The following is a 975,175-nucleotide window of genomic DNA, read 5'->3' on the forward strand; positions in this document are numbered from 1 at the left end:
AATAATAATTAAATATAAATAATTTATGACTGACAAAAAGTGTAGTACACTGTCTGCAAACGGCTGAAACAACGTGAAAAAGCTCATACGACATTGTAAAATAATTGCGGCGTATTGTTTCACGAAGCAATTATATCGGGTATAATTGTAGCCAATTTTGATAAAGCGTGCACTTGTGCTGGAAAAAGCTGCTCTTGCAGACGCACCATAAGAAGGCAGTTATTAGCAAATTTATTTGGTACTGTGGCAAACGCGCGTCGATGTATGGTGTAAAAATCACCGACAAAAACTAAACGTTTGGTTGATAAAACAATAAGAACTTGTATTGGCGTTTACCTTGTACGAGCGTGTTTTTACCATTTTATTGTTAAATTTATTTCAAAAAGACGAGTGCAAAATTTCTCGAATTATGCGGTATGCATCTCGATAAATCCTTCAGCGAACCAATGCGGTGACAATAAAGCGGCTTTTTTCTCTAATTAATCAGTCAACAAACAATCAAACTCTCAGAATTAATCATTAACTCCCCGACGACGAAAAATGCCAGCGAATTAAGACTTACTTAAAAATAGATTATCTGACCGTTTATTTAATTAACCGGTAAATTGTAGCCTGCCATATTCCTATGCTTATTGATGGCAGAGCCATTATGTAAATAGAGTCGCCAAGTTAGCGCGGATTCTCGCTCGCCGTTCCCGTCCGAATTTGATGCTCCGCTTGAGCCTAAAATCTCGATGCTGGAGCAGACGCTGAACCCGGAAATCGCATTTTCTACTTTTGAGCACGACACTCGTTTCGTGCTGTTAAAATCGTAGTTAAGCTGCTGTGACAATCATTTTTTATGGACAATGTGTGGAATTTTTCTCATAGATCGCACGTGCCAGAGTGATAAACTATATTCTAAGCTTGTCGCGTGCTCTCTATTACTTGGCGTAACTAACTAGCTGCACTTTGATTATAAATGGCATACTTTTCTTCTACTATTGTGTTGTCGTGAATTACTTCCACTGCACAATGGCGCGAATGCACTTTCATACACTCGCAAATTACGACCTGGGTTGGTCCGTTTAACCAAGAATTGAAATTATTATGCCCGTGTCGATGAAAGTTGGTAGAATCCCCGATAAACACATAAATATTTACTAGGCTAGCGATTAAGGAAATAAGCTGAATGAATGGTTTGGATTAGAATATTAATTCCAATGCATGAAGAGATATCTGATGCTTGTCTGACATACAAACAGGAGATTATTAAGCCGTAGATGCATATTTAAAAACTGCTTCTTACAAAATAAACTTTACTATAACACCATTATTGTTTCAGCTGCGGAATCGTTACAAACTTTGTCTTTTATATGGAAAAAACGTTGCTTTACCCACTTTTTTGCCAAATAACTAAAATAGTTTAGTTATTAGTTAATCAATAAATAAATTACAATAAATGCCGAATAAATCACTTCACTTTAAGTTACATTAATTTAAATAAAAATGTGTCAATTCCAAAATTCAAAACCGAATTATTTTTCATTTTAAGCCAAAGCTTAAAAAAACAAGTCAAAACCAAATAAAATTATGTACCTATCTATACCTATTCCCTAAAAAAATACAATGTGTTTCTAGTAATATCTGAAATGATATCTGACCACCTGAAAACTTATCTGTCACCTAAAGTAAAAAAACTTTTGTTAAACTTAATCGAACTTTAACAAATGTGTTAAAAATATCAATCAAACTACAAGTTTGTAGGATCATTCATCAACTGATTTCTTACTGTTACAAAAGTCTTAACCAACACTGGCCATCTGACGCTTTCAGTTAAAGTTAATGAATTTTAATTAAAAAAAATTTCTTTCTATTTCAAAAGATTTCTCCGCTGAATTCGAACAAAACACGTTATTTCAGACAATTTCGCTAAAATCAAAACCGAAGATCTTTAGAAAAGCAAACACATGCAACACAAACATATTTAAAAAATAGAGAAAAAGAAATAATAATAAAATAAATCGGTACTGTATAATTTTATGCAAACGTGTATTTTTTTAATTTTACCTTCATCTAATTCTGAAATCCACTTATTTGAACAATTTTTTCATTTGGCTAAACTGTGAAAATTGTAGAAAACCAAAAATTGGTTAATTAAAAAGTGATTAATTAGAAAAAGGCTATTAGACTTTTACTTGTGTCACTTCACCGAAATAAGTTCCCAAAGTAGAAGCCTAAAAAGTAAAACAAACAACAATTGATTTGAATTTGTACGGTTCCGCCTGAAGGATTAGTATAGCTTGAAGTGTAAATCCTATGTGATAATTGATTATTTGATTCTCTTTGTTTTGTTTTGTGCATTTAGTCGTGTTTCATTCGCGTTAAAGTAAAACGCGAAGAAACTAATCTTTATGATGGCTCGTAAAATTTAGCACAATGTTAATTTAGTTTTAGGTGTTCGTGTAAAAACCTAGCTGTGATGAACTCTTCAATGCTCTGTTTCCCGTCTAAACGATGACGCGTTTGTATTAATCTCGGGCTGCCTTATATAGCCGGGTTTTAAGCCTGGAAATGCACGTGCCTTGTCCAAATAAGTCTCCAAATGATCTAAAAATCTAAAAATTGCGATTATTAATGTACCGTTAAAGGGCGACAAACGGTATGAGCTTTAATACACATTTAACATGAAAAGCGTGAATGAGTGGCAACCGTTTATTATCGAGCAAATAAAGATGACTGGTATTAACCATAATTTTGCTCCTGGGCTAGGAAACTTCTCGGTATTCAAATATGGCACACTTGGAAGATTGTATGCTGCGATATTGAAATATTCAAACAAAAGAACAAGTCCTGACATTTGGATTAATTTCGCTTTTAACCGTTTTCAAAAAGAAATCTTTGCTGGAGGCAAAACCGTGATGAAAAATCGCTGAAACGAGGAGCACAGCCAATTTCCATTTAATTAAGGCTCGTGAAAAGTGAGCGCTTTTGTAGCCGTCCTTAGAAGTAATTATTTAAAATTTATGCGAGGTGGTGTTTCTTCAATATTATCAATTTGTAGTCGAATCTCGTTTTTCCCGTAGTTGTTGACTTATATTTTCATTCAGATTTATTGTATTCAGACATGCGTGAAATAGCATTTGAAATTACATTTAAATAACAAACACACGACCAATTAAAGGGGTGTGCTCGAAGATTTGAATATGTTTAAATTGAAATCGCCTTTTATTGTCACTAGAATGCATTTGACATGTTTCGCGTAAATGGCGCACTAAAAACTGACTAAAAAGTGCTTTATTCATTATTCATGTCATAGAACTGCTTAATTAAAATCATAAATAAATGACTTTACCTCACGCAAATATTGCAATTTTATGCAAATTCTAAACGGATTTTTACATCAATAAAACTATTCAATCATTTTAAATGGAGCACTAGTTTTTGTAAGGCAATAACGAGATTATAACGAAGTAAACGTAAATAAAGTGATTGAAAGCCTGTGTGCTGCTAATTTCTCGGACGATTTTTAAATTCTTCAACACCAAACGCGGCACTGCCGTCATTATCCTCTGTCAATTTTCATTATTGCCGCAGATGACGAGTTCATCAATAAACCCATCCAACGGCCTAACGCTATCCGGCACGGAGAACCATTTGTCATTAATTTTTTTTAATTATTTTTATGATAAGAAATTAATTTCTTTGAAGGTACGTAACTATTTCACAAAAAAATTAAAAACAATTTAGGGGCAAAAGCACTTAGTAAAATATATCTCCAATCTGATTTTACACTCTTTTGTACCAGCAAACGTAAGCAAACGTTTTTGTGCTCACCTATTATTAAAAATAAACTCAAGTCCTTTTGCACATATCTGGCAGGAATTTGGTAAATCTTTTTTGTCGCACTTTGTATTTATTTCAAGGTTTTTTAAACGTGTGGTAAGTGCAAAATAATAAAAAAACAAAATTAAATACATAGTCTATTGATAAGTAAAATAAAATATTTTTTAAATCTTACTTTACTTACAAAATTTAAAATTTTAGTTTATAGAAAAGATTTGCTTTGACTAAGATATATATTTATCTTACAAGTGCTTTTTTTTAGGTACATTATACCATTGTTTTCGGTAAGAGAAATCAAATTTCTCTCACAAGAGAGATAAAACTGTCAGTTCTACTCACGAGTGAGTAAATCTAGGGAAAATTGGGGGAAAACAATGAGACTGTTTATTTCATAACCATAGCAACACAGGTCACTACAAAAACTGATACTATGCTAATGTTATAGGCGGCTATTTACTTGAATTTCTTAGATTTTTCTTACAATGCACCTGTAAGATAAAACTCGAATATCACACGTGATCGAAATGCCATTATAAAGCTCGTGAGAAGTGTCCTACTCGTGAGCAAGCGCACTCGTGAGTCAAAATTCTCATTCGCATATAATTATGCATTTCTATCACTTTTAATATAATCTACTATTATCTTACAGGTGCAGTTTTTTAGGTACATTATACTATTATTTTCGGTGAGAGAAACCAGTATAAATCTGGCAATCAATATGACAGCTTTATCTCTCTTGTGAGAGAAAAATTTGATTTCTCTCACCAAAAACAATGGTATAAAGTACATTGGTATATAATAAAATAAGATAAGATAAGATGGAATGTCGTATATCACACGTGATAAATGCCATTATAAAGCTCGTGAGAAGTAAGAAGTTAAAATTCTCACTCCTATATCATGATGCACGTAAATTATAATATACTATTTTATATTTATCGTTTATTGGCTTCAATTTAAAAAATTGTTAGACTACAAAAATATTTATTTTCGTAAAATTGTAACAGAAACTTTGTAAACCCGTTTAGGCTGTATTTGTATTTTCAAATTTCCGTATATATATATATGTTTGAATTGTTCTAACTTCAATAAGTGGTAATACCTATTTAAAATAGTATTATATTTGCATAACAACCATAAAGTTACAGTTTTCATATGTAGATTAAAACTAAAAAATTGTATTAAAATGAAAAATCTGTTCACTTTTTACGCAAAATTGTTAGAAACAATTAAACTTTCTTTAATAAATGGGAGTCGTTTTAGCTGTCACGCTATTAAACCGCAGTGATAAAACTCATTACTTCAAGTACAGCTAAACGATGAGATGAGATTTTAATACAAGATGGATGATGCATGTTTACGTTTTTCGCCCAGCATGTGGATGCCTTATAGAGTTACAGGACGTTTAGAAAAGATGAATGGAATGCTAGAAAGCTATTCCTGCTCGATAGTAGGTGTATTTGTGAAGTGAAAGAGTCGAGTTATTTGTTTAAAAATCAAAATACCTGTACGCTCATTGAATTTAATAATAATATATCACATTGAAAACACATTCATCTGCGATAAGCAGCTTGGACATTCACCGGCATCTTTAAACCAATAATAACACGACTCGACACTTCTCCTCCAACGAGAAAATAAAAACTGGATGAATGAGAAGCAGGCTGAAAAACGAAATCAATTTCCAGCATAATATTCTAATATAAAACCGCTATATTTGTAGCAGACAACCTTGCTACAGTTCGATAACATGCAGCGATACAATTTGTTTGAATAATTGTGTTCCCGTCGAGTGACGATGCGCGATTTTTAAACAATAGATTAATCACTGTTGTTGCTGCGCGTCCAACAAGTGGCTTTCGGGGAATTTTGACAAATTCTAACTGCCCACAAGCCGCTTTAATCACCCAGCCAATCTCCCAACACCAAATATTGAGAAATAAATAAGAGATGTCCCGAGTCGAGTTGGAAAAAATCCCAACCATTAATCTGATGAGCATTAACGCACTAATATGGGTTGGAACCCATAAATATTAACGTTAACCAGCCGGCCAACATATAATTACTCGAAGAGAGGTGTTACTCTGGTCCAGCACGAACGTTGTTTGTGACCTCACTTTACTTCAGTTTCTACATTTGTTTTATTATTTATTGGAGCGCTAATGGCATGTGAATACGATTCTCGTCCCATAAATTAAATTATTTTTTCAGGGGCTTCTATATTAGGCGAAGATAACACTATGAAAAACCCACAACAAAACTGCACTTTGCGCAGAAACAGAAGTAGTCCACTGTGAATCAGTTAACTAACAGTGTTTTGTGGCGAATTTTTTAACGCCTCGATTGATTTCAATGCGATTTTGTGTCGTTTTGTTGCATTTAATAATGTTAGAAATCAATTGCGACGGTTGTTAGCCCAAATTGGGGCTACTTGACTTGGTTTCAGGACAAGGAATCTGGTGAGAAAGAAGTTAGCTTTGGCTTTGGCATTAAATAACTGTTGTTTTGCCAACAATCGAGCGAATTTAGTTTCACAGTGAACGCGATACGTGTTGATACGATCCTTTGTTTACACGTAAGCGATCCCTGCGTGTAAAAAATCAATCCAGCTGAAAAAACCTTGGAAAACAAACCCTTTCGTTTTCTTCGGCAAATTCAAGTGGAACCGGCCGGTAAAAAGGGTCGTAATGAAGTTTTATCAATCAAATTATTTCCTTCGAGTCATGCCGGCGTTTTAAAGCAAGTGTAACGTGGGTGTTCTTATTTCGATCTACTATTTCACAGTTGTTTTTCGGGAAACTGGAACGAATCTATTGTCTTGCCACCACTGAAAAGCCAGGGATGATCGAGCGGTTTTTGTTTGTTTTACCACGTCCTGCACGGAGCCAGTTCTTCTGGCGATTTCGTAATAGACGTTTAATTACTCCGCATACCGGCTGAAAACGCCATTTTTTCAGACGGGCTTCAGACGACCAATCAAATAGAATTAATCGATAAAGTCACTTGAACTGTATTAAAATCTGCTTGTCATTACTTTTTGTTGCTAATATTATCAGGATTCCTAATTGACACCTCTTTATTGGAATTCGTTTTACGATTCTTCCTGGTGATAAACCACAATGAAGAAGGCTTAGTGACGGCTGCCCCAAGATGTGAATGACGCTGCATAGAGATAATTATAAGTTTATGGGCACGAGCAAAAAGTATCAAGGGTTATCGGCTCACGTAAATGGAATGACACCTATGGTGCCGCAAATCTGGACACTAACACAAATAACATTTTAAAAATACAAAATCCGAATACATAATTCCATGTTTCATTCATTTTATACTTATTGAATAGAAGACTACGACAAAACAACGTACATAGAAGTAATTCAAAACAAAAAATAAAAATTTCAAAATCTTAATTAACTGACCAGAAAAAAATACTATAACGAAACCTTACTTTTGAAAGCCAATTCCACAATTACTTTTTCATTCAAAGTAACTTATAACTATCTCTTCTGTTAGGTATTATGTACCAAATTAATAATTAAAATTAAAAAAAAAATCTATACGACTGAAGATCAAGGGACTTTATTATAAACAGCAGAACAAATGCCTGGATTATTATTATTAAATTATCCTCTTATACGAGTAGGCATTTTCAAAATTTTCTTTAGACTAAAAATGTTTCCAAATGCATGGTCTCTAAAGTTATAACAGTTTGTGAAGAAATAAAAAAATGGTCATAATTTAGCTCCAATATATCTGGTATAATATGCATAAAAATATTCTTTTTTTTTCAAAATAGTCACCAAAAATAGTCAGAATCTTAATACGATTAATGTTTTGTTCATATGTTATCACCATTTAGTTTATTTAGTTATCAATAGTTGCTGATAATTTAATAAAATTTAATCGTCGTTTGCAAATGAATGAAAACTATTCAAACCAAACAAACACGAACTGTAGGAATCAGCAAATTAATAGTCATCCACTTAAGTCAAGAAATGTGCACATTGGCCTGCTAATACTCGTTAAAAAACTTTTGTTTTTAGTAAATCATTTTGAATAAACAAATTTTTTTTGTAGTGTTACTTACATTTTTTTCAGTTCATGTTCCTAACTAAGATAGTTTTATAGAAAATACAAATATCTAAGAAATTGTAGTATATACAGGCTGACCCAGGCGTGTGTAATCAGCCTATAACTTTTTTGTTATTTGAAATTTTGCCATGTCGTTTTCATTATCCAATAGATCTACTTAAGGTTGAACAGTACTGAATAAAAAAATATTCGTAGTTCAAAAATTATGAAAAAAATACTGTAATCTTATGATTACCTTTTTACCTTTTTATTTTTCTATTAAAAATCGGCACTGTCTTTTTTTATAAATTTTTGGGGGATAGTAGGTAACCTAAACATGTTAATGTTTAGTGATTTGAACCTTAGGTTTTTTCTTAAAAAGTAAAACTATTGAATTTTCCAATTCGTTACAAACATTTAAATTGAAATAGAAACCGTCCATTGTTTGTAATTTCGTCATAAGCTCAAAATGATTAGTTCGTCATAAGCTTACAAGGGGGATTGATGGCCGAAAAGATAAATAACAGCGTATTCAAATACTGTATGTACATACATGTATGTTTATTTATTTTTTTCAAATTGTCGTCTGTTTAAATTATTAGAACCTAAAGCCCTTATTAACTTAATATTGTTAATATTAGTATTATTATTATTATTATTATTATTAATGTTATTATTACAAACATCTGTTTGTAAATGTTTAATGTGAAACATTAAAATTGGAATTAAAGCGGCTACGAAAAGATTTACTCGGTCACACGTGTTGCTGTCAATCCTAAAGGAGCGCGCTTAGAAGCTCATATTTTTAATAATAATAATAATAATATTTATTTTATTTTCAACAGGTGAAACACCCAATTACAGAAAATGAACTTAAACTTAATGATCGTGCTGCAAGCAAAAACTAATAATTTAAATAAACTAAAACAAACTAATAATAATACTATAATAATAAATTAAGAAACAAGAACTAAAATTAAATTTTACCTAGCCACTAAAGTAACTAATAATATGATTTTTAATGTAATTAAATGAATGAAAATGAATATCACAACTACTGCTAATTTTGTTAAAATTACTACACATTACATATAAAGGTGATTTTGATAGAACATTCGTATTACAACTGCAACTGTAAAAAGTCATGGGATGCCGTGAGTTAATTTTAGGAACCAGAAAAATTATCTTATTAACAAGAGCAATACAATCAATCTTGTTGTTTAGTAATTTATGTAAAAATGCAATACTTGAGATAATTCTCCCAACTTCTAGAGAATTGATATTAAATGTCCTTAAAAGCACTAGTTGGTCACATCCCCTATCGGGGTAATTTTTAAAAGAAATATACCATAGCAGTTTCAAAAATTTTCTTTGGACTGATTCAATACTATTTATGTGTGTGGCATATATAGGTGACCAAATAATTGCACAATATTCTAACTTGGAGCGTACAAGGGCAAAAAATAAGACTTTTAAGGCTCTTAAATTAGTAAACTCTCTACAGTTGCGATAAATAAATGCTAAAGTTTTATACGCGCTATTAATAATATTTGTAATATGATTCACAAATAAAAGTTTGTTATCAAAGGTTTTTGATCGGACAGCGAGATTTTTTGCTTATGTAATTGTCCACAAGTAGTGGTTCTACTCCATAAGTAGTCTCTGTAAGCTGGTTAATTGCAGAAATAAACAGATTACCACTTTTGGGATAGTTGTGATAGTTTAATTTGCTATAATACAATATACCCAAACTATTAGCATTAGACCGATCACACTCCTGGGTTAGCCAGTAGAACTCGTATAAACCTTTTTTTCACAATAGTTACAAATTATCATCTAATAGTTGAAATAAATATGTGAGTACCAGTTTCTTTTAAACACAGTAACTTTCATAAATTCATGACTAATGGAACTACCTTTTGGAAAGATGGTTTGGTGTTTGTTCTTGTCTTAAAAGAACAATTTTTGGACTGGATTTTCACTTGCTGAAAAAGGAATCCTTGCTTTAGAATGGCTTAAGTCGTCTTACTTTGGCTGAAAACGACGGTCTTCATATAAATCTTGTTAAAATAAGTTGATTTTTGATGATTCCTCGTTTATAAACGAAACTGAAAATGACGTGAGTTGGTTGCAGATCTTATCATGCTCAGATATGGTAGCTAAAAATCCAACAAATTACAGTTGTCTCAAATCTTGTCTCAAAAATTCGGTCTCAATTTCGTAAATACTGTGAACTGTAAACATTTTCCTCTAATTATTAATTAACTAATCCAAACCTGACCTGACCTCATGCCTATTTCTAAGAATTTAGTTCAGCAACATAAGGTGCAGCAAACTGATTGTTCTTTAATCCCGACTTGTAATAAATTATTGTTAATGCAATAATTAATATGAATTAGGTATGCACTAATGGTTTGTGCGTAATGAATGGGACAATACAGTTCGACATCACTGGTTTTTCGTATCGTAATTAAGCTTTAATTTTTTACTAGCCTATGAGCATTAGTTGCCAGAGATGTAATTTAGAAAAATCGCTTCGCAATGTATTAAAAAGCCTGCCGGCTATGGCGAACGCGATGACAATCTACAATATGATCATCGAGAAGCCATAAAGCGGCCTCAGATCATCTGCAAACAGCCTTAACAGCGCTGCAAATAACGGCAAAAATAAATTAGATTTTGAAATGATTGTGTTTTAAGGTTTTCTAAATGTGGAGCCGACAATGTTTCTGTCACAGAGTAAATCACGCGGCAGTCGGACAAAGACAAGTCAATATGTCAATAGCTTTCATCAAGCAACTTATTTATTAGATGTACCTGGCCTTACCTACCTTACATGAGAAATAAGACATGATACATCAGCATGTTTAAGACAGTGATATATGAACGGGACTTGCCGTTATGAATATGCATTTATATAAAATATTTACTATATTAATAGCTCTTCCTTGATCGAGGGTTAATAACTCTCAAGGCGAAACTAGACGAGGCTGTCGCACTTTTTAATTTATCGCGACTTTGCGTCTAAGTTCACATGCTTGAATTATGTGAGAAAGCTGAAATATAGCAGAGACAGATTGTTATGCCCTTTGACAATCATTTTTTAAGCGGAACTATAAAGATGGTGCCGCAAAGATCCAGCTTTTTATTTACGAGATTTATTGGAAGGTTCTACATGCGACTGGAGGGAAATTTGTTTTGCAACAGCTTTTTGCACCCGCTGGCGCTGGCAAAAGCGGAAAACCATAACTTAAAGAAAAGGTCGTGGTCGAATTGGTTCCCAATAATCTCTATAAGTATAATTCTGTAAAAGGTAATGGTCGAATTGGTTCCCGGGTGATGGTCGAATTGGCTCCCGCATGAGCAGGTAGGTAAAAAGGATTAAGTCAAATATATGTTAATATTTTAGATTTAAAGCTTGTAGAAATGTTCAAATAATTATTTTCTTGGCACAAAATCCAACAACAAATTTCATTTATTCATGGCTAACTGGTTATTTAAAAAAAAGGAGAATGTAATTTTTTAAGTCCAATGCTCTCCTGTAAATTTCGTAAAATGTTTCGTCAAGTAATGACTACTAAGACATCTCACATGATGACGTTGCGTTCGTTAATATGTCTATTAATACTATTAAAGCATCAAAATGGAGACAAATTACAAATATAATTTTAACATTTTTCGACATAGTACCCATTAAGTACTATGCGCCTTCTCCATCGTTTTGGAAGTACTTGAATACTCCAAGAAATATTTATCCACAGCCTTTAAATTGTTAAAATACGATTTGTTTTCGAACGTTTTGGAACTTGTAAATTTGTTCAAACACTTGCAAACGCCATTTCTGTTATCATAATACTTTAATCTGTTTATCTGACCTACCTGACCGACGGGAACCAATTCGACCATCCCCGGGAACCAATTCGACTATAATTAGAGAGGATTACAAAATTTGGGAACAAATTCGACTCGTCCCAAAGAAAATTTTAAGAAGGCACTAAAACAAAAACCAAATTATTAGCGGCTGTTGTTTTGCAACGCCAGCGCTGAAGAATTTAATTACTGGATTCGCAAAAGATGCTTCGTAATTGTTATTGTCGTTGATTTGTCATTGATCGGTGGGAATTGCTTGCACCTATGCATCAAGATAAACAATCACCGTGGTGGTTAATTTGACCCAATTTCACACGTATCAAGAACCCGTATTACAGTTAAACAACATCCAATTATTCGCCTTCCGTCGAAAAAAGCAGGAACACCGTTTTCGATTAAGCAATTAAGAAAGTATCTCTTACTTCGGCTTACCGAAAATCACGTAGTGGGTTTTTTCGCTTCCTCCTCGCCAGAATGCAAATCTTAGCATAATTTTTTGGGCACGTCTCAGTGACATTCCCACAATTGGAACAAAATGGATGTTTGTTTTTCGTTATTTTGAAAGAGTACCGCGGTTTCTTTCAAGCGGAAAACAACGATCGATGCGCATGCGAACGAATGGGAAATGTAAGGTGTTACTAATCAGCGTTTCCTGTCGCACAGACGCGGATTAATGATTTTTATTTCTCGGACTTTTGCAGATTCGAGGAATATCCCCCAATTGTGAAGCTAAATTAACTGGAACTTGAACGCGTCGAATGATTTCTGGCCTTTTGACGCGCCGCGTACAAAAGACCAACAAATTAAATAATTACAAGAGCGACAATAAGCAAATCCCAGACGCCTGTTAGCAGCGCGACGGATTACCAATTTGCCAAAGAGAAAGAGCTTCACTGTTTTTAGCCTCCTGCGGAAACAAAAAGCCCGCTTCTGCGAAACCAACTTGATTAAGAATATTCCAGTGAGACGTGCACACAAACGCAATGTTTATTTTTCGTGTTAGTTTTATTTTTGAAATAAAAAAATACGAGTGTTCCTTGTGGGGGTCTCGCGAGTTCAGTAGAATCGCTGTGGGTAAATAAGTTTCTCATCCAACATTTCTGCCAACATCCTGTCGTCCGGCCTTTAAAGAATCCGCTGAATTCCACATTAGTCGTTTGGTTTTTTGCCCGGCGTGCGAAAAGCCTTTGTTGAATAAAATAATAATTAAGCTCATCCGATAGCATCGCGTCCACGTATAAGGAATGTATCGGTAATCATTAAATAATGAGTTGACATATCACAGCAGTAAGAAGTTGTGTAATGCGTGAAGCCGACTTTGGTCGGGATCTAGCGGCGTTGTGTTATTAGGAGTTGGTGTAATACCGTGTAGTACACGCTGAGTCAGGCCATGTAATGAATACCAAGTGCTCGCCTCTTGCTCGCTCTGGATGGGATGCAGTCGCCGGTGGTCCCACAAATATTGCTGGAAAGCTTTCCGATTCTGATTAAATTTCGTTCATATTTTTGAGGTTGTTGGCCCACTAGGAGCGATTTACGGGGAATCCGGGCTACCGGATGGCTCCAATGGGTATTGTTAAAATTGTTCGGAAAATTTGGAGTCGGCGAGAGGCTTAATTGAAACTCAAAGAGGCGGCTTTACATTTGCCGGGCAAGACCAAGAGTGGTTTATGGTCGGAGGTCCAGATCTTTACGATTCAATTACCTTTCATGATTTTTACTGAATTTATATCCACTTGAAACGAAAAATTTCAAATCCGAAGATAATAAAGGGTGTGTGCAAATGTACAATATACGACATGTAGAGCGTTAAACTCAATTAGCCACAATAACACAATTGGATTAATTAACATGTATGCTCATTAATCGACTAAAATTAATGAGACGTATGAAAGTTTGTTGAGTTGTAACGCCATCAACGTTCTTTGTTTAGGGCAGTGTGTCAAGTGACATTTTTGGTCAATACAGTAAGAATAGTTGATCAAAATTATACATGAATATTATTAGTTTTCAAAAAAGCATACTTGAAACAATTTACAATACACGGTCAGCAATGAAATGTTATTTTTTGTAAAAGATAAATTTACTTTTATTTATAAGAAAAACCCATCTTTCACATTGCTATACTTACAAAGTGAGTCTGCTGAAAGTATATCTAAAAACTAATAATACAGATGTAAGTCTAAAAGTTTTGTTCTTTTTATGCATATATTTTTTTTTAATTTCTACGATTCCTTATAATCAAATTTATTAATAAAGTACATAATTAAATAATGTAAGTTAAATGGATTTTGACAATTTGTCTAATTGTGACATAACACATTCATTCCCTTATTTTCACTTATAAAATTTTTAAATGTAAATTAAATGAAGATTCAACATACAGGGTGATACAGGGGTACGAGCAAACTCCACAACTTTTTTTCTATGCAAGATATATTATTGATTTGAATTTTTTAAACGCTAGGTCTTACGATAAGACAATAAGACAAATTCTAAAAATATTTCAAACTGTATTCAGGTGTTCCAAAATGAAATTCCCCACTAAAGTCTGTTTTTTTAAATAAAAATCCTAAATTTTTTTTGCATTTTTAAAATTGCAATATAACGCACTCTGGATTTTTAAACCTATCTGTCATAGTTTTTGACATATGTCAATTTATATGTAAAAATAGCGTCGTGCACTGACTGACAAAAAAATTTATAACTTGAGAACTATTCAAGATAATTTAATTAACATTTTTACAGTCGATTCCCTAAGCTTTAGATCATCCTTGCAATGAAGGTAAACTCGGAGTCAATATTTCGTCGCCTACTAGGATTTTCTGAAACTGACAAATTATTACAAATGACAATGAATCAATTTTTTCAAATGCAACTCTTTATATTTCATGGCATCATTGCATGAAATTTTTTGTGGATGTAGGGTTTGTGGGGTATACTTTGTATTATTTGTGAGATTTTTGCAAAATAAAAAATATTGACGTTTTTTCTCGGAAAAAACACAATTTCGAAGAAAAAATATTAAAGACGACAAAAAATTTAATAAATGTAATTTGAAATAAATAAGCAAATTTAAAAATCTTTGTTTTATTTTCATAATGAAATAATGGAATAATGTGAAAATAAAGAGAACATTGTGTTGAATTTTTTTTTTATACAAATTGTGCGTTCCTGTTGATTTTTAAGTGGCAGATACTTTGCAACATTGTGGGTTATAACTTATAATATTTGTTTTTTTTTCTAAGACCGAACCCATCTCTTTTCTTCGTTTTCTTCAAAATCTAAAGGTAGAATTGTATGCGTGATTCTAAGCTTCTACTAGTTTTATACACTTATCCAATATCACATTTTTATTACAATATCTTGTTGATTTGATGAAATATCACAAAAATTCACAATCTGTCACTGTTACTGTTAGTTTATGGCGAAATTGATTTTTGCAGCTGTTATTTAACAGAGTATGTTATTACGTTAGAAATGTCGCTATCAGAGTTTACGTAATACAAATTTATTGTAATTTTTCCAGTAACAGAGCAACAACATAATAACAGAAGTTAGAAGAGTAGAAAATATTATTTTGGAACATTCTGTATAGAAACTAAAATATTTTTAGAATGTCAATTATTATATAGGACCTATCGTTAAAAAATTAAATCGATAGCTTTCATAGAAAAATAGTTACAGAGCTTGCACGCACCCCTGGTCATCCTGTAGTACCTAATAAAAATAAATGACTTCAAATTTTGTTTTGTGTTTTTATTTCAATTTGTCTTGTTTTTAAAAGACTGGTTATTTAAATAAATTAAAAGAAGAAAAATTTGAAATATTCAGTTGATTAACCAATCTTCAAAACCGACAAGCAGCGAGTCACAATAAAGTGTTTTATTTCCTTCCCTGAATTTATCTCTTCATGGTGACTATGTTGTAAATTAAATTAATTTAAGACTGCCATTAAACTTTAAAATTTAATTTAATCATAAAAACACAAGCCAAGTATTTGCTATCTTCTTGTTTAAGGAGTACGAAAAAATTAAAGCTGTAGCTAATAAATTCAAAAAAGTAATTCTGCCAGTAATTAGTACCTTGGTAATATCGGTATAATAATGAAAGCAAAGCTGCGGTAATAAAGTTGTTAAGCTCGGCGTCGAGTTTGTCGAATCTCGCAATAGCACCTCTGGTCAAGAGTATTAGGTAAGTGCATGCATTTGTATTTTTCACGTCGGGGTTGATTCGGATCTGACCTAAGACCTCGTTGTATTTTTCGATACGTATACAAAGCACATTCTCATCTAGCTGGCAATGCAATATACATCCATAATCCATTTATCGATTCACACGGTCAAAAACCCATCCCGAGCGACTAATTTATCTGATCAAACACCACGCAGCGAACATACCACCGTGATATTACAGTTTTATCAGCGAGCTTCGAGCAACCAGACCGGCCTAACCGCAGATATACACACTGTAATCATATACTGGCACATTTTTACCAACGATATCTCTATATGTAGCTGTCAATTTGTGTGTTATCGAACAATTACAAGTGTGATGGCTGCTTGGAATTGTTAAATAGTTGTTAACTCGGAGATCGCCGATAGGAGGACGCACAGTCCAGATACTTTCGTCTCTTCATTTCATACGTCGGAATTCTATTGTGTTTTAATTAGATCACACGTCCACTTATTATTTGATAAACGCAACTGTGACGCACCGCAAGCGGGATCTTGACAATTACAAAAAGCACAACAAAATCAAATATGTGGAAGCCTAATAATTGTTTATTTTCATCGCAACCATCAAATTTTTTAGAAAGTAGTCTATCGTGTATTTGTCAAGATTTTGATTAGCACTTATTTGCACTGTTATTATAATATTTATAATCTATTAAAAGCGTAACAAAAGCAACTTGTTCATTATTTTCCCTTATGTTTTTTTACGCTTTTGAATGAGCAATTGAGTATTTTTTTGAACAAGCGTTAAATAGAACTGATCTTTTAAAATGGCTTTACTTGAGCTAAACAAGTTACCTAAACTTAGAAGCTTTTTTGAACTACAGTGAAATCTCTCTTAAAGGACACCTCCTATAAACGGACCCATTTCATTAATAGAAATTTTTATTGGCTCTGTTGTGAGTTAATGTATTTTAAATGGTATTGTTTCTTTTAAGCGGTCTCTCCAATAAACGGACGCGGACAATGCAATTCAAATCCTTGGAAAGAAAATCTCTCCTTTAAGCGGACATCATGTCATACCCGCGTGTATTATTAAGTAGTTATTTTTATGAAAATCCATGGGAAAATAAAATAAATAAGCAAGTACATGTTTTATTTCAGCGTTAAACTAATTCAGATTCCGACCTTAGAAGAGGCAAAAAATATCTGAAAAGTCATAAATTCTTGGTTAGTTTACCCAAAATAAACCGAATATGCGAAATTTTTGTATAGAAATTTAAAATAGAAAAAAACCTATGCAGGAAAAAGCTTCTGAAAGGTGATAAGAAAGGTTTTTAATTTATCACGATATAAGTTTTAAGTACATTTTTGACGAATCTGTGAGTATTGGTGAACAAAATGTAGTAAATTTTGAAAACAAATATTATTTTCTTCTATGAAATAAATTATACGTATTGTTGTTGTATCATTACTTATTATCAATGCTGCTACCTCTTTAATAAATTCTCTATAGTTTGTTTTTGTGCAAACATTATTATTTCTTTTAGGAGAACACCTCCATTAACCGGACAAACATTATGTCACCGTCACCGTCGGTGTCCGCTTATAGGAGATTTAATTGTAAATGACGCATGCTCTTGGATTTCAATATCAATATCAATATCACAAATTCTTGATAGCACAGAAAGCAAAAAACTTGTTTCGATAACAAATTCTTTTTGTTTCATGGAAATGTTGGATTTCAGAACATTATGTTGTTATAAAAAACAATGTTAATTGTTGTTCTTTTTCGTAAAAGTGCTGTAATTATGTAGAACATCCTGATAGTCTCTAAACGCAATAAACATTTTAGCTTTTCGGTCAAGACAGTCAATATTTGTCATATTGTCTTGACATCTTTTTGAGGGTTCAGCGCTTTCAAACTTATAAAAAATTATTTTGGATTTTTTTGTAGTAGAATTCTCAGGTTTAAACTTTTTTTGAGAAGAGAAGGGAAAAGGATACAGAAAAGAGGAAAAGTAAAAAACAAATTGGAAGAAATAAAATTAGTCCTTTTCTCTCAAATTTTTATAAAACGCTACATGTTTGGGCTAAACAACATTTTTTTATTCATTTTTAAGATTTAAGATTTAATTAGTTATTATATAACGATCGCCAAAGATGAAGGAAAATGTGGAAAATAGTAAATCAATAAATAATTAATTGTTAATAAATAAATAAATAATTGTGAATGTTTAATATATTAACAGCTTTTTACAAAGACGAAATACGGGAACGAAAAAGAGGATTTTAATATCTTGTGAACAAAAAAAATTGCTTTAGTCCTTATTTAACTGAGTTTGAATTGAATTTGGACAGCTAGTCCTTCGAACACTGGTCTACAAAATAAAGTTATCAAAACATCCAAGCCTTTTAAAAAAGAAATTAAATGTTGACTACCCTCGTGGAAATAAATTACTCCTGGGAATTAAAAAAACTGACTTAAATAAAGCTTTTCCTTTTTCTGTTTTCTAGTATTTTTTAAGTCGCTTGTTTCTAGTACATTTTTATTAAAACGCTACATGTTTCGGCCAATAATTATTTGGTCATCCTCAGCTCAAGTTAAGAATAGGATGGATTAAGATAAAACAAAAAAAACTACTCTTGACTTTTCTAGGATTTAAAAAACGAGATTTGAACTTCACATTTAAGTTATTGTAAATAGAAATTGCATTATCAATTTAACGATCGCTTAAGATGGAGGGAAATGTGGTAAACAATAATTCAATAAATAATTAACGGTTAATAAATAAATAAATAAATAATCGTGAATATTTAATTTATTAACAGCTTTTCACAAAGACCGAGTACTAGAACGAATATGATGATTTTAATTTCTTGTGAACAAAAAAATATCCTTAGTCCTTATTTAACTGAATTTGAAGATAGAGTCCTTGGAAGAGTGGTCTACAAAATAACATTTTAATACTGATCTGATATCAAAACATCCAAGCCTTTACAAAAATAAATTAAATACTAACCACCCTCTTAGAATAACAAAACCTATTTCCAAGATTATCCTTGTCAAATTAAAATACTACTGTGATTTAAAAAAACTGTCCCGAATAAGGCTTTTCCTGTTTCCTGTTTTCAAGTATTTTTTAAGTCGGGAAAGACAAGCTTGTTATATCGCTAATACATTTGACATATTGTTTTCAAACCAACGAATAATATTTCTTCATTTTTTGTTACTTAAGGACTTTTTCCTTTTTACTTGTAGTACCAATCTTTGCATTTATTGATTTGTTTAAAACTTATTCCAACGCCACAACTTTTGAATTTTTCGGGGTTTAACGCTTTCATCAACATCTAGTTAAACTTGTGATTGTGAAAATAATAATGTAGTGATAATATGCTCCCCTTTCGTGATAAATTAGTCGCATTTTGAGCGAGCGTTGCGCCACATTCCCAACGTGGCTGTATTCCAAGCATCCTGGCAAAAAATAAGCTGTGGAATATTTTTGGGCGTGCATGAATCAACTTGATATATGAATGAATATTCAGGAGTCATATATTAGAGACGCAACGGCGCGTTTCCGCGAGGTCAACAGACGACTTCCGGTGCTCCAGTCTGCCAGGTCCGCACGCGCTCGCTTCCGGTCATCACCGGACTCCCATTTCAAGATGCTGGAGCGAAAGGTTGAACCATTAAACGGTATCTTAATCGAACGCTTGCACAATACCTCATCGGGAACAGGTCGCTTAAATTTTCAATAAGTGATTACGGTTTTGACAATTGAGGATATTGAAAAGCCGAAATGATCGCCCAATTACGGACTAATAAGACACAGCGGAAATTCTGTAATTACAAGTATTACAACTATAAAATTATTATTAAATTGCCGTTGTTAAATGTATTAAAACGAATTGTTCGTGGAGTGTTTCCTAAAGCAATTCGGAAGTAAGATAGGCACAACTGTTGGGTTAAAAAAATATGAATAGGACGCGTGTAATGAAGGACTTTTGATGATGGTTCCGTGTTTACAATATACAAAAATGTGGGTTTTTTCGTGGTAGCTCTTCGGGGCTGAAACGATAATTCTATGTAATTAAAAACATTCGCTGAAAAACTAAACGTAAGATGTAATTATTAACCAGTAAACGGTAAGTGAACCGACAACAATATGGGCAGTGAAATATCCTAGACAGTTTATCTTGACACGGGTTAGCGAACCAAACGTTCCTCCCTGATTTAATTAAACTATAATTACAGCACAGCGTTAGAAATACGATTATTAATGTGGCTGAAATTTTCATTCCTCCAAAGCTGTCTAATGACAGTCCTTGTGAAAAGGAAGTTGGAAAAAATCCGAGCTTTCTTTCAGGAGGAAGAGGGTTTCGAACTATGTCGCTGTCCAGCAAATGAAATGTAATTTGAAATAATGAAACTAGACCTTGGTAGTTAATAACACGTATTTAAAACATAATTTCCAGTAAAAGTAAGTAAAGCACATGAGAAAATCTCGGCCAACAGATTCGCATGGTCTGCGTGGGCGAACGCAAGCGACAACATGTAATGGACAAGATGATGACCAGCCGAGGTCGAATTAGTTTATGTCAACAAACTTGCCTTTGTCATTGTTGCAGGGTAGGATGGCATTGTTAGCCGCACGAAATTTTGTTTTGTTGCACAAAACTTAAATATCATTTTCATAAATAATATACATAATTAATGGAATAATAAATTCGGTTTTTAGAAGCGTAATGTCACTCACAAGTTGGTACAATCTGGCATTGGCGTGCCGGAAATCTTTAATTTGATTTTAAAATTCAACAAAATTAAAAAGGTAACTACAGTTATTATCTTTTGAAAATTGTTATCATTAGCGAATTATTGTAACGTTAAACAGCCTATTTTGTTGTAAAGTTGAAACCTGTTGCTTTGGTAATGACCACACAAATTTTCCTTTGCTAAGGACAACAAATAGAATTTTTGTATAGGTACGGGGTGAGCCTGCTAAAAGTATTTTTTACTGTATCTCATAGTAAGTTCTCTATGCCTGTATTTTTTTTGAAAATTTTGATAACTTGAAATGTATTAATTATTGTGTAGCTGAATTTGGTTTCTTAATTAAATTACACTTATGTTAAAGACAAGATTCATTTATTTTAGGTGCTCTATCCTATAACTCTCTATAACAAATTATATATAAAGTGTTCCGTCTATACCCCACAGTAGAAGCATTGGTAGTTCTAACAATGATAGCCATCTGAAAATTTGTGTACAACCATAATTTCTCAGGTGGTGCTCAATGCAAATATTATCAAGATGGTGACACTTTCGGTTATACCGTAAGTCGCTATCAACTTCCTTAGTTTAAATGGAAAGCTATATTTTTCACGGGTTTTACTAGTTATTTTAATGTAGTTTTCATAAGCTTTCCCTATACCTAAATTAAACCGTTTACGAAATATTTAGGGTTTTAAAAAAAAATTAAATTTGCACCTTCTAGTTCAAAAATCTGCCATTCTTTTAACTTTGGAAATATTTTTTAGCTCATTTGAAGGAGGAAGCCTAGATCTTTCCTTTGGTGTTTTTAAATTTCTAAAAAAGAATAACAAATCCTAAAAGTTTACAGTTAAGTTTTCATAATTTTAGGCACCCATAACTCAATTTTTTTAAATGAAATGAAATGAAAAGTTTGATTTCATTAGATCGTAGAAAAATTAATTTTGCATCGATCATTCCCTATACCTATGTTTAATAATTTTCAAGTTACAATAACTTTTTGTTGGGACTGAACAATTCATTAGCCATAGGTCATCTCTCATAGGTTCCCATGGAAACGAGAGAAAAAAAGTGAGAAGTTAAACAATTAATGAACGATCAACACAATTTTGAACAAAGTTTGTCTTTTCTTTAATCAAAAAATTTTTACGGTAAACCATACAGAAATAGCTGTGGATAGTAAAAAAATTTTCACAATGTCAAAAAAATAACGTAACTTGAAAATTATCACAGGTAGGTACAGAGAATGTTAATACAGATCGATGCAGAAAAATATTCTCATCCATCTAGTGAAATAAAAACTCAGACTTCTCATTTGAAAAAATAAAGTCTGAAGTTGTCCAAACTTAACGTTAAAATTTTAGGATTTATTAACTTCTTTTTCAATTTTGAACACACTGGAGAACAGATATAGGCGTTTTTTTTTCAATTTTCCAAATATGATTTTGAAATTTCTAAAACTAAGACAGTTACCGATTTTTTAAGTGACAGTTGCAAATCCAAAAATTTTAAAAAAATCTTAAATACCTCGATAACGGTAAATCTTAGGTATAGGAAAAGCTGATAAAAACTCCCTTAAAATAACTTAACTAATTCAACTCAACGGATTATGGCTCAGTAGCAACTTTCAAATAAATATCTTTATTAGAACTTTCAATACCTCTAAAGGGTTTAGACGGAACAGCCTGTATTTTGTCAAAACCAAGTTTTAGTACTCCATAATATGCATAATTAAAGAATTTTGAAGCAATTTTTTAAAATTTAGATAAGGGAAATTATACTCGAAATTGTCCTTTTCTCTCAAAATTTATACATGTTTAGTTGAATTAAGAATAAGTACCACTTAAAAAAAGGTCGATACATGTAACAGTTTATAAACAAAGATTGATATTAAACGATTTGCCTATGCAGGGTGCCTCAAAACACAGCATTGTAGAAAATCACTTCAGCAGTCTAAATTCACATGTTAAAAAAATAAAAGTACAATAATTCATAAAATAGTATAAGCACGTTCGAAAAAACTTAGTCTTCTAAAAATATTTCCACATACGTATTGTTTAATTGCATTACACTATACAGATACTATGGAACGATAAATAAATAGATTAACGTCTTCTAAATACTTAAATGGCTTTTTGCTGGTATTAGAAAAACAAGAAATTATCTAAAAATACGCTATACCTACTTATTATATTAATTCTTGGCAACTAAGGAATGCTCGCTCCTCGACAGTATATTGATTGATTAATTAATGGCTGATTGACTACAGACATCAAATGCCACTGGAAATACTGTCAAATGACTAGCAAATTTTCTGCTGACTACCTCTTCAAGAAAATAAGATTACTGAAATGTCCTCATTTTGTTTTATCCATGAAAGACTGGATTATTCATAGCGCGAGGAATTTACTCCACACACCTTCGATTTTTCGTTTTATGAGGTTACCGGAAACTACCGTATGATAAGTTTCTCATTAAACCTGGTCTTACGGTATCCGCGTTGATCCACCCAACATCCTCGCCTCTTAATAGAAACCGTCGATACGAATCACAAAAATGAAAAACAATAATTACACATACGTGTAATGACACGTAATTGCGATCAGTATCATTGAAATCGGCAGAAAATGCGTCATACCTTGTGCGGTCTCGAAATAAAATTTTGGCTACTAATATCATAGCGACAACAGGTAATAAAATTCCCAAATTACAGATTATAAGTTTCCGGAAATATTTGTCCGAAATTACAAACGTGCTGGCAACAGCCGGCCACTCTGTCAATAGAGTAATTAGGTACAGTTAAAGAAGCGCAAAGACGACAAAAATAAAGGGAGGGTCTCTGATTACCGTCCCGGGGTACCGTTAGCGGTAATAATCGAGGAGGATCCGCTAATTCGGGAAGAAATCCGCGCAGAGATGATATAAATTTGCCCGAACGTGATGGAGCACAACTGGGCACTTAATGAAATTAGAGTCCAGGCGGCATGAAGTGCATGTAACATCGCAACTTGTGCAAGATATTATGAGAAATGGTTTCTAAAGAGCGGTGTTAGTTTCGCGGTGGCTCACGTAGTTTTGTGGTCTATCAGGCTACCTGATTCCACATCCGGTCTACCACCTAAGAACCACATCCTCTCGCTTGATCTTATGCTTGACAAGAATAAGGACCAACTAGCCGAGAACAGTTCTCACAGGCACCTCCCGTCTGATTGGTTTTTTGCTTGATCATAGAGAATGGTACTTAAATTGTGTGAAATTGTTCTTTGCGATATACACCGCAGAGTTTATTTAGATCGACTGTGAATGGGTCCAAATTGCTGGTTTAATGAAATACGTAATTTCGAAGCTTTGTCTGAAGACGAGTTTTTATCGGCTGGTTTTGTTTTTGTGCCGGTGGCCTCTTTGTTCGAACCCCAATCATGATTAATCCAGAAAATAATGTAAACCCGGCCGCAAATGATTTCATTTCCCGAATCGATTCCAATCAAAGCGTGAGTTCGAGGATTCGGGAAAAAAAGACAATGCGGAGTATTGAGTAACTAGGTGGTAATTATGGGGGAGAAGTGACTGGAAAAAACGTTCGATGCTTCAAAAGCAATTAAATTCAGGCAAAAAGTGCACAGGAACTTTCACGTTACACATTCTAATGTGGATCATATTCCATCCCGGAACAAGCTACTAGGAAAACAGTCTTAATTACTTGTACACATCTTAATTATATTCACTGCGAGTAAAATTACTACTAAAACTAATTACACAATATACGTCTTCATCACTCAACGCTGGCTGTGGTGCATTTTTTCAATTCGGAACAACGTAATATTATTACATGCTTTAATAAATCTGAAGGAGATTTGTGCGATCAATTAAAAGTACCGTAAAGCGGAGAAGAATCGACATTTTTAATGAAGAGCATTATCGATCAAAGAAAATTAAAAGAACTAATTGGAAATTTAAAATCACAACGACTAAACAATGAAAGCGTTTCATTACAGTAATATAAAGTCCTACAATTAATTCTGTATTAAAACAATAAAATTCAAATCCACCTATGTATTAGAGAAATTATAAAAAAAAATTTTTTTTTAATGTATAATACTATGTGCAGACTGTCCTAAAGGAATTTTTCGTCCAATATCTTCGTCATTAATAAATTAAATTGTTTCAAGCCAAAAAGGCACAAGCATCTAAGTAGAAAAACACAGTTTGGGCGTCCATTTAGACACCCATTTGTTCACCTGACTAGAGGTTGCTTTTTTCTTAAAATAAAATGAAAAGATACCTATAAATATTCCATATAAAGTAATTATTTTATAGATTATGCTATTATTTGTGATGATTTTATGTTCAAGCAACATTTAGCTGATGTATATAGAAAACTTTTGTAATTATTTTTGGAATCCCTATAGGTACTTCTTTTAACTTGCTCAACGTTAGATCATGCACTTATTAGACAAGCGTAATATCATACGTTAGGTATACAGGGTCCTCAAAAACTAGCGCACCAACTGAGCGGTGCGTTGTTGAAAAGCATGTGTAGATTAGGAAACAATCTTGAAAAAAATTCTAAAGTTATGTACCTTTTTTCTATGCAAGCTATCATTTTTTTAAGGATAGCTTTTACAATAAGGCACGTTCTAAAAATATTTTAATTTGTATACAAAGTGTTCCAAAATAAAATACTCAACTAAGTTCTGCTTTTTTAAATGGAAGCTCCAATTTTTTGTTACATTTTTGAAATCGCGATTAAATTGTCGATATAACATATCTGGTTTTATAGACTTATCTGTCATAGTTTTTTGATTTATGTCAATTTATGTGTGAATATTGCGTCGTGCAAAGACCCACAAAAAAATTTATAACTTTAGAACTACTTAAGATAACTTAACAAACTTTTTTCCAGTCGATTCCTTAGGGTTTAGTGCATCTTTTGCAATAAAAGCGAACTCGAAGTTAATATTCCAGCGCCTACTTCGATTTTCTAAAAATGTCATACTAAAAATTGCAATAACTCGATTTTTTCAAATGCAACACCATATACTTTATTGTACCATTGCATGGCACTTTTTAAGAGCTTTTTGTCGATATAAGGTTTGTGGGGTCTAATTTGTAAAATGTGTAAGATTTTTGCGAAATAAAAAATATGTTTTTTTCGGAAAAAAATCGAGTTGGCTGTTGTAAAATTTAGCACCCCAATACCATTCTGAAAAAAATATATTTTAAGTAGGTAAGTGAAGTGTAATAGAAATTCTAATAGAAATAGAAATACATCACAAAGGAAACAATTGTAGTACTTTTTCTTTATAAAACCAGGGAAGCTGGACGAACAGAAAACATTCTAAAAGTTTCCAGAAAATTATAATTATAAAAAATGCATAAATAGATCACCATCCAGTTCCACACAAGCTGCTATTCTCCTGATAAATGAGCACCTCTAACAAGTAAGCAACAGAATTACGAAAGCCTTCCATTCAATTGAATGCTTGCTAAGTTCGGAATTTATTTACTAAAAAACCAGCAGCTTGTGTGGAACACATTTATGCATTTTTCATGAATAGCTTTTTCTGGAAACTTTTAGATTGTTGTCTGTCCGTCCTGTTTACCTGATTTTATAAAAACTACTTATTTTTCTATTAGAATTTCTATTACAGTTCACAATTTGTTAAAAAATACTCTTTTCAGAATGGTATGGGAGTGTGAAATTTTGCGACAACAGCCTACTCGATTCTTTTTTTTTTCCTAAAAATCCATCAATATTTTTTATTTCGCAAAAGTCTTAAAAATTTTACAAATCAAACCACACAAACCCTACAACCACAAAAAGCTCATAAAAAATGTCATGCAATGGTGCAATAAAATACAGGGTGTTGTATTGGAAAAAATCGAGTTATTGCCATTTGTAGTTTGTTATATTCAGAAAATTGCAATTGGCGCTGGAATATCGACTTCGAGTTTGCTTTTATCACAGAAGATGCACCAAAGCTTTAGAAATCGAGTAGAAAAATATTGTTAAATTATCTTAAATGGTTCTGAAGTTATAAATTTTTTTGTGGGTCTTTGCACAACGCAATTTTCATACATAAATTTGGTCACGATTAATATTTTTAATACCAAAATAAAAATTGATGTCAACAAGTTTTCTTTTAGTATAACATTGAGCCTATACATTGAAACCTTATCATTTAGATATGGAGACAGTAAATATTCTACTAATTAGTTTATTGTAGCAGGAAATACCTGCATAGCTCACATCGTTTACCACGGCTTTCAATCTTAGTTTAACTAATTGGTGCTTGAAGCTAGCAATATTATCATGGATTTGTTTACATTTTGTAATTCGATGGTAATAAAAAGTGAGTGGATTATAAAACCGTAAAATACTGAGCGCCTGGAGTATTTTCGAGAAATATTTTCCTGCTTGGCTCCCTCGTGATGTAGCAATTACAAGCAACACCCCATCGATGAGCACACAACTTCTGATTAATAAATTGTCATAGATTTTTGTGGCAAATATTGAACATCATTTAATATAATATACACGTCATGTAAAGATAAAAATGATAAGAAATTAGACATAATTGATTGCCAGCAGGAGTTCCCTCTGTGAAAAGCACAAACCTGAATCATCTTTAGGAAGCAATTACCTGAACATTGTTTCGCATTAGCATATAACTTATTAGGCCTAGGGCATCCCGGTCGACCGTTCGAATTTCTGCATACATAAGAACAAATAAAACTTTATTCAGGTCTCTAGGTATAACAGAGATCATTACTAGAAGCTATAAAAGTCTCGGACAAGTTCGCAGAGGCGCGAGCTTGCTGGGAAAGCAATTAACATCACTCAAACGCACACCAGGCTGCTCTTCTGTGCATACATTACAGCGCAAAACCGGCACATTACGCTGTTTCTTCGAGCTATATTAGCTATGAACTCCGTTGGATGTGACGTATTATAACTATAATTGCCATACTTGCAAACTGCTTCGTCGAAGCTCAAAATGGTTCTATCAGGATCGGAGAAAAATATCAAACTCGTCCCGATATCGTATTTTACAATCTGTGTATTTTATCTTCTATATGTGATCTGACATTCTCCATGGCAGCTTTAATAAATTTTCATGCGGGGCTCTTTAATTGAGACATTGCAAAAATTAACGAGTAATTAGTGTTTATGCGACGTCGTTAAGCACCTCAAAAATTTGACGAGCTTTACGACTTAAGTATCTACTCAAAACTCTAGCAGGATTGAATCCGCAGGAAGCCCTCTTCTATTTCTCCACCACATCGATTAAGCCAAGAATGTTACACCAATAATAGCGCTGGCAAACACAAACCACATTTTTGAGCTAAATAAATGTCTCACACGTTGGCAAATAATTCCATTCTTGCAAGTCATAATTTACTCATTATGTGTAATTAATTTTTCCCAAAGAATGTTAACTCGCTTTACTTATATGATGATATCAATTATTGGTTACCTGACATGACTTTGGCCATTTTTATATTCATCAATGGGAACTGCCATAAAACTGCTATAAAAGTAAATACACGCACTAAATCGCCTGATTGGAATTAAGACAGCTTTAAGGTATGCTCATATCCAGCTTTTTTCTTATTTTCACTATAAAGTATTTGATGTATAGTTGTTATTTTGCCGGATCGACTTCCTCCGACTATCACAAATGCTATACGGGATCGTAACTTCTGAAATTACGGCACCATGTCAAATCCAGTAATTAAGACGCAACTACAATCGGAAAAGTTTTCTATTTTCAGAAATACCTTTCTCATCGGTAATTTGTAACCACAATTACGAGAGTTCGGCTATTTGTCACAGTCCGACAATTTGTAACGGAGTTCTTTCGCAAATAATACGTGATGTGGGCGGAGATTTGCGTTTACCTTTATTACCAAAAAAATTTTAAACAAAATTTACCGCTTTTGAAAGCCCACAAACCACATGTTTCCTGCTTGTTATTCATAAATAACAAAAAATGTTTTGACTTCTGACTCCTGAATACGGATATCTAAAGCTAAGGATTTGGAACGACGTACAAATAAAACGTCCCCGTCCTTCATAGTTCCGGTAATGTCGCCAGAGGCGCAGCTGTTCCATTACCGTCTGTTTTCAGAGCAGTAAATTTAGAAAAATTGTTGTAATTAAATAACGGTTAGCACAAGGCGATTAAAAAAATACAGGCGGATAAAGGATCAAATTCTCACTAACAGGAGATAAAAATAGTGCAAAAATCAAATCTTAAACTATATTTAAAAAAATTTCAAAGTTTTACCATTTTGCACTCTGCCCCATATTTTTCAAAACGCTGCGAATACAGTTACAGATACAAGAAAAATGTTTAGAAGAAAGTTGTAGGGAATTAAATTTTCTTTAAAACAGTTTGCAAGACCATATCCCTATCTTCAACCATCTAGGCCCCAAAATCATTCAAAGACGCTGAAGCGATGGATTTCCTTCATTTTGCCGGTGGTCAAATATCGGAAAATGATCTTATACCTAAACCGTAGAAAATAGACATATTGTGTGGCGGACTTTTTTATAGAAAATTTAATTCTCTTCAACCTCGTTTCTGTCACTTTTTTGTATCCTCAACCGTATTCGCTACGTTTGCAAAAATATAAGCTGGAACGCAAATTGATAATTCTAAGCAATAATTTTTCTAGACACCGTCGCCTATTTAGTAAAACGCTGCGAATACGATTGAAGATACAAAAAAGTGTAAGGAACAACGTTGTAGAGAATTAAATTTGCTACAAAAAAATCCGGACACCATATTTCTATCTTCAATGATTTGGGTATAAATTCACTTTTCCATACTCGACCGTCTTTGAACTGTTGAAGATAAAGATATGGTCTCGCTGGCTGATTTTTTTAAAGAAAATTTAATTCTCTACAACTTTCTTCTGAACATTTTTCTTGTATCCTTAACCGTATTCGCAGCGTTTTGAAAAATACAGGAAAAAGCGCAAATTTTTAATTTGAAATAATTTTCTCAAGTTTCTCATGAAAATTTTAGTCTGCAACTTTATATCTCGTTTCATCTCCTAAGTTATAGTCCTTTGTACTCCGGAAAATAGCGACAATATTTTGGTAAAGTTAATTGGGCGATTTCTCCTTGTGGGTAAATTTAACTTTTCCCCGACATCTGAGCACTTTCGCTGCTCGATGTGAGGTAGTTAAGGAGACAGCGTCGGTTCTAAGCACAAACAAAACTAAAAAGCTGGCACAAAAACCCCAGTAACTGTAAAAAATCCATGCACTGTCAAAACAACAGAATTATTACTATAAGGAACAGGTAAAGTCCAATCATAATTATTTTAATAGCAGTAGGTAACGCTCGGCATTATCCTCGCTCTGCCAGTCATTTGTTTCGAACCATGACGCCACGAGCCACAACCAACAACTATAGTTCACCTGCTATCTTAGAACATCTTAGATGAACCACTTTTGTCTGATTTATTCGTTCGAATGGCGCGGAAATATCGGGCTATTGTCTACTTGAATGGAGATTTGTTTGCGACAGGACGCGCTTTAATTGCCGCCGGATTTTTCCAACGAATTGTAAATGAAAACGGTTTACAAGGGTTTACAAGAACACACGCGTTGCTGCAAAATCAAGCCATTTCTATTCTCCAGCGAGTGCAAGAGCCACCAATAAATAAACTGCCTTCAAACTATATGATTAAAATTGTTGGCGGAAAAAACTTGCAAGGGAATTTTATAGTGCCACTTGATTCAACTGGCCTGTTCCGAAATGGAAAAAATTCGACGCGCAATGAAATAACTGTAATATATCTTCGATTTTTTAGCTATGCTCGAGAGCATCGTCACGAACTCCATGTTACATAAGAACCGAAAAGAATTTATAAGTACCCGAGATAATTATAATGCAAAGCTCATTAAATTGCAACGAGATGATTTAATTCGAATTGTATGAATGAAGTCAAGATAAATGATTCGAAATTTCTAAAGCTCTTAGATCATCGAGCATGATTGAGGACTGCATTTCCTCTGAAACGTTTCTCCGACTGTTCAAACTTCTCAAAACAAATAATGACCTGAATATTTAAAATCGCTAACCGTGCCCATAATGCAAACCGTGTAAAGTGTAACAATATAGAACGCCCAGTAGCTATATAATATTTTTTGAAACAGTAAGAATAGGAGCTGGAATTTTTACACATTGAAAATATTTCCAGCAGTCACGACAAATACATATTATTTTCTGCCTCCGTTCGCCATTTTTAAAATCAACCAACACATTGTTTATATCGCCATTGTTCGCGCTCTTTTATTCGGACTGTGTGGCATTTTAATATATTCATTGTTTTGTTTGTATTAGCAGCTTTAGCATCTCCTCACTGACCTCTCCTTGAATTTCTATAAAGCATCACTAAGCAGGTACCACCACTCAGATGCTAATGCAAACGCCAAGACACCGAACTTAAAATTCACAATTATTTTTCCTTAGAACATTATTTAGTTTAAAGAAGCGAAAGATAAAAAAAAACAAAAAAATCAGAATAATTAAATCTACAATGTGTTTTTAAATGATTCTCATCTAGTCGTGAATTTCTCATGTAAAATCAAAAATGCCGCTTTATAGAATTAATGACAGGGATTTAGACACCCAATATTACCATTCTCCATTTATTAAGTCTCTAATTCGGAAATAAGCTTCACAATTTTTTTACATGTAAACCAATCATTTAAAAACACATTGTACATGTAGAAATAGCTTTTCTAAGTGTGTTCCTAACGTTTTTAGGAAAAAGAAAATGCTAGTCGGAGTATTAGCATCTGTGCAAGGCATTCGAGTTCTAGAATAATTAATTCCTATTGACAAATTGCCGCAGAAAATTAGCATGTTCGAGCAGGTCCTAGAAAAGAATGCTCGAAATGGCGTAATTAGGCAATTGGTATGGACAACCAGTTTAAGCCTGGACGCCATTCGATTGATCCGGCTTGGGTATAAATCACAAATCGACAATTCGCCTTTCTATGAACGCCAATTTATTTACTTAACAAAATATTAATTATTAGTTTAGCTAATTAATTTCTAATAAATATTTCTGAACACATATCATATCGCGTATCAATTAGTTGAGCCGCAGACCGGCTCTGAGATTAACTTACAACGCAATATCGAAGATTTATTGGTTTTCAATCAGAAGTGCCTTCCATAAATCAGGACTTTTATTCAGAGAGTATGAGGACTTTATTAAGCTTTAATTTTTACAAGTTCACTTTCCGAGGATAGTGATTATACAGCGTGCTCAAAAACTCAATGGTATGTGGTAGAGAAGTGGTTACATATAAAGGTAAAAATAGTAAAAAAATTCTTTATATTAAAGTTATTGATAACTAATTTGAGGTAAATGATATGTGGCAACGTTGTCTAACAGTCATGATCACAATATAATTTGAGCAACAATAAAAATAAATTATTTTTGAAACGGTTTCCTAGGAAATAATTCCCAGTGTTGGCACATCTACACATTGTGATTTTTTTAGATAAATTTTAATTTTTTTAAATTAAAAAACTGCTAAAATCTGATAGTAAATTTTAAAATAATTATTCATCGTTTTGTTACGGAACGATTACCTGGCATGAAACATAAAAACATTAAAAAATAATGAAAACTGTTGAAGTTAACAAAATAAGTTTGTAGTTCCAGATTTTTTAAAATATAACTTTAGGAATTTTTTCAACATTTTTCTCGTAATCTGCACTTACTTCTCAGTAACGTACCACTGAGTTGGTGCGCCAATTTTTGAGCACTCTGTATTATAAAATCACGTCAAAGTTGACAAATCCGCCAGCGTCGTACAAATAATTTCAATTTCAATATTTCGTCAGGTCATCATCTTTAATCGGTCGAGATCAAACGGACACCTGCACTCGACGTGATTGCTCCATAGTTCACTGGTCATATTTGCTCATTATCCCGATTTCGTTTAAACCGATCGGAAAGTGTGGGTGCACCTGCCCGATTTATAATTCTCAAACCGCAACATAAAAGGGGTTTGTCTGATCGGTCTGCGCTTTTTGTGATCAACAGAAAAAATCAATTAGGAATTAGATATAGCAATTTTCGAATCATGCTCACAATATACGATAATGACTTAATGATGTCGTGTTTGGTGGGATTCGATGCCGAATCAAAGCCACATGTGGGGCCACTCATGCTTTTGATCATTAGAGTGGAAAATGGAACTAACAGTTTAGATGAGGCAAAAAAAATGGGAAAAATATTATTGCGCTATTTCAGATTCCAGTAAGAAAGTGGGTAAAAAATGGTTACACTTTACCACAATTAACAAACTGCTGTTTACTAGAGAATTCGTTTCTTTATATCCTTCCTGGTGCGAGGATAAGTACGTGTTTCCCTACTTTCATTAATCATAGATTTAGCATTTTTCAATTTGCAAATAATTATAGTCTTCCTTATGTACTGCGGAAAAAAAGTATTGCAGTTACACTTTCTTTCGTTAAATATTCTCTCCAATATGAAGCATACTAATGTAATAAGTTATTAATTTAAACAAATACTGCAACATTCATATTATTTTTTCGGAATAATTTACAAAAATTTATGATATTTTATTTTTAGACGTATAATTTTTAATACTCCTAAGCTTTTGTTGGTCGATACCGTTTCTTTCAAAATGTATTATCTACATAAAAATAAAGGAAATTAAAGAAATAACGTGTCAGAAAAAATCAGAAAAAATAAAATCTAAAACTGTGTTAATAGTTTAGTGCATTTCAAACAAGAATCAATTGTAAGAAGGTTAAAAAAATTGGAAAAGGATAATATACCAAAAAAACTAAATAAATCACCCAATTTTTTTTTGAACATCCATCATAAATATTAAAATTTAAATTAGGTATTTTGATAATGACTAAGCGTAACATTAAAAACAGGGCGATTCGACTTATCAAATAATAATCCGTATTAGCAAATTCTACTTTAAATAGTACTTAAAAGTAAAAACAAAACTACACTAATTTAATTGTAATTAAGTATTTTAATTCATTAACTTAATTATTTGAAAAAAATCGGTTATTTCAGCTTTCTGAAAGTGAGGAAAAAGTTTGGTGAGTGCGTATTTTTTTTTCACTAATATGTTACTAGTACCACGACGTATACTCTACTCTGGAGTGTCTAGACAACTAAAATACAAGATAAAATGAGTATAAACTAGTAAAGTAGGTTAATCAAAATAAATTCAAATTATTAAATCAAAAAAAAATCGGTACTGCAGCGTACACAGTGAAGCAAAAAATCCAGTCCGGTTTCCGGATTATTACAGATCCGGATTTTGGCGACACCACTGTATTATCCAAAAAAAATTACTTTTGAACCACTGAAATATTAGTTAAAAATTTTTAATGTTTAAATTAAAAAAATTCTTTAAAAAGTTTACAAAATATGCACAAATAAAACACAGGGTGTTAGGAAATGGCTCAGCAATATTATTTAAATGAATATATCATAATCAGACAAGTTGAAAATCCTTTTATCAATTTTCCAAAAAGTACACAATTTGTTAAAAAAAATTTTTTTTAACCCATCTGTAAATGTGTGGCGTATGGTAGTTTGTTTATTAGCAGTTTCAAATTTCCTTAAACAAAATGGACAGAATAGAACCGGAAGGTTTAAAGAATTTTCCAAAATTGTTGCCAGCATTTTTTTTGTGAGGGAGATTCAAATCCCGGTTCTGGATTTTTTTCGTAAAATTAAAAAAAGAACAAAGTGAAATGCAAGAAATACGGAATCCACTTATAAATTAATTTAGATCTGGCGTTTTGTCAATAATTTTAAAGTACAAGCTAATTTTTATCATCCCTGGGAAAACTATGCATTTGTGATATTAAGTTTCTCACAGGATATACCAATTTTATGGTCTTTAAGGGTATTTAACTTTTTAAGTCGTTTATTTTGTACTTGATCCATTTGTTTTGCCATTCTCTTCTACCATCAAAATTTTGCTAAACCATTTCCTAACATGATCCCATTAAATTGTTTAAGTTATTCAACTTTTAGAACTTTTTTATTTTTTTAACTTCGCGAGTGCAAATCTCCAAAAAATTATCAGAGCACTAAAGCTCATACTTTTAAGATGTAAAGTATAATAAATATTTTTTAAATTTTTTTTAATAGATGCTTTTGGTTATGGCGTAATAGTTTCTATAAGAACAGTGTGATTTCGTCAATAATAACAGTTATTTCAAAAAGTAGGCAAAACAGACAAACAAAAAGTCAATTTATAAACAACAGTATTACACTAAAAAAAATTGTATTATACCTAGCTAGTTTCTGGAACACTCTGTAAACATAAAATTATTTTAGATAATTTTAGTAGACATTTTAAATCCAAATTTAAAATTGAAGTATTTTTTATTAGTAAATTGATAGATAGGTAATGATAGTTACTTTGGTGTTAGAACTTGGTTAGAACTCCTTCAAACAATTTTTTAACATTCTGCGTTTTTTTACTCTCTAAGGAGTACCTCTTAGTGCTCGTGTTTATTTGCAAAGCCTTGTTCAGCGTGCGATTTAACATAAGTCCTCCGTTAAAAAGACCAACTGGTGCCACAATCTAGACATCTCGCAGCATCCTGGAGTAGTTAGTATCACATTACAGCCTTCTGATTCCGTCGGGGCCCCAACGAAGTAACTCTCGTCCGTAGGAGAGGCTGCGAACTGCCCATGCCCATGGTACGCTAGTGACGATGGCAGTGCCGTATTTTTTGAAGCCACCCACGCGGAACTCACCTATCTGCCGGCAAGAACTTGGAAAAAATCCACACGCCACCTATGATATCTGCGGGCAATATATAAATTTACGAGCCTCAGATATCAATAAGGCACGTCCGCATGATGTATGTCCTCTTAATAACTCTATTTTACATAATAAGTCTAGTGGTGGATTTGATAGTGGCTGCATGCTCTCGAATATGCTGCCGCCTCTCTTGTATAATAACCAGTTCCAAAGCGTGAGACTGTAGGTGGCCGTTAGATACATTGTTATTAGTTGTTCGGAATGATTTGCACTCGATCGGGTTTGTTTGAACTATAATTCATACGCGTTTTGTAACACAATCCGCCGGATTTTTAGCCATGATAATTTAATTTGGTGGTTTGCTCCCACATGGGCGAAGCGTGACCGCTCAGAAATTTCCTCAAGCTCGGATTTCCATGGGATGTGGGGCGAAAGCTCACGTCTGTATGCGGAAATTGCGACCATTTGCTCACAGAATCTCAGGAACTTGGCTAATACGAATAATTTTGTTTGTAAATATGTACGGTAATTTAAACAGGAACACAATTAACAGGGAAAAATGCACGGAACACCGCATGTTAAGAAAATTCTTACAATACTCAAAGGAATTATTTTATAGGCTGGAGGATGTTTTCACAGAATTTTCTTGCAACCCATTTTCACAATTTTTCTTCATAATTGAAATACAATTAATTTAATGTACACCATAAATAAATAAAAAATAACAGACATAACTTTTTACATATTTGCTATTCAGAAACATATAAAAAACCGATTGAGTTATTTTTAATAAGTTACACTTTCTTCTTGTTAATGACATTCATTGAGAGCTTGTTGTAAGAAAACTACGAGGTATTATATAGAGTGTCCATAAATGAATGTTAGATCGTAGTAGGTAGGTATGCCGCTTCTTGAAAAAACGAACAATCTAAATATATGAAAAAATTGGTTTTACTAGTTACTGGGGTAAACAAAAATTGGTATTTTAAAAAAATTTCGTAGATATAAAATAATTAAATGCGGCAAATTCAAATTCCAGAGCCACCTGAGATCCTACACTGTTATAAACGGTCTGTATTATGGGGAAAATAATATCCTAGGACTTTGGAGATTGTTAGGTTGCTATTATTTATTACTGAAAATACTCTGTATACTGTATATTTGATTATAACTACCTAAAATAATTCAGCAATGCAGCGTTTCTAAACCTTTCAGTATTTGCCAAACAAGTTAAGAATTTCTGCACTAATGCCAATTAGAACAAATTGATATTATGATATTTTCTGAAGCAGTTCCATTTTTGTGAGAACTATTTAAGTATTTTATTCGTATATGTGATTTTTTTAATGCAAATGCTATCCCCAAAATCCCTAAATTTTGCACCAATAAATTATTTCAGTATTTTGGACAATTCCCGTGAGCTGAGTTATAAAAAAATATTAGTAGAACATTTGGGACTTCCCATGCCAAGAGGTATTTTTACTTGCTTACAAACTCTGCAATTTAAATTTTTTAATTAGCAAAAAATTGGTATCTTCATTAAATGTTAAAAATTAAAATCTTTGGAATTTAAGCTTAATTAATAGTTCCTCGATTCTCGTATCATCGATTTTTGAAATATTGCAGTAGTTGTCAATAAAAAGATTATAAATTAAATAAAATCGACAGAATTAAGTCGTAACACGATTTATTGCGATCGTTTTTTGCAGTTAGTTAAGCAGCTAGATTAACTCAATTTTGCCGGCTTGGTACATAAATTCTCATTAAAAAATGATCATTCCAGTTAGTAGAACAGCCTTGTTGATTTGTGAAAATCGATAATGATTAATGTAGGTCGTTTATGAATTATTATATTTATTAATTTTTACCGAGTCGTGCGCATATTTTGCATAATTTTATTTATGTGTTTACGAAAGGCCTTTATTTAGCAATAGCACACCCATGCGTTTGAAAAAGGCGACAGTTTTTTAGAATGTCACCGCACATGATATGAAATATTGCACATAAGAAGAAAAACCAGTTCTATGGAGATTTTCGCAAAAACCTGCCATTTAATTGGCCGTTTAAAATACCAGAGGGCGGAGTGGCGACACAGTGACATACCAGTTATCACCCATCGGCTAATAAATTACTTTTGCAAATTGCATTTAGAGAAAGCGCATTTTTCCAGATCCATTTTACATAGTAGAGATACAGGAATGATTTAAACGAGGCGATTTTCCGACAACGTTGCAATTACTGGAACAACTCTATTACAGGCGGACGGATCAAAAATTACCTCCATTATAATAATTATCAATATAATTACTTATAAATATATGTAAAATTAATTAACGAGACAAACCTCGACAACGTAACAAATCAATCGAAACAAGCTGCATTCACACTGTTATTATCGTTATTCCCCGGATTAGTTCTACGCCAATGACCCTTATTTACCAGAACTAGGCAATATATTCTCACCTGTCGGTGGTCACTGCGACTGGACACGCTTAATTTGTACACCGATCGTCGATTGTTTTTTACAGAGATCAAAGATGGCGCCGCTCCTATTGTCCGCCACGCCATTGGCCATCACTCAACCATCAAACGGCGAGATTTTCGCGTAATTTTGTGTTACACCGATCAGGAAAGCCGGATTTTGTCAAGTGAGACAAAGAGGAAATTATTCAGCGAAAGTCCCACGTAACCCACCACATTAACCAATCGAACTCACCGGACAAAAAACACGACACAAAGCTATTGGTGCCTCTCTGCAAAGCTCAAATTGAGTCGTTATTTCTGATTTTAGCGACTTGGTTTAGCTCGCAGGAGAATGGTGACCATTAACTACTTTATTTTTTCCAATAAATAATATTAATGTTCGTTTCATCTCTATAATCGGCCAACTAAACTCGTATTTAATTACTTTAATTTACAATAATTATTGAGCATAGCCATGCGAGTGTTCCATCTGATATTATTTATTTTCATCACGACTTTGAAATCTTCAAAATAAATACGTTCGAAATCACGATTTATTGAGCGAGTTTTTTTAAGAGTGCTTTATTGATACGAGAAATAGCGTCTCCTGAGCGCTCATAATAGTCATAATAAACAAACGTTGAATAAAATTAGACGAATTTCGTTTTTGCCAGAAAACGCAAACAAAATTTGATGAAACAAAAATCAAAGAACAACACAAATTACAAAATTACTTTGATATTTTCACCCTGAGAAATATTTAAATACTACTACTACTACTAGGTACTATATTCCCAGACCCCCCCATAAACAAGGTAGAATTTCTTTTCTCTATTAGTTTTCTGTTTTGAAAAAAAAACCAAATATTACGAAATAAGGTAAATAAAAGTCGATAATGTTGTTTATAAGTTAAACTATAAGTCAACGCTTTTAACACTCTCACAGAGACTTTTCTGATTGGTTGTTCCTTTATAGATTCAATTTACTTCTAATTACAAAAAAAAAAAATTTGCACATATTAGACTTCCATCACTTGTCTAACAAACAATTTAAACTCAACGGAATTAATTCTGATAAAGATAAAAAAATACAGTCAAGTCTTTCAAGTCTTCATAAATGTCCAAAAGTTCAAAAACACTTTTTCCTTCTTCAAATGATAATAATCAAAGGCCTCTTATCTCGATTATCCTTTCAGTGACAGATGAGACTTTCTGCCTTATTTTTGAGTGTCGTCCAAAACCCAACAAATATTAATATGTTTATAATAATGATATAGTATATTATTATACGAGTTTTATAAGACGTTGCGTTATGGCATGAATGATTTTGGAGCACGACGAAGGAGTGCCACAACTAAGTCTTCTAAAACGAGAGTAATATACTATTTTTTCTACTTTATATTTTTGTGGTTTCTTTTTGATTAGTTTAACTTATCAAAATCTAAAATTATTTCCTCTTAATTTTGTTAATTATTCGGGCTTTATCAATAAACTACTTGGTTTTTTTAATCAACATTTAATAGTTTTCCTTCATTTAAAATATTTGTTTTTAACTTTATTGGAAACTAAAGTAGAAAAATATAAATACCTAAATAAATTAATAAAAAATGCTGAAAAAAAGCTCAACTGTGACACTAAAAACACCTAATTTCTTTCAGTTCCTGGAGAAATAGTTTTCAAAAACGCGTACCTGTGTATCGACACGCCTTTAAAATCAGATCAGTAAATCGTAAATTAAGAGCTCCATTTCACCTATCCCATAAATCGGCTGAAATTTAATAAATTATTGTTGTGCGAGTTATTCCTGTAGTACAAGCTGTGGGCGTTTAACTTTTATTACATTAATCTGGAAAGGATCGGTATAAATTTAAACGCTGTTCTCTGGCCGACACTTTGTTTTTATCGCACGTATTCCCCAGTATTTTATCTAAAAGCCGTCTGTACGTTGTCGGCCATGCCAAACTACCTGAACTTTTTTGGGAAAATCTCGAAAAGGTTAGTAGTTACATCTCAAAATTCTAAATGACAAGAGTGAGATATTTCCACTTCGAGCATGGCTGTCAGCACCTATCTTTATCTTATATTTTAATGCACGGAACTTGTTGTTTTAATTGTATTAATTTATAGCTAGATAGAGGTTTATTTTTGCTATTGCGAGCACCGAGAGAAACACCTGTGTAATGACGCGTGATTCATGAAAATTCTTTCAGTCGCTCTGGCTCGCCAATGCCTACAGTTCAGTTGGTTTTTGTTTTAAGCGCCTGAAAGTTGTGCTTTGGCTGAAACTGATTGACAGCCCCGTAAAAATGTCAAAATTGAAGACAATGGTCAGCTCCGACACTTAATAAATGAGGCTGTAATTACCTCACGACCATCCTGCAAACAATGGGCAATCTAGAGGTAGCGAAGATGAGATGACGTGTACGCTACATATGAATGAATGACTCCACCTTCAGCCGTCTAACAATAAAATTACCTCACTTCCCTTGCTGGACTTCCGTTCTGCCCCACAATAACAATATTTAAGTGGAATTCCTTCTCTCTTTCAAAAAACGGAGCAATTACGAGTCTCCTGACGATGGTCAGGATGTGGTCAAAACGAACTTTCAGTCCTCCAGACTGGTTTTTGCTCCTTGTAATTATAAAAGTGTTTATTAAATCATGGGACGAGACTGACAAAAAGTCGTTACAAATTCGGTGTCAGGTCCGTTTTGTTTTCAATTTCACCCTTCATTGTCACGGTGTGTTTAACTCCAACAGGTTAACAGTCAGTGGTGCATATGATTATTCATTTATTTTATTCACTGCAGGTAGCTGTGAGAAAATGGGGTGGAAGTACGTAAAGTGGCGGGCTTGTGTGAAAACCGAATTTTGTAATAATAATAATAATTAAAAAGGCAAAGTTGTTTTATTGTTACAATGATCCAACAATGGCAAATTACAATAATAATAGTCCGTCTGCCTACACAATACTTCTAAGTATCCAACCAATGACATCACGCAATAAAACATGAAAAATCATACAAGAGGAGAAATCATTTTAATTGCCGCACTTCCTGTTGTCAGAGCGGGCGCCCCAACGGAAGCCGGAGACAAAGCACTAAAATGATTTTTTTTATTCATAGGTGTTGGCAAATAGCGATAATAGCGCGATATTCAAATAATCGGCCCATGTGCTAATTAGGCGATCTGGGTCAAAGGACGTTTCGAGATCTGCACTCGAGATAGTGGCGTTTTTACAATAAAATTCTAAGAATGATTATGTTTTGAATAAAATCGCATTGCCCTTGAATTTTTAAATTATTCGCAGGATGTTAGCCATTTTTATTACATTAGCACATACAAAAAGGATAAAGAGTGACTCATTACATTTTTGACATCAAATTTAAGAATGGCGCTTTAAATGCGCACTTTAAATGCTAATTATCAATGGGAAATTTCTGTAATCAAGTTTATGGTAATCCGGGACTCGGCAGCGGGTAGTGCACGGCTTGTCTTTCCACAACAATGCCTATTCAATTTTTGGAGGTGTCTTCGACGAGTTTTCGCAACTGAACCTTGACATTTTGCTGAAGCTTTTCTCATTATTGCCTCCAATCAATTAAAAAAATAGAAATTCCGAAAGTCCTTGCGACGAGAACTTGTTGATATTTCTACGATTTTTGTAGGATTCCCGATTCCTTTTATTTAACAATTTCCAACGATCCCAAGAAATTACTTTCCGATTTTTTTATTTTTACAATTATGTTCGATTTCCAGTGTCCGGCCAATAACTCTTGATATCGTTGGAAAACACGTTTAATTTTCCATCTTATGAAAGAAAGTTATTGAGATACTTGGGGATTCCTACTAAATATAAAAAATTGGCTATTTCTACATCTGAAATAACCCGGAATATTCCAATAAATTGGTCAGAAAATTTTATGTACAATTATCTACAACGTTGTGCAAAAGTATGGAACGAAGCGTTTTGTGTCTAAACTATGTGCCTTACGTTAGTACATCATCAAGTACTTTAAAAATGTGATAATTTTTCAAGAATAAATTTTTTTGAAATACGAGTTATTAATTTTTTTTTTCAAATGGCACACCACCACGGTGGTTTTTTTTTTGGTAAAAGACCATGCTCTTGAAATTACTTCTAATTCAATAATATTGTATTTAAACCAGTAGTTCTTTGAAAATAAATTATTAAATTTGCATTCCGAGCTCGTTACGAAGGTTTTTCGAACTCGGTCGAAGTGGTTGTATCTATGGATGTTCATACTTGCGAAAAATGTGACGAAAAAACACTAGTTTAAAAACAAAATTATTGAATTAGAAATAATTTTCAAAGCATAATCTTTCACCAAAAAAATCGCCGTAGTAGAGTGCCAACTCGAAAACTAAAAAGAATTTCGAAAAAAATTATTCTTGAAAAATAGTCTCATTTTTAAAGTAGTTGATGTACTAATTACTTTTTTCGTAAGAAACATAGTTTAGGCACAAAACGCTTGGTTCCATACTTTTGTCTAACGCTGTATGTGAGGTTCACGTGTACAATCTTGTTCTTCTAGATTGCTATTACTTGTAAGTGTGCTTCTAAATCTTTCATTTATTTTAGTATTTTTAAATTTTTCCGGTACTCAGATGTAAGTATTCCAAATTTTATTAAGATATCATAGTCGATTTGGATTTTATCCAGGTTACAATATAACGTCAAAGTCAGTTGACCAAGGCAGACCAGAGGCCTGAAAATATTTTGAGCTGAACAAACGATTCTGCCATCAGATCTAAGATCGCAAGAGAATTGACAATACTAGAGAGGAGTTTAAGTTTCGCCAAATTCTTAGTCTGACTATAAAAAAATTATCTCAAAAACGCGAAGAGACATGCGACTGTGGTTTTTGAAAATCGATAGAGCGGTTCAAAATCTATACGTTTGGTAAATTTTATAGGCCAGATACGTTCCGTTCGAAAATTATGAGAGAAAGAATTCGATAGTGTCCTAAAAGCACGATTTTGGGTGTTAGAAGCATTGTTTTAAAATCTTTAAATATTTTTTACTGTCTTAGGTCACATTATTGTACTTATTCCTCTCCAGCAATTAATAGCCAATTATTAGAAAAATTTTGAAAAATATACAAAATTTCGACAAATTTTAAAAAAGTTTTCAAAAAAATTCTGTAAAAAATATTTGAGCTTTCTAAATCCAATTCTAGACTCAATTCCACACTGCCACCCCCGTAAGGAGGAGAAGCGGCAGCGGATACAACCTTGCAAAAAAGGCCCGGTTTCTGTATGACTAAACCTCAGTTAAATTTTATCTCTCAGTTAGTTGATTCCGGAGCTTTCCAGGTGATTTCCGGGTTCCTGAAAAGACGATGAGCATTTGAGCTTTCAGTTTAAAATCTGTGTAAACAAATTCCTCAGTATCTAAGAAAATTTGCTTTGATGGTTTCAGACGCTTTTGTTGTCATTATTACGTAATTGCGTAATTAAATACCTAATGAACTATACAAAATTAGTCTGCTGAAAGTATTTTTTACTATAATATCTCAAAAACTAATAATCACATGCACAGAAATCAGCATTTGCTATTAAATACTTTATTTTCTTATTATTTTTCAGATTTTTTCATACAGTTCTTTTAAATATTTATTCGTAATACTCGAAGCAAAATCAAAATTCTGTGTGAAACATTACTACAAAATTAAAGCAAACAACTATTTCCTCTTGACACCACCATTAACACCACTTGGTCAACACAGTTTTAATATGTTACCAAAATCTAGATAATATTATCACGCGTAACTCAGTCTTGCTATTCATCTTAATATTTGTTACGAAACACTCGCCGCCATCAGCGTCAAATCTAAATTGTAATCCTGGTACAAATCAAGCAGATTCTAATTTTAGAAGACCTTCCTTTTAATTGTCATTTTCTAAAAGAATAATTAAAAAATCTGGCATAAATTTGAGCTAACAACTTCCAGTGTCCTTGATTGTGCAATTAACTCGAAATTCAAAAGTATCCTTTTAAACGCTGACGATGATGCTTTACATTAACCGTCTGCTTTTTTAATAACAATCTTAATGTGGAATAGTCTAAAACGTATCTTGACGTAAATCTAACAATTAGTGGCTCGCGTCTAATTATCCCTTCCAGCTTTCAGACTTAACGATTAGTGGCACACGCCATGATGAGCGCACACGTCACTAATTAGCAGAGAAATCCGCGTTATTTTTACTGTTCACGGCTGCTGACTTCAGATTGATGTGTGTGGGGAAAACAGTAAGTGCTCAAGTTTGCAATGCTGAAGCGGCGTCTTCGCTCCAGCAACCCTTCCCCCGAGCAAGCATTCGCAATAGTCCTGAGCGTAGGATTCTGTGACATCGAGTGACACTCTTACGCAAAGATGAATAAATAACTCTGTCAATTATTCAGCAAACGATAAGGTCTTTTGCGAAAGCTTCACTTATTCCGCCATAAATTTCAATAAGCGACCGAATAAATTCGCCTCGATTTATGACCGTTTAGACAATAGACGCAGAGATGAAGTAAACAATCGCTTAAATCAAACCAGCACTCAAATCGACAATACCGGAAATTGTAACTCCGCCTTCTTGGCCATGTTATGACGTCAAATTCCCAGTGGCTGTGGTAACGCTCTATCATCCAAGCGAGGATAAATCCCAACTTGCCCGAAACTGGGTTAAGTGTTTGTTTTTGTGGATAATTCAGACTTTTTCCGGTGAATATTTGGTAACGAGCAGAAAATTCCCCTTAAACGGAAAATTGCTCCGAGGAGGAAGCGTTTTTTCCAGAGCTTGGAGCTTCCAAATTAACCAAATAGATAATAAAATAATAAATTAAATGCACAGTATTTTATTTAAACCACAGGTATTTTTGATCAGGAAAAATAATAAATGCACAGTAAAATAATAAATGTACAGTAATAAATATTATGCAATAAGTGAATTAAACCATTGTTTATTTGCGAGAAGAAAATTTAATACCACGAGCGCAAGCGAGTGGATTAATTCTTCGAGCAAATTAATAGGTTTAATTCACGTGTCGTATATATTTTTTTATTCAATTTTGACCAAAATTTACCAAAAAATGTTAAAACTAACCGTTCGGTCTATACAAATCATATCACATCCATAACAACGAGTTGTTTATTTATTTGCAAAAGTGCGAGAATTGTAACGCGTATGGAAAAAATGGCTAGAATCAGCGATTTTAAAGAGGAAAACCAGGTTTTCGTGCCTGAATTGGTCATTCAAGAAGCTTCAGAAGCTATAAATAAAGTGGTGCCAGCAAAATCTAAACAATTATACGAAAAAGAGTATTCAAATTTTTGTGAATGGAGGAAGCAGAAGGATGCAAAGGGAGTAGACGAGAGAATAATTTTGGTTTATATTTCTGAACGATCCAAAAATGCAAAATCTTCGTCATTGTGGGCGTATTATTCGCAACTGAAGAAAATGTTATCTGTTAAAGAAAATATCGATATAAGCAGGTTTGTGAGGATTATATTGTTTATAATAAGTTTTGAACTAATAAATAATTGTTGTAGATTTCATCAGGTATCTGCTTTCTTAAAACAACACTCTGTAGGGCACAGCCCAAAGAAATCTAAAGTCTTCAGCTTCGAAGAAATGGAAAAGTTTTTAGACACTGCTTCAGATGATGAATATTTGCTGCAAAAAGTGGTTTTAATTGTGGGAGTTTTTGGAGGCTGTAGATTTCGAGAATTAGTTGCCATGTCAGTTGATGATGGAGGCAACGTAATTGTGGTCAATATTCCTGGCACGAAGACTTATAAGCCAAGAACATTTACTATCATCAATGGAAGTAACTCTATTCCTGCCATTGACGTTTTTCGCAAGTACAGAAAACTACGACCCGAGAGTATTTTACACAAACGGTTGTTTATCAATTACCGTAAACAGAAATGCACAGTGCAACCAATTCCAGAAGAATATACCGGACATAGCTTTACTGGCAGACTCTGGAGCCGATTTAGCAGTGGTAAAGAGACACGGAGGATGGCGTTCAAATAGCGTTGTGGAAGGATATATAGAAGATTCTCTTAATAATAAAATTGAAATTTCAAGGAAAATCATAAACCATTCTTCAACAATCATTCAGAAGGAATCCACCTCAAATTCGGAAGCACGTACTTCCGCGTCATCAACATCAGTGTCAAATCAAAATATAAATTTGCCTATTCGGAAATAAAATTAACTAGACGCCCTCTGGTGATGACTTTTGAACTATGTCGAAAACAGTAAAGAAATTTTCGTAATGCCACATTTAACTGACATTTAATGAATTGTTCAACAATTTTGCGTGTATAGTGTTAATTACTTACAATAGAAAGAATTACTTTAAAAGTACGTGGTGGTAAATACTAGCGTTGACTTTGGTTCTGTAGTTTTTCATGGTATAATGTGTTTATTGTTGGAACTTGAAAGTGGATAAAAAGTGAAAAATATTTAAATTTTGATTACAAAGTGTTATCAAACAGTTGTCTAATTAAAGATTATAAGTAATGGATCACAGCGAACACAAAGTTTGGCTCAAGAAACCAATAAATTAGTGAAGTGTTATGAATTTTAGGTTAGAATTTTCCACTGAAAAAATCAGGAAATGCTGCGGTAAATCTACAAAACTACAATAAAGATTAACAACTGCTGATACATTTAAACGTAAATTATGCCAAAAGGTAGGTTTTTCAATGTCTTTGTAATAATTTTCCAATAAAGAAAGTGAACCAAACAGTCATTCGTTATTCGTGTTTTCCTCGTCATCTCTCATTTGTCAACATAAGTTTCTTGCATCAAAGATGAAATAATCATTCCGCATAGGCAATGTAATAATTGTGAAGCCCCAAAATTCGTACAACGCTCAAAATATCCGAATAAACATTTTCCCGCCATTTATGGTTACTGTTTTCGACCTAGCTCAGTGGCGCCCCCAACGGTAATTTTACTTCCGAATTAATGATAGATATGGTGTACATTTCAGTAGCCTCAGTAATTGTAACATTTATTTTAAATAAAAGTATTTGTTGGTATTCATTAAAGTTATTTAAATCAATAGTGGAATAATTTTTAAATCACTAGTGAATTAAAACCGTTTTAATTCACTAGTGAATAAATCACTACTTATGCTTGTTACTATGGAATCAATAATGTCACTTTATAATGTCAAAATTGAATAAAAATAATAAATGCACAGTAGAAATAATAAATGCACAGTAAAAATAATAAATGCACAGTAAAAATGATATATGCAAAGTAAAAATAATAAATGCACAGTAAATAATAGCATCTCAAAACTAGAGAGTGTAGAATTCCATATTTTGAGTTCTACGTTTTCGAGTTTAATCGTTCGAGGGATATGTTACCTTTTAGTTCCCTGGGGCGAAGCCCCAGCCTGCAAGCTAGCTACTGAGCGTTTATTATTTAAACTGTGCAAACTGAAACTAGATACTGTGCATATACGATTATTTTACTGGGCAAATTTTTATAAAATACTGTGCGTGGTTTACTTGGCATTTAAATTTTTTACTGTGCAAAAATGAATGAAATACTGATCATTTATTATTTTTTACTGTTCAAAATCGCATTTGTTACTGATCGCTTTATTACTACCCAATGCTAAATACGCCATTATTTGCCGTTGGTTGCGATCACGTGCATTAGGCGTTTGATGTGTAAGTATATGCCTGTTGATGCAGTGATATAATATATTGTTAAAAAGTCATCGGCCCAAGTGAGTAACGGGTGCCGCCGACCGAGCCAAATATCGTACGGGTGGCTGAGTTCTTTATAGCTACTTTGCTAGATTTACTCAGCACGAGCCCCTCACCTCCAAGTAAACATCGACAACACAATAAGATGAGATATAGCTTCCTTATACCTAGCCTTCCGACAATAATGGATGAATTGCGCCGACAAGACATAAAACTAATGCCATTGTTGCTTTTATTAAATTCCTAAATCCATCCTCATTACGAGCGTCCAGCTCTAAATGATCATTTTCTGTTTCATTAACTGTGAATGCAAGATGGATGCACAGTCGAGGCAACAGCAACAATCAATTTCGCGATTGTGTTATAACGTAAAATTTGTACAGTTATGATGGAAAAAATAGGTTGGTCCTAATGCTACAACCGTAACTGATTGAACCATCAATCATGATTTTTAAAACAATGGACAACGTTATTTAATAGAATCGGATTGCATAAGCGCTTTTTTATAAGGACCAAAACGACATTATTTTCAGTGAAGTAATAGCGGTTGTTATTACAACTTCAATTATTATTCAAAGAGGATTATGTAATCGGAGACTTACAATAGGTCACTAATGCAATATCGGCGACAACATAATTCATGTCAAAACATGTTCTATAAAACAAAACCGTGCATCGGATTGTTACTTTAATGACCTAAGTGTAACGAGATATCTTAATCTTGAAATCGAATAAATTATCTCCTGACACTGTCCTTTTTAGGAAAAATCATTTCAAGGAGATTGCCACAGCGGTGTGAAAATAAAGGGTTTCAGTTACACTTTTCAAGCAATCGAATTCCATATTCAAAAGAAAAATGTGGAGCGATTTATAAGACACACTTTGCTCACATTTAATTTACTCTAGTCATTGAGTCGTTCATTGTTGAATTGTTCTAAACAAAAGTCCGTTTTATGGATGCCAGCATTTAAAAGTTATAAGTTTAAAAACAATTCTAGCCAAATTTCTAAAAATCAAGAAATTGTTATTTTTTCACATAAAATCACATTTTACGCATAAAATCATAACTATTTTAATTTTTTCAAATAATTATGACACCATTGACAAACTAGAAAAAAGGAAAAATTCCAAACACCCCCCCACTCTCCTTTTTCAAAAATGTCTCAAATTTGATTTAAACTTGTCTTATAGATTCCGATTCGTTCTTTACAATAAAATTAAACTTTTTGTCCTAGGTCTATCGTGATTTTAAAACTGATTTTTTTATGAGAAATTGTCTTGAAAGTTTTACGTCGATTTTAACAGCGTTGAGATTTATGCCCTAGCTCAAAAAATTTCATCGGCATTTGAAACTTGAAAAAAGAAACTAAAAACTCTCACACATTTTTCGCCTTTTTTCAGAAACCTTAAAACTTTAAGACGAAAATCCGCTTTAAATTACCTATTTATTGGTGAAAACCCAGAGTCGCTCCGGGCAATAGTGAGCAGTTGTTTTAAGATTTATAGTCATATTAGGTATTATATCATTCTTTTATATTTTTTTGATAAAAATTACGAGATCTAGTTTTTCACTCAAAAACTATTACATCTGGAAAACCATACTTTTGTGATCCAAAAGCTGATCCAGAGTTTTTACCTATTTAGCTTCGAAAACTCGAAAAAATTCATTTTTTCCAACCTTGATCCAAAAACGTTTTATGCACTTTTCTAAGTCTTCACGACCTTTAAAAGTGCAGAATGGACATTCAGGTTTGATCCCATTTTTTTTAATTTTTCAATTTTTTAATATGTATTATCAAAATCAAATGTTTCATAACTGAAGACCTCTCAGTTAAGTAGAAGCATGTCTAATGTAATTTTTAACACGAAAGTGTAATTAGACTTATTAAAACTTGTCTTCATCGTCTATATTTTTAATACATAGTGTATCTATTATTAATATTTTGGAAATAATTGCCATTGTTTTACTTAATCCTCTATTTAAATTTTAAACTCTTAAAAGATATAAAGGGTAGAACCCTCTAACAGTGGCAGAACGCTGTACCGACGAATAAAAAAATATCTACGTTAAGAAAAAAAATTGCAAAATAAATTCAAATGATAGACCTGGAACTTCTATTGACGAAAGTGGCGAGTCAGCTTTCATGCTTTGACAGAGTTCATCAAATTTGTAATCGTACAATTAACATTTATATAAATGAGTTAGGAAGGACCTCAGCAATACATTTTTTTTAATTTGTGATATTGGTAAAAATATTGTGTGATCCACGCAAAAAAATTCTCCATTCTAAAATATAATCGCGGTTTTTTTTTAGAACAATTTCGTTCATATCCACTTATACCCTAAATACGAGTAGTTATTTTGCTTAAGAAAAAATAAAAATAAAGTGAATAATAAAGTAAGATGAAGTAATTAATAGTACAATTAACATTTATATAAATGAGTTAGGAAGGATCTCAGCAATACATTTTTTTTTTGATTTGTGATATTGGTAAAAATATTGTTTGATCCACGCAAAAAAATCTCCATTCTAAAATATTTTGAGAACAATTTCGTTCATATCCACTTATACTCTAAATACGAGTAGTTATTTTGCTTAAGAAAAAATAAAAATAAAGTGAATAATAAAGTTAAGATGAATTAAAAAATAAAAAAAACTAAAATCTACAGAATAACAACAAATGATAGTTCATTTGTTCATAAAAAACATTCATAAAAAACACTATGACTAGACCAAGTTTAATATATTTTTTCGGTAGAATTTTTTTCTGAAAATTCAGCAAATTTTGAGTGGTAAACAGCTGATCTAAATTTTGTACACCATACTTCTTCTATACATCCCATATACATGCTTTTACAACCCCGTAAATCCTTGTACATCCCTGGAATTCCTTGAACTTGTACACCATACTTCCCCAGCTGTTTATACCTCGGCGAATTTAGAAAAAATATTGTGTAATACACGCGAATAAAAAATATCCATTCAAAAACATAATCGCTATTTTTTTTGAGAAAAAATTCGTCCTTATTCACTTATACCATAAATAGCTAATTTGCCGTAATTTGCTTAAAACAAAAATAAAGTGGGGAACAACAAATCTTACAAGACTCATAAAAAACACTATGACTGGACCAAATTTAATATATTTTTTCGGTACCCTTGCCACTATCCTTAAAAACAATGAATCAACAGGTTTATTCGGAATTTATTAGACCACAAAACGAAAAATTCACCGAAATAATATGAATAAATCTAGTCTATTAATTTTTTTGTCAATCATGCATCAATCATTTGTGATTTTTGTGATGACTCACAGTGAAATCTACCACCAAAATAAAATACATTCCGTTATTTAAATAATGTGGTCGGGTTTTCGCGATCGCATAATTCCGGCATAAATAATCCCAAAGGGAGGCAATCTTCGTGAAATTTAATGGCGGCCACAAATTAGCCGGGCCAATTATGAAAGTGTAGTGCACTCGGGAGCCATCGTTATTAAAACCATAGAACCCGCAAGTGCCGTATAGAGCGAGGTTTATAAACTCTTCGTGGTCCCGGAGGTGTGTGTAACCACCGGCACGAGCAGCCTCCGGAACCGTAGACCACGCATATCCTGCAGCACGTGCTCGTCGTACCTCTCCGGAATACGTTGGCACGCTTTCGTCTCTCTCCTCCTCAATGGGCCCGCATAGGGCCTCCCATTCGCGTCTTCATTAATGACTACATCCACCTCTCATTATGTTTATTCGAACAATAATGTTAGATTTGAGTCATTCATTCTATTAGAATTTATGAATCGCGCCGACGTTCCTTCCCAATTACTTTCTGGGAATCTGATCACCAATGGAAATTCATTTGTGGAGAAAAAAGAAATTAATTGGGCGCGTTCGGGTTGCCGGAAATAGGAGTTATTTCTTTAATAATGTTGTCAGTGAGCACATTTACAATTAACAAAAATTGAGTTTTCATTACTTAAAGACGGCGACGTGCTGACAAGGTTAAAAAATTACACATAAACCACGCTCTTCCGGTCATTGTTTTAAGGGTTTTTGTTGCATTTATATAGATTGAAATCGCGGCTTTTTTGGAGTTTTGTGTAAAGTGGAAATTAAAAGCTGACGTTGTAACATGAATTAAGCGACTACTAAACCTTGGATTATCATTTTTTTAATGGCAATTTACAGGTACTTTCCTCCTTGCTACTGGATATTAATTATTTTACGGTAGACGAGGTAAATAGACATCGGATATATACTTTATTCGTAAATGCCATCGAAGAATCGTTCAAATTAGTATAATATCGGTGGTAACGGTCTGTTATTATCATTCAAATCGGCTTCAGTTGATTCTTAAACGTTTTATTGCATTGCTACCGAGCAAACTTGTTGAATTTTTATTACTTCAATTCGTTCTTAAGGCCGTTTAAATTAATTTAAACCCCCTTGGTCGCAGGCTTGTTAGACTGATGCTAATATTTCCTAAAAAATCTTTTTTCCTAAATTAAAACCAATACAAAAGATTTGTTTGTTATAAAAATTGTGAAGATATGTGTGCTTTCGTTTTAAAATTAATTAACATTTATATGATTGAAATTAAAAATATTTTTACTAATTAAAATTTATATTTATTTTGATCATTGTCCAAAAACCTGTGCTAAATGTCAATTTCTTACGATATCTTTAAAATGGTGTCATTATTGCTTACATAATTTCGCACCCCTCTTAGGATTTTCAAAACCAATTAAATCATTATTAAGAAACATCAAATAATTATTTTAAAAAGTGATACACAGTTGCAGCAGAAACTTTGGGTTATTAATAATAAATAATGAAAAATAAAAATAATAATAATACAAGTGCGAAAACACAAGCTTAAAGTTCGAGGACTAGAGACCCGAGCGTTTTCGCATAAGTGTTATTCAAATTTTTTTTGTTGGAACATTTTAATTTAAAGCACGTTGCCATGAGAAGCGTGTTTTAAAATAGTGAAAACACGTTACTATCGAAAACGTGCCAATCTAGGTTTCAGTTATTAAAAAAAAGGTTTAAAATGTTACCAACAAAAAAAAATTGTTTGCAGTATTGGAAAGGAGATACCATGGACATGTTGCAGCCACTTGATGAAATTGTTCATTTCATGAACTGTTTGAGCATTACATGTCTAAATACTCCTATAACTTTGTCATATAATATCTAGATCAATAATAAAGTACCTTTTAGTATAAGACTTAAATTGATATAGCTTTATGTTAAAAAAGTGTTCCAACAAGAAAAAATGGAAAAACTTTAGAGAAAAAGATCCGAGAGAAAATGTAGTTTTTCACGAGAATGTTTTCAATAGATAAAATTGAAAGATAGTGCGGTATCCACAAAAGTTAAATACTTTAAATTAAACGAGTGTAGAAGAACTTTATACAAATCATAGTAAAACTAGAAAAACGATTTAAATTAGAAGATAATTCAAGTTATAACCGATTTCAAAGATTTCATTTTAGCAACGTGAGGAAGAAAACAAAAGAATCAAAAAACAAAAATTCAAAATTTAAAGATTTCTAGTGTATTTTTGTAACATTATTTTACCTATCATAACAAATAGAAAGCTAATTCTAGCAAACAGCTCCTAACTAAATTAAAAAATAAATAAATGAAAAATGACCAACTTATCCTGCGGGAGAGGTCACGAAAGACTGGATAAAACGTATAAACAGAGATGGGACAGTGGTTAGTTTTTTAATCTCTAGATTGTAATTTAGTCTAGAGATTGAAAATGATAAAAATTTTGTGTGCAACGAAGCTATGTACATAAAAGCTGTAATTACCAGTCTTTCTAAAATACTTTTAGCCAAAGACTTATTTTAATTTTGTAGTCTAATAAATCAACATATTTTTGGTGTATTCAAAAATGAGACTACTATAATGAGCTTGACAGTTTTTATCGTCAAATATATTGGATAGCATCCTTTGCATTGAAAAATCGGACCTACTTTAGGCCTTTCAAAGTAGAAATTTAGTTAATCCTACCTGGAACATCTTTTTCAACTTACAACATAAATATTTGTAATAAATTATTATTTTCTTTTTATTGATGAAAGATCCCTTATTTATTTCAGAATGTTTATTTAAATTACTAGATACATGTTTTGGAACATTTTTGTAATGGCTATCTTCAGGAAAAACAAGAATACTTTAGCTAGGTATTCTTGTTGAACAGTAAATTATGAAAAAACAAAGCTTAATTTTACTCTTTAACAAATACTACAATTTCTTGTAGTACTTGAAGATGATCATCAGAAAAACGTGCCGAAACAGGTAGCAATTTTCGAGTATGAATTCCTAATAAAAAATATTCAAATTAAAAAAAGCTGCAATCAAACTTTTTTGAAAACAGCTGCTTTGCTTTAGAACTGATCGAAAAATCAATTAATATTTTAGACTAACCATTTCTGAAAAATCTGCTGAAAATACTAAGAGATGCGGAAACGAATATGATAAAATATCTAGATCCCCTTTTTATAGGTACCTCTCCTTTGTGTATTTATAAACAATTTTAAAGCTATTGGGAACATGTAATTTTTAATTTATTGTTATTACTTTTAATTAAAAATTATCCAAGTCCCTTAGGCTCGAAGTCTCGAAGTGTAAGCTGCAAAGATATACAATTTGAGAAAATTAGAGCTTTTTGAGCTTTTTGACACAATAAAATCTGAGAATGTTGTGAGAGTGGAAAATGCGTTTAAAAAGCCTGTTTCTAGTCGTTGGTGTGTCAAAGTCAAGGTCTGGGCACCCATCAGCTGATTTGGGAAAAGAGCGTGGAAGTGAGGAAATACGAAGGAAGCGGCGTTGAAGTTCCGTTTCGCGTATGGAAGCACTCGGGTGGTTCTTAGCGTGAAGCAGCTCGGGTAGGTCAGGGTCGAGGGTAGTTCGGATCACCGGCCATCCGAGGCGTGTGAACTACTGGTGTGAGCTAACAGTTTAGTGTGTGGTCACTGTAGAGCGCTCAAGGGTGCTGGCCCATCCTCCACGGCCGTCACTATCGGTGCTATCGGTGTGTAAAAATCAACACTTGCTGTCATTATCTGATCCAGTGATCAGACGGTTTTCATTTCGGGATTGTTACACTGATTTAGCTTTGATCGAAATCGAAACTTGCAAATTCTCACCCTCTAATTAATCAATCAGCAACCGATCAAGTCGTGACAAAACGCTCACAATCTCTGTATTTGGAAAGTTTCAGTTTTGCAGCGAGGATAACTAGTTCTTAAATAGATTCATGTATTTATGGGTAGAATTCCAGCTGCTCGGCATGTACATGCTATAATTGTTTTTACACATGCATGTACTTATATCTACATCATCTGTATCACTTCCGTCACGATAACCACATTGGTATAAGTCAGTCAGTTCATAAAGACGGCCGAGGAATAGCCGGAACTAAACTCAAATAGCTCTCCTTACCATTATGGGCTACTATAAAGCCACTTTCAGAGCTGCGAGTCGTTAAACGCCCACGACTTGATACGAGAAGTGCATCACTGGAGATGAATGAAATTTACTTTTCTCCGACAAGAGAATGGCGGCAATTATGACCCTTATACATTCTGCTTTAATTAGGAGAAAGTCACAATTTTGGCAAGAAAATAATTAAAATATTACAAATAATTTAACGCAAAGCAGGATGCCAAATAAAATAACAATGTGTTCGATGTACACAAAGAAAAAGAGATTTGTATAAAAAGATTACTGATTAGTTAAGAATTGCATTTTCACGGTCAAAAACTTTCTACTTTCTTCCAAAATAACAAAAAAAACACGAAAATTTCAAAAACGTTTCTCACACTGCTGCAAGTCCTAGAAGTAAGAAAGACTTTATCATGAGCGCAGAAATTGAACAAACACTATATAATTTCTTATTTTGCATAAATTGAGCAAATATCTATTAAGGACAGTAGTCTTTGTGAAAAAAATAAGCTAAGTTAAAGAAACTACGTAATTATAATAATAAATTACCGAAAAATACAAAACTAGAGTTTGTTTTCTCATTTTCTAAATCTACAATCTGAAATTTTTTCTAATAAACTGACCTATTTGACCTTATCTGGCCCTTTAATTTTACAAAAAAGACCAGTTTAATTAAAAAAACGAGGTTGTTGTAAAAATAATAAACTTTTGTTTAAATATCGTAAAATTAAAAAATAATTTAAATTGACAAAATAATCCGAAAAATTGGACATTTTCTGCAACTTCCTGCATCAATTCAAATATAAGAAGAAACTTTATTATTGCGATTTTTGGTTACATGTTCAACAGTATAAAGGTAAACAATTCTTTAAAAAACCAGATTGCAGGAAATTAAACTTTTTTTTTCGTTAAAAAATAGGTTTAGTCAAATTATGAACCATATCGAAAAATATAAATTTGCATCAAAATATGTGGACCTCAATCACCTGACAAAAGATCAATAATTAAAATATAACAAATTCTATAAAAAAATCTGCAAATTTTTGTATAAATTAAGATTTTTTTTATTAAACGAATTTTATTTAAATCGAACGAAATCCGCCAAAAAATTTTTTTTCGGGTTTGTTAACATTTTACTTATTTTTCTAACTTGAAAAATTGAAATTTGAAATTAAAACTAAAAAAAATCAAAAAAGTCGGCGCCCATTCTAGCTACTTTCAAAAATCGCTAAACTGAGCATTTTCTAGATGTCAGATTGTTGAAAAATAAAATCATTCTTAAAATGTCTTTTAAAAAGTTTTTAATGTTTTAGTGTCAAATTCAGAGTCAATATCAAAACACCTGAAGTGCTTCGGAATCAACATCTTATGTAAAATCGTTGAAAAAATTTAAATTCGTTGTAAATGGCAAAATTTTTAAATAAAATTTACACAGTCTGAGAATTACTGCTTTCAAGCACCGAAATCAAAAATATAAAAAAATTATAGGGCTTCCCAAAATTTGCTTTTAACAAACAGAGTTTGTTAAGTTAAAATTTCCTGTGACAATAAGTTTTTAAGTTATCTAGCTATTATTCTGACATTTTTCTAGTTATTTTCAGGCGAAACATGGAAACATTTGGTGGCATACCCGGAAGAGACGTTATTTTAAAATGAGCTAACGAAGTATGCCTATTGTTATCTATCTCTAAACAGAAAAAATACAAAAATTGTTTGTTATTTACTATAAGGGTATTTTTTAATAAAAACTAATAAGGAGAGATATTGGAAGAAGTCCGTGTGGCATGGGGAGCTGTGGGAAGCCTAAAGATACGAGGAAAATTTTAAAACTGAACTCAGAAAATACAAAAAATATGATAGGTCGAATTTTTTTATTATTTTGCGTTTTTAGAAGGTATTTCTACATTTGCGAGACCCTTTAATGAAATTCTGTCGAAAATGATCCGCCAAATTACACACAATTTTTTCCATTTTTCAAGCGGTATTCTAATGTATATTCCTAATACACTTTTTCATAAAAGGTCCAAAATCTTAATCCTGTCTTTCCTAAAAACAGTTGTCAAGATCCGTTCTTGTAAATTAAATAATTAAGTTTCATTCGTGTCCCTAAGGCAGGTTACGCCCCAGAAGGCGCGACATTAGAGCGTATAATGAAAATTGAGCGAAAAATCGGTATCTAGTTAAATATAATTGTTTTGAAGCGAAGACTGGGCGTTGCTTTCGCATATGTAGCTGTTATCTATGAGTTAGGATCAGTTTAAAGGCGCGCTAATTTCCATAAGCGCAGGAGGATAATTTCGCGAAATGAAAGGAGGTACGTTGAAATTTTTGCCCCCGATGTTATGTAACGGAAGACGTTGGTCACGATTTATTGCGAACGGTGCGCACTTCTTGCGTGTTGCGCTGACCCGGCCCTGCAAGCGTCAACTGTTGTCCGGCAATTGCAAGTATGCATTTGCAAGGATACGGAATGTGCTCGCTCGCATGTGTGTCAGGTTAAAGGGCAGAATCTAGCGGTTTTACGCTCGCTCACTAATCATAAGCTTTATTATATGTCATATCGCGCTATTTTATGGGTTTCACTCGTCACCGCCACCAGCACTTCGCGCACCCATGCATTTATCAAAGCGGAAGCAAAAGTAAAATCGACCTTCTCGCTGCACATGCAGAGTGTTGAGATTAATTGGAGAACAAATTATACTGATTATAATTATTATTGTAATAAACCGATGGTTAGAAATGGCCTCTTAACCCCCCGGTAATTGTTAAGTTGCATAATGTCGACCGGTGATGGATTGTTAATGATGCAAGCGGGACTTTTAAAAATAGATTAGACGGAGCGATTTTTCGAAAATGTTTACAGTTAGCGTTTGGGCAAAAATGCCTCACGCTACCAGCCACCAGTAGGGACTTTTAAATTCCGCCAAGCTATCATCTATCTGTCATTACATCGACATGTTAGGAGCCGTTTCACATTACAGTCGTATTAAGATAAATGATTGATACACAAATCACAATAAAAAGAAAAGTCATCACAATGATTTAACTACCTATTATTTGTCATATCTATAGACCTATTAACAAAACAAAAAAATTGTTGCCTCATTACGGCAATACCACTTACTCATTTTTGAGTTAACATAATTTGCAAAATCAGGCTTTTAAATTACTATCAAGATTATGATTAAATCTTTTCACTCAACTGAAATGTGGAAAAATGTTAATTTGCGTTCTGATATGTAATAAAATTAGCCATTTAGTTTTAATTAGCACTTGACATTGCGGTTAGAGTTCCAGCCTAGTTCTTTGTACGGTCAATTATTTACTTAATAAACATTTAAAGGTATATGTAACAACACTGTTTTACCACAAACTGGTATTACCTACGACATACACAAATATTCTAAGGATTTTTTGAAAAGGAACAAAATGTATGTCAACGTCTTCAAATAAAAAACGAGTTTCAACGCCTGGTTATTTACAAAAGCTCACCGGAAAATTCCGGGTAGTTTTATTTAAATTAAATGTTCGATTTACATTGTCGTAAAAATTGCAACACCAAGAAGGAATTAGAATTTTTTGACAAAACTTCGCACAAATAGTTGACTATTAGCGAGTAATAAATTATTAAAATTTGAACGATTTGAATCAAGTGAAAAGGGAATTTTTAACATTTAAGGTCTTTTACAAGCAAGTGTTATTCTTCCAATTTTTTGCTTTTCCGACAAATTTTTTGTCTTTTTTTAAGTCGTTTAAGTTTAAGTGCTTTAAAAGCGCAGTTAGGCCTGGAAACGACAAAACCAAAATTACTAACAATTAAGCAGATTTGAAAAAGGCAAGATTTTTGGACTACGAATAGGAGTTTTTCATTTAGAGAAATTGCTAGTCGTTTGAATAGAAATCAAAGTACCATTAAACGATGTTATCAGTCATGGACTGGAGGAGGCCCAGGATAGCGCCTTAAAAAAAACAAATAAAGTCCAAAATGGTCGTCTTCGGATTATGGTAATAATTTAATTACAAGACAAATTTTTGGTGGATTCAAAAGTCGTCTTTTATCACTTCGGACTGTTTACCATCGAAACTAGTCGTTTGGACTGTTTCCTTTTGGATTTACTTCGCATGGGAGAAATGAGCAAAGACGCATCTTTAAGCCTGCGACACCAAACTTTTATTTCTAAACACAAAGTGATTCTGCCATAATGTGGTCAATGTATACAGTGTATATTCTCATCTGAGGATAACTACTTTGTGGTAGAAACACGTTGTCTTTCCAAATAAGAGTTTTGGTGTGTCAGGTTTAAGCCGTGTTTTTGCTTATTGCTCCCATACCCAGGAAATCCAACAAAAAGCAGTCCAAATAACCTAATTCGATGGTAAACAGTCAGAAGTGAAGTACGACGACTTTCAAACTCAACCATTGCTCAGAATTTTTTTTTGTACTTGAATTACTGCCATAATCCAAAAATTACCATTCTGGACTTCATTTGTTTTTTTTTAAGTCTGCTTACTCTGCTGCTTTACCTTAAACCTTCTCTAATTAATGACTAATGATGATAATGATAATAAATAAATCGCAATTTCTCTAAATGAAAAAAACCCTATTCGAAACCAAAAAATTGTGCTTTTTTAAAATTCGTTTAATTGTAATTTGTTTTGTGTCAAACTTCAGGCATATTTTCCTTTTTATAACATTTAAAAATAAACAAACTAAAAAAAACACTGCAAAAATTGACAGAAAAGTTTCGTCAAAAAATTTCTATTCCATCTTAGTGTTGAAATTTTCTGACACTGAGTTTCAGCGAACAAGAAACATTAAAATCAGGCACAGTTTTATTAAAAATGTGAAATAGCGGATAAATACGTAATTACAGAATCGAGTAAAATACAGCCCATCACAAAATAAAAGACAGGTATGACGATAGCCGGCAAATAATAAAGACAGCAAGGTAATAAATTCTGTAACCGTGAGTACAGATGTCAATTTGTGGCAAAGGTCAACGCGAATACAAGCATTGGAGGATTTATCAAAAACTACTTCATCTGCATCTGTGACTATTTTACACGAGCTTTGTACTTCAACAGCAAATTATTCTAATTCTTTATAAATGTCCCGAGTGATTTATTCCCGATTGTTCCAACAATTGCGTAGATTTAGAGTTTTTAAGCCACTTGCTTAAACATGCGATTAACATATTTTTAATTCGTAGCGTGTGCATTATGTTATTAAGATAACAAAAGTAACTGTAGCTTTACATAAACACGGAATTAAAACTTTCTGATTTTTTGCTCTGTTAAATGTGCTGCATCTTATCTGCCTGCAATTAATTTCCTCGCCTTGTTATATAAATTAGATGTTATTTAAACAAAAACAATTTATTAGAAATTAAACTAGAAAGTTGCTTATTGTAACTGCAGCACGAATTGTTATGAGTTATTGCAATTTTTAAGTGCTCATCAACAATTTCCATCTTTTGCACAATGCATGTGTGCATTTTACCTTTAATTTGAAGTTGTAGACATGAAACGGTTTGCATTATTCATTACGTTAACGATTTTTAAAACTGTGTGGTCCATTAGCGTTTCCCTCTATAAAAATTGTTTCGAGAATGCGAGGAAACGTAATTATCTCGTGGAAGTTATATCAGAGGGGTACCATTTTTATGCACATATGAATGCAGGAGACAATGAGAAATTAAAATAACAACGAAAGATAATTTTTAATCGTATTCTGCCTCCAGAGACCGGAACGTCCTGCTACTGACCAGGTCGGTTACTTTGTATGCACATATTTCAACGGCGGCTTAATTAACGAAATTTTGTGGGATGACAGTGTGCCGGAAAAAATTCCATAAATATTGTAATGCGCTGCGATAGTGGCAAATTTACATAACGGGGGTTGGGGTGGCAATCGGACAGTTCATGGGAAAACGAGATTTCGTTCCAAAACCAAAACTGATTTGAGTGGAAACTTTCACATCTGGTGTGAGCTTTTCGAGTCGGAATTTTTGCTGCACTTTATGGTTATGAAAGCAGGAGGTCTCCGACTTCCTCAAATGAGTGACATTTGAGTCGTGCTGCATGTGATTATAAATCATAATGATAAAGCGATAGCTCCCTTTCAGTGGTGGCATTTTTGAGTAATCGCATCAGAATGGTGTTCGCAATGATACATAATTGCTGGCCATTGTTTGATCTAATAAAATTCTTTGTATTCTCGGTGCATTGGCAAGAGCAATTCATCAAGTGAGTACAACTGTTTTAGGTCACTTTCCTTTCAAGTGGAGTATTCATGCTTTGAATAGAATCAAGTTTAATTTACGGTCTATGTTCAACATAAATTTAATACAATTGCCAACACATTTAAACAAAAAGGACAATACAACTATATAATATCGGATTTAGCTGTGCACCTCGTGACATAGAAACCATGTGATTAATAATATTGTTTACAACGCAGCATGCACGATTATTGTGCTTTTAATTAAAACCGCGTTGCGTATTAACTTGGCGAAAAATAACAAACTCCCATTTCTGGCGTAACCGCGACTGTGATTAATTAAAATTTAGATTCTTTTATAATTTAAATTGCGTGCATATCCTGTTCCTATTTGAGCATAAAGTAAAAATATTCCTTCCTCCGTACACGGCGACACACGAGGGCTGGAGGGTTGGTCAGTTCCGGTGGAGATTGGACGCATCCATTGAGAAGAATCGCCTACTGTGACGACACTTCCGGCGCTCTGGACAGGTGCCCTTCCTCTTCTCCAGATAACGACGATAATTTTAACTCTTTTATGGGATACAACGCGACTTCTTATGTAGCGTGTCGCTATTACTATTTTTATGGGAATCTACTTTATTGCCGTATCACAGATCAATCACTATTGATAGACGTGTACTACAGAATTAATCAAATTATTTCATTTGTGTCAAGACAGTTTACGCAAATGGCTGTGTGGGCCGCTTAATTCCTATTCTGCAAATCATTTCCTTTGGTTTAATGACAGAGGTTCAATAGCTACTTTGAATAATTGCAACAAAGCTTTTTGTCAGCATAGCATTGTAACCAGTGATTAATTTTTTCAGGATACCGCACGATGTAAAGTTTCCTTGTTGTTTTTTTCAAAATAGTTTTTACTAAAATTACTTAAAAAATTTTTGGTTTACATTGATGCCTTTAAAGATTCTTGGCCAACTTAAAATCTGGTCATAGTTAAGAGTAATTAAAGTAAGTTTTAATTAAAATAAGTTTTACAAATTTTTAATCGTTTAAAGCGCATTTCTCGTTAAGTGTGGATACAGTCAAATATTTTTTCGTTAAAATGTGTTATTTTTAAATAATAGTGTTATTTTAACAATTATAATTAACTTTTACTCATTTTTTGATCAAAGCTCAGGCTAGAAAGAGCTAATGTTTGATAAAGAGAGCATTTCCAAAGCTAACAAATTTTTTTCTAAAATAAGGTATGCATGTGTTACATCCCAGAACTTGCCATTAAAAAAACAAGTTAGCTTTGTATTCCCAAAACAAATGGAGATAGAAATTTGGTAAACATCTGAAACGATAGAATTTAAATAATTTGAAGCATATACCAAATTCCAATAAGTACTGATAAATAGTTTTCATAATATTTAACTGTATCCATACTTTTTAGGAACCCTGTATACCTATAAAGACTGATTTTTTGGGCCTATATTACAAACTTTTTAACTTATAATATAGCTAGAGCTTTAAATTTTTTTTGCAGACTTTCATGAATACTTTCTATATCTATCTCTTACAATTTTTAAAATATTTCTAATCGACTAAACGTTCGAAAAATGATATAAAATTTTGCCAATGATTAAAAAAAATGATTTATTTATCCACCATTTTCACTCGAGAAGTTGATGGTAGACTGACTGAGTTACTTTATAAAATTCACTAAGTTAGCATAAACCATAACTAAATATTGTTTTGCTGTTTATTCGATAATAAACAAGCTAAAAACTAAATAAAATGTTGAGGTTTAACAATTGTCGACCATTTTACAAGGTCTACTTGATTAACTACCTATACAAATTACGAAGTAAAATCCGTTTTTTGTGATTTTTTTCAAAAACTGTAAGAGATAGGTCAAGGACGTGTTGATAAAAATCACCATAAATATTATTGTTCTTTGGATTGCCGTTAAAAAAATAGAGCCGATACATTTGAAAAAACTGAGTTACAGCCGATTTTTATAACCATTTTGAAAAAATCATAGTAGCTTTTGACTGTTGACAGTTTTGAAAATTCTAGAAAGCTCAAAAACTGTGATATTTTAAATAAACCCTTGCAAATGAAAATTTTAAACAAAAAAATAGACATATGCCAAAAACTATTACAGATAAGTACCAACAAGTTGAATAAATTTTACTCAATTTGAGAAAGTGAATTCAAAAATGCAGTAAAAATATTTGGTTACTATTTACAATTTCAAAGTTTGTGCCAATTTCACGTAGTTGTAGAAGCTCAGCCATTTTGAAAATAATTTAGTTGAACTCGGAATGGTCGATTTGGATCGTATACAAAATTTTAAAGCTCTACTTTTATTAGAAGATTGCTTTTTTATTAGAATCACCGTGTATAAGTTAGATCCACTCAAGCCACTTTTGCGATAGTAATCTTCGTCATTTCTTTAAGAGTTGCAAAAGATGGAACAAAGATATTTAAATTCAGTGTGCGTGTAATTCTCAGGCTGTCAATAGAACGTCTCAATGCTGTCCGCCAAAGCTCGCCAACCAAATAAACACACTATTCACTAGTTCTCTTCTAGTGTTCACTTCGTAAATCTCGGCTAATATGCCTTATATGCCCGTTGTGGACACTAAATCTAGAGCCGCACACAGATCGGAGTTGTCAGCGAGTTGTTTACGTACTCCCGGAATGCTTACGGCATCTGCACTTCTTTTCCTTAGCTTAATACTAATCATCCGAGACACGGCTTTAGATCAAGCTTGATGTGCATTAAATGTGGAGCGCAATTGCGAAATGGCCAAGACACCGGGATTGACCAACTTCACTTTATGTACGTGTATTATATGAATTATCATCCGAGTTGGTGTATTTATGATACGTGACAGTCACTTGCTGGGATTGTATTCGTGATCGTAAATCTTTCGACTGGATTGACTCGACAAGAAAGGATTCAGACCACAGAAACACGAACGACAACGCAGCCGGTTGTAATTTCAGCTTTTAGGACAAGAAAAACCGAGCGAGTTGGCGTTTAGCGAATGCCGAAAATGTGAGCGAACCGAACGAGCAAAGCGAGCGTTTGGCGAATGGCTGGAACAAAAATTGCGAGTCGTTTCGACACGACGTTGTAGCTAATGTCCTGGCAACATTAATCATTGGTTAATTGATCATTAATTAACCGTTTTAATTGTCAATCAGGGAAACAAGTCGCTTTGCAATTTTCCTTTCTTCGGCGATTTCTTTTTTCTCCATTTAAATCCTTATCAACGCTTAAATCTCGACACAATGACTTTCCTGTGCACCGTACAATTACGAATAACTCACGGACATAGGCATGCTGATTTTTGAATGGCACGCTTAGACAAATGACGATCGTGCGCGAGTTTAGCGCGTCGGAGATCGAAGGCCTGATTGGAAGCTAACTAGTGACATCCGCATCCATCGCTGTCCGAGTTCTTTATAAATTATAAGTATTCATGCTATTCTATGTCTATTTGTCACTTCTATACGTGCCCCAGATAATGCGACGATATGACACCACAAAAGAACTGATAAAAGTCATGTTACAAGTCGAAAACGTTCGCGATTGTTAAGAGGACAATTCGTAACAGTACATTTGCATTGCGAGATTCGAGTCTTCCTGTTGGGGCTTCGAGGAAATCTAACATCGGAGACGACAAAAGACCGATCTATTGACGGAAAGAATGGAACAAGAGCCGATAGACTCAATGCAAGACCTCGTTTCGCGATGTGTGTGGCCATCTTGCAGCTAATTATATCTTTAAACAAATTGGAGCCATTTCTTCCACTGCCTCAACGTTTGCATCCTCACTTTTATCCGGCAGGCTAAAGTCTGACTACACATTTCCAAGTATTCCCACTTTTAACCTCACGGAATGCAAACGTCGTTTTTTTACCATTTTCTATTAGACCAAAGTTTTGTACAAACCAGCACTTTTTTCTCATCACTTCTCTTCAAATAACAAAAAAAGAAAAAGTCTCATTTTGATTACAAATATGATAATCCATTTTTCTAAAAAGAAAGCTCAATGCAAGGACAAAACACACGCTTCTTTTCTCGAAAATAAATGAATTGAATTTGAAACAAATGCAATATCTTGGGCAACTTTTTTAGCCGAAAAATTAGAATAGGTACGTAGTTAAAAATCAATTTTATGTGGAGTTCCATTTGTTGAACACTTTTGAACTTAGTAAAGTTTCGATAACTAAATAAAATGCAATAAAAGGTGTTTATTTTGCTTACAAATAACCATGACTTAATATAATATATTTCTCTAGAAAGAAAGTTCATTGGAAGGTCAAAACGCAGATGTCGTTGGCTCTTATAAAGAAAATAATCTTTTGATATAGCTTTTGTTAACAATTCCTATACAGAAAAAAAATACCTTTTTTTCAAAAAACTTAACTTGTTTATGATTTTTAAATCTTATCTACTGACATTGAAAAAAAATACAAAATAACGAAGATTTCGTTTTATTTCTTATTATAAATTTGGTTTTTATTGAGTTTTAGGTGACAATTTTGGTTTACAAGCAAGAAAATATGAAGACAAAGAGGTTTCCTGGTCTTGTCTCTAAACAATTTACTGCAAATATCTCGTTCAATTAAACGTTTTTGAAAAAAATCAAACTATATACTTATTTGAATTTATATCGCTAATTTAATAATAGATAAATCATTTTAAATCATTATCTTTATCTTTACAAACAACGGTAGTATATTCAAGACTTGTAAAACAATTGGTTTACAATTCATAGATTATTTTCAAGAAATAAGTTGAAATCATAATATTTAAAAAAACTCTATAGAATATTTTTACGAAAAAAATCTACACAGTTGTTTAATTGTTTCATCCCTAAATACGACTGTTGAATGCAATTTATTCCCAACAAACTACAAAATTTGCATCTATACAACTAAAACTCCTTAGATAACTTATATTGTTTTGTCAATGTAAAATGCCGACAACATATCAAATATAACCGTAATATCTTAGACCACCGATATATAAATTGAATCTAGCACATGCTATCACAGACATCTAAGTTATATAACCGTTATATAACCTTAGCTATATAAGCCAGACATAACCATGGTTAGACAACCTATGCAGACACTGAATCTAACATGGGCTATATTGCTTAAAAAACATATCTGTTATCTAACCGTAACATAACCATGGTTACATAACTGTTATATAAACTGGGTCTAACATAACTAATGGTTAACTTTATATAACTGCTATACCCAAATCTAACCATTGGTTATGTTAGACTTTGTTTATATAACGGTTACATAACTGTTATCTAACCGTAACATAACCATGGTTATATAACCGTTATATAAACTGGATATAACATAAACAATGGTTAACTTTATATAACTGCTGTACCCGAACCTAACCATTGGTTATGTTAGACCCAGTTTATATAACGGTTATATAACCATGGTTATGTTACAGCTAGATAACAGTTATGTTTCTTAAGCAATATAGTCCATGCTAGATACCTCAGTAAAATTGTGCTATTAGGGCTCCATTTGTACTTGTTTTACGAAGTCGTAACTTTCAAAATATTCTTCAGATTTACATCTTCCTTTTAATTCTAGAACAATTATTGTGTAACAACTTATGAGGATACTAAATGTTTGAATTTTTTTATAAAATTTAAGCTTTAAAGCTTGAATAATGAAGAAATTAAGGAGTGATAAATTCGATAATTGTGACAAATTGCACAGAAGCCGGTGCATTCGGCGTCCGGCGGCCATTACATGCGACGAGCCCACTTAGGGTGTTACATTGACCTGGAGATGACCCCGATAGTGCCCCATGGAATGTAGCTTCAGATCCGAAGAATATAAGGAATTACATGGTAGGTAATGTCCGTTAATAGTGAATTTTTTCAATTTCCAGCACATTATCGTTAATTCCGAGTAACCGCCAATTATGACGTCACATGGAGCTGCCAGCTACGCCGCCCTTACTTTAAAATTCTGCTGATAATGTATTATCCACGAAGTGAACTTGTAAGCTCGTTAAAAGCGAGACTAGGAAGAGGTTATTTTATTACATTTATTAACGAAAAGTCCGTTATCCGCTTTCGATACACTACACTAAATTTATAGCTACCACACCTGTTACGTATTTGGGATTTTTACTCAACCCCCTTGAACCCGAACTGTACATTTTACAGCCGTTTTATTTATAGTTTATACAAATTGATTTATTAGCGCGGTCATTAGCGCTGGGATTCTTCTAATAATTTTATATAATAGGAGGAACGGAGTTGAAAATTTATTGCAGATGATGACAATTAGAGGGAAAAAATCGAAAGCACAGACCGCATTCTACTTGTCTGAATAACCTGGAAATTGGTGTAAGACTGCACTGTCCGCGAAATTCTTTAATAATTTTGTAATTTGCCAACTTGGCGGAAAAATTAATTTATTGCCATCGCTTCGAAAATACCTTCGTAACTAATAGCTTATGTAATTATGTTCCTTCCTCTTCGACGAATGATTCAGATTTGCTCCATGTCGCGTCGTACACATAAAACACATTCAATAAAAAGATAATTGCTCGCTTCAAATTACAAGATTGATGGCTGCCACACAAATTATCGCTGTAATAACACAAAAATCCAGCAAATATAACATAAATTACTGAATTATTTTAAAAATCATTTTTTCAAACGTATCAACGTGATTCCATGCTACAGAGAAAATTATTACTTCCTCGAAAAATAATAAATTTCTCTATGCACAGAATAAATCAACTCGAGAAATAGTTTCGTATTTTATTGCAAAACACATTTGTCATTGAGAATAATTAAAAAATTTGGTTTTTTAGCACTTTGATTTTTTTCGAAATTCCCCACAAACGGTGACCGTTTCAGTAATTACCGCGTTTCGCCCAAAACCCATAACGCAAAAAACCACAACGGAATTATTATTCTATTAAAATTACGATCACTTGAAATTTCTTGTGGTGGCGTACAACCATAACTTGCGGTCTCGACAAGATCTCAATAACTTTACTTTTACCAATTATTATCCACACGAATAAACGAGAACCAAATTAAAGATAATATGTTCGGACGTAACAATTAAAAAAACGCAACTCACAGCGTGACCGAAAAATGATTTCGCCAGCCCCAATTTGGACGCTTTAATTTGTTATTTCTCTTTTCTCACCACCAACCCTACAAGTGTTTCCCTGTGCGCGGGAATAAATTCGTTTCGCTTTTTGAGCTTGCCAGGTGCCGGCAAAGTCGTTACAGAAGAACTTGAGGATTTCCTGTGCCCTTCATGTGCTTTTTCTTGGCAATTGTCCGACATGAGTTAACACAAGTGCACTTTACATGATTAGTTTGTCAATGCGGCCGCAAGGATAGCCCGACCTTTCAACCCATCATTAAAGTCCTGAAATGAACCGAGGAGCGGTTTGATAATTTCGCATTGACGGATTACAAGCTGGATGCCAATCGATATCAAACTGCAGGAATGCACGCTACAAGTTCAAATTAATAACAGGAGTTGGCGGTGAAGACTGTATTAACTACCGGCATTTCAGGAATCTTTAAAAATCGTCCTTAGCAGGTGTGCATTGCCTACATTTGCGGGATAAGTCGATATTCTTTGCACATCCGCACTGCTGTTTTAAGATTATGTCCTGTTATTATCACTAATGCAACAGGCTTTATTTATATTGTTGCCATTAACAGTGGATGCAGGGAGTTTATGGGAGAACTCCATCAGGGATCGGTTTTCTAATGGCGATGCTAAGAGGAAACGATAATATCGATTTTATGCAATCGTTCATTCATTAAGCTAATTAAAAACCCGACTTATAGCCTTAATGCATGTCATTTTATGTCAAACGAGTACTCCAAACGATTTTTGAACAGAGAAGTAATTGAAGAATTACTAATTAACTTGTAATCGCGATCGTAAAATATAGCAACTATACATTTTTCCCAACTGTAGCTTCAAAAAATCGTAGGTATCACTTTCTTATTAACCACTTTACTGCTTGGAATTACCTTATTAAATATTTTTTCCTAATCGCAAGAATTTTAGTATGTGCATTTTTAATTGCCGAGGTTAGTGCTGGGAGGTCTCTTTAATTTAATAATATCAGATTCCAGTAAAAATTGCAGATCGGTATGCTTAATTAAAATAGAAATAATTAGTAATTTAACAAAGTTAATTCCTTTCATTTCATTCTCTATTAGTTTAAGTGCAATTAATTTTATTTACGTCAGATAATGACAAATGCTTTCGTTGTTCTAACAGCAATTTGCTTCATGTTTGGTTCTGTTACGAAAAAATATATATGTGGATTGAGAAGATTTGATTAACAACCTGTTTTTTTTAAATAATTAAATCCAATAGCCTGGAAAGAGAATTTCAAGTCTTAATAAAATGTAGGGAGTGTAGTGTTTTATTTTTAGTAAGACCCATCATAAAACGCCTCTAGATTTTACAACGAATAAACAAACTACAACAAAGTATTTTTCTCTTATAGGTACAAATAATGTTGTTCCTTATTCCATAGATACGAGTAGCGGTAGTATAGCTTTATTCTACAAGTGGTTACTATGGTACAGTCACGATCAAAAAAATGACACCCCGTTTGGCTAATTTATAAACTAGCTGGACAGTGTGTAGAATAATTTGTTTGTTGAAATTTATTTACCTAAATGATTTTAGTCGGACTTTTGCTAAGTGGCCCGGTTGGTAGGGGTGTCATTTTTTTATCGTAACTGTACATTATTTCATTTAGTCATGGTCTGTTTTTGTATAAACAATTTTCAGTGTCAAAATCGGGTATAAAAGTAGTTCATATCGCTTCAAAAAGAAAATTGTGAAATTAGATTTACATTACGTATCCAGATTTGAGATGAACCTAGTTAACTAAATATCTTCAATTAAAGCCATACAACAAAAATTGGTGATTTTTTATTCTACTTTGTGATTTCTTTATTCTATTGGTGATTTTTTTATTCGATCGGTGAACAAATTTAACAAAAATTTCTCGATGAGAGATAAGAGAAAACGTTGTATTATACACGTAAAGGAAAGTTGGCATTATAACAAACAACTTTTCTTTACTTGTATAATAAACTACTATTTCTTTAAACTTCACAAATAGATTAAAACTTCTGGATGCTTTTTGTTATAAAGAGAAAAAAAGTAAATTTTTATTCATTAACCGCAAAAATTAAAACTCATTTTTTCGATGTTTGAAGAATGACTGAAGAAAGAAAGAATTATAAGGTGGTTTCATTAGTTGGTATTTGTCTTCGATTATCATCTTTTTATTCATGTGGTATGGTAACAAAAGTAAAAAGCACATCACCACAGATCTTTTTGATTTGTAACTCATTTTCCATCTTTTAGAAAAATTAGACAGATGGTGCTCAGAATGCTGTAGAATTTAATCTCGAGTCTATTTTTTATATAGAAAGTCGCAGTTACTTTCAAAATGTATATTTTCTCTTAAGATATCACATACTTTGAAATCTCAAAACTCCTGAATTCCTGACCTGACGTGTTTATATTTTTTTCTTTGTTATATTTTTGTTCAACTTTGTTTTATTTACAATTTCATTGTGGTGCTTATTTTAATTTATTCTAATATAAAAACTATACAATCTCTAACAAGGATCTATAAGAAACTTTTCTAAAAGATGAGAGGTTTTTCTCGTTCCCTGCAGGTTGTATCTACACTTTGGAACTAGACCCCTCGTAGATTTTTTTTTTTAGTCAAATAACCCTTATTACTTATTACCTACTACAAATTCTTTACGTATTTGCAAACCCCAATCCATTTGTTAAAACTAATATTTAACCGTAGCATTGTTGGAACAATAAAGAGATTATCAATTCTGAATTGGGTAAAAAAATGCAATTTCTTTGTTCAGCATCCTCAAAAATTCCACTTGACATTGGCTGGAATGACGCAACACAACACAATAATTATGTTTTGCTAGCAAAATATGACATCCGAAATTACAAAAATGCTTCCCTATTATTGTTTACGATTCAAAAATTTCCATCGCACTCCAGGCGTTGTCCGTAATTTGACTTTGATTATATTGCCACTGGTAAAATACCTATTTATAATATGCTCTTCGACACAAATATTTATCCAGCATATCCATTATTAAATATATCATCCCGTTAATCACAACTAACAATAGATGCAGGCACCTTCCTTCGGGGTAGACATAGAAAACAGCGATAGCTTTGAACACCCAAGTTGGAAAACAAAGTAGAAAATTTTCAAAATTCTTGTGGAATTTTTTGCCTGGCTGCCGAAAGCCACCGTGATTTAGCATAGACGTAAGCGGTTCTGTAATATTAATTTCCGAGCCCAATCATAAGTTCATTTCCTCGGAGGAAATGGAGGGCGAGGTGTATTGTGGGCTCCACGGTCCGTCAGCCAACGGTGACTTCGGCACTTCCTGTGGGGCACGTGCGCGCCATCTTACTCAAGATCTCACCTATTAGATATCAAACACAAATACCATCTTCACTACCGCCATATTAACTTATTGTTTTAATTGCAACTCCACAGTCTAATTGCTCCAGATAACGGCTGTTTTACACATAATGTTTACACAAACGCGATTTTTATTCAAACCGAATCCGGATGCTTATCTCTCTTATCACCCAAGTCCCCATTATTTGAAAAACAAATTGGTCCGTAAAATTGAGAAAAATGGGCATTTTGGCGGCTAATTTGGCTTGCAACTCCCGTATTAAACAATTTGCTCGGATCGTTGTGAGTTCTCACGGCTGACCTCCGACCCCGTATCTGTCTGCAAAGGTGTTTACACATTAACTTTACACCATTACCGGTACTGCTCGGGAATTAATCAGAAAATCTACATAAACGGCAACCAAAGCTAAATTAGTTTAGGTATGGCGTGAAGATGCTCACGAACGTTTTCCATTACCACGACCAAACTTGACTCAAAGATGGATGCAACAACAAAGTGTACCTACACACTTGAGACAACACCAAAACAACTAAAAATGTTTTCGAAAAATGCTGATTTATAATGGATGATAAATACGTCTTTGCGTTTATGGCTATAGGAGTGTAGAGAATGTTTTCAGTTACCCACATGTGTATGCGACCTGAAATTCTTTTCGGGGTTATCGAAATTCCAACAAACTTTTTTTCATTTTTATTTCTCTACAACATAGCTCTCAGAAGTTATTATTTTCGATTCACCAGTCTTTAGAGACACATCTTACATGCTTCTCCAGTGAATCTTTAAATTTAAAAAAAAACGTTAAAAGCTTCAGTGCAAGGTGAGATCTCCTATTATTTTATGATAATTCCACAAGGTGTTTTCCCATGTTTTACAATTTTAAAATCAATAGTAACGAATAAAAATAATGAGAGTGTTATTGGAACTGTTTCGTTTTAAACTGAAAGCACAAAATGAGTTTTTATTTTTCACTTGACTAGAAATTAAGAGACATTATGTCCTTTTTAAAAGTTTTTATTTAACTTGCTTTGTTGTCTGTCTGTCTGGTTCATATAATTGGAGCCAAATTTGAAAGGGTTCCTTTGTCCCAATAAATTGAAATTTTGCATACATACTTACGTAATCTGTGTGACAATGCAATCCTATGTGGTTAAAAAACCCCTAAAGAGATTAAATGGGGTTTTGAAATTTTACGTTATGTTTACAAATGGGCTTTCGATGTGTACATACAGAAACTTATACCAACATTAACGGTATGTTGGTTATTGGGAAATATATTAATACCTAATCACTTTCATTACGTTTCGTTACAAATTTTTTTTTTAATTCATTTATCTTGGTTAGGATGTGCTTTCAATGCTAACAGCTGTTTTCTATCACATACCACTAAAAAAGTGTGCACAAATCAGCAAAATAATGGTGTTACAATAATACGGCGAAACTAAATCTCAGAGAAAAAGACGTTTAGAATAAGTAAAGGCTAAAAAGCAATAAATCAAAAAATTAAATTTTTTTTTAGAAAGAAGCTTTTATTTAAAAGATGCACTAAAAAGTAAAAGATAATGTTCTTTTATCAGAGGAGCTTTCAAATTAGGATTTTAAAATTAATAAAAGCTTTGGGAACGATCATAAGTCATAACAATACGGCAATAAAAGCTTTGCTTAATTTAAGAAAGTAATTCTGTAACGCCGTATTGTCATGACTTATCGTTCCCAAAGCTTTTATAAATTTTAAAATCCTAATTTGTAAGCAAAAATATCCTCCTCTGATAAAAAACATGAGTTTTTACTTTTTAGTGCATCTTTTAAAGAAAAGCTTTTTAAAAAAAAAAACATTTTTATATATTCCCAAAATTTGATGCTTGTCCTGTGTGTTTCTAATGCGATTTCGCTGCCAGCAGAAGCAGTCTTTGCATATATGGCAAACTTAATTTAATTTCGTAAAAGCTGGAGCGTGAGAATTGCCGTAATTAATTTACAAATTAACCATTACGTACTGATTTACAAGAGCGACGCTATATCCTGTAAATGCGCCACTTACGGACCGTTAATTAATAAAAATGTCGGAAAAGTGGACTGATTACTGTCAAATTTTCTTGCGAAGGATGCTGGAGCGTATCCGGTAAATGCACTAATTATAGGCTTGGCGTGGCTTATGAGTGACTTTCGATTTTAATCAACGAGTGTTCGTTGAAGTCAGGAAGTTTTTATCACCGAATACCTACTTTCGTAATAACAAGGGGTTTGTGGAAGAGGGTGGTCATCGAAGGATGACTTAAGACAGTTGGGTTTCTTCAAACTGTTGCTACAGCTGCAAAAAGTTTACGCTTTGTGAGTTGGAATAAATAACGTGCTTTTTATAGAGCAATTGCAATTAGGACAGGAGGCTTGAGTTGAGTACAGGAAAGAAATTGACAAAAAATAAATTTGTTATTTCCAATAAAAAGAAACAAGTTATGTTTGGCAATCGTTCCATTTCTTCTTTGTAAAGTATTTATTAAGAAACAGTTAACTATATTTCTGCTATTGAGGTGTGATTTACTATCTTAATCGATCATCTGTCATGTTCTAGTTTCGGCTCTTTGGACTATGAACAGATGCTACCGTTGGTAAAAAACTACCCACGAACTATTTAAGCATAAATTTATGGGTGTAATAAAAATAAAAATTAACATTAATAATGTTGTTATAATTAATTAAAATCTTAAAACATCCGTTAATTTCATGTCCAATTAGGCATTTTTTCGGCAAAATTAATAATCATTTTTTATGAAGTTTCGGATAATATAAGATAAAAAATTATTGATGAACCGCAATCAATATAATGGTAACGGAGCTTTCAATGAATCGGCAGGTGATAAAGGCCTAATTTCTAGAGTCAAAATTAAAAAATCCCCATTTTTTTCAGAGTTTCAAAATTAATAAATAAAAGATACACTAGTTTTAAGACAATCTGATCCGTAATTTTTTTATAAATATTCAAATAAAAATGTTTGAAACCGCTTTTATTTAATTTCACGTCGTGAAACTACCAACCTTTAAAAACGATCTGACTAAGTTTCAAAAAAAGTTTCATCAGGTGACATATTTAAGATTTCACAACCACGAGTTGTAAGTAATTTTTTATAAAAAAAAATGACTTCTACTTTTTTTCCTAATTTTTTATGTTTTCCTTATGTCTTTCTTTAAAAATTTTGCCTTCGTACTGCAGCTATATTGGTCATCTAAAGAACAAAGTTCAAAAAAAAAGTTTAACAACTGTTTCTTTGCTTTTTCCCTCGAATGGACACAACACAGCAGTTATTAGCTGTAAATTTGTCCAACCACGTGACATTATTAGTTTAAATTCTTAAAAGAAAAAATAACATTTCTTGTAAAAACCAAGAAAAACAAGAAAAAAACCTGTAGTCTTTACTTTTTAGACAAATTATTGTAACCGAATATGGACATGAAAGAAAGTTTTGATTTATATTTACGTACGTAAACAAAATAAGTTGTAAAACGTCGCTGATGCTTTGCTTTTACGGTTTTATTAATAAACTGAATAGGTCTAGAAATGGTAGTAAAAGAAAACAAAAAATTACCTATAACGAATTCTCAGAGAAAATTTCCCGTAAAAAAGATTTAAAAAAATTGAGTCAGTACCCATTACCTAGTAACTTATTGTATTTCTATCAAAAACAAAACATTTTTATTAAACAAAAATGTCTGTTGTGTCCAAAAACATTGAATTAAACCGAAAATTCGGAAATAAAATTAACTAGACGCCCTCTGGTGATGACTTTTGAATTATGTCGAAAACAGTAACGAAATTTTCATTAATTCCACATTTAACTGACATCTAATAAATTGTTCAACAATTTTGCGTGTATAGTGTTAATTGCTTACATTAGAGAGAATCACTTTAAAAGTGCGTGGTGGTAAATACTAGCTTTGACTTTGGTTCTGCGGTTTTTCGTGGTATAAAGTGTTTATTGTTGGAATTTGAAAGTGGATAAAAAGTGAAAAAGATTTAAATTTTCATTACAAATTGTGATCAAACAGTTGTCTAATTAAAGACTATAGTAATGGATCACAGCGAACACAAAGTTGGGCTCAAGAAACCAACAAATTAGTGAAGTTTGTGAATTTTAGGTTAGAATTTTTCCACTGATAAAATCATGAAATACTTCGATAAATCAACAAAACTACAATTAAGATTAACAACTGCTAATACACTTAAACGTAAATTATGCTAAAAGGTAGGCTTTTCAATGTCTTTGTAATAATTTTCCAATAAAGAAAGTGAACCAAACAGTCATTCGTTATTCGTGTTTTCCTCGTCATCTCTCATTTGTCAACATAAGTTTCTTGCATCAAAGATGCAATAATCATTCCGCATAGGCAATGTAATAATTGTGAAGCCCCAAAATTCGTAAAACGCTCAAAATATCCGAATAAACATTTTCCCGCCATTTATGGTTACTGTTTTCGACCTAGCTCAGTGGCGCCCCCAACGGTAATTTTACTTCCGAATTGAACGTAAAACGATGTTAGGAATTCCACCCACTTGTATGGCAGAGGTAAAGTGTCGAAATTTTCTTGATTATAGCTCTCACTTGGCCAGAAAGAAAAGCGAAGAAACGTCAAGAGCGGTGTAAATTTATGCTGTTGGGCCCTCCCTCGTTCAAATCAATCCAGCGATCTGGCTATACATCATGAGTTCTGTTTGCATGGATCTCGTCCGAGTAATAATTATGAAAAAAATAAAATATGATTGCAACAAATCTAAGCCGGCAACCGGCGCCCACAAATGATACATTGCGCTCTCGCATATAAAATATGCGCAGAATTTACAGCATATTAAGATAAGAATCGTACCGATCTATGATAAATCACGTGTAGCGCAGATAATGTTTGTTTAGAGTGGCTTGGGTAAGTATCCCCTTAAAGGCCACAGATCATCCGAAATTAGGTATTAGCCGACAGTAACGAGTCGTAAATCGCCGACTAACGACAATGCAGATAAAATCAAAAGATGCGGCGCAAGAGACTGTATCTACACCTTATATTATCCATATTGTGTAGTCGGCTTAGCCCAGAATCATGAGCCGTATGTAAATCAGTTCTGGCACCTCAGCAGCCGCTATCTTATCTGCAACAATTATTTGTAGTTTACTGCCGGCAGAGGGCATTAGTTACTGCCATTCTGTGCAAATGGCGCTCAGTGGCGGTCTCATCCGGATCGAGGAGATTATTTTAACTAGATATATTTTACTCGGCGTTTTCCTCTTTACCACCCGATGAGATCAGATTTAGAACTATTGGTTTTATGTGTGTTTTATGAACGGCAGATAAATGGCTATGGGATATTTACAAGAAATTGTGAACATTTCTTTACAACGGCCGCTTTAATCTTCGCTAGCTGTGCACATGTCGAGGGTTCAGGCGGGCGCTAAAGAAGCAATAAAATACACTACCTTTCATCCAACTAAGCGAAATTATTATTCAAGGAGACCTAGAGTAGCCGACTCTAATACGCCATCATAAATACTGGATGTTGCAAGCAAAAATTCGCAGATTTATCACGATCTCTGCACTCACTTTCCCAATACCTATAAAACACATCAAAGCATCTTCCTCATTCTGATGACCACTCTGTGCGCTCCACGGAAAAATCACCACACGCTGCTCGAGCGAAACACCGCCAGCCTAACATATTGCGTTGGAACACTTCTTTATTTGACAACAGTACAAGAAAAAAACAAGAATTCTATCCGAAAAATCGTAATAATGCTTCGGTCAAAACTAACACCGCAAAACATCAAAGAAACGCACCAAGCGCCCAGCCATTCAATTAATTTACCCGGAGACTTCAACGCTAGATCAAGCGGGCGACGAAAATAATCACCCGTACACAGCATTAGAACAAAGTCCATCAAGGTAATTACGAGACGATCAATCATCCTCTAAACAAATATTTATCATTTGTTCAAACGGCGTCCATAAATCACGAAATTAATAAACAGGCGCTTTCGATAAGGATTTACGCACTCTCAGAGAGAAGATGACGTTTATTTTCATACAATTCCCGCGCAACTACATATTAGGCATAAACAATCCTTGTTAAATGGACGTTTTTCCCAACTTGGCTCAAGTCGGGCCTGGGAACCATAACTAAACGATTGTCGCCTTCTGTGATCATGGCTCTGCTTCTGCCAATGTATTTTATTGCCACTTATCGGATCTTAGTTGTTATCGCGTTACGAACACAGAAACATGTGGTCAAAGTTGAGAGAAAAATGGAACACTAGGGGACAAGGAATGTCCACTGGGAATGAAAAAAAAAAACGTAGCCGATCCAAACATAGAAAAAACTCTGTTACATTAAGTTAATAATCTGAAATCTTATAATAAACTTGTAATTATTGACTAACCAACTTATACAAGATGAGTCTGCTAAAAGCATAATTTTATTTAACTCAAAAATTAATAACCACAGTTTTTTTCTCTATGCATGTGAATTTTTTCTACAATTCGTTATACAGGATGTATCAAAAATACGTGTCTTAATTTTAACAGGTACAGCACTCAACAAATAAAACATCTTTTCTTTTTGTAATTTTTCAATAAAAAATTCGCAATTTACTTAAAAAAAGATAACATACTGAAAGATGGGTACAAAAATAAGAGTCGTGATAGAAACGGACAATTTAAACAATTTAAAACAACAACGAAAATTGTTGCTATGAATACAACTAATTATTAAACACTGACCGGCTCGTTTACACAAAACAAAGGAAGAAAATAGTAAAAATTGTAAATAAAAATTTTGCAAAACGTTATATAGAAAAGTTGTTTTATTTGATAAGTTTTATTAAGTGGTAAAATTAACACACGTATTTTTGATACACCCTGCATTAAGTCCTTACATTCGTTAAAGTTAATTAATTTACTAATTATCATAAAGTCGTCGAAAAAGATTATTCTAGTGACTTTCTTAAATTCATTAATTTTGATTACAAGAAACTGTAAAAAATCTGAAAAAAAATCAATGAACAGAAAAAAATGTTAAGTATTTGGCAGCAAACGCTACTTTCTGTATTGTTATTAGTTAAAATTGATCGATGAACGTTTTGTGCAATTTACGTGGCCGCTGGAACCCTTAAAGATTTAGTTAGTTCATTTAAACGTTTTTCACGTCTCCCTTTTTTATCAAAATTAATTTAAAATATTAAAAAATGCTCAAAATCTCTTAAAAATTGCCAGATAATTTGAAAAGCTGGAAAACTATAGGTACCTATACCGGGTTCGTCAAGTTTTACACTCAAGCACTTTACACCTCTTAGAAGAGAGAAAAAAAATATGAAATAAATATATTCCACTGCACTGATATCCAACCTCGCTAGGAAAAAAAATTTTTTCTATTGATTCATTTGTCCAATAAAAAAGAAAAAACCATTTGACCAAAAAAATCACAATAGCTGTTTTTTACATCAATGGATCGGAAATACGAAATAAAATTATTCTGCAAAAATTTGACTTGAAAAAAATCGTTAGAATTAGATTAAAAGCCATTTTGATATTATTCATCGAAAATTTCAGTCTAATTTATGAGGGACAAGATTGAGTAGTAATAAATTTCGTATTTCGAGTTTTTTCTACCATCAAAATATTGTCATCTTTTCAGTAGTGAAAAATACGATACCTAATTGGCTATTTTTTCACCTTAACATCTAAAAAACTGAGATTGAGAATTGAGAATTTTTTTGGAGTCAACTCAACTATTTTTTTGATTTTTTCCATTGTAAAAAATAAGTCAATGTTTTTTTTCTAAACCTAGCTAAAAGTTTTATGCATTTTTTCTGGTTTAATGTTTCCAAATTTTTCAAAATTCTAAAAAAGTGAGACAAATCAAGTGAAACAATTTGAAATTTTGCCTTATTTCATCGTTGTTTTCGCGAATTCTTTCTTTCATTATTCATTGTTGGAAACTTAAGTTAAATTCAATTCACTGTGTCTTCGAAAGAAAGAAATTTGTTCACTAAGCTAAAAAATCTTGTTACATCACAACTCTTGAATTTTATTTTTTATAAGTACAAAGTAGCAAAGTTAACAACAATACAACAAATCTTGTTATATAGGTTGCAAACTATCAACGAAAATACTCACATTTCTTATCAACCGAAAATGTAAATCTGGATCGCTTCGTATAAAAATATTCAATTATGGGGTTACTCAAAAAAGTGAGTTTTAATTGTATGCTTAAAATTGCAATAAATGATTGGTTATTCTCTCCAGAATCGGTTGATGAAAACCGAAATGACAACCGTTAATTTATCAAGATGTAATAAACCTCCCCGTAAATTATAAAAACACCCCAAGTTCCTGACGAAGACACGACATGTAACGATCGCGTATTAACTATGTAATAACATATGGCGTGCGAGGGTAGTTTCTTGGCGGGAATCTCGTCTAATAGAAATTGGAAAAGACGGTGTTAACCCCGTGATCAGCTGTGCAGACGTTAGAATCAACCGTCCTTCCGTATGACGCGGATATCATTAAAATTCAAATTAAGCTCGGTTTTTATCACAAAAATTACACAGATATGGTAATGCAAAGATTCAGAATGAAATATAGATACTATGGGACACATGGCCACGGTTTTCGTTTGATTAAAAGAATTTTTTGCCGTTGTGTCTTCCTAGTTATTAAGCGGCCGTCCTTTAATATGAATAGTTTACTGTCGTGTATAATTACAATAACCATTAGCGAATAGTTGTACCGACAACATCATAAAAACACCCACTTGAAAGGGCCAGGTCTTTACCCTTCCCTGTTATTAGGAATAAGTCAAGAATCATGTCTCGCTAATATCAAGTAACGACCACTTGGAGGGAATTCCTTGGGCACGTGTCATTTAAAATACACCTGTCACGTGACACCTGATCGAACCGTTGCCCTGGGAAAGACCATATGGGCAGACCAGTACTAATCAGAGGATTGGCAAAATTCATAGAAAAACGGCGCTTATCAAGATGGGAGATTATCGCCGATTGTAAACAAACGTTCGTTTTTCTCCGCGGTTTTAATAACAGCGAGTGGTGTGAAATGAATTATTGAACAGCTGTATGTAAACGACCGTCCTTAACATTCGTCTGTGCTTCGCCTTTTGAGCAGAATACTTAATGGTAACCTATGTCATGATTAAAGCTCGTTCATTAGCCCACTAATTCCGGTTATTATTAATTTTACGGTCATTTGTATTAACATATCGGTCAGTTGGTTTATGCGTTAATTAAACCGAATGGTACATATTACACCCGATAATACATAATACCGATGACCGGCGTAATTAAACGGTTTCCGTTTCTTCTAATTGCGGGTGAAACACCCTGTACCAACAACTCAAACTGTTACGTTGTGAAAGAACCAATTTGCATGGTTTTATTGTTTAGAAAACAATAAAACACTTTTATTATTTTTAATTTCGGTAAACAACGTTGAGGAAATAAACAATTATTTACTAGAAATCAACGGCAAATTTCACAATAATTCAAGAACTGTCTGTGGTTTCGGTGAAAAAATTGGGCTAATTTTTTAACACGCCAATGCAATAATTAACCAAAAAGGTGACAGTAATTATAAAATACACCAATTATAAAATACCGCAAAAGCGATTACTGACTTACCTTCAAATACGCCAAGCTAAAAAAATAATTTCTCAACAGTCACCAAACTTTCAACAAAAAATCAAGCAAAACGCCTTGCCACTTCCTCTAAATAAATGTATTTATTATGTAAGAAATTAAGTACATCTCAATTGCAAATATAAATAAATAAGTCACACTGCCGACTCGGTAACTTGTCTCAAATCCTTGGTAGTAACCGCCAGAACCTCCTCACACACCTTCTTGTAGCACCAGGAGTCGCCCTTGAGCCGCTTCCTCTTGATCCCGATAAACCCAAACTGCCTCTCCTTCCCCAGGTCCACCTTCTTGTTCTTCTTGCTCGACGAAGGAGTCGTCACAGACGCACTCCCGCTCGTCGGGGTCCCGAAACTCATCGGCCCGTTTTTCAAAATCGATCTGGGCGGGGTGTCGCAACTTTGCGCCCGCGACGTCAGCACCCCCAGAGGGGGCAAGTAGCAAATCTCCAGCTCGAAGGAGCAGCCGTTGCAGGGATGCAACACGTTGGCCTCCACTTTGCCCCTCAGAGTGAATCTGAAATCTCTTGGTCGTGAAATTCGCCAAGAATGTTAACACCTAATTTAAAAGCTAATTATGCGACGCCGTTGTGGAATCGCAAACGATTAGCAAATGCCATCACGGTCTCGGTATCTCCGTGTATCTATTCCGTGTAAGAGACGCACCGATACGGCCGGATCACGTCGGTTCGTCCGTCATCTAGCGACTCCAGAGGACGCATGGACTGAATAGCAAAACGGGCCGGAGGCCGGACTAATGGTTCTTCGCATCGGCGGCATATCAATTAACACCTCACTGAGATAAAGGCCACGCTAATTTATTACAAAACGCAATTTTCAACACGAGTGCGAAAAACACACACACACGAACCACGGACAATAATTTAGATTCTGCTCTTCCATTTTTAATCTTCCTTCTGAGCACTCAAACACAAAATTTCGAACACGCTTTTCTCGATAAAATGGGAACAGCAAATGTTGCAATTCCGTCGAATAAATGCGATGTTGTTGAAGTTCTGAATGGACAGCTCAGACCAAAGTGGACGTAATTTATGCATGGGAACGCATCTGTAGTCCTTGTTTAACAACTAAACGAGTCTTAACCTAGGGTAAACTGCATAGATTATGCTCCAGCGATTTGTTCCTTGTCTATTTTTAAGCCCGCTCTTGCAGCTTTTGTTTTTTGCGAGCAGGAAACGGTGAAATAGTGAAATTCGCTTGCGGAGAAATTAGATACTGGTAGAAATCAATTAAAATATTATTGGAGCTGTAGGCTGAAATCCGCAGAACTGAAATTAATTTGAATGAGCTACAAGGTCTGCGATCTGATTGTAGACTCGAATGAATGAATTATGTCATTAGAAAGAGGAATTTGTCGGCCTGGAGCTCTATGCAAAGTGAACCGTCCCAGGTAATTAAATGTCACAACATCTGAGGTCCTAGTCGGATGACTCGAGATTTCTCGAAAAAAGCCCGCATTCATTCGATCGCATTGAATCACGTAAATCGGCGGTCGATATGATTTCCGGTCTCCCAGTTCTTTGAATAATCCGTGATTTGTTCGATTTGATGCGTAGAAGAGAGACGGAGCCCATTTTTAGGGCTCGTCGTCAATGAAATACCGAATGAGTGCTACCGTTTGGTCAGTCGGCGGTTTCTCTTCTTTTTATCACGATTCTACCGTACGTAATATCGCCACAATTGCATATTATCTCAAATGTATCTTTTATTTGTGATAACGATAAATTTACTCAGTTTATGTGGAATTATTCCGGAAACGATCCCACTCGTAATCATTATGATCGTTATTAAAATTTTATGACGTTAATTAATTCCTGACGGCTCGCTAGTTAACGGCGAGACAAGGGAAGCGGCCACACACCCACCAAGGCCCGCCCCGAAATCGCATTCTAAACGCAACATTTTTCATCATAGACAAACTACCAAAAATTAATCTTAAAAATTAAAAATGGTACAAAAGTGTGACACTACACGGTCATTTCTAGAAAATATTTCTTACTCTTTTTTAGTAAAACTAACAGAACTGTGATTGTGTTTTAAATGAAATATTTTTTTGGGTTTGATTTCTGCAAAATAATACTTTATGAAAACTTTTTCGACAAAGACAATGATTTAAAAACTACGTACCTTTATTATTATTTCTTATTGTAAAGCTACGAGTCACTTCGTCAAGTTTTACACTCAGCCACTTTACACCTCTTAGAAGAGAGAAAAAAAATATGAAATAAATTCCACTGCACTGATATCCAACCTCGCTAGAAAAAAAAATTTTTTTTCCTATTGATTCATTTGTCCATTAAAAATAAAAAAAAACATTTGACCAAAAAATCACATTAGCTGTTTTTTACATAAATGGATCGGAAATACGAAATAAAATTATTCTGCAAAAATTTGACTTGAAAAAAATCGTCAGAATTGGATTAAAAGCCTTTTTGATATTATTCATCGGAAATTTCATTATAATTTATGAGGGACAAGATTGAGTAGTAATAAATCTCCGCTACAAAAGGACCCACTACCTACCCCAATAACAGTAATGACTGCAGAAATTTTACAACTAGCGGCACGGTCCCATCGGGATAAATTACAAAGAGGTGAAAAGTGCCTGAGTGTAAAACTTGACGAACCCGGTATGTATTTTTTTACGCAGTTTGGCCCAAAAAACCGATTGTATTATGATGTGGAAAAATGCCACTTAGGAGTGGATACAAATCGCTTTAATCAGTCACGATCGCCGAAAAATGCGCAAGTCGTTATAAATAAATTATCGCTGGATTATTCCGCAAAACGTGCAAACGGCCTTAGGTCCTCCCGTGCTGATTACCAGTTTGCACCTCGTAGGTGTAGGGTAATATTCGTGCGAAAAACGCCCTTGTCGATTTTGATTAAGTACGAAATATGTTATTTACCAAATAACTAATTAAGTGTTAGTAAAACTGATTAGCGTATGAATTATGAGACGTTTGAGGCACTCGTTTAGCCGCTGGTATGCTAATAGCTTGTTGAAATATCGGTTATTGAGGGTCGTAAATTACTGAACATCAAGAAAAAGATGTTACCACTTTCTGGCCGAACGGCCCGAGGCCAAATTAATGCATATTATGTGCATATGTATCATTTTAAGCGGTCAACTCGCTCCGTGCCGTTTTTAGATGTGTGTGAAAATTGCAACGTCCATTAACTGGAGCTGTTTTTCATAAGCTCGTTAGGACGTCTTAATCGAATTTACATGCGCGCTGACTTACCCTTTGCGGACGCATTCGAAGCCTTTCTTCTGGAAAGCTTTCGAAAGCTCGGTAATTACGTATTCGGGATCGTTGCATTGAGTGGTCGAGACGTTACACAAATCCTAGAAAAAAATTAAGTATCTACTTAAGTTTCTAAATTATGGGCTGGGAGTATTGGCTGCGAGTAATAAGCTACAGCCGTTCAGATATTCATTGAATTTTAGTTATTCTTGTAATTCTTTCGGAACGCCATTACCGTATGACTTATGGCCAGAGCGGTGCTCACATGAAAGACTAAAATGAAGTTGTCTAACCCGAGGCTTTAATGAGACAATACATCACCAACACTCGGCAAAAATTCCCACCTTTGTAAAAGTCACTTTTAGCACTCATCTTAAAATCACAATAAAGAATACAAGAAGACGAAAAATTATACATTTATTCAAATTGACTTTTCCGAAAGACATTTTTTTGCGTATTCTGACCAGCCAAAAAGTAAATTCGACCAAGAAATAACTGTTTTCAATTGCGAATACTCTACCTTGGTGCTCAAAATCACCGGTTGGTTTGGATCTTCGACCGAAGTTTTCCGCGGTGTGAGCACATGTCGCACTTTATGCAATGAGCGTTCGATGCTTCCCAAAACTCTTCTTGCCGATCCCGGAGTTTCAGCGTTTGAAGCACTCCTCTTTCTGTAAAAATATTGAATTAAGGGCATGGTTTAGCAGCCCCACAAAAAAGCGAAAAGTAACGACCAAAAGGATGTTTAAAACGCCATTTTTTTTTACTTAAACTATCCTGAAATGATATTAAATGGCTTTTTTTTAAGTAAACATAGAATTTCAGAGATAAAAAATACTGTGTAGATGCCAGGAATTTAGTCTATTTTAATTAAGAGCCCTAACAACTAAATACTATTTTGTAAATAAATGCATATCAAGCTATTAAATGTTTATTAAAAAAAGTAAATTTTAAAGAAAATTTTTTATAACTTAAAACCTATTTAAAAATTACTTTAAAACACTTATTTAACATAATTTTAAAACAAAAAATAACAGAAAAAATACCTCAGAACCAATTGTTTGAAGGAAAAATACTTGTTAGTAATTTGTGACATCTCTTTTGGCTTTAATGACGGTTCCAATGTACGTTGGCATATTTTTAAAGAATCTGTAACAGATTTCTTATTGCTCCAAATATGTTCTAATTTAATTTTTAAAACTTCCAATGGCCATTAAGAAAGATCTATAAGATAACTTTTCATTTTGTGCCAAAAAGACACAATGATATTTAAATCAGCGCTATTTGCTAGCCAAAACATAACAAGAATTACCAAATTATTATTTCATAAATTATGCTGTGTGACAAAAAGCATTATGTTTTTGAAAAATAAAAATATACATTCAAGACATAATTTTTCAGAGGGTGGTATAAAGTTTTTGCAAAATATATTTAATGCTGTTTACCGTAGGATCTATGAACTCAAATTGTACCACACCATTTGTTATTTGGCAAATTTTAACGGATTTTTGAAAGTCTTTATAAAAGGTCTCTAGTTTATTTCGTATTACCGTTTTAGTGAATCTTACTTAGAATCTCAAAAGTATACATCAAATTAAGACTCTTTAGTAAATAAGACTTTACTAGTCATTGTATGCCCACTACCACTTGTACCAGAGAACAGAGTTCTATGCTTTATTTTGAGCAGCAGTGAATGTGTTTCTTTGCCTACTTAAAAAAATATTTAGAAAAGTTAAAAATTTTATTATTCATTTGTGTCTTCCTTATAAAAAACAAGATCTTTTTTTTATCGATCAGCGACAACATTCGGAAGAATATTAGAATATGTTTCTGCAATCCATAAAGCAGTGATTTCTCCTAAAGTGCTTTTGCGGCAACTTTTACAAATTTTTACTAAGTATCGTAGCTTTTGTGTTACAACTCGCACCTCGCATCCATCTACTTGAATAATCGTTGCCACAAAAAAATACTTCATATTCAATTTTTTGACAACTTGTGCCATAGAGGACTCTAGAGTACTCCAGAAAAATTATTTTGCCTTTGCTGGAATTGCTATTTTTTAATAAATTAAAACGTAATATGAATACAAATGTGGGTAAATTTCATCATTTATATATTTTTTTCTGATAACATTGAAAATGAGACAATAAATTACAAAAAATACTTGAGCAGTATTTAAAAAATTAGATACGTTTGAATCCATACAAATTATTAGATTTTGTTCAAACATTTATGGCGTGTGTGGGCAAGGACCTGTTGTGTTTCCGAAAAATGAGTGGATGAAATAAATTCGCAATGTCTCCCCGATTCGTCCTTGGCCAGTTTTCGCAAAGTGCACAAATCGCGGCGTCCAAACGGACCGGAAACCGATGTTTATGATAATCAAAGCTGGTAAACATGTCCGGCCATCGAGGCAGCAACCGCGTGCAGGTTCACCAAGCACGTTCAACCCCTTGTTTACAACCCCTACAGTCCATATACTCGACACTTTACTGCTTCAATTACCACGACCGGAACGCTTAATCAGGGAGACAAACGCACCGGTGTATGCCAATTAGACGGCAAAAATTCGGCTCGTTAGCGAGCAATTTTTCGACTCACTCACCTTTCTGGAGTTTTCGGCGTAGATCTCTCCGTTGTGGATTTTTTGCTGGGCACTGAAAATTCAAATAAAATCATCGAATTGAATATCTTAATGGAAGAGGATAAATCCCATTCGCCTTTATAGTGCCGCTATAACAGCAACATCATAAAGGGTCGCGTTGTAACAAAGTTAAAACGGTGATATTTTAACGTGGGTCGGGTGAGCGATGCCACCCCAGAGACCACTTCACCAACTGCTTCGACGATATTTTCCGGCACTTTCTTATTAGTGCTTAGAACACTTGTGCAAACTTGAACTAATTTAAGACTTTTAAGCCATAAAGAAGGAGGTAACAGCCCTTGAAGAACTGGACACTGATATACACATCTGCACTCTTAAGGCTATACTAAGATGCAGTCATTTAAAGTTTTAACTACTTTGCTGTCGCCTGTTTCGTGATGTATCTCCTGTTTACTCGGAATTTATGCAATTAAATTACCTCCGGGAAAGATTTGGCCAAGACGCCAACAGAACTCAAAGAGTTAATTTATTGCTTCTTTAGCTAAATTGCAACAAAGATTTTCACGATTTCTTTGACAATAAAACAATGTACTCGTAAATCAGTTTACAGTTAATTAACTACAAAATAATTAATATTCTGACTTCTTGACCTTATCTATTATTTTATTGCCCAATATTTAATTATTGAGAAAATTATAAACATTAACCAAAATATATGTATGACTCTTCTTGGTTTTAATAAAAGAAGCAATGAGAACTTGAATCTCCAACTAAATTATATTTTTACTGATTATACTTATCATAAGTAGTTTTTAGAATTGCATTAGAGATGATTACAAATTGCTTGAAGAATTCAAAAAGTAAATAAAACCTTATTAATCTTTTTGACATAGTATTCGAGAGTAAGGTTTAAAGTAGTTTAAATAAAAAAATAATGTTATGCAAGTAAACAACAGGGTCCAAGAAGTAGAAATTATAATTTTTATTTGTTTATTTTTTGTTAATCGTAACATTTCATAAGATTTAGAAATTACATCCTATCACTCGTTAGGAGAAAGAGATAATTTTTAAGCTGTTTTTTTATTACGAATATGAAGAGCATTTCACATAAGTCAATTACAAATTTTGGAAAAATTGGAGTCTTCTCTAATTTGTTCACCCCTTCAAAAATTAGGTACAACGTTGTTAGTTAATTTTTGAGTAACTGATTAAGATAGATAGATTAGAATCATATTCATTCCGTCTCTTGATAGAACACATAATAACTGTTTCTGAAAAAAAACCAAACATGACTATTATTGAAACAGTGATTAGTTTGACTAGTATTATCAGCGGCTTCTAAAAATTAAATAATAAATTATTTCTAGTGACTTCAGGCTCTTATATATTTGGATGCGTACATTAGACGCAGGTCTCATAAAGTTGTGCAAAACACTTAACTTTTTGAACAAAAATTTGAAATTGTATGCAACCAACATTACACAAGTGTACGTCTCTTTATTGACGAATTTAGAAAGTCCTGTAAAGTCTTACTCTTCACTTTATTATTCTAGGTGTTCTGTAGACAATGTTAATTGCTTACTGATCATTATAAAATAGCATAAAAAAATGTTAAAGTAAAATAAAGAGGCCAATTCGAAAATTTCAACCACTTTCAACAACTTGCGTAACGCGTAAACCGGCCATTATTTAACCCGAACTCGCTCTAAACCTCCTTTATTTCTGACAGCTGCCTGAAATGTGACTTAACCTCAACTTTTCACCCTTCATTTTCCACACATTTCACCGTTTTAAACCGCAATTTCACTCAAGTAAGTACTTCAGACGACAACTAACCCCTTCGTGAACACACCTACTCCTAGCACCACCTTCACAAATTACAATTTTCAGCATGGGTGCCCCACTCGAAGTCCTCCAAGAATGCATGAAAAACACATCGTGCATACGAAATGTATGCATTTTGGCACACGTGGACCACGGCAAGACCACAATCGCCGATTCGCTACTAGCCACGAATCGTTTAGTAAGCAAACGCATGGCTGGTCTGGTCAGGTATTTAGACGACCGACTGGACGAGCAAGAACGTGGAATTACCATGAAAAGTAGCGCAGTGTCTTTAATAAACTTAGTCGAAGATGAAGACACGAAAGAAGAAAAGCCGCTTTTGTTGAATTTAATTGATACACCCGGACACATCGATTTCTCCTCCGAGGTGGGCGCAGCCCTACGCGTATGCGACGGGGCCCTAGTCGTGGTCGACTTAGTCGAAGGCGTGTGCGTACAAACACGCGAAGCCATCAAACAGGCGTTCACAGAACGCTGCAAAATGATACTAATTCTAAACAAAATAGATAAATTAATCGTGGAGTTGCACAAGGAAGTGAACGACATTTTCCAGTCGATTTTGCACGCGATTGAGGACTGCAATGCGATCGTTGCGGAACTGTACCAATACGAATATTGCAATCCTGACGTCGATATTGAAGACACCGGACTTTTGTTTTCACCGGACGCCGGAAACGTGATTTTTGCAAGTGCCATCGATGGGTGGGGCTTCACCCTCAAACAAATAGCCTCGATGTTTGTGAATGCCATCAAAAGTGAAACCGTAGACTCACTGAATACGAAATTATGGAATTTCGATGCTTACGTCGACGGTAAAACAAACACAGTTAAACTAGGAGCGATCGAAAAGGGCAAAACTAATTTATTTGTGCAACTGTGCATCAAAACGATATTCCACATCTACTCAACCATAGTCATCCAAATGCAAAGGGATAAAGTTGGCACCATTGTCCAGAAACTGAACATTACGAACGTGACGCGAGAAATGAACCACACGGACCCCAAAACCCAAGTCAAGGCCATAATGCAAGCTTGGAGCCCCCTTGCCGATGTCATTTTACACCAATGTATGAAAATTATCCCGCCACCCTCAAACATGCACGAAGACAAAATTAAATATCTCCTCGATTTTAACAAATTTTGCGAAAACGAGTTTCACAAAAATTGTCTCGAAAAACTAATCACGGTGTTCAAATCGTGTTCCTCTGACGACTCCACACCGTGTACTGCATATGTTTCGAAAATGTTTTGCGTCGACAATAAGAACTTGTCACAAAACAAACCTAAAGTTTTTATCCCCAAGCCGAGACCTAAAAATACTGAACCCAAGCAGGAAAATGGCGAAAAAACAAACCACACTGAAAAGGAAAAAAATTGCGAAGAAGAGAAACCTCGGGATGAATTTTCTATAATAGCACTGGCGCGAGTTTTCACCGGTTGTCTCAAAACGGGCCAAGAAATCTACGTCTTGTCACCTCAATACGTCCCCCAAGAAGGCAAAACAAGTGATACGTGTGCCCAATTAGTGAAAGTTAAAGAACTTTATATGCTTTTTGGTCGTGAGTTGGTCCTAGTTGATGAAATAACGGCTGGAAATGTGTGTGGTATCGGGGGGCTGGAGTCGGCTATAGTCCGCACAGCAACCCTATCAACAACTCTACAGTGTGTCGCATTTATTGAACACCCATCACAGCCCCCTATAGTCCGAAACGCCATCGAACCAACCAATCCGAAAGACCTTCCAATTTTAAGACAAGGTTTGCGCGTACTAATGCAAAGTGATTCTTGCGTCCAGGTCGTAATAGAAGAATCAGGAGAGTATGTTTTACTGACAGCAGGGGACGTACACCTTGCTAAATGTCTGGAAGATTTGACGACGAAATTTGCCAAAATTGAAATCAACGTTTCCAGTCCGATGGTCTCACTGCGGGAAACTGTGACCCACGGAAGCAACAAAAGCGACTTAAAGAAAGACCTGGAGAATTCGGTCACAGTAGAAGTGGCCCAGATTCGTTTAACCGTAGTTGTGGTCGCTTTACCGGACGTTATAGCCAACGAAATCGAAAAGAACTACAAACTGTTGCACTCAATCGAAGAACACCAACAAATCAGCGGATTCGAACTGTTCGCCAAACGTGCGTCAAAACCTGAAGACTTGAAACCCCCAACTTTAAAAATGTTCAAAAGCGACGTCACTAACGTCTCACTTAAACATGTGAGCGAGCAATTAAGCTCGGTTTTCGCTTCGTGTAAAGGCATTTGGGCCAAAATCGAAAATAAGGTCTGGAGCGTGGGCCGCATGCCTGACAGTATAAATTTACTAATCAACGGGACCAGTAATTACGCGCGAAATATTTACGAAACTTTGGACGAGAAAGACCCGCGGTCGTGTTTCGACCAATTTGTGGTGAACGCCTTCAATTCGTGCTGCAAAGCTGGCCCGCTGTGTGAAGAACCACTGAAAAACTGTGTTTTCCTGGTGAAAAACTTTGAAGTCAGTCATGACGAGAGCTTGGACGGGACGACCAAAACCAGTGTTAATATCGAATCGGCTCTGAGTTCAGCGTTTCGCGAAGCGTTCGAAAAACAACAGCAGAGACTCATGGAACCGATGTTTACGACCAGTATTCAAGTCAACACAAATATTTTAGGAAAAGTCTACTCGGTTGTGAGTAAACGGCACGGGAAAGTTCTGGACGCTGTCGGAATGGACGAGCAAGAGAAAAGTTTTCTGGTTAAGGCCCAGATTCCGGTTGTTGAAAGTACGGGTTTTGCTAACGAAATGCGCAAAACGACTTCTGGGCAAGCGATTCCTACTTTGAAGTTTAGTCATTTTGAGATTATCGACGGTGATCCGTTTTACGAGCCGGTGGAGGACGACGAAGAAGAGGAAGATGTGAATGTGGAGTCGGCTATCAGGGCCACCAAACTTAGAAAAGCGATAAGGAAACGGAAAGGGTTGCACGTGGAGGAACAGGTGGTCGTGCATGGAGAGAAACAAAGGACGCTCAATAAGAAAAAATAAAAGTGAAACTAACACGTGAATAAATATTTTTGTAAGATGTTAGGCTTTGTTTTGGGGGCTGGGGATGACTATACTTTCACAAAATATATAAAACAAAAACAAAAAATAAAGTGATACAGTGCAACCTCGATAATCCAACCAAATACAACATGAGACTTATTTTGATTTGTAAAAAAATATTTACTATAATGATCATATAAAAATTCTCGACAAAATTATATAAAATACCTCAAAATTTAGCCTTGACTTTCAAAATTTCGTCAGATTAAGGGTTATTTTTTGCTTCCTGTTGGAAAAGTGGATAACTTTAAAATTTTTGTTTAGCAACTTCTGATTCGCTTGATGGATACAAAATTCAATATGTTGTCTATGTTGTTTTAAACAGAAGATTTACCTGCTATTTATCGTGTTTTTTTCAAAAACCCACCTTTTGGGAAATATTTAAGATTTTGCGTTTAATTTTTTTTTAATAATTACATGTGATTTTTTTAATAAACGTTTAAGTTTTAAGAGCAATGAAGTAAATGACTGCACAGGACACACAAAAATTACAGGCAGATAGGCATTAAATCATCTATAGCACTCAGTAAAAAACAGTAATTTATATATTTTATTTTTCCCATGTTTGACGTGAAAATTTTAGTCAAGTTTTCTCAATTTATCAAAAGTTTAGTGGTCAAAGTTCCTTTCCTTTTTCGAAGTAATTAACTAGTTTAATTTAAAATTAATTAAACAATTTGGTTCCGAGATGATCTAAACGCTACTTGATATCTCGTGCAAAAATGTTATTTGAAAATAAGTAATTCCTTCTTTTACAATGAAAATTGCCTTTTGTAGCAACTTCTAAATTCAAAATTTTCTATTTGTATTATGCAACCACAACATTACGTTGTTTTTACAAGATTATTTAACAATCTACATAATATTTCTCGGGAAATATTGTTTGGAATAGTTTGTTTTACAAAAGTCAAAGAATCTGTTCAGATTATAGTAGGTTTGGATTTTCGAGATCGAACTGTGTCTTTGAAGAAATCGAGGGAGGGATAATAAGTGGACACACATGATAAAAAAATGCACTATAAAATAAAACAACCACTCCACTACAAAATAAAAACACCTTAAATAAGACGAGCTTAATAACAATTCAAATAATGTGATACAAAAGAAAAGAGAACTAAGAGTTAGAAGAACTACTTTACCGCGTAAGAGTGGTAAATTGTCGAACAAACACCTTGAAAAACAGAATTGAAAAAATACAGACAAATGAACAAAACGAATAAACAAAACAACTAAACATAAATTAAAAGATGTGACCAAAAATTTGCAACTTGCCTCTAATACTAAAAAAATATACGAAACACAGGAAAGTAACATAAGATAAAAAGAACGTAAACAACAAAAGAAAATTTTGCTGTTGCGCCGCTGAAAACATAGTGGAAATGGATTTGGAAACTTCTATTGCACAAGAGTGATAAAATAAAAAAATCGTACCTGGCGAACTTTCCTCTCCCAAAGTGGGGCTCCTCACCCTCTTCTGAGGTTTGCGTACGCTTGGGGGCTTCTCAGGTTCAACAAACACATTGGGACTATCCAGATTATCATTTCTCGCCGGTTTGCAATTTTCGATATTCTCGATACAGTCGTAGTACGGCGTCTGTCCCTCTTTTGCACCTAATTGCTGTCCTTGAGTTATCACCAAGGGTTTCAACTGGGGCCTTTCTTTACGCGGAGTCTCCTCCAACCGCATTTTCAAGTGTAGTTGCCCCGGCAATGACACCAGTCTCAAAACAGCCCCTCTTTTTTTCCTCGAAAGCAACAAAAAATACGTAGCGGTGTGATAATCATATTTCCATTTTTTCAAGTGGCGCCACATTCTTTCCGGGTTTACGTTGTAATACGATGCCATAACGTCGACACAATCCTTGTCGTACTTTCTCAAATCAATTGAGGTGTAATCGACTGGGTCCAGGATACCCAACGTGAGCCAAGGGTGTGAGAGGAGCTCTTGCACGGTGATGCGTTTCTTGGGGTCCACTTGGAGCATGGAGGCGATGAGGCGCTTGCTTTCCGCGGACAGGAAAGGAGGCTCCGCGTATTTGCCACTCTGAAAATAAACATTTTTTTGACAGTGACACACACAAAAGCTTCCGTGTCAAAAATGTCACCATGTAAGTTTGCAAAATGCAACCGCCAGAATCGAGTAGTTCAGAAAGTGTTTACAGCACGATCTTGCAAAATCTCGCCGCAATTGAACCAATTTTACTGAAGGGAAACGGCCAAGTGACGCTTTTTGGCCTCAACAACCACTTTAGCCCCGCAATTCCAAGCCGATTAAGAATGAAAGTAGCGCCAGAAGAATACGCTTACACGATTTTTCTCATCAATAAGGTGCTAAGACGGAATTTCATCAACAATTTCGTTTGGTTTTTCTGCGGGTGCCTCACGTTTTGTTGCACGCTGGGCTGCTCAATGTGTCCGGTGGTTTATTTTAATAAGAGGACAATCAAGTCGTTACATAGAACATTAAAATCGGAAAATAACCGCTTGTATAATAAGCTGGGAATGCACTGGTCGTTGCACAAACAACACCTTGCGCCCTTTAATATAGTAGAATACGTGATAGTGATCAACTTCTTACCGAAACCAGAAATATATGTACCCGATTAAGATAATAAATAAACTCAACTCACCAGAATTTTTTTATACAAGCTATCGATGTTTATGTCATCAAAGGGCAAAGCCCCGACTAGGAGAGCATAGAGCAGGACCCCCATGGCCCAGACGTCCACTTCGGGCCCCAGATATTTCTTCCCCAAGACTAGCTCGGGGGCCGCGTAGGTTGGAGAGCCGCAAGACGTGTACAGGGGGCTCCCCATGCCCCCCTCAGGCCGGGCACATAAGCCAAAATCAATCAGCTTCAAGTTCTGGTCTTTATCGAGAAGGACGTTCTCCTGCAATTATTTTGTTACTTATATGTATTGAAAAGTTGTGAAAACACCTACTGGTTTAAGGTCCCTGTGTGCATACCCCAGACTGTGCAAATAAGCCACCCCTGACACAATTTGCCGGAAAAAAGTGCGGCTTTCCGATTCACTCAAGCGGTTTTTTTCGACAATGTGGTCAAACAGTTCGCCACCTGAGCAGTACTCAATAACTATGAAAAAGTGCGTTTCCGACTCAATCACCTAAAAAGCACAATTAGCAAGGCCTTTACGTTCTTTATGGTTGTTACTTGGTAGAGTTTGCAAATGTGTTGGTGTGAGAACGACTTTAAAGCCTTCAGTTCCAGTTTGACCCTTGGCAAGTCATCGCCAAGTCCCGTCTTGTTCATTATTTTAACTGCGACCTTTTCTCCGGTTGCTACATGAGTTGCGAGCTTAACTTTAGCAAATCCTCCACAGCCTATCGTCTTCTCAATCTCATACAAGCCTTTCAGTTCAGCGTAACGCACCATTTTGACTACTTGACAAACACTTGTTCTCCGACTACTTTATCACACAAAAACGGACAGTTGCACGATTTTTTGCTCAAATTACACACATATTTTTGTTAGAAATTTGCAAACATTAACGAATTTTCCGCATTTGAATTCGAATTGTTTTGACATCTGTCACTGGGCGGAGGACGCCGGTAGTCTGCGGTGGAAGTTGTGCTGGTTCGAATCACCAGTGGATCGAAAAGAAGTTTTAAGCCGAAAAGTTGGCCAAATCTTGTGTTTGATTTTTGGCTTTGGAGATTCTCTAATGTAAGGCACAATATCGCCTGTTTTTCTATTAAAAAATTATTTTTTGGGGTGCAAGTGTGGGAGTTTGAAACACTGGTAGATCAAAAAACTAATTTATTCAATACAGCAACAGCAATAAATAATAAAATTGTTACAAAATTCGTTAAGTAGATAAAGATGATTATTGCCGCATTACCAATCATTGGTACTAGCCAAATCTGCGAACATTTTATCTTTGATTTTCGGCTTTGGGTCTTCTTTAATACTGGTCTCAATAGCGCCTGTTTTTCCAATTAAAAATTCAAACTCTGGAAAAATAATAATTCAAATAATGTTTCACAACTAAATATTAATTTTCGTACCGTCTTGGGTCATATTTGGGCCCCTAAGTTCGACTGGACCCACAATTTGCGATTTTAATTCCCCTTCAAAGTACACAAAGAGAGTTGGTAAGTTTTTGTCGGGATAATTTGGTATACAAGTCGTTGAAATTGATTTCAGGAACTTAACAGCTGGGTATTTAGCTGCAAGTTGCTTCATATATTCATTAATTAGGGCACACAGCGGTATTCTGTAAAATAATTGTGTATTATTATAAAAACCACAACTTTTAGTCTTACCCTTGTTTGTATAAATGTAAAACAACCCAAATGCCTGTGCCAGCTTTATTAACTTCCTGCACATAATCTTGGGCTGAAATTTCACCTACTGAGCCAAATTTGGCTTTTTCAGCCAATGCTCTCATTTCAGCTATCCTCTTATTCCTGTATTCAAGAAGAACAGCTTCATCTTCAGAATCTTCCAACTCGTCTAGCTCATCAAGGTCTAGCTTTGAAAAATCTTTACCAGCTAAAAATGGACAAAAGTGAACAAAGTTTATTTTTGAATTTTAATGTGCAATCACTTGAGGTTTTTTGTTCAATTGTCTCTTCCAACATAGACACAATTTGATCCTCTGTTATCTCTGTTTCCTTCTTAGGAGGAATAATTCCCTTGCTTCTGAGAACATCGTTCCATTCAGTGTCCTCATTGGGGTCCTAAAATTATTAAGACCAGGAAAATAACACAAAAAAACCTCACATTAATGTACAAACCTGCATTTTGTTAAACTGTATGAGTCAAAAATATTAAAATTTTGAATTATTTACTGTTGAAGCTCTACATGTGACTACTTTACAAAAAAGGAAATTTGTGTAGTAGGCATGACACATCCGATGTTTTGCCGTCACGTAACATATTGTCATCTCGCTTTACCCCGAATGTTGGACGAAGATCGCAACAGTGACTCTCCCAGTTTGTTTTCGGAGTGGGGATAGTAGACAGCGCCAAATTTAAAACTTGTTCTCATTTTTATTTTTATTTAACATTAATTAGTGAAACCCAGCAACTGAATACTTCTTCAACAGTTTCTCCAAAACGGCTGGTAAAAGCGCCAAGAACTTGAACCGCTCGCCCATTTGGTTGCTTTCAGTCATCATTTTGTACCCAAATTCTAAACCCTCTATTTGGTCCGGTTTTGCATTTGCTTTAAGTGCCTTGAACCGATGCTCTATCCCCATTTTGAGCAAAAAGTCTCGCTGAGTAGTTGGCCCAAAAGTGATCACCCCTCCAGCTTCAGTGGCGCTTTTTGAAAGTGCGTCAAAATCTACATCAGCTGTGAGGTCTGCAGTGCCTGGTTCTACCAAAGGGTCGTGCAATTTGTGCTTTTTGAAGGCTCTGAATGTGTCAGTGCCGCTGCCATTGTGGCCGTAATCAGCAATCAGGGCTAAACCACCGTCTATTTCTAATCTCTCTGCAATTTGTTTGGCTAAAACTAGACTTTCAGGCGATATTTCAAAATGTTCGCGAGTCTCATTTGGTCTAATATAAAGTTTTGAAGCTGGAGTTTCCTCTCTGGCTATAACATACCTGGAAAGATATTTATACTATTACTTGTAGCAGTTTGAGTCAGCATAAAATACCTAAACGAACATTCTTTAGAAAGGTCTATATCTATTAAAATTTCCCTATAACCGTCTTTAGTCTTTTGGAACTTATGTACAGGCAAAGCGTCAAAAAATTCATGAGCTACCAATAACGTGAAACAATTCGGAACATCATCTAGTTGCCTGTACCACTTTACGGGAATCCCCTGATGACTTATCCCTTGCCTATGTATCACAGACTTTTTATCAATAATATTGTCCGACTGGATACACAGTTTCCTTGCTTGCAAATCACTCAAAAGAGGACTGACTTCAACCAAGTGCAAAGTGGCACTCTGTAGTGCGCCGAAATGGTCAAACACTCGCAACAAATCCTGACTTAAAGTGCCACGGCCTGGCCCTAATTCAACAATTTGAATTGGTTTAGGGGACCCCACTTTAGACCACTCATTCAAAAACCAAATGGCAACCATTTCTCCAAACATTTGATTGAGTTCTGGGGATGTAATAAAGTCCCCTGATTCACCAAACACGTCTTTGTGCATGTAATAGCCACCTAAAGGGTTTATTAACACTTCCTTCATGTATTCAGCGACTGTGATAGGGCCGGTGGCTTTGATTTTTGAGTAAATTTGCTTAGCCACTTGATGAGGGTCTTTGACGGACTCGTTACTCTTGACGGTGTAATACGACCGAAGGGTTTTTACAATACGGGTGCAACGTCGTATTTGAAACATTGTTCCTATTAATTATTTTTGAAATTTTGGAATAACCTCACTCTTGTCAGAGTGACAGTAGGTCTAGCGCTCCACCTTGTTAGATAATTGATTTTGTTTAAATAAAGAAGAAGATGTGAATATTTAAATTCTGTGACACGTATGATAACAGAAATTGTGCCCAACTAAAATAAAAAACTACCCAGTTAATCAAATTTTAAGTGAAATTTAGAGAAAATTAGGTCTAATGTCCAGTAGATAAATCCTTTGACAAGTCTAAATCGTATCATAACCACAGTTTTTCAGCGTGCCCCAGTTGTCACGTGTAATGTAATTTCTGGCGTTGTTTTTGTTTACAGGCGCCGGTTTTGGATAAAATAAAGGTAAGTCACTTCCCTAGGTTGTGTAAGTGTTCCCACATTTAAAGTTTTTGTTTCTAAAGATGAGCACCTCACTGAGCGAGCAACTCAAGCGCCTGGCTTTGCCCCAAACCTCGCTGTTACAAAGGGACAAGAAACGCCCATCTTTGCTCTTCGACCCTAAGGAAGCGGCTGGTTTGAAACGTGAGACCGTTTACCAAATCGGTCTTGACGGTTTAGAAGAATTGATCACGAAAAACCCAGTCTTTGAGCAGTTTAAAAGCAACATTTTTCACATAACTTCAAAAAAATTTGAGCGCGCGGTGCAATCCGCTGACGCAAACAAAAAGTTGGATAAAGTGATTAGGAAATTTCTGCTGCAATTGTCGCCTTATTTTTTGCTGAACTGTGCACATAAGGCGCTTGAATGGCTCATAAACAGATACAACATTCATGAATTTAACAGAGACGATTTGCTTATGCTTATAATGCCGTATCACGAGTCGAATATTTTCGTTAGAGTGGTGCAGTTGATGAAATTCAAGGATGAGAATGACAGTTGGTTCTTTTTGAAGTCGATTCAGAAAACTGGGGTTCATCTCACTAAACAAAGCCTACTAAACAAGGCATCAAGTGATGTTTATTTCCTAAAATTTGTGGCCAAATTCATCTCTCTGCTCGTGAAGCAATTTGAAAAACCCTCGTTACTCACCGTCGCTTTCAACTTTTATTGCACCGTTTTCGTGGGGGCTATTGAATATTCCTCCGAGTTAAATGAAGCTCAGATCACTCAGATGCTACCAGCGCTCCTCAAAGGCCTAAATTCGGACATTCCGGATTTTTGCGCCGCTTCGTACGTTATTCTGGGACGACTTGTAATGAAAACGCCGCTAACTGATGCAATTTTGGACAAATTCGTCGAAAAAGTATCCGTGTCGAAAGTTGAAACTTTGAAAACTGAATCAGTTTTGACTCTTTTGATTCTTTGCCAATCTCAGACTCATTACACTCAGTTACCGGAATCGGCTTGCTATAGTTTGATTGGGAAAAATTGGTTACCGAAAGTCTTGCAAGATTTGAGCAACGGAAATTGTTTCGTTACCCCATTTTTGAAGGTTTTGGTCAAGACGTGCTTGTATGGGGCTGTCAAACTGGACCTGGAGGAGTATCGCGCTTTTATGAAGACTCTTCTAGCGGCGATTAAATTCGACGACGCTTTCATGGAAATATTTTTAAGGTAATTACACAATTTTTGCGGTTTTCTGACAATTTCATTTTTTTTGTACAATTGTTCCCAACAGACCTAAAATAAATGAAACGAATTCGTCGCTTAACCGGCTTTGAACGTTTTTACACGTCCTTTACATTATTAAAGATAAAGAAATAGTCTCGGGAATTTTTTTGTATGAAATTTAATATTTTACAACTATTTTTCTTACATTTTTATTGTATCTTTCATAACGGTATAAAAATATTGGACGGAATACAAATATTTTTTTCTCATTTTTGTTGTGAAAATTAAATCAGTTTTTTGCATATTAACTAAATCAGTTTATTATCAGCCAAGTATGTATAATACCTCTTGGTACGTCACACTTATAGTAATAAGATAAAGACAAAAGAAAAGTTACCTACAATAAACAAACATTAAAATGCAAAATTTAAAGTTTAGGACACCAAAATATACATGAAAAGCATCAAAAAGCTATTTAAAAATTTTAATTTTTGAGATATTCTTCAATGGAATAGAAACATTGTTCTAGTAAATGTAAACATAAATTGTGGTGGAGATATTTGGAGGAAGGTTATAAAAAATTCTAATACCCGATACAAGGGGGCCCTTATCAGTGATTTTGAGGCGACGTGCTGGCAACACTAATTAGTAATATGTCTTGTATTAAAGCTATGTAGATTTAAATGTGTTGTTAAAAGGCCACGGTTTTTGTTAATACACCATGCAATTTCTAAGATGTATAGAAATGGTAATGGAAGGATTTAAAAATTTTAACTCGCCACACTAAATTTTTGTATCACATTTCGCCTCCGTAACTTTGACTCTTTTTTTGTAGTCTTCTTCTCGACCGTACCAAGACCAAGAAACCCTACTCGGAACACCTCCAAAAATGGCTAACGGAAATAATCGAAACGCTCGAACGCCAATACCCCGACCAATTCGATAAAGAAGTCTACAAAATCCTCTCGACAACGCAACAAGGCAAAGTGATCAAGCGACGAAAATCGCTTCAAAAAATCCTCACCGAAACAATGAACATTCGGTGCAAGTTCGACGTTTTGGCCAAGTTATATCACCCCAACGTCACATACCGAAAAGAAGCCATCAAATATCTTGTCAATAATTATGACTCTCTCCGCGACCGTGAAAAAGAAATGATCAAAAGCTCGTTCATTGATCGCCTGAACGACGACAGCGTGGAAGTCGTTCATGAAACACTAAACCTGATCAAAAATATATCTGTTCTGAAGACAGACGCGCTGAAGGACGTTTTGACCAAACTGGCCTACAAGTGCCAGAGCGATTTGAAGACTTGGGGGTCCGTCTCGACCGAAATTGTGCTCATGTTGTGCGAGCAAAGCGAGGCAAACGACTGGGAAACGTTCGTAGCCGTGCTTCCCTACTTATTACCAAACTCTGAAAATCAGTTAAGTGCAGCACAAACAATTGCCGAAAGTTCGTTCTGTCGTAAAAATTGCTTGCTGAAGAAGATTAACGCCAAAGGTGAGGATTGTGCCCAGTTTTGTAACAGCGTTTTTGACTCAATGCGGAACAACAACAAAGAACTGGTCAACGACTTTATCGCCTGTATTCACAAAACGACAGATCGTTCCGTACTCAGCAAATATCTGATAATTCTTATTCTGAGCATCATCCTACCTGAAAATAGCTCAATTGAGAGCAACATCACAATCGTCAAAATCTTTATCGAGTTTATCGAAAATTGTGAGATTAAATATGAAAAAGGGAACGCTTTTATGCAAAAACACATCAGTGTGGCTCGCGCCGGCCAGTTCCACATCGAAGGGTTTCTACTGTGTTTGAAAAACGTAATTGTGAAGACACTTAAACCCACGGTTGAGTTGGGCCGAGTTGACTTACATGAGGACACTGATTTTAATCAATACTTTACTTTACTTGCCACCACTTTACTCAAAAACAAGTCAAACCACAAAAAGTACGTCCACGTTTTTATTAACTACTTCTGCAAAACGTTCCGAAGCAAAATAGAGTTTTTATTAAACTTGGTCAACAGTGGGAAGAGCCAGGATTTAGAGTTCGTGACCGAAAGTGTGTCACTAATTGCGAAATTGCTGTCCAGTGTCAAGGACAGCAACGAAATGAGTTCGCTTCTCGAGAGTGATATTTTTATCCCCCAACTTCTGGCCTTGTTGTTACACAAATCGGAAGACGTCAAGCAAAAAAGTTTCCGAATTGTTGAAATCTTAACCGAAGTGAAGAACGATACTTTTGGCCACCTCTTTAGGGAGTTGTTGGACCAAAGGGAGGAGATTGTTGTTGACAATGACCAGTTGCCACTCATCATGTTTAACTACTTGTCACCTTCTGCAGTCAAAGACACGAAAGTTTCTGGCAATGCATCAACGCTTAAAACACTATTAATTAAAACAAGCTGTGGCAAATACCCGGTCTATCTGAAATCGAAAATGTTGGAGCTCCTATCCCACATTAACACGATCGAAATCTTCGAGGAAACGTCGCACGATTGCTTGCACTTGCTCAAAACCCAGAGCAAGAATTTGGACGAAGTCAAGTCATCGATAGTCGTCCGAAACTTGCAACGTTGCCAGCCCACAATCGCCGGAAATATCGCAGTGGGGACGTCCATCTGGACTTTGATTGAGACGTGTCTCAAAGACTCGGACTTCACTCTCACTGTTGACTCCAAACCGGAGTTTGCAACAGTATTACTTTTGAAGCAGTTCGATCGCGAGTTTTTCGCCCAACTGGACGCGAAAGTCGAGACGAAGCTCCTCGACTTGATCGTCGAAACGGCCACTCTGACCAAAAACCCGGACGTTCTGCCGGCCGTTCGGCACACGATCAAGGTGATAGAACTGGACGCGAAGCTAATTCTGAGCCATTTCGTCAAAATGCGAGACGTGCAGTCGCCCAAACTCGACCCCAACAAGCTAAAACGGCGGATCAGTGTTGTGCCCACTGTGGATATTTTGGACACTTTGGACTGGCGCAAGGGCCTGACGGCGCTCGAGTTTATCCAAGACAAGAAGAAACTGACCAATATTGAGGTCCTGTTCCCCGTGTTGTTCGAGATTTTGAAGAAGTGTCTCGATTTTGACGAACAGGCGGCCGTGGAGTACCCCAAGCAGTTGATCCTCTTGTCGATTCTCTACCTGGGGGAGAAAATCGATAGGGATAGTATAGGAGAGACTACGTTCAACATGGAGTTGATTGTTCAGTGTATCAGGGCGTCGCAAAACCCGCAGACCCACTATTGCGCCCTTTTGGTGCTGGCCTTTTCGGCGGAGTTGTTCCCTTCGCAAGTTTTGCACCACATAATGGCCATTTTCACGTTTATGGGCTCGTCTGTTCTGAGACACGAGGATGCGTACAGTTTTCAGATCATTACGAGGATTATCGATACTGTGATACCGATTCTAGTCAAGGATAATAATCCTGAAACTATAGCCAGGGTTTTGAGGGTTTTTGTGGACGCCCTTCTGGACGTTCCCGAGCACCGGAGGATGCCGATTTATGGGCACTTGCTGACGAAGTTGCAAGTCAAGGACAATCTTTACATATTTTTGTTGCTGATTTTCGAGTCACACGTTAATCACAGCCACAGGGACAAAAACAAAGAGGACGATATGAAGCGGCTCGAAATCGCAGCGAGTGTTTGCCGCGAGTTTTCGCCAGAAATCGTAATCCAGAATTGTATCAACTTGATGAAATACTTGAAGGAGTTACCCGACGAAGTCGACAGTGACAACACGAGTTCGCCTTTTGATATCCATTATAAAACGCCAAAGCAATTCCGACATTACAAATACACTTTAATTATTTTCACCGCGAGGTTACTGTCGTCCAAAGAGTTTGTTTTCCAAGTGGCTTCGCTGAAAAACGACGAACTGCTCGACTTGCAGCAGCTGTACAAAGACATGATTATAAACATCCTGACGTACATTTACCGCATTTCCAAAATTGCGGACAAGAACGCAAACACGCAACACGCCAAGTACTGGAAGGTCATCCTCCACTTGAGTTACGATATCCTGGACAGCGTCAACGCACTGTTAACCCCCCAGATGTTCTTGTTGGTGGTCAAAGGCCTGATGCTGCACAACTTCAGCACGATTCGGAGGCGCAGCATGGAGTTGTTGAACTCCAAACTGCAGAACAACCCTTCGTTTTTCGACGACTGCACGTCGGAGCAAATCTACTCGTTAATCCCGCCCCTCATTTCAATCATTAAGAACGTGGAAGAGGCGCAGAGCGAGAGCGACGACGAGCTGATCGTGCAAACTGCGCTCCTCTCCTTGAAGCTTCTGACCAAGTTCTTAGTCTCGGACTACCACGAGAAACTGGCCGAGATTCTCGACTTCGTGACCGATTTGGCCAAAAGTGGCAAAGTGCAAAACAACGTCCTTGCCTCAGTTTTGCTGTGCTTGGCCGAGCTTTGCACGAACTTGCGGGCACATGCCATCCCCAGCCTCCCGAACTTCATGCCCGCGATTTTGAGGATTTTGAAGCAACAGAAGAGTCAAGAATCGTCGAGTTTGCTCCTCTTGAGTTCGGTCACCACTGTGCAAAAGATTGTCGAAACGCTCCCACTTTTCCTCAGCCCGTATCTCGAGAAATTATTGTATGAGCTGTCGCTACTTGCGAGTAACGTAGCCGAGGAGGAACGCCTCCAACCCGTTGTGAATAAACTATCAAACTTGAAGCAACAAATCGGGACTTCCATCCCCCCACGGGTGTTAATACCGGTTTTGGGGCAAAGCTACGACCGCCTGATCACGAAACAGGCGTTTAGCGCTGTGGGATTTCTGCTCGACACTTTGGCCGAGAATTTGAACCACTTGAACGGGTCCGAAATCGGCGCGAATTTGCCCGAACTGACCAGCTTTTTCCTGAATGCGCTCCAGTTCAGGACGGATCAAGACACGACGTTCGAACAGGCCAACGAAGTGGAGGCGCAAATCGTCAAAGCTTTGACTAAACTGATCTTGAAACTGTCGGAAAGTACGTTCAAGCCCTTGTATTACAAACTGTTTGATTGGGCGGCGCGACACGAGCAGAAAACTGAACGACTTATCACGTTCTATGCGCTGTCTAGCGGGATTGCCGAAGCTTTGAAAAGTTTATTTGTGCTTTTCGCTGGCCATTTCCTCAACAATGCGGCCCAGATTCTGGATTCGTGCAACGTCACTAAAACCGACGCTCTCTATTTCGACGATGAGAAGAAGAATGTTCTCTTGTTGGAGAATGTTTTGAAGACGCTTCATTCCGTGTTTCTGTACGATAGTCACAAGTTTGTTAACAAGGACCGGTTTGAGGTTTTGATGCAGCCGCTGGTGGATCAGTTGGAAAACACCTTAGGGGGTGTTGGGGGCTTGGAAAGGCGGAATGGCGAGTTGGTGACGCCGGTGATTGTGCAGTTTGCGGTGGCAACGGCTGATGATTCGTTGTGGAAGCAGCTTAATTACCAGATTTTGCTGAAAATGAAGCACAATTCGCCTGAGATTAGGCTGATTTCGTTGAATTGTTTGAAGGAGATGGTGACGAAGCTGGGGGTTGATTATTTGCCCTTGTTACCGGAGACGATCCCAGTGTTGGCCGAATTGTTGGAAGATGAGGAGGAAAGTGTGGAGAAGGCGTGCAGGAAGGCGGTCCAAGAGATGGAGAAGATTTTAGGGGAGCCAATTGAAAAGTATTTCAAAATGTAAATAGAATTTTAATGATTTAAGAAGGCAATAAACGGTTTTTAATTAATACATTGTTTATTTTGTAATTGCGCGCCCCCCTCCCGTCATTTACTTTCTGGTGTTTTTCGCGTTACACTAGTGTCAAACTCGAACAAAGTGTCAAAACACAAAAATTGCAAAATTGTTGAGAATTAAAACAACGTAGAATGAGCCTAAAAGAACGTTCAATTCCAGTTTTTATATACCCGACAGAACTGACTTTTTACACGGGGAGCCAAAGCACGCACAAGCAACTGTTGACACTCTATAACCCCTACGATTTCCCTGTGAGATACCAAGGTAAGTGTAACAGTGACTAGTTTCGTGAAAAAGTGACGAAGAAGTTGCAGTTTATGCCAACACGACTGACAAATACGGGGTCGTGGACCCCAAGGGCACAATCGCCCCCCATTCCTACGTAGATCTCCTAGTTAGGCACAATGCACCATTTCAGTCAAATTGTCATTCTAGAGATAAATTTATGATAACAATGCAAGATGCGACCACAAGCCAAGTGAGTTGACTTTGAACCCGACGTCTGTGTTTATTTTAATTTCTTGTGTAAAGATATTAGGCAAGAGGTGCGTTCTTGCGACGCTTTTACCTGGGGAGAAAGACAGTTCGAGTGTTGGTGATGATAGCTCTCATTCCTACACAGCGTGCGAATCTAGTCATTTGAGGGAGAGAAGTCGGAGCAAGGAGTAGGTCTTTACAATATTCGTGCTCACTGTCTTACATTAGTTTTATTTTTAGGCCCGATCCTTCCGTAAAAAACTACTTTATAATTTTATCTGTGGTATTCATCATAGTGCTAATACTTCCGACGAAATGTGATGAAAATGAACAGTCCAGCATACCGGCGTATCTCCATGTCGGAGTCGCGATAAAAGTAATCGTTGCTTATGTTCTAGGACTTATAACAATGGCCTTGTTGAAGCCGTGTTGACATATCTGATAAATAAATAAATCTTAATTTAAGGGCAACTAAGTTCTCGACCACTAGTGTATTTTTGTTTGGTCTTTTCTGTGTTATTTCCTAAAATTAATCTAAATTATTACACTTCTGTGTTGTTTTTGAGATTATATTTTTGTTATTTTTGTTTGTAAGTGTGGTGTACGTTTTTCTATTAGTTTTAAGTTTTTTACGTAATGGTCCCGTGTGGTAAGGTTGGCATTGCAAAGTATCACTGTTGTAAAATTAAATTGTTGCGGAATTTTTCAGTTCCCAGGTTCAGATTTTATTATATATTTTAATACAAATTTATAATAAAATGACGTAAAAACATACTGTTGTTTTATTTACATTGAAAAAGTGACCGAAATCGTCCCTAAAATTTGATGTCTTTGTGCTGTTGGTTGCATAGATAAGTTTTCAAACTAAAATTAGCAATTTTTCTCGCCTTCAAAACCAATTTTCGGGGTTTTGTGAACTATGACAGTTCCCGCAACTAATAAAACGAGTAATGCATCATCTAATTATGTTAGGAACTTGGAGCACGTCCCTTTAGGTGCACCCTTCCAACATTGTTCAAAGTACAGGGCAGTTCAACTAATGAATTTTCTTCAAAAAAATTGGACACAATATCCAAACGTATTAATTATAATGTAATAGTGCACTTTATACATGACTACACAAAGTTGGAATTAAATTTCATTATACCGCCCCCGCTATGTTGAAACAAACAACTCGCACCTACTACGGCAAGTTATTAAACATTTAATTTACTCCAGTAATTTGTGCACGAAATATTTTAATTATCAGATAAATAATTATAACATCAAAATGATTAATATCAAGCGTCTGTCCCCATCTGAAGCGCGCATTCAAATCAGTTATTGGAGCGTTAACACATAAATTCAATGGATTTATATGGTAATACAGTGTTATGCAAATTATCTTAGTTGATTTTGATTGTCTTATTACAAAGTTAGTTCGTTGATAATGAATTTAATTTTAGAATAAGTTCGCGTGCTTTTGCTGCATGCCAATGTAACAACGATTTTATTTTTGGACAAATCTAGATTTCGAGCAAATCAACGCTTTCCACCAGTTCTAAATAAGCCAATTCGGGTGCGTCTAGCAGGGAAATTAATTTACTTGTCCGGAGACTATTAATTTTCGAACGGCTGATAACAATCACACCCAAATTTTTATTCAGGCGCCGTAAATAGTCGAATGGCCATGAAAAAGACAAAATAAATGTGTTTGTAATTTATTATTCAAATAAAATATAAAATATGTATGTGCTTTTCGTGACATTTTTTGCTATTTTTTTAAATCAATATCAAGTGTTTATAGACGAACGAACTGAGATTATCTACGTGATAAGAAAAAGATATGCACAACTCGCTCTACATAGGTGTAAATTAATAATACCTAACTTTATTATGCTTTAAACCAACAGTAAAAAATATCCCAAGCAAGAAAAAAGAATTTTTTTATTGTGTTTAATGGAAATTTTGTTCAGAATTACTACGCAAGCAGAACAAATGAGCGTAAATTTTTTAATGTAGTTATTTTTTGACGAAATTCTGCAAAATACCTAGGTGAATTTTTTGTTCAATAACAAGATAAATCCACCAAAATTGTCATTTTTACGTTTCTGTGTAGTTTTTTGATTTTCCTTGACGAAATTTTTGAAGAAAAACATTATTGTTATATCTCTTGTTTGAACAATTTCCGGTCGTGTGAGCTTCTAAGGAAAGAAACCTGAAATTTTTACAGTAGATAGCTTTTATCACGTAGGCATGTATAAAGAAAGAATTTTTGCAAAATCATCTCCTAAGGGGGTTAAATAGGATGTTAAAATTTGAATGAAAATCCGTCACTTTTAAAGTTATAACCATGAAACTTGGTGTTTAGGTTTTTAATAAAAAATAAAGAGACACGTGTTTCTGTTTTTTTTTTTTTTTGGAAAAATAAAAACGTGTGTTCTAGGACTTTTGACAATTCTACTTCTAAGGGGGCTAAAAAAATATTAAAGCATTTATTTTAAAGCAGATGGCATTGCTGCTATGCTGTTGAATGTAATTGAAATCGCAGAGCGATTTGGTTATTGTCTCCAGTTTGGATTTTTGCTCAATGAAGCTATAATTTCTGTCTGGAAATAGACCACGTCTGAACTGCGTCCGACATTTCGAATCCCGTGTTTTTCCTCGCTGAATAAAACATCATTATGGTCATTTTTCTCGCCGTCACTCAATACATAAAATTTTTCGTCTCCCTTAAGAGACCCCTGCATAAATTCATGCCCCCTTGAATCCCCCCGGAGCGTTAATAGCGTTTTAGTTTTTTCCTCATCCTGGATCTGCGCGGCCGAAGCTTCAGTTTCAGCGTCGCTTCAGTAGATATTTCGACGCCTGACGTCCGATCGGCAGTCTCAAGTTTTCAGCGGCGCGGCGCGCAACTGTCGGGAAAGTCGGTTCTCATCAGTGACATTTTCCGCAAGCTTTCCAACCTCCTGAGCCCGAATTAGGTGAGTAGGAGCTCAAAAAGCCCGAGGGCAACGCGCCTCGTCCTTAAGGCACCTATTCATGTGAAAGGATAATGTTTACATTCCATTACGCTGCGATCCAGCTTCAATGCAACACCTTCACGAGCAGTTTTTCATCAAAGAGCTCTCCCGTCGAGGAAATTCAATTCGGGCGGCCTCGCAACTCTGATTGCCCCACTTTATGGCACAAATTACACTCTAATTAATAAGTTTCGTGGCAAAAAATCAAACTTGATTTGTTTACAATTCGGGCTTTGTTCGGTGGGAAAACTGTAATGGAAGCAACTCTTTTGTTTACGGGGTTTTCGATCTGAAAGGAACGAAAAGATTCAGGTCAGGTTGACAGGAGAGAAATGAGGAAAATTATTTCTTCACCGAAATGTATTGCGAGTGAGGAATAAGGATTCATCTCGCTTAAATGTAGGGGATTGAAAAGCAACTGGTTTAGGCTTGAAGCAACAGTTTTTTGTCTCATTTTGTCTCGTTGTGATAAGGCAACAGTAAGATTACGATTTAATTTTGGTTGTGGGGAGACTGAGTTGCGAAAAAATTTAATAAACATGTAAATGATTTTTAAAAAGCTTCAAACGTCAATTTGAAAACAGTATTTGTAAAAAGTAAAAGTGGATTTGTGATTGAATATTTAAACCGTTTTAACGTTTACATTTGTTTATTTATGCAACGCAGAAAGCTCAATAAATGTGCGGCATAAACGATATTAATAGAACTGTATTTATTATTTTTAATTTTTAGCGTTACGTGAATCGGATTATTTTGTTTCAGTTAAAGGAACAGATTTTTACGAAAACACTACAACCGCAATTACGTTTTTTATGTTTGTAGTGACACCGAAACCACAGATTGTAGTTTTAAAAATAACAGACATATACGTGATATTTTTAGGGATTAGACTACAATTGTTCTGTTGACATTAAAAACCCTGCAGCAAAATAATAACCGGTAAAGGTTATACAAATAAAACTGCAGTGTTTGTTTAGGATTCTGGGACTTTTGAAACAGAAAAAATGTAATTGGTTTATTAGATAGTTGCAAATAATAATCTGGAAATGTTCACTTTTGGTGGATGCGCCGGGAAAATTATTATTAATATTTTTGTTATTTCTATAACCGGAAAAGGTTATACAAATAAAACTGCAGTGTTTGTTTAGGATTTTTGTAAATAAAGAAAAATTATAATTGGCTGATTAGATAATCTCAAATATTAATCTGGAAATGTTCAATTTTGGTGGATGTGCCGAGACAATTATTATTATTAATGTTATTTGTTTAGGACTTTTGGACTTTTGAAACAAAGAAAAAACGTAATTGGTTTATTAGAGAGTTGCAAATAATAAAATGGAAATGTTCACTTTTGGTGGATGCGCCGAGAAATTTATTAGTATTAATATTATTATTTGTATAACAGGTAGAGGTTATAAAAATAAAACTTTCGGATTCTCGGACTTTTGAAACAAAGAAAAAATATAATTGGCTCACTAGATAGTTGCAAATAATAATCTAGAAATGTTTACTTTTGGTGGATGCGCTGGGAAAATTAATATTATTATTGTGATTTCTATAACCGATAAGGGTTGTACCAATAAAACTGCAGTGTTTGATTAGGATTCTTGTAGATTTAAAATAAAGAAAAATTTTAATTGGCTTATTAAATAATTGCAAATAATAATCTGGAAATTTTCACTTTTGGTGAATGTACCGGGAAAATTATTATTATTAATATTATTTGTTTAGGACTTTTGGACTTTTGAAACAAAGAAAAAACGTAATTGGTTTATTAGAGAGTTGCAAATAATAATCTGGAAATGTTCACTTTTGGTGGATGTACCGGGAAAATTATTATTATTAATATTATTTGTTTAGGACTTTTGGACTTTTGAAACAAAGGAAAAACGTAATTGGTTTATTAGATAGTTGTAAATAATAATATGGAAATGCTCACTTTTGGTATGCGCTAAGAAAATTATTATTATATTACAAATAAAACTGTAGTGTTTGTTTAGAATTTGTGGACTTTTGAAACAGAAAAAATATAATTGGTTTATTAGATAGTTGCAAATAATAATCTGGAAATGTTAATATTTGGTGGATGCGCCGGGAATATTATTAATATTATTATTATTATTATTATTATTATTATTATTATTATTATTATTTTTACTATTATTTGTATAACCGGTAAAGGTTATACAAATAAAACTGCAGTGTTTGTTTAGTATACTTAAACTTTTGAAACAAAGAAAAAATATAATTGGCTTATTAGATAGTTGCAAATAATAATGTGGATATGTTTACTTTTGGTGGATGCGCCGGGAAAATTATTTTAAGTCGTGTGAATTTACTCATCTTTACTTATCTTGCAAATTACAGTGCGGACAAGTTGATACAATCGGGTCATAAATAACACATCCTGCAGGACTTTTGGGACAAAACACGCATACTAAATCCACATTACTATGTAGATGAGTAGTTGCATCCTCTGAGTGTTGTAAATTTAAATCCATTTTTTATTCAAAGTGAAGTATTAAAATGGCCGAATCCGCAAAACGCCGAATCAATTTTTTCAGGTCACGCGGCTGTGTTTAAGCCGCCGTCTGACCGGAAATTGGAAAAATGTTTATCAAAAGTGGATAAAATTTGAGTTTCGCGTTCGAAATTGTTGACCCAATTCCAGCCTACGCATTATCGTGATTTAAAGAGTTAAGTTAATCATCGCGTGCGATTTTCCCGGTAATTTTTTGATATATAGGGGCCTTGCGGTGTGTTTAAGCCAGCGATTTGTTCCTGGCCGGGTGCTATTTATAGAACCGAAATGGAAATGATAGGTACTGGGAGGACATCAAGGGAATAAAGCCAGGAATAAAAGAGACGGAGCGCAGTTCTCTCCACAAATTGCAACCCTTGTTTGGCATTGTTGAACACAAAAATTTTCATAGAGCGTTTTTACGACAAAACGAAGACTATAATTAATCTTCGTTTAAGTGTTTTAGCTGATCTTTGGAACTGGGACACGAAATACATTTCACAAAGCTCTTAATGGAATTTAGACTGAGACAATAGGTTCGAATTAAAATGTTGAATTGAGTTCGCGACACTTTTATTCCCACGTCCACATTTAGCAGATAGAAAACAAAACTTAATTAACGCTGGGAGATAATTAGGCAGCGTTTCGAATTTGCTTCTGTTGCGGCTAAAAATCGGTTTTAATTAACGCGTTGCGGAATTTTTTGAAAACGAATCATTTTCGAAAGTTGTAGGCTTTGTTCGTTCTACTTGCAATTACCACCATTTTGTGCCTCGGAATAATTTCCAACATTTCCATTACAACGCCACACCGAACACGAATGACACAACTAACCCCCATTCTCACTTCTATTAACTATAGTTAGTCTGATTGGTTGAACTTTCGCTAACTTTGTTGTTATGTATATTTCAGATAATTTCATGTCGGGGCGTTTTGTTCCAACTGAAATTACATTCGGATTGTGATTATTGTTGAAACAGGAATTGTAAACGACTTCTTTCTACTAGTATCATTTGTAATAAAGTGGTCAGTAACAGAATGCTTTAATCTAATGGTACAAGTTTTGACACGGCTATTACAGAAGCTATTATTTACCTTATCTATGACAGAAATAAGTTGAGCTTGCGGTTCGAGAGAAACTATCAAATGCTAAAGACGTAAAAATTAATTCAAGTGTTATTGATTTTTGTTGACGACTTTTTATTACCATCTGAATTTAACACAAAAGAGCTAGTTAATAATTTTTCCAAAAATTTATTGCTGTTTTGGGACACTTAACCCTTTTACTTACTGAAATACCCAAAAAGACCGTAAAACCTAATAATAATTTAGTATAAAGTTTTTTTATGTAATAAATTACAAAATTATAACAACAAATACGGACTGTCTATAAAAGAGTGGTGGATCTTAGGTGGATAAGGTATATATTTCTATCTTTTTTTAATAAAATTTTTGTTAGTAACTTATGTCAAAGGTTTAACCAAAGACGTAGGAAACGTAGGAATTTTAGGATTACTATTTAAAAAAAAAATTGAATACCTACAAATATTAATGTTCACATTTCTGAAATTTTTCGATATTTATTTTAATATTAAATACATAACTTAGAACATACTTCAATGCTAAAAATGTTTTTTTTCAGTCACAATTTTTAGTTAAATATCTCGCAAAAATTGGTCATCAAGAACTCTTCATATTTCCTGTCGTCTTTTTAAATTTCCAAAAAAATAATATTAAAGGTCTTCTCTTGTGAAAAGCGTAACAAAATCGTGAATTAGAATAACTTTATAATTTGAAACAGAATCTAAAGTTCACGTAGAAGCAGCGACAGGTTCAACTTTCCTAAAAAATATTCCCAATTTTGGGTTTAAGTATCTACGTATTTTGTAAATGCATAGATAAATTCTCCAAATCTCAGATTTTGTACATAACATTATTTAGAAAATTCACTTCTCTAAATGCTTGTTAATAATAAACGTAAAACTTGGCAGGAAAGTTTAATTTCTCTCTCTTTTATCGATGATTACTATTTCTTAAGGTTAAGGGAAAAATGTTTATGAAGAGTTTACACATAAAATTCTTGTACTTACAAACAAATCTCTGTTAAAATTTGGAGTTCATATCAAGAAAAACAGTGAATTGACGACGACTGCCAGTCTAAACCATTTCTAAACGCAGTTAGTCGACGAAAAATGGAAACATTTTTTAACAAATTATTTTTTTTTGCCAAATTTGAAGTGTAACATCACTAAATTTTAATCCAAATTTGTTTTTTACACATTTTAACGAACGTATATGAAAAAAAATTTCGAAAATTGACATTGAATTTTAATGAATTTGAACATTTCAATGAATTCGAAAAAATGGTTGTATTTGTATAACGGATAACACATAGCAAACAAAAAAAGCACACAGATATAGCCTTCAATTTTTAATAGTCAGACATGAACATAATCCAAAAATTTTATTGTAAACTATAAAAATCTGTTACCAATTTACTCCGTGCCTGTGTTTTTCAAAACCCTGCAAATACGGTAGAGATACATGAAAAATTTTAGGAAGAAAGTTATAGAGAATTAATTTTTTACAAAAATATTTCGAGGCAATATCTTTATTTTCAACCATTTAGGCTCCAAAGTCCTTCAAAGACGGTCATACGACGGATTTGCTTCATTTTGCTGGTGGTCAAGTGTTGGAAAGTTAATAATTTATGTTTATTCCTAAATCGTTGAAGATAGAAATATGGTGTTGTGGGATTTTTTGTGGAAAATTTAATTTTCTACAACTTCGTTCCTTACACTTTTTTTGTATCATTGACTGTATTCGCAGCGTCTTGAAAAATACGGGACAAAGCGCAAATTTTAAATATTTTTTTTTTCATATTTCCTATGAAAATTTTTGTCGTCAGATTTTCTGAGTCTGTTTTTCGTTTCGACTCCTAAGTTATAGTTCTCCGTAGTCTTAACATGACGTGATTTGAATTTTTCATTTTTGTATAAGTAATTAATTAAGTAATATCAGCGATTTTAATATTAAGCAAGGAATTAATTAGTTATTTTAATAAGCAGAAGTTGTAGAAAAATTTTGCGAAAATTTACCTGAAATTTTCTTTCTTTCTTATGAAAAATTTTCTTATAAAAATTTTTGTCGCCAGATTTTCTGAGTCTGTTTTTTGTTTCCACTTCTAAGTTGTAGTTCTCTGCAGTCTTAACATTACATTTGAACTTTTCATTTTTATTTAAGTAATTAATTAAGTAATATCAGCGATTTAATATTAAGTAAAAAATTAATTAGTTATTTTAATTAGCAGGAGTTGTAAAAAAATTACGAAAATTTACATGCACACGGAAAAAATTAAATTATTTAACATCTGACGCTGAACTTTGTGTGATTATTAGTTTTTGAGAGCAAATATTAAAAGACTCAAAATACAAGAATAGAGAACCAAAATCGTACACATGGACAGATCCAAGACCTTGTTTGTCGCAATTTTGTGCTAGAAGATATGGAAACAGTCATCTTAAGGAGATAAAATGCGAGACGTATCTCATTTCCTGATGCCAGAATATAGGTGTTTCATACACTTATAAACTTGATCTCCTATTGTGGCTGTGTGCGCTACAAATAAATTTTCTTTAAAAAGAAAGCTCCTTTGTGTTTGTTTCTGAAGGGAACAAAGTGGATGCAGTAAAAAATCTGAACACAATTTGACCAACCCCGCTAATCCCGGCTTATCCCCGTCATAATCTCGCATTTCTGTCGCTAATTTATCTCCACCGTTCCAATAAATCACACGTAATGAGTGAGCCGAATTTTCTTATTTTTACCGCGGCCTCGCTAATCCACTTTGCTTGCAGTGGTTTAAATTGGCACGTTTCACTCCGGGGTGCGTTTAATTAAAAATATCACTCGGATTGTCTTCAGCAGCTCTCTCCCGGCGTTAATCCACTGCACACGAAATCCGGGAACGGGTCCAGATAAAATCGCCAAATGATATTTCTGCTGACCTTATCAGAGCGAGGTAAGCACGACCGGATGTAGCCAGGCAAATAAGGTGTAGGAAAGGTTACGACACGAAGGAGGGAAGGTGTAGGGACAACTTCCATGGGCTGCTCAGCCCAAACGCGAAAGTATTGGCAAACTGCTCGATAATACCAAGGTCTGCTTTATTACTCCACCTGAACCATTAGCGGAGTTAATACCATTGGTCTCCAGCCATAAATTATTAATAACGTACATAGGACAGCTCATAACCGGGCTCTCTACATATTTTAATAAATATTTGTAGCGGAGAGAAATTCCAAGTTTTTGCGCGTGGGGCGCGCATTCATTCATATTTACGTTAATTAAGGAGGAAATTGTGTCACGTTTTTCCGCACGAGGCCTTCAAGACTGTATTAAAAAAAGATGTGCATCAATAGAGTCATATCTCGACTTTGCTATAAAAGCTGATGCTTATTTTAGTATGGCGTGGGTTCTAAAAACGTGATTCTCCTACAAAAGGTAGTTAAGGGTTCGCTCAAAGTCTGGAGGTTGTTGATGCTTCAAGACGAGACAGTCTTTAACAAAAATTTATTTAATCGAGTCGAAAGCAAGTAACAAACGCGATTTATTCGAGTAATTCTGCTAACTGCCATGCATACATAAAGCACTTTTATGAGACATAAATGTAGGTAAAGTGTCGAATTTACAGTTTATTAATGGTTTGTGCGAGGTTTTATTACAAATAAATTAGCTCGTCTTGCAGGAAAGGAATACGCAATTGTGGATTGAAATTTTATGGGAAAACTTGGCCCAATCTGAGATGAAAGGTTTTTATTACTGTTTGAGACACACAAAGCTAACAATGTTTTGCTTCTCTGCCACTTTGAGATATTCAATGCGACAAGTTTATCGATTCTCTGGGGAATTGCTCGATTAAGTTCCACGTCGCTTAGTTTACGTCTTAACACTTTATAAATATTGTCATTTGTTCCGAAACAATAAAATAACGGTTGAAACCGTTCAAAAATAACACGAAATCACCGATTCCCATCCACGCGTGTGGCTATTTTTAGGCTGAAAAAATCAAACACATCTATTTCACTTTTTGCCAAACTTTTTCAATATCGGATTCATTAAAATGAACTATTGCCAAAGTTAGTTCGAAATAAATTTTACAACTGATAAAAGCAAAACTTTTAAAGCGCCACAACACGAAACGCAATATTAATCTAAATTTTAAATGTTATTTTTCCAGGCATGTGGAGCTCGAATTCAATTATTTATTTCCTTTGAAGCCATGTGAGGACAAATAAAACGGCCATTATTCAGTGGCGGCGCTTTCCTACAGTTTAGTTAAAAAATTCGTACCTTAGGTTTTAACTACGGAGGACTATAAGTTAGGAGACGGTGTCAAATCGTTTTAAATTAATTGAAATTCAACCACTTCACTAATTACTTGAAAAAAAAATGCAGAAATGTTGAGCTTTGCATTCTCAACAGGCTGAGAAAAATTGAGAAACATGAGAAAAAAATATTTACAATTTAAAATTTGCGCTTTTTTCTGTATTTTTCAAAACACTGCGAATACGGTTAAAGATATAAGAAAAATGTTTAGAAGAAAGTTGTAGAGAATTAAATTTCCTTTGAAAAAGTCAACAAGATCATATCTTTATCTTTAACGGTTTAGGCTTTTAAGACGTTCAAAGATGCTCAAGCGACGGATTTTCTTCATTTTGCTGGTGGTCAAGTATGGAAAAGTAAATTTATACCCAAACCGTTGAAGATAGAAATATGGTATACCGGACTTTTTTGTAGCAAATTTTATTCTCTACAACGTCGTTTCTTACACTTTTATGTATCTTCAACCGTATTCGCAGCGTTTTAATAAATAAGCGACGCTGCCCAAAAAATTATCGCTTAGAATTATCAATTTGCGTTCTACCTTATATTTTTGCAAACGCAACGAATATGGTTAAAGATACAAAAAAGTGAAAGGAACGAGGTTGTAGAGAATTAAATTTTCTACAAAAAAGTCCGCGACACGATTTGTTTATCTTTAACGGTTTAGGTATAAATTCATTTTCCAATATTTGACCACCGGCAAAATGAAGGAAATCTATCGCTTGAGCGTCTTTGAATAATTTTGGGTCCTAAATGGTTAAAGATAGGGATATGGTTTTGCGGACTTTGTTAAAGGAAAGTTAATTCTCTACAACTTTTCTCTAAACATTTTTCTTGTATATGTAACTGTATTTGCAGCGTTTTGAAAAATATGTGGCAGGGTGCAAATTGGTAAAACTTTGATTTTTTTTTAAATATAGTTTAAGATATAATTTTTGCACTATTTTTATCTCCTATTATTAGGAATTTACTGCTCTATCTGCCTGTATTTTTTTATTCGTCTTGTGCTAACCTTTATTTAATTACAACTATTTTTATAAATTTACTGCTCTGAAAACTTAGACGGTAATGGAATAACTGCGCCTCTAGCGACATTAACGGAACTATCGAGGACGGGGACATTTTATTTGTACGTCGTTTCCTTAGTTTTACCTGTAATCGTAGTTACTATAGCAATAACCAATCAAATTCCTAGAATTTTGGTTTTAACCAGTGTTAAATTTTAACCGCCTGTTAAAAAAATTACATATGAAGTAAAACAAGTCAAAGTGTAATTTACGTGTCAAGATAAAGTGACTTGTTAGGTTGTTAATGGAATCACTGCATTAAGGAACAAAGGGACTAAAACATAAAAGCTAAGAATGTTTTACGAGCTAACAATAGCATATTGTAAATAAAGTTATTGAACCTTGAAACTGGAGTACAATATGTGTCAGTGAAACATTGTTTCATTTTTACTGAGCATAAGCTCCGCCAAAAGCCGGGTTTACACGTACCATGTTGACATTAATGATTAATTACACTAAATTATGATCACTAATTCATTAAAGCAAAGCAGAGTGGGATAAGATTAATTAAATGATAATATTTGGTTACTCGGTTAATTATCTCGTCGATGCAATGATTAAGTTTTGTAAAAAATAAAAATTGCGCTAAACAAGGGTTTATTAATTAATTTGAGACGTTGAATCCTTTCCGTGATCTATTTTTAGTGTCCAGGAGCACATGTGGAAATCATTGATTTTAACATCCCCTAGTCGTGCGGGTCATATGGGCTGAACTTTGCGAAGAGAAAACGCGTCGCATTAGCCATTCTTTCATTTATCATTTATGTAAAAACTAGAATTTAGATAGCTTCATATCGAATCTGTCAACGAATATTGCAAGGCTCCATACATCCCGAACCTTATTGAATTTTTATTAGCCCCACCAATGACCGTCATGAAATATGACATCGAATAAAAGACGCGAAAATGGAAACAAAAGGAGCGACGGTTTTGAGGATTCATGTTTTACGATGACCGAAAACTCCGTGTAATCCATCAAACATTCGACCTTATTTGCACTGTTCATATTACGGTGATTGATTAGGGAAACCCTGTCATCAATTACACACCTGAATAAAATATCACCAACATGACGTAGATTTCAATTGATGGAATTTAATTCTCAATTGTTGTTCAATAACGGCAAATTTTGGCACATTTTCTTTCGGGGAAAATGCAAATGTTGTCAATCCCGGAGATTAATTTTCCCCAAGGATCAAGCCAAACTTTAAAGACCAAATTTAAGTCTCGACCCAATAAATAATTCATCAAGAATTAAAAGCGAAAATTTATAAATAATTTGTGGCAACGTGGCTGCAACAATCTAAACTTTCCAGTTGCACACAAATTCGGTGTAAAATTAAATCGCTTATCTGTCGTTGAATCTATTGGAAACGTTCGTAGATTGAATTAACGGACGTGCTCTAGCCAAATTTAATAACCGATTTGTTATCTCTTGAAAATCGCTTGACGTATTCCAACTTTTATTTCGCCGAGCTCTCGCAGCTAACGACAAAATAATTGCAATCAACTCGAAGCTGAAAGGTCAAACACCAACAAAAATTAAAACCCCGAAGAAATCAATCAAGTTGTTGACCATTCCGATCGAAAGAAAACAACCGGCCTTGCGTAACTTGAAAGCTTCATATTCGCCACAATCCATTATTAAACGAGTCGAAGAGAGCTTTAAAGCTCGAAGGATAGTGAGAATCAATTAAAATAAGTTTGGTCGCTGAGCTTTCTCTTGGTTTTGCAAGTCGTAATTAATTCAGGTTTAATTGCTTCGGTCTTACCGATATAAACCAGCGTAAAAATAGGTTAAGCCGGAAGTGAAATAGCAAAGGAATACTTTTACGGCACATTTTCTCGGCTGGAAATATTGGAAGCGAACGAACGTGGAAAATTCGAATATTGAGCGGATCAAAAAACTTCTCTCAATTGTGTTCGCTGCATCGTAGAAACTTGTCTAATGACTATTTAGTCTCATTGAGAATTGCGCCAATTGCGTCCATTTAGCAATTTAACACCATTTTGCCTACATTAAGTTCGCCACTCCCAAGACAGTAGAGCAAGACTAATGGATTTATTACGGTCATTGTGCGTTCTCGCAACTATTTGGGAAACGGTCCATTTGAATAATTATTAGCAAGAGAAAATATCCATCTAGTGCAGAAAACCGGGCAACAAGTAAGTCAGTGCGATGCTTTGTCCATAATTGAATTTGTTTCATCTTCAAAGGATTATTTTAACAAGAGCTAAATTTTGCAATATTGCTCGGCCGCGATTTAATCAAATCGCTTCAGACAGCTTGAATTTATTTTATTGAATTTCATTGAAACGATTTTAAAGTCAAGGACTTCAAGTAACGATTTTTGCATTACGTCTCAGAACCCTATCTTTTTAATGAGGTGTGCACTTGAAAGTGGCGGTTAAATTTAGAAATTTGAAGAACAGTTTCAAAAATAATTACGGCAAAAGGATTTTTCTTGTTTTCGCCGGTCGTGCTAATTTAATGTGAGACTTTCCGCTCCGGGAAATTGACGCTTCGACGCAACTTTAAATTGTATTTTACGAGAAATTTTAAATTTCGTTCTGATCGATTACGACGAGCTTCCGGTCAGAGAGTCGCAGGCTAGATTTTGCTACCTCTCCCAATTGGGGCGAAATCGCTGTCTCACGAGCTAACTCTTTGTTTCAGATTTTAGAGGCATGTCTCCTAACTATAAGCTGATTTACTTCAATGCTAGAGGGCGAGCCGAGCATATCCGTTTTATATTCGCTTATGCCGGCGTGGAATACGAGGACGAGAGGATCCCTCGAGAAAAATGGCCAGAAATCAAAAAAAGTAAGTAATGACATTTTCACACTTTGTGCTTATTGTTGAATCGAATTTGCTTTTAACGAACTTAACGGCTGGAGGAAGCGCTGCAATTGGATTTAATTTGAAGGTGAAGTTTTATGTTCGATCAAACCGAAAGAACCGAGATTAAAATGAGCGAAGAGTTTTTCAGACTGATGGATTTTTCAGGGAAGCAGATGCCAGAAATTTGGTAAATTGGGAAGGAAATAATTACTGCAACCCTTCACTCGTGACATTAAAAGAATTGATAAAATGTGTCTAAATTAACAGCGCACAGCAGGAAATTACAGTTTCTGCTCAAAGCTCCTTTCCTCCTGTGGAACATTAAAGTACGAATATAAATGTAATTTTGTACAACGGAAAATATGCTTATATCGACAACGACAAGCTTTACTTTGAGGCATGTTTCAAACAGAGTAAATTATTAAGTCTGTAAAGAAGAACTCATTTTCAGCTTTTTGAAAGCTTTCCCAATTTTTGCAAATATACAGCGTGAGTCATTGATATGGCTACACTGTTAAAGATATCGAAACAAATTAAATGGCCCTGCAAATGGGAAGTCAAAGTGCACGTTTCAAAATTATTTTGCCCTATACAGAGTGTTCCATTTTTACAGTGCAGTCTTTACCACAGTTTATTTAAAAGGCACTTTGTATATTTGTAAATATTTAAAAGAGCACTTTTTAAGCTTTATAAATCAGTTTAGTTTTTGCAATTTGCTTTAACCGTTCAGAAGTTATTTAATTTTTTCTACAATTTTGTGCGTCTGCAGCCACATTATTTAAAAATCGCAGTGCGCTTGGTTTTCGAGATATTGAGTTGGGATTTTGTCTGTCTGTAAACAACTGTCGGAGGTATCTTCCGGTGACAAGACTGTCTATTTGCATTGCAGCATTACCATGCTGTGACACACTGATTTTGGTAAACTTTGAAAGAGCATAACTTGATTTTTTTAAAAAGCACTTTCTGTATTTCATTACTGATTATTCAGCATTTTATTTTACATCTTTTTTACCTCTTAATTTTTTTCCAAAACTTGATAGTTTAGGAGATAACTCGGTTTTTCTGAAAAATGCACATAAAATCTTTTGGACACCAACGTAGTGTGCCATGTAAAAAAATAAATTGTGACATAACAACACCATACCGGCGTTTTTTGTACATCATTTATTTTCATGTAAAATTCAGTTTTGTAATTGCAAGTAATATGTTATGGCTGTTGATTTGTTATACATCAATTTTTTTATTTTCTTATTTCTCTATTGTATATTTCTATCATTTTTATTTATTAATTTTTGATCAAAATTTTATTAAAATTTGTCTCAATGTCTCAATGAGAGAAAATCAAAACGTGACGTACTAGAAATGTCATTTTGACATAAGTACGTCAGAATGTATTGTTTTTTATAGCACATTGTATTAGTATTCAAGAAATTTTGTATGCATTTTTTAGAAAAACTGACTTATCTCCTTAATTATTAACTTTGGGAAAAAAAATTAAGAGGTGTAAAAGATGTAAAATGAAACGCTGAATAATACTTAGTAATAAAATACATGGAATGATAAAAAAAATCAAGTTATAGTCCTTCAAACTTTACCAAAATGAATGTGTTACAGCAAGGTGATGCTACAATGCAAATTTATGGTCTTGTCACCGAAAGATACCTCAGATATTTGTTTAGCCACGGACAAAGTTCCAGCTTGATATCCCAAAAACTAAGCACTCTGCGATGTTTTAATAATGAGCCTGCAGACGCACTAAATTGTAGAAAAAAATAAATATTTTGATTTACAAAGCCTGAAAAAGTGCTCTTTTAAATATGTACAAATATACAGTGGATGTCATCTAAAAAAACTATGTTAAAGACTGTACTGTAAAAATAAAACACTCTGTATAAGACAAAATAATTTTAGAACGTGCACTTTAATTTCCCATTTGCAGTGCCATTCGATTCATTTCGATACCTTTGACATTGTAGGTGAAATCGAGTACGCCCATATCAATGCCTCACCCTGTATTATTCCAGGAAAATAATTTCATTTTCAACTGATTTATTTTAGATATGAAATCGAGCCGTGTTTGTTTTGTGCATTGTGTTATTTGTTGCGAGTTTGATTAATCGAATTATTTATTATTTCACTACTGAATTAACCGATACCGAATCTGTTAATCGCGATTCAGTGTTCGGAACAAATGTTTGTAAATAAAATTAATGTGTGACTGCGAGATTCGTTAAAGCGCTGCCATTAATTACAATTTGTCTGTGTTGTCCCTCGATCGATCCCATTGTCAAGAAACCATTAAATCATTAATTTGGATTTATTAGCGATTGAGTTAAGTTATCTACTTGCCTCTGACAGCTCGAGATTGATCGAAGATATAAAAATTCTCAAGACAAGAATGCGACTTGACATTATTAAAAAAGCTCCGGAATTTTATTTGTGCTTACGCACCTCCATTGCGTGAATTAATTTGGTGCATTCTGCTTGTTCCAGGAACGCCGTTTGGAATGCTCCCAGTCCTTGAAATAGATGGAAAAGCGGTGGCTCAGAGCAACGCTGTGGCAAGATATCTGGCGAGACAATATGGCTTAGCAGGACGAAATGAATGGGAAGCTTTGCAATGTGACGTCTTGGTTGACACTCTAGGAGATCTCAAACAGGGTATTTATCATTGCTGAGATAACCACAAGAATATTAATCACTCGGTCGAGCGCTTAAAAATTTAATCACCAATTTGAAAGTTTTGAGCACGAAACTTCGTAATGTGGACAGGGATGATTGCTTTCTTCGGCGATCCTTTCACTCGATTAATTTAAAGTTTTCAAAAGGTATTACGAAATTGTGACAATTTTTTCCAACGATCGAATAAATTAGAGCTGTGCGAAAGTTTTCGTTAAATTAAGAGGTGATTTATTCAATCCAACTAGAACTATCCGACTATGTAATTCTAGCTTTAATTAAAAGTTATTTATTTCGCCACTTGCCATGTTACATTTTAATTACTTCCAACTTCACTGCGTTATTATTGTCTGCGAAAGCAGAAAAACTTTAGAAATATGAAAGTTTCAAGGATTAAACTGTTTAATCAAAGGCTTTCTCCCTTTAGCCGAGTTACTTCTCTCAAAGTTCCCTGTTGAAAGTCGGATTAACCGAATGGGATATATGAAGCCATAAATACGTTTCATTTCCTTAAATGTGGCTGTTATCACCCTTTAGGCTTTACCAACTGTGATAAGATTAATTTTATAGAAGTATTCCCTTTTATTTATTTCGGGGCTACTTCAAGCAAATTAAATTTGTTGTCTCTGAGGCAATTCTGCTTAAGTAGATCGAGCTATGATTAAATTTTACTAAAATTAGCAAGCCTTTGTTGAGGAAGCTGTCATATCAAATTCTGCATTATCGGGTGACGTAATTTTGTTTTATATCCACGCTAACGTTTTAACAATCTCAACAAAATTAATCTTACAATAAGGTAAAGCTTGTCTACGATACGACAAGTTACCTTGAGCCGCTTTTAAAGAATGATACAAAACGTAGCTAATAGCTCTAATGATATTATTGTTAAAGTTAAAAGCTTGTCTGTTGTAATACGAAAATATCAATCAATAAAAGCTTCACGCTGGAATAATTTTCTCAAACAATAATTTGAAAGCTCTCCATTTGACTCGACAAAAACCCAGTTGGCGCATTAGTTAAAACAATGTAAAACTTTTCTAGTTCTTGCACAATTTCGAATGGAACAGGATCCGATCAAGAAGGAAGAAAAGAAGGCCCGCTTGATGAAGGAAACAATACCTTTTTATTTATCCAAATTCGAGAAAATTCTCTCGGAAAATAACGGATTTTCAGTGGGATCTGAGGTAAGTGTTTACAAAAGGACACTCACGAGATGGCTTGAATTTCCGTTGCTACCTTTCAAAGCAGATATCAAATAAATGAAATGATTGATTGACTGGGGCCTGTACGGGAGCGTGTTCCCGGCGAAAATTTGTACAGACTTAGGTGAAATGAAATATCCGCCGTATTAAATATTTCATAGGCGCGTCTTCGCGCATCGATTTTATTTGTGATTTGCTTTTTCAGATAACCTGGTGCGATTTTGTGTTCGCTGTGTCTCTCGAAAACTTCGAGCACATCTTTGGCAAAGCCGCTCTGGATCAGTATCCGGCCCTGAAAGCTCTAAAAATAAAAGTCTATAGCATTCCTAGTATAAACGCATGGGTGTCGAAGCGACCCGCCACTGAATCGTAAACTGTTCGCACATTTGTACATATTTCAGTTGGGGACTTTGTAATTGGACGAGCAATTACACTCCGGCCTTAATCGGTTTTATTCAACTCTTGGTTTCGACGATAAACATATCACCAGATATCCCAAATGAGTTTCTAGAAGAGCGAACGAGTTCGCGAAATGTACCTAGCTGTAAGTTAAGTATGTGTTCAAAATCAAAAATTTATAAACGAGTTGTTTATCAGTGTGTACAATGTAAACATGGTATACTGCTATAAAATACAATAACAAAAATTGTACATAGAATCAAAAATTCTAGAGGATTATTTTTTAGGAGATTTTAGAAAAGCACGCTACTTGTAATATTTTTATATTATATCTATATTTGTAAAAAAAAGTCGGTTAAATTTCCAGGTTAAGCATTTCTTTCTTCAGTTCCAGTAGAGTCACCAAATCAATGTACATGTAATGGCTCATGTAAAAAGCGCTTTACATTGCTGTTCGATAGACTTAGTAATTGTTGGATTATTTAATAGGTGTTGTTAATACAATGAGTTTAATTTAGTTTTTTATTACATGTAATGTTTGTATTATTTGTTATTCCATAGAAATGTCTAGTTGTTTAATAAAAACCTCAAAATCAAACGTTCTATTCACCCTTAAGGCTTTTATGACATTTAACAAGTGCTCCTTCTGTGCCAAAATAAATCCAGCTTCCATTCAAATAGTTTCGGAATTTGATATGCGCTGACGTGGCTTTGCATTATGTGCTGAAGCAAACAGCACAAAGCTCTACACTTAAAAAAGTAAAAACAAGATTGTTGCTGGCAACGTAATCACAGAGCGGTTTCAGCGGCTGCAATTTTACAACAGCATCAGAAAAATTCAATAAAAGCTTGTTAGGTAATAATATCTGAAAAAAATATTTGGGCCGTGGTAAGTATCTTCTTCCTCTATTTCCCAATTTGGAAACAATTTCTTTCAAGCTCCGTAAGCTGTTTATTTATTTATAGAATTTAATTTCGCTTCCACGTTTCAGGAAATTATTTTTACAGCCCTGTTTACATAAACATAAAACACTGACCTTTCCATCACTTGTATTTGTTTGTCTAGGAAAATAACATTAAACTTTGATGAGTCAATATCTGTAATTATATAAATTCCCTAGACGCTTTTACTTTTACATCGACAGCGTTCATTTGGAAAATGTTGGCAGAAGAAGACGATATTTTAACCGCGCTAGTGCCACTTTTCATCGTGTTACGACCAGTGGGATTTGTTTTATTTCCTGCACAAAGCCTCAAAAACTGTGATAAAATAAATTATTTTAGTGTTTTTAATTTGTTTACGCTCGCTCTCCACTTATTCTTTCTCTTATACGGCTTCAAAAATAACCTGAATAAATTTATTACAGCGCCTGATACTCTCCAGAAAGTGTACGCTTTGGTTTTTATTGCAAATGCATTCGGTCTAATGGGAGTAAACTTAATTTGGGACAAATTCGAAAATGGTAAATTTCTGGATTTACTGAGATATTTCTGCAACATGGACTTGAAACTGCGCAAAAATAACATTTTCTTGGATTACAAAACACTGCAAAAACGTCCAGCTGTGGTTATTTTGTTCGAATGGATATCCTACACTTACTTTAACATAGACACAGCCATTATATTTGTGAGGATTGGAAAAAACATCGAAACGGTTCTCTTAGACTTTATTTTTTACCAAGGTTTGCACGCAATGCAAGTCGCAATGACTGTCAAATGTTTGACTTTATTTCTCGTTATTGAAAACATTTTCGACCACTTGAATTCAGAGCTAAATACGGGCGAAACCACCAAACAACTTGTGGAAAAAATCAGAAATTTTTATCACGATACTTACGATTTAACAATTCGTGCAAACAAAGTGATAGCTTTGCAATTAATTGTGCCCCTGTGTATCACATTTGTGATGGTCGTTTATCACATTTATTATCAAATTAAGGACAGCAGTCTGCAAACATCGGTCACAGTTTTGGTTTGGCTGAGCACCATGTTGGTAAAAATTGTTGTAGTGATTGTGCAAATCCATCGAACCACGTCCGCAGTATTTTGCTTTTATTTTAATGAACAAAGTCTATTTTTGCAATTTCAGGCTAAAAATATCAGGAAAACTCTAATCAAATTAACGCTAAACCGAACCAAATCGGTCAGGAGAGAAGTACAAACTGCAAACACTTTAATAGCACATTTTTGTTATTTTTTTACAGATAAATGTATTTTTTCTTCAACTGTTACACGAAGAAGTCAAAATCACCGGTGCCAGTTTTTTTAATATTGACGTGGGCCTAATTGGAGGCGTAAATAATGGGCAAAGTAATGACAAATTTTGTTGACCATATTTTTTAGTATTTTGGGAAAGCCCTACAGTATTTGCTCATTTTGTATCAAACTTGTGATTAGTGAAACAAAGCGTATACAGTTTTGGACAACAAAAAGTGTACTAAATGTACCGATTGACGTCACTATTTTGTAAACAAAGTAATGAAAATAGCTTGATATTAAACGTTATGGTAGCAACAACAGTTTTTAATATTTTGAAGTGGAAATCAAATGCATCTAAATTTAAAATTTGATTGGGTTACTACGCGGCTAATATTAAATTAATTTTACCTTCATTGCAAATGTTTCATTCATGCGTTATTGGAATAATGGGTATTGATGCATTGATAAGGTTACATTAGTTAGCAGAGCTTAATTGCTCCACGCCACTGTAATCACTATACTTAGGTATGGTAATAGTGTTAACGCTTTTTTACGTGAATAAAGTGACTTAAAACTTTTTTTGTATATTTTATTTGTCAGTAAAAGAAATAAATAAATAATATTTTTGATAAATATTTTATTAGGAACTTTAGGTTCACATTCCAACTTACAAACATAAAAATTGTACCTTATGATTTGAATTTAAGATAAAATTCAAATCAAAATGATAAAGGCAATTTAGACAACAAAATTTTTACACCGGTTTAAGTAGTGTCGGAAATTTTTCGTTAGCTCTAATTGTTGTGTCGTAATTGGTTCTTAAGAAGTGAAAATTCCAACAGTAATATGCCAACTTTTTTACTTAAATCAAACCTCTTAAAACATCTTTTTTTTCCTTATTTTCATCGTCAGTAAAGGAAACAAGAAAGTAAAATTTTTGATAAATATTTTATTAGAAAGTTTAGGATTATTTTTCAACATATAAACAAAAAATTGTATCTTATGTTTTAAAAATAAAATTTAAATCAAAAATCTAAAGACACTTTAAGACAACACTATTGCCGTAATTTATAGTTATTAATAATACAAGTGCGAAAACACAAAGCTTAAATTTCGAGGGCTGTCGTTATGCAACAAGCGTATTTGTTTTTGAAATTTTTTTGTTAGAACATTTTAATTTAAAACACGTTGCTGTGGATGAGCGTGTTTTAAAAGAGTAAAAACACGTTGCTATCGGAAACGTGTTTAAAATAGTATTTATATTTTAGGATTCAAGTATTAAAAAGAAGACTTAAAATGTTACCAAGAAAAAAATAATATTTTTACGCAAAAACAATTAAAATAAACAAAAGCAGTAAACTTTCGCTAATTTTGAAAGTATCTTAAAATCGATTGAAAACCATTCTATTTCATACAATTTTATGTGTTTTTTTAAGACTTTTTTCCTAGTTTTTTTTTAGTTTTACCGTAATCAGAGTTTAAAAATTGCAATTTGTTTTCGAATATTGCCTTGAAATCTATGTCACTTTTTAGAGTTTTTTTTGCCGTTTCCAGTAGTGTCTGACATTCTTCGTTAGCTCCAACAGTTTCGCCAGAATTGGCTCTTAGGAAGTGAAAATTCCAACCGTAAAAGTAGAATAGTATACCAACTTTTTACTTAAATAAAATGACTCTTAAAATTTTTTTTCTTATTTCAATCGTCAGTAAAGGAAACAAGAGAGTAAAATATTTTATAAATATTTTTTTAGGGACTTTAGGATTACATTCCAACTTACAAACATATAAAATTTTATCTTAAGTATATGTATAAAAAAATAATTTAGATCAAAATCACTTTAGGACAACACTTTAGTAATTTAAAATAATATTTTTAGGTAAAACAATTAAAATAAACAAAAACTAAAAACACCCGCCGATTTCTTAAAAAATCGATTGAAAACCATTGTTTCATAGATTATTACAAGTATGTGTTCTTTAAAACTTTTTCGCATAGCTCTGTTAGTTTTACTGTAATCAGAATTTAAAAATTGTATTTTTTTCTGCATATACCTTAAAATCTATGCCATCTTGTAGAGTTTTTTACGAAGGCTTTAAAAATAACAGACATTTGTTGTTAGCTCCCTTAGTTTCACCGTAATTGGCTTTTGAGTAGTGGAAATTCCAACCGTAATAGGAGAATAGTATACTAACTTTTTTTTCAGTACAGTGACTCTTAAACATTATTTTTTTCTTTATTTCAATCGTCAGTTAAAGAAACAAGAGAGTAAAATTTTCGATAAATATTTTATTAGGGACTTTAGAATTACATTCCAACTTACAAACACATAAAATTGTATATGTGTTAAAAATAAAATTTAAATAAAAATCACTTGAGAACAACACTTTAGTAATTTAAAATAATATTTTACGCAAAACAATTAAAATAACCAAAAACTAAAACTGATTTTTTTTCGAATATACCTTAAAATCTATGCCATCTAGCAGAGTTTTTTTACAGAGGTTTTAAAAATAACAGACATTTTTCGTTAACTCCCTTAGTTTCACCGTAAAAGAAGAACAGTATACTAACTTTTTTACTTGAATAAAAAAACATTTTTTTTTCTTTATTTCAATCGTCAGTAAAGGAAACAAGAGAGTAAAGTTTTCGATAAATATTTTATTAGGAACTTTAGGATTACATTCCAACTTACAAACATAAAAAATCGTATCTTATGTTTTAAAAATAAAATTCAAATCATTGAGATAAAGGCACTTTAAAACACACTAGCTGTAATTTAAAATAGTATTTTTATACAAAAACAATTAAAATACAACTATCTACATGGATTATATACAGTACGTTCTAAAAGTAATACCACAGACAAACAGATGGTCAACCATCTACAATTGTACGCACACCACGTATGCTTATCACGCAGAAAATACTGAATCATCAATTTCAAGCGATTTGGTTTTCGGGAATACAAATGGATTTTCGTGAACGAATCGAGGACCTGTTGATCATACTCGATCTAATCTCCCCCCTGAAAGACGCTCGCAATGATGACCTCCTCGAAGACGACCTCCTAAACTCTCCCCCTTTATCATCGTCAACACTCCTGAAACAAATTTTCAGTCACCCACTAACCCTAAATAACAAAACCCACTTTTTAGCACACGGGAAGTCCCAAATCTTCTGCCCCATCCCGAAGTTTTCCCCATCCTGCAGTGTTTGTGGTAACTCTTGGTCCAAAGTTTCCGGCAGAAAGAGCGCCAAGATTCCCCCGACAATGCCCAAAACCCCCAAAATCAAAAGAGGCAAGTCGACCGAAATGTTCGCCAAGTAGACAACAAACGGCGCCAGAATGCTCGCAACGTAGCCCATTATGTGGATCAGGGCCACTCCTTGGGCCCTCACAACGGTGGGCAGCAGCTCAGCGGCGTATTGGAGCCCAATGTTGTAGGAAATGTTAACTGCAAATCGGCCCATGATGGCCAGCGCGGCTGAAGGGACTCCATAGGGCACTGTCGTGGCAAGAAGACTGAAGATTCCGCTCAGGACCATGGACCCACAAGCCAACCATCGCCGGCCCCAGACGTCCAGCACCAGAGTCAGGAAGGTGTCAGCTGGGAATTCCGTGGCGCTTGCGATGGTAAAAGTCAGGAAAATGTCCAAACCCAGCGAGCCCACGTTCCGCACATGGCCGTCAAACACCAAGGAAATGGCCATCCACATGACGATCAACAAAAGAGTGATTTTGCGCAAACGGGGCGTTTTGAACAAGTCCAGGACTGTGTAGGCCTTGTCCATTTCCTCCTCTTTTTGGGTTTTCAAACAGCTGGCCTAGTGATTTTTTTCTTAGTCGCGAATTTATGCATTGCCTGAACTTACTTTGAATTTGTTGTATGTTTCTTCCTCGACTTTGGTTTTATTGATTCTTTGGAATTTCCGTAGGATGCCGATGGCTTTGTCAAATTTGCCTTGAGACACTAGCCACCTGAAATAGTGTTATTTGTGCTTTTAAGGAAAGTAGGTCTGATTTAATTTCAAATTTGTCAATGAACTAATGCGGGCAATTAACAGGATGTTATTCAATGAAGTATTTTATTGATTTTAATTGTTTCTCTATTTGGTGCTGTGATAACTTAAAAATTCAAATTAAAAACAACAATGTTGCAATGGAATTAGAACAAGACGCAGGTCTGTCCTTTCCTAATTACCAATCTAGAATTTAAATTATACACAGGTTGGTCAGGAAATGTAAACTTTTTTCGAACATTCAAGGTACTCAACAGTCAAAAACACGCAATCTCTAAAAATTGGAGCAAATTGTATTAACAAAACGTGTTTTTTTACAAAATTTGTTAAACTTCAATTAAATAATCAATGATTTATGTTGTATTCAATTTTGTGTTTCTGTAATTAATAAAAATATTAATTGGTGGTTTAGTTTTTATTTGTTGTGGAATGACACAGCAAAAACATAAATATTCGGTGAGAAATAACAAGATTCCGAAATGCACTTACACCGACTGTTCTGTTAAAAAGTCTTTACATCAACTCTTGCTGTGGAATTTTGATTCAGATATTTTTATTGTCTTTGATAGATTATTCTGTTCAAATGTCAAATGAGCTACTTGCGATTTTCTCCAACGCAAGTATTTTCGTATGTACTAATCGTAAGAAATCAACATACGTTCAAAATTTCGCAGCAAGAGTTGATCTAAAGACTTATTGAACGCACTGTATTAGGAGTTCTAAAACATGTATTTATCTGAAATTATGTACACAGCCTGTAATGAGTTATGTTAAATTTTCTTATTTTGAATAGAAAGCTATAATAATAATTTATTAGACGTCAAAGGCATTTTGCAGTACTAGTCTGTATAAATAAAGAAATCGAAATCATCACATTTTTTTAATATACATTTAAAAAAATTAAATGAGACACCAGTAAAACATAAGTGCTTTATATAATTATTTGATAATTTTATTCCACAAATAGGCTGTTTAAAGAAATACTTATGCCTATATTTAGTAAACAAAGAAGAGTTCATGTTGCCTGATGTCTATCCTGGAAAAATTGAATTGAAACTTACTTAAAATATCGAGATTCGTTAGTTTATATAAAAAAGTCTCTGAAGAAAGTATATAGAAATTCTATGAAGAGTAAAATTTTTAATTTGTTTAGTTTGAATCTAATGTATTTTGAAAGACAAAGGATAATTGCTTAAAAACAATTTTGTCAAAGATATAGACAAAAGACTAATGGATCTGTAGTTTTTAATGTTGTGCTTGTGACCTGATTTATATATAAAAAAAAATTGCTTAAATATTTTGCAAGACTTCTGACACAGTGCTTGAAAAACAACGGTAGAAATCCATCTAGTCTGGGTGCTTTATTACAATTAAGAGTATAACAATTATTAAATTATTAATATATAAATAAATATTAATATATAAATTATTAAATTAATAATTAAATCATATGACATCATATGAAACCAGCTATGTTTTTACTCCGTTTTTGGATTGCTCAAGTTTTTCTAAGAAAGTTCTTGACTGCTTTCCTTATACGTAAATTCAGCCCTTTGGGGTTTTTAGAAAATGAAAATTTTTGAATTTGTACCTTCAACTTCATAAAACTCTGTCATTTTTTAAGATTTTGAAATCGTTTGAGCATTAAAAAAAAGTTCAAGGCTTTTCTTTAGTGCTTTCGAAAGCCAAAAAAAGTTAGTAAACTCTAAGTTTTTATTAAAGTTGTTTGCAGAACTTCAAATACCCATAATTAAATTTTTTCATATGAAATACCTCAAATTTTATTTCCCATATTTTATTTGGAAAATTCGAATTTGGGTCCTTGAAGTTCTCTAATCATAAACTTAAAATTTTGAAGTTTAACTTTTTCCATTTTTGAACACACAAAATGAAAGATATAGGCTTTGTTCTTTATGACCCAAATACGAGAAAAATCTAGAATAAAAATAGCTCTGACTTTTGGAGTAAAAAATCCAAAAAAATCAAATATGTCAAAAATGACTATATTTAGGTATAAGGGTAACGATAAAAACCCATTTAAATAATTCGAATAATCCAAAAACACAATAAAAACCATAAAAACAGTGAATTTTTTATTCCATTTCCAAATGGTTTGTAATATTTACCTACAATTTAAATAAATGTATGGTAATATTGTAGGTATTAAGTTTCATCACTGTTGTTAATGCACCATGAAGTTTGTAAGTGCACGTTTCCAGCATGCAAATTTCGGTTGATTACAATCAAACTTTTTAAAAATAATGAAAAAATCGGATGAAAAATTACCTTGCGGATTCCGGTACCAGCCAGGGCGTGACAATGGCGAGTACCAGAGGGGCCGAAGTGACGTAACACAGCATTTTCCAATCGGCTAAATAATAAGCAATCCAAGGCAAAATCGAAGCTGCAAACGTGAAGAAAATTGCAATGGACATGTTGGCCACGAAGGTCCTCCATTTCGGGCCCACGTACTCCAATACTGGAGATAAACAGAGATAATTAGTTGATTTAAAAATGATAATTATAATTAATTGCGGTAGTTTCTTATCAATCAATCCACATTCCCGGCAATATGAAGGATTTTTAATGCGACCTGCATGTGCGAAGATTTATTACCGTTAAATTATTCAAGGATTTTCAGGCATTTAAGCGCAACTTGGCGCAATTTGTAAGCGTGTTCGCACATTTGCGCTAACGAGGGGGTGGATTAAAAAGGCGGGTTAAACGCAAATTAATTCTTATTGTGCAGTGAAAAAATCATTTTTGTTAAAATCTTCACAAAAAATTGGACCAAAAAAACAAAGAACGTAATTCTAACTCATTAACTGAAGAACTCATTGTTTTATTACTTGTTATGCCAATCTGTGTCAAGGCCAAAACTTTTTTTAAATAACAGTTCATTAATGGAAATGTTTATTCGGATTAATTAAATATTTACATGCATATGCCTATTGATTATAATTTAAAATTAGCTTCTTCTAAAATCAATCACCCAATGTAGCGCCACAAACATAAACAAGTATTTTTTTCAAGTGACTAGTACTAGAGTTTGTAAATTTTACATAAATTTGGTAAACGTGTAGAAGGCCAAAGTAATTCTAAGTCAACTTCCGTGTTTAACTGCAAAATTAAATTTTTCGTGAAATTCGCTTGCAAAATCGTTATGACATTGAGCAAGTCACATTTTCTTATCGATTGTCGAACACAATAAGTCCCTAACAATCTCTGCCAAGGCACAAGCTCCCTTAATTCTGTTTACATTCACTTAATCACTACTTTCTATCCTTCCGCTTAATTGACTGTATAATTAATTTGAAAAATGACATATCCTTACGCTGATTCATCTCGTGAAATTTCTGGTGGGCAAAAGGCGTCCTTTCCCAATTAAAAATGGCCTTTAATCCGTGGAGTTAAGGGCCCTTGCAATTAATTTAATCCTTCCAAGGCGTTTGTCATATGTTCACCAGGTAATTACCTCTGGCTTTTAATTTCCTTAATCAGGTCGGAACCAGGACTAATTAATTAGAATCTCGAGCACAATTCGCCGCGCTACAGTTGACAAACGTACGAATTTTGAAAATTTGAGCAAAACTTGCGGTTTCAAGTCTGGCCACTGACCATGTAATTCCCATGAATGATTCTGATTACAATGGCCAATTTTATGGCTAATGGTTCGAGCGGATTTTTTTCGGAGCTAATCTAATTAGGACTTTTTCGATTAATTGCTGCTCTAAGCAGCAATTAACAGAAACCCTACTGACTTACCCAGAATGTACATCATTGTGAAGCAGTTGTCGAAAGCCATCCCGACCAAGAACCTGCAGAGGCAGAACGTCCAGAACGCGCTACAGAAAGCTGTAGCGATTCCTCCGACGAAACCCACGAGGTTTGTCCCCACAAGAGCAGGGATTCGGCCGAATCGGTCAGCAATCCAGCCGAAGACCAAGCCGCCAAGGATGGCTCCACAGAAAAAAATTGACTGAGCGGTGTGGGGCAAAGCCGAGTTTTCGCAAACCCAGTTTTGCTGCAAAATTAGTTTTAACAATAAACAACCAAAACCGAGAAATATATTTTAATGAAAAATTCACCCTCTCAGGAGACGCTATTATTTTTCAGGTGCCAGCATGTTGTGCATAAAGCCATGTTAGATGTTTATGAGAAGAAATGGCTAGACCGAAATTATAATTTCATGCTTTAGTGGCTCTCTTAATGAATGTGTGAAAATAAATTCGTGCGCTTTCCTGAATTCTTCAATTTCGAGACACGCCAGTAAAAATTCGCTTTAAAAGTACGATGTGTTTTTAATAATTTTTAATGATAAATGCCGCTTCATATAACTAATGACAGGCATTTAGACATTCTACATTTATTAAGTCTCCAATTCAAAAATAATCTTCGTTAATAAAAGTGTTTTCTTGCCCGGTGTAACAATTTAGTTGCATTTTAACAAAATTTTCAAAAAAAAATAAATAAATTTCTCAACTGATAGATGTGACATTTACTGATAGAGTATTCAATTAAGCAGAGCGGCACAAATTTTTTTACATGTAAACCAATTTCAAAGCTAACTAGATGAGAATTATTCAAAAACACATTTTATAATAAAAGCACAACATAACGCCAGAAAAATTAAAATAAAAATTTCTCGTTCAAACGCCCAACCAAAATACTTTCCTGAATTCTTCAATTTCGAGACACGCCGGTAAAAATTCGCCTTAAAAGTACGATGTGTTTTTTAATGATTTTTAATGATAAATGCCGCTTCATATAACTAATGAAAGACATTTAGACATCGAATATTACCATTCTACATTTATTAAGTCTCCAATTCAAAAATAAGCTTCGTTAATAAAAGTGTTTTCTTGCCCGGTGTAACAATTTAGTTGCATTTTAACGAAATTTAAAAAAAAAATTAAATGAATTTCTCAACTGACAGATGTGACATTTATTGATAGAGTATTCAATTAAGCAGAGCGGCACAATTTTTTTACATGTAAACAATTTCAAAGTTAACTAGATGAGAATTATTTAAAAACACATTGTATAATAAAAGCACAACATAACGCCAGAAAAATTGAAATAAAAATTTGTCGTCCAAACGCCCAACCAAAATACTCCTTGCCCAAGTGACTGCCCTCCCTGTTTATATTTGCAAAAAAAAATAATTCCCCTTATTACAGTCTGATTACATTAAAAAGGTCAAAATAGATATTTTTGGTTTTTATGGATCATTTAAATTAATAAGAGTGCCAAACTTACTATCAGTAATTTTTTTTAAAGTAAAACAAACTAAAAAGGCAAATAAAACACCTAGCTGAGAATTTAGCAAGCAGCACTTAGCAGCAACTAGTATTCAAAGTTACAAATTTACCAGCAGTGGTGATAACAAAAAGGCCATTTCTTTGCAAAGATAGATTCAAAAGTTTTGTTGCTGAAGGTTATAAAAACTGTAAAAGAGCTTCAGGAACAATTGGTAGATTCAAACAACACGACAACAGTCAACAACCAAAAATTTTATGATTGCTTAGCAGTCATATAAAAGTAGCCTAAAACAACAGTCAGTAGCCTCTACATAGTAGGAAATAATGTATTTTACAAAATATGAGTTTTTGGAAACAATAAATAAAAAATTTAAAAAAAATGTTTTTATGACAGTTTTTATTTCACTTCGTTCATCCTTAAAAAAATTTTGCGGGATTCCGCCCACTCGATAAAATTTGCTGGCGCCGTCACTGTTTAAGAGAAAAAATATTAAAAAATTATTTCCAGGATTTGTATTCAAGTTTTAATAAAAACGTCGGTTCAGCTCTTAAACATTTTATGTCTACAATGCCTGAATGTCTTTCGAATTTTATAGCCAAGGCAAATTGCATAGAAATATTGACACGACAAAATTGAAACTTTCCCAACAACAGAGGGTTAGTCATCCATGTGCATAAGTATACCGGTTTGAATTTATTGCGGCAGTAAAATGAAACATGGCAAAATTCATAATATTCCGCACAAAACAAGAAATAATCGAAATCAGTTGCGAGCGCCAACCCCACTGTGTTTTGATGAAATACTCTCGTAATTGCCACTTGGTTTAATAAAAATTTACTGAAACGAATTTCTCAGAAACAAAACCGGATTGACATTTTTGATTGCGTTAATTTCAATGCGATTCCGCCTCTTTATCACTCCATAAATGGGAAATAATATGAATTACACAATTACTCAAAACTAATTATCAGGTAGCTAATGGTCGTAAACAAGAAAAAAACATCGCGAAATGGAATGAAATCCCGAATAGGAAGCGTAGTTGCGATAAATTTTCACACTATGTAACTTTTTGCAGATCTGGTGTAATCAACTGGCATTTCAATGTCATTTCGATGAAATATCGCTGCAGCGAGTGTATAAATCGCGATTAGATAAATAAAGCGCTCTAAATATAAAAATACACAATTCTATTTCTGCACTTGCGAAGCTTTATTGCGTGCGAGTCAAAGCTCAAAGCTCGATCCTTATCCCGCAGGAGTTTAAAATTTCCTCACCTCTGTCGCGATCGACGAATAGGGAACTTCAGTGTAATTATATTCCCAGCCATTTTTGCAGGAAGTCGTCGGCCAGGATGTGTTAACGGGAATTTTATTTCGCACCACTTCCTCAAAATTCACGTCGTACATTTGGCATTTTTCCAGCGAGCCGTCGCTGTCCCGCGGAATGGCCAGAGCTATCCTGCAATAAAAAATCCCGATTGCATAACACAGCGATTAGATAATGGTGTTACTAAGAATTCTTGCTTTATCGACCGTGAAAGCCATTCCTGCTGGTCAGTGCGATAGCAGATGCACAAAGCTTTATCGATGACAGTGTGAAATGATTTGCGGGATAACCTTAACCACCATCAAACTGTGGCTTTATTGAGTAACTATTGCGAATTAAGACTACTGTAGAATTCAAATTCAAGGAAAACGCCATCATTAATAAATTACCCAACAATGCAGTGGCTATCCAGATAAAAAGATACTGTGCATTTGTTGTAATTAAATAGTGTATTCTAGCTGAAAGACTGTTACTCATAAACATCAAGCCGCTGTCTCTCATTGACAACTAATTAATTAGCAAGGCAATTATTTTATTAGCGGCGATTATTGAAATGTTACTACACTAATGATAATGTGAGAGTTTCATTGTTGGTTTAAATGTAAGCCCAGTAAATTGTGTCAAGTCAACACTTGGACCAATTTAGTGATTTTGAAAAATGGAAAATATTCCTGCGGTCGGACGAAGTCAACAACCGATCGTATAATAGTTGTCGGCATTGACATTACTACACTATTATGTGTAAGCAATACCATTACCGTACATTTGCTGGTAATAGTCATCACATCTTTAAAACAGCCTCGTGATTTAGTAAAGGTGTCGTAATCGTTCTCCTTTCATTATTTGTTTAATTTCTGTTTCTGCTATTGTGTTATAACAAAGTCCAGTTCATTTTGTTCCTCAGGAAGCTAGTTAATTGTTGGAAAATACGTTACCACAAAATTAATCGTTTTTTATCCAATATCCCGGAAGGTACAAACAAACCGCAAAGATCACAATGTTTCAAATGATTATTAACGTAATAAATAGTGTCGATATCATCCAACATGTTTACATGTATTGCAAAATCTTCGTACAAATTACTAGCACATTAAAATAAAAAATATGAAACACGTAAAGCCTATTATTCCAGATTCAGTTACGTAATGTTAAAAATTTTAAACGATACCAGCAGAAAACGGGTGGTAGCTTTTCAAATTCTAGTTACTTGGTGAACAATATCTCAAATTAACACTTTGCTGAGATTGTTGTATTATTAGCTGCGTTAGAGCTTAGAAATTAATTGGGTTAAAGCTAGGCAAAAGCAATTAACTCGTATTCTTGAAAGTTGAGTTTTTTGCGACTTAGCTTATTCTAGTAAAATTTAATTTATCCCTTATTTATCTTCGTAACTTGAAATTACGACGTAGCGAATACGTCTTTCTTTTCACTTCATTAAAGTCTTAACTCTTTGACAGTCTTTTAGCCCATCTGGATTACGACCAGCCAAATAGTGTGTGAACTTGTTTAGGTGACTCACTTTTGGCATTTAATTTATGTAATAGATTTTAAACTTGAACTAAAAAATAACACAATCTAAACAATTAATTAGCTTCAAGGATGAGAACCAAAGACCTAAAAGAAGTTGGTTTAAGTTGATTCATTTCAAGTGGGAGTTTTTGTTGTGTCAATGAATTACATCAGCCATTCATAAGTTACGCGAGTAAAATTACTTATCTATTTAGTGGATAACGTACTATTAGCACTTATTACTTGTAATTGGATTTTTTGTGTTGATAGATGAGTTGACCATTGCCATGACAAACCCACATCTCCTAAAAGCTTTTTTCGCTTTTATTAATAATATATCTGGCAATAAAGGAGGTTTTTAACGAAAATAGACAGGAACTCGTAATGACCAGTCTAGAACAAAAACAATCCCATCTACTGCTGTTCAATACCAAATTCATGGTCACAAAGCAAGTTCATGGGATTGTCTAAATAAGATTAAACGTAAGGTCGCCAGTTAATTTTGTACTCGCAAGTGTTTTATACTTTTTTGTGCTTTCATCATTAAATATTATACAACTCTTGTACAGCACTTCCTTGTTTTTTATAAATGTACGAGTGAATTGTTTGCAAATTGTTTAAAACAATTGTAGGTCAAAGGAAAATATTTTTTAAGCCGTAAAGTTTGGCAGCGAATCTAGGCTACCGTTTTTGAGCAAGGCTCAAATTTGCCACAAACGTGTTCTATTGATTTAGTTTAAAGCATTCACGTCAAAGAAAGTTGCGTAATTCTCTATACACATTTTTAGTTCAAGTGCCAAGGCAATCCCACCGTTTCGCATAATACGAGATAATCGATTTCAAATCGTGCACGTATACAATGAGGCCGAAATTATTTTTATATGCACCAGTACAGCAATTAGGGTCGGAAAGCCAAAAAATAAAGTTTGGGTAAAAAATAAGTGTGTCACTCTAGCCGATTGATTTTTTAAACTCAAATGTTAACCTTTGAAAGCCCAATTTTTTAAGTAAATCGTTACACACGTCTTTCTACTTTATTTAACCACCAAGCCACTCTTTGTTGCTCAATTTTGCATGACATTTTCGTTTTCTTTCAACAATATAGCGCAGTACCTACTTTAATTTTTTCGTATTCGAACGACCTTTATCACAGTGATAACTTTCTACTCGACTGAACCATATCCTGTGTGGTTACCGTAACTTTTATAAATCGCTGGTTAAGAGGATGTTTATAGTCCTTATTAATTATTCTTACCTCGATTCCTAGTGTAACTAGAGCATAGCGGCGACTTATTTAAACGGTATTGAGCATTTTTTTGCAAGAATTGTGGGTGGATAGAACCTTTATTTATAACATTTTAGTTATTATTCAACCATGGTTAAGTACGATTTGTACTTGGAAAATTAATTAATTAGGCACGTAATTTATTCGCATAAAATACCTGAATGTGGTTATTAGCAGGCAGGAAAAATTTGTTAGCACATGCTCACGGTATGTGTACATGGTGCATGACGTCAATAAAAATTATAAATAAAGCAAATTGTGGGCATTAGACACTGGTAAAAATAGACAAAAGTTCAATAAATTTAGAAATAAACCATTACAAACTTGCTAAATACGTTCTTCAATAAACAAATATAAATAAGTACGAAAGGTAGAGAGCAGATATATCACTTCTCGAAACATATACATACGTAAGAAGACACTCATGTGCGAAAGTCAAATATACTTGACATATTCGGTGACCTGGAATTTTCCTCTGGTAATTCAGGTAGAAATCGTTGTAAACTATTTTATTATATCCAAGAATGTACTCATGATTTTAAATAATTATTCCTAAAGCTTATGGCGATTACTTATGGTAATAGTGTAATTAGAATTTTGTTGGCAATAAAACATACCTATCAATTTTTTCTTGGAAATACGAGAAGTAAAATCACAATAAGTTTTTTACTGTGTTTGTGTATCTGGAAAACCACAAAAGGAATCATCAGACGCACTTTGTATCCAAGGATGAAAAAATTCCTCGCAAGTTAGAATAATTCATTTATGATGGAAAAATATAACTTTTTATAACGTGACTGTATAAATGTTTCTATAAAATTTGGTTAAAACAAAATGATAATTATTGCACAAGTGAGAACAGTGCAGCTTTTGCACTAATTACTCGTCAGAACTGAACCACACCGGTTTTTGCAAAAGCAATTCGTTGCTTAATTAAAATATGATCCGTCAACGTCCTCACACGAGCTCACAATAGTAAACAAAAACTCTGACACAGTTCTGTCGCCTTAGCCTGCCCAAGCATGGCAAAGTCTCACCTTTCGTCCACCGTCATATTGGCAAGTTCAGGGACCCAGCACCAATGCTGCTCCGGTATAATGGTAATAAAGATCTGTGTAAAATAGACCCAAGCCACGAAAAACGAGAAGGGAATCATCATCAGAAAGAGGATCTTCTGGTACATCCCGAACTCGCCGATACGCGGCAGCAAGTCATCGAACTCGAATCCTTTCTCGTCCTTTTCGTCCTTTTTCTCCTCCTTGACGTTATCGGGGACGAAAGCGCCGTTTGTGTATCCGTTGCATTGCATCTCCAATTGGCTCTCGCACTCCTGGCTGGAGCCCGTCTCGGGCATCTTCTCCTGGGGCGGCATTCTGAGACACTTGGACACAAACCACTCACTTCACCGGAGCTTCGGTCAGGCTAACCCCCTGCGAGGTAAATCCTAACCGACGATGATTTGGACTAAAGCTTGAGTCAAAGACTTGCATGTTTTTATACCGAAAGTTAAGGACAGTGGATTTCCCTCCACTGAGCGTTTAATATTTGTGATTAGCGGCGGTGCTGCCGACTTTCTCGCAAAATGGTTATTGTTGTGATTGATCTTTAACCCGCGTTTCGGTGAATTCGCCCAATTTCAAAGAGCCGCGTGGCCAATCGGGCAATTAGCTTGTTCTTGATAGCTTGGTTCAAATTTATTGTTAGTTTTGAAGCGATCTGCGAATTGTGCTTAAAAACCACGGAATATTTTGTAACTAAACAAAAAAATTGTGTAAGTTATGTCCTGAAGACGAGGATAACTTGAGTTATTTGCTAAGACAATGTTTACATTTGTGTCGTTGTAATATATTAGCTGCTATCTACTGTTAACAGAGATACACGAGAACATATGGCAATTTTTTTATAAAAATAAATGCTGCATTAATAATAACATCACAATTAAACACGCACTCTTTGTTGAACTACCAACATTTTTAAAAAGGGAATATTTTATTTTGTTTGAAAATACAGGATAAATGTATGTCGATTTGAACGTCTGTTATAACATATAATTAGTTGAAATTGAATATGGCGTTCAAAAAACTGTAGCTGCAAAGTCTGATTTACAAAAAACGAATTAAAACTTTAGATCCTCAAAACTAAGCTATTTCGAATTATAATATACTAAGGATCAAGAACGCTGAGGAGATTTTACCGATCGAAAACACTTGTCTGATGCTTATCACGTTTTTTGCACGATTCTTACATTTTTTTAAAGATTTATTAAATAATGTCATAATAATTGTCAAGACAGCAGGTTATGGTGACCGGTTGCTACGTCTAAGGCGTCGACGAAATAACTTACCGACGCCTAATTTACTTACCGACGTCTTGGATGTAGCAACTAGTATTGTAGCAACGTTTTCTTTGTACACCATAAAGTTTTGCAATAAGTAATGGCGTTTAAGATAAGCAACCCTTACTAGAGTAACCCAAAAATATTTACGATACCGATCAGTTCGTCTGAAAGTCTACAGCCTGTCTACAATAAATGACACAATAAGCTTGCCTGAGTGATTAGCTTGAAGAGTTCTTGCGGTTTGGAGTAATCATAATAAAAATTTAATGGTGTTACAATAAACAACACGTAGTCTTGGAAACAGGCGTAGTAAACAAATAAATAGAGCTCAATCGTTCAAAAAAAATATTGTTTATTTGCCAACAGACATATTAATTGTGTAAAATATTTTGGTTGCTCTAAGGTGTAGAATTTTTTAATTAGGGTTCTTTGTCTTAAGATTTTAATTAATTGAAATTAATTTTATTTACTGAACCCAATTCATAAAAATCGATAGTAAGTTGCAGTGAAATTTACATTCACAATTAATTAATTAATCCTGAATTAACATAAATGATCAGTAAAATAAAAATTAATGACACTTATCAACGTTTTTTTCCTGAAATTTAAGATGGGGCAGGTTATATCTAAGGCACCAGACACTGATTCCAAAAAATACTAGTTGTACTAGCTAATTTTGGTTTATAATAAATGTGTCTTAATTCACAAGATACTAAGGCTCTTGCAAGTAAAGTTGTATGGTAGAAATCATCTTGTTTACAAATTAACCATATATATATTAAAAATAATGCTATGTTTTATAAACAAAAAAAGCAACTATTTATGGGATAGTTACTTGATTTTTTATATTTTTTTGAATAAAATTTTGCAAAAAATTAGATTTATTATTTATTGGCCACCAATATAACAAAAACTATATTTGGATTATGTAGAAAAACCTTCAAATTTAAAGTTAAATAATTAGATAATATATAATGTAATATAATAATTATAATAATAATTAAATCGAGTATAACTAAAAAAATTGCACATAAGCTAGTCTAAAAATGCTAATAAAACAGGAGCTATTAAAAAACTACTGTTTTAAAAGAATCAACACTTTTCACGCTGAAAAAAAATAGAAACAATTTTACAGAAAGTATAAAGAGTTAGTATACTCATAGTATAAAAGAACAAATAAATTTAAAATGATTTATTTTATAATTCTGCAGTTAATTTATTATTAGTTATAATTGTATAAGAATTGTTCTCTGTTCTACGATATGTGCTTGTAATAAATTAACTTTATGTTTTGTGGTTACAATTTGCCTTAAAAAATAACCCAAGGAGACGTTCCAAATTGTATATTCAACAATAAATAATAAATTGATATAAAGATTTTGACAACATAATAATTATTTTAAAAACAATAGTACAAATACATAAAAGTTATTGCCAAGTTTTCCTCACCGAGTTTTGTCACCTTTTATTCGTTTTCAAAGGTTTTAAAAATAAAATATAAAAGACAGAAATATTTTCACATTTAGGTATAAATATTTTACTTCAATTTTTTATCAAGCTGCGACGTCCAGCGAAATTTCCTGGAGATGTAAATTTGATAAGTTATTGGTAGACAACTTGGAAAAGTTTTATTAAGGTTATATCAGAATATTTATTAAGATAACAAGTAGGTATATCTTGAAAAAGCATAAAATAACGTGAAGGATATTGGAACATCATTATAAAAAAGAGCTTTATTGTTCAATTACATAGAGTATTATTTTACATTGTGAATCAATTTTTCCTCTTTATTTCATTCGACGAATGGTGCAAGTCTAAAATAATGATTCATGTTTTAGCCGAACGAGTATACTTGACTACGTGCGTTTGATTGTGGAATTTGATTGAAATTTATATTTTTTAATCAAACTAAAGTGACATTTCAATAAAGTGCAAATGTGGAAATTCTTGAATGCTACCTACATGACGTGTTGCGGATATTAAGCATACTCATATTTATTATGAAATCCAAGTATTGATAAAACCGAAATGTAAAATAAGAATTGTGTTCTGTGGTGGCTATCTATTATTTCATAATTTTTAAACCGCCGTAACTAAAAATTTTATTGTTTTTTTACTGCCATTTAATTAAGACAAAATGACCAATAAAAGTATAATGTTGTTTCCACACCTAACTTAATGTAGATTTTTATCTCCATTGTTTCCGTAAATTTTTAACTGACTCGGCACTGTCCCCCAATGACTTCAGCGTCACTTCGTTCAAAGTTAATCAATCCACGTACACTTCTGCGGCTACACGACAAGTTAATTACATTTTTCTAATAAGCACAATTTCCATATACACACATATCGCAAATTTACGTTCCTTTTCACACAAGGACAGTACATTTATGTAAATTCTAAGCTGAAATGAGCAAAAATGAATAATTACCATAATAAATCGTAAGAATTTCGAAAAGTCTGCTCATAGAGAAACAATAATTCATGTCAGGTAACAATCATGGCACCTTGAACAAATCCCTCGAAAGAATCACGATCGGAAATGGAACAATTTTACTCCCAAGGCTGAGATGTAAAAGAAAAGTGGGAGAATCAATAAATTGTAGCAAATAATAACAATAAATAAAAATTAATGTGTCCTTGTATGGTAGAGCACAATTAAAGAAAAAATCCTTTTAATGATTATGTTTAAGCACAGATCGTCATCAAAGCAGTCAGTGTAACGACAATCTGTACAATGGCCTTAAAACCACCACACAAAAAGTGTGAAATTATTAATTACCCACGAGGGATGCTGATGTTAGCATTGTCTGACATGACTACATTAATATTAGCACACACACTCAGCCTTCAAAAATAAATCGGTAATTTGGAACACAAGAGCTGTAATTACTCAATTACATGTTGCAGAATTTTCACAACAAAGCCTAATCCATTTTGCCCTGATCTTGCCCATTGTTCAAGCCGATAATTACAAATTACAAGGATGAGCTTACAACAAATTAGACAAGTATGAACTATGCAGATTTCTTAATTTAATAACACGGTTAATGAATTCGATTCCGAATGTTATGAGAATGCAAATACAGCTCGTTCCTTTCTTCTGGTATCTGGCAAAATTAAAGGAAATAAAAATCACGCCGACATGAATTTTACGACGAATGAATAATTTATTACATTTCGACGCATTTTACTTAAACCCAAAACTTTTTTACCTTCGAATGTCTACAAAATAAAGCCCGGGATAATCGATATTTAACGACTTGTCTGCAAGCATCCCTCTAGAATTAATTATGTCAAGCACCTAACTTCCGGGTTTGTCCGAGAAGTTTCGTACAATCGATAACCTTGATTTATGATTTTATTGTTTAATATTTACTCTTGCTATTCCGTTCGGTTAATTACCACGCACAAATTTGCGGTTTGGATCAATTTCCTGATGTCTCGCTCCCAGACTCAATCTAATAAAATATTTCATTCAATAAAATTCCTAACACGATTTAGTAAATTGAAGAGTGACAGGCGACTCAAAAATTTTGTTTTTTTTTTCATAACTAAACCAAACAGTAATGTGTGTGTTGTGACATAAGTTATGTGGGAGTAATAAAAAACTCAAAAAACAAATTAACCAATTAATCAAACAATCAGCAAACTGATTAATCGCTTAAACATTAAATACCTAATCGATTAGTACTTTGCGTAATTGATTATCTAGAAGCAAAATCGCAAATTTTCGCTCTCTAAGTCATACAGGCTATAACTTTTTTGCTATTTGAAATATTGCCATTCTGTTTTTATTATCCGACAGATCGGCTTTAAGTCCACACCCTATATATTTTTGCATAATTAGATTGTACGCAAAAAAATAATGTAACTTTATACGGGGTGTTAGGGAATGGCTTAGCAATATTTCGTATGTGAATTTGTCATGTTGACAAAAAGTGCGTACTTCAGAAATGTTCCACCTGTTGAGACCCACTGTGTGACTTAAGGTAGTTTATTAGCAGTTAATTTTTTTTATAAAACAAAATAGAGATGGAGTCGCATGGGCGTTTTGAAAATTTTTCAAAATGGTTGCTAACATGGTCATTAATGAAGGAGTTTTTTTTCGTAAAATTTAATAACAAAACATCGTAGTGAACAGAGAAGTGCTATTTTGTCAATAATATTATACTTTATGCTAATTTTTATAGTTCTAGTTCAGCGGTTCTCAAAATTTGAGACTTTAATTTCAGAACCAGTTTTTGGAAAAACTATGCAATTTTTATTCTCATAAATTTTGCTTAATCGCTTTGTCTTGCCATTCTCTATCTACCTTTAAATTTTTGCTAAAGTATTTCCTAATGTGACCATTAGTATATATCAAAAAATAAATTACTATTTGACTTATATCAGATTTCTTGTAATAAAATAATTTTTTGAAAAGTCATGAAAAATATTTTAAATTTGCTGTGCAAATTTCATACCATTAAAAAGCTTATCAAAAATGCTCGAAAAAAATACATGGTGATCCATTTGAAAAAAATGAATTATTTAACTTTTTGGCACACTCTATATTAATTGTGTGTTTTAACTAAAACTCGACTATCTGCTAAGACTACAAGGTATTCTAAGTATTTTCGTTGTAAATTTATGAGAACATATTCATAAGCGATTTCGCAGTGACTTTTCAAATGTTGGTGTTTTTATAACAAAAAGTTGAATAATTTTTAAGTAAAAAGAGAAGATTTATAATAGTGTATATAAAGTTACATTTTTTTTTGTGTAAGGTCAAATTATGCAAAAATATACAGGGTGCTGAAAAACTGACGCACCAACAGTGGTACGTTGTTGAGAAGCAAATGTAGATCACGGAAAAAATCTTGAAAAAAAAGTCATATTTAAAGAAATCTGGAGCTACAAACTCAGTTTTCATTATTTTTTATTGTTTTTATGTTTCACACTAAGTAATCGTTCCCGAGTACAACGATGAATAATTATTTTTAAATTTCCTATCAGACTTTAGGAGTTTATTTAATTTAAAAAAATTAAAATCTAGAAAAAAATCACAGTTTGTAAATGTGCCAACACTGGGAATTATTTCCTAGGAAACCGTTGCAAAAATAATTTATTTTTATTGTTGTATAATAAAAATATTTTTAGTTTGTGGACTTTAGGTCGATCTATCGGATAATAAATACAGCATGGTAATATTTCAAGTAGCAAAAAAGGTATGGGCCGATTACACACTCCTGGGTCACGCTGTATTCTAATTAAGATATTTATTAAATTAATATTTATTTAGTATTAATTACACCAGTTCAATTAAATACAATAACACACTACTAACAAAAAATGTAAGCAATAAAATAATTATCATAAAACTTCAATTACTAGTACTGATTTTAATCCATTTCCGCGAAGGCTAATTACTGCTACAGGTGCAGACCTTGCTATAGCTAAGATGATTCAAGTGAAAAAAAATACTGATGACTTTTCTGTTCATAATTTTCAATGTTATGAGAATAGTAATTACATTTTTTAAATCCAATTACTTTATTTAGATCTTATCCATAAAATACAAAATAACTCGATTAATATTTACGAGAAGAATTCTAAATTCTAATTCCACTTTTAAAAATTATTTTGTCTGGCTTCCTTCCTCTCAAATTTAATTAACCCACCTCATTATTTTGAGTGGATGCCTTTTGCATTCGAAGCTTAATTTTAAAATCAAATATTTCGACGTGCAATAAACCCAGCCAAGTTCTTTCCTATTAATCACTGACCCAAACAGTGGAAACCCCAGAACTCCCGTTGTCTCTGTGTGGCAATGAAGTGTCTCGTTAGGTGTGGGAGCTTTACATAAACGAGCCCCCGTTGAACGTTTTCCGGGTGTTCACGTCACAAGGCCAATCGGTTTTGACCCCCCTAGTCTGATTAATAATTAATGCGAATTAAAAAGAGCTGGTGGCGAAATCCGCTGGGGTATTATTAGTGAAAGGTTATTATATTATATTAAATTATCATTGTGTGATAAAGCGACCACAATTAAGCGATCTTATGCGAAAAAATCCGTTGCACAAGTTAATTGTGGCTTCGCACAAAGGATATTGGCGCATTCCTGTAATTCCCGTCGCAATTAATTAGTTCTTTGATCGATCGATCATTCAGTTTTACTCATGCAAGGATTGACGACTCCATTTGATCTAACGTGATTTCTGGGAGCATAACGCAAGAAAAACGCGGAGGCAGTTATTAGAATAAACTCGATTTACATAAATCCTCCTTGGAGCTGTTTTTCTTTAACCGTGAACCTGTAACTGTAGCTAATGTCGCTATTATTAAGAATTATTGGCCGAGATAAGGTTGAAATTATTTTTTTCGACCAAAATTCAGTCGTAAACCTTTGAATTGGGTTTGTAATTATAGTATTAGAAGTCAGTCCTTGCTCTTATAAATTTTTAGGAGAATGTGTGCCAAAATTGACATGTAGTTGAAGCGATAAACTGTGTTTGGTGACGCAACATGTCGTCTTACAAAATTTAGCATTTAAATATTAATAAGCTACAAATACTCGAAGGAAAAATGGCAAAAATATTAGCGATTCATTTTTAACTTTTGGTATGTTGTTGGTAATTTAAACAGAAAAAACTGCAGCACATCTACGGAAAAAATTGTATAATAATTATATACGTACTACATTATTTAGGTAAATAGATATTAGTGTTACAATTATTTAAATTATAGTCTACCTTTTAACAAACACCTGTCAGCAGTTGCAACCTACATTATTTGATGATTGATTGCGATTCATTTTATTCAGTTATATTGAAATTTTGGAGCCAATTAAGCTATAAATTCAATTGTGCGAGCAAATAATTATTTTGGAAAACCGTGTCGGAAGTAATTATTTGTTATATTAAATATTTATACATTAAAGTACTCCATTTTTTTGCTTCATTCTAAAGTGATGATATTTTAGTTAAACGGAAATAGCTATTTACACTCGAATGCGGTAAGTCACATTTTACAGCGCGACAACTTTGTTTGAGGCACGAGCCTGAAAGGCGAGTGCCTTATTAGTTGAAGCGCTGTAAAATGACTTAACGCATGAGATTTGTATAAAACTTTTTGGCCGACAAGCTTTTAATATTAAAATATTAAACAATCAATGCATAGAATCAATGACATTTGTGGTTCCCAAACGTATGTATAGGTGGCGCTGTTCCGGGGGGATTTATATTTTCACTAATTAAATATACACCATGGTCGATTGAATTAAATAATTATAGGTAACAAGTATTTCGTTATACGAACTTAATTATGGTAAGCACGGTTTGTATCTTAAACATGTCTAATCGTCCAGTGTTTTGTGGTTACTTTACCTAATTGTTTGCTACCAGTTTACAGCATCGTGTTTAAAGGTCAAGTTACCTTTCATGAATGGGCAACTGTCATTCACGTTTTACAGTACTGGAGGCCAAAAAATCAGTTTACCTAATTGATGTTTACGCAGGTTTCAGCTACGAAAGACTATAACTTAGGAGAAATTGCAAGATTTTCTGAATTCAAAAAAATTTACGATTTAAATTAAAATTAAATTAAAATAAATTGAAATATTGAGCTTTGGATTCGTGGTAGAAACTGTCGCCTAAAATCTTCATGCGAAACACGAGAAAAAAAATTATTAAAACTTGCACTTGATCCAGTATTTTCCAAAACTCTAAGAATATGGTTAAAGATACAAGAAAAATGTTGTAGAGAATTAACTTTGCTACAAAAAAGATCGCGACTCCTTATTTCTATCTTCAACAGTTTACGTATGAATTAATTTTTCGATACTTGACCATCGATAAACGAAACAATGTATTTGGACGATTTTGGAGCCTAAATGGTTGAAGCTAGTGATATGGTCTTGCAGACTTTTTTGAAGGTAATTTAGTTCTCTACAACTTTTTTCCTAACACTTTTCTTGTATCTGTAACTGTATTCACAGCATTTTGAAAAATATGAGACAGAGTGCAAATTGGTAAAAGTTAAAAAAAAATAAATATTCTTTACGTTAAAATTTTTGCATTATGTTTATCTTTAACTATTCAAAATTTAATACTCTATCCGTCTGAATTTTTATCGTTTGCCTGGTGCTAACCGTTATACTAATTCAACATTTTTTTTTAATACATTGCTCTGAAAACTTAGATGGTAATGGAACAATTGCGCTCTCTGGTGACCTTAACGGAACAATCGAGAACGGGAACATTTTAATTGTACGTTATTTCGTTTCCTAAGTTTTAGATATCCGTAGTTTCAGCAAAACAAACCATTTCTTTACATCACAGTTATATAAAAAATGCGTTTTTCTCAAGATAACGTAAAAAATGCGTCTTTATAAGCGCAAACATCAGAGTCCAGCAAATAAAACAGCGTTTAATTAAGCTAGATTAAAGTCAATTAGCAGGTTTTACTGAAAACCATCTGCAGTCAAGATTATGGCATTGAAGTAAATTAAAAAATCATAAATTTTTTGTGTTTTCCACTGTGACATCGTTACGACTGTGCTGTCGCATCAATTTCGGCAAAGTTGGTATAAATTATCACGCACATCGTCCAATTAGCGAGGTTTAAATATTGAACCATCCTTAATCAAGATGTTAGCCCAAAATATCACATTAGGCGGAAAACTAGACGAGGAATTTATCATTGTCAAATATTCCCATACACATCCGTTACTCGAACACATTTGGGGCAAAGTAAACCTCGATAAATCTTTCGACACGATCGTGCATAATGAAATAAATAATAAGTTTATGGATTTTGGTTTCCCTAAGTCATTCGTTCCCATTTCTGCTGCAGTGACGAGATAATAATGAGCTAAAATGTAATTGTCTGGAAAAACATGACGGAACGTATAACTAAAAATTGCTGTGACAGTCAACTCGGTATTTAAGGTTGAATCACTTTCACAAATTGCAAGGTAATGTCACAAAATCAGTGATCAATAAAATCTTACGCATCATCGATGAATGACCTCTCACAATTTTTAAATTCATTGGCGGCCGACAATATAATCTAATTAGAACGAAAAAAATGGAACATTCGGATTAATTTCCGTTCCGAGAAAAAATTTGGGAATAATTAACCCACTGATTGATTTCTTTTACCGGAACTGAGAATTAGTTGTCATTACTTTACCAAGGCTTTTGAGACTAGCAGGGTGCCGATATCCATAAGTAGGCAAGAAAAAACCTAATTGTAATTTCTAAAAAGATGATTGAATTTTTCTCGTTTCGTGTGGTTGGGTGATTTTGTTCTTTTTCCGTTTGGGAATAAAATTAAAATGGATTAGTTTCTGTGACTAAGCTCAGCAATTTGTAATTGATTTTTTAAACCTGGAATTTTGAGGGCTGACAATTAGTTTCTTTCTCAAACAATTAACTGCAATTAATTCGCATTAAGCTCGCTATCCAAGGACTCTCTAAATGAACTGGTAAATTAAATGACCCTAAAAAAAATTGAAAAGATGGATTTACTCCAAACGGACAAATTTTAACAATGCTAGAAGGTGAACCACAATCTATTCCGCCACGTTCATTTGAATGCATTTAATTTAAAAAATCTCGAACGGCTGCATCAAATTAAGCATTTTTTCAGTACTAGTAAACTTGACACATTAATTAAATGCTATTTCCTTGAAAGTTTGGCGAGACTGAGTTGATCGCACCCCAAAACATTTTTTAGAAAACTTTCAGCACGTTGTACCGCACCCATAAATGGCACGTGGATTTATAAACAAAAAATGTGGTAACGTTGACATTGTAACGCTGCAGACGAAACATTGCCAGGCCAATTATCGAAAAAAACTTTCCTTTTACCAACGAACCACCTTCAGGTTCTTATATCCCGATCAAATTAACAATGTGAATAGAATTAAAGCAAATGTTATGCAAACTCTTCCTGATAAGTTAGGTAATACCTCGGTAATTGTAACACAATTGAATTGTTGCGATTTTTAAACAGTATCAGAAACAAATGGCCTTCGCAAGATGAGAATTGAAGGTTCTTCATAATTGCTGTATACAAGTAATTGCATATTCATGCCAATATTTTTAATTTTTCGTAAAAATGTGGTCTTGTAATTTTGTCTTCAATTAAACTTGAGCTAGGTAAGTGGCGATCCTACCTTTCGAGAGAAGGTCTCATGATAATGTCAAAGAAAGGAATCAATACTACTTGTAGGAATTACAAAAATTGTTAAAATCATGAAATTTTTGAAAAACCAAAAATAAAAAATAGAAATAAAGGTATATGCAACCAACCTTACACCAATTTCGAAAAAAAAATACAAAATTAAAAAAACAAAAAATGTTTTTATAGTTTATTTCATTTATTATCTCTGCAAGTACTTTGTTCAAGAATTTGAATAATCGATTTACAAACCAGCGCGCAAGACAACACGTGTGACACATAAAAACTGTGGTTATGTTTACTCTTAAAAAATAATTTTGCGGTTAGTTAGAGACAGTTAAAGAGATCAACAATGTCTTTGTCGCAGAAACACTACGGAAAAGTGTTAGTCCCCTGGTTTAACACGTAATTTTCAATTTTCCAGTTTTTCCCAACCCTAACCTGACTTTTCCAGAGCGGAATGGAAAGCCGTCTACAATTTAATTTACTCGGAAACAGGCCAGGACTGGCCGAAGGCCTTGTCCATTTTAAAAATCTGGAAGCTCCGAACGCCCTTATTATCATCAGGGGTGGAGGGAACCCTCATAGTCCTGGAAGCCCTTCTCGTAAACACAAATCTTCTGTCTTCGTACGAAACTAGCCACATTTTTTGCACCTCTCTGGTCCGTTTCTTAAACTTGTGTGCTGCCAACAGCGCCAAACAAGGCACGTTTTATAAAACTGCGATAAAGAATGATTTGCCAAAGTGGCTGATTGGTTTGAGACATGATATCGCCCACAGTCACAACGTTCCACCTTTGTCGATGTTAGAATTGGGTCTTAAGTTTTGTTTGGGTTGGTTGAAAGGGAAATACTGGGACGTGCAGTGTGACAACATGGCTGATTTTGTGGTTGAGAAAGCGACAGGCAATGGTATTGAGGATGCGTTTTATATTTTGGAAAATCTGGGCGAGAATGGAGTGCACGAAAATATTAAATTAATGAAGAAGATTAATAATTTCGTGGGGGAAGCACAGAAACAGACCAGTTGCAAAAAAATGCAAGAATATGTGCTAAATAGATTGCGGAAAGAAATAACAACTAATAAAGAAGCAAGTGTTGGTGCACTTTGTAAATTACTGATTGATGATCTTACAATTTTGTCAATTCAGATAGAGATTGATGAGTCAGGGGTTAAAAGAATTCCGCCTGATTATTTAAATAAATGGAATAAATTATTCGGTGGTATGTACGAAGCACAAATAATGCCTGATTTTATTTACAAACTATTTAACTTCGTGTGTGACGACAGAAACGATTTGTTACACAGAGAAGTTGCAAGTTTATGGATCAAAGAAATTTTTTTAGCCCTCATTAATCAACAAAATAATGATAAAGTACGTTGTTTTTTTTTCGCGTTGTGTTCATTACATTAATTTCCGTTTTTTTTTAGAATATAGCTGTTTTGTCGTTCTCAAGTCACAATAATTCTTTGAAAGACAAACATTTAGTAACAGAAGTGCTGGAAAGACTAACCCCTTTCACTCCAAATTTTGCTAGAGAGTAATTAGTTAGTTTAAGTAAAAATGTGTGTTGATATGTTTATTTTAGGGTTTTAATTTACAACAACGCTCCTGTTGAATTAATTGAGGATTCACTTTGCCTCATGTCTGCATTTGATACACACAGTGCCACCACTAATGGGAAAATTTTTACAGTTGATGATTTAGATTTAATTGAAGAAACTTTTAATGATGTAAGGGACGTGCCAACGCAATCAAAATCGCGCTGGACTTTAATTGAAGGTATTTAAAGCTTTTTATTAATTTTAGTTAAATTGCTTTTTCCAGATACAAGTTTGTTCCTTAATTTGCCCTTAGGAGTCTTGCCCCATCAAGACAGAAATAAAAGTCCTCTTCTAGATGTATGAAGTTTATAAATATAATTTTTGCTGATTTTAAACATTTCTTAATTTTTTATAATGGGATAAATTTCGACCATAGCTTCTTTCGTGATTAGATGTTAAACACGTACTCTACTGTATAATTGGTTGCATATAAAAAAAATACAAAATTGCCACAAGAACATATAAATGTAGAGAGATAATCAAATCTAAAGACTTTGCCTTCCTTTCTTGTTACTCTAATACACATTTTAGTTGTAAATTATTGCAAAATTAATTTACAACTAAATGTGTCAAACACATCATGATATTATTTGAAGAAAGTGAGAAACTTTATTAAGGTTTATATAAAATATAAACGGTTGCGTTATGTGTTATTATTGTTTATAGTGTTGGGAAGTTCAACTAAACCGTAATTATATGTTAAAAATTAACAAATTTTTTTAATGCATCGTCCCTGACCAGTTTTTTCGCCCAAACATTGCAACGTTACAAATGATCCTCAAAGTCAAATAATAAATTATTTCAACGAGCGATAATGCCGAAAATCCAACAAACAGTCCAAGCAAACCCCCAACGTTAGCCAACAAGTCGGTAGTCCCATAGAGTTCATTTCTTTCCGAATAAATAAACTGATTTCGTTTGAAAAAAACTTGAAGCATGGACATTTTTTTCCTAAAATCGCTCAAGATAAGATTAATTATTAAGTCAAACGTTCTGCTTTACTTTGAATCACTGATGTTGACTCGTTCGTCGTCGTTATATTTGTAAGTAGTTCTCCAATCCCAGCTGGTTTGAGTATTTTCAATATCGTAATACATCGAAGTGCAAATGGGGTAACAACGGCAGTTTGGTATATCACTGTGCGTCTTTCTGTTATTCAAAGCATCAAATTTCTTCTCGAGGTTACCCCGTAATTGATATTCTAGAAATGATTTTGAAACTCAAAAATTAGCAAACAATTGTACCCACTTTGAGCTTCCTCCAGACAGCGAAGACTTCCACCTCCACACAACGGCATGCCCTTCTCTCCTACAAGCCACCAGAAAGTAAAGGACATACAAATAATGAAAATTACTTGGTGCATAATATGGAACACATCCGCAGCGAATCATAGTAAAGTTCGCAAAACACTCAAGTGCACAATTGCTCTTACTGTACTTTTTGAAATACTTGAGCCCTCTTTCTGAGGGAAAATGGCAGTTGCGCTTCTTGGGTTTGTACTGCTTGACTTCAGCGGAGGTTGTCATCATGTCGGGGGCTATCCGCGCCTTGGCGAGGTGCTCCAGGGGCACGACAAAGTGCTGGTGTCTGACACGTGGCATTCTTTGGGGATGGGAAATTTGCACCTCAAGAATGAAATTAATTCAAATACAACTATTGTGGATGAGTACTTTAAACCCTTTCACTGAAGTCTTGCCGCAAGTGTAGTCCAAGTCGTCCACATCTACTGACATTTTAATTTCAAGGGAGAAAGGCACTCCAGCTCTAAGGGCCCTACGAGGGTAGGCATCGATTCCAGCTGAGGAAACGTAACCGTCTTCCAAGGTCCAGTCGTGGGCCACTTTTGTCTTGTGGAAATTTTTATAGTGGATACTATTTTTTTAGAAAAAAAACGAATTATGTTGTCGTATAAATAAAAATTAAGCAAATGATTCTAAAAATATAAGTATGCTAAATGTGTTACTTATGAGATTATTGAGACGATTGGTAGGTGAAAATTAAACATATATAGAGCGTAAGGTGTATTTTTTATACAATTTGTAATAAGTTGTTCTTTAAATAAACAAATGTTTTTCGCAAAATCAAAATATTGCAAAAATCTACATCCTCAAAAATATTCGTTTTCACGTTATTATCTGATTGCTTTTTTCCAGCGTAAGAACTTTAAAATTTTTCAACAAAACTAGGCGCTGTAATTGAGCATTTGAAAGATTTTTTATTTCATTCGTTTATGAAGAAAAGGCGTTAATAAATAAATTTTTAACAGCTGGCGGTGGCAAGTTTTTAAAAGTATTCCGAATAATCACTACGTCATTAGGAATTTTTGGCAATGTAGGATTCTTTCTCTGTTCACCTAGTATGATATCCAAAAGGATTTGTTTGGTGGCACTTCGTTTTATTTTTTTATTGCCAGATACGTCTTATTGTGGTCTTTAAATTGTTAAATTTTTTCATCAGTATGTTTATCAATTAATTTTCTCAATCTAGCGCGTACTTCATTATGCACATTCACAATTGCTTCCCCTTTTTTATTTAAAGGAGTTCAGTGGAAGACACATGACTTTTATTTAAAATAATAATATATTTTTATAATAATTTAACTAAAACTATTAATTCGGCAAAGATTCACCTTCAGATGAAAAATCATTAGCCATTCTACAGTGCCATAATTAATAACACAAGTTTTTTTTACAAAAAAAATGTTTTCTTTTACTAAGAGATAATTTATAATGATTTTGTTTTCGACTTACTCTCACTGATGACTAAAATATATGTCACATTTGTCTATCAGGTCTATTTTTTTTTTAATATAATTACTAAAGTTTTGATTGTTTTTCCTGGTGTCCTAGTTTGGCATTCGTTGATTCTGTGATAAATTAATTGTTAAACATTTTATTTGCTTTAAAATATCGTCAAGTGAATGTAGATTAAGCCGAAATAACTTTTGTTCTGTTTGTGGTAAAATTATCCTATAAAACCTGGGAAACTTAAGGCTAAATGTGTATTTTTAATACAATTCGTAATAAGTTGTTCTTTAAATAAACAAATATTTTTTGCAAAATCAAAATATTGCAAAAATCTACATCCTCAAAAATATTCGTTTTCACGTTATTATCTGATTGCTTTTTTCCAGCGTAAGAACTTTAAAATTTTTCAACAAAATTAGGCGCTGTAGTTGAGCATTTGAAAGATTTTATTTCATTCGTTTATGAAGAAAAGGCGTTAATAAATAAATTTTTAACAGCTGGCGGTGGCAAGTTTTTAAAAGTATTCCGAATAATCACTACGTCATTAGGAATTTTTGGCAATGTAGGATTATTTCCCTGTTCACCTAGCATGATATCCAAAAGGATTTGTTTGGGGGCACTTCGTTTTATTTTTTTTATTGCCAGATACGTTTTATTGTGGTCTTTAAATTGTTAAATTTTTTCATCAGTATGTTTATCAATTAATTTTCTCAATCTAGCGCGTACTTCATTATGCACATTCACAATTGCTTCCCCTTTTTTATTTAAAGGAGTTCAGTGGAAGACACTTGACTTTTATTTAAAATAATAATATATTTTTATAATAATTTAACTAAAACTATTAATTCGGCAAAGATTCACCTTCAGATGAAAAATCATTAGCCATTCTACAGTGCCATAATTAATAACACAAGTTTTTTACAAAAAAAATGTTTTCTTTTACTAAGAGATAATTTATGATGATTTTGTTTTCGACTTACTCTCACTGATGACTAAAATATATGTCACATTTGTCTATCAGGTCTATTTTTTTTAAATATAATTACTAAAGTTTTGAATGATTTTCCTGGTGTTCTAGTTTGGCATTCGTTGATTCTACGATAAATTAATTGTTCAACATTTTATTTGCTTTAAAATATCGTCAAGTGAATGTAGATTAAGCCCAAATAACTTTTGTTCTGTTTGTGGTAAAATTATCCTAATAAAACTTAAGCCATCAAAATTTAAAAAATATACAAATTTTTGCTGGTTACAATAATAGAAATTGACACTAATCAGCGCAAAAAAAGAAACAATTTGTGTCATTTTTAATTATTCAAAAGTTTAAATCAATCATTTTTGTGGTGTCTTTGGCATTTGTTATTGACGTGATTAACAAATTGTAAATATTTTATTTGCTTTAAAATATCATCAAGAGAATGTAAATTAAATTCAAACAATTTTTTCTATGTTTGTGTAAATTATCCTAACAAAATCTCGGAAACTTAAGCGATGAACATGGTGAATGTTTGATTTAAAGTCTTAAGAAGGGAGATATTAAGGTTTTTGGGATAAAAAAATGTTATTCGTCTGTGTAATAAATTTTATGTCCTAATTTTTTTTCGCCTTCAGTATCAGACGTAGGGTTAATTATTCTATCGATACACATTGGTTTCATCACTGTAGCTTCGTCTATTGGTAAAAAATGTTGTAAACTAGTGTAATTAACTGCAGAATATTTTAGACTGTATGTAACTTTACTTCTTTTATAAAATGCTTTAAATCAGAAATAACATTCAATTTACTTGAAAAACGCAATATTTCAAGTATTTTAAGTGACACAACCACACACAACTGACAAATAATTCCTTAGAAATATAAGCAAATGCTTATAAGAGCATTTCTATTAATACAAAATTAAGGATTTGCAATTGCACAACCTTTAACTTTTTAGTAAAACCTCATCCTACAAAGTAAATGCTTCATAGGAAAAGCTTATTGACTCACACTATGTCGTGCAAAAGCTGCGTCCGATCCACAATATTGAAAGTGTAACAAATTCCGTCGTCTGTGAAAATTGGGACAAACAGTTCCGAGCAGTTGTACTCTATTCCCATAAATCTGCAGTCAAACGAATTTTCTAAAAACTTCGGTTGCGCTTCGTCCAGGAACTCAAGCATTTCTTCGCCGGCAAATTTCGGGGCTTTATACTCAATATTGGGTTTCGTGTCGCAAATAAATGACAAGTATCCAAACCTGCGCTCCCTTGAATTTAATTAAATTTGAAAAACTGGGATTAAGGCCAATAAAACTCACTCTTCCTCAGTCAAGGGTTCATTATTTCGTTTTTTCCGAAAGTAGTACGTGTAATTAAAAACGGAAGCTCGGGTTTTTGATTCTGGACAAATCGTAACCGCCGGAAACGGGATTTGCCAAACGGCCGTTTCCTTTGTTGCGAAACTCACAATCACGGGGGAAGTTTCCCATTTTATGTACGTTTGTATGATTAAACTTACGCAAAAGTAAAGGGACAACGAGATACTAACACCCCACCACAGTCTACGAAAATTTAGTCAAATTAAATTAGTTAAATGGGGAATACTTTTCAATCCAGGTCCGGTACTCGCCGAAGTAACGTATTCCGTGTATGGTTCCATTATTGCAAAATTCCACAACGTAATTAAGCAGATTTTGACCGCAATTGTAGCTGCTTTTGCCGTTTTCATTTTTTCCGCAATTTTCTTTGTCGGTTAATTCGAGATCACCCCGTTCACTGCCACACATGCTTAAAAAGCGTCAAAATTTTCAATAGTGTTAACTAAGGGTAATTTTTACCTCATGATCGTCATTATAAAATGCAGATTATCTACTAAAACAAGTCTAGGATGCAAACTTGATGATTTAATAGAGTCCTTGAACTTATGACTTTCTGTTTTTGGCCAATTTTTTGCTGCCGGAGGCTTTTGGCAAAATATTTATAATTACTAGTTTCAACGTAAAAACTGACTCGTCTTTCCTTGTTAGTGATAATTAAAAAAATTAATTTGAGTGCCAAAAATCAGGATTTTAAATGATTTTTTCGTGTACTATTTTTTTTAATATTTACCTCGTTACTGCAAATATCCTTGTGAATAATAAATTATAAAATGGTCCGTAAATGATACTTTTCAAAACGTCAGAAAATCTTGTTTAGGGACTTGGGGAATAAAAAATTGAAAGAAACCCATAAAAATACGAACAGTTTATTGATTGAATGACGGTACCTTTACAAACTTATTATCAAAATAAAATGTTGTTTGAAATATTCTTTCTTAGTCCTCTAACTTACAAGCATAAATTAAAGATTTAAATAAACTCTTCTGGCTCCCTTGGAGCATCGAGGTCCCGGTAGTGAATAACCGGCCTATAATCCCCAGGACCACCCCTTTAATAAAGAATAATAAAAAAAGCAATCTAAATTCTGTAAAACTTACCTTGATCTTGGTGTATAACCCCTAGAACGTTGCGAATACCCTTGATTGTAATATGGGGGTAACCTACCATACCCACCATAGGAACCTCCATACGACGGGTGGTTGTAAGAGGGCGGTTCCTCACGTTTTGGCTGGGGGGCTTCCGCCAACATTGGTCTTTTAGGGTCCCGTAAATAGTTATTGAAAAATTCGACTTCCTTCTTCACCTCTTCAATTTTTTCAGCATGCTTGTTGAAGATGTGCTTACGGACGAAGTCAGGACCTACGATCCAAAGTCAGAAATAAAGCGAGTTTTTTTTCCAACTCACCCTTGAATTTTTTGCCGGACAATGGACACAACCACTTGTCCTTGGCCAACTCTCTTGTATTCGCTTGAACGAACTTGTCAATTTCGGTATCAACGTCTTTTAGAGACAGGTTGATTAGTTTCGTTTCGTTTTTGTTCTCGTCGCGGGGTTTTTCGGGAAGAAAACTAGTCATTTTGGCCTCGACTGGAGCCCCAATAAATTGGGTCATATCAGTCTATGAAAAAACAAAACAATTAAAGGGATTTTCTTAATTTTGGAATGATTGCATTAAAAGAGGAGTTGTTCAAACGATAATAACTGACCAATGAGTGCAAAAATTTCTGGCTACTATAAATTTTCTACACTGATCCCTAATAATAACAATTGTACAAAAAAAATCGTTGACAAATTCAAGATTTCGTTTAAACAGCTTCCTTTTTTGTGCCCCAGAACAAAAATGTACTTAAATTTTTTTGAAAATGGGCTTCCGCAGATTAATCTATTCTGGTGCAAGTTAGTGTTAATTCCTATCTTTGGTAATTAAAAAACCGTGTAAAATTTTCAATTAGTGGTTTTGTGACAAACACATTTATTCTGGGGTAGAGTTATCAAAGCGCAATCATACTTTGGTGGTAGGTGGCGGCCCCCTGGCGTGCAGAATCCCGCACCTATTTGGCATCTCATCCTCATTGGGATACTCGCAGTGATTGTAATAATCAACCGAGTGAACAACACGCAAATACAGAATAATCCGGTCCAAGACTGAAATAAGTTGTTCGTCTCTTTCAACAGTAGTGGCCGAATCTTGCGTCTCCGCCGTTGGCTCCAGCCCCAGAAGTTCCTCCTCCTCGGCACTCGCCTCCTCGATCAGATAGTCGGTAATATTGTGCAGAACAGGATTATTCGACACCAGCCCGAACGTCTGTTGGGGCTTATCTTTCTTCTCATCGTCCAACCAAAGCCCAACTTTATTATCGAGATGCAGCGCAACTTTCGCCGATATTCGAATATCGGACCGGACGACTTGTTTATGGGCCGTAATGCCGTTAACAGGCCGAATCCTCCGACTCAAATCCCGATTAACGATCGCCCCCAATTCGCAGTCCCTCAGTCTAATATTATTCAAATTCCAACAGATCTCCTTAATATTCGCGTCTCGTTTAAACGTGACCCAACCGCGCCTCAACCACCGCCGCTCCGGCTGAGGGTCGGCCAAAGCCACGCGCAGAAAACCCTCATAGCGGCCGCAAACCGCCTCCACTTCTTGTTTCGTAATAGTCGGCGCTAAATTACGCAGAAAAATTGACGTGGTTTTGTGCAGCGATTTGGGTTTTTCCGGTTTGTCGTCTTCGACGGTTTCAATGTGCTCTTTGACTTCTTCTTTCGGTTTGTCTTTTTCGGTTTCTTCGTCCTCCTCTTCCTTCTTCTCTTTTTTCTCTTTCTCGTCTTCGCTGTCGCTGCTGCTACTCGACGAGCCGCTGCTGCTTCCCGAATAGGAACGCTTGCGTTTCTTGTCTTTAGGTTCTTTCTTCACTTCTTCGCCTTCTTCTGGTTCGTTTTCTTTCGCCGGCTCGGGGTTTTCAGACTCTTTCTTCTCTTCTTCTACCACCTCCATTTTTTCAGGCTCTTTGTTTTCTTCAGGAGCTGGTTTTTCCTCCTCTTCCTTCTTCTCTTGTTCTATTTCACCGTCTTCTGCAGTCGTTTCGCCGTTTTCTTTTGCTTCAGGTTCATCAGGCTTTGGCTTTTCCGCAGGTTGTTCTTTCTTGGGAGTGTCATCGTTTGGTTTTTCGACGACTTCTTCTTTACCCTTTTCTTTGTTTTTCTCTTCCAATTCTGTTGATACATTTTAATGCAATAATGCTGCCACGAATTACTAGCCTTAACAACTAAATGTTCAGACAATTACAGTAAAGATAAAAAACCAATACTGGAGATGTAAAATCTTACGAAATACAAAGCTGAGCACCAATTTTGTGCATCTTTAGGTAAAGAAAAGCCCTTACTTATGAAAAAAAAAAAAAAAAAATACAGACTGCTACAAATTCAATCAAAAATAAAATGTTCAAAGTAAAATAAATAGTCAAATTTCGACGTCTTTATAAAAGATTATAGAAAGTCATTCATTTAAAAGAGGTGTTTAATTATTAATTTCTTCAGAGTACAGTAAACGCAGAAAAATACCAAAAAAATTACAAAATAGTTTATTATCATAAGAGGTTTATTCCAACAATGGGATAGATATGTCACTGTGAATAAAATTAAAAAATGGTTCAGTAAATATTAATGTATATTATGATTTCAAACTTCAAAAAGTCAATTCAGACAGTTTAAGATTTCGTTCTAAAATCAAGTTGAAAAATAAAATAGTGATATGAAACCTGTAAAAGTCAGCAACAAAAACAATGTTTGCCCGAACATTCAGTTGTTAAAGCTCATACAGTAAAATAATATTTCTCACATTTTCTCGTGTATATTTTGTTTGATTTCGTTCAGATCTTGAAACTTTTTGTAGATATAATTTATGAGGGTTTAAGTAATAATTAAAATGTTTTTCAGATAAAATTGTTTGAAATTGGTTTGAGAACTTAATTGTTACTGGAAAAGTTTACTATTTGTGTCAGGTAGTAATAAAATATGATTTAAAAAATTATATCGAACTATTAAAATGAATTTTTTTGACTTACCGGCATACTCCTGCTCCAAAACGGCCAAGTCTTCCTCAGTGCCACCTTCGAGTTTAATAACGACAGTATCTAACAGTTTAAGTAAGTCATTCGTTTTTGAACAATCAACTGAAACCGCAAGTTTTCCGTTGTTCATCAAGTCCAAGAAAACCTCGACTCTTTTCTGAAGAAAAATTAAAGTAAGCGAAAATGAGATGCAAAAATGCCAATTCTACCTTCAATGCTGCCATTTGTTCTTCTTTTCGTTTTACTGAATCTTCAGGATGGTACTTCAAACGGAACCTTCAGAAAGACAAGAGGGAAAATAAGAAAACAACACAAAAACGAAGACAGACAAATTAAAAAACCATTCACGCGATCAATTCATTCAATGCGTTATGAATAAAGTAATTATCGGTAAAATGTGCTATAATTGTCAAGTGGTGGGTGAAAAATTGTTGACAATTATAACAGCGAAAAACAAGAAATGAAGATGTAATGAAATGAGAGCAATGTAATCGCATGCATTCCGAGACGAACATAATAAAAGTGTTAATGCTGGTAACGTTAATTATTATCTTCGTCTGATTTAAACACTCACACGTAACATACATGTACATATAATAAATTGATAATGTTTCTTCGTCGTGAAATCTCACCTGTTAATATAAACCCTAACAAAGTACGCGAAAGCATATGCATTGCGCGCATAGCTTTATCAACGGTTTAAAGAAATTCCACATCTCATATCTATATTCAATTCAATAATACTTTTAACGTAGTGTATTCACATGTTTTCACACACAAAACACATAATTATATTTTACGAAGATGTCAGGAAGTCTCGAATCAGTGCTGTAGAGAAAAAGGCTTTTTAAAGTAACATGTTGGGGAAAAATAGTTTAAAATTATATTAACCTTAGCATTTACAATTAAACCTATCAATTACGTCTGAAAGAAAATCTCTAGTGAAGGTGGACGTAACAGCCCATTGTTACTTGACACAACAAAGAGAAAAACAAAGTGCTACATACACCTTCGATTTGAAGCCCTGGCAATATTTTCCCTCAATTTACTTTTTTGCAATTCGGTAATAAGCTAGTAATACACACCATTCGTCGTCTTTATGGGCAACAAAAAATTCGTTAAGTTGCTGTCGCTGGAACTCCAATTTGTAGTCATTGTATTTTTCGATAGCTTCACTATCGGAAATGTTATCGTCCTGGGTGGCCAGAAACGCCTTAAAGGACATCATTGGCGGCTGCTGACCCTCAGACTGAGACGATGGCGGAGGTTCTCTGAAGAAATTACCAGCTCTTTGAAAATAGAAGATCACGCGTTAGTAACTGTTATTTTAAATTAAAACCGAAACAAAACGAAATCTAAAATAACAATTAAAACATGCGACTAATTACGATAAACATTCAGATACAGTTTGAGGAAACAATGAACGGTATTTTCTATAAAAATGCAAACCATGCAAGGCGATAAAATAAAACACACAATGGGGCAAAAGTCATTAGCAATTCCCTATTCTAGATTTCTTAACTGATATTATGTAAACAGCTAAAGCAGTTTTTAATTACGAGCATCATAATTTTTTTAATAAACCTTGAACGCTGGTGCACCATTTTTTCCATGCATTTTAGCAAAAACCAGCAACTACCTGTGCGAGCTTTGGTGATAGGGCGAGTAATGGTTGTAGTAGCTATCAGCATAGTAATCGTGGCGCAGCCTCTTGGGGGCTGGGTCCAGACTCGGCGAGTATCCCCTGTCTCTCACCCCCGGGCGGTACTCCCGAGGCCTAGGTCGTGACCAAGAGTCACTATAATTTCAACACTAGGACCGAATAAGCCTCGTATTGACTCTTACCGTTCGGCCCAGTCGTCCCTAGGTCTGGCAACCCGTTCGGCCCCCCTGTAAGTGGCTTCGGCGCGTTCACCTCTGAACTTATCGCGGCGTTTGCGGTCGTATTCATCGTCACTATCAGCCATTTCCTGCAATTAAGTCGGGAAAAGTGAGCACTAGCACTGAGCACCATGAGGGTGTAAGTAGTCAAAATGAGGGGGTGCTAACTGCGGGTGGTGGGTTACTGGTCTAGGTGGGTTCGATAGAAGACTCACTTTCTGTTCTAAAAATAATACTTTTGGCGATTTTCCGGCGAAAATTCGGATTTCTCTTGAGGAAGTTGATACAAAATTATGGCCGACACGTCAAAGACGCCGTGGGGGTTTTGCAGCCACCAACCTATGGTGGTATGACTGGTGACGCCGCATTATCGCAACATTTAAACGCAAAAAACTGCTCATTGTGGGATTATTTATTTTTGTTTCAATTACTACAGTCATGTAACTGAGTTGATAAGCTGTAAGAACAGCTACAACAGCCCGTAATTTGCATTTTTAATTTTTTTATTTGGATACCGGTCCCTCCAAAAAAGCAAAATCCCTAGCTTTGATTACTGACGTCAGTTGTAAGATGGTGGACGTCCGTTCGTGCGTTGTGAAATCTCATGTTGTAACGGTTTTATAAACGTTTTCTAAAATTTGTGAAATTGCTCGTTTAAATGTACGTTTGAGTGGACGCTTTTCAAAATGTTTCCCACAAGGAAAGCCGATGTCGATAAACACGTTGAAGAATGCTTGAAGAAGATAAATAACGAGACAGAGGTAAGGTTTTGAAATCGCTGTCATTCCGTTACGCCGGTCGAGAATTTCTCATTTTTTCGCGTTTTGAAAACGCGTTTGCTTATCAGAAAGGGCCCAAAAAACCATCACCCTTATCGATTCCACCTGTCCTAATTTTAAAAATTGCGTATCATTTATTATTGGAAGAATGTCTCACGCATCAATGTCACATGCAGGGAACCTTTGGCGGGAAATTATTTTTAGATTATAAAAATTCTTAAATTACGCTTCGTGTTAGGTCCAATTTGCCAAGATTTTTGGCAGTGTTGGCGAATCGTTGGCCTTTTTTGTTATCCAGCTGAGCCGGCAAGGTCATGCCTAATCAATAAATTGGCTAAACCCTTCTATCATTTGAAATACTCATTAACACAGTTATTAATTATTATATTTTGTAATTATTATTAATTTTGTTACACCTCTTACACCGTGGCGGCTTGAGGGTTCAAGAGTCAGTGAACAGCTAACAGCTAGTACACAATTTTTTTTTGTAGTTAATGATAGCTCCAAGTGCTCCAACATTTCATTTTTAACTTTAAATTTGTATGTGTAATTGTGTATGTATGTAAAAACTCGCCGTTACTTATTACAGAATTTGTCTCTGTATTCTTTAACTAAGTGTAATGTCTGGATTTTTTTTAAACAGCTTTGAGCTACAATCCATAATTTTTGCATTTGGACATGTTATTTCACAAGCTTTATGAATACCTAACTCAAAATCAATAACAATTTTTCTAGAATTAAGAGATAAATTATATATGAACATCTTTTAACAAAGTTGCATATTATTTTTTAGTTTTATTTAGTAACAAATCAAATACTAATGGTACGTAGTGCCCATTCCTAAAGCTATGAACGGTGAACATTTGACAAAAAAATCAGTACAAAATTCGAAGGTAACACCATGAAAAGTGTTTATACTGAACAAATAAATTTCTAAAACAACTAAAGACAATTGTTTTGTTTGTTCATCGACTCAAGATTCAAAATCTTCGTGCTTTTTGGTTTTTAGTTGTAATGTTGCTGCCAAATATTTCTTCTGATTTTCTGGAATCATTTTCTCTTAAGTCATCATCCTAATGTATTATTTTAGAATGTTTTTTACACAAATCTTTAACAGCTTTTTTTTTTACTGAGTTACTGATTATTTGCCGCGATATGGTTGAGTCTATGTTTGTGGAAACCAGAAAACTGTACTATTTTGTCTTCTTGAGGAAACTTCGGATATAATTTGCCACTAGCGTTTTTTACAATTTCTTCAAAAACTTTTCGGAAAAATATAATATTATAATCGTACTCGCACACTCGTAACTTTATTGAGTTATACCGACACTACGATTTTAAAATTCTAATAACTTTTGCTTTATATTGATTCTTCTTTCAATTCCTTTTAATTTTCAAACTGACTCTGGTGGGTATATTTCTAAGAAATTACTGTCTCATTGCATTGTCTCCTTAATGAGTCCCTATTACCTGGCCTACCAAGGGCATAATTGCACCCACTCTGTGGGGTATTGTGGTCGAACTCAGCTATCGGTTTAATCCCTAATTTTAGTATCAAAGGATTATTTTTGCAGCGGTGGACAAAAAAAATCAATGTTGGAGTTACAGTTAGGGTTGAATTGGCCTTCTTATATTATCCTCATATTTTGTCTGCAGTGCGATAAGCTGATAAAACACTAGACTTGATTTGTGATAGCTGATTAACTGTAATATTTCACTAATAAAGATACGTAAAATAGTAAATTTCGTTTTATTACAGCGCAATCTTCGTTGCCTGTCTTTCGCTAAGCAGTATTTCAAAATCGAGCGTTTCGAGGACGCTCGTCGTTACGTCTCGACGTATCTCAGTGCAAGACCAAATTCTGCAGAAGCTCATTGCTTGCTGGGCAAATGCCTGGAAGCACTGGGCCGTAAAGAAGCCGCTCTTCAAGCCTACACGACCAGCCTTCGGCTTGACTCCAAACAAAATAATCTCGTCCTGAAAGGTACGTGAAGGCTTTTTATTTTCTAATTTTTCGGCAACGTTTGCGTTCCAGTTTGCGAACTCTTAGCCTCCGACGACGTGGAAATGGACCATTCCGGTGCTCGGTACTTTTGCGAAATGGCCCAGTCTTTCGACCCTCACAATCCTGCCATCTTCAACCTGAAACAGCGCATCCTCACGTCGGAAAATGACGATCCTCGTGATGTCTCCAATCTGATTTTGAAGGAGTTAGAAACGCGGCCGACTGACGTCAAGTTGCGGGTGCGTCTGTTAAAACATCTCCTGCAACATCATTTGGTGAAAGAGGCGTACAAGCATGCTGCGGATATTGAAGCCAAAGACTTGGCGATTTTTTGCAATGTCACTTGGTACGAAGCCGTAGCCGAGGTCTTGGTCAAGTACCAAAGAACGGTTTCGTTGCCTAACTCGCTCGGTTGGGAGTTTTGGTTTTTGTCGGTCTCCGTTCTGGACAAATTGGCCGCATTGACTTTGTCCGAAACCAGCGAAAATATCAAAACTACAACCGAATACATCAATGCAATATTTAACTTTGACCAAACTTTGACAAAAGCTGCTCTCAACATCGGCGATTGTCCCGACAAACACCTCATTCAAGAATTTCTGAATCACCACAGCGCGCAGTTGTGCTTCCATTTCGTCACTTTGGTGTTTAAACAAGCACAAAAAGATCTTATTAAGTACAAGGAAGCCGCAAATATCACTCTACCGCTACTTTTCGCGGCTTATCACTCACAGCCACCCGATCTACAAAGCATGTGGTTCAACCACGCGCCTGAAAATCGCAGAAATTTGGTACGGAGGTGGCGAAAGGAAGCCGCGTTCAGGTGTTCACAAGCCGGGCATGTTTTACAAGCGGCTGCCAAAGACCGGAAGTCGATACTCATCGAGAAAGCCAACCAGTATTCAGTGGGCATGTGGCGAGAGCAATTGTTTAAAAAATTGTTCGTCACACGTGACCAACAACTGAAAATGAAAACAAGTTACTTTTTGAGCGACCAAAAACTACTAGAAATCACAATAAGGTTGCCGGAAAGTGGCGAATTGCTTAAATACGACGAAGAGGCACAGTTGATATTCCCCGACTCTTTACACCACCACATTTGGATCGCACTGAATAACAAACTATCCGATTTGAAATGCACAGTGTTCGAAGGTTTGCAATACTCGATCAAGAACCTGAAAAATTGCGGCGCCGAAACTCTGAACGTGTTGGACGTCCAGGCGTTTATTTACTGCGCCACCTTGTGTTCCAAATACAATCAGGAAAATCTGCGCCACATTTCGTACTACAATCTCGACAAACCTAACGTACTTCCGGCCGCCGTGACGCAAGAGTTGGGCACTCACAACCAAAATATTTTCTTCAAGGCGGCCTACAAAATGTACAAGAATGAATACGACTCCGGTTTGGATCAACTGAGACTGACTTTGGTGGACGGAATAAAAATTCTCCGGTGTGTGGATAACAGTTTAGACGTCAAGCTTCTAGTGACACTGGCACAGACATTCGCCGAACGGTCCAAAAACACGACAAAACAGTCCGAGATTGAGTTTAACGAGGCGCGAGCCGAGCTGTACTACAAAGCGGCGTTACCGATTTTGGAAAAAATGAAGAACAATCAAGCGGTTTCGTACCCCCCTAATAAACTGTTCAATTACAAGTCGAAAGACATGCCTTTGACTGAGATTTGTGCCCATATCGAGGCCGCGAAATTATTCAGCGGTTGCCAACTCATGAAGAAGAAGGAGAACGAAAAAGCGTTGCGCATTTTCGAAACTTTGAGAGACCCGTATGCGAGTTTTTACCAGGCTCAGATCTACAAACACATGGCTGATCAACAAACGAGTCAGAATCGGGAGAGTGTGACTTCGGAGATGCGCAGTCAGAATATAATCCTGCTCTCGCGTGCTAGGGATTGTCTCTACTTGACGCTGGATCGGCTTAGGGAACCGTCAGTCGATCAGAAGCACCCCTTAAACGAACAGTTGGGGACTGAGATTGAGAAAATCGAGCGCTTGTTGTCTAGAATTGACCCGGACTGTACCAACAGGAATGAGTGTGATGGGATGTCGGACGAAAACGTCTCATCGCCTGATAGCACCGGTGATCACTACGTAACGGGATACACTGGCAATACTTCAAGTTACTTTAACGGGGTTTTTACACCAAGGGCGGAAAATCACAATCATTCCACTCCTTACCGGTCCGATCTTTTCAAACGTGAGGCCAAACCGAGCCCTGAACGACTCGATGCCCAATTGAGACAGCTAACAGCGTCGAAAGACGCTGCCATTAACCATATTCTAGAACACAATAAAATGATGATGGAGTCGCACAAAACCCTAGTAGATGAGTTGAGAAGTTTCAAAGACGCTGTTAATAACCTCACGGTGACTGTCGATGAACTTAAGACGGTGAAACACAGTTACGAGGAGTTGAAAGACGTGAAAAAGTCGGTGAACGAATTGAAGGCGTCTGTGGACGAATTGGACAGTTTTAAGAACATCACCGACATGGTCTACGAAATGAAGAAGGAACTGACGGAGTTGAGGAAAGAAGTTAACAAGACTGGACAGTTAAGTGATGAGGATATCTATGGCTTGGCGAACGAATACGGTGCTGAGTACAACTTAAATTCGAACTTGGCGGCTTACAATTCGAATTTCTACCAGAACTATCAGGCGAGAATGCCCGGAACGTCGCTCTATGGCCCTCCGCCCTTATACCCGGGCATGTACCCGCCCATGGCGTACGCCTACGGCGGTCTAGGCTTGCCCCAGGGCGGTGCGTTGCCGTTCCCTCAGGAACAAATTCCGGGAATTTCCGGGCAGGACTTCCGCGCGATTTCCGCCGCCTTGTCACAAGTGCAACAACCTGCAGTAACCTACGGCCAAACTACACCCCAAACTGGCCTTAACCTACTCACGGCTCAGGCGCAAGGGATTTCCACCCCTAACCCATTATTTAAGACCACGCCAGCCACCAGTCAGAGTGTTTTCCCGACGATTGGAGGTGTTACCGTCACAACGACACCCACAACGAAAGCCCCTCCTGTGAATGTTGTTATTACAGCCTCTGATCCCTTGCCCACACCCAAGGTTACGACCACCCAACCCATCCTTTCAGTCACCATTCCGCCCCAACATTTGAAAGGCAACGTCCCCAAAAGCCAACCTCACAATTACCAAATTCCCCTCCCGACCACCACAGCCCCCAACACCTCGCCGTCAGTTTTGAGTAAACCACCGCCGGCCATTTCAACTCAGAGTATTTTGTCGAATGTCGCACCGCCGGTTTACTCCGCCGTGTCGGATAAAACCCCGGTCAATGTCAGTCTGGGCTTGCAAATCGAAAAAACCCTCGAACAGAGTTACAATGCGAGCAAGAACGAGTCGTTGAATAAGAGCAACGTTTCGACGAGTTCGCTTGAAGAACACGACCCGTGTCCCGATTTTAAGCCGATTATTCCGCTTCCGGACGAAGTTCCGGTTGTGACCGGCGAGGAAAACGATGTGGTGTTGTTCTGCGAACGCGCTAGGTTGTTCCGGTACGTCACCGAGACTAAGGAGTGGAAGGAACGCGGTGTGGGCACTTTGAAGATTTTGAAGAACCCGGAAACGAAGAAAGTTCGCATTTTGATGCGCAGAGATCAAGTGCATAAGATATGTGCCAATCATTTTATTACGAAAGAAATGGCGCTGACTCCGAATGCCAAGTGTGACAGGGCGTACATTTGGGCGGCGCACGATTACGCCGATGAAGAAGTCGTGTTGGAGAAGTTGTGTGTGAGGTTTAAGACGTCCGAAGAAGCGAAGAAGTTTTACGATGTGTTTGAAGCGGCCAAAAAGGGGTTAGACACCGAGGAAAGTAAAGAGGCGGCGCCAAAACCCGCCTCTCTTGGTGGTTTTGTTTTCACGAGCACGCCGACTTTTAAGCCCAAGGAGGAGAAAGTTGTCATACCTGTTATGAAAGAGGAGCCGGTTAAAGCTAGTCCTTTCTCGAACTTTGTGTTCGGTTCTACGAAAAACACGAGTTTTCCCACGTTCCAAACTAACTTTTCACCAGTTCAGAAACAAAGTGAAAGCCCAGGTGGCAAAGCTAAGGAACCGGTCGATGATGAGACTGAAGAGTTTGTTCCAACGGCTGAGTTCAAACCAGTCGTGCCTTTGCCCGAATTAGTCGAAGTCAAAACTGGCGAAGAAAATTGCGAAGTCTTGTTTGAGAGCCGAGCGAAAATCCTCCGTTTTGACACGAGTGAAGAAACGAAAGTATGGAAGGAGAAAGGAGTTGGTGTTTTCAAACTGCTTAAGGACGCAACAACCATCAGACTAGTCATGAGGCGAGACCAAGTCTTGAAAGTGTGTTGTAACCACCAACTACTCAAAAACATGGAATTTAAATTCATGACAAATAATCCCAAAGCACTGACTTGGTGCGCGAAAGACTTCTCTGAAGGCGTCCTTAAACCGGAAACGCTGGCTATAAGATTCAAAACAGAAGAGCTGGCTAATTCGTTCTTGAAAGCCATCCAAACCGCTCAAGAGTCACTCGATGAAAATAACTGCGTGTCGGGTAAAACCCCGAAAATCGAATCTCCGGTTAAACCGACCGGTTTCGGCGATAAGTTCAAACCGGCGAAGGGAAGTTGGGAGTGTAAAAATTGCTTCGTTGTGAACGACGGCAAAGCCAACTACTGTGTGGCTTGCGAGACACCTAAAAACGACACAGTTCCGAAAAAAAGCGAGAGTGACGCTTCTGGAGCTGCGTTTTCTTTCGGAGTTGGCGTGTCCAACTCCTGGGGCAACGCCTTCAAGCCTAAGGAAGGTTCATGGGAGTGCAAGACTTGCTACATCAGAAATGACGCCGATAAGACACACTGTATGTCGTGTGAATCGCCCAAAGACGACACAATTCCGAAAAAAGAGCCCGAAAAGGGGGTGAATTTGGACACTGGTGGTTTGAAATTCACGTTCGGGGTTCCGAAAACTGCCGACAAGCCAACCACCGGCTGGGGCGATTTATTCAAGCCCAAGGAAGGGTCTTGGGAGTGTAAGAATTGTCTAATCCAGAACAATTCCGATGTCGTTTATTGTGTGGCATGTGAGAGTCCGAAAGATGATACAGTTCCGAAAAAGGAAGGTCCGAAAGGTGTCAATTTGGACACTCCGGGTCAGAAATACACTTTCGGGATTCCTTCGACTCAAGCCGGAGCTAAAGCCACGTTTACTTTTGGCCAGAGTAGCATATCAACCGAGAAACCGTTCGTTTTCAAACCCAATGTCAGTGTGGAGAAAAAAGACACTTCAGCGACTGAAAAATTCGTGTTTGGCTCGCCACAAAAGCACGATTTTGAATTCACTCCGCGGTCACCCAGACGTATCAGCAGCGGCGGTAAAGACGAGGAGTCTGATGCCAGTTACGTGGAGGAAGAGGCTGATAATATTTACTTCAAACCGGTGATTCCGCTCCCGGATAAGGTTGAAGTGAAGACGGGTGAGGAGGAAGAGGACGTCTTGTATTGTCATCGAGCGAAGCTTTACCGTTTCGTGGATAAGGAATGGAAGGAGAGAGGAATCGGTGATTTGAAGATTTTGAGGCGGAAAGATACCGGCAAATTAAGGTGAGTTTTGTGGTAAAAAACGTATTTTTTTAATTAGTAAAATTGCAGGGTTTTGATGCGGCGGGAGCAAGTGTTTAAGATTTGTTTGAACCATATTCTCACTACTGACATTAAGTATTTGCCCAAGGATGATAAGACATGGCTGTTCCATGCGTCGGATTATTCCGAAGGCGAAATAACCGAAGAACAATTTTGTCTTAGGTTTAAGAACGCTGAAATTGCTCAGGAATTTATGAAGGCTGTGAACGATGCTTTGAGTGGAGCGTCCTGTGATACAGGTAAGATGCCAAAGTTTTGCGATGGAAATTGTAATTTAGTTATTTCTGTCGCTACTGTCACGATTTTTCTTATGGCGTCGTATTATTTGTACAGTAGACGGTCAAGTTGAATAATTTACGATCTGAGCTGTGAAGAATTTGCTCATTTTTATTTATTTCATTCTAGATCTGGGTTTTGTGATATTTAAACTTATTAATGTGATGTTTTTGTAACTATGGTGGTAAATCTATTAAATGAATCAGAATTATCGGATTGAAATGAATAATTAGGTAATAAAGATTAGAGTTGAATTTTTTTAATTAAATAATTGTGCACATGTGTGTATTCTTGAATAATATTTACAGCTTTTGATATTTTTTTATAAATTATTTATAACATTATGTTTAAACATTATTACTGACTTAATCAGTGGTTTGAAGGAATACTAAAAGTTTTGACCACATGTAATTTTTAATCATTTTTTAGATTTATCACTTCTATTTACTTTTTACTTGTTCCTCAAGATTTTTTATAAAGATATTTATTTTCAGCTTTAAAACATTTTAAGCAAATATTTTTAAATTTCAATTTGTCTTATTTTATCAGTTGTGTGCAATAATAATTTCGTAACATGTTAAAAGAAACTGCAGTAATTTTTTTTTTCAAATAAACAAAAGTTTAATAAAAAGTAATTTTCATATCAGACGTATGTGCATGCTTCTTGAGCTTTTTTTCTAATCAGGCTTTTATTTTTTATACCAGTACCGGCACAGTATGTTCCTAACAGTGATTCAATAACCATTAACAAAACTGTCGTAGCTTAATAATGTCTTAACAATGTGATACAACTCGCTAAAAAATTGGTAAAGTGTGAGGACGTTAAATTTTTATTATATCATCGTCAAAACACTTTACTTTTTTTAGTTTTTGTTACCCGTGGTATTGTTGGTTTTATTTGGTACATTTATAAAGGAATAAATAAAATTCGTGCATAACAATTGGATTTTTATTTCACCAAATAATCCCAATAATCACCTAACACAGCACTAATTACTACTAATCATAGGTAAAAGTAGTCGTAAATGTTATAAATCTTCATTTATGTAAAATTTTGTAGGCAAGAAAATTGATGAAACATCCGAAGGGGAAGACGTGGAATTCATTTCCGAGACAAAAGTAACACCAGAAGAAGAAAAAGAAGCTCTCAGATTAATGTTGCCTCCAAAGTTTATGTCTTATCGTCAATTACCCGACTGTCAATGCGCGCAGTGCAAAAAAGACGACGAATATTTGAAAGATCTCTTCAAAACGAGCGACCAAAAGTCTACCGCAACCCCTCCAATCAGTCAAATTTTCAAAAATTCGAATACGCCATCTATCAGTACGTCTTCTAGCACAAGTTCGATTTTCACGACACCGAAAGAAGAAGTGTTCAGTTTTAAAGCAGCTACTGAGACAGTATCATCGCCTGCCGATAGCTCGCTCACTCTTAAAAGTCTTCTAAGCAAACCGTCACTTCTGGTCACTCCTGTAACAACTTCCAGTGGAATATTCAGTTCTGCCAACAATTCATCGAATATCTTCTCTTCTCCTGCCACCTCAAGCAATTTATTCGGCTCAAAATCGCCCTCGATTTTTCAAACGGCCAGTGAAACCAAGAACGAATCGTTCACATTCGGGGCTAAAACACCCGACACTACCTCTTCCAGCATTTTCGCGCCGCCAACAACAGCTGCGAAATCAACCGGAAGTATTTTCGGGTCCGGTAGTGTGTTCGGAAGCGGTGGCGGAAGCATTTTCGGCTCGAAATCGACCCCAGTTTTCGGTTCGGGACCGGGAATTTTCGCTGCTACGACCCCAACGACCACAGCTCAGTCTAGTGGAATTTTTGGGGGTGCAACCACTACGAGCAGTTTTAAAACCACGGGTAGTCTTTTTGGTACTCCGGCCACAACCACAACGGGGAGTATTTTCGGGGGTTCACCTGCAGTTTTTGGTAAAGGTACAAATAAGCCGATATTTGGAGGAGGCGACAGTCTGGCGAAAGCGACCGAATCGCCCGTCAGACCTGTTTTTGGTGCTGCGGTTGCGCCAACCGACGTCAAAACAACGAATTTGAAGGATGAGGATGCTCCGGTTTTGAATGCTGAGTCTGGAATCACGTTTGCAAGCTTGGCGGCCAAAAGTACGGAAAAACCGGCGTTCGCCAAAGAGAAAAATGGTGAGTTGGAAAAATGTTTGAATTATTTTTGTAGTATTTTTTATTGCTAGCGCTTTAACTGTAACTTAATGTTCCAATTTCAAATACAAATTTGTAATACTTTCTGTGAAAAATTTAAATCAACGAGCGCTAGACTGGTAGCTCAAAGTAATCGGTTCCGAGTACCTACTCTGACTTGGACATTTTCTCGGTAATTGCAGTTGAAATCAAATACGTATGGGAATTAATTTTAACATTGCTGCTTGTGTGATTGAATGAATTGAATAATTGTCTATAATAATGATTTAAATTATTTGAGCAAAGGAAAACCTTAATCTCTGGTCAGTGTGAAAAAGAAAAAGCTCACGATGAGCTCAATTAATGCTCCAATTAATTATTAATTGTAATACAGACTTTTTTATCTACACTGATTTTCCTGCGAGCTTCAAAACAAAAACTATTACAAAAATATTTCATAGGGAAGTATTTTTAAATAAAATCTTAAGCCGAAATTACGACTTATGCATCATTGTTTTTAATTATAAATACTTTAAAAACGATTATATTTACAAAATAACGGTAAGCCAGGGTCTTATACAGAATTAACTTTTTTTAAATGGTGTTTATAATTTTTTTATAATATTCAACTGTTTAAATTTTTTGGACATCCAAAGTTTCGCAAATACGTATTACATTTTATTTTAGAAACTCGATTTTTTAAAGATTTTTATTCGCAACAAATAGTGACAATTAGTTAACGGTTAACAGAAAATGCAAACAATCAATATAAAACAGTAACAAATACTAGACAAGTGGATTGCCAATGATTCGCGGGTCAGATTTTTATGCTAAAAATAAGGAAAACTACACTGTGTTCTAAAGATTTTTTAAAAATGTGAGTCAGACGTAACAACTGAATCTGTGGTTTTTGATGAAAGAAAGTGTATTGAAAATAGGAAAATGCCTAAAAATGGAAAAAGTATATCCAATAGGCTCCTAAATCTAAAAATCAATTGCTTTTCAGAAATATTTAAATTACATTTTTTATTACATTTTTGTGGAAATTTTAAAGTAGCTTTTCATTAATCATAAAAATCAAAGATCAAACTGGTGTGAAAATTTTAAAAATCGAATTTCATAAAAAATGCGAGTTATCAATGTTTTCATATAACAATGATTTACTAATCCGCCTCTTTTTAACATACACATATTTTTAATGAGAACAAATACATTATGAAAAACAAGCAGAAAACGTATTTTTATTGAAAAAGTGTATAGAAATATCAGGAGTAAACAATGAAAACCGTTTTTTTTTCTTGAAAAAAACTTTTATTTGTTATTTCATATTATATTATATTTTAATTTAATAATTTATTCTAAATTAGATAAAATCGACGGGAAAGGATTCCCAAAATCGCTGCTGAAATAAAACATAATAATTAGTGGGAAATAATGAGATGTGAAATTCAATTAGCAACAGAAAAAAAATATTTTTCTTAACATACTGATATCTTGTTAGTGTATGATATAAATGATATTCAACTACCCACTTCATAGTGGTTATAAACACTTTTTTCTGAGCTCTAATAAAAAAGTTATAAGTCTTGATAACAATACTTTTCTGGCGTGATATAAACTATGAAGTAATCTAGGCTGCTTTGATTTGGAAAGCGTAATGTGTGTTCGATTTCGATTTAATATCAAATAAATACAAATTACTTTACCTAATATTTTCTTGAAGTGCATGAATAATTTATAACAGCTAATTTCGAAATAAAGTGCAACGCTGGCGTTTTTTTAGTTTTAAAAAAGCTAATATAAAAATTAGTTTGACCATCAGGTGTATTATTTGATTCACCAAATACCAATTTTCTAATTTAACAAATTAAAAATTGTGGCCGTCTTATTAAAATTTAAATTCTATCTAAAATAGAATTTTTGGGTTTTATAATGAATTATAAAATTTCCATTAATGTTTTTTTATTTTTAAATTTATTAATAAAAATACGTTTGTACTTCTTGTTATTTCTTGTTTGCAATGCTGGGACATTTTTGCAGACTCTGAAACCCCATTTGCGTTTTTGGGTGCCGGGGCCCCAGTTTTTGGCTCTGCCACCCCCGACAAGAGCAAATCAGTGGCTTCAGAAGAGGCAGAAGGTGGAGGTGATGAGGAGTACGATCCTCATTACGACCCCATAGTGCCTCTACCAGACGCCATTGTTGTTTCAACAGGCGAGGAAGACGAAGAAGTGCTTTTCAACGAACGGGCAAGACTGTACAGATTCGACGCTGATAATAAAGAATGGAAGGAAAGAGGAGTTGGCCAAATGAAGATTTTGCATCATCCAATCAACAGTAATGACCCGATCTTAGTCATCTGACTTGAGTCAAATGTGTTTTTTGCAGATACTTACCGGTTTTTGTTAAGGCGTGAGCAGGTCCACAAAGTGGTACTTAATCAGTTAGTTATCCCAGATTTGGAGCTCCAACCAATGACGACGTCTGATAAAGCCTGGGTCTGGGGGGGCTATAATTACACCGACGATGGTTCAGCTTTAGAAAAGTTGGCTGTGAGATTCAAAAACTGCGACTTGGCCCAAAGTTTTTACAAAGTTGTGCAAGACGTGCTTGATAAAGTTAAGAAAATTCAGTTGGAGAAATCCAAAACTGAAACAGCGGGGCAAGTCGACTTAACGAAACTTATTCCGTCTTCGATTCAAAATTTCGGGGTTGAGGAGGTGAGTGGGGACGAGCAAGCCGGTAAGGAAGTTTCCTACGAGGAGGAGGACGATGAGGAAGAGGAGGATGATGAGGATGAGGACGATGATCGGTAGGTCCTTGTTGCCTAAGTTAGTGTTACGTTTGATTTGTACATTTTATTATCCAATTATTGCTGTACCTTGATTTGAAATAAAGGTTTTGAAAAAAATTGGGTCTAAATTTCAGTACAGTGATGTTCATGAAACGGTGTACTCTCAGTGAAGAGGTTAATGGCGAATGGAAAGAGGTAGCTCTTGGTGACTTGCAAGTTTATTACGACCCGGATCTCTATGCGGCAAGAATTTGCGTTAGCAACGATAATGGTGAAATTGTGAGCAATACGGTTATTGAAAAGAATACCGTCATGGAGGTGGGTTATTAATTTTTTTGTATTGTTACTAATTTTTAATTGCTAGTTGGATAAGAACAACTGCGTTTGGAGTGCGTACGATGAGTGGGGAGATGAATACCGGAACAGGACACTCAGGGCTACATTCAGCAGCGCAGCAGCTGCACAAGAATTTCACTGTAACTACGTGGAAGGCTTGAACTACGCCCATGAGTTCGACGTGGTGAATGAAATGCCGGTAGCGACTGAGGAAGAGACTGAATCGTTAGGTCATTAATCTGTGTTTTTATATATTTCCACTGTTCCTTTTACAAAGTTTTAGTTTAGGAATTTTATAGGAAAGTAGGTTTTACGCAAATAAAAACTTTAACGAATTTCTTGTTTTTATTTCCAATTTTACAAAAATCAGATTGTGAAGAAATAATTTATTCTGTACCAGTGGTACGCCACCACTACCCAGAACCCAGCGCCCCATAGGTTTTCAAAGTGGGCGATGAAATGGGTCCCGTGTTCTTTTTCACAATACACCAACCATCGTACGGGAATGTGTCCGTACGTCATTTGGTGGCCAACATAAAGCAAAATAGCGTTCATTCCCGCGAAGAGGAAAGGTTTACCGCTCCACCAGTTTTTGACGTCGATTAAAACGTAACAAATTGAGAGCAGGAGGAAGGCGAAACAACTCGTCACCAAGACGAAGGATATTGACCTGAAAAATATTTATTATTAAAAGAATGAGAATGAAAATTAAAGTACCAAAGATTTTTATTTACGGGGATTAGCCCATCTTCCTTGCTGAAACCGCAAAGAGCGCCCCCGACAATTCCAGCCAACACGCTCCAAGAGAGCCAACGAATTAGACGAGCCGAGTGTTCCTTGTAAACCAGGAGAGTGATTCCGGCTTGAACTCCGATAAACACGTGCACGATTGAAGTCAAACACCCTGTATAAAATAACTAGATCATATTTGCCATTTTTCTTAAGTCAACGAACTTTTGTAGCTCAGTTATTAGTAAACACCTGTATTAATTCAGGTCAATCAAACTTAATAAGTCTGCTAGACCTTGGTCAAGGCGTACGTACTAATGCCATCAAGAAAGCACCGTTTTTTAAATTAATTTTTAAAACTAAAGGTATAAAACTGATTTATTTTGGTTTTTTTATTATTTTTTTACAGTAATCTCTGAACCGATTAAAAAAAAACTTTAGGGACATGTAAGAAGCTAAGAAGGCATCCTAATGAGCACTAAAAAATAATAGCATGCCATTCAAAAAAGTATTTTAATAACGTCATACTTTTTTTGGTACACTGTATAATCAAAAATATTTTCCTGAAATACGTCCTAGAGTACAAATAACGTCTATAAAGTATCATAAGTCCAGCTTTACTAATAAGTAATAACTGATCTACAGAAGACGGAAGCTAAGCTGGGCCACCCTGTATACAGTTGTCCAAGCAAGTTTTATCAATCATTAAATGTTAAAATATTTAAATAAAAAGTACATTTACAATCTTTTGTGTCACCTAAAATTATTTTTAAGTATCCAGAGTGTTTCATAAATGAAATACAATATAAACATGTTTTTTAAATGAAACACCTTATATATGTTTTGCACTTATGGACGTAATTTTTAATACAAGTGTAGCAGCAGCAAGGTGCGTTTTAAATTTTGCTCTGTTAGGTAAAGAAGTCGTATCTAGAAAAAAAGACAATGTAATTGTATTATATTTTGTATCACAGATTTTTCTACTTTATTTTATTTCACAATCCAATAATTTTTTTGTTCGTTGTTTGTTGTTTTCTAATGATTATTGTTTACTTCATCCCTATTTTTTTCTTGTCAAAAATGCTCTAACCCTTCGTGGTTCTTGCTGGACAAATTAGTTATTAATTTGCAACTGAAGTTAATTTTAGATTTTTTATTGGCAAAAATAACAAAATAGTTTCTAATTTTTTCCGTCGTAGAAAAAGCATAGTATGCAGCTCATTCACTAAATTTATTAAACAATAGCTTCATTATGTACTACGCTTAATAAAACTACTAAACATGTTGCAAATAGTCTTAATTTTTTTACCCAAAATTCCTTCGGGGTCAAACGCCTGTGTTCCTAAATAAATTTCTTTGCTTGTGGGTTTCTGGTACCTGTGATTGCCCAAAATAACGGCGTCGATATACCCAGTAGCTCCCCCTGTGCAGTTAAAATGTTTACCATTTTCGTGTAATCCACCCGGTCCTAAATAGCCCCTAAATTTTTTTCTGTAATTGAATGAAAAAAAAAGGGATAATTACCGAGGACAGCCTTCGTCCGCCAAAAGAAACAAAAACATGCAATGCACGAAAAATATGATCAACACAACGATCCAGCCTTTCCATAAAACCAGAATATCGGTGAAGAATTTACCGATTTTATGCTGCAAAACATAATTTAGCAAATTTTATTTTGAAACTTGGAAAAAATGCGTACTTTTGACTCCGAAAACTCTCGTTTCATGAGGAATAAACAAATCGTGGTCACCACAAGATAGCATATTCCAAACCTCTGCAGCACTCCAAATATCCTCATGCATTCTAGATACGGTCCAGCGTTCAAAAATACGCCCAAACAAAATAATTTTATCGATCTCTAGAAAACAAACTCATTTTTTTAACTCGGTAATCGCTGTTTCTACCTTCAAGACATTCAAGAAAATGTCTTTATTGGAAATTTGCTTTTTAAAACTTGAAGTCAGCGAAATGGGCATACACGCGCCCATAATCCACATAAACCACGGGAAAACCAAATCGGCAAGGTGTAAACCGTTCCAGGTCGCGTGGTCTAAAACCGGGTATCCACCTGATCCGTAATTCACAAATATCATAATCACGATACTGATCCTAAACCGAATTAATTAGATTTAAGTAATTAATTTTGGTAATTCACCCCCGGAAAGTATCAAGCGACTTGAGCCGTTTTTTCCCTTCGGGCTTCTTCTCCTTGGTTTCACTTTTGGCCACAAAGTGTTTCCATGCATATACAAGACCAAAGACCCCCAGAAATAGGGCACAATAAATTACAAAAACTGTCAGGGCGGCTAAAAATTCTCCAATTGAATTTGGTTCAAATTACGGTTTAACTAACTTACGAAAACTTATGCTCACTGCGTTTTTTATAGTGTTCACGGTGCATTGATTCGCTTTAGTTACGTTGACTTCGTATATTCCAAACTCTCCAAATTCGTCACCGAACTCACAAACATATTTATCCCAAGAGTACAATATTTCACTATTTGTCGTGCTTATCCGGTACAAGTTATTTGGGGTTTGTTTCAAAATTAATCTGGTGTTGTCTAACAGAATAGCGTCGTCCGGTTCCAAGTGTTCCAGTTTAACAAACGGACACTGATTGAGCAATAAATAAAGCTATAATCACACTGGTACTTACTTTAACACAATCGACATGTTTTCGAAAAATCCTGTATACTGTTGTTGGGTCTTCAAGATTTATTGAAAGGTAAGCTTGGTCCATGCCCAGCAAGGACATGTTGTAGCCTTTATAGTCATCCTGTCCATAGTCTTCAAGCCACGATAAGTCGGTCATTTCTCCAGAAATAAAATTTTATTGCAATAATTAAAATTACAGCGACAATTAAAATTTGTTGTTCCATTAAAGAATGCTTGACTTATTCTAAATGAATTGATAAAAAGTGATAGATATAAAGGCCAGTAAAGTATCGCACGTCACGAGATAATATTGTTTCCAATATAATTAGTAAATACCTCCAATTAATGTATGTACCTGCCATCCACGTGAATAAATAAATACACAAAAATTTTATTAGTTCGCTCTCTTGATAACAATGTTGCGAAACAAAATTCGGGTCCGAAGAGCTAGTTTTGGCACTTGACCATTTCTATTCTGACGTTTACGCCCTAGAGAAAAACCCTACACGACTTCACAATGCGACATCCGAAAGAGCCCCTCGAGAGAAAGAAATATTGTAAATTCCTTCAGAGGCTCTGATAGCAACAGCTGGCCATACAGATGCTCTGCGATTATTTTTATTGTGCTTTTTCTAGCGTAAAACTTAAATATTAACATTTATTTGAGCCTCGCGTATTTTATTACCTGTTTGCATTGCCACAAGTGAGTGCTTTCGTGTAATAATAGTGGACTAGAAAAATAGTTTGGAAAATTAAAATTCTGGCGGCAAACGTGGACACAAGTGTGTCAAACTAATCACGAAATTGCTTAATTGCAATTTAACTTATGCATGTTTTGATTTTTAAGAATATGAGGTAAACAACTCAATTTATTAAAAAAAAATATTTGTTACAATGTTTACGAGTGGTTGTTTTTAGAGAAAAAAGGTATTGGTACTTACTTTGAGATCCACTCTGTTGCACCGATAAAACAATTAACAATAATATGCTGTTTAGGTACTTTACAACATAGCGATACTTATCCGTGAACGGGCTTTGATAAGATAAAAAATGATAATTCCACAAGAAGAGATTTTAAGTTACTGCTGGTGCTGTATCGTGTCACTTGAGTTAATCTGGACCCCCTCTCTCACACTCTAGGGGGGCTATTATGAAAATTAGTCTCAAGTTTTAAAATAGCTTAGTTCGTTGATAATAATCTGATTTTTATCACCACATATTTTATTGTTCCGAGTAGATCACTCATCTTCAAGTGACTAAGAGATTAGTAAAAATTATGCTTGTGCTAGAAATTTCACGGTGTTGAGTAGGAGTATGTTCTGCTTTCACTTTTGCAAGTGTACCATGTCGGCGTAAGACGCAATCAAAGAAACATAAATGAAAAGTCAAGGTTGCGAATATGGGTTTCAAAAAATAGTAAATAACCGTAGTCCAGTTACATAATTTTTATTGTTAAACATTCACACATGAAAATACGTGCTGTTATTTACAATACTTTTAAAATGCATTCGGAGGTTTCATGCAAGAAGTCGTAGAAAGGACGGAAGATCGACAACTCCTTGCATGAGACGATTAAAATCTAAACCTAGTTAAGAGAATGAACAACTTATGCACTAATTGTACCATCTCTAAGAGGCGAAAGTCCAAACGAGTTATTTCGCTACTTTTACTCCTAGTTGTCCAGCTGCTGATGAAGGGGGTGCTGGGGCTGCATGTGGTGTTGCAGTTCCAGGGGTATCATCATGCGATCGCGCTGAAAACATGGACAAAAAATAAATAAAGAGACTTCGCTCCTAAGCGGCTCAGTCCTCCTGATTTTTCATCAATCACAATCCAATCTGAAAGTCCGTAATTAAGTTAATTGCTTGTTCGTCAAACGAGCAGATAAAGCTCGCGGAGCTTTTATCGAAAATGGCCACGAGACGACATTAGACAGTTTCCGTTCGATTGGCTTCCGTTACTTAACAAAATATTGTTCTTACCAAGGATGTGTCTTCCGGGCAAACATGTGCCGAAAGACCGTTGGTCGGGGGCGGCCTGGACGGGGGCTGCGGCGGATGGGGCGGTATGTCCAGCATGGCGGGGACGTACGTCGCCCCTGGCAGGCATTTGGAGCATTGGCGGCGCAGCGCTGGACGTTGGCGGGAGCCCCGGCAGCGGAGGGCGAAGCACAGCTCGCCCCCCATTTCTGAGCACAGGGACTGGTGCGGGGCGCTAGCCGAGCGCTGAAAATTCAGTTTAGTGTCAAAATTTGTGTTTACGTTTAAAATTTTCTATTATGAGTAAAATTAACAATTTTTTAGAACACAGTCGCACATTGTATTTTTTTAATTACGTATATTAAAGAGAGACAACAAAGTTGTCGACGGCGTTAACACATTTCCCGGCTTTCTAATCGAAAAAAAAAAATTGGAAATGTTATATGATAGATATATGATAAACTAAAGTCAGAGTATCAAGCTGAGAATAAATTCTCCACAAATCAACCATACTGAGATTTTATTATCGAAGCAGGTTCTCTATCTTTGGTGATTTTCATATTTAGCTAGACAACTATTTTTGAGCTCGAAACATTTTCGTTGTTGCGTTGTATAACCATAAGGTTTTTAGGTGATTAGAAGAAGCTTATATTCATTTTTCTCATTATTCTTAGAATTGTTTAATTTTGATATTTCTATTTATTTTTTTTCGATATTTTTCTATTAAAAGTGACTTAACTTACCTTAATGTTCTGCATTTAAAAACTTTAATGATTTGATTAATTAATTCACAAAATGAAAGTCGCTTGTTTTTTCTTTATTTTTAATTTCAGCTGATTTTTTTCTAAAAATGTTTTCTTCGAATTATGTTTTGTATACCACACTTTTTTGTATTATTATGTTTTTGCAACATTTGTCTTAAAAATTAATACTCTATAGGATTTTTAAAGGATATCTTAATTTCTTTATTATGGTAGATACGGTAAACACTTTTCTTTCTAATTTGACTATGAGTATAATTTGGTTGCAAAAATTTTGTTGTCTTGGTTTAGCACATTACGTACAAAGTCAGGGTCTGTTATTTACTGATATTTAGCAGTGCCCTCGTGTACTTAATTTTTTTTTAATGTTTCTTATTAATTAAAGTAAAGATTAAACAGAAATAAAACTATAAATAATTGATTATCTCACGTTTTCAGAGAATATTTTATAGTTTTTTATTTATATTTGCTATAAATTTATATAAGTCGAGTTTTTAACAAAGTGATTCCAAAATATGATTAATTTACAAGAAGTTTCCAAATTGGATTAACGGGAGTTCAAACAAACTAAAGTTTACAATATGCAAACAACGTAAAGATATTTTTTAGTAATTAGTAATTTGTAGCAAGAGGAGTTTTTAAAATTTACTCATTTTTTTATAATATAATTTGTTACTATTAATTTAGCAATTTTTGCTAAAACGTCAACGTAGAACGTCTGTTTTCAGTGTCTCCTGATGCAGTAATTCTACAAAGAAATTTTACTAGTTGTACCAGTTTTAGTACTTTGTCAGCATTTTTAAAATCAGAAAATTCAACTTTCTCCGTTTTTTTGCAAATAATCAATAAACAGTTTAATACATATTCCAAAATTTTAACTACTCGTATTCTTTGTATTACGACTAGTTACCGGTTTTGGTCTATTTTTGTTTTTTAACGGTTGTTTTGGTCTATTTTTGAGTAATTACAATATTCCAGCAAAAGTAATACGACGTGTAAAAATATTACTTAGAACATTAGTGATTCAAACATGCTTTCTTTATCAAATTATTAGCTGCTTCAAAACTAAATAAAAACGCCAACGTTGAATTTTCTCCCAAAATTATTTTTGCACTTCAAAAAAATTAAAGCTTATGTAATTTATACTTTTATTCCTAAACATTAATAACTATTTTACAGTTTTATCAATCTTATTTAAAAAAATAATTTGGTAAAATGCGACATTGTTTTGAAACAGCTAATATTTTGTATAAATACTTATTTCAGCTGTATATTAAGAGTGTAATTTCAAAAATCAGATGAACATTTAGCTACTGAAAAATAGCTTTTTAAATTAAATTTATTCTTTCCACTTTGTTATACTTAATTATCATATTTTTTTATGTAAATTAAATATAATAGGTTTTGAAAAAAGTATCGCACACTTTTTCTGTTTATTTCGACTTTTTAAAGTTATCAACAAAATTTTTAAACGGGTGACTATTGAAAAGATCGACTTTATTGGTATTTTAAAAAACTTTTATTTTTCGACACTGGCAAAATTTACGGTTTTTCTCCTGTGTAAGGAAGTTTTGACAACTGTTTGGCATTTCTCAGTACGAAACGTCAGATTATTTTTAACAAATTTAAAGCAATTTTAAGTCTTGTTGAGTCTATTTCGAAGAATAAAATGTTGTATTCAACTCGTTTTTGTGTAAATCGGTTCATTTATTTCGCCTCGTGGATGATAAACTATTCTTAAAGCGTCCGATTTACACTCAAACCCATTAAATAAATAACTATTAATAAATGGAAACATTTATTGTTCTAAAATGGGCGAAAGTTTACCTACCTATTAATTAAATTACGCATATTTTGTAATTACAAACATTGATTTTTGATTAAATGTTGTCAAAAAATTTGGTCGTTAAATAAAATATCACACTTTAATTCCAATCAAGAAGTCACCTCATTTGTCTAATTTATAATGAAATTGAAGCAGGAGGTACTAATTCGATTTTAAAAACAATGAGACAGTAGTTAGCGGGCGGAATATAATTTTATTGTTAATAAAGCTGGATTACTCCGCTATCAATACCGCGGGGAAGCTCTAAAGGGCCGCAACTTTAATGGTAAATGATATTCTTTTTCTCGCAAGGACAAAGCGAGTCTTTTATTAAATTCTTATCTTTGCGAGACGAATCAGCCTAATAAATTAATCTTAGTATTTGAAAAATAAGTCGTGAGCTTACTTTTTCGGTGAGTGCGTTTTTCTTGGAATTGTAGCAGAACTCGCAGATTGCGATGATGACGGCGAACGCGAGTCCGCAGAGTAGCACGACGAAAACCCCTCCGATGTTATCGACACCCAAAGAATTCGCTTTGGACTCCTTTCCCTTCTCGTTCCTGCTGCACGTCTCCCCCGTATTCTTCCACCATTTGTCGTACAACATTTGAATCTCTCCCTTTTCCTGTAACTCTAATATCGCGAGCGAGATCTTGTCCCGCCACGGGCTCCCCATGGGAGTGGCTATCCCGTATCCCTTGGAGTCCAGGAGGCCCCCGATTTGGGTCAAATTGCAGTCACGTTGGACGGTGTAATCTAGCATCGTCGATTCCATAAGAAATGCGTAATTCCCCTCCAGCACCCGCTGGATGCCCTCCTCGTACGTGGGGACGAATACGGACGGCTTCCGGTTCTCCATAAAGCGCCACATTTTCTTGTACGTCTCTATCATGGAGTCCTGAGGAGGATTAAAAATTTAGCGAATGTTGCCGCCGGCGGAAGTGGGCTGAAATGGGTACTCACTCTGAAGAAAGTCATTGTCGAGCCGCTTTCGAGTGTTCCGTAAGGAATTTCAGTCTGACCTGCAAGATCCTCCGCATTTTCGATGGGAGTTATCATACGTTCCACGGTGAGGAATGCAGCCAAGTTTGCCGTGTACGAGGAGATTATTATCAGGGTGAAGAACCACCAAATACCGCCAACTATTCGCGTCGAAGTTGCCTAATCAATCAACGGATTAGAAACATATTTTCCTTTCCATTTACAATTCTATCAAGTTTTAAATTAAATAAGGCTGTAACTCCTAGCTTAGCTGCTATTAAACTCAATTTTCTTGTTCTGGTAGTAAAATAGTGCAAGTTTTATTGCTCCCCTTAATGAGATCTTCCTAACGCTGAATTACGAGATGCTTGCCCTTTTGTGGGTAGTAAAAATTTAGAAAAGACTCTTAAAGTTATAAAATATAACTTTTCTAGCATATGACCCTAAAACTGTTTTATAGACTGTAAAATTTAGGGAAATATTTAGTAATAAAATGTATAAGTGAAATTTTTCTTGACCAAATTTTTGTGCCTGTTTTAAAGGCTTTAAAGAATCGATGTGTTGTAATATGTGTAAAAACGAAATAAATAAAACACGTTAATTGGTAATATTTTTTTATAAAAATATTTCTGAAAAAACCATTCTACATTTTATCAATTTTTGTAACATTTTGGTCAAAATGATTATTATACGTAAAAATAAAACTTGTTTAAATCCTCACGTCTCCCTGAAATGTTCTGAGATAGTGATTTCTTGTTGTTTTCTTTGATACAATGGACTGAATATTAATCGTTACTGTGTAATAAAAATGAGATTAATTGACAACGGTCTCAATTTATATGATTCTGCCACAAATAATGAAAATTCAGAAATTGTTACAAGTTACAGGTCTTCTCTAAACAAATCCAGTTTCTGTAAGCCGACAAATACCACAAGTTAACATATGTTGTAAAGAAATAATTCCAATTTTGTCATTTTGAAAAACATAAAAAATGTATGCTGTAAAATATTGTCTTTAATAATTGGTTATTAAATTGTTATTAAACAATTTTGTTACTATAACACCGACAATTTGTGAACTCAGTGCATTAATGAGATAAGTCCATCATTCGTTTTTTTCTCTACAAGTTTACAAATAAATATTAAATGTAATATTATAAAAAATTATAAATTAAATCTGAAATTATATTTTAAGTGTTCTCCATAATAAATTTAAAGTCAATATTTTTAAGGGGTGGTTTTTATTAAAAAAATTGGCTTTTTTCTTTTAAAAATATCAATGAAAAAATTATATAATGTTTAAGTCACTCTTAATTTATAATCACTTTCTGATGAATTATTAAAAAAAATAAGGGTTGTTATCTCTAGTGTTCCGTCCGCTAGAAAGCTGACTTTAGTAAATATTTTTTCTTTACTTTTAAAATATTCTTTTTTTCAAGTTTAGAGTATGGAGAAAATACTTACAATTTTTTTTAATTAACGAACTCTCGGACTATAAGTTATGTGGGTGGAAGTAAGTTAAAAAAAAGAAAAAGACAGTAGTAACTTATTATGATTATAATGATAATTATTTATACCTAAAAATAAAACTTATTTAAATCCTCACATCTCTCTGAAATGTTCTGAGATAGCGATTTCTGGATGTTTTTTTTGGTACAATGGACTGAATATTAATCGTTACTGTGTAATAAAAATGAGATTAATTGACCACGGTCTCAATTTATATAATTCTGCCACAAATAATCAAAATTCAGAAATTGTTACAAGTTACAGGTTTTCTGTAAACAAATCCAGTTTCTGTAAGCCGACAAATACCCCAAATTAACATATGCTGTAACGAAATAATTCCAATTTTGTCATTTTGAAAAAACATAAAAAATGTATGCTGTAAAATCTTGTCTTTCAAATGCTATAATTGGTTATAAAATTGTTATTAAACAGTTTTGTTACTATAACACCGACAATTTGTGAACACTTATTCAGGGCAATAACGACATAAGTCCATCATTCTTTTTTTTTTTCTCTACAAGTTTACAAATAAATATTAAATGTGGTATTATAAATTAAATCTGAAATTTTATTGTGTTTTCCATAATAAATTTAAACACAATATTTTTAAGGGGTGGTTTTTATTAAAAAAATGGCTTTTTTCTTTTAAAAATAACAATGAAAAAATTATATAATGTTTAAGTCACTCTTAATTTATAATCACTTCCTGATGAAGTATTAAAAAAAATAAGGGTTGTTATCCCTAGTGTTCCGTCCGTTAGAAAGCTGACTTTAGTAAGTATTTTTTCTGTACTTTTAAAATAAACTTTTTTTCAAATTTAGAGTTTAGAGAAAATACTTACAATTTTTTTTAATTAAGAACTCTCGAACTATAAGTTATGTGGGTGGAAGTAAGTTAAAAAAAAGAAAACGACAATAGTAATGTATGAATGGAGAAACTTTTAACGGATTAAAAATTAAAGAGCTTTTAATTTGACAAAAAAAATACGCCCACGCAATAGTACTAACAAAATCAAAGACATAAGTTCTATACTTCCTTCAATTTGCGTTTTATACTAACTTTAATTTTTTTTTGTTGGTAACATTTTAAGCCTTCTTTTTAATATCTGAATTCTAGATTATAAACACTATTTTATGTTTTAAATTAATGTTTTCACTATTTTAAAACACGCTTCCTAAAGCAACGCGTTTTAAATTAAAATGTTTCAACAAAAAAAATGAATAACACTCAAACAAAAACGCTTAAAGTTTTCGGGTGTTTAGTATGTAACTCGCATACGCTCGTTGCATAACCACAGCCCTCGAACTTTATACTTTTGTTTTCCCTCTTATATTATTAATAACTATATTTTTCAAACCAAACAACATATTACATTACCTCCAAATGAGTTAAATCTTCATGAAGTTACAACTGATTGCCAATGTTTCTCACGACTTGTTATCAATTGCTTAGATTTCAGATGCTTATTGAATTAATCAGGGTATAATTGTTTATTTTTTCTATTATCCAACTCAAAATAAATCCTTCTTTAGACGAAAAGAGATGCACTTTATCTTTTTTGAAGTAGTGAAGCCGAAAAAAAGCTTGGACTGGAAAACACACAAATAACCTCGGAAAAAACTTTCCTATGACCTTATAGTTCTCAAACTTATTCCTTCTACATACCAGTATTTTACTAATTCTTTCGTACAACCTTTTTTAACACATTCACAATACTTTGAATATTTCTTAGATAATAAATAAAAAAATTAAAAAACAGTTTTTTAAGTATGTATTATTATCATGTATTATGAATTATTATTTCAGAGTAAGAATTAGGTCTCCAACTACTCGAAATGTTAATTTCGCGTTAATTTCCTCACAAGGGAAGAGCACTTACAACACTATCGAACAGTAACAATCTACTTAAGATGGGATTTGAAAAAACGTGATAATATGTACAACTAAAATTTATAGAAACAAAGGGGTTTCAAATTTGCTTTCAGTAATTGAAAAAACAAAAGGAACGATTTTTTGTCTAAATGAGGGTAGACAGGTAAAACTATTTGTACTTATTAAATAATATTTACTTGGGAATAATTTTCCATACCTCGTTTCTTAGAAAGCGAAAACTAAAATAGATTGAATTTTTTTTAGCCATTTAGCAAAATGTAAAATTAATCGCAGATAGAATAGAGTTTAAGAAAATTCAATGCTAAGACTAAGAAAAAAAACTAGAGAAACATGTATCACAATGAACACTCCAACACTAGCGCCAAATCTCGCTTTCGCCTGAAAGTACCATGTTGAATAAGCACCCAAAGCAATCTCGAGCCCACAATTCGACATCAAGTATGGCCGTGGTGAAGTAAGTGAAAAGCAAAATGTGACATGCTTGGAAAGTAGGTGCTTATTTCACATGCAGGTACCAGAAGGAGTGTTGGTTTTGTGACGCATGTTATGAGTGCTTTTCAGCTTTCAACATGGTACCTTCGGATTCAAATCCGATCCTTGCTGCATCAGCGTCCCGATCGTGAACCAGAACGAGTTCGCTAACGAGAACTGGTTCTCCACCAGCTCGTTCTCCATATCGCAAGGATGTGGATTGTGCCACTCGTACGGCGAGAATCGGGCCACTACAAACATGGTTATGGAGACCAAGACGTAGGCCGAGAACACGTACATCCAGATATCCATCGCCAGCGGATTCATGAATGAAAAGAGACGCGCTTGCTGACTGGTCGGCACCTTCAAAGGACGAAAAATAACAAAAAACGAGGGGTAAAAGCGAGCGTGCGTCTAGTGTTGAAGCCGCGGACACGGATGAGGTGTACCTGCGGGTTCACTCCGGACGGCTGCCGGAGGAGCGTTCCGGCGATGAACCAGAAGCTGTTGGACATGCTGAGCTGGTTTACAAGGTATTTGCTGCGCTTCCACGGCTGGGGGTAAACCCACTCGTAAGGCGTGAAGCGGGCTAACGTGAACAGGGTAAAGCTAGACATGAAAAATGCGCCGCCTACAAAAATCCAAATGTCGAAGCCGAGAGGGCTGAAGAAGGAGAAAAAGGCGGACTCCTTGTCGGTCGGCACCTAAGTGAGCAAATCACGACAACAATAAAACAAAAAAGAAAACTTAATTTTATTGTTTGTATTAATGAAACAAGATTTCGATAACACACAAATTTCACTTTTTTTATTATTTCTACCTTAATTAAAACTTGAAATTTATCAGGTGAATTTGTTTAAAGTATTTTTACTGTACCTCAAAATCTAATAATCACATAGAGATTGGCTTTTGTTCTTAATTAATACTTCGTCGCTGAAAAATATTTTTTCTTATAGGTATTAATAATGTGGTTGCTCATTCCACAGATACGAGTAGAGATAGTACACTTTTATTCTTTATACAAGTGGTTACCATGTTACCATTATTTTATTTAGTTATGGTCTGTTTTTTTATAAACAATTTTCAGTGTCAAAATCGGGTTTAAAAGTAGTTCATTTCGCCTTAAAAGGGAAAATTGGGAAATTAGATTTACGTACCCGGATTTGGGGTGAGAATACAACTAGTTATATAAATTCCTTCAATTAAAGCCACACAACAAAAATTTGATAAAATAAAGTAGCCATTTGGTGATTTTTTTATTCTGTTTGGTGATTTTTTATTCTATCGGTGAAAAAATTTAACAAAAATTTTTCGATGTACTTACAAGTGAGCTCGTATTATACACGTAAAGAAAAGTTGGCATTATCTGCTCGTGATTTCACGGATAATGAACAACTTTTCTTTACTTGTATAATAAACTACTAGTTATTTCTAAGGTCATTCCAACACTAACGATGTCTAATATAACTAATGTTTTGTGCAAAAAATACATAAAAAAATTGTTACAATACTCAAAATAAGAATGGCGAGGGAAAAAATTTGACATAAAAAGGCAAATTTTGGTCCAGGGTTCGTCGAGTTTATTAAATATTAAATACTTACTTACTACTTAATTTTCTTCTCTGTATATTTTTTTTCAGAAATTTTCAACTCCGTCTGAGAATCATTATTAATTAATTAATATTAAATTCCAACAAAAATAAATTATTATTTTGTTGAAAAACACAAACAAAAGTTTTTTGCATTAAAAAATTAATATTAAATCGCAACAAAAATAAATTATTCTTTTGTTTAAAAAACACAAACAAATGTTTTTTGCGTTAAAAACTTATTACTAAAATAATAATAATTATAAATAATTCAAATAAACATATAACTTGGGCGATAGCAACAACTGTTTACGTATTTTCACAAAATATTTAACGTTGTTTTACGATAACATTAGAAAAATCATATTATTCCGATTATTAAATAGTAACATGAGATCGAAAATATACTAAATTAGAGCAAGCCTTGAAAGTGAAGTGTAACTTTAGCCACATCATATGATGTATAAGACCAACAAAAGACAACATAACTTCAGAAGTGCGGCCGTATATTTAAATATACGGCTAAAATATGGCTAAAGTTCTGCAGGCACAGCTTGCTCTGATTGAGTATATTTTCGATCTCATGTTATAAGGTATGTGTTTAAATTGGCGCATAAGCTCTTCAGAAGTACGCTATAGCATACGTTCCAACAAGCTTTAGAAAGGCAATAAAATAATCCCTCTAAATTATTCTTGGCAGTATTAAGAAAAAAAGTGTAACTAGGGATAGAACCAAGAAAGAGACCAAGTTCCTCACTTTATCACATCATCGAAACTGTAAAATTATTTATAATAAACATTAACATTAACATTAAAATTGTGATTTTTATATCCAGGAAGCCAAAAAATTGATCTGACAATATAGAAAAAAAAATCCATAGTTATTGCAACTGCTGAACAATTAATTTTACCACACTGTTTTGTGTTGATAAATTCGTTAAAAATGACGATGTATTTGTTTATTTTTTTTTTTTATTATAAACGTTTCCTGAAACGTTTTCTATAATATATCAAAGAAAATATGCGCTATTTTGAATACTCTCAGTTTCTTTAATTACATTAACAGATATAATAAACAGATTTTATTAATTAATTTTGTGTGACTATTAGCTTTTGATTAACCTACAGTAAAAATGTATATAACAGACTCATCCTGAATTTTTTAGTTGCTTTCCTGAAAACTTTATATCACTATAAAATGAATCTAGATTTTAGTTTTTTCTCTTTTCATATTTTGTTAGGGCAAATCGTTTGATTGGACCATGTTAGGTTTTAGATTAATGTTATTTGGAGTCAATTTTAGTGCTTTCTTTATTTATTTTTTTTAGTTTTCTGCGACCTAGAATTCGGATAATTATGTGAAGAGTTTATTTGATCTTTGTTAGTCGGTTAATATGTTATTACTCAACTTGATCTCATTAATTATCCCGTTGTCAGGCCAAGAAACAATCCAGTAAATGCCGTGTCTGATCTGACAATGGTGTGAGGAACGCTCGAGCGAGCAACATTGTGAAGATCGCGAAGTGTCCAGACACATTTGAAGCCTTCAACAACGGTCATTGTTGAGGTTACACCGAGCCAAGTTGAGTGATTTATCTCGCCCAGACAGCATTCACTCCCATCGCAGTTCCGCTAAATTAATTCTTAAAAATTGCTTTATTTTCGTCTTAAAGTCTGCAAAATTTAATATCTGCGAGTTCAGTGCCCGGATTAAAGTCTCAGCGACCGCGAAAATATGTGCAATGATTGCATCGCAATCGATTGGAATTGTGCCTTCCGTGAAATATGCACTTAATATGCATATCTGGAATCTGCTTACCTTAAACAGAATGCTGATGCCGAGGTTCATGAAGGGCTTCGTGAAGTCGATGACGCTCTCTCTGGCGTAGTTTATGGTCATCGATCCCACGGCCAAATCCGCCTTCTAAATAAAACACAATTAATTCCGAATTAAACCAATTCATAAATCACACATGGCAACAACAAACTGCATCTTGTTTCCGGAAATTTCACCAAATCAGCTCCTTTGACGGCTGCTATTTTTCATCCAGTCATTAGACGTATTAAATAAATCATTTCTTGATTAAACCGCAAATTTTCAAACGCAAAAAGAACGAAACCGGTGATTTATGAAAATTAGACCTACTCGCGCGTAATTCGCGAATTTGCTACTAGTTTGCGTAAATCCAAATCAATCTACCACCAATAAAAGGCACCACAGAGCTCATTTTAATTGAAATATGGATCTCACCTCTGCTAATTGATAACAGACGTCATTAACACCACCGGAATTTTACTCCAAGGACTCTAAATCCAAATTAATGAAAATAAACATGTTTTAATTATCTGGGTACAGCAGTCGAGCGGAAAATTGCATTTCCGGGAATTTTTAAATCGAATTTGGGCGCGATTTATACACCAATTACTTCGCGTTTTAATAATGGGAATCACATTCAGTTTTCAATAATCAGTAACTAGTTTAAACCTTAGTAGCACACTTATATAACCGTGATGTAACTTTTCATTATAATCGTAAGCTCCCAAATGTGATGCTTTTATAAGCTAACTGTTAGTTAACCACCTTATCTAACCTTTATCTACGCGCGGTTATGTTGCGTTTATATAACCCCTCTTATATCTCGGTTAGACTACGGATATGTGTCGTTATCTAACCTTTATCTACGCGGGGTTATATTTCGGTTATGTTTCGTTATCTAACCTTTATATTGCGCTTCTATAACCATTTTTATATTTTTTTGTATAACTTTTGCCTAAAATTTATTAAAAAGAAAGTCATAGTAGATTTTATAACAAATTAAAATTTTAAATGTTTGGGATAAATAAATTGGTGAAAACGTTGGATGACCAGAACTAACTTAGAACTGCTTATACTAAGACCGAAGATGCTGAAGGCGTAGTACGAAAGATGACATGCCATTTTACGGCAAAGGTTCTAACGTAATCAGTGTCTTTGTGTTAACTTTTCCTCCAAAGAACAAAAGTTGGTCAAACTGTAAACAAATGACAGTTATGAGGAACTAAAGTATTACTATTTTCAAAAACGTATTGTTCACTGATTTCTTTATTGTTTTCTCAACTTTGGACAAATTCTCCAAACCCAGCTTAATATTGTAGGATTAACGCGTCGACAGGTAGAATATTTTGCTTTGGTTTTGACAAATTTATTTTCTTTCAAAACTAAAATACATTTAGTCAAGCTTTTTTAGTTTTCAGTAAAGTATTAATTAAAATTGCACTCTACTTACTTGATAAACAATAAATATGGGTGATTATTCACGTGATTGCAACACGTTGAAGTAAAGAAAAAGCAAAAATTACGGTTAAATGCACTTTACTATCAACAAACTAGATAATTTTCAACCACTTATTTTGTTTGTAATTATTATTATAAAATGCCAGCGAATATTAAATATAACTGTAACATAACCATGCTTAGATCACCGATATATAAACTATAATACCGATATATAATACGCTATATTACATCACTTACATAACAGTTATATAACCGTCACATAACCTTCGATGTATACGCTAGACATAACCATGGTTAGGTAACTAAATTTTTGCTTTTTAATTATTGTTATAAAATGCCAGCAAATATTAAATATAACTGTAACATAACCATGCTTAGATCACCGATATAAAATCTAGCATACGCTATATTTAACCGTCATCTAACCTTTACTGTATAACCATGATGTATAACCATAACCATAACCATGGTTAGATAACTGATATATACTGAGACTGATATATCGTGATATATTGCTTAAGAAACATAACGGTTATCTAACCGTAATATAACCGTGGTTATATATGCTAAACATAACCATGGTTATATAACCGTTATGTAAACAGAATCTAACATTACCAATGGTTAGATGTGTGTATTGCGGTTATATAACCGAAAGATAACTCAGTAAAACTGTGCTACTAAGGAAGTTAGTAGTAACTTTTTTGATCCGAAACATTTATTTTTATTTTTGGATAAATAGGCGATTCAAGGTGTTGAAAAAATATCGCGGGAATGAATGGCCCATGATTCGAAATTAAGCCGTCCATCGGCGGCATCCCTAATTCCATGCGAGTCCCAATTTGAAAGAGTCGATTTATAACGCGGAAGACTCGTGCTAGGACTTGCCGATGTGACCTATTGATCAGTCCAAGCAAATATTTCTGCACGAGTACGTAGCAAATGTTACAGCGGTTAGAGCTAAAACCGTCCTCGAATACATAAATAAATTCAATTAAGTGCGTTTTTAGGGAAATCCGGCCGTTCCGTGGTCTTATTTTGGTGCAGATTCCGTGTATGAGTTATAAATTGTCAGCGGTCTATTTATTGAATCTTATCGAGGCGTGGATCGAATATTAATTTGCCAATTATAGCCGAAAATGCAGATAACCAATAATTCGGATTGAAAGCCATTAAGTTCCCATGCCGCGTTATAACTTTCAACCAGCGAGATTTCAGCGTAATTGCTTCCATTGCCCAAAATTAATTTCCGGTAACTCATCTTTCAACACGTGTTACATTTCATGACGAAAATAATAAAACCGTAACCCCGGTTTGTGGTGGTCGTTAACACCTCATATTAAATTTGCGATAGTTTACACGGATTCAATTTTTCGCTCGTAAACTCCCATTTATCACAACTCGCGAGGCTGATAACGAGTGAGATAACACATAATTAAGGCGAGATTAATCGAGAAACCAATTTTTGGACTTTATGCCCATTAATTTTTTTCTTGCTTGCGATTTCGGTAGGTTGTTTAATTGTCGAAAAAATTACAGTCGTAAGAATCCTCCTTGAATTTTAAGTGGATTTCTAACTAAACAACTTCATTAAGGTGGAATGCCACAGGGTTTTTTCATTAAAGCTGGGGCGCAAAAAATCGTACAAAACTTTTTCAAAAGCGAATTCAGCGCGATAAATATTAACAAAGAATGGTAGCTTCGAAACAATATTGGCGAAATTGTATTGCATTTGAGATAGGTATAAATAGCACATCGCCATATAAATTTCCTTTCTCTTGCGATTTTCCGCTCGCACTAAACTGCCTTTGTCTTTGCCATCTGTTTAACAACAAAGCTACAAATTGACGGTTTCCTTAACTACTTCTGATCATAAAGCTTTGTTTATTCCAATTTGCTGGGAATAGGACTCGTTAGACCAGGCTTTAGTTGTGTACGTCGATGCAATTTTTCACTCAGTTGAATATAATTTAAATGATGTACGATGTCCATATTTCCAAGAGAGAGTGTTGAATGTGAAGTACTTGAGAGCGTGTCTTGTCACACAACGATATCGGTTTGCATTTTAGCGCCGAACTATTCAGTTGTCGTATCTTATTTGCAACGATGCTAAATTAAAGTTTCAAGCGCGGAATTGAATAGAATGTGAAAGATAACTCGGATTCTAAAGCGGTTATCTAAGTCTGACAAAAAATGGGTCAAGGAGAAAAACGGCTTAAATGTTTCCAATAAAAAAGAATCCCATAAACATGGAAAATCTAACGAAAAATCATTTTATTGTGTAAAAAATTGCAATACAAAGTGTGGTGTTGCAAACTCTTTTAATTATTTGAGAATTTAGACAACGAAAAATGGTGGATGCGCCGGGCTAGAGAAATTGTGTTTTTAATTAAATTACTTTTTTAAACAAAACCATGTTTTTCAAATATTTTTCATGGTCTGGAAGACATTAATAATTCATCTACACAACAGTGCAGACGTTGAATGTCCTCACAACAATATAAAACCGGGCAATTGAAGCGTTTAACCTACCTTATCCATCAACTGCCTGACAATGCCATTCCACTCCCCCGTTTCTAAATCTATTACTCCGTATTTACTGTCCGGTACAAGCTCTATTCTGTATTCAAACCCTACCATTGATGCAATCTCTTTCAACAGGTCGATGCAAAAGCCTTCGTAGCGTTCATTACCGACTACATTCGTTTGGGTTCTTAGCATTACATACGGCTGCTCCTGACAATAAATCACCAAATTACGAATTATATTTTTTCTACTGTAGGCATGCAACTATAAAAGCCAGCAACCAAGAAGAAAAATCTTTGATGGAGACATACATGCTGCATTAGCTCCCGCACCATGCCATTCCATTGTCCCGTTTTAGCATCGCGTGCACCGTACTTCCGATCGGGAACGAGGTCGAGGAGGTAGTCGAATCCGACCTCTTTGGAGATGCTCTCCAGCACGTCAACGCAAAAACCGTAGAAGCGGCTGTTTCCGGTGTAATTTTTTTCCGGGTGCAGCATAACGTACGGCATTTCCTGCAAGACGTTACCGTGCACATGCACCGACACAAAATAAAAATTTAAACTAATCTACAACATTTACGTTTATTAACACCGCGTTAAAGCGTTTAAACTTTTCTAAAAAGTTCATGGAGTAAAAGTTCTAAAAGTTTCAAGATATATTTGACGGAAAAGTGTCTGAATGTGGCACCTGTTTTATAGGAAAATTTATGTTTTGCAACTTTTGTGCAATTGATTTATGATTTTGTGCAATTGTAGAAGCGACACTTTGTAATATTTTTTTTTAAACGAAGGTAGCAAGATATTTTCAGTTATACAGAAAAACTACTTTAAGTAACTAAAGAAAAAAAAATGAGGGTTTGCTAATTTTAGACAAAGAAGCATTTGCCTGAATTTTACGTTCGGGAAGAGCGTTCCACCCATATTAACAAGCTTTACAAAAAAGTCCTATATAAAATTTTGTATATTTGATAAAAAGTGGGGATTCAAAATCAAAATCAAAAATTTAAATTCAAAATTCATAAAATTGGTTTTGTTTCTGTTTCATCCATTTTTTTACATAACTAGAACTACTATTAGTAAAAACCTATTTTTTTCTGTATTTTATTTATTTATGTAACAAGTCCGCAAAATCGAGTTTTCTTTATGCAAATGAATTTTTTCGGATTTTTTTTACAATTCCATACAATAAAATTATTATCATTGAATTAAAAATACTATGTATTAATACTAATATTAATAAAATTAAAAATATGAAAATACTAATTAATGAAGCTGTCATTCTCAAACAAACGATGCTTAAATGAAGTTTTATACAAAAATTTTTGAAAGAAGTTTATATACGAGTACCTACATTGAGAAGAAAATCGAACATTTAAAAGCAAACGCTAAATTCTGGTAATTATTACGAGTAGTTTTTATTTGTTTTGCCGATTTGTTCGATCCCTTTCTGCTTTTTCATAAAATAGGAAGCACGTATACTCGGTCTTCCGTACAGTTTCAACATATTCCGAAAAAATCTTAAGTATTTCAAAGAATCAAATTCCAGAAAAATTTGAATTCAAGGTTATTTTACATTATGCTTGCTCCTTGCTGAGCTTTCTCAATCTATTATCAGAAATCTTCATGATCGAAAATAAATTAAAATTTAACCTATTGTTTTCCAAAGTAAAAATCACATTTTGTTGTATTCCAAACTTTTGATCATTTATCCATTTTTGAGCAAGGAACACATAAAAGTTACTAACAAATAAATATTATTTTATAACGAAAAAAACACTGATGCTTAATGCATTACTAAGTTTAGTTCAAAGAATTAATAGGACTATTCTGTGTATGAATATCACAGTGCATCTTTCCTCTACACGTTTTTTAAAATATTATGAATATGTGTTTAATATTTTAATAAAAAATTATCAAATATTTTTTTTCAAAAAAGTGTTACGTTGTCTCAAATTCTAATTATTTAAAAGACTCTACTGCATTTTTCGATTTAAAATTGGATTAAAAATTACGCTAAAAATAGTAAAATAAATTTCATTACTACTTGTCTTTGTCGCACACTCGATTTAACTCTGCGTCCTCTTCAGCCTTAAAAGAATTAATATTTAATTCTTTGTAGGTGTACCTACCTTGTTTTTGGCTTACTCATAGGAGTGAGTTTAATTCGTAAAAGCTTAAAGTGTGCGCTCTTACTAGAAATTTTCTCTAAAAGCTTGCTCTAGCCTTTTAGTTTACAGTCCGAAAGAAAATTTGTATGAAAAAATCGGGCAATGAAACTTAAGAACGGATAGGTAATTAAGGATAACGAGATTAAGTTAAAAATCAATGTTGAAAAGTTTCCAACTCCCAAAAACATGAAAAATTACCCCGAAAAAACTCGTAATTGGAACCTGATATGCCGAGGAAAGTGATGAGAAATCAAGAGATTTTGCTTTGTGAAACATTGGTGCATTTGGGATTCAATAGTGTGATAAATCCCGAGTACGAATTGTCACAAAAGTGATTTCTACTAGTTGGAGTACATTTTTGAATAGATGAACTTTGCTTTTAACGAAATTGCATTTTAATCAGTTTTACGGTTTGAAACTTTCGGTTTTTTTTACTTCATGCACTTCGAGGATGAGGTGAGTTTATTTTATAAACATGCTTTCCGGGATAATTATCCCAGAACTTAAGATAAAATGTCGTTGAAATAAATAAGCAAGAAAAGCAGTGAGCAATTCGTGTCAGTGTTCACACTCACTAGTATTGTAGTAACGACTAGTGTAACGTTCATGGTTCCGGGATCAAAGAAAGCGGCCCGGTCGGTGATGTTGACCCCTGCCCCTGGGCGCCATTCCCCGACCTTGACCAGTGCGTGTTGTTTCAGTTTGAGTAAGTCAAGCTTAAACTGAATTCTACGTCCCTCTTTGAATTCTATTGGACCACTGAGACCTTTGAATTCCACCTGAAAACAATGCGTTTAATTCGGAGGGTATTTTTCAGCGCGAACAAAGGAGGGGATTTGATTGTTATTAATTATGAAAGCGACGGTTCTTTATTCGTCTTTATGCTAGTTTTTTCGGGCCAGATGATTATTAATTAAACTTTGCTTAAGTAGATTGTAATGTAATACAACCCTCGTTGGAATTGTTTGAGGAAATTCTATCTTCTAGGTAATGTTACAAGTTTGGAAACAATTTGGTGAAGTTGTCGCAGCGTTGCCTCGAATATTTTGAGTTGTAGTTAATTTTATTTACTTATTTTATTATCAGGAAACTAAACGTCACGCTGTCTCGACTAGTCAGGCTGAAATTTGTAATTTTGTGCAAGTGTGAGACGCCGACCTGAAATTAAAACTGAAATTTCAGCGGCTTCAGCGGAAACCTACTGGCGACCGACTATTGTAGTTATTTGTTTGACTAGGGCCTTTGCTTTTTGGCTATCATTCCGAACTTTAATGAAAATGAAGCGAACAAAATGAGAAATGAGAAAAGTTTGATCAGATAGTGGTGTGCCCTTAGTCCGATCGATTTGCTAAAGAATGTAAACAAGTTCTGTTTAAAATCGTAAAATTCCGAATTCCGATGATTGCTAATAAATAAAAACTCCACCGAGATTGCCTTTTTGACATATTTATCCAAACACATTGACCACACAAATTCGCCGAAACTTGTTACTCGAATCCTCAACTCAATTTACGAGAAGAGTTTGGGCGAAAATGTGATTACGGAAAAACTGGTTCCTACACTTAGATTTATTCGACTGTTTATGCCGTCAAAATTTCGATTTGAGAACCGAATTTTCGGCCAAATCCCGCCAATTGATTAAACATGTCACGTCCAGAGAATGTATTCCGAATCAAGGACCCGGACTCATTGAATCTCGGAAAAACCTTGTTTTTGCGGCCGATTCTAGACCATAAAACACCTAAGCATAATGCGAACTGTAAAGACTCCCAACTTTTCCATCGTGCCAAGATTAATTGCCGGTAATAAAAGTCACAACATCTTTTTTTCGGGCCGGTTTAGCAGAGTTCAAAGAATTTTTAGGTCAAAGCTTGCGAGTTAAAGGGGTGAAAAAATCACGATGAGATTATCTGGACGAGTTAATGTTTTAATAACTTGGGTCCTGATTTTTGAGGGGAGCGAAAGGACGTGGCAAATGTTATGTTAAAAATTGATGCGACTGTTATGGAGATTGATTCGAGCGTGGAGAAGGAATAAATCTGAATTCGGGAGCAAACAAGCGGATAGGGGTTGATAGCGGATATGAGGGCGCTTAAAAAGCCTGGAATAATGTAATTGATTGGGGGCTGCAAGTCACAAAAGTCAAAGACGTTCTCGCTCTGCTATATTTTTTATTATTAATTACAAAGAGCAAGCTCTCGAACATTTTGAGGCTTAATGTATATTATCCTTAAGAAGCATAGCCAATTTACTATTTTTTTTAATAATCATCGATAAGCTTTGTTTTCAGCAAAAATCTGTAAAATTTTACGTATGTTCGCCCAAAAATGAGCCAATACCAAATTATTTGAGAAAAAAAGTGAGGACCTAATAAATTATTGTCGGTTTAATATTTTGTTATTGCTTCGTTTTTGGCAAAATTAGAAAAACTTTACGGATTTATTTAATAACGAGCCAACGTCACAGTAATTTAAGAAAACAAAAAAAACATTAAAACCCAAAAATTGTCAGTTCAATGTTTTTTTAATAGTCAAAGAACCTTCTTTGAAAAGCACTTTTTCTGCAAATATGAGAAAGATACCTACATTATTACTGATGATTCATTTAAAAACAAACCAATGCAAAAATATTTTGAGAAAATAATAGTATATTATTTTCATAATAGTATATTAAGTATATTAAGTAATAGTATATTAAGGCAAAATGCCTTATAAACGAGATATCATACAGTATTTTTTCTACTTCGCATTTTTTGTACCAAAAAAATTAATTTCGAAATTTGTGGAATTTTGTGGCAGTTGACAACATTTGCGCGCAGACAGTGAAATGAAATTAATAATTTGAACCATCATTAGTTTATTCGTACAAATGTATTCTCAAAGTGTCCAAGACGTTTTGCAATGTATCCCTTAACAAATACGGGCTTTTGTTGCAAATACGTGGAATTTGAAAATTGGCCGAAGGATAATGAGGTCTCAAATTACTTATTTGCACTTGCTTTTGAAGTTATGTTTGTACATTACTTGAAAGGTGTTCGAAAGGGCCACGTTTCAGGGCTGGTACAAAAGCCTCTAAAGGTTTGTATTTGATTAATTTGATTAAATTATGCACTTGAAACAGGTGCCGACTGACACTGACAGTTCTCTCAGATATTTGTCAAAAAACTAGGTTGTCAACATTATTTAACTAAATTACCCTGTTGTTTAGTATAAGTATTATAGCACTTTGTTGGATATTACGATACGCAAATCGCGTAACGTAATAATCTCAAAACTAAACAGAAGTAAAAAAAATATTTTTTCGTTGTTTTTAACTACACAGTGTATGTACTGGTAATGTGCTATGTAAATTGTTATATAAACAATAAATAAGCTTAAGTTGCAATTAAAATTAAAAATAATTTGCTACAATTTTTCAATTTATTTTTGCGTAGTTTCTTTTGTTGCCCGGCGCATCCACCATTTTTGAAAACTTCCAAGCCATCTCTTTGTGAAATATTGTCAAAATTGTGTTCGTTATAATTATAACATATAATTTTTTTTTAATAAATTTTTAGGTTAAGCTTTATAATTTGAAAAGTACCTAAGACCAAACTGTATAAAAAATTAATCGTCTATAATCTTGAATTAAACCCACATCGACGATTATTTTAAATAAGATTGATAAAATTGTAAAATAGTTATTTATGATTAGAACTCTTATTGAAAGTAGAAATTACATTAGCTATTATTTTTCTGAAGTGCATGAATAATTTATAACAGCTAATTTTGAGAGAAATTGCGACGTAGGCGTTTTTATAGTTCAGCTAATAATTTTTTATACAACTCGGTCTAAAAAGAAAAAATATATATAACACTAGCTGAATATGTTACTTGTTTTTTGAAAATGCGCGTAATGACCTCAATACGAAACATTAGAAAAAAAAACATTAAGGTTCTAAGAAGTAATAATCGGTTAACTATTTTTTGTGTATTCAAAGGCCTTTTTGAGAATCTTTTGTTTCTACTTTATTTTACCGGTTAATGAAAAGAACAATTTGTGATGAATGGTTGAAACATAAATGCATACATTTTTTCGTAAAAAATGCTATTTTCATACTGAAACACTTAATTTTTTGACTGAAAATTTGTTCTCGTTTCTGTTACAAACAGGCAGAAACATTTAAGTGCCAACACTGCAGATCTCGTCTAAGCCATTTTGTCATGTATGTGGCAATGAACATCAATCACATCCGCTACTTTACTCGTGTTTTCCTTTTAGCTACATCGACTTTAACTGCTTTCTTAACTAATCTCCCTACGTAAGAACTTCCAGTTTACTACACAACTCAAAACAGGGGATGGCGTTACAGCTCAAAACTGCCACATTATTCCCAAAGTGGCTAATTTGTTAGTTTTGAAATTTATGATCACGTTTTACGTGTTAACATAAGTCGAGTAGCTGCACTCATGCCACTTCAATTCGTTTTAATGGGGCTTTTCGGTCAACATTGCGCCTTCCCATTAGCAGCGACGAGTTGATATTGTTGTAAACTAGTTAAGGAGCGGTTAAATTTAGATCAGACTTGTGCAAGTCCATAAACTCGTCTCTCGTGAAATGAATGCTTGTATTAGAGCGTAAAACACGAATGTCCTTTCTATGTTTTAAACGCAATTTCCATTCGACGGAGTTGAGTTAATCCGCCGTTGACGCCAACAAGTTCATGAGTTTGCGAGCTCCTTGAAAACAATTTGTGCGACATACTCGTGCGAGTTGGAACAACATCGAGCGATTTCATTGTATTTCCAGTTCGATCGTCACTAATGGCACGGTGATAGAAGTGGAGTTTAGGTAAATGACGACAGAACTTGCAGGAAGCGAGCCTGACAGCACTTAATTTATTAACATATTAGGCGCATTAAGACGGCTTGTCGTCGATTCAATCTGGGACAGCGTGATGGCATCGATTCCGCCCCGGATTTTGTCGTCTTCGGCAAAAATCCCCCGCCTTTATTTCGAGTTAATTAACTGTCACATAACTCCCGATTTGTATTCTCGTCAAGAACATGTGTAGTGCTCAAGCGACTAAACACAAATTATCATAATAACTCCTGTCAGCCGGGCTATTTACCGGATTTAAGACGGAGTTTGCAATGAAATGTACTGCTTTCGTGCACTATTTATCCCGGCACAGACTAAGATAAACTGCAGGATTTAGGGGGTGCGTGACATTTTTTGCAAGCTAGCTTAGCTGCTTCCACGATTAAGCAACTTTTTTCACTCCAAAACCCATTTTTCAACCCAAAAATTAAATTATTTGTTAGTATTTTAATTATTATTTTCAACTTCGGTTTGGTATTGAGGTCATTACGATACGCAAATCGCGTATAATAATAATAATAATAATAATCGTGTTGTATAAAAAAAATATTAGCTGATTCCGAACTATAAAAACGCCTACGTCGCATTTTCTCTCAAAATTAGCTGTTATAAATTATTCATGCACTTCAAAAAAATAATAGCTAATGTAATTTGTACTTTCAATGAGAGTTCTAATCATGAATAACTATTTTACAATTTTATCAATCTTATTTAAAATAGTCGTCGATATGGGTTTAATTCAAGATTATAGGCGATTAACTTTTTATACAGTTTGGTCTTAGGTACTTTTCAAATTATAAAGTTTAACCTAAAAATTTATTGAAAAAAAATTATGTGACAATTATAATAAACACAATTTTGCCAATATTTCACAAAGGAATGGCTTAGAAGTTTTAAAAAATGGTGGATGCGCCGGGCAACAAAAGAAACTACGCAAAAATAAATTGAAATATTGTACGAATTATTTTTAATTTTAATTGCAACTAAAGCTTAGTTATTGTTTATATAACAATTTACATAACACATTACATATACATACACTGTGTAGTTAAAAACAACAAAAAATATTTTTTTCAACTTCGGTTTCGTAATGAGGTCATTACGATACGCGATTTGCGTATTGTAATATCCAACGGAGTGCTGTAATAATTACACTAAAAACCAGGGTAATTTAGTTGAATAATGTTGACAACCTAGTTAAATAAATAACTATTTTACAATTTTATCAATCTTATTTAAAATAATCGTCGATATGGGTTAAATTCAAGATTATAGGCGATTAACTTTTTATACAGTTTGGTCTTAGGTATTTTTCAAATTATAAAGCTTAACGTAAAATTGTATTGAAAAAAAAATTATATGCGACAATTATAACAAACACAGTTTTGCCAATATTTCACAAAGGCATAGCTTGAAAGTTTTGAAAAATGGTGGATGCGCCGGGCAACAAACGAAACTACTCAAAAATTAATTGAATAATTGTACCTAATTATTTTTAATTTTAATTGCAGTTAAAACTAATTTATTGTTTATATAACAATTTATATAACACATTACAAATACATACTTTGTGCAGTTAAAAACAACAAAAAATTATTTTTTCTACTTTGGTTTTGTATTGAGGTCATTACGATACGCAATTTGCGTATCGTAATATCCAACGGAGTGCTATAATAATTACACTAAAAACCAGGGTAATTTAGTTGAATAAGGTTGACAATTTTTTTGACAATTATTTGAGAGAACTGTCAGTGTCAATCGGCACCTGTTTCAAGTGCATAATTTAATCAAATTAATCAAATACGAACCTTTAAAGGCTTTTGTACCAGCCCTGATATGTGGCCCTTTCGAACATCTTTCGAGTAATGTACAAACAGAACTTCAAAAGCCAGTGCAAGTAATAATAGTAATAATAACAATAATAATAATAATAATAATAATAATTAACCTAAAAATTTATTGAAAAAAAAATATATGTGATAATTATAATAAACACAATTTTGCCAATATTTCACAAAGGCATGGCTTGGAAATGTTGAAAAATGGTGGATGCGCCGGGGAAAAACTACGCAAAAGTTAATTGAAAAATTGTACCTAATTATTTTTAATTTTTATTGCAATCAAAACTTATTTATTGTACATATAACAATATACATAACACATTACAAATACATACACTGTGTAGTTAAAAACAACAAAAAAATATTTTTTCTACTTCGGTTTCCCTAAATTTCGAAATTAATTTTTTTGATATAAAAAATGCAAAGTAGAATAAATACTGTATGATATCTCGTTTATAACGCATTTTGTCGCACTTACTCTATTATGTCACTCCCCTCTGCGCTGGTCGTGCTCCAAATTCGTGCGTGCGACAAAATGCGTGCATTATAATATACTATTTTGCGTGTGGGTGCAAAAATAAATACGTATGAAAGGAATGTAAAAGTGTAAATCACCGAAAACAGGAACTACATACAAAAGAACACTTTGTCGTTAAATTTAATTTTACAACTGCTGTAAGTGCGTTTTTTTCTTTGGGTGATTTATCCGAGGGGCGTGGACCGGTTATGAAGGTTTTATTGCGCAAAACTGAGGCAATTATTGTTGTGGTGACTTTATTCCAACCCACGATGTGGGGCCGATAAATTAACTGATGCTTTTTCCAGTTATTTACAAGAAATGAGAACTAAATACTTACCAGATTTCGCTACTCAACAGTCAATATTCAGACTCTTAGTTTGTGTCTTCAAACATGTTTTTCTCCACAGAAAGATTAAACCATTAATCATAGTTGAAAATTTTTTAATAAAAAATTTCAGAGGGTTGTTTACGTTTCCATAATATTTTAGAGCGCTGTGGAAGTGTGAAGTGCAACATTTTGTTCGCTCAAAAGACGCTATCTTGTTTGACGTTAAATTAAAGTTTTAATTAAACGGATTAAAAATTAGCTACTGCTAAATTTAAATTTAAAATTTACTGCTTCCGTGCATGCAACTGTTGATCTTTATATTCAAATATTCCATGTTTCTTCGACGAGTTTCCAAATTTTATGTGACCATAAAACTTTTTCATCTCTACTTTACCGACACTTTTTCTCGTTATAGCAGAGAGATTGATAAAAAATGCGGAAATTGATGGATTCATCCAACTTTATTATTTATTTTAGAAACGGCGAAAAAAATGAGGCAACGTATTTCAAACTGGGATTCCAAGCCCAGGCTTAGTAAATTCCGATCTTGATTTAAGTAATTAACTTTGCGACTGGAGGGAAAGTGTTATTTGGTGCGACATAAATAAGACGGAAGCGACGGCATGTAAGAGCGGGATACAATAGAATTGTGGGATTTACGGAAAACTGGGCGTGATTGGAGGTCTCGTTGAAAAATGCTTACCGCATTGATGTAGTTAATTAGACTGAGGCCTTCCAGCCACGGCTGCTCCTTATCGCACGAAACATTTGATAATTTCAGAGTGTGTGACTGCTCCAGCGTCTGTAGCCCGATGGCGAAGACGAAAACAGAGTCGTATATCAGGGCTGCTTCCGCCTGTAATAAAACATATTACGGTTAGAATCGTATTTTTGCACAAATTGCACTTTTGCTTTTCTGATTTTTCAAAGACAGTCGGGAGAGACGCTCGATCTGTAAATATATTTTGACAGAAGCGAATAAGTGCTGACATAAATTTAAATAAAAAGAATACGATGGAAATGATGCTAAAGAAAAATGGAAAAATGTTGCAGAGATATTACATTTTTTATGCCATTGTTTATTGCGCCCGTTTGAAGAAAGTAATTTCAGTTCGCAAAGCCAACTTCAAACAAAATCCAAAGTGGAATCGCGGAATTATTTCAGTTTAATTATGGCAGATTTGAGGCCGCTTCAATTTACAATGATAAGTTAACTTTATGTTTTGCCACTTTGGGGTGAACCTTTAAGCCGCGGTTTAGCCGCGAAATTTCATTTTGCGATTGCCTGTGGTGGCTGATGAAAGGGTTGGGGTTTGCGGAATCGCCCAATTCTAATACCGATCTAATCGATTTTTTTAATTAAACTTGTGTAAAATTGATACGTCAATGACTATTTACCGAATTTTCACGTGTTTCCCCGACATCTCATTTTTCAGTTGACCCTTTTGTGGCCGCCCGTGCGTGATGAAACATGGTCAATGATGACCCGAAGTTCACTGATTTATTACACTGCTCAATTTAGCCCCGGAAACGATATGTTCTTTAAGTTTAATGCTCCAGCCATTACTACCTTTCTTGTAGTCACTTCCAAGTGATTCGGGGCTCAAATGTTACATTTATAAACCTACAAATGGCTCCGACCACTTTTTCACACCGGGGTGTCAACGAAATTACTTCATCCTTTTGTGTTTCTAGGCAGAAATGACAAAACTATCCACGGTGACAAGAATAAAACTTTAGCTGTCGTGGTAATCTTATTGTGGGATTGCGAGCGGACCTGGATTTCAGCCAATGCTTCCATTTAGTTAAGGTTACTACTCTCCGCGAAAACCTTTAATAAGGCCAAAGAATTATGAGATTTTCGATGTTCGAGTCACGACTAAGATTGCCCAGGATATGTGTCGGCACTATTCAGAGAAATCGAAGGGAATTTTATCTCTACAAAGGGAGGTTTCAACACATTGTAGAGGACTTAAGCCTGGTTGCTCAGTTCAAGCTTAAGCCACTACTATAACGAAATAAGTGCAATTTTAAATATAGCAAAGTATGTAATTAAAATCCTCTCTTTCAAATGCAATAATTGGTTTTGCAATAAAATGGTTTATTTAGATGTTATTAAACAATTTTGTTATAACACCGAAAATTTGTAACATTTGTTCAGTGCCATAATGAGGTAAGCCCATCAATCGTTTTTTCTCTACAAGTCTACAAATTCATTTAAAAAGAAAATAATGTCAGCATTTCATTTTACGTATTTTTCATAAATTTGAAGACAATATTGTCACTATCGGGTATTTAAAGGGGCAGTTTTTATTAAACAAAAATATTAAAATAGTGGTTCTGAAACTTGCGTTTTCATTTAAAAATAACAACTAAGAAAATTATATAATATTTCCTTCACTCTTAAAGACTACTGTAAAAATTTCATTAATTTATGACCACTTCCTAATGGAGAAAGCAAAAAAATTAATAAAAACTTTAAAGGGCTGCTACCCTGAGTGTTCCGTTCGCTAGAACGCCGACTGTAGTAAGATATTTATGTTGTTTATATTTATTAAAAATAATTTATTTTTAAATTTAGAGCTTATAGAAAACACTTACAATTTTTTTATCACGACGTTTTCGGACTATTAGTTATGAAGTAAGGTTTTAGAAAAAAGGCATTATTAATATTGGTTAGACAAAACCTTAACGGGCTAAGAATTAAAGATCTTCTAATTTGAAAAAAACTTACGTCCACGTCTTAGTCCTAATAAAATTAAAGTAATAAATTTTGTATTTCATTCCTCCAATTCGAGTTTTATATTAACTTTATTTATTTTTCAAACAAAATTTTACAATCTTCTAATTGAAATCTTCTAATTTGAAAAAAAACTTACCTCCACGTTTTAGTCCTAATAAAATTAAAGAAATAAATTTTGTACTTCATTCCTCCAATTCGCGTTTTATATTAACTTTATTTATTTTTCAAACAAAATTTTACAATCTTCTAATTGAAATCATCTAATTTGAAAAAAAACTTACGTCCACGTCTTATGTTATTGTAGGTATAGTTTACTTTGTTTTTAGTCATTATCTAAAAACCATGCCATTCCATCATAAAACAGATTTGCAAAATACCAGCAAATTTCGGACATTCGTATAATATAATTATTAATTACTAAAAGAGCTTTTCCTTATTTCTTGGAATACTTTCATGCACGGCATTTTTAAATTATGCTTCCTTCTGAAAAAGTGCAATTTATCGTTTTCTGGTGTTTCATTCAAAACGCAGCAATAAACTGATTTGAACAGTTTATTTGTTGCTTTTCTGCATTTGAAGACTTGGGCGTCCTCATTTTTGAAGCAAAACAATTTTATATAAATAATTTAACTGTTTAAAAATTTGTCGTATATTTAAAATCACATAATATTTACATAATGTCAATAATTCTAACATGATTTTTCCCTTGACTGTCGAATTTTGTTGCAGCAATTAAAAAAAAAAGTTTAATATACTAAAATAAGAATAAGTAAATTAATATTATTATACATTTTTTATTATTTTTTTAATATAATAACTTACATGTTATTGCCATGGCCCTTCGCTCATTACTGTTATTGCTCAAGTTTATTTGTTTATCACAAGTTTAACTCAAACTGAACTGAAATTTATTTAAAAAAGGTGGTTCAGTGTATCATCAGAAAATTCACTCTCGAATTCAGTAGTTTATTAGTTCTTTATCACTAATTATCATTGAAAGTATTTTTTTTTCACATTTGTGAAAGTCATTAGTATATGAGTTAGATGGCCCTTCAGCAGTGTTTTTCTCTAACATTGTTGGTCTGCATATTTTAGATTTTTTTTAATTGTAGCGCATTTTTCGAATTTAGCAGCTTCTCTGCAGGTGTCTGCTATTGCATTAAATCTTAGTGCAATTTCGGCTTTTGGTCCATTTTTTCATCGAACGTAATCAAGTATTTTTTTTACAATCCAATGTTAGTTTATAATTTTGAATAAAATTAAACAAAAATTGCTACTTCGAATTCTTTTATTCATTTGCTAACGATTTCAATGAAATTATAAAGTTATATATATTAATAACGTTAATATAAATATAAATATAAATATATAAAAACAATTCTTAGTTAAACCATCGGTGCCGGCTTAAATTTAGTTTAAAGTTGAACTCGGTTTAAGCTCGAACTGAACAACCGGGCCTTAGTTTACAAACGGCGAAACATTAAAAATTGTCGTTTCGTGACATTTTTTGAATTTTCTTAATAATAAATTACTATCCAACAATGGGCATTATCATTTCACAGCAGGGTGGCGCTGCATGGAGTTAGGGTGCATCCGGCCGTGTTTCCTTATTTGCCTTTGCCGCAAATCAGCTCATTATTTGCGGTCGGTTGCCGTCACTTTTTGTGTCTTTGTGCCTGTACTAATTAACTAATTTCGTCCACCCAATCGGATGGCTGCCAGCAAATGTGAAATTACCTGCAGATAGGTGGAGTTGAGCTTTGAGTCGGCATTGATGTTGGCTTGAAATCTCGCCATGTCTCGGAGCACTTCTTGCACCGATAAGTCGGTGACATCGACGACACGAAACGCCGTCATATTGACAAAGTTGTACTTGAAGTCTTCCAAGTCGAACGTCTCCATATCGAAAGTGGTGAAGAGATAGTGGTACTTGTAGTCGTTCATCTGAAGTTGCAGGATCTGGAAACGAAAAGGGATTTGTTGCAGCGTCGCCCTTTTCAGGTGTGGCTTAATTAAATGCGAACTAACCCCTTTAAGGAAATGCTGCATGTTCGAGGGCTTTGTGTCAATGACAATATTATGTATCTCCTTACTCTTGATCTCTTTAAGCACGGCTCGATAAGACTCCGGATCCGCCTGACGTAGGTGAATCTCCAGGTCCCCATTATGTGGCGATCGCACCAGCTCACGTAGTTTTATAAGGCCTGGAAGCCAACGCGGAAGTCTATTACTAATTGAGTGAGATACAGTTTCTAGACGTGTTTAAGAAAGCTCCCACAAATAACTTTCGCCTTAGCTGTTTACCAACACACAAATTTGGCGATATTATGTTTTATTCATTCTGCACTAACACTGGAAATAAATCAAACTAAGATGAAGGGTCAATGTTTGGGGGCGGCTCAAAACCGAAATATTTTTTGGCTGGGGCTTATCGCTGGAAAGTAGTGCAGTCCAGGCTTTGGAGAAAGTGTTGATTTATGATGCAAACTAGGTCGTTTGGAATAAAACTACGAAACATGCACAAAGGCGCCGACTTTTTAAGTTTCTGTAAATTGGCGACGAGTTATTTGGTTTAATTAACTGTGCTTTCTACATTTAGCAAGTCTAATCGAATTCAGTATGCGAACTAGGAGAAAATCCCGGTTTTTTGGGGTGGACCAATTTATGACCCACTTTACAAGGGGAAAAATATTTCGGTTCTGGAAAACTTGCGATTTTCTGGTCCAGCTCGCAATCGATTTTGCTGGAAGAGTGGAAAGTATTTTAATTCTCTAATGCAATTAAGAATGTTTCTCTGCTTGCGCCAGTTATTTTGTAAAATAGCGGATTTGCTAATTGCGATAATGATGTTATTTAAGCTGTTTTGATTAAAAAACTAATTAGATGTTTGGTTTTGTAGTTTAAAGATTTATACAGGCGATTTTTTTAGGGCTTACATTAGAAACTATTTAACTTTTAATATGGCTAGAGCTTTAAGATTTTGTTTACAATCTAAATCGGACATTTTAAGCTTTGAAATTTGAAACAGTAATTATCTATTTTTATTGCTTTTTTTAATTCGCCTCTTGAAACTGAGTCTTCATTTGCAGGGGTTCATTTAAAATATTACAGTTTTTGAACCCTTAACAATAAGTAAATATTTGTTTTAGCATTTGATAGCCAAAGGTTCAAAAGGATTTTTTGAAAATGATGATTAAAAAAAATGATTATAAAACAGTTTTTCAAATGGAATGACACCATTTTTTTTCAATGGCAATCAAAAGATCATCAATTTTTATACAGACTTAACATCTTCTATATCTATCTCGAACAGTTTATTAAATAATCGCAAAAAACAGAATTTTAGCTCATTATTTTCACTTTTAATTAAATAAATTTCGACTTTCGAAGTCATAATAAACTATAATTAAATATTATTGTTTTACTGCTTATTCCTAATGAACCAGCTAAAAACTAAATAAAATATTGAAGATTGACAATTGGAGACTATTTTGCAAGGTCCACTTGATTAACTATGAAAATTACGGAGTAAAACCCGTTTTTGTGATTTTTTTCAAAAACTGTAACCGATAGGTATATGATGTGTTGATAAAATCACCATAAATATCAATATTTTTCGACTGCCATTAAGAAAATAAGGTCGTTCTATTTGAAAAAACTGAATTACAGCAGTTTTTTGATAACCATTTTGAAAAAATCATACTAGCCATGAATTTTGACAGTTGAAAATTTGGAAAGTTTTAGAAAATCTTTCTAAACGTTTGTTTATCAAATGTAAAAAAATATTCACTTATTGCGAAGGGTTTAAGGGCTGTGATATCTTAGATAAACACTTGCAAATGAAAATTTTAGCCAAAAAATTGACATATCGTTCATTTGGAATTACAAAGTCGTAAGCAACATATTTATTTTTTTTAGATTTTTACTGAACAAGATTACCTAAGATATGAACAACTAATTCACATTATTGTTTAAACTTTTGATAATTATTTCTACGTAAAAAATAAAAAATATCAAAGTCGTATTTTATCAATTTTTTAATTTGTGTGTGTGCATCCAAGTCGCGTATGCATTTTGACGCTTTGTAAATAACTGACGTTACTTAAAAGTGTTTGCATTGTTGATTATTATTGTTTAAATCGCTAATTTAATAAAATTGGTTCCTTACTCTGACTCTGAAAATGAAAATATTATGTCAAAACCTATGTCTGATAAGTACCAACAACTTGTAGAAATTTTAGTCAGGTTGAGAAGGTAAATTTAAATCTGCAATAAAAATGTGTGATTACTATTTAAAATTTCAAACTTGGCGCCAATGTTTTGTAGTTCCGGAAGCTCAGCCATTTTGAAAATAATTTAGTTGAACTCAAAATGGTCGATTTAGATCGTATACAAAATTTTAAAGCTCTAGCTACATTAAAAGTTAAAAAGTTTCTAATGTAGGCTTTAAAAAAATCACTCTGTATACAGTGTTTTTTAACTCAACTTAATTACAACTAATTATTTATTAAAAATACCCTTCATTTGAGTTACAAATAGAGTTAAGCCATTTAAAATTTTAAGATTGTTGTCTATTCTCCTTATAAAGCACAGAAAAAAGTAACTTCTTTTAAAAAAATTACCTTGGAATCCTCAAATCTTTTTTTTATTTTCTGACAATTTTTTAGGTGATCTAATTATTTCAGCTGGCAAAAGATGCAAACTAGTTTTGTTATTTGTGGTGGAGGCGCCGGGTCGTGTGACATTTGAAATGAAACAGACATTATTCACTTTGCAAACGGCGTGAAATTAAAAAGAAATTGAAACAATAATTGCTTTTGTATATTTAGTTTTATCGAATTGTTGTATACTGTTTAATTGGGTTTTGCGGCATAAAATATGCTTCATAGTTTTGGAGCTTTGGGTTAGAAACCAGCGTTCAACTACCGTAATCCTCTTCATAGATGATGGCAACTTTGGTCCAGTTGAGGAAGGCCATTACGTCTTGAAAGGCGGTGTTGAGCAGATGTTGAGCGGGATGTAGATTGATCGAGAACTCTCGAATGTCGGTGTCGAGATCCAGGCGCGCTTCCAAATGAGGAATATCAAGTGCATCGCAAATTGAGTGTATGTGAGCGCCCAATAGCGGATCCGACGGACCAAAAACAGCATGAACGCCGTGCTGAACCTGATTACAAGCTGAAATAGAATAAACTCTGTTTACTATAAACAAATCACCGAACAAATCTACTTAACCAATCCGCGTTTTGTAATGAGATAAAGCGGCTTTAATTTATTCTTCCACCTCGCGACTTGTTAAATTTAATTTGCGAGTCGGCCTGAAACGAAATTTATGCCCGCCGAGGTGCTATTAATTCAAAATTGTCTCAGCATACTGTCACACTTAACACATCCACACCTGTTGATTGCTCACCCCGGCATTAATTAATTCAATTATTTATTCCTGCATTCGCGAATTTTTACGCAAAGTGCGATGCTTTATATTCACCAAGTCCTTTGTAGCGCTTCACAAAGGCCAAAGGCAGGTGTGGCGCGTTTTAATCGACTTTCAAACAGTTTTAAATTCTTCTGCTAGACTGAAACTCTCGACGCGTATTTATGATACAAATATTTGCTTTTATCACGCCATTCTTTACACTAATAACATCGGTAGCGTTGGGGTCTTAACTGCACACCTAAAGAGATTACACTCCGAACAAACACATAACAGCAAAGACAATCATATTGCCAACTCCAGCTCAAATATTATTTTGGTCAAGTGCAAAACTTCAACTCGACAAATCAATAAATCACAAGATAATAAAATTGCGCGCAACTAGTGCTAAGCAGCGGGGCTGTAAAACGTATTTTCTGAAGGAAACACCTTAGTTTTATGGTCCGGGCATCAAAATAGATTCCTCTACCGGAGTTTTCTCTTCATAAAAATAAATTGCATACTCTCGAGAGTCTGCGAAATTCGTTTATCCGACGTGTAATTCGTAACTTTATAAAAATGCCGATGGTCTTTCTCTCGAGGACCCAAAAATGTACTGATATCGCTGTTTGCAACGTAATTACGACTCTTTCCTCAAAGAGCCCATTTTTAAAGTTTAATTGGATCTCTCTCTTTTATTATATTACAAGCTGGCTGTTATTATTTCTCTGGCTTGCATCCGACTTTTTTAACGGATCTCTCGCTTATTAATTACACAAATCCCGTTGACCAGAAAATTTTAATTAGCCACGTTATCGACTTATTTCGCCCTACTATATCCCATCAGGATCTTTAACAAGAAGGCGACCAAGCGAATCGCTCGGCCATTTACCTTAATTATAAAGCAATCACGTGTCACTTCATTAAATCCTAATTAGGTATGGCTGGCATGCAAGACCGCCTTTTTGTTGTTTGCAAAAGGTCCCTCAAAATTATGGAATTGGCGTTTATTACAACAAGAATAGAATGGGAATAATGTAGTTTATTAAAATCCAAATTTAATTTAATTAAACTTGTTAATTATTACTATATTCATAATTACTATTGTGTTCGGATTACATTGCAATATAATCCTAATATGAGCTCATTATTAGATGTTTTAGATGTGTCTAGTTACATTGTCAGAGTTTGTAATTGTGGGAGTTTGGCTTCACAGTCCCAAAATTGTTTTCATGTTTTCCGTAATCCTACCTTTTTTTTGGTCTTTGAACAAGCGATTTTTTTAGTACCGCTAATGCATAAAAATTTGTGCTTATCCTCATGTTAGAAATATGAAATGACTCTGAATTGCCAACTGTTCAATAGTGTCTAGACTTAACTGTTTCGTGAGAATATTTTAACAATTTTTCCTCATATTGGAAAAGTTCGTTGTTCGGTAAATTTTGGAAAAAACCTAAACAATGTATTTATTAACATTTTTTTGTTGGTAACATTTTAAGCCTTCATTTAATATCTAAATCCTAGATTATAAGCACAATTTTAAAACACGCTTGCCATAACACTATTTTAAAATATGCTTTCCATAGCAACGGGTTTTAAATAAAAACAACAATTTTTTTTTTAACATTTATGCAAAAACGCTTAAAGCTCTCGCATACGCTCGTTGCATAATATTTTCGCACTTATATTATTGCTAACTATAATTTTAAGCAGCATTTTTTGTTACAAACTTGTTTCTAATACAAAAAGGGCGAGAAAAATGGCCCAAAATTACGCACTACACAGCCTTTTATTCGAATGTGTCGAGTGGCAATCGGAATGATTTAGGCCGGCAATTTCCATAAGCGTTTCCTCTTCAAATGTATAAAAAATTCCAATTCTTTTGCTTCAATTTAACCCGATGCTGATCATATCAGTCTTGTGGACGGCTTAATTTTTTCGTGCATTTCTGCTCCACAAACTTTCGCTGACAGGGACACAAATTTGAAGCGATCGGGACATGTTGATGAATAAACGGAATTTTGTCTCAATGAAAATTCATCGAGTGTGAAAAATTCGCACATTCTTAGCATTAATCCGGCTTTTGGCAAACGGGATTGTGGTTAAATGTGTTTAAGTCTCGGAGCGGTTTGAGTTGTTCATGAGCCGACGTTTATGGATCGCTCATTTGTGATAAAGTTTGCACAAGAATAAAACACTACTCTGTCGAATTTAAAAGAGAAAAAGCATTGGATGCACAAACACGATTTATCATTATGTATGTTATTCACAAAGTTTGCAGTGGGATTTGTAGTCAGTCGCTCATCCAAGGTAAATATTGATCTTCGGTTGGGATTAACTTGTCATGTGGTTCAAGAAAAGTTTCCGATGAATTTTTTTTCGGTGTATTACTGACAGGAACAACAAAACTAATTAATTGCGAGAGGAACAAACATCCCGTCTGTGAGTTTAAGTTATTTAATATGGAAATAAATTAGTACAAAGTTTGGTAAGTTTAATAATAGAGGCAGCTCAAGGACGAGAATTTAATAGAAAAATTGAGTCTCTGAAATTAATCTTATAAAGAGATAGGCGGGATAAAGTGCGGGTTAATACAAGTGTGAGACTTCAAAGAAACCAAAATATACTTCTACAAATGACTGGAGCAAGAAATAACACTAGGGAAATGGGGTGAAATGGAGAATGATAATTATGCTAAAAGCTACACTTCAAATTGGTCAATTTGCATTGGAAAGTTGTTATTCTGGCATATGTGGAGATTTGCCCCACGTGAACAAGCACAAAACTTGTAACCAATTGTCGGCATTTTCTATATTTTTTCCATTCCTCGTCTCACCAATGCTTACGTAATAATTTTGTCAAAAAAAAAATCGGAAAATGCGTTTTTAACCGAAAAATTATAACTTCATCGAGTTTAGGTTTTTACTGTTCAATAGATAGTTGGGACTTTGCATGTAAATTTTTGGAAAAATTAATTTATTCAGCGTCAAAAGCATCGAACATTTTCAAACATCGTCTTTAAGTACCTATAAAGTCGCAGAGTTTCAGGACTTTAAGGTTTAAAGTGAACTGCAATTTTTGACAAAACCCAATTAACTTTAAACCATTAAAAGATGTAATTTTTTTTTCGGTTACGGTAATATTACCGTGAAGTGTATCTTTACTTTTAGGATTTGCACCTTTCAGTTCAAAAATTGATAATTCTGTCTCACTTTTAAAACTTTGGAAATATTTTTTAGCTCATTTGAAAGAGGAAGCGTAGATCTTTCCTTTGGTGTTTTCGAATTTCTAAAAAAGAATAATAAACTCCAAATTTGTAAAGTTAAGTTTGCAGAACATTAAACACTTTTAACTTTTTTTTTTCAAATGAAATATCAACAGTATTATTTCACTAAATGGTAGAGAATTTAAATCTGCTTCGATCTGTATTCATTATCTATACTTGTGTTTAATAGTTTTCAAGTTACAATAACGTTTTGTTGGGATTGAGAAATTCATTAGCCATAGATCTATTCTCATCTTTGCCATGAAAACGAATGGAAAAATTGTGAAAAATTTTTTTAACCAACATTCAATGAATTTATTTTGTTTTTAGGGGGTAAATAACACAATTTTAAACAGAGTTTATCATCTAATCAGAAATATTTTTATAACAAAGTACGCAAAAAAAGCTGTGGTTAGTAAGAAATTTCCTTCAATGACAAAAAAAAAACAACATAACTTGAAATTTATCACAGTAAGGTATAGGAAATTAATTCAGATCAATGCAGAACAAAATTCTCTTCCATCTAGCAAAATAAAAATTGGGACATCCCTTAAGTTATGAGTACTTGAAATTGTCCAATCTCAACCTTAAAATTTTTGGGTTTATTAACTTCATTTTAAATTTTGAACACACTGAAGAACAGATATAAGCCTTCTTTTTTAATTTTCTAAATATGATTTCGAAATCTCTAAAACTAAACGAGTTACCGATTTTTTAAGTGACAGGTGCTAATTCAAAATTTTTTAAAAATCCTAAATATCTCAAAAACGGTTAAACTTAGGTATAGGGAAAGCTGATAAAAACGGCCTTAAAATAACTCAACTAATCCAAAAACACAGTGAAAAACGAAAATTACGAACAAAAATACTTTTAACTCTGTTGCTAACAGCCCCAGTTTTTCTGGATCAGTCTGTACTATTTCACTTTGTGACTGCATATTCAATAATTTACAAAATTACATGTGAACATGTGAACAGTGAACGCAGTAAAAAACATAGCTTTCCATTTAAAATATTTGCTTATATTTGGAAAAAAATTGCGCAAATCCAACACTTTTGAGTTAGACCAAACTGCGTTCGTTATTTTTTCTATAGTTCCAAGGGCTTCAATTTTATATTTTTTTTTATAAATTTGTCGAAGAGAAAATCAAGCGGGTAAACGTACGAACTATGAATTTATTGTTTATTGACTTTTTGTTAAGAGCTGAGGCTTTTTGCAAACTTGGAAAGTTGTTAAAGTAAACAAACGTTTCTTAAATTAATTTAAATGACTCTATTTCGAGCATCCTGTATCGAATCGACACTTAACCATTCATACCTCATCTTGAAGCATCCCGAAATGTGTAAATGTGTTTTGCAAATGCGGCACTTAAGCGAGCACTTTGTTATGTCGGTCCACTCACCCTTCTTGCTGGCATGAAAGCTGTCATCACGGGGCACGTATTGGATATCATACACAAGAGAAGTGTACGGCAGCAGAGTTTTATCCTTGTTGATTTTGTAGACGGCATATTTGAAAGCTAACTCTGTTGCGCTGTCTCTCTGGTCTTCGGTAAATATCGCCCCTGAAACGCACCATTCAATTAGTATTTTCTGTTATTAATGGCAAAAACTGCGACAAGAGTGAAATGAATTCGCGACGGCGAGGACGCTCCCAGCACAATCTGCATCACAAATTCGGAGAAATGGATGCGACAGAGATGTTCCGGTACTCTGTTTTGACAGATTTGAAAAATTACGGAGAGTAAAAGCTCGTCTTGTATTTAAGAGGGAAGTCTAACGCGAAAGTAGAGTGTGGACACGTAAGTAATCTATTGCTGATGAAGTCGTTACTATGCAGCACGGTGCAGATAAATAGAAAGAATTATGTGCAAAGTAGGAGGAAAAACTCGCGATTTACTTCCCGGTCCGATAAAAGGAAATAAAAGTTATGATCTTATTTTTCACCCAACAACATTTTTTCTGAACCTAATAAGCGCAACAAAACAAAATTTTATCACTTAATGGAGTCAAATCCCAACTCCTTGCAATTTCTCCCCAATTATGTAATAAAAATCCTATTGGAGTCGTTGCGTCGAAAAGCTCAAGAACTGTACCCTCGACAACTATTTTAAGCCGAGCATTCTCTCAGGAGCGATCCGGGAAAACTAATATGCAGATTTTCCAAATTCTGCACTGTGATGCAGACAAATAATAGTATCAAAAATTATTAAGCATAGCTTTCTATTATCCTGTACGTATTGATTAAGGAAGCTCCCAGCGTTCATGCCCGTGTGTAACTGAAGTGTACGTAATAAAATTTCCTTTAGAATTTGGCCAACTCTGAAAAAAAGTCACGCCTTGAAACGAGCCCAGAATTCGGTCTGATCTCGGAATAAATCTGATTTTGGCAAACGAGGTCTTGTTTATGATTAAAAAGGGTATCAGTGTCTCTTTTGAGGGAGCTTTGAAATATCGCCTACATTTCAAGTGACGTTAAATTAGCGGAACTTGCACAAAGCTTGGATTAGAAGTGGCACTTAAGTGAATGACAATTTGCGAAAGAAATGTGTGACGCATTGGGCACAAATGAAAAGGAGATATACAACCGGCGTAATTACCTCCTGTCTGAGCTAAGCACGGCCTTTTTGACGACGCCGTTTCAGAATTGTTGGGCTAAAGAACCGGGAAAAGTTGCTACATTTATTAAAAAGCAGCAAATTATACCAGAAAAGCGGATTTTAACTAACTTTACTCGTAAAAAAGGAATGACTTCTTTAATTTTAATTTTCGGGACTTTCAAGCAAGATATGCTAGTAATGGTTATTAAATTTTGTGAAGGTCCATCGAGGCTAGAGATACAGGCTGTTCCAACAATCCGAAAAAGCTCCATAACTTGTTTATTATAATAATAAACAAATAATGATATGTATTTTTTAGATGTATTTTTAGATGCATTTTTGCTGCATGTTTCTAAAATATTACGATATATATTGTAATGCTATTATTTTTTATTTATTTATTATTCAAAACTGGGCACCACCAATTTTTTCCTAAAAGTTGGAAAAGAACTTATTTGCCGCTGTTATCCTGGTTTACACTACATAAGAGTGCCTTTTCGACTAGATTTTATAAAGTGGGAGTGGGGAGGTTTGATTTCAATTAAACACAGGTGATTGAAAAGAAAAGATTTTTATTCAGTAATCATAACAATAATAACAACAGATGAAACAGGTAACTTTTACAAACAACTTTAAACTTGGACCTAGTGAACCCCAACCCTTGGAGAAGAGGGTCTCCGAGGGAGAAATTGAGAGGAGAAGTCCCGTCGGCTGTAGGTCCAGGAAATGAGACCACCTGGAAGAAGTCCTTTACCATGGAAGAGATCCCGTGGCCCGTGTCTAGAGGTGAACTCGGTTCCCAGAAGATGTCCTGGGGCAGGTAGGTGTAGTTTAACGACAGAAGAAGGTCCTGTCGACTGTATGCTTTGACGAGGACCAAAGAATGCAGTTCTTCAGAAGAAGTTGTTTCCACCAAGAGAGGTCTTAGTGATTTCATCCGAAGAGGTCCGGAAAAAGACTCAAATGAATCTGTCGGAGTGGCGGCTTGTGCTCCATTATACAGCGTGCTCAAAAACTGGCGCACCAACTCAATGGTGTGTGGTAGAGAAGTGGTTACATATAATGGTAAAAATAGTAAAAAAATTTTTTGTATTAAAGTTATTGATAAATAACGGATTTTAGAAAAATGATATGTGGCAACGTTGTCTAACAGTCATGATCGCAATAGAATTTGAGCAACAATAAAAATAAATTATTTTTGAAACGGTTTCCTAGGAAATAATTCCCAGTGTTGGCACATCTACAAATTGTGATTTTTTGGATGAATTTTAATTTTTTTAAATTAAAAAAACTGCTAAAATTTGATAGTAAATTTTAAAATAATTATTTATCGTTTTGTTACGAAACGATTACCTGGTATGAAACATAAAAATATAAAAAAATAATGAAAACTAAAGAAGTTAACACAATAAGTTTGTAGCTCCAGATTTTTTAAAATATAACTTTAGGAATTTTTTCAACATTTTTCCCGTAATCTGCACTTGCTTCTCAATAACGTACCACTGAGTTGGTGCGCTAGTTTTTGAGCAGCCTGTATACTCTTTTGAAGTCACCATTTCCATAGCAACAAAACACTTTGTTTATATTTTAATTAATTTATCTCCGCTCATCTCTCATTGGTTTATTTTTGGCTGTTGTTTTAAATAAAACACAAACACAATATAACGTTTATTCAAGGAATTCTTACACCTTTTAATTAAGTTATTGTTTGGAAAATATGCTACCTATATTTCTAATACGAAACAAATATTAAATCCAAGATTTTTGTTACAATAAATACAGGTGTTCCAATTATAAAAAAACACTAAAGTTATACTGCATTTATGGACGTAGCTTTTAATAATACTGATGATTTTAATCTAAACTTGTATTAGGCGCTTCTGCGTAGTTTTTGAAATAACATGATTTTTTTTGACAAAAACATGTTTTTTTTAAATCATTTCCTAAAAACTAAGAATCTTAGAATAAAGTAGAGCTTTCACAATTTTAAAGTTCAAACCTAAAGGATATTATATTATTTTTATTAGCTTACTGCAATCAAGAATATAAAAAATGAAGAGGTTTGTTGCAAGTTGAGTAACTTAAAAATTTTTATTGTCTCTCTAAAAACATTAACAGTTTAGTGTTTTTTGCTGATTATTTAAAAGATATTTAACACTAACATTAAAAAAATTATTGGCAATTGTATTAGGCCATTATTTGTCATTTAGTTTTAACATTTTTGTCAAATTTTTAAATTCCCGTATAAACTCCACCAAATGTTTTGTGGTGGAGTTGTATGGTTATGGTATTGTTTACTATGGTAACATGTTGCTGAAATTAACTTTTAAAGTGAAATAGTCTTTTTAGTTATTTATTAACTTAAGGCATTTGAAACATTATTTTTTTAGCTAGACAATTTAGTAATCTTTGAGACGCAAGCACAAAAAATAGGGCGTCTCATTTAACTTTTTTAAGTTATTCAACTTTTAACAAACTTATTAATTTTTCTATGTTTCTAATTGTATTGCGCCGAACAATTAGAACAAATTTGAGATTGAACTTTTCTCTACTACGATTCTTAGTTTTTTCGTAATAAATTTTTAAAGAAAACGTGTTTATGTCAAAAAAGCAAATTATTTCAAAAACTAAACAGAATCGACTAATACAAGTTTAGATTAAAATCATTAGTATTAAAAGTTACGTCTGAAAATGCAATAAAATTTAGTGTGTTTTATTTGAAAAAACATAACTTTAGTGTTTTTTCAATATTGGAACACGCTGTATAGCTATAATCTACAAAAAAAAATCAATACAATTACTTCCTGTCTGATCTAAGCACGGCCTTTTTGACGAAACTGAGCTAAAAGACCGGGAAAAGTTGCTACATTTATTAAAAAGCAGCAAATCATACCGCATCTACCAGAAAAAGCGGATTTTAACTAACTTTACTCGTAAAAAAGAAATGACTTCTTTAATTTTAATTTTCGGGCCCTCCAAGCAAGATATGCTAGTAATGGTTATTAAATCTTGCGAGGGTCCATCGAGGCTGGAGATATGTTGTAGCGTCAAAGAGCCCCAGCTTTTGATAAGTGACGGTGTTGCTTGAACCCTTGTAGATATGTCTGCTACCCTTTAGTACAATCCCTCCGGAATTCGCCCTAATCGAGTCACTGCAAATTAGAGTGTTGCACCGTTCTTGCAGACCTGTCAATTTATCACAAGTTCTGGAGATATTTCATCGCTCACATTAGCTCCATTTGCTCTAGAGTGACAGCGAGACATTTTGTGCCTTTTTCGAACTAATTGGTGTCAACCGATAATTGCAACGACTATTTACCTTCATCTTCGGGTGATAAAACGCCCATATTTAGATAAAAGCTTCAGCGGAACACGAAGTGCTCGCGGCTATTTTGACTATTAGCACTGCGCGAGCTTATTATTGCAGTGTTTGTCTTTGGAAATCCCATTCAAAGTATTAACAAGTGCATGAATATTTATAAGCCGGGGAAAGGTGTTTAAAGGTACGGCTTACAACTGAAAGGTGACCGACTTATAAACACGAAAATGGTGGGGGAATGTTGTAATTTTATTGGGCAGCATCTGGAAAATAAAATTTTTATTGCAAATGTGAGAAGTTTTGTTCCGTTTCAAATGTAATCTAGGCGCTGGATTAGCTATTAAGAGGGTTGTTGGCGGCTGGTGTTCGTTAGGCATTATTGTGCTTCTTTTACAGCTCTTTTAGGTGTTGAAAAAGTTTTTCGTTTTAGAAATCAAAAGTTAATGATATTTGTTGACGCTAAAACCGCCGCTATAAATAATTACGTAGCACTATTCGGATGGCATAAAATTGTAATCACAGCACTGGAATTAATTAATTAAAATTTTATGCGCTTTTGAAATTGCTCCGCTGGTCATTGTTTCATTTTGTCAGTTAAATCCAACCACTTTTATTTTTAGTGTGACATACACAGATTTTAATTTTTTAGTTCGGAATAGTGCCACAACAATTTTTAGATAATTTAGGCACATAATCCGATACCAGAAGACAAATGTGTTAATAAAATGTTATCCCAACGGTGTGCTAGTGTGGTCGTGTAATTCTTGATTAGCTAAATTACCATTCCATTGGCTAGTCGAGGTAATTACTTATCGTCTTATCTAGTCAGGGATGCACGAAAATAATTTATGCAGGTAAATGAAGTAATATATTGCGAATAGAACACTCTTGTTAATATCTAGCGTAGGCAGACTGTCCTAGGATTTACAACTCATTAGTGTGCGGAATACAGGAAAGTTATAATTTAAATCGCTTGCACCAGATGAAAATTATCATCTCAATGCTACTTGCATGTATCCAGCCTGCATAATATGGCGAAAATTGAGCGCAAATTCTGATGCACATTCAAGCAGATCGTGTATTTTCAACACAATTCGCTGATGAAATGTTCGCTATTTTAGTTAATTTGACTTCTTAAAAGGATTTAAATACATTGTGCATGAACTGCTATGCCACTGTTATCTACTTGTGTATTTATTTATTCCCAGTTTTCTCATTAAGTATAATGAAGTTACATTCCCACAAACAATTCGTTAAGATAAAAGGCGCAAAGATAACACAGAAATGTAATAATAGAAAGACATTTGCACAAAACCCTTTTCTGAACAATTACCAATAAAGCGTTACGAGACACGAAATATACTTTTTCTTTTTGCATTTGTAATAAAGCGATTAAGTTGCTGACATTCTCGTCTTTTAAGGTTGGTAGTGGTAGCTTAAAATGTCCACAAGAGATTTTTTGAGTTACCCAAAACTTTTCTAACAAAAAAACAAAAAATAGGATCATTGTTATTTTGTTTTGTGACAATGAGCATCAATGCAACGAATAGTGTTGTAATTTTTTCTGTAAACGTCACAGTACTTTGATTAAAAAAAAAATCTGGAGAATTGTAAATAAAGTGATGCAAAAAAGTTTGGAATATTTCTAAATCTCAAAGAAAATCTGTAGCTGCATGAAAAAAATATCATACAGTGTGGAATTTTTAACTGGAATAAAATTTATAACTTGGTAGTGAACTCCTGAAACAGATCGCTTTTTGTTTTTTCTTGTCCAACGTACCGGGTGCTCAAAAATCGGCGCACCAACTCAATGGAGTGTGGTAGAGAATTGCTTACACATAAAGGTAAAAATAGTAAAAAATTCTTTGTATTAAAGTTATTGAAAATAACAAATTTTAAATAAATGATATGTGGCAACGTTGCCTAACAGTCGTGATCGCAATAGAATTTGATCAACAATAAAAATAAATTATTTTTGAAACGGTTTCCTAGGAAATAGTTCCCAGTGTTGGCACATCTACAAACTACGATTTTTTGATAATTTTAATTTTTTTTAAATTAAAAAAAGTGCTAAGATCTTTAATTTAAAAATAATTATTCATTATTTTGTTAGAGAACGATTACTTAGTGCGAAACATAGAAACATTAAAAAATAATAAAAATTGAGAAAGTTAGCAAAATAATTTTGTTGTTCCAGATTTTTTAAAATATAACATTAATAATATTTTTAAGATTTTTCCCGTGATCTGCACATGCTTCTCAACAACGTACCACTGAGTTGGTGCACCAGTTTTTGAGCATACTGTATAACGCACAATTTGTTTTCTAAATAATGTCAATGCCCAAGTGATAAAAAAATTAGAGCTGTGTGGAAGTATTGACTAAAATAAAATTTGTAACTTAGATGTAAGCGATTTTTGTAAAAACTCTTGAAACAGGTCGCTTTTTGATTTTCTTTGCACATCATTTGGTGCATGCGATTTTTTTTTTCTAATTCCAATTAAAAATTCCACGCTGTATATCTTTTTTATTAACTTTTTATTTTTTGTTAGAGTTGTACCCGTTTTGTACCTTTCAATAAAAAAATTAATTCAAGGAAACAACAAAAACTCAGAATGCAGATGATAATGCAGTTTAATAATATGTTAAAATTAGTATTTTATTTATTTATTTTAGTACAATGTGTTTTTAAATGATTCTCATCTAGTCGTCTGTGAATTTCTCATGTAAAATTAGAAAATGGCGTTTTTTAAAATTTATTTTATTTATTTTTTATTTCGGTTAAGAATTAGATGAATATATTTAACTCACCGATATTTGCATGAAAAAAACAAACTCATCGAAAAAATTAGGGATACTACTCCCAACCGAAATTAAAATTAAAGATTGGTTTTTGGATATACAATGAAACATCCAACTTCAAGGAGTTATTTTATAAAAAAAATGTCAGCTGGTAAAATCGCTTTTAATTTTTCCTGAATTTTCTGCGTCATATCTTATCGTCCTTGCCTTTAATTTGCCGTTAAGCCTAAATCACTTCTTCGTCGAGCAATTTAAACGCACTTTGCCGATAAAGAAACTAGCGGCTAGCCCTTGCCGGTCTACAAATGTTCGCTTAGTCGAAATGTTGCGAGCGAGGTCGGAACAGTACGAACGGAGACCATAACGGACTTTTCATTTCAGCTGGGCATATTGGAATAGTGGTTTTTATGGAAATATGTTGCGCGTGGCTGGGGCTTCGCCCCAGTTAACTAAAAGGAAACAAACCCCACGACCAATTAAACTCGAAAACGTGGAACTCGAAACGTGGAATAGTGTTTTTTTATGGAGCTAGGGTGGCGTACAGTTCATAAACATAAACACTATTCCACGTTTCGAGTTCCACGTTTTCGAGTTTAATTGGTCGTGGGGTTTGTTTCCTTTTAGTTAACTGGGGCGAAGCCCCAGCCACGCGCAACATATTTCCATAAAAACCACTATTCCAATATGCCCAGCTGAAATGAAAAGTCCGTTATGGTCTCCGTTCGTACTGTTCCGACCTCGCTCGCAACATTTCGACTGAGCGAACATTTGTAGACCGGCAGGGGCTAGCCGCTAGTGTTCCGACCTCGCTCGCAACATTTCGACTGAGCGAACATTTGTAGACCGGCAAGGGCTAGCCGCTAGTATAAAGAAAGCTTGCACTTTTTTATTGCTTACCTATTTTAACGACAGGGGGCAATGCGACGGCGACCGCGAGCAGTCCGGCGAGCCCCAAAGTGGCCCCCCAGCTGCCCCACAGCATGTCTCATGGCGCCGCCAACCCTCCGCCGGCAATCTCCGCGCCCATTTTCGCCGAACAAATTACCCTGAAAACGACATGTAAAACGTCTTAATCGCTGCTGAAACTCACTTATTAATTCAAATAGAAAAGATTATGGAGATTGTGTTAAATTTATGCCGCCTACAAGTTTCAGTATCGTTGTTTCGGCGAAAAAATGTCGAATAATTTCGGTAATAACTGGGAAGTTGGTTCCAGCAAAACTTTGAAAAATTTGTTGCAAAAGTGCTAAAGTTTTCAAACAAATAAGATGAAAGCGGAGCCCTTTCGGGGAATTATCAAATCAAGGAGAAAGCTTCTAGTTGTTGCAAATGATATTTTTGTTTAAAATACGGATTAAATATTTTTGTGGCAAATTACGAGTTCATTAAATCGTCAGCAAAGTCACTGAACTCCCTAATGGTTTTAGTGGCGTACAACAAAAAAACAAACGATTCTTTCCCTTTGTGTCGATGGGACAGTAAATTTTCCTCCAAGTCAGCGAAGAGGCAATTATGTAAAGCCGGCAATGAATACTCATTAATGACTTGACACGTTTGCTATAAAACCGTAAAAGTTCCTCATTCAAAAGTGTCGGTGAAAAAATCGGGATTTCCCCTGTAATCCTTCTTTATTGCAAGTAGTTAAATTTTATTGGAAGTTTTCTCTACATAAAAAATGAACTGCGACGCTGCAATAGATCGGTATCAATAAACCCCTCAACCTGGTCGCGCAAAACATTATTTTCTTGGCACAAAAATGCACCGATAAATCGTAAATTAACGTTACCCCTCACTAAATTTAGATTTAGCACATTTCGGTTCCTGCCATAGATAAAAACGGCTTAAAAGTGCATGTTTTCCGGTGTACTAGAACGCATAACCTTCAAGCATTTTGTTGATTCTTTGCCAAGCCCTCGCTTGTTTATTTTTCTTGTATGCAGTTTCTCTAACAAATATCCTTCAAACGGAATATGACGTGGTGTATCGACCCATCATACTCTTGTATATTATGCTTTTGGAGTTGTTTTACAATAAAATTCTCGGGTGGGTTAGTGCTTTTGACCTAGATTTTGCGAATGCGGATTCTTTAACGGATTTGATGACTCGAAAAAGTTGGTGCATTGAGTTGTTATTTGCCGGCCTGTCAATATCAAGCTGTCCATCAAGGAGTAACAAGTACGGACATGTTAACAGTTTTATATAAACGAATTGTGGCCGAGGGAAATTAAACATGATTTAATTTTCCAAACACGAGCAAATAGGATGTGGGAAAATGTACGGTTGGGGCCTGGAGCAGTAGTTTATAAATAGACCAATGAGGAACGGAGTTTCATAATATTTAAGGAGCGAACTAAAACATATTCGAAATTAATTTGATTTAAAGATATTTTCCTTGCTGCCGTGACCCGACAAAATAGCCTAGCGAGAAAACGGCTAGTTAATAAGCAATTAATAACTACAAAATTGTTGATTTAAATGGTGTAAACAAATAAATTAAAAATTAAAAAATTAGACAAAGATTTGTAGCGCTTTTATTAGTAAGGTCAAATTTCAAACGGATAAGAAATTGGTTGAATGAAAATTTATTCAATTATATTACGTAGATAAGTACTAATTGAATAAAAACAAATATTTACTTTTGATAATTGTTCTCAATTTTTGACAATGTATGAGAAATTTGAAACATTTAAAAAATTATAAATAATAAAAAAAATATTTTGTCTTGATTTACTTAAAACTTTTTCTTTTTGCATTAGTAATAAAGTGATTAACCTGCTGACATCCTCGTCTTTTAAGGTTGGTAGTGGTAGTTTAAAATGTCCACAAGAGATTTTTTGAGTTACCCAAAACTTTTCTAAAAAAATACAAAAAAAGAATCATTGTTATTTTGTTTTGTGACAATGAGCATCAATGTAACGAATAGTGTTGTAATTTTTTCTGTAAACTTTAAAGTACCTTCATTAAAAAAAAATCTGGAGAATTGTAAATAAAGTGATGGAAAAAAAGGTAGGGATATTTCTAGATCTCAATGAAAATCTGTAGCTACATGAAAAAAATTTGGAATTGTGGAATTTTTAACTGGAATAAAATTTATAAGTTTCCAGAAACAGATCGCTTTTTGTTTTTTCTTGTCCAACATACAACGCACAATTTGTTTTCTAAATAATGTCAATGTCCAAGTGACAAAAAAAAATTAAAGCTGTGTGGAATTATTGACTAAAATAAAATTTGTAACTTGGATGTAATTTATGGATGTAATGTACGAGAAATTTGAAACATTTAAAAAATTATAAATAATAAAAAAAATATTTTGTCTTGATTTACTTAAAAGTTAGATTTAAATGATAACAAAATACCACAATTATAGGGCATATTGCAACCATTTTTCATATTCTATATAATATTTTTACATATTTTTATATCCGCTGTGAACCTTGAATGAATTATTTTTGTGAACAACACAAAAAAACACCATCAGGCCTAATCGTTTGCCAAATAGATTATTTTTCACCTTACTATATCCTTCATTGACAAAATCGCCAACTTTAGCCATATTATATTTTCTTGAGTTTTTTTGGAAGAACGACCACTACTCTTTTTTTGTACCACAGTTCCTTCTTAGCTAATTGTTTTTATCAAATTTTGCAAAATATAATACGTGTGGTAGAGTTGGTTGCAATAAAAACAAAAAATATCATTACACGAAAATGTTTGATTTTTATAACAATAAGTACAAAAATAAAATTATCGTTAGAGGCATTACTGAGCTAAATGAAAAAAAACATTTTAAAGTTTCCGTAAATTATAAAAAAAATTTACCAATGTTTGTGCTGCACTGTGTAGTTTTGAAGCTTCGGTGCTTAATTGTGAGATCAAGTTAATCAGTTAAATTAACGTAGAAACTTTTCGAAAATTAAGAATTGCTGTTTTCGAAAAAGTCAAACGTCAACACCAAGAGCGACTAATTAATTTTATCTACAACCAGTCTATTATTAGGTCATAATACCAGTAATAGGAGTCGTCTTATGATATCCATAAAACACACGGGTTTTATAGAAAAATCGTCTCGTGATTGGCCGAATAAAAATTAATTCGATAAATGTCACGTCAAATCGTCAAATAAAAATTTTACAAAATATTGATTTAGTCTTTATTGTCTAACTGTGAATAAAAGATTGTACACGTATTTTCTCCCCTTAATTAAACCTTACATTGTAAGACCCTAATTATACAATAAGTAACGATAATTCTCAAATCTAAAGAGAATTTAGTTTTTCGTTTTTGTTGAAACCAACTGTAATTAAACACTGAATTAAGATTTTTCTCCCAAATTTCTGTTAAGCATTCATCAATTAAATATTTCCACTATCCATTTATTTTTTTCACCCGTCTGAAAATAGCTTTCTACAATGTAAGCTTTTTGTTGGGTGGTAAACATAATTTCGGAATAATTTTAATAAGCAAGAAACCGATGTTTGAAAAGTTATTTTTAAATTTTGATCAATTTTTAACGTATATCTAAAATTCCACAGACACAGCCTGCTCTAATTCAGTTCAATTTCGATCTCATGTTATCCCCTCCCTAAATATTTTACATTTTTTTAACACCCAGTATTTTTGTGTCGCGGTCTCGTTGCTGCGTGTATTTTGGTGGCTTCGTCTGCGGTTGTCCAAGTATTGACCAGTTCTTTGCAGGTTTCAATATTTTTTTCTCAAATTTCAGTGCAGCATTGGAATTGCTCTAGTGTGTGTTGCAAACTTAATGTATGATTAATGTTTGGCGGTTTTGGTATTCCCTCAACACCACGAAGCGGCCATAAAGTAGTTAAATTTAATCCGTAGTAAAGTTAGCAGTTTCACTTTAGTAGTTTGTAAAATACTTTGTGATACAAATTACGTACTCATATCCGTTACTTTGCAAGTTTCAGTTTCGTCCAAAGAAAAAATAAGTTATTCCGAAGCAACACTTTTTCTATTAAAAAAGTTCCAGCTCCAATTTGTAGTCACTTAAGATTTTTAATTCTTTCTTGGTGAGTTCTGCGTTAACAAGCTTAGAATACTTGATTGCGTCTTGTGAAATCCCGACTGGGAAATAAGTAGCTAACACGGAAATATTGTATGAGGCAATTTTTCACGCAAGAAGTCGGTGATTTTCTAAGTAAGACTTGATTTAAATTACGAGCTTCGTTCCGGTTTTATTAGGAATGAATGCGCGATAACGCAGAAAATTTTTCATGAAGTTGCATCAAAGCAAGAAGGTTATCTAACTCATTTTTAACTTTGCAACAATTGAGACAGCTTCAAACTTTCAAGTAGCACAAACTCTATAAAGGTTGACGACAAACAAGTTGTTATACCCTTTCGACTAAGCAAGACAATAGAAGGGCTGTCGACCGTCTTACCCCTAACACAATTCGGTGAAACTATAAACTGGAAAATTGCAGAACATCAGTTCCAACCTGGACGAGGTTTCAGTTTTCAGTATTAATTCGCATAATATTGAACAGTGAGGCTTCAGACTCAATTCCTACAAAATTTTAGTACTAATTAACACTTGTAGTAACTTCTCGAATTGCTCTCGAGAACACAGACCTGGCGACAAAGCCATGCAATGTTAAGTAATTAAAGTTCATTTACAGCGGTCACAGCAACTGCAATAAATTATCGTGAATTGAAGTATTCTATTGTTGACCTAAATGCCTTTGATTAACGTAATTCCTCGAGTCTTCTTTATCCATTTTTCAAATTTCAATTTTCTGCAAGCTTCGGGTGGTTTATGTGTGTTTATTACCAATTTCTGTCCGCCACAAAAGAATAAATAATTGCGGTGCGAGGCTGTAAATTTCGGAATTATTTTCCAGTCTCGTTCAATGAATGCTAATAGGACAATTGCAGCAATTGGTTTACTTGAATTCCGGGCAAGTAAATTGCATGAATAGTTGCTTGAAACGATTGTATAAATTTAACATTAAGGATTCTTCCTCTTGCTTAGTTTCCATCCACCCTAATAAAATTTTATCGGGAAGGAATTTCATAGATCTCATCAGATGCAAGATTTTGTTTGTGTCATTTACTCATTTATCAGGACTTGAGACATGAAAAACAGCAGGTGAGTCGTTTATCTGGGATCAACAACGAGAAAATTCAGCCTGATGACGTCTGGAGAACTCCGGAAAGGTCTTTCAAACTTTGGTAATTGAATTGGAAAATCCAATCCAATCGTTCTGGGTGCATAATTTACATGTGATTGTGTAACGCACTGAATGCAGTGTAAACAATATCATTAGACAATTCAGTATGCAAATATGCGAGTGTATGGAATTTCGAAATCTGTCTCTGTGCATGTCAGATGTTACGGGATAATTACAAAGTTTCAAACTCTGAAAGGATCGGTTTATAAGGCGCTGCAGTGCAGTGTTTCCAACTTAAATTATTTTTCTTTCTGGGTGCAGACAAACAGGTTTCGAATTGATTCCTTAAAGCCACTTTTTTGGCTTTTTCGCGATTTTTCGGCTCAGAAACTCGCAGTTTGATCAAAACGCATTACTATTTTACAAATAATCCGGTTGAAAAAAGGATCGTCTTTACGAGATGGGGTCCTTTAACCCGAGGCCATAAATTTCATTATTTTTATTATCGCCAGTAAAATTTTTATTGCAAAGTGTAATCTTGTCTTGTTTCGGCGAAATACACAAGTTTTACTTTTGGACGACTATTAAGCCTCGTAGCCACCATAAGAGGTAAAAAGTTTAATTTTTATTTCAGTTGTAAAGAAAATTTTACAAGTTATGTCTGTGAGTCATAAACCAGTTTATTTCGGCTCTAGGTGAAAATTTATTGTCCGCCAATTTTTCCTGCCGGAATTAACAATTTGCAATTAAAAGTTGGATTTTAGCGTGGACGAGAGACACAAAGAATGCAGTGAAAAACTATGGTATCGCCATTCTGAGTTAATATCTTTTGTCGAGCGAAATTTGTGAAATGCAGACAAGCGATTTGTACAAATCGCTTATTTTCTGGAATGTTACGGGATGATAAAAACTCCAATGATTTATGGCTGTTGAGATAAAAATGTTCATTTATTATTCATTACTTCTACGAAGAGAAAACATTTTTGTATTAGTGTGCCAGCTTTTCCTTTTCATAAAGATCCTCGTAAAGCCCTCAGAGCGCACCGGGAAAGTTGTTTGCTGATTGGCCCTCTTTAAGCACGAAAAAACCTAATCTACTGATTTAATTCCCAGGGAGTAAAACTATAATGCTCTATGAAAAATTCAGACTGAAAAACTGGGTGATTTTTCTCGGGTATCTGCTCCCTTTTCACATTTAATTTCGCCTCTCCGATTGAGCGTAAAGTTAAATTTTGTATGGTCATCACGTCCGGCTTGATCAATACACATACAAATAGCGCGATACCCCATAAAAATTGATACATTTTTTTGGAAAATATTTTCTTAGTCGTTCGGCCCACAAAAAATCTGATTGATTTACCCGTTGTCTGGGAATGGTTACAATCCATCACCATCCTTTTGTGACTTTTATTACGAAAGTTTCGCTCAGTCAATGTTTTTACGAGACAAAGAATTCTATGAATCTCAATGCACTACAGCAAGCAAAATAATTTCAACAAACTTGCGCTCATGTCGAAGGAAAACTGCGGCGAGCAAAGTTCGCAGAGTAAATATTGTGATCTCGATACCGATCCATCACAAACTTTGCGTTTCTCTAAACGGATATGATGGCTTTGCTCGAACTAATGTGAGTCGATGAACTTTCCCTTCTATTACGACTTTTTTCGGACGAAAATTTGCATTTGTTAAAAACGCCGCTCAAAGGCTACACATTGTTATAAAAACAGATTGTAATACCACCGCCTCGAAAACATAATTACTGTACTGCTCTCGTGAATCGCGTTATAAAAGCGGTTTTACGATGCTATTGTGGTTATAGTACCGAAAGTGAAGTGCAATTTATCTGCGTTAAGGTAAAGCTCATTGTCTCCACATTGAATATTTACGGAAAAAATTGCGAAGCTTGAGAAAGCTTCAGGTGGTCGTAATAAGCTCGATTATCTTTGTATCGAAACAAAACTAAAGAATTTGGGGGCTTTGCTTGCAGAGTATTTGTTCAAATTTCTAAGAGAAAATATTTTTTCATTTGAAAAAGGGAATATTAGTGCAACGCGAAATGTTTTATGCAGCTTGTAACGCACCAAATTTATATCTTTGTATGAGCCATTTTTCAAAAAAAAGCCTCAATCAGTTTGATTTTATTTTTTTAACTGTTACATTTTGACATTTCTGATGTTATGCGATTTTCATTCATTCAATTAAAAACTGACATTTTTCATTAGTGCTTTAGATAGCATAGTACACATTTTAATGTTTTTAGTAAGTATAGAAAAAAATTAAAAAAATAAAGTAATGAAAAATTAAAAAAGAAGAAATTTTTAAAGGTTATAAAAGTTATGGAGTGTAAGAGTTCCTGCTTTATATTATAACTACAACCTTTTGCAACAGCCCGACGACTCCAATTTTTTAGTATGTTGTAGAGGAAGGTTTTGTAATGTTCTCGTACAAAAATCAAGGCCCTTGCTGCCTGCATTCGAAAGGACGCATGGGTCACACTTAAGCCGTGCTTTATACGAATTTTTCAAAAATTGTCCTATATTCAGAATTTAATAAAAAGAAAACAAAAAGCCCGACGACTCCAATTTTTTAGTATGTTGTAGAAGAAGGTTTTGTAATGTTCTCGTATAAAAATCAAGGCCCTTGCTGCCTGCAATCGACACGACGCATGGGTCACTCTTAAGCCGTGCTTTATACAAAATTTTCAAATATTGTCCTATATTCCCGATATAATAAAAAGAAAACAAAAAGCCCGACGACTCCAATTTTTTAGTATGTTGTAGAAGAAGGTTTTGTAATGTTCTTGTACAAAAATGAAGGCCCTTGCTGCCTGCATTCGAGAGGACGCATGGGTCAAACTTAAGCCGTGCTTTATGCGAATTTTTCAAATATTGTCCTATATTCAGGATTTAATAAAAAGAAAATAAAAAGCCCGACGACTCCAATTTTTTAGTATGTTGTAGAGGAAGGTTTTGTAATGTTCTCGTACAAAAATCAAGGCGCTTGCTGCCTGCATTCGAAAGGATGCATGGGTCACACTTAAGCCGTGCTTTATACGAATTTTTCAAATATTGTCCTATATTCAGAATTTAATAAAAAGAAAACAAAAAGCCCGACGACTCCAATTTTTTAGTATGTTGTAGAGGAAGGTTTTGTAATGTTTTCGTACAAAATCAAAGCCCTTGCTGTCTGCATTCGAAAGGATGCATGGGTCACACTTAAGCCGTGCTTTATGCGAATTTTTCAAATATTGTCCTATATTCAGGATTTAATAAAAAGAAAATAAAAAGCCCGACGACTCCAATTTTTTAGTATGTTGTAGAAGAAGGTTTTGTAATGTTCTTGTACAAAAATGAAGGCCCTTGCTGCCTGCATTCGAAAGGATGCATGGGTCACACTTAAGCCGTGCTTTATACGAATTTTTCAAATATTGTCCTATATTCAGAATTTAATAAAAAGAAAACAAAAAGCCCGACGACTCCAATTTTTTAGTATGTTGTAGAAGAAGGTTTTGTAATGTTCTTGTACAAAAATAAAGGCCCTTGCTGCCTGCATTCGAAAGGACGCATGGGTCAAACTTAAGCCGTGCTTTATGCGAATTTTTCAAAAATTGTCCTTTATTCAGAATTTAATAAAAAGAAAACAAAAAGCCCGACGACTCCAATTTTTTAGTATGTTGTAGAAGAAGGTTTTGTAATGTGTTCGTACAAAATCAAAGCCCTTGCTGTCTGCATTCGAAAGGACGCATGGGTCACACTTAAGCCGTGCTTTATACGAATTTTTCAAATATTGTCCTATATTCAGGATTTAATAAAAAGAAAATAAAAAGCCCGACGACTCCAATTTTTTAGTATGTTGTAGAGGAAGGTTTTGTAATGTTCTCGTACAAAAATCAAGGCGCTTGCTGCCTGCATTCGAAAGGATGCATGGGTCACACTTAAGCCGTGCTTTATACGAATTTTTCAAATATTGTCCTATATTCAGAATTTAATAAAAAGAAAACAAAAAGCCCGACGACTCCAATTTTTTAGTATGTTGTAGAAGAAGGTTTTGTAATGTTTTCGTACAAAATCAAAGCCCTTGCTGTCTGCATTCGAAAGGATGCATGGGTCACACTTAAGCCGTGCTTTATACGAATTTTTCAAATATTGTCCTATATTCAGAATTTAATAAAAAGAAAACAAAAAGCCCGACGACTCCAATTTTTTAGTATGTTGTAGAAGAAGGTTTTGTAATGTTCTTGTACAAAAATAAAGGCCCTTGCTGCCTGCATTCGAAAGGACGCATGGGTCAAACTTAAGCCGTGCTTTATACGAATTTTTCAAAAATTGTCCTTTATTCAGAATTTAATAAAAAGAAAACAAAAAGCCCGACGACTCCAATTTTTTAGTATGTTGTAGAAGAAGGTTTTGTAATGTTCTTGTACAAAAATGAAGGCCCTTGCTGCCTGCATTCGAAAGGACGCATGGGTCAAACTTAAGCCGTGCTTTATGCGAATTTTTCAAAAATTGTCCTTTATTCAGAATTTAATAAAAAGAAAACAAAAAGCCCGACGACTCCAATTTTTTAGTATGTTGTAGAAGAAGGTTTTGTAATGTTTTCGTACAAAATCAAAGCCCTTGCTGTCTGCATTCGAAAGGACGCATGGGTCACACTTAAGCCGTGCTTTATACGAATTTTTCAAATATTGTCCTATATTCAGGATTTAATAAAAAGAAAATAAAAAGCCCGACGACTCCAATTTTTTAGTATGTTGTAGAGGAAGGTTTTGTAATGTTCTCGTACAAAAATCAAGGCGCTTGCTGCCTGCATTCGAAAGGATGCATGGGTCACACTTAAGCCGTGCTTTATACGAATTTTTCAAATATTGTCCTATATTCAGAATTTAATAAAAAGAAAACAAAAAGCCCGACGACTCCAATTTTTTAGTATGTTGTAGAAGAAGGTTTTGTAATGTTTTCGTACAAAATCAAAGCCCTTGCTGTCTGCATTCGAAAGGATGCATGGGTCACACTTAAGCCGTGCTTTATACGAATTTTTCAAATATTGTCCTATATTCAGAATTTAATAAAAAGAAAACAAAAAGCCCGACGACTCCAATTTTTTAGTATGTTGTAGAAGAAGGTTTTGTAATGTTCTTGTACAAAAATAAAGGCCCTTGCTGCCTGCATTCGAAAGGACGCATGGGTCAAACTTAAGCCGTGCTTTATGCGAATTTTTCAAAAATTGTCCTTTATTCAGAATTTAATAAAAAGAAAACAAAAAGCCCGACGACTCCAATTTTTTAGTATGTTGTAGAAGAAGGTTTTGTAATGTTCCTGTACAAAAATGAAGGCCCTTGCTGCCTGCATTCGAAAGGACGCATGGGTCAAACTTAAGCCGTGCTTTATGCGAATTTTTCAAAAATTGTCCTTTATTCAGAATTTAATAAAAAGAAAACAAAAAGCCCGACGACTCCAATTTTTTAGTATGTTGTAGAAGAAGGTTTTGTAATGTTCTTGTACAAAAATAAAGGCCCTTGCTGCCTGCATTCGAAAGGACGCATGGGTCAAACTTAAGCCGTGCTTTATGCGAATTTTTCAAATATTGTCCTATATTCAGAATTTAATAAAAAGAAAACAAAAAGCCCGACGACTCCAATTTTTTAGTATGTTGTAGAAGAAGGTTTTGTAATGTTTTCGTACAAAATCAAAGCCCTTGCTGTCTGCATTCGAAAGGATGCATGGGTCACACTTAAGCCGTGCTTTATACGAATTTTTCAAATATTGTCCTATATTCAGAATTTAATAAAAAGAAAACAAAAAGCCCGACGACTCCAATTTTTTAGTATGTTGTAGAAGAAGGTTTTGTAATGTTCTTGTACAAAAATGAAGGCCCTTGCTGCCTGCATTCGAAAGGACGCATGGGTCAAACTTAAGCCGTGCTTTATGCGAATTTTTCAAATATTGTCCTATATTCAGAATTTAATAAAAAGAAAACAAAAAGCCCGACGACTCCAATTTTTTAGTATGTTGTAGAAGAAGGTTTTGTAATGTTTTCGTACAAAATCAAAGCCCTTGCTGTCTGCATTCGAAAGGATGCATGGGTCACACTTAAGCCGTGCTTTATACGAATTTTTCAAATATTGTCCTATATTCAGAATTTAATAAAAAGAAAACAAAAAGCCCGACGACTCCAATTTTTTAGTATGTTGTAGAGGAAGGTTTTGTAATGTTTTCGTACAAAATCAAAGCCCTTGCTGTCTGCATTCGAAAGGACGCATGGGTCACACTTAAGCCGTGCTTAATACGAATTTTTCAAATATTGTCCTATATTCAGAATTTAATAAAAAGAAAACAAAAAGCCCGACGACTCCAATTTTTTAGTATGTTGTAGAAGAAGGTTTTGTAATGTTCTTGTACAAAAATAAAGGCCCTTGCTGCCTGCATTCGAAAGGACGCATGGGTCAAACTTAAGCCGTGCTTTATGCGAATTTTTCAAAAATTGTCCTTTATTCAGAATTTAATAAAAAGAAAACAAAAAGCCCGACGACTCCAATTTTTTAGTATGTTGTAGAAGAAGGTTTTGTAATGTTCTTGTACAAAAATGAAGGCCCTTGCTGCCTGCATTCGAAAGGACGCATGGGTCAAACTTAAGCCGTGCTTTATGCGAATTTTTCAAAAATTGTCCTTTATTCAGAATTTAATAAAAAGAAAACAAAAAGCCCGACGACTCCAATTTTTTAGTATGTTGTAGAGGAAGGTTTTGTAATGTTTTCGTACAAAATCAAAGCCCTTGCTGTCTGCATTCGAAAGGATGCATGGGTCACACTTAAGCCGTGCTTTATACGAATTTTTCAAATATTGTCCTATATTCAGAATTTAATAAAAAGAAAACAAAAAGCCCGACGACTCCAATTTTTTAGTATGTTGTAGAAGAAGGTTTTGTAATGTTTTCGTACAAAATCAAAGCCCTTGCTGTCTGCATTCGAAAGGACGCATGGGTCACACTTAAGCCGTGCTTTATGCGAATTTTTCAAAAATTGTCCTTTATTCAGAATTTAATAAAAAGAAAACAAAAAGCCCGACGACTCCAATTTTTTAGTATGTTGTAGAGGAAGGTTTTGTAATGTTTTCGTACAAAATCAAAGCCCTTGCTGTCTGCATTCGAAAGGATGCATGGGTCACACTTAAGCCGTGCTTTATACGAATTTTTCAAATATTGTCCTATATTCAGAATTTAATAAAAAGAAAACAAAAAGCCCGACGACTCCAATTTTTTAGTATGTTGTAGAAGAAGGTTTTGTAATGTTCTTGTACAAAAATAAAGGCCCTTGCTGCCTGCATTCGAAAGGACGCATGGGTCAAACTTAAGCCGTGCTTTATGCAAATTTTTCAAAAATTGTCCTTTATTCAGAATTTAATAAAAAGAAAACAAAAAGCCCGACGACTCCAATTTTTTAGTATGTTGTAGAAGAAGGTTTTGTAATGTTCTTGTACAAAAATGAAGGCCCTTGCTGCCTGCATTCGAAAGGACGCATGGGTCAAACTTAAGCCGTGCTTTATGCGAATTTTTCAAATATTGTCCTATATTCAGGATTTAATAAAAAGAAAATAAAAAGCCCGACGACTCCAATTTTTTAGTATGTTGTAGAGGAAGGTTTTGTAATGTTTTCGTACAAAATCAAAGCCCTTGCTGCCTGCATTCGAAAGGATGCATGGGTCACACTTAAGCCGTGCTTTATACGAATTTTTCAAATATTGTCCTATATTCAGAATTTAATAAAAAGAAAACAAAAAGCCCGACGACTCCAATTTTTTAGTATGTTGTAGAGGAAGGTTTTGTAATGTTTTCGTACAAAATCAAAGCCCTTGCTGTCTGCATTCGAAAGGATGCATGGGTCACACTTAAGCCGTGCTTTATACGAATTTTTCAAATATTGTCCTATATTCAGAATTTAATAAAAAGAAAACAAAAAGCCCGACGACTCCAATTTTTTAGTATGTTGTAGAAGAAGGTTTTGTAATGTTCTTGTACAAAAATAAAGGCCCTTGCTGCCTGCATTCGAAAGGACGCATGGGTCAAACTTAAGCCGTGCTTTATGCAAATTTTTCAAAAATTGTCCTTTATTCAGAATTTAATAAAAAGAAAACAAAAAGCCCGACGACTCCAATTTTTTAGTATGTTGTAGAAGAAGGTTTTGTAATGTTCTTGTACAAAAATGAAGGCCCTTGCTGCCTGCATTCGAGAGGACGCATGGGTCAAACTTAAGCCGTGCTTTATGCGAATTTTTCAAATATTGTCCTATATTCAGGATTTAATAAAAAGAAAATAAAAAGCCCGACGACTCCAATTTTTTAGTATGTTGTAGAGGAAGGTTTTGTAATGTTTTCGTACAAAATCAAAGCCCTTGCTGCCTGCATTCGAAAGGATGCATGGGTCACACTTAAGCCGTGCTTTATACGAATTTTTCAAATATTGTCCTATATTCAGAATTTAATAAAAAGAAAACAAAAAGCCCGACGACTCCAATTTTTTAGTATGTTGTAGAGGAAGGTTTTGTAATGTTTTCGTACAAAATCAAAGCCCTTGCTGTCTGCATTCGAAAGGATGCATGGGTCACACTTAAGCCGTGCTTTATGCGAATTTTTCAAATATTGTCCTATATTCAGGATTTAATAAAAAGAAAATAAAAAGCCCGACGACTCCAATTTTTTAGTATGTTGTAGAAGAAGGTTTTGTAATGTTCTTGTACAAAAATAAAGGCCCTTGCTGCCTGCATTCGAAAGGACGCATGGGTCAAACTTAAGCCGTGCTTTATGCGAATTTTTCAAAAATTGTCCTTTATTCAGAATTTAATAAAAAGAAAACAAAAAGCCCGACGACTCCAATTTTTTAGTATGTTGTAGAAGAAGGTTTTGTAATGTTCTTGTACAAAAATAAAGGCCCTTGCTGCCTGCATTCGAAAGGACGCATGGGTCAAACTTAAGCCGTGCTTTATGCGAATTTTTCAAAAATTGTCCTTTATTCAGAATTTAATAAAAAGAAAACAAAAAGCCCGACGACTCCAATTTTTTAGTATGTTGTAGAAGAAGGTTTTGTAATGTTCTTGTACAAAAATAAAGGCCCTTGCTGCCTGCATTCGAAAGGACGCATGGGTCAAACTTAAGCCGTGCTTTATGCAAATTTTTCAAAAATTGTCCTTTATTCAGAATTTAATAAAAAGAAAACAAAAAGCCCGACGACTCCAATTTTTTAGTATGTTGTAGAAGAAGGTTTTGTAATGTTCTTGTACAAAAATGAAGGCCCTTGCTGCCTGCATTCGAAAGGACGCATGGGTCAAACTTAAGCCGTGCTTTATGCGAATTTTTCAAATATTGTCCTATATTCAGGATTTAATAAAAAGAAAATAAAAAGCCCGACGACTCCAATTTTTTAGTATGTTGTAGAGGAAGGTTTTGTAATGTTTTCGTACAAAATCAAAGCCCTTGCTGCCTGCATTCGAAAGGATGCATGGGTCACACTTAAGCCGTGCTTTATACGAATTTTTCAAATATTGTCCTATATTCAGAATTTAATAAAAAGAAAACAAAAAGCCCGACGACTCCAATTTTTTAGTATGTTGTAGAGGAAGGTTTTGTAATGTTTTCGTACAAAATCAAAGCCCTTGCTGTCTGCATTCGAAAGGATGCATGGGTCACACTTAAGCCGTGCTTTATACGAATTTTTCAAATATTGTCCTATATTCAGAATTTAATAAAAAGAAAACAAAAAGCCCGACGACTCCAATTTTTTAGTATGTTGTAGAAGAAGGTTTTGTAATGTTCTTGTACAAAAATAAAGGCCCTTGCTGCCTGCATTCGAAAGGACGCATGGGTCAAACTTAAGCCGTGCTTTATGCAAATTTTTCAAAAATTGTCCTTTATTCAGAATTTAATAAAAAGAAAACAAAAAGCCCGACGACTCCAATTTTTTAGTATGTTGTAGAAGAAGGTTTTGTAATGTTCTTGTACAAAAATGAAGGCCCTTGCTGCCTGCATTCGAGAGGACGCATGGGTCAAACTTAAGCCGTGCTTTATGCGAATTTTTCAAATATTGTCCTATATTCAGGATTTAATAAAAAGAAAATAAAAAGCCCGACGACTCCAATTTTTTAGTATGTTGTAGAGGAAGGTTTTGTAATGTTTTCGTACAAAATCAAAGCCCTTGCTGCCTGCATTCGAAAGGATGCATGGGTCACACTTAAGCCGTGCTTTATACGAATTTTTCAAATATTGTCCTATATTCAGAATTTAATAAAAAGAAAACAAAAAGCCCGACGACTCCAATTTTTTAGTATGTTGTAGAGGAAGGTTTTGTAATGTTTTCGTACAAAATCAAAGCCCTTGCTGTCTGCATTCGAAAGGATGCATGGGTCACACTTAAGCCGTGCTTTATGCGAATTTTTCAAATATTGTCCTATATTCAGGATTTAATAAAAAGAAAATAAAAAGCCCGACGACTCCAATTTTTTAGTATGTTGTAGAAGAAGGTTTTGTAATGTTCTTGTACAAAAATAAAGGCCCTTGCTGCCTGCATTCGAAAGGACGCATGGGTCAAACTTAAGCCGTGCTTTATGCGAATTTTTCAAAAATTGTCCTTTATTCAGAATTTAATAAAAAGAAAACAAAAAGCCCGACGACTCCAATTTTTTAGTATGTTGTAGAAGAAGGTTTTGTAATGTTCTTGTACAAAAATAAAGGCCCTTGCTGCCTGCATTCGAAAGGACGCATGGGTCAAACTTAAGCCGTGCTTTATGCGAATTTTTCAAAAATTGTCCTTTATTCAGAATTTAATAAAAAGAAAACAAAAAGCCCGACGACTCCAATTTTTTAGTATGTTGTAGAAGAAGGTTTTGTAATGTTCTTGTACAAAAATGAAGGCCCTTGCTGCCTGCATTCGAAAGGACGCATGGGTCAAACTTAAGCCGTGCTTTATGCGAATTTTTCAAAAATTGTCCTTTATTCAGAATTTAATAAAAAGAAAACAAAAAGCCCGACGACTCCAATTTTTTAGTATGTTGTAGAAGAAGGTTTTGTAATGTGTTCGTACAAAATCAAAGCCCTTGCTGTCTGCATTCGAAAGGACGCATGGGTCACACTTAAGCCGTGCTTTATACGAATTTTTCAAATATTGTCCTATATTCAGGATTTAATAAAAAGAAAATAAAAAGCCCGACGACTCCAATTTTTTAGTATGTTGTAGAGGAAGGTTTTGTAATGTTCTCGTACAAAAATCAAGGCGCTTGCTGCCTGCATTCGAAAGGATGCATGGGTCACACTTAAGCCGTGCTTTATACGAATTTTTCAAATATTGTCCTATATTCAGAATTTAATAAAAAGAAAACAAAAAGCCCGACGACTCCAATTTTTTAGTATGTTGTAGAAGAAGGTTTTGTAATGTTTTCGTACAAAATCAAAGCCCTTGCTGTCTGCATTCGAAAGGATGCATGGGTCACACTTAAGCCGTGCTTTATACGAATTTTTCAAATATTGTCCTATATTCAGAATTTAATAAAAAGAAAACAAAAAGCCCGACGACTCCAATTTTTTAGTATGTTGTAGAAGAAGGTTTTGTAATGTTCTTGTACAAAAATAAAGGCCCTTGCTGCCTGCATTCGAAAGGACGCATGGGTCAAACTTAAGCCGTGCTTTATGCGAATTTTTCAAAAATTGTCCTTTATTCAGAATTTAATAAAAAGAAAACAAAAAGCCCGACGACTCCAATTTTTTAGTATGTTGTAGAAGAAGGTTTTGTAATGTTTTCGTACAAAATCAAAGCCCTTGCTGTGTGCATTCGAAAGGATGCATGGGTCACACTTAAGCCGTGCTTTATACGAATTTTTCAAATATTGTCCTATATTCAGAATTTAATAAAAAGAAAACAAAAAGCCCGACGACTCCAATTTTTTAGTATGTTGTAGAAGAAGGTTTTGTAATGTTCTTGTACAAAAATAAAGGCCCTTGCTGCCTGCATTCGAAAGGACGCATGGGTCAAACTTAAGCCGTGCTTTATGCGAATTTTTCAAATATTGTCCTATATTCAGAATTTAATAAAAAGAAAACAAAAAGCCCGACGACTCCAATTTTTTAGTATGTTGTAGAAGAAGGTTTTGTAATGTTTTCGTACAAAATCAAAGCCCTTGCTGTCTGCATTCGAAAGGATGCATGGGTCACACTTAAGCCGTGCTTTATACGAATTTTTCAAATATTGTCCTATATTCAGAATTTAATAAAAAGAAAACAAAAAGCCCGACGACTCCAATTTTTTAGTATGTTGTAGAAGAAGGTTTTGTAATGTTCTTGTACAAAAATGAAGGCCCTTGCTGCCTGCATTCGAAAGGACGCATGGGTCAAACTTAAGCCGTGCTTTATGCGAATTTTTCAAATATTGTCCTATATTCAGAATTTAATAAAAAGAAAACAAAAAGCCCGACGACTCCAATTTTTTAGTATGTTGTAGAAGAAGGTTTTGTAATGTTTTCGTACAAAATCAAAGCCCTTGCTGTCTGCATTCGAAAGGATGCATGGGTCACACTTAAGCCGTGCTTTATACGAATTTTTCAAATATTGTCCTATATTCAGAATTTAATAAAAAGAAAACAAAAAGCCCGACGACTCCAATTTTTTAGTATGTTGTAGAGGAAGGTTTTGTAATGTTTTCGTACAAAATCAAAGCCCTTGCTGTCTGCATTCGAAAGGACGCATGGGTCACACTTAAGCCGTGCTTAATACGAATTTTTCAAATATTGTCCTATATTCAGAATTTAATAAAAAGAAAACAAAAAGCCCGACGACTCCAATTTTTTAGTATGTTGTAGAAGAAGGTTTTGTAATGTTCTTGTACAAAAATAAAGGCCCTTGCTGCCTGCATTCGAAAGGACGCATGGGTCAAACTTAAGCCGTGCTTTATGCGAATTTTTCAAATATTGTCCTATATTCAGAATTTAATAAAAAGAAAACAAAAAGCCCGACGACTCCAATTTTTTAGTATGTTGTAGAGGAAGGTTTTGTAATGTTTTCGTACAAAATCAAAGCCCTTGCTGTCTGCATTCGAAAGGATGCATGGGTCACACTTAAGCCGTGCTTTATACGAATTTTTCAAATATTGTCCTATATTCAGAATTTAATAAAAAGAAAACAAAAAGCCCGACGACTCCAATTTTTTAGTATGTTGTAGAAGAAGGTTTTGTAATGTTCTTGTACAAAAATAAAGGCCCTAGCTGCCTGCATTCGAAAGGACGCATGGGTCAAACTTAAGCCGTGCTTTATGCAAATTTTTCAAAAATTGTCCTTTATTCAGAATTTAATAAAAAGAAAACAAAAAGCCCGACGACTCCAATTTTTTAGTATGTTGTAGAAGAAGGTTTTGTAATGTTCTTGTACAAAAATGAAGGCCCTTGCTGCCTGCATTCGAAAGGACGCATGGGTCAAACTTAAGCCGTGCTTTATGCGAATTTTTCAAAAATTGTCCTTTATTCAGAATTTAATAAAAAGAAAACAAAAAGCCCGACGACTCCAATTTTTTAGTATGTTGTAGAGGAAGGTTTTGTAATGTTTTCGTACAAAATCAAAGCCCTTGCTGTCTGCATTCGAAAGGATGCATGGGTCACACTTAAGCCGTGCTTTATACGAATTTTTCAAATATTGTCCTATATTCAGAATTTAATAAAAAGAAAACAAAAAGCCCGACGACTCCAATTTTTTAGTATGTTGTAGAAGAAGGTTTTGTAATGTTTTCGTACAAAATCAAAGCCCTTGCTGTCTGCATTCGAAAGGACGCATGGGTCACACTTAAGCCGTGCTTTATACGAATTTTTCAAATATTGTCCTATATTCAGAATTTAATAAAAAGAAAACAAAAAGCCCGACGACTCCAATTTTTTAGTATGTTGTAGAAGAAGGTTTTGTAATGTTCTTGTACAAAAATAAAGGCCCTTGCTGCCTGCATTCGAAAGGACGCATGGGTCAAACTTAAGCCGTGCTTTATGCGAATTTTTCAAATATTGTCCTTTATTCAGAATTTAATAAAAAGAAAACAAAAAGCCCGACGACTCCAATTTTTTAGTATGTTGTAGAAGAAGGTTTTGTAATGTTCTTGTACAAAAATGAAGGCCCTTGCTGCCTGCATTCGAAAGGACGCATGGGTCAAACTTAAGCCGTGCTTTATGCGAATTTTTCAAAAATTGTCCTTTATTCAGAATTTAATAAAAAGAAAACAAAAAGCCCGACGACTCCAATTTTTTAGTATGTTGTAGAGGAAGGTTTTGTAATGTTTTCGTACAAAATCAAAGCCCTTGCTGTCTGCATTCGAAAGGACGCATGGGTCACACTTAAGCCGTGCTTTATACGAATTTTTCAAATATTGTCCTATATTCAGAATTTAATAAAAAGAAAACAAAAAGCCCGACGACTCCAATTTTTTAGTATGTTGTAGAAGAAGGTTTTGTAATGTTTTCGTACAAAATCAAAGCCCTTGCTGTCTGCATTCGAAAGGACGCATGGGTCACACTTAAGCCGTGCTTTATACGAATTTTTCAAATATTGTCCTATATTCAGAATTTAATAAAAAGAAAACAAAAAGCCCGACGACTCCAATTTTTTAGTATGTTGTAGAAGAAGGTTTTGTAATGTTTTCGTACAAAATCAAAGCCCTTGCTGTCTGCATTCGAAAGGATGCATGGGTCACACTTAAGCCGTGCTTTATACGAATTTTTCAAATATTGTCCTATATTCAGAATTTAATAAAAAGAAAACAAAAAGCCCGACGACTCCAATTTTTTAGTATGCTGTAGAGAAAGGTTTTGTAATGTTCTCGTACAAAAATCAAGGCCCTTGCTGCCTGCATTCGAAAGGACGCATGGGTCACACTTAAGCCGTGCTTTATACGAATTTTTCAAATGTTGTCCTATATTCAGAATTTAATAAAAAGAAAACAAAAAGCCCGACGACTCCAATTTTTTAGTATGTTGTAGAAGAAGGTTTTGTAATGTTCTTGTACAAAAATAAAGGCCCTTGCTGCCTGCATTCGAAAGGACGCATGGGTCAAACTTAAGCCGTGCTTTATGCGAATTTTTCAAAAATTGTCCTTTATTCAGAATTTAATAAAAAGAAAACAAAAAGCCCGACGACTCCAATTTTTTAGTATGTTGTAGAAGAAGGTTTTGTAATGTTTTCGTACAAAATCAAAGCCCTTGCTGTCTGCATTCGAAAGGACGCATGGGTCACACTTAAGCCGTGCTTTATGCGAATTTTTCAAAAATTGTCCTTTATTCAGAATTTAATAAAAAGAAAACAAAAAGCCCGACGACTCCAATTTTTTAGTATGTTGTAGAAGAAGGTTTTGTAATGTTCTTGTACAAAAATGAAGGCCCTTGCTGCCTGCATTCGAAAGGACGCATGGGTCAAACTTAAGCCGTGCTTTATGCGAATTTTTCAAAAATTGTCCTTTATTCAGAATTTAATAAAAAGAAAACAAAAAGCCCGACGACTCCAATTTTTTAGTATGTTGTAGAGGAAGGTTTTGTAATGTTTTCGTACAAAATCAAAGCCCTTGCTGTCTGCATTCGAAAGGACGCATGGGTCACACTTAAGCCGTGCTTTATACGAATTTTTCAAATATTGTCCTATATTCAGAATTTAATAAAAAGAAAACAAAAAGCCCGACGTCTCCAATTTTTTAGTATGTTGTAGAGGAAGGTTTTGTAATGTTTTCGTACAAAATCAAAGCCCTTGCTGTCTGCATTCGAAAGGACGCATGGGTCACACTTAAGCCGTGCTTTATACGAATTTTTCAAATATTGTCCTATATTCAGAATTTAATAAACAGAAAACAAAAAGCCCGACGACTCCAATTTTTTAGTATGTTGTAGAAGAAGGTTTTGTAATGTTTTCGTACAAAATCAAAGCCCTTGCTGTCTGCATTCGAAAGGACGCATGGGTCACACTTAAGCCGTGCTTTATACGAATTTTTCAAATATTGTCCTATATTCAGAATTTAATAAAAAGAAAACAAAAAGCCCGACGACTCCAATTTTTTAGTATGTTGTAGAAGAAGGTTTTGTAATGTTTTCGTACAAAATCAAAGCCCTTGCTGTCTGCATTCGAAAGGATGCATGGGTCACACTTAAGCCGTGCTTTATACGAATTTTTCAAATATTGTCCTATATTCAGAATTTAATAAAAAGAAAACAAAAAGCCCGACGACTCCAATTTTTTAGTATGCTGTAGAGAAAGGTTTTGTAATGTTCTCGTACAAAAATCAAGGCCCTTGCTGCCTGCATTCGAAAGGACGCATGGGTCACACTTAAGCCGTGCTTTATACGAATTTTTCAAAAATTGTCCTATATTCAGAATTTAATAAAAAGAAAACAAAAAGCTCGACGACTCCAATTTTTTAGTATGCTGTAGAGAAAGGTTTTGTAATGTTCTCGTACAAAAATCAAGGCCCTTGCTGCCTGCATTCGAAAGGACGCATGGGTCACACTTAAGCCGTGCTTTATACGAATTTCTCAAATATTGTCCTATATTCAGGATTTAATAAAAAGATAACAAAAAGCCCGACGACTCCAATTTTTTAGTATGTTGTAGAAGAAGGTTTTGTAATGTTTTCGTACAAAATCAAAGCCCTTGCTGTCTGCATTCGAAAGGACGCATGGGTCACACTTAAGCCGTGCTTTATACGAATTTTTCAAATATTGTCCTATATTCAGAATTTAATAAAAAGAAAACAAAAAGCCCGACGACTCCAATTTTTTAGTATGTTGTAGAAGAAGGTTTTGTAATGTTTTCGTACAAAATCAAAGCCCTTGCTGTCTGCATTCGAAAGGATGCATGGGTCACACTTAAGCCGTGCTTTATACGAATTTTTCAAATATTGTCCTATATTCAGAATTTAATAAAAAGAAAACAAAAAGCCCGACGACTCCAATTTTTTAGTATGCTGTAGAGAAAGGTTTTGTAATGTTCTCGTACAAAAATCAAGGCCCTTGCTGCCTGCATTCGAAAGGACGCATGGGTCACACTTAAGCCGTGCTTTATACGAATTTTTCAAAAATTGTCCTATATTCAGAATTTAATAAAAAGAAAACAAAAAGCTCGACGACTCCAATTTTTTAGTATGCTGTAGAGAAAGGTTTTGTAATGTTCTCGTACAAAAATCAAGGCCCTTGCTGCCTGCATTCGAAAGGACGCATGGGTCACACTTAAGCCGTGCTTTATACGAATTTCTCAAATATTGTCCTATATTCAGGATTTAATAAAAAGATAACAAAAAGCCCGACGACTCCAATTTTTTAGTATGTTGTAGAAGAAGGTTTTGTAATGTTTTCGTACAAAATCAAAGCCCTTGCTGTCTGCATTCGAAAGGACGCATGGGTCACACTTAAGCCGTGCTTTATACGAATTTTTCAAATATTGTCCTATATTCAGAATTTAATAAAAAGAAAACAAAAAGCCCGACGACTCCAATTTTTTAGTATGCTGTAGAGAAAGGTTTTGTAATGTTCTCGTACAAAAATCAAGGCCCTTGCTGCCTGCATTCGAAAGGACGCATGGGTCACACTTAAGCCGTGCTTTATACGAATTTTTCAAAAATTGTCCTATATTCAGAATTTAATAAAAAGAAAACAAAAAGCTCGACGACTCCAATTTTTTAGTATGCTGTAGAGAAAGGTTTTGTAATGTTCTCGTACAAAAATCAAGGCCCTTGCTGCCTGCATTCGAAAGGACGCATGGGTCACACTTAAGCCGTGCTTTATACGAATTTCTCAAATATTGTCCTATATTCAGGATTTAATAAAAAGATAACAAAAAGCCCGACGACTCCAATTTTTTAGTATGTTGTAGAAGAAGGTTTTGTAATGTTTTCGTACAAAATCAAAGCCCTTGCTGTCTGCATTCGAAAGGACGCATGGGTCACACTTAAGCCGTGCTTTATACGAATTTTTCAAATATTGTCCTATATTCAGAATTTAATAAAAAGAAAACAAAAAGCCCGACGACTCCAATTTTTTAGTATGTTGTAGAGGAAGGTTTTGTAATGTTTTCGTACAAAATCAAAGCCCTTGCTGTCTGCATTCGAAAGGATGCATGGGTCACACTTAAGCCGTGCTTTATACGAATTTTTCAAATATTGTCCTATATTCAGAATTTAATAAAAAGAAAACAAAAAGCCCGACGACTCCAATTTTTTAGTATGTTGTAGAAGAAGGTTTTGTAATGTTCTTGTACAAAAATAAAGGCCCTTGCTGCCTGCATTCGAAAGGACGCATGGGTCAAACTTAAGCCGTGCTTTATGCGAATTTTTCAAAAATTGTCCTTTATTCAGAATTTAATAAAAAGAAAACAAAAAGCCCGACGACTCCAATTTTTTAGTATGTTGTAGAGGAAGGTTTTGTAATGTTTTCGTACAAAATCAAAGCCCTTGCTGTCTGCATTCGAAAGGACGCATGGGTCACACTTAAGCCGTGCTTTATACGAATTTTTCAAATATTGTCCTATATTCAGAATTTAATAAAAAGAAAACAAAAAGCCCGACGTCTCCAATTTTTTAGTATGTTGTAGAGGAAGGTTTTGTAATGTTTTCGTACAAAATCAAAGCCCTTGCTGTCTGCATTCGAAAGGACGCATGGGTCACACTTAAGCCGTGCTTTATACGAATTTTTCAAATATTGTCCTATATTCAGAATTTAATAAAAAGAAAACAAAAAGCCCGACGACTCCAATTTTTTAGTATGTTGTAGAAGAAGGTTTTGTAATGTTTTCGTACAAAATCAAAGCCCTTGCTGTCTGCATTCGAAAGGATGCATGGGTCACACTTAAGCCGTGCTTTATACGAATTTTTCAAATATTGTCCTATATTCAGAATTTAATAAAAAGAAAACAAAAAGCCCGACGACTCCAATTTTTTAGTATGTTGTAGAAGAAGGTTTTGTAATGTTCTTGTACAAAAATAAAGGCCCTTGCTGCCTGCATTCGAAAGGACGCATGGGTCAAACTTAAGCCGTGCTTTATGCGAATTTTTCAAAAATTGTCCTTTATTCAGAATTTAATAAAAAGAAAACAAAAAGCCCGACGACTCCAATTTTTTAGTATGTTGTAGAAGAAGGTTTTGTAATGTTCTTGTACAAAAATGAAGGCCCTTGCTGCCTGCATTCGAGAGGACGCATGGGTCAAACTTAAGCCGTGCTTTATGCGAATTTTTCAAAAATTGTCCTTTATTCAGAATTTAATAAAAAGAAAACAAAAAGCCCGACGACTCCAATTTTTTAGTATGTTGTAGAAGAAGGTTTTGTAATGTTCTTGTACAAAAATAAAGGCCCTTGCTGCCTGCATTCGAAAGGACGCATGGGTCAAACTTAAGCCGTGCTTTATGCGAATTTTTCAAAAATTGTCCTTTATTCAGAATTTAATAAAAAGAAAACAAAAAGCCCGACGACTCCAATTTTTTAGTATGTTGTAGAGGAAGGTTTTGTAATGTTTTCGTACAAAATCAAAGCCCTTGCTGTCTGCATTCGAAAGGACGCATGGGTCACACTTAAGCCGTGCTTTATACGAATTTTTCAAATATTGTCCTATATTCAGGATTTAATAAAAAAAAACGAAAAGCCCGACGACTCCAATTTTTTAGTATGTTGTAGAGTAAGGTTTTGTAATGTTCTTGTACAAAAATGAAGGCCCTTGCTGCCTGCATTCGAAAGGACGCATGGGTCCCACTTAAGCCGTGCTTTATGCGAATTTTTCAAATATTGTCCTATATTCAGGATTTAATAAAAAGAAAACAAAAAGCCCGACGACTCCAATTTTTTAGTATGTTGTAGAAGAAGGTTTTGTAATGTTCTTGTACAAAAATGAAGGCCCTTGCTGCCTGCATTCGAGAGGACGCATGGGTCAAACTTAAGCCGTGCTTTATGCGAATTTTTCAAATATTGTCCTATATTCAGGATTTAATAAAAAGAAAATAAAAAGCCCGACGACTCCAATTTTTTAGTATGTTGTAGAGGAAGGTTTTGTAATGTTCTCGTACAAAAATCAAGGCGCTTGCTGCCTGCATTCGAAAGGATGCATGGGTCACACTTAAGCCGTGCTTTATACGAATTTCTCAAATATTGTCCTATATTCAGAATTTTATAAAAAGAAAACGAAAAGCCCGACGACTCCAATTTTTTAGTATGTTTTAGAGGAAGGTTTTGTAATGTTCTTGTACAAAAATGAAGGCCCTTGCTGCCTGCATTCGAAAGGACGCATGGGTCACACTTAAGCCGTGCTTTATACGAATTTTTCAAAAATTGTCCTATATTCAGAATTTAATAAAAAGAAAACAAAAAGCTCGACGACTCTAATTTTTTAGTATGCTGTAGAGAAAGGTTTTGTAATGTTCTCATACAAAAATGAAGGCCTTTGCTGCCTGCAATCGACACGACGCATGGGTCATTCTTAAGCCGTGCTTTATACAAAATTTTCAAATATTGTCCTATATTCCCGATACAATAAAAAGAAAACAAAAAGCCCGACGACACCAATTTTTTAGTATGTTGTAGAATAAGGTTTTGAAATGTTCTCGTACAAAAATCAAGGCCCTTGCTGCCTGCATTCGAAAGGACGCATGGGTCACACTTAAGCCGTGCTTTATACGAATTTCTCAAATATTGTCCTATATTCAGGATTTAATAAAAAGATAACAAAAAGCCCGACGACTCCAATTTTTTAGTATGTTGTAGAGGAAGGTTTTGTAATGTTCTCGTACGAAAAACAAGGCCTTTGCTGCCTGCAATCGACACGACGCATGGGTCATTCTTAAGCCGTGCTTTATACAAAATTTTCAAATATTGTCCTATATTCCCGATATAATAAAAAGAAAACAAAAAGCCCGACGACACCAATTTTTTAGTATGTTGTAGAATAAGGTTTTGAAATGTTTTCGTACAAAAATCAAGGCCCTTGCTGCCTGCATTCGTGCTTTATGGGAATTTTTCAAAAATTGTCCTATATTCAGGATTTAGAAAAAAGAAAACAAAAAGCCCGACGACTCCAATTTTTTAGTATGTTGTAGAGGAAGATTTTTAATGTTTCCGTACAAAAATGAAGGCCATTGCTGCCTGCAATCTAAACGACGCATGGGTCATTCTTAAGCCGAGCTTTATAACAATTTTTCATATATTGCTCTATATTCCGTATTTTTTAAAAAGAAAACGAAATGCTTCACGACTTCAATTTTTTAGTATGTTGTAGAGAATGGTCTTGTAATGTTCATGTACAAAAATCACGGCCATTGCTGTGTACAATCGAAACGACGCATGGGTCACTCTGAGAGCGTGTTTTATGGGAATTGATAGTAAATTTTTCTGCACATATATATATAAGTCTAATTAATAGCAGCTTAGTAATTTTATAAATACATGCTAATATTTGTTAGTATTTTTTTATATTCTGAATATAGTCATAAGTCGATACTTATTTTTAATGATTTTTATGCAATATCTTAACACAACATAAGTATTAGCATCTACTATACAAAAGTATAGACTTATAATTTCATGTATATGGATGTAAGCATCTACTCAAAAAAATATAAATATAACCATGTTCTACTTTTTATGAATATCACCCAATAGATTAATACTTTCGTGATTTTAGTCCAAACTTCGAAATTTATTTTTATAATTTGAAAATTACTCTATAAAGATGACGTTTGATTAAAATAAACGATCGGTTAGTTAGTGGCATTGTCTAAGAAATTAAAAAAAAATTTACATTCATAGAAGAAAACAAATTTTTTCCACAGCAGTTTTCGTCACTTTTGAACTTTTACTCGTAGGCCGGCAATCTTTTTATCGTTTTTTATAACAAATAACTATCATGTGATTATTTGAATTTATATTTAAAGTAGGGTTTATTCAGTTTCAACTTGCTTGTAAACGCTGATTGTTATCATAATTAATCAAGATGAAGAATCAAACGGTAATATTTAATTAAAATAGCTTTTTTTCTTTATTTTGCACTAGTTTATGAATCACAAAAAAATCACCTACTTTAATTATAAATGACTTTTGGATCACTCTGTATATCGAAGTAAATGGACAAATTATTAATTCATTTCTTAAATCAGTTTATAAAAATGAAAAGCTAGTTTTAACATTAAAAGTGATAGGAATTACTTTTAGTAGTTTTTATAAACAAAACTTTATAAAAAATGGTGGATGCGCCGAGCCAATCATTTTTTTCATATTTTATTTAGGTTAGCTTTTGAAGGTTATTTAGAATAAATTACAAACAAAAACTTAGTATTACTGAACGTATTCTTATGAATACCGGGTGCATCAGAAATACGTGTGTTAATTGTAACACGTAAAAAACTCCTTCTTTTTTTCTGCAAACGAGTCGGTCAGTGTTCAATAATTAGTTTGTAATTATAGCAACAATTTTCATTGTTGCTTTAAATTGTTTAAATTGTCCGTTTCCGTTGCAACGAAAATAGTTCGGCTTTCTGATTTTTGTACTCATAGGCGGGTACACGTTTCTGTATGGAATCTTTTTTCAAATTTTAAGTAAATTTGCCAATTTTGTATTGAAAACTTACAAGTAGAAAAGATGTTTTATTTGTTGAATTTTGTTATCTGTTAAAATTAAGACAAGTATTTCTGATACACCTTGTATATATATTTCCAGTTCTTAACCCTTGGTTTGAAGTAACCTTATAAATCAAGGCGCTTAAAATTGTTTGCGTTTTTAAGACTTCTTTTTCTACATAATCAAAAATACTTCAAATCAATAATTGTCTACAATTATTTTTTCTAATGAAAAGAGTAAAGTATATTTTGGCAAAATATTATTTTTTTTATACGTAATTGTAGTTTTATTTCGAATTTTGTTATTTTTTTACTAGAACATTTTTAGGTATTTTTATTTCCATCAAAAATTAAGTTTTTTTTTCGAAAATATTGATAAACTTTCAATAAAATAATAAATTTTCTCACCTTTACGTTGTCGAAATCTCCGCGTTCCACTTACGTCTCCTCTTAAATTGAAAATGCGAGGCGTCGCGACGCTCGTCCGCCAAGTTACTGGCGTGTTTTCGCATATGACGTCTCGACGCTTCTTTGATCGCGCACACACCACTGCGTCGGCGTTGAGCCACGTGCACATATTGAGGTTATAGGGAAATAACACGACCACAGAACCCAAAGGATGGAAATAGGCCGGAAGCGCTTTAATGATACAATCTATTGTAATACAAAAAGAAGTGACGCTCGAGACGGAACAACCTCACGTAAGAAAGCTCGAGAAAATCTTGTTTTTATCTGATAATAAAACAAACAGATCTGTCGGAAAATTAATAGCCGAATCGCCACTGACAGATTCGGTCGAGGGATGGTAGGAAATTATCGCTTCGGGCTGTTATTATTAACAATAAATCTGGCCGTTAACGGCGCCGCAAAAAATGATTTATGGACAAGTCTCTTTGTTTTGGAAATTTGCAATCACCTCGGAAGACGCCGGATATAAATTGACCATTGTTCGGCCGAGGTGATGAAAAAGTCTCATTTATCAGATTTGCATAATTTCTTCAATTATTTTGGTAGAAGTCGGTAATTTAAGGGCCCGCTGTAATATATTTGACGAGTCATTGTCGTTGCTACTTTTATTGTTAAGCATTCAAAATCCGCAATCTTGATAATTGAATCGAGGTAATTGAGCATGTTTTAGTGGTTTTAATCCATTGTATGCTTAAATCAACTGGGAAAATTAAATTTTAACAGTAAATGTTTTTATTAAATTAAATACGTCTTTGTAGTCGAACGGTTTAATAGTCATATTTATAGTTTTTAAAAGGTGCAGAATAGTAAAAAAAGTAATGTGTTTTGTCTAACTTTCTGCCGTGGGAAAGTTGGAAAAATTATGTAAAGAAAAGTTTTCCCGGCGCATCCACCAAAATTGAATTTGTTGGTTTGTCAATTTAGCGTAACCTTACATGTTGTATCAGTTTAAAGTATTTCTAATTTAAAAGTTTACTTACAAGCATTACTACGCAAATTATTTTTTTTACATCAATATTTATTAACTAAATTATTGTCTAAAACAACACATTTTATTAAGATGTCCTATTAAAAAACAGCGATCTCCTAAATCGGTTTTAATTTTTTTTATTTTGCACTTGTTTGATAAGGAAGAAACTATCATATCATTTAATAGATTCAGTTTCTTTAATTATACCTAAATTTGGTAATTTGCGGTGTTATGTGTTTGAAAAACAAGCTGTAGTAATCTGCGATTTCAAGTGAATTTTAACAATAGATTTTTAAAATGTTTTTTTTTTATTATTATAGTATTTTTTTCATAAACACTACACTTAAAACACTAATAACTTTTTCTTTCCTGTAGGAAAAAAAAATTTGTGAATAAAAGTTTGCTCACCAAAATTAAATAAACCATAATTTTATTTCATTCAATAATACATGACATGCTGTTTGTTTTGTGTATGAATCCATTAATTATTTAAAATTTGGTTGCTATTATTGTTACGAGGTGAAAACTTTTTCTATTCCTTTTCGATTTTTTGTTGTTTAATTAAATTGTTTCTTATTGGTGTTGTTACCTGATTTAATTTTTTTAACTTACTTATATTATTGATTAGTTGATGTTTTTTATTAGTGTATTTTGCAAAAATCAATAACGCACGGATCCAGCTCGTGATTTTGTGGCAAGAAAATGGAACATTTTTTATTTAAAAAATTTATTGATGTCCTTAAGAAAATACGTTGCCTTACATAGGTGAAGAAATGTTGGCTTTATTTACACATTTCTCTCATTTTTCACTATTTTTAATTTATTCGAATTTAATTCCAGTCCAACAGTGAAAATTACAAATAGTCGGTACAGTTGCCTGAGAAAACTTATGGAAATTATGCAAAAAATAAAAATAATAATTAAGAAGTAATTTTAATTTTGAGCTGATACTGAAAAAATTTCTTACAAGTATCATTTTAAAGTTAAAACTTAGTTATTCAAATTTTGTTTAACTAAATTATCTCAAATACAAACAGTTTTTTTTAATTATTATAAACATGATTTTACTAATTTTGAAAATACCAAGGGTATCAAGGGTAGCTGTGTTTTTTATATTTTTTACATATTCATTTTCAAGTTTAATAAGATTATAGAAAATTACTAATGAGTACAATTGCCTAGAAAAAATCAAAAAAAAACTTTATCTATAATGATTAATGTTAATTCCTTTATAGCAAAATAGTATATTGTTTTTGCTTATCAGTCATCACTCATCACTGATCTAGATTAGGTTTTTTTATTACGGAGAGTCCCTACATTATTATATAGAGTAATATCTCTATTAATTAATGTATAATTACAATTCAAACTAGAGTCTGGAATTATATGTTTAAATAATAGCAATTGAACTGCATTTAATTAAGGTCGCTTTAAATTTAGGAATTGAAATGCGTGTAACCATAACAGAGATATTAATTGTGGCAGCAGTAAGTAATTACGTATAGAACAGCAGGAGCAAGGCAAATAAGGTAGTTGTAACCAAATTTTGGGAATAAACTGCAGTTTCGAGTTAGGTGAAGTAAAAATTCCAAAAGAGAGCTATTTCCTTCACCCTTGGCGTAAATGCCGGTTCGCTTCCAACTGCGCTTAATTAAAATCCGTAGCAAGGACTGTCATATAATGATCCCGGGCGACATACTCTCAGTGTGTAGCTCACACGCTTATGCCCTACATATTTAATTAATACCTCCCATTATTGAAAATTGACGCTCGATGGTAGTGCGAGCGATGCAAAGCTTGTCATCTAAAAAGCTCATAGGCAAACTCCCCTCAATCAATAATAATTAGAGCTTGGGGGTTACAGCGCCGACTTTAAAGCTGCTCTTCCACTCTTAAATTAATACGATAATAACCACCTTTCAGACTTAATTTTCTATGAACGCTTTGACGGTTATTTTCGAAGCGAGAGTAGTCGGGACGCGCTCTCTATCTACGAAAATTGCTTCGATGTGCCCTAATCGCTATAAAATAAAATTCGGTTGTGTGCTGGCCGGAAGTTGGCGACCTACTAGCGCCACAAACGGCCGAAATCCGAATCGATGGCGCGACAAAACATCAGTGATATAACGCGACGGCGACGTCGCCCAGTCTCACTCACTTCGGGGGAGATATTTCTTGTGCCGCTGCACTACGTCACATGGAAGAAATTTTTAATCAGAGAAAGGACGATGCGTACAAGTTTTTGCAAAGCCAATTCTAACAGCGATGTCTAGGGATGTGTAAATCAAGAGCCAAGCAAATATTTCTTGCTTACGTCTATTTGTTTTGATTTATTGGATTTTCTTTTATTTGCGCCCTTACCACCATAACAGAATCTCCGTTGCCTTTCATCCTGTTGTAAGATAAATAGATTACAAACACAAATTACCACTCGGAACTTACGAACGCAATAATAATGAAAATATACCGATTCTGCATTTTTTCGTTACACGATTTATTCAGCAAAATCCAAAATTAACACAATTTATATTTTTTTCTTTAGCTTTGTGGCGTTTTTTTAATATTACAGTGAATAATGTCTTAATCACATTTTCGTTTATTTAATTGTCTTTTAATAAAGTAAGTAGAAATGGCGTCTAAGTGCGGTAACGTAAGCCGAATGAATCTCACGTGTTTGGTTTTTAAATAAAAAGTGACGTTGTCATAAAAGCCATAAAAAGGGCGAAATTGAGAAAATGTAAATGCGCGCTGCTATTGCGGAAGTGGTATATGGAAATTTAGCTTTTGGGCAAAAGTTGACGCAATAAAAATATCTGACAAATCCTTCATGCCTGAAAATGTTTAGATAAATTCACATCTAGTTATTCCGTTGCGATTTAAGCTAGTTGCGTTTACAATACTGAAAAACGATCTCGGAAAAAATGATTTAGCGCTTTATTAAGCTCGACAAAGCCTGTTAAAGCTAATCGTATTCAAGGACTTGGTCCGTGACATTTTCAGGCTCGTAAACACTGAAGCGGTATTAAAAATTTGCCTTCGCCGTAAATAAAAAAGCTCCCAGTAAATCCAACGAAATAACCTGCTCCTACTTTCCAGCTGAAATTTGTGTGTGAAGCGCTGCGTTATCAAGAGATGTCAGCACAGCATCGGTTCCAGCATAAAAGCTCCCGTCAGTGGTGCGGTGGATAACCACTTGATGCTTTCATGTGACGGCATATAGGACAATCGGTGATGAATATGATCAAAGCGAGGGCTTTTACATGCTCGCAAAAATGCGTCTCACTTTCCTAATTAATTTTTCCGCCCACATTACGCCAAAATTCTTACCAAAACAGGTGCTCGATGCGCTTTACTAAATTTCAATTAACAAATGGTTGAAGGCTAATAGAATCTGTTTTAGAGTTTAAAGCCCAAATTAATTAAGTTTCTTACGAAGTTTCTGTATTCGTTCAAGTTCAAGGTGCAAATTAACTTGTATTATTAAGAGGAGGGAGAAAGTAATTTTACACCATGTAGCATGATAACTCGGAGAGCTATTTACTCGAAATAATTTTCTGTTTACTGAAATTCAACCCTTGCTAAATAGAAGAGAATTTATTTATGGAGGGCTTCCGTAAAGCGGCTGCCCTAAGCAAATTAGCTTTTGTTTAGAAGATTGATTTTTTGGCTTCCCGCGTTGCGAAATTAAATAACAGAAAAATTGAATGGAAATGTTTCTTTAAATAAACACATAGGTAACATGTGCGACATGTAATGCTGCTGAAAGCATTATACAAAGTGTGATGAAAAATTGAAATGTGAATGTAAATGCAACTGTCGTTACATTTTTATTTTTAGGGAGGCAAATATTTAAAAACGTACGTATCTACGATACTAACTTGAGTTTTCCTCCTATTTCTTGTTTGTTTGTAAGATTTATTTAAAAATATGTGTTATACAAATGCACAAACATGTTATTTTTAAAATGGAGCCAAAATAATAAATAACACACATGCACAAGGCAGTTGTAATTAAAAAGGAGTGAAAGGAAAATGGAATATACGTATGTATGTTCATGAATTGATGGATTAGCAAACAGACAGCTCGTTTAATAAATTGGCAGCAACATGAAAATGCATCTGCCACGTAAATGCAGACACCTACTAAATACTTCACATATCTGCAAAATATTGCTTCATTTTTTTAAAGAGGTGTATTTCTGTGACGAATACTGTTGGGGCTCCAGTGCTAGTAAAAATTAAAATTGAAGCAAAAAAGCGTTTTTGCACCACAAAATTTCAAAAATAGGTATTTGAATATTTAGTTAAAGCTTTTTGAATTTTTGAAAACGTTGTAAAAGTAAGTGCTGCCAGAGCTTCCATAATCTGCATCGGAAATGTCGGCTCTAATTCGTGCAAACGACTGGATTTTCTGCAATAATAGCGACAAGCGTATATTAATTGAATGTAAATTTATTTTAATTGCTGGTCTACCTAAATTACAACTTGTACGTTTATTTTCAAGGAGTTTAATTTGTCTCGATGAGTTCACGGCGGGTAGTTTTTTGTTCTTTAATGGTAATTATACAAACGCGATGCTTGACTAACTCGATGTGGTGCAAGCAATAGAATGTTAAATTAGAAGGTACTTAGACATACGCGCAATTTCAAAGATGCTTTTAGAGATGTATGAGCTCTAACTGGAGGAAAATGCTAAGCCAGCTGAAAGTGTGTAGTTTGTGATGTCACCAAATATTTAGCCACAAAAATTTGGTCGGTTTAGATATTTTGAATGACCAGACTGGTGCAAATATGTTAATAGACATACATAATTGAAATTCAGTTGGAATGAGGGCAACATTTGTTTGATTAGAAAGTTCATATGTAATATATTTCCAAAATAATAAATATACCACTATCGCACAATAAGTTTGGTGTTCAACTGGTTCAGTAATTCTGTATGAGCACACAGTCACGATTTTAATATCTCTGTTTTCACCACTATACAGTAATGTATAATATAATTTGGTTTTCCCATTGTAGTGGGAAACCTTTGTCTGTTTGATCCAAAATTAAAGGTATTTACTGATTAATTTATTTGACTAGTTATGGAACCGAAAAGTCTAGGCTACGGATATCTGAAACTAAGGATACGAAACGACGTAGTAATAAAACGTCCCCGTTCTCGATAGTTCTGTTAATGTCGCCAGAGGCGCAGTTGTTTCATTACCGTCTAAGTTTTCAGAGCAACAAATTTATAAAAATTGTCGTAATTAAATAACGGGTGGCACAAGGCGAATAAAAAAATACAGGCAGATAGAGCATTAAATTTTCAACAGTAGGAAATAAAAATATTGTAAAAATTATATTTTTAACTATATTTAAAAAAATTTCAAAGTTTTACCAATTTGCACTCTGCCACATATTTTTTAAAACGCTGCGAATACAGTTACAGATACAAGAAAAATGCTTAAAAAAGAGTTGTAGAGAATTAAATTTTCTTTAAAAAAGTTTGCGAGACTATATCCCTATCTTCCACCATTTATGCCACAAAGTCATTCAAAGACGCTCAAGCGACAGATTTCCTTCATTTTACCGGTGGTCAAATATTGGAAAATGAATTTATACCTAAACCGTTGAAGATAGACATATCGTGTCGCGGACTTTTTTGTAGAAAATTTAATTCTCTACAACTTCGTTCTTTTCATTTTTTTGTATATTTAACCATATTCGCTCCGTTTGCAAAAATAGAAGGTGCAACGCAAATTGATAATTCTAAGCAATAATTTTTTAGGCACCGTCGCCTATTTATTAAAACACTACGAATATGGTTGAAGATACAAAAAATTTTAAGAAATGACGTTGTAGAAAATTAAATTTGCTACAAAAAAGTCCGGTATACTATATTTCTATCTTTAACAGTTTGGGTATAATAAATTCACTTTCCTATACTTGACCACCGGCAAAATGAAGGAAATCCGTCGTTTGAGCATCTTTGAATGTCTTCAAAGCCTAAACCGTTGAAGATAAGGATATGGTCTTGCTGAATTTTTTAAAAGAAATTTTTTGAAAAATACGAAAAAAAATACGAAATAATTTAAATAATTTTTTTTCATGTTTCTCATGAAAATTTTAATCCTCAGTTTTTCTCAGCCTGTTAAAAATGCAAAGCTCAACATTTCTGCATTTTTTTTTCCAAGTAATTAGTGAATTGGTTGAATTTCAATTAATTTAAAACGATTTGACACCGAGACGGTATAAAGCTCGACGCCCATTTTACTCTTCCGTACTATTTTTTTGGGTACAGAATATCGTGCGATATTGTATCTCCTAAGTTATAGTCTTCCGTAGTCTAGGCAAATATAATGAATAATAAAGTGCCAATATTGGACCAAGGTGTTCCAGTATAGGCCACGTTCCCCTACGTTACGGTGCACCAAAGTAATCAACTTTTCATCACGTGGAGGAGCTTTATTGGGGTGATCGAATAAAATCGAGTACCACCATTACGGCCATTCAGGCTCCATTCGTAAAATTGACCTCCTTTAGTCAGGACGTGAGTGCTATGAGGTCATAACAGTCACCCGAATTATTTCAGAAATGTCCATGTAGAACGTGCAAAACCGATTTCATCAATAAATTTGCGCTTGGAGGTGAAAATCTCCATGAAAGTGTGAGTGTAAATAGGCAATGACCTCTCGTCGGTTTGTAAAGAGTTACCTTGTAACGGCATAATGGTCCCAGTGAAGTGCAGAAGGGATGCCATTCTGGAATGCGAGGTGTGAAGACGGAATTTGCGAAATATCTCCCGGCCTTATCTCCACAACTCCCCAGTTAAGTTTCGTGCTCGTTATGACATTCTTTGAATACAATTACGGGGAGTACTCCACTCGCCGGCTATTGCGACATCTTCATGCTTAGGGGTCCATTAAAGAGCTACTTGATTAAATATGTCACAGGCTGACCACACCTTACTTACTCAAAGGATTTATACGATGACACTGTTTAATCTTACATCCGTCTAATTGGGTCCGTAATTTACTTCGAGCCGTTTCATCTAAAGGGGTAAAAGAAACGAGATTTTGAGTAAACGCGAAAGGAGACGCGAATCCAATTTATTTTATACGAGACGGATGAGACGGCGATTTTTTATTTTTGACGACTTGCACAAATTCGATTTGCATATTTTACGTCCTTGTTCATGTCGCAAACTGAAATTATTGCTGCCTTTGTTAAGAAAACTCATTATTCAATTATAATGAATGGCGGACCTAATTCGGAAGCACGGTTAACAAATCCGGATGAAATTTGTTTAATTACGTTAACGCTGTCTTCTAAATTCTCCTCTATGGAAAGCTTGACTTACAGTTGTATAAACTACACGCTACAACAGTTAACGTTAAGTTTACTTTGAACGCACTAACGTTGCTTTGAGAGATTTATTGTGATAGTTTCGGGCTGGATGTGGAGTGTTGCTTTTGCGCAAGAATCAACAACAAATCTGCACAAACATCACTAATACGAGATGAACCAAAATTACACACATTCGCACAATGACGACCGTTTAGTGACTTAAGAGCCAAGTGTTTACCCTCCCAACACACCGAAACTGAAAGTTGTTTGAACGTTGAAACTGCTACTCCAAATCCCATTTGTTGACTCTTTGTGAAAAAATTAAGACGACTAACAAAATAAAGGTTTTAAAGTTTTAAAGTCATAGAGGCAAACGGCGTAAACAGCTAAAGCGAATTTTACGTTTTACTCCAGTTTTTTTTTAAATCTGTCTTTTACTAGCTTTTTCCAAACACTCTTTGTTATAGAGTATTTTAAATGGTGTCTTTCTACTCCGTGCGTAATTTAACGTCTCGAAAGGTTTTTGCGATCTATCAGAAATACGTGTGTTAATTTTAACACGTAAGAAAACTTATCAAATAGAACAACTTTTCTATATAACATTTTGCAAAATTTTGACTGTTTTCCTTCTTTTTTTTGGGTAAACTAGAGTTGGGACACTGAACGTCAAACCGAGCCAATTTTGTGTTATGTGGATAAGGTATAGTATTATATCTTTTTATATTAAAATTTTTGGTAAAAACTTATAACAGAGGTTTATATCGAAAATAATTTCAAAGTTATATTTTTTGTCAAATGCATAAAATGACATAATTTTACGTCAAATTTAACCAGAGACGTAGGAAACGTAGGAATTTTGAGATTACTATTTAAAAAAAGAAAATAATTTAAATACCTACAAATATTAATGTTCACATTTCTGAAATTTTCGATGTTTATTTTAATATTAAATACATAACTAAAAACATACTTCAATGCTAAAAATGCTTATCTTTCAGTCACAATTTTTAGTTAGTTAAACATCTCGTCCCAAAAATTGGTTATCAAAATTTTTTCATATTACTCGTCGTCTTTTAAATTTCCCAAAAAATAATATTGAAGGTCTTCTCGTGTGAAAAACGTAAAAAAAGCGTGAATTCCAATAACTTTATAGTTTGAAACAGAATCTAAAGTTTACGTAGACGCTAAAGGCTTCCAAGCAGCGACAGGTTCAACTTTCCTAAAAATTAGACGTAATTTTGGGTTCAAGTATCTAAGTATTTTGTAAATGTATAGACAAATTTCTAAAATCTTATAGATTTTGTACATAACATTATTTATATTATAGACAATTCACTTTTCCAAATGCTTGTTAATAATAAACGTAAAACAGGAAAGGTTCAATTTTTTTTATCGATGATTACCATTTTTCAAAGTTAAGGGAAAAATGTTTATGATGAAGAGTTTAGACGTAAAATTCTTGTACTTACAAAAAATCTTTTTTTAAATTTGGAGTTCATATCAAGAAAAACAGTGAATTGACGACGACTGCAAGTTCAAACCATTTCTAAATGCAGTTAGTCGATGAAAAATGGAAACATTTTTTGATAAATTTTTTTGACTTTTCGACGAATTTGAAGTGTAACACCACTGATTTCCATACCAATTTGATTTTTTATACGTTCCAACAGACGTATGTGGAACAAAATTTCAAAAATTTACTTTATTGTCCCTACTTTCTCAACATAGGAACTCTATTAGCTTTTTCAAAACTATAAAAATGCCAACGTCGCATTTTCTTTCAAAATTAACTGTTATAATTTATTCATGCAATATAGCGAAGGTAATTTATACTTCCAATAAGAGATCTAATCATAAATAACTATTTTACATTTTTATCAATCTTATTTAAAAAAAATGTTTCGGTGTAATGCGATGTTAGAGTTTTTATAGTTTTGAAACAGTTAATAGTTTTAAATTGCTTAAAATGTGCATTTCTATCACGCCGAAAATAGTTCGGCTCTTTTATTTTTCTACTCACAAGCGCGTACACGTTTCAGTATGTTATTTTTTTTTAAATTTTAAGTAAATTTGCAAATGTTTTATTAAAAAATTACAAATAGAAAAGATGTTTTATTTGTTAAGCTCTGTTACCTGTTAAAATTAAGACACGTATTTCTGATACACGCGGTATAGTTAATTAATAATAATTTTTATGAATTATTATCGAAAACTCAAGAATTATTTTTTTTAACTGGATCCAAAGACGTTTCCTGAATTTTTCACAAAAGTGTCAAAAACGTTGTTTGTTCGATTTTAAAGTATTCGGTTTTTTGTCAATGTGTTATATTAATAAAGGGTTTTGGGAGCGACAATTGTGGGGTCAGGTAGGAAACCAAGAACTACAGTAATTGTAACGTACATATTTTTTATTTGTTACTTTTTGAAAACTTTTTTATTTTTTATAACTTAATTACTAGTGGCTAAATTACAATATTAAAATTGTTTTGTGCAACAACTGGCCGAAGCAGCAGTTTATAGTAAATTAAGAACAGTGTTTGAATCACAATTAAATTTATTTTCTTCTTCATCTGCGGAGAAGCAACTGCAAGCTAGTATTCCGCTCTTGCCCTAATTCCGGCGTAAACTTAAACCTCGTTTTATACTTCAATTTCGTCTAATATTTTTCTGTAAATTAGTGCAGCACGCTCACACAAAGCGTGTTATTGTTGCTCGGAGTAAAAACATGATACAAGAAAATAATGTCTTCTCCTTGCTCGTGAGAGCTCCATGATTACCAGAGGCGGGGCTGAGAGATATATGATTAGCAAGTCTCGTCTTGCTACTGACTTGAGGGATTTTTTAGGACACAACACGCACATTATGCAAATGGTTTTTGATAAGGCGAGTCAATCCTGGAATTTGATCATTTCCTTTCTAATTTATAAGCTGCAGTTCCGGTTAATTAAGTCCGGGTGGTAAGTATATTAGACTGGGAGCACGGATCTCTGCGGTAACGATCTTGGTCAAACAATCTGCTAGTATACATCATGTTTCAATTGTTATTACATTCCCTTCAATGACCCTTACAATTAATGGTTTTGAAACTATGCTTCCCATTAGAACTGTTTGTTGGTTTCGATACGAATTTCTACAATTTTAAAGTTTCGGTGTGTCACAAATGCTTTGCATTTGGAATCAGTCGAAAAGTTTAACTCGTTTTGCAACTTCATTCCAGAGTGGAGATAAATATAGTGTAAAACATTATTTGGAGCAGCTAAACACGTGAAAAAATCTGAAAACGACTTAAGCGATTATTTAGTGTAATTGCAATGTAAATCAGAGGTTTGCGAAAGTTGGGATCTGATTCGCAAACAAGAGACTCGAGCATGGATGAAAATAAGGCTTTAAATAAACTGTAGTTTAATTAACTACAGGTCACACCCTGCGCGGGCCTGGGATTATAAAAGGGTTCCCCCATCTCGCGGAGAGCTATATTCGGAGCAAACGCAAAAATTAAGATTTTAATTTAATCCAATCCAGTCAGATCGGACTTCGGTCAGTGGTTGTGCAACTTGGCAATCCTTTGTATCAGATTTAATTAGAAAACATTAAAAAGCGACCCAAGTTCGGAAATGCTCGATCGGAGCAGATGCTTTGAGAGTTGAAAGGGTTGAAACGAAGCCATTTAATAAAAGATAGATTCAATAATGTGCAAAAAGTCATGTTTGCGAGCGGTGAAATGTGGACCCGGTGGCAACACAAATCTAATAAAATTATCAATTTCACACTCTTCGAAGCACCGTTTAACAAAAACTAGATCGATTTTGGTCGAATGTGGGCTTGTCGGCTGAATTATGACGTTCGCTGTCGACATTTCTCAGTATTTTTCTACGATTATTTGCCGGTTTAATGTTTCAGTCAAAACAGCTGAGGCGCGCTGACACTGCCGGATTAATAAATTTTAACTTAAAATTAAAATCTCCAGCTCACGGCGAAAATCAATGATAATTCGGGCGGGGCTGATGCGTTTATCATGCAGTTTTTGCACTGTGTCGTCAAGATTTAGCAATAACTTCGACAAAATTGCCCACCGACAAAATGGCCCATTAATAAGCTATTAATAACTACAAAATTGTTGCTTTAAATGGTGTAAACGAATAAATTAAAAATTAAAAAGTCGGTTTTATTAGTAAGGTCAAATTTCAAACGGATAAAAAATTAATTGAATGAAAATTTATTCAATAATATTACGTAGGTAAGTACTAATTGAATAAAACCAAAAATTTACATTTGATAATTGATAATTGTTCTCAATCACTGACAATGTATGAGAAACTTGAAACATTTAAAAAATTATAATTAATACAAAATTATTTTATGTCTTGATTTACAAAGTTGGATTCAAATGATAACAGAATACCACAGTTATAGGGCATATTGCAACTATTTTTTATATTTAATATTATTACATATTTTCATATCGGCTGTGAACCTTGAATAAATTATTTTTGTAAACAATACAAATAAACACCATCCGGTCTAATCGTTTGCCAAATAGATTATTTTTCACCTTACTATATCCTTCATTGACTAAATCGCCAACTTTAGTCACATCATATTTTCTTGAGTCCTTTTGGAAGAACGACCACTACTCTTTTTTTGTACCACAGTTCCTTCTTCGCTAATTGTTTTATCAAATTTTGCAAAATATAATTCGTGTGGTACAGTTAGTTGTAATAAAAACAGGAAATGTCATAACATGAAAATGTCAGGCTTTTATAACAATAAGTACAAAAATATAATTATCGTTAGGAGCATTACTAAGCCAGATGAAAAAAACATTTTAAAGTTTCCGTAAATTATAAATTTTTTTACCAATGTTTGTGCTGCACTGTGTAGATTTAAAGCTTCGGTGCTTAATTGTGAGATTAAGTTAATCAATTAAATTAACGAAGAAACTTTTCGAAAATTAAAAATTGCTGTTTTAGAAAAAATCAAACGTCAACACCAAGGGGCGTCTAATTAATTTTATCTACAACCAGTCTATTATTAGGTCATAACACCAGTAATAGGAGTTGTCTTATGATATCCATAAAACACAAGGGTTTTATAGAAAAATCGTCCCGTGATTGGCCGAATAAAATTCGATAAATGTCACGTCAAAACGTCAAATAAAAATTTTACAAAATATTGATTTAGTCTTTACTGTCTAACTGTGGATAAAAAATTGTACATGTATTTTCTCCTCTTAATTAAACTGTTGCGGGGATAAATTACATTATAAGACCCTAATAATGATATAAGTAACAATAATTCTCAAATCTAAAGAGAATTTAGTTTTACGTTTTTGTTGCAACCAACTGTAATTAAACACTTAATTAAGATATTTTTCTCGAATTTTTGTTAAGCATTTATTAATTAAATATTTCCACTATCCTTTTATTTTCTTCACCCGTTTGAAAATAGCTTTCTACAATGTAAGCTTTTTGTTGGGTGGTAAATTTCGGAATAACTTTAATAAGCAAAAAACCCATGTTTGAAAATTTATTTTTAAATTTTGATCAATTTTTAACGTATTGCTAAAATATTACAAGCACAGCCTGCTCTAATTCAGTTCAATTTCAATCTCATTACCTCCCTAATTACCTCCCTATAAAAATATTTTACATTTATTTTAACACCCAGTGGGCTGTTTCGTCGATTGGCCATTTTCTCGGTGCGCCATGTATGACATAGCTAGAGAAATGAATGAATTAAAAGTTGGGTAAATGTACCCATTGACCTCAAAAAGCTCCTTCCATTTAAAACCGCCCTGTGTAATAAAACTTGCTTAGTAAATGCATCAGATTACAAATAAAACTGCATCACAGTTTCATTATAACTGAAACTTCTGAAGCTACAAAAATGGATTTAGAAAACATGTTCTGTTTTTTGCAAAGTAAATTGAAAAGTGCATAGCTGAAGCTCTTTTAATGTTTTATTGAAAATAATGCTGCTTCTAAAATAAGCATGCCGCAAGTGAGAGAAGTATTCCATTAGATTTAAAAATACATCCGCACGAAACTGAAACTTTAACTAGATGAAGCTCGTTAGAGACTTGACGTATTTTTAAATATTAAATAACTTGTTGCGCTGACAATGGGTTTTAAAATAATGGTTGAATAAGCTTTGTCTTCGCGTAAGATTTGTTTAATTAGGATGACAGTTAAAGTATTGGAGCAATAGATGATTGTTTCGTGCACACAAAGGTTCAATGAATTTGCAGTTTAGGAGGGATATAAAAGGATAAATAAACAGTGCATTTAAGCAGTTGGCAGCTAATCAATTACTTATCCTGCACAATAGCAATTCAAGTAAAGTTCGCTAGAGGGTGGTACACAACAGATTAGCAACGCATGATGAAAACAAGCCAGCGACGATTAATAACTGGACAGAAGGACAGCCCTTTGCGAGCAATCCACCTACCTATAGCCCGGCCACTGTCGTGATCTAAATGGACGATAATCTAATTGTAATAGAGTTCCATAATTCCTTTGGGTTTTAGACGTTAGTCGATACTAATTGGATTTCGGGGATTAGTTAGGGTTATTATTAAAGTTGTGTAACGATTCCGGAATTGCAGGAGGAATCACAGTCGTTCGTCTCACATGCCGCCAATCTTTTGATTGATTTTATCATAATTAAGTCATCGATCTTTGACTGGAAGTGTATTTGTGCATCAAACAGCAATCGCATTCACGCGAACTGTGTCGACTAATTGAACATGAGCGCACAATAGTGGTCCTGATTCTCCCGGGAGCTCTTCAAGACACTCGTTTTAAGTGAATACAAACTCAGTGTAACAAGAACTTCACTGATACAATAACATGGAAACAAGTTTACAGTGTTGTCGCATGCATTGCCAGGTTCGGGCTTCATAATGCTTGTTGTTTGCCTGCAAACACAGTCATCAACCGAACAAACTGTTTAATATTAATTCCGACCGGCGCGAAACGGACACTTTTTACATTAAAGCGCACCCAAAGTGCTGCGGCTGTTCGCACGTTTGCAATCTACACCGCCGGGATCAAGTCTCAAATCCCTATTAAAGTCCTCCTTTAAAAATACACTGCTGCTCAAAAAATTTCGAACACTTCCAAAATTTCTGTTCTGATGCATGAAGACTTATGAAAACTTTTGTATTGTGTTTTACCAAGAAACAGCATCTTCGCAGTGAGAAAACAATATAAAACAACAAGAAGTTACCAAAACAAGAAGACATTTAAAAAAGTAACATTTAAAAAAAAACGTAAAAAATTACTAATTTAAGATTATTAACGAGTGTTACAACCAAAAGCTCTATTAAACGATATGCACAAAAAGATAATTTTCGACATTTAATTAATTCATAGATTTATCCATAACAAGATGTTATGTATTATTAAATGGAATAAAGTTTTGGTTGATTTAAATTTGGTGGGTAAACTTTTATGCACAAAATTTTTCTAAACTTTTCCACAACAGAAAAAGTTATTACTGTTTTAAGTGTAGTGTATGTGAAAACAATATTATTGTTATTTGCACTTAAAATAAAATGGATAACATTTTAAATTTTTTTTGATATAATTCACTCAAAATCGTAGTTACTACAGCAATGATTCTTGTATTTTAAACACGAAAAATCAAACCTTTAAATTACGAGAATTATGTATAATTAAATAAATTGAACTTCTTATCAAATACGTGCAAAATATAAAAAAATAATTACAATCGCTTTTAGCAGATTGCGGTTTTTAATCGGACTTTTTAATGAAATCTGATATTTTAGACAATAATTTTGTTAATAGATATTAAAGTAGATAAACATTTATTTTACGTTGTGATGCTTGCAAGTAATTTTTTGAATTAGAAAAATCTTTAACTAATACAACAACATGTAAGGTGCACTGACAAATCTACAAACTCAATTTTGGTGGATGCGCCGGGAATAATTTTTTTACATAATTTTTCAAACTTTTCTTCAGCAGAAAGTTAGACAAAAGGCGTTATTTTTTTACAAAGTTGCATTTACAAATCTACATTGCCGCTCAAAAAATTACTGTTTTAAGTGTAGTGTATGTGAGAAAAATATTATTGTTATTTGTACTTAAAATAAAATCGTAGATTACTACAGCAATGATTCTTGTTTTTCAAACACATAAGATCAAACCTTCAAATTACAAGAATTGTGTATAATTAAAAAAATTGAACTCTTTATCAGATAGCAATCGCGGTTTTTAATAAGACTTCTTAAAGAAATCTGCTGTTTTGGACAATAATTTAGTTAGTAAATATTAAAGTAAAAAAACATTTATTTTACGTAGTGATGCTTCTAAGTAATCTCCTAAATTAGGAAAACCTTTAACTAATACAACATGTAAGGTACACTGACAAACCTACAAACTCAATTTTGGTGGATGCGCCGAGAATAATTTTCTCTACATAATTTTTCAAACTTTTCCTCAGCAAAAAGTTAGACAAAAGGCGTTATTTTTTTTTACAATGTTGCATGTACAAAACTTCATTGTCGCTCAAAAAATTACTGTTTTAAGTGTAGTGTATGTGAGAAAAATATTATTGTTATTTGTACTTAAAATAAAATCGTAGATTACTACAGCAATAATTCTTGTTTTTCAAACACATAAGATTAAACCTTCAAATTACGAGAACTGTGTATAATTAAAAAAAATGAATTCTTTATCAGATAGCAATCGCGGTTTTTAATAGGACTTCTTAAAGAAATCTGCTGTTTTGGACAATAATTTAGTTAGTAAATATTAAAGTAGAAAAACATTTATATTACGTAGTAATGCTTGTAAGTAATCTCTTAAATTAGGAAAATCTTTAACTAATACAACATGTAAAGTACATTGATAAACCTACAAACTCAATTTTGGTGGATGCGCCGAGAATAATTTTTTTACATAATTTTTCAAACTATCCTTCAGCAGAATGTTAGACAAAGGGCGATATTTTTTTTACAATGTTGCATTTACAAAACTACATTGTCGCTCAAAAAATTACTGTTTTAAGTGTAGTGTATGTGAGAAAAATATTATTGTTATTTGTACTTAAAATAAGATTATAGATTACTACAACAATGATTCTTGTTTTTCAAACACATAAGATCAAACCTTCAAATTACGAGAATTATGTATAATTAAAAAAATTGAACTTTTTATCAGATAGCAATCGCGGTTTTTAATAGGTCTTCTTAAAGAAATCTGCTGTTTTGGACAATAATTTAGTTAGTAAATATTAAAGTAGAAAAACATTTATTTTACGTAGTGATGCTTCTAAGTAATCTCTTAAATTAGAAAAACCTTTAACTAATACAACATGTAAGGTACACTGACAAACCTACAAACTCAATTTTGGTGGATGCGCCGGAAATTATTTTCTCTACATAATTTTTCAAACTTTCCCTCAGCAAAAAGTTAGACAAAAGGCGTTATTTTTTTTACAATGTTGCATGTACAAAACTACATTGCCGCTCAAAAAATTACTGTTTTAAGTGTAGTGTATGTGAGAAAAATATTATTGTTATTTGTACTTAAAATAAAATCGTAGATTACTACAGCAATAATTCTTGTTTTTCAAACACATAAGATCAAACCTTCAAATTGCCAGAATTATGTATAATTAAAAAAATTTAATTCTTTATCAGATAGCAATCGCGGTTTTTAATAGGAATTCTTAAAGAAATCTGCTGTTTTGGACAATAATTTAGTTAGTAAATATTAAAGTAGAAAAACATTTATTTTACGTAGTGACGCTTGTAAGCAATCTTTTAAATTAAAAAAACCTTAACTAATACAAAATGTAAGGTATTCTGACAAACCTACAAACTTAATTTTGGTGGATGCGCCGGGAAAACTTTTTTTTACATAATTTTTCAAACTTTCCCACAGCTGAAAGTTAGACAAAATTTGTTATTTTTTAACAATGTTGCACTTACAAAACTACATAATAATTAAATACAGAGTGCTCAAAAACTGGCGCACCAACTCAATGGTGTGTGGTAGAGAATTGGTAACATATAAAGGTAAAAATAGTAAAAAAATTCTTTGTATTAAAGTTATTGATAAATAATGGATTTTAGATAAATGATATGTGGCAACGTTGTCTAACAGTTTGCAATAGAATTTGAGCAACAATAAAAATAAATTATTTTTGTAACGGTTTCCTAGGAAATAATTCCCAGTGTTGGCAGATCTACACATTGTGATTTTTTTGATGAATTTTAATTTTTTTAAATTAAGAAAACTGCTAAAATCTGATAGTAAATTTAAAAATAATTATTCATCGTTTTGTTACGGAACGATTACCTGGTATGAAACATAAAAACATAAAAAAATAATGAAAACTAACGAAGTTAACACAATAAGTTTGTAGCTCCAGATTTTTTAAAATATGACTTTAGGAATTTTTTCAACATTTTTTCCGTAATCTGCACTTACTTCTCAATAACGTACCACTGAGTTGGTGCGCCAGTTTTTGAGCACCCTGTATAAACGTTCTGACTCCAAAAATCAAAGGTTTTATAAATTTGGATTTTGGAATACAGTTTGGTAAGACCGTGCCTATTCTCTTCCCTAATCTTTTATTAAAGTTGTTTGGGATTTGTCCTCTGCATTTTTTCATCCCCAAAGCCCTTATTCAAGTCGTTATTTAACCAAACGCCGCGAATCCGGTTTCACTAATATTCCTCGGTCTTAGCTATTCAGAGGCCTATTTGCGATGAATTATGGCCAAGTGGGAGTCAGCACGACTCTTCCATTGTATTACTTTGTATATTTGGCCAAAATCTATCGTGTTCTACAAGTAACTTTAATATAATTAGCATTAGAGTCGCGATTAAATTAACAAAGTTGTAGGAAAATGGGGAACAAAACAACCCAAGAAAACTAACGACATTTCTGCTATTTAAATGCACTCATTTCTTTGAAACGCTAACTAAATTTAAATTAGTTGGGAGAAAAATTGCGAGTCTTTAGTGGTGGGAAATAAGAAGTTGGTAAGTTGTCTGCCGCCGAATGCAAAGTTTGGTGTTCGTATTCGTAATACATTGAACGTTTAAGTTTATTGATGAGTCTAAGACAGAGGATGCCAGACGTTTTGAGCTGTTTTAGTTCTGTTTGGAATAAAGTTGTGCTGCTCGAAACAGCGATCGATTGAACTCGGCGTTTTTAGTGATTTGATAATTCGACTATGTCTCAAGCAAAAGAAAATTGACTTGTTTGATACTTGGATATAGTGTTTGCACATTACAGTCTCTCCTTTCATTGTCATTAGTCTAAATAAATACAACCGAGCTATCTCCTAAACAATCAACTTTTGGAAAAAAAATAAGGGATAGAAAAGATGTAAAATGAGATGGTGAATAATATTCAGTAATACAATCAAAAAAAGTGCTATTTGAAAAAATCAAGTTACGGTCCTTCAAAGTTTACCAAAATGAATGTGCCAATAATTTGCCTGCAGACGCATAAAAGTGTTGAAAAAATTACTAAAGTGATTTATAAAACCCACAAAGTGCACATTTAGATATGCACAAAACATACAGTAGGTGCCATTTAAAAAAACTATGTTAAAAACTGCACTTTTAAAAAAATGAATCACCCTGTATAGGGCAAAAAAGATTCGAACGTGCACTTTGACTCACTCTGTATAACGTAAATATTTTTTGATTATTTTGAGTGGTTCGAGTTTTCTCTCACAAACAGCCGTTCTAGCACAAGATAACATACTGTGAAAAAATTGACATCCGCTAAATGAGCGTCTTCCAGAACAATGCACTCTTGCAAGTTTGACAGGAAACTTTCTATTGTATCAGTTTGAACTTCCCTCTGATGGACATTTCCTCTTCATGTGATGTTTCGGTTGTTTGCATTGAGAGATTACGGCTGCGAATAAAATCCAAGGCCAATTAAACCTTAACGCACCGTAAATTGTGTTATTTTTCTTTGTGCGACAATTTTTAAATCAATAAAACGATTCAGAGCGAAAAGACGCTCAGTGTCTTTAATAGCAGCGAGAAGAGGCGTATATATCAAAATATACTTTCAGTGTTTTCCAAGTGCACTGCTATTAATTTTTATGTTAAGAGCTTTGAGAAAAACATGTTCCACTGTGTACAACTTCTTGTTCACATTTTCCTTCCTTCCGCTCGGAGCGGAACCACTCGTTTACATTATAAATTGGCTGCAGTTTAATTAAGACTAACGAAATTTGTTTTAATTATGTTTTTTACGCGGACTCGTACGCCAATTCGGCTCGCAGGAGGCCGCTCTCCATTGATATTAATTCAAGTTTTCACTCAAGTTAGTTGATTAGAAGAAAACTAAGCCATTTAACTGCAATTTTCGGTCGTTGAATTGCCATATTAAGCTCGGTTTAAAAATAGTTTCTCTTGAGCTTTGGTATCTCGCTTTGTTAATTCCGAAACGTCAAGTAGGCTAATATGCTTAATTCGCATCCTAAATTTGTCACCGAGTCATTTACTTAATTCACCCTTTAATTTTATACCTTGTTTTATAATCCAAACTGACGTGATTAAGCTTTAGGGTAAGATTCGACTGACGTGTTCGGAGTGCGCAATTGAAACACTGGGTTGGCAAAAGCCGGTGACCAACAATTTTTCTTGAGGAACTGGAGCGTGACGTGTCAATTTTACAAGAAAAAATGTGCCGTATGGCCGCCTGCTGGATTTGCGCGGATCGAAATGCTTAAAATGCGCGAGATGAACGTTACAAATGCGTGACACGCAATCTGACAATTATCCTTATACAGAAAAAGGATAGTTTTCCTGCAGGATTAGCAAGGATGAGCAGGTCTTGCGAAGAGATTGCTTCAAGTGGAACGCTTCTTATGTTGACTCCGTCTATACTTTGGACGTTTTTATACACATTTAGTTACTTAACCAATTATAATTGAATCCACAGCCAGGTACAGTTTTTGATTTTTTTGTTAACTGTGTAAAGTAATAAACTAATAATGAATCTAAAGGTGGAGGATTTTATATTTTGTGTTTGAACAATTTATTGCAATATTATCTCGTTACGTACACATATTACATTAATTAGCATACATAAATTCACCATAAAACTAAATTTATTATTACTATTAGTTTCAATAAGCGCAAATATCTCTAACCAGGATTTTCCGCAATTTTGAAAATTAATTACAAAATTGTAATTGATATTCCCATCTTGATTCACTCTTTGAAATTAAGACCATTAGCAAATGTGGGTACAACAAAACTGTGAAATACTTCCATAAGCATGCTAATTTAAAACTTATCAAGCTTGCTCATAAGTTGGTTGAGCTTCCAGTTGTACCGCAATGGTCAAGCATTATTTAAGCTGCAAGCAAGTTTATTCGTAACCCCGGCATTTTCATTCGTGTTTTAGCAACGTGGTGCGTTCTAGTCCAGCGAATTTTACTTAAGGAAAGCTCATTTTTCTATAAATAAGCTTCCAGTGCAGCCTCTCTTAACGCATCGATGTGCTTTTCAATTTTGGTGAGAGGACCGAGTCATTTCGGTCCGTAAATTGAATGCATAAAAACATTTCGTAAAGTCGTTATCATTATTTATCATAAAAAATGGCTTCTTCTAAAAGTTGAGTTTAGCAGCGTCCGGTCGGGCTTTACAAAGCGATTATTCTAGTGCTTGTTGGATTTTGTTGGGACTTTTTGAAGGGAAGCTTCATTAATTAGCGAAGCTAATTTACAGCAGAGATTTAGTTAGCGAGGTTATAATGCTAGTGCAATGCAATTATAAAATAATGTTGAAAGGTTTGTCTCCGTGTTTCAAACTAGCAAATTGCCGTAATAGTCTTTGTAAATATATTAGGGCGTAATAAGTGTAATCGAGTTACGCCGGAACGTTTAAAATACAAAAGGCTGCGAAATATATTTCGGGGGAAAAATTAAGCGGGCGGTTATAATAAATTCGGCGATAATGTGGCCATAAACACTTCAGGGCTGATGTTTAATAACAGTTACCATGACATATTACAGCCAATGTCTACATTACGTTATCTTTGTGAAGCGCCGTGTAGTTGTTCACTTGCATAATTTGAATTATGTAGTGAAGTGTCCTAAGTAGGACATAAGCTGATTTACTCCTTGCACCTACTTTCCGGTTATGTAATGCTAATGCACCAGCATCCGTCATTCTGTAATATTCCGGTTTCTCCAAGCATGTCAACGGTGCTGAAATAGCTTCCTGCTTTACAACAAAGTTTTATGACGTTCATCGGGAATTTCGCAAATAAAAATCGGTTGCTGCTATGCCAATAGCCAATTTAATGAAACTTTCGATGCAAAAAATTAACACGAGTTGCCAATTGAAACGAGAATTAAACTTAAGAAGTTCGAAAGTTCGTGATGTATGGGAAAACTGGCTCAATTTTATGTGCATAAGGGAAGGTTTTGGCCTCGAATGGAAAGCTTGATGTATTCTAGCCTAATACTCCATCAGGCAAACAAAAAATGATTGACGGGGTCATCCCTTTCAATTGAAGTCCATTTGATGTGACATTAATATGACATGAGCCTAACACCGTTTCTGTAAAAGAAACCCAACATTTTATTTCTTCAAATTATTTAATGCTGATAAAATACACATTTATTTTTAGATTAAATCGAAGTGTAAGTAAAAATAATTTTTTTCCTTGAACATAATTACGAAGAACGCAACGAGATACAAAATTGCAGGATTTTCTAAACCCAAAAAAAAATAGTACGGCAGAGTAAAATGAAGGCGCTTCGAGCGTTATACCGTCTCGGTGTCAAATCGTTTTAAATTAAGTGAAATTCAACCACTTTACTAATTACTTGGAAACAAATCCAGAAATGTTGAGCTTTGCATTTTCAACAGACCGAGAAAACTGAAGACTAAAATTTTCATGAGAAGATTTAAAATTTTTCTTTTTTTTCGTTTTTTTCAAAACGCTGCGAATAAGGTTAAAGATACAAGAAAAATGTTCAGAAAAAAGTTGTAGAAAATTAAATTTTCTTTAAAAAAGTCAGGAAGACTATATTTTTATCTTCAACGGTTTAGGCTTTGAAGACGTTTAAAAATGCTCAAGCGACAGATTTTCTTCATTTTGCTTGTGGTTACGTATGGAAAAGTGAATTTATACCCAAACCGTTGAAGATAGAAATATGTTACACCGGACTTTTTTGTAGCAAATTTAATTCTCTACAACATCGTTTTTTACACTTTTTTGTGTCTTCAACCGTATTCGCAGCGTTTTAATAAATAGGTGGCGGTGTCCAAAAAATTATGGCTTAGAATTATCAATTTGCGTTCCACCTTATATTTCTGCAAACGCAACGAATACGGTTGAAGATACAAAAAGTGAAAGAAAAGAGGTTGTAAAAAATTAAATTTTCTTTAAAAAGGTTCGTGACATGATATATCTATCTTCAACGGTTTAGGTATAAATTCATTCCAATATTTGACACCGGCAAAATGATGGAAATCTGTCGCTTGAGCGTCTTTGAATGACTTTGGGGCCTAAATGGTTAAAGAAAAGAATATGATTTTGCAAACTGTTTTAAAGGAAATTTAATTCTCTACAACTTTCCTCTGAGCATTTTTCTTGTATCTCTAACTGTATTCGCAGCGTTTTGAAAAATATGTGGCAGAGTGCAAATTGGTAAAACTTTAAAAAAATTTTAAATATAGTTTAAGATATAATTTTTGTTTTGTTTTTAAATTCTGTTATTGAAAATTTGATGCTCTATCTGCCTGTATTTTTTTAATTTTTTTAATTACAACAGTTTTTATAAATTTATTGCTCTGAAAACTTAGAAGGTAATAGAACAACTGCGTCTCTGACGACATTAACGGAACTATCGAGAACGTGGACGTTTTATTTGTACGTTTCCTAACTTTTTAGATATCCGTAGACAAAATACAGCGTGTTCGGTAAATAGACCGCCATAACTTCACTTTTTATTACGCTGTGAAGAACTAGAGAAACTTAAAAATAGCCAAAAAACACGTTTTATTATCACTTTTTTTGACGTAGCAAGTAGTTTATTTGCGAAAAAACTGTCACATCTGACAACTTTCAATTAATATTCACTATTAATTTATTAACAATTAAGACTAGCTTTTGAATACTTTTACCACTTCTTAAGTAGTGGCGGTCCAATTACCAAACACGCTGTATAAGTAAACAGCTTTTATGGTTACACTTTTTAACGCCCACAAACTTTCTGCAGTACTATATGACAAATCCGTAGATACATTGATTGGTTAATATGAAGTTTGCGGGAATTTCGCTCGTCTCTAACAAAGTTATGTGCAGCTAAAATTGGAACATTTGTTGTCATTGACTAGCAAACAATGCTGAATCACGAAAAATTGATGTTGTGCTAAGAACAATGAAAATTAATCAAAAATGTTATATGTATTTAAAAAACTAGTTTTTTGTTTTTGGTCGTTTGCTGGTTAACTGGACAATCGCCAATTTTTTCAAATTAGAAACGATTCGGGCAATAACCCTGTATTCATGACAAAGCCTCTGTGAATTGAAACTCTATACATAATTACTTATCCCTCTCACCTCACTAATTATTATCACATTCACACCGGCTTGATCAAAGCTTCGACACGACCTGAGCTTTATTTACAAGTGCCGACAGTTCACTATTTTAGTGAGTTTCGATTGCATCAAAGCTGGTAAGAATTTAGACTAATTTTTAAGACAATTACTTACAAAGTCACTATGAATAATAAAGGTTCCAAAGGACCACCAAAATTTATTTTTCCATCATTATTGAAATTTACATAAATGCAGTGACGTACACGTTTAATTGGAAGTTGCCAGCTTTGCTCTAAGCATGATATGTAATCAATAGTTCATTAAAATAACTAGCTATTGTAATTTCAGTTTAATTACCGAACATCGCACGAAATAGAACTGAACCGGCTCGTGTCAGTGGTGTAATTACAAGATTAAAAAAATAGTTCAAAGGGTAAAGTAGCTCATTAAGCCGTCGTCGAATTGTATCGGTTTTCGATGAAAACAAGACTCGAAGAATAAAATTTTAATTTGCAGGAAAGGCATGTAGTAATTTATTTTTAATGTTGAACAAACATGGTTTTTGCAGCCACCTCTCGACATGCAACATTTTGTTGACTCTTGTTGTATTCAATAAATAACAATCCAAAAGCAATGAAAATTTAAAGATGTTGGGTCGTAGCGTTCGATTGCGCCACAATTGTGGGTCGATACCAAGTCCCCGGATTTTTTCCGGGGAATTTTTTGATTGTTTGGTAGTTTTTGAACGGCCAGAAAATTCACTTGTTGAGAACTGCTTGCGGGGGTGTGTGGCTCTACAGTGCGCGATGGCAACGTCGTGACGCCAGATTTTAGCCAGTGGTTCCGGGACGCCGCCACGGTAATCACACGCCGCTCCGGTAGTTCAGAACGATCAAGCGCGTGCTCATGATACGATCACCATAATCAGAAAAAATATTTTTCGAGCAGTGCGTAATCTTATTGTGAAATCTGACCAAAAGGACACAAGTCGGGTAATTATAATTTAAAAATAAATAGTTTTATTAATTTAATTAATTTAAAAACAAGTTTGAGGTTTATTTGTGTATTTTGTTGGGTGGAAAATATTTCGCAATTTGATTTGTCTAACCGTTGAAGTTTTCTAATTATTTGTTTCCGAAAGTGGCTCTCTTGAAAGTGATACAACTTGTTATCGCTTTGTTTGTCGAAACTTTTTAATTTCCAGTAGAAAATATTTAGTTTGGTCATTCAAGTCCCCGACTTGTAATAATAGTGTAATTCTGAAGCACCCTCGTCAACATTTTTAATATAAGACTTTTACAGCCTCACTCAAGAATACGACGCTCTGATCTAGATAAAACTTTCTTAGTCATATATCTTAAAAACTTTATCTTTTGAGTATTTATTTTTAAAAACTTTTATGTAGGAAAACTTTCTCCGTAATATCCCTTGAGCGAATTCTCTTTCTTAATTTTTGTTATTTGTGACGTGCTATCGTTTATCATCGTATTTGGAAATTTCGGGTCTTTGACTCGGAAGCATCCCTGACATTTTTTCATTTGCTATTGTTTTCCAATCCGACTTTTCAACGAAAGTGAGGCAAAGTAATTAATTAAACTAGAAGTTACTAGAGCGTGGTATTGATCAAAAGAACAAGAAATATTTTGTTCTTTTTGGCACTGATCCATTTAATTAAAAAATCTGACAATGTTTCGCGAAAAAGCTCCTCTAGGCATTTTCCGAGCGGCCTTCTTACAATTTTAAATCAGGCTCAGCAATGGTCGATTTATGCAGACATCGTCTTTAACAGTTTTGTTATCTGAGATCAGTTCATAAGCAGACGAGGCTTACCGGAAGTAGGACAAAATTCTAACATCTCTCTTAACCTAATCTCTTCACTTTCCTTCGGAAAAAACGGTAATTTCAGTCAAACACAATGTACATCAAATGGAAAGTTGAAGCCGTATTATTATAATGTGGCGATCGATAGTTAAAAACTTTGTTTTTGTGGTAGGCTTTCAAAGACATTTGTGAATGAATGTTGGATCCTGTCACAGTTATTTAGGTAACAAATTGAACTTCTGTTCCTTTGATACATTTCCAATGATTTTCACAAAATAACAATCCTCCAAGTTAGCTAACACAAGGGTATGCGTTACCCTTATCGTGCCAAACTTAGCCCAAATTGTTCCGACTTTTTGAATCTGATAAACTTAATTAGCGCTTTATACTTTGTTATTCGTTTCGTTTGCACCCAAGGTGGATAAGGCAATAATTACAAAATTAATATTTATTCGATTAAGACCAAAATTCGGTTTGATGTCAAGCTCTCAAGCAACAAATATTTGTTCAGACAACATTTCCAACTTTGATGCTTAGTTTGATTAAATTAATTGTTCATTTTTGTTTTGCATGTTTATAAATATTCCCTGCATTTCCCGCAACAATTCATTTTGGCGGCCTCCAGACAAATTCTCATTTTGGGCCAAAAGATGAAAGCCTGCATTAATTCAGAAAATGATGCGCAATCTGAGAGCGCAACTAAACCTTGTTATTTTATGGAGCTCGTTATGTGATTGCCGTTATTTCCGTTTCAAGTGTTTGCTTGAAAATATTGGCGCAAAATTAAATAATCCTGTTGCCGGGCCTCTGCTACATGTGGTATTTTCACTTTAGACTCCGACTTTACCACTGCAGAGTGGAATTACTTTCTGATTAATTTTTACGGTAATCAAGATCTGAATGAGCAAATGTCCAACTTGAGCAATCTATTTAAACCGACGAGAATTTTCTTAAAAAGTTTAACAAGGGTTGACGTAATTTATGACCCTTGTGAAGACCGATCAAACCCAAGATTTGCAAGTGGACAGACCAGCAATGCGGCACGAAACCACACTCTAAGTTGGTTTGGGTTTTGGGAATGTCAAAGGTTTCCTGTGTTGCCTGTTAATGATAGTAATTATAAATGGGACGTTGTTGCTCAAAAAACACTTATTTGCATAAATATTGATCAAATCTATATCTATTTAATTAAATAAATAAATGACCTAAAATAATAATCATTTATTTCGAGTTTTAAATTTATTGTTATCAAACATTAAATTCATGAGACGCAAAGAGAAATAAAGCTGACACAATTATTACCACAGGTCGCAAGCGCAAAACAGCGTAATATCCTAGCAAATATCAAGATTAATCGTTAGATGTGTTCACTGCACGAAATAAACACGCCCAAGTCTATCAAAATTATTTCCAGGCAGAGCTTTGCCATTGAAGATTTTGTTTATTTTGCAAAAATGTTTGAACCCTGGCTGTTGGCATTTGAAACCAAGGCGTCGATTCTATTGATCTGTTCCACCCACGTGATTTTTTACAAACAATTGAAAATATTATTTATTCGTTTCCGGCCAACGAACGGAAACAAAACCGCCAATTTTTATTGCGGAAGCAAAATTTATTGTATTAATAAAACCGGAGGCAAATTGAACTTATCACTTTTGAATTTATTATTGTTTATATTTTCTGTCGTGGTTAATTTTAATTTCTCCAAAGTTTCGAATATTCATACATTATTTGCGCAGACAAGTACAATAAACTCTAACGACAACATGAGGCTTTGGTTAGGCGAATTTGACTCGGTAAACTCCCTCCGCATTATGTTGTGCGCAATTAAAAGCTGGGTAAAATAAATGCTGGTTAGATTAAGTTGACTTTGTTCGTGCTGTCGCATTAGCCAAATTAAACTTTATGTTAATTCGGTTGACAAAACAAAAATATTAAATATTAAAGCGGATAATGAAATAAAATGTCGTCATTTGCAACACTGACAAACTTAAGCGCAAGTTAAATATTATTTTCCATGATTAAACGTGGCCTAGGTTCATTTGCACCTTGCAAATTTCAGGGGTCAAAGCACCTCTAACGCCAGTTTGTTGTGCTCGAGATGGCCCTTTGAGGGGAATTGAGACGGACAAAATGTGCACCTTCAAAACAACATCAACAATTTAGAAACGCGCTCGGATTAATTATTTTAATGCGACGACTAAGCGACACAAGCTAAGGAAAAATAAACAAGTTCAGATTTTTTGCCTCGTTCCAAAGATCGCTACAAATTTAACTACGACTATTTTAAATTAAAAACAATTCGGGACAATCACACCTGATGCTATTAGAAAGAAAAATAGATTTTTCGTTTACAAAAATACATACGAATTTTAAAGTTTGCATTTGATTACTGTTTTTGCAAACGCTATGTTCCGAAAGCTAAATTAATAAATACTGAACTGTACTATTTCCTACTTTTATAAATGGACCAAAAAATAATTATGAGTAGTGAGTAGGTATGACATATTGTTCAAGCAAATGAGATGAACGTGGTTTCAATTAGAAGTTGTGATTATTCTAGGAACAGAAAATCTTAATCCACTTTGTTTATTCAATTAACAATTAATTATCTAAAGTGAAGCTAGTTTGCCATTTGCTTGTACTAAAACTTTTCCCACGTTTTAATAAACAAAGTGACTGAAACAAAATTGACTTCAAGAGATCACAATTGTTTATTATACAGGCTGTTCCGCCTAAAGATATTTATTTTAAAGTTGGTAAAGAATCATCATTAAGATTTTTTGAAACTTTTTGGATTTGCACCTGTCACTTAAAAAATCGGTAAATCTCTTAGTTTTAGAGACTTGGAAATTACATTTAGGCAATTAAAAGACAAAGTCTATATCTGTTCTCCAGTTTTTTTTAAAACAAGAAAAGAAGTCAACAAACCCAAAAATTTTAAAGTTATTACAACTTTAAGTACCTATAACTTGTTTTTTTGAAATGGGATGTCTCAATTTTATTTTACTAAACGGAGGAGAATTTTTCCTGCATCGATCTGTATTAGCAGTCCCTATACCTACCTCTGATAATTTTCAAGTTATGTTGGTTCTTTGACATTGTAGAAAATTTTTTACTAACCACAGCTATTTTTGCATAGTTTGCCATAAAAACATTTCTGATTAAATAAACAACAAACTATATTCAAAATTGTGTTATCCGTTCTGTGAAAACAAAATAAATTCATTGAATGTTGGTTTAAAAAACTGTAATTCCTTACATTTTTTTCACGTTTTTGTTTTTATTTGAAAAAGCCTATGGGTAATAAATTTCTCTGTCCTAACAAAAAGTTGTTGTAACTTGAAAACTATTAAACATAAGTATACGGAATGCTAATTCAGATCGACGCAGAAATAAATTCTCTACTATTTAATAAAATAGAACTTGTTGTATTTCATTTGAAAAAATTGAGTAATAGGTGTTTAAAGTTCTAAAAATTTAACTTTAAACATTTGGTGGTTTGATATTCTTTTTTCGAAATTTGAAAACATCGAAGAAAAAATCTAGGATTCTTTTTTCAACTGAGCTAAAAAATATTTTAAAATTTTTAAAGATGGTAGAGTTATCGATTTTTGAACTAAAAGGTGTAAATCCAAAGAAATTTAAAAAGCCTAAATATTTCGTAAACGGCTAAATTTAGGCTTGTAAAAACTAACTAAAAATAACTTTAGCAATTCAAAAAACGCATTAAAAAATATAGCTTTTTTTATTTAAAATAAAGAACGACTTCCGCGATAACCGGAAGTGTCACCGTTTTGAAATAATTTTCATTGGCAGCACCTGCATACAAGTTTTCAGATGACTACTTTATTATGCTTATTATGCTTCTAATGTGGGGTTTAGACAGAACAAAGCTAAGAACAAATTGTTTTGAGCATGTTCTAATTATAATTTATGCAACACAAATGAAAATTAAATAAGCTTTAAATAAATTTTAAAATTTTTAGAACAAAATAATACATAACATTTCACATTTTTATCGTTTCTGGCATTATTATTTAAGACAAAGTTGTTTTTTAAGCAGCCAGTGTCTTTAATTTAAAATTTTGAAAAAAAACACATTGTGTATTAATAAATTTATTGCCATAGTAAACCACAAATGGAAAGAGAAAAATAATTATAAAAAATGTGCATATGCATAAGTTTTGAAACAGAATATATGTGCACTATTTTGTAATTAAAATAAAATAATTAATAAATGTTGCCCACAAACCCACAATTTCAATGAAAATGTTGTTTTTGCCTTTATTGTTTGAAAAGTCAATGCAGGCACTGCACCATATTAGCGTTAATTAAATTTTTGCAACTTTTTGCTTAATTGGAGTATTCGCTACAAAAGTGCAGAATCATCGTGTGTTCTTTATCATCACACGTCTAATTATGTCAAAACGAAGTTACCACAATTAGGGCGAGAGTTCCTTAAAGACTGCTTTTCTCATCACTTTCCGTTGGTTTTTTACAAATTTCGGCAACTTCCAAGAGATCCAAGCGCAAATCTGTTGGTGGCAGAGAAAGAGGTCTAATGGCGCTGACGGCGCCCCCGTAAATATTTCAGGGGGCTATCTGCATAATGCATAGCGTACTCTGCACAGATTATAACATGTATTATTCAGTTCCGTGTCTCAAATTCCGAGATCTGCCCACAGACAACTAGTATAAATGCATCCGCTGGGCCCTGTTTCAACGGAATCCTTTTAGGTGAGATGGATTACCATCATACCTGCTAAGGTCGGTCCTGAAATACGTCGCTCCGCAAACAAACGCCTTGTGTTAACAAAGTCAGGACTAAGAATCTGCTGGATTTACGCTCGACGTGTCGGAGGTTTACCAAAGCGAAATGTATGATTAATTATTATGGAAATTTTAGAAGAATTAATTGCATTTACAATTGTGAGTGTTTTGCAATTTAAATTACACGCGAAAAGTTTTGATTCGACGGTTTACATACGGAAAATTTCATTTATACATAGATACTACAGCTTAAACGAAAAGGTTGCGTTACTACGGGTGAAGGAAAAATGCATATTTATGATCTCTGCCCAACGGACCCACAAATTCCAACAGTTTTAAAATTATTTTCTTAAAACTGAATTTCTCCCAAAGTACAGATAGTCTGGCTTGCCTCACATAACCAACTACCGGAAAGTTTGATGATGTCTGAAAGCTGTTATAAGAGCTTCCACTATACACCGAACTTTAACTTTTCAGATTTTTTTAAATTTTAATTTCAATTACTTCACAGGTAGTCTTGCAAACAAATATTTACAATTCAAAGATTTTCTTAAATTAGCTAAAGTTTATGAAATCGTAATTAAAATAAATTTTGTGTAAAGGAAAACTTCGTTTAATTTATCACTTTCTAACAAGACAGGACTAGTTATAAATTTTAATAATAACCAAAGTTTATTTATTTAAAATTTTTGAAATTTCAATTAAAAGAGTTCAACCTTAACTTGAGTCTTACGAAGCGTGACAAGGTAAGATAGTTACGTACTAAGCAATAAAACTTTAAAAATTTTTTTGTGTTTTTATGTATTGTATAGTAGGTATACAGAGTGTTTCGTCTAAATTCAAATGCGTTTTTGAATTACTAGAGTTTCTTATAGTAGTTTTCATAAATTTTCTCTCTTCTTAAATTAAGTCTAAATTATGAAATATTTAGGGTTTCTAATTTTTTGGAATCTGCACCTTCCAGTTCAAAAATCGATACCTCGACTATTTATAAAAATTTGGAAATATTTGTTAGTTTATTTGAAAGAAGAAGTCTAGATCTTTTTTTTGTGTTTTCAAGTTTCTAAAAAAGAATAACAAACCCCAAATTTTTAAAGTTAATATTTCAAAACTTTAAACAGCCATAGTCAATTTTTTTAAATGAAATGCCACAAGTTTTATTTCATTACATCGTATAGAATTTAATTCTGCATTGATCTGTGTTAGCATTCTCTAAACTTATGTTTAATAGTTCTCAAGTTACAATAACTTTTTGTTGGAATTAAAAAATTCATTAGCCATAGGCCTTTTATTATAGGTTGCCATGGAAACGAGAGAAAAAATGTGAGAAATTAAAGTTTTTTAAACCAACATCCAATGAATTTATTTTGTTTTTATAAGACGGACAACACAGTTTTAAACAGATTTTGTTTAATCAGAAATGTTTTTATGGCAAACTATGCCGTGGTTAGTAAGATATTTTCTACAATGTCAAAAAAACCAACATAACTTGAAAATTATTACAGATAGGTATAGGGAATTCTTATGAGATTGATGCAGAAAAAAGTTCTCCTTCATCTAAAAAAATAAAAATTGAGACATTCTATTTGAAAAAATTAAGTTATGGGTACTTGAAGTTGTTCAAACTTAACCTTAAAAATTTTAGGTTAAATGATTTTTTTTTCAATTTTGGCAAACTGGAGAACAGATATATGCATTTACTTTTAATTCTCTATATATGATCTTGAAATCTTTAAAACTAAGAGAGTTACCGATTTTTTAAGTGACAGGTGTAAATTCAAAAAGTTTAAAAAAATCCTAAACATCTCAAAAACAGTAAAACTTAGGTATAGAAAAAGCTAAAAAAACAGCTTTAAAATGACTCAAATAATCGAAAAACACAGTGAAAAACATAGCTTTCCATTTAAAATGAGAAAGGTGATAGCGATTTCCGGTTTACTTTATTAACGATTTCATAAACTTTAGTTTATTTAGAAAAATCTTTAAATTTAAAAAAATCTGAAAAGTTAAAGTTCAATGAAACGTAGCAAATTAATAAATGCCAACGAAGCTTTTACAATCGGATCCAGAAAAACTGTGACTTTTGGCAAAACTAAATTTAAATTTTAAAGGGTACGAATAGACTCCGTTTCTATTTACTTTACTATTTACTATTTTACTTTGTAACTGCATATTCAATAATTTACAAAATTAAACGAGCAAAACAAAATTAAATAAATTTATAACGAGTGAACATTGTTTCACAAAAGATCATTCGGAAACAGGAATTTTTGATTAGTTCAATAATTTTTTTTTAGTAAGTAAACCGTAGTGACGACATAAAAGTGTATATGCGCAAACTTTAACACTTTCGGATACTCTGAAATAAAAAAGTATTTTCGCTATTTATAGGAGTTTGAGTCAAAAGTTAATGTGTGAAACCACTTAGTCATCTACAAGAAAAAGTCTACAATACATCTGAGACAAGCGCTCAAAACTCCTCAACCGCATTTGCATTGAACTGAATAAATAACAATTTTGCTCTTGTTTGTGGTTAAATTGTGCGCTCGTTTCAGTGTATTTAAATTTTCTCTATGAATAACGGCAATTACATGCGGTGGCATCCACTGCAACAAAGTTCTTAATGCTAATTACGTGATTAGAATCGCCCCCGAAAGAAGCCCACCAGCGCAGCTAATGTATTCATGAAGCGACTTTTACGTTTGCCAATTAAACAAATACTGCTGCAAAGTCGGTTTTACCAATCTGCTGGTCCAAGCAAATTGTGTCAATATTACGCATCCACATACGTGCTCCAACATTTAAGCGCGCACCCGATTGATGATAATTTGGGATAATTCAGACGGACATCGAAATTTGCCAACCGAAAATTTGATATAACGATTAGTTTTTCCGCCACAAGTCGATTGTTCAGCGAAATTTTCTTGTTAATTGCGAAAATTGGAATGGAATCGACCGAGCACGAGTAGGTTTTTAATCAGCTGCTTTCATACATAATTTCGCGCTCATTTCTGAGAAAATTAGCAAGAGTGCTAAAACTGACGAAAGGGGCCGCCGACTTGTCATAAATTATTTATACTTTGTTTCAATCCGGAACTATCGCTACGGATGCCCTGGATTGGGATGCTTTATATTCGACAAGGGTGTGGCCAGAAATTTTAACCGTGGGAGGATATCGACGATAATTTATAGCAAGTAATTTCGGGAAAAAATGCCCGCAACAAAATCACACCCTTATAGCCACTCAAAAATTACAAGTGGCCTCCGTTCATACAAAATCAATAAGCTTTTTAAAAGCTTTTATTTAACTTGCTTTGTTGTCTGTCTGTCTGTTTCATATTTTTGGGGCCAAATTTTAAAGGGTTTCTGTGGTCCCAATGAATTGAAATTTTGCATACTTACGTAATCTGCGTGAAAATGCAATCTTATGTGATTAAATACCCCCAAAGGGGTAAAATAGGGTTTTGAAGTTTTAAGTTATGTTTACAAAGGGGTTTTCAATGTGTACATACCGTAACTTATACCGACATTAACGGTATTATTATTATTTATCTTAGATATATTTATATACAGCGTGCTCAGAAACTGGCGCACCAACTCAATGGTGTGTGGTAGAGAAGTGGTTACATATAATGGTAAAAGTAGTAAAAAAATTCTTTGTATTAAAGTTATTGATAAATAACTAATTTGAGGTAAATGATATGTGGCAACGTTGTCTAACAGTCATGATCGCAATAGAATTTGAGCAACAATAAAAATAAATTATTTTTGAAACGGTTTCCTAGGAAATAATTCCCAGTGTTGGCACATCTACACATTGTGATTTTTTGGATAATTTTTAATTTTTTTAAATTAAAAAAACTGCTAAAATCTGATAGTAAATTTTAAAATAATTATTAATCGTTTTGTTACGGAACGATTACCTGGTATGAAAAATAGAAATATAAAAAAATAATGAAAACTAAAGAAGTTAACACAATAAGTTTGTAGCAACAGATTTTTCAAAATATAACTTTAAGAATTTTTTCAACATTTTTCCCGTAATCTGCACTTGCTTCTCAATAACGTACCACTGAGTTGGTGCGCCAGTTTTTGAGCAGCCTGTATATCTTATATAATTTATTATTATTTATCTTGGACAATAGAGCATAGACACAGAACAGAGGTTTGGATGTGCATTCAAGGCTAACAGCTGTTTTCCATCACATACCACTAAACAAGTTTGCACAAATCAGCAAAATAATGGTGTTACAATAATACGGCGAAACTAAATCTTAGGGAAAAAGACATTTAGAATAGGTAAAGACTAAAAACCACTAAATCAAAAATAAAAAAATCTTTTTTAGAAAAAAGCTTTTATTTAAAAGATTACTAAAAAGTCAAAAATAATGTTTTCTTAAATTGAGCACTGTTCTCAAAGCTTTTATAAATCTTAAAATCTGAATTTGTAAGTAAAAATATTCTCTCATAGAAAAACAATATTTTTTACTTTTTAGTGCAACTTTTAAATAAATGCTTTTTTCGAAAAAACGTTTTTTTATTTTTTATTTTTAAACATAGCAAATACAATGTGTTTTTAAATGATTCTCATCTAGTCGTCTGTGTAAATTTCCATGTAAAATCAGAAATGCCCCTTTATAGAATTAATGACAGGCATTTAGACATCGAATATTACCATTTTCCATTTATTAAGTCTCCAACTCGGTTTTCTTGCACATTGTAACAATTTAGTAGCATTTTAACAAAATTTTTAAAATTAAATTTGTGCAATTTGTAAATTTCACAACTGACAGTTTTGACATTTATTGACAAAGAATTCACTTCAAAAGAACGGCACAATTTTTTTACATGTAAACCAATTTCAAAGTTATCTGGATGAGAATTATTTAAAAGCACATTGTATTCAGCTTTTGGGATAGTGCCTAGCAAAGTTGCCACCGTATTTGTCGCTCTTTTCCTTTGAAGATGAATTAAATTAGAGATAAAATCCCCAACGGGATCTAATTAATGGTCTAATTCATAGTTTTGTTGTTTCAGGTAAATTGGTTCTGCTGTCGTGGGTGGCAATCATTAAAAGTTCCGTCTCTGGTTTTTCTTTTATTACCGTTCGATTGCTAGCAATTCTTGTAAGTTATTTTATTTGTTGTAACAAACGTTATTTCAGGTTTCAATTCCATTTCGTTGCGAAATTTAATTTAGATAAGATCTTTATTGCTATCTAACATTTCAGCTTCGAAAGGTCCGTTTAAACTATATAAATAAAATCAGTGTAGTGTAATAATGAATTAGATAAACTCGACTCAAAGTGTTCAAATATTTGTGGACCGGACCCTCCCTAAATCAATGTTTATCTAAGTGTATTCTAATTATAAACATTGTTGATGGTATTAATTTAGTGTGGTGAATTTGGATGTGATGCTGCATTGCATATGCAGTGATATCTGGTCATGCTGATTGGTCGATCAGTGATAGCAAAATGGAGGTGATATGTGTGCTGATACTCGTTTGGAGTACGCTGACCTCGAACGCGCTGCCACCTGTCATTCGCATTGGTAAGTTTGCATTTACTTTTGTCCGAAATGGTGGATGCGCCGGGATAAAAACCAAACTTTTAATTTCTTACTGTGTGTGCACAATATTTAAATTACTTTTCGTTTAAACGTTGAACGAAATCACTTTTTTATACAAATTTGAAAATTCTTTGATGTTTTTAAGCTTACATCCGGGTTTATTTATTACCACGTTTGATACAACGCTTTGAGCTTTTTCAAAGTCAAATGTATCAAATAAAAGCAGCAATAATGATACTTTTATTAAAAATGCGGAACAGATTTATTTAAACATCGGTCAGGAATTTACGAGTTTGCTGTTCCAGAAAAAAGAAAACGAAATTTAAACAACACAAATGTTTTGATTCCGGAAGCTCTAACAAGATTATTTTTGTTTTGTGCTGAAGTTTTAATGGAATTTGAAATTCCGCAATAAGACACCTAAGTAGCGAATTATTTGTCCGGCGTTTTTGCCTACTCAGACTGTTCCATAAAACGGTCTAATTGTAATTATAAGCAAATTTCAATTAAATTATAGAAAGATATTCAGAAAGCAATTACTGAATTCCCAGCAGTTAAACCTCAATGACGTAAGCAATTAAATTTGTTAAACTTGTCTAAACTTCTCTCCGTTCGTTTCTAATTAATATCTTGTGCTTTTTTGCCAATTTAGCTTCAGAAGTTATTAATTAATCGCGAGCGGGGCTGTGCATTGATACGAAGCGCAAAATATTTGTCCATCGTGCGTTTAAACATTTCCCTAATTAAATTCAGCAATTTGCAAGGACATTAAAAGGAGAGTTGGGCCACTTTATTTAATATCCAGGAAAAAAGTGGAAAAATAGCACGGTTCCAATTAACCTTTGGCCGTTTTGGCAATTTGTCTGAGGTCTAAATCTAATGAAATTATCCAAGTCCTTTCATCGCAAATTTGAAGCCATCATTTCCCGGCCGTTACGTTAGAGTCTCCAGTTATCGCCAGCTGACTAATTCTTTTGCGGTAAGTCGTCGAATTGCTTACAGCACATAAAACTTGGAATAATTTACGCAATGCAGGAAAAATCTTCGGAATTCAAACATCGACTTTTCAGCCGAACCTCGTTGAGACAAGACAATTAGAACGCTCGGATAAAGATAAGAGAGGAAATACATTTTTAAAGGGGGTACAAAAGAGTAATGCTCGTTACTGACGTTATTTACACAGACGGCGAATTGAAAACTTCAGTCGCGTGGCATTTCCATTGATTCGTTTGATGAAATCGCTAATTACGAGATGTTGCTGCTAAGCTCGAATCAGCGGATTATTCGGATCTTTTAATTTGTGCGGTTTTATTTAACAAACCACTCGTTTGCGGTTTGCAATTCGTTTCAGTGATAATCTGCAACCGGACGCTTTTTGCTTTGCAGTGTGGACATCACGCCGTAATAGATTTATTCCTAAAAGCTTATAAATTTGCCGGGTGTTGCTATTATCAGCCACGGATGCAGAAAACTCAATTAGTGTGAGAAAATGTACATTTGCACGAGCTTTATTTAGATATCTCTACAGTGTTATCGCTGCCATAAATTTGGAGCGCAAGCAGGTGATTTTACGAATCTACAAAACCTGAAAATAATAATAATGTTTATTTAACAATCCAAGTGTGACGCCAAAACTGAATAAAGTTTCTTGTCCATAGAAGTTAATTCTCCTATTTTCCATTTTCTAATTACTCGAAGCGATTAAGAGAAAAAGTTTAATGCTTATCTCATAATCTGCAAGTCGGAGATATTGAATCGAATTCGTAGCAGTGTTTCCATTAAAAAGTAATTACAGTACAGAAAGAAATTTCGCACTTCTTGTTATTGCAGTATCATAGCAGTAATTTATTCCGGATTGTGTAAAAGTAGTTTCGATCAGTTTCTTCCGGGTATCATTTATTCCGGCTTTGGCCTAGATTTAAGTAAATTTGCTATTTCTAGTCTCGAACTGTAAGTATACTATTTTCCATCCCGCTGGCCATTTTCCATGTTTCGCATAATATTTCGGATCATAAATTTTGGAAATGGTGAGATTGGGTAAGGTGGCAAGTTTGTTGGAAAAAATGCGATGCATTCTCTGATACGAATTTATTATTCTGATCGGTTACGGTGTCACGCTCAGGCGATAGGTCATTTATAAGGAAGGCTAAGTGAGGCAAGCATGTAGAGTTAAATTCGCGGAGAAAATCAGAACAAACAAAGATATATGCGGAGTGGGGCAGGATTGGGACATCGGATAAGCAAAACCGCAATAAATCTTGAGTGTGCCGCAGACTTGGGAAGTCGACTACACTTGAGGTCGACTGAAACCAAAAGCACAGTTCAACCGAATCGGTCGGAGAATGAGCTTTTGTCAGGGAACAATGGGACGACAGGACAGACCCACTGACACGCAAAGCGAAATCGCATTATTTAACTTATTTTGTTTCTCTTCGCATCCATCTTCCACTTTCCGATCCTAACTAATTGTCTATGATTTTTCGCTAAATTAACAAGAAACATCCGTCGAACAAGACAAAAGGCTGTTTTTACGCCTTCTGGCTTCTCTTCATTAATTATCTGCTCTGTCTTCCGCCGGCGTACTCGTTAGACTAGAAATTATAAAGTGAACTTTTTAAACCTTACACCACACCGCAAAAAAGTTAATTGCAACCCCTGTTCAATCTCAAACTTCATTTGCCCCCTTTTGTGGCCAGCCTTTCAACAACACCAAAACACACTCGACTTTGTCATTTTTTTCACTTATTTCAAAATCACTTCATCATCAAGTCACTAAATGAATTTTCTCTATAATAATAATAAAAGCCTTTATTAAAGAAAAGAATGTAAGGAGGCAAATTTTACGTAACGCTACTCTACTTAACTTCTCACAAAACAAAACAAAAACATAGATTTTTTTAAATAAACCAAAAAACCAAAACTACAAATAAATGCGAAAAGAAAAACTTATAATATTAGTACTAAAAAATAATATAATTTTTAAATAATACTAAAGGAAAATATATGTGTCTTAATTATTATTGAAAAAATGTAAAAAATTATAATAATAAAAATAAAGATAAAAAAATAATTATTGAAGTAGTAAAAATTTTTACTTTATTTGTTTATTTTTGTAAGTTTACTGGCTTTGACTTCAAATGGTTTCGATTTAAGAAACAAGGCTGTACGAAAACAGGGCATCGACAGCCGGCAGACATGACGTAGATTTACATTTTTATTTGCTTTATGTAATAAAGAGTTGAGGTACACAAAATAGAGTAAATAATTGCCATCAAACATTTAAAATGATAATCAAGTTTTAACCAATTTAATTCTTTAATTTTAAGAGTAATGTGATCATATTTTCTAAGTTTGCGAATAAATCTACAACAATAATTTTGAATTTCTTATAAACAATTTTTGTAACTAGTCTAGACAAGGGTAAAAAAAAGTGAGACAGTAATTTATAATAGGTAATACAAGTGTTTCACAAAGTCTTTTTTTTTAATTTGAAGTTAATTACATTATGATTTTAGTAAAGTAGACGCAAACGCACTATTTTTACTAAATGAGAGACATGACTTTTGAATCGTAATTCTTGATCAAAGACAACGCGAAGAATATAAAAGGTACAATAAGGGCCCTAAGATAGAGCCCTGGGGTACCTCTTCTACAGTATGACAATAAATTATCAAGTCGAACCATCTGGCTAAGCTCATTTAAATAATAAAAAAAGAATTTTAAGCAGTTTTTCTCAAAAGCCAGAGTAATATCAGTGCAGTATTTAAGTCACTATCAGCGTTTTTGATCATGTTATCTAAAATATTGGTTAGTGAAGCATCTGTACTGAAATCTTTTCCAAACCTCGATTGTAAAAAAGAAGAATATTATGAAAACTTGCAAAAGTATACATATGTTTGAAAATACTTTTTCTAACATTTTAGATAGAGTGGAAATAATTCTGATAGGCCTGAGGTCACTATAATTTTGTGGTTAACTTACTTTTGATAACGGCTTCACTAGAGTGGTTTTCCAAAGCTTTGGAAAATACCCAAATTTTAAACAAGAGTTTATTATGTGAGTTATGTATTTATCAATAAAAGAACTGCAAAGTTTTAGCATTTTATTGATTATTTTATCAAAACCTTTCGTATTCGATAGAATTAGTTAGGGCTTGAATTGAATTCGATTGAATTAGTTTAGTACGTTTAAATTTTGTTAGGGCTATGTTTTTTTTTTCATTAATTTCTTATTGTAAACTGTTAACTAATAATACTTTTTATAAGTTTTTTAGTTGGTTCACTAATAATTTGAGTAAAATCATAAAAGCAAAAATGTGTATCACGTTATTATTATTATTATTATTATCACTCAGAAAAATTATTTTTCATAAATAAAAAGTAAAATGGGTAATAATTTGTCAAAAAACTCTGAGAACAAACTAATATTACTTGAAGAACTACGATAGAGGACTCCTAAAAGAGAACAAAAAGATCTAGTTTTAATTTCTACTGGACAATTTACATTTAAATTTTCAACTAAATTAACTGTAATAACTGTAATAACTAAGTTTCCGATACACCCATTATATCAAAATCATTCTCGAGGACACTATCAGTAAAAGCATCAAAACCAGTAAGCAAGGATCTAGCATTTACATGAGCAATTTTAAGATTATGTTCCATAATAAAGAAGTAAATATAATTTATTCGTAATAATTAGTCTTTTGCTTTACAAGATTTAATTTATGTTGATTCGTATGACAAGTGATCAATAGCTAATTTCAATTTAAACCGATAAAGTCACAGTTTTGGTATCGCAGAGCGCCAACCTATTGCATCCTTTCCTTAAGCTACTTACACCCTTGTTTATGGGAAACTTTCAAATTCGGTTCCGTAGTAAAAGAGCTTTGGTAACCCTCCATATTCACCACATCTGCTCGAATTTTTTCAACAAGAGGCTGTTATACACTTCTCGTATTTTATTAATACGGTTTTTGTGTTGCTGAATTCTTATCTAAATGTTAGGAATTTATGAGTCAATTTGTATGTTTTGCGAAATTTTCGCTTCAGCAACAACGCTAGATACGGTGTCTGAGGAGAAAGTTTAGTGTTTTAAATCACATTTTTGTCGAGAAACAGTTTTTATGAAAAATAATAATAAAAACTGCTGTTGTTTTAATTAAGGCACGCGTTTGTGTGCAAATCTGTCCGCCTTCTCGTTTCATTTTCCTGCAACGTGCACTTGTGGAAGCCTGAATGGGCGTTGAGGATGAAACAATCTCTCGTTTGAAAAGATCGAAACAATGGATCAGGTTATTCAGCGGCGGTCGCGTTGAGGCACGACATTGTTATTGTCCTGCTGTAGCCACATTGCTTCCTCACCAAACCATGCAACTAGCCGGACTGGTATTCTACTCGGTATTGCTGTGTTTATTATCCTGCCATTCCCATTCAGGAGCCGTTAGTCGCTTCAGCGGACGTGTGGCTTCGCTTCATTACTCTCATGATCACGATACATATAATTACAGCAGAGCACAACCCTCCTTTCCAACATTAATTGAATGACAATTAGCAAAACGTTGCCAGCTCCAAACAAAGCCCGTACATATTTCTATCACAGCGAGTGTATTTTTTTATTTAAATTAGGACAGACTTGAACAAAAGCTAAGTGAATTAAGGGCGGGAGTTTCGCTTGTCTGGGGACATTCTAAATGACACGCCAAAGTGAATTCAATTATTTTTCAGTTCTGGCTCTATTTCATCCACCTACAAACTTTTTTCATTACTTATTTACGGTGATAACGAACGTTGCACTGTTGGACAGAAGTGGGGATTTCATTATTTTTTTCATCTTTGGCCAAACTATATGCAGTCAAATGAAAATATTAATGTTCGCTTGTATCGCAACGGTTCATTTTTCATTTTGAGATTTTTGAGAAGTGACAAGATTAACGGTCCAAAGCCAACAATTTATTTTTATTGAAACTGACTGAGATTTCCAGAACTTTCAGCCAAGTTCACGAAGAATTAAATTCGAGAGAGGAGCTGTTCGCACATAAAATTATTAACTATAAAATAAAACTTTCTTGTTGCATCCACTTTTTTTATTCCATCCTGCCGGGATGTCGTAGGTAAGGGCTTGAGTTTCACAAAAACTTTGCTCATAAATTACCTAACTGAAAGCTTTTGAAGCCTCTCATCAGATGGAATTTTATTAGGTAAAAAGAATAAGTCCAGATTTTCCTCCAACAAGGTAGAGCCGAAATGTTTACACAATCAACATTTGAAAATTAAATTATTTTTTTTATAAATGTGTACTCAGGCTTAACGCAGCTTTACTTCTTTTTTACTTCCGGTGATAAAAACTTTGCACTTGTCCTTTTATAACTGGCACAAGTCGACAATAAATAATTCGAGAGCTAATGAATGCTTTGTGTTCGAAATCCTGTCAACCGGGCGAAATTTGTGGTTTCTTTCAGCGTGGCAATAAGACGTGTAGGCGTTTAAAATTACAAGTTGGAAAAATCGGGAGCGCTTGAGAGCTTGGAATCCGAACCTGACAGAAGGCAGGTTCCCGACAATTTCATTCAGTTCGGAGTATTCCCACAGAACATAAATTATGTTATCTAAAACATGCGTTATCTTTAGCACACAAACTGGAAGTGCTCCACATGATTGTATTAGGATTTACATCCAAGATTATGCGGATTACGCCACTGGGGTGAGACTTTATTTAGCGTTTTTTGGCCGTTGCAACTGCAACGGGTAAGTGAATCTGAATACGCTTCCGACTTGCTGAAAATGTTATTGAATGAGTAATGGCAGTTTAGGGATGAATGCACTTTTGAATTGAGTTGGGAAATGGTAGGATTTGCAATTCACGTATCTGGAGCGTCTTGTGCATTTGCACTTTATCGCATTGAGGGAAATATCGTTGCGGGGATCTTTATCAAATTAAAATTGCCGAATTCAAAGCCAAGTTTTACAATGGTTTTAAGTGGCAATTGGGGGCCTACCAGGCTTAAGAATCGGCGAACAAAAGCCAGCTCGCGCCCCATTTACGAAAATAGCTAGTTGTAAATTGTTTGCTTTCTGCTGAAACTTGATGCACTGATCGCAAGTTTTCGCATTCATTTTCCAGAGACAATAAAAAGAAATCATTTCCTCGGGCCTAAGACCCGAATTAAGGTCAGACTAATAAATTTTGAGTAGCAATGAAGCGCAGCTCATCGACCTAAAATATCTTCACGAAGTCGCAAGTAGAAATCCCACAAACCCGGTTAGTTTCCCAGATCTTTCTGATTATCGCTTCACTCGCAGCGGAGCGGAGCTACACTGATACAGGCTTGTCTTTCGGCCTCAATGCCAATGAAAAACGCATTTTCCCCAAAAATATCGATGAACAAATCTCGTTATGAAATTGGAGTTTTCAAGAGAAACAAGTACACAATAACAGCATAAAAAATACCAGATGGGCAATCTTACTGAGCACCCAAGAAAATCGCGACTTTTAATGAAATAAAAATTCTGAAATTTTACATACCAGCTTGTAAATTGATAATGACCATTCTCGATTTTTATTAAATTTTTTTGTTAATAAATAAAGTGGTAGTAGTATTGTGAGATATTGTGCACTAACTGTTAATTTAACTATAAAGTTTTTAGACTAAGTGAATTTTTATCAGCTAGTCTATCGAACCCTGGTATTAAAATTATAAATTTTTACTTGTTTTGTTAAATAATCGGTCTTTTCTATTTAGACACAAACCAGACGCGTGATTTATTAGAAGATGGTAAAAATTTGCCAACAAGGGATCACTTACCTGTAACAAATCTTTTTGAAGCTCCTTATTTGCAATAAAAATGCATTAAAATTGACAAAAATTGATGCTTGCATTGAAATATCTTAACGAAGTCTTTTACAATCTTACCCCAATTACAGTTCACATTGAGCTAGAATAAAATTAACAGCCATCGAAAAAATTTTAAAACCAACAAGATTGAATTAGTCGATAAAAAAATAAAAAATTACTTTGCTGATGGTGTCCAATTTGTTCAAAGAAATGAGTCGGCTTTATTACAAAATTAGATCGAGTGAACTTCATCTATTATAAAAAGTTTCTATTTGGCACCTTCAACACCGGAGGAGGTGATTTTAGTCATAAATAAAACATGTAACAAATAAACACCTGGTTTGATAAAATATGGTTTCTTCCTAATTGCCGTCAGGGATCTAATATCTTCCCTATGATCTCATTTAATCAATGAGTCTTTTGCAAAAAGTGTTTTTCATGAAGCTTTAAACACTTCAAAAATTGTCCCAGTTTATAAAAATAAAGGTTCCAAAAGAGTAAAGTCTTAAGCTATGACCAATTACAGTTCAAAATCAGTTTCATAAAATCTTCGAGTGAATATTCTCTGATCGCTTGGTAAAGATTTTGGAATGTACAAATTTGATCTCTTTTAGTCTACATGGTTTTAAAAAAGATAAATCTACAATAACTGCTAAAAGAAAACAGTTTCTGCGTTATATAATTCATTATACTAAGCACCAAACAGTTGAGCTTTTTTATGATTTGACAAAAGCTTTTGACTCTGTGAATCACAGCTTCACCATTGTGGTATTCGTGGAATTCCAAATAATTGGATTAAAACTTATTTACATGAAAGAAGGCAAGTTGTTATTCTGAATGTCTGAACCAGCGTTTGTTGAGTTGGGTGTGCCGCAGGGATCGGTTTTATGTCCCATTCTTTATATAATTTTTATAAATGATTTACCACCTTTGATAGTCTCAAATCTAATATAATCTAATCTAATAAATTAATTATTTATGCAGATGACACAAAGGCAATAATAACTAACAAGAATCATGGAGACTTGGTTGAATGTGGAAATTATGTGTCCTACAACTATAAAAATCTGGTGTGAGAAATGGGCTGGTACTTAATCTGGAGAAAAACTATATGGTTTAATTTTTGCCTGAAAATGTTACGCCTGATTACAGTGTTTTATTTAAACTATGTAGAATATCAATAAAAAATGTAAACGAAATTAATTTTCTTAGCATAACTTGTGTTCTGTAATAAGCTAATTGAGACTAGTTTTTTAATAAGAAATTTAAAGCGCACTGTGTCTGGTGACATTCTTAACATGTTATATTTTGGACTTGTTCAGTCTGTACTTACTCATGGAATTATTTTTTGGGGATCCAGCAGCTTTTTGAATAATTTATTTGTAGTACAAAAACGTATTTTAAGATATATGAAAAGTTCGGAAGCAGTAGCACACTGTCGTTCTATCTTTCGAAAACTTGGTATTATGACCCTCCAATCTTTATATATATTTTACTTACTTTTGTTTATTTCACACATGTAAGCATTCTTAATAAACGCAGTAATATTTATATGGACAATACAAGAACAAAAAACCACATTGAACTGCCACATTCTAGGTTGGCTGGAATTACATCCATATGCTGGAATTAAATTGTACAACAACTTAGAATCAAAAATTAAAGAATTGAAGTATTTTAGTATATTTCGCAGTTCTCTGTCATTATTTCTACAGGACAAGATTTTTTACAAATTTGACGAATGACTAGATAATTCCAAATTCAAAACTAATTTGTAAAATTTCGTGTTGTATACAGAGTGCTCAAAAACTGGCGCACCAACTTAGTGGTACGTCATTGAGAAGCAAGTGCAGATTACGGGAAAAATGTTGAAAAAATCCCTAAAGTCATATTTTAAAAAATCTGGAGCTACAAACTTATTGTGTTAACTTCTTTAGTTTTCATTATTTTTTTAAGTTCTTATGTTTCATACCAGGTAATCGTTCCGTAACAAAACGATGAATAATTATTTTTAAATTAACTATCGGATTTTAGCAGTTTTTTTAATTTAAAAAATTTAAAATTTATCCAAAAAATCACAATGTGTAGATGTGCCAACACTGGGAATTATTTCCTAGGAAACCGTTTCAAAAAAAAATTATTTCTATTGTTGCTCAAATTCTATTGAGATCATGACTGTTAGACAACGTTGCCACATATCATTTATCTAAAATCCGTTATTTATCAATAACTTTAATACAAAGAATTTTTTTACTATTTTTACCTTTATATGTAACCAGTTCTCTACCCCACACTATTGAGTTGGTGCGCCAGTTTTTGAGCACGCTGTATAAATAAAACTGCAGTGTTTATTTAGGATACTAAGACTTTTTAAAAAAAGAGAAAATATAATTAGTTTATTAGATAGTTGCAAATAATAATCTAAAAATGTTCACTTTTGGTGGATGCGCCGGGAATATTATTATTATTATTATTATTATTATTATTATTATTATTATTATTATTATTATTATCATTATTATTATTTTTATTATTATTATTATTATTAATCGAACAGCGAGATTTTTTGCTTATGTAATTGTCCACAAATAGTGGTTCTACTCCATAAGTAGTCTCCATAGTAGTCATAAGTATTATTGTTATTTAGTATAAAATTCAGAATTTGACTTTTTGGTCGAGAATTACTTTTTTTCAATTATTATCTTTTTTATCTGTAAGAAAAAAATTACCAAAAAATTTGGGGATACCTTTTGAACGTACACTCAGGCGTGTAAAATGCAATTTTTTTTTATTTAAATAGAAATCGCGATTTTCTTAGGTGCGCAAAAAGTTTGGCGCACTTGGTATATTTGTTATTTTTTCCTCTTAAGGTAACTACTTCTGGTACCATTCTCGTTTTTGTACGTGTTGCAGATCCATTTTGAAGTGTTGAACGTTTATTGACTGGTCCTGTATAGAGGAATGTAGGAAATTTTATTGCTCTATTTTTTGCCGAATGCTAGCCCTTGCCGTCATGTTGGCACCGCTGCCTTGGCTCATAAATCTGTCCGGGATGAATCCTCTAAAGAATTCCGCGGCGTTGCTGAAATATATCGCGATTAAATACTTACAAAATAGATTCTATGCACTTCACTGGCCAATCGATTATCTCTCAAACGTTTTATTGCGCTGCGATAAATTTACAAAGACCTAATTCGCATTACATTTATAATTCCGATATAAATACACTTTTGGGGAGGTTTAAGGCTCGCTGAAGTCGTCGGGATAATCCGCTCGATCCAGACGGATCCAAAATATTTGCTTTGACAGTCAATTACCCGCGCGTTCGATTTTTTCACAAGGACTTGTTGCAACAATTTTCTTGCTGATCGGCACACTAACGGTCAGCAAACTCTCGAGTCCTTTGCTACATTAATAAATTAATAAAAGAGATTTTTACGACATTCTGATGCTAATTTTGTCGCTGGGTGTTAACACCGAAGCTTTGGTATTAAAAATCTGCAACCGTTTTCAAGATTTATCTTTTGGAAAGCGCTCCGAAGCGACAAAAAGTCACTATTGGAGTTTACAATTTATAAAACGGAACGAGAGTTCGGAGCATCTCTAATGTCGGATTTACAAAGATAAAACTCTTTCATCAGTTCAGATTAACTCGACTTTGCAAAACCTCTGACGAATTCTTTTAGTAAATCTCGAGTAATTAGCTTGTCGCTTCGCTCCACTAGTGCTTTGGTTGTGTGAAAAAAGTCGCATTTTTGTCGATCTTCTGCAATAACACTTTGACTAATTTCGGCTCTACTTTGAATCAATTTGTTCGCTCGTAAATTAAATTTGCACACCCCTATTCAACCCTTTCGACAAAAAGTGGTTCCACTCACGCTTTTGATTTATGTTTGCAATTGTGTATCATTTCCGTAAAATAGGCCCGAAATCCTAATTACCATAAAGCCGGTCCCGTATTCTAATATTTTGATTAATCAAATCGTCGTGACAAAATATGTTTGGTTTATGGAGCACGAAACCTTCGGATTAAACTAAGCCTGAAAAATGCGGGCGATGTGTGCGTGTAAAAAATTCTACGTTTGTGTGGCACACTTTTACAGCATCAAACTTAATACTGCAGGAGATAAAGCATAATGAGCAATATTTTTGTGCGAGAATTTGATTAAAAATAATGGTGCTGAAACCTAATACTCTCGGACGAAGATAAATCGAAGAACGTGAGGAAACTTGCTTTACGAAATTTAATAACATGAAACTTGTAAAGCTCGAACTAATAGTTTTAATGTCAAGAAACACTCTTTTTGATTCATGTTTTATAGCGGAGCTTTTTTACTGTGCGAGTAAATAAAACTTCCCTTTGAGCATTTTTGATATTTCCGGAGGCAAATTACCCATCTTCAGTTCACCAGAAGAGCGTTTTAACTCGTCATTAAGTTTGCTTTTAATCAAAAATCTCCAATCGCAATTAATTGCTTTCCTAATTGGAATTCGTTTCACTCTATTCTCCGATTTTTTCTTCACAGCCTTCGAAAAAATATTAACAAAATTCGTGCTTTCAGCAATCGGGCTAGTGCCTGGAGCAATGATTTAAATTAATTTTGCATTACTCAAGCTGTATACACGTGTAGATAAATTTTCGTCGTGGGAATATTATAAATCCATTAATCAATAATGTTCTCGGCTTGTTGGTCTGAATATTGCAAAACGATCTTGACATGAACCAATTTATTAGTGATTACACTTTAGCGGTCCGGCATTGACAAACACCACACTAGTAGGTAGTGTAATTATTAATCGAACATCCTGCCTTTAAGGCACCGTCAGTTGCGCCATAAGCCACTGGAATTAATTTAATTCTCTGTGCGCAACGTTTTTATGATTTTTTCGCGAGGTTGATGATCTCTGCACATAAAAATTTAACGTCAGCGCTCCGTCCTGGTGCAGCGGTGACGTTAATTACTTGTAAATAATAAACAAGCGCTGGGGTGCTCTGGCTGTTTATTTACGACTATAATAGGGTGGTGAGAGTAACGATGTCACTTGGCGGTATAAAGAATGTGAAATCGCAAAAAGTTCACGTTGTGACAATTTTCGTAATTTTTACAAGCGTGTAATTTACACACAACCTCTTGAAAAATCTTTATTTATGGGCGGATTCCATTCATATGTAAAGCGAAAGTACAAACCTCTCCTTTACGGCAACAATTTTCAGGGGGAAAGTCATATTTCAAACCCTTAATTGAATTCATGCGCTCACGCAATTGAAAACCGCAAGAGTGGATTTTCGTATTTATCGTTTTGTAGAGATTGGGAAAAAAATCTTATGAAACCCGTGATGAACGACGTTGACAAACGCATCGCCTATTGTGCTGGGAATGCGGCTAGATGTGTCCATTATCTCCCATATTTGCGATGAAAGAGAAGGCATAAATAAGCTTGCGGGAAGAAAAACCGCCAATACTTTAGGAAACAATAAGTACAGTTCATTAAATAAGCGGCTTTCGTTTATTATTTCTATGATTTTATTTAAGAATGTAAAATACCTCGTGCAACGATTTTAAATTTCAAATATAAATTTTACCCAAAAAGCGTCCTTTGAGGGTTTGCGGAATTTTCAAATTCTGGTTTGAAGTTTGATCTATTGTCTCGTAACAGTTGCCTGGAGCTAAATAAATCTTCCGAATTTAAAATTCCTGTTTTACCTTACGTACAGGAAAATTTCAGCTAGTTGAACGAGAGTTTGAGTAAATGGGTCAATAAGCTATTAATTATTTTGCATTTTTCATATCTTTTTTGGTGAAACAATTACCTTGAATTATTTTAATTATGAAAAACTGCAGGTTGTTATTTTAAATTTTTCATCACAAAGTTCAAAAACTGATGAAGGTATAAAGTTTATTGTGGAGTTGGAACATGAAAATAAATTGTTTCCATTTTGCAAATATATCTATTTCAAAAAGAAATTTTTAATAATCTCATTTCTACGAATGGAAAGTAGAAATTTACAAAATTTATAAATTTATTGTACTACGACAGTGCGCGACAAAATTGTAGAATAGTAAAAAAAAACTGAAAATATTTTGTTTTAGCAAAAATGCTTGAAATATCAACATTTTTTTGAGAAAATTTACAATTCTTTGGCATTAAAATCCAACATTCTTTTTATTTTGAGTATTATTGACGTCATTATATTTTGTTTTTTATAATAGAAAACCTAATTTTTTTTATGTCGTTCAATAGATCGTTTCGTATTGAGAAATTTCAGTTAGAATAAATAGTTATTTATTCACCGAGTTTGAGTGTAAATCGGACGCTTTATGGTCGAGTGATTTTTAAACGTCGAGTGTTAGTGAGAGGTTTATCATGCACGAGGTAAAATAAATTAATCGATTTACCCAAAAACGAAGTAAATACAACATTTTATTTTGCGAGTTAGACTTAACAATGCTTAAAATTGCTTTAAATTTGCTAAAAATAATCTTACGTTTCGTATTGAGAAATGGCAAACAATTGTCAAAACTTTCTTACATAAGAAAAAAATTACGAATTTTAACAGTGTTGGAGAATAAATACTATTCTTAAGGTTCTAACAATGCTAAAATGCTCATTTAAAGTTCATTAATAAACTTAATACCTATGAACCTTACAGGTTCAGTTTTTTAAGTACATTATCCCATTGTTTTTGGTAAGAAAAATCTAATTTTTCTCACAAGAGAGATAAAGTTGTCAGTTCTACTTACAAATGAGTTAATGTGTGAAAAATTGAGGAAAACAATGAAACTGTTTATTTCTATAGCAACACAGGTCACTACAAAAACTAAAACATAAATATATGCTAATGTTACAGGCGGATATTTACTTGAATTTCTTGGATTTTCTTACAATGCACCTGTAAGATAGAATGTCGTATATCAGACGTGATCGAAATGCCATTATGAAGCTCGTGAAAAAAATTGTCACTCCTATATAATGATGCATTTCTATCATTTATAATATAATATACTATTATAAAGTTTATTAAATTAATAATTATACAAAGCGATTGAAAATAAAATAGCTTAAAAGCTATTTGACAAGCAATTATGTTTGTGTAAAAATGATGGACGCGCCGGGAAACTGACGTACAAAACCTCGTAAATTTTGACAGAGTTGAAGAATTAAAATCAAGTTTTTTATAAAATGTGTTTTGCTTACCCGAAAGTCTAAGTTGGTATGACACTTCTGAATAATCCTGTATTTACATCTCTTGAATTATTTGAAGCAATAATGACCTTTTGACCGAAAAATTTATATTTAAAGTTTGGTGAAATTATTTTAAAATCCGGAGCTCGGAGAGTGAAGCCTCGAGCCCGGAAATTCCGGGCAAAAAAGCCTTAGAGGTATCAACTTTAATAGCAGACTAGAATGGTTAAAATAACAATACCCTGTACACTAAAAACATTTTTTTCGCAAAAATTTACGAACTCACTAGAATTTAAAATTTGCGAGTTTTGTCTGAGTTGTGACCATTCGGCATTTTAACTCAGATTTGTATTTACGTATGTTAAAAAAAGTGGTAAAATATTAATGCAATAACTAAATCATGCAAATTGTTTTTGGCAAAAACGAGATTTCAGACCTCTTGTCCACCAAACACTCACGCTTTTCTGGCTTTATAACCCACTGAGGAACAAATCGCCTCCCATAAACCGTAAGACTCCTTGCACATAAACTTCCCAGCGAGTGTAACATGCAAATACGCGTAAAACGCAAGCCAAGCTTAATCCTCCCATCCATCTCCCATCGCCCTATTCGCATGTGTTAACCGGTCCGACTCTTGAGTCAACTCCAAGCCTCCCGTCATAAGTGCAGGTCTAGACTTTTCCCAGCGTTGAGTGGGTCTTTGAAGACTATCATCAACCATAAAATTCAATTTGGCGGAAGCCGAGGCGCGTTCTTCCAGCGAGCTGCTTTTTAATTCGAATTTGTTAAGTCGGTAAGACGCCGAAGTCGATTGTGACTGGGTCACGTAGAGGAAGGAAAGACAATCTGGTGGTGTGCAGGGTGAACAGACTGATCTTGTTTCTGCGGAAATGTTAGTTACAGTCATTTCGGCGATGAGATCAGCCTGTCGAACCCAGCTCGAGTTCGTTCAACACTTTCTTCTCTAGTAATATGCAGCGCTCTTACCTGATTATCCCATGGAAATCGCTCCGAAAACCTACAGCTTCCGCTCTCTCCGAGATAACAATTTACTTTAGGAAATTATTATGTAGATTTCGCTTTCGCCCTGATATAGACATATTTAAATATATTTCCCTGCTGCTTGGAGCTTCCAAAACAATTTAAAAACTTAATTTTTCTCAAAGTTTTTGTTTGTTTAACATTTACAAGCTCACAACCCACAAACCATAAATTCGGAAAAGGGCACGATAACCGATACTTCCTTGTTAGAAAGTATTATTTCCCCCAATAACCCTTGCCACTCTTTTATTTTCTCCTTTGGCTCCACGATACTTCCTTATTTTTTCAACAACCCTCGATTCCATAACTCATAAATTTTTGTTTACAGCTGATTTTTCGGCTTTATCTCTGTTCTATCGCCACGATAGTTCGGCCTTATAAATGAGGGAAACTTTGGACGCAGACGTAATGAGAGCTTTGAAAGGCAATTATACGTAAAGCTTCCCATAAATTTCAACTTTCTAAGCTACATTTAACAGCTCATAGTAAAACATTAACGGCTACATAAAAACTGTCCCTTTCAGTCGCCTCGTTGGCAAAACATTTGTTTGTGTGAGACGTAGTTTGGTTATTTAAATTTTTGGTTTGTTTGGGCAAATTCGATTAACGGAGGATTTTTCCAGTTTGTCCAATCGTTAATTACGAGTGTAAGCGAGTAGAAGGATAATAAGATTATCACGACAAGTGAGCAATTAATTTTGTTACAATAAATGCAGCTACACGAGCTAAATCTCATGTTTGTTACAAACTGGATCACATCCTGCAAATAAGCTTATTTTAATGTGATTTTGTTTACGCTTTATGCATGTAATGTATGATGAGCGAGGGCAGAAAATGCAACGGCTGCAAACACATTTGGAAATTCGTCTCCTAAAAATTACATGTTTATGTTCACTCACACAGACGTGTTTTAATAATAAGGTAAAAAAAGTAAAAGACGACAACATTAAAAATTTTAACAATAAATTCATAAAAACTGTCCTGAATTTTATTTATTTTATTGTATGATAAATAGCAATAATATATGTCACTGTGTGATACCTTAAAATTATTAAAGGTATCAAATTAGATTACAGAAAAAAATTAAATAAATTTAACTTATATACAGGGTGCTCAAAAACTGGCGCACCAACTCAGTGGTACGTTATTGAGAAGCAAGTGCAAATTACAGGAAAAATGTTGAAAAAATTCCTAAAGTCATATTTTAAAAAATCTGGAGCTACAAACTTATTGTATTAACATCTTTAGTTTTCATTATTTTTTAATGTTTTTATGTTTTACAGTAGGTAATCGTTCCCTAACAAAGCGATGAATAATTATTTTTAAATCTTCTATCAGACTTCAGCAGTTTTTTTAATTTAAAAAAATTAAAATTTATCAAAAAAATCACAATGTGTAGATGTGCCAACACTAGGAATTATTTCCTAGGAAACCTTTTAAAAAATAATTTATTTTTAATGTTGATCAAATTCTATTGCGATCACGACTGTTAGACAACGTTGCCACATATCATTTAACTAAAAACCATTATTTATCAATAACTTTAATACAACGATTTTTTTTACTATTTTTACCTTTATATGTAACTAGTTCTCTATCACACACCATTGAGTTGGTGCGCCAGGTTTTGAGCACGCTGTATAACATTTTAGAAGAAAATGCAGAACAATAAAAATACTAAACCGTAGGTCATGTTTATTAAATTATTTTTGTTTTGTATGTTTGATTTAATAATTTTTGTAAAAACCTTTGAACAAGTTGTACAAAATTAAATTGAATCTATTGTACTTGCAAACATATTTCATCTTATACCGTTTTAATAGTTATTATTCTTTACTAAAAAATTATAATAAAAACTGCAATAGTCGTAACAATACCTATTCATTGTCCATTATTTTTTACAATTTCTATGAAAATTTAAAAATTCAATGAGCATCAATAAACCATAACACAAAGCCAATTTTAAACCTGACCTAAAATACAAGTGTAAGAAATTAAAAAATGTATTTTATAGTTATTAAATAATACGGGTGCCAAAATACAAGCTTCAACTTCGAAGGCTGTCGTTATGCAACGAGCGTATGCGAGTTGTAACATTGTGGTAACATTTAAATTTAAAACACGTTGCTACCGGAAACGTGTTTTAAAACAGTGTTTACAATCTAGGATTCAGATATTAAAAAGAAGGCATAAAATGTTACCAACAAAAAAAATTTAGTAAAATAAAATTTGAAAAATGGAGGAACACGTACTCATGTTTTAAAAAATTACGTAATTCTGCAGAACATTGTTCATCCTTAATTAGGAAACGTTTCAATATTTTTTAATTCATTAATCGTCTGAAATTCACAAAGCTAGCGTTTCTGTCCTTTGAACAAAAATATCAGCGCCATGTGCAGGATAATTTTATTCAGTTCAAAGCAAGGTATTTCTTAATTAAAAATAAAGGACAAAACACTGCGAGTATTGATTGCGAAATCCACTTTTTTACGTGTCATATCAAACCCAGCTAAAGCCTAAATCTGCAAAGAAAACATGTATCAAGCTAAAGTCAACACTCGCTTATTTTCTAATGGAGTTGTTTAAAATGAGTAGTGTTTTAAGCAAATGAGCTAATTCAGAGTTGTACGTGTTCTGTTTAATTGGTAAAAAAACACTTTTCTCGTAATTGAAAGTTGATAGATACTCTTTTCGATAGAGATCCAGCAAAACCATTTAAGTCCTCACGTAAATTATTTCTTATTAAGTTTATAACGACTTAACGGCAAAAGGATAATCTCATTAAATAACTGGGGAAATCTTTGGATCTCGTAATTAGTTGTCGAACTTTTAACATTGTTACCACTCTGTAAGTGTTTCTGAATCGATAAAAAGTTAATTAAGAGACTTGACTGAGTTAGACGAGTTTGTATTACTGCCGAGTATTGTAATTATTCCAGTTATTGATGCCTGTCAAGTATGTTATGCCGAAAGCTCAATATCGGTTGTTACCCATTTAACTAGCATTAACCTCGAGGCGGCTAGAGAATAATATTTCACAACCTGCCGAAGGCTATTAGTCTGCGTTTGCGAATCGACCAATTTATTTTAATAACACAAAGCCTGTGTATGCCACAACAACACACAAAAGATAACACAAAGACGCATTCCCAATAAAAAATAAAACCGTAAACGAGGTAAGACGTTTGAAAGTCGAGGGTTGTAAAGCAACTGTGAAAACAGAAGCGTTTGCTTGATTGGTTTAGGAAGGCAAGATTAACGTTCCAATAACACACTACAAACTCATCGACCACTCTTCCGTCGAGTCGAACTTGATTAGGTACAAGCGGATTTGAAAAAAAAAACGACTGATTGATGCGAAGCTGCGACAATTGTTAAATATGCTCGATTTAATCCGATATTAACTTTAATGAGAATTGAATTGATGCAATCAAGACTAAATGGCAGCTATTTCGAACAAAATAAAAGAAGAGCTAAAAACGCGATGTTTTAATGGCTCATAAAGATGAAATTACGGGGTGTTTAGCGTCGAAAAGTAGTGTAAAACAATGTTTATGCGCCCGAATGGGACCGTTTTATTCAGGCAATTGCAACGAGACGAAGAAAAATGTAAATCAAACGAATTATTTTGCCATTAATCTTGTGATTATTTTTAAACTGAATTAAACTTTGTTTATGAAAAATATAATTCGTTTAGCGGCCGTAAATCAATCAATAGGTATTGAACTTTGGTAATTAATCGTGAATAACACCCACGACCCAAGTGACGCTCCAACTGTTTGATCATACAACCATAAATTCAATCATCGCTGAAGCATATGACACATGTCGTCACTTATCCCAACCGTAATATTATCACTTTCAGGCCTTGAGAAGTTTTATTGGATTAGTGTTTTCTAAACCGCCGCGAAAGCTTCCAATTAAATTTCAAGCATCCTATTGACTTTTTTGTAATTTGCGGCAGCAACAAGAACGCAAGTACCGCTTTTAGCGTCGTAAAGAAAGAATATTTTGTGCCGGCTTTTAAATAGGGAATCCAATTCCGTGTTGAGGCACCTTAATAATGGCAAATCCAGCGGCTTTGGCCAAACAATAGGATGTACACACAATGTGTTTAAGTGCTAAAGCTACTTTCCCAAGCTTCTCACCGACAATCACCATGATCAGGCCCAAATTAGGGCCAGCCACTCAAATTAGGGAGCAAAAATTTGCGAAATTTTTTCATTAATTTTTATCTGTATACGTGAGGAAACCTAACTTATTTGTGTTAGTTGGAATTTTCAGACTAAACTGCACTTTAATAATTGCTAGTTTAGCTTGGGCCATATTGCTTAAGAAACATAACGGTTTTCTAACCGTTATATAACCATAGTTATATACGCTAAACATAACCATGGTTAGATAACCGTAAAACTCAGTAAAACTGAGTTATCTTTCGGTTGTATAAGGTTATTTAACCGCAATACACAAATCTAACCATTGGTTATGTTAGGCACATATAACGGTTATCTAACCATGGCTATGTTTAGCGTATATAACTATGGTTATATATAACGGTTAGAAAACCGTAATGTTACTTAAGCAATGTGGCCCAAGCTAAATTCAAGGTTACCAAAATTCAGTTACCTAAGCATGATTATGTCTAGCGTATACACCAATGGTTATGTGACGGTTATATAACTGTTATGTAAGTGATGCAATATAGCGTATTATAGATTCAGTTTATATATCGGTTATCTAAGCATGGTTATGTTACAGTTATATTTAATATTCGCCGGCAATTATAAAATGACAGTTATATTTATTAAATAATTACAAAGCAAAAAAAAAAGTTACTTTTTACCTGCCGGTCCATTAATCCTACAACTTTAAGCTGAGCTTAGAAAATTTGTCCAAAGCTGAGAAAACAATGAAGAAAACAGTGATCAACACGTTTTTGAAAATAGTTATACTTTAGTTCCTAATAACTGTAATTTGTTTACAGTTTGACCAACTCTTGTTCTTTGGAGGAAAAAGTTAACACAAAAACACCGACTACGTTAAAAGCTTTGCCGTAAACTGGCATCTCATCTTTCGTGTTACGACTTCAGCATATTTGGTCTTAATATAAGCAGTTCTATGTTAGTTCTGGTCATCGAACATTTTCTTGCAGAAGTCGTTTCTAAAAATTCTTTTGGAATTTTTCAACAAGGAATCAACAAAACACTGAACAATATTAATTGTGCACTAGTGATGTCGTGCACCCAAATAAGCTGGATAGAAGGAACAATTAATTATTTATCCTAAATATTTAAAATTTTAATTTATATTAAAATTTACTATGAGTTTTTTAAAAGTTATACAAAAAATATAAGAATGGTTATATAAGCGGATAGATCATGAAATCGAAATGTAAGCGATATGTAAAAGAATATAACCGAAATATAACCACGGGTAGATAATGGTTAACAGTTAGCTTATAAAAGCTGGAAGTTATATTGGAAAGTTACATCTCGGTTATATAGGGATAATTTAAGTGGAGTGGAGAAGGGTCAGCGGTCAGGGGTAAATCACAATCATTTTATTACGAATTCATTAACCGGAATTTTTTACACGGAATTAAGTTTTATTCGTTTTTTAATTTTGCTGAGTAAGGTCATTAAGCATAAAAAATCGTTTTATAATAACTTAGATAAAACCTTCATAATTTTTCTGTGACCGCATCAGGACCATTAAACTTTATAGAGATAATTAAATCGTGGAATTCTTTAATTACCACTTCACATTCTCTTTTTCCGCCACTCGCACTTGACGATTTTTATGCGCGATTCTAACGCTGGCAAAGTATTTTTTGCTTTGAAATTATCCCTCGTTTGCTTCAATGGCTTCTAATTACTGAAAGGTAAGGAAGCTTAAAAGAAACCTGCTAAAGACATCACAAGCCACGTTGACTGTTTTTATTCCATTAGTTTTTGCTGTAATTTAATTATAGGGCACTTGCGAACAGATGCAGGGCTTTTTGACCCTCGTTTTGAATAATTACTAAAACAGTTGAGCAAAAATCGGTCAAAATTCAAGACTGAACAATTAAGGCGTTTACTCCCACAAATGTGGGACTACACAATCGGCACAATTTATCTTTTAAGTCTTCAAGATAATTGCTACCTACTGCTTCAGGAAAAGCTACTACTAGAATTAGACGCATCTCTGTAATTAAATTCTTAGTAGATAATTCACTCACAAGAAACACGAGTGGTTTTTTCGGCCTCTCCCTTGACTAATTTATGGACGCTCCTGCACTGTTAACTGAAACGTTAAGAAAGCTAGACAAATTCGCTCTGAAAAATTGAGCGAGCATTAGCAAGTCGTACTCATCGATTAGCTCAGTTTTCCATTTCGGACAATCCTGGACCAATTTCAGCGGTCGAAATGGCCACCGCAATAGATTGTAAATTCGAATATTGTAAATAAGTGATGCGGAAACGTAAAAGGAAAATTGTCTGCGGCACAGCCCGATAATTGGATGGGTCCATAGTTGACCGCATTCCGCTAAATTAGAGGTAAATCGGTTGAGATTAATCGAGTTCAGGAGTAGTGATTAAATTTAGTCGCGATGTAAATCATAATAACGAGCCATTATCAAGCAATTATCTCAGACGGGTACGTTTGTTGGTATGTATGGGTCCCTTCACGATCGCCAGCCACTCGTTTGGCAAATATTGGCTTGAGCTGCGGTTTGACGCCCTGTGGACGGCCATTGTATTGTCACCAGTAAGCCACTTAGTTCCCAATTGGTTCTGCACTCGCCCTGTAATTTACTGGACGGAGAATTAAGGTCTAAGCCGGTTGTAATAACTCTTGCTGCGGTTAAATGTCAAGAAGCTAATCTTCCGACAACGGAAAAATGCCCAAACAATTAAAAAAGGTAACGGTGTCCGGAATAGCTGCCAACAGTGAATTTTTAGAACTTGCTGTCTATTTGATATTTCGTATTTTTCTAAAACCAAGCTGTGTTTTCTTAACTGAAAATGTTTTCATTTCAAAAAGGGCCAGTGTCAATAATTTTTGACATTGAGCAAATCTATTTTCAAGCAAAAACAGTGGATTAGGATGACGAGAAAAAAGTTCAAAACTAACATTATTTACATTTTAGGTTTCATCCCTTAATCGCTTGCCACCTCTACTTTGAAATTTTAAATAAAACTTCTTACTTTTTTAAACATTTTCAGAAAGAGAAAAAATTTGCTCATCTAACTGTCAAAGAAAAAAAAATTTGTCGATTCGTTTTTAAGTTAAGGGTAGTTTAAGGGTAGTTATATTTTTTAAATTTTTAATTGTAGTAGGGCATGATTTGATGTCAATTTAATTTTGATAAACAAATTGTCGATTAGGGAGTTTAAAACCAACATTAGTAACATTTTAACTTTCAATCCTTAGCCGTTAACCATCCTTTAAAATTTGTAATACCACCCCCAACATTTTATGTTGGTTAGATAAGCTTTTTATCCCCTTTTCAAAAATATTTTAAAAAGTTGGAGGTGCTATTTAAAATTTTAAACTAAAGACGGTTAGAGACTAGGGGATGACATCTAAAACGTACTTTATCTTGGCTTCAAATTATCTCATCGCATCTCTAATTGACAAATTTCTTCTTTAATTTTAAATTAAATTGGCATCAAATCAATGGCTACTAAGACTATAAATTTCAAAAAATAAAACCACTTCTAAAAACGAATCGATATTTTTTTTCTTTGACAGTTAGATTCGTTTATTTTTTTCCTTCCCAAAAATGTTTCAAAAAGTAAGAAGTGCCATTTAAAATTTTAATAAACTCTTTCATTATTGCATCTCTAATCCACGATTTTTTCATTAAAATTAAATTAGCTTTAAATCATGACCCACTACGACTAAAATATTCAAAAATATGACCACCCTTGACTAAAAAACGATTCAACAAAAAAAATTTTTTTTGACAGTTGGGTACATAATTTTTTTTTCTTACCAAAAATGTTTGAAAAAGTAGAGCCTACCATGTAAAATTTTAAAGTAGGGATGATTAGCGATTAAGGGATGAAACTTAAAATGTAACTAATGTTGGTTTTGAATTTCCTCCTCGCAATCCTAATCAACCTGTTTTTGCTTGTAAATAGATTTGCTAATTGTCAAAAGTTATAGAGACTGGCTTCTTTTAAAATGACAGTTTTGTATAGCTAGTTTAATTATGTACTACACCTAAAACATTCTTATGATGACAGTTAAATTATTTTTGCTTCTTTGTTTTATTTATAAGGCTACTCTACGTACATACATTGTCTTCTAATTTTTCAGGCATAGAATTACGACGTTTATCGGTCAAAAAATAATTTTATTTTTAAAAAAGAATGTTTCATTGTTTAATTCGTACAATACTGAAATGAAGTCGTTTCAATGATTTAAACAAGATTTGTTTGATTTATAAATTATGTGAACAATAAAATTTCGCATATTTGTGTAACAACATTACATTGTTTTATAAACACCTTTTTTTGACAAGAATCATTTTGAGTGCTTGTATTTTTTTAATCATGGGTTTTCAACGTAATTTTGATTGAATATTTTATTTAAGCAAAGCCTAGCACTAACAGTAAATTGTACGTTATCAGTGTTATAAAAAAACTTTCGCAAATCGCTATTTGTTAATATGAATTGTCAAAAAATGTTTGAAAATATGATTTCTCAAGGAAATAATATCTACAATGATACATAGTTGCAAATTCCAATTATTTTTTGCACAGTTTAGAATTTACTGCCGCGTTATCGCCGCAATTTTAATTTTTAAAAATTCTCCCGGCGCATCCACCAAAATTGTTTGGTATGTTGCATTCAATCTGAGTTCAAGCTACCACCCGGTGAAACGGCAAGAAATTTCGCAGCTATTAAGCAAGTTTCCTGTTCGCTTTAGAATTCGTTGCATTTGCAACTTTTCAGCGTCCGCAGCCCAGCTATGCGCAACTTTTCAAACACAAAACGGCAAATCGCAGTTACATCACAAATAAATTAACAAAGTGCAATTTGGAACAATTCCAAATTCAAGTGCAGCAACTACAAAAATTCGAAGCGTTGAAAGTTATTTTAATTATAACAGGGAAATGTTTTCAACTCATTTCTGCGGCCCACAATGGCGTAAATTTGAAGAGTCGTGCGATTGGCATTTGTGGACTCTATTTCGTGTCAAACGGGCTGCGTAAATTTGCACGATTTTTTAAATCTAGAGTTAGAGATTTATGTTTGGCGGCTGAACTCTGACTCCAAATAGCAAAGTTAAACACCAATTTTACGATTTTTCAAGCGCGGGTTCTTTTATAAATATTTTATGTTTGGCGATAGGTGAAGGCTCCACTCGTGCGCAACTTTGTTTTACGAAATTTGATAGTTTATAGTTTCGGAGCTTTCGGATAAAAGTCGTGCTCTTTTATTTAACTTAAAAATGCATTTTTCGCAATTTACTTGGAAAATGCAAAGGACCTGTTTATGGCACTTTTAGAACTAATAAAACTTTATGCTTGTAACTAACAAATAGTGATTCGGTAAGAATAAGGACAGGGTTCATCTGATTGGGCCATAAAAGACTACTTTTTTCAGTGTCCACTCGACTATAAAATTTTAACGACATCGATTTGTACTTTCCACTTTAACTTTAACATTTTACTAGTTAAACTTATAATCGAAATAATTTTTCTAATAACGGAATTTGACGTCAACCCACATCAACTTTTGTTGTTTTTATTGATATTTTTTGTGTGTATTGCACCAGCAGACTGTTTTTAATGTTGACGGCTACTTGACAAGACGTTCACGATATCGACGTCTACGATAAATCACTTACAACGTTCAACTTTCACGAGAAAATACTTCCCTCCGAAAAAATGTATCCAGAGAATTGCAAATTGTCTTTGACTTTATAGCGTTTAGAGCAAATGTTTGACGTAAGAAGATTACGTAAAAAATAATAAATGGAATATGCTCTTGGTTTCAATAAATATAATTTTAGGGTATGAAATTGAATATTGCGTTTTGAAAAGGGATTAGAATTTTTCTAGGCAATTAGTCGTAATTTAAATCCGCCGAATTCATGTCTTTATCAGTGCCAAACTTGTGGCATTATTCCAAGTAAATCAGATTACTCCTCAAACAGAATAAGCCTTGAAAGTCGTTCCGTATTGACTGTACAAACAAAATAAGACCTCCCAAAGAAAACATAAATTATATCAAAGGTAATTAAGTAAATGAAATTTAAAGCAAAGCTCCGAGGTCCTAATGAATGTATCATGTTCGTGGGTGAAACGGGGCTCTCGCGTGGGCTAAGTGCAGTTGGCTTAGTCCCAAAAGCTTCTGTAGATACGTAATTCCGAAAGGAACGACGTCGTAGTCTCTCAAGACTTTCACATATAACACTAACATAAACACAAGGGTCGAAGACCTGCGTCCAATTGGCCCTACAATCAAATGACAGGAGCAACTTTGTTGACTTAACCATTTAGTCGGGGTAATGGAAATAAAAGGAAGCTGCGCTTACATAATAAACAATAAAGCTGGGATTGGGTAAATACGAGCTAAATGCTTAAACAAATTGAAAAATCTCGCTTGCTGTTTATTAAGGAAGCGATAACGGTATTTTTCGAGACGTAAATTATCGGGATGAATCTTGGAAGAGAATTAACTGAGACAATATTTGCAGACATTTCAACGTGCCGCTGTTGCGGCAAAGATATTTACGCGACGAAAATATTTCCTTTTACAAATCCAAAATAATTAAATTAATCGACTCCCACTCGACATATTCTATCATCTCTCATCTTCTCAAACATCACGCAGCTTGAATTCAAGCAAACTATCAAAGTTTGTCTAATAATTACTTCAAACTTGGCATAATTATCAAAATGAGACAGATGTAAGATTGTACTTGTGACTACTTGGGCACTGAAACTAACACACATGCGGAATTATTTACTAATGAATTAGTCTGAATAAGACAGGGATGTTTGTAGCTTGAGTTAAAGTAGTGACAAACCGTTGAGAGTGTGATTTTTCCATCCAATATTTTGAAACACAGAAAACAATGCAAAACGATCAGATACCAATTTTCTTGGTTATAACTTTGAAAATCCAGAAACACGTTTTTTTTATCTTTAATCGAAAGATCAAATACCATTTTTTATAAATATAGCTTCAAAATAATAACGATTTTTTATGTTTAACCCCTTTTGGGGATGATATTTCTAAAAATAATAAAATACTTGTTTCTTTATTTTTCACTGAATGCCCAAATACCAATTTTTATAGATCAGTTAAAAAAGGACGGATTTTGATATTTAACTCTTTGGGAGTAAAATTTAAAAAAATTATAAAACACGTGTTTCTTTATTTTTTACCGGCAGCCCAAATACCAATTTTCATAAATATAAGTTCAAAAACGACGGATATTTATATTTAATCACTTTAAGGGTAGAAAGTTCAAATGTTCTTAAACACAAGTTTTTCATCTTTAACCGAAGGCTTAAGTATTAATTGCATGATACAAATTAAAAATTGTGGAATTTTATACAAATTCCAACCCCTGTTCAACTTTCTTGGGGTTAGTATTTCCAACTAAAACAGTGTTTCTTTACTTTTTAGTGAAAGCCCAAATACTGACTTTAATTAATGTAAACTCAAAAGTTACGAATTTTTATACAAATTTTATTACGCCATTTAACCCTCTTAGGGGTTGATTTATCGAAAATTGTGAAACACGTTTTTTTTAACTATTAATTTTTAAAAATTTAACTTTAAATTTAACCCCCTTAGAAGATGATTTTCCAAAAATCCTTTCTTAGTACAAGCCTTCGTTATAAAAGCTACCTACTATGAAAATTTCAGGTTTCTGTACTTAACCACTTAGGCTGTGCGTTGATAGGTCAGTCAGTTGGGGCAAGTAATTTTATATACACAGATAATAATCGATACGATAAGTAGCACACCTGAACGGCCCCATTTGTGGTTTTGCCACTTTTTTGCATTAAATTAATTAAAATTAATCCGAATAATATTAATGTATAATAAATTAAAATAATTCATCAAACGCGCTCTATTTGTGCAAATTTAATAGATGAAAATAAATAAACACATTTTGGTGCATATTTCAGTCGCAATTTATTTTGTGTAAAGTTGCGCTAGTTGAACTAATATCCGTGTATGCTAACACCGGTAATAATGTAGCAACATTTTCCGAGCAAAAAGACTTTTAATCTACAGAACAAAACACACTAATGATGTTGCGTCTCTTGAAACTTTTATGAGGCTAATTAGTGGGGATCTGTCTTCAATTGTATTTTACTTTGTGCACAATTGAAACGTTTTTTAAAAACATCAATCGCTCTGTAAACAATTATTCATCGAGTTCAGCAATACAGTTAAGTTTTTCAACGGTCTTCCCATTCGATGTAAACGGTATCCTAACGTGTAATCGATTGCTTGGTTTCTATTTCCCCCAGAATAATTAAGTTGGTGATGCATAAAACATATTGTTCAAAATTAATTAACCTACAAACTTTGAAGTTCAATAATATTGACTCGGCTAATGCTGTTCTCGGGTTATCTTGATGTAAAACCGCTTGTGAGTTTTTCGTCTTCCGTCTAACCCAACTATTAAATCCAAATTAACATCGAACTCTGAAAAGATATTTCCGGCCAAACTAATTCCTGTTATGTAAATTCCTCTTATGCCCCGAGAACAAACATCTGGAAATTGATATGTTTGCCGATAGCTTACGCAGTATTGGGTTCAGGTAAATTTCCCTCTATTCAATTAAAGACGGAGTTGTTTTCTAACTCGTTTTCTCACGAGTTTTTATCTTGTTTGGAAGTTCGGCGAGTCCTCGCTGCGGAGAGAATCTTCTCCAATTAAAAAAACACGGATATAAAAAATACTTTCGTGTTTTTCTTTGTTTTAAGCAAAACCAGCAATTGAATATTTTTGCCAAGGGCGTGTGTAACGTAACAAAACACTTTTATTTAGTTTCATTAAAATAGGTAAATGTCCTTTGAGAACAAAAAAAGAAAACTTTTTTTGTAATCAGCTTGTGTGATTTGAAACAATTAAAATATTTTTTGTTTTCGAATTTTATCAAGTTATTATAACAGCAATTTCTCACAGTTTCGACAGTGCAAGATCCTTGGTTTGTAATTTGGCTGGCTTCCAGCCCCGAAAAATGCTCATTGAGCAGAATAAAGTTTTAAAAGCAGTAATTCCCGATCAGTGACTCTTTTCTGCACCAAATCATGTAAATGCATTCTGGCGATGCATCTGCGCTGCTAAATGGATTAGAAAAGGGATAAGCGATTTGGGAGTTTTCTGTCGTGGAAATAAATAAAAGCTAAGTGCGACACATTCTGACCAAATCTTGTAGAAAACGACTCAAATGTCGCGTGAGATTTAACCACTTTCTTAAAGTTGAATGCGACAACCTTCGATATGTCACTGAGGTCAGCCATCGCCTGACCCACTGTACTGCGAAAAATCAGTCTTTTCCAGCCTTCAGTGGGGATAACGAGCAGTGTCAGTCTATTTAAATTAAATCTCACGATACGTTTTATTAAACCCGACAGCGTCGGAGTCTAAATTCCGCATTTGGTGAGTGATAATTTGATGAGTGTTTCCAATTTCATCCGCTGAAAGAATGCAAATTTTCAATTTTTCATAGCTGGAAAAGCTTCTTTGTGGTCGGGACTGCATTAACGGAATCCTTTGTTGTTTACGTTCTTTAAAGCTATTATAAAAGATCTCGAACTATTTGCCTCAGGACATACGAAACGACCAACTCTCAAACACATCTGTAGCGAATTGCAGCACCAAAGGGCTTAGGTTGAGCCAACTGAACGTCTTCTCCCCTCAAAATCATAATTTTTCAACCGGAAAATATTAAACGTGAACGCCATAAATTACAATTTCGCACAATTTGTTGACATGCGTTAATAGCAAAACTAGTGGTGTAGACAGCAAACTGTTGCACTGAGAGGAATTTGGTTTTATGAGCCGTTATTTGCAAATCGATAATTAATGGCTGTGCATTAACTCAATTATATACTTTGCAGTTTAGCTTAAAATGCATTAAAATTAAATTTGTAATTCACGAATAAACCCATGCAAAAATTCGTAGAGAATATGTGTCGATTTCCGTTTCAGTAATAAAATAAAAGTAGAAGCGATTATGTGTTGGAACCAAAAAGCCAACTCAATTTTATCTGTGACTGGCGATAATTCAGTGGCAATGTGACCCGGCGCCTCCACCATTATGCTATCCGACAAAGTGGCAAGAAAAATACATATACATCGAGATAAGTGTATTGGTTTTGTTTCCATAAAAAATATTAAGTTTCAACACCAACAGAACCAAGATTACACGTATTTGGTTACCTATTTAGACCAGACTACGAAGAACTATGACTTAGGAGACGAAACGAAATACAAAAATTTGCGCTATGACCCGTATTTTCCAAAACGCTGCGAATACGGTTAAAGATACAAAAAAAATGTTCAAAAAAAATTTGTAGAGAATTAAATTTTCTTTAAAAAAGTCAGCGAGGCCATATTTTCATCTTCAACGGTTTAAGCTTTGAAGACGTTCAAAAATGCTCAAGCGACAGATTTTCTTCATTTTGCCGGTGGTCAAGTATGGGAAAGTGAATTTATACCCAAACCGTTAAAGATAGAAATATGGTGTCGCGGACTTTTTTGTAGCAAATTTAATTTTCTACAACGTCGTTTCTTACACTTTTTTGTATCTTTAACCGTATTCGCTGCGTTTTAATAAATAGACGACGCTGTCCAAAAAATTAGCATTACCAATTTGCGTTCTAGCTTATATTTTTGCAAACGCAACGAATACGGTTGAAGATACACAAAAATGAAAAAAACGAGGTTGTAGAGAATTAAATTTTCTACAAAAAAGTCCGCGACACCATATTTCTATCTTCAACGATTTAGGTATAAATTCATTTTCCAATATTTGACCACCGGTAAAATCGCTTGAGCGTCTTTGAATGATTTTAGGGCCTAATTGGTTAAAAATAGGAATATGGTTTTGTGCACTTTTTTAAAGAAAATTTAATTTTCTACAACTTTCTTTCTGGCATTTTTCTTGTTCTGTAACCGTATTCGCAGCATTTTGAAAAATTTGGGGCAGAGTGCAAATTGGTAAAACTTTGAATTTTTATTAAATATAGTTTAAGATATAACTTTTGCACAATTTTTATTTCGTATCATTGAGAATTTAATGCTCTATTTGTCTGTATTTTTTTATTCGTCTTGTGCTAATCCTTACAACTATTTTTATAAATTTATTGCTCTGTAGGACGGGGACGTTTTATTTGTACGTAGTTTCCTCTCCTTAGTTTTAGATATCTGTAGACCAGACTTTAGCTTACTAATTGCCTTTTTCTTTCAGAGCTGGTTATAAGTTTGTGCGATTTATGCAGCAGTATTTTAATTTAAAACCGCAAATGACGAAATAAAAAGCAAAACGTCTTGCTTTCACAAAAATCTCATTACCAAGATAGTTAGATTTTAGACGTAATTTAAAAGTTGAGCTTAAATTCTGCATTTGTCGTAATCTGAGGCCAGACGTTTGGATAATCTTCCGATACCTACTGAACTAGATTACTTAATTAATTTGTGCTCTTTGGCAGGGACATCTTAATTAGTGCGGTCGTACCTGTGATAGCAGTTTGAAACCGCCCTTAAGACTTCAACTGTCACCTTTGATTAGTGCAATTTTCTAAAAATGAACACTCAAGCCAATTCATATGTATGTCACCGGCAAAAAGTGAACTTTGCAATTGAAAAAGTGGCGGAAAAGTTCCGACTTGCTTCTCTAATCTGCTACATTCTTAACGCCAAATATAATAGAGAAAATTTTGTACAGTTCCTCCCAAGTTGTAAAACTTTATTGACATTGTTGTAGTTAAGGTAAGCGAAATCAGCTCACGTAAATTTTAAACGAAGTAAATGTTGGAAAGTTTGGGTAAAAATGTATAGTCGTTTAAATTAATTAAAAAGATTACTCGTACGTCTAGTGGGTTGCGCGTTGGCGTGAATTGAAAAAATATGAGCTTAACAACGTTATCGGACGGTTTTTGTAAGTTTGGAGAAGTTGATGGTGTGGATTACATGTCTGCTTGTTTTCTGCAACTTTGCCCAAGTTTTGCTTACTCCATTAGTGCTTAAAGCGGTTTAGGAATTCATGAGGCAGTAAGTAACGTATATGATTCAAAAATTTACGCCCAACTTGTTTTCATACGTCGGATAAATTCCTAATTTGTTTAGAGAGTTTACCTACAGAGACGTAACGTGAGTTTAAATGTGTCGCATGGTAGGCAATTTTCGCGCAGCGGAGCATAACCAAGTGAGTTGTGATCAAGGGTGATAGCAAATTGACATTAGGAAGCAAAATCACGCCTGTGCTTCCACTATTCCCTCGGCTAAAGCATAAACAGCAGTTAGCCTCTTAATACACTTTAATTTATTGCATTAAAGTACCATAACCCAAGTAAATCACCTAGGCAGATAACAGGACCCACCCAGCCGGCGGCGAAATGTGAAACTACGGCCCACTCACGTTCCCTTTAAATTTACGATATCGTCATGTGATACCGAAGCGTTGAACAAAAATTAAATGCTCCTCGGGGCTGTGAAATATTGTCGCCGAATTAACAAACAAAGCAAAAACCTTTTAAAAATCTACTGCTCGCAATAAATTCCAAATAATATTTCAAGGACTAAACGTTTATTTATTGGTAAGAAATCACTAGCTATCTGTTTTGATCCATTTAATCCGCAAGGTGTGTTTGTAATGGAACTAAATCGATTTACGACATCAGAGATGTTTCCTTCATGTCACTTTTGCCCAGAGTTCTAAATGTCTGGTTTTATTTGTTCAACAAACTGTATCATTCGTGAAACTTTTAACTCCCATTACAACAAAATCAAAAGACAGAAAATAGTTGTAGTACAACGTACAAAATTATTAAAAAGCAGTTTAAATTCTGTGTTTGTTTTTTTTTCACAATAATGAGACAGTCACATTTTCTCTTTAACCAAAATCTAAAAAACAACTAAACAAATTGCTATTACGGAAAGCTTTTCATCATTGTAAGCTGTATTTTTAATTACCTGCTATGTGAAATATTTAATCTCTGGCGGAGCAAAATGAAAATATTAAAATATTCATGTTGCGGAGTTGTTTACATTCTCCCAGATCGTTCTGGAACGACTTTAATCATTCATTTGGTCCTAGAAATGACTCTAAAAAGTATTTAAAACATTGCAAAATCTCTACTGTTGGTTGGATTACATAAATTGCAGCAAAGTAATAACTGATAATATACTTTCTGTAACTAGTTTTTGGTTTAGTTCTAAATTATTGACTTTTTAAGTAAATGTCTGGTGAGGTATATTATTGCTAACTGCACCTGGGGAGTAAAAAAGGCACTCTAACTTTAATAATATACATGTAATTTAATATATTTTTTATATCTATTGAAAGCAAAGTTCATCATAGTCACACAATTTTAAGCGTATATTCTGAAAATAATTTCTAAAGTTTTTGAAAATGTTTGCTCCACTCAAATTAAACCTTTTGGTCAAATAAAACAATTAGAAAGGATTTTGAATATTTGGATTTTTTTTATTTATGAAAGGCTTTAGTTGTACCGTCGTTCCCAGTTAAAAATTCTAATTGATGGCAATTGTAGCAAACAACATTTTTATGAAAAAATTCAGTGAGTTTCAAATTAATTTTGTAAAAAAGTAAAATTTCGAAGATATTTTTATCGTCCTTGATTGTTAAAAAATGCATAAAGTTGCTTTTAATCAGAGCGAAATTGTTAATGCCAGTCACTGAAGAGAGCTTGGTGAGTGGATCTCGTCGTCTAACTTCAACGTTAATCAAATCCTAAAGGATAGGAAATGAGAGTAAATTATTGTTGAGGAGGATGAGACAAGGGAATTACAAACCCTCAGGTAAACCATTTCCATTTTAAGGATCTCCTGGTGGATAAATAAAACATTAGCCTCGACAGATAATTGCATAAAATCGTTACGACCAATCTTAGTTAGCCATTCATCGAGCGGAAAATCGCTTTTTGAAGTACAACTCCCGACTAATTTCGCGTTTTCCATACAGGTCTAGTTTCAGATCATGTCCATGGAGATGCAAATCCGAAATTAGCATTTTTTGCAATTCCGCTTCTGATTTTATTGCGGAATAAAAGTTTTATGTTTACTTATCGCTGCCACGAGACATGGCCACGTACGGAATAAAAGATGATTAGAGGCGCAGCTCCCTTTGAGGGCGCATTTGGCAAAATATGGAATCGACCGTCCAAAAAAAGTGATGTAATTTACAGTTTTATTCGAGAATGGGGCGGCTGTATTTGTGTGTTCTTTTATTCAACACATTTTATATGAGCGATCCTGAGTGGAACGATGATGCTGACGACAGCCTACCACCAATCTCATATTGCATTGGCATATCTGCAATTTCGGAGCCATGCCGACTTCAATAGTCGACAAAATTTCATCGTGAGCCATCCCGCCAACCCATTCAAGATATTTATTTACGCTGGAAATTCTCATCCGACAGAGTTAAAAATCACCAGCGATTGTCAGCAAATCATAATCCACTGGCACGCATCTGGCAAATGCCAAAGCAGCATTTAATTATTCATTTGATCTTAAAAACATGTTCTAGTAAAAATTGATATCAAAAGCTAAAGTTAACAAAAAATTATGTTCGATCCACAAGATATAGTAAACGCGTTCGCCACTTACTTCTCTATCTCTAATGTTTATCAATTTCTTATAGTCAGTAAATACATAATACAGATTGACCATGGCTGTCATTTAATATTCAGATCGTAAATGAAAATACATTCGCTATATAATAAAAAAAAAATTTAAACAAAGTCACTGCAGGTGATGGTCTAATTCCCGTGATCTATCCTCTGTCTATTTTTATAGACTTGGCTATAAAAAAATCATCGTTTCCTGAAAATTGGAAAGTAGGCAAAATCATACCTGTTTTTAAAAAGGGAAATGTATCTAAAATAAGTGACTACAGACCTACAGTAATTCTTTTCAATTTTGCAAAAAATTTTGAGAAAGTTTTATATCAGTTCATCTTTACTAACTCCGGGAAATATATTTTTCAACCAACCATCCTTGCTTCTATTACTCAGTTTATTTCTGAATCTCTTGATAATGGCGGTCAAATAAATGTTATCTAAACAGATTTTTCTAAGGCATTTGATGTTATTGGTCATAAGATTCTGCTTCAAAACCTTGACCGCTTTGGAATGTTTACATCTTTTCTTGAATTAATTAGGTTCTTTCTTATGTACAGAATAAACTATGTTTTTTTCAATGTCTTTAAATTCTTACAATTTGTTGCAACATCAGGCATTCCTCAACGATCAAACTTGGGACCACTACTTTTTAACCTATTTATCAACGATCTCATTGAAACCTTTACTTGTAATTATCTTGCTTATGCCGACGACTATTGATACAAATTTCTTACAGGAAAATTTAAATAAACTTGTTGAATGGTGCAATTTAAATAAATTAAAACTCAATATATCAAAATGTATATTTGATATGTTGTCGTAAAAGAACATCTACCAGTCTTCTTATTATATTTCCAATTCTTATCTTACAAAAGCTCAGACTGAGTGAGATCTTGGCGTCATATTTGATTGTAAATTAACTTTTATAGACCATCTGATTAAATTATTTAGATTTATACTTCGGATCATTGGTAAACCAGCGGACACTGATGCACTAAAAACATTGTACTTTGCATTCAAATTACATCGAAATCTTGCAGCATTAAAACATGAACAAATTAGTGCAAAATTTCTTTCCAATGTTGATATATTAGTGCCAAGATTATCTCCAAGAGATTCCAATAATTTTCAGTTGCCTAGAGCCCGTACAAGCTTAATGCTAAAAGAACCTCTCCCGCACATTTAAAAAAATAATAACAAATATTATGATGATTTTTTCCATATTATCTACAATTTTTAGATTTTGTTCCAGTTCTTTTTTTTTTTAATTTCATCTATACTGATTTGTGTCTACATGTAATAAGCTACTTTTTTATTGTTATTTTCTTTCTTTTATTGTTACTCACACATTTATAATTTTAAATTGTTGCTCTAGAATTGGATTTTTTTGTTGGGCATCCTATGTGTTATTATTATATGATATGTGATAACTATTCACAATTGTAGAATTTATAATAATTAATTATCGTAGAATATTTTATTCTATAGATAGTTTTAAGACCATTTTATGCACTTTTTTGTTTGCAAGATTTTCAGAAGAACAATAAATATTATTTGGACCAATTATGATTTTTTTATTTTTTTCCGATTTTGACGAGATTTTATCGCTTGCCTTATTATCTTTGAAGACTCAAGAAAAAAGATTTTTTGAATCGAACAGAATATTGTTTGTATTTTACTATACCCCTAGCAGTAAAAAGAAATACAAAAAGTAAAATTATGAGTGAGTTAACAAGTAAAAAGCACTACTAAAAAAATTACCAATTTTTTTTATTAAAAAAAATCTATTATACAATTTAAATTCAATGTGCCGTTTTGTTCAAATGAAGACTAGTGTAGTTTCGATTTAGCGGCATATCACGGTTAAAATTCATAAGTGACTAATAATCTAAACTCAAAAAAAAAATGCACAGCCGAATTCCTGCCGTTTAAAGTTTTTAAGCGGTTGTTTGTATTTCAACAATGGAACAATAACTTTTAAAAGAACACTAACAGGTGTTTTCCTTTAAATAAAAATTGACCTGTCTCGAAATTTTTTAATCTTTTGCTATTTTCGAAGATATTCAGGGTGGCTCGTTATTTTAAAATCACCCTATATAAAAATTCCTGTGACTGACACACAAAGATATTAGAAATTCCAACTGTAGATTGTGAGATTTAATTGCACACTCGATAGCTGCACATGTAAATTTATTGTTCAATCTAAAGCTTCCAGGATGCAAACTGTTACAGCAAGTTTGCATATTTAGTTATGCACCTTATACCTAATTTCTATTTCGAAATAATAACAGCAGGAAATAACGCGGAGCTGACATTATAACTTAGATAAAAGCAATACAAATGGTTTTTAGAGAGAGTAGAGAGTAGATTAATTTAAATTTAAAAGTGATTTATTTTTCATCGTCTAAGTAAAACTTGTAATAAATATTAAAAAAGACAGTATTCAATGTCATGATTATGCCACCATTTTTGGATGACTGCACTCTCTGGAATTAGTTCGTAACTTGACAGTATGTTAGGTATAACTAATTTGCCACTGAGTTTCATTGAGTAAATAATTTGTTTTTCTTCTAAGTCGTTGATTCCTATGTTTATGTTGCACAAGGTAAAAAAAAAACAGTGAACGACAAACCCGTTCCTTATTCTGCCCATTCTCCCACTTTGGTAATTTTATTGCCTTGTCTCTCACATCGCGACACGAAACGCCAATCTGCAGCCATTGAGGCTTTTACTATGTGCTAAATATTGCAGTACAATCATCAGGCGAATAGAGTAAACATCAGGACGCTTTCTCGCCAAAGTTTGTTTTGCTTTAACGCTCAGATAACTCCACGACGAAATTATAAAGTTGAGGAAAAGTTGCCAATAATATCATCAGCAAGTTTTCAACTTTTTCATGCGGCGAGTTTACAGGTTGCTGGTAGACAAACTCTAATTATATCAGAAGATAAAAGAACCTTTGTCATTGTTTAAACCGCATATCTACAGTAAATATCGGCCTGTTTGCGGTGTCTGTTTGCAACACATTTGTAGTGTGTGGTGCGAAATAAATCCAGTGGTGAAAAACGACATCTGCTGCGACTTGAAGTCAATAAAAAATACGCCCTAGTTGTCAAACGTCCTCTAATATCAACCATCTATTACGAAAAAGTCATGAACATAAAAGTCAGTTTACGACTTCTAAGGATTCCGAATCACAAAATTGATCACATTAGCAACTGCCGATAGCATCTGACGCTTCTATTTAACGTAATGCTATTCAAGTGAGAAGAATTGGATCCATTCGTAACTGAGGTGCTGATTTACGCCATGCATGGATGTCTACACGGAAATCAAGATTTTTAATAAAAGATTTCAGCTCAAGTTCCACTTGGAAGTTGCGAAAAGATTTAGCTACTAACTAGACAAATAGGGTGAACGATAAATTAAGCATTTCAAGCGAAGGAGTAAAGGCGAGACAACTTCTGTGCTACTTACTTTTGTCTCGAGAATAATAAACTACCCAGACAAGCATTGCCAACAATTGATTGTCTCATTATTTCAAACAAGAACAAAAAAGTATAAACAAATTTTTAAATTGGCGTTATTTTAGCGTCCCTTTGTATTTTTATCTTTGTTGTGTTAGCGACCTTAAGCAAATAAACTATTCATTAGCTTGACTCGTCCAATATCAGAAATATTTGTTTAGCTTCGATGGTTATCTGGTGAAAATTCAATTGCAGCACAACAGACAACAAATTTAATTAATTTTCGAGCGCTTTACTTGTTATAACTACTGTCATAATTTTATTATACATATACACAACCAGGAAAATTCAGGTTTTAATTAAACGATGCTAGCGAATAAATTGCTTTATCTAATTTTAGTAATAGTGTAAGAGGCAAATGCTATTTGAAATATTTGAAAAAACGGTGGAAAATTTGTTTCTTGTGGTTTTGTGGCTTCTTCACTCTGATGGTCGGAGTGATAAAAATTACTGGAACGGTTTGTATTACTCTTCTTGTAACTGATAACTGGAAGACGCCACACAATTTGCTGTGTGATTTATACACCGTGAAAGCAGGTCAACATAATTTATAGGAACATGTTGTATGTGTACTGATAATAAATTCATTGTTGAAGCTGGAATACTCAGATTACGAGATGTTGTACAACTTGGACAATGTGAGCGATATGTTGTGCTGTTATAAAGCAATGCATGCATTAATTAATTGAGACCGCTATGTGAAATGAGGAAATGAATTAAATGTGAAATATCACTTTTCTTCATAAATTTTGTTTCAGGGAAACTAGCTACAAAACATGTGCAATAAATCTAATTCCCAGGTGTTGTTGCACTAAAACAGCGGCTAAAAGCGCTTATGTCGGAATTCCAAACTTGGTCATTTACTCCAAGTAGCGATATTCCATGCAAAGTCTGACCACAATACTGAGGCAATAAGAATAATTGAATGCATAAACGTGAACTCGTTCGAGCCATAAAAAACAAATGTTTGAATGAGAAGGAAAGCAAGGAATCGTGACAGGAGTCAGCACTTTGATGCGGGTTCTCTTCACTCTAGTTGAGGATTTAATCCATATATCGAAAGAAAATGAGAAAAATTTATGTGGAAAGTGGGAAAATCCACAATATTTTAGGCCTAATGTGACTCTAGCAGCACAGTTTTACTGAGTTATCTTTCGGTTATATAACGTTATATAACCTCAATACACAAATCTAACCATTGGTTATGGTAGACTCAGCTTATATAACGGTTATCTAACCATGGTTATGTTTAGTCTAACCATGGTTATATTACGGTTAGACAACTGTTATGTTTCTTAAGCAATATGGCCCAAGCTAGATTTATCAGTTATCTAACCATGGTCATGTCTAGCGTTTACAGCAAAGGTTATGTGACGGTTATATAACTGTTATGTTTGTGCTGCAATATAGCGTATGCTAGATTCAGTTTAATATCGGTGATCTAAGCATGATTATGTTACATGCAGGCATTTTGTAACAATAATTACCAAGCAAAATAAGTGATCTAAAAAGTTTTTGGTTATATTGTTAAAAATTATCTAGTTTGTTGGTGGTAAAGATCATTCATCTGTGATTTTTGCTTTTTCTTTACTTCAACGAGTTGCAATCACGTGTATAATCAAACATATTTATTGTTTATCATGTAAGTAGAGTATAATTTTAATTTATACTTAATTGAAAACTGAAAAAGTTTGCCTAAATGTATTTTAGTTTTGACCAGAAAGATAATGAATTTTTGAACGAATAAAAAGTCAGGGTTTTTAAAAAATTAACCATATTTTTTACACTGACTGTTTTTAAGTTCAGGTTTTTATTTTTTTTACTTTCTTACAAAAAATTTTTGGTGGCAGAAATAAAAAAATTTTTTTTTATTTTAACTACACAATGGATGTATTTGTAATGTTCTATGTAAATCGTTATGTAAACAACAAAAAAACTTTAATTGCAACTAAAATTAAAGATATTTAAAAATAAACAATTTTTAAATTTATTTCTTCGTAGTTTCTTTTGTTGCCCGGCGCATCCACCATTTTTTCAAACTCCGAAGTCATGGTGTGGTGAAGTATAATTCCGCGAAATTTGTGTTGGTTATAATTATGACATATATTTTTTTAATAAATATTTAGGTTAAGCTTTCTAGAGTAGAGTATAATTTTAATGTATACTTAATTGAAAACTGAAAAAGCTTGCCTATATATATTTTAGTTTTGACCACAAAGAATATGAATTTGTCAAAACCAAAGCAAATTATTCCAAAAATAAATGTTTTCTCACTTTTTACCTGCCGACTCATTAATCCTACAGTTTTAAGCTAGGTTTGGAGATTTTGTCCAAAGCTGAGAAAACAATAAAGAAAAAAGTGAACAATATGTTTTTCAAAATATTAATACTTTAGTTCCTGGTAACTGTAATTTGTTTACAGTTTGACCAACTCTTGTTCTTTGGAGGAAAAAATTAACACAAAGACACTGACTACGTTAGAATCTTTGCCGTAAGATGACATCTCATCTTTCGTACTACGTCTTCAGCATCTTCGGTCTTAATATAAGCAGTTCTATGTTAGTTCTGGTCATCGAACATTTTCTTACAAAGTCGTTTCAAAAAATTTTTAAACAATAAATCAACAAAACACTCAACAATATTTATTGTGCACTAATGGTGTCGTGCACTCCAATCAGGCTGGACAGAAGCACCAATTTATTTTATACTAAATACTTAACATTTTAATTTCTATTAAAATCGACTATGAGTTTTTTATAAAAAATATAAGAAAGAAAATATAAGAAAGGTTATATAAGCGCAATATAAAGGTTATATTACGAAACATAAGCGAAATATAAGCAAAATGTAAAGAAAATTATATAACCACGCGTAGGTAAAAATTAAATAACGACACATATCCGCAATATAACAGAGAAATAATATATATGGTGGTTAACTAACAGTTAGCTTATAAAAGCGTCACATTTGCGAGCTGACGGTTATATTAGAAGGTTAGATCTCGGTTATATAAGTGTGTTACTAGAGATACATCGAAAGAGAATGAGAAAAATTTATGTGGAAAGTGGGAAAATCCACAAAGTTCACTTTGGCAATATTTCAGGCCTAATGTGAGGATCTGGCGATCTAACTTCTCCAAATTTACCTGTAGATAAAGCCTGACTTTCTTTAATATTATTTAATCAAGTCTAGCAATTTTAGCTTAAAAACCGTTTCCCATCTTTTGATTTAACTTTTCGCGTGAAATCGTCATCTTTGGAGCGCTCTGCTCATTTCTGCGTCTCCGAGATATCAAATAATTTTATTTAAGAAAGTGCAGAGTGGCTCTAAATGCAAATTCCCTTTCATAATAAGCTGAAAAGTGTGTGATTACTGGAGTGTTGGTCGGGAAAAGCGGAGATGTAGAGTCGTTAAGGTGGAGTCATGATCGTGTCGCACCATCAACTGCCGCCTTAATAACGGGGAAGTAACAAATTGCTCTGTTGCGATGTTAACATAAAATACTGCACTTCTTAATACTGTCACGCATTCACACAAATGTACGTTAAAGGTGCTCATAATTTTCCATTAAAGCACTTGATAAGATAACACTTTTTCTACATTTTTGCGTGCTAATGGCCGCCGAAAGGTATGTCGTGTTGCATTATTCACGAATATGCAAAAACCATTTTAATTTAACACTTAATTTACTTCCATTAATATTTAAAACGCGGACTCTGGCGGAATTTTTATGGCGATCCATTCACAAAAATAGACTCGAGGATAATAAATCGGACGCGAACGCCGAGCAGAAATTTAACTAGAGCGATAATTGCAAAAAAAATCAACAATATTTGCACTTCCCCAAAAAGCTCGGCATTAATCAAATTCGCAAGTTATTTGTCTGCTGACACGAATTTGTCAAATTATACCTGCGATCGTCACATAATTATAACTAATGATTCAACTGTCAATACCCCAGCGCTGTAATTTGATCCCTTTCTATGCATTTGTCTACCGGCATCTCGTTTTGATCGATTCCTTTCCTCAATCACACTTTAAAGATTTATGTTCAGTTTCTGACAACACTGACTGATTAGAGCCTTCTAATGAAAGACATTAGCCCTTAAGGAGCTTTATTGGAGCTTTCGCAAGAACGATGATCTTGGATTTTTTTGAGCAATTCAATTTCTTCTATTTCAAAGGTTTAATCAAAGAATATTAATTCTTTGGGAACGAGGCATTATGCGCCTAAATTACGTTTTATCCCGAAAATGAAACTTTGATGCTATTTTTCACTGGCAAGAAATGTGACGCTGATGTTTGGGAGTATTGTGGTAATTACTGAAAAATTAGGGACGCGGCTACATTAAGAGAGGGTGAAAAAGAGAGGAATTGAAACGGAATAAGCCGAAGAACAAAGAGGCAAAGCACGTTACATTAAATGTGGTTTTAAACATGACAGATGATTAAATAATTCTTTGTTCTTCTAATTCTTGACACGTGTGTTTCAAAGGACAAAACAAAATTATCATATTCTTAAAACGTAATTAATTAAAAATGTGGCGCTGCGAAGTAGTTTTTGTGGTCGAGGACAAATGCTGGATGAAATAAGCACAAAGTAATCCTTTCCATCAAAACCGCATTACTCATCTACTTAGCGCAAATTGCATCCACAATTTCCATAATAATTATTTTGGCTGTCAAGAAGAACCATCCTCAGCATATCTCGCGTACGACAGGTTGGCTGCATAATTAAATTTCATTTAACTGCGAAATTTAAATATTTAGAATCTCCTTTTGCGGATCAAAGAACTTTTAATTTGTGTCACGTGTAATTAAAACCGCACAAATTCTTAATTAAAACGTGCACAAATTCAGCCTGCATTGCGTTCGTCACTAATGGCATTTCTCGTTGGCTTTTCTGCTGTTTACTGTAAACAGCTTAGTTGAGGAAAACTGAGTTTTCTTAGGAGATGTATCTCAATTAATTGTTAGGATGTCATGTTTTACTGATGAAACTGCTAAACTGTTTGCCGTCTGCAGAACGAGACCATTAGGCACTGTGAACATTTTTCCGCAAATTCTCATCACCAAGGATGATAAATTACACAATTGAACTCGATAAGGATGTCTTGCGAAATTTCAAGCGTTAAAGATTAATCGGCGCAGATTTCGAAACAAACAACTGGGGCATAATCAACACAATAAAAATGTAAGCCGTATTGATTTTCTTTGAGCCCAAAAATAAACTAGTGCAGTATCGGACCACACTGTTGCACACCGTCATATTAGTCTCGTAAACAACGAGCTCAAGTGTTAGAATCTTGTAAAGTTAGCCAGGTGGCTGTAAATTTGCTAAAACGGCAATAAAAACGTTTCTCTTCTTTTATTTTCAGTTTATTTCACATTTTCATACAAACAGCTTACTTGAATAAAATAAAAAAGAATTATGTAGAGGGAATAACGTCGTTTATTTTAAAACTTTAGCAAAAAGTGATGTGATTTTTCAGACATCATAAAAGCCGCATTTGCTGAAAAATCAGCAAATGCCAGGCAATGGACGTTGGGCAAATTCATTGTTTTTCCCGCAATTGTACTTGGCCATTATTCGAAATTTTTTACCGCTCATTTTCGGTGTCCAGACCACTATATCCCGCCAGAGTAATTTGCTGAAAAGTTGTCTAGCTGGCCTGAAACACGAATGTAATTCATGGCGTCATTGTGGCGAAAGTGGCCTCGAATCCTAGCTGCGAATTACTCTTATAAAGCGGATAGGACAAGCCGAATTATTGCCATTTTAGTTAGTCTGAATATTCGGTTTTTATAAAGACGATTCGGAAACTTTTCGGATTGTCTCCTTTTTATCGCTGGCTGGATTTATGCCCCGACGCAAAGAAATTTCTGACTCCGTTCGGCAAAAAGTATCGCAGTTTTGGGCAAACATTTCGATGATTTACGGGATGTTGGTGTCGCGTATTTGCCAGCGACCTACCTCACCACATTATGTGTTCGAACAATCAAAGCTTATTTAAGTTTGTTTAGAGCCGGGTAAATGTTGCACAACATTTACACGGATGGGTAATAATTGATAAATGGGAACCGTAAATCAACGTTCGTATCCTATTACTCGAATTAGCTCGTCTCTCAGTAGAATAAAAATTATTTAAAAAACATTTGGGCAGAAGCAATTAAATGAAGTATAAATCGAATCCGAACACTGGTGAATTAAAATTTAATTATGTGTTTGCATTTTAATTAAGCTGATTGAAAACCTGGCAAGTAGTAAGGGTAGCAACCCTATTTCAGCGGTTTGTTGTTTTGATGGGGTCAAACAAGGGTGAAGGCCATGTCGGGTCGTTAACCACCAAATTGTCGCAACTCTTGTTTCCACTTTTGTATCTCTTAATTTTTTTAAATAATGTCTGGCTTCTAAAGTAAATTGGGTTTCTAATCTTTTTAGTGGAAGCACACAATATTTGTATTTTTATAAAAAAAAACTACTGTGCTAAAATTAAATACATTAAAATCAATAATGAGTAAAAAATTTCTTACGCAAACTGTAATACAAGTATTCAGGGTGTATAACTCAGTTAACTAAAAATTGTTAGAGATAAATTAAATATTTTCGTTTAATTTTTTTTATAATTTAAAAAGTAAGTTATCTAAGGATTCAACGCTAAAGTTTGTTTAACCTTTACGTTCATTTCTTTTTCTCACAAAACAAAAGGTATTTTCCCTTTATTAGGATATACTCTTACGTTTACAAATTGGCGCCTTTACATACTTTTATCTTTTGTCGTATTATTTTCATATTTCTGTCAGTTTTATGCTTCGCTTTACGTTTATACGTCTATATGTTCTCTCAATCGTTTATTTTTGTTTACGTGTTGTTTCACTTACCTTTTCTACACTTTTTTTCATAGAAAAATTGTCACCCTGATCCGGGTTCGAACACCCGACCTCCCCCGTTAAAAGTGGCGCTTATACCACTGAGCCATCAGGCCCTAGGTACTGACCGTTTTTTGGAGATATTTTAACACAAACTTTTTAAATAAATCTACATTACTAACAATATAATTGCAATAATTTACCTAACACGCAAATACATTTAGTTCAAAAGTCGGCAAATTAGCTCGAGAAAACATTTTCTGACACTTTTTTCAATTTAATTCTCTAATTTTTCACCAGATTTCATTAAAAGATACTAGGCGTATAAGTTGATTCTACAATTTTAAAATTGGTTCTACCTTTTTTGTGACTTTCAGCACGTTTTTGACGAAAAATGAACATAATTTCTCAAAAAATCACCAAATTTGTGTATTTTCTAGTCAAAAATAGTAGACGTGCGCAAATCCTACTGGATTCGCAGTGACTATGATTTTTATTAACAATGTTTTTCGGAACTTTACTAAATAAACTCAGTTAACTAAAAATTTTTAAACATAAATTAAATAATTTCGTTTATTTATTTTTAGAATGTAACAAGTAAGTCATCTAAGGATTCAACTAAAGTTTGAAGTTATGTTTTACCTTTACTTTCATCTCTTTTTCTCTCAAAACAAAAGGTATTTTTCCTTTATTAGGACGTGCTCTTACGTTTACAACTTGGTGCCTTAACTACTTTTACCTTTTGCCGCATTATTTTCTTATTTCTGTCAGTTTTATGCTCCGCTTTACGTTTATACGTCTGTGTGTTCTCTCAATCTCTCATTTTGTTTACGTGTTGTTTCACTTACCTTTTCTAAACTTTTTTTCATAGAAAAATTGTTACACCTGATCCGGGTTTGAACCCCCGACCTCCCCCGTTGTAAGTGGCGCTTATACCACTGGGCCACGGGGCCCTATGTACTGACCATCTTCTGCAGATATTTGAACACAAACTTTTTTAATAAATCAACATTACAAACTATACAGGGTGAAGAAGAAGAGCAACATTAGCTGGAAAGTTATTTTAAAAATACTTTTGTTGGATTATTTCAGGGCACAATTTTTTTAATGAAAACCGAAACTCACAATACTTTTAGGGTGAAGACAGAACATCTTTAATTTTATAACCGAAAAATCTGATTTAGCGCCGTGTTACCTTGAGTTGTGCTTCCTTTAATAAGATAAAAACATTTCGATAACAAAATTACTAATGCTTTTTCCGTTTAATGAAGTTTAAGACATGATGCTGGGAAAAAATTCTTTTAAGAATTCAAGTTTATTTGTTTGTTTCGCTTGCCATTTCTAAACGAAATGGTTTAGTGTCTACTATGAAAGTCAATAATCTCGTTGCCCACCACGAAAGTGTTAATTCTATTGTTATTCAGTGTGGGCCGCCTCGGGCCTAATATTTTTTTCATATAATTCGTCTCGTAAAAGAAGGTTATTTGATTTTATTGCTTCGGATAACGGCTCAGGCCGCATAAATGTGATTTATCCTGTGGAATATTAGAAATATATCATTCCTCATAAAGCCTATAGCCAGTGAAAAATCTTCAACAAAGAAACGCGGATCAAAATATAACTTGTGTATCGCATAATAGCTCACAAGTTCACAGAGACGTGTAGTAAGTCAGATAGAGCTTAAATAAAAGCAGCCGCAGTCAAGAACTCACTATGAATATTTCATGGAGGCTTGTGATCCTCGCACAACGGCCTGTCCAACTTGGTAATATTGTCTCGACCTTCGCAACAAACGAATTCAACCGAAAGTTGCATTTTGACTGCACGTCAAAGCCAAAGCTGTAGGCAAATCAAGCTCGGGCCTTCAAAGAACCTGCAATAAACTTTACAGCTGGCTTGGGGTCAATATACGATACTTTGTTATCATGAGAGGCCAAATCGTTGGCTAACTGAATGATCCATCAACCTTTTATTGCGCGATTTATTCCCGGCTTCTTCCGAGATAGTTTACGACAGCCAAAAGTCCGTTTACATTAAGAATAAATCGGTTATTGCTGAAATAAATCACGGATATTGATAACGCTGCCGTGAAACAATTTCATCTGACGTTGAACAAAGTTTCGACAGATTCGGTAATCAACGATCCGCACTTGAATCTTTACAGTTACAGACAACTAGCAGTTGCCCACGGCTTCGCACGCATGGTCACAGAAACAGAGAAAAACAATGCAAAACTTAGTATAGTAAAAAGTAGAAACACATAATTTTAAATTTTACTTTTTTTTATAATTGCAAACAAACGCATTTTTTCAAAAATCCAAAAATACATTTTCTTTCTTTTTAACCATAAGTTCATATGACAATTTTCTTGGTTGTAACTTTAAATATAAAGGACTCTATTGGGGGTGGAAAAGTTACGAATTTTTATACAAATTTTATTACGCCATTTAACCCTCAACCCCTGATTTTTCAAAAATTGTGAAACACGTCTTTTTTCTTTTTTAACCAAAAGCCCAAATACTAATTTTTACGAATATAACTTTAAAAATGACGAATTTTTATTCAAATTTTAACACTTTATTTAACCCTCTTAGAGGGTGATTTTCTACAAATCCTGAAACACGTCTTTTTTTTATGCGAAAGCCTAAATACTAATTAAGATTGATGTCTGTGGTGTAAAACTAGTCCAGTTCCCCGTTTTAATAGCTTCTAAATTTTACTTTTCGTCAATCGATAGATTCGATATGCAACCAACACTTTATTACTTCAAAGTTTCCAATTACTGTTGCCTCCCAACTTTCTTGTTGTTTATTCGAAAATTTGTAGAACACTTCAGACTGCTTCAAACATGAAAGAGTTTTTTCATTTCTCAGGTAATTCAAACTTCATTCTAGTTGACTCCATAAAAATATTTTTGTTCCAAATTAAGGGTGCAAGCTCTTAATGCCTGAAGAAAGCTAATTCTCCGGAAAAGATAAAAAATGCCCTACAGTTTGTTACAAATAGACCTAATAAAAGTTCCTAGGTTGTGGCGAGTTCATAGATCCTAACAAGAAGATTGTACGGCTATAAATCCAAACAGTATCGATTGAATCTCCCCACAGTGTGCCCCAACAAGGGTTTTAATATTTTTAATTAACGGATGATTTATTTTTGCTGCCGGAGTTTATTTTCTCGGAGCGTGAAAATATCGCCGTAAAAATCATGTTAGCATTATTGCAAATAACGAGAGAAACCAGGCGAGAATTGTTTTTATTTAAACATTCCTCTGCTGTGGAATCGATTAAAATAAATGCGCAAGGGTTTTAATAAAGCAAGCAATATAAGCATTTGCACTTGGAACATCCCTTTAGAGAGCGGTTTCTTTGCGAACAACCCAATCGTGTTCCTTCCTCTATCTTGGTTGTTCACGCAAGCTGCGACAAAGACATTCATTGTCCGGAAATTCCACACTGGATCTCTCTTTTTCAAACCACCTTTCAGGCAAACAGCCCACACTCAGAACTCATAATAAGGGGTTTAAAAATGTCTCTCAATTTTGAAATTTATTTAATAAACATGATTTACAACCGAGCGAAAATTTAGCACACGCCGGTTCAAATGTGATTTACCCTTTGAAAAGAACGTTTCGGGTTTTGTATTTATTGGGGGGAAAAGCTTCGATATCAGCATGTTAAATGTTGGGAGACGTCGAGATGGAATTATGATGTTCGGTTTATTTAAGCAGAAATGATGGGTTTTTTGTAAAAAATGTACGAGATCATTGGTGTAAGAATGGGGCGGAAGCAAGGGCCACACGCGAAACAGGGCTAGTTAGAGAAAATTCGCGTCTATTTTTGCTTGTTCCGATTTGATTATCAAGTGAACTGAACGAGTCAATATTGAATATTGAAAGAGTCTTTGTAAAAGAAACGAGACTGTTTGAGATGTTCATAGTTAATTTGATTTTAAAATCCCGAGTTCCAAATTCAGTTTGAAATATCTTTTTTCTTTTTCTGGAAGATAAAAGTTATTTTATCAGATGTACCTACCTCTAAGACGGAATAACGCGGAGCGCGCGCTCATTCCCAAAATTTCCAGCTACTTATAAAAACCTCGCAATATATTTAAACCTCGTCTTCTCTATCAATTTAAACTTCCGTAAAATTATTCATTTTTATTTTCTCTGGCGCGATTCTCGTTTTTCAAGCGCGCAAATTGACAATTTCCAGCTCCTGTGAGCGCCGGACTTTTTCGATTCCGGACTTTGTGATGACCTGTTTGCATGCCTGAAATCGAGTGCAAAGAAGCAGTCGCAGTAAATCCCGTTAGATGACTGCATTAGGCTTATTGCTTTACGTTGCACATTTCTCAGAAATCGGATACGTTCACCAATATTTATACGATCCCTTTCAAAACAGACGAAACGGTCTTACGCCAAATCGGATAATGCGAATCGAAAATGCATTATTCCGCAAATGTGTTAGGACGAAAGAAGATCAAATGAAAACAATAGGATATTTAGAATGAGCGAATACATTGTGAATATTAAACGCGAGATAAAGGGGAAGCTGCAGAATTGTTAAAACGGCGGCGGAAAACTTTACGTTTGAATATATTACGCAAATTTTACGTATCTCATTCGGCCGAGTCTCATAAAAGACGTCTAATATTTTGTAAATTAAGAGAGCCACTTCTAAACTTGGCGGAATCGTAAATCCGTATAGGACGCTCTGCATATCGTCAAAGCCTTTATTATCCCGAAATAGCCTCCAAACTTCTGTCACATACATCAATTCGCACTATAATACGACTCACAACTTTTAAATTAAATTAGATGACGATTTACACTTTACGAGCAAAATTTTCATGCGCAAAGTTTGCGCATTAAACAATTTTCAGGTGAAAATTATCACAACACTATTTATTTTTCAGCGCAAAAATATCAAATACGTAAATTTCTATTTCCCGGTTTGTAGTGCGTGTTTACTGGACAAGAAACAGAATCGCCATGACCCCAAGAAACTTAATCTCGTTCATGTATGCAGTTCGAATCTCCAACTTTCAAAGTAATTGAATATTGACCGTCCGAAGCCGGATGTCGTGTGCTTTTCAAGTGTTGCAAACTTGTTAAACTGCAAGTAACTCGACCTTGCTGTGAAAAATTCCATGGAAATTTGCTTTATAGCATAAATAACCTGATGATGACTATGAAAAGGAGCAAATTAGGTTTCGAGGAGGCAATTTCATTTGCAGCCTCGCTGAAAAAATCCTCTTGTAGGGTGTTGTGTTTATTCTATTCTTTTATTACTCTCGTATCAGGTGTTGGCAGCATTTGAACATTGCCAGAGTGTGTCAGCGCGTAAGTTGACGCTGACAGCAGTTTTTCAATATCTAGACGAAATCCTTCACGGGGATAATAACACGAGTTGCTTTTGCGTGCCTGCCGCTGACGGTGGTTTTATTGTAGGTGACCACAAATAAAACTGTGGGTAAATTGGAGGGATGAAAGGTTTGCAAAAGGAGCGTTCTAACGCTATAATTATGAGATTTTAAATTAAAAATCTGCGAATTTTATCATGGAACTGAGGGTTTTCATGTGCAAGAACGTTCATTTACTTTTTTGTGTCTCCCGGGCACAATTTACTGTGACAAGATTTTATTGATTTTGGCGGCTTACTGTCTCATGCCGAGGATATCATAGCTAAAGCGCATTACTAGTCGACTAAAAATTAATGCCCAGGGCCTCGGTTCCAGCTATTATGTGTCGTTATTTAAGCTAGTTTTTAGTCAAGGTTTGTGCCAATTTCAAATTAATACATACGTGTGTCAAGTGAGAATAAAATCGAGGGGGATGGGGATGCAGAGACAGGAACCGCGACAATTACGTCTCATTACAACAAGAACAAGACTTCTTTTGAACATGTACGAACTGTACGTCAATTAGGAAACGCTTTAGTATCGGTATCGGTTCAGATTTTATGTTAATTAGTTGGAAGTTATTAATAATTAAAATACAAGTGATGTCTACAATTTAAAGCACTTTCTAAAGGAATAATTAATACAATGTTTTAATGTGGCATTTTCACTCGTATGTGTATTTAAGAATTGAACAGGTCGATCTTGCTATTGTTACTGTTAGTCTCTTTTTTACTAACACAGTATAAGCAATCAGTTATGCTTTTCTTGAAGTAAAATCAATTGGAATACAAGAAGCACTTCGTAATAAGAAAATCAATAAAAAATAACAGAAAATAAAAGTGTACTTAAAAAATAATAAAGTCTTTTAAAATACGACTGTATTTTACAATCTGAGACAAGTGTAATTTAAAACCTAGTGATTAATTAGTAACTTGACATCAACTAAGCAAAAATAGATAAGAATATTCTTGAAAAAAAATTGATTCTAAGTATTAACGTTTATTTATATAAAATTAAACAAATTTATTATTAAAAATGAATTAAATTGTTTATCTTTGTAGGAAGATTGTAAATTGCAAGCAAAAGCACGAACAGAATTGTGGCTCAGTGTTGAAAAGTGATTTTGTTTGCTGAATCTATTTTTGCGTATCAGTTGCAACATTTTTGAACGAATAAAAAGTCAGGGTTTCCAAAAAATTAACCATATTCCTCAAATTGACTGTTTTTAAGTCCTGGTTTTTATTTTTTTTTTACTTTTTTACAAGAGATTTATCGTGGCAGAAACAAAAAATAATTATTTTTTATGTTTTAAATACACAATGGATGTATTTGTAATGTTCTATGTAAATCGTTATGTAAACAATAAAAAAGCTTTAGTTGAAACTAAAATTAAAGATATTTAAAAATAAACAATTTTTAATTCACTACTGCATAGTTTCTGTTGTTGCCCGGCGCATCCACCATTTTTTAACTTCGAAGTTATGGCGTGGTGAAGTATAATTCCGCAAAATTTGTGTTTGTTTTAATTATGACATATATTTTTTTTAAATAAATGTTTAGGTTTAGCTTTATAATTAGAAAAGTAGCCAAGACCAAACTGTATAAAAAAATTAATCACCTATATAATCTCGAATTAAACCCATAGCGACGATTGTTGGAAGAATTGTTGTTACGGGTATTGTAATACTTTTATTTTTTTTTTATTTATTTATTATTTAAAACTGGGCGCCACCAACTTTTTTCTAAAAGTTGGAAAAGAACTTATTTGTCGCTGTTATCCTGGTTTACACTACATAAGAGTGTTTTTGGACTAGCTTTTATACATTGGGAGTTAGAAGGTTCAATTTCAATTAAACACAGGTGATTGAAATAAGAAATTTTATTCAGTGACCATAACAATAGTAACAACAGATAAAACAAGTATCTTTTACAAACAACTTTAAATTTGGACCTAGTGAACCCTAGCCCTTGGAGAAGAGGTTTTCCAAGAGAGAAATTGAGGAAAAATAGTCCCGTCGGTTGTATTTCCTGAAGAGGTCCAAGATATTATACCATCTGAAAGAATTCCCAGATGTTATGCCCTTACCACGGAAGAGATCCCGTGGCCCGTGTCCAGAGATGAACTCGGTTTCCAGGAGATGTCCAGGAGCAGGTGTGGTTTAACGACGAAAGAAGGTCTCGTAGACTGGTCCAAAAAATGCAGAAGAGGCCCTAAAGTTATTATTATTATTATTATTATTATTATTATTATTATTATTATTATTATTATTATTATTATTATTATTATTATTATTATTATTATTACTATTATTATTATTATTATTATTATTTTAGCACAAATACAAAATACAAAATAATTAGTGACTTTAACCGTTTTGCGACACAACCTGGAAAATAGAATCAACAATAACCACAAAGAAACAGCAAAAGTACACTTACCAATAAGCAGTAATTATTAAAAATGTTAGTGCAACACTTTTGTAGTTCAGACGGTTGTAACTACTTACATGAAGACGAGAAAGATTTTTTTTGTAAAACTAATTTATGGAAGGGATAGCTGCCACAAAGTAAGTTACTGAAGTGCATTAAAAGCTGTAAAAAACTTATTGACTTTAAAATCTCTTAGAAAATGAACAAGTTCTTGCACAGCTTCACTAATGACGTTTTGTGGTTGCAAACACTCCGCTGCAAATTGCGTCTCTAAAACACAAAAAAGTGCAAACTGAATGGTTCGAAATATTGCACTGACCAATAAAACATAAATCGCTACATATCCCTAATTGGAGATTTTAACGATCGGAAATAACTAGTAAACAAATTCCCAGCATTTTTTGTTAACAATGGGAAATTTTCCGATTGTGAGCGCATAATTACCCCCTTTAAGGGATCCAATTTATGAAATATTTATCTCATTGTAATTTTCACGAGTTTCCCTGCCATTATAAATTTCTTTTATGTCCACAAATTCCAGTGTTCTGACACCGTAAAAACGCTAAATGTATTCCCTTTCATAACTCCCTAGTATATCTTTTCTCGGAGTTACTTTGATTACAAAAGTTTCCCTTGCTCCCAAATCACGCGAATTAAGACATCCGTCCGAAGCCCCGCTTTCCGTCACTTTATCAACTTTCGACTTTACGTAATGTAATCTGCCGTTGCATGACATAAATAAAACATAAACTTTTCAACTGAGAATGCAATTTCATCGAAAAAATTCCGCCAAACAGCCTCCCGAGTGTTTCACGTCCTTGGAGTATCGTTCCGCTAAACGAGCTTTTCAGAAACAGTGCAGCACCGACGACAGGTCGAGCGACAGCCCGTCAGATGGACAAACGATTCGATTGAGATGTCACCAGAATTAGAATCATCCCGAGGGCGACGTCGTCTAGTCACGTCTCTGCATGACATGACAATGAAAAGAGACGATGGTTGTTAACAATGTTCCAATTGATGCAGAGTTGCAACAGTTCGGCAATAAACCGAATGCGCCACTTCCAATGTGCTTTAATTACAAACAGATTATGCCAACGTAACAAGTAATAACAAGTTATTCCGGATTTGACCAATTGGGAAATAATAACACGCAATTTCGCTGACTGTATATTTTTTTAAATTCGAGCAACAAAAATTAAAACTCTTTTCTCTCGTAATTTTCTATACGATGAAAGTACATTTTAACTTTTTACGAGTATACAGAGTAACAAATTTTATAATTTTTTCGTCGTTTTTAATAATTTATTGAAGATATTTTTTTACTCGCATAGTTTATTTAACTATACAGGGTGAGTCATTTATATGAGCATGCTCGATCAAGGATATCAAAATCAATCAAATGGCACTGCAAATGGAAAGTCAAAAATATTTTACAAGGTGTTTCATTTCTACATATTTTTTTTAAATGGCGCCTCCAGTATATTTAAATGTACATTTTTTTAGGCTTTATAAATCAGTTTAATTCTTGCAATTTTCTTTTACCGTTTAGAAGTTAATTAATTTTTTCTACAGTTTTATGCGTCCTTAGGCACATTATTAAAAAAATCGAAGTGTGCTTGGTTTTCGAGATATTGTGTTGGGATTTTGTCTGTGTATAATTGCAGATTTATAATTGCAAGTAATATGTTATCACTGTTTATTTCTCAGTTTTTTTTTATTTCCTTATTTCTCCATTGTAAATTTCTATAATTTTTATGTAATAATTTTTTATTACATTCAAATTATTATCTTATTATAAAATTAAAACGTGCTGTACTATAAATGTCATTTTGACATTAGTATGACAAAATGTATTGTTTTTCATAGCTCGCTACATTAGTTTCAAGAGATTTTGTGTGCATTTTTCAGAAAAAACGAAATATTTCGTTAACAATTAAGTTTTGAGAAAAAACTTAAAAGGTAAAAAAGCACAAACAGTAATTTTTTGTTTGCTGAATCTATTTTTGCGTATCAGTTTACTGTTAAATAAAAAACAAATATTACATTTCATTCGTTTTTTGCCAAATTTTTGAACTAATAAAAAGTCTGAGTTTCCAACAAATTAACCATATTAACCATAAGTTTTGATTTTTTAAAGCGTTTTAATTTTTTTACAAGAAACTTATGGTGGCAGAAACAAAAATTATATTTATTTTATTTTTAACTACACAATGCATGTATTCCCAAACGTTCTGTGAAAATTGTTATGTAAACAATAAATAAGTTATAGTTGCAACTAAAATTAAAAATAAATAGGTATAATTTTTTAATTCATTTTGCGTGTTTCTTTTGTTGCCAGGCGCATCCACCATTTTTTCAAACTCCAAAGTGGTGAAGTATAATTCCGCAAAATGTGTGTTTGTTATAGTTATCACATAAAAATTTTTTTCAGTTACGCTTTATGTTTTGTAAAGTACCCAAAACCAAAATGTTTAAAAAATTAATCGTCTTTAATCTTGAATTAAACCCATTGCGACGATTGATGGAAAAATTGTTGTTATGAGTTTAAATCAAGATTGAAGGCGATTAATTTTTCATACAACCCGGTTTAAAAAAAACACATTTTATATAAACAATAATTAAATATGTTACTTGTTTTTTGAAAAAAATGTGTACGCATACGTGTACCATTTATCGATAGTATTTTTGACAATTTACTCTTATTATTATTATTATTATTATTGTTATTATTATTATTATTAATATTATTATTATTATTATTATTATTTTTAATACTATTATTATTATTTTAGTACAAATTCTTTAGTTGTTTACAAAATAATCAGTGATTTAACTTTTAACCGTTTTACGACATAAAAATAAGTTATAGTCCTTCAAAGTTTACCAAAATGAATGTGTTACAGCAAGGTGATGCTACAATGCAAATGTATGGCCTTGCCATCAAAAGATACCTCAGATATTTGTTTACCCACGGACAAAGTCTCAATTTAATATTCCAAAAACTAAGGGCACTGCGATTTTTTAATAATAATGTGAATGCAGACACACTAAATTGTAGAAAAAATTAAATAACTTTTGAACGGTTAAAGTAAATTGCAAAAACTAAACTGATTTTTAAAGCCTAAAGAGTGCAAATTTAAATATGTACAAGTATATAGAAGATGCCATTTAAAAAAACGATGTTAAAGACTGCACTGTAAAAATGAAATACTTTGTATAGGGCAAAGTAATTTTAGAACGTGCACTTTGACTTCTCATTTGCAGTGCCATTTGATTCATTTCGACATCTATGACAGTGTAGGTGCAATCAAGTACGCCCATATAAATGACCCACCCTGTATAATTAAAATTGAACATAGCTTTTGTTTGTTGTTAGCTACTGAAGCCTATATTTGCTTGATGGAGTTATGAATAACCAACAACAATTTTAGTTTTCCACGTTAGAGTTAAAAATAAAATAGAAACACATCCATTAAATTATACAACACACATTCAAGTTATATAAACCTTTCATTAAAATTAAAGCAAATTTTACAACAAACTTTATATAGACCAGTAAAACCGAGCTACTAAAATGAGTTTACGAAAATCTCTGACTTTCCTCAAAAGTAAATTCTTTTATTTTTATAAGATTTCCAATGTGTTGGAAAGTCAAAGACGCTTTTGCTTCTTAGCTTTCCTTGAATTTCCAGCAAAGAAAGTGTATAAATATAGAAATAAATTTATCTTGTTTTTATCAACTGCTGATTTATTCTATTTGTCATTCTAAATCTGATTTTTTGTCATAAAATTTAACCACGGTCAAAGCCGTCATTTTATTATTAGTGGACCAATGGATGTTCACTGTTTATGCCTCAATCAAAATAGAATAATCTACACAATTCCGAGCTGCGATTGGTTTATTATACAATACTTTAACCAGCGAAGTGGCTTTGTAGTGTAAACCAAATTACTAGTCCATTTATGAATAGAAAATAGGTAAGTAGACGCAACGGAGCAAATAATAAATGATCTAAACTGAGAATTGGAGCCGATATCTATTCGTATGGATCAGTTTATCTAATATATCTCCAGCAGATCTTGGAGAGTATTTCGTTCCTCCAATATCCCCGTTGTAGTTGAATGAATTTTATTTAGAGGATTGAGAATGCGAATTAAATAATGCCTTGAGATTTCGGCTCATTTCCCATTTGAAACTCATGAAATTAATCCATAATTCGGCGATGTGATTTTCATTTAGATATCATATTGACTGTGAATCTCCGCCATAAAGCAACTAATTAATTTAGTTTATTAACGGGCGTATTCACTCCTCATAATTTTTCGATTCATCTCTATATTAAAGTGAAAGTTTAGATACGTAAACTTTGTATAAAGCCTCTTGGTTTTGCTTTTAGCGGGAATTAATAAGCGAAAGTAAACTCAGAGCTTAATTCGTGAATTGAAGTTTCAATTTCAGGAATCCCTTGGGTTGACTTCAAAACCTCGAGCTTAACGGTTACGACTTCATTAGGTGCTAAATTAAAGTAAGTTTTCAAACTTGAACATATTTTACCGGCATATATTGAACTTGATATTAAACTTAATTATAGAAATTAAGTGGGAAATTATTACTAACTCCACTCATCTTGTGGAACACGAAGTGAAGCATTTCTGCCAGGCCGACCCTCTTAATGTTTAAATTTCTGGACAAAAGCATAACCGCTGACCCTCACTGCCCTACACATCAAGCGATAGAGTGGGGTCAAGCCACTGGGCTATATTTACACATAAGCTAATACAGCGAAAAACTCGATACCAACTTTTTCCACAATTTTTTCCAGCAAGAAAGCAAAACAAACATTTCTCTCGGATGTAAATAGAAGTTTAATTTGTTCGCCTGTTCTTCGCAGTTGTCGTGGTCGATACTGAGTGGCAAAACGTGTTGAACATTCTTAGACAGCGAAATCGGCAGATCCTGCAAGATCAGTTCTCAAATAATCCACTATAATTTATTTCAGACGAATTTAAACAACCGGGTGCACTTTGCGGATTAAAATTTTGCAATTTCAAACCTGGGAAATGCAGAAATGTAACGTTTTTCTTATTTTACTTTTTTCGATAAAAAAATTTAATGAAAAAGTTTGAAAAAGCTCAAAGTGTTGGTGTGTCAGATAATTCTGGTGATAATAATAAAATTACTTTACAACACTCCACGCTCTTAAGACGGCAATAAAATCCAGCTAAACCACTCAGCATGTCGTTAAAAATGTGAAACTAATTTGTCTGTCTTAGTAAATGTTGTAGTAAAAAAGCACTAGATTTTATGCCCTTGATATCATATAAACGTAAAAATTTCGTCTAACAAATTACTCAGTAATCTCGGATTTCCATATGGTAATACCGGCTTCTTATGCATAAAATCCATTTGCAGCAAATGACGTGGAATATTAGGTTTACGTCGAAATTATAAAGTAGTGCACAATTTCTCTACCTTTGGTTTCAGCAGACGTAAAATTTATAAACGCTTTGTGTTTCCGTTCTTTCAAATCAATTTGTTCTCTTTTGTATTTCCGGTCTAGTTCTGAATTATCCGAATGGCCATCGTGCATCACCCGGCAAACTCATTGTGAAGAAACAAACGTAAATATATTTTTTAGAAAGCTCATAAATTTAAAGAGAGTCCGGCGGTATTTTGTTCCCGTTCCATTAAAAAGCTGTGGTTGTCCATTAGATACATCAAAGTGCTTTTATTAATTTACTTATATTTCAGACGTAATTCTTTTCGAGAAGCCCATCTTTTATGTATGATATAATGCGATAGCGGCCCGAAGTCTTTGTCTAGAATTACAGCACAATAGCGCACAGAAAAATTCGTTAAAATAATGAACATTTCTGTACAATCGCCGCTATCTGCGCGATTAAAATCTTGCGTCAAAAATGCAAGACGAATTAAAACGGTGGCACATTGTTAAATGTTTCGGATATTTCACACTCCTAAAGCTGCGAGCTTTGTGCCATAAATGATGTAGAGAAATAAGTGTTGATACAACATTGCACATTGCATGTTTCGTCGGGTCGATGGAGCTTTTATGAAAGCTTGTTAAGCCCGGTGACTAAAGCACACATTCAAGTGGCGCATTTTTTAAGCGAGAGAGCACGTAGATTGCTTTCAAGAGATATTACGGATTAAGCGAAAAATCAACTGCACAACAGTTGATCATTTTCATTATGACTGGAAATTGACAATCTCTTCATCATTATGAGCCAGCTGAAAGCTAATAAGCTCTTCAGACACGGAATTTTCTTCAGACAATTACAGCGACTACAAGCTGGAAGCGCAATATTTCACTTACTTTCACAAAACAGGCAATGGTGAAAAAATTTGATTGGTCTCGATTTTTGCCCAGAATTGCAAAAGTTTGGTAAAAATGCAAAGTTCACCGATATTTTACCCGAATTTGCGAAGGCGCTTTATGATGCTTCCCCGTGGATACACAAACTGTGCAGTTGAGTTGAGTTCATTTACATGAGAGCTGATAAGATAAGGGAAAACTCGTGTTAATTTAACTGTGGGGTATTTATTATCCGCTCTATGTAGCGGTATATAAGGTTAGCGCGCTGACCGCGTGTTACCCACTTAATGTGCTTACATTGGAAGGAAATTAGCTACTAAATTACCACATTTTATTATTTATATCGGAGGCCAAAACCTAATTTTTATTTCGCGTGTAAGCCGGGTTAGGCGAAAGTCGGGTTGTTTTCGCGTTATCTGCATTCCGACGCTTAATCAAGTTTATAAAGTGAAATAAGTGGCGCAGGATTTGAAATTAATTTTTAGTTCCCTGGTTTAGTTCCTTAAAATTGCCTTGCACCGAGAAACCGCCGTTACTTCGCTGATAACGTCGTTAGCAACAATTAGCCTTGTTCGCTCGACTAAAACAATTTTCATTTCTAATTAAAACGCGCTTTGCTCGACCGATATATTAAATAATTCACGCGACACTCAAACTCTAGAGCGGCTTTTAATGCGTTTTAAAATTGCGCGTGAAATTAAATCCTCTCCATGTATTGGCCAGAGAATTAATTTTTCGATTTTTTTATGGTCTAGTAATTGTTGCTTCCTCCATCTTCCAGTTCGCTCCCAATTCCCAGACGCGCTTTTTCATTAAAAAGTGAATGAGATTCGCCCGTTCATACAGTACTTTATAACGATTCAATTAGTACTTTTGCCTGAAAAGTTTCCTTGTTAAAACAATCAAACTGCTCTTCTTGGGCTCCCTTTCGCAAATTTTTCCAAGAAAATGCCCGGGAAATGCTATCGTAATGCTGCCTTATCTCTGGCGGTAATAACAACACAAATTTATTCGGAGATATCTAATATGATTGCCACAAGTGACAGCTAAAGCTCATCAACGAGTGTTTATGTGGAGTACGGACGCAAAGAATTTCGCGTTTGGCTGTTTGTTATCAACATAAACGTGTTTGTAGCATTTCGCGTAATTAAATGCATGTTGAAAGTTTCAACCTAATACTAAAATAAACATTAGCTTTTCACTATTTTGATTACGTCGAATAAATTCAGCTGGAGAGTGCGTTTGGTTTCGAAATTAAACTGTTGAAAATTACGGCAGGTGGAATACGCGTGTTGAGAGCAGACCTAGCAATTTTGGAACCACAGACCCTTCACTACATTTTGGAAGTATTTCACTTTGCTGGAATGTTGAATAAATGTGGCTGTTATTTTAATACTGTAATTGACCTAAGAAAACGCCCAAGTGTGATAATTAAGTGTCTCTAACTATTGTACTATAATTGTTATCCCATTATAATTTCTTTGATAATAATATTCCCCGTTCTCAAAAAAAATAAAAAAATAAAATGCAAATTTGTTTTTTGTTGCAAATTTTTGGACGGTATTTATGAACTCTTTTTCATTAATATACTCTTTTTGTAATTTTATTGTTTGAACATTTAGTTTCTGTTCCAGTTGTTGCTTTACGACTTATAAGGCTTCTGAGTCTTGAAAAACAGTTTACAATTCACCACTTACAAAAAATAAAATAAAACTATACACCTTATACAACTGATATTTTTTCTATGTGGTAACAAAACTTTCGCCGAATTATGTTTTAAAATACCAGAACAAAAATCAAAGTTTTAACCGTTTTAAGTAGCGCTTCGCCTTGGTCACTTCACAATATTTTATTAAACAGATCTAGAACTTATTTATTGATTATCCAAATTTTTAGTTAGATATTATTTGGTTATAAAGTAATATTCATTTTTTTTAACTTCTAATATCTAAATCAATTAACATAGCAACAAAGTTAATCGTTCTAAATTATTATTCATGCATTTAAAAAAAAATGAATAGCTAATATAATTGATAGTTTCAATGACAACTATTTCAATTTTGGAACCACAGACCCTTCACTACATTTTGGAAGTATTTCACTTTGCTGGAATGTTGAATAAATGCTGCTGTTATTTAATACTGTAATTGACCTAAGAAAACGCCCAAGTGTGATAATTAAGTGTCTCTAACTATTGTACTATAATTGTCATCCCATTATAATTTTTTTGATAAAAGTGTCTCTAACTATTGTACTATAATTGTCATCCCATTATAATTTTTTTGATAATAAATAATAATATTCCCCGTTCTCAAAAAAAAATTAAAAAAATTAAATGCAAATTTTTTTGTAGACTGTTTAAAAAGGATGTATTTTTGGGCGGCATTTGTGAACTCTTTTTCATTAATACACTCTTTTTGTGATTTTAATGTTTGAACATTTAGTTCCTGTCCCAGTTTCTGCTTTACGACTTATGAGGCTTCTGAGTCTTGAAAAACAGTTTACAATTCACCACTTACAAAAAATAAAATAAAACTATACACCTTATACAACTGATATTTTTTCTATGTGGTAACAAAACTTTCGCCGAATTATGTTTTAAAATACCAGAACAAAAATCAAAGTTTTAACCGTTTTAAGTAGCGCTTTGCCTTGGTAACTTCACAATATTTTATTAAACAGATCTAGAACCTATTTATTGATTATCCAAATTCTTAATTAGATATTATTTGATTTTAAAGTAATATTTAATTTTTTAACTTCTAATATCTAAATCAATTAAGATAGCAACAAAGTTAATCGTTCTAAATTATTATTCATGCATTTAAAAAAAATGAATAGCTAATATAATTGATAGTTTCAATGACAACTATTTCAATTTTGGAACCACAGACCCTTCACTACACTTTGGAAGTATTTCACTTTGCTGGAATGTTGAATAAATGCTGCTGTTATTTAATACTGTAATTGACCTAAGAAAACGCCCAAGTGTGATAATTAAGTGTCTCTAACTATTGTACTAATTGTCATCCCATTATAATTTTTTTGATAATAAATAATAATATTCCACGTTCTCAAAAAGAAATTAAAAAAATTAAATGCAAATTTTTGTGTAGACTGTTTAAAAAGGATGTATTTTTGGACGGCATTTATGAACTCTTTTTCATTAAAACACTCTTTTTGTGATTTTAATGTTGAACATTTAGTTCCTGTCCCAGTTTCTGCTTTACGACTTATGAGGCTTCTGAGTCTTGAAAAACAGTTTACAATTCACCACTTACAGAAAATAAAATAAAACTATACACCTTATACACCTGATATTTTTTCCATGTGGTAACAAAACTTTCGCTGAATTATGTTTTAAAATACCAGAACAAAATTAAAAGTTTTAACCGTTTTAAGTAGCGCTTTGCCTTGGTAACTTCACAATATTTTATTAAACAGATCTAGAACCTATTTATTGATTATCCAAATTTTTAGTTAGATATTATTTGGTTTTAAAGTAAAATTTATTTTTTTTAACTTCTAATATCCAAATCAATTAACATAGCAACAAAGTTAATCGTTCTACATTATTATTCATGCATTAAAAAAAATGAATAGCTAATATAATTGATAGTTTCAATGACAACTATTTTACATTTTTCTCAACGTTATTTGAAAAAAAGACGTCAAATTATTAAATGTAAAAACTAGGTCTTAAAAGCTATACTTTATCACTTTTCAATAAGTTGCGGCTGATTTTTAACGAATTTCTACCGTTTTTCTTGCATTTAATTCACAGTAGATTTAAATGACTGCCGTCAGAGTTAAAATTAAAGCTTAAAACAGTGCAATAAAAAAGACGAAATTGGTTTAGATTTGGTACTAACTTCATATTCATAGTCACCAGAATAATAGAATTTGTGACAACGAAATCAACTTTATGGACGATTAATAATTTCAACTATTAACAGCCCTTACGCGGTATCGCTTCTTCGTGCTTTAAATAGTATGGATTATTATTAATCGTCTTTTTTAACAAATTATTACCTATGTATTTAAACTATGAAATTAAAAGCATATGTTCTCCCTTGCAGATTTATTGATATAAATGTGATGATTTTCAATTTTCATAAATTATGTAGACCATTATACTGCGTAAATGTTCATTGTTTATTTTACAATTTTTTAACACTAACATTTCTTAGTAACCATCTGTTGAACAAATAAATAACAAGTCGTGCTCTGTGTTGGCAAAACCGTATCAATTCGCGGTGTTTACAACAACAATTCGCGTTTGCTAAACAGCAAAAAATCGCAAACAATTTTCAGTCACAAACAAAACGCCGAATCTGAAACAATTACCATGATTACATTGTTATCACGTCCCTTCACGTAGCATGGAATTGTCATATAGATAATGACTTCAATCAATTCCATTCAGCATTCGCTTATTTAATGAACTGAAACATTATTTTTTGCAGGTGCGATTTTCACGGAAGACCAGAAAGATAGCAGCGTCGAATTAGCATTCAAATATGCGGTCTACAAAATTAACAAAGATAGGGTTTTGCTTTCAAACACCACTCTAGTATACGATATCCAATACGTGCCCCGGGACGACAGCTTCCGAACGTCGAAAAAAGGTAAGTCTAGTTTAATAAATTCGATGTAATTGAAGTGCTAATCGGAAGAGCGCCTCAAAGTCGTAAAAATCGAATATGGCTGATTTCGCACCTAGAGTGGCTTTTTGTAGCGCCAAAGTCTAAAACATTAAACGGACGTGGTATAATAAACGTCTCGGACATTAGTTTATGGGCGCGCTTTCCTGGATATAGAACTCAATTTGTTCTTCCTGTTATCAGCACCAGTCCAGATAGGGGGATTATACGGATCCTCAATGTTTCTATTAAATTTCACAAATCAATGTTTTCCGAACACCACTGACGACCGTAAAACGGAAAATGGCATGGTAACCCGGAAAAAACTCCCGTAATTATTTTCGTCCCAACCAAGACGGTCCTCAGCCTGGCTTGTTTGCATTGCATTAGCCCAACCCACCCAATGTTTATATAAAATCTCCACGTTATTCGTTTTTATTTGATTAGGTTTTTGGCTTTCTTTTCGTATGAATTTCTGCAGGAAGTAAAAGTTCCGGGAAGTTTGAGATAGTTCAGTTTGTCGACGGAAATAAAAATAAACTACACGCAATAAATTGCTAAAAACGGCTAATATTGCTGCTTCTCTCCCAGACATACATAGCAAATTCCGGTTATTAAGCGAAAAACACTCAACAAAAAGAGCAACGCATGAGATACCTTGCCGAGCGCAGAGACTTAAAATTGTTTCGAAATCCCCTTACGGAGGATTTTCTAGGTGTGAAGCCTACTGCAACGTAAGATTATTCAAAACCGCAAGGAGGAGACAGGCTGCGGTTCTCAGATGCTCATAGTTTGATATAAGAGACTTTGGATTCTTAAGCAGGTAGTTTTAATACTATCTGCGGGGACTAGTTAGCGAACAATAGTGAAATTAACAAGAACGGAAGGAAATTTCATGAGATTATGACTTTGAAATGTTCCTCGGCTTAAAGACTCATAAACATAACTTATTTACGAAAGATTTCGCCAAATTATTTACGAACTTGAGGGGTTTAACGTGGAATTAAATGACAGGTGTATTTAATACAATTAGGTTCCTGTTTTTGCAGCACGTTCTCTAGTAGCACAGTATTACTGATCTCGGTTATATAACGTTATATAACCCTCAATACGCAAATCTAATCATAGGTTATGTTAGATTTAGCTTATATAACCATAGTTATGTTTAGCGTAAATAACCTAGGTTATATTATGCTTAGAAAACCGTTATGTTTCTTAAGCAATATGGCCCAAGCTAGATTCGTCGTATGTATCAGTTATGTAACCATGGTTATGTCTAGCATATACAGCAAAAGTTAGGTGACGGTTATATAACTGTTATGTAAGTGATGCAATATAGCGTATTATAGATTCAGTTTATATATTGGTGATCTAAGCGGTTATGTTATAGTTATATTTAATATTCACCGGCACTTTATAATTATAACTACGAAGCAAAATTAGTGATCTAAGAAGTTTTTTGTTATATGGTTTTGTTATCTAGTTTGTTGGTGATAAAATGGATTCAACAGTGATTTTTGCCTTTTCTTTACTTCTACGTGTTGCAACCACGTGAATAGATATCTATATTTATTGTTATAAATAAAATATAAATAAAGTCTGGGTTTTCAAAAAATTAACCATACTCCTTACACTGACTGTTTTTAAATTTTAGTTTTTTATTTTTTTTACTTTTTTACAAAAAATTTATGGTGGCAGAAATAAAAAAATTATTTTTTTGTTTTAACTACACAATGGATGTATTTGTAATGTTCTATGTAAATCGTTATGTAAACAATAAAAAGCTTTAATTGCAACTAAAATTAAAGATATTTAAAAATAAACAATTTTTTAATTTATTTCTGCGTAGTTTCTTTTGTTGCCCGGCGCATCCACCATTTTTTTCAAACTTCGAAGTCATGGCGTGCTGAAGTATAATTTCACAAAATTTGGGTTTATTATATTATGACATATATTTTTTTAATAAATATTTAGGTTAAGCTTTATAATTTGAAAAGTTGCCAAGACTAAACTCTCTAAAAAATTAATCGCCTATAATCTTTAAATAAGTAGAGTATAATTTTAATTTATTCTTAATTGAAAACTGAAAAAGCTTGCCTAAATGTATTTTAGTTTTGACCACAAAGATAATGAATTTTTGAACGAATAAAAAGTCAGGGTTTTTAAAAAATTAACCAAATTCCTTACACTGACTGTTTTTAGGTTCAGGTTTTTATTTTTTTTTTTTTACTTTTTTACAAAAAATTCATGGTGGCAGAAATAAAAAAAATATTTTTTTTGTTTTAACTACACAATGGATGTATTTGTAATGTTCTATGTAAATCGTTATGTAAACAATAAAAAAGCTTTAATTGCAACTAAAATTAAAGACATTTAATAATCAACAATTTTTTAATTTATTTTTGCGTAGTTTAGTTTGTTGCCCGGCGCATCCACCATTTTTTTAAACTCCGAAGTCATGGCGTGGTGAAGTATAATTTCGCAAAATTTGTGTTTGTTATAATTATGACATATATTTTTTTAATAAATGTTTAGGTTAAGCTTTATAATTTGAAAAGTAGCTAAGACTAAACTGTCTAAAAAATTAATCGTCTATAATCTTTAAATAAGTAGAGTATAATTTTAATTTATACTTAATTGAAAACTGAAAAAGCTTGCCTAAATGTATTTAGTTTTGACCACAAAGAAAATGCATTTGTCAAAACCAAAGCAAATTATTCCAAGAATAAATGTTTTCTCACTTTCTACCTTCCGACCTACAATGTTAAGCTGGGTTTATACAAGATATACAAAAAAAATAAGAATGGTTATACAAGCGCAATACTTATAAAGGTTAAATCACGAAATATAATCGAGGTGTAAAGCAAATTATATAACCGAAATATAACCACGCGTAGATAAAGGTTAGGTAACGACAATATAACCGAGATATAAGAGGAGTTATATATTATATATTATTATATATTATATAAGATGGTTAACTAACACACATTTGGGAGCTGGCGGTTATATTGGAAAGTTACTTTTCGGTTATATAAGTGTGCTACTAGGGTTCTAAAACATCAAATAAATTTATTCAGGAACTAGACCAAATGCCAATATTTGTTTCAGTTCTATTATTATTATTCTCTAAAAACATTTTTCCACTACGGAAAATAAACAACAGGACATGTGAATGTGTTTCCTGCAAAAATGACAACATCTGCAATGCAAGCAGCTGGGATGCTCTTTCAAAGTTTCAATAATTTTCGTCTATAAAATTCAACTGGGACATCGCTCCTTTCCAATAAAAACAGGTGCTTGCAAATTCGCAACAAAACTTAATTTTCGCGCAAAGTTCAAATGCTAAATGCACTTCTGGAGCCCCTGTCGCTATTAATCATGCAATAAACAATAAAGCTGAAGAAAACAAGCAATGCATGTGTATCTTTTACGCCATCGCGAGAAAATAATGACTGGGCGAATCAGCCGAGTGGAAATTCAGATTTTCGCGTTAATTTTATGCGAAGGAATTGTAAGATACGAGCGTTTATTCAGACAACATTCGGAGAACGGTATTATCTAACGTAACATTTCATGTTCCAAATTAATTTATACAATTATGCAAGTGTTTCAACAATTGTAATTTAATCTCTAAGTATATTGTCGAGTTGCAGCTATAACTAAGTTAGTAACTGCCTTCACATTTTCACTACAGTGCGTCTAACAGCTTGTATGAATTACGATTGTGTATGAATTAGCGTCGTCACAGTCGCTTAATTCATTCAATATCGTAGCCCAACATTTACTTTTAATTTCATTCAAATTGCTTCAAACAAAATTTAATTAATTGCGTATTATTTTCGGGCCTGTTTACCGAACATTTTACGACCGAAAAAACTAATTTCTTCCTGTTCTCGCAGCGGAACATAATACGGAGAATTATTTGCTTCTACGGCTCAAGTGGGAAGAATTACGCCTCCAAGTACGTGATGGCCGTTTCAAACAAAAGGGAAAAAGTTGACGCTGTCTAGACGCATTACCTGGACATTTTAATTACACTCTATACAACTTCCCTTTTATTCCATTCGCTGGCACAAATTGCACAGTTGGGGTTGTCCCCCAATTTTTAGGGAAAAACATTTCTTAAAAGGAAATAAGAAAATCTACTCATAACTAATCACAGAGTACACTCATCCGTCATTCAATTTTTATTCATTTAGGAGTATGTTCCGCCGCTACGAATTTAATACTGCCTTCCAAGTCGGAAAAAAACCCTGACATACCTGAATTGAGAATATGAAAATTCCTAATGGTTCAAAACATCCACTTTTCACAAATAAAACTAAGTAAAAGTCCAAGACGTTGCACAAAATGTGAAAATCTGACATTTTTAAAGTAATTTTCGTGAAAATTAGTATTTGGGCTTTCGGTTAAAAAAGAAAATAGACGAGTGTCAAAATTTTCGAAAAATCAATCCTTAAGAGGGATAAAATTTGTATAAAAATTGGTAACTTTTAAATTTACATTAATTAAAGTTGGTATTTGGGCTTTCAGTGAAAAGTAAGGAAACACTGTTTTAGTTGGAAATACTAACTCCAAGGAGGTTGGATAAGGGTTGGAATTTGTATAAAACTCCACAATTTTTAATTTATATCATGCAATTAATACTTGAGCTTTCGGTTAAAGATGGAAAACTTGTGTTTAAAAACATTTGGAATTTCTACCCTTAAAGGGATTAAATATAAATATCCGTTATTTTTAAACTGATATTTAAGAAAATTGGTTTTTGGACAGTCGGTAAAAAAATAAAGAAACACGTTTCATGATTTTTTTTTAATTCCACCCCCAAAAGGGTTAAATATCAAAATCTGTAATTTTTTAACTGATATCTATAAAAATTGGTATTTGGGCATTCGGTGAAAAATAAAGAAACCAGTATTTTATTATTTGTAGAAATTCTTGCCCCACAGAACGGTTAAACATAAAAAATCGTTATTATTTTGAAGTTATATTCACTAAAAATGTTATTTGATCTTTCGATTAAAAATGAAAAAAGACGTGTTTCTGGATTTTGGAAATTTTACCCCTAAGAGGGTTGAATATAAAAATCTGTCATTTTTGAAGTCATAACCAATAAAATTGGTATTTGAGCTAAACAAAAAAATTTTTCGTTGTTGAAGTTATACATATAAAAAATTCTTTATTGTTGAAGTTATACATATCAATTAATATCTTACACAGTCGTTTAAAAAAGCAGAGACTATATTTCAGCATTTCTAAAAATTCTACCCATAATGCAGTTAAACGTAAAAGTCCTTCATTTTTGAAGTTATATCTAAGAAAATTGGCATATGGACTTACAGTTAAAAATAAAGAAAATTTATTTCAGGATTTTTGAAAATTACATCCACAAGAGGGTTAAACAGAGAATGAGTTTGTTTGTAATTGGGTCACGGTTTTAAAGTTCACAACAAAATTATGTGTTTCTACTTTTTATTATACTAAGTTTTTTGAACATGAGTGCGAAACCGTTTATTATAAATGAATAACAAGGGCAGCTATCAAGCGTAAAACTTCTCTAAATCAAGCAAAAATCAAAGCCCTGGCAATTTAGTGGCGTGATCTTCCCCAATAAGTCCAAACTTGAATAATCCACTTAGAAAACAAACTGTGGTAACTTTCGTTGAATTTTCATGTCTTGCAAGCTTTGCCTAATTAGGCCTGGAGTTTTCAGCAAGGTGGAATTCCGTCCCCGAAATTAGCACAATTTTCCACTGATAAATCTACAACCTGAGGTCACATCTGACATGAATAAATTCAAAAAAAAGTTTGCACACAATTGGTGAATGTTGTCCTAAATGATTTTAGTACAATTATCGGCATTATGTGCTGAAATGAACACTGTTCTGCCGTGATTAGAACTAGAGCAAATGTTTAATGTACACACTGGTGTGGTCGCGAAAGCAAACAGAGCTTTTGTTGCTTCATTTTTTGAAAAATTACGTAATAATGCAAAGTTGGGTTTGGTTGCAGTTTGGTATTACTCCGGTTCTTGTGAACTACATTAGTTCATTACCATACCTAAAGAATCTAATTACTCCGGATACGTGACCCTCGCTCGTTTGCTGCATCCTTTTTATATAAGCTTTTAGTTAGGGAGAGTAATCCTACGATTACAAACTTACCGAAATAATTATACGAACTGCGTAAAACTATTAGCTTCATCAATGGCGAAATTGTCCGCAAAACTCTTTAAAATCATGGCGACAATTAAACCCCGATCGATTCTGCAAACTTGTCACGTTCCGTGTCATTAGCACTCCCAACTCCTGTATGTGCATTTAGCAATTTAAAAGTGTAAAAGTTCGGGTAATGCAAGACGCGTTTCGTCCGGTAAATCAATCTTCAGGTCCTGGACTTGTAAAAACCGGTTTATGGTGTGAGACATTATCTGGCCGGGTAATTCTGATTCAGATAAGGACTGGATATCAGAAAAATGATGGTAACGTGCACGCAATAAAATTGCAATAAAATGCAGCTTTATCCGCGTCTACTCTAAACTGCAGTGGTTTTATGACGTAAGCTCAGGTCCACGATTTATTTATGACAATACTGTGTAGGGATAAAAACATAAAAATATATCGCACGATCAAATATTTCACTGAAATCTCCTGACCTCTATTTCGAATCGTAAACTACGGAATTTTTAGACCGTACCTTTTATCATTCTAATTTGAGGCCAAGCGAATGCCGGACAAAATTTGCAAGGTTTAATGCTTCATTATAGTGTCATTACGTTATGAGACAGCACAGTTGTAAAATTTTAAATCCAGAGTTATATCAAGTGCACTCCAGAGCCATAAATTCCACAAATAAAATACATTTTATTGCAGCAGCTGTGTGTAGTGTTTTCATATTATTGTCAGTTTTCATATTTTACAGCGATCATTATTTTACGCCGTTTTTCCTTCTCATAACATAACATTGATTCATGTCGCGTTATAATTTCAACCACATTTCATCTCTGACGTACATGTGGACTAGTTGCAAATGAACTTGGTCAATAAACAAAACGACAAGTTTTTCTGTACTTGGACAGTTAAACAAAATGTAATAACAGTATTATTTTAATATCAATGGGTTCATCTGCTCTATCGTATATACAGGCTGACCCAGGGGTGTGTAATCATTCTATAATTCTATAATTTTTTTGTTAATTGAAATATTGCTAAGTTGTATTTATTATCTGATTGATCGACTCAAAATCCACAAACTAAAAATATTTTTTATAACCAAAGTTATATTAAATTGAACACCATATATATATTTGCATAATTGGAATCTATGCAAAAAATAATATAACCTTATAAAAGCTATTATGGGTCTATTTTTTCGTATTGGAATTATTCAACTTTTTGTTATAAAAAAGACCAATTTTTGAAAAATCACTGCAAAGTCGGCTATGAATATTTTTCGGCAAATTTGCAACAGAGAAATTCAGAATACCTTGAAGTTTTAGCAAATAGACGACTTTTAGTTAAAGCACGCAGATTATATACAGAGTGTGCTAAAACGCAAAAAGTTAAAGAACTAATTTTTTTTCTTATGGAACATCCTGCATTTGTTTCATCTATCGATAGCATTTTTAATAGACTTTCTAACGGTATAAAGTTTGTATAGCAAATTTAAAATATTTTTTGAGATTTATCAAAAAAATTATTTTATTACAAAAAATAAATAAATAACAAATTAAAAAAAATATATTTAATACTTTAATATATAATATTTATATATTTTTTAAATTAAAATATAAATATAAATATAAAATATATATATTATATTAATAATATAATATAATAATATAAAAATGCTATCGATATGTGTAAAGAAATACATAGTGTTCCATTAAAAAAAATTGTTATTCAACTTTTTGCGTTTTGGCACACCCTGTATGTACATTATCTGCATGTTTCAAGTAAAATTCGACTATTGCTAAAACTACAGAGTATTCTAAATTATTTTTTGCAAATTTTTCGGAAAATATTTATAGGCGACTTTGCAGTGAATTTTCAAAAATGGGTCTTTTTTATAACGAAAAATTAAATAATTTCAAAGAGAAAAGAGATAGACCTATAATAGTTTACATAAAGTTACATTATTTTTTGCATAAATTCCAATTATGCAAAAAATATACAGCAAGTTCTATTTAAAAAAATGTAACTTTGGTTCACCACTCTGTATACAACACCCAGTGTGCAAAAAAATATTTTTAGTTTGTAGACTTTAAGTCGATATATTGGATAGTGAAAACGTTATGGCAATATTTCAAATAATAAAAAAGTTATAGATCGATTACACACCCCTGAGTCACCCTGTATAATAAAAAACTTTAGTCGATTAAAATGTCCAACTGAAACCAAAAAAACAGCTACTAGCTGTAATACTTACAATAGGCAGCACCTTTGGGAACATCATTTGAGACTGAACAGTAAAGTTTACAATTTCTTTCAATTTCGATAAAATCTTGTTGCAAAGTTACCTTGTTTTGATCACTTTAACATCGAGTGTAAGTTTACAAAAAAACTTCTAACATTTCTCAAAAGAATAAAGTTACATGCGTTATTAAATAGGTATTGGCAAAGCTCTTGCCAGTTAAAAAAAGCTGTAATAGCAGTGCAAATGTGCTGTAACCCTGTGTTGGAACACTTTAATGCCTCATTACCACGTAATTATGTAAGCATTAAACTTTAGTTAGCGTTTTGGACAGAGATTGTGCTAATTAGAGTCCTGCCACCCGAAGCACTAATTAAATATTTTTTATTTGATATTAAAGTTTAATCAAAGCTTTATCACTTGAAAGCTACGTTAAGCTACTTTCCAGTCAATACAATTATCCTGGGATAAAACACGTCACGTCTTTCTAATTAAATCGGCAGTCGTGGGAACAGTAAATAATTCTTTTCTTTATTACCCCAACCAACAACTGGGAAGATGGAGTCGGTCTTTAACTCGGCTCGCAATAACGTCTTCTTTTATGTTTACGAAGTCACTTTTGTTGTGATCTTAGCGTATGTGTAGTGCTCGTAAAACCAGGAGAATTTAAAGGAATGCCTTTGAAAATCTTCAAAATCATTACAAAAAATTTAGTGGCGCTTTTAAGTGCGCTGGCGTCATTAAACCAGAGGGTTTTTATATACGGCATAAGTGTAACAAAATTCGCATTTGGAAGGGTTGGAAACCAATTCCCCGTATTAAACTGACGCTCCGAAAGGTTATGTAATATTCAGACGTAAGAATGGGAAAATGATTGCCGGCTTGTTATTTGCATTCTGAATATGAATACATAAATGGAAAAGGTGAAAGAGATGGAACGTGCGAGCAGGCCATGCAGGATAACAAGAACCGACTCGAGTAAGCACCTGCGAACCGCCCCGGAAATTAGGGACGAGCGGTAACGCGGTTACCATAATTCCCATCGCGCACATGTTGCATACACGTTACCGCTCTTAACAACCGATTAACGAGATCGTTCACTATTACCGGCTCTAGACGAGTCTTCATAACAAATCACGATGGATTGCACTTGTCATCAAAGGACATGTGCCACAGAAATGTAAACCTTGCTACTCAAAGCGCTACATCGGTTTCAACTCAAACTTTTCAAACACAAATTAAAACCTCGGAAAACCATTACACAATTAAATGCTAATACAGGGTGTCTCACCTAATACTTTCATGTCTCATATCTCAGATATTTGACAACAGATTTTTATGAAACTAAAATGCAGACTTAACACCACTTTAATTTTTAATAATAATTGTATAGTTTTTGATTTTTACAAAAAAGAAATAATTTTCGATAAATATTTAAATTTTATGTCTTATCATCCACATCATCAAAAAATATCTCTTATTTAAAATTTTGTTCATCGAGTCGATACAATTTCTCATCCTGATTTCAAAGTCAAAAACCTAAATGAATGTAGAGAGATATTGTTAAATAACAGCTACCCTGTTTCAAAAATTTAACAATAATATTAATAAAAATAAAAAAGTAATAAACATCTAAGTAATAAAAATAAAAATATCTGTGTCAGTTTTCCTTACGATCTTAAATCTAAAATTGAATCTTTAACAAAAAATTTAAACATTACACCAGCTTGGAAACTTTTTAATACTATATATGATTTGTTATTTAGGAAAGTTAAAAATAAAAATGATAAAAAATTAAATTCCAATGTTGTATACAAAATTGATTGTAATGATTGTAATAATTTCTATATAGATGAAACTTGTCAACGTATTAAAAATCGAATAAAACACCATAAATATCACCTAATACTTTCAAGCCTCATATCTCAGATATTTTATTTTTAATAATAATTGTATAATTTTTGATTTTTACAAAAAAGAAATAACTTTCGACAAATATTTAAATTTTATGTCTTATCATCCACATCATCAAAAAATGTCTATTATTAAAAATTTTGTTCATCGAGTCGATACAATTTCTCATCCTGATTTCAAAGTCAAAAACCTAAATGAATGTAGAGAGATATTGTTAAATAACAGCTACCCTGTTTCAAAAATTTAACAATAATATTAATAAAAATAAAAAAGTAATAAACATTTAAGTAATAAAAATAAAAATATCTATGTCAGTTTTCCTTACGATCTTAAATCTAAAATTGAATCTATAACAAAAAATTTAAACATTACACCAGCTTGGAAACGTTTTAATACTATATATGATTTGTTATTTAGGAAAGTTAAAAATAAAAATGATAAAAAATTAAATTCCAATGTTGTATACAAAACTGATTGTAATGATTGTAATAATTTCTATATAGGTGAAACTTGTCAACGTATTAAAAATAGAATAAAACACCATAAATATCACCTAATACTTTCAAGCCTCATATCTCAGATATTTGTCAACAGACTTTTATGAAATTATAATGCAGATTTAACACCACTTTAATTTTTAATAATAATTGTATAATTTTTGATTTTTACAAAAAAGAAATAACTTTCGATAAATATTTAAATTTTATGACTTATCATCCACATTATCAAAAAATATCTCTTATGAAAAATTTTGTTCATCAAGTCGATACAATTTCTCATTCTGATTTCAAAGATAAAAACCTAAATGAATGTAGAGAAATATTGTTACAAAACAGCTACCCTGTTTCAAAAATCTAACTATAATATTAATAAAAATTAAAAAGTAATAAACATCTAAGTAATAATAATAAAAATAAAAATATCTGTGTCAGTTTTCCTTTCGATGCTAATCTTAAATCTAAAATTGAATCTTTAACAAAAAATTTAATCATTACACCAGCTTGGAAACGTTTTAATACTATATATGATTTGTTATTTAGCAAAGTTAAAGAAAAAAATGATAAAAAATCAAACCCCAATGTTGTATACAAAATTGATTGTAATGATTGTAATAATTTCTATTTAGGTGAAACTTGTCAACGTATTAAAAATAGAATAAAACACCATAAATATCAATTATCTAATGCTAATGTAATGCATTCAGGCCTTCTAAACCATTTTATTGAAGCTGGATATTTTTTTAATAATAAACCAAATAAAGTAAAAAGACTAATTTTAGAAAATTAGTATATTAGATGTTTTAACAATGTTAATATCTAAACCGACATAGATAAAATAGGAAGCTGTTATAAAGATATAATAAAAAATAATAGTCGTCATCGCTAGTGAATTATTCTATTTATTTATATTATGTTTATTTGTCCTGTATAGTATTTTATTTATTTAGTGTTGTTTTTTACATTTTAATTTGTTTATTGTTTATTTGTATATGCCCATTTATTTATACTATCTGTTATGTATTCCTGTAAGATTATATTTTAATTGACGATAATTTAAATTACGCTTATTGTTATTTATTGTATTGTTTTTCGCTGCATTTGAGTGGTGGAATGATAAATAAAACCTTTCTCTTCTTTCTAATGTTTCAATTTTTAGTTTTCCTTCCACCACTCAATTGCCAGGGTTTTTAAATTTGGTAAGTTATTAAATTATTATATTTGTTACTTACATTACTGTTGTAGACATGTTTCAATCTAAAGAAAATGGAAATTATACTCTTGATACGTCATTAAATGGATATCTTAATATAGACTCTCTTTTTATTTAAAACCTTTTTTATATACCAGTATTAAGTCTAAGAAACTAACAAGTTCTAACACCTTAATACAATTTTACTTTTCTAAAGTGCGTACACCTTTGACAGTTTTTTTAGTGGTGCACAAAATGCAGCTTAGCAATGCTCCATCAATTGTTTCAAAAGGTGACTGCTCAATTACTTTCAAAATTTGTATCAAATTAAATTTTTTTTGGATCAGCCGATTTGGTTAATTTTTTGTATGCCCATCTATTTTTCGGAGTTTAATGATCCAATGGTATTTTGGCTTAATTTTAAATAAGAGATACGTGTTTTAATATTATATTTTTCAATTTGAGGTATTTTTTTGCTTCTAACTGAAAGACCACCTCTTAAAATATGTGCATTCTAAATTTAAAACTGTGATATTGCTAAGCTTGTAAATTTTAGGTGAGACACTCTGTATATTAACTAAATATGAAATGATTTATGTATTTAAAAAATAAATAAATAAAGAAAATAAGACACAAATATTTTTTGAATTTAGTAGTTCAGTAAAAAAGCTTCATAAAGTCAAAACAGAACTTGTTTTCGTGCTAAAGTTTCGTCCCAGGAGCGCGTGTGAACTGGTTTCAAGTCCGCTGATGAATTGAGCGAATTTATTTATAAGTTCACGTCGCGATTCCCTCAAGAAAATTATCGATGGAATCTCCTTAAAGGCAGATGATTGGATCTTCGGAATATCTTTGATTAAGAGCTAGTTGGCAATAAAGCGTCAGAAAGCCACCGGAGACACCCGCCCTAACATCCTGTCCTATTGAAGTTTGCCCAGTATTGCCATGGACACTGATAAATTCAATATAAGTTTGCTGGTGACATATCTTGAAACTTTAGTTCGGCCAGCAGTATAATAAACTCGTGATGCAAACTTTGGCGAAAAGGACTTTCTCTAACAATCAATTAATTCTGGGAATCTTTTCAGTGTGTCGTCAGATGGAATTCGGCGTCCAGGCCATCTTCGGGCCCTCGGATCCAATATTAGGAGCACATATTCAAAGTATTTGCGAAGCTCTAGACGTGCCCCATCTCGAGGCTCGAATAGACTTCGAGCCCCTGTCCAAGGACTTGTCAATCAATTTACACCCGAGTCAAGAGCACATGAACAAGGCATTCAAAGACCTGATGACCTTCCTCAACTGGACCAAAGTCGCCATTATATACGAGGAAGACTACGGTCAGTAAATTTCCCCATTCGCACAGTTAATACTCGCAAATAAATTGAGCCGATCGGAAATCCCGAAATTGAGTTAGAAAATCTTATTTTTTTCTTAGTTCCACTTGTTGGGGGAAAAGGTCAGCAGCTGTTCAACTTTTAAGCTTTATATTAGTAAAGCGCATTAGATTTTAGAGCTTAAAGCTTCGCGCAGTCTTCCAACTTGCATGATCTTGACAGAACCGAATATTCAACTCGTTTTATTCCCGAGAATCTAATCCAGTTTTTCGTGACACTGCAACACGTTTTTTGTTGCTGGGGTTGCGGATTAATTTTCTTATAGTAAGAGGATCACAAGCACGCAATATTTTATTCTGTACGAACCCTCCCAGCATGTTATTTTTGATATTCTATTCTTTGCCGTTCTTTGTATGATTAAATCTTTTTTTGATGGCGAACAACCCTCTCTGAGCCAACATCTTGTAAATAAACAGCTGCTCATTACATTTTTAATCACGAATGCATGAGTTTTTCTCTGTTCGTAGTTTGGTCTAGTTTCTCGTTTTCATTGTGGCGAGTCTGTTTCCAGGCCTTTTCAAGCTGCAAGAATTGGTCAAGGCGCCGGCTGCTGCAAGGACTGAAATGTATATCCGCCAGGCCGGCCCCACTTCATATCGACAAGTGCTGAAAGAAGTGAGACAAAAAGAAATATACAAGCTCATCGTCGACACGAATCCCAGAAACATCCAAAAATTTTTTAGAGCGGTACGTCGGCTGTAAATTTTTATTAATGTTTTTGACTGGATTAGGAATGAGACGGTCGTAAATCTCCAGATATCTTGTTTGGGTTGTGATCTCGGAACACCAAATTTTTCAACGATGAATTGCTTGTCACTTGCGTAATTATTAATCAAAAATTTATATGAAAAGTTGTTTTGACGGCTCGGGGATAATATTGCGAAACTTTTCGTATCGATCATCTTCGAGATCCCTTATAATTTTTATCGCAAACTTTAATTATTAATTATTTTTCTAGACAAATTCGGAGCACGTCTAACTAACTTTCCGTCAACTTTAATAATTTTGAGCCATTTTTGGACTAAAACTTTCCGCGACATTAACCCTTTGGAAACGCAATTACATATTTCCATAGAAAATTTTTCGAACATGTACCCTAGTAGCACAGTTATCTGGTGAAAAATTAGAGTATTAAATTGAAAAAAAGTGGAAAAAAATGTTTTCTCGAGCTAATTCGCCGACTTTTGAACTGAAAGTATTTGCGTTTTAGGTGAATTATTGCAATTATATAGTTTGTAATGTTGATTTATTTAAAAAGTTTGTGTTAAAATATCTGCAAAAGACGGTCAGTACCTAGGGCCTGGTGGCTCAGTGGTATAAGCGCCACTTACGACGGGGGAGGTCGGGTGTTCGAACCCGGATCAGAGTGACAATTTTTCTATGAAAAAAAGTGTAGAAAAGGTAAGTAAAACAAAACGTGAGCAAAAATAAGAGATTGAGAGAACACATAGACGTATAAACATAAAGCGAAGCAAAAAACTGGCAGAAATAAGAAAATAATGCGGCAAAAGGTAAAAGTACGTAAAGGCGCCAAATTGTAAACGTAAAAGCACATCCTAATTAAGAGAAAATACCTTTTGTTTTGAGAGAAAGAGAAAAGAACGTAAAGGTGAAACATAACTTCAAACTCGTCGAATCTTTAGATGATTTACTTCTTAAATTATAAAAAAAATTAAACGAAAATATTTAATTTATATCTAAAAATTTTGTTTAATAATGTCCAGAAAAACATTGTTAATAAAAATCATGGCCACTACGAATCCAGTAGGATTTGCGCACGTCCACTGTTTTTGACTAGAAAATACACAACTTTGGTGATTTTTGGAAAAATTATGTCCATTTTCGGTCAAAAACGTGCTGAAAGTCACAAGAAAGATAAAAACAATTTTAAAATTGTAGAATCAACTTATACGCTCGTTATCTTTTGATGAAATCTTGTGAAAAATTAGAGAATTAAATTTAAAAAACTAGAAGAAAATGTTTTCTCGAGCTAATTCGCCGACTTTTGAACTGAATGTATTTGCGTTTTAGGTGAATTATTGCAATTATATAGTTTGTAATGTTGAATTATTTAGAAAGTTTGTGTTAAAATATCTGCAAAAGACGGTCAGTACCTGGAGATGTGTGGTCACTATGTTTAATGTGACAAACCAAGTATTTTACTATCCACATTACCTATGAAGTGTAATCTTGGTTGCTTAAAAAATTTTCAGGCTCATTATTACTCATGGACCATTCTGTATAACGTTAGATAACAATACACAAATATAACTATTGGTTATGTTAGACTCAGCTTATATAACGGTTATCTAACCGTGGTTATTATAACCATGTTTAGCGACACATTTGAGAGCTGGCGGTTATATTGGAAGGTTACATCTCGGTTAAATAAGTGTGCTACTAGGGTAGTTTTAGTTTGGCAGAATTCGCTTCCAAGAAAACGTCGCCAAGTAACACAAGTGGCAAAATTCGCTTATACAATTTTGATAAACGCTATTGTATGCATAGAAATTCAAATAAGCTCAAGCTGAAGGCTGCAGTTACCTAAGATTAGAGAACTTGCTCTAAAGCACTATTAGTGCAGTTTATATCATTTAATTTTCAAACCAAATTAGGGCTGCGTGTTTCGGCGCTTTTGCGCCTTTTGTCCATACATTAATTCTTCTCAGTTTAGTAATGATTCCCAAATTGCTTTTATTCAGGTCCGAATTCTCTCGAAATCCAATGAGAAAAATATTTCGCTAATCCCTATTGAACCGAGGCTTCGGAATTCACGAAAATATTTGTAATGTAGGTCAAACGTGTTTTTCATTAGGAAAATATTGTATTGTGTCGTTCTTAGGCGCACACATCCGGAATTATTAATTCAGTTGAAGTATTTGGGCGAGCGTCCGGCCATAAATTTCTTTTTATTCCAATATTTAGAAAAGAGATTTTTCCCTTTTGCGTTCTATTCGGATAAATACAGCACAGTTAAATTGGGAACCCCACATGTTGTTAGCGCTGATCCCGCACCCTACAAAGACCGCCAATTTGATGGCAGCTTCAGGTTTACTGAAATCCAGAGCACGCTTTGATCTGCTGGTGACGGCGAATCGAAGTTAAACCTGCTAAGGCGCTTTGTTGTGTCAACGAATACAAAACGTTGTTTCTAACTTAGTTTGTTTGGGGAACTATGCTTTGTTTCCTACACTGGTATTTAGGGCTATCTATTCAATTCGATTAGCCACTGAAATTGATACAAAACTGACCAAAAATTAACCAGATGTTGTGCTTGCAGATTTTGCAACTACAGATGAACGACTATCGCTACCACTACATGTTCACCACCTTTGTAAGTATTCTCCAGTAACTTAGACTTAAAATCAATCCTATTAAGAGTTACAATAACTTGAGAGTTATTTTTGTCACAGATCTTTTCAGCCGCCATCCGTCTGCGGCCCATTTCAGCAAGAATAAATCCTCTGTAATTAAATTATTCGAACGAAATGATACCTAAGCAAGATTTACGAGCAGCGAAGCGTTTGACATGTGCCACTGAAATAAAATAAACGTTGTTGGGCACGTGGCCAAACTAATTTGCATACGCCAAATGCGTACACGTAATCTTTCACGCGGCCCTGCATGTGATGCCGCCTAATTTGGTGTTACAATAATTGTCGCAAAATTTATGAAAATTTTATATTCAAATTCATTTTATCTTAATTGGGACCGAGCCGGAAATCTGTGACTCTTTCCACTAAGCCGCGCTTTTATCTGGCTTAATTTTCATAACGAATTTGTAAATGACTGCAATTAAAATAGTTATTTTGTTGTAAAATCGCCGGCTTTAGGAGAATCTCAAATTCAAATTATTTTGTAATTTCCGGGGAAATAACTGAATAAATTTTTGGCTTCGTATGTCAAGATTTCTTTTTAATAAAGTTGATGAATAAAACATGACCCGGGGGATGTTAAGACAGGCATTTAAAATATTGTACCGGTCTTACACATCTTATCGAATAATGATGCCAGTCGTAAAAATTGGTTTTTTATCGATTTTGTAATTATTTGTATTTAATTCTGGCCATGTCAGTCACAACTTTTATTCCAGTTAATGGAAAGTAATGTAATCTGGAATGGAAAACATTTGATCAGATGTACTGGTGCTTATGCAAGAATCTGTAAACAACTTAGAAATCCATTTGCATTGCATTGAAGCTGATTAAATTTTAATTAAGTTTGGAAACAGTACCCGTTACATTTTGCAATTTTCCTGTACTTTAGTTCCTTTGTGTACGTAGCAGACACTTTGTTCCTCAAATTTTAAGTTTTCTTGTGGATGCTAAAAAATGTTTATGGTTAGATGGAGCCATTGTTTCAATATTGAACTTCGCCATTTTCCATTTTGATCGCAGGATTTAGAGACATTCGATCTGGAAGATTTCAAATACAATTCTGTAAATATTACGGCATTCAGAATTGTTGATGTGGATGATCCCCAAGTAAAAGAATCCCTTGAAGTTATGGAAAAATTCCAACCGATTGGCCATGCAATCCTTAATAAAAGCGGGATTATTCAGGTAATGATTCCCTCTTTCTAAGACTCGTCCAATATTTATATTAAAAAGAGATACGTTTCAGGCGGAGCCTGCGCTAATGTTTGACTCAGTGTATGTTTTTGCTAAAGGGCTGGCTGCCATGGGTTCTATAAAGCCAATGAACTTATCTTGCGACGTCGAGAAGCCCTGGGATGATGGATCGTCCCTGTACAATTATTTGGGCGACGTGGTAAGTCGATATATATTTTTAAAGCCGTCGCTCGCCGACGAGATATTCCGACAGATAAAAAATAGAAAACGAGCCGGAAAAATAATCCAATTGGAAGTAACGACCAAATAAATTATGACGGAATTAAATTTACAAGTTTGTAGTGATTCCCGGTGTGATATGCCACATTCTCGCCCACAAAACACGACACTGCGAAAATTTAAGTCGCATGTGTCGCTATGAAAAAGTTCACACGTGTGCAAAATAAATGGGACAAAAGCACCAAATGGAAATACTCTCTCGTTTTGTTATGTAAATAAGCGAAAATATTATAGTTTAAGCCCGTCTCCGTCAGGCTTACGTAAATTAACAGCATTTAAGTGGGTTGTGTCATGTTTTGTCCGAGTATCATCCCAATTTCCTCACCACTCTGAATCTTCCACGCTTACATTATTAAACTACGAAATATTTATAAAACAATGTAAAAATTTGATTCATCCAACAAGCAAATAATGTACCGCATATTGGACGCTTGCCCGGCGCATCCACCATTTTTGTCCTTTTCAAAAATTTAAAAGTTATTATTTTTAAAAATATTTGGACTGTTTTTATGTCACTAAATAAAAACTTTAATTTTTTATTGATTCGTGTTAACACTTCCAATAATTTTCTTTATGTACACACACCAGAAAAGTTCATGGATATTAGTAATTTTGCTGAATATTGATGTAATAAATAAAAGTTTTAACATTTTTTTGAAGCAAAATGTTAATTATTTTTACGCTAAAATTTCAAAAATTCAATAAAAAGGACTTTAGTGTGCCATTGTTACAATTAAAAGAATAAAAAATAAATAAAAACTGTTGTTTCTAACTTGATCTTGTGTGACGTTAACCAAAAATAAAATAATATTTTTTGGTAACTAATGCCAAATGTGACCTCCCCTACTGGTTACCACAGTTTAACATCGCCGTGGCATAGTTGTTGATCTTTTTTTGAAAGATTTCTTTCCACACTGCACTTAAGACTACGAATAACTCTTGATGAATTTTTTGCGGTACATTTGTCTAAAGAACTTTCCTTTGGAAAGTATCCACGTTATATAACCACAATACACAAATCTAACCATTGGTTATGATAGCTTATGTAACGGTTATCTAACCGTGGTTATGTTTAGCATTTATAACAATGGTTATATTACGGTTAGGTAACCGTTATGTTTTTAAACAATATGGCCCAAGCTAAATTCAAGGTATATATCAATTATCTAACTATGGTTATGTCTAGCATATAGAGCAAAGGTTAGGTGACGGTTACATAACTGTTATGTAAGTGATACAATATAGCGTATTATAGATTCAGTTTATGTATTGGTGATCTAAGCATGATTATGTTACAGTTATATTTAATATTCACCGGCACTTTATAATTATAACTAAAAAGCAAAATTAGTGATCTAAGAAGTTTTTGGTTATATGTTTGAAAATTATCTAGTTTGTTAGTGATAAAGTGCATTCAACAGTAATTTTTGCTTTTTCTTTAATTCTACGTGTTGGAACCACGTGAATAGTTATCTATATTTATTGTTTATCATGTAAGTAGAGCATAATTTTAATTTATACGGAATTGAAAACTGAAAAAGTTTGCCTAAATGTATTTTAGTTTTGACCACAAAGATAATGAATTTTCGAACGAATAAAAAATTAGGATTTTCAAAAAATTAACCATATTCTTCACACTGACTGTTTTAAATTTTGGTTTTTTATTTTTTTTACTATTATACAAGAAATTTATCGTGGCAGGAACAAAAAAATAATTATTTTTTTTGTTTTAACTACACAATGGATGTATTGATAATGTTCTATGTAAATCGTTATGTAAACAATAAAAAAGCATTAGTTGCAATTAAAATTAAAGATATTTTAAAATAAACAATTTTTTAATTTATTTCTGCGCAGTTTTTTTTGTTGCCCGGCGCATCCACCATTTTTTCAAACACCGAAGTCATGACGTGGTGAAGTATAATTTCACAAAATTTGTGTATGACGGTTATATAAGTGCTATGTATGTGACGTAATATAGCGTTTGCTAGATTCAGTTTATATATCGGTGATCTAAGCATGGTTGTTACAGTTATATTTAATATTTGCGGGCATTTTATAATAATTTCAAAGCAAAATAATTAATATAGTTGAAAATTATTTAGTTTCTTGGTGGTAAAGTGCATTCAACAGTGATTTTTGCTTTTTTTTTACTTCTACGTGTTGAAACCACGTAAATAGTAATCCATATTTATTGTTTATCATGTAAGTAGAGTACAATTCTAATTTATACTTAATTGAAAACTAAAATGCTTGCCTAAATGTATTTTAGTTTTAACCACAAAAAAGTGAATTTGTCAAAACCTAAGCAAATTATTCCAAGAATAAATGTTTTTTCACTTTCTACCTACCGACTCATTAATCCTACAATGTTAAGCTGGGTTTGGAAAATTTGTCCAAAGCAAAGAAAACAATAAAGAAATCAGAGAACAATACGTTTTTGAAAATAATAATACTTTAGCTCCTGATAACTGCAATCTGTTTACAATTTGACTAACTCTTGTTCTTTGGAGGTAAAAGTTAACACAAAAACACTGACTGAAACGTCACACAAGATCAAGTTAGAAACAATAGTTTCTATTTTTATTTAATTTTTAATTGTAACAATAAAAAACAAAGTCATTTTTGTAGAATCCTTAAAATTTACGCTAAAAAATTACAATTTGTTTAAAAAAACGCCGAAAATTTCATATTATTACATCATTATTCAGAAAAATTACTAATATCCCTAGACTTTTCTGGTGTGAGTTTAGAAAATATTTCCGCATCATAGCGGGTAAAAAACTTATACTTTTCATTTGTTAAAGTGTAAATCAATGTGTCGTTAAATTTTCGTCCGAGTGTACTCGTTCCAATTTCCTCACCACTTTGAATCCTCCGCGCTTAAAATGCGGAGTGCACGCGAGAAAGTTTGAAATCCTTTTCCAGTTCTTTTCCCAACTACATCCGAACAAAACACATCAGAACAAAGTTTTTCCTTTTCTAAGTATGTGAGTTAACATAGCGGCGTCGCAATGTAAATATTTTAGTTGACACCCGATACGGCGTCGAAGAGAAAAACTTTGATGTCCTTATTCCAGGATGATCTCCGAGGTTTGACAGGGAACATAGAATTTAATGGTGGCAAGAGGTCAAACTTCAAACTGGACCTGCTCAAGCTGAAGAAAGAGGAGATCCGGAAAGTGGGCCAGTGGACGCCGTCGGGGGGCGTTAACATTACTGACCCCAACGCTTTCTACGAAAGTCACGCGCCGAACATAACCCTTGTCGTCATGACTAGGGAGGTAAGTCATTTAGTTAACCATCGCTCTTGCTGGAAATATCGCGCCAACTTACACGCTCCCTGAATCATTTTGATGCATGTTTTGCAACTCTTCCGAGCTCGTGCATTCGTTTTACCACTTTTTCCGAGCACTACAAAGCTGCTTTTCCTTTGAGAAGTCTTAGGGTTATAATTGAGTTCTTTACCGAGGCTGGGACTCGCACAACACCGGTCATTCGTGGGATTAAATGGAAAATGTGTGTTGTTCCTCTAATGCCACGAAAATAAAAAATAAAACGAGGATAAAACCTTAGCTTTGTAATAATGACTTATCTGATTACACCCATTAAGTGCCAAGCAACCATAAGAAGAATTAAACTACAGTTATTTTGTTCACACTAACACGAAATGTTCAACATGAAACCAAATGGCTTTTAAATTTATTATTTCATTAAGAACTGGCAAAACACCCATGTTGCGTAATTACACCGAGACAAGTGAAAAATACAAAGTGTTCATGAATACTCAGTACTAATTAAAATCGCCCGGGAAGAATTATTATTCATAAATCAAAAAAGCCAAAGTGTAAATCCAGCGATGACACCGGAATAATAATATACTCGCAGCATTTATTAGCTGTTATGGTAATTTGTTCATATTTTTCTGTAAAAGTACGTGACTGAAATGCACATTGGCCCATAAATCAAAACGTCAACACTTTGTAAACTGAGTGATTGTAAAAAAGTAACTATTGAGGAAGTAATTTATTCGCTTGAAAACGAGGGGAGCAATAGAATAATAAATCGGATTATTGCGAGAACATAATTATTACTGACGGGTTTACTTTCCGGAATAATACCGATTAATTGTTTTTGCAATTTTTCCAGATTTGGCTCAAAATCGTTTCTCACAATACTTGTCAACTAGTAAATTACAATTTACTCGCCTAATTATTAATAGTACCTAGGCTGCATTCACCATTTTCATTTATTCATAATAAATGAGAATCATTAAAAGCCACCACCAAAATGAATAATTGTTCTCAGATTATTAAAACTAATCTCAAAAATTAATATGTGTCTCTGATTAACATAATTTCAAAAAACATGTAATCAAAAAATTAAGCAAATAATAGCCGTGGTTTTTTTCAACAAATTATTTCGGAAAATTTACTCTAAAATATCTATTTATTGGTAAAAAAAATTACACCAAAAGCTTATTAGTTATTACGATGTGTGTTTTATTTTAATGTTAAATCAATATGTAGTAGCTTTCGTAATTTATTTTATCAGAATAGAACAATGTACTTTAAACCTGAGGATGTCCTAATAATTAAAAGGTTAAATAATTAAAATTTTATAGAAAAAAGACCAATTGTAATTTTTCCACTACATAGCTATCTCTCACAACAATGGATCAAATAAGTAAACAAATTGTTTATCAAAATATTCTGGACAAGTATTTATTCTAAAAAATAAAAATGTTCATGTAATGGATGAACTCAAGACGTTTGGAGCTCAAAATTTTTTTCGTAACTACACATGTTTCTCAACAATGTGCTACTGAGTTTATGAGCGCCTTGTATTAATTCCTCAAAATATTATAATAATTGTATTGTGTAATAATTATAAGTATTTACCTTATAGTTTAACGATAACAATGTGGAAATCAATGCAATTTTAAACACGATTTTTATTAATTGACAGAATATACGAGTATTTTCAGGTAATCATTTTGCAATGTGCTGGTGAACATAACTTTAATTAAATAAAATAATTTGGTGTTGTTTTAGTGATAGAGAAAAAATCAAAAAATTTGGTTGCAAAGATCAATAAATGGGTAATCGTTAAACAATAAATCCCCTCGTATGATATAAAATTCCCTGTCGGCAAACAACCACTCAACAACTTACATAATTTCGTATTCCGATATCCGAACAATGTTGCACCGATTAAATTTTTGAATTTATTTGGTCAGGAGTTTCGTCAGAAATTCCCGACATGTGTGGCTCCGATCGCTCAAAGATTTTTAATTTGCGATAGGTGGAATCGTTTTTGCGTCCATTTTCGTCCATAGTTCGCATTATATTTTATCTCACCGAATTATTCCGTCCTTGTAGGAGCGTCCGTACGTGATGGTGAAAGATGAAAAAAATTTAACCGGAAACGCCAGATACGAGGGCTTTTGCATCGACCTATTGAAATGGATCGCAGGTCAGGTCGGCTTCCAGTACACAATCCGTCTGGTCCCCGATCACATGTATGGAGTGTACGACCCCGATACCAAAGAATGGAACGGCATCGTGCGCGAGCTTATGGAAAAAGTGAGATCCAGAGACAAATAGCGCTTTTTCCTACTAATTTCCCCAGTCAGTGATTGCTAGCAAAGTGGATAACTTATTTAATATCTTGAACTCGATGTTTGATGACTGGGAAAATTTTTGGCGAAAAATTGGCGTGTTCTGAAGGTCTCGATGTACTCTAGCTGTTTCGTCGTTTTGCAGCGGGCGGACCTCGCTGTGGCTTCCATGACAATAAATTATGCACGGGAGAGCGTAATCGACTTTACTAAACCGTTTATGAACCTCGGCATAGGAATTCTATTCAAGGTAAGGTAGAGCGAATTCTGCGCGCGAGGGCCGAATAAATCAAGCGACTCTTCCACGTTCGATATCTACTTCTGACGTCGACCGTGCCTCAATGACATTTTCATTATTTTAACATTGATTAACTATTCATGCAAATTGCACGGACGTCAATCAGTCCTAGGATAATTTACCGATTCTGAACAAAGCAGTTAGCGTTATCGGAATTACATATTTATTTAACCGGACTATTGCCGTTATTAAATCACCAAAATTACACCGATCGGGCTGTGTTTGCTTTCGACGAAATTTACATCGGATTCGATGCCTCTAATACCGGATTTTTCGCAATCCTAAATCATGAACGCACACACTTTGCCAAAATTTGCCCCAATAAATATACCGAAAAATCTACATAAAAACATGTTACGTAATAAATAATAAAGGTTTACTTCACTTTGCAAAAATTTGATTCATTCGGAGAGCAAAAATGTATAGCATATTGGATACTTGCCCGGCACATCCACCATTTTTGCTTAAGAAGAAATACGTGGTCGTTATTTATAATACATTGTTTTCTTACTAAAAAATAGGTGTCAGCATCTAATTTTTAACCAAGCTATTAAATCTAAAGTTTTTTATGTAATTTGTGTAAATACCGAAAAATCTACACAAAACATGTTATGTAATAAATAATACAGTTTTACTTTATTTTGCAAAAATTTGATTCATCCGGAAGGCAAAAATGCACAGCATATTAGGTGCTTGTCCAGCGCATCCACCATTTTTGCTTAAGAAGAAATACGTGGTCATTATTTATAATAAATTGTTCTCCTACACAAAAGTAGGTGTCAGCATCTAATTTGTAACCAAACTTTAAAATCAAAGGTTTTTTTATGTAGTTTGTGTAATATATCGAAAAATCTACATAAAAACTTGCTACGTAATAAATAATATAGTGTTACTTCACTTTGCAAAAATTTTATTTATTCGTAGGGCAAATATGTACAGTACATTGAATGCTTGTCCGGCGCATCCAACATTTTTGCTTAGGAAGAAATCCGTAGTCATAATTTATAATAAATTCTTTTCCTACACAAAAGTAGGTGTGAGTATCTAATTTGTAACCAAACTTTTAAATCAAAGGTTTTTTTTTGTAATTTGTGTAATATATCGAACAATTTACATAAAAACTTGCTACGTAATAAATAATATAGTGTTACTTCACTTTGCAAAAATTTTATTTATTCGGAGGGCAAAAATGTACAGCATATTGGATGCTTGTCCGGCGCATCCACCATTTTTGCTTAAGAAGAAATACGTGGTGATAATGTATAATAAATTGTTCTCTTACACAAAAGTAGGCGTCAGCATCTAATTTCTAACCAAACTTTTAAATCAAAGATTTTTTTATGTAATTTGTGTAATATATTAAAAAATCTACATAAAAACTTGCTACGTAATAAATAATGTAGTGTTACTTCACTTTGCAAAAATTTTATTTATACGGAGAGCAAAAATGTACAGCATATTGGATGCTTGTCCGGCGCATCCACCATTTTTGCTTAAGAAGAAATACGTGGTCATAATTTATAATACATTGTTTTCTTACTAAAAAATAGGTGTCAGCATCTAATTTTTAATCAAACTTTTAAATCAAAGGTTTTTTTATGTAATTTGTGTAATATACCGAACAATCTACATAAAAACTTGCTACGTAATAAATAATATAGTTTTACTCCACTTTGCAAAAATTTGATTTATTCGGAGGACAAAAATGTACAGCATATTGGATGCTTGTCCGGCGCATCCACAATTTTTTATTAAGAAGAAATACGTGGCGATAATGTATAATAAATTGTTCTCCTACACAAAAGTAGGCGTCAGCATCTAATTTTTAACCAAACTTTTAAATCAAAGGTTTTTTTTATGCAATTTGTCTAATATATTGGTCAATCTACATAAAAACTTGCTACGTAATAAATAATATAGTTTTACTTCACTTTACAAAAATTTTATTTATTCGGAGAGCAAAAATCTACAGCATATTGAATGCTTATCCGGCGCATCCACCATTTTTGCTTAAGAAGAAATACATGGTGAGGTGATAATGTATAATAAATTCTTCTCCTACACAAAAATAGACGTCAGCATCTGATTTTTAACCACTTTTAGATCTAAAGTTTTTTTATATAATCTGTGTAATATACCGAACAATCTACATAAAAACATGTTACGTAATAGGTAATCAGTGTTTAGTTCACTTTGCAAAAATTTGATTCATTCGTTGGGCAAAAATGTACAGCACATTAGATGCTTGCCCGGCGCATCCACCATTTTTTGACTATGAAGATATACGAGGTCAAAATTTTTAATAAATTGTTCTCCTACACAAAAGTGGGTGTCAGCATCTAATTTTTAACCAAACTTTTAAATTTATTTTTTTAAAGTAATTTGTGTTGTTTTCGCAAATTCCAATTTTCTGCAACAGTCCTCAGTCTCACCGCTCTAAATACTTCCAGTTAACAAGATCCCAGTTTGTGCCAGTAATTTGAAAATGATTTTCATCAGTTTGGTAATACAGCAAGCGCCCTCGAGCGGCACTTTATTTTATTTTTCGCGCTGTGGCAAATTGAGGTCGGAGCTTCGTTCGCCGTATGCACAAGCCGATTTTTCTAAGAATTAAAAATCCTGACATATTTCAACCCTAACCTCGCCTCTTCTCGACTTTAATCATGAATTGCAGTCGGCAGCGTGGCTTACATTATTACAGTTAAACGTCCTGAAATTATAAAAATTCATGTGACACACGCCCTGAATACACAATATGCACAGCATGGTGCACGTTTATTATGCAATGTGACGACCGGATCTTCCATAACATTGTTCGCTGCATTTCGCGGAAGTATTTCCACCTTTCAGCCGGATTTGCGTGAAAAACGAGCACGAAAAATTACAAACACACAGGAAATTAAAACCCACGTGCGGAAAATATTCGCAACTAATTAAATCGGCCTCAAGTGCCGACTTTCATCTCCGCCACGAAACTCACAATTAAATTAATAAATTGGCCGATTTTGGGAGATTATTTAACGGCAGTAGTTTAAGCGATCATTAATTTAATTAGACGGCTTCTTGTTAGCGCTAATTTTGTATTCGCGCAAAATTATTGAGGTTATTTGGAATCTCCGAAGACGTTATGCCACAACCGTGCCTTCTTAATCCCAAAGTAGTTGTTAAATTTATTGCATGGTCCCAGCGACGGCGTAATTTATTTAAATTGGGAGCGGGCGAGGCACAACAGATTTTATTACGTTTACAATAAAATTTATTTCGCGAAATTTGAGAAATTGCGCGCCGTTTGTCTAAGGTAAGTAAGCGCCACAACTTTCAAGCGTTTCTGATTCGATCGACCCAATTAATTCAGTCTCTTGATGCTTGTCATGAGAGCCCCAATTCGTTCGTCATTAAAACGCATGGTCAAAATCCGCGCCGGGTCTACTTTAAAATTTAATCTACGTTTTTGGTCGGTTTGCACGGCCGGAAATTTTCTATAATTCAGTAGGACGTTAAAATTTTTAGGTTCCCACCAGCCAACCCACGCGCCTGTTCAGTTTTATGAACCCCTTAGCGGTGGAAATTTGGCTTTACGTTTTAGCGGCGTATATGCTGGTGTCATTTACATTGTTCGTAATGGCGAGATTTTCGCCGTACGAGTGGAACAACCCCCACCCCTGTCACCAGGAATCCGACATTGTCGAGAACCAATTCTCGGTTTCCAATAGTTTTTGGTTTATAACGGGAACATTTTTACGACAAGGATCCGGTTTAAATCCTAAGGTTTGAAACACACTTTATACATGAAAATTTGCTCGATGTTCTGTGAAATTTGAACTTGCTGCATCGAGGACTGTTTTATGGAAAAGAAACGCTTGGATTGCCATAAATATGTAATATACTTTTATCACAAGGAAACGGAGAATCACGTGTTTTATTGCTTGTCATCACATTACTACAAATGTGCGGCTTCGTCTAGTAAATAAAGAGATCCTGTCGCTGTGTCTTCTACAAATAAAAAACTTGTTCCGACGCCATTCTCGCAACGTAAGACTCATAAAGAAAATATATTCGCTGATGATGGCTTCCTCCAATTTTCGCTCCTGTTTGCCCTTTCAATTAAAGAGAAAAATAGCCCAACGCGTTTGGAAATCAGGCAATGTGTGCCTTTCTTTATTTATAAAGTAGTTTTACGACATTTCTCCAACGGTTGAATAAATTACATAAGCAGAAAAATTGCAGTATACAAAAGATTCCCGATTTTCATGCTCACAAACAACAATATATCCGAAGGAATAACGTCGAATTACCCCAAATTGATATCATTGAATGTGGATAATTCCAGAAATCGTTTCTTATCGTGGAAACATTGAATGCAACAATTGAAAAGATTTTCTAAAGTAAATTTATTTATTTATTCGCGTTCAATCGAAAAGATAATTCGTAAACAAACTAATCAAATTTTCCGATGACTCTGCTTTAATCTTATCTAATTCTAAATTAATTATAAATAACTAAATTAGCTAAGACAAACGTGAGACGAATAATCAATTACAATTAAGATTATTGATCGCTGAATATGTAACATATCCTTGAAAAGCGGAATACAGGGTACTAGGACCACTAGTAGCACAGTTCTACTGAGCTATCTTCCGGTTATATAACGGTTATCTGACCATGGTCATGTTTAGCGTATATAACCATGGTTATATTGCGGTTAGATAACCGTTGTTTCTTAAGCAATGTGGCCCAAGCTGTATTTATCTAACCATGGTTATCTCTAGCGTATACAGCTAAGGTTATGTGACGGTTATATAACTGCAATATATGTGATGATTCAGCGTCTTCGGTCTTAATATAAACAATTGTATGTTAGTTCTGGTCATCGAACATTTTCTTGCAGAAGTCGTGCCTAAAAATTTTTTTGAAATTTTTCAACAAGGAATCAACAAAACACTCAACAATATTTATTGTGCACTAGTAATGCCGTGCACTCCAAAAAGACTGGATAGAAGCACTAATTTATTTTTCCTAAATATTTAAAATTTTAATTTGTATTAAAATCTACTATGAGTTTTTTAAATAAATTTTAGACGAAAGTTATACGAAAAAATATAAGAATGGTTATATAAGCGCACGGTTAGATCACGAAACATAACCGAAATATAACCACGCGTAGATAAAGATTAGACAACGACACATATTCGCAATATAACTGAGTTATATCACCGCAACATAACCGCGCGTAGATAACGGTTAGATAAAGTGATTAATTAACAGTTAGCTTATAAAAGCGTCACATTTTGGAGCTGGCGGTTATATTAGAAGGTTACATCTCGGTTATATAAGTGTGCTACTAGGGCATTTTTCGTCAGGTAAAATGTTTACCAAAATTTCAACTGAATAATAACACAAAATAAAACGCATTATTTTCTCGATGTTTATTTTGAAGATACATATTTACCATAGCTATTCATTTAACACTGAATTATTTACACAATTTGAATTATCAAAAAATGTGTTTTATTAATGCCAGATTTATTCACAATTTACATTAAAATTTCATTTCCTGTATCTATTTTTATTTGAATTGGATTAGCGTTGTACGCGAGAGGAAATATGGATTATTTACAATTGCCAATTTATAAACCGTTTTATTTTAGAAATATTTGTATACGAATAACATAGACTAAAACTTTGCTCCACAAATCTGTATATCGGAACGAATATTAGGAGAAACATTTCGTAGCGCGCTTCATTCGAGAACTCAATAATCGAGTTTCGAAAACGACCTAACGAGTTGGAAAAATTTTACAGCTGAAGCAGCAAAAGTCTGTTTTTATCAAGCCAAAATGAGAGTTAGGCTTGACCTAGTTTTGAGATTGATAATGTGGGCCCATGCCCTTGATCTTGCGTTGAAACTATTTTTGCTTTTTCTTGTTATTTACACACGAGCAGTCGTCGAAAAGCGAGCCGAGTCGGCTGTTTTCCTTTCTCAACCCTTTGGCGATGAACATATGGCTCTACATGGCCGGGGCTTACGTCCTGGTATCGATAACAATTTGGATAGTGGCCCGGTTTTCGCCCCTTGAGTGGAAAGAGCCGGAGCTGTGCGACGACTGTCTCCTAAAAAAATATTCAATCTTGTTCGAGTTTGACGAACATTGCGAGCACGACGCATCATCAGGCATCGGCAGCGACGCCGCTGACGATTTAGCCTCGCTTCCTAACAACGACAACGATATTGACGAAGTAATCGAATCCATTAATGATCCGTGTCTAAGTCACGAACACGCCGACGGAAGAACATTAGAAATACTCGAGAACGGATTCACGATAGGCAACAGCTTCTGGTTTGCCATCGGCAGTTTGATGCAGCAAGGATCAGATCTCAACCCGAAGGTATAATATTTGTTTCCCGCATTAATCCCAACTCGACAACTTATAAGCTACGACTCCGAAGGGGTAACGCCTCGTCAAATTGTGTACACACCAACAACTGCCAATTCAATTCACAGGTTCATGAATACGGAGTGGCTCATTAAACACCACACATTCACACACTTATTTTTATTACAATAGCTATTTTGAGCTCACAACCATTAACGCATTTTCTAAACAAGTAAGCACCTTATAAAAAATACGGTTATTTGGTCAAAACATAAATAATCGAGACGTACAGAGTGTTTTTGAAATACCTATTTACGTTATTTCACAAGATGGTTAAAAAAACTTCTTTTAGTTTTCATTAATTCAATGATATAAAGACGAAATTTGAAAACTACAGCCACGATTATAAAAAATGTCACCCCTATAAACCCGGCGGGCTAGCAAGGGGCTGAACTCAAACCGCAGCAATAAATCTTTTGAGTCATAAACGTCAATCATCATTCCTTCCGAGTATTTTTACTTTAGTAGCATTAACGATATTTTATCGTATCAATTAATAAGTGCAATTAATTTACTCAAATTAATCAAAACTGTATTCTTCAAATTAAATTAGGAAGGTTTCACTTTTCTAATTGAGTAATAATAACTTAGTTTACAGAACCTTTAATTATCAAATTTTCAAATTTTAATTCGAGTCTAATTTGACTTTTGTCAACACAAATAAATGGTAGTAACTTATTTTAAATTAATTTAATGCTAAATTAAATTTTTATTAACCCCTTACTACCCAGGCCGGTTTATAGGGGTGACGTTCTTTATAATCGTAACTGTGCCTAGGTGGTTTAACTTTATTTTATGAGTAGAAAAATTAACTAAAAATAATTTATTTAATTTTTAGACTAAAGGAAATATTTTATTATGTAATATTTAAAGATTTAAAAAGGTTTGCAGCAAAAAATATTTTCTCTTATTTTGTAAAACCGTACAACGTAAAAAAATGCAAGGTTCGGTTACGCTTACAGGTTTAAAAAGAGTTTAGTTTTTGAACAACATTTACCTACTTAGGATGTTATGAATTGCACTTTTAGTATTTTTGAGCAAAGATTTTTTAAATACATAAATAAACAAAAAAAACTATCAAAGATTTATAGACTTTTAGCGTAACTAGAAATTTAAATTTAAGAAATTTATACAATGCGTTTGATTTTTAATAGAACATTTACACTACTGAACATAAATTTTGTTCTTTAAACAATTTGAGTAAAATTTCATACTTCTTGCCCTATATTTTACGAATGCGATGAAAAAATTGTAATATCACATTTTTTAATATATTTTTTTATTTTTTATGTTATCTCATGAAGTTACGATTTATTTATTTTCATATAACATCGGAAAATGGAAATAATTGCAAAAACATTTGTTCTGCTACATTTAATTTGTGTTCACTTGTAAAAAATTATTTTTGTAAGAAATAACTAAAATCTCTTTTAAACTAAAATTTCTTTTAACATTATTTCCAAATGTGATGTGATAAAAACAAACTGGAATCATATTTGAAACTAAAAAAGTTTATGGAAACACACAAAAGAAAAATTTCAAAATTGTTATGTAGTTTTATAGACACATAAATAACAGTCTGGCAAAAAACCGTTTACAAAAAATATGGTTTTTATATGTAACACTCTGTGGACCAAAGGAGGAAGGTAACGCAAAATTTTACTCAAAATCCAGTATTTTAAAACCTAAACTATTTCTAAAATCATCAACAGACAGACAATTTGCCTATACAGAATGTCCGTTTTTCGAACTCCACCATGGGAATCACGGTTATTATAACAAATACGAAGTCGGTTGTGCATTTTTATGTTGAATAATTATTTGCAAGAAAATTCGATGTGCCATTTTTAGTTTTTGAATTATTGAAAAAAAAACGGTAATTTGTAATTTTTGTTTTAATTTTTTCAAGCAAAAACTAAATGATCAGGTATTTTTAACTAAGACATTGTTCAGGCACTTTTTTACAAGGAATGTAAAAAAAACTGTGATCGCATTTTCCAAGGCGTTCTTGATGTCAAAATTACAACATTTAACTTTGGTTTTTCTTAAAGAAACCATATTATTTTTTGTATTTTTGAAAACTGTTTTTATTCCTGATTACAACAATGTATCTCATGATATGATCAAATTTTACATGCAGATCAAAATGTAGAAAAAAGCATTTTCGCGAAGAGTGCTTTGGAAAAACGTCAACAATTTTTGTTTTTAAACAAACTAGATTTTCAAAGTTTAATTAAATTTGGATCTGGTTAAGCTTACTTATTTAAAAACTAAACAGCATGATAAGCTAGAATTTTATTTTTCGCAAAACAAAACAAGAAAAAATTATAAACATTCTGCTCGCATATTTAATAAAATTGTCAAAATTTAGTTTGTAAAACAACATTTTTGACGTTTTTTCCAAAAATACTTTTTGCAAAAATGCCTTTTTCTTAGTCAGCATGTAAGATTCGATCATATCATGTGATACATATCATTGTAATCAGGGACAAAAAAGAACAAATGTCAAGTATGGCGTCCATAAGAAAAAACAAAATTGAGTGTTCTCTTAGAAAAATCAATGACAAATTTAGATTTCTTGTAAAATATGTACCTGAAGATTGTTCTGCTTAAAAACTTCTGTTTCTTTTAGTTTTCGCTTAAAAAATAAAAAAGGAAATTACAAAATTTTGATTTTTCTCAATAATTCAAAAACTAAAAATGACACATTAATTTGAGATAATTGTTCAGCATAAAAATGCGCAACTTTGCCCTAATTTATGCGGCCTCGTGTCTCTTACAACAACTGAGATCCCCATGGTGGAGCTTGAATAACAGACACCCTGTATATAAAAGGAATTTGAATTAAACCATTTTAATGTTTAAAAAGTATGTAAATTTATATTGTAAAATTTATGACGGTAGTTAAATAAACATTTATTTACTTTTAATAATACCGCCTGCCTTAAGAAGTATCAACTTTTTACTCTTTTAATGCGCGTAGGTAATTATTTTTCTTTCATGTTGATATAAACTTGTAGCAAGCAATATTTACTTGCAGTAATTGCCTGGAGAACTCTAAACAAGCTTAAATCAGCATCGGCCAAATCCCATTGCCATAAAAGTTCCCGAAGTGAAAAAATCCTTTTTTAGGTTTTCTGTTTCGATGTCGTGCCGAGCACTCCACCAGCTTAATTTAATCCCCTTAACTTAATAAATTTCTTGGCAAAACTATGCCATAACAAAATCGATTAGGTTTTGGGAAGCCAGTCATAAAACCGTGTGTACACAAAATCCGGGAGCCTTACCTCTTGTAGACCCTGGGATAATCTTGAAGAAACAAGTATTGTATTTTCGAGGCCGCTTACTCTCTGCACATGATTTAGTCTGTTAATTACAACTCGCTAAACTAATACTAAAACTAGAATGATTTAGCGACGCTTTAATTGCCTGGCTGTAGCAATATTTCGGAGACTGTTTATAATTCATCCTCTTATAGTCTAGCTGTGTTCCAGATAAGCAAACAACTACCCACAATATATCCTCGCAATAAAATCGGTTTTAGGCAACGTCTACGAGGATCGTAGGCGGAATCTGGTGGTTTTTTACTCTCATAATCATCTCTTCCTACACCGCAAATTTGGCCGCCTTCCTAACGGTGGAACGCATGATTACCCCCATTGAGAGTGCCCAAGACCTGGCCGATCAGACCGATATTGCTTATGGAACTCTCGAAGGCGGCAGCACTATGACGTTTTTTAGGGTGAGTTTTTGCACAACAAGGTAAGCCATCTTCACAGCGAACGCCTTTAACGACATTCAAACCGCGTACACCCTCTGTCATAAAATCTAATCGTAAATTTTATTGTTGAGGAGGAATCGGACATTAATTATTTATAATCAGACCAAAGCACTAAAGTGTATCTTCTTTGTGCAAAGTTTCGATTCGGTTTAGTATGGAAATAAGGGTTTTGTAGAGCTGAAAGAAATGTAATCAAGTATTGGTTGTGCGCAAAATATGAGACGTGAATAACAATTTCACAATGTAATTTGATGCATCAAAAATTCGACAGGATTTCCCGACTTTATTATCTCCACATTGCAGTAATTGCAAAAGAATTCCGAAAACAAAATAAATCAGTAACCGCCGATCTGTTATTAATTATGTTATCCATTGCTGACCAACAACACAAACAAAAATAATTAGAAGATTTACGGATTTTACAAAGTTGCTATCAAAATTTATTAATAACAAAAAACGCAATTAAAAATTATTGGTTTATGTGGCGATGGAGTTATTAAAAACATCAAAGAGAAGGTTTCTTAATATTTTGTCCGAAAAAAGGAAAGGCAATAAGTCAAAGTTTATTTAGTTCAAATGTGGTTACAGTCCTTCAAAAAAAGATTGAATGTGAAAAATCGTACAGTCAATAAATCTCATTTTTCAAAACGTTTCTCTCGTGTGCCCGCAATATGTTACAGCTTAGCCGCGTTATTAAAAGATGGAGTGAAATCGTTTGAAATAAAATTTATAAAACCATGCTAGGGTTTTGTTTTTAATTACATTTTACTCGCACTGAACTAACTGTACAGTGTGGAATTTTTAAAATAAAATTCATAACTTGGATAAAGGCAATTTTTGTAAAAATTCCAGAAACAGATCGCTTTTTGTTTTTTCATGCCCACTATTTGGAGGTTTTTGTTTATTTGCTGTCAAAACTGCACAGCCACCTCCTACTTTTTTTTAAACGTAACAGCATGTTGTAAGACACCTTATGTAAAAGAATAATACAACGCACTATTTGTTTTCTAAATATTGTCAATGCTCCAGTGATAAAAAAATTAAAGCAGTGTGGAATTATTGACTAAAATAAAATTTGTAACTTGGATATAAGCGATTTTCGTAAAAAAATTTGAAAGAGGCCGATTTTTAATTTTCTTTGCACATCATTTGGTGCTTGCGGTTTTTGTTTATCTGTTTTCAAAATACCCAGCCACCTCTAACTTTTTTTTTAATGTAACGGTATATCAAGTGTCACCTTATGTAAAAGAGCACTTTGCAAGGAATACAACGCACTCTTGGTTTTCTGAATATTTCCAAAGCTCACGCGATTAAAAAATGAAAACCAATTTTTATAAGTTGAAATTTGGTAAATCACACTAGAAATGTTGCAAAATGTTAGAATTTCATGCTACTATCGTTAGGTTATTTCCCAAGAAAGGAACGGAGCCCATTTTGAACAATTATTGCATTAAATAATGTTAAACTTATAAAATTGGTTTTAATTTTTTTATCACGTAGGCTTTGAAAAAATTTAAAAAACAAATAGTGCGTTGTAATGTTTGCGAAAAGGGCTTTCATACGAGGTGTCGCTTGACATACAATTAGATTTGAAAAAAAAGTTAGAGGTGGCTGTGCATTTCTTAAAATAGATAAACAAAAAACCATATGCACCAAATAGTAGGCAAAGAAAAAATAAAAATTGACTTGTTTCTGGAATTTTCACCAAAATTGGCTAAATCAACGTTATGAGTACAGTTAAAAATTCCACGATGTATTATAGATTTTTTGTTCCCAAGGCGTCACAAAGTTATCTGAAAAAATGAAGAGTTGTCTTAAGGGATATTAATTATAGTCTTGCGCGAAAAGAACAAATCTCCCCGGAATTATAAAAACGTTCCTTCACGCCTACGGCCTTCCAGCGATTGTGATCATTTTATTGTTTGAAGTTGAACAAAACTAGACCGGAATTCGCTTACAATAGTGTCTCTGCCGTGCTTGATAGAGATCTAATATGCTACACTAGAAGTCATTAAAGTGTGGTAAACACAGGCTTTAGCTGTGGGTGATAGTTGAAATAACAATCTACTTTGGCTGGTATCACCTGCTCTTGCTGTAACTAATCCAGTTACAGTGCCATTTCTGATAAGTTGGCTAAAAGCCCCGCTATTGCAGGATTCGAAGATAGGCATTTACCAAAAAATGTGGCGGTTTATGGAGAGCCGAAAGCCGTCGGTGTTCGTGAAAACGTACGAGGAAGGTGTGCAGCGCGTGCTGGAGGGGAATTACGCCTTCCTAATGGAATCAACTATGCTGGACTACGCCGTTCAAAGAGACTGCAATTTAACGCAAATTGGAGGCCTGCTGGACTCAAAAGGCTACGGGATAGCGACGCCGAAAGGCAGTCCGTGGAGAGACAAAATATCGCTTGCAATCCTCGAGCTTCAAGAGAAAGGAGTGATCCAAATACTCTACGACAAGTGGTGGAAAAATACTGGAGATGTTTGTAATCGAGACGATAAAAGTAAAGAATCCAAAGCCAACGCCTTGGGGGTCGAAAATATTGGTAAGTTTAAAAAAACATCGGATACGGCGGGCTTTGAGATGGTGATTTTTTGCGCGACCACTTCGGTTTATTGTGGGCGGGTTTTACGTCAATCGCGCCGGATTAACACATCGATTTGGCTAAAGCAATTATCGTAAATCCGGAAGAACACAAGAATAATCGCTGCCTTCGCGCAGACTTTCTCCAATTTCGTGCAAAAACGGCGCGAACAACGCGCATTGTTAACTCAATTATGGCGACAAAATTCAACGTCAAAGGACTACTTGTTAAGTATTGGAAAGAGTCGTCGTTATTACGTTTGCGATAAAAATATGAATAAAATTATTTTGGATTCATAAATATTCACATCGGCCTTGTTATTTCGGCGATTCGCTATGAATACTAAATGGGAGGCACTTTGCACAAAAAGGCAATAAAAACCGTCTTCAAACAAGCAAAAACACAGCCCAAATCAGATATTTTTTAAATTTAAATTACAAATTTCATTAGTTGTCACGCATTTTTTATAAAGTTATTACTAAGTCAATTTTCTTGTTGGTAACATTTTAAGCCTTCTTTTTAATATCTGAATCCTTGATTATAAACACTATTTTAAAACACGTTTCTATAGTAACGTGTTTTCACTATTTTAAAGCACGCTCCCCATAGCATTTAAATGTTCCAACAACAAAAATTTGCATAACACTTATACGAAAACGCTTAAAATTCTCGGTTGTCTAGGTATATATTGGGAGAGTTGGGATACTGAACGTCAAACCGAGCTAATTTTGTAGTATGTGGCTAAGGTATATATTTCTATCCTTTTTTATGAAAATTTTTGTTAGTAATTTATGTCAGAGGTTAATGTCGAAAATAATTTCAAGGTTATAATTTTTGTCAAATGCATAAAATGACATAATTTTACGTTAAATTTAACCAGGGACGTAGGAAATGTAGGAATTTTAGGATTATTATTTAAATTATTTAATGTTCACATTTCTGAAATTTTTCGATATTTATTTTAATATTAAATACATAACTTAAAACATATTTCAATGTTAAAAATGTTTTTCTTTCAGTCACAATTTTTAGTTAAACATCTCGTCCCAAAAATTGATCATTAAGAACCCTTCATATTTCCCTTCGTCTTTTTAAATTTTTCAAAAAATAATTTTGAAGGCCTTTTTGTGTGAAAGTCGTAATAAAATCGTGAATTCCAATAACTTTATAATTTGAAATAGAATATAAAGTTTAAGTAAATGCTAAAGGCGTCCAGGCAGCGACAGGTTCAACTTTCCTAAAGATTAGACCCAAATTTAGGTTCAAGTAACTACGTATTTTTTGAATGTGCATAGACAGATTCCCAAAATATCATAGATTTTGAACATAACATTATTTAGACATTCCACTTTTCCAAATGCTTGTTAATAATAAACGTAAAACTTGGCAGAAAAGATTCAATTTCTCTCTCTTTCATCGATGATTACTATTTCTTAAAGTTAAGAGAAAAATGTTATGATGAAGAGTTTAGATGTAAAATTTTTGTACTTTCAAAGAAATCTTTTAAAATTTGAAGTTCATATCACGAAAAACAGTAAATTGACGACGACTGCCAGTCTAAACCATTTTTAAACGCACTTAGTCGACGATAAATGGAAACATTTTTTGACAAATTTATATGACTTTTCGACAAATTTTAAGTGTAACACCACTGATTTCTAACCCAATTTGTTTTCTTATACATTTCAACAGACGTATATGAAACAAAATTTTGAAAATTGACATTCAGTGAAACTATACTGGGCTGAAACTCAATTTTTAAGAAAAATAACAAACAAAATTGTTTTTTTACAATCGGGTGTTGTTCCTAGGTTAACTTATTACTCACAGACCAGTTCTTATCTCGATTTAAATATTTGTAACGGGGTAAACAGCGAAATAATAATAATGCTTTTATGGAAAAACCTAAAGTTCAAATATAATAAAAAATACAGTATTACAAGTAAGTCATATACAGTACCCAAAAAAAAATTATCAAAAAACATAGTACCATTTAAAAAAAATAATAAAGTGACTAAAAATTAAGGTTTTTTCATTTATTTTTAAATGACACTAAACAATTTTTTTCAAATGATTTTTATTGTTGCTAAGATCCTCAGAGAGTTAACACATATTTTCATGCGATTTGAACTTACAACTTTTTTAATAGAACAATAAATTTAATCGACTTTTTAACCCGTTTAAATTTCAGATTTTGCATTCACGCACTTGCTTAAACAGCTCCTCTTAAGCTTATATTTTCCCCACTAGTATTATTAATAACTATAAGGGCAACGCAAAATCTTAAATTTTATTTCAGAGTAGACTAACTAAATTTTAGCAAATCTGCTTTAATTCTGTTACCGCAACACTTTAATAAAGGTCCACAATTATGTTTATCCTGCTGCAGCTTCTAAAAATCTTGTTTTATTATTTCGACACCACATATTATAGTACATAAAACCCTAGAGAAAGTTTACGACTCGACGCATCAACGTTATTAAAAAACTCAAAACCTGGAATATAGCCCTATATATCGGAAGATCGTATGTAGGCAAAGTATAAACCATTTTTCCCAAAACAGATTTACCAAATTGTTTGCTCTTTTTTATCGCATAGAAATATCTCGAAGCCATTCTCTATTCGACACAAAATTGTGTTTGTTGGGGTCAAAACAAATTTTTTCGTCGAGTTTTATAATCCATTAGCGAAAATCTCGTCAAGAATTTTACCAGAAGTATCACTTATACTTTTATCAGTCCAGAGCAAAATAAACTCGAACACTATTTGAATAAAACCAAATACATAAAAGATGATTTGCCGCACAATCGATCCAACTGTCGCGCGAATGGAAAAAATAAATATTCGCCCGAGAATTCATCAAGCGCCTGCTTTTTACCACCATTCGGTAAGGAAATGTAGAATTAAATTATTATTCCGGGCTATTTCCGGTCCATTCGGAAGCTGGAATTTCCAGGTATTCGCCTAATAAACTCGTCGCTGTTCCAGGGGGTGTGTTTGTGGTGCTTCTCTGCGGCCTGGCCCTCGCCATTCTAGTCGCCATCCTCGAGTTCTGCTGGAACAGCAAGAAAAACGCCCAGACCGACCGCCAGTCGCTGTGTTCGGAAATGGCAGAAGAATTGCGGTTTGCGGTGCGTTGTCACGGCTCCAGACAGCGTCCCGCTCTGCGAAGATCTTGTACAAGGTGTAGTCCGGCCACGACATATGTGCCTGCGGCCCTTGATTTACCGCACATCAATGGGGTAAAATAAGTTTCACTCAGTTTCCGTCAGGCAATCTCGGGCGCGATCACCAAGACCATAAATTATATCGGGAATACGTCGCTTTGAAATTATTCACTTTTTCACGCGTTCAGCCCATCAGCGAATTTGTTTCGTTCTCTTCCATGCCATTCTCCCTTACATTATCTAAAGCCACACTTTTTGCACCCGGTATTGATTCGATCGTAAATTGACTCCGCTTTCAACACAATCATAGCGCCCACGTTAAATATTTCGACGGTCTTGTTTACAAGAAATGGTTTTTCAAGCGTTTTCGTGAGAAATTGCCAATTTGCAAAATTGACTCGTTTGCCGTATTTTCCAGTTTTGGATTTATTGATTTTCGAGAATATGGTCCGCATTGGTTTTGCTAAAATCTAAAAATAAACTGCTGACCGGATACTGAATTAAAAAATTATTTCATTATTTGTAATTTTGTTCATACATGTTTTTGCAATTTAAACCATTTATAAATGTTGACATTTGCTAAAATCCCGAAAAATATACACAAATTAAATGAACTTACTATATGGCTTGATTAGTCACTTAATATAAAATAAAAAAATTGTTCCGAGAATTTTCGCAAAATATAAGTGTATTCCTCTGTGAATAAAAGAAATAAAGGAAGTTCTGATGCTGAACCACCGGTGTTTCTCAAGAATTCTCTCCGGAATTGCAACTTACTACATTTGCGAAGTTGGCTTATTATTACAAATCTTATTTAAAATAAAATTTTGCAAAAAACAAACATCTTGTCCATACAATAAGACGCTGATATCTAATTAAATTGAATGTAAAACGTCATTTGTCATAAGGTCATTTACTTTTATAGAAACAATACCCATTTAATCTAAATTTATTTTAGCATAACTAGTCATATTATTATACAGACTGCCTCAAAACTGTGGGATTCCGAGTTCAAAGCGTTGGAAAGAATCACTTCACTAATTTAAATATAAAAAAAAAATTTTTTTTAGAAAAAAACTTTCATTTAAAAGATGCTCTAAAGAAAAAAAAATAATGTATCTATCAGAGGAGAAAATTTTTGCTTACAAATTAGGATTTTAAAATTTATAAAAACTTTGGAAACAATGCTAAATTTAAGAATTCTGTAATTATTTAATGCCGTATTGTTATGAATTATGACCGTTCAAAGCAAAAATATTCTCCTCTGATAGAAAAACATATTTTTTTCTTTTTAGTGCATCCTTTAAATAAAAATTATTTTCTAAAAAAACATTTTTTTTTTATTTATTGCATTTTAGTCTTTATTTATTCTTAACGTCTTTTTCTCTGAGATTTAGTTTCGAGGTTTTATTGTAGCACCATTATTTCTCTGATTTGTTCAAACTTGTTTAGTAGTATGGGATAGAAAAAAGTTGTTAGCATTAAAAGAACATCCTAACCTCTGTTTTGTCTATAATCTATTGTCCAAGATAAATAAATTTAAAAGAAATTGCGACATTTGTTTGTAACAAAACGTGGTGAAAATGATTAGGTTTTAATATATTTCCCAATGAGAAACATACTGTTAAGTTACGCTATGTACACATCGAAAACCCATTTGTAAATATAACCTAAAACTTTAAAACCCCATTTTACCCTTTTAGGGAATATTTACCACATAGGTTTACATTGTCACGCAGATTAAGTAAGTAAGCAATTTTTTCAATTCATTGGGACAACAGAAATACTCTTTCAAATTTGGCTCCAAAAATATGAAACAGACAGACAGACAACAAAGCAAGTTAACTTTAAATTTAATTTTAAATCTAATAATTGTATTTTTTTTCTCAAAAATAAAACTTATTTTTTTTAAATTGTTTTTTATTATTATTCTCCACAATAATTTACATCATACCCAACAACAAACAGTAGTTTTTGCCTGCGTTTAAAGAAATCGCAATTCAAAGTGCTCCTATAGTGCACCTTCAAACCAATATGTATCTTTGTGGGAAAGCTCCGTATTTTTTTTCTATATTTGGACTAATGAAGTTATTCTCTACAACGTTCTGTACTTGAAATTCGCCAGTTTTGAGACATAGTGTAGAATAAAAAGATACAAATGTTCTCATTCTCATTCAAAATAAATAAATAAATAAACACTGAGCCTGCTGTAAAAATTACCTCTTATGTTCCAAGTTTTGATTATAATTTATTATCAAAAATGTTACCCGGAATAAAATTTTGCAAAAAATAAATATAATCATGTCTAAACAATAACACGCTGTTCCGTCCGCAGATCAATTTTGGTGGATGCGCCAGGCAAAATAAATTTTAAAATTAGAATTGAATGTTAAGTGACATTTATCACAAAAGCGATTCAATTTTAATGCAAAATTAGAAACTCATTAAGCAACTTTTTAAAGAACAGTCGATTAAACGCCTCATTATGGAATATGTAGCATCTTGAATTTTAATAAGATTTTAAAAAATCGCTATCTTACTCGCAGTTTCCAGACATGACAAATTCAGAGAAGCTTTCCATATTAAAAATTTCTCAGTCAGATGGTGTCCTTGTCATTAAATCTTCCTTGATTAATCTCAAGACGGAAGAATTCTTTATCTCCAAGTTTCACAATTTAATTCAAGCTTATTTTTCTCAAATAACTAATTGTTTTCTCTCGTTTCTATAGCCAATGAATTTAATGGAAATCCAATTTATTCCCGAATCGAGTCAACACGCGCAAAGGTAGCCATTTTTGTTCTTAATCCCAACCAAACAAAATTAAAGTAACCGTAGACCACCATCACTTTTACACTTTTTCACGCCTAGCTCTGCGGGCTCGTCGCTCACAGACGTTGTGTTGCAGGAAGGCGTGATGCTGCCCATGATGGACCTGAAGAAGTCGCCCATCAGCTACGACGTCGACACTTAGCGGCGACTCTACGCTGGGGGCACGTCGACGTTCGCGTGCACCTCCAGCGCCATCCGGGACTGCTGCGGGGGCCCGTCCAACTCCCGCCCGCAGCGGGCGGCCACCCTCAATTACCGGGCCACTCCGCAGTGCCCAGATCTGGCGAAAAAAAGTGCCACGCTGGGACGTAACTCCGGATTCTGTCGCGATACGTGTGACATTGTACAAAGCGGTCTGCAAAACGACGTCCCGGATAAAATACTGTGGAAGTTCGATTGTGATATTGGTAGTCCGAACAACCCAGACGTAGTGACCAGGACACTGCCCGACGCCATCGTAAGTAGGACCACCACTTTGTGATACATAGGTAGAATTTGTAAATTGAATCAAATAAATGGACTGATGTTTGTACCAATTTCAATACGATTGTTAGGGAATTTCCGCTGATTTCAATATTTTACAAAAAACGAATTTTAGAGACTGCCTAACCAAAATTCTTAATCAAAAATAAAAAACACAAATCTTTCACCCTCGCTTCTCCCCGTCCCCATATTTTCCAAATCGAACCTTTCGTCGGCCCAAATTGCCTCAGTTCCTTCCGACCCAAGTCACGTCTAACCAAATTCGCGGTGTTCCAACACAGTAAATGGTCTATAAAGATTTTTTAGCAACGCTTTAATTTTTTATGCCTCATCTATTCGTAAAACTGAACGACACATCGTTCAGAGCCAGCATGAACTCAACCATAAGCTGTAGTAGAAACTGGCTAAATATTTTATTTAATTGATTTATTTTATTCCCCCGACGGCTCCGCTTTGTCCGACTGAGACTAAATGAAAGAAATGAGAAAAAATAAAGCGGATTGAAGAATTGAAACTTGGGAGTTGTTATTCAAACAATCGTTTATGTTTCGCAATAAAATATCAACTTTTAGGGGTTAAAAGCTTCGGAATTCATACTTTGGCTACAATATTTTTACGATGCTTTAAAGTTGTGAGTTTTGCGGCGGCGTTCAAGTAACACATCGTGGAATTTTTACCATTAATTTTGCACTGTGCAGGGGAATATACGTAAAATTAAAAGCATATCTTTTAGGGGAATGCGGCAGTCTCTAAAATTTTGGTTTGTTTCTCAAAATTGGTAATGACTTCAACACAGTTCATTAATTTTAAATAATTTCCGTCCATTATATTTCATTGGTTTGACCCGTAATTAACGCTAAATCAGTCGGTATTAATGCAACAATCAAAATTCTTGTTAAAGTTTAATTATTAAAATAACCATCAATGTTATGAGACATAATAAATTGGTTTGTGTTAACTATTTACACTATAATTTTAACCTTGTTACGCATGTATCGAGATGTTATTAAGACAGTTGTTTCAATTCCGTTACCATTGTACTCTCTCTATATTTTATTGTAATCTAAGAATTGTTTATCAAAGTACCTAAATAAATTTTTGAATTATTGTTAAAACCGTCTTTTCTTTGGTGACAAAGTGCGCTGTCTGGAAAAATCAGACGCAGACAATAAAATTTTCCGCCAAAAGCACATCTAGCATGACGCCGTCGTTTGCTGTCAGATGGAGTGCTCACTGAAGAAATGGACAGCAATTACTCAATTGTGCGAAGAAAAATTCTGGTAAGTAATTGTGCTATTTTGGGTAAGGACCGGATTTCCATTAAGACATCAAGGCTTACGCCCAAATAACAGTTATGACGTTCATTGTTTTGTAAATTCGTTATCCCAGTTCAAGCTTAAGTAAATCTCACGGAAGATCTCTCGAGACTATCACACGCACCAAAAGATATTTAACACCAACAATACACAATCCTGAATTATTAACCGACGAGCTGGAACACAAAACTGAAACTGCATTGTCTATACGCGGGTCTATTAAAATATTAACGTCTTTGCTTGTTGTTAATGTGTTTCATCAAGTTCGGGCTTAAATAAGTTTGAATGAGTGAGCCAACAGAAGTACGCTTCTGCTACATTTAACTTATCCGTGAAGAAGACAAATGTTATTCCCATTGTTTGAGTTTTGGAGTTTTGCATGCGAAATCAGATGCCCGACTAGTGGGGCGTTTGATCTTGGAAGTTTTTGTTGTTTACTGACCTCCAGTGTAACCCACTTAATTTTTAACTCGCATCGACCCGATTTTTGTGTGGAGAGGACTCGAAGGATGTATCGACTTGGCAAAATTTCAAAGAGTTACATTTCCGGCCCTTGCCCCAATTACGCCAGTCGATAAATATTTTGCCAACAAAACCGAATTACAAAGTCAGGGGTTTGGGGGCGAAATCTTTTGTGAAACTGGCTCTAAGCAGCTGTAAAGTGCCACTTTTTCCTCCGATACTAATAGCTGCGCTAAATAGATTTCGGTGCGATGTCGGTGGACAAATGTGTCTTTTTAGACGTTAGGTAAAGGCACAAAACACTCACATGTTGAGATGTAATCAAGTGTTGGACGGACACAGACAAACGATGTCCTAGATTGAGTTAGCAGGGCTGTATTCCAGCGGCGCGTGCGAAAAATTGCCCAAGGGGGCTGTTTACTAGCGAAAATACAGCCATCTGCTCTTACAGAATTACTCGGCACAATCTAAATATGCCAATTATATTTTTTCGATTATTTTTTACGAAAGGATTTTACGACTAAAGAAGACGTCTTTGTCTGCTGGAACAATTGGACTTTGTCTAGCTTTGTTCATTAATTTTTGGCGGTGGAGTGTGTGGTACTTCCCGCTTTATTTCCTGTCGAAGGTGAAAAAATTCGCTAATTTGAATGCAAAGGTAGCACTTCTAAATTTAAATTCCCCCTTTCTTGCAAACATAAATCTCTCGAACCGTCACAATCGCACATTAACTGAAAAAACAATTAACTTTTATTTTAGAGCTTCCCGGCAAAGTTTTTAATAAATTCCCAACTTCCTGAATGATATTGAACTTAAAAAACAAAGCAAATAAAAACTAATTACTATTGTTCCATCTACAATTCACGTACTGTGAATAGGCCCTAGGTAATAATTAGCTGAATTTATTTCTCTGTGAAATTTTGCCGACTGTTCTTTGTACAATTAAAATTGTTAATTCAATGATAGAAAAAATTTATTTACGACTAAACCATCACGAATTTCTCTGCATTTAACGTGATTTCAACGAAAACATTTTTAATTACGAATTTTATGAGTATGTTAGCTGTTTCAAAACTACGGACTGCTTACAAAAAAAAATTCGGGACCGTATTTTTGCTAATTTCACTCCATTATCATCCTTACTCTTGTTTTTTGATACAATTTGGATAAAATAAAAAATTTAAATCAATTTTTTACTTTCAAAATTGAGACATTACCAACCGTCACAAAAATACCTAACAATTTTTATTTAAAAACGGCAAAAAATTGTATAAAAAACCCGTTTCAAAAGAACTTAAAACACTCATTCTTTCAAAAAACTCGTGGCTAACGCCACTTGTTTTTAAAAGCTTTTATTTAACTTGCTTTGTTGTCTGTCTGTCTGTTTCATATTTTTGGAGCCAAACTTGAAAGAGTTCCCGTTGTCCCAATGAATTGAAATTTTGCATACTTACGTAATCTGTGTGGCAATACAATCTTATGTAGTTAAGTATCCCGTAAAGAATTTAAATGGAATTTTGAAGTTTTAGGTTACATTTACAAATGAGTTTTCGATGTGTACATACCGTAAATTATACCAACATTAACGGTATGTTGGTCATTGCGAAATATATTAATACCTAATCATTTTCATTACGTTTCGTTACAAACAAATATCGCTATTTTTTTAATTTATATATCTTGGACAATAGAGTCTAGACACAGAACAGAAGTTAGGATGTCCTTTTAATGCTAACAGCTGTTTTCTATCACATACCACTAAACAGGTTTGCACAAATCAGCAAAATAATGGTGCTACAATAATACGGCGAAACAAAATCTCAGAGAAAAAAACGTTTAGAATAAGTAAAGACTAAAAAGCAATAAATAAAAATTTAAAAAAAAAAAAGGCTTTTATTTAAAAGATGCACTAAAAAGTAATAATGTTTTTCTATCAGAGGAAAATATTTTTACATAAAAATTAGGATATTAAAATTTATAAAAGCTTTGGGAACGTTAATAAGTTATAACAATACGGCATTACAAAATTACTTTCTTAAATTGAGTACTGTTTCCAAAGCTTTTAAAAATTTTAAAATCCTATTACAATGTTATCAATCTTATATAAAAAAATTGCTAAAATGCGACGTTGGCGTTTTTATAGTTCTGAAACAGCTAAAACACGTTAATAAATTAATTATGGTCTATTATGCTGAAGCATTATTTTAGAATACGGCAAATATTTTAATAAAATTTGTTCCACTACAAACAATGTTCCTGTTATCGGCATTTCGGAACGATACAATTTAATTTATTTGGTTTATATTACAGTGTAAAACAATATTTTAATTGGGTTAATAATTGCGTTATGTCAATAAATTAATAGAAAATTAGGTAGCCTTGCTGATAATTTTTAACAAACAAACATTTTGTAATTAATACGCATTAAGTTTAATCCCGGGCTTTAAAACTTAAGCTTCTTACCGTCATTACATTTTTACAAAAAATTGTCATTCGGTGCAATTAGTTTTTTATTTATTGTACGTTTATTCAAAATAAAACTCGTTTGTAAACACATCGATAGCTAGCAAGTGTTGCTCCAATTAATAATCCCGCAGCTTCCATAAAGCAAGGATTATCGCGCTCAGCTCCACATGCACAACATTTATACATAATTGCTGAAACACAACAGCTCCATCCCGAAAATTCTCCCATGTGGACAGCTCGTGATGTAATTTGAAAAGATTCCCGCTATAAATACAGCGTTTAACTAGGAATATGACATGTAAATCTTGCCACTTATCTTCCTTATATCCTACTTTCTTTTTGAGAAGGATTTCGGGATGTACGTGTTTCGTAAGATAAAATAGAAAGCAAATGAGTTTAGATGAATTCTTCCCTCAGTTTACTTTTTGGATTTTTGTCGTTACATCGACCAATAAATTCTCTTTAATCTCCTAAAATACGAGCTTTCAGATCGAGTTCACATCACAGAGCTAAATTTATTACAGCTATTGCTTCATTAAAATCAGCGGAATTTAACGCGGCCAGCACCAAAATTTTATAGCTTCATTACTTTTTGTTATCGCCCTCGCAAAAACCACCAGCGCTAGAATAATGTTGGCTTTAATTGGGTTTCAAGACACGTATTGCTTGTCATGCATGATCTTGGAATAATCCTCGTAAGACGTTTGAAAATATGAAATATTTCCGCCCGCATTTGCGGCGAAATTATGGAAAAAATTCCAGGATTTGTCGGAATTAAAACAAAGCCTCTTATAAAAATAGTGGAATATTTCTGGTGCTCAGATTTGATCGGGGCAGAACGGCCTTAAGTGTGATAAATGTGTATGGAGGTCGTGTAAGCAAACACAATCGATATTCAGGTCAGGATCTGCGGTCTAAAAAGACGTAAAATTCAGCGCCGGTATTAGGTATTATTTAAAACCAATTCCGGCTGGACTCGGAGATGAAATTCCTGGTGATTTTTATCTATTTGTCGAACGTCGTAGGTATGTGTTGATATGAAGGCCTTCGGCTGGAACACGATGTTCTGGGCCTGATTATATGGAGACGTCGTGACCGGCATGCTGACCCTTTGCTCATTTTCCGGCAAGAAACTGCCAAAATAAATTTCGGTACAGCGACAGAAATACGATTTGCTGCACAAATATAAATCAACGAGAAGATCATCAATATATTTGTCAAGGTTTATGAGATTTAAACTTTTCAGTTTACTGAGCGATATCGCAGATGCGGACAAATCCAATTAGGTATTTGCCGAGTTAATACGGCGCCGGAGCTGCAAACTTTTCCACATAAGTGAAAAAACTCAAAATTTTAATTGTAAGCAAAAATTAAGCGATTGTCTTACAAAAAAAAACATTTTTCTGGCATGTCTTTGCAAGACCAAATCAGTTTTATTTCCTTATTTCCTTTCAGTGCAAAGTGAAAGTAAACCTCATTTTTTTTAAATTAATTGTCAGTGGCAAAAATTTTAAAATTACATAAAATTACAACATTACAACAATTAAAATTAAAATTACAACATAGGAAATGAAGTTGCCAACGTTGAAACAATTTGACAATTGATTTTAATTCCGGATGGACTTTACTTTCATCATTTCAACTTAAATGTAGAATTTAAACAGGAATATAAAACGATTTATTGATCGTAACTGCTTGGCGAACAATAAATCAGTTAGTTACAAATTACAAATACATGAAATGTTCGTCTCAAGTCATTTCAACGAGCGAATAAAACTAGAGTACAAGATAATCAGTCTTGTGTGCGAAAGCACACATGTTTACAAGCTCACAATTTTAGAAAACTGAATTCTGTCTCGCATCGTAATGTGAAAATGTAATACATAATAGACGTTTTTTATTACATGAAATATCAAACGGTCTTAACGTTGGCACCACTAGCAAATTTATTTGTGGTAAGCTTTCATTTAAAAGATGCACTAAAAATTAAAAAATAATGTTTTTCTATGAGAGGAAAATATTTTTGCTCACAAAATAGGATTTTAAAATTTATTAAAGCTTTGGAAACAGTGCTTAATTTAAGAAAGTAATTTTGTAAAGCTTTTATAAATTTTAAAATCCTAATTTGTAAGCAAAAGTATTCTTCTCTTATAGAAAAACATTATTTTTGACTTTTTGGTGCATCTTTTAAATAAAAGCTTTTTTCTAAACAATGTTTTTTTATTTTTTATTTATTGCTTTTTAGTCTTTACTTATCTAAACGTTTTTTTCTCAGAGGTTTTGTTTCGTTACTGTAACACCATTATTTTGCTGATTTGTGCAAACTTGTTTAATAGTATGTGTTCTGTGTCTATACTCTATCGTCCAAGATAAATGAATTTAAAAAAAGCGACAGTTGTTTGTAACAAAACGTAATGAAAATGATTAGGTATTAATATATTTTCCAATGACCAACATACCGTTAATGTCGGTATAAGTTACGGTATATACACATCGAAAACCTATTTGTAAATATAACCTAAAACTTTAAAACTGCCTTCAGGGGGTATTTAACCAGATAGTATTGCATTGTCACGCAGATTACGTAAGTATGCAAAATTTCAATTCATTGGGACAACGGGAACTTTTTGGAATTTGGCTCCAAAAGTATGAAACAGACAGACAGACAACAAAGCAAGTTAAATACAAAAAGTTGCAGTTTTGGTTTTGGAATTATTTCCAAAAAAAATGTGATAGTAAATGATTAAATGAAAATGTAAAATTGATAGCTTTCTCATAATCAATTTTAAATCAGAGCCTCTGAATTTATTGATACGTAAAGTGTGTTCAGTTGGGCCAAATGGTCTTTATCCTTTCCGTTGAAATTTCAAAGGCCCTTAAAATCATGCCTAATCCTGACGCGTTCACACACCAGCAGCGCTTTATTTGGGTGTATCCAATCAAGTGTTGGTCCGAAATGGCCCTCTTCACACTTGGTCTGACAAATCGCTTATAGAATATACCAAATTGCCAGCCACCTCAATTAGCAAGTAAACCGAGCGTGCAAGCACACAATTAGCAACCCCAGACGCGTACAAGAAATTAATCAGTTTAAAACAAAAATTGCGTCTCGAGCCGAAAGAGAAAAAATTAATAATTTTCCGCTTGTGAAGCCGTCCTGTTTTCACTTTTGTGTAATAGATTGAAGTGTTGTTCAAATTTATGCCACAATAAAATTACGAAAAAACGAGAAAGAAAATGCTCGGCGCGGAATTAAGACGAAATTAAGGTTTTATGAATTATCGGGCAGAGTGGAAGTACTCGAGACCATGCGTTCGAAGTACGGAATGTAAAATGTTGGAGGAAAATTGGGGACGGAGATGTTATTAGAGCGAGAGTGTTGGCTGGCCTTTGCTGATAAAACCATCCCAAATAAAATACATGAAATTAAGAAGATTGCCCAAACTCCGGGATAAACATATAAAGACATAGACGCAAGCCAGAAAAAATTCGATGCCTCCTAGCTTCAATGTCGTAAAGTTTTTGTTTACTTTTCATCGAACCAAATTACATCGTTGTAACTTTGCGATCATTGGACTAATTTTAGTTGGTAAATAATTACAAGTCACAACATCCGTTCAAGTTGATTTTCTCCCAACGAAAGATTTGGCGAATGTAATAAAAACCCTGTTTTGTTATTTTTCGCTATTTGCATATTATGCGGTAGTAGCAGCCTACGCCCGACAGATTGTATTATATTATTAAATTATGTAAATTAAGTCGCTAGCCAACGATGTAGTTTCGTCTAAAAAATAATATGCGCTTCATACATTTTAATCGCGACTTGAAATTAACAGCCAAAGCGATATACAGGGTGAGTCATTGATAAGGGCGTGCTTGACTGCACCTACACTGTCAAAGATATCGGCATAAAGTGCACGTTCTAAAATTATTTTGCCATGAACATAGGGTTTCATTTTTACAGTGCAAAAATTTTTTAATGGGACTCTCTGTATATTTGTACATATTTAAATTTGAACTTTTTAGGCTTTATAACTCAATTTGGTTTTTGCAATTCATTGTAAACGTTCAGAAGTTATTTTTTTTCTACAATTTAGTGCGTCTGCAGGCACATTATTAAAAAATCACAGAGCGCTTGGTTTTTAGGATATCAACTTGGGACTTTGCCCGTGGGTAAACAAATGTCTGGGGTATCTTTCGGTGACAAAACCATATATTTAGACGGTACCATCACCTTGGTAAACTTTGAAAGACCATAACTTGATTTTTTTAAATAGCAACCTTTGTATTTTCTTATTAAGTTTTATGCAGCGTCTCATTTTACATCTCTTTTACCTCCTTCCAAAGGTTGATAGTTAAGGAGATAATTTATTTTTTCCGAAATATGCACACAAAGTATCTCTTGGATACTAATGTAGCGTGCTATGAAAAACAATACATTCTGACATACTAATGTCAAGTTGGCATTTATAGTACGTCACGTTTTGATTTTTTTGTGAAAATAAATAAATAAATTAATAAAGTTTAATAAAATTTTGACAAGTAATTATTAAATATTTTTTTTAGAAAAACCGAGTTATCTCCTAAACTATCAACTTTAAAAAAAATTTAAGAGGTAAAAAAGATGTAAAGTAAGATGCTGAATAATACTCAGTACTAAAATACAGAAGTTGCTATTTGAAAAAAATCAAGTTATGGTCCTTCAAAGTCCTCCCCCGACAGTTGTTTACACACAGACAAAATCCCAACTCAATATCTCGAAAACCGAGCACACTGCGATTTTTTAATAATGTGCCTGCAGACGCACTGAATTGTAGAAAAAATTAAATAATTTCTAAACGGTTAAAGTTAATTGCAAAAACTAAATTGATTTATAAAACCTAAAAAAGTACAAACGTAAATATGTACAAATATGCAGAAGGTACCATTTAAAAAAACTATGTTAAAGGCTGACTGTAAAAATGGAACACTCTGTATATATCTATATCTTTGGTAGTGTAGCTGCAATCGAGGACGCCCATATCAATGACTCACCCTGTATTAGAAAAAATGAAAAAGAATTTGAGTGAAAATCCTTTACCACAACAAACTCTGATAAGTGATAAAAAACAGTGCTCATTGTTAAAACTGCAAGAATTTTCTTGTTAGCTCAGACACAATTATGGCAAAAATCCTCAACTTTTAAGCACACCATTAGCGATGATTCCTATTTTTCTCTCAATTTTTATCCTTTACGAACAGCTTATATTCATTTATCTGAACTGCACGCTTTATGCAAAACGGGTTCAAGTTTTATTTTTTGCCATAAAAGCACCCAAGATGCGAATTCTCGTTAATTGAATAAACGGTACAATTGCGGTAATTAGGTGTGGCGGAAAATAGCCTTAACTCAATTTTAATTGTGTGTAAGAGGTTTCCCACTTGTTTCGCCTTCTCCAAGAAATTAAGTTCGAGGATCGTTTGTGGTGAAAATCTATAATTTTGTTAAACTTTGTATCCGTCCTACATTCTTCAACCCACTTAAGCCAACATTCCCGGCAAAATAAATTGCAAAATTATAAACACCCCTAGGCCACGTCTACAACAAACACCAACAATACAAAAAGTCCCAACTATGCGATAAGCCAACATTGCATATTTATTTTTGTTGGAAACTTTGGCCACGTCAAGGATTTTTTAGCATTCCAAACAACTTTCAGGCCATTTGTAATAACATCGGAACTTTGCATGAACACGACCTCATATCTACACATCAAATAGCAGCCACAAAGATATTAAAACCCACATTTGAATTACACACCGCAAACATGGGCTAACATAATTTCGCCTGGAATAGTTACAGAAACTAGCTCCAGTGCAAAGGCAAAAAATAACTGTTTTTGGGCGATAATTTGGGCTGAAAATATTGCGCCGAGCTCTAACGAGCAATAAACAAGATCCCTGTAAATAAGACGAAAGCCAATTAAAACACCCTTGTAAATAAATTTTGTCCGGAGCTGAATAAAAATAAATTTTTCCGGTCAAGACTTGTTATCTTTTCTTATACACGAGCTTAGCACTCTTAAATTATTTTTATAGTCGCACTGTGGCCACTAAACGATACCACTAGAAAAGAATTGATACGGCATACAAAGTAAATATTATAAAGGTTGATCCTTTTATCATAATAAAGTGTTGCTTGCTGTGATATCTCCACACGAACTCTCCCATACGTCTGCTCGGATTAGAAATTGAATTGAGATTTATTGATTTATACCACTGCGAAGATATCTGTGTAACTTATGGTAGCAATAATTTTCAAATTTACAGTTCGGTTAGATTTATCTTGACATGTTCGCTACAACTGTGCTGTTCCTGATCTGATTATCGCGTTATTGACAAGGATAACGCGACGTGTGTCCTTGTAGCTCTATCATTAATCTAAAATTATGCAACCCGCAAGACTGGCATTGCTTCTGGCGCACACTGTACTTTTTCGAACGCATCGATTCAAATCCTTCCCGTGACAAATCCGCCTCATGTCTAATTTAAAATCGGAAAGAAATGACAAGCTGTTTGCCCAAATGGGTATATATTTTATTCATTTTTTTGCCATGACGGAAAAATCCGCAGCTACGGCTGAATTTTTCCGCTAAATACGCAGTCTGTGTGCACTTTTCAACAACAATGCAACAGGCAATCTTTTAATAGCGCGAAGTGGCGTCAAAAACATCCGCCAAATGCAAGCGAATTTCTCGGGCCTTTCATGCAAAGTGAATGGAAAACTTGAAATTTAAAAATCAATTATAACTTGGTTGAATGCAATATAGCATGCAATGAATAAATTGCTTAGGGAAGCGCAGTTTTAACATGAAATTAAGTGGAATTAAAGGTATTTGCATTTTATTCGCCTTTTCAATTCCGAATAAAAATCCAGAATCGGCCAGGTTTGGCAAACACTCAGTGTTTAATAAAATAACCGGCGTTATTGCTTTCGTGCCGTCACATGTGATACATTTTTGCGAAACGTAATTATTTTTGCCCAACAAATTTAATTTAATCATGGTTTCGGTGTTTACAGTTTAATTACAAAACGCGGTCGAATTCACAGCCACTGTAGTGGAGAAAACAATGCTGAAGTAGACCACAGCAGCTGCATTTTTTCGAATTTAGTTGAACGCATTTTTCCACATATGGAACTACTAGCTTCAAACAAAATGATTTTTAGGTGTAAAATCGATAAACAACCACAACAATACAAGTTTGCAATATGAGGGCAATATTTTTGCACCGTTTCAAAATATTTAGCTTTAAACTGAACCTTTGCAGAAAAAAACGCTAAATCTTTTGCTGAAATAATCACACAAACATCAGTGTTTATTCTTTTCTCAAGAAAATAATGGTCGCTAGCCGCAAAATTACGTTTACGTCAATTTTTAATTTTTGGATAAAGGAAGTAGAGAGGTTGAATCAAACTGATACCTCAATAAACAATGAAAACAAATTTGTATAATTAAAAAAAGAGTAATAACCTAATAAGATTAAAAATCTCAGACTGATTAGTTCTATGAAACACTAATTTGAATTTTGCACTGATTTTACGTTGAAATTACTTGCTGAATTTAAATTCTTCTGCAGGTAACTTTATACTTTATTAGAGTTGAAGGGTTGGTTAAATTAGCAAAGTTATGTAGTAAAACTTTATTCTCAAATGGACGGGTCTGACCGGCAGTATAATAGCTTTTTGCGATTTCATTAACATATTTTGATTGAATATTTGTAGTTGCAATAGATTAAATAATGGCAAAAACTGCTTATTTTAATTTATGCAAATATTACAAATAATTTATTTAAAAGTTTAAACATTTATTTTTACACTGACAGCTATAAAATATTAATTGTACAGGCTATCCCGTCTAAAAATCACATTACAAGTATTTTAATAATGATAGTCATCTGAAAATTTGTGTACAACCATAATCTTTTAGGTCTTGCTCAATAAAAGTATTTTCAAGATGACAGCACTTTCGGTGATACCGGAAATCGCTATCAACTTCCTTATTTTAAATAAAAAGTAATATTTTTTAATACGTTTTTGAATTACTAGAGTTATTTTAAGGTAGTTTTTATAAGCTTTCCCTATACCTAAATTTAGCCGATATTTATAGATTTTTAATTTTTTTGGATTTGCACCTTCCAGTTCAAAAATCGATAACTCTGCCATTTTTAAAAATTTGGAGATATTTTTTAGCTCATTTGAAAGCGGAAGCTCAGATCTTTCCTTTATTGTTTTCAAATTTCTAAAAAAGAAAAACAAACTCCAAATGTTTAAAGTTAAGTTTTCATAACTTTAAGCACCCATGACTCAATTTTTTCAAATGAAATGCCAGAAGTTTTATATTATTAAATCGTAGAGAATTCAATTCTGCATCGATCTGTATAAGCATTCCCTTTACTTATGTTTAATAGTTTTCAAGTTACAATAAGTTTTTGTTGAGACTGAGAAATTCATTAGCCATAGGTCTATTGTCATACTTTAATTAAAGTTTTTTAAACCAACATTCAATTAATTTATTTTGTTCTTAGGGAATTTTAATAGCAATTTTGAACAGAGTTTTAGGTTAAATCAGAAATATTTTTATGACAAACTATGCAAAAATAGCTATTGTTATTAAAAAATCTCCTACAATGAGAAAAAAACCAATATAACTTGAACATTATCACAAGTAGGTATAGAAAATACTAATACAGATCGATGCAGAGCGAAATTCTCCTCCATCTAGTAAAATAAAAATTGAGATATTCCATTAAAAAAGTAAGTTATAGGTACTTGAAATTGTCCAAACTTGACCTTAAATTTTTTGGGTATATAAACTTCATTTTCAATTTTGAACACACTGGAGAACAGATATAGACCTTCTTTTTTAATTCTCCAAATATAATTTCGAAATCTTTAAAACTAAGCGAGTTACCGATATTTTAAGTGGCAGGTGCAAATTCAAAAATTTTCAAAAAATTTCAAATATCTCAAAAACGGTTAAACTTAAGTATAGAGAAAGCTAAACGCAGTCAAAAACATCGCTTTCCATTTAAAATAAGAAAATTGATAGCGATTTCCGGTATAACCAGAATTGATAATATTTTTATTCAGCAGAACTCAACGGGTTATGGCTGGGTACCAACTTTCAGATAAATATTTTTACTAGAACTTTCAATGCTTCCAATGTGGGGTTTAGACGGAACACCCTGTATTTTGAAAAAAATCGTAGTTGCGTACTTTTAATGTTAATACGACGCTAAAAATAGAACAAAACTGTTCAAAACTTTCAAGACCCTGCAACTTTCTCTCAGACTCATCGAGCGTCCAACCAAAAAATAATCTCCCAGTTGCCAAAAATAAAGTCTGGAGATTTATTCGTGTATCAATTTCCATTTTACTGTCGCCGTCTTCTGATACCCACAATAAAAATTTATGTCCCCTGAAGTTAAAAAGTTTCGCAATGTCGGGTGACAGCCCCTGTCCGAGTTGTGGCGCATTTATTATCCCAAATAATCAGAAAATTCACACTTTACACAGACAATGGCCATCGGCACGCTAATAAAGAACAGAGCGTTTTGGTTGATAGCATCGTTCGTTTACATACATGACACCGTTTTATGATTGATTTCCCTAAAGCGGACATTACCGGTGCTCTTCCGTTTCCCGCAACCATATCGGCATTCACCCCGGAATAAATGAGTCGGAAACATAATATCGCATAGGACGAAACTTCAACTGCACATCCTTGCCAATTAGCCAGAGCCTAGCCAGCCGGCCAATTATGGACGCGGTTATCTCCTCATTACTGTTATTCATTCTATCTGCTGGTATTCAATTAATGATAGAACACGGACAGCTCTGACTTCTATGTATTTAAACTCCTGATAAATTGTGCTAATTTACGGCCCTGTGCTTTATTAATGAATTGGAAAACTCGCCACCGCGAATTAATTTATGAACTAAATAGAGCGACACCAGAAATTTGCAAATTTATAATTTTCAAACCGGAAACTGTTTGCATCCAAATAATTAAAAAAATTCAAGAAGGAACTCAACAACCGGGGCTAAACTGGATTAGTGTCTGCGGCTAAAGAGCAACCATAGACCTATGCCCTCATTTGTTTGCACACAGCTACACAATAGTTTCAATTAGGTTCCTTCAAACGGCCGTGTAAACGTTTGTATTGGATGTGATCACTGTGATCGAATTAAAACTAAAAGGGATTTACACTTACGTTTACTGTTATTTGTGTGGGGCGGAAAATCGGCTTTTCTGCACTAGTGCGTTTATAAAAAATTGCGTAAATATTTGCACGATCAATATCAAACAAAAACATTGGTTTTGGAACAACAAAAAACTCAAACACAAACTGGTGTGAAAAGTACAAAACAAAGCTGTTTTTCATAACACAATAATTATTTGAAGAGCATCAAATAAAAATCTGAGAGAAATTATCTCCACTGGCGTTTGATTGAAGAATAGAACTTTGTAGAGTGGATATCAAAGCATTGGAACTTTTTTTAGATAAAAATGACGACGCCGTCATCAAGCCTGTCCTGCTTCCTGTTTCGACGTATAAATCTTTTATATACAAAAACGGAGTCGTATCTATTACAGAAATTGGGGAGATGGCCATTCAACTTTGACTTTTTATAAAAAATATTAAAGATTTTTTAAATAGGTAATGTGTTTAATTTCTACCTTCTCCATTAAATGGCTCTTAAAAAATTAATATCCTCTTTTTTACCAATTTTTCTGAAAGGATATAAGTATTCAAAAGAAAAAGGTTGTTTTATGAAGCTTTCTACTTAAGATCCATTTTTTTCTGATTTCACCAAACAGTTAGTTCTCTGTATTAAATCACGTTTTTAAAAGCTTTTATTTAAGTTACTTTGTTGTCTGTCTGTCTGTTTCATATTTTTGGAGCCAAATTTGAAAAGATTCCCGTTGTCCCAATGAATTGAAATTTTGCATACTTACGTAATCTGCGTGGCAATGCAATCCTATCGCATTCATTTATCTTGGATGATAGTATAGACACAGTATACTAACAGCTTCTATCACAATAATTATGTTACAATAATACGGCGAAACTAAATCTCAGAAAAAAAAGCGTTTAGAATTAGTAAAGAGACTAAAAATCAATAAGTAAAAAAATAAAAAATGTTTTTTTTAAGTTTCTATTTAAAAGATGCACTAAAAAAAATAATGTTTTTTTATCAGAAAAGAATATTTTTGCTTACAAATTAGAATTTTAAAATTTATAAAAGCTTTGAGAACGGCATTACAAAATTACTTTCTTAAATCGAGCACGGTTCCCAAAAACTTTAAAATTCTAATTTGTTAGCAAAAATATTCTCCTCTTATAGAAAAACATTGTTTTTTACTTTTTTGTGCATCTTTTGAATAAAAACTTTGTTCTAAAAAACCATTTTTTTATTTTTTTAACATGCAGTTTGTAATTGAAAGAAAAAAATAAAAGCCTAAAACTTCCCTAACGAAAGATTGCAGTAATGGCCCTAACCTCGTTGGCTAATCCACTTTAAGCTCCCAATTCCTGGAACAAAAATTCCTGCAGGAATACGACCCAACTGTTGAAAACACTTTCAAGACCAACATCAAAATCAACTCGCGGAATTACGAATTAGTAGCAATCGATACTACCAGCCGAAATAAATATTAGTTTTTTATTAGATTAGCAGTTTTTTATTGAAATAAATTGTCACGTTTCAATGTGTAATAAAAGGATAAATAGATTCGTTGAAATAAATTTTGTACAACGTGCACTTGCTGCAAATACTATTTTTTATTTTGTTGTGTATATTCTGGGCTTACATAAGTTTGTAGATTAACAGTGATTAGGAAAATCGAAACAAGTTTTGCCTTTTAAGGAGCGAAATTATTCATACATTTTCGAGAGTGGGCTTATCTAATAAAAATTTCATTCGCGTGATGGCGAAAAAAATCAGAAGTTTGTTTGCGGAACGTCATTAGATTAATTCAGCCGCATATGAAATTTTATGTATAGACACACGTCACTTTTGATATTTCCACTTCCGTCGTGATTTATTCGCGCTAGATTTGGAGTCTTGTTCCCGGCAGCTTTTAAAATCACCACGTTATTTCTTATACAATTCAATCTCATTTATAAAGTTTTTCTGTCACACTTCCGACTCCGCGACTTTTTACTTGGCAGATTCCAGCGATTGACTATTCTCCGCACATAAATAAATTTCCCCTTGTTCTTGCACCAAAACCGCAAGAATATATTGCAGTGGAAATAATTCGTTCGCTAAAATAAAGTGAGTCTATTTGCATTCAAATCATAACGCCAGACAAATTTGGCACCGGTAGTGCAGTCAAAAACGAGGTAAAAGAATAGTGGTGTTATTCCGAAGACTGGATGTCTGAGTTTAGACTTCACTTTTAAACCATAACAAAAGCACGTTTCCCTTTAGTTTAATGCCGGTTAAAAGTTTTAGCGGTTGAAATCCTATTATTTATTCTGAAAAGCGCTTCAACTTTCATAATGTTATTATTTTTAAATTCACATTTCCTTTCTTTTCATTTGAAACAGAAGGAATTTTAAACTTGGCCGACTAATGGCTCTCTCGTGCTAAACTATCGACTGGAAAACAACTCAAAGCGCGAGAAAATAAAATAAACAAACTTCCAAACAAAATTGGCACAAATCACTTTTCACCACGGCTATTAATTCGCCTAGCGATTAACCCAAACCTCTAATAACAAAATGAATGGAGGTGATCTATCTTGCACCACTGTCGTAAATTTCAACACAGCTCCGAATCCTGCATTATGTATACGTCGCGTTATGTTAACTGTTTTAACCGCCGAATATTGGAAATTTAAACGCAAATATTCACACAAAGTCGTTATAATGCACAGTTCCATGTTATGCCTATAAATAATTGAATCAAAGCGCAGCACTAAAAAACGTTTCCATTTACACCGAATGCAAATCACATATTTCAAGTGACCTACAACAAATAGTTTAGCGAAAATAATTTAATCGTAAACAGCGTGAAACCAAATTTATTGGTTGTAAAAACATGTCGAACTGTTTTTCCAATAACAAATGTGAAAGATGGACTACTTCTCAGTCTAGAAATGATGTCCAAGACAAAAATGTCGTATCATGTCACCTTATAAAGGAAACATTCTCTTTGATCGAGAGCTTCAAAGTCGGGAATAGAAAATGGGTTGTTGTACGTCGTTGAGACAAATAACCAAAGTAAATAGCTTTATACAATAGAAAAAAAAAGAAATAGTTTTCTAACAAAGCAACTCCCAAATAAAAAATATTTTTAGGAAAGGCGTTAGTTGTCTGCTGGAAAATTAATTAGCAGAATTATGAGCACATATGTGTGATAAATGATCGGAAAATAGGGAAAAGGACAGAATTTCCCTCGGCGGAGGTCTGAAATATGACGGCCGATTTACATAAACCATTTGTTTTCTTTGAAAGTTCACGACTATGCAGTCAGAATAGTAAATAACCTTGTAAAAAACCTGGAAAACTGCTGGCCAATATTTAACTGCAGCGCTCGCAACAAATCTGGAAAAATCAGCAACGCCACAACTTAATTTAGTGAAGTCAACAAAAATGTGCAATTTCCTCATCAAAACACCGAAAACTCGGACATGAGTTTTGGCCGCAGCAGGTGGTCCAATCGATTAAAAAGTAACTTTAATTAAAGCGTCGAAAAAAGTGCGCAATTTAGCGTGACACATTGCCGACTATTTATCTCTCCAATTTAATGCATTTAATTATAAATGAAAATTGGGAGGTTGGTTGTGGTGTGCTAATTGTTGGTAACGACGCTATCAGTTAAGTGATCACTGTGGTGTAATTACGTGAGCATTTATGTGTTAAAGCTCCGGCAAACTTATACAAAAGCAGTCGCTTTGTCTGATACCTAATTGGGCGAAATTATTTAAATTCAAGTGCTGAATAAGTGCGAGAAAATAACAAACTGCTGGACTCGTTCATTTCCAAAATTTTCACAAGAAAATACATTTTTTGGCACAATTTAAAACCCCCACACACGTGATAACTAAAATCGCGTCCGCAAAATCCTTTAACCTCACGTATTTTGAATAAAGTTTAATGAAGAGCAAAAAACGTGTGCGATTGCTGTTCCATATTCTCCGTTATTAACTTCACTTCCTTCCTAATTACAAAAGTCTGTGTAGAGAGAGGATAGCGATTATTATTTCGTGATTGTAATAGACGCTAGAATCGTATTTCACGGGTTAAAAGGGTGAAATGCGATGACATGCCATCGTAATTTACTGAAATGTTGAATTGTGCTTTGATTGCTTCAGTCTACACTCCAAGTTTCTATCGATTTTTGATTGGTGAAAAACTAAACGGTTATAAATATTAATGAAATGTTTACGGACAAAGAAGCAAAGAAATATGTGATAAAAGTTGTGAAGGAAGTTAAAAGGAATAATTCAAGCGAGATTTGCATCAACGGATGCTGGGATATCATAAAGGATATGGAAGAATTTATTGCCAACAATGCTTCGAAAAAATCCTTTTTGAGTTTTTATTGCGATAATTTGACTGACGCATATGCTCTCTAACTATTATAAAAATCAACATAATTAAACAACGGCAAATGAACTCGAGTTGATTCGTGTTAAACTCAGCAATTGTCAAAAAATAACTTCTTTTAACAAAAGAAATACCAAAACAAGAAGATTTGAAATATTCTCAGGTGACTCAGCTTATTTAAACAAAATAGGTAAATGCCATACGATTTCGCTTGTATTTGTTTATTAAAGAATCGGTAAAATTTATTTATTTAAAAAGAACAAGTGCCACAATATCGCGATTTGCAGTTAAGCTCGTTTTTGAGCAAAAAATTGCTGAAAATAATTTATTTACTCAAAACCAGAACTAAAATAATACATTCTGAAGTATTACCATCTAAGCCAAGAATCATCAAATTTACTTACAAAATTTTAAAACTAGTGCCAAAAAAGATTATCCAATTTGTTTTCACGCGACTTGACTCGTTTTTAAGCAAGAAATTCTTAAAAAAATAGCTAAAAATTGCCATTTCTAATTAAACCAATGTTGATAAAACCCAAAGTATAACGATTTGAGTTATTTGATGAGATGATAATTTGTTTGCAGTTTATTTTTTTTTGAAATGATATGAACTGCTTTCAAAAGCGAAGAATTGCTGAGAATTGTCTCTAATTCTAATCAAACAAATATGCCAATACAAGAGGATTTGAGACATTTCTGGGTGATATACTCAGTTCGAACCATTAAAAAACAATTTACCTAAATAAAAAAGAAAAGTGTCAAAACAATTTATATTAAGATTTGTTAGAATAGATGGAATTAAACGATTTTCTAATATTGGGCCGTATAAATAAAATTAAGTAAATGTTTTATTGCTTTCAATTTTGCTAGTATGTGCTCTAATGTATAAATAAATATGTAAGTATAAGCTTTTACTACAAGCACAACTACAAGTAAAAGCATTTTGTGCGAGTTCTTGCTTTAACGTCAAGGTTTTACTCATTTTTATTGCAAATTAAACGGTAAAACCGTAAGAATAAAGTGCTTATAATTACACTTATTAATGTAACCGCGTTATTATTTACAATAAAAATAAAAACATTAAAATAATCAACATAAATCACAACATAAATATAAAATATTAAAATATACCCCGGCGCCTCCACCATTTTTACTACACCAATTATTTTGAATTACGCGATTATCTATGTATCTTTATTTTAAAGGTGATAATGATTAATCAAATTTAAATTTTTTATTAACTGTTCAGTAACCATAAACTTATCCTTATATTTTTTACAGATAATATGACTTGCCTTCAAAAGCGAAGAATTGCATAAAAATGTCTCTAATTCTAACCAAACAAATAATTCAAAACAAAAGGATTTGAGTCATTTCTAGGTAATATACTCAGCTCGAACCTTTAAAAAACAATTTACTTAAATAAACAAAACAAGTGACAAATTAAAACGATTAAAATTTGCTAGAATAGATGGAAATAAACAGTTCTCTAAAATTAGGATGTATAAATGAAATCGAGTAAATGCTTTGCTTCCAATTTTGCGAGTATGTGCTCTAATGTATAAGTAAAAATGTAAGTATAAGCTTTACTGCAAGCACAGTTACAAATAAAAGCATTTCGTGCTAGTTCTTGCTCTAACATCAGGGTTTTACTCATTTTAATTGTAAATTAAAATAAATTTTGGTAGAACCGTAAGAATAAAGTGCTTATAATTACAGTTATTATTCTAACCGAGTTAGTACAATAAAAATTAAAATAATAAACATAAATCTCAATATAAATATAAAATATTAAAATATATTCCGGCGCCTTCACCATTTTTTCTACACCATTTATTTTGAATCGCGCAATTATCTATGTATCTTCATTCTGGAGGTGATAATAATTTATAAAAGTAAGCTTTTTTTGTTAACTGTCCAGTAACCATAAACTTGTCCTTATATTTTTTTACAGATACTATGACTTGCTTTCAAAAGCGAAGAATTGCTGAGAAATGTCTCTAATTCTAACCAAACAAATACGGGAAAACAAGAGGATCTGAGACATTTCTGAGTGATATACTCAGCTCGAACCATTAAAAAACAATTTACTCAAATAAATAAGACAAGTGGCAAAATAAGACGATTAAAATTTGCTAGGATAGATGAAAATAAACGGTTCTCTAATATTGGGCCGTATAAATGAAATTGAGTAAATGTTTTGCTTCCAATTTTGCGAGTATGTGCACTAATGTTATAAATAAAAATGTAAGTATAAACTTTACTACAAGCACAGCTACAAGCAAAAGCATTTTGTGCTAGTTCTTGCTTTAACGTCAAAGGTTTACTCATTTTTATTGCAAATTAAAATAAATTTCGCTAGAACCATAAGAATAAAGTACTTATAATTACAGTCATTATTGTAACCGCGTTAATAATTACAATAATAATAAAAAAAATTAATATAATAAAAATAAATCTCAACAGAAATATAAAATATTAAAATATATCCCGGCGCCTCCACCATTTTTACTACACCAATTATTTTGAATCACGCGATTATCTATGTTTATTCTGGAGGTAATAATAATTTATTAAAATTAGATTTTTTGTTAACTGTCTAGTAACCATGAACTTTTCCCTATAATAAAAATAAGTTTGATAAGACCATTTTCGAAAATTTAGCCGAAAATTGTTGAAACTAATCAATACAAGCATCACACCTTTCAAAAGTAACACTAAAAACCGGTTTATAGAAGGATCATTAATTAAATTTATAATTCGATAAGTGACTAACTGATCACGTGACCAGAATGAATTAATTTGATTGGTCCATTCGCGTTGTTAAATTTTAACAACGAATAAAATTTAATGAAACCTTCTATAAACCGGCCCTCACGGTAAGAAAAACTTACAAACAACCTCGTTTTAGGAAAAGACTTTATAGTTTATACTATGCAATTCAAAAAAATAATAGGTAATGAAATTTATACTTTCAATCGGAGATTTAATCATTAATAACTATTTTATAACTTTTTCAAAAAAATTTCAAAAAATAATTCAATAAAATGCGATGTTGGGGTTTTTATACTTCCGAAACAGGTAATACAACATTTTTTATACGGCCCTGTGTTTATTTTTTATTGTTGACGACTTTGACAATTTCAAAAAGTGTCAAACAGCAGGCAAAATGTTAAAAATAATTTTAACAAAACTGTTAAAAAAAACAAGACTGTCCGTTCACTTTTACTCAACCGAGGCCACTTTCGAGTTGAAGCCCTTCCGTCTCCACCGCCTTGAGACGGGCCCTGCCACCCAAGTCACCCTCACAAAACCTGACGCTTTAACCATCTACGACCAAATGCAAACCATCCGCAAAATGGAAACGGCCATCAGCAAATTATACACGGCTAAAGCCATCCGGGGCTTCTGCCACCTGTACGCCGGCCAGGAAGCCGTGGCTGTGGGGGTCCAATACAACGTGCGCCCCAACGACATCATCGTCACCAGTTACAGAAACCACGCATGGACTCTCCTCAATAGCAATTTAGACCCCGCTCCCGTCGTCTGCGAGCTCATGGGGACCACGGGCGGGTGCTCAAGAGGCAAAGGGGGCTCCATGCACATGTACGGGAAGAATTTCATCGGGGGTAGTGGCATAGTGGGGGCCCATGTGCCCCTGGGCGCGGGCGTCGCCTTCACCTTCAAATACAAGAACGAGGATAGGGTTGCGATAACGGTGTATGGGGACGGGGCTGCCAACAACGGGCAAGTCTTCGAAGCCTTCAATATGGCGAAAATGTGGAAGCTGCCTTGCTTGTTCCTCTGCGAGAATAACTTGTTCGGCATGGGGACAAGTGTTGACAGACATGCAGCCAATAAAGAGTTTTACACCAGAGGGGATTACATTCCGGGGGTTTGGACTGACGGCATGGACGTTTTAATGGTGAGGGAAGCCGTAAAGTTTGCATTTAATCATTGCATCTCCGGCAAAGGGCCCATTATTATCGAAGCACAAACGTACCGATATTTCGGACACTCTATGTCCGACCCCGGCACCAGCTACCGCACTCACGAAGAAGTCAAAGAGATGAGGAGTAAAAGAGACCCCATTACGAATTTCAAGCAAAAGATTCTAGACGCGAAACTTGTGACTGAAGACGAGCTTAAGGAAATTGAAAACAAGCGCAAGAAAACCGTAGACGATGCTGTAGCCAAGTGCAAGAAAGACAAAGAGGTGGGGCTTGAAGAACTGACGATTAACATTTATTCCAACGATGTTTATAAAGAAATTCGAGGGGTTAGTCCGTTTTCTAAGTTACAGCATAAAGTAGTGAAAATTTAACGTGAAAGCAAAATAATAAATTTTCAAAACTGCAGTTTGTTGTTCTTTTGAGCGAAATAACTTAGTAAACAATATGTAGAAAAATATTTTCACAGAGTTACTATCGTGAAATATGCACTTAGGTATTCTGCAATTCTTATCTGGCAGCTCGGAATGGCTGCGATCTACAGCAGCAAATATTTTAAGAATGTGAGGGGAACGAGTGATATAATAAAATGGTTAGCATTGAATTCTCAATGACTTCATATTCGTCCACTCTTTCAAGACTTCAGCCTGGGTAAAATATAATTAAACTTCATTACTGATTCAGGTCTGACGTGAACGGAATTGAATTTTTTGAAAGGCATTTGCCGGAATACACTTTTGAGGGGAATGAGGCACACCATCTATTTCCCTTCACAATTAATGCACCAATGTTTATACTAATTAAAAAAAAACTATTACTGTCTGTTTATTAAGATTTATTGCAGAATTCTTGAAATATAAATAACTGAGCCGTAAAAATCCAAACTTTAGCTTTCCAAGATAAATATGAAGTTTTTTTGTTGAAATTTATAGTGATTTCTCTTAAACACCATTGTACCGATTCGTTTAGTTTACGAAGGATTAAAAAAAATACGTTTTTGCTAATAATGATTTTATTTATTACAAAAAATATAAAACAAAGATAACAAAATACATAATTATAAATTAATAAGATATCATTACATTTCTAAGTGTTTTAAGTCTATTAGGGGGTCGACCATGTCAAAAATATTCCGATACTTTGAGCTGCGCCTTGCAATATCAAACGCAGTCTCATTGCTGTTGTTCTTCAAATTTGGCTTAACATAGGGATGCATTAGCAGCAGCTGAACCAGGTCGTACCGCGCCCCATGAGACGCGGCAATATGCAGGGGAGTTTGCCCCCCTTCAGACAACGCATTCACATCAGCCCCCTCGGCCAGCAGAATCTGTGCACACTCGATGTTGTTCCAGTGACAGCAAGAGTGCAAAGGCTGCCACTGCATTTCCGTCTTAGCTGCGATGTCTGCACCGTTTTTAAGCAAATATTTCACGACTTCAACATGATTGCCATAACATGCCCTGTGAAGAGCAGTGTAGCCTTCCTTATCGGTTGAATGAATTAAACTGGGGTCGAGTTCGATTAAGCTCTTGATTTCATTCAACTCGCCATTTTCGGCGGCCGCTAAAATGCGTTTGGGGTTCTCTTCTGGAAAATGTGGGGGGTAACAAAAGACAAGGGGTGTTTTGCGGATTTACCGGTGGGATTGCGTTCGGGATCAATGCCATCCTCATCGTCTGACCAACCACTGACAAAACAGCGGTCAAGATTGGACATTTCGCATTTATTTTTTCTTGAGTTCAGTTATTCGAGGTTATGTTGCTGTTGACAACTAACTGTCAGAAACCGCGCCTCGTTGCCAAACCGCAGGCTAAACTTTACATTTTGTATAATTATATGTGAGTTACTCATCGTCATCAAAAACTAAGTTTGCGCTAAGTTTGCCCCCTTGAACAAACTCTGATTTTAACAAAAAAAATGGCAATTGATTTGTAAATTTATGTTTCTTGGGTGCGATTTGGCAAGAAGGCCGATTGTAAATGACAGCAAAATGACAGCGTGATTTATTTTGATGGTTGAAAAAATTTTCAATAACAATAATATTGAAGAAACATTAATTATACCCCAAAATAAATGACGTAGGCATTAAGGATAATCAGTGATTTACACATCAGCAGCTATGGTAAGATAGTTTGCGTTTATTCTTTACAAACTCGGTCTTTACTGGTTGTGTAAACATCCAATTTTAGGCTTACTGTAGTAAAGGCAGAGTATGTATCACTCTGAAGAAGACAAGCCAGCTTAAAACCGACGTGGATGTAACAATTAAGGAAGATTTTGACTTTGCCGAAGCCCTAGAATCAGTCTACCCCTTACTCGAAATTGTGTTCAGTTATTTAGACTACAGTGACTTACAAAAAGCCTCCATGGTGAAAAAATCGTGGCAGGTAACTGCTGGTCGGATTCTAGAAAAGCGCAATAAAATCAGCTGGATAACTGTCTTTCGAAAAAAGCGGCAAAGTTATGTCCATTACAGCAACAATTACTTGTACAACAATGTCAATTTGGGGATTATCTTATTCAATTATCGCGCAGTTTCTCTGAACGACTTTTTCTGCTGCCACGAAAACTTGTCTTCACGGAAAATCAGATGTAAAAAGTCCATTTCGGGCACTGGCGCCTTTTGCTAAATGTGTGAATAGTTTCAGATTTTTTATCTGATCAGGTGGTCCCCAGTGGGACAGAATATTGTGCAATAGGATGCCCTGGAGTGGCATCGATGTTTTCAAAACAAGTTGTAAATAAATCCAGCGTACCTCTCTTTGATGGCTGTTTTATACCGCCCATACCAAATGTCAGGGTTTCAATGTTTTACTGTAATCCTGTTTGTCGAAACGATGATCATTTTCTCGCAGATGAGAAGGTCAAATGCATACTGTTTTTTTCTCAAGTCGACTTTGCTCAGGAATTTTACGATATGTTAGATCACCTAATTTCAGAGTAAGCCCCAAAATCGACTGATTATTTTTGGTAATTTGGTGGTTGTAGAGAGGAATGCGACAAGGTTGCTATAGCTGGGGGCATAGTCCGCAGGACAACGGTGTTCCCACAACTGCCAGAATATCACACCCTTCGCAGACTAAACAGCCTCTGCATAGCTTTCGCAGAGGAGGGTTTTTGTGATAATAGTGTGTTTGACGCGTCTTCCGTCGTAATAAACGGAAACAACTTAACTTCAGAGGACTTTGAAGACCATCTTCTCAAGGTATCTCTCAAATTTTAGTCATAGTATGGAGAATTAAAACGAGAATCAAAATAATTCGGTCTGTTATCCCAAAGAAATTAAAAAAATAGTGTGGCAGAATACTTGTTTCGGCTCCAAATTGTTTAAACTTTAATGAAACACATCCCAGTTCACTCACTAAATTTTGAAAAATAGCTAAAAAGGGCTTATTCTCACCGAAAACAATGATTTATGATATAGTTTGGATAAAAATTCCATATTCTGGCTCAAAAGAACGGTTTATGCACTAGTTTGGAAGAAAACGGTTCAGTTTGAGCAATTTCTTGCTTAAAAACGAGAAAAGTCTACCTCAAAATAATAGTTTATGTACTAGATTTTAAGAAAAGTATTTATTTTGTACAATTTCTTGCTTAAAAACAATAAAACTCCTTGAGAGGTGGCTGAGAAAACGGCTTATTTTAAAAGATTTTTTGCTTAAGCACAAAAAACTTTTTTGGAAGAGAATGAAAACGCTTTATTCTAGCTTAAAAACGAAAAAACTCTGAGAATTGGCTGAAAACGGCTTATCCTAGCAGGAAACGATTTATGTTAAAGTTTGGATAAAAACGGCTTTTTTAGACGATTCTTTATTTATAAAGGAGAAAACTTTCATAAACCAGATTAAAACGCCTTATTTGAGCTCAAAAAAATGGTTTAGGCACGAAAATGATTCAATTTGGAGAAATTCTTGCTTAAAAACAAGAAAACTCTTTGAGAATTGGCTGAAAATGGCTCATTCTAACCGAAAACAAGGTTTTATGTTGTAGTTAAAAAAAACTTTTTCATAGGATTCTTTACTTATAAAAACGAGAAAACTTTAATTCTAATTCTAGCACAAAAGAACGGTTTATGCACTAGTTATTGGACGAAAACGATTTATTATTTCTAGCTTCTTTGAAAAATATTAATTATCAATAAAGCTTTCTAACGATAATAAATTAACTTAATAGGGTTACTAATAATTCCAGACTTATTTTCGATTAATGTCAAAAACATGTTGAAATATTCACCCAATTTCATATGTCGATTACGGCAAAACCATCCTAAAAAGTAGTACTATTTTGATGTAAACCAATGTAAAATGGCCTGGGAAATCGATTGGCGTCGAGAAAATTTCCAAATTTGCAATACTTTTTAAGTTATGATTTTTTTTCAATCTTTGCTTTACTTGCAATTTTCCTAAAAACTATTTATCGAATGGCAATGTTCTTTTTTGTTATTTTTATTTTATTTTCAAAAAAATTCCAACGGTAATAAACAATAATTTCTAAATTCTAAGTGATTACGGCAAAACTATTCAAAAAAGTCGAACTGTTTTAATGTAAGTTTACGTAAGATAATCTGAGGAATAGATTGCCGAGGAGAAAATCTTTTAATTTTCAATAGCTTTTAAGATATAATTCTTTCTAATTTTTGCTTAGGTTTGCAGTTTTCTGGAAAACTATTAATCATAGACTGCGTCGGAGAACAAAGATCTTTTTTGGGAAAAACAGATTATTAAAAGAGCTTTCCAAGGATAATGAAATTACGTCTAATAGATCATGAGTTATTGTTATTCTTAATAGGCTGAGAAAGCCTTGCTAAATTTTCACGAAAAACATGAAAAAAAATAGAAAATCTGACGTTTAACATGCTATTTTTTGATTCGAGAAAAACGGGTAATTTTACATCTCGTCTCGCCTCCTAGTAGGAAGTATTTAGTTTTCCGCAGTTGTTTATTTTTTTCAGTTCAAACGCAGAATAGTCTTAAGGAGTAACAGTCTGGCGTTTAGAATATGTTGCTCGGCCAAAATGCGGAAAAACCACGAGTCCCGAATTTTCAATAAAGTTTTCCCCGACACTCCTCTAATCGGTCTAGAAGCTGAGGGGGAAATTGGGTGGAATTGCTTCAATCACAGCGACAATAACGAGGGTAATTTGTTTATTCCTTTTAAACGGAAACTGTATTATGTTTTTGTAGAAGTTGAAAATAAAGCGAAAAAGTGCAAGGAAGGATACCCCATAGTGCAACACCAGTGGTCAACTGTGATAGCACTTGTTACCTGGGGACACTTGATACACAACACGAGTAGAGATTTATAAGTGACTAACAAACCTCGAACAAATTAAAATTTGAAATTTAATCATAAGGTATTAACTACGATTTTCATAAACGGGACATGTTATTAAGCTAGCGACTATTTTACTTCCACAAAAGTGTTTTAAACGTTATTTTACATCGTGTGATAATCTGTAATTTTTATTTCAGGTGCGAAAATAAAGTTTGGGAAAAAAGAAATTTTTATGACGTAACTTAATTTTATTCAAATTTCAACCATCTATAATATCTATTTTTCGCATTTTTAGTCCACGAATTCTCGTTTTTTCCTTCTCCAGGCACTTTAAACATTCTGAAAGCAGGATTATAATTACAAAAAACAGGTCAAGGTACGAACCTCCTAAATCACTTCGTTGACTTAAAGGAACGTAGTTTCTAACAAGTTCCTTCATGATTTTATTCAAGGCTTGTCCGTTGAAACCGTCAAATTCTTCAGCAATTTCTTCCCAGTTGACATCCCTCCAGTCAGTTTTCCCCTTTTCGATTAAGCTAAAACTGCTCGTTACGAAAAAGTTCTGTTTTTAGACAATACTAACACGTCAATCAAAAGTATCTTAACAACGTTCATTTTAACACTGCGGTGGATGAAGATGCGAGGGTATATTCTAACAAACCACGCAGGCCGCAGCTTAATACTCGGTAGATTCATCCTAGCAGACATTTCCTTCCACTCCTCAACACTGATATGCCTGTCTTCCAGCTCGTCAACACTGTCGACTTTCGTAACATCAACAAAGTGTTGCATAAATTCGGCTATTTTATCCGCCGTCCACTTGACCTCAGTTATGCCTTCGTTGATGTATTTTAACTTCCTGCTCCTTTTCTCAATCGCAAGTCTGTCCCGATTTAGGATTTTCGCTAGATCTGAGAATGGTGTTTCCGATTTGCATGTTTTCAAATAGTCCAGAATAACCTTATCTTCCCTTGGCTCAAACCTAGCAAAAACTTTAAATATCGCTCATGTTTATTTTTTGATGAGTACCTTCCAGTTATAATCTCTTTTGGGAAAAACAATCTCTGAAACCTCTTATATACAGAACACAATAAGCGATTAGGCAGTCCGTGTGCTAGAAATTGGACAAATCTTATTCTTTCTTTGACTGGAATAAGAATTTCCCTTTCTGGAGTAGCTAAACGTAGAAAATATTTAGGGTCTAAAGGCATATCGTGAAGCTACAAGAGGCAAAAATAATAACTCACTATTTTGACCATAGCTGGGTCAAGCAGCTTACTTTACAAAAGTGTTCCCAATTTCTCCTAATAATGTCGTCTTCAGATTTACTGTAAATTCCCTGTTTCAGTTTGAAACCCCTGGCATAAATTATATTCCATTGATCCTTTGATGGCCTTCCAGCTATCCGTGTTTCTACCATGTGTAATGGATGAACTGGCCATGGTAGAAGCACGCTGAGGTCCGTCAATCTCTGTGATAAAAACAGTTAATGTATCCATAAAGAATTTTGAAAAAAAGACTAACCTTACGCTCTTCCGCAGTCAATAATTTTTTTTCATCTTCCAAAATGTCATCAAAAGCTATATCGACTGATTCGCTATTTTGTAAACACAACTCCCTCGTATTAAATTTTTCCTCAGAACCGTCAGTATTGAATTTCTTCTTGTGTTTACATTTGTTGTTTTCAGGACCTTCAGAAACGTCCAATGCCGAATCAGACGACTCATTTTTAACATTTTCAAGCGATTCTCGAGGATTTTCTGACCTACTAGCCACAGAATTGTTTACTTGGTCACTTTCTTCAAATTTTCTCGATTCATGTTGAATTTCTGGAATTTCGTATTCCATATCCATGCTTTTAATATCTACAGAATGATGTAGCAGCAAATCATCAATCGATAAATTTTCAGTTTTCAAATTTTCAGCAAGTAACTGAGGTTTCGTCTTTTTGGTTTTGGAATTTTCGTCTCCTGAGTTAGACACTTCAAGTTCGGAATGTTTGTGCCTTATTGGCGATTTCTGACAATTTTCTACTTCTTTAGGGAGCGCCGATGTTTCGGGAATTGTTTGCAAATTTTCAGATTCCTTTCTCGAATTTTTATCGTCGTCTTTAGAATTATTCTGGAATGACCTACTTAAAGTTTGAATAGGTAATTCTTGGTATTTATGTTTGTGTTTCTTCTTCTTTTGAACTTCGGTTTCTTTGGATGCATTTTCTCCATTTTCGTCAATTGAATGATTTTTCTTTTTATGTTTCTTATGTTTAGTCGGTTCCGTTGTAAAAATTTCCGTTTCGTTTAAATTCTCATCATTGATGGAATAATCAGTCGACATTTCACTATCATCGCGGTTCCATTTGTCCTTCTTTTTCTTTTTAGGCTCTTTTCCATAACTTGTGCTATCACTATCGGTAAAAGTCTCCTTCATTTTCTTCGTAGCGAATTTTTCCGTTTCTTCACCATACACTTCTTTTTTCTTCTTATGTTTTTTCTTATGTTCTTCCTCAACAAGCAATCTATCACTTTCACTATCATCGCGGTTCGTTTTTTCCTTCTTTTTCTTTTTAGGCTCTTTTCCATAACTCGTGCTATCACTATCAGTAAAAAACTCTCTCTTTATTTTCTCCGTAGGGAAATTTTCCATATCTTCCGCTTCTTCACCGTACACTTCTTTTTTCTTCTTGAGTTTTTTCTTACGTTCTTCCACAATAAGCAAGTTTTCATTGTTCTTCTTAACTTTAAATGTTTCATCATCAGCAAAATGTTTTTCTTCCGTGTTGTGTTTCTTCTTTTTCTTCTCAATTTTCTTTGCTTCTTGAAACGGTAATTCTTCGAAAAGACTTCGTACGTCAGTGCGTGTTTCCGTAATACCATTTGCTGGTTTTTTCCAAATATTTCGTTCTTTTGATGCATTTTCGTTATTTAAATTATTTTGCTTTGTATGTTTTTTTAGTTTAGCTTGCTCCACTTCATTTGCATTATCTTCATTGATAGAATAATCACTTGATATTCCAATATCATCGTGATTCCGTTTTTGCTTCTTTTTCTTTTTAGACTCCTTTCCGTAATTTTTGATGTCACTATCAGTAAAACTTTCTTTGTTCATTCTGTCTGTAGGAAATTCTTCCTCCACTTCTTCGCCATGCGCCTCTTTTTTCTTCTTATGTTTTTTCGTATGTTGTTCCGAAACTTCAAGCAATTTTTCCCTTTTCTTTTTAACTTTAAACGGTTCATCACTCAAATCTTTTTCTTCAAAAGTATTATGTTCTTTTTTCTTCCTTTTTTTCCCAGTTTTAATTAAGTCATCACCTGAATGGTTTTCGACTTCTTGAAACGGTAATTCTTGGAAAAGGCTTCGCACGTGAGTATCAGAGATATTCCCATCAGAAGCATGATTCTTCATTTTGGATTTTTTATGTGAAACAGTCACTACTGGTTCAAAATTGAGTTCCCATTTCTTTTTCATTTTCTCACCACTGCTTAAAATTTCCTCTTTAACCTCTACAGGAAAAATCGGGGGGCTTTCGCTCCTGGTCAATTTTAACTTTTTCTCAGGTGATGAAAATGCCTCAGAATCATGCTCTCGCTTTAGACTTTTAGCACTTTTGTTGAAATTGTATGCCATTTTGGGCTTTACACGATTTTTGTGAAAATTCTAAACAACGTGATTGGAAATTTTTAGGTTAGAAATTTCAAATTTTTGACAGATAGCAACATCAGATATCGGTGACGATAGGCTGGCACCATGAACATTACAGTCGACCAGACAATTGCTGCTCCAAGTTTACACCAGGAAAATGATCAAAATATTTGTAGATTATTATAAATACATCAATAAGCTGTTACCCTGACTTGCATATCACATTTGTAGAACATCTCCTAACTATTCATACATTACCGTGCTAGCTCCAAACGCGCAGCGATTGTCTGGTCGACTGTAATGTTCGTGGTGTCAGCATTTCACCGACATTAAACATTAACAACCGAACCAGGCATCCCGAACTGATATAGCCAAATCGAGCCCTCACTGAATTAGGTTTTACTGATGATGCGGATAGATGGCCCTAGTGTTTTACGGGAAAAAGAAATCCTATTGGCGGATTTAAAATTTCAGATTATTGAAGAAAAACGTGGTGCCGATGCGCGGCTGACAAGTAAAAATTTCACAAACGTCACAAATTTCACAAATTTGAGTTTTATGAAATTATTAGTTTGTGAAATAAATAAATACGACACAGCAATAAAATACACCTACCTTCATATCGCTTCCACGTTGGCTACCGTTTGTAGCATTAAAAAAAATAATAATAAAAATGAAACCAAAAAACAATAATAATAATAAAAATGAAACCAAAAAAAATGTTTATTTGCATTAAATTTTGAGCAAGCCACTTTCATTCATTGAAATTAAAGGCAAAATTTCGTGGCAATAAATTATTTGAGAGGTTTATTTTATTTATAATTACTGTATTTAAAATGTGTCACTCAAAATATCACTTTTCAATACCGCATTTAAAGATTTTAATTGCAATTAAGTTTTATGAAATTATTGGTTTGTGAAATAAATAAATACGACACAGCAATAAAATACACCTACCTTCATATCGCTTCCACGTTGGCTACCGTTTGTAGCATTAAAAAAAATTAAAAACAACACCAATAAAAAATCTTTATTTGCATGAAAATTACAACAAGCGACATAATTTTACGGCTGTAAAAAACAGTCAACAATGTTATATTTAAGGATTGCTCTAATTGGTCAAATTAGTCAATAACTAATTTGTCCGGCAAGAACCACGTGGAGGTTTAGAGCATTCTTGCCAGGAAAAATGGATATAAGGATGAGGTAAACAATGATTATTTCAAATGAAGGGAATAAAGGAATTATTGGTTTGTGAAATGAAAAAATAGTACACAAAAATCAAAGCTTTTTCACTTGGCGTTAAATAAATGCTCTTACCTTTATACTGCATCTGCTACCATTTGTAGCAAAACCTAAAAAATAAATTAAAAACACAACCAACAAAAAAATTAATTTGTAGGAAAGTTACAACAAGCGACTTTAATAAATATTATACAGAATAAAGAATACACAATACGGTATAATATATGGCACACAAGCTATTAAATCAACACATCACAAGATAAAACGCAAAAAAATGCACCTACCTTCATATGGCTTCTGCGTTGGCTACTGTTTGTAGCAAGACATTTAAAAAATTAAAACAACACCAATAAAAATCTTTATTTGCATGAAAGTTACAACAAGCAACGTTTGTCAATATTAAACAAAATAAAAAATACACAATACGTTTCAATTTGTGGCAATTAAAATTCAAATCAAATTCAATACCTCAGTAAATAAATGCACTTACCTTCATATCGCTTCCACGTTGGCTACCGTTTGTAGCATTAAAAAAAATAATAATAAAAATGAAACCAAAAAAAATGTTTATTTGCATTAAATTTTGAGCAAGCCACTTTCATTCATTGAAATTAAAGGCAAAATTTCGTGGTAATAAATTATTTGAGTGGTTTATTTTATTTATAGTTACTGTATTTAAAATGTGTCACTCAAAATATCACTTTTCAATACCGCATTTAAAAATTTTAATTGCAATTAAGTTTTATGAAATTATTGGTTTGTGAAATAAATAAATACGACACAGCAATAAAATACATCTACCTTCATATCGCTTCCACGTTGGCTACCGTTTGTAGCATTAAAAAAAATAATAATAATATAAATGAAATAAAAAAAAAATGTTTATTTGCATTAAATTTTGAGCAAGCCACTTTCATTCATTGAAATTAAAGGCAAAATTTCGTGGTAATAAATTATTTGAGTGGTTTATTTTATTTATAGTTACTGTATTTAAAATGTGTCACTCAAAATATCACTATTCAACACCGAATTTAAAGATTTTAATTGCATTTAAGTTTTATGAAATTATTGGTTTTTTGAAATAAATAAATACGACACAGCAATAAAATACACCTACCTTCATATCGCTTCCACGTTGGCTACCGTTTGTAGCATTAAAAAAAATAATAATAAAAATGAAACCAAAAAAAAAAAAATAATAAAAATGAAACCAAAAAAAATGTTTATTTGCATTAAATTTTGAGCAAGCCACTTTCATTCATTGAAATTAAAGGCAAAATTACGTGGCAATAAATTATTTGAGTGTTTTATTTTATTTATAGTTACTGTATTTAAAATGTGTCACTCAAAATATCACTTTTCAATACCGCATTTAAAGATTTTAATTGCAATTAAGTTTTATGAAATTATTGGTTTTTTGAAATAAATAAATACGACACAGCAATAAAATACACCTACCTTCATATCGCTTCCACGTTGGCTACCGTTTGTAGCATTAAAAAAATAATAAAAATGAAACCAAAAAGAAATAATAATAAAAATGAAACCAAAAAAAATGTTTATTTGCATTAAATTTTGAGCAAGCCACTTTCATTCATTGAAATTAAAGGCAAAATTTCGTGGCAATAAATTATTTGAGTGGTTTATTTTATTTATAGTTACTGTATTTAAAATGTGTCACTCAAAATATCACTTTTCAATACCGCATTTAAAGATTTTAATTGCAATTAAGTTTTATGAAATTATTGGTTTGTGAAATAAATAAATACGACACAGCAATAAAATACACCTACCTTCATATCGCTTCCACGTTGGCTACCGTTTGTAGCATTAAAAAAAATTAAAAACAACACCAATAAAAAATCTTTATTTGCATGAAAATTACAACAAGCGACATAATTTTACGGCTGTAAAAAACAGTCAACAATGTTATATTTAAGGATTGCTCTAATTGGTCAAATTAGTCAATAACTAATTTGTCCGGCAAGAACCACGTGGAGGTTTAGAGCATTCTTGCCAGGAAAAATGGATATAAGGATGAGGTAAACAATGATTATTTCAAATGAAGAGAATAAAGGAATTATTGGTTTGTGAAATGAAAAAATAGTACACAAAAATCAAAGCATTTTCACTTGGCGTTAAATAAATGCTCTTACCTTTATACTGCATCTGCTACCATTTGTAGCAAAACCTAAAAAATAAATTAAAAACACAACCAACAAAAAAATTAATTTGTAGGAAAGTTACAACAAGCGACTTTAATAAATATTATACAGAATAAAGAATACACAATACGGTATAATATATGGCACACAAGCTATTAAATCAACACATCACAAGATAAAACGCAAAAAAATGCACCTACCTTCATATGGCTTCTGCGTTGGCTACTGTTTGTAGCAAGACATTTAAAAAATTAAAACAACACCAATAAAAATCTTTATTTGCATGAAAGTTACAACAAGCAACGTTTGTCAATATTAAACAAAATAAAAAATACACAATACGTTTCAATTTGTGGCAATTAAAATTCAAATCAAATTCAATACCTCAGTAAATAAATGCACTTACCTTCATATCGCTTCCACGTTGGCTACCGTTTGTAGCATTAAAAAAAATAATAATAAAAATGAAACCAAAAAAAATGTTTATTTGCATTAAATTTTGAGCAAGCCACTTTCATTCATTGAAATTAAAGGCAAAATTTCGTGGCAATAAATTATTTGAGTGGTTTATTTTATTTATAGTTACTGTATTTAAAATGTGTCACTCAAAATATCACTTTTCAATACCGCATTTAAAGATTTTAATTGCAATTAAGTTTTATGAAATTATTGGTTTGTGAAATAAATAAATACGACACAGCAATAAAATACACCTACCTTCATATCGCTTCCACGTTGGCTACCGTTTGTAGCATTAAAAAACATAATAATAATATAAATGAAAAAAAAAAAAAGGTTTATTTGCATTAATTTTGAACAAGCCACTTTCATTCATTGAAATTAAAGGCAAAATTACGTGGCAATAAATTATTTGAGTGTTTTATTTTATTTATAGTTACTGTATTTAAAATGTGTCACTCAAAATATCACTTTTCAATACCGCATTTAAAGATTTTAATTGCAATTAAGTTTTATGAAATTATTGGTTTGTGAAATAAATAAATACGACACAGCAATAAAATACACCTACCTTCATATCGCTTCCACGTTGGCTACCGTTTGTAGCATTAAAAAAAATAATAATAAAAATGAAACCAAAAAAAAATGTTTATTTGCATTAAATTTTGAGCAAGCCACTTTCATTCATTGAAATTAAAGGCAAAATTTCGTGGCAATAAATTATTTGAGTGGTTTATTTTATTTATAGTTACTGTATTTAAAATGTGTCACTCAAAATATCACTTTTCAATACCGCATTTAAAGATTTTAATTGCAATTAAGTTTTATGAAATTATTGGTTTGTGAAATAAATAAATACGACACAGCAATAAAATACACCTACCTTCATATCGCTTCCACGTTGGCTACCGTTTGTAGCATTAAAAAAAATAATAATAATATAAATGAAATAAAAAAAAATGTTTATTTGCATTAAATTTTGAACAAGCCACTTTCATTCATTGAAATTAAAGGCAAAATTTCGTGGCAATAAATTATTTGAGTGGTTTATTTTATTTATAGTTACTGTATTTAAAATGTGTCACTCAAAATATCACTTTTCAATACCGCATTTATAGATTTTAATTGCATTTAAGTTTTATGAAATTATTGGTTTGTGAAATAAATAAATACGACACAGCAATAAAATACACCTACCTTCATATCGCTTCCACGTTGGCTACCGTTTGTAGCATTAAAAAAAATAATAATAAAAATGAAACCAAAAAAAATGTTTATTTGCATTAAATTTTGAGCAAGCCACTTTCATTCATTGAAATTAAAGGCAAAATTTCGTGGCAATAAATTATTTGAGTGGTTTATTTTATTTATAGTTACTGTATTTAAAATGTGTCACTCAAAATATCACTTTTCAATACCGCATTTATAGATTTTAATTGCATTTAAGTTTTATGAAATTATTGGTTTGTGAAATAAATAAATACGACACAGCAATAAAATGCACCTACCTTCATATCGCTTCCACGTTGGCTACCGTTTGTAGCATTAAAAAAAATAATAATAAAAATGAAACCAAAAAAAATGTTTATTTGCATTAAATTTTGAGCAAGCCACTTTCATTCATTGAAATTAAAGGCAAAATTTCGTGGCAATAAATTATTTGAGTGTTTTATTTTATTTATAGTTACTGTATTTAAAATGTGTCACTCAAAATATCACTTTTCAATACCGCATTTAAAGATTTTAATTGCAATTAAGTTTTATGAAATTATTGGTTTGTGAAATAAATAAATACGACACAGCAATAAAATGCACCTACCTTCATATCGCTTCCACGTTGGCTACCGTTTGTAGCATTAAAAAAAATAATAATAAAGATGAAACCAAAAAAAATGTTTATTTGCATTAAATTTTGAGCAAGCCACTTTCATTCATTGAAATTAAAGGCAAAATTTCGTGGCAATAAATTATTTGAGTGGTTTATTTTATTTATAGTTACTGTATTTAAAATGTGTCACTCAAAATATCACTTTTCAATACCGCATTTATAGATTTTAATTGCATTTAAGTTTTATGAAATTATTGGTTTGTGAAATAAATAAATACGACACAGCAATAAAATACACCTACCTTCATATCGCTTCCACGTTGGCTACCGTTTGTAGCATTAAAAAAAATAATAATAAAAATGAAACCAAAAAAAATGTTTATTTGCATTAAATTTTGAGCAAGCCACTTTCATTCATTGAAATTAAAGGCAAAATTTCGTGGCAATAAATTATTTGAGTGGTTTATTTTATTTATAGTTACTGTATTTAAAATGTGTCACTCAAAATATCACTTTTCAATACCGCATTTAAAGATTTTAATTGCATTTAAGTTTTATGAAATTATTGGTTTGTGAAATAAATAAATACGACACAGCAATAAAATACACCTACCTTCATATCGCTTCCACGTTGGCTACCGTTTGTAGCATTAAAAAAAATAATAATAATATAAATGAAATAAAAAAAAAATGTTTATTTGCATTAAATTTTGAACAAGCCACTTTCATTCATTGAAATTAAAGGCAAAATTTCGTGGCAATAAATTATTTGAGTGGTTTATTTTATTTATAGTTACTGTATTTAAAATGTGTCACTCAAAATATCACTTTTCAATACCGCATTTATAGATTTTAATTGCATTTAAGTTTTATGAAATTATTGGTTTGTGAAATAAATAAATACGACACAGCAATAAAATACACCTACCTTCATATCGCTTCCACGTTGGCTACCGTTTGTAGCATTAAAAAAAATAATAATAAAAATGAAACCAAAAAAAATGTTTATTTGCATTAAATTTTGAGCAAGCCACTTTCATTCATTGAAATTAAAGGCAAAATTTCGTGGCAATAAATTATTTGAGTGGTTTATTTTATTTATAGTTACTGTATTTAAAATGTGTCACTCAAAATATCACTTTTCAATACCGCATTTATAGATTTTAATTGCATTTAAGTTTTATGAAATTATTGGTTTGTGAAATAAATAAATACGACACAGCAATAAAATGCACCTACCTTCATATCGCTTCCACGTTGGCTACCGTTTGTAGCATTAAAAAAAATAATAATAAAGATGAAACCAAAAAAAATGTTTATTTGCATTAAATTTTGAGCAAGCCACTTTCATTCATTGAAATTAAAGGCAAAATTTCGTGGCAATAAATTATTTGAGTGGTTTATTTTATTTATAGTTACTGTATTTAAAATGTGTCACTCAAAATATCACTTTTCAATACCGCATTTATAGATTTTAATTGCATTTAAGTTTTATGAAATTATTGGTTTGTGAAATAAATAAATACGACACAGCAATAAAATACACCTACCTTCATATCGCTTCCACGTTGGCTACCGTTTGTAGCATTAAAAAAAATAATAATAATATAAATGAAAAAAAAAAAAAGGTTTATTTGCATTAATTTTGAACAAGCCACTTTCATTCATTGAAATTAAAGGCAAAATTACGTGGCAATAAATTATTTGAGTGTTTTATTTTATTTATAGTTACTGTATTTAAAATGTGTCACTCAAAATATCACTTTTCAATACCGCATTTAAAGATTTTAATTGCAATTAAGTTTTATGAAATTATTGGTTTGTGAAATAAATAAATACGACACAGCAATAAAATACACCTACCTTCATATCGCTTCCACGTTGGCTACCGTTTGTAGCATTAAAAAAAATAATAATAAAAATGAAACCAAAAAAAAATGTTTATTTGCATTAAATTTTGAGCAAGCCACTTTCATTCATTGAAATTAAAGACAAAATTATTACGTGGCAATTAATTATTTGAGTGTTTGATTATAATTTTATTTACTGTATTTAAAATGTGTCACTCAAACGCGATCACTAGTCACCGAATTGAAAATTTAAACCGGAAAATTTAGATTTGTTTGAGCACACGTCCGTTCGCGACAACGGCAAGTAACAAACTGAATAAATTGAAGGAAACCGCACAATACACAATAATTTAAATAAACCGACCCGACTCACCTCGCCTCCTGCTTCCCGCTCACGATCTGACCCGTGCCATTGCTCGCTGTCGACTGAAGCGCTCTCGCCGCCTGCGCCGCACACCTAACCTCGGGACACGTCACGGATGTGACGTCACTTAAGTCTAAAACAAGTCATTACCAGAAATATTCACTGGAAAAATTCGTCAAATTTAGAAACATTCATACACAGAATTATTTAAAATAGAACAGCATTGATCTAAAAAAATTAATTATGACAAATGTATTTGCCTATAAACGTCTAAAATTATAAAAGTTTCGCATGCAGTCAATGGAAAAATAAAAATGCATGTTTTTATTTAAACAGAAACTGGCAATGTGAAATTTTGGTGCGAAAATTAGTGGTATCGCAATGCGTATAGCAACATTGTTTGTTTGTTTCGTTTTGTTGAAAATTCGGTAGGTTTCAAAAGTAGGGTTATGTTGTCACCCGAAAATGACAAAATTTACACTTTTATGAATTTTGTCTCCATCTCTGCCCTTTCAGAGCGTTATGATAGGATATTTAGGGTCGAAATCTCTACCTTTATTATGTGCTATTGCCAGATAAGGACAAAAGTTCAGAAAGTAGGGTTAGGGTGTATTATGCTCTCTTCTGAAGTGTTAAATTTTAACTTTAATGTTTTTTGTGTGCTTTCCTGCTCTTCTAGAGCGCTATTAATTATTATTGAACATGTTTAAGGACAGACAAATCTACCTTGAGTCAACGACATAAATTTCAGTGAGATTTATTGAAAAATGCACTTCTCGTGTCAACCTTTTCATGAAAAAGGGTGTTTAAACGTTTATAAAGGGTATGTTAACGTGTGTTGTTAACTTTACCACGTAATAAAACATAAAGTATAACTTGGTAATTTTTTACTTTAACTACTTCTGGATTTTCAAGCTGAAACTTACACCAAACGATTCCTCTGAGTGCCCTGATGACCGTACACTATGAATTTTCTTGTGCAAATTGAAAATTACATTAGAAAAATAATTTTTATTTTCACTCACTTTTTACTTGAATCGCCATTTTTGTTGATTTTAATTTGAGTTTATTTTTTATAATATCACGTTAATTTTTATTATTATAGTGGATCAAAGTGTCGTCTTTAGGTTAGACTATTGCCTACTATCGGTTAGGAACAACATGATCTCCAAAAATATAACGTAGTAATGAGCTCCAGAAGGTTTACGTAGATAGGTGCGTTTTTCCCAAAAGTGAGTTTTTTGAGATCGAACCGCAAGTGAGTCACACTGCGAGGAGACTCCCATAGACAGAAGTTGCAAACATAAGGTGCCAGACCGGTGCCAGTTTGGCTGATTGCAAGTATGTCTTTATCATCGATTCGGTGACGACTATTAGTTTCGTAAACTTAATGGATTTAATAAATATCTTTAACATTAAATGTGATCGTGTCATGTTGGGTAAAATTCTTCCATCTGTGCTGTCTGTGGATCCACCTTTTCAAATACAATTAAGAAATTTTCATAATAATTGTATTTGATAAGGTATTGGCATCATTTTGACGTGAGCAAAAATTAAAAAAATATAAAGTAATCGGAATTATTTTAAATTTGCGCCATTTTTAGTACGTGATGATGCGGCTAGATGGCTTCAGCTAGGAATTCATTGCCAACCATTATGTTCCGCTTCTATAAAAGTGTTATTCTAGGAACAGAACCTAAAAGTTTGTCAGTTTTTTACGTTCAGCAATTATTATTTTTACAATGAATAATCAAAACCTGGACTTAAAAAGTGCGTGGATTACGATTAAAGAAGCTTTTCCAATCTTAGAAAGTCCTTCAAAGATCCCTGATAATGATTTCGACTCTGCCCCTTTTGAGGCAATCAGCATTATCAAAAGGCTCAATTTAACACAGCAAATTCAGGATTTGGTCATAATTAAAATAGAAGAACGTTTGAGGAAGGAAATAGTCCCAGATTTTTGGTCCCACTTTAAGAAAACCGAGAACGAGGCGGCAGTTTTTCACGAGTTCTACAGTGTGGTTAAATTTTTGTTTCACAATTATGTGCAGCTCGATTTAATTATTAACAAGTTGATACTGTTGAGAGAAGCAAGCAATTTCACTAAACCAGTGTACAATCAAACTTGCCTGCATGAAGCTTTAAAATTAATCGTTAGGGCCGTCTTGTTATCCCAACTCCCCATTGATCATGAATGGATGATAGTAAATTTTTACGAAACGGCGCTTAAAATGCAGGACCCGGAGGAAGAAAATAGCACAAGTGGGGAGTGTGTTGTGTGCATGCAAGAGGAATTTTCCTGTTCTTGTCGTGAAATGTTTGAAGAAACTAATAAGTAAATAGTTTTGTTTTTTATTTTTTTACTCAAATATTTGTGTCTAGGAAATTGGGCAAGATGACTTTATTGGAACCGTTAGTTGGCCAGGCTCTCACTGATTTAATTTATAGTTACATTCAGACACATATCCAGAAAATCTGTAAAGACAATTTTGATAATTCGCACATTGAGAGTCTAGAAAAGGTAGAAATCAGTCGTTTCTTGAATCGATTATACGAATTATTTTCAGTGGCTTCAAACGGTTGTTATTTCATGGTTGAAAAAAATTTACTTTCATAATTCGGCAGTCAAGGCCATGGATGAGTTTGACAAAAAACTAATCAATTATTTATACAACACTTACACCAAAATACGAATAGATCAGTTATTTAACATCATAATTGGTAAAAATTATTGTTTTTGTGGCAGTCTGTCATCAAATATTTTCAGAATATCCTGATTCTCTTCCGGCCCTTGACGACCTTCGACTATGCCTTCCAAAAACCGACCTAAAACCCCACTTAACTCGGTCGTTGCAAAAAGCAATTGAAACAAGATTATTACATCCAGGAGTAAGCACGTTTGACGTTCTGACGGCTTACGTGGCTACAATTCGGTCATTGCGGATTTTGGACCCCTGTGGACTGCTTCTAGAGACAATTACTCAACCGGTTCATCAGTATTTAAGGAGTCGGGAAGACACAATAAGGTTTAATAATTAAAAAAAAATGGTCTAGTTGGCATATTTGACGTTTAAGTGTCAAATTTTCATAGCTAACTGGAATTTCGGAAAGACAATAAATAGTGTAGTTGGCCTTGAATGACATTTAAGTGTCAAATTTCCACAATTAAGGGGCACTTTGTGTACAATAATTCCGAAATAGGGCGAAATTTTTAATACAGGTGTGTGGTGGGTAGTTTGACTGAAGAGGGCCCAAATGATTTAGCTGAAGAGCTGGTCCGGGGCGAAGCCGTGCAAGTGGACGAGAACATTTCGGTCGATGAGGGGGTTGAAGACTGGGAAACGTGGACCCCAGATCCGGTAGATGTCGTCCCCAGTAAGTGTCTTTTTATCGCTTTGAGGGAAATCGACGTTGGCATTTCCATAGTTTTGAAACAGAGAATAGTCACTTTTGACAAATGATTTTTTCTTCTTACGGTGACAGTTTATTTAAATTTAATAATTCTAGTGCTTAGTCACCAACCAGCAAACTAAATTATAAAAAAATATTTATTTTTGAGTTATTTGTTACAAAAAAATTGTACTTATTAACTTGTTTAGGTGCTAATTTCCTATATTTGCAATTCATGTCCTCCCCTCCTCTCCCCTCGGTCGTGCTGTAAACCACCTGCTTATGTGAAAAATTGCTTTTTTAAACGATTTATTAAATAACGACAACTGATTTTTTCCATTTACATTTTACATGATTATTTATTGTCCTCAAGAAGCCCAAAAAGTTGACGAAACGTAAGCAACAATTATAAACCAAATAAGCTTTGTCTGCCTTCCCAATAATAATTAGACTTATCCCACGTATAATATAAATAACTAATTCCCTCGAAAAATTAAGGCAAATCTTCGGGACTTCCCCGCACTTCTGACATCATCTCAATGCTTGTCAACGTCTACGGCAGTAAGGAGCTGTTCGTCAACGAATACCGCACCTTATTAGCCGATCGTCTTTTGTCGCAATACTCCTGCGACACCGAGAAAGAAATTCGTTATCTTGAACTCCTGAAGTTGCGCTTTGGTGACTCCCAACTCCACTTTTGCGAAGTTATGTTGAAAGATATCGCCGATTCGAAGCGAATCAATCAACATATTCAGCAAGACTTGAGTTATTCAGACGATGATATTCCCATGTCTGCCATGATCCTAAGCGCACAGTTTTGGCCAGCGTTCAAGGACGAGAAGCTTGAACTCCACGAAAAATTGGTGAAACAGATGGAGAGTTACACTGGTGCTTTTGAAACTTTAAAAGGTAGCAGAACCCTGTGTTGGAAAAATCATTTAGGAATTGTGGATCTTGAAATTGAATTGGCGGATAGGACTTTGAATTTGTCGGTTTCACCGGTGCATGCGACGATTTTGATGCACTTCCAAGATCAGAGTGAGTCAAAAAGATCAAGATTTTAAGCGACTTATTTTTTCGTTTCAAGATACTTGGTCTTTGGAAGCTTTGAGTAAAGTAATGCACGTTCCGTCGACAATTTTACGGCGCAAACTGAGTTTCTGGCAATCACACGGGATCATAACTGAGCCCGAACCCGACGTTTTTTATCTACAGGAGGAACAGGAAAATAACGAAAATAATATACAGGATGATATTGTTGTTGAAGATTTTGAATCAGAGTCGGCGATGGCCAGCGCTCAAGACCAACGCGAAGAGGAATTACAGGTAAAAAATCTATACAAATTGGCTATAACTTTGAAATTACGTTGGTAATAAAGTCAGTTGTCAATGCTGCCAACCTAATTTCAGTATCATAGGTCAATCTGTACTGAAGTTTATGGGAAAACATGTTATTTTTTTTAACAGACTTTCTGGTCGTACATTTTGGGTATGTTGATGAATTTGGACACTTTACCTTTGGAGAGAATCCACCAAATGTTGAAAATGTTCGCATTCCAAGGACCCACAATTGAGTGCAATTTGCAGGAACTGAAAGTGTTTTTAGATAGGAAAGTTAGAGAGCATCAGTTGATTTATTCAAACGGACTGTATAGATTGCCTAAATAGCTTTATTTTATATTTATAAGTCTTTGCATTTTGCTACCTACGTATTCCTATGATCCTAGTCCATAACTCAATTTAAAATTTTATAATTTTTAGAGGTTTTTGTATTCAACCAACTATACGACGGAAAGCAGTTGGATTGCCTATTTTTATGAAAGTTAGCAAAATTTTGGACAGAAAATGTTTAAGACAATGAGTGTATATCGCGGACCCCAATTATCTTATGCCCCAAATATATTTGGGGGGATAATTTTTTTTATTAAAATAAGAAAAAGAGCGCGCAAAGTATAAAAAATAGCAAAAAATACTCGTTTTACAACGGTTTTGGCGCTTACGGCTCATTTTCTAACTTGGCATTGTGCGCCAAATCAACTCTAAAATTGTTTTTTTAATATAAAAAAGTGTGCTTTTTGTAGGTAACCAATTATACAAGGTGATATTGTCCATTGCCTGTCTTAGTTAAAAATTTTAGCAAAGTTTAATAATTTAAAACCGGTGACTAAAACCAAAAAGTGTATTAAGGTCACAAGAAAGCATTTAGTTACCTCTTTACTTACAAGAAAAATACCTATAAATAGTAAATACCACTGCAGTTTGTTTCGTTTGCAAAAGTGGCGATTTTTTTAATCTCAGAAAAATGAAATTTGTACAATTTTGTGCAAGTTCATAATATTAATAAATAATTTATTAAAAAATTGTCTTCCTTTGGGCTTCTACGCACTCACGGTGGTGGCCTACGTGACGTCGCGCTCGCCTCTCCACTTGTCGCATTATTTCTGGTGGGGAGTGCAAAATAGTGAATGTGTTAAATTTTTCCATTTTTTGCAATTGTGCCTCTGATAAGTAAATGTTTATCAGTTCGGAGATTCCTATCGAACTGCATAAACCCTTATCACAGGCCAGTTTCGCTGCTTGTATGCGCCTCGCCGAGCCCGTAAAATGGATGGTGATAAGAAACCATGGGACCCCAGCCAGTTGAGAAAGTACGACTTGAACCTAGAGGAAATCCCGAGACTTCACTACAAAGACCCAAAAATCGACGAATACATCAAGGAAAATGTTGGTATTTGGGTGAAAAAGCGGCGAGGTTACAAAAACATAACCTCACATTTTTTGCAAATGCGGAAATTTGTGCTAAAGTTGGTTGTTTTTGGGGTTGTAGAAGCCGGTGGTTATAACCGAATCGAATATCGTTAAGCCCGCGGTGCAGCGGTGGAGTTTGGAGTATCTGGAGCGGAACTTGGGGCACTCGGGGCACACGGTTTTCGTGTCCCGAAACCACAAATTCAAGTATTACGATGAGAAAAAAATATATAATAGGGTTAGCAACACCAAGGGGGTCGAGTTCACGCCCCCGACTAGGAAGGTGGAGATGAGAATTGAAGACTTTATGAAGAGGGTGAAGGAGTGGAAAAAGGGGGACGAAAGGTAACAAAAAGTGTTTATTTTTTATTACTTCCAGTTGATACTGTTTTCCCGTTCGAACCAGGTTATCTTATCAAATTAAATTAACGCTTTAATCTCATTGTTTGTTAAAAATATAGTAACTGCCTAACGTCTTTCTACCTTTGGCAGAATCTACTTGCAACAATCATTAACAACAACCGTCGGTAATAACATAGTCGAGGATTTCGTGAAATTTGACTGGGATTACGTTAACGGCAAACAAACCAAGCACAACTGGGGACCACTAACATCAAATTTATTGTTTATCGCAATGGAGGGCAACCAAACACCTTGCCATTACGACGAGCAAGAGAATTTTTTCGCGCAAGTGCAGGGCTACAAACGGTGCATTTTATTCCCACCGAGTCAATTTGAATGCTTATACCCATACCCAGTACATCACCCGCACGATAGGCAAAGTATGGTAAATGAGTTTTGAACGTAATTTGGGCGTTTGATTGACATTCTGCATAAAATCAGGTTGATTTCGAGCGTCCCGACTATAACAAGTTCCCCAAATTTAAAAACGTCAAGGGCTGGGAGGCTGTCGTAGGTCCTGGGGATGTTCTGTATATACCTATTTACTGGTGGCATCATATTGAGTCGTTATTGAGGGGAGGGCCAACGGTTACTGTTAATTTTTGGTACAAGGTAATTAATACCAGTAATGTAAAAATTGTATTTTATCTGGTGTTGCTATCAGGGTGGGCCAAGTACGTTAGAATATCCGCTAAAAGACCATCAAAAAGTTTCAATCACTAGAAACGTCGAAAAAATGTTGTTAGAAGTGTTACAAGACCCGAAAGAAGTCGGACCATTACTTAGATCGATGGTGCTTGGTAGGTATACTGAATGAAAGTGTAATTAAGGTTCATTTTGTATATTGCAATTGTGTAGTTAGAGAATTTATTTACATAATGCGACTGAACAGATTTGTTGCCGATATTTTAAGAATCATTACGTGTTTAAGTTTTTATTTAACTGTGATTGTATTAGATCAATTGTTAAGAAATTTTGTAAATTTTCTAAATTATAATACGTAGCTAAGCCACTAAATCAACATCAAAGACTTAACGAAATAAGTTTCAAGCTTTGTTGTTTATCATAACAGTTGTAGTATTAGTACATGAAACTTATTTATTGTTGCTATTTTATTACATAAACAATAATAGCTTTAATTTAAACGTGCAAGAACAATATTTATAGCAATTACTTTTTTCTCCGAGATACTTGTTTACAAACATCAGTCATCGTGTTGAGAAAATGTTTATGTTTATTACTTTACAAGTGATCAATATTATTTTTATAAGATCAAAATACCTGTCTACTTATCAATTTTTATAAAACATCTATTTATAATTGAAAAAATAGTTTCTTTTCACACCTTTACTACATTTTACTATGCGTATAGCATGACAATTAATTACTCAGGTAGCAAATCATCTCCTAACTCATCGTTTGCAAAATCATCAAAATCCAAAGGTTTTCCAGCACCTGTCCTCGGCCGGAGTGGCTGTGGGCCCAATGGATCCGAATAACTGGCGTCTGAAAATGGTAAAAATTTTCAAGTAAGTGGTTATTTACTTATTACATATTTTATAATAATTTACTTATTACCCCAAAAAATAAAAAAATAAAAAAAAGTTGCAAAGGTCGAAAGCTACAAATATTTTGATAGAAGAATAGTTGCTAATAATACGAGTGCGAAAACATAAACTTACAAGTTAGAGGGCTGTTGTTATGCAACAAGCGTTTCTGTTGCTATGGGAAGCGTGTTTTAAAGGTAATATTGTCTGCGCCTACCTATCATTGGTTGTCCAAATCCGGAGTCTGTACTTTCCGCGCTGTTGTGCGCCCGAATCAGGCGCGAGCTCCTCAAGTTCCGGTTGGCAGAAGTCAGTGGTCCGTGTTCCGGAACTGGGCTAAATCCGGAGCCGGCTCTAGACGATAGCCCACTGTTGCTCCTGCGGGAACTGGGGCGGCTACTATTAACCCGTTCCCTGACTTCTTTCGCTTTTTCGATTTTTTTCAACTCGAGAATATAATCCTGAGCCTCTCTCATCCCCATGTCGTTGCATAACCGGACCAGAAAGCGCAAACATTCCACATTTTCGGGGAATTTCCGGTGGATTTCTTGGTACAAGGTTAAGGCACGATGCATGTTCCCACTTCTTCGGTGGCAGCCGGCCACCATCATGTTCCACTTGGGCTCGTTGGGCTGCATAAGGGCCGCTTTTTCGAAGTAGACGAGGGCTCTTTCCACCACTTGCATTTCGATGTAGTACGAGCCCAGCCAGTTAATTACCGACAAATTTGCCGGGTAGTACCGGAAAGACTAATTTTTGTTAGTGAAATTTTTCGGAAATCGGGTAGACAAAAAGTATCCGGTTTTGTTATTCCAAAAATATTTGAACTTTTTGTAGAAAACAAGGCTTTCGAATGCAAAAAAAAACTATTTAGGGCTTTCATAATGTGTTTTTTTCCAAAATATTTTGACATTAGATTGATTTTAATGGAATTATTTTTTGGCTAATTTACTGGACAGATTTTTCTGTGGTTATACAGAGATAGGACTTTAAAAAATTTTGGTTTTCTCAAAATATTTAATCATTGGTTCGTTATTCGTTACTATACGAATTATTTTTTGGCAAATAATTCGTAACATTTTGTTTTGTTTTTCTCAAAATATTTTGTGTTTGGCTCGTTTTGTTTTGGCTTTGGAATTCCAAAATAAATTATTCAACATCGCATATTTTTAATTTTTTTCCGGATACCTTTTATCCCATCTATTGTAAAAATTACTTCAATGTGGTAGTGGTGGGCTTGTTGTTTATCACCATCGTGGTCGTACAACTCGCCCATTTTTTGCAGCGCCCCAGCGTCCGTTGGTACAAGACCCAGCAATTGTTGGTACATGTCGGCAGCGGCTTCGCTGTCACCCTTCAATTCTAATAAATTAGCAACTTGGTAAACCACATTTGGGAGAAGGGCAAGCGAGCCTGAAAATCTCTGAAAACACTGAAGGGCTTCCGCGTAGTGTCCTTGCCGTTTCAGCACCAAACCTACGAAATTTGGTTTTGTGTTTCGTTTTTATGTAATGAATTAAGCGTACCGAGGTTGTAAATTGCCTCAAAGTGAGTCGGATCTAACTCCAAGGCGTTTTTGAACGAGTTAATGGCATCTTCCGGCTGTCCTTTCGCCATTAAACACGCTCCCAGGTTTACATAACCGTCCGCACTTTTTGTGGGATTTGTTTCCACAACTTGCGCGTATTTCGTTGCATTTTCGATGTCTCCTTGCTTCAATAAATGAAATTAAATTTTGTTAATTATTTACGTGGGGGTTACCAAGTAATAAATGAAACTCAAATTAATTGCAGCGTTGATTGCAATAACTGAGTCTTTTTCAAAGGCTTTCAACGTGTCGATTGCTTCAGGCAATTGGTTTTGTTTCAAAAACATTACCGCTTTATTAATTTCGAGATTTGAGGCCAGTCGAGCGTATTCTGAATTTTTTATCGACATTACGCACCAGTCATAGCCTTTAAATGTGTTTTAGTAAAAAAATTATTATTGCTTTAATCGCTTTTAATCACCTAAACTAAATGTGTCTTCAATTAAAGGTGCTATAAGCTTAGCTGCCGTTAAAATGCAGTATTCGGCGTCCTTGCATTTTTTTATTTCGTATTTATGTAAATCGTCGTTTTGAATAGCCATAGCGATTAGTACATCTTCTGGATTGTCCTAGATGTAAAAACAATAATATTATGAATTATTTATGAAATTTTTGTACATATTACTGCTTTGTACCTGTTCAAGGTTGTATTTTTCTTCATCTTCGACTTCCAGAGGAACGTTAAGTAACATGGAAAATGCTGTTTTCATTCTATCTCTATCTTCCAAAGCTCTGCAACAGATAATTAAGTGCAAGCCTGCCCTATGACAAGCTTGTTCGCCCATTATGTACTCCAGACTTGAAATTGCTTCTTCCCATTGGCCCATTTTGATAAAAACTAACGCAATATTGTGCATTATTTTGATTCTGTAAAACAAAAACTAGATTTTTCCCAAAATTGTTAAAAAGTACCTCAGATTTTTTTGACTTGAAGACACTTGGTCCAAAGCCATGCGATACATTTTGACCGCCATTTGGAACTGGCCTTGTTTGAAATAAATATTGCCCATATTTATCTTCAAACGGTGTGCATTTGAAAACATTCGATTTTTTATGATCATTTGGTACGTGCTGAGTGCTTCTGTGTATAATTCATTGGCTGCGTACTGGTTACCAAGTGTGAACAAAACCTGGAAGCTCAATTTGAGTAACCACTAAAAAATTTTTTTGGACAAACTGACAACAAAAGTTAAATCAATATCGTGCAAGTCACTCAGATCAGACTGTTCCTGCATTTTGATCAAAACCCGCTCCTTATTTGACGCTTCTTTAGCCTTAGAGAGCGACTTCCGATAGTCACCCTCGCATTCCGCGACACACGCCTCTTCCACAAGCTGCATGATTTTTGCCTTTTGTTGCCGAATTTTCTGTTCGGGACTAGATCAAAAAAATTAGAAATTAGCAACGAAAGACAAACAAAATTACGAGTCATCCTTTTGCAACTCCAGAGGCGGCGTTGGGGCCGAAGCAGCTTGGTTCAAAGGGTCGAAAGGTTTCCCATGGGAGGTGTACCCAGCCCCGCGCACCGCCGTCATGGGCCTGTTCACCACATCGGCCCCAGTCCCTGGTCTGAACCCAGTTCCGGGTTTATACCCAGTTCCCGGTTTTTCAAAACTCGTCTGCTTAAAGTTAGTCGTGGGTTTGAACCCAGTCCCGGCCCTGTATCCCGTTCCAGGCTTGTAGGGGGTCTTGGGAATCCCGGTTCCTTGTCTTTGAAACTGCAATAGTTGGTTTATTTGATGGTTTGCAATTTTGTGACTTGCCTCTGTGGTTGATCCCAGGTACATTATGGGCTTAGGGGTTGATAATCTGGCCATTTCTGCGATTCTTACACTTTTGGTTGTTACAAAATCGTCGGTTGGGGATGACGTGTTGTTGATTGCAATGAAATCAGGCGACTCAATTGCGGTCATTTTTTCGTTATATTTTGCGGTATTTAAAGAATTAGGTAATGAAGGGGTTTCTGGGTTCGTTTATTGATTGTTTACTAATAGGTTTAACCTTCTGAAAGACTCGTTTCGTCGATAAGTTGGGGCTGAAGGCGTAGGTGTTTGTTGATGTTGGGGGTTGCCCTAACAACTCCAATTATCAACACAGGCCCACATGGGGGTACCTGTTGTTTATTATTATTTTATTCAAGGAATTACCAGTAGATACTAGTCGGTATGTATTTTTCAAGTTTTCAAATATTTTTTTATATTTTGAATCGATTTTTCGTATTTATTTTTTACAACAGCTATTGTAAAAAATCATTTAAAGTTTTGACCGTGGTTTGAACAGTGATAACAAATAATTTAATAAATTATTGGCAATAAAAGCAATATTTTTTTATTTAATACTTTTCGCGTCTTGGAAACTTCTGCAACACGCAACTTGGGCGCTTGCGCCCACCTCAGTTTGACAGTTCTTCGTGTTACGTCTTTTTCACAAACGTTGTTTTCGTAATTTTTCCAATCCGCCGTGAATTTCCGCTTTTTTCATGTTTATTGTCCTTCCGCCGCAACTCTAGCCTTGTTCTCGTGTTCGCGGGCCGTGTGGGGGCCCAGTATGTAGTATTAAGTCGAAAACACGAAGTGTAATTTGTTGGAATTGTTAATACACCAAAATGGCCGCAATCGACCCTTCCCGATATAACGAGCTGTGCAGACTTTGTGCCGCAACAACCACGATGATTCTGGCGGTCCACATATTCCAAAACGACGGAATAATAAGCCAATTGCGGAAAAAAATCGAATCTTGCCTTTCCATTCAAGTAATGCGAATGTTAGGTTAGGCGCTTGCCTCCTCACCACTTGTGTTTACTAGGTGCACGAATCCGACGAGCTTCCCAAGATGGTGTGCGAGAACTGCATCTATAAGCTCAACTTGTTGGCGGAGTTTAAGGAGAAGACGATTCTCACGGAGAGGGTGTTGATAGATTTGTTGAAGCAGATCAATTCCAGCAAGCAGAGCATGGGGGTTGTGCCCATGGAGCACGAGCTGATCATGACGCAGAACCAGCAGATCTTGGCCAACCATGGCATGGGTGGGGTTGATGAGATTGATTTGGCTCACTTGGGGCCCAGGGAGCAGCTGATTGTGGGACATGAGATCATTTTGACCCATCAGAGTGTTGATATCAATGGTCACCCTCTTGAAAACATTAATTTGAACCACCATGAGTTAAACCAGGACATTTCTAACCACAGTTTGCAAACGCAGGACTCAATTTTGGTGGAGAATGGTAGTGCGAGGTTTGCCGGTGATAATTTAGATTTAATTCCGCATCAGCAGTTGTTGAATGAGCAGTTTCGGTTGCAACACGAGTTGCATGTTAATATGAGCGCTGAAAATACCGTTGATGGGATTACTTTAAGTGGGGGTTTGGATAATACTGTGGTTCACTCAAAGGTGAGCACTTGTGCCCCTAGTGTGAGATACTTATTTTTTTTTTAGATACAACACGATGAAAATACTTATCATATTCACAATGAAAAAGACAGTTTAGATTATCATTCAAACTCTGAGAATTTAAGTGTTAAATTAGAATCTCCAAAACTTGAAGATAGCAACAGTAACAACTCTCTATTGATTGATGAACGTTTAAATCATGTCAATGAATCGGATAATCAAATTTTTTTGGCTGAAACTGCGAATATTTGTGACCAATATCAAAATCAAAAAGACGACAGTTATGAAGTGCATTACGAGACACAGTTTCTTAAGTGTAACATTTGTTTTGCTGTTTTTCCCAATAATGAGGTTTTAAATGCACATAGAAAGGAGGCTCATGGTAGTACAGAGGAAGTTAAGGTAAGTGTGAATTAAGTTGAGGTCTTTTTTTGTAAAAAAATCTCCAGGAAATCAAAACGCGATTAAAAAGAGCAACTTTACCGATTAAGAACAAAAACCCCGACAGTAACAGCGACGATAGCGGCGGCGACTTTGCTGATGATCCTGAACAGACTGAAGAGGACGAAAATGAAGATAACTTGCAAATAGCAGTGCCAGAGAAAGGCACAAGTAAGAAAAAAATTTGGTCGCCTAAAGTGTGTACAGAGTGTGGTAAATCGTACAAAACAAACTACAAATTAAATGAACATATGAGAAAGCACACCGGGGAAAAGCCGTACAAATGCAACGATTGCGAGAAAGAATTCCGGTCGAAAATAGGTCTAGCACAACATGCCGCCAAACACACGGGAAAATATGATTATGCTTGTTCAATTTGCGGCAAAGGCTTCCAGTGCAAGAGTTATTTGATGGTTCATCAAAGAGTGCATTCAGACGAGAAACCGTATCCGTGTTTGACGTGCGGACGGAATTTTAAAACGAAACAGTCGCTACTAGACCACACGAATAGGCATTTAGGAGTGAAACCGTACACTTGTGAAACTTGCGGACGGGGTTTTATCACGAAGGGTGAGTTGGTGAAATTGTGCAGTCGTGGATTATGTTAAAAGTACTTCAAACATTTAATTAATTTCAATTACGTCGGGTAAAAACGTTTAAAATGAATTTAAATTCAACTAGTTTTTAGAAAAAAAAACAGTAACGGAGAGCATCAAATTATTAAAAAAGGCGAAAAAACTTACTATTAAAAATTTTAAATAAGAGAAAAATATAAAAAAGAAAGTGAAAGAGAATTAAATTTCTAAAAAAAAAAAAATAGGCAAGACGGCAACTCTGTCTACATAATTATAACAATTTAGAGCCGAGGTTTTCAAAGATGCTGACAATGGATTTGTTTCAATTTTACTGGTGGTTAAGTGCCAGGGGAACACTTTAATGCAATTTAAACTTAAACAGTCATGGACAGAGATATGGCCTTAGCGATTTTCTTGAAGGAAATTTAATTCTGCCTATTATACCAGCTTTCCAGAAAATTTAAAATTTTGATTTTTTTTTGCCTAAAACTTTAGTGTTACCACTATTTCCCTTTCCAAAAAAATTAAACTCGTTTTAGCACAGTTTTATGAACTTTTCTATGCCATTCCTCTCGGGTTATTAAAAGTCAACTGCTTCGATTTCTTGATGATTGATTTTAAAAAATAAAAAAAATCTAAAAAAAACTATTGGAAATTTAGCGATTTTCTCCACGCCAGTTGATTCCCAGGATCATTTTACATAGGCTACAATGAGAAGACTTCCACTTTTTCAAAAGGTTTTGCCATAATTGTAAAAATAAAAAAATGCAAAAGTTTACTAAAATGACCATTTTTTTTAAATCAGTTAAAACCAACCCTATCTGATTTTGATTTGCTTTTTACGTTTTCATCTAACTTATTTTAGTTTCTCCATAATCGCCATTTAAAAATTTAAAAAAGTGAGAATTCCAACCATTTTTTTGCGTTTTTCTGGGAAACTACACTGACCGGCAGAAAAATTGGGGCACTGACTTAAAGCTTTAAAGAATATGTGCTTTAAAGAAAAAAGAAAATATGGGTGTACAAAGGTCATATAAGTATCATGTGAGCTTTTTTACGAGATAGAGAAACCTAAGACTTTTTTGTATCTTCAGCTGTATTCGTAGTTTTAAAAAATAAGGGGCACTGCGAAAATTGTTAAAATTTTGAAGTTTTTTTGAAGTTGAACATATTTTTCGATAAATATTTTTCATTATATATTCATATATTCATCCGTGGTCTTTACCTTACTTCGCGATATTTACTTTCTAATTATTCAGAACAAAAAAAAAATAGATGAAAAATTTAAGGGCTTAAGGATTTAAAATCTTTTAATTTACTAATTGGTAAAATGGGAATGAAACGAGTGAATGAATTATAATTATAATAATTGAGGAGTGTTTTAACTAATTCAATTAATTTTTTATGTAATTGAAATTAATTACTCCACAACAACACTGGTATCGTGATTGATTCGTGTGTCTTTAGGGCTCTGCAAGGCGCACCAGAAGGTGCACACGGGCTTGGACAACCGGAAATACTCCTGCAAAGTTTGCAACAAGATGTTTGTGTCGAAGAGTTACTTGCAGACGCATTTGCGCATTCATACGGGCGAAAAACCCTTCATTTGCGAGGTACTTATATTTTTTTTTGTTTGAAATGCGGTGATTAAAGTTTGATATGTGCAGGTTTGTGGCAAGGGTTTTTTGACGAAGGTGGATTTACGAATTCACACAACGATGCACACGGGTGAAAAATCGTACGTTTGTGAGATGTGTGGCAAGGCTTTCGCTCGAAGAGACGCCTTGAGGTGTCACAGGAGGTCGCATACAGGCGAGAGGCCTTACAGGTATTGGAAATTTTCGTTTTGTGGTGATTTGTTAACGGTGTGTTTTAGTTGCGACTTGTGTGGACAAACCTTTACCCAGTTTACACCCATGGCTATCCATAAACGTCTCCATACGGGCGAAAGGCCGTACGCTTGTGAAAGTTGTGGGAAAACTTTCGTATCCAGATCCACGATGATGTCTCATGCCAAAAAACACAGGTAGAAGCGTCAATCTCAATCGTAAAAGACTGTCTATTTATTGTGCTGTATTTTATCATTTACAACTTTACTTTTCTTTGGATCCACAATACACTTGCGATTAATTTGTAGTGTCATTTTTTACGTAAATCATCGAATAAACGATTTTGTAAGTGAAGGGTTTGGTGATTTGAGGGGTTGGGGTGATTAAAAGTCGGCGATAGCATGAAACTACTTTATTTGAAAGTGGATTAATTAAATTAAAACATCTCACTAAAGGTCTATGGTTAAACATCAACAAAACTTATTGAAGGTATTCAATTGAAACAATCTAAAATCTATTACACAGTAATCACATTAAGATAAATATCACAAATTGGAGAATACCCCACAACAACGTAACTGTGACATAACGAGGGATTTCATAACAGGCATTTGTTAAGGTCCATTCATAAAATTTTGACTGAAATACAATTTTGGGTGTGATTAATTTCCTGTAAAATGTGTGCAAAAATATTTGAATTTTATTGTTTTTCTCTCACTGTAATGACGTTATGAAATCCGTATTTTACACTCTTCCGATCATAATATATTTTGTACTTCTGCGTCAATTCACCTTTTTAATATAATATTTATAATTTGAAATCAACTTTTACAATATAAAAAATAGCAGAAGTTTGCAAGCGTGGAGGTAGATATGTAATAGCTTATGGCTTTCAGAGTCGGTTTATTACATATCTACCCGGCAAACAAATTTGTACAAACAAAAATTCGGTCAAATTGACAAAGCAATGAAAACAAACAGTGATATTGTTTCAAATAAATACAGAAATTGTAACATCACAGCATCATATTATTTCTAAATATACTTATAATTTTCAGAATTTGCAACGAAACGAAAAACATCAATCGGGTAAAATTTCTGTTTATGTTTTTAAGCAGCGAACAAACAGGTGAAGAATTTTTGTGGTGATGAACAGTTGGCGAAATTTGTTTGTTACTGTTTAATATAAACTATTAATATGGCAGTGAAAATATACTAAAATATGAATTCAATTCAAAATTATAATTAATACTGAGATCAAGACACGAAAATTTGGGATACAAGTAAAGAAAAGATGGTTTCCCCAATCATTTGTTGTCGCAACAAAATGACTGCATAATGCCTTACAATGTTACTCAAATACTAAGCGAAATCGGAAAACCTCGATTCAAATAATCCAGTCAGTCATTTATAAAAATTAATTTGAGAATATTATAAGCCTCCTTAACAGTATCGCAACATAAAAACTTACTTGACCAGATCCATACTTACAATATAAAATATTGGACAATAATTAACGTTTAAAAACAATAATTATATACACTGGTCGGAAGCCACAGATAAGTGAACGCAAAGATGTTAAACACAATTAAAAAATTAAGAGAGCAGTGATGTATAACTTCCATAACTCAGAAAATTTATATTTACACAATATAAATGTTATTATATATAGTATTCAAATTATTTACAAAGGTGGTCACATATTTAATATGTATGGTGCACAATACTTTTTTCTACCTTTACCGAAGTTTAATGCAAATTAGTAGAAAAAAGTCAATACAAAAATATCAACACATTACGAGTTGAATAATTGTTCGATTGATAATATACTTACCACATTAATTATATTCAAAAATGATCATGATAAATACAGTTTTACCACATGAAATCAATTTCTTAATATTACATAAATAACACATTTGAATCTTCAATAAAATAGGTTTTAAAAACAGACAACAATAAAATTAATATTTAAAACCACAGTATCCGTCATCTCAGCGTCTGTGCAATATAATAACATACAAATCCATACCCACATCCTCGATGGGCCGATGGACTGAAACTGTTTCCTTCCACGGGGGCGCTCCTTTAATTTGTCATGTAGCGGTTCACAGTCCTCAAGGCGTACAGCAGTTCCGCCTGCATCCGCGCCTCCAGGACCATCAGGTTCACGTGGACCTGCGCAAACACCCGTTAGATCGGCCCACGCGCCCCCATGAGTTACCCACCTTTTCGCTGTGCTTGAACTCCCTGAGAACCCTGTCGTAGTCCTTCTTCGTCACGCGCTCCGGGTAACAACAAGCGCTCTTAATGAACGTCTTCAGCGACCGCTCCAGGAGCTGGTTGATCTCCCCGTAGTCGTAGTCGTCGTGGCGGATCCCCAGCAGACACTGAATGTAGTTCCAGATGGCCCTGCGGAACCGCGACGTGTCCACGTCCGTGCGGCCCCCCATCGTGTAGTAAGTCAGGCTTTGTGCAGTCTTGAATTTGTCGTCCAGCAGGTTCCCCACGTCGTTATATAACCTGGAAAAAACAAAATTTTAATTGGCGGCACCGTAGACACTTCCACGCATTCACAACAACAAATTTCAATTATTTTCAATTTTTTCTGCAAACTTTTTTATTTATTATCTTCTAACAATAAATAAATATTCTGCGGCATCACTTATGGGCTTTTAAAAGGTGTATTGGGGAGAAAATTGCCTTTCCCGCGTACTGTCATAGTTGGCGAGCGTGACTGTGGTCAATGTTGGTACCATTTTTTCTTATTAAAATGTTTGTGTATGGTTTGAGTGGTTTTAGTGGTGAAAATTGTTGCTGGTGAGCCAAAAATGCAGTATTTTGACTTTGTGAAGCCGCAACGACTTTATTTTTGGAAGGATTTTGGTGAGTAGTGAATATTTATTGTATACTTGTTGCGGCAAGGGGTGGGTGAGACCTAACCTCACTTTTGCGTACGCTTACCTATTAACGAGGGAGTATCCGTGGTCGTTCCACGAATAGTCCTGTACCCTAAACGTGGGGAAGTCGGATTGCTCGTCCCTTTTGGCGAAATCTTGATATCCGAACTTCCCGTCTTCGATAAAACAACTAATATCCGCTGGAGTTTCTAACCGTTCGGCCCCTACCAATCCTAATTCGGCAGATTGCGTTTCAATATTTTCAAAACGTTTGGCTAATTCTACTGGGGTGCATTCTTCGTTCTGCTCGGAGAGTGTTTTCATGCGTTGCATGATGGTATTTATTCCTACTTCGGGTTCTGTGGGCGATGGAGGACCAACTTGAGAAGAATTTTTCCAGTCTGTAAGAGGGCAAAAACGTTGAATTCGAGTTTCACCAATCGTCGATTCAGTCGAGTCACGATTAGTCAGAATTACGTCCGCTTTTAGTTATCATTGTGATCATAAATAACAATCATCATGGTGTTGTTTTTGTTTCGTTAAAGTGGAGTCAAAGGCCTTACCTTCGGTTATATCGACAGTTGGTATATCTTTGGGATTAGTTTGATTCGTATTGCTGGGATGAGCCGAGCCTCTAGTTTCACCGGGCATTTGGTACTTGAATCCGCCGGCTTGATCCACCTCTTGGTTAACACCACAAGCGAACACAAACGAACACAGCGAATGAAAATGAGTCAATATGACTATAGCGTGTATGACTTCGGCCAAAGACCAGCTATCTTTTCCCTTAGTCAATTTCTGTAAAACAACAATTAGCAAGCAACCCTTACACTCCCCAAACCCGACCCTCACCTCAATATGAGACGTATTCAACAGCCAAGGTCTATGGGCTAGTATTTTATTGATATCGTAAAGGTTTTTTAACTTTGGTGGTATAGAACTAAGGCCTTTGAGCCAACTGTGATCGCCCCCCAACAGGAGAAATTCTTGCTTCTGGAGATTTATCAAATATCCACACTGATGTCGTCCTGCGGCCTGCAATCAAAACGAGTTTCCTGCTAATTAACTTGTACGATCAATTAAAGCTAATATCGCAAAAACGGGAACTTGTTCATGCAAGAAGTGGAAAATATTCGAGATAAAACCAGAGAAATGACTTGCAACAGCAGTAAATCTGACCGAGTTAAAAATTTTATGTCACGATTATTGAAATGAGTGAGGAACCGACTCGGAACGTTTATTAATAAACTTTCCGGTGGTCGTGACGAAACAAAGTGCAATGTGAGCACAGTTCAGCCTTGAAACATATTCTTAATGATTAATCAATCCTTCATCCCGGTTTTAGGTCACAAATAATAGAACAGAAATGAAAAAAATTATAGGAACCGGCGTTTAAAACCGGCTTTCGTCACCTGTTTCGTGATTTCTTGGGTCGATTAGGTTAATTTAAATCTCCTAATTTTAATATTTGGATTCGTTAACGCTTTTGGACTTTTGAATAATAAACGCCAGTTGGTGTGTCCGTTAAAGGGATAACGATCTTTGTCGATTTCTAATCAAACTTACCATTATTGCAATGTAATGCCTATAATGAAACGGAAGTGGTCCATCTCCTCGCAGTATGAAGTTTTGAGTCTTGAGAAAGTGGTCCAAATATGAGGTGTGATACCCCATTACCTGACTCACATGGTCCAATCTGTTGCTTTGTAGAAAGGCATCCACGAAGAGATTGTTCGTCTGTAAAAAAGAAAATCATTGTGAGAAAAATGCCTTTATAAATGGGATTTATTATATTTATCTGACGTTATGAAATAAGTTCATAATGTCAACATTTCAGTATGCAAAACAAGTTTTAGTAGATATATTAAATTTACATAATTTATACTGGTTGCATTACACCTTACAGCAACACGTGGCAAGTTTATTACGGTGTTTGTACCAAAAGAAAACTCAGGTATCAATTATAATTTTAATAAATTAATCTGGCGGTTAATTAAAGTGAGTTTTTACGATTTCTTAAAATTCGCGGCTGATTTTCAAGGGAAAAAGCGAATAACAGGTTAACCTCAGTCGCGCATTAATTTGTTTACGGGATTTTATAATTTCTCTTTACGGGGTAATAAATATTTAATTGTTTACAATCGAGGTAAGTACGAGAATGCATAAAATATGTTATGCTCCTTGCTGCTGGTAGCGAAACAATTACGCGATTTGCATTGTTGACAAATGCCCTGTCGCAATTTTTGCAATAAGGATTTCAATCTCAAATCAGAGGTAAACAACTGATTAGGCCTTGAAAGCAAACTGATAATGCAGCAAACACTCAAAAAATTGTCCGCTTCAAGCCAGACAAGATAATGCCCCTCTAATCTCGCTATTAATAACCCATGAAGAATTTATTAGATCAGGAGACCGGGAAACACGAGATAACGGGAATTTCGATCTGATTCGAAGAATTTAGGCCGAATGCAAATGCTACATGATACTCTACAGTGAGAACAATCTCCGTTTTAAGTGAAGAAAACAGGAAACGGAGAAAAAACTTCAAAGCAGAATTTTATCGCGGCGATAAAACAACGCGACTCGTACGACTATTATGCTAATATTGTCGTGGATTGTTACAATAAACAAAGGCGAAAAGTTACTTGGACGACAAGCACATTGATAATCGTTATCAATTTACACCACAACCAGTCCTATTACGGACTGCGATTAATTCAACAAAAAAGTCATTTCCTGCATTGCGATTAGGAAAAAATCTCGTGTCTGAAATTAACCGCGAAAGTGGGTTAAGTCCACAAACAGATCGAGGGTCCAAACGAAATAAACAGATTTACCACAATTCCCTCCCTTTTCATTCTTTTGGATATACTCCACTTCTAATTTAAACCGAAAACATGATTCATAATAAAGCCCTCGATTTATTTAAAGCGACACGAGCGGTGTCTTAATAAAGACGTGATTTAGGAGAGTTGTAGCCCTGGCTGACATTTCCCAAGTTTTCGGTGGTCCTAATTATTAAACACTAGTCCCAAATTCGCTATTAATTAGTGAACACAAGCGCGATGGCCCAACTTTGTAAACAAATTTATGTATACAGCACGATTTATTTTTTCAAGGATGTTGCATGCCCTGGTTCAGTCTCGATCGATGAGATTCTGTGGAAATTCACCCACTTTTCTCGGTTTTGAAGCGATAATTCCCAGATTATCGGCGATAAGATAAAATGCGAATTTCTGGAACAAGCGCGAAAATTCGATCCTGACGGATTTTAACCGAAATATCCTAGGGAAAAACAAAACAAAGCGTGATAACAATTAGGAAAGATTAAAATAGAAGTTATACGCTGAATTAGTCACGTCTACAAACTTCTGAATATTTTTTAAACTTCTGGAACAAACAAGTCGTTTATCACTAACTAGACTTGGGTAGGTGTACTTTTATCAAGTCGAGTCTTTGCTTTCAGTGATGAAGTCAAATGTGTTTATTATTTCTCAAAAATGGGTTTGGAGTACAGACAACCCTCTACGCACCCTTTCAGAGGGTTGCTTCCCGTGTTATAAATTATGCAAATGCCGCACCTACGGGAGCACTTGAAATTTAGTTATGCGCATTTATTTTTCTTTAATCTCCTCAGCCTTGAAATTCACACATGTTTACATAATTTTCGCACACATGTAACGTAAAAAAATCCGGATCCAGCTGTGGGTCGGTACATAAATTAAAATCAATTCCTTTGTTTACAACTCTCGAAATGGAACTATCGCTAATAAAAACCCGTCCGAGACCATCCGAGCTCATGAAAATTGGCCGGACATTATGGATAACGTATGTGTTTGTTGTTACTTTCCTTGCACACTTTTTACTTAACCCACATATCCAGCGAAGCGTGCGCTACTCTGCACTAATTATTCAAAAAGTCGAACAGAAAAGCTCGAACGTCAACAACAACAAATCGCAGTAAATGGGGGTTTGATAGCCGAGTTAATTTCCTAATTATTTCGTAGTTTGGCCGAATTAAGCGGGGACGTTGCGTGATAACAGCACCTAAATGTGCGGACTTTGCAGCTTTACAGGAACTCTACATAATTGGTCCGAGCTATTAAACCCATAACACGTGCCTCACCTGTGTGTGAGACTCCTTTTTGTGCTTACGCAGGACCCGAGCCTTACATCACTCATATGCCAATAACAGCAGCTCGACCCTACCCGGAATTAACCGGAGCCAAAGCAAATCACTCCCCGGAAACTGATTAAAGACATTTCTGCACGCAGTTCTTTCACGGACGGCCTTTTCAGGCTTATGAGAGAAAATGCATGTTTTCATTTATGGGCCCAGTGTAGGCAACTATACCTCCTCCATGAATAAAATTGGCCCTGGGCTGGTCCTAGGGCCCCTATATGTTCTCGAGTCGCTTTGTTGGAGCCAATAAAAGCGAAAAGTTTGCGAAGAAAAACTAGAGAGTTTTATTGGTCATTTAGTTTGATGTTGTTTTTATAGATTTTTTAAGCGACTTTGCCGAGTTTAATATGGGAGAAAGTTGATATTAGGGGTTGGAGTGCGTATGCGTTATTGTCGCATTTCACGTTTTCAGTCGGGGATGTTTGTTTTAACGTTGTTAAAAATGGCAGATTTTGGGAACAATACCGAATACGTGAAAGGGTGAATCAATTAATTCATGGCAGAATTGTTCACAATGAGTCCATTGTGTAATTCAATGTTGCAGGAATCTACAGCATACAATGAAGACATGATGGAATTCAAGGGAAGGGAGTGACAATGCTACTACCTTCCGCCTTCGACGCTGCTTTAGAACAAATAAAAACTCTTAATCGAATCCGGTAATGGGGTTGAATGCTGTCATTATGTTATGTTGGGGCGTCATAGCCGGCTGCTTTTAACTGAATAAATTTATCGAATTAATTTACTCGAGTCTTCGTGTTTATTTTCGAACGACGGGGCGTAGAAAAAAATCGCGTATTTGCATTGTGATCTTCAAATATTTATACACGTGTCGTTTTTTTCGCGTTTTATCGTGCTCTTGCACATTTATCGCATTTTGACTCTCGGATTTTCAACGCACCATTACACCTCTAGTGGGTTCCTATTACCGTTGCAAAAAACACACAGCAACATAATTAATAGACAGACGAGAAAGTTGTTTTGTGTACACAGGAAACTGCTTTATTCACAAACACAGGTATTTGCAAATTAATGATTATTTCAGAAATGTGTAAATAATAAATAAGTCTGTGAATATAAAACGAGGACTGTAAAAAATAACGGGTTCTCATTTTCCACCTCTCGCATTTTATCAGTCTGTCGTAATTACGAAAAAATTCATCGAAATTTATACCTTTCGATGGAAGATCACTCGATTTTCCACTCGAAGCGACTTTTAGAAGGGTCGACACATGATTCATAATATATTCAAAATTCGATCGTAAATTTCAAGGGGAGAACGCAAGGGGAGCGAAAGGCGTCCAACGATACGGAATCGTTATCAACTAACCACCCGACGACCTTAATTTCATAAAAATATCTCACTCGAGCAAACAATTTCGTGCAAAACAGATCCGTTTTGGGTTTTTTACGTCAAAAAGCGATGCAACTTTACAAAATTGGTTCAAAGTTCTTGCAAAGTCGGCTGATAAGGAGTCATCGGCTTTTCTCTTGATTTTTCTTTGTCTCCCGGCTATCACTATTTACTTAGACTGGTTTACTATCTCATTTTTGAGAGTGAATTTGTTTACAATAATTACCGAGATAAACTATAATTATCTCCGGGCTGTTACGTAACTTTTAATTATCGAGCACCTAAATAATAAAATCATCCCGTACCTGCCTCGCACGGTCGCCTCAAATTTAATTATTTAGTCGATAAACCCTCGCCTCACACGACCAGAGGAGGAAGATTGCGTCCCATAAAGTCCTTCTACTGGTTGAACAAACACATTAACGTCAGATTATATAATACGATTGACCTAAATATATTATCTGAATAAACGTTCGGAGAGCGTTTGATAAAAATATTACGCTTATGTTTGGACCCGATTAAAATTCAAGAATCGGTCGAGATACAGGAATTTTTAAAAGCTACGACTCCCATCGAGACACGGGCTATTTTCGGAGCTACAGGACCAAAATTACCGCAGGAAGCGACTGATAATAGCCGAAATATCTACCTGCCATATTTATGCTCCCTTATCACGACAACCCTAATGCATCCGAATTTTATATTCGGATGAAAACAGTTCAATTTAGATGACAGACTTGCTTGTTTGCTGACGATATTTTAATAACGATAATCACTCAAAACACACTTATCATTAGCGATAAGGCCTTATAATGCAAAGCAGCATTTATTAAAACTGATTTATGATTAAAAATCTAGCCCCACTGATTAGGCACAAGTGCAGAGGCTGTTGTTACTAGGGGAAATTTCGTTAGAGAAATAACACGTAACAGGAGTCCTTCAAGGTGTTTTCTGGCCATCGTCAAATGTTTTTCGACAAAGTAAACACAAAGATAAAAGGGAACTCATGTTGGATGTGTCTGAAATTGATTGACAAGGCTAATTACTCAAAAATCGAGATTAGTTACACGTAAAACTAGAAATAGACAGATATCTGTCTTTGAAAAAATTGATTTTCAAGTGACTTCAAGTTGAATTAATCGTAAACCCTCTCAGGCGCACGCAACTGTCACGCTTGAGTATCAGGGAAATATTTGTTGGGAAAGGATCAAAGTTTGGGTTTCATGACGTAAAAAGGTGACCTGTAACAAAGGCGTTTTGCACTAACCTAGGTATAGATATGCTATCTATTATTTTAGAGTACTGATTATCGTGAATATCTTATACCGGTAAAAAAATAGTCACAATGAACATACAAATTTGATAAAATATCCAAGGCCAAGATTAAATTTCGAAACTCCAAAAATTACTGTTTTGTTGGCGGTGCGTTTTGAAAAAGTAAAACAACACGTAACAGCTCGTAATCCACCCAATTGAAAGCTCTTGATGCTGGAACATAAACAGGCCCAGATGCGGCCCCATAAACCCGTCTCATATTTTTAATAAGGGTCCAGACCGCGTCTGCATCCCGATCGATCCGGAGCCACATACCATCCACCCTGTAACCGGCCCAAGTGAACGACCCATGGAGTGGTCCACGGCCAGACGTTATGGTAAGTTTCTGGGCGCCGGTTACGGTGTGGGTTGACGATTTGAATTTACGACTGTGACCTCTCCGGTCCGGACAAGGGCCCAGTTTTACTCGAATAGTACGTGATGATGAAATGCTACTTTCGATTCCGTGTTCACCTCGCCAACTAAAAAGGATGGCTAATAAGGCTTGAATAAATAAGTCGATGGAGACAGCGCCGGAAATTTTAATGGTACTTTAATATTCGATTATGTAAAGTGGCAGCCAGGACTGGGGAGCGGTCCAGCGGGCTTTGTTTTGAGCGACGCGTTTTGTTAATTAAAATATGTCAACTCATTAAAATCTTTGTTGGCTGAATTTCACCAAAGTGGAGCGTGAAGATTACGTCCGAGATTCGAGAAGAACGATACATCTTGGCTCGTTAAGGGACGATTTAAATTTCATGTGCTGGAAGGGATTTGCATGCGGCTACATATTCATTTCACCTTCACCCCTCGCGGGCTGTCGCCACCATTGTCTTCGCCCTTCCCTGTGATAAATTATTAAATAACTATTGTTTGATTCACCCACTGCTAATTACTGTGTGACGGATCGCTTGAACTTTACTGCGTAAACAAAACTCGAATGAAAGAAGGAAAGTTGAGGCAGGAGAAGCCCGATACCAGCCATGGCAACGCAACAATCCCGACTTGAATGGCAATATAATTTCTCCAAAGGTATTTTCGAATCGTGCCTTACAAGACATGAAATTATTAGCGGCTCCGTACGAAATAAGAAGGCCCAAATAAGGAATGTATAACGCTAATGACATCCCATTGTGCGATAAATCTGACATGGCCCTGAACGCTGTTATTTCCTACAATGGGACAAGTCGACAATTAATTGCTTATCAACGCAACAAGGACTCTACATATCAACAAGTATCGACATGAAGCCGCTTCCAAACTGACGGTAAACAACATCCCTGCTTTGCACATTTTCATTCTTTCGCAAATAAACGACAAGATACAGGAGACGTGACGGCATAAATGTGTCAACACCAGAAGCATCAGAGGTAAACAACACATTATTTTCATAAGGCATCGGTCAAGGACTCGGATTGCATGCGAACGGTATCATTATCTGCACAATCGCTGAAACCGCTTTTTAGAAAAGTGGCTAAAAAACCACTTTCACTTCGCTCAAATCAGGCCTAATACTAATAAGCATACAAATTGCACATTTTTAGGCCGATATTGACATTAATTTTTCTCGCAGTCTGGGTCACAAATCTAGAGATAATTATCATACAAGTTTGGATTGTGACCATCACCTGTCAGGTGCTAAATTTTTAAATTTCATACAAAGTTACCAAAATAGAAGTAAAAACTGATCTCTTGTTGCTTTAGATAATTCCGAGTTTCCCTTTAATGAAATTGCCTCATTAAAAGCTTTTGATGCTTTAGAGCCCTTGTGGATAGATAATAGGAGCAAAAGTGGTTTGAATAACAGACTCGCTCTCGACCTTTGATAATCTCTCCATGATTTTTAGGAATATATCGGGAAGTTATGAATGCACTGACGAAATCGTTGAACTTCACGTTATTGCGTCCACTATTGTGCAATTTTTTTCAAGTTTTGTTTTGTTAAATTCCAACAAACATTGGATAGTAAAAGTAAAATAGTAAAACAAAAATTTCATTGATAAGCCAAACACGTTTGCAACATTTGATATTATGCAAAATTAGTAAATGGCAATTTATATTCAGGAGTTGTTAATTCTACTATTGGCACCAATGTGTGCAAAAACAGCGCTAGGATTGGCTTCTGATAATTGAAAAAGTCGAGTAGTAATTTAATCGGTCACCGCACTTGGTGACTTGAATCTTCCTATTTTGCAATTGACCTTTGGTTTAAACAAATACATTTTTAAAGCATTAGCGTTCTAATTACTTTTTTGTGTAACATCAAATTGTCAATATTTGAGTAAATAAGCCGATTTTATTTATGTTTCCTTATCCTTGTACAAGTTTTGGCGTGAAATCATGAAATAGCCTTGAAGTTGGTTGGCTTCCTGATTTAAAATTCTCTAGTCCAAAAGTTCCAGTGCTGAAAGATGTTTTTCTGTTCGTGATTCATTTCAATTTAATAGTGGGTCCTTTGTGGTGAGGGTGTCCGGAGAAAAACGATCCAATTATCAAGTGAACGATGAAGAGTCATTTCTTTTTTATTAACTATACCTAATCGCGCTGTCTGCTTTTAGTGGCCGTTCATTCCGACTTTATTAACGAAAGAAGGGCAAATGAAAACAGAGTGTTTCGGGGGTGGGTTTCCGGATCTTATCACAATAACTTGAAAGGTCAACAAACTGTCGGTAAAATTTACGGCGAATTTCCTTGCGACATTCTGGTCCTCCCTTCGAGTCAAAAGTCGTTTCACAATAAGGTCGAAGTGAAATTTAACACTGCCGGTTCTTAGGAGGAGACTAATCCTTTTCCGGCAAAAGTTGGCTGCGCTAGTATAGTAGGCGAGAACGTAAGCCGATAGCATCTTGTTTTACTATGCCTTCCCTAACCTACTTGATGAGATTAGTTTTAAAGGGATATATTGCTTAATAGCACTGGATAAACTGACTCAATTTCGTACTACTTAATCCGATAATAGACTGATTTACATTAATGACTTGTGAAATTACTCTGTCATGTTTTCGGTTCACATTAAGACCGTGCCCTCTCTAGATATGTTCTTCATATGTATGATCACAGACCCGGCTTAATTACAAATGCCTTCAAAGCAAAGCAAACATATTAACAGAATAATCAAAACGATTGCCTTTTCGATTAACTCAAATACTCGTAACTCGGCGGTGATTACATTTTCGCACCAAAAATGCTGTTATTGTTTTCATGTTTGTTTCGTGTTGTTTTCACAATACATTACAAAGTAGAGAATTTTATTTTCCACCAACCGTTCTAGCGGCGTAGGTGTTTTTATTAGGCGCAATTACACACATTTCGCGTTAAGGCACCGATAAGCAACAGCCAAACGTTCCTTATCTGCCTCTAAAATGGCATCTATTTACCATAAAAGAGAAACTTCGCCACAAATCTAAACAGGTACAAGAAAATTCTTAAATGTCAACCAGATTTCCTCCGGATAGCAACTTTTCTCTCAGAATCAGGTTGAAGTGATGAAAGCCGGCACAAAGGGACTCAATTCGATTAGAAATCAGATTTTTCATAGCGGTCATTACCGCTCGGCGTGGAATCGGTCCAAAACTCCCACAATCTGCGATTTCAGCTAAAACTTCGCCCCTTGACGATATTTCGGGACCACGGAAGTCCTTCTAATTTTAGAACTGAAATATTTACGCCCCGAGACAATTTATTAGTGACAATTACTCGCTCATCAGATGTCGCTAATTGGCGAACTTTGATAAACAAACTTTGAAAACGCACTGATAAGCCCTCATTGCACGAATCCGTCTCGGTTTTTATCAGTCGTTTTTGTGACTGTTGAGCAGATGTGGAGGCACATCTGTTTGTCATCGCTCGAAAAACGACTGTGGCAATATTATTGACTCAAAGTTTCGATTAAAACGATTAAAAACCGCGACCCCCGCTGTGTTTGTGGACATGGACAGGAATCGAATAATTCGTATAATTTCATTATTTTCCAATCTCTATGGCTTTGTGTTTACAAAGAGATTAAATTACAAGTTGTTTGCTTACATCCTTGCGCTACGACCTGCATTTTTCCACCCACCCTCCGTTATTAAAACATAGCTGAGACTACACCGAAAGAATTCGATTAAAGCCAAGAAACGTAAAATAAAAATATTACCGCTTCGTATCATAAGCAATAAAATCAACCGGACGAAATCGATAAGCGAGCGACTGGGGAGGACCCATCAAATGACCCAAGACCATTTTCGATGGCCTTGAAAAGGGAACGGAGACTTAACGACCCATCGCGGTCGACACTCCCCCGACACGCCAGTGGCGTAACAAGGATTTTTAATTGCAGTGTTACACAACAAGCTCGAAAGTGTCGTCAATTATACAATTAAAACGCTACACGGGCGAGACAGTGCTGCTCACTGCATTCTGATTGTAAATCTGCGAATTGCTTTACCAGGCGAAATTTTAATTTTAATCACTCTGGTGATTCTGGCACTCCAATTTTCTTGTTCCCACAGCATGATAAACATACGTACACAGTGTGGAATATGATAAGTCTCATTATGTTTGTTACTTAAGTATCTTGTTGCTTGAAAAAATAACAATGTTATCGTGCAAATTTTAAACAAACATACACGTAACTGCTGCATTCATGTGTTACAAAAAAAAAACAAAAATCCTGGAATTTCTCCACAGAAAATGAAAAATATTACGGGTTTTATGGCGCAAGTTAAACACATACTAGTATTTAAAATTAAAATCACTGTGTTACAGTGTTTTTATTACTTTTAAAAATCTTTTATTTCATGGAACATTTGTACTCGTATACAGAGTTCGGCAAAAGTACGGAACCAAGCGTTTTGTACCTACATTACGAAAAAAAATAGAACATCAAGTACTTTAAAAATGTGATCATTTTTCACATTTTTTGATCGTTTTTTTTTTTTTTGGTAAAAGATTCTGCCCTAAAGTTACTTCTAATTAAATCTATTTGTAACGATTTAATAAGTATATTTTTTGTAATTTTTTAAGCAGAATGAGATATATTTTTTAATTATGAACGAATATATTTTACTTTTTCATTTGTTCTATGGCCTATAGTAGATGTTCAAGGGGGTCCTTTATTTTTGCTGATTTTTTCTTCAACTCATTTTAAAATGAGAATTACATATTCTTGACGAGTGTAGAGGTTTGTTTGAACTATTAAACACAAAAACTGTAATTAATAACTGATGTTGTTATTCTTCAAACATAACTTGTAATTTCTAGCTGATCCAGCGATCGTAGGGAGGTATTCTTAAAATTCTTTTAAAAATCTAATAACGTCGTCCGGTTCAAAGATTTTTAATTTTTTAGTTTCGTACTCAGTTTCTTCAGCAGTGTATTTACTAGTCTGCTGTATCTGCAAATACATAATTAATTTCATTAAATTTGTATGACATTGAGTCATAATTTTCATTTATAATGTGGCGTTCAGCATTTTTTCGTGATATTCAAGTATTTTGGCGAAATTATTAATGATCATAATGTCAAACTATAGGTACAACTTATAACGGCCGTGGCCGATATATGACGAATCATGAAGTATTTCTTGGTTTTTCTGTGAGTAAAACTATCATACGATAAAGTTGCGCTATAGACTCGCGGATTTAACCCACTCGCAGCTGCGGTCGTCGTGAATTAAGAATTCTCTCATTATAAAAAATTTACAAGTGGTAATTAATTATTATTTTTCCCTTTGGCTACGCCACTGCCGCTGACGATCGCCTTCTAGTGGGTGCTTTTTTAATCGCTTCAGTGGGATCGCACGTCCAATGTGTATTCGTGTCAGGTCAGGTCATCGCTCGCAAGCTATTGTTTGGTCATTTCGCTTCTCCCGTTTTTTCGCCATCGAAATTAGATCAAATGTCACGGTTAATGTGTGTGACCCACATCTCGGCGTTGAAATTAACCGTGAAATCGCGAGCCGCGATCTAATAATCGCTAAAAGTGCGGATAATCATCGCGGATTAGCTTCTAAGCCGGTGAGTGGGCCCGAAGAAGTGGAGGATTTTTTTAACCATCACCGGTTTGAAACCGGTTTCCCGTATGAAAACAAAATCGTAAATAAAGTAACAAGTCCCGGTGATTTTTCGCTTACATTCTGCGGGATCTGACCCATGGTTGTCCCTTCGTGGACCGGTCCGAGGCTGTGCTTGGCTACCGGAATTTTGGCAGTTGTCCGACCTCAGCGTCTAAACCCTTGGCGCGGGGGTGAAATCTCCGGGCACACTCCACTCGAATGTCATCAACACAAAACAAAACAAAGTCGGTGGTTTTTGTTTCGGGTACACCCACTAGGACACAACGGGAGTTAATCGTCCGGAATTAATTTTCGGGGAAAAGTGACTCGATTTATCACAGGGAGAGGAGTTCCGGCGACTGTCACTGCATTATTCTGTCCATAGATGTTTAAAAACTAGATTTTAATCCTACTAAAGACGTGAAGAAACTGACTGCATTTCAGCAGATCCTGCGACGAGAAGCCGGCAAGCCGGCTGTGGGGAGTGGGGGGACGAGCGAGCAGCTGATTGGTCCCCAACGGACCATTGTACGAGGGCTATCAGCTGATCGCTCGCATAGTAACAGCTGAGCCCACTGCGATGTTTCTCCGTACTCAAAATCGGGTTATATAAAACGATTTTAGACAAGATATCGCACTTATTTACTCTATATGATCGCAGACTGCCTGGCTGTGGACATTTTACGAGTTACCCTTTCGCACTTTCGCGACTTCGGAATTAGATCGACGCTGAACTGCACCGAAAGTTCATTGAACGGAATCGCGCACGATTTCAGGAAACAAACTGCACGTAAACTGTGATTTTTTACTCAAAAGGTTCGAAACTCGGCTATCCTGCTTTTTCTCACATAAAAAGCTCTGAAATCCTTAAACAGGATACACTGTCTCGAGCATATCACAAAAAAATTACACAAAAAATGAGGAAAATTTCGCAAATTGCATACAAATGACTATCATCGACTTTAAATATTTTACGTCCTTGTTGACATTTGTCGGAAATAAGGCTTTTAGCCTAAAGTTGTTAACTATGACTCGTACTTCATACATCCATACATTACAGAAATGTATGAGCACGATTCATTAATAATGCATTCTACACAAATTATTTTTTAAATTCGTAATTATTCCGAACTGAATTTTTGTTGAATAGCTTCTAAGTCATAGAACATTCTTTCATAAAAGCATTCTATTTATGTCAGTAAGTCTCTAATTATAGGTTTTGTTGAATATTCTCACTAAAAAGCAATACACGTGTAGTTTATCATCTCTATGAATATTAAACAATTTGAATGTTTCTACAATTGCTGAATAAATATTTATAATGTTATTGTCGAGATTATTTCGTTAATAAATTATTGCAACGAGTTCAATGAGTCATTTCAACTTTTATCGGTTTATCACTTGGAAATTAAGGGGATAAGAGGTCTTCAATAACAAGAAAAGGATTAACCCAGCTTACCCAAACACCCAAAATAACAACAACTCCGCAACTCCTTGAAAAGTGCAATTTTTTTTTAACTTTTTCTCATACACAAATCCTGTTTCCGGTATCTTCTAATTTTGAGTCCTTTCGAACTTGTACCTACACCCCTTTTGAATTATTGCACCGTTTTTGTTAGTTTGTAAAACAACCTTTACGGAAATTAATTAAATCTTTAATAAAAAAATTCGTCATAGTAGCCTGCCATTAAAAAAAAGTTAGCAGAACTCAAAAACTGAATGAATTTTTATTCTTCAAATTGATTATACATCGCTTGGTTTTAAACTTTTTATTCACCTTATTCAGGGTGTCTCAAAATGGCGAATTCCGATTTCAGAGCCTTGTAGAGAATCCCTTCAGTAGTCCAAATACTATAGAAATCTATAAAGATATAAGCCTTTCCCACAAAGATACATTGGTTTGAAGGTCGCTCTTTAAATTGCGTTTTCTTCAAATGTGGGCTAAAAGTTTTAGTGTTAGTAGTTATTTATGGCGTAGACGATTGTGGAGAATAAGAATCAAAAACTACAAAATTACAAACACTAATGCCTGAAGTGCATCTTCATTCCTATGTATCTTTGTGGGGAAACCCCGAATCTTTATTTTGTTTCTATATTTGGACTACTGAAGTGGTTCTCTACAATGTTCTGAAGTAGAAATTCGCCAATTTTAAGAATGAGGATCGATTAAAAACTCCCCATTCTGACGTGCGTAATAATATTACGATTTTAAAATGGAGCCACAATAAATTTTATCAATGTCTTTGAGAAAGCAATAAACGCGACTTTGAAATTCAAAAATAAATGCCCTTGACTGAATCATTTTGTATTTTGTTTGTTTGACATCCCAACAAAACACTCAAACGGTTTTATAGCTTTGCAAATTTATCAGATAGTGCAATAAATTACTCTCTTCTGATCAGCGCTTATTGACAGATAAATTCTTTAATTTTTTTTCCCATTTCGGAGCCAAAAATAAATGGGGTTACCCAAATTTCGGCCAAACAAAGAAGAGAAATTAAGGTGCTGTGTTGTCCTACATCCGAAAACATTTGTTACTTCGATAGCATCAGCATACGTGCAACGGTGATGATTTTTTAAAAAGCGCTCTAAAAATTTAATTGCCATATGAGAGCGCACAAAAGCCTTTTAAGTAACAGCGACTAGAACTACTGTGCACGCTTTCCACCAGCAGAATTATGATAAAAAAACATTGATATTAATGTTCCGACTTGGCGATACAGGACGGTTATAAATCACAATTTAGAAGTTGATTTTTTATGTAATTTCTTCCACGCTGACTACACCTTTCATCTCTAATTGGACTACTTTGTAATTTTTAAAGATGATGTAACAGTTGTGTAAGTGGAAAATATGGAAAAAGTGTCCTTTCAGTCCTTGAATTGTGAAAAGTAACCGTTTAGAATAATGCACTCCATTAATAACCTGGACTTGGACGTGTAGAATCCAGTAGAAATTTCCTATTACCGTTTTATCAAATAATTAATTATTCCTGGGTGACGTGTCGTGTTGTTTTGTTTTTCGCTGATCTAGCGATTTATTTAATTCATGAAAAACAAGATAAACACGAAAGGTGTACACAGTTCGTTAAGAGGAAGTTTTATCAACAAAGTATTGATATCTGCCCTCGCTATTTGATTATTGCTCCCTAGCTTGTCATCTCGTCCTGGCCATATATTATATTATATAAACACCATATTTTAAAAGTTATGTTGGTCTGTTTTAGACACGTATATTCTGTTTACACGTTACATATTGGAGCTACGTTTCTGAACGGAAAATATGTTTGTAAATGCGCCTTTTGATGTCATAATTTTCGACTTAAACGTTCCAGTATTGCGTACACAAACAAAATAAAAATTCAATGTAAACTCCAATATTACATTGTTTACAGTTCAGCACACACAATCAAAATGAAAATTCAATGCACATTTTTAAATTTTATTTTCACAGCCGCTTGATACCGACAGTGATTGCGACTAGAACCGGGCTTGTGATTTTTATTTTGTTACAGTTTACTATTGCATCGAGACATAAAATTCAATTAATGGAAGTTAACGGAACAGAACACCATTGAAACGGAAGTTGTAAAGCTAAAATGTAACGTTTTGATGAATGGTTTTAAGAGTTTTTCCGCTCCTGGGGCGAGCGTGTGGTCCAATCATCACATAATTTGAGAAAAACATTTCCAAGCGGTTGCGCCAAGAACTATTTTGCAAATAAATAGCCAAGTGACTAATAATGCAAATATTTTATCTCTCATAAAAATGTCACAGCCATAATAAACAGCATACTCCTCATAGTTAGTTAATTTTTTCGTTTCCTAACGTCGCTGATAATAAATTACATACCTGTCAATTATTATCTTTTATGTCCCTCAAACTGCACATCATTAAAACCATTCAATTGCCAAGTATCAAGAGCTAACGGATTTTTTCAAGACGAGCAAATTTAACGAGATTAGACAAAATAAATAACAACACAGAGGCACCAAAATCCTCCACTGACAACACCTTTTGTATTTGTGTAGAAGCAAAAAACCCTCATTTGACTGAAACGTCCCTTATGGCCAGGTACAATACAAAAAACTGGTTACAAACTGTCCATTATAGCCCAGCCACAACCAGCAGTTAAGTGCACCTTTTATTCACCAAACCTTGCACCCCTTGATTTCTTGAATAACTCTACTGTGAGAATTCGAAATGTCTTTGTGACGATAAAAATTGATGGGGCTGACATAATCACGCTTGCTGTAAACTCTCTTTATGTTTTTGAACACTTGGTGTGAGGAGAAAACTTCTGAATTGATTCGTAACCCCAGTATTGCAAACTGTATAATTATCACACCACTTACTTTGAAGGCCTCGCTGGAAAAATGACATTACCGTCATGTTTATTATCCTGGAGATATGAAGCATGGAATTAAAGGAAAAAATGCACTGAAAACGTAATTAAAACATTTTTTAACTTTGAATCGAGTTACGGTTAAGTTAAATAAGGAAGTATGCAATGAGGATAATCAGTTACTTTGATGCACTTATTGTGGTTTTAATGATGCGGTTTTGTATTCAAATTATGAAAAAATTACACTTCCTGATATATTTTTCAGGATTTTATAGCCGCGCTTGGAAAAGTGATGAGTGACACTTTGTTACAGGCTCAATAAACAACATCTCCAGCCTTGAAGTTGATTTTATCGTATTGAAATAATTAATCGCATCAAAACTTTGACAAGTGAATTACATTTTCAAAACATTTTGACCTTCACTTTCATTATTTAATCCTTGTACTTGGTATTTTTGCAAAATATACGGAAAATTACTTTGTTATCATTGCAAGCCGTTGGTAATTTGTGTGCATTTGAAAAAATCTGTGATAAATAAGATAAGAGATAATTGTGAGTCATTTTTGGTTTTGGTGGTCTGATCTTTGTCATTTTTAATTGGAAAAAGGCGGTACAATTTCTTATTATTTAAGAAACTGGGGCAATACTGGCAAAAAACCCAGCCACATGTTTCAGAACATCTTCATCTGGTTTCCGTCATAACTCATTGCCATAATTAGCACTAATTACCACCAATTAATTAAACCCGCAATTGATTGTCGCTCATAAATCATAAAAACGCAATTAAAAAAATCTCCGTTGTGATTGTTTATTGATTTTCGGTGCTCGCGCTTCGCTCGGCTTTGTATTAAATTTTTAATATCTCGTAAGGTTTCCATTCACAAAAGTCACTTGGGCATACCCTTCACTCAAACCGCGCATTTTCAAAAGGTCCAACCGTCTTGTTGAATAAAAGATGAGGTGAAAATGAAAGACGTTTATGAATCCGGGCCTCGGAGATTCACTAGTTTATCTTTAAAGTATTAATACTTTGGTTATCATCTATTCGGTAAATACAACAAATTGAGTTAAATTAAAACGTCAATTAGGCCCATTGTAATGATGCGCACTAACAGGAAGTAAAATTTAAGGGGGCCGGTACCTTAACTGTGCACGATAATTAATTTACGACGTACGTACGACAATTACGGAGAAATTTTTATTATCCTGATTTGAATAAGGGGCCCTCTGGAATGATAAAACTGAGTGCTTTATCAGAATTAGCGTAAACGCGTGACAAAGAAGAAAGCAAAATGAGCTGTCCTTGACACCGTAATTTTTTCTTTGTTTCACTGATACGGTTTCGATGTCTACTTTATCAATAATTAATGAAAATAAAAGCGTTTAATTAAAGTCATGAGTCATAATGACTTGAAACAAAGACGATTTTCAAGGTGCATAAGCCGATTCACTCCAACCAAACAAAATTCATTGTTGCGTGTGGATCACCTGATCCGATGACTTTTTCTGTTTAAACAATATTAAATTGTGAAACTGTTGTGAATATAAACTTTTCTCGTAAACACTTCCTTCTGGATTATTCCGGTTGCGGAAAATCCGCCTTCTCCGGGGATTTGTTTTTAAAAACGCTCTCGGAATGGGAAAGTTCAAAGCTATTATTTGTGCGTTATCAAGGCATCGAGTGCCTTAACTGGTTTGAATAGTTCCTAGGATTATAGCCGACATCCCGGAATGTTTGGTTAGGCTTATCAAGGGCTTGTTGCAATAAACTGTGTCTGTATCAGTGTCTTCAGGAGCCCGGCTTCCGCTGAAACAGCCCGGGTTGGCCCTCTTTTTTACATAATCGCCAAGCGAAGCGTCTAATTCCCAAATCCCCTATTTGCATTTTATTCCGTCAAAAAAGGAATACTCCGAGTCCAATATCGTGTGACCGAATCATAATGAAAATACGAAAACGGAGTTTTGTTTGATGTGTAAATTCAAGACTGTCGCAAAAATACACAGACGCGGAGATAATCCTTTTCTTGGGGCGAAATTGTGTTTTTGTTGAGAAGTGCAGCCATAATATTGATGTGTATTTTAACGAAACGCGATTCTGATCTCGATAAAATTCGAAATAACAACTGGGTCAACCGCTGACGCAAAGTGCCTGCAAATATTCAGTGACCTTTCGACAAATTTAAAAGTATTATCTCCTTATTTAACAATTACAAGCTAAATATAAAGTTTGTTTAATCGGGATGCAGAAAAATAAACGCGTAGCGAATGCGGAACTCGCATTTTTACACTCAATCACACGATAATCTCATTAACCGGAGCGTTTTGCGAAAAAAGGGAGCATACACGATCGTTAGAAAATAATCCGAATTCCGCGCTCGCTAAAAAATCCGATCAGGATGCGAAATAAATGAAACCTTGACGATCGCGATCGCTGCTTCTAAAGTTCAATGGGAGAGAGACAGGGACGTTTGACTTGGTAACTGAATTGGTTAAAGTTATGAAAATGCTTTTCTTAAACGAAATCGTTAGGAAAAAATAAATGGAGACACCAAACCGTGCCGGAAGTCAAGATGAATTAATCTTACGGCCAAACTGGTGATGTTCCTTGCCACGGACATGGAGGGAACTATGTTTCCAATTAAAATTCCAAAGATAAATGTTGTAATTGCAACATAGTTCAATGTAAGAAGTAGTACCGGAATGTTCCCCTCATAACGAAATTTTTAAACAAAAATACAAACAAGACATCATTTATCTAATTTGAAGCGATTCTAGCAACAAGACAACTTCTACTGAGATAAATATGTAGTGGGCTTCAAATTGAGTGATTTTTGGAAACCTTGATTTGTCTAGACGGAGTAGTTACATGTGATTTTAGATTTTAATTAGTAAGTCGTTGAATTAGTTTTAATTTCTGATTTTAAATAAATATTCATATGATAACTGGCTACGTAATGGTCCATACAAAAAAGTTCCGTCTAAATATGAAGGAGTTATTCATTAAAATCCAAATGATAGAAATTCTCTTCATACATGAATAAATTTTGTAGATTTAAAAGTCGGAATTATCCACTAGAGTTATCTTGGATTAATTAATTAACTATTCCTCTCAGAGGAATACTTGCTTATGTGGATATATTTTTCCTTAGAGATTTGATTTTTTTCCTTTTGAACAAAGGTCACCTGTCGCACACAGTTTTCTGCCAGATGTGATTTTCCAATTAAGTTAATTTGAAATTGTATCTTAAAATTTAGTTCGAGGATTTTGATAAAAAGTTTTTAACCCAGATCCGATCTTTTCCCACAGTTTCGATCATCTCGAGATAGCTCGAAATAAAAGTAAGAGTCTCTTTCGAAATGAGATCATCGAATCGAGACACCTTGGTATTTAACAAAGATGACTAATAATAACAATCATAACAATAAAAATTCACGACCGTCCATCACCTGACCACTTTATTTGCCCGGATTAACATTTCCACCTAACATTGAGATAAGCGTAAAGGATTGGGTAATCACCCAATTCCCATTCAAAACTTTCCACCGTTCTTCACATTCGCAACCTCAAAAACGCGCCCAATCCCGGCTTATAATAAAATAATCCTGCGATTTGAACGCGCCGTGTTAATTTTAATGCGACAAGTCTATAAATCGGCGAGGGAATTGCAAGTAAAAAGCGCCCTATCTCGGCCCAACCGACCGAAATAACGTCAAAAGCGGCCATAATCCTTCAAAAGTGCTAATTTGTAGTGGGGGCGCACGTGTGACACGGGCAGGAATTAACTTTTGACGACCTCAATTAAAGCGACAAATGATACCCAATTGTACAAATTTAAATGACCAAATCTGGAGATAAAATCTCGAAATTGCCGTTTTTGCGACATAACGGCGAATTTACGGAGACATAAAAGCGGGTTTTTTGACCGGTTGAAATTTCAACTTGCTGACATTGATTTCAGCAATAGTTTGCAAGGCAAACGCCCGGCCGATGGATCGTTACTTCTATTACAAGTTATTGGAAATTTAAATGTTGGAGGAAGATCCTTCAGATTTTTGGCAACAAGCCACAGTTATCGACTTGGGTTGGGGAGGAGTAGCCTTGAGACACTTGGTTCTTGAGCCTTGAGCCATCCTTGGCGGCAAGTAAATACCAGAAGAGCTTATCGCCTTGTTATTATAGGCCTGGTTCAGGCTCGGGCGTCATCTCCTGCATGGTTCTTATAATTCGTGTAATCTCGGCCCAAACAGTCTATTTTTACTTTAAGTATTCTGTTAAAAAACCGTAAACAAGTTCTATTTTTGATTAAAAATAAATGAAAAGTAAGGGTGACGCAATTTCGGTACAAAATCCGAAATACACATATTTGAAATAATAAAAGTAAATGTTTAAGTTGTGTGTTGACTAACACTAAATTAGACGTCTTATCACGTTTTTTGTATCACACCAACTAAATTTAAAATGTGCGCACGCTTTTGCCACTCTATTTTAAAACCTGTAAAAATACCACTCATTTTATAATCCCAGTCCCTTTAGTGGGGAAATGAAAAGATAATAAATGCGAAACTTGGCCGATAAACCGCGTTTTATGGTATTTTACTTCGAAATAGAATTTTTACAAAACGTAAACTTTACAGCCCTACGATAATCTGCTTGATTGCCATCCCCAAATATTAATTTTCCCCGAAACTGCTCACTTTTTTCTATCGAAATTTCGTTAATCTGCTCAAAACTTGGCAAGTTTTAGTGCCACAGAGGGGCTTTACGTGTTGGGACAGTTTTGAAGTTGAAAACTATCGCTGAGAGGTTTCCATTTGTTATCAGTTCGGCCCAAATGTGACATTTGTGTGTAATGCTGCACAAAACAATAATGAGCTTCAATTCCCCGAAGCAAACAAACATATTTCTGCGGCTGAACTCAATTAAACCGGACCCTAATTAATGCCGGGCCGAAACTATCGAACTACTGGCCCGAACTTGGGCATTTTCGGGTCAAAATGTAAATCCAAACAGATTTTTATTAGCGTCCAAATACGAAAATTGACACTTATGACATGTTTCCCCAAACAATTCATTCACATTACGCGACCAACTGGTTTGAATTCAAATCCGTAAATCAAAAAGGTAACGTATTTACGTCCGAGATACGAATGACAAACTTTTAATCAGCTCGCCAACATAACAAGTTAAATTGATCCCGGATATATTTTCGGGAATTACGAGCGTGTTTTTGCAAGCTTTGATTTGTGAAGGGATCATTCCGATAATGACCGCGAGTTTCTTTTTTGATTAACGCAAGTGAGGAAACTGTGACAACAAAAATATTTCAAACAATAGCCGGTCTAGACACCTATCAAAAAGATTATTGTGTAAATGTTATTTTTGTTAATATATTGAATGTAAACACCAAAGGAGGACATCCTACCACACAATAAAAGTAAATGTTTGTTTGCCTTTGAAGCCGACTCTAACTGGATTGGATGCAAAAACGATTTCGCACGGACTTATAAGGGACCTCAAGCCAAAGCCAAATAATTTGCCAAAAATAGACCCCACACACGAATTGCCTCGATTCTACAAAAAATGAGACCTTACACTCAATACACAATAAGACTGACTAAATCAACTGAAAAATCGTAATTCTTTTTAATAAAACTAGAAATCACAATTATCGTCCACAGTTTGGTTACCAAAACATATAAATCATTTCTGGTGTTTTATTTGAAAAAGTAAATCAAGTTTGTTTAAAACGGCCATCAAATCAGCAATAAATGGTTTATTTTTTCATCTGTTTACTTGCAGACTAATTAGAGTACAGTCAAATTAAAAAATAAAGTTCGCTTAATGTAGCTAGACTTGGAAAGTTGTTTCCTGTGTAAAGCGATGTGTATTCCAATAAACAAGTCTAAATGCTATTATAAAAATAGCTTTGTAACACTTTTTCGTGCCATGAAACCCAATCTCCAGATTTATAAATTATGCAGAAGGACCACCACGATCCTCACTCTAATTTTTTTATCTCGCTGTTTTCCTGCTAAAAGTTTAGACGAAACTGCGGGGGTGGACAGAAAATTTACATCTCGTATGATCCTAAAGCGAAAAACGTTTTATGGCCGAGAAGAGGCTCTTCGTTGTAATGTCGGTGCATACATTATTTAATAAAGAAAACGATCCCACGCAATCCTTGAGGGAATTTTTATAAAAATTGTGAGTGGAGTTCGGTCCAAACGACCTCGCTTCGAGCTTACCATATTCTTACCACGGTTAAATCTTTATTGATTTGGGGGAAAAAGCACAGAAATGTTTATTGTGTCACTCGGACTTGTCTGGGGCGTTAATGACGCTGATATCAGGCGCGGTCGTAAATTTCTTTCATTGCACATTAAGTGATAACAGGAGTGAATCACGTTTGGGGATTTCGATTCCTGTGCTCTATTTTAGTGAAATGATTAATGGAGGAAGGCGGATCGAAATATTGCAACGCTTTCGATAAATCTCCCGGAATTTATGCCCGGAGTGGGGCGTTATTGAATTAAGGTGCAAGGAAAAATCGACTTGTTGAAAAAATAAGCGATTAATCCTGGTTAAACGACTATTACAGTTGCGGTAATAAATTTTAACCGCTGTCTTTATTACCAACTATCCCAAGGAAATGGAATGTAAACTTAACAGCGTGGCTTTCCTTGCTGGAAGAACGATCAATTTCCAATTGAACTATCTCATTATTATTTTAACTTGGATAGTAAACAAAAATAACTGTAAAAACCCTTTTAAATTTTTATTGGCCGGAGTTAAAACGCGGGCAATTAAAATTTTAATTAAAATTTCCATTTTCCGATGGCTTAATCAGTAAACAAGTAACGAAATAATTACGGACGCAAGAAATATGCTTAAAACAAGGAATGTAGTAAACAAAACTGTAAAATTATGACTCGGTACATAACAAACACTAAAATATTTATGCAATTTTTTTATCAAAATTATGTGTTTATGTTCGCACCGTTTAGAGGCAATAATTAGCTCGTGACTTGGACAAGCAGTGCCTATTTGCGATATCGCCTCGTTAAATTCATTCCAATTTGAAGCAACCCAAGAACAAAATTTCATAAATATTTGCATAAGCTCGGAGATAATGGAGTTTTTTTTCCGTTGAATGTTTTCTCCTAATTAAGCTCACTCGCAATTCAAATCTCTGCACTCGGTGAAAATATCGTAATTGTGCTTATTAAACGTGAAGGTTGCGAAATAATTTCAAGTGTTTATAACAAAAATTAAACCCATCCTCCCCCCGGTCGCGATTTGAGCTATTGGCCAATAAAACACGCTTATTACGAGCGCATTTCGAAAAAATAATTGGATTTTCACTAAAAACACTCGTGTGGGTATAAAATGAGCCATAAAAGCCTGATTTGTTGGGCACCGTTATCGACAGCATTAATCACGTAAAATATAGGTGTCCCGAAGATTAGCAGAGCTAGGGGTCATTATGGTTGCAACATCTGAAATTATTGTTATCCTAGTTTACTCCGCGATCTGATTCCGGACACGAAACTGAGGCAATAATTTCCAAAAATGATAGATTTATAACACGAAAAGCGCTGGAAATCGAGATTAAAATTTTTACTTTATTTTTGTATGGCAAAAGGGAACCGAATTGGCTCCTGCAGTCGTGTTAAAAGCTCTAATAATAAATCAAGGTCCGGCCATTTGTTAACTGTCTCATAGTTTTAGCAACAATTCGAAGTGATGGATAATGCCCACGTGCCGGAAATATTACAAAATAATTGTTAAAAACCCAAAGTGTGTTCGCAGAACCGATTGTGATACACAATTTTCACCATAAATTTTAATGAGTATCACTAATAAATAGATATGTGAATTAACGTCCATTGCACGCCCACCAGCATTGTTTAACCAGAAAATTTCCATTTTTATTACTAGAAATAACACGTCAATTATCGACATAAACAAAGCATCATAATTTTAGTCAGTGCTTCGCTTCATTTTTGCAAAATAATGCCGGGACTGTGTAATATCTGGATTTTCTCTGATTAGGGAGATCTCCATCTCCATACCGAAGAATTTAATTCGAGTTATTACAACCTGAAGACCCTGAAAAACCCACTCAAGTCTGCGAAAATGCAGCCGAATGACAAATTTTAGCGATTGTAGGTGGTTTTGGTGGATTTAGATAAAATCACGGCAATTAGGGTAAGGTCGAGAGGTTTATGGATTTTGTAAAATTGGCTACTTTCTTATCACATCCTTATTAGAGTTGTGGCTTCGAAACGGTGGAAAAGCGGAAATAATTCCGAAGAAAGTGCAGCGAGATTTATTGGAGAAAACTAATCCAACAATGTCGATCCACCTGCTGTGCAAGTCAGCGAAAAAGTCAACACAACTAATTTATTTAAATGCATGCTAACTCCCAGTGTAACAATAAAAGTAAATATATTGGATAGCGAATAATTTGCATATGGGACAAGCCTGACGTCACCTAACACGTGTTTGCAAAATATTTTTGGGAACACTTGTCAAATTCGCTTCCTCCTGGTCAAGGACAGCAATAAAATTTCATTAAACCGCCGGAGATTTACATCTTGGCCGGTGAACGAAAACAAATGAGGCCGATTAAAAATCGCATCACTCCTTGAAATTTGAAAACAATTTTTGTTTTCGAAAATAAATAATTTTGTGCAAAATTAATTCTAAAGCGAGCCGTTCGAACTTAAAAATACACTTAGCGTTTATTGCCTTGACGCTTCGATTTATTGAACGCTTTTTTCTGTTTTGTTTCTCGGATGGTAAACAGAATTTTATTAAGAAGTTTAAGCTTTATAGAAAACAAATCCCGTGATAGAAAACAGGTGGCAAAGTATCGGTTTTTTAAGTAGTTAAATCCCTTTTTCACTGTTTACCCGACATTAAAATTCAGTGATCGACAACAAGTTTTAATCCGGGAATAAATACAGCGTCACGTGGGTGCTAATTAAATATGATTTGGGACTTAGATGATTCGCGAATTCATTGTTTCACCAGATTAACTATCGCAATTTTTCGTCTGGTTTTAAGAGTAGGTAAACAAACTTAGCTACTGTGTAACACAATTTGCAAGTTCTTTGACCAAAACACGAAAACAGTTTCAAAATAACTAAATTTATAGTAGAGATAAATCGAGTAATTTACTGTCCATAATTGTATCCATAAATGAATAATTTTAAATAAATTTTATGTTTTGAAGGTAAATTCAAACGCTCTCCCGTTTTTATTAAAAAATGTAATACTGCAGTTCACAATTTGGGTGGTCTTGCACCTAAATAAATTTCGAAAGGCTCACCTTTGAACCATAAAAATAAACAACATTTCCTTATGATTCATTCAGTGTGAACAGCGAATTTCAAAGTTCTACGGTTTTATCTGAATTTATGTAATTTTCAGGGTTATATATTTTACAAATATAATCTAAATTTCTAATCAGTTTAAGACAGTTTATGATATCCTCTAGCTCCGATTTGCATAATATAACACTTGAAATTTCCTCTCGTATCAAAGTTTGTTACTCCACATCTAGTATTTTTATGTGGGGCATATTTTCAAACATTATCTTATTTTTTTACTTACATAAATTAATGTGTATGACGTTAAAAACATAATAATCATAAATTAAGGATTAAAGTCAAATGTTTTTGTTTTTAAATGAGGACATGTGATTTAAACAAGCCAAAAAAATTTTACATAAAAAATGATAAATTTGGACCATTTACAAATATTTAAGTCCTACAATTTATTTTGTTTGCTCAGACTGGGATGAATATTGCAAATAAAGGAGTTTAGGGAAGTTGAAGTTATCGCAGATAAGAGTATTTGCAGTTTAATTCATCAGAGAATCAATGAGGTCCTAAATAAAGATAACAGGAGATAAAGCCAAAAAGTCAATATTTTTACATAACTGACTGGTCTGTTAAATGAGTTTCGCTTTTTACCTTTCTTGTAGGTCCATATTTTCAGTTCAGCACTAAGTGAGGTCAGAATAAAACTGCCTTGCAAAAAAAATCACAGTTGCGTTGCCAGACCCAATTGAATTTTATAGTAACAGTTCACCCAGTTTCCTGGGAATCCTTGAACTTTCAGCAAATTTGTATCTCAATCAAACCGAAAGATTTAAAATGTTTTTGCATGAGTCTTGGCGCCTACTCAAAAATCTGCGCCATGTCCATTATTCAACTTTTTTGAATTTCTCGCTCCAGAAACAGTTGTGGTATGAAAAGACGCAATCTTTCGGCGATCGATATCGAATCGAATCTTTCAAATCGGCATAAACAGAATCATCTGCCAAGGATGTTACATAAACAGAACAGATGTAGACTGTCGTCAGCGGCAGTGACATAAACAGGCAGTTCATGGTCCATCGACCAATTCCTGCGACGTTTTTACGCCCCTTCGGAATTTCATAAACACGTACGTACGAGAGGCCTTTAAATAAACATCATCAAATCGAACAGCGCCACTCCAGCAGTCATTACGTTTCGAAACTGTGGGCATTACTCTTCTAATGGATGAGCAGCACCACCATCAATCACCCACTGAAAACTCAATCAAATTTCGGGCTAATAGAGACAACTTTGCAAGCAATTTGTTGATCAATTAGCTATTTTTCAAAACCGGAGCACAAATCAATCAAAAATTAATAAAAGAAGATCCCTCTTTCAAGCAGAATTTTTATTTCTCAGTTAAACTTTAGTGTTACTGCACAGGCGGGCGCAGCAATGTGGCCAGTACTTGTTCGCGTCTTCCTTTCTAGCCACACAATTTTCTCTTTCACTTATAAAATAATGACAACTGAAATAATTAAAATCGATAATATTTCAAAACTTTACGATTTGTAACCTTTTAATGAAGAGAGTTCCATCAGATTGGCAAGTAATCAATTCACATTTCCCTTGCCGTTGCGTCTTTACTGACGGTATTACATGACCAAAGTCGTCGTGGTAACACCCACCAGGCCCTGGAGTAAATAATTTATTTATATTTTCCTACGGGTAGAAAGGAGCTTACTTCGAAGATCGTGTGGTTTTTCGATACGAATATTCGATATGTCGCCTGCACTGCCCTCATATAGCACATACGACAACACCACCACCGTTAACAGTATCTTCATTTTGTACGTTAGAATGAGGCCAGAGCTTTTTCTAACTTATATATAGGTGAAAATTAATGATTTTTTAACAGTAAATCAGGTATTACCCAGTCGATCGTAATCATAAAAATTTCAATATGTAATTATCAGTTATTGCAGCTGAAATGAGAGATTTTTCTTAAATGACCATTTTATTGTTCACATGCCTATACTATAGTTTTCGTAATAAAATACGAGCAATGATCAAGAAACCGACACAGCAAAACCGCGAAAAACCGAAACGAAAAAGTATAGATAGAATAATAACATAACAGATCAAAAAAGTTGAATAATAGATGTAAAAGCAACAACAATAAGTCAGGTCAGGTCAGGCTAGATTATTGTAGACTACGGAAATGAAGAAAACGAAAAAAGTTACAAATAAGAAGCTAACAGCAAAAAACCATCAACAGCCTCTTGGTTTTCTAGGAAAAAAACTTGTGTCTTATAACTCCAAGTCTATGTAAGTGTTTCTAAATTTAGGTGAAAAATTGCTTCACGGGCAAGTTTTAGGTGCTATTGTTCTCAAAACGGCCAAGTTTACGGCCGTTAAGTCATTATTTTTCGTAATTAAGCGAGAGGCCATTAGCAATTTATGATTATGTTAGTTTAAAATATTTTTATGATCAGTTGAAGTATTCGTCAGCTTTACCTCAAGTTGCTCATTTGAGCTTTAACGTTTGACTCATCCATTATTTCGTGTAGATGTGAGTATGATAAAATTATACATTGTTTACGAAACAAAGAAAATAGTTTGCAAAACGGCGCGTGTATCGCGTTGTGTTCCAAAATTCTATCAAAATAAAAGCGGAATTGTGTGCAATATTTCGCGAAGATCATATTCATAATTCTGTCGGGAAATCAGGGTTTCTAAAAACGACCTGCTTTGCCAACTTCCTATTTTATGAGATCTCTAAACTCGGAGCTTGTTTATTTAACTATTTATAGGTGTGGATATAAAACCACAATCAAATCAACAAGTCGGATTAAGCCAACTAATTCGTGCTCTTTTTGTGCACACAATTAACAAGTCGAATTACGATCCGATTAATTCGGGTTATGCGCCACGTGTTTTGCCGTTTATAAATCTTCGATAAATAAAAAAGCGGCCGCCCGCAGCCCCGACTCCGAGCACAAATTCTGGTAAAACTCGGCCGTAACGACGAGGAAGGCTAATAAAATTCTTATAATAAATAACAAATTAAGGAGCCTCCTTAAGCATCGTTATGAGATCATTTTAAGGGCCAATTTCGTCGACGTTGACTCATCCTCTTTATTGTTATTATTTTCAAAATGCGACACTGCGTGTCTTATTCCTTTATAAATATTGATTAATGATCAACTTTCACGATGTACCGGTAATGAAGGCTATAAATTATTGCGTCTGGAACCGGCAACTCCTGTGGTGCAACACCGAAAAGTCTCAATCTAATTAACCAAAATATTATAATTAGAGGGTTTGTTACGCAGAACGGCCGACCCAGTGAACATTTTTGTCGTCGGATGAGGCCTTTGAGATAAAGGGTTAAACAGGAAATTAAACGACAAAGTCAGAAACGAGATGTTTAACTCGAAGTAATGAGATAAGTTGGTTGCAATGATCTAATTTCCCTTTTTTCTCCCATCGATCCTCCACAAACAAAGATTTTCCTTACTTACTTACCAACACCACGAAAGTCTTACCTGAAACAAGAATGAAAATCTGTTAATATTTTACTCAAAGTCAAACACGGCTTAACAAAAACATACTAAAAACTTGGCTATAATTAGCTCAGATTTTTAAGCAAGTGTGTAAATTGCCGGAAAATTTGCCGCGAAATCTGGAATATTCCACCGAGAGCCCCTTGAGACAAAACGATGACTGGACAATTTCGTCTCAATATGTTTGAATTTCTGATAGGCCCTATTACCAACTATGACTTGCATTATGTGCAATTTGGGCAAGAGTTACATTTAATTGATCAATTTTCGAGTGACTAAGGGTACAACAATTTCTCTGATAAGCAAATGGAAAGGTGGTTTGCGAAATAGTAAAAAACACACAAATGCTAAAAAAGTCTATAATTACTTGCATTTGCGTCACATGCCCACATTACTATATCAACGTTGTGATAATTGGTAAATATAAGCGCATAGTAACAAAGGAAATTTGTACAAACAATATTTATGGCCATTAACAGTGAAGATGCAAATAAAAGCAAACAGTTTAAAAAATTGGTTTGCCGAGCACGCGGCTTGATACACAATTGCGGTACTTCCTGAATAGCAAGTGGAAAAATGTTAATCTTGGAATCCATTACGAAAACGGACTAAAAGATGTCGATCTGAGCGGCCAATTGCAATTAAAAGAAAATTCTTGTTGGTCGGTTATCGGCTCGAATTATCTTGCGACTTCAACGTGCCAAGAAAATTTAATTAGGAACGGTTTTATTGGTCTTTGTTGGGTTAGTCACCCCGGGAGAACAAAACGAAAATTGTCACACTTGTTTGTTCAAAAATCAGCGACACCCCTTGATCCTCCTGAGCTTTTGAGCGGCGTCGTTAATAAGGATTTGGCTCCCCTCGGAAGATATCCGAATATAATGCCGCCTAGTCACTTAATTACCCCCATACTCTTTCATGCAAAAGCGCATTTTTCGCGTTTTTCCGGCGTGATTGATCAACTCCTGATTAATTCCGCACCACAACTCCGGGTTTATCCAGAGATATGATCATTTTGCGGATTAAATTGCGAAATGTCGAACGAATCGGCGGTAATCTCTCGAAACGATGTCAAGTGCTTACGAGCGAATTAGAATGATTTTCGTGCACGTAAATATTGACCGTTTCGATTTTAAGCATGGAACAATAGCTACGCTTTTGCACAATTCTCTAATTAACCCAAATGCAAATGCGAGGAAAATAAGAAACGGCGATATAATTTTAACTCAAGGAAACAACGAATATTTTCGGCCCTGACATGTACGCAAACATACATCTCCGAAAAACACAAATTAGAGAGCTTACTAACAACATGTAAACATCTTTTATGTTAGCTCACCGACTGGAAAACAGGACAAGTTTCGAACCAAACGCAAAAAATTCAATTTTGCAAATTTAATTAGAGCACGGTATAAACAATTTTCAAGGATAGCAGGACGAAAAATCCAGAACTAACCGACAACGCTTGGTTATTTGGCGACAGATTGTTCAAATTGCGAGAAAAATTAACTTTCCTGTAACAATATATCGATAATGTTTTAACACAAAGTAAACTTTAATCGTTGTGATAGCAAAAATAAGGGGTTTTAACTCAAAACACCCTGTATTCTTTTATTATATTTTCCAGAGATTTTGCTCGTGTTGCTTCCGCAAATTTAACCGGGAAGTGTTCGGCTGGAATTTTCTTTGCCCTCAAAAGATTTTCTAATGGTTCACACCCTTGGATGGTGAAATCATTAACTGAGTGCGTCCTTCCACGGTTATTAAAATCAACAGGTCATGTGCTTCTCGATTACATCGAAGAAGCCTGGCTTGTGTTTCCAAAAATATATTCACTGAAATTTAATCTCTTTTTCCAGTAATTTGGTAACTGCTTCCATCAATCTACATGTCAATCTTTATTTTCGACCGCATTATTTAATCATGGTCTATTTGTTTTCTTTGTGGAACAAATGTGGAAATATCACGAAGGAGCCAACAATAAAATTCGGGCTCACATGTACGAACGTAATATGAAAGCGACAAATGCAATATATTTAGGGATAGTGGCTTTCAGTCCCGGTTACGTTATTTAACTTTTCGGACCTGTCCAACACGTGCCACATTTTCTTGTTTTTGTGAAATACTGACTTCCGTTATTATGAATTGTTGCGGAATGTGAACTAGCCGGCCATGTTTGTGCTAAGAAAAACTTTGCAGATAAGAAGAAAAAATGATAATTAACAAGCGCAAATGAAGCATGAGACATAAATTAACAAGATTCAAGGAACTAATGGCTGTACTAATTACAGCAATAATAATTAAACAATAAGATTAAATTCGTTCGTGTAGTGTGAGATTTATTAAGGCCGTGCAATCATCCACGAAATAAAAAACTCGAATTTGCACACTGTTACAAATGCGCTCCATTAAGGTCACCAGTGTAATTATGATAATGCCCCGATTATTTATTTTCATAATTAAATTTCGTTTAATTCCGGATAACTCATTTAACATATCGCAAAAATTAATTACAATTACAGCGCTCGCATTTCCTGCGAAAAACAAATTAAAGCAAACTCTCGATAAACCGTCCTTGCTGATAATTGCTGGTGTCGAGCATCACCAAGTAATTGATATTTTTTCAGTCTGGCGTAATTCATCATTCGCGCGGCGAATTAAGTGGCTGTAAAAACTATTCGAGTAATGGGAGCTTGTTAGTTCCGCAAATAACAAATTGTGGTGGCCGGCCGAAATTTATTGCAGTTTGATGTCACTGTTTACAATTTCTCTTGTCTTATTCCGAGCACAATACTTTAATTGCACATCAAGGAAGTGGAAATTTGCTTAGCGCAAAAAGATGTGCTGCATTTTGTGCCAAGAGGGTCTTAAAAAAGATTTATTTCTGCGAAACGAAGGCGTCTGCCAGCGTTCGAACAATTGTGCCACCGAAATATCACTAGCGCCATTATTACCCAGTTTTTTGGAAGAAAAAAGTTGGGTCCCTTATTTGTCAGCGATCGTGGGCTTTGACGATGACATAGTTGCACCCAACCAAGGACAAACAACATTTAAGCATTCTTTTAAATAAATTAATTGTCTTGGTTAACCACATTTGTTTTCTGTCTACACTTTTTTATCATATTCAAATCACCATAATAATCATCCTATCGTGATGTAAGAGGTCGTTGAACATTACGTAACCACTTTATGAAATGTGACCTTGCCTTTGCTAAATAGACCACATTAGGTTTCTAATGCCAGCTAATTCATATTTCGTGGCCCAATTTCATACGAAATTTTCATTATCTTAAGCCATTGTTTCGATCGGTGTTTTCACACCTTTGGTGAAATTCGCCAAAATGACCATGAAGAAATTGCCTTGACTTTGGCGAAAAATGTTTTGTTGCTGTCAACTCCAGCTTATCACTTTCTAAGGCATCACCTTGATCGGATCAACCTTTGGAAATGTTTGTTTCTTGTTCACTTTACTGATAAAAAATAGAATTAAAGTGACTTTCATTATCAGCTGAGATGCAAGTGAAGTTTGACCTGCTAATTGGTGCTTCACCAGTTTCAGCTGCAGCTCGTATTGCGAAAAACATTCAGACAATATGAATCCGAGAGTGAGATCTTTGTCAACAGCTTCGTAGTTGTTCGCTAAAGTTTTTATTACTTTGGGAATAAAATGTTTCTGTACGAAAGATGTAAGTTGAAATGAAAATAAAAGAGGCAACACTTGAGCATCCAGAAAATGTACTTCTGACCCGACCAAGAAAATTGAATAGTGAAACAACAAATCTCATTTAATATGTATCGCATTGTATTCTCCTTGGGTTTGTTTAAGCGAATATTTAATGTTAAGGCTGAAAGACTGTTATTAAATATGATAGTTATTGCAATTAAATGAGTAAGTTTTTTCGTTTGTCTTTTAATCACCAGTTACCTCTATAAGGTAAATTATACGTCTTATAAATGTTTAATAAAGTCGGCACTAGAGTGAAAAATCGTTTGAGCTAATTATTACACATGTTATGGAGATTTATTCCGTAGTTATTGTTTCGCATACTTCTGATAATTAAAATTGTGCATGACTAAGGAGGGAAAGGATACTCGAATTTTCCAAATAAGTGAAATCCCGCTTGAGCAACACTCGGATTTGTTCCTCCGCCATTATTAGTGAGATTTTCTCATCGTTAATTCAGTGAAAAAAGCCGACATATTTACGGAATCGAAGCCTGAAATAACAGTTAGTGGCGTTGTGTTAATTAATGATTCCATCTGCATATCGGTGACGCTGAAATTGCATTTAAGTCTGGACAGAGGCCAAATTAATTTGGAGTCTTTAAAAAATGAAAATTACGGTTTCCCTAATCTAAATATCGCATATTATTACCAATCAGTTTCGCGCTCAGAGTCGAGCAACGTGAGCTCGTGTTTAACAGGTGTAAAAGAAGACGCACCTTTTTTGATAATGCATTCATGCACCGCGACTTGCACGAACAAAACAGGAAACAATTTATATGGCTCTAAAATGACCGAGCGGGCGTTGCGTGAAATTTTATGGCCTTTTTTCATTTCCATCGTGCTTAATTACCGAACTTATGGCTTTGGACGCGGTGTTTGTTGGGTTTCATCATCAAGAACGCCATTAATTTTCAGGTGAAGACAAAGGTCACCAACACGACGGATTAACGCGTTCCAAAAGACGGTAATTCGTGAAAAAGTATTTTTGTTGTGCAACTTTGCCCCGTTTGCGTTTTCCCCGTTATTGTTCATTGAACAATGAAGTTTAAACAATGATTAAAAAACTGACTGCTAAAAATGCATTAAAAGAAAGTAGCTCAGCAAACAAGAATGGCAGTGACGAATTAAAAACAGATTAATATTTTCTACCAGTAATTATCCACAAATTGTGATTCGTCGTAATTGCATTGTGAAATCTCTGGAAGAAAACGAAATCACTACTTAAATCCATCGATGTACCGTATAAACTTTCAAGACGAAAAAATTAAAAATCAAGCTGATTTAAAGATTCTTTTATAAAGAACTAGAAAAAGGTACGCACGCTGCCGGAGTATTGAAAGGTTTAAATTAAAAAAAAAAAAATTGGGTGTGGTTTCAAATTTTTCTAGTCCCTACAGTTTTGCTGCAACCGTCCAAATCTAAATTTGCCTTTAATTATGATCTATCTAACCAACAGAAAGAAACACAAAAAAATAACTCGACAAATTCACATTTACTAAGAATCCAAAAATTAGTTTTTCATTTTTCTAAAAATTCATTATTGAAAATTAAAAAAGATGATCCAGTGACGTTTTATGAACTTTTTTTTAAGTCTTCAGTACTATTAAATTAGATTAAATTAATAATTAGAAACCTGCATTCTGTTTCAATCGAATAGAAAAAAACTCGGGATCCGGGTAGCAAATCCGGATAGAGCGATATTTTATTTTACACTAAAAAATGGTTATACTTTTGTTTCTAGTTTAAAACGGTTTACGCAAGTGATTTCGCTGGCTAATTTTATTGATACATAACAGTTTTTCATAAGTTTTAGAACTAGTCAGTTCACTTGTAAATAAATCCTTTGAGAAACTCAAGAAATAGGATATTTCCGAATTGTGGTTAGTAGTGGATGCCCTGCGTTATACAGGGTGTATCAGAAATGTGTTAATTTTACCAGGTAATAAAACTCATCAAATACAATTTTTCACTGTTTTTCGCCTGTCACGAGCCACTCAGTGTTTAATAATTAGTTTGTATAGGTTGTTCCATATCTAGTGGTGAACTGATAGTGACATAAAAGACTTGAAATGCACCCACTAGGTTTAGATGGGCGTGCATTTTTTTCTTTAAAATTTAATTAGTTATTCTTTTAACATTAATAAATTTTGTGGATGAAGATACACAAAAATATTAGTATTATTACTAATAATTTGTTCATTATTCTTCATCTTACGTATCTTATAATTTTTTTAAAACAGTGGGTTTGAATGACATTTTATTACGACGCCTTTGGGCAATTTTTTTCAATAGAAAAACAGATGTTTAATGCCAAAATTCATTTTTGACAATGTCAGTTCGCCACCAGATTTGGAATAAGCTCTATTTATAGCAACAATTTTCATTGCTGTTTTAAATGTTCGTTTCTATCACAACACAAATAGTCCGGATCTTTTAATTTACTAATCATAGGTGGGCACACATTCCAGTATGTTATCTTTTCCAAATTTGAAGTAAATATGCAAAACTTTTATTGAAAAATTACAAATAGAAAAAAATTTTTAATTTGTTGAGCTCTGTTACCTGTTAAAATTAACACAAGTATTTCTGATACACCCTGTATAATCAAGCTTAGTCAGGACTACAAATATTCCAAAAATATATTGATTTTACGGAAAAACAATCGAAGTTCAAGAAGTCGTTAAATTTTCTAAAATCATCACTTCTAATAAATAAGTTAGAGAAAATAGATTCAGTAGAAATATAACTGTAATCTCAGTCAATTGAAAAACCATGACCGTGAAACAAAACATCCTCTCAAGGTCACTGCCAAAAATTCCGTCCGAGTTTTAATTAAAACCCGGGGAGCGTCTGATTTAGTGCGCGAAATTTGGTGTATGCGCCGGGCGAATTTTCAGTTTTTTCCGAACAAAGCGCTCGTTAATTAAGTTATCTCTTTGATAACTCTCGAAAAACTATAATGGAACAAAGGCCTTTTGACGTGAAAATTGCAGTTTTTGTATCGGAAACTAACCCTCGAAATGACTTGCCATTCCCTCGCACCTGTAATTTCCACTGATTTGATGAATCATTAATTTTACAACCGGCGCGCCTCAATCAAAGCCATTCGATACGACTGCCTATCACCCCGATGGCTCTATTTCTCCAAGAACCAGCAACAGAACGGCAAATGATAAACAATGGATAGAAAGTTGATTGATAAGGAAATTGCGTTCCTTCGAAAATCAATGCCCATTTAAATAATGAAGTCGATTTGTGCCTTAATGCCGTCGTTTTAATAATGCAAATGGTGCGTGGCAGCACGACGTTCCTGCAATAACAATATTACACGTACACACTTCCCAATCCAATATCGCGATCTGACGATTCGCGATTGCGACAGCACATGATGCATGAGGTGAAAGCTCGAGGTTGGCGACCCTGCCATTGTTGCAAATTCTTATTTGCTCGCGCTGCACCGGTCCTTTTTCTCGGCAGGAGAAATGGCGATAAGCAATTTCCGCTCATAATTAGCCAATGGCAGGTGCTAGGATAGCGAGGCCGTTAATTTTTATGGGGCGTGTTAATTGTAACTTTTTTGGAGGAAAAATAAACACGATATTTCGCTTTTATGGCAGGCGCGCTGCAGTTCGAATGCACTTTTGGGGCTGTGCTGAAAAACGACGCTGATACTGGGTTTATGACCCTTTTATTGCCTTGGCTTTTTATGCAGGGAAGCACCACCCACATCGAGAGCTTAAAAATATACGGCTATTGATTCGGAAAACAATGAGCATGCAAAAATGCGCGAAAATTGCATTAACATGAGCTGCACTCGCGCCGAGCGGAATAGACAAACAGGAAAACCTATTATTCTTTTGTTTCGAAAATTCATTTTTAAAAGCGTGCGTGCAGCGTGATGTCTATTACGGTTAAAAGCAAATTCTGGTGCACCAGTTAGCCCAGTTTTTAACAAATTTTAAAGTTAAAGCTTTATATACGAACACTGACCAAGAGAAAAACGGGTTGCTCTTGGTTTCTTTCTGGAGATTTAAATGGGATTCATCTTTACGTTTTTTATAATCTCATAGAAGAGCAATATTACCAATCGTTGAACTTGCTTCGAGGTTGACAAAAGTCCTTTCTGCAGGCAGCACGGTTAGAAAAATAGACTTTCCTTCATCAAATTCAGTGACAAAATTAAACTTTTCTCAACTGAATATGGCATTGACATTTGCTATTTTGCATAGTTATAATAATAAATATTTGAATGTACACAGCATGAAAAATACTCACGACAAGGTGACCTGCCATTTAATTTTTTTAGGATATAATGGACGATAAACAATTGAGTGCTGTGAGCAATTGTTTGCTTTGTTACGTTTTTTAGCGAACTTTTAATGATCATTATAACAAAAAATGTTTAGCTTCTGGTTATATTTTTTGAGTAGGTGTAACTATACAGGCTGATTCTTTTAGGGCCTACATTAGAAATTTTTTAACTTGTAATATAGCCTAAAGCTTTAAAATTTTGTATACCGTCCAAATCGACCATTGTGAGTTCAAATAAATTATTTTCAAAATGGCTGAATTTCTGAAAGTTGGAGAAATTGACGCCAATTTTGAAATTTTAAATAGTAACAACTTATTTTTTTGCATTTTTGAATCTACCTTTTGAAATTGAGTGAATGTACCCTAGTTGTTAGTACTTCTCTGTCAAGTTTTTGACGTATGTAAATTTTTTTATACAAATTTTCATTTGCAGGGGTTTATTTAAAATATCACAGCTCGTAAAACCTCTGCAATAAGTGATTTTTTTTTTCGTTTGATAACCAAAGGTTCGAAGGGCCTTTTAAAATCTTCAAAATTGTCAACTGACAAATTCCAAGACTACTATGATTTTTTGAAAATGATGTTTAAAAATGATTATAAAACAGTTTTTTCAAATGGAATGACCTTGTTTTTTCAATGGCAATCAAAAGAACATCAATTTTCATGCATGCTTTTATTAACATCTTCTACATCTATCTCTTACAGTTTTTGAAATAATCACAAAAAACAGAATTTTAACTCATTATTTTCATTTTCAACCAAGTAAACTTTTGAAAAATACGATAAAATTGTGTCATTAATCAAAAGAAAGGTTCAATTTGTTCAAGAAGTTCAAAATTCGATGGCAGACTGACTAAGATTTTTTTTTAGTTAAATATTATTATTTTATTGCTTATTCGATATTAAACCAACTAAAAACTAAATAAAATATTGAAATTTGACAATTGTTGACCATTTTGCAATGTCTACTTGATTAACTATGAAAATTACGACGTAAAATCCGTTTTCTGTGATTTTTTTTCAAAAACTGTAAGAGATAGGTATAAGACGTATTGATAAGTCACCATAAATATTGATATTTTTCCGATAGCCGTTAAGAAAATGGGGTCATTTCATTTGAAAAAACCGACTTAGGGCAGATTTTTGATAACTATTTTAAAAATTCATACTAACCATGAATTTTGACACTTCAAACCTTGAGTTATCATATGCAAAAAAAATTATTCACTTATCGCAAAGGGTTCAAGGGCTGTGATATTTTAGATAAACCCTTGCAAATGAAAATTTTGACCTCGATTTTAACAGAAAAATTGGCATATGTCAAAAACTATGACAGGTAAGTACCAGTAACTTGGGTAAATTTTACTCAGCCTGAAAAGGTAAATTCAAATATGCAATAAAAATGTGTGGTTACTATTTAAAATTTCACATTTGACGCCAATTTTTTGTATTTCCGGAAGCTCAGCCATTTTGAAAATAATTTAGTTAAACTCAGAATGGATGATTTGGATAGTATACAAAATTTTAAAGCTCTAGCTGTATTAGAAGTTATAAAGTTTCTAATTTAGACCCTAAAAAACACCCTGTATAAGATAAAAACTGAACAATAAATAAGGTCACTTTTTGTTGCTCTGCTTAGAAAACAATCTGACTAAATATCCGAGATGTTAATCTTGGCTGTGTTATAGTTTCAATATTTCTTAAAAATTCCATCCAGATCCCACCCCCACAACAACTAATCTGTCTACAAAGTCTGGCTTCATTTTCTCGTAGTTTCCTGCAATAAACCCGCCAAAGCGATGATTTAATCGGTCGTAAACCGCGTCTGCAAAAATGGAAAAATGTGGAAAATTCGCCCGGCGCATACACCAAAACCGCTCTCGCCGTGAATCAATTGGCTCAATGGAACCTAGGTCAGGTTCAACTTATTAATAAAGTTCTAGCCCTTTGACCCCATGACTTTCGATTTTATTTAATTATCGTCATGAATGAGCTCAGAATCCTATTACAAGTCGTTTTATAATGGGACTCATTGATTATTCCACCGGCAGAGAGGTGAACTTGACATATTAAACTGGCGCAGGAGAGCGAACTGAACTTCTTCAACTCGAAACTTTTTATATGTTACCATCAAAAGTTTAGTTAATAGAGAGAAGGGACCGAGAAAGTAACTTAACCATGAACGGTCGTTGGAGCATTCATTAATTGGGCCTTCATTTACGAAAATGAACGCTAGTTTAACTCTAACTGTCAAGTCAAAATAAAAATTCGATAATTTCGTCAATTAGCTTTAAAACTTTAATCGACGCATGCGACCCACTTTTAATATTAAGCGGCTGGCGGTTAATGTTCATATGAATTAATTTACGAGCTGACTTTTGACGTATCGAGCCTATAAAGCGACAATTATTTTGATTACGTCGCCCGTAATGAGCCTTCTTAATTACCCCAATTTTTATACAAGCGATCACTCATCGCGAGGTCATAAATCCACAAAACCCTATTTATAAACAAACCGGTAAAATCGGCGCCCGAACAGCTACGAGATTGAAAAAATTAACAAGCTTTTGATGGCCCGTCAATATCACTCGTTAGAAATTAATTCGACAGTTGATGCGAGGAAGTTGTAAACAGGCTTTAAATCTTTGAAAAAAGTGATCTTCCTTGTATCTTGATGGCGCAATATTCTGTCATCAACCGTTTTCCCTTTCATTAATTGTTTCACCAGCGGCGTTTCCAAATCCATAAATATTTTTGTTGCTCGTTATCAGATACAGCAAGTAAAAGCGAAAACATTGTATCACCCACACCTGCAGTAATATACTAATGACAAAAACATTCCATTAACAAGAAAAATCTGATATAAATGAAAAGCGATTAATAATGGAAGCCACGGAAAAACAAATACATTATTGGCCAAGCAGTGGAAAAGTTGTATCGTTTTAGAAAAATTCACCTAAAACGGTTTCAACACACGTTTTCTATCTATCGAGATTGTTCAAAAGTAGTAGTTTGTTTGCCCTCGTAATTTTTTTCTTATTAATGTGACATCTTTTAATAACGTAAACATGTTGAGACAGAGCGTTAATTCTAAGTTCAGTGACACTACATTCTTAATAATCTGTAAATAATGCTGTTTTTAGACACGATTTTACTTAAAATCATTAGAAAATTAATCAGTGCTAGTAGAGCAGACATTTAAATATTTAATCAAAATTGTGTGATTAGGACAACACTAATCGACACAGTAAACCAGTTTTAGAAATTTGATTAAATTTGTTGGCTGGCACCACTTTTATTGTCCAATTATTTCTAAACTTCTAATTGAATTTTGATAGTCGTACACTTCTTTTATGTTTGTTTTATTGTTTTGTTTTTCTCCTTGTCCCCATGTAAATTATTGTTGTTAATGCTCCGAGTGATAAGCTTTACGAAAGAAAATTGCCCTGGGTTATACCATTTCTCTAATTATATTAAACGTAAAAAACTCATTTACCTCCAACACGTTAAAATTTCATTAAGTGTCTATGAACCACAATCTTGCACATTATCTCCCGATAAAAATTTCCAAAGTTTCAGTGAGAGAATTAACACCTGCACTTTCACGGAGGCAAATGATATGCAGCAATAACAATAAAACGCTTACGCTTATTTTAATCATGAAGAAAGTTCTTGTAGAGACTCCCGGAGCTAAAAGCGATGGATGTAAGGGATCAGAGAGCTTCTTGCGCCTGTTAACGACGCTGTGGAGTCCCCGAATTGCGTGCGAGCAAAATGAAAACAGTCATAACCGCATGGCAATTTATGATAATGTAAACACCTCCAACTCCTATTATTCAAACAAAACAAACTCCCAAGCAGGAGGGTAACGTATGGATTAAGTTATCCCCGATGTCACGAACTTTAAACTGGAGTTTAATTTGTGTGGGCAACTTTCGGACCAGTCAGTCATAACAAAAGCTCGATACAACATGTGTGCAATTGCACAATATTTTATAGCAGATGATAAGTGACGCAAGGAAAGCCTGATGGGAAAAGTCAGGAGCTCGTAAAAGTGATATCCAATCAACAAGACGAGTTATTTTTCGAGAATTGTGGTCATTTTTAACGACGTGTTTTGATAGACTGACGCAGAAAAACAAAAGCGAGAATTAACCAGAGATAAAATACAGACAAACAACTCAAATAATAGGTAATTACGGCCTAAAGAGCCTCGTTTGCTAGGCCGCTAGAAAAACTCATAAATTCGTAATTGTTGCAAGCTTTAATGATTCATTGTATTCCGTAATGAATATTAAACAAGAACTATCTCAACAGACGTAATAAAATTGAGACAACAAGTCGTAAAGTCATTTAAAAAGTCCATAAAACTCCTGAAAAAATCCGTGAAAGTTTCAGCGTGAACTTGCCAACACGTGACATTTTCCTTTCCAGCCTACAAACACTAATAATTGCCCAAATAAAATCGGTTTTTTGATCAATACTGCCGTTTCCAATCACTCAAAATACCACACTGGGAACATTTTAATCACCAGGACTTGATTGGCGCTTTCAGAGTAGTTAATTTGCCACAAATAGAAAATTTATTGAAATTAAGAAGTTTGCTTGGAGCAAATTTGTATTTCAATAATAGACATTACTGACCAAACACACGTCCAACGTGAGCAACGAGTCATTTTTTCAGAAACAAAATATCAACCGCGATAACCTTTCACATTCATTTCCAGTAATTATTTCCAAATAAACCCAAGTTTTTATATTTTCGTGCACACTTTTGAAATGTCATGCAGGCGAGAGATGGGTGGGACTGAATAAAAAATTATGTACAGGCTGGTCCAAAAACTTTTGGCAAAAATAATTTTTCGTTTAGGAAAAGCTTGCGTCCTTGGCCGCCGTTTGTTTTGATAAAATTAGCCACCATCTGTTCCACTTACGAGTGTCAGAACTAACAAGAACAACAACAAAATAATGCGGCAAGAGCGGGGCAAACATTGGTACAGTTGAAGTGTTTTTTTCTCCGGATTTGTTTATTTTGAATGCAACTGTTAAAGTGAAGTTAATTTAACGCAGCATCATTAACTAGCACTTTCCCATCAGTGTAAATAATTTACGAAGAGTGCGGTGCAGGCCAATCGTGCAACTCGTTAGACCGGAGCTAAATTATTCATATTCGGCCGATTGCTTATTTAAACGATTTCGTCGACATCTTTTATGATTCCGTGCCTGCATGCAATTTAAAATAAAACAAAAAATAAACACGCCAGACGTAAATATTATTGAACTTTTATGGGGACGGTTCAATTCCATATTTTACGATTACTTGCTCGTCTTATCATAAAACCAAAAATCCTGAGGGAGAATCTCGGTGGTTGCGTGAAATAATACGAATTTAAACGCGTAAAAATAAATAACTCCTGGAGAAAATGAAACAGTTGCGTCGAAAAAGTGGTCGCAGATGAAATAATAAATTTCCGAGGAGTACTTGCATAAAAGGCGGAGAACATATTAAAGAGAGACATAAATAACACAAAAATACAAAACACCAAAGCAAAGAAAAGGTAATAAATATGAAATATTCAAATTAGCGGTCCGGCCCTGAACCTCCCTCGAGCGGTTTGAGGAGGGTCCGGTCCACCATACATTACATACACTGTCAGCAAACATCATCCTGCGAGCGAAGCTAATTCAGAATACTTTTCTTAAAAGCCAAACTTTGGATGTCTCTGGAACTTTTAACGAAGTCAACTTTTCCTAATATTTAAAAGTTGCACAAAATTTCGATTAAATTACGTCTTCGCTTTTGGAATATTTTTTTATTAGGGAGGAAACTCGAGTAATAAATGTCCAAGTTGGATTTCACCAAAACAAAAAGAATTAATAATCCAAAACATAACTCTGCTTAATAAAATTCTTCTTTTAATTAATGACTCAATTAAGTGTTTTTTGGAACGTCCTTTTATTGTCATGTTTAATTTCCTCAACTTTTTACCTTACGCTGGCGGAATTAATTAATTTTTGCCCAAAAGTTCGCAACTTCGTGGCCATAATAACAAACAGCAGGTAGGAGACAACTTGAAAAGTAATTTAATTATACGGATAGATACGCAGTTGCGTAAAATGTGGACATTTTAAGCATTTGGTAGATACCAAGTGGAACAGACGATTTATTGGGAATATTACACGAAAAAAACTTATCGAAAAATTTTATTGGGGTTTCTGAAACAGTGCTTAATTAATTAAAACTGTGTTCGGCGAGAACGCGAAAAACTCAAGTGCATCGTTATCTCCAACAGAAGAGAGTCTGTTGCAATCCTTGACGTCAGAGATTGCCTGCATACAATTAACTCATGTTGCAGTAAACCATAAAGACCTGTTTCACAAAATAAAACTATTAAAAGAACTTATCTCTTAAAATTCCAACAGTGTTTGAAAATTCATTTCTCCCTTTCGATTACCACTTTTTAATTAGTTGGAATAGGATTCTGACCTTTCCCTAATTTATGAAAGTCATTAATTCCAGCGATAGGGCCTTTGAAGACGCTCTAATATTCTATTTTACTATCGAAATTTATAGCTGGATATAAATTAGAAAGACCATTACATGGGATTTTTGCCTTGCTATTTTCCATGTCAATGGACCAAAAAATTCTAAAGATATTTCCGAACTTATGTTGGCATATTTTACTTTTCCCCCCCTGGTGGTGCAGCTTTCATCCTGCGGAAAAAGCTTTCCCGTCGGCTAAAAATCCCGAAGTAGACAACAACTGCAAAACGGTTTTGTATCGTGATTATTTATTAAAACTGCGATTCCCTACGGAGGCATGGGTTTCCGTAAAAGGGCCTGCGGAGAGATCGCTCCGTGATGCTGCATAATTCATGCAATTGACATTTTTATTGACGAGTGCACTCTCTACACACTACTAACCCCCATAAGTGACACGATTAGACGGACGTCTAAAAGCGTGTAGCTCAAGTCGGGTTAAATTGGGTCGAATTTCGATTTTATAGGCCAGTAAATTTCCCCGAGCGAAATTTATTCGAATCGAGTTAAAATAATAAAAGTGGCTCTTCGCTTTATGGATGCGTCCGCGTATAGAGACGTCTGAAAACGGCGAGATAACCGCATAATGCGGTATCGTTCGGGGCGTGCGTGTCACAGATTTCACATTAAGTCGTAAATCTTCCCTCTTTAAAACTTAGTTTTATCGAATAGTTTCGTCAGTCCAAATTGCCCGAGTAACAGACTGAATCCGGGGCCTGGAGGAATTTGCGAGACACTGGCGCTGACTGCTGGATTCTTGAGCAATGCACACGATGGGAATTTTAAACTGTCACTGCTCCAACTTTGCGCTACTCCAACAAGAACCAGATTAAGACAAGTTTCACCCGAGAAAACTACACTCGAGCCTTTTATTTTTCCTCTGATTCATTCAAAACTACGCTCGCTCTTTCTATAAATTTGGGGCGATGATAAATAGCGAGAGATTATTTTGGCCGTTGCAACTTTCTACCGCTTCAGCTACAACGGAAGCGACATCAATCAGAGTGTCAACTAAAATTTAAATCTTACAGAAACTGGAAAACTAACATTTTTTAGATTAATTGACTCGAGTTTCACGACTGGAAACTTAATAGATTAGCCAACTGCTATATTTACATATTTTGACAAATAACAAGCTCCGGAGGAAAAAACCTGAAAGGTCTCGAGGGACGCCTCCACATATCTGCTCTGAATACCTATTTCAGGCTGAAGGCTCCTGCACCAGATCGTGCAATAGGTAAATGCAGCCCCAGGCGGGCTCTAATGAATGCTGAAATCGTGAATTCAACGATCGATTTAAGCCCCAGAATATTAATACAAACACTACTCCCAATTGCACCGGTTGTTATTAAATATTGCGAACCTCATAACCTTTTAAACAGAAGCAAGCAATATCTGTGCGAAGGTCTTCAGGATTAACTTTTGTTTTCGAATTACATGTTCTAGTCTGCAAGGAGGTTTAGGCACTAGAAGCTGATTATGAATATCTTATTTCTATTTATCATCACAGAGATATTAAATTTTGTTGTTGGACCGTGTTATTAAACAGCTCTTACTACCATTTGTAAATTACTCTACGTTGATAAACGTAATTTAATTTCGAAAATGTTATTATATTATAGTAGAAGCCTAGGAAGCCCGGGCTTGGTTAAATATTAAGAATATTAAGAAAGATTTTTTTTTTTCAAATAAATAATAAAATCGTGTATTGGTCAGAGTAAAATAAATTTACGATAATTATTTTATTTACAAATTAATAAATTAATGAAGACTTCAGATTTTTGAGCTCCTTGCAAGTTACGGCCACAAAAATGCTCAAAGTCGATTCAAATTTACAAAGGTGATTTACTTCAAATAAAGTGAAGTGCTTATTGTTTTCAGATTTGGCAAAATTATTAACATAGTATTTGCTAACAAGAAAGCCAGAAAAAAGTTGAAGACATTGTTGTTTTTTTTCTTAAGTGTGTATGTATTATTAGTAATTACTATAAATAAACAATAAGCATTTATTAGTGGAAAATTTTACAATCATTGTGATACCTTCTCAACATTACCATTATTAAAATTAATAATAAAAAAAGAAAAGTATCAGCGAATGATACAGAGTGACCCTGGAGTGTATAACTTTTTTGCTTTTTGAAATATTGCCACGCTGTTTTCAATATCCGATAGATCGACTTAAAGTCCACCAAGTAAAAATATTTTTATTTATTAGGCTGGTGAACCAAAGTTATATTGTTTTAATTGAAACACTATATATATTTTTACATAATTGGATTCTACGCAAAAAAAGAATGTAACTTTATATAAACTATTATGGGTCTATCTCTTTTCCTTTCGGCATTATTCAACTTTTCGTTATGAAAAAGACCAATTTTTGAAAAATCACTGTGAAGTCGCCCATAAATATTTTCCGGCAAATTTGCAACAGAAAAATTAAAAACACCTTGTAGTTTTAGCAAATAGTCGACTTTTACTTGAAACACGCAGATAATATACAGAGTGTGTCAAAACGCAAAAAGTTGAATAACTCATTTTTTTTATGTATCGATAGCATTTTTGATAAGCTTTCTAACGGTATAGGGTTTGCACAGTAAATTTAAAATATTTTTCGAGATTTTTCAAAAAAAAATTTTATTACAAGAAAATTTGTAATCTTAGAATCTGATAAGTCAAATGGTAATTTAATTTTTGATACGTACTAATGTGACTAATTACATAAGTAACCTAATTATTAGTTGATACATAAATGAATTTTACTCATCAAGAATTAATAATAAAATAAATAAAAAAAAAGAAAACAAAATTTTGAACACTTCAAGAAATATTTTAAATTACGCTACTGTAGATTGCCAAAATAGCTAAATATCTACTGCTTTATTGATTTCAATCAATTCCGGCCAAGTTAGCCTCGTAATTACCGTTATCCTTAAATGGATTCAAATCTGCAAGGTGCTCGTGTTATTTTTGTACTATTTCGAACACCTCCAACCTTGATACATTCACTCAAACAAACAAAACTCCACCCTCCCTCCTCCATTTTTGGCGTGACAATGGCCCTCCCGGCGAGCCTGAGGAGCGAAAAAACGCAAAAGCGGGGCTAAAGAGAGTCTCAACGTTGCAAACAAAGGCGGATTTGCATTTAGATAATAGCCGTTCCGTTGCAGTTCCCGGTGCATTACCCTTTCGTATCGAGCGGTTGTCCTGCTGAAACTGAAATTGCTCCCCGTGACGTAGCCAACGTCCTTGCACAAGCCAAAGAGATGCAACTGCACTGGCGGCTTGCCAAGCTCATGTTGCATTTTGTGATATAAGTCGTTGAACTTTCGCTTCGACACGAAATTTATTTTGGAGCGCGTGCCCCTCGCGGTGGTGACCCTTTTTCGAAGCTCCGGCACAAAAAGTGCTTTTATCACCGGCGAGCACGGAATCTATTATCGCGCACCTTAAAGGATAATTAATTTAAATAAAGATAAACCGCTTCCTGATCGGGCTGGAAAGAGTTGGACTTATCTCGTGCTCAAAGACCCAGATTGCCGCGATTTGTCAACAGGAGAAGAGTTTTGCTCGAAAATTACTCACGTAACGCGCTTTTTACGCCAAAACGAAAAAATAGTCAAAGAAACTTTACTGTGAAAGCTATCTATGAAATATGGCCGAGCCGTCTAATAAATCACTTTAAACACATGATTATTTTCAACGCGGGTTGTCAGGCTAGATACGGCATATCACAACCGTATTTCACAAATATCCAGTAGCTATAATGTGTTTTACCACCTATGAATGGCTGAAAGGTTGACAGATACATTATATCACGCTTGAACTCGAAGAACAAATTTAACAAGAAGAGAACCTGCAAAAATCCAATAACGTGGGGAGGAAATTCGGAAAAGTATTTTTGACAAGCTTTTTTAACGAGCCCGAAACTCCGATAAAAGCTTAGCGAGATATGTAAGCTTAACCTGAAAAACTTCCGAATTAGATCTCTAACGAGCTTAATCTGTCCAGCTTTGTGAATTACATCTAATTACAAAAATAAATTTGTTTCAATTAAGAGAAGGAAACAAACGGTGCCTCCACTTTTTCAACATTATTTAAAGTGGGTGGCTCACCGGAAATCTCCTCATTTCGAGTTAATTTTATGGTCACTTATGTAATTTTCCTATACGCATAGGAAAGCTCTCGGTGTCAAATACGCTAGCGTGTCCGCAATGAATTAAAGCCACGCAAATTCTATTAAAATAATTGTGTGGGCCGGGGACTTTCGTGTATGCCCGTCTAAATTTACAAATCTTGGTCGATCTTAAAGGTTAATTTCACTCAACAGGTTCAATAGCAAAGTTGCAAAACGTTTCGTGACGTTATTATCAGATAACCATAACGTAGTATTGGAATAAAGGAGCTTTCGTAATGCGGAAAAAATAGCTTTCGGGATAGACTCAGGGGAGTTGTGCCCCATGTGTTCGCTGCACGCGCCGCTGAAGTCAACGATTCCCTATTAACCCCCATAATTAAGAAAGATCGCGTCGGGACGCCCTCGGAAATGAAATTATCACGGTGTATTTTGTCTCCGAAGTATATAAAAGTTTTATTGGTGTGACCTAACTTTCGGCAGCATTTTAATTACACATTGTAATCTCGGTAAGCGTAACGATCTGGCTCGATGTTGATTTTAACTTGGCTTGTAATATTCTCGGGAGGCAAGAACATAATTAAAGGGAAATTGAAATTGCGGAGGTTGGCTCCCAATTATTTTTTAGGCGAAATTTCGACGGTATTAATTCGATCATCTTTGCTTGCCGAGTAATCATCTTCATTATGATTGTAACGAATTCATTTCCTTGGAATATTCTAATTAACTCGCGCCCACAGTGCGTTATTGAAAACCTCCCTGCTATCGACTATTAATTCGCAACACTTATCTATCGTTACGAGAGGATCGGAATTCGGAGCTCACCGCTGGGATTTCGCTTATCTCAGAGCTGAAGGGTGGCTTTAAACTTGCCAAAGTCGCAAATTTCCAACGTGACGAAAAAATTGATATGTACCGAGCAAGTGGCGGAAATAAAGCAAAGCTTCTCGGGACTTAATTAATACAAAAGCTATCGCCGCTCGGAGATTTCCACTTCGTTGCGAGAAAGTTCATTAAGCTAATTCCTCCCAGCCTTGACCAAAAAAGCGTTACAACAAATTCTCCTGTATAAACCGTCTGCAAAAAGCTCCCCAAGAATTGCGGACACAATCTGATTTATTTTAATTAGCTAATGCCCGAAAATGTGGCCACAGCGAAAAAATTAAGTTTCGCAACAAACTGTTACCGTTTATAATAAAGTAAATTCGGGTCCAGGGTGTGTCGTAAAAAGCAGAGCTTTTGACGAAAGTCCCACGTGCGTCCCGCTTCCGTTAAAACAACAATCTCTGGACAAAACGGCAGATTAAGTGGAGGTTTTATTAGCCGACACGAAATAATAAATGTCACGATCCAAAAGTGTGCGAGTTTTTCCGGGAGATGGAGGAATGTGTGCTTCCGGAGGAATGTTATTGGAACAAATTGTCACCGGCAGGAAATAAAATAGAGGCGCTTTAATTGATCGGTGCTACTAAAGGGGGCAAAAGCTCAAATTGCTTACATGATGCAGTTTGTACATCGTCTATTAATACAGATGTACACCTGTGAAATGCGGCTGTTGGCCGGCTTATCTAAAATTTGGCAAGAGACCTGACAGGTACTACACAACGCAGTATTTTGCACTCGCTCGATTAATCATTGGGTATTTATACAGAGTGCATGCCCGTACGTATTTCTGTTGTTGAGGTGCAATTTACGACGTGCATTTTGGACAGATGGGTTTCGAGAAATTTTATTTATAGCCCGATATTTAAATCCTTTTGCCCCACAATTATTGTATGTTTATTATCGATTATTAGTCATTATTGTCTCGTTTTGAAATGTTCAAACCCGTCCGTTGCGTGCAAATAATAATAAAATCATTTTAGTGGGATGGCCTTAGGGCTCTGTTTGGATCATCATTATTCATAATTCGTAACTTTGTTTGAACAGCAAAACATCAGCCTGGGGCAATAGTTCCATTTTTGGTCCGAATTTGAATTATTCAGCTCTAGTTTCTGAATGTGAATTGTTCAATTATTAAAATAATTAACAATCGCCGAGTTTTTGTCGAAAAAAATTACATGACATGCCCACACAATTAATGCCAGTTTATTAAATAATGATTAATTGTGTTCATAGTTGACTGTCAAGGCCACAAATTGTTTGAAACACAGGTGTTGCTACCGACAAACACTTTTTTCACTGCGCCTTTGACAAAGAAACATAATTTGTATTGTCCTCTGGATAATATTTGTTATGCAAATTTGTAAATGCCTAAAATTCGTGAATCACGGCCAGGTTTTTTATTAGGTGCAAACAACTCTATGTATGTCAAAAAAAAAACGAAATGGTATAAACAAGTTAAGCGAAGAAATAATAATGAAAAGCGCGAAGCACGTCTTTAGAGTGTGTTTGTCTAAATTTACCACAAGTTTTTCTTTTGCAAAATTTTTGTGACCTGCTTCACCTCAAAAACCCGGTTGCGATGTTGGCATTGTGCAGACAGTCACGAGGTAGCACAATGCAGTATGTAATGGTAAAATAATTTCTAATGACTTAATTTCTGTGCTTTAACCGACGTTTAAAAATCGCCCATCATAAAATTCATTTATTCGCCCTACAGTTCAGCTAAATTGGTCAATTTCTGCAAAACACGCAAATCCAGCAATTATTTGTATCTGTCCGGAAACAATAAAAGTGAACAATCGACTCTTATTTTTTTGGTCATTAACTTTAGACGTGAAATTTAATTACAGAACGAACGAATAGCTTGGTAATTTTGCCAGTCAATTGAATTTTGAATGATATTGCATGTCTTTTATTAATTTCGCAATTTCCTATTATTACGTTACGCTAAATTAGAGCCATTCTCACCTCTCGCAAGAGTTGGATAACAACTCTACGAGCACAATTGCGTTGAGAAAATCATCAAAAATTGTTTTTGTAAATTCGTCTGCCTCCGGCCTCGAGTGTTTCCCAAACTACACATGATTGCAGTAACCTTCAGCCACCATGTCAAGCGTTTTTCCTTCGTCCACCCTCGTCACGCCACCGGCACCAAATCAATTTTGTAAATATGGAAATCCTCCAAAGCAATGTCCCGAGTGTTTGCCGCAAACACGGTTCGTCGAGGTAATTTATCCCTTTCGTGACGGCCCGAAAGATCCCAAGATTTGCCAGAAGACAATCTTGGGGCGTCTTGTATTGGCGTGACACAAATATAACGTGTGAAGGGCGCTTCCGAGACTCTTCCCCATTGTTAGCGATTGTGATTGTGAATCACAGGTGCTGGATTGCCGGTGTGCGAGTCGAGGGAGCCGACAGAAAATCCCTCAACAGATATTAAGGTGCGGAATACACAGATCCATCACTGATTATTGATGAGGGTCGACGACGGCCAAGAAAGGGACCCTGTTAACCGCTGGCCACGGAAGGGTGTTTCCAGCGCATAAGAGGATTAAAAAATTCAATTTTTACGAAATACTAGCAGTTATCGACGACTTCGTCAATTCTGAATATAAATCTCTTTTTTCATCTAGTTGATGATGGAATTCCTTATTCCACAGCTTATTGTAGTTTCTGAATGTTGTAATTAATAATGAAACCTTTTTCTGTATTTTGTATAAATGGGCAAAGTTGTTTGAATTCTTTTTTAACTACAGGAACAGCAAACAACCTAGTCATTTAGGCAAAGCGGCACTTCCCATTAGAATTACAGAATTCATAAACTAAATATTTTTGAGCAAAGAGAAAATATCATTTGCATTTTTGCTATTATTTTTTAACATTTTTTTGTCGTTCTCTTTAAATTGAAATCTTTTTAGCATTATTCGTCACTTATACCTAATAGAATTCGCCAAGGCGCTTACAGAGAAATATTTCTGACCAGTGTACAAACTTTGATTTTAATTGGAGATGGTGAACTTATGCTCTTTATCTATGACTTTTAACTCAAACCAATGCGGAACCTTTTTTAATGTAAATAAATAACGCACTTTCTCACAAAGGCACATTCCCGCAGTCTTGAAATAAGTTGTTACCAAACAATTACTGAATCTGAAATCCACTTCTGTTTATCTGCCTTCTTATTACTAAGGACAACAGATTTTCAATCATGTTACTTTTATTCTTATGTAGAATATGGTAAAAAATTTGTAAGCACGTTATTATTGCAAGAGTAAATACCCAATATACCAATAAATGCTATAACAATTTTTTCATGAACATTATCTTAACCAATAATAAATTTTCATAAAAATTTTGACACCTCATTCAACAAAAAATCTTAAAAACAATGTTTCTTCATTTTGAACTAAAAGCCAGTTCTCATAAATATAACATAAATATAATCATCATTTTTGTATTTAACCCACATGGTAGTGGAAGTTCTAAGAATCTAAAAAATTCTAAAAATAATACGTGTATCTTCAATGAAGGACTTTTACACTTAACTTCTTTGGCGGCGGAATTTACAACAAAGTTAAAAACACGCGCTTTTTTTATTTTTTGTCTACAGCCTAAATACCAGTTTCATGGTTAGAATTTACGTATTTTTATATTTAACTCCTTTGGGAGGTGGAATTTCGAAAAATCCAGGAACATGCCTTACTGTATTTTTAACCGAAAACTTAAATATCAATTTTCATAAATATAACTTTAAAAATAACGGATTTTAAAATTTTATCCTCTTAGGGGGTGGAATTTATAAAAATCATAAAATACGTATTTCTTAATTTTTCATCAAAAGTCCAAATACAAATTCTCATAGACATAAGTTCAAAAATAATGGATTTTTGTATATAACCCCCTTTGAGCGTTAAAACACACGTTTTTTTTATTTTTAATCTGTAGCCCAAATAAAAATCCTCATGAATATAAGTTCAAAAATGAAAAAAGTTTCTATTTAACTTAACCCCCTTACGCCTGGTATTTCAGTTGACGGTTAAACCAAAAATATTTTGGTTACCAATTTATTTCCTGGTTTAACATATTTCAGTGCTTGGCTATGGATTTAACCAAGTTTAAAATCTTTACCGAAGAAAATGTGTCAGGTTACCTACTATTTTCGGGGTTAGTCATACTCATGCGAAGTGTCCTTATTTTTTAAACCTAATTTTTTCGCAAGTAAGCACGCAATTTTGCCACTTTCTGCGACCCATTTTTGGCTGTGTTTTGGTAGGGTTGTAATTATTTTTTATTATTTTATTATTTTAACCGAAATTCCAAGAGTTAACACTCCATTACCTCCATTTTCCGAAAGTCCTAGAGCACGTGGTTCTTCATTTTTAACTCAAGGCCCTAAATACCAATTTTCATGAATATAACTTTAATATTTCTTTTTGAATGACAGTTTTTTGTTGAAATTTTAACACCCTATTTCACCCCTTTAGACAGAGATTTTCGAAAAATTCCTTCTTAGCGAAACTTTACACCCTCTAAGGAACATATCTTCCAAATTTCATGTTTCTGTGTGTAGGGCAACAACCACTCAAGAGATTTAGGCACTTTGGTCCCGAGGTATATACGTTATTTTTTGCATCAAAATTATTATTTTTTTTGCACTTCCGAGACTAGAATAGATACTTTAGTTTCTGTCAACAGGGCCTAAAGTGGGTCATTTATTTATTCCCTAGGGATTAAATGTGAACTGAACCCCCTAGAGGCGTCATTTATTCCCTACGGAATAATTCCCTATTTATTCCTGAAGTGCAAAAAATAGCAAATCCAGCAGTGAAAACGTTTAGTAATTTTGTGTTTGGAGAGTGGCGTCATTAAACGTCGCCTAAGCCCCCAAAATCAGATAATGTATGCCCTTCATTAAAATTCGCATATCTCGGCATTGCTGACGAATTGTACAGATCTCCCTTGCGCGGAGCTTATCCGAGTTATCCTAAAACTGCACCATCAATCCGGCATTAAAGTATCACTTTAATTACCTACAAGAATCAGAGAAGAGCAAAACGATCCGGGGGATTCAAATCTCCAACCGAGTTATTCTAAAATTAATGACCTCCATCACATACGTAACAGGTGATTTGTTTTCCACGCATGATTATAGATAAGCGATTTACCTTTAATAATTAAGCCCCGTTTAAGTCAATCCCCGCAATTAATTAATGGAATAAAACGGATCAGTTTAAGTGCGATCAGTCATTACACACGAAATAAGCCAGTTTAGCACTGATCCGGAATTAAAAATGAAGCAGGGATTGCATGAGCCAATTTCGCCCAACTGCCAAGTCATCTTAATTGTCGAAAGTTTGTCCAACGCTAATTACCCGCCGACCACTCCAGAATTAAATATTAAACGTGGAAAAACGCCTAAATAATTCAAGGACGGAGGCCCTTTCGGTGTCGGGTCCACCTGTTCGCGATGACTCCGAGTTAATGCCCTTTCTTCCGTATTGTTCCGCAACTTCTGAGAAATAATTAAATTTCATAAAGCATATAACATGGCAGAGAGTCGTTTCGTAATCCTGATCACTGGAAATGATCGCGATAAATCATTTTAATGGTCTCGCAGGGAAAGCAAAGTGCCGGCCACTGCAGACGATACATAAACACCTCCCCTGCAACAATTAATCGACCGCAGTCGAAATATCGACAAAGCGAATTTAATTTGACACATTAGGAAGGGGAAACTCGGTCATCGATGCGTGTTTCGAACAGGTAACATTTGTCACAGCGTGTTCGCAATCGATAACACACATCTCGTTTCGACACTTGGGAAATTTATTTTTAAGAAGTGTGGCCGCTATTCCGGGACGATGCATTTAAAAATATCATTTTAATAATGAGAGAAACCGGCACGAATTTTCAACGCGCTCATTGTTGTAAACAAATTACTCAATTATCCTTTTAGCATTTTATTGTTTTATATAAGTCGTTGCCATGCGTAGGGGTCGGCTTATTATTTTACGGAATCAAGGCGTGCCCCGAAAATTCTTACATTCCTTGATTAAAAAAAATCATCTTCATTAACATTGAATGGGTTTTGAATTGTAATGTCATTGTACTACAAGGGAGTTCGGAAGGGCGGCTCTCTGTCTTTTATCGAGTTTTAACTACTGGAAATTATGTTAACCAAGCAATCTAACTGCAATTAACGATGATTAGTGACCCGCTGAAGACGCACGAAGGGTGGCTGCTACCTCCTGAGGGAGTCAGAGCCGGTCTGGGTTAATGTGCAGCCATTACGACATACACTTAACACCAGTTTACAAAAAATTCTTTTACCAAGAGATAATTTTTACTAATTTACTCGCTGATATCTAAAATTCAGAGTGTCCCAACTAAAATTTTGCACCCTCTGAAATCTTTAATCTCGTACAAGTTTGGAAAAAATCAACAAACAGGTCAATTTAAGTTTAAACGGGGACCAAATTTTAACTTAGTTTCACAGTCATCTGTGCGTCCGTCTTGGGCCCAGAGCTACTACCCCTTCAAAAAATTTAAAAGGCAAGAAGGGTCTAGTGACCCATGGTTTTGAAGCTGTTTTCATTGTCTATGCAACCATGTACTTTTTTTCAATTTTGAAGATTTGTTGTTGGGAATTTTAAAGTTTAAGTCTCATTAAAATTTTCAAAATTGTCAGGGTTCAAGATTAACAATTTTCAAAATATCAATGATCATAAATCAATTTCGTGATTCTTGACAATAAATCGGTAAAAATTAAAAAAAAATGTACGTGATTGCATATACAAAGAAACCTGAACGATGTGTCACTCGACCTATCTTGCTGTTAAATTTTCTGAAGGGGTAGCTCTGGACGCCAGAGGGATGCAGAAAAAACTTTGAAACCAAGATAAAATTTGGTCCACCTTTAAAGTAAAATTTACCTGTTTCACCATTTTTTCCAAACTTGTACGAGATTGGAGATTTCACGGAGTGCAAATTTCAGTTAGGACACCCTGTAAACAAACTGTCCCAACGATCCGAAAAAGCTCCATAACTTGTTTATTATTAGAGATAGTGACTTCTTTTTTTTTAGATTATAGCTTCGTTTCTGCTGCATATTTTAAAGATATTGCTGTATTTATATACAGGGCTGACCCAATATTAAAAAAAACACCAAAGTTATGTTTTTTCAAATGGAACACTCTTAATTGTAATGCATTTTTGGATGTAGCTTTTAATATTGATAATTTTAATTAGAACTTGTACTGGTCGATTCTACTTAGTTTTTGAAATAACTTGTTTTTTTTTGACAAAAACACGTTTTACTTAAAAATTTATTACACAAAAACGAAGAATCGAAGAAAAGTTAGACTTTCACCACTTTATTTTCTCCTCGTTTTTTAATCTTTTTATCTTTTGGATTTGCAGTAAACTAAAAAAATAATATATCCTTTAAGTTGGAACTTTCTTCTTTGAAGTTGTGAAAGTTCGACTTTTCTGAGATTCATCGGCTTTATGTAATAATTTGTTTAAAAAAAAACGTGTTTTCGTTAAAAAATTTAAGTTATTTCAAATACAAGGCAAAATCGACCAATAATACCAGTGTTTTAGGTGAGTCAGGGGGTTAGTATGTACGGCTTTCATAAAAAAAGATAAATTTTCTAGCATTTGAAATTCTATAATGGACACATCGCTACCACTTTATCACGTTTAGTTTTTTTAATGTATTCACTAAAAGTTTAGAAAATTTCTTTCTAGTGTCTAGTTTGGCATTCGTGTTTCTGTGATAAACTAATTGTTAAACGTTTTATTTGCTTTAAAATATCGTCAAGTGAACGTAGATTAAGCTCAAACAACTTTTGGTTTGTTTGTGGTAAAATTATCCTAATAAAACCTGGGAAACTTAAGCGATCAAATGGTAAACGTTTTCATCAAGATTTAAGGTTTTATGGAAAGAGGAATACCAAGGTTTTTGGGATTGAAATATGTTACTAGTTTATTACTAATCTACAAGTGATAGTACAAAAGAAGAAGCAGTCTGTAATAATTCTGAAGTCCCAATTTTTTTTTCGACTTGGGGTTAATTATTTTACCGACACATGTTGGTTTCACCTATTGGTAAAAAACGTAGTAAAGTATTGTAATTTTTAAGTGAAATTCTGCGAAACAGCGACCGTTTTGAAAAATTTAATTACGGGGCAGCCTCTAGACGAAGACGGTTTACATCAGGATTTAGAGAAAAGCTGCAGGGAGGAGCAAATTCGTCGTATGTTTCCTTTGTGTGGCTCTGTACGTTGATGAAAAATTCATGGCACTTCGTTCGCACCTCGAGTCATATTCTTACGGTACATATGTGCCGCGAGATCCACATCTCCGTTTTCGAAGTGATACATGTCTTCGGGTGCTCGACTGGCCCGACGTCGAAATGAAAATTTATCTCTTTCAATATTAAAAAGCGGCGCATCCCTTGACAGAAGAGCCGACTTCATCCCACCTTTCCATTTCCATAAAGTTGCGATTTGAGGAATTCTGGATATCGAATGGTCGGAAAGACGGAAGCGAAGTGGAGTAAACAAATCAGGGTTTGCGTCACGAGAGGGTGGCGAATTTGATATAGCATTGGCCTTGACCGTTTACACATGTAACGGGGAAACGATTACATTTGCGATAGGGAAATTTATACATCACGGCGCGTGAGAGGGAAAGTCGCCCCAAATTCACACTCGCACACGCATCCGGAGACGCAGGGCCGGATTTTCCTCCCTTAGTTGAGCCCGTTTTACACAAAATTTTTCGGACCTGGACCATAGTCTTGGCCCTGGGGGAAGGCGAGGGTGTCACACGCACTGGACGATGATAAATAAGAGGAGGTACACAAAAGGGGTTAATTTCTGCGGCAGGTATTTGCTCTTTGGCGGCGTTTAATCGCACAAATTGCGTGCCTCTCAAGTCACCTAAATTCGTTTCGGAACCACACAAACTTCGGATTATATGTTAAGGTTTACATATCAAAGCAGAGCGTAATTAGAACTAGTCACGTGTTAGCCGAAACAAAATCAACATCAAAGATTGGGGCGAAGACGCCTCGAGTCAAACGAATCCGGCATCCAAATGCCTCATTTTTCCCTCTGCCGACACTTTCCGAATTAATTTATCGCTTCCAATAAAACGTAAACACTGACACAAATCTATCATCCCCTATTGAGGAAACTGCGGCTCCGGGAACCAATAAGTATTTGGGACCGTATTCATGAACATTCCCATTTTAGCTCGCAAATTGCGAAGAGGGTGCAATTGCAAATTGTATGAGACACTGGCGCGATGATGAAATTTGAGACCCGGATCAATTGATTGTTGGCACTTGTTTGGAACGGAGCTCTCGAGATGCTGCTTGGATTGAACACCCGTTTTTGCCCCAGAGACTTTTCAGCTTGCTTTGCAACTTGCAAATCTGCTGCCATAAATTCGACTCCCCTAGAAAAAGTTGACAATGCTAACATTTCCAAATTACTGATCACAACACAAACAAGGGAAAAGTTTTAAAGCCATATTAATTTTTAAATGTTTGTATTAGCCCACTGTTTATCAAAACCACATCAAAACCGGAAACAACAAAACATTAAATATTTATCATGCATCAACTGCCAAAACTGCCAGTGCCAAGAGACGCAGTCCCAAATCGAAAACATCATAAACTTCAATTGTAAATCTTGTAACTAAATACTCCGATTCGAAGTGCAACAAAATGAGTAAAGAGATTGCTATGCGATAATTGACTGGAATAAAGCTCGTGTAATATTTATGAATTAGCTAATGTATGGTTGTTTAATGAAAAAAGTATGCTATTGGTATGAATAACTGTAATTATTATTATAATTTAAAAACATAATAGCCAACTTCCGATACTATCTCGCTGATTTATCAATAATGCTAAAAACTTTAATTACGCGTAATAACAAAGTGTTGTTATGGGAAAAGGGTTGGGTGAAAAAACAGAAAAACAAGTTGTAAAAGAAGCAATAAAAATGGTTCCTTTTAAAGTGTCCATTAAAATATTGTGTCAGTCGGACGCGGACCGAAGGCCAGAAAGTCGCATGATCTTGTTTACAAAGTTTAAAAATTGTTCAAGGTGTTGTCAAAAACGATTTATTCCAGATGCGCTTCATCGCTTGACGATAGGCAGGCCTCCAAAACGTCCATCAGTGATGTTTTTCTAGCTTTGTTAATACGCTAATTGTTAATTAATAGCTTATGAGATGAGGTATTAATCCATTAGGTTCCTTTCGCAAGTGCTGGACCAGCCCCACTATTTTCTAAATTAAGTTTGATAGAGTTCGCAAAAAGCTGCTGAAATATTAACTGGATATGGGGACATGATGCATATTTCCCCCAAGCCTGAAAGCTATCTCGGATCGCTTTATTTCTTTATGCACGGTTATCAGGAGCAGATTTTATGAAATTTTCACCCTCCGAAATTGGAGCACACATTTCTCGTTAAATTTCCGGCGGTCCCTTATGCATGCTCGTGTGCAACTCTTGTGCATTCAAGTATGAAACTGGAATCAAGTACGAGCTCAGAAACTGCAAAGTTTGCAAGGAAAGCGACCAATTTCCAACAATGAGGAGCAATTTACTCGTGTTGCTTGTTTCTGATACGTTCGCGCAATGAAGAAAACACACCCGCCATTTCACAGTTGATAAAACTCAAAAAAGTCGTTTGGTATTCCGGGGGGTACTGCAGGAAGGAGCCGCACAGATAATCTCATTGCTAAACCCCCAAAATTAGATTTTTCTCGTTTTAATAACTCGCGTTTGTGTATTTCGTTATTCGTTCGTACCTTTGTCGCGCGATAAGTGAATCCCGGAGGATCCTTTATAAACCGACGGAAATTTCGGGACCTCGGGGCGAATTCTGATTTTCGGAACTAACAAGGGTAAACTAGTTTTAAGGATACACGGCTTCGACGCCTTGGAAATTTATTGCATCGACGTCAAGACGAAACGTAGACGGTTTTTCGTGTTAACATGAATTTAATCCTTTTAACTAATCGTAAAACGAGAGAAAGCCGGGAGATTGTGATCGGCCGAACGGTACTGCTTGACATAAACGGTTGTTTATCGTAATCAAATGAAAATTGTTAAGTGTCGACCAGAAAGGCGAGGCTTTTACAACATTAAAAAGTAATTGACACGAGACGGACAGCCGTTTTCGAATGGTCAAGACCGTCACGGAGACATTTACAAACTTAATTCGGCAGATTAGGCCTTGACAGCACGTGCAGAGACTACACTCGTTATGGGACTGTTTGCTTTTTTCAACTGTAATAACGCAATTATTCATTTATGACAATGAATTAAACATTCGACGGTTCGGGACCCGAATAAAAATCTAATCATAAATCTTCTCGGCGAATTTAAGACTGCACAGGCACTTTCACCGAAACAGAACAGAAAACTTTATTAAGGACAATATTATTAATAAAATATACGCAGGAAATAACCTCTGAAAATTTCATAAAGCTGATTTTTTCATTGTGCGCCCTGAAAGTCAGCTATTATTTGTGTAGACATGCATTAAACAAATTTATTGTTTGACTCCAAACGAAATTATTAATCCATACATTTATTCAATATTTCATGTATTTAAATGTCCTGTTTGCAGGAATTTATGATAATAAAGTGACATTTGAAATATGATATTAAATGCGGCACATTCTTCAAAACTAAATTATTAAAACGATGCCAAGCTACATACTCGTGCGAAATTATTTATTCAAGAATTTTGTAAAAGTAAAGCAAAATGTAATGCAAAGTAATTCGTGTCACAAATATTACTCAAATGGAATGCTATTATTTTGCGGTACAAATTAAAATTAATAAATAAATGTGGAATTTTTAACTAGAAAAAATTCATAACTTTAATTTAACCGATTTTGGTAAAAATTCCCGAAATAGGTCAATTTTTATTTTTCCTTGCCTACTATTTTGTGCATATGGTTTTTGTTTATCTGCTGTCAGAAATGCACAGCCACCTCTAACTTTTTTTTTCAAATGTAATGGTATGACAAGTGACACGTCGTATGAAAGCCCTTTGCGCAAGCATTACAACGCACTATTTGTTTTTTGAATTTTTTCAGAGCCTACGTGATAAAAAAAATAAAAACCAATTTTATAAGTTGAACAATATTTAATGCAACAATTGTTCAAAATGGGCACCGTTCCTCTCCTGGGAAATAACATAACGATAGTAGCATGAACTTCTAACATTTTGCAACAAATAAACAAAAACCATGTCCACTAAATGATGGACAAAAAAAAACAAAAAGCGATCTGTTTTTGGAATTTTTACATAAATTGTCTATATCCAAGTTATGAATTTTATTCCAGTTAAAATTCCACACTGTATAAATGATTTGGTCATGAGTGTCATGACTATGATTAACCGAAATTATCCATTATCTAGGGTAGGCAATATGAATTACCAGCTTTTATAAAATTGCGATTTTTTGTTGAAAAAATGAAAAAAAATTTTTTTGTCGCATCTTGTATAGATTTTATCCACTCAAGCGTGTCGGTAGTTAGCTTAAAACCGCGTAATGGTTCAAAATAGCATTTCCTTTAGGAAGTATATTTTCATATTTTTAAAAATGTATGATGTAGAAACCCAGGGGAAATCACAAGAATGGTTTCCTGTTTGAGCTACGAATATGCTAAAAAATGTTAGTTTCCGCGTTTGATTAATTTTCGTGACTCCTGTGAGAGTGTAAACGAAGTAACTCGCTACTTAAAAAAACGAAGCTATGAAAAATGCACGTATCGAAAGTAAATGAAGGAACAATCAACGCATCTGGTGAAAGAATAAGTGGGCAACATCGTGACCCATTCTGCACCATCATCGCGTCCAAATTATCCAACTAAACAACATGAAATTTTTCCTAATAGGCTATCTATGCGTTCAACGCTCTCGAGTTACATTAACCATACATAATAGTTGCACCTTGTATTGCACAATAATTTACTGTTAAAAATCACCTTGAGCATGACTCTTTACTCTTTCTTTGACCCGCGTTTGTGCTGTAAGCCTCTCGTTTACTTTGCTCGGATTATGTCTTTGTCGTAATGTGTTGCGGAGGCGCACAATATCCGACAAATTTTCAACTTTCCCGGCAAGAAAAAAGATCACAATCCGGCCATGAATAGGGGAAAATGTTATATACAGAGACTGCTTAGGCGCGCTACAAAAGAGATCGCCGCTCGCTAGCTGATACAATTTTTCCGAGAAATACTTTTCTTTAATTTGACCGTCATAAGAGGACTTCCTGCACAGGGCTTCCTTTTATCGCAGTTTATACTTCTGGCAAGGATCCTTTATGTTTAAGGGCCAAAAAAAAAATTATGATGCTAGTCCAATTACTTTCATTATCACTGATTAGTGATTACCGAAGGCTCTGCCTTAAAATTTTACTCTAATACATATAATAAACATCAATCAAATCGACCGTTTTAGAAACGTAATCATATATAATTATTGTGACTCATGCATTTTCACTTGCAATTATTTACGTAATTATCTTGTAATACTTGACACGAACGTAACACTGAGGAATAATCAAAATTTATCCCAAATCAAGCGAATCAAGCCGTGAAAACGTAACACTGAAAAAAGTCCAGGAAAATAAATAGACCTTGCGATCTCCTGCACTGATCAATGGACTTTTTGGTTTTGCCGTTTCGCCAAGACGTAAATTGCTTTTACATTCCCAAGGCAGTAAATAATAATGTGGTAATTTGCGAACGTCGCTATTTTCACTTTATCGATCTGCACGCTTCACTTACCGCCCTTTTGACCTAATATACATACGTATTATGGGTGATAAAAGCCCAATTCGTTCCTAATAGTTGGTGGATGAAAATTTGTGCATCAGCACTTACATTTGTTGATAATTGCGTGCTTTGCGGAAATGAATGCCGAAGAAAGCGCCGAGTTTTTACTCAAGAGGTGGAGCCGGTACGAGAATGAATCTTCCCCGAGTCATGATATGTCAGATAAAAGCGAAAAAATCTTTGATGATATTTCTCCGATTACGGAAATAAAATAGCAAAACGATAATCGAAAATCCGGCTTCGACGGAGATAAGCAAAAGCTTCTAACGAGCTGTTCGGAAAATTTATACTGTAGTTGTGCGCTACAGGCTCGTTTCGTAACTGTAAAGACTTTCTGCGCGGAAATTTGTTCGAGAGAAATTGGCCTGTCTCAAAAGACGCGGCAAGCAGAATAGTTAACAATTAGATTGTGTGCACGAGGGGGGTCTGAATGGAAACACTGTGTATTTAGCAGCGACGTGTAGCGTATAATGGGTGTAGGAATAATAATAGGCCGAGGATAATACACAACGTATTTATCAATTGAATTATCTCTTGCCGAAACAGGTTGACTTTAATAACTCGCTCCTGATAAATATTGTCACGTAAATGAATGGCTTTGTTCATTTCCTCAACTTGTAAGGGCAATTTCCTGCGAAACTAATGAATAACGCCCCGGGCCACACAAACTTTACCCCCTTCTCATTTTTTGAGCCAAACTCACCAAGCGAGCGAATTCAGGACATCAGTTACGTACCTGCAACCAAAAATAGCACGATTAATTGTGAATGTTAACAAGAAAAAGGACGTACGACGATAAATCATAACATGCAATTTAAAAAAACGGAAAAGTGACTGCAATAAATTACTATCACTGATGAAATTCACATACGGTGTTTTCGTATGTAGCTATGCAGTCAGTAGCAGGAATTCTCTTTAAATAAATTAATAATTAGCCGCAGGAAAAGTAACCAAGCATCACTTTTTATTTACAATAATATGTTAAGGTGTGAACTTTAAATAATCTTGTTAGGCAACAAAAGAGGTCACCGCAAATTGGGTTAACTGCACGTGCCTATGCTGTGGAAATAAAAGATTTTACGTAGGCTGCACTCACATCCATGAAGGATTTAGCTTGTTCATACAGGAGAAAATGTTCCATAAAATAAATAATTTATGGGTGTCTTGTCAAGGCTTTATCGATAAAAATTTACACGCATCGCTGTCGCTTCTCAAAATTTCACAATTAAATCCAGGATTTGTTCAAACAAAATTGTTATTACTATTTTATTTCCTGTATTGGACTGTTATGAAATGATCAAGTTACATAATTTGTTATTTTAAAGGAAACACGTAACGAAGTGCAACCGAATTTCCATAGAAATAAAATCGAAGACGGTTCGGAGTGGTTTAGAAATAGCTGTATAAATGCATGTCCAGCAGGAAAGACGATAGAAAGTGCTAAATGTTTTACGACTCTGGTAGTCACTTGCAATAAACATTTGATTTCTTGACGCAATAAAATAGAAAAACCTGTCTGTCACTTTTAATTAATCTTTAATCTTTTCGTTTGAAAAATAATAGAACCGTTATCTACACGAGACGTAAATCGTAATTTGTTACTTACAATTAGGACACAGACAGGTTTTGAGTACGAATGACATAATTTATCAGTTTATCTGGATACACGTGTTTAACAAGGTGCTTAAGTAGTGATCCAGCTTTGAATAATAACGTGTACTAAAACAAAACAAACAGTAACACAATATTTTGGACTCTGCCGAAAGCATCGAGTTACAAAAACAAGTTTTCAAATTATTTGTTTATTTTAACGCGTTACATTCAAATTAGTTGTTCCAACTCTTGTTTAATAAACACAAAAGTGGAAGTCAAGTAGTTCAAAACTGCACAGCTGTGTTTTAATTTTTACAAAAACAAAAAATTGGGACTTGAGAAACATACAGCTTTTCCAGTTTTTCATAGCTTGGAATTATTTTATGTCTACAGATGCTGTCATATTATTAAAATCTCAAGTTACACGACAGATGGTATTAGAGAAATATTTTTTGGTTTATCTTTTACAATTGGCTTATTTTCGCAAACTAAAACCACTGTTTGTTTTGCAAAATATGTGCGTTACCCTGAAAAACCGTTTGATCTTGACAAATTTATTTACTTAAGCCTCTCTTGAAGTCACTTAACGTTGCGCAAAATTTAGTAAAAATAATCAAAAATTCGGCAGTAACAAAATTTAATTAAACTTCCACCGACACAATATTGACATTTCATCAGTGATAACCACTTGACAAAACTAACACAACATTGCGCATAATGATCTTTGCACATCAAATTTTGACCCAATTTCGAGCCTCTCAAAAAAAGATAATTAATCCGAAATACTCCGTCACGATAGACAAACATACTTAAAAACGCCGTCAAAACAAAGATTAGACACCTACATAATGAATAAATGTGAGTTAATTGAAATGGCGAAGGCAACCCATCCGTAACCGAACACTGGTAAAGCTTATCAGCAAACCAGCGATGACAACTAGCATGATTAAAGTTTGTTGTTATGGTAATTTCAGCAACCTGAATTGGCGATTAGCTGAAACCGCGAAATCTAAGGTCAGCTAATTGAGTTTCAAACCGCAATGCAAATGCACAATTATCAGAGATGTGTTGCTGTTTTAGGTGTTTGCGGATTGATTTACACTGATGACTGTGGAAAAAACGGCCGAAACGTGGGAGTGTCCGTGGCATTTCATGCGAAAATGTTGCCGTCGTGTCTTGAAAAATTGACCAAACTTGGGGCCTGTGTAGGTGTCCACGTTTTTAAATCGTTGAGGCTGCAATTAGTTGATTGTTTCTAATTGTAATTCATTGCATAACACTTTTCCAGCGGAATTAATTTAAAGTGATATGCATTGTGGACATGTTATTTTGATTAATTCAAGGCTAGTTAGAGCACTCGAAATAATTGCGTTCGATGATAGAAGCTGGAACACACAGTAGGGGGATCAATCTACATAACATATTAAGCTGGGAAGTATATAACTCCACGCTCATTATTGTTTACACTCCATGACCCACTTTGCAGAATGAAATCGCCACATGTCGAACGAAAAAAGCCTCTTCGGGAGCTTTCCAAGGCTAATCGGCAAACACCGGCAATAATATTAGCCAGGCTTTACGAGCTTTACACACATACATGTCGCAAAGTTATGATTATGGAGGAATTTCATTAAAAGTTGCGCCGGTTTGTAGCGAATTTTCGCCACAATGTAATCCGGGAAGGAACATCGTGTTGGGCAAAAAATTGGCACCGGCGAAAATTTTTCATAATTAATGGCGCTCGCGCATGCTTCTGGCAGATAAAAATTAACGGGGTCAGGATATCTGAATCTTAAATGAAATTGTCTGTTTATCGCTGTCACTTCCCTAATTTAATTACGTAAACTTTAGCGGAAAACAGAAACAAACAATTATGATTTACGGCAGCCTGTTTCAGCGTTAGGTGTATTTTTAAAAAACGGATTTACGAGAATCGACATACGATCGGCGCCGGTACACTTTTTACCAGAAACTGATTCGCTGTAATGGCGAAAAGTATGAATTATTGGCCAGTTTATGGCATACGCTTGAATCTCGACGAGACTTAATAAAAACTAAAAGAAATGTGCGATAAACTAGTCATTCACATTTTTATTTATAGCCGCAATTATACGCTGTTTTTCCGGTGGCTAACAAGCACATTTAACTAAAATATAAAACTGGTCCTTTATAAATCATTATAAATGTTCCAATTATGTTCACTTAATCCAATGCTGGAAGTAAACAAAAAACGCGTTTCCACCAGACGCTCTAATGGCACAATACGTTATTACTGTTTTCGTTGCAAGAAACTAAAACAATAAGATTTCATAACATTTAAAAAGTTTTAATTTTTAGCTAAAACCGGTTTCTCATTTTACACTTTCAAAACAGAAATTTGATTTTTTTCCCTGATTCATTCAACTCTGGTTATTTAGAAGACGTTATAAAAACTCGTTTTGTTTACCTTTCCACTAGCGAAAACAAGAAACAACTTAACTACATGATTGTGCAAGTGTATTGTAGTTAGGTATTATCGTTATTATTACCATTATTGAGCGGTAACCTAAATTTTCGGGTTTGTGTATAAATAATGACATTGTTCTGTTAATTTCTCTTTAAGTAAACCTGTCGAAGGTTTTGTGTTGGCTCTTTTGTACGTACAGAAACAGTGTAAAAATAACTGAAAACCATTATGCCTCATGTTTACTTTCTCAAACTTGAGAAAAATCGGAAGAAAGCTGCCAAACTGTACACTTAGCGTTCTTTGAATTTCTAATTAAATATTTTTGCTACTTGACAGTGACAATGACAGTCCTCAATTGAACCATCTCGTCAAAGAGAACCAGTTCATCAACAAAAGCACGTCTAAACATCTACCATTACATAATGTCACTCTGACTACTTAGCGTGGCTCTGTCAATAGAACCTCTAAGTGCTGAATGTCGATGGGTGCGGCAGCGATGAGTTATAGAAAAAATCAACAATTTCGCTCGTTAGGATATGAAATACGCCATTCCGAGTGAATAAACCTCGAGCGTTATTGCGCTTACATCACCTCAAGTAAGTGAAATCAATGTTATTTCAATCCGGAACGAAATTAAATTCAAAATAACCGCAACAAACCGAGTTACCAAAATTACGGAAAAATAAAAGGAGTGCTTTATACAGCCACTGAAAGTAATTGTACTTCCTGCATTTAGCTGGTGTGCTATCGCCACATCAAGATCACTCAAGAAAAAGGAAATGGAATTTAACGCGGCGCATCCACCAAAACGGTATCCTCTGCTCTCGCTCTTATTAAATTTGGGTTTATCTGGCTGCGGATTCGAGACGAATTTTACGTGTCTTTCTATTAATAAATTTCGTCTAGCGCTGTTTTATCGCACAATACCATAACAATCTATTTATACAATAATGCGAAACATGCGGCTGTACTCCAACAATACGACGCATAATTTATTATAAAACATGTGCACCAGTAAAATTAGACAAAAGGCGTGTGATAATGCCACAGCCGAAATAAACGCCTGACCCAATTACCCAGCTTTTTAATTTGACTAATTGTCGAATTTTTTTACAACAAAGAATGCGTGCCGTGTTCATAACTCGCAAAGGCGTGACTTGAAACAAAGGTCTTTAAAAGAAATATTTTTAGTTATGGCGTTATCTCTGCTTTGATGTTTCCGTCTCCTCTCGGCGTGATATCGCCTCGAGGAAAATTGTAAAAACATCAAAGACACAACAAATAATTTGTTACAAAATTAGCTCGCTTAATTTGCAACATTTGTACGTTTGTTTTCAATAAAAGATCATTACGTCAATCGCGATCGCGAGATTTTTCGTCATCTGACTCGACAACAAAACATTACGTAGGTAGAAGTATCAAGGCTCTGAAATCTATCACAGACTAGACGGACACCTTCAATGTGTAAAAAGCGGTAAATGTCAGCGAGACAGCATGACAAATTTTATGGTTGCGTTCTGTTTGCCTTGGAACGATTCGCTCAGTCGCGTCGCTCAGTTCGCGCGACTGAGCGCCAATATTTGCGCCTCCTCTCCCTTTTTGCGTTTACTTAACCAAAGTTTGCTCTAAGTCGATGAGTCGCGTTTTTCCTTCGGCCTTCCGGGCTTCCACCCTTTCTAATCTGTTTGGTTTATTAATTGCGAACTAAAAGTGTTGATTCACTCCGTACATTGCATTAGACCTCATTCGGGCGTAAAATGTAGCGTAGACTTGTGCGTTGATTACAACTATAATTAAGGTGGTGGAAAATGAAATAAACATATAATTACTGCAAACGCGACTTCCACAGCTCTTCTAATTGTGTTTAATTATCACTGCGAGATTGTAGCGGCTGAAAGGGTATTATTATTCCTTATTTGCGAATTTATTCCATATTATACAACCCTCATAAATAACAGATTTTACAGCCGGACGCTCATTACAGCGTGATAATGAATGTTTTGGCGTAGATGTTGTGTCATTTGAAAATGGCAAAGTTAAAACCATTGGGTAGGTCTCTTGCGAGTTTTTATGCACCATAAAGACGCCCCTAAAAGAAGAGATTTATGTGTGTACACGCAATTAAGCAAAAAATCTCAATATGGTCGCTTGCCATTTGGATGCGATCGGGGATAAGAACACGACGGTAATAAAAAGACAATTAAATCGACCACGAACGCAAAATCATTCTATTAAATTAGGACAATGTCGCTGCTGTTTCGCTCGAATATATCACAGTTTCGCGTTTTTTTCCATGCTTTTAGGGCCGCCGCTAAATGAGAAAATGTAATTTTCCTAACAACTCCAACACTATAATTATAATCTCGCTGTTTGCCGTTTCTGAAATTCTTTTTATGGCCTCTTATTTAATTTCATTCGGGAAAGACACGACAAGAGCTGCGCTAGAAAGCCACTTCAATTAATTAAATTGTAATGCTAGAAAATCAAATTGAAGCATCATTTGTTTGGAGGGCCGTGTGCTGAAAAGATGAATAAAACGCCATTTTTCAACTTCAACACTTGAAACAGATTAGCCGGCGAAAAAACTGAAATTTGCGCATTTTAATATATCTACATATTTTGCTCATTTAGCATTATGACAAATTGATATTTAGTATCTCCTTCGACGACGCCTCCATACAAATTCATCAGTGACAGTCGGCCTGTTCGCTCTTTTATGTACGATAAAATATTCAATTTTTTACCGCGCATCTCCTATATTAGATTTTTGGGTCGTTAGTTATTATCCCAACACAACCATGCAAAACTTTTCGATAAGTTCTGAAAGCATTCTTCAGCCCATCAAAAATTTACGAAGCCATCTCCGGGCATATTTTGTGCATTGCATTTCAATCAAACCAAACTTTAAATTCTGTTTCTTTTTGACACTGTTAAAGCAGCTCTGGTAAAAAATGTACACCTAACACAGAATAGCCTGAGTTCAAAGCCCAAGTTTAGCGAGTGGAAGCTCTCTAAAGTGGTTCGAATGATATCATCTTTGGTACTTTTTCCGCTCGTCCATCCTTTCTCGTTTTTTGCTGCTGAAAATTAGCATAATTGCACGTTTTCTGATTTATCTGCCTTCTCCAGGCTGTAATTTTTTAATTAAGCGTCTCACGTGTGAGCTGAATAATCGCCGGTTTAGCATCCGATGCAGATTGATTTATTTTTCGCAAGTCATTAAACCACCGACATACAGACACACTGACGCCTTCTAAACGTTATTAGTCCCAGAGACACTGACATTAATATTCATTATTCAGAATTAGATAGTACATATTGGAGCTGCGATAATTAATATCCGAGAAATCGTTGCAGAAGCGTGCAAAAAACTGCTTTAGCGGAAGATCTCGCACATGTGGTGCAGTCCGCGATTTGAGACAATAATGGCAATGCTCGACCGCACCTTCTTGCGATAATTATGCGACCTATGGCGTTCACTTCACCCATAAGCAACAAATTACAGTCCGTGGCAGACAATGAGGTGTTTATTTATGTGTTCAAGAAACACTTGTTGGAGTGACCTACCTACATTGTTGCGGCATGCGAACGAGCCTCTTTACACACTATCCTTATGTATCGAACCGATAATTGGCGATTGTTTGAAAGTGATGGATAATTGCGATGCCGGAGGCGTCGTCTGCGTCTAGCTTGCGATTTTTCCCTTCGCAAAACGGAGCAAGATCGTTGAACCTCTTTGACAAGTTATTCGCAAGTGAATCGCCCGCGGACTCGCTACTGGTATTTACGCGACCATTGGAAATTAATATACGCGCACTGTGTCAAATGGCTGCAGCTGGAATTGACTCTGAGTGGTTGTTAAAAGCGATCGTTTTATGCCGACTATAAACTAATAATTTCCACTGACGATATGGATTGCAGCTGCGGAGAATTGGACGAGGATTAATAAGAGGAATTGGCGAATTTGGGCCATTTCCAGAATTGCAATTTTCCGACTTGCACACGCTGGATTTAGCACATTGACTCCACGCGGGTTGTTGAACTTTCTGATTACATATTATGTATCGCATATTGTCTACTTTTTCTCATCTCTTAACGTGTTTTCGCAGCAAACAGCGGATACTTTCAACCGGGCCATTAGGTTATGAATTCCAAAACAACGCAGGAGAACACACAAACACGCTTTTTGAATCCTTTTTTAACGCCATGCAAAGATTATTTGAAAAAAGTTTCAATTTCTTAAAATATCTAGTATTCAATTTATTACAATTATTAGCAAATGGTAGCTTTGCGAAAAACGAACGGTAGTTGACATTGTCAAAATAACGCTTCACTTCTTCTCAAAAATTTAAAGCTCTATCAGTGATGTAGCTAATAACGAATGTTTTTTGGGGAGATATACACAGCGTGGAATTTTTAACTTGAATAAAGTTCATAACTTTTATTTAAGCAATTTTGGTAAAAATTCCTAAAACAGATTTTAATTTTCCCAGCCTACTATTTGGTGCATATGGTGTTTGTTTATCTGTTGTCAGAAATGCACAGCCACCTCTAACTTTTTTTTTCAAATGTAATGGTATGTCAAGTGACACGTCGTATGAAAGCCCTTTTCGCAAGCATCACAACGCACTATTTGTTTTTTGAATTGAAAACTCAATTTTACAAGTTGAACATTATTTAATGCAACAATTGTTCAAAATTAGTACCGTTTCTCTCCTGGAAAACAACATAACGATAGTAGCATGAATTTCTAACATTTTGCAACATTTCTAGTGTGATTTAAAAAAAAAATATTTTTTTTTATCGCGTAGGCTTTGAAAATATTCAGAAAACAAAGAGTGCGTTGTATTCCTTGCAAAGTGCTCTTTCACATGAGATGACACTTGACATATCGTTACATTTGAAAAAAAAGTTAGAGGTGGCTGGGCATTTTTGAAAACATAAACAAAAACCGCATGCACAAAATGATGTGCAAAGAAAATCCAAAATCGACCTGACTCAGGATTTAAAAAAAAATCGCTTACACCAAGTTACAAATTTTATTTTTGTCAATAATACCACACTGCTTTGATTTTTTATTACTTTTTTATTTTTTTATCCTAGAAGAGAATGAGCATTGAAACGAAAACTGCAGAGTTTACAAAATTCGAGAATATCAAAGATGTTCATACGTTTAATGCCGATTTATTTAGAGTCAACACCGATCAGCATTTTGCCAAAAGTTAAAAGTAATAATTTGGATTTCTTGGTGGATTATGTGGAATCATAGGATTCTCAAAATTCTTCTTGAATTTGAGAAATAATATTTGAAAAAATATGGGCAATGGTCGTGCAGCCTGCAAGTGTGGTTCTCCCAAAGCGTGGAGCTGAAATATATGCATAATCGCTCTGCATAATGGTGAAGATCCTATCATCAAATCAACGCAACAATAGTAACAATAGAATGAGCATAACGAAACGATATTTAAATTTGACTGCATAAAAGCTACATCTAAAAGAGTCCGCGGCGGTGCTCAGCGCACTGTGAAGCGAAAAACTAACACAAAAAGTCCGGAGATAAAAGAACAGTTTGAAAAAAGAAATTAAATTATGACCAAACTTCACCTATACATTTTTTCGTTGTACGGAACATGATGTAGCGTCGGAAGTAATTTTTAAACGTTGGTGGAATCAAGATAAAATTTAAACTTTTTTCTATGCAAATTTGATTGTTGAACCGATCCGGAGGAAAACAAGTATAACGAGATGTTGCATTTAAATAAATTACATCGAATTGACGTAATAGAAAGGCATCCCTAATTTATGCCCGACTTCCTCGATACTTGGAAACTTTGGTTGAAAACAAGACATTCCCATCGATGTCAACATAACATCTAATGGTAAGGCTTTGTGTTTCAATTGGTCATCGACTCTCTCCCTTTATGCAAGAGACGACCTTTGCGCATTTTTGTGACACCTGTCCGATTTGTTTCGGTAAAACATTCAAAGACAATAGGCCTGATGGTATCTCTGTTTCCACTAAGTGTGTTGTTGCTAGGTGGTAATGAACACATGCGTAATATACACAGTGTATCTCTTCACGCTATGCGATAAGTTCCTGATTGTGTAATAAACTAAAACAAGTTTACCTTTGTTTATGACCCGGTGAACACTAATGATATACCGCGGGGAAGTTAGCGAATTAGTTGAATGTACGAAGTTATCGGAAACTGGAGCAAATTATGTGCTTTTCATATGTATCTCTATATACGGAATCGTCTAAGGACGCTGAGATAATTTAAACTCGACTAACTCGTGATTTCACTACTAATAATTATCTTTGTATTAATGGCTTAACAGCTCTGATCGCCCTAAGGGCCAGAAGCACGAAAGTGAAACCAAGAATAGCTCAGCTGAAATCTGTAAAATAACCGATGCTATCTCCACATGCTATGAATTTTTTTCCAATTTTTATTTAAATGTTCGCATGTCGAAACACACTTCAGGGTGGTCAGAAAATTATTTTTGTCTCATGAAACCCTCCCCAGACCGGGGTCGTGCCAGTTCTTAATCCTGATTTGCCTAAATTAGTTGTGTGGTTTTGTGTAAATTGATACATTATCCCACGTCACCGCCAGCACGTGCAGTTTTTTACGTCTGTAACAAAGAATGTCAACGTTTTATGCATACACCTGATCATGATTGTAAATTAGAGATTGCAAAGTGACACAGAATACAATTTTATTAGCCTTGAGTGCGAGTGAAAAAATGATGGTAAACCAATTAAACCCATTCTTGTTATATATTCCAATCAGCACAAAGCCGCGACAGGAACACAATATGTCAATGGAAATAAATAAATTTATTATGATAATTAGCACAGGTTAATAAATAAATAACAATTGTATTGCAATGAAAAATTACAATGCAATGCACCGCAGCATTTCCTATACGAACGGAATATAAATCCATCAGCGATTTAATTATTATGTTGTTTGCGTTAATTGCATTTTTATCTCCAGACACAAACGCACCACTTATTTTAATCAATGAAACAGCAATTATCATGATTATGGGCTTAACCCTTCCGTGATCGGGAAAAAAATGATGGTGATAAAATTTTTATGGGAGGTTTGGCCCAGTTCAAGGATCCATTTAACCAAAAAGAAATAAAATTTATCATAGTTATGTTATCACTCCTCATCCTCATAGTTTGAGTCGTGTGCGAATATGATAAGCTCTCACTCCAAAGTTGTAACTTTCGATAATTTTTATCAGTCTGAGCAAAAGTTATTTATAATTAAACCGAAAAAATGTAGGTCATAGCGTTTAGATTACACAAAAATAAAATATTAAATAACAAAATAATCAGCCTGAGACCCTCGGGGAACGGTGAGATATGGCTTCAGCATTCAGTGTTTCGATCTGAAAATAAAACACGAAATATCTGATTATTACAACAGTCGGCAGCGCCCGCAGGAACGACCAGCTAATTACACGTAATAAATAATTATTGCCGCACTTGCGAAATAACAAGATGTAAAATAATTCCAAACGTGGGCCGAATGTGCGAGCGTGTAAAAATGAAGTTCAATAACGTTAAATCGGATATATCAGAGCCGACAGTCATAACAAATACATAAATCATACAAACTGGCTTAAACAATAAGATTTTTTTACAGTGACACAGTTACATTTGACCTTGAATGTAATTATCTATTTTGATGCCGTATGCTCGGACGATAACATCGAATTGAATGGATAATTGCAATATTGTCTGCTCGAAGGACAATTCGAGGATAGTTCCTGAAAACAACAATGAGTTTCTTCAATTAGCACGAAAGCGAAAAGTTCACGAAAGAGTTAATAAGTACAAAGATACACAGAAGAAAGTTCTGTGATAAAAACTTTCGAGGCACGTTAAACGCTTTTATTAGTTCTGGAAACCTGGCCAAGAATGCAACTACGAAATTTAAAAAAGGGGAGCATTTTTAGAAGGGTTCTTAATCGAAGGAATGAGTAATTTTCCTGGACTCTCCCCAACTCGAGGAAATCGCCACTGATTGACGCGGGAGATAAGTCGACGTCCTGGAGCTCTCAGGCACGTCCGGTGCCCACTTAACGGCACAATTTTAATTTTTGTAAATTGACAAGAAAGGAGCAGAATTTTTTATTTGTTTTGCGACACCTCAGAATTCAAAGTCCGCTGGTCATTTATATGCATGTATGCAAATGGTGAATTTATTTGCAATTCAAGAATTTTTATTGGCACTTGAAACAAGACTCGAATTGTGATTCCAACGATCAATCATTGTCGTTTAAAGTTGGAAGATTTTGGCTGCGCCAGCATTCCACTAGTTTTGATGAAATTCCGCAAGGACTTGACCAAGGGTTGAATAGTTAGTTTCCAATAACCATAATAGTAATTGAGTTTGCGAAGAAACACCTCGCCGCATTATCGCCTCAAAATTTCCAGCCCCGAGCGTCCTTTGTGTTTTATTTTTATTCTTGCCAACCATAAATTGTGGTGTGCGGTTACAACACCGGCTTTTGATCTCGATCTAATTAACTTTATGAACTTCCAACAGCTGGGTTGTGGCATCCACACCAAGAAACGGGTGGCAATTGGCGATTGACAAGTCCGCTTTTTCCACTGTTTGCTGCTCGTTATTCTCTGGTTTATCGCCTGTTATTATCTTTTTAGTAGTGTTCTCCAGTGGATCAAAAGATGAGGGATCGTATTATCACAAGTCGATTCTTTTGTTGGAGGCGCAGATGGGCAAGAAGCGAGTAATTCACTCGTAATCAAATTTGTGTGATTGTGACCGAGCAAATAGGTTCCGGTTTTCACCAGAACTGAATAAATATTTTGTAGACATACTTTAACAGTATTGACAAGAGTGACAATAAGAGTCTGTAAATATCTGATTTTGTGGTTTCGTTCAGTCAACAAATTGGAGAATCATGGAAAAAGGAGAATAATTAACCGCTCATTAGCGCAAAAGGTCAGGAAATCGTTATGAGTAATGGTACTTTCGTGGTCACTGCGTATGTAAATTCAAAAAATACAAATATATTCAATGCCACTTGTGTCGTACATTCCTTTATCAGAAATTAAGTCAATATTGCTGCAGATGCCTCGAAACCAATATAGGAACAGCCACTGTGTGGCGATAAACCGTGATATGAAAGACGGTCGGTAGGTAAACATTTCCATATTCAATAAATCCATCTTCGCACCCTGTTAGGATTTTTGTCGCCTATTGTTTTTGTTGGCAACACCTCATAATGTCAAGAGCCGACTTTCTTAGTGACGTATTGTTGATAAAGTTTTGAAAGTCGGTAAACATAAAGGAATTTGCTAAAGCCCGCAGAAAACAAAAGCATTAAACTAAACTAAAATCCTTAGCTCCACATCCGTCAAAACACTTACGAACCTGTCCTTTTTTTGATAATTCGATTCGGGCCGACTCCACGTGGCAGTGTAAACATGTTGTTATTCAAATTTTTATTCGCAATACGTTTTTGGCTGCAATTTATCAGGTTTAAGTAGATGCGTTGTGTCAGATGTTTGTGGGGAAAACCGTAACAAGTACACATGAGGTCTTTCAGCGGCAACTTCCTTATCAGGGGGTGTATGAGTGTCCTGGGAGGTCGGCAGTTTGTCTCATCTCGAGGACAGGACTGCGTCGCTCATGTGGAAGCAAAGGCGGTGGTGATCTCCGTGTTGCGTGTTCTGAATACTGATTTGACAGCGCTCCTTCAAAACATCTTAAACCACTGATCCATGAAGAATACAGCTCATCTCGCCATTCTATTTCGGGGATGAATTATTATTAAATATTACAAGCCCTTTCAGACGAACGCTTCCTATTCCCTCAATACAAAACTCCCGCTGGATGATACAAAGTTGCTGGGTAGTCCCTTTTTGGGGAGCTTTCAGCAGTGATAAAGCGCACGGTGCACGTCAGCACAAAGCTCACAAAAGAACAAAATTAAAACCAAATGAAAACCGGGACCGCGAAGCCACAATTTCGGAAATCTCACTCGAAATCCAAAGAACCTCAAAAATTATGTAATTGTACAGAAATCCACCTACAAAAAGACTACATCTTGCGACTAGGGTTGAGCAAATTTTAAGATATAGTAAAATCCTATAAGCGGACGCCTCTGACAAACGGACATTTTTGTTAGCCCGGTGTAGTAAAGCCTCGAAAAACATTTTCACTAATTAATAATGACCATATTTTTGACTAGAAAATACACAAATTTGGTGATTTTTGGAAAAATTATGTTCATTTTTGGTCAAAAACGTGCTGAAAGTCACAAAAAAGATAAAAACAATTTTAAAATTGTAGAATCAGCTTATAGGCCCGGTATCTTTTTATGAAATCTGGTGAAAAATTAGAGAATTAAATTAAAAAACAGTAAAAGAAAATATTTTCTCGAGCTAAATCGCCGACTTTTGAACTGGGGGTATTTGCGTTTTAGGTGAATTATTGCAATTATATAGTTTATAATGTTGATTTATTTAAAAAGTTTGTGTTAAAATATCTGCAAAAGACGGTCAGTACCTGGAGCCCTGGTGGCCCAGTGGTATAAGCGCCACTTTCGACGGGGGAGGTCGGGTGTTCGCACCCGGATCAGGGTAACAATTTTTCTATGAAAAAAAGTGTAAAAAAGGTAAGGAAACAACACGTAAACAAAAATAAGAGATTGAGAGAACACATAGACGTATAAACGTAAAGCGGAGCATAAAACTGACAGAAATAAGAAAATATGCAGCAAAAGGTAAAAGTACGTAAAGGCGCCAAATTGTAAACGTAAGAGCACATCCTAATAAAGGCAAAATACCTTTTGCTTTGAGAGAAAAAGAGATAAACGTAAAGGTAAAACTGCTCCTGTAAGATAAAATATTTTCTAGACCAAAATAAAGCGAATGTACGAAATTTACAAAGAAATAAGAAATAGGGAAATTCAGTAAGCAGCAAATAGTGTTAAAAATAAAAATTAATTGGTGAAGAAATGGCATGGAAATGGAAACTTTTGTAAACAGCGAAGTTTTTTTGAAGACTAATGAAAGCTAAGAAGTTTGAGGGAAATTTTTTTTCAAGAAATAGTTAATTGGACTGTACCAAATAGTATCATGCTCCCAGCTCTTTAGTAAATTAGTTTAGTTAGTGTCTATTATTTCGCTTAAGAGGGCACCTCCATTAACTGAACAAAAAAGTGTCACCGTCGCCGGTGTCCGCTTATTGGAGATTTCACTGTACTACTTAAGATATCTGAGAAATTCGAACCTCATTTTATAATAGCTGGTCTAATATAAATATTGCGGTTAGCAAGCCCAGTTGTGTGCTTACGTTGAGAGGTCAGTGATTCCTGGGGTTGTTTACTGAAAGCTCTGCGGCTATTTCGGAATACTTTTTGCGCAAAGTCGTTTGGCCTAATTACGTGTAATTTAGTTAATAAGACGTTGAGTTAATTTTTTATTTGTCGACAATTCGCCAAGCTTCCGAATCGTCCTCTGCAGTAAGAAACAAAAATATCGTGGCGAGCGAAAACCCTCTTGACCGAGTGAAGCGCTGGTTGTTTACGTTTTCGCTGCCGTTCATTACCGGTGATTATTTTGAGTAAATTTCTGTTGGAAATTAATTAATGGAAACACGTCGAGTCGGTGGTCCATATATCATTGTCATGGTGTTGAAACGAAGTTCCAATCTCGACCGGCAATCTGAGAAAATTCGGCAACACAATGAAGCCACTATTTCAAGGTTGCTTTGGGCAGCACCGAGAGGCTCGGCTCTTATTTATTATTCTGATGTTGTTGGCTGGCTTCTGTGTACAAATATTGAATATCTAATAGGATCACAGCGCATTTAAGACGCCGAGTTGAAAGCAATTACCATTAATTATATAATGAAAATTTCTACAGGTATGAGCGGAGACATAAATCACGAGCGTAATTCATCAATCTCGAAACACACCCGGCAAAAGTCATTCAACAGCTAAATGCACTGGGTAATTACTAGATGTTATTATCGCGAAATCTCGCGAACTGTCGAAATGTAGGCACCGCTCGGTTATAATTTCACCTGCATTTACATAGCGCACGATTACCGTTGTGATTACAAGGAGTGGTATAATTCAATTTCGTTTTAATTAAAACGCACTGGAATGTCGGATTCGGGAAAACAAAAACAACGTGCCAGAGAAAAATATACGGAAAACTAATTATTTTAAAAACGGGGCGTAGAGCGAACTTGACATGTTATTAACCTAGCACTTTATTTGTCACTCGACCGTTTATTGACTTTAATTAATTAATCCTTTTTAAACTACACAATTTACTGACATGTAAAAATTAAAAAACAAACTTTGATGATACCATGACTCAACTCGCATGTAAACAATAACAATCACTCGGCGGCCGTAGAAAAAATTTGTATGCCACCCAGGTGGTGATAAATCCAGTGGCCCCCTATTAATTTATGAGCTTCGGTTCCAGAAGTGCGTGGTTAGTTGGCAACAGATTTACTCCGGTTAACTTTGAAACAGTAAATAACAATTTTGTACAAGATACGATTACGGCTAACTTTCACAAAGTATAGTTCCGCCAGATGTAGTGTTACTTTATAAGAAAATTTCTCCTCAAAGTTATTTCAGTAACTTTATTTAATCATACTTTGAAGTTGAAGCAAAACGAATCAAAAACCACGAATGCGAATTAAATTAAAATTCAATTCATAAAGTAGTTCATCGAACTGAATAAGGCTTCTTTTCCATCTTCCTGTATTGAACACGTTCGTTATGAACGTGTAGAATTTAATATTTCGTAATTTTACGGCGGCAGTGCAGTAATAACAAATTACTGTCTCAAAAATGCTACTATTTTAAGACAGAATTATGTAAATCCCTTATCTCATTAAATGAAATGAGTTAACTTGTTAGGATAACATCTTATCGATTTCGATTAATTAAAAGCTAAAATTATATAGGACAAAATTCAACTTATATTTAGAAAACTGGTTACTAGGCGCATTATTAGTAAACAAAACCTGCTGTTTGTAAAAAAAAGAGGAAACACACTTTAGTATAATTTCGAAGTCACTTCGCTTTACTTGAATTATATAAATCAGTCTGGTCCGCTTAATATTCACTAATAAACAAAGGTGAAGCTTGCAAAAACTGCGAGTCGTGTAATTCTGTTTGCCTTCCAAATAAGCAATTTCCTGTCGCATTAAGTCCCGTTTTATGGCAACGGTGACCACCATCATCTCGTTGCTGTCAATTTTCATCATATCAAACGAAATAAACCTTTCCAATGTCGTGTTCGCCGCCCTGCGCTGGTTTCCATGAAAATTTTGCTTTATTTTCCAATATAAATATGCAAATTTCGTTCTAGCGAACTGCTTATCTTTTTAACGGGGTTGTTTTTTCGCCGATAATACTTTTCAATTATTGTAAGTCACGCAACGATAAATCGTAATTATTGCTCAAGCATGATAAGTCAAAATGGTCACTCGCCCGTTTTTAAATATTTAAAGCTGAGCCAGATAATGCGAATTAACCGAGCTTATTATAAATAATTACGCCTTTCACTCTCCACACCGAGATAACTCCGAATTTACGTTTGGCGGTAGTCATTGCGAAAACATCCCAGCATTGCCAATTTAACGTTATCGGGCACGTTTTCAAATCTCACTTTGTCAAGACCTAAATCATCCTCCGGTTTAATTCCGGTGACAAAAGTGACGTTTGTCGGGCGGGCAAGACGGAAATGATAAACTTTGACTGGACGTTCAGCCGAAAGGCGATGCGTTTTAACCGCAAATGTGATGATTTAAAACACCATTAATTAGCTTAATCAGGTCGATTAAAGAATTACAACATTTTTTAAGAGAAATGCGCCGTTAAAATAAAATATTGCCGGTTGGAACGAGTTAATTTTAAATGCACACTCTTCGATAAGGTGCACTCCTGAAATCGTTTAATTTATGGCTTTTCCTTGTGGATTTACTGCAACAAAAACGTTTTGTTTCGGAGCAAACATCTGTAACAGCGGGTAACGAAAGTATCTGTTTTATGTTGTTGAGGTATTTTTATTTTGACACTCCTCTAGCAAAAAGCGGAATCACATGAGTCAAGTCCAAAGTCTGCAATCAATGTTTCCACAGTATCAAAAATCCGAATTCCCGATTTAAACACTGGATAAATATTTAAATTTATGTCTCAACTTTAATAAAAATAAACGAACCGGTCTGAATCGAATACCAGAGTTATTTATTTAACCGCAGACTATGGTTTTAATTAGAGTTTTAACCTGATTTTGGCCGGCTGTGCTGAATCCATTCAAATATTTACGATCGGCGGGGGAGAGAGTATTTATTTGTAAAGATCAGCAATTGTTGTTAATTGCCGTCCTCTGGAAGATGATTCAAAACACGTCGTGTTTACATTTTTGAGGCCACATTATCGTCAGAACATTAAAAAGATAACATTTGTGTAAATTTGCACTTCCGTATTTGGTCACATGGAGAAAAAAATCTCGTTTCCCAACGCTGTTATTGAAATAAATATTTCGGAATTTTTCAGCGCGATAAGGTCCGAATGACAAATACTCTCGCCTAACAGAAATAACCTTTTAAACCGCTCCTTTTTCCATCTTTTTATGACTTCCACCCTTCACGAGGACGATTCGCCGGAACGGATGTAGATGATTTTTTACAGACGCGGAATAAAATAAGACGAAAGCTCGAAATCGCCTTTTTCCTTTGATATTTCTGTGTTAAATAAGCGTGCGTGAAGCTTTGGCACTTTTATGACTGGAAGGATGCGGCTTTCATTGGCCGCTGGTCGATCTGGAGGACGTTCCAGATCATAAAATTAAAGACTACAAGATAAAGCTCCTTCAATAAAGCAATGGTATTGTATGGAACTGTGAAGCAGAACATTGCCAATAAAAATAACAATAACAATTACCAAACCGCTGGATCACATTTGGCAAGGAGTACAATGAGCAAGCAAAAGATATTTATTCTGCAGCGATAATATCAGCGCTACCAGATAAATTCCGGCGTGCTTGTAAAGAAGGCCCCGAAATAGGACGATGGGTAAAGACTCCTCCACGCCCATAGACGTGGAGTCAAGGTAAACCGGCCGGCTCTACTGCCATCCTAATCGACATCCGAACATCCTTAACCTTGGAGCCTCGCCCGGCTCGTGGCAGTCCCGGAAAACACCCAGAATTTCACAACTCGCAGGATTAGAATGTACCGAACTTGTTAATGAAACGCGACTAACTCAAAAATTTGGGGCCGAATTATTTCGAATTGAAATAGGTTTGTTAGTTTAAATGTGAGCAGATTTGATCAGCCGGTGAATTTTATTAATGGAAAACTCAACCACAGCTATTTTTTGCAGTACAAACTAAAATTATCAAATGCATGTTTTTTACAGAGTGGAATTTTTAACTAGAATAAAATTCATAACGTTGATTTAGCCGATTTTCGTAAAAATTCCCGAAACAGGTCAATTTTTTTTTCATTGCCTACTATTTGGTGCGTATGGTTTTTGTTTATCTGTTGTCAGAAATGCACAGCCACCTCTAATTTTTTTTTAAACGTAATGGTGTGTCAAGTGACAAGTCGTATGAAAGCCCTTTTCGCAAGCATTACAATGCACTATTTGTTTTTTTAATTTTTTCAAAACTTACGTGATAAAAAAATAAAAACCAATTTTATAAGTTGAACATTATTTAAGGCAATAATTGTTCAAAATGGGCACTGTTCCTCTCCTGAAAAATAACATAGCGATAGCAGCATGATTTTCTAACATTTTGCAACATTTCTAGTGTGATTTCAACTTATAAAAATTGGTTTTCAATTTTTTATCGAGTAGGCTTTTCAAGTGTAGAGTTTGATTTGTGTTTTATATTTTGTTTTATATTTTGACGGCTTTCACAATTTAAATTAAGCGGCACACTACGTTCAAATTTCATAGGTGACTTGATGAACAACCATTTTTGAAGACACTGTATAAAACACTGATCACAGAACATAAAAATAAAGTTTTTAGAACCTATGAGCTCAAAAAAGTTAAAAAGCTAGCAGTATATTAATTCTTCGGTGTGTCCTCGACGTTATGTCTTCATCGACACTAATAAATATAACTTATTTGTGATTACAAATGCTAATATTAAAATTTATAACCTGGAAATACCTCTAAACTCAACTGAAAACTTATCTTTATTGTAACTTATTGCAGGTTAATTAGTTTGTTAGAGGAATGTGTGCAAGTGATAAACCTAGATTAATCAAGGTAAACGTGAGTAAACATTTTAATTTGATATTAACTGTGTGAGATGAACCTTTTTCTTCAGCAGACAATGTATCGCTTTGACTAATTTATCGATACTAACGTCAAGATAATTAATAACCTACTGTACATGTGGGTAAAAATATTTTGATTTTTTCTAAAGTGTACAACATTGCATCATTTCGTTTCTGAAAGACTGTGAGAGAACCTTGGATTTCTCGAAGATAATTGTAAGAGATAACCAAAAATAGTCGTTCTTTATAAACAATTGCTTATTTGCTAGAAGTTTATTTATAGAACAACTTCTAGATACATATACAAGTGGAAAAAATGTCTATCTAAGGACACGCTTCTATGGTAATTATTCTTTCTAATTAGCGGATTAACAACGAGACACCAAAACACTCCAGTTCCTGGAAGCCTTATCACCACTTTCAAAAACCGCTACTATTCCAACTGATAAGTTACATAACACTATAACCGTCACAGTCACCCGTACATTCGCTTTATCATCATAACTTAACCCCAAACTAGACCAATCCCTCTAATCGAATCATCAGAGTTCGCTCAAACCCCGATTTTCAGAAACACATAAATTTGAAAAAGATCGCTGATCCCACGTCACTCCGAAAAGGCATAATTCTAAATAGTCCCGAGTGATCCTTTATAAATATCATCCCTGATCCGATTTTATTCGGCTCGATTTTCTTTATCTCTCCAATTACACGGAAACGGCACATAGAGCATCTCTCGACGAATTGGAGTGCAAGGGCTGAAGAAAGTGAAACTCTTGATAATAATAAGGAACGGAGGCTGCGGACCACAAGTGTCCTTACAGCAACAACAACCTCCCAGGAAGGAAAATCCCTTAAAACCACGGCTGTTTTGTTCCAGTAATTTTATTTTGACTTGACGAATATGTCGTGTCACTTGTTGTTGATGGTCAAGGATGGCAACAAAATGTGCGCATGATTAAAATAAATTTTAAAGCCATCAAGGACTTTGCCAATATACGGTAAATTTATTTACTTCGCGAATTTAAATATAATCGACTGGCAGACAATAAACAAAGCTTGGAAATGATTTACCATTTTATAGCTATGTCTATTTGGAAATAACAAGAAGAAGCCTTGTTTGTAATCTGATTGCAAATTTAAATTTTAATTATTCAAATTTAAGCAAAGTAAAAGTACGGCAGCTATATCTAGTAAACAATACCTTATAAATCTTTTTTTTCTAATTGGTCGCCTTTTAATAGCACCCGAGGCCTTGATCGCAGGAATTTACGGTAAAAGTAAATCAAATCGCGATTTTTACGTCTTGTCCATTTCGAGAACTTCTGTTCTAACGAGGCCATTGCGGGCAAAACGCTATCAGAACACATCAATTCAGATGTTTGAATCGTCATGCATTAGATAATGTATTTACAGAGATCACAATATGCAAAGAAGATAAGAACAAGAGATGTTTGTCCAAGTTGTTCGAAAACAAGAGTACGCCGGCTTATGCAATGACGCGCTTTGTTTCAACAGACTTTTCAGCCGTGTGATTACGATGGCCTCTTCCGAGTTTTGTGCGGATTAAAATCAGGAAACGAGGAAAACAAAGTGAGCAATCACTCTTTGTATTTACCTGGTTTTAAGCTGGGCGCTCTGCCGTGGCGACAAAGGGAAAAATCCCGAATGTCAGGCCGCCAAGTATCATTGAGTATTTAGGTGTTCGTGTATTTGCTATTGAAATTAGTTTAGCATAATGCACGACGCTGTCATTACAATTAGTCGCTTGCAACGGTTAGGCTTGGCTTCATACGACACAAACACTCAATGCATCAGCTTTATTCGAGTGCCAGCACTGGAGGCAAATGGAAATTATACAATCACGAATAAGCAATAAAGTTAAAAATAAACAAACACTGGATATTGTTTACAATAATTAAACCAGGAAGTAGGCAGGACATCAAAAATCGATAGGCGATCCTTGCAAGTCAATTTTTAATTGTCGGTTACCGTAATGACCCTAATTAGCCATTTAATGGGTAAATTATATGTTATTATTACTTCAGATAATTTAATGCAAATATGTGATTCTGAGATTTATGTGTCTATCCAATCAACCTAATTGGTCCGATTTTTTCACCAATCTCAAACGAATTATCTGTCAGATTATCAGCGTGATTCTGCAGAACCTTAATTAATATTTATTTTTTGTGCGGAGGTTACGATATTTCGACGGTAGTGTGTGTAAGTCAACGGTTAATTGGTGAAACGATTTTAGTTAGCAATAAAATTATTTGAAAAATGGCAATAAAAAATTACAGCCACATAATGTATGAGATTTATGTCCCAAAGGTGGCAAATTTTGGCCATTGAATATTTATCACTTTAGTTGAAGATTTGACTTCTGGGAACAACTGACTTCTGGAAAGAGATCAGGTCGACTCGGGTCAAATCACTTCAGGTAAAAAATAATAACAATTTATGGTGGGTCAGGTCAATGAATTTAAAACAGTAGCTTTGTAAAAAAGATTTATTTATTTCAATACTATGCATTTGCCCACTGATCCTTTTGATTATCCTGCCACTTTCGTCCTTTAAAATAAAAGATTTATCCCAACTTCGATTCCACTCAAACGACAAAATGCCTTTTTATTGATACTTTAGGGTCGTTTCAAGTTCATCGATATAAATCTATATTTAGAGAAATTTTGTAAAAGTTTGTCTAGCAATGTGGCATTGACATAACACTATGAATATTAAATTTTATTTTATTTATTAATTCCTGCAACATGATTTATTCATCAATGGACCAGACTTAGCAAAACGAGTGCTTTAGTAACTTTCTTTAAATTCCTGTCACTGGGCAAAGAAGTGCATCAAAATTTTTAAATTTCAGCTTTAACGATTTTCGACAATAGCTAGTCGAGAAACGTGTCTATTCCTCGTTCGAATTTTATTGGGCGAGCTGTGGGGTGTCGCCGATAATACAGATATTCATAACAGTACAAACGCATAGGTTTGTATTCATAACAGGATCAGAAAATCGGCTTCATGCACACACGTGCTATAAAACTTCCGCATAACGTTTCGAGCATTCATCTTAAGAATTGTTAAATCGTTAAAATCTCTTACACACCGTGAATACATATTTACGAAATAAGGAGTAGCCGTCGATTCTCTCAAGTCCGTTTCGCATTCAAGTGCAAATTGTATCGCGAATATTGACAGTAAAATCATGATTTACGTCGGTAAATGTGGCACGTCGGCCGCACCTAACATCTCCACTAATGGCATCACTCGAAAATCCGCCACTGTTCCACATAACCCACACCCTTTACATAAAAATAAATATTTTTTCATCCCCATCGAATATTTATAAGCCGGCCGGAACGATTGAATATTCCCTAGACGATGTTAAAATTACAACGCGAAATGTTCTTGTAAGCTCCCGAATTAAATCCGCACTTGTGCCAACGCAATTTTTATAGATTGGAACGTTTTTACACGCTCGGAAAATCATTCATTAATTGCCAGGTTTTTTTCTAATTATTTCGTAGCAGACCCCTAATTTGACTTCACCACCAAAATAAACTTAGACTTCGGCAGAAAATGCCACTGCTGACGGGATTGGAATCTATTGAGGCGGTTTAATACGGCACGTACGAAATTGGGGGAAGAAAAGTGTTTTTTCTTACATAGGAACGGATTATTTGAAATTATTGACACAGCAAGCTCGCTAAGAATATAGAATTTCACCTAACGCCAAACGAGAGGAAAAGGGAAACGGACAGGGATTTTTGTGAGAAAAAACGAATTTGCACATACCGATAATGAGTATATAACATTCATGATTAACTCCCATTCATTACTACCATAATGTAATGATTGTGCAACAGCCGGTAGAAAGTCATTTGGATATTTGTCATAACGGCTGGTGCAATTTCTCGTATTTGGAATTCTACATTTTTGTCCCCGCTCATGTACAGTCACGATCAAAAAGAATGACACCCCTACCAATTAGGGTGCCATTCTTTTTGATCGTGACTGTACTCGTAAACGAATTTGTTTGAAGCTTTCCGGAGAATTGTACGAGAGTATAATTTATAATTTTTCACTCCTTTTGTGAGAGGGAAACGGGGTTGCTAATTGTTTAATTTATTGGGGGCTGTCTCCCAGTAGTAGCTTTGTTTTGGCGCAACATCTTCATCGATCGAAGGGGCCGTAACTTAAACATCGTTCGTAAATTTTGTCACTAATGACCCGTCCATTTCCTCGCCTCTAATGTTACAATCTCTGGGACCAATTATTTTTTATCGCCCCGACTTACGACTTTGTGAACAGTGTGAGGAAAGCAATTTTTTCAACATTAGGAAGCGGCAAAATCAGCTGACCGAGCTATGATACTCGTAAATTGCAACCCGAAACAAGCCGTGTACGGCATCATTTGCATCTAAATGTGGCAATTTTTCGCGAAAACTCGAGATAAGTACGGAAGGAACCTCCAATTCCGGCGCTCAACTTCAGAATTATTTACAATGCGAGCGGCTTCTTGTTGTTACTCCTTTTTTGTCAAGTTGACCGTGGAACTAACCCGGATGTATTTTATTGGAGGCGACTCTTCCGAGGTAAATCGACGGGGAAAATGGATGCATTTTTTCATTGTTCCATCTGACGGCGAAATGCGCGAATTATTTATTATCCAGCGTAATAATCCGGTTAAAAATTGGAAGGTCCGGGCGAAATTGCCTCGGGCCTGCCAGAATTGACACGCGCTTTTGTTGCAACCGGAAAAAGCTCAAAATTCGGAAAATTAATTTGAAAGCTGGGCTTTATCTGACAATCAGGTAAGCCGTCTCGAATCAACCCTCGTCATGGGGAGCACCGAAATTATTTTTTCTAAGCCCCACAAGCCCAGAAAACTTACTTACAATTTGCAACTAATTAAAGCGATTATCTAACACGTGCAAAATATTCTAATTAGGTTGGGTCACCTATACAATAATGCAAATCCGATGTTTATTCCAGTGACCGGTTTTTGAAATTTTTTACGTCCTTGATAGTTCTCTTCTTTGGGGACGGCCGTCTATTTCTGTCATTTTACGACTGCCAATAATTTCCCCGAATAGTCAAGATCCAATTTCTTTCCATATAAATCGAACTATTCATTTGACGGTCTGACCCTAACGGTATTCTCTCAGAGTCCTCATAACAAACCGCGACTAATAAAATTCAGAATCGGACGAAATGGAAATGCGACTTTGAAATTTATGTAGTCCGATCCGGTCAAATATTCACTTCGGTACCGATCGAAAGCTCGTACAAAATAGACCAGCTTTGCTGCTCCAAAAAATTCAATTCCACTCGCATTTAATTTATTATAATTGACGTTATTAAAATGTAAAACAGGACTGCTGTTTCGCTAAATAATTAGTTTTATTTCGACAATGATTAAATGATTACAGCGAAATTCATTCATTGCGTTGTTTCAAAAGCTCTGCGAGCAGTTATTGACAGATGAGTGGAATATGCAGTGTGTAATTGATGCATACAATTATTTATGTTAACATTTACAGCAATTATTTCAACACACGATACTGCAAAACAAATAAAGAAACAATTGCAATTTGCTGAAAAACACTATTTATTTCCTCCTTCTGTTTACTTATTATTCAAATTAACAGCAATTTACAACTAAACTGTTAGTTCAAACTCTTTTTTAATTTATTCACTAATCTTCAATTCTATGCAACAGAAAATTAGAATTCAAGGACATGCCTTAGATAACACGAGTAATAAAAAGTGCACTTAACGTTGCATTTCACTGTCGTTAAAGAATACTTTAATTAAGGTTTTATTACAGTCTCAGATCAGATTAAACGAGCTGAAGAATAATGTCGGTTCCAAATTGCTGTGAAATGTTTGAAAATTCCCACTGGCCACCGCATGTACAACGATAGCAACTTGGGAAAATTTCCGGGAGTAATAAGAGTCATACGGTGATAAACGTGTTTTGTAAATATTTGCGATAAAATAAAACAGTAAAAATGGGTAAAAATCCCAAAAACTTATGCAATTCAACATGTGATGGCATCACATGTCATCGACAGCGAATCCTTCAGACTGGTATTGAAACTTATCCGCTCTTGTTCGTCTCATTATTTTTAATTGAATATCAACAATAACAATAACAAAAACAGAAGATAATGAACGTATCAATGTCGCTGCTAAATTTGCAGTCCAGAATCGCGGAATCAAATTTGCAAACTGGATGGCACACACGAGGCGACAAGGCCATTCAGTAAGATTATATTTGTAACCTAGAATTTATGTTTAATGAAACAACTCCCTCCATGTAACCACACACCGCGAAACTTGTTTACCTGTCTTCGTCTATTTTTCCAGTTTTAGCACAATATGCAAAATTATTCACGTTGACGTAGGTTGTTTGTTAAATTCGATCAGGTGACTCTTCATGATAAACTCGAAATTTTGTATGCTAATGTGGAAATAAATTAAACTGATGGCTCCTAAATTAAAAACCAGAAAAGCCGCTTAATTACTATTTGGGCAAATTATAATAAGCAATTGACAGATCGTTGCCTAATCATGCGAATTTACTACATCAGAGATTAAGTCGTGTTGACAAACAATGTTTCCGAGAAATTTATAAAAATTCGTAAAATGTCGTATTTTCTGAACTTTGGCTTGTTTAATGTTAACCATTATTTTAATATCCACGTTTCATAATAGTTGATTAAGCGCTGCAAAGTGCATATTGTGAAAAAATCGAACACCAGATGATAGCAATTATCACCAAACTGTTTCTGGAATAAAATTTCACAACAAAATTAATAACCGAACAAAATAATTGACACAATGTTTTCCCCAAAAGTGAAAACAATTGATCCGCCCCAGCTCAATCAATTCATCAATAAACCAGCTTTTAGCCAAGTCCAAGTGGGTGTTGACACAATCGTCATTACGGCTGATATTTATAAATTTCATATTGCAGACCGACTGTACTTATCTAATATTTGATTTGCTTCAATAAAATATACATTTAATCAAGAATTAATAAGGTCAGCACGAACATAACACAAATGAAAATAATGTAAAAAAAGTGGCCGAACCAATCGTAAAACGATAACGAAATGAGTTCGGATCAATGCACTTTATCAAACCATCCACACGATTCCAAGTGCATAAGGTATTTTCGTTACACTTTTCATTTTCCAAACGCTTGTGCAATGCTTCAAATCCTTATAAGCTCAAAACAGCAAAAAGGTTTCTCTTCATTTGTAATAAGTCGCGCATTGCCCATAATCGATAGAGAAACTCGCAGATTCCTTCACGAATGTGTAATACAACAGGGGATCACACAAAAGAAGCACCCCTTCAGCTGAAAATTGGGTCACAGGACGACTTGCGTTTTTTCTTCGCAACGTGACCACTTATTTAATTAGAAGCGATTCTTTAATTAAATTAGAGCCAAATTCGCCGCCGTATGACAACGTGTTGATGTCAGTGTTCAATGCATTTAAATGAAAATTTGAGGGCAAAAACCCTCGCCGCAAACAAGTGAGCTTGCAAAACATAAACAAACCGGCAGGGTTATCAACCTCTCTGCAACCGAGTTAATTCGCTAACCTACAATGAAATTAGGCACATCTAAATTATTGTAGATGTTATCGCGTTTCACAACTGGGACGAGCGTCAGTGCGTTATCGTCTGGACAAAGAAGATGAAACGAAATTTGGATTATTTAATACATTACGTGATCGTATTTTGGTTGAGCCATCACAAAAGCTAATAACAAATATTTAAAAAATAACACGTTAATACAAAAGGCAAACAAATACGACAATGTGATTCTAGGGCCTTTGGTTTTAAAAGATTAAAAAAGCAAACAACTGCGACGATTTAAAGTGGGTCAAAAACAGCAGGGGTAATAAAGTTATCAGATCAGCGATACGAATTTTTCTCCTCGTGAGGTGAATAAGACGCCAAAAGGCGCTCCTTCAACACACTTTCTCGAAAAAAGGACAATGAAATCGGTGGCGTGACCACTACTTCATCAAAAGCCAACAAATTTTAAATAAAAGGACAAGCCAAACAATATTTGGAGGCAACTTGTTAATTAAGAATTTGTTGGTTCGAGTCCTGATACAAGTCGTGCCTAAGTAAAATCTGAATAAATATGCAGTAACGTTAACCTGTAAGGTAAATAGTGTGAAAATGGGTTAAAGAAAATGCAAACAAGTGTGTGAACCGCAACGTTCCGCTATTTCAGATTAAGTTCGGCCCAAATTATGCGGAAAATTTGAATAAATTTCATACCTACGCTCCTATAAATTACAATAAACTACGAAATAAACTATTTCATTTATACGCAAACATTTGTTCACTAGACTTGGTCGTGGGCATTTTGGAACAATTTCAAAATTTTCAGTGCAGCGTAGTACGCTGAAATATTTTCCCCCGCATTTATTTCACTGTTAGATGAGTTTTCCTTAGTGAAGCCGACATTATCTCGAGTTTGTTGTTTCAAGTAATCACAGAATGCTTAAACAAATATGAAGCTCGACTCAAACCCGACAAACATTGTGGGTACACGACGTTTTTCGCCGAGAAACTATTTCTAATTAAATAAAACCACCGGCCCAAAAGCGCCCATCTGCTAATGAAAGTGCAAAAAATAGGGTCGCACCTTGAAACCTCCCAAGTAATTAAAAATCGCTAAACCGTTAATTTTATATTATTTGTAGACCAGGTGAGAAGGTTTCAAACTTTTTATCACCGAATCGCCACAATTTGCGAATTTTTTTACATTAATTGACCCACTTTTATTTCCTCTATTTTTGTGTTTGTGATCGCGATCTTACTAATTTAAATTCATACAAAGGCCGTGACCACCTGCATGACCAACAGGACTTCCCATCCTAAAACAATAAATCCAGCAGTGACTGCCTCCGCCGAATTCACCGGGCGCAACTTTTTACCAATCGACCAAAAAGTTAAGAGAAGTTCTTCGTGTCCAATGAATGGGGAAAAATAATTATTTGCCTATTGCATGAACGTAGACAGCTAAACGTTTCTTAATCAGAAAATAAACCATCACGCAATGCCCCAAAAGTGTTAGCCAAGCATTTAAATAAATCATTTTAGAGAACACTTCAAAAAAATGTTAAGCAAAAAGTGTCTCAGTTTCTCCACTGCTGTCATAGTGTAATCAGCGTAATGATAGTAATCTTTCGAATCATTTTGCTAATTAGCACACCCGAATTCGCTCGCTTTTTTCCCGCTTCGTTTGGAGCAATAATTGCAGAGAAGAGCGAATGTTTAACGATTGATAAATTCAGATGATTAACATTAAAGTAGCAATTCAGACGATATGATTGCATTATTATGATCCAAAGCAGCTGTCGTAATTTGTCTTTTCACGGTTGCTGCCGCAAATAAAACACATCAGTATTAAAATAAAGAGGCCGTTAATTTATGTTACGATATGACATAACTCTGTTATTGTTGTTTTATTGTTATCACAGCGGTTCTAAAATAACTTCCCGCAAAAACTTACCTTTTCATTGAATGTACCCAAGGGTGGCAACTGAAACAAATTAAACTCAATTAATTACATTCGTTCAAATATGAAACTTTGTACATATTCAGGTCGGACTTAATAGTCGAAAATGAAATAAAGGAATTGAACCGGGGTCAACAATTAAGCAGAAATTAACTTCTCCTTGAGTGCGAATTATACAAAGTGAAATCTCTCGACTACTGATATTACGGAGACCATCGCTAATCAATAACGATGAAGTTTACAGAGACGTGAACAAACATCCTCTCGATGGACTATATTCAGATTTAATGGTTTTAGTTGCGCCACCTTGTATAAATTTAAAAGAGTTTCACAAGTTTTCTCCACCAAACAAATAATAAAATCCTAAACCGACCTTGTTCGATGTGTGGATTTGCATTCTTATCTTTACAAAAATTGCACAACGTCCAACTTTTAAACAACTCGCTATAAACACGACAATTATTCAATTATCAGGAAGGGAATTTCAAGAAATTGTCTACTGATAGAGTTATCGCCAAAAACAAGTCTTCTAAAAAAAATCAATGATAATGCGTCAAATGATGCTCCTGCAAAACAAGCCACCCACTACTCGCGATAATATTATGCATGGGGGCTAGGAAAATTAAATCAGCATGAATATGATTAGCGATTAATTCAGCTTTCATTTAAATATTTAAAAGTGTTATTACGACACTGAGTGTTGATTGGTATATGTAATAGAGTTAACTAAGCGTAAAATTTAGGTTCGACCGACACTAATTTTTAATTTGCAAAATATGAATGCGAAGAAAGTGAAATAAAAGCAAACAAAAACGAAAGATCGTTTTCCTGAATTGTTATAGTATGGATATTAGCTCCGCGGTGCTGTCCTAATGAATATTAATTAACTATCGCATTACCATAAACTTGTTAAAACACTCGTCTGAAATTATGTTAATGTGTAAAAAATGTAAGGAGCGCCATCACGTAAATATTAGCAGAATTACTTAATGTATGTACACAAATAAAACTGATAGATTCAGTTCTGCGCACTTTATCGGCTCATAGATGGCGACAGCACTCGAAGATTAATCTTTCACGAAAAAAATGTAATTAGCAATAATTAATAAAGCATTTTAAAAGCTCACTCAACGAGCTTTCGCAACGAAAGCCCCCATTTCAGTTTTTTTCTCACAACAAATTAATAAAATTATCTATTATTTTAACCAAATTGGACATTTTCAATTAGTGGCGAAGATTGGAAATCACTTAAGGTTCCCCACACGCAAAGTTCGACACACTCACGTGCAGTAAACTGATAATAGTGTCTAACAAAAAGTTTTCGTGAAACTTTTCCGTTACTCTTTTTTATTATAATTCAATTATCCACCACCGACAGAACTAATATTTCCATCACTTTTACTATCCAAACTTCCAGGAATGTTTTCTTGATAAAAAGCATCACATTTGGAAAACGTTGCTGATCCATTTGATTGTAAAAATGTCGGGCGGCTTTCGCTCGCTTTGAAGACGATGCGCGTTTGTGATAGTTTTCCCTTTATCGCATTCATGAATTTCATCACCTCTGATAAAAAACTAGTTCTGGACGTAACGAAAATGCGCCGTTTTGTGCAAAAACGCTAAGCGCTGCATGTGTTACTAATGGCCAGTTCTTTTGATGGAAAAGCGATGACGGCTGACAGATTGTGACTGATATGTCCGTTAGCATTAATTAGTCGACGAATTAATCAAACGTCTTTTAAGCGCTCAATAAATGCATTAAGTCACCGACAAATTTAAAACTTTTTTTCGTAATTGAAGACAATTAGTGAACGATTAGACCTCCAACTTGCCAATTCATTCTCTCGTTAAACTAATCCTTGAAAAGTTCAAACAGCCTGGCACCGTTAAAGTTATAGATAGGTTCAGACCCTCGGGCCTGGAGGAAGTAAATAAAACTGTCTCGCTTTATCGAAATCTTATCATAACAGAGCTTTTGCACTAAAAAAGTTAATTATAGTCCACCATCAGTTATAAATTTCGACTATTGGGGCAGTTTTTTGGGTACATCAATAATTAAAAATGATTTAAGTAGGTGGTGGGCATATCTGTTTTAATAGGCTTATTATTTCGCTCTATCAGGTTTTTCCTAGCCAAGTGGGTTGATTTAATGTGCCATTAAGTTTAAATTATGTATTATTATTAACCGTTGAAGTTGCCGGAGGCTCGGTATCCTCAAGGATTTTTCGAACGCACATAATAGAATCGGCAAAAACGCTCATTATACCTCAACCTGACACTTTCAAGATTTACATTACACATTTATCAAAACATTTAACAGAGAAATCGCTGTCTCAATAAAAAATTGGGCTAATGCTGTTTATGGGCCACCTGTTGTGCGCTTATTAGTAAAAATGAACATCTTCACATGAAGAACTTAATAGCCCAAATAATTGCGCCTGAAAAAACATATTAGAGGAATTGATCGCTGTTGGTTGGTAAATCCGCACGATTAATGGCTCAGTCAGTCTTTTAAAATATTGCTCCATTCCATGTCTTCATTCCATTCCGTTTTAATTGAAATTTTTCAAAATAGATCGTTCTAATTTCGATTGCAGAATCAGATTTAAACAAGAGGGGAGAACCCATTCGTTGATAAAACTACTTTACGAGGGTTGGTCAGCAAGTCACAAGCTCAGAGATTGAGACACGTTGTAGCTATTAAATTTTATACGTCGAGATAAAGATAATGAGCCTAGAGAGAAATCTTCCGCGGAATTGGCCACCAGCAGGGCTTGGGAGATCAAACAATGCAGATTTAATGAAACCGGAACAGAGGCACCAGTATTTTAATTCCTCCACCACAATATCCAGTAATTAATATTCCGAAGTCTTGGCTGATTTTGCTGACAAACAAATAATACACCCAAAAATGCCAATTCATGCTTGGAAACCCTCTCTGGAGATGAGTGAAGACCTTGGTAATCTTTAATCGAGTTAGACTTGCGTCCGTAAAATCGCCTCTGCCAGCTAGAAAAATAAATAGATGGGCTCATTGTCGTCTCGCATTTCGGAGACTGTTCTCGGTACAACCGTGTCCATCATCGGCCGTTGATAATCGCAAATTGGGCATCACAAATGAGAGCGAGACAAAAACCAGTAGCTGACAAAAGACCCCAGCAGCAAAAAGAACAATAAACAAATTGTTTGTTTTTTGAGCCGGTTGTCGGAATTATAATTCGCTGATGCCTGTTCAAATGTGTGGTCGACGAAACGAAACCAATTCCGATAAAAGGGTTAAATTATGCCTACGGAATATATTCGGGGGTGGCGGATTGAAATTGTTGTTAGTCATCGTTGAGGGGTGGAAATGCAAATGAAACGGTTTGGACACACATGCTACTACTTTACTTCATTACGCAAAGCGGGCATCTGCGCCCATTAACTCGATAGCCGAGCAAACCGCAAAAAAGACATTTGGACGAGTGACCAGAACTTCTCAAACAAGGGAGGTAACAAATTATTTTCACAAAGCTTTGATTTTTGTTTTCCTGGCCCCGACTACACATGACAGGTTTATTAACTTGTAAAAATTATCTGAGAAATGGAAGTGTTAAAAGCGGTTCAAAAGATCTATTAAGAGGAATACCGTAAAATATTAAAACGAGCTAAACATTATATTTCATTTTTATTGTCGCACATTACAACATCAACAATGATTTACCGTTACTTCCAAAACCTCTTAAGCAACCTATTTTTAAGTAAAAAATGACAAAAACCGAGGAACGGGACACTGAAAAATTAATAGTAGCAATGAAATCGTAAACTTTGGCTTTGGAAGAATCGTGTCGAATGTCTCCTTAATCAAGTTTTTATTTCAGATGCTGCTTCTCACAACAATAAATCGAAGTCAATATTATGTTTATTATGTTTTTTAGAAAAAATATTCAAAAGTAAAAAATAATGTTTTTCTATCAGAGGAGAATATTTTTGCTTACAAATTAGTATTTTAAAATTTATAAAAGCTTTGGGAACAGTGCTCAATTTAAGAAAGTAATTATACAGGGTCGCTAAAAAGTATGGATACAGTTAAATATTTTCAGAACGATTTAACAGAAAATGTTGAAATTTGGTAAACAGTTAAAAGTGTTTAAATTCTATCGTCTGAGAGCTTTTTCAAATTTCTATCGTCATGTATTTTGAAAATACAAGGCTAACTTGATTTTTTTAAATGACGAAGGGTCAAATTTAATCATTTTTAGAAGAGCATTTTTTCCTGAATTTAGTGATGTTACACAATACCCACCTTTACTCAAAAGTTAAAAAAACTTCTGTAATAGTAAATCTAAGTTAGCTTTGAAAATACTGTTATCAGCGATATCTGTCACTCGTATATTAGCCAAAAATTAAACTTGGGTGTGATAATTAGTTTAGGAATGGTAGATTTAAGTAGAACTGAGCGAAAAAAATTCTCAAGTTGATCATCTTTTGTAGCATAAAATCAAATATTTCGTGTGTAATTTTTTTAATTAAAACGTGTTTTTTTCAGTTAAAAGTGTTATTCTAACGTTTTTTTTAACTTTTACTTTTTTTTGGACAGTGTTTAAACAGCAAAGAACTAACGATAGAAAAGACAATATTTTTAAGGCTAACAAAATTTTACACTTTTCAAAATTTTTAAGTTTCGGTTAAATTAAGGTATGCATGTGTTATTTCAGTTATATTATTTGACCCTTGTTTCTATTTAAAAAAAATCAAGTTAGCTTAGTATCCGAACAACAAATGGAGATAAAAATGTAATAAACATCTGAAACGATATAAATTATAGCTAACTTGAAATTTGGTGTATGCTAAAGAGTATATAATTTAGAGTACAAATTTCAATAAGTTTTGATAAATAGTTTTTAAAATATTTAATTGTATCCATACTTTTTAGCGACCCTATATAATGCCATATTGTTAAAACATTATTTTTTACTTTTTAACGCATCTTTTAAATAAAAGCTTTTTTCTAAAAAAAATTATTTTTTTTATTTATTGTTTTTTAGTCTTTATTTATTCTAAAAGTCTTTTTCTCTAAAATTTAGTTTCGCTGTAATATTGTAACATTATTATTTTGCTGATTCCTGCGAACTTGTTTAGTAGTATGTGATAGAAAACAGCTGTTAACATTGAAAGCACATCCAAACCTCTCTTCTGTGTCTATACTCTACCGCCCATGATAAAATAATTAAAAAAAATAGCGACATTTGTTTGTAACAAAACGTAATGAAAATGATTAGCTATTAATATATTTCCCAATTACCAACATACCGTTAATGTTGGTATAAGTTACGGTATGTACATCGAAAACTCATTTGTAAACATAATCTAAAACCCCATTTAACCCCTTTAACCACATAGGATTGCATTGTCACGCAGATTACGTAAGCATGCAAAATTTCAGTTCATTGGGACAAAGGAACCCTTCCAAATTTGGCTCCAAAAATATGAAACAGACAGACAGATAACAGAGCAAGTTAAATAAAAGTTTTTAAAAATCGAAAAAACGAGCAAAGTTTCCGTACCTACGCCAGCATAAAAGTTAATAATTTGAAGCAGCAGCTGGTTGTACGATTCTAATTATAATTTCTAATTCACATCATCAAGCTATTCATCTATTCATGTTTTAGCGTCCAACAAACAAATTTCTTGATTTAATTTTAAGAGCAAATCGTCAATGAGCGGACGTCAGCAGATCCGTTGATAACAAACAACTCGCTGTAGTTTTTAAATTCGCCGTTGCGTCGTGATTGATCTCTTTGATACGAAGCCGTAAAATCGCACGGATTAAGGTCGGGCAAGTACAAGCGACCAAAACCACCCGATCTCATTTCCATCAGGTCAGCGGTCAGGACTCCCTCGACTGTGAAATTAATTGTTCAAACATTTCATTCGAGTTAGGGCTCCGTCGTTATTTACAAATCAGGAATTAAAGTTCGCCGTTTAAGTCGATTAAGATTTCCGAGGTGTTTTCGGGATTGAGGAAAGCCCTCGCTTTTTCGAATGGAAGTCGGACGGAAATTGTGTTAAATGCGGCCTGAAATGTTTTTTTAGATGAAAGTGGCCAATGTTACATGGGCTTCTGGCAGTTTTCCAGTTTTTTGTTTGGTTTTTAATATTGACAGGGAGTTATTTTTAAGACGGTAATGGTGGTTTGCGCTATTGATTCAGCGAAACATTTTCCAGTCGTCGATATGCATCGCCAGGTCCGGGCCTAAGGACGAGAACAAACAAAGGAGAGAGTGTTACATCATTTGGCTACAGGGTGTGTCCTCGATAAATAAAATTTTTCCAAAGTAAATGACTAGCAAGAAAACGAGGATGCATTACAAAATGGTGTTTTATGATTATTGCTATCAGAAACAAAGGAAAACTGTGCAATACCCGCGTGCATTTTAAATTCCTTGACATCAATAAATGCGAATTTTACCAAGTAGCAAACATCCCTGCATGAGGCGATTACCCTCATTTGCTGTGACATTTTCCAGCGTTCGAGTACCAATTTTCTTTCATTCCGGGCACTGTTTTAACCTTTGTGGAAGTTTATAAAGAGCCAAATTTCCTAATGCGACTTTATGCTAAAAGCCACTTTAGCCAAACAATGTTATTTAATGGCACGTCGCTCACAGAGACACCTCGGAACAATTTGGTAAATTACATTATAACACGTATGGTTATACTAATGGAAAAAAATTCGAGGGCCGATGACCCCCACATACAAACTGAATCAATTCCAACCCCTGCATAAATCGACTCTAATTCGATCATCTGCTTGACAGCATCGAACCTGTGGCCAAAATTCGACAAAAATAACTCTATTAGTGTGGGTGATAAAATCATTGCTTTACAACTGGTTAAATTTATGTTTATAAATGCGTATGCTGAGTGTCAAAGTCAACTTATTAAACGTATTAAGCCGCTTGCGCATGTCTGATAGGTAATGTGTCAATGGTTTATCTAGTTGTTGCCGATGTAAGTTCAAATGTTGCTGCGAAAACATTTGTGCTAAATTTTGCCCAACTTTTGAGCGACAGGTATGTGAATAATTAGCTTAATAAATTGCCGATCGAGAACACTTGCTGATTCCTTTATAATAATTTGAAAGGAGCAGAAAGTAACCTCGATTATTATGTAAATGTTTCCTTTAAGTTATTAACTATAAAATTGATATACGCAACTTGATTAATTTATTCCACGCGGTATCTCCTGATTTAAACTTCGCTTTTAACCCATTTTCTCGCAAATGCTGATATAAATAATTAACACACATTTTATTCCAATAGATAATTGCACGAACCTTTTAACAAGTGCACCATGTGTGGCAGCGGCAGCTACTAATTTAATTGTCGATTTGCTAATGATTTTAATGCCTGTCGTAAATCACAAATATTTTCTTTTAAAACAAATCAACAAAAAATGAAAAATTGTTGTAAGGCACGCGCAGGTTTGATCCAAATTCCTCCCTATTGTTTTAGTTGTTGGACTTTATCGCGGCTATTAAACCGAATCAAAATATTAGTAAAGGCTGAATTTTATCAGAAATCTAATCAATCTAATGTCGTAGCCACTCGAACTCGATGGTTTCTCTCCACGCAAAATATTTTTGTTTTCGACAGTTCCAAACAAAACGTAAATTCGTGTTTTATTTTTGGACCTGTTTTAATTTCACTACAATAAACCTGCGCTATTTTTAATGCCCTTCACTTGTTGGGCGCTTGATATGTACACATTTAGCGGAACATAAATCTTTAAAGCTTATAAATATTTTAATGCAGTTGGACCATCGTTCCGCGAAATATCTTCAAAAGCTCTCCAGTTTTCAGCAAACATTAACGCAAATTGAATTTCAAATAAACAAACTTCCGTCCTCTGGCTATAAACTGAAGACTTCAGCAATAATTCAAGGCGCAGACAATTATTTATGGTTACAGGTTGCAAAGTGTCGTTTTTAAGACCTCTAACGAGGGTCACACGAATTAATTACAAAATTGCAACAATCATTATAAATAATGAATCTAAAAATAAGTACTGTACAAAAAATAAAAACAAAATAACGAATAATCTATCTAGTTCATGCAAATTTTGCTCAAATTGCTTATTGCTTCATTAGTAGTAATCAGCAGTTGCAACTTGCGAAAAAAACGATAATTCCACCGACTAATGTGATCACGCTTAACGACATGATATTTTGTAAAAAATCATTTCCGCGCTTGTGTCAAAACAAAAATATCTGAGAGATAACTTGTTCTGTTCAACAATCCTCCTACTCAAGCATTATCCATATCTATTTTCGTACAAAATATTCGAACGTGATGTTATCGAAGAAAATAAAATCGCCAATAAGAGATAATCCTGACAGATGATTAGCGAACTAACACCACGTTTCGGATATAAATCACTGCCAGTCATTGGCGATTTAGCTAATCAAAGGCTCAACATTCCTGCTTTGTGGGCTAGGCGTACAACACATCTTTTTCAGGTCTGGACATTAGTCACTGCAAGTTGTATCAAAAAGTGGAAGAAATCGAGCCAAACAGTCATCCAAGAGGACGGGGTCGCCGAAAATTAAATAAAAAAGTCCGACAGAGAACAATAGACCGTAGCTTATAATGGGCAGTAATTCGTGATTACAATACAAACTTTCCGACTCGATAAAAGTGTCCATATAAAAAATCGCAGCAAGCTGCCGTGTTAAAGAACAATAAAAGCAAGTTTTTAATGAGAAAATAAAACCATGGCGGAAATTTATCGTTGCGAAAAAGCCGGTAGGTGCCATAAATCAATTTTCCCGAAACTGGGCTTAATCGAACTTTTTATCAGCTGTGGAGAAGCTGCAAGCCGTTCCGGAACCGGAGTGGATTCTGGACAGGACCGGCACCGGGCCCTTGTATTGGCGGAGAGAGTCCCCGGAATGCAATTCCAGGTAGGTCGCTATCGATTCCGGGCTCCGGGCGCTGATTTGCTCTTTCGGGGTTTGAGGTAAATTTAAATGGGCGCTCATTAACTCGCGAGTAAATGATACACTTGACGGTAACGAGAGGAAATAAGAAATTACACGTCTGCAGCTGCACTTTGCTGTTGGCCCAAAAGCCCGATATTTTTGCGAAACTTTTCAGTGATTTGAAAAATATCATAAGGCTGAAATTCTTTCTCGTAACAAATTTGGTATTTTCAAAGGTGGTGAAACGCCCCCTCTCAAACTCCGGATATAAAGAACGTGTAAGTGTTGTTTTTATGTTTTCAAAAACTTCCACAAGTTGATTTATACGACGCTATAACGATTACCTGAATGTAAATTTCTCTTTCGAATGAATCATTTTTTCGGTTAAAGTTTCGGAATGAAAAAACATTACAAATATTGACATTTCCATAAACCACAAAGATAAAAACAGACGTATAAATACATTTCAAAATGAGGAAGTCGCAATTTATGGCTACATACATATTGATATCAATAGACGACTAAAAATAAATTCAATGGGAGCTTTGTGCATGAAAATATTTTTCTCGTATAAAATCCTCGTAATACGAGGAACAGACAATAATAATAAATATTTTCCCAAATTGCCAAAAAATATGAGCCGTGAAAGGCAAACTTAACTGACAGGACTGCCAAGGATGTTCCTTTATTACGTTTTTAAGGTCGATAAAAGCACAATTTTTTCCATAACTACTTTGATGTTTACAAAAAATCCGCTCGAATGACAAACGAAAATAATGAGCAATCAGCGACAACAAGAAGAGATTCGCTCAGAAATTGATCAATAATGTGTGATGAATTTCGTGGGCGACTAAATGAATAATTTAAACAAGTAGATTTCATGACGTGTAATTACCTCATGATACAAAGAAAATAAGGAATTACCCACTCGCAAATATTGACGCAAGTGGTAACCATTTTAGTGTAAAAAATTAATTACGAATGGAACAAAGAAGCGAGCTGATTTTGCCAAATCCGATTAAAGTTCAACAATTAAACCTCTCGTACTTTGTCCAGGTGTTGATCAGTGTCCTTTCCAAAGATTAAGTAATTTATTTTTTCAGAGTAAAATTCCGGTTCGACGTGGAAGTCAAGGAGTTCCAGCGCAGTGCTCACGAATTCGAAGACTTGGAATGGTCGCGATGCATCGAAGAATCCAACACTCTAACCATGGGTCTGGCGTGCATCATTTGCATCACCGTAACAGTGATGCTCCCTTGGTACATCATGATCGGAACCTATTGAAAATCTTTAGTCGGACATCTGTGATTGACCGACAGGACTTTGAACTGTTGACTTGTTAAAGGTCAAGGAGTGATTGTGATATTAAATATTTATTGAGGGTATTACATACCTACGTTGTGAGAAAAAGTGATATTTAATTTAGCCTTTGTTACATCGCTTCCGATGTAAATAAAATTAAGTTCATTTTGTTTGTACGTGGGCCCGATTTGAAAATGTTTGGTTGGGACAAATGTTGGCTCTGGGATATAGAACCGTTTAGGTTCTTTGAAGCCATTTGTTTTATTACGGGAGAAATAAACAAAACGACAAACACTAGATGCACATATGAATCTATGACGGAAATGCAAAACAGGTTCAGTAAAATCGACTCCAAAAGCATTTGTAGTTTAGTAAAAAGGAGCGCTTCTTCCACACAAGTTTGCAAATTTTCTGGCGATCACCCACGAACTTGTGGCTCCTAAAAGACTGCAGATCCACTAGTATATTACGTAATTTTCGATAAAGATTAGATAACTCCAATTCGAAAATAACTTTGAATAATCAAACTTTTATTTTAACGTCACAAATTAATTTTTAATATAAGACTACAGCTGTATTTCAGAAAGGGTAAAGTTTATTTTAGAAGATATTGTAATTCAGGCTAGTAAACTGTAATTCAGAAATAAAATTTGTAATATTCTGGGTTTAAAATTTAAAATTACAAAATACCACAAAAATCAAAACTATGTTCTTAATTACTACTTCGTTTTTTTGGTTGGCTTAGGTAAAAGTTTTACTTTCAATTGAAAAAAACACAAACTTCTGCATTTTGATTTTATTCTGTACATCTGTACAGTCATCAATAAAAAGCATGACACCCTAAAACCGCAAATTTTTCGATATGAATTTAAACTAAAAAAGTCATCTGGCACGAAAAGTTGATAACTGTTGACTGCTTTCAAGGGGAAAAAAAGGGAAAAAATCAATTATTACATTTCTCATCTCTTTTTTTTAGTTTATAAAGACATCAAAAATTAGGTCTAACTAAATAAGAAATTTAATAAAAAACTTTTTTTTCTAAATGTGTAGAATGTGACTTTTTCCCGTGTACTCTTCAGTTACCTACTTAAATTTATTAATTAAACTTTTGTATCCTTGATAGGAAAGCTCCGTACAAACAAAATAATAACTAAAATCTCTGATTACAGTGGCAGAAAAAAATAAAACTTTTAGTAGTTTTCTAGTCATAAAATATACCTTTTTGTAACTTATATAAGACATCCCAGAACTTGACTGGGTACCAAATCATCCTGTATATAGCTGCATCAATGTCTAAATCTGGTGATTTTTCCTGGTGTGTACGCATATTGAGTGAGTTGTTTAAAAACATTGTTTATATGATAAGAGAAAAAATTGTCTACAATAAAATTAACTTTTTAATACAAAAATCAATTTTTTTTCCTTTCTGAGCCCTCTTATATATTTGCACCAGGGATTTGGCCATGAGATAAGAGCATTAAGAATTAAGTAGAAAATCACACCAAACGGTCATAAACGCCAATAGAGAAGATGGATGGGTATGAATTAGCGTGAGTGTTCCACCATTGTCTAACTCTTAGCAACAGTTATCTTAATTTGATCAAAATTTTTCGAACAATGGGCACGATGGGCATTAGGAATTTTTCGCACAGTAACGGAATCCCGCCAACTTGGCATGAGCACCTTATAATCAATAGGCGATGATTAGAGCGAATTTTTTGCACACATCTAACTTCATAAAGAGGTTAACGCCTGCTTTCCACTCCAGATGTTCGACGAAACTCAAACAATTTACATTTTATATAATATAGATGTAAGCAAATTATCTCAACGCCAGCTGTATTTATTTTTCCCGATGAGCCTAAAACGCGTCCGCCACCAAAAATAAATCCCCGGTTTAATTCAGCGCTGCGTCCGAAAAGACAAATGCAGGGAAATGAAAATAATGAAGAGCAAAGGTCGTTACTCATCTGACCTATTTCTCCTTCGGGAATCTTCCACAACAGCAACAATGTTGGCGTAATTATAGGTTTCGCGATGCTGTCATCCGTGCAGATTTCCGCGAAATTTGAATATTTATCAGCACGTGTGTAGTACCGCCGCCGAGAGCCCTTATGGAATTGATTCGTTTTTTGCGTGACTCAAATAACAAAATTTAATTGGTAACTTCTTACGTCATAATTTATGAGATGAATTTTTCATCGGCCGGATCCGTAAGCAACAAGTCTTACGGTGGCGTTCCCGGAATCGCCAACTTACAATAAATTTCGACGCGTTAAAAATAAATAACTCTCTTATCCTTATTACGCTCATTTATATTCATTTTGATCGGCCAGGGTGGTTCCTGCGGTTACAAATTGTGCCGAACTAAAGTTATCAATATTTCAATTATTGTTTTTAATTTAAAAAATCATCAATGAAGCAATTACTTCTAAGTCCCATCATAGGACTTAAGGTACAGTCACCCAAAATAAAAATGACGCCCACCATTATAGCCGCTGTTATAAATCACCAGAAATCGTAAACTAGTAAACTTTTGTTTTTAAACGACAATACTTGTTTAACAAAAGTTATTCATTATTTTTCAAGCTTCGTATTCCATTTTTGAGTAATTATTTCGCAAAATGGACGAAACATTTTATTTTTATTTTTTTTTGTTTATTAATCCGACATAGCATCATTTTTATTTTGGTTGACTCTAAGTCCATAAGCAATTAATTGTATTTTCACGAGCACCACAGTAATATTTTTTTTTGTTTTATTAAAAAATCTTTTAAATTAATTTAAATTCGGCCCACTGTGATCCGGCCCTGCCTCTGCCGCTTGTGGGGGCCCATTTTGAGGTAATTACGCCTAATTCAGCGATCTCTCGTCGGCTGAATTATTCACACTGTGATTAAATAATAATTTGTCATTATTTGCGGTCTTTTTCCGAAGAAGTTTATAATAAGCGTCAAGGTGAGTCGTGGGGTGATAAATACTTAATAAAATTGTTTCGTTCCGATACTCGGAACTGGTGCTTATTTTCGAGCGAATAAATCAATTTCTGAAGTTGATAATCATCTCGCTGGAGGTGCGAGCTATATCAAAATGTAAAAATTACTGGTGCGCGAATTTAATTATAAATCCGGTGAGCAGCAGATAATAAAAATTATATAACACGGAGGCAAAACTGAAACGTAAGGCACACATTTTCATGTAAATTATCTCCAATACTGTTATCCACATGCTAATTTCCTACTGTCATTGCACAAAATGAATGGTAAATTTGTCATTTCCTGCTGAAATATTTAATTTACGCACATATTTACAGTTAAGTCACTTAATTATCATAATAATGCCGAATTAGATTGTGGTGGCCGCTCCTGGCTTTTTTCCTGTAATTTTCCCAAAACTATCGTGACAGCAACCACTTTCCTGCTGGTGGGGGGAGCTTTTATTCCGTTTGTTGCTTGGTAATCCGTGCCGCCGGAGCCAGCTAGACTGTGTGTCGCTAGGCAGTAGGCTGAGGTGTTCATGTCAAAGTCATGGCCAACTATCTATTGTTGATCGTGACGTGACGTGCGTATGCCAAGGCCAGGGATTGGCAAAAATTAGACACAGCTGCTGATCTGCGTGATGATGTTTTCCACGAAAACTCTGCCAATTGGTTGCGAAAGCGCGCCCGTTTAGAATCTCCGGGTCTTTAGAATTTTTTTCAAATACTCAGTTTTTCATTTTTTTCCTTTTTTGATTTGAGGGCTTCCGGGCTTGATGAATGTGAGTTCGGGTCCTTGGACTTTTTTTCAAATAATCAGCTTTTTAATTTTTTTCTTTTTTGATTTGGGGGTTTCCGGGCTTGATGAATGTGAGTCCTGGTCCTTCGATTTTTTTCAAATAGTCAGTTTTTTCGTTTTTTTTTTCTTTTTTGATTTGAGGGTTTCCGGGCTTGATGAATGTGAGTCCGGGTCCATTGACTTTTTTTCAAATAGTCAGTTTTTAATTTTTTTTTCTTTTTTGATTTGAGGGTTTTCGGGCTTGATAATGTGAGTCCGTGTTCTTAGACTTTTTTCAAATAGTCAGTTTTTTCATTTTTTTTCTTTTTTGATTTGAGGGATTCCGGGCTTGATGAATGTGAGTCCGGGTCCTTAGACTTTTTTTCAAATGGTCAGTTTTTTCATTTTTTTTCTTTTTTGATTTGAGGGATTCCGGGCTTGATGAATGTGAGTCAGGATCCTTTGACATTTTTTCAAATAGTCAGTTTTTAATTTTTTTTTCTTTTTTGATTTGTGGGTTTTCGGGCTTGATAATGTGAGTCCGTGTCCTTAGACTTTTTTCAAATAGTCGGTTTTTTCATTTTTTTTCTTTTTTGATTTGAGGGTTTCCGGGCTTGATGAATGTGAGTCCGGGTCCTTTGACTTTTTTTTAAATAGTCAGTTTTTTTCTTTTTTTTTTTCTTTTATGATTTGAGAGTTTCCGGGCTTGATGAATGTGAGTCCTGGTCCTTAGATTTTTTCAAATAGTCAGTTTTTTCGTTTTTTTTTCTTTTTTGATTTGAGGGTTTCCGGGCTTGATGAATGTGAGTCCGGGTCCTTAAACTTTTTTTCAAATAGCCAGTTTATTTTTTTTGATTTGAGGGTTTCCGGGCTTGATGAATGTGAATCCGGGTCCTTGGACTTTTTTCAAATAGTCAATATTTTCATTTTTTTTATTTGAGGGTTTCCGGGCTTGATGAATGTGAGTCCTGGTCCTTAGATTTTTTCAAATAGTCAGTTTTTTCGTTTTTTTTTTCTTTTTTGATTTGAGGGTTTCCGGGCTTGATGAATGTGAGTCCGGGTCCATTGACTTTTTTTCAAATAGCCAGTTTATTTTTTGTTTTTTTTGAGGGTTTCCGGGCTTGATGAATGTGAATCCGGGTCCTTGGACTTTTTTCAAATAGTCAGTATTTTCATTTTTTTTTATTTGAGGGTTTCCGGGCTTGATGAATGTGAGTCCGGGTCCTTAGACTTTTTTTCAAATAGCCAGTTTTTTTTTTTGATTTGAGGGTTTCCGGGCTTGATGAATGTGAATCCGGGTCCTTGGACTTTTTTCAAATAGTCAATATTTTCATTTTTTTTATTTGAGGGTTTCCGGGCTTGATGAATGTGAGTCCGGGTCCTTAGACTTTTTTTAAATAGTCAGTTTTTAATTTTTTTTTTTAGATTCGAGGGTTTCCGGGCTTGATGAATGTGAGTCCGAATTAAAAATGTCTTCATTATTGGCGTTGTGCCGGTGATGGTGGTGTAATTATGTCGGTATCTCGTACGTGCCGTTTGAAAAATGTATAATTGCAGCCAGCGTCGGTCGAAATGGATAAAATATCTATTAATGGTACGATTGCGGTACGAATAAAAAGTTGTGCAAAATGCGCTGCTTTAAACTTAATTGGATAATGAAAGGTTATCGTACCTGTACCGTATTCGATGCATGTCGTGCATTGTGGTACAATTATTTTTCGCTCAAAGAAGCTACAAAATGCTTCATTACGCTTAACTTGCTTCGCCATCCTGTCTAGATTAAACGCTTTTATCTTTTGACTCGGATAATGACGTGCCAAACACAATTAATTTTTCCCTCCCTGTACCGTTATTAACTCACTTACTGCCGCATCCGCGATTTATATCAATCATCGCCAATACGCATCAATCAAAATTCCCATTTTAAAAGGCCGGCAAGACGACTCCGGACCCACTTCTATTATTTCCCTCGATTTTTATACCAAAAACTCGCCGACAATTCTTTACTCCGACTTAATAATCAATCACCCGAAGGTTAATAAAAGTGTCAAAATTTTATGCATCTACTAAACGTTACAGTAATTTTTTATCGAAGCTTCATACCAACAATGAGGATTTACTACCGCTGTTCTATTTAACGTTTTATGTCGCTTTTACCTCTCAAATGCCAAACCCATTAATTACTGTTTTCTTGTTCCGGTGAACTTCTTGACCTGAACACAAATCTACTTACGGACTTTTCAGAAAAACATAAATTTGCTTTATACTCCGAGATCTGACATCTCGCCACATAAAGAAGCCAACCTTTAAAGCACAGTAGCGACACAAAGTGTGTCACCGCATGACACCCTTTCGACACGCGACTGTACCTTTTTTAAGATTGCGTTTGTTTTTTCTGGCACACACTGATTTCGGAATATGGACAAAAAACTTGAAACTGTATCGCCCTATGGGACCGCCCCCTTTGGAGGACCATATTTATTTAGTACCCCTCAAGTGACTGGACTGCAACTACTTAATTATTCACTGTATCAAATAGGAAGGCCAGACAATTTCACTCCATAGCAATTTTTCACTCTCTGTCGGCAACTAATTATAAGAAATTTTTTCGTTTGAAATTTGCTTAAAAATCCAAAATTAATTTCCTCTATGAGCACGACAATCTGATTAAATAAATTAGATGCTAATTAGCATGCTCTTATTAAGATGACTTTTCCAATTCCTGATTACAAACGAAGTTGGTCATAAATGTGCCCCAGCCTTCTGCACATGCAGTTACTTTCATAAAAAGCGGGCAGCCGAGTATGGCTATGATAATTTTAATAAAATTTAAATAGACTTATTAATCCAAGGCTGGGATTTTTCGCCATCAGTCGACAATCCTGGAGAAAAATGCGCGGGTATTAGGCCGGCCGTTCTCTGCGTAATGCTAGAGCAATAAATTATTGCGATATGCTGAAAACAACATAAGTTTTATTTGTTTACAGCCCATTAAATTACGATGTAAGCCCGTAAATCCGTTTTGCTCCTTGGGAATTGTTTAATCATGTTGACAACCGAACGGAAAATAATAGATGACTTAACTCGTCCAAATATGAGTCGTGGAATTAATTTCCTTGTAATTTGCCCGCTTACAACCCTCCTACACGTGAATTATGTAAGAGTCCGCCCATTTGCGACCATGAACTTGCGACTCGGCTTCGTAATACATATCCCGCCTAAAAATATTGCCGTGTCTTCTGTGGCGTTAATATTTTACGTCCCGGTCTAATTTTATCCGATTGTCGTCACTTCCCGAACTCGAGTCTCCAAATAAATAATTTCTTCGTATGAACACCCCCGGAGTCCTTTGGTAAATGAATTTCGGGCGCGTGTCAGCCGACGTGGACACCTCAGCTGGCGCAATGGGAAAATCATGGATTATAAATAAATTTGTTGCGACAAGTTTCTCTTAAAACACATTTATCAGCTCCTATCCTAACATAGTTTGGGACAATATTGACACTTTTTTCTGCTTCATAAATTACATCATCAATCAAACGGGACGTCTTCATCAAAGTTTATTCACCGTCGACTTACTCGTCGATCCCAGTTTGCAGCTGTTTGCTACAACTGATTTCGGTTATTCTTGATGACGGGCCCGAAACTTTTTCACAATTAATCATGCGAAAATGGAACGGCAACAATCGATCCTTATTAAAAGCGGATTAGCTTACGCCTGGGCTTTTGCATGTTGCTTGCTCAAAGCGCGCATTCCAAATCGCCACTGGAAGTTTTTCCGAAAGCAGGCATTAATAACCGCTATCGATATCGCGTCGCTAACATTGCTTTAATACGGAGATCTTCGCCGCAGATAGCAGGATGCACGAGTGTGGGAACACCTAGGGTCCACAGGGTCAAGTAATACGTTATTATTGGACATGTCATCCTTCAAAAATCCTAGCGCAGTCTGTGATATACTACTTCTATCAAGGAATGGATCAGATACCCTTCTTATCTATCCTATAATCTCCGCAGACAGTTCAAGAATGAGTATTTCAAGGGATGGCTTGGGAAAGTGTTATGGTTTAACGTCGCCGACCAACGGCATCCCTCACTTCTTTCAAACTGCCAGTTGAAGAAAATCTCACAAAACGCTCGTATTTTACACTAACAATTGCCCACGGCTTCTCACGCATGTTCAAAAAACTTAGTATAATAAAGAGTAGAAACACATAATTTTATTGAACTCGAGTAAATTTTGCTTGTTTTTATAATTACAAACAATCTCATTCCCGGTTTAACCCTCTTGTGGTCGTAATTTTCAAAAATCCTGAACCACATTTTCTTGCTTTTTAATGTCCATATGCCAATTTTCTTGGATATAACTTCAAAAATAAAGGACTTTTGCGTTTAACTCCATTGTGAGTGATATTTCTAAAAATGCTGAAATATACGTCTCTTTTTTTAACCGACTGTCTAAGATATTAATTTATATGTATAACTTCAACAATAATTTTTTTATATGTATAACTTCAACTATGAAGGATTTTTTTGTTTAACTCCCTTGGAGTGGAATTTTCAACAAACCTGAAACACGCGTTTATTTTTAGACGAACGCTCAAATACCAATTTTTTGGTTATAACTTCGAAAATGACAGATATTTATATTCAACCCTCTTGGGGGTGAAACTTTCAAAATCTAGAAGTACGTTTTTTCATTTTTAATCGAAAGATCAAATACCATTTTTATGAATATAGCTTCAAAATAATAATGATTTTTTATGTTTAACCCTCTTTGGGGATGCAATTTCTAAAAAGAATAAAATACTTGTTTCTTTATTTTTCACCGAATGCCCAAATACCAATTTTTATAGATATCAGTTAAAAAATTACAGATTTTGATATTTAACCCTTTTGAGGGTGGAATTTAAAAAAAATCATGAAACGTGTTTCTTTATTTTTTTTACCGACTGCCCAAACACCAATTTTCAAAATATAAGTGCAAAAATGACGGATATTTAAATTTAATCCCCTTAAAGGTAGAAGTTCCAAATGTTCTTAAACACGAGTTTTTCATCTTTAACCGAAAGTTCAAATACCAATTGCATTGATACAAAGTAAAAATTACGGATTTTTATACAAACTCCAACTCCCTTGGGGTTAGTATTTCCAACAAAAACAGTGTTTTTTTACTTTTCACTGAAAGCCCAAATACCAACTTTAATTAATGTAAATTAAAAAATTATGAATTTTTGTATAAATTCTTCTTAGGAGTTGATTTTTAGAAAACTTTGAAACATGTCTATTTTCTTTCTTAACCAAAAGCCCAAATACTAATTTTCAAAAATATACCTCTAGAAATTACGGATTTTTATACAAATTCCAACCCCTGTTCAACTACCTTGGGGTTAGTATTTCCAACAAAAACAGTGTTTTCTTTACTTTTCATTGAAAGCCCAAATACCAACTTTAATTAATGTAAATTGAAAAGTTAAGAATTTTTATACAAATTTTCTTACGCCATGTAACCTTCTTAGGAGTTGATTATTAGAAAATTTTGAAACACGTCTATTTTCTTTCTTAACCAAAAGCCCAAATACAAATTTTCAAGAACATAACTCTAAAAATGACGGATTTTTTTTATTCAAATTTTAACACCCCATTTAACCCCCTTAGGGAGTAATTTTCCAAAAATCCTGAAACACGTCTTTCTTCTTTTTGAACCGAAAGCCCAAATACACTTGAGCACTTAACACAAATAACCGTTATTAAAAAATGCAAAGGAATGTTGCTGTTTTGGCCACAAATAAGACCGCAAAAGTGGGATCACCTGTTTGGCAAATATATTTTCTCGCGTCAGACATGCAGCATATTTCGCATTCCACGTGCTCCGGCTTATAAAAATATGGTGTGAATAAAACCATAAATAAAGCGTTCCCATATTTACTTCTTTTATAATAAAGAGCCGTCAAGGGTGATGTCTAAATAAGAGCTCGGCTGACTGACACACGCGAACTTTCCCAGCACATTTCCTCCATTCATATTAAAAAAGTGGCTTGTTAACTATTTCGGATATTCCACGATATACCTGAGTTCCGCTCTGGAAACGTCGGACTTTCCATAATGAGGCGAAACATTTCCTATCGGCCTTCGCATAGTTTCTGAGCGAATTCGCTCTAAATGCACCCTCGTCGGAGGGAAAACTTTGGCGAAAAATTCGACAATAAAGTCCCGAATTCAAACAGAAAGTTCGCAACTAATTCCGGATGTGTGCGATATGGCGAGGTAAATACGCGCGGAGATAAATTCAATTTTTCAGATACCGGTGTCGAATTAATTCGCGAGTAAAATGTGGTGGAAATCGTTTATCCCTATCGAGTGTCGCCGAAGTCTGTCCCAAGGCGGGCTCTCGAAGTGGGTTATAACCTTCTTAGAAAGTCATTGCGAATATTGCATTACATAAAAAGTTGAAGAGGAAAGGCGAACGGGCGAAAAGGTCGATCTATTTGCAGGAACAGTAGTGCCAACAGCTGTTCGACTCGACATTCTACTCTTCGGGAATAGCAGGGAAATAATGTAGGAGGCACACAGCAGGAGGATTTGCAGGAGGGTGAGCGGCCTTGATTCCCTGACAAATGGTGGAAGGACTAACAAAAGCATGGTACAATACACGTTCACACCGTCGCAATCCGCACACCTACCGGTGTAATTAAATAGAAGATTTTCCATTAGCTGATTATTCCGAGTATTCAGCAGTTGTACGCCATAAACCTAGCGACAAATTACTAATTACATATTTATGAGCTCGCCGCACAAAATGATATCGTTCATTACATAATCAGAGAGTATTTTGTTTTGTCAACAACACAATCACACTTTTCCTACAACAACAACAACAAAATCATCTCCCACCATTTTTCTCCTGATTCATCAAAATTATAAGCTGCGTCTCCACAATTCCACCAAATTTATTTCAGTATCTTTTAACAGCAACTATCAAAATTCCCGAAATTTACGACGTTTCTAATCTTTCACTCGCTAATGCATTTCTTTATAGCCTGCAAGCTCTAAAAATGTCTCTCTAAATTACGTACCAAACTCATAAAACATTTTAAACTCCAAATTTTAGGAAAGTCACGATTTGTATCAATTTAACCGGTTCCAGATTTCATAAAACCAACTTTCCGAACAGAATCCTCAACGCGGAACGCCAGCAGGAAATCGCGTTCTACAATTTATATTTTTAATGAAAAATCTGTATCGGATGTGTGTAGTCAGGGATAATATTGATTCAACAAACAAAACTATCAAGTCTAAATATCATAATTGCCAATACCAATATTTATGCACTCAATGTTAAGTAAATGTGACTAAGATCTACACTAGTAGGTTGTATTCCTTGCTTACAGATTTTAACACAACTCAATGATACAAAGTCAACAAAATGTACCAAATCTGCCTTGTGATTTATTAAATTACTGGACGTGAAAACTTCCGCGAAACGTAACAATAACATCTGCAACGTCTCAAACAAGTTATTTTGCTTGTTGTGTTTGAAATCTTAAATGCTTTGCAGGATTTTCAGCATTTTCAAAGTGCACAGCCGAGATTCCATCCTGTGGAATTTTAACCGGAACCAATTGAAGTTTTATTAGACAAACCTTAAAGACGCCAAGAAATTTTCCTATCTGCTCAAATTATGCGAGGTTTTTCCGTGCAAATTTTAGCTCACTTGAGGATTAACTCCAAATAATTAATGGTTCAAAGGATGAATCAGCACCATCTGAGAAGAATTGGGCAAGAAGTGTATCTTTTCAGAAATTTATAGTCGGATCAAAGCAAATATGAAAGTAATAAAAATTATTTTGAAAGCGTTTCGAAAATATCCGAGTTAATGTGCATTTTATTTCGTCAAGATGCAGTTTTTACAACCTAGAAGCCATTAAAAATATTTCCAGTAAAAAGTTCTAATTATTCTAAGCGAAGTTGCTGCCTATCCGACTCTCATTACCATAAGTTTATGAGTTGGCAACTTTAAACCAAAACAACCAAATTGAACGAATCGAGTTTTGAAGAAAAACGTTCATTATGTTTGAAGCTTGTTCCGAACAACAAACCTCGCAGTGAAAAACTTATAAATTCACAACGTGAATGCGAAAGCTTAAATTATAATATAAACATGAAACCTCAATCCTTTCCTAAGGGAACTCCAGCCCTTGAAGTGGGATTGGTTGCCCCGTCTAATAATTCAATAACTCCCCAGCGTTCCGACGTAACCTGTACGAATTAGATATGTATTTATGAAGCGTTTAAGCTCGATCGGTTAAACCGATTGCGGAATTAACCAGGAAACGGGAATCTTGTTAATCTTGCTCGTCCGACTTAATAACTCCAGTCCTAAATTATAAATAATTATCCGCTTTTTGTTCAACAACAATGGTAAATTATCCTTAATTAGCATTCATCCAGCAGGAAACTTGCACTCGCGATAGCGCGCTCATTTTATGGAGATGTTCTAATTGTTCATGTCGTCTTCGGCCGATTAATATTCAATCGATCGTTGCATAAATAATCCAGCCTTAACCCTGAGAGGTTGCTAGATTATCGACCGGTGTCTAAATTAATTACGGCGATGATAATCCTAGAAAACTTCACAGTTCACGCGAAACAAAAGTGCACCGACCTCAAACGAGATGTTCCTATTAAATTCAGGAAATTACCAAGATCAAAGATTAAAGGGGAAACCGCAATGTTTTCAGCAAACCGCGATTAAAAAACACAAATTGGACTATTTACACGTTTGGAAAAATATTCACATCGGCCGGTGGTCACGTATCTGCCGCTATTTCGACGATAAAAGGGAAATTCGCATAGTGCGCCCTAAAACATGCTGAATTAAAACAGTGGAACGCGCGTTATTATGTGGGGATTGGGGCGGATTTGCAGTGCATCGTTGGCGCTAACGTAATAAAATAGATTTAGGGTTGAAGGGTTTCCTAATCTAGATAACCGAGATTAGGACGTGAGCAATGGACTTTTCAATGCCAAAATGCGTAAGAAGGACCTCAAGATCGAAAACAATTACAGTGAGCTCGCGAGTGCACCAATATCCATGGGCGTCGTTACAAAATTTTTATGGGGGGGGCAAGCTCATTGTTGTTTCAAGATACATACTTTAATAGGTTTATTACAAAAATAACTCAAGAATACAGTGTACAAAAATAGAAACATGAAACCATATTTTTCATAATGAACATCAAACTATTAATATAAACCAAAATTGGAATATAATACTTTTATATAAATTTATATAAAGTAAAATAACACAAAACAGAAAATAACAAAGACTAAAATAGTTATTTTTGTAATTTGCAGCCATTTTGATGCTTCAACAGGCATCTTAAAGCACGCAACGCCAGTGCGATGTCATAATAGTCATTATTTGATGGAACATTTACGAAAATTTTTAGGTCCACAAGAAGCAAATTCTGGACCGTATTTTTGCTAGTTTCTCAAATTTCATGCAAGATTACCTCCATTATCATCCATACAAATTTTTAGCCAAAATTTGGATAAAACAAAAAAATTAAATCAATTTTTCATTTTCAAAATTCAGACATTACTAACCGTTACAAAAATCCCTAAATCGACTAAAATAGCATTTTTTGTTTAAAAATGTTAAAAAGAGGACAAATTATACAAAACGTAGTATAAAAAACTCGTTTCATAATCATAAGACACTAAAGCACTCATTCTTTTAAAAAACTCGTGGCTTGTTTTTGAACCTAAATTCATTCTTTAAGGCCGGTCCTATGAAACTTGTTTTTTTAATATATTATTTTTAACAAGTTTGAGTGTAAATAATACGCTTTATTTCACGAGTGGAATATTAAACCACGAGTCAAAACGAGAAATAAATGAACCGATTTACAGGAAAACAGTGTCGAAGAATATAATACTGGAAACGTAACATTTGAAGATCAAAACGTAAAAACTTTTTCAAAATTAAAAATATCATTAAATATGTTCATTTCATATACAGGGCAATTGAAAAGTGTCGGACAAACTCTCGTGTGATGATAAAAAACGTTCAGTTAAGCATAAAAATGAAGTCAGATTTTTTTCAAGCAACTTAATTTTTATATATTTTTGAATTTGTTTTTCTTAGCAACAGTGTCGATCTTTGCTCTATTGTTTTCTATAATGTTAAATTTAATATATTGCCGATTTTTTTTAATTATATTGTATTGCCAATTTTTTCCGCTAACTAGAGTCAAAAAAATATGATATGAGGCACCAAAACTAAAATTTTGACTTTAAACTAACGTTTGCCGATAACGAAATAAAACTTATTTGAGAAAATATTTTGTGTTAACTTTCACCTTGCCCCCCCAAACGACGCCCATGCTAATATCTATTATTTCCGTGGAAATTGAATCTCCCCCTAAGTGGAGGTGTAGGAATCGTTGCGACGGCTGTTGAATGTATGTAATTTCCATAGAAAATAACACACTAATGTGTTTTCTTATAATTTATTTACCACTTTAATTCTGTGACAAAAGCTCGCATAATAAACGTCACGCAGGGTTAAAAATAGCTTTCGGGCTTGCATATACGCTACGATAATGCTAGAGGTGAACCAAACAATGCCATAATTAATGAAAACCTGCCGCAATTCTGTTTGGTTTTACACTCTGATGGATGGATTAAAACACATAAATCCTCACACGCGGACTCAGGTGACGCTTTTATAATATACGAGCGTTTCACTTGTCAAAAAACTTAGATAAGGCGGAGTTCTGGACACGTAATAAGTCTTTTTGAAAGTTTCGAAACTTTTAAACAAGATAGCCACAATGTCTTATTAAAAAAATATTAATTTCCACTGTCTGGCTGATTTCGTATTTGAAACTTGAGCCAGTAAACCGAATCGATTTAGTCTCAAATTTCCCCTTCCAAATTTTAATTTAGTGTCTGGAGTTTCCATTACTTGACTTTTTTAGTGCACACACTGTAATTACCGTAACGAGTCTTATATGCACTTGCCATTAAAACCGTCTTTAATGCCCTGTAAACGGTGGTGTAACGAGCGCAAGTCTCTCAGCAATCATAAATTTTATTTTGCTCGCTAAGTAATGTTCACAATAAGCAAAAACAAATCCAAGGAGATTAAAAAATCATCAAATTCTTGGCCTGGACGTTCACATTCGGGGTCAAGCGCTCCAATCTCCCTAATTACCCCGACATGACATGAAAGATGTTTATTAGATTCCTCATTTGCATTCACATTAAAACAGCATATACTCATGCATTGTTTCTCTTCCCGGAATTCACCGTGTAGATGACACAACCTCACTATATTTCCATAACAATTACATAAAAGAGAAACATCACCGCACATTTACTACATCAGCCGTAGCTATTCTCTTAAGCACAACTCTCAAGTAACTTCTGGAACAGCTGTGTCCCTCGCTAACGAAAGGGATAAGCTCGATGAACAAAGCCTCTCATACATCGAGCTCGAGATTTGCATTCGTTATGACTCATTGCTTATATGAGCTTTTGACAAACAATTTTTCGCTGTGCGTATTTGTACCAACCCCTGTGTAATCAATTAGAACTGACATGTGAGCGAAGAGTGCACTCACTCATTACTAGAATCCAAAGACACCAAACAGGGAAAACTTTGACATTAAGCACCAATTGAGGCCTAAGATTTCAAAAGTATGACTTATCAATATTAAACAGAGTAAGGGGAAAGATTGATTGATTTATGTTTTCCTTCGCTTTATTTAATATCCGGAAATACTGTCCGCCTTACAATTTTCGTCAAGCTGCCATTATCAAATATTGAAAAGAAGCTTCTAGAACTCTGCGGAAAAGCTTAATTATGTCATTAACATTTTCTAACCGGAAAAGCTTCACTCCACATGAAGATTAGCCACGTCTCCGCACCCTCTTTGACGCTCGTCAAAAATGATGAGCTGTCTAGGCAACTGGGTAGTGTCGTTAGGAAAAGTGATAATTCATCCTGATGTTGTACAAGATGAGAACACCGAATTCTGTCTTCGCTCCACGTATACAATAAATAACGAACGTTTCGGCATGTATTAGGGCCCCGGTTAACTTTTATTAAGATTGGCTCGACGACATGTAGAGGTTTGTCTTAATTTTTCGTGTCAAATGAGCGTAGGAGTAAAACTGAGAAGCTATACAGTTACGTTCGCTTTGATTCGAAAAATCGAATGTGGCTTTCGAGCCACTAAAGCCCAACAATGGGATGACAAGCACACAGTCTCATATTTAGCATTTACGAGGTGAAAGATCAAATGTCAGCCAATGTACCATTATTCGTCCTGCACGTGTTTAATAATTAGTTATTGTTTCTAATTGTAACTAAATGTATAAGAAACGGTACATTTTAAATTACAGCCTACACGTCCTTAACCGAACTACCAGCATCGATATGACCTCAAAAGTATCGGCCCATAAACCATACAGCGTATGCAGAACTCGCATAAGGAAAAATTACGAGCAGGTTAAAGAACCGTTCCGAAACACACAAATCTTCCATGAATACAAAGCAATTTAAATCGAAATATTCAAAATTAGATTCCATTTTTCCGCCCAAAAATACGGTATACACAGCACGAAAATTCGTTAACAGCCAGCAAGGACGTAACCAAGCCGCAGGGCATTGCCTCCTTTGTGTGTCATATCGGTGACAGAGAGGATGCTTCGCCCAAGACGACGTATTTATCAAATTTTAAGAAATCCGAGCTACATTTCCACCAGACGACACATAATTCATACATTGAATTTTATTGTGATTTCGCAAATTCCGACCGTCATGACTGCACTCCTCCTCCCCCATTCATCGATTTGCCAGCCCCATGGAATTTGCATGAAAGCGGATCTTGGCGCATATTGAAAAAATAACATCACTTCATTAACTTTTAATTTCGGAAACTCCAAAAAAGCTAAATTGCTCCTTATCCCATTGATTTAAATAATGCAGACCAGCTTTGATGTCGAGGGACGAGTAAATTGATCCTAAATTTTTAAATTATTCATAAAATATAAATTCGAGCTCAAAATCGATGCCCGGAATCGTAACAGTGCAAACTTAGATTGCTTTCAAAAAATAAACCAAATGCAAAAATTTCCCCTTCGATAAACTCGAGTTTGGGAAAGTTTTATAGTTGCATAAAGCGTAAAGAAAGTTTGCAATAGCGCCCGTAACGAACTTGTGTTTCAGACTAAATCAACTTGAAAGGAATTAACTAAATTGTCCTAATTTTAATTAAAAATACGATCGAATTAATTAAATTACCCGTCTCGCATTTAATTTTAAAAATCAGCGAGCCGTTTCGAAATTACTCACGCATCAAACACCGTTTGATAAATGATAAACAATCCGGTTAGTTCGACGGATTATTCATCACTTTCACTCTCTTAACTTTTGGCGGACCCAACTGACCGGAACATTATCTTGACCAGAACCAAATTCCAGACGTGAAAAACAAACCTGCATGACGCGGCCAAAGCTCTTGGAGCTTTTGTGTTTCAAATATTCAAAGCTTACGAAAAACACTAGCAATTAATTATAATTATTGCGTACTTGAATAAAGAAAATGTACCTAACGGTCTGTAAATAATGACGGTAAATTTAGAGAGGTGATTTAGGGACACATGTGTTAGACAACGTGATTCCGGGCTAAAAAATAAATTTGGCCACACCCTTGGTACATTATTGATAAATCTGTTCCAGACATGAGGAACACGTGTTTTAGACAATCAGCTGTTTAACCCGCAATTGAGTGAATCTGTTTTGTGTTATTTTGTCGTCTTACTATCACATTTAGCTACTCGTAAAATACCATCCGAAGTTGAGATTCTTGTAGATTTCCGAAAATAATAAAAATAACTTCGAAAGCAGCGAAGCCGTTTGTGTGGTAAAATCCAGACCGTTCCATGAAGTCTTTGTTTCTCTTATTCGGGGATTTTCCTTTGGAGCTTTTCGTGCATTTCTTCATAATATGGCTTATGGCCAATACCCTGTCAGAATTTTCACCAGCGTAACATTTTTAATTTACCGAAGTCAAGTGGATGGAAAACGAGTGGTGGGTATTTTTAAAAGCCGAAAACAGATTGCCAGTGTGGTCGAAATAATGAAAATGCTAACAATAGTTTTCCGCAGCCACTATGCTCCAGCAGCTTAATTAAAACCCTCGATTCGTGTATTTACCTTTGTTTCATGCGCTTAATTAATTCCGCTGAATGCAAGATAGAAAAAACAAAGCAATTAATATCTCGTACGTCAGATTCTCAGACTTTGCGGATAAAATATCTCCCAACATCTGCGTTATGTTTTTATTCGTAGCTGGATCAATCAATTTGGAAGAGACATTCGTTATTATGACAGATAACCATCCACATGACCACATGTCAAACAAGTACAAACATAAATCAATTTTTCGGTCACAATAGTTGCATCACAAAAAGTCAACAGCCCACATTATAATGTTACACTCAAATAAATACCGGCACAACTATCGAAGTTATGCCAAAGCATTGTACTGAATAGATTCCAACAACGTCTCGTTGCTCGAAAAGGGAAATTGCCAATTAAATCCTGATGTAGAGCAATGTTCTTCCAACTAGCTTCTAGTTTTAGCATTTGCGCGGAAAAACTGCTCGCCTCGATTTTATCTTCCGCCGCTGTTGGCAATGATAACATCCACCGTTAGAAATTACCGAAATTAGTGAAACGCTTCTTTTTAATTACGCCTCGTAAAAACTTTTTTTACGCCGTGTGTTTTATCATAATCCTCGAGATAAACGCGGTTTTTGGCAAGATTCACTTTTACTACCCCTGCTACAATAAAGGAACCATTCGGAATTTTAATCAGCCATAAAACCCGGTCCCTAAATGAAAAAAAAAACTATATAACACGTGAATTAATTCATCAAGTTAACGATCCGAAAAATGAAATTTACGAGATGTCGAACGTAAACAAACTAAATTTGGAAAAAGCAAAAACATTACGTTCATCGCACCCAAAGTTGTAAATGCAAGCAAACATTGTAAAAGGTAAACTTCCTCTATTATTCCGGCCCAGATGGAGCAATACGAATATTAAAAATAGGTCGATTTTTTTGGGGGAGGATATGAAAGGAGGCTGACGAGTCCCTTGAAAAAGCGTTCAGATGTTTACAATACAAGAAAGAACCGACATTAAAAACAATGACTCACCACATTACCGAAAGGAAAAAGCCACACAATGAAGGAAATTTTAATAAACAGATTCCTGCATCAATACTTGTCAGGAGAAACACTACAGGTTAGCAATTAGTTTGAGAAACTTTTTCAAATACATTTTCCCTGCTCATCGATCGACTCAATCCGCTTTCGCTATTTTCATCAATCCGATTTTTTTTAATTAAATCGCGACTTTATAATGCTAACCTTATTACGAACCGAATCGACCTCCTCCTAATCCATGCCTGCCGATCATATTTCACAAGGAAAGCCCAAAAGTTGGCTTGTCAGCAGATATTTCTTCATTTTTCACATTTACGGGAGGTGATTTAAATTAGGGTGCCGAACAAGAATAATGGGCACCTTGTTTTACGGTCTGACGTCAACCTTAAGCCGCCTCCAGTCGATAGAACCGATGATCGCTGAGTTCTGTTTTCAGGATTGGGGAAAGATTTAGAAGTTAAAGCCGATTTCCCCAAGTCAAAGGGTGGAATTTTGATTGAACCCTTGGCAGAAAATTACTTGATTATACAAGTTTGCCAGTTTCCTCGATACGTGGCTTATGTACATATTGCTCATCTTGCGTTAAATTGCGAAATAAAGATCGACAATGGAACGCAGATAATAACTCTTTGATTCAAATTACGACCTTTAGTGCTACTTCAAAAGGCTTTACTTCAAATAAAATCACCGGTAAAGTCAGACAGCGGATATTGTGCTTTGTTTACGACTGAAACTCATTGCTCAAACTTCACAATCCGAGATTTTGATAAATTGCAGCTTAAAACAACAAGTAACTTGCAACCTTCCATTCGCTTTGACAAAAGCACAACAAATAAACGAATTCGAATGAATTTTTGCAATTCTACAACCAGTCCAAAAATGCTGTGGTCACATTCGAAAGCAGTGGAAACTGGAACGTGTTTTCCTGCCTCAGCAGCATGCACTTCCGGCCTAATTACAATACCCCCGTTGTCAATAATTTTTTCTAGTGCCGAACTTGAAGGGAAAGTTTTATCATCCGGTGGGTGGAGAGACAGTGATTTATGCGTGCAATCGTTCCATTCTGATATATGGACTAGTTATCTAGCATAAAGCACGATTTTCGGACCAGTGACAGCCCCACCATCAATTTTTTTAAGAGACAAACAGGACCGGTCCTTAGTTTCATGGTAATATCTCAAGCCCGGAGACCGTTTCCGCAAAGGAGCCTTTTTGTCATCGTACGTAACCCCGTACTGACCTCCCGAACAGTCGCAGGAATATAATATCTCAAGTCGCGTCGAGATTGCTTCATTCATTCTCGATCTACGACCGAGGAGAAAAACTCGACGGAATATTCAAGAGTTAAGTAATAGTCGTCTACTGCAAAAGGTTCGAAGTGGAGGCATTTTTCATTATTAACTTTTAATCTGGGCACAAAAATGGAAACGTTCAAATCTCCGTTACGTTCCTTTTGTGGCTAATCTCCGATTATCTCACATAATAAACAACATCCCTTTACAAATCACGATGTAATACTCGCACCACAACGCATACACCTGTTTTTTCAGGCCAGTTATGCCTCTACCTGTCTACCCATAGCGCTTTAAAAAGCCCGGCTGTGGCTTTTTGTGCGCAAATGGTAAAAAATTCCTCTCGTAGGCATACCTGTTGGAATTACATTCATTCTTTAGCGGAAAAAATGTATCCCTTGCGGTTTTACTTAGAAAAAAAGGTTTTGCTTGTCCGTTATTATTAGCCCACTTATTGTTAAGCGAGGTATTATTTTTCCACGACAGAATCGATAAATTCTGAGCGAGGGACAATGGACTCACCGTAAAAATTCCAATTAGGAGCATTTTTCTGTCTCCCTCGGCACAAAACAACAGGAAATTCTTGAAAACTGACTGACAAATTGTAAAAATTAACATTTTTAAAACATCGTTATGTAAATTTTTGAACATTGGTCTAATTCGTGGCGTGTCAATCTATCCATACTTTTTTATTGGACAAATAAATTAAGAGAAAAAAGTTTTTTTCCCTAGCGAGATTGGATATCAGTGCAGTGGAAAATATTTGTTTAATATTTTTTTTCTCTCTTCTAAGAAATGTAAAGTGCCTGAGTGTAAAACTTGACACACCCGGTGTATATATAAAACTACTTGTCCTGACTGACTGACTTTTCAGCGCACAGCCTAAACGGCAAAGTATAGAATCCTTAAATTTTCACAATACGTATTACGTAGCCATGTACTAAGAAAGGATTTTTGGAAAATCACCCCCTAAGGGGGATAAATGAGGTGTTAAAATTTGAATAAAAATCCGTCATTTTTAGAGTTATATTCTTAAAAATTAGTATTTGAGCTTTCGGTTAAAACAGAAAATAAATGTGTTACAAAATTATCGAAAAATCAACCCCTAAGAGGGTTAAATGGCGTAAGAAAATTTGTATAAAAATTTGTAACTTTTGAATCTACATTAATTAAAGTTGGTATTTGGGCTTTCAGTGAAAAGTAAAGAAACACTGTTTTAGTTGGAAATACTAACCCCAAGGAGGTTGGACAAGGGTTGGAATTTGTATAAAATTCCACAATTTTTAATTTGTATCATGCAATTAATACTTGAGCTTTCGGTTAAAGATGAAAAACTTGTGTTTAAGAACATTTGGAATTTCTACCCTTAAAGGGATTAAATATAAATATCCGTTATTTTTGAACTGATATTTAAGAAAATTGGTTTTTGGACAGTCGGTAAAAAAAATAAAGAAACACGTTTCATGATTTTTTTAAACTCCACCCCCAAAAGGGTTAAATATCAAAATCTGTAATTTTTTAACTGATATCTATAAAAATTGGTATTTGGGCATTCGGTGAAAAATAAAGAAACAAGTATTTTATTATTTTTAGAAATTCCATCCCCAAAGCGGATTAACCATAAAAAATCATTATTATTTTGAAGCTATATTCATAAAAAATGGTATTTGATCTTTCGATTAAAAATGAAAAAAACATATTTCTAGATTTTGGAAATTTCACCCCCAAGAGGGTTGAATATAAATATCTGTCATTTTGAAGTTATAACCAAAAAAATTGGTATTTGAGCGTTTGTCTAAAAATAAACGCGTGTTTCAGGTTTGTTGAAAATTCCACTCTAAGGGAGTTAAACAAAAAAATCCTTCATTGTTCAAGTTATACAAATAAAAAATTCTTTATTGTTGAAGTTATACATATAAATTAATATTTTAGACAGTCGGTCAAAAAGAGACGTATATTGCAGCATTTTTAGAAATTCCACCCCCAATGGAGTTAAACGCAAAAGTCCTTATTTTTGAAGTTATATCCAAGAAAATTGGCAGATAGACTTACGGTTAAAAAGCAAGGAAATGTTTCAGGATTTTTGAAAATTACATCCACAAGAGGGTTAAACGGGGAATAAGTTTGTTTGCAATTATGAAAAAAAAGCAAAATTTACTCGGGTTCGCATTGGGTCACGGTTATAATAAATTATTAGTTACAATAAAATTATGTGTTTCTATTTTTTATTACACTAAGTTTAGCATGGTTTTTCTGTGTTTCAAGATGGTTGTGAACATGTGTGCGAAGCCGTGGGCAACTGCTAGTAGTAAATAATACGAACAGTTTTCGCAGCATCATTTTTCTGTTCTAAATATGGTTGTGGCCGTTATTCGTGCGGTTTTCCGCTGAAGTGAATCCGCAGGTGCACCAAAGTCAAAAACGGCATCGTTCCGTATAAATTACGTCCATTTAATAAGGGACTTTTCCGTTTTATGACGGAACGCGGTATAGAATAGCTCTTATTTATTTAGTTAGGTGTATCACTGTCAAGGTGTGGCCGCCATCATCGCGCGTTTGAAAGGAGTTGATTACGCCTCTTTATTATCCTGATGCATTAGCGGTTGATGTTATTAACCCAATTCGACTTATGCAAATCCGACCGTAACATATTCATTACGCTCTCCACATACCCACCTGGCGACGAGATAATAGAAGCCAGAGAGGAAAAATCGCTTTGGTTTTTGATTGATTGGAGGTCAAGAGTTTGGGTGGGCCCAGAGCGCTCGCAGCTTTGCCGTGGCAATGTCGGGAATCTTTCAGGCGTGTGTTATTGATATTCACGTGTCATGCGGGATTCGAGTGAAAAATCTTCAGCGTTTATTATGCAGTCCTTCCATTCAATACGTTTTTTCAATTTATTATGTATGGTCCGCGATTATGTTGCACGAAATGACGAACGGCCGAAAGAATAGCGGGATATTGGACAGTTTGACCGAACTCCGACAGATCGGGACGCAGGAAATGAGACCGCCATCACTCCGGTGCGTCCCGGAACGGTGATGAAAAATCCAAACGCTCAGCCAAAAATGACGAATTCATCAATTCCGCATCAAACAGTATTTTTCTGACAACCGTTTCATTTTAACGGACGGGACACTTTGCAGTTTTTACAAACTCTATCAGCACACGTGAATTTTTTTATAAGAGCTTAGGACCACTCAAATTGTTTACAACCTACAATTAAAGCCATGATTTTAAAATTTAAAAAAGTAATACAAATTGATGACGAACGGGACATAAAACAGACCTCACATTTTTATTGTTATAACATTCTGTTAATTTAAAAAGCACTAATTCCAACAACTATTTTTGAAGTAAAACGTGGAACTTTTGAAGAATAATAGATAAAAGAATAATTGAATAATAGAAGAATAATAGAATAATAGATTTGCGATAGCAGAGGTAACATCAAAAGTTATAAAAATAAAAAATAAATACTACTAATCAATTTACTTACTGATTTCTATTTTTTAAACGACCAGAAACTAGAAGAATACTCTTCAAAAAATATTCAACAGTTACAGTATGCTAGTATTTTATGTTATCTTATCTCCTTTGAGTGTAATTTTTAGAATCCAATGCATTACATCAATTTAAATGATTACCCTCTCCCAAAAATTCCCAAAAAAGTAACTTAACATTACTAAAATCATTTTGAAGTTTCGGTGTCAAGTTTTTCCTGGAATGGCTGCTGTGCAAAAATTTTATACCTTTTCTAACAATCACATTTTCCATTGCAACAGAGGCAATAAATTTATTCCCACTTTGTCAGGCAATTAATAAATGTCGCACATTTTTACCGGATTCAATAATAGCTTCTTTCATTTTTCCCTAACAAAGGATGCCCTGCAACGTAGCCTTGAGGAGCATGAGATGTAATAGACAGTCCATTTGAATAATTCCCAGTAAACAACTTGACAGTAATTGAGCAAATACAAGAAAAAAAATTACTGTGCGATCAACGGCATAATTATCCACTTAAAACAAAGCCGACAGTAGAACGAAATATCAACCAATTTTCATTATATTAATATTAAATATTTGCCGAAAGTCTGCATCCACAAGCCTGGCCGACTTTTAAGTAATTGCCTCTTTTCAAAGATGTTCCTCTGAAATAAAATTATAAAAAAGGAAAAATCCTCGAACAGAATCCAATTTCAAATAAAGAATTTAATTCCAATTTATAGAAATCGAGTCGATGAGAAAAGGACTGAGAAAAAAGATAACTCTCCAATTGGCCTTAATGAACATGGTCTGACTCAATGTTTTTAATCTCGCTGAATTACCAAGCCGCTCTTGATATTCCTTTAATTCCAAAAACTCTAAATTAGCAATTAGGTTCGAACGAGCGAAATTACGTAAAGCATAAAATCCATTTGTATTTCAACTGAAAGTCAAGGACTAGAGCCGGCAAATCGGTCAACAACACTTTACCTAATTATGGGTTGCACGCACAACACCAAATCAAAACCTGGACGACTATTATTAAAGAGCAGTAATCGCCACAAATTTAAATAAAATCCAACCGGTAATCGCTTTCTGTATTGCATAAATTTCAGCCGAGTTCACGAACGAGCAAATTCAATTAGGCGGGGTTCGATATACAGGGTGGCGCAATTGACTTACCTCTTCGGGATCGATATATGCACTCGGTCCAGATATCACAGGATAAGGTATAGGCAAACCACGGCTCTGAAAAACAAGCATTAATTAAGCAACAATCCTTACTGTCAAGTCTATAATTAATTTAATCTAACGGGTCACGACTGGAAAAAAGTTGTTTTCGCTAATGCATATTCCAAGACGATCATCATCACGAGAAGAAGAACCAATTACTTACTAGCACTCGCTAATCAATAATCATCCCGCGGCTAGAAGAAATTTAATTTGATCGAGAATAATTGTTTCCGGCCCAAAAGCACTTATTTGTTACGGGATACTAATATTTCTCGTTAAACATTACATTAATTATCGATTATCTATCAAAAGTATCGCCGAGTGTTGCACGGTGCTTTCTCTACTCAAGATCGCCAAGATCAAGGCCTAAAAACCACAATTAACACTCATTTTTACCACTCTAATTCGGATTTGAGACAGGGCATCGAGTGAAACTCTAAGACATTTTAGCCAAAAGTTGTTTGTTTCTACTCATTGTTTTTTTTTTATTAAAAAATCAAGCTAACTGTATCTTGTATAGTAAAAAATCTCAAAAATATGCATAATAACATTTATAAAATATCACATTAGTTAATGTACTCAAAGCCGATTTATAGAAAGCTCTGTTAAAATTTAATTCGTTGTTAAAAGTTAACAACGCGAATGCACCAACCAAATTGCTTCACTTTGGTCACGTGATCAGTTAATCACGCATTTAATTGCGAATTAAATTAATGACGCTTCAACAATGTGTTCAAAAATAGTTGTCCATCAAGTCACCTATGAAATTTGAACGTTTAATTTAAATTGTGGATGCCGTTGAAGTGACTGATCTGTCAAAATAATGCAAAAGACTTCGAATCCAAAAACAAAAAAATATATAACATCAAAAATCACAGAAATGTAAACCACAAATCAAGACAAATCTTACCCTTAGTGAATAAAAAACTAATTCAAAGATTTGACAGAAAAACTACAATAGTTATTTGGAAGAAGCGGCACATTGAGTTTGAATTCCATAGTTTACTTGATAAACAACCATTTTTGAGCACATTGTATAAATCGGTCCTAAATTGCAACACCAAGAAGGAATTAGAATTTTTTGACGAAACTTGGCACAAATGGTCGACTATTAGCGAGTAATAAATGATTAAAATTTGAACGATTTTAATCAAGTGGTAAGTGAGTTTTTAACATTTAAGTTCTTTCACAAGCAAGTGTTATTGTGTTATTTCAATTTTTTGCTTTTCTTTTTCATTTCGGACATTTATTTTTTTTATCTGCTTCCTCTTCTGCGTTGTGCTGAGCCTTTTCTAAACAATAACATCGCATAATGGTACTTGGATTACTATTCAAACAAATCGCAAATTCTCTAAATGAAAAAACCTCAATTCGAAGCCCAAAAATTGTACCTTTTTAAAATTTGTTTGATTGTTGGTAATTTCTTTTTTGTGAAACTCCAGGTTTTTCCTTTTCCTTTTTATGACACTTAAAACTAAACAAATTAAAAAAAACACTGCAAAAATTGACAGAAAAGCAATAAAATTAAAAGAACAACACTTGCTGGTAAAAGAGCTTAAGTGTCAAAAACTCCCTTACCACTAGATTAAAATGGTTCAAATTGTAATTCTATATTACCTGCTAATAGCCTAACATATGCACCAAGTTTCGTCAAAAAATTCCTGTTCCTTCTTAGTGTTGCAATTTTTATGACACTGAGAATACAATTTTTTATTTCGTAATTACCTCACCAGGTCTAGAAGTTGGTGAACCTAGAAACTATTGTAATAACTTCTGATAATTTCATTATGAAAGTGAACAAGTCAATAGTTTTGCAATCAAGTTTTACAAAAAATGCTGAATGTGGCGAAAACTACTAGCAACGTGGTAATGATTTTCCCGATGCCGGACCTGGACAAAGATTGTACTAATAAAGACCGGCCAATTCGGGCCCTGTTATGAATAACTTTCTTTCAGCATCTCGTCTCTTTCAATTTGCCAATTCGAAAAATATAAGAAAGAAACTGATTTAAAAGCACCGGCCCATTCTGTATTTCCAGCATTCGGAATGGAATCGCATCTGTCGTTGATGGTAAATTTTGATAGCTCAATAAATTGTAAATGAAAAAGTTATACAATGGCGACTCCGGGCATAAATCCTCCTGAACGATGGCTGTTTGTCCGAAAAAAATTGAATTAAATGTCGAGCCGCTCATTTCTCGAGCCAATATTGACTCGACTTAATTAATCCTTCGTTATAAATTTGGGAAATTACAAACGCAAATCGAGTCATTCATGTGGAAGCGGAGGTCGGTGAGGTGGCTAATATAAATATACGATATGAATCAACAGCGTTGTCACCCACCCTTGCGCTTTTCAAATTTAACCACTCTGATTCATGTACTCAAATATAATATTCACACCCTGAAATTCCCAGTGAATTATTAAATTTGCTACTTTACGTGGAAAACTCTTTCATTTGGCTAAAAATAGCGCGCGGACCGAGATCTCGTTTAAGGTCTCCGGTGACATATGGAAATAATTAACGTGCTAAAAAGGACATTACGCGCTGGAAATATTTCGAAATTAATCATAAAAATGAAGGTGACCCGAATAGAGCAGAATTGTAAAGCAGAGTCGGGCTTTTAATTACCCTTTTATGCAAGAGAAAACATCAGCAATTATTATAATCTGATTATATAAAAATTACGTTCGGGTGAGAGTTCCAAGCTGAATCGAAATTACCGTTATTATAACGCGTCCAACAACAACTAACGCCGTAAATAAAAAAATAATTAACACCTATACGATTCTGGCACGTTTGCGGGTCATGAAAATTTAAAGAGCACGATGGCGTGTCACAAAAACATAATCAAGCTAATGAAATGGTATTTGTTGATTGCTGAATTTTTGTTATTAAGTCGGCATGCGAGCGATCGACACCCTCAGACGGATCCAATCAAATTAGCAAGTTGTAAACCCGCCGACACCCTCCTAATCAATTTAACTTATTCGATAATTAGCTGTTGTGCAATTACACGGGCGTTTAGAAAGCGATTAATAAACAAGGAGAAAAATCGCGAAATTAAGCGATTTTTAATAACGGCCATTAGCGATGAAAAACTAGTTTGGTTTGGGGATTTCATGTATCGACTCGATTTACGGTTATTTCCTTCGGAGACTCAAACAAATGGAGCTGAATATTCGCAAGAATAGGAGGAATTTTCGTTTCGGTTCATTGAATGTATAAATTTACATACAAAATTGCAGACATCAATTTTGTACCCACTGAATTAAAACAATTGCTCGTAATGAACTGATATTTTCCCAAGCAGGTTAGTGAAAGGATTCTAACATTTAGTAAAATGTTTATGGTTGTTCCAACAGCAGTAAACTTGCTTCAAGAACACAACAAAACCACCAAAGGTGAGAGTTTAAGCATTCTATGCAAAATCCGAAACGTGAGCGACCGTTTCCTGCGCCACCAAAACGAAAGTAATTAAAAACAAATACTAACAAAAGTCAACAGTTTGCGTTATTTTTTCGTATGATGAAGCAAACAGACAAGGGGTGGAACACGTGTGCGCCCTAAGAAGCTACATCAAGTTCAGTAAGGAACATTATGAACCCCTTCAATCTAATTTTATTGTCAGGGGCAGACAATTTTAATTTATTTCCAAGTGCCTTAATTCGCCTAATTGCGTTCGATATTTTTAGCTTCTTCTTAACCACCATTAACACCATCTTTAATGATGTCCAATCTTTCCAAATGATATCTACATTTAAAAAAAAATTGTAACCGTGTTAAAGAATTCTATACAGGCTGGTCCAGCCCAGTTCCCGTCTTCTACAGCTCAGTAATAATATATTTTTTAAAGACATGCTATTATTTTTTTGTGCTCATTATGATACTTTTTTAGCTTCTTACATGTTCCTAAAAACTTGTTAAATCGGTTCAGGGGTTACTGTTAAAAAAATAAAAACCAAAAAAAATTTACACTTTTAGTTTTAAAAATCACTAAAAAATAAGAACAGTGCTTTTTTGACGACTTTATTACTATGTGAGTGTTAAAAAAGGTTTAAAAGACTTATTAAGTAAGTTTGATTGATTTGAGTTACTACAGGGTGTTTACAATTAATTTACAAATCGGTTCAGAGATTACTGTTAAAAAAAATAAAATCCAAAAAAAAAACTGTTTACGCCTTTAGTTTTAACAATTACTAAAAAATAGAAACAGTGGTTTTTTGATGACATTATTACTAGGTACGTGCTAAACAAGGTCTAACAGACATCAATTAAGTTTGAATGATTTGAATTACTACAGGGTGTTTACAATTTATTTACTAACTTTTAAAACTTTAGAGCTTTTTATTTTGTTTATTTCAAATGGCATCCCCTATTTAATTTTATACCATTCGATGCAGAATTAAAAAACGAATATTTTTTTAATTACAACACTAACACTAATCCTAATAGATTATTTGATAAAAACTTCTTTTGTCAAGTATTTTAATGACAATTTTAATGAATACATATCGAAGATGATTTCAACACCATTCCTTTTTATATCAAACGATACAGAATTAAAAAACTTTTTTGTCCTCACAACCCTGTTGCAAATCCTAACACATTCAGAATTATTTACTAAAAACTCATCCAGTCAATGACAAATGACGTAAAAGTCGAACATGGTTAATGTTTTTGGGAAATAACTCCGAAAGTATTAGGATATGCAATATGGTTGTGATAACAAAAAATGTTGCTTTTTTAATCCCGCATCGAATGATATAAAAATAAAAAGGGTGAGAGCCATCTTCGATTTCTATTTATTAAATTTGTTAATAAAATAGCAGACAAAAACTAATTTTTTGTAAATAACTCCGAATTTTTAAAATTTACGTTAGGGTTGTAATAATAAAAAATGTTCGCTTCTTAATTCTGCATCAAATGACATAAAAATACATAGGGGTTGCCATTTGAAATAAGCAAAATAATAAGCTCTGAAATTTAAAAAGTTTAATTCAAATGTAGTAATTCAAATCAATCAAACTTACTTAATAAGTCTATTAAACCTTATTTAACACTCAAATAGTAATAACGTCATCAAAAAAGCACTGTTCCTATTTTTTAGTGATTTTTAAAACCAAAAGTGTAAAACCGATTTTTTTTGGTTTTTATTTTTTAACAGTAATCCCTAAACCGATTTGGAAAAAAAATTAGTGACATCTAATGAGCACAAAAAAATCGTAGCATGCCATTCAAAAAATTGATTATTATCACGTCATACCTTTTTTGAAACACTCTTTATAATCAAAAATATTTTCCTGAAATGTGTCCTAGAGTAAAAATAACATCTACAAAATATCAAAATTCCAACTTTAATAATACCTTACAGTTACAGAAGACAGGAGCTGGACTGACCAGCCTGTATATTATTTTAAATTAAAATTTAATTAGGAGAAACTAGGATAAATATTTAACAATCTCAGTTCAATCTGCTGGTTCAAGATATAGATCGCTGTATTATTTAAAGTAAACTTATTTCCAATGTAAAAGGAAGCGATTGCGCTGATTGCAGTCTGCAGAAGTGCGTTTTGTTGTTTTCTGTTGTAAGTTCATAGCTAATGAATTTTTCCCAAGCTGTCCTTGTTGTATATTAGCTCCTCCTCCAATATTTACTTTTTAACCTCTGGCACGTATTGAAAAATGTGAGCTAATCAGGCTAATTGCCGTGCGGTAAAGCGGCCTTTGAGACGTCAGATTTAGGTAAAAAAAGCGTATTTGCCGAGATAGCAGTTGGAATTCTCACATTTAAAACAAAATTACAAGGTGTGGAAAACAATAGGTAGAACATTAGTCGACATTCTTGTTTACACAACAAAAACTGATGCGGACCGTGAAGCAGTTGTCTTTGGACGTTTTTATTCCGGCAGAATGGATCATTGCCTTACATACGCACTATAATTACGAGTGGTTTCCATTCGATTGTAACTGCGATTGTACATTCTCGATTCCGTTTTAACAATCCTAACGATGAGAAAACATCGCGATTTAATTCCAAGTTAAACATATAGAAAGCTGGCGAGTTTCATAACGTGGTCACACTTCATTACATTTTTCGCGGGAAAAAACTCGTCGCTGGAGAGAAAAATGATCACGCCAAAAATGTGGCAAAAACAACAACACCTCTGGGCTGAAACAAGACGAGAGAAACTCGCAACAAAATCGCGTCCAACCAGGGCCGGATTCGCCAACGTGAACAAACTAAGGAATATGGGCCCCCGACCCTAATCCGGCCCTGCATCTAACTCGCCTTGCCGTTTTTTAAGCGGCGTAATTAAGTATCTGCTGAACTAACCGTTCATTGTGGTGATTGATGTTGCGTTTGCATAAAGAAAGCTTCCAAGAAAGTAGTGCGAGATTTATAATTACAATTTTAAACAAATTGCCCTAGGTGTGATATTTTTTAATTTAAATTGATGCATGGAGAATATTAAGAAACGGGAACAGGTTTGCAACTTGTAGCCCACCGGACGTTTTAATTTAACACTCATAAATCCTCAATCGCTGATTAACAAGTTTACTGTTTAAGGATTACACCCCAATTTGGAAGTTATTAAAACGCAAACCGGAAAAAAGTTTATACCTTGTTAGTTATTAAGTTAGACGGAGCGACTAAATAAAACTTCACTTTTGACGATATTCTCAAACTTTGCTAAACCAAGATACAGCGCGCTGAAAACAATGCCTACCGACTGTAAATATCCAGCTGCGTGGAAGTGGAATATAAATTTCTGGTTAGCAAAGCCGACAAGCCGTGTACCTAATGTTGCTAAAATAAAAAATGTTTCTTTCCTTACATTATGCTAATATTTATTCCGCAGAGAGCGTCGGAGAATTCTCCCGCATGATGATACGTTCGCCATAGAATAAAGGCGAAGAGACAAAGCAGGTCCGGTGGAAAACGAAAACCGCAACCCAAACTACTCATTAAGAAATTTATCAAAACGAACAGTAACGAAATAATAATTGTTCCCCCTGCCAAGACCAAATGAAGATGAACACCGAACCCCTCCCCGAATTAAGTAATAGCTGCAAGAAAAATACCCAACCTGGTGTATATTTATGAATCAATTTATTACAACTATACGAATGCTCCTTTGTTAACATCTCAACTACTAAATTATTAAAGCGTGAGGTCAACGCTTCAGTAATGTCCAAAACGATTTTCGAAAAAACCAAGCCATAAGTTTAAATTTCGACATTAGAGCGAGTTACGTTTTCGATACTCGAAGCTCATTAGGCTTCCATGACATCATCGAACGTGAACAAGCAACAAGTCCGAGCAAATTGTCATCATTAAAAATGGGCTCGTGACCTGCCCCCGAACAACTTGCGGAATACACGCCAAAGCAAATCGAAAATTAATGCATTCTTCCGGAACTTTCTAAATGTTGATATAATTTGCTGTTTAGATGCCCCGTTTCGTTCCACTGCATACACTTTATGCCGCGTTTATATAGGTGAGCTGACCCACAGCTCTTGAACACACTATTGAACTCGAACTTTTGCACACATGCATTATTTTATATTGCAAAATCGCACCACCAAAAATTTTATTATAACAATGACATGTAATAATTTTGAAAATATTAGCGAAACTGTGACTTTGAAGCACTTCCTGAAATTACAGAGGTGCAAGTGCAACTTCTGTCGTTAAGTGGTGAATTGTAATGGTAAAAATGACCGTATTGCATGACTGCAGTTCATCAGAGCATTAAAATAATAAACGTAATAAACCAAAAATAACCGTAATAATGTGTCGTCTAAAGTTTTACCAAATAAAAATAATTTGGTAACACTTTGGAATAATTCTTTTGGTCAGAAGCCAGTTTCAGTCTGGGTTTAAAATTATGACCACGAGCAGCCTTTGAAAGCACGATAAGAATAAATCAAGACAAAGCTCGTTGAATTGTTAATTCATCTCAGATAAAAAAATCAATGTTGCGTACTCCTCGACCATACAATAGAAAATTAAGCTCGTTATGGTCTTTATGATAATGAAACCTTCAGTCGTCCTCGAAGACAGTGAGTGGATTCTTGTATAAAAAGTGCAGACAAATAGCACAATGCCTGAAAATACCAATGACTATAAATAATAGGCAGTGCCCCCGCTGCCAGCAAAACAGATAATGGCTACAGAGGTCTAAGTAAAAAAAACAACTCTAATAAAACTATTCTACTGAGCGCGTGATTTTACGTCTAGAATAGTATATTATTATACAAATTTTATAAAACGAATGTAATATACAATTTTTTCTTACTTTCTATTTTTGTTTGTTTGTTTTTGTTTATTTTAACTTATCAAAAACTGTTCAAACTATTTCCTCTTAATTTCAATTATTTTTGGCAAAAATGGTAGAGCTTTGGTTAAAATAAAAAAATATGGATCCCCTATTTTGTTGTTGACTATCCATATAAAAATCTTCATTTTTTAGCATAACACTCCATTTGTGAAACCAAAGTAGAAAAATAGTATATTATTATTACACGAGTTTAATAAGACGTTGAGGCACGAATGAATTTGTTATCAACATCTGTTTAAACTATTTTCTCTTAATTTTGTTAATTATTCGGGCTTTATCATTAAGCGACTTGACGCTAGTGACAGACCATACACTAAATTACAGTGATGACTGTACTCAGCCCAGCACTGCCAAGACAACTCCCAAAAATTTACTACAAGGAGTTGCACAAAAGTTCTCTTTGTGAAACCAAAGTAGAAAAACCATATTTGAAACATATTTGGGACCGATTTTTTTTAACTTGACGCAGTAATGTTTTATCCACTGTTTCAGTTCCCAAGACCACTAATTTGTGCCTAAATTTTTCTTCATCAATCTTGCCGCCAGCGAAGGTAATACAGATATGAGCGCTTGTCCTTAGCGAGGAGTAAAAGGACTGACCGAAAGACCGCTTACGCAAGTCGATGAAATAAATCCCAATTTAAAAAGTCTAAATGGTACTCTGCTACCAATTACCGTTGGGTTCGTGATCGGTCGACCGACCATATGGCGCTGCATTTGTCAACATTTAGTTGTTTCCATTATGTTGTTTTAAACACCTTTTCGGTTTTCGCAAAGGATCAGTTTGCATGACACGGAATGGGTAGGTATACCGTACGTGAGGAGAATAATTCGTTCCTCTTAAATGTGATAACAACGAAATCTTAACCTCCCTGCTAGCATGCGAACTAGCTTTTATTGTGTTGCCCGGAACATTCGAAAAGCGGATTTACCATTTCCGGAACCATGTTTCGTTATTTTTCCCGGAATTTGTTTCACATGCATCGAAAAATAATACGTCGACAAGAAGCTTCATGAAAACCTATATTGATTCGTGTCGCGGAAAGAGTGTTTGCCGAGTGTTAAGTTATCATTATCACGATATTCGAAAGATCTAACGATAAACCGACAAATTTCACAGAAATAATGGATATAAAAACATGAATCTAACTGGGAGTCGTCACGCGAATACGCGTCAACCAATCATTTTAAGATTCTTTTCGCGGATGGATTAGGCAGTGGCGTAGCCATGGCAGACCCAACCCCACATAACTCCAAGTTAATTAAGAAAAATTGAATAGGAGCAAAATTGAAACACAAGTTATTGATCAAGAAGCCAAAAAGCAAAGCCCTCTACCCTTCCCCAAATTCCCTTAAACAGAATTATGCACCATTTTTTAATTAATTTCGGGAGCGCTCCGGTGGACATTAAAATGGGCTTTTATAGATTCAAGCGCTTTTTTTAAACGACTTTTAATAAAGCTTAAGTACACCAAAAAATTTAATATTTTTTATTAGACTAATACGTTTTCCGATAAGAACAACACACTTTAGCAATTTGTCCCGCTTGTAATGAAGTAATTTGTCCTTTGTGGTCGGTGGGTAATTGGCGAATTTAATTTTTTATCTTTGTGTGTACAGTATTATTTTAGCAATTATTTATTTAATTTGTCACTTAAGTTATCACTTCAATTAAATAATCACTTCCTGTCAGTCGGTCTAATCAGCCAGTTTACTGTACGGTTTTTCAGGCTATAATTTGCGAAATGGCTACCTACAATGTTTATTAGGCAATGTAAATTTAATATTTTATCAACACACGGAAATGTTGAACACGAATTCTCTTATTAAAAGCTTTTTTTATTTAACTTGCTTTGTTGTCTGTCTGTCTGTTTCATATCTTTGGAGCCTTTGTCCCTTCTCACCTGATAGAAAAACATTATTTTTTACTTTTTAGTGCATCTTTTAAATAAAAGCTTTTTTCTTAAAAAACAATTTTTTGATTCTTTTAACTCTGTACTTAGATGGAACATAATTACCTCGGCCAAGTTTGTATTTCGCTTTTCTTAGCTTCACAATAGTTTTTTCATAGAAAGTCTAGACTAAAATTGCAATTTCCTCTAATCAGTCCACGTAACATGTGTCATTACTGTAATTATTGTTATTACCGACGTCTGAGCGCCTTCAAAGAGCGTAAATATTGCTGCAGCCGATTTGTTTGGGATTGGGCGTTCGAATGACAAACGCCAGAAAATTTAAAATCTCATTAATCTAGTGCAGGCAGAACAATGGTGAATGCAGTGAAAGTAATAATGAGTAATTCCCAGAAAAAAATTCTTACAACATTAACAGATCATCAATCAAGTCGGTTTAGCAGGAAGGCTGTCCGCAGTGTCAGATTTATCCATCGAATCGGGCCGTTCTAGCACATTCTCGGTAGCAACAAGGAAAAACTTCGCACTAATCCCTCTTTTGATCTATCCGGATTTATGAAATTTAAATGCTATTCAAAATGCCGCTCAGATACATATCTACTCTCTTACTTAAACCAATTAAATCCAAAGAGTCGAGCTATCACTTTAATCATTTCAGCTGTTCAATCCGCATTCAGCGAACACAGACACGAATTTATTTAACTAACTTTCTAGACCCATTAATAAAGAACACAGAATTAGTCATTTTTATGGCCCGGCTCGAGCAAATTTATCACTGAATTTTATTAAGTTTAATCCCTTAATGTACCTTCCGTGCATCCGAACACATTAGTAAAAACACTTCGATTAAAGCAATTTTTTAATTAATGATCCGTAAATTTCGCCACAACGGTCCTAATTACGCCTTAAAACTCCCTAATTTCCTGGGGTGAAGCCCCAGCTTTGTCAATTCGCAAATCCACATAAACCGAAGTTTATAACTAACAAAATAAATAACGACAACTCTCTGAAAACATTGTTAGCGAACTTTTTACAGGAATTAAAGTTTTTACATGACTCGCCTGAAGAAATTGAGTTATGAAGTTGCTCTCTAATTAAAATGTAGTTTTAAAAATCGTAAGGTTGAATCGATTTGGAAGCCTTGCATGATCCGAAGAACCTTTTTCCTTACTGGGAAGAAAAATACAACAACCGTAACTACTCCACTTTCATTTCATACTCAATGGTACAATAAATCGTGATATACTAAAACCGTTCATATAATTTTAATTAGTCGTAATTAGCGATGTTTAAAATGTGGATAATTTGCAATCTCATTAAAATGCCTTTGTTTCGTTGCAAAACTCCTGTTTGGCCAAAGGATTTAATAACCTCGCCATCAAACATTTGCAATTTCATATTAAAAATTTTATTAGAGGAGAAAGACGAACACAAAACTATTTTCATCAGAGCATATTTATGACCCAATATTGTGCTAAAAGGAATAATACGAGCAAAGTGGAACGCTGTAATTACTTCAACGTTTATAAATTTATGACTTTTCTACGCTACGCACCTGATTGTAATTTTTATACCCACCAATAGTTCGGACGAACTGAATCTCACACTACATAACCATCAGGCATGGAGAAGAAAAATCGTGAAATAGACGCGCTCGCCGCTCTTGGAAATTAATGTTCTGTAGCAGAGATGAAACATAAAGCTGCCGAAGAGATAAGTTGAATATTCCGTTGATAAACTAAAAGCCTGCGTTGGCGATTTTAAATGGAAGAAGCGCTTCGAGAAAATCGAATCACGACCCGGCTTTGGCCAAATTTTTAAAGAACAAATAACACGTTGGATAGGTAATGGAGCGGTGCTCCACAATAACGTTACACAATTTAAATTATTAGCAAAAACAATCAGCCATCTACCGCAAAACAACAAAAAATCGCAACTTTGAATTATGCGGTCAAGGACCCGTTTTGCATTAATAAAACCTTTCAAAAGCCACGAGTTTTTACAATCAAATAAATACACAATGAACTTTTTGCGCCCCCACATGCACACGCATGTGTGAAACAAGTAAAGAAACCCGCTTTTACGACCCTCCATATTCTTGCGGAATATTTTTAACATTTAATGAATCCCCGGATGTTATTTATTACCGGAGATTAATTTATTTCGGCCTGATAACCGATAAATCCAATACCAGCCCTACAAAGGGAATTAATTGTTGGCCGTCATCACATTGGGCCGGGTTTTTTTTCCTCCACTAGCCCTACATATGTCGAAAAAAAAACACGCTCCCTTTGGGCAAAATAATCTCAATAAAATTTTACAACCGCGTGTAAATTTTCGAGCAAACAGCGAACAATCCTTGAACTTAAATTTGGAAATTATGCGAACAAAATCGCACAATCTCTTTTACTTTGCATGGGTGTCTTCTCAAAGTTACGACAGGCATTCAAAATGCACGTTTGAAAGCTATAAAGATAAATCGCATTTGGGGTGATTTCCATAAAGACAAAGGATGCGTCTAAAAATAATTTAAATCGGAAAAAACTCTCGCCAATATTATTAACCTCAGCGGGTTATCGAAACACGACCCGGCAACTTATCTAAAAAACTGCAACAACAAATTAGTCTAACCCCGGCTGCACCATGCGTCTGATCTCACTTCTTCCACTTTGCTATTTTTTGGTGCCAATTCGCTCGCACGACTCCTGCAAGGACTTGCAGACCTGCCACGAGTGCATCCAAGAGCCTGAATGCTCCTGGTATTTGGGAACGAACGTAAGTAAGAAATTTTTACAAAAAATAGGAAAGCTTTCTAAATTTCTCCAAAACATCTGGTGGACATGTGACTTACTTTGAGCGCATCAAACGTAAAAATTTAATCGTGCTTGAATGTGAAATTATCAGATTCTGCAAACAGGTGACAGTCAGCCGCTGCTTCCGCAATGATGCCAAAACCACCGGAAAGTATAAAGAACACGTTTACAATCCCAACAGCACGGTCAGTTTCGTCAAACACAATCTACAAAAAAGAATTCTACAACTGCGGAAAAGTAGCTAAGTCAGAGTTTCAGAAATTGAAAATTAAGTGGAAATTTGTAGATGTCCCGGTCGTTTTGGAAGTCATTCTGACGGTTCCACACGACACTATTCTACTCCCAGACGTGGAATATATCGAAATTGAGTTTATTCGCAACTCGGTAACATTTGATTATTATTATTGTTTAGTGAGAGAGAAGTTGTTAATTTCAGTCCAGGCATGGTAAAATTACAGTTGAAGCAGTAGAGTGTCCTGAAAATCCCTCACAGCTCAAGCAAGAGATTCACCTTTTCACTAAAAAATCCTCCCAAAATCTGACTCTAGACATTGAGCTTTTATGCAAATGTCCTTGTGAAAAACCGGACGAAAGTTACTTCAATCACCCACAGTGTTCCGGCCGTGGTACTTTAAAATGTGGCATTTGTAAATGCCACTCCGGATTTGGAAAATTTTGTGAATGCGATCGCCCTGTAGACACTAAGGATTGTTTTTACAAAAAAAAAGAATGTTCAGGGAGGGGCACCTGCGTGTGCGGAGTTTGCAATTGTGATAAAAGAGCAAACTATGAAGAGGTAATTTTATTTTTACTGAATTTTTACTCAATAATGTTTTTAGCGAATATTTGGAAAGTATTGCGAATGTGACAATTTTTCCTGCAAGCGTTTCCGGGGCAAAGTGTGTGGAGGCGAAGGACACGGTTTTTGTAACTGCGATCGCTGCTTTTGCTACCCAGGCTGGGGAGGAAAAAACTGTGGTACTCCCGACAACTGATCACGTTTTCTCATTTTATGTATAATAAAAGAAAAACAGATGTTTTTCCAATTGAGCATTTCTGTAATTGAACCTTGAAAAATTGTTTAGATTCGATCCCCAGATGCAACACTTTCACAGAAATGGTTTTAAAACGTATCTTCATCGAAACTCGAGTCGTAAGCAATAATGAATTTCAGACGCTCGAGCTCGGTGAAAAGGGCAGCGTTCGTGAAAAGAATCTGTAAATAGTAAAAGCGAACTATTTTTTCACTAAAACGCTCGAATCGCTGCAAAACATTTCCTCCAGTCGGTGGCAGCAGCTGAATGGAAAATAAAACATCAACCGGAGCAATCCCTGCTTAACGAACTTGCAGTGATCAATAGTGGGTTTTTCCCTGCAAATGTTTAATCGCCAAAAACGCCTTTCACTTCCCAAAACTGCGCCCCCAGATCTTGAAACAATTCAAACTTCACGCTTACTACTTGATATTTCGCTTCTATCTTCAATCACGAGGAACTGATGCAACGTCGACCTTTAACACCGACTCTCATTGAAAGAAATTTCCACTTGTTCAGTCGTTTTCAACGCGGCGGCAAAAATGCCATTCAAGCCGATAATAATCCTGTTGATTCTGAAATGTATTCAAGTGCAGCCCGGGGACAATTGCGACTCTCTTAGAAAATGCCAGGACTGCATTCATGCACCGTCGTGCGGCTGGTACCTCCAATATCGTGTGAGCACTGCTTCCAATTAAACCCAACTTTATTGAAAAATTTCAGTCGGCTAATGGATCCGGCTGTTTCGACAGCGATTATCTCGAGCAACATAAAACCGACACCGAAAACGGCTACTCCTTCCCACCTAGATCCAGTTTTCTCATTGTCAAAAACGAAAAGGGCAACCCGATCTCGCCGCAAGAAGTATCGCTCAATCTGAGACTCAGTGAGTAAAAACCGTGCCGTAACCGATACACCCCACGAAACAATTCCAGATGAGCCCTTCACTTTTCCCATAACTCTGACACCGCAATGGCCCCACAAAAGCGTCGCTTTGAGACACAACCTCAAGAAACAACAAGTCGTAAAGCTGACGTTCTTCACCAAGTGCGACAATCGCGAGATGACCGAGAGCGACAAATGCGACAACGTTCAAGTAACTGAGCTAGTGAGGTGCTTCCAAATTTGATAAGATTGATTTAAGTTGGGTGAACCGGTGACGTTCTGGGTCAAAGTGGAGCAGAGACAATGCTCGAAAAGACAACCCGAGCAAATAAAACGGATCAAAATCCGGCTCACTCCGGGCGATGCGGTTTTTCGACTGGATTTGTACGCTTACTGCTATTGTCCTTGCGAAATGGACGATGCAGTTTCTAGTCCTCAATGCGGGAAAAAAGGCAGCTTCAAGTGTGGCGTTTGCTACTGCAAGGACGGTTTCGCAGGGAAAGATTGCGAAATCAATACGTCAAATACGTATCAAAACTGATAATAAATCCGCTGAATGTGTATATGTGTTAATTAAATTCCGATCTTAGAAGAGTAGGAAACATACCTCCAGGCACAACCGCAGCGGCGATAATTAATTAAAACGACACCTGTTAAATCGAGTTCATTTATGTTGGTACTCCTACCATAAAATATCAGTTATTAATTAAAGCAGCAGGAAATGCGATTGAGCTTCACGTGAAATTTATTGGTTCATTATGGCGGCATGGAACGCATATTTCAATAAATCACAATTATCACCTTCGTATTTTTCAAATAAAAAAATTACCCAATTCCGGTACTGGTCACTCTTTAATGATTTAGAGCCTCCAAGTGTCTAATAACGTAATTAATTCTGGGACAAATTACTGCTGTAAATTCGGTGAGCTGCTGACTTGAGCCGGATTTGAGCCATAAACTAAAACTGATAACTCGAAAATACGGGCCATATAATTTTTATTTGCCACGGCTGATAGAATTTTAAAAAACTGCCAAACGAGATTAGTATTCACAAGGTATCGGTGTCAAAACCCATCAACGACTTTTACGACTCCTGTATGTGTGTACTTCCCTTGAGAGATTTCGAAAATCTGATAAAAACGCCAAGTGACTGAATTTACGAGCGATTCAAAACGCGCATTTCCCGCTAATGATTTATTTAATTCGAATCCTCGTTGATTACGGCCTGTCGTGCAGTTTTTAAGCCGATTATCGCCGAATCCCGAACGGATTTGAAAATTTTAATGATACCTTCCGGTTGAATTAATCACTCTTAGTCGAAATTAAATCAATCGATCGTACACTATAATTAAATTTTCCCGCGAAAAAACCGGCGACGTTGAAAGTGCAATTCGAAAGGCCGATTACATCATGCGATCCACTTCTTGAAAATCACTTTTTATCTTTGCAAATAAAAAAGTTACGGCCACTATTGGGTTTATGGGGCGGCGGGTGCGTCCATAATTTTTAAATCCTCCATCAGAATATTATGTGAAAAAATATTATCGAGGGTCACGTTCCATAAAATCCGTGTTATCTCCTGTAACTCGTTTATTTGATGTTCAATTGTCTCTTTTTCGGGCCGTGTGGATTAAATCGATTCTGTCCCGGATGATGTTTATTCAGTGGCAGTTTTAGTATCGAAATGTTTACCTGTTACCTGTGCTCCCTTTTAACGACACGGTTTATACATCTGATCGCGACTAATGGGTTTTTAATCAGCGCAAACGGCCATTGACTCACAATTGCACAAACGAAATTCGACTTAATAAGAAGGGACGTAAATCAAGAAAATAGTAACGTTTGTAATTTTAACCCGATATAATAAATTACGGTTTAAATGTAGTTGTAGTAAAAACACGCGAACTATTGCTCTAATCTTGGCACAAAATCACACAACGATTTTAAATAATTATTCAGCACCAAGTGACTCCATTAAAATTACCAAAAAGTGAAAAAATCTTTCCTATTTTTTTAATTCAGATTATTTATTCCGCATTCGTGATCACGTCCAACGTGAACAATTTGATTTACATTTCGTTTTGCCTACTTTTATAATTATCCCTGACACCTGAGAAATGGCATACACGGTACTGTTTCTCATGTAAATTTATTTATTCTTGAAACAGTAATTTAGACTCCCAACTATTCCGCCTCCTCACTAATTGATTTTTTCTGTATTCGCTAACAGTTTCAAAAAAATCCACTAAATTTTAATTAAAACCGAATATTAAATGTACGTGCACGCAATCTCTCGTAATTTTAATTCAAATTCACTTTAATCGTGCACATTATATTGGCTATTTCGGGGCGGCTTTGGTTGCAGCTAATAATCGTTGCTGCAAATCAGATTACGCGAATTGGTTGCATACAGAGGATGCGAACTCTAACTACCCTCAGGGGGCTTATCTGTTGTCCATAATTTAGTTCAAATAATAAACCGCCGATTTTTCATTAAAAAACGCAAGCATTCGTTTATTCGCGCTCCATAAAGTTGTTAAAGGTTGGCCTCACTGTGGCTTATTATTTTCGTAATAAGGCTGGTGGTCGATTAAAAAACGCCTCATTAAAAACTAGGCAAACTGAGGGCGAGGGCGCTCCCGTTTTTAATGAGGGTGAATATTTAATAAAGGAGAGGTCGATAAGGAGTCGTTCTTACCTGCACGATTTCCAGGATATGTTGACATTTCTCCCTGACGTTGATGAAAGGACAACTAATTGATAACCTTAAAATGATAGGTAAATGTAGCGACACCAGATCCAAATACTCCTTAGGGACGTCATTAACGGTGTTCCCGACGATGTCCGAATACGCGCATCCGTTCGACGCGTTCTGTAATCTCCGGCGTTCCGGTTGGGCCATCCGGTAGTGTTTGGGACTACCGACGCCATCCAACCATCCCTCGACGGTTTTCGATATGACGTCCAAAGCCACTTCTCTAATTTCATTGTCGCGCGAACAAATAGGCATGCAAAATCGCGAAATCAAATCCAAATCCTTGAATAAACCGTCGTAACTGTCCGAATCTACTTCGCGTGATCTACTTAGCTCGTTATTGTTATTTGATTTGTTAAATTCGGTTTGGACGAACATTATATTAAGGCAAACGATTTTAGTCAATTTTCTTATTTAATCCCTCTCTTTGATTCTCTTCAATTGATAGCGAGTTTCGGGCTGATGTAATTGCGAATGAACTATTAGGAACTAGCTAATACTATTATAATACTGTATATTTTGATTTCAGTTGCGTTCACTTCTTGGATGTACTAGTGGAGACCTGAAAAAGAGGTGCACACTGTAGACATAATTTTACAACAAAAGTACCAATGACATTCAACACTGATTTAATCTATTTCCTTGTTGTAACATTCGATAGTTTTTACGACAACGTAAAATAAGCCATTCATAACATGTTATGAACTGCCATTTATAACACCTGAACTGATAATAGGCAAAACAAGAAACAATTATTTTGAAAACATGTTTAATTAATACCCATTCAAGCAAATAAAGATTCGGAGGAATGCCTAGTTGTATTAATTCCACCATAGTTTTCGGAAAAATATTTTAAGATAAATTATCCGTGAATTGCTATTTAAAAAAAAGTACACACTATTGCCCAAAAATAAATAAAAAAGTTCACGTTTTATAGAACTTCATTAATTAATTTTTCAAAAAGTACCTAAGTCCTTTAAATAAAAAACCTAAGCATTTTGAAAAAAAAAACGATCCACTTATGGTGCATTACACAGACAGGATTCGTCTGTTACAGACTGAACCAAAAGTAACGCACAAAATTAATATTTTTGTTATTGGTCATTTTTCATTTCATTTTCATTTTCATTATTTTTTTTAAATAACAATCGACATTGTTACTATTTTAGAAAGTACACGTCTTTATCTGTCTGATAGTAAAACAAAGAAAAAAAAATTAAAATTAAAATTAAAAAATAATTTAATAAAATAAAAAATATTGACAATTATACATAGAGTTTTGCTTTTTTGCTTTGGACATATTTTATAACCGGAAATTGTATTTTAAAGATTTTTTGCATAATTAGCATGAAAACACTTGATATGACACCTAAACACAAAAAAATAATCCGTCCGCAGAAAATAAAATAAGAACAAAAAAATAAAATAATACTCTCATTAACTTTTTTATTTTATTTTCTTATATTTTAATTTTTTTATACTTATCAGAAAAATAAAAATATGTACTATGTATCTAAGACAATAATAAAGTCAGCTGTCATATAAAAAAATTATAAATGACATCATACAAAATCGAGTATTTTTTTTGAGAAACGATTAATAACAGTAATATGAATTTTGTGCGTTATTTTTGGTTGTCTGTATTTTAACATCAATATTCTACATAGAAAAAAAACAAATTTGAAAGAAAAATCAGTGTATTCCAATATAATGAAAGACTAAAATAAAATTAGGTACTGATCAATTTCGAAATGGTGCATTTTGACATCGTACATTTTGAGGTCATTTTTAATTTTTTTAAATGACAATCGACATTTTTGGTTACTGTTTTAACAAGTACACGTCTTTAGTAAAACAAAACAATAAAAAATTAAAATTAAAAACAAATTTAATAAAATAAAAAATATTGACAATTAGACACAAAGAGTTTTACTATTTTGCTTTGAACATATTTTATAGTGTCGGCAATTGTATTTTAAAGATTTTTTGCATAATTAGCATGAAAATACTTAATATGAAACCTAAACGCAAAAAATAAACAAAAAAACAATTCGTCCGCATAAAATAAAGTAACTTTTTTATTTTATTTTCTTATTTTTTATTTTTTTTTAGACTTACCAGAAAAACCATTCATAACAGTGATATGAATTTTGTCCGTTATTTTTGGTTCAGTCTGTATTTTAACATCGATATTCCACGTAGAAAAGAACAAAATTGAAAGAAAAACTAGTACATTCCAAAATAATGAAAGACTAAAATAAAATTAGGTACTGATCAGTTTCGAAAAAATGCAAAATCCTTCGCCGACTCATCAGAGCAGGACGAAAACTGTTAAATAAAGAAAAACAATAAGCAGTGACATAACAAGTCTCCCTATTAGGAGTATTTGCCAAGAATAAAATTACACGGTTGCGGCAATTAAACATTAGAGTTTTTCCCAGAAACACCTATGCCATAATTGTAATGCAAATAAATCTATTAAATAATTAAAGACATTACGGAATTTTTCCAAAAAGAGCTTGAAATTCGAATCAGATTGCGCTAAATTAACACATTATGCATAATCATGTCTTGGAATGATATGCAATTGGTACTTGTCATCCAGTTGACAAATATATTCATGGTTTAGTGTGCTCGACTGTAATTGCTTGAATAAAATAATTATATATGATTTTATGTATTCTTATATTATGATCTTCAGTTAATCTCAATTTGCTAAGTAGTCTAATTCCATGTAATCGTCCATCATGCTGTCAGCTCACATCATACTGCAATAAATGGAATAGTATGTAACCCACTATCTAGCATGTAATGGTTTCTAATTTTTGTAATTTCCAATCACTAGCTAGAACACTACCGGCAAATTATCGCCACTTTTTTCTAATAAACCCACAATAGAGCAATGCTAACAAGTGCAACTCTCTTTTGATTGATGTACAAATGATACTTAATCAGTTTCCTCCCAATTATGTGCAATTATTTACTCATTTTAATACAAACTCGTTTTTCTGCTTTATATTTCGCGTAATTACCGCCTGATTCATAATTTAGTGGTACAAATTAATAATTATATTTTAATTAGCGTTGCACATGTTCGGTGGCATTAAGTAAACATCTTGCAGCACATTTCAGGTATTTCGGAACTGCAACCAGACAATAACGATAATTTCACGCTTCAGTGCGAGTTGCAAAAGGAAAAAACACATAATCTAATTAGACAAATTACGTTGACACTCTTAGCGACATTGATTTTTTGCCCAGTTCGTGCATTATCTTTCCCTGCCTTGGGTAATGCAGTTTTTGTAACACTTCGACAAGTGATCATTTTCGATCAGAGCAATTATTTCGTGAGCTCAAATTACGTAAACTATCCTTTCCGTAATACTATAACCACTTCAGTTCGAAGGATAATAACAATTAATTATAAAATTAATTTCATTTCTCCGATGGAGTAAAAGACGCCAAGGCGAAATAATTAATCTCGAGCGCGATCATTAGATATAATTTGATAATAATGACGGCGAAAGCAATCATTTCCCCTGAATAAAAAATAGCGCAAGAACGACAACTGTCGAGCTAATAATGTGTAAGAATTATAGACAAGAACTTGTTATATTCTTCAAATTATCGATGGTCGGAACATGTCAACTCTCTCCGGCCCAGCCTGTGTTATTCTGACCCGATATAAAGCACAGTGAAAGCGACATATTTCAACATTTATTAAAAATAATCCAAAAGAAAGAATATTTCAATATGTTGGATTTATTATTCACTTTCAGACCGAAGTAGCCCACGGTCGATTAGAATCAAAAACTAAGTCTTCCAGTCAGCGAATCGCAATTTATTGGTGTTTAAATTATCAACTTTTTCAAACATTTCTCCCGACCGGTTTCTCCTCAAGTAACATCTTCAGTGTTGGTGAAAACTAATCTGAATAGGTTTGGCCCAAACAAAATAAATCTTTGTCTCCTGTGGTCATTGCCAGGTGCTTCATCCATTTATAATTCATTCCGTATTGACTTTATCACCTCTGGGCTGTGATATCTTCTGGCGCGAAACTTCATAAATAAATAATAAATCCCTAATGGAATGGCAGTCAAAAATAGTTATTTTTTGTAAAAATGCGTCACGACACGGAATGTATCCAAATAGGTGTTCCCGACTTTGCCAAAATCCCGCGTAAACAAAATACATAATTAATGATTTATTTTTAGCGTTTATGAAAAGTTGCTGTAAGCATTAAATAACGCCACATCCGGTTTCGTAATTCAAGATTCTATTAAGCAAATGAATAGATAATGGTAATGTGAAACTGACCATCTCCCATGTATGACTGTTTCAATTAAAATAATTCAATTATGCTCAGACGCAATGAATAGCCAATTGGATTATCCGAGCACCTGCAAGATCGCAAAAAATCCTAACACTAGCAAACCTTTCAACATGTCCCGTTACTCTGTTCATATGGATTACGTTCATTTGTATGTTAAACAATGAGCCCGATCTGTTGCAATTTCGATATTTGCATAAAATTCCTCTAATTATTTTATTACACGGTGTTCCACCCATTTTTACGCAATGAGCACGGTTTCTCTCAAACGTACAGTCGACAACAGGGAAAATGTCGCCCCGAGAGATCGCGTTTATTACCTTCTGCAAATGTCTTTTGTTTCCGCGTAATTCGTCACTGCCCAAACTTTACACTTTAAGAGTTGCCTTCATGTGCTTTTTAATTAAATCTAACTACTTTAACTACGAGCTTTGGGAAACTGGAGCTTCAATCGTAAAAAATTCGCTAATTAGAGAAATTCTAGACGAAAAGTTGTTTCAAGGAGCAAAACTCCAGAAATAATTAGTCTCTAGCCATAAATAACAAAGCGTTTTTTATAAAGTAATTACCCATTTTGTTACATAATACGCATTACCATTTTTAACATTTTTAAATTGGTTTAACAAAGCTAATGATCATGCTAAACACAACACCGGTAAAATTCAGACACGTGGGCAGTGATTATAAATTAAGCACACGTCAAATTTTAAGTAGATTGGCGCTAAAAAAATTAAAATTATGGGCAATGACTGTAATTCGCTTAGTAATGAAATAAAACATAATAAAATTTCTGCTAGGTTTTAAAGGCGAGTAAGTTGGCAATCTGTGCCGAATTTTGTTTGTTTAAAAAAGCGATAAATTATTCGTCGACACGTGAAAATCAGACTTCCATAACAATCACCCGAATTTTTAATTACACCTTATAAATAAATTAGCAATAAAAATCGTAAAGATTATTTATGTCATTTTTTTGTTATTGAAAAAATTAGGTTGAATTTATTATCGCCATATAAGGCGGGCTGATTAGCATAAAAGAGTAATAACACAAGTTGAAATGTCAATTATGTTAAGTTTAACACTTTACCGGTGCACACGTAAAATTATTAGTGCAATACTCCAAGTAAGAGCAAATTTTCCCGTTTTATTTTCCGTGTAAATGTAAAATACGTCTTTTAGTGCTAATAAAGTCCACATGCGTAAAATGGGTTTAAACGGCTACGCGTTGCCATACAAAGAACTGCGTCGGTAATAAATTATTTCTATTGCTATAATCCACGGTTTAGCCCATTACTAACGCCGACGTAAAATAAATCTCGACAATATCTCCTATACAAGTCTTTTTGTTGAGAAAAGCTGTTCCACTGCTGGACCTAATGTTTAGATCTGAGTGCGATTTATTTTTGAATAATTTCAGGTTTCCTTTGCTCGGTCATTGAAAACAATGCCAAAAGGTATGTGAACATGATCTGGAAAAAGCGGGCGGGATGTTGAGCCGGATTTAATAAACTTGCTGAATAGAGCGAGCGGATTAATAAGATTCGATGTTTGTGTTTCAGGTTCATTCGAATAAAACTTCGCCTGAAAAGAAATGAATATGGCAACCCCCACAATCTGAAATTTGACGCTGATCCGATCAATGCAATGAGCTTTGTACCAATTTCATTTTGGTAATTGTCCCTGGAAAAGTGGATAAAATATTTTTTGTCAAAATAATGCAGAGATAATTTTGAGTTTGGAAGCGGCTGCATTTATTTATCGGGCTCTTTTCCCGTTCCTTTATCGCATTTCCGGATTGCTGTTCAGCGACTTAGATGAACTAATTAAAAAAGTTTACATAGCACGTAGCGTGTTTTATGGTCTTTGAAAGAAAATACTTGGAAATGATCTCTCGAGACCGTGTTTACTATAGGAACTGTCAGCTGAAAATAACTCGGCCTGAAGCGAAACTTTTCACATATTTCAGCCAACATATTTTTAAATTCACGAAATCATGGCTTCGGATTATGCATTTAAAGTTGATTTAACGCTGTGCTATTTTCCTTGTGCATTTGATTCGTGTTCGAACTGGGTTACATTCTAAAGCCCCGTCATAAAGATTCCCAAAGCAATTGGAAAAATAAAATTCTACACGAGCTTTATTTCCCTACTGTTCTTAATAGCACCCAGCTCAAGTGCTCCAGTCTTAGTTTATTTATTAAGACGTATGATTTTGCTTTGGTTCAAAGCGTTTCGGAATGAACTTTGCAGGAATCTGAAAGGAAAGCTAATTTCATCCCACATACTGCGTAACACCACCTGCTTCAGAGCATCAGAACTAATCCTCCTCGTAAATATTTCCAACGAAACAAAGCGACGTATGATGGAAGAAACACAATGGAAACGGCGAAGGCGAGGAGACAAGTGCGCTCGAAAGGAAAACTCCTGCAAGGAGTAAGCGAAACAATTCATTGCCAGCAGTAAAATTCCTCAAATACGACTTCTCAAGTGAGAAATAACAGTGAATTCAAAGTAGTTGCACTGCTTCATGTTTGTCATAAATTCCAACCAACAATAGGAAAAGTAACTGCTCTAAGAAAACTCCGAATCTGATTATGTTCCACTGCAAACAGTATTTTTCAAACACAAACTTTGCGCTCCACTTCAGACCTCCACAACATGGGAACAATTAGCCAAAGATTTTGTCTAATTGAAAGTGAAACTTTGGAACGAGTTTGCAGATTTACATTTATAGCACTGACGTCAAAATATGAACTTTGGGAAAAGTTCCCTCCCCGAACAAAAATGCCTAATTTTATCCCCGAATTCGCGCAAAAATAACCGCGACAACTGCAAACTTTTATCCACCATTCTGACCGTTCAGCGACTCTCCAAAAAAATTGAGATAATTTTAGAACGATTTAATTGGATCTAATGATGTACCTACCTTTCCGTGTTTATTTTTTAAATTCAACTCCCCACTTATTAGCTGTTTCAAAACTGTAAAATCGCCAATCTCGCATTATCTCTCAAAATTAGCTGTTTTAAATTATTCATGCGCTTCAAAAAAATAACAGATAATGTAATTTACACATTAATAGCTATTTTACAATTTCATTAATCTTATTTAAAAAAATAATTTATAGTTTTGAAACAGCTTTTGCAAGTGTTCCGTCTAAACCTCACATTAAAACTATTGGTAGTTCTAATAATGATTGTCATCTGAAAACTTGTACACAACCATAATCTCCTAGGTCCTGCTCCATGAAAACATTTTCTAGATGATGACACTTCCGGTTATACCGGAAGTTGCTTCCTCCCTTATTTTAAATGGAAAGCTATGTTTTTTAATGCGTTTTTGGATTACTAGAGTTATTTTAAGGTAGTTTTCATTCCCTATACCAAAATTTAGCCGTTTACGAAATAATTGAGGTTTTTATTTTTTTTTTAAGATTTGTACCTTCCAATTCAAAAATCGATAACTCTGTCATTTTTTAAATTTGAAAATATTTTCTAGCTCATTTATTAAAACAGGAAGCCTAGATCTTATCTTCCTTTTCGTGTTTTCAAATTTCTAAAAAAAAATTACAAACCCTAAATGTTTAAAGTTAAGTTTTCAGAACTTTAAGCACCCATAACTCATTTTTTTCAAATGAAATGCCACAAGTTTTATTTCCTTAAATCAAAGAGAATTTAATTTTGCATCGACCAGTATTACCAGTTAATACTTATGTTTAATAGTTTTCAAGTTAAAACAAGTTTTTGTTTGGGTTGAAAAATTCATTAGCCATAGGCCATCATAGATTGTCGTAGAAACAAGAAAAAAATGTGAGAAATTAAAGTTTTTCAAACCAATATTCAATGAATTTATTTTGCTTTCACAGGACGGACAACACAACAGAGATTCTCGTTTGTTTAATCAGAAATATTTTTATGGGAAACTATGCAAAAATCTGTGGTTAGTAAGAAATTTTCTACAATGTTAAAAAACCAACATAACTTGAAAATTATCACAGATAGGTATAAGGAAAGATAATACAGATCTATGCAGAAAAAATTCTCGTCCATCTAGTAAAATAAAAATTGGGACATCCCATTTGAAAAAATTAAGCTATGAGTACTTGAAGTTCTTCAATCTTTTTGGTTTTATTAACTTTTTTCCAGTTTTGAACACACTGGAGAACAGATATAGGCTTTCTCTTTTAATACTCCAAATATGATTTCGAAATCTCTAAAACTAAGAGAGTTACCGATTTTTTAAGTGACAGAAGCAAATCCAAAAAATTTCAAAAAATCTAAAATATCTCGAAAATGGTTAAAATTAAGTGTAGAAAAACTGATAAAAACGGGCGTAAATAACTCGACTAATCCAAAAACGCAGTGAAAAACAAAGCTTTCCATTTAAAACAAAAAATTAATAGCGACTTCCGGTAAACCGGAAGTGCCGCGATCGTGAAAATATTTTCTTTGAGCAAAACTTAACGAATTACGTCTAAGCACCAACTTTTAAATAAATATGTTTATTGGAACTTTCAATACTTCTAATGTGGGGTTTAGAGGAAACAGTCTGTAGATGTTGAAAATTTCCATTATCATAGCCATCTATCGAACTTGTTCGAAACCCTAGTCCATCGCAGACTCAAACAATTTATTATTTAGTGAAAAATCACAATTACATAACGAAACGGTTCAAGTCTTCAATGCACCAAGTCAGAAAATCAACCAGATGGCTCTTAATTTTTCTTATTCTCATTTACTTTTTGCTTTATCGTGAATGGTATCCAAATAATAAAACAATTAACTAGAAAATGTTTATTTCCAATAATAACAAAGTAGCTATTGTTCTACAAGTCACTCGAGTGATCGTTTATCCCAAAGGAATCAGTAGATGCGATTGCCGTTGGCAATAATTAACTTCGCTAGTATGAAAACCACAAGAATTGGCTGTTGTTTCTCCACATTTCGCGTCCCAAACCTTCTGTCAACACAAACAATTTGTTATAATTAAATCCAAAGTTGAAAGCAAAAACAAAGGGTTTTATATGGCAAGTTTGGCGTACATTAAGGCCTCTTTATGAACGTCAAGTAAATACAAAGTGGTACAGCAAACTTCGTTAGGAAGTGGACAGTAGCACAACCGCATACATATTTGCCGAGTCATAACAGGGACCCGTTGATTATACATATTATTTCAGTCGTTTTCCTAAATTATAACCGGCTGTGTGTATGCGAAGCATCGATTTATTTTAGTAGAAAAGTTTTAATGAGTTTCACTTTCAGTTACAAATGAATAAATTGCTTGCCACGAGCAGACAGGATAAAAAAACGACGAATTTAAAACACTCCTCTACCTTTCCCGAACAACGTCAACTCCGAGGTGGATAACGTGCTAACCGCAACCGAACATTACAACAAAATAATCAGGACGAAATTAGACGCGAATTGGAACAGACTACTGTTAATTCTAATTAAAAACGAAGCGCGCTTTCAGCGCAATTCATATCGTCGGCAATAAATTAACCGCATACACGTATCCTCGAAGAGGAGCAAAAAGTCGCGTCATACTCTGATACCCCGATTGTGGTAAATTAACAACGACGATTAGCGGGGGTTCCCCGGGGGCGCGTCAGAACTGTCAAAATTCGCTCCAACTGAACTATTTTAATTAGGCGATATGAGCCCCACTGTTAACTTTTCCCGATCTTGGCGTGCAAAATACAAACGTGTGGCTTGCGAGTTGGCAGTTTTAATCAATATAAGGAGCGTGCGATGCCACAGGAACAATACGTTTCAAAATATAATTTATTTTGCGCGAAGCTTTGGCAATCACATCGAGTGAATGATTTTCGACTTTTCGGAGCAAATTCGTTCGGGGAGCGCGAATCGATTTATCGTGCTTATGTATGGGACATAATTGAAAAAATTACTCGGAAGGAAATAGAAGAAAGTGTTCCAGTTTGAGAGAAAATTGCCACTCGGATAAAATGAAATTATCAAGGGAAAGATGGCGATGGATTTACTGCACCGATCGAAAGGAAATAAAAACGTAATCGGCCAGTTTGCCAAAAGAGGAGTCGGAAAGTCGATTAAATTTCGGAATGATTTGTCATTGTGACGAGAGTTTAATAATTAATTCCTGGCCCACATTGTTCCTGGAACGAATTGTTGCAATGCGGATTTTCCCCCGTTTATTGTTAGTTGCCAACATGTGAAAATATTTGCCTTAAATTAATTACCAAAGATGCGCAACAAAACCTCTCCTCCACATTCACCCTCTATCAAATAATTAACACAATACATTTTACACCGGGGATACCGAATAATGAAAACATAAATTCGGGTTAAGCAGAATTTAGCACATTTTGATGTAAATGGTACAAAGGACCCAGTTTGCTCCAGAAACATATATTATCATTAGCTCCTGTAATTGCCCTAAGCCCACATTACCCAATTTGCTTATCACCCCACCAACAAATGGAAAAATGCCATTTTGCACCTCATTCTATAATTTAATGCCGCGAAATTTTTTATTGTTTACACAACTGCTAATAGTTTGCATATACACTTACACAAAATAAATTGTTTTTCGTAAACTTGAAAACTACAAATTTACATTTTCGCCATAAACGCCTAATTAAAATGACTACAAGCCCAGAAAAGCATAATTTAAATAACTTCTTCGTTCCTTGACCAACGATACCGCAAACCCACCCACAAAAAACCTCATTTCTATTCGAACAAAAAAATTTCCATATACTTATTATTAGAACGTAATGTGTGGTTGCTCACTGGAAAATTTAAATGCTACTTAATAGCAAAAACGCCCGATAAGGCTAACAGGTATTATTGTAATGTGCAGAAAAAACAAAACCTTCGAGTTATCACAACAATATAAAATTTCAACTTAGTCACTGGTAAAAGCGGAATTTAAACCATTTCCCATGTAATGAGAAAATTGTGTCTCACAACATCTTTCGCTTCCTAATAATCGGCTTGGTGCGCTTATGATTTGAAGATAATGGGTTACATTAAAATGAAAGTATCTCTCGCCTACAATCACGTGTTATACAAGTACAAACCTAATAACAGGCAACAATTGTCGGGAATTTTTGTAGCCGAGGGTGAGCCTGGGAAGGATTACGTCAAAAAGCAGTGAACCTGAAGAAATCCACGGAAACGAATTCGAGTGCTTCGGCATAATGGTTTTTTAAAGTTATGAAGATCATTACTGTTATTAAAAATGAGAATTACATTTCCTTATATTATATGACATACAATTATTCAAATTAAAATGCAGACCGTTCTAAATCGTTAACTCGAATGTGACTATCTTGTCAAGGAACAGAAACTGTGCTTATATCACCTTAACAAATAACTGAAATTAAAATACATACGTGACTAAGAATGAGCCACATAATTAAATAACCTACGCCAAGAGGAACGAGATTAACTCGAAACATGACCAAAAGAAAGAAATTTATTAATAAGATTACATAAAATTTAGAACAATCTTATAAATTATTTATTGTTATTCTGTTCCAGGAGCCGATTTATGACACAGATGTTGAGCAATTTCTCAATTAAAAGACTAGTGTCATGAGGCTGCAGAATTTAAACGTTGCACATAAACAAATACAACTCATTTCGCAAGACATTTAATGAAAATTACGACACTTTTAATTGGAAAAATTAAAATTACTGTTTGGCTCCTTTCCTACACATTCACCAATAGCCAAGTCGAAAATTTTGTTTCTGTTATAAATTTAATTGAGCTACCAGTACAATAATTTTAATGTTTTAAAAGCCATAAAATCGCCCCAACATTTCAATACTTCCAAAAGTTTTCCGATTTCCGACGAATGTTTTAAATGATCAATTAAAAATTTTGATTTACGAGGTAGTAAATGTTCAGGTTAGAAAAGTCATAAAAAGCGAACAAAACACGCTCCGAAACCTAAAAATACCTCTCATCATTAGAAAATTAATAACCAGGAGATGTATGTACCAGGTGTTCCGGACACTGGATCCGGGGTATTGTATTTATTTTTACTAATTGCGTGTGATTAGAATTAAAAAACGTTTTTACTGGCAGAATTAGGAAATACAAACAAACGCTGACAGCAAAGCTATAAATAGTTACAAATATAGCCATATTAACGATTTTAATTACCTTCAATCACAAAACAATCACCTGAGATTTTTTCGACTGTTTCACAATGAGGCAAAAGCCTTGGACACATTGTACAACTCACTGAAATTATTTCTTAGCAGTTTATGCAAACTAGGGCACCACTAGTTTAAAAATTGTAAATCTGACCCAACGCTTAATTATTTATGTTCATAACGTGAGACACGGTCTTAACCGCAACCCCTAATCCGGGTATAAAATATTTCGACGCTCACCCCATTTTTCAAGGTGAAAACTCCCCCATAAGTCGGTGGAATTCCTAAAACGATCCGAATGCATGCAAATAAAACAGACATGATTTAAAAAGATGAATGCATTTAGATGCAAGGCTGGGGAGCTGTGAGTGCCGAGGGTCGTCGTTTCATGGCTCTCCTAACCCCAAAAGGAACTAAACCGTCAAAGCGCAAACTTCTTATTAACAAGACCTTGCGAGAAAATTCGACATTTGCATAATCTCACCGATGGCAAAGCCAAAATAAATAGGGATACCGTATATTTTGACTTTCAGAATTAGTATGAATGCATATTGTAACCAGTAAAGAATAACAGAAAAAAATTATTTTTCCTGTTTACAAATTACTATTAGTATTTTAGTATTTTTTAGTAACTGGTAATCATGGCAAGTTGATTGGTTCCAAAAAGACCATAAAACTTTGTGCAAAAAAAATTGTTTGGTTATTGTACTGGTCTTCCGAATATGCTATACTAAACTAATGCCAGTTAGTAACAATGTACCTACACGGAAAATATGTATATTACATCACAGAACATAACATCCCTATTCATCTGTTCGTATAATGTAGGAACAGCTAATTTAGAGCTCCGAGAGGAATAAAAATTGATATCATGACATGAGTGAAATTAGACAAGCAATCCATTTTTCGCCAAATTCTGCGGTAAGATAAATCTTTTGAAAAATTTCAGTGCCATCAACTCCAGATTTATGAGAATTGTGTTGTTTCGTTGCCAAAAAACCGTTAAAATTGAAGCTTTTTTTAATTTGACTCCTCTTCTATTAGCAAAAATTGCAAACATTGTTGTTATTAGATTAGCAAACACAAGCAATTAGATGTTGGCAGTTTAACGTCTTGAAATAACCTTCAACTCGTACGAGTGTGTAGCAAAAATACTACAGCAAAAAATTGGTTAGTGTCCAAAAAAATACCTACAATTTCATAATACACTTATTAGTTTTAAAAAAATCGTTTTCCAGAATTCCAATGATTACCGCAAACAAAGCTGACCATTTTAGTGATTATGATGAAATTTTTACCACATGCTATGTAAATTTTTTATTTTCTAGTATCATCTAGGACGTCGCTCAGGATTTTTAATTGTAAGCCGTGTTTTAACCTTTAATAATTGTAAAAACTCAGAAAATACCACTATCAGAAAGAATCTTCAAAAAAAAATCCTGTTAAAATATTTAAATTTTCTGTAATTCGATTTTCTTTTTGATTAAAACCACCTACAAGGTGTTTAAAAACTGGTGCAAAGCCACAGTGGTACATTGTTGAGAAAAAAGTCCCAGAACAAAACCCTTTATTCTTTTTTTCCATATTATTTAATATTTAATTATAATCTGTACATGAAAAAACATAAAATTAGATTTTTTTGTAAATCATGGACAAAGAATTTAGTTATTTTTTAATTCATTTTGTTTTTTTTTAAATAACAATTAAGAAACTAACAGAACACAAATAAAAAATAGCAATTTATTAAATATGGTGATTAGGAGATAATGACATTGGACAGACCAGTTTTGTTTATTTTTTGCTGAGTATTTCTTTTTATAATATGTTGTATAGAAGAAAATACGAGTAATTGTAACTATTAGAGAATCATATGACCAATTTAGTAATTTCTGTAACACTAAATCTAGAACCCGTGTGTAGATTGTAGATTGTTTGTTTGCGACAAAACATTTCAAATTACTATTTTCTCATCAAAGAGAGCTGTTATTTGGGATTAACTTACAATTTGTAGATATTAGTCTGTCTTATTTATTAAATTTGTTTGGGTTATCGTAACCATGTATGAATGGCAACTAGATTACTTTGGCAGAAATTTGAATAAACAAAAAACAATAAATATTAATAAGAATATAAAAAAGCAACTTATTAATTTGGTGATAGATAAATTGTGGCTGGGTATTTCAGCTGCGAAATTAACATAATATTCTCTCTGACCATTGATCAATTTGGGTTTACATATGAAAAACGATTCAAATAACTACTTTGTATCAATAAAATAAAACATAATTGATTTGGATTTTACCTATTCATCCAAACCTGTCAGAACCTGAATATGATAAAATTTGTTTATTAAAACGTTAAAATTTACTGTAAAAAAGTGTAACAATCACATAGAAATTCCCAACTCCCATAAAAAAAATCAAAATATTGAAACTTATAAATGTCATTTGTAGAGAACAGTAAATTTGAGATTTGTAAATTGTGACAATTACCCATTGAATTTTTCAAACCTGTTAGAACCTGAATCCAAAATCAGTTATTATTTATGAAAATGTTCCAAAACACCAGAGTTTGGACTGTTTCTAAGGGGGCTGTGATTGCATAATAATGGAAAAATGCAGCAATGACATGGGGGCTCATTAGCACTTAAAAAATACCAAAATCTTGTCATTTGTGAATGAATGTTGTGAATTACGGTAATTTTGGATTTTAATTTGTGGCCACTCACCTATCAACAGTCTTTTGAAGTATTGACAGAACGTAAAAATCACACCTAACAATTGCTAAACGCTAAACATCCGAATAGGATTGATCACAATATCAAGTGGACTATCGTGGAAAATAAAGTAAGAGATGGCATGAAGAAAGAAACAAACCGGCCGGCTTTTTACGGTGAAACTGACAAGTTCGATGGAATATTCCTCTAAGCCAGCATGCGCACAGTGAAACAAAGACTCTTAACCTCACAAATTTAAATGAAAATCGCCGGAAAACCGGAGTAACTCACCAGAGACAGCCGTTCCGGGTGCGCTCGATGCCGGACCGGTCCTATTGCACTGCGATTTGCGAATCCGCACCGGAAATCAGTGGAAAATAAACGGAGGCTAACTGTTACATTAGAGAAGTGACAACCGGTGTCCGTTCGATACACTTTGACAATGAACTCAGCTGACTAGGGAAATTGCATTGCGCAATCGCATCGGCCGACTCGGGCCCCAATGTGAAAAATTGACGTTTTTTAATGGGAAATTTTCTTATTGCAGCCCGGCCGCCGCCCCCGAGCCGGCCCGCGCCCCCGCGCGCCGCCCGCGGCCCCGCTGCGCCCCCCAATTATGTCATAAATCATATGTTTAGACGTCAAAATCAGCTGTTGAATTTATCAGTGCATAACTACAAGGTCCGCTCAAAAAGTCGCGTGAAAGCGCCGACTTGATCCCGGCGAAGCGAAACGGCGAGCAGGGCCGGCTTGACGGTTTTGTATTTTTCGTGACGTGGATGGATATATCACCAGTGTTCAGTCTGGTGGGTAATAAAAATTAAAAAATGTTAAACGAAGATTGGACAGGTAATAATAATAAATCTCCGAAATGATAAAGCGGGTCTAAAACGCGATTTGTATATTTCATCAAAAATGTCTCGTCGAAGTAGAATTATTAATTTGATGATTTTTTTATTTGCTACTAAAAATATATTATGTTTTGTTACCTATAAAATAAAATTAAGAATGATCTACGATTATGGGTTGTCGGTGCTTTCGAAATTATTTTGTTGGGTCGCTTTGAGCAACCTCGCGACATCTCTGGGTCGCGGCTTCAATTGCTCCGATCACAGCTGCTCTGAAACCTGTAAAGAGGGAAAGATTGAATTAGCTTCGTTTTTCGTTATTTTTATTTATAGAATAGATTTATAGATATATAGAATAGCACTTAATTCATGCATTTAAGGTGCTTACTAACAAATTAAGAACAAAAGCAGACGCATTATTTTAACCCAAGGATATAAATAAGTTAAAAAACAATAAATAAATATCCTATCTAACATGCGTTCAAAAAAAATATATCAGAGTAGTTTGACAAGCATTTTTCACGTATCCTGAGTGATATATTTACGATATACGTAATTTACGATATACGTAAACGCATGATACAATGCCAAAAAATTATATTTTCAAACAAAAAAGTTTTTAAAACTTTTCATAAATTATGTCGAAAATGACCTATAAACTTTTGAGGCTCATTACAAAATTTGATAGCAATTAAATGTTTTGTAAACCGACCTTTTTGGTATTTATTACAAAATCATAAATGTAAAACGTACCTACTTATAGAAACCCTTAAACTAATAAAAACCTTCTGAAAATATTCTATTCCGAATTAAGAGCGTTGTAGAGAATTACATCAGCAATCCAAATACAAATAAAAACAAAATAAAAATTCGGGACTTCAGGACTTGGTTTCAGGTGCACTTTGCGTTTTTTTTTAAATTTAGGCAAAAAATATCAGTGTTTATTGTTTTTTGATGTAGATGATTGTGGAAAACACTTGAAAATTCAGCTTTACTTTGGAGCAAAAAAATCTTAAATTGTAATTTTTCTTAAAAATAAAACTGCAAATTAAAGAAGTTTACGATTTTTTTTACTCTAAAATAAATAAATTGACAAATTGTTGTACATTATTCTCCACAATCATATACACCACAAATAACAATACACACTGAAACTTTTAGCCTCCATTTGAATGTATAGGTATCTTTTTGGGGAAGTCCCGAATCTTTTTTTTTTCTTTAATTGGACTTCTGAAGTTTTCTCTACAATGCTTTGAACTCGGAAATTGCCAATTTTGAGACATTCTGTATATAATAATTATTAAGAAACATTATTTTATTGACTTTTTCTTGTTTTTGATTAGATGAGACTTATCTAAAAAATAGCTGTTTTTTAGTTATTAGATTAAGTTGGGTGAGTGTATTACAGAATCAAAATAAAATAAAATAATTAGTAAATGAATTATAATAATTGATCTTACGAGCGTATTAACAAAATCAAAATTATTATTTATCCACAACGTCTTAAACTTCGATCAGTATCAACCTAACTGTGCTGGTTATAGTAAACGTAGATTAAAAAATAATCGATTTGATTTGATTTGACCTACAAAAGTTCAGTGCAATAATTATTGTTAACGAAAGCGACGTAAAAATTTTGAATTAATTTATCTTACTTTTACATTTTAGCTTTAATTTTTTTTTATTAAATCTGCTGACATAATGACAATTATGTAAACTGGCTCTTAGAAGCTCTTAGAAGTATGAAGAAATAAAATTGTGTCAATTTTTTATGGAGAAGTTATAAGTAAAAGGCATACTAATAAACGCCAACTTTAATTATTTAATTTATTTTATTTATTCAATTTACAATTATTGTGGTATCAAGGTTGATGTAACCAATAAGGGTAGATTTTGCAATTGTCAGATGAACTCAGGATAAGCTGGATAAGTTATTTATGGTATAATTGTTATTTACAATTAATTATAATGTATTTTTCAAGATTTAACCCCATGATAAAGTTATCAAACCATTATAAAAACGACCCTAAATAGAAATTTTTCTACTGAAAAATGGCATTATTATTAATCATTATGTATCAATAGCTAAGGAGCTATAAAAATATTGGTAGTAATAAGTATAATTATTAATCGCATATAAGAGTAAATATACAATTTATACAATTTTAGAATTTACAATTTTGTGTCTTACCTATTATGATAATTCATGATTTGTGGAATATAATATTAAGTATATTAACTGACTTTATTTTTTATTAAAATTTTAATAAGCGAATGCGAAATCGAATGTTAAAAGGTAGTAGGTATTAACAATAATTAACAATAATAATAACAATAATAATTTCGGTAAGTGAGAGATGATCCAAACTACAGAAGTAGTTTGAATGAAAAAAACAAAAAAAAAACAAAAAAAATCTTGTACATTGACCTAATATTGTTAGTTTGATAATTTCTTTGATACCTATGTATGTTTTTAGATTTTTACAAATTTACTGGTAATAATGAAATTCTTGATTGCATTTTTATTAATCATAAGAACAGTTAACTATTATAGAGATAGTTGTAAAAATAAATTCTTATTCTGCTATGATAAGATAAAGAGTAATATGTACCAAAAACAATGACTGGAGTTGTTAATTTAGTTTGTTTTCTTCGCTAGAAATTCAATAGTTGCTGTGCTGTTTGACCTGGCATTTAGTAGGTACATATACATAATAACACAAAGATAAAATACATTATTTCATAAAAAACGAAGCAAAATTAAAATTTAAACACAAACAAAAAATTGTACACCAAAGTATGTGAAGTTAGGGTAGAAAATCCTTAGGTGTGTAACGACTAGCATTAATAAACCGTTTTTGACAAGCATACTGTTCTTTATAACACGCCAGTATTTTGGTTACCACACGGTCCAGACACGTGTCTAAAAATATGACCCTTTTAATTTTAATGTAGGAGCCCTAATGTCGGAAAAATGTCTAAATCCCGTCATCATAAACCTCGTTGAAGATTTAAAACGTGCGTGTGTGCTGCAGTTCCATCAAAAACGCATTACACAAAAGCCACAATCTGGCACTCCATAGTCCCGAGTATTTTGGACTCACCACCGCCATCAAATAAATCATACCACACGCACACCCTCTTAATGAAGCAATAAATCCGTCAAATTTTTACGACTCACCTTTCTGTTCGAGAAAATGCAATCCGGCCGCCGTCGAGCCCGCCGGGGAGGTGACGTCGTCCTTGAGCACCCCGGGGTGCGTATTCGTGTCCCTCACCATTTGCGCGGCCCCTAGCACCGTCTGCGAGGCCAATCTATATGCTAAATCCCGCGGAAGGCCCATCTTGACGCCGCCGTCGGCGAGCGCCTCTATGAGGACATAAATCTGGAAAAATAATCTCGCAAATCGCGCTAACGAGCGGCGACATTTACATATGCCGGCCCCGAGCCGCTGAGGGCCGTTATGGCGTCCAGCAGGCCCTCGGGGACCTGCTCGCACGTCCCCACGGCCTGGAGCAGCTTCTTGGTGGTTTCGGCGTCCTTCTCGGTGGCCCTGCTGCCGGTGACGAAGACGGAAGTGCCGCTGCGGACGAGGGCGGGCGTGTTCGGCATCACTCGAACCACTCGAGACTCCGAAGGCAAGAACTGATAAAGTTTAGACGGGTTCAAGCTAAGTGCCGGAAGTCACCTGTTCCAGCTGCTTTATTGTCACTCCCATCGCGATTGATAGAAATAATTTGTCGGCTTTCACATCTGCGGCCTTTTTTATGTCGCCGAGGGCGATCGGCACCACTGAGGGTTTCACGGAGACGATGATAACGTCCGATTTTTTCACCACGGGGACGTTTTCGAACAGAGATTCGGCTCCTAATTCCTGAAGTGAAAGTTAAAACGAGATTTTTAGCTAGTTGGTGGAAACCTTGAAAGCCTTCGCCGACGCCAAGTCCGACGGATGGCAGCTGGAAATCATGGTCTCACCCTTGGCCAGACCTAGGAAAATTTTAGGGGAGATATCTAAGGATCGGTTCAACTGACCTGCCGAGATGAATCCCTTAGCCATGGCCTGGGCCATTTTTCCGCCTCCGATAAACCCAATTTTTAATAAATTGCTCGTCATTTTGGCTTCGTGGAGGCACAACCATGCAGAACGCACTGTTTATGTCAATTTGTTATAGCAAATAAATATTGGGTAATGACTGGAAGACTAATAATATCCCCTTATCAATAAGTGTGTACTCGATTTTTTGGTAAATTTCCGATGATAGTAAACACAGCTTTCGTATGTTTCTGTTATCAGATATGGGTTAGTGGTAATAAAGGGCTTTGCTGATAGGCAGGTACGAAATTTACCGTAAACAAGAAAAAATAACAAGTGACCTCAATCTCTATTTGCTATTTAAAGTGCTGAAGACGTGTTGTTTGATAAAATTTCTTATCGGTTGGAGTGAACTTTGGGCTTTATATTGGATTGTTGAACATTGGTTCTTCGATTCGCTTGGTAATTACCAATTAGTCCAAATATCAAAAATTGTGTTTTTGTGCACAAATAAACTTTTTACGAAACGTTAGATTTCCTCACTTTTGTGATAAAAATAAAAAATCACTTGACTTTGACATAGTTTAGATGTCTATTTTTTTCCCTTAGAACTACAGGTACTTCAAAGATAATCAAGTGTAAGAAAATAACAAAATTGTGAGCAAATTTTACGAAATACTTAAATAAGAAGTCGTCTAAGCAAAAATGTCTACACTGCAACACACTATAGTAATAGTATCAGTTATTAAAACCTCGTTAAAACTACAAAAATTGCAAAAAAAATTGTACTAACTTTCCTTAGGTAGACTCAGCTCTTTAAAAATGTAAGTTTCATGTTACTTTATTTGTTGATTAGAGAAAGCATTTTTTGTTGTATCAAAACGCATACGGAATAGTTGGTAATAATACGAGTGCGAAAATACAAGCATAAAGTTCGACGGCTGTCGTTATGCAACGAGCGTATGCGAGTTACGTACCCGAGATTTTTAAGCGTTTTCGCATAAGTGTTATTCAATTTTTTTTATTCTATTTATTTATTTTTATTTATTTTTTTCATTTTAATTTTTAATTAAAATTGTGAAAACATTAATTTAAAACATGTTGCTGTGGGAAGCGTGTTTTAAAATAGTGAAAACACGTTGCTACCGGAAATGTGTTTTAAAACCGTGTTTATAATCTAGGATTCAGATATTAAAAAGAAGGCTTAAAATGTTATCAACAAAAAATTTTTTTTAAATAATCTATGAAAAGGGAAAACGAATCTAATCAAATGTTAAGTGTCAATACAACACATTAAAATTTTTGATATCATAATAAAAAATGCTACGTTTCAGTTGCAGGCAAAAATAATTTTCTTTGGTTTCGTGTTTTATTATTATTAATAAAAATTTTGTTTTAATTTTCGATAGCATGTTTTTCGGAAAAGCCGACTATTATTTCGCAGAACCTCGTTAAGGATTCACAAAATTAAAAATGTTGTATGTTTAAATTTTTCAACAAAGTTTTTTTGAAAAAAACTAATTGTTGTGTAACCAATATTACACACGAGCAAACTTTGCGATCTATTATTTTGATCACGATTTTTACAACTTGCCCAAAACATCGATAGTACTGAAAAGTACTACTTTCAAGACGTTGGGGGTTTAAAATTTTGGGAAACACGTAGATTTGGGGAAAATAAATTAAAAGTTGAATAGGTAACACATAGAATTTATTTTAATTAATTTACATAAATAATGTCCAAGATATCTACATATGTATGTACAAATTCTATTTTATATTGCCTACAAAAAATTAAAAAAACACTAGATGTCAACGAAATGCTTCCAATTTCTACACAACAGACTAAGGACAGTAGCAATATGAAGCAAGACATTTAAAAAATGAAATAAAAAATTTAAAAAAAGTGTACCTTGAGAACATGAGATATACAAGGTGAGTCTGCTTAAATACTAAATTGTTGCCTCTGTGTATGTGAATTTTTTCAAAATTTTTCTGCCATGTTTTATCTAATAGATAAGAGCACACATTTTTGAGATTGGCAATACATATTTTTTGTACAAAACAAGAATAATAAAAACTTTTAGCAGACTCAGCCCGTAAATAGCAAAACTGTTAAATGAAATCAAAGGCAGACATTGAGTCTAACGCTGGCATCAGGTACTTTAACAGTATGTGACAACCGAGATGAGAAATATTTCATTACATCAAAGGCTCAGGAGAGCCCGAGAGTGCAATGAATTTTCCACCGGGGTTTGTACGCTATTTTATTCACAAACACATTTATCTTTTTTATGATGGATCCGTAATTTTAGCAATCTTACACAAATGCACCGCCCTCCAAGAAGTTTGGTGGTTGTGAATAAAAATGATTACTTTAGAGCCCCTATAAGCAAAAAACTACAAATGAAAACAGCTGATGTAACGGTTATAAAACTAATTTATCACTGGAATAACAAGTACTTTACAAACGTCCTACGAATGAATATCAGCAATAGTTGCACTTTTAAAAGGCTTATAAAAATTCTAACATCGCTAAGTCATGGAGTACACAATTGGATGGTTTGATTGAATGCATGGTTTACAATATCTGAGTTACAAAAATCGAAAATTACTAAACCAATAGGTCTTGAGCATTAGACAAAAAGGGCACTTTCGCTTAGTCCGCAAAAGCTTGATGCTGTTTGTTCAAAAATGATGTCAACCTTAGAATAGTGATAGTTTCGTTGGTGGATGAAAGCGCCCTTTAATAAAATTGATAATTGAAAAATTTGGCCCCACAATCAAATCCGATACAACTAAATGTTGAAATAATTTCGCGGAGGCTAGAGAAAGACTCGGTAAAACTGTGATGTAGGTGGATGGAAATTCTAGTAAATGCGTCTACCCTTACGAATGATAAAGCACATCACAATTACGCGAACTATTGACTTTTAAAATTTATCACTTGTCGATCGAGTTACAACCTTGTGACATGTGTTCAGCCACCAGTCTCATGTTCATGTGGACAGTTTGATTATTTATTTTGAGGATAGAGTCGTCAATTCCGTCAAAGAGATAGCTATTTTCAGTATACATTGAGTAACGAATAACGGAACAAAAACAACTAAAACAGAAAAAATAAACCTTTATTTTAAGATGACAAAAATATAAAGAGAACCTATTAAATAATTTATAAATATAGTGAAGCCGTCTTAAACGAATAAATAATACAGGAGCTGACACGAAACAAATATGTAAAGTTCCTACTCTAAAATGGACGAACATTTGCAACACTTTACCAACAAAACGGTTTAAAAATCGTAATTCGTCAACAGCAAATCAAGTGCTACTTTAAAATAATTGTGAAAACTTAACCCTACAGAATTGAACTAAAATCACAATCCACTGACCGTTCAGTCAAGCATTGTTTGCAAAATATTTTGATTTGTGAACAAGCAACTACCGACGAGTATGGCGTATCGTGAGAAGTGCACCTAACTAAAACACGAACATTCTTTTTTAGAAACAAGTATCACAAATTTTCTTCGTGTTTGTAGTTAGGTCTGCCGGGACAATCTCATTGAGTCTAATATAGACGTTCATCAAATGCCATATTTGCAAACTAGAGAGTTTATTCGCTAAAGGGGTAAGGTAAATGCTATTTGACGGGGTCTAACATATCTTTCAGACGCTTCATTACGTGAGAACCAATGTCTTGTACTTCTGGCCATTGTCTTAAGATAAAAACTGTTGCTAACACTATGAACACCGTTGTAAGAATTCTCACCCTGGAAAAAACAAAACGTGGTAAGCCGCCAATCAAGAAATAAATGAATCATGCCACGTAGTTTATTAGTAACTCGTATGAAGTTATTACGTTAGGTAAATGCATGAGTAACATTTGCTAAATGGTTCATTTAAAAAAACAAAACCAGAACATTGTTTATCTACTAGAAAAACCCAAAAAATAAAAAAAATACAAATTATAGTTTAAAATGTTTCTTCAGCCACGCGAGATGTTATAATCTATTCGCAATGTTTTTGGATAAATCTGATCAGTTGATCACGCTGAAAGCAACGTCTTGTTTTAAATTTTTAGCAAAACAGAATAAAAAAATGTAATGAGATGCAATGTGGAAGCTGATTTATTAGTAATAATTCTATGTTTACAAAAACATTCTACTGTTTATTTTGTAAGTTTTATCCAAGAAAAGACAAACAAATGTGTTAAACTTTTTGTAATTTGTTTAGTTCTCATAAAATTACATAAAAATAATGCAATTCATTTTAACAATCCTAAAAACATCTTATCAATTTATGGAAAAAAACTACTAATTACGGTGAAATCTCTCTTAACGGACACCTTCGACTCGTATAAGCGGCTTCATTCTTTAAACAGCGTTATCATGGTAAATATAATTAAAAAATCGTTAATTTCAAGAGAAAAATAATAAATGCGAGACCAAAACAAAATGAGTGTACGAAGTTTACAAAGAAATGAGAAATAGGAAGATCCCATAAATCGCAAATAGTGTTACAAATAAAAATGAATTGATGTAGAAAAGGCATGGAAGTGGATACGTTTGTGAAAAGCGAAGTTTTTTTGATGAAAGTTAAGGAATTGGCGGAGATATTAAAAAATTAAATTTTAGTTAAGGCAGTTAAAGGGTGGCTAGAAAAGTTTAGATTCGTCAGCATATAAATTTTAAGTATATTCGTGGCGATTTAGCAAATTTTTATAAACAAGATATAGCACATTAAAAAAATTGAAAAAAAAAATATTTTTTTAAAGAAATATTTGGCACCAAACAGTATCATGCTACAACTCCTTAATAAATTAATTTAGTTTGTGTTTATTATTTTTTATTTATTTTTTAAGAGGACACCTCCGTTAACCGGACAAAAACCGTCGGTATCCGCTTATTGGAGAATTCACTGTAACTAAAGCAACAGCGCTTAAATAGGCAAGAAAAACAGCATATTCAACTATTTTCGTGATTTTTGCTGAAATTCTTTGAAATGATTGCGTTCTTTGCATACAAATCTTAAAAATTCTTCTCTTTTGAGTCTAAAGATGTTTCAGAACTAGGCAGTTTTATTTTCGCTGGAAAGGGCAATTCCTGGAGTGGTTTTTGTTAAAATACGTAAAAAAACTAGCGGTTGATTGGCTCAAAGTATATTATATTCACTGAGAACAACAATTTCTAGACTTAATTTATTCAGATGTGCAGATTCCAATGCTTTAAAAGAAGCCAAATCAGTATGAAATAGCTCAAATCGCCGCATTTTAGCTGAAAACGAAAATTTGCTGAGTAGTTTTATTGAAATAAAATTATTTCCAGTGACTCTGCACTAAAAAAGTAATCAAGTCTCTTTGGAGTGAGTCAAATCTCAAATCTTTTTAACTAGTTTCGTTGAAACAAACTGATTTTCGATGATTCCTCCATTATGAATGTAACTGAAAATGTCTAAGTTGCCTCTTTTGTGTAAAACGATGATGTTTGTACTAGAAGTTTTGCTAAAATTACCATGTTTTTCACGAATCCTCGTTCGATCCAGCAAAATTTCACGGAAAAGCTGCAATTGTTCGTAAAATTTAGTAACCCAAATGAGCCAGTAAAATAAAATAAAATAAAACTTTTCAGGACTCATAGAGTTAAAAAAGATTCAACTGTAGTACCTGTATCGCAAATAAATATTTTATTGCCCTTCAACCATCAAAAAATCAAAAATAGCACCAGTTTCAAGACAATTTAATAATTTTTTAGCCAATATTTAACGAAATTCTCGCATAAACTTATATGTTTCTGTAGAAAAACGTGCTAAAAAGGCTAGAATAATGTGATTTTTTAAACTCATTTGGCGACTTTTTGACCTACTTTAGCAAAATCCCGGAAAACGCAAAAACAAGACCACTTATGACACAATTTTTCGCCTTCTCCTTGGCGAAATTTCTCGGAACAATAATTGCGTTTTTCACTGAAAACCGACTAAAACGATTGGAATCTTTTTGGCATCGTTTAGAGGAATTTTTACGCCTAAAAATTTCGTGAAATGATTACACATCTGGCCAAAAACGTGTTAGAATGCTCAAAAAGGCAAAACTTTTCAACCCACCTTTTTGATTTTGCAATCACCTTGAGCAAAATCTCGCGAAAAATTGAATTTAAACGCTCGCTAAAGACAAAACCAATATCATTTCGAACAAGTTTGATCAATTCTTGAGGCCAGTTTTAGCTCAAACACTGACAAAAATAAAATTTGAATTCACAGTTATCCTTTATCCAAAAACATTCTGAATAAATTACTGGAAATATTTGTAAAACATGTGAAGTATTTGAATGGAAATTAAATTTGTACACCATTTAGTAAATGTCACACCACTCGAAAGACAAAAGAGCCCCAAGACGCCCACACACACTGAAAACAAGCGAAAAGTCAGTCTGGATTTATCACAGTATTAAATCTTTATCTCTAATGACAATTTACAGTAAAATAAGCAAATCCCTTTTACCTATCTGTCACGTTTTGGACACAGTCCTTGTAAAAACGGAAGACCTTGCGGCAGTTATAGAGTATTTTTCCGACGATCCATCCACGATTTCAGTTACAGTTACAGTTCTATCATAATTCCTAACATGAAAAACAATAGAAAATAATAAGTGCGTCCACAAAAATTCATGTAAACCAAGACTGACATTGAATTTTCAGGAGAAAACAACAAATCGACAATTGTTTACCTTGTACGGAGAAACGGCATTATGATACCGGCCCCTGTGGCCACTAGGAGTAAGACAACCTGGAGAACAGTGAGCAGTATGTTTATTAATTTGACAACTAGAGCTCGGGCGTTGGAATTATCCAAGCCTTCGAGCGTGACGTACTGCTGTTGCTGGAGCGCTTGATGCTCCATTTTTTGTATCTGGAAGCGGTCGAGTTAAGAATTAAACAAGGCACAAAAAACCAATTACTTTAGTCTGACAGTGTTCTAAAATTTCGTGGATATCCCTGAGACGTTCCTCGCTTTGATATTGCACTTTCTCTTCCATGTCGGCCATTGCCTGCTTCAAATTCTCGACTTCGTTCTGATGCAGTTCGGTTAAATCGTTAATTTGCTCCTCTAATCGTTCCGTTCGAAATCTCTCCTCCTGTTTGGACAAAATTAAGCTCATTCCACACTAAAATTCATTAGGGTGGTTACCTGCAGTGCGGCATGCAGATACTGTATTTCCTGCGGTAGCGACTTCATCTGCTCCAGCTTTTCTTTCAAAGCTTCGATCTCTTCCTGTTTTGTTGTTAGTTGTTTGTACAGGGCTTTGAGTGAGTCTTGATTTGAACCGGTCTCTTGACCTCTCCCGAATCTGGATTGAAAATAATTGGCACGTTTATTAAGTGCAAACGACGGTTTAAACTTTTACACGATAACGTAATTGACGTTAGGTATTTACTAAACTAACACGAAACGAGTTAGGTGTCATTATCAATTTGAATATGAATGCATTGGAACGGTGCCAGCTCAGGAAAACGTGAAGTTTATGTTCAATCAATCGCGTTTACTAAGTCGCTTGTTACTTTGAACTTATTTTTGCAAAAATGGATAACATCGTAAATAAATTTTAGTGGAAAAAATTTATAGCAGCGGTAGCGAGAACGTGACCTTTACTGTATTATCAAATGTTTAATTAATCACTTCTTGTAAATAAAAACAGTGGTGCCGAAGTGGTAACGATAAATAATTTTTTGCGGCATTAACAACTGTTGTAATTGTTTTTGGAATTAGTTATCGATCTGTTTAAAATGATTAAATGTATTTATTACAGAAAATACGTTAACAGTACTCTAAACAATGGCTCTGTTTATTTTTCAAGTCCTACTTTTGTATCTCAAACGTGAGATAATTACCTAATTACAGTAATTTAAAAACTAGCAGAGCCACGCCGTGCCATCCACTACAAGCATAAATTAATGATAAAAATGTGATTAATGTAAAAATCTGTCTATTTTTAACAACAGAACATTAAATCATTCACGTGTTTCTAATTTGGACGAACGTTTCTAAAAAAATTGACTATTTTTCAAAAATGCATTTTTATTGGATCAGTTTCCAAGGTCGGGGAAGTTCCATCTAAATGATTTATTTTCCACAAATCCATAAATTATAATTATTGTCACTGAAAAAATTTGGCAACGAGTCAAGTGTGGACAACTTGTTGCACAAAAATACGACTAAAAAACTGGATTTTTGTGTTATGGAAATGAATATTAGACTATCAATTAAGTTGAAACACACATTTTAACAGTTTTTTTGAAAAATCAATTAGTAAACAAAATCTTATCTTTACGGGAACCTTGACCCAGTTATCTATTAGCAAATTTACGCTTTAAATTTGCAATTATCAATGAATGCAAATTTCTGATATCCTGTTAACAATGTTAAGGAAATTAATTCATAATCTGAACAAATTGTATCAAATTATAGATTGGAAAGTATTTGATTTAAAAACTTATGTAAAAAGTTGACGATAAAAAGTCAACCCAAATGCCACTATTTAACGAGAAGAAATATTTTCAAAATCAGTGATGACGTTTCTTGTTTGGTACAAAATTTTGTCAATTTTTGTTTCCGTTCGTTAAAAAAAAACACCGAGATAATCAAACTCCTATACTTTGAAGTCTTGAAATTTCTTTACAAACTCTTAAGGAAAGATGATGCCACAAAATAGTTCGGGAACTCCTATTAACTGCGCCAATTAAGTTTGTTAAAAGCAAGACATCGTGTTACGTGATTTTCTCAAAATATGACTACTGGTCTGAATTTTTCTAAAATAAATATCGTATTTCGTTTCCAAGTGTAATATTCTCTCTTAATGTAATAATTCCAACCAATAGGTATAAACTCTTAAATCTCCAAAAAATGTTAAATAGCCTGACCTAACAGTTTAGTATTCTATTTTTTAATTTTTATTATTGATTATTTTATAAATTTATTATAAAACTAATTTATTCTGAGAAACCCCTACCCTTGTTATTCTTTTCGTGAAGCAGTTTTTAAGATCTACTTTCTTTGAGTTATAAATAACAATAAATCTGCTGAAAGTATATTTTTCCTATATTTCAAAAACCAATAATCACACAGAAATCAGTGATTTTTTGTAGATTTTTTTTACAATTCCTTATAATTTAAATTAATTAGTTAGCTAATAGTAAGTCGCTGCGAAAAAATATTACAAAGTTTAGGTCATTCAACCAACGATGCTTACGTTGTTTTCTCAAAAAAATAAATAAAAAACGTCGCTAGCTCCAAAGAACAATTAATGAAATAAAAATTAAAACTTTAATTATAAACGTAGTTTTGGCGACAATTTTATCAGAATTTTTTGCATAAACTATCATTTAAGAATCATTTGATTTAGACCGACACTCTAAAAATAATAAAATATTGATTAATTATTGTTATTAATTAATTAATATTTGCTCAAAGAAACTCTAAATCAAAGTCAAAAATGACGAATGAAGCTTTCTGTAAACCCTTAAGTTATGTCAAAATTTAAACAAAATTACAAATAAGTTTCAAAAATATAGTACTCAAAAATTGTTACATTTTAAACCAAGTAAAAATAAATAAACAAATATTTTTGTACGTGTTAATTTTTTAATTTTAGAAAACCTTCACAAACTCCACTAATTTTTTATTCCGTGATACGAATTGCTGAAGAAAAATTATTTCTGGAAAGCATCACTAAATCTTTTCAATTGTTACGTTTTTCCGTCGTATCCTTGAAATTCCGTCAATACAAACAACACAAAAACTTCATAAAATAAAGACGCTATTACCAACTTCAGGCCTCAGTCAATTATTAATTAATTCTTTCTTAAATACGAAAACCAATCAATTGTACTATTTACGTTGATTACATTAGTTTTTTTTTATTTTTACCTTCCGATACTATCGCTGGTAACGCTGCTACACTCGCTGCCCTCATCACTGGGAAACTTCGCCCTATGGGCTTGACCCATCGAGGTCTGCGACGTGGCCGTGTGCAACGTCGCCGGCAAGGTAGCCGACCCATGGTGCACCTTCTCCCCTTGGTCACTTCCGGTACCACCATTGGCTGCGCTACCTTCAGATCCGGTTGCTCCGGGCCCTATGTACCACGCTACGGATTATAATCATGGTGTTACAGTGCGGTGCGTAGCCATGCTTCAATAGTATAGTGCGCTGTTATGCTTCAGTTATTTACAGTGTGGTTAAAAAAATCGCAAAACGGTTTTAGAAATTTAGACATCGAAATTTATACGAGTTGGGCATGCAACCAATTAGCTTACTTGAACTAAGATATAAGTTATGGAAAGAAAAGGGGACCAAAACACCACCTAGAGAAAGTCGACGGGAGATTATTTTTTGGAAAAAAATTCGTTTGCACAAAGCTTGATTTTTTGTACATTTAGTCAACATGCACCTTTGCTGGAAAATTAAATAATGTCTGTGGTTTACTCCAAACAATGGAGTGCGTTACGCGAGGCCATTATTTAATTTCATCAAGTATGTACAAACTAACAATAACACAATTCAATTACCTTCGACTAATATTTGTTTACTTAATATTAGTTACGGATATTTTCCGGGGGCATTAAATAAGAAAAGAATTACACAATTTCACAACAAGTCGAAAAAATCAAGCAAAGTTATTGTGGACGTCAGGATTTGATTGCAAAAAAACTACATGTCTCAAAAATTAAACGTAAATAAATTACTTACTCGAAAGCTGGCTGATGTTATCCGCACTTCCGAATTTATTTTTAATTAGGTGAGCAAACTCTCTAGGCTTCGACATGACCGATCCGCTGAACCCTGTAATACCATCTCGGATATTTCCACCCACATTCCTGCGATAAAAAATTGTTTTTGCGATTGTGACTCAAACATTATTCGAGCTTACTTCAAGCCTTGTCCCATATCACGTAAAACCTCTCTGGGGGGCCTATGACTTTGAACTAATCCGTGTGTTTCTAATTCATGAACGCGTTTCTGATACGTGTCCAGCTTTTTTTGCAACTGCGATATGACCTGTGCACTCTTTTGATTCTTTTTCTCGAAAACGGCTTTGATCCTTTGGACTTGCTGTTTATCGGCGTTAGCTGCCAGCTTAAGATATTCGTTTACGTTGTCTGGAAAAAATTCACACTCTTAATCCCGCGATTATTTGCAAACACGAGTCTGAAATAATAAACTCGGGGAGAGCGTAGGCGGCACACTGTTGACTAATTAATTCGGGATTTCAACGACAATACGCGCTATCAGTCGTGACGTCACCTCCCCACTCTTATTACGGTAGGTCAGTTGCTCAAAGCTAAACAACCAGTCTTTTACATGTGGTGTAATACGTTTTTCGGTTTTTTGGTTGTGTTTGTGCGTTAATAACGTGTCAAATAGCTGCAGCGGGTGTAATTTGTGCCACTAGAGACTTTAATTTAATTTAGAAGTGACTTTTTGTGAAAATACGAACTTTATAAAAGAATACAGGGAACCACGTTGTCGGTGAGAAAGTGAGTAAGCTTTAATTATACTTTGAGAAACTATTATATTTATGCATTTTAGTGGCAGAAAAGCACATTGTTAAGTTTCACTTTATTGCGAAATTTTTTGGGGACGGTAATCGCTTTTTAGTTCGGGGAGAAAATGCTTTTACCAGCGGTCACGTCACCAAATTTAGGTTTGATGGCACAGTACAACCGATGAGAATTTCTGCAGAAGTTCTACCGAGCATGAAAAAGCTAAATTATACTGTGGAGGTTTGTATTTATTTAACTGTTAGACATTTCTTCTACAAAGTGTGTTTTAGATTTCATATGACCTAGAAGAAGGGGTTAAGACGGCACATTGTACCTGCCCAAGGGGCAACGTGGCTTGCCATCATATGGCTGCAGCATTATATTATGCTCATTATAATGTAAGTGCTACTGACATTGAGTGTCAGTGGAGTGCCCCATCAAAAACAACACCACAAACAGAAGTCATTAAGTTAGCTGATGTTTACAAGCCGAAATTATCAAACTATACGGCACTGTCTAGGTCCTCTACTGAGGACGAAATTATTCAGTTCCGTGCCGAAATAGGCGTCACGAATGTGGTGGGCTTCACTTGGCTCCTAAGACCAGAAGCAAGTGAAGAAGCCAGAAAAATTATTGCAGATATCGAAGAAATTCTACAAAGCTTAGAATACGTGCAGGCCATAGACAAACAAAAGTTTCTTTTGGAGAAGTGCAGAATAGATGAGGCACGCATTAAACTGGTTGAGGCGTGCACTCGGGGCCAACATGTTAACGAAAATTGGCATGTAGCAAGGAAACATCGTTTAACGGCCAGCAGGTTTGGCATGGTACTATCTGCTTGCAGTAGACGAAGATTCCCACCCTCTTTATTTAAAAATTTGGCGGAAGGCTATTCGCTTGACAGGGTTGCTGCTGTGCAGTGGGGTAAGACCCACGAGAAGACAGCGCTCAGAGAATTTGAAGAAGCGACGAATCTTAAAGTCCAAGAGACGGGATTTTGGTAGGTCGAAAATAATTAACACGTATAACTTAGATGAATAATGTAATATTACTTTTTTTTGTAGGTTGGAAGAATCAGGCTTTTTGGGAGCAAGTCCTGATGGATTAGTGGAAGAAGATGGGATTCTCGAAATTAAATGCCCATATAAATATAGGGACACTGACAGTTTGTCTGAAGCCCTGAAGGATAAAAAATATTTTTATTGGAGGGATGAAAATGAGGACATTAATCTTAACAGCAATCACAATTATTACCACCAAGTACAGGGGCAAATGCACATCACTGGTCGAAGTATCTGCTACTTTGTCGTGTGGACACCAAAGTGCACAGAGATATTTCAAATTGAAAAAGATCCGGGGTGGTCAGAAAATATCAATATTTTAAAAGAATTTTATCTTGACCAATATATTTCCTTTATTTCACAATAATAAACTGTATATAAATAGATGGTTTTTATTTTACATTATTTTAATCATCACAATCCTGAAACAATTCTGCTACCTCTTTAATTAATGGAAATTGGAGGTTTGTTAAAGCGGCAGTCGCTTTAAAAACAATATCTCCATAGTGGCACAAAGACTCTGGCAAAAAATTTAAAATATGATAACATTTTAATCGGCGTATTGCCCTTTCGACGTGTATTCTTGCACGTGCAATATTTTCGGTACACTTAACTTGCTCTGGTGTAAATTGGACATTTGATAAAAAAGGTGGAATATTCAAAGTGACCCCTGGTGGCAGAATATTTTGGATCAAAAATCCCTTATCGGCTAAAATCATATCTCCAGTTTTTAACATGTCGATTATTCCACAATTTAAAACAACTTTTTGATCAGAAGTTGATCCCACGTATAAATCACTTACAAATGTGATGACACCATTGGGTGCAACTCCAATTAGCCCTTTGAAAGTATTATGATGTTTGTAAGTACTATATGTTAATTTCTGTGTTGACATAGACTTACGTGATACCACAGTGAAAATTTCGGTACAATCTAGAACTGCTCTACAATTAGTAAAATTGCTAAAACATGTTGGCAAGCAAGATTTATTTTTTTCGCGCGAAGGCATTGTCGTCATAAACTGTTTATATAAAATTTCATATATTACATGGACAAATGTTAAAATAATATTAGAAACTGTGCTTTGGGCAACCCCAAAGCGTTGCGCCAAATCAAGTTGAGGGAAATTGAGTCGTAATTTTACTAGGGTTAAAAAGAGTTGGTCAATTCTAGTTAACTTTTGGACTGTCCATTTGTGGTAATATTTTATGTCCAACTTTTCGATTAAGTGAAACAATGCTTCGAAAATCTGGCTATTGGGAAGACCGGTATATAAAACAATGAGTTTGTCATTTCCTTGAACATTTTCATAGCAAAATCGTACTGTCAGATATTGTATTTTTGCTTTAAGTTCAGCATTTTCCTTTTTGAGAAAATACATTTCTGCTTCAAGAGCCGCATGTGACACCAAGGGTGCTTGCACACCCATAGATTCTAACGGAGCATCTTGAATTATATCTGCTGGTGCTGCAACTACGGCTGTAGACGTCGATGGCACTTCCTCTAAATTCATTGTCGATGGTACTGTTTCTTCCGGTATATCAACACTATTCAAATGATCAAATTGTAAATCAATTTAAAACTAGGATTCACTTTTTACCTTAATGATTCAGCGGAACTAGAACAAGAAGGGAGTCCTTGTTTTTTCATCTTTTTTTTTTCTGGAGATTCCACTTGAAAATAGGCTCTTTTTGCGATATTGTGCAAAAATAATTCAGGACCATTTTCCTTTCTTCCATCCCGAAAATGGCAGCTGCAAACGTAGGCTCCTGGTCCGGGTTCTACATCTCTTCTACATTTAACAATGAAACAAGCAATTAAAAATTAATATCAAAACATCTATTAAAAATTACCTCAACAATTTTTTCCATAGTGCTCGTTCTTTTCCCGACTTAGGAAAACTAAAAAAATGGCATTTATCGCGAGTACTATAGTGTTTGCAATCTGGAGCCCAACACATTCCCATAGTTGTGATGTAAAAACCTACTACACATGAACTATCAAAGTATCGCAACAAAATATTATTCACAAATCATACCTAATGATGTACCACAAAAATGAGATAATGTCTTGGAAAAACAGAATTTTAAAAATTCAAGAACACGAAGATATGGAGAACGATCGGAAAAAACACGATAACAAAAGACACTCACGAAAGAAGCACAGAACTCACAACCCGTACTACTTTCAACCATGTATGTGCCTGAACCCTCTACCCTCGTATACCTGCTATTCATCCCTCGTGATGGGGGAGGGGGACAGAAAACAACCCGTTTATTGGGGTTGCGCCGGTTGCACCCCATGAATTCGTCATTCAGAAGAAATCCAATGTCATTAGTGTGGCAAACCATTTTTCCCTCAGTTTTAAAAGGCCACATAATAATTTACATCAATATGATGTCCAAATTAAGAAAAACTGAATTTTGAAGTTTGAAAAAAGTTAGGTTAGAAAAGGATTTATGTGTTCAACTTACAGAAATATTAGCTCAGTTGCTAAAATCTTTAAGAAACGACATTGCATTTTTCATAGCTATCATTTCTCTGTAAAAGTAATGTTCCTACACTTCTAGCATTAAAGAAATACGAAAAACTTTTAAATGCCCATAAGAAAAGCATTGAAAATGGCGATTGTTTAGCTTTAAGGTGCTGACCTACCTCAAATGTCTACGTCACACTGATAGCGCGTATAACAGCTTGTGTACGAACCCAATTTGCAAAGTTTATTTTTTATTTATTTACGAGCTCATTTCGTATTTCCTCCAGTTTCAAGGCAAATTTGTTACGACTTCATGAGGACAAAAAGAGATTGTCATTACGTAGCGATTTTTTTGAAAATAGAGACGCGAAAGCTCGATAAAATTCAAATATTGTTCTAGATTGCACTTGCAGTAACGCGTTGAAGGATTTAACTCTTGCATGCACACACAGAGAGTAAAAATAACACGAAACGCGAATGTGGAATAAATATTTGCGGAAACGTAACATAGCTGTGAAATTTTCTTTTTCAGACATTACATTAGATTATTACCACAAAAAAAACATACCGTGCCTTTTCATCATTAAATTTGTTTCATTGCTCTTGCGTAGGCGGCGAGACTTTATCGAAGCTTTAATTTTAATGAAACAATCTTATTTTTATGTTTTGTCCATTAACTATTGTTTGATAGATTTTTAATCGCAAAGAAAATACGAGTAACTTTTATTTGTTTAGAGAAAACACCGAATGAAGTTTGTGAAACCATGCAAATGTCTATTTTTTGTTACAAATTTAAATTTGATGCATGGAAATCTAAGTCCAAGGTTACAAAGTTTTGTTACTACTTGGCAGAGTTACAAATAAAAACTGAAAGCGTTTGACTTACTTCCAGGGGTGTTAGTTTTTTGTTTTCGATTAGTATTGTCAAGGTTGCGAAAATCGTTAAGACTGAAATAAAATAGCAACCCTCTAATGTTTTAAAATGCGGGTTTTTATGACGCTCATTTTGTATTATCTACAGTTGATCGTAAAAACTTTAAATGGAAATTACTAACTAGAAACATAAAGTCTAGTGCCGTAATTTTTTAATTATTTTTAAGACGTTCGGTTTTATGAAAGGTAAAAAGTTACCAAGCATTAAACATTAAATCATTATGATTATTCATATTTCACGAAAGTAACAAAATATGTTGTACACATATCTGGAAAGATTTCGTCAGATTTGTTGATCATTATTTTACAAAACTGTAATTTACCTTGAAACTGATTCGTATGTTTTATGAGGATCAGAACAAACCAAAGTAATTTCCAAGCTGTAAGCTAAATATCTGGCATAATTAATCAAAACTATGTCATGAACGCTAGCTGGCGCAAAGTTTGCAACCACAATATCCTGTTTAAAACCGAAAACTTTTGATAAAAATAACTACTTTCCAGTTATCTAATTTCTGGCAAAGTATGAACTACAAGCAGAGTGCGAAAACTTTCGTAAAAATAATTTACGACGGCTGTATATCCTCATCAAATTTTTTACTTGATCCCAACTTCGAATCCTTATCGCAACATTAATAAACATGTCACGCCGTAAAGGGCCCCAATAAACAAAACGCAAGGATAAACACAACCATTATCCTTCAGACCGCACACTAATAAACAGTAGTCATCAATATTTAATTTAAAAAACCTTCCACCGATAAGCCGCAACTTTCCATAAAAGTACGAAAAACCATTAAAACTTGTCTCTCCTATTTCGCGACACGCTTGATCGGATTATTTTATACGAGAGCTCACCTCCGCGACCTGACCTCTCCCCGACTTAAAACTTTGGCTAAATTAGAGTAACACTCGGGGCTTACCGTCTCTCATTTTCTGTTCCGTCTTTATGAGATCTCTCACTCTAATTATTTTATTCGATAACTGTTCAAGTGTTGCACTAATTTTGGGATCGATGTTGTCGGTCTCATCGTCCTGCTTGACGTGTTCACTGCTACCGTTGGAAAAAAACGAAGTGTAACAAATATCGGAATTATCGGCTTCTGCTGGCCCCGAATCGTCCAAGTAGACGTGACTTCCGTCTTCCATGTCCGTTCTGTTGGTGCTGGTCGTGGGGGAACGGTGTCTCGAGGGCCGGTGCGAGGAGTGCGTTACTCCACCATCTTGGGACTGCAACGAAAACAACGTGTAACGCCTGTAACAACATTTTACGCCAGATTTTGAAAAAAACAACTTCCCAAACACGTACCATTAATATTTCGTTAGGGATGAGCCATTCGTAATGGTCGTAATCGTTATCCATCGCGAGCATCTTGACGAAATTAATTCCAAACACTTTTTTTAATTCAAAATAAATCAGAGTCTTTGAAAATTCGCATACTGCCGGTTGGTATCGCCGTAATTAAATAATTCATCTAAATACCCACTCACCCTCAATTTTGTTCTCATTGTGCGATAACGGAGCACGCAACTAATTAGAACTCGAGAGATCAACGAGCAAATATCGCGATGCTAATAGCAAATGTAAACAATTATTTACTCCAAAAATTACTCAACTCTTGTACTAGCCGGGTCAAGTAAACAAATTCTTGCCAATTATTTGCGAAAACATTCGGTGTTAATGTCCGGAAAAAGTACGTCTCCGGTGAGTTTCCGGTCTTGTACTTTTTTCACGGTCATTCTGCTAAAACGGAGAATTTCGTGAAGCTAATGGGAGCCAGATGTTTTTCGCCAATTGGAAACGTTTAACGATGGCATTGGAAATAAAAAATCGTGCACGAAAATTGGGCAAATAAAGCAAATTAAAAAGATTAGAACACGTACATAACTGAAAATGTCAGATTAGCGTTTTTACAGTTATTACAACGACCTTTGCGAAGTACTCGGCTCACGTAAATGTGTGGCGTAACTGCACAGAGTCGGAACCCCTGCATTATTCACATTTTTATTATTATTAAAATAAATTGCGTATTTTTTCACATTGTTAAAATCAAACTTTCACATTTTTCCCAGCACAATTTTAGTTATTTTTTGTCCGTATGTCACGGCGGCATTCTGAAGACTGATGCCAGCGAATGCTTAATTTAATTTTAATTTGGTGCCAAATCTTTTGTGCTTGAACTTAGACTACTTTGTTATCGTGCCGCATATTTCTCGATCAGTGGTGCCAACAAGATTTACGTCACATCATTCCATTTAACGACCACCTGACAGATCCCTGCTTTAGTGCTTCCAAAAATCCTGCTGCGGCCAAAAAATCTTTCCACAAATTCTCTAATATTAATTTTAATTTTAAAAAATATCGCAAAGAGGAAGACTATCCTTCATTGTCAGGAGCTAATTTCCTCCAAATTGGACGATTTCGCTCTTCAAAGTTGGGAAAGTTTTAAGAAAATTCATTATAAATTTAAACATCCAACTTCATTGTCATTCGAGCAAAAACTGAACTGACGTATTTATCAGAATTATAAATAGAACTACTTGGTAAATAATTCCATAAAATTAATAAAATCCAAACTCTACAGCATGAAAAGCAAACTTTCTCAGCAATTTACAAAGCTGATACAATTACGAAACTTCTTAAATTATAATAAAGTTAAGTGGGTACCCGGCAACAAAAATTAATCTAATCGGGACTTACGTGCTCGAGATACAATTTTCGTGACAATTTTCACGATCGAATCTGCTATGCACCTGATGTAGACTAAAGCAAATTACAGCGACCGGCTAATTATTGGTTAAAAGTTTAAACAAACAGAGTGACGTCAATTTCCGTTTCCTTTTAAAAAATCGAAGCCGACTTTCAAATTTTCCTTTGCACCACATTCTTACAAACTGATCGCCGATTTAAGCCAGTCTGTGTCGGGACAAATTGTTTCCTGCATACCTCGCAGGAATTTGGCTGCAGGAAATGCCGAATCGATCTCGCCAGACCTTCGTCAACACTTTGAAATCGAGGGAATGGACGAATTATTAAATTAGGTACTCACTTCCGAAGATTACCTCACATGTAACACGCAAACTGAAACACACGAATTCGAAGCGGCGAGACGAATTTACATAATTATTTAATTCCTTCAAACTCAATTAACCTATGAATGAATTAATTGAGCTATAAAGAAGCCGGGACGTGTACGCAGCACGGAATCACTGGCAACTTTTCAATAATCCGCAACCGAAACTCGATAATAATTACATAGCAATACCCAATGCCATTGTTCTACAGGAAGAAATGCTCGCAAGGAGGAAGGGTTCAAGGTTTTTGCCCACACAACAAAACGTTTTCGCAATGCAATAACCGCGATTTTGGTAAAAATTAATCGCGCCGGAACTGCGCACTTTTCCAGTCTTGGTTTTTCCGCACCGACTTTCAAGAGTGAAAGTGCGAATCGCTCCCATTAGGGAGGAAATTTGAGACACCACATCTATTACTGACACAGTTATGTAACTACACTGACTCAATGAAACCCTCTTGAGTCCCATCTTTTCATATTTCATGTGAGAAAATGATCCATCAGTATTTTAACTTGAATTATTCACATTAATCGATACGCGCGCCAATAATGGAAGCTCATTGGGCCGTAAATTTGCCGTTTAATTTTAAAACAATGACCAGCAAACACACCTCGACTACGCCCCGGCTCTCGACTCGTCTTTATTAATCAACTTTTTATTGCAAATTAAGCTCGCAAACTTTTAATTAGCCAAATGGACGCCGAAATTCCGGAACCGCGGCTTTTGAGCAACACTAGAAAAACTGATAATTCCCAGCGCTGCATAAATCATATAATCTAATTATTATTACAAGTATGCACATCGATTTGCCTCTCGATTTACTGTTAGTAAACATTGCCCGCATTTGTAGGGTCAATGCGGGAAAGGAGCCGCAAGGATTACGCTAATTTATTTATGTGCAATTTTATTGATTTCCTTGCTCAATTACTACATGTGTATTTACTTAAAAATAATTACCACGATTCCACTAATAAATCTTACAGTTTTATGCGTTTTTAATTGCAATAATTAACAATTCCAATTAGATTATAGGGAATAAAGCCATGAATTCACACAGATGTAACGTTAAAACGTTACCCTACCTCACCCTACGTCACTGTCACTCATCATTCCCATCACTTTCCTGTTTGTAATCTAGCCGAGAGAATAGACCTTTGAAATCAAATCTCATTGGCGAAAATCGGAGGTCACTCATTTGTCTTGATCGGATCAAAACCCGTCCGAAAATATTTTCTTTCAGCTAGTGACGTTATTACACAAACGATTCATCATCTTGTTTTTTCCTGGAAACTTAGACGCGACTCATTTGGAAAAGTGACCCGGAATGCGAGAGTAAAATTTGACTTTGTATGCGGAACATTCCGCTTTTCAGTTTTGTTTTATATTTAATGCTGGAGGCTGCGGTTTACTTTGATTGAGGAGAGGCCAAACAGCAAAATCAATACGGGAACAGGAATCCGATTCTAAAATATCAATTATTAAACAAAATGGTTTAGGAAATATGAATCGAAATGATCTTTGTAGCGCGCGGCTCAACTTTAACCTTTGCTCTGCATGAAGGGTTTACATGAACTCTAATTAAACACCTGACCTGCCTTTTGTAACAATTAGACCTCTAAAATTAAACCTTGAAACTGACATTATCCAATTTTAATAATAAAAGGCTCGGGACTTTATTAAAATGATTAATCACTGCACATTTGCGTAGCACATAAAAACTGATAGAAATGGCTTTAGTATTACGCAATCAAATCAAAATTTGCAGGCACGGCAGAAATCAGATTTTATTAGACACAACTTTTTTATGGCAACTCGGAGAAGCTCCCATTATTTTTATCTATCAACCTCCATAAAACCTGTATCTAGACTTACAGATCTAGATCATTTTACAGGTCTGTGAATTTTCCGGGATCAATAGTATTGTGCCTCTGAGAATTTTCTTTCGGAGCGCAGCAACTTTTATTGTCACTATTTCGCTTTTATGAGAAAAATCACATAAAAACTGCTTATTCGCGATTTATTAGGGTTTCATCAATTCGATTATAAACTCGGGATTAGTGTGTAAAAGTTTGAGATTAGTTTAAACCTTGTCAGTTTCCAACTCTAGCAAAATTGAAAATATCTCCTGTTCTAGGCGAATACGTGACCCTGCGATAATCCCGTAACATAAATATTAAAGAGTCACTTACGGACAATAATTGCATTATTTATCGTTTAAATTAAGTCGGATTAACTCAAACAGTGAAGTGTCAAGGATGACTTCCGATGAAGAAATGTTTGTCAAATTTGGTTCAAACGCGGAAGAAAAAGTGGACCAATAGTGTAATAAAATTTTATCAATAACTTATTGCCACACAAATACGTGACACGTTGTTATTTTGGCCGAAAATCAAACGTCACATAAACTTTGACCGATTTGATTATTCTTGTTTAGGTTGTAGTTTCTGATGATCCCGAATTTGCTGGTACGGTAATTTTGTGCATATTAGATGATAAGATAATTCCTGGTGCAACAACTGATCGATAGCGTTAATTTTAGCAACACAATCGTAAATAATTGAACAAATCGGGGGAAATAGTACCTTCAAAGCTGCACATGTTCACCCCGGTGGCTATATCACTCAATAACAAACAATATCGTATTACCTATTGAATAAGACTCGCTGCAATATCCGCTGTGATTCCATTAAACAAAAATTCAAATCGATCTGTAATACTTGGAGGTCGTCAATCTCTTCGTATCAAAACCCACTAAAATAAATTTTTGAACCTCCTTCGCCGATAAATAAACACGCGATCGTGTTGAATAAACTCATAAAACACATCCGATGACCGTGATTTTGATTTTTCACTCTCGTCCTTTCGCGAACCATCGAAAAGCCTTACCTTTCCACTGTCCGAACCATGACTAAGTGTTTTGGTATGATGAGGTGCATGGTGAGTGTGGTGCTCCCGAGGCCGGCATGGCGATGTGCTTCTACTCGACGTTTTGCTTCCAGTCGTTTGTTGCGAAGTTACGTGCAAACTGTCCATTGCACCTAATCTGCAAACCGACAACGGTCCAATTAAAATTCCATAATCACTGCTCGAAAATGATTTAAATTGTGACTCAGGTGTCTTAGAACGAGATGACTTGCTTTTGAGGAATTTGAGCCGCATTTCTCAAACCTACATCTCATTGAGAATCCCGGGTTATTTACGGAGGCGAGGATTCATCCCAGATTCGTACTCACAGTGCAATTTTTTCCAGTTACTGTTTACTTCATTTTTAATTTATTACTTTTGCTTTTTATAGAACAATGTTGAAACGTATTTTTAATAAGGTACAAATTAAATGCACAGTATTTTATTTAAACGACAAGTACTTTTGATCAGTAAAATTAATAAATGCACAGTAAAATAATAGATGCACGGTAAAAATAATAAATGCACAGTAGAATAATAGATGCACAGTAAAAATAATAAATGCACAAAAAAATATAATTGCACAGGAAAATAATAAATGCACAGTAAAAATAATAAATCCACAGTAAAAATAATAAATGCACAGTAAAATAATAGATGCACGGTAAAAATAATAAATGCACAGTAGAATAATAGATGCACAGTAAAAATAATAAATGCACAGTAAAATAATAAATGCACAGTAAAATTATAAATGCACTGTAAAAATAATAAATGCACAAAAAAATTATAAATGCACAGTAAAAATAATAAATGCACAGTAAAAATAATAAATCCACAGTAAAAATAATAACTGCACAGTAAAAATAATAAATGCACAGTAAAATAATAAATGCACAAAAAAAATGCACAGTAAAAATAATAAATGCAGAGTAAAAATGATAGATGTAAAGTAAAAATAATAAATGGACAGTAAATAATAGCATCTCAAAACTAGAGTGTAGAACTCCACATTTCGAGTTTTACGTTTTTGAGTTTAATCGTTCGTTTCATTTTAGTTTTAGTTTCAGCAAGCTAGCTACTGAGCGTTTATTATTTAAACTGTGCAAACTGAAACTAGATACTGTGCATATACTGGGCAAATTTTTATAAAATACTGTGCGTGGTTTACTTGGCATTTAAATTTTTTACTGTGCAAAAATGAATTAAATACTGATCATTTATTATTTTTCACTGATCAAAATCGAATTTATTACTGATCGCTTTAATACTACCTTTGTAATAAACAAACTGTCTACCAAATTTAATAAAAAATACCACAGAATAAACACACAATGGGAGAAAAATCATTTCCTAGAACTGCAAACAGATAACACTATCATATTCGACGAAGTGATTGATCCCGCCACATATTTGGTAGTTTAAAAACACTCAAAGAATAGATAATTAAATTATGAGATAATCTAACTTTCATTTTTTTATGGCCGAGGGTCCTTCATTCTCTGTAATACCTTGAGAATAAAAAAAACAATAAATTATTAAAATCTACAAATGATACTCTCGGAAACTCATGTAATTAAAAATTTGCTCACATAATAGTACACCTTACATCAAATAATTAAAATTCAATTAGTAAAAAAATAATAATAAGCTTCCTCTTGCCCATTTCAAAAAAGTTATGAATCCCCGGTTACTTTCAAGCGTTATCAAAACACAATAGTTCACATCAGGTCGTGCATTCTGAATTGCGGAATTAGAGCATGTAACAAAAAAAAAATGAACATTACCTCCAAATATTCAAAAGCGTCAACTGCATTGTATGAACTCAATGGCCGCACTGCAGAGTGAAGAAAGAGGAATGAATCAACCAACACTGACTCGTATTTAACTCGATTAATCATTCTTTCTAATCTAAACAAACATTGGTAAACCATGAGATGATAACGCGGTTATTGGTGGCACAAAACTAAAACTCGCCTCTTGACCAACACTAAAAATAATTTTCTCGCAAGCCGGTGACTTTCAACGTTTCACACGATCCGTTTTATTTTTATTAGAAAAATCGGAAACCTCGACACCGTCAATGGTTGTTTCGCACTAGGCGTTTTCCGAGCATCGAAGTGAAAGCCCAATTGATACGAAAAACTCACATCCAATAGTGGTTATCAAACTCATGTGAAAGTGTGTAAGAAAAAAGCTAAACAATTATCGGACTTTTACTTTTAATGTGTTATCACGTTGTTGTCCTAAGGCCCGCCAGTATAATTAAAAACAACTCTGTTTACCTGTGCGTAAGCACCGATCCGTGTTTTATTAATTGAGCCACAATTAACAATCTTAATCGACACCACGGAGGTTTTTGGGGAAACTGATCAAAACCGTGTTATCGTAATCACAAAACGAGACAATGTAAATAATCGCGTTTACCGGTGCACGTGGGAGAAATCATTTCTGGAACGATAAAACTGTGATGAAATTATTCTAATCGCCGAATTAACGACCCGATTGACCTTTAAATACAAATAAAATAAGTGTAAACTGACTTCCGACATTGCCTATCTGATAAATTGATTTTTGGCATTGGCTGTATGAGTATGTGATTGCAAATAATTCGTTCTTACACGGAAAAGGTTGGCCAAGGCATTGTATGCATATTGTACCGATTTGCTCGGTTTTGTGACCCCCCAGGTTGTGCCCCACTTTTAGGGACAACTCGGCAACTTTTCCCGCAAAGTTGCGTGAGTCAATGACTCATTCGATTGTGAATTGCAAAACTGATCAGAGAAGTTCTAGTAATGCGTAAAGTAAACCACCGTGTCCTAAAGACACAAACATAAACGAGACCATTTTTCAAGTCCAATTATGGAGCAGAATTTTGCAGCGACCTTCCTTTTAATGCGACGATTTAATTAGGTTTAGGGCAGGTTAAGCACATTATATCTGCGCAGTTGACTAATCTAGGTTTAATAAAACGGTGCCTTCCCTCTTTGAGGCAATTATTAAATATAGATAAAGGATTTCCCTTGCAGCTCACTCGACCAGTGACAATTTCATGAATAACGGTTCTATTTTCGGTGTTTTTATACACTTCTGTTCCAGTTTTAATTTTAGTTTGTGGTTCCTGTTACGCTGAGGACATTTAAATCCGAACTGTTTACATGTTTATCTTCCAAACCACTGCTTACAGCTTGTAAATACACAAGTTCATTGGGAACGTTGCAAATTTGAGTTTTTTGTTTCTGGACTTTACCTCGCAAATTAGTATAACCAGTTATTCAGTGAGTCTCCTGTTACGTTATCTGATAAGAATTTTCTTGAAAATTGTGTAATTTAATTTCCTCCCACTTCCACCGAATTTTATGTTTTGTGTGCTTATGACTGCATCATGTTTCGCTTACACAACAATGTTGTGAGTTTCCTCGCTGTTGTAAATAATAATAAAAGACAATTATTTTTGAAATAGGAGCGTGTGGGGGGTTATAAATAGTCGGGTTTGTTTGAACCGCAATAATTGGAGTACGTTTGTACACTACCAAAAAACCTAAATAGTAATAATTTTAGACTTGCAAACGCATAATAACAAACAAAACTTGGGAAAATTGTGCATTCTTACCTAATTAAATTTTCTTCTCATCGTACTCCTTTAGAACAATGGAAATTGTTTTAAACATTCCGTTAGGGGTAACACGTACAAAAAATTGTTTTATTGAAGATCACAGAAACACAGACTCATTTAAGTTACAACGAAATACTAAATCCATCTCCAAATATATTAAAAATTGTTCACTATTTCATGGGATGTCAAAAATGTGTCACTACATTATTGTTTTGTGCCGTGAAATGAGCGCCCCACCACTGTAAACTATGCAACGGGTCATACAAGGTCGCCCAGGCTGGCCAATCCTTGGTAATTTTCCTGTCAGATTTTGACAATATAACCTGAAAAACTGGATAACAAAACAAAATTTCTGCAAAAACACCGTAAATGTGTGATGCAAGTGATGTCCACTGATCCCAAAACGGCCCTAATGGACTTTGGGCCGGTTAACCCGCGGTGACACAAAAAGTTAGGTTGGGAACGAGTGACCCTTGGACCCAGATCCCAGTTCAAAATGATACTCAGAGTTCCCAACCTCACTTTCCGACATTACTCGACAAAATTACGGGGCTTCCGCGAGGTGAGGATCCCCGTGCCGTGGGGGCACATTGCCGGGAAGTGGTGGAACCCCACCGACAAGCGACCCATTTTGGCCGTGCATGGGTGGCAGGATAACTGTGGCACCTTCGACAGACTGGCCCCCTTACTCAGACCAGATGTTGGAATTCTTGCCATTGACTTGCCGGGGCATGGCTACTCGTCTCGCCTGCCTCCTGGAACGTTCTACCACAACATGAACTACCCCATTCTCATTAAGCACATTTCTGACTACTTCAAGTGGCCTAAAGTGTCGCTCATGGGGCACTCTCTGGGGGCCATCAGCTGCTACGTTTACACGATGCTGTTCCCGGAGACTGTCGATTTTTTGATTTGTATTGACGGCGTGAAACCGCTCTATAAAAAGAACAACGGGCCTAGGATGGCCGAGGGGATACAGGAGTTGTTGAAATACGACGAGTTGGCAAGAAGTGGTGAGGAGCCTCCGGCGTACCCCCTTGACACAATGAAGAAGAAGATCAGTGCACTGAATAATAAATCGATTGATATTGAACACTGCCTCCATATTCTCGAACGGAACATAGCACCGTCTAAAAGCGACCCCAAGAAGTACTACTTCACGCGTGATCCGCGTCTAAAGTCGCGGTTAATCCTCAATTGGTCAAGAAAAGACTTGCTTGAGGGGGCTTACAGGGTCATTCCCCCGCTACTTCTAATCAAATTCACCGGAAGTGGGTATTTCGAAGACAAGAAAAATTTCTACGAGCTTTTGGAGGTGCTTAAGAAGACATCAAAGGAGGTGCAGATGCATTACGTGGACGGGACCCATCACACCCATTTAAACAACCCAGAATCTATCAACACCATCATTGACAAGTTTGTTGGTGTTTACAACACCGAGACCAGGGATGTGGGCGGCATTAAAAAAGATATTGTACAATAAATAATTTATTATTAAATGGTTAATGGTTTAATTCGTTCAGTCTTTTAATTAGTTCGTTGCCAAATGACTCGTGAAACCGCGGGCTGATCTGATTGAGTAAGCTATAGGGTGTCTCAAAAACATCCTCACTGTTGCCACTCCTGTCGTTGTGCCTTGTCCCCGCAACTCTGAACCCAAGTCCTGACAGTTCAATGCAAAATTCCAGCCCTTCGATTGTTGTCAAATTGAAATAAATCCTCTGGTCAGTTCCATCCAAAATTTTGACGCTCTTTACGTGTTTTTCTATATCTTTAAGCACAGCGTTTGCTTCGAGTTTCCAGTTTTCGGCATCAAGCACTCGTTCAGTCATTTTGGACAGCTGATTGTCAAATTTTCGCTATGGCACAGGTGGTGCCATCTGTCGGTTTATCTGGGAATGATTCTTGTAAACACCTTAAAGAAGTGGTCATTTGGCCTGATCAGCTGTTTTATGTGAAAGTGGAAGTTGTTTGTAGTGTTGCGACAGCAAAGATTAAACTGTCGATGTTTTATTTTTGTCAGTTCGGCTGTGCTGTGACGTAAAATGTGTTCTTATTTACATATCTCCTGCAACAATAAGTTTGTGATAAGCTGAAGAACGGCCAAGATTATAGATTTTTTTCTCGTATTGTTGTGGTTTTGGGAAAATGGCCCAGATTTACAGTAAATTGCCTCTCCCTGTGACAGGGACCATAAAAACTACGTGTGTGGACTATGTTCATCCCTGGACGGACAGTTGTTTGCAAGGGATTTGTGGGCTGTATTTGTATGCAATTTTTGATTCCTTGAGGATATATGGGACGGTTTATGTGGTTTGTATTGTGCTCATTTGCTCTTAATTATTGTAGACTAGTTACGTAAGCACTCATTATTTGACCAGTTGCTGTTGAAAGGTCATCAAGTATACATTATCAACAAGTAAACAGTTTTAAGAAAAACAGCAATTTTTAAAAATTATTTATAACGGTTTGAAGTTTGAAGAAGCCTACTTTTGCATGCACTCCATTGTTCATCAGATTTTCTAATTCATCATTAATTTCTTGAAAATTATTTTCTTATTTTTTACCTTAACCAGTTTTTAACTAACGTTTCATTGAATTAATTACAGTTGAGTAAACATAATTCAAGTTTTTGTTGACGTCATATTTTTGTTCTGCTGAACTGAAAAAGTTTGCATTTTGTTAATGGGTTTTGCTTCCATTGGAAAGCAAGGACATTTATAAGAAAAAATATTAAAGCAGGAAAGATTTCATTTTTATTGTTTCTTTGGAAGAAGTTAACATTGAAAATTAAATTGTTATAGTGACGTGAAGTCATTAATTGTTGGCACTTCTGGCTGTTCTCGGGGTTGGTATATTGATACCAACCCCGAGAACAGCCAGAAGTGCCAACAACCAACTTGATTGTAGTTTTCCTGTTTTTTTTTAATAAAATGCAATCAGTTCGTAAATTTGAAATTTATTGTTACCTACAACAATGCAAATTGAAGATGTTTTTTTGCAAAATGAAAAAATTGAACTGAAATTGTTTTTCGTTGTTTTGTTTAAATTACAAAAAAAGAATTATTGTTTCTTTGGAACAAGTTAACATTGGAAATTAAATTGTTATAGTGACGTGAAGTCATTAATTGTTGGCACTGCTGGCTGTCCTCGGGGTTGGTATCAATTATATATGATTGTAGTTTTACTTTTTTATTTTTTTTTAATAAAATGCAATCAGTTCGTATATTTGAAATTTATTGTTACTGTCAACAGTGCAAATTGAAGATGTTTTTTGGCAAAATGAAAAAATTGAACTGAAATTGTTTTTCGTTGTTTTGTGTAAATTGCAAAAAAAGAATAGCTTTCTCTAGTACAGTTTATTACATAATATTTAAGACATTCGCACGAAGCTAAGGTAAATGAATGATTTTGTATTTTTACGTTTTACTACGTAATTAGATAATTTCGTAAATGTCATGCTTAAAGTAATAACAAACTTCCTGAAATTATCTATAAAGATATAATTGAGTAGTCTCTATTATAAAAACAGAATGAAACAACTTTTACAAAATTATAAAATATTTTTTGGCAACAATACGGACTGTTTATAAGAGAGTAGGATCTCAGGTAGTTCTGGAATTAGAATTTGCCGCATTTAATTAATTTATTTCTATGAAATTTCTGAAAACTACCAATTTTTATCTACTAGGCAAGCAGTAAAACCAATTTTTTCATATATTAAGATTGTTTTTTCTTAAAAAGCGGCTACTACGATCCCACATTCATTTGTACACTTTGTATAATATTGCGTTTATAATAAAGTCTGCAACCCAAAATACAGTGTAACAATGTTAAGCTTAGAATGTGAATAGCTTCGAATAATCTTTTGCGTGATGGTTGGTTGACCAATGATCAATGATCATAACGGTAGTTTTTTCTGAAAATGAACTGAACTTAAAATTAATTTTTGTACCTAAGTGGAGTTTGATCGTTATTTTCATTATTTTAAATAAATCGCAGATGATGATATGTTTGTTTATTTAAAATTATTAAAATTTAATTAAATAATTATAATTTAATTTAATAATTTTAATTAAATTTAATTTAATAATTTTAATTATTAAAATTTGTTTTAACCCATCAGGTAGGAATATCTGATCATCTGGTTTTTTGCTAAAGTTAAATTATTATCTTTTAATAATGGCTCTGTCCTAAGGACTAAATAATTATGATAATTAATAAGAATATATTTAAGTACTTTAAAAGTGAACTCAACTGGATTTCCAGTTGTATACCTATTTTTTTGTTAACATTAACATTGAAAATATTCTTAAAAGAGAAAAACTTACACCGACTTCTCAAATTAAAATCAAGGTTGCTCAAAACGGGTCTGAAAATTAATTACTTTTTGTCGTTGGTGCCAACTCATTTTTTATGTATTTCAAACTTTTTTAGATAGTTGAATGGTAATGAAGACTTACCTACTTTTCACAGTCCAGCACTCAGCAATAAACAGAATAATGTTATTCTGTTCTGTTGAATTTATGTTTTTGAAATGGAGACATTGTTCATAAACTTGTTGATAATTCTTAAACATGAAATTACTATTATACACCTTCGAATCTAGGTTTGTGTAGTACAATTATCTTTATGATATTTTTGTGGTGGTGACCAACAGTGCTGGTTATGCTCGTTGAATAATTCAAATAAGTTCAAACGACCTCATGAACTTATCATTCAGAATATTATCAATAATTAATCGACATTGTTTACCGATCCACTCTATGTACGAGTATAGGAACCAAAATCAAATGAGTATCAGTTTCAAAATACTTTACACATTTTTTTAATTTTTTCATATGACTTTTCATATGACAGTTTGAAAGATCTCTAAATGTGGAACAGTATACCCACAAATTTAAAAAAGGGTTACTTACAATTTATTTAATTATTTTTCAGACTTAAATTTTAATTTAATTTTTTAGAATTCACAATGAAGGTGAAGGTTGAGGTGACGTGATAATGATTGCCGAAAGTTATAATCTATTATCTCACCTCATTTGTGCTGAGTAGCTTTTTGACCGAATTTTCAAAACTCACCATTGCCCTACAACCCGTCGATTACAAAGATTTATTGTAATGTGCTCGATAAGTCTGTCAAAGCCAATTAAATGAGTTATGATCTCATTAAACATTTTACACTACCTACATACCTAATAATCTGTTTATTGCCACTAAATGGACAGGAATTAGCCGATAATATAAATTTTTAATTACTTTGTTCTAAGTACAAGTCACCAACTGACTCGCGCGAAGAACTACTATCACATTATCTCTCCATACGTTCGATTGTTGATTTAGAAAAATTATTCCGCCAATGGCGTCGGGTGTAAGTGTCAACAAATAATATTTTGATAAGCACAAATAGGTAACCACTCGAAGTTAACTTTGGTCCGTGATACACTCGTGCGAAAATGGTGCAAGTTTTGAGCAAATTTCAACCCTTAACGATAGAGTGTCGCGAAATACACAATTGGCAGGATGTTTGTGTTGTTTTTCATACAGAAACTGGGTTAAACGCAGTGATAGGTTCGCTTAAGATGTATATTGGTGTCTATTTAGTAAGTATCATAATTCATACTCACAAATTATTGCTAATAAATATGTCAGATAGAAGCTGCTTACCGAGGAGGGTTTAACACAAAAATTTTAGAGTCATTTCTGCTGTGTTTAACTTATTGCCTGCACTTTAACACACACTACATTCTTTCCGCTGTAAAAGAAGGTTTATGCTGTAGTAAATGATGTCACTGGTTAATAAATGTTCATTTGGTTTAAAAACTAATAAAACAAGTGATTTACGCACTGCTTAGGAGCTGAAATTTTATCTAATTATTAAGTTATTCGTGACTATCGTCAGGTGCATTGCTTTTCTATCTTTATTGAACGAAAAAATTCAACGCAAATTTATCAGCAACTTGTTGATTGACTGAAACAGGTGCTAAGAATTAACAATGCCAACCCCGGAACACAAATTCTGCGTCCCATGTCCACAGAAACTAGGAACGCATACTACATACTTTAGGTGCTCCACATTTTCTATTGTTTAATATAGTAAAGTAATTTATAAGTTATCAAGAAAGGTCATTAACAAAAAATAAATAGATCAATGGTTCTATTGTTTTTTAAATAGCGTTGGACGTAAATATAAAAAAGTGGATTTTGCGATCCTATAACTTAGTGAAAAATGGTTGCTTTTAGTAAGTTTAAACCATTATTTGTCGATTGCAAAGAGCTTCATTATTGGGAAAATGAATGTGCTCCTTGCCCACTGAAATTAGCTAAAGTGGTTGCGAAACCTTCCTTCCAAATTTATTTCTGTGTGTACGTGGTGAGTGAAGGTGTTATTTATTTAAATTATGTTTGTATAAGGGACAAGAGTTCCGATCGTATCATTTTCTCCGAAAAAATCTTGTTTATTTTCGTTATCAGTTCCGGTTAAATGAGTGCTTGAGTAGAATAGTAAATACCAAATTTGTTAATTTTGTTACAGTTGACTCTGTTGATGAAAGGCCGTATTCCGACAAAGGAAGATTTGAAAAAAACAGTATTAGGAATTTTACAGTCGACCGCTTTTCTCAGCGGTACTGGATTTGGGTACTCTCTATTTTTATGCGTTTTAAGGTACGACAAAACCGCCAAAAACTAGTAAGAAATGTAACGTTTTAGGCGGCTTTTGGGCAACTTTAACATCTTGACAGTGTCGGCAATCCCAGCATTCTTATCAAGCGTATTTTCGATTCTAATTGAAAGGCCTTCCCGACGCACTTTGTTGTGCCTATACGTCAGTAATGTCGCCACAGAAACCCTCTGGAACATGGCCTTATCGCGCAAAATGGTCCGGAACGTAAAATACGGCGATACGGCCATTTTTGCCGTCGGAATGGCAGTTTTACTCATGTATTATAAAGGGGGGTACCATAAAGACTCAGAGGGGAAGGCTGACAGCATGTTTGGAGTCTTAAGGTTGGTTCGTGTTTTTGAGACGAGTTTTCGGAAAACTCAATACTAGGAGGCGTAATTATATGCAAAATAACTTAAAAAATAGAATGTTTGATCGTCTCGGCTTCAAATAATTTTAAATTAATTAATTAAATTCAACTAATTCTTTGGGAAAAAAGTAAGGAACAAATTTTTAGTAAGCTGAAGAAAAAGTGACGACTAAAATTTTTACCAAAAAACAAAGAATGTTGTAGGGAATCAAATTTCATAAAAAAAATGGGTGTCCATCTTCCGGTCTAAAGATGTTCAAAGCTCAAGCGATGAATTCTTATCTATTATTTTTACCGGTGGTTCAGTGCCAGGGAAACATTAAAAAGTAATTTAAAGCTAGGGAAGATAGGGAAATGGTCTTGTGAACTTTTTTGTAGGAAGTTTATTCCTCTAACTACTCCGTTCCTTTCATACATTAAATCGAAATGTTATAGAAATGCTTGCATTTTTTATGTTATAAGTTACTATGGAGTATTTAAAAATGTTTAGTCAAAGAATTTTTTTAATCAAAAATAATGTGTTTTTTCAAGATTATTCTTGAGTAAAAGTAAGAGTTAGAAAAAAAGTTTAAAATAAAAATTGTAAAGCATATAATTTTACATAAAAATGTTCTCTCTAACAGAGGGTTATTAAGTGTAAAGGGACGTATTTTTTCAACCTTTCTTTTAAAAACACTTGAATGTTATACAAAATTTGCTGCTGAATTCGAATTGAAAGATCGTTTTTGGGTTTTAATTTGTTTTCATTATGAAAAAGACGTTTTAGCGAAAAATTTACAAAAATCTTAGATTGGACAAATTTTGCGTTTACATCCTCGAATCTTCCTTTTGTGTAAAGCTAGAAACTTTGTTTTTTGCAAAAGATTCCTCAATAAAAGCAAAGTTTTACGTAGTTACACAAGGCCGAGATTTACGTAGGTACACAACGCTGAGTTTTGATAAAGGGAAACAAAAAAATATTTTTTTGTAACGTTTGAAAATTCGTGTATTGAAATATTCGATATGAAAGGAAGTTTTTCAAATAAGTTTTTGGTGCAAGAAGTTATTATAAATTTATTTATTATAATTTATATTATAAATGTGGTCACCGCTTTTGAAAACATTAATGTCACGCCCGAAATTAGTAATTTCGTAATTTAGTTCTATGAGTCACTTTCAGGATTTTTTTCTTTTAATTTTTTGAGATTATTAAAATTAAGAGTTAGGGCGGTTAAAAGTAGAGGAATGATAATTATTAAGTGGCATTAATTATCTTTTTAATTATTTACCATTTTTAGCCCTGAGCGCATTTTGAAGTAACTATGATTTGCAACAATTTGATGAGTATTAACTTTGTTTCATCTCGATTATGTTGGGGTTTTTCTTTTAAAACAAAAAACCTTTCTGGTATCTCGAAAATTTCATTACCCCAATATGCAACGTTATAAGAAAATGTATTTTTTTGGTTCCCCTTTAAAAACTCAACCCTGTGTAACTACGTAAAATTTTGCAATTATTGAGGAATCTTTTGCCGAAAATGAAGTATCTAGCTTTACCCAGAGGGAAGATACGAGGATGTAAACGCAAAATTTTTCCACTTTTCCACAACATTTCGATTTAAAGGCTTATTTGACTGGACTATTAACTTTTTCTATCAATTGATAATTTAATTATCTATTTGGTTGTAATTTTTTTGTTTGCCTATTGCCTTTAATCGCATCCTAGTATTTAGGTATCCGTACACGCCACTTAATTTTTTGTCTAGGTTTGTAGTGGGGCCTTACGAAGAAAAAGACTACAGTGCTAGGTCAAGCCAAGCGAGCACGTTTTACAGACAGCAAGTCCAAAACATTCCAAATGTTGGCTCGAGGGCGAAGTCTGGAAGTTGGCATTCCAGCTCTCGATCGAAAAACCCCGTTTTTCACGTCATTACTCAAGCTCTCCGTGTTTATAAAAAAATCATATACAAAATCAAGTGCTGTGATAGACACCTAGCGTGTCCGCATCCGTTCAGTTGTTTGTATTATACGATGCAAGTAATTGGTTGTGGACATTTCCGAGACTTGTTAGGCCTAATTTAGGGGTTTTTAGGGCGTAGGGAAAATGTTTAGCATCGGTTTAGGGATACAAGTGACTTTAAAGCTAGTTCTTAATATAAAGAAAGTCGTCCAGAGCCCGAGAAATTTGAAAGCGATCTTATTTAGGAAAGATACTTTGAACCTGGCGGTGTTCCTTGGAGGTTTCTCGGGTTTATTTAGAGTAAGGCTCGATTTATTCACATACACTTTTTTAGTATAATAAATTATTTTAGGCCGTTTTGTGCATTTTGAGGAGGGCCACAGGCAAGGATAGCCCCTCTTATGCCATCCCAGCTGGTTTGATTGCTGGAACTGCCTTTACGCGATATCCAGACACCACAGTATCACTCTATGTCATGTGGAAATTGGCCCAAGTACTTGACACTTTTTCTTTTACCAAGCTTAATTATTTCATTTTTTTAGATAACTTACATCATGGGTATCAACAAAGGAATCGTGCCTCGAGTCCCGGGCTTCACCGAATTTTTGTATTGCTTCAGTACTGCCGTTCTTTTCCACGCAGCTCTGCTGGAACCGACAAATTTGAGGCCTAGTTATTGGAAATTTTTACACTCGATTTCCGGCGGAAGAATCGCTTGTATGAACCGGATTCCGTTGGATGCTTGGGGGCTCGGTACTTCTGAATCTCTAGAACGTGTTCTAGAACTAACTAAAACACAAAGAGTCCTGAAATAGTCGAACTAGGTCACGTGGTACTTTTGGAACTAGTCAAAGTGGGTGTTAGTTTGCAAAAGTTTCGAGAATACTTACTTTAACGATTAGGGAATTTTTGACGCTGGTTGGTTTTTTATTGAGGGTAGCACAACTCTTTTGTTATTTTCTTTTCATGTTTTTAATAAATGAGATTTTTATTGCAATATTTTAATGAAATAAAGTTAAACAAACCAAAGTTATTTTAGTTATTGATAAACACGTATTAAAACATTAGTTGACGAATAAATATCAAAGAACTTATCTACTCATTTGAGAGTTCTTCCAAACAGCAAGACTATCTCGTTCTGTGTTGTTTCTTTAGGAACCGATTTTGTAAATAATTCGTACCTAAGCAGTGGAATTAAGAATAAACGCAATAGTTTGTCATAATCTTACGCTTCGTTTTTTCCATCTTCACTTAAATGTTTTGCAAAATACCTTGCGAAGTACAAGAAGGGATAATGTTGTTGGGTTCGGAAAGAGAAGTTTAGGGCTTGTGTAATAAACTTGAGACTGTCATTATTCGACTTCATTTCTTTAATAGAAGCGAATTTTTTGGCTAAGTGTTTTAAGAATCCCGCTTGTTCAGTCTGAAGATCAACAGTCTGTCGTGTCTTCAGTATTTCCTGATAAATTTCGGCCAATGTATGCATAATTATTAAAGATAGCGCAGGAGGGGTTGCTTTCAATTGGCCAAAGAGGTGGTCCATCAAGTAACCAAAGTCGGCGTAATGCTGAAAATTCAAACCGAAATTTTGGCAAGTGCGGAAAGTTGGCCTTACCGTATGATAGAAACGCAATATCTTTGAAAGATATTCAAAGGGCACTATATTCAAATTCAAAACGTTGATTACTTTCCTTAGCAGATTCTGGCGTTGTTTCAAAGGCACTAAAACATGAGTAGAAAACAGTTGTTTTATTTTTTGTACCTACTCTCCCTATTCTCAATCACGTGCTGTGTTACGAAGTTAAATAGAATTTGCAAACCCGTGGGCTCAGTAATTCCGATCACAAAGTGAGAATATTCGCGTTTTCGTTTAAGTTCGGTGTCAAAATCGGTATAAAGGTCACAAAAAGTTTCCAATACCTAAATAGGAAACATGAGAGTGAATTTATTAAAAACGTGAAAATACCAGGAATAAGTCTGGACTTGGCTTCTCGCGCTCAAGCATTTCCAAACATCCATAAGCAAACGCTTTGCAGTCAATGTAGAGGTGGAGGTCAGTGGGTTCGCTCCCATTACTTCCATTGCTACTTTTAGGAAGGCGCATAACTTGGCGTAAACGCCAAATCAAGTGCCATTTGCAACAAACTACCAAATATTTGAGCAGCTGCAACGTCCAAAGTGAGAAAACTGTAAACAATTTTTGTGCAAACCTTGAAGTTGGTTTCCCAAACTTGCCAAATGTCTTGCCATCGGAGAACTGTTATCAAGTCAAAGCGCGAAAACAGGATTGAAGCTTTCAGAGTCTTTTCCCTTATTTGTTTCAGCAACGATTTGTCACAATCGGGAGACTGGGAAATACATTTAGTTGGGAAAAAATCAATTAATAAGTGAATACCATTTGCATGAGATCCTCGGATAGGGACTTGATCCATGTTTTTAAACTTTCAACCCTGTCATTGCAACCGAAAACAGCAAACACGTTTGTTATATTTTGAAGCAAGGTTCGATCAATAGTTGCCATAAACATTTTTTTTAATATTGAAAAAATGTTATTAAATTCCTAAAACACCCCGTTATTTGTAAACAAAGCCGTAAAACTAACTATACTCACATCGTCCAAGTTATCATCACGACAAACACTACTGTCCATAAAAGACAACAGTTCAATTAGTTTTTGCAAACTCACTTTTTCGCTTTGAAACGCAATTAGCAATTGTGTGAAATGGGGGATTATGGCATTTGCTAAGTTAATATGTTCATTATCGTTCCGTGGTCCTAACATTGCAAATTAGAATAAAGAACAATTAAAAATATATTTACAATTACCTTGTTTTACTTGTCTGGAGTAGGAAAATTTCCCAGTGAGGACGTACCTCGCACACTCGTTTAAAATCTTAATAAGAGCTGTTTTGGCACCTTGACGAATGTCTTCGTTTAGTAACACTTGTACAAACAACGGCCAGTCTTTCAACTCATCGGCAAACTCAAAAACTGATTCGAGAAAAACTGGAAGTTGTTCTAAAAACTACGGAAGTTTTTAGTCCGGCGCATCCACCAAATTTACTACAAGTAGTTACCTCCCGTTTTGAGAATGCTGTTACAACAAGTGAGAGTAAAAGTTGTTCCCCATTGCTGTTTTGTCGGCGAAGATAAGTTACTAGAAATCTCCCGGCTGCTTTACCCAAAGTTATGTCTTTGTGAAAGATCTCCTGAACCAGTTTCTTCTTATATTCCTCGCTGATTTTGTCCAGGAAGCTACGAGACGAATGGTTTAAAGTTGTCTCATTGTTTCGCTTTTACCTCTCAGTGGCTGCGGTGAAGATATTTGCTGCTTTTACAGCCACTTGAGAACTGACATCAACAAATCGACCTGAGACAAGTTTCAAGCATATTTCAATTCGTTGTTTCAGTACGGTTGAAATTTCCTCACAACGTATCAGTTTTTCAACGGTTGTTAGAGCCGCCAAGCGGACCAGTTCGTTCTAAAATAATTACTTAAACCGAAACTAACGTATTTTTGGTCAAACCTGGTTTAAAATCATTTTCATTAAGGGCCCTAAACAACGACGTTTCAGTATGAAGATGTCGGGGTAGAAGCGCGTCCAATGAAACAACTCCTGACTTGCCCTTATTTTAACGAGAGCCCATCTTTTATCAGCTATGAAACTAAATCAAAATTTGTTTTAATTGTACTTATAAACTTAGGTACATATCTTACCACTGTTTGTCAAAAATTAGGTAAAGAAAGTCAATGTGGTTTTCGATATCTTTTTGTATTGCCGAACTTTTCGAATCAATGTCGTTCCTTGAAGCAATTATTTGTTGGTGCAGTTTCAAAAACGACGTTATCATATTTATTACTAGAGTGTTTAGTGTTATAAGGGGTTAATTAATTTGTTATTGCTCACCTAGCAGAAGGCCAGTGACGTAGGGACCACTCATTCTGCTGAAGCACATACACTTAACGAATTGGAAGACGTGTGGTGCAAAAACTTCGTCAAATAAGACTTGAGACTTGAGTGCTTGGCTTAATAAATGGTCCAAAAACTGGGCAAGAATCTGTTCGGCGCCCTTTGCAAAACTTGTTGGTTTCATAAAGAGGAATTTTCCGGTATTCTACAAATAATAAGTGAATTAATTCCTGATGGTTTTGTGCCTAGTTTACTTTAAGTTCTTCCTCCAGTAAGTCATACTGCATTTGCTGGACGACTTGACTTGCATTTTCCCGCTCAAAATCGTAAACTGCGCCAATTGATAACTTTTTGTAACCACTCAGGTCGACAAAAAGCTGGAGAATGGAAATAATAGCAGTTTCTTTATTGGACTTGTAGGCGTCCATCAGCTCAATTGCGATGCTCTAAAAGCGATAAAATGTAGTCAGTGTAACAAAAACTGTTACCTTTACTTCTAACTGGTCAGGTTGAGTCATTATTTTAAAATAAAGGCTCTCTTCATTTTTTGGTTTCAAGGCGCTCCAGAAATTCTCCCATTTGAGAGGTTTTACAGTTCGATCTCTAATGATCGAAGCTTCTGAAGGAGCTACAAACCAGTTATGTTTATGACTATATATTTGTTTTAAACTTTACATTCGGACGGAGATGATGTTCCGTAATCGATAGTTCCACTTGTGGTATTATCGTTGTTGTTTTCATCTCCCATCGGTTCTTCTCCCCTTGAAATGGTGGAAATACTTGGGGAAGAGACATTGGGGGACCCACTCTGAGGTGTGCTGGTGGCTCGGGTGTCTTGAGATGCGCGCTCGCGCTCATCGGCACGTAAAATTCTCATTAAATGAGACATTTTTACACGAAAATAAGCAAGAAAATCACTTGAGTGGTTTTTACCGCCAAGAAAAAACGTTAGGTGCCCACAAATTGTGGAGCGGCTGTACCAGATTTGAACTGGCCAATGGAGTGCAGGATTCACCGGCCATGCTGTGAGCGCTGCCAACCCATGGTATTATGTATTTAAAACATTTTCAAAGTATTCCGTTCCTCTCAAAATAATTTGCGAATTTTGCATTCGTACCACGATGAGGATGTTGAAAGTTCAGAAATTTTGAGAATATTGGAATGCAAGGTTGAAATGTACCGGCCGTTTTGAGAACAGTGGAACCAACCAACACAAATTAAAACGTGGGAAAAGTCTTGTTTGTGTCACCTCTAATCTCTGTGTGTGGTCTGTGGTTTGTGTTTATTATTTTTTCACAATTTATACCTACGGCCTTAATCTGTATCTACGGTAAGTACAACAGTAGTCTTATTGCTATTGCTGTTTTTGTGTGGTGGGAAATTAAAGAATGAACTTGTATTATGTGGAGAAAACTAATACAAATTAGGACCTCAAAAATTTATTAGAATTAAATAAGAGTGTTTCTAGATCATTAATGGTTTAATTGATGGTTTATTATCAATTTTACAATTAATGGTGGTAGAAGTGTGGCACGACTGTTTTTCTCAGACATGTGATACCTCCAATATTAGGAGGCACTTTTATCAAGACATTTGTGCTTACATAAAGCGATTAGAAATAAAATGAAAACAAAAATATTTAAAGATTGTGGGTGCAAATTTTAAAATAAATAATAATGATAATGAACTTGGGCCGCATGGGGTAATGCAGGTGCCTGTAAGCGTCAACTGTCAAAAATTATTTGCTTGTCATTAACCTTACTTTTCCTATTCAAAATAAACATTTTTGTGGCTTGTGAGCATCATAATTATGGCCGAATTATTTAAATTCAGCCAAAAACCCAACTTGGAGGGCTTCACTTTACTGATCCCCAGTGTTTCCGTCGGGAATGTGCCCCAACTTACAATCGACTTGCTGATAACATCCCTAAATTTCAAGAAAGTGGCCACTATCTGGCACCCCGCCATCGTTTCCTCCGTGGGATCGGACCCTTATCGAACAGACGGGCCCGAAATATGCACAGCATGCGAACTATACATCAAGGAAGATTTAAAAGTAGCCCTTATTCAACTGCGTTCAGCCATAAATGCGAAACTCGCCACCAAGTTCTTCACAGACTTGAAAAACTCCCTCACGCAGTTTAAAATCAAAAGCATTGTAATTCTCGCAAGTTCTTTTGACTACGAGTTGCATGTGGTTAGTAGCAACAAATTCTACTACATCAGTAACCAGGAAATTACCGATGTGATGAAAAGCTTAAACGTGAAGCCGAAGGAAGTGGAGTTTAACGGCAAATACTTGGTCCACGGATCTGGGTTTGCAGTCAAGTTATTTGAGGTGTTGGAGAGTAATTTTGAGTGTACAGTTTTGATCAAATACGTGTCAGAGGGTGACAACAGACCTGACGCAATTGCTTGCATAAATGTGTTGAACAAGTTTGTTAACGGCTTTACAAAGTGTAATGTGACGGAGATAAAATTTCCAAGTTCGTGGAATTGTGTCTTTGGGGGACCTCCACCTCTAGGGATTTATTAAAAAAGTGTATATATTTATTATAATTGTTTTTTGCATAAATATACTTTTTGAGTATTATCATTAGTTCGTTTTTTTAACTTTTGAAGAGAAATTTAAAACTTGCTAGGGTTTTTCGCGGCGTCATAGTGGTGACAAGTCAAAAACATCAACAACTTTAATCATAACCTTAGATTTACGACTATTTAAAAGATAGGTTTTTTGCGATAAAATGGATTTTAAGTGTCGTTTTTGTTTAATTAAAACTGAACCGGGCTCCTCTGTCAACCTTTTTGAATCTGGCTTTGTTGGACGAGGTAATGAAATTATCTGCGATGCAGTAATGAGTTTTGCACCAGAAGTTAAAGTAATTCTTTTCTGTGAGTTTCCTTTATATTTGCTATGCTTTTGTGCAGATTTCTCCTGAAGATGATTTCCCACAGTCGGTGTGTAAAGAGTGTCTCCACAAACTAAACAGTTGCATTGAATTTAGAACATTGATAATAGCATCAGACGCTAAATTAAAAAACCAGAATATAATAATGAAGCTTAAGGAAGCAATCACTTCTGCGTTAAGTTTTGAAGAGCCTACTCAAGAAGAAACAATTGGCACTAAAGAAGAAGGCGCTAGTGAATTTATTGACGTTCAAAATATTTATTTGGAAGAATGTAAAGATGAAAAACTTGTACCAATTAAAAAAAAGCACAAACGCGAAGCTTGCGAAGACAAGAAACCCGTGATAAAAAAGCACAGATGTGAAGAGTGTGATTTACTATTTAGGTACAGATATCAGTATATTGCCCACAAACATAAGCACACTGGTGACATGCCTTATCGTTGCGATTTATGTGATAAGGGCTTTGGGCTGAATTACCTCTTAACCAATCATAGGAGGATCCACTTTGAGGAACGTCCCTTCAAGTGTGAGGACTGTGACAAAGCATTCAAGTAAACACCTCTTGTTAATAATTCCTCTACGTTTAAATTTTGAAGGTTTCAGAGCTGTCTGGTCCTTCACAAAAGAATCCACAAAGGAATAAAACCATACAAATGCGATTTGTGTGACAAGAGTTTCGTCCAATCAGGCGGTCTGCAGGTGCACAGGAGAAGACACACCGGGGAAAAGCCCTACGTGTGCGAGTTTTGCAGCAAAACGTTCGCAGGCTCTGATTCCCTGTGTAAGCATCTGAAGACACACCAGGACGGGCCTTCAGTGTTTTGTCCAGTTTGTGATAAGGGTTATAAGAACGAGTATTACATGAAATTGCATTTGAAGCAATGTCACACCAATGAAAAGCGTTACAGTTGTGAAATTTGTCAGAAAAAGTTTACGGCTAAGCCTAGTTTGAATGTGCATATGAGGATACACAGTGGAGTTAAGCCTTTTGAGTGTAAAGTGTGCAACAAAAGTTTTACTCAGTCTAGTGTTTTGATGAGGCATATGAGGACGCATTCAGGGGAAACCCCCTATCCCTGCAACTTGTGCGAGAAAAGGTTTGCCTACTCGCACCATCTTTTAAAACATGTGCAGAAAGAACATCCAGAGATTAGTTCTTAAATTAATTGTGTGAGAAATGTCTGTATTTTTTTTGTAAAATTTCTATAATAAAATTTATAAAAATTTCCGTGTTTTATTTGATTTCATTTTTAATGCTTAATTTTTTAACTCTTATGAGAAGAAAAAAATTATTTAAATTTTTTTCTTGTTTTGCAATGTCCTTAGTCTGATCTAATTTTTAACATTATTATTAGAAGTATAATTTGCCACAGAAACGTAAAGACTTGTACTGAGATGCAAGTTTAGACTTTTGTTTTTAGGAACAAAGAAGAAGAATATAAAAATCACGTCAGATGATTGTTTTCGAATTAACTCCACCTAAAAATGGTAGTTCTGTGACTAAATTAATTAAAAAAAGAAAGAAATACTACAATACTGTAGTACAGTAAAACCTCCTATGGACACCTCCGAATAACGGACACCTCGTCACAACGGACTTTTTTGTAGGAACGCAACAAAAACATTAGAAAATGATTAAAGAAAACCTTACAACGGACAAAAAATCCCCAATTACTATAATATTATATCAATTTACCTTTTACAAGGGACAGACCGAAAGCGTGGTGGTGAAACATTTGTTTCAAGAACCTGGTAGAAATTAATAAAAAATTCTATACCGAAAATCCAGAATTAAATATCGATAAGTGTATGAAATTTTTTTTAAGAAAAACGTAATGAAAAGATTGATTGTGTTAAAGGGAAAACTTGTCTTAGAGGGACAGTAAACTCATGCTGTCTTAATATTTTGAACCTTTTAAAAAATAGTTGTAATTATGTGTTATGCCAAAAATTATTATAAAAAACACGGCTCCTAAAAACAACCAAACAAAATTTGAAGATTTTAAGTAAAAAATGTGTTTATTTCATTTTATTTTATTTTTTTGCTGCTGTTTTAAATTTGATTATGTTTGGTGGCAGTTTATGGAAAGATACTTAAAATTATCCACCTATCATTAGGGGACACCTCTCTACAACGGACAATAAAGATTTTCTACCGGTGTCCGTTGTTTTACTGTATTGCTATTGATAAGATAAATGTTTTAAATGTTGCTGGCAACATAACAGAATAAAATGTAGACCTTTGCTCAAATCGATTTAGTTTTTTAAGTGTTTTTGTTTTCAATTAATTATAATTTTTCTTACTTTATTGACCATTTTTGTTGCTATTAACTCCATAGATGTTGTAACACACAAAAAAATATTTATAAGGCTATAACGAGGACGTATGCTAGGTATGAGTACTTTAAAAAATGTTTAAATATCGACATACACGTACCTCGGACTCTTGAAAATTTTGTATCACAGAGTATTCTTATTTTCTTCATTATTTTTTTAATGACTTTATTTATTTTCTGGGCGATTGAAACAATAAATTAAATAAATTAAATTTTCTATAAATCTCAAGATTTCGAAATAAAAGACAACAAACCAAAAATAAAATTTCAAGTTATGATTCTTTCTTAAGTAAAAATTGTTCATTTGTTTTGTTGAATCAATTTTTTGTTCATCCCAATTTGTGAGGTTTAGGTGTACAAAAGAATATGTTAACAATTATCATTTATCAAATAAATAAATGCTTGTAATTAAATAAATAAATTAATTAAATTTCTTCACCAGCTTCTGACTTTTAGAGAATCGTGAAATTCCACATTTATTTCCTTTCTTTTTTGTCACCAGACCTCAATCCTGTTTCAAAAAAGGGTCTCAACTAGGACATAGTAACAATATTTGATAAGGTTTTGACACCGGTCTCTCCCATGTTTCAGCTCCTCTTCTACCAATATATTCCGTTATTTTATAATTTAATGTAAATTTGACATCAAGTATAAATTTTCGTCAATCATACGCTCGTTAGCTTGATTGGAGTTTTTAAAATTAATTATGTTCCATCTTAATTAAGTAAGACACTATTTGAGTTTTCACTTAATTTTTTACGGTGTTACATGAGAGTAGGTTTTATAAAAATAAACCAGTGTTTCTCCATCACCAACTAATACAATTAGTTTCATTGTTAAAGATTTATGTTGGAGTTCTAGAAACTGAGATTGTTTACGGTTCAAGTGGCTATAGATCAGAAGTAGTTTCTAGTATGAGGAAATAAAAACATAGCTAGTAAATTGCTCTAGAGTGCTGTTTCTCTTAGCTTGCACGGTCAGCTGAATACCTCGTTCGTGTCACGTCGCTGAAGGGTGTAGTTAAAGAAAGAAACTAAACAATTTATATACTTTATTGATCATTACAAAACACTATAATTAGCTAAACGTTAATAAGAAACAAGTCGTGTGCACATTTTTGATTGACATCTCCCATTTTGAGCAATCATTGTAAATAAGTTCTATCCTTCTATACGAGCATGATATGTTTTAATTTTATTATGTACACGATTTACATTATCAAAAAATAACAATTGATGTATTAAAAATTTTAGTAAAATAAATGGAAGAAGTAGTCTCACACTAGACGTTATGTACAAATACTGTTAGGTTCACTAACGCAGAACGAAATTGTACGTCATAAGGTATATCAAAACAAACATCACAGGAATTTTATTCAGATTCGGAGCGTCACTTAAAGCACTCGCATGGCAACTCATGTCCTCCGGGGGCAACTGCACAATGGGTATCCGCGTCCCGGAGGTGATGTCCGTACACGTCGCCTCCTTCACCAAGTCGTTCATCCGCATCGCGGTTTCCACAGGCGCGTTGTGGGACTGCAAACTTTCCCTTGTCCACCTCCGCAACCAATGTCCCAGCCAGGCCAAGTGGCAACCGCAGCGGAAGGGATTCTCTGAGATGGTTAAGCCACCTGGAACAGGGACACGTTGCAAACTTTTAGCCCACACGCGCGATACCCGCAGGAAAACAAACACAACTTGGACACGCGCAAAATTCGAACGCTTAAAGTAAACCACCACACACTATCCCGCGAACTTTTACCCTAATTTTCAACTGCATCGTGGGACGATCAATATTTTTTTGACAAAGCTTTGGACAACTGAACGATTCTAAATTAATTTACATCTAACTAGTCGTTTAATTCCGTTAAAAAAATGTAACAAGTTGAGTCTTACATTTTTAACAGGTTGAGAAAAACAGTACTAAAATTTTTCAAAATGCTGCAAACACGGTTGACGATAAAATGTCTAGCTGTAGAGAACTAATTTTCCTACAAAAAAGTTCACAACACCATGATTTTATCTTTAACGGTTTATATTTAAATTAATTTCCCGACAGTTAAACACGGGCAAAAATCACACGTATTTGTCATCTCAGCGTTCTTTGGACCTAAAACGTTTTAGAAGAAAATAAAAAAATCTTCGTAAATGCAATAGATATTTGTACTTTTTTCAACAATTTGGAAATAGTGGTTTGATGAATTCCCACATCCACACCAAGACTTCTTAAAAATATTTCTATTTTTGTTACGACTTATCTAATCTTAATTTGATTTTCTAAGAACTGGTTGTAGCGATCCCTACCCATTCAACAGTCTCTGCATTAAAGCTAGACAATTTCTTCTGTATTTTAATCATAATTTTGTACGTATTTGCCTATAATTTGCATAATAATTGATAAAAAGCCATTCCAGGAAAAATGCAAACTGACGACTAAATTTCAAAATGATTTTAGTAATGTTGTTTCTTTCAAAATACACGATCCGGTTTATGTTTAATGTATTTTGCGACAAAAGAGTTTTTGCGAGAGGATTATTATTTAATTCTAAAATTTACATGCTAGACATTTAGGCCACAACATAAAATACTGACGTACTACAACTTTTGAATATTTTTTGAAAAGTATTTTTCTGGTTTCTGGTTGTATAGAAAATAGAAATCAGTAAGAAAATTGATTAGTAATATTACTTTTCTATCTTCATAACTTTTGCTGTCCCGTCCCTTATCGTAAACATAAAATGTTGTTCTTATTTCTTAGGTTGTTAAACTGAACCAAAAATTTTTAATTTCCACTGTCTAATTTTAATATTATTAAAGTCTTTAATAATTAAAACCTGTCTGAATAAATTTTTTAATGCTATTTTCACACACAAGATTTTTTTGTCCTGTCCGTCATGTGTAAACAAAAATGAAATTAATCATAAGTCGTTGCACATTGACTTAATTTTCAGTTACGTGGTTTTAAAATTCTCAGCAGATTCCACCTTTTACATTAAAAATAGTTGTTGGAATTAGTGCCTTTTAAATTAACAGAATTTTATAACTATTGTTCAAAGATAAAAATGTTTTTTTTGTGTCCCGTCCGTCATCAATTTAAATTTATTTTTTCTACTCGTATTTCGAATTTTAAAAATGTGGCTCTAATTGTGGGTTGCGAACAATTTGACTGGTACTAAGTTCCTATAAAGAAAAATTCACTTTACTGATACTATTCGTAAAAAGTGAAAATAAAATACAAAGATTTGTGCAAACTGTCCCGTCCGTTATAATGGAATGGCTGAAAAGTGACTGTTTTAAACAGTTATTTGACGAAATAAAAACTTCATTAAATACTCCACGATGAAGCAAATACTAGTTACGATAGGTTTGTAAAACTACCATAATTTCTTGTTAGTTATTCCTTTACCCATTTTTCATAATTTTTTATAATCATCCGTTTTGTTGGTCTTTTCGGATTTGTTTTTTTTACTGTGGGAACTATGTCGATATAAATAATAGGGCGCCTTTCAGCTCTAATTCGCCGAATCTTTCTCAAAAAATTTATTCGAAGAAATTTTATTTGTTGTTGCACGAGACAATATTCTTCTTACTTATCTATTGTCGGATTGAAGCAAATTTCCAAGTTCGTCGTCACCACATTGATTAAGCAATTTTTTTACTTACTTCGGTGTATGTTAGAAACTTGACCTACTTTATCTTCTATGAAGACACAGTGATTTTTACAGCTGTGAAGTGGTTAAGTTGCTCTGACCCTTTGTTATTGCTTATTGACCATTCGTGTTAGCAAAACTTCTAGTTTGTTAACAATATAAAATATAATTTTAAATAAAATGCGTATTTTGTTTCTTAAACCTATGGCGGTTTATTCAACTTTTGATAAGACTAGCTCTTTCTGGACTAATGAATAAAAATAATAAAACTTAACGTTCTATGATAAATCTAATTCTTAGCAAAACAAGTAATGAGATTTTCTTTATGTTCTACTATCTAGTAAAGTTAATTTCAAATCCAGTTGGGACACTTACTTGAGTAAAAGCATTTGCTTTTTTAAATCATACCACTCATGGCCTCGCCTATTTTTTAAAACAACGTTAATTCCTACCTTACTTTTTTATGTATCGTCAACTGTATTTGCAGCGGTTTTAAAAATACCTATGGAACGGTGTGCAAATTGCTATAGGTTTGAATTTTTTTAGTATACCTTCCGATATTTTTTTTGCATAACTTTTATCTGCTACTATTGGGACTTTAATGTATCTGCCTGTAATTTTTTAAATACAGAAACTGGGACATTATAGTCGTGTCGTATCCTAATCTTTAGTCGACCCTTATAATTAGATACAAACCTGATATTAAAGTCGTCCCAACGTTCTTCCAAGTTGTTGTATTCCCATAAAAGATTTCTGGACTAAGATAAGACAACATATTGTTCCTCAAATCTATCGTTAAATATGAAACTTTGTACATGCTGGAGAAAAGTCCCGGAGGCAACTCCTCAATTTCGGTCCCCGTAATCCTCAAAACTAAATCAGGATTCCTCCCAAATCTAACGAAAGCGTCCCTATCTATCATTTTCAAATTCCTCCCCGTGATTTCCAAATGCCTAATCTTCTTGTTTTTCACACACAAGAGTTGCTCATCAAGCACCGATTCCATGACATGTATCTTCAAAATCCTCAACTGTTGCAAATTCGCCATTAAATTGCAAAACTGTTCATTAAAATTGTCAATGTTTGGCCACGTCTGTATCGCCAGCGAGTTCAAAATCTTGATTTGCTGGATCGCTTTGCTTTCGAACCGATCGAGAAACCTCAGCCCTTGAATATTCAAATCTTGCAAATTGGATAACCCGTAAAAACTATCGGCGACAATTTCTTTAATCGGGTTAAAGGACAAATCCAGCGATTTTAATCTCGGTAAGTGTATCCAGAGATGCGCGGGCACTTCGAACAACTGATTATGGCTCAGATCGATCGATTTCAATTTGCCCAACTCTTGCACCGAGTTCTTGCTGATTGCTTCGATGTGATTGTGGGATAAGTTGAGGTGGACCATGTTGGGCAGGGGCAGATGTGGAGTGGACGTAATCCCCGAATTGGCCAAGTTTAGATGCTTCAAACTTTGCGCGTAGTGGAACAGTTCTTTGAAGTTGGCACGTAGAGGATTCGAACTCAAGTCGAGCACTTGCAGCAAGCCCAAGCTGGTGAAAACGTTGTCGGGGAGGATCGTCAGCTTGTTGTTGCTCAGATTGAGGTGGTGCAGGAAGGGGATGTCCGGGAAGGTGGTGCTGTCGATGTGCTCGATGTTGTTCGAGCTGATGGAGAGGTGGCGCAGGCTCAGCCCGACGTCGGAGAGGCTCAGACTGGGCACCACGCTGAAGGAGTTGTAGCTCAGATCCAGCATCTCGATGACGGTGTTCTGGAACACGTCTTTGGGGAGGTAGTTGAGGCTGTTGCTGCTCAGGTCGAGCACGCGCAGCTGCGGCATGTTGGCGAACTGGCTGGGGTGCAGCTGCGAGACGAGGTTCTTGGACAGGTCCAGGATTTGGAGGTTCTGGAGGCCGGCGAACGCCTTCCTGCTGACGGACATGATGTTGTTTTGCTGCAAGCTGAGCTGCTCGAGCGAGGTCAAGTGCATGAAGCTGTTGTGGTCGAGGCGGGCGATTATGTTGAAGTCCAGGTGGAGCTTTTTGAGGAGGGCGGTGTTTTCGAGACACTTGGGGATTCGGGCGAGGTTGTTGTAGCGCAAATCGATCACGTGCACGTTGAGGATTTTCAAGTCGGAGTTGCAGGAGATGATTTGGTTGCGACTCAGGTTGAGATGTAAGGGAGCGGATAAGTTGGCGAAGCATCCGAAGGAGAATTCCGATAGAAAATTGTTCTGTAAGTCGAGCTTCGCCAAGGACGGCAAGTTGGAGAAAGCGCGACTGTGGAGTTTCGATATTAGATTATTGGCGAGGATCAGCTTGTTGAGTGCTGGGAGGTCGTTAAAACTATCGGCTTCGATGGCCCTGATGCGATTATTGGAGAGAAGAACGGTCTCGAGGCTGTTTAGCGACTTGAACGTGTCGGTGCGGACTGTGGATATTTCGTTGTTGGACAAGCGGATGTCTTTGAGTTTGGAGTGGATGGCCGGTTTTAATAAGTTGATCGGAATCGTCCGGATCTTGTTCGACTCGATATTGAGATATTTGAGTTCGGGAAGCGAGTCTAAAGAGAATTCCGGGACCGTATCGAAGTTATTGTTGTCGACGGAAAGCCATTTCAAGTTTGTTAGCGGTTTGAAAATTTCGTGCGGGAGGTCGTCTCGGTCGAGTCCGAACGATACTTCCAAACTCTCTAAGCCTTCGAGGCCGGCGAAGGCGCTGCTGTCGATGACCCGCAACGGGTTAAAACTCAGACTGAGTTCTTTAAGTTGCTGCAAATCGGCGAAGATGTGACTCTTCAAGCTTGTAATTCGATTGTTCCCCAGTATGAGGCTCTTGATGTTCGAGCCCCAGCTGAAATCGCTCTCGCCGATTTCGTATATTTCATTAAAACCGATGTTAAAGTGGGAAATTTTCGAGCAATTTTGCAATGTTTCAACCGGAATTCTCGTCAAACGGTTTCCGCTCAAGCTCACCGCTTTCAGACTGGAACAGAAAGTGTCGAAGGCTCGTTCCGGTATTTCACTTAGCAAGTTCGACGATAAGTAAAGGTATTTAAGCGAGTTGAGTTGGCCCAAGGCGTAGGGAATCCGCTGGAAATTATTGTGATCGAAATCGAGATACTCCAAAGTGTCCTCGATGCCCTCGAACGTCCTAATTTCGAGATCCTCGAGCATATTGTACGAAAGAATTATCCTTCCGCACTGGAGACCGGCAAAGCTTTGGCTCGACAGCGTCTTGAAGTCGTTAAAAGCCAGATTTAAATCCCTTATATAAACAGAACTGTTAAACGGGGATCTCGGCAAACTTTTCAGATAGTTCTCGCCAAGATCGATTTTCTCCAGCCATACTTTCCTGGCGAACGTGTGCTCGGGTATCGTCTTGATGTGATTCCCTCGCAAATACAGCCATTGCAAATGAGGCAGGCCGCTGACGATTTCAAGTGGAAAGTTTTCAATCAAATTATGCGAAATACTGGCGGTTTGAAGAGTGAGCGGCAGAGAGTGCTTATGGATTTTATACATTCGGTTTCCGTCCAAGTTCACCCAAATGAGCGACTTGAACTCTCGCAGACCGTGCGACACTTTAGAGCTGTGATCCGGCTGCTCATCCGCCACTTCGGTGATGTCGTTCTCGCCCAGGAACAGCGTCGTCAAAGTGTTCTTCACGTGCGACCATTCGCTGCCGATCGACGATATTTGATTCCTGAAACAACACTAAAACTCAACAACTGTTATACGAGTGCAAAAACACAAACTTAATTCGAGGGCTGTCGTTATGCAACGAGCGTATGCGAGTGCATACCTAGACACCCGAGAACTTTGTTGTTGAAACATTTTAATTTAAAACACGTTGCGTTGCTATGGGAAGCGTGTTTTAATAATCTAGAATTCAGATATTAAAAAAAAGCTTAAAATGTTACCAATAAAGAAAAATAATATCATGGCATTTATTATAATTATGTCGATTTTGCATACACAGCGTGCGCAAATAAATTATTGTGACAGATAATCCACCGATGTAATTGCTGCATGTTTATCGAAAATGATTCTATAGTTTCCTGTGTTTTATTGTACCATTGTTGTCAACAAAATATTCGATATTTACGAGTTCAGTCCTTGACCTAATTCTGAATTGATGAAAAGTTTTATTCTGAGACACCTAATACAAATTTATTGACTTGTCTAGACACACAAAACCTAATTTTATATTGTGCGAGTCTCTTTTGTGATCGCAAATCGATTACATACACCTGGAAGTTACGTGCCGTAATTGAGAGAAAGCTACAAAGCTCTGATTATTAAAGAGCTTTATGGATTTTCTTAAACTTTTTTTCTAGCATCACTACTTTTTTCATTCTTATCCTAATTCTTACAGCATTTTATTTTTATTAAAAGTATTATTAAAAGTATAATCTGGGCTGTTTATTGATAAAAAGGTATTGGACTAAATATACGTAAAGTTCAATAAAGTAAAAACATATTAAGCAGAAAACACCAAATTTTTAACGATAGGGGGTTAGAAGTTGGAAGCAAATTTTTAGCAAATATGTACTGTATTTGCTTACTTGTTCAGTATGAACTGTGATTCAAATGCACAGTTTATTTAATACAGTTGTTTTCCATTAAAATAATGTTACAAATATTAAAAATAAACATGTGATTGTTTACTTTGTGCGCGTTATTTTATTGGGTTAGAATAATATTACCAAAAGTATGAAATAATACCTATTGGGTAATATTTGTTAAGCTTGTATTTTTTGTCCGAAACAGTGTTTTATTTATCAAGAGCAACAATGGTGGTAAAAATTTCACCAAAAGTAATTGCTTACGTAAAAGTCTTGCTGATTTGTTTACACGTTTCTTGGCCTTGTTTACATTGTCTTCAATTTTCAGTTGGGCTTTCCACAAAGAAATAAACGAAATTAGCTTTCCGGCGGTGTATTTTGTTTGCATCTACACCCGCAATAACGAAAGTCAAAATAAATACTTCATAATAGTCAATTACGCCTCCTTTTGGATCGGCGCGTTTGTGTTATTGCAAAGTTTGCTGGAAATTTATCTTCCAGTTGCTTCCAACTGCCGTACAAAAGTGAATATTTAATTTGGTCGGTTACAAATTTAATCCCGACGAGGAAAGACAAGTCCAAATATTTATGCTTCCGCAGATAAAACCCAAAGGGAGTTTTTGTATTTCGCAACGCGTCATCGGCAAATTCCCGATTCGTTCCCGGCGGCAATAAAAATTATCACGAACGAGGCTAATTTGCAGATGAGTTGATTTTATCGGGGCAAGTAGGTCGAAAGTTCGGTAATGCATTAAAGTCGAGCGCCGAGTCCAAAAACGTATTTTCATTAGACACGTTCATATGTATGAGGATACGAGTTGAACTTAAATAACCAAGTCGTTCTAATAGGATGCGTTTGTCTCGACACATTTGCATTTTAGATTTGCATTTCCAAGACAAAGCATTTAGTTTGACATTACTTTAAGCAAATTTGTAGATATTAGATTGCGAGCGCGTTGGCCTGAATTTAAACTCACCTCAAAACATGAAGAACACTTCACGGGAACTCACCCTTGTGCTTTTTCACAACAGCGATTTTTGCAAAAGAACAATGGCATCAGGAACCCCTAATATCGCAATTACGGTCGCTACTTTGAGGAGTTTTGTTTTTCTTGTACCGGGTCAAGGCCCGAAACGTGAAGCCAGGAACTCTAACGAAATGGAGGTAAATGGGGTAACCCGTTTTTATGTGATCCGTGCTCGTTTCACTGCCGCAAAAGATCCTCCAACATGTTTATAAAACTCGACGTATTAGAGGTGTTAAAAATCGACCTGAAAATTCACCAATCCTTTCCCAAAATCTGCCTTTAAATTGCGAACAATAGCACCGATCAAAAGTTAAAACTGGAAGGCGACCATCAGTTTTTAATTAGAAACGTTTGATTGGGTTTTATATGCCGCCGATCAAATAAAATCAAACTGTAAATAGAAGAGTTGAATTTGCGTCTGGATGGGTTTCAAATTATGCAGATGGAGGAATAAGTTGAATGGAGATTGGAAGTTTTTGAACGAAAGAATGCCTTTTGTCAAACAAAACAATTAAAGCTCCGACGCTGATTTGAATTTTATAACTTAATGCAGGGAATAATTGGAGTTGGCTTAAATCATGCATTACGACTCGATTCCAGCAGCGTTCAGGTCTAGTAAAATTGGTGGATGCGCCGGGCAAATTTTTTTTAACTTTGATTCAGATAACGGCAGTTGATATTTTTGTTAAAATCGTGTTGGTTGGAGCCATAAAAATAAAACTCCGTTTAAGATTAACATCGCCTTTACGAGTTATCGATTTCTCGAATTGGTTCAGAAAATTGCATCGGAATTGGCCGTCACTGTGCATTAACATAACTAACGCTAACCTAACGCTTAGCCTCATTTTCCTAATGCATTCCATATACGATGTAGTTTCAATGAGAGTCAATATCCGCTCATCCTCCACAAACAAATTCTTCAAGCATTCCTGAATAATTTACCCCAACTGACCGCAACAGTTTACTCCTCATTAGCACCATTTATGCATCAATGAGAGGACAGTGTATGATTGCCGAGGATTATGCTAATTATAGATTTAGGACATAGCAAGGTCCAGGACTTTGTTCAATGAAATTTTTGAGGAAAATTTCTTTGTCAAACAATCGTGATTTCCCTACGCTTATTCTTTGGATTTTCCCATTGTGTGGACTGTATTGTTATGCAGCAGTGGACATTTGAGTCGTTTTAATGATGTGGAAACATGACAGTGCACGAAAACTTTTAAATCTTTTATTACAGTCATTTTGTTGTTTGAGTTGCTTTCGGCTGATTGAATATTTTTACTGCAATCGAACTAATGGCGTTAAAAATCGAATCACAAAAACAACTTTTTACTTTACCTGATGACAAACACTGTTGTTTCCCTCAAAGCAAAAATTCACCAAGCTATAACCGTTTTGTTGGTCATTTAGTGACCACACTCAGTATCATCATGCGTGTTCAGGAGCAATTTTCTTTTCAGAGAATTGCACACTCGTCGAACCAATTCAAACTCTGGTTCTGACAAATGGGGTATTTAGCTATAGGAAACTACGACGAGTAAAGTGTTGTGAAACTTGACGTAAACTCGATTTAATTTAAGAAAAACAAACCATGTGATGTATGCCGCAGACGGATTTACGTCTTAAATCGCTTCCACTATTGAGGCGTTTCCAGGATTAACGAAATTGCGTACTAGAAGCTAGAAGCTGGAAAGTAGCCAATTGTCTGAAATTTCAAACGCCGCCGACTATTCGCTTGAATCTCATCCAAAGCTGCGGAAAATTAATATTTGCGGAAAAAATTAGGGACATATACAAGTCACTTCCATTTGGCTGCATGCAAGTTTTAAAAAGCGACTTAAATTTTCCATACGGCTAGTTAAACGAAACCACATGCACTAATTTAAAGCAAACACCTGTGAGCTTATTTCGTTTTACTACAAATTTCGTCCATTATTTAGAAATTAAAAACTGAGCCAAGCGGAGAAATAGCCGAAATCCAGTCACGTGCTGGTTCTATAACAGCAAATTAACTTCCTTTGTTAGTTTTAGTGGTTTAGTAGTTTGTTTGATTAAACCACATACAAATTCTGTCTCTTTTGTTTAAACTTTATTCCGCAGACGCTAATTTCACGTGCCACAAAAATCCCCACTTGCAATAAAAGAGACTGACAGAATATTTAATAAAAGGAGATCCTTTTCAATTCAAATAATTACGAAATAAACACGAGCGAATTTCAATCTCGATTGCGATTAAAGACGGAATCTCAAATTTGAATCGAACCGACGCATCCAATAAAAAACCCTTATTGTCAAGTCTATTTTTACCCAAAGCGCTATTACACTATTCCTGCTGGAATAAGCAGCAGGGGAATTTAATTTAAATAAACACAGAATCAGGCGCTAATCCCCGTGTTACAGTTATTTCATGCATTTCCGGTCAGCACAAAGCTTTAAATTTTTATTAAATGCGCTTTTTCATCCTTGCATGATTTGCAGAATTAAAGGGGTTGTACATAACTGAAAAGTTCCAGATATTGATCCTTCAATTCTGGAATGAATTATTAAATATTAAAATTGGGCCGAGATGCACTCTTCAAAATTTCCAAATTATGAATTAACTATGAGCCCACAAATTGGAACCTTTTGCTAAAATAAAAAGTTTGTGTACTTGGAATAGCTAATTAAATGTTTAACAAATAGAAATTGGAGCAAGAGTAAGTTAGTTTTGTGAACAGTCGAGAATTTAATTAATTTTACTGTTGATGTTTGTCAACAAGGTATTGCAAGAAGTGAATGGAATTCAATTGTAGATGGAAAATACATACACGACATTTCTTGCTGTTATGTTGTGATAATACAAAGTGGAAAATAGTGTCATCGTAGTTTAGTTAGTTGAACAAATTTAACATAGAGCAACTCTATTAAATGTAATCGTAAACATAAATACCTGCCTTCGACTGGTATTCATTAGTGCTTGAGAACCAAGTAATTAGATTTTATCGAACTGCTCTAACGGTATCACTGAGATGTAAAAAGACCAATTAGTTAAGAGTAGTAGCAACCATAACATTTAGTAGTCATTAGAGAATAAATCCGAAGCAAATTAAGCCGCCCTAAAAGTGGCTATGAAATCGCCGTTTCCATTTGAGCCCCAAATCGTAATTAGTGCATTTTTGCCAAATTGCTCGGCTTGACACATGAAAAAGCTTTTATGTCGAAAAGTTGAGACGCATCTCAGTACAGGAAGTATAAAAGATAATTTCAGAAAGGTAGGAACATACCCGTGCAAATTAATCCACTGCAGACTTCGCAGCTCTTTGAGTGCGAGGAAAGGAACACTGTCTAGTTGATTATAGCTCAGATCCAACGAAGTGAGGCTTTTCCATAACGAACTGGAACAAACACATTACGGGATGATAATTTAATAACTAAGGCGGGTGTTTGGGAATTTGCAAAAATGGACTGGTTAATTAAATTTTTAACCCTGATCTACTCTATCATACATTTCGGAAAAACAAAAAAGACTTGTTAAAACATCGAGAATTTGCCGAATTCACTCGTACGTCGTAAAAACGGTCCCTACATGCATTTACATGTTGAATATTGGCAAGTTTATGTAAACTAGTTTAATTTAGCTTCATGTCGCAATCTCGGCTCTATTGACAGTTTGGAGGGACGTCCAGGTCGTAAAGAGCAATAATTCAAGCGGAACGCCACTAAAAATGATCACAAAATCGCAGAGAGGCCGACTCTGCTGAAGCAGCAGGACTTTTAAGCGGTCTCCTGCAACATGTCACTCGAGATCTCGATATGAGTTCTAGGTAATATACTGGGCCGTCAAACGTCTTTAGGAGGGACGTTCACATGACTTGTTCAGCCAGACGCAAACAATAACACGGGAAGAGATGAGAAAAATCGGAAGTTCTGTGAGAAATATCCCCAATTAATTTTACGAAATAATTGAGAAAATGGGAAAAGTTGAAAGTAACTGGATCGGCGTATTCGGACAGGAAGTTTGAGAGGATTAAGTGGTCGCGTATAAAAATCCAGAGGTTGTTTATTTATTGAACAGAATTCCGCCCTTGTTGCCATCCAAATTGAACCATTTTCTGATACAGACTTTTATTAGGCATTATTCGTGTGTGGCGCTTTGTGGCTTTCGGACTGCTGTATACATTTTCCTACTAACCAGATTATCACTAACAAGACTCTTTCCTGGACAATAAATAAAAATTGCAAGCGAAACTTGTTTTCCCGATTCATCCAAACTACGGAGATCGAAAACTTAGGATGTGAAACGACGTACAAATAAAACGGTCCCGTTCTCGATAGTTCCGTTATTGTCACCAGAGGAGCAGTTGTTCCATTACCGTTCAAGTTTTCAGAGCAATGAATTTATAAAAATAGTTGTAATTAAATAACGGTTAGCACGAGGCGAATAAAAAAATATAGGCAGATAGAGCAGTAAATTCTCAGTAGTAGGTGATAAAATAATGGAAAAATTATATCCTAAACTATACTTAAAAAAATTTCAGATGTTTACCAATTTGCACTCTACCTCATATTTTTCAAAACGCTGCGAATACGGTTACAGATCCAAGAAAAATGTCAGGAAGAAAGTTGTAGGGAATTAAATTTTCTTTAAAAAAGTCCGCGAGACCATATCACTATCTTTAACTGTTTAGGCCCCAAAGTCATTCAAAAACGCTCAAGTGACGGATTTCTTTCATTTTGCCGGTGGTCAAGTATTGGAAAGTGAATTTATGCCTAAACCGTTGAAGATAGAAATATGGGGTTGCTGACTTTTTAATAGAAAATTTAATTCTCTACAACTTTGTTCCTTACAATTTTTTTGTATCTTCAACTGTATTCGCTGCGTTTGCAAAAATATCAGGTGGAACACTAATTGATAATTTTAAGCGATAATTTTTCGGACTATCGCCTATTTATCAAAATGCTGGGAATACGGTTGTAGATACAAAAAAATGTAAAATTCAAAGTTGTAGAGAGTTAAATTTTCTACAAAAAAGTCCGCGACACCATATTTCAATCTTCAAAGGTTTAGGTATAAATTCACTTCCCAATACTTAAGGTAATCTGTCGCTTGAGCGTTTTTAGGGCCTAAACCGTTGAAGATAAAGATATAGTCTCGCAAATTTTTTAAAGAAAATTTAATTCTCTACAACTTACTGTTGAACATTTTTCTTGTATCTTTAACCGTATTCGCAGCGTTTTGAAAAATACGAGACGAAGCGCAAATTTTAAATTTTAAATAATTTTTTTCTCATGTTTGTCATGAAAATTTAAGTCGTCAGCTTTTCTCCGTTTGTTGAGAATGCAAAGCTCAACATTTCTGCATTTTTTTTTCAAATAATTAGTGAATTGGATAAATTTAAAATAATTTAAAACGATTTGTCACCTAGACGTTGTAACGTTACTCTGCCGGACTGTTTTTTTTGGGTTTTTTCCTAAGTTATAGTCCTTCGTAATCCAAGCCAAAGCTTAGAGAAGCAAGGTAAAATATTTCCATTTTGGAAAATAATCACGAATAAATTAAACGCTACCAGAAGTGATTCTAATGCTACTGAATAAATCACCTCACATACAATTTATAGCCACAATATATTTTGGTTTAATTGTCAAAACATCGTTCAATATTAACACTAATGGCGGAAGCTACCCACAGCATAAAATATAGATAAATTTTCCAAATTGGGTGGCGTTTGCTGTGGAATAAATATTTAGGTAAATGCAGTTCCGTTGATAAAGCTACTAATCGCTTGATGTGTTGGTGTCCATCAAGGAGAGACGTAAAACTGTTTATCTTTGCAATAATTGAGTAATAAGCGTCGTCTAGTATTGCAATCTGCTGCGTCTACAAACCATACCGTCGTTCGTAATTGCCTCGCAAAACCGTGATAACAATCTGTCGTACAAAAGTAGGAAAGCGAGAATAAATTGGATCCAAATATTTATTTTGGAACGAACACTTAATTGGGTTTATCTAGGTACAAAGCGAAATAAATTAATTAGAATAGAGCGCCATATCGATGCCAAATGAGAATTTTAATTAGTCCAGTTCATGCAAATAAAAAAAATGAAAATAAAAAAATTGAACAAAATTTGTTTGTTTTTTTTTTAGAAAAATACTTTTACTTAAAAGATGCATAAAAAGTAAAAAATAATGATGTCTACCAAGAGAGAATATTTGATAACCGATATACCGTTAATGTTGGTATAAGTTCCGGTATGTACATATCGAAAACCCATTTGTAAACATAACATAATCGTTAAAACCCCATTTAACCCCACATAGAATTGCATTGTCACGCAGATTACGTAAGCATGCAAAATTTCAATACATTGGGACAACGGGAACCCTGTCAAATTTGGCTCCGGAAATATGAAACAGACAGACAGAAAACAAAGCAAGTTAAATAAAAGCTTAAAAAAATCAGTCCTTTCCCAAGTGTAAAACACGAAACCGGAAACGACCCTAAAGCAAAACGTACGGCTATAATAATTTCCGTTGCACTAACATGCTAAAACTATTAGATAAAGTTAAATTTTCGAGTTAAGTCGGCAGTTTTTCCACCGAAACGAATGTCCAATAATTCTCCTTTAAGGTTTATTTCATGCAAAGGAGGCCAAAGCTGGATAAAACTTGATTTTTACATGGGGCTATAGACCTGATTGCCGTATTACGCAGCCACTTTTCGTTTTATTCCACTAAAGTTATTTCCGATGAGGGAAGTATTTTGCGGAAAAAATTTATTACCTAACAGTGGCGTAACTTACATCGTTTTGATTTATTTTACACGGATATAAAAAATCGAAAAAATAGAACGACATTTATGTCGCCGTTATTTGAGGGCTGTAATTTGTTAGACCGCCGGAGGCGGCGTTTAGGAGTTAATATCGAACTGTTTTTTATTACGTACTAATTTCACTCAATGAAATACGGCACTGCATAAGCAAATTAGGTTCTGCATGCAGTGTCGTAACTCTTAACAATAATTTGGTTTATGACAGAAGACAAGTTCGCACTTAATACGTTCCTGGTAACGACTCGAGTGCGGAGCAATCTAAATTTGTATAAACTCTGTTTCGGTTTCGAAAGAAACGTCCATAAATCCCAAACATCTGATAATTTTTAAGTTTTACTGCGTGTAAATTATCCCCACTCCAGGTCGCAATTTTACTACCAAATAAGTCGCCAAAGCCTCTATAGTTATGTTACATTTTCATTATTTATACTCTTTTTATTATTCATAAATTATGTTTTATTATGCTAATGCACGTACCTAATTGACGAAAGCGGGCAAATTTTTCTTTTCCCCTAGCGCATAAATAATAAAACGTGAATAAACAATTTTTAATTAAGACAAATTTTGGCTTTTTAATTGCTCGATTGGAAATGAGTTGTCATTACCATGCTGTTGCCAAGATGTAATTTATGATTATTTTATTAGACATTAATGACTCCGTTACACGAACAATGTGTGGCGATAAGTGCTAGATAAAGGAATGTCCCAAATAAAGCTCGTGTAATGTAGTTTTTACTGATAGCGAGCGAATCGATATCGTGAAAGAGGAAATTTATTAAAGCTTAATCGGTGGATATGAACATAACATAAAATGGATATAGTCGCATTTATGACACGTTGAAAAATTGCCGTTGTAAAGAATTTTTCCATCAAACAAACCAAAAAAATTAAATCTGGTGCTAAGCACAATTCTAACCCGGCGCATCCACCAATTTTGACCGGTCGGTCTCTTCTTTCAATGACGCCAGTTGAGCAATAAACTTTATGATTTCGCAGTCATTGTGACCTACTGAAGAGGTCCATTTCCCGATGTGAACGCAAGTTTTTGCTGATGTTCGATGAAAAATGACAATACTGTGGAGACATGAATTTTTATTGGAAGAATTTATTTTCGGTTTGAAACCGAAACTTTTATCTGTCTTTCGTCGTGAATATTTAATGAACGGCAATGTTTCACAGCTTTTTGTGAATTAATCGTAGGAAAAATGCCACATTGTTTTGCAGGTAATTTGCTTAAAACTATGTTTAAATAAATTAGACTTTGGAGAGTGTTATCTTTGTGACACAACAAGGATAAATAGTAATAGGATTAACTGATGATATTTGGGTACGAGACATTTGTATAAATGATAAATTGCATGCAGTCATCCCTGGAGTTGGTAAACAACAGTTGCAATACGCTGAAACTTTGAAATATCGCACCGAAATAGCAACTGCATTGAAATTTTTGAAAATTATCTCTCGACTTTGTTATTTTTTATGCCAGGTAACCTTATTTCTCCGGTCACAATAAACCATTGGATCGATAAGTCTGGGTTAGCCCAAATACTTGGCAACTTGAAAAGTTCTTAATAGGGGATTTGTTTCCTTCGAGTGCAAATCAACAAACCTGACTGGTGTACAAATTTACTAAAAGTGACAAGAATTTTTTTTTGTTACAGGATCATTAGATCTGAAATATCAATGTTCTACTTTAGTGATTTTTTATTGTGTTTTTTGCTTTAAACGAAATATTTATTCCAAGAATAAAGTTATCTAATCACGTTTAGAAACACGCAAGTAATAAAACTCCAGCTTACTTACATTACGAAAATTGCTCGTATTATAATGTATTTGAAAGTATTAAAATAAAAATAACGATGAAGGAAGCAATTATTTAAAGTACCGTTAAAATACGTTTTCCCTATTTTGTCCTTAAATAAGCACAAGATGGGAGTATATGGCGTTTTTTTGTAAAGTTGGTAACGGTGGCGATGACCTATCGACCACTTAATGTCAAACATCAAAGACGTAATCGGGGTATATGTTATAAATTATTCCCTTAAAAGGAGCGCTTATGGCAAAATAATAATTTTAAAGCTTTGACATAAAGAGGATTACATATGTTGGTAGAGACTCATTTATTGTCAATTTGGACGTAATTGAAAGTTATTAAGTTGCAAGAGAAGGGGGAAAAATCTATGCTTTCATTTTTGATATTTTGAAGCTGTCGAAGTTTGTAATAAATCCTATTTAATATATTTTCGGAATTTGGCTCAAATCGTCCACACATCACCCTCTCCTACCACATTCACCTGTGTTAAGTCGGCGTGTAAATAATCCAGCCGTTGTTGGATCATTTTCGGGTGCAGCTCCAGATGGAAGCCCATTAATAACACGACAAACAATTAAGTCATTGATATCCGTATCCGGATCGGAATACCGGCAAAATGCAATATACGGAATTTGCATCAGTCTGAATAACTAACGAGATATGAGTTATGTGTGTAAATTATCTGTTTGATGTCAGGTAATTACGGAGGAATTAAGTTCCACATGCTCGCTAATGAGAATGAAGAATTTTATAATGAAACTTTTACGCTGTAAATGATATTTCACTTTACCTGTTACGCTATTTGCATAATTTTAATCTCGGCGAAATCGCGGCATAAATCACCGACAATGATTTAAAAGGCACTGCATTTTCGGACAGGGAATAATGGGAATGATTTTCATTTGGGAGGCGAGGATGATGACTATCTGACGTGGAGGTGCCGAGAAATGTCATTAATTTTTACGCCGGCTCGCATATTATTGTGCCAAAAGGGGAAAGAAAGGGTGGGCTGGGAAGTAAATCTAGCGTTTGGACGATTTATGGGCCAAAAAGCACAGATGCTATTTAGTTGCGCATGTTATTTTTTTATCTTACAGGCTCAGTTTTTTAGGTACATTATACCATTGTTTTCGTTAAGAGAAATCAAATTTCTCTCACAAGAGAGATAAAGCTGTCAGTTCTACTCACGAGTGAGTAAATTTGGGGAAAATTAGGGAAAACAATGAGACTGTTTATTTCATAACTATAGCAACATAGGTCACTATCCCTCACAAGAGACATAAAGCTGTCAGTTCTACTCACGAGTGAGTAATTCTGGGGAAAATTGGGGAAAACAATCAGACTGTATATTTCGTAACTATAGCAACATAGGTCACTATCTCTCACAAGAGAGATAAAGCTGTCGGTTCTACTCACGAGTGAGTAATTCTGGGGAAAATTGGGGCAAACAATGAGTGAGTAATTCTGGGTAAAGTTGGGGAAAGCAGTGAGACTGTTTATTTCATAACTATAGCAACATAGGTCACTATCTCTCACAGGAGAGGTAAAGCTGTCAGTTCTACTCACGAGTGAGTAATTGTGGGGAAAATGGGGGAAAACAATGAGACTGTTTATTTCATAACTATAGCAACATAGGTCACTATCCCTCACAAGAGAGATAAAGCTGTCAGTTCTACTCACGAGTGAGTAATTCTGGGGAAAATTGGGAAAACAATGAGACTGTTTATTTCGTAACTATAGCAACATAGGTCACTATCTCTCACAAGAGAGATAAAGCTGTCGGTTCTACTCACGAGTGAGTAATTCTGGGGAAAATTGGGGCAAACAATGAGTGAGTAATTCTGGGTAAAGTTGGGGAAAGCAGTGAGACTGTTTATTTCATAACTATAGCAACATAGGTCACTATCTCTCACAAGAGAGGTAAAGCTGTCAGTTCTACTCACGAGTGAGTAATTCTGGGGAAAATTGGGGAAAATAATGAGACTGTTTATTTCATAACTATAGCAACATAGAACTGATACATAGAACTATGTTTATGTTACGGGCGGATATTTACTTGAATTTCTTGGATTTTTTTTACAATGCAACATACAACGTCGTATATCACACGTGATCGAAATGCCATTATAAAGCTCGTGAGAAGTGTTCCACGAGTGCGCACTCGTGGGTCAAAATTCTCACTCGCATATAACGATGCATTTTTATCACTTGTAATATAATATACTATTTAATTTCGTGGAAGTTCAGCACTGTTGTAAGCGCAATCATGGGCGTAATTGCGGCACTTTGATAGTGAGGTGTAACAAACATATCTGGAGCTATTGATTACGATGAGGACTATGTAAACTAACGTGGATCCTAGTCGTTAGGTTATTATTCCCGAGCGCGCCTTAAAAGCTTCACTTAGTCGACGTTGCTAGTAAATAAAGTTTAATAAACTTGAACAGCGCAGTAATTGATAATTAAGTAGTTGAAGAAGAGATACGCGAAGCTGTGCTCCAAACTCAGGGATTCTCCACTGTTCAATTATTCAGTGCGATAGTTTAAGGAGTTGACTGGAAGAATTGTTGCGCATTCCGTTGAGCGATCTCGATTTATTTTGGGCAAAAAAGCGCGGATTGGTGTTCTGCACTTTATTGGATTTTATAGGAGATTGTTTTTTTTTGGTGCAGTTGCGAAGTTGTAATTCCGTCCTCTCGCAAATCGAACCCATCGCAAATTGCTGTGTTACACGTAAATCGTGTGCGCATTTACATACTTAAATCTTATCTGTCAATTGTGTATTGCTCGTAAAACAGGGTTTCGCCATTTGCGTCGGATAAAATTGTTTCGGATTACTGTCCACAGTCAGTCGAATGAAATAAAGGGGCAAATTTGATGCGACACTCGTTTCGAGGGCTGTTCGAATTGTGTGTAAACACGGAAAGAGCGGACCGCGCGACATTCCTAAATTACAAATATTTCAATTACTGAAGTGTAACAAGCCACAACCCCATGCAATCACAGTTGTAAGTATACACAGTAAATAAATACTCGCACGTTCGTTGCACATTAGAGAGTTTGGTTTCGGTTTTAATTAGCAAATATTGCAGTTTTGTAGAAATTTCAGAACAGGAAATTAGAATTGCAAAACCACAACTGGCTCATACTCAAACGATAATTTTTTTTGAAATAAAAATAATATCTGCTGGGCAAAGTAGAAATTGAATTCTGACAAGTGCCAGGACAAATAAAACAAAGCGTGAAAAAAATCCAATTCTTTTTCTCGTTTTGTCATGAAATCCTACGCAAATGATTAGAACTGTCGACGCTGTTGTTCAGTTTTAGAGTTTACAACACAATTAGGTATTACAGGCCAAACTACTTACTTTCAGTTGTTAAGTAAATAAAAATTGTACCTTTTAACAAAGTGTAGTAATTATTTATTACAGCCGATCCTAATTAAAGTTGCAACATACAGTAAGCTTTTTATATGTATTTCTAAATATTTTCGGACAATGTAAATAGTCCTGTATTGAATTTACATTACGTACAATGTACATTTTTTTTAACCACTTCCTATTTGTGACATTTTTAACAAGCTGTAAATACGATTAAAGATACAAGAGTGAGAAATGAAGAAAAGAATTTTTTTTTCAAAAAAGTCTAACTTAGCTTTAAATTGCATTTTAAAGATACAACTACCGTTTTAAACTAAAACGTTTTTTCACAAGTTAAGATACTCGTAACTATAACTTTGTTCCCCGGCTTGTTTGTTATGCATTTTTAAAAACTTATATTTAACTTGCTTTGTTTTCTGTCTGTCTGTTTCATATTTTTGGAGCCAAATTTGAAAGGGTTTCCGTTGTCCGAATGAATTGAAATTTTGCATACTTACGTAATTTGCGTGACAATGCAATCCTATGTCGTTAAATACCCCCCAAAGGGGTAAAATGAAGTTTTGAAGTATGAAATAAATAATATTAAATAAATAAAAAAATAAAAAAAAAGTTTTTTCTGAAAAAAGTTTTTATTTAAAAGATGCATTAAAAAGTAAAAAAAATGTTTTTATATCAGAAGGAGAATATTTTTGCTTACAAATTAGGATTTTAAAATTTATAAAAGTTTTGAGAACGGACATAAGTCATAACAATACGGCATTACTTTCTTAAATTGAGCACTGTTCTCAAAGCTTTTATAAATTTATAAAATTCTAATTTGTAAGCAAGAATATTCTCCTCTGATAGAAAAACATATTATTTACTTTTTAGTGCATCTCTTTTCTAAAAAAACATTTTTTTTTTGTATATTTAACCATACTCTTTCAAGTTTTTCAATTTTTTTTATTAGCGTTTTCGAAATACATCACAAAAGAGTTATAAATTAAAAATAATTGACAAAACTTCTCGAAAATTGTCAGTGGCAACACGTTTAAAAACGTTTATTCTGGAAAATAATTTTCCAATTTATTCTCACTGTCCTGTGGTATTTGATGGCTTAATTTTTAACCTTTTGTCTGTTTTGTCGTAGTGCATACAATAGTTGCATTCAAATCGGAAAGTAGAATTTTATTTAAGATTGAAATTTTTACAATAAACTGTCGGTTTTGTTTTACAAACTCAGATAAAAAAATATGTTATTCAAAACAACAGACTTATAGCAAAAATTATCGGTAATTGGATGTAAATAACATTGAAACAACATAAAATATACTTAACTATACTTTTGTTTTCTCAGCCTTTAATTTTTCTGTTGGTCTCGACTTTTTTTATTTCGTTCCTCTTACGCTACTTATTACGAGAGCTAGCTCAGAATGAGTTGGAATTGGCTCTTTTTAACTGAACATATGACATGTTCAGCGATATAAGACTCTCCACTATGTATACAGTTACAGTCTATGAGCAGCTTTTCTAACGTAAAGTTAAAATGAACTAAAACCTCATGTAGCGGAACATTTTTTCTAGTGGAAATTTTGCAGCGTTTTTTAAAATAAGAAGATAATTGCTTTGTGAAATAGTTCTGTTCCAAACAAAGTATAGATATTGCCTTAACCAGGTCGATACTGTAATAATATTATTTTACTCCCTTGTGACGTATAAACTTTTTCGACGGTACTTGAAGAAAATTTAACTAGAAATTTATGAATTACCCAAACTGAACTCTTGTCAAATTTTAATTTTCGTTATTTATTGCACCTCATATTTCGAGCTCATTTTTTTTTGTTCAAACAAACAACATTAAGGATTATTTTTAATTTGAGATCACAGTTCCCACAACAGACAGCCGCTTTAAAATCGCGATGCTTAAATGCGGCGATAAATCACTTTAACACTAAAACTAATTTTGTCTACATTGTAATAGTGGCGTAATTTCAACCACATAGTAACAACCTAATCCCCGTAACACGAATTTTATAAGACTTTCCGTCTGTTTTATTATGCGAGAAAATTTAATAGGTCTGAAACAGTTTTATGCTGGGAGTTGAACTGATGCGGTTAAGCCCGCGACTATCTAAACTGCAGTTATTCATCATTACCTGAACAACGTCGAATCATAGATAGTTTCATATTAAAGCGGAGTTGATCCATAAATCTCGCACCGATAAAATAAATTATGCAAAAAAATACCTGCAGTCACAGCATGCCAAACTCGTTCGATTGTCAGATGGACGACTCGCCTTGAATACCAACGAACATTTCAATGGTGTAATGCCATTCTTTTAGACACGCGCGAGTTTTTTTACTCGAAACGTATTCAGACCATTATAACTATGTATCTTGCGAGCAAGTGCACGGAATACCGATTTCCGCCCAATGCTAATTGTTTCTATAAAACAGCCGGAATAGTGCACCGCAGGGACTTGTATTAAGACCGATGTTGCGTCCATGTGTCATATTTTTACTTTTCCATTTATTTAATCACTCTCTTGGCTGGTTTTTAATAATAGAGAGCGGATATAAAGTTTATCGCATCCGGAGATCATCTCGTATTTCCGGGCCAGTAAATAATAAATATCTATCTGGAAGGAGCCATTCATCGTGATTATCTCTTGTGAGACTGCGATTAATCAGAAGCTTTTGACATAATCGTAATTGTCTTGACCTCCGGGTTAAGATACGCGAGATAACAAAGTGTTTGGATTGGGCGTCGATTTCCCGAAATGAGCAGTTGTTAAGTATTCAGTAACAATACAAGGCACTCACCTAAACGCTCGATCCGCCACATGTTGCAGGCGGTTATTGGCCAGGACGAGAGCCTGAACTTGGCATCCTGCCAAACTCTCAGCTTCCAAGCTGACAGTCTTCGATCCCACCACTTCCAGTTGGCTAATGCTTCTTTCCGCAGGCAAATCTGGAACAACCAGAGCGAAAAATTGCATAAATATTGGTCAATTCCTGAAGTTGACTTGTGACCCAAAACCAGTGATTCAATTAAGGTGTAATAACCCCGTGCGTTCGCTATATTTTCCGTGTGATATCGACCCGGAGCTAAGATATTAATCCAATAAAGGAACAACTTTTGACAGCTACCCGGCCGAACACATGTTTGAACTTAATCAAAGAAGTTGTCTGAACCCCGGATAATAGAATTTATTAAACATTTCGGAAAAATTGTGGCGCGGTTGCGGAAGCTCTATTATAAATTGATAAAATCGCCATGAAGAACATGAACAGTATTTTCCCTTTAGTTGGAAACTGATAATCATCTTTAAATTAATAGAGTGGGTTTTTTAATTATTTTTGTGTCGGGCTTGACCTCTCGTATTTAAGCCGAGAGAAATTGTTTCAATTTTCCGGCTTTTACGGACGTGTGAATATTACACATTGTTGGATGAAAGTTAGATTAGTAAGCTGCAGTGTCTTGTCATGTTTGACGTCCTAAATCTAATGTTACATCTTGTAAAGGCTTACAGGTGTTCAACCGCAAACTATGTATGTACGTCATTCGCCTTCAGCACCAGACGGGGATTGATATAACATCGTTTTCAATAAAAATGTTACATGTAGACATAAGCCGATAGTGTCTGCACGGTAAATAATCTTACATAGACTATGATCCATGGAAATGTAGCAAAAATTCTTAGAAAACGCGTAGACGTTTTACGGTTGTAGGACCGCAGAAAAATTATTAAAAAAACGAATAATTCAAACGTTTCGAAAGACTAATGTCCATGAACTCTCAACACAGAATGCTTGGTTAAAAACATATTTTTAGAAATTCAGTTGTACAATATCAAAGCTGTTAATATTCCTTCAAGACGGCGAATTCTAATTTTATTGTACTCCAATTAATTTTTGATATAACGTACGAGTTAATAAAGGATAGAACTTGTGCTTAAATTTTTTTTGCTTTTTTCCTCGTGGTGCTTAAATCTTTTAACCTTACAAACAAAAATAAAAAAATGTGTCTAACATTAAATTCCTTATAAAATAAAAATAATATACAAAGCGTTCCTGCTTTCCATCCATGAAAGTCCATAGTGCCCCAAATATTTCAAGTTGAGATAAAAAATAAATTAATTACAGAGAACGAATTTATAAATCAGGCTTCAGATATTGTTCAAAATTTGTAAGGTATGGCTGTGAGACTCTCAAAACCAATTTAGAATTTTTTTTCAACGATCGGCCTATTTTCTATAATATACTTAATAAAAAAATGCAAATTCAAAATTTGATAAGTTTTGATTACCTAATTAAAATTTAATATCTAATAATATTCACCTAAAAATATACACAATCACAATTCGCTAGATCCTCCTCAATTAAAATGTTTTCAAGATAACAGCACTTCCGGTCAATATTAACCTTCTTATTTTAACTCAAAGTTGTGTTTTCTTCTTTGTATTTTTGGATTAGTACTCGAATTATCCAAAGGGAGCTTTTATTAACTTTCTCTAGGCTTTAGTTTATAGTCGTTTTCGAGATATTTACACCTACTCCTTCCAAAAATTGGTAACTTTATCAAATATTTTGAAAATATATTTGGAATTTGAAAGAGTAAGTTTAGAGCTTTTCTTTAGCTTATAAGAATAAGAAATAATTATGAAGTTTTCAATTGAAGTGCCTTATTTTTTCTTTACGAAATGAAGAAGAATTAAATTCTGCATCGATCTGTTTTAAGTTAATTTAAGTCAGTTTATTATGGTTTTGTTGATTTTGCGGTAAATTCATTAGTGTTATTGGATACTCATTGAATGAGTAACAAGTTCTATTCTAGTTTTTTTCTACTTTGGTTTCACAAATTGTTCATTATGAAACTGAAAACAGTTTCACAAAGAGAACTTTTGTGCAACTTTTTTTTGTACATTTTTGGGAGTTGTGTCATTTATCAACAGTGTCAAGTCGTTTATTGATAAAGCCCGAATAATTAACAAAATTAATAAGAACAAACAACAAAAATAGCAAGTATTTGCACCAGTATTACACTGGTTTTATAAGACTTCATTGTGACTCATACTATTGGGACACTCCTTCGTTGTGCTCCAAAACTGTTTATAAAAGAGTGTAGGATTTCATGTGGTTCTGGAAATTGAATTTGCCGCATTTAATTATTTTATTTTTATAAAGTGTCTGAACAGTACCAATTTTTATCTACTTAGGCAAATTTTTTTATATACTAATATTGTTTGTTTTTTCTGGAAAGAAGCGGCAAACTTTTAATACCAAATACGATCCTTCATTAATTTATAGACAGATTGTACTATTGTTATACTTTCACTAAACACATCTTAAAAAATTCAGGTGTAAGAAATTTTAGTTTTGTTAATATTTTTCGGAAATTTGTAAACCCCAGAAGAAAGAATTATAATATTTAAAAAATAAAATTTTAAACCGGTGGATTTGCCAAAACTATTGGACAAAAACTAACAACTGGTTTGTTGATGGTACTAAAAGAAATTCAACTTGTGTTGTGTAACTTCGTCTAGGTGTATTTTAATTTAAGTGGAACAAATATCATTTATTCATAAAGTTATAAAAGCTCTGACGTCTAATTGACATTAAAAATCCCAGTCCCACCCCGAGCGTTCTCTTCGTTTCTTTTTAATTAACTTTAATGCAGTTTTGATTTGATTAGTGGTTTATTCATCGGCTTCAACGTTTGCATTTTTCTAGAGAAAACGTCGTGTTGCTGCTATTTTAATATCATCGTTGACTTTTACTGCAAATTTTTAATCGCGGAGGAAAGGTCAAATTTAATTTTTATAGTGCTCCATAACGTTTTTAAAAGTGCGCTGTTAGGACACTTTTTATGATCATCCTAATGAACTGTTAAAGTTCTGAATAGTGTCATCGTCATTCCGGGAACAATGTCATAGTCATTAGTAGGAAATGTAAGTTTGCAGAACGTGAGTATTGTTATAGAAAAACTGGAAAATGAAGAACTTTGCACATTTTTACATTTTCCACCACACATCCAATTTATGTTTATCAAGTTTGAAATCCTTCGTTATGCCATAGATGCGTTACACATCGTGTTCATTTGATCCTCTGGGGGAATAATCAGCTCAAATGAAAATATTTTTGTGAAATAGAATCATCAGCGGGCGTCGCTTCCTTCCTTTTGTTGTCAATATCTCCCCTCGACGATATTTCACGAAATAGGGCAGCACCTCTATTTATCGGGCGCGGCGCTCCCGGAAAGCAACAAATCGCGTTCCGGAGGCCACATATTGGAAAGTGCTTTAGGACTCCGGGGAACCGCAGGTCCGAACAAATGAGTGCGGTGGACTCACGCAGCACTGACTAAACACACCTAACCATGTCCGCACGGAATTGATCTGGTGGCGGCTACGGTGGCGGCGGCGGCGGCGGCGGTGAACCTTAATGAATAGAGTACGGCGATGTCGGCCGCGATATGGGGCTTATACCGGAACTGGCAGTATTAATGTCTGATGATATGATACGATTTGCACCGAGAATACGCGGCGTTTCCGCCAACATGCATGCATTAGCAGACAATGCTCAAGACAAGATCGAAATGGTCAGGCCAGTGCAAATGTCCACAGTACAGCAAATTTTTCAATCAGAATCGTATACAGAATGGTCCAGCTAAGCTCCCGTCTTCTGTAGCTCAGTTATTATAAAGTTGGACTTTTGATATTTCGTAGACGTTATTTATACTCTAGGACGTATTTTAGGAAACTATTTTTGATTATACAGAGTGCTCCAAAAAAGTATAACGTCATAATAATATTTTTTTAAACGGCATTTTTTTATTATTATTTTTTACTGCTCATGAGGATGCCTTTCTAGCTCTTTATATGTCTCTAATTTTTTTTTTAATCGGTTCAGGGAGACGGTGCATACTTGTTCGTCTTGAGCAAGGTCTAACAGACTTATTAATGAAGTTTGATTGATCGGAATTAAACTTTAAACTTTTTGAGCCTTTTATTTTGTTTATTTCAAATGGCAATCCCTGTTCATTTTTATATCATTATATCAGTTAAGCACAAAAATGAGCAACTTGTTCTTTTTTATGTACCTAAATAAACAAAATCTAAAAATAAAAAAAATCAGCGAATTCTTGTAGTAGCTCTTTATTTACCTGAAGAATTTTACTAGCAATATTCTTTTTAATTACGGATTTTTCTTTATACCTACCCTCACAGGCGAAACTAGAACTCCACCCACCATGGCGTTTTAAAGTGCTTTTTTTTACAATTTAGTTACTTGCTTGAGAAAAGGAAAAACAGTACTAGAATATTAGATCTGTAGTCAAATCACAAAATGTAGCTCATAAACGCAAAGTTTCACTCTTAATGATACATTCTACCATGTGATCATTTGAATTTATAATAATTAGAGTAGACTTTAATACTTTTTCCCGAAACTTTCCTTAGTTACTTGGAATCAAGGAAACCAGGTTTCCTTGAGAAGGCAAGAAAACACTTTCGTGTCTTGTCATGAAAATACTTTATCTGACTAACAATGTCTTTATTGAACAGTTTTATTTACTACTTTTCAGTATTGAAATCAAATGTACAATTTATTCTAATACTAGAGAAATTAATACGTGGCAAATTACTCATTTGTTCAGTCGTTGTAAATTATTTCAAATTTCTTTGATACCTAGTTTCATTTTAAGCGGTTTCGGGAAAAATCGTATACATGACACATCAAGAAAGTGTCTTTACAAGCAAGTGCCACTTTCTCGACTTGTTACCTAATACACTATTTTAACGTGTATGAAAACATTCATTACCTATCATTATTTATCAAGCTGAAGAATCATAGAATTTCCCAAATTTCCAAGAGTATTTTCTAATTAGAATACATTTTTCTTTCAGTTTACATTAGTTTATCATTCGCAAAGAAAAAAAATCGCCTTCTTTAATTATAAATTCAAATGACCACATGGTACTATTTTGTAAGGAAAGGTCCTCAAACGTGATCCTGGTGATCATCGAAAATAAATTTATTTATGAAAGATTATCGTGTCTTCAGCCATGACAAGGCCATTTGAACAATTCTAAGACAACAAAGCTTGCTTAAAAAAATGGAGCGTCAGTCTGAGTAAGGTTATTTCAGACATTTCAATGCGATTTGTCTTCTTTTTAAGCAAAGAAGAAATCCACGTATTTTATTGATGCGGGTACAAAAATTTTACATTGTTTTTGCAAAAATAATGCTTACTGAGGAAATCTTCGGCTAGTAAGCAAGAAGTCATTTATGAAGCAGTCCAAAAATTGCAATTTTTAGTCAAAATCATTCGGTCAGAGCCATTCTTCAGAAATTTGGTTTGTTTATAAGCCAAAAGACTCGTAAAAAATCAATACTCTTCCACATATCTGATGTAAAATCTTTATTGAGTGCCACAATAAGATGATAAGTTGAACTTATTCTGTCTATTTGGTCCATTTTTAAAAGGAAAAAAAAGGTATTTTAGCAAAAGTAGTATAAAACTCCAACCAAAAGAATGCGATCTAGGCCATTGCCAGTTTTGTTTATAATCAAGGAATCATTAAAAATCAACGTATTTCAACAAAACTAGTCATAATCTTCTAGCTAGTAATTTACATATTCCAGCAAATCAACTGAAAAAATCGTATAGTTTTTGGTAAATAATTTCAATATTAAAGTATTTTTTGGTTTAAATGAATGAAAATAGAGTTTCTGGAAAATTTGCTGAAATAATTATAGATAGGTAAAAACAACAAACGGAAAATCTTAGTTTTCTTAGGTGTTTTTACCAGCTGCCTTCGGGAAATATGTAAACACCCACACGTGCCATACCCATAACATTTTATCCAACATTTCCACATTGCACAAAGATTGTCTAATATTTTATAATTTTGTTAGTTTAGAGTGGATAACAGTATAATCTGTTGGTTTGCTGGTTTAAAATCTTTAATAACCCGGATAACATTGTGGAGATTGTCTCTGACATTACTAGCACAGTCATTCTGCATCTTTTCAGTTTAAAGTACATTTAAATGGAAAGAAATAAAACGATAATTTATTTAAGCCGGATTGAAACTTTATAAAGTTTTCTGTATGTAACAAAATATAAACACAAGTTGAATATTTGCAGTGTAAACTGAGAAGAGTGAAGGAAATGCCAGCGCTACTGATCCGCTGAGAGTATACATTTACGTTCCATTTGGAAACATTTATTTCTTTCTTAATAAAGTAAACAAGAAACGGCGTTCTTTTATTTGTTTTTAAAGTACACGCAAAACAAGTGACAGAATGTAAATCTAAATTTGGAGGCAATTATTAGAGACTCGTAAATCTAAAGTTACACTGAGATTTTTTTTATTGCAGTTTTGTAATTGAGTCGCTTGAAAGAAGTTGAATTAATGATAATGTAAAGGATTTAAGTCGAGATTGCCTTAAATCTTTTTTACCAGTTTTAGAAATTTATATCAAGTTTTAAACTGCGGTGCATTTGGAAGTTTTAAAGAGTGAAAAGTTTCTATTTTTCCGTTTTATAGAAGTTGCTTTAAGTAAACTTTCCCAAGTTGTAATTTTTGTTTGAAATAGTAGCAAGCGCTTATTTTATTTAAATTTAATACAGAGTTCCTAAATTTGATAATTTCTAATTCATCCAGTAAACGTCTTCAAAAGATTTCGAAATGGGAGTCTAAAGTTTGTTTCAATACTCCGAAATTATATCATCAAACTTGGAGTAATTAAATTTGGCTCAACTAGTCGTATGAGACTGAAATTTGAAAGTGGGAGTGGATCGGACGTGCGAGAAAAATCAGGCAAAAATTCATTTCGTCGTTATTGATGTCTGAAAATGTGTAACTACTTCTGGTGGCACTAAGCTGCGAAATTATTATCCAGTCCCATGAATTTGACGCTTCGATATTGGACGGATAAGCCGCTTTTATCAGATCACGTCCAGAGATAAATTCTAATATTTCAGTACAATTTCTCCGGGTCTAATAAAGATTCGGATGCGGCTTGACAGCCGGAGCCCTTCATAACTCGGTGTGGAATTAAAAAAAGAGCGCCAATCGCCAACTTTTAAGTGCCCTCGCATCGAAACCTCGCTCAAAGCGACCTCCTTAATGTTTTATCAGCCGGCGCCACGTTTATTTTTATTAATAGTGAAGTAAAGCATCTTCTGTGAATTCCTAAGATTATCTTTCAGAAGTCTTTCGTTTCCGGGAGCTCGCAAACTCAATTCCGGACCTCGAGCCGAACTGCTCTAACTAGTGCAGAAATTCCACTCGACTTTTGCAGAATAACGGAGAAACAAAAGTTTTCCTAATACAGTTGGCGCTTCCCCCGTACAATTACATCTTAATTACGACCCAGCTCAGCTCCGGCATCACGCTGCCCGGAATAGCCGCAATCGACACAATTTTAAACTTTGACCGGAACGTGACGGCCGGAAATTCGAATAACAAGTCTTTAAAACTCATTTAGGCGCGCTGTCATCCCTTCAACGATTTAAGGACGTCTCAGGCCAGGGCCCCATTTTGGCGACACGAAGCTCTTTATCACCCGGTGATTTTAAATTTTATATTTTCCAATTTGGGCGATGCCCGGGTACAGATACGTTCACGCGGAATTTATTGCGATATTTCCGGTTGGAGCAAACGTGTTTGCTTTACCGATCGTAATGTACGACGATATCTTCATATAATATGATCTATTAATTCTATCTGACCGTCGCGGCCGTCCCCAGGGCCGCTTTTTTGATCTATGAGCCTGTCGCAATATAAAGGAAACCATTTTTCACCGACCTAATATCGAATTATAATTGTTTCACTTTCCATAAATGAAAATTTATCACCTTGCGGACAGATAAATCTCGCAGTGCGCTTGATCGACTCCCGAAAAACACACAGGAGGCCCGTTTGATGTATGGCCATCTTGCCCACTTTGAATAAATTTTCGGTGGAAAAAGCGCCGCCACGTTCAAACAATTATTGTTGGATCAAATCTCTTGAGCACTGCCATCGTCAGCCTTCATTGCAATTATGCCATAATAGGAATTGGCAGCCGCTATTAACATTGCTATTATGTGGCGATTAAATTGCGCACTCCCTTTGCCACAAATCCGATGAAATCCGTTATTAATTTATTTACTTGCATTATTGTTCTTGTTTCACGAACAGTTACACTTGCGGACTCGTCAAATATTCCGTTTGCAAAATCATAAACACACAACGGCCCAATTTACGAACTGAGCCAGGATTTTAGGTGCTTTGCTTTTTCATCTTCCTTTTATTAGACAAATATTTTTTTGATTTCGCACAAAAAATGTAAATGCACCTGTCTTTATTTTTAGTTCGTCACACAAGAGAACATAGAATTTGAGATCTTCTAACAGCTAAAAAAAAGAATATTAAAGTAGCAGGAAATTGTAGTATTCTGCTAATTTAATAAAAACTGTAGAGGCTGTCCCAACAATCCGAAAAAGCACCACAACTTGCTATTATTAAAGATAATGACTTTTTCTTTTTTTTAACTATATCTGTGGTTCTGCTACATATTTCTAAAATATTGCTGTGTTCCAATATAAAAAAAACCACTGAAGATATGTTTTTTCAAATGAAGCACCCTAAATTTTATTGCATTTTTGGACGTAGTTGTTAATATTGATAAGTTTAATCTAAACTTGTTTTGGTCAATTCTGCTTAGTTTTTGAAATAAATTGTTTTTTTTTTACAAAAACATGTTTTATTTAAAAATTTATTACACAAAAACGAAGAATCGTAGAATTCTTCACCATTTTAAAGAAAAATTTTAAAGAACGATTTAACAGAACACTTTGAGTTTTGGGAGACAGTTAAAAGTGTTTAAACTTTAACATTTGAGATCTTTTTCATTTTTCTATCATCATTTATTTTGCAAATAGAAAAATTTTAAAAGGCTAACTTGATTTTTTTAATGGCACAAAGGGTCAAGTTTTATAATTTTCAAAAGACTATTTATTTTTTAATCAAGTGATATAATATAATGCCCACCGTTATTTTTATTAAAAAAAAATTCAAATTCAAAAATTTAATCCTTGATTTCTGGAAAAGTAAGTCTAAGTGAGCTTTGGAAATACTGTTATTAGCGATCTCTTACTTGACTATTAGTCAAAAATTAAACTTGTGTACAGTAATTAGTTGACCAATGGTACGAAATATTTTGAACATTTTTTCTAGCAAAAAAATGTAGGTAATTTGCGTTTAATTTTTTTAAATTAAAATGTGTTCTTTTTCATTTAAAAGTGTTGGTAATAACTATTATTATCAACTTTTACTTATTTCATTATTATTACATTATTTCTAAATCTAACAAAATTTTGCCTGTTTCTGAATTTTATTTTAGTTCAATTTTTTTTAAGTTTTGTTTAGAATAAGGTATGAATGTGTTACACCACAGAACCCAGAAAAAATGCTCTACTTGAAAATGTTAAATTTGCCCCATTCTACCTTTAAATAAAATCAAGTTAGCCTTGTATCCTAAGAACAAATAGAGATAGAAATTGGATAAACATCTAAAACGATAGAATTTATATACTCTTAAGTACGTACGAAATTTCAATAAGTTTTGATTAATAGTTTTTATAATATTTAACTGCATCCCTACTTTTTAGCGACCCTGTATAAGAACATAAAGTTTCAAATATTTAAAGTTAATGAATAAAGACATATTAGCTGTTTTAAAACAATAAAAATGCCAATGCCGCATTTTCTCTCAAAATTAGCTGTTATAAGTTATGAATTATTCATACACTTCAAAAAAATAATAGCTAATGTAATTTATAGTTTCAATGAAAGATCTGATCACTAATAACTATTTTATATTTGTATCAATCTTGTTTAAAATATTTCACTTTAAAAGTTAATTTATGAGCATTGTTCTTACCATAGTAGATCATACCATTACCATAGGAACTCCACCACAGACCATTTAACCACTTAAGCGTTAATGTTTTTAGACAAACAATTTAAAGGTCTTTTACATGCAAAAATAAAAAATTGGTTGTTCCATTATAATTTTGAAGTTATTCAAACTCTAGCAAATCTACTCATTTTTTATCTTCTTGATTACAGTAAACTAAAAAGAAATAATTTATCCTTTAAGTTTAAACTTTTTTCTTTAAAGTGGTAAAAATTCTACTCTTCTGAGACTCTTAGTTTTTATGCAATGTTTTTTTATAATGTTTTCGTAAAATTATTTCAATAACAAAGCAAAATCGACCAATAACAATTTTGTTTAACAACATCAAAGTTAAAAGCTACATCCAAAAATGTAAAAAATATAGGTTGTTTCATTAAAAAAAACATAAATTTGTGTTATGGCTAATTTCGGAAACACCCTGTCTACTTGAAAATAATTTTAGATAGGTCAGAGGGTTAAAAAAATAAGAAAAAAAGATTAATTTCATAATATTCAAAGATCAATAATGGACTTTTTCACGACGCTGGGACACCTTGTATATCTATTCCAATTGAAATTTTAGTCAAAGTTTATCTTAAAAAAAGTTCAGTTTCCTCCAGTCAAGAGCTTGCCCTTTAGACGATGCTAAATTTAAAATCATCGTTTAATAAATATTTAGATTTATGCGCGGACGAAATGGGCCATTAAATATTTGATGTTTGTCCTACTATCCGATTTTTATGAGCTCTGTTATTGCCGGATATATGTAGTAGAGCGATTTACGCTAAAAATTTTATAACACAAGTGAAGAAAAGCCGCGCAACGAGAACCGCTTCAGATTTGCTCTAAAATTTCATGTCTTTTCCAAAATGGAAAACACGAATAAAATTGTTTTTATTCATTTTAATATCATAATTGGATGGAGAGTAAATTTTGTAATAATCCGCAGTTCCGACGCGTCTACCCTCGACCATAACAGCGGCTGCAAAAATAAATTAATGTGGCACAACTGCGCTTTTTCATCATGTTATAACAACCCTTCGTCCTAAACGAATTTTTTTACGGCGAGTCGTGACAGATTTTGGTCAGTTAGGAAAGCTGTTGAGGTCCGACAGCCCTTGAACTTGTCTCCAACTTTGACCATCATCGAGGCGAAAACTGCACTATAATTATGTTAAAAGTTGGTTAATTAATGCCGGATGTATTTTTCTCTTAATTCTTGTTTTATGTATGTGGTCGTTTCGTTTTTACGGGCGATGTTTTAATTAAAACATGTTAATAAAAAGCTTGTCTTGCAGGAAAGTACAACGTTATTAAAAAAGTACGAACGCCGTCGTAAAGCTCAAATTATACAAAAATAACATGGCCAAAATACGATTCCTTGGAGTCTGTTGAAATGAGTGTAGGAGGAACTGCAAGAATTGGGTGCTGGATAAAAGGAAAAAGGGGAATAAATACATAAGTTAGAATATGCTGGAGGCATGGGATTAAATCCATAAAACATGTGGGTGATCGCAAAAACGGGGGCAGCAGTATTTACGCATAAAAAACATTATAAGAATGTTAAAAAACAAATTAAAGCAAAACAAATTTGAATATCGTATCAGTCATAAATTTTAAAATGAATTAATTTTGAATAAACGTTCAAGATTAAATTAAAAAGAAATCTGTTTAGGAGATTTTGGTTCACAGGCCGCTACTGGAATACAAAGGTGCATAGTCAATGTATTTGTAAAACAATCTACGGAAATGAATGTCGAATGAAATGTAAAAGTAATGTCGGAAATCGAATCTCAAAGATAGAGGTTGTCGAACTACGTATTCTTAGCATAATCAGTTCACTGGCACTGAATAAAGTGTCGTTAATGTCCGATTTAAAATAAATCTCCGGGAAACCCATCAATTCAAAAAATCCCTTTCAGAACTACAGGAAATTATTTAACTAATTAGTAAATTTATCTACCACCGATTATCGAAACTTTTCCAATTGGAAATAGGGTTCTGAAGCCGTCACAACGTAAACATTTCCGTTTGGAAAACAGTTCAAAGGATATCACAACAATTGGTGAACGCGTCCGTGATTGCGTCAGGAAATGAAAGGTCCTCGTGATAATTTGACAAAAGCCGCCACACTAATGTAAGTGGCAGATAACGGGATCACTTAATTCTCATCTGTACAAGAAAGAGCTTGTCGGATTTACGGACTGGCTTAGAACGTTAATACATTTTTATTTCTTCGGCGGAAAACCGGATGGGAGACCAGGTTGATCCCTCCTGACATATTTTAGGGAGGAACTCTTGAGGAGTTTATAGGATTTCGTACAAGATTTATTAATTACGCGGGAGCGTCGTCACTCCTGGTTACGTCCAAAAGTGGAGAAAACCCAAATCTCTACAGGGGGGCTTTACTATGTAGTTGTGAGCTTGGAAAATGCTCTGCCTTCAAGGAATATGAGAAGGCAAAAATTTTAATACGAAGAGTGAAATCATTATATCTCAAGAGGTTCTCCGGAAATGTTTTTTTCGATTTTTTGCTTGAGTAGAATTAATAAACTGAAATATTAGGATGGGAAGAAAATTTTGCCCGTTTTATGTTCAGAGCATCAAAAAGACCTTTAAGTGGGAGAATTCCTATGTTTTTGTCCACAAGTCATTTGCCGTCACATATTTTATGTACACACGTTTTTTTAAACTGATTCTTGTGCAAAATTTTCTGCTGATTTCGAATTCGAAGTTAGATTTTTTGTGTGAAATTGCCTTTATTATGAAAAAGGCGTTTCTGTGAAAATTTTTTAAAACTTTAAATTGGTCAAATTTTGTGTTTATATCGTCATATCTTTTTTCTGGATAAAACTAGAAATTTCTTTTTTTCGCAAAAGAAGCTTTAATGAATGTGGATTTTAACGAATAGACACAAGTTTTAGTTTGGACAAAAGAAAAGCGAGAAAATTGCATTTTTCTTGTAACGTTTCATATTTGTGTTGTAAAATTTTCGAGATGCAAGAATTTTTTTATCTTAAAAAATAGACCTATACAAAATTTAAACGAAATAAAGCTAGTTAACAGCTTAACAAAATTTTTGGTGCAAGAATTATTTCGATATCTTTAACACTAAGCAAGTTATTGTAGTTTAAAGTTACTCGGATATGCACTTGAAGTGGCAATGCAACGTATTTCTCTTAATACTGCAATTTTCTCAGTTTTCTTTTCTTAAAACTAAAAGTTATGTATTCGTGTTAAAAACTACATTTATTGAGCAATCTTTTGCAAAAAAAAGAAAATTATATCTTTATTCAGAAGAAAGATATGACGATGTAAACGAAAAAATTTCCAAAAATTTCTACAAAAACGTCTTTTTTATGATAATGGCAATTCCAAATCATAAACTAACTTCGGATTTGAATTCAGCAGAAAATTTTGCTTAAGAATATGAATGTGCAACAATGAATCTAAGGGAGCGCGCAATAGAAGGACGCTGATATAATAGGTCAGGCCCGCAAGTTCGTTTTAAGAATTTTACGAGTTAAGTATTGACTATTTCAAGTTAAAACAAAAGCCACTTTATTCCTAAAAGTCCACTACAAAGCCAAAAGTATTTCATTTTTTCTTTAACCCTCATCAAAGGGAAATAATGTTCAAAAAACACCAACTTTTTTTCAGTTTTCAGGATTTTTTTCTGAATTAAATAAAACACTGATTTTAAAACATTTTCTCCCTTACAGCCCGAATTGTAGAATGTATTCTGTAAATAACTTTCAAAAACGTTGCTTACAACGGCTGTAAAACAACTAGGAAAATGGCTGAAATTTGACACTTTTTAGCATTGTTTTTTTCCCTTTTTTAAAGTAGATATTAATAGGGCAAGTTCCACATCTAATTTTATTGCCTTTAATTCAACGTAGTAAACATGTTTTAATTATTGTTCCTGTTTATGTGAGAACTTGATGTACTGTGCGTTTTGGCCAAAAAATCATGAAAAAACTTGGAAACTTCATTTTTCACAAGTTCATACAGAAGCATTATGCAACAGAAGCAGGTCGTAACTTATGTGCCACATTAGACAGGAAGTTTGTAGACAATAAAAACTACAGATGTTGGTACAGAAAGTTTCCTGAAGTAGCTAATTAAAAATTTCACCAAAAAGTACTTTTTTGTTTTTTTTTTTGAACTTTTTTTAATTGTGCATCGAGAACTGCTTCCATGAGGCCTAATCGTAACAGAGGATGCCTTTTGTGTCCAGACATAACTCATGTTTTCTTCTACCAGGACCACGAAAAACCAAAAAATTTACATTTTACAACTTTTTGAGCATTCCATCTTATCGTTCTTATATTGCACCAACAGACCATCGACTGTTTAAGTCGCTCGGGCAATTCACACGTAGACTTCGTTTTGAAAAGTACGACCATCTCCAGCAAACCATTGCTGCTTTCTTGACACAGGCAGCGTTTTACAATCGAGGAATTTTATTGTTGTATCCTCGTTAGAAAAGGATAATCTAAAGTTGGTCCTTGTTAGAAAAGGATGGTCGAAAGTAATGACGAATAAATGAATAAAATTTTTGTAACTGTAACTTTTATTTTGATTTGTAGTAAGAATCAAAAATCTTTCCAACTTAAAGATATATGATGAAATTTACAGAGTGAGCGTATTTTTTGGTGAAAAAAGCTGTAGAGTAAAATAAAGCGCGTAAAGAGAGCAATCCGGCGTCAAAACGTAGTCAGTGCAGCTTTGTTTGAGCCCCGCTTGCACAATTGCCGTCCGTTTCGTTTAATTCGAGCCAGTGGCCAAACTGATTGGTGTAGGCATTCAATTAGCCGGTCCAAAAACGGGCGTGTGCCCTTTGTGACGATATGTGGGAGTTTTACTGATCATGAAAGGGCATTATTTCAGTCCGTTTCCTGCTGTAGATTAGTGGTAAAGGAGCGACTCGACGAGGGATTGTACCGAAGCGTTGTGCATATGTTCGTGTTTGCAATGGCCATCGTGGTCGGTTTGCGGCCACGCCGAACCGACGAATCCCAATCAAGTGACCTTATGGGCCTCTGTGCAACATACCACGAGGATTCAGCGCGTTACATTTACGATTGTGTTGTGCACAGTTTATTGCTTCATTTGAGCAATTGTTTCAGCCACGGTTCAACTGTTCCGTGATGTGTTTCGAGGGTTAATTACGAGACGGCTCGAGTTTTTTGCTCGGTTCCGGACAAATTGCGAACGAAAAAAGCTTTGTGTCATAAAGAAAAAATTCAAAGCTGCAAAATGCGGACGTGATTGCATCCACAGCGGCCACCTCTTGCCAACGCTGCCTCAGCAGACGGCACAAAGGAGGCTAACAAGGTGGACACGGAATTCGCTCGTTTGTTCTAACCCAAAACGGACCGGCGACATTAAATTTGCCGATTATATTTACGAACAAAGAAAAAACTACAACTTCTAAGCCACAAGCTGGACAAAATTTTGACCACAAAATTCCAAGACAAAAGTGGTATAAAATGCTAAAAATTATAAGTTAAACAGAATGTCCCCAAGAATCATTTAAAGTAATTCATGTTATTCTCCTCCTGGTGTACGAAATTTATTCCAGACTTTGGATCCTCACTGTAATTTATGCTGAGCTAACTCTTCTCACGTCTTGGTAGAAGAGGCTCATAGTTTTGCTAGAATAGATTTTTGCTTCTAACTTCACTAGAAGTAAAAGTCCATTTTGTAGTTTTATCAAGTTGCAGTAGATTATTTTAGCAGGTGATAAGTTTGCCTTACGCGGCCGCCACGTGTGGCAAAAGTATTGTGTTAACAATTGCTTGACAGTCACCTTCATCGCTTCGTGAAAACACTGGCAAACAAGGTCTGTTTTTGATGTCGAATTATTTTAAATTTTGATCGTATGCACATATAAAATGCAAAAATGTGATGTTGACAAACTCGGAGTAAAATATCAGCGCTACAATTGTCACAGAGGTAAATCCTAAATGTTCACATCAACAGTTTGTTTGTTTAACATGTTGATGTTTGTGAATGCTAAAACCAATAGAAAACTAATGTTTGTCATTCGTCTCATTTCCGTTCGGTTGTTATTGGCTATGGATATTACTGCATTTGCTAAATAACCAGATGACAACAATTAAATCAATAATCCTCATTTGAGGTCCAAATGAATATAAAAATTTAATTAAAATTTCAATTTGTTAGTAGGACTACTTTTGTTAGAAACTACGAGTGCACCCGAGATCGAATAACAAGAATAAGTAGTTGATTTCAGGAATCACATAACAGGAGCAGGATCATCGTTTAAAATAACTGAAAAATTGAACGTTCTCAGACATTGTTGTTTACTGAGTCACTTTAATGAAAATTATATATTTTTTTAAAATAACGCGATAAGAAGTTATCTATTCTAATAATGCTTATAAAACTGGCGTACGTAAATGTGGTATACGCCCATTAGATTCTGAAGGTAATTTTTTGCAATTTTTTGTTGTATTTGCAGTACGTAAAAACTTACTAAATAATAGGTGAGTGTCTCAAGTGGCTAGATCTAAAATAAGTTTGATTGTACCTAATTTTTAAAAGCTTTTATTTAACTTGCTTTGTTGTCTGTCTGTCTGTTTCATATTTTTGGAGCCAAATTTAAAAGGGTTCCCGTTGTCCCAATTGAAATTTTACATACTTACGTAATCTACGTGACAATGCAATCCTATGTGGTTAAGTTGGTCATTGGGAAATATATTAATACCTAAACATTTTCATTGCGTTTCGTTAGAAACAAATGTCGCTATTTTTTTTAAATTTATTTATCTTAATCGATGGTCCAATGCTAACAGCTGTTTTCATCACATACCATAAACAAGTTTGCATAAATCAGCAAAATAATGGTGTTACAATAATACGGTGAAACTAAATCTCTGAGAAAAAGACGTTTAGAATAAGTAAAGACTAAAAAGCAATAAATAAAAAACTTTAAAAAAATGTTTTAGAAAAAAGCTTTTATTTAAAAGATGCACTAAGAAGTAAAAAATAATGTTTTTCTATCAGAGGAGAATATTTTTGCTTAAAAATCTGGATTTTAAAATTTATAAAAGCTTTAGGAACAGTCATAGGTCATAATAATACGGCATTACACAATTACTTTCTTAAATTGACCATTGTTCCCAAAGCTTTTATAAATTTTAAAATATTAATTTGTAAGCAAAAACATTCTCCTCTGATAGAAAAACATTATTTTTTAATTGTTAGTGCATCTTGTAAATAAAAGCATTTTTCTAAAAAACATTTTTTAAATTTTACATCTGCATTAGAAACAATTATTGAAAGCCCCAAACTGTCTCCATCAAAATTTTCAAAACAATCTCTGTTTTTCGTTTCGAATTATAAATGCTAATATCGTATCCGGTATTACATTACCAACTCATTTCAATTATTTAAATTCACATTTTTTCTCTTTAATCTTGGGAGGAATGCAGAGCAAATTCGAAATTTCGCTTCAAATAATTTAAATTATTAAATCTGAACCAAGCGAATGAATTTTCGGCATAATCCAGTATAAAACAGATATCACGAATTGTTTGAATTGAATTTGACGATTATGCAAAAATTGCGGCAAAAACTCCTAATGGGGACAGTGGATTTTGCGTTTAATTGATTTATTGACAATGTGTTATTAAGAAATAATGCCATTGTACTCTGCCGTCCCAATACATATTTTATCCATCATTATACCCACATTAAAATTCAACGAATTGAAAATCGAATGCTCAGTCGAAAACTAAACGGATTGCATTGCAGAGCAGGGGTGCACAATCCACCAGACATGTTTCAATACGCAGGTAGGACAAACAAAAAATCAAAAAAACAAAACTAACTCGAAATTGTAGATCCCCGGATCGAAAACTACTTCCTAATGAAGTCCCCTTTACCAGTCACGTTAATTATGGCGTTTTACACAAGTTTTGTCTTTAAAATCGGACCAGCCCTCATGAAAAACAGACCACCGATGAAACTCGACAGGATTATTATGGTGTACAATTGGGTGCAGATAATCCTGAACGGTGTTATTTTTCTAATGGTATTTTAACCCTTCTGTGGCGATCGCGGTTTTAGAGTTTTTTCAGGCGTTACGAGAGCTCCCGAAGTTAAGTATTTTTTGCTCCCCAATTGATAAATCCAAGCACCCTGACGCCCTTGCCGTCTTAAACCTACAATACGCTTACACAATGCTCAAAATCTTCGATCTTTTAGACACGGTACGTGCAACCAAAAAATAAGTGGTTTTCTAAAACCAAATTTAGATATTCTTCGTGCTTCGGAAGAAGCACAGTCAAGTGACCTTCCTCCACGTGTACCACCACACCATGATGGCGGTGTTTTCCTGGATCACGTGCAAATTCTTCATCGGGGGCCAAGTCTTCTTTCTAGGTTTGCCCAACCTTTTTGTCCATGTTGTGATGTATTTCTATTATTTTCTAACCTCGTGGGATCCCACGTACAGGAACAGCGTGTTGAAGAAATACATCACGCAACTCCAAATTGTAAGACGAATCGCTTTTTGCGCAAACAATGATCTAATGTGCTTGTTACAGCTCCAACATTGTTTCATTTTTACTGCTTTCGCTCTGCCGCTCTTCAATACAAGCTGCTCGTACCCGAAGCCCTTATTGAGCGTTTTCCTAACACAGGCCGCTATAATGATTTATCTCTTCACGAATTTTTACATTAAAGCTTATCTAAGGCCGAAGAAAGTTAATTAAATGCGCCTCAAACACTGTGAAACTTTATAAATAAATAATAAATTATTTGACTCGTTTCTATTTTTCAATCCTCCGTTTGTGCTAGTTTTGAAGTTTGTAGCTCGTCTGCGACAATATGTAGCAAATGTTTCCCGATTTTTGCGAAGTTGTATTTCTTTCCCATAAATCCCAGCAATTGATAAAACAATGCACTTGTTTTTCATTGAGAAAAGCGTGGTCAAAAGTTCCTGTGTCATCCACACGGAATGGAATTTGAATTGCAAATCCACATTTTTTCAAAAACAATAGTCACCGTTTTACTAATTAATCGGATTTACCTTTTGAAGCTAAAGTACGTTCAAACGCTCTTATTCATAAAAATGACTTCAGTGCTTGAACATCTCGTTTCCGGTTATAGCAAATTAGTGCAATGGTCAGGTGAGTTTTCGGCAGTTTTTACCCGCCTTTTAACTGCAATGCATTTTAAGACACTCGGAGCAGGTATTTTCCATTCATGGGTTCCCCGCTACCAATCATCACGGTTTTATCTTTGTATTTCTGGTACATTTTTGATTACGGCCCCAAGGTGATGAAAAACGCACCAGCCAAGGATATTACAAATGTCATGAAAACGTATAATTTGCTACAGATATTTTTCAATTTTATTGGAATAACTTGGGTATGATTTAACCGTAAAATCCAACCCGGTGATCACCATTTTGTAGGGTGTTATTTTGTGGAACGACACCAAACTTTTATGTACTCCAATCACTGAAAATATACTAGTATTTCCCCACTACATGTACTTTCTCCTTAAAGCAGTCGATCTCATAGACACTGTAAAATATCGAGGCAAAGTAAACCCATTTGTAAAGTACCATTTTAGGTATTTTTCGTACTACGTAAAAGGTTTGACCAAATAACGTTCCTCCATGTCTATCACCACGTGATAATGTTGGTCGGATCTTGGGTCACTTGTAACTACTTTCCAGGAGGCCAGTTGTACTTTTTAGGCTTTATTAATTCATTCGTCCATGCAGTCATGTACTTATACTACTACCTAAGTTTAGTAGATCCGTCATACAAGAAGAGTATTTGGTGGAAGAAGCACCTAACTCAGCTGCAAATTGTGAGAGTGGCTTTGTGCCGATTTGTAAAAATTCCAACTTTTAGGCCCAACACTGCACTGTCTTTGTTACCTTCTTGATACCTCTTCTCAACCCCGAGTGTTCTTACCCGAAATGGATACTAATGTCCTACCTGCCGGCATGTGCTCTCATGATTTACCTCTTCACCGACTTTTACGTCAACGCCTACGTGAAGAAGAAGCCGCCAAAAGCGGTTCAATGATTGTTAGAATAATTAATTTATGTCATGTCTAATAAAAAATTTCGTTACGATTTTTTAACGCTGGTTAGTTTAGTCTGATCTTTAGTTCAAGGACTCGAATAAATTGTGTCGTAAGCACTACTTACTTGGAAATTTATAAAAGGGGACCGACAAGCATGTGATGGTGTGGATATTCCTAAGGCCGGGGTCATACTGGTCCGAAGTGCACGTGCACATGGAGTTGAAGTCGCAGCTGTTTGACTGGAGAGCGCAAATTCGGGCCAAGTGGAGCATTAGAGTTGTCCATATTAGGAGCATTGTATCTGGAAAAAAACGATCCTGTTTTATTAAGTGTATGGGGGATTGTCACCGCGTGACGCGGACGGAAATGGATTGCTCCCAAATTAAATTCTGGATGGAACTTGTGATGTCGACGTCTTCATCTTTTTAGTTTCACTTATTCCTGTCATATATTATGTATACGTCTGCGGGCTAAAAGGAAGCTCCGGAACTTTCATTATATCACGATCATGATGTGGGAAATAAATTTACAATTTTTGCGCGTTTACCATTTCATGAAACTATTTTCAGGAATTGGGGATAAAATTGCCCAATTACGGGCTAATTTACGAGGTTTTCATATATTTAACTATTATAATTGCCGGCATAAATCTGTTGTTATTATTAATTACAATAACCTGGATTTTGGGTAATTACATGTTTGCGAATAAAATTACCAGCTTTGAACGAAAAAATTAGCAAACACCAATTTGCCAGAAAATATGATCCCAACAATAGGGGAAATTTAACGTAGTTAATGAACGGGTTAATGAGCTATACAATTAAAGATACTATTTTTACCTTTATTGAAATTGAAGGGAAAAATTATTCTAGGCTTCCATAACTCAACTAGCACACACATAAACGCTGAATTAGTAAGTATGTGTCTATAAATATCGTCGAGGACAAAACTGGATCTTGGTGTTTGTGTCAGTAAATGAGTTTACAAACTGCTCTTTGGCGCAGAAAAATCTTCTGGTTTTACTGTATTTTATATTTTTACATTTGAAGAAAAATGAAGTCAGGTCTACGGATATCTAAATCTTAGGATACCACCAGAGGCGCAGTTCCATTACCGTTCAAGTTTTCAGAGCAATGAATTTATAAAAATAGTTGTAATTAAATAACGATTAGCACAAGGAGAATAAGAAAATACAGGCAGATAGAGCAGCAAATTCTCAATAGTAGAAGATAAAAATAATGCAAAAATAATATCCAAAACTATATTTAAGAGACTTTCAAAGTTTTACCAATTTGCACTCTGTCCCATATTTATCAAAACGCTGCGAATACGGGTACAGGTACAAGAAAAATGTTAGGAAGAAAGTTGTAGAGAATTAAATTTCTTTTAAAAAAGGAAGCGAAACCATAGTCCTATCTTTAACCATTTAGGCCCCAAAGTCATTCAAAGACGCTCAAGCGTTTCGTCTCTTTAGTCCTCCGTAATCAGGACTTATTGTTTATTGTTATTTGCGTTGAATAAAATCAACGCAGAGAGAGAAATGTTATTTGAATCTAATAAATGTTGGGCTCAATTTTTCATTTCCTTTGTCCTTCTCGACTAAGTTTTTTTGTGGCAAAGTTCTCTTGAAAGAAGCAAGTTTGTGCCTAACAAGGAAAATCATACATTTTCATAAAAAGCCGCGTTAATTATTAATGTCGACCATTTTAATTTTCTTCTGCGGGCTTGTTTGCTTTAGGAACATAAATTCATTAACATTTCGTTGTCAAAGTTTGTAGAGGAGCGTGCGATTCAAGTTTAATTTTCCGGAGACTCACTTAAACTCACGTTTCTTTTTGTTGTGCACTTAGCATATTAAAGTGTTAAGTACGTTTCAGCAATCAGAACAGAAAGAGGCAGAAAACAGATAAAGGCAGTGTACAATGAAGAAGAGTGAACTGTATAATATGTTCCACTCATCAGCTAATGTTGCCCCAGAGACGCGGTTCAATTCTCGAAACACTTGTGCCTTCTGAAGCTTTACTGCACACTTACATGCTACTTTCCAGAATCATCAGTTTATCTTAATGCGTTCCAATTAGAGCGAAGGGGGAATTATCAGAGGTTAAACTCCTTGACAGATGAATGTTTAAACTTTGCTTTGGAGACGCGGCGCTCGGAGGTAAATTTTTATTAAAATTGGGGTCGAGGGCACGTTTAGGACGATTCAATCTGTCAGCCGTAGACCCGGAATTTTGCAACTTTTCCCGATTTTAGATGAAGCTTCCCTCTTGTAATGCACTTCCTCCCATTCAAAGGAAGGAGGACACGCCATCTTCGCATCAGCAGAATATGCACGGAATTTCTTTTGTGACACATACCTGATGTGACATGTCATATTTGTGGCGTTTATCTCGTTTCGGAGTTGCAGGTGCACGTTTGCAATAAGAAAAAAGCCGGCGCGGAAATATTTCACTCGAAATTTCCCGTTTATCTAACAAGAATTCAGTTTGATATTCATTTTATGCGACACATGAAACACTGCTTGGGGGCCCGTTAGCAATTTTCCACACTGCCACTATATGCAAAATGTCATCCGGGAGAGAGGGCCTCTTGGAAACGCCATCGAGACACTCTTACACGAGCAGCCTAAAAGTGTATTGGACGAGAGGTCGTTGCAATAAGGAGTCTAACATCTTCGCTACAATACATCCTACAATCAAGTATCGAATCCTTAAGAGGAAGTGCTGCTCTATAATAAAGACAGAGTAGCTGGAGCACTAACGGCCCTACTCTTTACAACCACCAGATACAAGTGCCACGGGTACTCAACCACGTGAATTATCTTGTACTTGATGTTATCGCCGCCGCGTCAATGTTTCAAGCAAAGACGAACAAAAAAGGATTTAAGGACTGACTCTCTGACTTAGTCACTGCAGTGCCGAATATGAGGAGTTTGAGCGCAAAAACAGTCAAACTTTTAACTTTACTACGATAATTTGTTTATTTTTTTTGTTACTGTATTGTTTCCTTCTTTTCGAACGATTTCAGTCACTTCTTAAACTAAACGACTTTTTCTCGTAAATTTTTTATCTTAGGATGTTATAACTGACAGCATCGTGTTTAGCGTTAATTTTACCATACTCGAAAATTTTTTGCAGTTGCTCGAGAAATTTTACGATTTCCTATGCAGAGTGAATGCGAACTCCCTTACCTTCGACAACTCAATTTTTTCACAGTCGATCTGAAAACGTTTTATGTACTCTTCTACGTCTTTAAGACTTTTAAAAATGCAAATAATGTGATTTGTAACGATTTGAAAATTTTCGATTTTTTTCGATTTTTGAACAGATTTTTTGGACGGTTACTTTTAACCGAAAACTCTTGAAAATCACTTATAAAATTCGCTCCCAGAACACTTTTATATGCCTCGAGAACTCAAAGTCCTACAAAGTGTAAACAAATTGCAGTTGGTTCGATTGTAAAATGTTGTTTCTTTTTATTTTTGTCGAGATTTTGGTTAAAATTCAATATCTAACGGATTTGCACTATTAAGTTTGGTATCTTTGGAAAGGTCTATTCATTTTTCATCTTTTGCAAAAAAATTCATTGCCTCACACTAACAGTTTTCGCGAAAATTATTAACAAACGCAAAACAAGACAAAACCTATTTTTGTTTATAATTTAAAGGTATTACGAATTTTGTTTTTTTTTGGCCAATCGTTGCTCAGGATTAGTTTACATTCGTTTTGTTGAAAAAACCTATATCTTCATTTTGTCAACAGTTTTGCCGTAAGTGAAAATATAAATTAAAGAAAAATGTCGTAATACAATATTGTTTATTTTAATATACCTCGAAATCTGGTAGATTTTTTGCATTCCCAACAATGAAATAACACTTGTTGTCCTAGCTCTTAAGGTCGGCAGTAATTGGTGTTTGAAATTTGAATTTTTTGGCGAAGTTTTATCTTGAAGACAGATTTTTTTACGAAATATTAATTATTGCCTTGAAACTCATAGTAGTATAGTATTTAACACCTTTATAATATCTTTTTCTTTCTTTAAGTTATTCATAAAGAACATTTTAACCTACATGTAGGTATGTATCAAACAAATGAAAATAAGACCCATGTCATAAATCAAAAAAAAACGTCATATTGAGCTTCAAATTATTTATGTAGAGACTCCCTGTGTAGTAAAGGTTTTGGCTTCAGAAGCAATTGGAATTTTTTAATAAAAAAAAACAACTTAAAAACTACAGACTGAACCAAAAGTAACGCACAAAATGCATATCTTTGTTATGAGTTATTTTTCAGAAAAAAGTTCTAATAGGTTTTGTAAATGCTACATTTGACGTCAGTTTCAATTTTTTTATTACAACTGACATTTTTGATTAGTGTTTTTGATAGTGTAACGAAAACAAAAAATCAAACAAAAAACAAAAAAGAAAAAGAAAAAATAAAAAAGGTATAAAAGTTATTGAGAATATTACACAGAGAGCTTTAACGTTTTGTTCTTGCTTTATTTTTTAACGGGTGGTTATTTTTGTTATTTTATTAAATCTACTTTTTAATCTTAAATTTTGTTTTTTTATTGTCTTTCTTATTACCAAAAAAATATGTACTCTAAAAGAGTGAACAAATATTCGGTTGTCGTTTAAAAGAATTAAGAATGACATAACATCTCAACAAAAAATGAGATTATATAAATGTCACTATAATGCCAAAATGTAGTATTTAAAAAGATAAAATCGACCTATTTAAGAATTTGAGTTTTTTTTACACACAATATGAATTTTGTGCCTTACTTTGGTACAATCTGTATAATACGTGCTAGAGGGGTTTATTGTGCGTGTTATGTTTATTGACTTATTTATGTTTTTTGACTTTTTCTCGAAAAATATTCATTGTGCATAAACTTTACTACTTTAGAATTTTCATTTTTTCGTTTTTTTTGCCGTGATCTAGTTCAGGGGTAGGTAAAAACGGATCAATAAATAACTACAAATTGACAAATTATAAGAAAAAAATATATTTTTTAATGTCATTATTTCATTAATGTTATGAAAACATCATTGTCGTAAATGCCTGGCACTTTGGGCCGACTCCTGTCTGATATCGCAAATTACACCCTCGAAAAAGCAGAGGAAACTTTCCTCGGCCCAATCCCGGCGCCATTACGCCGATGCTATCCGTCTTCACACTCGAAGACACACACCACAAATCGAATATGTATAACAAGTTTCGATCAGATTCGCCAGTTTGCCCCTTCTCGAGACGAAAATATAGAGACAACGTCCAACTCTCTCCATTAAAATCGTATCGCCATCAACATCTCCCAACTTTAATAAAAACTTTCCCAAGTCGCATTCCTATAAATTTCGGCCTTTCCATAAAGTGGCTGCTTAGATGGCCACTCCATATGCATACTCAAACTTTTTTCTTTACAGCCAGAAAGGGAGTAAGTTTGTGATCCTCCCGTGGCCTCCTCCAAATCTATAATTCTGTTTTTCTCCGCGCCACTGGGAGCCAAAGAGCTGCGAGAAACCAGTCGGAGTCGAAGACTCCTAGTGCGGTTCAAGACGGCCTGCTAATAATTCACAGCGCGAGTCCCCGAGGACTTGTACGTTTTGAAATAGGTTCCTCGGCCACCAGACGAGGTCTAAGCGCCAGCACATACTCTTTCTAATAATTGAAAGGACAACTGGACGAATAAAATACCACACGGTGTCACATGCCCGCAACTGACCAACATTACTGTTTCATGCGGTGGCTAAGTGACGTTTGGACACGGACTGAAAATGAAAATGTTGCCTCCAATTTAGTTTTATGCATCGTGACGCTATTTTATTTGCATGTGCAAGTCATTTGATATTAGATATTACACAGTAAAAAATAAAAAACTTATTAGTGGGCGTAGTTAATTAAGCATACTATGATGAAATCGCCATGAAAAAGACTGTAAAACGAACGGAATATTTTCCATTTTCGTTTCTAAGTGTGCATTTAATTTTTGATATTTGATGCGATATTTAAAGACGAGGGACAGTGCTCGTATTTCTTTTGATTAAATACTTTTAGTTCAAACAAAATTTACGAGAAAAATTCTGAAGCCATGTAATTACGAGGAACCTATTTATTTTCCGAAAGATGATGAGTTAAAGCATAATTAGTTATTACCATGTAAACGGGACAAAATTACACAAAAAATATATTTATTTACTTTTTTAAAATGATGCGTAGGAATAGACTATAAATACAGGGTGAAATTTAATTCACCACACATATCACAAGGCGTAACTTCTTGTAATTTAAGGAATATAAAGCTGCTGTGGAAAATTTTCATTTTAATTATATTATAATTAATAATACGAGTGCGAAAACACAAGCTTAAAGTTTGAGGGTTGTCGTTATGCAACGAGCGTACGCGAGTGCGTAACTAGACACCCGAGAGCTTTAAGCGTTTTCGTATGAGTGTTATTCAAAATGTTTTTTGTTGGAACATTTTAATTTAAAACACGTTACTAGGGGAAACGTGTTGTAAAATAGTGAAAACACGTGGCTATCGAAAATAGTGTTTATAATCTAGCCAACAAAAAATGAATTTAAATGTGTTTAAATTTAGTCAAAATTCTACGGCACGCCACTGGGATAAAATTGTGGAAGTAAACACTTGACACTCGACAAAAAATTCTTGCAAAAAACATTAAAATATCTGCTCTTTTTTTATCGCCGTTTAGCTCAGTGTGTTGGTGTGTCTGTGCGGGGTTGTGTCTGAACTTGGTGCCGTGCTTTGTGTGTAAAAATTGTCCAATTGTTGTTGACATTTCCATGCTCGGTATTTCCTTAATTCGCGGACATTTCCATCGTCTGTGTGGCGGTACCTTTGGCTCTCAAATGCAAGAAAAGACGACCAGAACTGCATGTCCACCAGATAAAAATAATGCGAGTGTTGTTACCGCAAATTTTATTCTGACTTGGAACTTAGTGCGAGTGCTTGGTGCAACAATGTGGTCAAATGCCGAACTTCCAGAATTGCGCAAGAGTCACGACACCTTTTTTTGATGTAAGGTAGGACAGATGTTACTCGAAATTTGTTTTTGTTTTTTGTGGGTACTGATATCTCTACAAAACCAAATATCCACAACACAGTGTTTTAATTCACATATTTATATTTTAAAGTTTTGTCTGAAGTCCACTTTTAAGTAACAGCAACTATTATTTTAATGATGCCAGAAAACATTTTGTTTTCCATCAAACGGTGTGGCCGTGTTGTAAATTTAATAAAGAATACAGTGTTGTGGATATTTGGTGGTCACCCACTTTATCTGTTGCCTAAGTGCCATAGGCGTCGTACGGGGGTTTTGCCCCTTCAGGTGTGCAGTTAAATAGGTGTAGTGACCCTAAATTTTCAAAGAGAAATTATTTAAAATTGAAATACTGCTTAGTTTATCCTTCAAATTTTAAATCAGTTATCACCAAATGTATTTACACTTTTCTGAAATGGTCTTATTCGGCAAGATAATGCGGTTTTGTTGTTAACTAGGTACATAAAAATCCTAATTGATAAACCAAAAGATTTTTATCTATAATAGCAGAAAATCTATGGATTGAATTCTTAAAATGCATAACACAATGTAGTACGTTAAAGCAAAATAGAAGAATTACCAGAGAATAGAAAAAGAAACGAATAAACGCACTTAACACTCTAGACTGTTTGAAGAAGGAGCTCTTGACTTCTGAAATATTAAATTTTTAAAATGTACGTAATAGTTTCTGTTTATTTATTAATTTCTTCATCGAAGAAGATTAATTATTGCTAATTGTAATTAAAATTAAATTAAATTAAATTAGTTGTATTGGAAAAAATATCCCCGTTATCATCAAGAAAATTTATAGTACGCAAAGATCATTGTTACATTGATCAAGTAGATCGTCATCAAATAATTATCATGCTTTCCACTAACTGTGTTAGTACTACTTACACACACTACTTACGTTTATCTCCAAAATAACTTAAACAAAATTTTTTGAAAACGGTTATTTAAAGAATTTTTTTTACTATTTTTTCCTGCATGTGCTCATTTGGTACTACAATGGGTAGATTTTGTCGTTTTTTTTGTATGTACTTATTGGTAACTTGAAAACTGATGTGAATTTTGGAATTTGCTTGATTCCAACAAAATAGCTCCATTTTATCGAATAGTTTTGCCATAGTTGAGAAGATTTAAAAAAATAATAATAAATAATAATAATAATAATAATGTTAGACTTTGTCTCTTAGGTCTTTTGTTTCGGCATTGCCGTTACGTTTGGAAATTGGAAACATCAGTTGAATTTTTGAAATTTTTTGCCTAAAATGTACAGACGCGATCATAATCTAAAACTAAAAGTAAAGCAAAATGGTTTGTTCGGGCAAATTTATCACTTTTTCCGTGCAGATTCCTAGTGTCCATTGTGGTGCAAACTGCGTGCTCTTGGCATTTGCTTTTATACATATAAGGTTGGTCATTTGCACCACTTTAGTATAGTTTTGATAGATTTTTTTTATAACATATAATGGAATAGAGCAATTCATTACGTAAGAATTTTTGATTAAACATTAAAATTTAAAATTTGGGCTGGAGACATGAAATTTAAATTCTCATGTAAAATTGTAATTTGCATTATTCCAAGGCTTGAAAAAGTCTTCAGATTAAATTAAAAAAGGTTGGTCATTTAGGACTTTAATTTTACTTATATTTTTCAGTAATAAACCACATTAATATCACTTCAGTCACTTGTTGGGAAGACAACTCCCGTGCTACTTTTTTCTAAAATTTAATCATTGGCACAATGAGACATTCAATTTAGCGTAAAATCCTCTTGTGTTGTCGCAAATCAGATTTTTACTTACAAAGAGCTCTTAAACTCAATACAAAAATTGTCATCCTAATAGCAAAAAATCCTATTATGTCTCTCGTTCTTTGAAGGCATTGAACAATGTTGCAATTACATTATTTGTTTTTTATAAGTCTGAAAAACGCCCATCTTGTTTCTTTTTGTGCATATTAACACAGCCGGGGAAAACACTTTAGCTTCGACAAGATCATTAACGAAACACAGTGTGGCTTTTACTCCAACTTGCGAAAACAAAACACCTTCGAGGAAAAAGTATCAAACCCTAAAAAACCTTTCCACGTCGATTCAGTACAACTGTGTAATTAACAGGACTGTCTCAAGTAAAATTGATTTTTGAGCTATCATGGAATAAAAGATGGAATTACGCGGAATAATGGCATCAACTAACGTTGTTAAATTTCCAATGGACTACTAATTTTCTGGATGAATGCTTGCAGTTCTTTATAATTTCGAAGTGAGTGGATGCTCTCTTTTCAGCCGACCTGAAAGAAGTTTGCGTAAGCTTGAATCAATATTTTTAGTTGCCGTTCTGTAATAATTTAATTCGTGCAATTACTTCGAGGTGTGCGCTATTTTTTGTAAGAGGGATGCCTTGTGGCTGTACAAATTATCCGCCTTTTCCAGCTAATATCCCCGACCTTTCGTAATTAAAGGCGATCAGTGGTTTGATCGAGCCTCGTTCTCCCTCACGGAAACGCAGGCTTTATTAATACCTCCTCCCGGAGTACCTCTGACAGTACCGGATTCACCTGACAGACGAAATAAATAGCCCGCTTAATTTATAAAGCGCGAGATAAAACAACAGATTTATTCTTCTACTGAATTCGGCCACGATCATGTTTTTGTCACAAAGACATTTGCACTTTAATCAAACTAGTTTTGATTGAAGATTCAGTCGGAAAAGTGAGCACAATACGGGCTTTTTCGCGAGTCGTGTTTTGCATTGTGCATTGTGGGAGTAATTAGAGTCATAGGGAAATAGCGCTCATCTTGGCTTATAATAAATGCAGTAGCAAAAAACCCGCGCTTGTCCCAATTCCTCGTTCAGTCGTGAAAAACGCGAATAAAGGAAAAGTAAACATAATTATGCCGCTGCTTCGTGGCAGTCGGGAGAGACTCTTAGAGAAACTTAAATAGCCGAGTCTAGACGTTTCAATATTTCTATATTAAAAATGCCCTTCAGTCGCAGGAAATCCATAAAAGTATCCACCGACATTTCGAGTCAATTTTATTGTTCGTGTAACGGCGGAATTTTTTTACAAGATTTCCGTGCTCTACGAGCGAATTTCCGCGAGCGGCAACCGACTTTTTCGTTTTCTATTCGGCAATTGAAATTGTTTTTCGGTTTGATCAAATTTGGAGACAACATCCTTGTCACTTGCCGAAAAGGCTCCATATGCCGGCAGTGCGCTTTCAACAAAGCGCGTACGCTTCTGTACAATCCACCCGTCTTTCAAGCTGTCAACCCGCGATTGAGATTTATATTAAATTCTCATATTTATTTTATAATATGCGTCGAGTGCAGCAGGAAAAATTACAAAACCGAATGATTTTTCTCGGGAGAAGGTCAGAAACAATCGAAGAATGGGAAAGGTTAGAACGCAACCCTTGATCCAGGAGTCCCGTAAATACCACCGCCGGCGAGGGTTACTCTGAATATCATGCTGGATTAGCTGTTTATTTCCAGCGTTCATAAAGCGCTCGACCAAAGGTCGTTATCCCGAATTAATTGAATTTCATCCACTATCTTTATCGATGAACTTTAACCTGGTTGCTTGCCCGCGCCACCACTGACCTTATTCCAACAGCCAGTTGTATCACCGTTTATTTAATTGGTTGTTGGTTCCTTGTCAGCCGCACCCTGTCCCGGCAAGCCTGACATCCGCCCTCTCACCCCATTTTATTAACTTTTAATTTGGTCCGCGAAATGTTGATTAAATGTTTCCAGCAAATAATTAACTGTTTCCTGGTTTTGTCAAGTTGCGCGAGAAACAAAACTAGAAATAAATTCTGGGAGGAAAGTTCGTGAAAGTGAAGTGATTCCTTTCCCGCACTTTTAATAAGTTCCAGCATTATCCAAAGTGTAGTGGCGTTTATTTTAATATAACTTCCTGCCGAGTATAGCCACCGGTTATGGCTTTATTATGCAATGCATAATCTGTGCCGTTAGAGTCCTCTAAATAGTTAATGCCTCAAACCATAGTGGACTAGCTCGTTTATGCAAACTCGACATTATGTATTAAAGAGAGTTATGAACGGAGGGTTCTTTATAATATAAAGATGCTTTTACTACTTCTTATTTTATGCAAGAACTGTAATAAAAAGTCTATTCCGCGACTTGATTATGTCGACAAAATTCATAGAGCGAATGGTCTTAAAACCCAACGCAACAGTTAAGGTTTTAAAGGGGAACGCGTTTGAACGTGATTCTAAGTCGTCAGATGGCGCGGAATTTATTTTTCGATTATCTTTGTATTCATTTACTTTTTCCAGAAACGAAACACTTTCATTTTTGAAAAAAAATTTTTTTTCGAAAAACCAAATAACGATGAATCTCCATTTCTTGCTGATCACAAATGTATTTTTGTTTTCAAAATTCGATAAAGTTATCAAGACGCAAATTTTGCAAAATCTTTTATTCTGCCTCAATCATCCTATGGTTGGGCAGTGAGGAAGGCACTGCTTGGAAGCAGCTGTGTACATATTAGCCACCAGCAAAATATTTTCGGTGATATAGAGAATTTCAAGTAACCAACAAAAAAATTCTGGTCTCGTTATTTGGACAGAGAAACATTTGCCTGTATTTACCTTTTGGGAAATGAGGTTTGCTTGATATTGATAAACATTACAAAAAATTCCTTAGTACTAACATTAGATTTTGTATCTATTAGATAAAAATTTAACCCCAATATCTAGAAGTTATTTAGTAAAGGATTGGTTTTGTCTGTCTTTAATATGTTTCCTTTCAGATGCTATGCAAAATTTCTAGAACTATCTATTTTTTTTTTCGATATGTCTATGCACCCGATTTTTTTCAACAATTTACGTGTAGCACTTATTATCACTGAATTGAAAATATTAATAGTTGTATTAATAAAATTAAAAATATGAGAACATGAATTAACCAAACTGTTGTTCTAAAACAAACGATGCTTAAATGATGTTTTGTGCAAAAAAATTGAAAGAAATTTTCGTTTGAGACCTATATATAGAAAATAATTAAATATTTAATAACAAACGCTAATTCTGGATTATTATACGAGCAGTTTCTATTTGTTTTGTCGTTTTGTTCAGTCCCTTTCAGTTTTTTTTTGTTACGCTTTTTCTTGGAATGGAAAGCAGATGTACTTGGGCTTTCCTTAGTTCCAACATCTTCCGAGAGAATTTTACGTATTTTAGAGAATTAATTGCGCAAAAATACGAATTCAACGTTATTTGTCATTACCTGCTGTGTTCTCAGGTTTCTCAAGCTCCATTATTAGAAATCTTCATTACAAATTGATTTTTTTACCGAAAATAATCAAAATAAATTTTAGCCAATTGTTTTCCAAAGTAAAAAGATTTTGACTTTTGATTATTTATCCATTTTTCAATTTTTGGGCAATGAAAAGGAAACACAAAAATTACAAGCAAAAGTAACAAAGAAACATTATTCAAAAAGAAATAAACATCAATAACTTCAGTTCAAAACATTAATACGATAATTCTGAATACCAGCAGATCCAGAAACATCATTTTTCACATCTCCCGGTCTTAGTTGATCGAGGTTTATTTTGCCCTCTTTTCTTCTCACCCCGCACTTGACTGCGGGAGATTCTTGGCGGCAAATATTGTCAAAGTAAAATGAATATTCGCGTTTCGTTCAAAACTAATCATAATTTGTTTAGTTTCTTGCTCGCATTCGATTCACATCATCACAGTGTATCCTTCCCCTATACGTTTTTTTATAAGTGGTCTTTAGCGATTTTTTGAGCACGTCGGCGTAGCTGGAGTGCTCGAAATAGAACAAGTGTTTTAAAGACCAGTTATCCACGAATACTTTACGTTGTTTTTTTATTAGCACACTTTCAAAACATACATACTGATATTAATGTAAAGTAATGTGAGATCGTCATGGAATTGATCGTCATTTTAATAAATATTATTAGTGATATTGCCATGGATTTATTTATACACGCTGATGCGTGCTTTAAATAAGCTAAATACATTACCAATAATAAATATAAATTTTTTTAATGTTTTCTGATCTTTAAAAGTAGAAAAATAATTTTCATTATACTTGTTTTTGTCGCACACTTGGTTTAACTCTGTCGTTCCTTCTAGCCTTAGCTCCTGGAGTCGTCAACTAAACTACGGAAAAATTTGTTTATATTTTCTTCCAATTTCAGTAGATCAACTGGAAAATATTTAAATTGTGAGACGAATAGAACAGTTCTGGGAACTTGAAACACTTTTGTTGCTTCACTTTCAAAATTCATTTTGTCGAGGTATCGTTGTCTGTTGCATCAAAAAGGCACTATAATAGTACATCATGTGGCCAGTTTTGCGGTTATATGTGGGTAAAACCACACCGTATGCGTCTGATTAATTAACCAAATCAATCAGTGTTGTTTGTTTGAAACAGCTAATAACCAGTGTTTTTAATTAGAATAAACACAAAAGTAGCTCAGTGTTTGATCGTGCTTTACAACCGACGAGATCACTCATTTTTGTTAGCAAAATATGACAAAAAGTTGGCCACAACAAGAACGGCAAAAGCCGAGCAAACGTTCTGCTCAAAGGGATACTTTGGCAAAAAATATCGGCTGAGCCAATAAGGTTATGAAATTGTATTTCAATTTGCATTATAATTTTATTGCATCCATGTAACTCGGTTTGAATTCAATCTCGCACTGATTGCCGACTCCAATTTCCTTCGCCCTGATTAGGTTAGAAACTAACCGGAGCCAGGCATAAGATGTGTACGTTGGTCACTTGGAAATTATTTTTGATGCGGGGCCGGAATAATGTGCTTGGTATTTTAACAACTCAAACAAGAGAATGGATTAGACGGTGCTTTCTCCTAGACTGAATTTGCTCGAACAACAGGATAGAGTGAAACTTCTTCATTCTACTTAAAACTTATTGTTTGTGTTGACAATTAAATGAATTTTGAATTATTACCGAGCCCTGAATAAAGCCCCGGTGGCTTAGAGCAACGTACGGATTTTTTGAGGTTGTCCTATTACCTCCTCAGGCATTAAACGGCTCCAAAACGCTTTTCATCGTTTTAAAATGTAAATGGCCCTTGAATATTCCGGATTAAGCATTACACTTTTAAATGATTACGAGCATTTGTAGTCACGGGGGTAACTGTTGATTTAATGAAATTCTTAAACGCCATAAACACATTTAAATTTCGGGCTAGAACAGCATGCAAGTCATATGCAAAGCGCTCAAACTTAAATCGAACATCGTGTCGAGTTCAAGTTTTCATTTCTTGAGGGCGTCTGTTTTATTCTTGAGAGGATGCGAATATGTGTGAAATGAGAGAAGGCGAAAGATTGTGACAGATATATCAGTGAGTATGAATTTTTTATTAGAACTTTTTCGAATGCTTTTATTTTGCTTCAAGCTTAATGCAAATGAGTCGGAGTTTCGCAATTAATGGGACATTATTTTCTCTTGTTTTTGAGAGCTGTGTCAAAGTGAACCAGAACAAATTTGGATTCTAATTGACACAAATGCAACGAATTTGCGGCGAAAATAGACACAAAGTGCACTTTTGTGTACGCGTTAAATTTTAAGTTAATTTCAACCGAATAAATTGCTCCGAAAGCCGATTTTAGTGCGAGCTTTATTGGTATTTTCTATTACAGAATTGACATTTTAGTTAGATTTTTTTTATCCAAATTTAAACGTGGTTTCCAGGGACGGGCGTGTCAACAATTACGTCGATGTCAGCATTTGAAGTGATGTCAACAATGTAGAAATAATAAATTTTGACATTATACTAATGGATATTTGACTAAAATTGGTGTATTTGTTAAAAATAAAACTTAAAGTTGAACTATACTCAGAACGTCCAAAGAGGAGCTGTACAAACAAGCGCGTGAAAACAAAATTTGAAATTGAATTTTTAAGAAAAGTAATAAACAAAATGCGTTCTTTACAATTGTATGTTATTTCTAAATTCAGTCACTACCTCACAGGTTAGTTTGTATCTCATTTTAAGTTATGAATAACCGAGTTTAAACGGGTTAAAAAGTCGATTTAATTTGTTGTTCTAAAAAAAAAAAAATTGTTAGTTCAAATTGCTTGAAAAAAATATGGTGACTTTCTGTTGACCTTAGCAACAATAAACATAAATGTGAAAAAAATTGTTAGTGTCATTTAAAGATAAAATGAAAAAACCTCAATTTTTTGCCATTTTATTTTTTCATTAAAAAATGGTACTATAGTTTTTGATAATTTTTTGTATAGGTTTTGTATATGACTTACCTGTAATATTATATTTTTTTCGTGTCATTTGAACTCTAGGTTTTTTCATAAAAGCATTAAGATTATTACGCTGTTTACCTCGTTATAACTTGGTTACAAATATTTAAATTGAGATATGAGCTGATCTGTGAGGTAATAAGTGAACATAGGAACAATATCCAATTGTAAAAAACTATTTTGTGTATTATTTTTCTTAAAAATTGAGTTTCAAATTAGTGCATTCGCACGGCTGCCTGGATGGTAACTTTAAGGATAGAAGAAAACTTTTAAAAAATATCTAATATGTGATATAAAAAAGTATAAAAATAAATAAACAAACATAAAATTCTCAAAAAACAGTGAAAACAAAACAAATTATTCTCTTTTTTTTCTGCGCTTCAGCCTTTATCCTTTTCTTACGTTCTCCAAAGAATTCTTACTTCAAAAAGCACCCATCCCTGGTGGTTTTTTCGGCCGGAATAGGGTAGTTTTACTTGCAAAAGTGGAGTAATTGCAGTGGAAATAAAAATTGTGGTTTGCACGTAAGAGCATAGCAATTTGGACAATAGCCGTCCTTTTATAAATAATGCAAAATAACGGCGGCAACGCGCCGAAATTACGATGTTCGTGCGAGATTAAACCGATAAATTTGCATAATTCGAAAAATAAATAAACGACATAACCGAACCGATTAGAAACGAGTTTTTAACCGCTGGAGCAGATCGAATCCGGGCAAACAAATCACTTACACTCAGCCCCGTAAAACACTTTATGTATTTTTTACACCCAATAAATTTTTATGCACCCACCTACGATTTTAAGAGGGCCATTATGATTGTGTTGTAAAAGGTTTTATTGGGAGGAATAGAAGCACGTGCATTGCTTCAGACACCGAAAGTGTCTTTAAGCATCCAGTTTTTTCAGTGCGGCATCGTAAGCCTCTTTTCGAGTAAAATAAAAATAAATCAAAATTTCGATCGTCCCCTTTCAGAATTTTCCATTAAGCTCGGGAGATCCACTTTAAAAAATATGAACTAAGGCTCTTAATAGCGCTGTCACTGCCAGCGCTCGGATCAGTATTCTTGCAAGGAAATGCACCTGAACATGGTCTCATATCCGCAAGTGTCAATAGGAAATTGGGGGCTCGAAGGGCTACTTGTGAATGCAAGTAATGGGTTCGGGAAGAACGAGGATCATACTATCAAACAAAGCTCTCACACGGTCCTAACCCAACATCATTTGTCACTTTTGCACCAGTTTATCAGACTCACTCCCAACCACTGATAAAATATGAAACATCGCACCAACGTATAGTGGCTGTCGCTCAAGCTTAAATAAAATTGGACCAGTGCGAAAGGCGGAAATAGGTCAGAACTGAAATATTGATTGTTTCTTTTTTATTTAGCAACGGCTGACGAGCGCTCATTCCGAAAAGTGAAATGGACGCGTGAGTTTTATTTGCCTCCAGAAAGAGCTCCTCCAGATAGTTAATGTAATTACTTAGTTCTGAACTAGGCCAATAACATAATTAAAACTGTATAAAGCAAGTCCTCGTTTAAACAAAAATAAACTACATTCTATATTAAAAAAAACTACGGAACAGGTTTCTAATTTTCGTAAAAAAACGTTTTTTTGCAATCGCAATCTAACTTTGTACGTTTTTCACCTTTTGTACAACGTTTCGTCACCTTTTTTGGAGCGTCTTCAGGACAATAAAGAGGAAGGAACCCAAAAAAAGGTGGCCGAAACGTTGGTAGTCTGCTATCCTAATAATTAATTAAATCATTCAAACTAAACTAACAAGGGACAACAAACGTGAATTAAATTTAAATAATATTTAAACAACATAATACCAGGTGTGGGGACAACAGTGAACCTTGATTCTCGAGCTCAAAATAGAGCGATTAACTCCAACTTACCTCTATACCACGTTGCACCATTTAAAAGTTAGCGAGCCTCAAAGTTCAAAAATTATTTTTGATTTTCTTCAATAATTTTTTATTTAAGTAATAGGTTTTAATGAAATTTGGCACACGTAATTTGCCGTCAAAACAACATGTTTTGATGCTCTTGCTTTTGATTTTCCTTTTTTGTAAAATATTTATCAGTCAACATTTTAACACATTTTTGTTATACGGTATCCTAGTGGTTATTTTTTTTTGTTTGAAAAACCCATTTTTTTAAAGAATTTTTGTAATTTATTAAAAAAATTTATCTCCCTCGGTTATGGAGTAAAAAAATTATTGATGTCGACGTCTCAATACTCAGACGTTCACCCATTTATTATTATTGGATTTTAAATTATTATTTTTTTATTTTTGCTTTAGTTTCGTTATGTACGTGTATGTAACAATAATGTAATTATTTATTAATTTAAATCAAAAAAGGCATTTTTTCACAAAACTGAATTTATAAAAATCGTATTTCTACCCAACACAACAAAATAAATTCTTCACAGTCATTATGAAAAAATTACAATTATAATAAGTGAAATAATAGTTAAATTAATAATTAAATGCATTTTTAAAAACGAAAATAATTATTGACGAACGTCCGAAATGTTGACACGTCTACATAAATTATTTTTTTATTCCAAAACAAAAGCCGATTCGAAAATTTTATAAGATACAAAAATTGTTTAGAAATAAAGGTTTTTTGAATAAAAAAAGAACTACACTACTCAGATAACGAATAACAAAAATATGTTCCAAAATATGTTCAATTGTTGACAGGTAAGTACTTTTCAGTAACAAAAAAACAAAAGAAATAGCACCAAAACATGTGGTTTCGATGACAAATTATTATTCTATTTAGAAGTTAGTAAAAAAAATGAATTTTTTTTAACTTTCGCGCTGTCTAACTTTTAAACGGTGCAACTTGGTATAGAGGTAAGTTGGTTTAAGTCGCTCTATTTCACTGTTGTCTCTATCTTTTCGTTACACCCTATATATTTTGAAGTATTTATCAGTATAATAAATAAAGATAAAAGCCCATATAAATATAAAATGGCAAAGAACCTGGACTGAATCTGGATATAATTACGAAGACATTTTTTCTTTTGTAAATAAATGTTGTACAATGAAGTAAGTCAAGCTCCAAACGGAGGAAAGATGGGATGTTGTAGTTGGAGCGATCTTTTGTTTCCGGCTGAAAGTGTATCTGTTTGTCTGAAATTTCGATGGCGATTGACTGCTTTGGTTCCCCGCTTCGTCAAACTTAAAATTTCCTCATTTCGGTAAATCCCATTTTGCGGAAAAGCCGTGTACTCGAAAGTTTGGGGCGCGCCTGACTGAATATGAAAAATGAATTCGAAGCGAGATTTGTGTATTAAGGAAGTTGGGAACGAGCATTCATACAATTTTTGCAAAAATGCTAAATAAAAAATAATTTTAGCATAAAAATGAGAAAAGTTACAATAAAGCATTAAGTTACCGGGGATTCTCCTAATAAAACTTGTAACCTACTTAGTAACTACTTACTGTCATTTGGATGCAAAGAGGAAGGGAGAATATTAAATTACAGTATAAATTTGAATTCATTTAGAATTACTTAGATTTCTTTTATTACTTTTGGCTTAAAAGCTTTTCGCTCCGAAGTGGAGTTTTTAAAAACCAATATCTGGCTTACAAAAGAAAATATTAAATTATTTCCAATTTATATTTCGATAAAGGGGAGATCCGCTTGTAATCATCTCGGCCCGACATTTCACCGGATTTCCCACAGGAGCCTGAATTTGCATTGATAAAAAGCCCTAACCGTATTAGCACTATCGGGATAAGGGTCCAGGGTCAGAGGAATTTGTCTCGACTGATCGGCAGTTATTGAATTTATGAAACAAACCCCTGCACCACTCACTGCACCACCAGAGTGGACGCTCATTAGTCTTGCAGGCCATAAAACGTTAAGCTGACACCAGGATTTGACGATGCAACGTGTCTAAGCTTTGCAGCAGATCAATACAGGGGCTGTAAAGCGGTATTACAACTGAGCAGCCTTTGGTATGAAGTCAAGACTAGCTGTCACCGTAATAAATTTAATTTACAGACATCTCATTTAATTAAGTGATTGGTGAAGTGACTGAGCTCTTGACGACTAGGGTCGGCCAACTTGTGATTAATTTCAAGAGTGGCGCCGACAAAGATGTATGAACAGTTACAATTATTTAAAACAATATTGTTGTGTCAAGCTAAATGGGCTAAAATCAGCATTTCAAATTCTTAAATGAAACTTGGATTATGAATGACTGCCTTTCAAACAATTTTATTTGGAAGCGTGCAGCTGAAACCGTTAAAATCCTTTTGTAAAACTTGGTAAATTTGATTCGTCTAAAAAACCGAGCTTTGTACCAAAGCTTCTATCAGTGTACTACTTTATTTAGCAGAGCTCAAAGCAGCGAACCTCCCAAATAACAAGTTTCCACAAATGTGTAAGAAGCTTTCAGCAAACTTTCGTTGTAAATGATAGAAAAACAGACAGCCTTGTTTAACCTTTGACAGTACGTCTCTACCATGTTAAGTATTAGTCTTGGAGTGAAAATAGAAACGTATCACTCGTCTTTTATGTCGAATCGACAAATCTGTCTAATCCTGAAAGCTCTCTCGCAAAAATGAAAAAAGTGGCGTCAGGCTTTTTTACGGCGTAATTTTGTTTTAGTGTAAAGTGTCATCAATATCGAACGGTGTCTGGCTCTATACCCACGTTAACTTTATGACAATTTGTGATACAAATTACAAGCCAGCCGGGGCTGTATTTCGCAGTTTGTACAAGCCATTAGGCGAAACAATCTTTAAGCAAATACGAAACCGAGACACAAAAAGTATTTCCCGACATGCGAGGCAATTATAAGAAGTAAGTTATTGTTCCGTTGCGATAAACTGATGAATTACTGACACGGCGTGGAAATAACGGCCGGGAAATAAAAAGTAAAATGTTTATTGTTTTGGAATGACTGTTTTGGCAGCCTGATTAAACCGTCCGTGTCGAGCAAGCCGCGCTACAAAGATAAATTATCCAATTTCTATGCGTAAATCCCCCGAATTAAAATGCAGGTTAAGGGATCTATTAAACATCTCGAAAAATAAACCGGAGCCATGCTTGCACTACTAATGCCGAAATTTCGGGCCCGCCATCTCGCCCCCAATTAATAGGCTAAAGCTTCTTTATATACGAAACACGTTCCCGGTTTATTATTTCTAAACATAGTCAGAAACGACGTTAAATGAAGCAAACGCTCCTCTTCGCCGATTTTCGGAGCTCTCAGGTTTATTTTTAATGCCTATACAACTTTCACTCATCAGCTCAGTTCAATCGCAATATTGCTACTTACTTGTAGTTTTATTTCTTGTTCATTTAAGACGAAAATGCGGCGATTGTGAATGTCTCTGCCATGTTCCCTCGGGACAGTCCTGGAACAAATTAATTTGAGTTATTAAATTTCTGTTTGTAACTGTCAGCAGCGATCAATTAAAGACCGAGCTAATTACTCGCTGGCTTAGAGCATCCATAAACTGGCCGAATTTTAATTTAAACTTATACTTTGTTTACTGGATGCGCGCTTAAAAGATTATTGAAATCTGTCGATTACAGTGAAAAGTGGGTTAAATGGAAAAAAGTTACTTTTCGCGTTATTAAAGCGCGGAAACTTTCATTATCTCAGAACGTTCTTGAAACATAATGGAAAAGTGAAATTTCATTAACATGAGAAGCTGCAATATATTTTTTGCTCCATATCGAATTAGCCAGCAAAGAATGAAATTTTTAACCTTCACAAAGTAATTTAATAAAGTCATCTAAATCGAAGCTCGTAACAATAACGCAATTAGTTTTTCACCAACGATCTTGAAATTAGATTCCCGGATTTATCTCCTACCTAAGTCACACTTCTTGATTTTGATCGAAAATTGTGCATCGAGCGCACCCGTAATTATTTCTGACTGACAAATTAAAATCGTTTGTCTCATTGCAAATCGCAATTTGGCAAAAATTCTCACGAACCCAACCGTTAGCGAAGCTGCAACAAGGAGGTGATTGTGTTTATCTTTCGGACTGACAAGTTGTAGGGCCAAGACGTAGTGCCGCTTTCAGCCCGAAAAACGGATAGTTGGCAGCTAGTTTAGTTTCATTCGCTTTCGCCAGAAGAGTGGTCAAGCCATTAATTTCCTATGACGGTGCAAGAAATCCGACTCCAATAATTCATCAATTAATCACCGCACTCGCTTGGCCTCCTCCTCGATTATTCCAGAGGGTTGAATTATGCACTTAGGCGGCTTTAACTTCTCACACAGCCTCGAGAGGTGCACTTTTTAGTAAATGGCCCAGTCACCAGATTTACTTGCTTTTTTGTGCACAGCGCTGTTGTACAGGGTGAGGCATTTTAGATGTTTTCGACTTATACACAAAAGTTGTAATTTACTGAAATCTTAAAAAATTCATATCTTCTTATTATAAAATATACACATTTGAATCAAAAGCACTTTTTTACGGAGAATTTAATAATGTTATCAGCGATTTTTTTAACCTTTAGTTTAGCTGTAATAGCATAATGATTTCTTTTTAAATAGGAATCATAGTTGGCTGTGACATTTTCGAAAAGCTTATTTTTTTCTGAACTTTAACAATATAAATACAATTTGATATTTTTATATACTTTTGATAAAAAATATATTTAAAATATTTGAAAATAGTTGGCCATGGAAAAATTATTTCATATAAAATGTGTGAATAATCTAGAAATGTGAACGGTTATTAAAGTAAAAAATATGAAATTATAAAAATAAGCTATATTAAAGTTATTTTCAATTGAACAAAAAATATACGATGTCGCAAATTTTAATCACATAAAAAATGTGCAAAAAATTGAAAATGATATGTCCATTTGATGATACTTTTTTATGATTTAGTTAAGTGCAATGGAGGTCGGAGGACGTTGATAATAATATATATTTTTTTCGCAGACGGGATTTGATTTTGGTGTTTGGATTGACATTTCTTTGTAAAGTAAAATTTTAATGACAGGAAATCATACAATTAATCAAAATTTTTCTTTTTCCGACATTTCATGTTAAAATTAGAAAACAGAATGCCAATGTAAGCTTGCCATTTTAAATTTAAAAATGAATAATTTTTATTAATTGCAAAAATTTGATCTAATAATAATTTATTATCTGTTTTTGAATTAATAAGTGTTTAAAAAAATCTTCAAATTGTAAATACTTGTTGGGTAATACAATTTTCATAGTTTTACTTGAAAATCCAAAAATTTCTCATGGTCTACTATAAAGAAAAAACAAAATGTTATGTTTTTTCTTAAATATTTAAAAATAATGTATTACACAAATAGACATATCAAATCAGAAAAAATAAGCTTTTTAAAAATATCACAGCTGCCTATGATTGCTATTAAAAAAATACAACTTAATGTCATTACAGCTAAACGAACGAATAAAAAAATTGCTGATAGCATTATTAAATTCTATATAAAAAAGGGCTTTTTCAAATATGTATCTTTTATAATAAAAAAAATTGGAATTTTTTAAAATTTCGCTGAATGTCAACTTTTGTTGATAAAAGACGATAGCGGAATGCGGTTTTGACCAAAATTATTTTCTCAAAAAACGGACCTGAGAATGTGTAACTCATTTTCCTCTAAACCTCTTAGTTTCAGACCTTTAAAATGCAGCACCCTGTACATCCTGGTTGATTAATTGTCGACAAAAAACGGGCGTCTTGTTAGTTCACGATGAGAAATTATAATGAAGGTAAAACATTCCGGGTTTCCCTAATCCCAGGTAGTAATTAATCAGTTAAGCGGATTGCACGTTCTTGAGGTTTATTGGTACAAGGGTAGTGTGGCGTCACGTCTTTGGGTTTGCGACAGACGGAATGCTGTATGAAATCGTCGGAGTAGTAAATCTGGTTGAATGTCGTTTTTTATAGCGCTAAAGCACCGAGAGCGCGAAATGAAAGAAACGATTCTAATTAATCCATTTTTTGCGAGCTCAATTAGCAACGAATGACTTTGTTTTGCTAGTAATAACAATTAGTTCGATTAATTAAACCCGAATTAATTTTTGTTTGTGATCCGTGACACGACGACGGCAAAAACATCAAATTAAAAATCAAGCCCTGGAGATATGTCAACAGAATTATTGAAATGTGCCCCAAAATTAATTATATTTTTCGATCGATCTGCCAAACAACGCTGAAAAAATGTAATACTGAAATTGACGATTAGAAAAATGTTTACAGTGGTGATGACAGCTTGATGAATAAATAGCACTCAAGAGTTATTAAAAGTTTTAATTCCGGTAATGAGTGGATGGATCTGGCTAATTTCTAGTTAATTAATATTTCAGGACGCGATGAACTTATTTCGAATTGTTAGCGCCTCTTTTCATTTAGGGGTTTTTGTAATCTTCTTACTAAGAGATAAGAGTAGTAGTAGTCGAGAAGCGATCGGGTGGCAGCCACACGCCGCATTTTACAGTGCATTTATTAATCGTTAATTTAATTGTGCCGTACCGTCAAGGTTCTCTTTTTTTCCTATTCTTCCTCTTTCCTTACTTCTTCCTTCTTACATCGATCTGCACTTTGACGGACCACTCGGTAAGTTTTTTTTGTGTTGTTTTAAATAGCCTTTCTTTTACGCATTAACATTTGGTCCTTCGAGCCGGATCTTCGTTTAGTTAAATCTAGAGCATTGGTATCGCTATTTTTGGAACGCGTTGTTGCAAAAACCCTTCGCTTATCGAGTTATCGCTTTAGCTTATCTCTTGTCGCTGTTGCTCGCATACGTCCTCGCTTATTAGAAATTCGTTTAAATTTATCATGGCTCCAACTAAAGAGAATGAATTAAAGTCTCTTCAAGGCAAGCGTCAATCACTTTTTTTGAGAATTCAGCGTTTATATAACGACTCTAGAAACCTGGATGATGAGACGGTTTGCAAAAACTTTAAAATTAGATATAATACACTAGAAGAAACGCGCCGATTGTTTAGTAATTGCATTGATTCGATAAATTTATTAAGTTTAGAACTCGACTCTGACTATACGCCTAGCTTTGCTGAGTTGGAGGCGGTGGACGAATTATATTGTCACATTGTAGAAGCAGCAAAAAAGGTTTTTACAAAAACTGAAAGTTTGCCCAAGCCGGTGAAAGCTATAGCAAAATTGCCCAAGATCGAATTGATGGAATTTTCAGGGGAAATGTCCGATTGGCCAATTTTTTATGACACGTTTAGAACTTTAATACACGAAAATCCCGATTTAGACGATATTACTAGAATGCATTACTTATTGGGAAAATTGACGGGTAAAGCTTTGCTGGTTTGCTCTGGAATACAACCAACAGGAGCAAATTATCCCATCTTATGGAAAGCGCTCGTAGAAAAATATGATGATAAACGTCTTCTGGCTAATGCTTATTTGTCGCAAATTCTTGACTTTAGACCTTTACAAAATGAATCGGTAGTTTGTTTAAATACATTTTTGGAAAAGTTTGATACAGCGGTGAACGCTTTGAAACAATTAGACATAGAAAATCTTTCGGACTTTATTATAAGTTCAATCGCACTTTCAAAATTAGATGGTCAAACTCGTAGACATTTTGAGCTGTCACAGAAAAAATCTGAAATTCCTTTGTACAAGGAAATTGTTGACTTTGTAAAGGATCACACAAAAATCTTAGCTTGTACTTTGAAATCAACTGCTACAACAGCCAATCGAACGAACTATAGCGCTCCTTTCAGTAAACCTAGTAGAACCCATTCGCTTGTTGTTAGTAATCGCGCATCGAATAATATTTGTCCAATTTGTAACGAGGCTTCTCATTTAGTTTATCAGTGTGCGAAGCTTTTAAAGTTAGGTCCCTTGGAAAGATATCAATTAGTCAAAGATAAAGCTTTATGTTTAAATTGCCTTAGTCCGAAACATAAAATAATCGCTTGTAAATCGACAACCACTTGTAGTTTGTGTCGAAAAAGACATCATTCTCTGCTTCATTTTGATAAACCGCACATTGAGACATCAGAACAGCCTGCTAAGGTTCCAATTAGTGACGTTAATAGTACTTCCCGCGAGCCCCATAGTTTTTGTGTCGCTTCAAATACTAGCTTTAAATCATCTAGATATAGTAACACTTTGCTTGCTACCGCCATAGTAGAAATATTCGCTCCAAATTCGAAAAGGAAATTAGTTAGACTTTTAGTAGACCCCGCTAGTCAATCGCATTTTATTACTACAAATTGTTGTACCCGCTTAAATTTGCCAATTAGAAAAATTAACGCTTCTGTTAAAGGCATAGGTGCCATCACGCATCCTATAAAAGGAAAAATAGATACGGTCATTGCTTCTCGCTTTAATTCAGATTATAGATACAAGTTCGAGGCTTTAGTTATCGATCAAATTATTGACAATTTGCCAGATCGAAATATTCCGCAATCATCTATAGAAAATTTGCTTAATCTTCCGCTAGCCGACGAGAAATTTTTTGAGTCGGGGGAAATCGATGGAATAATTAGTGGTAAATTGTTTCCGCAAATATTAGGCCCGAACAAAGTAGAAGGTTCACTTGGAAGCCCAATCGCTTTAGAAACTACACTAGGATACATAGTTATGGGCGAAATACCATATGTAGCCGCGAATTGTGAAACACATTCATTTTGTTTGATTGAGGAACCATCTCTAGATAAAGCACTTGAAAAATTTTGGTCAATGGAAGAGGTTCCCAGTCCCAGTGTTTCATTGAATAAAGATGACGCAAAATGTGAAGAACTTTTCGTTTCTACGGTTAAACGCGAACCGTCCGGAAAATACATAGTCTCGCTTCCTTTTAAAGAATTTCCTCCTAATTTGGGTAGTTCATTTCAAAACGCTTTTCGAAGATATCTAGCTTTAGAAAGAAAATTTCGCTCAATGCCAGCATTTCATCAAAGTTATTGCGATGCAATACAAGACTTCATCGAGCAAGGTCACATGTCTTTAGTAGAGCCACATAGATTGAATAGCGAATCTTCATTTTACATTCCGCATCATGCTATTTTTAAGGAAAGTACTAGTACTCCACTGAGAGTTGTGTTTGATGCTAGCGCCAAAGGTAGTAATTCGCTTTCTTTGAACGATGTTTTATATACTGGTGAAAAATTACAAACCGATATAGTTTCTTTGCTACTGAATTTTAGACTATTTGCTGTAGCCATGACCGCTGACGTACGTCAGATGTATAGACAAATTTGGCTTAATCCCGATCATCGATGCTTTCAAAGAATTCTCTGGCGATTTTCGATTAATGAACCTCTCCAAACATACGAAATCAATGTAGTCTCTTTTGGAGTCAAAGCCTCGCCATTTTTAGCTCTTCGTACAGTTAAGCAACTTGCCTCGGACGAATCTAGAAATTTTCCGTTAGCTTCAGGAATTGTAAATAGAGATACATACATGGACGATGTTGTAACTAGTGTTCCTACCAGTGAAGAAGCTATTGCGTTGTACCGCGATTTAATTGGTTTGTTTAGGGCCGGGGGGTTTAGCTTAACCAAATGGACAACAAACTCTAATGAACTATTGTCAGAAATTTTAGAACCGGAACGCTGCTTTCAGCCCGTTGAATTTAGCAATGATTCCTTGAAGGTCTTAGGTTTTCAGTGGCATCCGCAAACCGACTTGCTTGGTTTTAAAATTAGTGTTCCTGACATAGAATGTACGAAACGGAATATTTTGTCAATAATTGCTCGCATTTGGGATCCTTTAGGATTGTTGGCTCCCGTTACCTTATATGCAAAATTATTGATTCGGGAAATTTGGGTTCAAAAACTTGGTTGGGACGATCCTGTATCGGCTGATATACAAAAAATTTGGAGTCTTTTAAAAAGAGAGTTGCATCTTTTGGAAAACTTTGAAATTCCGCGTCATTTAGGAACTTGTAGTAATTTACCTGTGACAATTGTTGGATTTGCAGACGCATCAGAAAAGGGTTATGGAGCGGTAGTGTATGTAAAAGTTCCAGAAAAGGTACCTACTGTTAGAATCATTTGTGCTAGATCAAAAGTTGCTCCGTTAAAGTCACTTTCGATACCCAGATTAGAGCTTTGTGCTGCGCTTCTTTTAGCTAGACTGATCCATTTTGTAGAAAGCACTTTCCAATCGCGATTAATTATAGAAAACATTGTTGCTCTGACTGATTCTTCGGTCGTACTTAACTGGATAAACGCATCTCCTCATCGTTGGCACACTTTTGTAGCAAATCGCGTGGCAAAAATTCAAGAATTAGTGCCGTCGGTTAATTGGTATCATGTCGATGGGAAGGAAAACCCAGCCGACCCAATTTCTAGGGGTCTAACACCGGCGCACCTTTTAAACCACCCGATTTGGCTAACTGGTCCTAGTTGGTTATTTATGGACGAACAGTTATGGCCTATTAACTCTTCAACTAATACAGACGAACCTCCTCTCGAAGAGAAACCGATAGTTCTCGTCACTTTCTCACGTTGTGTCAACCCTTTACGACAACTTATAGATAGATCGTCTTCGTATAGTAAATTGCGCAATGCAGTTGTATATGTTCTCAGATTTCTTAAGATATTGCCAAAAGGAAATCCTATTACACTCAAAGACTTAGAAACCGCTGAATTAACGCTAGTTAGACTTGTCCAAAGAGAACATTTTGCTTCAGATTTAGCTTTGTTAGAGCAAAATAAACCTTGTTCGCCTAAAATTCGTGCCTTATGTCCGTTTCTTAAAGATGGAGTTATTAGAGTAGGAGGACGTCTATCAAACTCAAATTTAGAATATGATCAGCAGCATCCGTTTTTGCTGCCCAAAAAAGACCACTTGGTGGATCTCTTAATAGACTATTTTCACCAACGTAATTTACATACTGGTCCGCATCTTACACTGTCGTTGTTGCGTCAGAAATTTTGGATTCTAGCTGCACGAAATGTTGTTAGACATCGCATTCGCAACTGTAATTATTGCTTTAAATTTCGTCCTCGCGCAACTTTCCCATGTATGGCGGATTTGCCCGCTCCTAGAATTACAGAAGCGAAACCATTTTTGCACAGTGGTGTAGATTATGCCGGACCTTTCTATATCACTCTGACTCGTCGTAGAGGTGTAAAAAGCCAGAAAGCTTATTTATGCTTATTTATTTGTTTAGTTACCAAAGCCTTACATCTAGAAGTGGCTTCTGACCTATCCACTGCGACTTTTATTAATGCCTTTAAACGTTTTTTATCCCGTCGTGGTCCATGCTCGGTTTTGTATTCCGATTGTGGTACAAATTTTATTGGAGCTAAAACTGCCCTAGACGATTTGTCAAAATTTGTGACCTCACAAGAGTATCATTCTAGTATTGATGATGAATTGATAAAACGAAATGTAGTATGGAAATTTAATCCTCCAGCAGCACCTCACTTTGGAGGAATCTGGGAGGCAAACATTAAAAGTGTGAAGTCTCATTTAACTAAAGTTATTGGCACCCAAATTTTGACTTATGAAGAATTTACGACGGTTATTACTCAAATAGAGGCTTTATTAAATTCTCGACCATTGTGTACGCTCAGCTCGGATCCTAACGAGCCGTTAGCTTTGACGCCTGCTCATTTTTTGACAGGGACGCCCCTTCAATCGCTACCAATTCAAAATTTAGACATGTCGACTAATTTAGTAACCCGAAAAGAACTGCTCGATCAAATTTTGCAAACGTATTGGAAACGATGGCACGTGGAATATCTACATAATTTGCAAGTTCGTCAAAAATGGAATAAGCCATCTTCTCCAATAAAGGTCGGTACGGTCGTAGTTTTGCGGACGGATAACACCCCACCGTTGCATTGGCCATTAGGGGTCGTTCAAGAGGTCTTTCCTGGCAAGGATGGGATAGTTCGCGTCGCCAGCGTCAAAACTCCCAATGGTCTTTATAAACGACCTATAGTTCGTCTATGTCCCCTTCCAAATCAGTGATCGTTTTGATCCTATAATTTTGTTTTTAGTTATTTGTTCTTTGGGTGGATGCAATTACTTGCAGTTTAATTTAATTTAATATTTATTATTATTATGCGGAAGGGAACTTATATTTCTTTTCTTTAGTTGATAATTTAGTTTTAGTTAACTTCATTCCTTAACGGTCGGGGGGAATGTTAGCGCCTCTTTTCATTTAGGGGTTTTTGTAATCTTCTTACTAAGAGATAAGAGTAGTAGTAGTCGAGAAGCGATCGGGTGGCAGCCACACGCCGCATTTTACAGTGCATTTATTAATCGTTAATTTAATTGTGCCGTACCGTCAAGGTTCTCTTTTTTTCCTATTCTTCCTCTTTCCTTACTTCTTCCTTCTTACATCGATCTGCACTTTGACGGACCACTCGGTAAGTTTTTTTTGTGTTGTTTTAAATAGCCTTTCTTTTACGCATTAACACGAATCTTTGTTAAGGCTCTAATGCACAAGTTACAGTCCCTTTCTCTCCCAATTTCCATGCCGAATGCTTACTTCACTTGTTATTCACAAAAACATTTACAAAAGGAAATGCAGCCGTACTGAATACAAATTTGATTTCATTTTCATGGAGATACAGATATGACCCCAGCACACCAGTCTTCGAGAAAACAAATATGGGTACCTGACTGTATGTTTTGTTGTTCTTTTACCGATAAAATATTCAAAAGTGCGTTTAAATTATTCCCCGTTTGGTCGAATTCTCTTTCCTTTAAACGAATTCGAATCGCTACAGAAAAACACAAATGATCTTTTAAATGTCTCCCAGGGAGTGCAATTCTCTGAAGAAATATGTCTTTTTACATTACCTTATGCAGATTTCAACACTTTAAAACCACACCAACACTCGGAAACTCCAAGCGAATTTAAATGATTTGGTTCAGTTTCCAATTAAACCAGATTTCAATGTCACTACATTTAATGCGCCACAAAGTGTCATGTTTGCTCATCAGAAACTTTTATAGACCTATGACTCATCCCAGATTGTTGAAACAACGCAACTTTATTATAAATTTTGTTAAAATATGTTTTATCCATTTACGGAAAAAAACTGGGTTACTCTATAACTACATTTTGAGTGATATCTGTAAATAGATAATTCACATGTATCGCTTTTTGCATTACTTTTAATTTCCAAAATTTGTAATTAATTATATTTTTGTCAGATTATGAATGAGAGAAGTTATGTACATTTTTTTTATCTTAAAATTCTATGGATACCTAGCTTTCTGTTTATTTTTGAAAAATTATTTACTTAAAAATTTTGCAAAAACGTGGAAATTAAAAGTGTGAAGTGCAGTGCACGAACTTCATATTACACTTGGGGTGACTAAGGGTTTACTTTATTAAACTAAAACCTCCTTTAATAAACACCTCTGAATAACGGACACCTCTCAACAACGGACATTTAAAGATTCCCCATCGGTGTCTATTGTTGAGAGGTTTTCTGTAATAGATTATAAAACTTATTTACTTTTTTTTCTCCTAAATTTTGTGATCTCTTAGGTTCTGCTAAATGAAAATATTTTAAAAATGGTATCTCTTCCGATTATACCGGAAATCGCTATCAGTTTTCTGATTTTAAATGGAAAGCTATATTTTTAATGCGTTTTTGGATTACTAGAGTTATTTTAAGGTAGTTTTCCCTATACCTAAATTTAGTCGTTTACGAAATATTTTTTTTGAATTTTTTTTTTAATTTGCACCTTCCAGTTCAAAAATTGATCTCGGTCATATTTTTAGCTTATTTGAAAGCGGAAGTCTAGATTTTATTTTTGGTGTTTCATATATCTAAAAAAAATAACAAATCCCAAATCTTTAAAGATAAGTTTTCAGAGCTTTGAGCACCGATACCTATTTTTTTTTTTTTCAAATAAAGTGTCACAAGTTTTATTTTATTGAATCGTAGAAAATTTAATTCTGCATCGATCTGTATTACCAGAACTGTGGTTAGTAATAAATTTTCTATATTGTCAAAAAAACCAATATAACTTGAAAATTATCACAGATAGGTTTAATGAATGCTAATACAGATAAAAATAAACAAACAAACAAAATAAAAAAACTGGGACGTTTTATTTGAAAAAATTAAATTAAATACTTGAACTAGTCCAAACTTATTCTTAAAATTTTTGGGTTTATTAACTTTTTTTTCCTACTTTGAATTCACTGGAGAGCAGATATGGACTGACTTTTCTAATTTTTTAAATTTAATTTCGAAATCTCAAAAACTAAGAGAGTTACCAATTTTTTAAGTGACATGTGCAAATCCAAAAATTTTCAAGAAAGTTTAAATATCTCGAAAACGTTAAACTTATCCATAATGAAAGCTGGCAAAAACGGCTTCAAAATAAGGCAGATAATCCAAAAACGCAGTGAAAAACATAGATTTCGGTTTAAAATAAGAAAATTGATTGCGGCTTCCGGTATAACCGGAAATGAAGCCATCTTGACAATATTTTCATTGAGCAGAACTCAACGGGTTATGGCTGAATACTAACTTTGAAATAAATATCTTTATCAAAACTTTCAATAATTCTAGTGTGGGGTTTAGACGGAACACTCTGTATGATCTAGCCCCAAGGTTCACAAGTTGATTTCAGGGTCTTTTTTGATATGAGATTTTTTAGCTTTCAGTCGAGAAAATAAAAAAATGGCTCACCTTTATATTAAGGCCATTACTGTTTAATATACCTATAAAGATTATATATAAAGATAATAATATAATATATAATATATAAGATAATAATATAAAATAGAAAAGTAATAAAGAAATAAGTAATGCATTATATTTTGGGGATGAAAGAGATGGTAACTAATTACATATGAAAAATAGTCTCCAATTAGATAATGTAATTTTTATTATTTTATCTATTGAAAGTAATAGTACATCGTGAAGTCATTAGGGCGAAGTCACTTCAAATTCGAAACCCTCAGCTGTACTCCTTCCACACTACTACCTTTCACCTACATTTTGAATAAAAAAGCCTTAGTACACGATACATCGCTTCGAATTCGCGAGGCCCGAACTCCCTCCGGAAAGGCTTGAGCGTTGGAATTGGCAGGAACTATCCGTTATGTTTTGAACTTTACAACGTAAATGGTAAATCTATGTTCGGCACTCAACCCACCCTCGAAACGCGTTCGAATTAGAAAAAAAGTCGAAAAAGAATCATTTAGCGTGGCACGATGTTGCAGGGTTAATCAGCTGCCGTCCGTTATTACGTCCATCCGAAAACATGAAAGCCGCTTTTTTGATTACGTAAACCTGAAAAGTTGTTGAAAACGTCAAATGTGTCCACTTTAAAACAATTATAAAGCGTCAATGCGCCACCAGAGGGCGATCGATAGGCTCCAACACGCGACAGTTACCGTTTGCGATAACATCCGACATAGTTTACACCGTAAATTAGAGAATAATGAAGTGGGGCAAAGTAGTCGAGGAACGGTTGTTTGTCCAGGGGGTCGATGGACCTCCGCCACCCTCTGATTACACAAAGTTACATTTCCGCCGAGAAAACTGTACTCGAGCCCAACTCCGGCCGTGTATACTATACTCAGCGTCGAGTTATACCACCGTCTAGGGGCGCATTTAGGGATTTCGGAAATTAAATATTAAACATTTAAATTTAGGGACCATTAATGAGAAATGAAGAAAAGATGATAAACGTTTTGATTCGGACTCTAGTTTGCTGTTTCAGCAAACACTCCGCTTTGTGCATATCCAAAATATTTTCCGTCGGAAGTTGCAAAGGAAAATGTTTGGTTTTCTTATCGAATTGGCTGGATTTTTATAGCCGGCGTCCTCGTCCTGACCTAGTGTTAATATTGACTTTCCTTTGCGCGGTCCGTGGATGTTCCGCAATTATTACCATGTAAAAAGTATGATCCCGATCGGAATTTCATATCGGTATGAATTATTTATCCAAGAACAATGTCGATATTCATATCGCCTCCCAAGCCGTGCCTTCGCAGCATCAGTTTTTCCTGTCCGGTCGGTTCTGCTGAATAATTGAGTCGACGAATTATGGAAAACAGTCAAGCGCAGGTGTTAAATCCACAATTCTATTGACCCCACCGCTTAGTCTCGAACAGTAATTGGTAAACAAAGTAACACAATCTAGCAGCACAATGGACCTGTCGTTGTTACCATGTTTCTTCGGGTGGAAGTGCCGTTAAAAATCATTAACGGAAACAAAGCGCCGTAATTAGTCGGAAATAACTCTGCGGGAGCGAACGCTTACAGACGTCCCCTACATGTTCGAGTACAGAGTCATTGTTGGCGAACATGCACCGCATGTTCGTGAATTTCACCACTCACGCAAAGAGACGCTGGGAACAAAGCAATTACTCATTTTAACGCACCTTAACCGCGAGGATTTTTTCACAGTCTACGCTGAAAAACTCAACAACATTTTCGATTGCTCAGCTTTTCGCAACCTCTTGATCGTTTTCAGACTCATTATCCCGAGACAATGGCGCCTTTCTCCGTATTATAAAGCGTTAAAAGCATATTCCTGGACTAATTCAACTCGACCCATTAACTACTAAGCGACCTACCTTATACTCACGACAAATAATATTAAACTTAACTCTTTAGAATGGGTTTGGAATTTGCTCAGACCACTCGCAAAGTTAATTTCCTTATTTTCGTTTAACCTTTTTAACGTTTCTTCAAGAAACGTAAATTTCACTAGTGTGTAATAATAATAAATAATGAAATAAGAGTTGTGGAAATACACAAGTAGACGTCCTGATCACGTCTAGAAGTGGCCAACGGGAGGTGAAAGCAATAATAACACGTCTATTCAATACCAATAAGAGTCTCAGGAAGAGAATGACCCTTCTATTAAAAAATAACAGCTCTTTTCCACCTTATAGAAAAATAATACTAAAACTTTATGTACCTCGCGCTGCGTTGCTTTGAATATAAAAGAGAATTTGAAAAAATAAAAAATAAAGTGGACGATTAACGCCCGTCTGAGCGTCTTTGCTATTGACTGGTGATTTATTTCCAATAAAAAAGTTATCTGTTTTCCGTTAGATGTACAATGTGTTTTTAAATGATTCTCATCTAGTCGTTTGTGAATTTTCCATGTAAAATCAGTAATGCCGCTTTAGTTTTTATTTAGTGACAGGCATTTAGACACCGAATATTACCATTCTCCAATTCAGAAATAAGCTTCGACAATAAAAGTATTTTCTTACACAGTGTAACAATTTAGTTGCACTTTAACGAATTTTTAAAATTATTTATTGACATTTTGTGAATTTTACAACTGACAGTTGTGACATTTATTGATAGAGAATTTAATTAAGCAGAGCGGCACTTTTTTTGCATCTGAATCAATTTCAAAGTTAACTAGATGAGACTCATTTAAAAACACATTGTATGCAGCGTGGAATTTTTAACTGGAATAAAATTTATAACTTTGATTTAGCCGATTTTAGTGAAAATTCCCGAAACAGGTCAATTTTTATTTTTCCTTGTCTACTATTAGGTGCCTATGGTTTTTGTTTGTCTGTTGTCAGATATGCACAGCCACCTCTAACTTTTTTTTTCAAATGTAATAGTGTGTCAGGTGACACCTCGTATGAAAGCTCTTTTCGCAAGCGTTACAACGCACTATTTATTTTTTGAATTTTTTCAAAGCCTACGTGATAAAAAAATAAAAACCAATTTTATAAGTTGAACATTATTTATTGCAACAATTGTTCAAACTGGGCACCGTTCCTCTCCTGGGAAATAACAACGATAGTTGCATGAATTTCTAACATTTTGCAACATTTTTAGTGTGATTTACCTAATTTTATCTTATAAAAATTGGTTTTTATTTTTTTATCGCGTATGCTTTGGAAATATTCAAAAAACAAAGGGTGCGTTGTATTCCTTGAAAAGTGCTTTTTTACATGAGGTGACACTTGATATAGCGTTACAATTAAAAAAAAAGTTGGAGGTGACTGGGCATTTTTGAAAACAGATAAACAAAAACCAAATGCACCAAATGATGTGCACAGAAAATAAATAATCGACCTGTTTCATGATTTTTCACAACAATCGCGTATATCCAAGTTTTATTTTAGTCAATAATTCCACACTGCTTTCATTTTTTTTTCACTTGAGCATTGACAATATTTAGAAAACAAATAGTGCGTTGTACTGTTCTCGAACTGCTCTTTTGAAAAAAGAATTGGCTGAGCAGTTTTGACAGCAAATAAACAGAAACCATGTCCACCAAATAATGGGCAAGAAAAAACAAAAGGCGATCTGTTTCTGGAGTTTTTACAAAAATTGCCTATATCTAAGTTATGAATTTTATTCCAGTTAAAAATTCCACACTGTATGTTTTCAGTGGGCCATTTTCAGTAGTGTTTTATCTGACAAAGAAATGATTATTCAAATTTTGTTGGAAATGTGTGCAGTATTAAAATTAATCAGAATTCTATTAAATTGATGCACTTGCATGCATGTATTGTTATTAAAGCCGTAACATAAATGTCTAATAATAAGCCCTTTCATCATAAAATTTAATTAGCAGATGTTATGTATCAATATATTATTATGGTTCATCGTGTTTAACCTTCACCCCAATTTCGGAGAACATCCTAATAGACAGCCTGCACCTGAAATTGAACGGTAACTGTTTTCGGGACTCTAATCGAATTTTCTAAATAAAATAAGTTCAAACGCTTTTAAATTTTCAAAAGTTAACTGTTGCTGCCAGCATTAGTCTTGAATTGGCCCGGCTGAGTTAAACATTAATCAGCGAATAACTTTAAAAATTCACAAACTGCGTGAAACTTTTTCTCGTCTCAATTTCAGCTTCACTTAAATTCACTAATAAAACTGAATTACTTTCTAGCTTACAGACACTAAAATAACAGTGGGGAAAAAAGCCACCATAAAACAACAGTTTTACTCATAATAATAATCCTGTCGTAAAACAGGATAAGCCACATACTCGGTTAATTGTTAAAAATTAGTATCCTTGCAGGACTGCACGGGGTTGTAATCTGCTAGATTATGTTGTATGCATTAATTTATTTACACAATGACTGCAGTCCAATTTGATTTTTAATGGACAAGTTGGGACAGCGGTTGACTTATTTAAGTTTAAATAAAACTGCAAGAGTAAATGCGAGGAAACTGTAAACAATGGAGTTCAGGAAATTGCAACTTTGTTTAGTCACCCGTTTTATACACAAACGCAATATTGGAGAGACAATACGAAATTAACATAAAAATATGGTGCAGTTGAAGTTCTGACACGTTTCAATTTTATTAAATTAGCAGTTTTCATTAAATTCACGTTTGTTGCAGACGTGTTTTTGGTTTAATTTTACATTGCCATTAAATCGTTATTAATTTAATTTGAACTATTTTCGCCTAGGAAAGGAGTGGTAACAAAATCGTTGAAGCAATTAATAAGTAATTCAATGTGCGTAAGCTCGTTTCAGTCGGATGGCTCAAGTTGTAATAACCTCGTAATAAAGTATTAACGTCTTGTTTCATGGATAGTTAAATCTTATTATGCACAGTTAAACGGGCCAAATTCTTGATTAAAATTAAAAATTAAACCGTTAAAATGCACACTGTCATTGAGTCGGAGGAGTTTAATTTCCACCGATCGATGCATAAGCCAGTTTTAAGCGATTTCCATGCAACCCCTGTTTATAGATATTATCAACACGGTCACCTTTAACAAGTCATGACTCCCGCCCGACGCTTTCCGGAGCTGGATGTTGTTATCCTCCCCCGGATTATTTCACAAGGGTTGATGATAATGCACAATCCGATAAATACAGGATGTCGGGTTGCGGTCCACTATTGCCCGTTTTCAACCAAATTTGTTAATAATATCAATCACGAGTAAAGCATAGCATTATACGGTTCTCTGATTTATTTGTGGCGGTTATTACCGTAATTAACAAAAGTCTATTGACGCCCAGGCGATGATTATTTTACGTAAGTTTCAAGTCAATGAATGATAGAAGTTGATAGTCCCAACGAGCTGGAAACGTGATGTTTAAAGTTTAGCTAAATTCAAAACATTTTAACGAGCATTAGGCAATGACAAGTCGTGAACAGGGGTTAAAAGCAGCAGATCGATAATGTGATTGAAAGGAATGAATGCGATCAGCACCGTTTGCAAAACACAAATTCTATATTGATGAAAAATGTAAACACGGCACAAGAGGACGTGGAGATTGAAACTCTTTTACGCCAAAACGATGTTTACTTTACGCGGTAATCGGCGGCTGGTTGTGTGCCATTTCCTTTGTGCAAATTATTCAACCATTTTCTATCTTAATTAAACCAAAAATCTGGACACTATTAATAAGTTTAAATTTATTAAAAAACTTTTTTTACAATACACACATTGCAATAATGAACATTCTTCATTTTTTCCAGTCTCTATAGGGGTTCCACAAGGATCAGTTTGGGACCTTTCCTATTTCAAATTTATTTCTATGATCTGTCTACGTATGTAATGTTTGCAGATGATATCATAGTTCAAATAAATGCAAGGAATTCGAAGTTTTAAACGCTAAAATAGACGCAACTTTTGAAAAAAATGCTCGCTCTTAACATCAATAAAACAAAAATAATGAAAAATGAAAGTCCTAATTTCATAAAAATTTAAGGAATTGTATTTGATGCTAAACTAAACTGGGCAGATATATCAATTATATAGCAGATAAATAAACAAAAAGCACTTATTTTCATCATCATTTCCATTCAAGAAGTTCAAAATTCGATGGCATACTAACTTAGTTACTTTACATAATTCACTAAGTTATAATAAACTATAAATAAATATTATTGTTTTATTGCTAATTTGATAATAAACCAGATAAAATGTAAATAAACTAGTAAAGTTTAACAATTGTTGACCATTTTACAAAGTCTACTTGATTATGAAAATTACGAAGCAAAATCCGTTTTTTGTGATTTTTTTCAAAAACTGTAAGAGATAGGTATAGGACGTATTAATAAAAGCCACTGTAAATATCGGTGTACTTTCGATTACCGTTAAGAAAATCAGGTTTGAAAAACTGAGTTTTAGTAGTTTTTTGAGAATCATTGTGAAAAAATCATACTAGCCATGAATTTTGACAGTTAACAATTTTGAAAATTTTAGAGAAATCTCCAACCCTTCAGCTATTGAATGCAAAAAAAATACTTATCGCAAAGGGTTTATGCGCTGTGATATCTTAGATAAACGCTTGCAAATGAAAATTTTATCAAAACAATTGACATATGTCAGAAATTATGACAGATAAGTACCAACAACTTGGGTAAATTTTACTCAGCTTGAGATGAATTAAAATATGCAATAAAAATGTGTGGCTACTATTTAAAATAAAATTTCAAACTTTTGGCACTGAAAATAATTTAGTTGAACTCAGAATGGTCGATTTGGATAGTAGACAAAATTTTAATGCTCTAGCTTTATTAGAAGTTAAAAAGAGTTTAATGTAAGTCTATGTTTTTCTATTCCTCTATTTCTTCTACTTCTTCAAAAAGTTTTTAGATCAACTGTTGCTGTGGAATATAGATTGACAGGTTTTTATTGTCGTATGTAGTAATCGTAGGAAATCAACGTACGTGAAAAGTTCATAGCAAGAGTTGATCTAAAGATTTTTTAAACGCACTGTATTATATTGACGTGTGTAAAGCTTTTAAGCTACTAACACAAATAAACATTGTTATTATTATTAAGGGTTTGTCATATTATTCATAAAATGAGAAAACTTGTTCGGCTCTGTTTTTTTAAATGAGGCGACTTAATTAATTTTCCGTGTGGCTTCTAGTCGGCAGAATGATTAAATTAAATAGTTTTTAGCCAAAGAAGCACCCTCTGAACGCCCCTAGTCAGAGCATGCGGGATTAGCGTCCTGCTCCAGCGCCAAAAATCCGGCGAGCTTAAATAACACAAACATATTGTGCCATTACGCGGGTGAATTTATTATGTGCGACGTGGCCCGTGTAAACGATGAAAAATTTACATAATGACTTATTTACCAACATCAGCTAAACCTTATCACATCTTGTATTTCGTTTCCGAATCCGTACAGCGAAATTTAAATTAATGCTCCTTTCAGCAGCAGCATAATGCAATCTCTGTCCCGACTTGATCTAGATAAAAATGTACACGGCACATCTGAAAATTGTGTGCCAAAATAGAGCCTCGCCGGGGTATTTTTCAGTACACGTCCTCTTGCATGCACGAACTTGAAATAGAGATAAAGTATGTTGGTGGAGCGCTGCACAGGTACGCCATTAAGTGGGCCGCTGCTCTATAATTGTGCACTTAATATTCAAAAGCCTACAAAATCTCGCATCTCGGATCTGGGCTTTGTGCAGAACCGGCTTTGCGGGACTTAATTGTTAATAGAATATAAAGTCACTTATCTGACCGCGGTTATCTTTATATTTCGTTTTTCAGGGGCGTCTTTTCAAGTCCGACAACTCTTTGAACTTCATCCCTTAATAACAAGTTATTTGAATTAGAATAACAACAGGTAATTCCCTGTGGAACTTTCCGCATCTGATTTGAACCCCCCAAACCGAGATGCTTACGCTGAAAAAATATTCCAAAGTTTGCGCTCGCTTTTATTGCACGACTCATATAACGTACTTAAATTGTACACAGAGCCGCTTATTTTTCCCCTAATCGCGAAATACGATATGTATTCGGTTGCGTGTTTTCAAAGTCTCGCTGACGTTTCCGAACATAACAAGAAGCTTTTTAAGAGGAGATTAAAAAAGGACTTTTGTGTTTGATATTCGCTCGACGACCCACAATAAGGGCTTTATTTTACCGATAAGACGGTCGGCCCAACTTTGGCTTTGTGTAAAAACATGCAAAAAACTCAACTGGTCTAAATACTACTGGAAAAATACCGGTCGCACTGAGGGACTTTTTGAAATTGGCCGTGTAATTTATGTACATATTGAGTTTTGCTATATGCAAATTTGGTTTTGACAATCCGCTGAAAAATCCACTGGTCACAGGGCTGAAAAAACCTGAAATCGAATAATGCTGAAATAAAATAGCAAAGCCTCGAGATTGAAAATCACGAATAAAATTAATATTCCGGTTGTATTAATAAATTTCTCTGTCCTGTCGAAAAGGAGAGGAAAATGATAAAATCTGTTCGACAGTGCTTTTGGAACTATCTGGACAAGGCCGCGCCAGGGGTGCCAGGCGGCATAAATTAAAATTTTCTCAAACATTCATTGTTACTATATGTCTTTTTGATTCAAAGACGTGCTAAAAAGTTGAGAAAAAAATTATTTTGGAGTCAGCTAGGCAATTTTTCTGTCAATTTTTTATAGCAATTTGGCAAAAATTTTTTTTTTTTCATAAAAAAACTTACAAAATACTTCTAAAACACCGCGAAATAATGTCATTTTTAATTCAGTTCCGTGAAAGTTCAAACTTTTGCGATAACTTAAGCTTCAAGCTTAAAAACATGTTCAAGCACGCGAAAAAAGTAAAAATAACACCATTTTTAATCCAAGTCTACCATTTTGACAAAATTTTGCTTAAACTTAAATATATAATATAATAATATAACGCAAAAATATTAAAATCGTATCATTTTTTTCGATACAATAATTTATTTATTTTAGGCCGATTTACCGAAATTTTGCAAAAAATTGCGATTTTATCTTGATAAACGGTCGAAATAATTGCTTAATTTTTGAGTAATTTTAACAATGTTTTGGTAGTTTTTTGTGAAATTGCGTTCTCGAATGAAAATAGGCTAAAGGCCAAAAATCAAAATAATTTACTTTTCGATCCAATTTAGTAATTTTTTGGCTGGTGTTTAAGAAATTTTGCGAAATAATTGCGTTTCTGTAAAACGAGATAAAACGCTTGAGATCGCAAAACATTTCGTAAAATTCGGTGAGGAATTCTGTCACTTTTCAATATTTATCTAAGTAAGAAAAAAAGCAAATTTTTTAATTAAATTAGGTAACGTTGCACTTATCCATACTTAACACAGAAAATTTGAAATTTCTCACCGAGGTTTGCAAAATCTTGTGTTCAATTAATCAGAAAAACTGATTACTGATGACGTGTTTTTTATATTTTGTCTTACTTCTAAAGTGAAAAAAAATCACTATTTCTATTTCGTTGCGCAAGAAGCTATTGCTTACTTTGGACGAAATTCCTCAAAATAATTGCATTCCTAGTTAAACATCGGTTAGAAAAAGCAAAAATACTGAAATGTTTAACTCGTTGGGCAGAAACTTTTCGTTCTGTTTTAACAAAATCTTGCTTAAGCGGCCCAAGAAAGTAAAAATATCATCATCTGCGACATATTTTTTTGTATTTTTTATTAAATTTAGCAAAATAATTGCGTTTCTGATTATTTCTGGCTGAACAATACATCATAAAACGCCTGAAAATAAGGAGAAATAATATAATTTTTTGCTAATTTTGTGCCGCTCCGTTATATTCTAACAAAATTTTGCTAAAAAAGTAGGGTTTTGAAGTGTGACAACAGGCAGACATAACACCATTTTTGGCCTAACTCAACGATTTTTAAGCAATTTTGACTCAAAATGCAAAAAGTAGCTCTAGTACAACTATTATAAATCAATACGTTAATTAATGCAAGATGCATTCTGGTGCGGCCCTGTGTCCGGAAATATCGACAAAATGAGCTAACGTCGGCACTAATGACTTGGCTTTATGTTCATTAAATTGCCGACTTTTTGTTTTTAGTGAGACATAAATGAAGTCAGTTGGCATTTAGTCGCGACAAGAATAATGAGGAAAAATTCGTGCAAATCTCTTATGAAATTATATATTTTTACATTTTATGGAGCAAGTTTTCGTTATTTGGGCCATTAACGTAAATGCCTCGTAATTCCAGCTTGAAGCCATCGCCGGCACGCACCTCTTCAATAAAAAACCAAAAACTTAACATGCGATTTTCGTGTAATTAAGGTTTTTACTGCGCTTCCATCATTACGGAATTTTTAAACTAGGGAATGCATGCGAGCTTTGGATGAAAATTCGGCCCCGAATCGATTTAAGCGAGTCATTGTCAGCCGAGATCAAATGCAGTTCGACGGTAGGTCTAATAACAATGTCAAAATTGCTAAACTCGATGGGGTGCTCCAGTTTCCCGCCGCAAGAAACGCCAAATTGTACGTTTCTCCCTCTATCGTTAGGGGGAGAGTCACAAGCGACCTCATGCATCGCAGCCAACAACCTGTCCATGCTTGTTACGTCATGCTGCAACAAACACAAAGTTTCAAACTAACTAAATTGGTTTCCGGAGGGGTTCACTATTATACAATACACCGGCGCACGTACGACTGAAATTGCTTTAAAACAAGATAACAATTTTTTGAAAGGATAAATCAGTTAGGAATCACGACGGAAGTGATTTGGGGTGTGCCAGAACTCTGATTATTTTAAATCGGTTCATGCTCGGAAACCATTCCGGCTGGGGTTGATGCACCTTGCAAAAATGGAAAGTGAGGCGAGCTGCGATTAATGGCTTCGTTTCGTGTCTGGCCGTTGCAGTTGGTATTTTCAGAAGTCGCTGCTAATTAATGGAACGGGGTTTATCATTCTAGATAAAATGTGTTTGGCGATCGTGTAAACACTTGTTTGGGACGGCGGTTGCGTGATGGCGGCGTTTGGTCTTTTTATCATTAGCGAATTGCGTCCACAACAAACCGTTCTCACTGCTTATTTTATTCTTTCAGTTTTAAAGTTTAAAGCAAAGCGAAGTTTTTTGAGGCAAAAGTCATTAACAAGCGATATTTCCTGTATTTTATTGGAACTGCGAAAAACACGCAAAGTTTTTAAACTGTTGGAAGTCATATTAAACTATTTTGCAAAATCAATAACACTTATAGCAGTTTTAGGAATAGTTAAGGCAATACTAATACAATTACAAACTTACCTATTAGTTGCCCGGCGCATCCACCAAAATTCAACAATACCTTACTTTTCGGTAAACTCCTGTAACTTTTAATTTCAAGTTTTCTACAGCATATTTTTTTTCAAGCAAGTTTATTTTGAGATGTTTTTTCTTTTTTTTTAATAGTCGTGGTAATTAGTGCTCTTTTATTGATATTGTTGTTGAATTTAAATTAAAATGTTCAACAAGTATTTGATTATTGTTGCAAAATCTTCAGTTTTTGTTCACTAAATTTAAGAAAACAATGTCTGAAGGGCTAAAAATGAAGTGAAAAACGTATTGTCATGGAAATTTTTAATTGTAAGATATTCTTTATTATCACCACCGAAGACATGGTGCACGACCTTGGATACAAATATGATTTACTTTCTGTATTAATGAACATAGAATTCGAAACTTTTTAATGTATAGTTGCAGTTTTTAATTTTACTTTTATCAGATTTTTAAATTCACGGTGGACAATAAAATATTGTAAAATTACTAATTGGTGCAATTATTAATGTTTTTCAATTAACTAACAAACGAATTGAACTGCGGCAAAATAATGTGTGAAAAATGAAAATAATGTTTAACAACCTTACCTTAATAAAGCCGTCTTCAACTGTTTAATATGCATATTGATTTTACTGATTAACAAATAGCAAGCCTTGAAAGTGAAGTTTAACTTTAGCCACACCATTTTTCCTTGAATCTTTTTAGAGAAAAGACCATTACTTTTGTTGTACCGCAGTTTCTTCTACAATTTGTTTGTATTAAATTTTTAAATCACAATAAAATGTGTGGTAATTTAACACTAAATTGGGATATTTTTTCGGAAAACCAATTAAATATTTTCACCCCCCATTTATTTTACCATCTGTTAAAAAAATTGCTTTCTACGATCTCGGTTTGTGGTAGACACTATTTTAAGATAATCTTGATTAAATTGTTAACACGTGGCTGAAGTTCCGCAGGCACAGCTTGCTCTAATTCACTTCATTTTCGTTCTTATGTTACAATTTTTTTTTGACAAATAGAGAACACGTTGAATGTGCTTTTTTTTAATTGAATCATAATCAGAAATGCAAGAACTAACATTTCTAAACCACCTTGAGATTAATGTGTTTTCGCGAATATTTCGAAAATTTTGATGTAGACAGGTACCAAGTTAAGTTTTTGTAATATTTATCTGTGTATGTAATAATAATTATTATTAAGCGTTGAGTTCTTTATGCTCTATAACTGGAAAAAATAAAAAGTGAGAAATCATCATTAAGTGACAAACAAGTTGTGGTTCCTAAAAAATTTAAAAGTTATTACAAGCTACGATATTTGCAATAAAATTTCTTTAAAAGGAAGACAGTGTTTAAATTACAAAGGGAATAAAGTAAAATGAAAAAAGTTGTAAACTATAAACCGGTGAGTATATCAGTATGAAGTCTGCTGAAAGCTTCCGATTTTGATATTCACAAATAAACGTCTTCAGAAAATACGTGTTTATTGTTTTTTTCTCAAAACGTTTTTATAAATATTATCAGTAATTATTGTTAATTTGCAAACAAAGCATAACTTAACCCGGCGCATCCACCAGAAAACTTTTTTTTACCAAGTATACAACCAATAATTTCAGAAGTTTAAAGTCTACCAAAAGTTGAAATTTGTAGAGTTGGAAAAGTACTAGGGAAGGACCATAAATGAAACCAAAAGAGAGTTATGCAACGTTTTGTCTTATTACATAAAACATCATCAGGTCGAAGAACAAGTTTCTTCCCCAGTAATTTTCCAACTCTACCAAGTATACAACTCTGTGCTGACTAGACGCCACTGGCTTAATTTTTTATATTTAGGAATATGTTTTTAAAGCCTTGATTTGATTTATTAACACTTAGAAATCAGAATGAACACAAATGACAAGACAACCAATTAACAGATATGTTACATTTTAAATACGACTCTAACTTCTTATGTTGAGAAATCATACTTAAATTTTTAACAGAAATTATTAAAACTGCCGGCTAACTAAAGCAAGAACAAGAGATGGAAATAAAAAAAAACACAAAAAATTTCCATTGTTATTTTCAACGGTATTTTCTTTTCTTCAAAAATTTTTAAAATAATTTTTTGAATCTCAACTTGTGTATCGTTCGCGATTTTTCTCCGATTTCGTCAGTTTTGTACGCCGATTTTCTTTGTGGCATTTTCTGAATTATTGCATTTGCAATAGTTTGCATAAACTGGGTAATTCTCTGAATAACTCATGTCGGAAATGTCGGTTTTCTTCAGACGGTGTATGGCATGTCTATTAAGGTAAGTCTCGCAAAAACCCAGTTCCGTTTTGGAAATTTAATAAATTAAAATACAACTTTGTTGAAGTAATCACACATAACTGAAACTCACATAACTAATTTAGGCTAAGTTGCCGCTTCATTTGCATAAAGGTTATAAAACTAGTTATACGTTCGCTTCGAGCGTTCTTGCTGATGACAAACTGTGCATACGGCCCGACCAAGTCTTGCGATATGCAGGGGAGTTTTAGACTTTAATGACCTGTTTGTATTAATGCAATTGCAAATCTGTCCATTCAGAGTCTGGCTAATTATCTGTGCGCGTCGGAAGAATAATTTCATATATCCGTCGAAGAGGCTAAATTGAGCGCAACTAGCGAGTCTCGGATCAGGGAATGTGGAGTATAAAGACGGCAAATGCCAAATAGTCTGGCAAAGCACGTCAATTTCTGCGACAACCCTCTATATGCATATATGAGCAAAGAGATTTGTTGTTAAGCTTGTCAGATTTATGTGGCTTTGGCTAAGTTTAACCTTGTGTAAGTCTGAAACAAATATATGTCCGTATATAAACTTTGCAACGGTAAAACCCTAATATGTCAAGTTTCTTATAACGCCACATTAATTCACGTTGTTGCTCTGTAAAATAAAAAACCCACTCCTGTGCTTTCCCTTTTTTCACTTAAACTGTTTTTACGCCTCCATTCACAAGTTGTAGAGATTAGCTTTAGAAGAAATTTATCATCGGAAAATATTTGGAGAGCTTTAAACACAGAATTGCTTCGCTGGATGGGACACAAGCGGGCTGACTGCTCAAAAAACGAGTTTTTTGTAATTGTTATCGAAAACAGTTGATCTGTTATTAAAAGCAATAGTCGTAAAAACGGACATGAACATCAATTTCGAGAGCTGATCGGATCGCTTTCCGATTATTTTTTAATAGCGGCCAAGTTATCGTGAATCCGCTTTGTTCAGCGACAATTAACGCGGAAAAGAACCGTTTCAGATAAAATAGCGCACTAAAACAGAAGGGATAAACCTAAAACTCAATATTGAAAATACGAATTACAGTTTCGACGTGGACGCTACGCTAACGTATCTGCACTACATCTACGATCGCATTCGGTTTAATATTGCATGACGGCAGAGCAAATACTCTCTATTTGCCTTCAAATCGATGGATTCCAATTTTAACAAATAATTACCGCCAAAGCGGGACGGTCGCCAAATTTGTTTAAAAATTGACAATCATTCTGAAATAATAGTATATTATACAATGTCTTTTTAAATAATTCCCATCTAGCTAACTTTGAAATTGGTTAAATGTAAAAAAATTGTGCCGTCTCACAATAAATGTTAAAACTGTCATTTGTGAAATTCATAAATTGTCAACTAATTTATTTTAAAAATTTCGTTAAAATGCAACTAAATTGTTACACTGTGCAAAAAAACACTTTTATTGTGGAAGCTTATTTCCGAATTAGAGACTTAATAATTTTATATGGGAAATTCACAGACGACTAGCTGAGAATCATTAAATAACACATTGTATTATAAGTTTTATCTTACAGGTGCATTGTAAAAAAATCTAGAAATTCAAATAAATATCCTCCTGTAACATTAGCATATTTCTATGTATCAGTTTAGTAGTGACCTGTGTTGTTATAGTTATGAAATAAACAATCATTATTTTCCTCAATTTTCCCCAAATTTACTCACTTGTGAGTAGATCTGACAGCTTTATCTCTCTTGTGAGAGAAATTTTATGACTCTCACCGAAAACAATGGTATAAAGTACCTAAAAAACTGCATCTGTAACATAATAGTTTATTATATTATAAGTGATAGAAATGCATCATTATATGTGAGTGAGAATTGTGACCCACGAGTGCGCTTGCTCACGAGTGAGATACTTCTCACGAGCTTTATAATGACATTTCGATCACGTGTGATATACGACGTTTTATCTTACAGGTGCATTGTAAAAAAAATCTAGGAAATTTAAGGAAATTTTCGCTCTAACATTAGCATAGTTCTATGTAACAGTTTTCGTAGTGACCTGTGTTGTTATAGTTATGAAATAAACAATCATTATTTTCCCCAATTTTCCCCAAATTTACTCACTTGTGAGTAGATCTGACAGCTTTATCTCTCTTGTGAGAGAAATTTTATGACTCTCACCGAAAACAATGGTATAATGTACCTAAAAAACTGCATCTGTAAGATAATAGTTTATTATATTATAAGTGATAGAAACGCATCATTGTATGTGAGTGAGAATTGTGACCCACGAGTGCGCTTGCTCACGAGTGGGTCACTTTTCACGAGCTTTATAATGACATTTCGATCACGTGTGATATACGACGTTTTATCTTACAGGTGCATTGTAAAAAAAATCTAGGAAATTTAAGGAAATTTTCGCTCTAACATTAGCGTAGTTCTATGTAACAGTTTTCGTAGTGACCTGTGTTGTTATAGTTATGAGATAAACAGTCTAACGGTTGGTTTGTAGAAGCGTCATTAAGTTAATCTGCAATTAAATGCGTGATTAACTGATCACGTGACCACATTGAACAAACTTGATTGGTTCATTCGCGTTGTTAACTTTTAACAACGAATTAAATTTTAGCAATGCTTTCTATAAATCGGCCCTTAGTGTTTTCCCCACTTTTTTCCAGATTTACTCACTTGTGAGTAGAACTGACAGCTTTATCACTCTTGTGAGAAAAATTTGATTTCTCTCACCGAAAACAATGATATAATGTACCTAAAAAATCTGCATCTGTACGATAAAATAACTTACACGAGAAAAAGGGAAACTAAACGCGATAAACACGCTTTAATTATTATTAATTTAATACCCAATTTTATTTTAAGAGCTAACGCTAAAGCGTTATTTTGTGCAAAACTTTAATGTGAAATTACACAGCTACGCCAATGTTACAAAGTTCTTTTCATTTTTGCTTATTATGTCAAAATTATCTCATACAAAATCTCGTTTAAGCTCTGCCGTTCCGCTCGCGTTTACAACAAAACGATTGCCTTGTCACTGCAATTTTGTCACGTTAGTGAGACAATAATTTGATGAAATCACGACACATTCGTAGAAGTTTTGAATTCCCCAGCACGATAAAAACAAGTGTTTAGAATTGAAATAAGAACACAAAGCTGTGCATTTTTCAAGCGTCCGCAATTTCCAAACTATTGTGAAGACTATTAGGGCCGCAAGCACAAGTGTGACAATTGCAACAATAGTGGCGCGTCACTTTATTTTTAGAAAGGCCGAAACATCCTCTCGTGTCCCGGACGTTTCTGCGGAAGTCGTGCTGGTTGCCTCCTGGACTGTTGAATAACGCAACGACCACACCTTCGCCCGACCTATTTTATTTATCACGTTATTAGTTTGGAAAAGTGCTTGATCCTGCATGGAAAAGATGGTAAACACTCGCTACAAATTAAATTTCAAGTACCTGCAAAAGTAGGGGTCTGACAGGCTTACAGGCCCGGGCGATATTTTTTCAGCTGATCTCGGAAGAGATTGAAAAATGGGACGCTAAAGGGAGGATCAGCGGCGAACAATATGCTAAATTAACCTCACGGAATAGACATCGAATTTATCAGAATTTTGGAAACCAGACCGTGAATTATAACCGTTTAATTATATCAGTGTGCAGAGGCAAAAACGCGCACATTATTTACCTAAACTGTATTTAAAAGCCGTCTGAATCATCCGAAATAAAAAGTCACTTAGTGTTCTACTTCAGCTCATATTACACTCGTTATAAATGCGCATCTCGCTTTCTGCAACAAAAACAGGGCAAGTCCTGGCCGGAATAAAGTACTAAAGCTGATTATAAAATATAATAGAGGTCGGTGGCACAGACGTGTCCGTGATGCCTCACTCAAGAGTGCTTCCAGTAATAATCTCAATTTTTAACAAGTCTTGGAAACAGTTAATTACACCCGTGTTGAAATCGCGCACATGTGATAAGCCGGCAAATGGCTGGATATATTTTTACATCCAATATCTTCTTTTCATAACCTCGCATCGATATGAACACCAATATTCAATATATCTGAGTCAGTGCCTATATTCCGAGCGGCTGAGACGGTTTAATAAAAACGCACCGGCCTTTGGAACCGCTTCATGTGGCCAAAACTGCTCTCTGTACGCTTTAAGAATTAATAAGTAATCAGCTGTAAGTGAGGGGAATTTACCTGAATATTTTATTCAAGTCAGATTGCTTCTTTAAATGATACATTTCGAGGAAAATGAAAGCCTTTGTCAAACCGGGATTCAAAAAGAGAATATTTGGGGCAAACAAAGCGAGCTTTGCTTTAAGTAACAGGACTCGAGTTTGCCGGCTTTACCAGAATAATCACAGCTTGAATATTGTAAATCGCGAGTAATTCGGTACCGGAATTGTAATAATCGACATTTAATTACAGCCCAGATTTAATATTTCAACGTCCAATTATGTAAAAAGTTGCATAATTACGTGCTGCAGACACGGGGCAAAAACTTTAAAGGTTGTAGGGTTGTAGATAAGAGAACAGACGATAGAGCACACTAAGTTGGTTATTGTGTTATTTAGCTATAACGTGTAGTAAGTTCGCATAAAGTCACTTAGTGGAAAGCTACGGTCTTTTTGTTCCAAATCTAGCAAGAAATAGACGCAAATTGTAACAATGCCATTTGAAACCCTAGGATAATTATTATACTGTCTAGATTGTTCAAACAGTCGCTCCTTTGTAACTTTATTTTCTCGGCAGACTTGACGAAGTTTACGCTCTACTGTATCGAGACGAATTATCGATAACAATGTTTTTTTGTTTAAATGACGCGATTATGTTACGGGGTTTAAGGGAAATGTCAATAGAATGTTTGTTTTTTTTTCAATGGCCGGTGACATTATTCCCCAACCTTTAAATGTTTTCGTTTCATAAATTTGGCAGGTTTTCCAGTGGAAATAACAAGTGGAACATTTTTCGTATTATTCATTCGAACACATCCCGCATAAAAGACCTTGACCTAAAGGGATCACAACTGAATAATAATCTAAAATTTAAAGTCCTAACAAGAAGTTCATAAAATATTTGCCGACAGATCTAATAAGCTATTTATATGTATATAAAGAATATAATTTACAAATGATACTGGTAAGCAGTTGAGGACTCGATTTTCCCGGCGCCTCCACCAAAATTATAACTAACTGTTGAGGACTTGCAAGAAAAAATGTTGTACATTTATTTTGATTGTGATGTAATAAATTGTTTGAAAAGCAAATATTTATTTTGGTTTTATAATTTACTAGGCCAACGTTTCGTCATATTTTTTTGGGGCTTCTCCAGGGCTACAAGGGGTACATTTATTATAACCAATTACATTATCTAATAAAAAATATTTGGCAAAAAGTCTAATAAGCTGTTTATATGTATATAAAGAAAATAATTTACAAATGATACTGGTAAGCTGTTGAAGATTGGATTTTCCAGGCGCATCCACCAAAATTATAATTAACTGTTGGGGACTTTGTGCAAGAAAAGAAATATTGTCCATTTATTTTGATTGTGACGTAATAAATTGTTGGGAAAGCAAATATTTATTTTGGTTTTATAATTTATTAGACCAACGTTTCGTCACCTTTTTTTGGGGTTTCTCTAGGCCTACAAGGGGAACATTTATTATAACCAATTACATTACCTGATAAAAAATATATGCCAAAAAGTTTAATAAGCTATTTATATTTATATAAAGAAAATAGTTTACAAATGATTCTGGTTTGCTGTTGAGGATTGAATTTTCTTGGCGCATCCACCAAAATTATAATTAACTGTTGGAGACTTTGTGCAAGAAAAGAAATATTGTACATTTATTTTGATTGTGACGTAATAAATTGTTGGGAAAGCAAATATTTATTTTGGTTTTATAATTTATTAGACCAAGGTTTTGTCATCTTTTTTTGGGGCTTCTCCAGGGCTGTAAGGGGTACATTTATTATAACCAATTACATTACCTAATAAAAATATTTGCCAAAAAGTCTAATAAGCAATTCATATTTATATAAAGAAAATAATTTACAAATGATTCTGGTAAGCTGTTGAGGATTGGATTTTCCGGGCGCATCCACCAAAATTATAATTAACTGTTGGGGACTTTGTGCAAGAATAAAAATTTTGTACATTTATTTTGATTGTGACGTAATAAATTGTCGGGAAAGCAATTACTTATTTTAGTTTTATAATTTATTAGACCAACGTTTCGTCACCTTTTTTTGGGGTTTCTCTAGGGCTACAAGGGGAACATTTATTATAACCAATTACATTACCTGATAAAAAATATATGCCAAAAAGTTTAATAAGCTATTTATATTTATATAAAGAAAATAGTTTACAAATGATTCTGGTTTGCTGTTGAGGATTCGATTTTCCTGGCGCATCCACCAAAATTATCATTAACTGTTGGGGAATTTGTGCAAAAATTAGAAATTTGTACATTTATTTTGATTGTGACGTAATAAATTGTTGGGAAAGCAAATATTTATTTTGGTTTTATAATCTATTAGACCAACGTTTCGTCACGTTTTTTGGGGCTTCTCCAGGGCTTCTCCAAGAAGAACATTTATTATAATTAAGTACATTACCTAATAAAAAGCCACTTTAGGGCATGCAGGCCAGTATAAGCCATGAATGAATGTTAAAAAACCCAAATATGTTGTATTTATTATACGTATTTAAGCTTGACTATCATACACAAACAAATTTTTATTATTGGTCAGCTTTTTTTATTCAAGTAATGGAACAGAGAAAAACTATAAAATATGTAGAAAAAGAAGTAGTATTCAAAAGACAGTTATTTACCAAATGGTAAAATTGGAGAAACGATTTGAATTATTTAAAATCCAAAAACAATAAAAATGTATTTCTAATTTTTCTGAGGGAATACTCAGGTGCCAACTCGTCATTGTCAATGTTTCCCTAATTGGCGCCGCTTCAAGATGGCGCCTCCTCCAAAACACACAATCGCAAACGAGATTATTCAGTGAAGACAAGTCAGAAGTCCTAAATTCCCAACTCAGTTTAGGATTCATATTGAGGTTATGTGAACAGAATTCGTACCCGTTTAATTAACACGCTTTTACGAGTTGTTTGTCAGTTACCATTTTATTATTTACCGGCGAGTATCCATAGATATTTCGTAGCAACTTTACGATCCCATCAAGCCGACTTAAAGAGCTCCGTAAAATTAATTAAGGGTTCTATGATTTATTGTTTCCCAATATTGTGCCCGGACGACGCTCAATGAATAATTAAAATCGTGGCCACATGCGCACGTTTTTGCTGCAAAATAACGACTTCCATCTATTAAATTCCAGCGGACCAGTAGCGATTTTAATAATGTAGTTGATGCCGAAATAACTTCTGAGCTGAATTTAACGAGTTAATACGGTCTCGGTTATGAACCGGCCGATTTATGCTGGAATCATTCGTGTTACATCTGTAAGTGCATTTCTGGAGGAGCCGTAAAAAATCCGGGAAAGGGTATTCATTTTCAGCGGCTCGTTTCGCCCAAGAAGTGATAAAAAATAAATAATATTGAGGTTGTTATAATTTTATCGGCGTCCTGGAAGCCTCCGCGCAATTTATTCTCTTCGCTGAAGTGCTCTTGGAGGAACGCACGGAGGAAGCCGATAATTGCGAAATGCTCGAACGATTAATCTACGTGTGCTGTCAAACATATTCAGCCGTTATTATGGCACGCGTTCTGACGGAATCGGCTTCCTGGAGGAAGATGTGAGATGCTAGGTATCGGAGTTCGACAACTAGCTTGAACAATGATCCGAGAAAGTGAAGGGTTGCGCCGGAACGACGATGAATAATGTTGTTGGCGTCGTAAACTTATATCTTTTAAGGGTGACTGCTCAATAACTATAAAAGTGCCGAACGAGATCGTGTTTCTGATAAACTTGGCGGCGCTCATGATGAGCGCTTATTAATTTTTCTATGGTGTAAAATAAATACATTCCAAAGAAAAAATAAGGAAATAGAACTGAACAACCTATTTTGATTCAATTATTTATTCAAAAACTAATGCAACATCGAATATTAAGTGCAATTAGTAATTTTTTTTTCGTTTAACTTAGATTTCAGGAATAGAAATAGAATACAATTTATTCACTCTCTAAATATTAGTACTAAAAAACTACACTTTTTATAAATTTCCATTTATACTAACATACTTACACAATGATACTCATAATAAAACTCACCAAGTGGAACTTCTCTCTATCGAGCTTTATAAAAGGTTTAACATTGTCAGTACTTTTGTGCAATAATCTAAAAATAGCTTAGAACAAAACCGTCTCTTTATTTTGCTTATTTGTCTCATCAACAGAATGCAGACGAACGTATGAGAAAAATGTAGGAAACATTCAAAGTAGTTACTTGTTAACAAGTTTGAGTGTAAATTCGACACTTTATTTCACGAGTTATTTTTAGACCACGAATCATAATTATTCCATGAGGTGAAATAAATGAAGCGATTTACTCGAAAACGAGTTGAATACAACATTTTATTTTTCAAATGGGATTCAACATAGCTTGAAATTGCGTGAAATATGTTAAAAATAATCTGATCTTTTGTATTGAGAAATGGCAAACAGTTGTCTAGACTTTTTTGTACAGAAGCAAAACCGAAAATTTTTACAGTTTAGAAAAATAAATCTAAATACACTTTGTACATATTTATTTCGCAACTACTTCTTCTTGTTCTATTTACTTTTATATTATTTGTTACTTAACAGCATGAAGTTATTTTTTATTTTTTATCATACTTGAAAATACTATTCTCTTACTTACAACAAATAAGTAATTCAAAACGATCTACATTGCTTTTTTTGCTCAAAAATGTTGTATAAGAAAATATCTTTAGGGTCTTGTGAACAGTTATTTCAATGAGTATAATGTATAATAACAATAATAATATTTACGTTTTGTGTTAGTAAAAGATGCTTTAAATACAAAGTAGTTTCCTGGGTAAAGAAGTTGCAAATTTTTCTGTGGTCTTTTTTTAAATCTTGCTCCAGCTTCGTTCCTTTGACGAGGTGATTATTTTTAAAATATTGCATTTTATAAAGTTAACTAATTTATAATAGATTTGTTGATCGAAGTAATAAACGTTTTTAAATCTCAAATAAAGACAAAATTGTCTTTACAATTAGAAATATTTACGAAACAGCCGTTGTATTGATTAAGACACGGAACTGTGTAACTTTTTTTTTTCAACTTTAAAGTACAATTTACCTACAACAAATTACTAAATGAAATCGCTTATGTTGCTAAGAAAATTTGAATATCAACATATTTTTATTTGTGTAAAAAATGCTTGTTTTTAATTTTTCTATTGTTTTTATTAAACCATAAATTTGATTTACAAAAAATATTAAAACATGCAAATGTAAGTTTTTTCTCTATATTTTTAAATTATTAAGTACTGCAATTTTGTATTAACTATCTAAACCATTTATCAGTGGGCCACCATACACAATGTATAATAATTTTTAATGAGATTTGTCAAATGTAATTTTTGTTAATTTTTTCGTAGAAGTTTCTTAAAACTGTAAAAATGTTTACAAAACTTTCAAAAAAATGCCTACAAACACCTACAAGTTTGATGTAAATATTTTTATTGCTATTAAATCTAATTTATAGATAGGTAACTTCCTTGGTAGATAACTGTAAGGACAGAATAATACTACGTAGTACATTTCAGTTATATGAAAATATGTAAATTATGTACAACTGTGGCCAAAAAACAATAGGACAATTTTTTTCGCTGGTGTAACATGTTCTCTAGGCGATCCAGGTTTTAATAATTATTTATAACATGATTATAAATTAAATACCTAGTAAATTTATCTTGCTCTTGATTAGAAACCTTTCTTTATCCAGAGCCAGAATTTCTATTTATTGTTTCTTCTGTCTTCGTTTTTTCAAAATATTGGTGACGGAAGTCTCGTCAGCGTTAGAAATTATTGTTATTTTAACTAAATTTGGATTTTTTTTCACAAGTAGGGGCAAATTTAAAGCTTCTTATCAAAGTTTGTTTTAAACTATTAAATTTTATCGAAAATCTGCTTCAAGACTTGTCCTTTTTTGTCAACAACTGTACGTATGGTTTAGTAAACTCTGGCGTGTCTACTTTTTATTTTATTTTTATATTATATTTTATATTTCCATAGCAAATGTTTTCCCTTACGTGCTTAGGTACATAATTCTGTTGGCAACGTAATGAGAGAGGTACTAATTATAAAACAATGACATATTTATGAATGCAAATTTATATAAAATACAGTTTTTTAAAATACGAGAATATGCTCCAAAAACAGTAGAGAACCAATTAATTATGATATATTTCTTAAATGCAACCACAAATACTAACTGCACTTACTATTAATATTGCGTTTGTTTTTTTATTGTTGAAATAATAATAGTTTTAGCCGCGCTAAAAAATATTATTGCGTGCTTCCTGCGATCGCGGCAAAACAGGCGCATTAATCTTCTAAAAAGCTAAGTGATTCCGTTGTAGTTAATCATTCCCGAGTAATACTCCGTCAGATTTTCGCATCCCCAATTTGATAAACATCAGAGTCGTTTTCTCCTTAGTCTCGATCAGCGGCATAAATTTTGTCGAACAAAGTGCGCCACTCCATCCCTTAAAAGTTTAGCTTTACCGCACAAAAACCGTCTAATGAAATGACTTTATGGCGTTGGGAGTTTGAAACACGTTTCTTTACAAGCCTTCATCAAAAGAAATTTAATTTCGACCAGATTATTGCATTAAAGTAGATTAAAAAGTGTTCACATGCCGTACACAGATCATCCATCATACACGGGGGAACTTTAACCTCTTTCCAAGTCGCTCTTGGGGAGCTTGAAGCTCTGCCTAATTAGATTCATTTCGGATGAATTTGAGAATTTCTTTCTTCGGTGATTAATAACGTGAGGACGTGCAGACGCGGTTATTGATAAGTGGGTAAACCTGCTTGAGGTTTGCCGTGCAAATTCCTGCTAAGCTTGACGCGCTGCGGTGGCTCATCCTGCTGGCTGCAGGAAGCATCCTTCTTCCTTGACACACACTCAGCGTTGATAAGTGGCGGATCAAAACAACTCTATTACTTTGTTTTTTAGGCCATATGCCGCAAAATAGGAGAACGCGCTGTAATAATCTCCAATCTGTCCCGAGCTTAAAAGCTCTCGATCTTGTATAAAAAATTTGAACCCTCAAACCGTACCCGATTGGTTTATACATATAAACAGCTCAAAAAGTAATAACCTATTTGTTTTTTCGATCACAAGCTTGCGTTTTCACGCAGAGATAAAAGGAAATATATGTTACTGATAAAGCAAGAATAAAATAAACATTCCAATTGTAGAAAATTACCACTATATGGCAAGGAACCAATAAACAAGTAAAAATAGCGCCAAAATGAAACGCCGTCACTAACACACACTGCCTCACAGCCAAACCAGCTCGCGTGCATAGATAAATAACATAAACCAGTCAAAATTAACAAACTTTTTACACGAAAATTCTTTCCCTGGCCGGGCTCTGGCAAATAAATTCTTTAGGAAATTAAATTCGCATCCAAATACACCTGAGTGGCACGCGCCGAAAAATTCAAATGAATAATAACTCGAGATTTTAAAACACTTCGATACGGTCTGAGCGGAAAATTATTAATCACTGTGACGGAAAATTTGGCCCCAAGCACGATTTTTCCCGGAAATGATGAAATATTTTTGGGAGAAAAAACGAGTGGTATTTAAATGAATTCAGCTGTGGGGTGTAGGCGATATTTTGGACCACGTTTTTGATAATTGATTCGATTTCTGAATTAAACTAAGCGTGAATTTCAGTATTTGGCGAGTAAAAAATTAAAACATTCAGCGCGGTCTCTGGCGACATTAAACGAATTATTACAACTTTTACTACCCTTCTCAGATAATACGAATTATGCTTACCTGAAATGAGGCATAATTTAATAAACACTTTGTTAGGAAAAAATACAACGTTGTAACTCTGACTTTTCATTATTTTAAAGTTGGGGCAGTTACTAAACTTCCTTACTGGGGTTATTACCGCAATTAAATTCGCTTAATAGCAGCGAGGCTAATTTATGAAGTTTTTTGATTCATTTATTTAATCACAATTTAGTTATCGTTAAACGAATGAAACTGTTAAATAAAATCTTCAGTTTATTAACTCCATTCAGCTTGCATGTACGAGACTCTTATTGTGAATTTATTATTTGAGAAAAGTTTATAAAAATGAAATAAAAGGAGCAGCAAGAAGCAAGTTTTTATTAACTCATATTTCAAAAATACTTGGTAGGATCATAAACCGATAAATAAAAAGACTAATAAAATGAAAACTGTATCTCGTGTAAAGTTTCGTAGTTTATTTCACTGAGCTTCATGAAAAAATCGCATGAATTGATACATTGTTTTTTCTGAAGGCCTCAAAATGTCAGTCAGGATTAGGTTTTTAAATTATTGACTGGAACTAACAATAATAATAAAAGTATTTATCTGAATAGGGTTACTTACTGTAAAGTAGGTTTGATTTTGAAAAGTATATAAAGTGTTCCATCAAAACTCCACATTAGGAATATTGGTAGTTCTAAGAATGATAATCATAGGTCTTTTCTTATATGTTGTCATAGAAACGAGAGAAGCAGTGTGAAGAATTATTTTTTTGACCAAAATTCTATAATTGTATTTTGTTTTCATAGGATGGACAACACAATTTTAGACAAAGTTTGTCGTTTGTTTAATTAGAAATGTTTTTATGCCACATAATGCTGTGTTTAGTAAGAAATTTTCTACAATGTCAAACAAACCAACACAACTTGAAAATTATCGCAGATAGATACAGGAAATCTAATATAGATCGTTGCAGAAAAAAAATCTTCTTCTTCTAGTAAAATAAAAATTGGGACATCTTATTTAAAAAAAATAAGTTATGGGTACTTGAAGTTGTCCAAACTTAACTTTAAAATTTTTAGGTTTATTAACTTCTTTTCTAATTTTGAACACACTGGAGAACAGATATCGTCTTTCTCTCTTAACTCTGCAAATATGATTTCGAAATTTCTAAAACTGTGAGAGTTACCGATCTTTTAAGTGACAAGTGCAAATCCAAAAATTTTCAAAAAATCTTAAATATTTCGAAAATGGTTAAACTTAGGTATAGGGAAAGCTGATAAAAACGGCTTTAAAATAACGCAAGTAATCCAAAAACGCAATGAAAATTATAGCTTTCCATTTAAAATAAGAAAGTTGATAGCGACTTTCGATATAACCGGAAGTACCGTAATCTTGAAAATATTTTCATCTAGCAGAACTCAACGGATTATGGCTAAGTACCAACTTTCAAATAAATATCTGTGTTCATACTTTCAATACTTCTAATGTGGTGTTTAGTCCGAACGGACTGTAGATTGCTAATTAATTTCTGGTATGAACATATAATATTTACAATTTGATGTCAGTAGCATTTTGAATATTCCAATAAAGCAATTTTCTAGCTGATTTCAAACTACAATTAATTAAGCTCCCAAATTATATTGATGTTTTAAAATTATGCATTTAATTGAGTTGATTAGGCTTTAAATATTTGTCGATTGTTGCAAATTGAAACTGAAAAAGTGTTTGCAATGAATATGAATTTCGGCCTCTCGCCGTGTCAATAAAATAAACGCAATTTGCATAATACGAGACAGTGGAAAAATCTCATAAAATTTTAAAACATTTCAGAGCCAATCTTACCTGAATGTGTTTTGCAGCCTCTCCACACAATTTGTGTAAAGCTAACGATTCGCGTCCTTTCACCTGATACTTTACATTCATTACCTCCACCGAGAGCCATTATTTTTTAATAGCCATTTCGCGCTCTCCTTATTCAAACTTTATTCAACCGCTTGAGAAAAACACCAAATCGCACCTTTTTTTCTGATAAAGATTAATACACGTGCGTTATTCGATTTGACAGACCTCCCACTGATGATCAATCTTTATTCAAACACGGTTTTCGGCGTTTCAGCGCCAGCGCTTCAAACTTTCTAAGCTGCTTCAAATAGAAAAGTTCAAATGTGTCAATGAGTCGACACGCTGTAAAATGCAAATCCTCCAATATACTCCACTCCAGAAAACAAAGTTGGTAGATTTCTTGAAGCTTGAAACGCCTTTATTACAATTTACTCACTCTAAATAAATTTCGAACAAATTATTTAATGTGTAGCTGGTGCAACAAAGCTGCAGCAGTTTCAATTCCTGCAAGCCGCAGGTAAACTATTCGAATTAAGCTCATCACAAGCACTGATACGTGTTTCGATATAAATTAGGATGTGCAAGTTGGAATTATTTTTTCCAGGCTTTAAGCACAAATTCATTTGAAAATACGCTATGATCTTTCAGCTTAATAACCAGTTTGTTGTCATGCAAATAGGAATATCACATTTGTTTACTTAATTTCAACTTTCGAATCGAAATAACGCAAATATTTTAGTAATAATAATAAGCTTGCTTCCGGCGATTTTATCCGTTTTGTTTTCTGTCAATATTTTATTTGGAGAGAAAATAGGAGAAAAAAATGTTAGAGCTAACAAACCATACATACCTTGACGAGTAATTAAAGTAAATATTGGCTCGCACATTTAAATTAGACCGATCTAGCTATGAAGGAGAACAGTTTCTGGTTGAGAGGAAGTGAAGTCGGGCGAACAGTATGGGCAGCAATGTATGGCAGTTAAAATTTTACAGTCCAAATATTTAAACTCCAACTGCACCCACCTCTTACCATAAATTACAATAACGTCACGCAAAATAATGTTTTTATTGCTTTGGGTCTGATAGTACAAACGTTTTATTGATAGGCATACGCTGCGGGTTCGACCAATAAAATTTTTGTTTTGGGGCTTCTCTGTAATGTTTTTATTTGATTGCGGGGTAAAATAGGCGCTTGATCTAATTACTGCACTCACTGAGTTGATAAAATTCAAATCAAGGTAAAAGCATTGTAACGGCATCTCATTTGGTAAAGTGTATCTATTTATCAAACTTTGTAAAGTGTGGATAAAAAATTTATGTACCAATATGTTGTGAAGCTTACATTACGCCACAATGCTGCTTAAGCGAATTATTCCTAATTGTGAGCTGTTTTTCAGCGATAAAATTCAAGCCTTTCAGTTCGTTTTCATTTTCTCGCTCTGCTCCCTTGATAAATAGCAGACAATAAATAACGCTCTATAACTCTAACTAATGAGTTTTACGATTTGCAATTAAAGAATGCCGCTCGTTTATCTCCGCAAAAAGATTTGACTTTTTTCTCTCTCGGTGCAAATAATTTGATGCATTTTTAATAACTGTTAAATTGAAAAATTCTTCAAGGTGTCGGTATGCAAATAAAACACTTTTCTTTCTCCGTTACCCCGACAAAGGCTCCACTTATTTTACATACATCTGCATATTGCTCCATATTATGTGCATATTTTTAGCGTTTAGGTGCCATATTCGTCTCTTCTGATGCACGTTTTCCAGCTTTTCACTTACACTAAATGGAGTGCGGAAGCCCTTTCCGACTTAAATTGCAAAATTCTGGAGAAAAGTGGGAGCAAACAATTTGCCGCTGCCGCCAAAATTTCCATGAGTGTCCTCATAATTGACATGAACGGAAAAAATGCATAATCAACTCGCTTTGTTGCTCAGCTGTTTTGAAAATAATATTGGTTGAGCTCAGAATGGTCCATTAGCAATTTAAAGCTCTATTTATATTAGATAGTTACATCAGAATTAATCTACTTCGAAATTTAACAAACCACAAACAAGTGTTTATGTTACGCATTTATGCTTATTTGTCTATTTATTAAGTTATGTTTTTACGTTTACAAGTTGGTGTCTTTATTGCTTCCTTTTGCTGCTATATTTTCATTATTGTCAGCTTTTTTAAATGTCTCTGTGTTTATGTCTCTATGCCCTTAAGCCCCTCATTTAGTGTACGCTTATGTCATATTTTACTTATTTCCTTCTTTACTCACTTCTTTTATCTCTCATTTATGCTTCTCACATATTTTACTTACCCATTTGTAATTTTTTTTATAGAAAAATTCTTAGACCTGATCCGGGTGCGAACCCCCGACTCCCCGCGCTGATAGTGGCGCTCTTACCACTGGGCCACCAAGCCCCTAGCTAGTGACCGTTTTGTACTGTTATTTGAATACAACTTTTTTAATTAAATCAACTTTACAAACTATTATTGCTTTAATTGACCTAAAAAGCACATATTTTGTTCAACAGTCGGAATTTTAGGTCTAAAAAAATTTTTTTTGCGCTTTTTTTCAATTTAATTTTTTAATCAAAAAACGCCAAATTAAGGTGCAGAAGACAAAGTTTTGGAATTTTCCAAGCGTTTAAGTTGATTTTTCAATTCGAAAAGATCATATTTCGGGAAACTTTATTTAAAAATAAGTTCTTTAGACTATTTTTTGGCAAGCAAGATGCAATTTGTTCGTGCGGTGACGTAAAGAACTAAAGAGCTGGAACTAATATAAAAGTTAAAAGTTTATAATGTAGGCCCTAAAGAATCAGCCTGTATTTAACCGTTGAGTGTCATTGAATGCGGCATATCTTGTTCCAGTTTCAGCACCTGCCGGTGGTTAAATGGCCGTGAAAATGTTTGAAACGTTTGCAACATTCCAGACATTTCATAAAAAAGTACAACACACTTTGACCACATTTACCGCGCTCGAAAAAATTCAATGAGAATTTTCATGCGAATAAAGTGTATTTCATTTCAATGCACATACACCGGAAATGCAGAATTTATGTATGAATAAAAATATTACGTTTATACGTATTCACGAAGCAATGTGCCGAGCTACAATGCGATAGAGCTTTGATGTTCTCCCTTTTGGCAAAACAAGATAATCGGTTCGCTCGAATCTGCGCGATTTCACACCGAAATAAGCAAAACACGTGTTTTATTTACACCTAATTGAAATTAATTAGTGAGGACGATCATTTTGCGGCCGATGAATCCGCCAAAGGGCGAGTTCGACGCCAATTTGCAGAAATGAATCCAATTTTTACAAAACACCCGATACATTATTTGCTTTTGCTTTTGAGATTTTTTCACGATAAAATATTTAAAAAAAATTTTTTGTTGGTGACACTTTAAGCCTTATTTTAACATCTGAATCCTAGATTATATCCACTATTTTAAAGCACGTTTCCTATAGCAACCTGTTTTCAGTATTTTAAAACACGCTTCTCATAGTAACGTGTTTTAAACAATTTTTTTCACTATATTAAAATACGCTTCCCATAGCAACGTGTTTTAAATTAAAATGTTTCAATAACACTCATACGAAAAAGTTCTTAAAGTTCTCGCGTGTCTAAGTGTGCAACTCGCATACGCCCGTTGCATAACGACAATCCTCGGACTTTAAGCTTATGTTTTCGAACTCCTATTATTAATAACAAACATCTTGTTTAGTTTTTATTCAAACAATTTTTAGCCCGAAAAGTCGATCGAATAGTAATTTAAAACGGCTGTGGGCGGTTTGCTGTTTGTTTTCGGTTCAGTTCCACATTGCGACATAATAGCAGCGTGGAAATTATTTGTCTAATCACTCTTTTGAGACCAAACACTGCAACACCCGATCCTAAACATGGATTGCAAATTAAACACTTAACACCGTAACAGTGTTCAATTGGTTGTTTCATGTTACAGTGGGAAACAGCACTGTAAAAGTCGTTCAATTTATATAAAAAAAGAACAAAATTTCATTGCATTCAATTCGAGAAGCGATAAAACCGGAGCTAAAGCAAAAGCTAAAATGTTTTCATAGTTTGGCAATTAGCTCTAAAGCCGGCTCCATTCCCCTCTTAATTTGAATTAAATGAGGTCGAATGCAATTCGCAAATCTTGCACTAGGAAAGTAAACGTCGATATTGTGGCTCCAGTTATTCACGCAATTTATTACTGAATTTAAGCAGAGTGGAGAAGGGTTACAATCGCAGTTAAATACGGGAAAAAATCACCGCAAGCAAATCCCGAAAAACTAAAATTAAGTTTGCGCACAATGTAAAATTTTTTTGGGGGAGATTTTTTACAAGTTGGAAGCAAATCCGGTTAAACTTATTCCAAGCCGATCCCGAGGCAATTCAATTGGAGATAGATTTCTCTTGTCACATCCTTGTTAAAAGGGTCTGTCGATCCAAAAAAGTGTTAGGGGAACTTTTACATTATTAAGCAAATCAATTAAGCGGTTTTAGATGTTAAGCGACCTCGATTGTTACGATGGTAATTGTCTCCCGAACTATCGGTTTCTTGTTAACCACCAGTTAAGTTCTAACCGGAGACATGCAATTGACTTTACATGGAATCAGCCATCATTAGCGGAGCTCGTTTAAACTTAAACCGCTTCGCCAGAAAATTGCCAATAATTAAAAGACTACTTTTGAGTAGTATCTTGCGATCGGCAAGAGGAGAGTTTCCGCATGAAAGAAATATGAGAGATGTTTGCGTCGGAATGTGACAATACTGAATAGAATTTCCGACAATTTCGCTTCGTAAATGATGAGAATACAGGCTTTGCTCCTTTGGGTTCATAATAAAGTCATAAGCGAATCTTCAAAAGAATATGTTTGTATCTTTTTTGCTAATGTAAGGATCGATACTGCCATGAACAGCAAACAGCAGAATATTACTAGAGGACGTAATTTTGAAGTTATGTCATTAGGAAGTGCAGTAGCAAAGCAATAGGATTGATATAATCAATCATCAAATATTGTTACTAACCACTATTGTAATTACTAAATGGCGGATGAATGGCGATCTAGAAGTAATTTGCTTGATGAAATTATGTGTTAGTTACCAATATGCAACATTGTATTAAATTATTGGTTTCATGTTTCCAGTCTTCAACTAAATATTGTTAATTCCTGTCTATGCCATTTAATTCAAATCATTTTAACCCAAAATGCGATGTTCACATCTACGGTTTACAAACATGTCTGCAGTTTAACTGCTTTAAATTTACTGTAATTAAAATAAATCTTTTATTACGGTAACACCGAAATATACTGTTTCAAAAAGTTGGTTAGTATTAATTTTGGTGGATGCGCCGGGAAACTACACTTACAACTACTGTAATTTTTAATAATCTTACTCAAAAAAATTATTATAATTTTTGTAATTTGCCGTCATTTTGATGCTTTAATAGGCTTATTGAAACACGCAACGCCATCAAGTGCGATGGCATAATTGTCATTATTTGACGAAACATTTTACGAAAATTTTAAGTTTGGCGTTCTTGCAAGATTATCTTCCACATTCGTGTTTTTTGACAGAATATGGATAAAACAGACATTTTGCGTTTTTAAAATTGAGACATTACCAACCGTCACAAAATTCCTAAATCGATTAAAATCACAATTTTTGTTAAAAAATGGCAAAAAGGGGGTTTAAATTAAAATGTTCAAAGAAAATCAATTGAATAACATTTATGCGAAAACGCTTAAAATTCTCGGGTGTCTAGGTATGCAACGAGCGTATGCGCGACTCCTGGAAAGCTTGTGTGTTTGCACTTATTAATAAGTATAATTTTTTTGTTCATAAGACGGCGCACTGTGGGAGTTTAAAAACCTAACTTATAAAATATACATCGCTTGTTTCTACGTTTTTTATTATATTAATTGCAAATTTTGTCAGTTCATTGACTGGACTTCATCCAAGGATTACAAACATTTTTCGAATCTTAACCGTTTCACTTAGTCTTATAAAAAAATTAAGTCTTGTGTTACGAGTAGTTTAGAACAAAATTAATGTGGTTTCTAGTTAAAACACTAAAAACAGTTTACATAGTTAGTGCTTATATTCGGAATTATTGGTCCTAAGAGAGAGAAACTTATTAATTAATTTTGTATTAATAATTTCTTAAAATCCTTTCGGCTTTGTGTTTGCTTAGAGCGGTAATTGCAATTTCCTTTTTGTATGTCTAAAAACCATAATTATTTAAGATGGCAGTGATCCTCTTTCCGACATAAAAGCTTTGTTTCACAATAAGACGCTTGGCATAATAGAATCAGGTGTCTAATTAAATCAAACCATCATTTTCCAAAGTGAGTGTAATAGAGGAAATTTACAGTACTTACGCTCTAATTCAATAGATCCGCAATTACGCAGCTTGTAGACACCTCAGCAGACGCACATCGACATTGTAGACCACACCTGAAAACAGGGCTATTTATTTCCCAATTCGCGCTGAAAATATTTTGAGGCAATGTAATGCATTCAAAGGGCCACCCCATCAGTCGTGCATGTAAAAGCTGAAAAGAAAATAATTACGTCGGGCTACACAGCGTGAGATCCGGCTGGATTGTGTCAATACTTTCTGTTTACGTTTCCGTCAGCTTAACTCCCATAAATGCGAAAAGTTGGGAAAAAGCCCGGGGCTATACATGCTAAGGAGGCGTAAACGTTTGTCCGATTAATCATCGTCGAAGAGAGATCGCTCGTCGCAGCCCAGTCTACGAGCTTTCTCAATCACGCTGAAAGATGTATTACCCCAGCTAAACGTAAAAAATTGAAAGGCTCGTTGCGAATTCATGTTTACGTTTGTTTTTGCGAGTGCAAGACAAATACGAACTTGAGCGATTTATTTACGGCGTCCCATAAAATAAACATGGCGCTACACGCATCAAATATTTGAGAAAACGTGGTGAAAAGGGCCACATAAACCATATAAAGTGTGCAGAGGACTCCGGATAAAATCAATGGAACGGCCTGACGGCCCACACACCGGACTCGCGTCCGACAAACTATAAACTGCACCGCAATTTGGTCCAATGAATTTCATCAAACATTAATAGACGGGCGTGCTGAAAGGCTGACACTTTTAACGACCGATGCCACGGCAAGATTCCATTCACTCTCTTTTACATACCCGGAAATACGACCGGAAACGCAGCGCCAACATCACCGGAATTAACATATTTCACAAACAAATCTAATGAAGCAAATCTGATCGGCAGGCTTGAGTCCCATTTATTTACACGAACTTTTCCTGCTGATGCACAAATAATGTCCCCACAATCAGTAAATTATTAATAAATTACTACAAACGGTGTAGAAAAATTAAAAAAAAACTATGCAAAAAACATCCTGTATACCGTGGCTAGTATTTTTTATTTCTGTATATATTACATTAGAACTTCCTTTAATGGACACCTCCGCATAACGGACACCTCTTCACAACGGACACTTTTGTAAGAACACGACAAATACATTGGAAAATAATGTAAAAAAAGTAAAAAAAAATGTTTATTTTGGTTTACTTCTTTAAATTTTTTGATGATAGGTTGAGGGATTAGCAAATCCAGTATACCTTCTGTGGTGTTTGTCACATTTTTATGTCAATTAGAACTATTTGTTTATTTCAGAAAAAATATCCCACCTCCCATTAGTGGCCAGCTCTGCACAACGGACAGTGTCCGTTGTTGAGAGGTTTTATTGTATTGTATTTTAACATTTATTTGTCAATAATGGGCTATCGATCTTGAATGACTTAAGCACCACAACCTGGCTAATAAATCAAAACGAACCGACAGCTAATACCAATAATTAATGAGTGTTTATATAGAAAAAATACTATGTTGTGTTGTGGAAATAAAAATCGTGTCAGTCCCGGGCGATTTTACGTAATTTGGGAATATTGAGCCACCCACGACTATACATTTTCCGTTAAAAATTAACGAGTAATTTATCATTTTTCCCACCTTTGCCGGGCACAAATACAACAAACGCCGTTTTTATTAATAATGCCGTGAAAAAAATGGTGAAGCAGTGTAACGTGACCGCAATTTTTACAGCCAGCACTGTAACTGCAGGTTCTACAGCGTTAATTGGATTTACGAATTCTTAGACAAAACACGCTAATGCGGTCATTTTGTCAAAGTGCAAGAAGTTTAAATAAATTTCTGGATCCTGTTTGTCGTATTCATCCAATAAATCAAGAGATAAACACAGAATGCAAGAGTCTTGTGTTATAAATGGTAGGGAAGAGTTGAATGCATAAGATGAATGTTTGTTTTGCCACCTTTAAATTGAAATCCATTTGGAACGCTTTCTCCAATTATTCGCTTGCGAGTGTTACATTGAAGCATGTTAGTGCTTTGATACTTTGTGCTCCAGAATTCGGGTTTAGAATAACTGAGATGCCAATAATAAACAAATTTGTCTGTTGAAATCGATAGCTTCGTGTCAAAGTGTCTTGCACGCTCATATCGCTCCAGTTTAGACAGATTTGCTCTTGTTGTCTTACTGATTTAACTAACATCCGGAATAATACAATTCAAGCCAAGACCTGACAATTAATTAGTACTTTTTCGAGTTTTTTCTTCATTTTGCGCTATCTGAAATTAACTCCCGAACTTGTCGAAAAAGTTGGTAGTATATTTGTTGGGCTGATTACATTGGTGCCTCTGTAATCGGCATTTGAAAGTTGATTTCTTCAAAATTGATGCTGTTTATAGATTTTATTACGTCGATTAGGATGTTCTTTGACTTTTACGCTTACTCTCATTTGCTGTAATCGGTATTTGGATGTAAAAGAGTTCAAAAATCAAAAATTTAAATGTCTTTTTCTAAGAAAATATATAGGGCAAAAATTAAATATGGTTAAAATCTTGATTTACTCGTAGCAACGGTTTCGCCATTCCAATTTTTTCACTGAAAAATTTATAACTCGTAAGCCAAAAGTCCTATTTCAAAACAAGCGACTGTTTTACACACTGCTTCAGTTTTTTTACAAAATCCTACATAACTAAGTGGTTTAATGACATCTAAGGACTTAGATAGAAAATACCGCGATGTTAGTTAATGTTAAAAGTGACTTATTTCGCTTCAGATTGGCTCTTGCACATTAGCACAACGAGCTCGACAACATTTCAAGCAACTTTTTGTCACCAGCTGTTTCACATATTAAATGTGTCAACATCACGCTCACAAGAGCAGGTACTCCGGGGTTAAAACTCGGAGTAGATCCCTGTCGTAACAAAATAATTGGCATCTTTCCATTTTCAGACGCATAAATTTTTCAGCGCGACTCTAATTGCAATCTCGTTCAAAAACTCCGTTTACGTAAAGAACTCCTGTACTAAACCCGGCGGAATAACTGCATATCCCGATTTCAGACGTTTGAGGAGTGAGAAGGAAAATGTGTCCACGGTTCATAAAAAATTTACATAACTTTCGGGAAAGACCGACATTTCGGTCAGGGAAATTGAGAGTGGCCAAGTCCATTCGTTCATCTTTTAGGGCTTTTCTATCATCGTGTTACCGCCAGTTTCGGGTCCAATTAAACAAAGTAAATGCGGAAGGGTCGAAAGATTCTGCACTTTTGCAGAGTTATTGATTTTTAGTCGCCGCAAGCTTTATGGGAGATACATATCGACAGGTGTAATTTTTCACATACTCAAGAGGCGCCACATTTCGCTTCTTTCTTCCTTCGATAAATAAACACAAGGAGAAGGGAGTGAATAATGCATAAGTGCGGTGGATGCATTTGCCCGAGAAATGGCTCCTAAATTATTTATTTAAATTGGAGTTAACTTTTACACATTTCAATTAGGAATGTCTCGGGGCAGGCTTGTCTTTATTCGTAAACTCTTTATTTCATTAAACACATTTTCGACGGGAATTTTAAACAAAATCAATAGTGCATGCTCGAAAAACCAGTATTGGAATTTACGCCACATTCTTTATGCTAAAATACAGGATGATTCAAAAGTACCGTACAATCTCTACTGATAAAGGACATCAAACTGAAATTAAAAGTTTCTATGACGAAAAAATTTTAAGTTAAATTTTTAAGTTAATTTTTTGAAGCTTCAGATCATATTTTTTGACTTTAGTTAGCGGTAACGACAGTTCATGAAACACTTAACAAATACCTGTTGCAGAAAATCAACAAATAATGTCTTATGATGTACAAAACAATTAGAAAACTTGAAAATTCAACAATAAATTAAATACGACATCATAGGAAACAAAAGAGCAAAAAGCGCTAACGTTGCTACGGAAAACAAATTAAAAAATATATCAACATTAAGTTTCCTGAAGAAAAAATCTGACTATATTTTTGTGCTTAAATGAACGTCTTTTATCATTATACGAGAGTTTGTCCGTCACTTTTGAATAACTCTGTAGATACAAAAATATAATTTCGGTCTCATGTTCAAATATAGTATATTATTATACGAGTTTTATAAGACAATCTATTGTGGCACGAATGGTTTTGGAGCACGACGAAGGAGTGCGTCAATAGAATGAGTGCCACAATTAAGTTTTATAAAACGAGTGTAATATACTATTTTTTCTACTTTCTATTTTTGTAATTTTTTTGTTTAACTTTTGAAATTCTGTTCAAACTATTTCCTCTTAATTTTGTTAATTATTTAAGCTTTATCAATAAACGACTTGACGCTGTTAACAGGTCACACATTAAATTATAATGTGACTGATAACACCCAGCCCAGCACTGCCAATACAACTGTTAAAAATTCACTAAAAGTAGTTGTACAAAAGTTCTCTTTGTGAAAGTATTTTAAGTTTTACAATGTAGAAAAATGATTTTTTTGGGTGTGATTTAATTAAAAATATAGTTAACTTTCGAAATAATTTACCCTGAAAGAACTTTTAGTTCATACTGATAACGACACAAATTAAATAAAGTTTGGCCTTATTTTCTATCAATTAATAATTTCTAGAAGCCAAATAATGACAATATATGTAGTATTTGTTATTGGAGAATAATGTTACAATAATTGCTTCATTTAGAGCTTTTAGTGCATTATATAATCATTATATAGATTTGCCACGCTAGAACTACAGCAGCAATTACTGTGAGGTCAGTTTTACTATTATTAGTTAGTAAAAAGCTTCTATTATTTTTTCCCTAACAACTGGGCGATTTAATTTGTAAGCTATCTGACCCTAAAGCGTCCAATAATAATTAACAGTTTTGCTTGTGGTAGGAGTAGTTCTCACCCCTCAACAGCTCATCAATTTTCCCAATTACAAAACTACCCCAAACGCCACAAATCCACTTTTATATTTCATCCCCCCTCGAATTCGCGTGACCTCATCAATTACGCAAATCACCCCTGAAAATGTCCCCCACCACGCAATTAATAAGATTTGGGGCATTTTTTGCACGCAATTAAAACTTTTTCAATGATGTATTGCCACACACCCATTCATTTCGAAAAATTTGTTATTAACAACAAAACAAAATATATGTCTTATCGTAATTAGGGCCGTATTCCCTGTACGATTTTTCTCTCCGTGCCCATGTCTGCTGTAATGATAAACATCACGAGTTATTTATACCTTTTTCGCATGATAACGCCTCGTAAAGAGGGTGGAATATTTGGAATTTTTGGCTTGTGATTCGAATTGTATCGGAGCTTCGATGCCATCAAAGATATGCACACTTTAATTATTTCTTGTAAATTACGCCGGCTACAAGGCGAGATTGTGTTTAAAACCGGAAATGGAATTAATTTCGTATGAAAAATGTGGAAAGGGGTTTAGGCTGAAGCGTGGCTTTTACAAAAAAGCTAACAAGAGACCGATTAATTTCGCTCCCAACTAGCTTAAAAATTGATTAATATTTTTTAGTGAGCTCGAATTAAAAAGTTTTAAGTGAATTAATTTTGCCAATTTTTAATGAAAAATTTATAAGAGGGCTGAATAGCAATTTCCATTAGAATTAATAAGGCGTCAATTAAGCCGCGATTTTTTTCGGAAAATTAAAGGTTTTTTATTTCGCCGAAATGACACTCTCGTCGTTAACTGGGAAAAAATCAGTGAATTTATGAATCAAATTCCTTCAAGAGCTCATGGTCAAAGTTTGAAATTATTGCAGATAAGTTGTCTTAGCGCGATTAGCCCCACAGGGGGAGTGATATAAATTTAAAGTATATATCATAAAGGTGAGGTAATTTAAGGGATTTGGGAGCTACTTAATTATTTCCAGCCAAGCGAGTGACGTTAATGGTTTTGGTTTTAAGCAGTCTGCTGCACCGACAATTAAAGATTCCAGGGCTGCCCCATATTTTACAACGTGTAAAAATTTAACACTGAGTTAAATCGGACATAAATCTTCACCGGACGGGTTATTAGCCTTATCCAAATCAGATTAATTCCGCTCAGATGACAGGGTTTGATCTGTTTCGCGTTCCCATCTACATAAATTGACTCCACTTCCCCAAAAATAAATTACAGTCCCATGTCTTACATTACAAAAAGTCTGATTCAATCAAGTCTATCGATTCGTCCTGTTTATGTTTTCGGTACGCCACTAAGAAAAAAACTCGTAAAATATTGACGATACGCTGGTTGACAATAAAAAGAGACAGTCGAAATGAAAGCGGCGAATTTGAAACCACAACTTTGGGATAATGCGCTTTTATAACTTTTGCACCTGGATACGTTATTAATTTTTAAAGAATAGACCAGTTTTGTATTTTTCTCGAAAGTCAGGGCACACAATGGGCACGATTAATTCGCCAAGTTTTTTACTTTGCATAATTATGCCAGACAGAGCTAGGTATCATTAAAACTAAACAAAGCTTTAACATCGAGCAAAGTTTTTCTTTGAAAATTGCCGTAATAATACCTAAATCTGAAAGGACAAGGACGGTTTGAAAATCATTAAAACAACGAAACAAACTGAAGTTTTTTCAACATTGTGCTGTGGCGCTTTGTTCAAGACGCCCAAAACAGCAATTAAATATGCAACGAATGAGTGATAGAAGTGATAGAAAAGCATTGTTATATGCGAGTGAGAACTTTGACCCACGAGTGCGCTTGCTCACGAGTGGGACACTTCTCACGAGCTTTATAATGGCATTTTGATCATGTGTGATATAGGACGTTTTATCTTTCAGGTGCATTGTAAAAAAAATCCAAATAAATATCCGCCTGTAACATTAGCACAATAAACAGTCTCATTGTTTTTTCCAATTTTCTCCAGATTTACGCACTTGTGAGTAGAACTGACAGCTTTGAGAAATATGATTTTTCTCACGGAAAACAATGGTATAATGTACCTAAAAAACTGCACCCGTAAGATAATAGTATATTATATAACAAGTGATAGAAATTCATCATTATATGCGAGTGAAAACTTTGACCCACGAGTGTGCTTGCTCACGAGTTGGACACTTCTCACGAGCTTTATAATGGCATTTTGATCACGTGGAATATACGACGTTTTATCTTACAAGTGCATTCTAAAAAATCCATGAAATTCAATTAAATATCCGCCTGTAATGTTACAATAAACAGCACAATAAACAGTCTCATTGTTTTTCCCAATTTTTCCCAAATTTACTCACTTGTGAGTGGAACTGACAGTTTTATCTCACTTGTGAAAGAAATTTGATTTTCCTCACGAAAAACAATGGTATAATCTAGAAAACTGCACCTTTAAGATAATAGTATGTTATATAATAAGTGATAGAAATGCATCATTGTATGCGAGTGAGAATTTTAACCCACGAGTGCGCTTGCTCACAAGTGGGACACTTCTCACGAGCTTTATAATGGCATTTTGATTACGTGTGATTTACGACAGGTGCATTGTAAAAAAATCCAAGAAGTTTGAGTAAATATCTATCTGTAACAAGAGCATAATTCTGTGTTTCAGTTTTCGTAGTGACCTGTGTTGCTATAGTTATGAAATAAACAGTCTCATTGTTTTTCCCAATTTTTTCCAGATTTACTCACTTGTGAGTAAAACTAACAGCTTTATTTTAAGTTTTCTTACCGAAAACAGTGGTATAATGTACTTAAAAAACTGCATCTGAAAGAAAAAAAAATTCCGGTCACAAAAATTCGACGTTTTATTTAACGATATATAGAAAACGGTCGTCGGCCGTATGAAAGATGTATCCATATTAAAACTTAAAGCCCTAAAGACCGCATTTAGTTTTAATAAGACCATAAGGACTGTAACGTGTCAGCTTATAAAGTTTTCAGGTTACGCTTGCATAGTTTTAGTGTGCCGTTAAGTCTAGGTAACTCCTTTCACCTCGCAGAACTATGCCTCCATCCCCGATTATTTTTCACTTTATTCCCCCAAAAGTAGTAACATTTTACAACGTCGTGCCATAATTTATAAAGCCACCGCCGAGCCAGGTTTTAAATTATTCATAGCTAATGTTTCCGGTCAGCGATACTATCTGCAGATGAAAAAATGTCATAATCACGAATTAAAAATCGCACGGAACGATTTACGGCTGCTTGAATTGTAACAATTGTTTGTCTTTTTGTAAAAAAGCAGCTTCGAGTTGCGACTTAATTAAAAACTTTACGAATGGCCAACAACGAAATGATTAGTGCATGTACTTTCGCCAACAGAAAATTTCGTTGCAAGTTTCTTCAGTTCGTTTATAAGCCGGAAAAAACACACAATGCGAGATTAAAGCATGGCGGAGCTTTTTCTAACGTTTTCTAATTATTCTCCGGTTTTTATTATTTACGGAAATGTCAGAGAAGAGTAATTACGAGAGACTTCTTGCGCTGAGCAGAATCCACGCCTCGATAAGCTCGCAATTTTTCAAATTTTATTCACTGTAGTTAACTCGATTCTTTGAACGTTTAATTAAAGAATTTCCCAATTGTTAAAACCTAAGCTTCGTCCAGCAGAAAAAAAATAATAATCGATCATTGAAGTCAAAAGTTAAGCACTAAAATAAAGAATAATGGCTCCGCACTGTCCGCACTCCTTCTATCATAATGTTGTTTTAAGACGAACCATTAGCAGGTTTACTTAGGTCCCGCATTTAAGGAAACGTCTAGTGAAGAGGAGCTCTCAGTTTTATTTATTTAATCGTTTTATGTCGATTCGAGAGTATGCAAGAAACTTTTCGTGATTAAATTCCGTAATCGCAAAAGTTATTTCCCAGTGCTTTTACCTTAAAACGTTTTTGCTTCTAATAATTTCTTATTAATTATAACATTGAAGTAGCACCAAAAAATTGAATTAAAATCGTTCGATGGCAAATGCTTTGTCAAGGCAATAAATTCCAGTAATAAGTTCTTTAAGTTTTCGCGTTTGTGTCAAGTGTTCCCAAAGACATGTATGTTTCCTCTGGGATGAAACTTTCGGACGACAAAACCCAAAACTTGAGTCAAATTAATCGCGTGAAAAACTGCAAAGATTTGTCTTATTTTATGACACGCGATTTGCATGTCCCACGACCAACTGAAACATAAAAAGTCGAAAGTGCTCCTCTAAATCAATTTTACCCCAAATTTGTTTACAAACTTTGATTTCGTTCCTTTGAGCAAAGTTCGTGCCCTTTGAAGATTATCAGTTAACGTAATTCGAGTTTTAATAATGATTAATCCAACTTCCGAATGAAAAATTGCTCAAAATTTGATTTAAATCTAATAATAAAATTCGTTTAATTAGGCAGGCAAGCATCGCAACTTGGAGTAATTTCCTGTGTAATTTCCGGATCTTTCAGACGCAATTTCTTAATATATTATTATTGGCAATGGAAGAAACGAAATTTGCGTCAGGATTTCAATTGATACGAGATGTATTACTATTTTAATTTAGCCCGGATTAATTAATATTAAATTTCGAGAACTCAAACCGGCTTTCTGTGGAGGTAAATTCGAGCTAATTGAATGAAACATCAACAAGCATGTGTGTATTGTGCAATATCTCACAACATGCTCGAGTTTCGAATTACGTTTTGAACAAATAATTTTGCTCTTTTTGTTCGATACAAAACAAAAACTGCCGAGAAGAAAGAATGAAATGGCGGCTGTGGCGTCCAGTACATTAAATGCGATTTCTGTTGGCCAACCACTGAGTTAAATTATAGCCACCGTACGTAAAAGTAAAAAATAAATGACCTAATTAACCTGCCCAGTGCAGTGTCGTGGCCATAAAGCCACATCCGCATCGATTTATTATAAATGAAATAAAACGTTTCAATCGAATGAAAAATTTCAAACTGCACACCGTAATAATAGAAATGTGAACAATGATGACAGTACAATTAACACGGGTTGCTGATTATGTATTGCATTCCGACATTTCAGCAACGCAAAAATGAGTTCGAACAAAATGCAATCCTGCTTTGTCAATTAATGATGCATGCCTAATGTTTTTAGACAAAATTCATATTTGCTGAAATTATTCCGGCGTTTTAAATAGCGACGTCATTAATCACCGCATTCATGTACACTCAACTATTCGATTTTCCATCATTTAACTTTTAAAATATGTAAAGCATCCGCGAGTGGCTCTGAAGAGATCAACTTTTGCTGAAAATGGGTTCAGCGGCAATATTCATAAGCGTGTCAACTTGATGAATCAAAATTCAGCAATTTCTATATAATTGGAAGACATCCCCGACGCACATACTGAAGCTGACGCGTTGAGGGTCTCTTGGAAGGCGTCCTTAGGATGGAAATGTGAAAAATGATGTTTGTTGCGGCCAATAAAGAAAATTGCTGACGTGTTTCGCACATCTCGACTTCGCGTTTAATATAGAAGATGTGTAGTGGTACCGAATGGGTAAAAATGAATTTTCCCCAAGTCGTCCAGACTTCCCAGATTTATTTCACTGGGAATGCATATGACAAGCACAATATTTAAATCAGGCTGGGGCCGAAATCGGCCCATGATGCGGCTATTCTGACCCCTGCTTATTTGAATTTTTCCCTTATTCATGCGGACTCCGGAGAGGTCCCAGGTCAAAGCATTGTGCATAAGAAATCAATCTACAAATTTAAGAATTAAAAGAAACTGTTACATTTTTATTACGTAAGGACCAGCGACTACTGTATTGTGGTTAATAATAAAACTAATAGTCGTTGTTTATTAACGCTTTTAACTTAATAAAAGAAGGCCAATTTTATACATCTGTTGGAAGTTCAATAGTTTTTAAAACCTACCATCAGCACATCAGTAAACAAAGAAGCAGTTTAATTATTCACCGGTTTGCTTCTTTGTTGTTTCAAGTACATTTATTATTAAAAGATCTCCTACATACCTTACGTTTACCTGTCTTCAATATTACGGTTTTGCTTCAAACCATTCACCCTGCGCCTCTGCAAACTCTGCCAATTAATTTAAATAAGAATCGATTTTTGAAACACAAAAATTTAGTAGGCAAATGGCACTTAACACTATAATAACAAAAAAAACAACGTAAGAAATAAATACATTCTAGAAATTCTCTCCTAGATTTTCATGTGCGCCTTTTCAAAATTCTTTTAAAGTTTCGTTTAGTAGTCTTCCAGATTATCCTTTAGCAAAGCTGTGCTTTTCTAAAAATTTTTCTTAAAATGTTTTTCTGATTTTTTTCTATTGACGTTTCTAGATCAAAAATCAAGACTTTTCTCTAGATTATTATATAAATAATTTTTCTGATGTTACGTTACAGTTCTAGGCTTTATTGGAACTTCTTTTATAAACACCACTTCTATATTCTCTAAATTTTCTATTAGATTTCATTCTGTATCTTTCTAACATTTTTCTCTACTTTGTTTAGGATTTTTTTAGACCAAGTATTCCGTAGTCTTTTTTTACACTCTTTTCTAGACTTTTCTTAATTTTTTTTTCTATTTTCCTTTCTAAAGCAGTTTCTAGATCTGAAATCTCTGCTGGTTTTAGATTATTTTGTAAAACCATATTTAAAATTTTTCTAGATTATTTCTTAAAATTATTTTTGTACTCTTCTTTTGATTGTTCTTAAGATTCTTTTCCGATTCTTTTCTAAAGTAGTTTTTGGATTTGAAATCTAGACTTTCCTTTAGATTACTTTACAAACCCATCTTTAGATTCTTTTATAAATGTTTCTCTAGAAGCTTTTTCACAATTATTTTTTACATTCTACTGAAAATTATTTTATAGGCATTGTATTTAACAAATTTCATTTTACATTGCATTCTGTGTCTCTTCAAAATTTATTCTTTTTTGGCCGCAGTTGGAATTTTATTAGATTATTTATTAGTATGGTACACTTCTTTAGATCTTTCTTAAAATTCTTTTCTGATTCTTTCTAAAGGAATTTCTAAATATGCAACCTGGACTTCTCTTTGAATTATTTTATAAAACTTTAAATTCTTTTATAAACTCTGTTCCAGATGCTTTTTTACTGTTATTTTCTAGACTTTATTTAAACATACCCTGCTTCTACATTCTATCTACATTCTAGAAATCTCTACACTTCGTTTTTTTTTAAATCCGCTTATTATAAATTATTCTGTAACATTGTTTCTGTATCTACTCTTCTCTATATTTTTGTCAGATTTTTTTCTAAAGCCATTTGCAGATCTGAGATCTTTAGACTTTTTTTTAAATTCTTGTAGATTTGTAGACTCTTGTCAAAATTCTTATACATCTCTGCTAGAAGTTACTCTGCTGTTCTTCTAAATTCTATTATAGTTTTGTTTATAATTCTTCCAGATTATCCTTTACCAAAGCTTCTGTACTTTTCTCTAAATTTGTTTTTTATTTTTTTTAAAGCCGGTTTTAGGTTTGGACTTTCCTTTAGATTATATCATAAATTCTTTTTGAGATGCTCTGATTTATAATTATTTTTTTATTCCTTATTTTTTTTATTTCTTTATTTGATTACACTCTGTTTCTATTGAAAATTTTTCTATAGTTTCACTTAGGATTTCTGTAGATTATTCCTTAGCGCGTTGTTTTTGCATTCTTCAATAGATTTTTCTTAAGGTCCTTCTTTGTTTCTTTTCTTAAGTAGTTTCAGGATGTGGAATATCCACTCTTTTTAATAATTATCAATAATTTTGTAAACCAATCTTTAAATTATTTTATGATTTCTTCTCCAGATGCTTCTTTACAATTATTTTCTAGTCACTCCTAAAAATTACGAGTATTCTATAAAAATTTCTTCTACGCTTTTTAAATTTTCTATTAGATTACACTATGCATTTTTCCAAAATTCTTCTTTAATTTCGTTTAGAAATTTTCTAGATTGTTCTTTAAAATCGTGTCTGTACTCTTGCTTAGATTTTTCTTAAGATTCTCCTCCGATTCTTTAAAGCAGTCTCTACATCTGATATCTAGACTTTTCTTTAAGTTATTTTATAAACCCATCTTTTGAGTCTTTTATAAATTTTTCTCTAGATGATCTTAAACAATTATTTTTTAGATTCTACCACAAATTATTTTATAAACTCATCTTCTACATTCACCAAATTTTCTATTCGGTTCCAGTCTGCGTCTTTTCAAAAATCCTCTCTAGTATTGTTTCGAATTTTTTAAATTATTCTGTAGCATTGTTTCTGTACCAATCTTTTGTAGATTCTTATCTGATTTTTTTCTAAAATCGTCTATAAATCTAACGTAAAGACTCTTCTTTATATTATTTATTCTTTTAGATAATGAATTTGGAATAATATTGCGTAAAAATTCTTTACATATTAATTTATCGTTTCAGTCAGGTCTAAAAGTTCTATTAATATTCTTAGAATTCGAACACTGCTCAACACGAATTCAAAATTAAACCCCCACAGACGTTTTTGCGCCCCAAATACCTCAGCTTACCGTGCCCTGACGTGACACAGCATGAAATAAAGCGTGTCCAAGACGGCGGACATGAAATATGTCCGGTTAAACCGGTCTTACTTAACCGGAATCGAGTGGCCGCGACCAGGAAGGACACGTAATCCTGACGTTAGCGTGATTGGATACGTTGCGGATAGTTGCTGATCTATCGGACTTGGAAATAGATCTAGGGACTTTAGTGTTATTTAGTTGGGAGCTCGTAGTAATTTAGGCTTGGGATCGGGCTTAAAGAGCGACACAGCTGATGATGTCGGCCAGGAAACGGTCAGAATCCTCGCCGATATAGAAATGCCAGGATATTCCGGTTATTGCTCCAGCGGTTTTCTTGCGTTTTTTATCAGGAGATTGTTCCTCGAGGAGACCCTTTGCCTGGTTAACCGTGAAATGCGATTAATTCGTTTTGTTGCTGTTTTAAACTTGTTCGATCTCTTGGAACGTCGGGGCTAAAGAGCAAGATGGATGGGCTCGAATTTATGGCATAAATAATACATTTGTTTCATTTTTATGGAATATAGAGTGCACCACTGTTGATTTATCTAACCAACGCGTTATTGAAAATTTCGGAAATTGCAGTTTTCACCATTTTTCAGTTTTAATTTTGTCCGAGATGAAACAGCTCGCGCAAATAAAACCCTGCCACAAATCATATTAGGTTCAATCACTAAATTCGGGTCAAATCACCGCCGGTTGATGGATTATACAGCGCTGGTCTGCCAGCTGTAAACTCATCCGAATTCATGTCAAGATTCAAATAAAATTCTCACACAAAAATAACAAATATCCCCCAACGAGCGCGGTTAGTCATTCATCCCTCCATCAACTCGATTTGTGGCTTGACCTTCGATTTGTGTTCCCTTCTCGGGAGATTCAGCCTAATTTCCGTCAGAGATTCGAAACTGAGACGGGGATTAAGATGTGTGATAGAAATTCATTAAATTGGTTCGGCTTTCGAAGCCATTTTATAAATCTTCATATCCATAAGTCATAACTCAAAATAATAGTCTTTTTGTGTCGGAATATGAATCACTTTTGACGTACGATTAATGGCAAAATGATGAAATATTTCGGTTTAACGAGGCTGCGGTAAAATCGAAGCCTTTTTAATAACGTGTATTGCCTTCATGTAAAAATATTACGATATAAAGCTACATAAAAATCAAAGCGATAATAAGCGCGTTAAATGAATAATGGCGTTTTCAGTTTGCTGAGCAACCGCAACAATTTTGTATTTCGAGCCAATGAGTAATCGATGTAATCACTAATCACACTCGACTTTTAGGGGAGACATTAATAAATTTACTGCTGCTCCATGATCTCTGGTTGTACCAATTATTTACATTAATGCTCATCATTAAACACTTTGTATATTACCAATGAAAACTAAAGCCAAACCGATAAAGCAAGTTTAGGATACAAATGACGCAAGCTGTGACTTCCTCACGAGCTTAGCAATAATAGAGCAGTTTTAATAAATTATGTAACAAATACTAGACAACTTTTTTTTTCTTTATTTACAATAAAAACAGTATGAAAACTTACCTCAATATACAAATTCAAAATTTTTATTTGCTCTAAAAGCGTTTTATTTCTAAAGTTATTTTGTTTTAGAGCATGTAAATTCCTTAATGTTGTGTAATGTGTACGTAATTTATTTCGCTCATTTATAAAATTATCTAAGTTCTTACTGTGCTTTAAGTTGATGTTTCTCTGTCATAAATTATGTAACACGCATTTTATTCCCTTTCATTACAAACATAAAGCAATGTTTTATATTCGGTTTATTTTCTAGACATAAACGTTCCTTGCTTTAATTTAGCTTAGCTATTACTTGCTTTTTTTTGTATTTAAGAACGACAGTATCTGTCAGGTGTTGACTGTTTCAAATTAAAAAAATCGCATTTTCAATAATTAATTATTGATAATTCATAAATAATTTTATTACCTATATTAGATAGAAACTAGGCATTCTTAAGACCAGCTGTTGCTGTTTAGAAACACAAGCACACAAAGAAAAATGTTTTGACAGTAAGGAGCTTATTTCTCCGTTTCAGTGCTAGAATGACATATAAGCACTCAATTTAGTGATAAAATAAGCTTCATTCTTAAAACTATTGACAGGCAGAAGTTATGGGCAGTTCTAAAATTGTTCACTTTTGTACATTTTTCTACAAAATAAATGATTAAGTTTATACTTTTTATATTAATCTGCATTAAAGCTATCATTTTATGATGATAGCTATATGAAAATTAAAATGTTTCTGATCATCTTCCAATCAGTTTTAGACGTATCAAAAAAAAAATAACGAAAATTGACAATGCAATATTAATGTCACCCGGTCGTAGTATTGTCTCGGTATTACAGAATTATATCTATTTTTTTTAATGGAAGTAGAAAAAAATAATTCAATAATATAAGTGAAGACTGAAACAAAAAAAAGTGTAAGAGAAAACAGAATAAATTGCCTTTTAAAACTTCCAATACTTTAATTTACTATTCTAACATGTACTTATAGGTTTAATTTTCCCGGCGCATCCACCAAAATTAATTTGTTCCCAGCTGGTTAAAAATTCATTTATCGTTGCTGCCGCTAGAAGACCGTGAAACTAGCCATCGTTAAAATTCCGCCCTTTCTGGCAGCATACCTCCAGTAACGCCTCAATTACCACGCGAACGCACCATCATAACAAAAAGTTGCGACTGTGCGATAATTCAAATTTGTTGTCGGTCCGGTGGGAACCACGGCGAAAATTTTTGTGATGCCGCCACTGGGACGTGACGTTCCGCCAGGCCTAAGGTTGGCAGCATTCGGTGATGAATGGCGCTATGATATCTACTCATTTGTCTGGATTGCTGGTATCTGCTGCTGTGATTGTTCACTTACCATAGATACGCTCCGTGGCGCGTACTTTTCGGATTTATGGCCATCATCCCACTTTAAATTTTCAAGTTTTCTGACGCGATTATTTGCCAATATCCGACCGATATTGCACATCGTTTGAATATCATTACGAGTATTTAAGGCTTATTTAATACGGTTCATGCTGTTGCCAGCGCAAAGAGGGCAATAAATGTGGGGAGAGAAGCGACTTTGTATATTGTTTTCTAAGTACATTTATCAATAATTAACATACAGTAAAACCTCTCAACAACGGACACTGATGGGGAATCTTTAATTGTCCGTTGTGGAGGAGTGTCCACTAATGGAAGGTTTTGTTACGTCCCTACAAAAATGTCCGTTGTGAAGAGATGTCCGTTATTTGAAGGTATCCGTTATTATATGGAATTAAATATTAGGTACTGACACCCAAAAGGAAAATGACGCAACACAACAAATGACGTTTTTTTTCAATTTGTTTATTGTGAGAATTTTTGCGAAGTTATTACATTTTTGCCTTAAAAACGTGCTAATAAAACGTAAAAATTAAAAATGTTACTTTTGAGTTTTGGCCGAATTAGGTAATTTTCCAGTTTGATATATTAAGGTAAAGAACCCGAAAACCTGATACAAAACGTGGAAATAACACCATTCCCGACCAACTTCTCATTTTTCAGCTTATTGTGGGCGAAATTTCACTTAAAAAAACGAGAGCGATTGAAATAGGCAATGTAGCAATAGTTTTATTTTATTTTTTTGATTTTGGGGCGCGTGTTTTGACAAGATCTTACAAAATAAATGAACTTCATGTTCTAAAACAAACAAAATTGGCATTTTATCTTAAATGCGTTTTGTAAAGAAAAAAAAAGTCCTTTTTTGCGAAAAACTGATTGCAAATTAAAACAAAATGATTTTTATTGTGTGAAATATTAGCAGTCAGTCCTCGAAACCATTTTGTGAAGGTCGACCAATACATTCGCTTGCAAATTGAAAATAATGTTTCTGTATAAAGAAAAAACAAAAAGAATTGAAATTTTTTTTTTCTGAGCTTCAGATTTGTGGTTTCTCAGCTTGGTTCATTTAGGTAATATGTTTAAAAACATTTTTAACAACTTGAACCGAATTTGGTTATTTTTATGCTATTTTTGACAAAATTTTGCTCAAAAACAAACGAAAACGAGTGAAACAAGCAAAGTAACATTTTTTTTTATTTTACTCTGGTGATTTTAAGGCGTTTGACAAAATTTTACCTTAAATGCGTTTTAATATTATAAAGGAAAAAACAAAACACTTTTTTCTTTTTTTTTGACAAAAAGTGAATGCAAATTAAAACGAAATAATTTTTATTACATAAAACATTAACAGTCAAGTCCTCGAAACCATTTTGAAATCAGCTTGTGATGATCAACCAATATATTTGCTTTGAAATTTTTTTGTCTATACGTTATCTTTGCCTTTTTATTGGTCAAGCGCATTGAAGGGGCAAGACTTAGATTGGTTTTCGGGTTGGCTCCACCCAATTAAATTCAAGAACTAATTTAAGCAAATCAAAAATATTTGGCAATTTTATCTCTATTGAGATACGAGATTTGTTTTACTGATTACGATCGTTTTTATTAGAAAAATTGTAATTAACAAAAAAGAAAGAAATTTATTGCAATTAACTGTGAAAATAGTTAGGTTATTGTCTGTGTCATCAACGCGCTAAAAGGTTAGGAAAAAATATTACTTTTGGTCTAATTTCTCTTACCGGTTTAAAAAGTTTTTATTAGTGGAAAAAAAGTGGGGCTTGGTTAATACAAAATAAGTTTTAATGTAAGTTTAAAATTTGCCATGTAATAAAAAAACACTTTGAAACATTTCATTTTATTCAAGAATCCATTTAGAGTTAGTAAAGAAAATTGAAGATTAATTAAACTCTTCTACGATTTTTTGCCTTATTCTTGACAATTTTACAAAGTAATGTTTCTGCATCAAAAAAAAAACAAGGAGAACCAAGAAAGGTTTTTTTCTTGACTTCCAGTTTTCGTAGTTTTTCTGGTTTTTCATCTTGGTTTATTTAGGTAATAAATTCAAAAACGTGTGTAAATGATTGAAAAAAGTAAGAATAACTTTTTCTCGACCGAATTTTGTAATTTTTCAGACTATACTTGACGTAATTTCGGCCAAAAATAAACGAAGTTGGGTGAAATACGCAAATTAACAACACTTTCATTATATTTTTGTGATCTTCAGGCGTTTGTTTGTTTTATTTTGAGGATTTTCGACGCTTTTTGATCAAAATTTGGAAAAAAAATGAGTACCTGATTCAAAAATGCACGGTAGGCGTTTGTTTATGGACGCGTCGTTTTCATACATGTGTGATGTGCTTGAAAAAGGACTATTTCGAGTTAATTCATGTTGCAGAAGCGCAACTGTGTAAGCGCTTCGGATTTTGGTGTACGTTGGCATAAATCGCGGCACCTAATAAGAACCTTATTGTGCGGTAAGAGCAGCGCGCTTCCCTCAGATACGTCGAAAAACAGAACAAAAGGGGTGCTAACGCGGATAACGCTCCACATATATCATTTTTTATTCGCTATTAAAGATTTAACACGCGCAGCCGTTGTGAAACGCTAATATGCAAAGTTGCGCAGCGGTCCGGCCGATAAATCGCTTGTCTGTAATTTATGTTAATAACCGTCCCATCACTTCCACGTCGAAGCCCCCAACAAAGACGGCTCCCAGAGTTATAATGAAGCCGTGTCTGGAGCAGGTCGCTCCGCTATCGATAATCTTCATAATCTCGGAGATATCCAGACAGATGCGTCTGGCAGCGTCCACTCGGATGATTTATGTGGAAGCGCTCGAAAAACTGCAATTAAATCCGTTTAATTACTCCACATTGATTTAATGGGAGACAAATTAATTACTCGCTTTTCCGTTCTTGTGACGGCTCGATACTCGGACTGACGCGCCTGATATTGGCCCGGCAATGGGACATTTTTGGCCGATTGGCGAATATTGGAAATGATAATAGCAAGTTGGTTCGTGTCATGTCACGCATCCTAATTGCTCCTACGGCCGCTGGTAATTAATTCGGGCTTATCGAGTGCGTTGCTTTATTGTATAAACATAGCGATGTGTGCGGTTTGTGATTAATTTTCGACGGTGGTTAAGAGTCTAGACAAATATTGGTAAACGGATAACGGAAAGGGCTGCCATGACTAGGTGTTTTACAAAAATTGGAAAACACGGATCAAACGGTTTGTTGCTCGTTTTAATTTGCAAATGGACAAGACTTTATACCAGTATTTGAATGTTAAAATTTTGGTCAGCATTTAAGTGCATATCACTTTGTTATTTTAGCGCAATTTATAATTAACGAAAAATTAGCAGCTGTGTCGATTTAGATTCACTTGTTTTTATATGCGCTTGTGATTCCCCTAATATTTTTGGAACATGACATCATGACTAAATTTAGCTTATGATATCATAGTAATTTTTGAGTCGATAAATGCTATATTTAGATTGTGACTCATTAATTGGTCATGGTTGCTTTTAAATTATTATATCACACTTATTTTCGGATCATAGATAGGCCAATTCTTGGCCAATTCTTGGCCTATCTATGACAACATAATCTAAACTTAATCATGATGTCATGTTCAAAAAATAATAATGATATCAGGGGAATCACATAATTTTCAATGTGGGATTCCCCAAAGTAGCGCATGCGTATATAAAAACAAGCCATGACATTATAATCCACAAATAGCATCAACAACAGGGGCTTCTCACGTTTTGCCCTGAGGAATCCCTGAAACGGCGCATGTGCAGACGAATTGAATAACTCAAATAATTATTTATTTTGAGAGGGAAGTTTTTTATTATCCACAATATGCTAGATAAGTGTGATATGACAAGAAAAGTGGCTCATTGTCGATAATTCCAAAACTAATGACTCCTATGAAATCAATATTTTGTTGTTACCATATTTTGTGTTGCGTCATAAAATATGAATTATTTTGTATTTGTGTCTAAAAATATTCTGTTACGCTTGTTGTATATTTTTTTTTCAACACAATTCCACCCTAATGTTTTATACAAGATTTGGACCCGGCGCATCCACCATTTTTACTTCTTGTTTTTAAACGTTTAATTTTGTAATTGTCAACAAAACTGTGAATAATTTAGCAAAAACCATGACATTACAATCCAAAAATAGCATCAACAACAGGAGATTCCTACGTTTTGCCCCGGAAAATCCCTGAATAGGCACAGCCTATCTACTAATAGGAATAGCAATAGAAAACTGCAATTAAAAAGGGCTTCTCATACCATTAATCATGTCACTAGTTTTTATCTTGCGTCTACAAGACTGTTAAAGCATTTTTATCGGTGTCTAAATTACATGTTCTTATTACTTACATAATTATAAGGTTGCGAGTGTATGAGCGTGAGGTAAAGTTTGCAAATTTGGACTAAGTATAAACTAAACAAATCTGTCACTTGAATGGCTTTAAAAAATATGGTTTCGGGAAATTTAATTTTTTACAACATTTTTTTCTAACATTTTTTTTGTATTCTCAAACAAATTGGCGGCGTTTTTAAAAATATCCTACAAAACAGTGCAAATTTCTATTTAAATTCGTTTTCATTGTTACTTAATTTAACTAATAAACCAGTTAAATGTAACCAACGACTGTCCAACTTTTAAAAGTCGAAACATCTTTTTAGGTACAAAAAATTCAGTTATTTTGTATTTCGTTTTGCCTCCCAGTGTTTAGTTCTCGTAGTTAACTCTCAAAACTGCTACGGCTTTATCTAAAAAAAAAGTATACGTTATTAATCACTAGACTATAAAATATTGCCAATTTTAAGTAAGAGTCGCGATTTTCTACTTGCGCGTAAGCGTTGGCTGTCCCTGTATGTATTCCTAGTATATATTGAAAATAACTGGAATAAATATTTATTGCGAGAGGAAAGTTTTTTATTATCCTCAATATGCTAGATGAGTGTGATATGACAAGAAAAGTGGCTCATTGTCGATAATGTCAAAACTAATGACTCCTAGAAAATCAATATTTTGTTGTTACCATATTTTGTGTTGCGTCATAAAATAGGAATTATTTTGTATTTGTGTCTAAAAATATTCGGTTACGCTTGTATAATTTTTTTCCAATACAACTCGACCCTAATGTTTTATACAAAATTTGGACCCGGCGCATCCACCAATTTTACTCTTTGTTCTTAAACGTTTAATTTTGTTAACAAAACTGTGAATTATTTAGCAAAAGTGGTTAATACTTTTAGGACACTTACTTTTATTGAAAAATTTACATTTTTTAATCTAAATCCTTTGTTATAAATACCGTCGCACTTCAAAGCCGGCTAAAATTTTCACTTTGTTATTTTTACTTTACCTTGTTTTCGGTAATTGGATAAAACAGCAAATTACTTCAATACATTTCTAGGCTGTTGTTTAACCAAAATGTGGCAACTCCGAATAGCGTGTTGCGGTGGAGGAAGGTATTAGGTTTCCGAGGGAAAAGGAGTCAAAAGAAGGATCAATATTTCCAAATATTGGTCCTGGGAGACAAATAAATTGTTGGTAATGTTTAACGTGGATTTTCCGGCCGGATAATTTCAAGGTATATAATCGAAGGGTTGGCGGAAATACCGTTAAAACTGTAAGAAAGTGTTAGTTGTTTTATTGACTGACACATTTGCAATAATAACGCAAGTTTTCAAGGTTTCCGAGGGAAAAGGAGTCAAAAGAAGGATCAATATTTCCAAATATTGGTCCTGGGAGACAAATAAATTGTTGGTAATGTTTAACGTGGATTTTCCGGCCGGATAATTTCAAGGTATATAATCGAAGGGTTGGCGGAAATACCGTTAAAACTGTAAGAAAGTGTTAGTTGTTTTATTGACTGACACATTTGCAATAATAACGCAAGTTTTCAAATTTGAGTAATAGGCCTATTTTGGGACAGATGTTTTATTTTAAATTTGATTTGTTTTATGTGCCACTGAGAGGAATATAAAGATGAATAACACGTAAAAGTAGATTTTTATGTTTTTTCTTTTTCCCCACTTCGAGTCGTAAAATTTAAAACAAAAACATCGAACGGTCCAGAGGCGATTTCCTGTTTTATTTCGGCTTTTATTACAATTAATAATACACGAATTGTGCCACAGTTTTCAGCGAAAAACATTTCAATGTTCCATTTCTTAAATTTCCCTCTTCCAACTTTTCCGAGAGGTTCATATTTTATTCCGCGCATTCTGAAAGAGTAACAATATATTCCTGCACATATTGCGTATGAGGATTCCGCATTCCGTGCGTAGGAACGACCACTTCGCCGAAAAACTGCACTTTTACACAAAACAAAAATACAACAAACGATTTAAGACTGTTGTAAAGCAGGGTATCCAGAAATGAGGATATCTCGAATTTTCGACTTGTCTCCCCTATGGGCCTCCACAGTGCCGAGTAAATATGGCAATATCCAGTCGTGATATTTGAATGTACACGATAACAATGAGTCTATCTCGGCATTCCACCTTTGCCAGCGGCGGCCCCCATGGGTCACACAAGGAGCATTACAGTTGGCAATTATTAAACCGGCTCCGAGTAAGGATTTTTCCCTCAAAGCTTTGTCAAATATTTGTAGTATATCCGCACAATGAGAACGCTTGTCGGAGACAATCCCAAATTGGGACGAAAAACTCGACCCTGTGCGGGGCTTTAACACAACAGCTGCTTAAATTAAAGGCCAAATTTATGAATTTTATTCCGCAAATGTTCGAACTTTTACAACACTTATGAAAAAACTTACAAGCAGACAAAAGACATTTAAACTTTTGCACGAAAAATGAATTTTTACATTTAAAGCTTCTCGAGATAATGGAAACCTACCTTTTTCGTAATTTCGGTCACTCTATCGTAATGAGAGCAAAACATCTTAAAAAGCACGTCTAGTTGTTGACATTGTAATTCAGTGTGTTTTATAAATGGAGCGATATTTACATAACTGCATTATTGCATTGTACGTACTTGTTTTACTGTTTGAAATAATTTGCTTATTTACGAGTAGTATTTATGCAATTATTTTTAATTAGAGAGTGCAAATTATATTTTTATTGTGTATTCTGTAAACCACTATTCATGTAGTTTCGCCCCCATGCACTGTTAGTGCAAACATAATTAGCACAAGTAAACCAAACATTATTGCCATAAATAAGCTTCTGATACATATTAACATCAAACAAAAATAAATAAACCAAATCACATCGGAATAACGAAATAGATGCAAAAATTAGTTCTGTATAGAAGACAAAGCGAAAAAATACAGGGTAACCCAGGGCTTTTTTTCTATGCAAGCTCTCAATTTCTTTTTTTTTTTTTTGAAGTGATAGGTTTTACGGTAAGGCACATAGTAAAAATATTTTAATTTGTATATAAGTTGTTTCAAAATAAAATACCTAACTAAGTTATGTTTTTGTTCCATTTTTTAAATTGCGACTGAATTGTCGATATAACGCATGCTTATCTGTCTCTTGGTTTCTGAATTATCTCAGTTTATGTTTGAAAATAGCGCTGTGCATAAACCCATAGAAAAATTTATAACTTTAGAACCATAGACGATAACTTAACCAACTTTTTTCCAGTCGCTTCTTTAAGCTTTAGCGCATTTTTTGCAATAGAAGCGAACTCGAAGTCGGTCTTCCATCGCCTACTACGATTTTCTAAAAATTACAATTTACAAATGGCAATAACTTGATTTTTTCAAATACAACACCCTTTATATTTGCATCATTGCATGGTATTTTTTATGCGCTTTTTGCCGATATAGGGTTTATAGGGTGTACTTTGTAAAATTTGTGAGATTTTTGCTTAATAATAAATTTTGATGTTTTTTTTTTCGGAAAAAATTCGAGTAGGCTGTGTACTTAAATATAACACTTCGATTCCACATCACTCTGAAAGAATGTTTTTTAACAATATGTAATTGTAATAGAAACAGGAGTACAGCACAAAAGAAACAATTTTAACAGTCTTTACAAAAACATAAAAGTATGATTGACAGAACACAATCGAAAAATTTTGTGAAAACGATACTTATAAAAAAATGTTCAAATAGGTTACCATCGCATTCCACACAAGCTGCTAGTCTTCTAGCAAATGAGTTCCGAACTCTAGCAAGCATTCAATTGAATGGAAGGCTTCCGTGATCCTGTTGCTTATTTGCTAGAGTTTGGAGCGCATTTATTGGAAGAGTAGCAGCTTGTGTGAAACATCATGATGATCTATCTAAGCATATTTTATAAATTGTCTTTTCTTAAAAGTTTTACATTGTTTTCTATCAGTCTTACTTTCCTGTTTTTACGAATACTAACATTATTTCCTTTTCTCTTACTCTCTTTTTTTCTGTTTCTCTTACAATTTCTATTACAATTTACAATTTGTTGAAGAATAATTTAATAGTAATAATAGTATTTTTTAGTTTGCAAAAATTTCACAAATTTTACAAGGAGGACCTTATAGACCCTACATCAACTAAAAGCTCATAAATAAGGCGGACAATAATACGATAAAATAAAGGGTTACATTTTCAAAAATTAAGTAATTACCATTTGTAATTTGTTATTTAAAAAAAATCGTAGTAGGCGATGGAATACCGCCTCCGAATTCGTCTTTATTGCAGAAGATGCGCAAAATTTTTAGGAATCGACTGGAAGAATGTTGGATAAATTAAATTAAATGGTTCTAAACATGATTCAAAAACTGTGACAGATAAGTAAAGAAATTCGGATGCGTGATATCAACAATTTTGTCGCAATTCCAAAAACATAACAAAAATTTAGGGTTTTAATGTAAAAAAAACATAACTTAGTTAAGTATTTTATTTTGGAACACGATGTATACAAATTAAAAAAATTCTAGAAAAAAAAATCAAATTGTTAGCTTAGATAGAAAAAAAATTACGGAGAATGCACGCACCTCTGGGTCACTCTGTACGTTCAATGATCGAGTTTGGGCACCTCTCCAAATATTTTTTCTCTTCTTTCTGCTTTATTTTTGCGCGAGCCCATCAACATAAATTTGGGCCAAACTTGGCGGTTTTAAACGGTGTTTGTGTTGTTCTTATCAGTTGTTAACAGTGCGGGTTATTCATTATTCATTGAGCCGTAACAAAAGGTCGAAAATATTTAGATGAATAAGTAACAGCAACCTCAATGGTTTGTTTACTCCAACTCATAAAATTCCAAAACAATTTATCACCGTTTTAATACTTTTTCGCGATTACGCCGCTTTGTTATTGACAGCGGTTTTATCTGTGAAAGAGAACGTAAAACGTTTGAAATTTGCCACATTTTGCGCAGTTCAAAAATGAGTTTTTGCCATTGAAAATTTTGCTGGAAGAACTTCTCGCGTGATATTTCTTGCTGTTTGAATAGGGTTTGTTTCGCGCTGGCGGTGCTTTAAAGCGGCTACTGAAGTAAAATATCTCTTGATATTTATTTTTATTTCCTACCTGTATTTGTATAAAGCAGAATAAATCTCTTTCCCATTATGCAAGTTTCGGCTCTGTTGAACAATCTGGTTCTCCGAAGATATGAGGCATTGTCGGCGCAACTTACTTCGAGTAGTCACTGAAATCAAAAGGCCGAGGTCTTAGCATACTTCGCTGCACAACAATGCAAACGAAGGGTTATAATGTCATAGGAAGGAGGAATTTCTCTAAAATTTCCGAAATGCTTCACTATCAGCGCACTCATTTTCCCTTAAATTATTTCAGTTACGAAATCAATCGATTCCCAGCCGAAATTAATTATGGCAAAAATAGAATTAGAGGTTTTATTGAGCAAACACATTCGGGCCCCATTACGGCGCAAAGAACGGCTTCGTCTCCCCTTGAGCGAATCAATCGTTATAAAACCAATTTAAAGTATAAAAAACACACAAGATGGGGAAATCTGGGGCAAAATTAGGCGAAATTCCGGGTGCAGGCACGAGCTGCCTCCTTCAGACCGTCTTGTCTGCAATAAATTTTAAATGGCATGTAATGTGAGAACCATAAAATATTGCTCAAAAGCAAGATCATTAAAATTTCACGCCCAGGAGTTTTAGCTAGATATCTATTATATGAGTTATAAACTCCTCTCCTGCGGCCTTGACACCGTCCCGGACGGAATGCCCGACAAATGACGTCCTGTTATTTTTACGGCTCGCTTTTTCAAGAAATGAAACAAGTTAAGACATAATGAGCAATTAATAAATTTTACAAGAATTCCCGACACCCTCATTTGAAAATTCTCCAACAAGAGCAACAGTCACTTTTAATCAAGCCAGCAGAAAAATACAAAACACAAGAATATGCTGCAAATTAAAAAACATCGTTCTGAAAACAACTAAATTATTACCACAGAACGTGCGAGAATTTTCCTGAATGTTTTCCTAATCATTTACAATGCAAAGTTGCATACACAACTTTGCATTTACACCCTTCTTCCAATTAAAATAGCAAATTTTTTCAAATATATTTCATTTTCTAAGTCTAGTAAACAAGGCCTGGGCCCCACCGAGTATTTAATAATTATTCCGCTTACTTAAGTAAATTTATTCATTCCACCATTACAAAAACATCTATTCATTGTTTCCAATCCTCCATGTTCGAGAGTTTCGTCGGTAAACATCATTGTTTTAATTTTCATTCCTCTGAACATGGCTGCTTTCTCTATGAAAACCTTACCCGCAAAATATTATTCAAAACGGTTCCATATTCAGGTGGTACTTTAAAGTGATTATTTCCCAACTTTTGTTTCGGTTTCTTGTTCCCAAGATAAATGGGAGTGCATTTACAGTGAAGTAGCACGAAATATCTTTACAACATTCGTCCGTAACGTCTATTAACACGCCTTTTTTATTTTGTCGTCATAAAACCGCGAATGCAATTTGTCAGATACATATTTCATAAATTGGAAAAAGAATAATGTCGCTGAAATTTTAGTTTGTATCGTGGAGTGAATACATATTTAAAGTTGGGAATAGAAGGAGAAGGTTTTTGTAAATTCTGAGATGGATTTGGATTTGAAAATTTTATGGAGGAACTTTTCGCATGTCTGATATTTATGCCAAGGAGTTTTGTGGATTCAAATTTTGCAATCATATATTTAAATTTTGATTTTTATTTCAACAAGCACTCGCATTGTTCAAATTGAGCAACAAAAACTAATTTCTCCTAATAAAATTTTCATGCAATTTAAAACTTATCACAATGCATTAGTACACACGTATTGATTTTACCATTTATTGGAATTTGTTATTACACGAGGCGACGTGGATTTGTATTTTAGTAAACAAAAAACATCGTAGCAAAACAACAGTTTGAAAAGAATTACCAAAGATAATGACTTTCTTCCCTGCGTTTCCGAACGATTTAATCAGCGATTTTCCAAAGGTCACCGCTGAAATATTTACTAGCTTCAGCTGAATTATTAAGTTAAACCGCTGACTACAATCTTTCCAGATCGCACACTATAATAATCGGCGCCGTAATTATTTCAGCCCTGGAAGAGGGTAAAAGAAGAATCTGTAATAATTGGTATATCGAATAATCAATAAAGCAACACGTTTTCCGAATAGCGGCGTAAGATTTGGTCATTACTGTAACGCCGAGAATCGACCACTGAAACCGAAATGAAACGCCTATATTACCTCATAATGAAAAAACTTCTTCTCTGCCGGCCTGAAAATTATTATTCACGATTTGCAATTTCGGATTAACTTCGAATTCATTTCGGCGCGGCAATTGATTTTGGTTTATTAATTTCCTGTGTGTAGATCTCGGGGAAAAAACTCAACCGGAAAACTGACTTTTCAGGAAATTTCCTATCAATATGTATGATAGTGTTAAAGGCTTAACGCGCATTTAAAGCGAGTTTACGACTGCTGCAGGTAATAAAATTAGGGAGAAAATTTCAGAAGTTGTGTCTTTCGAGAGTAGTGAACTGAAACGATAAAAACTTTTCGACTACACTCCGGTTATTGATAAATTTCGGCGTTTTAGTGGTTGAAAAGTCCCAATCTTTTGAATGAACGCAAAAGGAAAAATTCCTTGTTGTTTCGTGATTTAACAGAGACCTCCCTGCGGATTTAATATACCGAATTCAATTTAAATTTCTTATCCAATTTCCGGAATATTCGGCGAAGAATATTTAGCAAAAATACTGATCTTGCGACGACAGATTTTCATTTAGAATCGTTTCAAAAGAGTCACTGGTGATTCGTGTTTAAACCCCGTGTAACTTTTCTACCCTCGATTAAGAATAATTTATATAATTTGGTGTCAATTACGGGGCAACCATTTGCGTAACCACAACTTACAAGCCAATAAATTTCTCTTTATCGTTTACAGGCCACGTTGATTGTTGTAATTACAACGGGAAACTTATCGAGAAAAGTGTGTTTTCGCTGAGCAAGCGAGGCAAAAATGACACAAAATTGCGTTGTGCCCTCATATCGATCTGTTGTTTAAAGTCGGCGATAATTAAGTAACCGAGTTTGCAGCAGAATCTCCTACACTTTAAATCTATAACGTCATGTCACAAAACTCGAACGCGTACTATTCAGAAAGGCATGTGTGCGCTTATTTATCTCTCGAATTCGGGAAAGTCGACTCTGCATATCTGGGCCGGGTTTTATCACAGTTTGGAATTTCAAAAAGATAAAGTTAAAATGCCGACTATTGTCGGCACCAAAACAGGCTTTTTCGCTCAAATCATCTGAAATAAACAATTTCTAACTTGGCAAAAAATATTTATGATTGGTTTCTGGTTCACTGCTGCTTGGACAATAGTGGAGGCAATTGGCCGTCAGACGTACAAAAGCATCAAAAGTTTATTATTTCCCAATTGTTGGCGCTTAGCGAAATGTTATTAACATCATGTAAATGGTTTTCAATTGCGCAAAAATTTACATATTGCCCGTGCGCCCAAGTAATTTAAATAAGAGTTTTTGTTATTTTTCCATCAATTTGCAAATAATAACATTTACAAAATCGAAGTTTGTTTTGGGGTTCAGTTTTTAATTTATAATTTGCAACCTGTTTTTGGCAAGCCATCCGATTAAAATGCAATTTATTTAAAAATTCTTGACAATTCCGCATCAGCTCGACCAAATAAATTTGTAAACAAGCGCAATGAATTTCCATAAATTAATCATATCCCAGTGGAGAAGCTTAATCAGGAATGATCGTTAAAATTTGCATTAATATAACCCTGTTGTGATTGCAGAATTTCCCGCTAGAGCAGTCACCCCGTGCATAGCTGAGCTTTTTTTATAAAGAATGAATGACGCTCTTGATCGATTAAATAAACACTTGCTTTCAGGATTGATTTTCGTGTTCTAACAGATGAGCAAAACTTTCCGAACTTCTATTTTTACATAATCAAGTTAATCGCTCGTGAAGTTTGCCGTATAAATGTTTAATTGAAAAACTAATAAAATAACAATTACCTGTTTTTGCCCACTCGTCTAAAGTTTCTTTCACTTTCGTGAAAAGTTGGTAATAAATCTCATTAGAGGAATTAATTATTTATCTGATGCTTGGGCGGCATTATCTAGTTAATTTCAGATTATATCGAGGTAATTATCCTGAAATAATTTAGGATTATAATTATCAAGCCAAGTACTTTTGTTGAGTGGCTTGGAAAGTGGGTATTTTCGAGTAAATTGATTTATTATTCTAACAACCATGGGAAAAATTTTAGAGCAATTAAAAAGTCACTCCAAATTTGTTTAAGCGCAGTGTATTGATTTCATGTTGGGAAATGTAATTTGTATGGATAGTGGGAATGACAGCAAAGTGTCAATTTTGTAATTAATTCAGTATTTAATAGAAACATAAATAATTTGTAAAATAAGTACCGAAATTTTCAATTAATTTACCCCATTATGGGTCCATAAATTTAAATATAACTCTGTTCTTTTAAACAGAACTAGAAAAAAATTACGATAAATATTAATTTCATCACACTTGATCCTCATCACATGTCACATTTATCCCAATTCTTAGATGACAAGATGATCCATAATATCTTCACTTTTTTGTTATCTGGAGAAAATAATTGTACTGATCTTGTCAAATAATTCTTCCGGTAAATTGTTCTAAAATTTTGTTTCACCGATCGTGAAACTTATCATTTAATTTCCCTTGTACTCTAGACATTCCTGATTAATTTATGATAAGCAGTAAAGTGTTAGAAATATAATAATGTTGGAATATGAAGAGATTACCGGACACGAATGTAAATTAAAATACCTTTAACTCAACCTAAAGGCTGGCGTTTTTGTCAGTTGTAAGTTTTAGTAAATCCATTTCCTAAGAAATTAAACAAATAATAAGCTTCCGAAAGTTAAATCTAATCGGATCTAAAGCAAAACCGAAAGCCATTAAATCACCAGCTGTACCTAACTCACATTCAACTATTGCAAACTATTCCAATCAGGCCAGACTTTTTGTAATAATTCGGAGGAAATTCGTCAAGATGATTTGAGGAGACATAGTGGTCCGAATACAAATACCTAAATCAATACTCGTCTCTTAAATTTAATTCCGGGTATAAAAATTTTATAAGTCACGTGAACGCCATAATTTTGAGAATGACTGTTACGTCAACATATTCTAGGGATGTTTTATTAGACACCATATTGTTAGTTTGTTTCAGTTGGGAGGAGAAAAGACAGGAATGATAAATTGGAGTCACCAGCAGATTTTATCGAATAAATAATAAAAAAATGAGAAATTTTTCCCGTTTGGGCAAACATGACAGGTTTATCGATCATGACTCTAGGCCTCTATAAATAACAATTAATCGACTGATGTCTGAATATTTAGCACCCTTCAGTCATATTCCAGCTCTGTGATTGATCCAAATCTGAGCTGACGGCCTGGAACGTAAACTATTCGTAAAAAGAAAAAGTGTAAATATTCATGAGACGCGATAATTAGTAACAGTGCAATTTCCATAATTCCGTAAAAAATGAGCAAGACGTCGCGTCAAAACGAGCCTGCAATTACTTGATTTCGGTCGAATGAACTGATTACCCTTTTGTTACGCGAAAATTGCTCATTCATCATCTTTGATTAAGTCTGCCCTCATGCGAGTTTCACATTCAGTGACCGGTCCTGAAAAATCCCAACTAACAATTCCATCAGCGCGCTCCCTCGCCGGCTTAAAATTTCAGCAGCGAAAAGCTATCAGCGCGACAAAATTGCTTGACAACTTACAGGCTCCGGATTTCAGCACTCGCTCACTAAAACTGAAAAATCCTGAAAATCACTCGTACGAGTTAAGCTCCGGTCGGCGACTGTCACGAGCATTCGCCGCTGCAAGTTTCCCGAGCGCACTGCGATTTCAGGACTTTCGAAAGCACATGATAAAAGACAGGTGAAATACGGCAAGTTGGGAGCATGCGCTCGCGAGCCAAAATCACCGAGCACAACATATTGCGAGCAGAGGGTTGTTTTCTTTTTATTCGCGTGCCAACCTGGTAAACATCGCACTCCGATTTTATGAAATGAAAGAGTTGGACGTGACAAATACGCCAAGGATGCGTAAACCGGCAAAAACGAAGCCATTTGAACGCAGGAAAAACCGAGCTTTGGCCAGACAGCTCGCCAAGAGGACCTGAGAGACGGATTAATTTGGCTTGGACGAACTCGATGGGCCTTTAAAGTGGATATGGACACAAGGACGGACAAGGAGCCACTTTACGATTAATTATCCTGAAAAACTGCTTTCGAAAACTTTTCAGGAATGCAGGAATGCAACGCACGAATTATCCCACTTCTCACTTCCTAATTAAATTCCTCATTAGAATATACTCCATTATTTCAGAGATTTCATAACAGCAACAGTAGATATTTGCTTACAACTTCACTACTGGGCACCTGTAAAAAATTACATTTTAATTTTAAATGGCTCAGTTTTTCACATTCTATGTGTCCTAAAGACCCAGAAAATTTTTTACTCCTTTTGAACAATTAATTACGTAAAAACACTGCTGATGATACAATATTTATCCTCCCATTTTTAAAACATCTTGTAGAAAAATAATAAACACTAAAATTAAAATCGTCTTCTGTAGCTTAGTTGTTAGTAAATTTAAACTTTTGGTATTTTGAAGATGTTATTTATATTCTGGTACGCATTTCAGGAAAATGCTTTATATTATACTGTGAATGATTATAATAATATACTTGTTTTAATAGCATGCTACTTTTTGGCTCAATATTTTTTTAATCGGTTCAAGGATTACTGTTAAAAAAATAAAACTAAAAAAACTATTTTACATCTTTTAAATATTATTGAAAAAAAAAACACATTAACAATAACGATAAAAATAATAATAATAAAGAAAAATACATTTCGGATACTATACGCCTTTTAAGCAATTTTCTCGTATGTAAGCAAAAAATTGTCTACAAAACTGACTAAGCGGTTTCAGTGTATTTTGTAAAAGTTTACTTATTTTTAAGCAAAGAATCGTCCGAAATAAGGTGTTTTCAAGCAAACTGCAACTTACATCATTCTTTTGAACACGAAAAAAATTTTTCTGCTTGTTGTATGAGAGTTTTTTCGTTTCTAACAAAAGAATCGTCTGTAAGTTGATGTTTCCAGCCAAAATCAGCCGTTTTCAGCCACTTTTTTTAAAAGTATTCCTTTTTTTTAATTAGGAATTGTCCAAGATTAACTATTTTTATCTAAACAGGCACATAAACCGTTTGCTACAAGAAAGTTGTAATAGGTTTTTAACTGTCTACAATAATAATAGTAATAGTAATAATAATAATAATAATAATAATAATAATAATAATAATAATAATAATAATACTAATAGTGATAATAATAATAATAATAATAATAATAATAGTAGTATTACAACAATAATGATAAAAAATTATAATAAACCCATTTCGAATAATATATACTACTTTTAGGCACTTCACAGAAATTTTCTCGCTTTTAAGTAAAAAATTGTCTACAAAGACAGATTCGACGTTTTCGGGTTGTTTTATAAAAGTCTACTCGATTTTAAGCAAAAAATTGTCTGAAATAAGTCGTTTTCATAGAAACTGTGACATACTTTTTTGAGACAAAATAAGGTGTTTTCAGTGTATTTTATAAATGTTTATTCGTTTCTAAGCAAAGAATCGTCCGAAATAAGCCGTTTTTCACCAAACTTACATCATTCTTTTGAACTAGAACAAAGTTTCTAACAAAACAGTCATCTGTAAATTGACGTTCTCAGCCAAAATCAGCCGTTTTTCCGATTTTTAAGTAAGAAATTGTCTAAGATTAACAATTTTTATCCCAACAGGTGCATAAGCCGTTCGTTACAAGAAAATTATAATCGGTTTTTAACTTTCTAAAATAATAATATTATTATTAATTAATATTAATAATAATACATATAATTAATATATAATTATGATAAATTAAATTAAATTTGATAATAGCAGTTAGTTTTTAATTCCGCATCGTATAATGTAAAAAAAACAGGATTCCCTATTTAAAATAACCAAAATGAAAAACTCGAAATTTTAAAAAGTTTGAAAATAAATTGTGAACAGCCTGTAGTAATTCAGTTCAATTAAAGATAATTAGTAAGTCTGTTAGACCTTGTTCAACACGATCCTAGTGAAATTGTTATCAAAAGGGCACTGTTTGTATTTTTTATAATTTTTTAAAGTCAAAAGTGTAAAACCGAATTTTTTGGTTTTAATTTTTTTACGTAATTTGTGAACGGAAATAAAAAAATTAAGAACTTGTAAGAAGCAAAAGGGGGTATTTAAATTAGCGCATAACATAATAGCGGGCCTTTGAAAAAACATTCTTAGTATTATGACCTCATACTTTTTTGAGATACTCTGTATTGTCAAAAATATTCCTCTGAAATACCTCATAGAGTATAAATATAACGTCTACAAAATATCACAGAAGACGGGTCCTGGGCTAGACCACTGTGTAATTTTTTACAAAATTGTTGAACAAAATGTTCAGACTGTGCAAATCTTATCACAGGAACTTGGGAAGTCGCAAACTCACACTTCGTGAACACTTCGGTTAGCTTCAATAAAATCTGCGTCTCTCAAGCCGTATTGACAGTAAAATTTTTCAAGCATCCCTTATTTAAAGGGTGAGTAGTTACGAGTCTCGCCCCACTTTATGCGGAAATCCTGTATGTAGCCGTGATTCATTGATTTTCCGCAAGATGTCGAACACGCAAGGATTCATGTTGATTTCCATTACAACATCTCGGAATTGAAAAAATATGATTTGCTCGAAAAGTCGTGATGAATGGACATAATCGCGCTCGTAAATAATTCTTCGGCACCAATCGGAAAAAGGCCGCTGATACAGCTCTATCAGGGCGGCAGCCCTGTCCGTGAAGCATTGCGTGTGACCAAAAATAATGTGGATTAGCCGGGGGGAAAATTGGCTCAGCCGCCTCGCAATTACGTTGTGGAATTTTGACAAATTTAATGGTTTAACATATGCAGATTTTGCGCCAGAGCAGACGAACACCTTAATGTAAATGAAAATTTGATTATCAGCTGAATTTAGCGGCTTGGAGCGCTAGGGCAAAGGGTAAATGCTCCTATTGTGCTCATCTGACTGTCTTCCGACGCACAAGAGCACGAAATGAACGTTTGCCACTCGCAAATATTTTTATTCACAAAAAACGGAGCTAATATTGTGGTGTTTTGCTTACGCTAAACACCGACCCATTAAGATAAACTAATTGGTAATTTCGGATGCAATTATTAGAAACGAGAACGTTCAAATTAAAACAAAATTGCATCTGGGTCGTGCAACAAAATCGCATTTAGCGTCTGCTCGGTTTAGTTTTATTTTAACTAAAGTGAAGTGGATCGCCATCTCGTACACTTCGATCCTGGCAAATAATGCAATATGACATAAAGGGATGATATGCTTTAAATTAATTCTACGGCTTGTTTTGTGCAACGTCACTTTACTGGATATAAACTTCAGCTCGTAATTTGTAATAAAGAGCTTTCGGGGAAAGACCATCATTGAGGTTACAAAGAAACGCAAAGATAGCATTCTTACATCGAATAGTTCGATTGAGACGAAGCCTTCAAACAATACATTTTCAGAAATTCCTCAATGTGGCTACGCGCAGTTACATTTTTGATGCAATTTCATTTGTAAAATATGTAAATAAAATAACAGCAAAAACGCTGTTACAATCAGAATTATTAATATTGCAAGCACACGACAATTATGTTTTTCATTTAAAATTTTATTACAGTTGAATTAATTTTCAACATTTAGTACTTTATCGAACTGCGCCAATAAAATCGTTTTATTGAAGAACGCTTTTATATTAACTGTAAAATTTTAATGTCATTTGTTACCCCCAACATAAAACATTGACATGAATTGTAAATAATTAATACAGCAGATGTAGATCGAAACATTTTTAGTACACTTTCATTTAAAAAAATTAATAGTATGATTCCAGAAAGTGTAGTTTTTCCGTTCACATTAGGAACCAAATCACGTATTAATTAAGCAGCTACGAGAAAATCACTCTCCGTGTTATTTATTAAGATATCGACTCGCTTGACAAAGCGGTACTTAGTATCTAATTCCGAGAAAAATAGAACCCATAAATTGTCTCGCCGACGTCAAAATTGTTTTAGCTTGACGCAGCTTTAAACTTATTAAGCAGTTTGATGAGGTTGGCGGTTAAAAATGCCAAACTTTTCAAATTTATCCCCGAGAAAGACCAGTGAAACATAAACATAAAATATGGCCAACGAAAAAAGTTTAAAACACTTTTCACACGCGTCCTACAACTTACCCGTAATACACTGCCGCTCAAAAAAATCCGGACACCAAAATATCTGTTGTGGTTCATAAAAAATTATGAAAACTTTTACCAAAATAACAGCATTTTTACAGTGAGTAAATAAAATGAAACAACAAGAAGTTACCAAAACAAGAAGACATTTAAGAATTTAACATTTAAAAAAAACGTAAAAAAATATTAATTTAGATTAATAATTAAGATTATTAACGGGTGTTACAACCAAAAGCTCTTATTACGTCTATTAAACGATAAGACTTGTTTTAAACGAGTGTGGTTTTGGTTGATTTAATTTTGGTAAGTAAACTTTTATGCACAAAATTTTTCTAAACTTTACCACTACAGAAAAAGTTATTACTGTTTTAAGTGTATAGTGTATGTGAAAAAAAATATTATTGTTATTTGTACTTAAAATAAAATGGATAACATTTTAAAAATTTGTTGATAAAATTTACTCAAAATCGTAGATTACTACGGCAATGATTCTTGTTTTTTTAACACATAAGATCAAACCTTTAAATTACGAGAATTATGTATAATTAAAGAAATTGAACTCCTTATCAAATACGTGCAAAATATAAAAAATAATTACAAAATCTGCTATTGCAGACAATGATTTAGTTAATAGATATTAAAGTAGGGAAACATTTATTTTATGTTGTGATGCTTGCAAGTAATTTTTTAATTTAGAAAAACCTTTACTAATACAACATGTAAGGTACACTGACAAACTTACAAACTCAATTTTGGTGGATGCGCCGGGAAACTTTTTTTACACATTTTTTCAAACTTTCCTACAGCATAAAGTTAGACAAAATTTGTTATTTTTTTACAATGTTGCGCTTACAAAACTACACTGTCGCTCAAAAAATTCCGGACACTTCCAAAATTTCTGTTGTGGTGCATAAAAATTTATGAAAAATTTCTAAATTGTGAAGTTATCATAACAACATGTTATGTATTATTGAATGGAATAAAGTTTTGGTTGATTTAATTTTGGTGGGTAAACTTTTATGCACAAAATTTTTCTAAACTTTTCTACAACAGAAAAAGTTATTACTGTTTTAAGCCTAGTGTATGTGAAAACAATATTATTGTTATTTGCATTTAAAATAAAATGGATAACATTTTAAAAATTTCTTGAGAAAATTCACTTCAAATCGTAGTTATTACAGCAATGATTCTTGTATTTTAAACACAAAAAATCAAATCTTTAAATTACGAGAATTATGTATAATTAAATAAATTGAACTCTTTATTAAATACGTGCAAGATATTAAAAATAATTACAATCGCTTTAAGCAGATTGCGGTTTTTAATCGAACGTTTTAAAGAAATCTGCACAATAATTTAGTTAAAAGATATTAAAGTAGGGAAACATTTATTTTACGTTGTGATGCTTGCAAGTAATTTTTTAAATTAGAAAAACCTTTAACTAATACAACATGTAAGGTACACTGACAAACCTACAAACTCAATTTTGGTGGATGCGCCGGGAAAACTTTTCTTTACATAATTTTTCAAACATTCCCACAGCAGAAAGTTAGACAAAACTTGTTATTTTTTACAATGTTGCACTTACATAACTACAATGCCGCTCAAAAAATTCTGGACACTTCCAAAATTTTGTTGTAGTGTGTGAAAAATTATATCAACATTTTATTTTGTGTTTTACCAAAAAACAGCATCTTCACCATGAGAAAACAAAATGAAACAACAAAAAGTTACCAAAACAATAAAATAAATAGATTAAAAAAAATAAATTAAGTATTTCAAATTAAAAAAAAAACAAGTGTCTGGATTTTTTTGAGCGGCAGTGTAGGTATCACATTTTTATCGTAATTTATAAGTTACAATAGCATTTCGTTAGTACCCAATGATCGCTCAAAAATTGCACAAATCGGGCGAAAAACAGCAAATTAACATGTATGAGGCAATTTTGCCCGTCCAAGGCCGCTTGTTGTTTGTGAAATTACTTTCGACGCATATTCAGCGTGAAATGCGGGCGTTTCTCTAATAATTAACTAGATAATTTCGGTATGAAGTGCTGTCCTCACTCTATTACAACGGATGAACTCTCTTGACCACTCCATTTGATTGCAGAGCGGACTTGTTTTGCATTTTCATCAAGCACTTGATCTGTGTACAATGTGAACGCTTAACCGCAAATGTTTATAAATTTTGTACAACTCCAGACTTGAGCGTCAACAAACTCTATTAAAATTAATTTTACGCTGTTACTAGTTTGTAATTGGAACGGTTAAATTTCCCAAGTTTCACAATGTGGGCGCCTGATTTTCTGCAACGAGCAAAACCTACCATTTTGGTATAAACTGAATTAAAAAATTTAACCGCAGATAATTAAATTTCACGCGAAAGCGGCGCTAATAAAATGTTTAGAAAAATATGTTAATTTAATTTGTGTGCAAGACATGCAAATAGGGGAAGAATTAGGCACACAATAAAAAGCACCGACGAGTTAAATTTATTGCAAAAATCGTGGATCCGTTTTTATGACTCCTTTTGTTATGATAACAGAATTGAATTAAAATTTTGAAATGGGGAGAGTGGCATGTATTAAATAAATGAAAACCACAAGGGCTTTGTTTGAAATCGGTGAATATTTTTTAGTAAAAAGTAGTGAATTAATTGCTTCAATAAATTGGCATCACATGATAAAGCATCCGTCAGACGCAAGCAAAATTCGGATCGATTTATGTTTAGCCGATAGCAAATACCTAATTTCTCGTTTGCGTCTGTTAAAGACTAGTAGATGCTTATCTAAATCGAATTCGACAAAAAATACTAATAGCTTTCGCTCAACTTTGCATTGCATTGTAATGGGGTATTGAAGTAGCATCGCATTCGTGCAAAATACAATTCGACTTTTTCACTCGTCTCACAAAGGAAACAATTCCTGGAAATATGTTAGCAAACCGCATTTCAGTCTCTAAATCATAAACTGGCACTATTGCACCATAAATCGGAGCTTGGGAGATCTACGAACGCAATATAAGCAAATTTATGCAGTAATGATCGTCTGAACTCACTCTGAGCAGTCTTTAGTGTCCTGTTATTATTACGACTCATACCGGAACCTCCTCGTAAATTCCGATTCGGAGCAAGAAAACGTTCGAAAATAAGAGAGTTATTTGGTGACGACGTGCGCTCGCACCGGAAAATGCCTCCCGAATTATTTATGATGGACCAAGCCGAGCACATCCGATATTCGCCTAATAACTCACCTGTCAATTAGGAGACCTACCTGAATTAGCTCCATTCTAATTGTATCAACCCCCAACGTGAGCAACTACAACAACGAATGCAAATTTAATGTTAAGCGTAACGAACTTCCACGTGATTAAAAGAACTTGGATGTTAGCTCTAGTTTGGTTAACGTCTTGTTAAAGTGCTAATGCAAAGTGACAATGTTCGGCATAACGCCTGGATTTATTCGCAAAGACCACGTTCGAAATTAAATTTCAGATAGCATTGCTTCTGATTTTGTCGCGGCCTGAGCTGCAGCTGCTGCAACAATAAAAATTTAATAACGGAAGAAATTAGTGGCATTTAGAAAAGAGTTTGTGGCTTAATGGTTGTTTAAGTTTGCAGAGGGCTTTACAGCTTTGTCGAGCTGATAGCAAGGTTTTAAGAGTATATTATATTATAAGTGATAGAAATGCATTATTATTAAGATAAATTAAATATTTTTTTTAAATAAACGTTCACCTCTTTTTCTCTCAAGACAAAAGGTATTTTTCCTTTATTAGGATGTGCTCTTACGTTAACAATTTTGCGCCTTTACGTACTTTTACCTTTTACCGCATTATTTTTTTATTTTTGTGAGTTTTATGCTCCGCTTTATGTTTATACGTCTATGTGTTCCCTCAATCTCTTATTTTTGTTTACGTGTTGTTTCACTTACCTTTTCTACACATTTTTTCATAGAAAAATTGTTACCTTGATCCGGGTTTGAACACCCGACCTCCCTCGTCGAAAGTGGCACTTATACCACTGGGCCACCAGGGCTCCAGGTACTGACCGTCTTTAGCAGATATTTTAACACAAACTTTTTAAATAAATCAACATTACAAACTATATAATTGCAATAATTCACTTAAAACGCAAATACATTCAGTTCAAAAGTCGGCGAATTAGCTCGAGAAAACATTTTCTTCCACTTTTTTTCAATTTAATTCTCTAATTTTTCACCAGATTTCATCAAAAGATAGCGGGCGTGTAAGTTGATTCTACAATTTTAAAATAATTTTTAACTTTTTTGTGACTTTCAGCACGTTTTTGACCGAAAATGGACATAACTTCTTCAAAAATCACCAAATTTGTGTATTTTCTAGTCAAAAATCGTGGACATGCGCAAATCCTAATGGATAAGCAGTTTTCATGATTTTTGTTAACAATTTTTTTCGGGACTTTACTAAACAAACTCAGTTAACTAAAAATTTTTAAAGATAAATTTAATATTTTTGTTTAATAAACGTTTATCTCTTTTTCTCTCAAAACAAAAGGTATTTTTTCTTTATTAGGATGTGCTCTTACGTTTAGAATTCAGCGCCTTTACGTACTTTTACCTTTTGTCGCATTATTTTTTTATTTCTGTCAGTTTTATGCTCCGCTTTACCTTTATACGCTTTACGTTCTTTCAATATCTTATTTTTGTTTTCGTGTTGTTTTACTTAACTTTTCTACACTTTTTTTTATTGAAAAATTTTCACTCTGATCCGGGTTCGAACACCCGACCTCCCCCGTCGAAAGTGGCGCTTATACAACTAGGCCACCAGGCCCCAGGTACTGACCGTGTTTTGCAAATATTTTAACACAAACTTTTTAAATAAATCAACACTGCAAACTATGCAGGGTGGTTCACGAGTAATAATGAGCCTGAAAAATTTTGATTTCTTTTACCGAAAACAATGGTATAATGTATCTAAAAAACTGCACCTGTAAGATAAAAACAATTTTGTACTAAGATTTGTTTGCTCAAAGGACTTTGCATTTTGGTGGAGGCGCCGGGAAAGTGAGCTCACTGGCAACAATAATTTATTAGATACGCAGTAAATTTTGCAGTAAACAAAATTGAAATTGCCGTTAATTATTGAGTAGTAGTGTTTGTAAATTTCAAGCAAGTCGGGTCGTGTGAATGAAGTATTAATTTCCGAATAAATATTTCGAGAAAATGAATAAACAGGTGAAGAAACGTCTAGGCTGAGCTTAAAATAGGAGCCACCCGGGTGGCATTGATAATTCATAGGCTACAAAGTACGAAGCTGTAACTAAGTACTCCTGTATATCCCAGCAGATGCTTCTCGTCTTGTACAAACACAGCTTCAAATATTTATGACGGGCCAAAGCGAGCACGACTGTATTAAATATAGAAGATGCGTTATTATGACTTTATGTATGCCGGAAACTAGCACTGTGCTCTTTAGGTTCTAAAGGGCATTATTCATTATGTAAACTAGATAAAAAGCAATCTACAGCCATATTCAAAAGTTTAGCTTCATCGACCATTATACTATTTTAAAAGTTCCATAATGCCCGGCTTTGTGAGTCTCCATTGTACTCACCGAAAGTGATTTTTAAACTTCTTGCAAGCACAATGCGCTACTTGAAACGAAAATTCAGATTTCTTTGTTACTGCCTGCTTTATTTTTAAGCGAAGGTTGATACTTTTGAATTTGACAAGTCCGAGCTCCGCTGACCGCGTAATTACAGAGCGTCCTTTGAAGTAACGCCACGGTTTCAGGTTTCAAGTAACTCGAGACAATTTAGGGCTCATTTGTGGTCCAATCCAAACCTCAGCAACATTGCAGCCAAATCGCTGAATAACTACAGTTCATTTTATTAACAATAAATGTTTCAAATTACAAATACACGTTAAATGTAAAACATGATTTACGCAAAACTATTATATTACGAATTATGATTATGTTTTAATATCGTAATGAGCTCATGTTGGATGCTCGCGTAGATTGAAAATATTTTGCTTTGTCAGTCGATTATTACACAATACGGGAAATTTCCAATAAAATTTAATTACAAAGTTATTAGTACTTGAAATGACATACGCCAGTTCCAAGTACTTTTCATATTTAATTAAACAAAATCCCGGTTTAACTAATTTCGACCGGCAGAAGCATTGTACGTTTTTTTCAGCAAAAAGCAATTTACAGTCATCCACATTTCACCATAACTCAACTTTATAAAAGAATAATAAATAAGTCATTGCCTTTGATATTTGAAAGCTTTATTTTGAATCCAATTCCATTTAAATGTAATGAAGCAGAACCATTTCTCCTTGTGCCGCAACATTTGAATAATTATCTATTGAATTGTGCTTAAAAAAAATTAAATATTTACAACAATTAGTGGCAACAAAGCGCAAGTAGATTTTATCTACGCGAAACTTTACAATTTATACCTGAAACTGGCGATGATTAAATCGGGGATCTACATATCATTTCAGCACATTTCAAACACATGAATGCTAATAATATCCTAATTGAAACGGCTTTAAATCCAGGAAATACGAGTATTAAAACTTGTTTCAGGAGATATTGCTGAAAATAATCTCCCTATTAAGTCCACTTTATAGTATTTGAGGCTTCATTACTAGTTTTCCTGGCAGCATTAAAAAGATTTATTTGGATGAATTAGATGTTTGCACGAGTGGGGAGTATTAAATGTTTGGCAAAAGTTTTATAAACTGGGACGGAATTTTTGATTAATGGTTTGTTGGCATTCCGGTGTAAAATCCATTTCGAGATTATCTAACGACCTCTCATTACAATACGTTTGTGCGACCCAACTTTTAACGATTCATTAAAAATGTTTTGCTAAAACGGTTGATAAATCAGGTAGGAGAGGAGTAAAGGATTCCAACTTTGTGTGTGGAAAGTTCCGGTGTAGTTATTTCACAATGAATAATAATATTATTAAATTTCATAGTAAAGTTTTAAACTATCTAAAGCAAAGTTGCGCCAAGTAAACAGAGCTTGAGAAACTTCTCAATGCACAATTTTGTTCCTTTTTTGTGGGTAATCAGTTACTTTATTACAGTTATAAGTCATGAGATTGTTAAAAATTAACGAAAAGAAATCTCTTGTTAACGTAAAACGTCAATCCTAATGGTTGGGAACACGAATCCATTCAATAATACAATGAAGCGTTTAAAGTCTAAATCGTCGTGGTTTGGAGGGTGTGAGATATGCGCGCTCCTAGACACAAAACACACTATGCTCTTTCATTAGAGCAAATGCTAAAGCTTCGGTAAATCCCCGACGCGATGGACGTAATAATTGGGCTTTATTGAAAGACATATTTTGTAATTAAACGAATAACACTGTCGCACAGGAACATTTAATAAACTCTGCTCGATATTTCGGCGATTTCGAAGTTGGTCACGTAATTTATTCAATTAATCAGAAGTTGTTAACGATGGGCTTGTCTTTGTGGCAGACGTGAGAATGAATGGAGCAAAAGCGCTGCTTTATAACCATCCACCTTTCTTCAACCCTTCTAACATAACCGCCTTAATAATAGTGCGCCTCATTAACACAGCTAATATTTTGCTCCGGATTCGTTCAAATATTTACCTAGATACCTATTTGCCCCCTAAAGCTAGATATGAAATGGAAATTATAACGCAAACAACTACACTTCCACCACAAATAAACTCCAGCGGAAGCTTGATATCGGGATTGTTGACACCAATAGCAACGATACAAGAGCCGCGTTATTGAATTGGCTTTAGTCTTACGTATAAGTGTTAAGAACTTCACTTTTTTAAAGAAAATGCAATTTTATGTCTTTAAAGGTTGGTCTAAACTTACTAAAGATTCGGCTCGTGTACAAATATTTTGATTACAAGAGCTTAGCCCCCCATAGTTTGCTCAATAAGCAGATGCGGGATAATGGTGCTACATTTGTCGAAATATTTAGTCAGTGCATACAGAGTGGGGCGTTTAAGAACTGTCCGGTGCTAGAATTAGCCGAATCAATATCAAGGTAGGGTCTTTTCTGCATTCTGTATACCCTGTAGCACGACAAACATTTGCCCGTGTCTGCATTTCGTCCCCAATTCGCTATATCCAATAACGTTGCAGTTGCATCCATGCATTCTGGTTACACAACCAGATAGCACAAACCAACATTTTCTATAACATAGCTGCATGTCCGAAATAATCACGGGACACCAAATCACTCATCGATTCGGTGAAACGCAGTTATAATTTTTATTAACGACACTGTGCTATCTACAAGATTTGAATACCGCTATTATCATTTTGGCCCACTTCCAGATCGCTTTGCACTGCCGGTATCTCAGTCGGCAGAGATTGGGTAATTCGTGTAATGAAAACACAATGTTGAGACATTACCCTAATAGAAAACTCGCATGTGCCAAGTCCTGATATGAAGGGTAATATTTTACAGAGCCATCAAGCGCATTTACTAGTTCACATAAAAATCGGCAAATGTACAACACTGGGGATATATATTTTGTTGATTATTAAAAAAGTGGAAACGTTTTACGAAGACTTGAATCGAGCAATGAATCCCAAGAGAAAGCAAGGAATTGCCGAAACAACAAGTAAGAGAAGACTTGAACAAGGGTGACTAAGAAAGACGACGCCAAGGGTTGCGAAAATGTACACTCAAAACGCTTGGCTCTGATTTATTTTAGTTGTTGCAAATTGTAAAAAACTGCTTTTTTTGCTTTTCCTAGTGTTTAAAATTAGGCGAAAATAATTCAGTTTCAGGAGAAAAAAATAATCATTATTCAGTTTTAGGAACTACAACAATAAAATATTTATTAAATAATAATCACACATATGGTTGTATAAAAAAATATCTTCAAAATTACGAAAAGAAAAATAATAAGTTTTAATTTAAAATAAGAAAGTTTGATATAGTATAGATGAAATCTATGATATTTTATATTTAGGAATTTTTTAAAATCATCAGCTTACACTACATTATAAGCCATTTTATTACCTAATTTTTTTAATGTTTGAAATCGAGACAAAAAAATTCTTAAGCTCCTGTGGTTTTTTTAAAAATCACCTTGTATAATCACCTTTTAGACTTTATTGAAACTTACTTTATAAACACTTTTTCTATATTCTCTTTTAGTTTCTTTTGAATTTCTTCTCTTCTTTCTTGTTTAGCATTGTTTTGGTATCTACTCTTCTCTTTTTTTTTTCTCAGAATATAGAGTTTCCAGTCTGTTCGATAAAAGTTTTCTTGTTTTAAAACAAAAAATCGTTTGAAATAATCCATGTTCGTCCAAGTTTTAACATAATTCTTTTTTTTTTGGAGCCAAAATATAGTGTTTTCATTGTTATAATTTAAAAACTGAAAGCTGTAGAGCAAAACGGTTTAGCCAGTGAATTCTTCGGCTTATTGCACGTATTATACCAGCTTTTCACATGATTTTATCTCTTATAAAAGATAATAGTTTTTGAGAAAATTGCAAATAAAAGGAATAAAAGGTAAAACAAAAAAATATAATTAAAAAACTTTTGGAAATTCGGCGATTTTGTTGACGCCAATTGATTCCCCGGATTTTCCTGCATAGATTAGGATCAAAATAGTTTCACTTTTTAAAATAGTTTTGATGTAATTGAGAAAATAAAAAAAATAAAAATACAAAATGGTCGCTTTTAAAACTTATTTTATCTTAAAAATGGAAAAATCTTTTCTTCTAACTCTTTAAGTTTTGCTGTAATCTTCTCTAATTCTCTTCTAAAGCTGTCTGAAGATTTCAAATCTGGGATATTTATTAGATTCGTTCAGATACTTTTAGAAATTCGTCTCTTATTTAAAATTATTTTCTAGACTGTTTTTAAAATCATTTAGGAAACACTTCTTGCAGATTTTCCAAATTTACTTTAAGATTTCACTCTACTTCTTTACAAAGTTTTTTATACAATGTGTTTTTAAATGATTCTCATCTAGTCGTCTGTGAATTTCTTATGTAAAATCAGAAAATGCCGCTTCGTAAACCTAATGATAGGCATTTATGCATCGAATATTATTATTCTCTATCTATAAGTTTCCAATTTGGAAATAAGTTTCGACAATAAAAGCGTCTTCTTACACAATGTAACAATTTAGTTGCATTTTAATGACATTTTTAAAAGAAATACTTGAATTAGTCTACTGTCAGTTTTGACATTTATTGACAGAGAATTCAAATGAACAGAGAGGCACATTTTTTTCGTTTCGTTGAGTGTTTTTCTAGATTATTTATTAACATGTTTTTTTACACACAACTTAATACTCCAGTTTTGAAAAATGCATTTTGATCACACTCTGGTAACAATCAACTCAATGACTAACATCATGTCTAAAGTTTGACGTAGTTTTCTTTTTCACTGCCTTAAAATCCCATCATAATTATTATTTTTTTTATCAATATTATAATGTATTAAATACTGTTTCGTTGACGGGAGGTCATTTACTTTTGCTCCCCCGCTAGGCCAAATATTATTTTACTGGAGCCGAGATCCCCGGAAGAAAGAGAAGAAAGCAATTAGGAGCGCCACAATTTACCTAACAAATTGATCAAATTTCCCTCTATTTATTTAGCCAGCAGGAGCGCAGTCTTGCCATGATCTGACCGACTTTCCGTGTATACGTTTGAAATTTGCCACTTAAAATCTTACTTTGAAGTCAGTAACAATCAATGCACTTGAAAGAATTTAAAATAAACGCAGCGAATTGAGTAAGAATCCAAAAGGAGGACATTTCTAAGAGCGAGTTTTTCCAGGCCGCTTAGCACATTGTTATGTAAACATAATCTTTCCGACAACTTACCATACGAAAGAAAACTTGTAAACTTGATTAAGTGACTCTTCGCAACTTCTCTACTTTGGGAGATTTATTACCAAGGAAAATATTTGTTGCGCGGTTTCGAAGATGGCTCCGTAGCATATCAAGTCGATCCGATATCACATAAAACTTTTTGTTTTCGCTCAGGAAGTGCCTTCATATTTTTTAATGTGCGCAAGATGGCGGTTTCCGTATTTCTTCATCGCGCGAAATGGTTACGGGGACCGTATTTTCTCATGCAGCCCCACTTTCAATACTGTTATGGTCTTGTCTATATGGCCTCATTTGCATTGAATTATTCCGGGTATTTTTAGCACAGTTTCGGGGCACAACTTTTCGAACAAATGACTGGCTTAATTATTAATTCCAGATGTAAATGCAATAAGTTTAATTAGCAATCGGGTAACGATTGAAATGTCAAGTAGCAAAAGCTCGCTGAAGTTTCAGTTAATTTATCAAAAGTTTGTGTTGGGGAAAAACTTGTCTAAACATATTTCAATTTATTTCAAAGTTATAGGTATCTATTGATTGCGTTGTTAAAGTTCTTGTGGCCTCTAGAAACTCGTTTCTTTTTGTCATTATTGACTTAAAAACTTTTCTTTTTCAATAGATAGATACATCGACTCTCAAGTGGTTAAAACTATAATCGAGGAGCTCGTGCTTTGTTCGGTCCGTAATAATAGATTTAATAATAGAATTAGAGGATCAAAGATTAGCTGATGATAAAGTTTAAAAGTGATTAAAGTTGTTGGGGTAATGGAAGCAAGTTGTTCGGGAAATAACGAATTTGTCTTGTGAGGGGCAATCAATTACTCTGTGAGTGAAAGTAGTTAGTATGAGGAATTATAATTGACAGAAACACTTTAATAAAGTGAGGAAGTTGCTCTTGTAAGCGATAAGTTTAGGAATAATAAATCTTTGACGGTCGCCTGCGACCACACAAATCACAACAACGTCGTCCCAAAGGTCTCGCTTCTGGATTTCCTTCGATTTCCGCTCAAATAGAATCGTTGTAACGTTTGTTTTCAGGAGTTCTGCAGCCGCTGAATGCGATTTTCAGGCCTAAAAGTGGCTATTGTAAAACTCGACTTGTCTAAATGCCGGCGAGGACCTGACACCGTTCTTGCGCCCTCCGATATGCTATTATTCCCCGGAATTGGAACATTCTGCTTTGCACTTTCTTTCAGAACGCGCTCTTTATTTACTTCTTCATGCTGACGGAGTCGTAAAGACACTCATTCTCTATTATCTCGCGCCTTCTTAACTTCCATTAAAAACCGTTTACCGCTAACTACATACATAAAAACATATCTGCGGTCTTTTACCTTAATGTTTTATTATTTCGCCGCAACAGACCTGCCCGGAGCTCTGTTTACAACACTTCCGACCAAAATTAAATTGTCCTTCCAAACGAAGTTAATCGGCTCGGTTTTTTCTCACAAGGAAAATATGTAACGACCAAATTTTCGGTCGCTTTTAACTTTCAGGCCCACGTAATTTGCAACGCTGTCATATTCAGTTTTTTACAGCGACTTAATAAAGAAAATGTAAATATGGAAGGAACCGGCTTTAAAATGTTAATGACATTTCTTTCTTGCAAAGTTTGATTTCACTTTTACCTTATTACCTGAATTTCCTTTTTCGAAAAGATGTCAAAGCCAGTTTTTATCCACACATTTGTTAGAATCTTTGCTTACAAAAAATAATTAAAAACAATTAACTTTGCTGATCTTGCACCACATCCAAGGGTCCTACGTTCAAATAAATATTTCTTTGAATTGTTGGTGTAGTTCAGTCAAATTAGACAAATCGGTAGAAAAAATTTCTAGAGAGTTTTTTTTAAAACGTCCTTTACACTTGGTAGACATATATCAAAAGTCTCTGAAAATATCTCTGAAACTCTTACCAAAATTAAAGCTGATAAAGTTTCCTACAAAGTAGTTATATGCATTTTTCTTGTAGAACTAACCATAAGCGAGTTAGAGGGCTGGACAGAAATAAACATTTATAAAAATCTGCTTTAAAAGAGAATGTCTTGTGATTTGAAAAACTGACAATAAACTGAATTTATTGGGTTTAACACTTTATTGAAGAAGAAAGGGGGACACATGGGGGTCACAGAAGTCGTCAGAGTCGTCTTTACAGTCTTGTTGAGCAAAATATTAATAAATAGAAGATTTAATATAGATGTTTTGAATAAATTTTATAATAAACTGTATGTATTGAGTCCAACAGTTCATTCTATCATATGTTCCGGATCATCTTCAGATGCTGAATTGTAGTCTTCAACTAGAGAGCCCGAGGGAAGAAAGTATTTTTCTCTCTTACTTCCCACTCTTAGCTTAGTTGGGAGACGCTTTACACACACTATCTCCATATAAATACTTATGATATACTAATGTTTAGTTATACAGTGTCATGTAGACAACAAACTTCAAAAACTAGTAGCTCGCTTACAGTTAGTCTTAAAACAATAAGGCTAGGGCCATTTTGTAGGAAATTTTATCAACTTTAATTTTGGTAAGAAGATAAAAATTGATAGGGGTGACCGTTTTCGAGATATAAGCAAAAAAACAAAAGACTGCTTTAGCTCCCGTCCCCTTCTCGAGCTGGCCCCCCAACCTTGAGGACTTTAAAAAAAAATCTAACTTTCTAGGAATTTTTTTCTCCGATCGCCTTAGTTTTGTCTAATTTGACTGGGCTAGTGCGTTCCGCTCGTTTTAAATAACTTTATATCCAACTCGTAAGAAACTTCTGTATAAAGACTAAAAGAAAAAAAAGATACTATAAATAAAATAAGCTGACTTAACTTAAAAGAACGATCATAAACAATAAGCTAAATACAAACTAGGCGTTTTTACTCCATGTTTATGTACTTTTGACTCTTATTAATGGTGTACATTTAGATGCATAGATACGTAAGCCATAAACAAGATGGTAATTTATTGTAATTTCAATTTATTTAATGGTTTTTACGTGTGTTCCTTTATTCCCAGCCGAGTTGCAGCGATGCACTAATGGATGTAGCAGTGTTGTGCAATAACTTACATCTCAAATATCAGATCGATTATCTCGCAGCAATGACAGCGAAGAGAATTCAAATTAGCCTTAATTACAGTTTCGCCCACCTCCCATGCCCAAAGTTACACGGCAAACAGCAAACCACACTTATGAAACTTGGTGTAATAAATTAATGCGCATATTATAAATGAACCTTTGGTGATAAAATAACTAACATATACTTAATGATCAGCAATTTGTACTAAGCTACTGGCCATCTTAGGGTTACTGTGATAAATTATTGCAAGGGGATGAGGAAATTAACCTTTATGTATTATTCATTGTGTGCCTGAGTATTCTCATTTAACAATGTACACTATACGCTACACAAAACTCATAAAACACCCGAATATTATTCAGCTCGCAGTGCATTTTGGAAAAAAGTATCAACACTAGTGCTGTTATTTTAACGACATCTACGTGGAAGTTTCGCTCCATGTTTGCGTTAACTTTTAACGAGGTTTAAAACGAGATCGATACATCATTGTTGGGACGTTTCCGGCTTGTTTGTGCAGTTAGACACTATGCGAAATCAAGTTATACAAAAAACGCCAATTGAAATTGCGCGATTTCAATTCGTGTGTTAGAAATGTGCAGCCGTTTCTAATTAAATCACGGCTTACATGCGAGCCCATCTGATTTTCCGGGTTCGCGTGGGCGAAAAAATGACCGAGTCGTGTTAGCTGATATGTAAATGAGGGGCGAATCGTACATCTACCAGATAAATAGTGTAAGTTGTCTAAGTAAAGCGGATAACTGTTAGAAAAGCAAGCAGAACGTTGAAATAGCACGAACTTAAATCGTGCCGTCTTGTGCACCTAATGCAAATTTTCCATCAACGGGAATGTATACGTCGAGCAAACCTTCTGGTTATGGGACCCTATTAATTATTACTTCACATCTTCTCTTTGACGACAGAGTCGCTTTACTTAATGGTATACATGTGTCAAGTTTTTGTGACAGTCGTGCACTTAATAAATGAAGGAAGGAAGCTCAACATAAACCTAATATAGAACCTCCCTGGATAATTTTCGCTCAGGATTGAATTCATTACCACTGGCGTTTTATCGACTAGGGCATTCATTTGCATTACAAATACGTCATTAAATGATGATAATTTTACTATAAAATTATTACTAATCATTGCCTATTTTAAATGCGACCGGCAATCAATTATGCATTTTCAATTAATTGCCAACATGGAGGCCGTTCTAAATTTGTAGCATTACTTCGCTCTGCTTATCATGGCACGCAGTTTAACTCATGTTTAACTAAAATCAAATTGTATAATTGCCGGTATCTTGTAACAGTTTTAGCAAATTTTTTTTAAATTAAAATACGCTGTTTGGGAAAATTACACGTAATTGTTTTAACACAATTTCATGGATGCGCTGAGGTCAAAAAACTGTTTTTTATTCAATGTGACTGATATACATACAATTTTTTAACAAAAATACATGAAAAAATACTGTGAATTAATACAATAGGCGAAAAAATTATACTAACAAAAACAAAATCGTATTAGCTCAATTTGGTGGATGCGCTGGGTTAGAAAAACTATTATTTTGTTTAATAAATGATATAAACGTATTAAAATTTAATAATGGAAAGCACAAAAATAATATTCAGCTAATATTCGTCCAATTAAAACAATTTTTTTCTTTAGTAAAATTCTCTGATCTAATTGTAATTTTGGTGGATGCGCCGGGCTAATATAAAAATTGCTACAACTTGAGCCCAACAGTAAAGAGATAACATAATCACAGTTTTCTCATGCCAAAATACAATTCAGCACAACATAACTATACTGGGTGTATCAGAAACAGGTATGTTAATTCTACCGTGTGATAAAACTCATCAAGTACAACAACTTTTGTATATAACATTTTGCGAAATTTTTATTTATTATTTTTAATGTTTTTTTTCTTTTTTGTCCAAATATTTAGTTTGTATTATTTTTATATTCACCGCAACAATTTTCATTGTTTTCAAATAATTAAATTGTCCGAACCTATCATAACACTTCGACACTTTTATTTTTGTACCTATAGGCGGGTACACGTTTCAGTATGTTATTTTTTCCAACTTTTATTAAAAAATTACAAATAGATTTTTTTAATCAGCTCATTTAAACTAAGATGCCCCGTTCGGAAATGTACACATTTATCGATCTCCCGAGCTTAATAATAATTAATTGGTAAGTAGTAACTAAAATAGAACATAAAAAAATATTTGTATTGGCGACAAGCACAAAAACCAACTTGTTGCTTTAAAACGAATTGAGTTGTATTTCAAAACCCCATCAGTGTTCCAAATAATGCCCAACGCACAAACCAATCAAAAAAGCAAATTGTGAATATTTGAAACCTTATAATTAAAATGAATTAGTAATTATCGTTTGCTGTTATAATCGATTAGAGGGAAGTAATTATCTGCAATAAACTAAAAGAGAGGTAATTTATTGCAAAAATTTTTTCCCTGTTGTATGCAAAATATATTTAGTGGCGGGTAAAATAGTTTATCGATTTTATTATCTTTGTGTGTATTTATTTATTCCGCAATTTTAGCTGTTTAATTAGATTGGTTGATGTGCATTAACTATTCAACAGTTTTCGTTTCGCTAGACTGGTTTTATATCGCATTTATCTTTCATCTCCAAGTGTCATTTTTTCTATGGCTGTCGTTTTCCCCTTTAAAAGCACTCCAGGTGTCCATCAACTCTGAATTCTTCTCAATAACGGTCTAATGGGTGTAATTAATTAATATCCGGGTCTAATTTTATAATGCGTCGGTACGCCATTGATTCGGCTTATTGTGATTTAAGGAACGTGCTGGGGTTCGCAGACACCGTTGTCACGTTAGACTATGCGCGCTGAATGCATAAAAGAGAGCTTTAATCAAAGGGGGATGAACGGATTTAAATTAATTAAATATTTGAATAGGTTCAAGTTTCTAAAGGAAATTATGGGTTATTATAACGTTTTCTTGTCAAATTTTAATTTGTTCTTTCCTATTCCCCCACGTGGCACTTACAGATAAGGCATTTTACCGACTTGACTTCCATTTAGAATGTTATGTACGTTACGGAAGATTAATTACCGTTTTCGGGTTTATATTTTATTAATTTTTTACTACAGATCCGGAGCGGAAGAATGTTGAGGTTGTGTGGCACGGCAGCCACGAAAAAACACAAACACGGAATAAAGTGAACTTTTCGATACAAACACGCATTTGAACTTTTAATTAAATAAGCTGTGCTCGAAATAAACGTGAGTGACAATCTGACAAGACTCAAATATTGCATCACAATTGATCTCACAGAAAGCTCAGTCTAAATAACGAAATCAACACTGCGTGAGCCGGGATTAAAACTCAATTACACAATACAAATACTAATTAAGCTGTTATTAACATGGGACCAATTGAATAATATTCGGCCGATTATAGGTTTCAATCATCATTAAATGTAATTATAAATAATTTGCGGAAATGCTAATTGCAATTATTAGCCATAAAGCCGGCTTATCGCGACGGCATCAGCGCTATTTGCCAACTTTGTCATAATTATCCTTGGAATTTCTGTCCAGGGAGTCGCAAAAATAATTAGGACATAGTTTCACCTCAAGCATTAAACGAAATTTTAAAATAACTCGTTAAAGTTTTTGAGCTGGGGCACTTTAATGCACTTGAAGTTAATTAATATCAAGCGTCGATGTGGTCAGGTATTTGTTGATTATCCTAAAGGTCGGTGGGTGAAGGACGATCGAGATAAACACATAGGCCGTTTGAATCAATTGGATTAACTTGCCTTTCGAAAGAATAAATAATTTGTTACATATTTTAATGACCCTGTCGTAAATGTGTTTTTCCGAAAAGACGGTCGGAGATAATATTGTACCAGTATTTTTATCTTCTTTGATGCGCAGATGTTTTAGCGAAGAAATAAAAGAATCTTGCATTTTCTTATCCTTATGGAGCAGCTTTATACTGAAAACCAGAGAACTTGTATACCCACGATCATAAATATTCCTGCAATGTTTCTGTACATTTTCCTTTATTTTCATCCATACTATTTATTCCGGGCATTATTGTTGGTGTTATTATAAGAAACTCTTACAGACAGAGTTCTGCATTACTTCAGTATTGGGAATAATACAGTAAACTCACTATTTTACAAGCCCAAGTTTGCTGATACTACAGGCGTGGTTTTAAATAATTTTTCAAAACAATAATGAGTGACAATTTGACATATCATTAAAAATAATAGACTCTGGTGTCTATGCAGTGAGCACGACATAATGAGGAGCGAAAGAGAAAAAGGGGTCATTATTATTTCATGAATGGGGCACACATGCGATATTCAATAAACTCAAATCGGGGAAGGAACTGGTATTCACAACCTCCGTAATTATGTATTTACTATAACGAATTACGGAATATCAAGCACGAGACATTTGCATTTCCACATTGTTAAGAAGATAAATTTTCAACATATCTGAAAACTGGTTTCATAAATCAAAACCGAGCAACGGTCTGTTTCTTGATACAATAGTTTGAGAATATAAATTTGGATTGTAAGCATCACACCCGCATGTTTATATTCAATAATACAAAGAAACTGCCATCTTTTGAATATCAAATGCGTGTATACGTTGCGCAAAGTCGGGCCCGGAAAATTCATTACTTTTGCAGTTTGTTGTATCTATAGCTCAAGAATTAGTTAGAGTAGTGGCACCTGCTAAGAGCTGTAAAAACTACATATGATCGATGACACCACCTCGAAATAAACGAGTTTTGAAACACAATAAATCGTACCTCCAGACATCATTAATAAGAATCAGAAAAATATTTTGAAGAGAACAAATCCCGTGAGTCATGCCAGATGTTGTAATTACTTCCGTTAAACCCGAAACGTTGTGTGGATCCTTTATCGAATGAGTTCAATGGTTCATTTTTGTTTCCTTTGTCTTCTTAGCTTCCTTTAAGTCGCGACTTTGAAGTTTGTTAGTTTTGTCCGTAATTAATTGGACAGATACGGGCCCGAATCAAACATCTTTGATAGTGAGGCACAATGATAAGCGAGGAGAGCCAACTATTTCATAATTTTATCGATCCTTTCCAGTTCAATGGCCTATCGAATTTGGTAATGACTCTTGGGGAAATTTATTTGTGCACCCTGTTCTTCGTGTACGCCATGGAAAATTATTCGTCGATTTTTTATGTAAACGTGTCATATTGGTATCGTGCGATAAAACTCTCATACCCGTGAAATATTGACTGAGTTTAAACAGTTAATGCTTCAAATTACACCGGGCACATATTTTGTGTACTTTCCTTTATAGATTTGTTTGCACGCATGAAAAGTAAACGCCAATTTCTACATGTTTCATGACAGCAAATTAGGATAATGCAAACACGCGTCTTGGAATATGTGGATGTACGCCTAATTAAGGAGATTCCGGGCCAACAAGCCCACACACATTCAACAAATTACCAAAATTTGGAATAACTTTACATTTCAAATGTCACCAATAGCTGCTTTTGCTTTCGATATTTCTCTCTTGCAAGTTAACACTTATAAAATTTGTAATTTATTTGAACTGAATTTAATTTAATATTTTGAATATTAAAACGTCCATTCAAACCTACGCAAAACATTTATTTTACTTGTTTTATGCGGTGTTACGGGGGCAAGTATTCAAATTTCTAATAACCACAAAAAATTACTTTAGGTTTATACTTAAAAACTAGTAAAAAATAAAGCACTGCAGAATACAGAACACTACAGAATTGTTTAAAGCTTAATTTGGTGAATGAGCTTAGACAATAGATCATGTATATTCAAAATCATATTTCTATGTATTGAATATACAAATATTTTGTGAAAAAATGTAGACAACAAATTATTTAGACGATCTGTGAGCACCTAATATGCACCAGAAAAATTTCGATCAATTTCAATTTTGGTGGATGCGCCGGGCTAATATAAAACTAATATACATTAAATAATTGTACATTCAAAACGTAGCATAAACTTATATTTTTAAGTCAAAATATAGCAAATTAACCAACTTACTTATTTATTTAGTTACACCATAACAGAGTTAAAAGGTGCCAAAATTCAAATATAATTTTTGTTTTTTTTTAAATCTTTTGTAACGAGTTATTCAATTTGGGTAAAATTAAAAAAAATAAAATTATAAAGACTATATATTTTTTGCTTTATTGTTATTATAAAGTACTCAAAACAAACTTACGCACTTTCAACAAAACGCCAAAAATAAAATAAGTTTGATATCAAGTATTACAGCTACCTACTTTGGATTTTCTAGAAAAACTTTTCAGACGTTGTAGTAAAAAAATTGTATGTTATACATTTAAATTGAGTCCTAAAATCCTATTTGAAGTTTAATTTAATGTTTTAGTTTAAAAGAAACCATCAAGTTTTATTTTAAGTGGAATTTTTGTAATAAGATTACAATAACATGTTATAACTCTATTTTTTGGGGAGAGAAAAAACTGATTTATGACTGATACCTGTCTTTTTTGGCAATGAAGCTAAATGATAATTTGGAGATCTAGAGAAATGGGGTCACAATCTCATCGTTTGTTCGTTTTGGTTGAGTAGAATTAATCATTAGTAGAAACCTCCTTTTTTAAAACACGACCGCCCATCGAAATATATTTGTTTAGTTATTGCTTTTGTGGCGTTTTCGATACTGCTAAATAATTCAAACTTAAATGAGGATTTTAAACCAAAATACGTCATCAACACAATAAATCATTCAGGATGTACTATGCACAATTTACTCTGGTATCGATTTTCCAGTTTGATGGTGACTATTATTGACTTGTCGGTATTAAAAATGTAAAAGCTGTCCACCGGTAAGATTTTATTTGCGTGATACGTTTTGATGTTTTCGAAAATTGTGGCGCAAAATGACGTTTAAAGCTGATGGTTTGAAAAAGTTGAAAATGTGCACGTTAGGGGCACAAGATAGACGATTCTCTCATCCAGCAGTGGAATAACATAAATGTTTAAACCGGAAGCGGCAGTGGAATACGCAATTCCTTATGAAAATATGAAAAATGCATGGATTGATCAAAAATCGTAATTCAAGAAGTAGTCCAACGGCGAGCATCGATATAACGAGGCACCGGAGACCATTCATAAGGAACAACAGGAAGAACAGTTTCGTTTCGACTCGGATAATAAAACTGTTCCATTATTTTACTGCTTAAATTTTAATACCAATCTTTTCGGAGTTGCCCAAAGAGCTTCTCCTATCGTCGAGTTTATTTCGGTGTAAACCACATTTTTACCCAAATGAAAACATAATTTCGGGGCCCATAAAACCCAACTTCTTCAATAACAGGAGCGCAACCGAACCTAAATTAAAACATGTACACACGGGCAAGTCGCCTTTAAGACGTATGGAGAACTTCAAACGGGCCGCATTTTTAATTAGGTTTTCTGCTTCGTCCGGAGAAAAGTGGCCAACTCGCAATTAAAATTTTAATTAAAAATAGTAAATGCTAATGCGGCTAAAATGAGTCCCGATCCGAATGGGATTTTTCCCAGCTCTGACTTACGTTTTTTCGCTTACGTACTTTCTTTCTTGTGGGAAATGAGTTTATACAAATTGAAACTTTTGCGGGCTCGGGAATACGGGGCTCGACATTTTCAAATGAAAAGTTAAAAACTGAGACAAGGCCTGCCCACAATAAAGGAAAATAATCTTGGTAAGTAGTGCGCCATTTCCTTTATCGTCCGCGTTTTTGTAAGAGTTTCACCGACTGCCGCTCTTTGCACGATAATAGCTTCGGATGCTGAGAGCGGTGTTTCATATCCTTCCAAGAAATTTCCCCTATTTTCCAAATAACACATTCACATAATTGCGATTACCAATCAAATTTATTAACTCGCATTTCTCTCCCTAAACAACTATTCTTGTTCAAAAATAGACCAAATTGAACAGAAAGCCCAACGATATGATACTTTGCGTCAGTATTATTGACAAACTTAACTTAGCAGTCAAAATATACTTTATCTTACAGGTGCAGATTAGATAAAATGTTGTATATCACACGAGATTGAAATGCCATTATAATGCTCGTGAGCCATTATAAAGCGCACTCGTGAGTCAAAATTCTCACTCGCATATAATGATACATTTTTATCACTTATAATATAATATACTATTTAACAGACTTCTCTGTTCTTTGTCCTCTAACCTTTTTCCAGAGGTAGATCTGAGTTATTATATTTTATGAAAAAACTACGGATATCTAAAGGTTAGAATATGAAACGACGTACAGATAAATCGTTCTCATTCTCGATAATTCTATTAATCTTACCAAAGAGCGCAGTTGTTTTATTATAATCTAGGTTTTCAAAAGAATAAATTTGAAAAAAGGTATCTATCAAATAAGCTCACACGAAAAATGCGGAGTAGAAAAAAACCACAACGAAATAAGCCTACAAGAAAAAAGCTTATGGAAAAATTAACTTACTAGAAAAAAACAGTCTCTGTAATCGTGGATAGATTTATAAATTTATAATTAATCGGATAACAATGATAACAATGATAATATTTTAATATTCTAGAATCAGTTTTTGCTACAATACTATTCAAAGAAAGAGTAAATTAAAAATGAGATTAAAGATAAGTAAAGATAATCAAAAGCGTAGTCGTTCAAAATTTTTTTAGACAAAGACAACTTAATTTTATTTGTTGTAATTTATTTGTTTTACTTGCAAATTTTAAATTTTGGAAAATTGATTATATCTTTTCCACTTTTAGCTCACTAGAGTAAGCATTTATCATTCTTTTTGCCATAATTTGTTGAATTGTTATTTTCGCAAATTAAGAATATCAACAAATTATAGCGTAAGTTAGAAAATGATTTAGCAAAAATTTTAATAGGAAAATACATCGTAAAGTAAAATTCTTGTATATTGAAAATGCAGAGTTTTTCCAAAAAATTGTTTTGGGCCCAAATTTTAAGAACCGGAATGATAAAAATTAACAGTAAATTCGCTCAAAAAATAAAGACATTGAAAAATTTTGGATGGAGTCACCTCGAGAACGTTAAATGATAAAACGTTTACAACTGCATCACCTCGCAAATATTACAATTGTCTCATTTGAAGCGGTTTTTTTTTTTCAAAATATCTAAGTTTTGGAGAAAATTGCTGTCATATTCGTATGTGAATTTTTTTTGGGTGTTTTTTTATGTGGGCTTTTTCCTTTATGAGCCGGTGTCGGACTTTGCAGCGTTTTGACGAAACACAAGATTTAAATATTTTTTTCTCATGTTTCTCATAAGAATTTTTGTCGCTAGCTTGTCTGCTAAAAATGCAAAGCTCAACATTTCTTAGATTTTTTCCAAGTAATTATTGAATTGTATGGATTTAAATTAATTTTAAACGATTTTACTCCGGCGTAATTTTTTTGTGCTCAGAAACTCCTGTCTCTTAAGTTATAATCCTCCGTAGGTAAAACACAAAATCTTTAAAAAACTGTTTATTTCTATTAAACGTCTACTAATTTAGTTTGTTGTTTGTGCATTCGGGCTCGTGTGCCTAGCGGCACCAAAACAAAACTACTTAGGAAACTGCAACCAAAAACATCGTACTTAGCCTCATTATGTAACAAAACAAATGTAAAAATGCTGTTCCTTGTTAGACGAGCAATCTGCTTGTTATCTTGCACCAACATACATAATGATTACCTTTCCGCCGTTGTGTTCCCTTCTTTGAATTAATTATTTCCCTGGCCTAGCAACAGCGCTAGACCAAACATTTCCGTAAACTATCACAACGAATGCACCGTTGTTGCTGTCTGGTCGAAATATTTGTTTGAACATTTAGTGGATCGGTCGGTTCGCTTAGCATGCAGGAAACACATTCCTGGCCCACCCGAACTGATCCCGCACCATTCGAGGAATAACACTGTCGCATATAGTACCGAACATAAACAGGAACAGCACTAACATGACGTCTCAAATACGCACTCCCTATCGGAATGGATAGTTAGGATAACAAGGTAGGTTCCCACAGGATTTGAAATTTTGAGGAGGCATTAAGCAGGATCACAGGCTTGTGCGAGCGTATCCACTAAGGTATGCTACACAATTCCGATTTATATTAATATTGTTGTTAGTTCACTGTTATTGCACCGGTTTTAGTGCTGGATTAGCTCGCAGGGCAAACAATAAGGATATCGCCGTGTGAGAGGTGATTGCCATTAATGCAAGATTATTAATTTTCTGTTATTAGAAGCTTATTTTATTAATGTGTGCTTTATAATGTCATCTCCATTTACATGAAATAAAGGTTTAGATGGCTAATTGGGTCCTTGACGTTGGATGCTAATGGGCACTCAACAAAAACGATCCGGATTATATAAGTGTCAAGCTTGGGGAGTTTTTCACGGTACATTATATTATTTCTAAATTATTCCCATCAAGAAATGGAAGTTACACGTTGCTTTTTTGCTTGATTTTAAGTTCCCAGCAAATAAATTCCATTTCCAAACTTTAAATTAGCCTGAAATCGAGTCCAATACAAATGACGCTTTCATAGATTAGTGTGTCAACAATAGAAATTTCCTGAAAGTTTGCGAGTTTGGACCGATCCTCCTTATTAAATGTGCATCAAGTTTTAATTAATAATAATGACACATAAACATAATCACGCTATTAAAATTTAACAATCTTTCCCGATTATGAAGCTTACCATTACCGGGATAATGATGAGCTATCCCAAGTAATAGCACAAGCATTATCATAGCAATTGCAAGTTAGCTAACTCATAAAGTTCCTCATTGAAATTTAACGGTTTAACAATGATAAGAAGATGGAAATCGTGGTAATAAGCTCTGTTGCAAGGGCGAATACGCGGAAACGACAAAAGGCACAATAACTCTCCTGATGCAGAATGGAAATGCAGCCAAAATTTAAAATCAAAGAGAGTTTATTGCAGAGCGAATTTTAACCGCTCCGAATTAACTAGCAGAAATTAAAAGCGGGTATTAACTTTTACTAAAATTATTAATTTTAAATTAATTCAGTGGAAAACGCGCCGAACTGACGAGCAACTGTGCACAGTTTCGTTTGATTCTAATAATTACAAAACGGAAATTCGAAACTAAATGTGACCGGTCTCAAATCTGTTGAGCGGAAAAGTTGAAAAGTTTCAATCGGACAACTAGTTTTAATCCGAACTAGTTTGCGATTTTTTAACTCCAGCTACACAACCGGAAATCACTTTGTTGTAATTCTGGGCGATGAATCGAAACCGGTGAATTGTTCCAGTTTAAGCTGCTGTTAAGCACAATTATGTTAATGTTCCTGTGCACACCTTAGGGCAAAGAACACGGCCTATTATACGCTGCTCAATCTGTCAAACGTTTAATTGTCGCTGCGGTAATTACACGCGCTCTGCTCTCAAATCATGTCACTACCAGAAACAACATAATATACAGTCTTTCCTTATTAAGTGATTATTTGCCCGAGAAATAATAACATCGCCCAAGGAACTTCACCACATCTAAGGATGAAAGACGTTCCGAAGCGCTGCTTGTGTGATATTTCTCCACTTAATCGGATAATATCCTGGCATGGTACACGCACTCCGGTAAATAAGCAGGAAGTGGCTAAATACTCGCTGAAAATCTACTTGTAACGTAATATTGTTCTGCCGATAAACGCCCTTTGCTCATTTACATTACAAATATTTAAATAAAAACGCCAGGTTGTTTAAGAGGCACATAAAAATCTCTTTGCAAACACTGAATATTTTTTCGGCGTTTAAAAATTTAGGAGGCGAGGGGAATAGAGAAGTTATTGGCAATCGAAAAGACGTTACTTCTTTTTTATCTAAGTAGGAAAAGACTAACTTCGGCACAGTGCCGTATTTGGTAATATCACCAAGAGGACATTCAAATATAAAAATTTATAATAAATATTAGCATACTTAACTTCTCATAGAAAGTGAGTTTCTCAGAAAAATTATAATCAAACAGATTATGCCTTGAATTTTTACAATTTTTTAAATTAAAATTAATCAATTAATTTTAAGTTGATAAAAAAAATACTTTTAATGTTAGTTCTAATGACAGTCTGAAACAAACGATGCTCATCTGTTTAGTGCAAAAATTACGTTACAAAAGTTAGCCCAAAAAGATTATTAAAAATTAAAAATGCAGCTCATTTTGAATAATAATAATATTTAAATTTACAATAAATTTTTAATTGAAAACTCAGAATTAAATGTATACAATTAACTTATTAGAATTGAGTTGCCATTTCGTTACTTAGGCAAAATCAAATATTGCGAATTAGAATTTTATTGCAATTAAATGTGAGATACAAAAGTAGACTACATAACAAATAAATTTTTTGGATTTTTTTTAAGCTAACGACAATTTTTTCTATATTGTGCAACGCCGTAATAATAATTAAATATTAACTGCTTAATTAATTAATTTGAATTATTTGAAATTGTATAAAAATTTAGAACAAATTCACATGGATAGAGAAAAAATAAAGTATTTCATAGGCAACACTGGTTTCTATGTTAATTATTTCTTTCTGGGATACAATACAAATATTTGTTCTTTTAGGAGATTCATAGTACCTCAGAAATTATTATTATTATTACAGAAACCTTTTTTTCTAAAATGATGCTTTAATTTTTTTTTAATAAAAAAAGATATTCCTAATAATAAAAATAAAATAAGGTGTGATTAATTGGTGGAAATGCAGACGAATTTATTTTGGTATATGATTTATTGTCGACGTTTCGCCATCTTTTTTGGGGCTTCTTCAGAACTATAAATAGGAAATCCTCTGTATCTTTTTTGCACAGTGTCCCAAAAACATCTGAGGTGCTATTAGTGGCTTAATAGTTTTTGTAGTACTATTTAAAATATGATTGTATTCAAAACGAAAACATCTGACCCCACAAATTTTTTTTTCTACCTTATGGACAGAAACTTTCTAGCTTTTTTCCCAAGCTAATTGAATCTGTAAGGTGACTCTACTAAAAATCTATTTTTATTCTATTTCAAAAACTAATATTCACGCTAAAATAAACTGCAAAATACTTTAATTTTTTGGAATTATTCTACAATTCCTTATTTCTTGTATCATTCTATAATAAGGGAAGTGTAAGTTTAGTATTGTTTTGTGCAAAAAATGCTTAAAAAAATGTTGTTAGTTTCAAAAAATAATTAATTAAGTTAACATTCAAAGAGACGTTTTTTGGGTCTAGCAATTTTTTTTAGATTTCTTAGTCAAAACATCGTTTAAGCTACGTTTTCCTTTAGAATGACACTAGAAATTATAAATTTCGATTAATTAATATAGAGATTCATATTTTTAATTCTATTAATAGCAATGTTTTCAATTAGTTAATTTTGATTATAAGCTGTTGTGTGGCTGTAGTAGAAAAAGTTTGAAAAACTTCTCATGCATAGAGAAATCTTTTAAGTACCTACCTACGGACTCAGAAATACAGAAGTATTGTACACTTTACTTTATTAAAAAATACTAATGGAGTGCGCTTTCAAGTGAAATATTTTCCAAAAAAAAAGTAAATACAGTTGCAGTGTTACAAACTACAAAAAAATATTTTTAAATTTGATAATCTGCAAGACATGGTCTTTCTGAATGAGATCCTATTTAAAAGAAAACTTTGATTTTTGTGACAAATTATATGTAAAGAATACAACAAATTTTACAAAAAGACCGTTGTAATACTTGAAAAAAACAAAAAAGACTCTCCTAAAAGTATGGCACTTATTTTAATACTTAGTTAACTCTATTCTCAGTTACTTGCACTGTCAAAATTAGCGTTTAAGTTGGAGGTTTATTTTAAGCATGAAAAAAAGAATGGATATTTCTTTCCGCACAAGGCATTTCCCGTGTCATTGTGCCGGCGTTTGCGGCTCGTGCCGCAAATTCTGCGAATGCCTTACGAGGATGTAGTTGAGGAAGGCCTCCTGCTGCCGCCACTGGACTGCCGCCCCCGGCAATCACGGCATCGTGTGTGTACGCGTTATTAGCTGGTACTCGTCGCGGTCGGCTATGATGGATGCCCCTGCCGCCACCGCCGCCGCCGCCGCCGCTACTTCGCGTGCTAACGAGACGGCGGCGTTCTGCATCACGGCAACACCACTCCCGCGTTCGCACGCTTCTTCTATTATATTTTTTCATTCTAAACAGATTCTCTTCTATATCCGAAGATTTGGCGCTAATTTTCTTTTTTCTGGAGCGGCGCGGCGTTCCGCTAACGCGATTTTATCACAAAATTTGTTTTCCGTGTATTTGGTAAGATTCTTTTTGTGTTTTTAGTAGCGAGCTTGTGTGCTTTTATCTGTAATTACAAGCTTTTGTTTCCTGTTCCACCTTCATCAAGCCGCGGAATCTTTTTATGTGCACACAAAGCAAATAATCTCGGAATTATTTATGCGCGTTCATTAACCAAATTGCGACATTACAATTAACTAAATTAACGTCACCTCTAGTCAAAAATTCGACGGGCCTAGGCCCTAACTTCCTGTATTTACAATCTAAGTTTAAATGACGATAAATTCTTAATGTTTCTCCTGTGGTATTACATACACTTAAATGATTCAGTATGTTACAGATATTATCCTGCCACAAACGTTAATTAAACGTTACAGCATTTCTGCGTCTCGGTAACTGGAGATTTTGCACCTGTTTTACTCATGTAAACATTCTCAGTGTGGTAAATAATACCATACCCAGCGTATAGTTATTTGCTCAAATTACCAAACCATGAAAGTAATCGCTAATTTCTCAAAGCAATTTTCTATGCAAAACCTTTGTTGCTGGTTGTTTAATCTCTTTTTTTATGTCTACTAGACAGTTAAATTGTGTTTCTGAGCCAGTAACTCAGACAAAGGTAGATGGAGAGATTGTAATCAATGTTCCAAACCCTACCAAACCTTATAATTCACGAAATGATAGTTTCTCTATGACATTTACATTCCCATAACAATAATAATTTGCTTGTCTCAGCATTACGAAGGTATAGTTGTTAAATGGGGAAATTTCACGGATCAGTCCCTGGGGTGATAAAACACAAATCGTTTGTATCTGCAAGTCGATTTAGTTGACCCTTTCAGAGACGTATACCTTTAAAGTGAGTCTGCTAAAGACTGTATTTAAAAATCTAATAATCACACAGAAAACAGCGATTGTGATTAAATACCTGCTTTACATTTTTCTCTATGCATGTGAATATTTTTCATATTTTCTAATAATTTTATTATTCTCAAGTCACTCTAAAACAAGCAATGGTTAAATATTGTTTTGCGAAGCAGTTAGTTAAAAATGTCGCTAGCACGGAGTAATGTTTCCTAAAATTACGCCCGAAATCAGAAAATTTGTATGAATCAATTTTAATATTTGCAATTTATTAATATAATTTTTTTATAAATAATAATATTAATATTTATAACTAAAATAAATTGCAAAAAAATCAGAAAAAATCACAAGCAGAGAGCAAAAAATATAGTATTTAGCAAACACTGATTTCTGTATGATTAGAAATTTTTGTGATATAATAGAAAATTACGAAATCAATTATTTACTTTAAAAATGTTATGCTTGCTTAAGTTAAATAACTAGGTAAATATTACGTGTAACGTAGGTAGCTGGCAAAAGTCTTGTCTGAAAAAAATGCAAATAAGGAGATAATTGAAAGTTAATTATTTAAAAGCTTTTTGAAAGGAAGGTAACTTAATCTAATTCGATTTTTTGTTATAGTATTAAAGAGCTTTTAAAAGTCACGGATTTGATCAAAGAGATAATTATATAGGAGAACCAAGATTACGAATTCAATATTGGAGAACATAAAAGATTCAAAAAGTGACCAATCTTTTCTTCGTAATTTTTTGCAACACTGAATATTGTGTTGTACGAGTAGGCATTTCAGCATGTAGACATATAACTATAACTTTTTTTTTTTTCTTTGTTTGAAGTTCTAAATTTATTAGTTTATTTCACAAAATATGTTATAAGTGTCAATACTGTGTATGCATTGATTAAAATTAATTATTTTTAATTTAAACAAATAAAAGTAGGATGTATTTTATCTATTTTTTCACTGGCACATATGTACCATCACCTAATATTCTTATAACACCATTTTTTTATTTCAAAAGCAACAATTACGAATAACAGCAACTAAGTAAAATTGCTTGGAACAGTTAGTAAAGATTCCACTTTCGCGGAAAAGCTGAGTAGAGGTAATGAAAAATTTAAAAGGCTTCGTTTCAAAGTATTTCTCTATTAGTAACAAGAGTTACAGAAAGAATTTTCTATTTTAGTGCTAAACGAGCCACTTTAAAGCTATAAATTGCGTACAATCAGTTGCGCTGCAAAGTGGCTATTTATTTTCAGTTTCAGGTTGTATAATATTGGCCATTTTATTAAAAAAACATGCAATTAATTAGTTTAATAGGATATAAAATGTTACTTCTAGACCTAGTCTTAAAAATCAAGGTTGAATCTTACAAAGTTAGCTGTTTTCCCAAAAATCAACAACCGAAAAGGCCTAAAACGCTTCAAAAATAATAAATTTTTATTTACTTCAGAAGTTCCCAAATATATGTAGACCACCAAAAATTAGGCACATGAGTCCCAAATACTGCGCCTCTTACTCTGATTAAAATAGTAGTTAAAAATTACTAAGTTAAGTAAATGAAAGCAACTGTTTATTTTTAAAATATTTTTAAATAGTATATTTATACAAAAATAAAACTATTCGTAACAAGAATAATTTTAAATTTTGTCCAGGTACTTCAGCTGTTGAGTATTTACATACCTAATATTTACATAATTTACACAATAAATTTACCTTACTTTACTCTAGGCAAATTCTTTTTCTAAAATATTATTTATCTAGTCCACTGGAGTAGTAGGAAGTTAGGAAAATTATTAAATCGATGTTGGGACATCGTCGTTCTTAGATAGTTTTTGATAGTTTTTCTGACAACTTTTGTATTCACATACACTTATTTCTTCAATGTGTCGAGAACAAATTTGGCGATAAGTGATAATTAATATTTATTCAACTCCATTTTTCATCATAAATAAATTAACAAAACGAAAAGTTCTGACAATAACTGAGATATATGAAATTATAAGGAGCTTAGAAGAGGAAACAGACGAAGAGGTTGATATAAACTTAACTATGAGAGGACCAAAAACGTAAATACAGCTGAAGCCGTTTAAAAGCACTCAAAAAAAAAATCTGAGAAAAATCAGAAATCTGGCTCTAAATTCTTTAAAGGAAAAGATTAAACTAACTAAATATTTTCCTGTTACCAATTAGCTCATTGTTTATAGTATATTATTATTACTTTGTTGTATTAACTACGTAATTAACAGTTTAACAAAACCTAAATTTGAATGTGTGAACTATCTTTATTTTACGAAAACCTCTGTTTTTTTTTTAGTTTACATAATGGAGATTATTCTGATTATTTATACTTTATAAATTTTGTGCTCTCAAAGAAAAGGTCGGTTGTATTCATTAATCCCTTTTATTACATTCAGGCGCTTAATCTCAAGAACAAGAATGCATTCGTGAAAAAATTGTGTCACAAGAAATGATTATTGTTGAATGTTTCTCAGAAAAAAAACTTTTAGTACAGTAGTTCTACAAATTTAGTGTTTTCCTAATAGTAAACTTCCGAAAAAGATCTAAAAAACTTAACAAAATGACTTTTTACTTAGTGTAATGACTTGATAATAGGTTTACAAATTGAATATCTTTATTCCAGCCGAACGTGTGATGATAATAACCCGGCAGTGCACACAAAGGCTTCAGATTACATCAAAGTTCGATGAAGAATATCATTATGTCGAAATTAATTGAGAATGGCGCCTTTGTAACGCGACACCCCGACTGTTTATTCCGTGTTATGGGCTTTTATGCATGTTGATTGTCCTTTTAAGGCGCAAGGAGTAAAGTGTCCGATTTCGGCTTTCACTCAATTTAAAATTACCAAATGTTTGGTGTCGTATTGTGCCAACGAATCGATTAATTTCCGACTTGAGATCCAGCCATTGATTGCAAGACGGAGGAAATAACCAATTATGCAATGCAGTCGTAATCTCGGCCAACATTTGCGAGCGCATCCGTCGGGACCTGTACCATTTTAGGCAATTACGTCCAATTTGCGTTAATAAGAACGTTCATACTTCATGTATTTTTGCTACTTAGCGTTTATCTTGCAACATGACGGCACTACGTGACTAAATTCGTGCCCCTGTGACGAAATTACACCGTGTGAATATGACAAGTCGTGCCTTCCGTGCGCGCCGGAAAATGTAAATGCTCCGGAAGAACGGAAATTAAATTAAAAAAGATTAAAACTCGGCCGATTTCTTTTCGGAATGACATCGCTCGGGCTTTGTTATTGTCGCATATGTAAATGTAATCAATTAATTGTTAATTTAGCCTATATCAACATTTAATTACAGCTTACGATAAATATTTAAACAGTATTAGGTGCAGCCACGGGATTTTGGCCCCCAGTAGTGGCAGTATTAGTTTTGTTATTTGAGTAAGCTTGTTATCTTTGGAGGTGGGAAAACAGCCTGCCGCCATACTCTCCTGCGATAACTTACGACAAAGTGGGTGATTTGTTTCTGGATTTCTAAGTCTGCAACAAGACTGAACGACTTTTTTGCCACTTTCATCACGGCTATCGCAACATCTGAGTAGGCGTTCGCGATTTTTGCCAAGATTGCCATCGAATTTCAATCCCGAGAGATAAAATCCCGCATCGCTCTTGTACGAGAAAAATCGAGTTATGATAATCACAGAACAACAAATTTTATTTTTTCTACTAATTATTACAGCCTGTTTTGTTCCGCTTGCCCTATACCTAAAATATTTAAGGTTTTTTGAAAATTTTTGGATTTGCATCTTTCAATTCAAAAATCGGTAATTCTGCCACCTTTAAAGTTTTAGAGATCGTGTTTGAACAATTAAAAAACTGTGATTTTTCTTCAGTCTATTCAAAATTAGATACAAGTTTAGAAACTCTAAAATTTTAACGTTACTTTTGGACAAATTTTACAAGCTGTGAGTCAATTTTTTCAAATGGAATGCTCTAACTTTTATTTCACAAGGTGGAAAAAAAAATTATTAACTATTACTATCTATTCTTTATATTTAGCTGTGATAATTTTCAAGTTGTGTTGGTTTTCTTTAACACTGCCGGAAGTTCTTTACTAGCCACAGATATTTTTTCACAAAGAAACATTTCTCATTGCATAAACGATGAGTTCTGTTTAAAATTTCGTTTTCTTTTTGGTTAAAACAAAATAAATTATATGTTTTGAGTTATGTGTGTTTAAAATTCTGCAAATTAATCTTAAAAATTTGGGGTTTTGCTAACTTTTTTTTTAATTTAAAACACAAAAAAAGATCTGAACCTTGTTTTTTAAATAAACCAAAAATGATTTTAAAATTTTTAAAAACGGCTGAGTTATCGATTTTTAAAATCAATCCAAAAATTTACAAAAAAACCTTAAAGATTTCGAAAACTACTAAATTTAAGTATATTATGTAAAGCTGATAAAAACTCTCTAAAAATAATTGGAGTAATCTAAATATGCAGTAAAACATAGACTATAGGGCTGTTCCAAGTTTTATGGTCAAAGCAAAAATAAATATTTCTAGTCGAGTAAAAAATAAATTAATAGTTTTAACGATAAGGAATTAATACGCTGTAATCTCATAGTCGTAGTTCAATATTGATCAAAATTTTTGCTGGGTGACATTAAAAACTAATGTTTTGAAAAAAAAATCAGTTATTGGCGTATTTTCTACATTTTATACATTTTAATTTCTAAAACCGTAGTTGCTGAAAAGTTAATAGCTTTTGACTCATTAACATTTCACTACTAGTATTTGATGATCAAGTCAGAATTCCTTGACAGTAGACCGTTTTAACTCGGAAAGGTTGTAAACATTATAGCGAAACTTTTTTTATAGTCAAGGAATTCTGACCTGATCACCAATTACGACAAAGCCTATCATAAATTAATTATTAATACTTTTGGATTTTTTAAATTAAAACGTTAATTACTCAAAAGCTATAAACTTTAGCATGATTTTATTTTAGTTCTTAGGGCTCTAAAATTAAAGGAATTTTACCATGAATCTTGGAACATCCTGTATAGTAAAAAAAACATTTTTTGTAACACACCAATTTGCAGAAAATCAAATAAATAATTTAATTTTATTATTCCATGCTAATTAAATGTGTATATATTGTGGCGCTTATTTAAAAAGATTTTCTTGTTACTTGTCTTTTACATGTTTTTTTATTTGTAGTAATAAAAAAATACGCTTACATACAGTGAAATTTAATATATTTTTATAAAAATGTTTAATAATTTTTCTCAGACACCTATCGTGATGGCAAGTTTTTGAGTTTGTTTTTAGAATTTGCATAAAAAAGTTGACCGTGTAATTGGTCGGCCCCCTAAATTAAAAACCGTCAGATGGGCGGTAATTAACGCAGGGCTATCGTTTGAGTGAAGCCCACAGATGGCGTGCCACGATCTGACAAATTACAGGATCCGCTCGTGCCGACGCCTCGTCCGTCGCGACGCGCAGATTGATTAAAAAGATTAGCTCGATAACTAACACGAAGATAACGTAATAAATTAATTTTCCTCGATTACTCATTTATCTCATTCGCTGCAACCTGACACCGACTCCCAAAACAAAAGATTTTTCCGAACAAACAGGCTTGTTATATAAAAAGAGCGAAATTGCTCCCAGCGCCTTTCATTTTTCCGATCCTAACGAAATCTATGACAAATGGTTCAAGCTAGAAGTAAATTAAATTCAGTGAAAAGTGTGCAAAGTTTTGTTTGATTTTCCGGATTAATTCGCTCGGGGGCCCGATCACGTGATTAATGGAGAAGTAATAGTTGCTAACGAAACAGTAAAAGAGAGCCAATTAATTCGTCGTTACGGGGGCCTTATCATAATTGGAAAAGTTGCCTAAACACATTATTCTTTTTTCCGCGATTTTCCCAAAATTGACTCCTTGGGAAGGGGCAATTTCGTGCTACATAAAGTGAGAAATGGGCTAGATATTGAAATCATTGGTAATATTTCAGTTTTTGCCATGAACGATAAAGCAAAACCATAAATTAGAGGATTTTCAATACAATATTTTATCAACAAGGAGATAAGTGGTAATATTTTCCAAATACGACACTGTCATAAATTTCGGCTTAACAATGTTACAAAAATCTCATTAATTTCCATAAGTACATTAAAGTTGTGTTTTTGGGCCGGAGGAACGCATGATGACGGTGATTGCTCTATCAATTAAACATGAATGAAGGCAATATCAGCGTTTACTCTCCGCGTCAACCTAAATCACTCTCACAAACCCTTGGGCGTGCAAAATGTCCCTGTCCCTTTCCATATATCATAATTTACAAAATTATCTGTGGTTAATGGGCTTTGAGGTTTCAAGTCGAAATATTAAAGCGATGAGAATGCTCAAGAACGTCAAAAACTCGTAATTGTACTCACACCAGCAAAAACGCAAAGTGGGGACTAATTAACATTCCCCAAACGGCCATTATAATAAATTTTCATTCTGGCACTCTTAACTGAATTACGGAAAATTGATTTGCGCTATAAACTGAAAGTGTTTTAATTCTCACAACTCAACCAGGATCTCAATCATTCACAGAAATTTTCAAAATAATAATAATAATACAGCTTGAAAACTTTTGCTGTCCCGTCCGTTATTGCAAACATAAAACGTTTTTATTTCCTACGTTGTTGAACAAAACCAAGAATTTTTAATTTTTTCTTGTCTAATTTTAATATTGTTAAAGTATTTAATAATTAAAACCTGTCTGAATACATTTTTTTCACACAAGATTTTTTAGTCCCATCCGTCATGTGCTAATAAAAAGTAAATTAATCAGAAGTCGTTACACATTCTCTTATTCTTCGGTTTTGTGGTCTCAAAAGTTTCAACATCTTACGTTAAACAGAATTTTATAACGATTTTTCAACAATAAAAATGTGAGGTATTTTTTATGTCCCGTCCGTGATAATTTGTATTTTTTTCTGCTCGAGCTCATATTTTAAAAATGTGGCTCTAATTGTAGGTTGCAAACAGTTTGACTGGTACTAAGGTTCTATAAACAAAAATTCACGTCTACTGATACTGTTCATAAAAACTAAAAGTAAATTGTGCAAAGTGTCCCGTTAAAATGGAATGGCTGTAAAATATAATTGTAGTTATAATTAATGTTTGAATACATTCTTAACAAAGAAACATTGCAAAAATTAAATGAAAACTATTTGTTTGAAAATCATCAAACGCTAACTACGAAGGAAAAGAGGAGTAAATAATTAGCAACTTTGAAACTAAAAAAGTTATTTAACAAAAATTGCATCAGGACTCTTTCAATAATTTCCTTTGAAAGTTGCCGTTTCCAATAAAACTTATATAATTAGGTAGTAGAGAAAAAAGAAATCTTACATTCAAATAATTACTTTTCACAACTCTAAAAACAGAATACATCTTTGACGTTGGTTTCATTTAATTGGAAAAATACTTAAACACGCCAGTTTATTAATTTAACAATGAATTACAACCTTCAGACTAGCTTTTTTTACAATTTAAATAAGCATTTCAGCCTTGCTATAACAAAATCTGTTTTTAAATGAAAGAAAGCCATTACGTCTTCTATTTTCGCATCTATTAAGAAGTCAACAAGCATTTCCTATGGACAACAAAATATTAGAATTTTAATGGAGTCTCTGAAATAAATTAATCACGAAATGCATTAAGCCGTTCTTAATATGATTAAAGTCTTGAATTAATAAAACTTCCTGTTGTTCTGTTGAAAACTGTTTTCATTGGGTCTTTGAAGTAAACTCAATATGAAATTCTGCATTAAACAAATTTTCCTAATGTTGCCTTAAAGAACTTTTCTCTATTTTTGTCAAGATCGCGCCATCTGAATAAAATAATTCAATAAACCTCCCTATTTGAAAACTTGCCCTTTTATAGCCGCCACTATATCTAGTAGAAATAGGTTTTAAGGTCAGAGAAGCTTTAAATTCAGAAAAGGACTAGTAATATATTTCCCGGAAGCACGCTTTCCTTTGCTTATATTGTTTCTTGTTTTATCTTGTAAATTTACGAAATCGCCTTGAGAAAAACATCGTGTGCAAGCATTAATAATAAATTTGTAACGCAAGCTGTTGTGATTTCTTAACAACGTGACACCGTTTCTGCATTTTTAAATTATTTTCCGGAGGAGCGAGTTGGGGAATCGGCCACCATTGGGCGTAATTGGGTAGTAACATTCTCCAAACTTGCCTCTATTGTTCCATTGAAAGACTATTAAGGTTAATCGTAATAGTGAATTTATTGCGTTGATTAGACGCTGTTCGGAGGATGGAAACCGAAAGTACAGCTGCTTGCAGAACTAAACGGTGTTAACCTGCTATGCTCCACCGACTTCCATACATTATAATCGCCATGCAAGTTGATAACATCCTCGACGTAAACTCGAAACACGACTAAAAAGGGGCTCCAGGGGTGTAATTGTTGCGCTTGTGGATAACGGGAATATAACCAAATTTGTTATGCAATTATACTCTCAGAACGTTTGACACGGAGTGCTCCATTCAATTTAATTAAATGCAAGCATACGCATTTTTCAACCTTGGGTTTCATTGTGACTGGGTCGAGAAACAAAAATGGCACAAAAGAAAATGCAATAATTGAATGAGTCTAAATGGGGAGTAATTGAGCATGTGTCTGCTGAAATCAACCGGGAGAAAAAAGGTTGCGGTTTTTCGTCTTGTCAACACTCGGCTGTTTTGATCAAAAGTATCCCCGTCTACAGCAAATTTAGAAAACAAACAAATAACAGCAAAATCCATCTATTATTACTAGAACTTTGTAGTGGAATAATTTCCTGGCATAAATAATGCACAACTATTCCATTAACTACTTTGTTTCTTAATTCAGTATAAACATAAAGTTGGAGTTTTTGTAAACTTTCCACAATAGCGTCAAAATGGGAGATGTTTGCTTAAGCCGCATTTACATTTTATCAGTTGTTTACGATTTTTCCGAAAATATGTTTCTGAATTAATTTCGACCGGGAGTATCAAATTTGACAAAGAGCTTTCAGCTCGAGTCCTTATTTTCGAATCTGTAAACAAGCCGAGTCAAGATTGGTGAAATTACACAAAGAGAAGAATATAAATGTGTTATCTGATTCAGACCGCGGGTTCATTTTTTGTAACACACTCGACAAATAAACAAGATTTGGCCCGGGGCTGGAAAGGGCAGAGCTTTCATAATTCCATTGCTTATTTGTTAACGCAGTCATCTCGAGCGGATCCATATTTACATATTTCCGCATGTGTTAATGTTTACCACTCAAACACAGCCGAGGGCTTTGAGAATACGACAAATACAGATAGATAGACCGTCAAATTAGGTTACATCTCTCGCATGTTGCCTCTGAAAACAATCAGCTAAGCTAATAACACCCGCGCTGAGTTGACACATTTTAAATGTCACCGAATCGTTGAAATGTTTTTTCGGCACAATCCCAGAAAAATTCAATATGAAATTTTACCACTCACCGGCAGGGAGCACGTCATACGTGAGGGCTTCTCCCTAGATGCGGTGAATCTTTACATAAATAATTTCATCAAGCCTGACGCTGAATTAAACAGTGAGTTACTAGTCGTATTTAACGTTTGATAGTTTTTTTCACTCAGAGGAGGGCAAGAGCAAGAGTTGGGACGTTTTGACCACGGAACAAAAATGGAAAAGCTCGCACTCTCAGGAAAGCAATGAGGCGCGAAAACTGGCGACTTTTAAAAGGCTTAAGCGGAAATTAGACACTATTAGAAATTTCTACCCGGATATTTATTACAGCAAGCAGAGTGTTATCGATTTATGGGCGAGACATAACGAGTTGTATCAAATGGATTTAGACGTTTTGGAATATGACAAGGATTCACCCATCTGGCTTTGGATATGAAAGCTCATAAAAGCATCTATTTAATGTACGAAAGCTCGCACATAAACTATGTCAGGAAGCTTTCTTTTTATTAACAACTTGCTACTCCCAGCTTCTAGAAGCTTATACATGTTTTTGTGTGTGATCCACCCTGTTATGCATATTATCCACCTTCACTCCTGTTCTTTATAGGCTTAATACCGCACTGGTATAATTTCATAAATATAAATTTGAAGTAATGTCTCAGGTCAAGTCATGATTTATTCACGTTTTGTTGTTTGCGTATCCTCGTACAAATTAAACGTTACAAACTAAGTTTAATACAAAAATCGATGGGCATAATGTCGCAAACAAATAATTTAAGTCAATTACGCTTAATCTACGTTTCAAATTTGTTTACTCTGCACTTTAGTCAACTTCAACGATTCAAGAAATTAGGACAAGATTAGTTAATTTTTGCAATTTTGGGCGTTTGGATGTTTCCAAATTTGTTCGCCAATTCGGAGAGTTCATTTTTTAACAATGCTCTCCGGAGAACGGCCATTTTATTCCGCAGTGACCAATTCCAGACATTTACAGAGACATTTCTATAAATCTCGAGACAAAGTGAACACACTATAAATGCTATTATTGGACATCCACTCCAAAATGTATAGGATAAATGGGAATAAACTTCACCAATTTTACGCAAAATTTGAAAAATCTTTAGTGCACTTTCGTGCGCCCCAAGCGCCCAAGTTTTAATTGTTTCATTGTGTCTTAAGTCTGGTCAACAACGTTGACATTAAATTAGATTAGAAATTCGTTTCATTTCCAAATATTTTACATCCAGCAGACACAAAAATGAACTTGTACAAAGCAGTGTTTTAAATTAAGTTTTCTAAGAACTAACAAGGATTTTCCGCATGCTTTCACGGTACCACTAGCAAGTGCAAAACTCTTGCGTTATTAAAGCATAACGAGGACGTAATTGCGTTAGTGGAGAAAACCCCAACAGTGGGAAAAAATAGCAACGACACTAATATTTCATGCCAGCGCATACACTTATTGTAGATAACTTCATGGCTGGATCAGGAATAATGGACTCTTCGGCGCGATCAATCATTTTTTTCACGCATGTAAAATCAATATGTACGTTCGGATTGGAAAATCCAAGAGCAAATAGCGTCGGTGTCTTGTCGTATTACAAATTAATGAAAAATAAATACATTTCAAGCATTCTACAGTGGGGAAATTCTTTGAACATCATTTGAAAGGTAAAGTAAAATATAAATTTTAATTCGACGGTTTAAACCCGACCGACTGGCGTAAGCGAAAGCGTTGGTTATTTTAGAGAGAATCAAAGAGCCGGGAGACCTTATCTAGATTCATTCGAATAGCAAACAGCATGGACTTGTAAGTATAACTGGCCCCGAACAAAAAGTAGAAACGTTGCGGAGCGAAGCTGGAAACTTGCAAATGTAATCCGATGAATAAAACCAGTTTTCAATGCGAAATCAAATTTTATCAACCAAGCTAATAGCTGGATTGTTTTAACGATGGTCAGTAGCATTTTTCAATCACGATTCAATTGCTGTGGCTGATTTTTATCCGATGACATGCACAGCGATTTATTTTTCCAGTCGAGTTGCACAAAATACAAGCTAGTCAGCATGAAATAGAAACTTATTTCCTTCTTGCACCGAAAGCTCGCAATTATCCCGCACCGATTGCGAATGGAGATTAACTGGCCAGATATCTCCAATAAATTCTGTCACTTCAGGAAATCACAACAATGCTGCTGTCGGGAGCAACAGCTAATAAAACATATTCCCTTTGGTGTGAATGGCCATAGGTGGTTTTTGTTGTGGTCGGTTATTTAATACGTCTTGCTTCTGATCAGCGGCAGTACACGCGAGTATTGAAACTATAATTAACCTTAACTCATTACCAAAGCAATTACTTATGTGACACATTGGCGGAATGACCCAAGGGGTAGATTTGTGTCCACGAGTATAGGAAGTTCGGGCGTCTATTTCGGCAAAGTTTTCAGATTGTCAGGCAAACATATATTATTTTCGGAAGTTTCTACACATACTTGGGAGCGACGCGCTTCAGCGAATAGGGAAACACATGTGTCTCTAATGAACGGCTTCAGCTTCATGTAATTTCGTTTCAGCTACGCTCCACTTTCCTACTTATTTAAATTGGACCGTGTTATTAGTTGTGGTTAAAAGGGTTTTACCGAGCTATGTTTAATAGAGACCATAGATATCTCCTGTTGACGCACTACGGACGCACACAATTCCAAGAGATTAAACCAACGGATTTCACAAGTTTCTAATTAAAAGTCACAAAAGATGGGAAAAAATCACACAAAAAGTGGCACGAAATATCGATTTAATTTTAGCGCGAAAATTATAAACCTATTAACATTTCCAATTCCTTTGTCTAAGACTGTAGCGTTAAATTCTACCACAAACTTTGTATGGAACGGGTAGAATCAAGATTTTGGAGATAACTGATGGTTTCAGTACAAGTATTAAAATTCGGGGTGAATTTGATAGTTTTGTATATAGTATTAAGTTTTAAGGAGTCATAGTAGAGCTTAAAATAACTCCACTGAAATCTCAACTGAACTAAATTTAAATATTCGTAGACTAAAACCCTCTATATCTCAGAAACTATAAACATTTGAATGAGGCAAGTTGAGTTATTTTCACTTTTTTTTAGCTCATCTATCATCCCTGAAAATAAATTTATTACTTTCAAATTTATTTTGAGCATTTGCCCGGCGCCTCCACCAAAAATGCTCCGCCAAAAAATTTAATTTGTAATTATTTGTAATAAAATGCAAAATAAATGAAATAAAAATATAAAAGAAGGCTTTAATCCTACTTGTTTTAAACTAATAGTCCGATTTGACAAATGCATTGTTTTTTATTTACGGTGACTTTGAACAAACCTGAAAAGTAAATAAAACTGAATAATGGGTTTACTCTTGTTTCGGTGACAGGATGATTTAAAAAAACTGTTCACAAATTTATTTTCTGTTTAAAAATAAAATTTAAATAAATTTGGAATTAATAAAAAGTCCAAAAAAACACTCATAGAATTTGGTTAAATGTAAGAAACAGTGAAGACTTAATTAAACAAACTTATTAAGTTAATACCTCGAGATATGCAATTTATTTACTAATAATTATATAAGTAAGGGTCTGGTCAAAACTTTTCAGGCTTTATTCAACATTAGAAAAAAGTGTCGAAGAATCCATGAACACTAAACACGTTTTTTTTTGATATCCGAAAATTTTGCAACTAAAATTAGACACCCATTATGAGGCCATTAAAAGCCATGTATTTTGAAAGGCATTTACTTATTAAAAATAGAGACTAATAAATTAACAGTTGATTTTTTTTTATTTAAATTTCGATCACGTTTCGAATTATCTATAATATTTTTATTATAAATTGTTTATTATTTATTTCTATTTGTCTTATCCGATGTCTTAAAGGTTAATAAGCTCGTCTACTTTAAAGATCTTCATGGTTTTTTAAGCACCACATTAAAAGCCTAAAGTTTCAGTAGTACCTAGTTACTCAAAGTAATTTTTTTAGTTGATTATAAATATTTTCTTTATGTTTGATTAAAAGGGTGTGATTAAAAATTTGTTTACTTATGCTCAAAAACTGGCACCTCAACTCAGTGATACGTTGTTGGGAAGTTGTGTAGACTATGGAAAAAATCTTGAAAAAATTTCTAAAGTCATATTACAAAAAATGTGAAGTTTCAAACTTATTTTGTTATCTTCTTAACAAAAACTTTTTTTTGTTAATTTCTTTTCATTATTTTTTAATGTTTTTACAATGATAAATAATTATTTTTAAATTTACTCTCAAACTTTAGCGATTTTTTTAATTTAAAAAAAAATAAATTTATCAAAAAATCACAATTTTGTACATGTGCCAACACTGGGTATTTTTCATAGGAAACCGTTTCTAAAATAATTCATTTTTATTGTTGTTCGAATTCTATTGCGATCACGATTGTTAGACAACGTTGTCACATTTCAGTTATTTAAAATTCGTTATCTACTTAACTTTAATACATAGAATTTTTTGACTATTTTTTTTATGTTATTCACACACCATAGAGTTGGTGCGCCGGTTTTTAAGTACCCAGTAGAACAAAGATTCTGTACGTAAATTTAATTTTTTTTTAGTAAAGATACTTTAGGTAAAAATTAAAAACTTATAGGAAGATATTCAAAGTCTGCACGTAATTAAAAGTTTAATTGAAACAAGACAGAATAAATAATAAATTTTGATGACTGTAAATGAGCGTAATTTCATTTTGCGTTTAATTAACAATTTCTAGTTGAAAGTTCTCGAGTTTTGAGAAAAATGTCTAAAAATTAGAAAAGTGTGGTTCGAAAGAAGTTACTTACTCACCTATTTAAGATCTAATAAAGATCAGTGACAGATAAGTATCACAAAAAATTGAATTAATATAATCTTAAGCAATTAAGCATAATTATAATTACGTGGATGAATATGTTTAAACAAAGGGAGAAAAAAAACACAAAGTTAGAACGTTATTACACCGTGTAATCAACTGATCGCCAAGTTGAATAAAGTGAAATTTGCTCAAAGTCCTTGTTTTTCGATGTTAATTCGAGTCGTGCTCAAGAACAACCATGTGGATGTGGTTGATGGAATTAAATGGTTCGGCTCGGAGCATGCAGCCGAAATGTGGGCGGCTGAAGCCACGCTGCAGAAGCATTAACTATGTATCACGCGAACGCATTTAGCAAGACAGTACATGGAGGCGCCTGAAGCGAGACTAATGCATTAAATAGCACTATTTGAGGTTGCGAATTCTCCAAGTACGTCTAGCTTACTTCAAACTAGACTATATTATTCTCTGTGTGCTCCTCCCGTTCGAAAACAGTGAGACAGCTGACAAATATGTAGCAGATCTGAGTTTCGCTTTCCTTCCCTACATATCCAACTGTTGTGTTCCTATTTATCACGCACATAAATTATGTCGTCGAATTACGCCCAACTCGGGATCTTGATAAACACGCTTAGCGATGCGTGATCTCGGAAAAAATTATCAGTTAACTGGCGAAGCAGCAAATTGGGGAATAATCGGATCGTGTCAACGCTTGTTGGTAGCTAAATCGCTCCGAAAGAACGCTCGCTTATCAGGAAATGTTGTGTTTTGACTGCCATTACACGCTGATGTGAGAACGAAACCTGACAGCTCCAAATTCAGGTATCTGGAAGTAATCCCCGGAACCGAACAAACAAGACATTGGAATATTTTTGGAGCGAACAGTGTGACAAAAAATTGACCCGAAAGTCGAATTAAAAACCCGTTGTGTTTTTTACGTTTCACAGAATTAATCCGAGCCAAATTTGCTCCACCAGTGAAAACGTATTTATTTTTTACAAGCTTTCACATAAAAGGAAATAATGGCACACATTCAATTTTCTCGGTCTGATTAGCTGTGAATTCATGAAACACCTCTTCGTGCATCGCAGACAGACCTACATAAAGATACAGCGGTGGCATTATTCAGGCAAACCGAAAAATATATTGCCCCGTTCTCAAGATAGAATGGATATAAATATTTGATATTTAGAGTGCACATCATGTGTTTTCTGCTACATCTCGATAACATCCAGTTTATCGGATTACACTCCAGCATTCGCATATCACACCGAATCGCCGCTTTTAATATACCTAATATGGGGATGAACACGGTAATGCCGCCTTGAAGGAACGTTCAGGTCCCATATGAGCATTACTTTGCATATTCATTTAGCCGGAACGGCGCTGCTTAGACGGAATTAATAAAAATGGAAGGGAAAGAGCTGAGAGTGCTAATAACTAAAATTGTAAATTTTAATGAAGGGATTGATTAATGATAAGCCATTAGCAAGTAATTTATCGCCATAAGCCTCATGTATTTTGAGTAGTAAGAAGGCTCCTTCAGAACACTTTGTTTTTTTTTAAGCATTTTGCCCTGTTTTTAAGGTATACAGCGTGCTCAAAAACTGACGCACCAACTCAGTGGTGTGTGGTAGAGAAGTGGTTACATATAAAGGTAAAAATAGTAAAAAAATTCTTTGTATTAATGTTATTGATAAATAACTAATTTTAGGTAAACGATATGTGACAACGTTGTCTAACAGTCATGATTGCAATAGAATTTGAGCAACAATAAAAATAATTATTTTTGAAACGGTTTCCTAGGAAATAATTCCCAGTGTTGGCACATCTACAAACTGTGATTTTTTTGATGAATTTTAATTTTTTTAAATTAAAAAAACTGCTAAAATCTGATATTAAATTTTAAAATAATTATTCATCGTTTTGTTACGGAACGATTACCTGGTATGAAACATAAGAATATAAAAAAATAATGAAAACTAAAGAAGTTAACACAATAAGTTTGTAGCTCCAGATTTTTTAAAATATAACTTTAGGAATTTTTTCAACATTTTTCCCGTAATCTGCACTTGCTTCTCAATAACGTACCACTGAGTTGGTGCGCCAGTTTTTGAGCACTCTGTATTTAAAAATTAACATTTTCAAAGATTTTGCCTTTTTTTAAAGTAGAAGACGTGCTATACAAAATTGATGGATGTTTCCGATGGGGTAAAACACCCTCTCTGTAAAATTGATGTGAAAACTATTTGTTAATGAATAGGATTAGCATAATTATAGAACTATGTAAAAAATAGATGAAGATAAAATTTATTTAAAAAAACTATGGGGATTGGTAACACGGTAATACAAAATGTTAACAACAAAAATCAAATTAACGACGGTATCATTTGCAAAATTAATTAAATATTCTGGGATTTAAAAACATTTTTTTAATGACGATTTTTTTCAGTATGTTCTAAAACTGACTTCTAATGCTGTAGTATAGTTTTGAAACCAGTGTTTTTTTATAAATTAATAATAACATTGGGTTCCGAGCTCATTACGAAGATTTTTCGAACTTAGCCGAAGTAATTTCGAGTAATGTGATTCGTAAAATTTTTTGCAAATAAAAACATTTATGATTACAACACTTCAATCAAGTTCGAAAAATTTTCGTCATGTGCTCGGAAAGAAAAACACTGGTTTAAAAACAATGAAGTTAGAAGTAAATTTTAGAGGCTAATCTTTTACCAACAAATCGTTGTAGTAAAAAACGTTTTTGAATAACTCGAAAATTAAAATAAATATCGAAAAAATTTATTCTTAAAAAATTTAAAGTACTTGATAATGTAGAAATTAGTCTTTTCGTGAGACACATAGTTTAGGCACAATACACTTGTTTCCTTACTTTTGTCTATCTCTGTATGTACTATTTGTTCAGCTACGCATGAAATTTTTACTGTCTTGCATTTTCTTATTCCGTTGTTCTTAAACCAACAATAAATGTTTCTGTACGAGTTCGATTGAAAATATCGAAAAGTCGCATTATTTTTTCTGGTTAATGCACTTATTAAATAAATTGCAACTCTAGTTAATCTCAAAATTATTGTTAGGAGTAGAGAATAGAGTACTAGGATGACTTTTTCATTGTTTTAACACATGATAATTATTTTTGCAAAAAAAAGAATTGCTAATAAAACAGTGACGAGTCACTATTGTCAAGAAACTACAACAATGTTTTTTTTGTAAGAATTTAGTTTTTTCTATTTATTTTAGGCACAGCTCACATAAAACTATGTGAAACCTTGCGTATTATAAAATACATAATTCTTGTGGCCAAGTGATTTGTTTTCTTCGATTAAGATTTTATTTTTAAAATGCATTAGCCACACGTAGTTACAAAAATATTTATTTATTTACCATAATTTATTTACCATAATTGACACTCTGGGCCATCTATCCATAACGTTAAAATTACTTAAAGGAAGCCTTAACTGTATAAAAGAAATAAAAACTAGAATAAAATTTTGACAAAAATTTGAACTAATTGCAGTATTATAATCAAATATCTGTAAAAAAGTATCAATGAATAATGATATAATTAGGTACGAACTTAAAATATTACTTTTAATTTAAATACAGAACAGTTTTCTTCAAGAGCACCCAAGTGTTATTTACTCAAAGGAGATGGCACTACGTTTGCCTTTTATTTTGTAACAGTTTTTTGCACTACTAAAATAATACCGAGACATTATGTGTAAAAAACACAAGACATAAATTCACGATCAATTGAAATAAAAATTAACTGTTAAAAAAAACTTGGTCTATATTTTTGTTTTGTAAATTTGATTTTAACTTTAACAATTCATCTCTAGATGGCGCTACGATAGCATTTCTTACAAATTATATAACAAGTAAAAATTTAACAAATTATTCGCAATCAGAGACGCACTCACGCGTATATTTTGAAGTTTTTCTAAAAATTGTTCTCACCGACGATTTATTGAGGCAACAGAGAAAAACACAATTATTATAATGAACACTTTATTAGGAAAAAAAGTACAAAAAAAACATTACATTCAGTCAGAAATAATACTGATTTTATACTACAATTAACTAAATAAATTACATAAACTGATTATTTCCTCTTCCTTGCCTCCTTCTTTTCCTCGGGTTTCTTGTCATCGGCCCCAACTTCAATCGTCGGCGTGGCTTCAATTTGCGACGGCTGTCCCGTGAAAGAAATAGGAATGTTCCGTTCTTTGATTTTTTCCTCACTCTTGGGTGCGGTGATGGTCAGCACCCCATCCGTCGACAATTTCGACGTCACTTGACTGATATCATGCCCTTCTGGCAGCTTATACTTCCGGATAAAGTGCCTCGAGATGAACCCATGCTCGTCCTCCTTCTCCTCGTGTTTACCCTCGATGGTGATAGTGTCATCGGACGCCTTCACCGTGATTTCTTCAGGCGTGAATTGCTGCACGTCGAGACTGACCTGGAACTTGTCCTTATCCACCGACAAGGTGGACCCTTTGTCCTTTTTGGAGGCCTGCGAGCGCCAGGGACGCGCGTAGGGCGAGGTGAGCATCATGCGACGCACCTTGCGGGGGAGGCAGGGTTGGAGGAAGTCGTCGTCGTCGAGGCCCATCCCGAAGTGCTGGTCCAGGAGGAGAGACGGACGGAAGTAGTCCAGCGGGTCTGTGACGAACGATAGCAGAGCCATTTTCTCACTGGAGTCGCTTTGGATTGCTTGGGATCACTTGGTTCACTTTACTGTACAGCTTTACTGTATCGCAGTTTGAATTCAATCTGAATGGAGCGAGCGCTCGCGCGCTTATATAGATAGTTGCGTCGAAGGTTCTAGATGGCAGTGCGCACTCGAGAACTTCCAGAAAGGTGGACAGTTATCGAACGTTCGGGAATACAGTTTTCTAGAAAATTGTGGGTTTTGTTTAATTTTTTCCTAAATAATTTGCGCTTTTTTTATTCGAAACTATTAAATAATTAAATGATTGATCAATGATTTTAATTTAACATGAATGTGAATAATTTGCTGTTAATTTTAGAAATAAAAATCAGTGCGTTTACTGAAGCAATTATGCGATTATGTGTGTTATTTAAAAAAAATTAATATAACAACAGCTTATTTCAATTACTTTAAAGCAGAGTATTAAAGTAAATGCTAATTTAATTTTAATTTTGTTATGTTTTACCAGTCTTTCATAGAATTTGTTGTAATTATGAATTAAATTTGAATTAAAAATACTAAAAATAATATAAAATAATGATAATAATGCCATGTGAACATGGAAACTTTTATTTCTAATTATAATTTCTGATTTAAAGTTATGTGACTGTTTTTAGTTTTATAAGCATTAACATTAATTATGCCCATTTTTCTTTTAAAATGCCTATTGTATGATATGCTGCCTAAAAACCTACTGTGCTTTTTCCAGCCACACTTACTTAAGTCATTTTGTTTATTTCTTCGTAGATCTGTATTTTTTTTTAATTAATATTTTGTGTTGGCTCTTGTCAAATATAAATGATGCCCCAGTGCCTTGAAAATGCTTAAAAATAATTGGAAATCAGAAAAAAACACATTAAGAGCTAAGAGGTGTTTTACATAAAAATATGTTTTGAAGATGTAATGGAAGTTGAAGTCATGTGGGTTTACCCCAGTAATTAAGAATATTTTGAAGAAAATTTAGAACGAACTGCAGAAACAGTGACCAAAGTGGGGTTGAATAAAATCATTTGTATTGTTTTGAAAAACTAACAATTTATAAAACGTACTAAAATAGCAGTTTCTATTTTTTGTTACAAAATAAATGTTCTTTTTTAATTTAAGAACTTAAACTAATTATCCTGCGATCTATGTAAACTATTACCTAGTTTAGACGACTATTTTTTAGTTTTGTAACAATTAAAAAATTCGGATTACACACAATTACAACACATCAACTGATAAAAAACATTTCAGAGAAAAAAAATTTTAGTTGCTTTTTAGTATCTTGCAGGATATTTTGTTTGCTTTAGGTATGCACATATCTTAAAAATTGTTTAAAATACATATTTGGAAATGATTTTAAGTAAAAAAATTCGTTCTGCTATAAAATAAATGAAAACGTGTGAATTCTATATTTAAAATATTTTTTTTTGGAAAGTAATGTGACATTACTACATTAGTATTATTTATTGTAACTTCTAATCAATACAGAGTGTTTCACACAACTTTACAAGCCCTACGACTAACATACGCACCAAATATACAAAAATTACAAAACACTAGATACAAAAAATACACATTTAATTAATCATACTAATCAATTTTATTAATGGTTTTTTAGAAACTATTTTCATGTGTGAAACGCCCTGTATAATAAAATAATGAACCAGTCTTTCTTTACAGTTTTACCAAACGTTTCGTAAAAAACTAATAGTATTAACATTTTTTTGGTGTTATAATAAGTGTTAATAAACAAACACAAGTACCACAACAATATTTTAAAGTAAAAAGCTGTTTTTCAGTTCAATTTTTTGTAGAAACAATGTTTAAATTCGAATAAAATGATTAAAATGCAAAATTTTTGAAAGAAAAAAAAATGAAAAAAAACGGAATTGGAAAAAATTTAACGACAATAGGATCAACTTTTTTAACAGGTTTTAAATAAAACTACAAATTGCAACGTTTCGTTTATATAATAAATTTTATCAGGCTTATAAGTTGTTTAAATTTGTAGAAGTAAACATTGAAAGATGAAATTGACAATGACTGGAATGAATGGAATTGACCAACTGGCAGTCCAGTTATTTAAAAAGATTAAAATGCGGAGCTTCCCCATAAAGAAACATTGGTTTGAAAGTGTACTCGTTTTAAGAGTTTATTGTTATTTATTATGTCGATGCTTGTGGAAAGTAATAACGTAATACAATGTTTTAGAAAATTAGTTTTATTTTTAAGAAAAATTAAAGAAAATTAAAAAAAATTACTCTAAAATAAATCTAATTTTTTTAAATATTGTTTCACATTGTTATTTTTGACAATGATCTACAATACAAATAACAAGTCACTGAAATTTAGCCTGCATTTGAGAAAACGTAATTGAAAATGCACTTTTAAACCAATGTATGTTCGTGAAGAATGCACTTAATCTTTATTTTTCCTATATTTGGAGTACTGACGTGATTCTCTAGAGTGCTGTGAACTCGAAACTCGCCACTCTTGAGACACCCTGTATGTTGAAGACGGTAACAGTGAATGCGCAATACTACGAGAAAAACTTAATCTGTAGTAATAAAGATTTCCATGAAATTTCTTATTTATTGTTTTTAGAGATGGGGGACAAGCGAGAAATTAAATTATAGAAATTAAAGAATTAAAACCTTTTATTTTACATCTGATATTTACATGATAATAAAACTACAATAGATTTATTAAAATATTCACAAATATAATTTGTACATACATTAAACAATTTAACACAAATTTACCAACATAAGGCGCGTACATGTGTAGTGTAAAAAAATAAAAATTTGTATATTTCAGAGAGCCATCAAATTGAAATCTTAATATAAAAACCACCAATTTCCAAAAGAGCCAAAAGTTTTGCCCAAATTGCAACCCAATTCGTCGCCATCATTAAATTTTTTTATTTAATAACATGTTTAGTACCTTTTACCTGCAAATACTGGACATGTAGCGATTTGTTAAATGACCATAAAAACAATAAACAAGTGATGTATGCCTCTAGTGCAGTCAATACTTATCAATACTTTATGTTATTACAAAATTCCACGAATAAAATACTTGTAACATCCTATTGCCTTGAAACATTTAAAACACTATTAGTAAAAATCAGTAGACCAGTCTTCGGTGCCTGTGCCGGTCGGTGCATTAGTCGCCGGCAAACACTGGAAGCAATAATTTTTCCCGTAATTGTTATCCCAATACTGGCACCCCTTGCACTGGAACCGCACCGCAAACTCCAAAGTCTGGCCCACGGTCAGATTATGAGCGTAAAAAAGGAAGGAAAACTTGTCGGAAAAACCGTCACACGAATTTTCCACATACACCGCCGGAACGTCCGCAAAACTCTGCCACGAGTCTAACGTGTATCTGATATGCACCGACTTGTGAAAATCCAGGTTTTTGACTCGGACTATGCCGCTGATGGACAGGGAAATGGGGTCCTGAACGACTGCACTATCTAGACAGACTTGGTTTTCTCTGAGACGGTCTATAAAGTCGGGCAAAATCCCGGGCTGTTGGAACAACGGAATTAGGATTTTGTCCACAACAGTTGGACAGAAACTAAGAGGTAAAGGCGCTAGTTTGAGGTCCACGTCCTGTAAATCGTTATAAGCCGAGGTGGGAATTTTCGGGATTTCGTCAAGAAACGTCCGAATGTCGGCCAAATCGAGCCCTAAGACGTCCGCAAACCGCACGATTTTTTTCCGGTAAGGGGTGCCAGGTGGGGTTTTCCCCGTCTTCAGAGAGGAGCATCTCCTGACACGGGGAGTTTTCTCCTCGGTTTCGAGGTCATCGTCATTTTGGTCGTTTAGTGCAGATTGGTTTGACTCAGTTGGCGTTACTAGCAGTGGTATCTTGGCAAAATTTTCTTTATACAATTCGTTTCTAACAGCCACAGGTTCAGTCTCACGTGATTTCGGCGACGGACTCCAATTAATATCAATTACTTTATCTAATTCATTGTCAAGCGCTTGACAGTCTAGGGTTTCCTCCTGGACGTTGCTCGAACTCGAGCCACCTTCCCTACCATTAACAAGTTCGTTTGCTTCTTCGTTTAGTGTTTGCTCGCTTTCGTTCGGGGGGTTTAGGTCGGTTACACTGTCGTAAAACGAGCCGTCACTGTCGTTGTCAGTCTGCGTGTTGTCCGCAAGACTGTTTTCGTTGAAAGTGGGGCACTGCCAATTGGAGTTGTAGTAGAGATTTTCCTTGTTGATAATTTTTTCGATTTCGGTTCTGTCTAGTTCCTCGGTGGGGCTTTGGGGGGATTCGATGTCTAGGTATAAATTATTTTCGATCGATTTGGGTTGGGAAACAGTGAGGGAGTTTTCGCGAGCTGTTAGCCAACTGTTCTCGCTTTTGTCGTGTCCATCTTCAGATTCCAGCGACGTTAAACGAGAATGTAAATGACGTGCAAAAGCCTCAGCGCGTTCACGACAGGACATTGGTAGCAACGAACTCAAGCCACACTTTTCTGGACCAGTGGTCATCTAATACGGGGGACCCTCTGGAACAGAAACGCAAAAATTAACTTTAATGCCACTATTCGTATTTTTTTTAATTTTATGTACCAAAATTATGAAATTAAAAAAATGATACTCTGTCGAAAACTAAATGGTTGAGTTCAAAAATATTAAAAAAATAAAAATGACTGTTGAATATCAATAAAAAAATTCCAGTCAAATTGCTACGAATCGTTTGTCTCAAAAAAAAAATCACTTAAAAGCGTTTGTGAATTATGTCAACTTTTAGTTTCTGAAGTCAAACATGTTTTTTAACCTGTTGTGAATTTGAGATGACAAGGGAAGTTGCCACCCTTGAAACCGAGACGCTTTGTTGCAGACAACTATAGAAACTTCTAACAAAGATGTCATGTTTTCGTTATTTATGGGTGTTGAGGAAGGTCGGTCATCAGTCACCACTGACTGGCTACATTCTTAATGAAATACTTGCTATAATTCAAATTTGAGAACAAATTGCTCCAATGCGAAAACAAGTTCACTTTATAAAGTTTTATTTTGTTTGATTGTTTTTAAATTTTATCAAGCAGTTATCGGAAATTACTTGATAAGTTGATAACTTTGTTTAAAAACAATGCTGCAATTGCCGGAGTTAAATTAAAACAGGAGATATGGTTGAGAGCAGTATTTTTTTAACTTTTCAGGAAAGGAGAAAAACTTTATTAGATATTTAACAAATTTAACGGTGTTTCTTTTCAAAAAGTTGTGGAAATTGTTCATTTTGAAATTAAATACATTTGGTGAAAATTATACGTACAGCTTATTTAGAATTTAAAAAAGGCCGGTTTATAGAAAGGAAATAAAAAATTAGTTATCCATGAATAAAAAAAACAGTTTGATTTACAACTTAACTCAGTAAATAACAAACAATAACGATCTTTTCAAAACAAAACAAAAAAACAAAAAATTCCATTACATATTCAACAAATAACGAGGTAAAATTTTTATCTTTTTATTAATTTTTTCTATTACGAGGAATTTTTGTACAGCTATTTTTATAATTTTTTTTATAACAATACAACAATTTTTTTAATCATTCCAAATTTAAATTTATTCCGCGATCAAAATTCTATAGTTTTTTTTTAATTTTTTGTAGTATGTATTATTTACCTCTGAAATTTCTGAAAAACTATTTTAAACACACTGTAAGTATACAGAGTTAGGCGTTTTGTGCCTAAACTAGTATTTATCTTACGAAAAAACTAGATAATCAAATAATTTAAAAATGTGATCATTTTTGAGATATTTAAAAACCCCACTACGGCGATCTTTTGGTAAAAGATTATGTTCTAAAATTTACTTTTAATGCAATAGTATAACTGTTTTTAAGCCGACTAGTCAACACTTTTTTTTATAAATTTTCAAAGTTGCCTTCTGACCTCAATTTTTATAAACGTTAATAAAAAAATTACTAATTTAAAAATAATGTAATTCAATTAGAAGTTATTTTAAAGCATCATCCATTACCGAAAAATTGACGTAGAATGGTGCCATTAAAAAAAATTCTTATAACTCAAAAACTCAAAAAAGTCGAAAAAAAATAATTTGGAAAAATTATCACATTCTTAAAGTACATAGTTTAGACACAAAATGCTTGGTCCCATTACAAACAGCGTGTAAGGGAATGGTTTAAATTTTAAAGGTAATATAAATCAAAAATGCATAGTTTTCCCAAAAAATCGTTCCGAAATTAAACTCCCAAATTTTGAAAACCGCTGAATTAGAATTAAAAAAAATTGTGTAAATTTTAAGATTACTGACAAAACAGCAGAGGAAAATTAACTTCTTGGGCCACTACGTTATTCTTCTATTTCAATTTGTACTTTGTTATTAAATTTTACGAAAAAAAAACAAAAAATTTTTGCCTGGACCCGGATTCGAACCTCCCACACAAAGGAACATGTAGTCACAATATTGAAAAATTTTCAAAACCCTCGCGCCACATCTCCATTTTCTTTAATGAAAAAGTTAACTGCTAATAAACTACCATAAGCCACACAGTGGCTCTCAACAGGTGAATTAATAAAAATTTCTGAAGAAAATACGCACTTTTTGGAAAAATTATATAAGGGTTTTCAACTCGTCAGATCATGACAAATTCACATACGAAATATTGCTAAGCTATTTTTCAGTAAGATTCGTATTTTGTTAAACTTGCGCCCTGTCTAAAAAAACGTAAACGTCTCTATATAATTAACTTAAAAATGATTTTTGCACACATTTTTCTATTATTTTTATCATTATTCATTCATTAATTTCTTTTTCAGGAAAGTACCTAACTAGTTTAAGCAAAACTTAAAAAGCAAAAAAGCTTTACTCGAGAAATCAAAATTTTCTGAAAAATTATATTAAAAAAAAAACACAGAAAAGGTTAACTTAACTTACTTTTCTACTAATAATTCTTGATGGTTCATGAGAAGTGACAACTTTCAAACTATGCATAAGCAATTAAATACTTGTCTTTAGTGCGTTTTAATATCTAATATACTCGGAAAATGTTTTTGCACATTTAAAAGTTTGGTAAAAGTATCGAAAATTTTTTATTTTTTTTAATTAGAAAAAACTTTGATCACCCCGTACGAAAAATCTGGTAGCGAACTAATTGTTTGAACTGATTCTTGCCTGACTACAGGTTTAAACCCCCGGGTTAATGGAGCGCAAAATAGTGTACTTAATTATTATTTGTGCGGCAATTATGATAGAGCAATATTTGCCAAATAAATCAGTCTGTGCCTTATTTGCCAGTCTTTAGCCCGGTTTTAAAAAATAATAACGCAAGAAAATTGACCTAGGACAATATGATAAAGAATAAATAAGTTAGAGGTCATGCGGTGTTTAATATTTGGTGATAAAAATTGGTGAAGATTAACGAACCTGTGTAGGTAGTGTTTATCCAAGTTGACAAATATTTGCGTCGCCCCAAATCAAGTGTTTCGTGAATGAATGGGCCATCGGGCACTATCACTACCACAACACTCGAATGGGAAGGACGAAACAAGGTCGTAGAAACGTCAGAGGCGCCGGTCTCAGTTGTCTCCGGCCCGAACCCCACTACTTTTACATCATCCCCACGCATTTTTAACATTACCTATTTTTAAATAGCACATGAGCCGTTTGCGATTAAAGTGATCGGAGGAACAAATAGACCGCGAGAAGGCAATGTGGCGGCATTATCTTGCAGCGGGCGTCCGACAAGGTTACTTGCTGCGACGCAGAACGTCGCCGGTCAGTGGCGTCCCAAAATTTGGAAACAAGCGCGCGATGTAATTAAAGGAAAGCGAGGCTGTTATCATTGTTTTGAGACTTATTCTTACACCAAGTTATCAAGTGTTTAGTTAATGATGCACCAAGTTCATTGAGATTGTTCGTTTCAGAAGTGTCGCGTAGATTTTTATCTCATTTGAAATTGGATGGCATTGATGCTATTTTTGTTCAAAACAAATGCACTGTAACAAGACTAATAATAAAATAAATCATAATCGGAGAATTCCGAAAACAAACTCAACCAAAACGAAATGTTAGCAAGCGATAAAAAAATGGTTGGTTATTATATTTTATTGAATTCTTCTAATAGTCTAAGATCCGAATTTTGGTCGTCCTGGACTTATCGGCTTACCGGATGAAACTTACTTTTGATGAAATATATTATCCAAAGGAACGTATCGCAAATAAGTTTCCTAAAAAAAGGTGGCTAAAAAAAGTCGAATTTTGCCTTTTTTCAGTGTTTTAAAGCTTTTTTAAGTAACATTTTTGAAAATGATTTACAGAATACATTATTCTACCCGGGACATCGGGGAGAAAGTCTCTTAAGGTGCGGTCACTGCTTTATATAATTCAGAAAATCGGAAAAATTTTTTTCTTTTTTAAATAATGTACGAAAAAAAAATTCAAGATTCTGAGAATTTTTTTTTCGGTAAGACATTGTTAAAAAATTTTAGAATAGAAAGGTAATGGTAATAGCAGTAGTAATAGTAGTATAAAAAATATTTTTTTTGTATTTTTTGTGGAAATAAAATAACTGCTGTTTGGAAAAAAGCTGTTTTTCATATCAACATCAACATTTATTAATATTATTATAACTGGGATTACAGGAACGTGTTTATGTCATTTTAATAAGCGTTTTAGTTTTAAATTACTGCAACATTTTACTATATTTAACAAAAAATTTGGTAAAGGTAGACAATTTGGCTACACGCCGCTATATATTTGGTTGCATAGTAATTGATTAAATAGACTGATCCAAAAATACTGAGTCTGTTGGCAACACTGGACTCAAATTTTTAAGAATACCAATGGAGTACGCTTCCAGTTAACAACCATTTAAGATTCTTGTGGGGTTGTACGTCAAATAATTGTCAAAAAAAATCGAACTTGGTTGCAGTGTTGCTAATTACGAGCACAAATACTTTCAAATGTGTTGCCAACAGACTCAGTATTTCTGGATCAGTCGTAATTGAAAGTTCTCAATTAAAATTTATTAGGCTCAAAATAATTCCAGAAATGCAAAAAGGTAAAAAATTGTGAAGACCTTCTTGTGTTACTGAGATCCTAATACACATTTTGGTTGCAATTTTTGCAATAGCAAAATTATTTTTCATTATAAATTGCAAAATTGCAAAACGGGTTTGAGACCAGGATTATAGAGATGCAATGTAGCAAAAAATTGTAGACTTTTTTGCTTTCTTGTAATTATAATATACATTTTGACTTTATTTAATGCTAAAATTGTTTTATTTAAACTTTCGTATAATTGGTAGTCTTTACAACTTATAAAAAATTGCAAAATTGTATAAATAAAATTTGTTTCTTTACAAGAACGTAAAAAGGTCTATGGCTAGAAATTCTTTAATATAAAAAATCCTCTTGCGTTTCTGCGATTTTGATACACATTTTAGTTTTAAATTTTTGCAATAGCAAAATTATTTTCCGCTATAAATTGCAAAATGTCAAAACGGGTCTCGGACTAGGATTTTGCAATAGCAAAATTATTTTCCGCTATAAATTGCAAAATTTTAAAACAGCTTTCCGACTAGGATTACAGGAATGCAAAGAAGTAAAAAATTGTATAAAAACCTTTGTGAGTTTCTGTGATTCTAATACACATTTTGTATTTATTTAATTCCAAAATTATTTTATTTAAACTTTTGTATAATTGGTTGTCTATACAACCTGTTGAACCTGTAGTATTTGCTAGATTTTAGAAATAAAATTCGTATCAAGATCACAGGAACACAAGAAGGTCTTTAACTTTAAAGACCTTCTTTCGTTCCTGTGATCCTAGTATACATTTTGGTTATACATTTTTGTTTGTTTTGAGTTTGTAGGCTTGGTTCTTCGCTATGGGGTCCTTCTCGAGGCCAGTTTCCGAATTGTGCGACTCCCGGGCCACTAATTTAGTTGGGAACTTTGAAGTGTTTACGCTTATCGCATTTTATCGTACTGGAAGGATAAAATCCGACTTCGAATTCTATTGGGGCCCATTTTGTCAAACGTTTTGTTGATTCTTTGGTGGTCATTTCCTTTGTTGGATGAATTGTTGAGGACCCAGAATGGTTGTACGGTAGTGGAGGATAGAATACTATTGGTTGCGATTTATACAGTTACTACAATGGATTGTTACACTACAGCATGATAGATGTGAGCTTAAAATATCTAAGGCTGGGTTATATTATTTAAATTGATTTTTTATGTAGAAATTTAAAGCTTCGCCCAAACCATCGAACAAGTGACTACGAAGAAATCGATTACTTGGGACATGTAACTATTCCTAAGAGCTCAGATTTGGAAGAAATTAGAGATATTTCTATATGGAGTGATTTATAGATGAAATTTTTACATTGGTACTGTAAAAAATGATTGCATCACAAGCATTTTAAATGAATCTACTTTTTGATAGAGGAAAAAAGTGTACAATGGTTTGTTTTGCTGTAAAAGGAGAACCTGGTATTGGTGTCATTCACGGAGCTTTCAACACTGAAGCTCACAAATTTTGGGCATGGGTTGGCAAAGTAAAATCTCCCAATTTAAAATATGCGGTAGGTACAACACTGTCGTAAGGTGATCAAGTTCCTAATTTGTATTTCAGAGGAACAAGAGTGAAAACATAGATAATAAACTTAATGTTCCCACTGGTGAAATAAAGAAAGTTTTACGTGAATAAGCGAAAATTGTGGACATAATTGAAGCCGCCGGTGCTGGTATGAAGTAATAGGGTTTATTATTTTATATGTTTTTTGTTTTTATAGGCTATAAAGCTTTAGAAGTTGTTCTGGACAATGTGGAAGCTTATTTGCCTACTACTTCTATCAAGAAGTGTGATATTTGTGCAGAAAACGCCATAATAAAGGCAGTGGTAGGTAAAAAGACAACAAAATTTAAGAAACTAATTGATTACAAAGATGATAGCTGTCATAAGAACGCAAAGTGTTAGTGGTCACTGTAACCAACCAGGACATGTTCTTTAGAAAATTTTAATTATACATAAGCATTGATTTTGTTTTAAATTGTTTTGCTATGTGTATAATAAGTTCGGTAGGAATTTGTTGTTTATCTGGCAAAGAATTAAAAAACGATAATGAAACATTTTTAGTCCACATATTTGTTAATGTATTAAACAATGCACAATTCCGTGACCGACGTTTAGGAACAATAAATTCTTTGTAACATTTCGACGCAAATCATATTTTAACTTGTATAGGGGCCACTTTACAGAAGTATAGAGACTGTTGCTCGTGGCTTTGCTGTAACTCCAATTTTTTAAAATTTGTGCAACTGTGCAAAGATCGCGCTACCAATTACAGGTAACTACAAAACAACTTTGAAAGTTCTGTGTTAGATGGCGCTACTATTTATTTTACAGATTACTGTAATTCTATATTAAGCTTACAGATCACGCTAATATTACAGATAACTATAAAACAATTTTAAAGGTTTCATGTCAAATGGCGCTACCCACAATTTTACAGATTATTGTAGTTCTATACTTTAGAGTTTGACTCAGAGATGGAGACAAAAACTTTACAGGTTACTCTAATTGCATTTTTTTAAGTAAAACATTTAAATATCACAAAAACATTGAAATTTTCTATAAACGCAAACTAAAAACTTTATGTTTAGATGACAATTAACATCAAAAAAAACAATTTTTATTTTTTAAAATAACGAAAAAGTCAACTGTAGTTTTTTCGCAGTTTTTGGCAGGAGTAGTAGTAATTTTTGAAGAGTTGGTTGCCTATACAAAGTTGCAAAACTTTAGAAATGAAATTCGTTTCAGAAATATAGGAACGTAAGAAGGTCTTTAAAATGAAAGAGATTCTTGCGTTTATGGTTTATTGTGTTTAATTTTGTGCGCTTGTTTTAGGTTATAGCGTTCTCCATGGGCTCGATTTACGAATTGTGGAACTCTTGGTCCTGGACCATTATTTATTTGGGAATTTTGTCCTGATTACAGTCATCATTAAAATGTTTGCGCTAATCGCATTTTATGGTACTGAAAGAATAAAATCCAACTTTGAATTCATATTGGGGCACCAACAGTGAGTTTGTTGAGGATACAGAATGGTATGGTTCTGGATGGTACTAGTGGGTTAGGATTTATACAGTTACTACAATGGTTTGTTACACTACTCCATGATAGATGTGAGTTTAAAATATCTAAGCCTGGGTTATATTATTTAAATTGATTTTTTGTGCAGAAATTCAAAGCTTCGCCCAAACTGTCGAACAAGCAGGACCCAATTTTGCGTTACACTAGGATGCAGTGGAACAGTAATCGAACGAGTATTTTGAGTACTCTGTATGTGCTATTTGCAAAATGAGCAAAATGCGATTACGGGTGACTTCGATTGTTGATTCAATGGGCCCTCCGAGTCCGGTTATAACAGCTTAAGATAACAACAGGTTATAACGGGTTTAAGACAAGTATTAATCCGTTGCCGAGGACGAGATTCATTATAGTTCCAATTCGGAAGAGGAGCCTTTAGGAAGGGGCCGTTTGTTGTTCCAAAAACTAATATAACGCATGTTTGTCAAACGTACTGTAATTTTTCCGAAATTATTTTTGTGTATAATTTATAACATTTAATTTTAAAAGAAGTTTTGAAACTGTTAATAGCTGCTGGATATTACGTAGGCGTACTCACTGTTATTTATGTTATTACAGTTTCTTTAAATAAAGTGTCAAAATGTGTTGTTATTTTTTATTTATCTACCTAAATACTTTTTACTAAGATCCTCTGATCCTCTGATCACAGAAAATGCAGATATTTTGGATTTAAAACTGCTAAAAATTCAAAATTGGAAAATAGCACTGATGAGAAAAGACAGGCAACTTAGCATACACACAAGTGGAATGCTGGTTGCATGCAAACGCCGCTAAAAATTTCGTGACCTCTTTGCGTTCCTATGATCCTGATACGAAATCCATTTTTAAAATTTTGCAGATTTTTTTAAATTTTTATAAAAATTTTTGTGTGCGAGAAAATTTCGGTGAAATTCTGTAAAATTTTAAAAATGGATTTCGTATCAGGATCATAGGAACGCAAAGAGGTCACGAAATTTTTAGCGGCGTTTGCATGCAACCAGTTATACATATACGTGTATTTTAAGTTATATATCTTTTCTCATTACCCTTTTGCATTCCTGTGATCCTGATACGAAATCCATTTTTAAAATTTTGCAGAATTTCACCGAAATTTTCTCGCACACAAAAATTTTTATAAAAATTTAAGAAAATCTGCAAAATTTTAAAAATGGATTTCGTATCAGGATCATAGGAACGCAAAGAGGTCACGAAATTTTTAGCGGCGTTTGTATGCAACCAGTTATACATATGCGTGTATTTTAAGTTATATATCTTTTCTCATTACCCTTTTGCGTTCCTGTGATCCTGATACAAAATCCATTTTTAAAATTTTGCTGAATTTCACCGAAATTTTCTTGCACACAAAAATTTTTATAAAAATTTAAGAAAATCTGCAATTTCAAAAATGGATTTCGTATCAGGATCATAGGAACGCAAAGAGGTCATAAAATTTTTAGCGCCGTTTGCATGCAACCAGCATTCCACTTGTGTGTATGCTAAGTTGCCTGTATTTTCTCATCAGTGCTATTTTCCAATTTTGAATTTTTAGCAGTTTTAAATCCAAAATATCTGCATTTTCTGTGATCAGAGGATTCTTAGTAAAAATTATTTAGGTAGATAAATAAAAAGTAACAACACATTTTGACACTTTATTTAAAGAAACTAATAACATAAATAACAGAGAGTACGCCTACGTAATATCTAGCAGCTATTAACAGTTTCAAAACTTCTTTTAAAATTAAATGTTATAAATTATACACAAAAATAATTTCGGAAAAATTACAGTACGTTTGACAAACATGCGTTATATTAGTTTTTGGAACAACAAACAGTCCCTTCCTAAAGGCTCCTCTTCCGAATTGGAACTATAATGAATCTCGTCCTCGGCAACGGATTAATACCTGTCTTAAACCCGTTATAACTTGTTGTTATCTTAAGCTGTTATAACCGGACTCGGAGGGCCCATTGAATCAACAATCGAAGTCACCCGTAATCGCATTTTGCTCATTTTGCAAATAGCACATACAGAGTACTCAAAATACTCGTTCGATTACTGTTCCACTGCATCCTAGTGTAACGCAAAATTGGGTCCTGCTTGTTCGACAGTTTGGGCGAAGCTTTGAATTTCTGCACAAAAAATCAATTTAAATAATATAACCCAGGCTTAGATATTTTAAACTCACATCTATCATGGTGTAGTGTAACAAACCATTGTAGTAACTGTACAAATCCTAATCCACTAGTACCATCCATAACCATACCATTCTGTATCCTCAACAAACTCACTGTAGGTGCCCCAACATGAATTCAAAGTTGGATTTTATTCTTTCAGTACCATAAAATGCGATTAGCGCAAACATTTTAATGATGACCGTAATCAGGACAAAATTCCCAAATAAATAATGGTCCAGGACCAAGAGTTCCACAATTCGAAAATCGAGCCCATGGAGAACGCCATAACCTAAAACAAGCGCACAAAATTAAAAACAATAAACCATAAACGCAAGAATCTCTTTCATTTTAAAGACCTTCTTACGTTCCTGTATTTCTGAAACGAATTTCATTTCTAAAGTTTTGCAACTTCGTATAGGCAAACAACTATTCAAAAATTACTACTACTCCTGCCAAAAACGGCGAAAGAACCGCAGTCGAGTTTTTCGTTATTTCAAAAAATAAAAATTGCTTTTTGATGTTAATTGTCGTCTGAATATAAAGTTTGCGTTTATCGACAATTTCAATGTTTTTGTGACAATTGGATGTTTTACTTTAAAATATGCAATTAGAGTAACCCCTAGAATAACACTTTTATAGAAGCGGAACATAATGGTTGGCAATGAATTCCTAGCTGAAGCCATCTAGCCGCATCATCACGTACTAAAAATGGCGCGAATTTAAAATAATTCCGATTACTTTATATTTTTTTAATTTTTGCTCACGTCAAAATGATGCCAATACCTTATCAAATACAATTATTATAAAAATTTCTTAATTGTATTTGAAAAGGTGGATGCACAGACAGCACAGATGGAAGAATTTTACCCAACATGACACGATCACATTTAATGTTAAAGATATTTATTAAATCCATTAAGTTTACGAAACTAATAGTCGTCACCGAATCGATGATAAAGACATACTTGCAATCAGCCAAACTGGCACCGGTCTGGCACCTTATGTTTGCAACTTCTGTCTATGGGAGTCTCTCCTCGCAGTGTGACTCACTTGCGGTTCGATCTCAAAAAACTCACTTTTGGGAAAAACGCACCTATCTACGTAAACCTTCTGGAGCTCATTACTACGTTATATTTTTGGAGATCATGTTGTTCCTAACCGATAGTAGGCAATAGTCTAACCTAAAGACGACACTTTGATCCACTATAATAATAAAAATTAACGTGATATTATAAAAAATAAACTCAAATTAAAATCAACAAAAATGGCGATTCAAGTAAAAAGTGAGTGAAAATAAAAATTATTTTTCTAATGTTATTTTCAATTTGCACAAGAAAATTCATAGTGTACGGTCATCAGGGCACTCAGAGGAATCGTTTGGTGTAAGTTTCAGCTTGAAAATCCAGAAGTAGTTAAAGTAAAAAATTACCAAGTTATACTTTATGTTTTATTACGTGGTAAAGTTAACAACACACGTTAACATACCCTTTATAAACGTTTAAACACCCTTTTTCATGAAAAGGTTGACACGAGAAGTGCATTTTTCAATAAATCTCACTGAAATTTATGTCGTTGACTCAAGGTAGAATTGTCTGTCCTTAAACATGTTCAATAATAATTAATAGCGCTCTAGAAGAGCAGGAAAGCACACAAAAAACATTAAAGTTAAAATTTAACACTTCAGAAGAGAGCATAATACACCCTAACCCTACTTTCTGAACTTTTGTCCTTATCTGGCAATAGCACATAATAAAGGTAGAGATTTCGACCCTAAATATCCTATCATAACGCTCTGAAAGGGCAGAGATGGAGACAAAATTCATAAAAGTGTAAATTTTGTCATTTTCGGGTGACAACATAACCCTACTTTTGGAACCTACCGAATTTTCAACAAAACGAAACAAACAAACAATGTGGCTATACGCATTGCGATACCACTAATTTTCGCACCAAAATTTCACATTGCCAGTTTCTGTTTAAATAAAAACATGCATTTTTATTTTTCCATTGACTGCATGCGAAACTTTTATAATTTTAGACGTTTATAGGCAAATACATTTGTCATAATTAATTTTTTTAGATCAATGCTGTTCTATTTTAAATAATTCTGTGTATGAATGTTTCTAAATTTGACGAATTTTTCCAGTGAATATTTCTGGTAATGACTTGTTTTAGACTTAAGTGACGTCACATCCGTGACGTGTCCCGAGGTTAGGTGTGCGGCGCAGGCGGCAAGAGCGCTTCAGTCGACAGCGAGCAATGGCACGGGTTAGATCGTGAGCGGGAAGCAGGAGGCGAGGCGAGGTGAGTCGGGTCGGTTTATTTAAATTATTGTGTATTGTGCGGTTTCCTTCAATTTATTCAGTTTGTTACTTGCCGTTGTCGCGAACGGACGTGTGCTCAAGCAAATCTAAATTTTCCGGTTTAAATAAATTTTCAATTCGGTGACTAGTGATCGCGTTTGAGTGACACATTTTAAATACAGTAAATAAAATTATAATCAAACACTCAAATAATTAATTGCCACGTAATAATTTTGCCTTTAATTTCAATGAATGAAAGTGGCTTGCTCAAAATTTAATGCAAATAAACATTTTTTTTGGTTTCATTTTTATTATTATTTTTTTTAATGCTACAAACGGTAGCCAACGTGGAAGCGATATGAAGGTAGGTGTATTTTATTGCTGTGTCGTATTTATTTATTTCAAAAAACCAATAATTTCATAAAACTTAATTGCAATTAAAATCTTTAAATGCGGTATTGAAAAGTGATATTTTGAATGACACATTTTAAATACAGTAACTATAAATAAAATAAACCACTCAAATAATTTATTGCCACGAAATTTTGCCTTTAATTTCAATGAATGAAAGTGGCTTGCTGAAAATTTAATGCAAATAAACATTTTTTTTGGTTTCATTTTTATTATTATTTTTTTTAATGCTACAAACGGTAGCCAACGTGGAAGCGATATGAAGGTAGGTGTATTTTATTGCTGTGTCGTATTTATTTATTTCAAAAAACCAATAATTTCATAAAACTTAAATGCAATTAAAATCTTTAAATGCGGTATTGAAAAGTGATATTTTGAATGACACATTTTAAATACAGTAACTATAAATAAAATAAACCACTCAAATAATTTATTGCCACGAAATTTTGCCTTTAATTTCAATGAATGAAAGTGGCTTGCTGAAAATTTAATGCAAATAAACATTTTTTTTGGTTTCATTTTTATTATTATTTTTTTTAATGCTACAAACGGTAGCCAACGTGGAAGCGATATGAAGGTAGGTGTATTTTATTGCTGTGTCGTATTTATTTATTTCAAAAAACCAATAATTTCATAAAACTTAATTGCAATTAAAATCTTTAAATGCGGTATTGAAAAGTGATATTTTGAATGACACATTTTAAATACAGTAACTATAAATAAAATAAACCACTCAAATAATTTATTGCCACGAAATTTTGCCTTTAATTTCAATGAATGAAAGTGGCTTGCTGAAAATTTAATGCAAATAAACATTTTTTTTGGTTTCATTTTTATTATTATTTTTTTTAATGCTACAAACGGTAGCCAACGTGGAAGCGATATGAAGGTAGGTGTATTTTATTGCTGTGTCGTATTTATTTATTTCACAAACCAATAATTTCATAAAACTTAAATGCAATTAAAATCTTTAAATGCGGTATTGAAAAGTGATATTTTGAATGACACATTTTAAATACAGTAACTATAAATAAAATAAACCACTCAAATAATTTATTGCCACGAAATTTTGCCTTTAATTTCAATGAATGAAAGTGGCTTGCTCAAAATTTAATGCAAATAAACATTTTTTTTGGTTTCATTTTTATTATTATTTTTTTTAATGCTACAAACGGTAGCCAACGTGGAAGCGATATGAAGGTAGGTGTATTTTATTGCTGTGTCGTATTTATTTATTTCAAAAAACCAATAATTTCATAAAACTTAAATGCAATTAAAATCTTTAAATGCGGTATTGAAAAGTGATATTTTGAATGACACATTTTAAATACAGTAACTATAAATAAAATAAACCACTCAAATAATTTATTGCCACGAAATTTTGCCTTTAATTTCAATGAATGAAAGTGGCTTGCTGAAAATTTAATGCAAATAAACATTTTTTTTGGTTTCATTTTTATTATTATTTTTTTTAATGCTACAAACGGTAGCCAACGTGGAAGCGATATGAAGGTAGGTGTATTTTATTGCTGTGTCGTATTTATTTATTTCAAAAAACCAATAATTTCATAAAACTTAATTGCAATTAAAATCTTTAAATGCGGTATTGAAAAGTGATATTTTGAATGACACATTTTAAATACAGTAACTATAAATAAAATAAACCACTCAAATAATTTATTGCCACGAAATTTTGCCTTTAATTTCAATGAATGAAAGTGGCTTGCTCAAAATTTAATGCAAATAAACATTTTTTTTGGTTTCATTTTTATTATTATTTTTTTTTGGTTTCATTTTTATTATTATTTTTTTTAATGCTACAAACGGTAGCCAACGTGGAAGCGATATGAAGGTAGGTGTATTTTATTGCTGTGTCGTATTTATTTATTTCAAAAAACCAATAATTTCATAAAACTTAATTGCAATTAAAATCTTTAAATGCGGTATTGAAAAGTGATATTTTGAATGACACATTTTAAATACAGTAACTATAAATAAAATAAACCACTCAAATAATTTATTGCCACGAAATTTTGCCTTTAATTTCAATGAATGAAAGTGGCTTGCTGAAAATTTAATGCAAATAAACATTTTTTTTGGTTTCATTTTTATTATTATTTTTTTTAATGCTACAAACGGTAGCCAACGTGGAAGCGATATGAAGGTAGGTGTATTTTATTGCTGTGTCGTATTTATTTATTTCAAAAAACCAATAATTTCATAAAACTTAATTGAAATTAAAATCTTTAAATGCGGTATTGAAAAGTGATATTTTGAGTGACACATTTTAAATACAGTAACTATAAATAAAATAAACCACTCAAATAATTTATTGCCACGAAATTTTGCCTTTAATTTCAATGAATGAAAGTGGCTTGCTCAAAATTTAATGCAAATAAACATTTTTTTTGGTTTCATTTTTATTATTATTTTTTTTGGTTTCATTTTTATTATTATTTTTTTTAATGCTACAAACGGTAGCCAACGTGGAAGCGATATGAAGGTAGGTGTATTTTATTGCTGTGTCGTATTTATTTATTTCAAAAAACCAATAATTTCATAAAACTTAAATGCAATTAAAATCTTTAAATGCGGTATTGAAAAGTGATATTTTGAATGACACATTTTAAATACAGTAACTATAAATAAAATAAACCACTCAAATAATTTATTGCCACGAAATTTTGCCTTTAATTTCAATGAATGAAAGTGGCTTGCTGAAAATTTAATGCAAATAAACATTTTTTTTGGTTTCATTTTTATTATTATTTTTTTTAATGCTACAAACGGTAGCCAACGTGGAAGCGATATGAAGGTAGGTGTATTTTATTGCTGTGTCGTATTTATTTATTTCAAAAAACCAATAATTTCATAAAACTTAAATGCAATTAAAATCTTTAAATGCGGTATTGAAAAGTGATATTTTGAGTGACACATTTTAAATACAGTAACTATAAATAAAATAAACCACTCAAATAATTTATTGCCACGAAATTTTGCCTTTAATTTCAATGAATGAAAGTGGCTTGCTGAAAATTTAATGCAAATAAACATTTTTTTTGGTTTCATTTTTATTATTATTTTTTTTAATGCTACAAACGGTAGCCAACGTGGAAGCGATATGAAGGTAGGTGTATTTTATTGCTGTGTCGTATTTATTTATTTCAAAAAACCAATAATTTCATAAAACTTAAATGCAATTAAAATCTTTAAATGCGGTATTGAAAAGTGATATTTTGAGTGACACATTTTAAATACAGTAACTATAAATAAAATAAACCACTCAAATAATTTATTGCCACGAAATTTTGCCTTTAATTTCAATGAATGAAAGTGGCTTGCTCAAAATTTAATGCAAATAAACATTTTTTTTGGTTTCATTTTTATTATTATTTTTTTTTGGTTTCATTTTTATTATTATTTTTTTTAATGCTACAAACGGTAGCCAACGTGGAAGCGATATGAAGGTAGGTGTATTTTATTGCTGTGTCGTATTTACTTATTTCAAAAAACCAATAATTTCATAAAACTTAATTGCAATTAAAATCTTTAAATGCGGTATTGAAAAGTGATATTTTGAGTGACACATTTTAAATACAGTAACTATAAATAAAATAAACCACTCAAATAATTTATTGCCACAAAATTTTGCCTTTAATTTCAATGAATGAAAGTGGCTTGCTGAAAATTTAATGCAAATAAACATTTTTTTTGGTTTCATTTTTATTATTATTTTTTTTGGTTTCATTTTTATTATTATTTTTTTTAATGCTACAAACGGTAGCCAACGTGGAAGCGATATGAAGGTAGGTGTATTTTATTGCTGTGTCGTATTTATTTATTTCACAAACCAATAATTTCATAAAACTTAATTGCAATTAAAATCTTTAAATGCGGTATTGAAAAGTGATATTTTGAGTGACACATTTTAAATACAGTAACTATAAATAAAATAAACCACTCAAATAATTTATTGCCACGAAATTTTGCCTTTAATTTCAATGAATGAAAGTGGCTTGCTCAAAATTTAATGCAAATAAACATTTTTTTTGGTTTCATTTTTATTATTATTTTTTTTAATGCTACAAACGGTAGCCAACGTGGAAGCGATATGAAGGTAGGTGTATTTTATTGCTGTGTCGTATTTATTTATTTCACAAACCAATAATTTCATAAAACTTAATTGCAATTAAAATCTTTAAATGCGGTATTGAAAAGTGATATTTTGAGTGACACATTTTAAATACAGTAACTATAAATAAAATAAACCACTCAAATAATTTATTGCCACAAAATTTTGCCTTTAATTTCAATGAATGAAAGTGGCTTGCTGAAAATTTAATGCAAATAAACATTTTTTTTGGTTTCATTTTTATTATTATTTTTTTTGGTTTCATTTTTATTATTATTTTTTTTAATGCTACAAACGGTAGCCAACGTGGAAGCGATATGAAGGTAGGTGTATGTTATTGCTGTGTCGTATTTATTTATTTCAAAAAACCAATAATTTCATAAAACTTAACTGCAATTAAAATCTTTAAATGCGGTATTGAAAAGTGATATTTTGAGTGACACATTTTAAATACAGTAACTATAAATAAAATAAACCACTCAAATAATTTATTGCCACGAAATTTTACCTTTAATTTCAATGAATGAAAGTGGCTTGCTCAAAATTTAATGCAAATAAACATTTTTTTTGGTTTCATTTTTATTATTATTTTTTTTTGGTTTCATTTTTATTATTATTTTTTTTAATGCTACAAACGGTAGCCAACGTGGAAGCGATATGAAGGTAGGTGTATTTTATTGCTGTGTCGTATTTACTTATTTCAAAAAACCAATAATTTCATAAAACTTAATTGCAATTAAAATCTTTAAATGCGGTATTGAAAAGTGATATTTTGAGTGACACATTTTAAATACAGTAACTATAAATAAAATAAACCACTCAAATAATTTATTGCCACGAAATTTTACCTTTAATTTCAATGAATGAAAGTGGCTTGCTCAAAATTTAATGCAAATAAACATTTTTTTTGGTTTCATTTTTATTATTATTTTTTTTGGTTTCATTTTTATTATTATTTTTTTTAATGCTACAAACGGTAGCCAACGTGGAAGCGATATGAAGGTAGGTGTATTTTATTGCTGTGTCGTATTTACTTATTTCAAAAAACCAATAATTTCATAAAACTTAATTGCAATTAAAATCTTTAAATGCGGTATTGAAAAGTGATATTTTGAGTGACACATTTTAAATACAGTAACTATATAGTAATTTTTGTATTAAGTGCGCGAAATGAGTGTTTTTTTAATGGCGCCTGAGAATGTTATTTTAGTCGAGACCGCCAGGTCGAGACCTAAAAGACATTCGAAGGCGCCATTAAAACATGAATTTCGCCACGAAATACAAACAACGTTTTTTCTACAGCCTCCAGATGAAGAAAAAAGTAACAGAAATTAGTTGGAACAAAATGGTCTGATAAATCGAGTTGCTTGCATGGTTACGATGATAAATAAAAGTGATAGTTGCGAAAAATTTGTCACAATAGGTATTTTTGTTGAAGAAGTGTGATGGATTTTAGCAGCGAAAACGAAATAGATGCAATTGCAAGCGCGGCAGTGTCGAATCTTTTGCCTGCTAAATCAAGACCGCAGTACGAAAAAACGTATCTTCAGTTTCGGCAGTGGTGTTCTATGAAAAAGATTGATCAAGTAACGGAAAATGTTTTGTTGGCGTATTTGGAAGAAAAGTCTACCACCTTAAAGCCACCAACACTCTGGGCCCTTTATGCGATGTTGAAAGCCACCTTAAACGTTAAAGAGAATATCGATACACGTAAGTTTCCGAAGTTAGTGCCCTACCTGAAAAGCAAAAGCGTAGGTTACAGAAGCAAGAAGTCGCAAATTTTAGACAAAGAAGACATTAGCAAGTTTATTAATGAAGCAGATGACAAGATATATTTACTGATGAAGGTAAACTTATCATATTAGTGTAATACAAATCAAAACAACTCGTTTTATTTATAGACTGTGCTAATTTTGGGTATATCGGGAGCCCTTCGACGTGAAGAATTAGTTAAAATGAAGCTAACTGACATAGAAGATAAACAGTCTGTCTTAATTGTGAAGGTGCCTGATACAAAAACCCACTGCGAACGAATATTTACTGTTTCAAATTTAGAAAATATAGAAATTGTCAGAAAATATAGAGCTTTGCGGCCTCCACGGGCGACTAGTGACCGTTTATTTTTAAAGTATACCAACGGAAAATGTGTGAATCAAAATGTTGGAATTAACAAAATCGGAGAGATACCAAGTTTGATTGCAAAGTGGCTTAACAAAGACGAACCTAAAAAATATACTGGTCACTGCTTCAGAAGAAGCTCTGCCACTCTTTTGGCGAATGCTGGAGGTGATCTAATTTCAATTAAACGTCATGGGGGCTGGAGAAGCAGCACAGTGGCAGAAAGTTACATCGAGGACTCTTTGAATAATAAAATTGAAATTGCCAATAAAATTCAACCTTCTTCCTCCACAGAAGAAAACAAAATCACTCAACCTTCTACATCGGCTTCTTTTAATGGCGAAAATAACTTTCATTTACAAGCGTCTTCACTCAGGCCTCTGGGGATAAACGGGGGCACGTTTTCGTCATGCACATTTAATTTTCATATGTCAAAGTAAATATCTATTATTATTGTTTTGTAATATTGTTCTGTATAATTATAAAACCTTTAAAACTACCTCTCATTATCGATCCGTCTCTTCATTTCGGTTGCTGTTGATGTCTTTTCGTGTTACTAAAATTGTAACAGAAATAAGTTGGAACAAAATGATCTGAAAAATCGAGTTGCCTGCACAGTTAAAAAATATTATTTTTTCACTGTGAAACCGTGAAAAAATAATATTTTTTCACAGTGAAAAAACGTCAAACTTCGCGCATAGGTAACCATGCATAAATGTCACGATTTTTTGACGGCTGTAGAAAAAATAAAATAAACCACTCAAATAATTTATTGCCACGAAATTTTGCCTTTAATTTCAATGAATGAAAGTGGCTTGCTGAAAATTTAATGCAAATAAACATTTTTTTTGGTTTCATTTTTATTATTATTTTTTTTTGGTTTCATTTATATTATTATTTTTTTTAATGCTACAAACGGTAGCCAACGTGGAAGCGATATGAAGGTAGGTGTATTTTATTGCTGTGTCGTATTTATTTATTTCAAAAAACCAATAATTTCATAAAACTTAATTGCAATTAAAATCTTTAAATGCGGTATTGAAAAGTGATATTTTGAGTGACACATTTTAAATACAGTAACTATAAATAAAATAAACCACTCAAATAATTTATTGCCACGAAATTTTGCCTTTAATTTCAATGAATGAAAGTGGCTTGCTGAAAATTTAATGCAAATAAACATTTTTTTTGGTTTCATTTTTATTATTATTTTTTTTTGGTTTCATTTATATTATTATTTTTTTTAATGCTACAAACGGTAGCCAACGTGGAAGCGATATGAAGGTAGGTGTATTTTATTGCTGTGTCGTATTTATTTATTTCAAAAAACCAATAATTTCATAAAACTTAATTGCAATTAAAATCTTTAAATGCGGTATTGAAAAGTGATATTTTGAGTGACACATTTTAAATACAGTAACTATAAATAAAATAAACCACTCAAATAATTTATTGCCACGAAATTTTGCCTTTAATTTCAATGAATGAAAGTGGCTTGCTCAAAATTTAATGCAAATAAACATTTTTTTTGGTTTCATTTTTATTATTATTTTTTTTAATGCTACAAACGGTAGCCAACGTGGAAGCGATATGAAGGTAGGTGTATTTTATTGCTGTGTCGTATTTATTTATTTCAAAAAACCAATAATTTCATAAAACTTAATTGCAATTAAAATCTTTAAATGCGGTATTGAAAAGTGATATTTTGAGTGACACATTTTAAATACAGTAACTATAAATAAAATAAACCACTCAAATAATTTATTGCCACGAAATTTTGCCTTTAATTTCAATGAATGAAAGTGGCTTGCTGAAAATTTAATGCAAATAAACATTTTTTTTGGTTTCATTTTTATTATTATTTTTTTTAATGCTACAAACGGTAGCCAACGTGGAAGCGATATGAAGGTAGGTGTATTTTATTGCTGTGTCGTATTTATTTATTTCAAAAAACCAATAATTTCATAAAACTTAATTGCAATTAAAATCTTTAAATGCGGTATTGAAAAGTGATATTTTGAATGACACATTTTAAATACAGTAACTATAAATAAAATAAACCACTCAAATAATTTATTGCCACGAAATTTTGCCTTTAATTTCAATGAATGAAAGTGGCTTGCTGAAAATTTAATGCAAATAAACATTTTTTTTGGTTTCATTTTTATTATTATTTTTTTTAATGCTACAAACGGTAGCCAACGTGGAAGCGATATGAAGGTAGGTGTATTTTATTGCTGTGTCGTATTTATTTATTTCAAAAAACCAATAATTTCATAAAACTTAATTGCAATTAAAATCTTTAAATGCGGTATTGAAAAGTGATATTTTGAATGACACATTTTAAATACAGTAACTATAAATAAAATAAACCACTCAAATAATTTATTGCCACGAAATTTTGCCTTTAATTTCAATGAATGAAAGTGGCTTGCTCAAAATTTAATGCAAATAAACATTTTTTTTGGTTTCATTTTTATTATTATTTTTTTTTGGTTTCATTTTTATTATTATTTTTTTTAATGCTACAAACGGTAGCCAACGTGGAAGCGATATGAAGGTAGGTGTATGTTATTGCTGTGTCGTATTTATTTATTTCAAAAAACCAATAATTTCATAAAACTTAACTGCAATTAAAATCTTTAAATGCGGTATTGAAAAGTGATATTTTGAGTGACACATTTTAAATACAGTAACTATAAATAAAATAAACCACTCAAATAATTTATTGCCACGAAATTTTACCTTTAATTTCAATGAATGAAAGTGGCTTGCTCAAAATTTAATGCAAATAAACATTTTTTTTGGTTTCATTTTTATTATTATTTTTTTTGGTTTCATTTTTATTATTATTTTTTTTAATGCTACAAACGGTAGCCAACGTGGAAGCGATATGAAGGTAGGTGTATTTTATTGCTGTGTCGTATTTACTTATTTCAAAAAACCAATAATTTCATAAAACTTAATTGCAATTAAAATCTTTAAATGCGGTATTGAAAAGTGATATTTTGAGTGACACATTTTAAATACAGTAACTATAAATAAAATAAACCACTCAAATAATTTATTGCCACGAAATTTTGCCTTTAATTTCAATGAATGAAAGTGGCTTGCTCAAAATTTAATGCAAATAAACATTTTTTTTGGTTTCATTTTTATTATTATTTTTTTTTGGTTTCATTTTTATTATTATTTTTTTAATGCTACAAACGGTAGCCAACGTGGAAGCGATATGAAGGTAGGTGTATTTTATTGCTGTGTCGTATTTATTTATTTCAAAAAACCAATAATTTCATAAAACTTAATTGCAATTAAAATCTTTAAATGCGGTATTGAAAAGTGATATTTTGAATGACACATTTTAAATACAGTAACTATAAATAAAATAAACCACTCAAATAATTTATTGCCACGAAATTTTGCCTTTAATTTCAATGAATGAAAGTGGCTTGCTCAAAATTTAATGCAAATAAACATTTTTTTTGGTTTCATTTTTATTATTATTTTTTTTTGGTTTCATTTTTATTATTATTTTTTTTAATGCTACAAACGGTAGCCAACGTGGAAGCGATATGAAGGTAGGTGTATGTTATTGCTGTGTCGTATTTATTTATTTCAAAAAACCAATAATTTCATAAAACTTAACTGCAATTAAAATCTTTAAATGCGGTATTGAAAAGTGATATTTTGAGTGACACATTTTAAATACAGTAACTATAAATAAAATAAACCACTCAAATAATTTATTGCCACGAAATTTTACCTTTAATTTCAATGAATGAAAGTGGCTTGCTCAAAATTTAATGCAAATAAACATTTTTTTTGGTTTCATTTTTATTATTATTTTTTTTGGTTTCATTTTTATTATTATTTTTTTTAATGCTACAAACGGTAGCCAACGTGGAAGCGATATGAAGGTAGGTGTATTTTATTGCTGTGTCGTATTTACTTATTTCAAAAAACCAATAATTTCATAAAACTTAATTGCAATTAAAATCTTTAAATGCGGTATTGAAAAGTGATATTTTGAGTGACACATTTTAAATACAGTAACTATAAATAAAATAAACCACTCAAATAATTTATTGCCACGAAATTTTGCCTTTAATTTCAATGAATGAAAGTGGCTTGCTGAAAATTTAATGCAAATAAACATTTTTTTTGGTTTCATTTTTATTATTATTTTTTTTTGGTTTCATTTATATTATTATTTTTTTTAATGCTACAAACGGTAGCCAACGTGGAAGCGATATGAAGGTAGGTGTATTTTATTGCTGTGTCGTATTTATTTATTTCAAAAAACCAATAATTTCATAAAACTTAATTGCAATTAAAATCTTTAAATGCGGTATTGAAAAGTGATATTTTGAGTGACACATTTTAAATACAGTAACTATAAATAAAATAAACCACTCAAATAATTTATTGCCACGAAATTTTGCCTTTAATTTCAATGAATGAAAGTGGCTTGCTGAAAATTTAATGCAAATAAACATTTTTTTTGGTTTCATTTTTATTATTATTTTTTTTAATGCTACAAACGGTAGCCAACGTGGAAGCGATATGAAGGTAGGTGTATGTTATTGCTGTGTCGTATTTATTTATTTCAAAAAACCAATAATTTCATAAAACTTAATTGAAATTAAAATCTTTAAATGCGGTATTGAAAAGTGATATTTTGAGTGACACATTTTAAATACAGTAACTATAAATAAAATAAACCACTCAAATAATTTATTGCCACGAAATTTTGCCTTTAATTTCAATGAATGAAAGTGGCTTGCTCAAAATTTAATGCAAATAAACATTTTTTTTGGTTTCATTTTTATTATTATTTTTTTTAATGCTACAAACAGTAGCCAACGTGGAAGCGATATGAAGGTAGGTGTATTTTATTGCTGTGTCGTATTTATTTATTTCACAAACCAATAATTTCATAAAACTTAATTGCAATTAAAATCTTTAAATGCGGTATTGAAAAGTGATATTTTGAGTGACACATTTTAAATACAGTAACTATAAATAAAATAAACCACTCAAATAATTTATTGCCACGAAATTTTGCCTTTAATTTCAATGAATGAAAGTGGCTTGCTCAAAATTTAATGCAAATAAACATTTTTTTTGGTTTCATTTTTATTATTATTTTTTTTGGTTTCATTTTTATTATTATTTTTTTTAATGCTACAAACGGTAGCCAACGTGGAAGCGATATGAAGGTAGGTGTATGTTATTGCTGTGTCGTATTTATTTATTTCAAAAAACCAATAATTTCATAAAACTTAATTGAAATTAAAATCTTTAAATGCGGTATTGAAAAGTGATATTTTGAGTGACACATTTTAAATACAGTAACTATAAATAAAATAAACCACTCAAATAATTTATTGCCACGAAATTTTGCCTTTAATTTCAATGAATGAAAGTGGCTTGCTCAAAATTTAATGCAAATAAACATTTTTTTTGGTTTCATTTTTATTATTATTTTTTTTAATGCTACAAACAGTAGCCAACGTGGAAGCGATATGAAGGTAGGTGTATTTTATTGCTGTGTCGTATTTATTTATTTCACAAACCAATAATTTCATAAAACTTAATTGCAATTAAAATCTTTAAATGCGGTATTGAAAAGTGATATTTTGAGTGACACATTTTAAATACAGTAACTATAAATAAAATAAACCACTCAAATAATTTATTGCCACGAAATTTTGCCTTTAATTTCAATGAATGAAAGTGGCTTGCTCAAAATTTAATGCAAATAAACATTTTTTTTGGTTTCATTTTTATTATTATTTTTTTTGGTTTCATTTTTATTATTATTTTTTTTAATGCTACAAACGGTAGCCAACGTGGAAGCGATATGAAGGTAGGTGTATGTTATTGCTGTGTCGTATTTATTTATTTCAAAAAACCAATAATTTCATAAAACTTAACTGCAATTAAAATCTTTAAATGCGGTATTGAAAAGTGATATTTTGAGTGACACATTTTAAATACAGTAACTATAAATAAAATAAACCACTCAAGTAATTTATTGCCACGAAATTTTGCCTTTAATTTCAATGAATGAAAGTGGCTTGCTCAAAATTTAATGCAAATAAACATTTTTTTTGGTTTCATTTTTATTATTATTTTTTTTAATGCTACAAACGGTAGCCAACGTGGAAGCGATATGAAGGTAGGTGTATTTTATTGCTGTGTCGTATTTACTTATTTCAAAAAACCAATAATTTCATAAAACTTAATTGCAATTAAAATCTTTAAATGCGGTATTGAAAAGTGATATTTTGAGTGACACATTTTAAATACAGTAACTATAAATAAAATAAACCACTCAAATAATTTATTGCCACGAAATTTTGCCTTTAATTTCAATGAATGAAAGTGGCTTGCTCAAAATTTAATGCAAATAAACATTTTTTTTGGTTTCATTTTTATTATTATTTTTTTTTGGTTTCATTTTTATTATTATTTTTTTTAATGCTACAAACGGTAGCCAACGTGGAAGCGATATGAAGGTAGGTGTATTTTATTGCTGTGTCGTATTTATTTATTTCAAAAAACCAATAATTTCATAAAACTTAATTGCAATTAAAATCTTTAAATGCGGTATTGAAAAGTGATATTTTGAGTGACACATTTTAAATACAGTAACTATAAATAAAATAAACCACTCAAATAATTTATTGCCACGAAATTTTGCCTTTAATTTCAATGAATGAAAGTGGCTTGCTGAAAATTTAATGCAAATAAACATTTTTTTTGGTTTCATTTTTATTATTATTTTTTTTAATGCTACAAACGGTAGCCAACGTGGAAGCGATATGAAGGTAGGTGTATGTTATTGCTGTGTCGTATTTATTTATTTCAAAAAACCAATAATTTCATAAAACTTAATTGAAATTAAAATCTTTAAATGCGGTATTGAAAAGTGATATTTTGAGTGACACATTTTAAATACAGTAACTATAAATAAAATAAACCACTCAAATAATTTATTGCCACGAAATTTTGCCTTTAATTTCAATGAATGAAAGTGGCTTGCTCAAAATTTAATGCAAATAAACATTTTTTTTGGTTTCATTTTTATTATTATTTTTTTTGGTTTCATTTTTATTATTATTTTTTTTAATGCTACAAACGGTAGCCAACGTGGAAGCGATATGAAGGTAGGTGTATTTTATTGCTGTGTCGTATTTACTTATTTCAAAAAACCAATAATTTCATAAAACTTAATTGCAATTAAAATCTTTAAATGCGGTATTGAAAAGTGATATTTTGAGTGACACATTTTAAATACAGTAACTATAAATAAAATAAACCACTCAAATAATTTATTGCCACGAAATTTTGCCTTTAATTTCAATGAATGAAAGTGGCTTGCTCAAAATTTAATGCAAATAAACATTTTTTTTGGTTTCATTTTTATTATTATTTTTTTTTGGTTTCATTTTTATTATTATTTTTTTTAATGCTACAAACGGTAGCCAACGTGGAAGCGATATGAAGGTAGGTGTATTTTATTGCTGTGTCGTATTTACTTATTTCAAAAAACCAATAATTTCATAAAACTTAATTGCAATTAAAATCTTTAAATGCGGTATTGAAAAGTGATATTTTGAATGACACATTTTAAATACAGTAACTATAAATAAAATAAACCACTCAAATAATTTATTGCCACGAAATTTTGCCTTTAATTTCAATGAATGAAAGTGGCTTGCTGAAAATTTAATGCAAATAAACATTTTTTTTGGTTTCATTTTTATTATTATTTTTTTTGGTTTCATTTTTATTATTATTTTTTTTAATGCTACAAACGGTAGCCAACGTGGAAGCGATATGAAGGTAGGTGTATTTTATTGCTGTGTCGTATTTATTTATTTCAAAAAACCAATAATTTCATAAAACTTAACTGCAATTAAAATCTTTAAATGCGGTATTGAAAAGTGATATTTTGAGTGACACATTTTAAATACAGTAACTATAAATAAAATAAACCACTCAAATAATTTATTGCCACGAAATTTTACCTTTAATTTCAATGAATGAAAGTGGCTTGCTCAAAATTTAATGCAAATAAACATTTTTTTTGGTTTCATTTTTATTATTATTTTTTTTGGTTTCATTTTTATTATTATTTTTTTTAATGCTACAAACGGTAGCCAACGTGGAAGCGATATGAAGGTAGGTGTATTTTATTGCTGTGTCGTATTTACTTATTTCAAAAAACCAATAATTTCATAAAACTTAATTGCAATTAAAATCTTTAAATGCGGTATTGAAAAGTGATATTTTGAGTGACACATTTTAAATACAGTAACTATAAATAAAATAAACCACTCAAATAATTTATTGCCACGAAATTTTGCCTTTAATTTCAATGAATGAAAGTGGCTTGCTGAAAATTTAATGCAAATAAACATTTTTTTTGGTTTCATTTTTATTATTATTTTTTTTAATGCTACAAACGGTAGCCAACGTGGAAGCGATATGAAGGTAGGTGTATGTTATTGCTGTGTCGTATTTATTTATTTCAAAAAACCAATAATTTCATAAAACTTAATTGAAATTAAAATCTTTAAATGCGGTATTGAAAAGTGATATTTTGAGTGACACATTTTAAATACAGTAACTATAAATAAAATAAACCACTCAAATAATTTATTGCCACGAAATTTTGCCTTTAATTTCAATGAATGAAAGTGGCTTGCTCAAAATTTAATGCAAATAAACATTTTTTTTGGTTTCATTTTTATTATTATTTTTTTTGGTTTCATTTTTATTATTATTTTTTTTAATGCTACAAACGGTAGCCAACGTGGAAGCGATATGAAGGTAGGTGTATGTTATTGCTGTGTCGTATTTATTTATTTCAAAAAACCAATAATTTCATAAAACTTAACTGCAATTAAAATCTTTAAATGCGGTATTGAAAAGTGATATTTTGAGTGACACATTTTAAATACAGTAACTATAAATAAAATAAACCACTCAAGTAATTTATTGCCACGAAATTTTGCCTTTAATTTCAATGAATGAAAGTGGCTTGCTCAAAATTTAATGCAAATAAACATTTTTTTTGGTTTCATTTTTATTATTATTTTTTTTAATGCTACAAACGGTAGCCAACGTGGAAGCGATATGAAGGTAGGTGTATTTTATTGCTGTGTCGTATTTACTTATTTCAAAAAACCAATAATTTCATAAAACTTAATTGCAATTAAAATCTTTAAATGCGGTATTGAAAAGTGATATTTTGAGTGACACATTTTAAATACAGTAACTATAAATAAAATAAACCACTCAAATAATTTATTGCCACGAAATTTTGCCTTTAATTTCAATGAATGAAAGTGGCTTGCTCAAAATTTAATGCAAATAAACATTTTTTTTGGTTTCATTTTTATTATTATTTTTTTTAATGCTACAAACGGTAGCCAACGTGGAAGCGATATGAAGGTAGGTGTATTTTATTGCTGTGTCGTATTTATTTATTTCAAAAAACCAATAATTTCATAAAACTTAATTGCAATTAAAATCTTTAAATGCGGTATTGAAAAGTGATATTTTGAATGACACATTTTAAATACAGTAACTATAAATAAAATAAACCACTCAAATAATTTATTGCCACGAAATTTTGCCTTTAATTTCAATGAATGAAAGTGGCTTGCTCAAAATTTAATGCAAATAAACATTTTTTTTGGTTTCATTTTTATTATTATTTTTTTTAATGCTACAAACGGTAGCCAACGTGGAAGCGATATGAAGGTAGGTGTATTTTATTGCTGTGTCGTATTTATTTATTTCACAAACCAATAATTTCATAAAACTTAATTGAAATTAAAATCTTTAAATGCGGTATTGAAAAGTGATATTTTGAGTGACACATTTTAAATACAGTAACTATAAATAAAATAAACCACTCAAATAATTTATTGCCACGAAATTTTGCCTTTAATTTCAATGAATGAAAGTGGCTTGCTCAAAATTTAATGCAAATAAACATTTTTTTTGGTTTCATTTTTATTATTATTTTTTTTGGTTTCATTTTTATTATTATTTTTTTTAATGCTACAAACGGTAGCCAACGTGGAAGCGATATGAAGGTAGGTGTATGTTATTGCTGTGTCGTATTTATTTATTTCAAAAAACCAATAATTTCATAAAACTTAACTGCAATTAAAATCTTTAAATGCGGTATTGAAAAGTGATATTTTGAGTGACACATTTTAAATACAGTAACTATAAATAAAATAAACCACTCAAGTAATTTATTGCCACGAAATTTTGCCTTTAATTTCAATGAATGAAAGTGGCTTGCTCAAAATTTAATGCAAATAAACATTTTTTTTGGTTTCATTTTTATTATTATTTTTTTTAATGCTACAAACGGTAGCCAACGTGGAAGCGATATGAAGGTAGGTGTATTTTATTGCTGTGTCGTATTTACTTATTTCAAAAAACCAATAATTTCATAAAACTTAATTGCAATTAAAATCTTTAAATGCGGTATTGAAAAGTGATATTTTGAGTGACACATTTTAAATACAGTAACTATAAATAAAATAAACCACTCAAATAATTTATTGCCACGAAATTTTGCCTTTAATTTCAATGAATGAAAGTGGCTTGCTCAAAATTTAATGCAAATAAACATTTTTTTTGGTTTCATTTTTATTATTATTTTTTTTAATGCTACAAACGGTAGCCAACGTGGAAGCGATATGAAGGTAGGTGTATTTTATTGCTGTGTCGTATTTATTTATTTCAAAAAACCAATAATTTCATAAAACTTAATTGCAATTAAAATCTTTAAATGCGGTATTGAAAAGTGATATTTTGAATGACACATTTTAAATACAGTAACTATAAATAAAATAAACCACTCAAATAATTTATTGCCACGAAATTTTGCCTTTAATTTCAATGAATGAAAGTGGCTTGCTCAAAATTTAATGCAAATAAACATTTTTTTTGGTTTCATTTTTATTATTATTTTTTTTAATGCTACAAACGGTAGCCAACGTGGAAGCGATATGAAGGTAGGTGTATTTTATTGCTGTGTCGTATTTATTTATTTCAAAAAACCAATAATTTCATAAAACTTAATTGAAATTAAAATCTTTAAATGCGGTATTGAAAAGTGATATTTTGAGTGACACATTTTAAATACAGTAACTATAAATAAAATAAACCACTCAAATAATTTATTGCCACGAAATTTTGCCTTTAATTTCAATGAATGAAAGTGGCTTGCTCAAAATTTAATGCAAATAAACATTTTTTTTGGTTTCATTTTTATTATTATTTTTTTTGGTTTCATTTTTATTATTATTTTTTTTAATGCTACAAACGGTAGCCAACGTGGAAGCGATATGAAGGTAGGTGTATGTTATTGCTGTGTCGTATTTATTTATTTCAAAAAACCAATAATTTCATAAAACTTAACTGCAATTAAAATCTTTAAATGCGGTATTGAAAAGTGATATTTTGAGTGACACATTTTAAATACAGTAACTATAAATAAAATAAACCACTCAAGTAATTTATTGCCACGAAATTTTGCCTTTAATTTCAATGAATGAAAGTGGCTTGCTCAAAATTTAATGCAAATAAACATTTTTTTTGGTTTCATTTTTATTATTATTTTTTTTAATGCTACAAACGGTAGCCAACGTGGAAGCGATATGAAGGTAGGTGTATTTTATTGCTGTGTCGTATTTACTTATTTCAAAAAACCAATAATTTCATAAAACTTAATTGCAATTAAAATCTTTAAATGCGGTATTGAAAAGTGATATTTTGAGTGACACATTTTAAATACAGTAACTATAAATAAAATAAACCACTCAAATAATTTATTGCCACGAAATTTTGCCTTTAATTTCAATGAATGAAAGTGGCTTGCTCAAAATTTAATGCAAATAAACATTTTTTTTGGTTTCATTTTTATTATTATTTTTTTTAATGCTACAAACGGTAGCCAACGTGGAAGCGATATGAAGGTAGGTGTATTTTATTGCTGTGTCGTATTTATTTATTTCAAAAAACCAATAATTTCATAAAACTTAATTGCAATTAAAATCTTTAAATGCGGTATTGAAAAGTGATATTTTGAATGACACATTTTAAATACAGTAACTATAAATAAAATAAACCACTCAAATAATTTATTGCCACGAAATTTTGCCTTTAATTTCAATGAATGAAAGTGGCTTGCTCAAAATTTAATGCAAATAAACATTTTTTTTGGTTTCATTTTTATTATTATTTTTTTTAATGCTACAAACGGTAGCCAACGTGGAAGCGATATGAAGGTAGGTGTATTTTATTGCTGTGTCGTATTTATTTATTTCACAAACCAATAATTTCATAAAACTTAATTGAAATTAAAATCTTTAAATGCGGTATTGAAAAGTGATATTTTGAGTGACACATTTTAAATACAGTAACTATAAATAAAATAAACCACTCAAATAATTTATTGCCACGAAATTTTGCCTTTAATTTCAATGAATGAAAGTGGCTTGCTCAAAATTTAATGCAAATAAACATTTTTTTTGGTTTCATTTTTATTATTATTTTTTTTGGTTTCATTTTTATTATTATTTTTTTTAATGCTACAAACGGTAGCCAACGTGGAAGCGATATGAAGGTAGGTGTATGTTATTGCTGTGTCGTATTTATTTATTTCAAAAAACCAATAATTTCATAAAACTTAACTGCAATTAAAATCTTTAAATGCGGTATTGAAAAGTGATATTTTGAGTGACACATTTTAAATACAGTAACTATAAATAAAATAAACCACTCAAGTAATTTATTGCCACGAAATTTTGCCTTTAATTTCAATGAATGAAAGTGGCTTGCTCAAAATTTAATGCAAATAAACATTTTTTTTGGTTTCATTTTTATTATTATTTTTTTTAATGCTACAAACGGTAGCCAACGTGGAAGCGATATGAAGGTAGGTGTATTTTATTGCTGTGTCGTATTTACTTATTTCAAAAAACCAATAATTTCATAAAACTTAATTGCAATTAAAATCTTTAAATGCGGTATTGAAAAGTGATATTTTGAGTGACACATTTTAAATACAGTAACTATAAATAAAATAAACCACTCAAATAATTTATTGCCACGAAATTTTGCCTTTAATTTCAATGAATGAAAGTGGCTTGCTCAAAATTTAATGCAAATAAACATTTTTTTTGGTTTCATTTTTATTATTATTTTTTTTAATGCTACAAACGGTAGCCAACGTGGAAGCGATATGAAGGTAGGTGTATTTTATTGCTGTGTCGTATTTATTTATTTCAAAAAACCAATAATTTCATAAAACTTAATTGCAATTAAAATCTTTAAATGCGGTATTGAAAAGTGATATTTTGAATGACACATTTTAAATACAGTAACTATAAATAAAATAAACCACTCAAATAATTTATTGCCACGAAATTTTGCCTTTAATTTCAATGAATGAAAGTGGCTTGCTCAAAATTTAATGCAAATAAACATTTTTTTTGGTTTCATTTTTATTATTATTTTTTTTAATGCTACAAACGGTAGCCAACGTGGAAGCGATATGAAGGTAGGTGTATTTTATTGCTGTGTCGTATTTATTTATTTCAAAAAACCAATAATTTCATAAAACTTAATTGAAATTAAAATCTTTAAATGCGGTATTGAAAAGTGATATTTTGAGTGACACATTTTAAATACAGTAACTATAAATAAAATAAACCACTCAAATAATTTATTGCCACGAAATTTTGCCTTTAATTTCAATGAATGAAAGTGGCTTGCTCAAAATTTAATGCAAATAAACATTTTTTTTGGTTTCATTTTTATTATTATTTTTTTTAATGCTACAAACGGTAGCCAACGTGGAAGCGATATGAAGGTAGGTGTATTTTATTGCTGTGTCGTATTTATTTATTTCAAAAAACCAATAATTTCATAAAACTTAATTGCAATTAAAATCTTTAAATGCGGTATTGAAAAGTGATATTTTGAGTGACACATTTTAAATACAGTAACTATAAATAAAATAAACCACTCAAATAATTTATTGCCACGAAATTTTGCCTTTAATTTCAATGAATGAAAGTGGCTTGCTGAAAATTTAATGCAAATAAACATTTTTTTTGGTTTCATTTTTATTACTATTTTTTTTAATGCTACAAACGGTAGCCAACGTGGAAGCGATATGAAGGTAAGTGCATTTATTTACTGAGGTATTGAATTTGATTTGAATTTTAATTGCCACAAATTGAAACGTATTGTGTATTTTTTATTTTGTTTAATATTGACAAACGTTGCTTGTTGTAACTTTCATGCAAATAAAGATTTTTATTGGTGTTGTTTTAATTTTTTAAATGTCTTGCCACAAACAGTAGCCAACGCAGAAGCCATATGAAGGTAGGTGCATTTTTTTGCGTTTTATCTTGTGATGTGTTGATTTAATAGCTTGTGTGCCATATATTATACCGTATTGTGTATTCTTTATTCTGTATAATATTTATTAAAGTCGCTTGTTGTAACTTTCCTACAAATTAATTTTTTTGTTGGTTGTGTTTTTAATTTATTTTTTAGGTTTTGCTACAAATGGTAGCAGATGCAGTATAAAGGTAAGAGCATTTATTTAACGCCAAGTGAAAAAGCTTTGATTTTTGTGTACTATTTTTTCATTTCTCAAACCAATAATTCCTTTATTCCCTTCATTTGAAATAATCATTGTTTACCTCATCCTTATATCCATTTTTCCTGGCAAGAATGCTCTAAACCTCCACGTGGTTCTTGCCGGACAAATTAGTTATTGACTAATTTGACCAATTAGAGCAATCCTTAAATATAACATTGTTGACTGTTTTTTACAGCCGTAAAATTATGTCGCTTGTTGTAATTTTCATGCAAATAAAGATTTTTTATTGGTGTTGTTTTTAATTTTTTTTAATGCTACAAACGGTAGCCAACGTGGAAGCGATATGAAGGTAGGTGTATTTTATTGCTGTGTCGTATTTATTTATTTCACAAATCAATAATTTCATAAAACTTAATTGCAATTAAAATCTTTAAATGCGGTATTGAAAAGTGATATTTTGAGTGACACATTTTAAATACAGTAACTATAAATAAAATAAACCACTCAAATAATTTATTGCCACGAAATTTTGCCTTTAATTTCAATGAATGAAAGTGGCTTGCTAAAAATTTAATGCAAATAAACATTTTTTTTGGTTTCATTTTTATTATTATTTTTTTTTAATGCTACAAACGGTAGCCAACGTGGAAGCGATATGAAGGTAGGTGTATTTTATTGCTGTGTCGTATTTACTTATTTCAAAAAACCAATAATTTCATAAAACTTAATTGCAATTAAAATCTTTAAATGCGGTATTGAAAAGTGATATTTTGAGTGACACATTTTAAATACAGTAACTATAAATAAAATAAACCACTCAAATAATTTATTGCCACGAAATTTTGCCTTTAATTTCAATGAATGAAAGTGGCTTGCTGAAAATTTAATGCAAATAAACATTTTTTTTGGTTTCATTTTTATTATTACTTTTTTTTGGTTTCATTTTTATTATTATTTTTTTTAATGCTACAAACGGTAGCCAACGTGGAAGCGATATGAAGGTAAGTGCATTTATTTACTGAGGTATTGAATTTGATTTGAATTTTAATTGCCACAAATTGAAACGTATTGTGTATTTTTTATTTTGTTTAATATTGACAAACGTTGCTTGTTGTAACTTTCATGCAAATAAAGATTTTTTATTGGTGTTGTTTTTAATTTTTTAAATGTCTTGCTACAAACAGTAGCCAACGCAGAAGCCATATGAAGGTAGGTGCATTTTTTTGCGTTTTATCTTGTGATGTGTTGATTTAATAGCTTGTGTGCCATATATTATACCGTATTGTGTATCCTTTATTCTGTATAATATTTATTAAAGTCGCTTGTTGTAACTTTCCTACAAATTAATTTTTTTGTTGGTTGTGTTTTTAATTTATTTTTTAGGTTTTGCTACAAATGGTAGCAGATGCAGTATAAAGGTAAGAGCATTTATTTAACGCCAAGTGAAAAAGCTTTGATTTTTGTGTACTATTTTTTCATTTCTCAAACCAATAATTCCTTTATTCCCTTCATTTGAAATAATCATTGTTTACCTCATCCTTATATCCATTTTTCCTGGCAAGAATGCTCTAAACCTCCACGTGGTTCTTGCCGGACAAATTAGTTATTGACTAATTTGACCAATTAGAGCAATCCTTAAATATAACATTGTTGACTGTTTTTTACAGCCGTAAAATTATGTCGCTTGTTGTAATTTTCATGCAAATAAAGATTTTTTATTGGTGTTGTTTTTAATTTTTTTTAATGCTACAAACGGTAGCCAACGTGGAAGCGATATGAAGGTAGGTGTATTTTATTGCTGTGTCGTATTTATTTATTTCAAAAAACCAATAATTTCATAAAACTTAATTGCAATTAAAATCTTTAAATGCGGTATTGAAAAGTGATATTTTGAGTGACACATTTTAAATACAGTAACTATAAATAAAATAAAACACTCAAATAATTTATTGCCACGAAATTTTGCCTTTAATTTCAATGAATGAAAGTGGCTTGCTCAAAATTTAATGCAAATAAACATTTTTTTTTTGGTTTCATTTTTATTATTATTTTTTTTTGGTTTCATTTTTATTATTTTTTTTAATGCTACAAACGGTAGCCAACGTGGAAGCGATATGAAGGTAGGTGTATTTTATTGCTGTGTCGTATTTATTTATTTCACAAACCAATAATTTCATAAAACTCAAATTTGTGAAATTTGTGACGTTTGTGAAATTTTTACTTGTCAGCCGCGCATCGGCACCACGTTTTTCTTCAATAATCTGAAATTTTAAATCCGCCAATAGGATTTCTTTTTCCCGTAAAACACTAAGGCCATCTATCCGCATCATCAGTAAAACCTAATTCAGTGAGGGCTCGATTTGGCTATTCGGAAATAAAATTAACTAGACGCCCTCTGGTGATGACTTTTGAACTATGTCGAAAACAGTAAAGAAATTTTCGTAATGCCACATTTAACTGACATATGACTGACATTTAATGAATTGTTCAACAATTTTGCGTGTATAGTGTTAATTACTTACAATACAAAGAATTACTTTAAAAGTACGTGGTGGTAAATACTAGCTTCACTTTGGTTCTGTGGTTTTTCGTGGTATAAAGTGTTTATTGTTGGAACTTGAAAGTGGAAAAAAAGTGAAAAATATTTAAATTTTGATTACAAAGTGTTATCAAACAGTTGTCTAATTAAAGATTATAAGTAATGGATCACAGCGAACACAAAGTTTGGCCCAAGAAACCAATAAATTAGTGAAGTGTTATGAATTTTAGGTTAGAATTTTCCACTGAAAAAATCATGAAATGCTGCGGTAAATCTACAAAACTACAATAAAGATTAACAACTGCTGATACATTTAAACGTAAATTATGCCAAAAGGTAGGCTTTTCAATGTCTTTGTAATAATTTTCCAATAAAGAAAGTGAACCAAACAGACATTCGTTATTCGTGTTTTCCTCGTCATCTCTCATTTGTCAACATAAGTTTCTTGCATCAAAGATGCAATAATCATTCCGCATAGGCAATGTAATAATTGTGAAGTCCCAAAATTCGTACAACGCTCAAAATATCCGAATAAACATTTTCCCGCCATTTATGGTTACTGTTTTCGACCTAGCTCAGTGGCGCCCCCAACGGTAATTTTACTTCCGAATATCAGTTCGGGATGCCTGGAGTAACCTGTAAAGTTTTTGTCCCCATCTCTGAGCTAAACTTTAAAGTATAGGACTATAGTAATCTATAAAATTAAGGGTAGCGCCATCTGACATAAAACTTCCAAAGTTGTTTTATAGTTATCTGTAATATTAGCGCGATCTTTAAGCTTAATATAAAACTACAGTAATCTGTAAAATAAAGAGTAGCGCCATCTAACATAGAACTTTCAAAGTTGTTTTGTAGTTACCTGTAATATTGGTAGCGCGATCTTTGCACAGTTACACAGATTTTTAAAAATTGGGGTTACAGCAAAGCCACGAGCAACAATCTATATACTTCTGTAAAGTGGCCCCTATACAAGTTGAAATTTGAATCAACTATTGCGTCGAAATGTTACAAAGAATTTATTGTTCCTAAACGTCGGTCACGAAATTGTGCATTGTTCAACACATTAACAAATATGTGGACTAAAAATGTTTCATTATCGTTTTTTAATTCTTTGCCAGATAAACAACAAATTCCTACCGAACTTATTATACACATAGCAAAACAATTTAAAACAAAATCAATGCTTATGTATAATTAAAATTTTCTAAAGAACATGTCCTGGTTGGTTACAGTGACCACTAACACTTTGCGTTCTTATGACAGCTATCATCTTTGTAATCAATTAGTTTCTTAAATTTTGTTGTCTTTTTACCTTCCACTGCCTTTATTATGGCGTTTCCTGCACAAATATCCCACCTCATGATGGAAGTAATATGCAAATAAGCTTCCACATTGTCCAAAACAACTTCTAAAGCTTTATAGCCTATAAAAACAGACAAACATAAAATAGTAAACCCTATTACTTCATACCAGCACCGGCGGCTTCAATTATGTCCACAATTTTTATTTTTTCACGTAAAACTTTCTTTATTTCACCAGTGAGGACATTAAGATTATTATCTTTGTTTTCACTTTTGCTCCTCTAAAAGACAAATTGGTAACGTGATTATCTTACGACAGTGTTGTGCCTACCGCGTATTTTAAATTGGAAGATTTTACTTTGCCAACCCATGCCCAAAATGTGTGAGCTTCAGTGTTGAAAGGTTTGTGAATGACACCAATACCAAGGACTCCTTTTACAGCAACACAAACCATTGTACACTTTTCTTCCTACTCGTATATCAAAAAGACTCATTTAAAATGCTTGTGATGCAAAGTCGTAGAAAACGATCTTGTACAAGACTTGAAGCTGTATTTCTGCTTTCGCCACGCCTTCGAATATGATTACCTGTATTTCTGTATCTTTCAAACACTCTTAAAATGGATTTATGCGAGATATCAAACTTCTGATCTCTTCTGTGGTAACATCATCCTTTATTATGTAATTTAGCCTCTTAAATACATACATCCCTTTTCAAATGTCTTGTTTTCTTGCTTGTTGTGACATATTCTTTAAAATAAACTTGACCGCTAAGCCCCCTTGAAAAACTTGGCAATAAAGACGTTTATAATGTGATCGTTTCTGTAAAAGCACAGAAGTCTGTGTTAAGCCAAATCTCAGACAAATTTTGAGCCAAGAAAACTCACCAGAAACTCCAAAAATGCAAATGCGTTATTGCAAAATTTTACAATGACTTAAAATTTCAAATTAAATGATAGGCAATCCACAATACTCTAGCTTGTGTTACTTGCCTAAACATCCCATTAAAAATGCAATATTTTAAAATGAATTTTGGAGCAAAGAAGCAAAAAAATATAAAAACATCTTTGGGTTGCTGTAATCCTAACTCTCATTTTAGTCTTAAATTATTATAAAACTAATAAAACTTTAATAAAATTTTAAACTAAATGACAAGTATTCCACAGCACTCTTTTTTGTGTAGAAAGTTGCCTAAAAATAACTTCAAAGAACTGCAAAATTTCAAAATTGATTTTGAAGCAAAATCATAAGACTGCAAAAAAACATGTAAAACCCTTTTTGCATTCTTGCAATTCTAATACATATTTTAGGTTTACATTTTTGCAATAGCGAAATCAATTTTCGTTGAAATCTGCAAAATTTCGAAATAGGATTGTGAACCAAGATTACAAAAATGCAAAAAGATAAAAAAATGTAACAACTTTTTTGCATTGTTATAATCCAAATAAACATTTTGGTTTTAAATTATAAAAATTTCCAAAACGTTTATACAAAACATAGGCAATCCTTATCACTTCCTTCTGTATAGTTAATTGCCTAAAAATATTTACTTTCTACTTTTTGTTGGATTTTCTTGGCGTGGAAAATAATTGGAAAAAAAAAAATAAAAAACCCAACACGTGTTTCAAATAAAAAGTGGTGTGTCGGGTTTTTAATTTTTTTATTTATTTTTAATTTTTATTATTTTTTATTTTTATTTATTTTTTCTTATTTATCTACTATCCACTATAAATGAATTTTAAAAATATGTAAAAACTTTTTTGCGTTCCTGTGATCTTAATACACATTTTGGTTTTAAGTACATTTTTGCAATAACAAATTTATTTTTCCCTAGAACTTGCAAAACTACTAAATAAATTTTTAACTATGATTAATAATTATTGATTACAAAAATGTAAAAAAATGTAAAGACCTTCTTGCGTTTTTGTAATCCTGACACACATTTTGGTTTTAAATTATCATTAATTTAAAATTATTATTAATAGTATCAATAGTTTAAAATATTTCAAAATTTTAAAATAAATTTTGAATTAGAATTACAGTAATGCAAATAGGTAAAAAATTGTAAAGTCATATTTGAGTTTTTATAATCCTAAGACACATTTATATAATAATTTGCAGTAGCAAAATTATTTTTCGATAAAACTTGCAAAATTTTAAAATCGATTTTGAAAAAAAATTACAGAAATGCAAAAAGTTAAAAAAATGTAGACACTTTTTTCCGTTTCTCAAATCTTAATAAAAACTATAAGTTAGGCAATTCACAATACTCTACCTTGTATACGTGGTTGCCTGCGTAATTGTTTACACATTTGAGTTACAGAAACCTGTAAAGTTTCGATAACTGAGAAATAACCTTAAAAAATTGAAAAACTTTAAAATTGATTTTGGAGCAGGATCAAAGGAGCACAAAGAATAAAAACATGTATAAAGACATTCTTACGTTCCTGTAATCCTAATACAAATTTTGGTAAATTATTGCAAATTTACGTTAACTTAAAACGCGAAACCGTTATAACTCTAAAGCTAATAAGCGCTAAAAATTAAAATATTTTAGAATAGATATGGTACCAGGATTATAATTTCGGTTCTATTTTGCATTCCAGTTATGCTACTGTTACATATACTGTTTTCTAGTTATATTTGGAAAATAATTTTTTAAACCAATTTTTTTATGCAACCAGATATTCACCAGCGTGTATTTAAAATTGTGTATTAAAACTAAAAGGTGTATTAGGACAATATAAACGCAAAAGATTTTTAAATTTTGGTATTTTACTGGAACGTAAAGAGGTTACCAAAATGTAAAGACTTTGCCTTTATGTTATCCCAGGACTAAAATGAAAAAAGGACGAAATGTAAATGCTCATGTATTAGGGGTTTCAAAATTATAAAAACGCTTTCTCTCAAAACTAGCTATTAAAGATTATTCATGTACTTCAAAAAATTAATAGCTAATGTAATTTATACTTTTAATAAGAGATCTAATCATTAGTAACTATTTTACAATTTTATCAATTCTATTTAAAAAAATAATTTGATAAAATGCGACGTTGGCCTTTTTATAGTTTTGAAACAGCTAAAATAAGTACAGCAGTTGCTTTTCAATTGTACTTTTGAATATAGAATTCGTTATTTGCATGCAATTTTTTTGAGAATACTCTAATAGCACATTTAGTTATACTACAGTTCTGGGCTCCGAGCCTGCCTTCGTTTTTGCGGGCAATCAGGCTACACCCAGGTGTGTGTTCTAACTTTTACCAAGCTCTACACGCTCACAATAATTGTCGTTGTCAACAGTTGGCGTTTTCGACAATCGGCAGCAAAATGCGTTGTTGGCCAGGGTCGTCGGGCGTGAATGCGTAGGCATGCGCAGATTGTGCGATTTCATCGAATCGTGTTTTGTGAAGGGTGGTGAATTTTGACTGATGCAAACTAATGGATAATAGCTTATTTTGACAGTAATGAATAAACACTAAGCTGTCGTAAATAAAAACATGTAAAAATTGTGCGTCATTGTTCATTTTCTGCGGTCACCTGTGCATATTCTTGCGTTAAAAATAAAAGTATTTATGAAAACATGGCATGTATAATAGTGACATTTGGGCGTCGTTGTAAAAAACGAATACAGTGATGGATTAATAATCGACTTTTCTAATGGATTAAAATCTCCCCTCACGATTTAAACACGGGTGAGTTTTTTGTTTAGCTAGTTTTCATCACTTAATATTTCCGGTTTACTTGGAGGTTGTTCAAGAGCTGAGGAGATTTTGTTGAGAATTTTTATAATTGCCATGAAGTGGAACGGGGGCGAAAATTTGGATTGCCATTTATGGTAATCCAAGCCCACAGAAAACCATTCTGTCGGTCAAATTCCTTGTAGATTCTAATGTTACATGTTTACAAAACTTTTAATACAGGCTGATAACAATTCATAGACAGAGAAATAATCAGATAATCGTACGAAACGGGTGTTTATTTTAAAATTAATTCTTTATTAAGGCTACATAAAAAAGTTGCCAGTACAAAAAATCTGGGATGTCTGAGATGTCATATTATTGCTATGGCAACAATTTAACATAACCTCAAGTTGTCAATTTGTCTAACAAATTTAACAGGAAAGGGATTTTCTTACAACTTAAAGGATTTGCTTATCATTTACTTGATTGTCAACTCGTATGCATTGATAAAATACACTCAATGTATCAAGTGAACCATTTGATCATAAATCTTGACAAATTCTGTGTGACATCACATTTTATAATTTGTTTAAAATAAATAAACGGAAACATTAAACAGGGAACAAAATCATGCGTTCTCATAAATAAAAACAATTTCGAGTTTTGGAATCGAAAAAAGTAAGACCTAAGTGAATTTCAAAATTCAAACCATGGCTACCTGGGTTTAACTTTACTAGGTTTTAAGAGTAATAAAAAAATATTTTTTTGAAATCGTCTGTAAAGAAACCCAAAATAGTTTATATGCTTTATAAAATCCATTCTGAAATGGGCCAAGTAAAAAATTTAAAATACAGGGTGTTTCAAAATTGGCGAATTTTGAGTTCAGAACATTGTAGAGAATTGTAAAGATTCGGGGCTTTTTCACAAAGATACACTGGTTTAAAGGTGCACTGCAGGTGCACTTTGTAGTGCTTCATATGCAGGTTAAAATTTTTCTTGAAAAATTAGCTTTATTTTGCAGTAAAAAAATCTTAAATTTTACGAATGTTTCTTAGAAATGAAACGGTAGCCCAGTCAAATGAGACAAATCGGTGGAAAAAATTCCCAGAGTGTTGGAGTTTTTTTTAAAGCTTTCTTTACACTTGGGTAGACATATATCAAAAGTCCCCGAGGTTGGCGGGTGAGCTCGAGGAGGAAGAGGGAGTTAAAGCATTTTTTTTGGTTTTTTGCTTATATCTCGGAAACTGTTACTTCTATCAATTTTTATCTTTTTACCAAAATTAAAGTTGATAAAATTTCCTACAAAATGGTTATATGCATTTTTCTTGTAGGACTAACCATAAGCGAGTTATAGGACTGGAAATAAATAATCATTAAAAAAATATGCATTAGAATGTCTTCTTATTTTAGAAAATGATAATAAATTAAATGGTCTAATACTTCATTAGAGAAGAAAGGGGAAGACATGAGGGTCATTGTGAAGATTTGTTCTAAACATTAGTGCTGCTTGAAATAAAATCGAAATCGATTTCTAAATTCGGTAAATATTTGGAACCTGTTAAAAATCAAAACACTGTTTTATATCACTATGTGTGCAATAAGTTGATAAAAGAATGATATAACCGGTCTGTAGCTGTCTATGAACGGCCTTGGCTTCCACCCGTAATTTTTAATGGTGTACTAATGTTTAATAAAATAGCTATAATTATTAAATAACAAAAAAATACTGTTTTGGTTCAGTTTATCATCTTATCAATAAAAGCATAATAGAACGCACGAAATTTGACTTTATAGGGAAGCCGGGGTATTCATTTGACTACGCTGCACTGATGAGTTCCAAACAAGAACGAAACCGGTCCTTAGTTTTCTGAAGATTGAAGAGCCAAAACGTTGCTACTTTCGTTATGAACTCAATAATCTATAGGAAAAATTATTGCCAAACATAAAAACTCTAGAGCTAGTTTAGCAGGATTATATGAAAACATCCCACACAAAACTTTTTTCGAATAGCATAAGATTTATTGCGACACGTAAATTGGATTTTTCACTAGTCCTATCTTTACGATTAGTCATCATTTCATACAACTGTGTTAATATGAATGTCTAGAAATTTTCTAGATAACAGTATCGCTTGTCAATAAAATAAAGACCGCACCCGTTGACTTTAAAGGGTTTGTTTTAATTGTTTTATGCCAGCCAAGACCTCTGTAGCATGACTTGTGATACTTGTGTAAGTGAACCATGAATAGAATTAAAAATAAATATGCTGTAGGATTTTTTTGTTAATTACCAGCAACTAAACTTCCTCCAAGAAACCTATACTCGTTGATTTGCCAGACGTGCCCTTGTTTTCATGTCAAAATACCTTTCCAGCTGCTACCTGGCGCCGTTATGGAGGACAAGCGGGGCCATCGCTTTGGCGGCTCCAAAGTCTCAGAAATAGCGAACCGATTCCAAGCAAAATCCTCCCACAGCGAGGAGATTATCGCCCCCATAAAAACCAAAAAGATCGCTTCGTGCCCAAACGAGCTAGTTGAAGAAATATCTGACGTAAATGTAATCCGCACAGAATCGCACGTGACGAGGTTCAACAGCGCTCGAGCACTTTTTGAGAAACTAGGCGAAGAGAACCGCAACAATCGCGATAAATTCGCACCTCTCCAATGTACGAAAAGCGCTTCCGACATTTGTGATCCCAAAACCAGGAGTAACTTATCTCACGAAGATAACTTTGACTCGGCCAAACACGGTATTAGATCTCTATCGCCCAACCAAAGAGGGGCCCTTGAAACATGTCCAGTGGCAAAAAGCAACAATGTTGTGCCTAGTTCCGAGAATAACGTCATCAAAGCGAATCAAACCAAGCCGCTAGTGAAGCCAGAAAAACCCGAAAAACCTCAGCGAAAATTCAACAATAAGGAATTGATCGAGAAGCAAAGGAATTGGACTTCACACTTCTCCAAGTCACGCAGTCCGCGCTACAGCAGTGATCCCAACAAAACGGAAAAGCTAGCTGTGAATAACGGCGATTCAAACACAACACATGAGCACAAGGTAGCTAGCAGAAGTGCATCTTTCAGTAATCGAATTACAGGATCGGTAGCTAACGAAAACTTTCGACGAAATGACGTTGTTCGGAAGGAACGTCCAGCTTCGGTTATTCCGACTATGTGTAGTAACAATAACAATGAAACAAGTCCCACAAGGGTGGTACCTTGTGAAGATATGCACAGGCGAAAAGAGAGGAACAGTATGATATTAGGGGAGACTGAAAGACCAATTGAAAAATTTCCTGATGATGTGCCAACTGTAGCGCCTAGGGAGTTCGCTCATTCAGTCACTACAAACACGGATAATAAAGAAACAAAGAAGCGGAAAATTTGTGATCAAAGTGAAGAACACTTTTTTGTTCCTTCGGAAGTAAACGATAATAAGGACGTCAGTCGGGAGAGTTTATCAGCAACGTCTGGCAGCTTATCGTCTCTAAGCCCTCCCACAAGCCCCGGAAAGTTGAAATCAGAAATCGAAAAACAAGAAGATGAAGGAAACGAGAAATCTTTTCGTAAGTATAAACTACGGATATGGAAAGGTTAGGAGACGAAACGACTAACAAATAAAACACTAGTTCCGTTAATGTCGCCAGAGCAATGAATTTAAAAAAACATCGTTCTTTTTGTATACCGGTTAACACATAGCAAAAAAATACAGGTAAGTGGGGCATTAAATTCTCAATAGTAAAAGACAAAAATTTTATCGTAAACTATGTTTAAAAAAAATTTAAACTTTAACCCATTGGCACTTTGCCTCATATTTTTTAAAACGCTGCGAATATGGTTACAGATGCGAGAAAAATGTTAGGACATAAGTTGTAGAGAATTAAATTTTCTACAAAAAAGTCCGCGAGACCGTATCTCTATCTTTTAATTTTTGTAAGAAACATGAAAAAAAATGTTTTAAATTTAAAAATTGCACTACTAAAAAAAGTGGGCATTTAAAAACTAAAAAATCTGAACAGGAAATGCTGAAGAAATTAGATTAAATCAAATCAATCACATGGTGTGTTTTTTTCATTTTTTTTTATTTTCTCAATTACGACTAAACTTTTTGAAAAAGTGGAATTATTTTAATCTCCACCTATGCAAAATGATCCGGGGAATCGACTGGCATTGAGAAAACTGCCACATTCTCAATGGTTTTTTAGTTATGAATTTTTTAAAATATTATCTATGTTTGCTTTTACTTGCAATTTTCAAGATAGATAATTAAAGGAGCTTTCCAACGATAATATACTTCATGGGGTTATCTCTAATAGTTCAGGAGTTATTGCTCGATAAATGTAAAAATCTAAGTACTTGAATTTCGAGGCAAAAAGCTAAAAAAAATTAATGAAACGAAATAAATTTAAACTGCAAAAATTAACATTTTAACACTTCCCTAGAAAATGCAGTAAATAAAAAATTGGAAAACGCAAATTCGCGCTCAGTAATGAAAAATAAAATTATGAGTTTAAATATATACTAATAAGAGCTAGAATATACAGAACTCTAGCCTCGAAATTAAAATTACTATAACTTTGAACTTGGCAAATTTTAAAAGCTTCGTATGTTTATAAAATTGAAAAGGTAAAATAATAGAGCAACGAAAATTATAAGATGGAAAAGGTAAAAGAGTAGAGCAAGGAAATAAAAAATCGCGGTATTCTAAGTCTACAAAATTTAAGCGAATTTGAAAGGTAGGTATAAACTCTTACGATTAAATTCAATTATCTCGAAAATCCAAAAAACAGGATTTGAAAGTCAAAGTGAAATGAAACAGTAAAAAAAGCGAAATTTGAATTTAAACATTTGTGAGTTCACGCGAATTTGAAAACAAATACATAATTGAAATAGTGGTACCAAAAAATAAAACAAATCTGAATTTTAAAAACGAATTAGAATTATAATTAGAAAATTAGATTAAATGTGAATTCAATACTTATCACATAAATGTAAATTCTATTATCCAAGAAGTTCAAAGAAACAGGATTTGAAAGGAAAAGTATAATAAAACAGTAGTAATTAAAAAAGGAGAAAATTGAAGGTAAACATTAAATTTAAAAACAAATACATAAATGTATTTAAAATAAAAAATGAATTTAAAATAGAAGATATCGACAAATAAAAAATTGTAGATTGGGAAGACAGAAGTTTGAACCTAAACTAAAAGGCTGTAAAATTGAGCGATTTTACTCTTAACTTCGCCAAATGCACATAAATTTGAATTCAAATAATTCAAAAGGTAAGTAAATCTGGAATGGAATTTAAGACAATCCAAACTCATGAAAGTTGTGAAATTATAAAGTAAAGTAAAGCATCTAACTTAAAAAAAAATCTGAAATCATACTTTGAACCTCTACTAAAAAAGTGGGAATTTAAAAATTAAAAAATCTGAATTGGAAACGCTGAAGAAATTAGAATCAGTTAGCTTTATTTTGTAATCTAAAAACAGAATAGAAGAGTAGTTAAAGGGTAAAACATGAAAAATAATTATTTAAAGTGAACAAACTGGTAAATTAGATTTAATTTTAAGACTAAAAAATCCTAAGTTCTAAAATCTGGATGAAAGTTGTGAAATTAGAAAGTAAATTGAAGCAATTGAAAAAGAAAAAAATACTTATATTTATTCATACTTTGAATCTCTACAGAAAAAACTGGAAATATTTAAAAACTAATAAATAAAATGAGCCTTATGTTGTAACCTTAAAATAGCATAGAAGAGTAAGTTAAAGGGTAAAATATTAAAAGATAATAATTATTTAAAGTGAAAATTAGATTAAATTTGAATTCTAATCCTCATTACATAATTGCAAAAAACTGGATTGCAATGACTATAAAATGTGAAATCAAAATATTATGAAGTTGGAAAATTTGTTAAATTCAAGCGTGAGAATCCGAATTAATCTGTATTGTGAATTAAAAAATGTGAACAATTACAGGCTGTTTGTGGATTGCGCTCACAAATTTTAACCACTATTAGACCTCGTCAAAAGAAACAACTTTTTTCTCTCCAATTTTTGCCAAAAACATGTCATTTCTGAGTTAAAATTAAAAATAAGTTGAGGCTGAAAACCTGTCTCCGCCGATGTCTAGATACGATATTTCCATTCATTCAAACAAAAAAAACTATAGAACGTAAACAGCGTAAAGGCAAAAAACATATGTTAGTGGGTCAGTAGTAACATTATAAAAATTACCCAAAATGTTGCCCTTCGGTCGCAATGCACGCTTGAACCCTTCAGGGAAGGAAAGCTTGTGGTCTTGCACACATCCCCTTGTGATTTCTAAATGATATGTTTGATGCTTGCTAACACAAACGGTCAGCTCCTTGGCTGTATTACTTGGAACACAATTTGAACACTAGTTGTTTCACGTGAATCCATAAAAAATCACACGGATTTAAATCAGGAGAGCCTGCACCTGCTGGAGATGGCAAGAGTGTAACGGGATTATTTCCACTACCCCGTACACTAGGACCAGATCACTCAATTCGGCGTTTGAATAATTGGTCATAATAATTTAATTTCAAACTGACACGTGAATTCACTCGAAAGCGTAGTCGCAACTGACTAATCGAACGTGTAAACACCTGATAATTTTTTTGGTGCACAAAGTTATCCCTTTTTTGTGCATAAAAACGTTCACGGTCAACGTTTAGTGCAATTTATTTTTATTGATATTTTACTGGCACACACTGAACGGCTCGTGAAAATCATGGGAGGAAAAATGGGAACAAATTTTTTGGATACAGAATTTGTTAAAATTTGTGAGCGCAATCGACAAACACGCTGTAGAAATATGGTGTCGCGGACTTTTTTGTAGAAAATTTAATTCTCTACAACTTTGTTTCTTATAATTTTTTTGTATCTTCAACCGTATTCGCTGCGTTTGCAAAAATTCAGGTGAAACGTAAATTGATAATTCTCAGCGATAATTTTTGCGCACCGTCGCATATTTATCAAAACGCTGGGAATACGGTTGAAGATACAAAAAAAGTGTAAGGAACAAAGTTGTAGAGAATGAAATTCCCTATAAAAAAAGTCCGCGACACACCATATTTCTATCTTCAACGGTTTAGCTAAAAATCAACTTTCTGTTACTTGACGCCTCGTAAAATGAAACGAATCAGTCCTTGGGGATTAAGATTAAAGGAAATTTAATTCTCAAAATTTTTTTTCTTAACATTTTCTTTGTATTTTTAACCGTATTTGCGACGAAGCTCAAATTTTAAATTTAAAATAATTTTTTTACATGTTTCTTACGAAAATTTTGATCGTCAGTTTTTCTGTTCATTGCATTTTTTCCAGTAATTAGTGAATTGCTTGAATTTAAATTCTCGTTTCGTCTCCTAAGTTTTAGCCCTCCGTGGTAAAAACTAACAAGCGTAGCGAGTTGCACAAACGTTTTTTGCTGAAATTTTGGGTCAGTTTCAGACGTTACCGACTCCGCGTTTTGCCAAACGGACGATCGGTTGGATGTTTCGGAACTTGAACCGCTTCCCCTTGAAGAGGGCGATTCACATTTGAAGGCAAAAGCTAAATTTTTGTACGAAAGTGCAGAAACTAAATTAATCAACATTGATAAGGAGCCAGAGATTAAATTAACCGATGCCGAGAAAGAGGCGCTTTATGCTGTGCCGTGTAAGAATCGCAGACAAGAAAAATGTCACATTCCACCCAAGCCAGATGTCTTGCAATCGATTAAATGCGAGACGGATTTAAATAATACGGCAGTGTTTGCTTCACAAGAACACCCCAGTAACAAACGGACGCATGTGGTGTGTGATAAAAGTAATGAAGAGGCGAAAAAGAGGTGTTTTAAAGGGGAGGGTGTTCCTAGATCGGAGAGCCCTTTGTTGGATTTTGAAAATGAGAGTGAATATGCCACCATTGATGATATTGAAGCCGATTCGATGACTCCGACTGAAGAAGAACATTTGTTAAGCACAAAGTAAGTACAGTGTCGGATCTGACTTGATTCGAATTATCGAATTTTTATTTATTTATTTTTTTTAAGAAAAAAATGCTTTTTGTAATAAAGTAATCATCTTGTGAAGATTATTTCAAAAATCTACAAAACTTCTACAAATTCTCTAATATATTCGCAGCGGTCACCGGTGTCCGCTGAATACTTTGATTGAGGCGCCACAGCGGACACCGGTGTCCGCCAGATATTTTGCCTTTTTACACCAAGCTGACACATAATTTTTCGTAGTATTACACACTAATGTCCGCTGTAGCATAATGTGAATCACAATTTAGCTATAGTTTGACGCTGCAGCTCGTCTTTGTTTGTAAAATCAAGTGAGCGTCTGGAGTGTCCGCTTAGGCGTGTTAACTTGTTAAGGGATGATTGATATAATGTTCGGCGCCAAGCGGACACAGTGTTACATACACAGAAAAACGTATGTGTCCGCGAATGTGTCCGTTTTGGAAGAAAAAGTGATCGCTCGAGTTTTTTGACTCTAAAAAATTCAAAGTGCCTTAAATTATACTTAAACTTGTATCCACCTTCGAACAATAGTTATACAAAAGCAAAATGAGCATTGGCGTGAGAAGAGATTAAATAAATATTATTTATATTTAAATAATGATAAGCACAAAACAAAGAAAAATTCGGGAAAATAGAGTGTTAAATTCTTGGTAATAAAAGATCAAGATTATGCAAACGATTTATCTCTTAGAGACGGACAAAAGTATGGAAACAAGCGTTTTTTTGACTAAGTCTTAAAACATTACACTAGTTTACACGATTCATATGCTTTCATTGAAAGTCATCATCTCTTATTGATTATTAGGCACTAAGTTAAAAAAAAATATCAAAATAACCCATCACGTAAGATTTAAAAAGGAAGAATAATTTTTAAATACGCCAATAATAAATTGAACATAAATGCTTTTACTTCCTTTTTTGTACTTTTTTGAGTAGTTTCTCTTATAAATGTCTAACAATAATCTCCTAACATATTTTCATCTCAGAACTTTTTGTGCCGATCTTAGAAAATTTTCAAAACTTAAAAGAGTATTTTAAGAGACATATTTACGCTCATCTGGTGCTAATTGTGCAATAACTTAACCTGATTAGTTACGGAAGAAACGGAATACTGCAGGTATGCTATTTTTAGTGCTTCTGAGAGAAGTGTTTTTTTACTTGCAATTTTAAATTGTCCACAAATTATGTTTGTCTTATAACAATTACTCTTAAGTCGGAGGGATTTGTGCAGGTAAGGGAGAAAATAATCTTTCGTAGCAAAAAAATGGGACGTTTTTTAACGTGAATTTTTGGGTTGCTTGAGGGTAAGTAAACATAAAACACAAAAAGAAGTTATAGTTTGTAAATTAGTGTTATTACTACGTCCGTACGAATAAGATATTTTTAAGAATGAAATTTTTCCATTTTTTTTTAGTTTTCCAGTTATGCAGAATTTTATTTCATTTTTTCAAATGGCGCCCTACTACGACAATTTTTTTCTTTTAAGATCAAGCTTTAAAAATTAGTTCTAATTCAGTAATATTGCTTTTAAACCAGTGTTTTTTTTATAAATTATTGTAGCTGGATTTTGAGCTCATTACGAAAGTTTTTCAAACTTTACCGAAGAGTCAAGTTTGCTTTTAATATTGTAAAAAATTTGAACCTTGTTCTGCAACGCAAACATAAGTGGAAACTTAATTCGAATTACTTTATCACTGAATAAATTAATTCGTTTTCTGTAAACCGATCCTCACATATTTTACAGCCTGAAATAACCTCTTCGGATAAATTTAAATAAATAAAAATAAATAAATTAAATACATTTCGAAAACTTTTATTTATCAAAAATGATCACATTTTCAACAGACTTGATAATATACCATTTATTTTTTTTGTAGGGTGAATAGTTTAGGTAAAAACGCTTGGTTCCGTACTTTTATTCAGAAAAATCTATCTTTTGGTTCAATAGTTTTGCGGATTTTTTTGTAGGAAATTTAATGCTGTACAACTTTCTTTCTTCTACTTTTTTTTGATGGCACAGTTGATTGAGTTTTTTCCTGTCTTGATTTACTTGATAAACGAAACTAAATTTTTGTTGTTGTTGTTGAAGTTTGTTTAGAATCTCATAAATTGACTTGATATTTTTGAATTTAGAATTTCGGAAAAACGCTTAGTGTCAAGCAGACACGACCTTCTCTCAGACGAAGAGGCGCAAGAAGTTACAAGATTGCTAAATTCTAAAAGTCCACTAACCGACGAATGGGCAACAGAATCGTCACTGTTTGCTCTAAATGAGCAGCCAGTGCCACCGACCAATTCGTCCGAACCAACATTTGTAAATCACTACTCGGACGTAGCTCCTGTCTCAGAAAAATTATTTGCTCACTTAGAAGAAAAAGATAAGGCTGATATTGACGAAGAAGCGAACGATTTCTCACAACTCGACTCCATTGCTTTCATAGATAGCTCACCGCCAAACGAGTCAGTTGAATCCCCAAAACCTCGAAGAAAATCAAAAGAAGGTTTAGATCCTTATTTTTGGTTGTGTCACGTTTTATTTTAAATTTTTTAGTAGAGAATAAGTTAGATAGGGAAAAAAGTGACTACGCCCCCGAGTCGGTCCCCATCGTGGGGGAGGAAAACGGCGTCCACTACTACGAAGACGGGCATTTTTGGATGGAGGTTCCAGGTCTCCTCCCGGAATCCGAGGAAGAAGACGACGAATCCGCTTGTTACACCCATATTCCCAAACCCACAAAGGTCGCATTTTCCACCGAACCCATGAAGGTCTACTCCACGTTCAGCGTAACAGAATACGACCGACGGAATGAAGACGTCGATCCCGTCGCAGCTTCCGCAGAATACGAGCTTGAGAAACGAGTCGAAAAAATGGATGTTTTTCCGGTCGAGCTTATCAAAGGTTCGGAAGGCCTTGGACTCAGTATTATCGGGATGGGAGTTGGGGCGGATGCGGGTTTGGAAAAGCTGGGCATATTTGTGAAGACTATAACAGCAAATGGGGCTGCCGCAAAAGACGGGAGAATTAAAGTTAATGACCAGATTATTGAAGTCGATGGGAAAAGTCTGGTTGGTGTTACGCAAGCTTACGCTGCGAGTGTTTTACGGAACACTTCCGGACTTGTCAAATTTAGTATTGGGCGGGAGAGGGATCCGGAAAATAGTGAGGTGGCTCAGCTTATACGACAATCGCTGCAGGCGGATAGGGAGAGGGAGGAGAGGAGGCAGAAGGCTTTAGAGATGGAGCAACAGCAGAGTGATGCTAGCACGGTGCCATTAACAGGTAGATGTTTTTAACTAAACTTAAAAAATATAGGAAATTGAAATGAATTCGACTTTCCATACTCAAGAACACAACTCAGAAAAATTGAAAATATAAATGAAACTTACTAAACCCAAGCCAAAAGTAAAGGTAAATAATAAAAATTAAACTCAAAACAGTAAAAAGTCAAATGGAACTAACTTGTAAAGTTCGAAAATTTTGTTGACAATTAAAAATTTGAGCGAATTCTAAAACTAGGTAATTAAACTAAATTTTATAATCCAGACAATTTAAACAGCGTAATTTGAATCCCCACCTATGCAAAATGATCCGGGGAATCGACTGGCATTGAGAAAACTGCCACATTCTTAATGGTTTTTTAGTTATGAATTTTTTAAAATATTACCTATGTTTGCTTTTACTTGCAATTTTCTCGAAAACTATTAGTCGGAGAACAAAGGTTTTTTTTTGAAAAAGATAGATAATTAAAGGAGCTTTCCAAAGATAATACACTTCATGGGGTTATCTCTAATAGTTCCGGAGTTATTGCTCGATAAATGTAAAAATCTAAGTACTTGAATTTCTTACTTGAAGGCAAAAAGCTAAAAAAAAATTAATGAAACGAAATAAATTTAAACTGCAAAAATTAACATTTTAACACTTCCCTAGAAATGCAGTAAATAAAAAATTGGAAAACGCAAATTCGCGCTCAGTAATGAAAAATAAAATTATGAGTTTAAATATATACTAATAAGGGCTAGAAAATACAGAACTCTAGCCTCGAAATTAAAATTACTATAACTTTGAACTTGGCAAATTTGAAAAGCTTCGTATGTTTATAAAATTGAAAAGGTAAAATAATAGAGCAACGAAAATTATAAGATGGAAAAGGTAAAATAGTAGAGCAAGGAAATAAAAAAACGCGGTTTTCTAAGTCTGCAAAATTTAAGCGAATTTGAAAGGTAGGTATAAACTCTTACGATTAAATTCAATTATCTCGAAAATCCAAAAAACAGGATTTGAAAGTCAAAGTGAAATGAAACAGTAAAAAAAGCGAAATTTGGATTTAAACATTTGTGAGTTCACCCGAATTTGAAAACGAATACATAATTGAAATAGTGGTACCAAAAAAATAAAACAAATCTGAATTTTAAAAACGAACTAGAATTATAATTAGAAAATTAGATTAAATTTGAATTCAATACTTATTACATAAATGTAAATTCTATTATCCAGGAAGTTCAAAGAAACAGGATTTGAAAGGAAAAGTATAATAAAACAGTAGTAATTAAAAAAGGAGAAAATTGAAGGTAAACATTAAATTTAAAAACAAATACATAAATGTATTTAAAATAAAAAATGAATTTAAAACAGAAGATATCGACAAATAAAAAATTGTAAATTGGAAAGACAGAAGTTTGAACCTAAACTAAAAGGCTGTAAAATTGAGCGATTTTACTCTTAACTTCGCCAAATGCACATAAATTTGAATTCAAATAATTCAAAAGGTAAGTAAATCTGGAATGGAATTTAAGACAATCCAAACTCATGAAAGTTGTGAAATTATAAAGTAAAGTAAAGCATCTAACTTAAAAAAAAATCTGAGATCATACTTTGAACCTCTACTAAAAAAAGTGGGAATTTAAAAATTAAAAAATCTGAATTGGGAACGCTGAAGAAATTAGAATCAGTTAGCTTTATTTTGTAATCTAAAAACAGAATAGAAGAGTAGTTAAAGGGTAAAATATGAAAAATAATTATTTAAAGTGAACAAACTGGAAAATTAGATTTAATTTTAAGACTAAAAAATCCTAAGTTCTAAAATCTGGATGAAAGTTGTGAAATTAGAAAGTAAATTAATGCAATTGAAAAAGAAAAAAATACTTATATTTATTCATACTTTGAATCTCTACAGAAAAAACTGGAAATATTTGAAAACTAATAAATAAAATGAGCCTTATGTTGCAACCTTAAAATAGCATAGAAGAGTAAGTTAAAGGGTAAAATATTAAAAGATAATAATTATTTAAAGTGAAAATTAGATTAAATTTGAATTCTAATACTCATTACATAATTGCAAAAAACTGGATTGCAAAGACCATAAAATGTGAAATCAAAAGATTATGAAGTTGAAAAATTTGTTAAATTCAAGCGTGAGAATCCGAATTAATCTATATTGTGAATTAAAAAATGTGTACAATTACAGGCTGTTTGTGGATTGCGCTTACAAATTTTAACCACTAATAGACCTCGTCAAAAGAAACAACTTTTCTCTCTCCAATTTTTGCCTAAATCATCTCATTTCTGAGTTAAAATTAAAAATAACTTGAGGCTGAAAACCTGTCTTCGCCGATGTCTAGATACGATATTTCCATTCATTCAAACAAAAAAAAACTATGGAACATAAACAGCGTAAAGACAAAAAACTTATGTTAGTGGGTCAGTAGTAACATTATAAAAATTACCCAAAATGTTGCCCTTCGGTCGCAATGCACGCTTGAACCCTTCAGGGAAGGAAAGCTTGCGATCTTGCACACATCCCCTTGTGATTTCTAAATGATATGTTTGATGCTTGCATAACACAAACGGTCAGCTCCTTGGCTGTATTACTTGGAACACAATTTGAACACTAGTTGTTTTACGTGAATCTTTCGATACACTAGGACCAGATCACTCACTTCGGCGTTTGAATAAATGGCCATAATGATTTAATTTCAAACTGACACGCGAACTCACTCGAAAGCGGGATTGCGACTGACTAAACGTCTCAACAAACACCTGATAATTTTTTTGGTGCACAAAGTTATCTCTTTTTTGTGCATAAAAACATTCACGGTCAACGTTCTGTGCAATTTATTTTCATTGAAATTTTACTTGAACCTGACAAGGAGAGACACACTGAACGGCTCGGGAAAGTCGTGGGGGGAAAAATGGGGAAAATTTTTTTGGATGCGGAATTTGTTTTGTCTTCCATTTACTTTTCATAACGCATTCTTTTTGTGGTTAAAATTTGTGAGCGCAATCCACAAACACCTTGCATAAAAACTTCGTCATTTGGGAAAAATAGAAAATTCCAGAACATTTATTAGATTCGACAACGAAAGTAACCTGTTTAAATTTGATCTCAGAAACTGAAACAATAGGTAATACAAGTAAAACAACCGGAAAATTGAACGATTTGTATTTTAAAAACCAAATAAAACAAATCTAGATTTGCAAAAGATTTTAAAAGCAACACATTGGGTTTAATTTTCAGGTTCTGCAAACACTAGTGTATCAGACGGTCCAAACAGTCCTTTAGTGAGCGCTGAAAATTCAATGGACGTAGAACAGAGCTCAGACATTGACTCGTTAAAAGTGCTTCTACAAGAAGTAAGTTTTTTAGAAACGTCTTTTTGAACTTTTGCCGTTTCTATTTTTTTTATTAAAAAAATCAATCAATTGTTCCAGTTAATGGAGCAAAACGGCATAAAACCGGACGACTCCGAAAAGTTGGCTCAGTTAAATCAAAAGCTCAAGGAAACGGAACGAATTTTAGTAACGGCGAAAAAGGAGATCCAGACCTATCAGAATATGTTGGAACAGTCTCAGTCCCAATATCTCGTGATGGAAAAGAAATACACTAAAGCCAAACAGTTACTGCGAGAATTCCAACACCGCGAGTTGGACATGATCCATCGGGAGGATTTCTACCAACAACTTTTGCAAGAAAAGGACACGGAATACAACGCTTTGGTGAAAAATTTAAAGGACCGGATAATAATCCTAGAGCAGGATTTGCTCGAAGCTCAACAAAAAGCTGGCTTGCCTTGCGTTCTCCCCAACGATAATCTCAACCTAAAGCAGCTGACGCCCCAAATGACCAGACGCGTTCCCCCCAAGCCCTTATACAACGCTTTAGAAACGAATCTGTCAGACACGGAAATTTCCGACCACAGTCCGGACGACGATAAGACTGCAACAGTTGAGAGAAAGCTCCCTTTGAAGGAGGAGCTCGACCGGGTTGTTCCTCAACACGAACTGCTGGACATTTCTGTCAATAAGAGCAAGGCGGAATTGGCAAACAGGGGTTCCTTGGCCAATAGGCAACTGCCAAGTGCGAAAAAAGGTTCCTTGAGTAATAGCAGCAGCTCGGATTACGGCTTAGACGATAGTTACAATTCAGGGGACGAAGTCAATTGTTGTAACGGACGTACTACGAACTCTAATAATTTATATTCGCAACATACGAGGTGCCAGGTGCAAGCTAACCCAGAAACGCAACACGATTTTCAATACAACAAAGTACAAAAACCAGTTTACGCTTCATACAATAAAAGGGTGGATCCCACGCCAGTTTACGCAAAAGTTCAAAAGGATTCTAGTCATTCGGATTATACGAACCCGGATTCGGGGATTGTCAAAAAGGGGATCGGCATGGGACCTCCGCCTTCGCTTGCCGAACAACTGAAACAAGTACGGTGTTAAGAGATTTGGGTTTTTTCAACGATTACGCATTGGCAACTTCAAAAATAACTCTGTCTTAAATGATAGTACTGGAAACGTTATCACAGCAGTGAAAATCGTTTCTCTGTATCTGCTCTAGCCCAACTATGACGTCATAACTGTCTTTCGAACATTTGGTCTAATTTTAAGATCAAATAGTTTTGTTTTTATAAGTGACAGACTTTATTAAAACTTGATAAAATTTCTCAAATGTTTGAACAAAATTTGGAGGAAGTACTTAATTTTTGTTTTCGTAAAGCTATTGGCTCATTTATTTTTTATCATAGGAAGTTTTTAAATGAATCTACGAATATACAGGCACAAAAAACGATATTTTCGATTTCCGCTACAATGTAAAACTGGTAAATAAGTTGCTAGTGCCTTTAAGGGGGAGAATATCCACGTTAAAAAGCGTCGAATATCAGCCGTTTTTTTATTGTTTTACAGCCGCTGTAAGTAACGTTTTTGAAACTTATTTACAGGAGACATTCTTCCACTCGGGCTGTAGGTGCAAAAGTGTTTTAAAATGCCATCAGTGCTTTATTTAATTCGGAAAAAAATTCCGATAGCTGGAAAAAAATCGTGTTCTTTGAACATTATTTTCCTTCAATGATGAGTGTTAAAGAGAAAATAAAATAAAAGAGAAAATAAAATACTTTTGGCCTTGTAGTGTACTCTTAGGAATAAAGTGGATTTTGTTTTAACTTGAAATTCTCAATCGTTAACTCGTAAAACTTTTAAACGAACTTGCAGTATCAGCAGTCAGGGAGTAGGCGCCTCTAAAATGCACTTGTTTACTGAACACTTATTCCCAAACAAAATTTTACGCTGAATTCGAATCCGAAGTTAGTTTTTCGATTTTGAATTGCCTTCATAATGAAAAAAGACGATTTTGTGGAAATCTTCGAAAAATTAAAATTGCTCAAATTTTTCGTTTACATCGTCATATCTTCCGTCTGGATAAAGATAGAAACTTCTTTTTTTGCAAAAGATTGCTCACTGTATGTAGTTTTAACGTTATTACACAACTTTTAGTTTTGAGAAAAAAATTGAGAAAATCGGGCAAGATTACCAGTACAAAGATAAAATAAAATAAGACAAAATAAGAACCAGAAGACAGACAAATAAATTATTAATTATTGCGCGCTACTGATGGGCTTGTGGACAGTTATCTTGGAAGCAGAGGAATTCTCTCCCTTAATTCGTTGATAAAATTTAATTTCGCCGCCTCGTGACGAAATAATTGTGCTTTAAGGTTTTGTCAGAGCGGGAGAAGCGGTTCAGCTCTGACACTCTGAATAGTTCCTGTGAAGAATTGACGGAAAGGTCGAAACACAACGCCGCCCAGCATTTGCTCGAGGAGATCCGGCAAGCTGTGAACGAGGCGAATGCGAAAGGTAGGTGCAATGATTGTTTTCTGAAGAGTTTACAGTGCTTTGTATTTGTAGTAAAGAAAGTTGTGCCCGTTACATTATCACCCCCAGGTAGTACTCCATGGCAACATCAAGGAAGTATGTTACCTACACCTCCGTCTCCGTCGAGTTTGTCGTCAGGGTCCGTTTCACCCTCAAAACACGACGCCTCGTGGGTTACAACAGATCTCAGTCTGTCCTCGTGTAGTATTAGCAGCGACAAAAGAGGGTCGCAGTATTGGCAGTCGACGCCTATTTCAGAATGGAGCAAAGACCAGGTGAGTGATTAGTTTTCGTAAAAATTTCTCTCATTAATGAACAAATTACATTCATGTCACTTCAGAAAAGATAATCATTTTCTATAAAACAAAAATAGTTTGAAGGTGATAGTTTTTTATATAAATATTGTACGAAATAAGAAATTTCGTTAGTTATACAGGGTGTTTCACACAACTTTCCGATTGTACGCACCCAAATATACAAAAGTTACAGAAGACTAGATACAAAAATTCACATTTAATTATTTATTTTTGAAACCCATGACAGTAGTTTTCAAACAAATCACTTTTTTATTAGTAGTCGGGAATTACTATTTTTAAGCAACAGTTGTCATGTGTTCTGTCAAGAGATAGAAAGAATATAATTCTAAATTACCTATTTTAATCACTAACTACTCAAAACTGTTGTAATTTTTTGAAGGGGTAATAAACCAGAGAATTATTGAAATTGAAGTTTTTGGAATTTTTTTAAGCGAATTGTTATTTAATATCGTAACTTTCAAAGATTCTATGAAAATAACTTTGTCATTGTTACAATTAAAAAAAATAAAAAAACTTGTAATTTGATTTTATGTGACGTTTTTACAATTAAAAAAACTAAAAATAAAATAATATTTTTGGTATCTAATGTAGAGTGTGACTTGCCTTACTGGTTACTACATTTCAACATCGCCGTGGCATAGTTGTTTATATTTTCTTGAAAAATTTTTTTCCTGCTGCGATTAATGCCTGATGATTTTTTTTAGATTTTATTTATAGAACTCTTTTTTGGAGTGCATTCTTGACCTGTTTAATGATTATCAAGTCAGAACATTGTTCTGGTCACAGTAAAACAGATATTTCGTTACCTTCGTAAAAATTCCTTAATCACTTGAAGTGTGCGGTTTGCAATGTCTTGCATAAAAATTAAACTATTACTGTAATTTTTGGTGTTATTTAATAATTTGTTGTTATTTATTATTAATTATTCAGAAAAATTACTAATATCCTTAGATTTTTGGTGGTACCCCGGCGCCTCCACCATAATTATCACAAAGGTCAACTGCTGTGATAGGGGTTAAGATTAACTACATAACAAAATAAAAGGGTTCTACTTACATTATTATTCGCAGTTTAGTGTATTTTAATACATTTAATACATTATCATCTGCATTTTAAGATTTGTTTGTTTTAAGGGTGATCTGATAATAATCTATTAAAAAATAGATTTAGGCCCGGTTTCTCGAATTATTAACCTTCAGTTAAATTTTGTCTCTCAGTTACTTGAGGTAATGCGTATGTGACTGGCATTGCTATGTTTTAACTGAGGTTTACTACTTATTTCTCCGATAAATATTTTTCCAGAAACTGGGCCTTAAATATTTTGAGGGTTATAATTTTTTTTCAGGTGGTAGTTTTTCGATTTATTTTGAATTTTAATTATTGGAAAATTATTTTTAATTGCCGGCAGCTCGTTGGTTCCTAATAAAGCTTTTTTCCAGGTCTCCCAGTGGCTGCTTGGGATTGGGATGGAGAACCATATTCCGAAGTTCGTAGAGTTGGACGTCAATGGGCAAGCTCTCCTCTTGTTGACGTCTGCGGATTTCAAAATTCTCGGTATCGCAAGTGACGATAAAAGCTACTTGAAGCGAAAAATAAAAGAACTGAAAATACAGAACGAGAAGGAGCGCAAACAGATGGAACGGAATAGAAAAGAGAAAGAGAAGCTTTTACGGAAAGCGGAGAAAGCAAATAAGAAAAAGTAATAAATAAAATTAGCGAATGGACACTTCGGCCTAGGAAATTGAAGTAACATTAGGTGAAATATTAACTATTTATCATTAGTGGACACCTGTGAATGGTGTATTATACATAATTGCTGTAAATGTGACTTTCTTGAATCAGGACATTACTTTATTATTTATATGTATAGCAAGAGTGTGAGATTAGGAATCATTCATTGCAATTTTTTAACGTTTGTGTGATAATAGTGTATGTCATGATTTTTTTATCTTTACATTTTTATTTTATATTTTTGTTATATTCTAATTCAATAATTATTATCAAATAAAAGTAAAAAGTAACTCGCTGGTTTTTATCGTGATACCCAACCCAACCCAATAAATATTTTGCCACGATTTTTTCGGCACAATTCGGGTTCTTTCGTGCTGGTTACTTCTATCAAGTAGTGCCACCTGCACAAATCACGTGCAATTAATCTCAATGCAAGGTTTTAGATCAAAAGATAAAAAAACATTAACTTGGATTAAAGTTGGTAGTGAAGATCAGTAATGTACACTTCCTCTTATTGAGTTATATCTAAAAATGGAAGCCCACACAAAACCATCTAACCATGGTAATAGCTTCTATAAAAAAATAAACTACAACTTAAAATAATTTAAAAAAAAAAACTGAAAAGTCATTTGGGGTTATTAAGTAATTTTTACATATTTTTACATAAAATAACATTTAATAAAAGTCGCATAGAAAGAGAAAAAATAAATAAATACCTATTTTCTGAACCTTCTTTTTAATATCTAAATCCTCGATTATAAACACGTTTCCCATAGCAACATGCTTTCACTATTTTAAAACACGCTTCCCATAGCAACGTGTTTTAAATTAAAATGTCCCAACATAAAAATTTTTGAAAAACACTCATATGGAAACGCTCAAAGTTCTCGGGCGTCTAGGTACGATAACCTTCGAACTTTAAGCACTCGAATTTTTAATAAGTATAAAGATTCTCGTGAAGACTTAAGGGCACTTTAAAGAACATTTAATTGCAATAATAATGTGAATAAAATTTGATTTCGCTTTGTGAGAAAATTTTGTGGACTGTTAGAAAATGTCCTGTGATGTGGTGATCGTTGTCCTGCGATCCTCTAGGAACTCTCTAGGTTCAGAATTGCTGTTCTAGAAAGACTATCTTTCTTTATCACAATTTTGTTCAAAAAAAATGATTAGAAAGACACGAGATAATAGAGACTTTACTCAAAATTTTGAAGATAAAATTATATGTTGTGTTGTATCTATTTATTTTTATTTTTTATTTAAACCGAAAAGGTTTCTTAATGTTACTTGTTTTACACTAATACCTGATTATCTGAAACGTCGCATTATCCGGAATTTCTTTAGATTACGCGGTATTTGTTCGGAATTTAACGAACATTGATAAAGTCTATTGAGCATTGGAAGAACTTTATTTTTTTTCAAAAATTTCACAATATAAAGATTGGGTAACGTTTTGGACATTGCAGTTCAAGACTAAATTAGGCACTTCTAGAAGTTGTAGAGCAACGACCGAATGCAACAGTGACTGATATCTAATATCTTCCATTGTTCCTGATGTTAAAAGGAAAGAGTTTGAACAAGAACTAGACAGGGACGAATTAAAAAAAATAAAAAAAAGTTTGTGTTAACCGAGGTGTTAACTCTAAAAGTCTACACTATCAATTTCGCTGACGTAACTTGAAAAAAATGGTTTAGAAATATTTGCAGCGCGACTTGTTTTGACCAAGAAGTAACAGTTATAATAAGCCGCAGCCTTGATAAACTGATCCAGCCTTCAAATAAATTGAAGCTCGGTTGAAAGCGCAAAGAAATTTTACAAGGTTTGCGAAACCGGTTCGCATTCAATCTCCGGAAAAAGTCCGGTGACAGATGATTCGATTGTCTATTTCTGTTTGGTAAGTTGTCTTCGGGTTTAGATGGTAAAATACTCAAGATGGTTAGAGCATGCCGCGCATGAGAAACGCTGCAATGCGCGAGTTCTGGGCGGGTGCGATTAGAAAGTGCTGTTCCCGTGGCGAAGTCAACGCGCGCGATTTAGTCTTTACGTGGACTCTGCGACTGTTTGCAGGACTTTGTATTTCCGATGTGGACCGAATCACGTGCATCGCAAAGTTTGTGAAATTCGTGCCAAAGGTGCCAGCGATTTTTTACGCGATTTATTGGTATGTCCACTTTGCATTTTATTTTCGACAACGGATGGTAAAGCGAATTTTCGTGTTATTGCCGATTAATGGGAATGTTGTTCGAGCGCTTTTTTTCGTCCTTTGAGATGATGCGGTCGCGCAAAGTAATAACCCCACAGTCCAAAAAGGACAAGTGACAATCTTACGAGCACTAATTAGCAATAATTACACTATTTGTTCAGAAAACTAAAAAATAGCAAAAAACAGACGGATACATTTTTCTTCCTTTGAGATGATGCGGTCGGGCAAGGGTAAATGACTACTCCAACAAGGACAAGTTTAATTAGTAATGACCACACCATACTCGTTTAGAAAAATAAAAAACATTTTTAAGGATGCAAGCAGATGCCATTATATTAATTAAAATCGGAACAAAGTCGTTTCTTACCAGTTTTTTTTTAACCAAAATTGGTCTTAGAAACTTCAAGAAAACTAAAAAAAAGAAAAAAATAAATACAAAAAAAATTGTTTATACTAGTTGAACGCAGTTTTTGTCAAAATTGGTCTAATTTGAGCGTCTAGCGGAATAAAATGGCCACAAAGCTATTTGAAGGGTGGGAGGAGCTGGTGTTTTTTAGAAAAATTGCCGCGGTTATGGGATAGTAAGTGTGTAGACAGAGGAGATAAATGCAGCGATTTAACCATTGAAGGTTGCAAAAACTCCCTGGAGCAAAGATTGCTTCATCGAAAGAATGGACCTAGGAATGTGCTGCTGGGGATTGGAAATCTTAAGTGAAGGGTACTTGCTTCAAAAATACGAAACTTGAAACCATCATGTCAGAAATGTGGTGTAACAAGAAGCTCCGTAGTCAATTCAGGATTACACCTTTAACCCCCTTTTAGCGCGCTGTCAACTATCCTGAACTTGCGGGCAGGTCTGGGCTTATCAAATGTGACAAAATGAAGCTATTTGGGCTGTTTGATGTTTACTCCGCCTATTTCGCTTTTTTAGGAACTTGTAAAAAAATCTAAATCGAAGAAAAGTATTAAACGGAATTTTAAATAAAACTTGTTTGGCAGTGAGCTGTTCTCATACCCAATTAAGTTTCTCATTTTCATAAAAGAACTGTAATATCGAGATTCAAGGATTACCGGTGGCATCTTTAGGATGTAGCGAAAAAGTAAGGTCAAGCAGGTGCTAAAAATATACTGGGTGGAACGGAAACATGAGATAACGGTAATACGAAAACTGCGAAAATAATTGGTGCTTTTTTCTAAAGTGATTTTTCCTGGTCTTATATCTTCAGATTGCTAATGATCGCATACTAAATGATTATTTCCGAGATCCACTTTTAACCTGGAGCTTTCACGTTACTAATGGACGCTGTTGCAGTGCCTGTATGGTCAATGCTCCTTGCGTAATCCCATATTTAACAAGGAGGAAGAAATTTGAGAAAGTTTAAAGCAACTGCACTTAGACGTTACCAATTACTTAGAATTCCATCTGATAACAACGATTGTTATGTGATTGTTGCTACTTTCAAGACTATCTGATGGAACCAACATATTCATGTTGTTTTTAGCGAAAAGTGCGGAACCATTTTCGTCTATTTTGCCCTTGCTGTCATTAAAGTTTAATGACTTCCTGATAAAATGACAGTGCAAATTACGCGACCCAAATATAAGACTATTGTCCAAATCGAAAGCAGTTTCTAACTGGTTGAACCAACTTTCAATTTTTTGCCTCAGTTTTTTGAGATAAATGCTTTAAATGCGAGGTCTCGTATTTCGCATAATGGTGAGAATGAATGGGAAAGGGTGTGGAAGCGGTCGTTGCAGAACAAGCAAGCCTGAAATTTTACAACCTAATTCGAAATTAAGAAACACGTTATTTTTCACTCTTGGATATCGGCATTTTATTCCATTAATCAATCACAGAGGCTCATCATGTGCCACTGTATTGATACTAAAACACTGACCCATTGTTGTTGGAGCAAGTTTGAGAGCATTCTGATGAAATATGGACGTATTTTCAGTGAATGAAGATGTGAATTTTATAAATATTTGCGATTTCTCTTTCACGAAGTGGATCAATGAAAGTGTGGCGTCATTTTAAAAAACTTGAACTATTTTCAAGCTTCGCTATGGGAAAATTTTCCTAATACGCTTCTCACATAAATACTAATCAAGGTTTTTCTAAAATAAAGACAGTGAAAATGATTAGAAAAACGAAATAAAACAAAAAATAAAAATAAAGATTTTGTTGTGTCACAATTCAAAAACATTTTGTTCAAAAATGGTTGTTTATCAAGTTGACTATGGAATTTTGACGGATCTGTCACTTTGACGGCATTCACAATTTAAATTAAGCGGCACATTACGTTCAAAGGTGACTTGATGAGCAACCATTTTTGAACATTATTTTGTGTTGTTCCATCTTCAAAAATTCGGAAAAGAACAATTAATTATTCTGAAATATTCATTACATTAGAATAGCATGAGACCTCCAAGTTACATGATCTTATTCAACAGCCATTATCTCGATTAAGTATAAAAATTCCAAAGGAGTTACATAATCAAATTTGCAATGTTATTACAGGATTTGACACGTTATACTAATACCTATTCATCTTTTTTCTCTTCACGACTACAGTTGCACAATTGACTAACACGCTGGAATTTGGTATTATCGTGAGGAAATTTATTGACTTAACACGTACCTCATTATTTTTTGAATTGTTTTGGAGTTCACTCGTGGAAAAAATGTTACGAGTTGAGAACTATCACGTATACCGTGCTTCTTATTATTAGGAATAAATAAAGTATTAAAAGATCCATTTCTTCGTTTTTCTAATTTGTTCACTTAGTTTTTCTAGAAAGTGATTTCATACTTAGTCCACGCCCGTTATAGCATTGCAAAAATAAGTCCATCATTAAATTTAACCAGCGTTAGGACTTGTTAAGGCCATCAACTTTTTTATCATGTTCCAGGAACAAATAAAATTAATTATTTAGAGTCACGCAGGTAATTTGTTAAAGGTTTTACCAAAATTATTACGGAGTTAGCCACCAAAATTGTCATAGTCGCTCGTCCATAAACTTAAGGTTTGTCAAACAAAAACCCAGATTAGGTTTTGGCGCACAAATATTCCGACCAATTTATTTTCTACCGCAGCACAACATGCGCTATTTTTATTTCAATGAAAGGTTTACAACAGCTAAACCGCAATGTATGTAATTAATTTTTTCAACACAACTTTCAGCGGCGGTGTTTTGTAAAACAATAATTTGGAGATTGGTCAGCGAAAATTAACTTATCTTATTGTCTTGTGAAAGTTATGGCGACTTTTTCCTTATTTCCCGTAAGGATAGAAAACGTGGATTGTGAAAGTTATTAGCCAAAGGAATGCTGAAAAAAGTTCTTCAGCTATAATTGGTCGGGCTAATCAATTAGGCTCCACTTTTCTTAAATCAATAATTACTAAACATATAATTTATTACACTGTGCTGATTGGTATTATAGCCATAGTTTAAGGTCAAGGCAAAAATTTAGTTTGATATCTTGTTGACATTAACGCTGCTAAAGTTAAGACCGAATATTGATTTGCACCAGTTACTGAAACGCTTTTAAGTTATATAACACAATATTCTTATTGTATGGGTTAGATAACTGTTACATAACACGCTCCTCTTATTGTGATTCATGTGAAACACTTAAAACATAAGGAGGCAACTTGTTTTGGAATTTAATATTCTCCTTCTACTCATGGTCACGATAATTAAATGCTTGAATTACTGTTCGTAGATTTGAAATTATAGAACAAGTATTGCAGAATGCAGTTACAATTTTTTCGCTATTTGAATAAAAAAACACACATAAAATTTATAATTATTTGTCACAACAATTTTAGAATTTCAGATTTAATTATTTCACGCCAGTTGCACTGGAATTTTTTCAGGGGTCATCGAAATAACACATAGGGTCGCTTTCAGCAACGCCACTTAATTTGACTATCGGATAGCACTAAGCTTTAATGAATGTGTCAAATTTCGGTTCGCACACAACACTGAATAAATCGGACAAGTCCACTCAATTTCTAATTGTACTTTTGTATTTTTTGCTGCCTGAAGCTGTTTAATATTTTTCACCCAATGGTAAATTCTGGGCAACTAGAGGTCCAGGTGTTGGGCGTAACTGGTATGTTAGAGGGCAATAAAGTGTGTAATATTAACGGTAATAATAAATTTTCATGAGCAAAGTGCGTAGTATGGCTGTAAATGCAATCAAGTTTTTGCTTTTAGTATTAATGTATGCAAGCATTATCGAGTGCTTTTCACAATGTAACAGTTAAGGTCGTTTAGTGCAATTATGCCAAGATTCTTTCGTCAGGAATGTACCGGAGTCACTGCAGAGAAGCTCTGTAAACTGCTAACATAGTGAATGATTAATCTGAAAAATCAGGCAGCGATAACCTAGTTGCACGTGAATTATTTACAATTATGTATTTTTTACAGTTACGTTGATTGTTGCGTAATTGTGCTGCAGATGCAGTTATTAGTTTGCTTCACGTTCGTGGTTTAACAATTATTTTAGATTAGACTAATTCCAAGTTGTTGCAAACTCCTGAATAATCACTGCTGCAAATTGATGTTCCTAATTTTTCCCAGTCTAATAAATTGCAAAAACAATTGCTGTGTTCTTGGAAGTGCATAATTTTAATTACCGCACTGACATTGCATTCCACTGTTCGACAATAAATTTTTCATCTGTTTAGCTTTATGGTGACAAGTTGTTCAATTAATTGTGTTTGTGTATAGTCAGCTGTTTTGGTAATGACATGCCTAGCTAGTGACCAATACCTTCACTGGTATGCCATTTTCAAAACAGTCGGGTGTACTTGTTACACCTTTTCGTACCTGCTGCAAGATTTTTGCTGTTTTCAAGGTGTATTAGTCATGTAGTAATTTACCACCGACTGCTAATAACTTTCAGTTATTTCAATGACATTTACCTACTGACAACAACAATTTTAATCGAATTACATAATTATTTTCTGCGTTAAATGCGAATAACTATGCAAATAATTTATCTGCTTCTAATTACCGTTACAATTATGCATACTTATTGGATAAATGTTCAGGTTCAGATCGAGCCACACCAAGTGCAATGTTATGGAATTTATTTGTCTCCAATTAGAAAACTTGTGAGGTAGTTTTCGTATCTTCGATCTTAGTATTCATCACATTATTCACATTACCTCATCTAGAATTGCAATTACTAACTGTAACTGCAGGCACACCACAATGTGGCGCTCCCTGGGTCGGGTTAGCAGTTTCACAAACAAGTCTTGATTATTTTCGGAGTTTTATTAAATCGTCTGTTTGATAAAAGTTGTCCGGTTTTCGTTAAATGTTCATCAAAGCTTTTTCAGGAATTTGCAGCGAGTAGCTGCAATTTCAAAGGTTGCTTATTGAAAATTTTAAACATGGAACTGAAATGAATAACTGAAATTGATTTACGTTCCAGGTAATGGCAAAGTTAAAGCTGCTTTGCAACTTATGCCCGACCTTACGTTGACATGTTTTAACTCGAGCGGTTTCGCTCAAGGTGCTCTAATACAATAGGAATTTATAATTAAAAATTTATTTGTCAAAAGGAATTTATTTTTTACCTATTGTTTAATAATCATGGAGCAGGAATGTCATGCTCCGACTGATTTTTCATTTATTAAATGCTAAACGGCGACCGGGAAATGATTTGCCATCTTGGAAGAACGTTGCTGTAATTTTGCTCATTTCAGAACTGCACTGATGATATAATGAATTGTTTAGCTCACGATCGTGGAACAAGTGAAAGTTGTTCTACAAAAGTGCGATCCGATAGTGTAACAGACGAAATGTGCTTCAGTATTATTAAAAGACGCCAGATAAGATTACTACCTTCTTTAATTAAATTTAATACGAGAAACTCCGACTTTTTCCTGGGCTCCACTTACTGCCTCAATATAAAACAAGGACTTGCAGAAACTCCACTCGGATTTAGAAGAGAACAGGTGTGTCCAATAAGAGTGTTGAAATTCCAACAAGAATGTCGTTTGGTATTTATTACCTCAAATCAGTTGTTTTAAATCTCGTGAGAGTTTGCTGGATGTATTGCCTACATCAAGAGTAATTGACTTTTTTTTGAAAGCCTGTGGTTGCTCCTTGTTTGGCCTAACATCTTTCGATTCCTATTTGTGTGACGATTTAACGCTGCCTACAGCTATGTATTATTTCTAATTTAATTTGTGATAACGATACGTCTACATGATGCTACGAGTTAAGATACAGGAAATTCACTCAAGCAAAAAGCCAGGTTGTTACGCTCACACGATTTCTCACAAGTTTGCCATTACTAAAGCGTCAAACGATGAAAAGAGCATTTCTCCCGTAATAAATTTTAATAAAAAATATAATATACACCGCGTCACTTAAAATTTTCGAGGCTAATGTCCTTTTGTTACGGGAGAACAGAGATTCGCAATTTTTCATATTCATAAGTAGGGAAAGATTGATTTAGTTCTTTGAACAAGCTTCACATTCAAATAAGAAGATGCGGAAGTAGAATATGGTAATAACAATAATGTCCGATTTCACTAATGTTGCCCAAGGATTGTGAATAAGATTTGGAACATTGTTGCAATTTCTGCGATGGTTATTGTAACATTAAGCTAAACATAGCGTTAAGTTTTTTCGGTGTAACAACAGTTAATGGATTTCTGAGAGTAATAGTTATTATTATTCTAATAATTCTTACGTAAGTGTGTAACAGATGTTTGAATTTATTTCTCGATATTTGCCCATCATGGGTTTTTCTTTGTCGTAATTAATTGTATTTTATATATGTTATATATGTTTACATGTTTTGGATTGTTTTTCATTACGTTTTTGAATTAGTAGAGTTATTTTAAGGAAGTTTTCTTCAGTTTTCTCTATACTGTTTAACCTTTTTCGAAATATTTAATTTTTTTGAAAATTTTTGAATTTGCACCTGTCACTTAAAAAATCGGTAACTCTCTTAGTTTTAGAGATTTCGAAATAATATTTAGAGAATTAAAAGAAAAAGCCCATATCTGTTTCCCAGTGTGTTCAAAATTGGAAAATATGTTAATAAACCCAAAAATTTTGAAGGTAACTTTGACCAACTTCAAGTACCCATAAGTTATTTTTTTCAAATGGGATGTGACAATTTTTATTTCACTAGATGGAGGAGAATTTTTTTCTGCATTGATTTGTATTAATTGCCTATACCTATCTGTGATAATTTTCTAGTTATGTTGTTTTTTTTTGACATTGTAGAAAATTTCTTACTAACCTCACCTATTTTTGCATAGTTTGATAAAATCATTTTTGATTAAACAGGCAACAAATTATGTTCAAAATTGTGTTGTCCGCCCTGTGAAAACTAAATAAATTCATTGAATGTTGGTTTAACAAACTTTGGTTTTTCACATTTTTTCTCTAGTTTCCGTGGCAATCTTTGAGAAAAGGCCTATGGCTAATGAATTTGTCAATCCCAACAAAAAGTTATTGTAACTTGGAAACTATTAAACCTAAGTATAGGGAATGCTAATACAGATCGTTGCAGAATTAAATTCTTTACGATTTAATGAAATAAAACTTGTGGCATTTTATCTGAAAAAAAATTATTATACCTGCTTAAACTTCTGCAAACTTGACTCTAAACATTTGAAGTATGTAATTTTTTTTAGAAATTTGAAAACACTAAAAGAAAGATCTAGGCTTCCTCTTTCAAATGAGCCAAAAAGCATTTTCAAATCTTAAAAAATGGCAGAGTTATCGATTTCTGAACTGAAAGGTGCAAATTCAAAAAAAAATTAAAAAACTCTAAATATTTCGTAAATGCATAAATTTAGGTATAAGGAAAGCTTATGAAAACTACCAAAAACGCATTAAAAAATATAGCTTTCCATTTAAAATAGGGAAGTTCATAGCGACCTCTGATATAACCGGAAATGTCACCATCTTAAAAACAATTTCATTGAGCAGGACCTAAGAGATTATGGTTGTACACAAATTTTCAGATGACCATTATTATTAGAACTACCAATACTTCTAATTTGGGATTTAGGCGGACATCCTGTATTTTGACGTAAAACTAGCTAAAGAGCTAATCTTTGTTATGATATGAATATTTAGCTTTCACACAATAAATTTCGGTCACGACATGAATTATTACATTATGCTTTATTTAATTCATGAGATTCTTTAATGTTATTCAACCTGTTATGCCTACTTGAGAAATTTTGGTTGTGAGACCAAACTAGTAGCGGATTTACATTGACAGATGTTAGGAACTTAGGCATTTCTCCTTGGATTTCTACATTAAATATGTCAATGGAGGTGCTTGTCTTGAGAATCCTATTATGAATTTTATTAGCTTTCACACAAAACGTGTTCAAATAGCAGGAGAGCTCTCGTTTTCGTTCTCGATTTAAATTCTAGCATTTGAACAAATCACAGGAAGACGAGTAATGATAGTGTTCGATTAACCTGAAGAAGTGCATTTTTGCGTGACTTGGCATTTGGAAACTAGGCAAATATTTTTAAACGAGTATTCACGTAAAGTCAGCACTGGCATTAAGTAAAAGTTGCTGGAGTCTGAGAACGTTATTCGCCTGACCTATTCCTATTAGCATTTAACATTTCGATGGCTAAATAAAGCCCTAATGAAAGCTAGACATTTTGCAAAGCAATATAGCAGCGCTCTGGGAATACGCTATTGGCGATAATTTTTGGAATTGCAACAAACATTGATTTGGGACTGCAATATCAGTTTAACTAAACATGGCTGCATTTGTGGTAATTAATTCAAATATTGAAAAATACACCTCACACTCTTCTGCGAGAGAGCTCTCGTACACTTAACCACAGGAATTCAGGTTTTTCAGACATGCAATATATGGTGGAGTTGAAGTGTTGCTTATTACTTGTGTGTTGTTCCATTTACCAAATCCTTAATTTACAGCAATGTACCTTCTAGATAAATTACGATTTTAATGCAAAACTGCTGTTTGGGAATTGGATACAATAAATCTGCACATTCCAAACAGCAACAAGCGCTACTGAATCTGGATTTATTGGTAGCTTCCAATAAAAATATTTGTTTATCAAATTAAGCAAATATTAATTCAATGATTTTGTAATATCGTTATTTTTATAATGCACTTTCTGTTTAATCAGTGTTTTCAAATGACCGTAAATTTGTGGCGACCAAGAGACTATTTTTATTTGTTCAAGAAGAAATCCAATATTTACGCATCTTCAATGTCAGACGATCATCAAAAGTGGTCGATAATTTCAAACAAGGAATTTAACAATATGTTTGTATTTTATCACAAAAATTCATCAGTGTCAATAATTCAAACAAACAGAAAGTTTTACAAGAAATGCGGTTTCAGTTTTAAGTACTGAAGTTAGCGGACTGTTAATGATTGTTGGTTGTAAAATTTACGACATAAAATGTGTACTCATAAAAATAATGGAATAATAAAAAAAATCAATTCTAACTTTGAGTATTTTGAGTGAGAGATACGATACGTACGTAAGCAGCTAAGTAAAATTTCCTCAAGTGTTAATATTTTATTTAAATTTTTAACAGGATTAATCCAAGGTGTCTTTATTTATGGCATCATTTGTTAGTTAACTTGAAATTCTTGCTTTTAAATGATAAAAAATTACTTGCTTCAGATACACGTAAATTACAATATTGTACTCGTACCTACGTACATAGTTTGACATTAGTTGGATGAAAATATTTGAATATGTAAATACTTTAAATGTAAATTTGATGTTTCCCATGAATTGAGTAAGGTTTAAGTGATACATCTTCTTTAATTTGATTAATGTAACTTCAAGAGAAAATTTATAAAAATAAACTCCGATAATTATAGTTTGTGAATTATAAAAGGATAAGCGCCCCGCCCCTCTGTGGGTTTAATTGATGAGATCGTAAGTCACACTGACACATTTTGGTTTTTCTGATAATCACAGTAAGTGATTATTATAAAATTGAATGTGAAAGCATGCCTAATGGTGCGCTGAAGTTGGAATTAATGACTGAAAAATTGGAAACATCGTGAAATCATTGACAAATATTTTTACTGTCATTGTGCTTAACAGAACCGGTAGAGCATTCGTCTACTTAACCATTGTACAGACAATAGTTTCAATTAATCGAACTTTCCCCTTTTGTTCACACTGTGAGTATGGAAAAACTGAAAGAAAGAGCATTGATTTGCTGGTAATTAATTCAATATGTGTCGATTAAGTTCTTGCGCAACCTAAATACACCATTAGCCATTGCAAAACGCCAATTAGCAATTTTTTAAAATAATTGCTGTAGCCTCAAAACCTGTGGCCCCATTGTGATTTACCTGAAATCGGTAATTGCCTAGAAAGTCCCAGAGAAGACAAATAATTCGATTCTGCGAGTGCCGTTAATCCCTTGTCACTATAATTCCAAGCCGAAGAAAGCTATCTTCAATCACTGAAGTCCATCGCTATTCTTATGCGCGCGGATATCAGTGAGAGTTGTCTTAGTCGAAAGTGGTTTAAGGAGAGTCTTGACCCTCACGTTATGAAAGTTAATTCGATTTTCACATTATCTCGCGTGCACCGGAAATCACATGAAAATCCTGCCTGCCCTATAATGCCTAACGCTAAATGAATTTATCTCGTTGCAGATTGGATCGAGTCCGGGGCTCAATCTTCGTTAGAAAGACAATTTAAGCCCGGATTCTGCATCATTCCCTCCGTACAATTAAAGAAGTGGGATATGTGTTAAATAAATTAGCGCAAATAGTGGTTTAAATTCGAAAAGAGAGAATCGGTGCTGTTTCCGTGCTTGTGCCATGAACCCCAACTAACTTTGTCCTCTGAGCAACGTCATAAAACTGCTTCGACATGGAGACTGAAGAACTCATCAAACTCGTTGATGGAATTTACAAGGTAAGTGGGATTGTTCCCTGTAATTAGTCCAATCGAATTGAGTTTAGGCAGGCTTGGATTACAACGGATGGGCTGTTTACCATCAGTAGTTGATTTAATTATTTTTGGGAGTTTTATTTAATTATGGCTTAATCAGCTTTTTTCTTTGTTTCTGATGAATTACCGGAGCGCGTGTCGCGCCAACTTCATCTAATTTCAATTGTTCAAGTTTAAGACACAGTTTTAACGATTCGAATTTTTTAGTTTTAGTTAGGTTTGTTAATGTTAGTGACGCTAACAAACCTTAAAACTTGCTAATGATAATGCGATTAAGAGCCACGCCCCATTTATTTTTCTAAACTGTTCGCCTAATCCTAGTTTTCCAACCATAAACGAACCTTTGTAAAATCTTGTTTACGAAGGAGGGATTTTATGGAGGTCTAGATATAAAGTTTGCGAATGATTCCAAGATAAAAATACGCCAAAAAGCCCACTCTGTCACTACTATGTTTGTCTTTTGATGACTAACATGCCCTAGATATTTATCACCAATTGTGAAAAGGAATATCATTAATTACCTTATTCTTCTCGATTTGATGGCAAGGTGAGCTGCGACATAACTCGCTTTGTCTGTTCTAAATAAGGACAAATAATAAGGTGCAGCGTAATGCATGTTAATACAACAATACATCAATCATAATTGCGTTAGTTCCAAGTTGGAAAGAAATTTTGATTGAAATTAAAGTCGATAATCGCGAAGTTGCATCTAGGAGAAACTTTGTACTTTAACAAACTGTAGGTGTAGCATATCGAGGATTATCTTTATTATTTATAACTTTGAACAGTGATGGCCTTATTATAAAGGTGAGTTATTTTTTTATTTTCTCGACTGAAAGCAAAAAATTTTATGTCAAAAAAGATCCTGACAGCAAATTGTGAACTCTGGGGCTAAATTATCATTGACTACAGGGTGTTCCGTTTAAAGTACCTAAGTTCAACCGTTTTCGAGATATTTATAAATTTTTGAAAATTTTTGAATTTGCATCTGTCACTTAAAAAATCGGTAACTTTCTTAGTTTTAGAGATTTCGAAATCATATTTGGAGAATTAAAAGAGAAAACCTATATTTGTTCTTCAGTGTATACAAAATTGGAAAAGAAGTAAATAAACCCAAAAATTTTATGGTTAGATTTTATAGTCAAGTACCCATAGGTTAATTTTTTCAAATGGGATGTTCTAATTTTTAGGAGATTTTTTTTTTGCATTAATCTGTGTTATCATTCCCTATACCTATCTGTGATAATTTTCAAGTTATGTTGGTTCTGACATTGTAGAAAATTTCTTACTAACCACAGCTGTTTTTACAAAACATTTTTAAATAAACAAACGACAAACTCTGTTAAAAATTGTGTTGTCCGTCCTGTGAAAACTTAATAAGTTCACTGAATGTTGGTTTAAAAAACTTTAATTTTTCACATTTTTTCTCTGGTTTCCGTGGCAGCCTATGAGAAAAAGTCTATGGCTAATGAATTTCTCAATCCCAACAAAAAGTTATTGTAACTGGAAAAGTATTAAACATAACTATAGGGAATGCTAATACAGATCGGTGCAGAATTAAATTCTCTACGATTTAATGAAATAAAACTTGTGGCATTTCATTTGAAAAAATTGAGTTATGGGTGCTTAATCTTCTGAAAACTTAACTTTAAACATTTGGGGCTTGTTATTTTTTTAGAAATTTGAAAACACTAAAGGAAAGATCTAGGCTTCCTCTTTCAAATGAGCTAAAAAACATTTTCAAAATTAAAAAAATGGCAGAGTTATCGATTTTTGAACTAGAAGGTGCAAATTCAAAAACAATTTAAAAATCCAAATTTTTTTTAATAAGAAATTAAAAGACAAGATCTCTACACCAATCTTTAGTTAATTAGAAATCGATCCACTTTTTGGTAACTGTGACCTTGAGTAGAAAAGTAGGTGGGTTTGTTTACATCTGATGTATCAGATTCTGTAAGCTTTTTGGTCAAGACACGACATGCGTTTCATTTTAACACACATTGAAAGACAAGGACAGTGTATTCAAATTAAAATTTATATTTTTAATAATTACTATGTTGTTAATTTTTAATCCTCATCAATCATTAAATTCAATACTTGGGAACTTGTTTCCAGCGTTTTTTGTCTTTTAACATAATAAAAGGCTTTACGTCTTGACTATCAAAGCTGTAACCTTAGTATAACGACCCAAGAAGCTCTTATGTTTCCTAATAGTCCACTGTTACATAATGGTGCATTAATACGGTAGAATCCGGTTATAACGAAGTTGCATGAGAACTTGAAATTACTGGATTACAACCGAATTTCGCTTCAGCCGGAAAAAAATTAAACTTGATAACTGCCAATTTACCCAAGTGTTATTACACGTACGGTGAAATAATTTTGCCGCACTGGGTTGTAAGTAACTGTCCTGCCGGCAATTAAGTCCTGCTGAAATGTATCAACAGATAGGTGCGGAAAGTTTATATTTTTATGGCAACACAAGTTGGCATTCCATCTCCTTTCACTCTGTTCGTCGTTTTGTATTCAGACCGACAGCGACATCGCAAGTTCGTTGAATCGGAAACTATTCTGTTCGTTTTTGTTAGCTGTTCTTGTATCGACTATATTTACCGATAGGATGAATTTTTGCCAAATATGTCATAGATGTTTATGTCGCATTATTTATTATACTTCAGCATGAAACGCTGAAATACCTGCTTGGTCGCTGCAGAACTTTCAGCCGGTAATAAATTTAATTTTCAACCCACACCAAGGATTAATGACGGTGTTGTTGGAGAGGTTTGTAGGTTTGTATAGTAGGTTTGCATGCTATTTGTTGCAGCTTGTGTAGGAAATGTATACTACAGCCGTTGTAGGTCAATAAGATCACGACTACGCGGTATAAACAGGATAAGGAGATGATATTAGTCACTAGGCGGAGATCTGTTTATAGCAGCGGTTTCCGGGTTAATGCAACCTATTGCCCATACATCCAGTGATGGAAGGTGAAGATTATTTGATTAGGATGGCCCATACTTAATTATTCAGAACTTTGTACAATTGTATATTGTCATACTTTCCTGAAATAAAGACGAATTCTCTTCATTTTTTGAGGATAAATTTCCTTGCTCCCTTAACATTTCTTCTTCGGTTCTCAGCGATTTTAAAACCGTAGATATCAGTGATTTCGTTATAAAACCTGTGGCAAATACGTGCGTAACGGCCGAGCTTTTGCTTTTATCAAAAAATTTTTTTAATACGAATTTACGTTTTGTTTGAGTAGTTCTTAATTAAAATGCGAATAGTAATCGCTACAAAATAAATTAATATTGGTAAATTTGTAGCAGACTTTATTTAACGTAAATAACTCTTTACGGGCGGGTACACTAGAGCGAATTGTGGCAAATTACGGGAACTTTCATTAAATACCACTCGTGATTTTTTATAAGCGGACTGAAACTCACTTGTTTGAAGCTTCAGTTGCAGCTTTATTTGGATTATTATTTCGAATTTGAAATTACGTACATGTTAATTACTAAATTTCGAATTACTGAATTGAAGTTATTGTGTTTAGTCTGTCAAATTAATCGAGTGGAACAGTTTGTAAACTGTAAAGTAGCAAACTTTTAATGAGTGGATTTAGACGGATTCGGTTGCTATTTATGCGGATTTGGTGGTTTTACATATTTGAATAATAACATTATAGGTACGGCTTTCCCAGCGCCTTAAAACGAATGTCTTTTCGGTTTTTGTAATAAATAATAGGTTCCGACTTTTCTCATCGTGCAGGTATTCATTTTTTTCGTTGTTATTGTTTCACATTTCGGAAGAATTAGGCCATCACTCTTCTGTGAATACTTCCAGACCGATCAATTTTAACAGGGTTGGGATCAGTTGGAAACGCTTATTGAACAAATTGGTTTTGGGATTTGGTTTCAAAGGCAGGTTTCATCGCCTGTGATAATATTGTATTCGCTCAGACCTACCTATCTTTAAATATTGCATTATACAATTATTGCTACATCTGAAAGCCGGCCGTTTTGTCATTTTCTCATATCCTACAGTTATCTCGTGTCTTCTGCCACACCATTAATATTGGTAATAAAAGTCACGAGCAATAACAGCTGCAAAAAATTGCATCTGTGTTGAGAGCAATAACGCGACAAAATAAGAACACCAATAATTAATAGTTTGTGGTGCATCCTCGTTTAAAATAAAAGTAACCCTTCTACAATCGTTTTACTTTCTTGCACTTTATTAATTATTGTTAACCCACCTGCTGCCATTAGTATAATGGGTAAGTATATTACTTCTCACATTAACAACACTAATTGTTCATCACGCTTAATTTTTCGCTTTGTGATGTCTCAACTAAAGGCAGATGGTAAGGACTAATTAGAAAATTTTATTCCATCAGATTAAGAATGTTGAAACTTTATTTTATTCAGGTGTTCTATGCTTTATGAGCGTTAATAACTTTTACAATTTCGCCCTGAAGGCAATGATTAATCAGACAAGTTTACTATTCATTTATACACTGGCGTATCTAAAATCCAAATCGTAATGGTAATGCTTTATAGAGATGGTAATTCTGAATGCGACGCATGTCTATGGGGCGTGAAGCACCACACGAAATTGAATATTTGAAAGAAGTTAAAATTGACGATTTCGACGTCGCCAGAACTGCTGCTTATGTTGAAATTGTAAAAAGGGAGTGTATCTATGAGTCTGTTTGCATTTTAAGTAATTTTGTGTAAATGTAAAATCAATACAAAATATGCAGGGTCAACAAATAAAACAATTTTTCTATTTGTAATTTTTCAATAAAAAATTCGCAAATTTACTTAAAATTTGGAAAAGATAACATACTGAAACGTGTACCCGCCTATGGGTACAAAAATATAAGAGCCGAACTATTTTCGTTGTGATAGAAACAATTTAAAACCATAATTAAAACTGTTGCTATGAATACAAGCTAATTATTAAACAAAAAAAAGGAGGCAAATAGTGAAAATTATAAATAAAAATTTATTTATGTGGAAAAGTTGTATTTTTTACGTGGTAAAATTAAGACACGTATTTCTGATACTCCCTGTATTTAGCAAATATCGAGCAGTAATTAAAGCTGAATTTGTATAAAAAAATAAGTAATACTTGCCAAACGTTCATGTTTTTCGTCGACGACTAGAAAATTTTTATAATTTTAACTTTATAAAGTTGGAGCGTTTAACGAGTTCTAGTGGTTAGTTAGTGTAGTGACTTCTGTTACACGTGATATTTTACTCGTTTTGCGATTTAGCCAATTAAAACTTTCACGCTTTTGACTTTTGATATAGTTATTGGGTTTGTTATACACAAAATCGTTAAAAATAAAGCTTATACGTATCGCAATTAGCCACATTTTTGTGCCTGTTTTTTATCAATGTCGGTGAATTCTCATTTACATAATACAAGAGTCTTGCACAACCCGTAATACTTCCTGAAAAAAGCTATTTCTGGCGCAGCCTTCAGCATAATTGTTATGTTGATGAATCAAACGTGGAACTTTTAAGTTCTTGGTTGTTATTCTTAAAGAGTGCTGAAACAATTTCCATAATAAATTACCAAGCCAATTACGTGCCCCATGCATTAGCCGACGTTAAATGCCAATATTCCATTCAATCCAGGCAATTTTAAGGTACATTGGTCAGAAATATCAATGATGGGTTAAGACACAGTAACTTACTGAGATCGGTTTGACTTGTAATTCTTGAATAGTGTAGCTGCACCCAAAGATGTAAATACATTCTCGACGCCTGGGGATTTTGTTGAATTATTGCATAACATACACATGGTTCAAGGGGCATCTAACCTGTTCCAAGCATGTAATTTTTTAACACACATAATTATTACCCAATGGCGTTTTGCAGGTCCAATTAAAAGTTTCTGAGCGACTAATTTAATACGGTGTGAAATAAGCAAGTTGTAAACATTCCATTGTCCTGACCATATGTTAGATTATTACACTTGAGGTGTGACAGAAGCTCGGAAAATTCTATTCGAAGTGACTTATTTTTAGAAACAACATTCTTTAATTTTTTTCGTAATTGTATGGCTTATTGATGTTTTTTGTTTCAGAATATCCTGGATAAGTTTAATCCAGGTGCAAGACAAATGATCAACGCTGGAAAAGCGTACCTCAAAGCTCTCCACGGTAAGTTAAAAAAACCACTGTGTAAAAGTTTGAGTGCGTTTTTAGGAAGCGAACAAGGGACGTGTTGTTGCCTGTCTGTTATCTCGTTATTTCGCTATTAATTAATGAATTTTTCACCGTTTCTTTTAATGACCCTTCTGTCTCTCTCGTCTCACAGTCACGTAAAACCTGCAGTCTTTATTGAAGAGTCTAGTTGACGCGATTTGTGCACGTTTTTCCTTGTACCTTTAATTTGGAATTTCATCGACATATAAATGAGTCCATTATGAATTGTCACGTAAAGCAATAACTGTAAGTAATAAAGCAGATACACTCGAGCTTTACAGATAGACTGGAAAAATATGTCATAATTCTCCCCAGATATCAGGGAAGAAGTAACTTGTCATCAATAATACAACCTGAAAAAGTCGCCAAAGTAGCGGGTTTAACATTTACTCACCCTGGCATGCTCGCAAAAAGCTCTAAATATTTGAAGAAATGACAAATCCTTTCGCTGAGGACTGCGAAAAGCTCATTTCGTGTTTCTGCACATTTCCGCCCTCATTGAGACAACTACATTTGTGGTTTATTGTCCACAGAGCTTTCACCTGAGTACTTCTTAAACGAAATTAAATAAATCAAAACTAAGCTCGAAATACTAAGAATTACCATAACAAATCTACATAAACACACAAATGCTAATAACTCTTGGCGTTGTTTATCGAATTATACAACTGAATATCTGATTCTTCAGCCGTGAAACCGGGAACTTTTCTGGGTGCCGATGAGGCTTGGAGCTTTCGGCGTTTATGGCGTTTTATCAAGCGCTGTGTCACACAATTGCTTTTCCGGAAGAAATTCCTTCCATACAATGTAATCCGACTGTTATTTCTGCGGTTTTATGCTTCCTGACAAAACCAATGGAAAGCATAAAAAACGCTAACAGATTTTTATTGCCCACTTTAATAAATTCCGCGAAATACATTTAAATAATTTAAACTGCAGGCCGCACTTTTGCCCAAACTCAGCTTCAGAGAGAGAAATACCTAAGCAAGGAAAATGATAATCATAAATTTTAGAGAATTTTCAACGAATTAATCTAATGGCACGCGAAGAATTTATATTTCTTGTGCTTTTAGCGTTTTTAAATTAAAATTCCGTACGGTGCACTAAATGAAGTGCATATTTTTTGCTCAGAATTGATTGGAAAAAATTGTGCAAACGGAAAGTAAATGATTCGATTTTCGTAATTACTAAATTGGCGTGATTTAATTAGTAGCCAGACCAGAATATTCGGTTAAACGCTTTCAAAGATGAAATTTATAGACTCAATTTCCGGGGGCTGCAAATTCTTATCATGAGAGATAGGGCCACAGTTATTTCGTAGATTTCATCACTTTATTAGTAGTTTTGCGGTCCAAATGTTGCCTCATACACAAAACTTGGAAGTTTAAAAGGTAATCAGACCCAAATTTAGTAATAATTAAAACAGCATGATAAAAGCTCGCATTTGCATATTTTATAACAGAATATTCAAATCTGTAAGCTTGATCAAATAATTCTATCTGAAAATACATACTTATTAAAGTTGAAATAAGGCAAGATGGAAAACCTTCATGAATATTTAAATTGTATACGATTTTCCGCAAACAAACTTATTTAATTTTGAATTTATCTTGTGTTTGGAGAAAAAATGAAATATGCATTACGTTCTACCTTTTATGCAAATCAGGTCCGCTTTTTGACGTTGCAGCTGCAACCAGATGAAACATGAAAATCTCAGACAGGGCAAATTCTTTTCAACCATTTGCCAACCACCACTATGTCGGGTATGTGAACTATGCAAGTTTACCGACTTAACTAGGTCGTTTCGTAAGTTGGTAGAGACTGTCTATACAGTCTTGATACAATAAGTAAAAAACCTCCCATCTAGTCAAACCCTGATTTCAAACTAGCTAAACTTAATATGTGTGTGTACAAGCGGAAGAGTTGGAGCGAGTTTAGAAAATAAATAAGGATCTGTTGTTCGTAATAATAATTCAGGGAGATTTGTGTAACTGTTGGCTTGTTCGACACATAAAATACAAGATTAGTTCAGCTCTGTGATTCCCATCTCATTAACCGCGCAACAAAATCAATCTTTTAAACAACTTGGATCAAATTACGAAAACAGTAAGTTTTGTTTTGATTAGGCGGAAGCTGTTGTTCCGTGTTTAATTCGTGACACTTGATTTATTTAATTACGGAGTTGTGCAATATTCCCACTTTTAAATACGAGCAGAGTTAGTGTGTTTTATTTGCCCGTCTTGGAAGTTGCTCGCTAGTTTTCATATTTTAGTGCAACAATGTTTCATGTGAGCTTCCGTAGACGGTGCTTAAATCATCCGGTCAAAAAAGGTGTCCTAGAGGAGCAAGGTGGGGCGGGAGAATTTGTCCTCAGATGTAACAACTAAAGTTTTTTGAACTCAACCGAAATGAAAAAGCCGTGATAAAATATATGATGTTAGCTCCAAGAGACGGCACTGCGTAGGGGCGTCACGACGTTAGGGTCGCTGATAATACCGGCTTCCAAGGGGAGTCGGACGACTGCCTGTGAGGGCCGCTTAGAATTTACACAATGCAATTACTCTTTCTAAAGTATGTCTGAATTTATTCCTCGCAATGCGCTATAAATTACGGGATAGTATTTGACATCAGGAAATTGGTTTCGATACAAAGTAGGAACAGTTTTTGCAAAAAGCCGGTAATTGTATTCATGATAATCATTGTCTCACTATTCAATTTGCCAATGATTGATCCAGTCGTTCGGGAAAGTTAGATTTTCATCGAACGCCCTAAGAGATCGAAGTTTAATTTAGTTTGACAAATAGTGACACGTCAGGCTCTTATCGGTGAAACAGACTCCAGTTTCGTTTTTTAACTCGCTGGAAACTTACTTCGTCTCGCAGTGCTTCCGCACTGCATTAACATTCAAAATGTCGTTCAAAAAATTGTAAGTTTTGCCTCTTAAGCTCGATTTTCTAGCCACCTCTCACGGGAATGTGGAGGTAGAGCTTTGTAAGTCCCCATTTGAATACAACTACAGTTTGTGAGTCGGCCAACTTTGACATTAAAGTTTTTAGTTTAGTTGGAATAGTGTTCCAGGTCATCGTAAACACTCATTACTTTGACTCAATCAGACAATTAAAAGTGAATTGCAACAGCGTTAATGCTTACGGGGTAATTTTATACTTCGGAAAGGACTTTTATTTGTCTGCATCAGATAATCCAGCCTGAAACTTCACAATAAAGGACTGAAATAGCGGAAGTTTAATTTTGGTTCCACAGTAATGCATGAAATTTATCTTCTGAAACATTTAAATTGAGGATATCCCTTTTTCGAATAAATTAATTATATCTTCAAACAGAACTTTCAACTTTGTGAATGTGTATTTATGAATCTGGAGCCTCGTAATCTTCCTTGCCAAAAAAATCAGCGGAAGTGTTTTGAAGTTCATTTTCAAATGCTTTTTGATGAAAGCCGAATCTTTGTGTCGTTGGTGTGGAAATGAATGTATGCGTGGGAACATGTAATTTAGGTTTTAGGAGTGCCCATTGTCCTGCCGAGGGCGTTATCCTTGTAATTGTTCTTGCAGACTCCCGTGTAATCCTGCAGAGACTTGCTTTTATTTACGACGATTGCTATGAAGGATGTTTCTTGCATTTTATGTTCAGGCGTTAGAACAAGTCATGCGGACTCGAATTACATCTTATTAATGACTTATTTACATTCTCGATGCGTCGCCTACTTTGCTAGAGTGACTTTAATTACTCTAATCTCGAAATGAAGCGAGGAGGGCTTAACAAAGTGCAGGGACAAAAATAATTACACCTAACCGCCGTTAAGGAAGTTTTCTGAAACCGACTCTTGCTGAACTTTATAAGATAACATTTTGAGAGTGAATTTGCATCGGGAAAATATGAAAGTTTATACCAGGCAGTGAATTTATGAGTTAAAGGGATGCTGTTTCAAGTCTCTAATCCAATTTCTTTCGTGTAAAAAATATTGCGATGATCGTCTGAACAATGCCACGTGCCCCTAGTTTTCTGCTGGAATCAATGGCAACTAAAACACCCCTTTGTGCGCTGGTTCACACCAATTCTAATTCCAACGCCTAAGGCTAATTCTAGCACTTTGACAGTTGTTTCAGCTACTCCTGCCGTTTGCGGCACCACCGACTTGGTGTTTTACCACAACCACATAGTTGGAGAACCGAAAATATTGACCCTCCACCATAGAAATAATTAAAATGGTTGTATTGAAGAAACAAAGTGATAAAAATTTCCAATTAGAAAACTTCACCTTGGCATAATACCTGTTTACAATAATATGTCCCTCCTTTGTTTACTGTCTCGGATAAAAATTTCCCAGCTAGTTTTTTAATTAAGTAAAATTTCATTTGCCGTCTGCTGGATAATGGCGATTATTGCCCACGAAATAATTTTACAGAGCCGTTTGAGCACCGACATTTATTTGTTAACTCATTTTCTTTCTGTTTGCTTAGCCAACATTTTCCAGATGCGTTTTATTACATCTACACAAAGATACCCGGCATTCTTTCCAGTGGCCTTTTACTTGGCGCTTTGAATTTTCGTGTTGGGAAAATATGTTTAAGACAGGAGCAGTTCTCGTTATTGTCGTATTTTTCCTCCATGAGAGCTTTTATTACATTTTAAAGCATCTCGAATGCCACTTAAAGACACAAAATTCAATTACAGACAGAAACTAAGACATGGCCAAACAAAGTTTTTTTACGAAAAATTAATCTTGACTACAATGTCCTTTTACTATCTTTTTGGTTGGTTTATTTAACATTTGTTGTCACCAGCCATAATAAATTATCCAGGAGCGCAATATATTATACGACGTATACAACAAAATTGTATGGAATTAACGTCCGAGCAGTCTTCCGGTTTATTCCAGGTTAAAAGATTAATATAATTAATCATTACATGAATCGTGACGGGATTTTATTGTTTTATAAGTCTGTCAAAGCTTCTGTAAGGAAATTATGTTTCAAAAACAATTTGCAATTTTCAGCTAAATTGTGGTCTGTTTATTGCACACCAGTGGGCTTCTAATTGCCTGCTCTAAATTACATTGGTCAGATATGCATTGATTAGGACTAGATTATCATAAATCACTGCTGAACATGGCCGCCTGCTTGTTTCTGACAACATAATGAGACACAAAACGGAATTTGAAGTACTTGTAAGGAACTGTATGCCAACCATCTTAAAAATAAATGAAAACTTTAATTTAGTGAAAGACCAGAATTAGCAGTGAGTTGTTTGGGAGGCAAGACAGAAATAAAAAACTGAAGTTTTAGTCTTTATTTATTGTCTGAAAAACAATGGCTTAAACTGGCAGGATAAATTTATGCAAATTTGATGTTATGTTTATTGTTTCTGCACTAAAATAACGGTTGCTGCGGAGTAAATTCCTGAAATCTCACCTGAAAAGAGCGCTGAATTTCACAGACAATGGTTGTTTTTTTCAGGTGCTGCGGCAGCATCCAGAATGTATGTAGATGCAATTAATAAGCTCGCTCGTCAAGCGCAACAAGGAACCTGGGGTGGATCCTCAGACATCGGTAAGTAAACTTTTCTTCACCAATATTATTCCACGAAGTAATTAAGTTTCATGCAAAATATGTATGAGGGTGAATTTTTGAAAAATAACTATCGGGAAAGACGCTTTACTTTATCGCGTCCATTATTTGTCGTTATGTTACATAATCCTGCATGGCTGCTTTTTATGGCCGATATAAAACACACATTACACTTAAATCTAGCTCTTTCAACAAACACACAGGTCGTTTCTTTCTCCCTCCGGGTCCAATACCGCAACGGGCTCTGAAATATAAGAACGTTATTTGGAAAAACTTCCAAAACGTCACCTAATAAAAAGGGTTTTAGACGAAACGTGCCATCATTTGTTTTGATACGGCTTGAATAAAAATAGTGAAATAAAGCCGACCCTTTTATAAAGATTAATCCATTTTGTCACTCCAATTTAAAGGCGAATCATCATAAATTCTTTTCCCATTTACCCATTTACCTCGCGCAGGTTTCTGACTTCGGATCCACTTTGAATAATCCCAGGATATCCAACTTTTTAAATTAATTAAATTTAGTCAATGATTCCGTAAAGAAATAAGCCGTTAAAATAAAATTTATATTCCACTTTACTTTTATTCGTATCCTCTCGAAGAGAAAAGTATGGTGTCGCTACTCTTCTTTCCACACACTTTGCAAGAGTCTATTAAAATATTCAAATTGGGGCTTTTAAAGAATAAGACTGGGACAGAACTCGTACCAGACTTAAACTAAATTGCCTTCCCTCGGCTGAGGCGAATTATAAGACAAAATGGAGTTAAAGGCGACAATGTGAAGATACAGCCTTTTTATTGGGCAAATAGACGACGACAAATTCACAACTCGTCACTTTTTGTTTGATAATTTCTTAATTTTTACTACTCCAAATATTCAAACCTTTTTTGTTCAATCAAACCGGACAAAATGCTCTGAAATATCCAGTCATTACTTCAACCCCTGTTCCTGAATTCCTATGTCATGGAATTACTTTCTTGTCTAGACGGACTAATAGTATTTTGTCCTGCGATTTAATCATTCGGGTTTGGTCGAAGAGGGTTCCGGATATAAAACTGTAATTGGTGAATTCATTTGATTTTTTGTCACAACAAACTTGAGCAGATGGAATTGACATTTTCGCGTGATGAATAGAAGCCAAGGTAGTTTCCAATTCGTCGTGTTATTAAATTTCAGGACATAAGTTAAGATTGATAACATGGAGCAGACCTACGTTTAAAGTTACGCACCTAATAAAAGATTCAACCCATGATGCATTAGGTTCCACAAACTACATACATACGTGATGGATGAAAACCTAATCTTTTAAATTCCGTGTACGTGTCTAGAACATCTCGCTTGTTTGACAAACTCTTTTTAATTAAAATCAAACTCGCAATTAATTTTTCACCGATATGCTCCCAGGATTGTTAGACCAACTTTTGACGAACTCGAGTTTTATCTGCAAATAATTGCAAGACGTCCCAATAGAAAGTTTTAATTGCCAGAAAAAATTATATTAAGTGGCGCGGGAAATTATGAATCCGTCACAGACTCGACTTTCGCACCTCCGAACTTGATCATACAGATAAATGGCTAATTTATTCCGAGATTAGCGAACAAGTAAATTTGAACTTTATTGGTATTTTACTCGCGTCGCGCGAAAATAATTCGAGAGGGAAATTAGGACAGCGACAAGAAAATACAAATTCGTCTTGTGTCAAGAGATCGAATATCCGACGCCGCTCCAAAAGTAATCAAAAGCTTACCTCAAAAAGAACACATTCGGAGCTTTCCTTTTGTCGCAAACACCAGATTAAATCGCTTCATTTCAGTTTTCTGATTGGTTGCTCGCCCAATTAAAAAACGGAGATAAAATAATCTCGTCACGTATTTCGACAAAATGAAAGCTGCTCGTCTCATCTGTAAAGGTTTTCTTAATTCAATTAAAAAGTATCGCGCTGCAAATATAACACCTGCTAGTTGAGGGAAGTAACACCGTTTTCTGCGAGCGGCAGATCGTTTATTGGAAATTTCATTCTGATTCAATTTATTTTCTATATTGCTACTTAGTGAACGGAGACGTAAATCACGATAAACTCATTTTCGATTATCGATTAAACCGACGTTATACACCGTTTAGCAATCACATTAATTTCGGTTTATTGAGAGAGTTTTTCCTGAAACAGACATACAAATCGAACGTGCGGAGAAACACCGCCCTTGGAGGGTGCAAGAGGTCACGTCTCTAAGTACAGAATTTTCAGCTTTCGGTGATCGAACCCCTTAATTTTTTTATTATAACTAAACCTGAATCATAATCGTAATTTATGAAAGGAGTATTACCGTTATAAGCCTTGAAAACTACAGCTAGCACAAAAAGAGAGCGAACTAAACGCATGATTTGTGGCAAGTCATATGTTGAGTTAATATATTAGGGGGAAAGCTCGAGGGAAAAATTGTTTCTTGACCACATTCGAAACAGGATCAGCTTGACGCCGCGACGAAATCTTTTAATTTGATTGTCTCTGATTTAGATCAAAACGGTTTCAGGATTTTCAGCAACAACTTAATGCAAAGCAATCGCAGAGATGGATAAAGGAAAAACTGAAGGGATAACGTTTCTCAAGAACTCTGCGATGCAAAAACCCACAAAGTTTCCTCTATTTTACTCGCTTAATATATCAGTTTGTATGTATGTTGGATCCTGAAAAGGATCGAAACGTTTGTGTTTGAAATTTCTGCACAAAAATTGTGGTTTTATTTTTGCCCTGGTATTAGTACCAGAGCATTTGTCGTCGAAATACAGTACAAGGGAAGTTCATTATTTGAGGAAAAGCATGTTTACGACAAACCGAAAGAAGGGGTTAATGTCAGTAAGTTTGCACAGGGATTCTGAGATAAACCAACCCCGATTATTAGATTACTTTAGGGAGAGCGTTCGCGAACAGTTTGTGCAACTCCACAAGTTTACCTAACGTGTCTCAGGCCGGCTACAAACTTACCTGAACAAAATTATTCCGTCGCTAATTCGTCCGGAAGTGTGGATTGGGTCATACTTCAACATCAAATTAGATTATTCAACTTTGGAGCGTTTTTAAGGGCTCTCTTACGTTGGGACGTCGACGGATGATTCTCATAATTTAATATACCAACCTAATTTTTAATTTGATTAATGCTAGACTGCAAATGCAATCAGATTATGTGAGGGTGAGACGCAGTGCCCAAAGGTGACTATCCTGTTTTCAGTCACAAGGAGGGGAATGACCTCACGCTTTTTTCGGGGAGGGAAATATTAAAATTACATAAATTAAAATAATCATATTGTGCCGAAGTTTCGTTTAAAGTGCCATAAATTCGAATTTGTTTTTCGCGAAAGTTTCCGTTGTGTTTTGACAAATTATTGGACGTGACGTTAAGGCTCTAAAATAAATCACGTGGTGTGGGCTTCTGCAAAAATAAGGGGAGACGATACAGGCTGTTTAATGTTGTTCATTCAAGAGGTAATTTCATTATTAGGACGTTAAAGAAAGCAGGCAGTGGAAGAGCGGCGATTGTGAGCATTTATTCCCTTAGACAGTGGAAGAATGTGAGAGGTTTTATTTACCTTTTCACGATATATTAAGGATTTTATCTTAGCAGTCTGCACACGCTTCTGTAAGAGAGCGGTGGAAAAGCTTAACAAAACAAAACGACGATCCGGGAAAGCTTCTCCCCTAACAAAGTGCATGCGCCGGCTGCCGATGGAACGGACAAAACACTGAGGGCGACCAAAATGAGTAAATGAAGCTTCAACGAGACACTAACTCTCCTAAAAACACCTCCAAGTTATTAAATTTGCATTCAGGAGGAGAGCTCGTGTTATTGTCGAAAATCCGAAATGAAAAGCTCATATATCTCGCTCTATATTTAGACGCGAGTTTCAATTGCTCGTCACAAGTCACAAAACCTACATAATTTCCCGATTGAAATAAACGCGACTGAGCTTCCGCCGCTCACTTTTATTGCTGTTTGTAACAATAATCGATAACTTGCTTTCATGGAAGTTGTCTTCTCTTCAATCCGTCTCTCAGACAGTATTTAAATAAATTTGAGCGAAAACACAAAGTTACTTTTTGACTAAACAGTGCCTTTTAAAAGCCACCCTCCTAAATCGCCGACCCAATCACATCCGGTATTCCATTAAATGTTACTATTTGAACAAACTCGACGGGGCGCTAGTAAATGACTTGCCAAACAAGGGTTGAAGGGGTCACTGCATGCCCCAATGTTGTGATAGAAAGCCCGCCAGCGAAACAAAACCGCCCCCAAGCGCATTTGCATCCCCTACTTGTTTTGCAGACTTTACTAAGATAAAAATATGCTAATGGAACCGTGAATACGAAATTAGCTGTATTTTTTACTCTTTGAACCGCATTAAGAGCTATAATTAAACAATTCCATTATTTGCGATTCGACAACGTTTCTTGATTTATTGTGGTGTTTCAGGAGCCGCCCTAATGAAAATTGTCGAGGTTTACAAAGAGATTCAAGACCAACAAATGAACATAGTAAGTATACTTGTGATAATTTTTTCGTGTTCTCAAATTCAAACTCTGGAATGTTTGGTCGCGCGCTCAGGACTCGAAATTTAACCGCTGTGTAGTTGTGTACAAAGGTAACTGAAATTAAAACAGTAGAGGTGGCGCGCAATTAATTCCGAGGACATAATTGTGTTACGGCCGGGGCGAGAACTGTCCTATAAAGCGGACAATCTAAATAAAACCGCGAATAAAATTACAGTAAAACCAGAACATGGACGTCACAAAAACACTCATAAGTCCTTTGCCTGCCACAGCCTGGCAGTCGGCAACTTTTCCGGGGGTGCAAATTGTTTGCAAGGGTTTTGAGAAAAAACAATCCGATTTTAAAGCACGCGCTTAAGGCCAGAGATATTGATTCTGACACTCCTTGTTTCTGTTTTTTAAACACGGACCGGACTTGAAATCACTAATAAGCAGTTAATTAAAATATTTTCTCACATTCTATTGGCTTTTTTCGTGCTTTGATTTGGTTTGTTCCTCTTGATGCCCAAATACTGTAAAGAGGTGTTTGCAATTTGGAGCATCCCCACTTTATTTGATTAAGGAAAAAGGAAGGTCTGTTTTGATGTTTATTCACTCAACTTTCGTGCAATCGCTAATTAATATTTGCCTTCCTTCAGCCGGCAAACGGATGATATTTGTATTAATTACACAGTGTCTGTGCCTTGAATTTATTTTTGAATATTTCCAGCTTAAAGCATTTTACGTCGACTTGCTCGTTCCACTCGAGACCAATTTGGAAAAGGATACCAAAGTTGTACAGGTAATTACACGAATCATTTCATAGCCGCAATTAAATTTGAATTAACTCACTACGGCTCCGCATTAGCACAAAGTTCAGGCTTGCAATCAACGCAAGAACTAAATTGGAGTTTATTGTTTTAGTCCGAGCAGAAGAGATTTTTACAGCAGCACAAGCAGCGGTCGGAGACTTACAGTAAAGCCGCTGCTATGATGAAAAAGCAACGGAAGAAATCGAGAACTTCGCAAAAAACGGGACTAGCCATGGATAAGGAACTAAAGGTTAGTTGGTTTTTAATTAGGAAAGGGAGCGAAGTGGAAGGATCGCGTTTTTGTTGTAGAATATGCAAGTCCTGGAAGAGGAGAAAACTAAATTGGACGCTTTCTGTGAGCAGAGTCTTAAAAACGTAAGATCAGCGATTCATATTCAAATAGTGGCGATGTTATTATAGATGAGTTATTCCAGGCAATAACCCAGGAGCGCAGACGTTACGGATTTGTTCTTGAAAGGCAGTGCTCTCTGGCGAAACATTATTTATCTTTTCACAATCACGGACTGGCTGCATACCAACAAAATCTGGAGAAATGGTCGGAAGTTGCCAAAACAAGGGAATATCTTCCGGAATCTGTCGAAAACATTTTCACAAACAGACTAAGGGTAATCGCTTTCATAACTTTAAGAATGTCCATTTAATTGCGAAAGTTTGCAGCAAATATCAGTCTGGCAGGACGAGGACGTGTACTCGAACCCAAGGAGTCCCAATCTCGAAGACGATCGAATCAGTATTAGCTCTCAGTTACGGAAAACCAAGAGCATGGACGCGTCCTGTCTTGATATACGTTCAATCGGCGACGTCGGGTCCCCAGTGACGACGCTATCAAGGGCCAAATCGGAGTATAATTTAAATTCTTCGACACATTCACTTGCACACGGTGATTACCAACATTGTTGGGAGCGTTCCCGGAAAATTTATCTTTTTCCAGAGGGCCACACTCCAGCCCATCGGCCCAAATCGATCGCTGTCCCACCGCCACCGCAGTGGGAAACGCAACTAGCTCGAGCGCTTTATGCCTACCTTTCCAGTGGAGATAATCAACTCAGTTTTCTTGAAGGAGATCTCATCGCCCTGATAGGGGAGCGAAATAAGGGCTGGCAATTCGGAGAGAACTTGAGGACACAATGCAGTGGATGGTTCCCATTAGCATACACTGAACTTCTAGATGATCCTACCACGTAAGCTAGTTTCCACATCTTCCCAACTAATTCGCAAATTGCCAGTATTAGTTTTCGAGTATGAAGCGCTGGGGGTTAACTAATACGCTCCACTACGGGAAATGTTACTAACACTCCCTGTGTGACATCTCACATTTAATACTTCTTTCGTATCAATACATTAAATCGCAAATTGTGCAATTTTTGTGCCGATAAGCCGCTTCTTTTAAGGTTCGCGAGTTAAACAACGCATGAAATTCCCAAAGCGAATTTATTACAGCAGCTTTCAGTTCTGCGCCGCTTTAAAAGCCCAGATACATTGTCACCAGAATTAGCGTAACATTATTATAGCAAGAACGGCACTTTCCATCTTCAGTAATAAACATACTACATGACATAAAAACATATTCAGAATTCGGTATCGATTTCCATAGTATGTGGAAAGCCGCGTGCACATTTTAGGCAATACACGCACGAGGCAGGACGAGTTCGAACGAGTCCACGTGTTTTCATTTAAAATGTTGGAACATGGCGAGTCAGCAAAGGCGCTTTTGACAAATTTGCCAGTCTTGTCTCATCCGCTTTCCAACTTTTAGACACATTTTCTCTTAAAAATTATTCTAACTGTTGAATACCTTAGAACTGTTTTATTGCCAAAAATGTTGTGAGGCAGTTTCATTACAAACGGTATTGATTCAGCGATTATAACATTTTATGTTTGTTTATATAGCAATTTTAGCGTTTCGGTTAGAAAATTTAATATAGAAATGTTTGTGGTTGTTGTAGAATTTTGATTAAACGCATCGCTTTGAGGAAAATATGGAAAATTAAACCTTTCTATTTGTGTGGCTGTAACTAAATGAGAGCTTTGGAATTACTAATTTTATTGTTAATTACGATTGCTGAGTATTAATCTATCACTAACAGTATATAGCTACCGTGTTTTCAGTTAAATTTTCTATTAAACTGGCCTGTGATTCAGAAACTCATTTGGCAACATTAAATAGTTTGGAAACGTTTGCCAATGACACCGCTTGCTGGGTACAGATTTTATTAAAACAATTGTCTCTTCGATTGGCTAGATACTGCATTTTTCAAAATTACTTGAAGTTCCACTTAAATGTTCAAGAACCTACTGACTGGGCCAATTAAATTTGTGAAAAATAAGACATGGATTATTTTTGTACTATTTTTTAATTATAATTACATTCGGTACTTTAGAGCACAGCACCCATTTATATCACTTACAAACCTAGTGGCACCTGCTTTTCAAATAGAACTTTTATTACAATTTTTAATAAAAGTTGTTTCAATAAAAAAATACTAAAATTCTTTGCAATTATGGGTGGTTCAGGTGTGGGATTTTTGTGTGCAGGTCGCCAACTCATCGCAGTGATGCCGGTGGATCTGTTCAAAGTCAGCAGACGCCAACAAACGGCGGCAACCCCATGTCGCTCGGCGGCTCCGGCTCTCCTTCGGGTAACAATTCGACGCTAGACCCTCCAGCCCCTCGTATGTTCGGCGACACCCTCCATTTGCATAGATCCTCCAATAACGCTAAACAGGTAGAGTAGAGCCAGAGTTGCACACGTATCGACCCCAGCAGATTTATTCTGCTTGCGTTTGCATGAATATCGCCTGTCGCCGATTACGCGACACTGATTCGAAACATTAGTTTCCGAAAGTAATTTATTCCGCACACTAAGTACATTCACAAAGTGTGACCCTTTGCTTTGGATTTTGCATAATAAAACAAGCACTATTATTTTAACAAATTGTTTACTACTTCTGTTAGGTATTAGTTGCCACGAAGCACTTTTTTGCAGCGTATTATTGCTTCAATTTGATTATCTTAGCCTTTTTACATTTTTTTTAAATTGTTGAACGTTCAGAGCTGGTCTATTAAGGTGAACAATATGAGAAGGATTAAATCTACTTGAAACTATTCAGAGTTCTCTCTTTAGGGTGTATCTAACTAGTCCATTTTTCGCTGAGAATTGTTGGTTTGTATATTATCTAAGAATTCATATTTTCAATATTTACCAAAACTTCTACGAAAAAATGCATTTATTAATCAGTGTTAAGTAATTCCTATTAATCACTTGAAGTTGTCTATATAGATAATTTTATTCATACAATTTACGAAATTGCTGGCATACATTTATCATAAAATCATCTTTCCGGCTGTAATGAGGTTTAGTCAGATTACTTACTACACCCTTGAGTAAAATGTGGAAATATGAAACTTCGTAAAATTGAAAAATAAAATTACTTGCAATTAAAGAGCCTAATAAGTACAACGATAACAAGCTGTAGTTCCCTAATAATTATATTTAGAACAAAAATTAGTTATCAACTTCAAAAAATTAAAAGAAAAATTACTTATTGCTCGTATTAGTCATACCACTGCTGTTATAGTATTATGTTTGCAGGAAAACAGTTTTACTTATCTATGCATGAGGTAAGATACAAAGTCATATATCACCACCAATTGTTAGCAGCAAACAACACTTTTTTAAGCATTTTGCTCTTATTTCCAGAGGTATGTTTAAAAAAAGCAAAACTATATGGACTTGTCCAGCAAACATAATTTTGTTATCAAATCTACCTTGTTTTTCAAGGTACTTCAGTTAAAAGTTAAAATTCGCATTTTGCCTCGGTTTTTTGTTAGGCCACTTCAGAATACAATGGGGGTCGGTCCTTTTTATAAGATTTATTAAAAAAAATCAAGTATTTCAAAAGAAAAAAAAATCATTAAATACCCAGTTCCATTCAGCCTTGTGTCATCGGAATCTCCAGAATCACTTGCACTCGTCCTAAATTACCAAAAATTAATGCGAGGATCAAACGGATGTATGCTAACTTTGCGAATATTAGCTTTTACTGTTTTTCCCACCTTTTCGCTGCGAACAAATACTTTCGCCCTTGTTTCGAATCTCATCTTTAACTTCATGCGTCGAAGACTCAACTGAAATAACTTCAGAGCTTGTATGCTTGAATTTCTTACCCCAAAACGACGTTTTTGCTCCATTGATTTTAATTTAAAATTAAAATTGATTTAAAATGTGCCTGATAAATAATAGTCCCGATTAATTTAGCGTAATATTTTATCTACACTACTTACCTCAAATTGATAAAGAAGCACAAAATGAAATTAATAGAATAATATTATAATATAAATCTTAACCTGGAATGCAATGATTTCAACTGTTATGGACTTGATAACTGACTACAATAATACAAACAGTACAAATACGAACAGTTCTCGTAGTATGCGTCTAAACACAGTGGTGAAACAAAGGAAAATGAATAACAAAATTATAATAGTGTTTGTAGTAGACAACAAATGTTAACTTAAAGAAAATAAAATGAAATAGAAAGAAATGTTACTATATTAATGTATTATCAATGTGCTTGATGATGATAGCATTGATAGCAAATGAGAATTATTAATAAAATAACACAACACAAAACGATTTTCGACTTAGATCTTTCAAGTAAAAACAACAATTTTAATTTTTTTTTAAGATTAATAGATAATGGAGCCTATTCTCTAAAAATTTATCAATTTTAACAGCCTCTTAAAACTCGTTGCTATAGAAATGACCAATCACAATACCGCATTTTGACGGAATTCCTTTTTAAAGGATTAAACGATTGTTAAATCATCGTACGGAGGTTGCCTTTTATATTTCAGGAATGTTTTTAATTGCTCATTTAGATTTAACCAAAGTTTGTGAAACCGAGCCTAAGGGCCGCTTTACAGAACAATTAAATTCGTATCTTCATTTATATTCACAGTGAAAAATGTGGGACGCAAATTGTAAAAAAAAATAAATAGTTTTTAATAAATTCTTGGCAAGACCTTTATCTCGTACTGTTGACAATTTAACGCTCTACCTAATTGTAACTTTCTTGCTGGCTTTATGCTCATGGTTATTTAAAATAGGAATACAGCATTTTTTTAATTTCAATTATGTTAAGACTTAGAGAATGTAGGAACAACTGCGCTATCTGATAAAGCCGTGGGACAAAGTTAATGAAACTAAGGATAACAGAGACGTTTAATTTGTAGCACGCCATGTCGTGTTCTTGTATTAAAGTATAATATTTTTATTTGTAAAACGTAAAAGTCATACAAAAAGTGACTGTGTAGTTTAGTTGCAAAATCGGTTAAATCAAAAAATATGAGTTTAGATACCTAAGAGACAGTATGCTTCTAAACAAATTATATCCTATTGTAAATAATTTTCTTGTTCCGTTTAATGCTCAAAGTTGGGGTTATACTCGTATTGCATATTAACTAGATAATGCAACATGTTCCAGCTCCAGGTCCAGAAGTAATAGATCTAATTGTTTGTGTTTGTTGTTAAAAATGTTTATCTTGTTTTTCTAAAACTAAGAATTGTATAAAAAACGATCAACTTAAATTCGGTCTCGCTCTAAATTGCACAAAAAACCAAAAGACAAAATTGAATTTAAAAAAATTGGTAGATTTTGGAAATTTTTGGCTTTTACCTTGTTTATAACTTGCTAACAAAAACAGTTTGTGGAAAACCATTTTTTGAAAAATGGTTGTTAATGTGCTTAACTAGACGACCTAAATGACGTATTTTCATTATTAATTACTCAAAAAGCAATTAATTACATTACATAGTACGGGAAATAGTGAAGACTTTTATGAATGTTAGGTTTTTTTCGATACTAAAAATACATTCGAAGGATCAAAAAACTGGCTTTGTGTACGTAATATAAACAAATGTTCTTCTAGAAATGCATTGCCGTGGTGTGGCTTTAAAAAAAAAGTAGCAAAACACATATCGAAAACATTCTACTAACAAATTTAGAACGACATGCTTGTTATAATTGCTTCAATAAAATTTTCTTCTCAATTTATTTTGAATTTTGGAAATGTCGGAATTTCTTTTCTTCGTGTAAACAAATGTGGAAAAAAGTAATTACATTGCAATGTTATATTGTAATGTATTACTTCCAATCGTTGTTCCACGATCGATTCCTTTCAGATTCGGCGAGCGATCGGTTCTAACAACATTCCGCCCCCGGCTTTGCCGGCTCCGGTGCCGACCCCCTCCTTGCCATTCCAGAAGATCGGCATTTCACAATCACAAAGTGCCAACTTCAAGTCCAGCGCCGACACGTCTAGCTTCCAATCCCCGTACCAAACAGGGATAAAATCATCAACATCCACCTTTAGTTTCTCGACACCTCCCACAGGAACCTACTCCACGCACCCCCAGCCCGCCAGGGCCGACCGGCCCACGGCGGGCGCTCCTCTGCCGCTGCATCTGCAAAGCAAGAGCGGAAAAATCGGCGGTCCCGTCGGAAACGTATCGTTACACAGCAGTAACGATTCCGGGTTCAGCAACGATCCGCCGCCACAACCAGAGATTGATTATTCAGATGACGACTCCATTTCTGGACAAACTAAATTGCCGGCGAGGTAAGTAATGGGACGGCGGGCGTTTCGTTGCTTGGTCCGGGTTTGCTTCACTTTGAGCTAAATTTGTTGGAAAGTTTCGGCTAATCAGGCAAAATGGTTACGGTACAGGCGTACACGAATAAATGTCTGCAGAATTTCTTAATTACTGCACTCAGGAGGATACAATGTGGAAATTCCGGTCTCAACAATTTGAGGCATTTCTCAAGGAAAATATTGTTACATAATCTTGGAACTTGCTTCTACAAAAGTATGAGATAATTTGGCGAGTAATTTGGTAAAAAATTAACCATTTCTTTATTTATTGATTTTTAAGAAGTGCCTAATTAAAGCAATATTGAATTTTCTAATTCTATAGTCACACTTATGCTGAAACAGTTTAAGAATGTAACTTGCGGTAAAATACACTCCAAAAAGGTAGAAATGACACAATTTACAACCCAATTTAGGAATTTTTCAGCTATCAAATTAGCAAACCTTTGGCAAAAGACTGCGTTTTGCTTTAAATAACGTTTATTTAAAAATACAGAAATTGACCACTTTTGTTATTTGTTTTCATTTATTTTTGACGACATCTCGCTCTGTGGACCTAACTTAAAGATGATCACCCCTCTCCAAAATTAAAATACAAGGTTCATTTCAATATTCTTTAATCATTTCCTCTCACTGTTTGTTGCTTTGCATTTAACAGATCGTTTAGCATAAAACGTAGGGTGTAAAATGTCAAAGAAAAACTTCAAAGACAGACTCATCTCTTGTTGTTAAAATAATTACGGAGAAATCTAATAATTGTAGATTTTTTGACTCATTCAAAACCAATAATATTGGGTATAAATCGACCATTTGTATTTCTGGATTTATTAAAATCGAATGTGAGTGCTTGGTCCAGTTTTTTAATAGATATTAATAATATAAGTGCGAAAACACAAGTTTGAGGACTGTCGTTAAGAAGGCTTAAAATGTTACTAATAAAAAAATAGTTATAAAACTAATAAATGAGTAAATAGTGATAAGATATTTTGTTTTAATTTGTTGATAATTAAACTTGGATAACATATTCATATTCATGTGCTGCACATTCAAGAAGGAAATTAGTATATAAAGTCCAATAATAGCCGCAGCTTATCTCTGCGGCCATACGCGTTTTTGTTTTCCTTATAAATTTTGTTAACAAATTACCGTTATGCTTACATGTTGAAATTTTATCAAAATTTTAATTTATCTGATAAAAAATTACTTTGCGGGGAATTACAAGCAGGTATTATGAAGATTCTTAATAAATTTGATGTAATGTTTGAACGTTCTTAAGCAAAAAACTCCGTTTAAAATTTTACTGTGGTTTGTTTCTTGCTTTTTTATGTTTATAAATTACTGTATTTTTTCATTCTGCTTTACCTACACTCTCTCAATGTGGCTATGAGCCTAAAGTATAGCTATTGGCAATGTCCTCAATTTTTTAAAAATCATAATATAGGCAACATAAACATAGTAAAACTGGAAGAATTGGAAAATTATTCAAAAGCGGTCCATCGGGGAAAATTGTCTCACCTCTGGCATCATTATTTTTCTAACAATAATGTAAATTCATGTAAAATACTGACACGCATTTATGGCAATAAATGGTCCCGAAGTGTTAATTAACTTAGACAATAATTATAATTATTTTACAACAAACTGCCATCATCTCCTTATGCGAGTATGTTCCCGAAGTGGTACTCAATACCTAACTGATTTAATTATCCAAATCGCTTTGTGAAACGAAGTTTTAATTAACGAACGGGTAGAATTCGCACAATGGATTACAGGAGGTAATTGTGATTGATGAAGCTGACATTTACTGGATGTTTTTTACCCTTTCATTAAGAAACTTGCTTTTTCGCAAACTTATTGGCAGTTTGTACATATTTTGAACAAATAATCGATGGCAGAGCTTAATGAAATCCCGGGGGACAAAAACTGACAAAAACGAAAAACAAGACTTGCAGGTAATAACACTAATAACATTTTCCTTCAGAATTATAAATCAATAAATTGAAACGCAATGTTTGATAAAATTTTGCCTGATTAGTTCACGTCTCTTCTTCAAACACGAGTGCACAGCGATTACTTTGTTAGGCGTTTACTTCAACTGCACTGTTTAAATCGAATTTTGTTTCTAGATACAATCGACCCCACTTGGGCGTCCAGGCTCCCAAATATAATTTTTCGCGATATTCCGAGTTTATGCATTATTAATTTAATTGTAATTATCTTCCCCAAACTGTATTTTTTTCTGGTTGCTGTTATTGGTCACACTTTCGACTATCTGTTGCTTATAAACTGGGTCACAGCTCACAGCAGCTTGCACCATTAGTGGCGGAATGCTGCAAGATATATGATAAAAACGTGCCTCGATAAATTCTCGTTTTTAAGTGTTGGGAATTGAAGTAAACCGCCTGATTTGGTACTTGCTGTTAATACTTGGCTTATTTATTTTTGTACGTAAACTATGTAACAAGTGTGTATTACCACCACAGAAGAGTCCGTCGCCAGCCAAACAGTGACGGTAATAATAACACAGTGCAAAAGAATGTAAGACAGGCAAACAGTCACGGGAATTTGATCGACAACAGATATTACATGTCCGATGATCAGGATGCGACTAGAGAGCGTAAAGGTCTAGTTAAGAGAACTAAGTCGTTCTGGAAGTTTGGCAAAAACAGTTCGGATAATGAGATTTTAGAAGGCATGGCCTTGTGGAGGCATAGGGACCTTGTGGACGTGGAAGAAGAGAAAATTAAACGAAAGAACAGGTTTAATAGTCAAGAGAGAATTAAAAAACCTAGTCGTGACAGATCAAACGATTCAGATCGCACAATTAACGCCAACCAAAATATAGAAAGTGAGAATAGAAAGGAAGTTGAGCAGAGAAAAAATGTAGAAAACGCGAGACAATCCTTTAGGGAAAAACCAAGACATTCTGACTTGGACAAGGAAAATTACGGTTACCACAAGCGAAATAATAAACCGGCAAATGACCAGTTTTACGACGATGATGGTGATGGACTGATTATGAAAACAGTTAATCGCAAGAACATTTTGCAACAGTACAATAACGACTCCTCCGTGGGCGATTCCGATTCCGATTCGGAAATCACAAGCGACGATCCGTACGACTGTATTCTGGTGGACGACCAGAACGTAAACAAGCGCGAAAACCACTTTCCCAACGTTGTGGAAATCGGTAAGAAGCTGGAAAAGCTGTCAAAATCGAGCAAGTTCTCGCCCAACAACGGCAACAACCGCCATTCAGTGGCGGAGAAAAATTTGCGCAACAATTTCGAAAAGAATCTCACCTCGGACAACCACAACCTGATCCAGTACGAGAAGCAGCACAGCTTCAAAACTTTCGGAGTGGAATCTCCGGAGCCGGACGACAACGAGCGCTATCAGAGTCGCAATAAAAGAAATAATGAAACTAATGTCCAGGAAAAACGCCGATATTATGCCGATGCGCCCAAACGCAATAACTCAAACGAAAAACAAACTAGACCAAGTTACGAAAGTATCGATTCGGACGTGGACAAGCGGCGGGAGGGCCGCAGCAGCCGCCGATCGAATTCGGAAACGGAGCCCCGAGATAAAAAATATTACGACTCGGCCAATGACGAGTTGTCGGACGCCGCGGAAAACAGGCAGATTATTCCGCGGACGAAGCTGACTAAGAGCAATAGTCACCACTCGGAGGAGAACGGGCTCATGGAGTACGGGGAGACGCTGCAGAGGCGCTTGAAAAAGCTGGAATACGGGACCAAGTACGACGAAAAGTCGGCACATAACGGGAACATGTACGGGCCTTGGTATGACTTGTGGGGCCTTGACGCTTCCGCCCGAAAATAACTTTCTGACTTTCTTGAATTTTTGCATGTCTTTGATCATTGCACGGTTTACGGTTTTGGCTCTTTTTCAGGTCTAATAACTTTGCCACCATTAAGCTGCGCAAAACTAATCCTAACACAGACCGAAATGCTTCACTTATCCTTGAGTAGATTGGCTTCACTACTGTTTTCGTTCTTCACCAACATACGCTAGTCTTAATTATTACTCTATACTTGCATGCGTTATACGGGACGTTGTTATTGTACATATTATATTTATTGTTGTAGCGATACTCTTATTTTCACTCATTTTTTGTACATATCTACTTTTGGTGGTTGGGGTGGTGCAATAAGGTTTGAATGTAATACAAACTAACTGTATTTGCTTCGTAATTTAAATCTATCTATTGTTAAGTTGAATACCGCCAGCTCAATCCCTTTTAATATGAAACATTTTTAGGGGCTAGTGAAATCAGAGACTGTGATAAACTTACAACTTTTGTAGTGTATTATACTAACGCATTTAGTAAGATTGAAAAATAATTAGCAAAACACGTAATCATACACTAACGAATACTCAATAGGTACATACATGTTATATTGCCACTTTTTGAATAATTATAATCTTTGACGAATGTTTTATTGTTGCTGACCGTCCATTTTGTTACATTTAGACATAATGTTAGTGTTATAGTGTGGTAAATTAATTGTATTAATATCATTAATTATTATTACCTCGGAATATATAAAGGCAGGGGTTCCCTAGGCTAGAACTTGAATGTAACAGTCCACTTAACCGTATATTTATTAGAATAAATAATATACTCGTAGCTATTGTCTATTGTAAACCTGACAAACAAATAACTTGGTTTTACATAAAAACAGCAGAGTTATTATTGTTGTACTTAAAATGTATATCATTTTCATATAAATAAAGATTTATATTGTTTTCTAAGTTTTATTCCTATTGATTTTGTGTTTAATTCGTTGGAATAAAAGGTAAGTCGTCCGCCAAAATCTTCCTTTCAACGTGTTAATCTTCGAAAAAACATTGCTTACAAAAAAACGAGGGGGCAATATTCATGATTTTTTCTTTTGTTTATTCTTTTTGTAGTCCTTTCATCACTAATTATTCTTGTCGTTTTCTGAAATCTTGGGCTGCATTCACCTAGTAGTCACCGTTGATTCTGTATAAAAGTATATTAGTTCTTTATGCATTCGCTGACTATTTTCTACTTTCCTGAAAGATGTTTATTTCGAGCATAACTTAGAATGTGAACGGACTTCTTCAACAATACAAATTATATCTGGTACTCAACTCACTGGTGTGTGATAGAAAATTGCTTACATAAAAAAGTAAAAATAGTAAAATGATGCTTTGTATTCAAGTTATTGATAAGTAACGAATTTAAAAAAAAATATATGTAGCAACATTGACTAACAGTTGTGATTGTAAGAATGAATTATTTTTGAAATGCTTTAATAATTCCCAGTGCTGGCACATCTACACATTGTAATTTTTTTGATAAATTTTATTTTTTTTAATTCAAAAAAACTGCTAAAGTCTGTTAGTAAATTTAAAAATAATGATTCAGCGCTTTGAAAGGGAAAGAAACATAAAAACATTAAAAAATAATGAAAACTGAGAAAGCTAATAAAATAAGTTTGTAGCTTTAGTATGACAGGAATTTCTTCAAAAGTTTTTCTGTTATCTGTACTTTTTTCTCAACAACGTACCACTGAATTGGTGCGACAGTTTTTGAATAAAAATTAATATTGTAGTGAAAAGTCCACGTTTTTTTTTGTTTATTCTTTGTGTACTTTCGTAACTGTACACTTAATTCTGGTATATTTTTGTGTTGTCTTGTGTTTATCTATGTATTTATATTTTTTTGTACTCTTTACGAAGTCTCATTTATTCTTGGAAATTTTGTATTCAGTATACGCCCTTTATCCGAGTTACTGCCCCTCACAAAAAAATAAAGCCGATGGAAAATAACGGTTTCAAATTTGGATTCTACATAAAGTAATGAAAAGAATCCACTCACCTTTGATCCCTTTCTCGAACAGAAACGTGCTACTGAAATAATGAAACACAGCCAAGAAAAAACATCCCTAAAATTTCAAATCCCAAATGGGTTTCAAACTGGCATTTTTATTGTGTTTAAATTCGATGAATTTCTGATCATTTGAAACAAAACTTGTTTAATTAACATTTAATTGCGCCGAAAGCTGTCGGAAAATCTAGAATTCGCTGAGTTTCCGAGAAGGACATAATCCGCTTTGAA

The 975,175-nt window shown here is 34.0% G+C and overlaps 44 protein-coding genes, 5 long non-coding RNA genes and 5 other non-coding genes across 101 annotated transcripts; 30 read left to right on the forward strand and 24 right to left on the reverse strand.

Moving 5' to 3' along the window:
* Positions 1 to 81,690: 81,690 nt before the first annotated feature.
* Positions 81,691 to 96,011, reverse strand: LOC103312366 (maternal embryonic leucine zipper kinase). Its single transcript, XM_008192845.3, has 8 exons — positions 95,599 to 96,011; positions 95,369 to 95,551; positions 95,057 to 95,317; positions 93,858 to 94,470; positions 87,497 to 87,548; positions 85,412 to 85,562; positions 84,889 to 84,992; positions 81,691 to 82,139 (listed from the first exon to the last, which is right to left on the reverse strand). Exons 1-8 carry the CDS (start codon positions 95,818 to 95,820, stop codon positions 81,761 to 81,763), a joined length of 1,965 nt encoding a protein of 654 aa, XP_008191067.1. The 5' UTR covers positions 95,821 to 96,011; the 3' UTR covers positions 81,691 to 81,760.
* Positions 89,163 to 92,403, forward strand: LOC656169 (uncharacterized protein). Its single transcript, XM_008192844.3, has 2 exons — positions 89,163 to 89,307; positions 89,387 to 92,403. Exon 2 carries the CDS (start codon positions 89,388 to 89,390, stop codon positions 92,364 to 92,366), a length of 2,979 nt encoding a protein of 992 aa, XP_008191066.1. The 5' UTR covers positions 89,163 to 89,307; position 89,387; the 3' UTR covers positions 92,367 to 92,403.
* A 178-nt stretch (positions 96,012 to 96,189) lies between the features above and the next one.
* On the reverse strand, positions 96,190 to 97,334 carry viaf (viral IAP-associated factor). Its single transcript, XM_962557.5, has 5 exons — positions 97,185 to 97,334; positions 96,995 to 97,127; positions 96,711 to 96,939; positions 96,453 to 96,661; positions 96,190 to 96,398 (listed from the first exon to the last, which is right to left on the reverse strand). The coding sequence occupies exons 1-5, from the start codon at positions 97,188 to 97,190 to the stop codon at positions 96,283 to 96,285; spliced, it is 693 nt and encodes a 230-aa protein (XP_967650.1). The 5' UTR covers positions 97,191 to 97,334; the 3' UTR covers positions 96,190 to 96,282.
* An 86-nt stretch (positions 97,335 to 97,420) lies between these two features.
* On the reverse strand, positions 97,421 to 98,849 carry LOC655923 (uncharacterized protein). The gene is made up of 2 exons (XM_962479.4): positions 98,052 to 98,849; positions 97,421 to 97,998 (listed from the first exon to the last, which is right to left on the reverse strand). The coding sequence occupies exons 1-2, from the start codon at positions 98,750 to 98,752 to the stop codon at positions 97,461 to 97,463; spliced, it is 1,239 nt and encodes a 412-aa protein (XP_967572.1). The 5' UTR covers positions 98,753 to 98,849; the 3' UTR covers positions 97,421 to 97,460.
* Positions 98,850 to 98,966: 117 nt separating this feature from the next.
* l(2)k09022 (lethal (2) k09022) lies at positions 98,967 to 106,078 on the forward strand. The gene is made up of 3 exons (XM_962402.4): positions 98,967 to 99,114; positions 99,174 to 100,327; positions 101,160 to 106,078. The coding sequence occupies exons 2-3, from the start codon at positions 99,174 to 99,176 to the stop codon at positions 106,030 to 106,032; spliced, it is 6,027 nt and encodes a 2,008-aa protein (XP_967495.1). The 5' UTR covers positions 98,967 to 99,114; the 3' UTR covers positions 106,033 to 106,078.
* A 51-nt stretch (positions 106,079 to 106,129) lies between these two features.
* On the forward strand, positions 106,130 to 107,335 carry LOC103312364 (motile sperm domain-containing protein 1). Its single transcript, XM_008192843.3, has 4 exons — positions 106,130 to 106,350; positions 106,401 to 106,564; positions 106,618 to 106,751; positions 106,804 to 107,335. Exons 1-4 carry the CDS (start codon positions 106,218 to 106,220, stop codon positions 106,994 to 106,996), a joined length of 624 nt encoding a protein of 207 aa, XP_008191065.1. The 5' UTR covers positions 106,130 to 106,217; the 3' UTR covers positions 106,997 to 107,335.
* Positions 107,336 to 109,371: 2,036 nt separating this feature from the next.
* Positions 109,372 to 126,258, forward strand: LOC655751 (glutathione S-transferase). Of its 2 annotated transcripts, none has more exons than XM_008192842.3 (5): positions 109,372 to 109,526; positions 121,216 to 121,362; positions 123,874 to 124,041; positions 125,101 to 125,243; positions 125,467 to 126,258. In XM_008192842.3, the coding sequence occupies exons 2-5, from the start codon at positions 121,227 to 121,229 to the stop codon at positions 125,632 to 125,634; spliced, it is 615 nt and encodes a 204-aa protein (XP_008191064.1). In that variant the 5' UTR covers positions 109,372 to 109,526; positions 121,216 to 121,226; the 3' UTR covers positions 125,635 to 126,258. The 2 variants fall into 2 exon arrangements, with proteins under 2 accessions (XP_008191064.1, XP_008191063.1); XM_008192841.3 differs by lacking the exon at positions 109,372 to 109,526 and adding an exon at positions 120,547 to 120,704.
* A 4,237-nt stretch (positions 126,259 to 130,495) lies between these two features.
* Positions 130,496 to 142,739, reverse strand: LOC655668 (uncharacterized protein). The gene is made up of 7 exons (XM_962230.4): positions 142,297 to 142,739; positions 138,414 to 138,597; positions 135,643 to 135,901; positions 134,164 to 134,356; positions 131,731 to 131,836; positions 131,006 to 131,682; positions 130,496 to 130,957 (listed from the first exon to the last, which is right to left on the reverse strand). Exons 1-7 carry the CDS (start codon positions 142,629 to 142,631, stop codon positions 130,798 to 130,800), a joined length of 1,914 nt encoding a protein of 637 aa, XP_967323.2. The 5' UTR covers positions 142,632 to 142,739; the 3' UTR covers positions 130,496 to 130,797.
* An 11,262-nt stretch (positions 142,740 to 154,001) lies between these two features.
* LOC100142009 (uncharacterized protein) lies at positions 154,002 to 155,705 on the forward strand. Its single transcript, XM_001808095.4, has 5 exons — positions 154,002 to 154,169; positions 154,219 to 155,140; positions 155,197 to 155,306; positions 155,355 to 155,548; positions 155,594 to 155,705. Exons 1-5 carry the CDS (start codon positions 154,117 to 154,119, stop codon positions 155,671 to 155,673), a joined length of 1,359 nt encoding a protein of 452 aa, XP_001808147.1. The 5' UTR covers positions 154,002 to 154,116; the 3' UTR covers positions 155,674 to 155,705.
* A 251-nt stretch (positions 155,706 to 155,956) lies between these two features.
* Positions 155,957 to 161,040, reverse strand: LOC655407 (pickpocket protein 28). The gene is made up of 9 exons (XM_961319.5): positions 160,932 to 161,040; positions 160,699 to 160,881; positions 160,413 to 160,655; positions 160,104 to 160,361; positions 157,041 to 157,242; positions 156,725 to 156,995; positions 156,619 to 156,678; positions 156,373 to 156,571; positions 155,957 to 156,321 (listed from the first exon to the last, which is right to left on the reverse strand). Exons 1-9 carry the CDS (start codon positions 160,943 to 160,945, stop codon positions 156,090 to 156,092), a joined length of 1,662 nt encoding a protein of 553 aa, XP_966412.2. The 5' UTR covers positions 160,946 to 161,040; the 3' UTR covers positions 155,957 to 156,089.
* A 282-nt stretch (positions 161,041 to 161,322) lies between these two features.
* Ars2 (Arsenic resistance protein 2) lies at positions 161,323 to 166,794 on the reverse strand. Of its 3 annotated transcripts, none has more exons than XM_008192840.3 (10): positions 166,643 to 166,794; positions 166,392 to 166,516; positions 166,186 to 166,323; positions 165,632 to 165,835; positions 164,756 to 164,822; positions 164,541 to 164,703; positions 162,482 to 163,689; positions 161,878 to 162,091; positions 161,570 to 161,831; positions 161,323 to 161,520 (listed from the first exon to the last, which is right to left on the reverse strand). In XM_008192840.3, the coding sequence occupies exons 2-10, from the start codon at positions 166,511 to 166,513 to the stop codon at positions 161,442 to 161,444; spliced, it is 2,457 nt and encodes an 818-aa protein (XP_008191062.1). In that variant the 5' UTR covers positions 166,514 to 166,516; positions 166,643 to 166,794; the 3' UTR covers positions 161,323 to 161,441. The 3 variants fall into 3 exon arrangements, with proteins under 3 accessions (XP_008191062.1, XP_008191061.1, XP_008191060.1); XM_008192839.3 differs by having other exon boundaries at positions 165,632 to 165,817; positions 166,186 to 166,344; XM_008192838.3 differs by having other exon boundaries at positions 166,186 to 166,344.
* Positions 166,795 to 166,973: 179 nt separating this feature from the next.
* LOC655426 (E3 SUMO-protein ligase RanBP2) lies at positions 166,974 to 180,773 on the forward strand. Its single transcript, XM_961971.4, has 9 exons — positions 166,974 to 167,188; positions 168,966 to 169,191; positions 169,243 to 174,832; positions 174,881 to 175,110; positions 176,208 to 177,311; positions 179,349 to 179,645; positions 179,697 to 180,120; positions 180,237 to 180,420; positions 180,467 to 180,773. The coding sequence occupies exons 1-9, from the start codon at positions 167,114 to 167,116 to the stop codon at positions 180,674 to 180,676; spliced, it is 8,340 nt and encodes a 2,779-aa protein (XP_967064.1). The 5' UTR covers positions 166,974 to 167,113; the 3' UTR covers positions 180,677 to 180,773.
* On the reverse strand, positions 180,765 to 185,062 carry Hgsnat (Heparan-alpha-glucosaminide N-acetyltransferase). The gene is made up of 10 exons (XM_008192837.3): positions 184,764 to 185,062; positions 183,824 to 183,981; positions 183,525 to 183,780; positions 183,323 to 183,473; positions 183,072 to 183,276; positions 182,867 to 183,025; positions 182,692 to 182,813; positions 182,477 to 182,646; positions 181,156 to 181,342; positions 180,765 to 181,108 (listed from the first exon to the last, which is right to left on the reverse strand). The coding sequence occupies exons 2-10, from the start codon at positions 183,977 to 183,979 to the stop codon at positions 180,805 to 180,807; spliced, it is 1,710 nt and encodes a 569-aa protein (XP_008191059.1). The 5' UTR covers positions 183,980 to 183,981; positions 184,764 to 185,062; the 3' UTR covers positions 180,765 to 180,804.
* Positions 185,063 to 185,252: 190 nt separating this feature from the next.
* On the reverse strand, positions 185,253 to 231,536 carry LOC655262 (glutamate receptor ionotropic, kainate 2). The gene is given in 16 exon segments (XM_015978099.2): positions 185,253 to 185,575; positions 185,805 to 186,047; positions 188,794 to 189,285; positions 189,351 to 189,548; positions 193,348 to 193,605; positions 196,651 to 196,755; positions 200,641 to 200,844; positions 200,946 to 201,149; positions 203,380 to 203,583; positions 211,057 to 211,209; positions 214,834 to 215,055; positions 215,125 to 215,300; positions 218,023 to 218,274; positions 223,177 to 223,338; positions 231,392 to 231,416; positions 231,418 to 231,536. Coding segments are annotated over 16 exon segments (3,045 nt in total). The 5' UTR covers positions 231,484 to 231,536; the 3' UTR covers positions 185,253 to 185,494.
* A 35,812-nt stretch (positions 231,537 to 267,348) lies between these two features.
* Positions 267,349 to 269,586, reverse strand: LOC107397504 (uncharacterized). The gene is made up of 3 exons (XR_010336305.1): positions 269,446 to 269,586; positions 267,603 to 267,680; positions 267,349 to 267,539 (listed from the first exon to the last, which is right to left on the reverse strand). It is a non-coding gene; the product is annotated as an uncharacterized LOC107397504 (long non-coding RNA).
* A 15,801-nt stretch (positions 269,587 to 285,387) lies between these two features.
* LOC655107 (uncharacterized protein) lies at positions 285,388 to 404,332 on the forward strand. Of its 6 annotated transcripts, none has more exons than XM_064356043.1 (19): positions 285,388 to 285,530; positions 296,170 to 296,258; positions 296,363 to 296,684; positions 360,634 to 360,795; positions 373,917 to 374,168; positions 374,267 to 374,287; positions 374,737 to 374,912; positions 377,506 to 377,559; positions 378,623 to 378,787; positions 378,849 to 378,995; positions 382,156 to 382,359; positions 384,457 to 384,660; positions 384,841 to 384,945; positions 390,937 to 391,380; positions 394,973 to 395,170; positions 397,364 to 397,754; positions 400,782 to 401,035; positions 403,690 to 403,745; positions 403,867 to 404,332. In XM_064356043.1, exons 3-19 carry the CDS (start codon positions 296,609 to 296,611, stop codon positions 403,874 to 403,876), a joined length of 2,919 nt encoding a protein of 972 aa, XP_064212113.1. In that variant the 5' UTR covers positions 285,388 to 285,530; positions 296,170 to 296,258; positions 296,363 to 296,608; the 3' UTR covers positions 403,877 to 404,332. The 6 variants fall into 6 exon arrangements, with proteins under 6 accessions (XP_064212113.1, XP_064212114.1, XP_064212120.1 ...); XM_064356044.1 differs by having other exon boundaries at positions 296,529 to 296,684; XM_064356050.1 differs by lacking the exon at positions 390,937 to 391,380 and adding an exon at positions 388,504 to 388,761 and having other exon boundaries at positions 296,170 to 296,684.
* Positions 312,530 to 312,702, forward strand: Mir6012 (microRNA mir-6012). Its single transcript, NR_129349.1, has one exon. It is a non-coding gene; the product is annotated as a microRNA mir-6012 (primary transcript).
* Mir3848 (microRNA mir-3848) lies at positions 356,394 to 356,478 on the forward strand. Its single transcript, NR_038679.1, has one exon. It is a non-coding gene; the product is annotated as a microRNA mir-3848 (primary transcript).
* Positions 404,333 to 426,235: 21,903 nt separating the features above from the next.
* LOC655038 (pyruvate dehydrogenase E1 component subunit alpha, mitochondrial) lies at positions 426,236 to 427,476 on the forward strand. Its single transcript, XM_961534.4, has one exon. The coding sequence runs from the start codon at positions 426,288 to 426,290 to the stop codon at positions 427,440 to 427,442; it is 1,155 nt and encodes a 384-aa protein (XP_966627.2). The 5' UTR covers positions 426,236 to 426,287; the 3' UTR covers positions 427,443 to 427,476.
* A 586-nt stretch (positions 427,477 to 428,062) lies between these two features.
* Positions 428,063 to 428,915, reverse strand: LOC654973 (ankyrin repeat domain-containing protein 49). The gene is made up of 2 exons (XM_961442.5): positions 428,706 to 428,915; positions 428,063 to 428,655 (listed from the first exon to the last, which is right to left on the reverse strand). Exons 1-2 carry the CDS (start codon positions 428,782 to 428,784, stop codon positions 428,147 to 428,149), a joined length of 588 nt encoding a protein of 195 aa, XP_966535.2. The 5' UTR covers positions 428,785 to 428,915; the 3' UTR covers positions 428,063 to 428,146.
* Positions 428,916 to 429,036: 121 nt separating this feature from the next.
* Positions 429,037 to 432,569, forward strand: LOC103312363 (uncharacterized). Its single transcript, XM_008192836.3, has 6 exons — positions 429,037 to 429,190; positions 429,258 to 429,660; positions 429,711 to 430,008; positions 430,057 to 430,273; positions 432,020 to 432,203; positions 432,252 to 432,569. The coding sequence occupies exons 1-6, from the start codon at positions 429,188 to 429,190 to the stop codon at positions 432,371 to 432,373; spliced, it is 1,227 nt and encodes a 408-aa protein (XP_008191058.1). The 5' UTR covers positions 429,037 to 429,187; the 3' UTR covers positions 432,374 to 432,569.
* Positions 432,570 to 436,064, reverse strand: LOC103312371 (glutamic acid-rich protein). The gene is made up of 6 exons (XM_008192856.3): positions 433,867 to 436,064; positions 433,622 to 433,813; positions 433,372 to 433,562; positions 432,926 to 433,324; positions 432,727 to 432,878; positions 432,570 to 432,681 (listed from the first exon to the last, which is right to left on the reverse strand). Exons 1-6 carry the CDS (start codon positions 435,964 to 435,966, stop codon positions 432,602 to 432,604), a joined length of 3,114 nt encoding a protein of 1,037 aa, XP_008191078.3. The 5' UTR covers positions 435,967 to 436,064; the 3' UTR covers positions 432,570 to 432,601.
* Positions 436,065 to 445,539: 9,475 nt separating this feature from the next.
* Positions 445,540 to 448,969, forward strand: mr (morula). The gene is made up of 8 exons (XM_008192817.3): positions 445,540 to 446,227; positions 446,275 to 446,413; positions 446,460 to 446,613; positions 446,660 to 446,918; positions 447,113 to 447,267; positions 447,781 to 448,320; positions 448,370 to 448,608; positions 448,750 to 448,969. Exons 1-8 carry the CDS (start codon positions 445,635 to 445,637, stop codon positions 448,948 to 448,950), a joined length of 2,280 nt encoding a protein of 759 aa, XP_008191039.1. The 5' UTR covers positions 445,540 to 445,634; the 3' UTR covers positions 448,951 to 448,969.
* Positions 448,970 to 449,481: 512 nt separating this feature from the next.
* LOC664369 (hypoxia-inducible factor 1, alpha subunit inhibitor) lies at positions 449,482 to 451,249 on the forward strand. Its single transcript, XM_970376.4, has 5 exons — positions 449,482 to 450,006; positions 450,110 to 450,375; positions 450,523 to 450,817; positions 450,874 to 451,044; positions 451,097 to 451,249. Exons 1-5 carry the CDS (start codon positions 449,887 to 449,889, stop codon positions 451,247 to 451,249), a joined length of 1,005 nt encoding a protein of 334 aa, XP_975469.1. The 5' UTR covers positions 449,482 to 449,886.
* nompB (no mechanoreceptor potential B) lies at positions 451,087 to 455,746 on the reverse strand. Its single transcript, XM_970373.4, has 11 exons — positions 455,331 to 455,746; positions 454,993 to 455,285; positions 454,749 to 454,944; positions 454,480 to 454,697; positions 454,203 to 454,434; positions 453,989 to 454,136; positions 453,741 to 453,934; positions 453,506 to 453,692; positions 453,196 to 453,455; positions 452,197 to 452,728; positions 451,087 to 451,938 (listed from the first exon to the last, which is right to left on the reverse strand). The coding sequence occupies exons 1-11, from the start codon at positions 455,478 to 455,480 to the stop codon at positions 451,817 to 451,819; spliced, it is 2,532 nt and encodes an 843-aa protein (XP_975466.2). The 5' UTR covers positions 455,481 to 455,746; the 3' UTR covers positions 451,087 to 451,816.
* A 197-nt stretch (positions 455,747 to 455,943) lies between these two features.
* On the forward strand, positions 455,944 to 460,109 carry LOC100142302 (zinc finger protein 260). Its single transcript, XM_001816105.4, has 7 exons — positions 455,944 to 456,319; positions 456,373 to 456,957; positions 457,003 to 457,359; positions 457,407 to 457,968; positions 459,441 to 459,586; positions 459,641 to 459,801; positions 459,850 to 460,109. Exons 1-7 carry the CDS (start codon positions 456,173 to 456,175, stop codon positions 460,001 to 460,003), a joined length of 2,112 nt encoding a protein of 703 aa, XP_001816157.2. The 5' UTR covers positions 455,944 to 456,172; the 3' UTR covers positions 460,004 to 460,109.
* Positions 460,110 to 460,199: 90 nt separating this feature from the next.
* Sesn (Sestrin) lies at positions 460,200 to 624,916 on the reverse strand. 2 transcript variants are annotated; one of them, XM_008192814.3, is made up of 10 exons: positions 624,694 to 624,916; positions 609,161 to 609,779; positions 591,421 to 591,486; positions 556,189 to 556,218; positions 464,269 to 464,439; positions 463,555 to 463,737; positions 463,266 to 463,500; positions 462,767 to 463,103; positions 462,031 to 462,325; positions 460,200 to 461,980 (listed from the first exon to the last, which is right to left on the reverse strand). In XM_008192814.3, the coding sequence occupies exons 2-10, from the start codon at positions 609,593 to 609,595 to the stop codon at positions 461,891 to 461,893; spliced, it is 1,842 nt and encodes a 613-aa protein (XP_008191036.2). In that variant the 5' UTR covers positions 609,596 to 609,779; positions 624,694 to 624,916; the 3' UTR covers positions 460,200 to 461,890. The 2 variants fall into 2 exon arrangements, with proteins under 2 accessions (XP_008191036.2, XP_008191037.2); XM_008192815.3 differs by lacking the exon at positions 624,694 to 624,916 and adding an exon at positions 624,415 to 624,642.
* LOC107397507 (uncharacterized) lies at positions 462,441 to 467,626 on the forward strand. Its single transcript, XR_001574591.2, has 2 exons — positions 462,441 to 462,688; positions 467,430 to 467,626. It is a non-coding gene; the product is annotated as an uncharacterized LOC107397507 (long non-coding RNA).
* LOC135266259 (uncharacterized) lies at positions 467,429 to 475,662 on the reverse strand. Its single transcript, XR_010334163.1, has 2 exons — positions 470,450 to 475,662; positions 467,429 to 470,398 (listed from the first exon to the last, which is right to left on the reverse strand). It is a non-coding gene; the product is annotated as an uncharacterized LOC135266259 (long non-coding RNA).
* On the reverse strand, positions 492,542 to 500,726 carry LOC135266258 (uncharacterized). Its single transcript, XR_010334160.1, has 2 exons — positions 500,621 to 500,726; positions 492,542 to 492,792 (listed from the first exon to the last, which is right to left on the reverse strand). It is a non-coding gene; the product is annotated as an uncharacterized LOC135266258 (long non-coding RNA).
* LOC664352 (uncharacterized protein) lies at positions 563,106 to 567,867 on the forward strand. The gene is made up of 4 exons (XM_970363.4): positions 563,106 to 563,249; positions 564,695 to 564,980; positions 565,036 to 565,138; positions 566,260 to 567,867. The coding sequence occupies exons 2-4, from the start codon at positions 564,950 to 564,952 to the stop codon at positions 566,438 to 566,440; spliced, it is 315 nt and encodes a 104-aa protein (XP_975456.1). The 5' UTR covers positions 563,106 to 563,249; positions 564,695 to 564,949; the 3' UTR covers positions 566,441 to 567,867.
* On the reverse strand, positions 576,560 to 576,619 carry Mir3899 (microRNA mir-3899). Its single transcript, NR_038759.1, has one exon. It is a non-coding gene; the product is annotated as a microRNA mir-3899 (primary transcript).
* LOC103312352 (integrin beta-PS) lies at positions 604,335 to 607,025 on the forward strand. 4 transcript variants are annotated; one of them, XM_064356556.1, is made up of 8 exons: positions 604,335 to 604,597; positions 604,648 to 604,780; positions 604,830 to 604,927; positions 604,980 to 605,339; positions 605,383 to 606,254; positions 606,301 to 606,463; positions 606,513 to 606,673; positions 606,722 to 607,025. In XM_064356556.1, exons 5-8 carry the CDS (start codon positions 606,120 to 606,122, stop codon positions 607,001 to 607,003), a joined length of 741 nt encoding a protein of 246 aa, XP_064212626.1. In that variant the 5' UTR covers positions 604,335 to 604,597; positions 604,648 to 604,780; positions 604,830 to 604,927; positions 604,980 to 605,339; positions 605,383 to 606,119; the 3' UTR covers positions 607,004 to 607,025. The 4 variants fall into 4 exon arrangements, with proteins under 4 accessions (XP_064212626.1, XP_064212624.1, XP_008191034.1 ...); XM_064356554.1 differs by having other exon boundaries at positions 604,335 to 604,505; XM_008192812.3 differs by lacking the exons at positions 606,301 to 606,463; positions 606,513 to 606,673; positions 606,722 to 607,025 and having other exon boundaries at positions 604,337 to 604,505; positions 605,383 to 605,589.
* Positions 618,321 to 629,624, reverse strand: P5cr-2 (Pyrroline-5-carboxylate reductase-like 2). 2 transcript variants are annotated; one of them, XM_008192816.2, is made up of 7 exons: positions 629,287 to 629,624; positions 629,171 to 629,241; positions 628,940 to 629,125; positions 628,684 to 628,896; positions 628,432 to 628,636; positions 625,392 to 625,529; positions 618,321 to 618,498 (listed from the first exon to the last, which is right to left on the reverse strand). In XM_008192816.2, the coding sequence occupies exons 1-6, from the start codon at positions 629,366 to 629,368 to the stop codon at positions 625,447 to 625,449; spliced, it is 840 nt and encodes a 279-aa protein (XP_008191038.1). In that variant the 5' UTR covers positions 629,369 to 629,624; the 3' UTR covers positions 618,321 to 618,498; positions 625,392 to 625,446. The 2 variants fall into 2 exon arrangements, with proteins under 2 accessions (XP_008191038.1, XP_975446.1); XM_970353.5 differs by having other exon boundaries at positions 618,321 to 618,501; positions 629,287 to 629,623.
* Positions 629,625 to 632,398: 2,774 nt separating this feature from the next.
* Dmtn (Dementin) lies at positions 632,399 to 655,084 on the reverse strand. 11 transcript variants are annotated; one of them, XM_015977886.2, is made up of 12 exons: positions 653,060 to 653,230; positions 651,255 to 651,411; positions 646,217 to 646,523; positions 640,210 to 640,438; positions 640,029 to 640,156; positions 639,596 to 639,643; positions 639,207 to 639,414; positions 636,471 to 636,630; positions 636,241 to 636,417; positions 636,010 to 636,191; positions 635,784 to 635,902; positions 632,917 to 633,057 (listed from the first exon to the last, which is right to left on the reverse strand). In XM_015977886.2, the coding sequence occupies exons 1-11, from the start codon at positions 653,086 to 653,088 to the stop codon at positions 635,791 to 635,793; spliced, it is 1,737 nt and encodes a 578-aa protein (XP_015833372.1). In that variant the 5' UTR covers positions 653,089 to 653,230; the 3' UTR covers positions 632,917 to 633,057; positions 635,784 to 635,790. The 11 variants fall into 11 exon arrangements, with proteins under 11 accessions (XP_015833375.1, XP_015833381.1, XP_015833371.1 ...); XM_015977887.2 differs by lacking the exon at positions 632,917 to 633,057 and adding an exon at positions 635,666 to 635,689 and having other exon boundaries at positions 653,060 to 653,231; XM_015977889.2 differs by lacking the exons at positions 635,784 to 635,902; positions 653,060 to 653,230 and adding an exon at positions 654,886 to 655,084 and having other exon boundaries at positions 632,399 to 633,057.
* On the forward strand, positions 640,559 to 642,267 carry LOC135266246 (uncharacterized). 3 transcript variants are annotated; one of them, XR_010334136.1, is made up of 5 exons: positions 640,559 to 640,816; positions 640,869 to 641,062; positions 641,113 to 641,400; positions 641,462 to 641,822; positions 641,887 to 642,267. XR_010334136.1 is itself a non-coding variant. In XM_064356518.1 (4 exons), coding segments are annotated over exons 1-4 (1,269 nt in total). In that variant the 5' UTR covers positions 640,559 to 640,815; the 3' UTR covers positions 642,251 to 642,267. The 3 variants fall into 3 exon arrangements, 1 of the variants encoding a protein (XP_064212588.1); XR_010334137.1 differs by having other exon boundaries at positions 641,113 to 641,220; XM_064356518.1 differs by having other exon boundaries at positions 641,113 to 641,822.
* LOC135266245 (uncharacterized) lies at positions 642,260 to 644,520 on the reverse strand. Of its 4 annotated transcripts, XM_064356515.1 has the most exons (5): positions 643,923 to 644,520; positions 643,738 to 643,870; positions 643,485 to 643,676; positions 642,788 to 643,431; positions 642,260 to 642,724 (listed from the first exon to the last, which is right to left on the reverse strand). In XM_064356515.1, the coding sequence occupies exons 1-5, from the start codon at positions 644,260 to 644,262 to the stop codon at positions 642,291 to 642,293; spliced, it is 1,743 nt and encodes a 580-aa protein (XP_064212585.1). In that variant the 5' UTR covers positions 644,263 to 644,520; the 3' UTR covers positions 642,260 to 642,290. The 4 variants fall into 4 exon arrangements, 1 of the variants encoding a protein (XP_064212585.1); XR_010334133.1 differs by having other exon boundaries at positions 642,260 to 643,431; positions 643,738 to 644,300; positions 644,359 to 644,503; XR_010334135.1 differs by having other exon boundaries at positions 642,260 to 643,431; positions 643,738 to 643,867; positions 644,111 to 644,127.
* Positions 655,085 to 655,198: 114 nt separating the features above from the next.
* Positions 655,199 to 656,402, forward strand: LOC664335 (probable serine hydrolase). Its single transcript, XM_970344.5, has one exon. The coding sequence runs from the start codon at positions 655,385 to 655,387 to the stop codon at positions 656,369 to 656,371; it is 987 nt and encodes a 328-aa protein (XP_975437.2). The 5' UTR covers positions 655,199 to 655,384; the 3' UTR covers positions 656,372 to 656,402.
* A 380-nt stretch (positions 656,403 to 656,782) lies between these two features.
* LOC664327 (transmembrane protein 135) lies at positions 656,783 to 664,889 on the forward strand. Of its 2 annotated transcripts, none has more exons than XM_970334.5 (7): positions 656,783 to 657,201; positions 661,424 to 661,554; positions 661,600 to 661,896; positions 663,667 to 663,937; positions 663,993 to 664,160; positions 664,213 to 664,353; positions 664,403 to 664,889. In XM_970334.5, exons 1-7 carry the CDS (start codon positions 657,037 to 657,039, stop codon positions 664,673 to 664,675), a joined length of 1,446 nt encoding a protein of 481 aa, XP_975427.2. In that variant the 5' UTR covers positions 656,783 to 657,036; the 3' UTR covers positions 664,676 to 664,889. The 2 variants fall into 2 exon arrangements, with proteins under 2 accessions (XP_975427.2, XP_008191026.1); XM_008192804.3 differs by lacking the exon at positions 656,783 to 657,201 and adding an exon at positions 660,102 to 660,491.
* A 19-nt stretch (positions 664,890 to 664,908) lies between these two features.
* LOC100142369 (uncharacterized) lies at positions 664,909 to 669,115 on the reverse strand. Its single transcript, XM_015977884.2, has 17 exons — positions 668,447 to 669,115; positions 668,266 to 668,399; positions 668,026 to 668,217; positions 667,769 to 667,976; positions 667,579 to 667,720; positions 667,388 to 667,526; positions 667,161 to 667,342; positions 666,938 to 667,115; positions 666,687 to 666,885; positions 666,472 to 666,635; positions 666,256 to 666,420; positions 666,071 to 666,208; positions 665,827 to 666,024; positions 665,627 to 665,780; positions 665,476 to 665,582; positions 665,090 to 665,427; positions 664,909 to 665,041 (listed from the first exon to the last, which is right to left on the reverse strand). Exons 1-17 carry the CDS (start codon positions 668,658 to 668,660, stop codon positions 664,960 to 664,962), a joined length of 2,934 nt encoding a protein of 977 aa, XP_015833370.2. The 5' UTR covers positions 668,661 to 669,115; the 3' UTR covers positions 664,909 to 664,959.
* Positions 669,116 to 669,480: 365 nt separating this feature from the next.
* On the forward strand, positions 669,481 to 670,367 carry LOC664320 (uncharacterized protein). The gene has a single exon (XM_970327.4). It carries the CDS (start codon positions 669,582 to 669,584, stop codon positions 670,305 to 670,307), a length of 726 nt encoding a protein of 241 aa, XP_975420.2. The 5' UTR covers positions 669,481 to 669,581; the 3' UTR covers positions 670,308 to 670,367.
* A 39-nt stretch (positions 670,368 to 670,406) lies between these two features.
* Positions 670,407 to 671,905, forward strand: LOC664313 (zinc finger protein 892). Of its 2 annotated transcripts, none has more exons than XM_008192799.3 (3): positions 670,407 to 670,650; positions 670,700 to 671,232; positions 671,278 to 671,905. In XM_008192799.3, the coding sequence occupies exons 1-3, from the start codon at positions 670,516 to 670,518 to the stop codon at positions 671,840 to 671,842; spliced, it is 1,233 nt and encodes a 410-aa protein (XP_008191021.1). In that variant the 5' UTR covers positions 670,407 to 670,515; the 3' UTR covers positions 671,843 to 671,905. The 2 variants fall into 2 exon arrangements, with proteins under 2 accessions (XP_008191021.1, XP_008191022.1); XM_008192800.3 differs by having other exon boundaries at positions 670,444 to 670,600.
* Positions 671,906 to 674,051: 2,146 nt separating this feature from the next.
* Positions 674,052 to 814,802, reverse strand: LOC664309 (chaoptic-like protein). Of its 6 annotated transcripts, none has more exons than XM_064356513.1 (9): positions 814,658 to 814,802; positions 808,901 to 809,018; positions 783,029 to 783,104; positions 737,934 to 738,012; positions 717,394 to 717,570; positions 697,065 to 697,212; positions 685,524 to 685,634; positions 677,363 to 680,367; positions 674,052 to 674,647 (listed from the first exon to the last, which is right to left on the reverse strand). In XM_064356513.1, the coding sequence occupies exons 5-9, from the start codon at positions 717,563 to 717,565 to the stop codon at positions 674,331 to 674,333; spliced, it is 3,753 nt and encodes a 1,250-aa protein (XP_064212583.1). In that variant the 5' UTR covers positions 717,566 to 717,570; positions 737,934 to 738,012; positions 783,029 to 783,104; positions 808,901 to 809,018; positions 814,658 to 814,802; the 3' UTR covers positions 674,052 to 674,330. The 6 variants fall into 6 exon arrangements, with proteins under 6 accessions (XP_064212583.1, XP_064212584.1, XP_015833368.2 ...); XM_064356514.1 differs by having other exon boundaries at positions 809,007 to 809,018; positions 814,658 to 814,784; XM_015977882.2 differs by lacking the exon at positions 783,029 to 783,104.
* On the forward strand, positions 693,748 to 715,989 carry LOC103312111 (very long chain fatty acid elongase 7). 4 transcript variants are annotated; one of them, XM_015977897.2, is made up of 6 exons: positions 693,748 to 693,890; positions 714,978 to 715,018; positions 715,067 to 715,257; positions 715,304 to 715,435; positions 715,481 to 715,720; positions 715,772 to 715,989. In XM_015977897.2, exons 1-6 carry the CDS (start codon positions 693,877 to 693,879, stop codon positions 715,937 to 715,939), a joined length of 786 nt encoding a protein of 261 aa, XP_015833383.2. In that variant the 5' UTR covers positions 693,748 to 693,876; the 3' UTR covers positions 715,940 to 715,989. The 4 variants fall into 4 exon arrangements, with proteins under 4 accessions (XP_015833383.2, XP_015833384.2, XP_015833385.2 ...); XM_015977898.2 differs by lacking the exon at positions 693,748 to 693,890 and adding an exon at positions 712,948 to 713,040; XM_015977899.2 differs by lacking the exon at positions 693,748 to 693,890 and adding an exon at positions 713,053 to 713,153.
* On the forward strand, positions 716,226 to 717,326 carry LOC664297 (very long chain fatty acid elongase 7). Its single transcript, XM_008192801.3, has 5 exons — positions 716,226 to 716,356; positions 716,407 to 716,597; positions 716,644 to 716,757; positions 716,805 to 717,047; positions 717,092 to 717,326. The coding sequence occupies exons 1-5, from the start codon at positions 716,299 to 716,301 to the stop codon at positions 717,266 to 717,268; spliced, it is 783 nt and encodes a 260-aa protein (XP_008191023.2). The 5' UTR covers positions 716,226 to 716,298; the 3' UTR covers positions 717,269 to 717,326.
* LOC103312349 (uncharacterized) lies at positions 723,992 to 880,133 on the forward strand. Of its 2 annotated transcripts, XR_010334142.1 has the most exons (8): positions 723,992 to 724,318; positions 877,282 to 877,594; positions 877,651 to 877,797; positions 877,854 to 877,992; positions 878,043 to 878,154; positions 878,203 to 878,309; positions 879,318 to 879,595; positions 879,652 to 880,133. It is a non-coding gene; the product is annotated as an uncharacterized LOC103312349 (transcript). The 2 variants fall into 2 exon arrangements; XR_010334141.1 differs by lacking the exon at positions 723,992 to 724,318 and having other exon boundaries at positions 875,425 to 877,594.
* LOC103312350 (hypothetical protein) lies at positions 857,382 to 858,346 on the forward strand. The gene is made up of 2 exons (XR_010334299.1): positions 857,382 to 857,976; positions 858,023 to 858,346. It is a non-coding gene; the product is annotated as a hypothetical protein (transcript).
* On the reverse strand, positions 866,712 to 867,513 carry LOC664276 (protein lethal(2)essential for life). Its single transcript, XM_970284.4, has one exon. The coding sequence runs from the start codon at positions 867,408 to 867,410 to the stop codon at positions 866,823 to 866,825; it is 588 nt and encodes a 195-aa protein (XP_975377.2). The 5' UTR covers positions 867,411 to 867,513; the 3' UTR covers positions 866,712 to 866,822.
* On the reverse strand, positions 870,059 to 875,072 carry Gbs-76A (Glycogen binding subunit 76A). Its single transcript, XM_970278.5, has 2 exons — positions 874,832 to 875,072; positions 870,059 to 871,944 (listed from the first exon to the last, which is right to left on the reverse strand). Exon 2 carries the CDS (start codon positions 871,925 to 871,927, stop codon positions 870,536 to 870,538), a length of 1,392 nt encoding a protein of 463 aa, XP_975371.2. The 5' UTR covers positions 871,928 to 871,944; positions 874,832 to 875,072; the 3' UTR covers positions 870,059 to 870,535.
* A 1,042-nt stretch (positions 880,134 to 881,175) lies between the features above and the next one.
* On the reverse strand, positions 881,176 to 910,184 carry LOC107397532 (putative inositol monophosphatase 3). Of its 2 annotated transcripts, none has more exons than XM_064359865.1 (7): positions 910,055 to 910,184; positions 909,874 to 909,989; positions 909,500 to 909,823; positions 909,338 to 909,449; positions 909,180 to 909,290; positions 881,723 to 882,000; positions 881,176 to 881,666 (listed from the first exon to the last, which is right to left on the reverse strand). In XM_064359865.1, exons 3-6 carry the CDS (start codon positions 909,620 to 909,622, stop codon positions 881,822 to 881,824), a joined length of 525 nt encoding a protein of 174 aa, XP_064215935.1. In that variant the 5' UTR covers positions 909,623 to 909,823; positions 909,874 to 909,989; positions 910,055 to 910,184; the 3' UTR covers positions 881,176 to 881,666; positions 881,723 to 881,821. The 2 variants fall into 2 exon arrangements, with proteins under 2 accessions (XP_064215935.1, XP_064215933.1); XM_064359863.1 differs by having other exon boundaries at positions 909,500 to 909,637; positions 909,756 to 909,989.
* Positions 883,972 to 891,431, forward strand: LOC135267924 (uncharacterized). Of its 4 annotated transcripts, none has more exons than XR_010336327.1 (3): positions 883,972 to 890,267; positions 890,320 to 890,404; positions 890,459 to 891,431. XR_010336327.1 is itself a non-coding variant. In XM_064359861.1 (3 exons), exons 1-3 carry the CDS (start codon positions 890,003 to 890,005, stop codon positions 891,113 to 891,115), a joined length of 1,014 nt encoding a protein of 337 aa, XP_064215931.1. In that variant the 5' UTR covers positions 887,001 to 890,002; the 3' UTR covers positions 891,116 to 891,431. The 4 variants fall into 4 exon arrangements, 2 of the variants coding, with proteins under 2 accessions (XP_064215931.1, XP_064215927.1); XM_064359861.1 differs by having other exon boundaries at positions 887,001 to 890,267; positions 890,313 to 890,404; XR_010336326.1 differs by having other exon boundaries at positions 890,320 to 891,431.
* Positions 910,185 to 912,519: 2,335 nt separating the features above from the next.
* Spn (Spinophilin) lies at positions 912,520 to 932,371 on the forward strand. Of its 4 annotated transcripts, none has more exons than XM_008192791.3 (10): positions 912,520 to 912,859; positions 915,221 to 916,409; positions 920,310 to 920,832; positions 923,008 to 923,375; positions 923,426 to 924,154; positions 927,390 to 927,505; positions 927,584 to 928,588; positions 929,874 to 930,015; positions 930,067 to 930,308; positions 931,790 to 932,371. In XM_008192791.3, exons 2-10 carry the CDS (start codon positions 915,239 to 915,241, stop codon positions 932,051 to 932,053), a joined length of 4,560 nt encoding a protein of 1,519 aa, XP_008191013.2. In that variant the 5' UTR covers positions 912,520 to 912,859; positions 915,221 to 915,238; the 3' UTR covers positions 932,054 to 932,371. The 4 variants fall into 4 exon arrangements, with proteins under 4 accessions (XP_008191013.2, XP_008191014.2, XP_008191010.2 ...); XM_008192792.3 differs by lacking the exon at positions 912,520 to 912,859 and adding an exon at positions 914,937 to 915,077 and having other exon boundaries at positions 930,103 to 930,308; XM_008192788.3 differs by lacking the exon at positions 912,520 to 912,859 and adding an exon at positions 914,938 to 915,077.
* Positions 932,372 to 933,985: 1,614 nt separating this feature from the next.
* On the forward strand, positions 933,986 to 973,842 carry IRSp53 (Insulin receptor substrate 53 kDa). Of its 2 annotated transcripts, XM_008192787.3 has the most exons (14): positions 933,986 to 934,243; positions 944,950 to 945,214; positions 951,350 to 951,425; positions 956,945 to 957,037; positions 961,524 to 961,585; positions 962,310 to 962,381; positions 962,504 to 962,641; positions 962,701 to 962,766; positions 962,826 to 963,017; positions 963,070 to 963,292; positions 963,344 to 963,593; positions 964,948 to 965,137; positions 968,597 to 969,033; positions 971,547 to 973,842. In XM_008192787.3, exons 2-14 carry the CDS (start codon positions 945,170 to 945,172, stop codon positions 972,907 to 972,909), a joined length of 3,207 nt encoding a protein of 1,068 aa, XP_008191009.2. In that variant the 5' UTR covers positions 933,986 to 934,243; positions 944,950 to 945,169; the 3' UTR covers positions 972,910 to 973,842. The 2 variants fall into 2 exon arrangements, with proteins under 2 accessions (XP_008191009.2, XP_064211016.1); XM_064354946.1 differs by lacking the exon at positions 956,945 to 957,037.
* On the forward strand, positions 945,221 to 948,337 carry LOC107397534 (uncharacterized). Its single transcript, XR_001574620.2, has 2 exons — positions 945,221 to 948,039; positions 948,109 to 948,337. It is a non-coding gene; the product is annotated as an uncharacterized LOC107397534 (long non-coding RNA).
* Positions 973,843 to 975,175: the final 1,333 nt, after the last annotated feature.

The sequence above is a fragment of the Tribolium castaneum genome, chromosome 1 (genome assembly GCF_031307605.1).
Source record: "Tribolium castaneum strain GA2 chromosome 1, icTriCast1.1, whole genome shotgun sequence".
NCBI lineage: Eukaryota > Metazoa > Arthropoda > Insecta > Coleoptera > Tenebrionidae > Tribolium > Tribolium castaneum.

What these genes read in the sequence shown, in the direction of transcription:
- nompB (XM_970373.4), bottom strand. Translation starts at nt 455,480, where the DNA reads ATGACCGCAATTGAGTCGCCTGATTTCATTGCAATCAACAACACGTCA. An exon ending in TCAAGTCAAAAAAATCTGAG is followed by an intron (nt 454,435 to 454,479) that starts GTACTTTTTAAC and finishes TTTGTTTTACAG; the next exon opens with AATCAAAATAATGCACAATA. An exon ending in TGAAGACACATTTAGTTTAG is followed by an intron (nt 453,935 to 453,988) that starts GTGATTAAAAGC and finishes ACACATTTAAAG; the next exon opens with GCTATGACTGGTGCGTAATG.
- LOC664327 (XM_970334.5), top strand. Translation starts at nt 657,037, where the DNA reads ATGGCCCAGATTTACAGTAAATTGCCTCTCCCTGTGACAGGGACCATA. An exon ending in AGCATGTTTGGAGTCTTAAG is followed by an intron (nt 661,897 to 663,666) that starts GTTGGTTCGTGT and finishes TTTTTTGTCTAG; the next exon opens with GTTTGTAGTGGGGCCTTACG. An exon ending in TCATGTGGAAATTGGCCCAA is followed by an intron (nt 664,354 to 664,402) that starts GTACTTGACACT and finishes TCATTTTTTTAG; the next exon opens with ATAACTTACATCATGGGTAT.
- Hgsnat (XM_008192837.3), bottom strand. Translation starts at nt 183,979, where the DNA reads ATGACCGACTTATCGTGGCTTGAAGACTATGGACAGGATGACTATAAA. An exon ending in CGCAGTGAGCATAAGTTTTC is followed by an intron (nt 183,474 to 183,524) that starts GTAAGTTAGTTA and finishes GAGAATTTTTAG; the next exon opens with CCGCCCTGACAGTTTTTGTA. An exon ending in CCCGTAAATAAAAATCTTTG is followed by an intron (nt 181,109 to 181,155) that starts GTACTTTAATTT and finishes AATATTTTTCAG; the next exon opens with GTCAATATCCTTCGTCTTGG.
- LOC664369 (XM_970376.4), top strand. Translation starts at nt 449,887, where the DNA reads ATGGATGGTGATAAGAAACCATGGGACCCCAGCCAGTTGAGAAAGTAC. An exon ending in ACGAATACATCAAGGAAAAT is followed by an intron (nt 450,007 to 450,109) that starts GTTGGTATTTGG and finishes TTGGGGTTGTAG; the next exon opens with AAGCCGGTGGTTATAACCGA. An exon ending in CTGTTAATTTTTGGTACAAG is followed by an intron (nt 451,045 to 451,096) that starts GTAATTAATACC and finishes TGTTGCTATCAG; the next exon opens with GGTGGGCCAAGTACGTTAGA.
- LOC103312364 (XM_008192843.3), top strand. Translation starts at nt 106,218, where the DNA reads ATGAGCCTAAAAGAACGTTCAATTCCAGTTTTTATATACCCGACAGAA. An exon ending in TTTCCCTGTGAGATACCAAG is followed by an intron (nt 106,351 to 106,400) that starts GTAAGTGTAACA and finishes AAGAAGTTGCAG; the next exon opens with TTTATGCCAACACGACTGAC. An exon ending in AAGATGCGACCACAAGCCAA is followed by an intron (nt 106,565 to 106,617) that starts GTGAGTTGACTT and finishes TCTTGTGTAAAG; the next exon opens with ATATTAGGCAAGAGGTGCGT.
- LOC103312371 (XM_008192856.3), bottom strand. Translation starts at nt 435,966, where the DNA reads ATGGCATACAATTTCAACAAAAGTGCTAAAAGTCTAAAGCGAGAGCAT. An exon ending in TGACTGCGGAAGAGCGTAAG is followed by an intron (nt 433,814 to 433,866) that starts GTTAGTCTTTTT and finishes TTTTTATCACAG; the next exon opens with AGATTGACGGACCTCAGCGT. An exon ending in AAAGAGATTATAACTGGAAG is followed by an intron (nt 433,325 to 433,371) that starts GTACTCATCAAA and finishes AGTTTTTGCTAG; the next exon opens with GTTTGAGCCAAGGGAAGATA.
- P5cr-2 (XM_008192816.2), bottom strand. Translation starts at nt 629,368, where the DNA reads ATGACGAGCAATTTATTAAAAATTGGGTTTATCGGAGGCGGAAAAATG. An exon ending in CGTCGGCGAAGGCTTTCAAG is followed by an intron (nt 629,126 to 629,170) that starts GTTTCCACCAAC and finishes CTTTCACTTCAG; the next exon opens with GAATTAGGAGCCGAATCTCT. An exon ending in GCGGCTCGGGGCCGGCATAT is followed by an intron (nt 628,637 to 628,683) that starts GTAAATGTCGCC and finishes TTATTTTTCCAG; the next exon opens with ATTTATGTCCTCATAGAGGC.
- LOC664352 (XM_970363.4), top strand. Translation starts at nt 564,950, where the DNA reads ATGGCGGAAATTTATCGTTGCGAAAAAGCCG. An exon ending in TTATCGTTGCGAAAAAGCCG is followed by an intron (nt 564,981 to 565,035) that starts GTAGGTGCCATA and finishes ACTTTTTATCAG; the next exon opens with CTGTGGAGAAGCTGCAAGCC. An exon ending in TCCCCGGAATGCAATTCCAG is followed by an intron (nt 565,139 to 566,259) that starts GTAGGTCGCTAT and finishes TTATTTTTTCAG; the next exon opens with AGTAAAATTCCGGTTCGACG.
- LOC100142009 (XM_001808095.4), top strand. Translation starts at nt 154,117, where the DNA reads ATGTCTTTGTCGCAGAAACACTACGGAAAAGTGTTAGTCCCCTGGTTT. An exon ending in ATCAACAAAATAATGATAAA is followed by an intron (nt 155,141 to 155,196) that starts GTACGTTGTTTT and finishes GTTTTTTTTTAG; the next exon opens with AATATAGCTGTTTTGTCGTT. An exon ending in GCGCTGGACTTTAATTGAAG is followed by an intron (nt 155,549 to 155,593) that starts GTATTTAAAGCT and finishes TGCTTTTTCCAG; the next exon opens with ATACAAGTTTGTTCCTTAAT.
- LOC664309 (XM_008192802.3), bottom strand. Translation starts at nt 718,169, where the DNA reads ATGTGTGTGCTAGTTGAGTTATGGAAGCCTAGAATAATTTTTCCCTTC. An exon ending in CCCCTTTTATAAATTTCCAA is followed by an intron (nt 697,213 to 717,393) that starts GTAAGTAGTGCT and finishes TGGTTGTTCCAG; the next exon opens with ATTTGCCTGCGGAAAGAAGC. An exon ending in GTGGCGGATCGAGCGTTTAG is followed by an intron (nt 685,635 to 697,064) that starts GTGAGTGCCTTG and finishes TGTTTGTTCCAG; the next exon opens with TTCGTTATGGAAAAGCCTCA.
- LOC655407 (XM_961319.5), bottom strand. An exon ending in TGTTCCATATTATGCACCAA is followed by an intron (nt 156,679 to 156,724) that starts GTAATTTTCATT and finishes GGTGGCTTGTAG; the next exon opens with GAGAGAAGGGCATGCCGTTG. An exon ending in GTCAACATCAGTGATTCAAA is followed by an intron (nt 156,322 to 156,372) that starts GTAAAGCAGAAC and finishes GAGCGATTTTAG; the next exon opens with GAAAAAAATGTCCATGCTTC.
- LOC135266246 (XM_064356518.1), top strand. An exon ending in AGCTAAATTATACTGTGGAG is followed by an intron (nt 641,063 to 641,112) that starts GTTTGTATTTAT and finishes AGTGTGTTTTAG; the next exon opens with ATTTCATATGACCTAGAAGA. An exon ending in GTCCAAGAGACGGGATTTTG is followed by an intron (nt 641,823 to 641,886) that starts GTAGGTCGAAAA and finishes TTTTTTTTGTAG; the next exon opens with GTTGGAAGAATCAGGCTTTT.
- LOC655038 (XM_961534.4), top strand. Translation starts at nt 426,288, where the DNA reads ATGTTAAAAATAATTTTAACAAAACTGTTAAAAAAAACAAGACTGTCC.
- LOC107397532 (XM_064359865.1), bottom strand. Translation starts at nt 909,622, where the DNA reads ATGGTTTGTGTTGCTGTAAAAGGAGTCCTTGGTATTGGTGTCATTCAC. An exon ending in CTTCCAATTTAAAATACGCG is followed by an intron (nt 909,450 to 909,499) that starts GTAGGCACAACA and finishes TTTGTCTTTTAG; the next exon opens with AGGAGCAAAAGTGAAAACAA. An exon ending in CATAATAAAGGCAGTGGAAG is followed by an intron (nt 882,001 to 909,179) that starts GTAAAAAGACAA and finishes CGCTTGTTTTAG; the next exon opens with GTTATGGCGTTCTCCATGGG.
- LOC664297 (XM_008192801.3), top strand. Translation starts at nt 716,299, where the DNA reads ATGACTTCAGTGCTTGAACATCTCGTTTCCGGTTATAGCAAATTAGTG. An exon ending in CAGTCGATCTCATAGACACT is followed by an intron (nt 716,758 to 716,804) that starts GTAAAATATCGA and finishes GTACCATTTTAG; the next exon opens with GTATTTTTCGTACTACGTAA. An exon ending in ACCTAACTCAGCTGCAAATT is followed by an intron (nt 717,048 to 717,091) that starts GTGAGAGTGGCT and finishes TCCAACTTTTAG; the next exon opens with GCCCAACACTGCACTGTCTT.
- LOC103312352 (XM_008192812.3), top strand. Translation starts at nt 604,374, where the DNA reads ATGCGTCTGATCTCACTTCTTCCACTTTGCTATTTTTTGGTGCCAATT. An exon ending in AATTCTACAACTGCGGAAAA is followed by an intron (nt 604,781 to 604,829) that starts GTAGCTAAGTCA and finishes GGAAATTTGTAG; the next exon opens with ATGTCCCGGTCGTTTTGGAA. An exon ending in TTGAGTTTATTCGCAACTCG is followed by an intron (nt 604,928 to 604,979) that starts GTAACATTTGAT and finishes TGTTAATTTCAG; the next exon opens with TCCAGGCATGGTAAAATTAC.
- LOC100142369 (XM_015977884.2), bottom strand. Translation starts at nt 668,660, where the DNA reads ATGTCTCATTTAATGAGAATTTTACGTGCCGATGAGCGCGAGCGCGCA. An exon ending in AACATCATCTCCGTCCGAAT is followed by an intron (nt 668,400 to 668,446) that starts GTAAAGTTTAAA and finishes ACTGGTTTGTAG; the next exon opens with CTCCTTCAGAAGCTTCGATC. An exon ending in TTTGGGAAACCAACTTCAAG is followed by an intron (nt 666,025 to 666,070) that starts GTTTGCACAAAA and finishes TGGACGTTGCAG; the next exon opens with CTGCTCAAATATTTGGTAGT.
- mr (XM_008192817.3), top strand. Translation starts at nt 445,635, where the DNA reads ATGAATAATCAAAACCTGGACTTAAAAAGTGCGTGGATTACGATTAAA. An exon ending in GTTATTTAACATCATAATTG is followed by an intron (nt 446,614 to 446,659) that starts GTAAAAATTATT and finishes AAATATTTTCAG; the next exon opens with AATATCCTGATTCTCTTCCG. An exon ending in TCCGGTAGATGTCGTCCCCA is followed by an intron (nt 447,268 to 447,780) that starts GTAAGTGTCTTT and finishes CGAAAAATTAAG; the next exon opens with GCAAATCTTCGGGACTTCCC.
- LOC100142302 (XM_001816105.4), top strand. Translation starts at nt 456,173, where the DNA reads ATGGCCGCAATCGACCCTTCCCGATATAACGAGCTGTGCAGACTTTGT. An exon ending in ATACTGTGGTTCACTCAAAG is followed by an intron (nt 456,958 to 457,002) that starts GTGAGCACTTGT and finishes TTTTTTTTTTAG; the next exon opens with ATACAACACGATGAAAATAC. An exon ending in GTAGTACAGAGGAAGTTAAG is followed by an intron (nt 457,360 to 457,406) that starts GTAAGTGTGAAT and finishes AAAAATCTCCAG; the next exon opens with GAAATCAAAACGCGATTAAA.
- LOC135267924 (XM_064359857.1), top strand. Translation starts at nt 890,003, where the DNA reads ATGGATTTTAGCAGCGAAAACGAAATAGATGCAATTGCAAGCGCGGCA. An exon ending in AGATATATTTACTGATGAAG is followed by an intron (nt 890,405 to 890,458) that starts GTAAACTTATCA and finishes TTTTATTTATAG; the next exon opens with ACTGTGCTAATTTTGGGTAT.
- LOC103312111 (XM_015977897.2), top strand. An exon ending in AGACATGTTTCAATACGCAG is followed by an intron (nt 715,019 to 715,066) that starts GTAGGACAAACA and finishes TCGAAATTGTAG; the next exon opens with ATCCCCGGATCGAAAACTAC. An exon ending in ACGGTGTTATTTTTCTAATG is followed by an intron (nt 715,258 to 715,303) that starts GTATTTTAACCC and finishes GAGTTTTTTCAG; the next exon opens with GCGTTACGAGAGCTCCCGAA.
- LOC135266245 (XM_064356515.1), bottom strand. Translation starts at nt 644,262, where the DNA reads ATGTGGCCTTTTAAAACTGAGGGAAAAATGGTTTGCCACACTAATGAC. An exon ending in CTATGGAAAAAATTGTTGAG is followed by an intron (nt 643,677 to 643,737) that starts GTAATTTTTAAT and finishes TGTTAAATGTAG; the next exon opens with AAGAGATGTAGAACCCGGAC. An exon ending in AGTTCCGCTGAATCATTAAG is followed by an intron (nt 643,432 to 643,484) that starts GTAAAAAGTGAA and finishes TCATTTGAATAG; the next exon opens with TGTTGATATACCGGAAGAAA.
- LOC655426 (XM_961971.4), top strand. Translation starts at nt 167,114, where the DNA reads ATGTTTCCCACAAGGAAAGCCGATGTCGATAAACACGTTGAAGAATGC. An exon ending in GTTCGCCAAAGAGAAAAATG is followed by an intron (nt 177,312 to 179,348) that starts GTGAGTTGGAAA and finishes ACATTTTTGCAG; the next exon opens with ACTCTGAAACCCCATTTGCG. An exon ending in TTTGCATCATCCAATCAACA is followed by an intron (nt 179,646 to 179,696) that starts GTAATGACCCGA and finishes TGTTTTTTGCAG; the next exon opens with ATACTTACCGGTTTTTGTTA.
- LOC103312363 (XM_008192836.3), top strand. An exon ending in GTCTTCACGGAAAATCAGAT is followed by an intron (nt 429,661 to 429,710) that starts GTAAAAAGTCCA and finishes ATGTGTGAATAG; the next exon opens with TTTCAGATTTTTTATCTGAT. An exon ending in TTGAAGACCATCTTCTCAAG is followed by an intron (nt 430,274 to 432,019) that starts GTATCTCTCAAA and finishes TATTTTTTTCAG; the next exon opens with TTCAAACGCAGAATAGTCTT.
- LOC655668 (XM_962230.4), bottom strand. Translation starts at nt 142,631, where the DNA reads ATGCCGCCCCAGGAGAAGATGCCCGAGACGGGCTCCAGCCAGGAGTGC. An exon ending in CACAATGATGTACATTCTGG is followed by an intron (nt 134,357 to 135,642) that starts GTAAGTCAGTAG and finishes GTTTATCTCCAG; the next exon opens with TATTGGAGTACGTGGGCCCG. An exon ending in GACTTCCCGTGTGCTAAAAA is followed by an intron (nt 130,958 to 131,005) that starts GTGGGTTTTGTT and finishes AATTTGTTTCAG; the next exon opens with GAGTGTTGACGATGATAAAG.
- viaf (XM_962557.5), bottom strand. An exon ending in AATTGAACAAAAAACCTCAA is followed by an intron (nt 96,940 to 96,994) that starts GTGATTGCACAT and finishes GTCCATTTTTAG; the next exon opens with CTGGTAAAGATTTTTCAAAG. An exon ending in TTACATTTATACAAACAAGG is followed by an intron (nt 96,662 to 96,710) that starts GTAAGACTAAAA and finishes ATTATTTTACAG; the next exon opens with AATACCGCTGTGTGCCCTAA.
- Gbs-76A (XM_970278.5), bottom strand. Translation starts at nt 871,927, where the DNA reads ATGACCACTGGTCCAGAAAAGTGTGGCTTGAGTTCGTTGCTACCAATG.
- LOC654973 (XM_961442.5), bottom strand. Translation starts at nt 428,784, where the DNA reads ATGTCCAATCTTGACCGCTGTTTTGTCAGTGGTTGGTCAGACGATGAG. An exon ending in TCCCGAACGCAATCCCACCG is followed by an intron (nt 428,656 to 428,705) that starts GTAAATCCGCAA and finishes CACATTTTCCAG; the next exon opens with AAGAGAACCCCAAACGCATT.
- LOC655107 (XM_064356040.1), top strand. Translation starts at nt 296,609, where the DNA reads ATGGAGGTGATATGTGTGCTGATACTCGTTTGGAGTACGCTGACCTCG. An exon ending in ACTACATGTTCACCACCTTT is followed by an intron (nt 377,560 to 378,622) that starts GTAAGTATTCTC and finishes TTTTGATCGCAG; the next exon opens with GATTTAGAGACATTCGATCT. An exon ending in CTTGGGGGTCGAAAATATTG is followed by an intron (nt 397,755 to 400,781) that starts GTAAGTTTAAAA and finishes TCGCTGTTCCAG; the next exon opens with GGGGTGTGTTTGTGGTGCTT.
- LOC664335 (XM_970344.5), top strand. Translation starts at nt 655,385, where the DNA reads ATGATACTCAGAGTTCCCAACCTCACTTTCCGACATTACTCGACAAAA.
- Dmtn (XM_015977885.2), bottom strand. Translation starts at nt 653,088, where the DNA reads ATGCAGTTGACGCTTTTGAATATTTGGAG. An exon ending in ATGGTTCGGACAGTGGAAAG is followed by an intron (nt 646,524 to 651,254) that starts GTAAGGCTTTTC and finishes TTTTCGTTGCAG; the next exon opens with TCCCAAGATGGTGGAGTAAC. An exon ending in ATGCCGTTTCTCCGTACAAG is followed by an intron (nt 633,058 to 636,009) that starts GTAAACAATTGT and finishes TGTTTTTTCCAG; the next exon opens with GGTGAGAATTCTTACAACGG.
- LOC655751 (XM_008192842.3), top strand. Translation starts at nt 121,227, where the DNA reads ATGTCTCCTAACTATAAGCTGATTTACTTCAATGCTAGAGGGCGAGCC. An exon ending in TCTAGGAGATCTCAAACAGG is followed by an intron (nt 124,042 to 125,100) that starts GTATTTATCATT and finishes AAACTTTTCTAG; the next exon opens with TTCTTGCACAATTTCGAATG. An exon ending in GATTTTCAGTGGGATCTGAG is followed by an intron (nt 125,244 to 125,466) that starts GTAAGTGTTTAC and finishes TTGCTTTTTCAG; the next exon opens with ATAACCTGGTGCGATTTTGT.
- LOC664276 (XM_970284.4), bottom strand. Translation starts at nt 867,410, where the DNA reads ATGGCTCTGCTATCGTTCGTCACAGACCCGCTGGACTACTTCCGTCCG.
- LOC664320 (XM_970327.4), top strand. Translation starts at nt 669,582, where the DNA reads ATGGCCGAATTATTTAAATTCAGCCAAAAACCCAACTTGGAGGGCTTC.
- IRSp53 (XM_008192787.3), top strand. Translation starts at nt 945,170, where the DNA reads ATGGAGACTGAAGAACTCATCAAACTCGTTGATGGAATTTACAAG. An exon ending in TTTTCACAAACAGACTAAGG is followed by an intron (nt 963,018 to 963,069) that starts GTAATCGCTTTC and finishes GAAAGTTTGCAG; the next exon opens with CAAATATCAGTCTGGCAGGA. An exon ending in CTTCTAGATGATCCTACCAC is followed by an intron (nt 963,594 to 964,947) that starts GTAAGCTAGTTT and finishes TTTTGTGTGCAG; the next exon opens with GTCGCCAACTCATCGCAGTG.
- LOC103312366 (XM_008192845.3), bottom strand. Translation starts at nt 95,820, where the DNA reads ATGGTGCGTTACGCTGAACTGAAAGGCTTGTATGAGATTGAGAAGACG. An exon ending in ACATTTGCAAACTCTACCAA is followed by an intron (nt 95,552 to 95,598) that starts GTAACAACCATA and finishes TGTGCTTTTTAG; the next exon opens with GTGATTGAGTCGGAAACGCA. An exon ending in CACACAGGGACCTTAAACCA is followed by an intron (nt 95,318 to 95,368) that starts GTAGGTGTTTTC and finishes AAATAATTGCAG; the next exon opens with GAGAACGTCCTTCTCGATAA.
- Spn (XM_008192788.3), top strand. An exon ending in AGGAAACGAGAAATCTTTTC is followed by an intron (nt 916,410 to 920,309) that starts GTAAGTATAAAC and finishes ATTTTGGGTCAG; the next exon opens with TTTCAGACGTTACCGACTCC. An exon ending in TAAAAGTGCTTCTACAAGAA is followed by an intron (nt 927,506 to 927,583) that starts GTAAGTTTTTTA and finishes CAATTGTTCCAG; the next exon opens with TTAATGGAGCAAAACGGCAT.
- Sesn (XM_008192814.3), bottom strand. Translation starts at nt 609,595, where the DNA reads ATGTTCGTCCAAACCGAATTTAACAAATCAAATAACAATAACGAGCTA. An exon ending in GGCATTACATTGCAATAATG is followed by an intron (nt 463,738 to 464,268) that starts GTAAGTTTGATT and finishes TTTTGATTGCAG; the next exon opens with GCCGCAGGACGACATCAGTG. An exon ending in AACTGTCGATATAACCGAAG is followed by an intron (nt 463,104 to 463,265) that starts GTAAGGCCTTTG and finishes GCCCTCTTACAG; the next exon opens with ACTGGAAAAATTCTTCTCAA.
- LOC656169 (XM_008192844.3), top strand. Translation starts at nt 89,388, where the DNA reads ATGGGTGCCCCACTCGAAGTCCTCCAAGAATGCATGAAAAACACATCG.
- LOC664313 (XM_008192799.3), top strand. Translation starts at nt 670,516, where the DNA reads ATGGATTTTAAGTGTCGTTTTTGTTTAATTAAAACTGAACCGGGCTCC. An exon ending in GTTTTGCACCAGAAGTTAAA is followed by an intron (nt 670,651 to 670,699) that starts GTAATTCTTTTC and finishes GCTTTTGTGCAG; the next exon opens with ATTTCTCCTGAAGATGATTT. An exon ending in GACTGTGACAAAGCATTCAA is followed by an intron (nt 671,233 to 671,277) that starts GTAAACACCTCT and finishes TAAATTTTGAAG; the next exon opens with GTTTCAGAGCTGTCTGGTCC.
- Ars2 (XM_008192838.3), bottom strand. Translation starts at nt 166,513, where the DNA reads ATGGCTGATAGTGACGATGAATACGACCGCAAACGCCGCGATAAGTTC. An exon ending in TATCACCAAAGCTCGCACAG is followed by an intron (nt 165,836 to 166,185) that starts GTAGTTGCTGGT and finishes CTATTTTCAAAG; the next exon opens with AGCTGGTAATTTCTTCAGAG. An exon ending in TTTGGAGCAGGAGTATGCCG is followed by an intron (nt 163,690 to 164,540) that starts GTAAGTCAAAAA and finishes ATGTATCAACAG; the next exon opens with AATTGGAAGAGAAAAACAAA.
- LOC655923 (XM_962479.4), bottom strand. Translation starts at nt 98,752, where the DNA reads ATGTTTCAAATACGACGTTGCACCCGTATTGTAAAAACCCTTCGGTCG. An exon ending in TCTAAAGAATGTTCGTTTAG is followed by an intron (nt 97,999 to 98,051) that starts GTATTTTATGCT and finishes ATATCTTTCCAG; the next exon opens with GTATGTTATAGCCAGAGAGG.